Source organism: Mesoplodon bidens (genome assembly GCF_964165515.1).
Source record: "Mesoplodon bidens genome assembly, chromosome: 3".
Lineage (NCBI taxonomy): Eukaryota > Metazoa > Chordata > Mammalia > Artiodactyla > Ziphiidae > Mesoplodon > Mesoplodon bidens.
The window spans coordinates 17,423,001-18,576,433 of NC_138178.1; the positions used below are offsets into that span (position 1 = coordinate 17,423,001).

Below are 1,153,433 nucleotides of genomic sequence, written 5' to 3' on the forward strand. Positions count from 1 at the left end.
TCCCACCTTAAGAAACAGGAAACATCTCGAATAAACAACCTAACCTTGCACCTAAAGCAATTAGAGAAAGAAGAACAAAAACATCCCAAAGTTAGCAGAAGGAAAGAAATCATAAAAATCAGATCAGAAATAAATGAAAAAGTAATGAAGGAAACGATAGCAAAGATCAATAAAACTAAAAGCTGGTTCTTTGAGAAGATAAACAAAATTGATAAACCATTAGCCAGACTCATCAAGAAAAAAAGGGAGAAGACTCAAATCAGTAGAATTAGAAATGAAAAAGGAGAAGTAACAACTGACACTGCAGAAATACAAAAGATCATGAGAGATTACTACAAGCAACTCTATGCCAATAAAATGGACAACCTGGAAGAAATGGACAAATTCTTAGAAATGCACAACCTGCCAAGACTGAATCAGGAAGAAATAGAAAATATGAACAGACCAATCACAAGCACTGAAATTGAAACCATGATAAAAAATCTTCCAACAAACAAAAGCCCAGGACCAGATGGCTTCACAGGCGAATTCTATCAAGCATTTAGAGAAGAGCTAACACCTATCCTTCTGAAACTCTTCCAGAATATAGCAGAGGGAGGAACACTCCCAAACTCTATCCACGAGGCCACCATCACCTTGATACCAAAACCAGACAAGGATGTCACAAAGAAAGAAAACTACAGGCCAATATCACTGATGAACATAGATGCAAAAATCCTCAACAAAATACTAGCAAACAGAATCCAACAGCACATTAAAAGGATCATACACCATGATCAAGTGGGGTTTATTCCAGGAATGCAAGGATTCTTCAATATATGCAAATCAATCAACGTGATACACCATATTAACAAATTGAAGGAGAAAAACCATATGATCATCTCAATAGATGCAGAGAAAGCTTTCGACAAAATTCAACACCCATTTATGATAAAAACCCTGCAGAAAGTAGGCATAGAGGGAACTTTCCTCAACATAATAAAGGCCATATATGACAAACCCACAGCCAACATTGTCCTCAATGGTGAAAAACTGAAAGCATTTCCACTAAGATCAGGAACAAAACAAGGTTGCCCACTCTCACCACTCTTATTCAACATAGTTTTGGAAGTTTTAGCCACAGCAATCAGAGAAGAAAAGGAAATACAAGGAATCCAAATCAGAAAAGAAGAAGTAAAGCTGTCACTGTTTGCAGATGACATGATACTATACATAGAGAATCCTAAAGATGCTACCAGAAAACTACTAGAGCTAATCAATGAATTTGGTAAAGTTGCAGGATACAAAATTAATGCACAGAAATCTCTGGCATCCCTATATACTAATGATGAAAAATCTGAAAGTGAAATCAAGGAAACACTCCCATTTACCATTGCAACAAAAAGAATAAAATATCTAGGAATAAAGCTACCTAAGGAGACAAAAGACCTGTATGCAGAAAATTATAAGACACTGATGAAAGAAACTAAAGATGATACAAATAGATGGAGAGATGTACCATGTTCTTGGATTGGAAGAATCAACATTGTGAAAATGACTCTACTACCCAAAGCAATCTACAGATTCAATGCAATCCCTATCAAACTACCACTGGCATTTTCCACAGAACTAGAGCAAAAAATTTCACAGTTTGTATGGAAACACAAAAGACCCCGAATAGCCAAAGCAATCTTGAGAACGAAAAATGGAGCTGGAGGAATCAGGCTCCCTGACTTCAGACTATACTACAAAGCTACAGTAATCAAGACAGTATGGTACTGGCACAAAAACAGAAAGATAGATCAATGGAACAGGATAGAAAGCCCAGAGGTAAACCCACAGACATATGGTCACCTTATCTTTGATAAAGGAGGCAGGAATGTACAGTGGAGAAAGGACAGTCTCTTCAATAAGTGGTGCTGGGAAAACTGGATAGGGACATGTAAAAGTATGAGATTAGATCACTCCCTAACACCATACACAAAAATAAGCTCAAAATGGATTAAAGACCTAAATGTAAGGCCAGACACTATCAAACTCTTAGAGGAAAACATAGGCAGAACACTCTATGACATAAATCACAGCAAGATCCTTTTTGACCCACCTCCTAGAGAAATGGAAATAAAGACAAAAATAAACACATGGGACCTAATGAAACTTAAAAGCTTTTGCACAGCAAAGGAAACCATAAACAAGACCAAAAGACAACCCTCAGAATGGGAGAAAATATTTGCAAATGAAGCAACTGACAAAGGATTAATCTCCAAAATTTATAAGCAGCTCAGGCAGCTCAATAACAAAAAAACAAACAACCCAATCCAAAGTTGGGCAGAAGACCTAAATAGACATTTCTCCACAGAAGATATACAGACTGCCAACAAACACATGAAAGGATGCTCAACATCTTTACTCATAAGAGAAATGCAAATCAAAACTACAATGAGATATCATCTCACACCAGTCAGAATGGCCATCATCAAAAAATCTACAAACAATAAATGCTGGAGAGGGTGTGGAAAAAAGGGACCACTCTTGCACTGCTGGTGGGAATGTGAATTGGTACAGCCACTATGGAGAACGGTATGGAGGTTCCTTAAAAAACTACAAATAGAACTACCATATGACCCAGCAATCCCACTACTGGGCATATACCCTGAGAAAACCATAATTCAGAAAGAGTCATGTACCAAAATGTTCATAGCAGCCCTATTTACAATAGCCCGGAGATGGAAACAACCTAAGTGTCCATCATCGGATGAATGGATAAAGAAGATGTGGCACATATATACAATGGAATATTACTCAGCCATAAAAAGAAATGAAATTGAGCTATTTGTAATGAGGTGGATGGACCTAGAGTCTGTCATACAGAGGGAAGTAAATCAGAAAGAGAAAGACAAATACTGTATGCTGACACATATATATGGAATTTAAGAAAAAAAAATGTCATGAAGAACATAGGGGTAAGACAGGAATAAAGACACAGACCTACTAGAGAATGGACTTGAGGATATGGGGAGGGGGAAGGGTAAGCTGTGACAAAGTGAAAGAGCGGCATGGACATATATACACTACCAAACGTAAGGTAGATAGCTAGTGGGAAGCAGCCGCAAAGCACAGGGAGATCAGCTCAGTGCTTTGTGACCGCCTGGAGGGGTGGGATAGGGAGGGTGGGAGGGAGACGCAAAAGGGAGGGGATATGGGAACATATGTATATGTATAAGTGATTAAATTTGTTATAAAAAATAAAATAAAATAAAATGAAATGTGTCAAAAAAAATCTTGGCTATTTTCCCTGTGCTGTACAATATATCCTTGTAGCTTATTTATTTTATACAGTGTAGTTTGTATCTCTTAATCCCCTGCCCCTGTCTGAGCTTCCCACCACCCTGGTAACCACTAATTTTTTCTCTATTATCAGAGTCTGTTTCTGTATTGTTATAGTCATTCATTTTATCTTTTAGATTCCACATATAAGTGATAACATACAGTATTTGTCTTTGTTTGTCTGACTTAGTTCACTGAGCATAATACCCTCCGGATCCATCCATGTTGTTGCAAAGGGCAGAATTTCATTCCATTGCATACATATACACATTTTTATCCATTCATCTGCCAATGGACATTTAGGTTGCTCCCATATATTTGCTACTGTAAATAATGCTGCTTTGAACATTGGGGCTTGGCAGTTTCTTAAAAAGTTAAACATATACCCCCCATAAGATCCATTGTACTCCCAGGTATTTTCCCGAAGGAAAAGAAAGCTACTACCGTACAAAGACTTGTGCGGGAATGTTCACAGCAGCTTTATTTATAACAGCCAAACCTGGAAACATGCCAGTGTCCATCCACAGGTAAATAAATAGATGATGGTAAATCCAGTCAATGGAATAGCACCCAGGAAAAAAAAAGAGACTGAACCATTCGTGCATACAATGGTATGGATGAATCTCAAAATAATTGTGCTGAGTGAAAAAAGCCAGACAAAAAAGAACACGTACTACATAATTTCACTTATATCAAAGTCTAGAAAATTCAGACTAATCTGTATTGACAGAAAGTATCAGTGGTTTCCTGATAATGATAGCTCCAGCTTTCACTTTTGTGTCCTTGGCACATACCATGGCACCAGGAACATAGATGCTCAGTGAGTGTTTGTTGAATGACTAAATGAAATAATTTTAAATATTCACTTTGCATCTTCTAAAACACTAGATACAAAAGTAGGGACATAATATATGCCTAACATTCAATAAAGGATGGATGAATGGATGGAAGGATGGTTGGAGGGATGGACAGACAGATGGGATCCACTAGCCTGACCACACCTGAGTCTGTAGCATCTGAGGCTATAATTCCACATGACCTGGAGTTAGCTTCTGAAATCTCCCCCTGAACGCTTCCCAGTAGCCACAGTGCCCCCAGGCCAGCAGTCCAGACCCCATGCTCCCTCCATGCCAGGCATCATGAGATCCAGTCCACCCCAGAGCCCTGTTGTGACATCAGGAATTTTTCCAGGCCTTTCCAAATCAATATTTCACCTGGAAAATGTTCTACTTTGTCATGGTGCTGAGTGGAGAAAAATGGAATAAATTATTCCAGTCTGATGCCTTCTTTTTTGCTAATAAACCCCAATTTCCCAAATTATAATTAAAAGGAAAATATTAGAGCACAAACAGCATTATAACATTGAATTGCTGTACTTGGTGGAGTTTCCTCTCTAAATCCACATCAACAGGCAATTTAACAATAGGAGAAATCTCAATGGGAGTTCAACAGATGAAATTAACACAGCACACAGCTCTGAACTAAAATATTTCTTTGCCCATGTAATTGCTTGCAGCCACCCTTGTGTAAAAGCCCCCATCACATTACAGGATTTGTTGTATGAAAATTGAAGAATAAATGGTTGGTAGCACCTTTCAGCTCTGCGATGCTGGAAATGAGTTTTTTAATAGGAAATTAGATTAGTAATATTTTAGTCAACAAAAATGTGGAAAAATTCTGCATAAAGATGAGAAAATCATTCATGCACAGAGACTTTAGCACCAAGAGTGAACAATTGTTGAAATCTGTGAATGGTTATTCACAAAAGAATTTCTCGACATTTCTCCTCGCCAAAGTCCAGGGCAGAAAAGAAATGATTTTCTTTATCACAAGATTCCACCACAATGCGCGTTCTAGATAACCAGAGTAGAGTCCTTTCCCGCAAGCTCCCAACATTTTGTGTGTAACCTGGAAGCTTAAATCAGCTGCAGAGGTAATTACGGTGCTTCCTGCATCCTAATACGTGGGATGTGGGCTGCATTGTAAGGACATTAGCTCATGGCCCCTGGAAGGCCAGAGATGGGGATTCACGGGGTGGGGGAGAGTGTCAGGGGGAGGGAGGCGAAACCTGGGGTCTGGTTTCCTTGCTCCAGCAAGGGGACCTGACTGTGTTCTGGGAACCAGGGTGAGATGGGCCTTACCTGTTGTTCTAGGCCAGAAGGAAAAGGGAATTTGATACCTGGATCTCACTCTCAACCCAGGAAAAGTGGAAGCCAGGACAAGCACGCAGTCCCCGTGAGTGGGAGAGACCAGGGCAGAGAGAACAGTCCTTAAGGGCTGGTCACCAAGTCCCCGAAAGCCAGGCTGAGGAGGAGTAGAACTAGAGTTTTCATTTTTGGAGACAACGCCTAGAAGGATCCCCGGAGCAAGGACAAATCTAGGTTTTGAAACTAGTGTGTGAAACTCACACAGTCAGGGGAGCTCTAGGAAAAGAATAGAAAGTTATGACTCTCCCACAAGGCACAACGTCTCCTTGGAAGGGGCCTTGCAGGGGAGGGGCCTGGAACTGAAGCTTCGTGAGTGGCCCTGTGAACCCGCCTCTGCCCTCAAGACATCCCTGTGAAAGAGAGGAAACCCTTTGTGGGCCTGTGACTGACCGTGGCTGGGAGAAGATGACACGGAGAGATGGGTTATCTTTCTTCACCGAGGTTGGGTGGTGCAGACGGAGGGGTAGAGTGCTGGGGTCTGGAGCTGGTCCTGGACAAGGAACAGAAAACACCGCTGGAGGTGGCCGTCCAGCCCACTTCCACCAGAAGCAGGGAGTGGACGGTGTGGGTTCTGTCAACAGGCACAGGCCTGCAGAAAGCTGCACCACTCCTTCTAAATGGCCTTTCAGAGAGCTGCGCTGAGGCAGGAGCACGACGGAGAACCCGGTAGAATCAAGGCCAAGGGAGCCTGAGAAAGGGTGGTTCAGTCTCTAATTTTCTCTGGTTGAGAGCATTGGCTCTATGGAGAGCCCCACCACCTCAGTGTGAATCCTGGCTCTACCACTCGCTAGCTGCGTGACTTTGGACAAATAATAAACCTCTCTATGCTCAGTTTTCCACATCTATAAAATGGGTACCATAATAGATAGCATCGACCTCATAGGGCTGTTGTGCATGAATGTGTCTAAAGCACTTAGACCGGTCTAAGAATAAATACAAGTTATGATTATTATCTGCTCCTTTTAAATGATAATTATGCAGATTGATGGATCTCAGACGTGTGTACCTTACCATCAACTGGCAACAATTTTTTAAGTAAACTTTTTATTGAAATATGAGGTAAGCATAGAAAAAGCACACAAAGCAGAGCTGTACAGCTTCATACATTTTCATGAAGCAACTACCATCCAGACCAAAATAGAATATTGCTGCACGTGATGTGCTTTTATAAAGGCAGATTCTCTAGCCTCTTTCCAGAATTTCTGATAATGGAAGAAAGTGTTAGAATTTTCAGCCTCCCTCACGTAAGCACCTACTGGGACCAGGCAATCCAATCAAACGTATGGATTGGCATGCCATTCAGATAGTATTTTTTTAACTGTCTAATTCAACTGAAGTGACAAATGTTAGAGGTTTCTAATGACAGGTCAGACTTCAGCCATAGGAGAGCCCACATTCAGAAGGGGTCTTATATTATTTAAATATTACCCCATAACAGATTACTCCCACACACTATTTATTATCTCATTGTCTCTGTTGGTCATGGATCCAGGTAAGACTTAGCTGTGTTGTCTGTTTCGGGGTCTCTCACGAGGCTGCAGTCATTTTGGCTGAGGCTGCACTATCATCTGAGAGCTCAACTGGGGAAGGATCTGCTCCATCACATGGTCTCTGGCAGCATCCATTCCTCACACGCTGGACCAAGGAGGCCCTTGGTTCCTTGCCATGTCGGCCCCTCCATATGGCAATTTGTCTTATCAGAGGGAATGCACGAGGAAAGCCAAAGCAAAAGAGTGCCAGCAGGACTGAAGTTACCCTTTGTTATAACCTAGTCGTGGAAAAGCCCATCACTTTTGCTGTAATTCATTCACCAGAAACTTGTCACCGGGTACAGCTCGCAGACGGATGGAGGGGGAGGGGAAGGGGGGCATCACACAGGGGGTGAACACCAGGCAGTGGGGATCATGGGGGAGCCATCGTAGAAGCGGCTGAGTTGAACACTCCCTCCCTTCTGAGTTGCAACTTAGAAGAGACGAGTAGGTCCTGGACATGGAGGGGTGGGGAGGGGGGCTGCTCCAGCGAGGGCGTTCCCTCCCTCAGCTCTGGCCCCTCACTCAGCACCGGCTCCCTGGTGATGGGCTGAACCGGAGCCAGGCTACCAGTACTGCCTGTGTATTGGGCAAGTCACTCAACCTCTCCTAGTGACTCTTCCTCTGTGATAGGAAGGTAAGGGGAGCCTTGCAGGGACATGGGGAATAAATGAGTTGGCATCTCCGTAACGCCTGCTGTACAACGTGCACTCAGTCGTTTTCTTTTCCTCACCCTGTGTTTTGAGGCATTTGATGTCCCTCCAGTGGAAAGCATCGCCAGTCCTGTCTTACCCCCTGAAACATCTGGCTCCTCCCTAGAGCCCTCTGAGGCTCCCTTCTCTGCTCCCCGGCATCCTGGAACCCACACCACTTATTACCTCTTCCACTCGTCTGGATTTGGGAGTTCAATCAATTTAGCACTTGAACGTATACAGCCTCTTATTTTGGGCCAAGTGTTTCCTAATTCTTTCATGTCAGAAATGTCTCCTAAACAGTGGGCTGTTTGAAGGGAAAGGCTGCACCCAATATATCTTCTATTTTTAATTGAAGTATAGTTAATTTACAACATTGTGTTAGTTTCAAGTGTACAGCTTATACATATATAGATATTCTTCTTCAGATTCTTTTAGGTTATTACAAGATATTGAGTACAGTTCCCTGTGCTATACAGTAGGTCCTTGCTGGTTATCTATATTTTATATATAGTATATAGTGTGTATATTTTAATCCCAAACTCCTAATTTATCCCTCCCTCCACATTTCCCCTTTGTTAACCATAAGTTTGTTTTCTGTGTCTGTGAGTCTATATCTGTTTTGTAAATAAGTTCCTTTGTATCATTTTTTTAGCTTCTACATATAAGTGATAACACATGATATTTGTCTTTCTCTGTCTGACTTACTTCACTTAGTATGATCATCTCTAGGTTCATCCATGTTGCTGCAAATGGCATTATTCCATCCTTTTTTATGGCTGAGTAATACATACACAATGGAATATTACGCAGCCAGTGTATCTTTAAAAAATATATATCCGGCACAGTGTGCAGCCCATAGCACCTGCTCAGTGCCTGCCGAGCTGATCTGAACTAGTTCTCCCCTCTCGTTCAAAGTGAAATGGATTCCATCGTGTTGCCTCTCTGCACTGCGGTTAGGCAGGGAATTACAGGATTGACGAGCTGCAAGTTTCCCAAGAGCCTAGTAACTATTTAAGATCCAGTTTTCTGAACATCCCTGCAAACTCCCTCTGAGCCCCATGGATAGAAGGGGGCTGCCAGGAAAAACTGAAGAAGATACTCTCACAAAGGAATCTGTGAAGAAGAAAAACTACTACCATTTGGGGGGCACTTAGGTTCTAAGCATGGGACTAAGCAGTTGTGTTCTTGATAAATTGTCTTAACAACCCTAACTGGTAGGTACTGAAATGGGGTACTGTCCCCATTTCACTGATGGGAACACTGAGGCTTGCAGGGGTTAAAAGCCAAGATTATCCAGTGAGTAAGTGGCAAAGCTGGGATCCAAACCCAGGTCAGCTGACTCGAGCCCATGCCTCTTGACACTGCACTGATTTGTGTCACAAACAAGAATGGGGGGCAAGGGGGAGGGACGGTGAGCCCCAGTGGGAGGTTGAGGGCCCCCAGAGATCATGGCCTCAGGCACAGGCACTGGTAGACCCAGAGAGGGCGCCAGCAGCAGAGGCAGTGTCTCCTCAGCGCCGTAGACAAGAGCAAAGCAGAGCGAAGACCACGGGAGAAGTGAGGGTCCCAGGGACATGGGGGCCGGGTGCCTTCAACGTACAGGTGGCAGTAGAAGGGATGAAAAGGAAGGGGACAAAAGGGAGAAGAGAAGAGGGCCCAGGACATATCCCAGAGGAACATTTCAGGGATGAAGGTGGGGGTCAATACTCTATCCACTGAATTTTATTAAAACATGTCAAATTTCATTAGGAATAACTCTCAAAGTCACTCAAGAGTCTAGGAGTATTTGCCTTTAAAAAATTTTTCTACTTCAAATGTACCTACGTCTGTTTTCTTATTCCTTGGTCTGTCTCTCTCTGTCTCTCACTCATTGTTTACAGAAACACTACACGCTTGCTTTAAGAGCACAAAGGGAAATCAGAAAGACACTACAGCAAAAACTTCAAGTCCTTTAAATAAAGTTTCAGGCGAAGCATTCACTCAACAAACATTTATTGTCTTCTATGAGAAAGAAGCCAGGTTAATTTCAAGGTCAATTAATTTCACGAAGTTAACCTAACAGAGGTGTTGGATGTAGTGTCCTGGGTGTCATCTGGGGACAGCAAAGTGTGATCCAAGCCTGGAACACGTTTGGAGAGATGCAGCTGAGCTGCTTGGTCAAACCAAAAGACAGGGGAGGCTGGGTCACCAAAGAGGGCTTGCATAGAGGATGCGTAAACCAAAGCCAGAAATAAGCCTGAAACACAAGGCTGGGATTAAACAAATCCTTGAGGTTAACTGGGTGAAAAGATCAATGTGGAGATTTAAGCATCAGAATCGGGCCTCAGGGCTCGCCCAAGACCAAGGATTCAGGGTGCACCTCTAGGGTCTTGAAGGGATCCAGCTGTTTTTAAAACAATGGGCCGAAGTCTCATCTGGATTTGAATGGACTCGAGTCCTGCAGCGTGGAAGGATCACTTTGCAAGGTGTTGCAGTATCTCACCTTCAGATTCACCCAAATGGGATTTAACATGCGTGTCCCTAAAAGTCTTAGTATTCGTGGGTTTCTTCCAACTGATGGCCCCATTTTCACATGAAAAACCATAGATCTCAGCAAAGAAAGGTTTATAGAGAAAATGGGCAAAGTGAAGAGGCACGATGATTGAGTCAGACTAAAGAAGGACACAGCATCTGAAAGGGAAAAGGACGCCGTCAGATCCATTAAAGTCGGATGGACACTCTGGCAACAGACACTCCTTAACGTAGAGATCTCTTAAATGTAGGCTATTAACGATGCCGACCACCTTAAGGTGCTGACCACCTTAAGTTCTCCTTTGTAAGAAACTTTTAATCAGAGAGAGAGTAGCATTTCCTACCCTGCAAGGGTGATCAATACTCCCACGCATGCCAAGAGCCCATCTGCCAAAGCCAACATTTTCGCCAGTCTCTCCAAGTTTCAAAAGGAAAGTTGGCACTCCTGAGCAGAGCGTGAATCTTTGACAGTCTCCTAATGGCCAACGTTATTAAATAGTAATCAGATGGCTCTAGACGCCTTAGCATCTTGTCATTTCAGGATCCAAAAGACTGCCTAAGTGCCAGGCACTCGCTACTCATCCCACCTCCCTCATCCTCCCAAGGATGGGCTGGAAAACTTGTACCTAAACTTCCCAGTATGTTACGTGATTTCTCTGGGTCTCTGGCTCACCCTCAATATGAGCTCTAGTGAAAAGTAGTCATCTGGTGGACGCATTCTGGAAAAGTTGTGATTTGAGCCATGAATGGGAGGAGAGAGATCCTAGGGAGGTCCCCACCCTGTAGAGAACGCCCGATGGTCTTCTCCCTCTAGAATCCGACTGTCCATCCTGAAGATCAATCTGTAGCTAAGTGAGAGCTCTTAACTTCCGGTATTTGTAACAGCTAAGCTTTTAAACAATTCTTTTCTTGATTAAACTTTAAAATCTTTTGATAAAGACCAATCAGAAAAGATCAGGCCAAGAGTTCATCATTGTAAGAGATGTCAGCTTGTTCCAGGTACTGAATAAATGGTTAAGAAAACAGGCTGTAAGGCTTTTGTTGCTGGACCAACCTGAGGGTTTAGAAAACTTCTCGGGCTCCTCTTTATTGCATGCAGCTTTTTTTTTTTTTTTTAAGGAAAAAAAATAAAACTCTCCCAAACCTCTCACACATGCTCGATGGAAGGTAGTTTCTCTATTAATTTCTTCAGCTTAAGTCACTGGTCAATACCAACAAATTCCCACACAGCAAGCAGATTTGAAGAGGGGTCAAAATAATTTTGATCAATGACACTTACCCAGAGAACATGGGATGGTTACTTGTTAAGAAATTGAGGCAGGAGCCACTTGAAACATTCAAGGGCTTTAAGCTGGCAGTAACTTGGGGACCCATGAGGGCAGCTGTTTGAGGTACAGAGGCCATACGACTCTCTACTATTCTCAGTCCATAAATAACAAAACTCAAAGTTTTGTCAAAGGTCACCTGGTTGAAGCCCTCTTCTTTCTCTGGGGCTTCTTGTTACATATTATGGTACAATAAGACCCTTATAAAAAGAAAAGGAACTGATTAAAATGTGGCACACTTTTATCATTCCACATCAACAGTATTTCCAAGTTCATTACTCAATACTAAGTGACGTAGTAAAGTGTATCAGAGATCTTCATGTGTTAGAGCTTTCATGATCCGCATGGAGTGATTTACTGAGAAAAAATTAATCTCCTAGATATACATGCTATATTCACTTTAATAACTGATAACATACGAGTACATCGTATGCTGTAATTTATTTAACCATTCTCTTATTTTTGCATGTTTAGGTCCAAGTTTTGTAATAAACAATTTTTTAAAACTGCTTTGGGTATAAATCTGTCCACCTTTTGGGTTGTTTCATTAGTTCCATTTTAGAAAACGAAACCTCAACACCATAGGTTATGAAGTTTCCAGGTTCTTGATATTTTGCCAAATTGTTGGGTTTTCAGGATCTTTCAGGTCTCAACTCACTAGACCTTTCACTGTCCCCATCGTAATTATGTCCCCTCCTCCTGTTTTTCTCTCATAGCAACTTGGTTTTGAGAGCCCTTGTCATAGCTCAACGTACTACATCTATTAGTGTGTTTATTTAATTAGTGTTTGCTTCTGCCTTTGGACTGTAATTTTAATGAGAATATCCATGTCTCTTTAGTTGATCACTGAATGCACAGTGACGGCACACTGTCTGGTATATATCAGCCCTTGGATGGATGGATGGATGGATGCGTCTATTGTCATCAAGTGGGTTTGGGCATTTCAGCTGCTGTGATGCAAAAAGTCATAGCAGCCCACTGCTAGGCAAAGGGGACTGTAACACTTTGCAAGACTCCTGCTTTCTGGCATCTGAGAAGAGGGTAATGGTTAGAACTGAATTTCTACCTCCCACTCAGAGACCCGAGAACTTTATCTTGCTCTGCACCCGCTTTCACTTCATCAGAAGACGCCCAAGATGTCTGGGTTGTGCTCCTAATGTCATATGACATCCCTGGAGGGCTTTCTCCATCCCCACCACTTCTTCCTCCTGTCGACCCCACGGCCTTCCCAGGGTGGCTGTTTTCCCCGGACACTGTGCATATTTCGGGCTTGGCCGTGGGCGAGGTGTCCCTCTCACTCCTGTTGATGCTCCAGGGCATTCCCCCTCCCTTCTCCCCAACCCTCCCCCAATTCTTTGCAGCTGTGAATTGGCTACAATATGTGCTATTCCACTCTTGGTGGCAGGTTTCTACCAGACCTCCATCTTGTGACGATGTTAGCACCTGCACTACTGTCTTGCAACCATCTTTGTTGCTGTAATTGATTTCAACACCCACGAAGAAGATCCTTCTGCCATACTGGTCTCTCGGTCCCTGACTGTCTCACATCGGCCACCTTCTCCCACGGACACACCCTCCATACCCCTCCACAATCGCTCCTCGGATCACCCCACTCATCAGCTCTAATCCCCAACTCCAGCCATCCTTTGGCCCCACGGGCCCGGTATCACTTCTTGTCCTCGCCTGACTCCAGCCCTCACTTCCTCCTCATCCAGCTCTGATCACTGCCCTCCTCTTCCCCAGCCCATTCACCTGACAAATCGTTAAACCTGGCCTCCTGACTGCTCCGTGACACACCAGGCACACGGTGGCCTCAAGTTTGCACTTATGGATGCTTCTCCCAGGCAGGCTCTTCCTTCAGACAGCCCCAGGGCTCCCTCACCCCTTCAGACCTCTGCTCAGCTGTGATCTCCTGAAACAGAAGATCCCTGGCTTCCTTTCATTCTCTATTCCCTAACCCTGCTTCATTCTCCTCATGCTAGTTTCACCCTCTGACTGTTATCAGCAAGTCCCCATTAGAATAAGACTGTGTTACTCGCTGGAGTGTTTCCAGCATCTAACCCAGAACTCGGCACACAGTGGGAACTACAAACGAGTGCGTGAATGAATGAATGATTTTCCCTAAACTGACTCCACATTACACATTGTCCATTTCATGCCTTGTAAAGTGGCATCCTCTTTAAAAATCAATATTGGCCTCTTCATGGCCTTACAATTACCTTGAATAGATCACACAAACAGGATATCCATGGCTTTCAATTAATCCAGAGGGACCCCTAAAAGGACTTCAGATGGGCAGCGGAAGATACTACCACAGTGTATGAAGTAGCCAATCAGAGATTAGAAGTCCCCGATGAGCCATCCCCTAATGAATGGAGAGAACATTTCCTGGCTTACGGGAAGGAGAGCTGGAGCCAAGGGAAGTGCCTCGTTCAGCTGGATTAGTTATTGGAAACTCTTATCCTTGGGCCAGCCAGTTCTTCCAGATGCGAAGTCTGTGGCTGTCTGTGTCTCTTCTCCAGGGGCACGGATCAGAGGAGTGTGCCCTGCAGCATCAGTGGCTGGCTCCTGCTTCACAACCCTGCAGCCCATTTAAAGGAGCAGAGGGTGGACACAGCTGTACGGTGAAGCAGCGGGCAAACCCCAGAGGGCCCCCTGGAAGAGGTGTCCCATCCTTCGGAGCCGCCCAACCCTGCCCCCTGCCCTGAAACATACCCAGCAACCTCCTGTGTTTCTCTCCGGATGCTGTGACTGTGTTTGATTAGGATCTGGAGTGAAATAAGCCACTGGTTGCATTGGGGATGTCTCAGAGTAAAAGTTTCTTTCTATGCATAATTAATACTCTACCTCTTTGGAGATACATTGTATCTATCCAACTCTGTAAATGGATCGTTTCCCCTTGGCCATTAGTATGCCATCTCTTTACCAAAAATAAAATAAAATACAAAGAAAAAGGAGAGGTAAAGAAGAACTCCTCACTAAAACTGATTTACATTTTTATTCCAACGTGAAAAGCTTAAGAATGTTTTTAATGCCTGTCCAGCTTGAAACCCGCTGCAAATGTCTTACAACATTTTGTAACAGGCTTTTCCCATCTGTGCTGAAAACAGCTGATGATTTAATGCAAATTGTCATTGTGTTTTTGCACAATCTCCCAGCGATCTTTTCTATTTTGTATTAGCGTTTGGGAGTCTCTTTTGCATCTGCTTCAGAAACTCGCCTGCTAGGACTGGCTTTCTGTTGTGGCCTGTGTTCTAATGCATCCTGCTTTCTCCATGGTACAGACCCTTATTTTATTATTTTTTTAATTTGTCTGCCTTTAATCTCATAGGACTCTTCCTTTTCTCAACATTAAAACCTGGCTTAGAAAGACATACTTTCTGGTCTAAGAGGTTTAAATAGTGAAGTAAAGGATCCAGAGCATGGAACAGTAGTTACCATCAAGGGACCCAGTGGGGTCTGCAGATCCACACAGAGGCCTGGCTGGTTGTCTATTTCAAAAGGCATTTTTGGGCTAAAGTAAGCCATTATAGAACCATTATGTTTGTCTCACATAATGTATATAATATATGTACATATGTATTTGTAAATGCACGCAAATAGTATTATGATAAATAAAATTTATTTTCAGGGCATTGTTAATTTCCTAACTCTTTATGCATTATATTGTGTTTCTTTTCCCAATCAATGAATTACCATCAAGTAAGGAATTTTAAATTGTTAAAAACAAAAAAACCATCCTTTTGATAAAACCCTTATAACCCCACAGGTTCAGGACAATGGGTTCCACACTGTGATTGGGCTGTTCACCAACCGGCAAGTCACAAACTCTCGGAATCCCCATTTCCTCATGCGTGAAATTGGACTCTCATTTCCCTAACGTGCTTCACAGGGTTTGGGGATGCGAAAGAAGAGAACGCTGTACAAACTGTAAAGCACTACGAGCATAAGTCAACCTGGTAACGTGGGAGCCAGGGGCTGCTGTGCCCTCTGATGGCGGGTTCAGATTCTGTGTTAACGCTTTGGTTGCCTGGATCAGAGGGCGAGCTCCTTAGGCTCAGATGGGAGGCAAGCCATGCAGATGACACTAAAGAAGGCTTGGAAATGGAGTTGCAAGTCAAGGGCACGTGCAGGACAAATTCACCTGGAGGCCCCACGAGCCACGTTCAAAGCTTTGCATGATTCCAAAATACCCGGCTTTCAGGGCAAGTCCTCGTTCCACCTCTGTCTGGGTTGTCAGGCTAACGTTTGCTCCCATTTCATCCCAACAGAAACAACCGTGATAAGTTTGTTGCCACTGACAACGAGAGCCGAATAAAAGCAAATCAGATATGAGCTGAACCCTGAAACCAAATCATTCACCAAGGTCACGATTGGTTTAGAAATTTGGGCTGTTTCCTTCCTGTCCCTTGCCAGCAATTTATGGCACTTCCCCCTTGTAGTTTGCAGTCGGCTGGGCCCTGAGCCACGTGAGACTGTTTTTAATGGCAAAATCTTCAAAGTTGTACTTAAAATATTTGCATCGTAAAGTCCCTCATGGAAGCCAAACTTCAGTTTCAGAAGGAGCCTCCTAGCAAGCAGCAACTTGCCTTCAGAGAAGGGAGAAGGGCTCCTGCCCTGACACCACGTTCCAGCCGCTGATCCAAGAGCTGATGACACCCCAGGAGGAGACTCAGATCATCACGAGACTGCATCTGCAGATGCAGAGATGGGAACAAACTCCAAACGGTTTTTCTAAGCCAACGACCGTGCAAGGTGACTCAGCAGTTAGTTGAGCAATTCAAAAAAGCACTTTTTTCACACATTTAATTGATCCTGTGAGGAAATAAATGTTCAGGATGAAAAGTGAGTAATTGTTCAGCTTCACAGTGGGAAGCCTTAGTCCTTGTTTCTTGCACTTTTCTCCCGTGTCCGGAATGAAATAGACACATCTAGGGAGTGACAGGCCAGCGCACAGATAACTCGCTTTAAAAAATTTAAAATGAGGATCGTTCAACAATCAACTGATCGTTGAAATTTAAACTCAGAAAGAAAAAAAAAAAAAACTCACGAGGAAAGGCGAGTACTCTCTTTAGCAAAGACGTTTGATCTTATCTGACTCATAATGGAATCTTTTGTAAAAATCAAATTATCCACTATAGGGTTTAATCTTAAAAAACTAAATTTATGGACAAAGGGCACCCATCGATTTTTTCCTTTGATGAATATGAAAGCTGAGGGAAAAGGAAAAGGAGGCAGAGGAAGATGTATGCTGACTGGGAAGATGATGAATTTTGGAGGGAACAACCCATCTAACGGGAAAATAAGCTCCTTCTGTGTGGAAGGCAATGATAATCCCACCTTTTCTCTATGAAATCTGCAGTAAAATATCAGTTTCTTGTTCAAAAAAAAACAACAAAAAAGCTTATGCTCAGAATTACAACCTTCATCCTCCTTGCATTAAAAATAAAAAAGTCAATTTAATTCAACCAGCTTTGTGATCTAATCATTACTCAGAGCTGAAGATGGTTTTTCCATTAAAGTCTCTCCATCATTCTCACTTTCTGACCTGTGAGCATTCTTATTAGCTGCCTTATTAAGATGATATCCTGTCTCTGAAGTAAGAAAAGATTATCTCCTTGCCTGACATGTCATTGTCAGAGTAATCTTTGTTAAAAAAAAGAAGAAGAAAAGAACCGACTGTTAAATAGACATTTAAATGTACGGCACACCATGTCGTACAAGGACATCCACGATGGGACAAGCGTGATGGAACCTCAGTCACTTCCTCTGCCAGGACCAGCAAACAAAGCCAGAAACAAATTACTATCTGCTTCAGCTCAGGTTGATATCAACTGGAGGTAAGACTTGGGTTTTAAGAATGAAATAAGGGACACATGAAAATAAACAGCTAAATATAGAATTACGTACGCATTTCACACCTGCTGCATGTGCCTGTCACGTGTATACACGAACAACGTCTATTCCCTAATGAAAACAATCGGAGAAAGGGAGCAGCCCAGGAGATGAGTGCCCTTTTGGGGTAAGTGATGTGGACAGAGAAGCCTCCGGACCCCTGGTCTCTTCTTCCCTCTGGCCTCATGTTCAGACTCATGGTGGCAGATCATGACAAAGCCCACTGCCGCCTAAGTGGTGGTCAGCAATCTTTGCTTACTTTCTGCCCTTTTTCAAAAAGGGTTTGCAACAAAACCAGTGGCACCCACTCGATGAAACAAAATTCATTTGGTTTACCGTCTCAGAGTTGATAGATTTGACTTCCTTGGCAGAAAATCTGAGGAGCCCGGGTCCATCTCTCCTTCCTTTTAGTGAGATACCTGGGATCTGCTCACCTCTGAGCTGCCTTTGGTCTAACTGACTCCAGGGAAAGGAGGTGGGTGTGGTGCTTGAGTTACACAGACTATTGCTACATTATATAATGTTGTTTTATAATGTATAGTTACACATACATATTTATAAGACTATCTGTAGTCCTAATGGCCTAAGAGAGGTGATAACAGGGGGACCACGTTTTCTGAGGGACAGTTGAGTGGCTGCACCTCCATCCTTAGCTGTGTGAGGACCTTGGCGTTGCCACCTGCACCCCTTCCTGACTTGAGACTTCTCCCCTGTGGACACACTCTCCCTCTGGTCCCAGCAAGTCCTTGTGAGATGTGTTGGAGCAGAGGCCAGTTCATTTAGACAAGATTGCTTCGTGGGGCATATTCTCACTTCTGTGCTGACCCACATCTATTTCTCCACCTCTTCTCTGTGTGGCTCAAACTGTCAGTTTTAATCAACAAATCCTCTGTGATTTAGGCTCCCACAACATTCAGTACTGTCTCTCTTCTCACTGTCAGCTGAGATAAATAACCTGTGAGTTTTGGCATTTGCAGCGGGCCTCCTGGTCAGTGAGAAAATTAACAAATCTGTCCATCTTCGCTTTTCTACTTTCCCACACCTTGTAGGCATATAAGAACCAAAGACGTGTTATCTCCTTGGGTTGCTATACACCTCTCGTTACTAATCTTGAGGTGACACAGTTTGGATTTAGTGGCAGGGTAAGGGTTGCTATGACAACCAGCTGATGCTCGGCCCTCCATGGGAGGTCTTTGCAAAGCCTCCGCTTTGGGTGGGGACCACGACCATAATGGTGCACAAGACCCACCCAGGGATCTAGTGCCCTTTGGACCTTCAAAACACCATACAAATATTAATGAGTGTCCCTCTGGAAGAAGGAGCAAAGCTTCATCGTGTAATCTGGGAAGTAAGAACCAGGATAGTTTGGAAATCAGCTTGCATTTGGACTCCTCTCTGGGATCGAGGTACACGTGGTTAGGACTCAAGCAGAACATTCGTCTTGTTGAAATCGTCCATAGTGCAAAGGGCAACAACGAAATATTACATCGCTCTCTGTATAATTATTCTTTTATTTATTCTAGTGTATCGGTTCCTTCCATTCCGAATTCCCCGGCTACTCTGGGCAGCCTGGGCCTTCCCGTGGACTCATCCATTAGGTCCTTCTCTCTTTCCTGTCCCCTCTCCTCAGGTGTTCAAATAAACAATCCATCACCCACTTCCGTGTTTGCACAGACAGAGACGAGGAAACGTTCAACTTTCTCTAAATATGGAAAAAAAAATTACATCTGCTAGTAGACTTTAAAAAAACCCAGCTAAGAGAGTTTTCACAGGAATACTACAGACACACAGAGAACAGGAAGAAATATGCCTTTTATTAGAAGTCTCATATGTACAGGGAAAGCTGTTTCTCACAGCACAGGGGAGGCTGTGAGGAAGAGCAACTGTCGTCGGAGGTCACCACGCTTACACTGGTCACATCATTTCAACATCGCTATGTTCCGTGAACAAACAGAACCATTACACAGAAATGTAAAAGAGACGTAGGTACGGGGATGAACCCCTCACATATTTTCTAAAAAGAAGTGGACACAAAAATACAATGTGCCAGTAAAAATAAAAAATAGGCATATCAGTACATGTCTTTTTTTGTTTTTTCTTTTTTGTTAACACACAGTATGCTGAGCTTTCATCTCAAGCTTTTTTCACATCGGGATTTGCAGGCACTTTAGCAATCCAGCCACGGTTTACAACAGGATGTTCAGACCAACACATGAGAAGATGGGAACACGGGAGTAACCCAGGTCCTCATGGCCTGCACGTACATGAACATATTGACACCAGGGCAATCTTTTGTTATCCCTGTTTGGGGACACCAGAATGTTCTGTGGGATGTGGAACAGCTTTCTTCTTGTTTACCTTTTCTATTTCGTGGCAGAACTATCTAGAAACCTGGATGACATCACCAGGCAGAGAGACAGCAGGTGGATGAATAGACAACCATCCACTGCAACCGACTTTAAAAACCGGAGAAAGCAGGTGAGGTTCTGGAATCCCAAAAGGAGCGTCCGACTGATCCTTGTTCCATGCTGGGCCCTTCCTGCTCACTCATCAAACAAAAACTAATTTAAAAAGAATGGCTGGGATGTACTGGGCCAGACGCTCATCCTGGGAGAATTCTCTCTTTCCTTAGCTACCACCCACCGTGTCATGACACACACTGGGCCGGCGGGTGCGCGGCCCCCTGCCCCACCAGGGCTGACGCCTGTCTCCCCTGTTTCCCACGCAGAGCCATGGTGACCCAACACACATGTGAGGATCAGGACTGAGCGAGGGTATTTATACACGCGGACAGAATCATCACTTTATTGGTAACACTGAGTTATAAGGCAGTTACAAAAGGACCCCCCCCTGATAAACAGACAGTGTTGGAATATGGCTTAGCTTCTTTTAGATGAAGGAACTTTCTTGTCGCAAGGGGCTGAGAAAGAACAGGGAAACCATACTGGTTACAAAGGATTAAAAATGACTGTGCCGGGAAGTACCACGGAGTCCCAGTTTCTGGTGTATGTCACCCACTTTCATCCACCAGAGATGGAGATGTCACCTCACCCAAGAAACTTAAGGGGAAAAAAGAGGGATCAACGTCACCCTTGACTTCAGGGTAATCTGTTGCCACAAGCTGTATGGGGCGGTAACACGAAGCCACGACGTCTCCCGGGCTGGGCCAGATTCCCAGTACCTGAGAGATGCAGAGCGTAGGATGCCTCGAACAGGTGATTGTCAGATGGCGGGAAATCCTTCAATGAAACAGACACTTGGGACACAGTGGCAGAGACATTAAGGCCTTCCATCGAATTGCCCACACTGCTTAAAGGCACTAATACCAGCAACAGAAGTATTCCATACTACCACCGAGGTTTCAAAAAAACTCCCAAAATACAAGTCTTCATAGGAAAATGTCCTTTATTGCGTGACACGAAGAGTCTGCTCTCCTCCTGCTCAGGAATAGAAGGGTCTCCCTTTCTCAGGAGTCTGGAGTCTGTTCAGCCTGGCGACCTGAGAAGGGGAGGGGGGAACGTCCTGCCGGAAGGGCCCCTTGGGGGGGATGTGACTGGGGTCCTGGACTTTCTTATATGAGTCATAGTTGTTGAGCCCCTCGGGGGGAGGGGGCTGCTTCTTCATCTGCTGCTCTTTCCGCCTCTGCTCCTGGCGGAGGAGCTCCTGGGTCTCCAGCATGACCCTGGCGTTGAAGCCGTGCCCGCCCAGGTAGCCGTTCCGGGAGCCTTGGTAGCTGGAATACCTGGGGTTCTCCTTGGCACTCTGGAAGCCTTCCCCAGGGGAGTAGTTCTGCTCCCAAGAATCCTGGGAGACGGAGCTGGCATTTTTCCTACTTTGCCTAGAAAGCAAAGCCCAAAGGTGAGTGTGAGGGCTGGGAAAAGGGGAGGGAGAGAGATGGAAGGATGGAGTGAGGGGTCAGGGTTGAGCCAAAATAGCACTTCTATATCCCAACAAATATTACAACAAGTCCCATACATACGAACCTTCAAGTTGTGAACTTTCAAACATGCGAACGTGTGTTCGCATGTCCAACCACGGAAAGTTACTTCATGTGTCTGGCGTACATTGTCACGTGTGTGCATCCTGTACAAACGGTTGTGCTTTTGTGTACTTTACAGTACGGTGTAGAGTACAGTAATACAGTATCTTCATTTCAGGCCCAGGATGTCCAGAAGCAAGCATAAAAGCAGCAGTGTTGTAGCTGGCACTACTGTACTTTTCAAGTACTGTACTATAAGACTAAACATGTTTTCTTTGCTTTGGGGGTTGGTTTGTTTTTTTAATGTATTATTTGTGTGGAAAGTATTATCAAACGATTACAGTACAGTACTATATAGCTGACTGTGTGAGTTGGGTACCTAGGGTAACTTTGTTGGCCTTATGAACATGCTCTTGGAAGGGAACTCGTTCGAATGTAGGGGATTTACTGTATTTGGTTCCAGTCACGTGCCAGACACTGTGATAGGGACGGGAGGATGAAAACGTGACTGTCCCTGGCAAGTTCAACTCTGAGACAAGTCTGCACAAACAACGGCTACACAGGAGAGACGGCTAACAGATTCTGCAGCTACTCAGAAAAGGGTCCTCCTCCTGTGTCTGGGTAGTGCTATCTGTTCTGCTCAGGGTGACAATATCTCCTGCAGTTTAGACTCATTGGCAGAATGCTGTTAGGGGTATTAGTGATTTGGCAGCTTCTACACCAGCAATAATTTCTCGCTTTAGAACGTTACAATTCAATTCTAAACAAACCAAACAAATATTTTACGCAGCTACCACCATCGTGCCAGAGACGCTATAGCTAATATGAAGTACGTGTGATGGATTCCGATTTGAGTTCAGTTGTGAAAGATTTAAGTCTAGACTGCTTTATGATTAAAAATGCAACAGGCAATCCCTTAAAGCCCCGGCTTTTGAGTTGTATATGTGAGCAACTGACACCCTTCGGAATACATGCTCATCAAGATTGCAGAACCTGGACGTGTGTGGAGAAAGCACTATTTTCCCACCCACGGTATCCTTACCCAAGCCCAGGGTAACTTACTCAATTCATTTTCTGTCACCCCAGGATGGGGAAATAAATCAGAGTCCTATAGACATTTCAGCTTCTTATCCCTTCTGCAATAAAGCTGCACATCATTTTCAGGAAACATTATTCTTTTGAAACATCTTTAATTTACTATCAAGTCTCTAGATGCTTTTATGAATTTACAATAAGATTGGCTATGATAAAGTAAAACAATTTTGTGCCAGGAAGGAAGACATGCCCTAATTTTTTTGCCTTAAAAATGGAAGAGAAGGAGCGAGAATTGAGCCATAAAACAAAATATATTGCTCCATTTATCAATAAGAAAATCATTCGGTGTCAGTACGTATTGTTCAGCCTTTCCCATCGACACACACAATATGACAGAGTGTTCAGAAAGACCAGTAGAGGAAGAATAAGGTCTATGCAGCACTGGGTCTCCCACAGGAATGAAGCCATTTGCATCCCTGAACATTCAGAAGTTCCGTCAACATGGTTTGGGATAAAATCTGCCCCTTTTCCATAGGACCTAAAATGTAGTCAAGGGTATTTTCAATAAGAAAGATGAACTACTGTCCAGAATCCTCCCTGGATATGACTCTGATTAATTGAACCGCCTACAGTGTGTCCATCCTTTTAATGGGAATTGGGCCATGTGTACAATCAGCCCAGGCAAGGATCCTTACATTTGATGGAACAGTTTATTTGCCTAAAGCACTGATTACCTTCACTTAAAGAGTCATAAATTAATCTGCTCAGAGCAATGAATGATGGAAAGTGCCAGCATGAAAGCAAGGGATTTGACATTAATCCTGAAACTTTAATTAAAACAACCAACTTGCTACTGATGTTAGAGCAACAACGCGGGATTCCTTCACAGGTCAGTTATCAGTTGAAGGATAACCAGAAATAGGCTTCTTCATCCTTGGTCCACGGGGATCCACCAGCCCTGTCCATCCCCATCTCCAACTCCATGATGCCAGAGGCTTTGCTCCACGTAATCACATACCGGAAGTTGCATTTTGAATCAGTCCAGGAAAACAGAGTCTTTTTGTATTCAAACACACGGAGAATTCACTAACGGTTTGTTCAGGATGGAAATTATGACAATGTGGGAGAAAGAATTTCTTGAAGGTAAAATTTTCTTCAAATTAAGCAGTTTAGAGAGAAGGAACAAAACCTCCCCGAGGTTCGAAGTAAGACACTTGAGGAAAGTACATACACACGGACACGTACACATGGATGCATGGACACACACACACACACACACACACACACACACGCTTCCTCAGAAAGGAAGCTAGCGTAGCAACAAGCTCTTGATTAAAGAAGAGGACAAGAAATGAGCAGGTTGTAGAGAAACACAAGAAAGCAGCAGACAGAGAGTTTCCTCCACTGGAAGATGAGGCACACAGGCGCGGAGCACAGTGTGAGAGAGGCTGGGTGTCCCGCGGACACAGATCCAGCCCTGAGTCTGCGCGTGTGGCTGTGTGAGCCTGGGAGGGTTATCCTCCCTGGGCCAAAGGTGCATCATCTGTGAAACAGGCATAATCTCTAATCTCATAGGGTTCTGGGGAGAAATAAATGAAATCACAGACGTAAAATGCTCACAAAAGTGTGGCATATAGTACATGGTTCACTACTGGGTGACTTTCAAGTGACTTGGCCTCCAATCATTAGGCTCTGGGTTTGGGAGGGCATCTTTCTGACCAAGGGAAAAAAATAAACAAAAAGTTCAGCTTTCTGTCCTTTGTCTGAAGGGTTGGTAGAGATCAGGGAGCAGAGAAAGGCACCAAAGACTAACTGGAGAACCCTCACTCGGGGAAGCAAGTCACAAACATGTCCCAGAGTTAGAATCAGAAGCAAGCTTTCCACTGTCCCAGCGTTGCTCAAAGGCCACGAATAACCACAGGAGCCACAAAGCATCATTCCTTCCAATATGTCTTTACAGTCAACACGCAGGTTTGTTGGGTCCTAGAATGCGCTCACTGGAGACTCGTGAGTCGACCCAAAGCACGGACCCTGGTGTGGCAATAACTGCCTCGTAGTGATGACGCCTGAAGACCACTGTCATGCACAGGACACCCAGCAAAGCCCCAGCGCCTGAGGAAAGCCGCCAGTCACTGCGCTGAGGAGGACACACAGGGATGAAGAAAGACAGACCACAGCTGACAAGGTGAGAAGTAGTCGAGACACATAATAAACGGGCCTGTTGGGGAGACTCAGTCAGGGCGTGGAGACAAAGCCGGGAAGCAAGGTGGATGAGCAAGAAGCCACCAATGGCAGGAGGAAAGATGCAGAGGAAAGGTAAAGAAAAGCGTTCAACAAAGAATCTTGAGTATGTTTTTCTGTCAGTGACTATGACCCAACATACTTTTCTACAACTCAGATTTAGAGCTGCCTTTTGGATACTAAGGAACTAAGCTAGGCATTTTTAAAAGGATTTAAAAAAAGAAAGTAAAACAGAAAAAAGAAAACTAATTTAGGAATAAAAAAATAAAAAAGAAATCCCCCTCTGATTGAGAATTAAGTGTGTGGCCACTCGTGTCCCCTTTCCCCCGATCTCATGTTACCACCTGGCTAGTGTTTCTTACTGGCATTTCGCGGTGCAACCTGAATTCTGCCTATAGGTTTCCTTAATCACAGTGAGAGTTTACAAACCCCTCTGGTGCGTATACATCCCTCTAATTCAAACCACCTCACCTAGCGCGCCTGAAACAGAGTCTCGACCATTTGTTTTCTTTTATGCTCCACTTTGCCACTGAACCCTTTGTGTGTGCGTGAAATCGTTTTGGTATCAAATGCCACAGCAACTTGCTTAGACTGAAGTCCGCTAATTGTCCACATCCAAAGAGCTGAGGTCAAGTGTCTTTGAGGAATATCACATGTCAGAAACGGGGATGCGCCTCCAGCTCATGAGGGTCACAGCCCCCCTCCGATCTCCAGCCTCTGGCTGAGTGAGGTTCCCCGCAAGGAACCAAGAGGTGTGCAAGGCCCTGCATTCCTAATTCCCTCCCTCAGAGATGCACATTGAGGAATTACAGTTGACCCTTGAACCGCATGGGTTTCAACTGCATGGATCCACTTACACATGGATATTTTCCAAGAGTAAATACCTCAGGACGACAGGGTCTGTGGTTGGTTGAATCCATGGATACAGAGGAGTCGTGGATGGAACCATGGATACGGAGGGCTGACAATAAGTTATATGCAAATTAACCCCCCCAACTGTACTCCCTAAAAGAAGTGAATGTGATGTACAGGCCGACCAGCCCCACTCACCTAAACTCACACAGCTCTTTAATTTTAAGATTTCTACTTTTCTCCTATCCGCACAGAATAAAATGGCTAATAGTAAGGGAGTTATAAATGACCAGAGGGAAAGTTCTGGTTCTTTAGGGAAACACTAACTGACAGCCATAGTCCCAGCAGCAGCAAGCCTCTGGTCCATGGACTTACAGGTGCTTCTACCTGTGCTTCAGGGGGAGAGGAGGGAGAGAAGCACAGAGGAGGGGAGAGCTGGAGAGGGTCAGGAGTGGAGATGGAGAGGGGCGCCAGCATGAGAGGATCCGTGTGGAGAACTGAGTGACTTTGGAAGGTGAGCAGGAGGCATCCGGGGCACCTGCCTCTCTCTGGTCCTCTTCCCGAGGATGGGGCCCCGGAGTCTCTCCTCCCACCAGGCCCTCCCACCCCTATCCCTCCTCCTTCCCTTCCTTAGTCCTGGCCATTTCCCATCTCACTTTCTTCTCACACACACCTTATGAGAGCTCTCCTCCAATTCTTATAAATACTCTCAAACATAACTAAAATATAAGAAGCCAAACCTTTTAACAATAAGATAAGATCACAGCCCCTGCGCGGACAACACCATCCGCGTGGGCCGTGATGCACAATGGCCACTGCGTGGCTGGGACGGCAGGGCCACACCACACGTGTCAGGTCATCCCCATCATCATGCTCGTCTTTCTGATGGAAGGCAAGCCGACAGCCCCAAGAAGGGAACTTACACAGGAGAAGCTTTTTGTGTAACCCTTGAAGTGTTGCCCATTTGATGCTCTGGGGTGATTCAGGCGGTGGCCTTCCCCCAAGTGCTAAGGGCAGCAGAGCACAGAGACCTTTATATCCATATCGGCTCACATTCCAAGTGTGAGCACCAAAGCCCTTGGGAGCAATGAGCATTACAAAATAGTGGTTTAGGGTCAGGGGTTGGGCAGGGTGGGGTTTGAATTCTGGTGGAATTACATACTAGTGTGTGACCTTAAGGGGCGTACCTTAATTTCTCTGAGCTGTTTCCTTGTAAGACGTGCTCTCCAAGGACTTGTCTAGACCTAAACTTCAATGACTCTTGCCTAGAGTGGGCTAAATAACTGTTAGTTATGCTCCTATGTAAAAGAAAGGAGACTTCCGTAGTCACAGGAGACACAGCTTTACGGATTGAGAGAGGACAGCTGAGTGATCAAGTTCCCACACTAGGCAGTGCCCCTCCTGGTACAGAGCTGCACTCACACCCACGTGGGCGTGGCTGACCCGGGTCAGTGCAGTGAAGTCCCCCAGGGCTGTTACGGTGATTATTTAACATGAAAAGGACTCACCTTTATTAGAATCAGGATCACTTTTATATCAGTCGGTCAAATTTGCCCCACCCCAGCACTGTTTTCCCCCAAATTCAAAATGGTCTACTTGATATCAACATGGTAAGTAGACCGTTTTCCACCCAAAATGTTTTTGTCACCTGGTTTTGAAATCGTGTTCCGTACAAACGCCTGTAAGAATTGGGATGATAGGAGTGACTTCTTTGGGGAAGTCTGGAAAGCTGAATGTTTTTAAACACTTTCATTATTTACAATACTTAGATGGAAAATGGCTATTAATTTCAACGTCTTAGGGTGCCGTTACCTGAGGGCTCTCCAGGCCTTTGGCAGAGAAGCCCTGGGGCAGAGGGGCCTCCACGTGGGGAGCCCGGCGGGGAAACCCTTCTGGCTCAGCCACCAGCTAGGCAGGTGGACATCCCAGGACTCTCCGAGGTTCAACACTGAGCAGAAGCAGGGATGGCAGGACGGCAAGAGAGGCGGGTTTCGGACCAGTGATGCCCCCTAAATATGGTGCCTGGAGCGTTTAGCACCTATCCTTTTGGAGAACTCTAGATTTACAAGATATCATTTATCCTAGTTACCCCTGAGCTGAGCAAAGTCAAAGTTCTCTTTCCATTTCTCAGTTGAGGAATCTGTCTCCAGCCCCATGGGAGGTCACAGAACCAACACAGTAAGTCCCCTACCTACGAACCTTCAAGGTGCGAACTTTCAAACATGTGAACCTGCATCTGGTTCCAGCAAGGAACCAGAACCTGTGCCATCCACGTCAGGCGTGAGGGAAATGGCAGCCCGCCCTCCGTCTCCTCTTGCTGACGACCCCTCCACTCTACCATCTCCCACCTCCTCTCCCTCCTCCAGTCCGTACCTCTTCTCACCTGTTCCCTCGATGCCAGCCCCTGGATGCCAGCTATTGTACTACTGTACTTTTCAAGGTACTGTACTGTAAGATTAAAGATGTTTATTGGGCCTCCCTGGTGGTGCAGTGGTTGAAAGTCCGCCTGCCGATGCAGGGGATACGGGTTCGTGCCCCGGTCCGGGAGGATCCCATATGCCGCGGAGCGGCTGGGCCCGTGAGCCGTGGCTGCTGAGCCTGCGCATGCAGAGCCTGTGCTCCGCAAGGGGAGAGGCCACAACAGTGAGAGGCCCGCGTACCGCAAAAAAAAAAAAAAAAAAAAATGTTTATTTTTTGTCTTTGTTTTTTAGGTATTATGTGTGTGAAAAGTATTCTAAACCTATTACAGTGCAGTACTACGTAGCTGATTGTGTTAGTTGCGTACCTAGGCTACCTTTGTTGGACTTATGAACAAATTGGACTTACAAACGTGCTCTCAGAAAAGAACTCGTTCATATGTAGGGGACTTACTGTACCAGAACCCAGGTCTGACCCCTAAGCCCAGTCCTCGTGGATCAAGCCACTTCAGGTCCAGTGAGGGAGCTGTCCGGTGAAGGTGTGGCCATCTCCTGAAACACCTCCCTCCGGGTCTCCCTGCCACGTGGTAAGGTGGCCTCTAAGTAAGCGATGATTCCTACCGTCTATGTGCGGGTCTTCGTTATTGGAGAAGACAGTGCACTGGGGAGGAGGGATTTCCCAAGGGACAAGGACGGGGAGGATGGCGACGCGCGGGGGGTGCGGGTGGGGTGCTCGTACCGCGGCAGGGAGCTGTACTGGCGCTGGGCCTGCTGGAAGCTCTCGCGTTCTTCCTGCCGTTGCCGCTGCATCTGCACCTCCACCGACACCGAGTGCCGGCCGCTCTGCGTCGACGGTCTGGAGTTGGGCTGCGGGAGGGAAAATGCAACACGAATCACGAGAAAGGAATTACGAATATCACAGGACCAGTGACTATTTCCATTCTCACAGACTGACTTAGAAACAATTTGCAACTTCCGTGAATGTCTTAAAAATCAAGTGCAATTTTCTCAAGAGGCGTCTCATTGATCTCGTGAGCCCCAAATACCCCATCATCCTAAATTTTAATTACGGCTTCAGAATGGTTTAAAATTGAGACGTCCACCTTTCTAGTCTGCCTAAGTGAGGTTTGGTAAATGCTGACATTAGACACTAGTTTACATCCCTTGTATATACAGCAAATACAGAGGAGTCAGGCTGCTCAGAAATCTAGAAGTCAATGCCAAAAAATATAAAAATTTGCTACAATAATTCACAACAGTGGGAAAGTCCAAGGGTACACACTTGAAAGTTGGCCATGCTGGTGAATCTTTTCAGTAGTTATGTATTTTACTCTAGCAGTAGGATACAATGTAGCGGATCCCCCTTTTATTAAAGGATAACAGCTAAATTTTGAACCAAGATTAGTTGAAACTAGGCAGCGTTCACCACGTACAGGTCCTCCAATCCACGGATGGCAGCCACATGTGAACAAGAAACACTTATTCAAAGAATGAATCTGCAAGGTAACAGCTACTGGAATTGGTTATGAAATAATACATTTTGCCTTAGTTATGAGGATATGGCATTTTTACCTAGGTTAATTATAGGCTACAGAGAAATTTTCCATCCTCTGGCTAAATACTTTGGTCAGCAGGTCATCTGCTCATGGCTGCCGCTGACCAAAACCAGATATTGGGTGATATATGATGCTGGGCCCCTGTGGATGCTTTAGCTTCTCACCATCAGCGTTTAGCTCACCTTCAAGATCTGGACTTTTGAAAGTAGCTCCACGCAAAATAGACAACGATGCCTCTAACTTTACAAAACAGCTGACAGTGGTTGATCATAGCGTCAATGGCAGTCACTCTTAAGTAATCCTTTTTAGTGTTCGCCGACCTCTGCCCCCTTTGTGTTATGCAACATTGTGCAATAGGCTTATTCTGAATGAAGACTGTCTGTTATAAACAAGTTATTGATTTTCTTTTAGAGTTGAAAGCCAATGAGAGACTTGGGCTCAATAATCATTTTCTGAGTCTCAGCATTCATTTGGTAAGATAACACGTGGGTTTGTTCCTTAAAGAGTGGCTCCTCTGGTTGGCTTTTGTGCAAAGAGAAAGAACGCAATCTCTATTGTCCCCTTTCTGCCTAGCTAGCATATCCCATATGTTGGTAAGCAATGATGAGGCAATATGCAGGACAAAATTTCAAAGCATATGTGCATCATCAGCGAGCATATTAAAAATATCCTGATACAAAAATAATGGGTGAAGAGAGATTAGGCTTTACAATACCCCAGTCTCTACTAGTGGATGTTTATAACCACACGCCTTGGAACAAATGTGTGTGTGGAGACCCACTCCACAACACCGTTCAAATAACATCAGTGGTGCCTTCAGCAACGAAAACACATTGCCGAGTGAGCTCTGCTTATACAAACAGAGCATGAAGCAATTGTTCATCAGCAACATTAAGGAGACAGACAGTTTCTTCCATGACCCTTGATGAGGCTGGCCCCGAAGAGCACTGAGCTGACCTCTTATCGGTGGGGAGCCCGGGGAAGGGCCACTGGACGGGGAAAGTGAAGCAAGGAAATACGCCTTCAAAAAGAACCCCATTTTCCTTTCCTTTACACCCAGTCTAAGCTACACACATGTGTCAAACAGTCTTGAAAGGCCTGGCATTCTGCTGCAGGATTTAGTAACCAGCTTTTCAAGCTCATGCCGTTCTGTGACACGCTGCTTGTGGAGCTGTGAAAAAAAAATGCAAGGTCTTGTAGAAAGTTGTTTCTCCCAGAGGCCTGAAAATTTGATTCTGAAGGAGGAAAAAAAAAAAAAAGTTGAAGGGCTTTTGCCTCCGCTACTGTGCATTTTCTGATACTGTTTATCAGTGGCACATCTGGTTGGGTCTGGATGAACCCCAGTAATGCAATTATCATGGGATCTGAAGACAGAATGAGGGGATGAGTTTGGAATCAGCAAACTGACGTATTTCATTCTGTTTGCTCACTCTGATGAAATACAAACCTCAGCCTTACTATTAATATTTTACTCTCTTTCTCTTTTCAGAGCATGCAAAAGAGTAGGTTATTAGAAAGAATCACCAGGGCTTCCCTGGTGGCACAGTGGTTAAGAATCCACCTGCCAATGCAGGGTACGTGGGTTTGATCCCTGGTCAGGGAAGAGCCCACATGCCGCGGAGCAACAAAGCCCGTGCGCCACAACTACTGAGCCTGAGCTCTAGAGCCCGCGCACCTCAACGAAGAGTAGCCCCCGCTCGCTGCAACTAGAGAAAGCCAGAAAGCCCGTGTGCAGCAACGAAGACACCATGCAGCCAAAAAAAAAAAAAAAAAGAAAAGAAAGAAAGAATCACCCTTATTTTTAGGATGAAAGTTGACTGGGCCGCAGATTTCAAGGAAGATTGTGTGCATGACGGGTCCAGAGCAACAATGAGAGAAGGTCGTCCTGGCAAGTTTTCTACTCGGCCTGAATCAAAAATAACCTGATTCATGATTTCAATGAAGATCTCATAAAAACGTAAATTGTGGGAACAGTCTTACCACCGACAGCCCCAACTTTAAGATACTGTGGTTTTGTGGTTTTCATCCCTACAGCAAAAATAGAATAATGTATCTAGAGTCCAAAATCATAAAAATAAAGATAGAAATGAAGAAAGAGATCAGGTTTAACCCCAGAGAGAAGGGCATGTTTTCAGATAAAACAGCATCAGCAACTACAACAACAAAGCAACATCTATACAGGGAAACACGCAGGGAACACATAATTGTAATGATTCCAGAGATTCACCAGACAGCAAGGCAATAGCTCAGCTTTAAGAGTGAAAATTATAAATAACCCTGGCCTTGTTTGTGATGAAATTGGTGACAAGCAGCTACCTTTTAAGTAAAAAAATAGCCCAGGTTGCCAAGGCCATAATAATGACAGAGGTTATAAGACAGAAGTATATACATGATTATCTCTTAAACAATGCACTGGAGAACCACGATACGTGACTGTCTTTATGGCTTATGTTTAAAACCACAAGTGAAAATGATGCAGGCTGCTTTTGTAAATGAGCTGCAAAGTACTGGTCTTTACTGTGATTATGAAGAGATACAATTTATATTATATAAAAAATTACATAAAGCTTCGAAAGCTGAACAGTTTTGGTATCACTAATGTAGAACAAAATATTGAAAATATCTTCTGTACAGTGTTTCACTAAATTAAGTCCTTATGCATTTCTCCCCATTAAGTAAAAATCATCCTTATTTTTCCAAAATAAAAATAGACAATACAAAAAATAAAAATACAAAACCCAAACTGTTAATAGACTAAAGAAAGAACAAAAATAAATGTATACTGTACAAAGTTTCAGTACTAATTTGAACTAGGTGGTATTATAAGACTTTTAGAGCTTCGTATAAAAGTTTATGTGTGTCTCTTATGAAATAAAATTCATTAGTTTTATTAATATTTAATACTGTTTAAATAATCTAATTTTTCTTCATATAGATAAGAAAAAGAGCATGTATGCATATGTGTGTGTGCACTTGTATATATTCACACATACACATATATGTAATAGTCTTATGAATGAGAATTTAGGGTGGGTTTTCTACTTAAATTATGAATAATAAAAAATTTCAAATCTTCACATATGTCCAGGGCATGTAGAGAAAACAAAAATAAAATACAAGAAGTTTCTGTGCTTTGGATGAAAACCTATGATGAAGATGATGATAATGATAAAACAAAGAACAATGATATCCCTTGAGATTTAAAGTCCTTATTTTAGCAATTCAAATGCACTGCAATCCTAGTATGAATTCCACATTCTGATAACAAATAGTCACTTAACCATGTTAAGAGTGTAAGTTGTTTACTCTGTTTAAAAGTGGCCATTGCTAATATTGGTAATGGTTTTCTATAGAGGACTTACTGCCAACCTCTAAACCAAATAAAGTTAACTTTTGTTTCTAGATCCTGTCCTCCCTGCCCTCCCCTCTACCCATCACACACTGTACTTACACAGCTATCGATTGAACTCTGGGTTCTGAATGTTGAAAAGCTTAATTGCTACTAATGATGTGAGTAATGGTTGAAAAAGTGCCACACATACCAATTTCCCTCATCAAGATTTTATAAATATGTGTTTTAGTCTTAACATGCTATTTGTCTTCTTCTCATCTTTCCCAACCAGGGTTTGGATCTATTTTCCCACCTTAATCAGCAAGTAGGTTGAAAATAAAGGAGCAGCCCTCCAGTGTCCCTCACTGATGGGTGGCAGGCAGCCTCATGCACTTCACCACTGGAGGGTTCTGTGGGTAGAACAGCCTGCGGGTCATGGAGGCTTTGGCTGGGAGGGTGGGTCATGGGACTCCAAGAAAAGGGTCTATTCTGCAGCAGCACAGAGACACCCTTGCCATAACTAAAGGGCACCCCTTTGCTGCAAGAATGGTTTCCTCCAAGTGGATTTTCAAGAGAGGTGATTGCCACCCAATTTGAACTGGAGTAACACTACACATAGCAAGGCTATCAACTAAGAACGTATTTCTTGAGTCCAGGCGTGGAGGCCCATTAGGAGGAAATGACAGTCTGAAGTCTTAAAAAAAGGAAGACAAAAAGAGAAGCATCATCTCCTCAAATTCCCCAGGTCCAGGGAAGGCAGTCCAGGGGTGCAGGATGGCTGTGCAGTGTGACTGGCCCTCTTACTAAAGCAGGCAAGAACCTAAATGGGAAAGTGGGGTCGTTAAAAGTCCAAGGCAGGAAAATGGAGAAAGGGACAGATTTTTTTTTTTTTTTAAATTTGTTTAAGGACAGCTAGCTAGGAAGAAAGCTTGGGGGAGAACAGGATATTCATATCGTGGAGGATCAATTTTCTCTCTGAAGGACTAAACTACTTTCAGTCACTACCCACCCAGGATGGAAAGGATTTAGCAATACGTCTATTAAAAGCTCCATTATCCCATCCATCAACAGTCTCAGCCAGTATGTCTGCTTGTGGGCAACACTCAGGTATCTGTAAAGTTTTAACAGCATACTGTACTTAGGTCTGCAGCCTGCAATTTAATTCTTTTAAAAGCAACACTAAGTCCTGTCCATATCTGAGCTCTGTGATAATAACCCTAACCTCAGCTATTGTTCCATTATCTTAAGAAAGATTTACAGCAACTTGCTGCTTTATTTATGCTGCACCTGGCACTGCTTTGGGGGAGGAAGTCCCTTTTTCTTCTTCTTCTTTTACTCAGCTTGGGAGAGAATTCACTTCCGTTATGGAGCTAAGGAAATGTCCTGGGCCTCTGCTCATGGAAGGACCTTTTGTGTCACAAATCAGCTCCCTCAGGCCCAAACCATTATTTTGAACAGAAGCCCAGGAACAGGTGTGTACTGTTCTGCTAGAGTAGAGAGAACATTCTGAAAATGGATAAGTTGAAAAGGGCCCCTTGGAAGAATTTTCTGCAGCATCTCTCTCTGTATGTAAAGCCATTGGCTTGGATATTTTTCAATGATACATCTCACTGCACTTCATGTGTGGGCATTTCTGACAAGCGGGACAGTTTCAATGAATATGGTCTAAGCTGTACACACAGCTTGAAGATGGGCTTGTGGTTCCTTAACACTAAAGTGATTACAAATAATTCCAGTGGGTGAGATCATGGCCTCATCCTTTCCAAACACAGTTATCTTTCAAGGTCGGAATACATACGGGAAAAGAATCAAGATACCAAGATATTCAAAGCTCATTTTGTAAAACAGATAATAAAAACTATAGGCTACGTTACATTTTGAACAACTGAGCCGCTCTTCATAAGGCAACAATGAGAATCTGTATGAAAATTAATACACTGAGTAGAATTACAGTCACTTTACACTCATTTACACGATCTGTAGAATGGAGAGTACACAGCAAGATACCAATTGTTTGATAAATGAATGAATGAATAAATAAATAAATGGAGAAGGTCAACTTCTGACCCACAATTTAGGAAATTATTCCATTCCCAAGGTAATCAGCCTGTCATCCAAATAATTCCCCGCTCAATCATCACAGGAAATGATCATACAAGCCAAGTTGTCCATCTGAAGTTGCTACAGCATTTTGATATACAATAATTTGGCCTATGACCTTCAGTAGTCGAGTTTCCTAACGTACAAGACATTCTCAAACATTTTTTTCCCAACATGATTGCTCATATTAAGCAGATAACATAGAAACATGTACCAAAATATTCATGCCCCGCATGAAAAAAAACTTATAAAGAAACCTAATGGATACCAAATGGTTGCCACATCTCCTAGCACAAAACTGCTAGAGCTAAGAAGGAGGAAATGCTCATTTAGCCTCCAACAAACCTGGAGATCTTGTATGTAGATAACTAACCAGAAATAATTCCAATTAATTTTAGTTCCCAAAGATAGATTCCTCTGTTTCTCAAAGTTATATATTTAAAATATTTTCCAACTTCAAAGAGGTGTTCTTTCAAGCTTTTTTGTGCCCACCCACAATCAATTTGGGTGTGGTTTCTCTGTGTTCAACAGTCCCTGCATCCCCCTCTCAAGATTGTAAAAGCATGCCTTTCCTTTGTATCAGCTCCACTGTAGGATCCTAAGGGCATTCTTTCTTTGTTTTCCAGAACCAAACACAATAACAGAACATAATCAACACTCAAGAAATTTGGTGAGTTAAATGATTCATTACGGACTAAAACATGCTGGTTGGATAATCCACTTTCCCTGGTAAAGTAAAATGGCACGACACTGCCCCTCCTGGGCTGGACGGGGAGTGAAAAGCCCTTGGAGGGCCTGGGCTGCTAGAGTTACGGGTGTGAGAACCATTTCCATATGCAGCGGCTATTTATCCCTTCAGGTTGCCACTGGCCTCTTTCTTCCTTTCAGCGCCTTTGTGCAAATACACACAGTTAAGGATGTTTACCCCGCAACACAAAAGAAGCCTGCTTTAGGAAACCTAGCAGGACTAGGTTGAGTCATTCAGCCAAACAACAGAAGTAGATGAACATAATTCCATCCTGTTGCTACACGGGAATAACTCAGTTTCCTTGATCATCTAGAAAAATAAACTAAATATTATTAATAGTGATATTGTTGCAGAGGACAATGAGATTTTCATACGTATTAAATCTGTTGCACATGTTTTATAACCTCCCAAAGTCAGCTACGATTGATTTCCTGAGTTTTTCCTCCGGGATGCTGGTCTCATATTGCCTGTTCTAAGGTCCCATCTTCCTCACTTGAACCAAGGTGAGGTCCTTCAAACTGGGACGGCTTCTCCAATTTTTCCTTCTTCTTTCATTTGCAAAATGAACCTTCCACAAACTCCAACTTGATCACCAAACCCCAGATCAGAACCTTTTCTGGCTTTGTGTGGAGTGTGTACTGAGAGTGCTGGATTTTAGGACCAAACAGGACCTCAGCGACGATCTAAACTCTGGAGCAATGCCTCCCAGAGCTGACCATCCTTCGAGGGGATGTGGAGGGCTTATTAAAATACAGATTCCTGGGCCCCCACCCACAGAGGTTCAGATCCAGTAAGTCCGAGGCAGGGCCCAGGAACGTGCACGTGTGACAAGCTCCCAGGAGAAGCTGAAGGTGCTGGTCCGTGGACTACACTTGGAGAAGCTCGGACCCACGGCAGCAGCCTCTGTATTCAACCCAAGGAGCTCTGCTGACATCTGCTTTACTCTCTACCCCCAGCTTCCTCTTAAATGTTCATTCTAACAAAAGGTTTAGTAACTGACAATCAGCTACTCTAACCCCCTTGGTTTACAAGTAAGAAAACTGAGGCCTGGAGAAAAAATTTAAAATTATTTTTTCTAACCTGGCTAGTGGGCCGGCATTCTGTCCTGACACCATTTTTGTTCAGACTTTCAGTCTAGCATTGAAAGCTCCTAGAACCTTCCCACCTTCATCTCTCCTTCCCTACAATCTAACCACACTCGGGTCTATGTCAGCCTTTTCTCACACCATTCTTCGTCCGCCCCTACTCTCCCACATATCGAGTGTGATCATATCCCCAACACGTTGAACTGAACTCAATACACGTTTTGGGCCCTAATCACTCCTCCACTTCAGGAACTCCCATGCATGGACGGGACACCTTTGATCCCAACATCATCCAGATTTTCCTGGACTCCAAACATACCCTCTTGACCGCAGCCTCCTAAGCTTTATAACCCTAGACTGCTGGCACCCCCAGCTCCACTCCCAGCAGCCTCCCAGGCTATCAGAGCGGTGCTGACCACCGGTTCATCCCTGTGGGGAATACTGTTCATCCCTGAGCTGTACTGACCACCCTGCCCACACGGGGCAGTGCTTTACCAGTATCCTCACCAGGCTTGCCTTCCTTGACTTTCTGCCATGTCTGTCTTGCCAATCCTCATCACAGAATTCAACTAAAAAATTATTTTTCTAAACAACAAGGCCCTACAACTCTATTCAATATCCTGTGATAAACCATAATGGAAAAGAATATGAAAAAAATATATATATGTGTAACTGAATCGATTTGCTGTATAGCAGAAATAAACACAACATTGTAAATCAACTATTCTTCAATAAGATAAATTTTTTTAAAAAATTATTTTCTGGGACTTCCCTTGGTGGCGCAGTGGTTAAGAATCCACCTGCCAATGCAGGGGACACAGGTTCAAGCTCTGGTCCGGGAAGATCCCACATGCCCAGAGCAACTAAGCCCGTGCGCCACAACTACTGAGCCCGCATGCTACAACTACTGAAGCCCGCGCGCCTAGAGCCCGTGTTCCGCAACAAGAGAAGCCACCGCAATGAGAAGCCCGCGCACTGCAACGAAGAGGAGCCCCCGCTCGCCGCAACTAGAGAAAGCCTGCGTGCAGCAGTGAAGACCCAACACAGCCAAAAATAAATAAGTTAATTAATTAAAAAAATTATTTTTCTATTCCCTGTCCTCAAAGCATTATTGGCTATGGTCACACTATCATGTTGACTGGACTTACTAATACCCTCAGTTAGATTTTCCTGCCTCAGGCAGCTTATTTACTCATCTCTAGTTGACTCTCTCAGGTTTCCAAAGAAAGCCTTCACAATTCCCATCATATTGAACCCCCAAATCTGCTCCAATGCCTCCCATTCCCAGAAGTGACATCATCTCTAAGGCAAAACACAAGATCAGAGCCCAAGTTTGGGGCTGGATTGGGAGGATTAATTAGCCCGCCACACTGTGGAATCTGGACTTATCTTGGGGGCATTGAGAAGCCATTCAGAGCGCTGCTGTAGAAGGGTCCCTCTGGCGGCGATGGGAGGGAGGATTGGAGATGGGCTAGAGGCAGAGACCTGGCAGGGGCTCAACACATGCACACAGGAGACGGGGGAGAATCAAGAATCTCTAAATACTGTACTTTGCGTAGAGCAGATACACCATAGACGTGTTGAACTGATTTATTCAGGCTCTGACTCTCAGAAAAATGTATATAGAAAAATACTTAACTAAACTTTAAAAAATGCATAGTTGAGAGTCAGAATACTCCTGCTCTGTCATCAGGCAAATGAAACCTATTCTGCAACGGACAGATGGTGCAACAAGATATAAAATGAAATTAGCAGTGATGAAACCCAGACGGAAATGAGGAAAAGGTCAGTATGCTAAAGGTCAAAGGAATTTGGTTCCATCTTGTCTTGTTTCATAAAGGTCTGAGGTCACAGCTTAGTGGCTTTTACTGCAGGGAAGTTGCAGGACTTCCTACAACTGTGCCAAGGCACCAAACACTCACCCAGGGTTGTTCAAAGCTATAGGTACGTCGCCGATCTTCCACATCTTCATCCTGCTTTGCTTGCTGAAATTCTTGCCGGAGACGCTGTATCCGATCATGGTTGCTAGGAGTTGATCTGTTGCTAAAAGACAAAACAGGCAACAGTGAACACCCTTCAGAAATACAATCTGTGGATGGCAGTTGCTAGGAAAAAAATGGCAGCTTGCTGTGAAATGGTGCTGTTTGAGAGGAAGTGAAATTTTAAGACAATATCTAGGCATTTGAAATATGTTTTCATTTTGTTCTCATGATTAAGACTTACTGGGGTGATTTTAGATATTCAAGAGGGCAAGTGGTATTTTTAGACATTCCTTTTTTACGCAGCTCTTTAAAAGCCTCATTTCCTCTCGGTAATCTGGCAAGGTGTTGGCAGCAAAAATTTTTTGGAAAGGACATTGCATGAAAAGTCAGAAATACCGGGGTCCAGTCCTAGCTTCTCCACCTTCTTAAAGTAAGACACTTAATGTCTCTGGGCTGCGGCTTCTTTATATATATATATAGGAAGTGCACATAAGAATCCTTTTTGCTCTAAATATAATAGTTGTAACAATCAAGTGAGACAACACCATACAATATAGACTCAAACATGCAGTATTACTTTCATAATGCCATTATATGAAGTTCTTATTTATGAGTTTTCCCACATCTGTACACAAAATCCAACACTCACAGTATACATGAAAAGCATTTAAAAAATAACCTCAGGTGATAGTTTGATTGAACCAATGAGTTCCTAATAATTTTGCCTTCTTTTTTATAGTTTTGAATTCTGTTTTATCCTCACAGAAAGCTTATAAGATAGGTGCAGAAGGTAGTATTTCACAAACACACACACACACACACACACACACACACACACAAAGGTAGAAACTGCCATTCAGAGAAGATAAGTAACTTGTTTGAAGTCTCCAGTCTTTCTCTAGCCAGTGGGGAATGTGAGACTAGAATCCAGAATTTTCTGGCCACTAACCCAGCCTCATCTCACTATACCCTGTTGTTTCATTTAGTAAAACACACAGCAGACACCAAAGTCCCTCCCCTATTAAATTACATACATATTTAAAACAGTACTTTGCAAGAGTAATAGGTATAACCAAAATCAATCTTAAATCTCACAGCACTTTTGGTGGATTCCATTCCCTAAGCACAAAATTACATCCAATCCGGACAGCTATTCAAGCACATTAGGTATATAGTTTTCCAACAAAACTTCAGACTTCCTGAGGACAAGAACCAAGTCTTATATTTATCACATATACCCCTCCAAGCTGCTGGCAGAATGGGAAGCTGTCAGCCAATAGGAGGATGGGTCCCTTCATTGAAGACATGTTGCCCTGATGACTCAGAGTGGATCTGAGTTCCTTTGGCTGCACAGCCCCCTGGGTAATGTCATTCGTGAGAGGTGGCCTGGAAAGAGAAAGTCTGTCAGAGGAGAGCCTATAAAATTCTCAAACTAACATGTCTTTGTATAATTTCACATATTTTCAAGAATTCCAAGCGTTTGAAAATCTCAAATTGAAAATGATCACATCCAGGACTATAACATGGACATCTTCTAAGAATAGGGGATTGTCTTTCATCACTTCAACTCCTCGGTGGGTTCCTGTCACCCTTATGTTTCTATCAATTTCATGAGAGCTTCTGGAATATCCTGTCGATACATTCAATTTGATGATTTTCCCAGTCAATGAAAACTTGTGTTCCTCTTCTGATAGATCTTTGGAACTGATCAGCCAGAGAACATGCAAAGTTAATCTGTAAAATGTGCTAGTTGACAACATGAAGCTTCTGTCTACATGTGGGTACCACTTTAAACTTCCCCTCCACACTCCTGAGCCTAGCAGGGTGTTATTCCTACTGGTTTTTAAATCATATATACAGCATCTTATCTTGCCCCAGCGGATACGTTTTCCAGATGGAACGCCCAATCCACAGAATTCCTCACCCTCCATGTGAACCTGTGATGGTGTAGGTACGTGGATAGATTCATAAGACAAAGGCTAGGAAAGCGAACATTCATTCACCTCACTGCCCTCTTTCCAGCTGTGACTCTTTTGTCCCCTGCATACTTCACAGCTTTTAATAGGGGGATTGTAGGAGGCTTGCATGGTGAAATATTTTACAGGTCTTAGTAGAAATATTTCCCTATTATTTTCATGTAGCACAGACAGTTTTAATCACATAATTATTAGGTCCATGAAGTCCAAACCGTTGGTGAAAACGGACCTCTTCTTACTATTTGTGATTACCTGAATGCGCAGTCTCCCAAAAAAGTGATTTGGTTATACGTATACTTGTATCTATTTTTTTCACATTCTTTTCCCATTTAGGTTATTACAGAACACTGAGCAGAGTTGCCTGTGCTATACAGTAGGTCCTTGTTGGTTATCTATTTTAAATATAGCAGTGTGTACATGTCAATCCAAAATTCCCAATCTATTCCTCCCCCCCACCTTTCCCCCTTGGTAATTGTAAATTCGTTCTCTAAGTCTGTAAGTCTGTTTCTGTTTTGTAAATAAGTTTTTGCATCATGAAATAAAATTTTTTTAGATTCCGCATATAAGCGATATCATAGGATATTTGTCTTTCTCTGTCTGACTTCACTCAGTATGGTAATCTCCAGGTCCATCCATGTTACTGCAAATGGCATTATTGCATTCTTTTTGATGGCTGAGTGATATACCATTGTACATATGTACCACATCTTTATTCATTCATCTGTCAATGGATATTTAGGCTGCTTCCATGTCTTGCCTATTGTAAACAGTGCTGCAATGAATATTGGGGTGCATGTATCCTTTTGAACCATGTTTTTCTCTAGATATATGTCCAGGAGTGGGATTGCTGTATCATATGGTAATTCTATTTTTAGTTTTTTAAGGAACCTCCATACTGTTCTCCATAGTGGCTGTACCAATTTACATTCTCAGTCTCACAACAAGGGAAGTGGACCCAGGTCCTTAATTTTAAGTTCTGGTGACCTTCATGCTTTTCATAGGACAAGACAAGTTCTGGAAGTCACTTCTGACCTTACTTCCAAATCTGAGCAGCTGGCGAGACCACTGTTTCACTCTCTTTTCCCTGCTTCCTTTCTTCTTATGCTCTAGAGGAAGCAGACTGACCTGTCTAAGACTAGCAAGCACCCGAGGGTTGAAGGCTGCAGTGGTTTTCTGATGGATGGAGATTTCCAAAGACTGGAAGCCCATCAAGCATCCTTGGGGAATAACAGCTGGAAGTCTGCAGGTGAAACCCTGGCTTCTAGAGATGGAACCACTGCAACTGCTTAGTTCTGCCTCTCAGGCCAGGCTCTAAGGGCCAATAACTCACATCTGGATTTCTAAAGCTCTTGGTTACCTCTTCTGCCAAGAAGGCCAAAGGAAATTTGAAATATTCATTAGCATTCGTGACGAATGCCTGCAGACCCCAATCAACTTATATTTGGGTTCACTGCCAACTTAAAGTTGCTCATTATTATTATTATTTTTTTGGTGAGGAATATAATAAAGATATCACCTAAGTTGATCAGATGGGTGAATGAGACAATAAAACTCTTAATGAGTCAGTAAATCATAATTTACCAACAGTGTACAGAAAGGAGGGATGAGGATGGGAATGACAGAGATGCTTTTTGGGTAAAAAAAATCTACACGGTTTATGTCCAACATTAGCATTTAGCCTTTCTTACACATTGGTGTTTATACACGTGCACACACTCGTGTGTGTGTATTTTAAACTAAATGAAGAGGGTTTTGGTCCCGTAATGATCTGGGACTTTTTCTGACAGGGTCAAGAAAGCGTACATTGGATCACACACTATGGAGATCCCTAACACACATGTACAACCTAACCCTGATTTAGACGGAACCTAAATCTTTCCCATCCAATTACCGTGAGAATGTACTCTCTCCTATCAGAGGTAGATCACACAGAGTACTAAGTATTAAAACCTTCAGATTGGACTCCTGCGATGTGCTTCACAAGCAAAAGTAGCTGAGAAAACACCAATCCATGCTAACTGCAGCCACAATCCTGTTTGTAGATAAGCATCCGAGCCTGCCCTGCATCTGTGCTGCACAGGTGCACTGAATGAGGAAAGAAACTTCAGAATCGTGGGTCTCACCACTAGACACGTCTTGTGTATGAATCTCATCATCCAGAGTGCTTTTTAAAAAATGCTGGTTGAGACTCATCTTGAGATATTCTGAGTCAGCCCGGCTAGTGCAGGGCCCAGGAATCTGCATGCATTTGAAAGCACTGCAAGTGCTCTATGGACAACACTTTGAAAACAAGGCCTGCAGGCTTCATAGTTGGGACAAATTCCAATGCCTGCGGGGCAATTAACTAAAGAGTGGAGACCCACTGCGCTGGAAGCACAAAGTATGTTCTGTGACAACTGGGAGAAATATGCTTGGTCTAGAAAGGGAGGCCCTTACTTGGTTCCAGGAGATTATTGCCCTGAAAGGATATGGGTCTGATGTTGCCTTCTAACTTTTCTGAGAGAAGTCAGAATTATAGTCCCCACCGTACCTTCTAATTTTTTTTGTGTGTGTGTGGTACGCGGGCCTCTCACTGCTGTGGCCTCTCCCGTTGCGGAGCACAGGCTCCCGACGTGCAGGCCCAGTGGCCATGGCTCATGGGCCCTGCCACTCCGGGGCATGTGGGATCCTCCTGGACCGGGGCACGAACCTGCGTCCCCTGCATCGACAGGCGGACTCTCAACCACTGCGCCACCAGGGAAGCCCCCTACCTTCTAATTTTAAATGTTGGCTTATTTTAATTTTTCAATCCTAGATGAGACCAAAAAAATGTCTGTTGCCTGCTAGCTTGTAAGCTCTACTTTATATTCTACAGATGCTGCCTATTTTATATGTTGCTTTTCTAGGTTATTTACTTTCACTGCACCGAGATAAGGCTAGTGGACCCCTACTAACAGGCCCAAGAAGCAAATATTTTTTAAAAAAAGACCACTGGGCATTGTCCATGCAGCCTTGCCTCTGCTCCTGATCTAACACTGGGCACCCTGGCCTGCAGGCTTGAGTTCTGACCTATCTTTCAGACCATCATATGCTGAGAGAGAGGTGTTTGTGACGTGACTGATGAATTCTTTATGGACTAAAAATACTTTAACATTTGCATGTTTAATTATGCAAGGGAAATCCAGAAAACTGGAATAGAGGGCATAGCCTTAAGACCCAGAATCCAATGGAAGGGAGAATAACCACTCATTGCTCTGAACAAGGACATACCATCTTGGTACACACTTTCCTTCCTATAGAAGGAAGGAGAGAGGGAAAGCGAAGAGAGGAGGAAGACGGAGGGAGGGGATGGATCCATGGGCTCAGAAGGGGGAGATGATTCTAGACTCTAGTACAAGAGAAGAGACACTCCCAAGGAAGAGAGGAGATAAATTTGCTCGTATCTTTCTTTCTGTAATACCCTTTCTTTTCCTTTCCATCTTTCCAATTCTACCAGGAAGTCAAAGAAATCAAATTCCACCTCCTTGAAGCCTTTCCTAACTACTGCAGCCCATGTTCATTTTTTCCTTTCAATTCCTCAATAATCCTTGTCCTCTGACCCAAATACTGTTGTACAGTGTTTGGTACTTAGATGGGTGTGTGTTTCTCTTCCTTAAGTTTAGGCCTTCATTATAATCACGTTATATACATACATATATATATATATATATATATATATATATATATTTATATATATATATTTTTTGTACGTCACATCCCTGTGGCAGGTAAATTGTTAGCAAATATTTATGATGGACAGACTTTCAGGTGTCCCATGATCCCTGCCTCTGGGATCCCAACCTTTGTGCAACCCAAACACATGAGTGTGGGCAGGGCCTGTGACTTGCTTCTATCCAGTAAAATGAGGCAAAGGTCAAGAAATGTGTATGACTATATGTATGTGGTTAAATAAGAACACAGGGTCCATCTTACTAGTCCATCTTTCCCCTTTCTGGCTTTGAAGAAAGAAGCTGTCACAAATCCTACAGCTTCAAAGAACAGAATAATGCCAACAACTCCAGGAGCAGGGAATGGGGCTTCCCTAGCACAGCCTCCAAGTGAGAACCCAGCCTGGCTGATACCTTGATTGCATCGGGATGAGACCTCGAGCAGGGGGGTTCCGCTAAGCCCTTGCCAGACTCCAGACCCACAGAAACTGATACAATAAACATGTGTTGTTTGAAGCTAAGTCTGTGTTCACTTGCTCTGCAGCAAAAACTGATACCCACTGATGATGGCCTTGGCTGTGTGACTTGATTTGGCAGGTATGACGTTAGTGGATATGATGCAAACAGGGGTTTGCAATGTGATTGTATGGCAGGTCTCCCTCTGATGACAATGAAAGATAACACCTAAACTCCCTAAACCTTCCTCTCTTTAGCATGCACACACACACCACCACTATCACCACCACGTCACCTTAAACAATGTGAGGGCGTGTACACTATTAAATGAAATCAAGTAGCCTGGAAGGGCTCACAGAACTATGCCTTGTCCACAGTTGCAACCTAATAAATATTGCCTGTTGCAAAGCCTGTTGGTTAGAAGAGCAGAGTAACAGAGAGGAATCATACTTGATGAATGAGTTTTACCACTATCATTTATATGATAAATCACTCCAACGTTCTGGTCTCCTAGAAAAATTACACAAAGGAAATACTATTGCACAAGATGTCACTGAAAGATGGTAACTGCCAGATCTTAACACGTGAAACCAGTGGAGTGCACTTTCCACTAGACACCAGTGTACAGCCAAGAACACCCCATGGAAATCTACCCAATGGCTTAGGGTAACTCCTTTTGTCAACCTCCCCATCACTTCACCAAAACGCCCCACTCTGGTTCTGTGATCTCTGCAAATCAGCCCTCATAAGGCCAAAGCAACAATGCTTTCCCCGAGTGTGGGGAGAACAGACCCACCAACCAGGTGGTTTGGTAAAGCCAAACTCAAGGACTCATCCTAGTTTCTCTTTCTGGCAGAAATTGGTGACCTGCTAGGATCTGGGTCGACACACAACCCACAAGGAGATATTCCTGGTTAAAATGGGTTTTAGTTACTTTGCCAAGGATTCAGTTTCTAACAGATCTCCTTCAAATCCCCAATTTGCAAAAGAATAGGTACACAGTAAAGATTTTGGTTAACCATATCAGCTCATACCTTTGGCCGCTTCATGTTTGCTCTATACGTCTCAGCCCTAGCAATTTACTTTTTGGGCTAAGTACAAAATTCTATTCCAAATGCTAGTGAATTTCACACCTGTACTTGGCATCCAATTACTGGGGATGCAAAAGGACATTATTCTTTTTCCCAATTAAAAAAAAATGCAAAAGCCGATTTCCAAATCGTATCTGAGACCGTGGAAATAAAGCAGCTCCACACTCAAAGCTTTTTCCTGTTGATATATTTCTATCACCTCCCCCCAGGTATTCCACGGGCACACCAGATGGGAAAAGTGCCAGCCTCTCTGCTGAAGGAACTTTTTCTCCTCCACCTGCCGGCACTTCAAAGACCTATCCTCTCCGGATCCTGGGATGCCACAGTCAGGATGCTGAAACATCATTATGGTTTGCATCCCAGCACCACACTTAGAAAGGTGATAGTAAGTTAAAGCTTCCAAGACTCCATTCATTTATACTCAGATCCTGTTCTGCTGACCTCTGACTTCTCCAAGCCTTGACGATGTCTTTAGCTAACAACTCAAACTTCGTGCAAGGTTTCTGGGTTTTAGTCGACTTACTTAAGGGAAATGTTATCTTTTTATTGATTTTCTTGGTATTTACAGAGACAGAAAGACTTAAAGATCCAGCACAGTATGGGAACAACCTATCCTGCAAGACTACTCGTATTTTTGGAAACATTTTCATTGGAGAGAAATTAGAGTGTATTTCCCTCCCTCGCTTGATTCATTCTTCTTACATCCTAGGAACGGAAAAGCTTTTAGTGCCTTTATTAGTACCAGTGGCAAGTCCAAAATTCAACTATTTCCTGGATGTCACTTAAAACAGACAACCGAACTGGAGCAGGCAAAAAGTGACACTGGAGAAAACATATGTAGGCCAGATCTGTCACATAGCTTTGGAAACAGGCAGCCAGCAATGACCACAAGCGTCTCAGATCATTAAGCAATGTCTTACTGTGATGTTACGCGTCGATGTACGGAGTTGTAATCCTTTCAAACTAGACAGATTGTCAGCATGATAAAGTGGATATAAACAGGTTCTTGAACAGGGGTGACTAAAGTGTTGGTGGGGGGGTGATGTTACTGAACCAAGAAGGGATGCTAGCTCAGGGACCAGGAACCAACGCCATTCAGAGGCTGCAGGTAAACAACGCTCTTCTCACTAAGATATTTTTCTCCACTGATTAGCAATTCCATAAAATATTCCTGATCTTGTAATCGCCAGACAAGTAGTAATAATCTACAGATGTCAGAACTGAGTTCTTAATTGCTGTAAATTAGTGAGCAAACCCAGGTTTCTCATTAAACCCATTACACCCCGTATGGTAAAATGGAGCACGTGTCATATGTTCTCTTTCCTGGCACTCAAAATCAAGAGCATTCTTTGTGAAATCCTAGGGACAGACAGAGCAGCAGAGAGAGAGTGCTAGGGTGTGTTTGTGGCGGGTTTCTGTCCCCCAAAGTGTGCTTCCTCTAGGGGAAAAAGAAAAGCCTCTAAATGGCAATGAATTTGTTGCCTAAATTCTAACAGCGGGCTCCATTGTGCCTCATCTTTGCTTCCTTAAGGCAGAGTAAGTGGTATCACTCCTCTGAAAACTTTTGCTTCTCTTAGAGGAACCTGGAAGCACTTCCTCCCATGGCCCATGGTTTGCCTCCTGTCACCTGTGCGGGCGAAGAGGCATAAATTTCTAAATTAAAAGGGAAGGAACAGGCTAAAATGCCATGACAAAGCCAACTCTGAACTTCAGCTTAGGTACGCATTAGTGGGACCAGGCTAAGAAGACTGGCTTTCTGCTGTGGTTCTACCCCTCAGACTGGAAGATTTATGGGGAATGGGGGAAAGGGTGGGAGGGTTAAACCAAGAAATGTATCAATTACCAAACTACAGATAAAAATACCTCCTCTGCACAAGCTTCATTAAGTTTTATCAGCAAGTATCTTGGGGTTTTACACTCAAACCACAGGTCATAAATTCTCAGTAAATCCTCCATATGTTCACCAAACACCTGAATTCAATTTCTCTTCTGGTTGTGAAGGAGGAATGTGGTGCTCAAATTAATTATGCATGCAAAGTTAGTTTCTAACAAGGGCAGCTCTTTTGTGATGCTGAAAGGTATTTACAACATCTGAAATTTGGGGATAGATCCTTCTTCAATCTTAGCATTTTTATATTGGTATAAATTCTCTCTTCCAAGTTTGTACAGTGAAAAAATAAAGTTGGTGAATACCTTGTTTTAACGTTCGCATTTTTCTGTAGATAATCCCAGATATTTGTGAGATGTAACACATGGTCTTAATATTTACTATAAGGATTTTAGACAAATATTTCTATGGGTAGGTACAAATCACCTTGAATTATAGGGAAAGTCTAAAGTGAGGCTAAATGGCTATATTTATATATGTTTATGTGTACATGTGAAATTAGCTACTTAGGAAGTTTCGTGTCATTTTCAGTTTATTTTCAGTTATACTCATCATCTGTAATATGAAAAGAATTATGAGAAACTTATGCAAATCCCAGAGGCACTCACTTTCCTCAGCTGATAAAATTCATTTTCAGATTCTGACACCCATGATTTGTGGTCCATTTCACACCAATTTCAGTGTTATAAATCATAACAAATTAAAAATGTACAGCTATGTTCTCTGGGTTGAAAAGGTGGTCACCAAAGCTGTTAATACTGCACTTGCTTCTGATGTGATGAGTCATAGGGAGGGTCATCTCTCTCCATCAGAAAGACTTGGGACCGGGTTTCACTCCAAGTCCCCCTCTGTGGTCATTCGGTAACAGGGCTATCATTTCATAAGCAGCAAAATCTCAGGAATGTACCCCTCGCCTCATTTTATTACTATCATCATTCTTCCTTATTAGCCTGTCACTGGGCTCAGGCAGGAGTGAGAAAAATTTAGCTTTACTTTTTCGAGGGGAATTCCTCCAGCTACAAAGAACACACACATGCACAGACATACATAATTTCAGGACTCAACAATAAATACATGAAAAAAGATATTCCACTGTGAGCCTGAGGTGCCTCCTCCTAACTAGTAAATTTCACAGAAATAATACAAGTTGGTTTCTACCAGAAAGGGTTGATCAGTCTTCAGGCCACACTTCCAGGGAGGCATATGGCAAAACTCAGCACAAAAGTAATATTATTTAGCAAGCTTTCAAAAACTATCAACATAAAACTATCAAAGAGATCGTATTCTAATAAACCTTTCTAAACAGACAGTCTTTGAATACTATGAGGGTGAATGGTAGAATCTAAAACCCCAGGGATGGTGGAGAAATCCAGATTGAACTTCTACAAGCCCCTGTGAGAAATGGGGGCTGAGCCGTGGACAGAAGTGGAGTTCTGCAGGCATGAGTCCTCCTAGCAGGCAACTCTGTGTGGCTTTAAACAAATAAATGATGGGAGAGAAAATGCTTTCCAGGTATACCTATGAATTTAAATGCACTCTTGAAAATAAAATGTTACTGCCTATAAGAAACCACATATGTCATTTTTCTTTGCACAATGCAAGAAGCAGTTATAATTTGGGGTTAATACCCAAAGTGCACTTACTTTTCATAAATCGTGTGATTTTTCTTGAACTGTCTATTAAACGGCAAGGACATGGAAGGTTATTCTAATGGGTTAGAGAGTTGAGGAGAGGTTATGGATTATACTATTCATTCAATAAAACCACTGGGGATACAAAGGTTAGTCAGTGGTGACCTACAGTTAAAGTCTGTGCTTTAAACTAAAATATACATTTGAGTGTCTGAATAAAGAGCAAATGGATCTTAATATTATAGGTGAAAACCCTGAAGAACTAAAAGAAGAGTGAAAATCAGGAATATATTAAGGAAATATGAAATAAAAAAACAATGAAAATTAAATTACCAAAACTGATGGTTTTTGATGACAAAATAAAACGATTATCATGTTCTTTTTCACATTACAGAGGTTTTATCATACAAGTATAGAAACTAATTATAGAACCATTATTTTAATTCTTTAATCATGAAATAATTACATAGAATTTAAGGCTAACATTTTTTGTGTTTTTGCATTCTCTGTCTTTAATGACAGCATAATTGCAAAATATTATACAAAACTAAGCTATGGTTTTTTAGGATAAAAATTCCAATGCAGTGCAGTGCTTAATATTCATGTCATAATTATAAATAATGGTTACATTCTATATGGCTTTTCTGAAATGACTTAAAGTGGAAAATAATGTAACAGGAGATATAGTGCCTGTAGGTTTCATGAGTGGCTAACCCAAACATTTTTGATGCCTAGAATAAAAGCTGAAACATAAATTTATTCATTTTCTAAAAAAACAACATTGGATGGGCCCAAATAAAGAGTCTGCATTTATTATTTTTAAACATTTTAAAGATTATTAGAATATTTTTCTTGACTGGTAATTAATGTTTTTACTTCTATTTATGCTCTAAATTAATTTCATAATTATTAGTTAATAATTTTTTAGGCTTTTCTTCTATTCACAATTTGACCACGACCTAATTTACAAATTATTTACCTGGAAATAAATGAGACAGAAATGTCAATCAACTTAACTTCTCATTTAGGTTTAACTGAATTATTATGAGAAAGCACAAAAAGTGTGACCATATTGGTTTGGAATTAATGGTAGACATCATTCTTTTGTAAATTACATTTTTTCACAGTAATACTCGCCTATGTATAGTTTATATGTTACGATGCTAAAGAAAAAGCTTAAAATAAAAGAATCTCCTTTTTCATCACATCTTGTCCCTCTGACTACCCAATCCTTCCCCCCCACAAAAAAAAACCCCACTTTTTAAGGCTTTTAGCCGTTTTCTATGATATTTCTTTTTAACTCAGCCTGAGATAGTCAGAACAGATCGATCATCATTCCCAGGTTGTGATATACTCTTGATGATTTCTGCATGACTCACTTTCTTTCACTTAGTGATTTTTAATACTGGACTCAATATTATTTAAATTTATCAATATTATCAGTATGACTCATTACACAAAACAAAAGCTAGGGATTTAACAATAATCCATATCTAGCCAAATATCTCTGGTATTTAACTACATATTTCAGAATGATACATTTTTACTTCTATCTTATGATTCATTAGTTTTAAACATCTGTTTTTTTCTATTTCTTTACTTTGCATCAGTATGAAACGATGGGTGTTCACTAAACTTATTGTGATGATCATTTCATGATGTATGTGAGTCCAATCATTATGCTGTACACCTTAAACTTATATGGTGCTGTGTGTCAATTATATCTCAACAGAACTGGAAGAAAATAAAATAAAGCAAAGTAAATAAAGTAAAGTAAAATAAAATAAAATAAAATAAAAAACACTGCTGACTTCCTCTGAAGGTTGGTGAAACATTAGCTCTCTTACACACTGCAACCCCAATTCCCACTCCCAGTTCCTCCCAGTAGAGCTCTAGCACAACTTTTCAATGATTTTTTTTTTAGTGTTTACATTATTCGTATATTGTTCACTGCTAATTCAAGTGGCGCATCATGGTTACATTTCCTTTCTTCTATGACATTCATGGTTTTTCTTTTGCTTCATTTTCTTAGAGCCTGTCCCTACAGCCTTTTTAAAAAAAGACTTTATTTTTTAGAGTAGTTTTCAATTCACAGCAAAATTGAGAGGCAGGTACAGAGCTGTCCCATGTACACCCTGCCCCCACGCAGACATGGCCTTCCCCACTATCCACATCCTCCACCAAAGTGGGGTATTTGTTACAGCTCATGGATCTACACTAACACATAATTATCACCCTAAGTCCACAGTTCACAGTAGCGTTCACTCTTGGTGTTGCATATTCTATGGGTTTGGACAAATGTATAAAGACATGGATCCATCACTGCAGTATCATATAGAGTAGTTTCATTGCCCTAAAAGTCCTCTATGCTCTGCCTATTCATCCCTTCCCACCACCCCTCCCCTGGCAACCCCTGATCTCTTTATGTCTCCACAGTTTTGCCTTTTCCAGAATGTCATAAAGTTGGAATAATACAGTACGTAGCCTTTTCAGACTGTCTTCTTTTACTTAGTAGTACACCTTTAGGTTTCCTCTATGTCTTTTCATAGCTTGAAAGCTCCTTTCTTTTTAGCCCTGAATAATATTCCATTGTCTGGATATATCACAGCTTATTTATCCATTCACCTACTGAAGGACATCTTGGTGGCTTCCAAGTTTTGGCAAGTATGAATAAAGCTGCTACAAACATTTGTGGGCAGGTTTTTGTGTGGATGTAAGTTTTTGATTCTGTGGGGTAAATACCAAGGAGCACGATTGCCAGATTGTATGGTAAGAGTATGTTTAGTTTTGTAGGAAATTGCTAAACAGTCTTCCAAAGTACTGGTACCATTTTGTATCCCACCAACAATGAATGAGTTCCCGTTGCTCCACATCTTCACCAGCACATACTATGGGTTTGAACAAATATATAAAGACACGGATCCATCATTACAGTATCACAATAGAGTGGTTTCACCGCATTGTTGGTGTTTTGGATTTTAGCCATTCTAATAGGTATGTAGCGGTATCTCACAATGTGCATTTTTCCCTGATGACATATGGTATGGAACATCTTATCAGATGCTTATCAGCCATCTCTGTATCTTTTTTGGTGAGATGCCTGTGAAGGTCTTTGGCTCTTTTTAAATTAATTAATTAATTAATTTAAAAATTTATTTATTTTTGGCTGTGTTGGGTCTTTGTTGCTGCGTGCAGGCTTTCTCCAGTTGCAGTGAGTGGAGCCTACTCTTCATTGCATGGGCTTTTCATTGCAGTGGATTCTCTTGTTGCAGAGCACAGGCTCTAGGCACGTGGGCTTTAGTAGTTGTGACAAGCGGGCTCAGTAGTTGTGGCTTGCGGGCTCTAGAGCACATGCTCAGTAGTTGTGGCACACAGGCTTAGTTGCTCTGCAGCACGTGGGATCTTCCCGGACCAGGGCTCGAACCTGTGTCCCCTGCATTGGCAGGCAGATTCTTAACCACTACGCCAACAAGGAAGCCCTGGATCCTTTTAAAAATCAGATTGTTGGTTTTCTTATTGTTTTAAACGATTTTTTAAACGTTCTTTGTGTATTTTTTTTTATCAGATATGTGGGGGTTTTTGCAAATATTTTCTCCCTCTCTACAGCTTTTTTTTTTTTGTGGTACGCGGGCCTCTCACTGTTGTGGCCTCTCCCATTGCGGAGCACAGGCTCTGGACGCGCAGGCTCAGCAGCCATGGCTCACGGGCCTAGCCGCTCCGCTGCATGTGGGATCTTCCCGGACCGGGGCACGAACCGGTGTCCCCTGCATCGGCAGGCGGATTCTCAACCACTGCGCCACCAGGGAAACCCGAGACTAAATTTTTAAAGCATTGCATATGTAATCTACAAAGCTCCAAATATAAGTAAATCATATTTTAATGATTTACCCAAGTCCTCCAAACTTTCTCCCCCCAAATGCACATTCTGACATTAATACTCGAAACAGTTTTCCTTCTTTGACATGTGATGAAATTCACAGCTTGGCTTTATGTTTATTACACAAGTTTACCCCCACTGGTCAATGTGGTGGCTATGATTTATAATTATTAATTCTCTGCTTCAATATTTTCTGGCCTCCACTCTTAATTCTCCTGCCAAATAGTGACCAGCTCCCATTTGTATCTCTTAAAATCATTCCACTTGTGCTCATGATAAAGAATGTGTCCTGACTTCTCCCACAGTACAGTCCTGCCTCAGCTATAGAGCGTGCTTTGAGAATACAGTTCCAGACTCCAGAGACCCCACCACACACAAAGCTGATGTCATTTTTCAGGAGATAGCATAGTTTTGTGGCTACTACATGTGAATTAATACAAGCAAATTAAACCTAGTATAAGAGCCCGAACAATCATAGTCTTAGAAAAACCAACTGATACTCTGAAGAACTAAAAGTTTATCAAAAGCCCTTTTTGTTTGTTTCAATCCTCATGTTTGAAAATCCTTCTAGAAAGCACTAAATTCTCTTCCATCTTGGAAAGAAGGAATGATGAATATCATTTAACTTTTTAAAAAGTTTCAAGATTCTCATGACCTTTAGTTCTTTTTTTCTTTAATAAATTTATTTATCTTATTTATTTTTGGCTGTGTTGGGTCTTTGTTGCTGTGCACAGGCTTTCTCTAGTTGAGGTGAGCAGGGGCTACTCTTCGTTGCGGTGCGCAGGCTTCTCATTGCAGTGGCTTCTCTTGTGGAGCATGGGCTCTAGGCACACAGGCTCCAGTAGTTGTGACATGTGGGTTCAGTAGTTGTGGCTCTCGGGCTCTAGAGCACAGGTTCAGCAGTTGTGGCGCACGGGTTTAGTTGCTCCGCAGCATATAGGATCTTCCCAGACCAGGGCTTGAACCCATGTCCCCTGCATTAGCAGGCGGATTCTTAACTGTGCCACCAGGGAAGTCCTGACCTTTAGTTCTTATTACTGACTACTCTGAGTAGGAAACAAAAGGAAGAAATTGAGTTGAATGTTACTCTACTGACTATAGGTATTATCCCAAAGCCCTTTCACTTTTTTTTTACAATTTTTTTTTTTACAAACTCCCAAGAGTAGCACTTCTGTAGGCATCTACCTCTTTCTCCTAAAAAGTGCAATTTGCAAACACATTGGCTAATTGTGGGTTTGCTTGGTTGGCTTCTAGTTAATCAAGACTTTATTGTATCATTTTGTTTAAATATTAAAAAATTTTTAAATTATACTTTAGCTGAATAAAATGAGAAAAAATATAATTTCTTTTCTGGGCACAGTATTCATAGAAGAGCTTCTTTTCTCTAGTTTGACTTTTTCTCAGTTTCAGGGATTTTCAAATTTCCAAAAAAAAAAAAAATTGGTAATATTGAATTCCAGACACAAATCATTTAAAATGTGGATAAAACCCTTTTGACCTTTATAAGGTGATTCATACGGTGAAATTTTCACTTCTCTGTGTCTAAAATATTGTTCAAAGACTTTAATCTGATACTTTACTAATTTAACTTTCTTTTGGGACAAAATCCTTATTTAGCAAGATTACAGATTTTTTAAAGATTTGTTTTTCTGCAATAAACAAAAAATTTTTTATCTTTCAATTAATATTGAAGAGCTGGAAAACAGAGTAACTACCCAGCCAAGGTGCTACTGAACCATAAGTGGAAGGGGCAAAGGTCATGGGAATTCAGATGTACATTTCAAAACCAGCCTTGATGCCTGAAGGCTCCCCAAGGCAGGGGTAGTGTCAGCTATACCTTAGGACAGAGGAGAAAGAAATGGAGCAAAGCATCTGCTAAAACCCAGTATGATCCCTTACAAGCAGATTGTAACACCACCTTTCCCATATTTTTACGATCAACTGATGTCCAAGTACTAGTGTGCAGGGAAGCTAAGCCAAGACCAAATAGAACTAATTATGTGTGTGGTAGCAACAGAAGCCCAGAACATAGATACAGACTTTGACACAGATTTAGATGTAAACATCAGCAATTTTCTAACACAGGCATTTATACTAAAGAACCAGTTTGGGATATTTTCTTGAGTTGCAAAAGAAGGATTCAGAAAACATATACTGAACCCATGTTTGTCACAAGCCAATTATCTGACATAAAGCTACATTGAGACTCAGAAGTCACAGATCTCAACGATATCATTCTGTTTTGTCTTTTCTCATATTGTAATGTCTCTACAGACTGGCACTGATATTGTTTGATTCTGATATCATAATAGTGTCTCCATGGATTTTGGCTGACATTTTGTTTTGACATTATGCTAAAACAGACCTCCAATGACATTTCATTTTGTCACTGCAACATTGTTTCTATAGGTTTCTGCTATATTATTTTGTTTTGACATCAAAATGTCATCTCCATGGTCTTGGCATGACATTATCTAGAGAACTTTATGAAGTCGTATGGAGTCCATGGAATAGATGGGTAAAATGCCAAACATCTAATAAACTTGAGGGTGTTTTTGATAAACACAAATTTATATGATACTTACTGCAAATTTTGCAAAATTGTTTCCATCAAGTCACTAGGGTTTATTACAACATGGATTCAGTTAAGGAGTTGATTCTCTATCTTTCCAGTAACATGTCAACAATTTTGGAGAAGTAATCTCCACTACCCTTTTGTTGCCAGAATCTAGTTTTTTTTTTTCTTTTAATCAATATAGTCTGATTTTTTGTGTTGCAAACTGAACTAAAATGTAAGAAATATGTATGAAGTATACAATTATATGTATATTTCGCTGAATTTAAGAAACCATTAAATCACCATTTGTAGCAACATGGATGGACCTAGAGATTAAAGAGAAAGACAAATAACATATGATATCACTTATATGCAGGATCTAAAATATGATACCTATGAACTTATTTACAAAACAGAAACAGACGCAGAGACATAGAAAACAAACTTATGGTTACCAAAGAGGAAAGGGGGTGGGGAGGGATAAATTAAGAATTTGGAATTAGCAGATACAAACTACTATATATAAAATAGATAAATAACAAGGCCCTACTGTATAGCACAGGAAACTATATTCAATGTCCTATAATAAACCACAATGGAAAAGAATATATATATGTATAACTGAATCACTTTGCTGGACACCAGAAACTAACACAATATTGTAAATCAACTATACTTCAACTAAACAAAAAAGGGAAAAAAAAGAAACCATTAAATCATGACACATTTTATATATCTCTGAGACAGAAAGAAAATGCTGCCAATTAAAATTGGTTGTAAGAAGTATCTTAGTATTGGAGATTTTAAATTGTGAAAAATGTGAATCTTATAATTGATGAAAAGTACAGTGGTATGGCATTTGATAAAATCAATTACCAAAATGGTGATTTAAAAAAAAACTTATGATAGTTTGAACATTTTTTCTTAAAAATCATGGGATAAAAACATAAATCTTAGGCTGATTTTGAAGTTGTAGGTAGACATTTTTGGTGAAATTCCTGACAAAGGATTCTCCCCTTCCTAGTAGTTTCCCCCTTCTTTTGGATTTACAAAATTATCTATGAACATTTTACTGTTCTTAATAAGACCAAGAATATTTATCCAGAAAGCTAAATACTTCTAGGTTATATTACCTTAAATTCTCAGGAAAATGTCTCTACAATATAATGTTATATCTTCAACTTTGGTCAAAAGTCAACATGACAAATGGTCATAATGTGAACATTTCTGTGTTCTTTGCAACCCTATATTTACAAATGTAATCCAATTCGTTATACAATTTTTATTTTAGAAAGTGTATATGTGAGAAATTACTCCTAACATATAACACCAGAGAAGATATTCTACACATGATCTCATATATTTCCATTTATTGCCCAAACAGTTGATCATAATAAGAGCATTCATGGATCTTATATAACCCTTCACTTGAAAATGGTCATTTTGTTATGCAATTTCCCTTTTACAAGTATGTATGTTAAAAATGACTCCTGGAATTAATTGCTAATCAGAGCATTTCTCCAGATAAACTCATGCATTTCCTTTTGTCACAGAGTAAAGTTTTCATGTTGTCCTTTTTGCCTTGGCTACCAGGAAACTGAGATAAACTTAATGTTCAATTATAATTACTAGCTCAATTTTCTAATATATTTTTACCTTTTTTGGTCCTTTTAAGCTTCATTTTAATAACTATTTTAAAGAACTGCTTACAATAATTTTTGGAAATTCAGTGGTTAGTACTCCTACAAGAATAAATTTTATTTCATTAACCACAGTTCCTAGAGGGTCACAATGACCACTCTATTGAGTATGGAATATAAAGCCTAGAATTTCTTTCCCTTTTCTGAGTAGTTATTTCTTCTGACTCTTCTAACAGAAATATTTGGCTTGTGTGTATGTGAATAATGTGGGATGATGTCTAAGAAAGCATCTAACCCAGGCACTTGATAAACACTGAAGACAATGACTTCTAGAGAGAGGCACAGAGTACGTTATACGTCTGGGCCTGCAGCCCAGGAGAGAAGTGAAATTTCAGAGAGAGCTTCAGCTGCCACCAACACATGCACAGGTGTAATTTAAGCCATAACAGTGGATCAGATACAGAAAGAACATGTTGAAAGAGAAGAGGGATGAGTATATATGATAAATCCAACCAATATTGTTAGGAAAGGACTGTTTTTACTTTTCACAGCAATAGAGAAGCAAAAAAGAAGGCTGGAAGTGCTTATGAAGGGGGGCTCTAATGGGATATAAAAATGTGCTCTGTTTGAGCAGCAACTCAAGTAACCTGCCAGGCTCTGCTGCTCAAGGCTCATTGCAAGGAATCCCTGTGGGTCCAAACACCAACCTCTCTGCCCCCTCCAGGCTGGGACTTGGGCTTGTTATACCTGGGATGCTGGCAGGTACGCTGCTGTGCTGGTGATACAAAAGAGTGTCCTCAGGGGCTGTCGATCTAGTTCCTTTCACGAGAGCTAAGGTTTCACTAACTGAAAGGAACTTTAAAGAAAATTAAAATTTTGTTTGAATGAACTAAACGTGACAGCTCTCATGTACTGTTGTCAGGATTATCCTAAATCCAAGCCTGTAAGATTAACCTTCTCATTTCCTTGATGTTAGGTTAATATCTGTTATCAAATATGTTCCTTGTTCCACTGAGAGTTTGGCTAACTCTTCTCATGAAAAGAATGAAAGAAAGAGTATAGTATGTGCCCTCTCAGGACCAAGGCTACTGTTCACTATATTCTCAGTATTTCTGATGAGTTACTTAGTTTGTGTAACTTCTAAGTCCCAATGGATATTATTATGACAGAGATTTTGTTTTTAAGTTGATTGGACATATTCAATTAATTTAAGCACTTTCCAAAAAAAAAAAACCCAAAACTTAATAAGCTTTATTTTTTTGTCCTTGTAACTGAGAATCTCATAACTAAGATTTCAGGATCTTAGAAGTAATTAAAATAGTATGTTAGAGATTTTTACCAATCATGTAATTCTAATTACTGATGAAAAGGAGCACAAAAGGACAACGAGCTTTTGCATCTTTGAGAGAAAAGCCAGGATTTATCAGTAACTATGACTATAGCCTATGTTTGGAAGATCAAGATGTTTGGCATCACAGAGAAGAGAGATCTTTTACTTTATAACATTTTAAATAAAACTCTCATTTCAAAAACATGAGTGTATATATTTGTAGCAAACTTTCCAACTGAAACTTAAGCTTGACGTATACATTTGTTATCCCCTTTGTATGCACTTGGGGGGGTGGTGCTCTGAGACCCCACTCAAATCCAATCCATGAACAGCCTCCAATCTAAGACACATTGTTCACATCTTGCCAACGTGTAACTGATAGTATAAAAGGTTGAAAAGCCTATATTTTAAAAAAGGCAGGCATTCTCGACTTGTCCCCACAGTGTGTTCCTAGAAACCACATCATAAAGTGAATCACATTTTCCCATAGGAGCAGTGTTATAATTGGAGGTTATGTTTCTGACCAAGGAGTTGGCACCAGATAAGGCCATGATATAGTAACAATCGATCACATAAGGAAAGATATAATAATTCTAAATCTTTATAGTTAAATAGTAAAAGTAGCCTGCAAATACTGTAAAACGAGTTTAAGTACAGTCTATGTATTCCCTATACAAGAGAACACAAGATTCTACAGAATATATATATATATATATATATATATATATATATATATATATATATATATATATATATATAGCTAGCTAGCAAGCTTTATCTATCTATCTATCTATCTATCTATCTATCTATCTATCTATCTATAGTACTAAGAAATTTTTAGAAATTCAGCATGAAATGAACATCCCAACTAAATATCATAATACTTCTGCTTTTTTTTTTTAACTTAAAATGGCTTTACAAAGGACTAAGACCAGATTTTTTTGAAGACAAAGAGGGACATCTTCTAGTTAAATCCTTCAATTTTACCCTGTAGACCCAACATGCTTTTTATGTGATTTTTCACAGGATCTTTCTGTTACTTTGAAAAAATTTCCCTGTAGCTAACAGAGACTTTCAAAAAAAACCATACCATCAACTTCATAACTCTTCCAAAATGCTAGAGCCAGGACATCACAGATTGTCCAATTAAGTGTTTGGGTATGTGTTGATCTCCATCGTGGCACTTAACATTTTATTCAAATGCCATTTAAAAAACAAAGCCGGCTTTAAAAAAAGGAATATTCAATCATTTCCCAGATAATTGATAGAACTGGCATAGAACAACATCCAGGCTGTCCTTGGATTGTCTGCTTTCCTGTCTTCTAGGTCAGATGCAGGCTGGGAAGATTAAAGGCAAAGAAAAGGAAACCGTAACTGTTTCTTGCACAGTAGGGAATAAACAGCCAGCACTCAAATAACTCTTATGCTGCAGTCTCTACTCCAGGATCATAGGACCATTGCTTTTAGAACTGAAGAACACTCCTGGGGGGTGCCCCGGTGGCGGTGGGATGAATTGGGAGATTGGGATTGACATATATACAATAATATGTATAAAATAGATAACTAATAAGAACCTGCTGTATAAAAAATAAATTAAATTAAATTTAAAAAAATGACAATAGGGGCTTCCCTGGTGGCGCCGTGGTTGAGAGTCTGCCTGCCGATGCAGGGGACACAGGTTTGTGCCCCAGTCTGGGAGGACCCCACATGCCGCGGAGCGGCTGGGCCGGTGAGCCATGGCCACTGAGCCTGTGCATCCGGAGCCTGTGCTCCGCAACGGGAGAGGCCACAGCAGTGAGAGGCCCGCGTAACGCAAAAAAAAAAAAAAAAAAAAAAAAAAAAAAAAAAGACAATAGTTATAGCTAATCAGTACTGAGCCTCCCCCAAAAAGAACTGAAGAACACTCAAATCATAAGGTAACACTGAGATCACTGGGACCAACTTCTCTTTATCAATGAGAAAATTGAGGCCCAGAGAGATAAAATGATATGCCAAGGTTATTAACAAACTAGGAGATGGCAGACTCAGGATGATGCAAATATACAGATTCTCAGCCCAGGGCTATGCCGGGCTGGCCCACATTTTAACACTATGTTGCTATTGTCTTCTGATGCATAGAAATTGGAGAAAAAGCTTTCTAATCTGTGCCGTACTTGAATTAGGGGATCTCTCTCTCTCTCTCTCTCTCTCACACACACACACACACACACACACACACACGTATATATAATAAATTTTCAGTTCATAATATGACTTCAAAGTAAACATATGTATCTGCAGGGGTCTCACCCACTGAGGGTGTTTGCCGGCCCTTCATACACAGAGACCTCCACACACCACCCACCATCTGGCTGTGGCAAAAGCAGGCCCCAGAGGGATCTGGAAAGAATCTCAGATCCAGGGAAAGGGAGCTTTTTAGAGGCAGGTGTAGCCTGGGGTGTGAAAGCAGAGAGCTGGGTTCCATCATGGTTCTTCCATCTCTGATCAGCTTTGTGAATTGAGTCAGATGACAAACTCTCTGAACTCTTCTGTGAAGTGGGAATTTCTTTGCAGGCTCACTGTGGGGATTAAATAAAGAAAAACAGAAAGAACAGCCCAGCCTTTGTAAATGCTCTCTTAACAGTTTCTTCCCTCTGCAGAAACCCACCCTAAAGAGGTTGGGATTAGCAGATACACACTACTATATATAAAATAGATAACCAACAAAGACCTACTGTATAGCACAAGGAACTACACTCAATATTTTATAATAACCTATAAGGAAAAAGAATCTGAAAAAGAATATATATATATATATATGCATATATACATGTATGTATAACTGAATTACTTTGCTGTACACCTGAAGCTAACATGATATTGTAAATCAACTATACTTCAATTTTAAAAAAATCCACTGTAAAGACTTGAATCCAAAAAAAATAAAAATAAACATAATACGATTTCTTATTTATTCCACATGGGATCAGCCAAGTAAAGTCTTTAATGTATATCATTCCTAAAAGAGCACCATATTTGAGGTATAATAAACACAAAAATAAGAAGAAAACCAGCCTCTGGCCATTTTAACTCAGATCCTCTAAAAGTCAGTCAAATTTATAGAAGTCCTTTGTCCAAGCTCTGTCTTTTATTAGTGGTTGGTTGAATTCAAAGTCTCGTAGGAAAGATGAATTAAATATTAATCAAAGTCCAGCAAATTTTAAGCATCTACCCCATTATCTTAAATGCAACTCCAGACAAACCACCAAAGCAAGTCTCTCTCCTTCCCCCTAACCCTTCAACATAAATAAGCCTTTTAGTCTTTTCCCTGATGGTGTAACTCAGACCAAACCATGACACTATTTACAGTATCTGCTTTAAAAGGGCATAGCTTCCATTCCTATTTCAATTAAAGCCATTGTGCAATTATGCTTTCAAGAAACAATTAACAGAGGAAAAAACCATTTCCCTGGCTCCAGCCTTTTTAGAGTTGGGTAGTGTGGACCCTTTCTTACTACGCGTGGCATTGAAGTAATTATTTAATGTTAAGGTTCACTTCCTTGTGTGTAAATTTTGGTTTTAGCTGACACTAAAAAGAAACATCAATTTATTAGGAGATAAAACTTGTTCTGCAGTAATGGAGCAGCTGCGTACATAAATTTATCGCAGTTTAATGTTCTCACACATAAAGCAATTAGAGTTTTCTGACAAACAGACTTGCCACTGAAATGACAGTGTGTACAGTGGTGGGGACGGGAAGCAGAAAGGGAGGCTTCAACGGAAAACTCTCTGAGGAAACATAAAATAATAATAATATGTGTTGGGCAAATACAAGTGAAGCTCTCTCCTCAGCGAGTTTGGATGGAAAGAAATACTGCGAATTTTACAGCCATTGGTGAATCCCCTTAGCACCCACAGCTTTCCTGGCAATGGACTGATTTCAGGATGCCTGGAACTGAGATTGCCTGGATTCTGAGCAAAGGATGACACAGTCCCAGACCAGCATCACCTGATCTTCTCCATCAATAAGGGGCAACCGCAGACAGATGAGCAGCCACAAAGATTTCTAATCGCTGAATGACTGAGCCAGAGAGAGAGAGAGAGAGAGGGAGAGAGAGAGGGAGGGAGAGAGAGAGAGAGGGAGGGAGAGAGGTGGCAGTTACCTGTAGTTTATTTCTTTGCACCCTCCAGCCGCTTCCCCAACACCACACCTGCAGGGCCATAGCTGCCTCTTTGCTTTTGGTGGAGAATGTTTTTCCCAGTTAATATGGGAAGATCCGCTGAGACTTAAAACTGCTATAACATATTTCTGTAATTTGTAATTTGTAGCAACAATTACCATTGTAATTTACTGATCACCTATCAGATGCCAGGTCCCTTGCCAATTGCTGAGAATACCAAGGGGTGAAAAATGGTTCCTACACTCAACAGTCAAGTAACATAATAATAGATAAGGTCTTAAGTTAGAAAGTAAATGTATACTTTTTTTGTGTGTAAATAAGAGGAGGGAGTGACCAGTTCTTCAGGAAAAGCAGAGACTGGGCCAGGTGCATTTTCACAGGCTCCCTGGATGTGCGATGGACTTGGAGTGAGGAACAGGTGTCGGCCAGCAAAGAGATGGACCACGGGAAGGTGAGTCAGGGTTGAGAAGAAAGTGGTTCAGGGGTCCCTAAATGGATGCTGACAATTCTTACAGAGAAGCTACTGAGACACCAAACAAACAGGACAGGTTGAGTAGAGACAGGCAGCTCAGCTCTCTTCCAAAACTCTACTAAAATAACAGAGGAATAAAAAGTCTTAAGACCACAAGGGAAAAAAAAATAACGATAGAAGAGACTGAAATACATAAATGAACGGTAAGATTTTAGCAGCTGGAAGGCTAAGGGATGGGACTTAGCACATAGGAAAAGGTGGAAAGCAGAGCCTTCATCGGGGGAAGACACCAAGAGGCAAAACATTGGTTCTGCAGGACCCCAGAGAGACTCAGGAATGGAGGCCCAGGAACCTCTGAAGATGAGTGGTCAGCCAGAGCAGAAGATGACCCTTTGGGCATTTTTGCTTTACACAGTTTTTCCCCTTCTCCATCCTCAGAAACCACAAGCCCTTTAAGAATACATGTGTAAGGGGCTTCCCTGGTGGCTCAGCGGTTGAGAATCCGCCTGCCAACACAGGGGACACGGGTTCGAGCCCTGGTCCGGGAAGATCCCACATGCCACGGAGCAACTAAGCCTGTGCGCCACAACTACTGAGCCTGCGCTCTGGAGCCCAGGAGCCACAACTACTGAAGCCCACGTGCCTTGAGCCTGTGCTCTGCAACAAGAGAAGCCACCGCAATGAGAAGCTCTTGCACCGCAACGAAGAGTAGCCCCTGCTTGCCACAACTAGAGAAAAGCCCACACGCAGCAACGGAGACCCAACGCAGCCAAAAATAAGTAAATAAATTTATATATATAAAAAAAGATTGTGTGTGTGTGCGCGTGTGTCTGATTATACATACATATATATGTATATATTTATATTAATTGTTTCAACTCCCATGGCAGCAGCAACAAGGCCGATGAAAGGAGCTCCGTGGAGAAATGTGGCCACTGGTGGACAGACAGGTCCTCTGGGAACTGGGCATCTGCACGGGGACCATCTGCATGGACCGTCATGCTTAGAGGCAGGAGGCAGATGTGACACCGCCTGTGCACAACTTGCTGCTCTGCCCAAGCAGGGCAACACCCAGCTGCTCAGCAGAGTCCAAAGGGCCGTGGCTCACACCTCTGACACGGAAGCTACCTCCCTCTGATGACGGTCCTTGAGCAGGAAGACAGCAAGGGGTTGCAAGGCACGTGGTCCGCAGGCAGGAAGTCAGTATTACGCTGCATGGTTCAACTTCCTATTTTTAATAGAGTAGCCACAAGTCAGATTTTGCTGGACAGGCACAATTTCAAATACTCTGCCCATAAACAGACTGCTCAGGGTCAAACTACATGCCCCAATTTTTCAGCTGGACCTAGCTGGTCAGCCTGGGGTAAGGCAGGTGCTCCCTCAAGAGAACTCAGGAGGGACAGGTGAGTTGCAGTCAAGGTTCTGTGTGAGAAGGTACTGCTTCTAGCCCCACCCGAGCTCTGGGCAGGAGCACAGCTGCTAGATTCCACTTTTGGAGGGAGGAGCCTCCCGGAGCCGCGGGGACAGAGCTCAGCTGGGATCCAAGTCGCCGGGCTGCCACGGGCATGCTCTTCTCATTAGACCAAACTGCCGCCCAGGCACTCACTAAACTCATCTCTTTGGTTTACATGAATGGGAAGAACAGCTTCGGCACATTTAATCTTCTTACTATAAATACCTCAGTGAAGAAAAAAGGTGACAATGAAGGCTCATCCCACTCAATTTATTCCTGTTAGCGTTCTTACAGTAGAAAAAAGGGAGGAAAAAAAAAACCCACCAGCCCTTGAGTATGAATGCAACATGAAAAAAAAAATCTCTGCTGAATCATGAGCGTGATTATGATATGAAAAGATTCAAGCTGAATTTTAAAACCTCATTTTATAGCTACTTATAAATCCTCTGAATGGCTGTGCATGGAGCCCAGTGAACTCCACACTAGAACACGCATCATCAAGGGCAGGGATTCTCAGACTTGGTTGAGATGATGAGAGTGACGTGAGGCAGAAGATCCTACTTGAACCAGCAAGGCCCCGAGGATGAACATACCCTTCCACGCCCCCAGCCCCCCATGCCTAGCTGTCTTACTGGACTGGCTCTCTCTGGAACTAGGCAGTGAGCTTTTTGAGTGGAGGGACCTTGTCATTTTCATTGTCATTCCGTTAGCCCTGATCCCAATGCCAGGGAAACATGTGCTGCCTGAATTTGCTGAATCAATGAGAACCTCTGATCTATGCTTTCCAGTGATATGCTCCCCTTTTCTCCCATTTTCTTGATAAGTAGTTATATTCCATGTCTGTACCTCCTAACATAGAACATCATGAGGTCATACACAGTGTTTCCCCCGTGAAACCAACCAGAAAGGATTCCCGTCTACTCACATCTGCAAATTTCACAACAAAACTCCTTCCATCTTGTATTTCCAAGATTTCCAAACTCATGACTCATGTTTAAAGATTTGAGACCATCACGTGCTTCCTGCACAGGGTTCCTCACTCCAACCACACACCCCCAGAATGAAGCCCTTAGTTTTCATGGTTCTGATAACCAGAAAAGGATGACATAAAACATGACAAAGCAAGTCTAACAATATTACAGAAATGGGCACTGGAAAATGAGAAAAAGAATTCTATTTACTGTGTGAGCTACAAGTCAAACCCAGTATTATTCAGGTTTGACCACAACCCACAATAAAAAGTACTTTACATAGCTACCAGTACAATAAATGTACGTAAATCTACAACTGAAATAGAGATTATGAAACAAAACCATTTCTATTGCTAATATACTCTAATAGTTTCTGTTCTCTTCTACCACTTTCTCTTTAAAAACCGCTGATAACAACCGACTAAGATGATTTCATAACCTGACCGTGGGAAGTGACTTATGGTTTAAAAACTAAAGCTGTCCATCTCTCATTTCATCTCAAGAGAGAAGTTTTGATATGATTCAAAGGCAATAGAGAGTCTTTAAGACCCAGGAGGTAGGAAATAACTTTCATGGAAGAAGCTAAAGAACCTAGAATCTTCTGGAGAAATCTCTCTCATGCTTCTTCTCCCTTTGGTACCTTCACACCTCATGTGGTTCTTGGATAACTTCTGATTCTCTTTTCTCTTTCATTTCATGTTGCTCATGTGGTTAAGACCAGGCAGGAAGTAGGCGAGCCCAGGGGAAATAGAAGAGCAGCCTGTGCTCAGGTCTGACTCTGGGCACACCGGGCTTTAATCTCAAAGGCCAGAGGAAGCCTGAGAGCTCACCTGAGACCTGTCCTGTGTTCCACAGCACAGGGGCCAGACCTCAGCTGGAACTAGAGTGTGTATGTGCCACATGCCTCTGTGACTATCCCTCTACAACACCATGCAACACAGCTCCAGCATAACAGAAGGGCTGTTCATCCGTGCTGGACTGTATGGTCACCACTAGCTACGTGGGTCTACTGAACCCTTGATGCTGGGTAATTCAGTGGAGAAATTGTGTTTTTAACTTCATTTAATTTTAATTGTTTGGAAGTTAAAGAGCCAAATGTGGTTGGTGGCTTCCATACTGGACAGTGAGACCCTGGAACCTATTAAACATGGGTTGAGAGGTGAGGTCAGACGGCCTAGGGGTGGGTAAGAATTTGGAGATACTGATCCCAATCATTCCATCAGATATTTCCAAGATTGAGGATTGAACTGTGGCATTTGCCTTCTCAAATCCTGAAAGAGAAACAGAGTCTACGGAACCAAACGACCACAGAGTTTCAAAGTTGGGATTCTGTCATCAGTAATAAGCAGTTCCTTCCAACTACACCTGTGGTGAAGGGTGTTTGCAGGAATAGCTGCATGTTCTTCTAGGGGCAGAGGAGGCAAGCATCTAGTTCACAGTAAGGTTTCAGAAGGACCTAAGTGTAGATTCTGCTGTCACTTACTGGCTCTAAGACCCAGAGCATGTTCTGAATGCTCTTTTTAGCCCCATGGATGCTGAGGGGCTGCTGGGAGCAGGAAGAAAGTCGGTGTGAGGGAAGCACAACGCTGTGGTTTACAGCACAAAACTCCACAATGTGTGCGCACAGGCAGGTGGGTAATAATTCTTAGTCAATTTCAGGATAACTACCGATTCAATCACAGGTGGAAAGAAGGCTGACTTTATCCGACATCTGTGTAAGTCCTAGAAAAAAGGAGGGTCATCTAAAAATTGCAGGACATAGGATAATCTGAATAGAAATCCCTCAGTTTACAATCTTACACTATTAGCAAATCCCTAAACCTAGAATACAGCTGGCCAAAATCAGTTCTCTGCACCACCTTATCCATTAGTGTATCCACAGCAAAAACAGCTAACACAGCTGTATAGCTCTTCCCACACGAGGCCTGTCCTAGGCACCTAATCCTCACAGTTCTAGGAAGTGAGAAGAGTTATGTACATTTAACAGATGAGATAGTGAGAAAAGAAATGGAAAAATTAAGTAACTTGCCCAAGATCAACACCTAGCTGATAGCAGAACAGGGATTAAAACGTAGGGTGTAGAGTTTTAATCATTACACAAAACTGCCTTTACACGAAGAGTGGGTTTTTATGGAGTAGAGTCATCTTAACATTTTCACCCAGGAAGTTGTATTTAAAATAAGCGAGCATCTTAACTGCATCAAGGGCACAATGGTAGAAGTGAGAAATCGTAGATGACTATAGAAGAAGTCTTATAAAAACAGGCTGAAATATTTTAACAATCTGAAGTGATTTAATATAGGAGCAATCAGTTCTTTATATCTTAGAAATCCAATGAAAAAATTAATGCAAATAGATGACCTAGAACCATTAAGTAAGGTTCAATTATCATTTGAATAACTGCTGGGGGAAGTTAGGAAATCATCACATTTACTTAAAGAGAATTCCCATTCAATACTGCAGATAATATAGGGAACATTTTTAGTTCTGAAAAATGGTAAGCTTTGGTTATTTGAAAGATTCACTATACACATGAAACCCATGAACACATGACATAGTTATACAAAACAAACAAGACTTCAATAAACAAAACAGACTGGATTCAGCGTCCTCTAAGTGCTTATATTCAAAAAGAGTCTACAGCCTGGTGCAATCAGTAGGCACCAACACAACAAGAGAATGAGGGTGTGCATCCCCCAGACCTCCTGCCAAGATGGAAACTGCCCCTTCCGTGTGCAGCTAACTGACCAGCTGGACGGAAGGACTTACTGCAATGCTCTTGGGAAAAGGAGTGGCGTGCCTTTGGAGCCTGTTTCTGGGACGCAGGCCCAGCTGAGAGAGCACATGGAGAAGGCTTATCACCCCATGTGAGTTTCCTTTTTAGGCCAGTGCAAACTAGGGAGAATTGGGGGGTGGTACTCACCTGAAATTCAGTGCCAAGAGGCTAAGGAATGCGATTCACTCCCACATTTCTATGGTATATGGTGAGTGAAAGGCATTGTGTTACACCCATGGGGAATAAAAAGATGAATAAGACACAGTCGCTAGAGTAGAAAAGGTCCACACTTGGGTGTGTGAACCTATGCATGTCATTATATGCCTCTCAGCAGAACCGAGTGTGCTACGTGCTGAGCATAAAGTGATGCCTAGGACAGGTATGTTTCCTGTCCTTATGGAGTAACTGTGCCCATAATAAAATTTAACTAGAATTGTGTTATGTGCCAGGAAGGAGAAAAACAAGATGCGCCTGCAGTGAGGTGAGCCGGCATTCCAACTTCACCCGAATTCCAACTTCATGAAATGGGTTGAAATGATTAGTTAAAAAAAACTCCACTAAATGTTGCCCTGATAGGCTAGAAGGACCCCTCAGCAATAGAAGTGCTCTCAGATGGGCGTTTAAAGCTACCGGCCATACACTTTTGACAGGACTGTGAGAATTCAGACTCATCCCCCCAACCCTGGAGTGAGCTGCTCGGATAGAGGCCACCACCATGTGGAAATCTGAAACCCCATAATCTCAGAGCTGGAAACGCGCCCCCAAACTGGCAAGTTGAGTTCTAAGGGGATGCAGGGCACATATGAACCATCAGAGCAGAAACAACTCCATATTCTCACTTTATGACGCCCATGAAGGGTGGCTTTTCACATCACTGTAAATTAGTTTAAATGCTTCTGTGATTATCAGGTGATCAAATCTGTTACGTTTGACTTCAGAAGCAAGTGATGTGTCACCCACTAGACTACAGATGATAGGGGTTTAAGCCCAACACCCAGGCTGGGGCTCAGAGCAGCCACCCCCGGGAAGGGCTGAGCCCTTATCTTGGAAGTTAAGTCTGGGGGAGAGGCCTGAGCTCCTGGACACTCTATGGGCTGGGAAAGGAAGTGCCACAAAGTGCAGGATGGAAAATTAGATTAAAAGTAGAGTAATCCTTGCTGGTAGAATCAGAGAAGACTTCTTAGGTGAGGTAGCATGCGTGTTGGATCTTAGAAGCAGAATTTGAAAAGATTAGGAAAGGACATGAGATGAAAAGATAACATAGGATGATGTGGTTGGATAAAAAAACGAATGTCAGTCAATAATAAGCCTGAGACACATAAGGCCCAAATGGAGAGACAGGAGAGTGGGAGATGAAAGTGGGAAGACACAGGGGACAAATCACGTACAGTGGGATTGAGAGCCACTAGCAAATTTTTCTATAAAGGGCCACATAGCAAATATTTTCAGCCAAACAGTCTGTTTCAGTTATTCAGCTCTGCCTTTGTGGGAGACAAATTACCACGGACAAACAGACAATATCCCCCCAAATGGCAGGCGGGACACTTGGTCTGTGGCCATAGTTGGCAGACCCTGTGTTAGAGGATTTCAGAGAGATAAGATCTGCTCAGCACAGCTTTGGGAGGGCCACTGGGACAGCAGATCAGAATCAGGGATATTCTGCAGTAAGACCGGGAGAGGGGGGTGTGTCCACTGAGTAACGCTGACACTCTGAAGTAAGGATTCTTTTTTTTTTTCTTTTTGCAGTACGTGGGCCTCTCACTGTTGTGGCCTCTCCCGTTGCGGAGCACAGGCTCCGGACGCGCAGGCTCAGCGGCATGGCTCACGGGCCCAGCCGCTCCGTGGCATGTGGGATCTTCCCGGACCGGGGCACGAACCCGTGTCCCCTGCATCGGCAGGCGGACTCTCAACCACTGAGCCACCAGGGAAGCCCCTGAGGTAAGGATTCTTGTCATTACATATACCAAAGGGTTCCTCAAACAATAAACATCCGAGGGAAAGAGGTAACAAGGAGCAAAGGAACTAAAGTGGATGATTACTCCATGTTACTTTGCCTAGTTATTATATTTTTAATACACAAAGAATAAACATAGACCCAAAAATGGTTAAATAAAACACCACACACCTTGGTCGACTTGTGGAAGGCAATAAGTAGAAATCACTGCTACAGACCTTCTGTAAAGCAGAGAAGTAAGTAGCTTGTAGAAGGCTTTGTATTCCAAACAGAGAGCTACCAAACAACGAAGAAAAGGATGAGATGGCCATAAAAGCCATTCCTCCTGTTTTTGACTAACTTGTGAGAGATGAGTGGAAAAGTTTCTGTTTATCTCAAATGGGCAGTTTTTCCACTGAGCCGTTAACATCGCTGAACACATTCAAGCATGATAGCGGTTTACTGCTGCAGTGGGCAAGTGCGAACAGCTTCTGCGTGAACTGCTGTAATGCTTGTAATTTCCAGGAATTAACCCAACAGGGATACTTTCAGGTCATTCAATACCATAAGAATACACTTATAATAAATATATTCTGTAACATATCGGAATGTTCTAGAAAGGAATATGCCAAAGCTTTCAACGAGGAATAGCAGCTGTTGAATTATTCTCACCAAAATACAGGACAATGCAAGACAAAGAATCACAGTCTGAAGCAGAGAGAACTGGAGACCAGTCCTTTTTTTAACTTTGAGGAACATTAAGCCAATTCCAGCAACAAGTTTTGCAGATGTTTTACAGCCACTGCTGAAGAGGACTTGTAGTTTTACTGTGGGCGAACAATCTAAAGCTGGCTTACATATAAAGAAATTGTACTTTTTCAAAATTCACAAAGTACTACTTCTAGTTTCTCTCTTCCTTGGATGGAGACACACACACAGTATTTTAATTTCATAGTCCTTTGGGTTTAAAAAAAAAAAGGCACATGGGAGCATTTCTGAAACAAACTGACTGAAAACATCCATAGATGTTATCAAGTCACTAAACGGAAAGTTTTCAAGAAATCACCTGGCCTTGACCCTTGACTTCAGCCAATTGAATAGCAGTTATTTAAAACAGATGAGTCTTTTTTCTTTAAAAAAAAAAATCCCACCCTAACATTTTCATCAAGTTCTAAGACACGACCAAAAAAAAAATCTCCTTTCATTTAAACTCATTTCACCCTTATTTTGGCCTCCAGAAGAGTAGGAAAAAACTGGTCAGACTCACCCTCATAAAACTCTTTGTGTTTCTGAGAATAAGAGCTAGATCTCCATCCAGTTTTCTCTTTTATAAACTGAGTAAATCTCAGTTCTCCAGCTTTGACACGAAGCCTGTCCTCCACTCCTTCAGCCCTGCCGGTGAAACCTGCCACTTCCTCCTAGTCGCTTTCGATAAGCGGACATCAAATTTCACTCTGGCCTTCCATCACATCTCCAGCATGCCAGAACATCCTTCTATTATAATCAGTAAAATCAGAAATGTAAAAAGCCAGACTCTGTGTTTCCTGGAACCATACAGAATATCTCGCATGTTGCGAGATGCTGTCTGGAGACAAACTTAATCATGGCTCAAAGGAAAAATCGTCTTCGATTTTTCCCCCCATAATAATTCTCTTTTGTGTCTCTGTTTTATACCCTCCTCCACCCACCTGCCAGCACACTGCCCTCTCCACCCCTGCTCATCCTGGATGAGCAATTAGGACGTCCCTACCTGAGTTATTTTCCTCTTACATCATCAACGCCTCCTGCGTTGCTGGTTGCTTTAACTCAGCTTAATAGCGTTTCCTTGACCTTCCTATTCAATTGTTATAGGTGCCCAGTTCCCCCTCTACCCTTTCGTGCCCAGCATTGCCCAGGAGCCACTTACCCCCCACTCCCTCACTTCACACTGTCTTCTCAGCGCCCAGCGGGTTGGCTTCAGCTGTGCCCACTGCATCCTCACATGACATTCTAATAGTTATAGCAGCGAGTGGGCTCTTCGGGGGCTTGTTTCTTGCAAAAGTTGACGCTGCTGACTCTCTTCCTTTGGCAAAAACAAGAATTCCCCATATTTGTTGAGGAAATTATTACTCATCTCTTTTTAAAATTAATTAATTAATTATTTTGGCCGTGCCATGCAGCCTTAGTTCCCTGACCAGGGATCGAACTCGTGCCCCCTGCATTGGGAGCATAGCATCTTAACCACTGGACTGACTGCCAGGGAAGTCCCTATTACTCATCTTTTATCTTTATTTGCTGCATCCATAGGCTGGCCCATGCATTTCATGCAGCTCTGACCTCTCTCCTAAAACCCACATCCATTATTCTAATGAACTACCTGCTTGCTGAGTATCTCACCTGCATATGCTGACAACATTTCGAACCTGTTACACATAGTCGGCCCTCCGTACCCACGGGTTCCACGTCCACAGACTTAACCAACTGAGGATCAAAAAAAATTTGAAAAAAAAATTTCCACAACATTCTAAAAAACAAAACTTGAATTTGCTATGCACAGGCAACTACTTACATAGCGTTAATATGGTACTGGGTATTATAAGTCATCTAGACATGATTTAAAGTACATGGAGGATGTGCATAGGTTATATGCAAACACTATGCCATTTTATATCAGGGACTTCAGCATCTGTGGATTATGGTATCTGTAGTGGTGGGTCCTGGAACCAATCCCCCATGGGTACCGAGGGACAACCATACAAAAATGAAATCTTCCTCCCCAGAGCTTCCCTTCCTTCTATTATCCCTATATTCTGTCTTTAAAATCAGCCATTTAAAAATTTATTTCCCTAATCCCTGCCACAAATTCAATGAGCTACACTCAAAGACATGAAGTAGGAATAAGGGATTTTACTTTATTGCTGATAAAACATTAAACTGTGAAAAACAGTTGCTCTATTGGGTAAAATTAATTGGAAAACAAAGTTAAATTTAGTAATAAAGCTTGGTGTTTTCCAAAGTATGGACTATGTTCTTTCTTAAGAAGTACTGGTGGATGTTAATTCTTCTCCTGAGTCTCAAGGAAAATTCTATTTTGACCTTGATGAATGGAAACACCAGAAATTTCGCTTGCATTAAAGAGAGCTCAGAAAGTCTCAAAGACTCTGAGCCCATGTATGTGAGCTTGAGGCCTCTTCACCCCTCTAGAAGAGAGGACAGTCACAAAACACTGGATAAACACAGCCACAACACACACACACACACACACAATGTCTAACCTATAATTCTTCTTAAACACTTCTTTTAATTTTTCCCCAGATTTATTGAGAAACAATTGACATACATCACTGTATAAGTTTAAGGGACACAGCATGATGGTCTGGCTTTTATATATTGTGAGATGGTTACCACAATAGGTTCAGCAAACATCGATCTTCTCATACAGACACAATGAAAAGAAAGAAAAAGAGGAAAAAAATCAAAAAAGATTTTCCCTTGTGATGAGAACTCTTGGGGTTTACTCTGTTCACAACTTTTATACAGATCATATTGTACATTACATCCCCAGAGCTTATTTATCTTGTAACTGTAAGTTTAAAAACATAAACTAAAAGTAAACCTTGAAGATCTTTGTGACCTGTGTTTCTCTCCATTTCTAGTTAAGGAAGGGTGGCTGCTATAATTCCGTACCAACATTCTGAACGTTCCATCTGAAACACTGCAGTATGTTGGGGTCACTATTTGCAAAAAAAAAAAAAAACCTATCATGCCAATTAAAAGAGTGATTTGTGAGAACAAATAAAATAAGCCTGGCCAATTTGTCTGGGCAGCAATGATACAAACCTGGTCGCCGCTAAAGATTTACACCTGCTGCGGTGTCAGCTCAGTTTTTCTGCCGCCTTCACGTCAGCTGCTGGCGGGCTACATCTGTCTGAGGCAGCAACCGCAGGCAGGGGAGGGGCTGAGCTTGGCTACGGAAAGCTCCCACTGTTCCACAGCGGCGTATTAAATATAGTTCACTAACAATTATTCATCCAGATCTTACTTACCAAAAGTCTGACTATGATAGAGTATCCTTAGCACAAAATTACCCTGAGCACCTTCGGGTCACTGAGAAAGTCCACCATCGTTGTTGGCTTCCACCAGCACGTGCATGTTGGTGTGATGGGCTGTAGTGCCTGAATGCATGCCGTGCCACGCACAGTTAGGCTCCCAGGAAAGCCTTTTCATTATACACTCCATACTAGGAGCAGTAGTGAGCGTTTTTCAAGAAAAGGTGCTCCATAAGTGACAAGACTTCTTCATTCTTTAAAGAAATATTTTTAAAAAACAAAACAAAAAACCTCTCAAGTTGAGAAACTACTCCTATGGTTAGTAGTAGAAAATGGAAAAAAGCAATATTCAGGTATATAGAAAAAAGAACATCTTCTGAAATGAAAAAAAAATAGCAAGCACAGAGAGAGCAGAACTAAGGAAAATAGAGAAGTGTCTTCCTTAAGGGTAATTTATCTGTGATATATTCTAAACGTATTCTGTCAATTTCAAACAGAATAACTTGTTTATGCTTGAACATGTTTCTACTCTAGTAATGGAAGGTAGTTTTATAAGACACGAATTTCTAATTTGTTTTCTAATTTAATTATTTTAATAGCTACACATTTGTGTCCTTTGGTACAATAATAGACTCTTGGTACTGACATATCCACTGACCCTGTGTCCTAAAATCATGTACCACCATCAACAGAAAGGGCTGCCCTCTGGCCTTCACTGCTCCCAGGGGTGCAAGAGTATGATGTTGAAACATGGATCTTTTGGAGCAAAGGTCATGTCACTAGTAATGGCTTGGTGTTCGGTTTTTCTTTTCTTCTTTTCTCCTTAATGAAAAGGCTGAATATTTGACAGAACTGTAACATGTGAGCTATCTTCATTTTATAGCTTTGGTATTAGTTGCCAAAATATAGCTCTGAGATCTGTAGCTTAAATATTTTATGAAAAATCCCTCCTCCAATAGAAATGTTAATAATTTAAAACATGATAGACTATACATTATGTTTCAGAAATAGTTATTTAGTAATATTTTTGTATTTGGTATGAAAGCTTAGTAGTTAATTCCCTTGATGTACACTTTTACTTAAAATGGTGGGCTTTTTCTGCAAAATTACGTTAGCATAAAAGATGTGTTAGTAAACACTCATTTTAAAATGAGTTTCTAATTTTTTAATTTTTTTCTTTAATCCAGAGAACCGAGAGCATGTTTTTGGGCTATGCCAACACATCTTGCCAAAGCTTGGTTTTGATGTTAAATATTCAAGCCCACACATTGCTATGTGGTTCCATTTAGCCAAATACTTTTCTGAGAGGTGGGGGGAAATCTCCAGGACAGGCATAGGATTTGGTAAGTCATCGCAAGGGTGATGTGCTTTGCTCTGATTGTCCTGACGGGCTCTCCCTGAGGTAGTTACTAAAAAGAGCATCTATAATCAACAGCTGTGTCCTGATGTTTTGCCAATCTGTGCTCACAAAACATGATGTTTGGTAACATATTTCAAACACGGTTTGCTTTTGTCTTTTCAATACCAAAACTCCCACTTCTTTCATCCAAGAATTTCTAATAGTTTGAGAGCATTAATTATGCCATACAAAATCCTTTCACAGTAATTATTGGTGTTACTGGTATCCTAATTATCCATAATACCGACAAATCCACTTTCTATATTGGACTGCACCATGGAGATACACTTAATGGAATATGCTTTAATGCTATCTAGAAATGTCTGCTGCCTTGCTGACAAACAAAGAATTCTGAAATGCATACCACAGAATCTTATCTGTTCCACATTGCACTTTTCACATTAAATTTGCTGAACTTCTTTTTCTAAAATGCCTCTTCTCTATACAGACTTCTCCCTGTGAGTAGGAATTAAGTTTGCCAGCTACATTTTGTAATTAACTTCTGATGAACTGATGCTACGCATGTCAAAGAAAGGAACAGCTGCTGAAAATTCAATTTCAACATACTGTGTGTAGCAGGAAACACAAAGAGGAGGCATGCAATCTTTGCTTTCTAGAAGCTTACAGTTGCAGGGGAAGACCAGATGCAGGACAGAGCACAGGAGTAAGTTTGGTGTCCCAAGATGGTGACAAAAGGAGACAGGAAAACAGCCTGGGAGAAGACTCATAGGAGGGCAGGAGATGACAAAGCAAGCTGGATATTTTGGTGATAAACTTGGAGCTGAAAGTTCAAGTTTTGTTTTTACTCACAAACATAATGAGAAACTTTTGGAAACCCTAAGGAGCTGATACACGATCCAAGAGATGGCCAGAGAAGACCACTTGGAGGTGGCCAGCTGTTTCCACCTCTCTGCTGGGGACTGAATGGAGGACAATGGGCATTGAGGGATTTAGATTAGAACAAGAGAATACATTTCCGACAGTGAGACTTCTTAAGTGAATAATGGAAGAGGTTAGAGAAGGAAACTGTGAAAATGTCATCTGTGAAAGTCTTTAAAATTGGGATACATTTTCAACAACCTAAAGAATGGAGCACTGGGGCTTCCCTGGTGGCGCAGTGGTTGAGAGTCTGCCTGCCGATGCAGGGGACACGGGTTCATGCCCCAGTCCGGGAAGATCCCACATGCCGTGGAGCGGCTGGGCCCGTGAGCCATGGCCGCTGAGCCTGCGCATCCGGAGCCTGTGCTCCGCAACGGGAGAGGCCACGGCAGTGAGAGGCCCGCGTACCGAAAAAAAAAAAAAAAAGTATGGAGCAGTGAGGTATGGAGTGGACTCACCGAATGGAAACCACATAGCATTAACTTCCAAGGACAGAACCAAGGTTCCTTGGCCACCTCTGCTTGGATTCCTTCTCTAGTCTTGATGGTCCAAGTGAACCGCCACATTCCCTCACAGTGACCTACGACCCAGAGAGGGCGTCTGAGAGGTCACCAGCCCAGAAGAGCCCAGATCAGACGCAGAGAGTCAAGGTTCAGCTTCTGTATGACATGAACCGACAAAACTAGATTTGCTCGCAGAATCCTCCACAGACTTAACCCACAGGCTCAGACTTTAAGTCCGGCATCCTTAGAAGAGGTTTAGCTTGTAAGAGCTGGTTTAAGATACTATTGAAGGGACTTCCCTGGTGGCGCGGTGGTTAAAAATCCACCTGCCAATCGGGGGACACAGGTTCAGCCCTGGTCCGGGAAGATCTCACATGCCACGGAGCAACTAAGGCCATGTGCCACAACTACTGAGCCCGCCGCATACCACAACTACTGAAGCCTGCGTGCCTAGAGCCCGTGCTCCGCAACAAGAGAAGCCACCACAAGGAGAAGCCCGTGCACCGCAACGAAGAGTAGCCCCCGCTCGCAGCAACTAGAGAAAGCCGGCGCACAGCAACGAAGACCCAATACAGCCAAAATATATATATATATATATATATATATATACTATTGAGGTCACAGGTTTATCCATCCAACAACTTAGATGCTCAGATGGATGTTTATCCATCCAACAACTCAGATGTGTATAGGTGGTAGGCACAGGGCAACACAGAGTCACTACCCTGGGGAAGACAGGCACGTAAAGAGTTAATTATGCAGCAGAGTGACACATGTTAGGACAGAGGGAAGCCCAGAATGTGTGGGGAGCACAGATGGTGGACACTGACCCTAGGCAGAGGGTACACGGAAGACTCACAGGCGGACGTGGAGTGATCCCGGGAGGAAGAGTCAGGCAGCTGACAACAGAGCAGAAAAGGTTTCTTTCCAGAAAACGGGCAGGGCATGTTTGAAGGTTTTGGTGCCGCCACAAAGTACGATTGTGCGAAAGCCTACAGCATGGGGAAATCTGGCAAAATCACCATCACAATCTCAGCTAGCATTCTCTCTGCCTTCCAGAGCCAAGGTTGCTTTTTAAAATATTTAAGTAAGACCGTCAGCTTTGATTAGAGCATCTGTCATATGAATATGTATTTGCTGGCTCCTTAGAATAATGTGTTAGACACGGAATTCAAATGCCCTTTCATTTATCAATGGCTACTAAGAACTGTAATCAAGCCAAGTCCTCTTATCTAAACAAAACTCACTAAATGTAAGGGTAGATGCCTAAACAGAAAACATGATTTACTGGTCATTGTTTTCTCCCACTGTAAACACTCAACTTTTTATTCATGACATATATTCTCATATGTGGACACATGTGTTTATACACACTATCCATCAGTCAGGGGAAAAAAAGGTGTCACATTGAATATATGATTCGGCAAGCTAGAACTCAAGCTTTACCAAGAGGCAAAAAGAAGCTTTAATGCATCTTAAAATTTTTCTGGTATACATCAGCTCAAACTATAATACTCAGAGTAAAGGTAACCAAGGTTGCTTTTTGTAGGTTCATCGCCCACTGGGGCTTCCCCAGCAGCCTTTGTCCACTTTGTCAGCATGGCTAAGAGGTCGCTAATGGGAAATGTGGATAAGGTTCCTGCCGGGGGGGCAAAACACAGAAATCTCACAAAATGATATAAATTCAATTTGTAGAAGAAAGGGAGAGAAATGTCAATGTATGGTTAGTAAAAGTATGGATTTGGGCTAGGCTGCCTGACCTACACGTGTCCTGTTCCTTTTCAGCACCTAAGCCTGTACAATCCTCTGACGTCACCCCACCAAGGATGTGTAAAACAGAAGCTGTCCACACAGGGAGGGTGCACAGATCTGTCTCCAGGCTCAGAGCCTGGAACCCAAACCCCAACTTCTCTGGGGTCTTTCCAGTGACTTTTCCCCACTTCTCTATGCCCTTACGAAGGATTTACTCCAAGACTGAGATTTTTTGGACAGGCAATTGCTGTTGTAACACAACCTTCTCAAGGGTTAAGTGCAAATGAATCAGAAACATGTGGCTTAAATTTCCCACAAAAATTGAATTCATATGGACTCAGATATAAAAGGGAAAACAATGTTTTCCAAGGGATGGTTTGAGTTTTGAAACATTTCAAGTGCTGGGGAAATAGTTTAGGTACTCACTTAACTTTTAACTATAGCCAGAAATCAGTCATCCAGAACACCCTAAAACTTCATTCTTTTCAATGATGTGTCACGCTCAGGGAAAATTACATATATAGTGATTATATGTATATGGAGAAGCACCCACCTTCACAATTTTGTAAAAAGCTCCCACAGAATCAGCGAGAATGGAATGGAGTAAACTGTACGTGTGCTATTCGGGAACCTTGTGAAAATTCAGACTCTGATTCAGCAGGTCTCAGCTAGGGCCTGAAATTCTGCGTTTATAACAAGCTCCCAGGTAATGCTAATGCCACTGGTCCACGGACCCCATCAGAGCGGCAAGGATGTAACCACCCACGCTGCTCGTCACATAAGTCATTTAATACCATGTTTACAGATCTCGGGGCTGCCTGAGATTCCTACTTGTTTGGTGACAAGAAAAACACACACACACACACAACAACAAGCAAAATTACATAAATGAGAATTAAAATACCCTGCTAAAAAGGTACAGATAATTGCTCTGAAATTTACATAACAATATTCACTGATTAGAAGTACTGCATTCATTATGACACACGAACAATGAGAAAACAAATAAGAAACAGTAAATATTCCTCATTACCAGCTCTGCTAGCACTTTACAGCCTAATCCGACTGGGAATTCTTTCACAAAATCTTCCAAGTCACTTCGGACATCGGAGAGACGGCCTGTTTTGAAGTCAAGCACTTTTTGTTTACCAAATGACTAATCAGTAAGACATGGGCTGGTCTTTTGCACGCCTGAGTTTTGCACATATGGATGTCTTATTTTCACAAGTAGATTTTAACCTCTGTGAGGGTGTGGACTGTCTCCTTCCTTCCTGAATTCTCCACAACCCTCAGCATGCTTTCTGAGTTGACCATGAAACCACCTGCACGTCCTGTATAACCATATTATAGGGTCCCGGTAAATCTCAGCTGATAATTTTTCAAGGTTGTACCAACAGCCATAGCCGTTTCTATACAATGTCAGAATTCATGCTGCTCAGCATGCAATAACGCTGATTCTATTTGTCACCTCGAGGGAGGGGCTGAGGGCAGTGGCTGAAGTTGGAGCTGGGTAAGGAAACACACATGCTCTGAGAAAACATTCGCTACTTCCCCACAAGGTCTGATGAAAAATGTGTACCTTCTTTCCTCCCCTAGGGGGTGAATGGGCCCATTTTTCATACATGCAGCTTTACAGGAACCTTGATAAGATGATGAATGCTACCTTTCTCCTCTCGGGTAAACGAAAGAAGAGAAGCAGCTTTCTGAGCATCCCACCACAATGGCAACGCTAGGAAAAGGACTTGGCAAGCCCTCCAACTTCCAAACCATGCTATCTGACTGCATCTCCAAGGGCGAGGTCATCCCAGATTCTGGAAAACCCACGCACACACCCTGCCACTGAAGGAGTCACCCGGTCACTGTCCTTCGTTTTCCACACGAGAGCACCTGGGCTCCAAGAAAGAAGGTCCTCTTCTTACAGCAAGTGAAGAAAGGCAGCCCTCAGAGTGGCCCTCAGAGTCCTAGCTATGGGCTCCCATCCCTGCTCTGAGTTCTTCTGCAGCTGAGGCCCCAAGGCCACAGCCTCCCATCCCTTGGGCAGGGATAGGAAGCATTTCCTCCTTCCAACATGTTACACGGTTGGCCGCTTGGACATGGAAACAGTGTCCCTTGTGCTGGTTGGGTGGTTGACCCAAGCATGGGTCCTGAAGCATAATGATGCTCTAGAGGAAAATGTACCCCAACTTACACACAGCCAAATGGTAATAAACTTAAGTGCTACCTATTTGAGTAGGACTGTTCAAAATGGACTTTTCGAAGATACGACTGTCAAATTCACCCTTCAAGTATCAGCTGAACAGCAACTACATGCACAGCACAGTGCTAGGCTGAGTTTGGGAACAGTGCTAATTTTTCTTCTTATTTTTGAACTGTGGAAGTTTGCAATCTAGGTGGGGAGACGAGATACACACATGTAAGCAGTTGAGCAGCTTTACATAGCCAAGGATATTAATGCAAGGGATGTCATGAAATGGTACGAATTACAAGAAAGAAGGTTCTGAGTTATTCTTGAAGGTCAGGAAAAATGTAGAAAGAAAGAGGAGGGAAAAGCATTCCAGACTGAGGGTGTGCAGTCCTGGAACCCTGATGCTCACCTGTCTGGCTGGTGCAAAAGGGACAACACATCAGGTAGAAATTTAGGTTGTGGCGAAAGTAAGAAAATCATCAAATCAAAGAGTGTGGATTCCAGCCATTAAGCGGACACTTTCCAAAATATATTTCTCAGAATTCTAAGATTCTGCAGAGGTGACTCAAAATTCTCAATGACTTACATTAAGAATAAATAAATATAATACCTTTGACCTTAAAACAAAGTTTATGTTAATAAAATACGATTGCCTTGATTAGTTTTATATACTAAGTTTCTACATACAGTTTCATTGAGAAAAAAGAATAACTGATAAGGGAGAGCTGCCTTTTTTAGTTATCACAGGAAAGAACAGCATTTGTTAAATTTCAAGGATTTTACTTTATTTATAATACAAAATCACTTCAAAATGAATTTAAAATTCATTGTATTTTTAAAATAATACAAATGCTTCATTTGACACTTGGAGTTCCTAGTACCTATAATGGCAAAGTTATTACAGCATCATCATTATTAATGGTATCAATCTGGCCACATCACATTATATGATGAGAACTAATTAAGACGGAATATGTACCATAATGGGATTTAACTGCACACAGTCTAAAAGAATCGCCTGTTTCCCCTGATCACACTTCCTTATATATACAGAATCCACATTAACTTCACGGTGAGTTAAGCATCAGGCAGTGCTGGCAGATGATGGGGCTTTTGTCCTGATGACTCTACAGAAAGATATTAATTTCAGTTTTGCAGCTCATTCAGAAAATTGCCTTGATAACTTGGAAAAGCCCTGTTTATGCATTCTGCTAGTGTGTGTGTGTGTGTGTGAACCCAAAGAAACCATGCCAGCCATAAAGGAAATTAAAAATAAACTTAAATATGCTTCCATATGCCAGTGCCAGGGCCCCAGAGACTTGATCGTAAAATTGCACATTTAAATGGTCTCCATGAATTTTTGATTCAAAAAGTGTACTAAGCAATTTCATCATCACAATCACATAAAATAAATTTCCACTTGGGGAAAAATATTCCTCAGACAAGCAATGGGGTATTTTATTTAGATGTTCAAGTATCAGACAATTTCTAATAAATGAACATTCTGGATTTTAAAAAGTCTAATAAAGCTACTACTTTCCCTTGTATTAGAAGGTAATATAGAGTGAAGAATATAGGAGATATAAGAAAGGGAATTTAAAACAATCAATTTTATGGGGTGATTGAGAGTTTTAAAGCAAAATTACATTAACAATTTAAGTGTTAAATCCCCATGTGTCAGTTCATTCAAATCCCCTTATACTGCTAAACAGAAAAGAGGTGTTTAAGTTCTTATACTACATTTTTCATACTTACACCACTCTTTTCCCCTCACTGTATTAAAATAATTTTCAAATAGTGACTTTAGGTGCTGAGCATCCTTCATACAAGGGTGATTGAAAACAACCCACAAACAGATAAAGAGAAGGTTATTCAAATATTCAACAAATACATTTCTCTAAAATTTTATTTCCTATTTTGGGACTACAAGTCATCTCCTTGACATGATTTTAAAATAAGAGGTTATTATAAAACAGGAGGTTGTCACCATGCTCCTAAAATGACTGGGGCTTGTCTGCATGTGGACTGCCGGAGCTGCCACTTCCCTTTCTTGATTTATTAGATTCAAGAAAATATAAAAGAGTTGAATCAATTTAATTTTAATTCCAATTAACAAGAAGTGTCTGGCAATTAAATGACAGTCACAGACTTTTAAGCCACGAGGATGCAAAAATCGGGACAGTATCACTAATGTGTAATGTTACTATGAAAAATTTTAGTGAGCGTAAATTAAATGGGGGGAAGGGCAATAGAGCACTGGAGAGTAAACTCGTAAAAGTGCTCGTTAGCAGAAAACCCACTTGCTTCTTGAGAGACAGCCTCAATGAGCTGATGGTGGAAGTGGATAATTTGTTTATTGTTTCCACTTTGAGGAGACGTTTTCTTACCTATTTCCAACCAAAATAATGGGCCCAGTAGAGTTGTGTTTAGTCTCTAGGGCAGCTCCTGCCACCTGTACCAGTCACTGCAGACCCCACCCCCAAGTCCACCCTAGGCTTGCCAATCACTCTCCACACCATCAGATGCCTTGGAAGAGGCCTGGACTTCGGGGGTGAGGGACTTCGGTGTTGCAAAGGTTGGTTCAATCAGATCCGAAAATGACTACAATTAAAAAAAAAAAAAAAGCTTGCAAGGGGTAAGCCCCGCTATAGGGATGAAAGCCAGCCAATCATAAAACCCTAAATGACAAAGCAACTGAAGTCACTGGGCCTTCCTTGGTACAAGATTGTCAGTGGGAAGTGATTTGCAACTGTGCACAAATTGGTTTTTCTCTTTAAAAATCCTTCCTAGAAGGATTGGGATTGGAGGAATCTGTGCCATTATTTGCTTTTATTATAAATGTCTTGATCTTAAAATCTAAGGCTAGTATGGATATACATATATACACACATATACATAGACATTATGTATATTAATACGTATAAACACATATGTATATATACATTATATTATATATATGCATATGGAAGGCAAGAAAGTAGCAAAAGGACATGCAGTCTTTTAAAAATACACCAAATATTTGACACTGCCCTCTGGCACAGTAGACGTTGAAGCGGAAGCAGGAAATAACCGGGCGACGGGCACTGCTCTGACCTGCGCCTTCCCCCCACCTCCCCGCCCCCCCAGGCAGCTCCTGGAAGAAGATAAAAAATAAGACAAAGACCCCCCCCCAAATCAATTTGACGAGTCTTCATCAAGCAGATTTCAAAATGTTTAAGAAAACCTCTATCTTAGACAAAATAAATTAAGAAAAAAAAAGTCATCCTTTCTTCTCTCCGGTTTGGTCTGCTCGCTGGGCTGCCAGCTTTCAAGCCTGACCCTTCCTTGATATCCACTTATTGTCCCCTAACCTCAACCCACTGGGCAATTAGAACACAAGCACTGCTTTCCAGCCGCCGCGGTTTAGTTGAACGCCTGATCAAGGAGTTCCCGTGAAAGCAAGCCCCGCACGGGGCTGGGGAACATCACAGCCGCTTTCAAGATGCTGCAACGTCCGCCCTCACAGTTAACAGAGTGACACCAGTAAGAGGGAGTCCTCGCTTCCCTGGTCCTTGTCCCTTCATCTGCTGCGGCAGCTCTTCCCCGATGGGGGCTTGCAGCCCTCGGCCACTCTAAGGTCTTCAAGTGCTTCCAACCTCATAAAGTTATTTCCACAAACTACTATCATTGGTCCTGAGAATGTACTGTAATAATAAAACATAACCTAAAGTATCCAGAAGAATACTTCTCCAGAAGTCTCTTCTATTGTCTTTGCTGTAAAAAGTAACATATATAAAATTTTTATGCTTGATCAAAGTGATTTAATTAGAACAATACCTTTTGGGTTGCAGATCTCTGTAAATTGCGCATTTATAGAGACAAGGGGATAAAAGATGCATCGTGAATAGGCTGAGATTTCTCTAACAAAATAACATGACACCAATCAACTCTCCTCTAAGATAATTACGTACAGCAAAGTTGGTTTCTTTATTCACATCCAAGTTCAACAAATGGAAAAACCTAAGATTTCAGCGGCAAAAACAGAGATTATGAAAGTCAAGGCGTCCAGCGGACAGGTCAGCTCAGCCCACAGCCCACTTTCTACCAGACCACAGAGACGTGGATGCCAACATTTTTTTTTTCTTTTTAAGACAAGATAATGAGTTTTCATGTTTCTGTGAAAGAAGAAACCCATGAGCCAGAATGCTTCACAAACACTGACCTTTAGCGTAAGAAAGTCTCCTAAGGAAAAACAGGGATAAGAAAGTAACCCTCACGGATCCTTCTTACTGAGTGGCTTTTATGGAATTATCTGCAATCACCAGGTAGAAATGGATGGACCTGCCTCCATCTAAATTCGTCATGAAATGCTGGACCTTGAGGCGTAGAGGTTGGAGTGTATAAAGGGATGAACATTTGCCAGCTCCAAAAAAGAATGCTTTGGGATAGAAGGAAGGGAAAAAACAATTGGGGGATCACAGATATGATCCTTTTCACTTCCCATAATCTGCACGGTGGTCAGCTAACACAGTGCTTTCGTAACTTTAACAAGAACACAGTATATGATTAGAACTGTTTCACTAATGATGGAATGAGAGGTGATTTCTTTAGAATGTGATATGAAAGAAGCACCGGAATCAGGACTGGCTACCAGGTTCCTGGAGCTGTCGGTGGCTGGTGGCCTCTGCAAGGTCACCCAGCCAGCCAGGCAAGCACACTGCCCCTGCCCCAAGGCCCCCCTCCCACAGAAACTGAGGGAGAGCAAAACCAGGAAAACACCAGGGTGGAGGAGGGGGGAGATGCCAACATTTCCCCCTGCCCTTCTAACAGGAAAATAACACACAGGTGATTCGTTTACAGCACGCACACACACACACACGGAGTTTAGAGAGTGTATTTTTAAATTTACTGCAGGTCACAGAGGCCCTGAGTGGAGGTATCTATAAATAGCATGGGGATCTGGCAGGGCAGCCCTCTGGTGGAACATTTCGGCTGTGGGAAGGCTGCTGCTTCAGAATATCCGCGTGGGTGTGCTGCCATCCCTCAACTGGAGACCTGGAGTGGGGAGATGGTTTCTATCACGTGGAAACGTGAGAAACCTGGGTGTTTCAGTGGAGGAAAAGCAAAGCGTCACATAAATCAACTCAAAATGTAAACATACCACTTAAAGATTAATCAAGGTAATTACAGAAAAATAGTCCAGAAAATCTCTGTAACAATCCAAGATAAATAAATGTCCCCAGACTCAAGAGAAACTCAGAACTCATTTGTTCTTAACATGACTTGACTTTCTTCATATAACTCATGCGAATACCACGTGCTTGGCTACATCTGTCCTAAATGAAATTATCTTCCAGTTGTTATCTGATTCTAATCCAGCAAACCTACACAAAACACATATTCAGGCTTATGAATAGGGAAAACGAAATCCAGGATGAAAATCAATGAAAATAGTCACAATATCCATCAAAGAGAACCATGCCATATTTTTAAATAGAGCCTGTTTCTTAACTGCTTCCTTTAGGAACATGTTAAAAAGAAGAATGGGCATGTGTGCAGTGGGGGCAGGTATGCTTAGGCCAGTCTGTGGCTAAAATTCCTTACTAGTACAGAATGCCAATAACCTAAGCAGGTAGAGAAACCGGAGAAGCCAGTTCTCAGCATCCACAGGGAGTACAGGCTCTGGAGTGGTTTGAGCTGAAGTTTTGTTGAGGCAGTGTGGTCCGATGGGCTCTCCGAGAAGGAGAAAAGTATATCTATGTTACACGGTGATCTGGGGAAACAGAATTGCAGACAGACAAAACAGCAAGTGCAAAGGCCCTGGGGCAACAAAAAATGTGCCTGTGGAACAAGAAAAGCCTCATTAGCAAGGGGAAGAGTATTCAGCTCAGTGCTTGGTACTCACCCTGCATACTCAAGGGCTTCCTTTTCATCTTCTGAGCTCTTTAAAATTGGAAAAGGGGCTAGGCTAAGTAATCCAAGATGATTACCTAAACTCCAACATATTTTTGGTCACCAGGGAGGCAACTGACACAGGAACTTACTAGCTGTGTGACCTGGGGCCAGCTACTTCACCTCTCTGAGCCTCGATGTAAAATGAAGATAATTGCTACCACCTTGATGGGATTATTGTGCGGATACAGGCCTGGCACACAATAGGTGTGCAAAATTACTGCTGACACAACATAAATATTCCTGGCTTGACCAGTCTCTTTTAAGAACTTTCTCTAGTGGATTTTGTTTTAACAGGTCATTAACTTCTGGAGACACTTCAAGCTAAAGTGCCAAGGCCAATGACCATGGCAGAACAATTATCAACACGGATCAGTCAGCTCTGAAGCCTTAACTCAGTAGGAAGCTATGATCCAATTCACCAACATTTGGTTTGTGGATCGCTGTTCAAAAATACACATCTGTATAATGTCCATTTTTCAAGCTAAAACACGTTCACGTGCTAAAATTAGGAGAGAGACTTAGAGAAAGGTTCCGCCTCAACATCACCCCCCCACTTCTGTAAAGTGCTGAAGAAGCAAAGAGCCTCCAAGCCATAAAGGATGCTTTCAGAAGGTCAACACAACCAAGAGACCCATCATTATAATCTGTTCTTGTTTCCCAGCATGTGTCTGGTAGATACATACACGCTTTTCTACTATCTAGAAATCTGCTTTCTCTTCTCCAAAATCAGTTAACACCAGAAATCTTAACAGCCATAGGTAACAAGCCATCTTCCTGAAACCTGCTGACATCTGGTTACGAGCGGTTGCTCTGGAGCGTCATGAGTCAGGACGTCCCTACGGGAAGCATTGTGTTTGACGTCTATGCGACTAACCCTGGGACTTTCAGACATGGCTACTGACCTGACAGTTGCACTTGAAAGCCCCCAGAGCTCCAAATTTTAAAGCCCAGATGCTTCCAAAGGCGGGGGAAGGATCGAAAAGTTGCACGGCTGGAAACACGATTCATCCTCAGAAACTGCCCCAACTCATCATATCAGGGTCAACTCAACGTGTCAGATAAGAATGTGGTGAATTTACTTCGGCTAACACTGCGCTCCTTCTGAGTACACACGGCTGGTGAAAAGCCAGATGTTTTCAATCTGTAAAGCCTAACACCACTGCACAGCAAAACCAGCTGGCAACATCCTGAAAGAAACTGTGTGTCTTTCTTGGAGGAGTCTGGGCCCCGGCCTGTTTGACCTTCTACACACACCCAACAGAGGTCTCCTCTTCCTCAGTCCACGCCTGTGTCACTGTCTTGACAGCCAGCTCAGCAAAGACTGTGGGAGCAAGAGCATAACCTCATCCTTCTTCCTAGAGCTCAAAAATACTTGAAAAAATATATACATTTTTCCCCCCAATAGACCTCTCCTTATATGCTAACTTGAAAGTAACATAAAAATGATTTAACTCTCCCACAATGATTTAACCATTTCATCTGATTTGCACCATGGTACAGATATACACGTGTGTGAACACAGGATCTATTTCAGCAATTCATATATCGCTCGTTCTTATAACTTGGGAAGAGCCAGACTGAAGTTGGCTTGTGCACGAATCTATAAAGGGTTGTTGTGCAATTACTTGTATTTTTAAAAAATCAAACACAATGGGAATCTATCCTAGGAAACAACGGCTATAATCAGCTCTCAAGCACAGACGGAGAGAACCCACGTATCCACGTATGGATACCAACGGGGAAGGGGGTGGGTAGGATGAATTGGGAGATGGGGATTGACATCTCCCAATATATTGACACTATGTATAAAATAGATAACTAATGAGAACCTACTGTATAGCACAGGGAACTCTACTCAATGCTCTGCCTTGACCTCAATGGGACGGAAATCCCCCAAAAAGGGGGTATATGTATACATATAGCTGATTCACTTTGCTATACAGTATAAACTAACATAACATTGTAAAGCAACTATACTCCAGTAAAAAAAAAAAAAAAGAAAAAGCACTTCAAAAGTACCCATCTGCCCCAGGTGATGCAGGCCAGAAGCTCACGAACAAATCTTATCTATTTGGTACAAGCAAACTCCCAGTCCCCCTAATAAGCAACACTTTGTTGGCCTAGCTTCAAATTGATGCACTTCTTTTTAAAAAAAATTATATTTCTTTAAAAAGCAAGTTAAAACTTGAACTTCACAATTTCCAACACTCCTTCTAAGAGGCTAGAATAAGTGAGATTTCACTACACACGTAAATGGGATCTTTTATGCCACACCATTGCTATCTTCCATGCAAAGTGTGTCTTTCTCATAAGAAATTCAAGTCCATAATGTTTATTGGTAAATTACATCCAAATTGCAAAAACATTTCAATGATCCTAACGTCTCTGTCAGATAAGCAAGCTGGGGAGACGAAAATACTTACCTGACTTGGTAAGAATAAAGAAAATAGCATGGAGCCGGTAGACCATGAGGCAAGAATTGCTTTCCTCATATTTAAGTCCTTGGGGATAAATCCAATGTCTAATAGGAAGTGGAAATTTCAAAAACTTGTGTTTGCCAAATAAAGCAGTGATTGAGGGAATAAATCAACGAATGAATGATTCTCTGAATTGACTATTAAAACCGCTAAGGAAATACTGATCTCCAGTATGGCCCAGTTGCTGCCCGTCCTCCAACACTGGGCAGAGGTGAACTGAACCCAGATCTCTGGGGTTTTCAGACCAAGTACAAGCAGAGCTTTCATAATGAAGAGGGAACAGCGAGAGGCAAAACAGTCTCACAGCACACTGAACGACAAATGCCTGGAATCATAGGACAGAAACTAAATTCTTAGTGGATAGACCTTCATTCAACCTGGTCATAAAATCCAGGTTTATTTCCCACACAGGCTGATACACATTCTACCTTTGTGCTTCTTTCTCATAAAAATTCCACACAACCTCCTTGGCTCCCAAGGCCTGCAGTGTTCGACTAACTTGGATCTCCACTCCGGCAAGAATCTCTGGCCCCCCTTCGTGATTAGCTACCGAAGGCACCCCTGGCTCACAGGGGGTTTAGAGAATTAATTAATGTTTGCAAAGTGCTTGTAGATCCACAAGCCAAGGGGTATTATATAAATGCAAATGATTAGCATTATTCTGTTTTCCACAGGGACTACCCAGAGCACTTATTCATGCCTTATAAGAACACCAAGTCTCCCTACCTAGGTCTTCCTCTGTTAAATGGGCTGTGGATTTACATACAACCCAGATCACCAACGCCTGCACGTCAGTCTGTGCAGGCCTTCGGATTTTTAACTTTTTTCTCAAGGATCTATTCTGGGACCCTTGGTTATTTATCAGACTCAAAGCCTGCAAAAGAGATCAGAACTGATCATGAAAAGCAAATCCCACCTCCAGAAAGGAATTTCACATCTCACTTTCTCATCATTGGGAGGAGATGAGACAGAGGTCTTGGCTGTTTGGAAAGTTCGCCGTGTCCCTCGGTGGAGGCTGTGGCCGAATTCCACTTTGAGCGATTACATTCTGCTCACCTCAAGGTCTCCTGCCGTTTCAACTGCGGGTAGTATTTATTGCCACTTCCTGCCTTGAATGTTTTGCAGCCTTCCTCTGTTCTGCTTAAACAAGCGCTGCTGGTCACCTACCACAGCCCTTCCTCTGGAATTAGGGGAGCCACCACGGCCATCACTTTTAGGGCCTAGACCCCTGGTTTATTTTGTTATGTAGATTGGAGGAGCCATTCATATATCATCTTTACACATGTACTGTCCGCCTTTATCTCTGTTATTTTCACTTTGAACCTGGGAATACAGTTGGGAGGTTGTGTAAGCCTTACCCAGAGTCCTGATCCACAAATATCTTTGGCAACTTTTTTTGGTCTTTGAGAAATCCATTCCTTTGTACTGAAAAAACACTCTTTTGGATCATGTCATCACTATCACACAACATTAGGGCACACTGTCATAGAGGCCTCCAAACACACTAGAGGAAGGAGAAAAGGCTTTACGTGAGTCTTCTTGTATGTTAAAAACAGAAACAAAAACAAAGGGAGAAAAAGGAATCACTGTAAGTAATGCCTTCATTTGCTGGATATTTATTGAACTTCTCTATGGAACCAGACATGGCATTTATTTTAGGATACTTTTCAGCTCTAGGACAGTTAAGTAACTTTGGTGACAAGGTGACAGGGCAAGCAGTGACCACAGCTCCCACTCAGGGCTTCATCTCGGAACCGGAACAGTTACCGGGAACCTTGACGGGCCCCAGAGTAGGTAAGGAGGAACAGCAAGATTGAAAGAGTAAAATGACACTTTACATATCGTATTACATACACACGCATGTGTACCTACTGTATATTATATTGTAGAGTTTTATAGTTTAGAAGGTGCATTAAGATGTGACCCATTTAACTCTCACAAAAAACCCCCAAGTAAAGTATTACAACCGTTTGAGAGATAGGAAAACTGCCTCCGAGGAGTGGGTGCCGTGCCTAAGAGCACAGAGCCAGTCAAGGCGCACGTCCCGAACTTGGACCAGGGAGCTCCTCCAGGGAGCAGTGGAGAGGGGTCAGCCTCTCATGCTTTAACTCAACTAATGCGCACGGAGGAAGACAACGTAAGAGAGAAGAAATACAGGTGGAGCAGGGCGGGGAATGTTTGCGGAAAGGAGACTCAACTCTTCCAGACACCCGCCAGCTTCCCACCAGCGCCCCCGTCAGAAAGACTTTCCAACGTGGATCTGCTTATACGAGTTGGAATATGAGGTCTGACCCTCAGTTGCACCTCACTCTGGTCCCCTGGCCTCCACGGGTGACTCTGAGAGTCACTATGGAAGAAGTCATCTCAGAGACCATGGCTGGCCCCAGATTTTATGCCTATGTTGCCCTCTGATCAGCCTAGAGTGAGTTGCTATCCCCAGAGAACACTGAGTGGGACAGCTGGGGCAGGGGTGGGAAGGGGCACAGAGCAGTGTCAACCTCAAGGGTCCATGCGACCCCCCAGCCTCTCCTTCTTCTTCGCTGGGTGTTGAGGGTCCAGACATCTGCCTCCCCACTGCCCTTCTGCGGTCAGCCCCTGTCTCCTGTATCCTTAACATCTGATGTCTCCCCTCTCCACTCCAACCCTTCCCAACAGGACTGTGACTTCCTGTGGCCAGAAGCAGGCCTTCGTTTTTCTTGGTCTTCCCTGTGTACTAATTCCAAGCCAGACATTCCAGAACTGTCTACTGCATTAGCTCCTGAAAAACCCTAAGTCCTTTCAGAACCCACCTTTGCTCTCTCCCGCTGTTTAATTGATAATATGAACTCTATTCAATGCGTAAGAACATTTCCTTCTGGAGAAAGGACCCTGCACCAGCAGCTACCAATGAGTTGGATTTCAGTTTATTGGTGTGTGCAGTCTTGGTCCCAGGAGGGCATGGGGCAGGGGGAGGGAGCGGAGGCTTCAAGGACTGGTCTTGAAGGCTGCTGGACGCCTTCACAGTTGGCCATTTAGAGACACCATAATAGCAGCAAGAGGCATGGTATTGGGCAAGAAATGTAATAGAACATCTCGATGCTTCTACAAGGAAAATGCAGGGAAGTGTCGTTGAAAATTCCCATCTGTTAGAATCACGTTTGAAAGTCCTCGGCCAAGACCCACACATTCCTGTACCCTTCCCAAGCACAACCAAAACAGATGCTTGGAAGCTCTTCCAGGGACGAAGGCAGGATCAGTCCTGATGTGGATCATTTTCTTCTGCATCTTGTCTCACAGAAAAAAATATCAGACCACAACACTCATGAAGACACTGTCTGAAACGGTAAAACAATGAATCCCAGGTCGGAAAGTCTTAGCATAGGGAAGTCACAAAGCATCTTCAACAACTGATTGAAGCAGTCATGTGGCTGGGGGATGGCAATAGAAGCGCAGCCCCAAATGTTCCCCCCTGAATCTCCTTCTGTGATCCTGGTCTCCCTGTGTTTTCAGGGTAAACGGACTTACACGACATTCATACCCACAACAGTAAACTGCTTTCCAACTGGAGGGAAATCAGCAATGTGTTCCTTCTTTTTCTAGGGCAGCACTAACTACACTCTCCAAAAGTGAAGCCACCAGGCTTTGTTTCTAAGGCATTTAACTAATTCACTTTAATCAACCTAGTCAATCAAAGATGAGCTATATATTATCTTTCTCCCATGGCAATGAAAACCTTCCTGTCACCCTGGCCAGAGTGGGGCAGCAAACCAGCGGGTAGATACGGCTGGGAAAGGAGGATGGAGCAGCGGATAATTAAAGTGCTTTAGACCACTCGCCCATTGATTTTCCTCTTGTAAAGGTAGCTCAATTGAAACGATTCAGAATAAATCATGTGTTCGAATGATCCTCTCAAGTAAGAGCTGAGAGCATATTGATTAATAATTATTTGCACTAACAGACTCAACTAAGGCAATATCATCAATTACCTTAAAAATTGGCTGAGATCAATCACAATGGAATCAGCTGAGTTTGAAGGTCCATTGTCTTTTGCTTAGTATTTTTAAAGAGACCCACAGAGAGGCAGGGCTTCTGAATGGAATCCTAGGCGAGCACTGCCGGCCTGAGCGAATGATCGGCGACGACTTCTGAATATACATTGACCTGGACCTTTTAACTAAGTCATGAGTCTCCCACACTTCCCCTGAGTGGGAAGTCTCCATGGTAAACAAATGTTTTCCACATATGATACAGGATGAATGTGCATAGTCCAAGGAATGTACTGCTGATGATAAAACAAACTGGGCCAGAAAGTAATGGGCTGGGAGGCTGACCAGCCAACGGTGCCTGTACATCCAAGTTTATACACACGGACACGTGAATATATGCCTAGGATTCATCCACCAAGTAACCCGCACATAGTAGACACAAGAACACCCAGAAATAACTGCAACCTAATTTATTCATGCAGTCGAATGCGATTTGAATAAAGACCCCACTCCAAAGTGTTGAAAAATGGGGAGCTTACTTAATCTTATACATGCATTTGGCGACTCAAAAAAACACGGCTAATTTTGGCAGTGAGGTCCAGTTCCAATTTCCCAGCTCCCCAGAAGATGCTCCACCCTGCGGCCACCACAGTCACTCTAAAGTACAAATCTGACCATGTGGTTCCTCCCCTCCCGTCCTTCCCGGCACAGCACTGACTAATTCTGCAGCCCCTGCCAAGGGCCTCGGCCTCACCCTCTGGCCCCATGGTGCTCAAAGTGTGGTCTGTGCACTCATGGGTCTCCCAGGCCCTTTCAAAGGGTCCACAAGGTCAGAACTATTTTATAATACTAAGACCTCACTTGCTTTCTTCACCGGATTAACATTTGCACTGATGGTGCAAAGACAGTGCTCCAGGGAGCTGGTGAAACAGCTGGCAATCGGCACAGATCAAGGCAAAGACACCAAACTATACTGGTGGTCATTGAGTTCTTCCCCTCCAAGCACTTGAAGGAAAATGAGTGCCAGTTTCACTCAGGCATAATCCTGATGAAGCAGTAAATATTAACGTTAGTAACTGGACATTGAGTACACCTCTTTTTAATATTCTTTCCTGAGAAAGCAAGTATGCATAAAGCAGCTGTGTCACATACATACCGAAGTATGATGTCTGTCTCAAGTAAAAGCACTTATGGGATGGAGTTGAAAGCTGAACTAGCCTTGCCCCACGCCGCCCCCCACCCCCCGACAGAACACCATTTTTAATTAAAAAGAACAAGTGACAAAAACCTGTTATTCAGACTTAGGTATTTAAAAGGCATTTTCCTGAAAATAAACAAAGTATGGATTTGTCCCTTTGTGGCAAATTAACTGACAATATTTATGGCCAATGATAAAATCTGGGTTTTTCAGTAAAAATTCAAACTTTGGAAAACTCACCATGAGTTTGATAGCTTCCTAATACTTTCATCTTTTTGAAAAAAGCTGAATGAAATGTAATAAAATGTATCAGCATTTGGAAGATCTTTAGAACTTAGTGAACCCATATTTTCAAAGTGACCAATGCCTGGTGTAACTAAATCATGCAGGGGTCAAAAAAAAAAAAAGATTTTTAAGAGCAGGAGAGATCAAAAGTTTCAAGGTAACAGAGAAAATTTCATCCCTGTGGTTTCAGGTTTCACATCATAGTCGCATGAAACTACCACTTGTCAGTTTTGGTGTAGACAACTACCCACAGTCAACGCGCACTGTCTTCATATACTTTAAACAAAACCTCCCACTAAACAAGGTTAATGTAGAAGCAGTTACGAGAATCCAGCTGTCTTCTCTTAATAAGCCAGACATTCTAAAAACATAAAGAGCTTTGAAAAAATGTAAAACAATGTCCATCTTCTTAGTACATTTTGTTTTGAAGAATAGTTATCTTATATAAAAATGTAGCATCTGTAATACCATGTAATGAGATTATTATTGTTGATTTTAAAGGAATGAATACATAATTTTAAAATGTCTCAGTTTACATTTCAAATATGATAACTAACAATACCTGTTTACTCACATAAGAAACAGAAGGCTCTTTGACAGCCTCAGTAATTTTTTTTTTTTTTTTTTTTTTTCTTTTTGCGGTATGCGGGCCTCTCACTGTTGTGGCCTCTCCCGTTGCGGAGCACAGGCTCCGGATGCGCAGGCCCAGCGGCCATGGCTCACGGGCCCAGATGCTCCGCGGCATATGGGATCCTCCCAGACCGGGGCACGAACCCGTATCCCCTGCATCGGCAGGCGGACTCTCAACCACTGCGCCACCAGGGAGGCCCAACCTCAGTAATTTTTAAGAGTATAACGGGAGCCTGAGACCAGAAAATGTGAGAACCACTGTTCCAGTCTTATCCTTGGGCACCATCTCACTCGACACTATTCCTGCCCCCAGGAGCTCACAGCCTAATGGGGAGACAGACCAGGAGGTGGCAGCTTAGAGCACCGTGCAATGAGCATGTGACCAGAGGCCTGGGATGCAACAGAAGAGAGCACGAAAAAGAATGAAATAATGCCATTTGCAGCAACATGGATGGACCTAGAGATTTTCATACTAAGTGGAGTAAATCAGACAGACAGAGAAAGAAGGAAAACCCCCATATGATATCACTTATATGTAGAATCTCAAATATGACACAAATGAACTTATCTACAAGACAGAAACAGACTCACAGACATGGAGAACAGACTTGCGGTTGCCAAAGGGGAAAGGTGGTGGAGGGAGGGATAAATTAGGAGGTTGGGATTAACAGATACCCACTACTGTATGTAAAATAGATAATTAACAAGGACCTACTGTAGAGCACAGGGAACTGTATTCAATATCTTGTAATAATCTATAATCGAAAAGAACCTGAAAAAGGTTACATACATGTATGTGTATGCATATATATGTATACATACATATATGTGTATGCATATATATGTGTATACATACATATATATATATATAACTGATTTGCTTTGCTGTACACCTGTGGAAACTAACACAACATTGTAAAGCAACTGCACTCCAAAAAAAAAGTTTAGGTAAGAAATAAAGCAGCCCAAGTGATGGCATGGACAATTCAGAGGGAGAGGAGAGGAGACGGAGGCATCAATAGCCAGGAGAGACTGGGTAGGGAAGGGGCCAGATTGGAGGAAAGTTCCCGAGTTGAATAGGGGTATGTTGACTGTATTGAATGTGGGACCTGCAGGAAAGGTGGGCAGCTAGATGGACTCTGGGCTTGACTGTACCCATCATTGAACCAACCAATTGATGGAGAGGCAGTCACGGAAAGTACTAAGGAATCAGAGTGAAAGAAGGACAAGGGTTAACACACAGGAAGGCATACTCCAAGCTCCATATCACAAATATCCCCTGGTCCTCGGAGGGAACAGCAACAACCAGGACCCTTCTGAATAAACCTAAATTGACTTGTTGGATCGAAGATGCACATTACCAACCAGATGTTTTCCAACTCACAATCCCAAAGGCTCAGTGTAGTATGTGCCTCAGTCCTGTGGGTGTGGGTGGGGTGAGGACGGGTCTGGGGCAGCAGGGGGAGGGAAGGATCAAAGAAGCTGGCACTGAGTCAGAAGGATTTCTGCCCCTGCTGGAAAGAGGGACCAGAGCCAAGCCCCCAAATGAAGAATGACAGTATCAGCATCACCCGCTAATTCCCTGTGTCAGACACGGAGGATTCCAGATGAGGGAACCCAAGTCCAAGAGAGATTTTTGTACGTGACATGTGATCCAAACTGTTTCATAACAAGGAACGATTTTTATCTCTGAAGCCAGGAAATATATACTCTGGGCTAACACATGGGCTCCTTTGAATTCAGAGGACTTGGTCTGAACACACAAGCCGGTAGGAAGCTAGAACTTCACCATGGGAAGTGGAACTTTGTGGAACGCTTCAGAATCAAGCATCAATGACTTTCCTGTCTGCCCTTCGGGTGGATGTGTCTGAGGCAGAAACAGCACTAATCTGAGAAGAGAGTTCATATCTTCTCAACACAGATCTCACATTTCTCAATGATTTCCTTATTGCTTCATGCTTTGCAAAAATGTCTTCCATTTATTTCAGGGCTACCAAATGGAGATCAAATTCCTCTCCTCTTCTTCTGTCCCTGGTGAGGCTGGAAGATGCCTGTTGATGGCTTAGGCTGGCATTCTTCCTGGCTTGTGTAAAAAAACCTTAGGATCTAGGGATAGCGGGCTGGCTGTGGTCTGCGTTTCAAAGCTTTGAAAGCATCATGGGAGCTTCATGTGACTGGGTAGAAACAGTGACCTCCACACTGCCACCCTCACTCTCCAGTCTGTTAGGGGTAAAGGCATTACAACCAGAATGCACTTTGATGGCATTCTCACTCTTCGGTTAAACTCAGTTTTAAAGTTGGCTGAGCCAGTGACAGCTCCTAAAACTAATTTTTGAAGGAAATGGGAACACTGCTAAGAAGAAGCCTTCCCTTAATTATACAAAACATCTTTTGAATTAAACAAGTAATTCTTCCCACTGAAGTATCTAATTTGAATTTAAACATTTCTTTACATGCTACCTTAATTAGATGCACGTTTCTCTCAGCATCTTAATTTTATGCATTTTACACTTCTAAGCAGCTTGCTAGTGAGGATTGCTTATTTGCATTCATTTACATACAATTTGCAAGAAATGTTGAAAAACCTGGAAAGGGAGAGATTGTAAGTTCATGGGTTTTTTCCCTAAATAAAAATGTCAACTCTATTAGGAAACAAACAGTGCATTTTTTCCTTGCTTACCTACAGTACTTTCAAGACTACTTTTAATATTTGTACACACAAAGAGATCCATTTAATGAATGCTGCAATAGGAAGAGTTTCTCCTGCAAGTTAATGAGAAGGATGAAAAAGCCTCCAAACTTCTAATCGCCTTCTTAATATGAACATGAAACATCCTCGAGCGGATAATGTCTCCTCAAAAATATTATTTGCAAAGCGCATCTTCTCATAGAATAAGGACGTAGTTTGTCAATTCTCCTCTAAAGAGTCATCCAATTTTAAAACTATTTCTTTTAGCGATGGGTAGTTGATTCTGTATGACTTTCACTCCAGTTAATTGGATTTTTCTCCACATCTCTCTCTCCTCTTGAGCTTAAATTTATATTCACAATAACTCCACCATCCTTACAAGAAGCTGGAGGCACAGTTCGGGCCACTCTTTATGTGAGAAGATTCAAGGTGGTTATTTTGCAGAGATGGAAGCTGTCGCTACCTCCCTGGTTTTCAATGCCTTGTATTTCCACTAACATCACAAAATATGGGGTACTCCTCTCCCTGTGACCTTGAGCATGGGGTCTGCCAGGGCTCTGGGAAGAGATTTCCTGAGGCAGCCACTTCTGCAGGGCTGCAGAGGGAGCAAAATGGTAGCACACGCTTAAAACTATAAGTGCCTTCCACATTAAAATTTTCTCTCTCTAATTTCATTGGAACATGGCAGGGAGCCGCCCCGACCCAAGCTTCATATAACCACTGCGCTTCCAGAAGGCTCTCCCCTCTACATATTGAAAGTAATTCTAGGTTACTGCTCTGAGCTTCAGGAAAGAAAGCTGTCTGTCCGAAAGAAGACGGTACCTAAGCAGAACGAGAGTTTTGACAATCTTCTAGTTGTAAAATAACGTGAACTGGCAGATGGAGTTTATCCTTGAAAGACAATCAAAAAGCTAGGGTGGAAGTTGCCTCTGTAGAGCAGTAAGGGAGGCCAGGAGCCCACGGCTGGAGGCGGCTCCCGCCACAGCAGGCTCCAGCCGCTTCCTGTGTGGGCTCCGCTGGTCACATGACTCCCCTGTGCCTCAGTCCTCCTGATGTAAAACCAAGATCTCACAGAGAAAGCAAAAACAGATGCTGCACTTAAGATGATCTCTCTAAAGTAAACAAATTAGGGAATTTATGTCAGCTGTGGTCTCTGGAAATCAGCAAGAACTGAGTTTCCTAAAATAATTCAAGAAATCACTGTGAATATCCTGCAACATGCCAAAGCTATGTTGTTGTTTTTCTTTAAAAAAAAAAAAAAAAAAAGCTTTTCTCCCTCCCTTCTCAAGGCGCTGTTAGGCAGATGATGGGAGACGGATTGTGGATTAAAGGTCTCAGGTATCACCATAGCCCCTGAAGGGTACCAGTGGAATTGTAGCAGAGGAAAAAAGAAACACCATTTTTATGCAAGTGCTTAAGAAAACTTCGTAAACTTAAATTTTATAGCAGGTGTGATTACATACATCTGAGAAAGTAAAATTTGATGAACTTATCTATTAAGTTAAAATGTCAACTTGTGCTTATTTATAAAACAGATTTGCTATTTTTGGTCCAGCAGTCCAAATCCCCAGTCCTGATTTCATAACTTCCTGAATTGTCTGTTCAAATACCTCAAGATGCGCCAAAGCGATTTCTCCATGCTTAGTAAATGGGAGAATCCAAGTCGTTTTATTTTACAAATAAATATGCCAATGTCTCTTATGGAAAAGCATATTGATAATTAATTAAATAGAATAAGCTGAAAATGAATTGAGTAAAATTAACCCAATGTTTGTGGCTTCTTCCTTCAATTTTCATCTTATCTAATTCCAACCTCAAAATAAAATTGATTTTTTATGTGTCATTTTCAGACTTAGACAAATAATAAGATCCTCAGTGCTGACGGTGGACTTTCTTCACCACACTGAGCAAGGTGTCTGCTCTTTTCTGTGCTGTTCTAGCAGCGTCTGGCCCTTAGAACAGGCATTCCGTGAATAAAATGTATAATATGCACATTCACAGAAAGCTTGCTATGAATACACACACACACACACACCCCTCAAGGTACTAAAATGAGTATTAACTGATGATACACAGCAACACGCTTGGTGCCTGTCAGAGAAAATTTCTTTAGAAGAGACAAATCATAAGTTTACGCATCATAAACAAACACTTATGGAGTGTTTATGTACTGGGGCAGGAGACACATTCACCATCCTCAAGAAACCAGTTCCAGTTTGGGAGACAAGATCTATTTATATTACTAAGAATATAAGGCATCGTATGTTACACGCAAAAGAGAGGGACAGAAGCCGCCAGAAGAAGCAATGCTTAAACATGTATTTAGAGTCATGCAGATGGGCACAAATATCCCAAAGAGAAGCTTAGGAAGAGGTGTGTGACGTCAGCAAACAAAATAGGACAGGCTCTATGTATACACACAAACATCCTCGCATCCTCACAAACAAAAGCTGGCCGCTCGCGAGCTATGAAGACTTGGGCAAGCTCCTCCACCATCTCTCTCAATCTTAGTTTCCCGATCTAGTCAATGTTGATCACAGTAGTAACTCACAGAGCTGTTGTGAAAGCGAAATGTAGAAAGAGCCACCTGAATCCATGTAAAGCGCTTACACAGGGCTGGTACATGGACCACGCTTTCAAGAAATATTAGTTATAACAGAACTGATTTACATTAAACTTACCTCACCCCTCTTAGCCCATTATTCACTCTTAGGTCATTTGATTTGTTCTCATCATCAGTCTTGTAGCTGGCCTGGGAGCCCCTTGTCTACGCTTTCGAGAAACAAGTGATCCAGGCAGAGTTCAGTGTTGGTGCTCCGCACAGTTACACAGGATGACTCAGCTCTGTGACACACGGCCTTAGACAGAGGACAGGGATGCAATCACACCCATCTATCCCTGATCAAATCTAACTAAAGAGCACCCTAGGGTGACAGTCACTTTTTTATCACTTTTATTCTTAAGATCTTTGAATCTCCTTATATCGTGGACTGGTTCTTGTGTTTATGACCATTTTTGATACAATACAGGGATGATCCTACCACCCGTCTTAAATTGAACAATGTATGAAATAAACAGGGGAAGCTTGTTGGAGCTCATTCTGTCATATAGATTTTCATGATACTAGCTTTTTTTTTTTTTTTTTTTTTTTTTTTGCGGTACGCGGGCCTCTCACTGTTGTGGCCTCTCCCGTTGCGGAGCACAGGCTCCGGACGCGCAGGGTCAGCGACCATGGCTCACGGGCCCAGCCGCTCCGCGGCATGTGGGATCTTCCTGGACCAGGGCACGAACCCGTGTCCCCTGCATCGGCAGGTGGACTCTCAACCACTGCACGACCAGGGAAGCTCTACTTCTATTCTTGATGTAACTTGGCAGTCTGAGCTTTGGGAGTCCCCCTCAGGAAATGGCTGGTTGTGCCCGGAAGCAGGTAGACACCATACTTCATCATCTTGTCCTTTCCCACCTGTACTCACTAGATGGGGAAATAGTCAGCTCGAAACTAAGTTCAATGAATTTGAAAATTGTTTCAGTGTCTTGAAATAACGTGCTCTTTTCCACATTTAAAGAGTGTGTGCACACTTGCACACACACACACAGATGCACAGACAGCTAGCCCACAATCTTGAACAATTTCTTGTAGTGACCAAACACTACATATGTATTCTTAGGAAAACATTTGTTTTTAAGATTCAGTTGGCCTCTGAGTATTCACAGATGGTCTTCATGTTTTAATTACTCAGTCTGAGGGACTGATTGGAGCAGAACTGGAATGAAACCTTCAACCTCCTGTTTTTTGTTCCATCAGCACTGTGTTCAGACAACTCTTAGGACAACGTATTGTTTTCCTCTAAGAAAAAATGCAGACCACCTGCCTGCCTCTACCAAACTTAAAACAAAAAAACAAACAAAAGAAACACCCCACCACCCACCTCCAAGTTCCTGGCATGGATCCCTTCAACAATGTAAACATCATTCGTTTGGGTTTAATTCCTTTGGGACATAAAACTTGCTCAGCTCTGCTCTCCGACTTAGACCAGGTGCATGAGGAGTGAACTACCAAATCCAGGATTCTAGGTTAACACATCAAAGGTTTTTTAAACATAACCCAACTAGTTACTTGCTTGAATTCTCCACTATTGTTTACCATGCAAACCTTAGCTGTTACTGCAGAAGAATGCAAATCTGTGATTATTTCATGAAAGAATGAGAAATTCTCTTGGACCCTGACATTCACAACACAGCTCTTAACAATAACGATAGCAGCAAATTTTTAGAAGACGGTGCAGTCATTAAAATTGTGAAAAAAAAATTCTATAAGCCAAGCATGTGCATATTTTCTGGCCAACTTATTTAAAATTATTTTTTGATTATCAAAGAACCATAATAAATTCAGATAATACAGCTATATAAAAAGAAGGTAACAGGGCTTCCCTGGTGGCGCAGTGGTTGAGAGTCCGCCTGCTGATGCAGGGGAAACGGGTTCATGCCCCGGTCTGGGAAGATCCCACATGCTGCGGAGCAGCTGGGCCCCTGAGCCAAGGCCGCTGGGCCTGTGCGTCCGGAGCCTGTGCTCCGCAACAGGGGAGGCCACAACAGTGAGAGGCCCACATACCGCAAAAAAAAAAAAAAATTGTGGAAAAAAAATTCTATAAGCCAAGCATGTGCATATTTTCTGGCCAACTTATTTAAAATTATTTTTTGATTATCAAAGAACCATAATAAATTCAGATAATACAGCTATATAAAAAGAAGAAAACAGAAATCATTCATAATCCCGGCAATTGTGATTTTAATGTTTGGGTCTTTTTTCCTTATACAGACAGACCTCATTTTATTGCACTTTGCGTTTTTTACAGATTGAAGGTTTGTGGCAACCCTGCTTGGAGCAAGTGTGTTGGCACCATCTTTCCAACAGCGTTTGCTCACTTTGTGTCTCTGTGTCACATTTTGGTAATTTTCACACTCTTTCAAACTTTTTCATTATTATTATATTTGCTTGATGATCTGTGATCAGTGATCTTTGGTGTTACTACTATTACTGCTGAAGGCTCAGATGATGGTTAGCAATTTTTGGCAACAAAGTATTGATATTTTTGAGGTATGTACACTGGTTTTTAGACATAATGTTTCTGCACACTTAATAGACTGCAGTATAGTGTAAACATAACTTTTATGTGCGCTGGGAAACCAAACAATTCTTGTGAGTTGCTTTATTGTGATTTTGCTGTATTGAAGTGGTCCAAAACCCAGCCCACACTACCTCCAAGGAATGCCTGTCGTCAACATTCAAGGGGTGACTTAATGAAGATTTATTGTATTTCAATAAATTCCACCTGGGTACCAATTTTAACTAAAATTAATTTAAAATCTAGAAGAATGCCCATTTGAAATCACTGGTTGGCATGTGTATACACACATAAGGAAATATCTGGAAGGATGGCCCTAGAAGGATATTGATAGGATATGGGATCATCTTTATTTTTTTCTTTATGCTTTTCTGCATTTTTGAATTTTATAATGAACACTATACCTTTTATTATTAAAAAATTATTCCAGATGGTGGAAAATTTTCTGCTGAACCACTGTACAGCAAAATGGGAAGGACAGTCAACTGAACCACAGATGCACCCTGATATCCCTTTACAGCTTACAAAATTGTCCCAAGCAGTTAATTCCTTCAAAAGGTGTCATAAAATAGGCAAACACAAAGGGAAAGCCAAATTGCCAGGTTGAACCCCAGACCTTGAAAGTACTTGGGCAGGATTTGAGAGCTTTGGGCTCAGACAAACGTGAGTGATGCCCTGCTCCCCAGGTGGGGCTGTTTAAAGAGAGGACCAGCCCCAGCCTGAAGAAGCCACAGACATGGAGGCCGGCTCCACGGAGCCATGGACATGCCACACATAGCCCGGAAGGAGGGCCTTCCCAGAAGCACAGGCGTGAGGACCACGAGGGAACCGCGAATGCTCTAAGCTGACATCCATGCCCTATGGCTGGTTAGCGCAGGCGGAGCTCAGAGTTAATGAGGCCACAGCCACAGCTTCAAGCTGGTGACCACGCAGCCTGCTCTGCCCACAGCCATTGAGAACACCCCCAACTCCAGTTACCTGTCAGCAAAGGCTGCCTGTCGTGTTCAGGAAGCCCAAATAACAACATGAGAATAAAGCACCCCTCTCGTACTTCTGAGAACAGAGGATGCAAACTTTCTCTTGTGAGCCAATTCTCCTGATTACACAACAGGAGCATCAGTAGCTGGGTCAAAAGAAGGTGTGAGCTCTTAGTTACAGCCTAGTTCACCCTGGTATTCTCCTAGGTTCTTTAACAACAAAGACTACCCTTCAAATGTGAGTAGCGATGGCAGACCCCATCAAAAGTCAGAATATTAAATCCATGAAAAATGGTCTAGTGATTCCTGAACATTATGTGTACATCCTGAATTTCACTGAGGCGAGGAAATCAAGACAGCCATGAAACGGGATTGATAAGTAAAGACCTGCTCAAAAAAAGTGGAATTTTATAAATGAACTATCTTTGAGGCTATGATTGTGTGGATCTTTGTTACAAATAGTGATGACAGTAAAAGCTTATGTCTATGTTAAGCAGTTTATACATTGTCTCACTTAACCCCCAGATCAACCCAGGAGACGGGGAGAATCACGATTCTTCTTTCATGGAGTACAGCTTAGACAGGCTGAGTCACTGGTCTAATGTCACCCATTGAAGTTCGGGTCAGGAAGAGTGAGCCCCTAAGAGTGTTGACTTCCAAACCTCTTAACAACAGGAAAAGCAAACCATAGATTTCCTGCAGACAGTTAACTTATTGAGAGATGGGCGATATTTTCGCTGATTGGGAGTGGAAGTTAAAAGAACACGGCTGATATACATATACATATATCTCCCCTTTTTTGGATTTTGTTCCCATTTTGCTGTACAGTAGAAACTAACACAACATTGTAAAGTGACTATACTCCAATAAAAATTGATTAAAAAAAAAGAACATGGCTGCTGAACATGGATGGACCCAGAGATTATCACACGAAGTGAAGTAAGTCAGAAAGAGAAAGACAAATACCATATGATATTGCTTATATGTGGAATCTAAAATATAACACAAATGAACTTATTTATGAAACAGAAACAGACTCACAGACATAGAGAACAGACTTGTGGTTGCCAAGGAGGAGGGGGTGGGGGAAGGGATGGATTGGGAGCTTGGGATTAGCAAATGCCAACTATTATATACAGAATGGATAAACAACAAGTTTCTATTGTATAGCACAGGGAACTATATTCAATATCCTGTGATAAACCATAATAGAAAAGAATATGAAAAAGAATGTATATATATGTATAACTGAATCACTTTGCTGTACAGTATAAATTAACACCTCATTGTAAATCAACTGTACTTCACTAAAATAAACTTAAAAACAAAAAACAAACAATAAAACCATGGCTGCTGCCCTGTGGAACTTCTGCCCAAAACGTAGGGAGTTAAAACCTTGCTGGAGAGAAGAAACACATCAGGAAAGGAATTTGTGTCAGTACATGGGACCTATCTGCTATTTGCTCATCTCTAGTTGAGGAGCCTCAGCCTGTCTCAGAAAAAGGAAATTGTTAGCTGCCCTCTGCCCATCCATCACACAGCTTGCTACCTACTGAATTCCAATAAGGTATCGACAGCTCATCGGGGCGAGTCCAACTGCTCAGCTAGATGTGCAGTAAAGAACAGGCTAGCTAGGGGGCTGAGTATCAGTAGACCCCGAGCAGTGACAATAGGAAGGAAGGGACAAAGCATCAGTTGGTAGGCTACTGCCTCTGTCCACCCCGAGGCTCCTGCTGCGTCATGGAACCACGGCCCCAGACAGACAGCAGGACCACAACAGCAGATGGTTTTCAGCTGGCTGCGAGGTCAACGCAGGTGCCAGGACGAGTGTGGCTGTCCCTGCATCAGTCTCTGCTCTTTCCTGAACAGGGCAGACGCTGAATAAACTCTTTGGCAGCTTCTTGGCAAACTTCCCCTTCTCTCCCTCCAATAGATGTGTGAGTGTCTGTGTGTGCAGCAGACACACACACCTGCCAAGTTATCTCTAAGCCCTGTATCTGCTCATGGGAGACAGCCTGGAATAGGAAAGGTGTGAGTTTGGAGACAGAGGAAGAACTGGGTTCCAGTCTGATCTCTGTCCCCAGAAATGACTATGCTGTACATCTCTCATCTCCCACCTGTCAAAGAAGGACGCGCTCACCTACTTGCAGAGAGCTCTGAGGATGAAGTCAAGTCACGACGCACACAGTGCACTCAGTGACTGCCACCACTAATACTATTGTTAGGAGCCGCTGTTCAGGAAATGCTGATAAATCACATTCTATTTCCACTGTGACAACCTTCTGGGAAGAAAACAGGTATCCTCTCATTATTTAAAAATATTGTACAACAAAGGAAGACCCTTATCTCAGCATGAGTAAAACTTTATTTAAATAAATTATTAGAAAACCAAAGAGAAATATAATTTAAAATTAGAAAGAAACGAAAAGCCACATGTATTAAGAGGGCTGGCGTATTTTGGAGAGAGAAATTCCAGCTGCTGGTTCATCTCTTCAGAGTGCTGACAGTGACGATTTCAAAAGGGGAGACTTTGTTTTTTAAATTTTAAATCAACATAGAGTAAAATTGACTTGTGTGGTTCTCTGTGTTAAAATCCATAGAGCTGTACACCAAAATGTCAACTCTACTCTTAGAAAATTAATTTTTTACACATCAAGAGATTAAATAAAATTAAAAGAGAAAATGAACTAATTAAAAATAAAATACATTAAAAGTTAATTTAAAAATAAAATTCATTAAAATAATTTTAGAAATAAAATACCTTTTCATACATCAAAAATAAATTTAGGGGCCTCCCTGGTGGCGCAGTGGTTGAGAGTCCGCCTGCCGATGCAGGGGATACGGGTTCGTGCCCCGGTCTGGGAGGATCCCATATGCCGCGGAGCGGCTGGGCCCGTGAGCCATGGCCGCTGGGCCTGCGCATCCGGAGCCTGTGCTCCGCAACGGGAGAGGCCACAACAGTGAGAGGCCCGCATACCGCCAAAAAAAAGAAAAAATAAATAAATAAATAAATTTAAAATAAAATGAATCTGTTTTTATAGCAAAAGGAATTAATTTTAAAAATGAGTTCTAATCATCAAGAGACCCCTGTAAGTATCTCACAGTCAGGATCCAGGGTCTTTCAGCCTAAAAATTCAAAGGGGAGAAGTGTGGTCTATTTAGCAGACACTCCCTGAATGCTCACTCATGCTGGGTGTGCCAGGTATTAACTAGGGTAACTAGGGACGTGAAGCTGAAGGATGGGGACCCGCACCCCAGAGCATCGCTGCTGTTGGTGAGAAAGGCCAGAAAGCTTCCAAATTATTTAGTTTAAAGACTTTTCAAGCATATTCATTACACATCCCTTTACCACGTTACAGATGAGAAGCGAGAAAGAGTTTACAAAGATTGAGATATCCACTCTTTGGAAGAAGAAAGCATCACCTCTTGTCCAAACATCACATTGTATAATGAAGACTAAAACAGAGGTACAGAGAAGCTAAGTGACCTCACACAGTGGATCCAGAACCAGGGCCTTGGCAGGAGACCAAACTCCTTCCCAACATATCTGAAAACTCAACAAGACAAACTTTCTCTTCCTTTTATTTCAAATGATATTTTGCATATGGTGGCACTGCTTATATGCATTGATGCAATTACAGCAGAGAATCCATTACTTATCATTTATGAGTTTATCTCCAATTTAACGACAGAAGAGGAAAAAGGAAAATAGTCGAAATATGTGTTTAATATGTTACTTTCCTGGCAATATTTAAGCCATAATACATGATTCAATTTCTCTTATTGTGATAACACACATAAAAGACAAGTGGCTTAGATCCAGAAAAAAAGAAAATAGTGAGTCCTCTCAGTGACGGTAGCCATCCTGAGCTGGCTGAAACAGAATGTCTGTCATTCTGAAGGGCCAGAGCTGGAATCCACCAAGGTCTGCCTTTGAAGACAACCAAGGCAGGGATTTCTAACATTGCCTTCCCCACTGCCCAGGCCCTGCTGTCAGCTGCAAACCCACGGGACACATCTCCAGTGTCTCCTGTGTCAAGACAACAGGACAACTTAATTTTGAATGTCCTTTTGGGGCTGGTCATAATGCAGAAGGGAGCTCTGTTTCCCTCTGACTCTACCAAGAGAGAGAACAGCAAAACACTTCAATGTATGAGCCAAGCACCTGAAGAATGAAGGCAAAATGGACTCATCACCAACAGCTCCTCCAGAGAAATTCTCCTAGACTCAGATCAAATGAATGGCACCTCTGAGGCTGGTAAAACTCCCCCTGACTCCTAGCCTTCTTCATCATCTGCAAAGCTTCTGAAGCCAGCATTCCCAAATATCATCAGAGAAATCACCGCCTGGAATCCACACATCTGAGTCTGCTGATCTAGCAATGACTGGTTTTGCTACAGTAGAAAGTATACTCAAGTTATGAAATAGGAATGATGTGAATATGTTTTGTTTATATGCAAGAGAATTTGGGGAGATGTCTGATCTATTTTAAAGAATGTTCTGAATAAGTCAAAGGTGCCTCTCATGTTATGATTAAAAATCAGTGGCAGCCGGACTTCCCTGGTGGTGCAGTGGTTAAGAATCTGCCTGCCAATGCAGGGGACATGGGTTTGAGCCCTGGTCTGGGAAGATCCCACATGACTCGGAGCAACTAAGTCCGTGCGCCACAACTACTGAGCCTGCGCTCTAGAGTCTGCGAGCCACAACTACTGAGCCCTCGTGCCACAACTACTGAAGCCTGCACGCCTAGAGCCCGTGCTCCGGAACAAGAGACGCCACTGCAATGAGAAGCCCGCATACCGTAGTGAAGAGTAGCCCTGCTCGCTGCAACTAGAGAAAGCCTGCATGCAGCAACAAAGACCCAATGCAGCCAAAAATAAATAAAATAAATAAATTAAAAAAAAATCAATGGCTGCTAGATTGTAGTTATCATATTCATAATTAGAGTTCTATCCCTTGATTAGAGGTTTCCGAATAGTAAATGTATTGACTAAGCCTAGATCTCATGTAGAAAGTGGAAGGGGTATGGAAAGTAAAACTTGATATCTCAACATTTACTGATGGTATTGATTTCAATGATGGTAACAATGAAAGTTACAGGAGGATCTGGATTAATTTTCAAATTATCTTTCTTGATGTGGACTTTAGCCAGCATAAGATTTTTCAGCTCATGCCATGTATATTTCTGGCATCTATATAGTCTGAAATGTAACTTTATAAGTAGAAAAATTGTTTGGCAAACTTTGGATGTGCTTCTCTTCTAACTACAAGTCCATTAATTTTTACAATCATATTAAAGAACTCCAATAAAACTTTCAGTGACTCAAGGGAAAGGCAGTTTTAGACAGTCAACCATAATTAAGCAAAATGATTGTACCAGCATCATTACTGGCAAATGCAAGGCATAATTTGAGTCTGGGGACAACCATCTTCAAAAAAATTGGAAAAAACACACTGTAAACCTTTTGCATCATAAGCACATTTCGTCAACAGCAGCCTCAGGGCTCCAGTGAAATCAATTAGCTGTGTTATATATTTAACAATGGACAAAAAATCTTTGATTCTGTATTTCTCAACTAAGAGACATCTGATGCTGAAGTCACTGGAACTTTCAGGTGAGAATCAGCAGGGGCTGAGAACTATAGCGCTTGCTTGTTGAACTTGCCTAATCTGACTATATTTAGTCTGTCATATCTGAACTCAAGTTTAAAATATTCCTATGTTGGCCTAAATTCTCTTGAAATGCTACATAGGCCAGGAAAAACTTTTCAATGTATTAGAAGAAAAGTTAATAAAGTATTCAAATCTTTCTGTAGTGTTTTTATTTTATTATTTATTTATTTATTTATTTTTTGTGGTATGTGGGCCTCTCACTGTTGCGGCCCCTCCCGTTGCGGAGCACAGCCTCCGGACGCACAGGCCCAGCGGCCATAGCTCACGGGCCCAGCCGCTCCGCGGCACGTGGGATCCTCCCGGACTGGGGCACGAACCCGTGTCCCCTGCATCGGCAGGCGGACCCCCAACCACTGTGCCACCAGGGAAGCCCTCTGTAGTGTTTTTTTAAAAAAAATTTTTATGAAAAAACAAACTCTTCCCACTCTATTCTCTTGATCCGTTTGCAGAAGTAAATCCATGAACAGTCATCACTTAGGACTCTGGTGAACTGTCAGACGCAAAGGCTTGGATTTTGGAGAAGGATGCCGAGCTCTAAGGAAGAAAGGGGAAAGGGAGGGAAAGAGGGCACCGGGACAGAGAAGGCAAAGCCTGGGTGAAGTGCTGATGGAAGCAGAGACCAGATCTTGGAGAAATGCAAGGACTCACCTCCTGATACTGTTCCTCAGGGCTCCCCGCTTTTGAAACCTCATCTAGGGTCCAGTGAAGGCAGCAGATCCCAAGGATTCTCTGGCTTGTGTCTGTCTGCTCTGGCTACTGGACTGGGAGGAGGCACTTGCTCTGGGTGGAGTCCCCCACCCCCCGGGGCTGGGCTTCTGAGGGCTATTGTCACCAAACCCCGATGGGCTGCGGCTGAGGACTGATGCTGAGCATGGGAGGAGGGGCAGCCGCACGCACGGTGGCAAGTGGGGCGCGAGGGAGGACAGGATGATGGAGAGAACTGGCGCACAGATACATAACTTGATCGTCAATCCCATGCAGCATCTCATGGGACACTTACTTCAGGCTCATGGGAGAGAGGAGAAGGCAGGTGGTCCAGGAGCAGCTGTGAGCGGTGGCTGTGCCTGAAAAGGACCGAGACGCGCGCCTCCGTGATGGCCCAGAGACCACGAGGGCAGAACAGCGTGCCGGCGGGTCGAGAGCTCGACTGCCCCCTGGCTGTCAATCGCAGATCTTTAGTAACCGGGGTGTGAAACTAGACTAAGGCTCACAGGTGGCATTGGCTGTCGTGACAGAGTTCCAGCAAATCCAGCACTGTCTGAAAGCAGGAAACAGGTGACATTTGCCTTGAGTGAGCCCCTAAAGCCCTGGTTATGCCCCTCCTTCTGCTATTGGGAACCTGTCAAGGTCCAGGCCTGTCCCATTTGTATGTTTCTGGAGGAAGTCCTCCTGAGATTAGAGAAAACTTGTCTCCGTGTAATTCAAGAGGATCAACTTAGGAGTCTACACAGTTTCATCAACCAACAGGCATCCAGCTGTCCCTTGCCCTGCACCCAGTTTGAAACCACCATCTGCCGCGGTGTGTGAGTGCCTGCAGGTGTGCTTGCTGGTCTGTGTAGTGGGAGAGTTGGGACAGGTAAGGTCTCCCTGTTTACAGTTTAACTGGAGAAACAAGACTTAAAAAGCTTACATCAGCAATGACTTAAAAAGCTTACATCAGCAATTCGCTCCTAAAATATATTCCCCCTTTATCTTATAGAGGGACTCATACTTCATTAAGATTCAGTCTTCTGATTATTTCTCATTCAGATGGTTGTTTGTTTTGCATCTCTTGGGTAAAAAGAAAAGTAATCAGTAATAAAATAAATAAAAATAAGCACAGCAGTGAGTGTTTTCAATAAGCAACTCTTACATTAACTGCTGGGAGGTGGGACTGATCTTCTGCAAGCTAATTTAATGTAAACAAGTCAAGACTAGAGAAAGTGAAAGCCCAGCCGTGGGGTTCCTGGTAAAAGCATTTCCTGAGTGGGTGGAGAATGCCCCCGGTCCTCAGAGGGAGTGAGTGTCAGAGGTCACCACAGGCTGGGACACCACGGATTGAGTTTCACTCTCAGGACAAAGCTGGTTACATAAATAAGGCCTAGAGTCACCAAAGGGTTAAATGCATGCTCCACCTTCTCTTTCACCATGAAAAGATGATTTTCCCCCGTTCATACAAATCCCCCAAAGCACACACTATTAAAGACACACAGTAAACCTTATGGGAATTTCCAATAGATATTTATTAAAAGGGTTTCATTTCAAATTTCTCAATTCCAACTTTAAATAAAAATAACCAGTATGATCTTAGCTTTTAAGATGATATAAATCAGAAAAGTTCAAATATCTGATTTTTTTTAAAGCCCTTTTTTTCCAGAAAATAGAAATTTGATGTTAAAAGAGGCAGTGGGGGCTTCCCTGGTGGCGCAGTGGTTGAGAGTCCGCCTGCCGATGCAGGGGACACGGGATCGTGCCCCAGTCCGGGAGGATTCCACGTGCCGCGGAGCGGCTGGGCCCGTGAGCCATGGCCACTGGGCCTGCGCGTCCGGAGCCTGTGCTCCGCAACGGGAGAGGCCGTGGCAGTGAGAGGCCCGCGTACGGCAAAAAAAAAAAAGAGGCAGTGGTCTAACTTTTTATAAAAGAAAAAAAGTAATGAGCTCTCTCTGGACAAAATATGCTTGGGATTCTCATGCGAAGAACGTACTGCTCCAATTTTTCAAAGCTTGAATATTCTCTATGGTGTAAAACAATCGTAAGTACCTTTGCTAATTAATGAGCTGCTTTTAGCTATAAATCACCAGAATTGCATTTTTTAGAAACACAAAGCCATGAACATAAGATTTACCTTTTTTCTTCTGTATATGTATCATTTTTTTAAAAATTCAGTCTTTGTCAGGGACACAAGTCAAATCAGGGCTTATGAGCCATTCTCTAAAGTGCAAATAACAGCGTTCATTAAAGAAGAAGTGTTTTAGCAAAGAAAAGTAACTGACCGTACGGATGATGCGTAAGTGAAGATTGCCTGCAGGTGGCCCGAGTGTGGGATGCTGAACCAAATTATAGAGGCTTTGCATGACTCGTTATTCAGTTGTTCAAGACGAGAACAGTAATATTTTTGAGTTCTCATCTAACATTACTGACGATGACCCTTTTGTCTTAAATCTTCAAAATCCTTGCCAACACCACCAGGGGCTGCCAGGCCTTTAAATACGTCTTTAACAAGGTCGTTTACTAATGCATCACACCTCATGGCATAGGCTCACCTAAGGCTGATTTCTTGTGAGTTTCATTTTGTACCAGGTTACAGATAACAGACAAAGCAGAGAAGAGACGCAGCAAAGATGGCAGGACGTGATGGTTCCAAGGTACCCCTCTCAGGACAGCTGGGTAGTGAGCAGGAGCTGTGCACCCAGCAATCGGTCCTTTATTGACTATATGATATTTTGACACCTTCCCTCCCAGAAAAAAGAGGTAAAACAAAGCAAACTTCAATCCTGTCACTTAAAATTAACTAGAAGGAAAAAAAAATGACTTCTACTTCAGTAACCTAAGAATCCCAGATTCCTTTAAATTCCATTTCTTGGGTCAAGAGAGGAAGAATATATGAATGCACTGGCTGTGTTCATGAGAAACAAACTTCATTTCACAGGAAACATCTTCTCATCAAAAGTCTAGCATAATATTTAGTTGGAGGGTTATGTAGTTATTGGGAGCCAAAAGGATTCAGTCTTACTTAGCTTCTTTTAATATCATGCTATTAAACAGTCTAGAGGTGAAGGAGGGGTGGAATTTACATGGAGATGTTGTCAGTGCCAGGGTTAGAGTCTGGACCTGGAAGAGAAGCGTTCTGAGAAGCAAAGCCTGGCCGATTCTGTTCTTTGTGAGATAACTGATATTAGTTAGATAGCTAGTGGGAACCTGCTAAAAAGCACAGGAAGCTCAGCTCGGTGTTCTGTGATGACCTACATGGGTGGGATGGGGGTCGGGGCGAGGGAGGGAGGTCCAAGAGGGAGGGTATATATGTATACGTATAGGTGATTCACTTCATCGTACAGCAGAAATTAACACAACGTTGTAAAGCAATTATACTCCAATTTAAAAAAAATGAAAACAAAATTAAGTTAATGTTTAATATTAATGTATTGGGGAAGAACTACCATGGGAGTAAACATTTAACACCTTTTATAAATAGGGAAAACAGTTCTCAACTCAGTTTTCTTAACCAAGAGTGAAGAGACCAAATTCAGAGGGACCCGTGTTCAAATGCTGCCTCAACCACTTAGTGGCCATGGGAGCTTGGCTGAGTCACCTCTCTGTCTCTGTAAACTCTGTGTGCTGTAAAAATGGTTTAAAAAAAGTGCCCACCTCCCAGGGATGATGCAAAAACAAAATGAGAAAATGCATGCAAATTCTTGCACAAGAAAGCACTTAATATGTTAGCTATTATTAGTTATCATTAACATTCTCATTTTTACCACAAAGTTGTGGTAATGATAAAACTATATTAGGTGAGATATTCATGGACAGAAATCCAAAATAGGTATCCAGTTTGATTATCAGTCACATGTAACCTTCAGCCTCAGTTACCAAAAATCCTCCCTAGTGGAGATTAGATTCACTGAAGTTATAACATATATCTTTCTAAAATTATCCACATATTGCAAGGATAGAAGGATTTTTTAGAATTCATACCAAATTGTGAACATCTGCATGATATTGTCTTTTCTGCGACGTGCTCAATGCAGGACCAGGACTAAGGATTTCCCAACATATAACATAAGAAAATATCTCGCATGTCACTTCTGTTACCATGATAAATGTAAAGATGGGTTGTGTGTGTGAGCCCATATGTGTTGTCCACGTGTGTGTGTGTTTAGAGGTGGTGAAGAGAAGAGAAACTGGAACAATACTAAGAGTATTTGGGTTTTGCTTCTTTACTCTGTTCAGGAAGGTTGTGGTTTCACAACCTCAGTGACATGTTAACTTAAATCAGAATGGCTCTTTCATGGGTGGATTGCCCCACATGTTTTGCTTGTGAATTTTGGAGGAGGTGTTTGATGAGACCAGAGGAGACAGAAAGTACTTCTGGTAGGGTACCACCTCTGCTTGCAAGCCCAGGGCTCCTGTAGCACCTGAAACAGCTCAACTTGTTATGGCTCCTCCATACACAATGAGGAAAGATCTACCCGGCAGTACAAAATGGTTTATCATTCCCAGGACCTGCGATGGTCTGGGATGACCCCAACCCTCTGATCCCCAAGAAAACTAGAATTCAGTCCACAATGGCCATTCACAAACTGACCATTTCCTCTTGACTTAGTTTTTCAACACAGGGAGGGAGTGAGGGGTAGTGCCAGACCTGCTGTGATCCCCTCTCCCCACTATTAGGAGAAGGCGGCAGTGTACTGCTTTCTACTTGCTGTGTCAAGGTGGTCATGTGTGTGATCTCATTGAATGCCTGCTTCACGGGGTTGTCAGGAGGATTGAGAATGCATGCATGTGTACCCCTATGTTCATAGCAGCACTATTCACAAGAGCCAAGACATGGTAACAACCTAAATGCCCACTGATAGATGAATGAATACAGAAGATGCGGTACATATATACAATGGAATACTACTCGGCCATAAAAAAGAATGAAATAATGCCATTTGGAGGCAACTAGAGATTATCACACTAAGTGACGTTAAGTCAGAAAGAGAAAGACAAATACCATATGATATCACTTATGTGTAGAATCTAAAACATGACACAAATGAACCTATCTATGAAACAGAAACAGACTCATGGACATAGAGAACAGACTGTGGTTGCCAAGGGGGAGGGGGTTGAGGGAGGGGTGGATTGGGAGTTTGGGATCAGCGGATGCAAACTATTACATATAGGACGGATAAACAACAGGGTTCTGCTGTATAGCACAGGGAACTCTATTCAATATCCTATGGTAAACCATAATGGAAAAGAATAGTTTTAAAAGAATGTATATATATGTATAACTGAATCACTTTTCTGTACAGCAGAAATTAACATAACATTGGAAATCAACTATACTTTTTTTTTTTTTTTTTTTGTGGTACGCGGGCCTCTCACTGTTGTGGCCTCTCCCGTTGCGGAGCACAGGCTCCGGATGCGCAGGCTCAGAGGCCATGGCTCACAGGCCCAGCCACTCCGCGGCATGTGGGATCTTCCCGGACCGGGGCACAAACCCGTGTCTCCTGCATCGGCAGGTGGACTCTCAACCACTGCGCCACCAGGGAAGCCCTATACTTTAACAATAAAAGAAAGAGAGAGAATGCATGCACAGCCCTTCGGCCTCTGACTGGCACATTCTAAGCACAGATAAGCATTCCTTCTCTGCTCTTGACCCCTAATTCTTACCCTTCTGTGAGGTCAGTGTAATCACTCCCAACCCATAGATACAGAAATGTGTATCTCCGTACAAATCCTGGGTACTCAAGACAGGAAGTCACTGAGTAAGGGTTTATGTCCAGTTTGGGCCCATGTGACCCCAAGTCTGAGCAGGCCCTTTTCCCTCTGCCAAGTCAGCTCCTCCAAAGTATGTGTATCCTCTTTAAGATCAGAGTCCTGGTATCAGGAGATGACTGTGCACTTAGAAATGCTTAGAATCTGGGGAGGGGTGAGGACAAAGGCAAAGCAGAAAGGGGTGGAGGGAGAAAGAAGAAAAAAGAGCAGGAAGCAGAGTTCCAGTTGGAAAACTGAGTAGAGATGTTGGTCCCTTTCCCAAGAGCCCCCTTCTCTATTAGCAGCCCCTCTCCCCTTACCCGACGCTCCTTCCCCACTCCTGCTGTCAGGAGTTTGGGGAGGCTGAGCTTCCTCTTTTCCATCATCACAAAAGGCCACTTTTTGGTGTTCCATGTAAGAGGTTATTTCTTTAGAATCTGTCAGTGCCCTAGACTACCTTTCTTTTTTGCTCCCAAATATTTTTGCTCTATATTTTGCTCCCATGTATATTTCTGCCCACTCATCCCATTCTTGTGTTTCCTATTGCAGTGTGCTCAAATCACCATCATCCTAGCTGAATTTAGGACACTATCAGATGAACCATACTGGGGAATCCAACACTCAAAATTATCATTCCTCCCCCCATGCTTTTATTTCCCTAGAGTCTCACAATTCGCCAAAAAATATTTTTAAAACCTCTTTAATAAACTCACGTCGGGATGTGAAGTCCTGTTATCTAAGCTCATTCTTCTGGACCTTGTGGCTGCCTCCCTAAGTGACCCTGCAACGTCCACATTGTTCTAGCCTGATCCCTGACGGCAATCTCTTCTAGCCCAAATGAGCATCATTATTTTGTTCTCTGCTTTCTTTTTTCCAGCTTTTTGTTTCCATCATTAAAAGTGAGAATACTCTGCTAGGCTGTGAGGGCTAGAAAGATATTCAGACAAGGGCCTCACTTAGGTAGGGAAATATAAGGGAGACAAGAAATAGGTGAGGGAGATTAAGAGGTACAAACTTCCAGATGCAAAATAAATGAGTCACAGGTATGAAATGTACGGTGTGGGGAACACAGTCAATAACTATGTAATATCTTTGCATGGTGACAGATGGTAACTAGATTTACCGTGGTGAGCATTTTGAAATGTATAGAAATATCGAATCACTATGTTGTGTAACAGGAACTAACAGTGCTGTAGGTTGATTATACTTCCAAAACAAACAAACCCATAGAAAAATAGACTAGATTTGTGGTTACCAGAGGCAGGGCGTTGAGGGAGGCGGGATTGGATGAAGGGGGTCAAAAGGTACAAACTTCTAATTATAAGATAAGTAAGTATTAGGTTTGTAATGTACGATACAATAAATACAATTAACACTGTTGCATGTTATATATGAAAGTTGAGAGTAAACCCTGAGTTCTCATCACAAGGAAAAATTTTTTTCCTATTTCTTTTATTTTGTATCCATACGAGATGATGGATGCTCGCTAAACTTACTGTGATAATAATCTCATGATGTATGTAAATCACATCATTATGCTGTACACCTTAAACTCATACAGTGCTGTATGTCAATTATATCTCAATAAAACTGGAAGAAAAAAATATATATATAAGGGAAGCAAGACCAAGACATGTCTTGTATGTCCTTTAGCCCCCCAATGGGGGAGGGAATGATGGGAAGGTGGGTGGGAGGGTTCACAGGGGGTGTGGGATACAACGGTGGGAGGAGAGGATCATGGACCATGGATGGGCCTCAGTTCATTGTAAGAGGCTGAGATGTCTAGATATGATCCTTTAACTAATTGCGGGGGGGGGGTGGCTAAGAAAGGTTATTCATGAATCAGCAAACCCCCATATTACTGAGGATGGATTGGAGGGACCAGAAACTCATGACTAAACCAGTTAGGAAGCTCTTGCAGGAGTCCACGAAAGAGCTGTATCTCCATCAACACTGTTCCAACCTCAGGTGCATCAGACCCATCGGGACATTCTTCCTGAAAGCCCTTTCATCTACAATGTTCCTCTTCTATCCCACTCCTAAAATCATCTTAAATCAACCTAAAGTTTCCCTGGCTTTTCCTCATTCTTCACACGACCTCAGGCCTTTACAAAACTGCCCCAGGGTCTTCTATCAGATGAAGCCCACCTTTATTTCATCCTGACTCCCTACTCTCCACTCAGACCTAGAAAACCTATTGGCCTAACTTGATTCAAGTACATGTTTACTGAGAACGCTAAGTGCAGGCCTCCTGTTCGTCTGGTTATGTGTAGAGGACGTCAAGAGAGGCTCTCAAGGGCTCACATCCTGAGGGAGAGCTAAGATGGTTACATAAATAACAGGGATAAGGTCAAAGGACAAACCAGCAGTTCAGAGGACAGGAGGGAAAGCAGCCACTGGTACTCCACATCCTAGAACTGTTTCATTTGATGACCACAAACTGCTGACTTTTTTCTGTTATACATTTTCCAACCTATTGTGATTTTTTTTACAGGGTAACTTTTCATGATGACTTTTGTACATGGACTCTTTTGATTAAGTAGAGTGCCCTAATTTATAGCTCTTCGAGGTCTACAAATTGGGAGTGGGGTGGGTGTTTCTGATTTCAGAAGCCATAGTGAAGTCACTGGCATTATTAATCTAGCCATACATGCAATTTGTATGAAAGAATTCAGCAATTCTTCCTTCCCCATCGTCAGTGACAAGTTAAATTGACCACAGAGGAGTCTGCGGTTTCAAGCAAAGTGGGGTGGGTAGGAAGGTGTGTCTGTTCTGTGCACACAAGAGAGACCAGCCCGTGGGTCTCCCACTAGCCCTTCCTTCTGGCTGCCACCACCATCATCCAAAGGGGAAAAAGCTGTGGTTGTATACATTGGTTTTCCTTTAATGAATGCCTGCAAGTATCATATACAGATGGGCCTCTAACAACTCTTCCTCTGGAGAAGTCTAATATCAGAAAGCAACATTTCGAAGATAATTAAAAACTTGACCAAATCAGGTCTTTTCAGGAAAGGAAAGCTATGAAATGAGTTTTCAGCACTTCAGAGAGTCTATACTACTCTTTGAAAAACCTCAAATGATCAGGCTTGGTTTCCCTTAGGGATCAGCCCAGTGAGGAAGTTAACACACGAGCTCTGCTGACCGATGTCATATTAGCATTAAAGGTCCATTGACTTATTGGGTCCCCCTCACCTATTGGCATTCCAGGCACCTTGCATAAACCCTGCAATAAAACCAATTAAAGTCTCATTAAAAGATAAAACCTAAAACTATGCCAATAAATGCTAAACACACTTTAAATGCATTCATTTTGCATCATTCTTGGAGGGTATAAAATGGAAAAGAATGGTGTGAATGTTGCAAAGCCTTATTGAGGATGGTGCTGATCTCAGCAGGTCAACCTGGAAAATACAATTAAATTAGTAAAATGTACCCAGACTTGTCAAATTTCCAGGTCTGGTTTTCATCAGTGCCACATTTAAGGGATTTCCTAAGTTTTATATGAAACTCTGTTTCTACCTGTAATAAAGTAAGGGAGAGATTTCTGAGATAAATACACATATTGAAACATACATAAAATGTCATGATAAGCATACTGAAATGTCACTTTCAAAAAACTTATTCTTTTATCCAATTCTTAGCACATATGTCTTAGCAGAAAGCATGGAATTTGCCATGTGAATGTCTCTTACAGGAAAAAGGAGTTGCATTTTAAGTATGATACTTAACAACTTGTGTGAACAGCCTCAAAGAGCTGATCCATCAAGAATTTTTGAAGCGCCCCAACTTCATGGATTATAAAAATGCCCTTCTGTTACTCTCTACAGAAGTATATAACATATGCTCAATTACTCTCCTTTCCATAATGTTTGAAGACAGGAAAAGCCACATTTCCTTTAACCAGAGAGAAGAAAGAAAGAAAATGAAAACAAATCATATGCACAATTAAATGAGCGTTTAGTGAAGAAGAGAAATGTCTGCATGTGTGTACATGTGTGGGGAGGCAAGGGGAAGAGGGAGAGAGACGTATTCAAGAATAACACATGCAATACACTATCCAAAGCCACAAACTCGTCATCACTGAAGGTGATACTTGTGTTTTACACTGTGCCTTTCTGTATTCTCCATGCTTTTGGCATTAAAGATGTAGTATGTAGTATTTAGGAAAATAAGTGCTCTCTGAAAACTTGAGTAGATATTAGAAATACAAAGAAGGTTAGTTGACTCAGTCTACTCAACTGGTCCCCCAAAAAGAAGAAGAAAAAAAAATCCATGTCAAATGGCTGACACTTATTTCTGGCACTACCTGTATTCTCTCATGTGGGCACAGCCGTGGTCTAAGATGGCACCACAAAACCTTTGATGTCCCGCCACCCAATTCAATCTCTTTATGCAAATATTTAAGAAACACGCATGAAATTGAGCAAGTGGGTTACACCGCTTTAACAATAACCGTTCATAATGCTATTTGTACTACTACCTGCAGAGAATAACGCTGGATGATCTCTTTGGAAATGTTATAAATGGAACACTGTCAAATTTATAAGCAACATTTTAGACAGCAAATATGTTGCTTGGATTTTAGCGTTCTTAAACACTGCAAGCAGCTTAAGCTTATCTCCCAGTGCCACTGCCTTCCTGGAGTAATTGATGCTTGGAGTCCCCAATTTCACATAAACCCGGCCACTGTGTTATTGTATACAGCAATCTGACTGCTGGCAGGGACAGGAAACTGCACTGAACCCAGATCAATAGACATGTCAACAGTAAGCGGCTTAATCTAATTCGGCCTATCTCATCTCGGGGCACAGAGTTTGCAATTTTGCTGTTGAGTCCCTCTGGCAGGAAATGGTTTGGAAAGTTTAGTCTTAAGAAGTTTAAGTGATATGCTTATCCTTTAGGCTCTTGAATGTTTATTTAGCAGAATAGCTGTTTTAAATGTTTTTTAAATGGCAGTAATGTAAACAAGGCACTCTGACTTCCCTCCCACGTGACAACTATAATGGTGATTTCCTTGACCGTGGACATCGCGATTAACACCACAGCCAATCACACTTTAGAGGAAATTGCTCTGGTTCACATGTTCTGAGCTAACCTCACGTTTAAACTCTATCCCCACCCCCAGTCAGTGGCATTCTTCTTCATTTTAAATACATATTTGTTTCTTCTTTAACTATATTTTGGACAAATGACTTCTTCCATTATGAAACCTCCAGTAATTACCCATCAAAACATCATTCTTATTCCTGAGAAGGGTGTGGGTGATAAAATTTGGTGCGTTGGGGGAAGGGAGCATTTCTGCCATGGAGGATGAGAGTCTGAAATCCTGAATTCTAGACCTGCCTGAGACCTCACCCTCTCGGGCTGGGGTGGGCCACCCAACTACCCTACTGTCCCTGAGTGCTCATCACTCTCTCCAGGAAGGCAGACGAGATACCACATCATCACCCGGGAGATGGAGGTGAGTGCTAAGGACCTGAGGGTGCCCGCATTGCTGGTGCAAGCTGTCCTTCAACTATTAGAACAGGAAGGACACAAACCACGTTGCACATGTGTAAAACCGCTCCATTTGTACAAGTCTCCCTACTTTTGTAAGTCTTTGGAAATGACAACTCATTATCACAGTCATCCTTAAAAGGACCTTCTACAGAAGTATAACAGGAGATGTGATCCCACCTTATGGGTGGAGAGGGCGTGGAGGACGGGGAAGAAGCGGGCAAGGAGCATTGGGGATGCAAGAGGAGGAAGGGGGAGGGTAAAAAGCCGATTCATTCTGTGATCAGTGGCATCTAAGAACGACAGAGTGTAAAGATATTTTAAGATCAGGTCTGCGTTTGGAAATTAATTAAGGGCTCCTCTACGTAACTTAAACCAGCCCAACACTTTCTAAGGCAGGACAGTAAGGAAGCTGGGCCAAATATGGGCTGGAAGTGAAGCTCACACGAGAGCTGAAGCATCCAAGAAAGTTCCAGTCGAAAGAGCTGGGAGTCCAGTTGGAAGAAATTAAGTCAAGGCTGGTGCCCAAACTAAGAGCCCAGGAATAAGTCATGACTGGGGATGAGGAGAGATTCGGCCAGGGTACTGAAGGCCAAAGGGCAGAGGCCGAGCTGCGGATACAGCACTCACAGGCCCAGAGAAGGCTAAAGAGACCGCTTTAAAGGTTCACCTTAGAAATCAAACTCCACGGCAGGGTTAGGAAGGATTAATTCCCCTTCTCAGCTGGGTCTGCCCATTTAACATATTAAAATCAAAAAGAAAGAATCTAGTAAACCTTCTTCTGGATTTCTAAATAATCTCAGCCTCTCTGGTTCTTCAGGGTGAATCAGACAAGGCGATCCTAGGAGGCTAATCTCCCAACTGTGAGGGAGGAAGGGTCACACAATGTTTCCCAAGAAACTGAGAAACAAAATGCCTACAAACCAGAAACAAAAGAAGAATCCTAGTAAGAAACTGGTTCCATTTATTACCGCACATATTCTTAATTAAAGATGAGGAAGAACCCCTAAGAAATATGCCACTAGCTCTTTCATGGTAGCTGGACTATGCATCTCCCCGTAATTATGAAACAAAGTACACCTTTACGCACCTGATGATTTTCTAGGCAATGGCGTAGTACAGTGTTCAACAGGGATTGTTTTAATAGGGCTGGTAATGAGATCTGGGAGAAAAATCTCTCTGCTAATTTAGCAGTCCTCCTGAGATGTTAAAACTCTAGTTGGCAAGTGTTTCGAAGTTCCTCGCCAACCTGGCCCCAGCCCCTCCCTCGTCTTGACAGTAGATTCTAAATATCACCTGTATCCCCATATCCCCTCCCTCTTGAGCCTCCCTCCCACCCTCTGATATATGTATGCATGTGGCTGATTCACTCTGTTGTACAACAGAAACGGACACAACATTGTGAAGCAATTATACTCCAATAAAGATGCATAATAAAATCAAATAAAAAATAAGTAAATATCACCTGTAAACCTCTTAGTCAATTTGCCTTCAGCAACAGTCACTTCTGCTCCCTGCCTGCCTCTCTGCCAGTGTGAGTCTCTTTTGATTTGCCCGGCACTAACTAAAATGCTATTAAATGAATAATTTGACACTATAATAATCCATACATTTTGAAGGCAAATCTCTGCAGAGTTTAAACCCTAAGATCTTTCCCGTCAAAGGCAAAGCAACCTCAAATAGCCAGAATCGACCCCAGCAGCTGCGGCTGCTTCCCAACCCTTTTGTTTAAGGAATACATCAGTCCCTGTAAGCGGACTTAAATAAATGACTTGCAAATTAAAAGAAACATTTTTTTCTGATTCACTGCAGTAGCTTGCTTTTTGGGATACAAGGTTAAAAGTGAACAGTAAACCTTTTAAGGTTATTGAAACTAAATTATTAACGCTGTGTTTCACCTTCCTTTTGTCCTCTGTGTGGCATTCTTCCTGATTACTCACTGCCACCCCACTCGTACAAGTTGTAAATCAAATGAAAAATCTTTAAAGCACAAAAACAGCTGATTAAAATGTTCAACCACAGGGGAACTACAGAAGGGATGGGGAGTGGCACGTTGCATTTTAAAGAAAAATATGAAGCTTCTCATGTAGCTTTTGAAAAAAATATGTTGTGAAAACTGTACACTTTCATCTCCAGAAGGAAGCGAAAGGGACAGTCCCACTTTTGAAATCCACTTGCAACCTTCAAACTAATGAGTGCTTTTCTCCACTTGGATACCACCTGGTTCCTCACACCCAGAGTGCATTTTACCCGTATGTTTTAATGCTCAAACACGAACTGCTTCAAGGGGACTGGTGACTCGGCAGAGAAGGAAGTTTTCTTTCGGCCCTCACATTAGGGGGTTATCGACAAAGCTCTGAAATCAGAATATGGGGATCTGTAATGTAAGTGAGGAATACCAAGTGCCACCTCACCCGCCCTCGGCCTCTATTTCCTCAGCTGTAAAATGGGCTGATGATACTTTCTTCTTAGGTCATAGTTGTGAATAGGCACCTCCCAGCACATATTTAATAAAATATTCATTGGATAACCCATGCTTTACGCATCTTAGAAAACTGTGGTTCTGTGATTCACAAAACAGTTTGAATTAATTAAATGTATTCTGATTAATAAAGCATAGCCAGTGCCACCTCTTGGAGCTGCCACATGACATCTGGGATAAGAGGGAAAGAGCTATTGAAATGAGGAAAGGGAAAAAGGTGGGGACAGGGCCAGACTTTGGGAGACTGATTTCAAGATTCCAAGTGGTCTGATTTACGAACTTCCAAGAGCAAGGCAGTCCCCAGAATCTTCCCTTCCTGCAACCATGTGTAAAATACCAACCAAGAGCGGGACCAGCTCCACGGGTGTGTGACCGAGCAGGCACTCAGGGCCTGTGCTGCAAAAGGGCTCTGCTTTGACTGTCTTGATCATTTATCTTTGAGCTTCTGTTGTGGAAGTGACATCTGATGGGACAATGGATCATGTGTGTGAGGACAGGAGATCCCGGCAACGTTGTGTCCACTGAGGGTCCTCCTCACCCCATTTCCATGTCCTGTTGTGGATGCTCCCCGAGCTCAGGCGCTGACAGTCCTGAGAAGCCACGCTTGCCATTCAAACCAGAACCTGCTTCAAATGCAGAAAGGAGGTAACATTCTAAGAAACAGGAATGACCAAGGAGTCCTACTGTATCCTTCCTTACTCGTGTTAACTCCTGTAATTAACCACATACAATATAAAGGAGGCACAGAAGGGAAGGGAGAGATAAGGCAACCATAGTTCCTTTTCCTTGGAATCCTTCCTTACTCATCAGTAAGTCAAAGGCAGGGCGTGTGGGTACAACACACTCATCAAGAAGAGATACAAACAGCTGAGTTAGTTTTGTGCAGTGTTTCACTGCCCTGCCAACTATGCAATACACCTGCATGTATGCTTTAGGGAAAACAAATTATGTAATTTCAGTGATTCTGTGCATGAGTTAAATGTTCTTATATTACGGCATTGATCACAACAACGTGAATGTACTTAGCACTGCTGAGCTGAACACTTAAAAATGGTTACGATGGTAAATTTTATGTTTTGTGGTTTTGACCACAATAAAAACGCTGGCATCGCGCAGTATAAAGATGAACGGTAAAATTCATGCTAACAATTTAAAATGTCAGTGTTTCTTTATTTGGAAAAACATTCAATAAGCAAATTGAAAACATCATGACAAGTCAGAAGAGAGACTACAGAAGAAAGGCGCTTTGAGTTTTCGTGCCTTTTACAGCATTTTTTTCTTGCATTTCAGATAAGGGGCCCCATGTTTACATTTTGCATTGGGCCTCACCAAGCATGCAGCTGGCCCTGACCACGAGCCTGGTGTCTGAGCACTCGTCTTTGTCCTCGGCATGGCCTGGGAAAAACTGAGGCTTGCCCACGGAGGACGGGAGCTGCCCCGCCTGCAGAAAGCAGAGCTCAGGGCTCCTCCCACTGGGGGCTGAGAGCACCAGGCTCCAAATGCAGAGACGCCTTAAAGATTCAGGAACCCTCCATAGACCCTACTGCTCTGGCAATAAATGTGATAACAGAAGCAACAGTAGAGTAGCAGCTTTCTGGCTCCACCAGATAATAACACATGGAGAGAAGGAGGGATCCACCTGGTGGTGGTGAAGGGAGAGAATGCACTTCTTACTTACCTGAAGGCTACACTGGGTCCGCGAGCATCCCTGGCGTCTAGAAAGGGCCTGAGAGGCCCAGGACTGGACCAGCAGATTGGCTTTGGGAACAGAGGCCACCGGCAATGCCTTTCCCTAACTTCCACCTTTAAAGAAGCTTTTCTGCCCTCTCAGCCCTTGGGAATCTGCTGCCTCCGTCTCTTGCTCTAAGACCTCAGCTGTCCTGCTCCTTCTGGATGTCAAAGCCCAGCACAATAACTCCAAGTCCCATGTGGGAGATACAAAGCAGGTTCTGAGAGATGGGGTGGCACATGTGGTGTCACAGAGAATGCAGGAAGGGTACAGGAAATGCAGAGGAATCTGCAGCTGCACTTCCCCATCACTGCCCAGGGCTCCCGGGCCACGGGAAACCACAGGCACGTGGCAATCCGGGACATTATACAAGACAACCAGCTGGACTGCACAAATGGCACCGTCAAAAAAGACATGGGGCCTCCCTGGTGGCGCAGTGGTTGAGAGTCCGCCTGCCGATGCAGGGGATACAGGTTCGTGCCCCGGTCTGGGAGGATCCCATATGCCGCGGAGCGGCTGGGCCCGTGAGCCATGGCCGCTGGGCCTGCGCATCCGGAGCCTGTGCTCCGCAACGGGAGAGGCCACAAGAGTGAGAGGCCCGCATACCGCAAAAAGAAAAAAAAAAAAAAAAAGACATGAAAAGGGAATGTGTGGGAGAGAACGTTCTAGATGGGAAGAATCTGAGAAAGACAGTGCAAGCAAATGCAATACATAGAACTGAACAGATCCTGGATCAAAACAAACTGCACCAATTGGGGGAACCTGAACATGGATTATACATCAGATACCACTGAGTCAATATTAATATAGGAGGTGAGTTTTAAAGAATGCGTTAGGGGACAAAGACCAATTTCAGGACATGGCTCATGTCTTTAAGGGGGACGGTGAATGGAATGGGAGACGCATTGGACCGTATCTGAAATACGTGATTCCTTTAATAAGAAATCTATAGCATAAAAAAGAGAATCAGAGCAAGGGACACTATGTGAGGCACAGAATGCTATGTTGAGATCATACAGGTGTAACATAATCAAGTTCAAGTCAGCACAAAAGTAGTCCAAAATGTTAATACCGATGGCCATCTAATAAGAGCTTATTATGCACCAGGCTTAGATCCGCACACCTTCTATGTACTCCTCAGTCTTTACGATCTCTCTGTGAGATAGGTGTGAACACCATTGCTATGAAACAGGAAACCGTGGCTCAGAGAGGTCATGTCATGTACTCAAGGACACACAGCCCCAAAATTCCAATCCAGATCTTCGTGGCTCCAAATCCCAGCCTGATCAGTATCCCACACTGTGTGTTTTAAACTAGAGGAAAGGTGAGGACATAGAGGTAGATATTAGAAAGCTCGTTCTTAAACCGTGAGAATGTGTTTGATATGTTTCAAACCTCCCGAGCAGGTTAGCCTCAGAGGGAGAATCCTAGGATCATTGCTGCCCTCCCGTTCCTGTCTCAAAACAACAAACCTTAAGAAATTGACTTAAAAGCTTTTCATAAGACATAGTTAAGAAGATCAATATCCAGATACACTGCTGTCCGAATCCAGCTTACATTGACAATATGGAAAGATTATTTCTCAGCTGGATTTGGGAAAATCTCACCAGATTTTGCAGAGGCACATGGGGGAATTGGGGAACATTTCTTCTTCTTTCATCAATGTTCTAAACATATTGAAAACCCCCTGTGGTGGAAGGGCCAGGTCTCATTCAAATGTGTGTGTGTGTGTGTGTGTGTGTGTGTGTGTATCTTCCACAGGGTATAGGGAATAGAGTTTAATACATACTAAATCCTCAATAAATATCTGTAGAGAAAGTGAGCTATATTCTTTCACCTGATTACAAAGAAATATAAACAAACCTTTATTGCAGCAAACTTAAATCCTTAAGGCACTGGTTGTTGTTTCACCTTGTGGAGTAGAAAAACGGTGTGTCACGGGCCACAGCAGGAAGTGTGCAGGACAGGAAGCTGGAGAAAGGCGTGTCTCTCGATCAACAGCGACAAGGAAGGCCCTCAGCGGACAGAGCACAAAAGGACCGCGAGTAAGTAATAGAGGTGGACCTGGTCCACCAGGTCTGTTGTCGTCTGAGGGTTTCCAGGCTTTTATAGATATGCTGTTTCATTAGGTCTGTAGCCGTTATCCATCACCCTGTTCAAGCCCCATCAAATCACTGTCCCTTTTTATATGTCTATCTGAAAAAGCTGCAAAGCAGCTCTGCAGAAATCTGGGTCCTGTCAGCTAGAATGATTTATTTCTTTTCCTGAACAAGCTGGTTGCCTGGACTATTGTTGTTGTTGTTTCAAATGCTAGTGTGTTTCAAATTTTAAAAGAGATAGAGAGATGTTCAAAGTTCGCAGAGGTTGACCTTTAGTCAAATTCAACCCCAAGTATTCTAGGTCCTACTAGGTTTCCGGCACTGAGGCTCTGGAGATGAAGAGGTTCCTCTGCTAATGGGGAAGCCCGACATAAAACACTGTCATCACACAGGGTTTACTCTCAACAAGAGGCAAATGCACAAAGACACAGAGGAGAAGCAAGTTCTATCAGAGTGGAGGAGAGTGGACATCGAATACATGAGAGATGCACTGGATAACTTAATTATCCAAGCTGGGTCCTCAAGGATGAATAGGTGAATGAATGAATGGAGTTTGCCAGGCAGACTCTTGCCTATCTCGAGTTGATTGTTGGTTAGGATATCCACATGCAAATAAGATTACTTTAGTTCTTTATGTCACACCACACACAAAAGTCATCTCAAAATGGACCACAGCACGGACACATATACACTACCAAATGTAAAACTGATAGCTAGTGGGAAACAGCCCCATAGCACAGGGAGATCAGCTTGGTGCTTTGTGACCACCTAGAGGGGTGGGATAGGGAGGGTGGGAGGAGATGCAAGAGGGAGGAGATATGGGGATGTATGTATACGTATAGCTGATTCACTTTGTTATACAGCAGAAACTAACACACCATTATAAAGCAATTATACTCCAATAAAGACGTTAAAAAAAAAAAAAAAAGACCACAGACCTGAATGTAAGAGCTACATCTGTAAAATTTCTGGAAGAAGATGTAAGAGAAACTCTTCAAGGCCTTGGGTTAGAGAGAGAGGTCTTAGCTATGACCCCAAAAGTATGATCAAGAAAAGAAAAAAAAATGATAAATTGGATTAACCAAAATTAAGAACTTCTGCACTTCAAAAGACATCATTAAGAAAACCGACAAGCCACAAACTGTGAGACATATTGGTAAATCATATATCTCTTAAAGTATTTATATCCAGAATATAAAAAGGATTCTTACAACCCAATGAGACAACGAATCTTATTAAAACAGAGGCAAAAGATATGAATAGTTTACCAAAAACAAGACATACAAATGGCTAATAAGCAGATGAAAAGATGTTCCATGTCATTAGTCAGTAGGGAAATGCAACTTAAAATTATAATAAGATACTACTTCACACCCACGAGGACGGCTATAATCAAAAAACCAGACAATAACAAGTGTTGGCAAGGATGTGAATAACTGAAACTCATATTGCTGATAGGAATGTAAAATGGTACAGCCACTTTGAAAAACAGCGTGGCAGTTCTTTTAAAAAGTTAAACATAAACTTAGGATACAACCCAGCAATTCCACTCCTGGATATCTGCCTAAGAGAAATAAAACGTGTCCACACAAAAACTTGTAAGCAGAAGTTCATAATGGCATTATTCATAATAGCCTCACACCAAAGAAAATCCAAATATTCATCTACTGGGGAATGAATAAACAAAATGTAGAATATTCACAAACGGAATATTATGAGGCAATAAAAAGGAAGGAACTATTAATATTTGCTACCATATGGATGAACCTGAAAATGTTAAGCTAAGTTAAAGAAACCAAATGTCAAAAATTAAAATTTATAGTTCCATTTAGATGAAGTATGAAATGTCCAAAAAGGCAACTCTACAAAGACAGAAAGCAGGTAAGTGGTTGCCTAGGGTTGGGGATGAGAAGAGAGATTACCTGCCAACAGGCATGGGGGACCTCTTGGGATGATGGAAATGTTCTAAAACTGGATTAGAGGGATGGTTGCACAACTCTGTAAATTTATTTAAAATAAATGAATTGTACACTTAAAACAGGTGAATTTTATGGTTTGTAAATTATACCTCAATACAGTTGTTAAAAATTATTGGTTAGGGTGCAAGTAGGGAAAGATACAGATTTTGAGGCAGCGTGACAGTTGATTAGCCTGGAGCGTGATAAACATATTTAAACAAATGAATAGGAAAATAAAAGAATGATCATCATGCCCCCAAAATACGCTGATAAATACCCCATCACGTAAAACTCTTTCACCTTCTCCTCTGTTGAAAACAGGTACTTTCGTGCCTGGAGGGTAACTCTGGCATTATTCTGAGATCTCTCTCCTCTCTGCTTTTGTTTCTATAGTCACCTTACTTTGCCTGTGATTGTGCTTTCTTCCTTTATAGCCAAATTATCCAAGTCCAAGGGTTACCAGCAGTGTTTCCTTATCATTTTCCTCAGCCTCAAAACTTCCAGTACCTGGCGCCCTGTTACTTTTGGTCTAAAGCCTCAGCCCCCCGAACAGCTACTCCATGTCACAGCACCTGGGCAGTGGCTCCCAAGCCCAGCTTCTCAGCATCAGCTACAGGACTCTTCCTACATGGGGTACCTCCGCTTCTCTCCGGGGCAGTTCACGTCTGTTCCTCCAAAGGTGGTGTAGCATTTTTCTTTTTAAACTCATCCCACAACAATTAAGCTTAGATATGTCTCTTTAATGGTATTATTTTGCTCTTATTCATATGTCCTTTTGTCATTCTTCTCTAGTTGGGGGTGTGTGTGTGTCTGTAACCAGATTGAAAGCTCAAGATCTCAAACCACGTTCTCCCCAGTATTTCTGATGCTTCCAACACACCTAATCTATCTTCATTATTTCTGTTGTTGGGCAATGCATGACCAAATGACCAAAGGAATGAATGAATGAAGGCAGAGGTACCAAAGAAAACATTTCTTTCGTTTTAAACGATTCATCCAATTTGCCCATTTGAATACTTTTGGTTACATGAGAAAAGTCTTAAGTGCAAACTCTTTATCCACAAATACTTATCACGTGGTTCTCATATTAATTCCTATCTACATGTGGTCAGTTTGAAAACACCATAGCTTTAGTTCATAATTAGGCATTTGGTCAGCTATGAGGTTCAAATACCTTAATGCCAAATATGGATGACCTCTCCTCACCCAGCTCTGGGAAGCCCTGAGTGGAGGAAACCATTTGGCATCTGGGCTCTATTTAATACATGGAGCAACCACAAATCAAACACTGCAACCAATAAAGAAATACATAACAACAGAATATAAACCACCCGGGCCACAGAAACCAGGAAAGCCTCGACCTGCCGATTTCCTGGATAGAAAGAAATACACCAGGCACAGCCCAGTCCAGACCACAACACCAGCTGGTACCAGAAGCGCTGCATCCCCGTCCCATTCTTGCGTGTATCTCTATCCCAGCTTGCTCTATGAAGACAGATTTCTTTCTAAATTCACATTGGTAAAGCTAAGCATTTTGTTTATATGTGTCAAAAAGCGATAGTAAAAAGACACTTCCATATAGCCAGTATCTAGGTGTTTGTTTGCTTAGGGAAGACAGAGATTGGACGCTTACCATGCCCAGCAACTCCCTCTGCACACTGGAATGCAGCCCTGGAATGAGTTTATCTCCTCCATGTTGTGTTTCTTTTATACTTAAAAAACAAAATTTTTTATTGGAGTATAGTTGATTTACAATGTTGTGTTAGGGTTGTGGAATCGAATAAAAAATGATACAAATGAACTTATTTACAAAACAGAAACAGACTCACAGATCTTGAAATCAAATTTATGGTTACCAAAGGGGAAATGTGGGGGGGAAGTGATAAATTAGGAGACTGGGATTAACATAGACACGCTACTATATATAAAATAGATAACTAATAAAGACCTACTGTATAGCACAGAGAACTATACTTAATATTCTGTAATAACCTATATGGGAAAAGAATCAGAAAAACATGGATATATATATATATATGTATATATATATATATATATATATTTCACTTTGCTGTACACCAGAAACTGTGTTTCTTTTAATCAGCTTGGTACTGGGATGTCTTGCCTTCTTTTGCCCTTTAACTGCTCAATGCAAACCAGCCACCTGCAAAACGAGAACCCCTTTTTCTAGTCTCCCTAAAATGACAACAAATTTAGAAAGCAGAGGAGAAAATGTACAAGTAATAACTTTAAAAAACATAAATCTCCTCTAACGTTGCTTTTCTTTCTTAGTTTCTTCCACCTGCATCCAAAGGAGAGGCTAATCCCAGCCACAAAAAACTGCCGAAGTTTGTCAAATGAGATTCAGACATCCATATGTACACACGCACACAGCAACATTTCTTGAAATAAACGAAATAATAAACTCCAGTCTTACAGGAAAAAAATATGTGTGTTACAACATGAGATTTTTTTCCCCTTTCATCGGACACGTGCTTGAGTGCTACAATCTTAAAAGACAAATAAAGAACTTATTCATGAACTATTTGCTGTGAAGAATCAACCTCTGATGGCTGAACTTCATTATTTCCAGAAGTCATACTAACTGGAAATATATTAGTTACCTCTGAAGGTCATAAAATTTCGATCAATTTTAGAACATCAGGGCTGTCCATGGCATATTCCAAAACTCAACATTCAAAGTGGCAGCTGTGGCTTAAGGGTGATCATTTTTCAGGTCTGTCACTGACTTAAATGGTTTTCACAATGCAGAGACACACAAAAAACTTGTCTGAGGCGAAGGCCACCTCTGGACAGTCTCCACCACTCTCTCCAAACAGCCGTCCACCGTTCTCTAACTTGGACAGACTTTGCTTTAAATCTTCATCTGTTTTTGCGTGTTAATGCCCTGACCTTGGCATCTGTGCTTGAAGGCCAGCTAATGTGATCTGCTCCGACAATGCTGACTTTGGCAGGGAACATAAGCGTGCTCCGTGATGTCACTGAACTCATTAGGGATATATTTGACATTTGGCCCAAGAGAACATACTTATTAAACACAACCTGAGTGAACAGCAGTATGGCCTGTTGATAAGTAAAACAATGCATGTTCTGTCTTACTATAAAAATAGCACTTTGACCAAGAAATAGGATTTCTGCTCTTATCCCTCTAGTTACGGCAGCAAAGCAAACTGAAAGATACATTCTGTAAGAAGAGATAATAGTCTAAAACTCTCAGGGCTATGTTAGGCATTTTATAGACTCTAATAAAGGTCCAAATATTAATTGATCATTTAGCAAACAATCCCCTTCCCAATCCTGGTCCAAGAGCAGAGGCAGGTGTTACTAGAAAAAACATCTTATACGTACACAAGAGCAACATCTAAATTATGCTTTTAGTCCAGATGGGATATTTAGGACCTGATAAAGCTGACAAAATGTCAGTTTCCAAAGACTCCAATCAATGGCAGTTTTATCCCCCTGACCGTTCAGTAAAACTGGCTTCACCTGGGTGTGACAGGCAGGCAGCAAAGTTTGAAAAGGTTACAGTGACAGTGCTGATCTTTGGCATCCAGAGCAGACCTACAAAGTTTAGAAAACCTGCTAAAATGCTGCAATGTGGTTTCACTTTGGCACTTGGGAAAGGCAAGTCTTTCATTTGCTTTTTTTTTTTCTTTTTTAATTTTTTGGCTGTGTTCGTTGCTGCATGCGGGCTTTCTCTAGTTGCGGCGAGCGAGGGCTACTCTTTGTTGCAGTGCGCAGGCTTCTCATTGTGGTGGCTTCTCTTGTTGTGTAGCACGGGCTCTAAGCGCACTGGCTCAGTAGTTGTGGTGCACGGGCTTAGTTGCTCCACTGCATCTTCCCGGACCAGGGATCGAACCCGTGTCCCCTACATTAGCAGGCGGATTCTCAACCACTGCACCACCAGGGAAGTCCCTCATTAGCTCTTAAAAGATAGAAACTCCCAACAACATCTTTTCTGAGATTTTTCCAAACATGAGGACTTTTAGCCTGTGAATGGAGTTTTACTCATTTATTGAGCAGTATGATTGAAGAAAGCTGGTCATAAAAGTCACTAAGTAATGGATCTGTGCAATGTATACACCGGGTACTCGGGTCCCCAAGTTATATTGTAGAGAAAGCAACTTGAAGGCATAGATGGGATCTTCATCTCATGGCAGGTAGAGAATAAATGCTAGGAAACTATCAGGACTCACATACATCAGTCCCAGATCTAAATAACTTTTTTTGGGGCCCATCTTTGCATGGTGCCCTGAGCTGAGGAAACAGTGTGGCCTTTCTGTACCCTCAGGACGCTTTGTGTCAGAATGGAGGGCCCTGGCCTTCTGTGACATCTTCCATCTTTCACCCCATCAAGCATGTAGCCAAATGTCCTCAAGTGGCTACACCCACGGTCATCCTTCCATCCACATCTCATTCCACGCACTCAGCACCATTACGAACAGGTGACCACTGCCTCCCTCCGGTCTTGGTTTCTATAGAATCCCACTGTCTTGATTTCCCTCCTGCTATTCTTTCCATCCTGTGTCCTTCACTCTCTCCCATTCCTGTGCCGACCCCTCAAGACTGGAGACCCCCAGGGCTCAGAACTAGCCCTTCTCTCTCTCCATCCCCTCCCTACATGACACCATCCAGTTCCATAGTTTTTAATACTGTCTGAAAGTTGATGATTCCCACATTTGTATCTCTGGCAACACAACTCTGACCACCACACTCACAAACCCAATGGTTTACTTGACATCCCAACTTAACATGTTCTAAACTCAATGCTTACATTCCTCCCCATACCTGCCCCTCTTGGTTTCCCTAGCTCCATCAGTCAGAGGCTTGGGAGTGCGTCTTGACTTCGTTCTCAGTGAAACCACGCCATCACAGCAGGTCTTACTGGTTCCAGCTCCAAAATCGCTCTCAAATCGATTCCCTTTCCATCCCACCAGCTAGTCCAAGCCTCCAGGATGGGGCAACAGCTTCACTTCCACAACAGGGCAACAGCTTTCCTGTGCTCACTGCTGGTTATTTCTCTATGGTCTCTGCTCCAAAGCCACCTTCTACTCCACTCTGTCTTGTGAGAGCTGCTTCCTGCACTTGTTATCCCTAGAAACTTCTGTGTTCTCTTTCTCCTCTCCACCCCCTGTATAACCAGGCCCCCATACTAAATCCCACCTGTTTGAATGTCTAGTGTAGTTTCTGTTTTCCTGGCCGACATACCCACCTTACAATCTACTTTGCACAAAGCAGCCATTGGGGTATTTAAAAAGTCTAAACCAGACTGGGCTTACAATTTAGAAAACACTATAATGGCTCCCCCATGACACTGAATAAAGCTCATTTTGTAAGCCTTGCCTGGACAGGTTCGATTTCGACATACCTCTCCAATTTCATCCCAGACCCTACAGGCTTCCTTCTAATTTCTGGAACACGCTGACTGTTTCCCTGCCTCTCACCGGCTCATGTATTGCTCCCTCTGCCTGGACTGCTCTATCTTTCACGTCTGACCTCTCTGTATTCTTCGGGATTCAGCCCAAATGGCATATTCTCAAAGAAATCTCTTTCTTCCTGAAGTATTTCAGAGCCCTGATTCTGTCCTTAACATCATTTGCAATTAAATATTTATTCATTAAACCATATTTCCTTAACTCCAACCCACAGGATGTGGAAGGCAGGGGCTTTGTTGAACTCACCTCTGGGTCCCCAGCACAATGACCTCAACGTGTATTTGCTCAGTGAATGAATGCAGGAATGAATGGGTAAATGAAGGACTTCCAAACACCACAAGTAGTTTAAAAATCAGGAATATCTCTCCTTATGTCTCATAGAGAATGATTTTGCAAGGCAAATTCATAACATGCATTCACTTCAGGGAGCAAAACCACTTAAAAATCCAAGTCCATGGTGGATTCTTTAGAAACAGTGCTTTATTTACTCACTGATATGCAATTTGTAAATTTTTCTTATCTATTTACCAAAGCAATTTCTCCAAGGAACTCCATGAGTCTGAAAGTAATTAAATTACTATTAAATCTTTTAAGATTCTATAATTCAGACCACTAATTTAGTTAGGTTTTTCTACTTAATGTGAATTTATTAAGTTTTGCTGTGCTTTCTGCATTCATTTTTTAAAAGTAAGATTATTCTGTTATAGACGTATAAAAATCCTTTTAATTCCAAAGGTTAGAATGTCACAAAAAGTTATCCTGAAAATATAAGACTGTTTGGTGAGACAAGGAAGAAGCAGAGAAGAGATTTGCAAAGTCAGCCCCCTGCTGTGCAAGGATGAAGATGACTTCAAGGGCTGAGAAGGTTCTAGGCCTTCTTCCAGTCTCCCACTTGGACTTTTTTGTATAACCGCATTCAAATTAGTGGCCTTTGTCCTGTTCTTTCCTACTCACAGGAATTTTTGCAATGGACATGGCATTATTTACAAATGGTCACTCTTTGCGGACAATTCACTTTTTTCTGATTCATTTATGTGTTTATAAAATGCCACATTAACTACCACTGCCGTATAGTTACTGATCTCTAATGACTTACATAAACAAACAAACGTGTGTGTGTGTGAATGTGACCGGCATGAAATCAGATCTCATGGAGTTCTGACTAAGGATATTCTGACTAAGGATATTCTGACTAAGGATATTGAGTTTTCCCACAATTCTAATAAAGAAGAGGTCATTCATTTAACTGTGTCAGATATAAAACTAAAAATAATATTATAGCATTATAGCATTTTCCTATAATGAGTATGATAGACATTAAAAGCTTTAATTATGAAAAATGTTCTTTCACCTCTAGTAAACTAGAAGCCTTTCCGTTGCTGTTGTTTTCCCATTTATATTATGTACAAATCGTCTTGCAACTTGACTGTCTTGCAACCCTCGATCACAGGAAGGAAAGGCCCTAAACCCATTGTGATGCTGAAGTTTGGAAAATGTTAACAGATGCCCAAATCTTTGAGTCAAGGTAAAACTTTCGAAAGTTTTAGTGGAATTCAAGAAGGAATAATGTGGGCTAACAATCTTCACAATGCTCTTGGCACCAATCAAGTCTGTTCTCCAGTAAGTCTGAGTGACTTCCATTACACAGATGTGTTATTGATTGGGGCTGGTGGCGGGGGGGAGGGACTGAGAACTACGATTCTTGTTTTAATTTTTTTTAATGACTTCAAGATAGTTTATTGTAGAAGCATGGTCCTAACCTATTTTTCTTTTTGTTGTTGTTGTTGATTAGGTTTTTGGAGATTTTGTTTGTTTTTTAATTGGAGTATAGTTGATTTACAATGTTGTGTTAGCTTCAGGTGTACAGCAAAGTGAATCAGTCATACATATACATATATCCACTCTTTTCTTTTTTTTTTTTAGATTCTTTTCCCATATAGGCCATTACAGAGTATTGAGCAGAGTTCCCTCTGCTGTACTGCAGGTTCTTATTAGTTATCTATTTTATATATAGTAGTGTGTATCTGTCAATCCCAATCTCCCAATTTATCCCTGAGAATTATGACTCTTAAAGCTTTTGGAAACTTTAAGAATAATTTAACTCCTGGAAAATATTATTGCCAACATTTATAACAGCGGATATTAAAATAACGTAGATTTAGATGCTCCATAAAGGGAACTGAAGAATTCCTACTAAAAGCAGAGAAACTGTAAGTGACAGATGCCGAGGTCAAACCACGCAGCCTTTTACAGCTAATACGAGACCTATTACAGCGCTCCGTACAGAGCGCCGGGTTGTCAGAACGAGCCTGAGTCTTTAAACCCTTAACCACAGATTAGAGGCTTGCTTCCTGAGGGTTTTTGGTTTTTTTTTAAACAGATGGTCCAAAGTGAGGATGAAGAAAGCTGTTTTGATCCATTGTGTAGGTACAGAATGTTATCTTTGTTTTGTTTAAGCATTATACTGCCTAGAGTTAAATAATTGGGTGAAAATTCTCAGCTTTACTTTGAAGCCAGAGCACATGGAGGAGAAGTGTTTGATCATTTTTCTTAGTGTATTTGCATAAATGTTTACTCTCCAGCAAATATGAATATAAATCCAACTATTCTTAGTGCTTACACAGTTATTTAAGGGATAGGCATACTTCTGTATACATTGTTTATTTATCTATTTCCTTAAAAAACAACTGTGATCATCTTTTGGGGAAACAGGAGAAATGCTACCGTTTAACGAAGTTTAACTGAAGATAGGAGGATAAAGCCTTATTTAAGTTTCCATACAGCATCTCAAACAGCTTTCAAAAAGTGGAAAGTAAATCTTCCTGACACTTCTTTTGATTTTACAAGCTATGGACACATACATGTGAATTTAACTCTGAAATACTGATTTACTTATGAGCATTTACTTATGAAATTATTCTGATATACGTTCTGATCCGAAATTACATTGCTAAAATAATAGGACTCAAAGTAGTATTTAATACACACAGAATTGGGAATAAAGAACACTGTCTTTTTAAGCTTAGCATTTGAATGCACTTTTTTATATGCCTCTCCTGGCTTGGCTTCACACTGGTAAATGGTATTTCATCAGCCCAAATGATTGGGAGGGTGGTTCATGAATTTAGTTTATGAATATTGACACATTTCAACCCACAAATTGGGATGTAACACTGCATCAAAATGGAGCTAAAAGAGGGAAAAGACTAGAGCAGCCAATAGGAAAATCTAGATGAACTGAACAAAGGCACTTAATTTAATAATGAAAACCACTCCAAGCTACAATGTACTGTACTATACCTCTAGCTATTCAATTATTAAAATAAATGCATATTCAGATGTTTCCCAAAGATGCTTGCCTTCTCTTTCAGATTCAAAAGAACGCCTTTCTAATCCAATACAATTCTTTTCACTCTGCATTTCAGCAGCTGCCTTTCCTGATTTCTAATCAAAGCTGATGATAACTGGCTTTGGCAACAGCCTGTAGTATCCCAAATGAGTAATTAAAGCTATAAATGGGCTCACTTCTTCCTCAAAACCCAGGGTGCATTTCAGAGTCTAACAGACTCAGGCTCAACAAGGCTCTCCTGGTTTTGAAATGTGGTCAGGATCTCGAATGCATCGGTAAAGGAATGGCGGAGTCTTTGTGTTAGCCTTTCTCAATGGCCAGTCCCACTTCCACAATACAGATGTCAGGAGGGTGACAAACTCCCTCAGTCCCAAATATCTCCCACACATATGGGCCCAGAACAAAGAAACCGGCAGCCAACACTTGGTTTAGGCTAAGAAAGAGAAATATGGGCGAAAAAAAGACGTGTAATTTTAAGGGAAAACATAAGAAAATATTTTCAAAATCAGAAAAAGTGCTCTTAAAAAGCAAGGCCATGCCAAACACTTTCAATCTTCTCTATCTGGGAAACAGGAGTCCAGGCAAGAGATGTTCACTCCCCACCTCTTATAAGAAAGATCGAGTAACTCATGAAATGAAGAAAAAAAATAACAGATACACCGTTTCAACTTAATTAAAGCCTAAACAGGATTTTCTTTCCAACTCTTAATAACTGCATTATACGACCATGAACATAGATTTTTTAATATACAGAACTTCAGAATAGAAATTTAACTTTGACATATTTTTTTAATTGATAAAACTTTAATCTTATTGTAATTTTAGAGATAATATAATCCCAACATCTCCTCAATATCTTTTTTTTCAAAATTATATAATTTATTCACATAGTTCAAAAAGCAGAAAAATCATTCTTATTTTTTATGCAAATGCAGCATATTACAACTCTCTGTTCTCACCTTATTTTTATCACTTATTGATGTGTCTTAGAGTTCTTCCCGATTAGTACCTTTTTTTTTATACAGCAGATTCTTATTAGTCATCAATTTTATACACATCAGTGTATACATGTCAATCCCAATCCCCCAACTCATCACACCACCACCATCACCCCCTCCCCCTGTGGCTTTCCCCCCTTGGTGTCATATGTTTGTTCTCTACATCTGTGTCTCAACTTCTGCCCTGCAAACCAGTTCATCTGTACCATTTTTCTAGGTTCCACATGTATGTGTTAATATACAATATTGTTTTTCTCTTTCTGACTTACTTCAGTCTGTATGACAGTCTCTAGATCCATCCACATCTCTACAAATGACCCAGTTTCGTTCCTTTTTATGGCTAATATTCCACTGTATATATGTACCACATCTTCCTTATCCATTTGTCTGTCGATGGGCATTTACATTGCTTCCATGATCTGGCTATTGTAAATAGTGCTGCAATGAACATTGGGGTGCATGTGTCTTTTTGAATTGTGGTTTTCTCTGGGTATATGCCCAGTAGTGGGATTGCTGGATCATATGGTAATTCTATTTTTAGTTTTTTAAGGAACCTCCACCCTGTTCTCCATAGTGGCTGTATCAGTTTACATTCCCACCAATAGTGCAAGAGGGTTCCCTTTTCTCCACACCCTCTCCAGCATTTGTTGTTTGTAGATTTTCTGATGATGACCATTCTAACTGGTATGAGGTGATACCTCATTGTAGTTTTGATTTGCATTTCTCTAATAATTAGTGATGTTGAGCAGCTTTTCATGTGCCTCTTGGCCATCTGTATGTCTTCCTGGAGAAATGTCTATTTAGGCCTTCTGCCCATTTTTGGATTGGGTTATTTGTTTTTTTAAAATTGAACTGCATGAGCTGTTTATATATTTTGGAGATTAATTCTTTGTCTGATGATTCGCTGGCAAATATTTTCTCCCACTCTGAGGGTTGTCTTTTCGTCTTGTTTATGGTTTCCTTTGCTGTGCAAAAGCTTTGAAGCTTCATTAGGTCCTATTTGTTTATTTTTGTTTTTATTTCCATTACTCTAGGAGGTAAATCAAAAAAGATCTCACTGTGATTTATGTCAAAGAGTGTACTTCCTATGTTTTCCTCTGAGAGTTTTATAGTGTCTGGTCTTACATTTAGGTCTGTAATCCATTTTGAGTTTATTTTTGTGTATGGTGTTAGGGAGTGTTCTAATTTCATTCTTTTACAGGTAGCTGTCCAGTTTTCCTAGCACCACTTATTGAAGAGACTGTCTTTTCTCCATTGTATATCCTTGCCTCCTTTATCATAGACTAGTTGACCATGGGTGCGTGGGTTTATCTCTGGGCTTTCTATCTTCTTCCATTGATCTATATTTCTGTTTTAGTGCCAGTACCATATTGTCTTGATTACTGTAGCTTTGTAGTATAGTCTGAAGTCAGGGAGTCTGATTCCTCCAGCTCCGTTTCTTTCCCTCAAGGCTGCTTTGGCTATTCGGGGTCTTTTGTGTCTCCATACAAATTTTAAGATTTTTTGTTCTAATTCCGTAAAAAATGCCATTGGTAATTTCATAGGGATTGCACTGAATCTGTAGATTACCTTGGGTAGTATAGTTATTTTCACAATATTGATTCTTCCAATCCAAGAACATAGTATATCTCTCCATCTGTTGGTATCATCTTTAATTTCTTTCATCAGTGTCTTATAGTTTTCTGCATACAGGTCTTTTTTCTCCCTAGGTACGTTTATTCCTAGGTATTTTATTCTTTTTGTTGCAGTGGTAAATGAGAGTGTTTCCTTAATTTCTCTTTCAGATTTTTCATCATTAGTGTATAGGAATGCACAAGACTCCTGTGCATTAATTTTGTATCCTGCAACTTTACCAAATTCATTGATTAGCTCTAGTAGTTTTCTGGTGGCATCTTTAGGATTCTCTATGTATACTATCTTGTCATCTGCAAACAGTGACAGTTTTACTTCTTATTTTCCAATTTGTATTCCTTTTATTTCTTTTTCTTCTCTGATTGCTGTGGCTAGGACTTCTAAAACTATGTTGAATAACAGTGGTGAGAGTGGACATCCTTGTCTTTTTCCTGATCTTAGAGGAAATGCTTTCAGTTTTTCACCATTGAGAATGATGTCTGCTGTCGGTTTTTCTTGTTTCTTGAGGTAGGCTTGTATAGCTATAAACTTCCCTCTTAGAAATGCTTTTGCTGCATCCCATAGGTTTTGGATCGTCTTGTTTTCATTGTAATTTGTCTCTAGGTATTTTTTGATTTCCTCTTTGATTTCTTCAGTGATCTCTTGGTTATTTAGTAACGTAGTGTTTAGCCTCCATGTGTTTGTGTTTTTTACGTTTTTTCCCCTGTAATTTGTTTCTAATCTCATAGCATTGTGGTCAGAAAAGATGCTTGATATGATTTCAGTTTTCTTAAATTTACTGAGGCTTGATCTGTGACCCAAGATGTGATCTATTCTGAAGAATGTCCGGTGCGCACTTGAGAAGAAAGTTTAATATGCTGTTTTTGGATGGAATGTCCTGTAAACGTCAATTAAATCTATCTGGTCTATTGTGTCATTTAAAGCTTCTGTTTCCTTATTTACTTTCATTTTGGATGATTTGTCCATTGGTGTAAGTGCTAAAGAGTGTTAAAGGTGTTAAAGTCCCCCACTATTATTGTGTTACTGTCGATTTCCTCTTTTATAGCTGTTAGCAGTTGCCTTATGTATTGACGTGCTCCTATGTTGGGTGCACGTAGATTTATAATTGTTATATCTTCTTCTTGGATTGATCCCTTGGTCATTATGAAGTGTCCTTCCTTGTCTCTTGTAACATTCTTTATTTTAAAGTCTATTTTATCTGATATGAGTATTGCTACTCCAGCTTTCTTTTGATTTCCATTTGCATGGAATATCTTTTTCCATCCCCTCACTTTCAGTCTGTATGTGTCCCTAGGTCTGAAGTGGGTCTCTTGTAGACAGCATATAGATGGGTCTTGTGTTTGTATCCATTCAGCGAGCCTGTGTCTTTTGGTTGGAGCATTTAATCCATTCACATTTAAGTTAATTATTGATATATATCTTCCTATGACCTTTTTCTTAATTGTTTTGGGTTTGTTTTTCTAGGTCCTTTTCTTCTCTTATGTTGCCCACTTAAGAGAAGTTCCTTTAGCATTTGTTGTAGAGCTGGTTTGGTGGTGCTAAATTCTCTTAGCTTTTGTCTGTAAAGCTTTTGATTTCTGCATCGAATCTGAATGAGATCCTTGCTGGGTAGAGTAATCTTGGTTGTAGGTTCTTCCCTTTCATCACTTTAAGTATATCATGCCACTTCCTTCTGGCTTGTAGAGTTTCTGCTGAGAAATCAGCTGTTAACCTTATGGGAGTTCCCCTTGTATGTTATTTGTCATTTTTCCCTTGCTGCTTTCAATAATTTTTCTTTGTCTTTAATTTTTGGCAGTTTGATTACTGTGTGTCTCTGTGTGGTTTTCCTTGGGTTTATCCTGTATGGGACTCTCTGTGCTTCCTGGACTTGGCTGGCTATTTCCTTTCCCATGTTAGGGAAGTTTTTCACTATAATCTCTTCAAATATTTTCTCGGGTCCTTTCTCTCTCTCTTCTCCTTCTGGGACCCCTATAATGTGAATGTTGTTGCGTTTAATGTTGTCCCACAGGTCTCTTAGGCTGTCTTCATTTCTTTTCATTCTTTTTTCTTTATTCTGTTCCGCAGCAGTGAATTCCACCATTCTGTCTTCCAGGTCACTTTTCCGTTCTTCTGTCTCAGTTATTCTGCTATTGATTCCTTCTAGTGTATTTTTCATTTCAGTTATTGTATTGTTCATCTCTGTTTGCTCTTTAATTCTTCTAGGTCTTTATTAATCATTTCTTGCATCTTCTTGATCTTTGCCTCCATTTTTTTTCTGTGGTCCTGGATCATCTTCACTATCATTATTCTGAATTCTTTTTCTGGAAGGTTGCCTATCTCCACTTCATTTAGTTATTTTTCTGGGGTTTTATCTTGTTCCTTCATCTGGTACATAGCCCTCTGCCTTTTCATCTTGTCTATCTTTCTGTGAATGTGGTTTTTGTTCCACAGGCTGCAGGATTGTAGTTCTTCTTGCTTCTGCTGTCTTCCCTGTAACTTTGACATATTTTAAAAGGGGACTAAATCTTCATTAGAGGTAGAGATGGGTATTTCAAAACATAACCCAAAATAACAGAAACATTCCAACATTTCTAAATTTGTTTACTTACATACTTCATCTAATGAGAGAAAAGACTCAAAATAAGAACATTTAAATTAAATAGAACAACTTTTTATTGAAGGTCAAGAACGTTTAAATTAAATCAAACCACTTTTTATTGAAGGTCATGTGAACTCTGAAAGAATATTGGTGAATTCCTCAACTCTGATAGACAATTTCTTTGGTCCAATATCACTCTGAGGCTAGCAGCCCAGTGAGCCCTGAGAGAGAGAGAGGAAATAGAGTCTAGGAGGGGAGCTGTCCAGATTCAACAGAGGGGCACTCCAGGGCATCTGTCTGTAACATCCTAGGGGAACATCAACCTTTAGCCAAAGGTCGGGTGAAGAGGTGTTAGAGGCTGAGGATGAGACAGACTGAGGGAAGTGGGAGGAACTTGTACCTTCAGATGGTAACCCGTAGGGCAAACACCAAAGTGTTTTGAACTTGGGATTTGCCTTAAATAGAAATGTCCTACAATCTTTTGATAATACTATTTGAAAATGAAGGACATTTTTAGAGTTTAAAAATATTTGATTGATAAAATACAAGTACATATTTAGATTCACAAGAAACTGTAGTAGGACCGGACTTCCCTGGTGGTCCAGTGGTTAAGACTGCAGCCAAAAAATAAAAATAAAAACAAAAAATACCTTATGGACTTCCCTGGTGGTGCAGTGGTTAAGAATCCGCCTACCAATGCAGGGGACATGGGTTGGAGCCCTGGTCCAGGAAGATCCCACGTGCCACAGAAGAACTAAGCCCGTGAGCCACAACTACTGAGCCTGTGCTCTAGAGCCTGGGAGCCACAACTACTGAGCCTGCATGCCACAACTACTGAAGCCCGCGTGCCTAGAGCCCGTGCTCTGCAACAAGAGAAGCCACCACAATGAGAAGCCCGCACACTGCAACGAAGAGTAGCCCCCGCTCACTTCAACAAGAGAAAGCCCGCACGCAGCAACAAAGACCCAATGCAGCCAAAAAGAAAAAGAAAAAAGGAAAAAGAAATCGTAGTAGGATAGATCACAGTACATTTTAAGTTCTTGAAAGAGAGTAGGAAATGGATAAATAAAAACTGCAGCTAATAATCAATCAAGCACTTTCTGTGACAGGCATTATTCTCAGTCCTTCCTGTGTGTTATCTCGTTTAATTCCCTGAGACCGTTTAAGGCATTATTATTATTTCCTTTTACACATGAGAAAACTGAGGCTCAGGCAGTTCAGCAATTTGACCAAGATAAATCCATGAAATGAAATACTGTTGCCATTTAAAAACATGCTTTTGTAAGAGAATACTTCTTTGTGACATATTAAGTAAAAAGGCAGGTTTCTAAGGAGCTATGCTGTATGACTCTATTTTTAGTTGTGTATAAGTACACATATGCAGATAGCAGTCTGTGTGTGTATAGTCCAAAATGTTAAAAATTATTGGCTCGGGGTGAGATCTTTAATTTTTCTGTATTTTCTAAGTTTTATATGAAGAATTTCTACTTTCATAATAAGATAGCTTTCAGGTTTAGTGAAAGGAATCATACCATTACTGTGTGTTATTCCATGTTAACAGCTTCTAGAAGCTCTCCATGATATACTATTGAAGGAGAATTTTTAGAAGGCATGCAAGAAGGGTTTAGGGGCTTCCCTGGTGGCACAGTGGTTGAGAGTCCGCCTGCCGATGCAGGGGACACGGGTTCGTGCCCTGGTCCAGAAAGATCCCACATGACATGGAGCGGCTGGGCCCATGAGCCATGGCCGCTGATCCTGCACGTCTGGAGCCTGTGCTCCACAACGGGAGAGGCCACAACAGTGAGAGGCCCGTGTATCGCAAAAAAAAAAAAAAAAAGAAGGGTTTAAAGCAAAATGTTTGATAAATAGCCTTTGATGTATAGCCACCTGGAGGTAAGGTAGGATTTTTAGATTTGGTGACAAGGAGGTGCTTTGAAAACCAGCAACAGGAAGCATCATAAGGAGAGGGTTTGCTCTGGTCCTGATGGGGATGGTTTTCTCGGTGGCCCAGCCAGGAGTCAGTCACCCATCCCCACCCCCAGCAGGATTTTTGGGAGGTGAGAGTGCTTACCGAGCAAGGGGCAGGGAGCCCACACCCCACCTACAGACAGACATACAACATATAAACATACACACAAATAGACATGCATGCAAATATCCACAGCACACACAGTACATACATGAAACACACATGCAAACATACACACATAGAAACCCACAGAAACACATTCTAAACAAGCATAAACATACCCTGTACCTGCATACATACATGAAACACACGCACATACGCATATCCATTAGCACCTGCTGCTTGCCAGCCACCGTGTGGGCGCTTATAGACGCACGACAGGCCTGAGGAGGCCGTGGGGTGAGCTTGGGAGGCCTGGCCGGAACACATGCGTCCAGGCCGGCCTCGCTAGAAGTCGAGCAGAGCGTCCAGAGCTCCATCAACAAGGAAGAAATGAAGAAAATAACCAAACAGAAGAGTGGGAAGCAGCCCCAAGTCGGTTGAAGGATGGAGGGAGCAGGGGGGTAGGGTGAGCACCTGATACAGAGCCAGTCATGTGCCTCGGCCCATGTGCAGTGAAGGGACACCCCGATGCTGAGCGAGACCCTGTAACAGACTGAAAACGGACAGAGCTGAGGGCGCCACGATCCCCGGCCGGCAGAAGCAGCAAGGACGACGCGGGATTCAGAGGAAATAGACCTGGGCTTCCCAGGCCAGATCAGCTGACCAGGTTCTCAATAAAAAGGATGGTAAACATGCAAATCACACATGCACTGTTTACTCACAAACAGCTGTGTCTGCTTAATTTAACTTTGAAGGAAATCTGGTTATGACTCTCAAGATTGTGCATTTTGAGTTCTTTTTAAAAAATCTCTTCTCACTTGAAGTCCAGTTAGACTCTTACTTGGTAGTGCTTATAAAAAATATATTTATATCTAAAATCAATGGAACAGTATAGAAAGCCCAGAGATAAACCCACGCACATATGGTCACCTTATCTTTGATAAAGGAGGCAGGAATGTACAGTGGAGAAAGGACAGCCTCTTCAATAAGTGGTGCTGGGAAATCTGTACAGGTACATGTAAAAGTATGAGATTCGAACACTCCCTAACACCATACACAAAAATAAGCTCAAAATGGATTAAAGACCTAAATGTAAGGCCAGACACTATCAAACTCTTAGAGGAAAACATAGGCAGAACACTCTATGACATAAATCACAGCAAGATCCTTTTTGACCCACCTCCTAGAGAAATGCAAATAAAACCAAAAATAAACAAATGGGACCTGATGAAACTTAAAAGCTTTTGCACAGCAAAGGAAACCATAAACAAGACCAAAAGACAACCCTCAGAATGGGAGAAAATATTTGCAAATGAAGCAACTGACAAAGGATTAATCTCCAAAATTTATAAGCAGCTCAGGCAGCTCAATAACAAAAAAACAAACAACCCAATCCAAAATTGGGCAGAAGACCTAAATAGACATTTCTCCACAGAAGATATACAGACTGCCAACAAACACATGAAAGGATGCTCAACATCTTTACTCATTAGAGAAATGCAAATCAAAACTACAATGAGATAACATCTTACACCAGTCAGAATGGCCATCATCAAAAAATCTAGAAACAATAAATGCTGGAGAGGGTGTGGAGAAAAGGGAACACTCTTGCACTGCTGGTGGGAATGTGAATTGGTACAGCCACTATGGAGAACGGTATGGAGGTTCCGTAAAAAACTAAAAATAGAACTACCATATGACCCAGCAATCCCACTACTGGGCATATACCCTGAGAAAACCATAATTCAGAAAGAGTCATGTACCAAAATGTTCATAGCAGCCCTATTTACAATAGCCTGGAGATGGAAACAACCTAAGTGTCCATCATCGGATGAATGGATAAAGAAGACGTGGCACATATATGCAATGGAATATTACTCAGCCATAAAAAGAAACGAAATTGACCTATTTGTAATGAGGTGGATGGACCTAGAGTCTGTCATACAGAGTGAAGTTAAGTCAAAAAGAGAAAGACAAATACTGTATGCTGACACATATATATGGAATTTAAGAAAAAATGTCATGAAGAACATAGGGGTAAGACAGGAGTAAAGACAGAGACCTACTTGAGAATGGACTTGAGGATATGGGGAGGGGGAAGGGTAAGCTGTGACAAAGTGAAAGAGCGGCATGGACATATATACACTACCAAACGTAAGCTAGTGGGAAGCAGCCGCATAGCACAGGGAGATCAGCTCGATGCTTTGTGACCACCTGGAGGGGTGGGATAGGGAGGGTGGGAGGGAGACGCAAAAGGGAGGGGATATGGGAACATATGTATATGTATAACTGACTAAATTTGTTATAAAGCAAAAAAAAAACCTCTTCTCACTTGAAGTCCAGTTAGACTCTTACTTGGTAGTGCTTATAAAATCTATATTTACATCTAAAATCAGGACTACTCCAATAAGCCTCGGGCGCGGTGAGGTATATCTCCTTTTCAAAGCTCCTATCATATCCATCTCTGAACTAATTCATCTACTCAACATAATTCTACAGGTCGCAAACAACAGAGGTCAACAGGCGGGGTAATTATAACAGTATGATACAACACTCAGGTAGGGATTTGTGTTTTTCAGTATGCTTTCACATGTATACTCTATTTGATGAATATACATTTCTTCCATAACTGGCAAACCAGGAATGATTATCCCTGTTTTATAAATCTGTAAAAAGGATACAACACACAGGTAGGGATTTGTGTTTTTAAGTATGCTTTCACATATATACTCTATTTGATGAATATATATTTCTTCTGTAACTGACAAACCAGGAATGGTTATCCCTGTTTTATAAATCTGTAAAAAGGATACAACACACAGGTAGGGATTTGTGTTTTTAAATATGCTTTCACATATATACTCTATTTGATGAATATATATTTCTTCCGTAACTGGCAAACCAGGAATGGTTATCCCTGTTTTATAAATCTGTAAAAAGGATACAACACACAGGTAGGGATTTGTGTTTTTAAGTATGCTTTCACATGTATACTCTATTTGATGAATATATATTTCTTCTGTAACTGGCAAACTAGGAATGGTTATCCCTGTTTTATAAATCTGTAAAAAGGCTACTCATGATCAGGACTCATCCAAGGCTGGGCCTCTACACAGGGCAGCAGGCACACAGCCCGCACGTTTCCTGCCCCCGTGTCAGGCATTCCTGCCACGGTACCAAGACTTTCTTAACTGGAAAGATGGGGATAAGGAGCACCCAGCTTCTTCCACAGCCCCACCCCTCTGTTCCCACTTCTGTAAAACAGGAGGCTGTTAAATCAAGTTCCTTCCTGCTGTAAAATGGTAGAAATCTTTGATTCTAAATAAGGGTTTTTAACATAAAATTTAATGAAAACCAATATTTCATCGCCCACAAAAGCAACAGTATGGCTGTCAAACCATCACTACCCCTCGACGCTGGAAACCAAGAAGTGATTACCACTTTAAGAGCCTTGTTAAAAATGTTCACATTAAAAATAATTTACAGAACCAATTCTCCGTTTTGCAGCCACAGTTTAAGAAACGGAAATTTATATCTGCCTTTCTATCTTGTTAATTCCCGTGTTATGTTGGTGTTACTAATAACATAAAAGTTTTAAAATTTATGTTACACAGAGAGCCAATTATAATTATCTAGTGAGAAAACAATTTTATATGGGAATCTGAAAATAATCTATTTTACCACTGTAACAGATCACACACGTTATGAAATAAATTCTATCGCCAATTAATGTTACAGTGGTTCATCTACCGACAGTCCAAGTTTGAAAAGCTCTCATTCCAGCTGATGCCAACATTTATAATACCATACTCAGGACACACTAGAGAGATACAAAATTGTTATCATGCATATGTGACACATATTAAGTACACTGCCCACTATGTCACAGTCAGGGATTATCTCACTTTATTTACTCCACAGTTTGGCCAGCAGTTTATACAGATTAAATTCCATTTAAAATTAAGTCCAAGAAGTTGTCCAGAAATTTATCATGTGCTAAAACAGAATGCTTATTCAAGTAACTGTGCTTCTCACTGAATTTTCAAGATCTACTTATTAGAAGGCTTTTTATCATAATACAGTTTTAAAAAAATTTATGGAAGTATAGTTGATTTGCAATATTGTGTTAATTTCTGTTGTAGAGCAAAGTGACTCAGTTATATATATATATATATATATGTTCCTTTTCATATTCTTTTCCATTATGATTTATTACAGGATATTAAATATAGTTCCCTGTGCTCTACAGTAGGATCTTGTTGTTTATCCATCCTACATATGATAGTTAGCATCTCATAATATAGTTTTGACATGAGATTTGACCTCCACCACCATTAAATATATGTATTTATAATACTGCAAGCAGGCATTGTACCAAATGGTTTACCTGTATTATCTCATTTATCCCACACAACCCTACAAGAGAGTGATTATTATTATTTATTTGTATGTAGCTATTTCATTTTACAGAAGAGGGGAGAGAAGTGCTAAGTTTCCCAAAGTCCCATAGTGTTTAAGTTTGAGAGGAAAAAATTCCTTACGTCAGTATATAGTCCTTCAGTGCGGTTGACCAGTGAAATTGATGAATGTGCTAGTAAGCTTAATATTGTTTCTACCTCACCTCAATTTCAACATTGCAGTACAGTAACAGGATGCTCCTTCAGACAATGTTTAATTACCAGAGCTTTTGCTTAGAATTTGAAATTAATTGGAATAGGACTTTGTTTAGTGTAAACAGACATTTCAAAAGAAGCTGATTAAGGGATAATATGTTTCTTACTCAGGAAACAAAGGAAATCAGCAAAATGTTGTGCCTAGTTAAATACAGTGGCCAGTAGTGTCTGAATAGCTGCACAGGAAGAAAACAGACACTACAGAGATACTGAAGGGTCCCAAAATAACCTAAGCTCTTCGTTTCCTGGTCTTGAATCCAGCATTATCAGTAGAAGAACATATCATTATCACTGGCTTAAGAAATGTACAAAGAAAAAATATATATGCAACTTTGTTAACACTGAATTATAGTTATTTTGGGAAAAAAAGTCCTAGCCAAAAAATATACTGTAAGAATGGATTTGTAAAGCAATCCTATTCTGTTCCATGTCATTGACACATTACTGGAAAGTTATAGATAGCTAATTTTTATGCACTGAATTATCCTTACATGCTGAAGCTATTAGGTAAAGGAATCTTCTTAAATCAATCAAATCACTAAACAACTTGAAGCCAAAATTTTTTCATTCATTCATCCTACATACCCACTTATAAATTCCCTACAAATGTACAACTAGTCCAACTAGTTGTACTAAATTGCAGAAAGATGGCATTTGGAGAATTGGGATTTTAACAATAGAGATAAAGAGGGATGTATGCATCAGTTCCAGACTGATTTAACAACAACAAAAAAGTACCTGTAATGGGAACTGAGGTAGGGAAATGCTTGATGTACTCTGGGATGGGAAACAGCCTGGAGTGACTAGAGTTTTGACGAGGACAAATACAGAGGGTTAAGACCGGGCTGGTTCTCTGGGAGGAGAATATGCCACACTAAGAAGTTTGGACTTGACTCTGCAGTCAGGTTTTTGGGGGCAGAAGTGATGCCACCCAGACTAGACTTTAGGACTAGACTTCCGGTAATGCTGACCGGATGGAACAAAACACAGTCCTCTACACGCTAAAATTCAAAATGTCTGACAGCTGATGAAAAAATTATTAGACATAAGAAGGAGGAGGAAAATGTGACCCAGAACCAGGAGAAAAATCAGTCAATAGAAACAGATGCAGAAAGGGCTGTGAGGCAAAAGGACTTTTTAAAAGCTGATTTAAATATGGTATATATGCTAAAGGATGTAAAGGAAAACACAAACGAGGAGGAGAGAAATGAAAGATACAAATATTCTGCTGGTACCGAGGAAGCTAGGGAAGCCACAAATTCTTTAAGAATTGATTGATTAGATTAGAAGACAACCTAATCCTGTTATATTACTGCACTGCTACACACAGGAATTAGTGGTTATGATTCAGAAGAATTTGTACATTGAGCCCTTTATATAGATGAGGGAAGCACAAGGTCATTCTACTTTAAACCCTATCTAGAAAAACATGTTATTGCTAAGTATTACTAAACTCCGTTTTACATTCTTCCTGTGTTACAACACCATTCAAAAGAACGTAACCTGTACTGTGTACCCACAACCAACTGACTTAGGGTAGTTTTATAACATTTCAGGCATCCTCAACCGTACTATGTACCTTCTATTCTGGGTCATTTTACATACTGGTTGCCTATGACTCTTTGGTGCAACAAATTTCCAATGACTAATGCTTCATAATCCACACCTTATCTCTTAAGATGGGTGTTTATATCACCAAGAGCTTGGAAAATGGATCAGTTCGAAATAGAACGCTTTGCTAACAACTTTCATGGTTCACTGGCAGAGAAAAGAAGGCTTATTAGCTTGGCACTCTAGATATGGCCTTGGCCATATGGTAAAAAACATACCAGATTTTTAAAAAGTCAATCAAACCATTCTGGTCTAGCTATTAGAATAAACAGCACGGTCCATAAAACCGGTTGTGTTATTTAAATCCGTCTGTTATTCTCCCAAAAGACTAGAAGAGCATTACTATCAGAGGCTGGACCTGTAGTTCTCTTTTACCCACAATAGTTGCTAACACAGATCATGATGGGTGGTTATAAAGAATGAATTTTCTAAATATAAAAATCAGGACACAGCTGACATATGGTCCAACAATGGGACGAAAAAATTTAAATACAGTGGAGTTTAACGAGGCTTACAGAGGTTAAATAACTTGCCAAACATCCAAGCAAGTGGCAGAGCCAAGATCTAAATCTAAAACCACATCAGCAGACAATGTCACCTGCTGTGCTTCCTCAGACCTGCATTCACGTGCAGGAGGAACAAAGGCTGTAAAGCAGGACAGGCAGGTTGAGAAGATCACAGAGGTAAAGGAGAAGCCTAGAAAAGAGACATTGTCCACACTACCTCAAAACTTCCCCCCAGAATCGTGAAGAGTCACGTGCAAAGAATAGAATTATTGAAATCTACATACTCACCCAAAGCAAGTCATGTTAACTCCAACATATTAAAGTATTTATTTTATCGAAAGGGTTCTCAACAAACATTCCACGGTTAAGCAAGATGTAAAGAGTAGCTCTGGGCAAACAAGGACTTTTAATTTTTAATGGTTGCTAATATCTCCTAACACAGAAGCATTATTTTAATTCTCCACTAGTAGATATTTATATGTTTATTGGTGGCTTATTAATTTTTTCGGATATTTCTGTAATAGAAATCTGGGACCTGAGGAAAGTCAGCGCTATGTTTTCTGGGAAATATTTAAGAAGGTAAAAAAAAGGTTCCCATCCAATGAAAATATTTATAATTTTCAACACATATACATTTACCAAATTTTGAAGCACGCAAATTTTTATTTCTTAACATGAAGCAATTTTTGCTCAGCCTCAAAACTGGTACAGCTGGTGAAAGTTAATAATATGCAATGTATACAAATTGTTTAACATGGCTATAGGCGACAGACATAGAGTATTCCATAATTAATCTGGAAAAATGAAAATATCTATCTATTCATGTATTTATATATTTTTTCATTGCTAGCAATAGCTTGTCAGAATCTCAGTCTATGTTGGGGATTCTTCCATGTTTTAGATTAGTGACTTCCAAAAAACCTAGGATTTTCTATGCATTTAAGGAGAGATGCTTGGAATTTGGGGTTTTAAGAGGTCAGATCAGATCCCCACGCCCTGCACGGGCTGTCTCTGGCTGACATCCGCACATAGTCAGTGGACAATTTCAGAAGAGGAAGATTGATGTCATAGTCTAAGAAGGTGCCCAAACTACTTACTTCCCGACTTCTGCATATGGGAAATCAGTCCTTACTCTCAGAAGTTAGGAAACAGAAAATTCGCACGTTATTATCAGATATTCAAATGATGAAAGAAAAATGCCTAAACATACACACACACACACACACAGAGCTTTGCACAACCTAGAACCCTTAGCTTTAAGTACAGTTTAAAAAAAAAAGAAGGGTGGATCAATTAGCAGCCCCATGAATGTTGGAAACAGCCTAACAGTGTCTTGGAGATGAAAGAGTATCATACAGAATGAGAAAAAGAGGGAAAGTTAAATGATGTCTGCAGTCATAACGAGTCAAAGCCCAGAAGGAGGTCTGCAAATCAGCAGGTTCTAATGAAATAGTAAGGTAAGTGATTATTGATGAAAAATGAATAAGCCTTTTTGATTTCGGCAACCTTTAAATCACACCTAGCTAATTAAAACAACTCAAAAGCATTCATTGACTCCTTGATGGGCATTTAGCTATCCTTGGGTATAGTCAGACTTCATTTTGTGAGGTATGTATGTAGCTGATGCCAGGTACGTGGATGAGTGTGCCTGAAAAAGACATATCATAAAAAAAAAAAATCTAGCTCCTTTTCATATTTGATTTATCGTTTCCAAGCTGGAAATAAAAAAAATCACAAGGGACATTTCCTGTGTACCATAAATAAAACATCTATAATGCTCTACTACATACTTATTAATATTGAACCCTATTTTCATTAATTATCATATAATGAATACAAGGCATTTATAATACCAATATTATGTAATTACATGGTAGTTTTTATTTTTTATTTAAGTATATCACAGAGCTATTGAAAACGGCTCTATTATTCCAGCCCACACCTTCAGAAGGAAGAGGCACAGACAGTATCTCCAAAGGTGGGCATCGCCCACACGTCACATCACAAGTCATGGGAGGATCTGACTGAAGCTCCAAGCCTGCACCATCTTCATTCATGGCCGCAAATATCACAACCCTTGTCACCTTAGTCTCCTGTTTTGGAAATAAATGAATCTGTGCCTATTCAAGCTTCAATACTATACCAAATTTCTGCAGGTTAAGTGGCTTCCTAATTACAGAAATCAATCAAACGTCCTCAGCCAGGCACCCTTTAGCAGCAGTATAGCACAGCGGTCCGCATCCTTTTTGGCACCAGGGACCGGTTTCCTGGAAGACAGCTTTTCCCTGGACGGGGCGTGGGGGGCATGGTTCAGACAGTAATGCGAGCGATGGGGGGCGGCAGGTGAAGCTTCCCTCGCCAGCCCAGTGCTCACCTCCTGCTGTGCGGCCCGGGGTCCTAACGGGCCCCGCTGGGGACCCCTGGTATAGAATGTAAAAAAGCTGCAGGCATCAACTGTAGCGTCCAAATTAAAAGTCGAGAAACCTATAAGCTTTACACACGAAAGATGCTTTAAAAAATACAGAATCATCCAATATCATACCCGTGCAAAAACAATTTATGCAGCAAACTCTTAGCTTCTAAATGTCCCATGAACTCAAGAATACAAAGGCTGCTGCCGACGGTGGTAGGGGTGGCAGCAAAATGATAACAGCAACTAATGCTTCCTGGGCTCCTCCTATGGGCCAGGCAGTATTCAAAGTGCCTTACATGGACTCATTCATTCAATCCTCACACAAACCCGATGAGGTAAGGACCGCCATCCCCATTTTACACATGCAGGAAAGTGAGGCACAGAAGGCGGCGCTGGGAGGTGAGCTCAGGCTGGCCCCGGACCTGCGTCAACCACACCTGTATCCTACCCGCTCTTAGCAGGTCACACTGCATGGTCTCCACTCTCTCTCTTTCTCTCCAAATTACACAAGCTCTAGGAAACCTGCAAGCATCATGGATTTAGCATAAGCAAAAGAGATTTTAACAATTAAAACGGTTAACTGCATTTGGCTGATAGAAATCCCACATTTGTTTCTAAAGCAGGCCCTCTCTGAAATCCCAAACACACGCTTCCGGTTGTCCTGACATACACTACACCCCGACGACTGCCTTTTCTGTGCTGCTGCGGAGTTTGGTTTCTTCGTTCGTGCCGTGATTTAACATATTTGAATGTCTATGTGCCAGGCCTTGGAATACAGCCATGAACAAAATAGACCCAAACTCCCACGTTAAAATGGAACTCCATTCTAGTTGCTAGAGATGAATGACGAACACAATTTTTCAAGTGTGAATCTGCCATATCATCATGTCATAGGCACTAGTCAGAAAAACAAAGCAGGGAAGGTGGTAAGGGAGGTCAGGGGAGGACGGGGTGGGGGGGAGATTAGTGACTTTAAATTATTTGTGTCCCCATAGCAGCTAAAGCCCCTCCCCCACTGCTGCGGGAACAGAGCCTGGGTCCCTCAGAGGAGTGGGCTCTCGGCATAGAAGTGACCATGAGAGCATTCCAGGTGGTAGCACCTGGGACTCCCTCCCTCCTCAGGCCTGAGGCTCCAGCGATGCCCCAGAATTCGCTTGGGATGACAAGCGACTTGTTGTCACCTGGCCTACCTTCCTCTCCCTGACTAACCGTCTTCCTAGTGGCCCCCTTCCCACTGTCAGCAGTGATGGCCCAGGAGAAAACTTACGGTGCCGGCCAAGTGCCAGCATGGGGCACAGCCCAGAGAGCGCTCCAGCAGGACACCAGTCCACGGGAAAGGGTGAAGCCTGGCTCCACCGGCCTGTCCCCACTGAGATGTCCCCACAGAGATGGGGGGACGGCAGGGACCTGCTTGTACCTTCCTCAGTCCTGGGCTCTTCCACGAAGGCAGAGTGTATCACCAGTGCCTACGGGAAGCATCATCGTTACTTTCACCGTGTTTTCTCATCTCTCCAGGAACACAGCCTCTTCCACCCCTGCGTATACACATGTGGGCGGAACTGGCACAGTCATTTGACTTTTAAGCATTTTTAAGAATGGCCTAGATGTGAAAGTGGAGAAGTGATGGTCTCATGCAACTGCTGTAAAGGAAGTCCCAGTACACCGCCAGGGCATCATCACCCTTCCAAGTCCATCAACCCACTGCTTCAGTTATCAGCGGATGGGATTGTTGGAGGCTGTCCGTTCCTCAGTCGGCAAGGATAACCCTACACCTACATCCAGGTGGCCTTGATCTAGTACAGAGGCTGGAAATCTTGTAGTAAAACCAAGACCATTCAAAGATGTGCTGATTTTTCAAAGAAACCAGGGTAGTATGTTTTGGGTTCATTCATTACACAGAGGGGTGAATGGGATTCTCCCAGGGGCAAATAAAATTCCTTAGAAATCACATTAGAAGGAAAACGTTGACTAGACGATGACTCCATGAGATCTGTCCATCTTCCTGAACTGTTTTCGCAAGGTAGATTGTGGCTAGAAGATGCTCAACAGATACTGTACCCCCGGTGCTCCAGCAGAGCCTGCAGAAGGAGCAATATTGCGAATCCCATGTCATTCAGAGTCACAAATGGCCAAAACAAGAATTTCAGATTCCTCCAATGCTACATTGAAGACATTACTATCCTCACGAACCTGCTTTGGAACTAACCCATGAGGGCAACATCACTCACAGTACCTGAGCCGCCCACACAGAAACCACCTGGTTGCTGCCCAGTAGGGTCTGCACCATCTCTTCCCACGTCGGCTCCATCTTGTTATCCTGCAGCCCTCAGTGTGCCACATGCATGAGGGTTCAAGGTACCAAGAGCCCTAGGGGCTGGGCGAGCCTTCCTTGCTGATATCCCATAGCACTTTTCAAAGCATAGACCACTCAGAGAAAAGCGACCACAGTTCTGCCACTGGCACTTAGGGGCAGGAGGGAATCAAGGAATTTATACAGTAAAGTGTTGACCATATTTAATATTTGCCAGGAGCCTATAAATCCAGCACGTAAACCAACTGGGCTGCATCATCAGTCAAATCTCTATAAATACACATATAATTATATTACTCACATTATATATTATGTACATGTTATAGTGCTGACCCATTTAGGATGGAGCTCAAGCACAACACCTCTTAGAAGCCCCTCCTTCCCTGACCTGAGCCAATCTCCTTAGCATCCTACTGAATTCATATCACTCTGGGTACAATACGTTTCGTGGTCTGTCATGTGACACCGAGTAAGAGGAAGTGGGAGGTGAATTTCTTATTCAATTCTGTATCCCAGACACCTCCCACATCCCTGTACACTGCAGCCGCCAAATAATTGTTGGGGAGGGGAATGGACAGCCATGGGGGCTGGAAGAAGAACAGGTACAAGAATCTGGGGCTTGTTCAAAGAGCCCTTAAAGATTTAGCCCTTGAAGATTTCACAAAGCTTAAACAACCAGATGAAAGGAAAGAAGGAAATGGAAGAAAAAGAGAATAATTTGAAATAAGTATTTATCCTCAGCTTTAGTTTCTGTCACAAAGCAGGTGATTTTTTAAGTCACGCTAATGCAGCTTGCAAAACCAAAACCGCAACTGGAACTCTCTTGCATCGGAATTAGAATTTTACAGAATCGAAGTCATTTCTAGGTCCTCCTTCCTCCATAGGCCACATGTGACTGTGAAATTTAGAGAAAACCCTCATTCCTCAAGACACGGAGTGCCACCTGCCAGAATTTACCATCCTTGTCCGAATCCACAATGGCTGGGAGTTTTGTGGAACTCTCTGGAGTCTGTAACTTGTTCCACAGATACCCCATGTCCCCCAGTAAGCCCCAGTTCCTTCTGCATCCTGTCCATCTCTGCTTCCAGTGTTCTTTAGAATTCTAAGCGCCATCTGAATTTAAAGCAAACTCGGAGTGAACATTTTACTTTACCACTTCTCTGCCTACACGCCTGACGCTGGTCCAATTGATTATACAACCTTCAAAAGACAAAGCAACTATTGCTTTTCAAACTTCATACCTGGCATTGAATGACCCATTAAGTATCAAAGCAGAGACCAGAGAAGAGAAGCAAAAGATATCTGGTATTTGGTGGTCATGCAGATTATCTGGAGAGACTTGTCATGATAATCGGTAAGTTCTAATATGCCAAACATTTTCCTTAAAGTCACATTTTCCTTCATGAAAGACAACACTATACTTTTATTTTTTAAATATATTTTCACAGTTCCAGAATTATATGAAGTCTGCATGAAAGTATAGCAGGATTTTTCTTAGACAGGTAATTTGTAATTATTTTAGAGACCACCATTTATAACTTTTGAAAATCTATGAAGAAATTTGTCTTTCCCCTAGTTAATTTTTTAAATACACATTTATAGTAGAAATGGGATTTTAGGAGGATTTCTTTGAAGGGAATTTAGGATAATCCTTTTCTATTCCAGTGGTGTTGAGATCAAAAAATGTGTCTCATCTAAACAAAATTTAAGCAAACTGGATATATACTTAAATGAGAATAAAGACAGTTGTTTTTTTCTTTTTCTTTTTGGCTGAAACAGCACACGTTTATTTCTCACAATTCTAGAGGCCGGAAGTCCAAGATCAAGGTGCCAGCAGATCCAGTGTCTGCTGAAGGCCTTCTTCCTGGTTGACAGATGGCTGCCCTCCTGTATCCTCACATAGCTAACAGCAGAGAGAGGAAGCAAGCTCTCTTGTCTCATCTTATAAGAGCATAAATCCCATTCATGAAGGTTTAATCCTCATGACCTAATTACCTCCCAAAGGTCCCACCTACCAATACCATCACATTGTTGGTTAGGATATCAACATATGAATTTAGGGGGACACATTCCATTCATAACAGCCCCTATAGTAAAAACAATTTATAATGTTTAAAAACTAAAGGTTTGCTCACTGGAGCACTTGGTAGCCCTTTATCTGAGTTGCTGGGTGCTCTTTAAAATTCAAAGTATGGTATCTTTGAACAGAGCCTTTAATTCAGGCTTTATGCTATTTCCTCTATTCAGATTGACATTACCGATCCATTCCAAGTAAGCACGTTTTAGTTCGGATTCATGCACACCCAGGACATCCTCCAGACTCCTGAAGATGTTATGTTCTTCATTTCATTTGGAGAATCTGAGCTTTGATATGAGCCAGGATCACTGGCCTGTTATTCCTTGGTTTGCTCCAGGCTCAGTCAGGCTCCACCCACGGAAGGTTAACATCTCCAGAGTCTGGGCCAGGCAGGCCTCTCTGGGAGATAACCAAGAATTTCCCTCAAAACATGGGCAATAAAGATATGCAAATCCAGGCTAAGGCTAGTTTCTTGCCGATAACATCTGCTTAACTTTTTAAATTATACTAAACTAATTTGTAAAAAAAGCTAAGCCGAAAGAGCCACCTGCCCTACCAAAAGGAACCACCTTGGAGATGCTTACCTGGGCCCAAGGCATTTTGTTTCAAGGACAAATATTTTCAAAACTCTGTATCCCTAAGGATTCAACGATACAATCCCTGTATAGTTTATTGACTAGAAATAATAAGGAAAGGTATAAAGTGATACAGAAAATAGAGTTTTAAAAATATTTGTTTTGGGGAATTCCCTGGTGGTCGAATGGTTAGGACTCTGTGCTTCCATTGCAGGGGCATGGGTTCGATCCCTGGTCAGGGAACTAAGATCCTGCAAGCCGTGTGACACAGCCAAAAAAAAAAAAAAAAAAAAAAAGTTGTTTTACAGAAATGTATATTTATAATAATATTTATTCATTCTATTTATTGAGTCCCTTTTATGCAATTTTAAATGCATATTAAATAATTACTACAGATCCACAGGATATATGAATTATCTAATCATTTTCTGTTTTGTGACAATACAGAAGTTTTGGAATTTTCACATTTCTATCTACACATCTATTTTAGTGGAAGAATCTAAGGACTTCCTTGATTGGAAAAGACAACAAACATCATTTTTAATCAACTACTGCTTACACAAAGTTACACAAAGTCAACCAATGGTGCACTAAAGGAAGGAGAGGAATGAAATGGCAAATACAGAAAACTCAAACGGTTACCCACACTGAGGGCGGGGGTGCCCAAGGAAAAGCTCTAGAACATCTGGGAACTTAATTTAAAAATGGATTTTGGATTCAGATCTTGATAAGTCTCCCAAGAAGTTGAAAATGCATCTCACAACAGGGCTCCACATAAATCCTCATGAATTTATACTGAGTTGATTGATATTCTATCCTGGTGCAAGAGCAAGAAGGAAAAAAACACCAACCTAAGACCACTGAATACCCATAGGATTGGCACTTGAATCCACAGGTTCGGACTGTCTAAAGGACAGAAGAACCAAGCAGCTGGTCAAAATAAAAAGATGAGTTACTGGCTGAGCTGCATGGAAAGCAGGATCTTAGTGCTTCTGTTTGAAGGCTAAAATCAAATGAAATACCAAGCAGCTAAGGGGAATTTCCACCAGTGTGGCCAGCTCATCATCAAAGACCCCAAAGTTCAGTGCCTTGCAGAGGGAAAGACATTAAAACAAGACAAACACGCTCTGCTGGAGGATTATTTGCCTGATAGGTACCAAGGTCTAAAATAGTTTCCGCTTATCCTCATATTTCTGCAGAATATTTAAACTTTCTCTAAGGCTAAAATAAATCTATAAATAAACAACCCCCATTATGCATTACTTCTCCAAATAAATTGTGGTTTCAGGCAATGTTAATCAACAAAAAGAATGAAAAAATAAGTCTTTAAAATTAGCCATGACCTTATTTATGGCTTCATTATTTTCGAGATTTCAGTTGTTGGGTTGTTTATGTCACCTCAGCCTTTAATTTAATTGCTGCATCTCTAACTATATTCGAATAGCTTAATGAATGGTGATGGCTTGTTTTTACTCACCAAAATTTAACATTTGCAGAACATATAACACCAAAGGGCCACTAAATTCATCCATGCATTAGATGAAGCTGGATTTATACTTTGAGACTGATCCTCTATTAGGAAAGTATGATGTGAGCCAATATGACACAGCCTGACATAATTAGGGATGAGGCTGAAACAGGAGGTCTTAGGGCCCATAAACCTCATGCTGAGGGCTTGGACTGTATCTTGGAGATGATAAACAGCCACAGAATAATTTTAAGCAAGAGAACGAGATGTCAGATTTTAATTTGAGATAGAAAACTCCAGGTATGGGGTGAAGTAGGGATTTGAGAATAACAAGACGGGAGGCTGAGGGAAGAGTTACAAGATTACTGTCAGCTTCCATGTGTACTGGAACAGAAGGAGAGAAAGGGTTTGGAATTATTTGGGATGTAAAATTGGTAGGCCTTTGTCATTGACTGATGCCTGGGGAGGGAGGCTGGCTGAAGAAGAAAGGCTTGGTCTAGAGTAAATGTGTGGGTGGTGACAACATGCTCTGAGATTAGGCTGATGATACTAGAGGAGGTCTGAACTGAGTAACAATGAATTTGGTTTTGGATGGGTTGGGTTCAGGTGACTGGGAGGCACAGGAAGCATGTGTTGGTAGCTAGCTCCGAGAACCTGGGGCTTACAGAGAGGGCTGGGCTAGTGCAGACTGTGCATCACCAGTGCCTCACAGCAATTAAAACCAGAAGGAGAGATTAGGAACCAAGATGGCAGAGTAGAAGGACGTGCTCTCACTCCCTCTTGTGAGAACACCAGAATCACAACTAGGTGCTGGACACTCACCAAAAAAGATACCCCACATCCAAAGACAAAGGAGAAGCCACAATGAGACGGCAGGAGTGGCGCAATCACAGTAAAATCAAATCCCATAACTGCTGGGTGGGTGACTCACAGACTGGAGAACACTTATACCACCAAAGTCAACCCACTGGAGTGAAGGTTCTGAGCCCCACGTCAGGCTCCCAACCAGGGGGTCCGGCAACGGGAGGAGGAATTCCTAGAGAATCAGACTTTGAAGGCTAGTGGGATTTGACTGCAGGACTTTGGCAGGACTGGGAGAAACAGAGACTCCACTCTTGGAGGGCACACACAAAGTAGTGTGTGCATCGGGACCCAGGGGAAGGAGCAGTGACCCCAGGGGAGACTGAACCAGACCTACCTGCTAGTGTTGGAGGGTCTCCTGCAGAGGTGGGCGGTGGCCATGGCTCACCGTGGGGACAAGGACACTGGCAGCAGAAGTTCTGGGAAGTACTCCTTGGTGTGAGCCCTCCAAGAGTCCGCCATTAGCCCCACCAAAGAGCCAGGTAGGCTCCAGTGTTGTGTCGCCTCAGGCCAAACAACCAACAGGAAGGGAACCCAGTCCCACCCATCAGCAGTCAAGCGGATTAAACTTTTACTGAGCTCTGCCCACCAGCAGTCCCTCCCATCAGGAAAACTGCACAAGCCTCTTAGATAGCCTCATCCACCAGAGGACACATAGCAAAAGCAAGAAAAATGACAATCCTGCAGCCTGTGGAACAAAAACCACATTCACAGAGAGACAGACAAGATGAAAAGGCAGAGGGCTATGTACCAGATGAAGGAATAAGATAAAACCCCAGAAAAACAACTAAATGAAGTGGAGATAGGCAACCTTCCAGAAAAAGAATTCAGAATAATGATAGTGAAGATGATCCGGGACCTCGTAAGAGAATAGAGGCAAAGATCTAGAAGATGCAAGAAATGTTCAACAAAGACCTAGAAGAATTAAAGAACAAACAAACAGAGATGAACAATACAATAACTGAAATGAAAAATACACTAGAAGGAATCAACAGCAGAATAACTGAGGCAGAAGAATGGATAAGTGACCTGGAAGACAGAATGGTGGAATTCACTGCTGTGGAACAGAATAAAGAAAAAAGAATGAAAAGAAATGAAGACAGCCTAAGACACCTCTAGGACAATATTAAACGCAACAACATTTGCATTATAGGGGTCCCAGAAGGAGAAGAGAGAGAGAAAGGACCCGAGAAAATATTTGAAGAGATTATAGTCGAAAAATTCCCTAACATGGGAAAGGAAATAGCCAGCCAAGTGCAGGAAGCACAGAGACTCCCATACGGGATAAACCCAAGGAAAACCACACAGAGACACATAGTAATCAAACTGCCAAAAATTAAAGACAAAAGGAAAATTATTGAAAGCAACAAGAGAAAAATGACAAACATACAAGGGAACTCCCATAAGGTTAACAGCTGATTTCTCAGCAGAAACTCTACAAGCCAGAAGGAAGTGGCATGATATACTTAAAGTGATGAAAGGGAAGAACTTACAACCAAGATTACTCTACCCAGCAAGGATCTCATTCAGATTCAATGCAGAAATCAAAAGCTTTACAGACAAGCAAGAGCTAAGAGAATTCAGCACCACCAAACCAGCTCTACAACAAATGCTAAAGGAACTTCTCTAAGTGGGAAACACAAGAGAAGAAAAGGACCTAGAAAAACAAACCCAAAACAATTAAGAAAATGGTCATAGGAACATACATATCAATAATTACCTTAAATGTGAACAGATTAAATGTTCCAACCAAAAGATACAGGCTCGCTGAATGGATACAAAAACAAGACCCATCTATATGCTGTCTACAAGAGCCCCACTTCAGACCTAGGGACACATACAGACTGAAAGTGAGGGGATGGAAAAAGATATTCCATGCAAATGGAAATCAAAAGAAAACTGGAGTAGCAATACTCATATCAGATAAAATAGACTTTAAAATAAAGAAAGTTACAAGAGACAAGGAAGGACACTACATAATGATCAAGAGATCAATCCAAGAAAAGATATAACAATTATAAATCTATGTGCACCCAACATAGGAGCACCTCAATACATAAGGCAACTGCTAACAGCTATAAAAGAGGAAATCGACAGTAACACAATAATAGTGGGGGACGTTTAACACCTCACTTACACCAATGGACAGGTCATCCAAAATGAAAATAAATAAGGAAACAGAAACTTTAAATGACACAATAGACCAGATAGATTTAATTGATATTTATAGGACATTCCATCCAAAAACAGCAGATTACACTTTCTTCTCAAGTGTGCACCGAACATTCTTCAGGATAGATCACATCTTGGGTCACAAATCAAGCCTCAGTATATTAAGAAAATTGAAATCATATCAAGCTTCTTTTCTGACCACAATGCTATGAGATTAGAAATGAATTACGGGGGAAAAAACACAAACACATGGAGGCTAAACACCATGTTATTAAATAACCAAGAGATCACTGAAGAAATCAAAGAGGAAATCAAAAACTACCTAGAAACAAATGGCAATGAAAACAGAGCAACCGGGGCTTCCCTGGTGGCGCAGTGGTTGAGAGTCCGCCTGCCGATGCAGGGGACACGGGTTCGTGCCCCGGTCCGGGAAGATCCCACATGCTGTGGAGTGGCTGGGCCCGTGAGCCATGGCCGCTGAGTCTGCGTGCCCGGAGGCTGTGCTCAGCAACGGGAGAGGCCACAACAGAGAGAGGCCCGCATACCGCAAAAAAAAGGAATACAAATTGGAAAAGAAGAAATAAAACTGTCACTGTTTGCAGATGACATGATACTAAACATAGAGAATCCTAAAGATGCCACCAGAAAACTACTAGAGCTAATCAATGAATTTGGTAAAGTTGCAGGATACAAAATTAATGCACAGGAGTCTTGTGCATTCCTATACACTAATGATGAAAAATCTGAAAGAGAAATTAAGGAAACACTCTCATTTACCGCTGCAACAAAAAGAATAAAATATCTAGGAATAAACGTACCTAGGGAGAAAAAAGACCTGTATGCAGAAAACTATAAGACGCTGATGAAAGAAATTAAAGATGATACCAACAGATGGAGAGATATGCCTTGTTCTTGGATTGGAAGAATCAATATTGTGAAAATGACTATACTACCCAGAGCAATCAACAGATTCAATGCAATCCCTATCAAATTACCTATGGCATTTTTTTACAGAACTAGAACAAAAAAATCTTAAAATTTGTATGGAGACACAAAAGACCCCGAATAGCCAAAGCAGTCTTGAGGGAAAAAAATGGAGCTGGAGGAATCAGACTCCCTGACTTCAGACTATACCACAAAGCTACAGTAATCAAGACAATATGGTACTGGCACTAAAACAGAAACACAGATCAATGGAACAGGATAGAAAGCCCAGAGATAAACCCACGCACCTATGGTCAACTAGTCTATGACAAAGGAGGCAAGGGTATACAATGGAGAAAAGACAGTGTCTTCAATAAGTGGTGCTGGGAAAACTGGACAGCTATATGTAAAAGAATGAAATTAGAACATTCCCTAACACCATACACAAAAATAAACTGAAAGTGAATTAGAGACCTAAATGTAAGACTGGACACTATAAAACTCTTAGAGGAAAACATAGGAAGAACACTCTTTGACATAAATCACGGCAAGATCTTTTTTGATCCACCTCTTAGAGTAATGGAAATAGAAACAAAAATAAACAAATGGGACCTAATGAAACTTAAAAGCTTTTGCGCAGCAAAAGAAACCATAAGCAAGACAAAAAGACATCCCTCAGAATGGGAGAAAATATCTGCAAATGAATCAACAGACAAAGGATTAATCCCCAAAATGTATAAACAGCTCATGCAGCTCAATATTAAAAAAACAAACAACCCAATCCAAAAATGGGCAGAAGACCTAAATAGACATTTATCCAAAGAAGATATACAGATGGCCAAGAAGCACATGAAAGGCTACTCAACATCACTAATTATTAGAGAAATGCAAATCAAAACTACAACGAGGTATCACCTCACATCAATTAGAATGGGCGTCATCAGAAAATCTACAAACAACAAATGCTGGAGAGGGTGTGGAGAAAAGGGAACCCTCTTGCACTGTTGGTGGGAATGTAAATTGATACAGCCACTATGGAGAACAGTATTGAGGTTCCTTAAAAAACTAAAAATAGAATTACCATATGATCCAGCAATCCCACTACTGGGCATATACCCAGAGAAAACCATAATTCAAAAAGACACATGCACCCCAATGTTCATTGCAGCACTATTTACAATAGCCAGATCATGGAAGCAATGTAAATGCCCCTCGACAGACAAATGGATAAGGAAGATGTGGTACATATATACAATGGAATATTACTCAGGTATAAAAAGGAATGAAATTGGGTCATTTGTAGAGACGTGGATGGATCTGGAGACTGTCATACAGAGTGAAGTAAGTCAGTAAGCGAAAAACAAATATCGTATATTAACGCATATATGTGGAACCTTGAAAAATGGTACAGATGAACCGGTTTGCAGGGCAGAAATTGATACACAGATGTAGAGCACAAACGTATGGACACCAAGGGGGGAAAGCGGCAGGGGGTGGTGGTGGTGGTGGGTTGAATTGGGAGATTGGGATTGACATGTGTACAGTGATGTGTATAAAATTGATGACTAATAAGGACCTGCTATGAAAAAAATAAATTAAATAGAATTTAAAAATTGTTTTAAAAAGAAAATGGCCTTCTACTATTAATTTTATAATTTCTTCTTCATTTCAAATTTTGATTAAAATTTTTAAAAATTAATAATATGTAAATAGGATGAGTTATTCATTACAAGTACTGACATTAATATTGTTTTTCTAAGAGCTGAAATTGTCTTCTTTTATTAAAGGTGTTAATTCAAACAAAAAAAAATCCCAAAAGGAATGTGTAGAGAATAGCAGTGGTCCAGAACTATTGCCTTAGGGGATCCAAAGTTAGGGACAAATAGAAGAGACTCTCTAAAGAGACAGTGAAGGAATAGTCAGAAAGGAAGGAGGAAGCAAGAGAGAGCAGTATTGTACATAGAAACTAAGAGAAGAGAGCTTCACGGAGGCCAGAGTGACCCAGAGGGAAAGAACGGAAGTGTTCACTAAACCAGGAGTCCAGGAGGTCACTGGGAAACTAACACAGCATGGCTGCTGGAACCAATGCCCACAAACCTACTGCCTTAAGATAACTACAATTTATCATATTTGGGTGCTGGAGTTCAGAAGTCTGAAATTGGTTTCACTGGGCTTAAACCAAGGTGCTAGCAGGGCTGGTTCCCTCTGGAGGCTCTAGAGAAGAATCTGCTTTCTGGCTTTTACCAGCTTCTAGAATCCACTGCCCTCCTGGGCTCAAGGCTCCTTCCTGTCTTCACAGCAGCAGCCTGCATCTTTCTTTTTTTTTTTTTTTCTTTTTTTTTTTGCACATTTCAAAAATTTATTGTGGTAAGAACAGTTAACATGAGATCTTCCTTCTCAACAAATTTTCAATTTACATTTCAACCAGCATTCAATACAGTGTTTTGATCTATGGGCACAATGTTGTATAGCAGATCTCAAGAAGCTTTTCATCTTGCAAAACTGAAATTTCATACCCATATATTAGCAATCCCCCATTTCCCTCTCCCGAAGCCCTGGCAACTATGATTCTATTCTTTGCTTCTTTAAGTTTGACTATTTTAGATACCTCATATAAATTTGAGTTATGCAGTATTTTTTCTTCTGTGATTGACTTATTTCATTTAGCGTAACGTCCTCAAGGCTCATTTATGTTGTTGCCTATTGCAGGATTTCCCTTTTTAACAGCCTACATCTTCAAGTCTCTCTCCAACCTTGACTCTCCCACCTCCTTCACTTATGATCCACTGGGCCCATCTGGAGAATCCAGGGAAACGTCCCCATTTTAAGATCTTTAACGTAATCAGATCTGCAGCGTCCTTTTTCTTGCATGAAGTAACATGTTTACAGGTTCCCAGGACTAGGGCAGGGGCATCTTTGGGGACCATTATTATGCCTACCACATGGAGTGAACAAGATGTAGGAAAGAAGAAACAGCAGTCTCTATCCATCCTAGATTAATCTTTCAAGAAGTTTGGATTAGAAGTGAAGAGGAAAACTAGGGCAGAGAATAGCCAGAGGTTAAAACACAATTTTTTTTTTTTTAAACAGCATGATCGAGACATCATGTTTACCAGCTACGTAGACGTGACAGCAGAGACACACGGGCTAAGAAGGGACCAGGAGGAGGCCCTGAGAAGCAGGCTCCTTGCACGGGCGGGGCTGGGATCCAGAAGAGTGTTCCCAGGGCCGGCCAAGAAGAAGGAAAACCCATCCTCAGCAAGCAGGGAGAGAGAGGTGGTCCGGGCACAGACAGAGGAGGTGGGTGGAGCTGGCCAAGGTCAGAGATGTGTAGTGGGGACACTTAGCTGGGGCCAGGGTGGAGCTCGTTCATCAGCAAAACATGTGCAAAACACGTTACAATAAGATGGATTCCATTTGAAAATTACTTTCTCACATCTCAAGAAAAGCCGAGATTAAAAAAAAAATAACTAAGTAAATGTAAGTAAATAAAATTGTATTTGACTTTTTGAATAGCAAATACAACTTTGTTATATGGCCCAACCTTTTAAAAAAGAGCACTTGTTTAATAACAGCCTGTAGCTAAGAAAATTAGTTTTGTTCTGTGTTTGCCAGACTTCCTTTTGACACAACTGGCTTCCGGTTTTTAATGGGGGAAAAAACAAGTTCACAGAGGTCTTTTCTTTTAAAAGTGGCATTTTCTCTTTAGTCGTAAAATGCATGCAAAAAGCATATGATTATGGTATTTATGTTTCCATTAAGGTGTCCTCAGCAAGCTGGGGGAGTCTAGCCTACTATTTTCCTGCTATTTAGATTTACAGCAGCACAGTAACTGTTTTATTTCAATTATATTTGAGGACAATGCTCTCTTGGTGGCAAATGATTGCATGGTGACAGTCAGCAAATGTCCATTAGAGCTGTCTTTCTGTGGAGTTTTTAACTACAGATTCTGGGATCTGACCATAAAAAAATGAATTGCACCATGTCCTCAAATAAATAAAAAACATTATTGACAGACATTCCATCAATTCTTTGCTAGAATTCAAAGCACACGAAATTTTGAATTGAAATTGTATAATTTACATGAAAAGAAACTTTTTGGTAAGTGTCAAGAAACACTGGATAAAGTTTATGAATAACACACCTGCAGTCTGACCTTTTGAATAAAATGATGATTCGGTCATAGGTGAAAAAATGGGCATTTATGAATGCTCAGTTAAAGCTGTACCCAATATGGAAATTATAAATTATTTCACCTCTTCACTGTAAACAGACCTTACTAAACTAACTGATAATGGAGTTCCAGTTTGTTTTTGATTAGCCCAAGAATAGTACTGTTCAAAGGGTGGATGGACCAACTGCATTAGTCAACTGAGGCACTTGTTGAAAATGTGAGTTCTCAGACCCCAGCCAGATCTACTGCATCAGGATACCAATGGGTGGAGGTCAACACTGGCGAGAAGCACTCCACGTTCTTGACATACATGCCAAAATTTGAAAGATCACTGTTCTAGAATGCAGGCTTTCATAACTCTTAAGAGCACGATCCCTACCTGCCCAGCCCACCAGAAGACAATCTGATGTAAAGAGTAATGTCAACATTTTCGCCAAGGTTTGAGAAGTCCAAGCCTCCATATCTCCATGGAGCACTGAAGCTTGGAATCAGCAAAACTTTCATGAAGGTAAAACAGGAAGATCTTCAAAGACTTCCATGAAAGTACAAAACGAAACCTTCAAATTCACAAAAAACAGACTGAAATTGATGACTCATGTCCTGACACCACTATCCCCCTAACTCATTCTCAAATAAGGCATTTTTTCAGTACCCACCATCTACTTTTTCTTCCAAGTATTTATACTATAGAAGCAATCTGGTATGACTCACACTGAACTCAATAAGTCCTAATTTAAAGAGAAATGGTTCATGATATGATGTGATTTATGGAGAATACTTAGTGACCAACCTACTTGATGACTGAACTGTGGGCATCAGAGAACTGCATCCCCACACTTTTATATGTATGTTAAGTATAAGGAATAAAACCATCTTTATTCATTCCATTTTCATTCCTTGCTTGTTTCTGTATCTGGGTGGGGATGCTGTCCTTTCCTGAGAGTAAGTGCCCATTTCCCAACTTATAATACCAACAGCAAACACCTAAATAGTGCTTACTGTGGACCAGGCACTGTGCTAAGTGCTTGGAAGATATTAACAGACTTAGTCCACCCCAAGCCTAATGAGGTAAGTACCACTATTATCTCCATTTTACAGATGAGGAAAGTGAAGCACAGAGTTCACACTAATGGTGGATGAGCCCAGAACCAGAGTCAGGCAGTGTGTATCTTGGACATCACACTTAGCTGCCTCTGATTTTATAACAGGGGACTTCCCTGGTGGCGCAGTGGGTAAGACTCTGCACTCCCAATGCAGGGGGCCTGGGTTCGATCCCTGGTCAGGGAACTAGATCCCACATGCATGCCTCAACTAAGAGTTCGCATGCCGCAACGAAGAAGTCTGCGTGCTGCAACTAAGACCCGGCGCAACCAAATAAATAAATACATGAAATTTAAAAAAAAAAAGAGTTTCTGATTTTATAACAGGATTATTGACAGAGGTAGGAGAGAGTGGTATATCAGAGTTAAGAATGATAAATGCTGTCAGTAACACTGCACTGCAAATTTGAAAGCTGCTAAGGGAGCAAATCTTGAAAGTTCTCATCACAAGGGAAACAATTTTTTTTAACTTTTCATGGTGACATGTGGTAACTATATATTGTACTGATCATTTCACAATGTGTACAAATGTTGAATTAGTGTGTCATACACCCCAAACTAATACAATATTGTATGTCAATTATACTTCAAATACATCAATAAAAAAAGAAGGATAAATCTAGCAGACATTTGATTGATAACATTTCTTTAAGTAGAGGCTAGCAAAACGAAAGGTAGAAGAGATTACTGAATGACACTGAAGAATCTCACAATTCTTACTTAATTTCACAAAACACTGTGGCAATGATTTGACTAGGGGGTAGTTCTCCAATGTGTGGACAACCTTGATATGAAGATGATGATTCCCTTGGACTCTTGTGTGCATGATTCCCTTAACTCAGAATGGTGTTGGGCATGAAACAGAACCCTGATAGAGGGAGACTTAGGTAAGGAAGGGGCTCAGTTCCCAGGTAACAGGAGCAGAGGGCGGGCATCCCAGGACTGAAGCCACTGCTCAAGGGACCAGGCTGCTTCCCTCTTCCTCCATGTGGCCTTCATCCTCAGGCTTATTACATGAGCCCCATCTAAGGGCACCATCCAAATCCAGGCAGGGAGAAGGGAAAATGGCAAAGGGAAAAAGCTGTGTCGGCTCTATTTTCATCAGGAAAAGCCTAGCTTGGCAGAAAGTCCCATCCTCTGAGACTGTGGATCCTATAAATGAGTCCCACTTAGCTCATTCGTCAGAATAACGTCATGTGGTCACCTCTTGCTGTAAGGGAGCCTGGGAAATTGAAAATTTTAAGCCGGGCACATTGCCAGCCTGAAAAAAATGGGGATCCTATTAGGTAAGGAAGAGGGGGAGAAGAGGTTCTGGGTAGGCGGCTAGCAGTGTCTCCCACGGTGGGAAAAACGTGGGAACACAGAGGCGCTGCATCAGAAGACACAGCAATCACATAGGAAATACACTCCGCCAAAGAGATATAGGACTAGGAATCATTTACAATAGCTACATCTTTGAGGTCTCTGGTTATAAGCAGGATAAAAGTAAGTTCACCAACACTTTTGTGAGTTTGAGCTTTGTTATTCATAGAAAACAGAAGGGTAGGGGCGACTTCTCTGGCATCCACCCAATATGAAAACTCAGAATGTTACCAAGGGCATTTATAAATAGGAGTAACAATGGCCAAAGGGTACAGTCAGGTAATATTTCGTGTGTCAATCCAATTAAACAGGCATGGACAATATTGCCAGACAGAGGATGAAGCTATTGTAAAAAAGCATTTTATAAATAATATATGGAAATTGAGAAAGTGTCCCATTTTGACATCAAATTCACAGCACTTAATAAATTATCCCTGGTTATTTCCACGTGGGACTACCAGATCCACATTTCCATTAGATCAATCAAAATTATAAGCAATGAAATTCAGAATATGGCTTTCTTACTGAACAATAAAAATCCCAGAACAGACTCAGGCTACGCTTCAGACTGTCAACAGACTGGCGATGCTCCCATGAAATCCAAAAATTTGAACAGTAAAGTTCATCTGACACCAACGGCAAACTCGGGTGAAATTTAGTTAGTTGATGGGAGTTTCTTTATTGGGTAAAAACTCTCTCTGAGGAGTTTCAAGTTTTATGTTTCCATCATTTAACTTTTTAGAAAGTTAACAGAAGCATATTCTAGATCATCTTATGTGATATTTCACTGTCTGAATTTAAGTTTACAGACACAGAGGCACCAAGAAATGCTACTTTTACTGTCTCGAGTTAATAGTAAGAGAAGCAGGTTGGACTTCATGCATTAGGATGCGTGGATGTAGCACATGGGTCAAAGGTCACGGGATACAGACATGCAAAAGAACTGCAGAATCTAACTGAGAAGAGTGATGGCTGAACTGAGTGAGTCCTTGGCTTATGGAGCAAACAAACTGAAATGAACCAGGCATGGAGCATCCACCACCATATTCACGATTTGTGTGAGACTTTAGATTTTAAGAAAACATTATTGGCCACATTAAATTAATGTTGTTCATTTGAATGTAGTGGTTTTACTGTTTTGTTTGTATTTAATTTGTGAAGATGTTTGGTTTTATAGTTACATAATGGCCGTAAACAGAAGGAGTTTGGCCCTATTTTATTTTTATACATATTTCAGTAACATTATAATCAAAACAATTTAACTCTATGCGGCAGTATCAAGAGATCATCTTGTAAAGAGTCACTAGGCTACTCAAGTCTGAGAAACACTTTTTTACAGCTTTTACTCTGACAGAAAATGGCAATGGAGGTGATGCTATTATTTCCAAACCAAATGCAAATTCAATTATAGGTTGATGAAGAAATACTTTACAGGTGCCATAATTCCCAACTTTTTGGATTAGTGAAATCATTGTTCAATGGACAGCTTATTCTCTGAAAAAATAATAATTACAAAAACACAAAACATAAATTTGTGATCCATTTTTAAAAAAATAAATTATATCTCTCTTGAGTTGGACACGTCTTAGAAAGTCTGTAGTCCAATCACCCTTCTGGGACACTAATACATGGAACTGTAAAATCTCTGACACACAGTTGTCTGGGATGTGCCTGAGTGAGGCTGAGAGGGGCTTTGAACATACCGATGTGTATGATGTGATTCTGAGCTCTTCTCCCCAGGACCAAAGCCTCCTCTGGAATGTGTTGCTGAGTGGGATTTTGATGGAAATGAATTAGGAGGCTGAGTTTCAGTCTGAGGTCAGCTTGGGGCAGAACTGAGCCTGCAGGCTGGGATGCTGGGGACCCTAGTAGTCAGGACCCTGGACACAGAAGGCCTTTTGAAAATCTGCAGAGATCTTAAGGAGGTTTAGACTCTTGTAGGGCACTGGGGTTTAAACGGTGGGTTAAAGCAACCATTTCTGGACCCCAGAAGCTGGAGAGACCCCTTCTGACTCCCATCTCTGTCAGGGGGGATTTCTGAGTCATGTGAATAATCACTGTAAGTCAATATCTTTTAGATTTTCAAACTAGATGTGGAAGGTGATGAAAATGATCAATATTTTTATCAATGATAAATAACACGTTAACTAATTTTCTTTTAGTTCCTCCAGGAGTTACTAACTGGCAGTGCCAGTGTTGCTGCTGTGCCTTCTCCCAAGAAAACACTTTCCATGGGGCATCCACGGCCTTCAAGTGCGATTTGACCTTTGACAAACAGCTTTCACAAGTACAGCAAAAACCTAGTAGAAGTTTTTTAAGAAAATGTCACTCGCTGATAATAACCTTACTCTTTGAATCCTGATACATCCATATTAGATAATAAACACAGTGAACACCAAAGGGGTTTAAGTAAACCATAAGCCTCCTATGTTAACTTACAAGCCTCACTCATTACAATCAACACCAAATAGATCATCATAAAACAATTTTTTAAAACCCTAAAACCACACAAAACCAAACCAAAAAGAAAGAACAGAATAACAATCTGACTAGCTTTCCCTAAGATCTGCTTCTCCTTTTGCTACTCTTTATAACACTCCTATCTGGGTTTGCCTGAGAGTTACCTGTTGCCTTTGCAAACCTTTATTAAAAATAGCTGCAAGTAAATAGCTAAAACATAGACAGCTTGCAAAATAAAGCAGCCAAATAACACATGGGTGCTAGAGACAAAGGAATTCCAATACATCTCTAGTCTTGTAGGGGTTCATAAAGTACAGCACCAGCATAAGACCTGGGAATTTGTTAGAAATGCAAATTCTCAGGCTCCACTCCAGTCCTATGGAATCAAAATTCTGGGGAAGGGTTAATCCAACTGTGTTTTAAGAAGCCCTCCAGGTATCTGATGTGTGCTAAAGAACCACTAGTTTGAAGTGAGACCTACTATTTTTAAAGCCTAGCTTCACTATACAGCAATGATTATAAGACATCACTCCAAGATGGGATGGAATGAGTGTATTGTTTATGATGACAGCATGCATGTGTTTCAAATAAAAAGAAATGAATATTATTTTCTTCATGAACTAAACTTTATATGGTGCTTGAATACATAAATGAAGGAGCTGAAGATCTGTTTCTAAATTGTTTCAGATAAAATTTGAAATAAATATATAACCATTAACATAGGGTCAGCATTGCACTCCTCTGTGCTACACTAATATACACAATCAGACCTGTGGTCTATGGCTATTAACAAGCAGTTTGAAGACTGGCTATACTATACATCTCATTCACTAACTCTTTCATGATATGAAATCATGTCACCAAAAAAATAAAGTGGCCCAAATCAATCATAATTGGAACAAATCATGTCATTGCCCATCTATTTAACTACCACGACTAGAGGCTCTCCTAGCAATAAAAGGAAATATGCCTTAAATAGAAGAACCATAGTTTCAAGTTTGCTTCTTATTTCAGTTATAAACTACAGGTTAGTTCTCCCATCTGAAACCATTTTAAAACAAGATGACATATTTTGGGATCATGAGACAAGCTATCAAAATCTCTACTGTTCTTCCATTAGGCTTCGATTTGTGTAAACTCAATACTCTTAGACACAAGGGTTTTTAAAAGGCCATTAATAAAAGGCAGTTCTAGTCTGAGAATTGATGAACAATCTACTCCCTTGTCACAAACTATATAAAAGTTGATTTGGAAGCAATACCTTGACTGCTCCAGGAGCCTACCTGTCTGCAGGTAAAGGTTTGGAATTCCGCGGCTTCTTCACTTGGGCATACAAAGCATCCATCATATGCCCTTCTCTCGGACTCTGGGGTCTGGTGTTGAGAGCCATGGAACCTTCATAGGAAGAAATTCCCCCATACATCAACTCATCATCACAGCCAAATGTCCGATGAAAATCTTGGATTTCAGCATAGTCACGCTCCCGAGCCTGTCGCTCCCTAAATTCTCGAGTTTTCGCTTGAATCCTGTAAAATTAGAACAAGTTGGAACAAGAGAAACTATGCCTTTCCTAAGAACTGCATATAGAAACATTCCTCAAAATACGTTGTAAAATACCTATTATTTCATGTAGTTCTAAGAAGATAGATAGGATAAACGATGTTATATTCATTCTAGATTGTCAAGGTAATGTCATGGATGCTCAAAATTATCATTTCAGATAGCTTTGTTCATGTCAGTAAGATACAGTCATGATTTACATCTTAATTTAAATTATCACTTATTAACTAGCTTTTAAAATTCACTAGGAATAGTTTTAGGCATCCACTTGGGTTTCACTCATGAAATTTTTTGAGGCAAAAAGTTACTTTTTGAGAAGTTACACACACATATACTATAAATGTATACATTTATGTGTGGGTGCACCATGTACAATCTTACTCATTACAAATATACCATAAACATTCGACAAACTATGAAGCTTAACCATGAATCCACACTACAATTCTTTATTAATGGCAAAAGAAGATCTCAGTTTAATGATAGTGACTTTGATTTTATGTGATGTATTCAGAACTGGCAAATCCTGAGATAAAGGACCAGAAGGCATGTATCTAATCAAATTTTGAAATATAACTTGACTGTGTTATAACTAAGAAACAGACCTTAAATAACCCCTTTTACTGAAGATATGTTTAAATATTTCCTAAGATTTTATTAAGCTACTTGGTACAAAGTCCTCTTCAACCTATTGAAATAATATATGTCCTAAGATGGTCTTAGTTAGCTGAAGATAATTCAACTACCCTTGATAGAATCTTGATAACTTTTGATGGGAAAATAATATTTCTATTGCATACTTACAAATTTAAATGTTAATTTAAAAGTGAAGTCTTATCTATAAAAAGCAATACTTTCAGCTGTGTTTAGTATTTTATTGCAAAGTTATTCACCTTTTTCATACTTGAAGTAGACCACTGCTAGCATAAATGATACACAAATGTATTCAAAAAAATACAGAAAAGATAAAAAAATCAGATGAAAAATCAGTCCAATAATAAAAAAGAAAACTACAGGTCAACATTTCTCATGAATATAGAAACAAAATTCCCTAATAGAATATTAGCAAATAGAATTTGGAAATATATAAAAAGAATTACACACCATGACCAAGTGATGTCTATTGCAGGAATGCAAGGCTGGTTCAATATTGAAAAATCTATCAATGTAATACATCATATTAATAGGCTAAAGAAGAAAAATCACATGATTATATCAACTGATGCAGAAAATGCATCTGACAAAATTCAACACCCTCATGACAGAAATCTTCAAAAAACTAGTAATAGAGCAGAACTAACTTCCTAACCTTGATAAAAAGCATCTATAAAAAACCTACTGGTAACATAATGGAGAAAGACTGAATGCTTTCCCTTAAGATTAAGAAAAAGGTAAGGATGCCTGCTCCCACCACTGTAATTCAACAGGATGCTGGGAATTCTAGACAATGAAAGAAGCCTAGAAAAGGAAATAAATGGCATACAGATTGGAAAGGAAGAAATAAAACTGTTCTTATTTGTAGATAACATGATGGTCTTCGTAGAAAATCCCGAGGAATCTACAAAAATCTCCTAGAACTAAAAAGAAAGTTTGGTAAGGTCACAGGATACAACATTAGTATACAAAAATCCATTGTATTTCTATATGCTGGCAATGAACACAGATGCCAAAATTAAAAATACGATGTCAGTTACAATCAATAAAAAATGAAATACTTAGATTATAATGGTTGGTTTATAGATATGCATAAAATACATAGATGTAAACCTAACAAAACATGTACAGGACTTATATGCCGAAAACTATACGATGATGAAAGAAATCAAGGAAGATCTGAAATCTGGAGAAACAAATGGTATTCACGGATGAAAGACGCAACATAGTAAAGTCAGTTCTCCCCAAGCTGATATGTAGTTTTAATGTAATTCCTAGAAAAAAACCAACAAGATTCTAGTAAATATAGACAAGATTATTTTTAAATTTATATAAAAAGGCAAAGGATAGAACAGCTAAACAATTGTGAAGAGAACAATAACGTGGGAGGAATCACACTTCCTGATTGCAAGACTGGTAATACACCTGTAATAATCAAGATGGTGTGGTTTCTGTGGAGTGATAGACACTTAGATCAATAGAACAGAATAAAGAACCCAGAAATACCCAACAAGTATGGCGAACTGATTTCTCGTAATTGTACAAAAGCAATTCAATAAAATAAAACAGTCTTTTCAACAAACAGTGCTGAAGCAATTAGACATCCGTAGGCAAAAATGAAAACAAAACACAACAGGACAAAACCCACATTGAATTTAAACTTCATTCCTTATACAAAAATTAACTCAAAATGGACACAAAGTTAAATGTAAAATGTAAAACTATAAAACTTTAGAAGAAAACATAGAAGAAAATTTTTAGGACCTAGCAATGGCGAAGAATTCTTAGAAATGATACCAAAAGCATGATCCATAAAAGAAAAACCAGATAAACTGGACATCATCAAAATTAAAGCATTTCCTCTGTAAAAATATTAAGAGAATGAAAAGACAAGTACAGACTGGGAGAAAATATTTGCAAACCATATATTTGACAAAGGACTCATGTCCAGAATATATAAAGAACACTCAAAACGCAACAATGAGAAAACAATGCAATTAGAAGGGCAAAAGACATGAAGCAATATTTCTCTGAAAAGAATATAGAGATGACAAATAGGTACATGAAAAGATGTTCAACATCAGCAGCCATTAGGGAAATGCAAATTAAGATCACAAAGAGCTATCACTACACACCTATTAGATCAGCTAAAATAAAACAGTGATGCTACCAAATGCTGGGAAGAATGCAGGGAAACTGGATCTCTCACATACTGCTGTTGAAAAGGTAAAATCGTACAGCCATCATGGAAACTAGTCTGGCAGTTTCTTACAAAACTAGACATGTACTTATCATACCACTCAGCAATTGCATTCCTGGGCATTTATCCCAAAGAAATGAAAACTCAAGTCCATGCAAAAACCTGTACACAATTGTTCCTAAACACTTTATTTCTAATATTCAAAAACTGGAAATAACCAAAATATCTTATGATAGGTGAATGGTTGAAGAAACATCCATAGCATAGAATACTACTGAGTAATAGAAATAAACAGACTACCATTACACACGGCAACTTGACTCGATCTCAGGGGTATTGTGCTATGTGAAAAAAAAAGTCAATCTCAAAAGGTCACAGACTACAAGATTTCATTTATGGAAGAGAGGGGTAAGATGGCGGAAGAGTAAGACGAGGAGATCACCTTCCTCCCCACAGATACACCAGAAATACATCTACACGTGGAACAACTCCTACAGAACACCTACTAAACGCTGGCAGAAGACCTCAGACCTCCCAAAAGACAAGAAACTCCCCACGTACCTGGGTAGGGCAAAAGAAAAAAGAATAAACAGAGACAAAAGAATAGGGATGGGACCTGCACCAGTGGGAGGGAGCCGTGAAGGAGGAAAGGTTTCCACACACTAGGAAGGCCCTTCACGGGCGGAGACTGCGGGTGGTGGAGGGGGGAAGCTTCGGAGCCACGGAGGAGAGCACAACAACAGGGGTGCGGAGGGCAAAGCGGAGAGATTCCCGCACAGAGAATCGGTGCCGACTGGCACTCACCAGCCCGAGAGGCTTCTCTGCTCACCTGCTAGGGCGGGCGGGGCTGAGAGCTGAGGCTCGGGCTTCGGTCAGAGCGCAGGGAAAGGACTGGGGCTGGCGGCGTGAACACAGCCTTGAAGGGGTTAGTGAGCCACGGCTAGCTGGGAGGGAAACCGGGGAAAAGTCTGGACCTGCCGAAGAGGCAAGAGACTTTTTCTTCCCTCTTTGTTTCCTGGTGCGCGAGGAGAGGGGATTAAGAGCGCTGCTTAAAGGAGCTCCAGAGACGGGCGCGAGCCGCGGCTAACAGCGCGGACCCCAGAGACAGGCGTGGGACGCTAAGGCTGCTGCTGCCGCCACCAAGAAGCCTGTGTGAGAGCACAGGTCACTCTCCACACCTCCCTTCCGGGGAGCCTGTGCAGCCCGCCACTGCCAGGGTCCCGGGATCCAGGGACAACTTACCCGGGAGAACGCACGGCGCGCCTCAGGCTGGTGCAATGTTACGCTGCCTCTGCCGCCGCAGGCTCGGCCTGCCTCCGTACCCCTCCCTCCCCCCAGCCTGAGTGAGCCAGAGCCCTCGAATCAGCTGCTCCTTTAACCCCGTCCTGTCTGAGCGAAGAACAGACACCCTCCGGCGACCTACATGCAGAGGCGGGTCCAAATCCAAAGCTGAGCCCCAGGAGCTGTGCAAATGAAGAAGAGAAAGGGCAATCTCTCCCAGCAGCCTCAGAAGCAGCGGATTAAAGCTCCACAATCAACTTGATGTACCCTGCATCGGTGCAATACCTCAATAGACAACGAATAATCTCATATTGAGGAGGTGAACTTTGAGAGCAAGATTTATTATTTTTTCCCCTTTTCCTCTTTTTGTGAGTGTGTATGTGTATGCTTCTGTGTGAGACTTTGTCTGTATAGCTTTGCTTTCACCATTTGTCCTGGGGTTCTATCCTTTTTTGTTTTGTTTTGCTTTTTTTTACTTAAAAAATTTCTTTTCTTAATAATAATTTTTTTATTTTAATAACTTTATTTTATTTTACCTTACTTTATTTTATTTTATTCTCTTTCTTTCTTTCTACTTTTTCTCCCTTTTATTCTGAGCCGTGTGGATGAAAGGCTCTTGGTGCTGCATCCAGGAGTCAGTGCTGTGCCTTGAGGTTGGCGAGCCAACTTCAGGACACTGGTCCACAAGAGACCTCCCAGCGCCACGTAATATCAAATGGCGAAAATCTCCCAGAGATCTCCATCTCAACACCAACACCCAGCTTCACTCAACGACCAGCAAGCTACAGTGCTGGACACCCTATGCCAAACAACTAGCAAGACAGGAACACAACCCCACCCATTAGCAGAGAGGCTGCCTAAAATAATAATAAGTCCACAGACACCCCAAAACACACCACCAGACATGGACCTGCACACCAGAAAGACAAGATCCAGCCTCATCCACCAGAACACAAGCACTAGTCCCCTCCACCAGGAAGCTTACAAAACCCACTGAACCAACCTTAGCCACTGGGGACAGACACCAAAACAATGGAACTACGAACCTGCAGCCTGCGAAAAGGAGACCCCAAACACAGTAAGATAAGCAAAATGAGAAGACAGAAAAACACACAGCAGATGAAGGAGCAAGATAAAAACCCACCAGACCTAACAAATGAAGAGGAAATAGGCAGTCTACCTGAAAAAGAATTCAGAATAATGATAGTAAAGATGATCCAAAATCTTGGAAATAGAAGTAGAGAAAATGCAAGAAACATTTAACAAAGACCTTGAAGAACTAAAGATGAAACAAGCAACAATGAACAACACAGTAAATGAAATTAAAAATACTCTAGAAGGGATCAATAGCAGAATAACTGAGGCAGAAGAACGGATAAGTGACCTGGAAGATGAAATAGTGGGAGTAACTACTGCAGAGCAGAAGAAAGAAAAAAGAATGAAAAGAACTGGGGACAGTCTCAGAGACCTCCGGGACAACACTAAATGCACCAACATTCGAATTATAGGGGTTCCAGAAGAAGAGAAAAAGAAAGGGACTGAGAAAATATTTGAAGAGATTATAGTTGAAAACTTCACTAATATGGGAAAGGAAATAGTTAATCCAGTCCCGGAAGCACAGAGAGTCCCATACAGGATAAGTCCAAGGAGAAACACGCCAAGACACATATTATTCAAACTGTCAAAAATTAAATACAAAGAAAACATATTAAAAGCAGCAAGGGAAAACCAACAAATAACACACAAGGGAGTCCCCATAACATTAACAGCCGATCTTTCAGGAGAAACTCTACAAGCCAGAAGGGACTGGCAGGACATATTTAAAGTGATGAAGGAGAAAAACCTACAACCAAGATTACTCTACCCAGCAAGGATCTCATTCAGATTTGATGGAGAAATTAAAACCTTTACAGACAAGCAAAAGCTGAGAGAGTTCAGCACCACCAAACCAGCTTTACAACAAATGCTAAAGGAACTTCTCTAGGCAAGAAACACAACAGAAGGAAAAGACCTACAATAACAAATCCAAAACAATTAAGAAAATGGTAATAGGAACATACATATCAATAATTACCTTAAGTGTAAATGGACTAAATGCTCCCACCAAAAGACACAGACTGGCTGAATGGATACAAACACAAGACCCATATATATGTTGTCTACAAGAGACCCACTTCAGACCTAGAGACACATACAGACTGAAAGTAAGGGGATGGAAAAAGATATTCCATGCAAATGGACACCAAAAGAAAGCTGGAGTAGCAATTCTCATATCAGACAAAATAGACTTTCAAATAAAGACTATTAGAAGAGACAAAGAAGGACACTACATAATGATCAAGGGATCGATCCAAGAAGAAGATATAACAATTGTAAGTATTTATGCACCCAATGTAGGAGCACCTCAATACATAAGGCAAATATTAACAGCCATAAAAGGGGAAATTGACAGTAACACATTCATAGCAGGGGACTTTAACACCCCACTTTCACCAATGGACAGATCATCCAAAATGAAAATAAATAAGGAAACACAAGCTTTAAATGATACATTAAACAAGATGGACTTAATTGATATTTATAGGACATTCCATCCCAAAACAACAGAATACACATTTTTCTCAAGTGCTCATGGAACATTCTCCAGGATAGATCATATCTTGGGTCACAAATCAAGCCTTGGTAAATTTAAGAAAACTGAAATTGTATCAAGTATCTTTTTGACCACAGTGCTATGAGACTACATATCAATTACAGGAAAAGATATGTAAAAAATACAAACACATGGAGGCTAAACAATACACTACTTAATAACGAAGTGATCACTGAAGAAATCAAAGAGGAATTTAAAAAATACATAGAAACAAATGACAATGGAGACACGACGACCCAAAACCTATGGGATGCAGCAAAAGCAGTTCTAAGAGGGAAATTTATAGCAATACAATCCTACCTTAAGAAACAGGAAACATCTTGAATAAACAACCTAACCTTGCACCTAAAGCAATTAGAGAAAGAACAAAAAGCCCCCAAAGTTAGCAGAAGGCAAGAAATCATAAAGATCAGATCAGAAATAAATGAAAAAGAAATGAAGGAAACGATAGCAAAGATCAATAAAACTAAAAGCTGGTTCTTTGAGAAGAAAAACAAAATTGATAAACCATTAGCCAGACTCATCAAGAAAAAAAGGGAAAAGACTCAAATCAATAGAATTAGAAATGAAAGAGGAGAAGTAACAACTGACACTGCAGAAATACAAAAGATCATGAGAGATTACTACAAGAAACTCTATGCCAATAAAATGGACAACCTGGAAGAAATGGACAAATTCTTAGAAATGCACAACCTGCCAAGACTGAATCAGGAAGAAATAGAAAATATGAACAGACCAATCACAAGCACTGAAATGGAAACTGTGATTAAAAATCTTCTAACAAACAAAAGCCCGGGACCAGATGGCTTCACAGGCGAAATCTATCAAACATTTAGAGAAGAGCTAACACCTATCCTTCTCAAACTCTTCCAAAATATAGCAGAGGAAGGAACACTCCGAAACTCATTCTACGAGGCCACCATCACCCTGATACCAAACCAGACAAGGATGTCACAAAGAAAGAAAACTATAGGCCAATATCACTGATGAACATAGATGCAAAAATCCTCAACAAAATACTAGCAAACAGAATCCAACAGCACATTAAAAGGATCATACACCATGATCAAGTGGGGTTTATTCCAGGAATGCAAGGATTCTTCAATATATGCAAATCAATCAACGTGATACACCATATTAACAAATTGAAGGAGAAAACCCATATGATCATCTCAACAGATGCAGAGAAAGCTTTCAACAAAATTCAACACCCATTTATGATAAAAACCCAGCAGAAAGCAGGCATACAGGGAACTTTCCTCAACATAATAAAGGCCATATATGACAAACCCACAGCCAACATTGTCCTCAATGGTGAAAAACTGAAAGCATTTCCACTAAGATCAGGAACAAGACAAGGTTGCCCACTCTCACCACTATTGTTCAACATAGTTTTGGAAGTTTTAGCCACAGCAACCAGAGAAGAAAAGGAAATAAAAGGAATCCAAATCGGAAAAGAAGAAGTAAAGCTGTCACTGTTTGCAGATGACATCATATTATACATAGAAATCCTCAAGATGCTACCAGAAAACTACTAGAGCTAATCAATGAATTTGGTAAAGTAGCAGGATACAAAATTAATGCACAGAAATCTCTGGCATTCCTATACACTAATGATGAAAAATCTGAAAGTGAAATCAAGAAAACACTCCCATTTACCACTGCAACAAAAAGAAGAAAATATCTAGGAATAAACCTACCTAAGGAGACAAAAGACCTGTATGCAGAAAATTATAAGACACTGATGAAAGAAATTAAAGATGATACAAATAGATGGAGAGATATACCATGTTCTTGGATTGGAAGAATCAACATTGTGAAAATGACTCTACTACCCAAAGCAATCTACAGATTCAATGCAATCCCTATCAAACTACCAGTGGCATTTTTCACAGAACTGGAACAAAAAATTTCACAATTTGTATGGAAACACAAAAGACCCCGAATAGCCAAAGCAATCTTGAGAACGAAAAACGAAGCTGGAGGAATCAGGCTCCCTGACTTCAGACTATACTACAAAGCTACAATAATCAATACGTATGGTACTGGCACAAAAACAGAAATATAGATCAATGGAACAGGATAGAAAGCCCAGAGATAAACCCACGCACATATGGTCACCTTATCTTTGATAAAGGAGGCAGGAATGTACAGTGGAGAAAGGACAGCCTCTTCAATAAGTGGTGCTGGGAAATCTGTACAGGTACATGTAAAAGTATGAGATTCGAACACTCCCTAACACCATACACAAAAATAAGCTCAAAATGGATTAAAGACCTAAATGTAAGGCCAGAAACTATCAAAGTCTTAGAGGAAAACACAGGCAGAACATTCTATGATATAAATCACAGCAAGATCCTTTTTGACCCACCTCCTAGAGAAATGGAAATAAAAACAAAAATAAACACATGGGACCTAATGAAACTTAAAACCTTTTGCACAGCAAAGGAAACCATAAACAAGACCAAAAGACAACCCTCAGAATGGGAGAAAGTATTTGCAAATGAAGCAAGTGACAAAGGATTAATCTCCAAAATTTACACGCAGCTCATGCAGCTCAATAACAAAAAAACAAAAAACCCAATCCAAAAATGGGCAGAAGACTTAAATAGACATTTCTCCAAAGAAGATATACAGATTGCCAACAAACACATGAAACAATGCTCAACATCATTAATCATTAGAGAAATGCAAATCAAATCTACAATGAGATATCATCTCACACTGGTCAGAATGGCCATCATCAAAAAATCTAGAAACAATAAATGCTGGAGAAGGTGTGGAGAAAAGGGAACACTCTTGCACTGCTGGTGGGATTGTGAATTGGTACAGCCACTATGGAGAAGAGTATTGAGGTTCCTTAAAAAAACTACAAATAGAACTACCATATGACCCAGCAATCCCACTACTGGGCATATACCCTGAGAAAACCATAATTCAAAAAGAGTCATGTACCAAAATGTTCATTACAGCTCTATTTACAATAGCCAGGACATGGAAACAACCTAAGTGTCCATCATCGGATGAATGGATAAAGAGATGTGGCACATGTATACAATGAAATATTACTTAGCCATAAAAAGAAACAAAATTGAGTTATTTGTAGTGAGGTGGATGGACCTAGAGTCTGTCTTACAGAGTGAAATAAGTCAGAAAGAGAAAGACAAATACCATATTCTAACACATATATATGGAATCTAAGAAAAAAAATGTCATGAAGAACCTAGGGGCAAGACGGGAATAAAGATACAGACCCACTAGAGAATGGACTTGAGGACATGGGGAGGGGCAAGGGTAAGCTGTGACAAAGCGAGAGAGAGGCATGGACATATATACACTACCAAATGTAATGTAGATAGATAGTGGGAAGCAGCCGCATAGCACAGGGAGATCAGCTCGGTGCTTTGTGACTACCTGGATGGGTGGGATAGGGAGGGTGGGAGGGAGGGAGATGCAAGAGGGAGGAGATATGGGAACATATGTATATGTATAACTGATTCACTTTGTTATAAAGCAGAAACTAACACACCATTGTAAAGCAATTATACTCCAATAAAGATGTAAAAAAAAAGATTTCATTTTTGTAACATTATTGAAATGACAAAATTATAGACATGGTGAACAGATTAATGGTGCTAATCTGTAAGCAAGGGGTGAGTGGAACTATAAAAGGAGATATTTGTGATGAAATAATTCTGTTTCTTGATTGCAGTGGTGGTTACATGAATCTACACATGTGATAAGATGACACAGAACTATACACGCAGGTGGTATCAATGTCAACTTCCTGGTTTCAATATTGTATTATACTTATGTAAGTTGTAACACCCATAAGAGAAGTAGGAACTCAAATTCTAATGTCAAATTTATCTAAATTTATAGTAGATTTTTTATTATAGTCTACTTATTCATTTAGGAACAAATATGACAGTCAAGGATGGCATTATAGAAGCTGATTACCACGAAATACTAGATATCCACAATGAAAAAGTTTATAAGTTCAGAGATAATTTTATTCTTTGCACCATACTGTCTTTCTGACTCTGTATTCAGCCAGAAAAACTTTCAAGAGAGGAAAATGACTTCTTTCTTCAACTCAGTGGGGTATTATTTTGAAGCTCAATTAGGATCACTTATCTCACAACCCACTTTACTACTATATTTGGTCACCATCGGACAATCACCTAATCATAGGTAATATTCAGGGTGAGTGGGCATTCACACAAGTCTTGAAGTTTGGGAACCCAAAGCAATTTGAGGGGCTATATTAGAAATAAAGCCAAAACTTCTGAATTTGGAGAACCTCTTAAAAACAAAGGGAGTGATTTGGATTGGTTTAAAAATGATTGAACCCTGTGGTTGGTTAAAAGTGAAACTACTCTTGCTTACTGAGGTTGGAAAGTGTGGCACTGTTAAGCCATCAGAAAAAGAGAATAGGAACAGTCTCTTCTCAAGGGAAGCATGAACCCTAGATAATCTCCCCAAACTACTTACACATCAGTTTCAATGTATTATTGATGGGTCTTGGATTTGAATATTCTTTTGTTCCAAATTACACAAACTCATGTTGACTGGAGGTCAATTTCTGACAAGTCAATGGCTCAGAAGAAATGCTTAGTGGCATGAGGAACAAATCATAAATGCCAGTTCTCAATTGCTTTCTTTTACCCAAAGTTGCACATTATTACTAATTGTCACTCATCACTACATCCAATAAACATTAGTCACATCTATAGTACCTTCTAAAAACATTGATTATTTTTCCTTAAGCTCCAATAACATAAGAAATTATATTTTTATTGTTTACCTTGTCATTACCAATAAATTTATCCCCAAAGTTATAAAAGCTGTTTGTATCCCTCCTTCCCATGCTAGTGGTTCATACTTTTGACGGAAACCTTAGAATAAAACTACAGTATAACTGCGGCCACTGACGGTGGGACTGGCCACAAAGGACTGACAAATCTGGTTATTAGCCTGAACCAATGTCTATTTCAAAGTCATCCTAGAAATCAATGCTAATGAAGCTTGCTGTGCAAATGGCACTAAAAAGTAGTTTTAAAAGGAGGAATGCACTGTGGTTTTGTTGCATTTTAGTGATAGTTCAGTCAACAAAAGACACACAATGATTTTATTATATACTTTTACATTTGAATGTCTTGTTTATTATAAAGTGAGAAAAGGGACTTTGCAACACAACCAAAAGTTATATATACATGTTGTATATTTTCATGTTCACATTTACATTTCATATTTTCATTTTCATATTTTTCTTATTTCAGAAAAAAATATTTGGCTCAGAGGAGAAAATAGTTTTGTTTAAGGAGAATAGCATAGTTTAAGGAAACTTTTCAAAAAGAGGGTATCTTGCAGTGTAGCCCTTAACAGTTCCAGATGGTCAATGCTATAAAAGGACACCCCCTCCACCCTTTTACGGTGACCCTGGGGTCACAAATTATCTCTAAGATGTAAGAGTCATCCGTTTTTCTGAACAGTCAGGTTGTTGTTTAGCATTATCCATCTAATTTATCTCGGGCCAAACCTCACCAATGACAAAAGTAACTGATTAGCCCAAAACTTAGCCAAAGAAATAAATGTCTATTGCTTTAAGCAGTCCAGAAAGTCGTTCTGAGCCATAAACAAGAGAACCATTCTGAGGTTTAAATGATGGCAGACAGCTGTTCTGACATTGATGGGCAACATCTTCACGCACTATTTCCCTGTTCTTGGAATGTTAACAAAAATATTAAAACAACCATTAAAACTTTTTAAACTTTTTACTAAGACTTTTTAAAATGTCAGTAAAAAATTCATCATTTCAATTTGGTATGTTCAAACATAAATATTCACATCTTTCTTTTTTGTTAGAAAAATAACAGTCTTTTCCATTATGAAAATGAAATTGCCTTGAACCTGCACAGAAAGGAATACACAAAATAATGTAATATACTAAATAAAGTAATAAGGTTAATTTCTTTCCTGCTGTCACTAAATTCATGCTAACGGTCTCTCTTCAGCTTGACATCAATTAATGATTTTCATTCCAGACTCATTGCAGTGTTCACTACCCTTTTCTCTAATTAAAATGGATGATGCATGAGGAGGATAAAACACACAAGACTTCTGTTCTTGTAACATTTCTATTTATTATAATTGTTGTTTTTACAATAAATGGCTTCTAGCACTAATTGCAGTAGAGTAAAATGAAAATAACTTTTTTATGACTATGAAGTATAGTTTTTCTATAGCCAGAAAAGATATAAGGCTTGAGAAGCACGACTGGAGAACAACTTCTCAGGATGGAAAAATCAATGGTTACTTAAATTACTCTGCTGTATCCAAAATACTTCTACTTCCAAAGCTATGAAGCCTCAATATATGGAATGTATTGAATCATGCATTTTTAAAAAAGACTCCAAGAAGCAGAAAGTAACCTTTAATGATTTTAATTTAAAAAAACAAAACAAAACACTTTTAATATCTACAGAAGATAAAATATATTAATATTAGTTTAACATAAAAATTAAAATAAACTTCAGATTGCTACATATTAGATAAGGGTTAACTATCTTCAAAAGAATATTTAAGAGCTTGAAATCAACTCTTTTGGGAAACATTTTACCCGCAACTTATTGCACTACCATCCAGAAGCCTCAGTCTGGGAATAAATTTCCTGGATCTTTTCCCAACAATATTTCCTCTCTCTAAAAATCAGTATTACAGAAATTCGTCAAATAAAACCCAATTTCATGGAGAATGAAATTTAAGCTACAAGGCAACTGGAAAAAACAGTTCAATTTAATAGCAGTTTGTGTTCAACTGAATGTTTTATTTGCCCCTCAAAACACTTCAGCAAATGGCAGGTGTCAGAAATCTTCAATTTTCAGCTTACCTTGCTGGGCAAATCTAACAACTGCCACCTACCAAGATGTAAGCTGCCAATGAGGTCTCTATGCTGAATTCCCAAAAGAAGGCCAATATCCCACTAAATTTGAAAACATAGTTATAATTTTAAGTAGGATAATACTTGTGTAATATTGGGGCAAAAGTTGATTTGAAAAGAAAGGCTTTCCACATTCTGATTGGGGCCTTAAAAAAAATTATTGAGCAGGAACAACTGTTTTAAAGATACATTTCCATTCAAGGGAAGAAGGTAAGTTGTTGAAATCCACAGTGGTACCTTATAATAAATAGGTGGGGGGAGGCGGGGGGGTGTGTTAAATTTTATCCCTCAAAGCTAAAATGAGATAATAGCAGTTTTATAATATAAAATGGTTAAAAGTTGAAAAAGAGATAAAAGAACAGCATTCATAGAGACAGTACTAATCACTAATACAACCACAGCTTTTCCAGAATCTAAGCAGTTATAAGAATGTGCACCCACCATGAGCCCTGTACCTGAGCGTGGATGTAGAATTTTTCCATTTTGCTGAAGTCATAAGTTCTTGGGAACTAGATCTAGACCCCAAATTACCATCTCTAATAAGTATTCATTATTAACTCTAGCCCCCCAACCTCTTCCCTTCCCAAAGCTCTGTGGCCACCAACTTGCACAATTGATTATATGTCTTACGTTGATTTTTTAATATTATGAGGTTTAAATCTTTTCTCCCTCTTAACAAAGGCAAGGAATCTCTGAGAGGGGAACAATTATAATAATAAAAAAATTTATACCATCATTTTATGTACTTAATATATCATGAACAACAAAAATTTCTCTTTTACACTAATAAAACACTAGAATGATATTTCACTAACCAAAACACACACACATACACTCTCTCTCTCTCTCATAGATACTTGCTCATTCACTCACATCATGTTCGAGCTTTCACAAGCGTCAAAGCACCTACAATTATTTCCAACTCAAAGAGAAGCTACAATGCCAAATACATCTAAGACAGCTCTCATCAAAAATGAAACTGCCTTTCCTACTCCAGTTACAGACTGTCAATAAAATCTGTTCCAATTTGCCCAAGTATTGGTCTATTTTAGACTTCCACAAAGTTAATAGATTCTTTAAAAATCTGTTCACTTGCACAATAAATTCTTAAAATATGTCTGATGAACTAATCTCATTGATTAGAACGGACTTTTCTGAAGGATTTAAGAGGTCAGAGAAAATATGAAGAACTCTGCTAGATGATAGAAAAATATATTTTTTTCTAATAAAAGGTTAAATTTTAAAAGTCAAGCTGTGTTTGAATGACAATATGTGACCTGCATGCAAAAATTATCCAGGATATCTGGGTTCTGATGCCAGAATTTGGGGAATCTGAACACTAAGTTTCAAGCCAAAAGGAGTGAAAATTACTTATTCTTTCAGATGCACAGGGAATGCACCTATTATTGCTATACAGTTTAATCCTTCTGTAATTTCACTAATTTTTTATTCATGCACTTTAAAGAAACTTTACTACTACATTATGATACATATTGTTTAAATGTTAATATCTGCAAAAACTGATAAACATATATCATCTTTGAAAAGGATCTTATCAACTAAGAAAGACCACAAAAAAGTTTTTATCAAAATTTCAAGTACTTACTCAAAGCAGATATTGGGAACAGTTGGTAAAACTGAAAAGAGAAATGCCAGTGATTGGAAACTGGAGGCAAAAATGCCACAAAGCATTCCAAAATGACACACCCAGAACTGGGAGTGCACCACTACGGACAAAGATAGTTCAATGGCCAGGTGTTGAAAACACAAGGCTTTTAATTTTTAAGGGTGATTATCACTTTGAATAATGGAACATTTCAAACCATAAGTCCTTAGCAGATTTATAAATAATCTTCATATTATGGAAGAATTTCATAAGAAATTCATTAACTTTTTCATGTCTCAGCTAGAAGCATTCAGTCTCCTTGAAAATATTTCCAACTTACAAGGTAGATATAGATAATAATATCATCATGAGTATCCCCTGCTGAGTAACTACAAAATGTAAGCCAGTTAAAGTTATAAATCTCATTTAATAGAATGAATAACATATGAGGTAAATATTATTTGAGAACTGGGGAATTTGGCCAGTTATCACAGCTAAAATTTCATCTTTCAGACCTTATTTCCTTCCTTCCCATCTATCCTGTTCATACAACCTTGGCCTTGTTCCAGAAAACATTTACCATGACTTTCTAAAACTGTATGGAAATGCAAAATAAATCAAAATAAAAATAGCTGTTAACTACTGAAAATAGATGTCAGCTTTTTAGAAGTACGTATGTGTGGAAATATGCATTTTATAGGAAAAAAATTAGAATGGCATAGACCAGTACGTTAACAGTGGTGTTATTACAGACAAATTTTTGTTTTCCTATTTTATGGGTTTTTTTTTCAAATTTTCTGTAGATTTAGAATTAGAATAAATTTAGAATTAGACATTAAAAAGATATATGTTTTAAACAGATGAGAAACATGTGGGAAAGAGAGAATTGGGAAAAAAAAAAAAAAAAGATGTTTCAGGGATAAGATTCATAAGTACCCAAAACAGAAGCCATAAAGTAGAGGAAGGTCACAGCACTGGCTCAGAACTTGCTCACAGTTCTATGAAACAATCAACTCTGACAATCCCATTTACAACTGTATCAAAGAGAATAAAATCTAAATAAAAATAACTGGGAATAAATCTAACTAAGGAAGTATAAGACACTGATGCAAGAAAGTGAAGACAACAAAGACAGATGGAAAAATGTACCATGTCCATGGATTGGAAGAATCAATATTGCTAAAATGACCATACCACCCAAGGCAATCTAGATTCAATCCAATGCCTATCAACTTACCAATGGCATTTTTCACAGAACTAGAACAAATAATTCTAAAATTTGTATGGAAACACAAAAGACCTCAAACAGCCAAAAAAATCCTAAGAAAGAAGAACAAAGCTGGAAGTATCACTCTCCCTGATTTCAAATTATACTACAAAGCTATAGTAATCAAAACAGTATAGTAATGGCACAAAAGCACACACAGATCAATGGAATAGAATGGTGAGTCCAGAAATGAACCCACACTTATATGGGCAATTAATCTACTAAAAAGGAGGCAAGAATATACAACAAGGAAAAGACAGCTTCTTCAATAAATGGTGTTGGGAAAACTAGACAGCTACATGCAAAAGGATCAAACTGGACTACTCTCTCCATCCATGCACAAAAATAAACTCAAAATGGATTAAAGACTTAAACATAAGACCTGAAACCATAAAACTCCTAGAAGAAAGCATAGGCAGAGTGCTCTTTGATATTGCTCCTAGCAATATTTTTTTGGATATGTCTCCTCAGGCAAGGGAAACAAAAGCAAAGATAAACAAATAGGACTATATCAAAGTGAAAAGCTTTTACACAGCAAAGGAAACGATATCAACAAAACAAAGAGGCTGCCTACTGAATAGGAGAAGATATTTGCAAATGATATATCCAATAAGGGGTTAATATTCAAAACAAACAAAGAACTCAACATAAAAAAAAAACCCTAAGTAAAAAATGGGCAGAAAACCTAAATAGACATTTTTCCAAAGAAGACCTACAGATGGCCAACAAGTGCATGAAAAATGCTCAACATCTCTAATCATCAGGGAAATGCAAATCAAAACCACAATGAGATATCACCTCACACCTGTCAAAATGGTTATTATCAAACAAATAACAGGTGTTGGAGAAGACATGGAGAAAAGAGAACCCTTGTACACTGTTGGTGGGAATATAAGTAGGTGCAGCCGCTGTGTAAAACAAAATAGAGGTTTCTTAAAAGACAAAAAATAGAACTACCATATGATCCAGCAATTCCACTTCTGGGTATTTATCCCAAGAAAATGAAAACACTAATTCAGAAAGATATATGCACCTCTCTGTTTAGCAGTATTATTTATAATTGCCAAGATATGGAAGCAAACTAAGTGTCCATCAACAGATGAATGGATAAAGAAGATGTGGTATAACAATGGAATATTACTCAGCCATAAAAAAGAATGAAATCTTGTCATTTGCAACAACATGGATGGACCTAAAGGGTATTATACTAAGTGACAGAGAAAGACAAATACCACCGGGTTTCACTTATATGTGGAATCTAAAAAACAAAACAAATGAACAAACATAACTAAACAGAAACAGTCACAAATACAGAGAACAAACAGTGATTGTCAGAGGAGAGGGTGTTGCAGGGAGGAGAGAAATAAGGAGGTGAAATTGTCAGAGGTGAGGGAGATTAAGAGGTACAAACTTTCAGTTACAAAATAAATAAGTCACAGGTATAAAATGTACCGTGTGGGGAATATAGTCAATAATTATGTAATACGGAGCCTGCACACAGCAACGAAGACCCAACACAGCCAAAAATAAATTAAAAAAAAAACACAAAAAAAAACAGAATGAGATCAAAGGTACTACTCTAGAATTATGGTAAGAATACCACACTTGGTCTTAGAGATGCTGGGTTACAGTCCTAACCTGTGGATGATATTTAGCTTTATAACCTTGATTAAGGCTTCTGATGCTCCTGATACCCCAGATTATTAAAAGTAAAAGAGGCATAGTAGTTCTTGCTATGGCAGCTTGAAATGAAATAGCTGCTACAGAGAAGCTCACTCCAAGCCTGCAAACTCTAATAATACAAGGGTGAGATGATTCTCTCATACCCCTGCGAGTTATAATGAGAAAAATTCTAATTGCTCATAAAATGGTTTTCAAGTGTCTGCTTCAAGTAACTTCTCATTTATTTCATTGGTCTTTGGGTTCCCAACATGAAATGACTCAACAATAGATAATAATCTTTCTGGAAGAGATGGAGTAAAATTTAAGTAAAAAATGTCACACAAAATATGATAGCAAAATAGAAGGAGAAAAAGAAATAGATGTCAGATTTGATAGGAAAACAGCATAGTAAAAAAACAACAGCCTCTTCAATTCTTATTAGAAATCAAAATATTTTAAATGAGATATAAAAACTCAGAGTTTTATTTCCAGATGAGCATTTCTTTAAAATTATTATAATATACTATATACTCACAGATGAATTAGACAGAATTTTACATATTTTTTGTGATTTTAAGTGATCATTCATTGATTTATTGATCATTAGTTGATTTATTCATCTCATATGCCCTACCATCTCCTATACAAAGATCTTAAATAAAACCAACAAAATTCATTTTAATGCCTCAAATAAATAGAAGGTTTTTTCTTTTAATCATTCTTTATGCTGTATTCATCCAACCATCAGTATCTGGATTGACACAGAAAAAAACAAAAATAAAATAAATGCAATTTCTTTATATTAAAAAGAAAAAAAGAAAGTAAGAGTAGAAAGGAACAAAAGAGCCTCCCTCTAATAAGGTTCAACCAAATAACTGAAATCTACCTTTCCTGCTCCTGCTTCATCCGTACTCTCTCCTCTTCTGATGTAAGGGAGTCCTGCATTTTTATTTTACCCGTTTTCTCAATCTTGTCATCTTTTCGATGTTTGCCAAACCTGTTGATAACAAAAAATTCTAACTTGTCAATATATACAAAACGCATTGTCCTTCTTTTGGGATAAAGACCTATGCACTCAATGAAGTGTGAGCATCCTCAAAATGAGGCCCCAATGTCTCCTGCCCAGTATTAATATTTTCAATCAGATTACTTTAATCCTTTTTAATTAGAACTTTCCAGAGAAAACCCTTTTTGGAAATGGCCTCCATACCCATTTTTCTTTAGGCAACACAAAAATAACAACAAAATCCTTGCAGTTCATTCTTATTAAACACACAATCCATAAATGTATAGAACAGTGTGCTGAGTACGGCAGGTGCGGAGGATAAAACTCTGCATCAGAGTGGGGTTCTCTTAGGACTGCAGAATGATAATCCACAATCATCTTTTTAATGATCTCTCCATAAACAACTATTCTTCTTTATTTTCACAGTCAGTTTTATTGGCAACATTCCTCATAGTTTAAACACTGATAAACAAGGTCACATTTGCAAGGTTCAAAGTAAAAAGGATAATTTACACTGTGATTGTACTTTGGGCTTATTAAACTGAAAGCTTTAAGGAAGTCTCAACAAATACTCTTCCTAAATCTGATGAAAAGCTATCGCCGAATGTGGCATCTTTGACTTGGAAATCTGTATCTGATCAAAAACAAACATGAGGAACAAACACGCAATTCAAAAACAGTGCACACCCATTTCCACATATGGGCACTGAATTCGAGGCTCTCCAAAAAAACACTAATATTATTCCCTTCGGGCATCCAAAATACCTTAGAAACCTCCGACTTGGTATCCATTATTTTTCCTGCTCTGTTACTTTTTTCTACTTTTCTCCAGAACATGTTGCCTGGAAGGCATGTGTTCCATCCCCTGAAATAATATTCATCTGTAGTGATTTGGTCACCAGATGTTTCAAAAAAGAAATCTTTTATAGACAGTTACTCAACTAAGCATTCATAAATATATAAAGTATACCAAGCATTTTCTGAGCACAAAGTAGAAATCTGGCTTATGGTGACAATTAATCATATTGAAAAAGAGACGAGTAAAAGAGATGGTCCAAAGCTGATATAAAAGAGAAAAAAAGTATCTCAACTACTGGTGTGGTTGGGAGCATATGTCTTTCTTTTTTGATATAAATCTGATGTCAAATACTGGTCTATGCAGGAAGTGTACATGGGAATATCTCATGGGTTCACCAAAGTAACACTATGTTGGAAATAAGTAAGGAAAAGCATTCTCAAGATGTTAAAATAGAAAAAAGTTAAAGTCTCACCACCACTATTCCTTCAAAATTATGTGTATTATTAAATGGCATTGAAAACTGCCTGTAAAATTAACTTCCATAAAGCAAATCTACCCTTAACTTTTAATGTTATTTAGAAATTAGAAGATCGGGCTTCCCTGGTGACGCAGTGGTTGAGAGTCCGCCTGCCCATGCAGGGGATACGGGTTCGGCCCCGGTCCGGGAGGATCCCACATGCCGCGGAGCGGCTGGGCCCGTGAGCCATGGCCGCTGAGCCTGCGTGTCTGGAGCCTGTGCTCCGCAACGGGAGAGGCCACAACAGTGAGAGGCCCACGTAACGCAAAAAAAAAAAAAAAAAAAAAAAAAGAAATTAGGAGACCATTTCAGTGGCAAAAAAGAAGAAAAAAAAAAAAAAAAAAAAAGGAAAAGAAAAACTCCCTGGGAACTTAACCCCCAAACTGATGATGTCTGACAGGGGAGAAACTATGTACTATGCTTTTAAAACTAATAAGTACAAAGCATTAAAAATAAAAACTTTCTCTTTCTGTTGTTTTTGTCAATATATCGATAATGCCTAAGAGTTAAGCATAATGATTATCTTTATAGAATGAATTAATAAATGAAAGAGCAAACATAAACGACTGATATGTCCCAGGAGAAGCCAACATTTGACAAAAATTTATTGAGCATCTAAGGACAGGGCTAGACAAATTCATTTGCATGTCATCAGCATTTAGATGGTATTTAAAGCCCATATGAATCCCATCATGAAAATTCTGCAACATTGAGGCACCTGGAAATATAAAATGTATTAAATTCTAACTTCAAGAAAAGTGTCAAGTTCAAATCTTAATACATGACATTTATTATTTTTTAATTGGAGTATAATTGCTTTACAATGTTGTGTTAGTTTCTGCTATACAATGAAGTGAATCAGCTATATGTGACCTTTTACTTATAATACAGATTCCTAAAGGTAAATCATTTAACCATTTAGTTTTTCAGTTCATAAATATCCTTCGAACAATACAATGTTGCCATATTGACCTGTTTTGTTTGTGTTGCTGGTTCACATTCTAGACTACATACATTCAACCCTGTACCATATTTGAGAAACACTACCATGATACAAGATATATCATCTATCTTTACCAAAAGGTACAGTTTAATCTTCCAAGAAGAATCTGCCCTTTGAGTTAATAATGTGGGGAAAAACTGAGGTGGTTGACTTTCCCATGTTTTAAAGCAGTTTTGATATTTTCAACCCAAAACCTAACACTGAATTTAATCAGCTATTGTTAAAATCTTTTTTTAAATGGTCTTCATCCTATTTTGTGAAGAAAGTTTCAGTTTTCTATCTCAGTCTACCAACTTTCAGTTTTTTATCTCAAATACACATGATTAAAAAGAAAAAAAAAACACCTATGAATCCCAACTCATATTTAGGAAGTGAATTTTTTTCTCATTATATTTGATGCCAAAATATTAGTTTCCTCGGCTGCCTCATAATCACCAGAATATACTATTTTATTATTTGTAAATTTATTATCAAACTGTTATATTTTCCTTTTAAAAACTACAGTTTCAAGATTAATGTATGAAAAACTGAACAAACCACAGATAAAATGTTTATAGGTTAGCATTTGGACATTTCCCTTAATGCCTGCTTTAGTTAATAAATTATGTGATTTCTTTAAGGCATACTATAAAAGCACAGCACATTACTTGTTAACTGGGGTAAAAATGGATCCCTCAGCTATAAGGTTTTGACAGAATGAAATAGAGACTGTAAATGAAAAAAATATACCAACCATTCTAGAGTATAAAAAGAAAAAGGAATTAGCTATATCCTCATCACTCTAATTACCAATTTATTCTAGTGTTCATCTTAATTTATAGTTGCTTAATTCTTTCTGAAAGGGGGACAGGGGAGGTCATTGAAAAATTTCAGCTACACATGTACTCACAAAGTCAATTTCACAGCTGAAATCAGTAATCAACCTATGAAGACAATCATTTAATAGCAAGATGCTTAGAAACTTGGAGGACATCAATTACACTTATTTTATTATCTTTTAAAAGCCACAGATAAATTTCAAATGGGTCATTTCCCAAGGAACAGCATAGCTGAAAAAACATTGTGTTAATAGTATGTCCAGGAAGCAAACTCATTCCCAGCAAAGAATCAGTTTCATCAACTGCCTTCTGACTACCCCATACACATGTTCAAAGAGAAATGTCTGTCACCTCTAGAAGAACTTCTTGGTCAAATCTTAGGATGTATGAATACAGTAGAATGGCCTTTTTTTTTTTTTAATAGAGACAAAAAGAAAAATAGAGAGCTTGAGAAAAAATTGAAAGGGAAAAATTTCTCTACAGGTACTGCCCCATGGAGACAGAAGGTACAATGAAAAAAGTGCCAACATGCCACTGAAGACTCCTTTCACAGAAGGATACAGTGGATGAGCCCGTCTTATCAGAGTGAAATTGATTGCAACTTTGCTTAAACATATGGTTTTCTTCATAAAGGATACAGCGATGTTTCCATTCAGCTAATCTCCAAGTAATCTGACAAATGGGTTCTACCATGACGCGCTACAAATGAGATCATTGCCGTCTGCCAGATCAGCCATATATATTATTATTGCAAAGAGTGATGGGCAAGATGTGCACTTGTTGATGAATGCGGGAAGAAAAAAACAAACCAACCAACAGTCACAATGGATTGCAACAAAATTCTGCTGGTTTTATATAGAAAGAGCCATCATGAAAAATTAACTGATAAGAGTTTTGTGCTTTTCAACCATCATTTTGGTTTTTAGCAAATTAACCTCATTCTCTCTGTGGTATAAATAACACTGAACTAGTTTTACTATATTTTCTACTGCTACTAAAATTACAGATCTTTAGGAAAGATTAGGCTGAATGATAACACACAGCATCCTGCTATAAAAAAATGAAAATAAAATTGGTTTTGTAATGAAAGGGCTTTTCCTAATATCATATTTGAAAACACAACAGAGGAAAAAAGAAAGTCTAAAAAATCTGCTGCCATATTTAAAAATAGATGAACAGACTATCTAGAACCAATTATCTTGTAAGTTTTGAGAAATAATTTTTAAAATAAGATTTTCTTCCAAAATAACTCCCTGAAATGTCACCTAGAAGTCTGGTATTTCTCACTGCTAATTACAGAGGTCTTCATGTCTAAGGAGGGCTTTGCTGTAAGACTTGTATGACTATTCACCCTAAGAAACATATAGATTAAGTGATACTGCTTGGCTGGGGAGAGAAGTGAAAATGGCACAAATTCAAATTCAGTGTCAGCTACCAGAAGCCTTGCGTCCCCCTCCCCCCACCCAACAACTCCCACACTGGTATGGTCAACACAGCCTTCTAACTCCATCCCCCGCCCTATGTTTTCCCCTCATTTCTACATATGTGCACCATCACGTGATTTAATCATCCCTTTCTCCAGGAACTCGCTGTCTCTTTCTGGAACCTTCCAGTTTCTGGTGGACACATGTGTTGGTACAGCCATTGTGCTACCCTGTCTTTGACCACTGCCTGCTTTACTAATGTGCCAGGGCCCTAAAGATCCTTGAGAGATGCCAGCTGCCCAGTGGGCCAACTTCAAGAACCTGCAGAGCAAAACCGAAGACCGTGTCCTGTGCCATTCCTGCATCCCCATCAGCAACCTGTATGCCTCAGAACACACGTTCACTCAAACCAAAGCAAAATCACCAGCTTTTAACCTCATTTCTCTGTAGTCCTTTGAGTGATACTTTTCCTAAATGGTTTTGGATCCAAGTTTCTCTACAAACTCTTTATCAGTTAAATCTCGTACAATCTTACCCTACATTCCTGGTGCCAGCGGTGACTTCCCTTAATTCATCACCCCGGTGATGAACCTAGGAACTGATTTTTGCCTTAAAGCCCTAAAAGGTAACTGCTCTAAATTTTAGCTGAAGAAAATAAAAATCTAGCCACGTGTCTCTGCAGATTGTTCTAGTGCACTCCTGTCCAAGTGCACTGAAGCTCCACATGCACATATGTCTGAAGATGGAAGCCTAGAGATGAGTCACCTTGTCCAATGTCTTCATTTGACAGACAAGGAAATTGAGGCCCAAGAGGTCTGCACGCAGAGCTGTGCAAAGTCACCTTGCGAGTCAGGAACAGAACTCAGTTCACCTCAGTGAGTTTAAGAGACCTTGGTGGGGGCTTCCCTGGTGGCGCAGTGGTTGAGAATCCGCCTGCCAGTGCAGGGGACACGGGTTCGACCCCTGGTCCAGGAATATCCCACATGCCGCAGAGCAACGAAGCCTGTGCGCCGCAACTACTGAGCCTGTGCTCTAGAGCCCACAAGCCACAACTACTGAGCCCACGTGCCACAACTATTGAAGCCCGCGCCTAGAGCCCATGCTCCACAACAAGAGAAGCCACCACAATGAGAAGCCCGCACACCGCAACGAAGAGTAGCCGCTGTTTGTGGCAACAAAGACCCAATGCAGCCAAAAATAAATAAATAAATTTATTAAAAAGAAAAAAAAAAAGAGACCTTGGTGGGTCTGAACTTGGACACTCCTAGAGAAAATGAAATTCCCAGACCCATGAAGTTCACTCCTAAGTGAGACGTAGAACTGAGCATCTGTTGAAGGCTCTTTTGCTCACTTAACAACACTTAACTAGAATTTATTGAATTCTTATTTATGCATACTTGATCTCATTGATTCCAATAACTGGCATATTAGGTATGTGTTCTTTAGGGGAAAACTCAGGAAGCACAGGGCGATTTAGTGATTGAACAGGTCATCTGGCAAGTAAGCAGCAAAACCAGAATTCCGGCCCAAGACGGAATTACCACACCCAGCCACCTCCAAATCAGCCAGTCACTCTATGCTTTTATACTGAGAGCATCTGGTTAACACATCTTGGGTGAAATCAATGAGATAAATCTTGTATTGCTGGCAGCAAGGAGGTCCAAGGGACATTGTTCCTGCATGAACTTTTCTATGAAGGCCAGGAGTTCAGACGCAAGGTCAAGAACTGGTTCCAATCATTGGAAAGGATCACACAAACTGCCACATACTCATTTTTAGGACATTGCCAATATTTCTAAGTGCAACGACACTCCAGAAGTCAACGCTGTCTGCGTAATATATGCAAATCGTGCCAGGCAACAGCAGAAGCGTGTCAAAACCGCCCAAACCCAATCAGAGGGTAAAACAGCAAGAAGCCACTGCGTGCATTTCTCTTGTATGATGATGCGCTCGTGGTTTCTGGCCCTACCTTTTTTGTGTGTGTGCCTCAGCTTCCATTTTATAAATGAGGGGAAAAAGGTCCTTTCTAATGTGTCCTTCCCATACAGGATCTTCCATATTTTAGTGACATTTAAAGAAATTGCTACAATGATTGTGTACCGATTTGCTCCGCAGTGGCTTGTGGCAATGCTGGATCAATCAGGGAAAAGAGGGTTGATTAGGAAAAGCAGAAAGCTCCCATTTAGGCAAAAAACATCTTGGTAATCAACCATGATGAGAAGCAGCCTCGGAAAGAGTACATGACAACTTGATAGTGCTTTTGTCAAATGGGATGCAGTTTTAAGTCAGCACAGTGTAGCAGGGGTTCTCTTTAAAAGGAAATCTGCAAACTTGAGAATCATTATTTGATTGTGTACGGTTTTCATCAGTGCTAGTCTGATTAGATTTAATAAACTAAATTTGTGTTGCTTGGCATCCAGGAAAAAAATAAGTGACTTTTTTTTTTTTTTTTAAAGAAAATATAGCTTCTACTTAACCAAGCTAGAACAGCCTTCAGACATGTGATGTTCCCTTAATGGACAACATATCCTTCTCAGGACCCCCATTAAATGCCCTTAGAAGTGCATTCTTCCCCTGCGTCTTCGTAGCCTGTGTTATCGAATCAAGGATGCACAGATATGCCTAGTAACCCGACACTGCAGGAGTCCAGGACGGATCCGGACAAGGAAATAGTAAAGCAGTTAAGAAACTGAACCCAGCACATTATCGATTTTGACTTTGTAAGAATCATCATAAACTCCAAAGATCTTAAAAACCAAACCAAACACACACACACACACACACACACACACACACACCCCAAAAAGCGCAGGATCCAGATATAAAGGCTTAAGGAAAAAAAAAAAGCAAGCACAGTAATCCTTCAAAACACAAGATGAACACATAAATAACTCTGAAATAATATTTATAATCTATATTTAGAGCCAGTCAAGTCAAATGACAGAAGATGGGTGAAAGTATATCTTAATTATGATATTAAAGCTTCCCTGACATCAGCTAGTCCATGGACCACACTACATACTTTCTGTAGTAAATAAATTCCTCTTTGTAAAAAGGGGTCAATCAGTAATGACTGTTCCATACAGGATTTTTATAAAGCTTGATATACCTCATTATTTTCAAAACATACCCACACAGGTAATCAAACTACACTAACCCAAAACACCAAACACGCAAGGCAAATAATATGCTAAGTAATTTTTTTTGTTTCCCCAGCTACTACATTGACTTTATAATAAATAATATATATATTATTACATATAAGATTTAAAAAATATATATATATATATATACACACAGACACACAATTAAATATAGTAAAAACAAGACACAAGTCTGATTTTTCTAAATGCTTAATTTGGCATTGAAATCAGCCATGTCCACTTTAAATGATTTTGAGAGAGTCTGTCTCACAACTACTTCTCTGGACCCTTTCTTTACCACTATACTCCTAATTCTTGCACTGTTCATTTTAATGCATTATTGTTTCATAATACAATACTACAAATTGCAAATTACATTTGGCTCAAGGAGTGATTATGAAAAATACTATCACTGCTGCCTTTGCCAGAATAACTCTGATAATAATGAGAGATTGATTGAGCTCTAAGCAGCCTGAGTGATGAGAAGGGTCAATTGGAACATTTGTATTAAGCTTCTTTTGTTAAACCCAACACTCTGCCACGTTAGAGGCAAATAATCACACCCTATATCTGGTTACCATGGTTTTCCTTTTCCTAAAGCATCAGAACAATTTAATAAGTGGTACTGCCCCAAAGGCAGTTCTTATAAGAAATGTTAATGAGACCTAAGTCAAAAAACACATCTATGTAAAAGGGCACTTGAAAGAAGAAAAAGTAAAAGACAGAATGATACTTTACAACATACCTTTTTTTTTTTCTATTAGGACAAAGCCAGGAGTATTTAGTAACAAAGATAATTCTAATAATTTCTGTTACCATCTGCCTATCTGATGCTCAAACTGGCATCCAGGTTATAAATGCTGAGAAAGTCATGCAAACACACGCACAGCTTAAGGGTATCTTTTTTTGACTCAGAAATACTCACCCTCAGTTAAATATGTATTGTGCTTCAAAGTCTGTGTTTTGACTATTGATACGAGATACCTAAGTACAGGTACAGCTAACACACCCTCCAATATATTCTTATCCTGATGGTTACAGAGCAAATGAAAGTGGTAAAGACAGCTAGATAATGTGGTCACTGGCGTTTGGGGGAGGGGAGGAAGGAAACAACTCCGGGAAACTATGAAAGATTAAAACTTCCCCAAAGATCTCATTATCTGTAAAGTTAAGGCGTCAGTCAGCACTTTTTTCTGTCGATGATAGGAAACAATTTCTGATGATTCACATTCCTGAGAATACTCTGCAGAGTAAATTAGGAGTCAGAGCTTTTCCTTTTTTTTGTCTTTCAGTTGATTTGCATATTCAGATTTAAAATTAAGGAGCTGACCCGTTCTTTTAAGGCCCTACAGGGCTGTGCAGGCAAATTACCAAGAGCTGGAGGCCACACCTAATTCTTAGACCAGGAAAAACAGAGCAATGCCGCTCAGGGGCTGTGGCTCCTCAGGCCTCAGCGCCCACACCCACCGTCTACCTGACTCACATCACCCTCTTAAAGAACAAAGCAACTAAGGTCACAGACTTGGTTAAAATCGGTGTTCTTACAGTGCACCTGGGTCCTGGCAAGTCTAACACATACAGAAGGTGACCGTGTGACACCAAAAACTGGCAACGGCTGTTTTCTTTATTCTTCTGTGCTGGGGCTTCACTCCACCAGGACGCACAGCGCAGAGTATTGTTTATGACTCGCCCGTAGGTAAGAACCCAGCTGGTAACTGCAATCCACAATCTTGGGATAGGTTCAGGGATCGAGTGACAGGGGCTCAGGAGGAAGAGACAGGTTTAGGGTCTCCCCTCCAATCAGCACGCCCCTCCTGGGAAGGAGACATGAAATCTGACAAATGGCCAACCACCACATTTCCCCTTATTTGGCTAAAGAGTTCAACAAGCGTTCCACTAGAGAACGTGTAGATTTGTGCACTGGCCTGGAATTCCTCTCATCCCAACTCACTTCCACCTCCTAAGAACTGTGACGTCTGCACTGCCTGTTGTGTGGTCTGAGGCTCCATGACTCTCTGGCAAACACAAGGCGTAAGTGGGGCTCTGTCAGAACACGCATGTTTGTTCAACAAACCCTCCTGGAACCGGAGCCAACACTACTCACAGTCGGTTTAAATCCCCACATCTCCCCAGTTACAGCAGCTGTTACAGGATATCACTATGTTGCTTTTCCTGGGCTGAAGTTCGACCTGTCTGGTCTAAACTAGTATAATCATGGTATATTAGTAAACCTCATTTCACTGAGGGCAATACACACACACCGCCCCCCCCCCACATATATATGTATACACACATATTTCTGGATAGAAATAAACTATACATCTTTTTGTTAGCAAAGGCACTCAGAATATTTATCTAGGAACTAACACAGGAATAATTAATCTAAGGGGAGAAAAGCCCATGAGAAAAGAACTTAAACAACAGGAGCTGACAGATACGCAGCACCTTAAGATTTCGAAACGCTTTCAATACACAGTCTTGCACTTCGTTCTTCAAACGAAATGTGAAGCAAGTGGAGATCAGGAAACTGAGGCTGATGGGCTAAATGCCAGAGATGGTGGAGCTGGGCTGGGAAAAGAAGGCTTCAAACTCTAAACCCCAAGTTCTTTCCACTACAGAATACCCTTCTCCCTCTTAGACTGACCTCAACCCCTTTGAATGCCCCTTAGGTTCTTCATGTTCATTTATATGTTAAAAGTAAAGCAAAATCTTTATTGCACTGAAATCACGTTCAAAATAAACTGTAAGAAAGGTCACCACGTAAACTTCTTAAATGGCGTAACATCAACTAGACTGTAAAATACTCGAACGTGGTTGATGTAATTATAACTCTTAAGCAGGGGTCCTCCACACAGAATGATGGCTGATAGATGGACCAGAGACAACCGGACACGAAACAGCAAAGCATCCAGGGAAACTTATCTGAAGGTCAACAACTCAGTTGCATCTTGGACAGCCGTTGAGCTTGGGCAGGGTTCCTTGACCTTGGCATTGTCAAGATTTCAGGCCAGATAATCCTATGTGTGTGGGGTGAGGGGGTCCTTGTGCATCGTAGGCTGTTGAGTAGCATCTCTGGCCTCCAGCCAACACATGCCAGCACACACCCTCCCCACTTGTGACAACCATATAAGTCACCAGCCAAAGTCCCCTGTGGGGCAAATTCCTGGGGGTTGAGAACTACTGGGCTAGGGTTTAAGACAAACAACAAAGTTCAATGTGATAGCCTTATTATTTACAAAGAAGAGGATTCAAAGGATAGTAGAAGGTGATTGGTCTTAACCAATCATTATTTCAGGACTACTTCCTCCACACTAAAGAAGGAAAGCTCTTTCTACAGAGAGGGTTAAGGTTGAATGCTGATGACCATCTAAGTCCCAGAAGACAAGATCTAGCTGGAATATTGGGGGAATATATCCATACAAATCAGAGGGTTAAAAAGGCACCAAATTCGTACAATCAACATTAGAACACTGACTGAGAACTTCTACTCCAAAATCAGAAAGACATGGGTTGGACTTCCCTGGTGGCGCAGTGGTTACGAATCCGCCTGCCAGTGCAGGGGACACAGGTTCGAGTCCTGGTCCAGGAAGATCCCATATGCCTCAGAGCAACTAAGCCCGTGCGCCACAACTACTGAGCCTGCGCTCTAGAGCCCGCAAGTCACAACTACTGAAGCCCGCGCGCCACAACTACTGAAGCCCGCACATCTAGAGCCCGTGCTCTGCAACAAAGAGTAGCCCCCCACTCACCGCAACTAGAGAAAGCCTGCGCGCGGCAATGAAGACCCAGCACAGCCAAATAAATAAATTTGTAAAAAAATAATAATAATAAGACATGGGTTATCTGATGTGTGGCAATTGGCACTATTAAATAATAATAAAAATACTAACTATAAAAAGTAGTAGTAGCAAAGATTAAATACAATGTTTTTAAACAGGTAATGCACTGCTGGCAGAAATCATTACTCAGTAAATAACAGAAACAATTTTCTAACAAAAATATCTATATATTTAGCCCCTCCTCCTGTGTTTCCAGCTAGCTCCTCTAGGCTCCCTACGTGGGGGAGATCATGACCACTTCAAGTGGTAGACATAATCAGGTATTCCAGGATTTGTGGTCTACTCCCCGTCTTTTGGGTTAAGCCAAAATGATCTGGCCGGTGGTGGGGCTTGGCTGGCATGGCAGCGTGACGGTGGCCAGCACCGCAGTGCTACGGAGCAGCTGCAATTCCAGAGGCCAGAGGCCACCAGGCTTCAGAAACCGTGAGATGGAGAGGCAGCTCCCAGGGGCAGGCGCTCCAGGGCAGACTCTGCTAGTTGCCTACCCATATCCATTCTCCTCCCCCTCCATCGAAGTGGAGCCCCGATTTGGTCGGGAGAGGAAATACGCCTAGTTGAGATAAAACTGTTTTCCCCAGCTCCTCTGAAAACAGGAACAGAAGATGGTAGTTAAGAGCATAACATCGGAGCCAGATTCCTGGGTTAAAATCCCAGCTTTGCCTCTTACTAGCTATGTGACTCACTACCCCTGGACAACTCACTAAACCTCTTGGATGAAATGCGACCACCCTCATGGATTTATTTTGAGAATTAAATGGACGATACATTCCCGGTGTTGGCACATACCAGCACTTTCATTATCATCGTGAGTCTCCGTTTCTGGCTCATCGAGGTGGACGGCGGCACTTCCGGGAAGACCCTTACAAAGGGGGCTCCCGCCACTAGCAGCTGCCTCTTGCCCTTCCTGCTTCTTCCTGCTTCGGATTCTGACAAGATGCTCAGAGGTGTCACCAGGAAGTGACAGTGAGGACACAAATACACGTTAAGACACTCGTGTTCATAGCAGCATCCTTCACAACAGCCAAAAGGCAGATGCAAACTAAGTGTCTGTGGATGGATGAATGGATGAAGAACATGTGGTGGATACATACAATGGAATATGACTCAGCCTTAAAAAGGAAGGAGATATTGACACATGTTACAACATGTTTAAAACTTGAGGACATTATGCTAAGTGAAATAAGCCAGTCGAAAAAAGATAAATACTGCGTGATTCCACTTATATGAAATACCTTGAGTAGTCAAACTCAGAAAGACAGAAAGTTAGAATGGTGGCTGCTAGGGGTGAGGGTCTGGAGAACGGGAAGTTACTGTTTAAAGGGGACAGAGTTTCCATCTTACAAGATGAAAGGAGTGCTGGGGAAGGATTGTGGTGATGGTTACACAGCAATGTGAAAATGGTTTAGATAGACATGGAAGCAACCTAAATGTCCAAGGACAGAAGAATGGATAAAGATGTGGTATATAATATATATATATATATATGTGTGTGTGTGTATATATATATATATACACACACACACACAGATATATTTGTGTATGTATACACACACACACAATGGAATGTTACTCAGCCATAAAAAAGAATGAAAATACTGCCATTTGCAGCAGCATGGATGGACCTACAGATCATCATACTAAGTGAAGTAAGTCAGACAAAGACAAATATCATATGAGATCATTTTTATGTGGTATCTAAAAAAATGATACAAATGAACTCATTTACAGAACAGAAATAGACTCACAGACACAGAAAACAAAGTTGTGGTTACCAAAGGGGTTGAGGAAGGGGAAGACATATTAGGAAGTTGGGATTAACATATACCCACTCCTATATATAAAATAGGTAAACAGGGGCTTCCCTGGTGGCGTAGTGGTTGAGAGTCCGCCTGCCGATGCAGGGGACACGGGTTCGTGCCCCGGTCCGGGAAGATCCCACATGCTGCAGAGCGGCTGGGCCCGTGAGCCATGGCTGCTGAGCCTGCGCATCCGGAGCTTGTGCTCCGCAACGGGAGAGGCCACAACAGTGAGAGGCCCGCGTACCGCAAAAAAAAAAAAAAAAAAAAAAAAAAAAAAAATAGGTAAACAACAAGGACCTACTGTATAGCACAGGGAACTATGCTCAGTATATTATAATAACCTATAATGGAAAAAATCTGAAAAAGAATATATACATATATATCAGAATCATTTTGCTGTACACTTGAAACTAACACACCATTGTAAATTAACTATACCTCAATGTAAAAAGTTTTTTTTAAACGGATAAGATGGTAAATGTTATACATACTTTACCACAATTAAAAAAATAAAGAAATACATATTAAGGATGGCTGAGTAAAAAGGAGGTAGTGACATTGCTGATGCTATGGCGCCACCATACAAGACTTGGATGGTCAATCTTCAGACCTCTTTTAAATTAGAGAAAAATAAGCCGTGTCTTCCTTTAACCACAGTTATTGTGCTACAACCAAAACAATTTCTCACAGATAAAAGCACGGAGATAAGAAGGCAAGGAGTGTTTCCTTTCAGGTATTCAGATTCCCAAATAAAGGAAAGGAGACTATATTCTTTGCAACGTCTTTGGAAAGGATCCCACCTTCACATCAATACCTCAACTGGTTCAGTCCTACAGTTCCCAGCAACTAACTTTCTCCTCAAGATGTCACCCTCACAGTCAGTCCATGGTGGCCAAGGGACAGCAGGATGGGGCCAAGAGCCTTCCAAGAGGGAAAGAGCAGAACTAAATGAGAACCAAAAAACCCACCAACAGGAGCCTCCTCCATTCAGGACAATACCGCCATTCGAGCTGACAAAGACTTCTCAGTAGAAAACAAGAAGCAAACCGCACTCCCTGAGTCAGAAATGATTTCATTTCCCCTCATTGTTTTTGATGCTATGTGGGCATTTCTCCAGTGGGGGAGCAGAGACACCTTCACACACTTCTTATTATTTGGCTGTTAATGGTGTTTCTCTCTAATTAGACAGCTGCAGCTCAGCTGCATGTATTCAGGACAGTGGAAGATACCTCTAGAAGAAAATATCCTGTTCTATTGCTGACCAGAGTATCTGGAAACAGTATGAAAACCCTGCTTTAGTGAATTATATAACTCCCATCTCACAAGAAAAATAATGTTCAAAGGAGTTTTGCCAGACTAGACGGGGGTCTACTCTAAGAGAAAAAGCGTAAAACTTTGACAGTAAAGATAATAAGACCCATATGGATAAAACTATATTTAAATATGGGACCTTTCAAGAAAAGAGTTCCATAGGAAAAATGTATAATTTTTTTTTCTATTTGTTCACTGAAGTTGAGAAGACAGATCTAAAATCTTAGAAATAACCTTCTAAAGCTTTGTAATGGTTTCTAACATGACCAAACAATAGCTAACTAGTTACATTTTCTGCTTTTTAAAAATTACTTAGTTTACAATACCTTATTACTGAAAATATAAAAGAAGTCAAAATTGTGTCACAGCAGGGAATACATATAAGTCTACACTTTCCTGGGAAATATATTTCCAGAAAGAAATCTAGTTGCAATGTTTTTGAATGCAGCAATGGCTATAAAGTACAGAATACACAGAATGACTCATGATAGCAAAAATGCATATAAAAAAAATAAAAAGGTTTTTAAAAATGATGCATATAAGCAGAGCACAGGCAGGAACCCTTCAGGAAAGGGCAATAAACTAAAATCACGGGCATGCTCAATATACCAGTTCAACAGTATATAAACCCATTAAGAGCTTGAACATAGCCAAAACTTCATATCCCCTTGGATGGAACATAAAACATGAGCAGTGTTGCCTTGAAAAACAAAGATATCTGCAAATCACAGTTTATTAAAAAAAAATTTCTTTTTTTTTTTTTTTGAAGCCACGGGAATGGAAGCACTCATGAATCTTGGGAAAATAGGTCCTGGGAAAGCACAGTCTGAAAATGAGGACTCCTGAGTATGTATCATAATGGTTAAATGTCACAATATTAAAAAAAAAAATCTTTCACACAAGGTAATTTTAAAGCTGGTTCTTTGATGAAGCAAGTAATTTATCTGGCCTCAGGATTTTTCTTGTTTTGAGAGAAAAGTGGAGGAGGGCCCTATTGTCATGTAGCATCTGAGTCATCAGGGTCCACCCACTCGGGTCACGTGCACAGCAACCCCACAACTGCCAACAGGAGGGAACAGGACAGAGATGGGAGATGATAAATTCTCCCACCTCGAAGGAAAGAGCGACCCCACAGTCAACAAAACCATTTCATCATTTTATTCATCTTTCTTCCAAGTTATATTTTGGTAGTAACTTACTTAAAAAAAATTAATTCCTCGAATCCTAATTTCTACAAACCTTTGTGAAAATCTGCAGTTGGGATTAACATGCCACTTAAAACATCATTTCTATTGCTCAAAAACAGGGAAATCTGGCACAGGTTTCTGTGCTTGTGTAGAGAGTGTTGGGGGGAAAAAAAAGAGCTTTGCTTCTTGAAATAGGAGTTGATATATAATATCCTTAACTTGGAACAAGAATTAGCGTCAGGAGATTGTCAGTACTGGCATCACAAAGAGACACTAAAGTACAGCACGAAACAACGGTCACCATTCAACACGGGTCCAGGGACACCTCCTGACGTCAGCAGCTCCCATGCAGCCGAGGCCATGAGCACCTGTGACTCCTTGGTGGGAGTACATCCTTCTAACGAGTAAGAAATGCACTCGTAGTCTGTTGTATTTTTAGATTCCACATATAAGTGATATCACACAGTATTTGTCTTTCTCAGTCTGATTCATTTCACTTAGCAAAATAATGCCCTCCAAGTCCATCCCCGTTGCTGCGAATGGCATAATTTCATTCTTTAAAGAAGCAGACTCACAGACATAGAGAACAAACTATTGGTTACCAGTAGGGAGAGGAAGTGGGGAGAGGCAATTAGGGATAGAGGAGTAAGAGGTATAAACTACTGGGTGTAAGATAGGACACAAGGATATACTGTATGACATGGGGAATATAGCCTATAGTTTATATTGAATAATAACTGTAAATGGAGTAGAACCTTTAAAAACTGTGAATCACTACGTTGACATCCTGTAACATATAATACTATACGGTAACTATACTTTAATAATAAAATAAAATAATTTAAAAAAAAGAAACATACTCCTGCTCTGGCTTTGACAACCACACTTTTCTGGTTTTCCTCCTCTCTCTGCAGTGGCCTCTCCTGGATCACGAGCATCTCCTCCTGCCAACTGATCCCCACGCTGAGCCCCCGGGCGTCTGAAGGGTCCTCAGAGCTCTGGTCCCTGCCCCTGCACACAATTCCCGGGCAGCCCCTCCACTGATACTGCCCTGGGCTCAGAGTCACCTTCTCTGTCTTCAGCTCCCAAATCTCCACTTCGCCAGGCCTCCCCCTCCTCTGCCTGTCGCCTCCACTTTTACCTGCAGGTAAGTAAACACCAGGTTCCACATGTCACTCTCCTCCAAGTATACAAATACGATCCTCCTCCGGGGTTTTCCTGTCTGCACGTGACAATCCACCCAGCTGATCAGGCCAGAACATGGAATTATTTCTTACTGTTCTTTCTCTCTTGTTTTTTATATCTAACCAAACAATCAAGTCGCCTACATTCCTCCTGAGAAATGTATATTGTATCTCTGTCCCCTTGGCCACCACCATTTCTGGCCGTGACTTTTACAACAGAGACCTAACAGAGTTCCTGTGTTCTCTCTGCTTCAGCCCTTTTCATTTTTAAAATTAAAAATTATAATTTTCTAAAAATATGTAAATTTTATCAAGCCATTCTCTCGAAAGGCTTCCCAGTGTCCTCAGGATACGGTCCTAACTGAGTCATGAGTGCATCACGATGAGCCACGCTGCTTCTCAAATGCCTCCAGGCTCCTCCCCCACACACCTCTGCAAACCTAGAGGATTTCTACCACCTAAACAGCATATTTCAAATTGGGTGTTGCAACCCATTAAAGATGTAAAACTGATTTGGTGGGACCCAACATTTTTTTTGAAAATGGAATTACGGAACAATAATAATGTCTACAACAGCTACATTTACATAGCGCATTCTTTGTGTCAGGAGGGGTTCTAAAGTGCTTTGCACATATCAGCTCACTTGAGCTTCCAAGCAACCCTGTGAAGCAGCTACCATTATGATCCGCACTTTACAACTGAGAAAAGTAAAGCATAAAGGTGTTCACGAAGTTGCCCTAAACCCAAGGCTGCTGAGGGTACCGCTGGGAGTTGGCCCCGAGCCATCTGACTTCAGAGTCCAGGCCCTCAGCCTCTACACTCCGATGCCTCTCAGCGTTAGAGCCCATCACGAGGAGGAACGGCAGGGATCAGACGGCAAAATGTTTACTGGAGTCGTTGGCGCGTGTTTCTTGCTGAGGACCACAACAAAGGAGTCTGAATCCCACTGATGAAAACTCCTCTCCTCCAGAAGCGCCTTCAGATACAGAAATGACAACATCTGTAGGACCTCGGTTTTGAGGTCATCTTCTGGAAGGAGGCTGCCTGCCTCCCGGGCTGGGCCCACCGGCTCTCTGAGCCCCCCATCAACCCCTACAGGCGCCCTCCTGAGGCCCAGGGCCCCCTCGGGCTCCCGTTACACCCGTCACACCATCCCACGCACCTGGCATGGAGCCTAGCCTGCCTGGAGCAGGCCTCCAGTAAGTATTCGTGGAATGTGTGGATTAAAGCTTCTACCTCACAATTACCGGAGAATCATACACGCTCCATAAACAGACTTGAAAAGAATCCACCCCCTCGTGGTTGGAAACAATTCTTTCCAGGTGAGGAGTGAAACACTCAGAATTAATTTCCCTGCCCAGGTGACTCTTGTGTGAGATGCGTGGCTGCACAAACCTACTGCATTTGCTTCCGGGTCACCCCACAGCACAGCTGACGGGGTGACAGAGAGGGCGCTGGATATGGTGGGAGGAAGAGGCAGTTCCCGTAAGAAGTAATCAGCGGGAAAGAAGAGAAAAAAAGAGAATGTCTATCTGTGTATAACCGAGTCATTTTGCTGTACAGCAGAGACTGGCACAGCACCGTAAATCAACTGTCCTTCAATAAACAACAAAAGAGAAGTAATCGGGACCAGAGGCCCACGTCGCACCCCCCAGCAGGTAAGTGCCTCTCCTGCCCGAAGCACCATCTAGGGAACGCGCTGTCCTTCACAAGACTTCTTTGGCCCCAGATCTCCACTCTCACCCGCCAGTTTGCAAAGGAGCCGTGAAAGTTCATCTTTAATAGAATTACTTATCCAATATGATGGCCCATCAGGAGGTTTACTGCTCGTTTATACTTACCTGAATGTGGAGACACATCACACCAAGTTTATTTCAGGGGAATCGCCTTTCCCGGGTGTGCTTAGGACAACTTGGGTGCACAGTAGAGAGTTCTACACAACTGGTTATCAGTGCTTTGCCATTGCCCAGCGGCTGCAGCTAGGCTCTAGAGACACACCAAAGGAAAACCGCCCTCTTCTTAGTGTACCTGTCTGAAACTGTTCCAGAATCAACCTATACTGAGATAAAATAGATGCTCTCATTTTTCTCAATTAAAAATGTTTTTGGCATTGTATTTTAAAAGGAGATAAAATTAAAAAAGAAGGAAAAGAAACCTGAAATTCTAGGAATTCAAAAGTACACTTGAGATGCTCTCCTGACAGCTAAAATCAATTATAGAAGCAGGAATTAGATAAATTATTTCCCTGCAAGCAGCAGTGGGAATCTGGCAACGCCAGGGATGACGATCCCAGATGGACACAATGAGCGGAGGAACCGAGGCAGGAGGCACGGAGCCGGGAGAGCCTCCCAGGGGAGGCCCAGGGCTGAGCACATCCAAGGGCCAGGCAGGTGCTGATGTGGGCGGCAGGGACGGGGCGTGGGTGAGACAGAGGAGGCAGATGAAACACCGGAGGATCAGAAGAGGAAGTCGACGCTGAGAGCCTGCTCCCAGGAAAGGACGAACAGCCCCACGATTATTTTAATAGAAAAAAATAAACGAGAGCGCAGTGATGGATCCATCGCGAAGGCATGTAGAAAGGCAAGGGAAATGAGGTGTGGAAACAGGAAGGATGTCAGAGCCTTCACAGGACTAGGGGGCCATCCTGAGAGCAGAGCAGGAGGAAAGCCTTTTCAAAATCATCGTCGCTAGCGTTCCAGTTTGAGGGTCAGCTGTGGGCAAGGGGATGTGGCAGCCGGTAATTCTTAATTAACAGTAAAATTCCTGAGTCCTTAAGACTTATTTTGGAGAGAGAGAGGACCACAGACAGAAGAAGCTTCAGAAGTCAAATAGGAACAAAAGCCAGGTTCCAAAGGTACTAAGTTCCACGCTTCCCGGCTAGCAGCAGGGGTCTACCTTTTCAGAGCACGCAGCAGCAGTGGCCACTTCACACGAGGACCTTCACAGCCGTCGCAGCTCCCACATGGGGTTGGGGCAGCAGAACCCACAGGAAAAGGGTGAGGAGGCCGGGTGGTCCAGCAGAGGGGTGGAAACCTGCCCCTAAAGGGGGACAGGCCTTCGAACCCAGTGGCCCCGCCCTCACCCACTGGGTGGCCTCTGTGACTAGTTCACCTCTCCCAACCTGTGGGTTTAGTTTCTTCATCCATAAAATGGGGCTAAAAAGAGCACCTACCTGACAAGGTGATTCTGAGGATTTAAAGGAGTATTGAGAATAGTGCTCTGGGCGGCCTGCCCACGGGCCCCAGCGCTCAGTGACTGCACGCCACCCAAAGGATGCTCTTCTCTTTAAATTTGTACCAACCAGCCCATCACCCCCAAAATCAGAAAGGAGGGCCAAGAAGTGGTCTTGGATGGACAGCCCTCTAAATTAACTGGAAGAGCTGAGACGGAGAGAGCTTAGGACAGAAAGTGGGGATATTTTCCAGTTAGTTTGTGTCAGTTCAGTTCAAAGTCTTTGTTCCTTTGTGTGGACAGAGAATGTAAAGTTGTTCCTTTAGTTTCTTTGTTTAAGGACTGGAATTGTAACATAAGCCGAAAGATCGTGAGAAACAGAGATGCTGTTTTCAATACAGGTGAAAGATAAGTTATAAACGTTACAGACAGTGTGGAAGGAGAAACAAAGGAGGTGAGATGTCCCCATCTTGGTCAAGCCACACCTCACACTGGTCAGGACCATTCCAGGCCCCGTGGGGCTGGGAGGGAAAAGCTCCAGAGCGCCACCTAGGGGCGGGGCCGTCTCTAAACTAAACCTGGTGGGAGTGGCCCCCAGAAGGGGGAGGTCAGCCACCAGGTAATTCTCTCTGAGGCAGCTGTTCAGAGACTTGTGAAGAGTAAAACCAAGGTTCTGACTTCTTTTAGGGACAGGATCTTACGCCATCGCCCAGAGCCTGACATTTGAGGCTTAGGAAGACATCCACAGGGCAATGTTAACACTTACTCCATGTTTGAACCTATAACCCCTCAACCATACCACCCCCAGACTGAAGGTTGGGGCCTGCCCGACAGGAGGACTTAACTTGGAAACTGTATCATCTTTTTTGCAAGTCTGATGGAACAGAAAATCCTTAAATCATTTATGACTACTAAGAGCGGAGAAGACAGTCACTTCCACAACAAACCAAAGAACATGATGTGCTCTCGGAGCATGAAAAGACTTGCTCCCTGGGGACCATCCCCTCCGTCACAGGCCAACTCGGGAGGTGATTTCATCTCCCAAAGGCGGGAACAAGCAGCCCTGCCCTGGTTCGGTCACTGCTCATAACATGCAAAACCACTCCAGGTAGAAATTCCTCACGTGCACCGTCACCACCTACTCTAGCAATTTTATGGATTTTCTCTATCTGTTCACACAACAAACACATTATCTTAGTCTGGGTTTCATCAGAAGCCAATCCTGAGACAAGGGCTCAGGGCCCTGGTCTGACGGAAGCTGAAGAAACTCTGGTTGGGAAGTGGCGATGGGACCAAGGGAAGGAAAGGCAGCCCGGCAGGACGGTTCCCAAGCCTGTTTCCACCGCAGGCAGGGAGGGCGATGCCGAGGGCAAACTCTGGGAGCTGGAGGAGGGACGGCCTCTCCACCAGTAACGTGCACGGGGCTCCCCAGGGCTGATAAGCATAGATTCTGATGTCAGTAGATCTGGGGTGGGGCCTGCGATGCTGCATTTCTGCCAGGCTCCCAGGGCCTGCCATGCGCTCTCAGGGCTAAGGGCACAGACTTCCACCTCAGCGTTCTAACCCTAAGGCCATGAGGCCTGGAATGCGTTCACACGGGCTTCCTTGGGTCATCGCTGACGCTGCTCTGAGCAGGCCTTGTTGCAGGCACTGCCGGCAACTCTGCACTGTGGAGCTGGGGGATCCGGGCTAGCAGGCATCTGGTACATTCCCTGGGCACTGATGATGCACCAGGCAGTCTGCACAGGATGCAGCAGGGAAAAGGGGGTAACAGTCCCTGACACTGTTGACATTTTATTAAACCAGGTAAGTGGGATGGATCATATGTTAGGGGGTGGTAAGTGCAAAGGAGAAAAAGGATGCCAAGCAGTGTGGCAGGAAGTGTGCCGCGGGAGAGAGAACAGTTTGCGGTGCTGGACGAGCCCCCCGAAAGCTGACGCTTGAGTGAAGATGTTAAATGTCCAAGAGTGAACCCTTCCATGACCGTCTGAGAAAAGATTATTTTGGTAGAGGGATGGGTGAGGTCCAAGGCTGGAGAGGGCCTGGCAGTTCAGGGAAGAGAGGCCGGGGTGGTCGGGGTGAAGTCAGCAGAGGAAAGAGTAGAAGAAATGAGGTCCGAGGGACTGGGGGGAGGGGTGGATCCTGTCGCATCCAATGGGAGACTCAGGATTTCCTCTTTCACTCTGAGAGACCTGGAAGCCAGCTGGGGGTTGAGAGGAGGGACGTGCCGTGACTCTAGCTTCGGAGTTCAGAATATACAGAAGAGAAGCAAGGGAGTGTAGCTGGGAGACTACTGCCCAGATCCAGGAGGGGAGGGGGATGCTGAAAAGCATGAGGGTTACAGAGATGTGTCAAAAACAGATCAAATGGGCCTTTGCTTTTGTACATAACAGATTAAATGCGGGGTATAAGGAAAAATAGGAATCAAGGACTACTGCCAGCTTTTGGATCTAACCAACTGAAAGAACAGAGCTGCCATTACGTGAGAAAGGAAGACAGAGAGGAACAATCCGGAGAAACGCCTGAGCCGTGTGCTCCCCACGCGCTAGGTTTCAGGCACCTGGGAAGAGGTAGCCTCTGCGGATCTAGAGTTCAAAGAAGCTGCCCAAGCCGGGGATGTGAATTTGGGAGTCATGTGCCAGCAGACTGTCTTTAGAGCCCCGACGCTCTGTTTCCTAAGAATGCAAACGTTCTGTGTTGCAGAATAGAGAAAAACAGACGGAGACTGAGGCCCGAGCTTGGAGCACTCCAATATCTGGAGGACGGGGCAGGTCCAGAAGTGGCAAAGGAGACAGTGACGGGGTGGGCGGGGAGAAAGGCGACCCCGGAAGGGTGATCTCAGAGAGGAGCAGGAATCCACAGGCTGAAGGGTCCCGCGGACCCAGGAGAGGGTGCGAATACAGCAGGAAGACGCAGCAGGAGAGGCCACTGGTGGCCGGATGAAAACAGGCTTTAGGGAGCCAAGGGGGACGAAGGCGTCATTGAAGGGAGTTTAAGAGAGAACAGGCAGCAGATAGAAATTGATCCCAGGGCTTGCTAAAGGAGAAAGGAGGAAATGGGACAATGAGGGAGTACTTGGAAGGGGAGGGAGGGTAAGACAGACTTTTCTCTAAGGTGGAGGGTAGGACAGAGATGATGATCCAGGAGGGAAGGGCCAGCATCAGGGTGCAGGAGAGAGAAGAAAGAATTGCTGCAGCAACGTCCCGGCCTAGGTAAGAAAGGATCAGACAGCTTTGGGGGACTGGCCTGAGCTTAAGGCATGGGTGGCTCATCCGTCCTCAAAAGAAAAAAAAAAGTAAGCAGAAAGGTTAACAGGAGACCATAGGTTATTTCACTATGATAGGAAATCCAACCCATCTCTTGTTTCTCAATTGGCCATTATTAAACATAGGCCAGAAGACAACCATCCAACACACACTTAGGTAAGAGGTCACTCCCCCAGTGAATTCTTTAAAAGACTGTTGGAAAGGATCAAACAGTTACTTTTATATAATACTTTGTGGCTTGACAAAAATCCATTGAGGAATAACATGTACTTGATCCACGATATTTAATGTAAAAGATAGAGAGTCTCTAATGGTAACAAAAAACATTCAGAAAGAATATTTCCAATCTATGCTGTGGTAAATGTCATTAGCCAACCTTGTCTTCTAGTGCAGTTTTCAACAGTGTGTGGTATTTATTTACACCGTGTTAGTAAGGAGTGAATAGTCACTAGCCTTCAATTTTCACATCAACTGCAGAAAAAAGATGCCATTTTCTACACAGTCTGGTATTGAAATTGACTTAGCATCTCAGAACTGTCAAAAATTTCTTTTACGAAAAGGTTTGCTTTACCGAGACTATAAAGTAGGTGTCATCCTTGACCCTTGCATTCTGTATTCAGGCTGCGGGTCTCTGGAAAAGCAGCGTTAAAGAATGTCAGAAAAGGTCTTAGCAAGGCCCGGTCGTCACGCTCGGCGCCCCTCAGCTCCCTCTGCAGTCTGTTTCCACGCTGGAGATGTCAGAGGCTCTTTGCTTCAGCTAGAAGAATCCTTGCCAAGGATGCTATCAGCTGCCCTAGGACTCATCTTTGCTAAGAAGTCAGTCTGGCACTTACTTTCCTCTGTTAAAAACGGGAACCTGTTTCCTTTCAAATTAAAAGAAGCATATACTAAGTATCGGATTTACAAATTCAGAACTTATTCCAAGGAAACCTCCCAGTAGGTGTACTTGTATAAAGGACCCATTCTCTGTCCAGGTGACCAACAAGAAAACAAATAAAAATATGCAAAACCATTCTCTTCCAGCTCCTTCTTTCCCATGACAAAGTACTGCTCTTGTGTTTCATTAAGTAGGCCTTATTTTTCTCCACATTTATTTTAACTGCATCCCCTGAATCACCAGCAGGCTGCACTGGATGTCATTCAATTCTGCCAACGAGAAATCGGTCACATTAATCCACAGGGCAGTTGGGCCCGAGGCAAAAATCCACACGTCCTGCTATTTCTGACGTGAGCAAATTGACACTGTTCTGTGTGCTTCCTTCCGGCAGCACCGGAGGGTTCGCTCAGCCGGGGAGGGTGCGAGGGTCGGGCTGCCAACTGCTACCAGGTCAGAGCGGAGGTGAATCCTTCTCACAGGCTCCCATCCCAGTACTGTAATACCACTTATGACATGGTTTTCCTCTTCATCATCACATTTCTCTTTGAGCGGGATGCAATTCTACCATTCTCAGGAAATAGAGCTAACTCTACAGTTTCTCTGAAATCCCAGGGGGCCATGAAGCATGAGGGGGTTGTGGATGAAGGCTTTGCTCTAAAGGAAGGACAGTCTGAGATCCACCTGCACGAGCTTTCACACCTGTGATGACAACACCTGGCAGCTCTTTCCAGGAACGTTTTTATAAAAGAGTGTGCACTCTCACTCCCTGGGGTCCCAGCAACCTCAGGATCATTATTTGCCAACGTCTCTCTACTTTTTCACCCTGGAAGAACTTGCTGGTTCAGCCATCCCTGAGCAAAGATATCTATTTTCTCAGCCCCCCCCACCTCCATTTTTTTGTCTAAACTGTGTAACCCATCAAGGGAAGAACCTTTGCCAAAAAGTCCTCTTCACACTGGCCCATTGGTCCATCGATGGGTGACTATCCCAACCCACACACCTCATCGCCCGCAGACTGTTCCCCTACCTGCCTGTGTCCCCAGCTGCCATGTCGCACAACAAAACCAACCCGGTACATTGCGCACTCTCAAAGCACCCATCCTCACGCCCGATGGGTGTGGGCGGGTGAGTTCTGAATACACCAGCAGTGAGAACTCTGGTTTTCCACTATGAAAATGGGCCAAGAAAAGAGAGGAAAAAACACTTCTCTGCCTTGTCAAGCAGTAAACCCCCAAGCTTGACATCAAGAACAGAAAGTCCCAAAGCGATTATTGTGGGTGTTACGAAACCATCAAAACTGCTGATGTCGTAAACAAAATCTGTCAACAGCCACTAAGAATTCATTGAAAGTAAATTTATTGTTTGTTTTAAAAAAACAAAAACAAAAAACAGAACTGTGCAATATGTGCTTCTCAAGACATTTGGACTCTCGTTTGTTGCTCATCTCTTCTCGGGCTTCAGTTTGGCCAGGCTAAACGAGAAACACGGTACAGACACACGGTTAGTGAGCACAGGTAAGGGAGGCAACCGAGACGCGTGCTTGTTATTCTCTCAAAAGCCTACAAGGTGTGAGCCAAACTATGACATCGAGTTTTAAAATCTCATCGTGTTCACTGCATTCTGAAGACGATTATATTCTAAAAAGGGAAAGACAGCCGTATATCTGATTTCAACCAAACAAGCTTTCACACTAAATTATCCTTTTCCTCGTACAGAACTGAATAAAACCATGCTGTAGGGACCCAGGGAATCATTTTCAATGTAACTGGAGGATTCAGTTTGAACGGTAACAGTGCAACATGGCTTTTGCTTTAGTGGTCCAGGGGGCGACAGGCCCTCGGCCATCATGTGTCGCAGCACCACACAAAGCACCTGAGGCGTGAGTGGGGTCACGTCCAGGAACCTTCCGTTTCAGAGGGCAGGCAATTCCATGACATTCAAAAGAAAACGGTTCTAATTTTTCAGGCAAAGTCGCATCGAATTACACTTATCCAAGGGCTGAAAAAAAGGGGAATACATAATTTTAAATGCTTACTGTCTGAGAATATTGTCCTAAATAAGGGAGTTTATTATCTTATTATTTCATTTTGCAGATGGAAACACACAAAAACACGCTGCTTAGCAATGCTATTGCCTTCCTTTAAACATGGATGCATTTCAAACATTAAACAACAGATCTCTCTCCTTCTACAGCACGGACTCAGTTCCCTCTTCGGTGACAATTTCATACAATTGCAGAATTCTCAGAAATATTTTAGAGTATTAAATTTGAATAGTCATGCATCCGAGAATCAGACATACACAAAGGCTCCACGTTTCAGACCCTCACGCTGCCCTGCACTTTTCACACAGAACGATCACATCAACAAAGTCAAGTTTACCTTTTTAGTAGAGAAACTCAGCCTTCTCAGATCCAAAGCCATTTTAATTAAGGCAATGGGAGCGCCTTAGGGGCAAAAGAAGATGTAGTACATACAAGGAGAAATTCATACAAACACGGGACCCTTTACATTTGCCATTTGATTCCTTGTAGATTTAAATTTGGGATTTAAAACTTGCATTAAGGCAGCTTTTGCACTTCATATACTCCATAATTTATAAATAGAGGAGTGATTCACGTGACTCCCAACATTCTTTCCTAGAGCTGTTTATCAATAATTAAATTGTTTTTGTGACGACCATTCAATGCACGAAGTAGAAAACCATGTCGTCTGTATAGACCAACAAATAAAAATACCGACTCAAGGTGCCGTGGTTTCCTCTGGTACAGTTTTTGAGATATGGTACATCTATGTGGCCCTCATCAAAGGTAAACAAAATCACAGACAACTCACAGGGGTGGGAATAGAGTGTGTGTGTTTTGGGGTCAAGGGGAGAGAGACGGTGGGGAGCAGAACCTGCAAGCCTGTTTTTTGAAGGAAACCATATTATTATTCCCTCAAAAGACTAAAGGGGAAAAGCTCATATGCCTCAAAAGCTACACTCCCAACATCTAATTCCCCTTTCCCTTACCTTCTTCTTTCTGTTATAACTGAACCAAAAAGCAGAAACAAATCATAACAACACCCCCCAACACACACATACACACACACACACACACAGACCCCTGCTTTGTACTTCAGGCCTACGTTGGGCAGCTATACTTGAATCTTCTTACAAAGTGCTCTAAGAAATTATATGCACATACACATTTTGATTAAGGTATTTTAAAGCAACACTGCTAAGGGAATCACATCCTATTCTCCTCAAAAGAACAAAGAGGGAGGAAGAGACTAATTTTTAAATCTTACTATATTCCCCTCTGTTAATTAAAAAAAAAAAAGGAAGCATAAAAGAATCAACCTGCAAGTCTATTAGTCTCAAATAATTAGATCCAGTAGGTATGGAAGGTGGTAAAAAAGGTTTTGAAAAGTCTAACAATGCTTTAAGAGTCTTCTCAAATACTAAGGACATTTCATAATGCTGTGAAGGAGTTAGAGGCAACAGACAACCAAACAAAAAGCTTCTGTTAGTCTAATAAAGGATTCTCAACTTCTTTTCAAGGAGGAATACTCGCAAGCTTCAACCATTTCCCAAAGGGAAACCAGAGAGAAGATGGCCACATTCAAGGCAACTAGACAAGACACTGCAACCTGTTAGGATATCTTTGCATTCTCCATGTGGTGGTATGTGGCTCTCCTGGAAGAAAAAGCCCTGTTTTGTGGAATTCATACACTTCCTGGGGTATAAGTACCCCCAACACGGCTGATTTTAAGCTACCAGCGTGTGGTATCAGCACCATGCCAATACAGTGGGTGTAAATAACCTCAAAAGCAGAGATCATAGTGAAATGTAATAAAATAATTAGGAAGTGATGAGTTTTGAGTTATTAATTACCTTTGATTTTTATAGAACTTATCTAATTTTATTAATGGCTGGGTTTAACAATCAATTGGCAAAATTTCTAAAAATTGAACAATTGACCCTCACAAGCCAACATGGGCTGACTCCGGCAAATTGGTCCCAGAAAAGTGTGGACACCCACGATTTTCTCAGTAGCCATTCTTAAACACTGGGAGACTGTGAGCTCAGGTTTTAGAAAATACCTTCAGCCCCTGCACTTAAACACAGAAGTTGATTTTTAAGAATACTCAGGCCTTTGAAGTTACAAATGGGTCAACTTCTTTATCACAAAGCTGGCTTTCACTATGTATTAGAGGTATAATCTGTAGAATTTGATCTAGAGAAAACATCATACAGTGTTTTACAGAACTTTTAGTAAAAACGGGGCTGGGTTGGGTTGCATTCAGGGTCCCTTTGAAACAATATATATTTCCCCATGGTCCCCACACTCACCACTCCTCTGGCCCCAAAAAGAAAACTCTACCATAAAGCCTCTCTTACTCTGGAGTCCCAAGCTACAGAAAAAATAATGTATAATTAAAATAATGTATAATTTCTAAAATCATGATAAACAATCTAGAAGTTTGCTTACTTTTTTATTCAATAAGAACAGAGCGCTGAACCCATCAGATAAATGTTGGCCGATGAAGGAAACCTACAAGCCATTAGCCTTCAGGAAGACTTCATTGGCGGGGGGGCGGGGGGGGGCGCCGCACCTGGAAGTGAGACTGGGCTCCAAGCGGGATGTGTATATCCTAGGGGAGGTTTCCTCTTACTTCATATTCTCTGATTTAAAGAAAACAGGGGTGCAAATTCCCTCAATGTTAATGGATAGACAACAGCTTTATTTCTGTGCATTATGTAGGTGCCTGATTACGAGCTGTCAGTTTGCATATATAGAGTGAGAAGCTCTCTGCCTAACATAGAAACTGAAGTGGCAGTTAGCTCAATTCCATCCGTAAGTGTTCCTGGACATGGAATATAATGATGAAAGATGATCTGACGGCAAATGCATTCAGGAGGAGCGGTATATGAACAAGAAAAACTCTGGTGTGAAAGGATGCAAATCCCAGTGTTCTGAAGGTGGAAATGCGACCGTATTTAAATTAAAGCTGATACTGCCAGTGGGCCGGGCCCTGTGTGATCTGTGTCTGTAGCCTACTTATTCCATGCACTTGACTTAGCCAGACATCCACAGGACACATCTGGTATGTGTGTAGCCTGCAGGCTGGGCCCGAGTCCTCGCTTCATGGCCTTGACTTATCTATAACTCCCTGAGTTATTGAGGTCAACCTCGGGACCATAAATCAGGAAAATTCTATGAAAATAAAAACTCTTGTTCACATTTTGCAATTAACAAAAAGCTAAAAGGAAGGGATTCATAACGCAGGATAACTACTTTTTGAAGAGTCAAGGGGCTATGCCATCTGTTTTCAATTTTAAACCATCATCTTGATATGTTTAGGGGTTTAATTTATGGAACAATCAAGCAATCTTTATATTTAACATTAAATACCTGAATATTATAAATCACCTCCAATGAACGTTTATGGGAGAGTTTCAGAGCAACTTCTGAACGACTTGTCACTTTTATTGTGCAGCCATGATTTGTAAAAAAATGATATGCTAAGTAATCCTAGAGTATAATTTAGGGGCACAAAAACAACTGTCAGGAAACAGCCAGAGACTGCATTTAATGAAATCTTTACCGACTGAAGTAATAAGTATTACATTAATCAACACAGCTTAATTGAAGCTCTATTTGTAACATTTTTTTTATTAGACTTGTTATTAATGAACCTTTATATGCTATCACTAACTTGGGCTTGATGTTCAACTTCAACAATGAACAATTGTTCACACGCACAAAAGAACAAACACGGCTGTGAGGGCCCTTTGTCTCTGGCCCTCATTCCTCTCCACAGTTATTTACATGGTTGGCAAGATAGCATCTTTCAGGCTCTTTAAAAGGGTCTGAAATAGTTCAAGTGCAATCCTTAAGAAAGTAAAAACACAGCAGCGAAGCCTGGGAACTAGAGAAGAATCTCCACTGACCTCAAAGACAAGGTCATCAAAGCGGTGCTTGCACTGGCCTGGCACTCACACGGGGGCCGGCTGGCCCTGGCTGGCAGCACCTACCTGAACATGTCTCCCAGGCCCCTCAGCTTCCCCTTCTTGGCTTTCATCTTCTCCTTCTCCTTGTCTCTGTCCTTCTTCTTCTCTTTCCCCATTTTCTCCTTCCTCCGATCGGTCTTCTCGCCTCTCTCTTGGTTTCCATTCATCTGTCTCTCCAGAGAGTGGGAAGGCTGGTCGCTGGCTGTGGAGACAGACTCTCTCCCTGATCTTGAACTTTCTTCCGTGTCTTCTTCCACTTGGAAGGAAACAAACACACAAAAAAGATAAGGAACACAGGAAACCAAAGGGACAAAAATAAGGAGGCTGAAGTCGTGTGAGGGTTTTCTTTCCCACATTTCCAACTAGGCCTGCAAAGCTGTTTACTTCTCAGTAGAATTAGAATGAACGCGTGAATTAGACTGAATGCGTGATGTGGATTATTACTATGCACATGTGTACTCCTGCGTGAAGATGATGGGCCAACAGTAAGAGAGTAACGGTAACAGTAATAGTAACAGTAACAGTAATCTGGCTCCTGGGCCGGATGGATTCTCTCGCGTTGATATAGAGCCTGTACTGCTGGGGGGATAAGCAAGCCCTCATCGCACAGCCAAGCCCAAGGGTCCTGTGTACCACATTGGCGAAATGAAGACAAGCAGCCCCTCGCCAAGAGCTTCCTTTCCTCTTGGGTAAGGATGATGTAGCTCCACCCCAGCCCCTGATGAATTTGTTCAATTGCACCACTCCCTAGTAAGCACCCCAATGTCAGCACAGGACTCCTTTCCTCAGCCTCCCAAATACGTATGACCCTTTGTGATTTCTGCATAGAGAAGACTGGATCTTCACAGCCTGTCTAATTTTTCCTTATATTGTCATTAAAAGGCCAACATCATAAGCCAACGCTCCTATATGTTCTAATCCAAAATAATTTTGCATGTCGGTCGACACGACGGCAGGTGAACAGAGGCGGATGGAGACACGGAAGGCATAAATCCACAGCCTCACACTCCTTTGAACTTTGCAGATAAAAGCTCTGCTTAGTGATAACGATGTTCCATCCTTTGAAGCAACACTTAGTAAGCATATGGTCCAAGTGCATACCGCCAACTTTTTGCATTTGAAAGAATGACAAGTAACTAGAGTAGGTTTCTACCTACAAAAGAACTTTAGGAATTTCTATATTAAGAAGCAATAGATGCACACATCAACAGCCATTCTCATAAACCTTTTTCCAGATTAGCTGCCTAAGCTGTTCTTACAAATATATTGATAATAAGAATTATTGGGGTTCCAGATTACCCCTTGAAATCTGAGGTAATTTTCCCCCTGCATCAACAAATAAAGTATGAATCAGTGTTTTTCCGCTTCTTCTAACAGAGAAATATATAAGACAGTTAGAAATCTTTCACAAAGAACGGACCTCTAGATCAAATGAATATATCTTCAAATGAAATACAGTCTTGCCTCTCCACCAGCACTTGAGTTAGCAACACACAAAATCAAGAGTATAATAAGACCAGTTAAAACAATACTAGTATCAATTTATTTACAAAACAGAAACAGACTCACAGACTTGGAAAACAAACTTATGGTTACCAAGAGGGAAAGGCAGGGGGAGGGATAAATCAGGCATTTGGGATTAACATACACACACTACTATATATAAAACATATAATCAGGGCTTCCCTGGTGGCACAGTGGTTAAGGATTTGCCTGCCAATGCAGGGGACACAGGTTCGAGCCCTGGCCCAGGAAGATCCCACATGCGTGGAGCAACGAAGCCCATGCACCACAACTACTGAGCCTGAGCTCTAGAGCCCACAAGCCACAACTGCTGAGCCCACGTGCCACAACTACTGAAGCCCGTGTGCCTAGAGCCCGTGCTCCACAACAAGAGAAGCCAGTGCAATGAGAAGCCCGCGCACCGCAACGAAGAGTAGCCCCCGCTCACCGCGACTAGAGAAAGCCCACGCGCAGCAGCAAAGACCCAACGCAGCCAAAAATAAATAAATAAATAAATTTATAAAATAAAAATAAAACAGATAATCAACAGGGAACATGGAACTCTGCTCAATACTCTGTAATAACCTATACGGGAAAAGAATCTAAAAAAGAATGGATATATGTATATGTATAACTGAATCAACTTGCCATACACCTGAAACTAACACAACATTGTACATCAACTATACTCTAATGTAAAATAAAAATTAAATTAAAAAAACAATCTTAGTATCTTTGTGCTGCTATTAAACCCTCACAGATCATAGAAGATGCTATCAAATGATGGCACAACCATAACCAAGTAATTCAGTTTTTTACAAAGTGCCAATTATTTAACGTAATAACAGAAAAAGTGTAGAATTCTTTTGTTTTCACATTTGATTAAAAATACAAGCCAACATATTTCCCATCCCCGCAGGTCATGACCTGGGTACAGCCAAAGAGTAAAAATACCACTGTGTCTAAATCCGGAAGGTACTTTGGAGGTCATTTAGACCAACTTCTTCCATTTCTTGCTGAGGAAACAGAGAGATCTGGGGCCAGCACATCGCCAGTACAGGGCTCGCTCTACTATTTTATTCTGGTACAATTGTACCTCAGCCAGACCTTCATGCATTTCTTTGATCAACTCTGTGATTGCTCAATTCCACGCTTCATACAGCATGGATGTTGGTCATCTATCATCCAGTCACTCCACGGTCTGCCCAGGAGATCATTCCAGCAGCCAGCACTGCATCTCAGGAAACCCACTGTCAATCCTGTAGTCATTCAGCACCGTGACTTGTAGCTGCTACTGAGGAAATCACTCCAGAAGCTCGATCAAATGTGCACAGGGACTCGAGGACCGGCTCCCAGCCACAGAATGAGCAGAAAGGCTGGCCTCCCTCTGTACTGGGGTATCTAACTGGAAGCCACTCTCCTCTTACAAGAGACAAGGCAGCTTTTTAAAAAGTTGCTTCTTTCCCTCTCTGTCAGTTCATATGGAAAAGGAATTGTGCGGGTTTGTTAGAGAAAGCCAGTTACAGCTTTCAGATGGGCATTGCTAGTGAAAATCCATAGCCTTACAAATAAATGCTGAGTTAAGGCTGTCATTTTTGTGTGGTGCACAGAGAGCAGGGAAAGACTCCTGACCCGGGGGGCTTGCTGTGTAGCCTTTTCAAGGGGAGTTCCCCAAGAAAATGTAAATATAGCTTATGCAGGGTTGGAGCATCTTGTCTGAAAACACCCTTGAACTTGGCTGTGCTCTAACTGATGGTAAACCATGGCTTCCACATTATGGGAAATGGGTGTGGCCTCAACTTTGAGGTAATGGACCAAATCAGGATAAAACAGTTCTCAAAAGTTCCCGGGAACTACAAAACCTAGGTGTGTCTGTTGGTACACTCAAGTTAGATAAATGGATGCTGGTGATTATTCTACAAGTCTCGCAGACAAAACTCCTTTTACCTATCCATCCATAGCGCTTTGTACAAACTTTTATTATTGCACTTCTCATATGATACAATCACAGGTCCGTTTCCCATTCCTTAAACTTCTAAAATGAGGACTGCTGAGCAGACAGCGGCTGCCCGTAAACGGCTGTTCAACTGGAAGACTACTGGTGAGCCTGACTCGTGACTTTATCCCAACCAGACAGACTTTCATCCAACCTCTGTACATCACCATCCTCTAGCTTCAGAACAATGTCTACGCTCCTCCAATGAGCCCTGACAGCACATGCCACACCCCGGTGACAGCAACCCCAGGAAGGCCACTGTGCTTGGTTAAGCTCTTATCAGTTTCTGGTAGAGTTTTATGCTATTATTGTTTGTGCTCTATGTATTATCCGGTGGCTTGCCTGGCCCCCTACAATGTCTGAGACTATAAACAAAATAAAATGAGCTCAATACATGTAAAAGACTTCGTCTTCCACAGGGACCATTATCATAAATCATGAATGGAAAGATCAGTAGCGATTCTGCTAGTTTTCTGCCTAATAGTTTTGGGAGAAGCACATGGGACATATGTCTGCTCTTGGCTCCGTCACAGAATAAAGGCAGAGCCTTCACAACGAACTATATGCTGAAGTCACATTTGTTGCCAGTTCCTTTCATATTCACAATAATTTCCTGGTGTATGTAATACCACTTACTTTCTAAACTGGGTGAAACAGAGAAAATTAGTATTAAGTCATTTATTAACTTCAGGTTTTGTAATCTCGTTTTATAAAATCAAAACTCCTTGCTCAGTTTCCTGCCCCGAGCAAGTGGACTGTTTTACAATCACACTTGCACATTTGAGATTTCTTTATGCTTATTCTGAACATTCTGATTTAGGTAATACACTATCACAGAAACTCTTCTGGGGGTGTACTGATGTAACTAATCCCTTTGAATGCCAACTAATTAAAAATATTTAGCAATATGTGCCTTCATATGCATAAACATAAGATGTTCTTTTAGAGTATTACATTGTGTATGCTTCAAACGCTAAAATTATTTGATAGAGAAAAATAAGAATCTCACTTTACCCCATCCCTATGCAGAATTACTGTGGTTTTTAAAACTTAGTAAATTGGTTACACGTGCTTAATTTTTTAAAAAAAATGTATGTATTCAAGGTCACTGGTAGTCAGATTTTGTTTTCAGTTTTAAAACCAGTCTTTGTACATTTAATACTAGCTTTATAATAAGGTACATAAAATATTTTTATTCTCTTAAACTACAAGAGATATTCAGATAAACAATTTTTCAAGTAAGAAAAGTACTGGTAATATATCACCCGTAAATGGCTTGATCTATTGCGTTCATACAATAAATTACAATGCACGGACTAATCATAAACCTACATTTAGGTAATTGACTATTTTAAATGCTATATAAATTTTACGTTTTTTCTCTTTAATTTTGCTCTTTGCAGATTGTTTGCTTTCCTTCTGCAAATAGTCTGCACAAAGAAAGATGATTACCTCCTTCCAAACAAATGGAAATTTCTATTTTTGACTAACATTTCTGCTCTGTGCATTGCACTATCAGCTACTTTCCCATGTGATTACCTATAAAAACAGATACTTTCAAGTTTCTCTTTTTAAAGAAGGTATAATGTGAAGCTGCTTATTTTTCTTTCAGGCAGCACATTCTATAATTAAGACATACCTAATTACCATGTTTTCAACAGATGCAAATACAGCTCAATTAAAATTCTAGTCCATGCGACAAATTCAGCTACTCAGCTCTGCAAGATATCACGTTAGGACTGGGTCACCAAGAAGTTTGGAAAAGACTGAGCACATACATGGTAATGATTATGTAGAACATGACCTTAGGCGTCAATTGAACCTCAAAGTCCTGTAGCTTCTGCCATAAATAAACACTTTGATCTGGTCATCACACACATTTCATTGTCAACAGTTGACTCTAAGCCACATGGTCTTTTTCTTCCATTGAGAAGCAATACTACTGTTGGGACCGTAATGATCTCCATTGCTTGCTTATCCCAAATCCATTTCTCCATTTCTTCTTCCTAATGAACTCTGATTGTGCTCAGGAACGCAACCCAGCTTCAAGGGGTGAATTCATTACTAAATTTATACCAACCTATGGGCCCCTGCCCCTGTTGATTTATTAGTCCAATGTTATTAGTCCAAGAATGGCCCCATCACCCCGAATGGACATATTCCATGCGTGGGGAGATGGCTCACTCCCTTCAGTTGGATGTGATCAGGAAAGCACGAGGCCTCTGAGCCCTGCAGTTACCTCTGGAGAAGCTGACTTGTGGACAGTGTGGCAGAGGGTCAGAAGGATGGCGGGGCTTTGATAACACCGTTAGGCTGTGGAATCAATAACCCTGGAAGCTACTCAACTCTAGAACCAGTTATGGAGGACAATGTATTTCCTCATGGTTTGAGCTGGTCTGAGCTGGGTTTTCTACTAAATGCAGTGGAAAGCATCCTAACAGGTACGTTATATAAATCAAACTTTAGAGCAGCTGTGGAATAACCACAGTACTATGTATCACAAGTGTAAGACTGAGCAGTTAATGTCACTCTAGGCAGCTTTGACAATGTTACTAGAATTATTTTGTTCAGACTTGTTACTAGTGTTAACTGAATTGGTACAAACATCCGGAGAAATACAAAACAGAAAAATACAAAATGAAAATGACAGCATTACTTCTTATTTGCCAGTAAGCAAGTACTCTTCTCCGAGGGCATAGCTCAAAGAAGTGTTATTAAATATTTGCTGAGTGGACTGAACAAATAGCTCATCATATGAAAACCATCCTTTACTGTTCCCTGTTTAGAAAGAACTACTCTAGGAATTAGGAATATCTAACAACAGAAGCACATATTCTTGAGTAATTTCCAATTTGCTTTGGAAGACAAAGGATTAAACATAATAATTGGACACAGGATTATGCAGTCTTCAGAATCTATCTTCTTAAAATTTCAAATGAGTTAAAATGAGACATTAGTAACTGGAAAATTTCACTAGACTTAGCAAATCCACTGACCACTACCAATTTCTATTGACGAATGTTAGGTAAAATACAATGTAATAAAAATAAATGAGGACTGAACCCCCAGGCACTGCAAATCCTGCATAGGATTTGAGAACATTTTATTATAAATAAATATATATATATACAGATATATTTTTATATATGTATACACATATTATTTTTGTTTCTTATTTTAGTTGAATATTTGACTTTGGAAAAGGAAGAAAAGATGTAAGAAATGAACAGCTAGTGACACAGATGGTACTGAATAATAGGATCTGCTTTTCTGGACCCTGACTTTTAACATTAGAATGATGAGCTTTTGGCAATGGAAAAACTTAGCTTTTTCAGAACGTTTAAAAAAAACACATACACACACAAAGCTGGCAAGAAGAATTAAGAAGCTTTTATACGAAAATGTGGGGGTGGGAGTAACAACTGATATTATGAAGAACAGAGAACATGACAGTGAAAGGAGAAAAAGCCATGAAGGAAGTGGGTGACGTTTATCAGCAGGCTTAGAGAAGGGTTTTCAGCAACTGGAGGAATGTTCAGATAGATGATTCCTAAAACCCACTCTTCTAAAATTAGATTTACTTCATTAAAAAAAAAAAGCCAACCTCTTAGTTTACATTGGGGTAAGGAGTAGAGAGACAAAAACAATAAAACCACACTGCCAAAGAGTTTAAGACTTATTATCAAAAACCACTCTTTACTTCTCCTTCACAGTCTAAAGTTTTCTTTAACGCATACTGCCAAACAAACAGGTAGAATGTTCCTGAAGATCCTGGTAGAATGCCACCTCCACTATCCCCCCCTGCCCAGGAGAACGCTGCAGAACAAATACAATGAGGATCACAGCCTCCATTTTCTGAATGCTTGCAAATTTGCTTTCAGTGTATAATTGATTTTCACATACAAATGATGGTCCACAATAGACACTGTTTCCTGTGCACAGGGGACAATGTATAAAGAAGCTGAACGCTTTCCTTTCAACAGATGCAATGGACTGGCTACACAATGAAAATGGTAGCACTCGTAACCCTGCTGTTGGAACTGCCACTAAGAATTTTATTTTTATCAAGGACTGAATTGGTGTCAAATGTATATTTTAACAATATACAAAAAAATTACGGTGTCAAGGAACGAGTGTCCAGGCCACTACTCTGACTCTTTTAAGTGAAAAAACAAAAACAAAAATAAATAACAACATAAAAATGTGCAAATGTGATGAAACACTGAATGGAGAGCAGTGCTCTGTTTTGCTATTTACTGAGAAATCAAAACAACTGTCCCCTAAAAGCCAGTGTTCTTAACTGCCAGGCCCTACAATCCAAACTGGGAGATCCTCAAAATTTCTTAATGTTAAAAAAATATTTTATATTAAAAAGTCTCAGATACATCTATACACAGATTTTTCTTGAGTTACAATGGGGTTACGGCCTGTTAAACCCAACATAAACTGAAAATACCGTAAGTCAAAAATACACTGAACATGGGCTTCCCTGGTGGCGCAGTGGTTGAGCGTCCGCCTGCCGATGCAGGGGACACGGGTTCGTGCCCCAGTCCGGGAAGATCCCACATGCCGCGGAGCGGCTGGGCCCGTGAGCCATGGCCACTGAGCCTGCGTGTCCGGAGCCTGTGCTCCGCAGCGGGAGAGGCCACAACAGTGAGAGGCCCGCGTACCGCAAAAAAAAAAAATAAAAAAAATAATAATACACCTAACCTACTGAACATCATAGCTTAGCTTCGCCTACCTTAAATGTGCTCAGAACACGGACATTAGCCTAAGTTGGGCTCAGTCATCTAACACAGAGCCTAGGTTATAATAAAGTGTTGAATGTCTCATGTAATTTAGTGAATACAGTACTGAAAGTGGAAACCAGAACAGTTGTCAGCGTATCAGTTGTTTCCCCTTGTGATCACGTGGCTGACTGGGAGCTGCAGCTGCTGCCAGTACCCAGCATCTCCACAGAGGATCTGCATATCACCTGCCCGGGAAAAGATCCAAGTTCAAAGTTAGATGTACGGTTTCCACTGAATGCACGTCACTTTCGAACCATCGTAAAATCCAAAAATCCTAAGCGGAACCACCATACATCGGGGAGCGTCCATCCCCAGTTGGGGCTTTAGAAAGTCAGAGGAAAACTAGATTGCTTGGGAAAAAGTGTCTTGAAGAAGGAAGATGACAGTCCAATGTACACAAGAGGGTAGGGGACAGTCAGGGCAGTGAGAAGATAAGCCTCACAGACAGCACATAGTCTGGGTGAGAACGCACACAGGAGCTTGAAGGACTGTGAGGACAGCGTGATCCCAGAGCTTACTCAGCCAATGTAGAGACAGTCGGACCAGTTAGGAGATCCTAATAGTCACTTCAGATATTAAAAAATGAGGACTGGGGCTAGATTGGGCAGAAGGAGAGAAATGAGGAGATTTCATGGGGGAAAAAATAAGAAAACTCGGTAATGGAGTGACTACACAGTGAGATGATGATTCTAAGTTTCTGAGCCTGGAGGTACTAATAAGAAAAATCACATCATCATCATCCATCTTTACATGTGAGATGCTAAGCATGTAAACACAGTCTCTCCCTTTCCTCTGGTTTTGCCAAGCATTATTACTCACCTGGAATCTTGCATTATGATCACAGAACCAGTCTTGCCACCAATGCTGCGACTTACCATCCCATTCCCAATAAGCCATCCCGTACAACCCTAACAAGCATATTCCTTTACTTGAAATTCTTCAAATGCTCTTTAAGGTCCTTAGTATGGACAAAAATAACGTAAACGAGGCTGTCTGTTATCTGTTCTCTGACTACGTCTTAAACCTCACTCCTCACCATGCCCTCACCCGCAGTGCATACATGAACCTTAACAGGATGACGGAAGTCCAGAGGCGGTCCCGGCTCCCCATATTTCCTACGCACCCACTGAAGACCACTCAAGCAGTATTACTCATCTAAAACAATACCTCTTCTGGGAAGCCTTCTCCTTACTATCTCCCACCCCACTCAACTTCCACATGGGCTGAGTGGGTCCCCCACGGTTTGGTGCCATGGTAACCTGTGCACTACAATGGCCCTTAACTATTAACCACACTGCTTCTCAAGTGTCAGTTTATCCACTGGGTTGAACCACCCACAGCCTCTCAGGAACTTAGAGCTTAGATATCAGATTTTAGGTACTACAACTCATTCATACTCTATAGTAGTTTCAGTGTAATGGCTTATCCCACTCAGAAGTTTGTTGAATATTCTAGAAAACTCACAGGACTGCAAATCAGAAGGCATGCATTCTATGATTTTGTTCCTAAGTACAATCTTGGTCATCTATCTACATACTTTTTCCTTATCAAAAAAATGCTTAGGGACTCCCCTGGCGGCGCAGTGGTTGAGAGTCCGCCTGCCGATGCAGGGGACACGGGTTCGTGCCCTGGTCCGGGAAGATCCCACATGACGCGGAGCGGCTGGGCCCGTGAGCCATGGCCGCTGAGCCTGCGCGTCTGGAGCCTGTGCTCCGCAACGGGAGAGGCCACAATGGTGAGAGGCCCGCATACAGAAGAAAAAAAAAAAAAAAAAAAAAAGCTTAAAATGAGGATTCTATAATTCAAACACTTCAGATGTGACTTTTCATCATACTTTTAGCTTAACTTACTTTCCACCTAGAAAAAGAAATGTAAGGAATAGATAGCTTCGACTATTTCACATGCTTACACCTCTGTTGCATTCAGAAATTTCCTAAAATTAATCAAAGCTCCTTTTCTTAAACTGCAAGTGATACTTAAGTATACAAATTGGCATAAGAGGATAAGACAGGTTATTCTTATTCCCAGCCCTTCAGAACAAATATTTTTTATAGATCAACACCCAATTATCCATTAAGATAGATTAATCAAATGGGAAATCTTTTACAAAGTACTTTGACTTTGAAACCCCTATACTGAATTCTTCCACTACAGATTAACAGTAATCTAGTGGGTTTCTTAAGATAACAACCTAGCTTGCATTTTTCTTGCTCAAAATGTCATGACAAAAGGTGGTTAGAAATGGGGAGGATGCTGAGAGGAGAAAATCTGAGATATTCATACAATATGCTATTTGAAGCTAATAAAATAAAAACTCTCCTGGAAGCTTTCAGATTAGCTGACTTACTAACATAAATTCAGTTTCTTCAAATCTCATATTGCTAACCTAAGTTATGTATCGTTTAGAGCAGTGCTTTTTTTTCTGATCTGTTAAGAGTACTATAAGAAAGTAGGCAAGCTACTCAAAAGCAATCTGTCTCTACGTTTTCAAGGCATACAGTTCTCACATTAAAACTGTAAACTGGATAGATCTTAAAATTGAGAAGTACAATTAATAGGATAGTCTTTGGTTTTGTTGTGTTTCACCTCCTTGACCCGGACAAAAAGCTGTTACTGAATTGATAGTAAGGCTGACAATCTGGCAACTTGTAATAGAGAAAAAAAATGGGACTCTGTATTTTCAAAAATAAAACGAAGCAATGTTATATAGCATCCATGTTCTTGGTTTCACAGAAACAGATTCATTATGGGGGATGTAGGAGCTGCTTGCTGGGAGCCAGGCGGCGAGTGTGATTTGCATAGAAGAGGGAGCAGATTGTAGATGCCCTGACCTGTCAAACACAGGTAGGACCTCGGAGATAATGGGTCCCAGAATACAAAGCTCCATCTTGATCCAGACAGACACACACAACATGGAGAGGCCAGATGGATTAAATGAGAGACAAAAACGCTGGCTTCTGCCATCTCCACAGGAAGCACGTAAGTGTTACAGAAGATGACAGATACCAGATACCACATGGATCCCGCCCCAGTCTCTTGGCCCCCATTGTTGTGTGCATGCCACAATTTCGATGCTGCTGAGAAGAGGCAAGCCTGTTCTGAGCCATGAAAGAGAGTCACCGGGGAGGACCTCGACCCGACTGACAAGAGCAATCAACCAGGCCTCCGCCTAAGCGACTTTCCTGTTAAGTGGGAAAGGGCTGCACGGGACAGAAACAGGCAGCTGGGTGGTACAGGTAATGCCGCCCCCATGTTTCTAGGGTGCACGGATGGCATCCTCACAGGACAGCCATCTAACAAAGACTGTCTGCCCAGACAGGGTCCTCTTACAGAGCACCGCTCAACAGTGACTTGGCATCTTTAATTTAACGGCAGCCATAACTGGGTCCCCTGAGTCCCACCTCCGTACAAGAAAGGCCCTCGTACAAGGCCCTTTCTTGTACGGAGCGTCCCACAGAGCACGAGGACGGCAGGGCCTAGACACGTGGCCGGGGACAGCTCCCATATGGCAAGGATGTCAGGCGAGGCTGCACAGGTGAGGGATGCACAGGCAAGGATGCCGGGCGAGGATGCACAGGTGAGGGATGCACAGGCACGGATGCCCGAGGGAGGAGCACAAGTAGAGGACCAGGAGCATAAGCAGAAACACAAATGCAGACAGTGGAAGAGAGTGTGTGGATCACGCCATGAGAATCCACAGCCTGACTCGGAAAAGGACGGTGTTTAGGGAACTAGAGGAGGAGCTAGCCAAGCGGGCTTCCTTCTCACACCTGTACCTAGTCATACGTAAAGGTGACAGTCTCATGACCACCAGCAGTAACACCAGCCTTGAGAGATTTTTTTTTTTTTTTTTTTAAGAAAAACAAACAGTTTGCTGAGGCACTGGAGGTCTCAGACATGCAGGTCCAGCATGGGACACAAGCAGGAGGAGTGAAATGTCACTGCTGCCCCGAGTGCCACAGCCCGATGCTCGCTGTGTCTGGGTGTGTGTCTCTCACAAACAGTGGGGCTAGTTAAGCAGGAGTCCATTTACTGATGTGACAAGCAGTCACTGACTCCAATGCTTTGCCGAGCTCTGAGCCTGGTTACGCAGGAATAAGACACGGTGGCGTCTTTCTTTGTGGACTTTACAGACAATGAGAGCAGGCAGGCAGGCCTGAGGTCAGTAAGTGAAGGGGGAAACAGAGTCATGCCAAGTTAAAACTGGAAAGAACCTCAGGAATGGAACCATCTACACCGGAGCTTTTCAAACTTTTTCTGGAAAACTGCGAACTTCCTTTTTTTTAGACTGAAAATTGACAAAGAACCACAATGTATGAAAAGTGATTTTAAAAACCCAGGACTGGGAATTCCCTGGTGGTCCAGTGGTTAGGACTTGGCGCTTTCACTGCAGGGGGCTCGGGTTTGATCCCTGGGTAAGATCCCATGAGCCGTGCAGCAACCCCCCCCAAAATATAAGTAAATCAATAAATAACACATGACTGTTGAGGCAACAGCAGGGTGCGGGGGGGCTGGTGACTTTGACAGAGCCCATCCACTCAGGCGCCCATGTGCTTCCCGACTCCCTGAGACCACCGAGGCTCCCCTCTTCACTGGCCGCCGCCACACACAATCTGAGCATTAATGGCCTGGGCGTCCAAAGCTTCAGTTTTACAAGTGAGGGAATTAAAGCTCAAGGATGTTAAGCAACTTGACCCAAATCCCAAATGGGTGAGAAGAATGTGGATGGGATGTAAGTCATCTGGACCCCAGGCTCACATCACCCTACTCACACAGTTTTGACAACCCACACTGCAAACATTTGAAATGTAGAAGAGTTGCCTTTCTCTGGCCATATCCAAAGTTCACCAGACTGGTCTGGAAAAATACATCATAGAGTCAGGACTTTGGGAAAACCCAGCACTTTGTGGTCGCAGGTGCACGTTGTCACAGTGTCTCCCTCAGCTCTCGTCCAGAACTTTCTCTGCCCTGCACAAATCGTAGTTTATTTACTTGGTTTTGTCTTGATGATAGTTGAATACAAAAGTTTTCATATAAAATACTTAAATCTGTTCTTTCCGATTAAAAAAGGAAACTAAGTGTATAGAGGGACAAATTTAGATGTTCACACCAGTGGGAAGCTCTGGAGGCTACAGAATTAAGAACATGCCTGGTACCGATAGCTAGTCCGTCCCCTGTTGCACATTTGAAATAAGTGATATATGTGAGAAAATTGCATTTATGAGGGAATTTAAATAACATTTTAACCAGAACAAGAAAAAAGCTCAGAAGCATAAATTGTGCTTACAAAAACAAATATGGAGGTGCCAAAGCACTGTATCTCTTATTAAATATGCACCCAGGACAGAGGCAAGATCTCTAAGTGATATAGGGTCCCCACCCTAGAAAGGCAGCGCAAGTATACTGGTAAGGCTGGCAAGGAACCACTGATACGCCAGGAAAAACCCAAGAGGGTTGAAAGCTCATATGACTCAGGATCTTGGAGACCAGGATTGGCAGCAAAAATAGGAAATATGTTCTTCATCTGGGAACAATGAGCTGCATATATTTGAAATCACTGGCTGCATGGATTGAACAACTGTCCAGATTTAGACTAAGAAATCTGGGGGGAGAAAGCAGTGATCCTCTCCTAAGCTTTGCTTTGTGTGTTACATTATGGCAGAAATATTCATCTTCCGAAACACATTATATCTGATATGCAAAGATTATATAATTTTGCTTTAAATCTCCTCAGAACGTGATTTTCATTTAAAACTCTCCTTCCCCAGCACAGTCTTCCTTAGGTACGTGTGATCAAAGTGGTTCACCCAAAAGTTAAATTGTAATTGTTTACAATCCACCTAAATGATCTCTGCTTTAACCTTGGGCAGTGGTGTCTCCAGCTTTTCTTCTCCTTTTTTCCCCCCTCTAGCTTTTCTTACAATGGTTAGATGGGTAGAGTCACTTTGAAGTTAGAAAACTAAAATGTGATTTAGTAGATATGAATAGTATAAATTAATCAACAATTTTTTCTATTAGGACTCTAGTCCTTTCTCTTCTAAGTAAATACGCTACTGAGTTTCTTCCTTATGTTTAAATTGAATGGCTATTTTTATACCATAAATATTTAACTACAGTGACAACTCCCTGAAGCATACGTTTGTACGTATTTATACATGTTACTTTTTTCTCAATATACTATGGAAAACACATTGCTCATTCATGGTAACCTTTGACTTTCAATAATCTTGACTTAAAATATTTGGCAATTTGGAAATACACATACACAAATATGTCTTGCTAGCTCAGTTCAAGGAAAGCAAGAGTAATTTATAAAAACAAAACAAAAATATGTTATCAAAATCACAGATGATTACATGTACTCATTTGAGATATATTAAAGACATACTATACAGCAGTGGTTTTCAAATATTTTGGTCTCAGGATACCTTTATACTCCTAAAATTTATTAAGGACTCAAAATTTTATGTGGATTATGTCTATCAATATTTACTAAACTAAAACTGAGAAAGTTTAAAAATACAAATTACTTTATAAAAAATAATAGCTTTCATGTAAACAGAAATTATGGTTTTTACAAAAAAACCCACTGTATTTTCCAAAAACAATTATTGAGAACAATGGCAAATCTCTTTAATATCTAGCTGAAAAGATTCTTCTATCTTCTCTGCATTCAGTCTATTGCAATATCACATGACATGTTGCCTCTAGAAAACCCAATTGTACACCTGTGAGAGAATAAGAGTAAAAAAGGTAAATAACATCTTCTTCTTCTTTTTTTTTTTTTTTTGCGGTACGCAGGCCTCTCACTGTTGTGGCCTCTCCCGCTGCAGAGCACAGGCTCCGGACACGCAGCCTCAGCGGCGATGGCTCACGGGCCCAGCCGCTCCGCGGCATGTGGGATCTTCCCAGACCGGAGCACGAACTTGCGTCCTCTGCATTGGCAGGCGGACTCTCAACCACTGCGCCACCAGGGAAGCCCCATCTTCTTCTTCTTATGAAAATAATTTAGATCTCCTAGATCCCTTTGAAGGGATGCTGGGAACCCCTAGGGTTCCCTGGAGCACACTTTAAGAACTGCTGCTCTATAGAGATGCCTGGCATGGCTACTCTTTCAGACATTGTAAACTTACATGTCTCCATGCCTTCATCGTCGTCATCTGCCACAGGTTTATCATAGGACTTGTCAATGGCAGCTCTGAAGCTTTCATTGCATCCCCTTCCTCGGATTATCCGCGGCCGCGGGCGATGAAAAGGAATGTCCCCATTCAAAGTCACCTCAGCGACTGCTGTCTGCAGACTCTCTAAAGAGCTTGACTTCTTCAGACCCAAGGAAGGCCCCACATCTCTGCTGGGAGAACCTTGGAGGTTTTCAAAAACAAAATCTTAGTTAGAATGAGTGGAGAAAATTACATGTCTGAATATCTACAAATTGTGGAAAATATCAGGCACATAAATTATTTGCTCAACGTCAACTGGAATGTGGGTGGCAAGATATAAAAAGTAAAGTAACAGTAACTAATTTTAACTTTTCCCAAATGTATATTAAAGTAGGTCTATTTTCTCTATTCTCATTAGGAAACACTCTGAGTTATTAGTTTCCATTTTCAGCTTAAAGATGAAATCTTTGTCAAATCATTTGCTCCAAGTTATGTCAACAATATAAAAGAGGCTGAATAACCCAGGAGCTCATTTAAAAAGCAGAATGATGAGAAGGCTAAGGGAAGCAACCAAGAGTAAGCTTCAAAATGTAGCTGAAATCATTGCTTGGCAGTTTAAAGTTATTTACAGTGGAAGTGAAACTTTCACCTCAGTGAGTTTCATCAAGCCTTTTCCTCATCATGGTGCAGGCTCGGACAACTCAGCAAGTAAGAAAAGCACAAGAGACCACGTGTCACCAATACAAACAGGGCACCCTGGCACCAGGCAGAAACCTGATTCTGGAAAATGGTAGTTCTCTTGGAAAAGCAACACAAGATGTGAATAGAAACAAACTATATAAGGGGGAGAGAGAGAGAGAGACAGAGACAGAGAGACAGAGAGAGAGAGAGGAGTAAGGGAGAAAGGACTCAAGAGCTGGATGTGAGTACTTAGATCTCCAGGCCTGCAAAGAGAAACAGGTGATGAACAGAAGGAACAAGACATCACGATTACCCAGAAAATTTCAGTAGGACGGCAGGGGAGAATTCAGAGGATTAAAAATGTGACTCTGGGGACTTCCCTGGTTGTCCAGGGGTTAAGACTCTGCGCTCCCAATGCAGGGGGCCTGGGTTCAATCCCTGGGCGGGGAACTAAGATCCCACATGCTGCAACTAAAAAAAGATCCTGCACGCCACAACGAAGACCCTTGTGCCGCAACGAAGACCCGGTGCAGCCAAATAAATAAATAAATATTTAAAAAAAAAATGTGGCTCTGTGACCTGAGGATCTAGGGCAGGAAGTCCCGAGATGGTAACCGAGCTTTAGAAGGCAATCAAAACAGATTTCTTTAACCAGGTAAGACAACCTCATCCATCACTGCCTGACCTGGCACTCAGAGGTAGATGAATTTAGCGTCTAGATGGTTGAAACGCCAGCAACCACCAGCTGGGCAATCCAGGTTATAGAACTATAAGTTCTATATATAACTATAAGTTCTTCACTTATACTGTTAAAAAGACAGGTGCAGGGCTTCCCTGGTGGTGCAGTGGTTGAGAGTCTGTCTGCCGATGCAGGGGACACGGGTTCGATCCCTGGTTTGGGAAGATCCCACATGCCACAGAGTAACTAAGCCCATGTGTCACAGCTCTTGAGCCTGTGCTCCAGAGCCCGTGAGCCACAGCTGCTGAGCCCACGTGCCACAGTTACTGAAGCCCGAGTGCCTAGAGCCCGTGCTCCACAACAAGGGAAGCCACTGCAATGAGAAGCCTGCACACCGCAACGAAGAGCAGCCCCCACTCGCCGCAACTAGAGAAAGCCCACATGCAGCAACGAAGGTCCAACGCAGCCAAAAAAAAAAACACAAAAAACAAACATAATTTATGTATGAAAAGTTAGCTGAGATTTGACTTAAGATACTCAGAGCACTAAAAGCTCTAATAATTTCAGATATGGCATGAGTATTTATTCAAATAAATGTATATATATTACATGTATATAAATATTGATACATGTATAGATAAATGTATATATGTCTTTATTAAGAAACAAAACACAAGCGAATCAGGGATTAAAAAATGATAGAATTGTAACTAAATAAGCAATAGATATTTTGTAAGCATAATTGGGAGCTTACCTATCTACTCTTTTCTCTAAATTCTTAACACTGTAGTATAACATTTTGGCAAAATGTTGGTAATTATATATGGTGAGTATTGGGTATATGATAGGTTAATAAACTACTGTCTTTATATATGGTTGAAAATTTTCATAACATCTATAATTTGTGCATCTATAACAGGGATCAGCAAACTATGGGCCAAATCTGGAAAATCTGACTGGAACACAGCCATGTCCATTCATTTGCATATCCTCATGGCTTCCCTTCACACTACATCAGAATTAAGTAATTGCTCCAGAGACTGTTTGATCTACAAGATCTACCATATTTACTCCCTGGCTCTTTACAGAAAGAGCTTGCTGACTCTTGATCTATAACTGGATTTCATTCATGCAAGTGGTATGTTTGTCAAAGAAATTTTAACAGAGATTTTGTTAAGTAATAAATTAATAAGATTCCTAAATGAGGATCACTGAGATTCCTAACATCATAAACTTACTATTTAGCAGGAATAAAAACTGAAAATATCTCTCACTATATAAAGTAGGGGCAAGAGAGTAGTTCTATTTACACACAAAAAAATCAATGTCTCTAAATTTTAAATAATTTTTAAATTATTTTAAATAATTTTTAAATTATTTTAAATGTAAAATAATAATTTTTAAATTATTTTAAATTTAAAATAATAACCTGGAGATGGAAACAACCTAAGTGTCCATCATTGGATGAATGGATAAAGAAGATGTGGCACATATATACAATGGAATATTACTCAGCCATAAAAAGAAACGAAATTGAGCTATTTGTAATGAGGTGGATAGACCTAGAGTCTGTCATACAGAGTGAAGTAAGTCAGAAAGAGAAAGACAAATACCGTATGCTAACACATATATATGGAATTTAAGAAAAAAAACATGTCATGAAGAACCTAGGGGTAAAACAGGAATAAAGACACAGACTTACTTGAGAATGGACTTGAGGATATGGGGAGGGGGAAGGGTAAGCTGTGACAAAGCGAGAGAGAGGCATGGACATATATACACTACCAAATGTAATGTAGATAGCTAGTGGGAAGCAGCCGCATAGCACAGGGAGATCAGCTCGGTGTTTTGTGACCACCTGGAAGGGTGGGATAGGGAGGGTGGGAGGGAGGGAGACGCAAGAGGGAAGGGATGTGGGAACAGATGTATATGTATGACTGATTCACTTTGTTATAAAGCAGAAACTAATAAAAAATAAATAAATAAAATAAAAATAAAAATAGTATTTTGAAGCTCCTTATATAAATCGTTTAGGTCATTAGGATACTTTGCTTATTTTTTATATTCAAGGATTAAACTATTGGAAACACAATTCTCTTATTCCTGTTCCCTCTTTTCTTGCAGAAAGTAAATTTACCCCCGAAATATCATAGAAGATTCCTAAATCCAGGAATACAGGGGAAAATCATAATCATACTATTTTCCTTAGGTCTATTTTTCTACTCTTACCTACTAATACCTCTCTCACCAAAAAAAAGGAGAGGATGTCTTTTGCAAGGGCAAAGGGAAATGGAATTCAATTTTCATTATGAAAGGCTTACAGCTAGACAGATGATCTACAATAAAATGCCACTCTGACTCTACCAAAAACCTTTGGACTAAACTGTAAAATCATGATAATCTTAGCAATTCAAGTGAAGTGAAGAAAGAAAAATAACTGAAAATCTGTCCACTGTCTAATACTGGAGGATGGGAAGGATTCAGTGTAGATATTTTATTCATTGTAGATTTAAAAGCAATAGACCAGAAAGTACTTTGATGTCTATGTAATAATTTTTTGTCCCAAGTTTTTCCAATTTAATTCAGTAGGATAGATCGCACTTAGTATTTTATAAATGCTTTTTATCTAGGATCTAACTAACATTCTAAGGCACTATGAAAGAAGATGGTTCAATTAGATGATAAAAATCTGCCTTCTCTCCATGAAAGTTATTTAATGTTTTCAGTTGAAATCTGGATATTATTATTTTTTAATCATAATAAATTTTTCTTTTCCTGTTAGTGAGTTGGTTAAATTAACTATTTTCCTTACTTTGCCTAATTGGCATATTATATAAAGTCATGTTCTTTAATCTGAGCAGCTCAATTTGTTTTTTATAAACATTAACTTGAACAGGGGTTACTTCTTGAAAAGTACTGAATACCATTAACTCCAAAAATGAATTACTAATTTACATATGTAAACTATCAAATAATGTTTTTCTTTAGCCCTGCTTCAAAATTCCAATGAATGTTATGTTTGATAAAAGAAATAACTACTTAATAAGGGCTGAGGCTATTGTTAATTGCCCTGCACTACAGTTAGTCCAATGATTTATTGGATGTAGTTTTTATAATCTATCTTTACAGAATGTGAAAACTCCAACCATGTCCACAATTATCTTTACATATGTATGTGGGATACACATTTTTCAAGGAGCCTAAAACTAATTACTACTGCAGGTTAAAAAGGTGAATTGAAGCTAATTAGTGCTAAGTGGTGTAACTACATCATACTGGAGCTAGAATAATTAAAACTCTATTCCAAACTTATAATAATAAATCAAAATGCTCAATTGTACAAAGCACATGACTTTAATTACACATAAAGACTTTCCTCTGATTATTGTCATAAAATAACATATAAAATCTACTATCATGTAAAACCCAGTTCAAAATAATCCATTGATTCTACAGAATGATTTAGGCAGCATCTTAGAAGCAAGCCCTAAATAGTTAAAAACAAAAACAAAAACAAGGGCTTCCCTGGTGGCGCAGTGGTTAAAAATCCGCCTGCCAATACAGGGGACACGGGTTCAAGCCCTGGTCCAGGAAGATCCCACATGCCGCGGAGCAACTAAGCCCATGTGCCACAACTACTGAGCCTGCGCTCTGGAGCCCATGAGCCACAACGACTGAGCCTGCGAGCCACGACTACTGGAAGCCTGCACTCTAGAGCCCGCGAGCCACAACTACTGAAGCCCACGTGCCTAGAGCCTGTGCTGCTCAACGAGAGAAGCCACCACAATGAGAAGCCTGCGCACAGCAACGAAGAGTATCCCCCACTCGCCGCAACTAGAGAAAGCCCGCACGCAGCAATGAAAACCCAACGCAGCCAAAAAATAAATACATTAAAACAAAAAACAAAAACAAAAACAAAACCTTCAAGCAGGTTCACAAAGATAAGGATGCAATATATAGTCTAATTCAATGTTAGGTAACTACAAACTAATGCCTGCATCAGAAAAAGATCTAAGCTTTTCTGAGTGACTAATGAAAGCAATACTAGACGCTGTCCTTCAGTGAAAATATTTATATTTGTGCCATTATCCGTCAAATGAAAAATCACCACTTTGAGAATCATTTTTTGGATATTAACCTAAGCATCAGATAGATGACTTCGAAACAAAGAATCCACCCTAAAAGATCACATTTTCAGGATTTTGACTTTTTTAATAAATTGTGACAAAACATTCCTACACAAATATAATTAAGAAGATCTAGGTTGTTTTAGTGTCTCTGAAGCACTAAATTATATTTCCATTTAGTATGTACTACAGTGCTAAATTTCTTCTCACAGAAAATTTTCCTTTTCTTGTACCATTTGATTTCCTACTATGAAAACATCCGTGCCAGCCTGGAATATTTATGTTTACGTGCTATGTGATTGGCAGCTCTGTAATTATGATAAGCTCCTTGGACCACAGTTTCTATGGCAACAGTCTAAGTGTCCATTCTTACCTGCTTTCTGGTCATCCACTGTATTGAGTTTAGTCTCGTCAGCTACTGTTAAAAGGTAAATGTATAATGGTTAGCCCAGTTAGTCCCACAGCCCAACATGCTTCAACCATTCCCAGATCTTTTCAGTTAGGTGATAATTCTTAGGTAATATTTCATGCAAAATATATGAAATATCAAGCAAACATTCATAATCAAAAAAAAGGGGGAAAAAGCAGTGTCTCCATGCAATGCCAGTCATCTCATTTCACAGACGTGTGTGTTATTGATACGTTAGCATATCATAATTAGCTAGGCAAGGAATAGCCCGATTTTTCTTTTATGCATGGGATAAATGAATGCTTTTAGTCTCGAAGTACAAACAGCCACCAGAGAACAGCATAAATACGTTATAGTTGATTAACAAAGGTTTTTTTCTAATCATTCAATTGGTGTATGGATATAATTAATTAATTAATTTGTTTGTTTGGTTTGGTTTTTGGTGGATTTGGATTTAAAAAGAGACACTACGTGATTGGTGTTTGATTGAACAACTGGGATTATTTTCCTCCTCTCATTTGCTTCCAAATACTTCCTACAATAAATATGCTCTCAAATTATGACTCCAGTTAAAGGCCTTAATTATCAACACATAAGAGTTTCTATCAAATAAACCTCAAAGGACAGCAATGGAAGGAAAATATCATGAAGTAACCAAACTCTAGACATGGATTGAGATAATGGTTTCTCTCCAAAACTGCTTCTTCTGGTTCAAGCATCCCTACAACCAACCAAATCATATTCCAATGAAATTGGTTTTAAGCAGCCAAGGTGTTAAAACATTTCATTTTTTTCAAATAAAGATACATGAGTAGAGCATGATATGCACATGTGTTTGTTTCTTTTCTCATCAGAAAACATATATATTAACATATTGCACATGATGTAAACATGCCACTTAGAAGTATGGTTATCTCAAACTTGGAGAAAAACTAATTTTGCCAAATTGCCTCATTTCGCATTTATTTTCTCTATTGCTCACAGTAAACAGACATGTGTTTGGGACCATCAATTTTCATCCGAAAGCATCTAAACCGTATTTAGATAAAGATTCATGGAGATTGTACTCACTACCTAAATCCATGCTTTTTGATTTTCGCGTTTTAACGAAATCCAATTGACTGGCATCTGAAAATTGCTTTGTGCGTTTTTCTGACATACTCTGACGTCCAAATCCCTCTCGTTGAAAAGCAAGAACTGGATCGACGTCTGGACTCAAAGAGCTGGTGTGAAGAGAAAGAGAAACATAAAAACATTTACTGAAAATAAGAGACATGACGTTCAGGAAAGTTCATCTACATCTGTGTGTATGAATGTGTGTAAATGGATATTCCTCAGAAATATTTAAGCTAAATAGCACAAATATAGTCCATCAAAAAAACTGTGGTTGTGTAGGAGGTGATGGGAAAATATGACATTAATTTACATTTAGAGCAATTCCTTCTCCATGTGAGAAAGACTGAATCTTTGAGGAAAACTTTCATATATTAATACAAATACTGGCAGCAAATTAGTGACTATATGAATTGCAACTGAATAGAAGTTTTGAAAAGGGTATGTTCTGCAGACTTGTGGTTGACAAGGGCGAGGGGAATGGGGGAGGGATGGATTGGGAGTTTGGGATTAGCAGATGCAAACTATTATATACAAAATGGATAAACAACAAGGTCCTACTGTATTGCCCAGGGAACTCTATTCAATACCCTGTGATAAACCATAATGGAAACGAATATGAAAAAGAATGTATATATGTATAACTGAATCACTTTGCTGTACAGCAGAAATTAACACAACATTGTAAATCCACTATACTTCAGTAAAATAAATATTTTTTAAAAAAGGATATGTTCTGGTCATCTTATATATCCTTTATCTTGTGTTTCAGAAAAAAAAAACACACCTTTATGGCATGTAGTTTTATGAGAATGTAGCTTCTCTGCAATACTTAATCAACTGAGAAGAAATCAACTCAACAAATCACGATTAGAACCTATTCTGATGAAAGTGTGGTGCCGGGTACCAAAGTCAAAGTAATAAATAAGAAAAGATCTCTATTCCCTAAGAAAAATACCAAACCAGAAGCACACAGAAGACTCTGTGATGCATGGATGGGAGACTGACTGGTATTCCAGGGAGTCAGGAAAAGCATGACTAAGTCTGGATGGCATTTGATTTGTGTGACACCAACACAGTGGCTCCAGCAGAGATGATGAAGCACAGGGCAGATCAGTGGTAACAGGATACAGTATCAAGTGTTTTCACAATGGAAGTGGCAGGGGAATCGGTCCTATTTGTAAAATCCCACTAACACTTTCAGAAGCACCACCAGGTGTTGTGAGCCCAGCCCCACAATGAAGTGGTTTTTCTCTATGCTGAGCACAGTGAGTAAACAGAGAGCTCTCCTATATCAGTGTGGAGCCACCTTGCCTATGTGGCCAGGTAGGAGAACATCCCTCCACAGCTCACTGGACACACTAGAATGTGGTGGCCTCTCCACTACGTCAGCTTCCACTATACAAGCCCTCCTTATGCTTCGGCTGGAAACCAGCTTCTCTAACCCTGTATTGGTCCTATGGGAATGACCATGCATATTGATAAAAGGGGAATGATCTGGTTTGGATATACATCAGAAATTTAGCTGACATTCACTGTGCGTGAAATGACAGATGGCATTAGGGAAAGGCTAAACCAAAAACTGCGACAAGGAAGACATCCAGGCAGTGCTTCGCCATCAGGTGATGTGGCCTGAAGGCTTTGAGCCCCTGTGTCTTCATTGGCTCCATGAAGAAAAGAGTGGCCCCAACCACTGGCCGGGCCACTGAGAGAATTCAAGGACACAAGGGGAAAGCCCTCAGTAAACTGCAAACCACCATGCAAAATAAATTATTATTAGCCAACAAAGACTTGCTATCTCAAATTTTCAAAGTCATGAAAATTATGGTAATGGAAACAGGGTACTTAAAAACCAACCACCAACCAAAACCTCAAAAAGGAAATGAACGATCCTTCTCCATCTTTTCCACCAAGTACAGAGCAGGGCCCGGGGAGGAGGCAACGTAGGTGTCTGGGACTCAGAATTCAAGGGAGCTCTGATCTCAGGGTCCTGTGAGTTCAGAGGCCACACCTGAGAGTGAGAAGCTCCTTGCGTTTGCTCCCCTGGGCACCTAGCTTGCTAACCCTTGTTCTGGCCCAGGGACTGGGAGCTCAGCCCAAAGCAAAAACGATTTTTTTATGTAAAACACTACATTATATCCTAATCAATGTTATTTTGTTTGCATCCTACACTAAATCTTTTCATTTTTAATATATCATATTTCATCTGTAAAGCCCGGAATAAATTTGACGTTCCAGGAAGAAGCAGGGTCATGTTCACCTTGAAGCCTTAGGTGCCCCTTCTCATACGACTCTGCTTAGACCCTATGTATGGATGTATATACATATGTGTGCATAGCTCCAGCATATATTATGTATATAAGTATAGACTGCTTTTACATATTCCTTAAATATATATGTGTGTGTATATTATGCTTATATAGTAGTATCCACATACTACTATGCTTATAATTTCCAGGGCACATCCACCCCAGTTTGAAAACACAGTCCTAGAAGTGAAAAATTAAAACCTATATGGTGAGAACTATGACCCAATTTTGCAACAATAAACACTAAATATTATATTTGAACTGAGTAATTCTTTTTGTTTGTTTGTTTATTTTGGCTGCGCCATGCGGTATACGGGATCTTAGTTCCCCGATCAGGGATCGAACCCATGTCCCCTGCAGTGGAAGCTCGGAGTCTTAACCACGGGACCGCCGGGGAAGTCCAAGGGTAATTCTTTTAGATACTGAAAGTTGATCTCTCCGCCCATCCTGCACATGCTCATCAACCCTTTTCCGTAACGTGTGAATTACACTAAAACCTGAATTCCAAAGTAGGCATCAAATGTGTGAACAGAGTGAATCTGCAACACATTTTTAATAAAAATTATGGGTTAAAGGTTTTTCAAAGAAGTACAAATTTTTGTTCCTGAAAGCCACATATTGGCGTATTTTTTAAACTAATTTTATATCCTCTGAAATTATGTTGTCACTAAGATTAGAATTTGCTGTTTTACCTTCTTCACCTTCAAAACGTTGTTATGTTCCCTAAGTCAATTCATGGATTGAAAACAAGTATATTCTATCAGTTAAGAAATGCAAAGTTTAGCCATTTGACATATTCAGCCTTCCACAATCGTGCAGCGAACTGTACACGTACACAACTGAAAACGGCAAATGAGTTTTTGAGTGAATAAGCATCTTAAAATAACTAAATATTCTTAAACCATAACATAATTAATTCTTCCCTATCAATATACCCATTAAACGAATTTCAGACACAAGAAACAATACGCTAGCATACTTAGCAAGTTAGTCTGCAGGACTGACAGCTGATTCTTTAAAGAATGCAGCCATACCCTGACCCCCCCCAAAAGTTATTAAAATTCCAGTTATTAATCCTGCCTTATTGCCCTTTTGTTTTCATAACATTTTCATCAAGGATTAGGGAGATATTGTCAGGCTGGAAAAGCTTACATTTTCTGCTGTGATTCAGAACAGCTGCCATTCTTGTTTGGATAACCCTTCATTCATATTCTTTTCCAGCCCCTGCACATTCCCCACAGCAAAATCATACAAGTCCTCACTGTTTTACGAATCCCCTTAGGGAAATTAATGCCACACTCCAGGCTTGCTTGTTGTTTATTGACTTTCACCAACACAGCATTTCTTAAGGCCCCAAACATCTATTCCTACGGCTGCCTTCAAAATTCCTCATCACGGTGGAGACTCAAAAGGTTTTTGTCCCTTCGATGAATACTGCAAATATCTAATCCTTACTTTCTCTGTCATTGCTTTACACTTTCAGAAAGAGATATAAACTGCAGCGGTAAATGCTACAGCATCTGATTCAAGTGGGTTTTTACTTTGTATGGTAGTTCCCCCTCTACGATGAACCAAAAAACTCGTTCAAAGATAAGCTGTTATCACGCGGGCTTGAGTGTGGCTCAATGCCACAACACTGAAATATCATTTTGCTGATGGATTCTTAAAAGACCCCAGAGAAAGGCCAATAAGAAGATTCTGGTATAATGCTTCACATGGTTGCGTTCATTATCACTACAGCCTTCCAAGGTCATCCCTAGGAGGGACTTTCCCTTCGCTTATTGATGTATATAATTACTAGGCACGCAAATGAAGACACTCATCCACATTTATTTGCCACACATTGGCTCAATAATATCAAATGCTTTCTTCTATTTTGAGAGATACAGGAGAAAAAACAGCATTAGACTGCCCCTGAAGTCATAATGTTAGAAGTAAGTACAAAGACTAGTAGAGTTACAGCACTCTAAAAAGAAAATCTGAAAAAGCCTCTTCCCACTCCCAGAATGTAACAACTACTAATTTGGCCAAAGTCATCTACTTCGTCACCGAAGGGATTTGCTTAGAATTTATTTATGGAATAGAAAAACAATTCGTCGAATTAACACAGATCTAAAATAAAAGTTTCACTTGTGAAACTTAAATGAGTAGGGTTTGGGGGGGTTAGTGGTAGTTTTCTTGTTGGTTTGGCTAAACTCTTAACAATAGCCCTGGAAAGGCTAACACAGTTGGGCAGGTTTATGAGGTTGGAGGGAATCTTTTGTTTGAGGAGTGACAACTACGAGTATTAAATCATTATTATGAAATCAGAACACCGCTATAAAAGACACTGATTCACTGTACTATGTGACAGACCATTTGACCCTAAAATCAAGTGTGACTGCAATTAACGGATGTTTCCCAACAGTGCTCTTACCACTCTGCTGACTCACTGATGCCAGCCTTGGCCCACGCGCCAGTGTCCGTGGTCACAAATCCTACATCATCGTGGGAGCTGGAAGATGACTGGTCAGAGAGATGTGGGGGGAGCACTGGCAGCCTGTCATCTTCGATCATGACAGTGTCGTCTTGGGGCATATTCACCGTGGGGGACAGCTGGTATTTACCTGGCCAGTGGAAAAAAAACAAAGAGAAATTCTAGACATCCATCTAAGGGTTATGTATATGAATGTTAATACTTTGGTACATTAGAAAAAGTCTAAATTTCCAAAATCTGCTCAACCTGGTAGGACAAAATAGAATTAAGTAAACTTATTTTTCATAAATGAATGTCAAATGGAGACCTCCGGTCTATTCCTTCCTCTGACACGACAGCTATGGTGCTCTGGGTGTGGTATTCAATGTCTCTGGTATTAAGTTTCCTAAGGCCAGAGATGATCTCCAGAATGACTTCTAATGTGAAAATGCCACGTAGATTTGAAGTTGTTATAGTCCTTTGAAAAATTTTACCAGGAAATTTGGAGGGAAGCCCTGCACACTTACGTCATTCATTCACTCATTCACTAGCTGGGCACCTACCACCTGGCAGGTTTGTAAGGAAGACTTAATCTCTGCCTCTCAGTGGCTCACACCTCAGAGAAGGAGATACATAAAGTGGTAATTGATTGGTGCTCTGAGTGATACGCCAGAAGTGCCCTGGCATTCACTAGTGCTGGTAATCGCCTGGGTAGCTGAAGGAAGAGGATGCTGAGAGTCTCAAAAAAAAAGTCAACATCCGAGATGGGTTGTGAATGATTAATACGATCTCTTCTACTATAAGAAATGACGACATTGATTTTAGACATCAGCAACAACATCATTAAATGCACGATGGAGAATAGTGCACAGTGCACTCAGGTGACACTTCGAAGATGGGTGCATGCAGAACCGGGGCCTTGTGGGGAGATGGCAGGAGTGATATTAAAGAGAAAAGATTAGGATCTCACTGCCCAGAGGTTTTTCAGGCCAAGACAGGGGAGCTTGTAAATTTTGATTTATTCAATTAGGGTATAGTGTTCTCGGTAAGAGAAGTCCCAGAACTGTCCACATTGATCAGTTTCTTTCAGTAAAATCTGCTCAGGTTCCGGGATCCGCATGATAGGCATTTATCTTTCCTGGGATAAAATTATAATTCAGAGGCCTGAATCCTTAAAGATAAAGCTGGGGTCCAAATGCTACCATCTTCCTCCCCAAAACACCTATAGTTCTTCTGGCTTCCTCCTCAAATCTTGTGCCATATTTCCTCTGAGCAAGAACTCATGGGCGAAGCTTCGGTTCACATGGATATCTTGTGAAAGGCTGTCCTCAGAGAAACATGCATCACGGTGTGGTGTCGCCCTACTGGCCTGTCTCTCCCAACAGAGCAAGGAGAACGGACAGTTTCCCTGTCACCTTATGGGAGGATGGAAACACTGACATTTCAAGTCCCATGTCCACAGCTGTTAAGTCAGCTCTCCTGGTTCCTATGCAAGTAAAAAGGATTGCTGCACTTTCCCAATCCTACCACCGTTTCAAACAGGGTGGCCTTGTCCTTTACGAGTAATTGCTTTTAAAAATAGCACAATAGCAATGTGAAGACAGTTCATGAACATTTTCCCATCTGTATTAAGATCTAATTTTTAAACATTCACAAGAATGTGTAAATGATAATTTTCGTTTTAACACCATTTTGGAAACTGGGAGATGGCATATAGAGACTTGAAGGGTTTTTAAAAATATATATTATTCTAGACATTTCAACAAAGGAGCAAACATTAAGTTGATCTTTTCAGGACAACCCACAAAAGCAAACTTGCTAGAAATTTCAAATGCGATCATTACTTAGCATCAACTACTCTATTACAGAAATAGTATATGTTCACTGAAACCTCTACTCAGCAAATTATCATGAAAAATACTCTATTTTGATTTGAAATGCACCCATTTTGACAAATTGTGAAAACTAGCAACTGTTTATAAACACTCGTGATAAAAATGTAAATCAAATTTAATACTTCATTGCTTCCCTTTCCTGAATTCAAATCACTCCTCTATGCCTACTTGAGTTTTAGGATACTAGTACAGAAAGACAGAAATCTGTCCAATAAAATATCATTCATAAATAAGATGGGACATTCCAGCACTATTACCTAAAGAAACATTTCCTTCCCCAAACATACTTTTTTCCCCAAAAAGTGTATAGAATGACAAATCCAAGTTAACCCTGGTAGCTCACCACTGACAAGGCACATGTCACAGCATTAAATGCCATGTCCTCACACAGGCAAAATTTATTGGAAGAAACTATATTGGTGTAATATAGCACATTCATTTCTAAACACAAAACCAAAAACGTTTATGCAATATATTCTGAGAGACAGTCTAGCAAGCAGTATGGAACACAGAATGGTTCTTCACGTGACAGTCCTTTTTTATGTTGTTTTAAGTAGAAATATTGTTCCTTAGGTGATCTAAAAATTTATACCTAAAGAAATGGCAGGAAATGTCCCTATTAAGAAGGATTCAGCTTTTTTTCTTTCCCCTATGATTCTGGAGGCTAATATTTCAAAAGACTTGAGAATATATATTTTCCATCAATTTTCCACTTCTTAACATACTTGCGACGAACAGTGTTTTGGGATGCGGCTCCAAGAATATATTGGGGGTAATGAACTAAGCTATCAAACTACATATTCTACCGAACTCCCCTTAGAATAACTCTCAATTATGTTTGCAGGTACTTGGCATATCCTAAATGTGAACCCTTCGAAGGGTGACTTCAGAAACCTTTGATCCGGTTTTTGATGAATAAACTTTCCTTTCCTCAACTAGTTAACCAACAAACTAAGATTTAGACTGTAGCCGAGTGAAACAATGAGATGCAGAATGACTGCTTACTAAACATTTATTCATTGGTACATTTACATAGAAGGCAACACTACGTGAAATGAGAAACCTTTTGCCAGAGATTTGACTCACAATAAAAACAACCTTAATGTTCCATTTTTCTGTGTTGACTTTCTAACAAGATCAAAGTATGCTGAACAGAATTATTTTTTAAACTCACCACAATGTATCAATATAAAAACTACTGAGATTACATTAAAAAATGGAGACCACAGATTTCAGTTGTGCTTTAAACGGAAAAATTCTTCAGACAAAAAAGTTGGAAAACATTTAAGGTTCCATGCTCCCAAATGTCAGCTTGTGATATGTCCTACGAAGTGAACACGCTGGTGAAATTAGCTACACCTATTACCTCTATGGTTATTAGTAGTACTAGTTAAGACAGTCCAGCAATTTGTAAAATATTTTTAAGGCTTTTAAGAGGAAGAAATCCTACGTAGCCTTGCTACAGATTTCTTTTTGATAAATGTCCAAAATTACTCCTTGAAAATCCATGATAGTGGAAAGTCAGCCAATACAGATGACATCTGGAGAACTCTTGCCTTTGGCTGTGACTCTGGCTGACCCCACCAAAAGCTAAGGAGATCGATCAGGTTCCAGTAACGTGGGACTCGTGACTCAGAAAAATATGCATCGTAATTTTGGTTCAGAAACACAGAAGTCTGGGGCTTCAGACCTGTCAGTTAACTTCTTTGGGCCAGAATTTCCCTGAACAGACGTTTAGTAGGTTGGAGTACACGATTTGTAAGGTTGATTCAAAGATAACTTCTTTGATTTTTAAATCACAGTGGCTGCCAGAATGGAAGATTCTGTTAGACGGTCTAAAGCCAGTTGCTTGAAAATGTGGATACTTAAAAATGGATGTCAAAAAAGGATGAATGTCACTAACACTTACTGTGTGATCCCAGTATTCCCCAGAGACGGCTATTTTTAGAAAGAGGAAATAGCCAAGAACAAAATAAAACAAAAATTGTCATGGGATCTTGGGACTTAGTTCTTTTATCTGTTAAGTGGGAAAGTGTAGCTGATGACATCTGACACGCTTCCAACTCTAAAATCTCTTTTCCTTTTTTGGTCTATTTTTTGGAAGCTTCTCTCCTGGGTTAGGTTCCCAAAGAAATGAGTCAGAAAGCCTCAAAGCTCCTTTTGGGTCTAGAGTCCCACAGGAGGAATATGCTACATGAAAATTCACCCTGTCCACATAAAATTAATCACTTCTTAATGTAGTCAGCTGGAATTTCAATACAAAGTTCTATCTGAATCATAGCAGATCATGAAGCAGATACCACCACCTCCACTGGTGTCTACACAGGAGATATCCTAAAGGTATAGAAGACAACCGCTAACCAAACAAGATCTGAAAATTTTCCATGCACCCAGATACTGTGCCCAGCACTAAATACTGTTGCTATTGGTTTAGGTTAGCTGAAAGTCAATGCTTTAATTTCTTATATTTGGTACCTGGCTTTGGTATCTTGTTGCAAGGTACTATCTTTGCAAGATTTCTAACTTTAAGTGGAAAGTGATGTTACGAACACTGTTTCTTAGGGCCAATGATGCTGAAATAGGGACTGACGAAGACTGAGGAATTCTCGAATTTGTAAAACTCAAGATAAATCAAATTAAGCATATACATTTCTCAGAGTAAACATGTATGGGATCCCTAGTTTCCCATACAACATGTAAAAAACTATCTTAAGAAAATATTCAAATCATTCAACATCAATTTGGCCTACCAACGAAGAGTAAGGAGTCTGTCACTGCCCCCCACCCCAGCCCAAAAGGCCAGGCACAGTACCTCACAAAGCACAGAGCTGGAAGATTACTGCCCCAGCAGAAGCATCTGGAATTGTAAAGTCCATTACATCTCTAGCAGAGGGAAGGGAAAACAATGCCAACTCTAATGCGAACTTAAGAGGACTAACGAGGCCACAGCTAATAAAGTCAGAGCAATAGACTGAAGAAAAAGAAAGAATCCTCAACCCATATATACAGCATTTCCAAAGGTCACTAGGTGAATTGGGGGGTTTTTGTTTTTTAGTTTTAGTTTTTCGCCTTCCTCTGAAGCATCAGGGATTGGAGTCAGGACGCAGGTTACAGGAACTGGTGGACCAATGGTCTGATTCAGTATGGCAAGTCCTATGTTCCTATAATAAAGGGGAAATTACAGCGAATCACTTTGTATGCACACAGATCCAGGGAACACATACACTCTCTCACTCAAGGGGTCTTGAATTTTCATCAGTGAAAAAGTATTTAATGGGCTTTCCTGGTGGCGCAGCGGTTGAGAGTCCGCCTGCTGATGCAGGGGACATGGGTTCGTGCCCTGGTCCAGGAAGATCCCACATGCCGCGGAGCGGCTGGGCCCGTGAGCCATGGCCGCTGAGCCTGTGCGCCCGGAGCCTGTGCTCCGCAACAGGAGAGGCCACGACAGTGAGAGGCCTGTGTACCGCAAAAAAAAAAAAAAAAAAAGTATTTAACAGAGATAAAGTGTCACAGCAAAACCAGGAAAGTAGGGAAAACCCCACCGCAGTGAGGAGAGTGATCATTAATAAGCAAAGGTTAACCTGACAAACTATGTGCAATGCCTGTCACCTGACAGGTGTGCAATATCTTCAGCATCCTTCCCCGACTTGCACCGTGTCAAGCAGGCCAAAAGAAAACTGTTGGCAAAATTAAACCAGAGAGCTGGCACCTCTTCATTCTACACGTAACAAACTAAGAAATGAGGAATTTAGCAATTTTTCCAAACAAGAAAGCTAGAAGGATTAGAGGAAGGACAACAGAAAATTCTACCAGTCACCTTCACGTATTTTTCCTATCATGCCCGGTAGAAAGTGCTCTGACGGCAGACTGATTCTCACTCGTCTTTGTATCTACAGCAAAAGTATATACACAATGTCTTGCCAACAGCAGGCTTTCCATAAACATCCACTGATGAAAGAAACAAATTCCTGTTCCAGTGAAGCTTCCTAATGGAGACGTGAATTGTATTAAATCTCCATTAAGTGTGCTCAGAATGGAGTTCAGTTTAGGTTGTACTTCATATTAGAGGCTTGCAAAACACACCAGCAATAAGTGTTTTATGTCACGTGCTATTTTAATCAAAACAGCTTCTTATGTGTTAAATTTGACAACTCTCACAAGCTAATCCCAAGATGAGCAACTCAGTAAATCAAACCACTCTGGTGGCAAAGCAAGTCTTTATTAACCGGATCTGTTAGCTGCAGAGCAAATGCTCATCACCTCATTCCCCACTGGGGGCCAGGCAGACAGTATGGTGCTGAATGCAAACAAAGGATGTGAAAAACTAGTTTTGGGATTTTCAATTGGAGGCTTTGAAAAAGTCAAGATGCAATTAAACAAGGGTAACCCCTTATTAAGTACAAACCACAAAATGTGAATATTCACATACATGCATATACATATTCTTCCCCTCCTTCCAACAGTGCTATTGTAAACATGTAACTTTTGAATCCTTCTTGCCATAAGCCACTAAATTTTGATTTAAAAACAAAAACACAGCTTCACTTATCCTCTCAGACATGCTAAGAATATCCTCATCACTGGAAAACAGTTCTGTGTGATCCCCATCTTTTTTCTCTTTCCCACGTTACAGGATCCAAAACTCACTTAAACCAAATCAATGTATTGACTTCCTCTCTTCACATTAACGCTTCCTGAATGATTATAATGAACCTGCTCCTCTTCCCCTTGAAAACATGGGCCTCCTTTACATTAATATTACATTAATAACCTCTCCATGAACCAGTAAAAGCATAAAAACAAGATGTGATCAACAGGGTTTTACCTGACTCACCCATTATCCTGCTGAGCGCAGCATTTCTTGTGGGTGATTCATCAAGCCCCTCAAGCCCGCTGTAGAGGGAGTGGGAAATCCTTCGTTCTCTATCATCCAATACCGTTTCAATGGGCAGCTCAGGTCCAGAGGGGCTCCCAGGTGACTTCAGCTGCAGAGAGCGGGGTGGGGGGCGAGGTAAAGTCAGAACTGGAGGCCCACGAGCAGCATGGGGGAATTAGACCAACTTGCCCAGCGTCTGCATCGAACTGGGTACCAAATGAGCTAGAACTTTTCACCCTGTACCAAAATAGTTTGTGATGACAGCTTTGCCTAATGACCAACTTTCTGTGCCACTTTACACTGTGCCTCCCATGAAGTTGTCAGATTTCAACCACTGGAAGAAAAATATGTATATTAAAGGCTTTTTTTCCAAACTCACCTTGTTGCTTATTTTTTTTCAGCTTGACAGTAGTATCTGTTGAAGTCAATTTGAGTTATGGTTTAATTCAGAATTCTTTATGTGATGTTGCCCTGCGCTAGACATGCTTTATCATTATCAGAATGGAAGCTGGAATTTAAGTCTACTTTTTACACTTAGAGTGCACAGACACACCTGACAGCACCTTGGTGTGTGTGGGGTGAGAATGACCACCCGCTCTCTAAGACCTAAAGACCACTTGTCAGTTCGGGTGTCTTCAACAATACACTGAGCCTCAGTTTCTTCTGCTGAAATTAGAAACAATCATCCTATTCTCTCATTGTGATCTTAAGTATGAGATAGTAACTGAGAGAAAATAACCTACACAGGATATTGACAAAACAGAAGTAAAAACCGAGTATTCTAATAAGGCAGGCAAAGGTAGCTATTTTGCAAATACATAGGACCTGCTAGATAAGCAAAGAATATAGGTGGATTCCTATCACCAAGAATTAAAATAGTACGTGGCGTTCTTTAAGACAGCTGTGCCTTATAAAGTCATATACTTCATAAACATAATATGAGTGAGAACTCCATGCTAGTAAAGCCATGAAACAAGGAGGAACAAAGCACACAAATCCTCCCAGTGTGGGCTCTGAGGTTAACCCCACCAACTAAAATCTTATGATGCTTTGGAGCTGGCCGGCAGCCAGAGACAGGGAGGGCTGGGGGTTGGGGTGGAGGGGCCCGTGTGGAGGCAGGGGGCAGAGCCTACCAAAGTAGAGAGAGGACTGCACATTCCACACCCAGGAAACCACAACTGTGGCTCCTTCACCTGAACAAATTATGATTTCTGTTAGAAGCTATCATCTGTTTAATATAAATGAGATACTTAATGAAGTTCCGAATGGTAGACTTATCTCACTCAGTTTGATAAGCACCGGGGAGATTTAATGCATTGAAGGGTCAACACAATTACAATTGGAGGCACGTCAAACTGCAGGAGAATAATAAACTTGCAGTGCTAGTGAATTAGACTCAATAAGGTTTAAATTGTGAAATGAGGATTTGTTTTATTAGTTTTTTTTTTTAAATTGCAGATTACAACTGACAGCTTTACTGAAAAGTAAATTAAATATTCCAGGTCTTAGATGTAAAAAAATACAAGAACATTTTCTGAAAGAACATTATTCCTAAATTCCAAGGTACTTTGGAGAAGTAAAAACAAACACAACAAATACCCAATACCTTTAAAAACAGGCATGTGTGAATTTTTTTAATGAGCACATACATTAGAGACCTGCTATACAAGTCTCGACACACAAGACCTGCATCCTACACAGTAATTTATTTAATCATAAGACAGACAACACATCCTCGAGTTTACTTAACAAATAATACATTTAATTGAAGCATATAACTGCGGTTTTCTAGATGATAAAATCTTTATAAAGCACCTTTATGAGAAATCCCTAAATATCCCAAGAGGCTATTTTAGAATTTTATAAAGTCAAATAAAAATTCCATTTAAAAAATAGCACATGCAGGCTTTCCAGAGAAAAACAATAAGATGCCTGTTCATTAGGAACCTTGTACTTGAACACTTTCATGGGAAAGCTTCTGTACCTCCCCACCTCCCTAACCATGTCTAATTTGCATCTCAAAAGACAGATTTAAATGAAGACATCAATGGCCAAATACATAAATATTTAACAGAAGACACAATGCCTTTTAATTTCTTAAAAAAAAAAAAACTGATTGGGGTACAGAGTTTTGTTTTAAATCTTTTGATGATTTTTTTTGTTGCAAGCAATTGAGTTTAAGAAAGAGGAATGCATCGCCATCATCGGAGTGGGAGCTTAGCCACTCCAAGGAGGGCAGTCCTGGAAGACTGGCCTGGCCTTCCTGCACTATGGGCTGCTCCCAGGCCCTTCTGATCTCCATATATAAAAACCTTATCAAATTAAGCTTAATTCGAAAAAGACACCAAAATAAAAGAACTGCAATTTTCACTTTGTCGTTTTAACTGCAAAAAATGTTCTTCCATCCAAAGGAACTCAGTCCCAAGTGGGACAGTTGTGTGGGACGCCCTCAACTCCCTCCCTAGGAAAATAGGAAAGCCTTTCCATCCATTAAAGAAAACTAGGTTGCAGCAAGATAACTCATACTGGGGATCAGCATAAAGTGATACAGTCTCCTCCCAAAGTAATGTGGAAATATATGTCACAGGCCAAAGAATATCCTATAGTCTGTGACCAGGCCATTTATTTCACTTTGTGGTCACTATCCTCACAAAATAATAAGTTAAGTGAATCATAAAGATTCATGCTGATCAATATTTATCAGAACTTCATTTACAAAGACATAAAAATTGGGAATTACCCCATATCTAAAAACAATGTAATGTAGTACGCTCTTAAAAAGATATTCAAATGATCATATATTGCTTTTTTTTTTTTTTTTGCGGTACGCGGGCCTCGCACCACCGCGGCCTCTTCCGTTGCGGAGCACAGGCTCTGGACGCGCAGGCCCAGGGGCCATGGCTCACGGGCCCAGCCGCTCCGCGGCACGTGGGATCCTCCGGGACCAGGGCACGAACCCGCATCCCCTGCGTCGGCAGGCGGACTCTCAACCACTGCGCCACCAGGGAAGCCCCCATGTATTGCTTTTATAATCAGAAAGTAATAAGTGCTATTCAGTAACAAAGAACTGGATATTGTCCAATGAATATGCTTCATATTATACATTTGGCCTATTCTTCCTAGGAAAAGGTAAAATATTGGTTTCTTTTAAAAAACTAATACAATATCTGTGGGGCTTAATAAAATCTCAAGTTGTTATAAGTGTGCAATAGTGGGTCAAGTCATGTCTTTCACATAAAGAAAATGTATCCCACCATCTCAACTAGCAACGGTGAAAAGCTGGAATAGATATGGCCCTAATCCCCTCCAGCAAACCTAAAACTGGGTCCCAGTTAGTAATTGGCACGATCTTATTATCCGATATTTCAGTCTTTATAAGCTTATTCTATTCTATCCCCAATTCCTGGCACAGAGCAGGCACTGGGTGAATAATTGGATGAATAAATTCATTTCTGAGTGAATGACTCAAGAGTTTCCTTAAATCGGTTTAGAGATCTTATACGTATAGGCCATGTGGAAGCGGGCCTTTAAAGCTGAGGGCACAGCACAAGGCTGAAAGTAAAAGAAAGTTGATCGAGATTACAATCACACATTGCAGAAAGGACCAACATCCAAAGGACAAGTTAACATAGGACAATGAATAGTAAGACAGGGTCTAGCTTTCTTTGGAGAAGAGTGGCCGGAGTTACAGGGTTCAGTTCCAGGTTCTGCTTTCATGCAGAACCACAGCTAATGTCTTTCACGTTCCCGTGAGGCTGACAGCACGGACCAGAGGGTGAAGTAAGCCTGGATGTGGCAGGCCCAGAACGCGATGGCCTGCCTGACGCTGGGACTCATGGGTTTACTGTCCACCTCTTCCCAACACAGCCAGAGTTATCAACTGCCTGAACCCCACCCTCACAGGCAATCAGACCCTCTCATGTGCATAAGAGGGCTGGACACCTTGCTTCTAAATTACTCTGCCATTGGGCTTCCCTGGTGGCGCAGTGGTTGAGAGTCCGCCTGCCCACGCAGGGGATACGGGTTCGTGCCCCGGTCCCAGAAGATCCCACGTGCCGCGGAGCGGCTGGGCCCGTGAGCCATGGCCGCTGAGCCTGCGCGTCCGGAGCCTGTGCTCCGCAACGGGAGAGGCCACAGCAGTGAGAGGCCTGCGTACCGCAAAAAAAAAAAAAAAAGAAAAGAAAAGAAATTACTCTGCCACTACCTTGGCCTTGCAGCCATTAAGCACCTCATTTGACCTCTCTGTATTTATTTCTTCATATATAAAATAAAGAGAAGCATAAACAATACCTTAGGCCCCTTCCTATTCTAATGTAGCTTTCTAAGAGAATTAAACATAGAGAGAGAATTCATTTTACAGTAGTCCTTGGTCAGTTCAGTGAGTTTTGCCAAACTGATAAACCCATGTAACGTACACCCGTCTCTGTTCTCTGCCATCACCTCATTAAATTCCTTCCTAAATTGTGAAGGAATTTAATCCCAACCCGCCCAAAAGCAACCAATGATATTTTCATCCTAGAATAGTTTTTCCAGTTCTAGATTTTCATATAAATTAAATAATGTTAATAATAATATAACATTAATAATAAATAATATAAAAATTAATAATCCCAATTGGTAAATAGTTTGTCCATTGCTATAAAAATTCCTGCTGGGATGATTAATGAGAGTTTATTAAATCAATAGGCCAATTTGAGAGGACTGATATTTCAGTGATACTGAGTCTGCTAATCATATATCACGCCACTAATTTAGGTCTATTTTAATTTTTCAGTGACGTTTTATAGAATTACGAGTACAGAGATTACCTGGGTTGTTAAATTTATCCCTAAGTATTTGATGATTTTCGATATTACGGTACATGATATTGATTTTTATTTTACCGTCAAACTGTCTATTCCTAGTGCATACAAATAAAATGGATTTTGTACATTGGCCTGCTGTCCTATGACCTTGCTAAATTCACTTACTTGTTCTAAAGAAATTGCCTTGTAGATTCCTTAGGATTTTTTACGAAGAAATCATGTTATCTGGAAATAAAAAGTTTTACTTCTTCAATTCCTCAGCATGGGGGCTAAGACAAAACTTACCTGGTCTTATTCTCTACTGGTACGAAGGCAGGGCTTTAAATGAAATCATGTCTAACAAGGATATAATGACGTGACTGCAAACCAGGTTAAACCGCAGTAATTCCTACAAATACTGATGTCCTTGGAACATTTAGAATTATCATAATTCTCCTACACAGGTGATTTTCAAAACCCATTTCCCAAAGTTCTCCTTCCAAGTCCTCAACAAATTGGTCCTTTGCAATGATACCAATGTTCCTGCCTCTTGATTTATGTATTCTTTCCAATGGAAAAGATGCCAAAAAAGTTCATCCATCCTTCAGGAGCACAAAACAAAGGAAAGGCGTTTCTTTTCTCTCTCTTTTTTAAAGAAACAATTACTGCTTACAGAATGTTTGAAAATACTTAAGTAAGAGCATTACAGCTAAGGCAAGTGAAGGAAATCCAGAATCACTGCTAAAATATTAATTCTGTTACCTTGCCTTGTTAGAGCTTCAGTGCCTAACGGTAACTAAGTTCCTCCTTTTCTTCTAAAAAGGCTCGAATCTCTGAGATTATTTCCCTCATCATTCAGTCCATGTTTAGGTGTCAGCCTTGGGTTGGACCCCAGTGATGGAGAGATGAACCAGCTCCCAGCCATCTCAGAATTTGCAGTTCCCACCAAAGAAAACCAGAGAGGAACCATGATGGTGTGACAGCTGCTGCCTGAAGGTGAGCACCCAGCGCTAAGGAAAGGCTTTGGAGAGAGGCTACTAAAACCGAAAGGCTGACTTTGCTACAACAAGGAGCAGAACTGACTCACGTGGAAAATCCAGAGGTGAAAGGCAGCATCAGACATCTGAGAAATTTCAGGTCGTGTAAGGGACAGGCTGGTGGACACAGGGGCTGGTTTGTGCACGTCCTAGTGGCCACGTGATGGAGACTGGCACCCATCCTGGAAAGGAAGGAAAGCTCCCGAAGAGATTTCAGCTGGGAGTGACACGATCAGTTTGTTTTGTGGGAAGATGTGCCTTACTGCCGTGTAGACAAAACGGGATGAGAGAGAAATCCTTCAGGGAGCTGCAGCAGAGAGCCTGGTGAGAGGATGGGGTAAGGGCAGGGGGATGGAGAGGAGGGAGGGAGGAGAGACAGATTCCAGAGGAGGAGGTGACAGAGACAGGAAAGGCATATGAGAGGTCAGAGCCACCCCAGATTTCCAGCTTCTACAAGTAAAGAAACAGTGGAGCTATCTCGGGGGGAAGGAGGACAAGGTAGATGAAGAACTGAGGGAGGAATGGGTTTTGGTGGAAAAAGCAGAGGTGCCTGAGAGACATACCAGTGGACATCTCCATGGATGGCTGGACAGAGGGATCTGGAACTAGAGTAGAGTCCTGAGCTGAAAACAGGACCATGGGATTCATCATAAGGAAAGTGGTACCTGAAGACCAAGGAATGAAGGTCTCCCAGGGAGCATGTGCAGAAGAAGACACAGCCCAGCAAACGCCTTGAGGAATACTAACCAAAAAAGCAACAGGCAGAAGAAAGCAACCTTAAAGGAGACAGAGGGCCAGAGTGAAGCAGGAGAAAAATGGAGAGAGCTGGCAGGAAAGGATTCAAGAATGAGACAGTGTTCACAGACTCCTGAGAAGTCAAGTGGAAGGGATTGAGAAGCATCTTCTAGAAAATGTCTCAAATGTGCTGTATGGGGACAAAGACCAGGGAAGTGCAAGGGAAGATGATACTTCGTGCCGAGAGTTGCCAATTTTGAAGAAAACATACTAAGATAACAGACAGCACTTCCCACATATAGAAGAGGGCAAGGGAAGATGTGACAAAGCACAAAAGATGTTCTTCTGCGAATTTTCATCTTCTCTAGCTTGAAAATAAGTATGCAAACCCTTGATTTAAAGATGAGTTAGTAAAATATAGTTCTGTGATATTGTCAAAGGCCGGACCACACGGCTAACAGATGGACCCAGGACGAGAGAACTCAGCATGTTATTCTGGCTTGAGGTTCATCCGTGACAAGACACCCTATGCTTATATCAATATTTACGGTAACATAATTGACACGTACCCTCCCAGTAATTCAGGGAGATGTTTCTCCAAAGGTAATATATAAATACAACAGCAGCAAAGTCATGTCTTAAGACTTATGGGAAGCTGAAATGAGCTCTTCTGTCTTCACGGAATTCTTTAGTTAAACCCTGTCAGTACAAAAGGCTTTTCGCTGGTATTACAAAGAGAGCACAGCACTCGTGATAAGATTTTTTTTGACATAATTGCTTTATGAGCTTACTCTATCCTAAGAAATAGTAATAACCAGCAATGTATGAAAATGATACCATAAAGAATATTGAATATTAAAGTCTATTACTGCCTATTGCCTCTGTTCCCTTACTTAAATCATTTTCATTCACATAAATTCATATGCAGAAGTGAATGAGACAGAGATATTGCAGTGGGATTCCAATTCCATGTGTTTTATAGGGCAACAGGGGATCAAATCAGTGCTTTTATCAAAACAGTTTCAGGTTGGTACAGGTTTGTTTGGGGAACAAGAGGGAACCCCCTGAGCCAGATAAAAACACGTCTGGATTCAGGATGCTGCCCTGCAGTCCGTTTCTTACACTTTAAGTCCCCCTATAACATTTCAATGTTTCTCTCCAAAGGAAAACTTTGAGAAATTTTAGTTTGTTTCTAAAGAGACTAAGAATATGATCTATTGTCCAGGAGAACGCCCAGAGAGGGAACTCCATCTGTCTTTATTCACCACCAGATCCCCAGGATCTAACCTATTTTCTGAATGTAGTAGATGCTCAGTGAACATCTGTCACACGAATACAGTCTTAGGGTATATGAAATTATTCCATTTTTGAAAAAGACCCAATAAAGAACAATGTGTCTTGTGAACTTACTGTGGAGAATTTTTCACATAGCTCTTTGGAGGACTTACATTAAAAACATCAGTTGGGCTTCCCTGGTGGCGCAGTGGTTGAGAATCCACCTGCCAATACAGGGGACACGGGTTCGAGCCCTGGTCTGGGGAGATCCCACATGCCAGGGAGAAACTAAGCCCGTGCGCCACAAATACTGAGCCTGCGCATCTGGAGCCTGTGCTCCACAACGGGAGAGGCCGTGACAGTGAGAGGCTCGCGCACCGCAATGAAGAGTGGCCCCCACTCGCCGCAACTAGAGAAAGCCCTCGCACAGAGACGAAGACCCAACACAGCCATAAATAAATAAATAAATAAATAAATAAAATGTATAAAAAAACAAAAAACATCAGTTAATGATTTGGAAACCAATAAAAATTATCATTCAAGAAAGCCAATCCAGGGGCTTCCCTGGTGGCGCAGTGGTTGAGAGTCCGCCTGCCGATGCAGGGGACACGGGTTCGTGCCCCGGTCCGGGAAGATCCCACATGCCGCGGAGTGGCTGGGCCCGTGAGCCATGGCCGCTGAGGCTGTGCGTCCGGAGCCTGTGCTCCACAACGGGAGAGGCCACAATGGTGAGAGGCCCGCGTACCACCAAAAAAAAAAAAAAAAAAAAAAAAAAAAAAAAAAGTAAGCCAATCCAGTAGCCTACCCTGAGGGATTAGCATTTATATTTATAATAAGAAAGTAAATGTTTTACTTCCCACAGTTTTCCACTCTGCGGTTTTTAAGGTGACACTGTTCTCTTGTTGTTGTGGAAACTAATTTGTTAAATAGCATTAAGCCACTCTCCATTTGGAAAATAAAAACAAGTGTAAAAATAAGTCTACGGTCAGTAAACTTTCAAAAATTGGTCACCTCTCCACTGATTACCCACTGAGCTCAAGGCAAAATCCTATTGTATTAAAGGATCAGATGAGCCATCATCGACGGCTTGCTTTATATATTAAACACAGATTTTAAAATTAAGAAAAACACCTAAGCAGTTTAGATATACTTTCCAGTTTGTACCATTTGCTTATCATTTTCTCTTAGGTGATTTCAAAATGTGAGGAGTTGAGCATCAGTAAAAACAAAAACGACAAACGTTATACTTTCAGCAAGCAGGTCCCACCTGTTTCCTAGAGGTGGCACATACTTTATAAAAATTCTTTGAAAAAACTTTTTTTCGGGTTCTAATATTAATTAACAAATCTGTATATAATTACCTTTAAATTCTCAAAGGCCCCGCTATGCAAGTCTACTTGGTATGTTTTTACTATTTGGGAAGACAGATGCTCACATCCTTTGGGAGAGGAAACCTTCCCACCCATTGCCTGATTACAGACGGCAGCACATGTGCAGAACCCACTGTGGCTTTATGCAGGAGATACCACTGAAAAGGCAGCCCCTCCGGAGGAAAATACTCAGCCCTACAGTGAAGGAGAAAGGGGGCCAGGGGGTGGGAAGCGGGGCTTACACTTCTGACAATGTCACAGGAGAAACAGACTCTCCCCTGTGAGGGGCTTTACAAGAGGCACCCATTTTAGATAAGCAAGGGAACAAGCAATCACTTCAATGTTTCTCCCTCCGGTTCAACACTGCTGAACAGAAGAGGAAGTGCGGGCTCTGAGCAGGAAGGCGTGACCCTGTTTCTTGAACCCAGCTAAAGGTGCCTTCGAGATCCCAAGGTTATCTGTTGAGGTGGCAATAGAAATATTACTGCACACTTAGGGATATTCTGATCACAGAATTAAGAAAACAAATCACAATCCACTGACAGTACAATAAACTCTAGCCAGCAAAGATAATTGAGAGTCTTTCAAGGTAAAGCCCCTGGACCTGCCATTCTTGGCCCAATGTTAGGGAAGAACTCGGTCCTACGACCATTTCAGATGCCTTTCGTCTTTCTCATTCTTTACCTCGGTGCCTTTGGCTATTCTCCTCGCCACAATGAGCTGGATCATTCCTCGCTTGTTCCCTTCGGTGGACATGGACCTCCGGAGGGTTTCCATGGCATCCTGGTTTGTCTTGCCCAACAGGGATTCTCCATTCACTGCTATCAGTTGATCATTCACTCGAAGCCTCCCATCCTGGGAAGGAGGCAGGTTAAAAATAAGTGCCATTAAATAGTCTGTGATAAAAGAAGCTGCTTTCCCTTTCGTTAAATAAATAAATAAATAAAAACAAAGCAAAAAGAAAAAGAAAAGGGCTTTAATACTAATGGATTATGCCCAATTGAACACCAGCATAATAATGTGTAAGCGGCCCTTGCAGCCTGTGTCTACTTCAATCATTTATACATTTGTGAATCAAGTCATTATCATAATCTGTTTACCGAAATAGCATACTAATTCATAGGACACAAAGTGATTACTTTCCTGCTTCCAGAGACACCCAGAGAGGTTATTTACACCCAGAGAGGTTACTTACAACATGCAAAAGCTCCTGGCTATTAGACAATTGCAGAGAAGTGCCCCCTTCACAGACAGCCAGGAAATTTTCTCTAGACTGGGAAACAGGAGAAGTGACCCATGGGAGGGGATGAGAGGGGAGGGGAAGAGAGTAACCTTTCCAGTAGGTTAGCTCTGTGCCAGAACCTGAGCTAAGTCTTTGCAGAGATAACCTCCATTTCACTGTAATGACCATGGGCTGTGAATTCTGGGAGACCAAAAACGGGGAGTCGAAGATATGAATTCCTCTCAGTGAGAGATCACTGAGATTGCACTAGTTGTTTGACCATGGATGGGGTATTAGGAAGAAAACAGAAAACATTTAAGTGTTACAGGGTATCAGAATACGCTACCCCAAAACACGCCACTTTGGCATGGGGATTATTTTAGCAGAAGGCAACTGAGAAATGGCAGACACAGGAAGGGGGCTCTGACCTCCCTGCTTCTGGCTGAATGTGGGCATAAAGTTCTCCTTGTGAAGGTGCCCCCTCTCTTCTCCAAAACCTGGAAGGGGAGAATGACCCTCACCACCAGAGACAGAGGTGCACTGAGATGAGCCTACAAAATAAGCCTTTTCTACCATCGGTTTCCTTCATACATTTACCATCCCACTATTTACCACACCTGGAAGTCCGAACCCTCTTTCTTTGTCTAATCCCTACTCCACAATTTATCAGCATTTGCTAAAATGGTATATAAGCTTCCAAGTCTAACTGCTTCTTTAGGTTTTCACTTTTCCTGTGGAGCCCCCATCAATCAAATTTGTAAACATTTTCTCCTGTTAACCTGTCTTTTATCAGTTTAATTCACAGGCCACAGAAACAGAATCTAAGAGGGTAGAGGAAAGAATTCGCCCCTACTGCTTCCATGTTTCCAAAATAAGAATAGGGCTGTAATTAAACATTTTTGTGAATGAGCGTAAGCTTGATAATGTTGACGTTTGCTTACTTTAGATGCTGCTCCTCCATTAATAATGGACTTGACGAAGATTCCTAAATCTGCGTGGTTCTCCTTTGACCGGTTACCTTTGACACTGACGCCAAGACCAGCAGATCCTGAATCATTCAGCGGAACTTCAAACGTCAGAAATTCCCTGGTGCCATCAGGTGTGAGAACAGTATCCTCATCTTCTGCTTTCTAACAGGAAACAAAATCGCGCATTATATTACAACATTTCTTTCTGTTATTTTTAAGGACTGCTAATGAGCAGTTCTTTAATCATAACAGGCACAGTATCTCCACCAAAGTTCCACAACAAGATCCATGATAACAGCGCATCTGCACCCCCTCCAGATGATTCCTGGAACCAGCTGCTAATATTTTTATGTGGTACTTGTTTCAATATTGAAACAAACCTAAACCAGATTCTGAGAAATATAGGGAAAAGAATGTAGCAGAAGGACTAAAGTCATGTAGACTCAGAGTTTTGGTTTGTTTTTTTGTTTTTTGTGGGGTTTTAAAAAATCTCTTTATATATTCTAAACCACAGGAGAAAAACAGTAACAGCAGGAAATCAAAATAAATAAAAATAAGTCATTTGTCCCTTTGTTCTTCACTAGAATTTTCAATGTTATTAATAGTTTAATGTTCACTAAGGGTGCATCATTTTATTCACAAACAGTAACAAATCCTGATGATACAAAGTCAGCAGAAAAAACGGTATTCATTTTCAGAGAGTCACTAGAGAGTTTTAATAACTTCGACATCTGTGAGACAAAGTAGAGATAAACAACATTAGAGAAATCTTTTTCCACAGTACTGTATGATACATCTACAGCTGGGGATATTATTCAAGCAATATTGTTTAATTAAAGAGTTGTATATGCCGGCTTTGACTTCGAAATTGTAGCCATCGAGTGCATAAGGAGACTGTTGCAGAACCCGACACATTTGAGACACACGCACTTTTGCTCAGCTCCCCTAAAACAGCAGGAAGGAAATGAATGCTTCAAGTATAACCTGATGAAAGACAGTGAGATAACATATAAAAATGTCGGACGCCGGAAGAGGAAGCCATCTGCCTTCTGTAATCCTCTTCAGGGATCCCAGCTCTACACTGGCCATCTCCAAATAGATGAGGCCAGAATTCTTTATCAAATTCAGCATTTCATTTTATGTCACATAACAGACATGTGGTACAAGCTCTTTGAATCACAACTAAATGCCTCATCTAGTCCTACAACTTTTTCTCCTTTTCTTTTTGTAATTTTGGAACATTTCTCCAGCATCCACCTATTCATTCAAGCTGGAAGTATCAAATTACACTTGAAGAATGGTTCAACATCTAATGGTTCAACATCTAATGGTACATAATTAGGCTGGAATATAACGCATCCTTTAAAGATTGCACTTTTAAAGAATGTTCAATTACACACATGAAAGCCTATTGCAGAGCAATGGAAATGTAGGTAGACTTCAGTTTTTTTCTTTGTCTCTCAACACATTTTTTAAAATTTTCTAATAATTATCAAAATTAACATAATAATGATAAAATAATTTTTAATATTAATTTTTAATAATAATTTGGAGATTTAACATGCAATCTCTGATATCTCAATTAGATGAAATAATTTTTGGAAGTACAGAGTGTATCAGTAAGAGATTTTTTTAAAAGATTATCATAATACAAAAGATACGTTATTTTTAAATCTCCAAATCCATAATAACATGATTTTTTAAAGTTTCTAATTTACTAATATTCACTGTTCACATTCTTTGTGCCATCTCAAAAGATAGCCTCACAGTTATCAGGACAAGGTGTGTTTTAAAAAAAAATCATTAATATGTTAAAAACAGAAAAACTATATATATAATAAAGAATATTACAGAAAGAACAACTTGAAAAGATACAGAGGGATAGTATGTTAACTATACAAAGTAAATACATTTCAGTATCAAAATCAAAATAAAGCCTATACCTGCCCATTATAAAAGCCTTTTTAAAATTTTTTTATTTTTTATTTTTTTGCAGTACATGGGCCTCTCACTGTTGTGGCCTCTCCCGTTGCGGAGCACAGGCTCCGGATGCGCAGGCTCAGCGGCCATGGCTCACGGGCCCAGCCGCTCCGCGGCATGTGGGATCTTCCCGGACCGGGGCACGAACCCGTGTCCCCTGCATCGGCAGGCAGACTCTCAACCACTGCGCCACCAGGGAAGCCCCTATAAAAGCCTTTTTACACTTAAAATATTCCTAGACAATAATTACAGCTCAAATAAAATCCATGGATTTGGGAGAAATAAACATTAAATATTCATATCAAAATATTAACATCATATTTACTATGACATATTTACTATTGACATCATATTTACTATACTATTTTTTTTTCTTTTCTTTTTTTTTTTTTTTCTTCTGCAGTACGCGGGGCCTCTCACTGTTGTGGCCTCTCCCGTTGCGGAGCACAGGCTCCGGACGCGTAGGCTCACTGGCCATGGCTCACGGGCCCAGCCGCTCCACGGCACGTAGGATCTTCCCGGACCGGGGCACGAACCCACGTCCCCTGCATCGGCAGGCGGACTCTCAACCACTGCGCCACCAGGGAAGCCCTATACTATCTTTATATACTTGTTTTGCTCTTAAAATTTTATTTTCATCCATATGGTTCAAAACAATTCAAGAGTAGTAAATAAAGACCTTGTGTGAATGGATACAGCTACTTCAATATAAAATCTATTTCTGATGTTTGAAATACAAAATAGTATCAAAACATACTACAGCCCCTCCTACTTTAAATTCAGAAGTAACTGAAAGACAAAATTCACTCTGTGAATCAGAATCAGTATTTATATTCCTGGAAAAGTTGCACTTGAAAAGACACGGAAACCAAAGATAGTCCTTAACTGGGCACATTTAGATCTGATTATTCAGTACGTTTATTTGCCTCAAATCTGGAAGGTTCTTAATTGTCACTTACTGATTTATATCTTGTTTGGCTTTTTAACGTTTACTGATTTTGACATTTCCATAATGTTTTACAAAGGCTTAAAATTCTCATTTTTCTTCTACTTGAAAAATCAAGATAAGGAGCTGACTGAATATATGAAGAGAAATTTTAATCAAGTTCGAGTCACTTCCTGATGTGCCCTGCTCTGAACCTGTCTTAAAGGAGACTGTATTCTCCATGGGAAAGTTTCATTTCTTATGAAAACAGCAGACGGGAATAATATTCTTTTTCAGCTTTCTTATCAAGTCTTAAGTCATTATTATCATTAAAAACATTTAAGTGAGAGATTGTACTTTTCCTTTGATATTGCATTATCAATCTATTTGGCTCTTGACATAAGACTGAAATTAATTCCAAATTTGAGAACTTAATTATCTGGCAGCAAAATGTTTAAAAAAATTTGCTCTTAGAAACCATTTTTAAGGCTACTTTATAGAGAATTTTTCCAAAATCTTACTAGTATGGGGATCTCTTCATTCTGATATAAAGGAGAAGCTAATTTTCTATCACCTTCGATTGTTACTCCATCCAGATTCTGTACTATCTCAACTGTTTCTTGAGTCAAGTTCTTTCTAAGGAAACATAATAAATATTTTGTTTCCCTTTAACTTGCTCCTCAAGCCATTTGGACATGAATGTCACTCAAGTGCACATTATGTCCCTCACGTACAGACATGTATGTACCCCAAGTGATTTTCTATCAGTGCAACCTGTCATGTTTTCCCTTGGCCATTACTCCATTGGCATTTTTGCCTTCTTATATCCAGAAAAACAGGGCATTTTTGCTAAGCATATTAGAAGCAGAGAACCTACTGCATGGGCAGTATGAAAGCTGTTTACTTTCCAGCTATCCTCAGAACAGCAGAAAAGATACACACATATCTGCCACGAGACAGAAAAACAGCCACAAATGCTCAGCACTAAAGCCCAGTTTTCCTTCCTCTCCAAACAAGCCCCAATTGCTAAGGGGAGACAGCTGGCCCACAGGCCACTCTAAGTCTGCAGTTAATCTGCAAAATGGGTAACAAGGAAGTAAAAATTGATTATATTACGTGGCCGAAACATAATCGTTGGGCAGAGATCAGTGCTGGGATGGGGATGACAGGCTAGGAAGGAAAACCTTATGATGGATCTTAAAAAGCAATTATGCCATCATATTCTCACACTTAACACTTGTTTTCATACAAGTTAAAGAGAAAATACACTTATTCTATATCTAGAGATTAAATAATATGCAGGTAGAGCAGACAAATGATAACAACCATTTACAGTTTTAATCAAGAGGAGGATTTTTTTAAATAGAGAAGTTATTGTGTTTATTTTTTTGCATAAAGGAATAACCCTCCAGTTTCTTTAAGCTATATATTTTAATTTATCCCATATGTGAGATGAATGTTTATGCATGATATTTGTGTTGATAGTTTAATTATTCTTATTAGCAAAGTTAAAATGTCACATCTGGCTTTATTGTGCTCTTTTCTGATTTAAACAGTAGACGTAAAATAAATAACATTTAAAGAATTTTAAAATGTTTTTGCTTGATGCTACAAATTCTGAGAAAAAAAAAAGGTTTTGTACAGTTGTTAATCTGTAATGTGAAGCCAGAAAAATCCTTACTCAATCAAAGAAATGTCACACAAACCCAAATTGAGGGACATTCTCAAAGTAATTTGCTCTTCAAAAGTGAAAAGCAGGGCTTCCCTGGTGGCGCAGTGGTTGAGAGTCCGCCTGCCAATGCAGGGGACATGGGTTCGTGCCCCGGTCTGGGAAGATCCCACATGCCGCGGAGCGGCTGGGCCCGTGAGCCATGGCCGCTGAGCCTACGTGTCTGGAGCCTGTGCTCTGCAACGGGAGAGGCCACAACAGTGAGGGGCCCGCGTACCGCAAAAAAAAAAAAAGAAAGAAAGAAAAGCAAAGGTAAACTGAAGAAATGTTCCAGATTAAAAATGACTAAAGAGGCATGACAACTAGATGCCAGGTGTGATCCAAAGGATTTGTTTCTTATGTATTCGTTCATTCGTTCACATCTGCACACCATGAAGGACACTAACTGAGACAACGGGTAATACAACACTGTTAAGTCAATGTTAATTTCATGGCTTTGGTAACTAAACATGATTACATAAGAAAATGTCCTTGTTCTTATTAAAGATAAAACTACCATATGATCTAGTACACACACTAAAGATTTACAGATAAAGGGGAGTTACGTCTACAATTTATCTCAATTCTGAAAAAACTTATATAGTAGGAAGGAAAGGAGGAAAAATTACAGGGAGGGGAAACGGGGGGATGGAAGAAAATTACATATCAAATGTGGCAAAATATTAACAATTGGGGAATGTGGGAGAAGGGTATACTGGAGTTCCTTAGGCTATTCTTAAAACTTTTCTGACAGCATGATGTTTTAGAATAAAAATTGCACGTAGTAATTAATCCAGAATAGTTTTGCTATATCTAAAACAGTTCTTATTTTAAAAACAGACATTACTACCAACATAATCTTTAAAATAACTTGAGTTCAATAACAAAAAATATCATAGAATAAATTTTAAAGATATTAATTTTTACCACTATACTACAAAAGTAGGACAATAAAAAATAACTAAGATATGTTCCCCAAAGGAAAATACACCAAACATTAGGAAATCCTTAACTTATTATAGTAGAAGTAGGGAATTTCAAATGAATCCCCTAAAAACTGATAGAGATTCACTATACAAAATCATTACTATTTTTGTAAGATCATGAAAATATTATTCTATCCCAATCTTGGAATAAGATTGTTTTAAACTAAGTTTGAGTCATTTGAATTGAAAAGTATTTCATTGAATCATGACTTTAAAATAAGTTTGAATATTTAAAGCACTAGAAACAGAACACATTTAATAAAATTCTTTGTGATAATAGCTACATTTGATGCTCAAAACCAAACTATTAAGGTCAGCATATGATTAGTGTGTGACAGTATAAATCTTCAACAAAAACTCAAATTAGAGAATTTTGTACTCTTTCATCTGTGTTACCTAGGATATTGAAATTAATTTACATTATAGGCCTAAAGAAATGTCTGATGATCAGTTTATCCCAAATAACTTATACAAAGTTTTGGATGAAGATGTAACAAACCATAATTCAGTCCCCCATTTGGGGCTCCTTATTTGCTTTGTCTGATTTGACTATTTTTCCCAGCTTTGTTGAGATATATTTGACATATAACACTGTAAATTTAGGGTGCACAGAGTGTTGATTTGGTATTTATATATTGCAAAATGATTACCATCACAGCTTAGCTAATACACCTCCATCACACCACAAAATTACCATTTCTTTTCTGTGGCAAGAACATTTAAGATCTACTTTCCTAACAACTTTTGAGCATATAACACAGTATTATTAACTATAATCACCATGCTCTACATTAGATCCCCAGAACTTACTCGTCTTATAACTAGAAGTTTATACTCTTTGACCAACATCTTCTTTTTAAGTACATTTATTTATTTATATTTTATTTTTGGCTGCGTTGGGTCTGCATTGCTGCACGCAGGCTTTCTCTAGCTGTGGTGAGCAGGGGCTACTCTTCGTTGTGGTGCACAGGATTCTCATTGCAGTGGCTTCTCTTGTTGCGGAGCACGGGCTCTAGGCACGTGGGCTCAATAGTTGTGGCTCGTGGGCTCCAGAGCACAGGCTCAGTAGTTGTGGCACACAGGCTTAATTGCTCCGTGGCATGTGGGATCTTCCCGGACCAGGGCTCAAACCCACGTCCCCTGCATTGGCAGGCGGATTCTTAACCACTGCGCCACCAGGGAAATCCCAACATCTCCTTTTTTCCCTCACTCTCCTGGTCCTCACTACCACCATTCTTGTCTGTTTCTATGAGTTTGGTTTTTTTAGATTCCACATGTAAGTGATATACAATATATATATGTATACATATAACATGTATGTGTGTGTATACACACACACACACACACACATATATATGTACACATACATCTTTATCCATTCATCCACTGGTGGACATTTAGGTTGTTTCCACATCTTGGCTATTGTAAAAAGTGCTGCAATGAACATAGGAGTGCAGATATTTCTTCAAGATCCAGATTTCTTTTCCTCTGAATAAATACCCAGAAGTGGCATTGCTAGATCATATGGTAGTTTTATCTTTAACTTTCTGAGATAACTCCACACTGTTTTCCACAGTAGCTGCACCAATTTACATTCCCACGAATAGCACACAAGGGTTCCCTTTTCTCCATATCCTCACAACTTGTTATCTCCTGTCCTTCTGATGACCATTCTAACGGATGTGAGGTGATATCTCATTGTGGTTTTGATTTACATTTCTCTGCAGATTAGTGATGTTGAGCACCTTTTAATGTACTTGTTGGCCATCAGTATGTCTTCTTTGGAAAAATGTCTATTCACTTCTGCCCATTTTCTAATCAGATTGTTTATCTTTTTGCTATTGAGTTGTGAGTTCTTTGTATGTTTTGGATATTAATCCATTATCAGATATATGATTTGTAAATATGTTCTACTATTCCAGAGGTTGTCTTTTCATTTCATTGGTTTCCTTTGCTGTGCAGAAGTCTTTATATTTGATGTAGTCTAATTTGTTTATTTTTACTTTTGGTGTCAAGTCCAAAAATTCATCACCAAGACCAATGTCAATGTGCTTACCCCATATGTTTTCTTCTAGGAGTTTTATGGTTTTGGGTCTTACATTCAAATCTTTAATCCATTTTGAGTTGGTTTTTGTACACAGTGTACAATAGAAGACCAGCTTCATTCTTTTTCATGCGACAGTCCAGTTTTCCCATCACCATTTATTGAAGAGACTACCCTTTCCCCATTGCATATTCTTGGCTTCTCTGTCATAAATCAATTAACCATATATGTGTGGGTTTATTTCTGGGCTCTCTATTCTGTTCTATATGTCTGTTTTTATTCCAGTATCAAACTGTTTTGATTACTATAGCTTTGTAATATAGACAAATCAGGAATTGTGATGCCTCCACGTTTTGTTCTTTCTTAAGATTGTTTTGGCTATTAGAGATCCAGTAGATTCAATGTGGTTTCAGTGAATTTTAGGTTTTTTTTTTTTCCTATTTCTGTGAAAAATGCCGTCAGCATTTTGACAGGGATTGCACTGAATCTGTAGATGGCTTTGGGTAATATGGACATTTTAACAATATTAATTCTTCCAATCTGTGAGTATGGAATATATTTCCATTTATTTTTGTCTTTTTCAATTTCTTTCATCAATGTCTTACATCATTCAGTGTGCAGGTCTTTTATCTCCTTGGTTAAATTTATTCCTAAGTATTTTATTCTTCTTGATCCTACTGTAAATGGGACTGTTTTCTTAATTCCTTCAACTGTTTTCTTAATTTACAGTAGGGTCAACATGGTAGGCTTTATTTGATATACCACAACCATTAGTTTAATAAGTCTATGACCATGCTTATTGACAAGCTCATTAAATTTCCGAATCAAGATTATAACCTGTCTGAAGTTAGCTTATCAAGATGCTTTCTGATCTTTAGGGAGGGTCCGCAAATCTCCTCAATGTATCCTTGCAGTTTCTACAGGGAGATCTCACTAACTCTTAGAATGAATGCTGAATTCTTGACATTTAAGCATGTTTTATGTCTTATCCGTATGGTCTAGTATCATCTCTAAACACTATTATTTTCTAAAGCCCTACTTCTATCCAGTAGCTCTGAATTATGTTTTATGTACAATTATATTCTTACATGGATCTTACCAAAGAGTTCTTGGGGGCCTTCCTAAGCAGGTTTGCATAGTTCTTTGGAGCCCAAAGAAGAAACTGGCACTTTGGTAAGTCAAGGCCTGATAGCCTGTAGGTAAATTCACTACTTCATTGTGATGGTTACTTTTGTGTCCACTTGGAAAGTGTTGTTGGATGAGATTACCATTTACATTTGTGAACTCTGAATAAAACAGATTGTCCTCCACAATGTGACTGGGCCCCATCCAATCAGAAAACAGAACAGAAAGACAGGCCTTCCTGGGCAAGGGGGAATCCTCCGGCAGACTGCGTTTGGACTTCATCGGCACCATGGGCTCTGCAGGTCTTTGCCTGCTGGCCCACACTGCAGATTTGGACTTTCCAGCCTTTATAATCACACAAACCAATTCCTTAAAATAAATCTCTGTCTATATATCTACACATCCCATTGGTCCTGTTTCTCTGGAAAACTCTAACTAATACACCCATGTATTGTCTTGTCCAACCTGGACATCCACAGGAATAAACTATCAAGTGAATAAACTTTTCAAAGGCAAACGAGTTTGTTCAGGACATGGAATAAGTGAGCTTGAGCCTCTGCTAAATAATTCAGCTTTTTGTCTGATTTTGAATGGATAGATAACCTAAAACTCAGTAGGGTTTCTAGTTGCCCACTCTCACTAATTAATACAATATTTAGAAGATGTACAAGAAAACTGCATCTCAGATATTTAAAAGGTCTACCAACTATTGGTACAGCCCTACTCATCTACCTAAATGTCCTTTTTTAAAATTTCTCAGACTTAATCAGTTCTGGGAGTCATTGTGATAATCAACTAACAAACAAACTAATTGAGCTTGAGGACATTCCGTTCTCAAAGTGCTTACAATCATGGAAAGCTTAAGTAATATCAGAGAATTTTGTGACTTGAATAAATTTAATGATTTGCCATCAAAAGACAGAGAGACGCAGAGATCCTGGAATTCAATTTTTAAATTATAATTTTAACATGAAGCCTTTAACAGCCCAAAATGGTATCACCTAGCAGGAGCAGAAAGAGAGGCCCAGATGTGAGAGAGAAAAGAAAGAACAAGAAACCGAAAAGAAAACATTTAGACAAAAACAAAAACAAACAAACAAAAAAACTGTACTTTCTTTAACTTAGCTTGGAAAACCCTTATCAGAAAAAAATTCCCATTTGTAATTGCAAGTCAGACACACATACACATATATCACCTCTTTTGTTAAGGTGACTGAACTGTCATTTGCTCTGGCATGCTATCAAGAACACAAAAAGCTTGTGTGTGAGGAGTGGAGTAGAACAAACCTAGACATTCTCAACGGAATACCACATTTAAAGCCAAAGCTGCTTCTTCCCGTCAGCGATTGAAAACTTCAGAGCTAATCCTCAGTCTCCTCACAAGGACTGACTAAATGTTTTGAAAGAACACACCTATCTTTACTGCTTATATCATCATTTTCCATCTCAGATCATCTTAGGCATAAACAGATATAGTTTATGTGTGAAGTCATTTGCTTTGCCAAAAAAGTTCTATGATAAGATTCCAAACACCAAAGAGTGGTTCTTCATCCAAGGATCACGTTGCAAAATGCCCTTAGCATTTATCTTGCAACTCTTTCATGGTGTGGTTATTGCTCTGAAAGGTTTTTAATATATATAAACAAATCTATCAATCTACTCTCTTAGGACATTTGGCTTTGTCATGCTGGGACAAGCATTTACTTTCCAAAGTTAACAGAGAAATTTTTCACATATTTTCTCAATACTTTTTGGTATATTTTTAGGTTTAATTTCATAATTAACTGGGATTTATTTTGGTGTATGGTGAGAAAAAGGAATCTAACTTTTTAAAGTGAATGGCCAATTGTTCTAAACACTAAACAAACCACTCTTTACCGCTATTTTGAAATGTCTCCTTTAACAAACATGCACACACACGTAAACACTGGGACTGCTTACATCATCGATGTGTTTCAATGATCTACTTGTCTGTTCCTATAACAATATCATGCTATTTTAAGTATTTTAGCTTTAAAGTACATTTTTGCTATCATTATTGTCTTTTAAAATAAATCATTCTTGTGCCCCACTTGACTCTTCAGAATCAACTTGTCCAATTTCCCCTCACCTCTCAACATACCCGCCATCACACCACACACACACACACACACACACACACACAAATATACTATTGTGATTCCGATTAACTATCACAGACCTATTGATTTAATGGGTAAAAAATGAAGGCTGTGAATTTCCTACAACCTGTACTTATGAATGTGTAATGTTCTCAAGGTTGTTTACCGATTTTCCTCTGAGGTCTGATTATTCATCCATTTTTGTAATGATGGAATACTTGAAAATAACATTTTGTTTGTTTATTAGGTTCAAAGTTGTCTGCTTATGAATGTGTCAAGAAAAATTAAATTATGTAATGCTATTATTAGTGTTAATTATGTTATTCAATTTCTTCATATTCTTCCTTTATCTGACTAACATGCCAAATTTTGGAAAAACATGTATTAGCATCACCCACCATGGGTATGGTTTTGCTAAATTTTCATTTTACTCACAAAGGTTTGGGAATGACATGTGTTTGTGCTGTGCTGTTTAATATATAAAAGATCCTGACTGTTGGAATTTCTACTGGATGATATCATGTGTCAATATAAAACACCCTCTCTTTTTTCCCCATGCAATGCACCCACACAAAAAAGAAGGTAAGTTCAGAGACTGATATGGCAATCCTTACTTTCATTATGTTAGTACCACCTGTTAGTACTCAACTTATTCCTTTGTTTTCAGCCTGTATTAGGATTTATCTTCTAAACACCTATTTTTTGCTTTTTAATCTAAGCTGTGAAAACTTACTTCGGTTAGGAGAATTAGCCCCTTAAAATACACTATAATAACTGATAATAAATAACATTAAATATAAATTATTGTGATAATATGTTTAGTCTAATTGCTGATATTTTATTTTTCATGTTTATGATACATTTTTATTGTACTTTTAGCCCTCCCTATTTTTTCTATGCCTGAATTGTTTTCTTTTTTCATTTTTTCATTTTTGTAGCCACTTACAGCACTTCACAACTCATGAAGTCTATATATAGATAGCTAGATAGACAGATGTTAAACTACGAAGCTCACCAATTTTGCTCCCTCTTAATATGCAGGTGAATAGGAAAGTCTTTAATGTCTCTTTTTTATCCCTGTCTGATCAAAAATAATCACAAAATATTCTTCATTTGGGGTAGTAGCAATAAGTCACTTAAGGTAAGACCACTTTGGGATTTAATAAATCTTTGTATATTAGGATCTATTATGAGCCAAGAAAAGAGAGGACAAATAACTTCATAATTAATTAGTAAGAAGTTAGTTCAATTTATCTTTCCAACATCTCTGCACCCTGCAAAAGACAAAGCTCTTACCGTTTCTTTTGGAATCTGCATCTGGCCTGGCTCTGCATTCTAGAAGAATTGAAGAAAAACATAAATACAGACTGACCAAAGCCATCTTTAACACACAGGGACACAAAGCTTTACTCTCAAGGAAAAATTGTTTGTTCTTAAAATCTACAAAATATATAGAGGGTGATTATATTATGGCTGATATATTACTCTGTCTTGCAAACTTTCACTGATGTGGTTATATTATCTTATGTGTGTGTATGTGTGTGGGCGGGGTTGTTTAAAAAAATTGTTCTAGATGTAAATTTTTACTTGCTTATTCACAGTATATCATGAATTTATTATTGGGAGGAAAACAAATCTCACGAAATTGCTTTTCTATTCCTGGCACTGTTTCTAATTTTGTTTTCTCATTTTCCCAACTAAGTCTAAATTATAAGGTATATTGTCATTTGATAGCTAGACCAGATAATAACAGTCTGAACCACAAGCATTATACTTTACAATATTACACAGGTTATAAATGTGATTTTTTTCATGTATTATAGAGTTTTAATTAATAGATAGTTACAAGGTTGACTTATAAAAAAAAAAAGGGCACCTATTGATAAAAGTATTTTGTTTTAGACACAGAATTTAAACACAGACACCCCAAACAGAGGAAAAGAGCTCTGTTAATTGGATTGAAAGATCATTTTCAATGCACTCCTTTAAGTTTTCAGAATTTTCTTTCTTTTAAACCTTGAATAGCAGCTGCAACGTGAATAAACTGACGGCCTACTGGCTCGCTCCTTAATGAAACGCTCACAAGCAATAAATTAAATAACCAAGAAAAAAAAAAAAAAGGAGGCAGCAGAAGGGGAAAACAGAAGCCTGGAAGATCAAAATTGGACCAGAAGAACCTGAATAACCTTAAGCTGGTCTGTGCTGGCACTAACTCGGGAACGGCTGTAAGCGCAGTGTTTAAGCTTTGGCAACCTAATAATGCCAACTATCACCCAGGCTCAGACACACTGAGGAAGGACTAAAGCTTTATCGCATCTAAAGCTTCGTGTCTTTTAAAATTTTTTTTAACTGCTCATTTACAATTTAATAGAGACAACTCCAGATTTAGGATCAGGTGGCATTTAAAGCACAGAATTGGATAACAGTGGGGGGAAAATGGAAAACCGAATTTAAATTGAGAAATAATGCATTAAACATTTCTAAATAGAAATAAAGAAGTTTTCATCATTTCTCAAAATCTACTTAAAACACAAGTGTTCAGTTTTCAGCCCTATCACAATCTGAAATTTCCATGAAATCATAGTAAATTGTCAGTGTGTGTGTAACCAAGAGATGGGATATTCCCAAGACTAAAATTTATCTGCTTTATAATAAAAGGAAATTTTTATTAACCATGACACATCCATACTTGAAGGATTAGCGTAAGAGAATTAGGGCAATCAGACAAATTTGGGAACTGCGTCCCTAAAACCTACTGCGTCCCTAAAACCACTCTAGTATATACGGATTCATTATTGTTTAGATAAAGCTAAAAGCTATCTGAAAGACAGGTCAAATGTCCTAAAATGACCCAACTAGAATCTGTTATGAAATATTTAAAATACCACTTGTACTTGAAGTAAAACAATTTTCCTACCACATCAAAACAAAAGATAAAGGTGATTCCTCCAATTATATTATTTCTACACATAAATGAAACCTACCACTTTTTGCAGAAAAACATTAAGAACTATGTCAATTTAATATACAGATTTCATTCACACAAATACTATGTAAATACCCCTATCTAATATTTAGATGCACTGACATATGTATAAAAAGTGAAATAAATAGTTTGCAAACAAATGCCTTTCCATTTCATTTATGTCATTCTAAATAATGTCTATGTTAGGAATTAATGGCCCTGGGGCTTACTGCAACTCAGGTCTTTTTACTTTCAATGAGAGTATTTAATTACGGTCCTCTTTTTCATACAACCGTAAGCAAGCGTCTTTATTTGGCTGAGCTACACGTACCATGAAAACTTGAAATATGAAAATTTGTCATATGTAGTGGAGAAGATGGCGAGCTTTCAACAACAGCCTCTGAAGTGACAGTTATGGAATAATCGACCTCTCTGTATTCAATCAGTCCATCTAAAAGCGTTCAGTAATAAACATGTGCTGTCCTAGAAAATATCCCTGCAATCTGATTTTCAAATACTCTTGCACTCAACATTGTGGATATCTGTTTCCAAAACAGAAGAAATATGAGGAAGGAATGCTTGTATTATGCTAAGGCTGAAAGATATACAAAATATAGAAACTGCTTGGAAAATCTCTTAATAAACACTGGCCAGCAGGTCGCTAGCCCAGATCCCTGCCTCATGTGCATCAGAAACCTTTCATCTGCTCTGAATTTACACACCAGTTCCCTTGGGTGGAAGGCATCTTCTTGGCGAAAGACCAGAAGGCTCACGGTCCCTTCCATCTTGGTGCTTCTCAACAGGGAAACAACTTCCTCCTGGGATTTGCCTGCTAGATCAACTCCATTTACCTAAAACAGACAAAAAGTTTTCAGCTGCAATACTGGGCAAACAGATAACAAGAGACGAGACACACATTCTAGAACTGATCATGTCTGCCATGGAACATGGTTCATTGCGTGGTACATTCTGCCCTGATCTGATAACCACCAGGCTGCTGGGGCTAATAAAGAAATGCAGACCAGTTACCTAGAAGTGAGGCAGGAAGCAGTCAATCCTTCAGGTCTTATCAATAAACCAAAAGCACAGCCACTAGTGCATTAACAAGTAATCAGAGATACAAATATATCTACAATGCCAAGTTAACACAATCCTTCCTGGCTTTGAACTGGGCTATCTTGATGCCCTTGTGCATCACAGATTTCCTTACACCAAAATAAGAAGATGCCACCCTTGCAGAAGACAGTAAAAACACACTAAGAATATTTTGGTGAAAACATTTTAGCTTTCACTGAAATTTTACAGAAAATTAGGATGATAACTTTTTAATCCCTAAAAAGCAAACACTGAAGAAGAATCTCTACTAAATAATATTTTTGGAGGGCTTGCAGTATTTCACTTCAAGATTTTTCAATGTTTTAAGAAAAAAAAATTTACCAGAAAAAAAAAAAAAGAGATTTGAAAATACCACTTCCTGGGGAATCTCATCATTTTTTGTAGAAAGTAGAATATGATCAGCAAGCACTACATATTTAACAGAAATGAGAGAGGAAATTTCTTTTTCAAAGTATTCTATATTACTCTCTTTAGACAGAAATAGCATTTGTCTAAGGCAATTAAATATATCATTTAAATTGTAATATCAAAACTTTCCTGTAGCTTTAATGTTCTGGAACCTTTCCCCCACTGAAAACCTTCTTATATAGCTCAATGCATTACTATCAAGGGATTGTAGGAAATAGGTCAGTAATAATAGGTTCAAAGAAAGCAGAACTTTTCTAGATAATTTTAAAAAATTAGTCACTTGATACTTGATTTAAATATAGGCTTGCAGGGCCTCCCTGGTGGCGCAGTGGTTGAGAGTCCGCCTGCCAATGCAGGGGATACGGGTTCGTGCCCCGGTCTGGGAGGATCCCATATGCCGCGGAGCGGCTGGGCCCGTGAGCCATGGCCGCTGAGCCTGCGCATCCGGAGCCTGTGCTCCGCAACGGGAGGGGCCACAACAGTGAGAGGCCCGCATACCGCAAAAAAAAAAAAAAAAAAAAAAAAATATAGGCTTGCAAATATCCAGATACTCAGAAAAACTTTTTGCCCACAGAACTGCTGATATTGTAGAAATACAACCAAGGATACTAGAGAGGTAGGTTTAAAATACGCCTGAGAGCTACAGAAGATAAAGCCTAATTCTGAAGAGATACAGATCGCAGACCCTTCCATTCCTCAAAAAGAAAAGCAAAAGCCTCTGTAATGTGTCACAAGTAAAGTAATTACATGATGAAAAGGAGACACAAAAACAAAGCGATTACCTTTAGCAAGGAAGAAGGGCGGGGGCCCTGCAGGGAGAGAGGGGGAGGAAGAGGACAGACTTTTTTATGATTTAGAGGCAAACATAAGCTGATACACTTCCTAAATGAAACAAGCTACAACTACAAATGGGGACTAAGCTACCCCACTTACAGCCCGAGGACAAGAGGCCCTTTCTGGAAACAATACCCTAAACACAATGTGTACTTAAACCTTCCCTTTTACTGGGCCTCTATCACTCTCCCTTTAAAACATGGTGTCATGCAAACAAGACAAAGAGGAAAGAGGAAGACTGAAGGAATCTAGGCCCAAAATGTAGACACAGGAAAAAATCTGGAAGCTATTCCTTTGCTCCATTACTTTTCAAGAAATCTTTAGAATAAGAGCTGGAGCTGGAGAGTTCAAAACTACATATGAAACGACAAGTTAAGAAAAAAGGATAATGTCATAAAAATTTACTTTAACATTAGTACTTGTTTCTTTTTCTTAATTTAATTATAGTTGATTTACAATGTTGTGTAAATTTCTGCTGTACAGCCAAATAATTCAGTTATACATACACATACATTCTTTGTTTAAATATTCTTTTCTGTTATGGTTTACCATGGGATACTGAATATAGTTCTCTGTGCTGTACAGGAGGACCTTGTTGTTTATCCATTCAATATATTTAACACTAGTACTTAAATGCTAGTTAATAATTATGAAACACAGTGCCTGCCGCTAAAAATATAGACTATGTTTTCTAAAGAAAACACTAGAAAAACCACTAACAAAGTATCCTCTTTCTCCATCTTTCTCCCCTTTATTTCTACATCCACAACATTCACACAAACTTCATATATAAGAAATTATGTATCTTTATGTATGTCAAAGATAGCTTCAGGGCTTCCCTGGTGGCGCAGTGGTTGAGAGTCCGCCTGACGATGCGGGGGACGCGGGTTCGTGCCCCGGTCCGGGAGGATCCCACATGCCGCGGAGCGGCTGGGCCCGTGAGCCATGGCCGCTGAGCCTGCGCGTCCAGAGCCTGTGCTCTGCAACGGGAGAGGCCACAACAGTGAGAGGCCCGCATACCACAAAAAAAAAAAAAAAAAAAAAAAAAAGATAGCTTCAAAGACCAATGAACCGAATGAAACCCATGAGGTACAGAAAGGAAATTTTGAAAAACTATTTCTTTTTTTTCCTGACATTTGATTTTTATGTCTCAATTCATTCTCCACGCTGACATTTCCAAATTTCCTTGTTCTTCTCATCAAGACACACTGTTTTCATTTACTTCATTTGTCTCTGCTCTGATTCCAGAGGAGATAACATTTCTATACTGCCAGACATAAATTTAAAGTCATCCAGAAATATAACCTAACAGACACTGTACTTACATAATGACAAATGTTATGTTATCTCATAAACCAAATGTCCAAGTAACTAAAAATTTATGAGTAAACTAAATGAAAAGACATTTCTCATCAAATAACACGGAGAAATGTAAAAGTGAAGCAGAAATACTATGTTTTAGGATGCGTACTTCTGCTAAAATATATAATTTAATTTCATATTTTATGAAAATGTTAAAAAGACTCTGACTCTTGAAAATGGAACTTTTCAAGAATTATGGAACATCTGAAGCCACTCACCTCTATGAGTCTATCTCCCGCCTTCAGTCGGCCATCTTGGATGGCAGCCCCTCGTGGGAGGATGTTTTTCACATAAATTGGAGCTGAGCCACCTATTGTCACATCCCGGGAAGTGATGCTGAATCCCAAACCTTCTGTACCTGAATATATAACAGAAAAAAAAGAGAGGTAAACAAAATGAGATATCTTGAATTTCACAAGTATATCATACATGAAGGATTTGTTATTATTCTCTACCTCAACTTGATATTTTGTAACTTTCACACTGACCTACACATTTAATACTTTAAAAGTTGTACGATTTTTCAACATAGACTAAATTATGGAAGGTTTAAATGGTATATATATCAAAATTCATTAGTCTAAGAAAAAACGGGAACCTAGTCAGATGAAAATAATATACAAATATGCCTGCTGAAAGTTTTTTAATTTGTCTAAATATTTGATTATGAAAATAAACAATTTCTCTATGCAAAAAAAAAAAACACAAAAAAACCTTCTGTTAAAACCCATAGTATCTCAAGTATCAAGTATTACTGTGCAATAATGGTATCCAGATTTGAAGGGTAAGCAGTAAAGAAAAGGAAGAGAACAAGTCCAGGGAGATGGAAAAGAAATAGTGAAATGAGAAATGTTTCTAGATACAGATAAAAGAACCTCCCCAAACTGACAGGATGAACCATATTATCTTTGCCTAGTTCTCTTCTAGTTCACCTAAATCCTACCGTTTATATTTCTCAAAAAAAAAATAAGGCAAATTACCCATCTGAGATCATAGCTACCAAATCTGAGGATCACCATATGATGTTTAAAGGTACTGAAACCAATGAGGCATTTGTACTTTACTGTGCTAGTGTATAATTTCAATTCCAGGCTCTTTGGCAGCTTTCTCGACAGGGACCCTTATAAGCGCAATACAGTGAAAAGGGCTAAGTCACTGAAACCAACATGCAGGGAGCCAGAACAAGCCAAGAAAAAATGTGAAGATGATGATAAATTTCTAATGAATCAACAGAATTTTTATAACGCTTCCAATAATGATTCATTTCTACCAGAGCTTTTAAAAACTATATTAGGTTCCATTCCAATTAAAATGATCTGAGGACAAATACTTGCTCAATAAAGGAAGAATAAAGAGATATGTAAAGGTGAAAAATCTACAGAAGAATTAATTAATTTGATGCAGCACTCGCTAAAAAACTGTAAGTCAGGGTATGAATCTCTAAGTAAACAAATATGGGCAAATAAACATGAATAAAAATGTGGGTTAAAGAAGAAACAAAGTAGAAATGATGAAAACACAGTACATGTAACAAAAACCTACTGTAAATATTCTCAAATTCAAACAAAACATTCATTTACTTCAAGTCTGAAATCACTTTAATGTGCCTGGGCTGTTAATTTCTTAAGTCTTCTGTGAAGGCCTGAATGGCATATTGTCTATATGAAATTTTCCTAATTACTCTGCTGGGACATTTCCATATGTTTCTGTGCTTTCATAAAACTCTAATGACTTGCAATAACATTTATTAAGGAAGAATTCTAAATTATTCTCCTTTTGCAATATTAATTTCTATGAACTACAAGGACTGATTGTTATATGAAACAAAACACTATTAAAATATCAGCAATAACCCCTAAATCTGTACGCCAAAAGTTCAGGCAATGACCTTTCAAAGAAAGATAAATAGATATCAATTTTCATTTAGCAAAGCCAACAAAACATTTTGCACTGACTGAAATAGATCACTGACCTTCTCCTCTGACTTTATTAAAAAGCTAATTTCTACAAAAGAGCAGGGAATTTGAGAATGCCAAAATGACAATAAATATTAAGAAATCATAATTACGGAAGTAGGTACATAGGGGCTCTTCTATTTTGACATATTATATGACATAGTTCCAAAATTATGCCAAAGAATCATTATAACAAAGGCTTTCTTAGTACTTAGCTTTGACCTCAGTTTATGAAGAGCTTCTGTCATTCAAATCGTCAGTTCACTTTGAACTGAATTTAAAGTTTAACACTGACAAACCCTACATTTTTGATGTACTTCATTAAAAAATGTTAAATGTAACAATTATAACTGGTAAAAACATTGCCTGTTAACTACAATGAAAACTTGTTCAACATCATACGATCGTTAAAACATCTGTATTTAGTACTAATCACAGACAATGAGCATTCTTTGTCACTTTTATTTATAGTGAACATTATTTTTTTATATTTGTAAGTACTGGCAGAATGCACAGGCAGTTTTCACCTTTTGCCATACATTCTCATAGTTAGTAAGTTAAAATCAGGCCAGATCTATGATGCTCTGTATCAGTTATATAACTCAAGGTCTGGAAAATGTTTAAAAGAAAACTATTATTTCTATTTTTATGTTGATTGAGCATAATCTTTCTAAATTAACTTCTGTAACATATAATCATATATTTTTAAATGCTACCAAAATAAAACTATTGATTTCTGTATTCAAAAGAGTGATTCTTTTAATGGCAAATAAAATTTCACTTCATTTAAAAAGTTCATATTATATCATAAGGTGTTAACATATAATGATTGTATGGAAAACTTTAATTAAACAATGAATATGCCTATATCAGAGTAAAAAGGCAAAGATATTTATGAACTAAAATCTTTATGAGAATGGAAAATAGTCTTCCTTTTTTTTTTGAAAGATCCCAAGCAGAATTTTATGTTTTATACAACTCTCTGTGTTTTTTCTTTCTTTCTTTCTTTCTTTCTTTATTTGCGGTACGCAGGCCTCTCACCGTTATGGCCTCTCCCGTTGCGGAGCACAGGCTCCGGACACGCAGGCTCAGTGGCCATGGCTCACGGGCCTAGCTGCTCCGCAGCATGTGGGATCTTCCCGGACCAGGGCACAAACCCGTGTCCCCTGCATTGACAGGCGGGCTCTCAACCACTGAGCCACCAGGGAAGCCCTCTTTGTGTTTCTTGATATGCTTTTGCTTAAAAGCCACGTCCTTTCATTTGAGTGTAGACAAAGGAAGAAAGAGAATCTGATATTCCTCTCACTTATGCATCAACAGGGTTAAAAGGGGTTTAAGCTGATGTGATTCTGTATCTGTAAGAGGTTTCAAAAGTGGAGTGAGGTTGTCAATTCCTGATCAGATCAACCAAGTATTTGGAGCTTAAAAAGCCAGTAACCAGAAAGAAGGCATTTGTGGTTCACATAAAGTTCAACGAAAGAGTATGACTTAGAAAGGAAATAGGAATCTCCGAGTTTACAGAGTTGTAAACTCTACCCCGAATGGAAAGAAGAACAGTCTCAATGTCAGGACATGGAAAAGGTTCCAGTAAGAATCTGCTGCTGGTGGCCACATGACTTGAGGAAGTCGCTCAGCCTCTCTTGGGTTCATTTCCAACTAACTGTAGGAGTTGGTTGAGCTCATAAAAGGAGAAATATTCTTTATAATGACACCAATTTGAAGGACATGATTTAAAAATAAATAAAAATGCTCAGCTAAAAGGGATGATTAATAGCAAAAGTATATCTCAGTGCCTGGAGGGGACGGTGACTGGGAATGAGAAAAGTCAAGCCTAGGAGCCTGATCTGAGTCATCAGGGAGGCCAGCACAGAAATGAACGCCTCCTGTACACAAGGATGCACCGTCTAAGGGCGGGGGATCCTTAAACAAACACACTGATGTAAGGCATAGGTAATAAAGTATTAGCAAGGCCCATTCCGATTCCCCTTGTCACCTTGAGGAAGGGAAGAATGCGATATTCTGGAAGAGCAGGAGACAAGGGGCCAGTGGCCTTGCTTCTCAGCATTTCACCGGGAACCACTAACAGCTTCCAAGGAGTCAATCCCTTCCCGTCACCAAAGGACGGGCTGAATTGGAGGAAGGACTTCTAACGTCCTCTAGGGGGGCTGTATGTGGACATCAAGTGGGGCACTCAAAACAGTCAGAGCCTCCCTGTTGCTTAGGGTTTGATGGTAACATCCTGAAACCCACTTCCTTCGTTGTCAAAAATTTTACGGCAGTCGTAGCTGTTACTTTTTTCATAGAAACGGAACGTTTAAGGCCTATCCTCTGATCTTCTATGTGTTAATTTTTATACAGCAAAGTGAATCTGAAAAGCATTAAAAATATATACAGCTGTAAATGCTTTTTAAAAAAGATGTATCAGTTCTTAATAATGAGATAAGACTTAGGATGCTTTGGGTTAGCTGGTTGATTTTGAAAATAAGTTCCGTGAAAAACCGGAAGGCAGGTCATACCTTTCTTAAGCTGGATGTTAAGCTTCTTGCCTACTTTTTTGGTGTTGTAACCACTGCTGGGACTGAACACGTGGTGTATGGCTGGGCCCGGAGCAGTGGGCGGCTTTCCCGAGGGCTGTGCACTCTGAGGTAGGAGTCGGGGGTGAGGGTCCGCGTGCTCGGGCAGGGGGTTCGGCCGGGGCACCCTCGGCAGAGCCTGCGGCCCTGCACTGTTCACACTCCTGTGATCCACATGCTGGCTGTCGGGGCTGAAGCGGCTCAAATAGTAATTGTTCCTCTCGCTTTGGGACAGTTGTTCGTACTGCTCTTTATTTGCTGCGGGAACCACATGGAACCAAATGATGGATGTCCGCATGGCTTGGCGAAACATATGTTGTGCTCTGGGTTTGAGAAGGAATGGAAAGTTAGCAAGTGAAGACTGGCAGACTCGAAGATGTTACGAGCTTAATTAAGTATACTCATTAAGCACCAAGGACGGACAGACTTTGTTGAAACTGAAAACAAAATTCTCATAACCCATTTATCAATCGGGTTTGCAAGCTCTGAGAGCAGCAGGGCTGTGTCTCCAAATATAAATTTCTCATTCTCTAGATAAAAATGACAAAGTTATGTACAACTACAGGCAAAATACCAGTATTTTGGTATGCCCTCCACTGTAAATCATTCAATCATACTGTAGTTTTAAGCACAACAGGTATTATCATTTCAATATTAAGAGAAATTAAATATAACCTTCTCTCTACAACATTATCCAATACGACTTTTAAAAATCATAAAGTATTTCCTTACAAGGGGACCAGTCGAGTTTTTAAAGAAATATATTTATAAGTATACTTAGAAAACTTTAGAAAGTGACTATCCATTATTTATCAGAAAAATTCATCCAAGTTTGTGCACGCAAAAATCTCAGGAATGCCAATGCAGCTTCAATAACTCAAAATGTTAAGAGCTGTTGGTCACAGTGCTATTCCAAGACCAGCCCAAGAAGCTACTCCATCTTATCTGGATCCCTAGTCAGGTCTTTAACCAAGTCCTTATGATTTCTGCTCATTTTTGCCTTGTTTTATAGGAACTGGACAAGTTTTATCTTTTTAATGGAGTAAGGGCTTGAGTCAGGATAAGGAAAATCTGAGTGGACACTGCAGATCCAAGGAGCTTTGTCTTCCTATTTGTCACATTATATGTTACAAAGTTGGACGTGTGAGTTAAAAGTATAATAAAAACTAGCAACCTGATGAATTTTCCAAAAGGCGAGGAAGTGGCCAAGCCGTAAAGCCTAAATTGGGCCCATGATATTTTAAGAAGTGCTGCGTCAGTCAGAGGGCATTTAGAAACATAGTCTAATGACAGCGATTACCTGGAGTTTGATGAAATTTTTAAAAGCTAGATAATGGCAGAAAATATTCCTCTCCAGCATGAAGGCAGAGACCACAGACATATGGTCTGAGGTACCCCAATCGCCCGCACTCTGTCACGCCTGATGCAGGAAAAGAGCAGCAATGAAGCAGCACACACTTACTGTTCAAATCTTCTATTTCGAAGGTCGCCATCATTAATCCTGACAATGCAATCATTCTCATGAAAAAGGTTTTCTTGTTCAGCTTTACCACCTTTCTCCAATCGTTTTACTAATAACCCCAGGGTTCTGGAACATTAAGAATGCAAATCATTACACATGTAATATTTCCACCGTGCACAATGCCCTACTGCTTTCATGGCGGGATTATACTTACAAAGACTGCCTAATAAAGGGGTGCATTAAATTGCTATTCAGACATTTAAAAATAACACCAACACAGAAATCACAACAGTATAAATGGTGTGTAGAAAGGGATCCTTTCAATAAATATGAGCAATCATTTCTGGTGTGTCAGTGTTATGCTTCTGAAATAAATCGTACACTTCTCTCTATGCGTAAAAATGCTCCCGGCAGAGCTGGCCTGATGGCTCCTGGCCGTGGCAGTGGGCAGCATGGATGAGCATGGGCTGCGCGCAGCTCTGGCAGTTTTCGGTTTTAAGCTAGCTGGTACAGTGCTAATGGCAGCCCCACCTTTCCATGAAAGGAAAGGTGACAAGGAGAGGCTAACCTGTACATGAGACGGAAAATTGGGAAGATTCCAAAACTAGAAGAGTTTCCATTCTTGGCATCTGAATTTGGTAATGCCTCATGTTCTGAATTTCAAAACTTCTTAGGTCTCCCCAAAGTAAGTAAGTTGTTGCCATTATTCCCATCAGAAGAAAATAGAAAGCCAGCGACAGGTTCCAATAATGCCAGTCACCATTCACCCCTCCATGTGTACTTAAATTTCAAGTCAAAAGAAAAGCCCAAATGAACTTTTAGAGACCAAGATGGAGAAAAAAAAAAATTATTACAAATGTACTTGGTCTAGAGCACTAACTCCTTGATGGACAGGATGGACATTCTTTCTACCCTGGGACAAATAACAAACACTATATATGAACACAGCTTGACACGAAATAGGAATCTCCACCTAGTTCTGATGCTCTGACTTAATTGACAGTTAGCATATAATCTGTATTATGATCATGTCAAAATTTTTATGAACTTATTTTTGGCTTGTCCCAAGCTTGCATTTTCTTTCATAATCCTAATATTTAGAGACAAAAAAAAAAGTGCCCATACAGAAACTAGCATTTAAGGGACTTCCCTGGTGGTCCAGTGGTTAAGACTCTGTGCTTCCAGTGCAGAAGGTTCGGGTTCAACCCCTGGTCAGGGGACTAAGATCCCACACCGTGCACAATGCGGCCAAAAAATTTTAAAAAAAAAGAAACCAGCATTTAGAATCCTGAATAAATTAAAGTTGAAGACACCATCATTTCCAGTCGCCTATCTGTATTTTCCAATTTGCAGTACCCTGCATATGCTTTCTAGCAGAAAGATATTCCAATAGATAGCGTCCTTCTTTTAAACCTTTGCAGTAATTGTTGTTGTTGAACTCGCTCCCCTGCTACTGTTACTTGTACACACACCTTATCTCTACTGTTGCACTGCCAGCTCCTGGAAGGTGGGACTCAGCAATACATGCTCCAGCACTCAGCTCGCAGTAAGGTCTTGACAAATGACAACTGAATGAATGGGTGCTTGAGTTTAGCTGAAGCAAACAAGTCTCCTATTTCTAATAAGCTTTTTGCAAAATAGAATAAGTGAAGTAAAATCCAGATTTGGATCCTTTTTTTCATGACGGTGTCACTTATACCAAATATAGGACTGAGCTGAAATGAACTGAATTAAAGCAAAGGTCCTTTTTTTTTTGCTTGTTATTTTGCAGTTTAACCTTCTTTCTTTCATAAACATTTACTGAGTCACTGCTTAACTTCATTCTAATCTTTATTATTAAATATAATAAAGAGGCATGGTGTTTTACTATGGTTAAGCATACCTACCTATAAGAGTAAGAGGAGCTAACATTTAAATTGCCTTTTGTCATGTTACTATTTGGGGATTAGCACCTACTAGTGTAGAGTCTAAGAAGCTTGGTGACTAATGAAAAAAAATATGACGTAGGTCATTTTTAGTTACTTGCCACCATATATTGGAACCATTGATAAATAAATATAAAAATTCTCTCAGCTCAAAGATAAGAAAAAGTACACTGACACAGCCGCATGAGCAACTTAACTGTCTGAGCTCCTACTTGGCAGGAAGTGATCTCTTATGTGCCACACCAATAATTCAGTGACCGCTAAAATGTCACCAAGCCCACAATCTATCTCCCCAAGCTTCCCTACTGTTCACTTGTCTCTATGGGCGACTGAACAAAGTGTTCTATCAAAAGCATCCCATCATTAAGATATACCTATGACTCTGTTGAATGGGACAAAATAATTAGAGAAATCAAATTAAATCACAGTTGTTGGTAATAGTGGAACCAGAAGAAGACATTGGGCCACTTCGCCATCCAAGCAGCCATGTGAGAGCACAGGGGAAGGCAAGGATGACTTGGCCACCCATGGGCAGTCTTAACAGAGCCACAGCTTGGTACCACACCTGTTGCTAAAAGCTGCCTCTGCAGACCAACAGGGCTTCTTTCAAGTTCATGTATTCAGCCCCTGAGTAAAAATATGCCCTACCAAGAGTCACTCCAGTTAATTAATTAGTTTTTAATTGGTGAGATCGTGAGTGATTTCTCAATATGGTTACAACATTTCTGTGATCTAAAGTGACTGAAAATTATTATGCCTTTATGTATTCTGAAATGTTTTGTGTATCCCAAAATAGTCCACAGAATATTTTTAGAGAAATAGAGAGAGAGAGACTATGTTTAATGGAAATTACTTAGCAGGTAACTAGTACCAGTCATTTGTTCAAATTTATAAATTTATCTCCAATAGAACCTTTCAGTATCTATGACAATTTAAATAATATAACTTGGAAATCTGTAATTTAATTCTACAAGTGGCATTAATATTTTTCAGATGAATAGGTCTATAGATTTATATTCATCTAGGTAATCATTTTCCTTTTCTTAAATCTACTTTTTTTCCCCATGGGAATCATTCTACAATAATAATCCACAGTAAAAAGGCCTGACATGCTTCATTCACTGAATGACTTGTCTTTCTATACAAGCCCTCATATATGGCCAAATGCATGAGTAATCCTAACATACAGTAAAAATGTTACAAATTGTTACAAAATTGTTACAAAAATGTTACAAAACAAATACGCTATCGCATTTACATGAAATATTGCAGACGTTTATTAAATGAGGTTTTAGAATCCAATGTTGTAAAAGTAGTTGAAAAAACCTCAGAATCCTCTTTCTCAGCACTAGAGGCTCAGGAGCTGATGGGGGTGGGCTGGGGGGGACAGGTAGAGGAGGAGAAGGGGAAGAATTTCACCCTGACTGACACAGCAAGTGATCAGGGAGTCAACGGAACAGACTGAATTAAGGAGAACTTAGTAGCCTGCTGATTTCTAAGTACTTGACCACACTATTAGAATCACCCTCTCCAAAAGAATGGATTAATTTAAAAGGGAAATGGTACAATCTGCAAAATTATCTCATTTGCTTCACTAGGTGAAAGTGATTACAAAAGGAATGGGGATGAACTATCAAAAAAACTTTACAGGAAAACTGAACTGATAACATAACAGCCAGACTGCGAATGAAGAGGGTCCTCTGAAGGGAAATCAACGGGAAGTAGTAACAGAGACTTTCATCTTCCTGAAAAACGTGTGTGTGCCAGCAGTTACGTCTCCACACCCGCCACCGCCCTGGGAAAGGCGACTCGGAGAGCACAATTAGAAACACATTTTAGGGATCTATTTTGCAAATTCAACCAGCAACTAGAATTCCTTCTAAAGGAATAAAGAATTGAGTACCAGTGGTGTTGTGGTTCCCATAACACTCTTATTAGAGAAAATAATTGAAGGTTATAAAGGTCAGAGCATTTTGGCATGTCGCTCTACTGGAGTGGACAATGGATTTTCTTCTTGGCAGTTAGTACCAGAATTCCTTACTAGGGCAACCACTTTCCATCAGAAGAAGCAGCCACTTTGCAAAAAAATAGAAGAGAGGGGAGCAGGAGCAAAGGAGTTGGGGGAGGGGTGGACGCTCTGCTTGTGGAGAACAGTCCAGGGGCAGAAACACCAGCCTGGCTGTGCTGGCTGGCACAGGAGGACGAGCAGGTGTATTATTAACATCGCAGGGAGGGCGGCTCTGTGAAGCCACGGCTACAGGGCTCAGGGGTACAGGGGACAGACCTCTTCACCTCCTGCATGAATCTCATGTGAACCCGACTTGGCAAGATGCTTTCTGAACGAGTGGATTTCTTCTGGTAAATCGGAAACATCCCCAAAGCTACTCCTCTTCCCTGGTCCCTCTACCTTTGCAAAAATTTAGGGAAAAAGATACTATGCCCACTATGAACAAATCCCACTTCTGAATAACTTTCCTAAAAGAAAAAATAGGTAAATACACACGTTTCTTGGCAGTCTTTCATCATGGCTTTTGTACAATGTTTCTTAACCCCCAAAGAGGGCAAAGAAGAAGAATATAGCCCCAGAGAGCAAGCCATTGAAAGGCGGCATCTCTGTACATGATTTTGGATGCATAATTAGAAATTTAACTGCTTAGATTATATTAAGGATTGCACCACTACATTTTTACAAGGTTCATTAGCCTAATTATACACTTAATTAAAACAAACTCAGTCACACATGTTAACATTTTCAATTCTAAGTATAAATTACAGCCAATGATAAAACTGAAAATAAGTAACAAATGTTTTATTGACATCTAAATTGGCTGAGCAAGTCTGAGTTTTGCTTTGATAATGTAAACTCCCACAACTGCCACCCAGCTGTATGGAAATGATCATAATTCATCTTAATAAAATCTGACATAGAATAAACACCACAAATACAGTGAAGGCAGAGAAGGCATGAGCAGAATGGGCTCGCATCAGCAAGACCCTCTCACCTCACTGAGTACTAAACAGCGGGCTGGCAATGACCTATATTCTACCCCTCAGAACCACAGCCAGAATGCCAACTTAATATAACATCTTGATTTTTTTTTTTAATCTTTAGTGGATGAGATAAAGTAGACCCAAAAATGGTAAAGTAAAAGTAGAGAATTCCTTTAGATTAGGGCAGAAATGATAGGCATCGTACCACTACATTTAAAGAAGCAAGATTTATCTAAATGTAAAATACGACTTTCCTCTCTAAAACAAATGCATTTAGCGTGTCCCTTTATTAGAACAAAGCAAGTCTGCAACTGAGAATGCACATCCTAAGACTTACAGATGAAAGGCTACAGATTCAGTAAAGTTAAATTGTGTTTCTTGGAAAATACTTAAATTAAAATCAAGTACACAGAGTTCAAGTGCATTTTTATTCTTTTAAAAATGAACAGTCAACTTTAAATTTCTACAGTGAACTGAAATACAGTATACAAGCCTTGGATAAATCTCTTAACACCTGAGTTGTTTCCATGAAATCTAAATTGGCTGTAATTCTTTATTAAATACACCCAACTAACTAAATAAGTGTGTACTGGGATTCTCAAATTTATGATATAAGAGTAAATTCTCATCTCACATTCATGATAGAAGAGATCGTTTTCCACTGTTACAAAGACTCATCAGCACTTGCCTAGACAGCCAGAACTCCCAGCATTTGGAGGAAATTTTAACAGCACATCACAGGAACATACGTGGAAGGTGAAATATCATTCTTCTTAGCTGCCACTGCCGAGTACCTCACTAAAGGTATTTTACATGTATTTTATAAGTATATGTATTTTCATATTTTAACCAGACAAAGTCAGAGGAGTGTCCCAGCCCTCAGATGTGAAGACTGAGGCTAAGTGAAGCTAACTTGCCCAGACCACACTTCCTAAAAAGACAGAGCCAGATTCTGTCCCAGGCATCTCTGGCCTCAAAACATGGGTGATTCCTAACAACCCCTCTGCCAATAACACGAAGACTCAGCATGTGGTCCAGGCTGTCACTGACTGCCACAAAGAGGGAAGACAGCACAGCTAACTGGAAATTCTGGAAAAAGATGAACTGTCTGTTTTTGATGTTATAGAGCAAAAGATAATAAAATAAAGGTTAGATGAGCTAAGAGTTATAACTAACATTATTTATAACCCAGGTAAATATTTATCAGAGTAGCCAAGTTCACAGATTTTCACTGAATAATTAAGTAGAGGAGTATGCTTTTTCTTAAGACTTTCCAAAGATGTTTGCTAACTACTCTTGTATACAGAATAGTTAAAAACTTTATAAACACTTCAGTTTTTATTTGAGAGGAAAATTATTCAATATGTGCATCTACAATACAGAAAACAAACATTTATATTTCACTCCTTTTCTATATTAATCTGATCACAGGAATATATATTTTCCAACAGGGTCACTTTTATTTCAACTCCAAAACCTAAACATTTAAAATATTCTTTTAGGGATGTGACTTTTTTTAGCTTTACGTGGCAGAATTTATGGATAGTAATACAAGTAAGAAAATAAGTCCAGGAAAAAAGTCATGAAAAGAAACAATATGGCAATCGAAAGGTTTGGTATTGACCCTTCACCTGATACTCTATCAAACTGAAGATAAATGGCTGAAAAAAATCATTTGGGATACAAATCAAAATTAATCAGACAAATCAAATGATGGCACATCTGTAAAAAGAAAGTTAAGAGCAATTAATAAGCAAGGCATTTGGCAGCATGAAGCAGCAGCAGAAAGCTTAAAACATGCAGACCCCCCCACACATACTCCTTCTTACCAAGGACTGTTTTCCTAATTAAAGACTTTAGATTTTTCCTTAGGTCTCATGGTTGACAATCAGATATTGGGAAGAAGAAATCTGTGAGTGCCTATTACTCATTGGAGGATGTTAAATGCGGTTGATTTTTTTCTATTTCCCCTCCTCCTGGGAATTTGTTAGAATAAGTAGGGTGGAATGATGGGAAAGAATATATGGTTACAATAAAGAGGCTTTCTCATCAACCAAGTAGGTGTAAATAAAATTCTGGACTCTAGCCCCCAAAACAATATGAATAGGAAACAGAGAAGAAGGAATTTTAGATATGAAAAATAATAGAATGTAAACTCCATGATGGCAGGCATTTTTTATTTGTCTGCTTCTCTAGAGCAGGGCTGGCAAATTACAGGCCATGAGCCAAAATGTGACCTGCCACGTGTTTTTGCAAATGAAGCTTTTTTGGAATACAGCCAGGCTTGTTGGGTTATCCATGTCTATGGCTGCTTTCACGCTACAATGACAGAATTGAATACTTGCAGCAGAAACTCGGTGGCCCACAGTGCCCAAAATATTAACTATCTGACCCTTTACAGAGAGTTTGCCTAGAACCAAGAGTGGTGCCTAGGAGATACCAGATCTTTAAAAACAAACAGACAACAACAACAAAACACTTGCTTAATAAAATAAACAAACATACAATTACTATTTGCATAAGAAAAAGCACAGTGAAAGAAAATTCCAAGGGCCACGGGGCTAAGAATAAAGAATGTATATAAATGGGAAAAGGCCCATTACAGAAAAGGCACGGAGAAGCAGGCTGCACTTTATTAAGAATAATATGCTTTAGCCATTCGTGTTTCCAGAGGGGAAAAGATTAAGAATATTCACTATAAGTTAGACTGGGAGTCCAAGTAGAGGAATAATAGTTATTTTTTAAAATAATACAATGATATTTCTCGAGAACCTTCAACAATTTCTCTATTATTTACTGAATGAAGTCTCAGAGGCCATTCATAAAGTGCTTTCTAACCATCTCTCCAGTGTTATCTTCCAATACACTCAGTTTCAAATCATTGACTCATTATTTCTCAGCAAATCACACAAATTTGTATGGAGCATCTTCCCTTCACATGTTCTCTTCCTAGAAAGACTATCTTTCCAGAACATCACTAGCATAAGTCCTATATTTCCTTTAAAGAACAGATCAAGTTCTACTGCTTCATAACATCCAATAGTCAATAGCCCTATTTCCTCTAAACCCTATGGCACATGTGCACTGAGTTCTTTAGACACATAGTATAGATCTTTTTATATACATATTTCTCAATTAGACCTTAAGGCCCTTAAAACTAAATACAAAACCTTATTTCACAAGCCCAGCCCCTATTTCAGAATATACTTTTATATTCTGCTTTCTAAATACTTAACACTGTAACATAATCGTATTCCTAAGTAATTAGAAAGGCTCAGGAAAACTCATTAACATCAAGGCAGGATACATTCTTATTGTTTTGTTTCTAATACAGCAAGGCAGGGCTAATAGGGGTCATCACAGTAAGCTTCACTGAGCAATACCGTTGGGCTAGGTCCTAGAAATATAAAAAAAATAACATGAAACATGGTTTTTCTGCCAAAGGAAATGACAATTACTTGGCATAGCTTTCCTGAAAACAGTAGCACTTGTGATTTAAATAAGGAGGTTATGTTTGACATTTAAATCAGGAGGAAATGAAATTACATGTGTGAAGTGAAAATCAATTTCAAGGTAACAAAACTGTGAATAAAGAGTTCGGGGTGGGGATCAGTTAACTTTATATTTTTGAATAAAATACAAGATGATGACTAGAGAAAAACAGAGCATCAAGGGGAGACAGCGCAGGGACTTCCCTAGCCGTCCAGTGGTTAAGACTTCGCCTTCCAATGCAGTGGGTGTGGGTTCAATCCCTGGTCGGGGAGCTAAGATCCCACAAGCCTCTCAGCCAAAAACTAAAAAAGAAAAAAAGAAAAAAAAAAGCCAGAAGCAATATTGTAACATATTTAATGGAGACTTTAAAAATGGTCCATATCAAAAAAAAAATCTTAAATAAAAAGGGGGGAGGGGGGAGACAGCACAGTCTCTCCCATGCATTTATTCTGTCTCCGTTTCTACCATCCAAGACCGTGGCTGGGGGAACGGCAGACACAAGCCAACGGTCACTAATGTCCCCAATCGGGGAACAACATTCAACCTACTCTAGAAAATAGCCTTTTTAAATTGGTCCAGCAGGATTTTTATACAAAAAACTTCATTATACCTCAGGCCGTAATAATACCTAAGTAGCTTGAAAAATTTCTCTAACGTTGACTTCACACTCTTCCAATTTTCCTGAATTATATTTGATACTCGAGATGTTCAGCATTGAGTTTCTTCTCTTTACGATGTTTAATTCCCATTCTGCACTGTTCCTTGAGACTTTCTGACTTAGAAATTGAAATCAGAAAGCAATACTGACATGCATGTGTCACTTTTAGAAAATAAGTATTCAGTAAGTGTTATTCAATTAGTTACATCTCCCAAACTGAGAGGGCCCAAGTATGACTGGAATTTTGTACAAAGAAAGTTATTCTTGGAAATTTCAACTTACATCCCATGAATATGTATTCTTGTATTCCCACTGGATAATATGTGCAATTTCTTCACGAGTCCTGATTAATTTCTTCCTTTCTGCTATACTGCCTTGCTTAATTTGCCCTTGCAGCCACCACTGAGCTGATGTAGCTCCCTTTATAAGCTGTCATCACAATTAAAATCATCTTCTACAACAAGCCAACTTCAGTTACCTAATTCAGACAATCCCTCCTCCATCAGCTCACAGAACACCTATGATACAGGGATGTCGGCATTTATCGCATATTTATAATAGTGTGAGTTCTTGGCTATCACTCCACCTTGACTGCAAACCCTTGGAGAGAGACTGTGTCCTGTTCATCCTTGTTTCCCAGCGCCTAACACAGGAACCATCACACGGTAAATGCTTGGGGAGGTTTCTGACTGACTGAGAAGAAACCACGTGTCAGCATTTCTGAGAACAAGTGAGATAGGTGCCTCTGGCTCCTGAAGACTGGCGTCTATGATTCTTCAGCAGTCCTCCTGCTCTTCTTCGCCTTGTCAGCCTCACTCTGAAGAACCATGACTGTCAAGGTGATGAGGAAGCTCAAAGATGCATCACAGGTGTTGGGGGGAAAGAATTCTGTTCTGTTTCCTAATATGAAAGCTAGTAATGCCGAAAAAGGATTTATAAAGAATCTCATTTTCTTAATCTCTTTGTCCCTTGTATAGGGAAGCTGTACAGGATATTCTTCATTAAGCTGCCACATCAACAGGGACTAAAACTGACTCAGCTATAAAACACCTTCTAGTTCTGTAAAGGGATCCTTGTCTCCTTGAATGTGTTCTGTATATCGAAACGAAACGCCATGGTAACCAGCAACTGTGGTCGATTTTGTGAAATGCCTTCCACTGAATTAATCTGCAGTAGATTTCTTTTTCTATCTTATACTTCTTTTGCTTTAGGCTTTTTAACCTATTTCATCCTCATATCCTTTCACACTGAGGTAGGAAATGTGTAATAAATGACAGAAAATAACACGTTTGTAATTGAAATGCTGGTTTAAAGCTGGTACATACACAATTAAATCTCATTTGTGATGAGTGATATTCCACAAGCAGTTAAAGGCACACTGGGAGGCTATCATCCATGCATTTTACCCTCTTCTCATACTTTTCTACTCATGACATAAACGGAAAAAGGGTTTAACTTCTGAGATCACTTAAAATTATCATTTTTAAAGGAGATAAAGGCAAGGGCCATTTTGAAAGAAACAAAGCTTATTTAACTGAAAGTCCTTTGAAGACATTTCAGTGTTTCTCCAGAGCTGTAAACATAAAGAAGTTAAAGCAGTCATAGCTCTGTGAACGTAACACACCCCCTGCCCAATGCAAGGTGAATCTCACATCTTGTTAGATGTAACGCTCACATTCAAGCCTCGGACTCCAGCAGAGTTCTACGTAAGTCACAGCGTCAGCTTCCAGACCTTCCATAGAGCGCGTGCTTTATGGAAGACATGAAATCTGGACTCGATACTGTCAGGAACATATACCAGGAAGGCAGTGCAATTGTTCAAATACTTATTTTGAACAATTAAGTAGATAACTCAATCACATGCTTGTAACTGATGTTTCCTCCATCTCTCACAATATACTGGACGCTTGGAATTCCTTGACAAGGGTTGAAACTATGTTCCTGTTCTTGACCACCGGCCTAAGGTGACTTCCCAGCTCCCCCTTTTCTTCTCCCAGTGTAAAAGAAGTTAAAAAATGATAAAATGGTAACAATAAAGGAAAGAAGTTCAAACTGAGAAGCCAAATAGTTCATAAATATGTTTCATTGGGTAATAATTAGATGGGTAAATAAGAGAGGATGGAAGTAAACTTCAAAGGCTAATGCCTGCCCCCCCCTCCATGGGGAAGGATGCAGCATTTCACTTGTGGATGATGGAGGCTCATCAAACATTTGATTAGTTGCAAATTCAGTTCATAGTGTTTGAATACATATAAAAGCAAACATACACTAATTCTTTCACAAAAAGAAAGCAGCAGGATAAAAGAAACTCATGTAACATTTGACGTTTTAAAGGATATATGTTCTATGAAGTAATGAAGTCACACTAACAAATAGTACAAAATTTTGATATTTGAGTGGGCAGATTGAAGAGAAGGAGACACAAGTCACACAGTAGAAAATAAATCTATAGTTTGTCTAACTTAAAAAAGTTTCAAACATAATCATAAAAATCATATAAAATTTAAGAACTAAATAAACATAAAAGCAAATTTTAAATGAATCATTTTCTATGTTATCTAGATAATTTTTATTGGATACATTTTTTCCAGAAAATTGCTTTAAGCTCTCCCTTACCTTTGCACATTCAGCTGGAGTTCTGGCTCTAAAGGCTATCATCAATTTGCATGGATGTGATGAACGATAAAATTATTAGGATAATTTAAATGCCCGATTTCTTCATCAGCCTAAGTGCTTTCTGTGATTATAATGCAGTGGCCCCCAAATGAAAAGCCTTCTATTAAGCATATGCTAAGTCAACACCACTCTATATCTGAGCATAAATGAAGATAAAACACTCCACATTATGATTCAATTAAAAACCTGCAAGATACGTTACCTGCCGCCTCGAGCACTGAAAGGCACTACATGGATTCCCAGAGGCCCTCCATCGTTGGGGACTTGTACGAGCTTTACCATATCACTGTGAGACAATATGATGAATGAGGGAGCATGAACATGGACCATCACAAACCGAAACTGAAACCAAACCAAACACAAAACCGCAACGACACAGACACACAATAAACAACAGAGGAGGACAAAACGAAAAATCCCACCAGGCACACACGCATATACATACACGTTCTGGAACAGAAGCATGGTGATGAGGGCACATTCAACTCTACATACCTGCACACTAGTCTGATGGCATGGGGTGGGGAGGGGGGAGCAATCATCAGAGATAACTACATTAAACATGACACAGCACCTGTGCTCTTGGACCACACTCTTCTGTGTGGTCCAAGTATACATTTCGTGATCAAATCTCTAGGATTCCACTGGAAGTTTCCCATCCTAATATCTATTCAAGGACTACGAAGATTAATGGGATAAAGATGCTTCAGCTGCACAGCACTTTATAATTTACAAAGTGCTCTTACACATGTCACATCATTGATCCCCTCCCGCAAAAGTCCAATAAGGTCAAAGCTTTGCCCCGGGAGGTGGCAATCCAGATGGGATACAGCCACCCTTACTTCCCAACTCAGAGCTCCACGGAAGGTCGCCATCCTACTTGCTGTAAGCTCACTGCATATGCAGGCAATGCAACCCCACGGGATACCCGCAAAAAAATCAAATGATTGTCCCAAGGGTGTTTGTAATTGAACTCTAAAGTCTTTAAGCTATTTATATGAAGTAACATGAAGTTACTTCTACCACATAACTACAGTACTTTGATATTAATATCAAGAGCCCGAGTTTAATGCAATTGGTATAATCTGGAAAATGTAAATGTTCTACGCCATTTCAATGAGATTCCACTTTGTAGGTATTTCTGTGGGTGTGAGTACTCCACAGAAACCTAAGCAGTCCTGATCTAACAATCAATATTTGGAAATACTATTCCAAATACTATTTCAATATCTAGTTTTAAGCAATCTGGACAACCGTAAGTGATTACCAATGGACTTGACCAAGATCACAATATAGTTTTTATGCAATGGAAAATGCCAATGCTACAACTGTATTTCTATGTGTATAGATTCAATCACATACACTAATGAGGACAAAATTGAAATTTTGTCATATTGCCAACATATTTACTAAAGTAATACTATTTAAATGGATATTTAATTTTTTTCTATTTTCATAGAGTTTCCTAAAATCCTATTTGAGATACTGTTAATACCATTTGAACATGTATTTAATGACTGGTTTGTCAACTAAGATGGTTTGCCAACTAGTATGGTAATTTTAATACATTTATTTTATTTTATATTCTTTCTCAAAAGAACTATGACAGTGCAAGTGTTTCTTAAGTGTGTAAATACTTAGAAAATGCTGGTTGCTGAATATCCAAACATAATCTGATTCGAAGCCTGTTTAATCTCACTGAGAAAGTTCTTATAGCCCTTCCGTGGAAGACCAAGAAAAGACAAAATTAAGAGTTTAATTATTAATATCTGGACCCCAACTTTTACCCAAAATCAAAGAAAAAATTTAGAATGACTGCCCTCCCTGCTCTAAGGTAACTTAGAAGAAGTCTTGAAAACATCTTCCATTCAAACCTGCCATTATTTAAGATAGTTGTAAAGTTGTGACAATATATGGAAGTTTTTCTTTGACCTTTTACACTTTAAATCATTCAAGATCCCTAACCTGTAAATTTTTATCAAATATCTTGAGAGATTCTATTTCTTCAAATCGAAAAAATATACACTAAAATGAGTAATGCTTACATGATTCAACTAGCTTTTCAAGTAAATTATGTCAATTTCTTTTCTAATTTAGCAAAGTTGAAGAACAAACAAATGACCAAAATACTGACTGACATACAAAAGCAATCTGAAAACAGTTACAGTGCTGTGAACATAACAGACTTTTTTCAATCAAATACTATTTTATATTATAATTTAATAGTATTTGCCAAGGCATGAAACTCAGAGCAGGTACATGTGAATTTCCATGCTATAGTTCTTACATTAGATCATTAACTCAATTGATGAAAGATGCTCTTTGGAAAACAAACCAATGCAAGGCATGTTTTAACTAAGCACAAACGTAATGCATGCCATATGCTTTCGGAATACTTGCTGCTATCAGTGAAGCTACATGGATATTACAGAGTTAGTTGAAACTGTCAGTAACTTACTCCAGAGAAAAGTTGGGTACGTTCTCCACACCAGTGTCGGCGTGCCCCACAGGCTCAACACGGCTGCTGTCTTCCTCCGTGCCATCCTCATCCTACAGAGGGCGCAACACAAAGAGAAGCACACTCTGAGTCAGGTTTATTCTTACACAGTGAATGAAAGGAAACTGAATAAAACTGGAGTCTAAGAGGCATTATGATAATGTTAACAATATCTCTCCTTAGCAAGGATGACCTTTAATGATAAGATTAATACTATTAATTAGTATTAATAGTTTGTACTATTGTGGGTTTGTACATGTGAAGAGCTGCATTTTAAAGCAACAGTCTCCTGAGTTAGTATATCCTCGGGGGTGAACAAGATGCCACCGCAATAAGGAAAGAAAACATTAGAACTTATATTAACCCTCTTATCATTTTTATTTCACTTTTCGGTGTATGTTTTAGGAAGTAATTATATATTACTACAATGTTATAATAAACTAATAAATAAATGTACATTACACTGGGGATGCATGGTTAACATTTATACTAATCCAAACAGTTGAGATCATTATAAACCTTAACAACTAGCAAAATCTGCAGTCCTATTGTCAGTTCCCCAGTTCCTATTAACACACCTTGTCAGAATGAACATCAAGTAAGCACAATCCTAGACTTAGATACTTCATCCTGTGAAATCTCACATAAAGTTATCCTAAGCCAATCGACTGATCATTTAGAGGTAAAGGCATTAAGATCTTAGCCATGAAGAACCACTTGTGTTTACTTCTGTTACAAAGGACCCAGTGCCGGGAAAGGCACAAAGAGTAAGATAACCAACCCCAATAACCACCATTGTACTCTTCCTTTTAAAAGGCAATAGTTTGTAAAAATTATATTCCAACATGCTGTAGAAATTGGATAAACATGCTGGTGCTTCAAAAGGTGCATGTGGAATAAATGTGATGGTTCATAAAAGTAAATGAAATGTCACCCAAGAATATGCCTTACTTTCTAATCTTGGCCATTGTCTTTTCACTAAGCAGTTCACTAACAGTGACGTTGGCTTTGCAGGATCATTTGAATAAGGATAAACATGCCTGATGATATCAATGGTCCTATTAACCAAATTAGAATATTCAGAAAAGACTCCAAATCTCCAAACACAGTGGCTAAGAGGCTCATGAGGGTTTCACCTTGGATCCACAATGTGCATAATTTATGTACACATAAAATTTGTTAGGTTTACCCTTTCTACTGTATAAATTTGAAAACAGTGAGTTTATATGTGAACTTAACTAAACCACCTAATGAGAGTACACCATTAGAGAAAAACTGTATATTTTTAACCATGTATTTAACAGAATCATAGTAGAAATATATACACCATCAACAGAGACTTCAATCAACAAAATGATAAGCAAAGGTTATAGGTTCAAGACACAGCATCAAACAATATTTCAAATTACTGAAGCAATAGGAAGGCAAGGCAGGGCAGTGGGTAATGCCCAACGGACATTTCCTCTGAGAATCTACCAAAATAAGAAGCTGAATGCACCAAGTTTTTCTCTGAATTTGGATAGGCTCCATGCATTCTCAATGGCAAGGCACTGCATGAAGTCAAGCTACTTGAAGATTGATGACCCTGTGTTCTGAGAGGCTCTAATATGTAGTTCTTAGTCACCTATCTCTTTTAAGCACCAGCACATAACACATTTCAAAGGTTAACCAGCATCTTGAACCTGCCTAAGAACCACACTTAATGTAAACAAGAACTCCCCAAATTATGCTTTTCCATTGGGAGTGGGGGTAGGGAGGAGAGAAGTGGGATTGTACTTATATAAATCAGATGGAAAACATACGAACAGTCTTATGGGTTAAAGACATTTTGTTTCAGGATTCATTAATAATGTAAACACTGCTGAAACACCACCATGATGTATAACCAACAGAAACACCTATGTGGCACTGTGAAATGGCCACATAAATGAAACACCCTAAACTACAGTGATGAAACAGTAACTGATAATGGACACATTCATTGTTCCCACAGTGGCCATTATCAGGTCCCCAAGAGCATGCAGAATATTGTTTCATGTAGCTGCATATGGTGTTCAGTTATTTTGCAAAATTCACCGCCCTGAGGCTGAGCTGCAATTGCTGTGGGAACCACAGTGTCTGGATGTGTACAGATCAGCTCCTATATTGCTTTATTTTGTTGTTTTGTACTTTTTAAAGCTGCAGCTGAACACAGTCACTTTTAGTAGGAGTTATACACTGAATTCCATCATAACCATAGTAGATGAAGCTCAGTTATTATAATATGTCAAATCAAGATGGAAGGTCTAAGAGTATCAATTTAAGCTACATAGTATTAAAAAATTTTTTCAGGGGAGTCAATGTACTTTTTGTCCTTCTCTTCATTTTACAGCAGAGTGTAGTGGTTAAGAGTTCAGATTAGAAAATTAAACAAACCGAGATGTGAACACTAAGTGTGCCATCTGCCAATTTTATATCCTTAGGAAAGTTATATACCCCTTTTGTATCTCTATCCCTTCTTCTGTAAACTGGGAACAATAAAAGCATCTTCTTTGTAGGACTACTGAGAGGAATAAGTAAGATAATCCACATCACAATCATAACATAATACCTGACACATGGTAACTGACAATAAATGTTGTTATTGAAAAGAGAAATAAACAATAAATACATGACAACATATAAAACATACCTTAGTAATTGTTTTAGGGTAATGTTACACAGCTCTAAAATATTTTGAGAATATATATTTGTCCACACATACCTTGTGCCTTGCAGTAAAATTTAATATTAAACATATTACCTACTCAGTTAATTACAAACTGTATCATCTGCATTTTATAAAGTTGCATAAAACCCGGCATTCGTTGCACTTTGCTGTATACAACGTGCTTTCATCATAAAAGGCCTCCAGAATGAGAAAACATATTAAAAAATATAAACAACTAATGCTGTATACAATCTGGTAAATGGTGGGAAGAAGAAAACACTATGGGTTGTTAGTTGAGGAACTTTTCAAAGATAAAATAGATGTGAAGAACCATGAAGGGCCTATGATTTCACCCTACTTAAAAGCTCATAGTGAGCCTGCCATAGCTTCACGGATGTCACAGAGGACACGAGACTCCCGGGTCGGAGACAAAGGACAGCTCATTACAGCAACAGCATTAGCCAGAGCATCATCCTTTTATGCACTGATTCCTAAGCCAAAATTCTCAGGGGCCCACACAGAAGAAACATAAGCCCAGGGAACTCGAACCTTTTACATAGGCAGTAAGCTTGTCTGCCCACTGCTTTGGAGAGAGACACTATGCCTATCTTCCAAGGCTTCTTTCAACACATTGCTGAAAGAAGAGTCCAGAACAAAGGCCTTTATTCTCAAGATGTACAAAAATGCAAGAGAACCATGGAGAATTATCTCCCGACAACAGAGTTTAATCTGAGCATTGCCGAGTGGTAGCATTTATATGATCACTAGCATACTAAAACTGGGAATATGATTAACAAATGCTCTATAACAATGTCTTTTGAATGGTAACATTAAATTGTACTAGATAAAAGAGTCATACCTTCTATATCAAGGAAAAACTAATTTTTCAATGTGGAACAATATGCCCAACCAAACAAAAAAAGCAAGTGTGAAAATTCAAAAAACCTCTCAGCCATGCAAAGTCTTTACTTCCCATGGACCCTTCCATATAAAGCTATTTTTGGATGTGCTCCAGCAAAATCCAGAAAATTCAATAAAACAATGGACAAAACCCAAGGAAAGTCCCAAAATATGGTGACAGTCCAGAAAAGCAAAAACAAGTTCAGATTAGAGCAGCAGGATGGAGAGGTCTGGGAAGTCAATCTCCATGAGAAAAAAAAATAATAATAGTTCAATATTTTTGAACATTTGGGAAACATTTTGACAGACCTGATAGAGAATGGGGGGAGGGGAATTAAAGATATGTATAGAGAAAACAAAACAAATTTTTTAGAAGTCAAAGCAATTAGCTCCAAGCACAACAAAGGAAAATGTGTGGGAAAGGACATGTAATCAGAGTACCTACTTGGTTATGCAGTGAGCAGTTCTTACATCACCATATAATGTGACACTGGCTATTGATTTCACTTGGACTTTTCATGTAACAATACTGAGAGGATGGGAATGGGGAAAGTGAAAGTGGCATAAAAGGAAAAACCCCATCCTCCATAAATGGCAAGTCAACAGATGTCAATAACCGGTAACCAGGAAAGAGCAACATAAATATTTTATTCAGAAACATGGAAGTAAATAGCAGAACCAACGTCTGCATAAATTGGGAGTTGCTGCCTCTGGGGAGAGGGGCTGGGGGAACACAGAGGAGGAGAACACAGAGACCGCTAGTTTTTTCATTAAACGCCTTCCAGCATGATATATGTAATTTTATTCTGACTACATATTTGAAATACCCACCAAGAGAGGCTCTTTAGATCCACCTAAACATCCAGACTCTCAAGACCCCCAAATGCCACCTGGCATCAGATTTACTGCAAAGGATAAAAGGCAGGAAACCCAACTTGCCAGCAAGGCAGTGTCTCGCTTCTGTCCTTGGCAGGAGCCATCCTTGAAAATGTCCAGGGTCTCTTCCTGTGTGTCCCCCAGGTGACAGCTCAGGTGCGGGGGAAGAGACTCACATGGGCTGGATGCAAAGCGCTACCCTGGCTTGGGAGCCTCCTGTCTCAGAGAAGCCAGTATGTCTCATGACACCACCATAGGGACAGCTGTTTGCCAGCTAGTTACAGTTTTTTGAGTCTAGATGCAAATTACCAATCAAAATAATTTAATTACCATACAAAGATAGTTTACGGAAACTAACAGTTTTCCAGAAAAAGGGAGCCAAAAAAACCCACCAAAGTTTACATTCTCATGCAGAGGGGGAAAAGATTTTGTTAACCTTTTATCTACCGTAAAATATTGATCTAAGCAATTTTTTTAAAGATGGAGGAGACAAGTAGTCAAAGAAGAGAAAAAAGTGGGAGAAAAATGAATATTTGATAAGCTTGGGTGAGAAGAGTGAGTTTTAGATCAGGTTAGAAACTCATATTAGACAAATGGTGATAAAAGCTTCATGTGAACCTATTTGTTCTCTGCTTCTCATAAAAATTAATAATCTTACTCTCTTCCATAACATGAACAATATAAAGACTCACCTTCAATTGAAAAAGTCCTTGAAGGACCAATGGATGATATATTCTGAAATCACAAGCACTCACATGAACTATGTCTTTAAGAAAACCAAATTTGGCTAAACCTCTAATTATCTTTTTAACTTCAAAAATTATCTAGTTGTATTTTTTCCTAATGAGCACTATATATCTTCTCTGCAGTCACAGATTTTTTTTTAATGATATCCAAATACTAAAGTGGATGCCATTGCAAAATAGTACAGGATCTGTAATTAGAACACTTAAAATCTGAATCCTGCCTCCATCACTCATATAAAGTATTAAGAGGACAAGCTTTGTAACTGGTTTGTTTAGCAAACAAGGAAAGCAAAAGCACACTGTCTGCCTTACGGAACATAATAAAACTTCACCCGGAAAGCAATCACCTGCATGTCAACATTCAAACTCTTGGGTTCCAAGGATCTAAATAGTTTGAATAGTTACTACTTTAAATAAAAGCCTACAATTTGAAGGAATAATTTAATCATTTAAAAATGTTTTTTACAAACTTAGGTTATACTTGTGTACATAAATTTCCTGCATACTTGACTTTGATTTTTATGTTTAGGAAGCAAGAAAAGAAACAAAAGTTCTGATGATACCCTGGGAAACAAATTTACAATATTCTTCCTCAAGTGTTTTTATTATTATTTTTTAGAGTAAAATAATTTGACTGGTTCAGTTATATTGCTACACAAATGCTCAACCAAATGATCTTTGTCACCTTTTTAGAATTTTAGAATTGCAAAATTTTCTGAATTTAATGTGAGACATTAACTATTAGTGAACCATAGCATCCCAGAGAAAATATTTATTTGAATGTTGACAGCATGAATTAAACCACTTTTGGGGGGGATCACATATGGTGGAAAACAAATTCCAAGGGGAATCTGTTTCCAAGTCCTCTAAGTATCACAAATTGGATTCCAGAAGGCTCTTGTGTTAAGGTTTCCACTACTTGATTAACTGGCCAAATCGCCAGGGAAAAATAATTTCCCATCATATGTGGAAAACAACTGAAAACATTTGGGGGTGAGGGGAATTTCACAACTGAAAATGATAAATCTACAGCCAACTTCTAAAGAAATAAAATCAGGAAATGTGTAATATAATTTTACTTAAAGATCATTATATTCTACTAGAGTAAAAACATTTATATAGGGCCTCCCTGGTGGCGCAGTGGTTGAGAGTCCGCCTGCCGATGCAGGGGATACGGGTTCGTGCCCCGGTCTGGGAGGATCCCATATGCCGCGGAGCGGCTGGGCCCGTGAGCCATGGCCGCTGGGCCTGCGCATCCGGAGCCTGTGCTCCGCAACGGGAGAGGCCACAACAGTGAGAGGCCCGCATACCGCAAAAAGAAAAAAAAAAAAAAAAAAAACATTTATATAGAAACAAGAATTCAAAAACTATTAAGAACAGACGAGGTAATAAACAAGACTTTTTAGAATCAAAATATCTTCTTGTATTATATTATAGAGGGAAATTAATAGCTGTTATACCTTTAAAGGCAGTGCAGTTCATTATAATATAAACTTGCTCCACAGAACCCAGAGCTCAATGCCAAATAATTTTGGATTAAATGAAGAAGTATTCAGTACCTGTGATATTGAATGTTATATGTGAGCTGCATGCCCTCAACCGGATACCTAACATCCTCATCTCAAGCTAATACTGATCAAATGGAATGGCAAACATAGTCCTGAACACAGTCCATGAAATTTTCATTTACCACAGAAATGAAACATTTCCTGTCTTGAAACATACACAACATGACTCCACACAACCCAAGGCAAGAGAAGAGTCTTTGAGAAGAACAGATGGTGCTGATTTATGAAGCTATCTAACCACAGAGAACAGCAAATAGTATGTATCTTTGCACCTGTTACATGCACAGTGGAATCTTGAAATTTAGTTCCAAAATGTAAGCCCGCTTCTCATAGATTATTAGAGTTCTATCCCAAAGACTTGACCACTATCACCACTTCAACAATACGGAGGCCATTCGTTTTGCAGGAAGTACCTCTACACTGCTCAGTTTCCCTACCACACACCAATGCCCAAATGTACCCATTAGGTACACTGATTTTAATCATGACATGATTTTAATCAGCCTAATCAATCTGGTTCAGGTGTGGCTTCCTTATGAGACTAATACCCATTGGTTTTCTTTTGAACATTACTGAAAAAATACTCTGACGTATGGACTGTTGAAATGTACTGATTTTGTCATCTGACCAATCTTGCCTAACAATAAAGTTTTAAACCTTACTGAGGTGACACTTTAAAATGCTTTACCTTTGGGGTGAAATAAGTAATACATGGGTAAGTAAACAATACTTATTCAGACCTATTTTTTAAAAAAAACACTTATAACTATTTTCTTTCAAAAAATCGATTTCTCCTTGGCTTAAAAATGATTTCAGAATTAACCATTGATTTGCTAATGGAGAAACTAAAGTAATTATTTAAACTTTTATTTAGATCATTAAGAAAAAATCTAAACAAATATTTCTTGCTACAGATAAGTATAAATCACTTCTTAAAAAGGCAAGACACAACTTTTAAACTTCACAAGTTTTAATTAACAATAAAATAATTGCTAGTATATACCGAGGACTTCTGATGTGCCGATTACTAAAGAACCCACTTCTTTAGTCCTCAATACAACCTCAGTTTAATCCTTAACAACACAACCCTTAAACATATTCCAAAAAACAAAGCACATGGGATTTTTTAAATGAATTTTGTGCAAATCTTTTTTCCAAATATAACTGAGCCATGTAACCATGTGACAAGCTTCCAGCTCTCTGAGCACAACATAGCTTGGATAACAGAGCTGTGTTGTTGACACTCAAAGCATTTTTTTAAAAATAAATTTATCTATTTGTTTGTTTATTTATTTATTTATTTATTTATTTATTCTTTTGTTTTTGGCTGTGTTGCGTGCTTGTTGCTGCACGCGGGGGCTACTCTTCATTGCGGTGCGCAGGCTTCTCATTGCAGTGGCTTCTCTTGTTGCCGAGCACGGGCTCTAGAGCGCAGGCTCAGTAGTTGTGGTGCACGGGCTCTAAAGTGCAGGCTCAGTAGTTGTGGCACGTGGGCTTAGTTGTTCCCCGGCATGTGGTATCTTCCCGGACCAGGGCTCGAACCCGTGTCTCCTGTGTTGGCAGGTGGATTCTTAACCACTGCACCACCAGGGAAGCCTTGCAAAGCATTCTTTAATAAAGTTTACTGAATGCTCTACATGAGACTTTATATAGAAATGTACTGGATCCACCCAGTACGTGCACGGGTGTAATGAACAACCAACCTGGGTAAGAGGCCTGCCTCTGCCATGTATTACTCATCTCACCGAGCCCCACTTTCTTAATCCAAATAAAGGAAATACGACTTTCTCTATCTCATAAACTTGCTGGGATTGACTCATGGCTATCACTACATGCAAAATACCTTACATATTAAAACAAAATTTTTAGGAAAAAGAAAAAGAACCAATTTTACTAAACATCTATAACACACCACAAACTACATATACAATCTTTCACTTAATCCTCACAACAAGGTAGGAATTCTTATTATGAAGAAATTAGGCCTAGAAAAGATTTCAGATTTCTCTGCAGCAGCAGCCCTGGGATTTTGAAAACAGCATCATGGCCTGTGGTTCTTCAGTTTTACCATGTTTTTTCACTCTATTTCACTCAGGGAAGAGTAACCCAGAACTATCCAGTACTGATGTGACCCTAGCTAACTAGTTAGTCAGGGCTAGGGCCTGTGAGAAATGAAAATAAAATAAAATTTATGTTGTAAAAAATATTAAACTCTGAACATATAATAAATGTACTTTCATAGAGTGAGAATTACTATTAAAATATTTTTGTGTGTGAATTTTCATTTCAGGAGAAACATAAATAATGAACATCAGGAAATCTTACCAGCTGTTACATCTGTGTAACAGTGTAACTGTTACAGTGACTTTTACTGTGTCTCTATAACATTAAGTATTTTTACAATGAGCATAAAATCTTTTAGAAATAAAGAAAGGTTATTTTTATTTTTTAATAAAACCCTACAAAACTTTCATAAAGTACTTCTTATTACATAATATCGCTGCTTTATAATTTCTCTGGAAAGTGACTTTTCAAAGAATCAAGGATCTAGAAAGAAAACAGAACATTATAGGGAAGTAAAAAGATGGAACTGGTCATTGATATTGATGTATATCATATTGAATCAGTCCTAGAAATCAAGCAGAGAGTTTTTTTAAAAAATCAATGATTTGGTATAGTGTCTGAATGGCAGAAGAAGAGCAAAAGACTGGTAAGATGCCATATCAAAAAATTAGAAGAAATTTAAATTAAAAATTAAAGAAAGAATAAAGAGTGAAGAAGAGTCACAGCTAAGCCAGTTCACCTTTGGGCTCTGTGGCCCACAAAAACCTCACATGGCTTCCAACGGGGACCAAGATGTATATATTTTATCCTTTTTCCCTGATGATAAATACATACTTTACCATTATTAATTTTGAAGGGCTTATTAAAAAACATTTTGTAGTCCCCAAAGTTCTACACCTCATTATTTTAAATTGTTAATAAGCAAGTAAAGAGCAACACATGGGTCCTATAACAAAATCCACTCTAAACATCTATTAGAGTTTGCACTGGTTTATTATTTTCCAATGCAACCTTATAACTTCACAAATGAAATGCAGTCATTAGCTTACTTGAAACCAGTAAATGGCTTCAATAAAGTAAGTGGCTTTCAAAAAAAGAAAAAAGAAAAATCTCGTTTTCACTCAATTTTCTAGTTAAGTTCAATGAAGCAAAAGCTAGTTGGTAGGGCTTCCCTGGTGGCGCAGTGGTTGAGAGTCCACCTGCCGATGCAGGGAACATGGGTTCGTGCCCCGGTCCGGGAAGATCCCACATGCCGCGGAGCAGCTGGGCCCGTGAGCCATGGCCGCTGAGCCTGCGCGTCCGGAGCCTGTGCTCCGCAACAGGAGAGGCCACAGCAGTGAGAGGCTCGCGTACCGCAAAGGGGAAAAAAAAAAAAAAAAAAAAAAGCTAGTTGGTAGATTTTCTGGGGATCAAGAGATTGTATTCTCTCAAACAAAACAAAACCTATTATATTTTGACACAAGGTACATGGCAACAAAGATTAGTCTGAATGTTCAATTTAAAATCATGGTTCAAAGGTTTATAATAAACATAGAGGTTAACATTAATAAAGCTAATTAGCTGTGTATTGCTGCATTGCCCTCAATGCCTGGGATCTGATACAAATGCTAAACAAAAATTAAGACATTAAACAAATACACTAATTTAAACCAATAAACATGTGTTATGTTTGGTATGGCACTTTAGCCGGGTGGTTAAAAACAGAATCTCCATGCAGAATGATTTTGGCAAATTATGTAACTTCTCTGACTTAGTTAACTCATTTATAAACTGGGAAGTATAATACTATCTACTGAGTTTCTATGAGGATCAAATGAGTTAATTAACAGAAAATGCTTGGAACACTGCCTACTACATAAGTAAAATATGTAAAATATGTGGTTGATTTATGTACTCATCTCACTCATCTATTTATCAGAAGCCTATTTTTTTCCATGAATTTCAACAAAATCTTTATAAACTAGTGATAGTAATCCTTTAGATGCCATATAGCTATTACCAATTACTGTTTGTTTTCACTTTATGTAAAATGGAGGTGGTAATACAAGAGATCATTACCTTATAAAAGCATTTGCCCCTTTCACTGCTTTCTTCCTGGGTTTAATAAGGACCCAGATGTCACCTCCTGCCACCTCTCCTTTCACTCACGTCCCAGAAGATAACAACTATCTGTTCTAATGTGTAACTTTCAGAAATATTTCAACCAAAAACAGTCTTGGAGAAAAGGACTGTTTAGGAAGGGTGATTGTTCAGAGTATCCCTTTCAACACACTTACTCATTACTAAAATTTCTTGAGTCAGAGAAATGAATTAAACACTGGGAAGTCACTTCATTAGGTTTAATAACCATATCATTTGCTTTTGATTACACAATTTGATCCAATTATGTCAGTTCTTTTGGTTTCCTCAGGTTGCTCCCTTGGGATATAATTAAATCTGGAATTTGTGATTTGCAAATGGACTAAAAAAACTTGAGCTCATCTTATGTGAAAGACTGTTTTATCAGTATTTAGCAGAAAGAGATGCTTTCAGAGTAAGAGACTCATTACAATATTTAGTATAAAATGATTGCAGCAGTGATATACCGGACAAATAGAAATAGAAAACATAACAGATACTGGTTACTTTCAGTTACAAAAGTAAAAGTTCTGAAATATTCATTTAGGTCATTCATGGGGATAGAAACTGTTTGACTCTTGAAATATTTACTCCTGAATGTTCAGATAAAAGAGGACCAAGTTGTCTGCTTACTTGTTCTCCAGATAATAGACAGGTTGAATTGGACTGATAGGTGGTAGGAGTTTCCTCTCTTAAAAAGTTTTACCGGGCACGTACTACAATTCGGAAGAAAATAGACTTTGTAACTAATAATAAACTGAAATAGATTTTAAGATATTAGACAGTCCATGTATTTTTAAAAAGCTCAACAGCTATCTTTAGCATCACGACCCAGAGCGTGGGCTTATTTCGGGGGTGAACAACTTGTAGTATCTTCAGATAAAGACAGTACAAGGGAAGCACATTCAGAAGTCTTTCACACTTTTCCTGTAAAGTCAGCTCAGCCTTTGTGATTCAGATTAGCTTTTCAAGGGCCAGAGCTACCTTTCTTCCTTTATTTGAGAAATCTTGAATACCAAATACTATTTCCTATTCAAAACCCTGAATCTGTCATTAGGCAATTTCTTAAAATAAGTCTCACAGCCCTTTCACCTGGATTCTTCTCTCTACGTGAGCCTTAGCTGCTGGATTCCTGGACGTGTGTCTGCGGGTGGCTTTTCTCCCTTGGGCATTAAATGTGGAACCCATCTTCTGTCTCTATTCTCTATCATTCCTAAAATCACCTCCACATATGAGAATTCTTTGTAAAATGGAACTGCAGGGGGTTTCTGTGCCTATATATACTCTTGAGGGTAGCAGCCAGATATTAATAAAATTCCAACTTCTTAAAAGAATCATTAAACAGACACTATTACTAGTGAGTTGAGTCAAACATGTGAGGAGGTCAAAGAGACCTGCAGTTACAGACCTCACTTCTGACAGTCTCAAGAGATACCATCAAGATACAAATGTTTTTTAAAAATAGAAACATATAGGGCTTCCCTGGTGGCGCAGTGGTTGAGAGTCCGCCTGCCGATGCAGGGGACACGGGTTCGTGCCCCTATCCTGGAATATCCCACATGCCGCGGAGCGGCTGGGCCCGCGAGCCATGGCCGCGGAGCCTGTGTGTCCGGAGCCTGTGCTCCGCAACGGGAGAGGCCACAGCAGTGAGAGGCCCGCGTACAGCAATAAATAAATAAATAAATAAATAAATAAATAAATAAATAAATAAATAAATAAATAAAAATAGAAACATATATTGTCCTGCACTCAGCTAAGGAGCAGGGGTCTTCTCAAGACTTAACACTCTGTGACCCCAAAGAACACTCAGGCCCTGCCTTGCTTCTCTGATAGGACGAGCAAGTTTGAAAGGGTCCGTCTGACATCACATCCTCAGGTCAGTCCTGGGGTGTCCATCAGAGCAATGTCACTAAGAAAGCACTTGGGAGATGGACCTGAACAATCCTAAGCCCAGCTCTTCTGGGGGCTCCAGTGGGGAAGGTGGGGGTAGACGCTGACACGCAAAAACTTGTTTGGAGTAAAGAGAAGTCTCATCAGGTTAGAGACAAAACCCAATGCAATGACGGGCTGTCAAAGCAGAACTTGGACGGATAACCAATGATTTCTAGGAAGTGGCGTGAAGATGTGATACACGCAGGAGTGCGCTGATAACTGTCTAAGAGCTGGCTCTCCAAAGGAAAAAAAATTTTTTTAAGGGAAAAGAAGATCTGATTTGTAATGTTCGCCAACACCTGTGATACAAATACTCCCCCTGTGGCAGACTGAAAACTACCAAGGTGATGTCACTTAACAGAGTTGGGAAGACATATGACCATCAGGCAGAAGCCGGCTATAATTACTCAGGTGGTACTGGGGAAGATCAGAAAGAAAGGAAAGGATTCTTAGAAGATTAATTAAAAATATCAATAATATAAAGTACCAACATTCTGTCTGACACTTATTCATACTTGGCCAGATTACTGCTCAGTTTTATTTTATATCCTAGTAAGGCCATTCATGTAACAGATGTTTAACTATTCTTTGAACCAACTAACAAATGAATTACAGATCTCCTATGATGGGGTTTGTCCCAGTAAACTCATAGTAAGTCAAAAATATCATAAGCCCAAAATGCATCTAATGCTCCTAACCTACATCACAGCTTAGCCAAGCCTGCCTTAAATGTGCTCAGAACACTTACATTAGCCTACAGTTGGGAAAAATTGTCTAACACAATGCCTACTTTATAATAAAGTACTGGATATCTCATGTAATTTATTGAACACTGTACCAAAAGAGAAGAACAGAATGGTTGTCAAGTGTTCTGGTTGTTTACCCTCCAGATCACGCTGCCTGGAAACTGCTACTCGCTGCCACCACTCAGCAACACGAGAGAGGAGAGAGCGGATGCAAACATCCATGACGAGATCCAAGTTCAAAATTCGAAGTAAGGTTTCTGATGAATGTGTACTGAACCATCCTAAGTCGGGAACCACGTGTACCATCAAGCAACGACTTTCTAACAATGACCGCCACCACTCTGACAGCAAAGGACAATTTGTATCTAAAATGGAACTTGAATTTCCTAAAAGGCCAGTTATAAAGGGACTAGACACCGAAGTGCATCTGGCACCTCTATGGCGCCTACGTGAGACTAGAGAAAGGGGTCCCCTTGGAGAATCTGGTTTGGGGTGCAAAGAACAGGCTGTACTTCACCCCAGTTCTCCCCTTCTGCAAAACAACTACAAGCAGTGGCCTTGAGCATAACACTGCTTTTCAGTGTTTAATAATTATACCTGTTAAGTGCATACATTTTGAAGAAAGCACTTTATTTTATCTTATAGATATTTTAGTTAAACACTGAAAAGAACTTTATATAATTACCTCAGAGGATAAAGATGGGTAGGAAAAGGGAAAATATTTATTGACAGTGGTGATAATATTAAACATCCTCACGAATGAGCCAGGCCCTATATCCGTGCTGTTCCTGTTCTACAAATAGAGAATTGCAGCTCAGAGTGGTTAAGGAACCCATCCTTTGTCACAGCTATCAATCCACGTGTGAATCTACCAGACTCAAAGGCGAGCTCCTGGAGGGGCAGGGCAGGTGACCTGTAAAGGGAGCAAACACACATTCTCAGCACCACAAGCTGAAATGCAAAGAGAGCCTACAGGCAGGGAAGGAGGAGAGCAGCCACAACCACCCCCCTTGTCTTTCAGCAGTCAGCTACTGCTGAGCCAGGTCTGAGGCGGCCTGCAGAGCTGAGAAGGTCTCCTGAGCACACCCAGCAGTCACCGAACAGTCACCAGGCATCTTTACAAACTCACAACAGCTAACTCGGTTCCTGACTCCAGGGCCCTAAACGTAAGGCTCAGCTATCCTGGACAGCTTGGGATTACCAAGGTAACAACCTAATTGCAACATGAAAATGAAAACATGGCCCAACCCTGACAGATACCAACATCCACATCCATTGTTGAAGTCAGAATGTGGATAGGGAGACAATAAACAAACAGGGGCTGCAGATGAAACGGCACCTGAGTTTTTGGCCAAATATTTCTTAAATCAAGATCTTGAGACTGTGAAACACTTTTACTTCCTGAGCCGCAATGGTAAGAATGAATTGACTTTGCTGTTTTAAAGAAAATGCAAAGAATTTGGATTACGTGCAACTTCCGTTTCCTCAAATTTTTGGGGAAAATGTCCAACCTACAGAAAATTGAATAGATACACTCAATAGACCCTTCACCTAAATTCACTAATTGCTAACATCTGTCTTCTCTCTCACATGTTTTATTTTTGAACCACTGAGCTTAAGTTGCCATATATATTCTTTTTTTTTTTTTGCGGTACGCGGGCCTCTCACTGTTGTGGCCTCTCCTGTTGCGGAGCACCGGCTCCGGACGCACAGGCTCAGCGGCCATGGCTCACGGGCCCAGCCGCTCCGCGGCATGTGGGATCCTCCCAGACCGGGGCACGAACCTGTGTCCCCTGCATCGGCAGGTGGACTCAACCACTGCTCCACCAGGGAAGCCCCATAGATATTCTTAAAGGTGACTTGAGGATAAAAACAGAAAATGGAGTACAACTGGCTAGGTTTAACTTTTTATTTATTTATTTATTTTTATTTTTGGCTGCATTGGGTCTTCGTTGCTGTGCGCGGGCTTTCTCTGGTTGCAGCGAGCAGGGGCTACTCTTCCTTGCAGTGTGTAGGCTTCTCATTGCGGTGGCTTCTCTCGTTGCGGAGCATGGGCTCTAGGCGTGCAGGCTTCAGTGGTTGCAGCACGCGGGCTCAGTAGTTGTGGCTCGTGGGCTCTAGAGCACAGGCTCAGTAGTTGTGGCGCACGGGCTTAGTTGTTCCGTGGCATGTGGGATCTTCCCAGACCAGGGATCAAACCCGTGTCCCCTGCATTGGCAGGCGGATTCTTAACCACCACACCACCAGGGAAGCCCTAGGTTTAATTTTAATTTGGAGAAATTTTTGCAAAAAAATGATGAGTATACATCTTAATTGTTTTCAATTACCAAATGCATTTATTTCTGTTCAGCTTTGCTGATATTTTAAACTGCCCCCATCCAAAAAAAAAAAGGAAAAAAGGAGAGAGACAAATTAAGTTTAAATTATGAAAGATTAGAAATTTAGGCAAGGATTTCACAGGTGCTTTCCCATATGATACAAATTAAAATACCCTTGGTTTAACAGATTACAGTGTGATTTTACAAAAGTTTCCACAGAGGGAAATGACCCATGACCAACCTAGAAAGGATAAGATTTGGTTTCAGAGCATGTGGTAGGAAAGTAGCAAGGCAAGTCTAAAATCATATTTTAAAGAATAACTTTTGCTTATTAAAAGCATACTTATAAAGGTTTTTCTTAAGTCTATAAAAATAAATCCATTTCATAATTGTATGTTTTCAAAGATTTAGATATACTAATTCAAAAAAAATTATTCTACATGCTAGATTAATGGATGATAATTTTTGAGATTTAAGAAGTAAATTTTTAGGTGTTTATCATGAAACTCTTCAAGGCAGTTAAGTACCATGGTTGGTGATTATACATTCTTTATTTTGGACATTATCCACATTCCTGATGGAAATTAGGAGTAACTTATTCTACCAGACTTAATCTTTTGTCTCATAAATGACAGCAAATAAATTCATGGTCTGTTTAAACATCCATGATTACAGTTCTTCAGAAAATTAATTTAATCTGTTTAGAAATCTTTAATTTACTAGTGTTTACTGAGTGACTACCTTCAAATCACAGCACGAGACATGAGGACATTTATCTGGTCGTGTGCCGTTTTCAGAGGGCAAGTGATTCCAATCTTGTCCTCTGAGAATGCATTAAACTTTTAAATAAAAGGCGCTATGCATTTATAAAATTGAATATAAAAAATAATAGGGTAATTTTTAAATATTAAAATATTAATTTAAAATTTATCATCAAGTAAGTGTTAAAGAAGATGTTGGGCGTTGAGGGAAGAATGGGAGAGAAGTAATACAAAGAAATGTTATTTGGGGGCTTCCCTGGTGGCGCAGTGGTTAAGAATCCACCTGTCAATGCAGGGGACACGGGTTCGAGCCCTGGTCCGGGAAGATCCCACATGCCGCGGAGCAACTAAGCCCGTGCACCACAACTACTGAACCTGTGCTCTAGAGCCTGCAAGCCACAACTACTGAGCCTGTGTGCCACAATTACTGAGGCCTGCGCACCTAGAGCCTGTGCTCCGCAACAAGAAGCCACCGCAATGAGAAGCCCGCGCACCACAATGAAGAGTAGCTCCCGCTTGCCGCAACTAGAGAAAGCCGGTGGACAGCAACGAAGACCCAACGCAGCCATAAATGAATGAATGATTTTAAAAAAAGAAAGAAATGCTCTTTGAAGCAAGGGAAACCAACCCACCTCAGCGTTGGAGTGTATGTGTCTCTTTAGCAATTTTTTTTAATGTTATGAGGAGTGTTTCCCCATCATCACGTCAACTCATAAAAGATTAAACTGGTGCTAATGTACACAGAATACAACACGGAAGCCCCATGCTACCTCCACAAGTCCCCCCTTTAAAATGAATCACAGTTGTAATTTGGAAAATATCCCTCCAATTCCCTCTCTATAACAGTATATATGTGAGATGCCCATATATGCAGGTGTAATTTTTATATGAAATGAAACATATTATATATGCCCTGTGAAACTTGTTTTTTTAACTTAACATGTCTTGGAAATCTTTCAATATTTATACAGGTTTTTTAACCTGAATTCTTTTAATAGCTGCAGAGTATCCCTTAGTACAATATAGAATAATTGACATAGTTACTCCTCCATTAATGGACAAGAGTAGCTTGTTTCTATATTTTTTACTACCGTAACAATTAACATACTTATCCATGAGCCAACATTTCTCTGTAGGTAATATTCCCACTAGTAAAATTTTGAAATCAGAGAGAGATATTGCCAAATTCACTTTCAGAAAGGCTTCATCAAGTACCTTCCAATCTATAGCACGCAAGTGTGCCTACAGGGCCACATCTTTGCAACCAATGGACTGCTAAAATTTTTCGGCTAAATTTTTTTGCTGAACTATAGCCAAAAAATCAATATTTTAATTTGCTTTTCCATGATTCCCAGTGAGGGTGAGCATCTATTTATAAGAAGACAATTACTCTTGTTTTCTTTGAAAATGAGTCAAAAATATTTCAGTAAAAAGGGCTTCATTGAGCCAATATACCGAAGTGAAGAGGAATTTTTATTCCTACTTGTTTTATTAAATGATATACTCTGATTAACAGCATTCAAACTTTTAACAACCAGTTCATGTGTGGGAGACAGATAGCCAAAACAAGGGTGTATGATCATTAAGGGAATGGAATAAGTGACCAAATGGCTCATGACCAAGACCCCAGAACTCAGCGGGCCTCAACTATATGTCTACAGCTGCACACATGCTCCTGATATTTCTTACTTATTATACAGCACTGCGGCCATTTACATGACTAAGGAAAGGAATCGTCCCTTGGACCAGGAGATGCTCATTGCCCAGCTCAGTTTGTTACATATTTTACGTGTACAGTTATTCTTGCAGAATTGAATTGAGACACATCATAGGTGTACATTCTCAGAAAGAAGATACAGACCACAACTGGTCACTTCAACTGTGTATTTATAGCATTTATGACGCATTCGGTCCCACAGTTTGGCCCGCTGTCTTAAATGATGACATTCAAACATATATGTATGTTAACATGCATTCTGTGACTCTTCAATCTGTAATTTTAAAATGTAAAACACAATTTATCTTTTCAAAATGATTCCAAGGAAAAATTTTAAATGAACTAGTATATGCTAGTTCTTGATATTTTTGATCTCTCTGAATCATATACAGCTGAAAACTTGGTATCTATTTTTTAATTGAGATATGATTGACATATAACATTAGTTTCAGGTGTACAACATAATGATTTGATCTTTGTATATACTGCAAAGTGATCACCACAAGTCTAGTTAACGTCCATCACCACACAGTTACAAATTTTTTTTCTTGTGGTAAGAACTTTAATCTCTTAGCAACTTTCAAATATATAATACAGTATTGTTAACTGTAGTTACCATGCTGTACATTATATCCCTAGGACTTATTTATTTTATAACTGGAAGTGTGTACCTTTTGACCACTTTCACCCATTTTGCCCACCCCCATGCATCTGCACCTAGCAACTACCAATCTGTTCTCTGTATCTATGAATTTGGTTTTTTGTTTTTGTTTTTAGATTCCACATATAAGTGAGATCATGTGGTATTTCTCTTTCTCTGTTTGACTGATTTCACTCAGCATAATGCCCTCAAGGTCCATCCATGTTTCACAAATGGCAATATTTCCTTATTTCTATGGCTGAATAATATTCCATTGTGTGTGTGTTATGTGCATACCACATTTTCTTTATCCATTCAACCATCCATGGACACTTAGGTTGTTTCCATACCTTGCCTACTGTAAATAATGTTGCAATGAACATGGGGATGCATTTTTTTTTCAAGTTAGTGATTTTGTTTCCATGTTTTTTTTAATTCAGTTAATGAGCATATGAATCACCACCCCTTGGGATAGACGCAGGGTGTAGTCTAATAAAGTAAGAACCTGAGAAAAGCCATCGATGCTTTCCCTAGGAACAAGCTCATTAAAAAGGGGGGGGGGGATCTTCCTTATGAATTCAGGGAGTTCTCGTGCACTAGCCACTTATTTATTTATTCAATGATTGAATGCCTATGATGTGCCAGGCGCTGTCCAAGGCATTGGGGACACAGGAGTGAACAAAACAGGCAATATTCCCGCCCTCCTGAAACATATTTTAACAGGCAGGAATGGAAAATTTACAATAAGTGTGATAAATAAGCAAATTACACGTAGGTAAGAAAGTACTAGTAAAAATAGAGTACGGCCAGGAGAACTGGGAATGAAAAAGGCAGGGAAAGTCGGGGGTTCAGCAAGGGTAGCAACCCCTTACAGTCCTAAACAGGGGTTCGGAAAGTCTCAGTGAGAAGGTGAGATCTGAGCACAGGTTTGAAAGACGGGGGAGAGTTAAGCAAGGGTAAGTCTGGGGAAAACGCATTCCAGGCAGAGAAGCAGAGAAAAGACCCTAAGAAAGCTTGTGCAATCAAGGAACAGACCTCACAGGCTTCCCAAAACACACCCCAGGTCAACAGCTCCACCCTTGTGAATCTCAGTTTAAGGGGAAGTTATCTTTGTCTATGCAGTTATCATTAACTAGGTAATAGAATGAATGGATTTTAGAGCCAGGAAGACCTTGACTTGAATGCAAAGTGTTGTACTCCCTGTGTGACCTTTAGCAAGTTGTATGACTCTTAAGGCTCACATTTCTCATCCAGGAAATGGGGATAATAATGCTAAACATTACCTCATAGGTTCTGTATAAGGACAATGCATATTAAGAGCTTAGCACTGGGGGTTAATGCATTGTGATTATGGTCAACAATACTGTATTACAAACTCCAAAGGTGCTAAGAAACTATATCTTAATTGTTCTCACCACAAAAAAAGAAAAGATAGTTATGTGATGTGGATAGAGGTGTAAGATAATTCTACAGTGGTAACCATACTGCAAAACATAAATGTATCGAATAAACGTTTTGTACACCTTAAATTTACACAACGTTATACATCAATTTTATCTCAGTAAAAAATAAATAAAATAAACAAGCTCTTAGTTTAAAAAAAGTTTAGCATACTAAAGGTCAAGAAATAGTATATCTTGTAATTATTAACCAAAAATTAATTACCTTAACTAAATACAACACAGAGATGCACATATACAACCACACACACACACACACACACACAGACTCTTGGGGTTAAAAAAAAAAAGTCAGCCCATGTGTTTGCTATTATTAAAGTTGTTTTGATGAGAACTGGAGTATCAAGACATTAAATTATATAACAATCACCCACATTTTCCAGACCACCTTAAAATCCCAATGATTTTTTTTAAATTCACAGAATCATTATTACAATTCAAATATTAACAACCTGGCAAATTTTAAGTCACATGAGAAATTGAAAAGAAACCATGAAACCCTGGCCCAATTTTTATCTTCTTATTCGTAGGAAGTCCCTAAGCAATATTATTCTAGCAAAAAGCAGCTCACCACTGACTGAAGATTAACTCTTAAATTCCCCTTTATTCTGAAGCTCAGATATATTTCTGTACTTGCAAGTGGTATATACCATAAGGTACAATTAGTTATACATTAACATCTTACCTAATAGTAGAAAAACAATAGAAGAAAGAAGCTGAAGTTTGATGATAAACAGTTCCATCATCTCATTATGTAGAGCAACTCATATTCATTATGTAGAGCAACACATGCAGAGGGTAAAAAATAAAAATCACCAGCCATATCCTATTTTCTGCTAAACAAAAAGTTCCTCAGAATGAACAGAGATTTTAATAGTCAGAATTCCTTGGGATAAGAATCAAGCCTAATGTTATTTAATATATTCATAGTAACCTGTTGGAAGAAACAGCCAACAAGATATATTCCAGTAACACAAAACCATTCAGGTCAGTAGCAACCAGAAGGGTCTTTTAAAGACTCCAGGAGGAACTAATCAAATATGAAGCCTGATGAAATCTGGCTTATTAATGCAAGGTAATCAAGGTTCTCTTTAACTTTAAATTTTGAGCGAACAGCCCTATCCCAAGGAGCAATGACTTCTTCATATCCGCAGGCAACTAAGCAACAATTCCTCCCATAATTTAAAAAAACAAAACGTCTTCCTCTTCTTCTCTTAGTTTTTCATGTTTTATACCTTCCATTTATCCCTCAACCCCCTAGAAATCTGGTGCCTGGCCCTTCGTTCTACTGAAATTGCTGTGAGCCATTTTTAATATCTCAACCATAGGAAATCACATCTTGATTACTACCAAGACCAATTGATTCTACCTCCTAGTACCTATCAAATTTATTCTTTTCATCTCTGCTGCAACAGCATGGATTTAGGACATCATTTCTTATCCTTCTAATGGGGGTTTCTCTTCTCAAATCCATCTTCAGTGTACTTTAATGGGTAAAGAAACTTGCTGTTTGAACCAATGTGACAGATTTGACCCCTTTTCTCCATCACCAATGTTGTATTTGCATAATATCTATTTGGATACTTCCACACAATCTGGACCCAATTTAACTTCTAATATCTATCTTGTCCACACATGAACACTAAACTCCCATCACACCCGACTTCTCACCAACAAAACCTCCCCTATGCTCATCTTCCTGTAACCTGGCTTTACCGGGGTACCACTGTCCTCTTTCAAGACCCAAAGTGAATACCATCTATTTATCCAAAGCAGTCCCAGTGTTTTGGGGTAGAGTAACTGAATATCCATCCAACTGTCACATGCACTGAAGTGTCCATGCGGTGCCCTTCACCCACCTCTTACTCAGCAGAAGCACAAAAGGATCACAGTGCTCTGTTGCCCCAAGAGACTACAAGGCATCTGAGAGCAGGGACAGAATTATTTTGACTAAATACTACACATTTGTTTCAGATACAAAAAAAAACCTACACTTTTTGACAGTAGAATAGACTGTTGAATGTAATTCGCTTATTATTCTATCCAACAAGGCCTTACATTTAAAGATAAGAAGCAGGTTGAGTTCCTAATGATAGAACATGACTATTGACAATTTAAAGCAATCACTAGGACAGGGTGTGTGACAAAGAATAGCAATAACTTTTATATTAGGTTTTGACTAACATATTATGTAATTAAAGTAACGCTTATTGACTGCTGAGCTATATTATTTTACTGAAGAGTCAAATCAAAGTGACCACGGTCACACAGCTAAGGGCAACAGAAATCTAAATTTTTCTGGTCAGGAGCATAATTTGTAAACCACTGTGATAAGGTCACTGAAGCTTCTGAACTTTATTAGTAAGAAAGAGGTAATTCCTCCAACAGTCCAGATAAGGAAAGGGGGGTTCAGAGCAGTCAGACTAACAAATCCCTTAAGGCAGGAATCAAATCTGAGCCTCTGATTGGGAGCACACGACACAGCCTCCTCATACGGGGCTCCACACACACAGAGCACCAGAACATCTTTGGCTCAAAGGCAAGAAAATAACCCCTGACGTCATGGGATAAAAACGGATCGGTATTTTGTGTAAAGATCATTAACTGAGGACTTCCCTGGTGGCGCAGTGGTTAAGAATCCACCTGCCCATGCAGGGGACATGGGTTTGAGTCCTGGTCCAGGAAGATTCCACATGCCGTGGAGCAACTAAGCCTGTGTGCCACAACTACTGAGCCTGCGCTCTAGAGCCCGCGAGCCACAACTACTGAGCCCGTGTGCCGCAACTACTGAAGCCCGCGCACCTAGAGCCTGTGCTCCACAACAAGAGAAGCCACCGCAAGGAGAAGCCCGCGCACCACAACGAAGGATAGCCCCCGCTCGCCGCAACTAGAGAAAGCCCACGCACAGCAGCAAAGACCCAACGCAGCCAAAAATAAATAAATTAATTAAGAAAAAAAAAGATCATTAACTGAAATCAATGATTTAGATTTCCTCAAAATTTTACCAGACTCCTTGTTTTCCAGAGAGACTTTTGGAATATTGGTTTTCCTTAAGTGACCATTTCCATCCAGGTTCTGCCCCTCCAGGAAGCTAGAGGTTAAGCAGCTTATGCAAGATTCCCATTAAGAAGCATGAACTAGGCCTCAGTTCTGGTCTCCTCCCTGTTCCAAGCACTCCATCCTCAAGCAGGGCAGGATCTTAAAGCGAGTGTCCAAAACACATGTGACCAGAGACTGGATTAAGGAATTAACGACACAACACTGATTCAAAAGGTGGGGGGGGGGGCATTGGAGGTATAGAAGAAATGGAAGGAATATTTATTTAATAGAAGGAATATTTATTTAAAAGGAATGCATAGAAGTCCAACAGAGCATAGGATATGCATGATGTCATAGTAGGAGATGAAGTCTAAAGAAGTTAACTTGGATTTTGGATTGCAGAGTATACAGGACACCAAGCTAATGAGGTTAATTTTAAATCACTGCAGGAGGGAGTTTTTCTATGCCTTTAAACTTGGAGGTGATGCAATACAAACAGTGGTTTGAAATATTAAGCAAATAGGAATGTGCAGCATTGACTTAAAGGAGGGACAGACGGTAGAGGGAAACACATGTTACATCAGTCCAGTCGAAAGAAGTATGGCTGAAGTGAGAACAGGTGCTAGAAGGTAGAAAGAACACGTATATATTCAAGACTGAAGGTATAATATGTAGTACCTGGCAAGAGGTAAAACAAGAAGCAGTAGAAAGAGAAAGACACAAAGTAAGTTTGAAACCTGGGAGACCCATGGCAAAATGACAAGAAACAAGAAAGTCACTGACAATTATAGAATTTTCTAGCTCTAGGAAACATTTGAAAATTAACTACAGACAATTTCACAGGAGGTGAGGTCACTCTGGCATACAGAGGCTGTGATGGATTGCACAGATTGATGGAGAGTCAGGTCCAGAGCAAGGGGTTTCAACTCGCACTGCCCTTTAGACTAGGGACCACGTCCCTCTGCTTGGGAGAAAGTATAAAGAGAGCTCAAAGACATCTAGACAGAAGTAGTCGGCTAGTATCTGTGGGCAACACAAAGCTGGAAAGACGGGAAGAGAAACTGAAAGGTCATGCCAAGGAAGAGCACGTAAAAACCCATTTAGAAAAATGACCTGCATGCACGCACACGGGAAAAGCAGAAGAAAGACATTTCTGCAAATAAAACAATGACTGAGCTTAGAGACAGAACGTCAGAGAAGCCAAGAGAAAGATTCCCCAGGGATGCAGTAGATTCAAAATGCTGGTCCAGTCACTTACAGAAGGGAAAATGCACGTGCACCTTAAAGAAGGCATTTTCACCATCAATAAAAGTCCTTTGCATATTTTACGATTTCCAATATATTTAAAGAAATAAGACGTGGGATTTATCATTTTATAAAAATCCACAAAATAAATAATAAAAGTTAGTTAAATAATTATGTGTACCCTAATTCAACTTAACTCCTACTGAAGAGCAAAATTTAAAAAATTCAGATAGGCATTATATTGAGCCACAGAAAGTATATCAAATCACTGCCTAAGTCATGTGCAATATTAGACAACTAAATTAGCAAAAAGTTTAACACATAACTCAGTGGAAAAATCTTTTTAAAATAAGAAACATTATTTTTATTTGAATTGAGACCTGTTTTTCTTGGCCAATCCACAAAAATATGTTTCTCTTTCTATGAGTTCAGGACATTAATGCCAAACTCTCAGCCAAAGGTTTATGAAAGTATTACTGAATCGGGTATGTTTATGATTAAAATACAAAGTTCTCAGGAAAATTAGTCCCTCTGGGGACTTAAAATAGGAGTAAGTCCAAAAGCCTAGATTTCTGCTGATATAATCTAACTTTCCTTGCCCTGCCCTCAAAATTTTCCCAATTTAATCTAGAAGAGATTCTTGAAAAGTTAAACATTCACTGTAAGGAAAGATATACTCTCCATGGAATAATATATTTTTTATCAAAATGTTGGCTATAAAAATATGTTAACAGAAGAACCGTTTAGATACACAAATTATAAGTATGTAGCCCTTTACAATTACAAAAGCATTCAGTGAAAGTAAGGTGTGCTTAGATGCAAAGGCTGAAAAAGAGATTTAATGCCACCAGAAGTTTAGGCATGCCTCCCTCACAAACAGAAACCCTGAGCAACAAATACGGGCCGTGCTCTCATTAAAAGAGAAAGACCCGTAATTAAAATGAAACATGGTAAGTGCCATGATGGAAAGAAAGGGAATAAAAGCTCCTGGGTGCTCCTTCCCTTGGTTTGGGCAGGAGTAGGTGGATAGGATAATGGGCCACGGAAGGCAGGAAGTCAGGACATCTCCAGAGTGGAGACTTCCAAGTTCTGACCAGGGGGAGAGGACTTAGGAAGAGGCAAGGGGAGAGTGGATGAGCATGTTCAAAAGGCCAGCGATGTAAGCACAAGATGAATCTGGAGACCAAACAAGTTCAGGGGACCTGGCAGCGCTGGGGGTGCAGGGGAAAAGCGCTGGGATGTCCATAAAGGGGTGGCAGGAAGATCCACCCACAACAGAAACAGTAGCATCAAAACTAATACTATGGTGTGTTTCCTCCATGTTACTTTGTGAAGGAGTAACAAGAACACCCTCCCCACCCCACCTCAACCCCACTGTGCACGCAAAGGCTTCCTCTTCCTCCCAGGAAGACGGATTGAGTGACCTGTTCTCCCTAAGAGGAAAGGAAGCCCACTCTCAGCTCACAAGCTGCAAACTATGTCAACAGCCTTATGCTCTAGAGAGTGGGGAAAGGGAATGATTTCAAAGGCATATCTCATAGGCTGAACAGATTTCACAGAACCTCATGTTGTAACGTGACATGACAGAGTGCACGGGGTCTCCTGGGCATTGCTGGTGGGAGTGTAACTTGGTCCAGCATCTACTGAGGTCACTCTGGAAACATCCATCAAAGTTATACATGTATATACTCTCGTACAAACCCACAAATATACAATTCATTTTTAGGTTTCCATCCAAGAGATACTCAATGCCAAGTGGCTGAAGGACAAAGGTTATTCACTGGGCTGTTGTTTGCAAGAACAAAACACAGTAAACAGGGCTTCCCTGGTGGTGCTGTGGTTGAGAGTCCTCCTGCCGATGCAGGGGACACAGGTTCGTGCCCCGGTCCGGGAAGATCCCACATGCCGTGGAGCGGCTAGGCCCGTGAGCCATGGCCGCTGAGCCTGCACGTCCGGAGCCTGTGCTCCACAACGGGAGAGGCCACAGCAGTGAGAGGCCCGCGTACCGCAAAAATAAATTAAAACAAAAAAAAAAAACACAGTAAACAATCAACGTGCTCATCAGGAGACAACATTCCATCTGTACAAAGGAAAATTAGTAAACAGTTTAAAAAACAGACCCTTTTTATGTTTCCATATACAAAGATCGCCCAGCCATTCTCAGCAGAAAAATCAAACCCCAGAAGACGATAAGTAGTATTTAAGTAACAATGTGAAAACAGAATATAGTTTCATATTTGCTCATGCAACAATGGTATTCTTTGAAAGGGTCCACAGGAACTTGGTAACAGTGGTTGCAATAAGGGGAGGTGAGCTGGGGGCTGGAAGGAAGTATTGTGTAATATCCATGTACAATGTTTGATTTGGGAGCTATGAATATATTACTTTGCGAAAATCAAGTAAATAGGGCTTCCCTGGTGGCACAGTGGTTGAGAGTCCGCCTGCCGATGAAGGGGACATGGGTTCGTGCCCCAGTCTGGGAGGATCCCACATGCCGCGGAGGAGCTGGGCCCGTGGGCCGTGGCCGCTGAGCCTGCGCGTCTGGAGCCTGTGCTCCACAACGGGAGAGGCCGCAGCAGTGAGATGCCCGCGTACCGCAAAAAAAAGAAAAAAAAAATCAAGTAAATAACATATTCTAAAATTTTTTTAATTAAAAAAAAATCACAATGCAATCCCTATCAAACTACCAACGGCATTTTTCACAGAACTAGAACAAAAAATTTCACAATTTGTATGGAAACACAAAAGACCCCGAAGAGCCAAAGCAATCTTGAGAAAGAAAAACAGAGCTGGAGGAATCAGGCTCACTGATTTCAGACTATACTACAAAGCTACAGTAATCAAGACAGTATGGTACTGGCACAAAACAGAAATGTAGATCAGTGGAACAGGATAGAAAGCCCAGAGATAAACCCATGCACATTTGGTCACCTTATTTTTGATAAAGGAGGCAAGAATATACAATAGAGAAAAGACAGCCTCTTCAATAAGTGGTGCTGGGAAAACTGGACAGCTACATGTAAAAGAATGAAATTAGAACACTCCCTAACACCATACACAAAAATAAACTCAAAATGGATTAAAGACCTAAATGTAAGGCCAGACACTATCAAACTCTTAGAGGAAAACACAGGCAGAACACTCTATGACATAAATCACAGCAAGATCCTTTTTGACCCACTTCCTAGAAAAATGGAAATAAAAACAAAATTAAACAAATGGGACCTAATGAAACTTAAAATCTTTGGCACAGCAAAGGAAACTACAAACAAGACGAAAAGACAAGCCTCAGAATGGGAGAAAATATTTGCAAATGAAGCAACGGACAAAGGATTAATCTCTAAAATTTACAAGCAGCTCATGCAGCTCAATATCAAAAAAACAAACAACCCAATCCAAAAATGGGCAGAAGGCCTAAACAGACACTTCTCCAAAGAAGATATACAGAGTGCCAACAAACACATGAAAGGATGTTCAACATCATTAATCATTAGAGAAATGCAAATCAAAACTACAATGAGATATCATCTCACACCGGTCAGACTGGCCATCATCAAAAACTCTAGAAACAATAAATACTGGAGAGGGTGTGGAGAAAAGGGAACCCTCTTGCACTGTTGGTGGGAATGTAAATTGATACAGCCACTATGGAGAAAAGGATGGAGGTTCCTTAAAAAACTAAAAATAGAACCACCATACGACCCAGCAATCCCACTACTGGGCATATACCCTGAGAAAACCATAATTCAAAAAGACTCATGTACCACAATGTTTATTGCAGCTCTATTTACAATAGCCAGGACATGGAAGCAACCCAAGTGCCCATCAACAGATGAATGGATAAAGAAGATGTGGCACATATATACAATGGAATATTACTCAGCCATAAGAAGAAATGAAATTGAGTTATTTGTAGTGAGGTGGATGGATCTAGAGTCTGTCATACAGAGTGAAGTAAGTCAGAAAGAGAAAAAAAAAATACCGTATGCTAACACGGTATGGAATCTAACAACGAAAAAAAAATGGTTCTGAAGAACCTAGGGGCAGGACAGCAATCAAGACTCAGACGTAGAGAATGGACTTGAGGACATGGCGGGGGGGTAAGCTGGGACAAAGTGAGAGAGTGGCATGGACATATACACACTACCAAATGTAAAACCGATAGCTAGTGGGAAGCAGCCACATAGTATAGGGAGATCATCTCGGTGCTTTGTGACCACCTAGAGGGGTGGGATAAGGGAGGGTGGGAGGGAGACGCAAAAGGGAGGAGAAATGGGGATTTATGTATATGTGTGGCTGATTCACTTTATTATAAAGCAGAAACTATCACACCATTGTAAAGCAATTATACTCCAACGAAGATGTTTACTAATTAATTAATTAATTTAAAAAGAAATCATGCTATCAAATTAATCCCCATATAGTCCAACGAGTATACTATCTTCCAAGGTAGCAGGGAAGACCCCATAATTCTAATCACTCGTCTCATTAGATGTTCAATGAGCCCAGAGGATGATAAGGAATAAATAGGGACACCTAATAAGCGTTAATTTAAAAAAAAAAAATTCTCTACAACCTATGTGAGGTTATCTTTCTATAAGAATCAATTCCTGAGCTTCCCTGGTGGCGCAGTGATTGAGAGTCTGCCTGCCTATGCAGGGGACGCGGGTTTGTGCCCCGGTCCGAGAGGATCCCACATGCCGCGGAGCGGCTGGGCCCGTGAGCCATGGCCGCTGAGCCTGTGCTCCGCAACGGGAGAGGCCACAACAGTGAGAGACCTGCGTACCACAAAAAAAAAAAAGAATCAATTCCTTTCACTAAAAAACTTTTTGTGCAATTCCATAAGACACAAAGGATATCACTCCTCTCTTTGAAAATAATTTCTAAAACTCAATTTTATATGAAATATACATGTATAAGAAGAGAAACTTTACTCAGAGAATTGAAGAAAACCATATCAAAAAGTTATCTACTAGATCTAAAATGGTAATGGTAGATCAAAGTTTACAACATCCATATTTTATATACTGAACATGTAAATTCCAAACTCCACTGTTCCTCGAATAAGAAAATTAGTCTCTTAAAGAAAACATTTTTGCCAGGCTGGGGTCCCAGAGTAATAGTATAATTCATATTCATTCTAATGACAATAAAAACCTCAGCACTCTCTGCAAAAAAAATTTTAAACAGTAAGAAAACAGCCCTGAAACAAATAAAATATACATTCAGCAGAGAATATATTACTTTCAACTCACTTGCTTATAAAATATTAAATATAATCAAATGGTTTGTTCAAATATTGTTTTTCCAATTAAATGGAAAATTAATCTGTCACTTTAGTTATAAACAGAGTAATTTAATATTTTCTGATAATCAAATACTTAAATTATTCAAGTAATTAAAATTTTTAGAGCTAACAGAATCAATGACTATGTTGGACCTTGAGCAACATTTTAGGCGGCCTTTTTCTCCTCATGTCGCACTAATGCCTCACTTAAGTAAATTCCAGCAGCTCTTACCCTCTAAGACCATGACCTTCTAGACAAAGCCTTAAAAGCCTCAGGGGGCTTTCCCTGGGCAACTGTGACCAACTGTCATACAGCAAAAATTATAAGGATGCAGAGACACTGTTAGTAACAGACTGATGGTGCTCACCTTTTAACACCTGAATCCATGCTCAGTTATAAGATGTTCTCAGGGGAAGATCAGAAGTGACTGAATCAGTGGATGAGGAAGACCGCGCTCTCCACCAGGTCAAGGTTTTTGAAGTAGAACTTGCACCACTTGCAACACAAGCCAGGATGCAGCCAAACATTGATGACTCAGAAGTATGACCGTGTTTCTAAGGTTACATGACTTAATATTTAACAGGTTTTCTTTGCTTTACCTATAATCTGCCATTTTTAGCTCGTAACTAATAAAAATCACAATATCATATCATATGACATAAAAATGGCCAATCTAGTCCACCCAACAAAGAATCCAACTGTAATACACGGTATCAGAAAAAGTAAAAAATATTATAGACTTTTTCCTTTCAATTTATCACAACACTTATTCACTCAAAAACACATGGGGGAGCTTAACCCTGGTGGCGCAGTGGTTGAGAGTCCGTCTGCTGATGCAGGGGACGAGGGTTCGTGCCCCGGTCCGGGAAGATTCCACATGCCGCGGAGCGGCTGGGCCCGTGAGCCATGGCCGCTGAGCCTGCGCATCTGGAGCCTGTGCTCCGCAACAGGAGAGGCCACAGCAGTGAGAAGCCCACGTACAGCGAAAAAAAAAAAAAAAAAAACACATGGGAGATGACTCGGAGCTACAAACAAACAGTAACCAAGACAACGCCTGTGACATTTTAGCGCATGGAAACAGACATAAACAAAGATAAATTCAAACTCATAAATGTTATAAACAGAAGGCTGATGAAAGAAGAGACAATAATGTAAGGGCAGCAGGAATGTCCCCCTCCTGCAAGCATGAGGATTAGGGGAGGGTCCCCTGGGAGGGGGGGATGCATGGGGTTGGATACATGAAAGGTAAGAAGGAACCAAATCTGTGAACTGGGAGGGACAGTAAGCCAGGCAGAGGCAAAAGGGAGACAAGGGCGTGTGGGGCAGGGGGAGTGTTAACTGGAGCACATATCTGCTGGGTGGAAAGATCTAGTGCAGAGACACACACACACATTCAGGACTGTGTAGAGAGGAATTAAATACGAAGGCAAAGTCCTAAGACTGAGAAGGGATGGCAGACAGAACAGAGGTGAAGACGGCTGGCCTTAGGGAAGCTTCTTCCAGGTATGAGGACAGGCAGCACAAGCCCAGGAAGGTTTGTAAATGTAATGATGGGAACAGGAGGATACAAGAATGAATTCAGAGAAATAAGGGATTACCGCAGGCAGGAAGAGACACTGCATTTCTCAAAGGGTTTAACTTGATTCTGATTAATATCCACATTGCCATTTTATCTTACAGTTTGGGAATTATGGTATTTATTAAAGAGAGAGAGAGAGAGAGAGAGAGAGAGAGAGAGAACATTACTCCATCTTCTAATCTTACGAAGTTTGATTTACTAAAAATAAAATATTTCAAGTAATATGTTCTTCATGCAAAGGAGTATATATTTCTACAAATACATAAAGTGAAACCTAAAAGCCCAAACAAACCCCCCGCCTTGCAATACCATCAGGTGTATGTTGTGGAAATTACATGCTTATTTTTCAGTATTTTCTTCTTTAAAAAGAAAGCTGATCAACAACCTCCTTTCAACCGTAAGAGCAGAGAAAAGAAAGAGAGAAAGGAAGGGAGGGAGGGAGGAAGAAATGAAGGAAAAAAAAATGTCTCATAGGGCTTCCCTGGTGGCGCAGTGGTTGAGAATCTGCCTGCTAATGCAGGGGACACGGGTTCGAGCCCTGGTCTGGGAGGATCCCACATGCCGGGGAGCAACTAGGCCCGTGAGCCACAACTACTGAGCCTGAGCCTCTGGAGCCTGTGCTCCGCAACAAGAGAGGCCACGATAGTGAGAGGCCTGCGCACCGCGATGAAGCGTGGCCCCCTCTTGCCACAACTAGAGAAAGCCCTCACACAGAAACGAAGACCCAACACAGCCAAAAATAAATATAAATAAATTAATTAATTAAAAAAAAATGTCTCATAGATACACATACCCAATGAAAATACTACAGGGCACATATACCCAGGCCTTAGTGGCGGAAAAAAGAACATAAAACCATTGGGCAAAATGTTTTAGTGCTTAAAAACGGCCATTTTTTCAGGACCATTCCAGAATCCTGTTGAAGGTAGCTGGAAAAAGCCTGTATAAGACTGATTTTGAAAAAGTATACCTACCTAGATCATAACATTCCAAAATTTTAAATGGCTTAGAGGGATTCAATTGCTACAGGCAGGCTCCAGGAAACGGGTAGTGAAAACAACATACTGTAAGCCAAAGATGTTAATGCAATTTCTTAACTAGGATTTTTCAAGGATAGCAGTTCCCCTGCTCACTGAACGTAGAAATAAAGAACAAATTTTCAAAAGCAAATGACATACAGATGGGTAGGGATAAAGAGAGAGGAGAAAGCCTGTATTTTTTTCATGGTCATATTTAATCACACAGCTCATGACAAAATCTTGAAGACTGCCTGCAATGAATTTATGAAAAGGCACCTGAGGGTTGTAGCTAAAAAAGAAAATGCGCCTTTATCCACAGTGCAAGCTCGAAACATCTAGTTCTAGCAGCTGTATTCACAGGCAAGAAAATCATCAGCTACTAACAGACGCCCCGTGAAGGTTAATCCACACACCACCAAAGATTTGTCACTCGGTAGAATTTCTGAAGCACTTCCCTGCTGCTTGCAGGCTTTGAGCTCCATAGGCCAAAGAAGCAATAAAAATGGCCAGTCATAAAGGAACAGGAGAATCGACTAGTACCCCTTAAACTGCACCCCTCACTCTAAAAGCCCATGGGCAGCCCTGTGTCTCCCGAGCTCCATTCACTTCACAAAGGAACCCAGAAGCTTAGAAAGTGGCCAAGCAGAGACCCTAGTAAGACACTGAGCACTCTTAAATGGCATCCTTAGATCTAATCGTATAAAAACCACACGTGCTTGCCAAAACCAAAAGGGAATATAAAAAATGGACACAGACACAGAGATGAACACTAATGTCATTTTTATGTCAGATTATGTTCTTCAGAAAAGAACCAGAGATGATTTAAAATGATTAACTTTTATTTTAATTCTGGTAAGATGCCATGGAAGCAAGAATCCAATTCTGGAAGGATGATGAGGGCATTAGAAATCCACCAGGGATGAAAAGGAACCAGCACAGCACCCCAAATGGTACCCCCAATATGCCAGGAGAAAAACAGCCAGCGACTGTTGTGACACAGGGAGAGTTACTGAGGCTATTCTTACCCAAAATAAAGATAGGAAAGCGGCACCCAACCAGTGCCCACGATGCACCAAAAACTGGATCTGCATTTTGATATGTGCTACTCACTCAATCTTCACGCATGAAGCCAATAGCGGGTGTTATTTTCCCCATTTTGTCTATAGTGAAAATGAAGGTTGCAGATTTTATTCAACCGAGAAAAGGCCACGCCAGTGAGTTATGTGCCACTGAATTTACATAAGGGTAAAACGCTGCTTGTCGCTCTCAGGAGAAAACACCATCCAAAGTTGGCCCTGCACGTGGCTGGCAAGGCTCGCTGGGAAACTTGTGTTTCCTTCTCGGAAGAATGTCCACCAGCCCCCTGCGCTCCAGTCCTGCTCTTATATTTGATGCTATGAGTCCACTGTTCTTTGATAATACAAGTAGAAAATGTGTAGGGCTTCTGAAAAATAATATGTGTCACATACATAGATGACGCTATCAGTTTTAAACCTCAACTAATGTATTATAATGGCAGACATCCCACTATCAAAGCACAAGATAATCTGCCCTTGGCATATCCAGGAGACATGACACCTCTCTTCAAAGGTTGTTTTGGTTTCATTTTTGGTGTTATTGTGAACATGACATGTTTCTGCTATAAAGAAACTCTCTGGCATTTTATAATGAAAACTAAACTTAATTTTTAAAGCGATCGATGTTTTTAGTTTCTACATTTGCTGCTGCTAGAGGTGAACACAATTCTATTAGCTTTGGCACAAGTTCTGCGAAACTTTGCCAACTAGGAAATAATATTAATAAATCCCCTGCCTTTTAATAGAAAACTGTAGAACTTTAGAATTGGGAGGCAGGGGCCTTTGATTATTTTTAACCAGATTATCAAGTCTTTTGGTTACTCAGTGTCTATGTGCTAAAGAATAAACAAACAAACCACATCCCAGTTACTGTTTAGCAGGACCAGAGCCTAACCTCCTGTCCCATTAGTGTGGCAGAGACCACGAAGCCCGGCCAGTTCCCATGTCAGAATTTCCATAGCTCTTCCTTGTTCTAAGGGGTTGACCCTGCAGTCATTTCACTGACCGGTTTGCAGCTGTTGTAATCAGATTTCCGAAGAAGCCACATCCTCATTTTGTCATTAAGAAAGTATGATCAGTTCATATTCTGGAAAACAAGTTATTTATGTCATCTGGATGGTTCTAAGTGTCAATGAGATGAGAATATTTTTTTCCCCATTTAGAAAAGGTTTTTAAGCACTTGGGGAAGGATGAGGATCTTCCCTGTGCAGGTGGATGGAAGAAAAACCAACCACGGAGAGAGGTGTGGGCCCACAGCATGACCCCGACCCCGTCATTCATCACGCCAGGGTGACATGGGCAAAGCCTAGGAACACGAGGACCTACTGACTGACTTACTCATTTTTTAAAACTATCCCCATATAAAATCTGGATAAGCTTAAAAACATTGCTTCACTACGCTGTTTACTCACATCCAAAACAGGCTCTAATTTTTAAAATTTACTTCTGCTCTAGGTCCTCAAAACTTTGGCTTTAATCAAATTACAGTGAAATGTAAAAATGAAACACTTTCACAGTAACTTACCTTTTCCATGATTTGTGACTATACTCACTGTGTAGCACGTGAATAGCAATCATAATGTATAAATACTGTCAAAAGTTTAAAAAGTATCAGGATAAGTAGACAGTGTTGGACTCTTCTTTTTTGAGAACAGGACCAATCATAAGCATTCATTCCCTGGCATTATTTTATTACACAGGTTTTCTATTTAACCATCAGCTATTTTCTAATTATAATCTCTAGGAGGCAACAAATACAGGCTGATGTAAAAACAGACCTAACCCTGGATTAGCCACATTCATTTCAGAAGGAATAAGTGATCAAAATTCAGCAATGTTCTGTCTGCATGAAAAAGCCTGGAGCAAAGGCATCGTGGCTGGAGACAGTGACAAAAGTGCACAAAATAAGAAGGAAAAAGGCAGTTCAGTGCTTCTAAAACTCATGGCCTCACAGGTTCCAAAGGGGAGGGGACGGCCCGTTCAATGTCAAACCTAAACCTCGTGATCACCACACAGTTAAGGTCTTTTCCTGAGTCTGCCTCCCTCGGTATAATCTGCCAATTAGATGCAGTTTTTGCTGGATGGAAAGAACCTTACAGCGTGGACTTTTCTCTAAAGGTCAGGGCAGTCATCCCCTGTAACAGAGCGTAAGTGGTGGCTGGACTGTGCCTTCCACCTCCTAGTGTTTTCTGTTAATTGGCTTCAGGCCTGTTCACCCAGACAAGGTAGTGAAAATGGCAGGCTCCCAATTAGCTTAAATTTCCCTTAAGGTCCCTCTACATTCTGGTCCCAAATTCTCCCAATCATGTATTGTAAAGTTCCTGCCTCCTCTTCTGTGGAATTTATTAGTTGCAATAAACTGTGGGGATAGAAGAACAAAGGCAGCTTATGATCTATTATCTGCCAATATTAACTTAGAGTCCGTGCAGAGTCAAGGAAATGGTCATCGTTACAAGGAATTCAGATTTCTTAAAGCATTGTCATACATCAAAACTGGGGAGGCTTCCCTGGTGACGCAGTGGTTAGGAATCCGCCTGCCAATGCAGGGGACACGGGTTTGAGCCCTGGTCCAGGAAGATCCCACATGCCGCGGAGCAACTAAGCCCGTGCGCCACAACTACTGAGCCTGTGTGCCACAACTACTGAAGCCCACGTGCCTACAGCCCGTGCTCCGCAACGGGAGAAGCCACCACGATGAGAAGCCCACACACTGCATCTAGAGAAGGACCACGTGCAGCAACAAAGACCCAACGCAGCCAAAAATAAATAAATTAAATTAATTAATTACAAAAAAGAAAAAAAAACTGAGTGGGGGTTTGCTGTGTTTTTTGTTTCTTGGGTCTCAGAGTCAAAATTTCGGAAGCAGGAGAACATTTTTAAGGCAACACGACAGAAACCCATTTAGTTTTCAAATCCTTTGTGCTTCCTCTGAGAGATCCCAGGAGAAGGAAGTCACAAGATTGAGGTAAGAAAAGCATGTCTTTGAAAGACGTTCAGTCCTCTACCTTCTGAGATGACCCTGACGTAGGATGCTGCTACAGGCAAATCTGAGCAAGGTGAGTCAGTCATGATTCTGGAATCATGTTGACTTTGACTCCAAGTGCTTCCTGGGTCAGAGTTCAGAGTTCAGATACACCATCTACCACCTTTAGAGACAGAGGTATGACTTACCAACACTCTAACAGAGGGAAGGAAGATTCAATGGTCCCCTTAACAATCCCCCAAAAGAAAGCACCTCAGCTTCCAGAGGCGCCTGCTAGCTCAGCACTCACACCCTCCTTTGTCCTTTTCATCCCTACTGTTTATTCCCACTGGCAAAGCTGATGTGGTCATAATTGCCTTCAAAAAACAGAGATAATGAGAAACAAGCACTCTAGTAGGAAACAGAGCAAAAACAAAACCACTGGAGGCATATACAATCTAGAACTCTCTTGACCTCTTCAGTCCAGATGGCATAACTAAAAGAAGACATCAGTTCCACCCCAGTGATGCCAAAGCATATAGGCAAGGGCTGATTTTTTTTTTAACCATATGAAATATTCTTTTATCTACATGATGCCACTCCTTTACTATATTTTTAATGGCAAAAAAAAGAAAACACACAGAAGAGACATCAGGCCATTAAAGTCAAATGACTCATGGGAACAGTTAAATGAATAAATCCACAATTAAATGAGAATGGCTGGACTAGATTTCCAGTGTATCCAGCATAACCTATTTGTACTCTTCTGCCCAAACGATTGTGCTTACTTTTGGCCAAAGTTTTAATATGGGTTTTGTTTTGTTTTTGCTGTTCCTGTCCAGTTAAATAGACTTCAGGCTAGTTAATTATCCTGCTGATGGGAAATCATTAAGTTTAACGAATGGATCAGCATTTCTTAAACTGAAGCCAAGGAAGAAGATGACTGCAGGCTCAGGAGTCAATAAGCTAATGTCATTTACAGTGGGCTACACATACTAAGAAAGCACTTTTTTTTTTTTCTTTTTTAACTTTCTTATCATGGAACAAATACTTCAAATAACTTCAACAAAAGCCAATCAAGGCTTAGTTTTGGGGAAAAAAATGTTTGTGTCTCAATGCATCCCTTTTGCTTAAAAAGAAACCCCCAAATTACAAAGAAAATCTATACTATTTCCCTTAAAAACAGGCCTACAACCGCAATAGTAAGACAAAGTTATATTTTTAGAAGTAATTAAATGTATCATATTTTAGAAACTCCGGGCTGCCAATTTTTTCTCCTAATCTTGCAATAAAAATGGTCAGATTCAGCATCTTTAGCTTGAACAGAGCCCTGACTATGTTTAATGATGAGCAATTGTGTTTCAGGGAAGGTAAACCCCCATTTCCACCCCCAGCACCAGGAGGTCAAATGCAAATAGTCTAAACCAACACAGGTACTTTTACTGCCTTTGATTTCGAAAGGGGTAGGCAAGTCATGAGATTCTGGACAACAAAACACAAAGGGCATCTGGTGGGCGGGGGAAGGGGGAGGTGGTGGTGACAGGAAAAGCTTATCTGCTTTCAAATGGGCCACAGTGAAGAGAAGGGCCCGGCCCCCTTCCTCTGCAAGGATGTGATGATGGTCTGGACCCAGCAGGAAAGGACTAGCCAAGCCTGCGGGGCTCCGGGAGAAGCTGGGGAACCTTGACCCTCAGGAAGGTCACTGAGCCAGAAATGAACCCCTACCTTCCCTCCCCCCTGACTTCTTGTTAAAGGAGCAAGGAGTAGTGCCTTATCATGCAGTCTAGATGTTCTCTATTAGCACCCAATGTTTTTCCAACAAATATACTAAGACACACTGAATTTGTCTGGGTACCAGGCATGACTCTAAGCCCTCAGCAGGTATTATATCACCAATGAAGCCAGCTCTATGATTACCCCATCCGCTATGTCCACTATGTGAAAAAACTGAGGGGCAGACAAGGTGAGCAAGTGCCCAGACCCCACAGGTGGTGAAGAGTCGATAGCGGCCAGTCTGACCCCAGGCCCGAGGTGAACTATCTCAATCCTAAAAGGTTACTTCAAAGTGATAATTTTCTGAAAACAATACAAATTTTAAACCAATTGGTGTTACTATTTCATTATCACTGGGTTTTCACTTGTTTTTGTCACTTGCTTTTCCTAAGTAGAACTTCCACGGTTTTTAAACTATTTAAAATCATTTCCAGGGACTTCCCTGGCGGTCCACTGGTTAAGACTTCGCCTTCCAATGCAGGGGGTGCGGGTTTGATCCCTGGTCAGGAAGTTGGGGTCCTACATGCCTTGCAGCCAAAAAACCAAAACATAAAACAGAAGCAATATTGTAACAAATTCAATAATGACTTTAAAAATGGCCCACATCGGGCTTCCCTGGTGGCGCAGTGGTTCGGAGCCCGCCTGCCGGTGCAGGGGGCGCAGGTTCGTGCCCCGGTCCGGGAAGATGCCGCGTGCCGCAGAGCGGCTGGGCCCGTGGGCCATGGCCGCTGGGCCTGCGCGTCCGGGGCCTGTGCTCCGCGGCGGGAGAGGCCACAGCAGTGAGAGGCCCGCGTACCACAAAAAAAAAAAAAAAAAAAAAAATGGTCCACATCAAAAAAAAAAAAAATCTTGGGGCTTCCCTGATGGCACAGTGGTTGGGCATGCAGGGGACACGGGTTCGTGCCCCGGTCCGGGGGGATCCCACGTGCCGCAGAGCGGCTGGGCCCGTGAGCCATGGTCGCTGGGCCTGCGCGTCCGGAGCCTGTGCTCCACAACGGGAGAGGCCACAGCAGTGAGAGGCCCGTGTACCGTGAAAAAAAAAAAAAAAAATCTTAAAATTATTTCCAGCACACAAAGTTTTATGCTCCTTACTATAGGATAAAAATCATTCCATCACAGGTATCAAAGGCAAACTGTCCTTTTTTATTGTTTCATAATCAAACACCCCACATACACAGAACTATTTTAGGAGGTTTATGCTGTAAAACATAGACTGAGATGAATTCAGCAAAACACTGAGGGCTTCTTTCCACTGCTATCATTAATCTAAATTGAAAAACAGCTATTCCAGTATCTAGGCAACCGAATTATCAATAATTTTAGAAATTACTGAAACTGATACACAACAAAACATTCTGACACTGAGTACTCACCTAGTTTGTGATCCATATGAACTTTTTAAAGAATATAGATGACAAAGGAACCAAATAAGTGCATTTTTAATATCAAAACTATTAAAACTACAAAGAAAACACTGGTGTTCCCACTACAGAGAAACACTGTGACTAACAATAAACAATTAACACTTTAAAAAAACAACACTGCAAGAATTTTTTATACATCAAAACTTACCAGATAAATTCTTAGTCTTCATACCGACAGTTTTGTTGCAAACAGCCCTCTTCCCAAGACAGGAAGCCATTATGTATACTGAGTGGTAACAATTCTGATTTCATGAATTGGAGGTGACTACCCCACAGAGTGAACTAAGCTACTCTGAAAACGTAGACACCTACAACAGGTCCTTGACATTTAGGAAAAGACAAGTCCCCAGACCTGACAAGATAGTCTAAATGCTGAAACAACACTACAGCTTATATTTTTCCCATAAAGTGAAGTCAGGGATAACAGAAAATTTATTTTGCCTCTTCAGATCCTTTGACTTAATTGCCTCTCAGTCAAGAGGGAGAGCCCGGGGCTCCCTGGTGGCGCAGTGGTTGAGAGTCCGCCTGCCGATGCAGGGGATACGGGTTCGTGCCCCGGTCTGGGAGGATCCCATATGCCGCGGAGCGGCTGGGCCCGTGAGCCATGGCCGCTGGGCCTGCGCATCCGGAGCCTGTGCTCCGCAACGGGAGAGGCCACAAGAGTGAGAGGCCCGCATACCGCAAAAAAAAAAAAGAAAAAAAAAAAAGAGGAGAGCCCATGGGCGGTCTTGAAAGTCTATCTATAAACCGTATTATTCACACCAAATATCTGTGCCTCACAGCCTAACAAGCTCTACGGTGGTGATACTTGAGAATCTACAGCACCTGCTTATGAGAAATCTTTGATCAGGAACCACCACCGAAATAGTCTACATTTATGTTACACACACTCTGATACAGAGCCTGGTCCTTAACTACAGTTCAGCAGAATCACTTATCTCCAATCATCACTGTGATGGAGGGAAACGTCTGGGGGATGGGCTAGGAAGTTACACCACCGACGCATGTAGAAGGATTCGTTTGTGTTACCTGTTCTTGCTTCTCCAGCCACTTGTCCACCATTGGGTGACTGGCACTCAGAGATGAGCGAGCATTGTCTCTCTGAAATTGGTTAGACCAGTTACTAGTGTCCCGTGGGAGGCTTCTGTAGTTTTCATCTTTCTATTCAAAAAGAAACAAAAAGGTGTCTTGTAAAAAACCAGATCTTGCAAATTAATGATGTACCTGGTTTTTCAAAAGTAGCAGAAAAATGATTCTACATATTTAAAATGTTTTTCCCAAGTCTATACCAAAAAGCTGACTGAGGACATTTCCTCCAGGTTAGACCTCAGAAATGCAGTCACCTGCCTGGGATAAGGGAGTCTGAGGGCTGTGGCCACACATGCAGGCCCACAATAGACAGAAGAACACACTCTGCCCTCCTCTCGAATCAACCTCCCCAAGCCAAGTACATGCACCAGAAAATGGAAAATACTTCTATACCAGACTTTTATCATCACTCAATCACGGCATTTTCTCTTTTCTTCTTCCTTCCAATCTTAGAATAATACTGTGAGACATTTTCTATAATTCATCAAAAATGTTTAAAACAGGGAAGACGAATGAATTTGCTCTTTATTTAGATCCTCGCAGTTCTGTAACTTTGGGCAAGAGATTGAAGACTCTGGGTTCTTCTGTTGCCTCCTTCACAAGCTAGTTGTAAACATTAATTCAAATATCAAGTAGAGAAAAAAATTAGTCTATCCCAATACATGGTACATAATAAACACGTAATTGTTCACCCCGACATGCTTATGACGAGTGATGTCTTCACATAAAAACCTAGTCAACTGATAAATATTTATTTAATACACCCCAGAGCAACCAAGGTATCTCTTTCAAATAATAATTTATAACAACTTGCTTTGGCTTTAGAGCTGCAAAACTTAATTTCAATGTTCTGAAAAGAAATGAGAAGGCTAGGATAAGGTAGGAAAGTCGAACATTTTAGTTCAATAACTAAATCCAAATATCTCCTACAAGAATAAATTTAAAATGTTAACCTCACTTTAACCCACTGACATCAGAGCCCCACTTTAAGTACCCAAATATTTTCCTTAAAAACTTTGCTAAGGGTAGCGTGGTTGTAAATATCATCATATACATGATTGATCCTTCTTCTTTATTACTTAAACCACATGAGCAGTCAGCACACACATAGAAACAAAAAAGTATAATATAATAGATTTGCATTGTATAGACCTTAGCAATAGACCAGGATACTGTTTTCTGTTTCATCAGAGAATAAAACTTAAAAATGAATTGACTGTCCTGGACCTATGCCAATGCTGTGACATATGAAAAAGAAATTTTTTTAACCTATAAAGATTTACCAGTATAGTTTTGGCATGAAACTTTGTAATTTTTAAAAAATCAAACTACAGAAAATAAACTTTAAAAACTCAACAGGAGAATTAACTGCTAGCAGCAAGTACTTTTTACTAGTAAAACTCTGTACCTTTTTGGTCACTATGGCTCAAAAAAGCTGTGATAGGGGCTTCTCTGGTGGCACAGTGATTAAGAATCCATCTGCCAATGCAGGGGACACAGGTTCGAGCCCTGGTCCGGGAAGATCCCACACGTCTCAAAGCAACTAAGCCCGTGTGCCACAACTACTGAGCCTGTCCTCTAGAGCCTGCGAGCCACAACTACTGAGCCTGCGCTCTAGAGCCCACGAGCCACAACTACTGAGGCTTGTCTTTTCAGGAAAATGCCGAGGTATGGAAGTAGAACAATTAATAGTATTAGAAAAATCACCGTTTTCAACTCCTAATGAAATCATTCATCCAGGCAAAGATAATCAGTGGATGCTAAAACCATTAGGTGAAAAGTTGATAATGAACCGGATGTATGCATAGTGACAAAACACCACTTGCAAAGGGAAAAATATATCTTTAAAGTAAAGAGACCAGATGCCACAAAACTCTCTTTTCCTGATGTCTAGAATCCAAAAAGCTGCTGGTACTTCCTTTTGATTCCTTTTGAATCTCCATCATTCTTCGTCTTCCCTTAAATGGCCCCTGCAGGCTCTTACTATGGACCACTCACTACAGTCTCCCTGAACAAGCTCAAAAAGGTACAAGTGCAAAACCTCCTCCCCGACAACTTCTACACACAGGTCACCAACACTAAACTGCTTTTCTGAATTCATGATCTAAATTTCCAATAGGATGTCCCAAAGGTATGTACCTAATCTCCATGGTCTCGTTAATCCAAAGCTCATGGCCAAGATCTTACCCTTTGGCCATCATCCTAGTTCAGGACCGACGTGCCTCTCATCTGAACCATTACAGCAGCCTTCTAGTTGGAGGCTGGCTCAAACCTTCTCCTCTCCAACAAGGTTCCACAGAGGATTCTTCTAAAATGCCCGTTAGGTCACACCTGGAACAAGCATGAGGCAGACCTGGGGACCCGTGGTGTCACAGGCCTCCTCACCTCCGTCAGGATTTTCCTGAGCCCAGACTCCCAGCACCATTTCTTCTGTGAAAATACTCACCGCTCTTCAAGGCCCAGTTCCCAAGCTGCCTTCTCTAAGAAGCATTTCCTGACTCTCAACAAAACTGATAATGTCATGCTTTCTGAACTACTAAATTCCGATTTTACTCCTAATTATAGTTCTAACTTATAATTTAGTTAATTTTTAAGATGGATATTTCCATGATCACAGTGACACCTAGGCAGAAGATCACCAGTCAGTCACCTTTAAACTCTAGCACTTAGCTCAGTGGCCTGCACCTACGTGGATGGCTTTTTCTGGAATACTTACTATGTTTCCTACTTTCACAAGGTTTCAAAATCCCAGAATTTTAAAGGAACATTTCTATCCGTTGTTTTAAAAATCAAATCAATAAGGAAATGCTTTAATCAGGTATCACGACAAACTTCAGTGGAAACGCACTTTCACTGAAATACAATGACTGTACTTTTAAATTTATACTGAAAGATGTATACCACTGTTAGATGCCTATTTCAATCTAATGTCGCACCTACAGTATACAGTGTCTGCGAAAAAATCTGATTATTTCCAATTGCATCTAAAAAGTAGTGTGGCATTTCTCTATGTCAATTATGACATGTAATTCATGCAGCAGGCCACCACAAAGTAATCATATTAAGGCAGATAGGGCTAAAAAAAAAATGTCAAAAGATCTGTCCTTTTGAACTCCATCTGAAAAATTCTACAATTTTATATTCATAGAATCAACGTTGAGTATTTAATTGGTAAGAAAAATAAAACATACCCCCATAACAAAAAAAAAATTCTAATTCAATGCTGATACGGTAAAGTCAATAATAAATGCATATATTAATTGATCTATGATGTATGAAAAGTCCAGTTACAGTCACCTTAGTCATCACCAGGTTAAGTGAAGAATTTCTAAAATATATTACTAATCATTATGCAACATATCTGTTATTTTTGTTGACAGCACCATGCAGGTGCTACTAGGATTTCATCAATGTTCGTCCTCAAAATCCTGTCTGAAGTTTGGATCAAGTGCACACACAGAGTATAGTCCTATAAAGCTGTGATTAGTATCTGTGATGTGAGCACATCCATAAACCTAATAACATACAATGTATTTTCTACTTACATTGTATTTTCTACAATATATGCATGGATAGTCACTGTTTTCAACTGAAATGGATACAATGCATTCTATTTTCAATTTGAAAATACTTTTTCCAGTGTAAATGATTTTAAAATTATGGTACTTTTAACTATGTCTATGCAAGACTACATTTTTCATGGACCAAACTATAGTCAACTACGAAAAAGTCAAAATGTTTGTTAAATGTATTTGCAAAACTATTTCATAACCTGAAGAAAAAAATAAACCAACAAATTTTTTCATCATTGATATTTTCATAAGTTAGTGTTGAATTTATAAGAAATTGGAGAACGGGATTTTAAATCTATTTTATTCTATGATCAAGTTAATGTCTCCATTCTGTATATGAGCAAACTTAAGAAAGAAAGAAATCTTTTTCTTTAGACTTATAAAAATCTAGCAGTAGGACCAATATAGAAAACCCTAAAAATTACTGAATTTGCTAACAATAAAAAATCATTAAAGCCACTACTTTACATCTAAAAGATTATATAAGAAAAATACCATAATGAATTACTCTCCTTTTTTAAAAATTATAATTTTAATCCTCCACTTAAGAGACTGGCCCAAACATCCACTCAAGCTTTTGCACTGGGTAGAAAACTTTCCCTCTTGCCAGAAAAAAAAACAGATGTTCCTGGTGTGAGCAGGCATTTTCCTTATCATCTAAATGTACTGCCATATCATCAGGTGTCAAAAAGCCACCCAGGCTGAGAAATGCATATTAATTTGCTGCTCCCGAGTAGCAACAGCTTGGTTATGGAGTAAATCTCTTCCAGGGTAGGGAAAGTGACTGTCCTTTCTGCCCCCTGCCTGAGCCAATAAAAAGAAATAACACAGAACCCACCCAATGTCTTGGGATAGAGGCTTATTCCTGGCATACTAAGCTGCAGCTCCAAGGCTTTATCTTTCAGAAACAGCTATTTAGCTGATGGTCAGATTTCCTGGCAAACCTACATCCCTACTGCAGAAATACAGGAATATTTCATAAACATCATAGAAGTAATGGATATTTTTGTGTTAGCAGAGGAAACCCAACTATATTTCCACTTTATCTCAATGTAAAAATTCCAAACATCTTTTAAAAAATCACTAGGAATTGTGCCATATTTTGAAACACCAAACACCCAATGCATATAGGTTTCATTTTTGCTCCCTCTATGCATCCTATGGTTTCGAATATTCCTATGTGGTTTTAAGGTTTTAAATTTACAATATTTTTCAACTCTGCAATTGTGGTCAAAGAGAACTCAATCTTCCGCTTTATCATTTCCACAAGAAAAGACAGACAAAAAACAAAGGAAACCATTTTCAGCATGTCTAACCTGAAATTATGAGGCTGAAGTGAAATGAGTAATTATGGCTTAGGACAATTTTTTTTTTTTAATTGAAGGAAGCTTGCTAAAATCTTCAGTAGTCATATTGTCAATTCAGTGTGGCAGCCCCATTCCTGCTCCCGGGCCAGAGTTTGTCTTTTGTGCCTCCTGACAGCTATACCAGAGTACGACCTTGGAAGCAATGCCAAGGCTAAAGCTTAAAGATAACAACCATAAAATGGTCTGTAAACAAGATTGTTGTCAATGTACTTTTCTGACCTTCAAACCACCCTCTAGATATAAATAAGAATTGGGGGGAGGGGGGAGTTAAATAAATAAATTCTCACACACACACACACACACACACACACAAACACAGGTTCAATAGCCAACTTGTAAATGAAGTCAGAAAGTTTGGCAGTCCCTATCAGTTTAAACCAATTGCGTACCTATTAAGGCATTTCTCAAAGTAAGGAAACACAGGATTTTATTCCAAACACAGTAATTATCATCACTTATCTTAGGCACATGGCTATTTTCAAGTGCAATGAACTAAAAAGCATTATTCGAAATACATGGTGACCAATATCTTGCATGCAATGCCTAACGTTGTTGATCAGAGATCAAACAATCGCTTCCATATTAGCAGTAATTCCTGTCCCTAAATGAGCGTAAGTACTGGTACCTGTATGTATACATCTTACTTTCGTTTTTGATAATTGCCTTCTTCCACATTCTTAATCATTATTAATGAGAGGGGTGGAGGAGATAAAGAAAATAATGTGTGTTTAAAATTTGTTCCTACAAACATACGGACACCAAGGGGGGAAAGTGGCAGGGGGGTGGTGGTGGGATGAACTGGGAGACTGGGATTGACATGTATACCCTAACGTGTATAAAACAGATAACTAATAAGAACCTGCTGTATAAAAAATAAAATAAAATAAAATTTGTTCCTACTTCTGAGCAGAACTATGACAGGACAAAGAGGATTCAAACATTCAAAGATTTTTTGTCAAAACAAAATTCTGTCTAATAGTAGACTATATATCTATCATTTACTTATCTATAAATATCTATAAACGATATATAGTCTACTAAAATGTGGTAGAATTTGCAACAAGAGACACTGATTACACTGACATTGTAAGTTGTTTAAAATTAAAAAACAAAAGGGTCAAAGTCCAAAGATTTTGAATGCCAAAACGTTCACCACAGCACCCCTTTAGCTCAAATTTCATAAGTAATAAATATTTTATTTTTAACTATTTTAATTTTCTTTTTAAACCGAGTTTATGTTTTGAACAGAAATTAGTTTAAAAAGTTGAAAAATATTAATTTATCCAAGCAAATTTTTTTATTAATGTATGAAGTAAAATCTCCTAGCATGCACATCAAATTTTAATCGTTTTCTTTTTCCTTTGAAATGTTAAAGGTACCATACACAGTTCTCAAAACTCATTCTGGCCTTAAAAATTCTGAACTATAACTCATGTCTATTCCAGCATGTATCATAAATACATGCTCAATAGCTTCTAGATCATAAAATTACATTTAGATCAGTGGGACACTCAAAAATGTTAAATACACCAAAAAAAAAAAAATCATGTTGGAACTCTCCAATATGGAACACATTTGAGAACTAAAATTAATTTTGAAAATAAGTTTCCTGTTGCACAGCAAATGCTTCAGGTTGACATGTTCACAAAACCAGAAGCTTGACATTATAGGTTTATCTCACAACTTACAGCTGACCTTGTTAACAGTCTTGATATCAGGTAAGAAAAATAACCCCTGGAACAGATACGCATCAGGCTATAACATAAAGGATCTGGTATAAAAGGGGTTGGTCAAATCTCACATGGAGGTACACCAACTTATGAATGCCATGGTGTTTCCAGAGGTGACCATCAGAGCACAAAGGTCTCTGAAGCTACCAGACCTGCTTGTGGAGCAGACCAGGAAATCCAAGAAGAAAAAGATCAGCAAAACTGAGCCTCATTCAGGCTCCTTATTGGAACCAATTACCCCAGTTGTTCCTAACCCACCTCAACAGTTCAGAATGCCATGAAAAACTTTAGATACAGAATTTTAAAAGCTGGAAGGAAAAAGCTAGAGAACATCCAGCTGAACCTCTCACTGTCTGAAAAAAGAAACAGGGACTCAGAGAAGTTATGACAAATGCTCTATGGAGATTAGGATGACTAACCAGATCCCACAGTTATACCTCCCCACTTCAATGCCCAATTGCTGAGTGAGGACATTTCCAAGTTCTCATTCTCCATCTAAGCAGGAAGCACAGTTTACCTGGGTGTAACTGGGTATAACTTCTGATATCCAGCCACTCATAAATAATGACCCCCTCCCATGGGAAAGTATCTCCCAAGTTCTTGCTTGTCAAGTAGGGCAAAGCCATTACACAATCTTGAATCACAACTTCTATTTATGTTAGAGACGGTTGGTTCATTGATAAATACTACAGTCTTAGGAATAATCAAGCGTAAAATGTTTGTTTTAAAATTGTTTTAGGGACTTCTCTGGTGGTGCAGTGGTTAAGAACCCTCCTGCCGATGCAGGGGACACGGGTTCGTGCCCCGGTCTGGGAAGATCCCACATGCCGCGGAGCGGCTGGGCCCATGAGCCATGGCCGCTGAGCCTGCGCGTCCAGAGCCTGTGCTCCGCAACGGGAGAGGCCACAACAGTGAGAGGCCCGTGTACCATAAAAAATAAATAAATAAATAAATAAATAAATTTATAAAATTGTTTTAAATACAATGATCTCTTGTCTGATGTAACTGGGATTTACCTCCTTTATCTTACGAAAACATGCATATGGGGTGAGGAGAAGGTAGATGGGGAGGAAGTGTCATCTTTTTTCAAGTTACAAAGACGGTATCTCCATCTGTATTCTGAGGAACTAAGGAAAAGAGCTAAAAGAGAAGCAGCAAAAACAGCAGCTCCGGGGCTTCCCTGGTGGCGCAGTGGTTGAGAGTCCGCCTGCCGATGCAGGGGACACGGGTTCGTGCCCTGGTCCGGGAAGATCCCACATGCCGCGGAGCGGCTGGGCCCGTGAGCCATGGCCGCTGAGCCTGCGCGTCCGGAGCCTGTGCTCCGCAACGGAAGAGGCCACGGCAGTGAAAGGTCTGCGTACCGCAAAAAAACAAAACAAAACAAAAAAAAACAGCAGCTCCCATTTTATTTCTTTCACAGAATTTCGCAAAAACCACCATGGTCACTTAGTTGTTCTACAGCCACCTGCACCCCACGGTCAGCAAGGTCGGGAGCACCACTTCTGACCTTACTCCTTCCACCAAGGGCAAGTGTAGGAGAAAAACACAGGCTACCAAGGCTGCGAGTCAGATGCCGCTCATTTTCCACAACGACAACCAAGAATGTGAGCAGCGCTTGCTCAGCTCCGCGAAACAAACTGGAATCTAAAACAATTTTCCAACATTTTAGAAAGTGCTACACGCTTCTTATTTTGAAGGTACAAGATACCCATCTACATTTCATTTTCTTGCAAAGACACGTAACTCCAAATGTTCCTATCTCAAAACTAAAATCGTAAATAACGATCACATTTGACATCAGGAGCGAACTGCACAACAGAGGGCGGGAACAGATGCGAGGAGGTGAGGGAGAGAGAGTAAAACACGTAGTCGCCTGATTCCAAAAGATCTGCCGTCTTACATCTTATCCAAAGGTGTAAGATGAATCTTTTATGCTTACCTATCTAAATATTTTACCTTAATTTTAAAGCTATATATATATATATTCAAAGAAATTGCTAAAATTTGAAAACATTTTTACCTTAATCTTAAAGCAATATATATCCAAAGAAATCACTACAATTGGCACCATATATAATTAATGTGGCAAGGTAAATATTAGCAGCTCCTTACATTTTTCCGTTTATAATCGTAACTTCAATGGACTGGGTGGATCAGCAGAACAATTGAGTCATTCCTGTGAAAAGTTCTCGGGTACCATCTACAATTTAGTTTCTGTAAAGTTTTCCCCTTGATTGTGAAATGGCCTCCTCAGGTAAACCATTTCCACAGAAACATTTTTGAAAAATGTAGAAGATCATTTTTATCTCCTCTAAAACTTTCCGTTAAGCAATTAAAATAGGAATCTAAGAATAGTCAGCACTAATCAGCAGTAAGTAATAAAGTTTATTAATTATTAAAACTGGCATCATTTTTAAAACTTCACCAAGTCTATGTTATATCTTAACATCTTAGGCTTGAGCAAAAATATGCTAGCTTCATTAATATCACTACTAAAAATCAGACTTTGTTAATTGATCTCCATTTCTTTCCCTTTTTTGGGGGAAACTTTTGTCTTTGTTTTCTCTAATCCTTGTAATTGATATTATTGTTGTTACTATTATTGAGAAATAATATATTCAGCCCTCTTCTTGATATTTTACGTGCATTGCTCAAAACAGCTTAACAACAGCAAAGTAAATAATGATATAATTGGGTTATAACCCCAAAACCAAAAGAAGTTATCTCTGAGGCTCCACCTCCACAAGAGAAGCATTTAGAATAAAGAAATTAATGGCTCAGACTTCTAAAGAATTAAGTCCTTCTCTCCAAACCCCATCAGCAGAAAAAGCATTTTCTCTGAGAAGAATATTAATTTTCAAGGAAACTACTTTGGTCCTCAAATTATGACTGAAAATTATAATTTTAGAAAATGTGATTCTGGGAAATTTCTGAGTGATTGCTGTTGACCCCACACACACACCTTAAAAAAAAAATCGTAACAATCTGAATAAAGTGAAAAAGAAACAGCTGATGCAGGAGGTTGTCAGGATAAAAAGTGAAGACAAAGTGGGAGCTCCCAGTCCTGAAGATGCAGCGTGTCTAAAACTGACGCATTTCTCAAACTCAGGCTTGTAGCAGGAAAGGGGGCCAACCTTAAACCAATATTTAACAAAATCGGTTGAAGAACTTTTAACAGAACTCATTTTCAAAGCAAAAAACATGTTTCAGGGAACAAAGAGGTGTGTCAGGAGGCTCATGGAGCCCAGTGGCTGAACCCTCATTCCATAATTCTCATTATTGGTGCATTAACTGCCATCTGGTTCTTGGCACAAAATGTGGGTGGTACCACCTACATTGTACTTTCTTGTTTTGGAAAAAGGTTAGATTTACAGAAAAGATGGTACAGAGAGCTCCTGCATACTCTTTACCCAACTTCCTCCAATGCTGACATCTTCCATAACTTTGGTTTATCTGTCAAAATGAAGACATTAACATCGGTACGACACTGTTAACCAAACTACAGACTCATCTGCAAGTCATCAGTTTTTTCCACTAACATCCCTGTTTCGCGGCAGGACCCCGTACTGCATTTAGTTAGCGTGTCTCCGCAGACTCCTCTGATCTGAGACTGTTTCTCAGTCTTCCCTGGTATTTTGCGACCATGACATTCTTTAAGAATGGTGGTCAGGTATTGTGTAGAACGTCCCTCAATTTTGGTTTGTCTGAAGGTTCCTCGTGATTAAACTGGAGTCAAGAGTTTTGGGGAAAATTCCACTGAGGTCCCATCTCATTACACTACATCAGGGGCTCATGCCATCACCATGAATTATCACTAGTGATAACTAACCTTGACCACTGGGCTCAGGTCAGTTCACCACAGTTCCCCACTATAGAGTTAATGTTTTTCTCATTCCATCCTCTATTCTTTGGAAACAAATTACTAAGGGCAGCCAATCCTCAAGAGGAGGGGAATTAAGCTCCACCTTCTGGAGGGGGAAGTAGAACATATATTATTTGGAATTCTCCTGTGAGGAAATTTGGACCTTTTCCCCATTTTATTTTTTATTCAGTCACTTATTAGTATCACCATAGTCTTGTGGATATTTATTCTGGTCTTTCGATTAAAATCCAATTATATCATTATTTACTTTGTTGTTGTTAAGCTGTTTTGAACAACACACATAAAATATCAGGAAGAGGGCTGAGTATATAATTTCACAATAACAATGATAAAAATATCAATCACAAGGATTGGAAAAAACAAAGACAAAAGTTCCCCCAAAAAGGGGGAAAGAAATAAGAGATCAGTTAACAAAATCAGATTATTAGTAGTGATATTAATGACGCTAGCATATTTTCACTCAAGACTAAGATGCGAAGATATAATATGACTTGGTGAGGTTTTAAAAATTATTTTGGTTTTAATAACAAACGCTGGTTATTCTTATATTCCTATTTTAATTGCTTAACAGAAAGTTTTAGAGGTGATAGAAATGAGAAGGTTGTTATGAAATATTTTACAGTTTAAAATATTCAACGAAATGAACACTGGGCAATATATAAAGTCTGTAAATGTAAGTATGTTGAAAAGTGGGTAGCACACTTAAGAGCACAGAATATGAAACAGGACAATTGAGATTCATAACACAACTTTATCTTTCAGCAGTTGGTTTAATTCTTAGGTGAATTATTTAAACTCTCTCAGGCTCTACCTCCTCATCAATAAACTGGGAATGGCCACACTACTTACACTTCAGAAGGTGATTAAATGAGATACAACACATAACACAGCCAGCAAGAAGCAAGTACTCAGATCAACTTGGCTATCATTATACGAAAATACCAAAACCTCAGAAACAGTACAGTTTGGAGATGGGACAGGTGGAAACCATTTTTATCCCCACCCTGTAAAAAACACTGCCCCAAAGGCAGCCCAGCACATGACGGCACCTAGAACACATGAAAATTAAAACAGAGCTGCCCCAGCAGCTGGAAAGCAAACACCAGGTACCTCAGTCCCAGCACCTCACTAGGCTCTTCTCTTTAATAACAGGACATGACTTCATGACCCGAAGTAGGTACGTTTATAAGCTAAAGTATTAAAAATTAAAAATAGACACCAACTTAGAAAGATGAAATGACGCCAAAATATTTTTAAGTGTCTAAAGAATACGTGAATTTTTGTTCAATATAATATAATCAGTGCCAGTTCCTGGTCTCCTCTCCCAAATCAAGAAAAACAGGTGTAACATCTTCATTTCCCTCTGTATGATATGTAACTTTGAGGGTGCTCAACAAGGATTCTGACATTGCTTTGGATTTATATTCCTGGAATGGTTTGTGAACTCTAAAAATATCACACCCAGGCTTAAACATTTTCTCAATAGCACCTTAGGATTTCATAACTGGGAACACAAATTATAATATTTAAAGTATGTGAAGGGGGATTATATTCCTAAATGTGGCACAGAAATAGATGAGTCTCAGTTATTAACAGCTCAGGCTAGGGCAGCTTGGCCCTTGAGGTTAGCCTATTTTAAAAATCAGTAGAACCATCACTTACTGAACAAAAATGCAGTGCATTCAAATTAAGATCTTTTAATATGCAAAACAAAAGGGTGAAATTTATAGTTTTAGAGGCCTTTTACAGGAAGTACAAATGTTGTAGCAGGATAGCCTAAGACCTGGGTCTCAGCTGGATTTCCCTTGAAGCAAATACCCCAGAAAATTAAACACAGCTATAGGGCTCTCCCAAAGGAAACGTAGTTTTAAAAAACTTCTTAGCCCATCCTTTGAGGTTTTAGATGGTTATTGTAACTAGCTGGCAGCTATGGTTGGCCCATAAATAACCAAAAGATAGACAACTTTTTTTTTAATAGCCAGCTGGTCAAATGGACTAATTCAAAAATTTTAAAAATTTACCAATATGACTCACCTTCTACATTAGAAAGAAAAGATGAGAAGAAGCAGACCAAGAAGCCAAAGGTTTGAGAAGAGGATGAGAAAGCAAAAAATAGGTAAATTTAGAATATCACTTTATTTACTTATTTTTTAATGTCTGTACATAATTTACTTCATCAAGATTATAAGCTTTTACAAAGGTCCTGCATAAAAAGAAAAGTTCTCATTTTTTTTTAAATTCTAAAGAGAGCAAATATCCATTTCTTTTTTTTTTTAATTGAGGCATAGTTGATTTACAGTGTTGTGTTAGTTTCAGGTGTACAGCAAAGTAATTCAGTTATATATATAGAATATCATTTTACAATGAATGAACAAACGAATGAATGAATGAGCCAGTAAGCAGCTATTTTAAAGAGACACGTGGAACAGGATTCAAATGTCATTGCTATTGTACTGTCTGTGTATCAACTGCAAAAGTTTTCTCGCTCTCGGTAAAACAGGGAGCAGACATTTTCTGAAGGTTTCTTGTGCCTGACTGGTGACCCTAATGCTGGGAATTCAGTGTCCTGACCTTAACATATTCAAATGCACTTGAACTAAGATTGGAGGGGAGGTGGGATGCACCAAGTAACAGTAAACAGAAACAGTGCTTTTATCATAGCTTCTATCTAGAAAAATATTTCCTGTTCTAGTCTTGTATTGATAAGATAGGATCTAATATCTTAATGGGGTGTTGTAATACTTAAAAAATAAAAATAAAAAAAAACTAATAGCTTTTCATTTAAAAATTTGAGCTAAGTGTGAAAAGAAGTGACGTGTCACAAAACCAAATATGCTAAATGCTCCAGATTCTATTCTAAGATAGAAAAATTAGCCCAAAATGAAGACATATCAAAATAACGATTATATTCCTATTTGCCATCTCTTGACAGACAAAGATACCTTCCACTTCCTGCTGGACCCAAGTTCTTTAAAAAAGACTGTGCCCCGGAATCAACAGAGAAGCTTTAAAGAAAAACACACAAACGTCCTGAAATGGGTAAATGAATCTATTGGTATAAGTGTGTTTCATCTTTTAAAAGTCCACAGGTAATTTTGATACACAGCCAAATGGAACTACTATTCAGTAAGACAGTAAGTTCTGGAACTCAGAAACAGTACCAGTTGCTTCTTGGTGCTCAGCAACCTACCCCTCATCCCCCAGCCCACCCCATCTAGGACTTTTCACAGAGCTCTTTATACAACATAAGTACTTTTCACTTTATTATTCATGAATTTATGGGAAGCAATTATCAATAGCTTTAAAAATGTTTGCTTCCTTGGTCAAATAAGTCTACTTAAGGAATCTACTCTAAGAAAATAATCAGAGGTGTCAACATAAATTGGTATGTAAGGATATTCTCTGAAGGGTACTTCTAAAGGTTACTTATAAGTGCAAAAAAAAAAAAAAAAGGCTAAAGTATAAATATGTTAGGCAACAAGAAAAATCACCAAATAAAGTTAATAAACAACTCCAAAAAATCATTACATAATAGAACCTTGGCAAAGTATCGATATTTACAAGACAAAGGAAAATGCTCTCAGTATAACACAGATTAGGGAAAAAGTCAGGAAATTAAACTGTACTGATTGGATGACTCCCCATTGGTACCAAGGACAGCCACCATCTGTGTAGAGCTATACTATGCTCCACAGAAGTCCTCAAATTCATACACCAAATGTCAACACTCCTCATCATCAAGACCCCAAATTACTTATCTGCTTCGTTATATGTTTCATTTCTTTAGAAAATGCAAAGAGCAAGAAATACTATTATAGAGGGGAAAAAAAAACTGTTTGGGGACTCAAAATATACCACAAGAAAGATTTGTAAAAATCATTTTCTGAAGTTAGAAGGAAGATCTCACATTGCTTTGAATGTAATGGAAAGAGAGGTGACAAAGACATAATCAAGACAGCACCTCTTCCAAGAGTCTGAATGCATCAGGGGTATTGGAAAGATATCAAATGTGACAAGCAACTAAATCAAACAGAAATAATAAACCCAGAGGGTCAGAAACATCCAGAGATGTTCTTAAACATCTCTTTAAGAAATAGGAAAAAAAAATTTTTTTAACCTAAGGATGCCAAGGCAATATGTTCTCTTACCACTTTCCTCCCCTTCCCTGATCAGGTAAGAATCTCCCTTGGAAACTAGTCAAAATATGATTTTATGCTAATTCTACCTATGTTAATTGGGGGGGCAATATAACTTAGAAAAACAACACCTCTTCTTATTTACGGGAAGGAACAACAGCTTACAACCACTGCCCAACGAACAGAACAGAGACCTGATTCCTAAAACCTCATGGCAGACTGATTCTGATAAGTGCCTCATTACAGTGGAATGAATCAAACCCTGTCCACATCCTTGGTGGCCTCTTCATTCACAGGGACACGGACCTAGTAAGGATGGCTAAAGAGTTGGCAGAACGACTTGAGAATTCACACTGACTGAAATACTCTTTCCCAAGATGAAGTACTAATAGGCACACACAAAATCTCAAATGAAAATACATCTTCTAGCAAGATACTTTCCACACAAATTGTGAGCAAAATGGTCTCTAAGAGGTGAAAAGGGCAGTCAGCCACAAAGAGCTGGGTAACAGGAATAAGCCAGTAACAGGAATAAGCCAATGTTCCATAGAACTTTGAAAGAAAGCCAAGATTCTCTTCCCCTCTATCCCTCACTGCCAGATAAAACTATGACAGAATTTAAGAAATCCAGAAGCCCGTGAAACCCTTGGTCTCTTCGAGCCCTCACCTGACTTAGCAGCATCAAAATCTGTGAACTTGGGCCTCCCTGGTGGCGCAGTGGTTGAGAGTCCGCCTGCCGATGCAGGGGATACGGGTTCGTGCCCCGGTCTGGGAGGATCCCATATGCCGCGGAGCGGCTGGGCCCGTGGGCCATGGCCGCTGGGCCTGCGCGTCCGGAGCCTGTGCTCCGCAACGGGAGAGGCCACAACAGTGAGAGGCCCGCATACCGCAAAAAAAAAAAAAAAAGAAAAAAAAAAAAATCTGTGAACTTTGCCCTCTAAACTCGACAGTGGGATGAAACAGTATCACTGTTTTAACTGGGAAGACTCCACCTCTCATCTGTGGTTTTGAACCACAAGGGAGAGTTCAACGTGGCTGTGTTCTCACACAGGAGAAAGGAACTGCGTGATTCAGAAATAGAGATTTTAACTGATTGGTGACATTACACTAAAACTGTTTTGCTTATTTAACTTGGAAGAATAGAAGCTACTTACGTATGCAGATGAATTATACAAGAACACCAACCTATTTTAACCATTAGAGATCAATGAATCACAGGACTGTGAACCCTTAACTAATTGATTTCCGTGTTTTTATACAGAAAACCTAAACCTCTACATGCTGGTAAGAATTTATAACATCTTGAAATTGCCCAGCATAGGTAAACTCTCATGGACGCAACAGAAATAAATAAATTTAATACTGATAAGCAAGTATGCTTTCCTCCAAGCATCCTTTCTTAATACTGAAGACATTGGAAGTCATTTTATAACTGAAAATAAGACAGCATTTATCAGACATATACCTGTTAAAAAAAAAAAACAGCTCAGACTAAAATACAAACAGCTTAAAAATCTAGACTAGGAAACTTAGTAAATAGGTATTCGAAAACTAAAACCAAAGATAATTCAAAAGACAAATTCATTACACATTACCTTTTATGTGTGTCGTATGTGAATACGATTTCATCTAGAGATATGTGTGTGAATCAAGGCCTCTGCCATGGGAAAGTGTAGGCATCTGGCTACATTAAATACCACTCCCAATAGGGAAAAAGCTTGTTGGGTAAAGTAACCATTTTTAAAACAAAATTATATTCAAGTTTGTCTTACATAGCATAAATGTCCAACAATAAGAGAATGATAAAGTATACTCTACCCTGGAATACTCTGTGTTCATTAAAAATATTTTCTAATAAAATTCACACCAGGGGAAATCCCTATGAGATGAAAAAAATGTAGAAATAATCAGGATGCAAATATGTAGACAAAGAATGACTCCGACTTTGTGTGTGTGTGTGTGTGTGTGTGTTCACTTATATCTTAGTACTGGTTGTTGATGAGTTTGGAATTATGGATAATGTAATTTTGTTCTATTCCACTAGTTGCCCAATTTTTTACAAATGAGAGACACATGTTCTTTAAAAGAGAACGAATGAGGGACTTCCCTGGCTATCCAGTGGTTACGACTCCATGCTTCCACTGCAGGGGATGCAGGTTCAATCTCTGGTTGAGGAACTAAGATCCCACATGCCACATGGCACGGCCAAAAAATAAAACAAAATAAAAGAGAATGGCAGTGAGGTGGACATGGTTCACTGGCCATAAGCATCTCCATCCTCTCCAGGCAGCTTCCCTGGGCTGCAGAGCCTGGAAGGCTAAAGTCCGTTTCCCGGACACCCCTAGACATAAGGATCTGGAGCAAACTGCATTCTGCCCATTTGGATTCAACAGCCTGAGATTTTAATGATAATTGTGAAATAGGGGATTTTCTTGGGCTGTTATTAGTGGCAAGCCATGGAGATGACGGCGTTTTCTAGGCTGTTCCTGGGTTCAGGCCCAGCTCCACAGGTGACAGGCGGCAAGGTGAGCACAGGTGGAGACAGTGCTAACGTCTACTGGGCCAACGCAGGCAGCAGGACGCCAGGTCCTGCACCTCTGCCCCTCCCTGGGCCAGCTAGACACGCTGTACTGCATTGTCCAGAAAGCCCTGGGGGCCCAGCCTATGGCCTGCCCTTCTAGCCCTTCCAGTAATTTTCTGAAAAACAAATTCTCAACGTTAAGTCCTTTTACGCTGAAAATAGCTCCTGTGGTTCTGTATGCTGTAACTGAAGCTGACTCATACAGCCAAGATGTTGAATGAGTTAAAAAGAAAACTTCGATTACCGCAGTGACTTCTGACCCCCATCTTTCAACTAAGCGAAAACCTTTTTTTAAAGTAATAAATTTTTTTAAACGACCAAATTGACTTGTTATATATTTGTGAATATCCATGGAAATCAGGTCTATTCCGAGCACAAATTAAAGGTCACGAGGCCTATTCAGAAACCAGATTCTTTGAACAGTCTACTGCATGATAAAGCATTCTAAAATTTCAGGCTAATCTCAATGAGAAGAAACTCATCACACATCTAATAAAATATAACAGAAGAGTTAAACCCCTCATCCTAAAAATCAGACTATAGTACATTGTATTTTCTTGGTAGATTCTTCTCAGTTTAAACTTACATATTCCCTTTTTTTTTTTTTTTTTCCTTTCTGGTACGAAGAAGAGTTTGTTGAAATGTGAAACCAAGATAAAAGAAATATTTAAAACAGGTATTTTGACATAGATACAAAGGATAAATCAAGCAAATATCAAACTACATTGATTTCAACTATTAATATGTGATTAATATATTTCCACACTTCTCGATATGTATGGTGCTCAATTACTGGCTGCACTGAAAAATGTTTATTAATTCATTCAACAGATGTTTGCTGAGAATCTATTTTATAGATTCAGCAGTGAAAATGACAAGCACAGCTTAAAGCTCATTGGGTAAAAGGTTAGAGGTATAACAGAACGGGTTGGTACGGCTTCTGTAGGAATATATGACAAGGAGCATTAACACAAATTGGAAAAAAGGTAGACTAAAATAAAGCTTATTTATTCAGACTAAATAAATTAGGTCATGGACAAATTAAATTTGGTCAAAGAAGAGAATATTATTAAGACTAGACAGTACACTTCCAGTTCGTTTCAATTGAGGAGAGACAGTAAATGACCATGGATGGCGTCCACTTTCATCCTTAACGGTTCACATGCTGTGAGTTCTTTAATGTACCTCAGGGGCCAGCATGAATATGTGTTTATACATGCGCCAAAGATCCCTGTAAAGACATGCAAAAAGCTCATGATGGGGTTGCCCAGGAAGAGACATATGGGGTGACCAGCAGACTAGGAGATAGGAGAGGGCCCTTAGGTGTACATACTTCACGTTAAAAGGTTTCATTTTTCAGCATAGGAACATATTATCCATTCCAAAAATGGATACATAAATAGATACACAATATATAGCAAGGATTTAATCAGAAAATTCAAGGGCAATACAAAATAAGAAGTTATCTGAACTCTGGTGTGAAGGTCACAGAGGACGCAGCACGGACGCCATGGAAGCAAAGGCCTGGTCCACGGCGGACTCCCATCACTGACAGACACAAACTAGAAGCAGTTACCTTCCTGTCACAAGCTGCAGGGCTGCCGGCGGTGTTTTGTTTGAGGAAGCCAGCGGTTGTCGACCAGCGTGTGGGGTTTTTCCGTGAAGGTTCTTCAGAGGAGAAGTTATTATCACTGACAGACGTGGAGAGGCCAATTAAGGCTGGGTCACTGCTTCGTCGGACGTGAAGAGGCATATCTACGACACAAAACAGCGTTATTACAGATAACCTAACGTCTGAAAACTACATGTTACGATGAAGGTAGTTACATCAAAAGATTAAAGAACAGAATAACACTTTCAGGGGACAGTGGACCAGCCTCCTAAATAGAAATTCCCTTAGTCCCTTTACACACTTCACTGCGAAAGAAATATGGTACCTACAGGATATCTGGAGTGAGAAGGCCGGGCTGGCATCTGCACTTCACCCTGGTCACCTGTGTGGCTCTGGGCAAGCGGCCTCCCTGTCCTCTGCCTGTGGCCCTTCCTACACAAACAGCAATAAAACAGTACTTCTCTCTTAAGGGTACCGGGAGGACTGAATGAGCTGAAGTGCCTAAGACAGTGTCTGGCACACGGTGTGCACTCAATAGAGAGTGACAGTAATCACCACTGCTGTTCTTATCATCCTGATATTGGTTCGGCTCGGCTATTAAAGAAATCTGCTAAATAAAATATTTCCTTTGTTCAACAAAGTGTTATCAGAAAGTACAGAGCACAGACATGTTTCTTATCCTTAAGAAAACGGAAATCTTAAAAGTAGTACACCAATACGCAGGTAGTGTCTGCCATATACTCACATACACAATTACACAAAAGATGGTGTTTTAGCAACTGTATTCAAATGAAAGAGGAGTGTGTTTGCAATGACTCTAACAAAATCAGCAACAAACCCAGGCTAAAATTTGTAATGGTAACACTGAGAACATCCTAGTAGATGTGATCACTGTTACAGAAAAGGAACAGAACTACAAAACCAGAGAGAAGAATAAAGGCCCATGAGTCTGTAGCACTGAGAATCAGAACCAAAAGCCCCACACATCAACAGAGTGAAAAGCATAATAAACATAAGACAAAAATTTTAGATGAAATTACGCTTAGAGTAATCTTTTCAAAAACTAGGATACAAGTTAAATATTTATAAAAAGCCTCTCACAAAGCAGCTTTAGCGGTGAAGGAGTAAACTCCTCATTTACCACGAGAAACATTTTTGGAATACTGATGCATTTGCTCAGTGGTGTGGCTACGGAGAACCTTGAGGATATGAAACTAACAGACTATTAGACTATTTACATACACTGAAGGTTATATTTAAACCATTGTCAATCCAATATGTTAAAGCAAATTACAAACAACCAGAGAAAAGAGAAGCATATGAATCATAATAATATTGCATTTAACATTTGCTTCCAATAAAGGATTTGATAACCAAGAAAGAGCCTGAATAACACTACCAGAGGAAAAAATATACTGAACATTTAATATTGTTGGTGGTTATCTTAACTTGCTGAGAGAAACACATACATGAAAATTATGGGGAAGAATAATTTTCAATTTTCAGTGTGTAAAAAGTGTGTGTAAAAACTTGTGACAGCTCTTGCTGCTTATAATTTGCACCAAAAAAATAAAAATAAAACACAGCAAAGAACTACACAGTCACTCTCAAAACAAGTTCACAAAAATATACATCTAAGGAACTATGTGTGTTAATAGTACAATGCTCTTACCATAAAAAAGTTCCCTCCCAATTAACAAAATTGTTCCCAGATTCAAAAATCAAAAATGTAAGCAGAAAAAGCAATAAAATGGGGAAGAGGAAGAATAAAATACTTCTGGGAAATTACAATAATGCTCCTTAGATATGAGCTCTGTTGCTTTCCAATTACAGGGTCGCTGATTACTTAGTTGTTAAGGAATTCTGTATCCCTCAAGTTTGTGTGTGTGTGTGTGTGTGTGTGTGTATGTTAAGTCTAAAAGAAGCACTATTAGTTCACAAAAGGCCTTTAAAAATGGTACAGAGGTAATGACTAAAAGCAGTACCCGCAATAATAAAATAACCGCATGAAAGTCCATTTCAACCCCCAAATAAATTCAGGGACTATAAATTTCACCAAATTCACTTGGACACAATAAAACAGCTTACTCAACTTGTTTTTGAAAATTTCCCCAAGAGAAATACATTGCAGACATGATTCAGATTAGATGAATAATTAGGATCATCATCTTCTGAAGGGACATGATCCCTGTGTTAATCTGTTAGTCTGAAACAGACACAAATAATTAGCACTCTACCTCTTTGTATCTGTAACTCTCAAAATTCTAGATGCAGGGAAAGAAAGAGGATTCGAGGCCAGGAGGGTTACAGCAGGACTGCAGACCCTTGGGTTGCACCTTCTGGGGAGATGCTGGGGCACAGCCCCCAGGTAGCATCTACATCAACCACACTGTAAAGGATGTCCCAGGAGACGTGCTACTAGGCAGCCCTTCCTACGAGTTGCTCACAATTCATTCCACTTCTTGTTTTCATTTAGTGATAGCGATAAAAGAAATGAATATAAGGACAGTCTGGATCTTTCATTTGCACCATCCTGTAACTGAGTACCCCCGTGCAGTTTCAGACCCCATGGTTACAGTGGTGGCCACAGTCAAATTCAGGAAGGTGTCCTAGATCTGATTACCAGGCGAATGAGAAAAGAACAGGACTCATTTTAAAAAGTAAACAACGTGTTCTCAACAAAGGAACGCCAAGTGACATCATGATGATCTTGAAGTTAAGGTTTTCTTGCAATTGTTGAGCTGCAAGAACAGAGTATCAGAGTGCACACGGGCAGCAAAACTGGGTCCAAATATAAAGACCCTGTAACACACCACGTGTCCACGCCCATACTGCCTAGGATTTAGACACAGTGTCTCACACTGATGGTGAAAATCTACATTTTTATTGGTTTATAATTTCTTCTTGGTTTTATGGTTGTGTGAAAAATATGTCATTTTCATCCAGTTTATACACACACACACACACACACAGAGAGAGACTAAATTAACATTAAGAAACCAGTGACTTGAAAGGATCTAAATCTTTTTTTTGTTTTTAATCTTAGTCCCAATGGAGAAACATGCAACTTGCTTCACAGATGAGTAAAGCGGAGGTTCGGAGAGGTGACAGGAGGAGCGCAGGGACAGTTTCCTGTCCAGAACTTGAGGTGCCTGGGTCAGTGCTCCATCACCACCCAAATCATGAAATTAATTCTATTATTCAACCATTCATTGGAAAACAAACTCCACTTCTAGCTACTTGCAGATTTAAACATTAGTCTCAATTTCGTAAAAGGGAAGAATTTTGTTGTTTTCACAGTAAAATTACTTACACCTAGAAATCAAACACCGATTTTAACTAATAGCATCATTAGATTTGGGAGAGTTAAAGAACTATTACATCAGCTATACATACAGACTGAAACAACTGGAGCCCCAATTTCAAAAATGCTAAAATAGAAGGAAAGAAAAAACCTCTACTGGTTCAATAGAGGAAGCATGACGTATAAGATGATGTAGCATGCCCCAAGCGAGACCCGCCTACACCAGTATTTCTCAACTCTGACCTCAGGACCCTTTCACACACTCTAAAAATTACTGAGGACCCCAGAGAGCTTTTGTTTATGTGGGTTATAGCTAGGGATATTTACCATACTGGAAGTGAAAATGAAAAAAAATTTTAATATTTATTTATTCATTTTTAAGTTAACAACAATAAACCTATTTATTACATGTTAACATAAACAACGGAATTTTATGAAAACAATTTTACAAAATAAGGCATATGTAGTGGGTTCTCACTGCTGCTTCTGCATTCAACCTGCTGCAATATGCCCTAGTATACGAAGAGAAAACAAGCTCCACAAATGTTTAGCTGGGAGAGGAAATCAAATGTTAGTAATCTTTTCAGATAACTGTAAATCTTCTTCTTTGATACTGCACCGAAACTTGAGAAATTAGTTTCTCAAAGGTTAGCTACAATACGGAATGTAAACTTCCCATTCTTTGTTACATTTGTCTGTCTTACACCTGGAATGGATCTTTTACCCGTGACGAATTTTGTAACATTAGTTATTTGGAATATATTATTAATTGGGTTTCGCCAGTCTTCTGAATGTTGATGTATTTCTTTGTATCAGCAAATCACATATGTGAATATCATTCCCAATTCCATCAGAAAAATCATTAAGTACTGGGAAGTTGTCATGCTCACAGTGGGATATACGTTTTTCCAAACTCTAATGCTACCAGAAAGCTTGAATGTTATCTCTGGCAACAAATATTGTCAGTCATTTGCCATGTAGTGACAGGCTCACTTCATCCATTTTCTAGAAACCCTGCCAGACACCGAAGTCTGAATAAGCACAGTTTTTCCAGCCTTCTTTCAGACAAACATAGTGTTCCACTAAACGTGGTTACCTTAGCTTACAACTCAAACTATCACATGGAAGTTTTTCTCAGTAAGCCACTGATCTTCAACATGTGCACGTACTTTATGCCTACCGTCCATGCTGTCACACGAAACGCTGACTTGTGTACTCAAGGGTCAGGAGTTTGTGAACGTCCTCATTTTGCTGCTCCATCAAGAATCGCAGATCAAATGGCTTTTTTCCTTAAACCGCGGGTGTGTTGGCTGAAGAATACCATTGGTACTACCACCTCACCCTGTGCCAAGGAGCCTGCCTCTCACCCACCAGCGTCTGGGCACCACTGGTGCAGATGTCAACCCAGCGAACAACACAAAATGCTTCTGGGACACCGCGAAAAGAGTTTTGCCTCACAGCCTCCCTGAGATGGCCCGATTGACGTGAAGGACCCATAGACCACACACAGTAAGAACCACTGGCCTGAACGCATAATCCTGGCATGTTGGTTCACCGCACTGGACCTCGGTCTCCCCATCTATAAAGCCAGAGGCTGCACTAATGGGGACAGAAGATCCTTTTAATGCTAAAAAACGGTGTGATTCCACACTGGATACACTTCTATACTAGTATTCATCCAACAAACCTCATCCTAACAGAACTTAAAACAATGTATGAAGATGTACTAGAAAAAAATAGAAAAGCACTTCAAAATAGTATCAACAGGAATTACCAGTTGCCTCTAAATAAGTGAAAGTATTACAAGCAACAAAGGAGGACGAAGATGCGCGGCGTTGGGGGTAACAGTGCAGAAGGAGCCACAACTGGCGTGAGGTCTTTGGATGAACCGCACTTGATTTTAAGGAAAGAGATGCTTCCAAACGTCTGGTCTTATCAACAAAAAGAAGCACGAAACACAACTGCCTGATTCTTCTGACAAGCTCCCCACCTCTCACGGATAAAGCATAATATTGCAGAAAGAATGCAATTTTGTCTTGGCCTCAGAGAAATAAAATACAAATACGGCCTTTTTGCCTATAATTTGCTCCATATTTCTGGGGCTCACGGCCTATTTCAGCATTACTAATAATCTGATGTGATTTGTGTTCTTCAGAGCAATTAGAAATAATGGGAGCTTCTCATTTCAGGTAATTTGGTCATTATTATTACGATTCCTCATCCTCCATTTTAGGAAAATCAATGCCTTTCAAAACATGATAATAAAACTTTCTCTCCTCATAATCTTCTGAGTTATTTAATATATATATTTTTTCAAAGTATAGCCTCTGAAATATTAACAAGAAAATTCAAAGATGAGGATCTTCAATAATTAAGCTACTGGATGAAGCACACGGGGGGGGGGGGTGTGCGATGTCACCAGATCCCAGACAGCTGTTTGATGTGTGCCTTCCTTTGAAGAGTGGATAAAACAGCAATAACCCCTCATCACAAGATCTCAAATTCTCTGTGGCACTAATGCACTGTAAATATTGATTTGCTTCTCTAGATTAGGTGTCTTTTAAATAAGTGGGGAAATGGAACATCTAATAATGAATTAGAACAAATACTAAAAGGGCAGATACATACATTTTTAATGGTTACACATTGCACCCCTACACGTAATCAACTTTCCCAATGTTTCTCTTCTTTTATTCTTCAAGTGATTTTTAAATTATTTACCCACTCAAGGCAATGAAGAAACCTTTTCCATAAGACAGGCAGCAGTCATCAAGGTATTTATTAACCAACTCTAAAAATAATATGTATGCAGTGACACAAGTTCTATTAGAACATACGATGCAAATGGCATAATTACTCTTCATGCAAAATGAAGACCATCTCCCCCATATTTGGGGCAGTTACACATTTCCTAAAGACACATCTCACAGTGAGAAGAACCAAGTTATTAACACATGCCACGGGGAGAAAAACCTGGCATCACGATTGCAAAGTCCACCTTCCAATATAAGTTGCCCCTTTTTATAAAGGTATTTATCAGTATTTCACTTACTGAGATAAAATCGTTGGAAGAAATCTAGGGAAGGCAAGGCAGGAAATAAGCTTGAAAAAACAATGAATGACTCAGAGAGAAGGATATAAAATGACTTTATCACCCTGTTATTATATATATATTATACATATACAAGCAATAAATAAAGAATACTATAGTTGGAAGACGCCTTAGAGATAAATTGAAATATCACATTTACAGATAAGTGCACTGAGGCTTGGACAGAGACTGTAGGGCTGGGTCAAAGGTCACACTGCTCCTCTGTGACCCAGCTGTCCCTGGAGTGCCTGTCAATAGACTCCTCATCCGTGCCATTTGGAGCTGACCGCACTGCTGTCCAGGAAGAACTAAGACGTGTCAAAGCCACAATATGCTTACACTTCACTAGAGATAACGGGTGATCCCTTGGAAAGATAGGGTTTAAAACCCACTTCTATAGATAAGAGGATGCGTTCACTGGTCCCACTGAATCTTAGACACATATGAGGAGGGAAAAGAGAGAAAAGAGAGTCAAGGGGAAAATATACATGCAATGTTCTAATGTCATATGAACGTTTACAAAATAAAACCAAGAATTTTTCTGAGGCATACGAAACTGGCATCATTAGAATTCTTTCTCACTGAAACCGATAACACAACGACCCTGATCAGGAGCCCTCAAAATACTCATACGGGTACAAGTAAAAGTGGGCATATGTGAATAAGGTCAGCGGGCTGTTTCAGTGTTGCTGTGATCTAATACTACAGTGTTTCAAAATCTTACCAGTAAGGGAAATATACAAAGGATCCCTCTATATTGTTTCTTACAACTGCATGTGATTCTACAGTTATCTCAATTTAAAATAGTAAATAAAAGTCCTCCAAAGAATTAAACAGAAGGTCCCAGGCGAGATGTCTCGAGGTCAAGGGCTGCAGCCACCGGGACTGAAGGCATCTCTCTAACCCCGTCTCCTAGAACAGTCTCCGCTCGCCGCACCCGTCCTGGCGCCCTGCTGACCAACCACACCGACGGCTCCTCCAATATGCTCCACGCTCGGGTGCCTCCGTGCCTCCCCCCCACCCCACCCCAAGGGGCCTCTGGCCTCCACCCACCCCCGTTCTCACTGCCCAGGGTCCTATGCCCCGTGGCTGCTCCTCGAAGGGCGCCAACTCCTCAAATCCATCCAATCCAGCATCAGACGGCTGACTCGGAAAGGGGCAATTAAGGAAAGTTTAAAGGAAGGACAAACATACGACAGGATTAAGGAAAAGCAGCCGGGGATGAAGTACCCAAGAGGCAAGGGGAGCGGAGGGTTTCACTGCAGGGACACAGCCACCAGCACAGCCCAGCCGGGCAGGGCTCCCGTCCCTTTCCATCAGCGCCCGGCCATCGGTGCGGTGCATCCCTCACCTAACCAGGCCACACGAGAGAGCCTGGAGCCCGCGGACACTCCGAGAAGGGTCGGTCCTTCCCCCGCCGGCAGCAGCGGGCCTGCAGGAGCTCAGGATGCCAGTGGGATTCCTCTACCCCTTTCTTCCACTCCACTTTGCCCCTCCTCCTAACAGCATCAGCCCGGCGTGCACCTGGAGGACAGGTCTTCACGCTATCATTGCAACCGCCCCGCCTCCCTCCCTGCACGCATGCGCACATGCCCCCAAAGTGGGAACCTAAATTTTTCTTAGTTAAGATACCTCAGTCAGTGGGACTTCCCTGTGGTTAGGAATCTGCCTGCCAATGCAGGGGACACGGGTTCAAGCCCCGGTCCGGGAAGATCCCACATGCCCGCGGAGCAACTAAGCCGGTGCACCACAACCACTACTGAGCCTGCGCTCTAGACCCTGTGCTCCGCAACAAGAGAAGCCACTGCAGTGCGAAGCGCACGCACCGCAACGAAGAGTAGCCCCCGCGAGCCACAACTAGAGAAAGCCCGTGTGCAGCAACGAAGACCCACCCAACGCAGCCGAAATTTAATTAATTAATTAAATTTAAAAAAAGATACATCGGTCAGCAACAACAAACTGGCTAACCGTTAAAGATTTCATTCGGGGGTTGCTTTCCTGTGGTCCCTGAGGGTAGGAGAGAGTGGTTCCGGTCTGGCTGCAGAGGTGGAAAGCCTTTCATGGTTGCCTCCTGGCCTCCTGGGGGAGGGGAGGGCTGGCCTGAGGCCATTATGGGAGTGACCAGGGGCTTATCAAAATGTGCACTGGCTACTAAATCCGGACATAAAAACTCAGTGTCCCCAAATCCTGTGCTAAGACAGAACTTGGGGACAGGGTGGGTGCTGTCAGGGAGGGCCCTGAGCTCCCTCCAGGCCCATGGGGAACACCCAGGCAGCCCCAAGAGCAGAGAAAACAGTGCTTCCAAGGGCTACCTTGGCCCTTTCACTGATCTGGGGTCCCGTTTCTGTTCTGCTGTGGCAGGTGTGAAGTCAACACGCACCTGCCAACATCTACTAGACGCAGCTCTTCTAGAGAGTCTACAGAATAATGAATACAGGGCCAAGGGTCCTCTGAGAGTTGTGTATTGCAGAAAAATCACTCCAAGTGAATCCCACTCTGACCATTCAAATACTCGAGCAGACCCCCACCTGCCCGGCGAGGGCTGAGGACAGGTAAAACCAGGTGTGAGTGGAAGGGAGGAGGGGAGGGTAAGAAGAGGAAAGACACCCCAGGGTGCCGACGAAACAACCCAGGGCGGGGAGCGGCACAGCCACGTGCACAGGGGGCACGGGGGACTTTCTCTAGGACAAGACCGTGGGAAACTTTGGCTGCTAATTTCTGTATTTTCAGAAAAAGACCTTAAGAGAGCAAGGAGGGGATTGAAGTTGAGAACACAAGAGAGTGAGCAGAGAAGAAGCAGACGGGAGCAGGGGCACGCACGGGGCAGCGGGGAGCAGGTAGGAGCTACTCCTGAGCTCTTCTTACAAAATGAATGAAATACTCGGAGAAAGACCAGAAAAAGGCGGGCGGACTTCTGTGTTACTGCGAGTGGTGATGCTTTCCCTCCCAGATGTATGCTGAGCCCTGCACGTGCCCTCCGTCTATTTCCAGGGACAGTCGCCCCAGCTGGAGGGCGAGGACCGCGCGCCTCAAGGCCGGCTCTGTCTTCCTCACTGCCTGATCCCGGGACCCAGAGCGGCCCCTGGAAGAGAAAGTACCTGATTCCTGTTGTGCGCGGCAGCTGTGCCGTGAGACCACTGCTAACCTTCCCAGAATTCAGAAATACTGACGCACTGGTCCAGGAGGGGCCACAGGTGGGGTCGGAGCCTCCGCCCCCAGCAATTTCATCAACCCATCCATGAATGGCCGTGTTTTACATGTGTTTCTGTTCAGAGACACCTCATTTCATAGACATTGTTGATGCGTGAACATGAAACTCACAGCCAACAGGACAAACTCTCAGGCCTGATTGAAGATGAACTAACGTGTATTTTCTCCAGAAGACACATCGCAGACTTATTGTACTTAGGAGCACAGAACAGCACTTTATGTTCGGGGGTCATTTTGAACAGCAAAATCACCAACCAAAAGCACAAAAACGTGAAAAGCATGGCACCGAGCAGACCATGAAAGGGACCCTGTTTACAGTATGAGCACTGAAAAAGAAGCAGAAGGTCCTTGCTCACCATCAACTGGGGACACGTGTGACTGGATTCAACAGTATCTGTGGGAACCTCCACAAAGAGTGAGGTCCAACTGGACCTTCTCCCATAAATATTTATCAAATGAATAATCGACTCAGAAACCTTTAAAAGAGAACCACCCCCACTCCCTCCAGGTTCCTCCCCAGATACTGCTCTCTGGCTTCTTTCCTTGACAAGCAATCTCGGAGCAAGAAGAGCTGACTGCTTCATCCCTCCCTTTTCCTTTAACCCACTATTATGTGGCTTCCTCCCCCCCGGCCCACCAATACAGAACCAGAACACTCCCTCTCTTTATCAGCGGGTACTTCTGAGCACCAGTCTCTGGGGAGCTCAGGGTGTGGCACAGACATGGCCTCTGCCTTCGTGGAGGCTGCAGCTCGGTGGAAAAGGCAGACGGATCACCCAGCCCCGTGCAGTGTGATCATGGTGCTTCAGGAGGAATACAAAAAGAGCCACCAGAACACCTAAGGGGGGACCTTTCCAAGAGCATCCTCGAAGACTTCACGACAGAAGGGACGGCTAAATTTCCCCTGCTGTCCTTTCACACTCTTGGCATCTCCTCTCTGAGGAAGCCCCGACCACTTCTACAGGGGGCTCCTTTTATGGCCTGAGCCCACCAGCGATCTGCTGCGCTGTCATTCTGAGTTTGGGGATCCGCCTCCCCTGAGCACAAAGCTCCTAGAGAATAACACTGCACTTGTCACCGTCACACTCCCCATGGGGTCACCCTGAACAAGTGCTGAATCATCGAAGAAGTGAATGAATAAGACGTCAATGCTGAAGGTTTGGGTTTGTGTGTTTGGGGTTTTGTTTGGTTGTGGTGATGGTGGTGTTTGGCCAGTGGGATGGACAGAAAGGAAGAAAACATGCAGTCAGAGAAAAGTGCAGGGGCAGAGGCCAGACGCTTAAGTTCTACAGAATTAAAAGGATTGCAAGCAATTCCGTGTGGCGAAAGTGCAGAGTGAAAGAAGTGATGTAGAAAGTGAATGCCAGGGAGGGGAACCCTGGATGAGCCAAGCAGGGTCTCGTAAGTCAGAAATTCTCGCACTTTAATGTGTACACAACGCGCCAGGGGATCTTGTTAAGACGATTCCATAGATCTCGGGTCATGGAAGATGAAATTCAGTCTTTCTAGTGTCCACCACCACACTTCAGGATTCCATGCAGCAGGACTGCACTATGCTAAAACTTTCTTGAGCTGTGCTCAAGACTTCTGGTGCACTCTCATCACCTCGTGTGTGCCTTCCCTCCAGCCTGGCCATCTGGATGCATCCCTTACAGAACACCCATAACACCTTTGCTCAACCACACGTCAGATGTCACGACTCAGAGCGGTTGGTACAGTCGGGTCACAGGACATCAGATTAAGCCCTGGCACCTACCCCCATGATCTGAGCAGCACCTCTCCACCCCACGCTCAGATCCAGCTGGAATGCTCTGAAGTGACCAGAGGCCACATACTCCTCCAGACCTCGTCCTTTCCTCCCCATTCCACCCCATCTTCACCACTCTAAGGTCAGCCTGGAGGGTACCACCTTCTCTAAGGAGTCCCCATGGTTCCGAAAGCATAAGTGACACCACTCCTTATGTTAATTTCACTGATTAGAACCAGTACTCTCTCGTCTGTCTCCCTCATTAATCTTAGAGTTTCCACCCCAGCAAATGTTTGCTAAAATGTTGTTGTATAAATAAAAGAGATGAACGAATGTGACTATCCATCCATCTCCATCCTTTTCACATTGATTGTCTCAAGTATTATAAGGGCAATCTTTTTAGCAAAGAAAAAACAATTACAGATATTAGATGGCCAGAGGAGACCAAAAAAAGGGGGGGGGGGTTTCCTGGGAGAAGCTCAGAGAATTGTTAATTGACGTACTGGTGATAAACTCTCCCTGGCCAAGAATCTCAACAACATTCTACTAATTTTTTATTATTAACTTTGCACCACTGTTCTTCACGCAGTGTGCTCTCCGAAGAGAATATTTGAGTACAAGCAAATCTAAATTAATTCTTCACATAAAATTTTATATGTTTATCCATATCAAATCCTTTATATCACTTTCACTGTACCAATTTAGTTCAACAATCATGTAAATTAAGTTTTGAAATTATCAACTTCATCTGACAAGTCATTTGTCTTTCAAAATTGTTGACTATTGATTGCATTGGAGATATTCTCTAAATGCTCAATGCCCTTTCTCCTTTGACATTTGTCTTCTATTATTTTATTAAGGATTCAAGTACCTCAGTAACTGTCAAGTTAACTTTTGATTAACATTATTCTCCCGTTCCTTTATTACTTTAACCTTTATTTCATAATACTATACGAAAGTGTAATATTTTTCTCCTAACTAGGGACCAGCTTTTCCCTCATTTCATGGGCCAATTTTCTGTTCCATAAGGATGTACATCTGAAGGTCCTCTACTGTACTAGACTTTATAATTATTTCACTAGCACATTAAACATCATCAACTATTTCACAATGGCAGGGCCTTTCTTAGCTCTCAGGTGTTAAACTTCCAGTAGAGTCTCTACACTTCATTTTGCTCATATATAGACTCTCCATCTTGAACTTGAATCTTCGTGGTACTAAAAGCTATACAAGAATGTATCAGAAGTCATTCACTCAACTCAAACATCTATTGAGCACCTACTGTGTGCTAGGCACTCTTCTAGTTGCTGCCATTAAGTGATCCCTCAAGGACTGTACATTCTGGTGATGTAGATCACCAGAGATCCCTTGTATGTTTCCCTCACTGAGAGGATGAGAACAATGGATAAACAAATAAGTGCAGATGATGTCACGAGGTGATCAGTACTGTAAAGTAAAATGAAGCCGAGGAAGACATCGGGGCTGCAGAAAGTGGAGAAATGCTAGTTTATCCCGGGGGAGTCTGACGGCGGCACTGCGAAAGCATTTGAATAGCTCATTATCCACTTTCCTGTCCTGAGTGTTCCAGTTTCAAATTAATTCCTTGTACACCCTGGCTATTCATAAAGCCATTTGGCTCTGGCTGCTACAAGGCGGCAATAAGACTGGATGGTTCCGAAACATATGGCCGCGTGTCTGTTTGTGTTACCTTCAAAGTGCAGAGGTCTCTCATAGCTAATCTAATCCATTCCTCCTTCTCCTTGAGGAAAGAGTCATGTAAAGCAAATACGTCCTGATCATTTATAACAAGCCAATTAAGTCTGTAATCACTAACATTCGTTGATCATTTACTATGGGTCATGCATGTGCTAAGAACCTTATTGCATTAATTGATCATCTCCTCAGAACAAGGCTACAAAACAGGTTACATTATTACTCCCATCTTATAGGTAGGGAAACTGGTGTTACAGGGTTAAGATATCTTGGCTGAAGCTAACCTATCAGTAAGTGGTGGAGACAAATCCAAGCCTTGATATTCAGGCCACAGAGAGCATGCCCCTCTCCAGGAAGCATGGAATCCTGCAACACCAAGAACGGAAAGATCAGGGCTCTGAGTTATTCACAACTTCCTCACCAACCTCTACCATCGTGGTCTCACCTGAGGTAGGACAGCAGCAAATGCATGTGAGCTGCACTCACTCACGCACCCCGAACCTCAGAGCTGCAGAAACATCACTGTCACTGAGCCAGTGGCTCACCTGATGTTTGGATCTTTGCGATCCTTTCCACAGGTGAAAAGAAAGGTCTTGAAAGAACTTCAGAATGACACAGGTTCCCTTTAGCTAGGACTGGCAAACAAATGATGCTTTAACTTCATCACAATTCATTTTATTCTTAGGGGATTTGTGGGGAGGAATGAGGAGTGGCACAGTGAAGGGGGGGACCTCATGGAGAGGTGTGTGTGTGTGTGTGTGTGTGTGTGTGTAAAACTAAACACTTCATACTTCATATCTACGGAGGGAACATTTATCTGGATTAACAGGTTCAATCTGTATGTTCACAGTATGTCACTACAGTCTTGTGACATAGGCTATATATTCACCAAAAGAGTCTTTTCAGTCAAGTACATACTCAATTTAGGACAATAATGCCTGGAATACACTAAGCACTCAATAAGGGCTAACTCTCTTTCTCTCACCTGCAGCCCTCCTTTATCTGACCTTAGTAAAAGGTCGGAAATCTAGGTCAGTACTAAGGTTTTCCCGTCTCCACCTTGCACTTGTTCGTACATTCTTTGAGTTACATCCGTGGCTCCAAATCTTCACGAGTCATTAAAATGATCTGGGACTATCCTGGAAAATGCTGATTCCTGGGCCCCCCACCCAGAAATCCTGAAATTTGGGTCTAGGATGAGGCTCGGGCGTTATTTTTACAAGCTCTCCAGGCAATTGTAATTGCAGCCAAGGCGGGGAATCACTGCTCTAGGCTGGAGAGCACTGCACATCCCTCCTAAGAGATCTTGTTAAAAATACAGATTCTGATTTAGTAGGTCCAGGGTGGGGCCTGAGAGGCCGCATCTCTAACAAGTCCCCAGGTGGTGCCTTGGAGTAGCAAGGCCCCTATCTGTGCTGCCCAGTAAGTAGCCACTAGCCACCCCGGCCACTTAAATCCCGTTCCTGGGTCTCCCCTGCCTGATTTCAAGGACTCAACAGCTGCATGGGGTTAGTGGCTACCACAGTGTGCAAAATACACATCACTGAAATTTTTTTATATATAAACAATTTTGTCAGACACTGAATTTAGCTTAGCAAAAATATAATTAATCATTAATTCTACACTCTCAGTTTTATTAACTTTTAATCACTAAGAAAGGATAAGACATAAGGCAGTCCTGCTTCTTTTTAACTTTAATTCGAAAACATTATATAGAGAGAACAATTTTTCAGCTTATTTGATATAGGGCAAATAACCTACATTTTCTAAGGTCTCATTGTACTTTTTTTTATGTAATATTTTCATGTGTGCATATGCACATTTTGGGAATCATAATACATGTCCATGACTCCCCAAAGAAACAAAACAAATATTTACAGAAGAAATTTTTTATTAAAGTGCTATATTTGGAATGAACCCACTGTGACAATTCAAATCCTACTGCAAATCTGTATACAACATAGAAAATCCCAATAATAATCGGGGGGTGGGGTGGGGGATATTATTTTAAGAAAACCAAACAACTGCTCGGCTGCTTTTTAATTGAGGAGATAAAGCACTTTAATATAGATAAAACATTTCTAATATTTAAGAAGCATTTTTACAACTATAAAGCCACGAACTTCACCCATAACTCTGACAGCCTGACAAGCAAGCAAAGAGAATTCAACCCAATAGTAGTTTCCTAGGCAACAAGCACAGATATGACCAGTGGAAAAAATGAAAAGAAGGAAAAGCATTGAAGCATTTCCAGTGGGCTTGAGAAATACATTTTAATTGTCAAAATGCCACAAAGACAACAATATTGAAAATCATTTCACTGAAAATGATTCAAAGCAGAATGCCATTTTCACTTTGGCAAACGAGGTGTGGAAAAATAGAAAAATTAGTTTCCTTTCCTTTGCTCTGAATTAAGTAGGGATGGTAATCAATCTTGTTTGATTTTACAAAATTTATCTACATTAGTATAGATTGTTAATATGCCTCCTTACTTTTCCCCACAAAAGTGACTATCTGCTGATTCAACGTACAAAAGAAGAGAGTCACCAGGATGACAGGGTAGCGCAGGGTACAGGGGGCGTCTGGGCATCCTCTGTTACAAAGACATGCTCATACATGCTTCGGTCTGACTTCCAAAGTAAACCACACACACACACACACACAACTGTAAACCACACACTTCGCAACACAGATTAAAATAGCACTGGGTTGTCCATATTCTCACCAGGCTTCTGTTTCCTCATCTATAACAAGAAGGGCTTGGATTCAAACTCAAAAACCTTTCTGGCTCTAACAGCTTTTGATTTTTAGAAATACAGTATAGGAGGGCTCTTTTGTCTAAAAACATTGAAACAAAACCAATACTATATTCTTTTTTTTTTTTTTTTGCAGTACGCAGGCCTCTCACTGCTGTGGCCTCTCCCGTTGTGGAGCACAGGCTCCGGACGCGCAGGCTCAGCGGCCATGGCCCACGGGCACAGCCGCTCCCAGGCATGTGGGATCTTCCCGGACCGGGGCACAAACCCGTGTCCCCTGCATCGGCAGGCGGACTCCCAACCACTGCGCCACCAGGGAAGCCCAAAACCAATACTATATTCTAAGCCATTAAAACTTTTTCTTCATAGGATCTAAACGTTGACAGTTAACCTTTAGAAAATAATATTATAAATGTCCCACTTCACGGGTATTAAAATGTCTACATTTTACATCAGCTTTTGTAACCATGATGGCATTTGCTCTCATATCTAAGTCAGGAACATTTACTTGGATTAACAGAAATGTGCTGGATGCTCATGATTTATATTTTCACACAATGTGCCACTACAAGCTTGTGAAATAGTCTATATTTTCACCCAAAGAGTCTTTCCAGCCAAACGTTTAGTCAATTGGAACTTAGGTTGAATTGATCAAGTAATTCAGGCAAAACTACGAATGTAGTAGCTGCAGGCAAATGTCACTGAAGTGTTTTTCTGATAATTTACCTTTCAGTGATTGGTAAATTAAGGCAATAAATAGCAAAATGGGGCTTCCAAACAAAAATATGTTCACTGTTTTTTCTTTTTCTATCTTGTCTATCCAACAAAGCCAGGTTAATACATTATAATCCATTCCCCAGAGCCCTTGAACTTCATTAGATCCCGTTTAATGCCATCATGCTCCTCTGGAATTGCCTCCATTCACTTACATTGGCTTTTCTTTTGGCTTTTCATCTGACTCTCTAGATTCTTTTCCTGTTCACTCTTCAGAACACTGGGTATCAATATACCTCCATAGAAATAAGCTCCTTCATACATGATATGTGTAAGATCAACTGAAAGAAAATTTAAACAATATGGCCATTAAAAGAAAAATGAAAAGAGTAAATGCTAAAAGAACCTCATAGATAGACGGACTAAACTTATGTGCACGTCTGCGAGGAGGCTGACAAAGCCTGTATTTGGTCAGGAAGTTTGAAAAGGAAGGAAATGTTAAAAGATTGATCTTGCTTCCCTTTTTCACATGAGCTGCCAGGGAGCAAGCCCAAAGTTTTGTGGAATTAAATGTATACTATGTGATAGATGGTACAGACATACATTACATAGAGATAAAATTTTCTTTTCCTTTGTCTTAGTTTTCAACTTACATTTTCCTTTTTCACAATTCTATCTTTTTTCTAATTATTGTTTTTATTGTTATTTTAGAGATCAACATAAATCCATGTCTACTAGATAATCAGAGCACATATCTAACATTATTGGGTCTATACAGTATCAACAATATATTTATACAAAGGATGGTAAGCTTTAAAGTATCAAAATTAGCAGGATATATACAACCAATTCATTCTAACATGTCTAGAACTTAATATGCTCGAAGTATATGTTGAAGAAATTAGTTAATTGGCATTTATTTATTCCAAGCAACAGTATTCCGATCATACATCACACATTTCACAAGAGGCCTGGGACCGAACACTGGTCTTCCTTTATGAAGAAAAAAAAAAAGTAACATCAAACCTTTGAAACCTCAAATTTCAAAAAATCTCATATGCTCTAAAGCAAATTATGGGTAAAGATGATAATGACCTAAGTGTAGGATCTTTACAAGGGATTAAATAATGATTTGACAAACCACAATCTTTTTATGCTTGCATTTCTAAAAAGAGAAAAGAGAAACTCCTATTGAAAAGAAATAGTATGCAGTATCTTTACAAATTAATCATAAGATTCATTAAGAATAAACTGGCTATCAGAGAGCTGGCTCCATGTCAAAATACATTTACGGAATTAAAATATCAAAAATAAAAATCAACTTTGTTGGGGCTTCCCTGGTGGCGCAGTGGTTGAGAGTCCGTCTGCCGATGCAGGGGACGTGGGTTCGTGCCCCAGTCCAGGAAGATCCCACATGCCGCAGAGCGGCTGGGCCCGTGAGCCATGGCCGCTGAGCCTGCGCGTCTGGAGCCTGTGCTCTGCAACGGGAGAGGCCACAACAGTGAGAGGCCCGCGTACCGCAAAAAAAAAAAAAAAAGTATTGGGAAGGTACGGCAAGTTTTGAAGCGTTGGGGAAGAAGGAAGAGATGTGGGTTTCTCAACAATCACTCCTGCTATGAGCAGAACGGACTCCAGGGATGCCCAAGAGAGGACACAGAGAGACGGGCCAGAGACAGGCCCGGGAGCTTTACTTTCCTGATAACAGAGCACTAATAGCAAAAACCTTCTTCAGCATGCTGCGGTATCGATTTTTATTTATTTATCATTTAAACGCATGCTCAACTAACAGAAGCATTATTAAACACATACAAGCCTCCAAAAAAGATGTTAAAAAAATAAGAATAAAAATGCCTCCATCAGATTAAAAAAAAAAAAAAACAAGAAATGGTAAATTCTAAACTACGAGACAATACAGATGCATGCAAAGCTTCAGTATTCTGTGTCCCCACGTCCCTGATCATGACCCAGCTGCACAGACTGCCACCGACACCAGCCTTGGAAGGTGAAATGCGGCTCATGAAGTCACAAGGCTTGATGAGGCTTTAGGAGCTGGGGCCTACGCCACTGGGGACTGCCAGTTCGCACAGACCCTTAAAGACCCCGGCAGCTCCGGCCATGGCCAAATGCCCCCACGGTGTCCACTAGAGACAGTGCTCCGGCCACTCAGTTTCACCAGGGGCACATATAAATGCTAAGCTCACTAACTGAGATGCCAGTTCTTCTTCACTAATAGAAGAACAACAAAGCCCTAAACCATTGGCTGCGAGCCATTATAAAAACGCCCTGGCTTCCTTTGAGGGATTCCTACCAATACCTGCATGCATTCTGGCATCTACTGACAGCCAAGCAGAATGTCCATCAGTGCTTCTGACATCTGCCCAGGACAACCTCATCACACTCACAGTCATAGTGCCCACGGAAACACGTGTGTGTGTGTGTGCGTGTGCGTGTGTGCGTGTGTGTGTGTGTGTCTGTCTGCACCACGCGGCTTATAGGATCTCAGTTCCCTGACCAGGGACTGAACCCGAGCCCCAGCAGTGACAGTGCCGAGTCCTAACCACTGGACCGCCAGGGAACTCCCAACACTAGTCTTATAGTTGCCTAAAAACTTTATCAGAATCCAAATTAAGGAAACTTGGAATTGACAGGAAGAACCCATGCTGATTAGTGCCCCTAGAAAGATTCATCTCTCAAATAATCAAGAGTGGATTCACTACACTTTCAGGCATCACTTTGAAAATTGAAATTACATCACGATGCTCTTTTTTTATTTTAATTTATTTATTTTATTTATTTATTTTTGGCTGTGTTGGGTCTTCATTGCTGCACAGGCTTTCTCTAGTTGCGGTGAGCGGGGGCTACTCTTTGTTGTGGTGCGCGGGTTTCTCACTGTGGTGGTTTCTCTTGTTGTGGAGCACGGGCTCTAGGTGCGCGGGCTTCGGTACTTGTGGCACGTGGGTTCAGTAGTTGTGGTGCACGGGCTTAGTTACTCCGTGGCATGTGGGATCTTCCCAGACCAGGGCTCAAACCCGTGTCCCCTGCATTGGCAGGTGGATTCTTAACCACTGTGCGACCAGGGAAGCCTGACCAGGATGCTCTTAATTTTAACATACTTTTAGGCTTAGCAAAATAAAATCAATGTACCCAAATAGCAGTCTCTGAATACCTCTTCCCATTAACAGGACAAGACTGCTTTGGGAAGCGACTGATTCCAGATGTGGGCAGAAAATATATAAGACGAGCACAGAACACATTTCATGGCAGAAAGCAAGGATGCTGTTATCAAGAACACTCAGGGGCTTCCCTGGTGGCGCAGTGGTTGAGAGTCCACCTGCCGATGCAGGGGACACGGGTTCGTGCCCCGGTCCAGGAAGATCCCACATGCTGTGGAGCGGCTGGGCCCGTGAGCCATGGCCGCTGAGCCTGCGCGTCCGGAGCCTGTGCTCCGCAACGGGAGAGGCCACAGCGGTGAGAGGCCCGCGTACCGCAAAAAAAAAAAAAGAACGCTCAGGAGCCAGTTTAGAGAGGTCCCACTGCCATGAACATGGATGATCTGAGCAGCAATAGGAACAATAATGCAATAGACTGAAATAACAACTATACTAATGCTTATGAGTTCTTACTGACTTTTTTTAAGGAGGGAAAAAGGAAAAAGGAAACCAGGAGATGCTAGCCAAGAAAACAAACTCATTATTATGAAAACTGATAAGAAGACAGAATTGGGCATGTGGTCTGTTCTTCCTATACAAAGGATATCTCAGGGTAACAAACTAGTTGACCAAAAAAAATTATCTTTAGAGAAATTATGTGGCCAATAAATGAAAGAACTGTAATATCAACATGCTGCAAGCATTAAAAAAATAATAATGGATCTAGGCAATAATCACCAATGCTGCTAATATCACACAATGAGAAACAACCAGACTTTGTATCTTGAGTGAACTGTACAATACCACCTAGAGATACTGTTGTCAAAGACTCAGACCAGCATCAAATCAAGACTCTACATCTAATAACTACCAGTTTATAAGAAACACAGGGTATGTAAGAACATAATAGATGCCATAGGAATGGATTCAGCTTCAGACAGGAAAACCACCAGAAAATCAGTCCAATTTCAATGAGTAAATTGCAATGTGTATATGTGTGTGTGTCTATACATACACTCATACCCATATATAGACACATGCAGACACACACACAGAAAGAGGAACTTATAGACTAAAAGAAACATATCAATCAAGTGCAGTGTGTAGATTTTCTTTGGATGCTTATTTAAAGTAGCCAAATATGAAACCACATTTACAAAATAGAGTAATTTTAATAATAATATTACATTACATAGCATTAAGAAAGTACTGTATGGGGTTATATATTTAAAGTTTTACTTTTTAGAAATATATACAGTACTGAAATGTTTTCAGAAGAAATGATATAAGATCTGGAATTTACTTTGAAATAATCCCATTTGGGGAAGTATAGATGAAACAAGATTGGCCATAAATTGATAGTTGTTAGAACTGATAGTTGGGCATGGCATTTCTTTACACTATTCTCTCTAATCTTGTATATGCTTGAAATTTTCTACAATTAAAAAATTGAACAGAAGACAAGCGACCTTGCAAAGGAGAAAATTATAAAGACAAGTGAAAATATGCAATGTAATGATACTGAACAATAGTCTTTTTCCCCAATCAGGGTTAAATTTTTTAAAAAGGAAAGCTGTGTAAAGTTGCATATTCATCATGATGGCTTATTTAATATTTTCTGTGCTACAGTTGAATGAATCTCCTCCCAACAGACTGTGCTGACTTTATATCAATACAACATTTATTCAGAAGAGGCTCAGTTTCACCGAAAAGATTTGCTAAGTCAAGCCTCCTAAACTGCTGTTTCTCACAAATTAAAGGTCTAAGATGCAACATGAAATTTAACAACATGATTAGTGGGTCTAGATGTCACCCTGAACCCATTTACTTAGATGTGCCTTGACTTTTAAAAGGTTAAGTGACAAGTACTACTGTAGTTTGATTTCTTCCATTTTTCAGAAGGATGAAGCATATTTGATGATAATCAAGGTACAGATATAAAGCAGCTGCATTTTCCCACCAAACACCTAGTAAATCTTTTCAAGGAGCAATGGAGTGATAGACAGTAAGTAATGGTAGAGAAATGTGAAAAATATTCTTATATTATTTTGATGTCTTAACATTTACTGTGAGAAAATGCTCAAAAATATAATAGTTACCGGGCTTCACTGGTGGCGCAGTGGTTGAGAGTCTGCCTGCCGATGCAGGGGACACGGGTTCGTGCCCCAGTCCAGGAGGATCCCACATGCCGTGGAGCGGCTAGGCCCGTAAGCCATGGCCGCTGAGCCCGTGCGTCCGGAGCCTGTGCTCCGCAACAGGAGAGGCCACAACAGTGAGAGGCCCGCGTACCGCAAAAAAAAAAAAAAAAAAAAAAAAAAACTATATATATATATATATATATATATATATATATAAAATAATAATTACCAACAAGATTAGCAGATGAACTGACAGAAAAAAATTTCAAATATGAGTAGCATAAAAACATGAAGCTTTGGGCTTCCCTGGTGGCGCAGTGGTTGAGAGTCCGCCTGCCGATGCAGGGGACACGGGTTCGTGCCCCAGTCCGGGAAGATCCCACATGCCGCGGAGCGGCTGGGCCCGTGAGCCATGGCCGTTGGGCCTGCGCGTCCGGAGCCTGTGCTCCGCAACGGGAGAGGCCACAACAGTGAGAGGCCCGCATACAGCAAAAAAAAAAAAAAAAAAAAAAAAAAAAACATGAAGCTTGGAACCCACAGGAACTGAAAGCAAGTTATAAAAAGCAGTCAGATGCAGGTAGAGAGCTTCATCTGATTTATTAGCTTCATCTGATTAATAACTTCCTTAAAAATCCATCTGGGTGTGTGGCATGTGTGTGATGTGTACTTATTTCAAGGACAGAGTTGACAATACTTAGGAAATATACAAAAATAAAGGCAAGGAATCACTGCAAATCACATACACACACACGCACGCACACCTTTTCCAGACACATTTAGTACACCACTATCATGACAGTCCTGATTCTTGCATAAGAAAGTAGACTGCATGCATCAGCATTTGTGTTACCCATGATGGTGAAGCATCATTCATTGTAAATAAGTAAACAGGAATCAAGGTCTACAACAGCCAAGTTCCAGAGAATAAAACTGTGCCAGCAGTAGTTACTCAATTTATTTATAGTTCAAAAATGTTTTTTTTCCCTCTAAGTATATACTCTGTCTTTAAAGTTGGTAAGGGATAATAACCACAACTATGAAACCACTGATAGCTAAACCAAACTTCTCCTCTGACACAATTAAGTCTTATATTAAGACCTTAACAAAATGCAGCGATTCAGTATGTCTTGATAATAAAGGAAGTGAATGAAGATGGATGACGTAATCATCAAGCAGAGAGCAGTCATTTTAGATGCGGTTTCAGGAGATATTTTTTCTAATTAAGGGTCTCAATTTTCTTCACTAATAAGAGTATTGCACTGGCCCCGAATCAAGCATATCCAATTGAGGATATAGATGTAGAAGGTTGTTTGCGAGGTTGTCTTTTAAATTTACAATCTTGCAGAATGTGCGAAAATTGAAATATATATAAAATTGTCTTCAGTGGAAAATATTATAAAACATTTCTTCAGTGTAAAAGAAAAATCCTATTAAAGGAATGTTAGCACCCTGGTAAATAAAATTTAAAGATCAAGTACACATTTGAACTTGGATCTGTTGCAATTTTATGTTCACAGACATGAACAGCCTTTTATCACATTCCATTATTCAGAAACTGAACTGCCAGAGAGGTACATAAAGCAGCCACAAAATGAAGCAGCATATAAGGAAACCCAAAAAGAGGAAAGAGTGCTGTCTTAGAAAACTTCTGATTCTTTAAAGGATTGGTAAACGCCCAACAATGCACTTCTTTACAGGCAAAAGAAGGAAACAAGGTGAATACCCAAAAAAAAGGTCTTCAGATGAATGTGTTCATGAAGGCTCATTAGAACTAGTCTTCACTTGAACACCATTCAAAACAGAATTATTAGAAACTTCTAAAAGAGCTCAAGAATGCGAACGGATGGAGGCTCAAGAATGAAAATTACATCTAATACTCACAAGCTCCATCAGTTTATGTAACCATCCTAAAAGTCACTGTTCAGATACTTTATAGGAAGGCCTAGAACATGACTAAACTAAACTAAAGCTTAAAAAAACAAATACAATAAGTCATGAGGAAGGTAAGAAGGAGAGCTTGAGCAAGAAGAGAGAGTACATATGAGATAAGGACACTGCCCAATGTTTTCAGTATTCACAAATTGCACATAATTTTTCTAATCAAAATTTCTCCCTTAGGGCTTCCCTGGGGGCGCAGTGTTGAGAGTCCGCCTGCCGATGCAAGGGACACGAGTTCGTGCCCCGGTCCGGGAAGATCCCACATGCCGCGGAGCAGCTGGGCCCATGAGCCATGACCGCTGAGCCTGCGCGTCCGCAGCCTGTGCTCCGCAACGGGAGAGGCCACAGCAGTGAGAGGCCCGCGTACCGCAAAAAAAAAAAAAAAAAAAAATTCTCCCTTAGAGTATAAAAGTCAATACTCTGACAATTCTTTTTAATTATGCAAAAGAGATAAATATCAAACAAATTGTTACACAAAAGTCAAGCTAACAGAATTATATAATAATGGCTAGAGTGCTGTTTTTATAAATATTGCTCTATCTGGCTCACCTAAATTAGAAATGGTCTCAGAGAAATACTTCTAATGAGATGGTTTGTCCCAATGTTCATTACTTTCCTTTCCAATGTACTTACATCAAAATGATCATCACATAAATGTTGCTGGGTCAGACACTGAGTGTCGTATCCAGAGTCACCTGATGAGGAAAGATAATGCCCCAGACACAGAGCAACGGAAGTGGTATTTTTTTCATACGACCTCACATTATTAATATTATATATTAACTGTATATTGTGTAGGCAGAATAATGGCCCCAAAGATTGGTTCACATCCTAATCCCTAGAACCTGCCATGTTACCTGACATGCAAAAGGGCCTGTACATGTGGAATGAAGGCAAAGACTGAGGTGAGGAGATCATCCTCGATTTTCCAGGGGGGCTCAACGTAATCACATGAGTCCTTAAAAATGGGAGAGAAGGGAGAGGGAGGGAGGCGTGACTGCAGAAGAATGGTCAAAGGGATGCAAGGTTGCCGATGGTGAAGATGGAGAAAGGGCCACAAGCAAGGAATACAGGTGGCCTCCAGAAGCTGGAAAAGGCAAAGAAATGGATTCTCCCTTCTTTGGGATTCTCCCTTGGAGCCTCCAAAAGAAACACAGCCCTGCCAACCCTTGAACTTTAGCTCATTGAGATCCACGTGAGACTCTGACTTATGGTACTAAAATTAATCTGTATTGTTTTAAGGCACTAAGTTTGTGGTAACTTGTTATAGCGGGAATAGAAAACTGATACATATACACACAGAGAAAATTATAAACACCCTGCTCTTCAAAATTTATGTATTAACTCTGATCAAACTAATTGCCCAATTTTGAAGAGAAGAGGTGCCATGTCTTCGATGAGGGACAGAAATGAGGAAGGCAGACTGGGAAGCTTTCTGGATGAAGCACCAAGGGCAAGCCCAGACAGACCCCTGCCCACCTGGCTCTCCCACCCACCTCAGAGTGGACACATGATCCCCAAGCCTTGACCATGGATCACAGACCCATTCTCAGGATTCAATGCAGTTCTGCTCTACGATTTGTGACTCATCTTTTCTTCTTTCTTTTTTTTCTTTATTTGGCTGCACCGCGTGGCATGCGGGATCTTAGTTCCCAGACCAGGGATCGAACCTGTGCTCCCCGCAGTGGAGGAGCAGAGTGTTAACCACTGGACCCCCAGGGAAGCCCCTGTGACTCATCACTGACCTTGCTTCTGCCTCCCATTCCCAATCCTCTTACTCTGATTACACAAGAACGGTTATTACCCAGCATTAGTAGATACCCGCATACTACTTATGCAAACTGATCACCAGCTGGTTTTTGTTGTTCTAAGTCATAAATCTTTAGGCTGCAACATCTCTGCCAAGCAAGAGAATATTCTTTTCCAATGCATTAACACAAATTCTATATTTAAAATAAACACTTCTCAAGCTGATCTAAATAACAAATTAACCAGTGGATCAGCCATGGCACAAACTGACATTTTAATTAAATGTGATGATAGGCTGAGTAAAGTAGCAGTCTGAAATGCCCTTTGGCTCCTGCTTTTTCCATATTATGATTGGTCCTAGACGGTTCCGGTTGTAATTTTCCATCTTTAAACATGGGAATTATCTCTACAAAATGATTGATTTTCCTGAAGGTACATGCTGCTCCTATACTCCTTCCATATATAACCTCACTAAATATCAGCCATAGATATGTGTATACGTACATACAAAGACTTATTACTAGGGTACCACTATAAAGACAAGAAAACGATGCTTGTATAATACGGTCAAAACACAACTGCAGCCCAGGCAACGAGCTGCTGTAATTGCTGTATTTACTCTCAACTCTGTAAGAAAGAGCTGAAAAAAATAACACATAGTGGTTGCTTAATCCCCAGAACAGATAGAAAATGGAGGGTAATGTAGAAAAATGTAGCGATAGAAAACTTTCTACAACTTTTAGAGAGAATACAAATGGAAAGGCATTCCACCAAGAAACAGGCAGTGTGACAGTACCTGAGAATAAGGCAGGTCCATGGTCTGGACCATGTTTCAGACCAAGAGAGAGAAACAGGAGGTGAGGTAACGGAAGCACAGTCCCCTTTTTTGCAGTTATAAAAATTCTAGATTTATTTAAGTTCTGTCAAATGCCAACTGGAGGGAAATATGTAAAGGAAGCCTCAAATCTAAGCCACAGAAAGTACTGGATAGAGATCTCTTTGTGAGAAGGCACTGTCCTCTCTCACGTGAGTCCTAGAGCACACGATCTCATGCCGCTATGTGCACATGCTGCAGTGCCCAGGCTCTTTACTGAGGAGAAAAACAATTTGCTGAAATGTAGGCAATGAATTGATAAATAATAATTAATAAATTGTTAATTTATACATCAATATAAATGAAATTTGTAAATACAAAATAGTATAATGAATCAATACACTGATTCAGATGTAAGGTGGTTTTTCTTCGAAACGTGACCATCACAGGGACCGCTAGCTGTCCATTTCAGGGAAAAGGCAGAAGGGGTGAAAACCTCAGGGGCGCGTTTACCAAGCACTCTGTGTCCCTGCAGGGCTGCCTCTCGGGCCCTTCCCATTTGGGACTCACACAACGATTCTGAGAGATGAAGCCGGTCTCTAGCTGGAGATAGCAGCCAACAGAAGGAGGAACGCAAAGCCATTTCTGACATGAAAAGCAGTGAAAGAATAAATAAGCAAACACAGTTTCAAGAAGATCTATACAAGAGATCTGTATCAAGAGCAGCAAGAAGAAAAGAGAAGACGTTAGCTGCCAGGATTTCATGACGACAAAATAATCCACCTATGGGCCTCTCTGTGACATGTGCTAATAGAAAAAAGAACCTAGATACCTGGTTAGAATGTAGAATGAAAGTGAAAAAGAAAGCTTGTTTACAATCTAACTGTGTCTGCTCAAACATTTTCACACAATTATTTTCTCTATGTAATGCACTTCTTATTGCCATTTGAAAATGGGCTTTCTTGCTTCGATTTAAATTGTACTTTCTTAATATATTCATAGCTATAACACTTTTACAAACTTTCAAGTGTCAGTAACCGTTTCTGCACCTGATAGATAGAAAAAAAATCGGACACGTACGATATATCCCCATACAAAGGCAAGACTGCAAGGCAAGGCCTCAGGGTCAAGTAAAATATACTAGCCAAGGACAAAAAGAAGTGAGAAATACAGAAGTGATTGGACAGTGGAGAAATCTTAGTGGGGTGGGGAAGGGATCTGTAAAACTACTCTTCCCTAGATTTCAGCAGGTGTGACAGATACAGAGACTTTGTGCACAAGGGGTCCAGTCCCATAAGGTCTGGGGTGTGGAGATCTCACACAGGTGGTGCTGTGAACACTACAGGAAGCCTTTTCAATGACCAAGGACCACCCGCTAACTACAGGCCAAAGTCCATCTGATTACATGGGGCAGAGAGTTTCTAAAATACATTCCTCCTCCCAGTGGCCCAACAGTCACCATTATTAAGTGTAAAATACTGTATACATCTGTGTGGAGATTTTTTTTAATTAAGTACTTCACAAAGATGTAATTAAACAATGTAGGAAGCAAATGATTATTCTGCAGAAAGGTAACTCAGAAATACTGGTGTCAGACGGGAAGTGCAAAGATGTTCTGACTTCAAGTCTGGTGTCTGGAAATGTCACAACGGTACCCTGACATACAGTAAGTGTCCATACATTTTCGGCAATAACTCCACTTGTCTTGAATATGAAGAGGTGTGATATGTATGGTTATGCCATAAGCACAGACTGTGTTAGTTCACTCCACTGAGCCTCAGTTTCCTGATGGTAAATAGGGGAGATGGACCTGGAGGTTTCCTAAGGGACTGCTCCATCCTACAAAGATGTGGAAACCTGTCCCCAGCGTCCCTTATGCAATACAGTATACTCATAGCCTCTGTGGGGAGAATCCATGCACATGTCTAGATTTTCGTGTGCTCTGTGGAAGGAAAGGATTCCTGGGTAAAGGAAGCAGATATAAATGACACAGTATGATGAAAAGACTACACTGTTACCTTGTGGAGTGTTAAGTTCCAATGTAAAGACCACAGATGAAATGTTTCAGCCCAACGAAGCAACTGATCGCTTACATTTTATTACCATTTTAAAACCTAACATTTCTTGTGTTCTGGTGTGGGGAAAATATATCTTGTCGTCCCCCCCCCACCATTTTTCTTAATGGATGACCACATGAAAAGGCAAGTTTAAAAATAATTTTGCAACCAAAATCACCATATGTTGATTGCTGGTTCCTTCCCTGGAAAATTGAAGGATGAAACACACATCTTTGAGACACCAGCTATCAACAAAAAAGAAGGCCTTCTTTATGGCGTTGAAATGCCATCTCTGGAACAAGCATCTTGGTCCGCAGACAGTGTGCCTGCTGCTGAACTGCTGTTGCCTGACAGCCCGTCTTATCTGCCAAATTGCTCATTAGGCCTGGCAATTGTCACCTGCGCCTCCAGTTCATACTCCAGCAGGGAATAAACATCAGTCTGCTCACACCATACTCGGCAGCAAGCTTCCAACACCACCCTCAGTAGCCCGGCCCCCCCGCCACCTGCAACCCCACACACACACTCACCTTGTATGCACACACCATTATTTTTAAAATGCCAATTCGGCTTCCAGCTCTTAGAAGCTGGCTTAGCTTAAATAAAGCAAAAAAATACAAAAGACAGAGAACATGCAACATAAGCCCCGTATTACAATGTGAAGTGGGCTGACCAATAATTCACTTAATTATTCATGCCAGCAAAGAACACATAAACAGTCTGAATGTAGTGAAGAACGCTCATTTCATGGAGTATTTCTGAGTGCACAGGTGACAAGAGAGCGGAGCAGATCAGAGGAGTCCTCTTCCAATGGGATCTGACCCATCCAACCTTGACTGTAAGTCTGAAAGGAGAGTACTCCAATTTATGAATAAACAATAGAGGTACTGTGGCAACCAGAACAAAGAGGTAGCTGAGAGTACTCCAGGATCTCTGTCTTTGCTGCTTCCACTGATCGCTGCCAATGAGCGCTCTGACATTCAGAGGCGGATCGATACACAAAAAAGATACCAAAGAGATACTTTGTGGGCAAAATGCACCAAAGATATGAAACAGAATGTCTGCAACCCCATAAAACAACTTCTGATGGAATACTGTTTTTCATTTTGCAGAAGTAAAATATTCACCACCAACCCTGCAATTAGCTAGAAAATTACAATAATTACAGCAATTTTGTATCCCATCTCCAATCCAATTAATAGATATATGACCTTGTCAACATGTAATAATCAGATTGCATCTACAACAAAACTGGATGGGTTTTGTATGCTGAACAGAACTTGCACAGTAAGAAGGTAATTATTTGAAATACTGAGAATGCCATTTGTATGCCACGCTCCACTTCACAAGTTAAAAGGAAATACAATAGGAATATTATTTCTATTTTCAGTATATGTTTAAATAAAATCCGGAAAATAGTATTCTAATACCAGGTAATGTTAAGAGAATAGGTCTCTAAACCAAAGGTCTTGGATCTCGTAGCAAGACAAAACCAATCCATATATTCTTGAGTAAGAAAAAAAATTTAGAGCTCAAGAAAGAGGCGGCGGGGTCGGGGGCACCTAACTTTATGACACAAGCCTTGTACATCAGTTCTTGATGTCTCTGTAAGTTTTCAAAGTTAGGGAGCTAGTAAAATCTTACCAATTAGTTAAAGAGCACCATTTTCAGCAACATTTTGCCAGACGTGGATACAAATTAACTATAAAATTAACATAGCTCAGAAAGGTTAAAATGTTAAAAGACAATCTAATCGGATACTTTGTTTCTCAAAATTTCTACAGCAATTCTATTTCTAGGATTTCTTCCATCACTAGGGCATATATATGCCACTGCCAAGGAATCTCGAATCTTCAATCTGGCTCTTCCAAAGGAAATATTAAATCAGTATTCGGGGATGAAAAGAAATCCTGCCATCATTCTAAAGGCAGGCTACCCAGGCTACCCCCAGAATGTCTGATCTCTATAAAAAGCCCTTGAGAATTAAAAAAGAAAAAAATCGTAAGTGGGGGAAAAAAATGTTAGACTTGGTCTCAATGATCTGCTCCGGAAATTGTGCTCCTGGGCACAGTAGGTCTAAAACTGGATTTGTGAACAAAAAAAATACACTTAAACATCTATCACAGAACCGTGGGGTTAAGAGAGCACGGTTCGGGCTTCCCTGGTGGCACAGTGGTTGAGAGTCCGCCGGCCGATACGGGGGACACGGATTCGTGCCCTGGTCCGGGAGGATCCCACATGCCACAGAGCGGCTAGGCCCGTGAGCCATGGCCGCTGAGCCTGCATGTCCGGAGCCTGTGCTCCGCAACGGGAGAGGCCACAACAGTGAGAGGCCCACATACCACCAAAAAAAAAAAAAAAAAAAAGAGCACGGTTCCACTTTGACCCTGTATGAAAGCACTCCACCCCACCTACCTAAGAAAGGCAATGTTTCCTATCCAGGAAGACATGTCCTATTTACTTGGGTTCTGTAACTCTTCACGCCTTTAAAACACCCATAACTACTGGGTTTGCACTCAAGAGACATCATTATCACCAGCATCTGTCTATAATCTGTTACTCCTGTTACTCTAGTGCTTGTCATGTGTCAGGAGTTCAAACATCTCATTTACTCTTCACAGTCCTGGGCCAGGTACCTGGAGAAGAATAAACTGAAGCTGAGTGAGACTGCTGACCTTGTATGATGTGGCTTTGCCTTACTCTTTCTGAACCATGAATATGCTAAACCACCATCCTAGAAAGGAGTATCTGCACAGCAAGCTCATGTTAAAAGCATAAAGTAGACTATACTCCCAAACTTATCAAAAGTCTGGTTGGGAAAAAAAAAATTATAAGGTTATCCACATCTGCTTATCTTTAAATTGAAGTATACCTATCTATGCGTGAAGGATGCAGAGAACTTCCAAGAAATGCCAGAACAGTTCAAAGGGTTTGATGTCAAATCAGCATATTCATTATGCACCACTCCCTAAAATGGCATTATTGGCCTGAAAACTGCTGCATTTCTCCAGTGTGGACAGTCCTAACGCAGAGAAGGTCCAATGCCCAGGGCCCACAGCACTTCTGGAGACCCAAATGTTTTAAATTACTTTTCTTAATCAGAAGGGGAAAATGAACTTTGGGAGGAAAACAAAATGTTTTAATTTTTTTTCTCACGTCATAGGAAAACACTTGCACAGTTTTCTTAGCTTCCATCAATTTTTTATGGAATGAAGGAGATAAGTTAATTCATTCATAGGAAAATTATCACTTTATTTCTTCAAGATAAATTTTGAGGCTTATTTATCTGAAATCCTTTATTAACCATGCCCCTAACTGGAGTTGATTATTCCATCACTGAACAAATCTCTACATATTGTTGGTTTCTTTATTTCCATATCTGAAAAAGAGGAAGAACATAAACTCCTTGATGGCAAGGACTAGGCCATATTAACTCAACTCTGAACTCTGATCACCTAGCGCAAGGTCTGGCCAGCACAGACCTACTGTTGTTTTATTTCCGAATGAATGGTATTAATACTGTAGAAAATGACTCATAGGTATTGGGTAACTTTCACATAGTCACCAAACCTTGTATTTAGTAGATGTTTAACACGCATTTACCCAGTGCCTACCAAGGCCATAAAATCTAAATAACATTAGCAAATAAAATTCAGAGCTTCTTGCTCTGGATATTTGCATATTTTCCCACTGATGACTGCAAGACAACACATATGCTTCAAATATAACTTCCTTTTCTCAATTAAAACAAGGTAAAAGAGATGTTTGGGGTTGAAAACAGCATTTAAATTTTAACACACAGAGCCAGCCAAATATGGGTGGTGGTGGTTTAAAAATCTTGTTGAGTAAGTGAAGTCAAAAGATATAAATGGGGGACTTCCCTGGCGGTCCAGTGGTTAGGGCTCCACGCTTCCAATGCAGGGGGCCTGGGTTCGAGCCCTGGTCGGGGAACTAGGATCCCACGTGCCACACAGCGTGGCCAAAAAGTAAAAAATAAATTTAAAAAAAAGATATAAATGGATGGGCAGCAAGCCATTCAAATTCTTCTTAACCTAAAGACAGCACGGGCCTTTCCTCCAACACATTTTTAAGGTGCAGCTAAATTAAAGGTGCACCTTGCTTTGTAAAACACATGAATAAAAAAACCACAACAGTAACACAACCAAAAGCTCTGTATTTCATTATATACATTAAGATGTAATTACTCACATAAAGACGCTGTTTTCCAAACATCAGGCACCTATGAATCCTTGTACTCTTGTTTCATTAAAATCTTTAAATCAAAACTAGGCAATCCATTTCTTAAACACAAGCTTGTGCCAAGCAGATAATCATTAAGGCATGGACTTAATGAGCTAGTATACAATAAAAGAAAAGAAAATGACCTGCACACCCCCTACATATTACTTCATATACCATACATGGTACACACCTCACCTTTTGAAAAACACTGCCCAAAGTAAATCCTACATAACATTTTTTAAGTAGTGTATCCATGTAGTAATCAAATGTTACTTCCACAAAATCAGTTTAAAATATATTTGTTCATGTATGTGCACAAACAACCTACGTCTCCTGGATATAAGGAAAGGTCCAGCTAAAACACCTTACAGTGGCTGTTCCTGTCCGCGCTTCCTTGGAAACATTTTCCACTGTGCCCAGCTCTCACTACGATTATTCTTGTCCAGGTGATAGAAAGCAATTTTAGAAAGTGGTTAACATTGGTCTGCAACCATACACGATCCCCTGGGCATCATGTACATATCCCATCATGCAATGTGCCTTTCAATCCTCTACATCTCTATATGGCACACTTTCCCTGTGGTTTCTGATGGATCGTCAGATTTGTCAACTGTTAAACTGACGTTCTTTCCTTATTCCCCATATATATATACTCTCTCTCTCTCTCTCTCCCCCTATATATATATATATATATATATATATATATATATATATATATCCTCAAGGGACAGTGGAAGCAGAAATAGTTTATGAACATCTAGAAGCAAATTACCAAAATGCTACAGACTGCTACCAATGTGAAAAGTGGGGACAATGATGCATTTTATAAGAATAAACTATATATTCTAAAAATTATCTAACTATATTCTATATATTATTTTATAAATTATTACCTATCTCTATGTGAAGACCTACTGAAGACTACCAGTAACATCACACAAGGCTAAATTTTCCACTTGAAAAACTGAAATGTTTCTAGAGAGATGTGCCTCAAAGATAAATGATTTTTAAGTTATAAATGTCTTGAAATAGGCCTTCTTAGTCTTAACCATTGCTCAATGATAAGATTATACAATTACAAATGCTAAATAGAATGTTTAGCAGAAGTTCTTCACAGTAAGCTTGGCTGGAATGGCTACAGAATTCCTCAAGCTCGTGTCCCGGAACTCGGGCACTAGGAATCCTAGGGTTCCTACTATAAACTCACTAAGTCCAATCTTTTCATTTCTTGAGAGCATCTAATAGCAGCTCTTCTAGATCCCTGAAGATAACAACCCTTGAGGTCCCTTCAGCCCCTGCTCTCCAGATGAAGTTCAGGTAACTGTCATAACCAACTTGATGGTCAATCCAACGCACTGTGTTTGGTTTCAGTGGTAGGATGTTGGTTATTACTATCTGTTCTAGTGTTCATACAAAACATAGGGAAAGAAAAACGCAGGTAGTATAACGTTAACTATTATCCTTATTTACCTTTGGTGAGCAATTAAAAGTCAACCAGTCCAAAGTAAAGTAAGGCCAATCTATGAAACCGTAAAGAATCTTGCCTCCCTCTCTTGCAAAAGACACTCGCCCAGGTTCTAAACTTAATCAAGTTTTTGATATAAACAGACAATGAATTCCATTCACAAGAGCATGGCTGAATAACACAGTCGGCATCCCCGTAAGTGAAGACGGAATATGCACTCACTGGCACGGAGGACCGAAGGGGTGACCTCGATCTCACTCGTTGCTTGGTAAGGCTGGAAGGCTGAAACACTGTTGGTGCCGAGCTCACTGCCAAACATCTCCGGACTCTGGGTGCCTGTGGAGCTGGCACTGGTGCCATCACCTCCGTGATGCGGGTCTTGCTCATCAAACACTGCTACCAGCTAGAAATGACAGGTAAATTTGCAATTATAAACAAAGACATTTAAAATGACAACCAAAAACTTACACCAACTTTGATGTAAATCTACAGAGGAAAAATATGGATATGTACACACCCAAGAATGTTACGTTTTAGGAAAAGAAACTTCAAAGAAATAGTCTTGCCCTGAGTTTTGTTTTGTTTTGTTTTGCGGTACACGGGCCTCTCACTGTTGTGGCCTCTCCCGTTGTGGAGCACAGGCTCCAGACGCGCAGGATCAGCGGCCATGGCTCACGGGCCCAGCCGCTCTGCGGCATGTGGGATCTTCCCGGACCGGGGCACAAACCCGTCGTCCCCTCAATCGGCAGGCGGATTCTCAACCACTGCGCCACCGGGGAAGCCCTGAGTTTTGATGCTTTATTTTTATATTTCTAAGTCGTACACTTCATATGCAAAATTCTCTGGGTGAAAATAAAAATAAAATGGTTTTATATCACAGAATGCTAAAGGGGATGGAGTGGATTTAAATCTTTTTGTAAATGATATATCAAGTGGAAAAGAAAGTGCATATATACCTATATATAATGCATATACATGATATATAGTTTATACAGCAAAAGGTATAAGGGACCCTTCATATGGGAAGAAGGGTATATTAACAACCGTGCAGCATCTGCTCATTTGTGCATAAGAAACAAAGAAAGGATACAAGAAACTAATGAGATGGGTAGGCTACAGGGAGTTAGTAGGAACAGGGTTGAAAGAAAGAGAGAATGGGAACAATAGTGGAGATAATGGGGCAAAAACACTTTTCTGAATATATTTTTCTGTAACTCTGACTCTTAGAACCATCATAATGATTCAAATACCTAAAAGAGAAATAAATAATTGAAATCGACCAGGAGGCAAGGTGGGGTCTGGGGGTCGGGAATCTAAAATGGAGCACAAACAAATAAACCCGGCTATGTTGCAAATGAAAAACAGAACCACAACGAAAAGGGTGGGGGAAAAAGAAGTAAGTCACTTTATAAAACTTTTTTTTTTCACTGTTTAACGTAAGGCTAAAGGCAAAAAGAACCTTCGCAGAAATATTGTATTCTAGTTAGTAAAGTTGTTCCTTACAAGCACGTGGTTTAGAAATTCATACTCCTCCTCCTCACACACACACACACACACACACACACACACACACACACACAGCAGGAATGAATGAAAAAAAAATATTTTGGATAATGAGAGCCAAAGTTCTCACCGCCAGAAACAGAAGTTACAAGCAAGGAACTATACTGTAGTATTAGATTAGAATGAGAGGCATCAATATGAACTTGTGGTTTTTGTAAGCAGGTAGGCAGATGGGTGTGGATGGGTGTGAATACATGTGTCCTAGCTCTGTCCAGTGAGAGAGCCTAGAAGCAATGACACTGCTTCAATGACAAATTGCTGGCCCAAGAACCAATGAACACAAGTGGCCAGATCATGGTTTCCGATACTACTCTCCAATAAATGAACTAGAACTCCTTAGAAAAATAGTTAATTCCAGGGTTGGGGACAGAGAAAATACGTGATGAGCCTGGAACACCTTGTGATACTAAAGAACACATCAAAGGAAGCACATCAAAGGGAATTAGGGCCAGCCTTAAGGAGCTCCCAGGGGCCGAAACCATCTGGGACACTTGTGAACGCTCAAATAATGAGAGCATTAGATTATAACCCAAGATAAACTAAACATCCGTGAGTTCATAGTGATAGAAGTAAATAATCGAAGAAATAAATAAACAAATGGTGGAGAATGGACAGCTTTTCCTTCCTGGAGCATCCCAATGCATAAATATGGAAAAAATCACTAAAAGAGAAATTATCACTAGGCAACCTCCACAGTCAGAAGCGTCTCAGGCAAGATCTACCAATGGATGCTAACGTCAATGGATGAGAGTATGGTGAGACACGGGCACATCTCAGAGTATCTCCCCGTAAGATGCTTTTTAATTAAAAAGAGAAAGTAGTGTCTGCGGGCAGAGACCTGGCAGGCAGCACTTCACCAAGTGCTGTCACTGCGCGTCATCAACATCACGTACCCTCTGAAGAATGCACTGAGAAGTATACAACGTTACTTCCGTGGTACTCTTGCCCCAAATGCATAACTTTGGTCTAATCGTGAAGAAACATCAGACGAATCCAAACTGAGGAACATCCAAAAGAACTACTACTCTTCAAAAATACCGAGGTCGGGAAAGTAAAAGGCTGATGAAATTGTGTACATTGGAGGAGACTGAGGAGAAATATGAACTGCATGCCGTGTGAGCCCCTTGCCTGGCTCCTGGGCTAGACAAAAGGCATTAGTGGGAGAGAGGCAAAATTCAGATGAGGGCTATAGATTAGTTAGTCGTATGGACTCCATGTTATTTGTTTCCTAACTTTGAAAACTACACTATGATTACATTGGACGTGAACATGAGGGACAGAAGAAGGGTATACGGAAGCACTCTGTACTGTTTTTGTAACTTTTCTGAAACATAAAACTATTTCAAAATGGAACATTTTCATAATACAGCATAACACAGTACCATAAAAATTAAAATTCAACCTATTTCCTCTTATAACTAAACAGTGGCAGCACTTCTTTAAAATCTCAAAGAGTAATAAAGTTCTAAGGCACAGAACACCTTGGTCATTCATGCTCCAATCCCATGCCTGGCGAACTAAGCTCAGCCTTCCAAGAAAAGAGAGTCAGGACTGCACACAAAAAGAACCACATCTTCTGCCTCCGATCCAAGCCTTTTCAACGCCAATACTCCGATCAGTTAACAGACCAAAAGGTGTATTCACAGAATATGAAAAGTATTTATAATTACAGTTTGTCATTTTGAACAAATGCTATTGACATCAGTCAATTCATTAGACAAAAAAGAAAACCACCATAAGGCCGTAGAGACATGAGACAAACAGGAAGCTCAGAATCCTGCTGTGGCATCTTATATAATTACCTGATTAAACAATCTGAAGGAAGGTTAAGTGGTAAGAAGAAATTAAAGTCAGATGAATAGTTGGGCCACTCAACCTTATAATAAGCAACATCAGTAGGAAAAGAAATCCTTAGCAGTTATAAAAAATGGAAAGGTGTTTGTATATATACACTAAAGTTTCCATACACAGTATATATGTGTGTGTGTTGTAGGTATATATATGTACATATATATACATATATATAATCAGCCTGTTTATCTGATAAGCATCCCCCCATATTAGTAACACAGACATTCTACAGATCAGGGGTCAGCAAACATTTTTCTAAAAAGGTCCATATAGTAAATATTTTTGGAGCTGTGCAATTCAAACAGTCTCTGTCACAACTATTCTACTTTGCACTGTAGCGTGAAAACAGCCGTACATAATACATGAATAAATGAGGGTGACTATGTTTAAATAAAACTTTATTTACAAAGCAGGCAGTGGACCAAACTTGACACATGGGCCATAGTTTGATGATCCTGCACTAGATTGCTCATCCCTCTAGTAACATCCAATTTAAAAATTTCAATTTGGGAAATAAAACTAGAAGTCAAGGTACCTTGGTAACCCTGATAAGCTAACAATATTCATTTCAAGCTCTTCATCAGGATTTTGAATTTCTGTACTTGATTTTAATTTCATCAGACTTCTCACAAGGTGTGTGGCTTAATATGCATTTTGAAGATATTAAATTCTGACATTTTGGCGCTTAACTGGAAGCAAATGAAATTCAAGTTTTGTTATTAACTTTTCACAATGATGTGTTCTCTCAAGGATCAAGTCCTTTCTGCAAACTGAAAATGGAGATTAAAAATTACAAAGAACGAGCCTTAAATGCCACACATGATGGAAGAACTTATACACATATATTAGTTTCAATAATTATCTTCAGCATTTTTAGAAAACACAAGAATTATGAAATCTGGACTGTGCCACGAACAAATGCTGTTTGAATTTAGTGGCAGAATCACAGTTGGTGATTTGCAATATGCCAATAACATACAATTCTACAGCTTTCATTTAAACCAAAATTTAACTGCCAGGTGCAGACATAAAGTAATTTTGTGTTAAACTGGGAAGGATATATGATTTTAGAAAATCTACTCTACGAGAATACACAGTAGCACAGCAAAAGAAAACGAGACCTTCACAAAAACATCACATATTAAAAATCTCTATCATGTCCTTCAAAAAATAAAGGAAATGTCTTGCTTTTAAATTTGTGAAATGTGACTCAAATCCATATTTTAACAGATGGAATCTTCACTGCTGTCCATGAAGTAGACTGTTTTTGAAAGTTCACTTTAACTTTCAATAGTTATTACTTCATCGCTCTTCTGATCCATTCACCCATCCAGTCTCCACGAGAAAAGACAGGCAGAATTTAGGATAACACCCACGATGACCCGCCTATCAATAAAACTCCAAACTTGGCCGCACATTTCCACCTCTCTCAGAACAAGTCATTTCAGCTGCCTGAGACATCAGAACCCTCCAAAAGAAAACCCATGTCATAAACATCACACGCAAATGCATATATAAACCACTTGGAACAAGGGTGGCCTTTCATGGGTAAAAATCTGAGCTAAAAGCCCAGAACTGTGTGTAGTCAAGTGGCTAAGAGCATAGAATTCACAAAGAGAACTACACTCAAAACCAGCTCTGACCTTACTTCTTAGATGGATGTTGGCCTAATCCACTGGCCTCTCGGCCAGCTCTAAGCCTTACTTGTCCTCATCTGGAAAGAGGATGGTGATTGTGGTAGGCAGAATAATGCCCATGACTGTCCACACCCAAATCCCCAGAACCTGTGGACGTTGCCCTTCCACGGCAAAAGGGACCTGAAGATGTGATTCAGATCAAGGACCTTAAAACAGGGAGACTGTCCAGGATTATCCAGTGCGCCCCAGCTAATCACAGGAGTCTGGATAAGTGGAGAGCCTTTCCCAGCTGTGGTCAGTGGGAGATACGACAATGGTTAGAGAGAGATTACACTTCTGGCTTTGAGGACGAAGCCAGGGAGCCGTGAGCCAAGGAACGCGGGGGCCTCTGGAAGGCAAGAGAATGAATTCTCCCCTAGGGCCTCCAGGAAAGAATGCAGCTCTGCTCACGTTACCCGGGTCAGACTTCTACCCTACAAACTACAAGTTAATAAATGTGTGATTTTTTTTTTTTTTTTTTTTTTTGCAGTGCGCGGGCCTCTCACTGTTGTGGTCCCTCCGACCACGGAGCACAGGCTCCGGACGCGCAGGCTCGGCGGCCATGGCTCACGGGCCCAGCCGCTCCGCGGCATGTGGGATCCTCCCGGACCAGGGCACGAACCCATGTCCCCTGCATCGGCAGGCGGACTCTCAACCACTGCGCCACCAGGGAAGCCCAATGTGTGATGTTTTAAACCACTAGTTTGTGGTAATTTGTTATGGCAGCAATAGGAAACTAATCTAGTGCCAGGACCTCTCCTCCTGGACTTGTGACAAATCAGAGAGAAGGCGTGTCGACTTTCAGAACACAAGCGCATGCTTACTGTTAGCTATTATTAAGTGATAGTGTGGTGGTTGATAAATATATACTTCTGGAAAACTGAGGATCAGTTTCAAGAGTAACTACAGACTGAGGCAAAGTTCTTCGATACACCAATAATAAGAGGGGAAAACAACAGGAAAAGGAAAGGAGAAGGCTTGCTAGAAAAATTCAACATCACAATAAGCACAGAGTGAAGTTCTGCAGGTGCCCTCCATCCTCCCCTCAACCCCTCACACAAACACAGAGCAGCTTTTTACATCTCACTTCACTGAAAAGAAAACTGAGACTCAGAAAAATTAATATGACTAGAGCTTAGCTGTAAGTATAGAATGAATCTGAAATTGGAAGTCAAATCCATCCAGCTTCAGAGATCTTATTTTCTCCCAACCTCACTGCCCTGGAGCATCTAATAAGTCGACAGCAAAGCCTTCTGGGAAACTCCAGGCTATGAGCACCTACAAGTCTTGGAGTCGAATTCTATTCATTCTTGATTAACTAAAGCTAACACCCCACCTTACCAAGTTAACATAATTTTGATACCACTACCTAAAAGTTTCTGAACATATCTGAGGGTAACCATGCTAAAGATATCATCACTCAGTCTTGATCAGAAGAGCTTTTTAAAAGAGTCAAAGACGTTGCAGATTCTGTCTTCATACAGGAAATGGCAGGGGACGTAAGTCAAGTAGTTGCCTAAGTGAGGTCACTAAGACTCTAGGCCCAGAAGCCACACGCCCTCCAAAGCCATTTTACTGCCATAGCCATTGAGTCATCCGTCTGTCTCTGTTGATTTCTTCATGTAAGGGCTGCACATATCCAGAAAAAGTTGATTATTATTGGTCTCATGAACATCTTTTGCACGCTCAACATTAATATATCGAATTGTTTGACTCTGAAATAAAGACCTGTAACTCTTTAGAAAGGCATCATGTTTCCGGCCCTGGAGAAGGTCCAAAGTATGTGGAAAAATACTAAAACTGACACTGAACTTGAAGATGCCTTTAAGACCCTTTCTTCACCTAAGGAACATGATTGGCCTCAATGAGTAAGCCAGACTCCACTGAATCACTTCGTCTGTGGTATCAAAGCAAAATCGGCAAGAAACACAAAAGACAACATGCACTTGATTTTGCTTCTGGTGGGGAACTCTCTGTGTTTGCCACATTTTTCAATATTCTTCCTAACACCAGACTATGATGATGATGATGCTTCTGAACCCCCAAGATAACAATGGCATCACGTAAAACAACACATCTCTGAACAATGGCAGGGAGGTTTCATAGGCAGATTTGCCTGTAAAGAATAAATGCAACAGACAGAAAATGCAGTAAAAATGTGAGAGTTCTATCACAGTATAACATTCCAAAAAAACTAACAATAAAAATCAAGTAGGTGGAGATACCTGTATTTTATGATGGAAGTAAGGCTGTTCCATAACATACAGTTCTAAACTATCACTCTTCCAAAAATGACGTTTTCTTCCCATAGGTCAATCTAGGAGTTTCTATAGTTAGGATCACACATATCGATACCTTTACCTTTTTTTTTTTTTTTGCCCTTTGACTCAAGGATACACCTTTAAAAACATGGTAGGGAATTCCCTGATGGTCCAGCGGTTAGCACTCGGCGCCTTCATTGCCGGGGCCCAGGTTCGGTCCCTGGTCAGGGAACTAAGAATCTGCAAGCTGTGTGGCACAGCCAAAAGGAAAAAGGAAAGGAAAACTAAGAGACACTAGCACAGTTCTACAGACTAGTGCAGTGTGTTATCTACTCACAAGAAGGGGATCTAACGAGGTAAATAGTTAACAGTGTCATTTCAAACAACATACCATGTAGGAGCGGGTAAGACATTCCCTACCGGAACAACCAAGGAGACCAACACCATCACAAGCTTCTACCTGTGGATGATCAAAGGTTACTGTCCCAGAAAAGCTAACGGCATCCTTTAAGAAGGTAAGATTTCATGGACAGAGATGCTTAATAAAGATATTGTGCTTCATCTGGAAATCACAGTGAAATCTATGCACCTACGACACTCCCCAGCTTATATTTCAGAGCTGGGATTTAATTCTGCTATCCCTCAGGGTGACACAGTGTGTCACCCACTGAGCCTTCAGACTAATTAGATTCCCAATTTAAGAGTTATGCTCAACTAATAGCCTTGAGTGTATCAACCGCAAACCACAATGAACACATGCAAATGCTGTAGCCATCAGCTGGCTTACCCACTTGTCAGACATAATGTAAACCCCTCCCCCTCCCATCCCCGTTACCAAGGGCCACGGTTCCGTTTGTACCCATCCATGAGGTTACAACTACATTATGCTATTGCTGAAGTGTTAATAAAAAGCAAGAGTGCACAGTAAGACAGAACAAAATGAATCTGAAATTGGCTAATCACACATATATGGGTTGACACCAAATCGGAGGAGGTGGCATTTGTTGTGATTTTACCGTGAGCACATGCAGCTTCCCCTCAAAGAGATGATGGTAAAACTGGGAAAGAAGCCCTATGAACCTCAGAATCAAAGGTAATGATGTAATAATGAATTATTGTGTAGACATGGGCCAAAAAAAAACTATTAAATCAATCTGTAAGCTTTCTAATGACTGAACTCACTTTAATGACACAGACAACACTAAATCCTTAGTCATTCTCTGAGCCTTACTTGCTCTCGTGGTTCATCAAAAGCTCATTTAAATAAAGCTACAGTTTTACTGGTCGAGTAAGCAAAACAACAGCAAAAGAATATATTTGGGCCAATAGTGTTTTATAATAGTAGCAATACAGCTGTACTAATACAAACAAACTCACAATAGAAGGAGAATCTCAAGCTTGTCACTGAAAAACTTTAAATATTATATAAGCAAGATTAATTCTCTGCTTCATCAGCATTTTAAAAATTAAGTGTATATTGTCTGATACAAAAAAAAAAAAAAACCCGCACCAAAAAACCCGCAGCTTAGAAGAGAACTCTAAATGCCATGGGCATGCTGAAGGCGTAGCCACTTTTCCTCCTGGCTAAGCTAAGAAAGGTAAAGAGCTGGAGTCCCTTCCCTGCACTGTACCTGGAGCCTCAACCTCAAATCTGTCTCCACTTCCAGCTCCCGGGCTTGAGATTTGAAGGGCAGCAGGTCCTCACCTATGGGTGCCCTGCCCCCGTCTCCTTGCCACCGCCAACCTCCTAACATGCATCTCTCCAAAAGTGAGTGAGGGGTAGAAACAGGATTCAACAACAAGGTGCTTTAATCTGTACACAATTTAGCTTGACAATCAGTACGTGTTACACATTGACTCAGGAAGAGCCGCATTAATGAACTGTACATGAGAGACTCCCCCAGGAGTGACTCCTTTGATGAATTCCATAGTCTGGGGGTTGGGGATCTAAGTTTAAAAATATATGTATTATTAATCAAAAGTCCAACATCACGTACGAAACAGACAGGCACAATGAGACAAGCGAAAACCATACACACACAGAGAGCCTTTCAATCAATGCTTTACTCTAAACTGTGATTAAAAGGTCCGCGATGAAAACCCACAGCCCCAGCGATGCGACGTGAGCTTTGCGGAGTACGTATGCATGAGTGACACTTCCCCTCTGTCCCACAAAGATATGCCATTGTACGTGGACTCCACAGTCTAGGGCACCAGCCTCAACTATCCCCAACCCCTGAACCACAGACCAAAGGGATGAGAGGCTGCAATGTGATTGCTCAGCCCAGAAACGCAGCACCACAATTACCACCAGGCAAGACCACTGCTCATGCCCACCGTCCTGCACTTCTGGATTTCTGCCTCCCCTTGGTGAGTCTGCTGAAGCTGAGTTGAGACCTTGGTTGGGAAGCCCCTCTAGTCTTTTTTACCTCCTCAGCTAGCCAGGTAAATTAAGCCAGGGCCTCTTCCACTGACCTCAAAACCTCGTCTCCGTATGCCCTCACCACCCCTGCACCTAGCAAGATACAAATGTCTACATGAGAGGGCAGCAGGAGTCGATTTGAGCCTCAAGTCGCAAGGGCAGCCTCCCATCAACCTGCGCCCTAGACTCCGTGCTGTACGGAGTGCATATGTATCAGGTGATTCCAGGCTCGCAGGAGAAACCTGCCACGGCTCATCAAATAACCACCTCACAGAACAATGCGTTCACATACTCTCCCTAAGCAACCCATCCCTGATTCCACTGTTGAATCTATGACAACATGACTCATCACTAAAATTCCTTGCCAGTCAAATCCGGTGAACTATAATACTTTATTTTTTTGGCAGTCGGTAGCGGAAAACTTCCCATCCTAAAACAGAAATTTAAAGGATCACTTCCTTAGTTCTAAATTTTGCAAATTATGTTTAAAATTAGAAGCACGAGAAAAGAAAACTTGGCTCTGGTTCCATCAAGCCATCAGTACTTAGAAGGAGTTAAGCAGAAAGCATCTCGGCACAACGTTAGACCTAGAGATGGTGCAACAGAGGTAAGCGAATCATCATCTCTGGCATTTACAGGCAAGATCATACTTCCAACTGAAGGAACCCGCCTTGTTTCCAAGGCAACTTGCCATTTGTATGGGGGACTCACTTGGGGGTTAGTAATCTCTTAACTGCTGACTTCACAATTTGAACCAGACTCCCACTGATATCTTAGCGTCCATCTAAAAGCATCATCAGAAAAGAAGAGAGTTTAACAGCTTTAAAAGACAGGAATTCAGAAGATTCTATGGCATTCATTGACTTTGCGGGGCAGGAGAGGGACACGGGAGCAAAAAGTGACTAAGAAAAGCACAGCAGAACAACTGGGAGTCGCTGCTTCTCAGTCACTTGTTTCCCATTGAAGACGCATCAAACGCACCACTTCCGTTCACTCCAAGTTCTGAACGAAAGTTCAGTTTATACTGATATACAACAAAAAGTCAGTCTTCATTCTGACAACCACAAGCCAATATTAGCAAAAGATCAGAGTTCAACAAATTTGTTTTGTAAAATATAACACTAATGTTACATTACAAAATGCCTTTCAGTTTAATTTGCATGCAAAAAGACAAAGTGTGATTTTTAAATATCCACCCAGAGGCAAACATGAAAAACTTCAAACATTTTCTGACTCCTTTTGCTACACTCATTATCTCACCACCTTCTACAAAGGAGAGATAAAGTGTCCTTGACATTATCCCAAATTATCTTCAGTATGCAAGACAATGCTGATTAAATTAAGCTCATTTTAATCAGCTGGCAGGTTTATTCAAAAAGTAACTAAATAATAAAATTCTTTATAGCAACTACTCTTCATTAGTATTACCTGCTTAGCAATGTTTTTTTAAAAAGCGAACACAGAATAAATACAAATTGTGTGTCAATCCTTTCTCCTCCATATTTGACAGACAAAAGAAATACCTGAGAAGTTGAACATTTCCCCTAATCCACAAATCACTTTAATACTAAAATTTCACACAAATCTTTTGAAATCCAGTGCCATCTAATGGATTTAGCCAAGCACAAAGAGTTTTGAAACCTTACTTTTTGGCAGAACATATTCTGAAGACAGAATCTCTGCTTTCCTTCCATTTACATCTCACAGAAAACCTCCCCACAGCTGACCTGGAACTAGGGCAGTGGGCAGGGGTCGGTCAAGTCAAGGTCATCCCATCATTTGCAGTGCCCTCCACTCCTTTCATAAGGGCGAGGTTGCCAGCCTTGGATGGGCTCCCCAGGACGACTGAGGCTCAGAGAGATGACCCCTCCCAGCTGTGGGACCTGGACAGCTCCTCCACATTTTGGGTCTCAGTGCTGCATAGGGGCTGTTGCATATGTTATTTTCCTTAATTCTGAGCAAGTGCTTGGAAGGGTTCCTGCAGGTCACAAGTACTCAATAAATGTCAGCTACCATGATGATTTCAGAGAGTGTCAAGAGATTGAGGTTATCACCCGAGGAAGATGAAGGGCTCTGGGACTAAGTTCAGCCGTGTGAACTTCATCCTGAAAACCCTGGGGCTGCCCTGAATGCACAGCAGTGTAATCTGCACTTATTCTGCAGAAGGCTTGGAGGAGTTTGGAGAAAGGACTGGAAGGGTAAACACGGCAGCTCCTTAGTCCAATAGCGAAGAAGTCAGGAGGGCCTAGACTCATAGGAAAGCAGTGGAGTGAAAACACAATTAACACAAATAACTACTAAAACGCAGAGCTGAGACTTATTTAAAAGGCTTTGGTGCTTGGTGGGTGAGTGGCGCCTTGGAGGAGGGGGACAAATCTGAGATGTCTAGGCTTGGGTGGCTGGGCAGGGGGCAAGTACAAGGACGAAGAAGTTTGGGACGAAAAACGATGCATTCAGACTGAGGTACATCCAGGATCCAATTCCCAGTAGACACCTGGAGTTGGGGGTCCATGGTGGGAAGGGGAGCTCAAGACTAATGACATGGAACTGGGCGATGTCATTGGTGGATGGTGGGTGGAGCCAGGAGTTTATTTAAGGTCCCAATCGGGTGAAATCAGAACCAAACCGCCACAAAGCTGAGATTGCAGGCTTCTCCTTCTCTTCCTCCAATTTCATTTTGGAAGAAATTTGAGAATTGACGAAACAATGTAAGTAAGCTCAAGGAAACCAGGAAAGGGAAAGTATCACGGGGTTAGTGATCAGTAGTATTTAAATACTACCAGGAGGCATATTAGCGCTTTCTCAAGGAAGGTGACATCAATACATATTTTCAACAAGTGGGAGCTAAAGCTACTACAATACACGTGCTAAAATAATTTCAATAATAGGGAATGAATGGTAAAAGAATAGGAAAAAAACCTTAATTTTTAGTCCACTGATATACAAAAAATAGACACTCAGATATTTGTTCAAATAACACTAAGCAAATAAATTCGTCTTCACATTATGCTTGTCTCAACAGATGAGGATTCTGTAAACAGCTCTTGGTTTTCTTGTGAAAAGGTCTATTTCTTTCATCTTCGTGTCCCACCCTGCTCCTGCCTGAAAGGTGCCCCAATAAATACATAATGAATTAATATCAATTTGCATATCTATTTTGCAACCCCTTTGAAAAGTATAGGCAAGCTAATACCAGCAGCTCAACCACTGCAAGTCCTCAGGGCATCATGCCCTAACCTCACGCCTCTGCTTGCACACCCAGAAAACCACAGCCTGCAAAAAGAGAGAAAGAGATCAGTGCAGCCTGTATCTTAGTTCACAGAATGAGACCAATTACCCATATCAGCGTCTTCCTACTTTTTCAACACTTTAACATCCAGATCTTACTATTTATTCTCTGAAGCCAGAAGTACTTTTAAAGTAGGCTGAAGCTAGAATCTTGGGAAACAGTAGGCTGATGCAAAACAAAGAGCCACGGACGTTCCCGGAGTCCCTGACCCTCCAGCTGCGGTTTCCGCCTTTCCTATAGGAAGGATCACAACTTGGACTGCTGATAATACAAGGCTGCACCGGCGTATAAGGCCCATCAACTACTTCACTTTACTTAATTCTTTTACTCACACCGTGCACCTACTATGTGCCAAGAAATGAACGAAATGAAAGAATGAACCTTCTCCACAGAAAAAACAAAATGCACAGAGGCATTGAATTCTGCATGTGGTTGGAGCAGATTCACAGATCTCCCCTCTAAAAGAAAGAAGACAGAATTAAAGACACATTTTCTAACATTCAATTAAATATCAATACACATTTCTTAAATTCCATCACATCACTCTGATAACCACAGTTATATATTAGCAGTGTAAATCTCTTCTCAATATCCTCAAATTCTCTTTATTTCCTTGAAATATTCCTGCTACTTTCTCTGCTCCATCTTCCCATTTTACTATGTAAATGTTCAAAGTTAAAACCCAGAAATAAGGAATCACTTTACATGAATTGGAATAGAAGAGAATCATAAACAAAATTCCTGACTATTTAAAAAATGTGGGACTTCCCTGGTGGCACAGTGGTTAAGAATCCGCCTGCCAATGCAGGGGACACAGGTTTGAGCCCTGGACCAGGCAGATCCCACATGCCACAGAGCAACTAAGCCCATGAGCCACAACTCAACTACTGAAGCCCGCGTGCCACAGCTACTGAAGCCCGCACACCTAGAGCCCATGCTCCGCAACAAGAGAAGCCACTGCATTGAGAAGCCCCCGCACTGCAACAAAGAGTAGCCCCCGCTCACCACAACTAAAGAAAGCCCACGTGCAGTAACGACGATCCAACGCAGCCAAAAATAAATTAATTAATTTTAAAAAATAAAATAAAATAAAAAATGTGACTACCGTAACAGCAGCAGCAGTAGCAACCAAGTGATACTAATGTCAGGAGCTGACCCTTCTTATCCTCAAAATACAAAGAGCACTGCTATCCCACCCTCTCAACACCCAGGGAAACGAGAAACCTACAGGGTTGCCTTAACTGGCTGTGGTCCACCACCACTTGTAATTGGCAAAACCTCCCAAATGTGCTTGAAGCCAATGGTTTCGCTCTGAATCCCTGCAGGACAAACAGTATTTCCCATAGATCACCACATTTCCTTGTAAAAGGATCTCACACCTTTTTATTTTATTTTATTTTATTTTTTTGCGGTACGCGGGCCTCTCACTGTTGTGGCCTCTCCCGTTGCGGAGCACAGGCTCCAGACGCGCAGGCTCAGGTGCCATGGCTCATGGGCCCAGCCGCTCCGCGGCATGTGGGATCCTCCCAGACCGGGGCACAAACCCGCGTCCCCTGCATCGGCAGGCGGACTCTCAACCACTGCACCACCAGGGAAGCCCTCTCACACCTTTTTAGAAGACAGTATCCACCCCCAGAAAACCAACCACCACTGGGGGGGATCCTGAACCCTGGATTCCAGGGTCCTTGGTTGAACCTCTGCTGTGACACTTTGCCCCGTCTGTACATCTGTACAGTGGTCTCAGCGCATCACCCTGCTCTCCGCCGATGAAGTCAACACAGTCAATACCTTGGACACGATATAAGGAATTTAAAACAACAGTATGAATGACCCAAGGACTGCAAGAAAAGGTGAGAGAGACAACACCGTAGAAGAAAGTAACAACAGGAAACCATCTGCAAGCCAAGGAGACCCCGGGCATTCTGGATCCGGTGGCAAACCAACCCAGAACCTGACTGCTATGGGGCCCACACTCCTCACCAAGAGTTTTATCTCTGAAATCAATGAAAATGCTGGAAATGTCTTAATGATCCAGAAGCTGGAAACTGCTCAGACAATAAAATCACTCTCACACACAAGAGACCCCATAGACCGTACAGTCTGTCTACACAGATGATAGCAAATGCAGAAAAGGCCACTGCTGGGACATTTAAACACAGTTCCTAGAACCTTGCGTACTAGCCTAAAAGAAAGGAAAATACAAACTCCCAAACTGGCCAAATTAGTGCTTATTGTAAAACAAATCTAATTAGACACTTAACATCAAAATTGCCAGAAACAAACACACACTTCATGTAAACAAACCCATTAACAGGCTGTTGCTTTTTCTTTGGAAGAAGCACAGTATTTATAAACTGCTGCTACCTTAAAACTGGCCTGATTCAATCCTGTCAGACAGTGAAACACACTCAGGCAAGTGGTAAATTAGGAGGGGGGAAAAAAAGTCACTTCACAAATTGTGACATCACTAAGTGTCATAAATGAATAAAACAGACTGTTGCACAAGACTGTATAAAGACAAGATCTTTATTCAATACTTTCACCAAGAAAGAAAGGCTGAATTAAACTTCCACATGTGATGAAACTGTAAGTTCACTTATCAGTTTCCCCTCATAAAATAACAGTAATGGAAAACCCCTCAAATTAGTGATCCAGAGTTCCTGGCGTCAAATATTCCCAGGGAGCCTTCAAAACCACAAGAGAGTCAGGAAATCTGAGCGCCAGCTTGCACGGGCGCTCCGGGAAGACTGGCTGCCGTGCCCTAACCTGGCCACCTTCCTGGAAGCTACCACCAGGGGACATCCCTGGGATATACGCTCCCTGATAAACAAGACACAACACGTGTGCAAAGAAATGGGTCTGACTGATGAGAATCTAACGAAAGCTGTCTCGGTCACAGGACTTGAAAGAAAAGAAGCTTTGCAAAGACACAACACCAATACTCCAAGCACTCTGGAACGCACTTCCACCCCGGCAATTTGCTCTTCGGAGGTAGCTGTCAGCTTCATTCCACTTCCTGGAGGATGATCTCAGGGGCTGGACTCCAGATATTGCGGTCTCTGTACCATCAGTGCCAGGCGGGACACAGGTGCCAGGGTGAACAGAGCAGCAGATCGACTGGGGTGAAACCCTGCGAGAGGCGGGGCCGAGAAGCTGTGCAGAAAGAACGAAGCACAGAAAAGTGTCTTCAAGAGCGAAAGGGAGTCACCCGGCCAGAGGCTGCAGAGGAGGAAGAGGGAGGCGGGGCCACGGCCCCTCCTGCAGGGCAGCTCTGATCCCAGCAGGAGGGCTGCTGAGTTTCCACCCTCTTTCAAACTGAGAAAGCAAAGGCACAGGTTCTCATAGACCTGGAATAACGATCCTTGATTTGCAAACAAATAATACAGCTTCACAATGCCTTATCCACAATTCCAACATCAAATGGCTCCAGAAACAAACATGTTTTCGTAAGTTTCTGAGAAGCACATTTGCTGGCAAAATCGAATCTGGACCGAGGCAAGCTTATTTATAATATGCATTTACTGTCATGTTGGTGAGAAGGCACGTGTCCCCGCAGAGCCGTCAATGATTGGACTACAGAGTTCTGCCTTCAGCATCGCAGGGGATGGTACATGTTCTGATCACCTTCCCTACTGCCTTTCTAAAATGGGAAAAAATCTGGACTCTAACATCTGGCCATAGGGATTTCTGGCAAGGCATCATGGCGGTCTCAGTGGTGTGCTGGCTCTCGAGAACTCACGGTTAAAGTGTCAGGAATTCTGCAAACCCACTGTTAACAAAGTCATCATTAAAATTTACTTATGCAAACTTACAATTAAATAAGTTCAGTTAAAATCAAAGGTAAGAAATAAATAAAAACTCACCCCTTCCTAATTACACTACTGCGTTTCACTGCACTCTGTGGTCTGAGGATATGCATGTCTCTCTCATCCACAGGGTGGAAATGTTACATAATGGTGTAAATGGTGTGTTCCCAACTCCACACTCACTGACAACGTCACACTGGTTCTTGAAATGGGCCGCGGTAGAGCATTCACACCACAGAAACCAACAAGCTCTACAAATCAGTGGGTTGCTGAACATTTACAGGCACATCTGTGCTTTAGGCTCTCTTGACACTCTGAAGACAAAGATGAACCATGAGTACCTCACGATGGTAGAGCTCAGAACGGGCTCCAGTGCACAACAGACAGCGTAGAAGGGGAATTTGAGAAACAGGTCTATGGAGCAGAAACTTCCGGAACCCCAGGGCCCCTTTCCCAGGGTTCTGTTAGCAATCAGAGAATAAGCCCTGCAGGCAGCCTCCTTGCTGGCCTCCTACCCCATTCCCAGGGCATTACTTAGAGGTCAGCTCCCAACTGCCAGCAGGCATCAGGGAGGGATTAACCATTTTATTCAATGTTAAGGCCCCAGGGCCTCAACCCGTGCCTTGCACATAGTAGGCACACAGTAAATATTTACTGAAGGAATGAATGAATCCTCCAAAGCACCTTGTGGTCCAATACACACTTTATTTCAAATCCCGTAAGGTAAGGAAAAGTGCCAAACAGACCATTTGCTAAACCTCTTCTAGTAGAAGAATTCATGAGGTGAAAAAACTGAGTACTCTATTATATTTATAAAGATAGAAGTATATGAAATTTCCTTTACTTTCTGATTTAAGTAAGCAGTTTTGCTTGAGTCTGAAATCTAACTATTACTTGCAATATTGTTTCTATGAAAAAAACAACAGAGTTCCAAATAACTGATTTTAAAATGAGGTTTTAGAGCACAAATCCATTCCTAAGTTGGAGATAGAAGCCTAAATATATAGTCACCATAGCAACTTTTTCACAAGCTCTCATAGCCTTACTTTGAGATACAGGTAAAATTTTAAAGAAAAAAAAATAACCACCATTCAAAACAATTAAATAATCAAAACATTCCATAAAGACGTATTTACAATAATATAGAAAATGCAGGAGCCAATTTTTCAGGAGATAAAGTTAATGCTTCTTTCCTAATCTTAATACATTATTTATAAGGCACTCAGCAGGTTTCTTATTTGTTGCCTAAGAGAACCATCATCCTGTACATAACTGTGTGTAACTGATATTTCACACATGGTATCTGTATGAGAAACACAAATGCAAAGAGGAGGGAAGGATTTCCAATGCATATACACCTAACATTCTAAATGCTTCCTTCACAGAAATGGAAATTTAAACCTCCCCGATCTGTAGTACGAGACTCAAAAAGCCTTCTGCCCTAAGATCTAATCTACGTTCCTAAAGGAATAACAAAGTTCCCTTATTCTATAGATCCTCCACAGATGAAGTCTGGCCCCACGGGCAACCTCCAATTTGAATCTTGTGCAAACCCCCTGAAGCCCAAGACGGCACACCCTCTCCTGCTGACAGCATAACCTCTGGCTCCTGAACCGAGGAAGCCACAGGTCTGTAACAGGACGATCCATCTTGCGTGGCAGGTGTTGGATCACAGGGAGGAGCGGCTCTGGGCAGGTCAGCTGCCTCACCTGCTGCTGTTTTTCAGAACCATCTCTGCACACAGCAGCTACAGGAAGCCCAGGACAAAGCATGTTCTTTAGCCCTGGTGCACCGCACTTTAAGAAAACCCACAATATACCTTTATCCCACAAATAGTGAATACAAAGTGCCATAGGGACCCACTCCATCCAGAAAAATATCCTTACAATAACTTTTAGGGACCTCCCTGGTGGTCCAGCAGTTAAGACTCCTGCTTCCAATGCAGGGGGCGCTGGTTCAATCCCTGGTCAGAGAACTAAGATCCCACATGCTGCAGACCTTCAAGATGGCAGAGGAGTAAGACATAGAGATCACCCTCCTCCCCACAGATACATCAGAAATACATCTACATGGGGAACAACTCCTACAGAACACCTACTGAATGCTGGCAGAAGACCTCAGACCTCCCAAAAGGCAAGAAACTCCCCACGTACCTGGGTAGGGAAAAGAAAAAAGAATAAACAGAGACAAAAGAATAGGGACGGGACCTGCACCAGTGGGAGGGAGCTGTGAAGGAGGAAAGGTTTCCACACACTAGGAAGGCCCTTCACGGGCGGAGACTGCGGGTGACAGAGGGGGGAAGCTTCGGAGTAGCGGAGGAGAGCACAGCAACAGGGGTGCGGAGGGCAAAGCGGAGAGATTCCCGCACAGAGCATCGGTGCCGAACAGCACTCACCAGCCCGAGAGGTTTGTCTGCTCACCCGCCGGGGCGGGCGGGGCTGGGAGCTGAGGGTCGGGCTTCGGTCGGAGCGCAGGGAGAGGACTGGGGTTGGCGGCATGAACACAGCCTGAGGGGGCTAGTGCGCCACAGCTAGCCGGGAGGGTGTCCGGGAAAATGTCTGGAGCTGCCGAACAGGCAAGAGACCATTGTTTCGGGGTGCACAGGGAGAGGGGATTCAGAGCGCCGACTAAAGGAGCTCCAGAGACGGGCGCGAGCCGCGGCTATCAGCGCGGACTCCAGAGATGGGCATGAGACGCTAAGGCTGCTGCTGCCGCTACCAAGAAGCCCGTGTGCACGCACAGGTCACTGTCCACACCTCCCCTCCCGGGAGCCTGTGCAGCCCGCCACTGTCAGGGTCCCGTGATCCAGGGACAACTTCCCCGGGAGAACACAGGGCGCGCCCCAGGCTGGTGCAACGTCATGCCAGCCGCTGCAGCCGCAGGCTCGCCCCGCATCTGTACACCTCCCGTCCCCCGGCCTGAGTGAGCCAGAGCCCCCGAATCAGCTGCTACTGTGACCCCGTCCTGTCTGAGCGAAGAAGAGATGCCCTCAGGCGACCTAAACACAGAGACGGGGCCAAATCCAAAGCTGAACCCCAGGAGCTGTGCAAACAAAGAAGAGAAAGGGAAATCTCTCCCAGCAGCCTCAGGAGCAGCAGACTAAATCCCCACAATCAACTTGATGTACCCTGCATCTGTGGAATACCTGAATAGACAACGAATCACCCCAATATTGAGGTGGTGGACTTTGGGAGCAACGGTAGACTTGGGATTTGCTTTCTGCATCTAATTTGTTTCTGGTTTTATGTTTACCTTAGTTTAGTATTTAGAGTTTATTATCATTGGTAGAATTGTTTATTGATTTGGTTGCTCTCTTCCTTTTTTTTATATATATAGATAAATATTTTTTTCCTTTTTCTCTTTTTGTAAGTGTGTATGTGTATGCTTCTTTGTGTTATTTTGTCTGTATAGCTTTACTTTTACCATTTGTCCTAGGGTTCTGTCTCTCCTTTTTTTCTTTTTTCTAAGTATAGTTCTTAGCGCTTATTATCATTGGTGGATTTGTTTTTTGGTTTGGCTGCTTTCTTCCTTCTTTCTTTCTTTTTTTTTTTGTTTTTTATTACTTTTTATTTTTTAATTTTTAATAATTTTTTCATTTTTTATTTTAATAACTTTTTCTATCTTTCTTTCTTTCTTTCTCTCTTTTCTTCTGAGCCATGTGACTGACAGGGTCTTGGTGCTCCGGCCTGGTGTCAGGCCTGAGCCTCTGAGGTGGGAGAGCCGAGTTAGGGACATTGGTCCACCAGAGACCTCCCAGCCCCAAATAATATCAATCGGTGAGAGCTCTCCCAGAGGTCTCTGTCTCAACACTAAGACCCAGGTCTACCCACTGACCAGCAAGCTCCAGTGCTGGACACCCCATGACAAGCAACAAGCAAGACAGGAACACAACCCCATCCGTTAGAAGAGAGGTTGCCTAAACCATAATAAGGTCACAGACACCCCAAAACACACCACCGGACGTGGTCCTGCCCACCAGAAAGACAAGATCCAGCATCACCCACCAGAACACAGGCACCAGTCCACTCCACCAGGAAGCCTACACAACCCACTGAACCAACCTTACCCACTGGGGACAGACACCAAAAACAACGGGAACTACGAAACTGCAGCCTGCTAAAAGGAGACCCCAAACACAGTAAGTTAAGCAAAATGAGAAGACAGAGAAATACACTGCAGATTAAGGATCAAGGTAAAAACCCACCAGACCAAACAAATGAAGAGGAAATAGGCAGTCTACCTGAAAAATAGCTCAGGGTAATGATAGTAAAGATAATCCAAAGTCTTAGAAATAGAATGGAGAAAATACAAGAAACGTTTAACAAGGACCTAGAAGAACTAAAGAGCAAACAAACGATGAACAACACAATAAGTGAAATTAAAAATTCTCTAGAAGGAATCAATAGCAGAATAACTGAGGCAGAAGAACGGATAAGTGACCTGGAAGGTAAAATAGTGGAAGTAACTACCACAGAGCAGAATAAAGAAAAAAGAATGAAAAGAATGGAGGACAGTCTCAGAGAACTCTGGGGCAACATTAAACGCATCAACATTCGAATTATAGGGGTCCCAGAAAAAGAAGAGAAAAAGAAAGGGACTGAGAAAATATTTGAAGAGATTATAGTTGAAAACTTCCCTAACATGGGAAAGGAAAGAGTCAATCAAGTCCGGGAAGCGCAGAGAGTCCCATACAGGATAAATCCAAGGAGAAACACGGCAAGACACACATTAATCAAACTATCAAAAATTAAATACAAATAAAAAATATTAAGCAGCAAGGGAAAAATAACAAATAACATACCAGGGAATCCCCATAAGGTTAACAGCTGACCTTTCATCAGAAACTCTGCAAGCCAGAAGGGAGTGGCAGGACGTATTTAAAGTGATGAAAGGGAAAAACCTACAACCATGATTACTCTAGCCAGCAAGGATCTCATTCAGATTCGACAGAGAAATTAAAACTTTTACAGACAAGCAAAAGCTAAGAGGATTCAGCTCCACCAAACCAGCTTTACAACAAATGCTAAAGGAACCTCTCTAGGCAGGAAACACAAGAGAAGGAAAAGACTTACAATAATAAACCCAAAACAGTTAAGAAAATGGTAACGGGAACATACATATCGATAACTACCTTAAATGTAAATGGATTAAATGCTCCCACCAAAAGACATAGACTGGCTGAATGGATACAAAAACAAGACCCATATATATGCTGTCCACAAGAGACCCACTTCAGGCCTAGGGACACATATAGACTGAAAGTGAGGGGATGGAAAAAGATATTCCACACAAACGGAAATCAAAAGAAAGCTGGATAAGCAATTCTCATCTGAAACAAAATAGACTTTAAAACAAAGACTATTACAAGAGACAAAAAAGGATACTACCTAATGATCAAGGAATCAACCCAAGAAGAAGATATAACAATTGTATATATTTATGCACCCAACACAGGAGCACCTCAATACATAAGGCAAGTGCTAACAGCCATAAAAGGGGAAATTGACAGTAACACAATCATAGTAGGGGACTTTAACACCCCACTTTCACCAATGGACAGATCAACCAAAATGAAAATAAATAAGGAAACACAAGCTTTACATGATACATTAAACAAGATGGACTTAGTTGATATTTATAGGACATTCCATCCAAAAACAACAGGATACACTTTCTTCTCAAGTGCTCATGGAAAATTCTCCAGGATACATCATATCTTGGGTCACAAATCAAGCCCGGTAAATTTAAGAAACTTGAAATCATATCAAGTATCTTTTCCGACCACAACGCTATGAGACTAATAGATATCAATTACAGGAAAAAAATCTGTAAAAAACACAAACAGGGCTTCCCTGGTGGTGCAGTGGTTGAGAGTCTGCCTGCTGGTGTAGGGGACACGGGTTCGTGCCCTGGTCCGGGAGGATCCCACATGCCGCAGAGCGGCTGGGCCCGTGAGCCACGGCCACTGGGCCTGCGCGTCCGGAGCCTGTGCTCCACAGCGGGAGAGGCCACAGCAGTGAGAGGCCTGCATACCGCAAAAAAAAACCCAAAACGTAAAACAGATAGCTAGTGGGAAGCAGCCACATAGCACAAGGAGATCAGCTCAGTGTTTTGTGACCACCTGGAGGGGTGGGATAGGGAGGGTGGGAGGGAGACGCAAGAGGAAGGAGATATGGGGATATATGTTTATGTATAGCTGATTCACTTTGTTATACAGCAGAAACTGACACAACAATGTAAAGCAATTATACTCTAATAAAGATGTTAGGAAAAAAACGCCCAAAAAATGTAAGGTCCCTCATGCCTCACAGCCAAAATATAATAATAATAATAATAAATTTAAATAAATTGGTATGAAATGAATGAAATGGAACAGAAAAGAATGAAAATATCAATGTACATTTTAAGTAGGAAGGCTGTTTACAGATTTACATATTTGTTCACTGGGCCACCAAGTCAAATGCACCTCTTCCTGTAGAGTGTTTGTCCCAGGGACATTGACAGGTGTGGAGACACTTCTGGTTGTCACAACTGGGGGAGGGTGCTATTGACACTAGCTGGTACAGGTCAGGGAAAACCACTAAACCTCCTAAAACGCTCAGGACAGTCCCACGCAACCAAGAACAATCCAGCCCCAAATGTCTCCAGTGCCAACACTGGAGACAGCCACAAGTTTCAAGACCACTAACTGACCTTGTAGTTCACGCCATCTGACGGTCACTCCTACAGGGCCCACGTATGCACCGCTGTAAGCGGAATCTGCTAATACTTAAGAAGTATATGTAGGGCTTCCCTGGTGTCACAGTGATTAAGAATCTGCCTGCCAATGTAGGGGGCACGGGTTCGAGCCCTGGTCTGGGAAGATCCCACATGCCACGGAGCAACTAAACCCATGTGCCACAACTACTGAGCCTGTGCTCTAGAGCCTGCGAGCCACTACTACTGAGCTCACCAGCCACAACTACTGAAGCCTGTGCGCCTAGAGCCCATGCTCTGCAACAAGAGAAGCCACCGCAATGAGAAGCCCGCGTACCACAATGAACAGTAGCCCCTGCTCGCCGCAACTAGAGAAAGCCCGCGCACGACAACAAAGACCCAACACAGCCAAAAATAAATAAATAAATTTATTTTTTTAAAAAAAAGAAGTAAATGTAACCGTAGCCTCTCAATGGACACAGTTAAAACTTGGTTCCAATTTTTTTTCCTATAATAAAAATGACGGATGCTCGCTGCAGAGAGTTGTGAAACTGAAAGAGAATAAAGGATTTTGTGACAAATGAATAAAAAGATAGAGCAAGGCAGGACAGTCTCATAATTTGTAAACCCTTTACCAGAAAGTAATAAATTCCTATGCTCTACACGTTGTGAAGAAGCCACTGGTTTCAGGTTTTGCTTTTTTTGGTTTAAACTTCACAATTTTTCACACAAGAACTTTAACAATAAGACAGCTCTCACATCATCAGAAACCACCAGAGTAAGTTACTAGAGTTGACCAAAAAAATCCTAAAACAGAAGATGGTGAGAAAGGGAGAACCAGAAAGAGAAAAATAAAGGAGAGACAAGATTAAGCCAGGAAAACACAAGCAGAAACCTACTTCCTATTCACCGCTTGTGCTTTTCAAACCACAATGCAAGTTGGAGTGTTTTGGGTTTGAAACTGCTAAATTTTGTGCCTGCAGACAGAGGCACTGCCATGGAAAAGCACAGCCTGGTGAAGGACTGAACTCAGACAAGCTCCTCTTTGCTTTTCAAACTGCTAAGAAAGAGACCAAGCAACAGAACAACAACAAACTGTAAAGTTCTAAGTTAAGGATTTTGCTTAAAATATTTTTTAGTCACAGTCTAATATATTTTCATCATTATATTTAAAAGAAACCTAATTACGTTCACAAGGAAAGTGGATGTGCTTGCTGTCACTAATGAGATCTCAGGGCATGAGAATTATTTCAGAAGCAGCAGCTACTATCCAAGGGTGCATTTTTTTCATCATTTGCATTAAGCAGAAATTTTATCAGAAGGCCAATTAAGAGTCAATGTAATAGCTTTTCAGAAGGAGTACTAAATTAAGTGTGTCAACACCATACACTCAGTGCCTGCCCCTGTCTTGCACTCATCAAGAAAACTGCATGAGTGAAGCTTCATTCTCACAGATGATGGCCAATCAATGGCAACTCATGACAATACTCAAGACGATTCCAGTTGTTTTAAACATCTGGTAGAAATAATGCCGTGAAAAGGAGCCTAGTCCCTGCAGATTTTTCACAAGGAAGCAAAAAAAAAAAAAAAAAATTTAAGCTCACAGTCTAATATTGTTTTAAATTCTGCATCTATTTTTATATTCTGAAAAAAATCCCATGTTTTAATGAACTAGATCCATCAGAAACATATACAGAGTCTGTATCAAAGGAAAATGACTTTTCTTAAACCACTTTCATTAAAATTAAGCCAATATTATATACTCATATAATATTACATACTCATATATTATGTATAATCTTAAAGGCTATCAAAATCCTCAAAATTCTACATCATTCTAGCTCTAAAATAACTATGTAATTCCAGCTTTAAATTTCTACAATAATCCAAAACAATTCAGATTTGACCACTTACAAAAAATGGGACTAGATGATAAGTTTGAAGTGATTTAAATGTTATCCATGCAGGTGGCCAAAAAGAAAAAGTTATATCATTTATTGGTTCAAAATAATACCTGCCCTTATAATGCCCTAACCCAGAGGTACTCAAAGTGTGATCCCTGGCCAGGAGCATCATCACCACGTGGGAACTCAGTAGAAATGGCGAATACTCAGGCCCCACCCAGACTTACTGAATCAGAAACTCTGGGGCTGGGGGCTAGAAATCTGTTTTCCCAAACCCTCCAGGCAACTCTAATCCAAAGTCAAGTTGGCAAAGCGCTGCCCTAACCTGCAGGTGACAAGAACAAAGACCAGCTAGAGTGTTAAGACGTCCTGTGCTAAGCGACATCCATGACTTAGCTCATTTAACCCTTATGATGATTTCATGATGCAGGAACTCGTATTCTCATTACACTGGAGCAGCTCTGGCTCAGTCATGTTAAGCACTAAACCTAGACTCTACAAAGCTGTGTGAAGCCAAAGTTTACTGTTAACCACTATTACCCACAGCACGCAAGGAGTGTGTCCCTCCCTTTCTGCTCTCACAGTACAAGTTCATCCACTCAGTAACTCACATAAGCTTTGTGGAAATGGACAGCTTCCCTCAGGATGTAATTTCAGTCTTCTATCAAACATAGAAAGCCCCACATGTGTTGACACTACCCTCCTCAAAAAATAGGCAGGGTGTGAATTTCAAACGACCACTGGAGTCCTCTTGCATCAGTTCAAATTTTTATTAATTGCTTGACTAAAGAATAACTTAGGACTGCCCCTAGAGGCGTTGCAGATGTGGCTGCTGTGCCACATTTGTGTCATTAGGTGGCGGAGAGAAGAGAGGCTTGACTGCCCAGCGTTCTGGCCCGTGGACATCTGGTGATTGATAGTCTGACACTTGAAAAAAAAAAAAAAAAAAGAATAACTTAGGGACTTCCATGGTGGTCCAGTGGGTAAGACTCGAGCTCCCAATGCAGGGGGCCTGGGTTCAACCCCTGGTTGGGGAACTAGTTCCCGCATGCATGCTGCAACTAAGAGTTCGCATGCCACAACTAAGAAGTCTGCATGCCACAACTAAAGATCCCACATGTGGCAACTAAGACCCGGCACAGCCGAAATACATAATTTTTTTTTTTAACGAGTAACTTATGTCAGCCCATCTCACAATGTGACCTTCGCAATGTGATCTCCTGTTACTGAGTCAAGGCCAAGTTTCCACAACTGGCTCATCTCTGACCAAAATCTCAACTGCCCCAATCTAAAGGGATGAGATGAGAGACAGAAGGTAACAGGCACTCCAGGAGTAGAGCTTTCAAAGTGGCCTGAGGCCCCTTAAACTCATGGGACGGGCCCAACACCACCACTGCTGGAAAGCACTTGTCAACAGAGAGAAACATGGGGACAAGATCTCAGTGAGAATCTAGCAACGTGGAGGTTGAGAGGGAAAATGCCGATAACAGTTCTATCAAAGATTCATAACAACACGCTTAACTATACACAAGAGATGCATTAAATAAATCACTGTACATCCAAGGTATTTTAAACCAATATAGCTATTAAAAAATATATTCACAGGCATGGAAAGAACAAATGACACACCCCAAAAGATTAACATATTGTAGTAAACATCTGATATTGTAGAATTACAGGAGACACATTTTCTACTTTGTACTCCTTTGTTTTTCAATGCCTTACACTATAAGCACATTTTTTTTTTTTTTTTTTTTTTTTGCGGTACGCGGGCCTCTCACCACTATGGCTTCTCCTGTGGCGGAGCACAGGCTCCAGACGCGCAGGCTCAGCGGCCATGGCTCACGGGCCCAGCCGCTCCACGGCATGTGGGATCTTCCCGGACCGGGGCACGAACCCATGTCCCCTGCATCGGCAGGCGGACTCTCAACCACTGCGCCACCAGGGAAGCCCTATAAGTACATTTTAATGTAAAATATATATTTATAATAAAATGAAATGAGAAAAAAATACCATAAATTACTTGTTCTATACCTCTAGAACCTACTGAATTTTCAACATATATTGATAGTAAAGTAATAATGAAAAATTGTTTTAAATTTTGAAGTTAACACTTTATATTACTCACTAAAACGCTGAATATACCAGATGAATACACTTTTGTACAAAGAAGAAAAATAAATACTTTGCAGATCAGAGCAATTACCAATACTCATTTTATCAATAAGTTTCAGGATTCCACTGGGAATAAATACATAGCTTTAATTTTCACTGTATTAACCGAGTGGTGTTCCTCTTCTTTCATATTGTTTTAGACATTTAATGTATTCTTTTGGTTCAACACAATGAATGAGCACATTAGAATTTAAGACCATCATGCAGAAGGACCCCTGAGAGATAGATAAAACACTTAGTACTGCCGGAACACAAATGAAATTATCTGAAAAGGCAAGAAATTACTAGCCTGCTGTCTAGTTTTCAAACACACAAAAGGAAGAAATGTTTTTAAATGTTTTAACTTATTCCATAAGTTATTTTTCTGAAATTTAGTTATTCAATATTTGGTAATAACAACACAAATTTTGGGGCTTCCCTGGTGGCGCAGTGGTTGAGAGTCCGCCTGCCAATGCAGGGGACACGGGTTCGTGCCCCGGTCTGGGAAGATCCCACATGCCGCGGAGCGGCTGGGCCCGTGAGCCATGGCCGCTGAGCCTGCGCATCCGGAGCCTGTGCTCCGCAACGGGAGAGGCCACGGCAGTGAGAGGCCCGCGTACCGCAAAAAAAAAACAAAAACAAAAAAAAACACAAATTTTCCGAGTCTACAACGGCAAATGAAACTTTCAAATCTTTGCGCAAATTTATAGAATGGGTAACATTACTGAACTGCTCATCAAACAGTTAGGGGGACACCCTCACCGTCAGCCAGTTCCCATCCGCAGATCAATGAACATTAGGAATTTACAGTAATTTACAAGAGGAAATATGAAGAAACAAGATTACTTACTCTGTTTAGTTTCTTTATTTTCATACAGCCATTTAAAAATAGAACAGAAGGGGTTTCAAAGACAGATACACAGCATTTTTTACCAAACACTTTAAGCAGAAACAACATAAATAATCTGCTAGAATTATGCCACATCATTTTTCCCTTTGGAAGATAAATGTTACACATACCACGTGTATTAAATAATTATGACTGGAGATAATCACGGCACACATAAAACGTATGCATCACTGCCAAGAATTCACCTAGAGCTTTATCACACTGAGACACATAGCTTTTAAGCTCTGTAAGGAACTCACATGTTTAGCTCTTAATATTACCTAGAAATGCTCATCAAGATTAGGGAGGGGACGCGAAGCACTCGGGTGAGTTTGCAATCGGATGGATTTACTACAGGGAGCTGTCTTATTCCCACTGCATAACCTGACACCTGTTGCTCAAGTGGCAACTCAAATTAAAATACTGCTTAATGGTGAGAGAAAAAATACACTGTGTGGACAGGAAAAACATATTTCAGGCAATGACTATGCTTAAAATGGCTAATTAACCAGCAAACTTTGATCATCATTTCCATTAACTACTGAAAAGTTAGCCTACATTAAACAAAAACTTTCCCAAGACTCGATAAATGTGGCTGTGCTTCGGTGGGCTCTAAAAGCTAATGAGATGGTGACAAGAGTTACACAACGGGGTCAGCGTCCTGGGACGGCTCAGTCTCTAGTGATCAAGCACAAAGTCTCCCCATCTGATGTTTTAGGTTCTACCAGTTAGCCAGCCTGTTCTTTAAAAACCTATTTGAAAGCAGTAACATCGATTAACCCTGGAAACAGTTTTCTATAAGTCAAAACAATCTCTTCCTCTCTTCCTTTCATTTTTAAATCTCATTTCCTACAGAAGTTTCTCCAATGTTTTAAACAGCATGAAATTCACTACCCAAATAGCATTAAAATCTAACCTTAAGCATAGTGGTTTATGAAAAATCCTCCTCAACGCTCCAGCCTTCCAAACAGGAAGTGTCATTCTTCTCTTTGGTTTGAAGACCAAGAACTAAAGAGTCATAGAAGAGGCACCTTTGATTGGCTTTATTTTTGTAAATACTTTGAACAGGATTGCCTCCTAAGTTTTTCTTTGGTCTCTATCAAATCCCAAGTCCTATTTCCAGTTCATCACTCTCAGAAGTTAGGTCATCAGAAACAGTCAGGTCTCAATTATTGGGAACAGAATGATCCAGGCATATCCATTATTGGACCTTCCATCCGCTGAGTCCAACCAACCAAACTACCCAAGCATCGATAAAGAGGATGGGCAGGAGCTGGAAAACTGAACTGCGACCATCAGATAGCTCTCATCTCAAAAGTTCCATTTTTTAATGTTTAGCCAATATCTTGCAACAATAGAAACTTCAAGCCAATATGTTTTTTCCATACATTAATTGTGATATCTTTTAAAATCCAGTATCTTGGAAACTGCTGGCAATAGTGCCAATTCCCACATAAGAAACTCTGAACTAGAAGCCCTGTTGGGATGCGCTACGGATTTGTCTCAAGAGAACTCTGATGGTTCCCTCTGACTTGGAGCATTTGACCACAAAGCCTTATTTAAATAAGACAACAAAGGTAACTTTCAATAATTTTCTCTTCTGAAGGTCTTAAGATTTTATGATGTACCTCATAAAGTTGAAAAGAAATAAAACATAGCCCCCTGCCTTCACTTTGTAGAGGCAGAATCTCTTCTGTTTTGAATCCACAATATAAAGTAAGACCAGTACGTGTTAAGTTTTGTTACTGTTGTTGAAGTTGGTTCTCAGAATTGTGTCGGAATCCAGCCAATCCCTGCTTCCCATTGATGCAGCTCTGCTTTTTTTTCATTACACTGGCTGCCATTTTAGCAACAGAACATTTATAGTATCTCCTAAAATACACTGAATTTACGCGCTGGCTAGAGCTGGACTTAGAAGGGTTTTGTTATTTTAAAAGATATCCCACGATCCTCAAACAGGAATAAATTTCATTGAAACACTAGAATTACAAAGTTTATCTCAAAAAGTGAACTTCATTGTGTATCTATCTTTGGATGGGTCATGCTCTTCCACTCATCCCCTCCATGTGGGAAGCTGCTGTGGTTCTCTGGCCTCTCTGTGAGAAGGTCCTAGCGTCAGAGACTGGACAGTACAAACATCTGAGCCAGCACACGCTTCTGCTTCTTCTGGATGACCATGTCCGGACAGCTCGAGGAGGGGTACCATCCGCCAGACAGAGGTCCACTCCCGTCAGGGAGAATCACCCCGTTTTCAGTCAGCATTGCCAATGACCTAATAGTAAGGCGAGAACTTTGCTGGACTTTCTCACATCTAAGCCGACTTAGGTAAAAGGAAATCCCACAAGTTGTGTGAAATGAGTCATGATTCATTTGTTGATTCCTTAACAAAAAGCTGGAGCACATGGAAGTGCTATGGCTGGATGCACAGATGCACATCCAGGAAGATATGGTCCCTTCACGCCACCATGTGACATGAACATCATTGCTGAATGCTCTCCATCTTTATGTATTGAACCAGAGAGAAACTGAATCTTTCCCTTAAAAAAAAAAAAAAAAAATATATATATATATACATATATATATATATATATATATTACAGTGCAACATAAAACATTTCAAGGAAATCACGTTCGCAGAGGCTTAAGAAAAACAAGTGTCCCAACTTGGGGCTTACATATTTTACAATCATTCCATATTTAGAGATACTTAGGATTTTCTTCCAACTCAGATATGAGAAAATGTTGCTTTGCTCTTTTAACTCTAAGTTAAAAAACAGAAGTTTAGTGCGCGGGTCTCACCCTGCTCGCTCTCTCTTGTCCCCCCGCTCCCTCTTGGGCTCACGTTCTGCCCTGCCATGCCCTTCTCTCAAGAGGCACAAGTCATCTCCCCCAGCAAGTGGGCCCGGCCTGCGGGGGGAGGGCGACATGCAGCTCCACCTTGTCCGGCTCTCGGAGCACACCACCACCTGGACCAAGGGGTATGCACGTGCCGTGGGCTATGACCTGTACAGCACCTATGATTACATACTACCACCTATGGAGAAAGCCCTTGTGAAAACCGACATTCAGATAGCTCTTCCTTCTGGGTGCTATGGGAGAGAAGCTCCACATTCTGGTTTGGCTGCAAAATACTTCATAGATGTAGGGGCTGGTGTCATAGATTAAGATTACAGAGGAAATGTTGGTGTTCTACTGTTTAATTTTGGCGAAGTCTGAAGCCAAAAAGGGTGATGGAATTGCACAGCTCATTTGTGAACGGATTTTTTACCCAGAAATAGAAAAAGTTCAAGTTTTAGATGATGCTGAAAGGGGTTCAGGAGGTTTTGCTTCCACTGAAAATAATTAAAACTTTATGCCAAGAAAAGACATTTTAACTCTTGCATACGACTGATGTAAAGCTTTAAGGGAACTTCAGTAAATGGACTGAGAAAGCCTTTAAGGTGTCAAAATAACCATTATTAGAATGTAACGGGAAAACCTACTGAAATGTTACGTCAGTGCTGACTGAAGTGACCATACCCTTACATAAAGCAGCGCTTCACACACTTGATGCTCCATAAACGATGCGACATAATCCAACAAGACAGTGACACTTGGGAGGTACTGTCATCAGACTTCACCACGTGCTAGCGAGGACTTCGGAGAATGGCAGCAAATCACCACTAATCAACCCTCCTGTCCTTCTCAGCAGCCAGGTTCAGAGCTGGGAAGTAACTCACCACAAGCCACAGTGGTCGCCAGACAGGGTTCCTGGGTCAGAACCCGCACAGACGCGGTTGACAAGGGAACCCCAGGCCTCCTCTCCGGTCCCCTGAACCCAAGTCCCCAGAGCGGATCCCCAGGGGCCACACAGGAAAACGGTGTGGGGACTGGAGTTCCCGGCCAGGTTCTGCACTCAGAGGAGAAAAGGCCTTTGTTTAAATGTCTCTGAACAGTAGAATAATTGCAAAAATGGTGTATTGGATAAATAGCAAATTCTCAGGGAAACTACAGAGAGGTAAGGGAAGATGAGCAGGTGAGGGGGCAGGATGCCTGGCTCAGGGGAACACGTTCGATCTGCCGGGATGCATGTTTTTATGGAACACGCTAATGACAATGGGAGAACACTTGGGAAGAAATACAAGCATGAAACAAAAAGCAAGAGTGAGACGTGAAAGATTACGTTAATCACGTATTTGGGTTTTAGAAGAAAGGTGGGTTTTTTTAAACCCCGCACTGAACCAAATGAGTTGTAACACGTAAACAGGCACTGTTCTGTTCAAAAAAATAAGACCCTCACTGTAACATTTACAATTCTACAAAAGACTCCATCAAATTCTGCCGAAGCATACCCAGTGGCTGGCATCTGAGGCTCTGGAAAGATAAAATCTGAAACTGCATACTGCCGTTTTATGTATTTTACTGCTAGGCTAGGATGCATTTAATGCACAAATGCCAGCAGGCCAGGATACAAAAATTTACTATGGATGTGCTTTAAGTTAATGTTGATTCCAACAGTTTACCATCCATCAACTATTCTGGTGCCAATTAGCACCTTAAACACCATGCGTAAATATTTGAAAAACATGTTAGCAATTAAAGGGAGGAAATATTCCACATTAAAATCAGGAAGAGACTTTAGGTTAAATGCTAAAAGGTAACTACATTCTCAGAACATCAAGTTTCACAGCGTAACACAAAATGCTATACGCACTCTAAACCAAAAATACAACACGTAGATCCTATTTAAAATTCAGTAAATGCCAATTATTATTTACTGCTTTCAAAACTAATAGGTCTTCTAACTGAATATGAGGTTTTAAACTTTGTGCGTCATTAACTTTTACTCCATGTTAGTGATGAAGTGTTGACAAATGCTTTCAGTGAACTAAGAATGTGAAAAATTCTGAAAGGTAGCTTACGTTCTTTCTTTGTACTAACTTTTTAATGCTCGCCTTTTTTAAACAACAGGAAAAGTTAGAGTGCCTGGCACATGGCTTAAAGTCAAGCTTTCTTCTTAAGTAATCTAAAAAGAAGAACATAAATTCTTCATCATTTAAAGATTTTACTTTCTAAGCAGAGTAATCCCCATAGTTAAAAAAAGAATTTTAATATAAACTGAAAGAAACTTAATATGCCAAGTTAATCAATGACAACTCAACAGCCTTTCATAAGGAATCAGGATCCCACAGAATTGGGGCCATGTTTTAAGTATTGAGCTTTAAGACTGGAACAAAAAACTTTTAACAGTAGGAATTGATATATTTTTTATCAAGACTACACCAACTCTTTCATCTTTCACAATGAGAAAAATAGGCAAAATCATTAACTCATGGGGAAAACTCTAGAATACTAATAGTAAGATATTTCGATGGCATTGAGCAAAATATTTGAGGACCTATTAACGGGTTGAAACTGGATAAACAGATGCAGTCTTTGAAGAATAGTAATTCAAATGCTAGCTTTCAAGACATGGACTGTGGTCCCAACCCATCCAAATAGAACGATGCTGACACTGTTCTACTTGAAGAAAATGTTGGGAAGTTTCACTTATATGTTTAAAATTCAATTAGAAGACAAAATCTTGTATATTGCATGTATGGGAAAATGATCTCCTAGAAAAAAAAAAATAAGTCAAAATAACTGAGGAACAAAACAAAGTTATAGGATCAAAGAATAATGAATACTTCAAGTTTCGCTTTAACTATTAGAAAGCCTTGTACCAAATACATGCCTGAATGCTTATCTTGCATTATTATTTTACTATCCTTATTTTTTTCTAACATCGTCAAGATGTTTTGGCTTTTTTGTAATCATATGTATCTTATAAGGCCACTATGCCCAGATTCAGTGCCATCCCCCATTTTCTGAGAAACACCTCCACTCACCCGCACACCTACCTTCCCACCACCCATCCAAAGGGGTGGGCGCCTGGTAAACACAGGTGTTCTGAGTGGTTCTACTTCAACCCCACGGCCACTGCCACCATCACTGCCCCTGCGCCCTCCCCTTCCAGCCACACTGATGAGATCAGAGGTGGACTTTTGATCCAAACTGGACCAACTGCACTATCTCCCCAAGGAACTTGCAAGTGGGACTGAAAGACTGAAAGAGGCTGGGACTATCGTAAGGCACATTTAGGGATGTGAGACAGACAAATTATAACATGGAAACAGAGGGGCAAAGAAAGCTGCTCTAGGGGAGGAAGAATAAAGCAGAATTCCAGAAGCAAGCAAGAAATCACGTCTTGAGAAGCGGGACTTCTGGTGTTCCTAATGCCGTTTTAGACCCTGTTCCTGTTCTTGTGCTAGTTGAGGTTATGAAGAACCCCTCTGGTACCATCCCAACTTCATTCTTCTTACGCTAACTTGACTTGATTATTGTTATGAGGAACATCAAGAAACTCAACTGAATACAGCCTCACATCCTATGTGCAATAAAGGTTTACCATATGTAACTGTGCTACCACTCTTCAATCCCTCGGCTTAAGATCATTTAGATGAACAAAGTTAAAATGTTTGGGTTTTTTCTGTCCATACCTGTTCCAATCATGGACTTCAAGGGCAATAACTAAGCCTCCCCAACACACTCTTTCCCTTCTACTAACCCACAGCCCTTCACTTTTCTATGTCCCACCCGAAAATATCTAGACAAGGATATTTCTGGTTCATAGATTGTCTGTATTTTATACAAAAACTTTCTGAACACATACATGTACCTGACCCTATCCCACCAGCAGGCACGGGTGATAAAGGAAGGTATAATAGTGGGTTTAACTTTCTCAGCCAGTAGCACAGCAATGCTCAATGGACCCATTGGTTCACCCGGGACAAAGGAATATCAATCACCAAACAGCACCCTTTCCAAAGTAGGTCACTGTTATCACTAGAATGTGATTTTATCTCTGAGTACTTTGGGGAAGAATATAGATGAGAATTACTCAGCCTCTTGAAAAGTAGGAATTGTGCTTTATTCAACTTTATATCCCTGGCACCCAACACATCATGTAATATATAGTACATGCATAGAAAATAATTACCAATCAGAATACCTAGAAAATACAAAAGGGATGATATAATTATTATTATTATCATCATCATTATTATTTTGCCAAGACTACTTCTCAATCAAAGAAAGATGCAGCCAACTGTGGTATTACTGGCCGTATATAATAGATTTGGACAAAGTAAGACCTTTCAAACACACCTCCCTGTAGGGACACATTTCTCAGCTCCTACTTACTTACTGACACATGGGTTGCACATCTCTTTGCTCAAAAGTATGGCTCAAAAGTGAGTCATCATATCCCTCACTGCTACAGCCCAAATGATCTATCACGGCCACATCAGAGGCGCATTTATGACTTGCTTATTCCAAAACCAATTTGAGTGCGTGCTGTTACAAAGTTTTTGGTAGTTATAGTTCTTAACAGAAATTCTGCTTCATTTTATCAGCCATATGGAATTATAGGCAAGAATCACATTGTAAACTATCATCATTGCCTTGATCTTTAGAACAACCGATAAAATACTTATCGTGCCTACAAACTCATTTCCTCTAAGTGTCAAGTCCTAAGTAACTTAGAAATGAGTCCTACCTTCTTTCTGACGGTCCCTTGACTCTATAATATGAAATCTGCAAGAGTGTAAAGCTACCTACTGCAAAGACAGCTTCCCTTCCACGATGTCCCCTCACCCCAAGTATACACACTTAGCTTTTATTCCAGTTACACGGAACCACGGATCAATTAAATGCTGCTTCCAAACCCACACATTTGCTATTCCTTCTCCCTGAGATAAACAACTCGTAAAGGATTTAAAAACTTTTCTTTTTTTTCAAAGTCTTAAGTTTTCTGGAGACCCTATGCCAAAGCACTCCCTCTTGTCATTCTTCTGTCCTTGGTCCACATGTCCTCTTAGTACTGGTGCCACACTCTGCCTTTTACTTCAGCTAATTGTGCACATCTTACCAGAGCTCAATCTGATTGATCTTACGGACAAAGTAGTATTTTCAAATGATCTAAGATAAAAAGGCTTGTCGGCTAATTGGTACAAACTTGTTATGATTTTCTATAACCCATGGCTTAGGGGTCTTGCCCTCTTATCTGTAACTGCTAAGTACCCACGCATTTTTAGGCAAGTGTCATAAACTCTAGAGAATTAACCAGAGATGGTTTTTAAGCCCAATTTTATTTTAAACTGTAAGCGTCTGGAGCTTTCACAACACTTTCTAAAAGAAAAGTGAAACACTGAGTTGTAAATTCTACCTGAGTTGCAATAGTTACCAGTCAGAATAGACACATACCAATGAAAGAGGAAACAAGATTGCTACCTTTTTAACATCCAAGCAAGTCAGGATTCCTTAAAGTGAATGCCCACTGGTCAATGTCACAATTTCCCCTGTAAATCATTATTCCACAGTTTAATAAATAGACTTACTCACCAAACAGAAAGACACACAATGACTGGTGAAAAGGATGACTCCCAGGACAGCAGTATCATCTGACCTTACTTACTGGATGAGAACAGAAGTGATTATAACAACAAAAACGCACTTGAGAGGCTTCTACCGCTTGTCAAAGTGAAGAAGAACACAGTGGGTATATTTAAGATGATCCTGGGAGCTGAACTGAGATCCTTCATGCTGTATAGAAACAGGCATTTAAAATGAGTCCGTGAAGAGAGTTTTCTTATTTAACAAAATATCTTTTACAAAGTAAAGGGTTTTAAAAGTTTGAATTAGAAGCTGACATAGGTCATGTGCCTTAATTACGTGCATCATAAAATCTAGTATGTCCTACTGAGTAATTTAAAATAGTGGTAAATGTTTGGCTTCCCAGGCAAAAGAAATTGCTTAATTTCTAAGACTTAAACATGAGAAACCATAACTAACCATGATCCGTGAAGAAGAAATCAGAGTCCAAAACAGAATTTGGGGAGATTTTTTATAGACCTTTAGAAGGCTGACTTTACTGTATCCTGAATATTTTCTCCATTTGCTTCTATACTGGGGTATTGGCATATAGCAATAATATTTCTCAAACCCAGAACAACTGTTGTTCAAATCTAGGCCATGCAGAAAAAGTTAATGATACCACAGATACTTATCAAAAGCAAATACTTTTATATATTTTAATTCTAATTCTAATGCTTAAAGAGTTTAAGGGGTTGTTACATGCATAGGACTTGATAATGAAGAAAGGACACAAGCCTAGTACAATGTCACAGAAAACCAAAACGATCTACTAAATGGAAATACATTCATTTTTTTGGTTTTCCCTCTGTAATGCATTTTTTAACATTTATCTTTTTAATCCATGAATCAGTGAGGACAATATTTTGCTATTTATGGGTACAAAACAGCCCTGTCCTAGGTATACCAGGGTATACTTAAGTATGTAACATCACAAGATATAGTAAATTTACTTTACTAGACAGTATAGCATAGTAGGATTAACCAGAGATATACTTCAATTAGAAAATCCTTTAAAATAACAAAGTCAATGAATATTTGACTGTACAGTTTATTCTGTCAAATATAAATGTCAGTGTATGTGTGTAAATTATACTGTCAGTCTCAACACAGCCGAGTGTTTTTGTAAGCTGCAAAACAATTAATAAGTAACTCTCTAAGGGGTGTACCAAAAATTTTCCAGAACATGCCAGATATCTGGTCAAAGATAAGGGATTAAAAAAATGTTTGATACATAGCTCTAGTATTAAAAACAATTCCTATGTTTGAAAGTCAGTGTCAACAGATGCAAGAACTTTATTTTAAAACTTCCAGGGAGACAAAGCCTTTCAAGAATGGGGCCAGTACCCTGCAATCTGGTTTGCGGGTGGGGGAGTGGTTAGGGAACGGCAGAAAGCACGCATGCCCAAGGAGTTCTTTTTACTCCTTTTTTTTTTTTGAGACAATGGTATTAAATTTTAATCACGTTTTCATGAGTTCCAAAGGATAGCAAGGGCACAAAGTGTCAGCCCTCTTTGGATGTGTTGAGGCATTTGCAACAAACTCAAGCTTTTTCATGCAAAACAACAGAATTTGAGGTCACATTAGTCTCTATCCTTTCCCTCTGGGCATGTACTCAGGTTAGGACTCTCTCAAACCACTATTTGGGGTAAGGTTTTAAAGAAAAAAAAAAAATTCTTGTGGTAAAAATAGGTGGCACTGCTTTTCAACATTAAGAGAGCAACAGCTGAGGTTCCGATCCTGAGACGGGGGCAGGGACCAGGAAATATTCTTGATTACTCCAAATTTCTGATGCAAATTACACTCTGTCTCCAATCTTGGGGACAGTGAGGTGGGAGGAGGAATGACAACAAGATACCCCTTTACCACCACCCCAAACATTTTGTGTTGCAGGAATTAAATTACTCCAGCCTTAATCTTCATTCACCGTGGCAATTACAAAGGTGAAATGATGGGAATCTTATCTTGCTAAAAGTTTACCAACTGCTTTGCATTTTTCCTCTAATTTCGCACCAGTGTCATCAGATTTCTCAGTTTCAATTTCCACTTATCCTTATCCAAAATCATATTCATTAAAACCACGTACAGGGTGGAAGCCATGCTGAAATGTCATCCTCCCACCAGACAGCCTAGTAATCGGTGAAGCACACTTAGAACCACTGGTGGCGCTCACTGCATCTCTGCTCCGAGGACAGGCAGCCAGGACCACTTGCTTACTTTATAGGTCCATTTCGGTTTCCTATCTTCCAAGTTTCTTATCAGAAATTTTAAGGGAGGATTACCATTTAAGTTTTTTTTTTAAGTCTATCATTTCTATAACTGTTAAAACCATTTTTCAAAACCAAGCAGAACGTAAACAATTTCAACCAAATGAATCACTGTTTAACTTAAACTAATGCATCTTTCTAGTTCCGTGAACACCAGTTAATTCTACTCTGTACTAACCATGACACTGCAATCATTCATCCTCCTAAATACAAGCATATTTTGTATCACCATTCTTTTAGTTACCCAGATTATAAACTTGATACTGTAATATGTTAAGGATAGACAACAATGACTCTTTGGGGGTTTTTAACATCTTGAAAATTAGAGTTTAAAAAACGTGCTTTAGAATGAGTTGCTGGAGCCACAGGGCTCAACAGAAGCACTTACATATTACTCCATAAGATATTATGAGGCATTTCACAAATTCCACATCCAATTTCTATTTAATAAAACAGTCAATTCATTAGGAAAAATTGTGCTAATATGAGAATATCGAACACTGTGTCTTGTATACGGAATCCGTATATACATAAAAGTCATACCTGTCTTCAAAAATAAGGTAAATCAGCATTAAAATAAGGTAAGATTAAGAGCATCATGTAATATCCTGATGCCCAAAAGGAATAAGAAATTGCATTTTATAATGGAAAGAGCTTAAACTTCAGAGGCCCATGTATCTGTCAGCTGATCCTCACCTTGGAGGATCCGTCATCTTGGACTATTGACCTTCTTTATCCATGAAAGGAAGTTAATAGTTTATAAGGAGAAACTATATATATAACAATTAATTCATCCTCTGGTAGGTAGGCTGCATACACCCAAATGTTAGCCTTTATATTCATACATAAATAAATGTTATTTATCTATTTAAAATATAAAAAGAAAGGCTACAATGTTAGTTACTCAATATCCTCTCCAAACTCCTTCGTCACTAACTGAACCCCAATTTTTTCAGTATCTGTTTCTGATTGGCTATGTGACTTCTTGTCATTTCATTTCATTTTCAGGATTTGCTTGGGGAAGAACAAGGAACTCAATTCTAGCCCACAGGTCAGCAGATCAAGTCTTCCCAGGGCTTTGGGGATGGATTTTGAACTCACGTTGCTGGAATGTGTGGGATGGAGCCACTACAGTTCTTTTGTGATTCTGGGAAGAACCAGCCTAGACGTTGAGGATGGCAGAAAAGAAAGAGCTGGGCCCCTCATAACATTATTGAGTTACATAACTAACAAAACCTCACACGCTATTTTAGGATATGTGATTGTGCAAAGTACAGATTCTCTATTGTTTCACTCTCTCCTGAGTGGCTTTTCTATTATATGCATATAGGTTGAGTAGATATTTGGGATGCTCATGTCCTGTGAGAATATATAAACACATTTTATTATCTCAGTCTATAATTGCAAGCCATTAATATGATAATTTTTCATTTATTGATGGAATAAAAATAACCAACACTTCTCAAATGCTCACTGTAATTCATTTATTTCTTACAACAAGGTTATGAGGTAGGTACATCTCTTATCCTCAATTTAGAGACAGGTCAACTGAGGTCCAGAAAAGCCAAGTAAGTAACTTGTCTAAATGCACAGAACTATTAACTTGACGAGCCAGAATTAAGTTCAGGAAACTGGCTCTCCAGCCCACTCAGTATTGTTAAGCAATACTGTCTGTCAAATGAATAGCATTAAAATAAATTTAGACCATTAGTGATATTAATTGCTGGCCAGAAACCCAAGATAATTTATTGTCCAATTATACCCAATTATGAGAGCTAGTTTAATTACATCAAGACAGTTCTTCATCTGGTCACTACTGAAGACCATATGGCCAGATAGAAGACATAACATTGAAAGATTTAATCCTGTTTTTCTTAACTCAATAAACAACTTGCTCTTTAACAACTTTTGTGTTGTAATTAGTTTATTTCCGATTCTTAAAATCTGAGTTTTTAGAAAGTGATTTTGATGCCTAGTACACCTGGGAACCTCTGCCTCAGGTAATTATGGATGACCTTCACTTTCAAACACGAAAGGACAATGGTCCCTTTCTTTAAGTGTGTAAGCTCACAACACTAATTAGATCACCCGGTTTGGTGTGGGGAGATAAACTTTGAAAAATGCAGGATTCAAATTATCATGATAAGTGGCTTTTCCTAACTTGTCCCATTTTCTAAATGGCAAAAAATGAAAGTCATGATTCAACTATTTTTCCACTTTATCAAAAGGAAAATACCAACCTTGATTTTTCAATGATTAAACAAAGTCCAATGAACTGACCGTTGACAATCCAACATCGCAATCCAACATCGATCCTGGTGTCACCCCAAGGATAAAGCAGGGAGGGAGCTCTTCTTACTATGGGGGTGGGGGTGTGGATTTCAAGGCTCAGTCAACAACCCCCTGCCGCGTGGGTAAGGAACAATGCCCAGCCCTGTCAATGCCAGAGCTCAGAATGAAATTTTCTACTTTGCAGAAGGTTTTGAACTATTTTTTTTCAGAGATTGACAGATAGCGCTGTGCATTCTTGAAAATGACATGAACATAACATGAAGCACCCCTGAGGGACATTTCTATACAGGTCGTTATAAGCATCTACAAAGAGGCTTAATCTTATAACAAAACACAGATTGCGACTAATTCCACAGATTAAAATCCTTAAAAACCAGGTCAGGGTCATGATTTGGCCCTTCTGACAGGCAAGTGCAAAGATATCCTGGGGGAAACAAGGTGTAGACTCAGGGGAGTAACAAGTAAAATGTAGGGTAAATACATTATTCAGGAAATGCAGTGAGAACATCTGACCCAAAATGGTAGAGCATGTGGGGCAGGATGGATAATAATGCAAAATTTACTTGTGTTATATCAAAACAAAGAAAAAAACAGGCTTTAAACATGAGTTATGTGCTTTCTTTTTCTTACATGCGTTTTTGCTTTTGCAATGGAAAATATCATGTAGAAGTCCCACAGTAGTTCATTTACAGTGTTCTATCTAGATATTAATTAATCACATTAATCCAAGAGTTTTTGCAATTGGTACGTCCATTCCTACATCAGGTCAAACACACACGATGCTGATCTGATGGCTGTAAAGCCAATATTGCTTTAAGACAAGAACATGTCTTTAAATGTTATTATTAAAACTCTTTTTTGTACTATTTTAAGGGGTAAACTTTTTTTTTTTTTATTCTAGAAATGTTCAGATACTTTCCGGATGCTTTTTTTAAGTGTATTTTAGGATAAAATTTAACTTCTCTATTTATAGTCACTTCCTCCATAAAGACTTGGAAATAAAGAGCACTATAGACTAGTTAAGGAAGATTGCTACACAGGAAACTAACAGGAAATGCAATTTATAGCTGTTAGTACAGTGAACCACGCAAAGAAAACAAGAGGTTAATGAGGTCTTGCTGATCCAACCTTCCCTGAAAACAGGGTTGCTAGTTAATGTGCAACAGAGAAAAAAGATATTCAACAGAGTGTGAATATCAGTGTCTGTAAGTACTCCTGTTACACCATGAACTGATTTAGTATGTGTTCTGAAAACGAAGTACTAATCTACTAAAAAAATTCAAAAAACAATGTCAATACAGACAAGCACTCGTTTTAAAAATAGTGGTAAAGAATTGAGACCATTTTAAATTAAAATAGTAACTAAATATGGGTGTGTACATATGCAGGAATGTTTGCTTGGGTGTAATGAGAACTATGAAAATTTAAATCACCAAATCATTTCTGGAACAGTTTTAAACCTTAAGAAGACTGTGTCCTTTGACATTTTCTTTTTACACTGATTTGACTTAACATTAAACAACTGGTCTGGTCAGAATTTCAAACATTCAGAGGCTAAATTCATCCACGGAGTACTACTTCGAATCGTTCATTAACACAAATACACAGAGATGCAAACATCAGTTATGTACTCTGACAATTTAATCTAATTTTAAAATTTCCAGTGGCTTTTAAAGTAGTAAGAGCATTATTCGTTTAAACAATAAGATAAACACAGGAAAAGCAGAAACCAGCAGTTACAGCTGGACACTAAGCTATCAATATTTTACCAAGAAGCCTTGCACAATAGACTTGACATTTCCAGATTTATGCTCCAGCCATCTGTCCTCAGATGGTGTGATATGTGTCATTGTTGAGGGGATAGCTAGCAAGCACGATTAGTTTACTGCAGAGTATAATCGAGTTCTGCCTGTCGGAGAAGTACGGATAGGTGGGCTAAGAGGGAGGGAAACCAACTGTCTTCCATTCACTCTGCGCTTCTCTTCCTGTGGAGCCATCAAAGAGACACCGTCCCTCAGCCGTCCCTTCCAGGCTCCATCGGTCACCACCAGGACCAACCTTCCAGTCTGTTATCGATGCTTCCTACTGAATAGAGGAGTTTCAGGAACTACCTTCCAAAAAAACCTGCATTTTATCCTGGCTGGGACTATCACTGGACAGAAAAGTGAAATCAAAATTCACCCAGCTGAAGTTACTATTACAGATGTGAATGACCTCCTCCACCACGATGATCACACTTTTTTTATAGTCAACCAGTGTTGTAGGAATCTTGTCATTCATTATTGGCAAAAGAGACACCTATGAAGAAGCTTTAATTCATTATGATTTTAAATACTTTTGTTATGAATCAAAACCTTGTTCAATTTGAAAGTGTCTATACAATAAAAAAGAAAACTTGTTTCTCTGATAATTACACCGGAAAACATAAATCATATTTTTAAAATTTTAAAGAAATAAATAAAGGGGATTTTATTTTTCAAAAAGCCTTTGACGTTTTCATAAATAATAAAACTCTGAGGTCTAAGAATACGAATAATAACATGCTAATTAATAATATAATAACAGAGACATACAGCTAAGGGGTAGCAGAGCCAAGGGTAACCCACTCTGTTCTTCTCAGATGCAGCAATTTGCAAGTTAAAGAACAGAGACACTGGAGTCAGATGCTAAAATCCTGTTCCAGAACCTGCTCGCTGTTTGACTTCGGGCAATTAACCTCTCTGAACTTCAATTCCCTCAGCTGTAGGAAGGATGCACTCAAATGTCAATTGCCCAATTCCCTTCCGAACTTTTATTTCTAATGGTGTTGCATATGAAATACTTCAACTGACACAGGCAATTACATTTACAGTGTGTCCTATTACCTCCAGATAAAAACGTTAGTAAAGCCTTCCAAAAACAAAGAATCATTCCTTAGTATGATTAATAATTAACAGGTATTAATATTCAAAGCTAAACTCATCATACTACTTTTCATACTATCTAAAAATATATGAAAACTTTTTAAATGGCAGATAAACGGTATTCTGTAAATAATAATCTAAGGTATAACCAAATCATTCCCAGAGCTCTTCTGAGCAAACAAAGACAGTAACACAACATTAGCCAAGTGCAAAATAAGAAAAGCTTTACTGCCTTAAGTTTTAAACATCAGCATATGGAAACTATAGAGAAACTGGAAAATCCTTTTACAGAAGAATGGGGTTGGGGGGGGGCTGATCTTACTACCACAAGAAAACTCACACAGATGTTTAATTTAGTTTTGATTTTCAAATCATGAGGGAGAAACTGACTCAAAATAAATATGCAATGCTATATAATACTGCATTATAAGTGACAGTAATTTTTTAACAAGTCACCATCACTAAATGCTACCAAAACTTTAAGAAAAATTATATTAGAAAAAATGGTGAAATTAAGTTCATCCATGCCTGAATGAATGAGGATTAACTGACCATTGATTAAACAAGCCTTTCCTCTCTACTCAGACAACTAGAAACAATAGGTGAGATTATAAATATTTTCCATACCATTATTAAAGGTTTTACATCTTGCTAAAATAAAAATAGGAACAGGTGATTCCAGTGCCACCAATACATATTTTTACTTTCCTCAAGCAGACACAAAAAATAGGCTCAGATGAAATTTTCTAAAAATAGAAAAACAACACACATGTATCTAATCCTTTAAGAATCTTCACACTTGAATTCCAAAAGTTGCTTCCTCTCCCAGTTTTAGCCAAAACTCTCAAAAATATACTCAAAATTTTACCTGTTGTTTGAGTTATTTTATAAACAACTCTGTTGGTTTACCACAGTGCTTAGCAATGTTTTCCCTCTCAGTGGTGAAGATGGGCTACAAAAGACTATTCAGGAAAAATTAAGATGTGAGGGACTGCTTTTGTTTCCACCCAAAACTCCAATCGGTTATTAAGTTCCAAACTGTGACAGGGGCATAGTAACTTATTCTTACAGCTAGATGAATGTGAATTAAAATTAGCACCCCTCTTTAGATGGTAAAAAGTTCAATTCTGGGATTCTATGAAAGGTAGCACAGAAGTAGGTTTTAATTTTTTTTATCCTCACGCCTCAGTGAGCAAACTGAGTTGGCAAAGCTCGGCTGCCACGTGGGACCCAGGAGTCGTTGGCTTTTAGATTAATTATGATGATGATGTGAACAGCTAACATTAATACTGCACTCAGTATAGGCTAAGCATTGCTCCAAGCCTGTTACGTATACATTTCATTTGGTCTTTATAACCCTGCGAGGTAGCATTAACATTATAAATCAGCTACTATAAAACATAAACAGTCACAAGGCTTCCTCTTCAGCAAAAGGTAGCAAAACTAGCAATAATTTTAAATGACAAAAGCAAGAACCCTATATATTTGGGAAATAAAGTAAATGACACACCGAAGAATAATAAACCAAAAGAATAGATGGAATGGAAACTTTTGTTGGAGAAAGCAATGACTGATTCAACTAAGAATGCTAATGTCCTTAGCAAAATTGAACCATCAGTTCAACTTTTTGGAACACTGGGTTGTGAAATTACTCTCTTGTTTAATGTACGAATTCATATTTGGACCAATTTGATGTGCATCACTGGTATAAAGTTAGCTCCTTAGGTAAACAACAATATTTGTTGTTTTTTTTAAGTTCGCTAACAGGAAAAATAATACAGGACTCCATATTTAGTGAGAGAATGCAAACAATACTATTATGCTTTATCTAGTAAGAATATCTGGCCTTGCATTACCAAAGCAACGAGAATTTGCACAAAGAAAACACAGTTCTCAAACTGATACATATGAGTGTATGAACTATGGATTATGAAAGCAAGCAACTGTTAACTCTGAATACCATCTACAATTTTTTTGGATTATCTTGAAAATATTATTGATGCTCTAAGTAAGAAAAAGGTTTTGTTTTACTTACAAAACTAATTGATCCAGGGATTTTCCCAAGTAAGAAGGTAATTTGAAAAAAAATGCAATAATATGAGTTGAGATGAACTGAGTTGTGGCTGAGTTCATCTCAGCCTAACCAGCATCGCATTCGTGGCTTTGCTGCTCTCTGCTTCTCCTCTCTTACACAAGAACTCATAAATGATTTTTTTCTTTAAAAAAAAAAGATAAATAAAATATAACTACTAGATGTGGTAGTAAAAGTAAAATGATAGTGAAGCTGTCTAATCTAATGATGCAAAGTGATATAAAATTTATTTTGGTGGTCGCATTTTTTTAATAATTATTTATTTTATATCCTATTTCTATACTAAAGGCAGCACTTAATGTTTTCTGTCCTATTTAAGATATTTTGTGGGGGTCATTATATCACACACTGGTATTACAATTTTTGGAGATTTAAAACAGTCTCTGCAGTTAACATCAAGAATTTCAAGGATCTATTATAGTTGTGGCTTAGAAGGATTTCACAGCGTCAGCTTCTGTGTAGTTTCTGGATTGAATTTGCTTAGAGCATCCACTTTTCGTGAAACACTATCAAGAAGTATAAGTTTAACAAGGAGTTTCCAAGAGGTCTTTTGACGTTATGAAGCCATTTGTTTTCCAGTTAGGTAAGGCTTGAACATTGACATTTTGGATTAATATTTTTATAAGTAACTTCCTTTGTATTTGCAATTTTATCCTGATAAGTCAAATTAGCATATAATACATCTTATAAATGTTAACATTATAGAGTAATATAATATCCTTTAAGAATGTGAAAGCTTTCTTTTCCACTAAATCAGAATCTGCAAAGAAAGAGCAAGACAAGGAATAAGCACTGCTTTTTCAAGCTCTGCAGGTGATTTTTACGTGTCGTCTTGAATAAATGAGTCAGTTTTAAAGATGTTTGGGAGTTTCCTGGTGGCCTAATGGTTAGGATTCAGGGCTTTCACTGCCATGGCCCAGGTTCAATCTCTGCTCAGGGAACTGAGATCCCATAGGTCGCACGGCGTGGCCAAAATACATATCTATTTTATATATATATAAAAATAAAAAAATAAAAACGTTGTTTGACAAAAGGGTAAAAGATAGGGCCTCCCCAAATCTCAATGCGTTCGTTTCAATGGGAGTCCAGGGTAAAACACATTAATGACAAAAGACTATGCTTGAAACACATAGGCTGGCTTAGGTGCTACAGAGGAGAGGGCTACAGATCCAGAAAAAAGCAGTGCCCTTTGCTTGTCTCCGGCCCCTCTTCCTACCCCAAGTCTACCTATCCTGACCTCAGAGAGGTGGTTGCTTGCTTTGTCTAACTTTCTCTCATCTGCTCTGTACCTCTTTCAGCTTTTAAGAGCTCATAATAGCCAAATCAGAAAAATCTTTAAAAATGAATTCAAGTCAAATGAAATCAACCACAGAAACACATTGCATTTATGACTTTACATTTTAGGGCAAGAAATTTTTGAAGACGACTATCTGACCAGAGGGGTGGAGGAAAGAAACAAAAAAACGACAAAAGCATTTTTGGACCATATGAAATGAGAGGTAACCGGCTGGTGACTGGTTTTCCTTTCAGCCTTCATCTCACCCCAATTTCATGTTTCACTCCCTGACTGCACTCATCAGAACTCTATTGAAGGAGACGGCTGTGCGAATTTATTGAAAACCAAAGAAATCACTACAGAAACAGTCTCCAAAACCCAAGGAGAATCCTGTAAGCTGACCAGTGTCAAGATGTGAATACTAACACGTACAAATCCAAATGTAGACACCTCCATGATCATTTTAGTTACAGTGCAATGAGTCACCGTATAGTTTCTCTGCATCCAACGCACAAAAAGGAAAGGGAATCTGGTTTTCAACATCATACTCCCTCTAAAACAACTTGCAATCAATTAATGTTGTCAGCAGCAAAACTCAATTTTCTCCCCTGAGTGCAGAGGTGAACACACAGGACAGATTGGTAATTCCCGTTGAGAGTGTGGCTAAGTGTTTCTAAGCAACCTTGCTCCATCATCTTCCCTGACAAAAACAAGGGAAAGAGTCTGAGCTGAGGGCTGATGGAGCTCTGAATACTAATGCCAGGAGGGGAGCTTCCTTACTGACTTTGGGGAGAGAAACACAGGAGCAGCTGCTAGCTGTAAATAAATTCTAATTAAAATGGTGTGCAGCTCCTACAGCTGAACCCAAGCCCACTGATGAGGTTCCCTCTGCAACTGTCCAGCCATGTGAGCTGGGCTCGTTCATATACCTGTATATTTAGTTTAACAAATGATTTGTGTGTGTTTTCTGAAAATTACTTGGAGGGAAAACCTTCCAAACATGTCCATTTATTTGCTGTGGAATTTGTTTAATCCTCTTAGGAACATTTAGACTGACAACATTCTTAAATTAGCATCTTTGCCCAAGAGATCTTTCCAGTCACATGCACGGAACTATATGACAACCCAGAAGCAAAATTTAAAACGTTTCAAACCGCTGGCCATGGTGGTAACACCACACAGCACAGCAGAACGAATCCAATTTGAATGAGAATCAAGCATGCTTTTCTCCTCACACCCTTTTCCTCCTCTGCACAAATCCATCACTCTCTGTTGCTCTTGTACCATCCCCTGCCTATAAAATGGGAATGAGAAATAACTTTTTCCAATAAAAATGCCATTGAACTAGAATAAACTTTTTAAAACTGTAACACCTCCTCAGAATACCTTAACTACTATTCAGTAAAAATATCACAGAAAGTTTTTGAAAATTTGAAAAAAAATTTTTTTAAGGAAATTTTAAAGGAAAATAATTTTTAACTGAATTGTATTCTGGGCACACTGAAAAGGTTCTATTTAGAGGACTTCTACAGAGTTTTTTTTTTTAATAAATAACCTATAAAAAGACACCCAATATTCATTAGTAAATCTTTATTTCTTATTTTTAAAATTCTTAAGACATGCCATTTTTCTTAAATCAAATGAGAAGGTATTCCTGTGGCAATGAACAATAAAATTACCAAAGAAGACATTATAAAATGGCAAAAGCAACTCACATTTTGCCAAGTGCTATGCTAGAGATCCACAATTATCATCTCACTTTAAGCTGACAGCCCTGAAGTGAGTTCTATTAATCAGCCCGTTTAACATATGAAGAAACGAAGGCTCTGGGTGGTCACATGTTAAGTACTAGGTGAAGCCAGGATTCAAACCCAGGTTCTCTGTCTACACAGGCTGTGCCCTTACCAATTCACACTCATATTTCCAACTTCTCAAACGCACTCAACCCCTGAGGTAATGTACATGCCTTACGTTTCTAAGAATATTAGGATGTACCCAAGTACACGTACTAATCCGACTTTTATGTGGGCAAAATTTTTATTTTCCAATTTTTCTGAATCAGTTCAGGCTGAATTCCTATCAGTTATGAGGGGAAGTACTGAGGTAAGGGGAGGAGGGAAGATATGCCAGACATACAATGCCAAGAGATCTGCTTAATCAAGAAAGCAAAGTATTAAATAAACCACTTTAGCAACATCCTTTTCAGTAAACCCTGGTGTCTAAGTATCATCTCAAATGAGGGTGAGCCCACCTGCAACTCTGCCTTCCTGCCACTCACCCTGGATGACCTTGGTTTCCTCACCTGTGAGACAGGTGTTCTCCCAGGAAACTTTTGCAGAGACTAAGCGAAAGAGGCTAGTTCACTGCCAGACAGTAGGCACTAAATAAATAATACCTACCATTTTCACTGAAGAAAATAATTTTAAATCTCCGACTAAACATGCCTGATAGAATCTCAAAAATCACTTTAATCTGCTTGCTAAAAATTGCAAAATGAGATTTCTCTTTTAAAGGCTGTATCTATTCCCCACACTTTTTACTAACTCTGACTGTTATCCTTAAAATTTATTCCAAAAACCTAGAATCTCCACTATTTAAATTCTTTAAGCTTGAAATCCTGATCAAACTTGGGCACATGAAGATTTACACCGTAATTCACAGAGTAAACAAAGACTACAGACACGGTGTGCTCAGGACAGGCACCTAACTTCAGAACAACACTAGCTGCCAATCAAGTGAGACTCACTATTTGAATACAAATCAAGTTGAATGTCATCAAGGAGGCTGACAGACTGTTTGCCCCATGAGATGACTCCTTAACTGACTTAAGTGATCCAACACATTTATCGTTTAATTTCTAACAGAAAATGTAGAATGTGGTTAGGGCTCGAAAGTAACATTTTTGTTTCGACTTCTTTTTTCCCACAAAATATAGGTATCATTAAAAAAACAATAAGCTTACCTACTTGAACTCATAAATATTCAAATATCAAACACTTCTTGACTTAAATTCCTTTCAAAAAGCTAATAATTATTACATTCCTTAAATACAGCATCTTTAAATATAAATTAACACGTAGTTGGGATTCTTGGGAAAATATGTTCTAGAAAAATTTTTAGCTAATTTTTTTTTTTTTTTTTTTTTTTTTTGCAGTAAGCGGGCCTCTCACTGCCACGGCCTCTCCCACTGCGGAGCGCAGGCTCCGGACGCGCAGGCCCAGCGGCCATGGCTCACGGGCCCAGCCGCTCCGCAGCACGTGGGATCCCCCTGGACCGGGGCACGAACCTGTGTCCCCTGCATTGGCAGGCGGACCCCCAACCACTGTGCCACCAGGGAAGCCCCTCAGCTAATTCTTAAAGAAACCATTGCACAGAGTTTCAGAATTTCAGAAGTGGAAGAGAATAATATTGTAACTCAAGCTCTTGTTTTAAATGTGGGAATACTGAGGCCTCAAAAGACACACATCAATTTGCCTAAATGCATATGTTGTCCCTCAACAGAAACTCTAAAACTAAGATCCAGGTCTTTGAGAAACCAGGACTTGCTCTGCTGGTATAGAGCTGAACCTGATGAAAATGGATTGTGGGAAAGAACCAGAATGCTGGGGGCCTGGAAGAGGCAGCATTAGAAAGGAGGGATTTCAGCTGGTTATGGATGAGAAAGAGAATCTCACAATCACGATAGTACAGGCAATTCCTCAAGTGCCTAAAAACTACTATTTAACACGCCTGACCCTGAAAGACGCATGAGTTGATTCATAGGCTACCTAGAAGGCATTCTTTGTCACAAAGCGAGCCTTTTCCCCATTAGCTCTACAACGAAAGGAACAGAAATAGAAAGCTGATATTAACTATTTAAAAATTTACACCAAGAACCAAGGGATTCCCCAGTAGAAATATAAAGACTTGCTGGAAGTTACGTGAATTTATTGCCAATTCGGTTGTCTTAAAAGTTGTGTTATAAAATATATTGTCCTTTGCTGTTCCAAATCACATTTGAAAGAAATAATAACTTTCTTAAGAGTGTTTCTGGAATTTTCTTCTATTCTCGAAAGCCAAATCTCAGACCCTTAAAGACATGGTGGGCTGGCATTTTGCCCATTGTTCTCTAGGCACTTTTTTGTTCCTTTAAAGAATCAGGGGGTGAGGGGGTGAGGGGGTATCACACAGAAAGCTACTGCAGCATCAAGCTGCTGACATTTCCTCCTGAAGCCTTGGGAAATAATGTCCAAAGTAGAAGCAGTACAAAAATCTAGCGTGAGGGTTACTAGTGAGAAAGTGACTTGTGAGAACAAATATGCTCACCAACGTCCTTTTGGAGCCCCTAGTTTAAACCAATCAGGTGATTGTCCTAATACTCCACATGCACCTCTACACGAAAGGGAAACCAGGAGCCCTTCTTCCCTCCTTTCTGATGCATGGAATGTGGACCTGATGGTTGAAGCTCTGGCAGGCACTCTGGACCAGGAGGTTGATGGGCTGAGAATAACACTGAAGTGAGTCAGGCATCTGCTTCTCTGACCCTGGGGGTATCATACCAACCAGGCCTGGGATGCAGATGCTTGACTTCTTTATGCAAGAGGGAAATAAACTTTTAGCATGTTTAAGCCGCTGCTGTTATCTGGGGAATTTGGGTTTGTATACGGCCATGCTTAATCCTAACTAATAAAGTCAAAGACTCACGAAAAAGCATTTACCAGATATTTAGTAAATATAAAAAGAATGACACAGAGATCTCAGTTTTTGTTTTACTGCTATGAAATGTAAACCGAGTTTAAGCGAATGCCATTAAGTGAATGTCTTAAACAAGACACTGAGGAGAGAAAACAAAGTTGACTTTGCAGAACAGACACCCAAAGCATCCTCCTCTGCAGACAGCAGCAAAGCCCTACTCCACCACCGAGTTCGGAGACACGCATGCTCCCTGCTCTCCTTGTCTTTGGGTTGTGTTTTGTCTTAAACCTTTGGAAAAAGAAGTGAGGTTGCGGGTGAAACCATTTCAGGGGTAGTTCCTATCATCCAGGTTCCCTGCTTCTTCCTTTCCTCCGTCTCCTTGAATGCCCTGCCACACAGTTAATCAGGCCAGCCTTCTAAATTGAGGAAATGGAGCCCAATCAATCTGCTTCTAGGCAGAGTTAAGAAATAGACAGTAAAAAACACAATTAGGAAATCTTATCTTCCAGAGGTCATTGCACAGATGAAATATGAGAATATATGTGAATCCACTTTGTAAACACTAAAGTACAATACAAATGATATTACTATTGATTCTATGTTAAACTCATCAAGAAAGGAAAAAAGAACATTTTCCCTAGGAGAAGGAGAATGTGCTTTGCAATTTTCTATCACTTTAATACTTCAGAAGTTTCTATAACATTGATTTTTCTAAAATCAGTGCAAATGAGGGACTAATTTTAATTCCTTTATCTCCACCAGTTTAACATATATCAATAATGCTACCATTTCCAGGTATTTTATTTACCAGAGCCTTTGGTATACATGAATCATACATTATGCCAAATCCTTAGGATCCTTAACTCAGGTTAGAAAACCTATGCTTGATACATGACTTTGAAGACACGAAGATGCCTGGCAGGTCCTACTGACTTCAAGCTATTATTTTTCAAACTATTGTTTCTTCCTGGTCCAAAGCAGACATGCATTTGTTGCTGTGAGGCTTTTTAAGTCAAAAGGGCAACCCATCATGACTGCCTTAGAGACAGAAATCTTCTCCTCCTCCTTGTCCATGTACACATAATATTCCTACTTTATCCTAACATGAAGAATGACTACTGATGTTACTTCAGAAAATCTAATGCAAACATTCTCTGGTCTAGTAAGGAGGAGAAAGCTGTGTGCTTAAAGACCCACGCACTGTGTATAACACACTTGGTAAGGTGCTGCAACTTTTCGAAGCTAAAGCCTAAGCGTGTAAAATAGGAACAACGTTATGGTGAAGGGCATCCAGAGGCTAGCTCCTTGGTCCCACTTCATCTTTCTCAAGCAGCAGAGTGCAGTACCTTGAGAAAGACAGCAACATGGTACCCAACTCATGAAAAAGTTAAGTATCCCAATAATTCATCGTAAAACAAATGTCATCTAGCTCAATGAATTTTCACATGTGTCTCTACAATGTATGTCCACCTTTTTTACCGCCTCAGTTGAGAGACACTCCTTTTTTTGAAAATTTCCCTTATTGCATTAGAAGTTCTTGTTTTGCCCAGTCATAATGCCATCTAATGATGGGAGGGTAATGGAGCTGACAAATATATGTAATAGTACTCCAAGACTACCACTTGATATTTGTTCATCATATGGACTAAAAATCGTTAGGTTAATTGTACATCAATATCATATCTAATTTACATAATAATCTCAATATCACATCTAATTTACATAATAATCAACTGCTATTTTATTACTATCATCTCCTGAAACAGTCATCTGGTCACTAGGTTTTTCCTTCCCTTGACCCATGGATTTGACTATTTTTCCCCAGATACAATAGGTTTTTGAAAAGAAGTCTTTTTCACCTTTTGCTATTATACTAAACTTGCATGCTTGACACTATGCTTCATTCTCACTAATACTCATAAAAAAAAGGCACCTCCCCCTCACTCTTATTTGTAGAAGCCATTAATATACTGCTTAGCTAATTCTTCCAGATCATTAAAATATATATACATATTACCTGTGGTTCTCTTCAATTTGGTATGTTTTCAGTAATCATTATCCCTCTGGGTAGTTTATTACACATTTACCATTTCTTTATCCAATTCAGTTAATTTGGTATATAAGATTTCAAAAAGAAGCTATTTTCTCAAAATCATATTTAACATCTCTAGCCTTTTTTTAATCAAGTAATTCTACAAAACTATCAAGGAAAGCAATCAGGTTTTTGTGTGATGATTACTGCTTTAAAATCTCTGGTCCTGTTTCCATTATCTTATAGATGTTTACACATTCTTGTTAATGTTATTTCATGAGTCTATTAAGAATTGAAATTAAACTAACTGGATGCTAATTTTTCTCTTAAAAACAATCTACTAAATTTCCCCTGCTAATTCTTTATTATTTCTCGTACTAAGGCCCACCACTTTTTCTAATATTCCCTTTTTTTTCGGCAAAACTCTAAAAGCCTACAGATAGCACCAACTCTATGAGAAGAGAAGGTGATCGTGGCCCGCAGGTGTGATTTCGGGCCACTGAGCGCACATACTTCCTATCCCCCAAACTGTTCTGCCTCTATTGCAGAACAACTGTTGCACAACAGTCCTGAAGGTTATTGCCTTTTGTAAAATCCCATAACATTATAAATTAGGTAATTTTCAAAAGGTGCAAAACTGTAAAAATTATTTGTGTAAAATGAGGGAGGGGTGCGTGCATTTGCTCATTTAAGCCTAAACTCACTCTAGAAGGACACACACCCACACACACACAACACTGGGTGCCTCCAAGGAAGGAACTGAATGGCTTGAGGATGGTGGTGGCAGTCATAACTTTTGAATTTTGAGCTGTATCCAAGTATCACTTACTCAAAAAATTCGGGTTATCATTCCAGACCAAGAGAATCAGAATCCTCCGCAAGATGTTTACCAGAATTTTTTTTAAACAAACTATTTTCCCTAAAATCCCATAATTCCAATATCCGTGAAAAGAAAATAGATTAGTAATATCAAGCAACAATTACTACTTTAATGCTGATTAGTTTTCAGCCCCAACTGAAAGATGTAGAAATAAGACACCTAGAGATAAAGATATGGGAAAGAGGTATTAAAAAACAAGACTATAAAAGAAATAATGACCCTTTAGGAACCTGATCATTGTCTTTGGAATAATTACTTGATTAAAGGACTCAGTACCAAGGGTTTGGAAAAGTACCAAGAGGCAATCTAGTAGGATGAATGAGCAGGAAGAGACCTCAGACCATTCTCATTAAACCTCAGGCTTCTCCTTGGGCTAATCCTAAATGAAAAACATTTCCTTGGCTTCTAGAATTATCTACCTGCACAGTCCCCTTAATGCAAAGCGTGGGGAGCGGGGGGGGGGGCGGGGAGAGAAGCAAGCAGGGAAATGGGGAGACAATTCTGAAATGTATGACTCAGTACACAGGTGGATTTATTCCCTGCACAGAAAAACTGACAAATCCATGTTACGAGTAAGCCAAGCATTTAAAACTCAATTTTTATATTATTATTATTATAACGATCTTCACCTCAAAAAAATGGAATGCATTTTGCTCCCAGAGTTAAATCCAACCATAAAAAGCAGGCATAGTGCTATCTGAAGGACAAAGGAGAAAAACCATCATTTTGGCAAAGGAATTCATGTGCCATGGCCTAGATGACTTTGAGCCTTTCCAAAGGAAAGATGAGTTATGTATCATAGTCACTGTGGTGTTGGTGGCAATGTTCTGTTTTATACACAGAGATGTGTGGAGGTCAGGAGCAACTCTTATTTATACCTCCCACGTGCTCATGCTTCCCCATCCTGAGAGTTTTGTGCAAACACTAGGTATAAAAAAGGATTTTATACGGGCCAATGAGGGTAATCATTTCACAGATCAGTGTGAATAAGTGCTCTAAGATTATTTCCACTAGCACTCCGACAACAGCTCAGGGCTGGTTCGTGGGCATTCGACTTGTGTCACTGCACAGGGCCCCACGCACTTAGTTTAATGCTCTGCTGCTGCAGTTTCAAACTTATTAATCATTTTTGAACAAGGGACCCACACTTTCATTCTGCACTGTGACCTGCATCCTACTGTAACTTTTAAAAAGAAATCAGTAGTGAGAAAGACACAAGTATATTATTAATGTGGGTTTTAGGCAAAAATGTTATAGGGTAGAGAGTAGGGGATGGGAGAAATTAAAGAGCTGTAAAGGAGGGAAATGATAGATTGGAAAGCTAATGCTTGCATGTTAGAGGCTCACAGCATAAATAATCAAATAAGAATAAATTCTGTAATGAATAAATGCTATCTAGCATAATGAATTCTATAAAGTGTATTTTGATGCTATTGTTTATGATAAGCTTATAGCTTTAAAGATGATGAAGTAATTTCAAAATATTCTATAGAAGGGCATTTAAAATAAGTCACCTTAGGAGTAAATCTTAATAATGTATTTTAGCAGTATGAAGATATATTTGGTAAACATGCCTATGTAATATCTTTAAAATAGTATTTATGTATGCAAGTAAGGATATGCAACAATTAGCTAATTTTTGTTGCTTTTGGACATTCACAATAACTACTTAATGTATGTATGTACTTGATTTCTAAGATCTTTTTGCAGGCAAATAATAAAGTCTTACACTCTTAAAAACAAAAGAATTCTGAACTTTTCTCGAAAATAACTCATTATATAGATATAGATATAGATATACCCATATCCACATCTGCATATGTACATCCATAGTTAAAGGTTTTGTAAAAATTCAACAAATAGTTCTTAATTGAGCACTACTTTGTACCCGGTGTATAATATAATAAATGTTACAATGACAGACACAAATAAACCACACTAACATTCACCACAGAGTTAACACACATTTTTGTAACACAGGATTTGTATCATTTGTAATCACCTATTAACTACTGCACACAAACACACACACAGACACACACACCTTCCAGCATTGAAACCTATAAATCACTGAATACCTCAGAGCTATTAGAAAACATTAATTCAATTCCTCAAGCTAAATTACATTTCACCATTTCCATCAATGGACTTGAATAGAACCTTGAGATGATTAATGTTTTATCAGCGATTACCCAGACAGGGGAACAGAAAGAATGCCACCTCGAATTCAGAATGTTAGCTCAGCACCACTGAGGAAGTGATGGCCTGAGCTGTCATCTGTAGGAGTATTATTATTATTTAAATTTAGTGAAAACTTGAAAAAGTGTAACTTACTTAGGAATTCATTTCTGTCTTTTAAGACTTGATATTGTTTTCTTGCTAGAAGCCAAGAGACGGGAGATTGTGAGAAGCCTTAGAAATCCCTTGGCTAAAAAAAGATGAATAATTCTTCCATGATCTGGGCCCCAGAAAGGAGGATGGGGGCATGGGTTTACAAGCTTCTGCCACTCGGCATTTTGAAGCTGAACCATTTCTCATGGATTTACATTTATTACAACCTACAATAATGACTTATGCCTCTTCCCGAGCACTCAGACTATAGCTTCCCTTTCAGATCACAGAGAGCAAAGAAAAGGTTTATTACTTCAAAAGTCAATCCTACACCCTAAGGACAATGCCGAGCACAGGGGAACGTGTGCTGTTAGTAAAGACTCTTCAGTCAAAGCATGCTGTTTGAAGGACCTAGCATGTGTGTAATAAATCTGTAAAAACAGTGGCTTTGAAATTACCCACAATTTACACTTAATGACTATTACATTTCAACTCCTATTTCCAAGTAGTACTAGAAAGCCTCAATAAAAGAGTATACAATCATTTCTGTCATGAGGAGGTGAACTTGGGTGGACTCTGCAACCCATTTACACAAATACATCACTGAAGCCTGTGCAAAAAGCTCTTCAACTCTTCTCTCACATGGCTTGGCTAGATAGAGACCAAAACAACTCAAGAATGAGGAGTAAGTGATGCCAAAATTTAGAGAGAGAGAGGATTATCCTAGCCATGAAGTCCTTCTGAAGGCAGATGAGGACAGTGAAAGGACATGGCCCTAAAACAAGTCAGATTTGGGCTTTTATCCCAACACTGGCCTTTCAGACGCAAGGCATCTTGGCCAAGTCACTCTTGAAGCTTTACTTTCTTCAGATCAGCACCGTGGGGCTGTTCGCCTCTTGAATAAGACAGCAATGTCTAAAACATCTAGGACAGGGCAAGCAAATAATAGACACATAGTAAAGGACCACTGTCCTCATCATTATTATTCAGTTGCTTAAACTCTAAACTTGAGGTTGGAGTTCTGTGGTCCAGGAATATATGAGAACTTCTTAAGGCTTAAAAATCCAAATATTCCCTAAAAATATCAGGCTGTCAGACTTAGACCATAGTTTGTGAAATTCTGTCTTCATTCCTCTGTTCTAGCTTTAAAGAAGTCAAATCAGCCTCTGATTAAATTTTTGAGAAGTAATTCTTGTTGGACAGGAGAGAGGGAAAGAGATTTATTTTTCTCTTAGCATAGCAAAGATTAATAAACTGAAAATACTAAATACTGTACTACAAGAGAAATTTCTATTGCAAAATATTGGCATACGTGTTTACTGAATGTTCAGCCTCAAATAAATCCTTCAGAAAGTTAGGAATAAAAGATTTTTTGCTTGCAACTACAACTTCTGAAATCTACTACAAAGTACTACAAAATATGACTATACTCCATAAAGCACCCTACAAGGTATGATGTCTCCAATTTGGTTAAACTTCAAGTTGATTTCACTACAATTTCTTATTTATCCTCATGTGTATCCAGTGACATACCAAATACCAATTATGGTGATGCTTTTCAGAATTACCCATCTAAAGGACTTCAAGGAAGGAGGGTGTGTGTCACCATAACTAAGTCACTTTTTAGAGCAAAAAGTAAAGTTTATTATGCTGTGGTGTAATAAATTAAGTTTTTCCACTGAAACAGACACGAAGTAAAATTTTATTTTTCACTTAGTTACTTCAAATAGAAAGAGCTCATTATTTAGGGCAAAAAATATTCTGCCTCAGTTTTTGCAACAGAATTATCTCCATTTTCTTTTTCCTATTCTTTCTCATTAAATACATGATGAGGATAAAAACGTAATTTTATCCTTACGGCACCTACCAATTCTTTCCATGAAAACAAAAAGCGTGAGCGGACGTGGACACCACATTAACCTTTAAGAACAAATGTTGTACCAATCATTGCTTTTGTTCCTGAGCTCTAATTCCAGTTAAATCCTATACAGTCACCATGGATCAGGTGAGATTTGGCATGTCTGTGCAGATAACCTTGGGAGCATTCAAGTTTACAAGCAATACGCATCCAACCCTAATTTTTACCTCTTTTTGGAAAATGGGCTTGGTGAAACATAACTGCATTGGACGTTCCTTCTATTACACGCACACAGATTTTCAAAGCCCTGTAGAAAACGTGCAGAGGTGCCTAACCCAATTCTAGAGCAGGGAAGATGACAAAGCCAGGGGCATGTGTATCCCTTAAGCAACCTCAAAGAGCAGCAGAGGCGTCCAGCAGTTTTTTAATACATTATCTCCATCTTAAATAAATCTAGAGAGAGATTGCAAAAGAGAGAAGGGATCTGACTACTTTTAGGCACATAAATAAGAAATGGCTCCCAGATGTAGAGTTGAAATGGAGAGAGGGTAGATTTCACACCCCGCCCCCACTCCAGTGCCAAAAACATTCCAAAGATCTGCTTTATCAAAGAAACACTGAAAATCCCCGAAGTCTCTAGGTTCCTAACAGAAAGGTCACCGAAATAGTGCTGGGGGATTAAACTGGAGCAAGGATAAGTTAGTAGCCGACGATACGCATTCAACATAATACTGGAATAAGAACAGCTGGGAAGACCATGGTGTTCTCAACATCACTGCGGTGATGGCACAACAAGGGTAGCACAGGCTGCTAAGAGAAGCCAGTATCCTCAGAGGATGACTGTACCTCCTCACCTATGTTTATAATTTGTTACTGATTTTTTGGTTTTGCTTATATAATATTATTATATATCCTATAATGTAATGTGTTACATATTTGTATATTTTTCTTGCTTACCATTATCCCCAAGTTTTACTGGGACAATTTGTTTAGAAAGACACTTTTTGGAAATTCCCTGAAGGTCCAGTGGTTAGGACTAGGCCCTTTCACTGTCGGGGCCTGGGTTCAATCCCTGGTCAGGGAACTGAGATCCCTCAAGCCACACAGCGAAAATACACACACACACACACACACACACACACGTATATCTATCTATCTATCTATCTATCTATCTATCTATATATATAAAAGAAAAGAAAAACACTTTTCTGTGATTTAAAACATTCTTTCTGAGGGGGAACAGTCTAAGAAATCATCTAATTTTCAATGTGTGGGGAAGACAAAGTTGGGGTGAACTGGGGTACAGACTCAGAAAACAGTTTCTAAGGAACAGTCACTTGAAAGAAAAGAAAACAAGACTCCAATTGTTGCCAGTGGGTGACAATCACAACTGATTTAGTTACGACTCCAAAGTAGTAACTTTCTTGCAGACCCTGTATCCATCTGTATAAGAACCTATCAAAACCTAACCCATGAACTATGAAATCAGTTTTTGAAACTTCAGACATTTATCTTTTTTAAAAATGAACTCACGAGTAACAACTATTACCCATAAATGTCTGTCTACAAGAGTGAAGAAGAAATCCTTGGCTAGGAACTGCAGAATGTATTTAATTATGCACATATTTATATCACCTAATTAAGACACTGAAAAAGAGAAGAAATTCTAATGTGTTCTGTAGAGCAAGAAGGAATCTCTGAAGTTCCTGCAGAAAGAGGTGAGGCATAATAAACAACGCCCACTGAAAGAAAGAACATGAAGACACAATTCTGAAAAACAGCACAAATATTGGGAAATTGGAATTTTAAATATAAATAAACCATTGGAACATAAAATTGGCACCAGATTCAGTTTGAAATTAAACGTGAGCTTTATTACAAGGAGTTGTCCAACCTGGTATAAGATATTTTAGCATTCAAAGGTAAAAATAAATAGAACGTTCGATGTATGTAACACTGCAAGTCTTCAGAGCACTTTCTGGATAACATGAGAAAGAAAAAGCAAATTTGTTCAAGTGAGGGAGGAGAGAACGTCCATAAAGAGGCTCTTTTTCCAAAATATTTACTAAACTGAACTATTAATGATATCAGGCATGCTTCAGTGCACCCCAGGACTTCGGGAGTAAACTGGGTTTGGCCCCAGCACCGAATACATCTGGAAACTGTTAAAAACTAGGGCAGAGGTCAAGAACCATCAATAAGCTCTGGGGATACAGGAGTATCCTGTATACAGGAGTAAAGAGCTAAGAACAGCTTCTAATAAGGGGACCAGCACTAAAGCTGATGATCTAAAATCCCAACCCACGTGTGCCCTGCTGTGCCCTACATTGAAAGCCCAACTTAGAAGGAAGGCCTGCCAGGGTCCAGCATTGGCTACTGCTCCAACCAGCCTTCTACCCACCCTGCCCCCCATGGTCCAGAACTGGTACCCGTACGGAACCACGTCACAGCCTCTGCCAGTGTAAATACCACTCCCTCCACCAGGAACAGCCTTTCCCTGACCCTGCAGCTACCCTGACTCAGTCAACATTCAGGGGGTAGGTCTGGAAGCTTCCCCCACTCACCACCACCATCATCATTATCCCTCTCTCTTTCACACTCCCCCAAACAGAACAAAACCTACACTCAACTGGAGTAAATACTCCTTTCCTGGTGTCCTCAAATTGGAGAAGTCTCAAAAACAGAAAGCACAATGTTGTTACTCATTACTGTGACAAACCAATATATAGGTGGGAATACACTGTTCACTTTGTTTTCAGGAAAAATAAAGTTAAGTGTAACTAAAAACTATTCATCCATTTCTTTTTTCCTTTTTTGGTACTGTAATACTTTTTTAACTGACATAATTAAATATTGGAGATTCACTAAAGGAAAACTTTCACTGCATTTCGTTTCTGGAGGTTACTTTGTGTTTTGTGTTGTAATTACTAATGAAAATAATTTTGTTGTATAGTAAGGTGCTATAAAAATGATCCATGCTGGTGTCAAATACATTAGGTACACCACTGATCAGAAGCACCCCCAAACTGGAAACAATTTAGAATGGATTAAAAAGCTGTGGCATATGGGGACTTCCCTGGCGGTGCAGTAGTTAAGAATCCGCCTGCAACATATATACAATGGAGTATTACTCAGCCATAAAAAGAAATGAAATTGAGTTACTTGTAGTGAGGTGGATGGACCTAGAGTCTGTCATACAGAGTGAAGTGAGTCAGAAAGAGAAAAACAAATGGACTTGAGCACATGGGGAGGGGGAAGGGTAAGCTGGAATGAAGTGAGAGAGTGGCGTGGACATATATACACTACCAAAGGTAAAATAGCTAGCTAGTGGGAAGCAGCCACATAGCACAGGGAGATCAGCTCGGTGCTTTGTGACCACCTGGAGGGGTGGGATAGGGAGGGTGGGAGGGAGACACAAGAGGGAGGGGATATGGGGATATATGTATATGTATAGCTGATTCACTTTGTTATAAAGCAGAAACTAACACACCATTGTAAAGCAATTATACTCCAATAAAGATGTTTTAAAAAAAAGAATCCTCCTGCCAACGCAGGGAACACGGGTTCGAGCCCTGGTCCGGGAAGATCCCACATGCCACGGAGCAACTAAGCCCGTGCACCACAACTACTGAGTCTGCGCTCTAGAGCCTCGAGCCACAACTACTGAGCCCACGAGCCATCACTACTGAAGCCCACGCACCTAGAGCCCGTGCTCAACAACAAGAGAAGCCACCGCAATGAGAAGCCCGCACACCACAATGAAGAGTAGCCCCAGCTCACCGCAACTAGAGGAATCCAGCACACAGCAATGAAGACGCAATGCAAAAATAAATAAATAAAAATTTTAAGTTGTGTCATAATCATACAATAGATTACTACACAAAACGAACTGCTGCTACAACCCAACAACATGGATAAATCTCACAGACATCATAATGAGCAAATGAAGCCAGTAACGAGAGTGTATAATGTATTATCTCATTTCTGTGAAGTTCAAGAACAGGAAAAACTAATGTCGAGTGATCAATCAGAACAACAGGCAAGGGATGAACTGCCCATCGACAAAACGGGTTCAAGGAGCCTTCCGGGGCGCAGGGAATGTGCCACATCTCAATCTGAGTGGCAGTTACATGGGTTTATAGATACATAAAAGTTCTTCAATCCTTCCCTATATATCCACGTCAATGTTTAAAGGTCTTTTCTACGACCCACATAATGCCTACAATGAACAGAAAGAGAAACTGAGGTTCAAAAAATGTAAAATATGTATTCAAGATCCCTAGTACTTAAAACACTGTTGTAATTTAAAATAGTTGACAAACAGTTATGCTGTAGTTTTTAAATTTCAAAGTGTGGTACCCTTTAATGCGATAGTTTGGTAGAAAGAGATTAATGGAAAGAAGAAAGGACCGTCTAGTGCTAGAGCAGCAAATGGCTATAAAAATTAAGCAGAGTATACAGGACCTGAGAGAGTATATCAGAAAAAATAATGTTGTGTTTTGAAAATTACTCTTTGCTGGTAGCTTGCCAAGGTGTCCTGGCGTGAAGCAATGGCGCCTGGGTGGGCTGCAAGCTTAAATTAGAAAGGATCCCCTGCCTAGTACTTTGCAGCTCTGGTGCTAATAAAGGTGCATCCTTGTCTCCCTTAAGAGCTCCTCTTTGTCCTTGATGGCGTCTTGCCCTTGGCAGAGAAGACCTGACACATTCCAAGAACCCCAGGGATGAATAGTCTTTGCCCAATGACAACATTAACTTGCCCGGGTTTAATCTGAAAAGATTGTCCCTTCTGCCTAGTTCCCTCCAAAATAAAGCCCAAAAAGAAGGCAAGGGGTAAAGGAACACGTTGAAAAATAGACACGCAGTCCAGGATGGGGCACTTCACCCTGCCTTTGGGGAAAGGGGCTTCCAAGTCAACCAGAGTTCACAACTCAAAACAGAACCTCAATTTATCTAAGCCGTGGAGTAGCAAAGACAGGGACTCTGCAAACAACTCACTTCTTTGCCAAAGACTTCATAACCAGAAGCGGGTAACAGTATGTGAGGCCATCACAGGCACCTAGCACACCAGACAGGGTGTAGAAGGACCAGAAGGGGAGAGGAAGTTAGGAAGGAACGGAAATAGGGGAAAAAAACACACAAAAACAGAAAACATACATGTAGCGGTCATGGGGAAAAGAGAGAGGTGGGAAGATGCTAAGCTGGGGAAAGCCCCTGCTCTGGGTTCAGTGAGAGACAATTACACACAGCAAACCATCCCACAGGCCATCAGTCCCTTTATACCCAAATCCTGGAGGAGCGAGGTGACTGTCAAAGACGCCTTCAGTCCCAGACACGTTCAAGAACAAGAAATTCAAATACCATCTAGTTTCCCCCCAAAAAAAAACTGCTGCCTTAAAATCCTATCAAAAATGTTGGTTCGGGCTTCCCTGGTGGCGCAGTGGTTGAGATTCCGCCTGCCGATGCAGGGGACACGGGTTCGTGCCCCGGTCCGGGAAGATCCCACATGCCGCAGAGCGGCTGGGCCCGTGAGCCATGGCCGCTGAGCCTGCGCGTCCGGAGCCTGTGCTCCGCAACGGGAGAGGCCACAACAGTGAGAGGCCCGCGTACCACACACACACAAAAAAAGTTGGCTCCCTCATTTCACAAAACGGCCCCCAAAGCAAAGGACAAACACCCAATGAAATACACCTCTGTGAGAGTTATAAAACTGTGACCAGCCAATCCACGAATACAAGTAATTTCTTATTAGATTTGCCAGTTTTCATAGGAGAAACTACATCTGTACACATGTGCAGGTGGGTGTCTAAAGGCGTATGCTCAGGGTAGGAGGGGGAAGGTGATGTGGGACCCTGGGTGCCTCAAACCAATAGAGCAACCAACAGGAAAGAGAGGAGCAGACAGATGGGGCTGGAAGCGGGAGAAGCACTCCTGATCCGATGCCCTCCACCAAGTTCACACGCTGTGCAGCATGCGTTTCCAGGATTTCTGTTGATTGGTGGTTCTTCGCAAGTCTTAGGGGGCAAACAAGTTAATTGTATCCACGGGAGAGCCCTAACACAGCTGGGACATGGAAAGAGTGGTCCAGGTCCGTAGACAGATGCATTATTTTTGTGGTGAAAGGTGAACTTGAGAAACGTACTTCGGCGCAAATCTTAATCTTCGGGGGCCCATCTGAGTGCCTCGGAAGGCAGTACCAAGTTTTCTCCATTTTACAGATCTCAAACCTGTCAGAGCTTCACCCCATCCCACCCGCAAAGTCATTACTCCAGATACATTAAAACCATAAAAATATTCCATCATTTTACAGATAAATTCACAACACATGTGATCCATGTTTGCAAACAACCCTCCAGGTTACAAACAAATGTGCTACAAACCACAACATCTCATGGTCATATCAGAAATAACAAGGATGAGCACATTCCCAAAACTAGGCTTAAGTGAAGGGTTTTGTGCCAACAACAGGAATTCTTAATGTGTAACAGCTAGAAGAACAGTTAAATAATTAAGTAACTTCCTGGGATTATTGGGAGGGAAAAGAGAATGAATGGAAAATGAACAGATTAAAAGAAAAGGATCCTCTGTGCTTTATACAAACTCTAATAATTATACAAATTCTGAATGGCAGTTATCCGAGGTGATGTCTGTTTTTATAATCCCTTTTCTGTTCCAAATGTGTTGAGAAAAGGGAGGAAAGGTAAATTCATCTTTTGGCACCTCGCAGACATTTCTGCTCATGGGTCTGGCACCCCTCAGAGAGCATTCTATAGCCGTGAGAGGACCAGGGGTCAATCAGCAAGGAAAAACCCGATTCCAAGACCTAGACTGGAGGGAGCTAGGTACACCCTACTCTGCTCAGCCCTCTAGCATCAGAATCGAGAAAGCGTGGGACTTTCCTCGTGGTGCAGTGGTTAAGACTCCGCATTCCCAATGCCGGGGGCCTGGGTTTGATCCCTGGTCCATGAACTAAATCCCACATGCATGCCGCAACTAAGGAGCACACCTGCCGCAACTAAGACCCAATGCAACCAAATACATAATAAATAAATAAATAAATATTAAAAAAAGAAAAGAAATTACTATTCTTTAAAAAAAAATAATCGAGAAAGCTTTGTGAGAAACATTTAGGTGTTCTTCCTTCATTTGTATGAGAGGAAGAGCAGGGCAGGCCTAAGGGGTGCACCCACCCATGCATCAGCACAGAGCCCCACACTGGGTTTACGCTCTGTTGTCAGTGTCTTGAATGGTGAGTTTTTGAACCAGGCACATTCACTCTGCACAGGGCGTCCCTGCAAGTTACTCGGCCGGTCCCGACTGAGGGTCTGGTTTGCTCTCAGATGCTCACTTGTCTCTGGCTGCTACTCAGACTCTTCCATACACAAACATGTCAAACATGCTAGGCTGTGTCCCTGTTCAAAACAACAGAAGACAGCAGCACTCATCAAAACCCGGCTGGCACTGTGGGACTAGGATGCTCTTCAAACCAGGAAATCATTATGCAGACAGTCTCAGCAGACACCCAGCCTTCGAGGACAGTTAGGAGGATTAGCAAATAAACCAAAATGTTGTGTGTAGACTTGTGTCAATCAAAGGAAAAGAGGCAAGTACAGAGAATGAATAGGAGGAAAATTCTAAGGAACCAGTAGGATCAGGGTTGAACTATATTCATTCACCAAAGAATATTTTTGTAGTTCCTAAAATATGCTACGTTAGGAGGTTTTTCTGATGATGGTAGTGGGGAGGGGGCATTTCGTTTTGTTTCACGTCATGATCATCATTGATTGTAAAATGAAATTGCTGAACACTGTATGTGATTAATTCTAGGTTTTATAAAGTGTGGTACTCAACAGAATAATTAGAAAATAGCCATAGCTTTTGACTGCTGAAAATACACAAGGCTTATTTATATTTGCCAGTCCAGTTGACAAGGCTGTGTGTGTGTTGATAGCAAACTTGAAAATTTTCAACTCTTCCATGACTTTAAAAAGTAAGCAGGGGCTTCCCTGGTGGCGCAGTGGTTGAGAGTTCGCCTGCCGATGCAGGGGACACGGGTTCGTGCCCCGGTCCGGGAAGATCCCACATGCCGCGGAGTGGCTGGGCCCGTAAGCCATGGCCGCTGAGCCTGCACGTCCGGAGCCTGTGCTCCGCAATGGGAGAGGCCACAACAATGAGAGGCCCGCGTACCGCAAAAAATAAAAAAAGTGAGCAGCACCCAGGGAAATACATTCATACAAAGACAGGGACAAAAATGGGTGTTTTTCTTTTCTTGTTTAAAAATACCTAGTAGCTGAAAACATCCTAGTCCCTGAACAATTTAGAAGAGCTGATATCAGTCTATTGCCATGATGCCAGCCAAACTCAGCCTTAAAAATAGAAGAAACCGGGCTTCCCTGGTGGCGCAGTGGTTAAGAGTCCGCCTGCTGATGCAGGGGACACGGGTTCGTGCCCCGGTCTGGGAGGATCCCACATGCCGCAGAGCGGCTGGGAAGATCCCACATGCCGCAGAGCGGCTGGGAAGATCCCACATGCCGCAGAGCGGCTAGGCCCGTGAGCCATGGCGCTGGGCCTGCGCGTCCGGAGCCTGTGCTCCGCAAGGGGAGAGGCCACAACAGTGAGAGGCCCGCCTACCGCAAAAAAAAAAAAAAAAATAGAAGAAACCCATGAATCTACAATTAGGCAGAATAAGGACCAATTTATTTTTACATTCATTATTCAATGCTTACATGAAAGTAAAAATCTTTGGTGGCTGGGAAAATTAATTATAGTCTTCAGAGGTATTCTGTGTTTAATAGTTACTTGTAAAACACGAGGTAATACAAATATGAATGTTTTCCATCACAATTTTGTACATTATAAGTAGACATTTTAGGAACATAATGCTGCCTAACAACCAAGTTAGTTTACTGTTAAAACAACTGTAGTCCTCAACCTAAAAATGGAAAGGAACTAAGCTAAACAAAATGTGAAATTTAAACTTTTTCTTGAAATACAAAATAATAGGAGAGCATAACTCTTAGAGAGGCATTAGCTAACCAAGCATTATCTGGACAAAACTGGAAGGCAGAAGAGATTAAAAACCAAAATATCAAAAGGCACAGAGAGTACTCATACACTGAGGAAAGCAAGGAAAAGAAGCATATGGGAGGAATTTTAGATTTTCCTAATGCCTTTCCTTTTCTTTTTTTTAATATTTATTTACTTATTTATTTTGGCTGTGCGGGGTCTTAGTTGTGGCATGCGGGATCCTTTGTTGCAGTGTTCGGGATCGTTTTTAGTTGCAGCATGCGGACTTTTAGTTGCAGCATGCATGCGGGATCGAGTTCCCCAACCAGGGATGGAACCCGGACCCCCTGCATTGGGAGCACAAAGTCTTACCCACTGGACCACCAGGGAAGTCCCCCTAATGCCTTTTCAAATTTAATTTCAAACATGGCCAGAAAAATTAACTTGGCAAATCACAAAATTAATATCATTTTTAGAATCCCTTCCCTATGAACTTCTAAATAGGACACATCAGAATAAAATCATAGGAGGTCCAGAGAAAAATTTAGATCTTGGACCAACCACAAGAATTCCACCCCTGAGGTCCCATACACGATTGTGCATAATGACATCGGGGGAGGCAGCTGAAAACTGATAAATTTATCTTAATCCATGTAGACGAAAATGGGAAATAAATGGAATGCCCGACATTTAGAATAAAGTAATTCAAATATAGTACACGTCTATAAACACTGTGTAAGCGATACATAAACATAGATATAAGCTAGTAATATGTGTATATAATTGTATGTATACACCCGAGTGTTCTAAAGCTATGTTTAAAATGCATTAAAAATATAAAATTTAAAAACATATAAAATCCTTTTCCAAATACACCCCCAAATCCTTAAACATATAGACATTTTCCCTATCAGTGAGAGAGAAATTATCCCTTAGGAAGAAGACAACCATGATTTAAAAAAAAAAAAAAAAAAAGCCTAAGACAATGTAATGTTTAAAAAATTAGTTCCCGGGCTTCCCTGGTGGCGCAGTGGTTGGGAGTCCGCCTGCTGATGCAGGGGATGTGGGTTCGTGCCCCGGTCCAGGAGGATCCCGCGTGCCGCGGAGCGGCTGCGCCCGTGGGCCGCGGCCACTGGGCCTGCGTGTCCAGAGCCGGAGCCTGTGCTCCGCAGTGGGAGAGGCCACAACAGTGAGAGGCCCGCGTACCGCAAAAAAAAAAAAAAAAAAAATTAGTTCTCTCCTCTTTACACACTTTTCTCCAATGGTCATTGTGAATCTACAACAACAACCACAACGTGAGTGGGACAGTGCTGGGTGCTCCACGTGCTTAGTCCTAACTCAGCTTCTTAGGAGCTGCGTGCAACCCTGGTCAAGCTGTGGTAAACTTGCATGATTAATTTCCTTATCGGGAAAACTGGGGCAAAATTCTTACCCCAAAGGGCAGTAGCGAGGTTTCATGACATAATGGATGCAGAAAGCTTCTTACTTCTGGTGTACAGCACTGGACACAGTGAATGGAACCTAGCATTGCTAATCATCACAACAATGCAGCAAGGCGGGTATCCTTATTATCATCATGGGGAAAAATGAGAGCCTGGGACACTAAGTTACTCGCCTGCAAAATGACAGAATAACTGTGGGCTGGAAACCAGCTGAAGGGGAGATGATAAAGTACCTAGCCAGGCAATCAAGTCAACAATACTAATTAATCTTAAATGAAAATTAAATGTAATTAATCTCTCAAGTTAATGTACATAATTCTCCAAGCAGCTATAAAACCTAAACCCATATAGGTGACAATAATTCAACCAAAGCTACTCACCGTACAAAAACTAATAAATATTTATACTTAAAGTCCATCACACAAAATAACTTCTTTTCTGAATTTAAAGGCATGCTCAGAACAAACCCACAATGGCTCGATCGTTTCAAGTATTTTAAATCATTAACATAAACTCACATTTGCACTTTTATAAAAATATGTAAAAATATAGTCGAGTGAGCAATACACAAGAAAGCCAACTCGCATCCTGATTAAAGTATGTGCATATGTGTGCTACTGGCCACCTGCTTTCTTTTCGATTCACCACTCAGTTTTCACCTTTCTGAGATCTAATCTGTGAAACACAAAGATACATGAAACCTTACTGTCATTAGAAAGCAGTCCCAAAACATTTTTATGGCTTGAAATTTGAGCTCAACAACATCTGTGCAATTACAAAGTATATCATGTAGGAATAATAGAGCTATGTATCATAAATACATACCAGTAGCCCAATGTTAAAATCATTAAGTTTTATTTAATTACAATCCACTCTCTGAAATGCACATGGTCCAGCTCACAATTAATCATAATTATTCAGCCCTGCAGCATGGCACGACACGGCACCAAGAGGATTAGCAAATGTGCGGCCTTCTTACTCTTTCTGCCCATTATAAGAACAGAAAGAAAATTCAGACAATATGGCACCGCAGGAAAAGGGCAAACACATTCATTTCCTGTAGAATAAAAAAGCTTTAAAAAAGGGTTTTCTGCCCAATATTCTCTGGGGATCCGCTTCCAAGTTTCTGAATTTATGCAGGAAACCCTTTAGGGTCAAAGTGCCAATAACATTTTGCAAATGAAAATAAATAAATAAAAAAATTTTTAGAAAATGAATCTCATGTAGTGAAAAACAAAATAACGCATGGTTTTCTAAAACCCTTGTCAATTCTTATTCTAAATTTGCTTTTTGAAATTATGTTGCACCACGAGCTGCAAATGTGTAATTCTCTATTGATCAGCAGACCCTCCAGTGAACCAACTTATACAAATTACTAAAACTAAAGCAATCACTAGGAATATACTCCTTGGTCATACTAATGGGACAAGTTTATAAACACAGAAATGTGCTAACAAACATACTCGGATACACATACTCGTATGGATGCGTTTGTTTTCCTGGACCCAGTTTTCAAAGGCAAAGAGCTAAACTTGGAGAAAGGAAAAAAATGTTTTTCCTCCTTTAAAGTTTTATTTCTTCTTGGAAACAGTTCTCCTGACAGGTTAAGCCAGCCAACATCCGTCATCTGAGTCCACGACCTCCCCCTCCTCTGGCTCCCCTGCGTTGGGGGGCAGGACCACGGCTCTCCGAGGAAGCAGCAGAATCCTCTGGGAAATTATCTCAGAGCTGCCTCTGAAGAAGAGCTAATAAGAGCTGAAGCTCTGGAGGCTACAAATTTGAATATATCAAGAAGCTCTCTGACAGAAGAATGAGAGAAAAAGGAGTAAAAATTATAAAGTTCAAGGAAAATCAGGGTGAGGCCAAAAAGAAAAAAAGTGTGCTGTTCAAGGATAAGAAAACTAATTAAGAATGACCACATTTATCAACAAATTATCTAAAGGTATCCAGATCGCTTCTTTACATCATACTCTAAATGTCTAACATGTATTTTTAAAAGACTGTTAATACTGATTAATATTTTTACCTAACTTCCTTCAAAAGTTTTTTAAAGTATCTTTCAATGTGTCTATAGATAAACTAGTAATCTGGCCCACAGAACCATGTCAACTAATTGTTTCACAAACTGAAGCAGAGAACACACGGCGGTGGGGACAGTTTTCACAGGACTAGTTTTGGACATCTGAACTCACTGAAGGAACAGCCACCCTCACAGAGTACGGGGCTAGCCTCCAGGAACTCTTTAAAATTTTTTATTTTTAAACTCTTTAACGTCTTAGCTTAGGTAAAACTGTGGAGGTAAAAGTTAAAAGAAATGCAATTTTCCTTGAAATTTTTTTAAAGGAAAATATTTGAAAATACTAGCTACAGCTTCTCTATAAATATTGGTGCTCAACTGTATTCTCTGGTGCAAAATTATATTATTACAACAGAGGATCCTCAAAACCATGGCCTTTTTAAAGCCAAAGCCCCCCAAAAAAGAAGAAGAAATGGGGGGGCATAATTCCTCTAAAATTCAGGCTTCCTAATCTTTATTTTAAAATATTAAGGACTTAACACTCGATTATACTTGTTTATAAGTATCCAATGATGTTTCACTAACAGTGACCTAGAAACAAAGAACCAGAACGAAATCCAAAGCCTTTTAACAAGACCTCCCAACATTACAGAATGCACAAGTGCCCAAGCTCCTTAAAAATTCTCAGCTTTGTTTGAAAATTCAGTGGCCCCTTTAAAAACTGAAACACATTCCTTTCCCACCCCACTTAAAATAGCTTTTCTCAACTCTTGGTGACATCAAGTGACATCTTACACCAGTGAAGCCAGCATGTGAGAACACTTCCATAACAGTGACAAACTCAGTCACAATAAGTGTAGAAATGAGACAATGGTAAATGCCTATGAATCCACTTGAAAAGAAAACGGACCCGAGAAAGAAGAGACCCAAAGTGAACCGACTGTAAGTTTAAACCAGCAAACAGATGAGTCACTAACAAAATGTCAAGTGTCTTTTTAGCTATGATACCTCCCTGATTGGCCAGTTGGAGCTCCATGTCTATGATTACATCGTTTTTGCCTACTCCACACTCCTATCTGGCGGAGGCAATCACTTTTCTAAATGCACTTGAACCACACACACCTCTCCTTCCACACTCAATCACAGGATCAACTCAGTGCTAGGGTGATACCTTAGGTCAACCAGTGTGACCCCAGCCTCCTTCCTGGTTTGCCTGCTACTACTTTCCTAAGGAAGGTTTCCTCACTGTCCAGGGCACCTCCCTATTCCTGCACCAATTTCCCCCACTGCGCAACCCCTGATGCTCCAGGCCGCCAATGAACTTCTAGGAATTCTTTACAGCCCCACCCCCATAGCCTCCCAGTAGGTTTTGCTATTCTCTCCAACTACAAAGACAGCCCCAGCACCTATAATGCCTATTGGCACTCAAATATTTATTGAATGAATGGTTTAACTATACTGAATTTCACTGTATCTATGTATAATTTGTTATTTGCTAAGTTTTATTCTTAAAATTTTATTTTACTACCAAGATGATATTGGGAACACCCAAGTCTAGGTAGGCAACTCATTGCACACACTGCCAAATCTCTCCCTGGTGACTCACACATCGTTATGGAAACAGGAGATGCTCAAATATTTCACGGAGTCTCAGAATATAAATAGCATTTTAGAATCATCTGGTTTAACTGCCCATTAAAAATCTTTGAGTGCCCTCCGCTTTATTATACCGCTCACCCTCTGCTTGCAGTCCCTCCCTCCCCAGGCAGCTCACAGCAATCTCAGGGGGCTCTGACTCAGGAAGGTTTTCCTAACACAGGACTCCAGGCTTCCCCTCGGCACTGCGCAGGGCAAGCCTATCTCTGGGTCTGCATGACAGCAGAACCAACTCCTAGGTGTATGCCTTCGTTTATTCATTTATCAAACACTTCCTGAATACCTCCTATGAGCTCCCACCCCTACACCAGGCACCAGGGGTAAAATGAACACCACCACCACCTCCACAGCAGGACCATGGGTCCCGCTCTCATGGAGTGAAAATAACTGGAAAAAATAAGACATTGTTCAGATAACCACACACGAGATAATGTCCCCAGGTCACCAGCCACTCGTGCATGATGTGATCTTGCCTCCCTTTGGTCATTTTGGCATCTCCTTCTCAAATGCCATCAACTTATTACCAAAAGGAAAGAAAAAAGCAAGAAAACACGACCTGCATCCCTAACAACCAAGAGGTGACTCTTTCTCCAGCAACAGCCCAGAGCCGCTGAACCCACCCCCATCTGTGCTCTCAGATTCCATTCGCATTTTCCTGCTTCTTTTCCAGACGCACTTACTCCAAATTCACTGTCACCGGAAAGCAAGAGGTCTGGGGGCGCGGAGGGTCTCCCTCTCTTTCTGAACCAGGAGGAGAACGAGTGTGCAAACAAAACCCTTCACAGACCCTCATACGCAGACAAGCTAAAATCCAGACTCGCATAAACTTATCTTTTCATTTGGAATGTACATTAATTTTCTTACTAAAAAGACAGTTGAAGAAAACAACATGCTGTTTGATGAACACAACAGAAAAGTCGAAATTGGGCTGAGCGTTTCATCCACCTCAGAATCCAATCTGTTTCTCCATCTCTGTGCTGCTTCCATGTTATTAGCTTAAAACTCTCACCGATAAACAGATAAAAGCGCACCTTATAATTTCAGGGCACTCTTTAATTAAACTAAGTCCAAAGCTCGAAAGAGAAGTGGGAAATTTCTGATTCCAAATCCCTAACCACGAACCAGCTCTCATTCCTCATGAAAGCTCCAGGATATGAGAAGCACTCAAACCTTAGAAAAGGGTAAAAAAGCCACATCACTACATGGCCACGTGCATGCCCTGGCACCACACTGAGCGGGCGTGCAAGTGCCCTCAAGCCCACGGGAGGTCCCTGCTCCCCCAAGTGGGCTGACGTGACCTCTTCCTTGGTAGTGATCCAGTGAAGAGAAACCTCTGAACAGAGATGGCAGGAGAATCCCACTGTATTCTAGGTTTGCACAAAAAAATATTGAATCAGGCAGGACCCATTAAAGAATTCATAGTTCCAACACTGAACAACAGGAACATGACTTATTCGCACATTCCTAGCAGCTCAAAACACGCTTGAAAACTCTCAAGACAGAACCCAGACACCCAATTCACACCATGACCTGAAATAAACAGCACCTCTGCCTTCCCACCTCCTTATAAAAATCAGCACATACTAATTCTTTATGTAAATATATGCTTTCTAAAGAGGCATGGGCAATATGTTGCTATGCTCTATAAATTTCCATGGCAGGCTATACCAATAACAACAAATGCAATCATATTATGCACAGATTTCTTTTTTTTCAGTGTCAGACTTTTGTCTTATTAAACCTACTTTATGGTACCTAAACCGAAATAAAGATTGTGTACCTAAATATATTTTCATTTAAAATGTATGTTGATGAAATAAGTATCCAAGCCGTGGTGCTCACATTTATATAACATTTTGTGCCAGCTGAGGAAAAAGAGTTCTCAAGCAACACGTGAATCCCGATCATTTATTTAATCATTATTTAATTTTCACACCTTTCCTAAAATTCAGTAGAAGAACCAGGTTCTTCTACAGGTGGCCATTCCTGCACTTGTTTTCAGTTAGAGACTTTTACTTATTAACCCAAGTCAAACTCACATCTGACCACATTCCTTGCTAAAAACAAAAAACAGAATTCCTCTAAACAGGGCAATATTACCAATCTATTAGAAACATATAGAAAGAAAGATACATTTATAGAACTTAATTTGGAAAACACTCCAGTGACAGAAATCCAAGATCATGATTTATTCTGAAAAACTTCACTTTTTCTGATTTATACATTTTGCTTAATTTTGCAGATCAATGCTGTTTTAAATGAAAACCCAAAGCCTCCAGGTATCATGAAATAACACAGAAAGGGCTATCAAATAACAAAATTATATGTGTGAAAGGAAATTATGTTTCCTTTAAAGGAGCTTCTGAAAATAATTCTATACTATAACTTTCACCTAAAATGTCAGCCATTTCAATTGTTACAAAAGGATGACAGATAGTATTTGTCACAAGGGAAGGTTTTATCCCCCTTCTATGGGGGTGGGGCGGAGCCACTGCAGAGATAAAGATGAATTTGTATCTGTAAGCAAGATATCAATTATAATTAGTCCCATCAGGCTACGTAAAAACACTGAATAAATTATGGTTGAAAGAATATACTGGATAAACTTTAGTTGGTTGCTTTTAATGTCTTTTACGAAAACAAGAAGCTCTGGGGAAAACAAGATGATTCTGCTAGGACAAAATGCATGACAGGACAATAGTGCCTGGGTTTGGTTTGGTTTTTAGTGCCTGGGGCATAGTCCATATTAATAGTATTTCTCATAATCCTCCTGATATGATCACTGGAGAAGAGTGGGAATTGAGCTTTTTCACTTATTTCTTTTTTTCCTAACAAATGGACTGTTTTCTTTCTCCTGGCCCTTCAGCCCTGTGTCCATTTAAGAACTTGCAGGTTACGTGTGAAACATCAGTGTTCCTGGCCCCTGCAGGCAGGGTACTAAAAGTGATGAAATAGCAGAAATCTACCCTAAAGTGCTCTACAAAGGCACACAAAAGCATATGGGAACGTAAGATGGGCTTCAGCAGCCCAGAAGTGAAAATTGACACTTCACGCGGCCATGTCTGTAGCACATACGGGGGGGGGGGCGGGCACGGAACAGTCCCCAAGGCTGTTCGCACACATGAAGGTACAGCATTGCACCCCGTCTGACGGCGTCTATTTATAGCAGACCTGCCTGCTCCAGACACAATTTTTTTTGCGGGCCTCTCACTGTTGTGGCCTCTCCCGTTGCGGAGCACAGGCTCCGGACGTGCAGGCCCGGCAGCCATGGCTCACGGGCTCAGCCGCTCCACGGCATGTGGGATCTTCCCGGACCGGGGCACGAACCCGTGTCCCCTGCATCGGCAGGCGGACTCCCAACCACTGCGCCACCAGGGAAGCCCAGACACACAATTTTTTATGCACATTAAATATGCATTATTTAACGGTGCAACTAAACCAAAATGGGAATTTTCTAGGCATCTTTTAATAGGCTGTCAAACTTTCTTCCCCTAAATAATTATGTTCCGTTTTAAATAACTTCAATCTTCAACTTTAATCATGAACAAGGCATCTGAATTGAAAACTTCTGGGACAAGAGTGTTTTACCATCTGAACAAAACAAGTGGTTAAAGGGAAACCAAGAGATGACACTCCCCACCGTTAACCAAAGGAGCCGGAATAAATTTCTTTTTTTTTTTTTTTAACTTTTGAAGAAGAATATTCTTTTTTTTTTTCTTCTTGTGCCAATGTTCTTTTTTTTAATTTTTGAATTTTATTTATTTTTTTACACAGCAGGTTATTAGTCATCAATTTTATACACATCAGTGTATACATGTCAATCCCAAAGGCCAATTCATCACACCACCACCCACAACCCCTGCCACTTTCCCCCCTTGGTGTCCATACGTTTGTTCTCTACATCTGTGTCTCAATTTCTGCCCTGCAAACCGGTTCATCTGTACCATTTTTCTAGGTTCCACAGTCTGTACTTTTCCTTTTTTGTAGTATCTTTGTCTGGTTTTGGTATCAGGGTGATGGTGGCCTCATAGAATGAGTTTGGGAGTGTTCCTTCCTCTGCAATTTTTTGGAAGAGTTTGAGAAGGATGGGTGTTAGCTCTTCTCTAAATGTTTGATAGAATTCACCTGTGAAGCCATCGGGTCCTGGACTTTTGTTTGTTGGAAGATTTTTAATCACAGTTTCAATTTCATTACTTGTGACTGGTCTGTTCATATTTTCTATTTCTTCCTTGGAAGGTTGTACCCTTCTAAGAATTTGTTCATTTCTTCCAGGTTGTCCATTTTATTGGCATAGAGTTGCTTGTAGTAGTCTCTTAAGATGCTTTGTATTTCTGCAGTGTTTGTTGTAACTTCTCCTTTTTCATTTCTAATTTTATTGATTTGAGTCCTCTCCCTCTTTTTCTTGATAAGTCTGGTTAATGGTTTATCAATTTTGTTTATCTTCTCAAAGAACCAGCTTTTAGTTCTATTGATCTTTGCTATTGTTTTCTTTGTTTGTTTCATTTATTTCTGCACTGAACTTTATGATTTCTTTCCTTCTGCTAATTTTGGGTTTTGTTTGTTCTTCTTTCTCTAGTTGCTTTAGGTGTAAGGTTAGGTTGTTTATTAGAGATGTTTCTTGTTTCTTGAGGCAGGACTGTATTGCTATAAACTTCCCTCTTAGAACTGCTTTTGCTGCATCCCATAGGCTTTGGGCCATCGTGTTCTCATTGTCATTTGTTTCTAGGTATTTTTTGATTTCCTTTTTGATTTCTTCAGTGATCTCTTGGTTATTTAGTAACGTATTGTTTAGCCTCCATGTGTTTGTGTTTTTTACGTTTTTTTCCCTGTAATTCATTTCTAATCTCATAGCGTTGTGGTCAGAAAAGATGCTTGATATGATTTCAATTTCCTTAAACTTACTGAGGCTTGATTTGTGACCCAAGATGTGATCTATTCTGGAGAATGTTCCATGTGCACTTGAGAAGAAAGTGTAATCTGCTGTTTTTGGATGGAATGTCCTATAAATATCAATTAAATCTATCTGGTCTACTGTGTCATTTAAAGCTTGTGTTTCCTTATTAATTTTCTGTTTGGATGATCTGTCCATTGGTGTAAGTGAGGTGTTAAGGTCCCCCACTATTACTGTGTTACTGTCGATTTCCTCTTTTATAGCTGTTAGCAGTTGCCTTATGTATTGAGGTGCTCCTATGTTGGGTGCATATATATATCTATAATTGTTATATCTTCTTCTTGGATTGATCCCTTGATCACTACGTAGTGTCCTCCTTTGTCTCTTGTAACATTCTTCATTTTAAAGTCTATTTTATCTGATATGAGAATTGCTACTCCAGCTTTCTTTTGATTTCCATTTGCATGGAATATCTTTTTCCATCCCCTCATTTTCAGTCTGAATGTGTCCCTAGGTCTGAAGTGGGTCTCTTGTAGACAGCATATAGATGGGTCTTGTTTTTGTATCCATTCAGCAAGCCTGTGTCTTTTGGTCAGAGCATTTAATCCATTCACGTTTAAGGTAATTATCGATATATATGTTCCTATGACCATTTTCTTAATTGTTCTGGGTTTGTTTTTGTAGTGGAATAAATTTCAACGAGACACATCTTAGCGCAAGGAGCCACCTGATCCATCCTCCAAATCCCAAACCTGCGCTCCAGGTCCTCGGGACAGGCCAGTGGGTGGCCGATTGTGGCCGGAGCTCACGGGTCCCCCCGTACTGCCGGCTGGCCACTGCTGTCACCGCCGTGTGTCTCTGTCGTGCTTCACGTCATCTCCCCAGGAAAATGGACAGTCCCACGGTGAAAAACTGGTTTCCTGATTGTTTGCATCTCCGGCAGCAACGTCTGTGCCTTCCAGTTGGAGGCAGGAAGATGTGGGTAAAAGGGGGACTGGCCCTTTCTGTTGGGAACATAGGAGTTGGAGCAGAAGCTGCAGCTTTTACATAATAAGGGTGATATTTGGACCCCTGTCCCAGCACAGTGAGGAAAGAGGACCTTGTGGAAAAGAAACTCAGTGGAAAGGCCAGCACAGTCAGCAAGGCCCACCCTTCAACGAGGACACCAAGCCCGGAGGGAACCCCGGCAGAGAGGCCGGCCTGGGACCTGGGGGCCGGGATTCAGGGTTTCATGAACGCCGACACCTCGCCTGTTGCAGGCCCCTCTGGGAGGCAGGCACCCAGGGGGACCTGCTCACCCCAACCTGACGTCACACCACACAGGGCCCAGGGGACATCAGGCCTCAGGCCAGGGCCGGGGTCACCAGCCCCAAGTTCTGGGCCGGGAAGATACGTGAAAGCTACAGAGGGTGACCTCAAGTGGAGTCCCCAGTCCTTGCCTGGCTCAGCCATAGATACCTCACTGCGTGTCTCTGAGCCTGGGGGCTGATCCACGTGCTGTTCTCACAGTAACTCATAAGAGCAGGGAGGGCAGGAATTACTCTCCTCATGTACAAGATCAGGCAGCTGAGGGTCAGAAAGCAGCTTAAATAACACACTGAGCACCAACTATGCACCAGGCACACTTCTTGGTGTGAGCTGTGATCACCAGTGGCATCAAGTCAGGGAAGGGCCCCTCCAGGTGCAGCTGCACCAGGTGTCACACGCCAGTGACTCTGGTCAGATGCCCAAGCTGCAGCTGGAGAAATCCAAGTTCAGTTATTTCCCATTAATGCGACCTGAATGGGGGGTGCTTCACTTCAAATTTTGAAAACAGTGATATTGAGGAGATTCAAAGTAAGATTAAAAGTCAACTTTACCAGAACCCTATCCTAATTTGGGGATATGTTCTTAAGCCTAAATCAGGACAGAAGGCAAAGATCTTATCTGTTCAGTATCATTTTTAAAACATCTCTTCAAACTACCCCGTGGTGGAGCAGACTGTTCTTGCGTTGATTGCCCAAAACGTGAAGTAGGTGGCCGGGGTTGAAGGGGTGTAATTAACCACTCTGGTGTGTGTGTGTGTGTGCGCGCGCGCGTTTGTGTGTGTGCGCGCGCGGGGTGGGGGATGGACGATGACAACCGTGTGAACAGTGGAATTCACTCAGTGCAGCAAGAGGCTGACACTGGGCAGCCAGAAGGAGCTGGGATCGAACGAAGAGCAGACTCCAGCCTCCACTGAATGCTCGTTCTCAATCACATCCACTGAGTAGAAGGGCAGGTGCACTGGCAACCCTTTTGCAATCACTCTCTATCTGTGTGCTCTTTCTTGCTCTCTCCTCCTCTCTGAGTGGGCGGGAGTGTCTTCTCTGTCTCTCTGGCTCTCGGACTCTCATCCTCTCTCTCTGTGAGAATAAAGCTTGTCTTTTTTTAATCTCTTTCTTTCTAGAGAGGACAGGGGAAGGAAACGGAACAAAAAGAACAATATAGTTGGACATGACTGTGTGGTTAACTCATAACTCCACGTCTAGCAGAAGAGGGTCTCTGAAAGCACTCACAGACTATGCATTATATAGGTTATGACGAAAATGTAAAATCAAGAATAAAATTCTGACTGGTTTGAGGGCTGAAATTCGTATTTGGATATAAACATCTGACAGTTAGCCAAGGCAATGACAAAACACATGAGAATAACGTGGTTACGAGCCTCACATCTAAGACACTTGTGTGCACTGTAATTTCAGGGTAAACTTTCAAAAACCAGTCCCTTCTTTCTAACCACATCCAAGCATGTGAGTATGCATATCCAAAAAGAGACGTCATGGCCGATGGCAATCAACATGTGAGCCCACTGATGAAGCCTAAGCAATCATGCCCAAGACTGTCTGGGCTCAGAGAATGACATGTTGTCTTCTCTTCACCATGTTTTTATAAGACTTCACTTTTGAAGGCAAACATCCTTTTAAACTATATTGATCTTAGACACCCATGTAATATGCATTGAATTATGACCCCCCCCCAAATGATATGTTAAAGTCCTAAGCCCCAGGAACTCAGACCATGATCTTATTTGGAGATAGGATCTTTACAGAAGCAACTAAGTTAAAATGAACTCATTACAGTGGGCCCTGATGCAATATGACTGGTAACCTTATAAAACAGGGAAGTTTGAACACAGAGACAGACAGACGTCAAGGGAAGACAACGTGAAGACACAGAGGACTGGAGTGACGTGTCCACAAGCTAAGGGACACGTGCGACACTGCAAGCCTGGCAGGGGCATGGAACACGCCTTCTCAAAGCCTTCAGAGGGAGCACAGCCCCACTGATCAGACTCCTAGTCTCCGGAACTGTGAGACGACACACTTCTGTGGTTTAAGTCACCCAGTTCTTGGCCCTTTGTTACAGCATCCCCTCCAAAACTAACAGACCATCCATAAGCACTCTGACTGAAACCGTTTTTAACGTTTCACAAGGGAAAGAAGGTCAGTGATTTCAGGAGGAAATGAGGGGCGCACAGGAGTTGCTTCATCAGTTTTTTGAAACATCGGAAGCCGTCTGCGCACCTGTTCACCAGCTCTCTCGGTGGGCGTGGCCTGCCTCGCCATCTGAAGGTAGACAGGTGGGGAGCAAGAGCTCACACAGCCTCTGCCCTCACCTGCCTGACTCCCCGGGGACTTGCACAGCCAAGAGTAAGCAACTATAATTCTCAATGAATGTGGCATGCCCATCCACGCTACCTGGGAATACTTTCCAAAGTCCAGCAACTCATTTCCCCAGGTCTTCCCTTTTCTTGTTGAGAGGTACCACACAGAAGCTTACACAACATTTGTACTTAGCAGTGACCTGATGGGGATGATGCACATCCGTGTGGACTAAACCCAAGCACGTGCTCTGATGCATCTTTACTACAGGTGCACCCGTAGCCCAAGTACTGGCGACCAGTGGTTTTGTTTCCATATTAGGTAAAACCTGATTGGGACATCTTTGATATGTCAACTCATTCAGCAGGTATTAAATACCTGCTATGATTTAGGTTAGGGGTCAGCCATCTTTTCTTGTGAAGGACCTGACAGTAGGTGTTTTAGGCCCAGAGGCAAGTCCTCAACAGTGCCCAGTGCTGGGCAGTGAAAGCAGCCACAGACAGGGCACAGGAACGGCAGCCGGGCCCAACAACGCGGCGGGTTTGGCGCGAGGGCCATAGTCTGCCACCCTGACTTAGATGACAGGGTAGAGGCTCCATCTAGCCTGAGAGACAAGGACCAGCAAGGTGTCCCTGACGAGCATCTCCAACAAGAGAAGGGTGGCCACGCCTGTCTCCTAAACGTGTAATTTCGGCAAGAAAATTGGAAGTCCACAAAAAGAGAAGAAAAGAAAAGAAAAAGCATACAAAGGAGAGGAAAAAAAAGATGAACCAAGAACCAAAAAAAATGCATCACAGATGGGAGGGGGTCACAAGACACCATTCAATGTCACGGTGACACAGTCTACACACTTCAGATATGATTTTTTAAATCCCGGTGAAAAGCCAAATGATCTAAGAATAGGTCCTTAAACCCTCTCCCCGGAGGGGGAGACAGGGTGTTAGATCCCCCTTCACTGTGGGCTCCAGCAGCCGTGCAATATCACAGAGTTACAACGTGACCACGATGTCCTGGTTGGCACAGTAACGAAGGTCCCAGGAGGGACCCGCGGCCCGAGCGCCCATACCCATGGATGCCGATTTAACAAGCCCACGTGTGACTTACTGTCCCGACTCTCGTATTAAACATTTTCAAGATCTTTCAGCAGTTTGATAAACCCTGTTAAAATTAAATTCCAACTACAACACACTCATCCACACCTTAGGGAGCAAAGGTTATACTAACATGATCTCTCTTTACAGCCCATGTCCTAAAAAGAGGACATCTTCCAGCCTCCATGTACAAAAGCAGTAATCCCAAAGCACAGGGGTGTAGGGGGTCTCCTTAACTTACACACACACACACACACACACAAGCTGAGGTAAGACAGTGTGGTGCTACATTCCCCAGCTCAGAGCATCTAACTGACTGCAACCCCAGAAAGAAAATCTCCAATCTGCTAGCGGAGAGCCTCACAGAGAGGGCTCAACTAAGCACATTTCCTATCTATGTATCCTCATTCATCAAAATTAATATCGCCAGCATTTATTGTTTCTGGATTTTTTGATGATAGACATTCTGACTGGTGTGAGGTGATATCTCATTGTACTTTTGATTTGCGTTTCTTTAATAATTAGCAATACTGAACAACTTTTCATGTGCCTCTTGGCCATCTGTATGTCTTCACTGCAGAAATGTCTAAGACACTGCTATTTTTATGCCTGAGTAATATTCCATTGTATTTATGTGCCACATCTTCTTTATCCATTCATCTGTCGATGGACACTTAGGTTGCTTCCATGTCCTGGCGATTGTAAACAGAGCTGCAATGAACATTGTGGTACATGACTCTTTTTGAATTATGGTCTTCTCAGGGTATATGCCCAGTAGTGGGATTGCTGGGTCGTATCATAATGGCATAAAGACGCAGATGTAGAGAATGGACTTGAGGACATGGGGAGGGGGAGGGGTAAGCTGGGACGAAGTGAGAGAGTGGCATGGACATATATACACTACCAAACGTAAGGTAGATAGCTAGTGGGAAGCAGCCGCATAGCACAGGGAGATCAGCTCGGTGCTTTGTGACCACCTAGAGGGGTGGGATAGGGAGGGTGGGAGGGAGACGCAAGAGGGAGGAGATACGGCGATGTATGTGTAGCTGATTCACTTTGTTATAAAGCAGAAACTAACACACCATTGTTATACTCCAATAAAGACATTTTTTTTAAAAAAAGACTACTATTTTTAAAATGGATAATCAACAAGGACCTACTGTATAGCACAGGGAACTCTGCTCAATATTCTGTAGCAACCTAACTGGGGAAAGAATTTGCAAAAGAATAGATACATGCATATGTATAACTGAATCACTTTTTTGTACCCCTGAAACTAACACAACATTGTTAATCAACTATACTCCAATACAGAATAAAAAGTTTTAAAATATTAATATCACATTGCATTATCTGGGACCCAAGGAAAAGAGACCACCCAAGTAGCTCAAATGCTTGAGATAAAACACTCATCTGGTTGTCATAACCTCTGTTTAGTGACCTGATCAAAACAAGCACCAAAATATTCAAGACCTTCAGTTTTCATTAGATTTTAAGACTGTTTTTTGAGTAATCTGTCATTTTCCTGAGGTCAATAGACCAAGTGTTTATTCACTAAGCAAATACTACAGATCTTTAGATACTGAATATATGCAGTATATAGATATTTCGATAAATATCTAATGCGTGAAACAGAATACATGGGAATACACGCAGCTGTCCCAACTGTGGTCGGGTGAACGTGGCCTGGATCCCGCAGGTAATGAGCAGCCCCCACAGAAGTCACCTAAACGTACAGACCATCAAACTAGAAGAGGCAATGGTGGGACAGGAGATCTAAAATGAGACACAACAATGATAACCCAGGGCTTTGGAAATTAAAAACATTTCAGCTCCCCATAGGCCTCGAGCTGGTCCCCAATCAGCAAAACTGGAAAAACAGATTCCCTTCCGCGTACACTGCCAGGCCTTGTTTGGTTTCACAGAGGTTAAGCCGCAATCACGTGCCCCTGCACGGATCTGGCAGGCGCACACAGGCCCCACTGAGGAAGGCACCCCCCTCACCTGTCCAGGTTCCCAACCTCCAAACGCATGACCAGGAGCCCAGGCCTGGCACCTCTGTCCCCACTCAGCCTCTCTCTGAGACCCACTGGGAGGGGCAAACACACAGAGTGACTTCTGTGAACGAAGATCTTTCTTTTCCAACATTCCAAACACTCAAGTTTTCCAACATTCCAAATCCTGGCTGAGTGACCACTGAGGTTAAACATCCATGTGGTCAACTTGTCAAAAGTACCCACTTGGCCTCACTCCGTTGCCCTCCAAGCATCAGCCAGCCGTTTCCTTCTAAATTTGGTACAAAACCACAGTCATGTATGGCCCGGAAAGGTAAATGATGTCAAGGCAAGTGGACTGATCAGGGGAATGTGAGAAGCAAGGGGTAGTGTGGAGAGAACATTCTCCAGGCCAAGCAGTCAACCCTCACTCCAGCAGGGCCAGGGGTTACGGGGTGCCCAAGAGCCTTGTTTTCCTATTTGTGTGCCGGTGAGGACCTGACCCCGCTTTCCCGCCAGCTCCTGCCCCAGTAACTGGTATCCACAGCATAACAGGAATTGCCAAAGTGGAGAACAAATCCTGCTTCTCTGACATCGTGGGACACTGGGCTGGGATGAGGCTTGGAATAACTGGGCACCTACACTCAAACATCACTGTGAGAGACCTAAAAATTCACAAAGCTGTCAGTTATTTAAAAAAAAACAAAAACAAAAACAAAAAAAACCAACCCTCAGCTATCACAACCACAGTGACAGGCTCTTTGCTGGCTTCACCTATTCCACTTTGTGAGTCTCCTCCTGCCCCACTGCCCACACCCAGAATCCAACTCAAAATCCGTGCCAAGGGGTTATCACAGCCTCCATGTCAGTTAGTAGACCAAGGGGCTGCCTTTCCCCCAGGTGCTTCAGGCTTACTTAGAACGAAGGAATTAACGTTGATTTTAAGAGGCGGACACCAAACATACAGAAAGAAAAAGTAAATAAGGAGGTATGAATAGTTTGACACAGATAATTGTAGATAATGCTACTCACACTAGCTTCTACAGCATTTACACCAGGTAGATAACATTCAGAAATGATGCTTTTAGAAAGAAATTCAAAATGGGTTACCTAAAAGTGCATATTTTGAAAATGAGAATCTTATGCAGTTGAAAGCTAATTATACTGATTATACACAAATTGTCGGTCGCATTACAGCTCTAGAAAAGAAACCTAGCAAGCTATACTGTCATAGAAATATTGATAATATTTACATCGGTTCAAATACAAGGAGTCAATTACATTTCTAATTGTAATTTTTTTTCTAATGCATTGTGTGTCTGTTAATTTCCCATTAAATTCAAATGGGAAATGGAGTCCTGTGGTCGAAGACAACTCAGCCAAGAACAAAGGAGGCGGGTGCAGAAGAGGGGGACCCAGGTCACTGGCCAAAGAACTTTTATCCCCAGAAGTTCTCCTGCACTGGAGGCTCCAATTTTGACGCTGTGAATAAAAAGATTATTGCTCCGTTTTGATGCCCAATTCCCTATTCAACTGCATTTGCCTCTAGTTCCAGCTCAAGTTCTGTGACCCACGCCTCTCTTATTAAGAAGTTAATTGGTAACACACCTAGGCAATTGAAAGCCACAGAAAGTTAAGAGTGGGTGACATTAGTAAATGAAACTCTCCCTCAAGGAAGCAGGGCTGGAAGAGCACTGAAAACAGGAAGTGGTACGGGGAGAACCCTGGGAATGGATCCAGATCATCTTGCTTTGGAACCAAAAAAATAGGGGAGTTGTAAGAAATTATCCCCTAATTACTAAGGAGCTGTTAACAGATGAAGTCAAGCTATATTTGCTGATGTGGAAACACATCCAAGATATATTGGCAGAACAGTATGTATAGCAGGAAACCATTTGTGTATGGGAGTGTGTTTAAAATGCTCATATATGTGCAGAAATTTCTGGAAGAATACTGCCAAAAAAGAAAAAAAAAGATAATTGTGTTTTCCCTCCAGGGGAGGATAGGGGTGTGGTATTTGGGGCATTTTGTGTTATTTTCCACTTTATACACTTCTCTTTCTTTTCCCGTAAGTATACACTACTTTTACAATTTGAAAAAAGAAAAAAGAAATTAAAAAACAGCTCAGGCTTTTAAGGAGCAGAGAGGTTTTGAGAGCAGGGCAGATGCAACATTTTTAAGAGATGTTCTGTTGAATAATAAGGAAAGAAAGAAAACCATGGCTAACAATCCCCTCACAGACACCAGGAGTCACTGACAACAAAAACACCTCCAGTGAGACAGGGACAGCTTTGGTTTTTGCAGAAGACCCTACAAAGGGTGCTTCCAAATATGTTATGGATTGACTGAAAGCCACAAAATTCCATTTCCAGAACTGGGAGCCTTTTCAATTTGTCAGGTGATGTCTAGTTACGACGGAAGCTGCACTGCCAGCAACAAAAGGCATCAACAAGCCTTGAGGAGACGCCCTGATGTGAAGGAGGCGGGGGCCAGGCCAGGGGAAGCGCAGGAGCTCACCCGAGGCTGCCCCCCCGGGGCCCCGCTAACACACAGCTCCAAACGGCGGAGGACCCAGGCCCCCAGGAGTGAAGGCTCGTGGACTGCAAGCACAGGTTCCTCCCTCGTGGGAGCCTCTCGCGGCCACGTGGCCTGTGGTCAGGAAAGGCCCGCGGTCACAGCATTTCGTGCGGCAGAAGTCAGCCCGCTTTCGCTGAGGTTAGCTCTGGGCTACCCCTGTGGGTGGGAGGCTGGGTGCCCGCTGAGGGCTCGTCCTGGGGCCACACGGGGGACATCTGAGTCCCCACTGCTTCTTTTCCCGACACGGAAAGGGTTCCTAGCCTTCCGACCGTCCCGAGTGACCTCAGGGGTAAAGTGAGGGCAATAACTCGACAGGGTGGTTAGTTAAAAGGACTCCGGGAACTACGAAAGCACTCAGGACAGAACCTGGTGCCCAGGCTCATCAGTCAAGTCCACTAAACTGTTTGTTCCTTGAGATCAGACAGCTAGCAGGTAGGAAATACTCAATATATTTGTCTTAACTCTGATATTTTTCTATTAATTCAGTTGTAAAGGATGACGGGAAGAGAGAAACGAACATGTGAGCACCTGCTGGAACACACCAGACCTCGTGCTGGGCTTTTATAAACATGATGTGACATCGTCCCACGAGCTGGGTGGGCATCAGAGCACACACAACAGTGGACGAAGTCGGGGAAAGGTTCTGGAACCCCCAAGGTCACAGAGGTGATGGCCTAGGCAAACGGAACCCTCAAGCCACAGCACATGCCATGGTAGGGGTTCGGTCTAATGAGGATGAGGATGCTGTCTTTTTTTTCCCTTTTCTTAAATATTTATTTATTTATTTATTTATTTTTGGCTGTGTTGGGTCTTAGTTGTGGCACTCGGGATCTTTTGTCACAGAGCACAGGCTCTTCGTTGCGGTGCGCAGGCTTCTCTCTAGTTGTGGCGCACGGGTTTTCTCTTCTCTAGTTGTAGCACACGGGCTTAGTTGCTCCATGGCATGTGGGATCTTAGTTCCCTGACCAGGGATGGAACCCGAGTCCCCTGAACTGTAAAGCAGATTCTTTACCACTGGACCACCAGGGAAGTCCCAGGATGCTGTCTTCATGTATTGTTCTTAAAAAAAAAAAAAAGCCAAAAACTCTACTGGTCATACTTACTCTGCCCGAAGGATACACACAAGCTTTTGCGTGTGTTGAGGCTTGGTCAGTTTCAGCCCAAACAACAGTTGGCTGCAGCCCCCTGGACACCCAAATTCAGGCGCGGCGCTGTCCTGCCCCCACGGAGCCCGGCAGCTCCGTGCTCTCAGCCAGGCGGCCCAAGTCCCTCCAGGCCTCGGTCACCCAGGCCATCCACGTGGCCGCAGGAGCCCACCTTCTCCATCAGGCCTGCGGCCAGCACCTGGTTGGCCTCTGGGGTGGGGCCAGGCCTCTGACTCCGGTTCATGGCTGGCACCTTACCCCATCTCACACCCGCGGGTGAGAAGCTTTGAAAGCCTCAGACAAAAAACGGAGACAGTGACCGCGCAAGCACTTCTGCAGGGCTGGAGAAGGAAAAACAAAAGCCAAATTGCACCTCCGTGCAGTTCCCGTCAGCCAGATGTTGTCAACCAGTTAGCAGAATCAACTGATTTACTTCACGATGGGCTATGTCCCTGCGTTAATTTGCCTGAGAGCTCGCAGGGAGGACCAGCGCAGAAAGAGCCGGTGGGCGCAGCGGTGCACTGCCGTGATGGACACGCGGGAAGGCCTGGATGCAGGAGCAGCAGAGCACGGCTTGGAAAAAGTATGTTAACAAGAAAACCGAGCCGGGGGGAGGAACGGCACAGTTGCTCATATTATAAAAAGCTATTAGACAAATGTTGGCTCCGACCTATCACATTCAAAACTCTGTGTTAGGTGCAAAGAACTTTGAAAAGAAGGCATGAAAGCTAAGAAAGGAACTTAAAATCAAGATAATATTCTAAGATGCGAGTTACACAAACAGCATAGAAATACATCTACTACTATAATTACACCCCTGTGCAAGGATTTAATAGTTAAATGGTCCAGTTTCCAGAAATCAACAAGTAAAATTAGTCTGTTAGCAAGGACTCCATCAGGTGCTATGAGCGTAGTCCTGCAAGATGGATAAAGTAATCCATATGCCTTTATTTGCAAGTAATTTCCACATTCTTTTCACAAACAAGGATGAATCCAGAGAGCAAGCCTCCTCCCAACTAACTCTTATTTTTACGCCTCATAAGTATTCAAGGGATAAGAGGAGCTTGCTCCCCGGGTTTGCCACAAAAGCCCCACAGTGAGCCGCCCGGTAACGTCAGCGCTCGCCCCATCCACAAGTGTGAGCTTTAATTACAAGTGATCAGTGTCTCAGGCTCGCCCTGGAGACCAGTGCCCGGGACCCTGAGAACTTCCCGGATCGGGTATTTGAATTCACGACAATGCTCTGTCGCTGGGGGTTTCTGCCTTCAGTAATAATGTGCTTTGTTCTCGCAAGTGCCCCTCGCACCTGCCAACTGAAAAGAAAGCCCGGAGACTTTGCCGGACGCTGTGTGGTCGTGCTGCCCTCTAGTGGACGTCGCCGGCACAGCACCTCTAAAGTTGGAGGTCAGGCAGGCAGGGAAAGCTTGTGAAATGAGCGAGAACTGGATAAAGGAAAAAAAAAACAAAACAGAAAACACAAGTTACCCCCAGAAAATATAAAGGGGTCTCTCCTAAAAATTTCAACGGCATTTGATGGGAATCAAATAATCAAGACTGCAAGCATGAAATATACTCAAACCTCAGCAATGTACGGACATGCTGACACATTACTTAAAATTTTTCACACTAAAAAACTTAAGCCAAAATATATCTGTATCCATATGCGTATGTATAGACAAAACACACATATACACACACAGACATCTACTGCACCCACCACTCTTGTACTGAGAAAACAGTGACAAGTAAATTCCACAGAATACAAGGGCTGGGTGGGTCTAGCGGACAAAGTTCGCAGGAAGATAACACGGACACCGTGGGGAGCGGGGAAGTGGAGAATGGAGGGACCGAGGCCGTCTGAGTCTCCACTTAAAATGCAATCATTTACCAGGATCCGGAGCTGATAAAGCAATACTAATTGAAACTTAATAACGATTAAAAATCACCAGGAAATCACAAAGCCACCAATAAGGAATTGTCACGCTTTCTTTTTTTTTTTTTGCTACACATTAAAATCACACCAGAAATTAAATGTGTCCCCTAAAGTCATAACTAATAAGATTTCCTTTATAAAACTCAAGCTGGGGGGGGTAGGGGGCGGGGAGCGGGCTAAGTAGGGAATCAAGCCACGTTTAGTAACAGCCCCTACTGTATGTCAAACCTCACTGGAAACTGTTCTGTACCTCCAGCTAGCAAGAAACAGTCATATCTTCTAAGATATCTTACACATGCTATTATGACACCTATAATAATTTTCATGACAACATTCTAAAATAAAGTCTAACTATTTTCACGTCACACTCAGACCGGTTTCCTCTGGAAAGCACCGCAGACACAGGCTCACTTAGTTGCCAGCGGTAGAACTAAATCACAAACTGGCAGCGACCTCTGCTGGAAGGTCCAGGAATCACACCCTGAAAATTAGCAAAGTATTGACTTTCATTCCTGGGTATTTTGAAATAAAAATAGCACAAAACAGCTCAACTATTTAGTCTTAGAATAGCCCCTTCAACCTGGTGTTACAAAGCACTTGAAAAGCTTAGCTTTTTAAAGGGTTTGCTTTGACTTGGAAATCAGTTATGAATTGAGTTCAATCACCCACAAACATCTTTGTCCTGTTAGTATGTATATGATTTACAGTTCTCCCTCCGGGGAAAATAAAATAAAATTCCTTCACAATTCTTAGAAGAGAAAAATATAAAATATGAAATACGCCTGTGAGAGGTTATTTCAAAGAATATTTCTTACTATGCCTACGGTCCTCGTGCCATTCACGTAATATCTAAGATTTTCTCTGGCTTCAAATGATGAGACAGGAAGGCGGATACATAAAGATGATACAAAACCTCTTGAAAAAGTGTGCCTGGGAAAATACAGTGTATATTATGACCACTACTCTTTTTTAAATGCACAGGAAAATCCAGGGGGAAATATAACACGTGCTTTTAAACCAACAGGACTGGCGCAGCGCCTGGGGCAGCTCTCCCTGTCCGCGCGTGGAGGGCGCAGCGTTAGGGACCAGCTCGCCGGTGAGTGGCTGGAGCCCCCGGTTCCTCCGCTGTGAACCCGGAAACAGCAGCGACCGAGCAGGGCTGTTACGAGAGCGCATGTAAGCACCTCGCCCGGCACACATCTCACACTCGACACACAGGAGACTTGATGTGAACACACACAGAGAGGGCAGACCTCCCCTTCCCTGCCCCCTCCAAGCCTTCCAAGGTTCCCCGTTCGGAAGCACCCAGCAGAGGTCCACCCGGCTTCCGGGACCAGCACTGCTCAGACCTCGCCTGGGACAGTCTAGGGAGCGGAGGGCTCCGGCTGCGCGACGCAGAAATGGTGGCGCTTCGAGTTCTTCCTCGCGTTCCCCCGTGATGTATAACTTCCTTATCATGAGCACACTGTACTGTATAATTAAAACAACTCCCAACTTGAATCCTTCCTTGTGCCAAAACACATCCGAGGCCGGCGAGGAAACCACAGAGGCCAAAGCTGCAAAGCAATTAAATGCAGCAGCAGCCTTCCTGCCGGCGCCGCGGCCCCGGCGGCGTGGGGGGAGGGCGGGCAGCGTGTAGGCTGAGCCCATCTCTGCTCCTTCCGCGGAAAATCGCGGTCCTCCCCCCGCCAACTCGTGCAAAGGGGGAATCTGAGAGCATCCGAGCTCTGCCTTCCAATCCAATCGCTCACCAGACCAGTGTGGCCTTTACTGCCACCCTGAGCCCTGAACTTGCACGACCTGAGAGTCTCGGGGGCCCTCGGGCGATCGATCCTCGGAGCACACGCGCCCCCCCACCAGACACTGGGGCGGAAGAAACAGACAGGAAGCCTCGAGCAGGGCCGCTCAGAACCCACCCCCACCCCATCCCCGTGCCCCAAGGCCAAGGATAGTGCTGGGCAAGCGGCACGCAGCTCCTCACCTGTGAGTCGGTCCCCTCGTCTGTTAAATGGGACAACGACCCACTGGCTGGGAGGGAGGCGCCTCAGAGCAACACTGGGCAGGTTCCTGCTCACTGACCCTTAACCCCGTGCTGTGTGATATTTAGTGTACGGACGCGGTGCGCTGAGAGCGGAAGGCGGGCGGGAGGCACTGGTGATGGGCTTCAAGGGACCAGAAGATGCACTGAGGTCCCCCTACCTAGCGGCAGGCACCTCCCCAGCAAAGCGTACCTACGACCTTCGCACGGGGCTGTGAAAAGGACTTGCTGGCACGGTGGGCATGAGGTCCCATGCAAATGCAGACGTGCACCCGAGGGGCAGCACCAGCCCCCTGCGTCCCACGCACGCGGGCCCTCGCCCCTCCTGAGCGCCCTGCACCGTCCATCACTTCTGCCGGCCTCCGCCCCCTCCTCCTCTTCCCCCACCAACCAGTCCCTCCAAACGCCCTGTGAATGTACTGTTATCACCAACCCTCCTCAGGACGACCCTTCACTGTCCACTGCCTCCCTGGCTCCTCTCCCCCCCCTCGGCCGCGGCTCAGCTGCATCCCTGACCCCCCAAGCCCCTGCCACCCCAGGGCTCCCCCAGCCTGCAGACCCAGCCCCCTCGGGTCCTCATTGCTCACCTCCCCACCCACTCTCCCCCATTCCCTGCTGCAGTGGGGCTCACCCTCACCGGAGGCCCCAAGGCGCAGCCCAGGACCCCGTCACCTTCATGTGACCTAGGCTCTCCCTGGACCCTTGAGCCTGGTCCTCAGCCACCCAAGTTCATCACTCCGGGCCAGACCCCTCCTAGGAGCCCCAAACCTGATCACCTGCTCAACAGAGCAATCTGAACGCCACACAGCACATCCACTCAGTGCACCAAAATTTCCCATGATCACCACGCCGCCCCCCTCGCGCCCCGCACCTCGGCCCTCTTCTGCTGCACCAGCCAGGAACCGTGATCTGTCACCCCACCTCCTAACAAGCCTCTCAAATCTGCCCTCTCTTCCCACTTTCCATGGTCAGAGCTGCCCTCCCCTCTCTCCTAGATTCTGCAAGAGCCTCATGACTGCTTTACGGGCCGCAGAGGAGCCAGACCACCTTTATAAAGACACATCTGTTCACTCCCTAGTGAGCCCGCTCCATGCTTCCTGTGCTCTTATAACTGATCCAGAAACCCTAACACGCCTCTGAGGGCCTCTGCTGGTATGTGGTCCCATCAGAGAAAATGGACTCAAGCAGCCCACTGGACCAGCACCGCACCTGGGGTCACTCTGCCCCTCCTGTTTACGGGTGTTGTCAGCACTCAGCCCTCCTGACGCCCTGCGTGTCTATTTCCGTTACTGTCCATGCCTGCCCCCAAAATATAAAGATCACAAGCACAGAAACTTGGCTTTTTCACTGAACCTAGAATCGCGCTGGGCCCCTGCAGCCACTCAGATGTCTGCTGAGTGGACAGACGGCCCCGCCGCCCCGCCTGGGCCCCTCTCCCCCGCCTCCAACTCTACTGGCCTTCTGAGCAGGACAGACCCCCCTCCTCCGCCTCCTCCCCCCTCTGGGCTTCCTTTCCCTTACCTGTCCTCCAGCTGGTGACTCCTTTCCAAGCCTTTGGTTTAAAAGCAGGCATCTCAGGGGCTGCTTCCCTGACAATCCCCCAGAATGAAGTCAGGCGAGCATGGGGGTGACCTAAAGGTACAACCTCAGGTCCTAAATGGTGAGATTCTGCTGTGCAAGGGGCACTGAGTGGGCTGCACACAGCAGGGTCTGTGTGTCCTTTGTGCTGATGTTGGCCTGGGGTCCCCCCATAGCTCATATGAAGAAAGGGCTCAAGGCAGTTAGGCAAGAAAAAGGAATTAAAGGCATCCAAATTGAAAAGGAAAAAGTAAAATCATCTCTGTTTGCGGATGACATGACATTATACAGAGAAACCCTAAAGACCCCACCAAAAAAACCTGTGAGAACAAATAAACAAATTCAGTGAAGTTGCAGGGTACAAATCAAAATACAAAACTCCATTGTGTTTCTATACACTATTAACAAACTATCTGAAATAGAAATAAAGATACTAATCCCACTTATAATAGCATCAAAAACAATAAAATACTTAGGAATAAATTTAACCAAGGAGGTGAAAGGTAGTGATGAAAAAATTAAAGACACATACATTGGAAGAATTAATATGATCGAAATGCCCATACTACCCAAAGCCATCTATAGATTCAATCCAATCCTTACCAAAATTCCAATGGCATTTTTCACAAACACAGGAAAAAAAAAAATCCTAAAATTCATGTAGAATCACAAAAGACCCCAAATAGCCAAAGCAATCTTGAGAAAGAAGAACTAAGCTGGAAGCATCATGCTCCCTGGTTTCAAACTATATTACAAAGCTATATTTAATTAAAACACTATGGTATTGGCATAAAACAGACACATAGATCGATGGAACAGAATTGAGAGTTCAAAAATAAACCCTCACATATACAGTCAACTAGATTTGACAAGGGAGAAAAGAGTCTTCCCTGTTTTCAATGGGGAAAGTATGGTCTCTTCAATAGATGGTGCTGGGAAAAGTGGATATCCATCTGCAAAAGAATGAAATTGAACCCCTTATACCACTCACAAAAATTAACTCAAAAGGGATTAAAGACTTAAATGTAAGACCTAAAACCGATTGGAAAAAACATAGGGGAAAAGCTTTTTTGACATGGGTCTTAGCGATGATATTTTTGGAATACGACACTACAAGCAACAAAATAAAAAATATAAACAAGTGGGACTACATCAAACCAAAAAGCTTCTGCACAGCAAAAGAAATAAACAAAATGAAAAGGCAGCCTATGGAATGGGCGAAAATATTTGCAAGCCATGTATCTGGTAAGGGGATGATGTCCAAGATATACAAGGAATTCATACCACTCAACGGCAACAGCAACAAAGTCCAATTTTAAAATGGGCAAAAGACCTAAATGGACATTTTTCCAAAGAAGACATACACATGGCCAACAGGTACATGGAAAGATGCTCAACATCACTAAAAAAGAAAGTATGGTATATGTATGCAATGGAATATTATTCAGCCATGGGAAAGAAGAAAACCCTGCCATTCGTGACAGCCCAGATGAACCTTACGGGAGTTAGGCTAAGTGAAATAAGTCAGACGGAGAAAGAACAAATACTGTACGATCTCACTCACATGCGGAAACTCACTCATATGTGGAAACTATAAAAAGCTGAACTAACAGAAACATAAGGTTGACTGGTGGTTACCAGAGGCTGAAGGAGTTGGGGGGAAGAGGGGAGATGTTAGTCAAAAGGTGAAAACTTCCAGTTATAAGATGAATAAGTTCTGGGGATGTGGTGTATAGCCTGGTGACTACAGTTAACAATACTGCATTGTATACGTGAAAGTTGCAAAAATAGTAGATCTTAATGCTCTCACCACACACACACAGGAACTCTGTGACATGATGGGTTTGTTAACCAACCTTAGTGTGATAATCATTACACAATATATACTAAGTACATAGTGCACCTTAAACTTACAGTGTTATGTGTCAATTATATCTCAGTAAAGGTGGAGGAAAAGAAATAGCTCAAGGAACATCTGTGCAGTGAGTGAATAGGAGATTCTGTGTTCATTTTAGTCCTACATTGTCTAAATACACTTAAGTATCCTTTACTGACAGAAATATAAAATAATTAAGTCAAATGGGCACAAAGGCCTTTTCTAATTCCATTACTTCGTGTTTTGACACTTACAAATACAATACCACTGAATTTCTTTCTCCACACTTTAAAAGAGTATCATTTCCCACATAAATCTAAAAGAGAATTACGAAACATACAAAAGTGAAAGACTCCACAGTGGCGAGATACGTATGTAGTGTGTGCATGCCCCTCGGACTTTCATTCCATTTACTGCCTGCATAATATTTTTAGGCTGCAAAACCTTGCAAAGCTGTCCACAGTGACTGGATATTGAACTCTGAGACAAATACACAAAATTCGGTACCATCTCTCCGTGTCTTTGGGGGCTTCCAGAGTCAAATCTGCGAGCTGCACATCCCAGGGCCTAAGCTTCAGCCGGAGAGACGTCTGCCCTGCAGCCGGAAACATAAAACATGTGGGCGGGAAAGACAGAAAGTCTTTGTCCAGCTCAGCAGGAGCTTTCCAAGCTTAATATATTAAAACTGCTTCACACAAGTAGCAGCTGGGTCCCCAGGGCCCAGTTCTGTGCCCTAACAACCGTCTGACCGCTGACATGTGAGTGTGGCTGGTACAGAGTGGAGCAGGCAAGGGCGGCTGCAGAGGAGAGCCGTCTCCGACGTCCCAGGCGCCTGGGGCCCTGGGATGCTTCCTGGCAGCTCATTCCAGGCACCAGTCTATGGAATAAGGATAAAAGATACACCCCTTCTCCAGGATGCTGTTCACGGGGTACACAACAGCTATGCGTCTTCACATTAAATACCCCCCGACTGACGGGACTGGGCACCCATTTGTCCTGAGGGACTCTGCTGGTGCCACTGCATTCTCAGTGATAAGGAAACTGGCATTCAATGTCTTCAGCAGTTTATGAATTTTAAGAAATTTATTTGCTGAATAAGTGAGAGTAAAGATACATATTTTAAACGAGTAAAAGAAAGCCTATGTATTACACTGTTTCCTTGTGGTGCTGGGATACTCACCTGATTTTCCAAGGGGGGTGTCTGTCGTGATCAGACCAGCAGACGGTACATACAGTTTTAAGAAAATGACAATACAGTAAATGAGAAGCCAAGATAATGAGATTCTAGACTCAGTGTTGCCACCGAAAGCAACCAAGAATTTTTTTGCGGGCATGTGTTCTCACCAGCACACTAGGAAACCAAGTTTTTAAAAATTAGAAATAGTGGCCTGGCCTGGCAATGGGCCTGCCTCGGGCTCCTGGTCCCGGTCCCTGGAGCCTGGGGCTCCAAGGAGTCTCTGTCCAGCCCCTCAGGGTTACCATCCTCCCTCCTCTGGGGAAAGCAGATTCGGAGCTGCCACCTGGTCTCCTCGGCCTCTGCAAGGCACTCGGGGTGGGAGATGGCGAGAAACCCCCAGCCCCGTGATCCCAGAGCGCCTGATGCAAGGGCAGGCCCAGCACTGCCTCTGGAGCTCGGGCCCCAAACACAGACCCATGGCCCCTGCCACGTGGCTTTGAAGGTGACCCAAACAAGGCCTGTATCTGTGGACAGTGACAGGGGAGAAGGCTGGCAGGTGGGGCAGCTGCCTTTGCACTGAGCACAGCCAGACCCTCTCTGGCCCCTAAAAATATTGGATCAACGGACGAATAAAAACTCCCCTAAGAAATGGAGAAAAGAAAAAGAAAAAAAGTAGAAATGCAGCTAAGCAGAGATTACCAACTGATTAATAGATTTTTAGAGCAAACTATTAAAGTGTGTTACTATATTTGACATGTTCTAATTTTTCCGTTATACAGTTAGAGAATATTTGAATACTAAGAATAAAACTTTAGGCTAAAATCTGAAATGGAAAAGAAAATCTCTTTAACTGCTTAGCTCTCTGGAGAATCACTAGGACAAGACTGAGGCTTGATAAAAGCATATATTATAGTAACTAGGACATAATCCCCCAAAACACAGTAAGAGTGCAGAAATATGATTTTCACAAAAGGATCAAGTTAGAAATACTAAGTATCAATTTGTGGTTATAATATCTAAATGTTTACAGTCAAACAATCAATTACGTTTTTCCTAAATAACTGCATTAATAACTTTTCATGTTTGTTTTTGGATGAGTACTGATGAGTGACTACAAGTACCCAAACTTTTTTTTTTTTTTGGTAACCATAATTAAGTCCAGGTACATGAAAAACAGACTCTCATCTCTCATGAATAGTTTAGAAAATATTGTACTTTTTAATTGAAATTTTGCCCTAAAGGTTTCTCTCCTGTCCAAATAATTTCCCAACTGCATTTCAAATTAAACTCCTAAGTCTTCATCTCTACCCGCAGGGCGTTCTCCCACATTACAATGTATTTTAATATGTGTAAATGATAGCAATGCTACAAAGTGTTATTTCTCATTGCAAATGGTCATTAATATCACTTCATACCTCAGAGAGCACAACAGTGATTTGGCAATAAAATGAAGTGTGATCATCGTCCACTAATAACCCGAGATGGTGGCCCTGTAGGACTTCATGTGTCTCACGGAATATTCTTCGCATAAGCACACTCTGGTCATTACTTAGATGGGAACACTTCCCCGTCACATCTCCAATGCAATAATTGCATGATCTTTTATGTCATTACTGTCTGCCTCTCCAAATGCGCACACACCTCTCATGGTCCTCTCCAGCATCAGAGCCATACGCCTCCCACTTGGTACTTATTTTTTGGAAATGTGGAAGTATTTGCTCTTATTTAAGTGGAGAGCTTTACTAATTACTCTTTCACCTTGACTGCTTCTACACACTTTAAGAGAAAAGAGAGGAGGGTGAGTTGCTTTAAATACAGCCAGACAGCTGCTCACACGTGGAACTTTGTTCCGTCTGTACGTGGTAGAATCTCATTGTGAACAGCAGCCATGATGCATCCCTCACCAAACCATCCGTGACTGTGAGCACAGCTGGCACGCAGGCTCTGAGGGCAGGGCTCTGGCCCCCTTGCTGCCAGGTCCCACGTCTGGAAGGCATATTGTAAGCTTCACAAATGGAAGTGTGGCTGAATTAAATAAAGTAGGCGACTTCAGAATGTCTGCTGGGTGAAGCTTTCAGAAAGCCTGTGGCCTACCAATACAGGTCCACCAATTTTAAATTGTTCTGTATTCTAGGACATAACCAGTACCCAGGCAGTGACAATGGAACCTTTAAAGCCTTCCCTTCAAGCCCCCAGGAACAGATCTATACCTGACAGAAAAATCCAGAAAAAAATCTGAAAAGCCTTCTCTTTGTGTCGGCACCAGGCTGACACGTAGCCTTAATTTCCTTGTGATTTTGGAGCTACAATGCAAGCAAGTATAACACAGCTTCACTCTTTGCCTTCTAATCAATGTGAGCAGCTGCTAACACCTATGTGAGAGAAATCCTAGGACATGTCAGCTTCTGAAAATATTCAATCAAGAAATGATAAACATATTTGGAAACCGAGCTTTGTACTGCTTGAAACTGCAGTTGCGGGTGGGAGCATTTAAGCGTTGCTTCAGGGACCTCCATTAAAACCTCCAAGAACAGGGCCAAAGAGTAGGGGGCCTCATGACTGTTCTCTGCAGACACCAATCGTAGATAGACATTCAATATGCAAATCACACCTAAAATACTCACCAGCATATTTGTTTATAAATAGAAACACGTTCTTCATCCCAATACTGCCATGTGGCACGCACGTGGGTCTGAGGACTGCGTCTGATTTTTATAAACAGACTGAAACTTCATGCAATGCTATATCATCTTAAAACGCATATGGGAAACCAAGATTTAAAACCTGTAAAGCTCAGTTGAACTGCAGAGTGACTGTAATAAATGCAAAATGTTAAATCAGCTTCAAAGCAATTCTTAAAAGAAACGCCAAAAACTTTCATGAATGTTTTATAGTTTATTTTTCATATTGATGTATTTCATCTGAAAACAAATGCCAAGAGCTGTGTGAAATCTCCTCTTTTCATGTTGGCCACGCTGTGACGAGTCTGTGATAAGACCCCGTGACACATGGAGATCTAAGGAGCTCCACGCAAACTGGGGGCCCCTCCCTGGAGCGCGTGGCGCTTTTACAGGGGACGGGCCATCAGCTTACATGTCCCAGGGGGCTGCCCTTGGGGAGCAGCCGGCATGAACTTATCACAGTCACTGGCCAATGACTCCTCCAAAATGGAAAGCCGTGTCACTGGTTTTACACATGGCGGCGGAGCTATGTATGCTCCAAGTTAAAGGGACCAAGTCCCACAGGTCCCTGAACTTCCGGGACTCCCAGTCCCCTCCCCTGCCCCACGCCTGTGCAGCCGCAAGAAAGGCATCACCCGGCACTTGCATCCTTGTGAGTGACTGCGACGCCTGGAGACCAAATGCATCTCGGGTGAGGAACTCTAGCGGAGCGGAGCTGCAGCCTGGGCGGTGCAGGGACCCCAAAAATAAAAGGGCATGTTTCTTAAGTTGCTTAAATATCCGAGAAAGCCTAGAAAAACTTGGAGCCTTTAGGGTGAGCTCAGAAACTGTCTTCACCTTCAACTCACTCAGGAACACAGCTGCTACCGGCACTGGGGTCGGAAAGCACAGGGGCAGGGAGGGAAAACTGAGAAGGCTGAACCGAGCACCGTGGTCACAGCCTGGTGCTCATACCCTGGTGGTCTGACCGTGGTGTTCCAACCGTGACTGCTGAGGAAGGGCATCCCCAACGCCCCAGCCCGTGCTTGGGGACCCACGGGCACAGCTCACACGCTCCTGGCAGCGCTGACACAAAAAGGGGATTTTTTTGCTCCAAAAGGCAAAAATCAATAAAGCCAAAGAGTTCCCACGTGCTTTTCCGTTGGTCTGAGCAGCGAATGACACCGTTTCTCTAACAGCAGAGTCTCGCCCTCACATGCCGACACCCCTCCTACGAGGGTGCGTGACCCGCCACCTCCTCTCTCAGAATTCCCTCCCACAGGACAGCCCTGCCCCCCCTACACCCCCAGCCTCCCCGGGGAGCCACAAGGGGAGGGGCAGCCCACACACACACAGCGATGGCTCACCCTGACCGGGAAGGTCCCTGCAGAGGGGTCCCCACCAGCCTGAGTCCTCGGCCAGACCCAGTGGTGGCACCTTCCAGGCCCCCGGGACCCTGGGAGCCGGGCTGCACAGCCGACTTGCAAGTCCTCCCAGATTCTTGGGCCACACAACACTGAGACCACCTTCCAGCCAGACCTGGCAAGTGATGAAGCCACCGGCTGCACCTTCTAGAGCCAAGTCGCCTTCAATGACCAAGACGGTGAACCCTGCTGCTGGGTCACAAAGGCACACCCAGGAGACTGACTTCCCTGAGCTCGTACTACTGTGTGAGAGACTCGGGCTTTAGGAAATACACGTCAAATTACTTACTTCGGGCTCTCTTCATTCTGGATAACAAGGGGGTGTTTCTGCAGAACAAAGTGGGCCAACTGGTCCCCTATCTCCCGCTCGCATTTTAGACCCCAGCACACACTACCAACCCTCCTTGAAAATTTCACACGCAGAGCGCAGTCCCGTGGCTGGTGGCTGTCCCCCAAGGAAAAGCAAGTCCCAAGGAGCAGACATAGTACTGGACAAACAGTGCCCCACCTCCGGCATCTTCCTCCCAGTTCGCCCTGAGCCCCCAGCCAGCCGGCTGTGACTGTGCAGACACGCCCCGTCCGTGCATAACCTCAGGACACAGGGCCACTTCTCAGTCCACTGCTGGCCATGGAGAGACAGGTCAGCATATGGGGATGGTCTGTGCCAATGACAAGAACAAGGTGATGGTCCCAGAAGCTTTCACACCTTTTTTTCTAATCCTGTTTCCTTAGGGGATTTGAGACAGAGGTTTCCTTTCACTTTCTTCCAAATCCGAACACTAGATTCCAGACAGCAGGTAAGGCACCTGGTTTGAGATGTTGTGCTGAATAACCACATGGATGCTGGGGGCCAGAGGCGGGGACAGGATAGTAATGCTGAGATTCCAAAATGGCCAACATCCTCCCAGTAATAGACAAGAGCACAGATGTGGCAGGACCTAGTGGACTGACTGGGGTGAGTGCTGTTTGTGGGAGGGGTCTTGTCTCACCACCCGGCAGGGCAGCTCTGAACCTGCAGCATCACCAAAAGATCCCGCCTGGAAAGACAGACTCAGATTCTAGAGAATGAAACATGTCAATATCCAGGCTAGCTGCAACCAAATGTAATAAATATGTAAATTCCTCAGTTGTAACAAGGAGCCTATATGGAAAGTAACAAACTGTATAAGTGGGTCAGACTTTGGCTTGTTATGTAGAGATTTGCATTTCAAATAAAAAGTTGGTCGCTAAGTCAAAGGGGATGAAGGCAGCATTAAAACAGAAGTGCTCATTTAAATGACAAGCCCTAGAGCTCTGAGGCTGGTAAGGGACGAGGAATAAATAAAAAAGATGAATCACGTGTTTAAGAGGGAAAAAAATGTGTTAGCTTAGATTACTTTTAAGGAAGAGAAAGATCTGAAGGGTCTTATATAAGGAATAATAATCAGAAAAAGAATATTTGGGGTCAGTCATGAGGGCTACGTTCTTTAGGAGGGAAAAAAATATTTTCAAACTTTAAAAAGGAGACAATATTTGGGAGTAGAACCACCTGATAAGCAACGCCTCGGGGTCAGATACTTAAACTGGAAACACTGGATGTACTTCCCTGTGATCAGTTGGGCAGCCTGTCCCTCACACGTTCCCTAATACATGTCACTCTCGTTCTCCTTAGAGATCTGTTCATCATGTTTAAGGACTGAAAAAATCATATCTTTTCATCTTTTTCCCTGTTTTGACAAGCTTTGCCTCCTCTGAAAAGAAAATGCTCCCACACGAACATAACAAGAGCACGTGTAGCGTGAGCCCGTGAAGGGGCTTTGGGAAGGAAGAGAGAAGGAACTCAGACTCACAGGACACCTCTACAAAGATGCACTCGGAGATGGAACCCTGCCTGGGCCAGCCCAGAGGACCCTGACACAGCCCTCGGGGTGTCCACAGGACACCCGGCTGTGAAGGAAGAGTCTGATCTCTGCGACCTGTTACCTGCAAATGAGATTACAGGGCAGAAAGAAGAGAAATCTAAAAGAGAAATGTTCATGCCTGTGTACACACACACACATGCACACCTGACAATGGTAGAAGCCTTAAAACTGCTTCACACAGAGGAGTGAGCTAACACAATAATTCACGCCTTGTCTTTTTTAATTGCTCTAATAGTAAACTGACAACCTTTACAAAATATGAATATGATTGCAGTTCTAATAGGGATTAGGTGAAAATACACACATTTGGTGCCAGTAAAATTGTGAAAAACAGTTCAGAGAAGTATCATAAATATGACTCCACTACTGGCTTCTGAGAAAGGCTATGCAGATAGAAAACAATGAAATAATAATAGCTAACATGTATAAGGTGACACTCATCCACCACGTACTGCTTTCACCCTCACAACCACCCCCTTGCAAATGGTACCATTATTATCATCACGGCCTTTTTACAGATGCACTGATAGGTTAGGTAACTTGCCCAAAGTCACACAGTCAGATAGCTGGACTGAACCTGAATCCAAGCCATCTGAATCCAGACTCTGTGCTCTAGAATCCAAGATGCACTGCCAGCCTTTCTATGGAAAAAATATCTGTGACTCTCAATGGAAAGGCAATTGTTCCACTGATGAAAAACAAAAACATAGCGCCATGGTTGCTACATTGCTAAATCAGATCAAGTCGCATTGCTAAATCAGATCAAGTCGCACACCAAATCCAATCACAAAACCTTTCCCTCACCAGCACGTGGCACTTTTTCCTAAGCTCGGCTCTGACGTCTGGCTTTAAAGATCTTCCATTTGGGTTCTTCCCCAGCTGCTCCCTAATGAACACAGCCCGCTGCTACATGGACACACGAGAAGCATTTCCACATCTATACTTCATTAAGGCTGATGCCCAAAACATTTGTGACCCTCACCTCTTCTTTCTAAAATCACAGTCCATCCCTGGTGGCTCACCCCCTGCTAGACACCAACTGCCTCGTAATAAGAACCATAAAAATAAGCGGTTAAAAAAAATCACCGTTTATTCTTTCCTATCATGAAAATAGGAGAGCACATGACAAATGCTTTTCTGAGCCCAAAACTCTGCCCAATGTCCATTAAGCACAACTCTGAACAGTATTTGCCATTCAAACCCTCTGTTAAGAAAACAGCAATTTCCCTTATGTAATCAAGTGATTCTTCTGTGCTTTAACATGCTCACTCTGCAATCTTACCTGTGTTCCATTGTTCAAAATAAAAGTAAACTTAGTTTCCTATCAAACCATTGCAAACTCCTAAAACGTGGAGCTTGAATTTTACATAACACAAAGGCTTTATGAGAATCTCTCTCCTAGGGCCACCTGTTTAGCTGTTGCACACTACACAGTGTTTGTCTATAAATCTTCCTGGCATATTATTTCTCAGTGATTTATTTGTGTGTTTTCTCTGTAAAAGACAACAGGCATTGCCCTAGCCTGTGTTTTTCCTGATCACACAGGACCTGGGGTGGGGTGGGGGCGTGTCATGTGCATGATGTCACTACAAAACGTGTAAAGTAGGGCTGAATGCAGGGGAGAGTGAATAAGGGAATGGGAACGCTGAAGAACATGGCCATTCTCACTTCTTAAAAACAGCAACTATGTTACATCATGTGCCCTTTTACCAAGAGCCTTGGGAATGACAATACAGAGAGGACCCACAAGGGGGAGCCAGTGGGTCCATCTTTAAGGTAACTGGAGACTAGGAAATTTGGTTTAAAAACCAAAACTTTACCTTAACAGAAACTTTAAATTCCACTAAGACAAGCCACAAGAAAGGGAATGGAAAAATATTAAGAGTAACAAAAAGAGCAGTGAAAGAAAGCAGTAAAGAACAAGAGACAGAAATTCCCTGGGCTCCTCAGAACTGAATTCAAAAACCAGAAGGACTTTTTAGTGTAACCTTCAGTGTGAGCTCAAAAACAAAATTTGAGAAGGATGGCTTGAAAACAGCCCTTTCACACAGTAGTAAAAAATCAAAAATTTTTTTTTTTTTTTTTTTTTTTTTTTTTTTTTGGCAGTACGCGGGCCTCTCACTGTTGTGGCCTCTCCCGTTGTGGAGCACAGGCTCCGGACGCGCAGGCCCAGCGGCCACAGCTCCCGGGCCCAGCCGCTCCGCGGCATGTGGGATCTTCCCGGACCGGGGCACGAACCCGTGTCCCCTGCATCAGCAGGCGGACTCTCAACCACTGTGCCACCAGGGAAGCCCCCAAAAATTTTTATGACATACAAACTTGAGATTGAAGAAAAAAGTAAAAATTAAGAGCATTTTCTTTAAAATTCCTTTCCGTCAAATTTAGTTACTGGGACCGCCCTCACATTTCACAAAACAATTGTAATGTTGACAGAGTGGCTGTAAATCCATTCTCTCTAACATTAGATTCCTCTTGGCCTCTCCTATTTTGCATTTTACTTTTAACCTTCAAAATTAAAAAAAAAAAAAAATCTGGAACACATTCCATTCCAATATTTTCTTGAGGTTCCAGATAACTGACCTTAATTCCAGGAAGTGTTACCTGATAAATATATTGTCAGTAAAGATTTAAATATTGCTACTAAAGATGTAATTACAGATGATCAAGTTTTCATACTACTGAAGCACATTAATTAAAACTTGGCACAGCTGAAGAAAATCAGGAAACGAATGAAAAGGAAGATGGCGTGTATTTCACATGGAGTGTAGCATAATTATTACCTCTTTCTGATAAAGATGTTCAGAGGAAGGCTCCAGCGCTGTGCCTGTAATCACTTTAATCATCGTTCGATACAAAAGAACCGATCTGCCAAAATCCTAAGGGATTTGCTTATTGTTATGGTTTTATAAAGCTCACCAGGTATTTCCAAATGCTTCCTAATGACGATAATTAAACATCTGGTAATGGTGACCTACTTGTGGCTGCTGAACTTCCTGGGATAGTCTCTTCCATTAATTATGTACATGCTGGGAATGGGGAGACAGTTTACGTTATGAATAATAACTCAAGATGCAGGAGAAGTCAGAAGCTGACAGGGGCAGCTCCCCGCTGTCCTGACTGCTATCTGTATTAAGGCCTCGTTAGCACCCTCGGATTGGGGAGCAGATGCTACATAAAAACTGCAAAAGCACCAAGCTAAGGCATGCATGCAAGCTCAATGGAAACACGGTGTGAGGAAACAGCCTTTTATTGAACATTCCAAACTGTGCCTGAGGGAAAGAGCCAAGCTGTCACAGTTCTACATTTCACTCCGCAAGGAATTATGTTCGGATGCAACCTTGGACCCCAAGCTTTTGCAATACTGACCAGGTCTTCTAGATCCTTGGCAAAAGTGCAAGTAAGAAAAACCAGAACACACACACACACACACTGTTTCACGCTTCCTTAAATTTGGGGTGAAGAGAAAGGAATTTAGACATAGAGGTTTGTGGTCATTTGAAACTCATTTAATGAAAGAATTTTTTAAGTCCACTTGGAGTTTATTAAAATCAAATAATACTTGTTTATTCTAACTGGATCAGCATCTTTCCCAAAAGCCACAGATTTTTACTAGTTAATATACGTGGGGCTACCTCCTACTTTCTTTCAGCTTCATTTTACCTTTTTTGGAACTCAATAAAGAAATCATTCCAGTTTTGAGAAAAGATTTTTGGGTTTTATACCCTTTGGTATTTATGTGAAAATATGTACTAGGACTAATTCATAATTAGATACTAGTTTAAATTACAATATTTCTTAGGATAAGCTCACCAAAATTATTTTATTAGCTAATTTGCTTAATCCTGAATATTATTTAATATATGCCAAAAGTACAGTCAGGGCCCAGTAAGGAAAACAGAAATCACAACAGAGAGTATAAGGAATCAGGTAAACAGGTGAGCTTGGAGCTAGGGATACAGAGGAGGTGGGAGACCAGGGTTAACAGAACCAAGAGCCTGGGAAGAGGGTCCTCGGGCAGCTGGTACCCAGGCCTCTGAGCAGAGGGTGCTGCCTGCTGGGGCTGGGATGTGGGGCACTTAGCGGAGGGGCTTCCTGGGGCGGGGACACTGCCAGGCTGGGCTGGCCCCTCTGAGCTCGGAGGAAACGCTAAGCAGAGCTGGTGCTGGGGCATCTGAGCGGGGTGCTTCGCGGGTGTTGCTAGCCCCCCGGAAGGCTGATGAAGCTGGTTCTGGGAATGCTGGGAAAAGAGCTGAAAACCAGAATCAGCTGCCACTGAATGGCCCTGGCTGGGCAATGCTGACAGGAAGAGCAAGTAAACAAGCAAAACCAGGTGCCACCTCCTGGTCCTTCATTCCAGGCTCCCACCAGCACCCCCGACAGGGAGCAACGGACAAGCAGGAAGGAAATGCAGGACGTACAATGCAAAGCTTAGGTGGCCAGGTCGGGGCTGACGAATAACTGCTTAATCCTGGCACGTTATCACGGTGCCTCGGCTTCCTCATCCATGAACTGGAGAAGATGGCAGACTCCACTCATAGACGGTGATCGATCATCACGTTTGTTTAAAAGTTCTTATAATCATGCCTGGCGAGGGATAAATGCTAAATTTATACATGACATTATTTTCAAAGTATTTGTTACTTAATTTGTATAATTTTATTGGTTAACATTTACCCACAAAATCCACTTTCACAGAAAACTCTCATGCAAAACAAGAGCACACATAGCCTGGGCTTGGTCTACACCCTCAGGAAGCAAACCGTAAAAACAAGACAGATTTTCAGGAGTCCAGCGCCCAGGCAGGTTCTGCCAGCAACACGACTCCACACACCACCTGGGCCTGTGCTTCTTCCCCCCAAGCAAGGGAGCCAATAAAAAAACTATTTCTAAGCTTCCTTCCAGTGTTTAAAATTTTTATAATTATAAAAACCCTTTTTAGTTTAATTTCAAATTTGAAACTAATTTCTAAAAGTCCTTGGTTTTAATTAAGGCTTCTCATAGGAAAGAAGTTTGGTTGAACCACATACATAATATCTACATAAATGCCTGCACTGTATGTTTATTTTTCTCAAAAGATAGACCATTTAAAACTTAGAATAAAATTTTAGAACACAAAGGACATTTTAAACATGGGGGTATTCTCAGAAGAGCATCAGCTGAGGAGTAAATAACTGTGCACACAGCTGCCACGTGCATCTGGGCCGGGTGGCTCCCATCCCCACCCCGGGGAGGACCCTGAGTGCACGGCCACTGAAAGGCACAACTAAACTGGGCAAAATGAAGATGCATGTGAGGACAGAGCCTGTCATTCTCTCCCGGATCCAAATACACAGCAGTGAACACATGGACAGATGGTCCTCAGGTTCTCAGGGGTGGGTTCAGCAATCACTAGGCTTTCTGTGGCTGAACGAGCCAGACCGGAGCAGCCCCCCATGAGCCCCAGTCAGCACCCGGGATAGCGGCTCCGGCAGCAAGAACCAGGGGGCTGAACCACCCGACACAGCAGCGCTCAGCTGCTTCCAGACTGGAAAATTGTTTTAAAGCAAGACACAGAAGCACTGTGTTCTAGGTCAATACTCGAAGGCATTTTTGCGGTGATGGATGTTGTATCCCAATTCACCCCTCATATTCTGTGCTGGCACCCAAGAATGGAATCTGCTGACCTCATCAACGAGGAACTGAAATAAATGTTACTTTTAAAAACTGAACCGACAATAGGAGCTCTTTCACACATTAAATTATCTACCAAAAGCCACTTTTTACATGCGGCAGAAGGGCTAGGATTATAACTAAATGGACCAGTAGAAATAATGTGAGGATTTGATCTAACAAAGATGCTCTCATCTTTAGACATAACATAGCCCTTCAGGACATCCTAGGCACCTCAAGTCAAAAACTGTTTTTTAATTGAAGCTGTAATTACTCTCCCTGAGAAACAAGAGACAAAAAAGATGCATCTCACATACCCAACATGCTGACAAAGCTAGTTCTTCTGTAACTAATAAAGCAACTGTTTCTTAGGAAATAAATAAAACAAAGCCTACTTGCAAACATCCTAAAACAAATGAACGAGTAAAGGAACTAGGGACATTCATGCAGCAAAAATGCAAACTTTTTTCCTGAACAGGCCTGAGGAAGGTCCTGTGGTTTTTCCGAAACTGCTCATATCTAGTCAGAGGAAGGCTTGATGGTCATAGCAGAGAAACCGGGGCAAGCCCTTTTCTGTGGAGGTTAGGAAAGGAAGTAACAGCTATCGAGTGCCATCTTCACACAGAATAAAGCAGAAAGAAAAAAAAAATGGGCATGATCTATTTATTCATCTGCAGTCAAAACTGCGCCTGGGTTATGGTCCACAGGCCTTCACCCAGGTTCAGTGACACAGAGGAAAGAATCAGAGAGGAGAGTTGTTATCACCACGGCTTTGCAAAGAGCTCAGCGATGGTGGACTTCTGGACTTCACTGCAGTGAAACAACGAGAGACACAGACAAGAGCCCTTGACCTTCAGGTAAGCCCTTCGAGAGAGGGAGGGATTGGCACATCAGTGATGCATTAAGGTTCCCCATCACCGAGCAGCGCAGTCAAAGAAAGGGGCACACGTGCTGCAAAGACCGCACCCCCCTGGAGAGAGGGTCAGATCCAGCTCCTTGGACCTCAGCGCCTAAAACATGCAGGCAGAGAGCCACACCCACACATTCCTGGAGGTACACATGTCAAGAGAACGGTGTCTCCACTTCGTCTGCAATCACTTTCTCTAAAACGGGTTCAGCTGACATCTCAGGGTGGGCAAAAAGAACTGCTGGCCCTTTCTCTCGCTATGGTCAGCTTTCCTTGGTCTCAAAGCACTCCCTCTCTCTACTTCCAGACACCCAATTGTAGGCAAATACCGATGTGACAAATGGGCACACTGAACACAGGGAACAGGCTCCTGTGTGTGACCCACCCCGCCTGGGAAGCGCCAGACATGGCAAATACTTTAAAGATGTTGTGTCGTTCTATTCATCCACAAAACGCTCCACTTTCCACTCTTTTTCCCAAGAGTGCTCTTAATATATTTATGTCAATGTCTGTATCAACAGCAAATGCAATCAGAACCTTTTTCTTAGTCAAATTAGTGGCCGCTGCATCTGTCATCCCAGACAAGGTTAAGAGGTTCATCTCAAGCAAGTCTTTCTGTGCAAAATATTAAATACATTTTCTAATCATTTCTGGGTTCTCAAGCACATTCTGTCCTACTCTCTGTAACAGCTTATACAGAATCTGCGGACAGTTCAGAAATGCTTCATAAATTATGTGTTTACGTGTGTGTGTTTTAGATAGACAGATAGCCCATAAGAGGGAACACACGACTTTCTGCAAAGGCTTCCCACTGAGTAGGGACAACATAAGCAAAACCACAACTACCAGGAAAATCATACATTTTAAGAAAAAAGAAAACTTGCCTGGAGAAGTTTCCTGAATTAATATAAGCTGTGCAAGTTATTAATAATAAAAGATTTCTAGACTGTCTTTAACAAAATAGGTATAGCAATTCAAATAAGCTAGAGGATAATCATACTAAAAGATTCTCATGAACCACCTAATTTATTTCTAAATAAAAGCCAATCCTCCAAAAACCCCAGTGTGAGTATAGGAGGTATATATATTACTGAGGCATTCATGATTTTTTAAAACCCTAACATGTGTATTCAGGCAATATATATTGACTAATTATATGCCTAATCAAGTAGCAAGAAACTTCTGCTGACTCGTTACTTTTGGTTCCCAATACAATACAAAGTATGTAAGAATCTCAACTTCGTTTTTTGTCAAAGCTCAGGAGTTAATGCAGTATCACTAGCAGACTCTACATGGCACTGTAGGGATGACCCAACAAAACAACTTCAGCTACTCAGTTTTGTCCTATTCACCTCCTACCATCTGTCCACTGAGGGTTCCTCATTTCTTGTTCTGCTGCTCCTGGGCTTGACTACCTTCCCCTCACCCTTAAAGACAGAAAGAGGGGGAGTAGGGCATGCACATATAATATGGGATTGAAAGGTTCCAGAAGCTAAACATGGGCATTTTGAACCAGACCTTGTTTGGACCTAATTGGAAACCAGACTTGATATGCATATCCAACAACAAAAGCATCTGCTCCAGATCTTTCAGAAATACTCTAAACTTAATTATAACATAATTATTGACATATAGGGTTGAGATATTGGTTTGGAAATCCAAGAACAAAATCCAAATGTTAAAATGAACCAATCATCAAGGGCCAACCAGCCGGTAGAAGCGATCTTTCTGTTAACGCAAGGCCGACAAGTCAGAAATTAGAATTCAATATATAAAGAAAGAATGGGTTGTACTCCAAGTGTCATTCCGCAGTTTCTCAAAACATATTCATCGACATCCAGGGCAAGTGATGGTGGTGAGACCACCAGCACCTACAATAGCATTCACTGTGGCTATACCAACAGCAGCATGACAACTGGGGGTTATAGTGTTGTCGCCTTATTCATTACTGAGCCGAAAGAACATTATGCAAAGAGATATTTTTATCTGCCAGCTTTTGGCACTGAAAAATGACGGATGATTTTAGATGATTTTGTATCTAGCGTATTTGAGAAATATTTGCCGTAGTTAATTCTAAGCATCAAAGTGCTCACGTGTGGGTGGCGTGGGACAAAGCCAGGGTGCTCCCCTTTCTAGTTCAGTCCAGTTGGATGACTGAGCCGAATGCCCAGCCAAGGTGCACTTGGTCTTGGTAAATTAAGCTGAATGTAAACATCAGCTACTGTAGCTAGTGTTTATTCTTAAATTCCACAGGAAATGCTTATTACACTGTGATGACTTTGCTGAAAATAATTATCATAAGCTCTATTATAAGAAGCTCCATTCTAGGGCTTCCCTGGTGGCGCAGTGGTTGAGAGTCTGCCTGCTGATGCAGGGGACACGGGTTCGTGCCCTGGTCTGGGAAGATCCCACATGCCGCGGAGCGGCTGGGCCCATGAGCCATGGCTGCTGAGCTTGCGTGTCCAGAGCCTGTGCTCCGCAATGGGAGAGGCCACAGCAGTGAGAGGCCCACGTACCCCACACACACACAAAAAAAGAAGTTCCATTCTCATCTGTAGGGCCTGAAGGAGAAATTACCTGCCACTTTACTGTTCTAAGGTCATTAGAAGGAAGTGAGGAGGAAGGATTTTCCGAAAACCAAGGAAGGAAGGAGATACGTCACATCTCTCCTTGGTCCTTTAGCTTCCTGCATGGGCTGATGATGGACATGGGTTTTCGCCGGTTGCCTGCAATGGTTAAGGTGGAAGATGGGTGAACGACTAATTGCTACTTGTTCACAGCCCTCACCTACAAAGACAAATGAAAACAACAAAGGCCAGGACAGGCCCAGACAAACCGCATCTCAGGTCAATTTCTTGGCCATAATAAAAAAAAAAGGTCTCTTTCCACCAGCATAAAAACACCTTCCTATATGTAGAACCCCTCCCATTATAAAATTGTCTGTACTGGGATTTTGTCCGTGCTCTCCACCTGATTGACCTACTCAGCCCAAGTGACTGCTTCATTGTCACCACACTCCTCCTACATTCCATGAAGACTGGAATTATCAATAGAAACTGTCTATCACAGTTCACATCCATTAGAGTAACTTCAAGAGAAATCAAAATCTAAGAAGAACTGAGAGAAAGAGAGAGAGAACAGACAATTCTCTTCCTCCAAACCTGGCTTTACAGCATATAAATGCCCACAGTATCAACATCTCCAGAGCCTTCTTTGTAGTTATACTTAAATCTAATGGTAAATATTTACTTTTCATGGATAAGCAAAAGAAAAAACTTGTTCACACAACTGGACCTTCTCAAAGCAAAGATACTTTGGGTAATATCTCATTCTCATTCATTCAACAAATATTTGAGCACTTCCTATGTGCTAGGCATTGTTCTAGGTGTTGAGGATACAACAGATGAAAATATGGGAGACAGAAAAGAGAATGGAAAAAATGCTTGTAATACCAATATAACTATTAGGAGCTGAGTTCATTGAAACATCTTAAATGTGGCAGAAACTAGCATTTCTGTAAGCCAGAAGTGGGTTTGGGGCAGGTCAGTAGTAAACAATGGTGATTTTATTTATTTTTACCCTATGGAAAAGGAGATAACACAATTCCAGAAAGTACAATCATGTTTCAAAAGTTAAAAATCTCTTTCATTGCACCTAGGACAGTTCTATGCACAGAATGGGTGCTTGAGGTGTTGGGGGTAAAAAAAAAAACAAAAACAAAAAATAAACTGGCAAATTTAAGCACAAATTTTGTGCTTATCTTCAAGGTTGGCTTAAGTATAAAACTGCATTTTTTAAACACCTGAAAAATTAAAGGATTTGTTTTATATTATGAAGAACAAATACTAACATAACAGTGCATTGTAATAAAAGGAGGTGATGATTAGTTTGGAACTAATGAAAAAGAACACAATCCTTGACAAAATGCCTGTTCTCCCATGTTTGGCAGTTTGAGTGTTCCGAGGATCAGCATCAAAAGGTGATTAAAGATAGCAGTTCAAGATGGAGGAGCAGAAGGACATGCGCTCACTCCCTCCTGTGAGAGCACCAGAATCACAACTAACTGCTGAACAATCATCGACAGGAAGACACTGGAACTCACAAAAAAACACACCCCACATTGAAAGACAAACGGGAAGCCACAATGAGCTGGTACAAGCAGTGCAATCACAAAAAAATCAAATCCCATGACTGCTGGGTGGTTGACTCACAAACTGGAGTACACTTATACCATGGAAGTCCACCCACTGGAGTGAAGGTTCCGAGCCCCACATCAGGCTTCGCAACGTGTGGGTCTGGAAACAGGAGGAATTCCTAGAGATTCAGACTTTGAAGGCTAGCGGAATTTGATTGCAGGACTTCGATAGGACTGGGGGGAAACAGAGACTCCACTCTTGGAGGGCACACACAAAGTAGTGTGCGCATCAGGACCCAGAGGAAGGAGGAGTGACCCCACAGGAGAGTGAACCAGACCTACCTGCTAGTGTTAGAGGGTTTCCTGCAGAGGCGGGCGGTGGCTGTGGCTCACCATGGGGACAAGGACACTGGCAGCAGAAGTGCTGGGAAGTACTCCTTGGCATTAGCCCTCCCAGAGTCTGCCATTAGCCCCACCAAAGAGCTGGGTAGGCTCCAGTGTTGGGTCGCCTCAGGCCAAACAACCAACAGGGAGGTAACCCAGCCCCACCCATCAGAAGACAAGTGGATTAAACTTTTATTGAGCTCTGCCCACCACCAGTCCCTCCCATCAGGAAACTTACACAAGCCTCTTAGATAGCCTCATCCACCAGAGGACAGACATAAGAAGCAAGAAGAACTACAATCCTGCAGCTTGTAGAACAAAAACCACATTCACAGAAAGACAGACAAGATGAAAATGCAGAGGGCTATGTATCAGATGAAGGAACAAGACAAAACCCCAGAAAGACAACTAAATGAAGTGGAGATAGGCAACCTTCCAGAAAAAGAATTCAGAATAATGATAGCGAAGATGATCCAGGACCTTGGAAAAAGAATGTAGGCAAAGATCGAGAAGATGCAAGAAATGTTTAACAAAAACCTAGAAGAATTAAAGAACAAACACCTAGAAGAATTAAAGTACAAACAAACAGAGATGAACAATACAATAACTGAAATGAAAAATACACTAGAAGCAGTCAGTAGCAGAATGACTGAGGTAGAAGAACGGATAAGTGACCTGGAAGACAGAATGGTGGAATTCACTGCCACAGAACAAAATAAAGAAAAAAGAATGAAAAGAAATGAAGACAGCCTAAGAGACCTCTGGGACAACATTAAATGCACCAACATTCGCATTATGGAGGTCCCAGAAGGAGAAGAGAGAGAGAAAGGACCCGAGAAAATATTTGAAGAGATTATAGTCGAAAACTTCCCTAACATGGGAAAGGAAATAGCCAGCCAAGTCCAGGAAGCACAGAGACTCCCATACAGGCTAAACCCAAGGAAAACCACAGAGACACATAGTAATCAAACTGCCAAAAATTAAAGACAAAGAAAAATTATTGAAAGCAACAAGAGAAAAATGACAAACATACAAGGGAACTCCCATAAGGTTAACAGCTGATTTCTCAGCAGAAACTCTACAAGCCAGAAGGAAGTGACATGATATACTTAAAGTGATTAAAGGGAAGAACCTACAACCAAGATTATTCTACCAAGCAACGATCTCATTCAGATTTGACAGAGAAATCAAAAGCTTTACAGACAAGCAAAAGCTAAGAGAATTCAGCACCACAAAACCAGCTCTACAACAAATGCTAAAGGAACTTCTCTAAGTGGGAAACACAAGAGAAGAAAAGAACCTACAAAAACAAACCCATACAATTAAGAAAATGGTCATAGGAACATACATATCAATAATTACCTTGAACATGAATGGATTAAATGCTCCAACCAAAAGACACATGCTCACTGAATGGATACAAAAACAGGACGCATATATATGCTGTCTACAAGAGACCCACTTCAGACCTAGGGACACATACAGACTGAGAGTGAGGGGATGGAAAAAGATATTCCATGCAAATGGAAATCAAAAGAAAGCTGGAGTAGCAATACTCATATCAGATAAAATAGACTTTAAAATGAAGAATGTTAACAAGAGACAAGGAAGGACACTACATAATGATCAAGGGATCAATCCAGGAAGAAGATATAACAATTATAAATATATATGCACCCAACATAGGAACACCTCAATACACAGGGCAACTGCTAACAGCTATAAAAGAGGAAATCGACAGTAACACAATAATAGTGGGGGACTTTAACACCTCACACCAATGGACAGATCATCCAAACAGAAAATTAATAAGGAAACACAAGTTTTAAATGACACAACAAACCAGATGGATTTAATTGATATTTATAGGACATCCCATCCAAAACCAGCAGATGTAGAGAACAAACGTATTGACAGCACGGGGGGAAAGTGGTGAGGGTGGTGGGGGTGGCGGGAGGGGGGTGGTGTGATGAATTGGGAGATTGGGATTGACATATATACACTAATATGTATAAAATGGATAACTAATAAGAACCTGCTGTATAAAAAAATAAATAAAATAAAATTCAAAAATTGAAAAGAAAAAAACTGGTAAAGTGGAAAAAATCCTATTAACCGGAAAAAAAAAAAAAAAGGTGATTAAAAAAAAAAATTTTAGGGAAGTCCCTGGCAGTCCAGTGGTTGGGACTCCAAGCTTTCACTTCCAAGGGCCCGGGTTCAATCCCTGGTTGGGGAACTAAGATCCCGCAAGCTGCAAAGCCAAAAATAAATATTTTACCTAAGATATCTGGACTCCTCAGATGGTTTTCAATATAGACAGAAAAACTTATTCCAAAGTTATTTATTAAAAATTTGGCTTTCAATCCTATGATGGAAAATCCTAAAATTCTATGAAGAAGAATAAATATATAAACCATATGACAAAGCGACTTATGTATCCTCCTCAGATTGATACTGAAAAGCTATCCAAAGTCAGATAACTTTGTTAACAAGGTCATACTTTCTGTTAAAGGAGCTAAGAGAGTCTTACTTAGTAACCAGGTTAGATATTTTTATTTTGACTTTTAAATCTTGATCCGAAAGAAAGGAGCTTACCTGTGTTGTTACTGCAGATAAAAAATCCCTGGTGTGGGAATCTGAGGGGACGTTAGTAGCCAGCCATCTCCACCGGAGATCACACCTACTACACAGCTGTAGACACTCCTTCACCTGCCTCAGAACACAGGGACACCTGCGTGAAGGCCAACACCAGCCAACACAACACCAGCCAACACAACACCAACCAACACCACCAGCGTGCTGGCTCAGCTGTCACTCGCAGGACCCAGAGCCTCATGCTCTTGTTTCTTCCTATGATGAGCACGTGTCCTATGCTCACTGCCATTGAGTTCTATTCTCAAATCTTCAGCTACATAATTCTATTATCTTCCATAAGTCCCTTAACTTCTCCAGAGCTGTTTCTTCACCTGTCAGCATTCAGTGGTTTAGGTCAGACTCACTTGAGGTTGTCGGGGAGTGGGGGGGGAGCGGGGGGAAGAGGCCCCGACTGGCCCCCACAAGCATGCTTGAGAGTGTCTCTAAGCGTCTACAACATCTGGTTTGACCCATGGTTAAGAATCCCGAAGTTAGGGACTTCCCTGGTGGCACAGTGGTTGGGAGTCCGCCTGCCAATGCAGGGGACAAGGGTTCGATTCCTGGTCTGGGAGGATCCCACATGCCGCGGAGCAACTGAGCCCGCACGCCACAACTACTGAGCCTGTGCTCCAGAGCCCATGAGCCACAACTACTGAGCTCACATGCCACAACTACTGAAGCCCACACAGCTAGAGCCCGTGCTCTGCAACAAGAGAAGCCACTGCAGTGAGAAGCCCATGCACTGCGATGAAGAGTAGCCCCCGCTCACCACAACTAGAGAACGTTCGCACAGAGTAACGAAGACCCAATGCAGCCAAAAATAAATTTTAAAAAAATTTAAAAAAAAAGAATCCTGAGGTTAAGTGACATCTAAAGTCCAATCAAGCTATAAAAATTCTCCAAGTACAATCCCACAACACTTGATCCAAGAGGAATTTTGTTTGTTGCTTGTTTTATGTACACTTTCAACTTTGTTTTTAAGAGACAGCCAAATGCAAGAAAGGAGCTGAGATCATTAGAACCTGAAGTTTTATGTAACTGAGCCTCACAAAAAGCACAGAAACGCATTTCTGTCTTTTTTTAGACTGGTTTCTTTAACAATACGTGGGCAGCCATTCAAGTCTACGAAACTGAGACCACAGTGAATCCAGAGTCACTGGCCAAGGTCAGACGATGGAGGACACCTGCCAGTGGCCACTCTTTCAGAAGCTGAGACCTCAGTAGGAATTACAGTCTTCAAATCAAAAGAAATAAGCATTTGGCCTACATTACACACAGCATCAGACAGGTGCCCCTGGGTTCGTTTTATATCCCGTATTTCTGTCACAGTCACGGCTCCAATCAAAGAGTTAGATGTATGATAAAGGCAAGCCACTGCCTTTTGCATTTAAGAAATAGTTTTGACTCGGGGAACTCAAATGTATCAACAGATATTCGAGTTGTATAAAAATGCCAATTTCAGTATGGAAATATAAATATAAAGCAATGCATGCAAATCAAATTTTAAAAGAGAATGAATTTCAAACCAGCTTCCTCAGGTAATGCATTTATCTCCTCCACAAGGTTCAAACAATTCAAAAAAAAAAAAAAAACTTAAAAGTTTGCTTGGTTGTTATTTAGATCATAGTGATAAAAAACATGAAAAAAATATTTTTACTATATGCATCATAGTAATATGTATTTCAAACTCCATATGAAAATTAAATTCAAGGCAAATTTAAACACTAAGGGCCAATGTTACCATATAATGCCGCAAGAGACACTGAAACATCAGGGTTAGGAGAAACTGAAAAGGGAAAATGCTTGCCAAAATGATTATATGTTTCCAAATCAAAGAGAAGTGATTCTTTGAAAGTGAACGTCAATCGTTTCAACTGTTACAAAGAAGAGCCGCACAGGCTGTAAGTGCTGTAAACTCAGGAGCAGGGTTCCTAAGGGACAGAGAAGCAGGTCATGAATTTCGAAAACAACACATTTTGTGGTTTTAAAGATACAACTTGAAAACAGATATATCACAGAAAAAAAGCCTAGGTTTATTGACATATGACTGATTCAAAAGGTTAACTGCTCCCCCTTTCCCCAGGAACACTGCTATTTATGTACATTTCTTCATCTTTCTCACCCAGCCTTAAGATCAAGTACCAAATTGAAGACTTTTAATGTACAAATTAACATAAATTACAGTGCATTTAGTTCACAGCCCAAAAAGGTAGACAAGGAATTTACCACCAGCCGAGCACCCAGTCACTCTAACCAGGCAACTGCATGTCCCACACAGCAGGAACAACCATCCTTTCTCAACCGACAGAGATGGTTCCTCCTCAGGAACATGTATAACCAACAGTTCACAACATAAATCATATACACCCCACTGATGGGCTGCTTTGTTTCCACCCTGTTTGAAGACCCTCCGATAAAACAGCTGCTGCCTTTCGAAAGAACATTATGAATCCTCCAACTACATGGCCTAAGTTTTGTATTCATTACGAGCCACGTTTCATGCTGGTCCTTCTGACTCTTGGTCACCAAGGCCTGTTTTCGCTGGCATTATAACATGGTGAGATGCTTACTACAGTAAGGGGTGTAGACTAAGAGTCAAGTTAGGAACTTCCCTGGTGGTCCAGTGGCTGGGACTCTGAGCTCCCAATGCAGGGGGCCCAGGTTCGATCCCTGGTAAGGGAACTAGATCCCACATGCTGCAACTAAGACTCAGCACAGCCTAATTAATTAATTAATTAATTAATTAAGAAAAGAATTTTTTTTGTTGTTGCAGTACGCGGGCCTCTCACTGTTGTGGCCTCTCCCGTTGCGGAGCCCAGGCTCTGGACACGCAGTTTCAGAGGCCATGGCTCACGGGCCCAGCCGCTCCGCGGCATGTGGGATCTTCCCAGACCGGGGCACGAACCCGTGTCCCCTAGCATTGGCAGGCGGACTCTAAACCACTGCGCCACCAGGGAAGCCCAAGAATTTTTTTAAAAAAGGGTAAAGTTAAAGACCTAGGCCCTGCTTGATGCTTTCTAAAACACGGTGTTCAACAGTCATTTTTTGCTCACCTCAAGGATGATAGAGTTCGTCATGGTCACCTACACGCATTTCACTTCTCTATGACATTTAAGTATTAAAAGCTCTGAATTCATCTATTCTTAAATTCAAAATTATCTCAGCCTACTTTAACTTGGCTGCCGTTTCAGACCAAACCACCTAATCAAGAAATGTCAAAGGAGAACGAAGGAGTACAATTAATGCCTAATTCCCAGCACAAATTTCCCTAAAAATAACTAAAGAGGCCTTGCTTCAATCCAAATCAGAAATAGAAATAGCTCCATCTGGGGACAGTGTGTTTTTGGAAGAAAATTTATTTGCCCTAGAATAATTTGAGGGTAGCAAATACTAAAGGTTTGTATTTTTTAAACTAATACTTGGAGTACTATAATATGCACATTTTCACCCCAATTACATAGCTATTATTAAGCTAAATGTAATATTAAATATATACATAAGCTATTCTTGAAAATATAAACTGTATTTAGGAGCTTCTTATTAATTGAGGATTGAAAAAAAGCAAGAATGTACAACTTCTGCAACACAGGAGTAAGAGGGAATCTAACTTGATGACGTAATATGGACACAGCAAAGCAATGTCACAAAACTTACCAAGAACACACTTCTTCCCGTCTGGGTGACATCAGTGAGCAGCACTATCTTTTCTGCTATGATTAGGAAACTATTCTGGTAACAAAGAAACAAAACACTCTTCCAACTTAACCACACATATACATTCTACTTTCTAAGTCATTCTCTCTTTTAAAAAAAAAAAAAAAAAAAAAAAGGTGGTTACATTTTATGAAATAGAACTTACATATTCCTAACTTGTTACATATTCTTAAAGTACTGACACTTTTCTAAAAAGCACTTAAGAAGAACACGTTTTAGTGTTTTGTGATAAACAGTGTTGTACTTTGAATTATTTTGTACAGAACTGCAATCTCTCACTGACGAGGAGTGGCACTGTCTATCGTGGTAAGAACGACTGGTACAAAAATACAACTTTGAGCACAGAGTTCACTTCGATCAACTGTGGTCCTTCTACATGTTGCTCTTAATAGAACATGGAAAAGCATGAGACAAAAAGCCTTAGCATGTTATCTACACACACACACACACACACGATGGATACGACAAATTTCTAGTGTATTTGAATACAAAATCCACCCAATTTCCTTTGCTTTGTACCTGAGGATAATTAACAAAGGGGTTCAAAATAATTATCTTTAGGCCCTAGAAGACCAAAGCAGCTTTCTTTTGAGTTCTGTGTCGTCTACTTAAAAAGGAAGGCTCTATAACAAGATGAAATGTACGTCTATATCACTTACAGTTCTTAGGGTTTCTTTTTGTTGAATTAAAAAGCCATCTAACTTTCTGAGTTAGCTTCATTGTTCTTCAACCGTTAAGCAACCTTGTCAGAATGTGTCATTCTGCTAACTTCCATGTCTAGATTGTGATTTTCTATATAATCAAGATGTAAAAAGTCAGCATAGAGACAGAGACATACAGACAAACGGTCACAATGATAGTTTTGTAGTAAATGACTGAAATCCACACACTGGACCATGCACACATCCTGATGCATGAATTCCAGCCATTTACTCCAAAATGGTTGTGTCTTGGCTGAGGCAGATTTTTCAGCCTCACACACTTTAAATTGAATGCTTTGTCTTGTGAGCCCAGCAAACTGTCCAAGCTATGACATTTCTGCTTCTCTTAGTTTTTTTCCACTTAACACATGATCTTAACTCTCCTGACAACTCTCAGAGGTATCATCATACTCTTGTCTTAACCATTAACCCTCGGCCCGCAAAAGTATACAAACCCTGATTTTGAACCCTGTTTTCTATGGCAACCTTTCCTCAAGCAAAACAATGCACAAAGCTGAAATTATATGGTTGCTTAAATGTCACACGCTGGCCTCTATCAGAGAAACAAGGCTCTGAGGAGGGGACACGTCTTCCTTGAGGGGGAAAAAAACCATGTCTTCCTTTGTCATGAGTGTCACCCACTGCCACATACATAATGACCCAGGAACTCTGAGCACAAACCTAACCGCTCTTCACCGACACAGTCAATGTCCCCGTGCACCCTCCAAAAGACCACGTCTCATCTTTAACATGAAAAGTAATCTCATCCTACCCAACAGCTTGGAATGTAATCTCTTAAAAGCATGTCATGAGAGCAGAACTCCATCACTATTATTACCACCCCTGGAACTACAAGCAATTAGAAATCGTTTCAGGCAGGAAGTTTGAAACGCTCAGCAGAATTTAATTAGACAAACTGGACTTTGGCAGAGAACTCAAGGTGAACACCCTACTTCTATAAACAATGCTATGGGATCCTTAATGACAAGACAGGGCACTCACATTGAAATTCTCAAGCACGGAATTCCAGCATGCAGGGCCCCGCGCTCAAGTTCAAGCAGAGTTTTCAATCTGATGCTTCTTCAAGGCGGAAGAGAAAAGATTCTGCCAACTGAATCAGTGCCCTTAATTTCCTCATTCATTTCTGGTATTATTTTCTGTATACTCTATAAAGAAGGTTTAACTTCTTAGAAACAGGTTTTAATCTGTGTCCTCAACTCAAATTACACTGATCTGCACATAAACAACTGTCACACTGAAAAAAATCACGATTGTTGAGAATTCCTAACCAACAAACATCTGTTAGGGTTGTGATTTCTGCTGGAGGAAAAAGGTGAGTGATTTGGAATGTCTCAGACTTGACTTGTTTCTGATATGTCAACGTTCTCCGCGACAACAAGGAAGAGAAGGGGAAAAAGAGGAAATTAAAATGACTCAAGATTTAGCAGACATGTGAGGACCAAAATAAGTGTAGAACTGATGACACATATGAGTTTTCAGTGTCCACTTTTTTTTTTTTTTTTTTTTTGGCTGTGTTGCGTCTTCACTGCTGCACGCGGGCTTTCTCTAGTTGTGGCGAGCGGGGGCTACTGATCCTTGCAGTGTGCGAGCTTCTCATTGCAGCAACTTCTCTTGTTGTGGAGCATGGGCTCTAGGCCCACAGGCTCAGTAGTTGTGGCGCACAGGCTTAGTTGCTCTGCGGCATGTGGGACCTTCGTGGACCAGGGCTCGAACCCATGTCCCCTGCATTGGCAGACAGATTCTTAACCACTGCGCCACCAGGGAAGCCCCTCAGTGTCCACTTCTATATACCATGGAGAGATGTTCCAAAACACACACCCTTCAGAAACTAGCCAAATAAATATCACGTATTTGAGCTGAATTTGAATCATATGGAGGAAGTCGTTCTGAAGCACTTCTCTGTAATGTCAAAAGCACAGTCCTTCCCCTAGCAGTGGCTTGGATATCGTGACTACTTGTTAACGGAGCTCAAAAATAACCATTCTACCAAAAGGCCACTGGGGGGCACAGAAAAGCCATGGCACTTGTCCAAAAATAAATGATGAAAGGAAAAAAAATCACATTCTATGTGAGATGTTAGTTGACTTTTTACCAATTATTATTGTTGTTTAGTAACAGAAAAAGACCTCCAAAAGTATTAATATTAAGGAGGAATCTTTTCAATTCTAACAGACAATACTATTTAAAGCAAAATGTGCTATGTATTATTTGAACAGCCTCAAGTTACATACTCAACAAATAGATAGTAAAACAAAACAACAAGAAAGCACACAGCCAGAATCGCTTCCTATCATTTATATTTCCATGTGATAGCCTCCAACTATTTTTTTTTTTTTTTTTTTTGCGGTATGTGGGCCTCTCATTGTTGTGGTCTCTCCCGTTGCGAAGCACAGGCTCCGGACGCGCAGGCTCAGCAGCCATGGCTCACGGGCCCAGCCGCTCCGCGGCATGTGGGATCTTCCCGGACTGGGGCACGAACCCGTGTCCCCTGCATCAGCAGGCGGACTCTCAACCACTGCGCCACCAGGGAAGCCCATCCTCCAACTATTTTTTAGGAAAAAATTAGTTTAATTCCACATAGTCCTATGGAACAATATTCCTATGAAATTATATAAACACTAATTTGCTTTTATTCTAATATTTTGTTTATGTACAAAAGTCAACTAATCCTTTCAGTGAGATGTTTGGGTAGATTGAGGGTCCTCATTAAAACAATGTTTTAGGAGAAGAGTTCGTATTAGGAATCAGAATCTTCTGATAACATTACGACCTTGTGTTGTGACAGTGAGTAATTTAAACCCACGTAAAAAATAAACAACCGTACAAATAAATAATAAACATTCACAAACCCACTGATGGTGCAGAAAATGTCCATATGTTTTTGAAACGGAGCTGTCCTTGCCCAGACGCACTGCCTTTGGAGTCTCTTTTCCTCAATGCAAGGAGAGCTCTGTGAGATAAGGGGACACACACACACCCACGATATTCCCTCAGCACCTCCAGCTGTTTCTCCAGTATATTAGAGACTGAAAAGCGTTTGTTGAATGAATGTCAGAAAGATGAAATGAATGAAGGAATGAGTGAATCTGTAAGATCTGCTTAACCTTTGCTCAAACAGATGCTGTAATTTTAGTCTGATACATGAACATGAGGCATCCATAGTTGTGATAATAATCAATAATTGTGATACAATTATACAAGGCACTAACCTCCTGGCATTTTAACAAACACTCATAAAGAAGATTACATATAAGTAATCTAACAAAATTAAAGACAGTCGTTAAAATCAATATATTTTTACTAGCTAAACTAGCCTCTTTCTCCAACCCCAACCAGCGATAAAAATGTTTGTTATCTGGAACCAGTCAATCGCCCAAAGAAGCGAAAGAGATCTGCAGATTCAGGAAGTTTATTTGGTTCTCCCTCTTCTCAAACCAAGGACACTACCATCTATCCAACTCTCAGGGCTGATACAAAGTTACAGCCGTATCCTGCTACAGTGTACATAGCACATGAGGCTTCAGTTTTATTAGTTGACTTATTTTGGAATTATAAGAGGATCAAAGGGTCCAGGCTCTTCCTATTTTCCTCCTCTTTTACTATAAAATCCAGGAGGAAAGAAAAACCTCCTACTTTCTACATGATTATACATGAATAACTGTATGAATGAATGAATGAATGGGATGATCTTGTTTATCATTTATAATTACTTCTCCAATTACTCAGAAAATATTAATGAGGAAGAAACCAACAGTCATCTACCTTCCTCCTTCTCTTCCTTTTTCTGATGATAACAGTTTATTATATACACGAAAAGTTGAACTGTATACATTTCACTCTAGATAGGAGAGAAAAGAAAACCTAGGCTAAACATTTTAAAAGTTGAAAGTTATTATAAAACAGCTTTTCACAGCATTTATTCTGGAGCACTTGTTTTGAGATGTGCTGTTTTTCTGGAGAATTGTCAGTGTTGGCCAAGTAATATTTTAAAACTGTAAACGAGGCCTTCCTTCCCCCTGCCCCCCAATTTTAACGGAGATGTAACTGACATATAACATTGTGTAAGTTTAAGGTGTACAAAGTGTTGATGTGATGCACTTATTACACTGCAAAATGATTACAACCTTAGTATTAGCTAACACCTGTATCATGTCACATAATTACCATACCTTTTCTGTGGTGAGGACATTGAAAATCTACTCTCTTAGCAACTTTCAAGCATGTAATACAGTATGACTAACTCGAATCACTATGCTGTTCATTACCTCCCCAGAACTTATTCATCTTAAATGTGTACCCTTCAACCAACATCACCCCTTTCCTCCCATGTTTCGGCCCCTGGTAACCACCATCATTATAATCTCTGTTTCTACGGGTTTGGCCTTTGTAGATTTCACATATAAATGAGATCATACAATACAGATTCCTTTTTCTCTGGCTTATTTCACTTAGCATAAATTCCCTAAGGTCCATCTGTGCTGTCACAAATGACACGATTTTGGTCTTCCTTATGGCTGAATAATAGTCGTGTGTGTGTGTGTGTGTGTGTGTGTGTGTGTGTGTGTGTGTGTGTGTGTGTGTGTGTGTGTGTGTGTGTGTGTGTGTGTGTGTGTGTGTGTGTGTGTGTGTGTGTGTGTGTGTGTGTGTGTGTGTGTGTGTGTCTCTCTCTCTCTCTCTCTCTCTCTCTCTCTCTCTCTCTCTCTCTCTCTCTCTTTATCCATTCATCCGTGGATGGATGTTTGGGTTGTTTCCGTATCTTGGCAATTGTGACTAATACTTCAATGAACATGGGAGAGCAGATATTTTTTCAAGACAATTTTTTCATTTTCTTTGGCTAAATACTCAGAGGAGGAATTGCTGGATCCTCTGGTAGTTTTAGTTTTGATTTTTTTGAGAAACTTACATACTGTTTTCCACAGCGGCTGCACCAATTTACATTTCCACCAACAGTGCACAAGGCCTCCCTTTCCTCCGCATTCCCGCCAACACTTGTCATCTCCTGTCTTCTGATAACAGCCATTCTAACAGGTGTGAGGTGATACTGTGGTTTTGAGTTGTGTTTCCCTGATGATCAGTCATGTTGAGCACATTTTCAAGTACCTGTTGGTCATTTTGCATGTCTTCTTTGGAAAAACATCTATTCAGTTCCTCAGTCCATTATTTGATCTGACTGTTTTTTTGAGTTCTTCACATATTTTAGACATATATGGTTTCCAAATATTTTCTCCCATTCTGTAGGTTGCCTTTTCCTATTATTGGCAGTTTCCTTTGCTGAGCAGAAGCTGTTTAATTTGATGTATTCCCACTTGTTTATTTTTGCTTTTGTTGCCTTTTTTTTTTTTTTTTTTTTGCCTTTGCTTTTGATTCCAAGACTTTTGGTTTGGTTTGGTTTGGTTTGGTTTTTAATGATACAGTCCTTGTTGGCTCCTAAATACTAAAAATCAAAACTGGGATCTCTGCTTCTTTTCAAGAGAGAATATACATACTGATAGCTTACTAGGAATCCTCAAATTCTAAAGATGCAGAAAATAACATATTTCTTCCCTCAACTGTTACTGAGCACCTATTATGTGGTAAGCTCTCTTCAAAGTGATATAAGGAATATAAAATAAGTAAGTAAATGAAAATGAATATCTACAGAAATTCATTTTATAAAACAAATACCTACGATAGCCTGGCTTATATGTTTGTTTTTAAACCATTAGAAACTGGTATTTAAAGAATGACTAGTTCACCTAATTCAATGAATGGTGGTAGCAATGGTGACCAACAATGATGACAGTTATTACCATTTCCTGGGGTCCTATTTTTGCCAAGCACAATGCTGAAACTTTAACACATATTCTCAGGCTTAAACTTAATATGACCTTGTAAGGTAGGTATAATCATTAACCTCCCTTTAGGGATGTGAAAACTGAGGTCAGAGAGATTAAATACTTTGCTCACAAAGTAAAGAAGTCATGGGGCCATAATTCAGACACAGGCAGTGTGGCTTCCTTCCCCCGACCCCCCATAGAAGACGCGCCTTGCTGATGGAGCAATAGAAGAGCAACATGCAGCAGACCAGGGAACCAAGCCCTAGCCTACAGGTAACAGGATAACTGTCCCCCACTCCTCCTGACTCACCGGGCAGCTCCAGCCAAGCAAAGTCCTCACTGCCTCCCCCTCAGGAAGGCTGACAAGCCAAGACTCTACAGAGAGTCCCCACCTCCAGAGCTCCTACTGCTTCCAAGGGGCCGTGCAGGGCCCGGGCCCCCTTTTCTATTCCCTTGCACTAACACCCCTCACCCATCACCGCCTCTGCTACACCTGGCCCTGTGCTCCCCGACCCACCCACCCACAAACTGACGAGCTGGGGGTGAACCGGTACTGGTGAAATACTTACATGTTGGAAAATAATCCCTTTGAGTTAATTAATTAGCCATTTAATGCTCTACTTGGCACTTAATTTAAATATTTTCTTTTTTAGAACCCAACTCAAAGAAATCCATTTAGGAGGAAATTAATCAAGGCATCTAGTTAAACCAAGCCTGTTTATACAAATTATTTCAATTCCAAGTTAGCAAACTCTTTAAATCATTCCTTCCCTATGCCAATTCATACTAAAGTTAAAAAAAAAAAAAAAGATGTTTATATTCTAACCTCAATTTAGAACTGCCTAATGCTCTCTTCCTATTGGAATTAGGCAGAAGGAGAATTATGGAGAAATTAAAAAACAGAAGGTAACAAAATCCCCAGTTTTTCACCTACTCCACCCTCAGAGATAACTATTTCAGTCGGTCCCTTAAACCCTTTCCAATGTACGTAATTGTTTGCACTAAAATTAGACCATATTTTGAATGCTGTTTTAATCTGATTTTTTAACAAATTTATATTAGATTCACACATTTGTCTGCGCTTCTGTTCCAAATATCCAACTGCCTAACTGACACCTCCAAGGCACCCCAACTGACTAAAATCAGGACTAAATCCTGATCTCCCCAGTGGGTCCCAAGTCACCCCCACCAGCACGCACTCCCCGCCTTGGGGAATAACCTCACCGTCACATTTACCTATTAAGCCACCTCAGATCTACCTACTCCCCACCTCTCCACCTTCTCCTTCATATCCGTCTCCCACCTCCCCCAAAACCCACACGCTGGCCCCCCTGGGTCCACTCTGCCTCCTGCCCATTCATTTCTGACACACTCAGCTGGGGATATTTCTCACATGTAAATCTGATCACCTAATGTAATGTAAATCATTCTCACCTGGCTTTCCTTCAGATTCCAGCTGGGTCGCATTTTTTTTTTAAGGCAAGTCTTGCTTCACCCTGAGCTTTGGCACATCTTTCACAGGACCGTTCCTTTTCCTCAGAATCATTATCTATCAGAAATTCTGACTCTCACAATAGATCATAAGCCCCAGTAGAGCAGGAAACATGGCTACTTTCGTTCAACAATGTATCACAGCACTAAGCACAATGCCTGGCACACAATAGGTGCTCAGCAAACAGGTTACGTTAATTAAAAATACTGAAAGAAAAAAAAAAGACTAAAAGTCTTTTCTTTCAAAGAAAATTATTATATGTGCTATCTTTTAAATTATTATTATTATTTGGGCACCCTGGTTTGAAAAAATTCTCTACCTAACCTTTATCCAGCAGGGGGAGGGGCACTCAGCTTTGGTTCAACATTGCAGCTTTGATTTGTCTATTCCATAAATGCCTCTGTGCTAGCTTTCACCGACATGTAGAAATTGCTGCTTGCCCACAATCCTAATACAGTTTAAAAGTTTCTTTTCCTCCACATTCTTCTACGTGAGGACACTGGCCAGACTGTCCCCCAGAGAATCCTGGCTCCTTTCCAACAAGCAGCAATCAACAGTCTCCACAACAACCCTTCACGGTGCCTGGACCCCACTCTAAACACACAAACTCTTCAAAGAATTTATATTGCTATCCCATCCAACCCTTCGTACAAAAAGCAAGACACCGATAGTGGAAGATTATTTCCCAAGGTCATCCCCAAAAGAGATCACACATGACATCATTCTAGGTCAAAACAAAATGACATCCCAGTGTGACAGAGGAAATGCCTGATGCCACATCTTAAATCACCTTCAGCACCAAAGACATAAAAGAGAAGACAATGGCGTGAGTGAGAAAAAGACACTCTTCTTGCTGATCCCCACCCCCGCCAAAAGCACACACACACCCCCGCCCCGACTCTAAGTACTGGTCACTTCCCCCTGAAACCTGTTTCCACCCAAGGTCAGTGCGAGGTGCCAGACTGGAGGGAGAAGTGAGTGAATGCCCAGGATTTTTACTCTGTAGTCTATGTACTAAGTTTACTGTAGTTCACAGAGGGAATGACGGGAGGGAAAGAGAACTGAGAGAGGCTCACCGATAGTAAATTATAAATAATGAAGAGCAAACCAGGAAGAAATTCAGACAGAACGCAGCGCAGCACTCAGGAAGGCTCGCATTACGGCTGTTGTAAACGGTGCCGGGGATGGCGTGAAATCCGCTTCGGCTTTTCACAATTTGGCGGAATGTCAAGGAGAAGACTGAGAATCAGATCCTAAGAGTAAACAGAGCAGCATGACAACCCTGCCTGGAAGCAGCAATGTCCAGAAGGGACGAACAAACAGGGCACGTCTTCATGCCCGAAGTAGACCTAGGATATTCCAGAAAATCAAACCTACTCCAAGAACACAAGACGACCCACACTCACACCATTTTGAATACATTTGGGTAAACCCTGGAATTGGAAGCGTATAGGCACTAAATGAAAAAGTCCTCAGTGCTGTGCGTTGAACTCTAATAACTAAAGGATAATGAGCAAAATTACAGCTAAATAGATACTTCAGTTTTCTTCCGTGATCCTTTGAATTACTGCCTCTTAATCCTCATTTCCCTGTATTAAAAAACAGCTTTTCAGAATTTTACAAATTCAGTGACCAGGTATAAAATCTGTATCTCTGAGAGAGTTTTCCCCATTACAGAGACTGAGAGGAAGGCAGGGCCACTGAAGCCTTGTTTTCACAGTTTGTGAGCAGAAATAGCACCCTGGGGTGGGGTGGGGAATAAAGTTCAGGTGCCCAGAGGAGTGTCCTAAAACAGGACGTGTTTTTAAAGAGGAATTTTATTGTTTAGGAGAATGTTTTTCTAACCTAAAAGCAAAATAGGTGTCAAGATCCTTAGCTAGAGAAACTGCCAAGAAAAGTTGAAAACACTCCAGGGTGATTAAATCAGGATCAAATTTCAGAACCATGGAAAAGAGCCATACAACTCACTACACACAATCCCTCATTTTGAATAATGCATCCAACAACACCGGTGAATCTGGGTGCTGGGATTCTGATTAATTATATTTTCACAGTTATAACTTAAAATGGGTTCTTTAAGATGCTCCTTCAAAAATTTAAATTAATTATACACATACACATATTTAAATATTTCTGAACAAATAAAACAATGATTTAAAAACTATTTTAGTCAGCAGTACCTTGTACTCTCTACCATTTTTCTATTTGAAACCTGAATTTAATCTACATGATGTAAAATCGTCTGAAAACTTATTTTACTTACTAATATTTAAAACCTTTTTCTCAGGTTAAAAGATTTTTTGAACCTACATAGGATATATAATAAAAGATTCCAGAAAATGTAGATTTATCATCAAATTCACATAAGAATATAAGATCTAAAACACGGTTTGTTTATCCTATGATTTCAATATGTAGCTGTTTTAGATTACACAGTTTCCTTTATCTTTGGTTTTTATGTGCGATCTAATGGTTGTGCTGAAAGAAGAGTGCATTATTTTCAGTTGCTGAGTAACAAATTGCCCCCAAATTTAAACAAGAACATCAAACCCCTTAACCTGGTTGATCTTTATAGATCCAACAGCCGCACAGTCCACGTTATTTTCAAGTACACATGAAATGCCCACCAAAAAGGCCATAAAATAAGTCCCAATATGGTTTTAAAGTTCTTTTTAAAATCCTATGGCTGAACATCTACATCTCGATACTCTACCTACTCAAAATGTGAACTGTGTTTGGAGTGTGAACGCTGATGGGGGTGCAGGGAGGAGCGTTACTTGTGCTCCATGAACCTGCCCAGCACTATACCATGTGGGCTGAAGAATAAAGTAGGATGGCACCAACTTGGGGGAAAACTACATTTGTGTTCAATTAGAAAGGAAACAGGTTTCATTATCTTGTAATAACGTGTAGTGGAAAAGAATCTGAAAAAGAATATATGTGTATGTATATAACTGAATCACTTTGCTGTACACCTGAGTCTAACATACATTGTAAATCAACTACACTTCAATTGAAAGAAAGAAAGAAAGAAAGAGAGGGAGGGAGGAAGGGAGGGAGGGAGGGAGGAAGGAAGGAAGGAAGGAAGGAAGGAAGGAAACAGGTGGAGAAACAGGAATGCTCACCACTGCTGCTGGGTGCAAAAGACACACCCAGGACCACTCAGCTTCCTCCACAGAAATCCAGGAGTCCAAAACAGGACGAATGAAAGAGCACATAAATCCCTAAAAGAAAACACTGTGCGGCTATGTCGGCATAGCTATGGTTAATGGATGTGGAAATGTATTTATAATCAACTCCAAAAAAGCAGGCTACTACTCAATCCTTTTTATTTAAGAGGAAAAAAGTGTGTGTCTGTCTCTGAAGGAAAAAAGCATCAGGATGCAAAGCCCACTCAAATAGCGGCAGTAATGAGCTTTAAGCAGCAAGGGGGTCACGAGTAACTATTTCCTTCTTTGTATGTTTCTTTTTCCTCATAAGAAGCTGTATTATTTTATAGAAGAAAAACAACCAAAAAAAGAAAAAGGAAAGAAAGAGGAAGGGAGAAGAGAAAATATTAAAAGATCAATACAACACATTAGCTCATCTCTTTCCAGCATTATGGCTGGGAAAGGGCAACCTGTTTAAATTCTTCATAAATTTCTGTAGTTTAAGCTCTGGAGCTGAGCTGCACAATAAGATGACTATAATTTAAGTCTCTAGAGGATGCTCTTCATGTGGACTGCAGGAAAAGGATTTGAGAGCCACCCTATTCCTGGCTCACAGAAGAGCCTGACAAGGAGAACTGACCCCAGGAGAAAGCAGCAAACCACAGAGACAGGCAGGAAAGTTCTGCATTTTTGACACCACGTGCTCCCAGCCCACGGTAGCTGCAGGGAACAAACCCCACTACGGCAGGGGCTAGTGAATCAAGCATCCATGACGTTACACAACACCTGGTATCCTGGAATTTTTCATTTTCCTTAAGATTTCAAGAAAACACATAAGACATCAGCCGGTTCTGAGCCAGGCACTATGCTGTCAGGAACGCAGGCGTGAATAAGCACAGCAGCCGCACTCGCCCAGCCCACAGCTCCGGAGGCAAGGGGCCAGCGGTTGGAGAGCTCCCGGGAGGAAGAGGAGTGGGCACTGGGCGATTTACCTTCCTCGACCCCATGCAGTCACCTCGCTGTGCAGCCCGCCCTGAGCTATCACAGGCTGCGACGAACAGGTGAGGATGTGGCCGCCAGCCCTCCCAGCATCTCCCAGCAGGTCAAATACGAGGGGGTGTGGCCACAGCCTGCTCAAGTTGGATGCAAGCAATGAAGAATCCGCTGACTCCTGTGCCGGAGCCCAATATCCCGCCACAGATTCCTAACACGTTCCGAGTCACTCCTCTGCCTCATTCCCTCAAGGAGGACAGACAGGAGGGTGGATACAGGCCAGTGATGCCTCCATCACAGCCAACAGCGAAGATGCCGTTGCAGTGTGACAGCTCTCGGAGAGGAGGCACGGAGGAAAGGGCGGCTTCCTGAAAGCCAAGCCCAGCGGGAGGATGCTGGGATGCAGCCGGGCCATGCCAGCTGCTGGGATGGGCCGCCACTGGGATCAGAACAGAGACCTTGTATGTCGCACATGGAAACAGTGAGCATAATGACAGGCCTGAGTTGTCGGGAAAGATGTTACATTTGGTTAAAATGAGCGGGGGGATGGCACGGAAATCTCTTAAAGATATTTCCATTTAAAACGCTGCAATTTTAAAAGTTCAAAACCTAGTATTATGTCCCAGATATCAAGAAAACCATTATACCCTGGGGAGATTCATGATACTTATTATAAAACAAACATACCAGTATGAGTGGCCCAAATGTCCTTTAAAACACATGTGTCTGAAACAGGAAGGAAAGTGCTTCCCCCACCCATGCCCTCCCCCCACCCCGCCTTCACAAAATGAACTCAGAGCCGCTTTCCTGAGTTGAACTCACTCTGTCTTTATCATCCGCCACATCACAGAGGATGTCGTCGAGATCGAGAATTCCTCCATCTCCATGTTCCAGTCGATGCACTTGTATCCAGTAGTTTGGATCCTGTATGAAAGAACAGACAGCAAGTTAGCATCACCAAAAGGGAACACAACAATTTACACGGGGATAACCTCCTGCCATGAAAAGGAATCGACCTCATCAAGAATATCCCAACTGACTGAAAATTCAAGTGGCTCCCTAACTTTGATTGAGTCAATTTTCTTTTTTTTATGATGGAGTCACTCCTGCATGCACATCCCTTTGACTCAGACGCCAATACACTATTGTGATAAGAACTGCAGAAACGAGCAAAACTCACTGCACACAAAATATTAATTCCTCTGAAGTATGCTGGGTTTCCCATGGTCCAATATGAAATACTTATTAATCCTCCCAATCCAATCTACTGAGATATTCTAATAAGCAAGCAACGTATACTGTGTGTCTGAAAAACTCATGTCACAGCTTATCTGAAGAAAAGGAGGTTGCCTGCCTCGGTGGCTCAAAGTAACCCCTACAAACAGGTCTAAATATACTGACACAGAAGAATGTTAAGACCACAAGTGAACAAAGCAAGCTCAGAACAGCATGTGTGCTTGAGTCTATTTCTGTAAAGACAAAGTTACATACACTTGTACGTGTGCATACAGCAATGTCTCCAAAGATGCACACCAAAATTTGCAATGTTTATCCCTGGGGGTGGGACTGGGGGAGAAGGAAGAAAAAAGACTTCATTTTAAGTGTCACACACTTCTACCTGGGGTGTGTGTGTGTGTGCGCATGTTCATGCATGTGCACACACATATATACACACACATACATATACACACAACGTAACATAAAATCAAGCTCTAAAATTATGTGAAGAGAGAACATAGTTGTTCTTAAACTTCTATAATCATTCTCTTGTGTACTTAAATGAAAATATACTCAACTATACCTTTTGCCGTTAGCTACTAAATCATCCACAGCACAGAATTACTAATAAAAAGTTCAATTCAAGGTAACACTGCATTTTCCCAGCCTAACCAGTGATGTTTGGTACATTTTTTCTTAAAGGAAAGTCTGAGATGGAGGAGACACAAGATTAATGAGAAATGAGAGTTAAAATACAGATTCTGGACCCTACTCAGATCTACTGACTCTGACCTTCCAGGGGTGGGGTCAGGCAATCCATACCCTTGAAGCCCTCCAAGGGCATCTTTAAGAGAGCCATGGCTAAGAATCACAAAAAATGGAACACATAAAAATGCAGAATTATCAATCCCTGTCATTTCTAACCAGCACAGAAGGCAGTCCAGACCCTAACTCTCAAAGTTATTAAACATTATCGTAAAAACTACTATGCCAATAACCCAGAGTCCCTCTGTACCCTTATCTATCTAGATTTCTTTAATAGATTCAGTGCTGAAATCAACTGTTCATCCAGAGCACGGAGAGTAAGCTTGTAGAAGACACACATACCACACACACACACGCACGCACACCACACACCATGCACACACACGCACACCACACACACACACCACGCACACGCACACACCACACACACAAAAAACACACCACACACCACGCACACACATACGCACACCACGCACACACCACACACATGCACACGCACACCACACACACCACACACACGCACACACACACCACACACCACACACACACACCCTTGGCATCCCCTTCACTCACTGGTCCTTACTCTGCATAATTCCCTGGTTACAATGTCATCCAGAGAGTTCTTAAGAAACCCGCTGCTGTGAGTCCAGCCAGGCTCCAGAATTTGTCATTTCTAGAATTGTTGAGCTGTTGAAGAACAAAGTCCTGAAACAAGCTATACTCCTAACTCTTCTTTACCAAATGGTACTAACTCTCCAAGAGAAATGGGGAAGAACGAATAACCTGGGGGCGAATAAAGAGAAAGTCATCATCCCCAGCCACTTACCACTGATCCATCCTGCCCTCCGCTTCCCCCAAGCAAGCTGCAGGATGACCTAATCAACCTAAATATCAGCTTTCACTTCTGAAACAACGTTATGCACACAGAAGCAGGCTGACCTCTGAAATGTAGCTTATAAAACACATTCTTACAGCCTCTCAGTCCTCCTCACTCTTTCCACATGAGATCACAACCTGCTGCCTTCCCATAGCACTTGGAGCTACTCCTCTGAAATAAATTCCCTCCTAAAGATTTCCTAGCCTCTTAAATTGGTACCTGAAAACCTGCTACGGTCCAGCCTCTCTCCCACCACTTCCCCTCTCACAGCCCGCACTGCGCCCTGTATAACTGCACCCCTCCTCACATGCCCAGTGCCTGGGGACCCACCTTACCCCCCAGGCTGACCATTCCCATCCATCAAGACTCCTCAGCCATCCTCCTCTCCAAGAGCTTCTCCTGACTGGAACACCCCAAGAAAGGTTAGAGCTCTATCTCCAGCCTCACTGTTAATGTCTCGAAAAACCATAATGGTATGATGCAAACTAATATATAGAGGATGGATAAACAACAAGGTCCAACTGTACAGCACAGGGAACCGTATTCAATATCCTATGATAAACCGTAATTGAAAAGAATATTTTTTTAAAAAAAGAATGTAGGGCTTCCCTGCTGGCGCAGTGGTTGAGAAGTCCGCCTGCCGATGCAGGGGACACGGGTTCGTGCCCCAGTCTGGGAAGATCCCACATGCTGTGGAGCGGCTGGGGCCGTGAGCCATGGCCGCTGAGCCTGCGTGTCCGGAGCCTGTGCTCCGCAATGGGAGAGGCCACAACAGTGAGAGGCCCGCGTACCGCCAAAAAAAAAAAAAAAGAATGTATATATATGTGTGTGTGTGTGTGTGTATATATATATATATATATATGTAACTGAATCACTTTGCTGTACAGCAAAAATTAACAAGACACAACTATACTTCAATAAAAATGTTTAAAAGCCATTGAGCCTTTAAAAGCTGTTAATACTGTATTTTTCCAAATGCTAAAATAATAGTACAAAATCTTCTGTTGACCATACTTTGCCCTCGAGCTACCACACCCCGACCCTCTTGACAGCAAAATTTTTTAAAGATCTGTCGTCTCAGATTCTTCTCCCATAACCCTGTTCCAATCAGGCTTCCTCCACACCATGGTTCCAAAACTGTCCGTCAAGGTCACCAACCGCCTCCATGTTGCTGAAGGAGTTCTCCAGACCCACCTTCCTTGGTTTATCAGCAGAATGCGAGGCCGCTGGTCACTCCCTCCTCCTTGAAACACTCTGCAAACCTGGCTTCTCACCCTTCAACGATCTGATCAAGGCTTGTCTAATTCTGAGATTCAGTTGATGACTTCTGCCTCCAGAGAGGTTCTAATTCAACAGCCAGGTATGCCAAGTAGCCCTGACAACACCATATCAAGGCATTCATCAGGCTGGTGCTTATTAAATGTCACTCCACACCATGTGCTGAATGGAAACAACCATTTGGAGAGACGGCACCAAGAGGGAGTCATCAGGAATCTCAAGAGAGTACAGCACACTACAAAATCAGATCTGAGCAGCGCACGTGAAAATGACCTCCTCCCATAAGAGTGTGAAAACCAGGAAGGAGGCTTTTGCCACTGAGAAATACAACTCCTTGGAAGAGTAGTCTCTCAGGAGATTTTAACTGACAGCCTCATGCACACAATTCTCTCTCGATACCCAGAGCACTCGCTGTGCTTTCAAGGAACAGTCAAGTACCCGTGAGGGAAAACTTTTCTAAAAAATTTAGACCACATTCGTTGACTCCACTTTGTGTCAGTCTACACTAAGTTTGAAATAATAACAGAAATCATTGCTGTCCCGGCTGTAAAACTTAGAAATGTACCTGAATAGAAAGCTGTGATAAGCCACTTTTAAAAATACCAAAAACATTAATTCTACAATCTGTAGACCTGTCAGTGGGTTAAAAAACAAACATGACACAACACTCGATTTTTTTAAAATAAGTTTCACTTACGGTACGTACATATAAAATAACCAAAGATTTAAACACTAATAATAAGATTACAGTATGATGAACAAAAATCCATCACACATGAGCAAGAAATGAGAGACAAGGTTTGTCCAACAAGTGGCTGGAGAGAGGGCTACCAAGAAGCAAATGTCCCCTCCAGACAAGGCTCCCCCCAGGATGGATCCAAGCCCAGAGAAGAAATTGGGAGGCAAAACCACACAGAGAATCACTGCTTCTCCCCCAAGATGACTGGGAAAAAAGATGGAGGGAACATTTTTATGACCAGCTAGAATGAAAGCACAGAGATATGATAACATGCAAGCTGCAAAGAATGCTGATACCCACCCTATCCCAGGACACAGGAAGAGAATACAGTGCAGGAAAAGTCCTAATGAAAGACTGACTGCTATCCAAATTTCAAGAAATCTCTCACACTCCATAAAGAGCATTGTCACACTGTACAACAAGATACTGAGCTTTTGCGCGTGATGACCTGGGTAACACACAAGCACTGCATATTTTATGCCCATGCAAGTTTCAAAAAAACATCTACAAATAGAAACAGTACCCTACTCTTGCATTAACCATGGCATACAGCAATGGTCTATATCCTGTCAAATCTTCAAATGAGAATATACTTGTAAACGTAAGACTAGGAACTTCATGTTGATCCAAAAGAATTGAGTATTTCCTATGTGTGAAGCACTGACAATCATTACCTACTGTGAGAAATTAAAATTTATCAGATATAACAAAGAGTTAAAAAGAGACAGACCATGAGTCATAAGAAAACTAAACATAAAAATGCTTTGTGAGTTCAGAAGAGGAAAAGATTACGTTCACTGAAAAGATTTGGGGAAGGTTTGTGGTGAGGTTTTAGCAGAATCAGATTCCAGAAGAGGGAGGGTGGGAAGGAGGGAGGGAGGGAGGGAGGGAGGAAGGAAGGAAGGAACTTCCAAAAAGTAAAATACAAGTCACCACATCAAAGGGAAAAGGAATCAGAAATCAGAACGGGTTGGACCCTCTCAAGAGCAACACCAAAATCTAGATGATAATAGAATACTGACTTCAAAGTTCCTAAGAGAAATGGTCTACAACATGGAATTCTAGACTTCAGCCAACAGCTACCAGAAAAGGTAGATAGAAATGCAGTGTCTCTAAACAATTACCCTCTCTGTACCCTCCTCAAGTGAACACTAGAGGATGTGCACCAACAAAACCCAAGACATAACCGTGAGTGAGGAAGGCATGGCATGTGAAGCAGGGGGCAGACACAGGAGAGAACTGCCAGGGGGCGGTCCAGCCAGGAGCCATCCCCAAGACTAGGCCCAGAAAGGACCCGACGCAACTAAACACACCCAAATGCTACTTAACAGCTGGCAGAGCTGGGATGGAATTAGCTGCAAATTCACAGAAGACCAACCAAATGGAAAAAAAAGAAGTTGTTCATTTCAGGGAAAACACAAAACTTGTGAAGAAAAGAAAGAGTAATCAAGGTATCTTTCATACATGGTTCAGCTATGAGAAGCTTTTAATACGGAAAGTAGTGTGAACGTCAAGTATTTAATCAAAATTATAACTACTTTGGGGGGAAAGAGGTCTAAAAAGTGTGCGTGTGTGCGTGAGAGAAAGAGAGAGAGAGAGAGAGAGAGAGAGAGAGAGAGAGAGAGAGAGAGAGAGAGAGGCAAAGCATGCCTGGGGCAGTGAAACAGGGTTAAATCTTCCACATTGAGTCAAAAGACAGACGACCCCCCCCCACTCCCGGCCCTGAAAAAAAAAGAAGAACCGACATAAGCACTCACACAGAAATATGGAGAAGAATATGGAAAGAATCAGGTACAAGAGTTGGAAACGGCAACCTCTGTAGGAGGTGCTGCTCTTTTTCATGAGAATCCTGGTAGAACTATCTCACTCTGCACATCTATAATGTTCAGAAGCAAAAAGACGAGAAACCGTTTGAAAAATTCCTTAAAATAATGTGCATGGCACACGGCTTCAAGGTTAACAACCGTCCATCCCATGAGCCGAGGATAACTGTCTCGGGACAAATGAAGTCATTGGTAATGACATCACAATTACTGATAGAAAGCACTTCCTCGTTCAAGTTAATAGAAGAGCACAATCCAGAGGACTGATGCCTCATGCTGGATACTCTTGGTTAAGTATCCCTCCAATCTACTTAAACCAAAAACAAGACATTTAAAATACGTTCCAAAGTTTTTTGTTTTTTTTTTAAATGAATCATTGGTATTTCAAGACAGACGTGGTAGAGTCCTCCCACAGTATCTGTAGGGGGGTTGGTTCCAGGACACCAAAATCCACAGGCGGTCAAGTCCCTTGTACAAAATGGTGTAGTATTTGCATATAACCTACCACATACCCCTGTCTACTTTAAATCATCTCTAGATGATTTATAATACTGAATACAATGTAAGTGCTATGTAAATAGCTGCCTGTGCAAGTGGTAAATTCAAGTTTTGCTTTAGGAACTTTCTGGAATTTAAAAAAATAGTTTCAATTGAAATCTGTAGATAAGATTGAATCTGAGGGCTTCCCTGGTGGCGCAGTGGTTGAGAGTTCACCTGCCGATGCAGGGGACACAGGTTTGTGCCCCGGTCCGGGAAGATCCCACATGCCACGGAGCGGCTGGGCCCGTGAGCCATGGCCGCTGAGCCTGCGTGTCCAGAGCCTGTGCTCCGCAGCGGGAGAGGCCACAACAGTGAGAGGCCCGCGTACCGCAAAAAAAAAAAAAAGAAGAAGAAGAAAAGATTGAATCTGAGACGCAGAACCCACATATAACGGATAGAGAGGGCTGACTATACGTGTGATTTTGACCTTAGCTACTGTAATCATTTCCACTTCAAAAATGCCTATCATGTATAAATTCAAACCACAGGACCCATTTTCAATTTTGTTGCAGTAACATTACACAGATTTTTTGTTGCCTTCTCAATAAAGGCAGAAAAAATAGCTGCTGTTCAACAGCAGATCACCATTAAATACCAGCCAGTGCCTCGTGGTCAGTGCACTCCGCTGCCCCCCACTTTTGCACCCCAAACCACACCCAACACCCATGCCACCACCTCATCAGCACAACACAACAGAGCAAACCACAAACCTTCTGCCTCCCTTGAAGAGTGGATGGCTTCATTTAATATGTCAATCAAAAAAGGAAAAGGCAGCCTGAAACCAAAGGTGAATTCCAACTTCAAGGAAATAACATTCTGGCATTTTGCTTTATTAGAACCAGCACATAATCTCTCATAGGGTCGCATATTACCCCAGTAATGTGGGAAAGCTGCCCATTATTGACCTCTCTACCTGTGACATCACTTTCAGAACAACACAGAGATCGCTTGAGCTATGGATGCTCCCCGATTCCGGCCCCACGCCACAGAAATCATGTACAAGAGATCACAGAGCTGGCTCGGGACGGAGCCAAGGCAAGAACGAGAATGCAGTAACCACCGGTTATATTTGCGTTGCATTCATGTGCATTATCTAATGTGATGGGAGGGTTTATAATCCCTATTTTCAGATGAAAAAACTGAGACTCAGAGCGTGTAAGTTGCTGACAAGAAGTCACAACTAATAAACGCTGTCAGCCGGGACTCGGCCCTATGTCTGCGGACTCATTCCCAGCAGTTTCTCAGACCCACACGGATGGTTTGCAACAACAGTACCACAGGCGCTTGTCTTCCTACAGCCCTTCCTCCCAATCTCTTCCCAACAGCACCATTTTTAAAATTTTTGCATAATGGGGAGGTCCATAAAATATTTATTTTAATAAAAAAGTTTTGCCTGTTTAAAAAATCAAGTCTGAAAAACCACTCACCTAAGTATTATACTACAGTTTTAATCTCATCCATGATTTGAAGCAGTAGTTCTCTAAGCGGGATTCCATCCCAGATCAGCATCACCTGAAAACTAATCAGAAGTTCCAAATCTCAGGCTCTACCCTGGTCCGACTGAATCGACATTTCTCAAGGCTGAAATGCTTTGTGCTTCTTCTATGTATCATTATGTATTATGTTTTAGCTCATAAATACATGGGTTAACGCTTATCACAAACACTTTTTTTTTTTTTTTTTTTTTTTTTTTGCCGCTCCGCGCAGCATGCGGGATCTTAGTTCCCCGACCAGGGATGGAACCTGTGCACCCTGCAATGGAAGCACAGAGTCTTAACCACTGGACCGCCAGGGAAGTCCCATGAACTCTTCTTAAATCAAACAGATGCTTGTTACTACATCTTAAAAACCGTCACCATGAATACATACACATATGTTTGACGTTCCTGTGATGACCATACAGGTGGTTATACATATATTCACAGTGTCAGATACAAATTTCGCAGTCAGTATCAGATATAAATTCTTTCTCAGAGCTGTTTCACCTCTAAGCTCTTTGCAGAGAATTGCAAAATCCATATCTCTAGACCAGAGCCCTCCAGACACACCAGCCTCAGACATCGACCTCTCTCACTGTATGTGACTTTGGGAGCTGTCTGAATTCCCCAGGGAGCTTGTTTTGATTGCTTGCCAGGAAATTTTAATGCCATGAATAAAAGCATGTCTGTCTGGGAACAACTAATAACTGAACAATATTTTTATCAAGTCCTATTTTAATTCTAATTTATGAAGCGTATATTCCTTATCTTCCCCGTAAAAGCAACTTATTATCTTCATTTCTACTGGCAGCAACATCCTCCTCGGACTTAATCTAATCAAGCCATAAACCTAGCCTCTCTACAGGAAATACAGGGGATAGAGAATCAAGTCAAATGACACCACAAGGAAACAACCAGACAAGTCCAGAATATGAGACCTTTAATAACACAACTGCACTGATTTCTTTAAAAGAAAACCACGTGGTCTAATATCTGGATGCAATATATGATCCTAGAATGTATCCTGCATCTGGAGAGAAAATTTATTTTTAAAAACAAAACAAAACAAAACAGTGCTGGGACAAGTGAAGAATCTGTCATATCATGTGACAGAACTGGTAACTGGAGAATGTCCTGGATGTGAGTGGTATAGAGTAATTATATAAAGGAATATTCTTGTTTTCAGGGGATATGTGAGGTAGTTAGGGGTGAGCTGCAGGGAGGGAGAATTTGGTACTATGCATCAATACGCTTAAAATTGAACATACCCATTAACCCAGGAATTTAAAATGTCTGTCTACATGGTCAGGATGTATATACAAAATCAGATGTTTTAAGAAACAGTAATACAGAATAGGAAACCAGCCACATACCCAACGATTAGAAATTGGCTGAGTACATCCAATCAATGAAACACTATACAGCAATGTAAATGCTGTGCACAGAATATCATGGAAGGTATCATCTCATCTTTTGTCTGAAGACAGTGCAACCTGCAGACACAGACAAAAGGTACCAACGGCTACACAGTTGGCAGCCCTTGTCTGTACCTTCTGGTTTTCCACAGCAAACATCTATGTGCAATCTTATCTTATAACTGTATCACCTTAAATAACGAGTGAACACATCCCACATCCCTTCCTTTCCCCTTCCTTCTTCTCCTGTTCTCAATAATGGAATCACCTGCTAACTCATCTCACTGCTTCCAGGCTGCTCCCTTCCCAATCCTGTCCACATCCTGCAACCACCTCCATCTTCACAAAACACCTGTTTCATCGTGTCCCTGCCCCGTGATGAGTCACTTCCAGTGACTCACTACATCCTAAACGTTAAGACCCAACGTCCTTGGCCAAGTACTCAATGCTCTCTCCAGGCCTGCTTTTCCAGGCTCTCCGTGGATCCCATCCCCAGCGCTCGGAGCAGCGCCCGAGACGGCAGGTGCTCAGTAAACGCTAGTTCCTCCCACTCCGCACATCTGCACACTTTCACACCCATGGCTCCAGCGGCCCAGGCTGTCTGTGCCTCTCCTGATGGAGAACACAAGCGCCTCCTGTGTGAAATGTGCTCCAACCCCAAGGTGTTCATCTAGACCACAAATCTGTCACTTAACAGCCTATCTCCTTGTACACGAGTGGTGTTTTGTTATCTCTAGATAAGTTCCCGAAAGGCAGGGAGCATCTTCTGCTCTCTTTAGCGCAGAACAATGAACAAAACACCATATTGTTGTATAAATAATGTGTAAAATATATATGAATAAAGTAATAACCCTATTGGGCAAAGAAAAAAATTTCAACAAGACTTTCTCAGAGACTATAATCAACAAATGCAGGCTTGTGCTCCCCTAACTGCCAAGAGAAACCCCGTGGACACGGGTGCCTTGTCATGATCAACACCCCCTTCACCCTGTATCCTCAGACCCCAGAGCTCACTCAAGAACCGCAGTGTGACTATCCCGGCTGACATTCCAGACGACGTGAGCTATGGGGAAAGAAACCTTCCAGATACTCTACCCTTCCAATGTAAAGGAACCCAATTTCCAGCAGAAACACCTTCATGCTCACCCACAGAGCTGCATCCCGAGCACCACCGCAGGTCTGGAAGGCCAGGAAAAAGTGAGTTTACGCCTGGATAAACCTGCCTACAACCCATGAAAGGGTGGGCCAGAAAGCAGCTCACATGGATCAGCCAAGTTCTTCCTGCTCTTCCTGCTCATGTCCTGTCCCAAGGCAGGGTGTGGGCAGTACTGTCACCTGATGGGCCAGAGACACCGGAGAAGGGGTGGGAGGTAGCATATGAGCCTGAGTCCCTAGAAACAATGTAGATCTACAGGATTCTGCACCCAAACTCCAAGCCTCTCTCCTTCCAGGCGTGGTGACCACCGGAGCTCTGAAGGTAGGTGCCTGCTCTGGGCCTCCCCTGGACCTCCCCATCCCTGCCCTGACTCCACAAAGGGCCAGCGGTGGGGCCACTCATGCACAGTGACTGTTTTCACGACACTCATTCGTGGGAAACGCTTTCAGCTCCATGTGCAGATGTGAGGACAGGGGAGCGGGAAACCTAACCTGTCTGAGATCGTCACACATGTAATTACAGGTGAAGAGGAAAGGGAGTTTCAGCTCATGACTCCGACTTCTAAATTCCTGCTAGGCTCTTTCTGACACACTGCCTCTTGCACAAGGATCAAACAGATTCGTCAAGGGGACAAATGTGGAAGGGAAAATTTGATCAAGATAGAGTCCTTTCTTTCTTTTTTTTTTTGCTAAAAAAAAGGGCTTCCCTGGTGGTGCAGTGGTTAAGAATCTGCCTGCCAATGCAGGGGACACGGGTTTGAGCCCTGGTCTGGGAAGTTCCCACATGCCACGGAGCAACTAAGCCAGCGAGCCACAACTACTGAGCCCGCGTGCCACAACTACTGAGCCCGCGTGCCACAACTACTGAGCCTGCGTTCCACAACTACTGAAGCCCGCATGCTCTAGGGCCTATGCTCTGCAATAAGAGAAGCCACCGCAATGAGAAGCCTGCGCACTGCAACGAGGAGTAGCCCCCGCTCACCACAACTAGGGAAAGACCGCGCGCAGCAACGAAGACTGAACTCAGCCAAAATTAAATTTAAATAAATTTTTTAAAGAATGGAAAAAAAATGAAAAATATATCACCCACCAATTAACAGACTTGACTAACTTCAGTATGAGGAAGTAATGCTTTACCCCATGCTACCTATAAAGACAAACTGATTTAAGAAGCATTTCATTCCAGCCATGCACCTGGCAGTGCTGGATTCCAAGCGGCAGAAAACTACAACCCATAACCATTAAAACCGGGCCTCGGTCCCCTCAGGGCAGGGACCCACTCTGCAGCCTCAGAGGCCCACGGCACCTGTGCAGCTCAGGCAATAACTGAGATCTTTTAAAGCGAACTAAAATGCGGAATGTTTTTCTAGTGTTTATAAAGAAATAACCAACCTAAGAGATTCTTAGGGCTCTCACCCAGCCTAACAGAAGAAAAATCTCCCCTTTCCTATTTACTCTCCAACCAGCCAACAAGAGAGGCTGACTCAAACCAACAGGAATTTCTCTGACCTGGAAAGAAAGCCTCCCTGAAACATGAGAAACTCTAAATAGCTCAGAATTCTAAAACGAACCAACCATATCTGACCCCAAAGCAGCTCTCCACTGCCCCCTCTTATTACTTAATCCAAAACCCGCCTCCCAGTTTTTCTTTAAAGAAGTTATCTCAAATTGCTTAAAAAAATCCACAATTAATTCCTTACACCTGGCAGTACCCGACCAGGCTGAATCAGGATAAATACTCCTGAACTAACAGAGGAGATGGTGAGGAAACGGTGGGTTTTGATGGAGAACTTGCACCTACCTGGGGTCTCCTCGTTGGAAGCCTGGGCACGCAGCCGTCCAGCCGCACCCTGTGGCCCCTACACCTAAATCCAGCACAGCCCACCGCCGCGCGGGGTCCCAGCGCGGGGTCCGGGGCAGGGAGGGCCGCGGCACCAGCACCTCGCTCGCCTGGCCCCGAGGCGGGACGGGCGGTGCTCAGAGCGCGGCTCAGACCGCCGGCGCTCGGGAGGGAGGGAGGAGGGGCCTGACCCAGTGTCTGCGGGGACCGCCGAGGCCGGAGGTGGGCGTCCTCCTCCTGCTAGGCCACGGAGGGAGACTAGCGACAGACAAAGGGCACACAGGCCCCGCATACACCAAGATCCAGGCCGGTGGGTCCGCGGGATCTCCTTGCCGCTCAGCTTTTTGCTGGGGCTCGTTTGGACCCTCCTGGAAAGCCATTCCCACCTCTTCCCCTGTGGAAAGCTTTACCCAAATGCCACTTGCCGCTAGCCTCTACCTCTCCCCGGCATCGGCCTTCCATCCCGCTTCACCCTTTGTCCTGTCTCTCCACGGCACGCACACCTACGTCTCGAAGGCGTGCACGCTTTACGGTTATCCCCGCTAAGGAGCCCGCGGACCTGATTCACGCCCTCGCACACCTGCGGAGCATCCACGCTACAGGCAGGCCCTGGACAGACGCAGGGTTTATGGCAGCAAACGGTCCCTGCCCCCTGGAGTCGCTAGCAGACGAAACAACAGGGACTCTCGCTTAAACACGGCCCCAGAGCCCAAAACTCATCGACACGCTACTGGTGATCTCAAACCAAAGATCAGTTTGTACTCCTTTACAGACTCATTTGTTTCAAAATGCGCTGGCGCTTAGATTTTTCCTGAAAATCCCTAGTGCGACTCATAAAGTCATCTGGGTTTATCTGGTCAATTTCAAGTACATTTGAAATAGGGGAATTTTAAAGGAAGGGCTCCAAGACACTTTATGAAATAACATAAAGGAGATGATGCAGGTTAATACCGTATAATTTCTTAATCCCTTAGATACATGCTTAGTTTGCTGTCCTTGTAAAGATTTCCCGTATGAGGTATTTGAAATTTAGGTTAACGGTGCCTTCAATTTATTGCTTCTGGGAAGTATGGTGCACAGTATCTCAGAAACAAACAAACAAACGAACCAAAACACACTAAGCAGCACAATCGAAGCACTAAAACAGAAAACATAGCCAGCCCAAACCCAAGCAGTCTGTACTAACCCTATTCCGCCGCATAACTTTAAAGTTTCCGATAAAAATCCTGCATGGAAGCAAAGAAACAAATTAGCTGTATGGGAACTAAGGGAAAATCCAACTACACAACTAGTAATTCAACGGTGAAACGGACTAACTTCAAACAACAATAGAACTTGTAACTATAAACTTATCAGACAAGGTGGGGGACAGCAAAACAGAAGTGAAGCTGGTCTGTGAAGCTTGGAAGATGCACACATAGAGTGGGTGGGGCAAGGAAGCCTGGCTTTAACGACAGAGGCTCCAGTGGGTGCATAGCCCATTGGCCCATACATCAGTCAGTAGCCACGAAAAAGGGCAGTGAAAGGACCCCACGGGCTCAGTGGCCCCACGCGGCAGAATCATTTCCTCCTTGCAAACACCTGTGGCCGTGTGTGTCCCAATGAGGAGGAGGGCTATCTCTGAGGTTCGTTCACACGCTGCTCAAGCAGTCACAAAAATTCAACACACTCCAGGCAGCTCTCCTTCTCAAAGTGGAAGGAAGATAGGCATTTCCACAACCACCATAATCCAATCTTGAGAGCAACTTGTGATGCAAAATTAAAACTACCTAACCGCCCCTACAACAGTCTCTGTTGACATGTGTTTACAAACACGTGTCTTTGCAGCAGCAGAGTTCTGAGCTCTGTTGATCCCATCCACCTTTCCAAACCCAGGGAGCCGCCTCATGGCGGCAGAACCACAAGTCTGCACCACCCGACGCAGAAGAGCAGGAAGCGAGGCCACGGGCCCATCCAGGTTACTGGAAGATTCCTGCCAGCAGGAACAGTCGAGGATGCGGAAGAACATCCGTCCACGTGGAGGGTCCCAATGACTGAAAACACTGTACACTCATCACCCAGTGTAACAGCTGCAGATGACAGGGTGGCACGTTACACACCACCAGGCGATAAAGAACTGAACGCTCAGCCTGGAAGCAGTACTTGTGTTTCAGGACAAAGCGGGTACTGCCAGGTCTATGTAAGGCCCCTGTTCTCCAAGACGTTCAAATCAACTTTGGGAGGCAAGCCATAGGTATGTGGAAAGTTCACTAACAATATCCAGTTATCAAAATTAAATGCCAACCAAGTGGTACAGTAATTACAAAAACTCAGAAAACACCAAAGACAAAGAACACTTCATGAAGGAATTATGTGTCACCTCAAATGGGGGACATCTTAGGACAAAGGTGGAGGCCAAGACATACATGGCATGTTTGAACAGCGGGGAATAAAGCCCAGACTCGACACACACGCCATCAGCACTTGTCTCATACTTGATTTTTCTCCCTCCCCAGGACCGGGCTGTGCTGAGCTGAGCTGCACACCCAGGACCCCTGGGGGCCAGGCTACAGAAGAGGCTCTCTAAACCCGAGTGGGAATCGCTGACACTCAAGCCCTAATCCGGATGTCATCTAGAGCTTCATGTTTGCTCTAAACAACTATTTAAACAAGCTAAGATGTCACCCACAGAAGCAGCACATGTGAACCCGCAATCTGAGATCGGACAAGAATTTCCAAAGACCCCAAATCATTTTGTTTAATTCCAAAATTTTAAGGCTTATGCGATTATTTTGGGACTACATTCTCCCCCGCCCCCAATCCCTCCTTCCTCTTTTTGAAGTTAAATCCTATCTAGGTGAAACTCCCATCCCTCAAATGTGTTTAATAATAACAGGTCCTTACAACAACCCCTCCGAGCACAGCAGCAGTGCTTCCTGTTTATCAAAAGACAAAAGTAAATAGCAGGGCTTCCCTGGTGGTGCAGTGGTTGAGAGTCCGCCTGCCGATGCAGGGGACAGGGGTTCGTGCCCAGGTCCGGAAGGATCCCACATGCCGCGGAGCGGCTGGGCCCGTGAGCCATGGCCGCTGAGCCAGCGTGTCCGGAGCCTGTGCTCCGCAACGGGAGAGGCCACAGCAGTGAGAGGCCCGTGTACCGCAAAAAAAAAAAGAATTTGGGCTTCCCTGGTGGCGCAGTGGTTGAGAGTCTGCCTGCTGATGCAGGGGACACGGGTTCGTGCCCCGGTCCGGGAAGATCCCACATGCCGCGGAGCGGCTGGGCCCGTGAGCCATGGCCACTGAGCCTGCGCGTCCGGAGCCTGTGCCCCGCAATGGGAGAGGCCACAACAGCGAGAGGCCCGTGTACCGCAAAAAAATAAATAAATAGATAGATAGATAGATAGATAGATAGATAAATAAATAAATAAATAAAAAGCAAATAGCAGTTCAACAAGACTGGACAAGGAAAACAGAAAACCCGTCTGACGTGTGCTATGTGAGCAAGAGAAGCAGCCCCTGCACCCTTGGCGTCAGGCGTGTCCAGCCCGACCCTCTGACCTCCTCCTGCTACAAAGATACCGCCCTGCTCACAGCAGAGCCATGAATAGCACGGAAGTGACTGAATTAGCATAACACCAGCGCATCCGCAGATGTGAACACTAGGGCCCATTCTTACTGAAAATCTATGGTGTCGAACAAGAGGCAAAGCCCATCTGGCCTTGGTGAGTGTTTGTTTTGACACAAAGCCTCTGTGTGGGCCTGTCCTACAGTCACATGACATTCCTGCAAAAACTTGTCTCTGTTCTGGATGGACCCACACACCAGGGAACTGGCACCAAAATTTCCGTGTGTGGTGCAAGGTATGCTGGGAAACAATTGCTCCCACAAGTGAATATAAATAGAGCGTAGACTAATGACACTCAATTTTTTTCTTTTTTTTCTTCCTTCCTTCCTTTTCTTTAAAAAAAAAAAAGAAAAGCTGCCTTTGAAATGATGCCATTTTGTACCATGTCAAGACTTCTTCTCAACTCATCTAAAATAAAACCTATAGATACACAAATATATACCACTAAAGTCCTAAAAATGTGCCCAGTTATTTAGGAAGGCAAAATCAATCATAATTTAAATAAAATAATTTGCCTTTAAGGACTGTCACTCTCATTTAATGAGAAGTCACAATGTTATGAACTAAGATGATAGAAATTTTCAGACTAATTAGAGGGCGTTTGATAAAACTTTGGGCCCCATCACAGCAGAAAGGCAATGTAAGTATCTTGAGAAGGGTGATGCATTAATTCTAAATCTACACCAAATATTCAAGCCCCCTTGACAAAGCTTACACAAAGGAATACGATACGGAAGCAAATTTGACTCGGTTAAGTGTAAATCCTAAGCAAGGTCCACTCTTCACAAAGACCAGTGGCAACCAAATGAAATCAATGCCAGAGGCGAGAAGATTGCATTCTAAAAATAACAGAATTCTAACCTTTAAATTAAGTTTGTTTCTTTCTTTCCTGTATCTCCATGCTGTCTTTGAAAAGAGTCAAACGACTGTGGAAAGAATAGAGTGTAAAGCAAACCATGTGAAGAAGGAAAATGATGGGTTTTCCTTCATCATCAAACGAAGCAGCGCTTCATTTCCCAAGTGCTGCAGGGACGCTTGACTAGCATCTGGACTCTGCGGGGATGGCAAGCAGGAGGACACAGAAGAACTGACCCCTTCCCTCCAAACCCCAGCGAGCACACTGGGCTGGATGAGACGAGTGGGGGGGTCGCGCGTGGGGGTCCCTCTCCCTGCGAGTGTCCAATGTGCACAAGGGACGGGCAAGTGACCGGGGTGCTCAACCCCCGCAGGGTCAACAGGCGAGCAAGGCACAGAGGTTCCACAGCTCAAGTCACAGACGCTGCTGGACCGGCATCTCCAGGAGCTGTCAGAAGCCCCACTTTCACCAATCAGGACAAGACTGAAGAAGAAGGTGGGAGATCTAACAAGTAGGATGATTCAGTATCTGATGGAAGATACAACTAAAGCATTAAGTATCACTGCCAATCTGAGTTAGATGGAAAAAAAAAATGTGTACTGGGTTACACCAATACCTTCCATTAAGCATCTATTAAGTTACAAATACATAAGCTCTACATTAGAAAAACATTGGCTTGTTATTTTCTAAATAATCATAAGTAAGATGTCACCCATCGCCATCCTGTCCTTCACCCTTGCATCTTCGGGTGGACTTCACCTTCAGAGAAAACAAGTCATAGTTTACCTGCCACACATTTTTTTTTTTTACACAGATGTTTTTGTATACAATTTTCCATTTGTAACAATTTTCTAAATAGTCATTTAAACATTGTAGATGTGGTGTGATTTATTTTATTATTTTTTAACATCTTTATTGGAGTATAATTGCTTTACAATGTGGTGTGTTAGTTTCTGCTTTATAACAAAGTGAATCAGTGATACATATACATATGTTCCCATATCTCTTCCCTCTTGTGTCTCCCTCCCTCCCACCCTCCCTATCCCACCCCTCTAGGTGGTCACAAAGCACCGAGCTGATCTCCCTGTGCTAGGCGGCTGCTTCCCACTAGCTATCTATTTTACATTTCCTACCACACATTTTAAGAGTAAACGGGCTCAGTGCACAGGGTCCCTGCCAACTACGATCACAGGAAGCATCCAAGGAGGTGCCATTATGGTCAGGAACTGAGGGACAGGCCTGGCTGCTCCATCTCCGGTGGGCACAGAGGCACTCACACTCGGTGTTCAACAGGGCAGCCCCTGTGGTCACACCACTCCCTCCTCATGTCAGGACACATGCTCAAGGCCTCCAGCTCAAAAACTTTTAACTTTGTATTATTTGCCTCTGCATTTGGGATATTGCAAAGCATGTTTAAAACCCCTTCCAAAACAGAATGGCCTTTACAAAGCACAGCCAAAAGCAGGGTGTTTTTAGTTCAGTGTTCTCGTCTGCCAACTACATATATTGACTTAAGGGTAGAGGTTGCCCTTGACTCTCGTGTTTCCAATAAAACCTTAAGAGGAAAAGTCGTCAACGACAGCAGAAACACACACACACCAGCAAAGTCATCATACCTATTATGACTTTCTGGAGCTTTTTCCCCTTAAACGAACATGGTGCCTTACTGACTCCCCACATTTTATCTGTCACAGATAAGATGGTCTTCTTTCAACCTCTTTCAGCTCAGATCACTGTATATTTCAAACAATTCTTTAAAAATCAAAATGTATGGGCTTCCCTGGTGGCGCAGTGGTTGAGAATCTGCCTGCTAATGCAGGGGACACGGGTTCGAGCCCTGGTCTGGGAAGATCCCACATGCCGCGGAGCAACTAGGCCCGTGAGCCACAACTACTGAGCCTGTGCATCTGGAGCCTGTGCTCCGCAACAAGAGAGGCCGCTACAGTAAGAGGCCCGCGCACCGCGATGAAGAGTGGCCCCTGCTCGCCGCAACTAGAGAAAGCCCTAGCACAGAAACGAAGACCCAACACAGCCAAAAATAAATAAATAAATTTATATAAAAAAAAAAAAAAATCAAAATGTATTAGGGATCAATCAGATCAGAGTAATTAACCTCAGCTTTATTATGTCAAGATAATTTTTAAACTTCCTACTTTCGCTAGTTCCCTGCTTGGGGGGGGGGGGAACCCAACCATGTCATAAATTTTGCATTATCCCAGTACATTGTGGGTTTTTTTGGGGTTTTTTTAAGAAATTTATTTATTTTATTTATTTCTGGCTGCGTTGGGTCTTTGTTGCTGCGCGCGGTCTCTCTGTAGTTGCAGCGAGCGGGGGCTGCTCTTCATTGTGGTGCGCAGGCTTCTCATTGTCGAGGCTTCTCTTGTTGTGGAGCACGGGGCTCTAGGCATGCGGGTCAGTAGTTGTGGCGCACGGGCTTAGCTGCTCTGCGGCATGTGGGATCTTCCCAGACCAGGGATCGAACCCGTGTCCCCTGCATTGGCAGGCGGATTCTCAACCACTGCGCCACCAGGGAAGCCCCCTACATTGTGTTTTAAAATATGCTCAAGTATTGATCACAGTGATGCAGCAGAGGCACTTGAAGGCGCCCGCTCGCTCAGGCTTGGCAACTCCGCAGGGATACAGGGATGCAGGACCGGGACGGCGCTGCTTCCTCCTCGGGGGCTGCCTTACACTCTAGGCCACAGGGCAGAGGGATGCTGCTGCTGGGAGGTGGCTTTAAAGTGCCTTTGACTCTCAAGTTCATGTTCCTTCTGTTACTTAGAGGATGATGGCTCTGTGACTGCTGATAAAACCCACAGCCGCCAGCAGAGGGCACTCTGCGAGCAGAGGTTCCTTACCTCCACGGATGCCTTCATCCCATCAAAGCAAACACATTCTTAACTGATGCTTCATATTCAGCATGGGAACAGTTTAATCAGAAATTAGAATAAACTCATGTGTTTACGAGAAAATAAACAGGCAATTGGAGGATGCTGCAAAACGAATCCTATATAGTTTATAACATCTTTCTATCTAAAACACTTTTTAAGGGGGAAGGGAGGAAACCCCAATGCAGTGCATTTGGAAGCTGCATTGTGATCTAGGAAGCCATGCAATTAAAGTGTCCTTCCACATAATGCCCGTGTTTAAAGTCTTGTACGACCACCCACTCTCTTGTGATGGTAGAGACAGAGCTGTTCATTTCCCTGCAATTCCATACATGACTAGGTTTTTTAAAAAGCTCATACATTTCTATATTTGTTAGTAATATGTTTCTAAATTTATTGGTAAATTTCTAAATTTGCTTGTAAAAAATTAAATTATATATAATAAACTGCCCTGTTCCTAATCTCAACAAACTATTTAAAACAACTTGATTACTACCACAGTAAACACAGCACATAGAACCATAGAAAATGCTACAGTGAAAATACATACATATATATATACATGTATATATATATACACACTAGTTAAATTGGCCACACACCATGGGACATTTTTGGTTTTCTCTTCACCGCTATGCCGTGGTATTGATCCTTAAGACAAAGCACCACAGGTGGCAGTGGGGAAGAGCTCTGGGATCAGCCCACCCTGCAAGCAGGTGTTTCCAGATCTCGTGCACATCACACAGGGTTCTGGATGCCCCGGTCCAAGGCACAAAGACATGCTGTGGAGCACAAGCCCAAGCAGTCAAAATGCCGACGCTCTGAATCAGTCGCGGGCGCTAAGTGGCTTTTTTTTTTTTTTTGCGGTACGCGGGCCTCTCACTGTTGCGGCCTCTCCCATTGCGGAGCACAGGCTCCGGACGCGCAGGCTCAGCAGCCATGGCTCACGGGCCCAGCCGCTCCGCGGCATGTGGGATCTTCCCGGACCGGGGCACGAACCCGTGTCCCCTTCATCGGCAGTTGGACTCTCAACCACTGCTCCTCCAGGGAAGCCCTAAGTGGCTTCTTGATCATCAATATGAAGGGAGCTTCCGCACAGGCAACAGAGCCCGGGAGTCAGCGTCCAGACTCTGCGCCCGGCTGGAGCCAACTACTGAGCCTCTCTCCGCCTTCCTCCCCTCGGCTGAGAAATGTAACAAGAGTCCCCAACGTACAGGGTAGTTAAAACGATTACAGGAGTCGAAAACGTTAAAGCAGTTAAAAATAGCTCATGGCATTTAGTCACTGCTCGGTAAGTTTGGTTACTATCATTATAGGCAGGATTTTCAAAAAAGCCCCTTCCTCAACTGTGTAGACGGGTATTGTACATTGTAAACCCTACCCTTTTTTTTTTTTTTTTTTGCGGTACGCGGGCCTCTCACTGCTGTGGCCTCTCCCGTTGCGGAGCACAGGCTCCGGACGCGCAGGCTCAGCGGCCATGGCTCACGGGCCCAGCCGCTCCACGGCATGTGGGATCCTCCCGGACCGGGGCACGAACCCGTGTCCCCTGCATCGGCAGGCGGACTCTCAACCACTGTGCCACCAGGGAAGCCCAACCCTACCCTTTTAGGGGTGTAAATATCTAGGGTCAACGTACCACAAAAGGGAGTGAGGGTATACGTAGGAGCTCTCAGTCCCACTTCATCTGAAACACCCAGGGAGGTTTATTAACTAGCTACCCACCACCCCAACCCAGACCAACTGGTCTGGAAACCAGTACTAGGAGCTCTCCCACCTCCCATGAGGGTTACAACTGAATAACAAGGTTCTGTACAACCCAGAACCTCGCTTGATGATTGGCTTGGTGTGGCCTGATTCCACGCTCCTGGGTGAGTACACTCCTGGCTTATAAAGAAATCCCGTTTCCCCTATTCTCAGCCATGCAGCAGCTAAATGTAGTATCTAAGCGCAAATTTCTCTAGACAGAGATTTGGTCCAAGTTAGTCCCAGCTTTAAGGGTCAGCAGAGGTCATCCGTTAGCACCTCGTGGATCTCTGCCTCAATTTAACCATCAACAGCCAACCATCTGTGAGCCAGATGCGATATAACTTTCTAAAGCTCCCTAAAGCTCTCAGTTATAACTATTTTTGTACTTAGGAGTTGGTGGTTTCCTAAAACAAAAGCTGTTCTCTCTTAGATGTGCAGGAAAGGCCAGCACTGCGTCTGTACAGCATCCTCCCTGAGCCTAGACCACAGTGTCCCTGAGCCCCAGAGCCCAGTAGGTTGGCAGCTTTCCACGAGATTCTGTGGACTGGAATCAGCTCTAGTCCCTGCTTTGCCTATAACTAGCAGTGTGAGCTCAGGCAGTTAAAAGCTCTGGCCGTTTCCCCACCTGTAATCACAGAGGAGCAGCTCAAGACGTAAGGGCCCCACTACCCCAAACATACACCATCCCCTGAGCCGCAAAGAGCAGACCACCCATTCCCCCTTCACAGTGTGCCGGGCTAGCCCATCATTCGGAGCAGTCAAGTTTAAACACTTTGGCACAAGAGTCCCAAGCTCACGTGCCTATGGGAACCATGAGAGCAAATGAAGGCGGCCGGATGGGGGTTCCTGCAGCCTGGAGAGGAAAATCAGGGGTGTGGCGTGAGGGCTCGCTCCCGCCTGGGAGGCCCCGGGTCTCTGGAGGAGCTGCACGTTCTGATGAGCCATGCGGCATCTTCTCACCTGCTCAGGTGGCCGTGACAGATGCCATCGAAGCACTGCTGTCCACACTAGCTCCCCCTGCAGGCAGGGCAAGCCCCACCGGACCCCAAGCAGGCCTGTCCTTCCAGGCGGCTTAAGCCTGAAAGCGTGAAGAGCTCCCACCCTGTGCTTGGGAAAGAGGTCGAAATTCATTTCACTGGAACAAGTCCGAGCACAGCCACTAGAGAGACCACTACATTTGTTTTCTTAATCAAAAACTACCCAAGTTCATAAGCACAATGACTTATGGGCACTTTGAAGCCTTTTAGATTTTCTTTCTGTCTCTGGTCTCTTCTTTTTCTATCCCTGATGCTACATTGCTGCCAGAATAAAACTCTTCCGGCCCCGTTGTTAAACACTCTCTTTGAGAATTAAAGGCGGGTTTCCTCGTTGGGAATGGTGGAAGTATTCACCCTACCTCACCCAGCACACGCACCCCCCCCACCACCGTGTACACCTGACATCTGACCAGTCATGTTCAACCTTAACACCAGATCCCTGCACTCATTCTGGGTCAAAGACCATGTTTATTCCTTCTATTTGATTAGATTCCACAGGTTTGAGGCTTAGTAGTGTATTGTGTATGATGGATCAGAGGTAAAGGTCATACAGAGAAAAAGCCCTTCATTCTCCGTTTTCCTCAATCTAGTTAAGAATTTATCACAATTAATAAAGCACAGTTTTTTAGAAAAAGCTCTCACATTTTGTATCACAAATACTTAACAAAAGTATACAGTTCTTCAAATACATACAAATAGCCTTTGGGAAACCTGTACATTAAAACACAGCAAATAAAACTTTTAACAGACTCTGATAATAAGTGTCATTGGTGAACATCTTCACAGATTAGAAGAAGTCATGTTAGTAGCCAACGAGTCCCAATCTTAAATATTTCCACGGACTGTAATGACACGAGGCACTTGAGAAACAAAAGCAACAAAATTCTCTTCAATCCTGAAACATCCCCTAAAAGATGAGTATAAAAGAATGGAACATATGCACCTAAAAGTGCCTTCCCACTTTAAAATGATTCATTTCCACTAAAGCTACTACCCGGTTTACAGTAAATGTGTCACACTGTTGCCTATTTTTAAGTGCTCTCCCAATCAGCTGATATCACTGCAGGCTGCAGTAAAATGTTTTTATTGTCCAGCAGAACACAACCATTTCTATACTTATCTTTTCTTTCTCATTACCTAGAAGCAGAAATCAAAAGATTCTACATTTTCAGGAAGTCCATTAAATTTTTTTAAATAAATTTATTTATTTATTTTTGGCTGCACTGGGTCTTCATTGCTGTGCACGGGCTTTCTCTAGTGGCAGCAAGCGGGGGTTACACTTCGTTGCAGTGCGCAGGCTTCTCAGTGCAGTGCCTTTTCTTTGTTGTGGAGCACGGGCTCTAGGCGTGCAGGCTTCAGTAGTTGTAGCACGTGGGCTCAGTAGTTGTGGCTCACGGGCTGTAGAGCACAGGCTCAGTAGTTGTGGCACACGGGCTTAGTTGCTCCGTGGCATGTGGGATCTTCCCAGACCAGGGCTCAAACCCGTGTCCCCTGCATTGGCAGGTGGATTCTTAACCACTGCGCCACCAAGGAAGCCCCCATTAATGTTTAAAATAGTTTGTCGGGCTTCCCTGGTAGCGCAGTGGTTGAGGGTCCACCTGCCAATGCAGGGGACACGGGTTCATGCCCTGGTCCGGGAAGATCCCATATGCTGCGGAGTGGCTGGGCCCGTGAGCCATGGCCGCTGAGCCTGAGCGTCTGGAGCCTGTGCTCCGCAACGGGAGAAGCCACAGCAGTGAGAGGCCCGCGTACCACAAAAAAAAAAAAAAAAAAAAAAAAAAGTTTGTCATATGTAGTGCAATATTCTGAATCCTCACATCTGGCAAAATTATCAAATTATCCTCATATGTAAAACCCTTCAAATGCTAAAAGCAGCCTACTCTTTTAAAAGAGATAATGCTATGAATAAAAAGCTCTCGTGAGAATTTAAAATATTCTATGTGTGAAATGGAAGCTAAACATCTTCAAACGGTGTGACTTGATTTATTAAAGAAGGCCTACTACTATAAACCAATCTGACCAGTGTGCGCACACAAAAGCCCCACTTAATTAAAGATACACTAAGGAAGTTACACATAACAAATTAACTCATTATGCAACAAACAACCTTCTAGAAGAGCCAGAAAGTAATCTGACGGCAGCCCAACAGCTCACTGTGCTTCACTCTGGCTTTTGTGCACTCATCTGTGATCTATCCCCAGGGAGAGATTCAATTTAAAAGGATGGGAAAAGAACGGAGGATCCTTCTGATAAAAACCACATCCAACATCCCCCTTGCCTTGCTTATGCAAAATCAGGAGCTTTTCAATATGCGTTGGAGAATTTTAATAGGTCTTATAGTCTAAATCAGAACTAAAGAGCAATTCATAAAGAATTTTATTGTTTCTTAAAATACTGAAAAAAATAATTTCTCAGGGCTGTATCCTGACCCAAGATAAGCATTATCCCTCCTGCAGCATCTTATAACACATAACACACATGGTTCATCTTATGAAATGTGAGATACTTCTGACACTCGTTATCAGTTCTAATGTTTTAGCTCATCTTTTAGAAATTATGCCCTTCTGGACAAATAAATGTACAGATGTGGGAATGTCGGGCTGTTGAAAGTGAGATTCTGAGCCTGGAAAACACATTAAACTACATCAAGAGACAATGAAAATTTAACATTACCAAGGTTTCCAAAAAACATAGTAAATATTTCAAAACTTTCAACTCGATAATAAATCAATGTGAAATCAAACTTTCGCAGAAGTGCCTCCTTTGCCCTTTATTTACCCTAATGTGAGCTGAACAATACACTAGTATTATGAGTACTGAGGTAAAAATTTTGGTGGCAGTTGTGATTTGTCATGATTTTAAAACTATCACCATCCAGTACGAGCAAAATGCTTTTTAAAAAATTCAATGTTTAGGGATTAGTGAAATTCAGTTAGGTCAATATTCCTAGAAAATAAAATTTAATTTATGTTGCCAAGTAGTTGTATTTATCTGACAGAGTCCCTTGTTAGTCTAAGTTCTATAAGAGAAAGTGATGATGATTTTTGTCGTGACTATCCCAGGGTGTTTTATTCTACCTGCCACACTCCAGCTACAGAATTCTAAGTTAAAATAGAAGAGGCTCAAGCCATCATATTTTAGTATTTATTTTAGTAGAAAATGCATACTGAATAAATTATTTCACAACAAAACAGTCTGAGCCATCCACCTATGAAATTATCATCCTTAGAATACATACAGTCGGCCATCTGTACCCACAGGCTCTGCATCCAAGGATTCAAGCAACTATGCGGGTCAAAAATAGGAAAAAAAATTTCCAGAAAGTTCCAAAAAGCAAAACTTGAATTCGCCATGTGTCAGCATATTTGCATAGCATTTACATTGTATTGGTAATCTAATAAGTAATCTAGAGATAATTTAAAGTATACAGGGAGATGTGCTTAGGTTATATGCAAATACCATATCATTTTATATGAGACTTGAGCATCCACGGATCTTGGTGTCCGAAGGGGTCTTGGAACCAAGCCCCCATGGATACCGAGGGACAACTGTATAATATTACATAAAAGTCCTACTGCTGAAAAATGAAATTTCAGTAAGACGAATCATATTTCCATCATTTTTTGAGTTGCCCGAAGAATGTGAGCAAATTTGCAATTTGAGGAAGGAACCAATGAAGCAATCTTCCTTCTATAGACTACAATTGCCTCCCGTTTCATGATTATAGCTTTGCTGTCAGTCATACAGGGAAGGGACCCCCAGATCCCCTCCCACATAAAATACACCAAGAAAGTCATTGTGAACACAGCAGCCTGCATCACTCCCACACCTTAGCCGGGAGAGAGATGCTGTTTTGTTCTCAATCCAACTTGTCTTTCCTTTTCCGGCTAAAACAAGAAGGAAATAGGGTTTCAAATGCACATGAAACTTCACCAGGATTCAACCACAGGCTGAGTCATAAAACAAGTCTCAATAAATTTCAAAGGATTGAAATAATACAGCGTATATTCCCTAGCCACAGAATTAAATTATAAATCAATAATAAAGATATTTGGAAAATCTCCAAATGTTTGGAGATTTGAAAGTTAAGGGACATACTTCTAAATAACCCAAGGCTAAAAGAACTCACAGGGAAATCAGAAAGATTTTGAACTGAATGATAATAAAAACTCAACATATCACAACCTGTGGATTGCAGCTAAATCTTGATGGGAAATAAAGAAAAAACAGTCTAAAAACAATTATCTAAGTTTCTACCTTAAGAAGCTTGAAAAAAAGACAAGCAAATTAAACCAAAGTAAGTAGAAAGGAAATAATAAAGCTAAATGAGAAATCAATGAAATGGAAAATGGACAAATACAGAATATCAACCAAATCAAAGGCTGGGTCCTTGAAAATTAATAAAAAGTGATAAATCCCTAGCTATACTAATCAAAGAAAAATCACAAATTATAATAACAGGAATGCAAAAGGGACATAACTACAAATTATACAGATATTAAAAGGATAATAATAGAATATTATGAGCAACTTTATGCTGAAAAATTTGACAACTTAGATGAAATGACCAATTCCTTGAAAGACACAAATTACCAAAACTGATACCAAAAGACATAGAAAATTTGAATAACCCTGTTTTTAAATATAGATTCATAATTTAAAACTTCCTCACAAAGAAAACTCCAAGCTCAGATGGCTTCATTGTTGAATTCTCTTATAAACATTTAAGGAAGAATTAATGTCAATTTTATATAAACTCTTTCGAGAACTACGAGGGAACACTTCTCAACTCATGTTGAAAGGCCAGCATAAAACTGATACCAAAATCAGACAAAGACATTAAAATATATATGTTACCTCCCTCATGAACACAGGCACAAAAATCCTTAACAAAATATTAGCAAAGTAAACCCAGCAATATATAAAAGCAGTCAGGATATAAAGGCATTTTGTCCACAACCACAACACTTAAGAGCCTCTCCTTCCCCAAAATCCAAACCTTTTTTTGTTTTCTAAAGGTTAAATTAACTATGTCTGGAAATTAATGAGTTTGCAGATTGAAAACTTTTCACCTACATTATATTGTACAATACAGCTACAAATTTGAAGAATGCAGCAGTATTATTTTTTAATAATCCGAAATCAAGAGTAGAGAAATTAAATTTAGAAAACAAAGATGAAGTCAAGGGCGATATTCAAAATGCCTTCCATGAAGTCTCCAGATTGGCTGTGAGGATTCTAGAAGTCTGGGCAAGAGAGGGCCCCTCTCACTGAGTACATACATGTAAGAAGAGAACCACAACTGTGTATATCACCAGGAAGAAATTTCCCCTGTGGATTCTCAAGAAGAATGCTGTGTGAGACACAGTAAACCCATGTCCTCAAAACCATTCTTTAATAAATCCAGCATTGAGTTTCATAGGTATGCTTATTTTATCGTCTCCCAATTAAAAGGAAATGACTTAATGCCAAAAGCAATGGCGGGGGGCGAGGGCAGGAGCCCATAATGTGACCTGGTTACACAGCTCTATCACTGTAAGTTACTCAACTCTGATACCCAAACTTAGGAATTTTATAGCTACAAGTTTCCATAGGCAGGGTCTCTGTATTGTAAAGATATTTGTATCCCCATGAATGCATACATGATTAAGTCATCATTATAAACATCTGTAAAATATGCTTTGAGCTATTTCTTAAACTATTTTCTCTGTGCCTATCATTTTTTTCTGATTCAGAAAAAATGTTAAAGTACAAAATTATGACTGATCACCTTCTTTTAAGAATGCTTCCGGGACTTCCCTGGTGGCAGAGTGGTTAAGACTCCGTGCACTCCAAATGCAGGGGGCCCAGGTTTGATCCCTAGCCAGGGAACTAGATCCAACATGCATGCCACAACTAAGAGTTCGCATGCCACAACTAAGGAACCAGCGAGCCACAACTAAGGAGCCCGCCTGCCGCAACTAAGACCCGGTGCAACCAAATAAATAAACATTTTTTAAAAGAAAAAGAATGCTTCTATAGAGGAGGTCTGAGTTTGAGGCTGTATGCAAAGAAAATGTATTCTAGTATGAGATCCTCAGTTCCCCTATAAATTTCACTCAACTCTTATTTGGAGAGCTGTTCTTTTACATGTGTCTTTTACATGAGTCCTTTACACTAACTGCTGACGTTGACAGTTATAACAGTTCCTGCTATAGTGCTGACCAGAGTGAGTGCTAATCAGATGTCACATTACCTGAACTACTGTACCAAGTTTGGTTAGAAACAACACAAAATACCTATATGTCCTATAAATTAATGTTCTTCCGAAAACAGCACTTTTTAGGCCATAAAAGAATATAAAACACTTTTTGTTTGCCATTAAAACCACTGAGATTTAAACGAATGCGAAGAATTTGAAGGTCGTGAATAACAACTGAGAACGTTAAGGCTCAAAATTAAATGTTAACTGGAGAGCAAGATCTAAAAACTTCCAACTCCCAACTACTATGCCAATATTTCTTTAGCATGCCACACCTTTTGCCAAAATCTTTTTTTTTAAACTTAAACCACAGGGAAAGTAAATATTGTAATGAATTTGCAAATATTTACAAGAGGGGAACAAAGAAGTAAGCCAACTAAATTAAAGGAGACAGACATAAAGGGAAATAAGCCCAAGGCTCAGGGTTCCCAGCTTCTCAGAATTGACAGCGTAAGAATAAAAGGAAGAGAAAGAATTTTGCAAGACGAAATCTTGAAACGAATAGCTTTTTGCAAGATTTAATCACAGCTATTAATCCCTCCTTGAAAGACAGACAGCAGGGAAGCGTCCCTGTCTCTAATCTAAAAGACCTCCACAAAAGAGCTATTATGGAGGCAACACCACCACAGGGACGTGCAAGATTATGAAGACGCTAAACTACGGAAGAGTCACCGATAACGTGAACATGCAGTTCTCACTTTTCTTCCTGTGGAGGAAGGTCTGAGGTGTACTGCACAGCCCTCTTCTGCCCTGCCCCCAGCACAAAGGGCTTCCAAGTCTCTTTTGGAGTATCTCGGTTTTATCTTTAAAATGCATATAAAATGTGTATCTTACGCCACAATATCCCTATTTGTCTTATTAAAACAAACCTGCACCCCTGGACAAAGGGATGACCATCCCTGACACCCCCCGTACCCCCCAGCAGTGAGGGTCAGCACCTGAGAGAGAACCCTTGCCTTCAGCACCAGGCAGACGCACCAGGCAGACGCGGGGCCTCACGGAGGAGTCCCTGCATAAAGACCCTGGTCTCCTGCCTCTTGCCCTACTGCCCACCTATTCTTTGGATCTCCCTCTCTCCTGCCCTCTGGAGGAAATGAGGTGACACTGCAACAAAGGAGCCGGCCAGGATCAGACAAAGAAACGTGAGGTTTCTCAAGAAAAACACAGGTGCTGGGCAATAAATCTCTGTCAACTGCAAACCTAAGAGTCTCACTAGTACAATGAAACATATGTTTTCCTCTTACTTAGACTTTATACCAAAGTTCAAAGGTAACACCATTAATCATGCGTGAAAGCATGACTAACCAAGTCATCACTTAACCACTCGTTTCCTGACTGCATATGAAAGCTGAACTTTACAGCATCACTGCCAGAAACTACTAGTATTGAAAAATCCCATTACAATCACTCTTCAAAGGGTTCTTTCTCTTGAAGACAAAATTTAAAGAGAGAAAGAAACCCATTTTCTTTATTACTAGTTGTCTAAGATTTTAGTGCAAACATATTTCCATGTTGTCACTAATAAGAAAAAGTATCCAGTTTAAAAAAAAAAAAAACAACACAGCTAGTGACAAGCATGATCAGAGTTTTTATCAGGTATCTATTCTAGTAAGCAGATTCAAACTTAATATGAACCATATTTCTCAAAATCCCTAATATCAAGCTAACTACAATCCACAAAAAGAGTAAATTATGCTTCTGTAAATGTGAAATCAAAGCTCTTTTCCACTTATTTCCCACTGACAAAATGAACCCCATAAATAGCAAAACCATCCCTTATTCAGAAAAAAGTGTAAACAGTATGTAAGCAAACCATGTGATTTAAAAAGTCATAAAGAATGATCTGCAAAATAAAATATTTCCTAATCTAATAATTTATGACTTAGAAAGTTACAACTTATTTCTCAGGCTCAAAAAATAATTTCTCTTAAAAACTTTTATCACAATGCAATGCATCAGTGTTACCCAATCCAAAAAAGTAAACACAGGATATTATATCAAATAAGTACCAGACAAAAGCCCTAGGACAACATGCTTCCGTACTTAAACATCAGACAAATTCCCACCATCGAAGAATTGCTCTTTTTGTACATAAGAAATATGTGGGCACTTTCAAAACAAAACAGACACAAAATAAAACTTTTTGATACTGTGTTAAAACAACTGGCTCTCCACTTGGCAGGCAGGGTGATGCAGAGAAGAACTTAGATTGTTACCTTACAAAACACAAAATCAATTTCAGATTAATTCAAGATTAGATTCTAAAAATTTTGTTTCATTATTTTTAAAGTATTAGATTTACAAACATAGAATAGCTTTGCAATTTGGGATGAGTAGGGCTTTCTTAAGCAAGACTCTAGACATAAAACTCAAAAGGCAGAAAGTTAAAATTCCTGTATAGTATGCACCATTAAAAAAAAAAAGTTAAACGACAGAGAAAAGACAGAAAATATATTTTCAGTGTGTATCACGAAGTTACTATTATAAAGGGCTCATAAAAAACAACAACCCAAAGGAAAAATGGATAAATAGGAAATTCTGAGCAAAAGATAAAAATATATAAGACACTGAGGGGATCTCTCCCACCAAAGGGGAAAGGTAGGGGAGAGGGATAAATTAGGGGGTTGGGATTAACATATATACACTACCATAGATAGATAGTATCTATAAAATTATAAAACAGATAAGCAACATGGACCTACTGTAGAGCACAGGGAACTCTACTCAGTACTCTGTAATAACCTATATAGGACAAGAATCTGAAAAAGAATAGATATATGTATCTGTATAACTAAGTCACTTATGTTGTACACCTGAAACTAACACAACATTGTAAATCAAGTATACTCCAATATAAAATAAAAAACTTAAAAAAAAGAAAATACTCAGACCTACCAGTACTAAAGTAAAGATCATACACCAGCTTTTGACTACTAAATTAACGACAAAAATAATAATAATAATATATAGATAACATATTCACAAGAGGCCAGGAGCATAAATTATCTTGTTTAGTGCAATTTGTCAGTATCTAATAAAACATAAGATGTGCACTTCCTTTGCTCCAAGCAACTCGTTTATACTCTATAGGAAAAACTCCCACACAAAGAATACATCTGTAAAGATGCTCTACCAGTAGTTATTTATAACAGAATATTGGAAAAAATATGAATCATCATTAGAGGAATGGTTATCTAAATGAGGCTACCTCCATACTATGAGATATTATGGGTTATGTGGTGACGCTCACAAGACTTCTCACTAGATGGGACCTGCAAATCCAGACCCAGTCTGGCATTGAACCCTCATGTAACTAACCACAATCTAAATTCTCTGCCTATCTCCCACTCTTCCTCCTCCTCAAATGATCTGTGCCAACTGAAAAGTACTTGCCAGCCCCCAAACTTGGCTTATACTTCAAGAATTCCATCTCCCTGACTTCATCAGCATTGCCTATCAAAATGCAACCTAACCTTATCAAACAGGCTTCAAAGATTTTGCCTAAGAAAACAAAGTCCAGGGACTTCCCTGGCAGTCCAGTGTTTAAGATGCTGTGCTTCCAATGCAGGGAGTGCGGGTTCGAACCCCGGTCAAGGAACTAAACCCGACATGCCACACAGCCAAAAAAAAAAAAAAAAAGAAAGAAAGAAAACAAAGTTCATGTATGCAATCATTATTCAGAAAGATTCTGATGACATCCTTTATAATAGAGAAAATTGAAACAATTAATCCACCCTATTTTTTTATTCATTTCAAAGTAAGTGGCAAATGTCAGTATACTTTGCCTGTAAGCATTTGAGCAAGGCAACATATATAGTTAATCCCAATTTTTTTTGCCCATCCCCAGATTTTTTTTAACATCTTTATTGCAGTATAACTGCTTTACAATGGTGTGTTAGTTTTGCCTTTATAGCAAAGTGAATCAGCTATACATATGCATATATCCCCTTCCCTCTTGCATCTCCCTCCCACCCTCCCTATCCCACCCCTCTAGGTGGTCACAAAGCACCAAGCTGATCTCCCTGTGCTATGTGGCTGCTTCCCACTAGCTATCTGTTTTACATTTGGCAGTGTATATATGTCCATGCCACTCTCTCACTTCGTCGTGGCTTACCATTCCCCCTCCCCATGTCCTCAAGTCCATTCTCTATGTCTGTCTTTATTCCTATCCTGCCCCTAGGCTGTTCAGAACCTTTATTTCTTTTTCACGTTCCATATATGTGTTAGCATACAGTATTTGTTTTTCTCTTTCTGACTTACTTCACTCTGTATGACAGACTCTAGGTCCATCCACCTCACTACTAATTATTCAATTTCATTTCTTTTTATGGCTGAGTAGTATTCCATTGTATATATGTGCCACATCTTCTTTATCCATTCATCTGTCGATGGACACTTAGGTTGCTTCCATGTCCTGGCTATTGTAAATAGTGCTGCGGTGAACATTGGGGTACATGTCTCATTTTGAATTATCGTTTTCTCAGGGTATATGCCCAGTAGTGGGATTGCTGGGTTGATTGGTAGTTCTATCTTTAGTTTTTTAAGGAACCTCCATACTGTTCTCCATAGTGGCTGGATCAATTTACATTCCCACCAACAGTGCAAGAGGGTTCCCTTTTCTCCACACCCTCTCCGGCATTTACTGTCTGTAGATTTTTTGATGATGGCCATTCTGACTGGTGTGAGGTGATACCTCATTGTAGTTTTGATTTGCATTTCTCTAATGATTAGTGATGCTGAGCATCCTTTCATGTGTTTGTTGGCAATCTGTATATCTTCTCTGGAGAAATGTCTATTTAGGTCTTCTGCCCATTTTTGGATTGGGTTGTTTTTTTGATATTGAGCTGCATGAGTTGCTTGTATGTTTTGGAGATTAATTCTTTGTCAGTTGCTTCATTTGCAAATATTTTCTCCCATTCTGAGGGCTGTCTTTTCATCTTGTTTAAGTTTTCCTTTGCTGTGCCAAAGCTTTTAAGTTTCATTAGGTCCCATTTGTTTATTTTTGTCTTTATTTCCATTTCTCTAGGAGCTGGATCAAAAAGGATCTTGCTGTGATTTATGTCATAGAGTGTTCTGCCTATGTTTTCCTCTAAGAGTTTTAGAGTGTCTGGCCTCACATTTAGGTCTTTAATCCATTTTGAGTTTATTTTTGTGTATGGTGTTAGAGAGTGTTCTAATTTCATTCTTTTACATGTAGCTGTCCAGTTTTCCCAGCACCACTTACTGAAGAGGCTGTCTTTTCTCCACTGTATATTCTTGACTCCTTTATCAAAAATAAGGTGACCGGGCTTCCCTGGTGGCGCAGTGGTTGAGAGTCCGCCTGCTGATACAGGGGACACGGGTTCGTGCCCCAGTCTGGGAAGATCCCACATGCCGCGGAGCAGCTGGGCCCGTGAGCCATGGCCGCTGAGCCTGCACGTCTGGAGCCTGTGCTCCGCAACGGGAGAGGCCACAATAGTGAGAGGCCCGCGTACCGCAAAAAAAATAATAATAATAAGGTGACCATATGTGCATGGGTTTATCTCTGAGCTTTCTATGCTGTTCCATTGATCTATATTTCTGTTTTTGTGCCAGTACCATATTGTCTTGATTACTGTAGCTTTGTACTATAGTCTGAAGTCAGGGAGCCTGATTCTTCCAGCTCCGTTTTTCTTTCTCAGGATTGCTTTGGCTATTCGGGGTCCTTTGTGTTTCCATACAAATTGTGAAATTTTTTGATCTAGTTCTGTGAAAAATGCCATTGGTAGTTTGATAGGAATGGCATTGAATCTGTAGATTGCTTTGGGTAGTAGAGTCATTTTCACAGTGTTCATTCTTCCAATCCAAGAACGTTGTATATCTCTCCACCTGTTTGTATCATCTTTAATTTCTTTCATCAGTGTCTTACAGTTTTCCGCATACAGGTCTTTTGTCCCCTTAGGTAGGTTTATTCCTAGATATTTTATTCTTTTTGTTGCAGTGGTAAATGGGAGTGTTTCCTTTCATATTTTTCATCATTAGTATATAGGAATGCAAGAGATGTCTGTGCATTAATTTTGTACCCTGCTACTTTACCAAATTCATTGATTAGCTCTAGTAGTTTTCTGGTAGCATCTTTAGGATTCTCTATGTATAGTATCATGTCATCTGCAAACAGTGACAGTTTTACTTCTTCCTTTCCGATTTGGATTCCTTTTATTTCTTTTTCATCTCTGATTGCTGGGGCTAAAACTTCCAAAACTATGTTGAATAATAGTGGTGAGAGTGGGCAACCTTGTCTTACTCTTGATCTTAGTGGAAATGGTTTCAGTTTTTTACCATTGAGAACGATGTTGGCTGTGGGTTTGTCATATATGGCCTTTATTATGTTGAGGAAAGTTCCCTCTATGCCTACTTTCTGCAGGGTGTTTATCATAAATGGGTGTTGAATCTTGTCAAAAGCTTTCTCTGCATCTATTGAGATGATCATATGGTTTTTCTCCTTCAATTTCTTAATATGGTGTATCACATTGATTGATTTGCATATACTGAAGAATCCTTGCCTTCCTGGAATAAACCCCACTTGATCATGGTATATGATCCTTTTTTTTTTTTTTTTTTTTTTTTTTGTTACGTGGGCCTCTCACTGTTGTGGCCTCTCCCCTTGCGGAGCACAGGCTCCGGACGCACAGGCTCAGCGGCCATGGCTCACGGGCCCAGCCGCTCCGCGGCATGTGGGATCTTCCCAGACCGGGGCACAAACCCGTGTCCCCTGCATCGGCAGGTGGACTCTCAACCACTGCGCCACCAGGGAAGCCCCTATGATCCTTTTAATGTGCTCTTGGATTCTGTTTGCTAGTATTCTGTTGAGGATTTTTGCATCTATGTTCTTCAGTGATATTGGCCTGTAGTTTTCTTTCTTTGTGACATCTTTGTCTGGTTTTGGTATCAGGGTGATGGTGGCCTCAGAGAATGAGTTTGGGAGTGTTCCTCCCTCTGCAATCTTTTGGAAGAGTTTGAGAAGGATAGGTGTTAGCTCTTCTCTAAATGTTTGATAGAATTTGCCTGTGAAGCCATCGGGTCCTGGGCTTTTGTCTGTTGGAAGATTTTTAATCACAGTCTCAATTTCAGTGCTTGTGATTGGTCTGTTTATATTTTCTATTTCTTCCTGGTTCAGTCTCAGAAGGTTTTGCTTTTCTAAGAATTTGTCCATTTCTTCCAGGTTGTCCATTTGATTGGCATAGAGTTGCCTGTAGTAATCTCTCATGATCCTTTGTATTTCTGCAGTGTCAGTTGTTACTTCTCCTCTTTCATTTCTAATTCTATTGAGTCTTCTCCCTTTTTTTCTTGATGAGTCTGGCTAATGGTTTAACAATTTTGTTTATCGTCTCAAAGAATCACCTTTTAGTTTTACTGATGTTTGCTACCATTTCCTTCATTTCTTTTTCATTTATTTCTGATCTAATCCTTATGATTTCTTTCCTTCTGCTAACTTTGGGGGGGGTTGTTCTTCTTTCTCTATTTGCTTTAGGTGTAAGGTTAGGTTGTTTAATTGAGATGTTTCTTGTTTCTTGAGGTAGGACTGTATTGCTGTAAACGTCCCTCTTCGAACTGCTTTTGCTGTATCCCATAGGCTTTGGGCCATCGTGTTTTCATTGTCATTTGTTTCTAGGTATTTTTTGATTTCCTCTTTGATTTCTTCAGTGATCTCTTGGTTATTTAATAGTGTATTGTTTAGCCTCCATGTGTTTGTACTTTTTACAGTTTTTTTTCCTGTAATTGATATCTAGTCTCATAGTGTTGTGGTCGGAAAAGATACTTGATACAATTTCAATTTTCTTACATTTACCAAGGCTTGATTTTTGACCCAAGATATGATCTATCCTATCCAACATATGAGCTCAAGTGCTCATATGTTCCATGAGCACTTGAACAGAAATTGTATTCTGTTGTTTTTGGATGGAATGTCCTATAAATATCAATTAAGTCCATCTTGTTTAATGTATCATTTAAAGTTTGTGTTTCCTTATTTATTTTCTTTTTGGATGATCTGTCCATTGATGAAAGTGGGGTGTTAAAGTCCCCTACTATTATTGTGTTACTCTCGATTTCCCCTTTTATTGCTGTTAGCATTTGCCTTATGTATTGAGGTGCTCCTATGTTGGGTGCATAAATATTTACAATTGTTATATCTTCTTCTTGGATTGATCCCTTGATCATTATGTAGTGTCCTTCTTTGTCTCTTCTAATAGTCTTTATTTTAAAGTCTATTTTGTCTGATATGAGAATTGCTACTCCAGCTTTCTTTTGATTTCCATTTGCATGGAATACCTTTTCCCATCCCCTCACTTTCAGTCTGTATGTGTCCCTAGGTCTGAAGTGGGTCTCTTGTAGACAGTATATATACAGGTCTAGTTTGTGTATCCATTCAGCCAGTCTATGTCTTTTGGTTGGAGCATTTAATCCATTTACATTTAAGGTAGTTATCAATATGTGTGTTCCTATTACCATTTTCTTAATTGTTTTGGGTTTGTTATTGTTGGTCTTTTCCTTCTCTTGTGTTTCCTGCCCAGAGAAGTTCCTTTAGCATTTGTTGTAAAGCTGGTTTGGTGGTGCTGAATTCTCTTAGCCTTTGTTTGTCTGTAAAGGTTTTAATTTCTCCGTTGAATCTAAATGAGATCCTTGCTGGGTAGAGTAATTTTGGTTTTGCCCTTTCATCACTTTAAATGTGTCCTGCCACCCCCTTCTGGCTTGTTGAGTTTCTGCTGAAAGGTCAGCTGTTAACCTTGTGGGGATTCCCTTGTATGTTATTTGTTGCTTTTCCCTTGCTGCTTTTAATATATTTTCTTTGTACTTAATTTTTGATAATTTGATTAATATGTGTCTTTGGTATGTTTCTCCTTGGATTTATCCTATATGGCACTCCCTGTGCTTCCTGGATTTGACTGACTATTTCCTTTCCCATATTGGGAAGTTTTCAACTATAATCTCTTCAAATATTTTCTCAGTCCCTTTCTTTTTCTCTTGCTCTTCTGGGACCCCTATAATTTGAACGTTGTTGCGTTTAATGTTGTCCCAGAGGTCTCTGAGACTGTCCTCAATTCTTTTCATTCTTTTTTCTTTATTCTGCTCTGCAGTAGTTACCTCCACTATTTTATCTTCCAGGTCACTTATCCTTTCCTCTGCCTCAGTTATTCTGCTATTGATTCCTTCTAGAGAATTTTTAATTTCACTTACTGTGTTGTTCATCATTGTTTGTTTCCTCTTTAGTTCTTCTAGGCCCTTGTTAAATGTTTCTTGTATTTTCTCCATTCTATTTCCAAGATTTTGGATTATCTTTACTATCATTACTCTGAATTCTTTTCCAGGTAGACTGCCTATTTCCTCTTCATCTGCTTGGTCCGGTGGGTTTTTACCTTGCTCCTTCATCTGCTGTGTATTTCTCTGTCTTCTCATTTTGCTTAACTTACTGTGTTTGGGTTCTCCTTTTCACAGGCTGCAGGTTCGTAGTTTCCGCTGTCTTTGGTGTCTGCCCCCAGTGGCTAAGGTTGGTTCAGTGGGTTGTGTTGGCTTCCTGGTGGAGGGGACTGGTGCCTGTGTTCTGGTGGATGAGGCTGGATCTTGTCTTTCTGGTGGACAGGACCGTGTCTAGTGGTGTGTTTTGGGGTGTCTGTGAACGTATTATGATTTTAGGCAGCCTCTCTGCTAATGGGTGGGGTTGTGTTCCTGTCTTGTTAGTTGTTTGGCACAGGGCATCTAGCACTGTCGCTTGCTGGTGGTTGAGTGGAGCTGGGTGTTAGCGTTGAGATGGAGATCTCTGGGAGAGCTTTCGCCATCTGATATTACGTGGAGCCAGGAGGTCTCTCGTGGACCAGTGTTCTGAACTTGGCTCTCCCACCTCAGAGGCTCAGGCCTGATGCCTGGCCGGAGCACCTAGACCCTGTCTGCCACACAGCTCAGAAGAAAAGGGAGAAGAAAGGAAGGAAGGGAGGGAGGGAGGAAGGAAGAAAGGAAGGAAGGAAGGAAGGAAGGAAGAAAAAATAAAATGAAATAAAATTAAAATTAAAATAAAAAATATATTATTAAAAACAAAAAAATTAGAAAGTAATTTAAGAAAAGAAAGAAGAGAGCAACCAAACCAAAAAACAAATCCAACAATGATAATAAGCATTAAAAAGTATACTTAAAAAAAAAAAACAAAACAGACAGACAGAACCCTAGGACAAATGGTAAAAGCCAAGCTATTAGAACAGCCAAAATCCAGAACAGTGACAACACCAAATGCTGGCAAGAATGTGGAGCAACAGGAACTTTCATTCAGTGCTTGGTGTGTCCCAGGGTTTACTGTCTTTTTTAGGAAGTACACACAGATAGGTAGAGAACATGGGACCGGTCATGGTGGGCTGCACTAAAAACTTGGGCCAGGGAAGGGGTTCTCCCAGGAAGGGACACACGTTCCGCAGCACCCCCTGCTGCCCGCCAGCTGCCAGTGTGCGAGGCCTCTGGGGCGACCTCCGACTGGCATAGTCGCGCACTGCTCGGCTGGTCAGAGCCTGCACCTGGCTCGTAATCCCAATTTTTTAAACAAAGTATTTTATATACAGTGCACACTCCATTTGTGTAATAAACACTTTTCTTGGAGTGATAAAATTATAGATTTTTTCCTTCATGTGTGTTTTTCCCCAAATATTTTGCACAAGCAATTAAAATATATAATTCTGAAATGGAGAAAGTCCTAAAAAATAAATAATCCAAGAGTTGCTTTCATCTTCTTTTCCTTTCTTCTCTTAAAAAAATATATTTTGCAAAGAAAATGCAATATTAGCAACTGAATATACACATTCATTTTTCTTGACCCATCAATGAAAGGTTTCCCTTTCTTTTGCCTAAAATTGAAAACAGAACAAGATAAAATAGCCAGTGCTGATGATATGATCTAATTCTTACAGCAAATTCTTCAACATCATTAAACCCTTGAATGAAAATTCATTGTTAAGTTAGACACTTGGTATTTCACTTACTTATTCTAGCTTTCCCTTGACTACCTGTAGAATGAGAGCTGCATAATGTCGTACATCTTTCCAGGCCCTCACACCACAACTGCACACTTTATTGCAAAAAACACCTGAGACCAGTGTTTTCAAACTGTAAAATGTGTATTTTTTCACATGAAAACCCTGCATCACACACACAAACTCAAAAACTCTACTGATAGCAATACCACTCCTGGGCATATATCTGGAGAAAACTCTAATTCAAAAAAAATACATGCACCCCAATGTTCATAGTAGCACTATTTACAATAGCCAGGACATGGAATCAGCCTAAATGTCCATCAATAGAGGAACGGAAAAAGAAGATGTGGTATATATACACAATGGAATATTACTCAACCATTAAAAAGAAGGAAATAATGCCCTTTGCAGCAACATGGATGGACCTAGAGATTATCATACTTAGTGAAGTAAGTCAGACAGAGAAAGACAAACACCATATGATATCACTTATATATGGCACCTAAACTATGACACAAATGAACTTATCTACAAAACAGAAATAGACTCAGAGACATAGAAAACAAACTTACGATTACCAAAGGGGAAAGGGGGTGGGAGAGCGATAAATTAGGAGTTTGGGATTAGTAGATACAAACTACTATATATAAAATAGATAACAACAGATAAATAACTGAATCACTTTGCTGTACACCAGAAACTAACACAATATTGTAAATCAATTATAATTAAAATTAAATTTTTAATTAAAAAACTCTATTGAACAGTCTTACTCTATGTGCACTCAAATATTTTCAACTCTCTTTTTTAATGTTGTTTTTATCCACTAATGAAACACATTCCATTTACTTTGAAACACTGTTCTCTCACTGTTGTATTATGAAATTATACAGACATACAGAAAGTTAAAAGAGTTAGACTGTGAACTCCCATATATCCACTGCTTAGATTCTACAAGTAATGGTTTGCACATTTGCTTTATCACAAATCTATCCATCTATCCATCCATCTATCCACCCATTTTCCATCTCATTTTGTGATGCATTTCAAAGTAAGTTACAGACATCAGTAACTGTTCCCCAATCACTTCATGCATATCATTAATTAGAGATCAATATTTGAAACACTTTTTTATCCAGGCATGTTTTCTTCCTTCAGCAAGACGTAATAAGAATTAAAATTTTACACAGAAAGAAAAGGCCTTTGGCCCCAAAACAGAGCCCCCTTTCCTGGGAGGATGCCCTGGCCTCCCCTGCAGCCACACAGAGCTGCCAGCAAACAGTCAGTCCTCTGGACCTAAGCAAGACCTGGCAGATCAAAGAAGCTGGATGGACCACATGTTACTCGTGGCTCGCTTAAATCATTCCATGATACATGCATTTCTGATACTGTAATTATCTGTACATTTATATTCTCAATTTACTGCCTTCTAAAACGGAGAAACCATTCTCCATAGCATTTAATAAGTATAAAGCATTGTTTTAATTCAAGTATGTGAGGTAAGGCCTAAAATTGAGGCTCCATATTATGTGCTGCCTTGACATCTATAAAACCAGGAGGGTCTCCAATGGCCTAGCTCAAGTCCCCTCCCCACCCTGATCCCATGGAAAAGGCCCCCACCCACCCACCCTCATCCCTGAGGTGCCGCCTCTAGCTCTCCACCAGCACATGAAATTATTCAAACGAGCCAGTTACATCCTCCTGGGGGAACCAGGGGTCACCCCTCCCCCTCGATCCTACAAAGCCTTCCTCCTGTGGCCCCTGCTTGTTCACTCTGTTCCCAAGTGGACCCTCCCCCAGATCGGCATGAGGGGTTCTCCTCCCCTGGGCTGTGGGTATATGTAAGCTACAGTTTATGTAATGGTCTGCCGACCAGGGCATCTGTCCAGTGTCAGGTGTCATAGGTTTGGTCATCCCCGTATCCCTAGGGCAAGAATCCCTCCCTCCCCAGTGGAAGGAAGAGGAGACAATCAAACCAAAGATTTGCTTCTAATTAGTGCATGCAGGATGACCAAAGAAAGAAAAACGTATGACCATTATAACTGCAACAAAATAGCAAATTTTTAACACTTAGGAAATAGAAAATTAAGAGGGGGTAATGATAAGTGAATACTGAATTTTGGCCTTTACAAAAACAAAACAAAACAAAACACAACAAAATACTGCTGGCATCTGAAACTCAACACAGCCAAGCGCAGCTCCCTGAAAGCCCTCCAAACCTGCTCCTCCCTGGATCTCCCCAGTCAGTGGCCACACCACCAGCTGTGAGGCAGCTACCTGAGGCTGGGGCCTGTGCTTCCTCTTTACCACCAGAGCCCAACACCTAGAGTGGGGCTTAGCAAAGAGTACGTGCGTTATAAATGTTTGTCAAAGAAATGAACGAATAGAAAAATGGTTTCCTTGGAAAGATTTAAGTCCACCTTTCATGCACCCCATCCATTTATAATTCGTGTTTGGTTAAACTCAATTTAGAGTTGATCTTCTCATTAACTGCCTGTGTTACAGAAGAAATGGGATAGAAATAGAGTGCTTAAATAATTACTTCTGCACTATTGTCTATGTTCATTAAAAAGTGACAGATACAGAGAGGAAAGTTTAAGAATGATGTTGAAATGTTGGAGTCCTCAGAGTTTTTGTTTTGTTTTTTTTTTTTTGCAGTACGCGGGCCTCTCACTGTTGTGGCCTCTCCCGTTGCAGAGCACACGCTCCGGACACGCAGGCTCAGCGGCCATGGCTCACGGGCCCAGCCACTCCGCGGCATGTGGGATCTTCCGGACCGGGGCACAAACCCGTGTCCCCTGCGTCGGCAGGCGGACTCTCAACCATTGCGCCACCAGGGAAGCCCTGAAATGTTGGAAATAGGTTACTTTAGACATTCCAGAACGCTGGACGCGCCCAGCCTCATGTCTCCATCCCCTCTTACAGCTGAGACTCTCCACAATCTCAGCTGAGAACAGGAGGATCCAGATCCAGTCCCAGGAACACGAATGGACTGAGAGAGAAGCAGGCTGCGTGGTGCTTATCTGGTCCAAGAACTAGTTCTGTGCTGTGTATTTAGGTGGTTGGGCTAACAGTTGTGAGGTCAAAGGTATCTCACTCATACAATTTGCCGTTCACTTTTTAACAGAAGCCGAAGTTTATTCTGTGATTATGTGGTCAGGCAAGGAGGATTTCCTATTTCTGCAGTCACGACAGTCAAAAGCAGAAAGCCCTTCTAGGTACTTGGCTACATTTGCCTTCAAGGACAGGTGACGTCAGGCCCTTAACCTTGGCACTCAGGGACAGCAAAGATGTCTGCCACAAATATCACTGAGTGGCACTCACCCCGAGGACAGAGAGGTGAAAGTCAGGTCCCCTTCCTCAACAAGCTTATATCTGGAGAGGCAAAACTACAGCAGGGCAGCCTGATGCACACTGAAGAAAACAGGAACACAGGCACGCAGGGTGCCACGCCCAGAAGCCTGGGACAGACGCCATCTAGGCACCTGGGGCACAGGACGCACCTGGGGCACAGGACGCACCTGGGCTAAGAGCCAGGAAGGAGGAAGGCTAGTCCAGGTGTGGGTGTCTTGTTGAAGAAGCAGAGACTCTGAACTTTTCCTAAAGGCTATGGGTCTTACTATATGCAATGTCCTAAACTATTTTCTTTTTAAGTCTTTTTTTTTTAATGCCAGTTTTAACCCACTAAGAAACAACCTACCCTCCCTCCTCCCACGGTGGACTAACTCTCCTACATCATATACGCATCTATAATTTTATGGAAAATACCTTTATTAGACAGCTAGACAAGTACCGCTGGTCCTGGAAAAGCTGGTACTAGATACATCTGTCATACAAGTAGAATCCCACTTTTTTTTTAAATTAATGTGTAGTTGATTTACAATTTCATGTTAGTTTCAGGTGTACAGCACAGTGATTCAGTTATATATATACATATATATATATATACACACACATATATATATCCTCTTACAGATTCTTTTCCCTTATAGTTATTATAAAATATTGGTAGAATCTCACTTTTAATCAGCCCCATGGAACATCAAAACTACTGTGTATTCAAACCTCATTAAAATGGAGGGAAGCTTATTGCCACTTCACACAAAGTATTGCTGATTTTACTTGTAAAGAAGTGTTTAAAGAACACACTACTACAGAACATAAAACCAGAAAAGTACAAATGTGGTCTTCAGTGAAAGGCTATAAATGATACATCTAAATGAGATACCTACCAAAGAAGTAAGGAAAGACGACGGCCAGAGGAAGGTAACTCACCCTCCCCACTTAAACAAAATTACTATGCATTGAAATGTAAGTTTTTATTATCATACAGTTGATAACTAACTATAATGGAACAGAAAGAGGACATTTATGGAAAAACTGGAGAAAACCAAACAAAATCTGGAGTTCGGTTAAGTAACACAAGGCAAGCAGTGGAAGAAGCAGGGGCACAGACAACCACTAGGGTTCACCTCCCACAGGCTCACAAGAGGCAAAGGGGAGGGAGGAGGATGTCAGAGGGCTTTTGCTAAAGAGACAAAACACAAAGACGGCAGCTGGTGAGAGCCAGGCTGCCCACCTACCCCCAGAGGAGGAGGGAAGGAAATAAGAAACCAGTGCAAGAGGGATTTGGAGGCGGGGCCCCTTCCCAGATGACTACCAGCGCTGGGGGTCAGACGCATGTCCTTGGAAAAAGCTCCAAGCTGGGCGGCAGGAGATGACTCTAAGAGCTCCCCTAGATGCCGAGATAGTAGCTGATTCAAGCAGACACAGATGCTCTGAATGCAAAATGTTAAAATATATATATATATATATATATATATATATATATATATATATATATATATATATATATATATATATATATATATATCAGTGGATCTGGTCTCCCCGTAAACAAGTGTGCCATTAGGATTTGGCCTCTTTTATGACCCAAGTATCTCAAAGTCACCGGCCTTTTGAATCGGTGGCAGTGGCACTAGATAACTTCCTCTGTCAATCACCTTTGCAGTTACAACAAAACGGAGGTTTATTCTCAGTTCCTGGCAGGACTGTTAAAAGCGTGTTCAGAGCTGACTGCTGTTTTGGCTCCCGCCTCCTCCCACCCGCCATCTCCCGGGTCTCCTCCATGTTCACTGGCAATCTGTTCCGAAGCTTCGAAATGTCTCCCCCACCAGCCTCTTTTATATTTTATGAACAACAAATTCTGTCCCCTCCCCCTCTCCTCCTGGGGACTCAAAGACGAATCTTGATTCTGACCCAAGAAAAATTCATGGGCATATATCTTTTTTTTTAGATCCAGACCTCACAGCATAATAAAATCAATTAATTCAACGGTGATTTTAAACGTTTAAAATGTGAAACTTGACTTTATAAGTCTGTTTATGCAGAAACATCACTATATCAATAATCTGCTGGGCACACAACATTGGAGAGGTCTCAGATCGCTGTCTCTTAAGTTCAACTTTTAATGGAACACACCTAAATATAAATGCATAGAACTTAGTTACACAGAACTTTTTCCCCAAAAATGAGTACTGTGGCTTAATGGGCCTGCTCTCTTTGCAGATGGACAGACCAATTGGCCAACGTCTACTCAACACCATATCTCCAAACACAATAAAATGCCAGACTTAGAAACAGGTTGTTTCCTATGGAAAAGTCTACTGCTATGTTTTCACAAGTCAAATATTTATTTTTATTTTAAAAGAAAATCTTTGATGGACCAAAAAAACAGCTAATTCCGTTTGTGTCATTTTCCCTGGACACCAAAAATTCTAACAGCTTTGAATGAACATGCCTCCAAATCTCTGAAATGACAGCCCCCTGCGCAAAGAAGCGCGGCCATCTGCAAGGGGCCAGCAACCAAACGGCATATTCAACAGGCAGCACAGAAATTCTGCCCGTGCTGGTCAGTGCAATGTGGTCCTCACTACCCTGGGGTGCGAGGTTCCCGGACAATAGTGGCCCTGATCATGTATGAATCAGTACACTGTACGTTTCACTGAGAAATCGCTCACCACTTCACGATGAAGCATGAACAAGAGAGAGAAGCTAATAATGGTGATAAAACGCTTGCTTCAGTGCAAAAAATAACGACTGGTTTTTGTTTGTAAACTCACAGGACGCTTCTTAAGATTTCAAAATCATTAGAAATATAAAAGTTTACAAAATCATTAAAACAGATAACAGTAAGGCAAACTCCTACAAGCAGGGTCAGTGACAAAACCTAGTAGGCAAATAAAACATTTCCTTCTCTTCACCCAGCATAAGAATTGCCTTTTTAGTTTTCAGGATGTTTTTACTTCTGGTGTCTCAACCTCCCCATAACAACCTTGAGAGGATGAAAGGGCACGTGACATCCCCAGAACCAGGAGATTAACTGGATCCCCTGCCACCCCAGATCTTCCGACTCCCGGTTCTTGGTCTGGTTGCCCTGAACGGCGTCACCCCATCGGTGGTCTCCATCTCACATCCTGCAGCCCAAGCTCCTCACTTCTTTTCAGTTTTCCTGGCCTTAAAATGTCCTGGCAGGTTAGGAGCAAAACTGTGTCATCAGATCAGAGGTCATTAATTCGCCCTAAGAACACAGAGAAGCTCACAGATGATCTACTGAGCCTACCCCCTACCCTGCCCCTAGCCCAACACCCACTCCCTTGCTGCCTGTGCAGGGCAGGCTTCTCAAGCCAGGGAGTGAAACTAGCAAGAGGAGGGTCAGTCCTTACTTCCGTACTGCTTGCTGTTCTTTAAAAATATGTGTTATGTTTAAAAACCAATTTTTGAAAGAAGAAAGGAAACCATGCAGGCTGGCATCCCTGTGTCCAGAGTGAAAAATCTATAACCAGCAACAGGGATGGGCACGTTGCAAACCCAGAAACTGTGGCCCTCGCACTCCTTCCACAGGCTCTTTGCCGGAAGCAAAGGCTTTGGAGCCACGGGGTCTCGGGTTCCATTTCTCACTACAGCCATGCTGAAGTTCCCGCTTGTATGATGTAAAGGTAACACCTAGTTCAGGGGGTTACCAATTCACCCGGGAAGGCCTAGGAGAGGGCCCTGGACTTAGTAGACATTCAATTAAATTGTATCATCATCTTCTCATTTTTCTCCACTATATCCTTCTCCCAACCAGGAAACCTCTGGGGACGTCTGGGTTCCAGGGCACATGCACAGAAAGGACCAGAGGCCAGACAGAACCCCACCCAGGCCACGGTGCTTGTCTGCCCTTGCCTTCTAGAGTGAGCAGTTTCCTAAGGAACCAGAGCCATACGTCTGGTCAGTAACTTCAGTCCTCCTGTCAACATGGCTCAGAGTCAGTGACCCAACAGAGCTTTGTCAACTCGCAGGGAAGGTGGTGGCACAGCCTCAGACCTGCTTCTGAGATAGATCTGATGGACAGACAGCTGAATGTAGGGTAAATGGACCCTGATAAGACCCCAACTTAATCAGCACACACAGAGGGCCTCCCCTCACACCTGCCTTTCACAATGGATTGAAACCGACTCTAAATTTCAGACCCTGAAATCTCCTGCCAGTTAATGCAGCGCGCTGAGCCAAAGGGAAGCGGCCAGGTTCTCCCCTACCTAAAACCCACGTCCTCTGAACACGCAGACATCCTCACCAGCCTTGATGGGTTTTTACAGGCAGCACCGACTGTGAATGACTGTCTGAAGATGAAGTGACTTATTCCAGGTAACGTGAAGACTGATCCTGCATTTCAGCTGTCAGAAGTCAATGCCACGGTTTGAGGGAAGAGGAAAACAGAGCTGGCCTGAGGGCTGGCAAGCCACAGGACTGCCTGGGATGGCTCTGCATCCCCCTACGATGGGGGGAGGGGGGAGGGCAAGGCAGCCCCTCCCACTGCAGCCCTTCCCTGACTTATAGAGCAGCGCGGGGCACCTGGCACTCTGGGCCGCCCGCAAGACTGCTCCGAGGAGAAGCATGTCTCTGCTAGTCGAAGAGATCCCCAGACACTCTGAGCCTGTGCAAGCAGCAACAAACAGCCAGGCCTGGGCGATCCTGGCGACAGACAGAGCACAGCAATCCCAGGGACCCAGACCGTCACCACAAGCCCCACTCCTGCATCTCATTCTGCTCTAAGGACCACCCCCCCATGGTATCACTCAGAAATGATAATAAATAGTGCAACAGCTTAACTTCACAGTTAAAGACAACAAGCCAGGTGGGTCTGTTTCTCCTAACATTACTCACCTTGGAGGAAGATTTGCATTATCTGTGTAAATCTTAACATATTTACTGCAGGAAATCCCAGTTTTAAAAAAAAGTTCACCATTAAGAGGAATTCAGTAGCAAGGACATTACATTTACCATCTCAAAAGTAATAAAGTTTTTTAAGTTAATCCAATATTTGGCTGTTTATCTTCACCTTCCAGGATTGAAAGACTAAAAGGTTTCTTTTCACCCCTAAGGGGAGAGACTGGCACCTTGACCACAACCCGCCTTACAGTTCTTTTTTTTTTTTTCACTTGAAAAATTTCAAGGGTTTTATTTTTATTTTTTTAACATCTTTATTGGAGTGTAATTGCTTTACAATGGTGTGTTAGTTTCTGCTTTATAACAAAGTGAATCAGTTATACATATACATGTTCCCATATCTCTTCCCTCTTGCATCTCTCCCACCCTCCCTATCCCACCCCTCTAGGTGGTCACAAAGCACCAAGCTGATCTCCCTGTGCTATGCGGCTGCTTCCCACTAGCTACCTATTTTACGTTTGGTAGTGTATATATGTCCATGCCACTCTCTCACTTCGTCACAGCTTACCCTTCCCCCTCCCCGTATCCTCAAGTCCATTCTCTAGTAGGTCCGCATCTTTATTCCCATCTTGCCTCTAGGTTCTTCATGACCATTTTTTTTTTAGATTCCATATATATGTTAGCATACGGTATTTGTTTTCCTCTTTCTGACTTACTTCACTCTGTATCTTTACCTCAGGATTTTGCAACTGCTATTGCCCAGCCCCCAACTAAGTCGGCATAAACAGGCATCTGTTTACCAGCATATCTCTGCAATCTCTTGTTTAAACCTCCAAATTACCTGGCTTTGATAACCGCTCTTTATGACAAACAACAAAGAATTGTAGTCTTTACAAGGCAATGACTAGAGCAGGGCCAGGACTGGAGTGAGACAAGGGGGACTTGCCTGTGAGACAAAATTTAAGCAGGGGCCAGAATCTCATAAACACTTTAATGCAAGTTTTGAAAAAAATCAAAATTAATGCCTAAAATCCATGATGAATAAAATGTCAAAATTTTAAATAAAAACAGGATCATTTGAGGAGAGTTTAGAAACTTCCCTCCAAATGTTCATCAGAATTGCAGGCCACACTGTTCCCCCCAGGGATCAGAAGTGTGTCAGTGGGCTTCAGGAAATCAGCACACAGGCAGGAGTTCAGGCCTCAGGTTAGAGACCCAGCCACTTGGGGCATTTGCTGCTTCAGGTCAACCCTCTGTCGAGGGCAACCTGCCCCCCCCCACCCCCGCAGTCCTTCACTTCCAGGTGGGAGGAGAGTCAGCTGGAGGAAGCAGACGTGAGGAGGACCTGTGCAACCTCCCAGGTACCTTCTCTGTCCTGAAAATCAACAGTGGTAACCAAGACACCAAACTCACCATGGTGCAAATAAGAAAATGAGAGTTAAAGGGGTAAATTCCAGAAATGAATACACACACCCTGGGCCCACTGACTGTTAGTGGAAAGACTGGGACCAGAACCCAGGAGTCCCAGGCCCACCCAGGGCTGCAATCCAAGGAGATTCGGCAATTGACACGCCTTCTTTCTCTACATCTTTAAAATTGTTAATATGTATTGATAATTGCATGATACTTATTAACTTTTAAATTTTTCTATGCAAAAAGCTCTCCTCATTTGTCCTCTTAGGATTATTACTCTTCAAGAATCAAAATGAGAGGGCTTCCCTGGTGGCGCAGTGGTTGAGAATCTGCCCGTCAATGCAGGGGACACGGGTTCGAGCCCTGGTCTGGGAAGATCCCACATGCTGCGGAGCAACTAGGCCCGTGAGCCACAGCTACTGAGCCTGCGCGTCTGGAGCCTGTGCTCCGCAACAAGAGAGGCCGCGACAGTGAGAGGCCCGCGCACCGCGATGAAGAGTGGCCCCCGCTCGCTGCAACTAGAGAAAGCCCTCACACAGAAACGAAGACCCAACACAGCCATAAATAAATAAATAAATAAATAAATTAAAAAAAAAAAAAAAAAAGAATCAAAATGAGAGCAGTAACAAAAATAATACCCTCTAATACAATACAACTTCTAACAGAAATATTTGCCCTGTTCCCGAAGGAACAGCCTTGGAAATGCACACGTGCAGCTTTTTAAAATTTAACTTTTTTCACACATCTCTAATGTTTTAACCTACTGGTACTCATGTTGAATGACCACTCCACATGACTCTTGTAGTTCAAAAACTAGAGAACTGATGCTTTGCAACTTTTCAAAAAGCAGATTACAGTTTTGTAATATGCCAGCAAAATGCCCAAGAGTTTGCAAATGTCGGGTATTTATCACTAACAGCCACAAGTGCTCTCTCTGTCCCAGTATGACGATCAGGTGACCAATACATTTTTCTTCACTTGCCAAAGTTTCTCCCTTTTGTTTCCCATTATAAGAAATAACTATAAAATGCATTATTAAGTTCGATTTTTTAAAATCACTTTGGAATTAGCAGATATTCCCATTTTACAAAGATCTGCAAGTTGCGACCCAGAAGGCTCCTTCAGTTGCTGTTTGTAGCGCAGGCTGAGTGATCATGTGTGGCCGTAATTCCTCTGAGAAGCTCTCATACGCGTTACCTTTAGCATAACATCATCTCAGGGGAACAGGTAACAGAACCTTGAATTCTCAGACTAGGGAGAAACCCCAGGCTCCCCCTCCCCCTCAATGCCAGCAGCCCCCCTACAAAGTGTGCTTTGCAGTAAGTGGTCACATCACTTCACAGGCCAGAGACCTGACTGCCCCCATCCCAGCCAGAAGCCCCAGTCAGACATTCCTGGGTTCCAGTCGTGACTCTCAGCCACAGGCTCTGAGAGATGGTGCAAACTACTTAACCTCACCACACTTCAATTTCATCTTCTATCAAAATGGGGATAATATCGGGCTGCCCTCGTGGCGCAGTGGGTAAGAATCCACCTGCCAATGCAGGGGACACAACTTCGAGCCCTGGTCCGGGAAGATCCCACATGCCGCGGAGCAACTAAGCCCGTGCGCCACAACTACTGAGTCTGCGCTCTGGAGCCCGCGAGCCACAACTACTGAAGCCTGCACACCTAGAGCCTGTGCTCCGCAACAAGAGAAGCCACCGCAATGAGAAGCCCATGCACCGCAAGGAAGAGCAGCCCCCGCTCGCTGCAACTAGAGAAAGCCCGCACACAGTAACGAAGACCCACTGCAGACAAAAATAATAAAATAAATAAATTTTTCTTAAAAATGGGGATAATATCGCCTACATCACAGAATCAGTGTGAGGACTTAATCAAATAACGTATACAAAACCCCTAGACTGTGATATAGCCGGCAATAAACACCAGTGTCTGTCCCAGAACACTGGGATCCCACAGGCCACATGGCCAAAAGATTAAATTAAAAAAAAAAATCTGTTCTTAAATACTGTTGTCAGAATACTGAAAACATAATTTATTTTTAAACCATGGAAGTCAAATGTCCCATCCTTAAACAACGTAAAAGCAAACACTGGGCGCTATTACTTTACATCATGCTAACCTTCTCCACCACTCGACCAAAAGTGAATATTATCAGGTCACAAGTCCACTGATATTTGCTGATATTCTTGCTGAGCTTCAGGCAGCATCCTGGAGACCCGGGCCAACGCCCTCAAACTGCGCCCCAGACAGAAGGTCTCAGCTCTTCCCTGCCCTCTTCCCCGAACCCAAAGCAGTCTTTTCATCGTATGTTCACCCTACTGGGCTCCCTCCTCAAAACAGTTCATTTAATCAAAGGGCCCATGACTAACAGTGACTGAAAAGCCGCTCCTGAAAGATGCTGAGAAGGGTTCACAATAGTTACAGGAACTGCTCTTACAGGACGGCTCTGCAGCAGACCCTGGGACTGCCTGGCTACCCATCCACTCCAACACCCTGTGCCCTTGCTGGTTCCCTGAGGTGGACAGAAAAGCTCAAACCTCGTGTTCACTGCTCTCTGACCCAGGAGACCTAACACGAGCCATCCTAGCCCAGGATGGAGTGCAGGCACGGGGTCGGGGCAGCACCTGGACCATCCTCTGTCCTGTCTTCACAGCACGGAGCACCGAGAAAATGTGGGCGCAGGAGCCGACACCGGCTAGCCCACTGGGGGCTGCCACCCGATCTCGGTCACCAGGAGCCCTCCACGCTGCATCCGCTCCAGGCGCCTCTGCAAAGCCCCACGCGACAAACAGGGCCACGTGCTCCGACCCCGTAGGGGATGGTTCACCTGCATCCAACTCTTCCGCCTCCAAGCAGCAGCCTCTCCTTCTCCTCCCACCTCCGCTTCCCTCCGTTTACCCCTTCGCAGACATTTACGGAGCCGCCCCTCTGTCTCAGGCGATTCATGAAAGGATGTCACCTTCAGAGCATCCGTCAGACAGAAACGGTGCCTTCATGCACAGCTGGTTACGAAACGTTGGCCGACTCAGCACAGCACTGGGTGCAGCCCTTCCACTTGGACTAACCTTACTTTTCTTCCCTACTTTTCTTCCCTTAGATTTCCTCGTTATTTACTCCCCGAAGTCTAGTCCTAGTCTCTTACCTCCACCATGTACCTTTGCTTTCAATTTACTTTATCTCTTTCCACATTTATAAATTTAACAGTCACGTGTCTCTATGGAAGACCTTGATAGCTTTTACACCAAAAACATCGTGTCGTCTGGCAGATAGTTGGCTGGATGCTAATTAACACCACTCTCATTTAACATTACTCTGGAAGTGTTAGCCAGGCAACTAAAAAGAGAAGTCAGTATTTGCTATGAATACAGAAAAGGAGGCAAAATTATCATGATTTGCATATGATAAAATTATATACCTGAAAAATCCAAAAGAATAACCTGAATTATTATAAAAAGTAATTCATAAATGTTATGAAAATTAAACACAATAATTGCTCCCCTATATATAAACTATAGCCACTTTAAAAACATAATGAGAAAAAGTTAACAATAGCAATCAAAAGGGTTTACTACCTAGGAAACAATATAATGTATTGGACTTACACGTATTTAGAACTCTAAAAAGTGATCAAAAAAAAGACGTAAGTAAAAGGGAAATTATATATATTCTTAAAATTCTGGGGGGTTAGATTTAACTATTGATAAAGATGTCAATTCCCTCCATGAAGGAACTGATCATTACAATGCATTCTCAATTACAATATTAACAGATTTCTATTTGTTTTGTTTCTGTGGAACGGGTCAGCTTTGGCAAAATGAGACTAAAGTTATAATCTTGAAAAATAAACACGGAAAATTCAGAAAAATTACGAAAGCAAAATGTAGTGTGGAGGTGCCTTATCAGGATTAAAAACAGTTTGGGACTGAGGAGAGAAAAGGAGAAAAAAATAAACAGAATAGATACAGAATACAGAAAGAGAGTCAAACATATCTTAATTTATGGAAGATAAAAGCAAAAGCAAAAAGGATTATGAAAAGAAAAATGGCTCAGCATTTCCACTTCTAGAAAGCAACAGGCATACTTCTAGTATTACCAAACCATCACACACACACACACACACACACACACACACACACACAAGCAGACACGCGCACACACACCCCTACCTGAAAGCCTAGAAAAATGGAAGGCTCTGCAGAAGCCACAATTAACGTGTTTACATTTGGAGGCGAGGTGCTGGGGCAGGAGCCTTCATTTCTTGTTTGCACTGATTAAGTTGTCGAAATGTTTATACACTGTGTCCATTTGGATTATTCTTGGAAGTGAGATAAGAAACATTTTTCTTTTCTTATTTATACTCTTTTGTACTGTAAATTCGGTGTACTGTAATTCGGGGTGGGAGGCACACAGAGAAGTACAGGCATTGCCATCAGACAAAACCGGGTTCAAAGCCCTCACTTCCAGGCACTGTTCGCATGAGCTTGGGGAAGTTGCTTACACAACTTCATTTGCAAGATGAGGATGAATTCCTCCGTGAGCTGCTCTAAGTATTAAACGCATAAAAATACTCAGCCTAGTACCTGGCACGTAATTACCCACCGAAAGGAAACAGTTGCTGTGCTGATGAGGAATAGGGTTAAGACAGCAAGAGCACCTCAGCTCTGCGGAGTAAGTTACTGAGTGCTTGTGAGAGAGGGAGCTCGAGTTGGCTACACATCTGAGACACGCAGTTCTCCTAACTCATTCATCTAATGCTTTTCCCAGTAAACTAAAAGGCAGTCATATTTCCTTAGAGAATAACAATTTATTTTTGTGGGAGATTTTTCTGTGGGACAAGAAAAACCCAGCTTCTAAAGTGCCTGTAAACTAGAAAGTACTAGTGGAGACAAGCTTAACCAGGAGAGAACAACCCATCTGCTAATCACAGAAGTATATGATAAAGGCCATCTCCTTCCTATCCCCAGTTCAAACCTCAGTGGGACAACTTGAAAATAAGGTATTCACGTCAGCTTGTGCAGACAGCATGCCCGACCTGGCAGCTCCACTAACATAAAGCAGCACTTTGTATTATTTATGGGATAAACTTTTAAGAAGTCATTTAAATGCCCCTGAAACCATAGCAAAAGCTAAGAAAGTTCTGGAAAAATATATATATATATATGGTATTTATACTTTAAAGTATTTATACTGAAGCTAAGTCAGAGCTGATTGATATGAAGACCACTTCACAGTGTTCTATGGGGTCAAGTGTTATCACTGACCTCAAACACTTCTGTCTCCCAATTCAGTGGAATCTCCTTACAAAATGGCCAAACAAAATGCAAGAGGCAGATCTGACTTACAACAGACACCTGGCCTTAACTGGCAGTGGGATGTTGTCACCTGTCACACAACTAAACCTGAAAAGACCGGTATTCGGTAAAGGACAGTGCTCTGATGTGTGGCCGTGCGCCCCACGTGCACGGCCAGGGGCTGTCTGAGGACACGAAGCCAAAAGGTTTCGTTCCCAGGAAGCCTATCGTTACTAAACCGAATACTAACAGAGACTGGTCTCAAAGTCAGAGTGGAAATGCTTTCTTCTTCTACCACTACCGATTTCTCCAGATGTCCCATCACGAGTTGTCAGAATGGAAGAAAAGAAACAGAGCAGCAGGTAAACCCCTCCTGACACTCTTGGCAGCCTCGGCCTTGCTGGATCAGACCCCAAGGGTCAGTGCTCAGAACCCGACCCGGCTGGATGTGTGCACAAAGCCTCTACTCTCCGCCCGCACCCAGCTGAGGAGCAGGACTGGCTGACACACTATCCCTGACCCAAGGATGCTTGGACTGACAAATGGAAAAACTAACCAAGATTGCAGGGCACCCTTGGAGAAGCTGGCAGCCAAGCTCCAGGCAAACCTCGAAGAACAGGTGTATTGGTGCCAACCGTGAACCACAGGGTGCCACATCTGCCTGACACACCAACTGACTTTATCTCTAATCCCCGCCCCCTCCATGTAAGGCCAGATCACTGCAAGTGAAGCTGTGAATGCAGTCATTTAAAATGCCAAAGGCACGGGGCTTCCCTGGTGGTGCAGTGGTTGAGAATATGCCTGCCAATGCAGGGGACACAGGTTCGAGCCCTGGTCTGGGAAGATCCCACATGCCGCGGAGCAACTGGGCCCGTGAGGCACAACTACTGAGCCTGCGCGTCTGGAGCCTGTGCTCCACAACAAGAGAGGCCGCGATAGAGGCCCACGCGCCGCAATGAAGAATGGCCCCCGCTTGCCACAACTAGAGAAAGCCCTCACACAGAAACGAAGACCCAACACAGCTATAAATAAATAAATAAATAAATAAATAAATAAATAAATAAATTTATTAAAAAAATAAATAAATAAAATAAAATGCCAAAGGCACAAATATTCCTGAGACCTTACCACATGGCGTGGAAGGTAACACAGAAAGTTAACTCGCGCTCTGGTTAAATAATGCATTTGTAGGGTTTATTGCTGCCTATCAAAATACCAATCGGGATGAAAGTAAATATTTAGTTACTTACAATAGTTGTAATAGGATACCAGTCAGAGAATGCATAATTTTTAGCAGAGGATTGGAAGCAAAGTTTTCGACCAAGATGGAAAGCGTGAAAGAAAATGTTTTGATTCTCATTAATTTAGTAATAAGTTTTCTTCTCCTTCCCCTCCCTTCAACCTTAACCCACCTGAATGAAGTATACACACCAGGGATTCCACACCACAAAATGCAAGCTCCACTGAACACGGTTAAAGCATTTGTTTAAAGCATGTGGGCATTTTAGTTTCCAACCTACAAAATCCTCGACTGATCTGGGCTGAATTACTTGGTGGAAGTCTTCACCGAAAACAAGATTATTTAACCCTCCCTCCTCCAAGCCGACACAAAGCACCGAGTTGATCTCCCTGTGCTATGCAGCTGCTTCCCACTAGCTATCTATTTTACATTTGGTAGTGTATATATGTCCATGCCACTCTCTCACTTCGTCCTAGGTTACGCTTTCTACTCCCCGTATCCTCAAGTCCATTCTCTACATTTGTGTCTTTATTCCTGTCCTGCCCCTAGGACCTTCAGGGCCATTTTTTTTTTTTTTTTTAGATTCCATATATATGTGTAGCATACAGCATTTGTTTTTCTCTTTCTGACTTACTTCACTCTGTAAGACACTCTCTAGGTCCATCCACCTCACTACAAGTAACTCAATTTCATTTCTTTTTTATGGCTGAGTAACATTCCTTTGTATATATGTGCCACATATTCTTTTTTTTTTTTTTTGCGGTACGCGGGCCTCTCACTGTTGTGGCCTCTCCCATTGCGGAGCACAGGCTCCGGACGCGCAGGCTCAGCGGCCATGACTCACAGGCCCAGCCGCTCCGCGGCATGTGGGATCTTCCCGGACCGGGGCACGAACCCGTGTCCCCTGCATCGGCAGGCGGACTCTCAACCACTGTGCCACCAGGGAAGCCCAAGAACAATATTTTATACTTACCTATTTTCTGTGCATCCATATAACTATACAAGACAACTTCAAATACTTTATTAGCAATAAGGAATATTCCGTTACAATGAATCTGTCCTTTTCATAGGGTATGTACACTTGTTAAAAGTCACTGATTCCAAAATCAGGCAGACTTTCTTTTTCCACCTTCAGCTAACATCTATAAATTCTAGACTTTTCTGAGCAAATTATACAGGCTAATCTGAAACCCTGCCAACTTCCAAAAATTATTTCAGACTGCATCAGATGACAGACCTAAACTACACACATAGGAACATCTCTCATCACAAATAATTTTCATAGAAATAACCTTCCCCCTTTTAACAAATGGCCTTTATGAGTAGCTAATAGCAGGAAGAGACACTTCAACCAACAACACAGACGTCAGTAGTGGTGAGAATATGGGCTGACTGCACCGATGCAGGACCACATGCCAGAAATCCCCCAAGTTTATGAACAAATTGAGAATTTCGATCAAGGTGCTATTGTCATTTTCCAAGGGCCTTAGAACAAGTGGGGTGAGCCAAAGACAAACGTTTTCCTGGGCAAAGGAGGGACTGACAGCTCCACCAAGAACTGTTGGGTGTAGCGCTAGCCCAGGTAGTGGCAACTGGCGGGTATTCCAAAAAACGGTTGGTGGGATTTTAAAACTCTTTTTCCTTTATTCAGCTGACATTTCCTAGCCTGGCTCCTTCTGCATCAATGCTAAGACTAAGACCTGGGTTGTGTGAGGTTTTGTTAAAGTGGCCCATGTAGATGATGGACTCCCTCCGTAGGGAGTCCTCCCTTCTTGAGGCTCCACTGGCCACTCATGAGGTCTTAGTCAGGGTCCGTCTGGGCTCCAGGCCACTGTGATCCAGACCCGCATCTTAGGTACTAACGATAACCTAAGCAAGCTTCCACAGTCAGCATCTGCAGCCACTTCTTAGCAGTTTTCTAATCAAATGCCTCCGAAGAATAGTCTCTCCTCAAGGATGTGGATGATCAAAGAATGGTCGTTAAAGTGAGAACTGAGGTGAGGAATGGGAAAAAGAAAACATCCCACCCTAACCATGGACAACACGCTTTTTTCCAGTTTTCCCTTTCCATGCTGATCAACTAATCACAGAACAGAGAAAATGATGACAGATCAACAGAATCAAATAGTCACTAATCTCAAGATTCAAGACAGGCTGTGTTTACCTGCCTCAAAGGGAACAGTGAGAATTGTGCTCACTGGCCCCTCTTGCTCTAGGGCTGGGGGTGGAGAGCTTCCCCGTGATTGAGGAAATGACCAAGGTCACTGTCGAGGGCTCAAAGGGGAGCAACTGACTCACAACAAGATGTCAAGTAAAACCAGCAGAGGGACTGGAGTCCCATCTGGATTGACAGCCCTGGGCAGGTAAGCAGTACTCTTTCCCCTCCTTCTTCCCCTCCCCCTCCACCCCCTTTTTACAGACCATTTCTGTCCCTTTGAACCAATAAACTGTTTACAGTGCAAAGCTCCTAGTTTCTAGAGGACTGTCAGGTTGAAGATAGATGAGTACATTTCTAATCCATCCTCCTCTTGAAATTTTATTCTTCTACTTGCCTTTCTGCATGAATCTCAGTTTCAGGTTTTAGACTCAAGTCACAAAAAGGTACTGCCGTTCTCCCAAAAGGAGGCTTTTAAACAAGATAAATGACATGATTTCTTGAATATTTGTGAAAGAAAATTTCCCTTTGACTCCTTTGTAGTGCACAATGTTAGGGGTTTTTGTTTTGTTTTGTTTTGTTTTCCTTCTGATCCAAAGCCATTCTGGAAGTCTATGATGCCATTTTGAATCCTTTTCTTTACTTTTGAGCCTTCATTTACATTAAAAAAAACTTTATCACTTCAAAAATATGTATTTCCAGGATGTCTGCATGATAGATTCAAATATAGAGATCGTAACTGAACTTCCTAACTGAACAACAGTCTAAACTAAGAAAAAAGAAAAAAAATTAAAGTTTGCATCCTCATACCACAGTATCTGGTTAAGGAAATTCACAGAAGCTGTGAGCTCAGGGACCTCCCCCTTATCTCCTACCTTCTTATCCACTCACTGAGACTCTGGAACAATCTATTTTCTTAAACAATATATCCTAAAAACCACTGCAAATTCCCCTGGACAAACTAAGACCATGCCCAAGGTTCTGGTCCCCACTTACCCTCGTAAGGGACACGTTTTTTCTGACAACTGCTGTCAAATACCCAACATGCGATGCCTCATTTTGCCCTTACACCTGGAGGGCTTCGCTGCTGGTGCTTCACAAAGATGTTCTAAAATTCTCTTTTAAGGCAAAGCCGCCTTTTTACACATGAAGTTTTGAGGCATGAAATCTGATTTCCTAAGCTGAGTCCTTACTGTCCACTCAGTTACGAGCCCACCTGGCTCTTTACTCCTAAATCGCATCTGTTCCCGCCCCCTCTGTTGGCACTCAGTGTTTCTCGGTCATCCAGTAGCTGCCTACACCATGCTGGACACATTACCATCATCTACATGGGCCACTTTAACAGAACCTCACACAACCCAGGTCTTAGTCTTAGCATTGATGCAGGAGGAGCCAGGCTAGGAAATGTCAGCTGAATAAAGGAAAAGAGTTTTAAAATCCCACCAACCGTTTTTTGGAATACCCGCCAATTACCACGCACTGCGCTAGATGTTATTTCATGCATTCTTATGAACCTCCAGCAAATCTCTCAAGGAAATTGGCATTCTCCTCATTTTACAGATGAGGAAACCCAAGTTCAGAGAGATTAAGTACTTTTTCCAAGTACTGAAGCTGGGAAGTGACAGAATATCATTCCTAAGTCTCCCCACCACACACACTACATCTCACGCTCAACTGCGGGACAGTAGTTTTGAAACAGAGGACGTTAGAGAAGCCAAGTGAATTTCAATCAGAGTACTGTTGCACCTGCAATTTCCCTTTTCCTCTGTCATGCCACGCTCTCTGCAGAACAACACCTAAGGATGAATCACTTTGTCATTGGGGCAGCTAAGTACACGGACCTTCAACTTACAGTGTAAAATAGGCAAATGTGTTTTAACTTAAGCCCTGAGCGTGGATTAATTTCACTGTTACTCATTCACAGAAGAAAAAAATCCCTAAGAACAGCTCCCACCCAAAATGCAAGACCCGGAGAGTTCTAGCCCCGCCCCCTGAAAGGCACACCTTGGACTCTGGTGACAAGGAGGGCTAAACAACACTGGAAATCCCCCATTGTGTAATGGGTGTGACAAAAACAACTAAATTGAGTCATGACAGACTCAATTCTGTGTCTGACAGGATAGGTTATGTAAACAAAAGATACATTAAGGATGCTTTTGGATATCCACTCACTGCTGCCCAAGAAGAGCAGAAAGGGAAAAAGAAAAGCTATGGGATCAGAGGCACTGAAGATAAGTTAGAACTGAAATAAATGAAGAGAAAATACTTTATTACTGCTTCCATTAATCAAGACTCAATACTGAGACCAGAAACAGGAAACCAAAGAAATACACTACTGCACAGAAAAGAACAGCAAGGGTTTGGCAGTGGATTTTAGCCACATGGTCAAGTCTCTAAACTTAGGACCTAACTGGCCCTATCACCTCCAAGGAAAAGCTAAGTATAAATGTAACCAATAAATACTAAGTGTCTACAATTAATAGACTTAAGAGTAGATACAATGTACTCTTGAGAGCTGTTTCACAAGCGGCCCTGCTTAATGAAAACATCACATCATTGGTTAGAATCATCCAGGTTATTTCCACAAGAGACTGTCATCTATTCAGCACCTCAGCAAAAAGGGAAAATAAACTTCTACAACTTTCTGCCTCAAACATTTCACTTAACAATGATACACTTAGCAATCAAACGTTCCAAGTTAAAGCAAGTGAAAAAACGGTAAAGAAAAAGTATCAGTCTAAAAAAAGAATTGAGAGAGTTGATTTAAGTCAGGCAATATCACTACTCACCCAAAACCAAGGCAAAATTCTTTTGAGCAAACAACATGTTAAAGCACACGGATTTCAGTCCACATAATAAGGCTGAGGTCAAAAACTATTAGAGAGGATTACTGAATGAAAGGTCACCCCCAGTGGCAATTCCCAAGTCACTTAGTTCACATATGAAATAAAAGAGTCTTAAGGTGTAATGTTTTAATATAGTGAGAAGCTCTGCGTACACCACTGAGCTTGCTGCTTAGAACATTTATGAATTTTAAAAATCCTCATTTTCCTTGGAGACTTCTTTATTCATTTTCAGAAACAGAACTTTACCCATCAAAATCTTTCACGTTGCCATGAGGTATTCAGGTTTCAACCAGTTCACTGTAATTCCAGGCTCCAGCAAACTGTATATTCTATAAGTAAACGTAATGCAGGAGGCAGCCTCCAAACCCCCTCCCCACCGCCACCACCACCCCCCACCGTGATCTTCAGCTCCTAGTTGTCAGGGCCCTGTGTGATCGCTTCCAAGAGAATATAGCAGAAGTGGGGGCCTGTCACTTCCAAATTAGGTTATAAAAAGCAGGTGGCTCCTGTATTAGGTGCTCACTCACTGTGGTGAGGAAATGAAGCCTCCTGCCGACAGCCACGTGAGTGAACCTCAGCAGGTTCCCCAACCCCACTCTCGCCTTCAGAAGACTGAAGCCCCGTAAGAGATGAGCCAAACACCCAGCCTAGCCACACTGTAAGTCCTGCCCCTCAGAAACGATGAGTTAATAAGCATCCAGGGTTTTAAGCCTTTACATTTAGGGATAATTTTTATACTACAATGGATAAATTATATAAATAAGATAATTAATATACTTTTTTTCACACAGAGCCCATCATAGAAGAGATAACATTATCTGGGCATAAGGTTCAACCAATCTTTTTTTTTTAAAGCCACAAATGTATTCAAGTATCTGACCTTACTGAAAAAAGAATCCTAATTTGGATTTATTATTTTTCAAACATTAAAAAAAAGAGTTACACACATATCTTAGTATCTAGGGTAGTTTAAAACTAAACAATTAGGATTTATTATTCTTTAACTCTAGGAAAATGATCAGTGAAGCATTTTAGAAATATAGCCAAATTATAAAATTCCTAGGAGATTTCCAGAGGCAAATAATGGCACTTTTCTCCTACTAAGTTGCATAAAATGATTCAAGCATTCCTCCCATGACATTTAAATGAGCAGATTTCCCTGGAGAATCAACTCTAAGCAAAGATACATGCCTTCCTTCTGTAATATCTTTGTAGTATTTTAATTTTATTTTTTATTATGTATGATACATTTTTTATTTTTTATTTTTTCATGTATGATACATTCTTTTTTTCCATTTACTTTCTATTTAAGAACATGATGTCTTAAAGGAACAAAGTGCTACCACCAAAGGAATTATGGATGCCATGATAAAGGAACTAGGGAGGAAGAGGTCTCAAGGATGGGACTTGAAAAAGTGCTTCCACGTGTGTAGGTAGCTTTGTATACACTGCGTGAGAACCCATGAGATGTATCCACATAACATATACATGCATATGTGCACACACCCACAAAAGAGACCTCGATTTCACTTAACAGGGCTATTTTTTGTGGGGGGGCTGTGTTGGGTCTTCGTTGCTGCACGCAGGCTTTCTCTAGTTGCGGTGAGCGGGGGCTGCTCTTCTTTGCGGTGCGCGGGCTTCTCAATGTGGTGGCTTCTCTTGTTGTGGAGCACGGGCTCTATGCGCGCGGGCTTCAGTAGTTGTGGCACGCAGGCTCAGTAGTTGTGGTGCACAGGCTTAGTTGCTCCAAGGCATGTGGTATCTTCCTGGACCAGGGCTCGAACCCGTGTGCCCTGCACTAGCAGGCAGATTCTTAACCACTGCGCCACCAGGGAAGTCCCAACAGGGCTCTTTTGATGCCTTCATTTACACTCATACTTTTAATGACATTGAAACAAGTTTAACTTGAAAAAAGAAAATCATAAAAACAGAAACTTGTTTCTGCCTCTAAGCCTGAAAGTCATCCAGTTCAGCCCAATAACAGATTAGGTCCCAAAACGCAAGAACACTTAGCAACCTATCTGACTAAACATTTTACTTTTGTAAAGTTTCTTTCCATCTATATGATACAAGACGAAAGCTCTTATGTTCCACAAAGTAGCTTTGATATATTAGAGACCGGGGTAGGGAAACGTGATTTTGTTGCTGATGAAGAAACTGCAGCTATTGGCGCTGGGACTGGCAGGGCTCCGCACTCCCAGAGAACACGAGCTCTCACACCTAGCGAGCAGTTAGGTGTGAGCAGAGCCCTTGCAGAGCGCTCCATCTGTCCTGTGCAAACACAACATACACCTAGGGTGTATTATATTTTTAAGAAGAAACACTGTACGTCCGAACGTCAATATTATCAGACTGGTTCAAACCAACACTCCACACCCTGAGCATTTTCTCTCCAACATAGGCACTAGGGACAGATCCTGCCGTGAGAACTCACATTTCTTCCTCTGTCTTAGTAGTTCTCCAAGGGGAGGTACCACTCCCTGGCAGCATTTTGGAAATTCTGTTGTCACATGGCTGGGGCACGGCTGGCATTTAGTGGCAGAGGTCAGGGAAGCTAGACAGCCTGCAAGGTGGGGACAGTCTCCCAGAGGGAAGAAATCATCTTCAGCTTCTGACGGTCCCACTAGACACTCAGGTAAGTAACAAATTGTTTATAAATTTCTGATCCTTGAGCTTAAATCTGTCTTACACAGAATTTTGCCCCGTTTCAATGGCACTCAATATTGTAGGAGTGCAGTGACCATGCAAATTGAGCAAAGACGGCCTGGAAAAAGTTCAGCTTTGACACACTGGTTTTCTAATACCTCTATTTAATATCTCTATCCACAAAAGGAATAATATAACACTCTGAGGGTAAAGACTCAAACCTAAACAAGATGTCCAAACCTATACTTTTTTTAAAATTTATTTTATTGAAGTAGAGTTGATTTATAATGTTGTGTTAGTTTCTGGTGTACAGCGAAGTGATTCAGATATAGATATAGATAGATAGATACATAAAATAGTTTGCATCTGCTAATCCTCACTCCCAATCGAGCCCTCCTGCCGGTCCCTGGAAACCACAAGTTCTCTATGTCTGTGAGTCTCAAAAACCTATACTTTCAAACTAAAACCATCCCCAGACATTACACATCCCAGAGAACAGCTGGCACAATCAGCGCCTTAGAAAGAGAAACAAAGCCAAGCTGGGTAGACCACACAGAGGTCTCGGCTGGACACTCGTTATCCAGATCTGGCCCTTCTTCCAGCCTCTCTACTGTGCACATGGGCAGCGACAGCTCTGATTTCTCAGATGAGGACAGTGATGGTACATGAATGATATCAGTGACAGAGCTACCATCTCAGTGGTGATTATGAGCCAGGAAGCACTCTCAGCACTTTGCACCCATGAACTCATGTAACCCCCATTCCATCCTAAAAGCAATATACTATTATGGCCGCCCTCCGTCACTCCCGTTTTACAGATCAGGAAACTGAAGCACAGCAATGCGAGGTCATTGCCTCAGTCTACACAGGTCTTAGTGATAGAGCTAAATTTCAAAACCAGGCAGCCCACCGACAGCCTGAGTTCAACAGATAATCTGAAGAATCAAACTATATTTAGTGAAATGACATTTTTAGTGTTATAAACAGTAGTTCGTGTTAACGGTGTGTTTATCAACAAATTGCCGCTTACCCAGTCAATCAAGACATTGGACTTGCACTCGAATAAGCATGTGGATTAACCGATATTGAATTACTTATGTTTCATTCGTCATATTTTATCAGACTTCTTTGTAAGGATCTATGTAGCCCCTTAGCAGGGAAGATCACCCATAACTGAAACAAGCAGGTCAGAAGTAGGTGTTTGTCAAGGGAAACACCTCAAGGCACAAGAGCAGATTAAAGTGCTCTGATTCCACACAGGCATCTGTTCTGCCATAAGCGACCATCTGCTTCATATCCCAGACAGCAAAACGCTTCAATAGGAAGTGTCAAATCTGATTCCTAATCAGGAAACAATTATCTACATTTGCTACCAGCCCCAAAGCTGATCCGAAACTCCTGGGGCAAAAGTTAATGGAAAAACCGTAGTACAGGTACATATTCTAATGAGACTAGATATTGGCCAAGATTCCTACCAGCTGTAATATTTTAAGTAATTCATTGACCAAAAAAATATACAACTGAAGAGGTAAGATGAGAAATGTGGGAAATTTTCAGAGGGAAAAAAAAAAAAAGCAGTTTGGGAAACAAAGACCTTTGAGTGAAAGGTCCAGTGGGCCTTCAGCTGCTGGGCCAGGAACTTGGGTGAGCAGGGGGTTCCCAACCCAAAGGCACAAAGACAGACACAACCACACCCATGGTTAGAAGGCACTTTTAAGATAGAGGATGCCTTTTAGGGGTTCAGAAAAGCAAGCACTAGAGCCAGTTAGGACGTGAGGAAAGGCTTTTATCGGGGAGACCCACAAAACATTGAGTTGGACCCTAAAGACTCAACAGGTCCTCATCGGGCCCCATGTGAAAGGAGGCAGTCAGGCAAAGGAGGCCCCCAGGCTGCAGGGCACCACAGGCAGGGCGCACGTGGGATGCAGGGCAGTGTCATTCAGGAAGACGGTCCAGGAAAGCCGATGGGGCAAACCGAAGATGGGGTGACAGTCTGCACTTGTTTCCACAGGCAACAGAGAGCCTCTGGGGCTCCCTCAGCACCTCTTACAGGTCAGATCCTGGGGGGACAGCACAAACTAGAAAAACTAAGTGCTTGTTCTAACAGAGCTTGGATTCTAAGAGGACAAAACAGAATCAAAGATGTAAGATGATTTCATTTGGGAAGAAGGGCCCTGAAAAATGAAACAGGGTAAGAACACAGAAGGGCGGGTGGAGCCCAGCGACTGGTCAGTGCCACACCTTGCTCCTCTGGGCAGAGGGAAGCAAGGAACACACACAGCTCTGGGAGCCCGAGTGACAGACAGGCCCCCGAGAAGTGCCCCTGCCCACCTGAGCATCCCGAGAAAGTCAACCGATTCCGTGTCTTTTTAATTCAACCTCAATGATCCGAGCTAATGAGAGGCGACCAGTAACGGCTTCTCATCTTGAAGAGTGGCCTCCAGTTCTCTTTGGGGTTTTGGATGACAAACACGTCCACTCCTGCTACTGTTGCAATCCAAACACTGCTGGACACAAGGGCAGGGGTGGACACCCTCCCTTGGTAAAGTTCCAGGAAGCAGAGGACAACAGCAGACTTTTTCATTATAATTTCTGAATAAATTTAGCAGAATTTTTTAAATGATATAATTCAGTAGATAAAGTTGAAATGAAGCCTTACTTTCATAAATGTTGGTATGCTGGTGGGACTACAAAATTACAGCCTTTCTAAAAAGCAACATGGCAATATAGACACTTTGTTTCCTTTAACCCAATAATTCTTCTTTTGGAATCTAAAGACAATATTGGATATTTAGATAAGTATTTACATATAAACAAGCTCGGTGCAGGGTAATTTATAAAAACAGTTTAAATATCTAGGAAGAAAAGTTATGTAAATAGTATATCCATACAAAGAAATATGTAAGCCATTAAGAATGTTTAAAATAATATTAATAGAAGAAAACATTAATATGTTTTTAAAGTAGTAAATAATCATCTTAGTGTGTGACCTCCAAATTCGTAAGAATATGAGAGAAAAAAAAGATGAAAATACAAAATGTTAAGTGATGAGATTCCTATCTGTCTGTAAGAAGCATGAATTTGTTTTTTAAAAGCACACGCAAATGTTTTCTTCTTTGAAACTCTTTACCAACCTCGTCTCCTTACGCTGCCAGCCGCATTACTCCACTGGACTTCAGTGCTCGAAGGACCTTCCAAGGTCTAAGTTTACCACATACAGCCCTGAAACTGTCTCTCTGAGAGCGTCACCACAGAGGGAAAAGGGAAAGGAGCCCTGACTTGGCCCTTGTCCACCTTTATTCTCAAACAGCTTGGTCCCTGGCTCCCAGCCCTGGCTGCAGCCCTGCACACATGTCACCACCTGTGAGCACAGCTGGGGTGTGGCTCCAGCCGCCACCAAGACAGAGCTCTGAAGGGTGTGACTCCCTTAGTTCCAAACAGGTAAATACCCAGTTCTCAGCGCTGAGCTCGAGTTCACCGCCAACCTCAGTGCTCAGCCCTCACTGCTCACCAACCTGACAACATGCATGTTCACCACCTCCCCCTCCCAGCCTTCCATCAATAAATTCAGTAAACTCCCTCGACGTCTGCCTCCTGCCAAAGCTGAATGAATTCCATCATCCCAGTGGATCTTGATCTCAATTTGACGTCGCCGTCAACAAACCCTGACTCCCCATAGAAACAAGCTGGCCCACTTTGCGCTCCAAGGTAGGCGCTGCCGCCGTCCGACAGGTGTGGGGCTTGGCTGAATCTCAGCACCGACCACGTGCTCTGCCAGTGACCCTGCACACCACAGCCTCGGCCGCAGCTCTGGGACCACCACCCTGAGCCACTCTGTCACCACTTACTAACCCACCTCTACAACCAAGTTCTCACTTAAAAGACAGCTTTCAACTGGTTTAACTGAAAGCCTCTGAACACAAAATTCGACATCACCGAAGGACGCAGCCAGCCCTGCGTTCACTCTGACTCCCTCCCTCCCACCGTACTCACGTTTATGCCTCCATTTGGAAGGAGCCAGTCTTTAAACTGGTGAACGAGAGCCGGCCCACCTCTTGCCCACCCTCCGAAATGTCGTCAACTACTCTTCAGCTGGACTGTGCCTGGACCAAGGTCCTGTAAATGTATGGGCTTTGCATTTGTGTATTCCGCTACCACTGCAGCGACAGCCCCTCGAAGACCAGCACATGACTAACGTTTACCGTGAGCCCGTCAGTGCTTCACAGGGCACCGCGAATCCTATGAGTGCTTTAAAAGAATCTATCCGAGGACTTCTCACAAGCATTAAAATGAAGAGGCCATCAGTGCCCTTTCCATATCCTCTGATGTTCTCTGGGTGACCTCTAAGCCTCACTCTTCTAATCTATAAAAATGAGGCAGGGGATGTCACAACAGTATCAACCTCCCTCATATATTGAAGCTGTTTGCATATAGTGCAGCAATTACAGTAGTTCAGCTTACTCCCAAAAGCCCACCCCAGCCTCACTGTAGGTGCATATTAGCTCCTCCATTTACCTGACATCTGTCGAGCACATACACACCGGGGCGGAGAGTGAACGGGAGCTGTGCTCTCACGGAGTCCACGGTCTGATAAGAACACGAGTGGGTAAGAATGCGTATCACCACGTGTTACAGTATAATGCCACCGGAAATGCGACGGGATCGCTAAAGAACAACAGGGCTGGCTGAGCAAGGGTGAGAAAGAGGCAGAGTGCGTGCGTGTCTAAGGAGGAGGGGGGAGGGGACACTTGGGGAGGATGGGTTCGGTCAACCAAACGCATCAGCTCAACCAAACGCTGATGGAGATTAAGTGAGGAAAACAGCAACAACAGAATTAATTGCTCTCTTCTCCATTAACATGCTTGAGCTCTAAAAGGATTTTACAGATGAAGGGACCTCAATGTTTCTCAGTTCTGCCATTTGAAAAATAGAACAATACTTTTTAGCACTTTACCTACCATGAGAAAGCAACCAAAATGCTCCAAATAACTCAAAGGTCTTTAAAAAAAACAGGTTACACATCAGCACAGTCATTAACTCTGACAGACTGATGACTGAGACTTTTAAAGAGTTACATTAGACAAAACGCTTTAGCGTCAATTGTTGCTCTGTATAAAACCGTATCCAGCGTTCTTCAGTTACACTTCTATGCACTTCACACACGACACCCCACAACCACTCCACACTCCTGAGAAGGACGACTCCCTGCACCGTGCCTTCTGGTTCCCAGGGGGGCACTAGCCTCAGCAGCACGACTGCCGGCAGTTATTTGCAGAGAGCGCTGGCTCTGCCCTAGCACATCCTCTTCCTAGACTGACAACAGCCATTGGTGTCTGAGATTGGGTGCGAGGCCTAAGTGCCTCTTTACGTAACCCCCCCAGCTGCTGAGTCTCCGTGGCTCTTTTCTAAGTGGCATTAATTCAGAATGAGGAGGGGGGGCGGGAGGGGGAGGCTCCCTGCTCTGATCCACCCTTACTACCAAAGCCAGCTTTATCTGATTAAAATACAGCCCCGGGGGCTTCCCTGGTGGCGCAGTGGTTGGGAGTCCGCCTGCCGATGCAGGGGACACGGGTTCGTGCCCCGGTCTGGGAGGATCCCGCATGCCGCGGAGCGGCTGGGCCCGTGAGCCATGGCTGCTGGGCCTGCGCGTCCGGAGCCTGTGCTCTGCGGGGGGAGAGGCCACAACAGTGAGAGGCCCGCCTACCGCAAAAAAAAAAAAAAAAAAAAAAAAAAAAAAAAAAAATACAGCCCCGGGCTTCCCTGGTGGCGCAGTGGTTGAGAGTCCGCCTGCCGATGCAGGGGACACGGGTTCGTGCCCCGGTCTGGGAGGATCCCACATGCCGCGGAGCGGCTGGGCCCGTGAGCCATGGCCGCTGAGCCTGTGCGTCCGGAGCCTGTGCTCCGCAAGGGGAGAGGCCACAACAGTGAGAGGCCCGCCTACCGCAAAAAAAAAAAAAATACAGCCCCAATCACTTAATTCCCCCACTCAAGAACTTTCAATGGTTCCCAATTACTTCCTAAATGAAGTATCAGCGGATGGTCCGACATCCAAGACCCGCTATTACATGATGCCGTTTTTCCGTCTTGTCTGCCACCTTACAGCTACATTATTCAGCCAAATATTCCCTGCACCTCAGACATGAGCCATCCTGTCACCTCTGTGGCTCGCCATGCTGTCCCAGCCAACATGCCCACATACCTGCTCTTCTATTAAGATCCACTCAGTGCCATCTCCCCTCCAACATCTTTCCTGGTTATTCAACCAATGATGATCATCTCTCATGCCTTTGAGCTGCAAAAGCACTCTCTCCCTCTGATTGAAACTATCCCTTTTTGCCTGGTGCTCCTGAACTAAGCTTATACCTCGAGCCCTGAGCTAGCCTATAAACTCCCTGAAGACAGAGCTTGGACAGCTGACTCATCGCATCACCTCTGCTAAGCACCCTGCACAGAACGGCTTACCTGGACTTGATAAAGCATCCTTCACCCAACTTTTCACTACAGGGGCCCTGAGTGTCAGGAGGAACAGCTTGTAGGTAAAAGAGAGGCACAGACGTTTTTGAGCAGGTGTATCACACGCTTGGAGCTCACTCTCAGAGGGGCAGGGTGGCCTACCAGAGTGGAAAGCACTAGACTGGGAGTCCATACTCGCCTGCCACTTACCAGGTATGTAACTGCGGACAGATGACTCACCCTCTGGACCACAGGAACCTAACCCAGAATGTCTGCTTTGAGAGTAAATTAGAGGGGACGAATAAACTGCATGTCAAGTTCCAGTTTCAAGGTCCTAGTGGTGGCGCCTGCAGTGACTGAGGTTACGTGGGGACTCCAGACAGAGAGCGTACGACCTGTTCTCAGGATCCACCAGACTGGAAAGCTGGGGTAGCAAGGAGAGGCCATGGAGTTGCCATGACCTTCAAGGTCTAACATCACTGGATTTGGGGAGTTTTTGTGATATTCCTCTGGGAACTCAAAACCCTAAAAGTCTATGAGGTTGTTCTGGAATGAAGTTCAAGTGCTCCTCTGGGAGATGAAAAGGAGGAAAAGGAGGGAGGGAGGAAGACCTGGTATTAAAAATCTGTCACTGTAAAACATGGCGAGCATTCACGATTTTCCTCGAGAAACTACACGTAAGTAAATTCATAATGGTTTTTAAAAGTCTGTACTCCTTTCATTAAAATGTTCCAGGATAAACAACAAGGTCCTACTGTATCGCACACGGAACTCTATTCAATATCCTGTGATAAACCATAATGGAAAAGAACATGAAAAATAACGTATATATATGTATAACTGAGTCACTCTGCTGTACAGCAATAATTAACATAACATTGTAATTCAACTGTAGTTCAATAAAAAATAAATTTAAAAAAAAATCCTGGCCTCTGAAAGCAAATGTGGACAAAGCACAGCAGTGCCAAAGCCATTCACCAGGGCAGGTTCCCCGAAGGCAGGCACAGCACAGCTCTGCCCATCCCAGCTATTGGACTTAGTATCACTCAGCCTCCTGGGTTCATTTTCTGGGGACAACAGCAATAATCACACCCACCAGACAGGATCGCTGTGAGATTGACAGGATCCCCCGTGTGTATCACTGTGCCTGGCACATGGGCGTGCGCCATGGACATTTGCTGCTCCCATCACCACCACTATCAAGATGGTTGCCATGCAACTAGCAGGGTACATCTGTCCGCATGTTGTTAGCGCAAAACAATCTTCTAAAGCAAAAACTAATTACACAGAACTGAGAAAGAAAAATAACGTCAGCCAGTCCCACCCATGTAAGCCTTACAAATACTTGCTGCTTTTTTTTGTTGTTGGTGTCTGGCTCTAATACCAGCCAAGGAACAGTTGTCACTGCCTCTTTCAATTCTGTGGTGTATCTCATGAAGTAATAGGTGTTTAGGCAAAGACACACACATGCCCAGGCTGGTATATCTAAAAGAACCAATCTGATAGAAATGAACGCCCTGTCCTTTTAGGCAGAAACAAAGCAGTTTTTCCACGGGGTGAGCTCAGACCTTGTTTAATGGAGCCTCACAGAAATAGAGCAAATTAAAATGACACTATTTCCTAACAGTTCACAGGATAAGCCAACAAAGGTGGGTCCACGCCTATAAACAAGTTCAGGTCAGCCCTTGACAGTGGTAAGAAGTGGAACCAAATACCAAGGAAGTTTTTCATTCTGGAAGGCGTGATTGCCTTTATTACTCCCAACTAGCAAAGCACAAGGGCACGCCTCTAAGGGTTTCTGCTTTTTCCAACAACTCTGTAATGCCTTGGTCCGGTCTACTGCAGAAATATACCCATCAGATTATAATGCCTGAATAAAATAGACACTCAGGCCCATGTGAATCTAATGAATAAACCAAGTGAATAGAGAGTTGGATATAAACAGGATCTGAAGATAAAACCAGATTTTGTGTGGTGCATGTTACCAGGTTTGAAGCCCATCCTCTCAAGGCAGCTAATCTTTCAAACCCTCTGGGTTGGGGCAAAATTTCCCACATTTGCTACTGAAGCAGCAGCTAAAGCAGTTGGCAGGCCGGCTGGTCCACGAGCAGCTGCCAGTGCTAACAGAACTGGAGTGGCAGGAATGTCTTCACTACATTTAACGTACAGATACATATTGTTTTGTTGTTGCCCCTATGAGCGAGGACACGTACACCTTGAGCCAATAACTCTTTACAGCCAGGATGAACGTAACTATGATAGATGTTCGAACAAAGGAAATTACACTAAAGTTGGCAAAAATCAAGTTGCTCCCTGAGAGATTCAATTATATTAAAAATGTGAATGGGAAATCATCCAAGTGACTTTATTATCAGAACTTCAACATGTTTTATTTCCTTTTCAGAAATGGATCTGCAACTCCACATATCAAGAACATAGTTCAAGTTTTGACATGCACATCCTTAACAATTCTTCTTTTTTCTTTTAAATCAGTTTGTGCCCTCGTTTATAGTGATTGCTTAATTACCCATGATTCTGTTTTAAATTTTATTTATTTATTTATTTGTGGCTGATTCTTTTCTTAATTTATTTTATTTATTGATTGATTTTTATTTATGGCTGCATTGCGTCTTCGTTGCCACACACAGGCTTTCTCTAGTTGCAGGAAGTGGGGCTACTCTGTTGTGGTGTGCGGGCTTCTCATTACGGTGGTTTCTCTTGTTGCAGAGTACGGGCTCTACGCATGCAGGCTTCAGTAGCTGCAGCACGTGGGCACAATAGTTGTGGCTCGCGGGCTCTAGAGCACAGGCTCAGCCGTTGCGGCGCACGGGCTTAGTTGCTCCGCGGCATGTGGGATCTTCCCGGACCAGGGCTTGAACCTGTGTCCCCTGCATTGGCAGGCGGATTCTTAATCACTGCGCCACCAGGGAAGTCGAAGAATTCTCAATACAATAAAAAACAGATATCAATTTAATAAGATTCAGCCTTTTTAAGGCAGACTACCAATACATTAAAATATATATATATGTAAAATATATTATATATATATATATATATATATATAAAGTACCTTAAATGTTAGCAATTAAGCAATAAACAGATAAGTTTTTCCAAAACACACGGGCAACTCAATGAAAATGGATGCTAGAAATTGGACTAATTTAGTGTTTTTGTAACCTGTTTTTTTAATTGATTTCTCTGTATTTCCCTTTATTTAAAAATGCCTATTTATAGATATTTATCTAAAAGAGATAATAAAATCAGGAGCCAACCTCCCAAAGAAAAATTTCATTCTCTATTCACGATTACCTTCTTAAGCAGTTAAAATCACTTTTGCTTCAAATCATTTGGCACCGAAATATGACAGATACACAGTGATGTTTAAACTTTCACTAACCTAATTCCAACATTTGTCACAGGGCAGTTTAGTCCACAGTGCTGTCACGATTCAAACTAAAAGGAAGCCCGTTCATTTGAAACGATCAAAGTAAACCCTGCTAATTTTTCCTGGGTCTGCTCTGAATTGCAGATTGCAGAAAGTCATTTGGAAACTTTCTATATTTTGCAGCTATTATTAAGCAACGTAGGCTTCTTCAACAGTAGAAAGTATCACGCTTCAAATGTCGAGTTTACTTTAATACATAAAACTTTTTCTAAATATTAATATTTCTATAATGCAAGCTCTAGAAGGGAAGTAGGGGAGATCCTTTTTGATATTCAGCAATATGGAAAGCAGGGTGCAAATGAAATCTGCCTTCTCAGCAATATTTAAATAACACTAAAAACCTGAAGCAGTGGAGTTCCTTCCCACAGTCAATAATTAAATCAGGTTTCAAAGCATGCAATTTAAGTAGAAGCATCCTTCCTGCAGAGCCCGCCGCTCCCGATCATCAAAGGTCCAGCATCATCTGCAATGCCTGGGATCTTGTCTGAAGTACAGACTCTCAGCCCCCACCTCAGACCTGCTGACCCAGAGTCTGCATTTTCACAGGTTCCCCAGTGTGCACATGAAAGCTGAAGAAGCGCTGCTCTAGAGGAGTATGGCATTTAAAAACACAGAAAAAAGGGACCTCCCTGGTGGTCCAGTGGTTAAGACCCCACACTTCCATTTCAGGGGGCACGGGTTTGACCCTTGGTTGGAGAACTAAGATCCCGCATGCAGCACGGCAAGGCCCCAAAATTAATTAATTAATTAATTTTAAAACACACACACACACAGAAAACAATGTAATGAAATATCAACAAAAAAAAAAACAGTATAACTCATGAAACCAGGCCTCCCATGTGTGGCAGTGATAAAATCCCAAGTCTTACTAGAGTATCCCATTGACAAAATGTGCACACCAAAAATCAGGGGCTTGAAATTATCCTTGACTAAAAGCCAGGGCCATCCTCAGAAAATAAGATGTGTGATTACATAAAAGTGGATAATCATTACACTTCCCAGTTTAAGGGAGCCTGCAGGTTAATTCTGTAGTCTACAGATGAGAAAATTGATATGTAAGGTTACAAAGATGATTGCTGACCTAGAATTGAGTTATGATTGAATAATTCTCTATCTCTGTGTCTCAGCGCCTAACCTCAGCATGGCATCTTTGCCTCCTTCGTCTCACGTTGTATCAAAAGAAGGATCCATGTCGCTTGCATCAGCCCTTTCTATTCCCACTGGCATCTTCGTTCAGATGCTCATCACTCACTACCTAATGCAACATACGTTCCCCCAGGTCCTCTGTTTATCCCCTCTGTAACTGAGATAACCCTACAGGTCCCTGCCCACAGTCTTCCTCAGATATCATCAGGAATCTCACCTATTCAAAACCTCACAAGATCGCATTTCTTAGGGGATAAGGGAGAAATGCCCATGTCTGCCTATGCAGCCTGCCATGCAGGTAGGTCTCTCCCACCTCACCTCCCAAGATGGCCGACAGCACCCTCTGTGCACCAGCCCACCTGCTGTAAGTATAGTTCATGATACCCTGCAGATTCCTCATTGCTCAGACTTGTCTCCTGGCCTGGAATTTGTTACTCTAACAAGGTCCCATCTCCAAAGCCAAGTCCCACCTCCTCCATGGGGCCAAAGCTCTCTGTGTCCCTGAAGAATTCATGTTCACAGACATTCACTTTTCCTTCTCCTGTCCTGTTAGTGAGTTCCGTCAGGGTAATGACTGTGTTGTGAATCCTTTTAACGTTGACAAGCCCAGTAGGTAAATACACTGGAGAGTAAGTGATGACTGGTGAAAACTGCAATGGAAGGAATTTCTTCCAAGTTGGTACCCAAAGCCACCCAACTCAAGTAAAAATCTGGATGAAGGGGAAAGAGATCGGGTAAGGATCCCTCAATGAGATTTTCTTCACAACAATGTTATATTTATAAGGGTAGTGTATGTACCCCTCACTAATTTTCCAAACTTAGGCCTTATAATATGCCAATGATTACAATCCAAAAGCAGCGATTAACCTTATTTTCTAAAATATTCTCTAAAATACTCAAGTGCTAGGATACCATGTATCTCTCAGCACCTTACATGGTACCTGGTACCAAAAAAGTGCTCAACAAACACTGGTTGAATCAACAGATGGGGTTTCCTTTTTTTCATTTATCACACAAAGAGACACCATGAGTAAACAACCAAAGAAACCAAATTAAAAAGGAAGATGTAAAGAGACTCAGGAAAGAATCTGCCCTAAGCAGAGCTTAGCTCCTCCTACACTTCTCCTCCTCACCTTCCAAGAAGCGAATTTCATTTAATGAGGAGGCTCTTCAGTAGATGTAAATTTAAATGAAAAACTCACCAAGCTGTGAGTGACCATTATGCCTGCTGACCCAAGTAATCCTTGCCAAACTGCACAAACAAAAATGCAGAAAATACACTGCTAATGGCTCATAAGATGGTTCCTCACTAAAGGAAAAAAAACCAGCTATCGAAAGATTCCATATATTTTTCTCAAAGAAACATGTTCTCTATAAAGTCACTTTAAGTTCTTCTAGAACAGTAAGGAAAATATGTACAAATAAAAAACATAACTGAGAGGTCCCCAATAGAGAGTAGATATGCCTATTTATTGACTAAGACCCACTTACACTTCATGAATAGGCATTTATGCGTATTTCAACCTTCATCCAAAAACATGCGATCTTAGTTATTTAGTGAGGACTGAACATCTTTGAGAGACGTGTACTATAGAAAAAGTGTAGTAAATACTTTGCTAAAAAGCATGAGTCGCTAATACACCAATTACATATCAAAGGTAGGACAGACTTTTGCAAACAGGATTATAAAAACGATCCAAAATGAGGAGTAAGAATCAAAATATTTGATGATTCAAAGATTTACTCTAAAATACTTAAGAAAGAAAATCTATTTCTACATGGTCCTCTGGCTTGTATTCTCAATAGAGAAAGGAAGATGCAATAAATACCTTCACGAAAACAGACACACTCAGCAGATGGAACTTGAGGCTTTAAAATATGGCCTTAATGAACCCTCTTGCACTGTTGGTGGGAATGTAAGTTGATACAGCCACTATGGAGAACAGTATGGAGGTTCCTTAAAAAACTAAATATAGAACTACCATTCGACCCAGCAATCCCACTACCGGGCATATACCCTGGGAAAACCATAATTCAAAAAGAGTCATTTACCACAATGTTCACTGCAGCTCTATTTACAATAGCCAGGACATGGAAGCAACCTAAGTGTCCATCGACAGATGAATGGATAAAGAAGATGTGGCACATATATACAATGGGATATTACTCCGCCATAAAAAGAAATGAAATTGAGTTATTTGTAGTGGGGTGGATGGACCTAGAGTCTGTCATACAGAGTGAAGTAAGTCAGAAAGAGAAAAAGAAATACCGTATGCTAACACACATATATGGAATCTTAAAAAAAAAAAACCTTCTGAACAGCCTAGGGGCAGGACAGGAATAAAGACACAGACATAGAGAATGGACTTGAGGATATGGGGAGGGGGAAGGGTAAGCTGTGACAAAGCGAGAGAGAGGCATGGACATATATACACTACCAAACGTAAAATAGGTAGCTAGTGGGAAGCAGCCGCATAGCACAGGGAGATCAGCTCGGTGCCTTGTGACCGCCTGGAGGGGTGGGATAGGGAGCGTGGGAGGGAGACGCAAGAGGGAGGAGATATGCGGATGTATGTATATGTATAGCTGATTCACTTTGTTATACAGCAGAAACTAACACACCATTGTAGAGCAATTATACTCCAATAAAGATGTTAAAAGATAAAATAAAATAAAATATGGCCTTAACATGTTCATTTAACTACCAAAATTACTTCTTATTCATACCTGGGCATCTAGGAAAGCAATATCCACTTACACAGCAAATGACTTGGTAGCAGAACCGGGCGGCACCACCAAAGGAGCTGACACATCCCCTTGGATTCAAAAGAAAACCATCCCAGCATTTCATTTTCATCCTACCATAGCCTTATCGAATTCTTTCATTTTCTCTTTACTTTGATGAAGCTCTTAATTATAAACCAAAAAAATAGAAAATGCATCGATAAACTCTCTACCCTTCAACAAATAACATCTGGGTTTTACCTTAGTTATAGCGTCTTTAACGTTGTTCTAATTGTAGGGTACATTTAATTTTGTACCTTTTTTTCACTTAACCTAGCATAACCTTTTTTCACTTTGCTATAAAGTCTCTGTATACGTTTAATGGCTACATATCATTTCTTCTAATGGATAGACCATGGCTTACATAACGATTTTCCTGCTGTTGGACCTTTGAAGTCATTCTGAGGATTTCAGAATTTAAGTAATGCTGGCTGAAAATTCTCACCCATAATTTCAATTTCCTAGGGATAAACAATTTCCCAGAGAACAATATTCCAGGAACTGAATGAAAGGGTAAGAACATTTTTGTAGATATTGATAATCTTGCCAAAGTGCTTTTCAAAGGAGATGTACACTTTTTCACAAGAGCACCAGCAACGTGGTGGTCCCAAATGCACCAGGTCACTATGACTTTGCAGCATGGGGTATGTTATGCATTTTTTGTTTCACCAACTTAATAAGATAAATGATAATATTTTAATTTGTGAGTCTGTGAAGAGTAGGTATATTCAGTGTTTTTCCATGGCTTTTTACTAGTTAGTTCTCTCCTTTGTAAACTGCTCATTTGAGTCATTTGGCCAAGCATCCATTGGGCTCTCAATGTTCTTCTCATTAATTTGATGGAGTCAAAGTGCCCCGTAAGTGCCTTGCATTTTCAGTGAGAAGCCTTTCGTACTAGAAGAAGAATAATAGGGACTTAATTCTATCACTGGTCAGTTGGATGAATGTTCAGAAGTGAACAACACATCACTACTCCCAGAGACTCCCACCTCTGGGAAGGAAAGACTGCTTTGCTTTAAACCAGTGGCTCTCCAGTTTATTTAACACAGCTCACATTTCTCAACCATTACTACTTCCCAACAGAGAACAAAGTCAATGACAAAAATGGACTGTCACTGTACAAACAAATGGAGGGTGAAAATACACATCTACTGACATTGGGTCATGCTTGAACACCAAAGCATACCTAACTTAAATTCTCATTATTAAAAAATTATAATCCCCCAATGCTGCTGATAATAAAGCGTATCACTACACCCTGTAGATCTGGCCAAAGAATTCACAGCAAACCGCATGGCATCACCTTTTATGCAGGGCTTCTAAGATCAAGGCTAAGGTTAAGACAAAATTATCCCTGAAAATTACGTAAATAGACTACACAGTACAGCACGTATATGGGTTTCTGAGTATTGCATTTTCTCCCACAAAGGCCAATGCTGCCAGTTTTTCCTGTAGTGTTGGAAGAGACTGCTATTTCTTTGGTTGAACACCAGAAGTCTGGTAAACACAAGTCTGACTTGTTTAGGAAAATGTTGCATGGAAAAAAAAATATATATATATATACTGTTAATTATCTTTAAGCAAATATTTATAGTTAAATTAGCATAAGTTAAATGTACATGACACAATGCCACTGTAAATTGATAATGATGATACCAAATGAACTAATTTATAATTTAAAAGCAAAAAAAAAAGCAGCCACTGAAAACCACAACCAACTCAAAGACCACACTGATCTTATGCTGATATAACTTCCTTCTCAAGTTTTATTACTTGAATTAAAATCACCTGCATGTACATACCTGTCGCTGTTTTGCAGCCTTGCCAAGTACTAAGTGACATCCACACTTTAAAATACTGAACTCAAATCTCACACTAATTTTTCATTTACAGATAACAAACTTCAGTAACTATTAAATTTTTACTTAGTTTTTTAAAAATGAAAGTATATGAAATGGAAGAACCCAAGATCTTCATTGTCAGAAATTATGCTTTGAAAATCACTGCTTTGAAGACAAGTGCCAACCAGATAAAGAAAACGTACTTTGAGGGAAAAAGGAATTTTTTTAAACTCCAAAATCCCTTTCTTCTGGAGACTGATACAACATAGAAAGAAGTAGCACAGTACCCAGTTGTTCAAGATTATGTGACAGAGAACCTGCTCAAAATACAGCAGTACTCTAACCTTTATGTGCCATTAGACCAAGACTGACCAGCGAAAAGAACACATTTCTTTGCAGGATCAAGACTGGACAGACAATGGAATGCAAGTCTGCCAGTTAAAGGTACCCTTTGTTCAGAAAATGTATTACAAGAGGAAATGCTGGATGTACTTGCAGGAGTATGAAGAAATTTGGGTGCAAATAAGAGGGAAGCAAAATAGACAAAGCACTGCTATGAGCATTTGCCACTTACTATCCAGAGAAACCAAGTTTTATACATTTAAAACATGTATAACTTTCTTATTTTTAACCACAGATTTGCACAGAATCAAGATGTGAGGGAAACCTCCAAGTATCACTCTGGAATTTTAAGAGCATGTCATAAGAACTCTTGACCTGCCTCTGAAGAAGCAGTAAGAGAAGCTATCATCCTCAGTTTCATTCTTTGTAATTAATAACACTTTGTTCTTTAACAAAATAAATGTAGTTCATTGTAGAAATGTTGGAAAAGTATGAAGGAAATCAAATTCACCCATAATTTGGACCAAACAGGAACTCATTAGTTTGGCAGTCAAAAGCCCTGGAAGAAAGTGAGAATCCAGTTTTTGCGGTACGTGGGCCTCTCACTGTTGCGGCCTCTCCCATTGCGGAGCGCAGGCTCAGCGGCCATGGCTCATGGGCCCAGCTGCTCTGCACCATGTGGGATCTTCCCAGACCGGGGCACGAACCCGTGTCCCCTGCATCGGCAGGCAGACTCCCAGCCACTGCGCCACCAGGGAAGCCCCGAGAATCCAGTTTTGAAACTAGTAATAACAAGACAAGGGAATAAGAAGCACAGCAGCAGATACCATCTCTAGACCTAATTTTGAAAACTCCAAGAAGAAGAACACATTACTCATCTAAAAGAGATCACTGTTTTTGCAGCTCTGGGGACACTAAAGCATGACAATCTGAGAAAGGTAACACAGCATTATGCAAAGCAATTAATCTAACTGGGTAGTTCAGTTTTTAAAACAACATATCTAAAAACTGGAGGGGGGACTTCCCTGCTGGTGCAGTGGTTAAGAATCCGCCTGCCGATGCAGGGGACACGGGTTTGATCCCTGGTCTGGGAAGATCCCACACGCTGTGGAGCAACGAAGCCTGTGCACCACAACTACCGAAGCCCGCGCTCCTAGAGCCCATGCTCCGCAACAAGAGAAGCCACTGCAATGAGAAGCCCGTGCACTGCGACGAAGACCCAACGCAGCCAAAAATAAATTAATTAATTAATTTAATTTAATGCTAAAAAAAAAAAAAAAACTGGAGTGGCAGGCACATAGCCAAGGAGGAAACAGAAATGTGCTATAAACCACAAAGAACTCTGTCAGGAAGATAAACCCAAGAATTAGCTGAAGTGCAGGAAAAATTTTCTTTTAAGTAACTAAAGGAGGAAATTAAGCTATATTTGGAGCACAGAACGGACACAGGCTACAGTGCAGAGAACGTAGGCTACTACTAACCAATTGTATTTCTTCTTGGTCTTTTATAACAGAATTTCAAGCTAGAGAAGGAACAACACTGAGCAAAAAAACAGTAGCTTCTCTCTCCCTCCAAAAAAATTTAAAGTAAGAACATTTCCAAAGCATTTTCAGTAATTTCGTGTAATTTCCCCCACTTTAGAACCTTCAAATGCTCATGGAGGCAGGTCCAAATTCCTCTGCTTGACAATAAGCCCCTTCCCTCCACAGTCAGTCCCTCTCCCCCTGGTGGACTCCCCCAAATCCACTTTCAACGTCACCTTCTCTGAATGGGCTCTTACTTGCCCTCAGCCTGGGAAAAGCGAAGGTGACCCTCCCTGGGTTCCCACGACACATGGTGCTTGGGTCTCTACCCCATTTCCCACCCTGCTGCCGCTGTTTCCCACTGGACTGGGGGCTCTGAGAGGGCATCTTCACATCACTAGCACCACAAACTCAGTAAGAGATGCTCATGTCTTAATTAATCAACTAATGACTGATTCTCTGAAGAATGGTCATGGGACCAGGAAAGAGATCAGAAAATTAAGATGAGCAGCACTGTCTCCCCAAGGATGCAGAAGACCAGATAGGCTCTGAGCTAGAGCTTTATTCTCCAACATCCTTCCAAGGGAGGGAGCGCCGTGCCCTTCAAAAAGAAAAAAGAAAAAGCTGCAACTCAGTGGTTGAGTAACTTGTCTGAGGTCCCACAGCTAAGAAATGGTTCCAAACCCCATATCCACGTGCCTCCAAAGCGTCTCCCTTCTCCCTCAGATGGAGCTGGGGGAGTGGAGGGGGAGCAGCAGATTCCAGTAAACTCTGGGCATCAGCCAGGGACACCGTGACCTACCCTGGGACCGCTTGGGCCGCATTCATGAAACTAGTCTCGTTTTTTATGCTATGGTTGCCAAATGTCAACCAAGTATTTTTTAAATTTCCCAAATTGTTATTATTATATTAGATGGTGAAACTGTGAATGGATGGTAAATGTCCTTGGGCGTTGAACCTGGTCAAAACCACACGTGTGGCACTTTGGACCGTACTTGTAAGCCGGTGGGGTCTCCAGGTGTCCCCCGTAAGTGGGCAGTGAGGGAGGGAGAGAGCACCAGGTGACCTCCAGGTCTGATGCCCAGTCTGATTCTGCGCCCCTTGGCCAAAGACAAACGTAAGACAGCAGCTGGTTCAGATCCACGTGTCTGGCAAGTAGCAGTATCTCTGTGCTGCCTCAACCTTATGTTGGATTTTTAGCTTCTAGGCCTGGGTATCACAGATGGAGGGGAAAAGACTCGCCTGTCTTGGGCTTCCCTGGTGGTGCAGTGGTTGAGAGTCCGCCTGCCGATGCAGGGGACATGGGTTCGAGCCCTGGTCTGGGAGGATCCCACATGCCGCGGAGCAACTAGGCCCATGAGCCACAACTACTGAGCCTGAGCGTCTGGAGCCTGTGCTCCGCAACAAGAAAGGCCGCGGTAGTGAGAGGCCCGCGCACCGCGATGAAGAGTGGCCCCCGCTTGCCACAACTAGAGAAAGCCCTCGCAGAGAAACAAAGACCCAACACAGCAAAATTAAAAATAAAATAAATTAATAAACTCCTACCCCCAATATCTAAAAAAAAAAAAAGACTCACCTGTCTTGCTGAACAACAAGCAACGTGAATTGCCAAGGGTGAAAAAGAAGCAGATATCAGGCCAACAGAGCTTTTCCAATAAGAGTACAGGCTCCGGACGCGCAGGCTCAGCGGCCATGGCTCACGGGCCCAGCCGCTCGGCGGCATGTGGGATCCTCCCGCACCGGGGCACGAACCCGTGTCCCCTGCATCGGCAGGCGGACTCTCAACCACTGCACCACCAGGGAAGCCCCCCAATAAGAGTTTTTAACACTTAGAACTGGCTGCTGTGAATGGCACTGAGTGCATCACCACAGGCGTGATCCCCAGGCAAACATTTGGTGCAGAACAGGTCTACACTGCTCAGAGGCTTTCATATTTAAAAGTGACTTCTTAGGATCTGTGCTGCCCTACATTCTATTCTACTACCTACATGGGGAATTGTACGTATGCTGAAATGATGTAAATGTCAAATCATATTTTTAATGAAGAGCTTGCTGTTTAAAAGACCTAGTGTGATTTTCCTTAGTGCGTCCTTGGTAAAAATGCATCTGTTGTTTGGCCCCTCACATTGCCTTAACGTGAGGCAGGTCAACCAGCATTTCTGCTCACAAGGGATGTGGCCAAATAACAGCTAATTGACAAAGGTGTCGGATTCTGACTTAGAGTAACCTAGCGCCCCATAGCATCGACAGTACATGTAATCAATCCACATCGATATATATAAAGTTACAGCCACCATCCATATAAAATACAGCAACTATGCGGAGATCAACCGTTCCTGAATTTGCTACAAGAACCCACTGGATTCACTACTTCCATGAAGTGACCTGCAGACAGTGCAAGCAGTAGGAGACGCTCACTTGTTGTAACATTTCAATCATGTGTCATGTAAAACTGCAAATACTATCCAGATGAGATTCACACGTGAAAAAATCCAACACAGCTCTCTCACTTGGCACTTTCCGGAAGATGTGCCCATTTCAGAGAAACTCGTATACAGGGGCAAATTCCTCGGTGGTTTTCTTGGGTCCCTTATAGCTGAGGATCCATATGCTTAGAAATCAGCGAACGGTGACACGGATGCCACGGAGTGACACACGGAATCAACATTCCCCATCACACTCTCCATGTCTTCTCTCCATTATTTTCTTGGCACAGGAGATGCCTTACACCTACAGGTTATCCCCACGGAAACACTGTGAAGTTTATTTTGACTCTGCGTCTTTTATGTGAATGGTTTTAAAGTTGCTGATACATATTTTATAAAATATTTATTTTGCCCTTGACCTAACCTAACCTTAAAAACCAATCACCAGATACGTCCCTGGTTTTCCATTTCTCCCCCCAGACCCAGATGCTATTCAACAATGGAAGTGTGGGTACAATTTGTCAGGCACTTTGAAGGTATTCTCTGTAAGTCCAAGAACTGGTTTATGGGAGAACTCTTGGTCAACAGCCTTCTCAATACATTTTTGGAATGATGTAGACTATAGGATAACAATTTACATGATAAGGTACACAAGCATTTCCCTTGCACAAGTAATAAAATTTTATGGCATTTTTTTTCTGGGGATAAACATCTAATTATTACAAGCCTGTAATCAGAAAGAGGTCATATGAGTGCTATCCTAAAGAATTATATCTTGGAGGTCATCAAGAATCACAATAGGAGGAAATCCTGCTCTGCTGTTAAAACTCTACTGGGATTCATTAATAAAATCATTACTAAGTGGAAATGGAGTTGTCTTTGGTCTCCTGCCTATTTTATCCCCAGGGACAACAGCACGCCCCGTCTTTCCTCCGTTTTTATAGAAGCCGTATTTTTTAAAATGAGAACGGGAAGAGCTGCAATTCAAAATTGCTGTTATTTTTCTGTTCTGTGTCTCTGGGTAAAACAGGACTTCTAAACTAACAAAGAACAATCACCAGTGCAGACGAGACATACAGTACAGTGTAATAAGGAAATACTGAAAACCAACCCTCAGGATGCTACACAGTGAAAGCAGCTGAAACTCAGTATTAAGGCTAAATTGCAAGATATTATTTCACACAGCTGTGAGGGGAAACATAAAAGCAACTGGGGATTTCCTGTATTTGAAGGGAAGTACTTCCGTTTTCTCTGTACTTTTCTTGAACCTGGGGGGCAGATGAATTTCCCATCCCAAGCTTTCCCGTTCCAGCACAGCAGCCAAGCTCTGCCCCTTTGGGGACCTGGGGCACCCCTCCCCGACCAGCCCCCAGAGCGCCCACATGTGCAGAGGCTCACAGGAGCATCCATCTAGGAATCTGGGTGACGCCGAGCGTCTCCGAGAGGCTGCACAGCTGCAGATGCTGCGGGTGGGTCGGGTAGCAGAGACGCCCTCTGTGCTATTTCCCTCGCCCCTCTGACCCCGACCTCAGGCTCTGGATGAGCTGCGGTCCTTCGCTAGGGAAACTGGTATTTCCTGTCTGCTCTCCAGTCACTTCCTATTCTTTTTTATTGGTTTCTGGTGGTTTCCATATTCAGAAAAAAAAAAAAAGAGCAGAATAAAGAGGCCTACCAGATTTCGGCTTTCTTTCATTGCTAGTACGTGATGCAAAAGGAAAACAGGCGAAAACCTCTCAAATCAAGAGTCTGGTGGTGTTTTTAGGAAAAGGTTAGTGTGATCCTGTAATAGAATGTTTAAACAAAGTTGGATCCGATTCTCTAAATACAACATGCCTTTTCCTATAAGGCATTTAACTTCAGTTATTTGAATAAACAAGGGTTTCTAGGAGGAGAAGTGTGGAGAGGGGAGTCGGACACAAATTAATTTCTCAGCAAGGTCCATACTCACAAAGTGTAAAGGAAACAAAGCATCACCCCGGGCCTGGAGTTCACAGTTCTACTGGGGGGAGCCAGCTCCTGGACCAGGGGAGCATAGGAGCCACACTGCACACCTGGGACTGAACTGCATGGTCCCAGCAATCACAAGACAGCAGTGGAGATGTTTTTGAACTTTTTAGAAAAACAAAACTGTATAATTAATGGAATTCTCTCTTCACAGCACTTAAGCACTCTAAACGTTGATGCCTAAATCTGGCACCTACTGAAAAATTGTGACACGCCTGCTATACTTTTTAGACATTTTTAACTTGTAAAGAGAACAGAGGAAGGGAATACACCCTGACTCCATTATTACCATATAATTTTCCCTCATATATCATCCCAACTATTTTCTGGACCCAACTGCATCATAGCAGAAGCCTCCAACAAATTACGGAGGCCCAGTTTAAGGCCAGGGTGTAACCCAAACCCATTCTGATCAAGCAGCGTGAGAAGACCTGCCTGTGTGCTCACGGAAGATCCCAAGAAGTCCTAGCAGAGCAGAGGCTACACCCAGCCTCCTCCACTGAGCGCTGGAGAAAAGTTGTAGAAAGGCTACCATGGAATCTTGAAGGAGGACCCCAACACCCTCCGAGAGAGCCAGAGGTGCTCAACCAACCCTGGGGCACACAGGAAGGTCTTCCTTGAGGAGATCCATCTTTCATAACCTCCAGTGTTGAGATGAGCCCTACATCTGTTCTTTTTAATTACCTGCAATTCTAACAATGACATCAACACACTTAATAGCTGGCCACTTCACTTCTGGCTGCTCAGAAGACCTGCAGTACTTGGAATTATCGCCCCATCACGTCGGTGGTGTCACCTTTACCCAAGGAATTACAAAGGTTCACTTGGGTTCCCCCTACATGACAGCTTTATTCCAAGAAGGACTTAAAGTAAGCATTTAAATTTCATTTAATTTAAAACATTTTTAAAATACCACCTTTGTCAGTGTGCTAAAACTTAAGATTTGATTGATTAAGTTGAATTTATTTTAATCCAAGGGACAATAGTTACAAAGCTTTAATTTGGGACTGATGTAACTCCCATCTAGAAATTTCCGTTTTTAAATGTTCTCTCTAATGTACATTTACTTGGACTTTTAGATATTTGATTGATATCAACTTTTTATGTAGAATAATTGCCTCAGGGTGCATATTATTTAAAACTATAATAAGTCTTCCAGGACATTTAAAATAAAAGCAAGAGAGTATATAGTTTTAGTTTATCACAAACATACAACCACATTATAAAATTTTTAGAATAAAAAAAGGGGAAACCACCATATTTCATCACTCTAAAACAAACTGTTATTGGTTTAGTATGTTTCCAAATCATCTAATGCATTCCTTTAACTACTTGGAAGCATGCTATATATAAAATGTGCATCTTATAAGTGATTTCTGAAACTGCTACAGTTTTTGTAACTATCATTCTAATATTTAAAGTAAGTATTCTAAAAAGTTAATAGTAGTCCAAGCCATACAATATAAATAGCAAGATATAAAAATTAAGGGGGCAGTTCCCTGGAGATCCAGTGGTTAGGACTTGGCGCTTTCACTGCCAGGGCCCAGGTTCAACCCCTCCTCGGGTAACTAAGATCCCACGAGCGGTGCAGCACAGCCAGAAACAAACAAATACATAAATAATAAATAATACAAACTAAGGGAAGAAAACGCTAGCTCCCTGTGAGATGGCAGGAGAAAAGGACTGAAGTGTTTTAGCATGTTTCACTTTGTCCAGTGAAGATCTGGATGCTAACAAAAGAGCAGGTCTGGGCTTCCCTGGTGGCGCAGTGGTTGAGAGTCCGCCTGCCGATGCGGGGGACACGGGTTCATGCCCCGGTCCAGGAGAATCCCACATGCCATAGAGCGGCTGGGCCCGTGAGCCATGGCCGCTGACCCTGCACGTCTGGAGCCTGTGCTCCGCAGCAGGAGAGGCCACAACAGTGAGAGGCCCGCGTACCGCAAGAAAAAAAGAAAAAAAAAAGAGGTCTAAGTGGAGATGAGCATTCTCCTGGTATTTTCAGATGTACTTTTTTTTTTTAATTTATTTTTTGACTGCATCGGGTCTTAGTTGCGGCACATGGGCTCTTCATTGCAGTGCGCAGCCTTCTCTCTAGTTGTAGCGTGTGGGCTCAGTAGTTGCGGTGCGCGGGCTTAGTTGCCCCACGGCATGTAGGATCTTGGTTTTCTGACCAGGGATTGAACTGGTGATCCCTGCATTGCAAGACAGATTCTTAACCACCGGACCACCAGGGAAGTCCCTCAAATGGAAGGGAAGTCCTTTAAAATCTTTTTTAAAGATTTTCTTCCCTTTTCTTTTTCTGTCTCTCCTATGTAATCTTGTGGAACTGGGAATGCATCCTGAACTTTCCCACACAGTCAAGTGGGAACATAACTGTCCATGGGCATTGAAACCCTCTTATTAAAAGCATTACAATAGTAATAATTCCTAGTATTCATTCCTCTCAATCTTCACATCAATGTCCTCTTTGAAAAGCTGGTGTCAGAAATCCAATCACCAACTAAGCTTCCTCGTTGCCTTAGAATTGCTGGAAGTGGTTAAAGTGGACACTGGAATTTATTTAAATTCATTTATAGGAATATTAAAGCGTTTCATACTAGAAGATAATGGCTAGAGCTTCATAAAAATGCTGTTAATCTTTCAGTCCACATAGCAAAGCTACCTGGGATGTTAGGTTACATTTTTACTTAAATACACAAAAGAAGAATGATTTTATCCTTTTAAAAATGAGTGGTTTTTCAAATCTCAAATGACCTCAGTCTCCAAAAACTTGCCCAAGTATCACATAGCTATGTTTTGAGACCCCAGACAACTAAATCCATGATTTTTAACAGGTTTCTCCTTATTTCCTTAATTCTGCACTTTGAAATCCATACTCCGATAGCAGCTTGGTATAATCCAACTGACTCCTTCTGGCAACCATTTTTGGTTCTGGCCATAGCTCTGACCCATAATCACTGACTAAACGTGGCCAAGTGATGGCAGAGCATTCGATGCTGGAAGAGCCCAAGTCAACAAACAACACCCCACTGGTCTGAGCGGTGTGAGCCTCGCAAGGGAAGCGCAAGTGGGCTACGAGGGGATGGCAGACGTCCTCTGACAGTCTGAAAGGCACTACAACCGCCACTGCCACCCAGGAGGACTGGCCAGCAGTTTTATGAATGGCAGTTGGAAGTAACTACAAAGGCATCCCATTACATCTGGGGATTATAAAGGGAAGAGGCGCCTGCCAGTGCCTGATGGCGCAGAACAGCCACGCACCGATCCAACCCCATTCAAATAACACGCCCGAAAGATCCACCTAAAATCTACCCATTTCTGACACTCACTGCCATATTAAAAACTTAAAAATGGGTTTTAGGGTCCTATGTCTATTTCTTTTCCAATATGTACGCATAGATTTCTTTTCAGAAGTTCAAAGATGTCACACAGAGTTCAGTGAAAAAGTGACTACTGTGCCTCATTATTTCAGGGGGTTCAAACACCCAAAAGTGGGACACACAGCTGCAAGTCTTCTAAAAAGTTCTCAAAAGCAGTTAGTCTAAAAACTAGCACCACATCCATCTCAGAGTCAAGTAACTGAAAAACTACTGGGTCTTTCCCAACTTTTTCAATCCTAGGAAACTTAACACAAATCCTTATAAATCTGTTACACACCTCAAGAATACAAAGATAAAACCCAGTTCATATGAAGAGTACTGAAGCGGTACAGACTAATCCAAACGCAACAGTAACAAGGACACCTTCTTCACATATCATGGGGAGACGTGACACACTCAAAAGAAATGGACGAAACACTTATAATTCCAGCAGCAGAATCTGAACAGAAGACGAGTGTTGCTCAGATAACTCATCTCAGTGAGAAGGTGAGTGGGCAGGTAACAATTGTCAGGGAACTGCTAAAACCAGATGTGCTTTACAACTGATCTAAGTAAGGTCTGGGAGCAGGTAGGCAGCAGGATGAACAATGGTGCAGATACTTGGCATTTTTGTATCTCAGGCAAGATAGAAGGAATCCTTGAAGACCACAGAGGCAAAGGAAACGTGTAAGTCTTAAAGTGGAGAAAAGACAAACTTCACAGCCATAACCCAGTCAGGCTAGCAGGAAAGTTGTAGAAAATGTCATCCCACACCCAAAGCACAGGGCAGAGGGGCACCTGACGTGCACTGACTAAGCACCGCAGGGGGGCCGTGTGGAAGGGCCAGAAATTATCTACACACAAGGACACCTTTGCATTCCACTCACATAGCATCCTCAGGAGAAAAAGCTGCTTTGGTTTGTTTTATTTTTTTAATATGAAACATTGGTTGTCAAACTGTTTTACACAGAATCCCAGGTCGGAGAAGCACTTTGTGTGTCTCCCTGAAAGTGGGGGACGAGTTGCCGTGGTTACCTCTCACCTCCCAAGCCACTACCCTGCTCCAGTAACATGGAAGAATCTAAACCCTGCACATAAGATCAGTCACCTCCTCCACAACGACCAAGCACCAGATGCCGACAGTGGACAAGCTAATGGACACACCCTTTACATACGTGTCTCTCATTCAATCTTCAAAGAGAAGGTGCAGGTCTTACAGCCCAGCTAACGGACGATCAAAATGAGGCTGCGGACCTCAGTCCTGGGCCCAGGGGCCCACAGCTGTGAGTGTGAGTTTGTCACCCACTGACCCAGGAGGTCTCCCTGGCAGAGGCAGGAAGAACCTCCCAGGCTGGCCATGTGTGCACTGGCACAACTTCTGGAGAGCAAACGGGCAAAATGCATAAACTGAGAGCCTTAAAAAAGTTCATGACTTCCTACCCCCCAAAAAACTATACACCTAATTTAAATAAATAATCCAAACCATAGACCAAATTTTATGCGCTGATTGTTACAATATTTTTAAATGGTGAAAAATAGGGCAACGAATTTCCAACACTAGGCAAATAGTTAGATAAATATGTATATATCCACACAATGAAATACTATATAGCCTTTAAAATTTATTATGACAATTTTTAAAAGACAGGGGAAGGACTTCCCTGGCGGTCCAGTGGTTAAGACTCCGCGCTTCCACTGCAGGGGGCGTGGGCTCGATCCCCAGTCAGGAAACTAAGATCCTGCATGCCACACAGCGCAGCCAAAAAAAAAAAGATATGGGAAAATGCGAACATAGCAAGTAAACGAAGTAGGAACAATCATACATCATGATTTCAACTATTTTTAAAAAGCATCTGTATTTACATACACACAAACATACAGGAATTCAGACTGAAAAGAAATACTCAAATTTTAGATCATTCTGGCGAGACTGTAGGTGACTTATTATGTCCTACAAAATCACCTGTATATTCCAAATTCCCTATAATAAGTATCTATGCTCTTGTAAACAATTAATGCTGAACATTTTTCAAGAAAACATTCATCACACCAGCTCAAACCAGCACCTCTGAGGAAGAATCCTGCGTTCCCAGATGCTGAACCATGAGCTACAGAGAGATTGCATCTGCAGAGGCAGATTGTCTCAAACATTCTGCAGCTTGGGTTGGGATAAAACTTGTCATATTCCTGGTTAATTATTGATGAATCTGGAAATTGCCTCATTTATTAAAGACTTATGTGCTTCCAAAGGCACAGCAACACACTCTGAAGCCTGTAATCTGGTGTGAGCAAGCAGTTTCTAGGCTGTAATAGGATTACTTGTGGTGTTCTCCTTCAAAGGCCAAAATCCAATAAAATAAATTGTCGAGTGTTTGTTTAAATAAAACACTTGTGCATTGTCTTCCACTTCCTCTGCCAGCACGAATTTACCAATCAGTCAGATCCCCAAGGAGCCAGACACAGTAATGATGCTGATGCATAAACAAGGGGGGGAAAGATGATGAAATTACTTCACAGGCAAGAGCACAGAGCACCCGCGCAGATGAGCTGAGTGGCCGAGAGGGGCCTCAGAGGCTCCGCCCTGTGCAGAACCAGTGTTCGCGCAATGCAGCACTTGTACGTAAATGAGAAGTTTGGAAATGGAGCAGGAAAAATCAAGTTAGAGCTGAGTTAACACAAACAAACTGAAAAAAAAAATAATGAAGCTTTCTGTAAATTGGTTTCTAAATATTCCAGCAATGTACCCCAGTATAAATGGATTTTTAAAGATGTAATGAACCATACAAAAACTGACTGCATTTCTTTTATTCCCTGGGAGACACCAAAAGCCAGCCTAGGACTGTAAACTAAGTCCCAAGTCTTTCACTAGAGAACTCAGTGCAGTTACTACCCTCCATCCCAGCCTCCCGCGTGGACACATACGTGGTGCTCACAGATCCACGGACACACTTGGACACAGGCCACACACAGACGCACACACTGTGGTTGATAGTTTGAGACCATCATAAAACAGAAAATCATCCCACTGGGAGAAACAAAGCAAACTGAGGGCCTAACTCACCTCTAACACGCTCTTCCTCGGTTCAGTTACACAGGACAAAATACAAAACACGATTTTTTTCCTTGATGACCATTCCTAAATCCAGCCACACAGACACTGTCACTCTGCAGTCTCCTGCACCTCTGAGTGAGCAGCTGTCATGCAGGAGACCACCTGCCAGGCCAGAGTACCCTGAGCTCAGCCTGGGCGGCCCTGACACCCCGAACCGACACCCGCCAAGCCCCTGAGCCCCCGAGCCCCCGAGCCCACCGCGGGCCGCGCCCTGGAGCAGGGACAGGGGCCGGCACCCTCCTCGGGAAGGTGGGCTGGGAGCCCAGTGGGGCTCCAGCCTTCTCGGGAAGAGACAGGAATGAGGGACGGGTCAGCACACTTCATCCTTCGCCTCACCCCGTCAGGGGCCCTTGGCACCTCCCGGGGAGCCGGCACACTGACCTGACAGAGACTCACTCAAGGGCAGCAGATCCAAGCTGCCCTGGGCTACACGTGGATTGCGCCTTCACCTCCTGCTTTGGCAGCTTCGTCTAACTGCCCCTGACCCACCATCTAACTACCCCTGACCCATCCATCATCTAACTGCCCCTGACCCATCACCTAAATGTCCCGATCCATCAGGCCGGAAGCTCAGCCTCGTGGAAGGTGCCCGTGCACCACTCACTCTGCATGGACCTCCTGCTCTGCCCAACACTAGGCTGCGGAGGTCGGTGATGACAGAATGGAGTCCAGAAGGTCTTGCCAATTCTCCCAAGTAAGGAAAGATGAACATTTCAAATACCCAGCTCAGGCTGCCAGTTCACTTTCCTCACTCGATTCAAAACCTGTCATTAATACAGCAGCACCTGTTCTCCCACTATCAGTGCTTCACAGACTCCACTCCTCAGAGCAAAGCAAATGCAAAAAAACACATCTTAATATTCATTCAGGTTTAATTATTTTTTTTAAAAAAGTGGCTCCTTGCCGCCAGAGGAGTATTTCTTAATTAACTCCAGCTTTAGTCATAGTTGCCGTGCAGTTTCCAAGGACCCTGTTTTTCCACAAAGGACACACTTCCCCCTCCTTTATCCACTTTATGGAAAAGTCACCCAACCCCTGGAACGTGCATATCCACCCGTAATCTTTACGGTGACATCTGAGCACAGTAAATCCAGCGTGTCAAGCCACGGCTGTCAGGAGGGGAGGGCGGACAGCACCACAGATCCCTCGAGGAGATGGGTTGCTGGAACCAGCACCACACTGCAGAAGGAACATGCAAGAAACCCTTCTTGATGGTATCAGCGTATGGTCTCTTAAAAGTGCATCCTCTTCTAATTATTCACAAGTAATAAAACATGTAATAGGGACTTCCCTGGTGGCGCAGTGGTTAAGAATCCGCCTGCGAATGCAGGGGACACGGGTTCGAGCCCTGGTCCGGGAAGATCCCACATGCCGCGGAGCAACAAAGCCTGTGGACCACAACTACTGAGCCTGCGCTCTAGAGCCCGTGAGCCACAACTAGAACCCGCGTGCTGCAACCACTGAAGCCCGCCCACCTAGAGCCCGTGCTCCACAACAAGAGAAGCCACCACAATGAGAAGCCCGCGCACCGCAATGAAGAGTAGCCCCGGCTCTCTGCAACTAGAGAAAGCCCACGCGCAACAAAGAAGACCCAACGCAGCCAAAAATAAATAGATAAATTTATTTTTTTAAATGTAATAACAGTTGAAATAATTGTGGTAACTTCCTTTCAAAAAGAACATGCTTGCATTAGTTACATTTTATAGCCCTGTAACACGATGTGTCTAGTTTTGGATCTCTCTGGGTGTCGGGGGTCGGGGGAGGACACCTTTGGGGCCATGCCTAGGGCCGTGGCAGAGATAACCCCGCAGGGCCCGGGCGGTTGCATGTGGTGCCAGGCGAGGAGAAGCCCAGGGCAGAGACTTGATGCCCCCTGGGTGTGGGAGGGAGACAGTCCTGGGGCAACGGGGAGCCCCTAAATCTATCAGAGCAGAAAGGTACAGCTTACAGCTCTGGCAACGGTACAGAGGAAACAATGGGAGGACCAAGGTGAGAGGGGAAACGAAGGCAAGGGGACTCCAGGCCAGGGAACCGGGAAACAGCACAACTTTGGGGAAACATGAGAGTCCGTTCTGTCATGACGGGCAGAGTGAAGAGAGGTGGTGGGAGATCAAGGCGAAAGGTAGGCAGGGGGCCGTTTTCAGGCCGATATATGTTGTTTTTACCTGGAAGGCCCTGCTGACCCCATGGACTTCCCTGTGCTGGAGAGTGTTGTGATGAAAGCTGTCCTTGGGGAGTTTCCCTGCTGGGAACATGCAGGGTGGGTCACCGCACATGGCAGGGGGAGGTCATGAACCAGGAGATGCTCTTAACAAGTGGTGGCTGGAGAGCTTTATTCCCAAAGCCTGATACCTATCAATTATATATAAAGTGTCTCATTTTAAGCAAAACCGAATGAATGTAAGCAATACCACATTTAGATCATTACGGTGTAGCCGCATATTACCCAAAGGTTAGGCACTCAACAGCATGAATAAAATGAGCTTAACATATGGTTAAACCACCCTTGAAAACTCCATTTAATCACCCATAATCACAAGGAGATGCTCCCACGATGGGAGGACTCAGGAATGGACACCACAGGGGACAAGGGTCTCCCACTTCCAAGGCCACACTCAGTCCACAACACACACTCACGAGGGGGCAGCCACCTTCACCTCTGCTGAGCACAGAGAATTTAACTCATGATAATGAAACACCCCAGTGACGCAACACCCATAAGCTTCCACCCCCAAAAAATCCACGTTAGAAAAATAACTACCTCTTTTTTAAACATGACACTTTTTGGCAAACAGCATATAATTCAAAATATTACCAGTTGTTCAAAAGTCAGTCTCCACCATTTTCCAGAATCCTATCTAAGAAAGGTAAACTCATACTCAAGTTCTAATCAGTATGTAGAACATTGGAAGAGCTGCATTCTGAATACTATTCATTAGCAGACTGATGGAATTACTTCATTTCCTCATCGGCACATGAACTTGAGGGTATATGGCTAATTTATCTCACAGGACATTCCAGTAAAGGAATCATGAGTGGCCCAGCCACTGTGAACCTCTTAGAGAAGATGCCACATAAACGTAAGGTGTTATCATCATCATCTCTTTCTGCAGTACAGCCTGGAAAAGCTGTCAGGTCTTTGGACTCATGAAGTAGGAACTCCAACTCCTTCTCAGGTTTTCAGCTTTGAAGGTTCAGGACATACATTTTATTACTGTGCCCAGATCAAGAAAAGGAGAATTTTAAAACATGACACCAAACAATAAAAAGACTAAATGTTTGATGTTACATGCAACACACACACACACATACACACACACACACACACACCCCTACACTGACAGCAGAATAAAGATGGTCACAAGTTCACAAGTTCCTCGACACTCCTGGCTTTGAGAAGTGCAGCCAGCATCCCCTGCCCAGGAATCCTGGCTGCTTAGTGACCAGTTTGGCACAGAGAAGACAGGGATAATGATTCTGTGCTGGCTTCCAGGTCTAGGTCTTTAGAGAGTGACAGCTTCCTCTCCTGACTCCAAGAGCCCTGAGCCCTCCATGCTGGAGACGAAATGACACGATGCTCTGGTCAACAGTCCCAGCGAACCCCAAGCTTCTACCACCCCCACCAGCACCAGACATGTGAATGCAACCATCTAGGTGCCCCCAGACCAGATCACCTGCCAGCTGAATACCCCTGAGTAACCCCAAGTGAAGCAGAAGAACCACTGGGCTGAGCCCTGCCCAAACCCTGACCCACTAAATCATGAGACATAATTAGCTGTTGATTTAAGTCATGAAGTTCTGGATGGTGTGTTAAGCAGCAATACCTAGACAAACAAATTTTCAAGCAACATTTTTATTAACCAACTTATGGTTAAGTGCTATTTGAAACTGCTAAATAAGAAAAACATTCTCACATGGGCACGGCTCCCAGACACATTACGCCTTTAACTACAGTAATTTCTAACAGGTCTGTAAAATTCAGTACTGGTAAGTTCTTATAGCTGCAGCATCTTTGAAGACAATGTTTTTTTTGTTTTTGTTTCTGTTTGTTTGTTTGTTTGTTTTTGCGGCACGCGGGCCTCTCACTGGTGTGGCCTCTCCCGTTGCGGAGCACAGGCCCCGGATGTGCAGGCTCAGCGGCCATGGTCCACGGGCCCAGCCGCTCCACGGCATGTGGGATCCTCCCAGACCGGGGCACAAACCCATGTCCCCTGCATCGGCAGGTGGACTCCCAACCACTGCGCCACCAGGGAAGCCCTGAAGACAATGTTTTAAATGTTATTACCGAGAACTGCACTTTGCAGCTCTGAAAGCTACCTTGAGGAAATGATGTCCTGTCTTAATCACCTCTTGCCAGTGAGCCCTGTGCTGGGTCTTCCCTGCACCGCAACACGGGAGCTCAGCCCCACGTGCAAATGATCCAAATGAAGGTCGGTTGGCAAATTCCATGTGAAGAATGACAGCTGGGTGCTCCCCTGGTGGCACAGTGGTTAAGAATCCGCCTGCCAATGCAGGAGACATGGGTTCGAGCCCTGGTCCGGGAAGATCCCACATGCCACGGAGCAACTAAGCCTGTGCGCCACAACTACTGAGCCCGCGTGCCTAGAGCCTGTGCTCCACAACAAGAGAAGCCGCCGCGATGAGAAGCCCGTGCACCGCAATTGAAGAGTAGCCCCTGCTTGCCACAACTAGAGCAAGCCTGGGCGTGGCAACGAAGACGCAACACAGCCAAAAATAAATAAATTAATTTAATTAATTTTTTTTAAAAAAAGAATGACAGCTGGTCATCTGTCCTCTTTTCCCTACTTTGAGTAACAGAGGAAATGTATAAAAATGTAGGGTATAACGAGCCATGATGCCAGGAAAAACAAAAACAATTATGCCGTGTCAAACTTAATAAAACGGATCCCGGCAGGCACATCCTCTGACCCATGTTCAGGTTCCCGAGGCCTCGGGCCAGAGACACATGTTTGCCCTCACTCTCTGGTGTGGGGATGGGGACTGTTCGACGGGAATATTCCAACAAGCTGAGTGTGGAAGTGTGTGAGAGGGACGCCCCACTGGCCTGATGAAGCATGCCTTCTCTCCTACACAGGAGGCTCAGCCACAAACAAGCTTGAAAAGAAACTCCAGCAAAACAAGCATTCAGTCCACTGCTCACAAGCCTGCTTTACCCAAAACCAAAAATCTTAGTTGCCCTGTCTCTACACATCACAGGCACCCAGAGAACATCATGTGACTCACACCGAAACTCACATATTTTACTCAATATGACCTTTCCTTTCCCGCCGCATGTCTATCCCATGTGCTTTTTACGGCTCCTCCTGGACCCTTTAACTCATTTATGTTATTAAACTCAGACTAGACATCCTTAAGAGTTAACGGCTAAAACCTAAGGAATACTTAATACGGGTGCTGTCAACTGTGTCCACAAATAAAACTCAAAAATTAACAGACAGTCATTAAAGTGAGTGACTTCATTTTGAAAAAGAACAGATGCTTTTATACATATAATTGAATCACTTTGCTGTACACCTGGAAACTAACACAACATTGTTAATCAACTATACTTCAATATAAAGTAAAAATTTTTTTTAAAAAAAGGGGGGGCTTCCCTGGTGGCGCAGTGGTTGAGAGTCCGCCTGCCGATGCAGGGGACACGGGTTCGTGCCCCGGTCCGGGAAGATCCCACATGCCGTGGAGCGGCTGGGCCCGTGAGCCATGGCCGCTGAGCCTGCGCGTCCGGAGCCTGTGCTCCGCAACGGGAGAGGCCACAACAGTGAGAGGCCCGCCTACCACAAAAAAAATAAATAAAGAAGTGAGTGACTACAAAAGAAATGAAAATGTACAGATTGGGCCATTGTCACTTAAGTGACAAGCCTGTGAGCACCCTGGCTGATCCTCTCAACTTGTGTTCTGGAAATTTCCACGCACAGCTACAAGGCAGCAGGTCCCAGGTCACATAACACAACAACTCCAAAAGGCCTGGAGGCTGCTCTAAACCAGAGGTTCTCCACCCTGGCGGCACAGAGAACACCCAAGGAGCTTCGAAGCAATATAAGCATCCACCCCGGCCTGGAGATCTGATTCCCGTGGCTCGTGGGGAGCCTGGGCATCTGGTTCTTAAAACCCTGCAGCCAGGGTTGAGAGCAACTGCTCTGGAACCATCCGGGGATCTGGCCAAAATGCAGATTCTGAGAGAGTCTGGGATGGGATCCATGATTCTCTATTTCTAACAAGCTTCCAAGCAAAGCCAGTGCTGCTGGTCCACAGACCACACCTGAGCAGCAAGGGGCTTCGACATCTAGCCAAGCACACAGGAGCCTCCTCGACCCAACCGACTCCGTCATCCTGAAGGTGCACTTCTTCCTTATGCGCATGAGCCACTCAAGGAAACCCAGGTCAGAAAACAACCTGTCCTCTCTGATGGGCACTGTTTAGTCTTTCTTCTGGAACAGCACAGACTCTCCAGCCAGAGGGGTCACATCAGATGTACAATTTTTTGCCACTTTCTTAATCCAATTTAGCCCAAGCGTCCTCACCCGTAAACTCGGAGTTGCATCACTACCACCCCAAGGGATTAAGGAATACACTGGGAGCACGAGCCCAGCACCTAGGGCCTGATGCACAAAATGTCCCAAAGCGCTAACCGTGACTCTTGATGATAAGGGTATCACTGCTTCTATCTCCAGATACTATTGTGTCCTGGTTCCCCTCCTGCCTGTCAGAAACTCCTCAGTGAATTAGGACTGAGAAGACATGATGGGGATCACTGTTAAAGGTACTTTCTCAGCAGCTCTCCAACCTGATAGGCAGAAAAATAATGCCCTTGATACAGCACCTCTTGTGCAAGAGCTTTCGATCATCCATCCTGACCTAAAAAGCTTATTGACACCAAAAGCAAAGACCGACCTGAAAATACCCCTCCCCTGGATCTGTAGAGGAAGCAGCCTCCCTCCTCGTAGGTGGAAAAGCAGCCCAGAACCAAAAACTCCTCTGCTTTAGATTAAAATCCCACGCCAACCACCTATCAAAGCAGATCTGTCTAAAACTCTCCCAGGTAAAAGAGTAAAACTTAAATGTTCTCAGCAAGCATAAAGAAAGAAATATGCGAGGTGATGGATGTGTTAGTTAACTCGATGGCGGGGAAAGTCTGCACAATGTATACATGTATCAAATCATGGTATACGCTTTAAATATGCTACAATTTTATTTGTCAATTATACTTCAATAAAGCTGGGGTGGGGGGGAACTCTCCCAGAGTTACTTCTCTACAGTTTTGTTATAAAATGCTGGGGTATTCTGGAAAGGTTTTGAAAGCACCATTCATCACTTTCATTACAAAGCACAAAAACACAGGAAATTGTGAATGGAAAAGATATGTATAAATTCCAATCTCCCATGCTGCTGCATCTCTTTTTCATGTCCTGTATTTGAAACAAAAGCTTTGGATTTCAAATGCACTCACGTGACACGGTGTTTACAAACAAATACGGGAAGGGATCAAAGTCAAAATATGGATGTTGCACAACTAGATAAGCTTTATGGTTTTAATCACTACCTAGCAACTTCCCTAAGAACATATGCAGAGAGGGAGGAAGCATTCCTTTAACTAATAAGAGGTTTAAAGTCCTCAAAGACAGGAAGACGACTCTCAATATTGTGGTGGGGAAGAGGTATATGAGAAGAGGTGGTCCCCTTGAGCACAAAGCCAGCTGAGTTGTGATGACTTGGCAAGACTGACAGGGTAGTACGGCCACACCCAGAGCAAGCCTCCCGGATTCCACTCCTGGGTTCAGGATGATACACAGGTCAATTCTTCTTGGGTGAAGTCTTCAGGTGACTGGCATTGGGTGCCTTTAGCTGAACTAAGGTATTACAAGTCGCATCAATCTGCCAACCCTTACAACTACCTACCCAAGCAAAAGATGCTCTGTGTTCACTGACTGCTGATGCAGTTGCCCAGAATCACCATCTTAATGATCCAGAGGAGTAAAGAAGTGTTATCCATCTATCTTTGTTATCTAAAGAAGTGGGCACGTGAATTATAGAGGCCTATATAATAAAGGATTAGAGGGGTCCAAAAATGTCGACTTTCAGGTGGTGGTGTGATGAATTGGGAGATTAGGATTGACATATATACACTAATATGTATAAAATGGACAACTAATAAGAACCTGCTGTATAAAGAAATAAATAAAATTAAATTTTAAAAAAATGTCGACTTTCCCATTTTATTTTATAACTCATTATCTCTTTGAGCTCCAGGGTATTCTCAGAACTACTACTAGTAATTAAAAGCTAAAGGTCTTTAAAACATCTGTACATTTTATAAATATCAATAGTATCTACAATTTCTAGTTTTACTCTTTCCAAGTTTCAAAACATTTTTTAATGGAAAAATGTGTAACCAGTGCCTTTTAAAATACTGTAAATACAGCAAAGAAATTTTCCATCATCTCCATTCATCTAGCAGTATGGCAGCCACAATTATTTTAGAAAATAACAAGGGCTAGTAGTAGAAAAAGCAACACAGTTAAGATAGACAAACACACTTCTTGATCTGTAAAAGGATCAGCTTTAACTACTGGGTTATCAGAACATTCTTTTTCCCTATTTCCAATTGATTTATTAGTAAATACTAAAACTGGAATTTCTATAGTACTTTTATGAAGAAAGTAGTAACTCTTTAACAAATCATCTTGAAAAATGACAACTGGTATCATACATCAAATAAAAATCAAGTTGACTTTATGAATTAGCTATTAAAAGTGTGCCTAATCTATGTGTAAAACTTGAGACAAAGAAAAAGATCTAAAATTGACTAAGAGTCTATAATATGGCAGGGGGATTATCTACATTAAATCCCTTGATCTTCATTACTGCCAACAAAATAAAACATTCCCAAATTACAGATGAGAAAACTAAGGCTCACAGAGCTGGTGGGACTTGCCAAAGTTCAAAACTACTGTGGCCAAAACCAAAAACTAGAAAAGCTCTTCCACTATGGACATCTTTGGAGCATCTAAATCAATGTCACTGGGATTTTATTTCTCAAACCGCAGAAGAAAGTTTTCGAAACTTTTAAGGGAGAACTTTTTTTACCAAACATTCCATTTCCCACATCTAGAGCAATTCTAGGGAGGATGAGAAGAAACAATTTAGAAGCATTTACTCAAGTGAGCCTTAGTCACTGGCAACCGTTCTTAGCAAAAACGAAAGAACAGTACAGTTCACATTTACTCCGTTTTACTTCCTACAATGCTTTTTTACATTCTCTCTTCATACCCTCACAACAATCCCATGAAGGACGTGGTATTAGAAGCCAAGGATCCTGGGCTTACAGAAGTTGCCGTTCTTGCTCTCAGACACACAAATGATGCAATCTGCTCTTCTGAATCCTGGCCCAGAGTGTGTCACACTGATGTGCCTGCCTCCCAGGAGGGAAAAAAAACACCCACCACCAAACTTTCCACTTCCAGCTAATTGTGTTTTTGCAAACATCTGTGTTTTTAACAAGTGGGTCATAAAATACAAAAGATAAAACTGACTCCACCATAAAAAGTTCAGGGTTTTATCAGCTTTCCAGGTTTCCTTGAAAAAAATATCCCTGATGGTATGGGCCTTCATAACTGAAAATATGACTCATTTCATATTTCTCAGGCAGTACAAATGCTGAAATGCCACCATCTTCCAGATGCAGTTGTCTAAAGAGTTATCAATCCAAATGAGGCACTTTCACTTGGAGATCCTCTTGATTTGTCTGAAAGGTTTTTTCCAGATCTCTAACAAAGTGGTAAAGATTCCAAATCCTACACTCAACTTTCATGGATTTGTGATTAGTCATATCCTGTGCGGTGGTACACCAGGAACCAATATCCTGCACGTTCCACCTCCTTCTTCTGCAGGTGCTGCTGGCTGGGATGAGAGAATCTCAGGTTAGCGTATAACCCTGCTGGGCAGGAACCTGGCTAACTATTATTCACATATGACTTTGCACACTGGATTTCAGAATTACAAATGATACATCTGAAATGCCTTTGTGTGGTCACTGGGAAATGGCTTTTTAATTCTGGATTCAATATTAGATTTAGAAAAAAATTATAACACGAACATGAAAAAACTTTCCCAGTTTTTACTGTATACTTAAAAGAACTAGAACAAAAAAGCCCATTCTCATATCAACCACTTACACAGAAATGGCACTCTCTTTTTTGTGTTTTTCATCTGTTAATACCACATATTTTCAGTATTCAGCAATTTTAGGTTTTTGATATACAGTGACTTGTTTTCTGAAATAAACATTGAGAAGGAAACACTGATTTTTATTGTAGAATATCTCAAAGAGGCCTTTTCAGAAACAGAAACCCTATCATACAGGGATGTAATACAGTAACAAGAAAAACTACACACCAGAAAAAAATAAATCTGGGTTCCAAAAAATTAAGTCTTACTGTTTCTGTATATTAAAGAACATTAAAAGTGGGAATAATATTGACCTGTCATCTCTAAAACCACTTAAATTTATACCACCATAGAAATACCAAGTTCATGAATAGATATGTGCGTGTATATGTACACATATACCAACCATTTAGAACCGTGCAGAAGCATACATTTAGTTTCGCTTCACAAAATGAATAGTCTTATTGTTACCTCTGACCATGTAATTTTATTTTAAAAGATACTTATCTTAGGACAGTAAGGAATTCTGAGGGACAGTCCAGGCGAAATACATACTAACTTTCAAACAGTATGTTTGACCTGGGGGCCAAGCCCATCATTTCAAAGTAAGAGAAGCAAAACACTCTCACAGGGAGGGCGGATGGAGTAGAGATCTACCCTGTCTGCACCTCTGAAAAGCCACTGCACACCACTCATGCCTCATGGTCCCACAGGCAGACAACCAACCATGCAGACTCGGGGTGGCTGTCACCGGGAAACAGACATCAGGAGCCCATCCCAGAATTTCTGAATATGAGAAGATGAAGATGGGAAAACTGGCACTCACAGAGCTTGTGAGATTTGCCAAAGCTCAAACCTACTGTCCAGAACCAAAAACTGGAGAAGCTCTTCCACAATGGACATCTTAGGGCATCTGAATCAACTGCCAGGGCAGCTGGTGAGCTGGGGAGGAAGGAATCTCTGGCTGAGGGAGAACAAGGCAGAACAGGTGAACGGTTAGTTGGTGAAGCCTTTAAAGGGGGGACCAGGGGACTCGGAGCCTCAGCAGTCGGGGGCTTAGCAGACAGCACCAGGATAGAGTAAGCAGGCTTGAGAAAGCAGGTTCACACACTGTATGGAAAACTCCTAAAAATAGCCAGTCTTCATTTGAGGTTTTTGAGTATCTCTGACACAGAAAAACACAGAAAAGTGCCATGCTTTACGGGACTCTCAGAACTATAAAATACATAAAAATGGAGCTTTGTTCATAGTGGCTTATGTAGTCTATTTTTTTAACATCTTTACTAAGACATAATAGTATTCCATAAAATTCACCCATTTAAAGTGTACAATTCAATGATGTTTAGTATATTCACAGAGGCATACAACCATTACCACTATCTAAATTTAGAACATTTTCATCACCCCAAAGACCAACCCCATCCCCACAAAGAGTCACTCACCATTACCCTCAACCCCCAAGCCCTGGCGACCACTACTCTACTTTCTATATCTATAGATTTGCCTACTTTGGTCATTTCGTATATAGGGACTCATACAATATGTGGGTCTTTATGACTGGCTTCCTTCACATAGAATAATGTTTACAAGGTGCATCTACAGCGAGGCATGTATCCTAACTTCATTTTTACGGCTTAATAATATTCTAATGTATGGATATACCACATTCTGTTCAGTTGAAGACTTGGCTTGTTCTATTTTTTGGCTGTTATGAATAATGTTGCCATGAACATTCATGTACATGTTTTTTGTGTAGACATGTGTTTTCATTTCTCGTGTGTGTATGTCTGTATGAGCTATTTCTGAGAGAAAAAAATTAAATAATTCACATTTCAAGTCACTTGGAATGAAGCTGGAAATTTTATTTCTAAGTTCCAATATGAGTTGATGGAGGAAAAAAGAATAGACAAAAGTAATATTTAACGACAAGAACCACATACAGATGGCAGGTCAGACACAGGAAGACACAGAGCCATGAAGGAAAGGCATTTTTACATAATCCTTCCAAATGGAAAAAAAATTTCAACAGGATAAAATAATGACTGAAAGACAAAAAATAATCACCTTTCTACTATGTTCACAGAGCTCTGCATTTCTTTTCATAAAGATTTTTCTATTTTCCATGTAAAACAGAAAAGATACCAAAAATCGGTACAATGTATAAATTTCCTGAGTCCCTGCTCTACTGCCATTGACCTTGGTGGCAGCCAGGACTGCTGCGTGAGTGGCCGAGCAGGAGGAAAGCCCCCTGTGTGGGCCTAGCCACCCACCTCCACCCCGTGGAAAAGCACCTCCACTTGTGGAAAGCACCTTCCTGGACCAATTGTACATATTTCTTTCCATCTTTGAAAAAATGCAGAAGGCTCTGTTCATCTTTCAAGTGTCTGCCATCACCCACCTGCATCCAGCTCTACAGGGAGGTACAAACCTCAAAGGACGGGCGGGGATTCTGTGCAAATGGGGCTCTGAACCTCACCTCCGCACCCAGTTCACCAGCATTCACCGTGAACCAAGAAGCACCTCCCATCGCCAGACTCTCCCTGTGACTCTCAGATCCTAAACATTTCTGTTTACTCCTGGAACTTACCCATGGGTCCCAGCTGACAGTTTTAGAGGCGCCAGACGCAGCATAGGTGTGTTTCAGGGCCAGATTCCCGCACTGCCCTGGCCACCTGCCTTGACCCAGGCCCAATGCAAACCCCAGGACTGATCGCTCTGCTCAGTCTGAAAAAGGGACCAAACTCCCTGAAAACAGCCGACACAAAAGAATAACTTTCAGATACTCCAAAGTCACACTAAATCACACTAAATCTGAGTTTCAATGACAATCTCTTTGTACTACTATGCCAAACATACCAAACCTTAAAGTCCTTAAAATTACACAGTCTCCGAAGCAAACGTGCACTTTTTGTGTGAGAATACGTGCCGTGTATTTGTTCTCAACTTCGTCCATCTACTCAACTTGTAAGATGACTACGTGGCAGATACTAGCCATACAGGTAAGACCGAGGTAGGGCCATCACCTTCAAGCGCCTCACCTGGAGGAGAAGGGGCACAGTTCTGTTCCGAAACAAACACACTGAAGCACCCACAGCAAAGCACGTTCCTCCAGGTGCGGGAAGCTCCGGAGACAAGCGCCCAGCAGGGAGAACCTCGGGCCGCCTTGGGATGCAGGGCCAGCTTGAACTGAGCTGAGGCTCCGAGATGAGTAGACAGGAAGTGAGCAAATGGTCCAGGTGGGAGAAACAGAAAATGCCAGAGCAAAGGCAGGAAAGTGCAAACAAGGCCAAGTGGGTAGGGGTGGGGTAGGGGGTCTGGGGAGGGAGAGGCTGGAGGCAAGAGGGGTCCTGCAAGGGGCAAGCCCTGCTGAGGCGGCAGACCTTGGCCTCTGGGGAAAGCGGGTGTCGAGGCCCTTAAGCAGAAGAGTACACGGAGAGTCGCATGTTAGAAAGATCAGCCTTTCAGACATGTTTGTTTATTTTTTTCCTTTCTGAAAGGGAAGGCGGAAGATGTTAATGAAATAATAAGATTTCGTTTCACTATTCAAGAATATGGTCATTCGAATTCTGCAACAATCTATTTTCCTAAAAGTTTCAATAAGCTCGTGAATGTGTAACAACATGCAGTCATCCATCTGTTCACGAGAAATCTCACACCAACCACAAGATTTGTCATAAAAACCAAGATTTACACGACTTTAGTAATCAACAGTCCTCCTCCCCCCCCAAAAAAAGGAAAGCACATTTTCAAAAGTTACTGCCCATAAATTTGTTATTTTTTTTAATAACAACAAATTGCTATTAAATAACTCTCACATAACTCTTCCATGCTCAAGGGACAGAGGCAGTGGCCCCAAAACCACAGGTCCAGAACGCCACCTAGGGTAAAGCCAATATCCACAACTTTTACGTTCCCTGCCTCATACACACCACACACACACACACACACACATAAATTTACTGCTCTGATTGTGGTGCTGCTTAGGCAAATATTACCACTTCTACCTATTCTTTAATTAAATTACACACTTTCTTCTTAAGCAAAGAGGAAAAACCCAAACAGGAAGAGCAGACTGCTTGGGAAAGCCCCGCAGGTAGTAAAACCATCCATCCAGTAAAACCCATTAGGGATCCAGAGGCAGTGCTGAGGAGCTTCCCATTCATCATCCCCTCAGTACTCACCGGAACCCTGCAAGGGAGTAACCCGTTTTAGAGGGGAGGAAATGAGGCTCTGTAGGGTTGGCGTGCCCAAGGTTCAACAGGGAAAACAGCTAGGTCTCCAAACCCAATCCAAAGCTCCCCCTGCCAGAAGAGGGCTATGGGTGGCAGGGGGGTGGCAGTGAGCTAAGAGGCTCCAGCCACCCCCCACCCTCACTTCTGCCTTTACCCCGTCTTCCCTCCACTACTCAGCAATCAGCAGTGTTTCTGTGGATGAACGCAACCCTGGTGGCCCTCCTCCCAGAGGAGCGCTTGTCCTGCCCAAACACCCCAGTCCTCCCCGGACCATCAGAGTGCAGGAAGTAACAGTGTCTTGCCCCAGCGTTGCCAGTCCTCCTCAGCTTGGTCCTGCCCCACCATCCGACAGGAAGGCAGCATAGGAGCCAAACTAGCCCTGATGCTCACCTGCAACGCCTCTCTCCCACGCCTCAGAATGGCAGCAACTCTCCAGATTCACACGCCTGGACCCTACCGAAGCCCTACAGACTGGGACACCTGGGCCAGGCAGGTGCTTCTGGAGGTCACCCCACTAACCAGTTAGGAAGCACCGTCCTAAATCCAGGCCAGCCTTCCCACATACTAAGCCCAAGGCAAACCCCCCAGGCCATAATGACCACTCCCGTCTCTGAAATCCAGAAGCAACTACTGTCTGTATGTACCACCCTGTTGCTAATTAATGCTACTGCCTACTGTTGTTTATACTTTAATATATTCACCGTCTCCCAGATTACATTCTTCCGCAGTGCAAGAATTTAGCCTTACATTTCTTCATAGAGCATGACATTTTGCATACAGTAGCCCTTCAACAAATTAACAATTAAAAAAAAAAAAAAAAAAAGCATGGAGGTTTTCTTATCTTTCTCCTAACCAGAGCTGGGATGCACAGCAGGAAAAATGGGAACTCTCAGAGCCAGCCCCAATCCACTCAGAATTAAGGAGCAGGCAAAGCCCTGAGAAGCCAAGTCACCACACTACAGAGTCCCGGCAGTTGATGCTCTGCACGCTGTGTCCATTGGGGATCATGGATGAGTCAGGCCACAGGTAGGAGAAGAAGGGTCACATACACAGCAAGTCCATGTAACATGGTCCTCAGTGTCCAGCAGAGCACCCTCCTTAGAGAAGGTCTGGATGAGGATGGGTGGATGGAGAAGAACAGCCAAAGCATTTTCACCCATCAGTGATCATAAACAGAAAACTATTTTTTCACTGGAGAAAAAAAAAATGCTATGAATAAGTGTAAGCCTTCAAATATCTGCTTATTGAGGACATTTCTGATATTAAGTCATGCCACTCCACTGCCCAGAAAAACTGATTTGCTTAACCTGAAAACAGCTCAAGTATAATGCCAAAAAATTAGCCCCATCACACCACAAAATGCTCTCTGCAGAGAAAGTCTTAGTGGCTTGGCATCTTTCTTTCTCTTTCCTTTTTCTTTTCTTTTTCTTTTTTTTTCTTTTCTTTTTTTTCCAGCTTATCTGGTTTTTATACAAAGCCATAAACATGATCTTCCCCCATTTTTCCCCACCAGATGGGAGTTCATCATGGCACATGTCACCTAGCAACCAAACACCACTCTACAGCTACCCAGTTACCCAATTCTTCATACAAAATTTATCTTGTTCTATTCAACAGTAAGGGGTAAGGAAGAGATAAGAGAATAAAAGTTAAAACAAGTGTTAATAAGTGTTTGCTTCATAATCATTTTAAACAGGGTGGGAGAAATGGGAAGAGTGACTGAAGTTTAATCTTAGCCATTACCTAATCATTTAAGAGGAAAAAATACAAATGGACCTGGAATAAACTCCAGCTCGTGCCAGAGGTGAGAGTCAACAGTCTTGTGATCCAATGAGTGAACTTTGTAGACCACAAAGCCCATTTTAAAACTTACCTGCTGAACTGTGAGTTGCACGTAAAGAGAACTTAAATAATTTTGGAAACCCCTGAATCATCTCTGAGTCATTTATCTCCAACTCCAACAATACCCTCACTCTCTGAGAATCACCCTTCCTTCCTTCCTTCTCCACCAGAAAAAGTAATCAATCTCATGCCTACCCTTCACAACTCAGCTGTTGTGCTCCTCTTGGGGTGCCTTCCCAGGCACCCTGCAAAAACTTGTGCTTCCTTTCCTGCTCCCCAGTCACTGTGAAACCACCACCACTGATACCTAAAATCAAAGTCCAGATCTCTCAGCGATACCTCTCAACTCCATCTAGAAGACACCCCAGAGGCCTGTCTTCTTCCCACTGCACCACGACTCGCCAGTCCAAACGCCCTCACTTGGAGGACTGTGGAGCCCCTTTCCTAAACTCCCACAGTCCAATTTCCACAAGCAGCCAGTGGGTCCCGCAGGTGTCCAGCACCCAGAACAATGCCTTGGACATGGCAAACGCTTAAGAATTTCTGTGGAACATACAAATGACTCAAACAACTACATTTGTATCTCCCAAACAAGCTGTTCGACCAACATGCATCATGTGCATAATGAAATCTGACTAATTTTAAGCATGTAAATGTTTAAGCATGTAAATGACTAATTTTAAGCATGTAAATTTTAAATTAAGCATGTAAGCAAAGAAATGTCGATCACCCCTCCCTACTCAGGAACCTGGACACACTGCAGAGTATATATTACTGTATTTCTCGTTCCTTGCACGATTTATTTTGTTGGTTTCCTGAGTACATATGCAACCTGACTTATTAATATAGAACATTTAGATCACAAACTGTCATTCATAAACAGTGCTTTAAAATGCTAAACATGGGTTTAGAGGGGTTTTCCCCCTTGACAGTGGTTCAAGATAAACAGGTGCCCAATTTCCACTAATTTTATTTGATTTTCAATGAGTTCAACCAACTGTAAAGAACATTTTAGAGCCGTTAAGTAAAGTCAACATCTTCCATCATTGTGTCAGGTTCTTAAACGTTCCCAAGATTATCTTTAAAAGGCCAAATTTATGCTATTTTTCTCTATACTAAAAACAACAGTGTAAAAAGTATTTTTCCCCTTAATTTCTGAGACTTTGGAGAATGTCACCCCAGCACCCTGTCTACGCTCAATCAGGCTTGCCAAAGCCACCGTCCCTCTCACCTGCGACCCCCCAAACCCCCAGGACGCAAACCACTCCAAGATTGGGGACAAAAAGGAAATTCTGAAAGTGAACATGCTTTCCACCAAACGTTACTCTGCCGCAAAGGAAATATCCTCAGGTGCTGGGGAGAAACTTGGGAGGCGTGGGCTGTTGTCAAACAGACACAGACGATAAAACAATTTAACAAGATGCCTTTTCACTTCTGACACATTGTACAGGAATGCAGTGAAGTGGAGACAATGTTATCACTCCACGGGGAAAAAGGGAAAGCTACTCAACTCCAGGCCCCGGCCGCGCGCGGCCCCGGCTCCACATGGAGCTCGTGGCAGACAGGTCAACGCGACGTGCCTGCAGGGAAAACTCGATATTCGGTGGCGGATTTAGGGGCTGTGCTCCTTCAAGGAGCCGTGCTCCGGCGCCTCTCGGTCACCGAGGTGCTGGGCTCCAGCGACGATCGCGAGCCAGTGGGAGCGGGTCGGTCCCCGCGCCGCGCCCCCATCCGCCCGGGACCCCCGCCTGGCACGCACGAGGGGCTCCCACTGCCCGGCGGGGGCCCAGAGGCACAAGCGAGCCAGCCACTCTCGCAGCGCGCGGAGCGAACTCTGCTCCACCAGGAAAGTTCCCTCGCCCGGCCTCCGCCCGCGGGCCTGGGCGGGGAGCCGGGGCCGCAGCCCGCGGCCGGGAACAGGCGCTCGGCCCGGCTCCGCGCGCCCCGGCGCGGCTCGGGCTCGGCTCCCGGGAGGCTCGGGGCGCTGGCGGCCGGGACCCGAGGGAGAGGCAGGGGCCGGGGCCCCGGGGCCGGGCGCGCGGAAGTTTGCGGCCCGCAGCCCGAGCGGGGGGCGCAGGCCGGGCCGGCCGCCGCGCGCTCCCTTTCCCCGCCTCCGCCTCCTCCTCCCCTTCCAGGAAGCGCCATATTGATCCCGGCGCCTTCCCTCCTCCCGCTCCTCCTCCCCTCCTCCGCCCCCCGGGCCGCCCGCCCCCGCCTGCGCCCCCGGCCCCTCACCTTGGCGATGGCCTTCCGGTAGCGGGTCACCGCTTGCTGGATGAGGCTGAAAACTTTCATGTGGCCGTCCCCGCACGGCACGACCACCCGGGTCCTCCCGAAGCACACGGTCACTTTCATGCCGCCGCCGCCGCCGCCGCGGGCCGGCCCGCGCCCCTCGGTGACCGCGGCCGGAGAGGCCGGAGCGCCCCGGGCCGGGGCGGCTGTACGCGGGGCGCGGGGCGCGGCGCGGGCGCGGGCGCGAGGCTAGGGGCCGAGGCCGGGGACCAGCTCGGCTCGCATGCCCGGCCCGCCGCCCTCGCCTCGCCTCGCCTCGCCTGGCCCGGGGCTCGCCCGCCTGTGCCCGCGCGGCGCCGCAGCCTCCGGCCACCTGTTCGGCGTGTCGTCGCGCTCGGCAGCAGGGCAGTGTGGCGCTGGCGCGGCGCTCGCTCCGGGCCGCGGGGGAGGGGATGGCGGCTAGGGGAGGGACGGGGAGGAGGGGCGGGGAGGGGAGAGGAGGGCAGGGACGCAGAGGGGAGGGGAGGAGAGCTGAGGGGAGGGGAGGGGAGGGGAGGGGAGGAGAGCAGAGAGGAGGGGAGGGACGCAGAGGGGAGGGGAGGAGAGCTGAGGGGAGGGGAGGGGAGCGGACGGGAGGGGAGGGGACGGGAGGGGAGGGGCGCGGCGGGCCCACAACACTGTGCACACGCGGCGACCTGGCGCGGGGCGCGGGGCGGAGCGCGCGGACGTCTCCCTCCGCCCGCTCCCTGCCAGCCCTCCGACCCCCAGCCAGGGCGCCGCAGCCCCCGACCTCCCGCAGCCTCTCTGGAGCCCTCCTTCCTTTGTCGCTGTGAACCCCCCTCCTCGGGCTGGAGGGGCTCGGGCGGAACCGCGGCAGACTTCTCGCGCCCCGGAGGGCTGGGTGCTCCCGCCCGGTTCCCTCCGCTCCCGCCCCCGGAGGCCAGCCTACGCGTTACCAGCAGAAATGAGGGGGCTGCTCTGCGGGGAGGCCTTTCTCCCGAGGCCACTACTGACCTTGAAGCTCCTGTGACCCCGGGTGACCCACCCGCTTCAACGAGTGCAGCTCAAACATCAGCAACTCACATCGTTTTATTTCTTAAAATTCTGCAACCCAAGCAATCTTAACGCAAAGTTATGAACAATACACTGAGAAGGCCGGCGCTGAACGCTGCCACCTCAGCCGCGGAGAGGAAAGCAACTCCGCAAGGAGTTACCTGCATGGGGACAGGCGACAGTTTAGAGGAACGGAGACCGAGTCAAGAAAAGTAACTGACGCTCCTCTGTCTCAGTTAGGGCAGGAATCTTGGTGATCCTTACAACTATGTGTCATTGTGTTGAAAGAATGGCAAATGTCAGCGGAGGGTTGTCGCCGGCCCAACGTCGTCCCAAACGATAGCGGATTCATTTTTGCCAGCGTTTCTAGGGTGTGTGAAAGCAATCAACAGCTCCGTGGGCTCAAGGAGAACTTCAGCAGGTAGAGCCGGAAGAGCTGGTGACCGTCCACCTCCCTTTTTAAACTAAGGAAACAGGACATTCATCTTTTCCAGGATCCCTGCACTTTCCCTGCCCCAGGTATACTGCGTTTTGTCATATAAAACATTGTACTTCCGCTCATCTTCAGGACTTGACCAATACAGTCCGTTGCCCTGGCAAAACAGTGCAATAAGTAGGCACTGTGTGTCAATATCCCACCTTACCCCAGGATGCTAAGGAGTGTTGAAATCACTTGCCCAAGGCCACAGAGAAAGCTTGAGGCGGACCCAGAAAGAGACCCCAGGTTTCTTTCCACACATTTCACGGAGAAAGCTCTCATACTCCTCTTCTGTTTAGCGGCAACGTTCAACTTTTCTACCCAATAATTAAGTTTGTGACAGCGATGACAACACATCTTGCTGAGGTCTTCTTGCTTCTTGTATTAATACTTGGACCCACAATAACAAGTACTGATAATTATAGATGTTGTTTCTATATTAATGCTTTGGGGAGGGAGGAGTATTCTAGTTTAGAGTAGGGCTTTCTGAAAATAGTTCTGATTGAAAGGCAAGTTTAGGCAGAGCCAGAGGAAATCAGATGTTGCTGGGATGTAGGTTCAGATCCTGATTCTACCATTTACTAGTGCCTTAGGCATGGCATTCAATCTCCTTCTAGCCTCAGTTTCATCTGCTGAAAAGTGGGACTGATGATTATGAAGATTAAATAATGAGGATTAAAGAAATACTGTATTAAGACACTTAGTACATGCTGCCGCATGGGAGTGTGTAGTTTAGTAAAGTCCAGTTACCATAGTGTAGGTGAAGGGTAACAAAGTCAGGACCAGACAGCAAAGGAGGATGCTGAGGGGGAAGAGAGAACCGGGGGTGGGGGGGTGGGCAGAGCCCAAGACTCAGAGAAATTGCTAGACGTGATACAGCTGTTCAGTGTCTGGACCAGGGCTCATGACTCTCAGGCCTGTACTCACTTCACTTTAATTCGATTCCACACGCAGTTAGAGAAGAACTTCCATGGGGAAAGCAGAATTTTCAAAGTGAGTAAGAAAAATATAGATTTTAGAATAAGATAGCTACTCCAATAACTGTAATTCAAGACATTAAATATTAAGTGCCAGCAAAGTGTTTACAGCAGTACAGAGGAGGGAGGCCTGCCTTCACAAAAGAAGCAGCACCCGGGTACCCCTGTACCACTTTACTTACATCAATTCCTTCCACTATTCAATAGTTAATAAAGGGTTAGACAGTTTTTCAAAAATATGATCATAAGATTAATAATTATAATGTCTATTTAGGGCTTCTCTGGTGGCACAGTGGTTGAGAATCTGCCTGCTAATGCAGGGGACACGGGTTCGAGCCCTGGTTTGGGAAGATCCCACATGCCACGGAACAACTAGGCCCGTGAGCCACAACTACTGAGCCTGCACGTCTGGAGTCTGTGCTCCGCAACAAGAGAGGCCGTGACAGTGAGAGGCCCGCGCACTGCGATGAAGAGTGGCCCCCGCTTGCCACAACTAGAGAAAGCCCTTGCACAGAAATGAAGACCCAACACAGCCAAAACTTTTAAAAAAAATAAAAGAAGGCTCAACATTAAAAAAAAAAAAAGTTAATAAGGGGTTAGACAGTTTTTCAAAAATATGATCATAAGATTAATAATTATAATGTCTATTTAACTAACTAGATAAAGCCTTTAAGCTTTATTTAAATCTACCTAGTTTATCTAGATACAGTGATTCCCTTTATATTAATAACTGATGGAAAACTAATGCTGTGTTAATTTAAGACACCAGACACTTTGGTGTCTTGGGTCAAATTCATAAAATTTCCTCACAAATAATGCATCTGTTTTCACTAATATACTTACCTAACATCTAACCATAAAGGTGCGTTAGGGCCAGGCTACCTTCACATCTACAAAGTGCTCAGCTTGACCAAATTGCTTCTGCCCTGAGATTAGCATAAAATCTAACCCAGTCCCAGTGAGAAGCAAAATCATCAAAGACGAGGGTCAAATGTTACATAAATATCTTCTGGTGTGTTTATTGTCTTAAATTCTGCATATGTTGAGTAAAACAATTATGACATCTTATATTGTACTTCTCTTTTATAATTGATTGATTACATTGGCTTTGAAAACACCAGAGACTCCTGAGAATTAATTAGAATCTAGCTGGGCTTCGTGTCTATTTTGCAAATGGACCACATGGACTATAAATTTAACTATATCCAGCAGCATTCATGTGCACAGTGAAATAAATACACACCCCATGTGTGTGGGAACAGTACTGTATTACCTAGCATCTTACCCTTAAAAGTTTTAATAATTAGGAATAAAGAAAACATTCATAGGAGTTTTTAAAATTCAGTTGTACTTTAGAAATTAAAATTATCCCTGAAATGTTTCACACACATATTGAATGCCTACTCAATATTATACTTAAGACCATGTTAACAATCTTGTATGCCTAGCCTCACACAAGTTTAGTCTAATAGGAGAATTGGATCAGTATTCACCAAATAATTATTGTCCACCTATTTTATACCAAGCACTGCACTGCAGGCTGGATAGTAAGTTCCTCCTTCAAGAGGTGCCCAGTCTGGAAAAAGTTTCAGACGTGAACGGTCAGCCACTAGAGTATAATAGGCGCTACACATCAGGAATGGTGGTGGTACCCAGAGGAAGTGCTCACTCCTGGAAGAGAGGAAAGAGAAGGAGGTGGAAGCAGGCCATCTAGAGCGAAGCTGTCCAAGAGAAACATCAAGAGAACCACATTTGTAACTTTAAGTCTTCTGGTAGCCAGCGACAGATGAAGTTCATTTTAATAATACACTTTATTCAAGCCAGTATATCCTATTATCATTTCAACATATAATCAACTTTTTAAAAATACTAATGAATATTTTCCTTGCAGGACATTTCGTCCTGTCCAAAACATCCATGAGCATAATTGGTCCATGCCAAATGGTTTTGGAAAGGACCAAATATCAAGAACCTTTTGGCATGGGCCAGATGTCTCCATGGATGTTTTGGACAGGACCAAAAATGACCAAATATCAAGAACCTTTTGGCATAGACCGAATGTCTTATGGAAGTTTTGGACAGAACCAAGGGTCTACTAAACAACATTTTTTCATACATTTTTTTTGCCTACTAATTCTTCATGACCCCATGTGTAGTTTAAATGAACAGCATGTCTCACTCTGAACCTGCCCTCCATACGCATTCACTCACGCATTCACTCGTTTGGCAAACACTGAATAACCAGCACATGTCTGACCTTGTGAGAGCTCAGTGGCTACATGTGGCTCTTGGCTGCCATATTGGACGGCACAGCTCTGGAGGATTGGACTGCCAATGGCTGGAAGCCACATGCACTGTCGAGAAACTTACTCACAAGTGGACTGAGCTCTCTGAGGGCAGAGGTGGTATAACTCACAGCACTTCCCCAGAATTGTTCTCCCAAGGCTGGACGCACGCTAGTTACTCAGTAAGTGTTTGATGAATGAGTGAATAAACACAGAGGGATGGGGGAAAGACGGTTTCTTGACATAGATATGAATCTTGTAATAGTACAGCTATGCTTAGGATAAAAGGCAGATTGAGAAAAATAAGAACAGCACTTAGGCTCCACAGAGCTTCTCCGTTGTGCAACATTAAATATAAGTCTAAAAACAGTGGTTTTTCTATTGAAGCTTGAGCTCATATAAATTGTATGGGTGAGAGTAACAGCCAATGAAAGAAAGGAAAAAAAAGAGGAAAGGAAAAGAGAGAGGAGGAGCCTTAATAATCCCCCTAACCTACTGAAAACTGTCATCAGTCATGAAAAGTACTCCGAACGACCTGGTTCAAAACAGAAGAAAATTGCACAGGACAGGGTGGGCCCATCTCCTTTCCCCTCGCATCCAACGCTGTGTCTTCACTTTCAAGGCTGGTGAGATCCGTAAGGCACCTGAATCACCAGCTTGTGATTTCAGATGGGGTGGTATTGACTTTCATGTCCCAACCATGTGCCTCCAAGTCCTCACCTTCAAAATACTCCAGATCACCCTCAACCAGTCCATCAGCTACAGTCACCAAAGTATCCACCACATTCTTGCTGTTCTGTTCCAGTCCCTAGCAATGCCTGGAAGCTGTGTCAGCACTGTCCTGCTTGGAAAAGCCGGAGTCCAGGCTGAGATCACCACTTCAGCATGTCCCCATGTCACCCAACCATGGAGTGCAGTGAGAGGCCCGGGTTCCTTGCAGAAAGCCATCACCTGCACCCTTCCATCCATCCGTCCAACATCATGACCCACCCGGCAGAGCCCAGGTCCCTAGTCAAATGCCTCTCTCCCTCCTAGGCTCCAAAGCCTAAGAACGAGGGAACTTGTCGATCAAGTCCTCGAAGGCCAGCCCAGCAGGGCACAGAGCAGGGTGAAGACAGCACAGTTGGTGATGTTAAAACCCAACTATTGGAGACAAATCTGCAGGAGGGTCAAGCAAAGCAGTCCGAGCCACTTACTTCCTAGTGGCCACTTGACCCAAGGCAGATCGGAGCGGCCGGTGGTGTGGAGAGGTGTTTCCACCTGAGGTTCTTTCAGCTGAATCTTTGAGGGCAAAGTTCAGGGTCAAGTTCTCCAGTGAGGCCTAGAGTGCTGTCCTTCTGTGTTGGGGGAAACCAGAGGCGTAGGTAGTGAAATGCCTCGTCTGAATCGGGATTCGTAGCGGGGTAGACCATTCTGCCTTCTCTCCAAGGTGGGCCCGGTTCTACTAGAGGCATAATGTACTTGGGTCATTTTTTGTGACCCAAGTTTCTAAAAAAAACTTGGAGAAAATGAAGTGGGAATGGGAGCAGATCAAGGCAATGATTTTAATCATTTCTTAAGAAGAGAAATTCTCCTCACCCAGAGGACACTTAACCTTGGATGATTAAAAGGGAAAGGATGAAATGAATTCACATAAAGCTTCACACCAAGGCATAGATAAATCTAGCTCTAAAGGACTTCTGGTCAGGGGATGTGAATCAGCTTTTAAAGACTTTTTAGCAAATGTGGCTGAGCAGTTTCATTCAGTAAAGAGAAAAAATGCACTGTGGTTGATAATTGGAACAATATAGTTTTTCTTGACCTTGTCAAGATTAAATGCCTGAAATTCTCCAATCCTGAAACAATAAGGCTGCGTGACGGAGAAGCTTGAACTGCATCACTGTTTTGGAATTAAACAACCATGTGGGGCCTTCTCAGAGGGCCTCTGGGTGGCGGTTACCAGCCTGAGACCCACCCAGGGGCCCCCAACCCCATCCAGCTGAGGGAGGGACGTCCTCCTCCCTCCGAGCCAGACCTGCTCATGTCAGAAGGTGAGTGGCAGTGAGGCTGCTCTTTGATGAGATCCAGTGCCCAGGCCCTGGCGTTCTGTGCAGTAATCCAGGTGTGCTGGACCAGCGTGCACCCAGCCCTGCTGCTCCTGTCCCTGATGTTAGATGGCTGACTCATCCTCCCCTCCTCTGTCAAGTTACTCGGTTAAGCTAGGGCTTCAATTTCAAAAGCTCGCTCTGTGCTGTGGAATGTCATCTGCTCAGCCTCTCAGCAGAGGCTACACACTTGTTCCAGATGGGGAGGTTCCCCCGGGGGGAGCACGATGCAGTGGGTCCCATCCTGGACCTGGAACCCACAGAAGGAAGTAGTCTCTGTGCTGACAAAACAACGTCGTATGTGTTTTGTCAGCCGGGCCCTGTCGTTTCCCTGTTTGGAGCCCCACAGTGCCCTCCATTTCGCGCACAGGCAAAACCGAAGCCCTGACGGTGATTTCCAAGGTCTCCGTGACCCACCCAGCATCCCCGAAGCTCTTCTCCTCCTTCCCTGTCCACTCTGCCCCGTGGGCCTTGTTGACCCTTAACCTGGCTGAGACCCCCCTTCCTCGGGGCCTTCACACTTGCTGTTCCCTTGGCTAGAACGCCCTTCGCCCCAGGATCTGCTTGGTTTCCTCCCTCACATCCTAAGGGCCTCTGCCCATTGTCACTGTTGCATTTCCTGACCCCCGACATGGAATAACAATAGCTCTGCCCTGTCCCTCTCTGCCCACCCCCCCCCTTATTTTTCTCCATCTGACGCATTACCCAGTTACCTGTTTATTAATTCACTGCCTGTCTCTTCCGAAGGAATGTAATCTTCATTCAAGCAGAAACTCTTCACGTCTGCAGTAGTGCTCAGTCCACACAGATGCTCAGTATGGTTTGTTAAGTACCTCTCAGTCACTAGTGACCAGCAGGACCCTTGTCACCTGGTGGCTTTGTGGCATCGTCTTCACTTCAGAGTTCAGCCTTGTGAGGTAGATGTCATGATGGTTCCTAAGTTACTGTTATTTTGAAAAGAGCAGATGCTGACTGTGGGCTGGGTACCACAGGCGGATACACCAGCTGAGTGGGTCTGGCTCTCCCTGGCAGAGCAGGTGCGTCCTTGTGAAAGCACAGCTGTCCATTGATCCACAGGCAAAATCTGACCAACCACCTGTTTGTGTGGCCTGTGACCTAAGAATGGTTCTTTCATTTTTCAGTGTTTGAGAAAAAAAAGATTAAAACAAGAATAATATTTTCTAATGTGAAAATGCGATGAAATCAAATTTCAGTGCCCATAAATAAAGATTCATTGGAACTCAGGCACGCTCACTTGCTGCATATTATCTATGGCTTCTGTGCTCCATCAGCAGAGGTGAGCCGTTGCAACAGAGACCATATGGCCCAGAAAATCTTAAATATTTACTATCTGGCTACTTACAGGAGAAGTTTGCTGACTGTGGTTTAAAGCAATGCACGGTGATCAGAAGACAGGAGACAGTGTAGAATAGAAGGAACGCTTGGCTGGAAGCAAGAGATAGGACTTCTCCTTCCACGTTTGCCTCTCGTTCTTCTGGGACCTTGACAAGATAATCTCTCAGAGCGTCCATGTCCTAATCTATTGTGGCAGATGCTCTATGAGGCAACCCCAGTGAATTACACCCTGTATAATCCCTTCCCCATGCATGGGGGCAGAACCTGTGACTTGCTTCTGATCAACAGGCTTCGGCAAACCTGATGGGATGCCACTCCAATGATGACATTCCATCCTATAAGACTCCACCCAGCACACTCAAGGGGGACTCTCCTGCTGCCCATGCTGTGAATGGCCCACAGAGAGGGCCATCTGGCCGGGAGCTGGGGGTGCCCTCAGAGCCAAGGTCTCCATCATACAGCCACTGGGAAGTGAATTCTGCCAACAACAAATGAGCTTGGGGACTTCCCTGGTGGTCCAGTGGTAAAGGATCCGCCTTCCAATGCAGGGGATGCGGGTTCGATCCATAGTTGGGGAACAAAGATCCCACATGCCACGGGGCAACTAAGCCCGCGTGCCACAACTACAGAGCCCACACGGTCTGGAGCCACAGCTAGAGAGAGCAAACCAGCACGCCACAACTAGAGAGAAGCCAGCACGCTGCAACAAAAGATCCCACATGCCGCAACTAAGACCTAATGCAGCCAAAAAGATAAAGAAAATAAATTTTAAAATTTTTAAAAATGAGCTTGGAAGCAGTTTCTTCCCTAATTGAGCCTCCAGATGAGATCATAGCCAGGCTGACACCTTGAAAGCAGCCTGTGAGAGCTTGAGCAGAGGACCCAGCTCAGCCATGACAAGACCCCTGACCCACAGAAACTGTGAGTTAATAAATAGGTGTTGTTTTAAGCCACTAAGCTTGTAACAATTTGTCATCTAACAAGAGAAAACTAATACATCTACACAAAAAGGTCTTTGAATTTTATTTTAAATTACCTTAAAATTCTAAGTTTCTCCTTAAGACCTTAGCCTGATGCTAAGAATCACCTAGGATGCTAAGTAATGCACAGGTTCCCATGGCTTTTCCTTTGACATTCTTGCTTTGGACATGCTAGGGGCTGTTACAATCTGTGTGTGTGTGTGTGTGTGTGAGCGTGCATGCGTGTGCACACATGCATGCACAGCCTCCTTTTGCTGCCCTGGGTCTCTGCTCAGTCCAGAGATAGCATGGAGACATTCCCGCCTGCACCCTAAGGGTGACTCCCATGTAATCCAGGAAGGGGGTCCCACTGAGCAGGAGCAGGGAGGCAAGATGACACAAGGCTTTGGGCGAAGCAGTGATGAGCAGCCAGTCCCTGTGGAAGTGGGGGATTCTTGGAAGTGAGTGGCTAGAGATAAAGGGTGAAAGGTGTGTTGGGGGACCCAGTAATGGGTGGCCTTTTATGCTAAAACCTCTCTTTTATTCAGTGGTCAGTGAGGAGTTTTTGAAGGATCTGGAGTACCAGTGTGGGTTGCGGAAAGGAGTCAGATCAGCTGGGACGGCCTCCCTGCCTCAGCATCCTAGCAAAACGGCAACAAGCGGTGATTCCGGGGGGCAGTGCCCCCCCCTGCAGTTAGGACTTAGGATAACACCTCACCCTGAGTGGACAGCATCTCCCTGGGCAGCTGCCTGGGCCTGGGCTCCCTCTGCTGCCCTCCCAGGCACGACCGCTCAGTGACTCGTGGTCAGTGCCTCTGGAGTGTCTCCACCACACCCCTGCAGCTCACCCCTGCTGCCTTCCCCGAAAACTGCCCAGAGTCCGATACGTGGGGATGTGTAGGCTGAAGCAGCTAGCTTTCCCCAGGGCCTGCACCCTCTCCTCTTTCTCAGCGTGACTGGGTCACAGCCCAGGGTCCTGGTGCCTCCCTTGGCCATCTCCCTCCCTCTCCTGACACCCAGCTTCCCTCCTCCCACTTCCGACACCCAGATTTCATGTGCTCCAGAGATGTCCTTTTGTGAAAAATTTATTCATTCACTCATTCAACTTTTATTGGGAAATTAGTATTTTGCCAAGCACTGTGCTAAATGATGGTGATAAAAGGTAAGAAGTAACCTCGACCCTCAAGGATGTCCTTCTACTTGAGAGGGAGAGAGCCGGAGATTGATGATATAAACAGGCCATTATAACACGGTGTGTAGTTTGCCATGGGAACACAAAGGCTGAAGCCTCAGTGGCCAGAGGTGGTCAGACAAAGCTTCCAGAAAAGGGTAATTTTTAAAATGGATGATCGGCAGTGAGTGAGCCACACAGGAAATTAAATGTCTGAACCAAGGCGGGGGAGGTCCAATCCATGCAAATGGATTATGGAACAGATCTGAGTTCCTTTAGGAGAGAAACTAAAAGACTTGAAAATAACCAAGTATGGAATAAAATGAGATGGAGAAATCAAAGAAAACTGAAGTCTGAGACTGTGATCCTGGAAAAATGATGGAGTCATTGATAGGCATGGACTTCAGCAAGAATATCAGTTTGAAGGTGGGGGAAAGTGAGGGGGTAAACACATAGAGATTCCAGTGTTTAGACAGGAAAGTGGAATATAGTTCGGAAAAGTACGGTCAATGCAGGCTGCGTCAACATGGCTTTATTGTGTCATGGCCACCAGGGGACCACGTGCCCTCCGCAGGGAATGGGCTGGGAGGATGCTTCCTGACAACTTAATATCCTTCCACGGCAGCACTTGTTGTCATGAAATGGGAGGAATATGGGACTTACAAGCCAAAAGTCTTGAATTTGAGTCTTCTCATCACTAGCAGCGTTGTTGGCCAAGCGAAGTAACCAACCACTATGACTGTTTCTGTTTCTACATCTGCACAATGTGAATAATTCAAATACACATCTCCAGGGTTGCTGTAACAATCAAATGAGATCATTACAATGAAAATATTTTGGAAAATGGAATGCCGTCTACAAATGTTAGCTATGACGATTGGTATTTTGTTTTTCAGCTTGCTCTCTTTCTCACCGTATTTTTTTTTTTTACTCATGGAGATCATTTTTTCCTCCTAATATTTTAGATGGGCACATTCCTCATCATGGCTTTTCTGATTACAAAAGTCACCATGCTCTGCTTCCATAATTCAAACATAGTGGAAACAGATAAGAGAAAAAGAGAACAACTTCCTGTCCCCACCCCCTAGAGATAACCGGGGCTGGTGTGTCCACTTCCCGAACATCTTACCTTGTTTATGAAACCGGTCTTTCCATGAAGCACGATAAAAGGGTGTGAGAAAAACGTCCGTGTATTTTTGTTTCCCTCTAGCCCTTTAAAGTTGATTCAGTGGGGAAATCTTCCCCTGCCACTGGCTAAACACTTGACAGGCCCCTCAATTTTCTCGTTCAGTTTTTAGGAACTAGACTTTTGTGCAATCACAAAACACAGTAGCAAATCAGAAACTAGGTATCCAGTCCAAGATTTTATTCATCAATTTAGGCTTCGTTAGAAGGAGAGACTTCCTTTCCTGCAAGTGATCATCTGGTTTTCTTACTTTTCTCCTCTTCCCTGCTTGCTGGCTTGGTCAAGTGTGGTGAAGACAGGTGAGGGGAGACTCGGACCTCCTTACTCAGCTGCTGGCTGCCACTCTGGGCAGACAAATGCTTCGAGCTGACATCTCCTTTCCAGGGTGTTTTGGGGCCATCTTGGGGGTCCCCTGCTAGGCCCCCAGGCCTGGGGGATGCCTCTTCAACTGGATCCTACCCAGTTCAGTCCTCGGGTCTCAGGATCCACTCCTCACTCAGACTCTGATGGAGGCCCTGGCCCTCCCCAGCCCTCTTTCTGGACTTAGATAGACTCTAAGTGGCTGCAGATTGGCTCTCTCTCCCTCTTGGCCCAGGATCTAGAAGAAATAGTCATGCATTCCATGTCCATGCACACAGATCCATGGGAGCGTGGCTGCTTCTCAAACGCAGCCAGCCACTCTCTGCCCTGCCACAAGCCACTTTTGCTTTGTCAGGCGTGAATCAGGCACCAATCCGTGGGGTTCCCCAACTCCGAGAGACACAAACCCAGCTCTACAAGTGTCTGTAGAATCCCATCCTCTCTGGGCTCCAGATGAAGGGCCAAGCACTTCCTGGCTCCTGGCCCCCGGTAGCAGAACTCTTCAAATACATTTCCTCCCAATGTATCTCCACTTGCTTATATTCTCAAAATGGGCGACAGGATTCAAGGGTCCCAGAATCAGTTTTCAGTATTTACTTTGAAGATTCCCCCAGGGTGACCTGTGTCACACTCCACGTGGTATCTGACATCTATCCTACCGTGTCAATTCTATTGAATCTTCAATTTTAACATCCAGTTCCATGAACTAATATATATGTCAATACAAATATTTTAACAAAATGTTCTATTATGGATACAATTTTGCAAGTTTTTGTTCACTTAATATATCTCGGGCAGATTTTCGTGTCAGTACAAGTAGATTCGTCTCATTAACGTAGATTATTATAGTGTACAGACGTAAAGGGATTCCACTGTGGTTTAAGACAGTACGCTAGAAGAGGATGGTCATCTAACCTCAGTGCAGGCCTTGGCAAAGCAGTGGAGGTGGCGGCTCTGGGCCTGAGCTGGGTGGCAGTGATTCGGTGGGTGAGGTGATGGAGGGGAAGTTTGGAGAGAGCATGACGGCTTTCCCTGAAGGGCTGTAATTCGAGCAGCTGCTGCACAGAGCTACGCTTTGGTCCCTGAGGTGTGCTGAGAATTTCAGTTATGGGATGGGGGCTAAAGGTGCAATCCTCCTACCTTTTCTCAGGGCCTAAATCCATCTCCTTGTTGTTTAATAGCCCAAATGCCTCTTGGAGAAGCACTTTTACGCTCCAGGCCCTTCCAAGCTTCCTCTCTTTCCTCCCATTGCTTGGGGTCGGGAGAAAGAGTGGTTGGGTAGGAAATGTTAGTAAGTGGGGTTAATTGAACTGGGGTTGAAGCAGGAGGGAGGATGTTATTCTAGCGACATATGGAACATTAAGAGACCTGAATGGGATGAAGTGGGAGAGAAAGTTAAGACCAAATACTTCAAATCCTTCTAATTCTTTTCACTCTTTGGATGGGCAAATCAGGATGTTTTTATCTTAGCTCCAGAATTACATAGCTTAGAGAAACAACCACCAAAACAGGCCACTGATGGAGCTCCAGGCACAACCACTACGATGTCTCTTTATGCTCAACGGCCATGTCTCCATGGCCATCCAGGTCATCGAGGTCCTAAGTCGTTAACGATCTGACCGTCTGAGGTGGTAAACATCCGGTGCAGATGTGCACAGAGCAAAACTGCAATCTCATGACATAGGTGGGTTTTCATGGAAACGATGTTGGACAGCCACCCCCGTCACAGCCAGTGCTGTGGACCAGGGAAGGTCTACTCAGGTTAGACTGCTGAAGACAGAAGAAAGCCCACAAGGGTGATGAGGACAGGGCTTCAGAAAAAATTGGTTGGAACATCAAAGGATTAAGAAGGGCCCTTGGAAAACTGACAAAGCTCGGGGATATTTTGTAAAAACAGTTCTTTTCACGGTCAGACTGTAAAATCAGCCGTGAAGCAAAGGATGCTGGATTGTACGGTTGTGTCAGAAAATTCACCCCCTCCCCAAATAAATAATTCATTGGTTTATTCTAAGACTCAGTTCATATTATAATGTGACCTAATCTAAACCTTATTAATATAAATTTTTAATTAAAAAAAATTTTTTTGGCCACACCATGCGGCATGCAGGATCTTAGTTCCCCAACCAGGGATCGAACCTGCTCCCTCTGCAGTGGAAGCACGGAGTCCTAACCACTGGACTGCCAGGGAAGTCCTTAAATTTTTAAAAATTTAGAGTTTTTCACGTTATCTACTTTTATTTTTCTAGTTAAGTCCCAATCAAAAAATTTTTTTAATTTAATTAACATGAAATTTCATTCCCTATTGGAAGTGGATTCTGTTTAAGTAGCTTTTTATGCTCAGATAATGAGGGCCCTTCTATGGCATACATACACAACAGAAAGCAGATTTTCAAAGTTTAGCAATCAATCGACCATTCCCCAGGTTGATGTTAAAAATGGAAGAAAGGCTTTTTCGATCAAGGGTCCGATCCAATAAAGTTCTCATTCCCTGGAGCTCTTCATGACCTAGATAGGAGGAAACTCAGTAAGAGTCTGAGCTTTCCACAAACACTTGCCATCAACCAGACAGCAGTTCCACTACTGAACACATTTTCTGCATACCAAGCTCTTAGGAAATATATATATATAGGAAATATATATATATATATATATATATATATAAAGGAAATATAAAGCAGTGAAAAACACAATTCTTGATCTCCAGAAGATTGCAGTACAAACACACACATTTATTTATGAACTCGAAATAAGAAGCCTTTGGAAAATATAAATAACCTTAAACACAGCTTGCTAGAACTTGTCCTGAACAGGTCATATTTATTCCCAAGGGACTTTTTGTTTTCAGGCAATGGCTGGTATGCGAAAATAGCTCTTGCATTAACAGTGGTAACCATTTTGGTCCTGGGAGAGAAAACGTAACAATTTCAAATGGGAAAAAATGGAGCAGCTTCTAAATAGAACCATGAGACAGGTTCCCAGCATCTTGGCAATCATCATACATCTTGTTCCGTGGTAGCAGCACCTCAGGGCCTGTGGGGTTTGGGGAAGCACAAGGGTGGAGAGCCGTGGGGAGGGGGGCTTGCAAAACCCAGATCTGAGCATCGTTGGGCAATCAGAGCACCTGGGCATTAACAAGTCTGGATTTGGATCCTAGATCTGTGACCTATTCATCACCTGTCACCTATTCATCGCAAGCCAGTGAAACTCTCTTGAGACTCAACCTCTTCACTTGTAAACATTTCTAAAAAAATAATAACTTTTTCATCTGGGTGTTTTCAGAATGATAAAGAAAGTGGCAGAGTCTCTGACTTATAGAAGGTGCACGATAAAAACAGTTCTTACTTCACCATTGTCATTATCGTTATTAATATTTATTTTATAGTCCAGAGTTAGGGGGAATGCCTTTGATTTTTTTCAAAATAAATTTTTAGTAACACTCTGGTTGACAATAATCCAAATTCTATGTTCCTTATCCTCTCTTGTCTTGAGAACTTTAGTCCCCGAAATTTTCATCAGTAGTTCCCCCTGTATTAAATCATTCCCATTAGCACACAGACAAGTTCCAGTCTCACACCTGGAACAAAAACCAAAAACCCCAGCATCTTCCTTGGTCCCCCCCACCCATCTCCCTCCAGAAAGTGCTCCCATTTCTCTGCTGCTCTCTTTGTTTTTTTTAAACTTTACTTTTTATTTTCTACTTTATTTATTTATTTAGGTTGCGCCGGGTCTTAGCTGTGGCATGCGAACTTTCACCTGCGGCATGCGTGTGGGATCTAGATGTGTCTTACCATGAGCAAACATTTTTATTTTTAATGTATTTGAGTTTGAGTCAATATAGGAGCAGCTGATATTGACGCTTTCCTTCTATGAATATAATACTTCTTTCCACTTTTTTTGTCCTTCTTTAATGTCAGTCCACAAAGTGCTGTTTTCATAAAGAGCTTGCTCACTTTGGAAGATTTCTCCCTTGCTCCTTTATACTTTTGCTGCTACTGTAAATGGCATCTTTTTTCAAAATTATACTTTGTAACGACTTTTGCTGGTGTATAAAAATGCAATTGTCATTTGTGCATTGATTTTGTATTCAGCAGCCTAGCCAAACTCTTACTGATTTTCATAATTTTTCTATATAGTGTTTTGGGTTTTCTATGTAGACAAGCATATCATCAATAAATAATAAGAGGTTTATTTCTTCCTTTCTAATCTTCAAATGGCGGACAAAGATGAGAAATACTTTGCAGTTATAATCAGAAAGGCTTGAGATTTGTTGGGTTGAAAGGGTGAGAAAAAGGGAAGAATCAAGAATATTTCCCCACTCAGATTCTATAGATTCTATATGGTGGCAGATGGTGTCCCTATCTGAAAGGCTGCAAAAGGAAAAACACCTTAAATTAATTTAAAACGAATAATATACACAGATGGGTAAATTAAACTTGTTCTAACCTGTATAGAATGGAATCATGTCCTTAGCTTTTATCATCACCAGCTTTGCTGAATGATGTTGATAGAGTCACGGCTACATTATGTGATCGCAAAGTACAGTATCTATAAAGTGTGACTATGTAGATTCATTTTCCAAGGAGTTTTGGAAAATAAATGAGCAATATTATTGTCACCTCATTACCATGGGTCTCCTTTTAAAACAACTGCATCACTTCAGTCAGCTTTAAAATTGTGCATTATGGTGCTGTAATATAATCCCTATTGAGGTTATACATATTTGGAGGTATTTATTTTCAATGATCAAAAATCCCCCCAAGAAAAGCTGAAAGGTGGTTGGGAGCTGGGAGAGGGGATGAATCTTAGGTCAGTGAATATGTGCTGTGGGGAGGTGCTGGGACGGCCCTTCCGAGGACCCTGGGGATGTGGAGGAGAAGAGATCTCAGCAGATATTTGGAAATGTTCCTTAGAGGAGGGCATGATTTGTCGAATTAATTGGGGGAAATGCAGAAGAGGAACACGGGTTTTCCCCATAAAAATTAAAGATGTGGAGATCTGGATTAGAAAATTTGAAGTCTGCACCCACTTAAATATCCTCAGACCCAATCAAAGGAGCATAAAATAAATCAAAGATAAAAATCTAATGTTTTTAACAAGAAAAGCTGACAGAACTAAGACTTATGAAAATTGGCAAGAAAATGTTTGCTTTTGTTTTCCCAGTGTCTACATTTACAAAGGAAGAACCTTCTACAATTGCAAAAAGAAAACTGCTGAAGAGCCTCTCTTAAAGTGAGACAAATATTCAACCATGGTTCATGATCCTTGTTTGAAAAATGAAAGTAAGAGATGAACTGCTTTCTCTTGGGAGAGATCCTTCTAATTTGGTATGTAGGGTGGCAATGGGCTTTGGGATCTGACAATTTCATGGTGTATTTTTCCACACATTCGAATATGATTCAGATTTCACATTTGCGTTGTCTGAGAAGCCTAGTCAAGTCAAATGGAGAGGTTGTCCAAAAAAGAGAGAGGCTTCATCTAATTCCATAAAGACTGTTTCCACTAACTCAGCTAAATTTGAGATACACAAAAATTATAGAGCCATATTTTCCATGTTTATCATAAAACATTTTCCAATAGGAAAAATAATATTTTTAAAAAGAACTTGAGGGGGCTTCCCTGGTGGCGCAGTGGTTGAGAGTCTGCCTGCCAATGCAGGGGACACGGGCTCGAGTCCTGGTCTGGGAAGATCCCACACGCCGCGGAGCAACTAGGCCTGTGCGCCACAACTACTGAGCCTGCGCGTCTGGAGCTCGTGCTCCGCAATGAGAGGCCGCGACAGTGAGAGGCCCGCACACCGCGATGAAGAGTGGCCCCCGCTCACCACAACTAGAGAAAGCCCTTGCACAGAAACGAAGACCCAACACAGCCAAAAATTAATTAATGAATTACTTAATTAAAAAATGGCAAAAGAGAGAATTTTAAAGGCAGCAAGAGAAAAAGAGTCATATACAAGGGAATCCCCATAAAGCTATCAGTTAATATCTCTGCAGAAACTTAAAAAAAAAAATAACTTGAAACTCGCAATTGTAACGTTAGTCTTCTGCTAATGTAATTCAGTAAGGACTTAGCAAATATACGATTTCTGAATTACCTGAGAGTTGTACAAAATGATTATTAAGATCTCTCTTAAGAGTCTATGGCTCTAAATTTATGAACTTTTTGTGAGGAATGGGTGTCATAAAAATTACTACCAATGAAGGGCTGGGTTTAATGTTATATCCTCACCTCCAGGTTCCACTGGATTGTAGTCAGAAACCCAAGAAACACCTAAAGGAGATGGCCACACCCTCAGCAAAGTTTTTCTACCTCCCCTTACCATCCTTTTCCAAAATACGAAAGGAATGAATATCTGGGGGGCTGGTGATGGCTGGAGCATGATTTTCATCAACTGGCACGGGCACCAGGGTTAGGAGGTGACAGGACATCGCTGGAGAAAGTGGAGGGTGGAGCTTTATCACGTAAGAAGCTTTAATGCTGTCAATTAATCCTAAGTGCAAAATTAAACTGAAAAATTTCCATCAGCAAATTCAACAGTATACAGTGCTAAAACAGACATCTTCCTTGATTGTCCTTTGCCTGAGCAAGTAAACCTAAACCTATCCAATATATAAGGAGTATCTATCATGAAAAAATATAGCTCAGCACAGGTTGCAATTGTAGTTAAATAATATGTTTTCTTAACCATGTTTTAAATTGAGGTATAATTAATTTACAAAGTTGTGTTAGTTTTAGGTGTACAGCCAAGTGATTCAGTTATATATACATATAAATATATATATATTCTTTTTCAGATTCTTTTCCATTATATGTTATTATAAGATATTGAATATAGTTCCCTGTACTATACAGTAGGTCCTTGTTGTTTGTCTATTTTATATCTAGTAGTGTGTATACGTCCATCCCAAACTCCTAATTTATCTCTTCCCCTCCTCCCCCACCCCCACCGCCCTTTGGTAACCATAAGTTTGTTTTCTAAGTCTGAGAGTCTGTTTCTGTTTTGTAAATAAGCTCATTTATATCATTCCATGTCTTGGCTATTTAAACAGTGCTGCTATGAACACTGGGGTGCATGTATCTTTTCGAATCAGAGTTTTCCCCGGATATATGCCCAGGAGAGAGATAAATAATATGTTTTTATCTATCTCTTTGGTGGTGAGCCTGTACTTCTCTGAACATAGTATCATTTTCATCTATCTCATTGTCTTAAAGAGAGAAAATTGCCCTCAAGAATTAGTAAGGCTATATAAAATTTAGGGATTAAAAACTTAGACTTATAATTTATGACCTGGGTAACTTTGTCTCATATTACTTCTAAGAAATGATTTTTTTATACTGTTCCATAGAGAAAACTTGAGTATAAAGATCTTTCTATGAAAAAAATCATAATAGTTTATATTATCTCTTAAAAGAAAATATAAATTTAAGGTTCTCCTTGAGGTCATATTTCCATTCTCCAGTCTTAATTTCTTCTACATCTAAACTAACTCAAGGCCCTTTGGCATAAGCAATAAGACTATTCAATACTGTATGCTTTCAAAAGAGCAAAATAAAGTTTTCTTTTGTGTGTAAAGAAAGCTTTGGTATGAAGTAGTTTGGCCTGTTAGAAGAGCATTATAGGGAATTAAACGTAGGGAGACGTAGGAAAAACTAAAAGTGAGTGAATGAAGCTTGAAGACCAACAGTATGGAGAAGGGGACTCTGGGGTTGGACTGCCTGGGTCCTTTTCTGCCTCTGCCCCTTTCAGCCCCGTGACCTTGGACAAGCTAAGTCATGTCTCTGGGACTCAGTCGGCTCATGTGTAAAATAGGAAGAATAACAAATGCCTACTGCACAGAACAATGATGAAGTCTAAATGGACCAGTGAAGCCCTTAGAGTACTACCTGCCACTGTGCAACAGGAGTATGTTTGTTCATCCATCCATTCAGTCACCAAACACCTAGCGAGCGTCTACTGTGTGCCCGGCACTATTCCAGGAACTGTAGCTACATCACTGAACAGATAGGAGAGACTCCTCTGCCCTCATGGAGCTTACATTCAAGTGAGGACGGAGAGACTCTGACACATGTTGAAGGTAGAAAGCTCAGTAGGTGTTAGCTGTTGTTGTTGTTGTTATTACTGTTATTATTAAAGAAAAAGACCACAAAATCCATGAAAGTAATCACTAAAGAGATGTGGACTGATTGAGTTCATGACTATTAAAAAACCTGTGAATCTGGGACTTCCCTGGTGATCCAGTGGTTAAGAATCCGCCTTCTAATGCAGGGGACATGGGTTCGATCCCTGGTGGGGGAACTAAGATCCCACAAGCCGCGGGCAACTGAGCCTGTGCGCCGCAACTAGAGAGAAGCCTGCAGGCCACAACAAAGATCCCGTGTGCCACAACAAAGACCCAATGAAGCCAAATAATAAAATTACATTAAATTAAATTTTAAAAAAAAGAATGTGGAAACTTCTAAAAATAAATAAATAAATGAAATAAAACCTGTGAATCTAATTGAAGAAAACATTCATTCCCTGTTCCCTCGGTGAACTGAACACACGTTAGGAGCAGTCAAAGGCAGCTGGGGTACCAAACAGGCGAGCCGGGCATCCTGGGCCCAGACCCCGTGCTCTCAGCCCCTCGGGGTCTCTGTTCCCTGTCTTCCCTTCACCCTGGGGCTCCTTCCACGTGGTTGCTCCAGCTCATATCCAGGCGCTTGACTGTGTCTTTGTGTTTGGTTGTTTTCCTGCTGCTTCCTGGGTTTCTGTCAGCAATCCAGTTTTACAAATTGCTTGGCTGAGAGCTGTGTTTGTCGTCTTCCTTTGAAACTGTGATTCACAGTGTACACCCTATACACAGAATCCTCGCCGCTGAGAGACGGAAAAGCTTGTTTTCAAAACAAATTGCAGAACAGGCTGGCTACCCGGGGTTTTCACGCAGCTGCTCAAATGGTCAAATGTAATTAAGGGAGCACGTTCAAGATCTCTGTTTTTTGAACTTAGCCAAAATGTTTTTAGATGCGGATCAGATGGTGATGTCACTTCGCCCACAATCTTGTCAGCTGAGAAAACAAAGTTGAAATTGAAGAAGAAAAGGAGAACACTTTAGCCTGAGGATTTGTGTAAGATGTGTTCAGACTGGGCTTTTTAATTCAGTAAGAAAAGGCTGATGATCACAGTAAGCTTGTAGGATCCTTGGTTCCTAACCTTTTAACTCAGGACAGATGCAGGGATAGCTCTTGTCCCATTCTCTCATGTGGAGGATAGGACCGTAATGGCGCTGACCTCTGGGTATTATTCTAGGTTAAGTAAGATCGGGTATGTAATAAACACTTAGTGCCACACCTGGGGCAGGGCAAGCGTTGCACAGGTGTTGCTGTCATTGTTACTATTTATTGCATGGCCTGTGCTGTGTGCACTTGCCTGAGGGGGAAATAGGGTCACAGTAGCAAAGTACTATGTCCATGACCTTGTCCACTGGCAGAGTTTAAGAACCGACGTCTTGCAGACAGGAGCCCCAGTGGTTCACAGAAGCCCAGGAGTGTCGTAGGTCTGTTTGAGAAGTGAACCCTCTTTGCTGCTACAAAGGAGACCTCATTCTCCTCTGTCTGGCCCCTGAAACCATCCCCAGTGATTCCTCCATCTCCAAGCACACTGACAAGGGCTGTACAGCCCACAGATCCACCCTGGACCTCGGGCCTCCAGTCCCCCTGAGGCGGCCGTATGTTCTGCCCCTCACCACCTGCTCCGCAGTGTCTTATGCAGCCAACCAGGAAGCAGGCCTTTCTTTTTTACCACCTGCTCGATTCAGCACTTCTGTACCAGCCCCAAGGACAGCGTGGGCTGGACACTCACATCCCCTCCTGTCGGGCCCTTTTCTCTCCCCCACTGGCTTCCCTCCAGTGAGTCATTTGCCTGGAGGAAGGGATCTGCCCACCCTGTCCTCCAAAATCCTGGAACAATTCAGACATTCAAACTGGAGTTACACCTCCTCGTTCTGGAAAGGCAGTAAACATACATGGTGATGACGAGCAAGAGATGTGTGGACATGAGTCCTGGATGTGGCTCGGCCTCTTGTTGTATAAACGTGGGGAGTCACCCCACCCTTCTGTGTCCCTGTCCCCCTCTCACATTGGGGATCCCCCCTGCCCCAGGCTGCTGTAAGTACTGATGGCACAAACCCATGAGAAGTGTCAGCTCAGTGCTGCTGGGAAAGCTGCTTCCCGATCCACACCCAGACCCCCGAAACCAACAGGACGACTCCAGCCGGGTGTCCCTCCAGCACCATCCTCCTTCCTTGCCTCATCCAGCATTGCAAGATCCTGCCATTTCTAGTCCAGAAACAGCTCCAGGGTCTACCAACCTCTCCTGTCATCCCCACAAGCACTGTCTTCCCTCAGACCTTAAGGGTCCCCGGAAGCACCGCTCTAGCATCCTAACTAAACATCAACTCCTGTCTCGGCCTCTTTCCTTCTTGAATGTTCTCCACACTGCAAAGGTGTGCAGACAGTCTACCAGCTCACCGTCACCTGCAGGGTAAAGTAGAAAGCAACACCCTGGAAAGACGTCAAAGGTGCTTCACAAGCCCCGCGCCTGCACCCCCTCGCCTCCAGTCTCCTGCACTGCCCTGGGCCAGACCCTCGGGCTCACCCTCCCCTCCAGCTGTCTGCGTTTACACCATGACCTCCACTCGGGCAAGCTGGTTCATAAGTACCTGGGGCCTCATAGGCTTGGTGGTCCCTCTTGGAAATGAGTTAGTGGCCCACTGTGGGCCTGAACACCAGAGTTGTGGGTGACCAACGCTCTCATCTTTTACTGAGCCCTGAGCAATGTGGCTGGGGAGGAGTGGGGGAAGGGTGGACCTGCTCAGTAATCCAGGGTCTTGGCTGGCTGATGGTCCATCTAACACACTATATGCCATCTTTCTAGAATGGCCTTCTCTCCCATTTTCGCCTTGACAAACTCCAACTCATCCTCTAAGCAATGATACCGCCTGCTCGCATCGCCATGTTCTTACATCCGTACAACTTCTTCCATCACTAATTTTAAGTTCCTCAAAACTGATTATGACTTGTTCATCTTTGGCCATCCAACTCCTAGCAGATGACATAGTAAGTTCTCAGTAAACATCAGTATGTGATGAATGGATAAATGATAGAAAGCTGGAGTTTTTCTTTTCCTTTTCTTTATGGATAAGTTACAGTTCTGAGACCTCGTGTTCTGGGAAAGTAGAAAATAGTTCTTTTCCTAGGGCAAATTCCCAGGGCTTTGAAACAATTTCCCAGATAAATCTCACTAACCTGAACCATCTGAAAGCTACCTTCATTCTCTGTTTGGCGTTGTGTGTGAGGACCAGATCCTTGGGCATCTGACAAGAAGGGAGCCTTGGAAGGTTGTAGTACAATGTGAATCTAGACCTCTGGGCCAACTCAATAAAATGCAAAAGTTCCTGCTATTTTAGAGCTTTAGGGAAATAAACTTGAGGTCCCGAAAACAAATCTCTAGGGAAATGTGGAATGATTTCTACCCTCCCTCAACAGAGTGTTGTATGACCTGCAAAGCAAGAGGTTTTAAACCTCATGGCAAGTGAATGATAGTAATAATAAGAGATTAATGTTAGATGCATCTGATGCTGGCTATGAGACAAGCATTATAAGCGCTTTAAATGAATTAATTCAACCCTTGCAACCGTCATGACAGCCCCAATTACAGACGAGCAAACTGAACAAACCCCCAGTCTGATCCCCAGTTAGTGCCCCGGACATTAACTTTGTAACAAAAAAACAAAACAGGGGCTTCCCTGGTGGCACAGTGGTTGAGAGTCCGCCTGCCGAGGCAGGGGACATGGGTTCGTGCCCCGGTCCGGGAAGATCCCACGTGCCGCGGAGCGGCTGGGCCCGTGAGCCATGGCCGCTGAGCCTGCGTGTCCGGAGCCTGTGCTCCGCAACGGGAGAGGCCACAACAGTGAGAGGCCCGCGTACCACAAAAACAAAACAAAACAAAAACAAACAAAAAAAATGGGAAAGAACTGAAAAGTTCTCTATTGAGAACTACATTTACAGTCTTAATATTGTCTACCACAACCTTGATTTTTTTTAAAGGAAAATTCCGATTAGTGTGAGATCTGCAGACCCAGAGTCTAAAGCCTGACAAGGCTGCTCCCCAGAAACACACGGGGAGACAGACTGTCCTCACACCCGAGGGTGCCCTCCCTGCACCGTATCCATACAGCCCGTTTGTCCACGGGGCAGAGGGGAGAAGGAAAGCAGGGCCAGCCTTTCTGGATGTGTCTGGCTGCTCTGGGCAGACCACTTCCTGTTTCATGATGGAGGGTCTGGTCAGACAGGGCCCTGAGCTCATGACATTCACCTCGATGCATCCAAACGGTTCTCTCTTTATGTTCAGCTCCCTTGGGGAACAAAACTTCCTACCTGCCTCTTCCATTCACACTTACTGATCTTCACAAAGAGGAAGAGTGTGTGACTTAAAAAAAAAAAAAAGAGGGACCTTCCTTCCTTCTGATTCAGGTCAGTAGGCTGGGTTTGGGCTTCCCCCACCCTCCCAGCCAGAATGAAGACAGAACTTCAGCAACCTCCACAGTGGGAAAGGGGATGAAGAGGCTGATGGGAACGGAAGCTGAAGTAAGAGCAATAGCAACGGCCAGATCTACTGGTTTATCTTAAATGACATATATTTATCACAGTCTAAATAGTTTGTATAAGGTTCCAGAAAATCCAATTTTTCCATCAGACAAAAACTAAATAGGACATAACTACAGGAAAGATCTCAGAAGCAGACCCCTCATCCTATTTTCAAAATGAAAAGTACCACCCTTGACTCAGTTTGGAGGGCAGATAGGTCTATTGGAGCTGCCTCTGAAACCAGCTAGTGTGGCAGCCCTGCCGTCTGTACCTACATGTCCTGAGAGGCATCAGCCTGCTCCCTGAAATCCAAAGCCACACGGTGTCAACACACAACTCCCGTGCAAATATGTGCTGCAGAGAAAATGTCTTAAAGGCCTGTATACCCAGTTCTCTAGCGGGCGGCAGGATGAAAAGGGGAATTCAGGCGTGTAGTAAGAGATTTCTTATCCGAGCTCTATCAGTCTCTGCGCAGCCTTCATCACAGGGCACTTCATGGCTTTTTCCTCCCTCCCACTCCCTCCCCTCTTCCTCCCACCAGGCCCTTCTAATAAAAAGCACACTAAGGCTTTAGCCCTGTTGGCAAGGAGAATTAAATTGCTATTTGCCACCTGGTGTTGCCTTACTTAACATACTTCCAAATTGCTCTTAAATCTCCCTTTGGAATTCTGAGTATAAACACTAGAAAGAAGGAAAGGGAATAAGAAGAAAGAAAAACAGAAACGTGAGCGAAGTTGCATCATTTCTGTTAGCTTTCCTTTTACCAGACTCATTCGTGTTTCCTCTTTGCCTTCATCTTCTGTTCATCTCATTCAACTTCTCTTGACATTCATCTCCTACCCCCCATTTTTTTCTTTTTAATTAATTAATTAAATTTTTTTTTGGCTGCGTTGGGTCTTCATTGCTGCGCGCGGGCTTTCTCTAGCCGTGGCGCGCGGGGGCTACTCTTCCATGCAGTGCGTGGGCTTCTCATTGCGGTGGCTTCTCTTGTTGCGGAGCATGGGCTCTAGGCGGGCGGGCTTCAGTTGTGGCACGAGGGCTCAGTAGTTGTGGCTCACGGGCTCCAGAGCACAGGCTCAGTAGTTGTGGCGCACGGGCTTAGTTGCTCCACGTCATGTGGGATCTTCCCGGACCAGGGCTCGAACCCGTGTCCCCTGCATTGGCAGGCGGATTCTTAACCACTGTGCCACCAGGGAAGTTCTTTTCCCCCCTTTTTGTTCTCTAGAATTTTATTCAAAAAAGAGGCACATGTTTTCCCCATGACAAAAATCATACACATGCTCACAATGGGATGGTTTGAATGTTTTTAATTGAATATGATCCCAGGAGCTCTTAGATCCTGCCCATTGTAACTCTGTTTTTAAATTTCCCTTTTCTCCTTTTCATTCAATTTATTCAGCAAACATTTGTTGAGAATCTATTCTTGCCTGGCACTGTGCTCTCTTCTTTTTCCACTGTTTTCTGACTTATTTCCTTTTCAGTCCAATTATCACTACTAGGAGTAAGTAAAGTAATAAACTTAAAGAACTCACTGACCTGAAAAAAATTCCATTCTTTGCAACTGTAAGGCACTCTTCCTCCTAAAGCTTTTGGTAATAAAATGAGGCATTATAATTAGTACAAAGTTCTAGAAGACTCATCAGATTACAAATAATTTCTACTAAAATGAATTATTTTCAAGGGGTAGGACTCAGTCATTCTCAATAACGATTTAAAGTGATGTTTTCATTCTATTGATAAATAGGGTTTCTCTGTGCTCTCAGAGGCCCGTTGGAAGCTGCGTTTCATTCATTATAGTGGCAACTTTCTGAACCTTAAACAAGAAACAAGGAAAAAAATCAGTTGACAAACCAATAACAATCTCAGAATTAATGTCAGGTCCCTTAGGGAATTTATAATCAGAGGGAAAAGATGATAGGACCCACAGATGAAAACAAACCGTAATAAAGCACCAGCCTTCACCCATGGACTGCCCAGTAGGGGAATAAACACAGCCAGGGTTGTACATCACAGAGGGAAACCATAGCTTCCAAACAAGCTGGACAGACTTGGGGTGGGAAGGAGCCTCTCTGACATGTTTGAACTCATCCTGTTAACGAGATGTTTAAGATGTTTAGAATTCAGATTATTTTGTTCAACTTAGAGGGAGAAGGTCTACCTTAGTTGGGACTTCAGTGCAGACAGATGAAACATCAGGTCTGTACTTCTGCCTGGAGGGCAAATCCATGCCCCTCTAAGCAGAGTTGATGGGAGGGAAGAGTTCGGTTGCTGCAAAAGGAAAGAGGAAAGGCATGGGTATTGAGAACCTAATAGATGCTTGGGGGCATTTCAGGCTTCTAGCAAGGAGCTGGGAGATGTTAAAGAGGTAATTAACATCTGTATTCTAAATAGCAGCGGCGAGTACAGGTTAGAACAGATGGGTTCAGAAACCATACAAACAGCCTGGGATAGTCTGTAGGTAGAAGGAAGAGCTTAATATTTGTGAGCTGTGAGCGACAAGAAACTACAGGAAATGGTTTCTCTAAACACTTGCTTTAACTGCATAGTGTGGGCATTAAAGAGAAGGTGGCTCCCACGATGGAGAACAGTATGAAGGTTACTTAAAAAAACTAAAAATAGAGCTACCATATGACCCAGCAATCCCACTCCTGGGCATATATTCAGAGGAAACCACGGTTTGAAAGGATATATGCACCCCAATGTTCACTGCAGTGCCATTTACAATAGCCAAGGCATGGAAGCAACCTAAATGTCCATCAACAGAGGAAAGGATAAACAAGATGTGGAACATATATACAATGGAATACTACTCAGCCATAAAAAGGAATAAAATAATGCCATTTGCAGCAACATGGATGGACTCAGAGATAGAGATTATCACACTAAGTGAAGTAACTCAGAAAGAGACAGACAAATATCCTATGATATCACTTATATTTGGAATCTAAAAAAAAGGTGCGTGGGCTTCCCTGGTGGCGCAGTGGTTGAGGGTCCGCCTGCCGATGCAGGGGACACGGGTTCGTGCCCCGGTCCGGGAAGATCCCACATGCCACGGAGCAGCTGGGCCCGTGAGCCATGGCCGCTGAGCCCGTGTGTCCAGAGCCTGTGCTCCACAACGGGAGAGGCCACAACAGTGAGAGGCCCGCGTACCGCAAAAAAAAAAAAAATAATAAAAAAAAATAAAAAATAAAAAATAAAAAATAAAAAAAAGGTGCAAATGAACTTTATCTACAAAACAGAAGTAGAGTTACAGATGTAGAAAACAAACTTATGGTTACCAGGGGGTAAGGGGTGGGGCAGACGGATAAACTGGGAGATTGGGATTGACATTGACACACTATTGTATGTAAACCAGAGAGCTAATAAAGACCTACTGTACAGCACAGGGAACTCTACTCAGTACCCTGTAGTGGCCTATATGGGAAAAGAATCTGAAAAAGACTGGATATATGTATATGTATAACCGATTCAGTTTGCTGTACGCCTGAAACTAACACAACATTGTAAATCAACCATATTTCAATTAAGAAATAAAATAAAACAGAATTAATCTTACTTTGAAAAAAAGAAGCACCTTGAATTTTGAAGAGCTCAGAATAGAGAAAGAGTAGGTGCTCAGAGGAGAGCATTAATTCATGTCTGGTCTTGCTTTCCTGCTAAATGAAAGTACTCCACAGGAGGACCTTGAGTTTGCATTAAGACAAAATGACATTTAAAAATAAAACAAAACACTTCATTACCATTTGAGACAGTTGTCTAAGTGTGCTTAATCCTCATTTCAAGTTAAACGCTTCAAGCTGATTATTTTTATATGAAAGCCTATGTCTTGTCCCAAATGCTTCCCCTTACTATATTCTTTATTTACAGACAATAAAATTATACACACAACCACTGACAAGACATGGATTGACGAATTTGAAAACAGGGAGCATTTTTTGTCTAGAAAATTCCCCAGGATCATAGTAACTAAAGTGCCATGAAGACAGAGCAAATCCCAAACTAAATATTGCCACCTACAAGGATTTGATCCATTTGCTGACTTGTTAAAACACTTGATAATGTACAAGTGCTAGTTATCTCTATGTTTGGGTATTCCACAGGTTAAATTTGATTGGCAATGTGATCATGGTAGCAGAAAGGCAGATATTCACTAGGTGTTGGCTAGAAAGAAAAATTTCGGGGCTTCCCTGGTGGCACAGTGGGTAAGAATCCGCCTGCCAGACGTAGAGAATGGACTTGAAGACACGGGGAGTGGGAAGGGTAAGCTAGGACGAAGTGAGAGAGTGGCATTGACATATGTACATTACCAAACATAAAACAGATAGCTAGTGGGAAGCAGCCGCATAGCACAGGGAGATCAGCTCGATGCTTTGTGACCACCTAGAGGGGTGGGATAGGGAGGGTGGGAGGGAGGCGCAAGAGGGAGGGGATATGGGGATATATGTATACATATAGCTGATTCACTTTGTTATACACCAGAAAGCAACACAACATTTTAAAGCAATTATACTCCAATAAAGATGTTTAAAAAAAAAAAAAAAGAGAGAGAATCCGCCTGCCAATGCAGGGGACGTGGGTTTGAGCCCTGGTCTGGGAAGATCCCACATGCAATGCAGCAACTAAGCCTGTGCGCCACAACTACTGAGCCTGTGCTCTAAAGCCCACGTGCTACAACTACTGAAGTCCATGTACCTAGAGCCCATGCTCCGCAACAAGAGACACCACCGCAATGAGAAGCCCGGGCACCGCCATGAAGAGTAGCCCTGCTCGCCACAACTAGAGAAAGCCCGTATGCAGCAACAAAGACCCAATGCAGCCAAAAATAAATAAATAAATATATATAAATTTTTTTTAAATTAAAAAAATAAGAAAAATTTCAACAGTAATTAGCAAGCAGTAGTTCTTTACCAACAAATACTGAAAATTTCTATAAGTTTTTGGAAAACTGAAACTGATAATGGGGAAAAATTAATGCAGTTCAGGAAAGAGTTTTTTTAAAAAAACCAATACAGTGTTAATTATCCCTGACACTACGATTTCTCTTTGTGGTTTCCACAGAGCCTCCACATGGAGATGATGTTATCTGTGGAAGCATGGGGGTGGGGAGGTTTGGTGACTGAAAGCAAAGTAGGAAGTGGGGAGGTAGAGATGAGGCCCTCAGGAAGGACCCTGGCATTAGGAGAGGGGTTCCAGTGACCCACCAGGGCCTGAGTTCTGTCTGTCTCTGCTGGGACCACTGGTTTCCCTGGGCTTACAGTAGCCCTGTGAGAAGGAGGAACAGTATTACATCATGAAAGAAGAAACTGGGGTTCAGAGACGTGATGGCATTTGGCCAAGGTCAAAGTTACCAAGCAATGAAGTGGGTTGGGGGCCCTCAGTGTCAATCCCCACCAACACCCCACCTCACATGGTGGGTTGGGGGTGACTGTCTTTTCTGAGATGTTGTTCATCTGCCACAGGCAAAAACAATAATAAAAGAATATGAAGAGTGCAAAACAAAACCAAAAGCAAAAAGGGCTTTTAGTGGTTTTTTCTGTCCCAAACTTTTAAAAGCCATGTAGATTCTATGGCAGTTTGACCATATTCTCTGGGGTAAAGGGAAAGTAAGCTTAGTTTGATTTTGGTTAGAAAATGAGTGCTGTTTAATCTAGATTTTCAAAACATCCTGATCCTATTCAGGGGTCATGCTGAGGTGAAATGTAAGGAGTATCAAAAAGTTGACAAAAGTGTCATATAATCAACTTAATAATTCATAGAGGTCCTGTGGTGCACGCTCAGAGTAATGGATGGTTTTATAGCCAAATGTCTACAATGTGTGGATCTCTTTATTCTGTTTTCAAGTATTTGAAAAAGAAAAACATGAAACACATGCAATACGGGAAGCAGACACACAAGATGAAGTTGTGCATTCATTGTTGGGGGAAAAGCACTCCCACCTCTAAGAACTATAAGAGAAAACAGCAGAATAGTATTCATGCAGGCAAGGTGCTAGACCAATCACTAGATACTTAAAACTCCTGAGAACAAAATGCCAGTGGAGTCCTGGGGTGTAGCCCTGGGGCTCGCAGCAGCCTGGGTGGATAACGTTACACAGGCCCAGCTCGACTCTAGCACAGTATACGCAAACCACACTTAATATAGCAGAGGGTGTAATTTAGGGGACATACTCTGCAAGATAGCAATTCTAGAACTGTCCCCTGATGCCTCCAAGTCTTTACAAAATGCCACCTTCTCAGTGGGTGCGGCCCGGCCATCCCAACGTTGAAACCCCTGACAGTTCACTCTTTTATCCTCCTTCCCTGCTTTAGTTTCTTCCACAGCTCTTCGTTTTAAATCTGCTCGGTTTGCTGTGTTACCCTCGGTCCACTACGGCACATAGTGGGCACTTTGTTTGTTGAATGAATAAATGACTGAATGAATGAACAAATAATGGTGAGTAAGGGAAAAATATTCCTAAAACTTATATCGTGATCATGCTGTGGAGATTAGGGATGGGATGACGGGTAAAAATGAGCCAAAGTAATAAATATATTTATAAACAGAGCAAACTGGACAAAGAAATTACACCAACAAAGATGAAGATAATGAAAAACTAGGCAGTTTTCCAAAGCAAATAACATTCCCTTAAGGAGTTATAATATGATAATGTAGAATAATAGAAAAGTACATTTGTTCTGCTAAATGCCCATATTAAAATAGGCTAAAATAATATAAAATAAATTCGGGGGAAACTGAGTCTTTTGAGCAGAGATCAATGCAGATAACTAGCAATGTTTCTGCTTGGACAGTCCGTGGAGGGCAGGATGGACAAGTGTCTATATATAGACAGCCTGGGCAATTGGGAGATCATAATAAGAGCCTTTACATACAAATTATGGCTTAAAAGGAACTTCTTCGTATACGGTATTTCTTTTGATCCTCAAAGAAACTCTGGAGGTCTGAAAAACTGGTTTTCAGGACAAAGACTTGACTTGGATCATCAACCATCATCAACCTTCACCTCCAGCCTAGTCAGGACCCACCCTTCTTCCCTGCAGGAGGATCACCTTTTCCCAGAGCATCCAGGGCTCTGGGCTGTGGCCCTCTCCCTCACCCCTGCTAACACTATATACATCACTGTAGCTCCTGTTTATGGGGTATCTGCTCCCACTTTCAGGAAGTTTGCTAAGCTATTTACAAAGGACCCCATATAATCCTCCCAACAACTTTTCAAGGCCCACAGGTGCTAGTGTTACCAGCATTTGACAGAGGAGGACACCGAGGTTCAGAGAGGTTAAGTGACTTGTTCAGGGTCACTCAGCCAGTAAGTGGCAGAACTGAGACCCGGAATGGACTTGCTCTACCTTGGCAGCACTGGACCTTTCCTCTCGCATTAAAACTTACCCGCTTCCTTCCTTCTTCCTGCAAACATTTACTGAGCATCTTCTATTGTTCTATAGATACAGCAAAGCATAAAATACATAACACCTCTGCTCTCATGGAGCTTACATCCTAATGAGAGATGAGGAAGAGATTAAACGAACAAACAAAAAATATGTAATAGGTGATGATAAATGCTAAGAAGAAAAATAGACAACGATGACCGGGGTGCTATTTGGATAGGGTAGGCTGAGGAGGCCTCAACGAAGGCGGCGCTTAAGTAGACACCTCCTTAGAAAAGGGAACCTTCCTACACTGTTGGTAGGAATGTAAGTTGGTGCAGCCACTATGGAAAACAGTATGGAGGTTCCTCAAAAACCTAAAAAGAGAGTTGCCATATGATCCAGCAATCCCACTCCTGGGCATATATCCAGAGAAAACTATAATTCACAAAGATACATGCACCTCTATGTTCATAGCGGCACTATTCACAATAGCCAAGCCATGGAAACAACCTAAATGTCCATCGACAGATGAATGGATAAAGAAGATGTGGGATATATATACAATGGAATACTACTCAGCCATAAAAAAAGAATGAAATACTGCCATTTGCAGCAACCTGGATGGACCTAGAGATTATCATACTAAGTGAAGTAAGTCAAAAAGAGAAAGACAAATACCATATGATATCACTTATATGTGGAATCTAAAATATGACACAAATGAACCTATCTATGAAACAGATTCAGACTCACAGACATAAAGAACAGACTTGGGGCTGTCAAGAGGGAGTGGGGGAGGGATGGACTGGGAGTTTGGGATTAGCAGATGCAAATATTATATAGAGAATGGATAAACAACAAGGTCCTACTGTCTAGCACTGGGAACTATATTCAATATCCTGTGATAAACCATAATGGAAAAGTATATGAAAAAGAACGTATTATGTATATATGTACACTGAATCACTTTGCTGTACAGCAGAAATGAACACAATGTTGTAAATCAACTATACTTCAATAACATAAAAAAAAACAAAAAAAGACGCCTCCTTAAATTAGGGAGTAGGTCATGCACCTCCTGAGCGAAGGCAGTTCAGGCCGAGGTCTCTAAGTGCTTTGACTTGAAAATGAAACAAAAATACTCTCCAAAAGTTTGACCTGTTCAAGTTGGTCACTCTTCACAGTGAGGTCAGTGTGCTCGGTCTGCTAGTTTAGAAAACTGCAATTGAGCAGTTGCTTTTTCAGCCCGAGCTTTAATCTGAAGTGACTGACTCCCCCAGCTGCCTGTCCTCACTGCTTCCTCCCAATCCCATTAGCATCTGACCCGTCTGTCTTATAGAATTTGGTGCTCAGGACCTTGTATTATATTCTTTGGAATCCAGGACCCATCTCCCCTTCTTGTATCGGCACCAGAGGTTCGATGGATGTGTTTGGTGAAAGGATGCCATATTCGGGGGCACACGTATGGGTAGTGCTTTGGGATCACTTGGCCAGAGAAAGGGGTTCTTAGACGTTCCTCCCAAGGAAGAGACTAGCACAGGCACAGCGCCAGGGGATTGTTGGAGCCTGGGAAGTACCCTAAGTTTTGCCTGCTCTGGGGTAGGCCATGGGTAACCAATCCAGGCATAAATTATAGCTCATGCCTGGCAAGGAAGGAATAAATGTTAACACTGGAACAATATGTCTTACCAGAGAAGATCCAGAGCAGAATATGGCAGTAGAAACTATATGAAGATGGAATAAACTTAGCACAAAGAACTTTCCAGCCATTAAAGTCTAGCCAAATGCCTGTGCAGTGTGAACAACTAGAAGACCAAGATGGCACACTGAAGTAGGGTGGCTCAGGGTCCCAGTTTGCAGAGACCGAGGTGGTTCCCAGTACACAGGACTTTCAGTACTCAAACTGGGAAAATCCTGGCAAACCAAGTGGATTGATCACCCCAACTGGAAGTTTGGAGCAAAGATTCACACAAAGCCCAATAAATATCTGTTGTATAAATCAATCAATCAAATTCTATGATCCTAGGAACTTCGTCCACTTGTACTGGGTGAATCATATTTCTTCTTTCTGTGGGGAAAGTTTATCTTAAGAATTACTTAGTTAAAAGTAATATTGGGAGGGCTTCCCTGGTGGCACAGTGGTTGAGAGTCCGCCTGCCGATGCAGGGGACACGGGTTCGTGCCCCGGTCCAGGAAGATCCCACATGCCACAGAGTGGCTGGGCCCGTGAGCCATGGCCGCTGAGCCTGCGCGTCCGGAGCCTGTGCTCTGCAACGGGAGAGGCCACAATAGTGAGAGGCCCACCTACTGCAAAAAAAAAAAAAAAAAAAGTAATATTGGGGCTTCCCTGGTGGCACAGTGGTTAAGAATCCGCCTGCCAATGCAGGGGACACGGGTTTGAGCCCTGGTCCGGGAAGGTCCCACATGCCGCAGAGCAACTAAGCCCGCATGCCACAACTACTGAGCCTGCGTTCTAAAGCCCGTGAGCCACAACTACTGAGCCCCCGTGCCACAACTACTGAAGCCCACATGCCTAGAGCCCGTGCTCCACAACGAGAAGCCACCGCTTTGAGAAGCCCGCGCACCACAACGAAGAGTAGCCCCCGCTCGCCGCAACTAGAGAAAGCCGGCACACGGCAACAAAGACCCAATGCAGCCAAAAATAAATAAATAAAATAAATATATTTATTAAAAAAAAGTAATAGAATCCATCCAAACTAGGTCAAGTAAAATGGAGATCATGGGAAGGTTATAAAGGACTGTCACAGATCACAATTAGGAAAAGCAGACAGGTCTGGGAGGTGTGGAACAGGGAAGTGGAAACTACTTTGAAATAGGGCACAAGACTCTCCCCCTCCCCCTCCCCTCTTCTCTTCCCCCTCTCCCTCTCCCCCATCCCTCTCTTTACCTCCCCATCTCTCCCTTTCCCCTTCCCCCTTCCCCTCACTTCCCTGAGCATCTGCTCAGTCTTTAAATTCCTCCATGCTATTCACACTCTTCTTCCCTCTCAAGGCTCATTGTGGCCACACCCAAAATAAGTCTAAGCCCGTCAACTTTGCATGACGCGTCAGTTTTGTTCATCACAGCAAACTAGCTCAGGCTCTCCAGTCTAAACTCCTGAGAGGCAGCAGCTGACTGGCCCAGGTGTGTGGAGCATCCACCTGGGTTGGATCCCCTGTGGCTGGAGGGGGAGGGGAAAGATCACCTCTGTGTTGGGCTGTGGCTTCTAGGGCTGTGGAAGTTTCTCCAAATTAGGACAATGTTACCTCTGGTGGGAGGAAAAGTGAGGAGGGATACCCAAGTGGCTGCAACTGTACTTTAGTTTGGGTTTATTTCTTAAACTTTGTGGTGAGTTCCCTGGTGTTCGTTATATTCTATTTCTTGTTTATATTCACACCATGGTGAATGCCTGAAATCTCACTTGAAAGTTTCCAAATAAAAAGAAGCAGCCCAGGGCTTCCCTGGTGGCGCAGTGGTTGAGAGTCCGCCTGCCAATGCAGGGGACATGGGTTCGTGCCCCGGTCAGGGAAGATCCCACATGCCGCGGAGTGGCTAGGCCCGTGAGCCATGGCCACTGAGCCTGCGTGTCTGGAGCCTGTGCTCCGCAACAGGAGAGGCCACAACAGTGAGAGGCCTGCGTACAGCAAAAAAAAAAAAAAAAAAAAAGAAGCGGCCCTTCTTGAAATAAAAAAGAAGAAAACTTGAATAAAATTACATGTATATAGACACAAACATATCTACCCATGATCAGCTTTTCATAAGGTGATTAGATAATTCCACACTAATCTTTTGGTTCTCGAACTCTTGTCCTGGTTTCCTGACAGGCATGATTTTTTTCAGGAGTTGGTGATATATTCATTCATTCAGCAAATGCTGATTGGCTGCCCGCCATGTGCCAGGAGTGGGTTCACAGAAGCTGAGGTCCCAAGGCTTCAACAGGAGACAGACATGCAGTGAGGAAACACTCAGTAGGATGGAGGCTTTTTTTTTTTTTTTATCAAAAATGAGCTTCCGGGCTTCCCTGGTGGCGCAGTGGTTGAGAGTCCGCCTGCCGATGCAGGGGACACAGGTTCGTGCCCCGGTCCGGGAAGATCCCACATGCCGCAGAGCGGCTGGGCCCGTGAGCCATGGCTGCTGAGCCTGCGCGTCTGGAGCCTGTGCTCTGCAACGGGAGAGGCCACAGCAGTGAGAGGCCCATGTACCGCAAAAAAAAAAAAAAAATGAGCTTCCATGTAAAAGTTTCTCACAGTTTCTCTCTAGGAAAGTTCTCAATTTTTCAGGAGCAAATTGTCTTTGTGTTGGAAAGGCTTACTTGAGTGGTCCTTCTTGGTAGCAGGAGGAGAGCACAAACCTTGCTTTAGAGCTAGGGGATGGAAGGCCCATGTCTGAGTACGCCCAACAGAAGCTGCTTCTCCTAACCCTCCAGGCAAGCAGGGGAGGGGGTGACTCAGACAGGGGCCAGGCCTCCCCGGGATGAAAGGGAAGGAGACCATGACAGTGGGTGCAGGTTGTACAGCCTGGATAAGATGGCTTCAGTGATCAGCTGGCAGCGAGACTGTCAAGGGTGCGCAGGCAGCTCATCGTGGGGGAGCGGGTCTCAGGTCCCCTCCCGCCGCCACCGACCCTGAGACGCGAGGATTCATCAGTACGCGGTTCTGGGGTGTGGGCTGAGGGGAAGCAGGACCACAAGGAGGGAGGATGTGCAGCTGGATCCCATGGGGGACTCTGGAGTGTAAGCGGTCTACCCTGCAGCAGGCTGGAGTCCTCAGGGATCACCCCTGAACCCAGTTTCCAATGTACCACGGAGGGGCAGCGCCAGCTACAGAGCCTGGTGTAGAGCCAGGAACCCCATGGCCACTGGGCAGGGATGGGACACTGGAGCTGAGCCCCAGAGCCACATTGGACACCCCGCCACCACATGGTGAGCCCCAAAGTGTGAGCTCGGCCAACAAAGGTGGACTGGGGGCAGTGCACGGGTCAGTTCTCAACAAGGAGCACAACCATTTAAAATAAGGGCACAAACTCCTGAACTCATCAGAGGCTCCAGCTCACTCTTGTCGAGGTGTTTGGGGTCTGGACTGGCCCCTTCGAGGTGAGTAAACCCCTGAAGTTATTGGGCAACTTGATGGGAAAAGAACATACCCACAACCCCAGGAAGGGTGTAAGCTTCCTGGAAATCTGGCTCGTGGAAACCAGAGCCAGTTCTGACTTGAAAATGAAGCACTGTGATTTATTTTTCACCCCAAGCTGGTGAAGCAGGTCGTACCAGTTACACACAGGAAAGGAAAACAATTTCAAAATGTGGTAAGTGCCATGGCTGTAAAATACAGGTTAAAGTGAGACAATGGGGGCTTCCCTGGTGGCACAGTGGTTGAGAGTCCACCTGCCGATGCAGGGGACACGGGTTCGTGCCCCGGTCTGGGAAGATCCCACATGCTGCGGAGCGGCTGGGCCCGTGAGCCATGGCCGCTGAGCCTGCGCATCCGGAGGCTGTGCTCCGCAACGGGAGAGACCACAACAGGGACAGGCCCACGTGCCACAAAAAAAAAAAAAGTGAGACAATAAAAGGAAGATACCATTGGCTTTGGGGAAGAAGGGCTTAGAGAAGCCTCTCTAAAAATGTGGTATTTCAACACAGCCTGAAGAAACAGAGGTGTGGGGAGAGCCTTCCATGTAACGAACACAGCGTGTGCAAAGGTCCTGAGGCAGGAAGCCATGTGATGTGCCTGATGAGTACGGCCCAGGGAGAGTAAGTGAGGAGAAAACGGCTCCAATGAGGCTGAAAAGGTTGTGGCACGGTCTTATGAACCATATCAAGGGGATTTTGTTTTGTTTTGTTTTTGTTTTTCCCCTAAGGGTGATGGGGATCTACTGGAGGAATTACAGCAGAGAACTGACCTGATAAAATCTACCTTAAAAAAAATTGCTCAGGCTGCTGTGTGAAGAATGGACTAGAGCCAGACAAAATGGAAGCAGTGGTGGGTGAGGCCAACATTTTGGAATCAGATTACTTGGATTCAAAACCCAGTTCTGCCACCTACTAACTGTGTGACTGTGGGTGAGTTATTTAACCTCTCTCTGCCTAAATTTTATCCACTCCAAAAGGCAAATGAAAATGGTACACATTTCACTGAGTTATTATGAGCATTATTATGAGAAAGATATGCCATTTTATAAGCATTTTCATGTGTAGTAAACCTGGCACATAGTAAACACCCAATAAATGTTTATTTATGGCCAATTTATGGTTTATTATTGTGCTAGTGTTATGATTTTCAATAGAAGGAGAGGACTGTTAGAGTTTTAGGAGACAGATAAAAAACAATTCCATCTTTCCCTTCTGAGTCTGGAACCAACTGAGAAATAAGACACAGAAGATGACAGCTGGGCATCTGTTATATCTTAACTGACACCTACGATGTGTCAGGCACAATGAGAAAAGCAGATGAAAGCTTAATTATAACACGGGTGAGGGGGGTGACACATGGGGACAGAAATAAGTAAATGTTTAAATCAGTAAGCTGTATCATGCTTCAGAAGCTATCTCTTTTTTTTTTTTTTTTTTTTTTGCGGTACGCGGGCCTCTCACTGTTGTGGCCTCTCCCGTTGAAGAGCACAGGCTCTGGACGCGCAGGCTCAGTGGTCATGGCTCACGGGCCCAGCCGCTCCGCGGCATGTGGGATCTTCCCAGACCGGGGCACAAACCCATGTCCCCTGCATCGGCAGGCGGACTCTCAACCACTGTGCCACCAGGGAAGCCCAGAAGCTATCTCTTTAATACTGATAGTGAGAAAATGTGGTTAGATCAGCAGTCATATCAACCTTCTCCTATGTCTCCCTAACAAGGAAGACTTATTTCGTCATAGAACTAGGAAACCACAACCAACCCCTGACCCCCACTATTGCTTCAGGGGAAGAGTCTCCCCTGTAGCTTACCATACAGCAGAAAGACCAGTCCTGGTCATCTTTCTTAAGTCAACAATGTATAAGAAACGCACCCATTTAAACTGTGCACATAGCTGAATTTTGACAAATTTATACATCTGTGCATCCATCACCACCACAATCAAGATACAGAATATTTCCATTACTCCAGAAAGTTTCCTCCTGCCCCTTTGCAAAGCACCCCTCACCCCAACACATGCCCAGATGGCAACTAGAGATTGGTTTTCCCTCTTCTAGAATTTCTTGTAAATGTAATCATATATATTCCGTGTCTCACTGCTTTTGCGCAGTGTATGTGTAAGACTAATGCATGCTGTTGTATGTCAGTAGATTTTTACATTCTGTTGCTGAGTAGCATCCCGTTGTATGGGTGTACCACAATTTGTGTGTCCATTCACCAGTTGATAGATATTGGCATTGTTTCCAGTCTTTTACTATTATGAATAGAATGGCTGGGACTATTCATGTAAAAGTCTCTGTGGACATGTTTTTATTTTTCTTGGTAAATGCCTAGGACTGGAATTGCTGGATGATATGATAAGTGTATTCTTAGCTTTATAAGAAATTGCACAACTGTTTCCCAAAATGGTTATACCGTATTTTACATTCCCACCATCAGGGTATGAGTGTTCCTGTGTTTCCAGTCTCATCAGCGTTTGATTTGGTCAGTTCTTTTCGTTTCAGCCATTCTAGTGCGTGTGTAGAGGTACTTCATTGTGGTTTAATTTACATTCCTCTGATGCCTAATGATACTGAGCATGTTTTCATGTACTTATTGGCAATTCCCATGTCTTTCTTATGAAGTGTCAGTTTAAATCTTTTGCCCATTTTTAATTTAGGAGTGTTTTTTCTTCTCAGTATTGAGTTGTAAGACTCCTTTATATATGCTAGATATTTGTTCTTTCTCATATGTATGAGCTGCAAATATTTTCTTCTCTCTATGGACTGCCATTTAATTTTCGTCTTTCAAGGAACGGAAGATTTTAATGTTGATGAGGTACAATTTATGAATTCTCCTTTGTGTTTGTGCTTTTTCCCTGCCTAAGGAATCTGCCTACCCCAACTAAGTAGTGATTTTCTTCTGTTTTCTTCTAGAAGTTTGATAGTGTTAGCTTTTATAGGTAAGTCTACGATGGATTTCAACTTAATTTTTGTGTATGGCATGAGTTAAGATTGAGGTTCTTTTTTTGCCACATGGATGTCCAATTGTTCTAGCACCATTTGTTGAAAGTACTATCCATCTCCCATTGAATTAAACTGGCACCTTTGTCAAAAATCAACTAATCATATACACGTGGATCTGTATCTGGACTCTCTCTTCAGTGGCAGGGGTTTATGTGTCTCTCTTTTTTTTTTTGCTGTACGCAGGCCTCTCACTGTTGTGGCCTCCCCCATTGCGGAGCACAGGCTCCGGACGCACAGGCCCAGCGGCCATGGCTCACGGGCCCAGCCTCTCCACGGCATGTGGGATCTTCCCAGACTGGGGCACGAACCCGTATCCCCTGCATCGGCAGGCGGACTCTCAACCACTGCGCCACCAGGGAAGCCCTATGTGTCTGTCTTTATATCAACACCACATTGCCTTGATTACCTGGTAATAAACCTGAAAGGAGGTAGTGTAAGTACTCCAACCTATCCTTTTCTTCAATATTGTTTTGCTTCTTGTTGCTCCTTTACTTTTTTTTTTTTTTTTTTTTGCAGTATGCGGGCCTCTCACCATTGCGGCCTCTCCCGCTGCAGAGCACAGGCTCCGGATACTCAGGCCCAGCGGCCACGGCCCACGGGCCCAGCCGCTCCGCGGCACGCGGGATCCTCCCGGATCGGGGCACGAACCCGCGTCCCCTGAATCGGCAGGCGGACTCCCAACCACTGCGCCACCAGGGAAGCCCTCCTTTACATTTTTATAAAATTTCACAATCAGCCTCTCAATTTATATATATATATATTTTTTGAAGTAGAAAAGAACAGCTTTATTGCTTTACCAGGCTAAGGGGGACACAGTGGGCTCGTGCCTCTCAAAATTGTGTGTCCCAACCTGGAGAGGGTAGTGAGGAGTTTTATAGTAATGGTTCAAACAGGGCGTGGTCATCTCGTAGACATTCTTTTGATTGGTTGGTGGTGAGGTGATTGGGAGTCAGCATTGTCAACCTTCTGGTTGCAATCAGTCTGGGGTCTACATGCATACTGATACTTCTCCCACCTTGTGGGAGTGCCAATTTACATTTTCAAAAGCGCCTATTGGAATTTTTGCTGGGATTACATTGAACCGGTAGATCAGTTTGAGGAGAACTGACATTTGACCAATTCTGAATTTTCAGAACTCATGGTTTCTCTCTCTGTTTATTGAAGTCTTTTCTCTCAGCAAGGTTTGATTGTTTTTGGAGTACACATCTTGCACATCTTTTGTCAGGTTTATTTTCAAGTATTAAATATTCTTCCATGTTATTGTACATGGTATTTTTTCATTTCAATTTCTAATTGTCTCTTGCTAGTATAGAGGAATACAACTGAGTTCTACATCTTGATCTTACATGCTTCCACCTCCAGTGCTGCGTAGAGAGCATGCCTGTCCAGGCCCACTATGTGCACCATCAAATTAGGAATGTATCTGGTTCAAAGTTCAGAAAATCTGGCTGTAGTGACATAAACACATACTAGGTGGTTGCTGTTAAGCAGCAGTGGTTTTGGAGGAAATGTCTGGCCTTTCGCTCATGGCTGCAGGATGGCTCTCGCAGCTACAATGCTCACACCCTTGTCCAAGGCAGGAGGGAGGACAGAGAAGGAGGGACCAGACACACTGGTTCCCTTTTATCAGCAATGCACGATCTTGCCTCTAAAACAGTAGTTCTCAAGTGGAGGTGATTTTACTACCTAGGAGATATTTAACAATGTCTGGAGATATTAGTGGTTGTCACAATTAAGATGGTGCTATTGACATCTAGTGGGTAGGGACTAGGGATGATGCTAAATATTCTACAGTGCACAGGATGGCTTCCCCACAACAAAGAACTGTCTGGTTCAAAATGTCAGAAGTGCCAGGGTTGAGCAACCCTGTTTTCACCACCCTGAGACCTCCACTTTGGTGCCACTGGCCAGATCCGGGGCATATGGCCACCCCAGCTTTCAGGGAGACCAGAGTAGTAGGAAACATTGATGGTAGCAGTTAGATTAGGTCTCTGATGCCTATAACCTGGGGCTGGACTTACTGGTTTCTCAACAAAATTAGAGCTCTGTTAGCAAGGAGGAAGTGGGAGATAGATACCGAGTAAGCAAATCATGGGGTCTGCCACAGGCCGACAGCAAAGATCTACCCAGCTCCAAGGAGTCTCCCAGGGACCCGGATGAAGAGCATTTTCCATTTTTTTAAAATAAGTCCTCTGACCCTAGGCTTCAGAATCACCAGCACAGGGATGCATCCATGAAATTTCTATGTAATGTTCTAGATCTCTTGAGGGAATATGATACATATTTCTTCCAATGATTTTTTTTTTAAACCTTGAACTGCACTGCCAATAAGCTGGGCAAAAAATAAGAATTTATATTGTGCTCTGAAGATCTTATTTCAATATACCACAAGATAGGCTAGTAGGGGCAGGTGAATATGTAGCTGTGATAAAGATAACAAAATCAAGAATCAATAACTTGGCATGGCCACACAGTACCAAGTCAAGATGAGAACTACATCCCTGTGCTTCACAGCCAGCCAGCAGGCTCCACATAAATTCCATGGATCCTGTACCAATTAGATTAATTTTTTAAAAAGAGAATTTGTTAGTTGATACTTCTGGGAAGACTGGGATACAGCTAGCTGCAGAACAAGCTGAGTCCAGATGCTCAGAGGATGTTATCAGGCTCATCTCCACCTCGTGGCTCTGTTTCTGCTTGCCTGGCTGGTGGCGACTAGAAATTCCGGCCTCACCTCCTTTAAGGGTTTCGAAAGAGTGTATCCACCAAAGTCCTAGCAGGAAGCAAATCGCACACTCTAAATTAGGCTATGTGAGATAATTTAATAAAGGGGTCATTTACGGTGGTGAGTACAGGTTTTAAGGAAACCAGCACAAGCTAGTGCTGTCCTTGGTGCTACAAACCACAGGACATATTATTCCCAGGCCAGAAGAGGCAGGAGAAAGAAGCAATCTGGAGGAGCTGGAGTGGGGAGCTGTGTGGAGAGGCCCTTCTTACAGGAGCTGTGGCATTTGGGGGGGCACAGTGAAGCCACGCAGTCTGGCCTCTGCCCGGCCCTCTCACTGATCTCCGGGCAGCGCCCCAGAGGCTCAGTCCAGTGGGAGGCAGATGGATCAGGGAGCCTCCCAGGACAGCGGGCAGGTGAACGCAGGGCAAGGACGTGTCTGGAGAGGCCAACAGAAGATAGCCAGGCAGATCTATTATTAACTACACAACAGAAATGTGACTGGCCTTGCTTGAGCCCCCAGGCTTATCCCTGTGGTCAGATGGAGAAGGACACCATGATCGATCAGACCCACAAGCGAGAGAAAGGTGATTTTCCTAAGAAGTGCTTTCAGACAAATACTGCACGGTCACTCCAGACGCACACTCACAACCTCAACAAAAGCCAAAAAAGTCCATTGCTTGAATGGATAGAGAAACCTCCTAGAACTTTCTTATTTCTATACCTTTATTTCTTTATCCATTTATTTGTTTTTGTTCATTGTAAATATTGTTCCATAATAAAAGTAGAGACTCAGGGGTTAAGGGTCTACCCAGTCAAACTGTCAATCATTTGTGAAGAAGAATAATGACATTTTTAGATATGTGAAGTCTCAAAGAAATTTACCTACTTGAAGTATTTTTCCCTACCCAAGTGAACAGGGTCACACAGATCCCACAGTAACTTTCAGCTAACAGCAGGAAGTCTCTGTTTTGGGTATTTAAAGTCTAATCATATCCATTCTGATATCAAAACTGCTATCAAAATTCTGCCTTTTCTTTCTTTCCTTCTTTCTTTCTCTCTCTCTCTCTCTCTCCCATCAGACTCCACACACTAGGTGGCATTCAGGTGTCCTCTCTCCCGCTGGTCATTACCAGGCTCCCGTGGGTACCGTAGTGACCTGCGCAGAGGGAGACGGCCGCTGCACCCTTCAGTCCTCCAGCCTTCCGTAGCTATTTCTATAGCAAAATCTCAATAGAATGTCTTCTCCCCTAAAAAAGATTCTGCCTCTGGATTTGATGGACTAGAACACAACCAGACGAGCCCCCCACCCCGCTACAGGAAACGACTATAAAACCTGAACATGAAGCAAGAAGTACTGGAGAGGGACTTCCCTGGCGGTCCAGCAGTTGAGACTCCACACTTCCACCACGGGGGAAGCAGGTTCAATCCCTGGTCGGGGAACTAAGATCCCGCATGCCGTGTGGTGTGGCCAAAAAGTAAAAAGAAGAAAGAGAAGAAGGAGAGGGAGAGGGAGGGGGAGGGGGAAGGGGGAGGGGGGAGGGGAGGGGAGGGGAGGGGACGGGAGGGGAGGGGAGGGGAGGGGGAGGAGGAGAGAAAAGAAGTACTGGAGAGTGAACAGAAGCTGACCCCCGGGGTGGGGTGGTGCACATTTACTGGGGAAGGTGAGATCGGGAGCCATACAAGTAAATTCCCATCTCTGTGTCTTTTTGCCAGTGGCTAAGTGTGGTCCATGCAGCATGCACAGCAGCACTGGTGGCAAACATGGAAAACCCCGCAGGTTTTCTGCCCTGGGAAACAAGAAAAATAAAGACAGTGAACCGGAAAAGTGAAGCCAGGAAACCATGAATGCTGAAGAAGGGGAGGGGCCCCAGGAGGCAGAAACTCAAGAGGTCAGACCTTCCACCTCTACCTGCCCGTGTCTCTGACAGACCCTGAGCCACATGTATGTGAAACAGGCTTAAGACAGCTCAGCTAAGGAAATAAGATCTAGACTGAGACTAGAATTCACATCGAAAAACTGAGTTTTCACACAAAACCTTCCTGTGAACACATATGAAAAACACTCTTTGGAGAAAAATAGCAGAATCAAGAATCTCTACAACTTAACATTCATAATGTCCAGGATCAATCCAAAATTACCTGTCATATGAAGAACCAAGAAAATGGAATTCATTCTCAAGAGAAAAGAAAAGCAATGAAGCCATATCCCCACATGAACCCAAGTTGGACCCCACAGGCAGGATTTTGAAGTGGGTATTGTAACTATTGTCAGTGAAGTGAAAGAAACATGCTTTCAACAAATGAAAATCTCAGCAGAAAAACAGGGAATCTCATCAGAGATACAGACACATTAAAAAAAGAAAACTAAAAGGAAATTCTAGAACAACAAAAAAAAAACTCCCCACAATTTCTGAAATAAAAATTTCACAGGAATACACTTAGCTGAATAGACATACTAAAGACTAAACGAAATGTAAGATAAGTCAATTGACATGATCCAAAATGAAGAAAACAGAGAAGACAAAATTTTTTTTAAATTTGAACAGAAGCTCAAGGACCAGTTAAATGATATCAAGTGGTCTAATATTTGTGTCACTGGAATACTAAAGGGAGAGGAGAGAGAATGGGCAGAAAAAAAAACATTTGAAGAAATAAAGGCCAAAAATTTCCCCAAATTTGATTAAACACATAATGATGAACAAACACCAAGCAGGATAAACACAAAGAAGCTTATGAGTTACATCTAAGTCAAACTGTTAAAAACCAAAAATAAAGAACAGTGTCTTGAAAGCAGCAAGAGAAAAACAACATATCACATATAGAGGAATATCAATTCCATCACTACCGACTTCTCATCAGAAGCCCTGAAGGCCAGGAGAAAATGGAACAGGATCTTTAAAGTGCTGAAAGACAATCCTGTCAGCCCAGAATGCTAATACTCAGTGAAAACATCCTTTAAGAATGAAGGTGAAGGGCTTCCCTGGTGGCGCAGTGGTTGAGAGTCCGCCTGCCAATGCAGGGGACACGGGTTCGTGCCCCAGCCTGGGAGGATCCCGCATGCCGCGGAGCGGCTGGGCCCGTGAGCCGTGGCCGTTGAGCCTGCGCGTCCGGAGAAGAATGAAGGTGAAATAAAGACTTTTTCAGATAGAATAAAACCAAGAGAATCCATCATAGTCAGAACTACACTATAAGACACGATAAAAGAACTTTTTTAGACTGAAGAGAAATGTAATGAAACTGGTCCTCAAAACAGAATGAAGAACAATGGAAATGTTAAATATTGGTAAATGCCGGGGTACACAAAAGGTCTGATTCCAAAACCAGACAGAAATGTCATAAGAAACAAGAACTGCAGACTAATGTCCTTCATGAATATAGACATAAGTCCTCTTAACAAAATATTCACAAATTGAATCCAACAATATATAAAAAGGATAATACATTATGCCCAAGTGGGGTTTATCCTAGAAGTTCAAGTTTGGTTAATATCCAAAAATTAATCAATATAAGTCATCATTTTAATTGAATAAACGGTAAAACCACATAACCATTTCAATTGATGCAGAAAAAGTATTTGATTAAATTCAACACCAACTCATGATTTAAAAAATAATAATAAATCAAAACTCTCAGCAAACTGGTACTAGAAAGGAACTGACTTCAACCTGACTAAGGGCATCTATGGCACACCTGCAGCTAATATTATACTCAGTAGGAAAAAGCTTACTCCTTTCCACCTAAGATCAGGAACAAGGCAAGGATATTCATTCTCACCACTTCTCCATGTTATTAGTGATCCTAGCCAGTGATATAAGGCACAAAAAAAAGAAATAAAAGACATAGAGACTGAAAAGGAAAAAAACGCCAGAAATCTATTTTTAAAATTCAACCAGATTAGTAAGTGAATTTATTAAGGTTATAAGATACAGGTCAATTTTCAAAAATCAACTGTATTACTATTGATTGCCAATGAATAATTAGAAACTGAAATCTTTATAACTATAAAATAACATCGGGCTTCCCTGGTGGCGCAGTGGTTAAGAGTCCGCCTGCCGATGCAGGGGATCGGGTTCGAGCCCCGGTCCGGGAAGATCCCACATGCCGCGGAGCAGCTAGGCCCGTGAGCCATGGCTGCTGAGCCTGCGCGTCCGGAGCCTGTGCTCCGCAACGGGAGAGGCCACAACAGTGAGAGGCCCGTGTACCACAAAAAAAATAAAATAAAATAACATCAATCTATAAAACTATAAAAGAGCATCAAAAACTACTTAAGAATAAAATTAAAGAAATATATGAAAGACACACGTCTTTTGTACGTGGAAAACTGCAAAACACAGCAAAGGGAAATTACTCAAGACCTACACAAACTGAGAGATACCCCATGTTCGTATATGGAAAAACCCAACATTGAAATGCCAATCCTCCCTAAATTGACCTGTAGATTAAACGCCATCCCATTTAGAATTCTAATATACTTTTTTTAAAAAAGAAATCAACGGGCTTCCCTGGTGGCACAGTGGTTGAGAGTCTGCCTGCCGATGCAGGGGACACGGGTTCGTGCCCCGGTCCGGGAAGATCCCACATGCCGTGGAGTGGCTGTGACCGTGAGCCACTCCAGGAGTACACTCCAGGCCACAAACAGCCATGGCCTGCGCGTCCGGAGCCTGTGCTCCACAACGGGAGAGGCCACAACAGTGAGAGGCCCACGTACCGCAAAAAAAAAAAAAGAAATCAACAAGATGATTTTAAAATTTATATAGAAATATAAAGGGACAAGAATAGCCAAAACCACTTGAAAAAGAATAAAGTTAGAGAATTTATGTTGTGCAAGGCAGTAATTCCGGGATTTCTCAGTGTTTTTGCACAGTCCTGCCTCCTAAGCAACAGAAATCAACGTGCTGTAAAGATGAGGTCTGCTCTGATCGCCCAGAAACATTTGCTCTTCACATGCTGTGGGTGTTAAACCTGATCCACCTGCTGCCTTCACGATAAAGCCATCTGCTCCCACTCGAAGGGCGGTGAAACTTCTGATCCCCCACAAAGCTGGCGGCTAACACTCTGGAGCAGGGACCTTCCTTTCCTCCCCCAAATAAGGAAAAGATAAACTCTCTCTCTCTCTCTCTCTCTGCCTCTAAGGGAGGGGTAGATATTCCTGCTTCTATATTTCTGTGGTACCATCTCACCGAATGTTCAGGATCTACTTGGCTCACATCATATCACTCGTGGGGACCAACACTGTGATGCCACTCTGGTCACTATTATTCCTAAATAAGTAAATAAAGATGTGCTTTCTGACTCAAAGTCTTGGTGCTTCTGCCTCTATCTCTATCTACCAATCTGCTATCTATCTATCTATCATCTATCTATCTGTCTCTCCAGATACAACTTTGAAGGTGGTAACATCTCCGATTCACAGTTTCAGACTTAACCACACTATCTGATTTCAAGACGTAGCTTAGAGCTAAGTAGTCAAGTGTGGTATTGCAGTAAGGATCGACATGTAGATAAATGAACCCACACCTAAACTGTTTTTTTTAATTAATAAGCTTTCTTTTTTAAGAGCGGCCCTAGGTTTACAGAAGATTGATCACAAAGTACAGAGCATTTTCACAAACTCCTTCCCACCCACCCCACCCCCACTCTATTATTTACATCTTGTGTGAGTGTGGTACATTTGTTACAACTGATGAACTAGTATTGATGCATTATTATTAACTAAAGTCCATAGTTTATATTAGGGTTCACTCTTTCTGTTCTACATTCTATGGGTTTTGGCAGATGTTTGGTGTGTAAACATTTCATAATAGTACAGAATAGTTTCCCAGCTCTAAACATTCCCTGTGCTCCACCTTCTTGTTCCTCCTTCCCTCCCACCCCCCTGGCAACCATCAATCTTTTAATTGTCTACACAGTTTTGCCTTTTTCCAGAAGGTTATGTAGTTGGAGTCACACAGCCTGTAGCCTTTTCAGATGGGCTTCTTTCACTACGTAATATGCACTTAAGAATCCTCCATGTCTTTTCGTTACTTGATAGCTAGTTTCTTTTTAGCCCTGAATAATATTCCATTGTCTGGACGTAGCACAGTTTATTTGTCCATTCATTTACTAAAGCACATCTTGGTTGCTTCCGAGTTTGAGCAATTATAATTAAAGCTGCTATAAACATCCATGTTCAGGTTTTTGAGTGGGCTTAAGTTTTCGACTCCTTTGGGTAAATACCAAGGAGCGTGATTGCTAAATCATATGGCAAGAGTAGGTTTAGTTTTGTGAGAAGCTGCCAAACTGGCTTCCAAAGTGGCTGCACCATTCTGCATTCCCACCAGCAATGAATGAGAGTTGCTGTTGCTCCACATCCTCGCCAGCATTGTCAGTGTTTTGAATTTTGGCCACTGAAATAGTTGTGTAGTGGTAAGTCATTGTAGTTTTCATTTTCAATTCCCTGATGACATATGATGTACAGTATCTTTTCATATGCTTATTTGCCATCTATATATCTTCTTTGGTGAGGTGTCTGTTAAGATCTTTTGCCTTTTATTAAATTGGGTTGCATGTTTTCTTAATGTTGCGTTTTAAGAGTTTATGTATTTTGGATACTGCTCCTTTATCAGATATATGTTTTGCAAAGATTTCCTCCCAGAGCATAGCTTATCTTTTCATTCTTCTAATAGCGTCTTTCTCTAAACAGAAGTTTAAAATTTTAATGCAGTCCAACTTACCAAATTTTTTTTTTGTATATTGTGCTTTTAGTGTTGTATCTAAAAATCATGCCCAAACCCAAGGTCATCTATATTTTCTCCTATGTTGTCTTCTTCTAGGAGTTTCATAATTTTGCATTTTACATTTAGGGCTATGATCCATTTTGATTTAATTTTTGTGAGAGGTGTACGATCTCCACGTGGAAGGTTGGAGTTGAGTATTTTTCTTCCCCCAGGTTGGTTAAGCTCTGGTTAGTTGGTTTGCTTTTTATTCTGTTCATCCTTCCTCTCCCCTGGGGGCTGGAGGCTGTGTATGCAGCCCCAGGCACAGAGCGACTTGTGTTAGAAGCAGGGAGTGAAGGGGACAAGGGGATTTTCAGGGGAAAAAAATGTTCAGGTCTATAGACACAAACAAGGTAGAAAAGCAAAGAACTGGGAGATTTGCAGCCCTGTGTTCTTCCGAACAGACTATAACCTCTTCTTGGATCTCAGCTGTACCAGGATTTTAGGACAGATTTCAGGAGGTAGACTCTTGGCCACGTCAGCCAGACACAGAGAGAAAGCCAGCTTGCCCAGGGCTTTTCCTGGGATGGGGCAGCAACCTCTGCCACTGCAGGCAGAAGAAGGAAGACATGCGAATTAGAAAAACAGGAGATCAGTTTTCAAAATCTGGGCTGGCCATAAGCTGGAAGTACAGTCCCATCAGAACATCCAGGGCGTGACAGGAGGAAAATTCCATTTTGAAACAACAGGAATTGCTTGATTTCTGAGTATTTTGATGGCTCGCGCCACCTTTGTAAGGAAATCCAAAGACACTTTAGGATGGGTGGATATGTATCCTAAGCGCTGCCTTCTGCATCACATCAACAAACTTGAGATAAATGTTCACCTGAGTTTAAGCCATAAGAACAAACATGACTAAAATCGATTTCATTCCACTGGAAGATCCCAAGGGCGCAAGTACAAACATGGGGGACCACGTGGTTTAGGATAAACCTGGTTCCCATGAGACCCATCTATGAAGAATCTTGGTCGGGGGGTGGGGCATGGGATCCTGACCTGTGACAGCAGTGGAGCGGAAGTTCCAGCTCACAAGCTGGTCAGGGTGCCTAAAGCGTGGCAAAAAGCAGGAGACCGGTGTCAGACCACACAGCACGGCCAGTGGCCAGCGGGAGCCCCCAGGGCAGCTCTCTCGCCCCTAGGATGGAACCAGAGGCTCAGCACGTGCCTCAGGAGACTTGTGAAATAACAGGGATTGAGGCGCTCACTCTCTCTGAGGAAGTGGAGCAATTAAAAAAAAAAAATCCATTCATACCATCTTAACAAGGACAAAACTGTCAGCCCGTGTAATGCACTGCTGCTTGGCTACCACCACCACTCCCCATTTCTTCTTTGCCAAGAGAGCCCTACTTCTTTCTTTCTTCTTTTCTTCCTTCCTTTCTTTCTTCCTTTCTTCTTCTTTCTTTCTTTTTTTTTTTTGACCACAGGGCTTGAAGGATCTTAGTTCCCTGACCAGGGTTCGAACCTGTGCCCCCTGCTGTGGAAGCTCAGAGTCTTAACCACTGGACCACCAGGGAATTCTCAAGAGAGCCCTACTTTTGTCACAGTCTCTGGGCTTCTCCTCTGTGACTCTTGGATAAGCCAGTCCTAATGGTTCCATTCCCCTTGGCAGTGATTTATCTAGGGATGTCCCTGTGCCCATTTCTGGCCATTTGTGATATAAGGGGAGGTCTTCTGGGGATGGGGAGGGAATTCCAAGAAACATCTTCTTGTTTATAAAAAGAGTCACAAGTGAAGGAATGATCATTTTTCTTCTGTCCGTGTTGCCATATCTGGATGTGAGGCTCGGACCTACCGTGATTATCTTGTGAACACAAGGTGAGTAGCCAGAGTTCTCACTGAGGCTGGAAGGGAGGAAAGAATGGGGACCTCTGGTGACAGTGTGGAGCCAATGAATGAGCCAGCCCCAAAGCCACCCTCCTCTAGACCTCTCGTTAGGCCAAGGAACACATTCCCTAATTATTTTAGACAGTGAAGTTAGACAGTTTAGGGGTTTTCTGTTACTTGCATCCCAAATCATTCTAAACTGATACAGAGGAACGGAAGGAAGGAAGGAAGGAAGGAAGGGGGGAGGGAGGGAGGGAGGAACGGGAAAGGTGGGTTTGGAAGCAGAAATACCGCTGCCACTTGTAGGCAACAGTCTAGACAGTTGAAGGCAGATGTTTCAGTGAAGTAATACGGGAGATGGGAACATGCTGCCCACCTCACTAAACTTGTAGACCTCTCCCAGAGTTACGTCTCCTACAGGAACTAGTCTAAACTAATATAAATAAAACTAAGATTTTGCTTCTCAATGAGTCAAAAGATATTCATTGGCCAAATACTCAGCACACAGCATGTGGGGCAGTTATCAAAGGAGATCAAGATTTATTCCCTCTGAAAAAAATGTCAGAAAGCTCCAATCTATTTCCTTGCAAGAATCAAGGCATTTTGAGGTTCACAATATGCTCATGGTTCATTTACGCATTATCTTTCTATTTCTCAGAAGATTCTGAAACCCAGACAGGAAAACTTTTAAATTCTCACATGTCCAGAGAGATGGAAGGCCTTTGAAAGGCACCCGGTCCAGTTTCCCAGCTGAGGTTGGGTGATTCCAGGAGGCCATCCATCTGAAACCAGAACCTAGGTCTTCTGCGGCCAATCTGGTGCTCTTTCTTGTTCATTTTGTTCACTGCAAAGAAAAAAAGAAAAGAAAAGGAAAAACAAGTCTGTAGCAAAAAGACATCTTCAGGTCTGTGCAGTTTTAACCAAAGTCACTCATCATGTGTATTGGATGTAAATTGCATTTGATAACTCAGGTAGGTAAGAAATACAACACTTTTATGTAACGCTTTTTAATTTCTTTGATTATAGAAATATACTTTCTGATTGGAGCCCCTGTCCCTCTTGCATTCTCATGTATCCTCCATGCTCTGGGTCCCTTCAGAGCCTAGACTCTTGCAGCCCTGAATGCTAAGCATTTGAAACTCTGAAGCAGGATTCTTAAACTGTTGGGGGTCTGGTGAAGCCTATGGACCAGTTCTCAGAAAATGTTGTAATTGCAAAAACATAATGCATTGGATTACAAAATAAGCCAAATATATGGAAATATATTTATCAAAACATTTAAGGGGAGTTCCCTGCTGGCCTAGTGTTTAGGATTCTGGGCTCTCACTGCTGGGGCCCAGGTTCAATCCCTGGTTGTGGAACTGAGATCTTACAAGCTGCGTGGTGCCACCAAAAAAAAAAAAAAAAAAAGAAATGAAGTTGTTACATAATGCTTCTATTTTAACCCATTAAAAAAATAAGACCAACAGGTCTGATGAGTACCACAATTTCCAATGAGTGTAAATGATCATTAGAGGCACCTGCAACTACTGTCTTGTGATATGAAAACATCTATGATTTTTATTGGTAATGAAGTCACAAATATTGCCATTACTTAACTCTGTGGTTTGTTGCAGCATTCATAATTGAATTTCAACTAGAGGCTACTGAAAACAGAGATGTGGTATTGCTCCCACCCAACTTCACTCACATTCTAACCACAGACTCCCCGCCCCCCAACCAGTCCACGGATCTCAAGTTAAGAAAGTGTGAGTCCAAAGACTTTTCTCTGCCTTTCTGCTGTATCGTCTTTGCCCAAAGCCAGAATATGGCTGACCGAAGGGGGGAAGGCCTAAAAGATACAACAAGGTTCAGAAACAAAATGTCATCCTGCCTCAGCTGGGATGGCCTCACCACCCAGAAGTGGAGGAACCTCTGCTCTTCCCTCCTGTCACCAGTGCTGGTGAAATTTCTTCAGCAAAATGGACAGGTCTGGGACTCCTGGTTAAATGTGATGAATTAGCCATGTACATGTATCTCCTTTCCCTTCAAAATAAAAAATATATAAAACCATAAGGGTAAAGATATTGGTAGAGGAGACATTAGAAGATGAACGATTTGAACACATTTCTGAGAGCCAAGAGTGGAGGGGCGGCTAATTTGCAGAGTGAAAGAGGAGAGGCGGGATCAATAGTTCGGTTTGCAGACGGGATGCTAAAGAGAGCACCGATTTTTTTCCGCGGGACCTGGGAAGGCTCAGAACTGACGACAGGGAGGTGGGAGGTGGAGTTCACTCCCCCACGCCGAGAAATCAGGCACCTGCCCACCCCACCCAGGCACCCTCCTTACCACCCCAAATGCCAAGAGACCAGAAGGAAATAGAGAGAAAGCAGGGTGAGCCTGGGGCTTGAACATAGGATTATTAAGTGAAATTCTTCAAGTTGACTCCCTTCATTCCTAATCTGCTTCCAGAATCCCAGCAGGTTGCCCTCTGGCCCCCAAGGAAAGGGGCGGGAGGGGGGTGGGGCTGGCATTGCAGGAATCTTCTCCTAACACCCTGAACATGTTGACTTTGGGGCCAATGAAATGGCCACCTAATCATTCAACATGGAAGTTCCTGAGCAGGCAAGCTACATCAGCATAGAGAGCTTCCAAAGAGCATCCTGAACACCTCCCTCTCAAATACGGATGGATAGGCAAGGAGCAAAGAGCATCTGAGAAAAGTCTCCAATACGAGTTTTGCACGGATTCAAATTTGCCTCCCCTACATTCTTTCTCAAGAAGGAAGGATTTCCCCCTCCAAATCAAGAGCACAGATGAAGAAGAAAAGCAACCCAGGAAGTGGGATTCAAAGGAGAGCAGTAAACAGTAAAGGTAGTTTCTACGAGGACAGCTTTGTCCAGGACAGTACAGACGGCAACAGGAGAGTGAAGAGGTCCGGGAGGGGGTTTCCAGGGGGTTGGAGTGGGAAGGGCAGGAGGAATGGAATTGATTCATCAACTAGCTTATTCACTATTGGAAAAATAATACTAAAACGTTTATAATATCTTAGATGAAGCTTGTGGATCAAATTAAGTTTATAAAAAAGCAAAAAAAAAAAAAGACAAAACATTGATTATTCATTCCAGGAAAGAGGGAAATGTCGTGTAAGAAAGGAAACGTAATTATAGCACATTCTATGGCTCAGCAGCAGACAGTATTTACAAGGTCCTAATAGGGCTTCCCTGGTGGCGCAGTGGTTGAGAGTCCGCCTGCCGATGAAGGGGATACGGGTTCGTGCCCCGGTCCTGGAAGATCCCACATGACGCGAAGCGGCTGGGCCCGTGAGCCATGGCTGCTGAGCCTGCGCGTCCGGAGCCTGTGCTCTGCAACGGGAGAGGCCACAACAGTGAGAGGTCCGCGTAACGCAAAAAAAAAAAAAAAAAAAGGTCCTAATAATGCTGACACTATTAATACAGCCCTCTCTTTTTTATTTATTTATAAACTGAACTAACTAGCATGCACACAATATCACAGCATCCATGCTGAAGTCTTTTTTTTTAATATCTTTATTGGAGTATAATTGCTTTACAATGGTGTGTTAGTTTCTGCTTTATAACAAAGTGAATGTTATACATATACATATGTCACCATATCTCTTCCCTCTTGCATCTCCCTCCCTCCCACCCTCCCTATCCCACCCCTCTAGGTGGTCACAAAGCAGAGCTGATCTCCCTGTGCTATGCGGCTGCTTCCCACTAGCTATCTATTTCACGTTTAGTAGTGTATATATGTCCATGCCACTCTCTCGCTTTGTCACAGCTTACCCTTCCCCAACCCCGTGTCCTCAAGTCCATTCTCTACTAGGTCTGCATCTTTATTCCCATCTTGCCCCTAGGTTCTTTTGACCATTTTTAGATTCCATATATATATGTGTTAGCATAGGGTATTTGTTTTTCTCTTTCTGACTTACTTCACTCTGTATGACAGTCTCTAGGTCCATCCACCTCACTACAAATAACTCAGTTTCGTTCCTTTTTATGGCTGAGTAATAGTCCATTGTATATATGTGCCACATCTTCTTTATCCATTCATCTGTCGATGGACACTTAGGTTGCTTCCATAAACTGACTAATGTAAATAGAGCTGCAATGAACATTGTGGTACATGACTCTTTTTGGATTATGGTTTTCTCAGGGTATATGCCCAGTAGTGGGATTGCTGGGTCATATGGTAGTTCTATTTTTAGTTTTTTAAGGAACCTCCATACTGTTCTCCATAGTGGCTGGATCAATTTACATTCCCACCAACAGTGCAAGAGGGTTCCCTTTTCTCCACACCCTCTCCAGCATTTATTGTTTGTAGATTTTTTGATGATGGCCATTCTGACCGGTGTGAGGTGATACCTCATTGTAGTTTTGATTTGCATTTCTCTAATGATTAGTGATGTTGAGCATCCTTTCATTTGTTTGTTGGCAATCTGTATATCTTCTCTGGAGAAATGTCTATTTAGGTCTTCTGCCCATTTTTGGATTTGGTTGTTTGTTTTTTTTGATATTGAGCTACACGAGTTGCTTGTATGTTTTGGAGATTAATTCTTTGTCAGTTGCTTCATTTGCAAATATTTTCTCCCATTCTGAGGGCTGTCTTTTCATCTTGTTTAAGTTTTCCTTTGCTGTGCCAAAGCTTTGAAGTTTCATTAGGTCCCATTTGTTTTTGTTTTTATTTCCATTTCTCTAGCAGCTGGGTCAAAAAAGGATCTGGCTGTGATTTATGTCATAGTGTTCTGCCTATGTTTTCCTCTAAGAGTTTTAGAGTGTCTGGCCTTACATTTAGGTCTTTAATTCATTTTGAGTTTATTTTTGTGTATGGTGTTAAGGAGTGTTCTAATTTCATTCTTTTACATGTAGCTGTCTAGTTTTCCCAGCACCACTTATTGAAGAGGCTGTCTTTTCTCCACTGTATAGTCTTGCCTCCTTTATCAAAGATAAGGTGACCATATGTGCGTGGGTTTATCTCTGGGCTCTCTATCCTGTTCCATTGATCTATATTTCTGTTTTTGTGCCAGTACCATACTGTCTTGATTACTGTAGCTTTGTAGTATAGTCTGAAGTCAGGGAGCCTGATTCCTCCAGCTCCGTTTTTCGTTCTCAAGATTGCTTTGGCTATTCGGGGTCTTTTGTGTTTCCATACAAATTGTGAAATTTTTTGTTCTAGTTCTGTGGAAAATGCCAGTGGTAGTTTAATAGGGATTGCATTGAATCTGTAGATTGCTTTGGGTAGTAGAGTCATTTTCACAATGTTGATTCTTCCAATCCAAGAACATGATATATCTCTCCATCTATTTGCATCATCTTTAATTTCTTTCATCAGTGTCTTATAATTTTCTGAGTACAGGTCTTTTGTCTCCTTAGGTACGTTTATTTCTAGATATTTTATTCTTTTTGTTGCAGTGGTAAATGGGAGTGTTTTCTTAATTTCACTTTCAGATTTTTCATCATTAGTGTATAGGAATGCAAGAGATTTCTGTGCATTTTGTATCCTGCTACTTTACCAAATTCACTGATTAGCGCTAGTGGTTTTCTGGTAGCATCTTTAGGATTCTCTATGTATAGTATCATGTCATCTGCAAACAGTGACAGCTTTACTTCTTCTTTTCCGATTTGGATTCCTTTTATTTCTTTTTCTCCTCCAATTGCTGCAGCTAAAACTTCCAAAACTATGTTGAATAATAGTGGTGAGAGTGGGCAACCTTGTCTTGTTCCTGATCTTAGTGGAAATGGTTTCACTTTTTCACCATTGAGGATGATGTTGGCTGTGGGTTTGTCATATATGGCCTTTATTATGTTGAGGAAAGTTCTCTCTATGCCTACTTTCTGGAGAGTTTTGATCATAAATGGGTGTTGAATTTTGTCAAAAATCTTTCTCTGCATCTATTGAGATGATCATATGGTTTTTCTCCTTCAATTTCTTAATATGGTGTATCACGTTGATTGATTTGCATATATTGAAGAATCCTTACATTCCTGGGATAAATCCCACTTGATCTTAGTGTATGATCCTTTAAATGTGCTGTTGGATTCTGTTTGCTAGTATTTTGTTGAGGATTTTTGCATCTACGTTCATCAGTGATATTGGCCTGTAGTTTTCTTTCTTTGTGACATCTTTGTCTGGTTTTGGTATCAGAGTGATGGTGGCCTGTAGGATGAGTTTGGGAGTGTTCCTCCCTCTGCTATAGTTTGGAAGAGTTTGAGAAGGATAGGTGTTAGCTCTTCTCTAAATGTTTGATAGAATTCGCCTGTGAAGCCATCTGGTCCTGGCTTTTGTTTGTTGGAAGATTTTTAATCACAGTTTCAAATTCAGTGCTTGTGATTGGTCTGTTCATAATTTCTATTTCTTCTTGGTTCAGTCTCGGAAGGTTGTGCATTTCTAAGAATTTGTCCATTTCTTCCAGGTTGTCCATTTTATTGGCATATAGTTGCGTGTAGTAATCTCACGATCCTTTGTATTTCTGCAGTGTCAGTTGTTACTTCTCCTTTTTCATTTCTAATTCTGTTGATTTGAGTCTTCTCCCTTTTTGAAGTCTTTTTTAAATTAATTAATTAATTAGTTTTTATGTTTGGCCGAGTTGGGTCTTCTTTGCTGCACGCAGGCTTTCTCTAGTTGTGGAGAGCGGGGGTTACCCTTTGTTGCGGTGCGCGTGTTTCTCATTGCAGCGGCTTCCCTTTGTTGTGGAGCACGGGCTCTAGGTGCCTGGGCTTCAGTAGTTGTGGCACATGGGGTCCCTAGTTGTGGCTTGTGGGCTCTAAGGCACAGGCTCAGTAGTTGCGGCGCACAGGCTTAGTTGCTCCGTGCCATGTGGGATCTTCCTGGACCAGGGCTCAAACCAATGTCCCCTGTATTGGAGGTGGATTCTTAACCACTGTGCCACCAGGGAAGTCCCCAGCCCTCTCTTAAAAAAAAAAAAAAAATTTATTGAAATATAGTTGATTTAACAATGTTGTGTTAAGTTCTGCTGTACAGCAAAGTGATTCAGTTATACGTATATATTCTTTTTCATTTTTTTCCATTATGGTTTATCACAGGATATTGAATATAGTTCCCTGTGCTATACAGTAGGACCTTGTTGTGTATCCATTCTCTATATACTAGTTTGCATCAATACAGTCCTCTCTCAAGATACAACCACCACATGGGGGAGGGAGAAAGTGGGTGGTACATTATAGAGAAATGCTCAGCTGTTAGAATCAGAAGTCAAGAGAAAATGTCTAAACTTGATGAACTGAGAAATAGCAGAGTAAGGGCACTGTTTGAGAAATATGAAGGTAAATACTAGAAGAAAGAGCTACAGGAAACTGAAGTGTTTGCCCTGGAGAGTGGGCAACAGGGGCTCCTTACTGGACAGAGCCACCAGGAGAGAGGTAGAGGCTAAGCCAGCGTGAGGGGGCTGACCTGCTTTGTGCAAACACCAGGGCCTAAAACAGATCTGATTAACAGAAATACAGTGGCGGGGTGGGGCGCCTGGCCTTACAAAATGATGCTCTTTTCTGCTCCCAGAACATGACATAGATCACTTCATCTCCATCGAGGTTGCCATTATCATGTTCACTTTCTAAATAACGAGAAAAGTCATTACTTCCCTAAGGTCACAGCGCTAGGAATCTGGATTTGGACCCGTGTCTGTGTGAATCCAAGGGTGAGCTTTTCCATTAGTTCCAGGGTGCGAGTGTGTGTTTTCCGATTTTATGACTTGAGAAACATGCTTGTGTCAACTCGGAATAGACCCCTCTGTGAAAGTAAGAGCACATTACAGAAAACAGGATGGCAAGGCAAGAGACCAGATTCTCAGCAACCAACCTCAGGCCCACGGTGGGCAGTGCCGCCGCCCACCACTGCTTGCCCTGGGGCAGCCCAGAAACCCGGGGCTGATCAGCTCCATGCTGTGAGTCTCTGCTTAGCCCAGACTCCAACCAGACCCTCCCCCATCCCAGTGCAGGAATGGCTGCCCCACCCCACTTCAGTTAGCTGACTTCTTAACAAATGAATCAGAGTTTTAGATGAAGCCCCTATAAAACCATGGGCCACTCAGAGACTGCAAATTGCTAACAGATGTCTTTTGGGTTAGAGTACAGTCACATTCCTGCCAATGATAAAAATGAGAGGTTAGAGAACAGAGCATTTTATTATCCCATAAAGAAAACGTGTTTTTCAGGTATATGTGAAGCAAATTTTGAAATCTCCTGGAAAGAACCATATTTTTATAGCTAAAGAAGGCCTTGGCTATTAGAGGTGAAGCCCTGAGCATCTAAATTTATTCGTTTGAAAACAGAGTGTGTATATCTGCATTGCTTATATATCAGGATGGGGTGGGGGGGTTCTTTTAAACTTTATTTATACATGCTACCACGAGCCATTCCAACATAATGCTAAAATTTCATCAGAGCCTAAACCTTTTCCTTATTTGTTCCTGTTCTATAATCATATACAATAAATTATAGGATTTCAGCTAAAAGGAGATATATATATATATATATATATATATATATATATATATATATACCACATGTATGTGTATGTATAGGCTATAATTTTTCTCTTTGTGGCTAATGGGTGGGGTGTCCATTGCATATTTTTACTTATCCAGCTTAGAGTGTGGTTATCATAAGATTTCTATTTTAAGAGCACTTATCAGTCTGGTTAAACACTCCTAAAATGTCAATCGTCAAAAACCTTTAAAATTAATCAGCTGAGCTTGATTAGGGACAAGCTTAATTTAGCAATTAGTCTGACCAAATTGTCTTTTACTATATAAGAAGAGTTTAAAATAAGGAACATTTCTATGCATAATTATTTTTGCCAGGCACAGTAAATTCAAAAATCATAACCCATACACATACAGAGTCAGCTTGCACTATAAGGATGGCAGCTAAAAATGTCACTGGCTTATAATAAATTCAGATCCCCATTGTTCCAGGTTAAACCTAAACACAAAAATAAACATTGCAATGTCAAAAATACAAGTGGAGTTAACCTTTCCCTGTGCTGTTCGAATGTATACAGTTGCTAGCTCCCTTGAAGCAGGGGCTATGAAGCTCAGAGGGGGGAAATTTGACCATATTTCTGACTAGTTCATTCAGCCAGAAGCCAGCAGGCCTCCAGCACTTGTTTAGTTTGGTTGCAGAGGGCCCTGAGCCAGAGAAGAAAACAGGCTGGGCCCACCACAAAGGAACTCTCTTCCCCCACCACTTTTCAGTCCTGAGGCTTTGAGCGTTTTGATGCTCCTCTGGATTTAATCATGCATATGTGAGTCTCTCTGAGCTGGACGTCTTGGAGGAAGAGGTTTCTGAGACTAAGCCGGTTGCAGCCCAGCCCACCCCTCAGATGCACGTTGCCTATAACCCCGTCCTTAGGGGGATGCATTGCCATGACCTAAGCAAAGAGCAGGGAGCTCCAATCAACCAATTAGTCACCCACTCAATCCGTCAACCAGTTGATCAACCAATCGATCAGTCTGTGTTTACTAAGCATCTGCCAAGTGCCCAGCTCTTGCTCTCTGCACATCGTGTCTGGAGGTGAAAACAAGTGAGCAGAAAAGAGGGGCTGCAGCATCACCGGGAAACAGAAAGCATTGTTTGCTGGCTCAGCGCCAACAGCCCAATTCAAAACCAACACCAGACACTGCAGTGTGAGGCACGTGGTTCTGGGGAAGGCAGAGTGTTCAGAGGAGAACGACAGTGAGGGCGCACGGTGTGTCTGGAGCAGCCGGTCCCTGGAGTCAGCAGAGTCGGGGGCGAGAGCTCTCCGCCTGCACTGGGCAACGCGCAGAGGACCCCCGGCCCTGCCGGCCCGGCAACTGCTAGCCCCTTGCTCCAGGCTGGTCTCAGCCAGAAGGGACTTAGGGGGCTCTGCCCGTGCCACCAAGTGGTAGGAGCCACGTAATATCTAGATGTGAACCCTGGCGAAGAGGCATCACAACTGTGAGCTTCGAGGAAAGGTGACCGTTGAGACGGCTATCTCGACGGATCAACTTCCAAATTTCATTCCAGCCACCAACTGAGGCTGTTTGGCTGACAGTTAATTAACTCCTCAGAGTGGACTCACAGGGACAGTGACAGGCGTTGTCATCACGAACCACAGGCTGGAATCGGGACCTTTGTATTAGTGCAGCCTCCTCCCCGATGGCTGAGCACCTGGCCTCGTACAGGAGGGGTTGGCTCATGGGGTGCTTCAGAGGAGTGAAAGGGCTACGCATTTCCTGTGTCGATTAAAAATGATCATCTTGTTTCATCTTAATGTATTTTCAAATTAGTCTCCATCTGTCCTAATACCCTAGCATAATAGAGAAATGCACACAGAAAACATGACCCGGACTCTTAAAAAATCATTTTGTTGACAATTTTGAGTAGATAGATGATCAAGCAGTTCAAATGTAACCATTTCCTTGAGCATCTCTTAAGTAGAGTCATAGATAGAGTACTCAAATTTTCAGGAAAATCACCTTAATGATGTCTACTTGCCCCTTTATGGCAGACTGAAAACTTGTTTTACTTTTCCTGTTAGAGAATATGTAGGAAAGTCTCCTTTGTGCCCTAATAGAATGTTCTCAACCTGCCGGCTATGAATCCTTTGAGGTGCAAATGACTCTCTGTACCAGAGGAAGGCCATTCTCACTGACAATAAGTACTTTTTGAAGAAGTCAAAAGATGATGAGTTATTTCTACCCATTTTTTTCCATTCCAAAACTAGTTATTCAGGGAACAGGATATCACTGGTCCTTAGGGAACACTAAACCTGCCCGCATGGAAAATTGTCTAGTACAACGTGGATAGGAATGGAAGCAAAAGTTGAGCCCCAAGTAATTTACATCTAAAGCAATAATAAAACCAGAAAAAGCCCTCAGAATTTTGTGGGGTGTTCTTTTGTCTGCTCTAAGCAAAAAGCAAAGGTGGGTCCTGGATAGTGAGTTTATTGCTACAATGTGTGACCACCTCACAAGGGGAGAAGGATCCAGAAGTACCCTTTAAAGAAGACAGAAATCCAGAAGATAAAAAAGTGAGTTTCCTCTACTCTCACTGCAGACCAGGATTCCTGCACAGACAACAAAAGAGCTTTTACTCAGCAGACTTATTAGGTACATGCTCTCAGATTCTTACAGACAGAACTTGAAAACTTCAGCCTATAAGCCTTCTAGCCGGTTCTCCCCTTGTGTAGTCCAAGTAGAACAGAAGTAGTATTTGATGGCAAGGAGAGACCACACCCTGAAACCACCCCCTGTCTACAGAGCAAGTGGTATTTTCAAGTTTTCTTCCAATCCGAGTTTTTTTTAAAGCTTGGCCCAGTTCTGCTCAGGCCCCAAAATCATGAGTCCAAATCAATTTGTTGAGCAGACTTATACATGTTCTGAGTTTTGAGACTGTAACACAAGAAAGAAAACCAGGACAGAATGACTATTTCAGCACCTGAGTTTATTAGTTCCACTTCACATGTGTCTGAGGATGGCCTCTGAGTGACAAAGCACTGATGTTTCTGCATGTGTTGGATTTCTTGATTTCACTAACAGCATGGATTTTTTTTTAAGTGCTTCTGACTCATGTACAGGTGGTGCCTGACATGAGCCCATACACCATTTGTTCACAAATAAGTCGAAGACCTCATTCATTAAGAGCCTTGTCCTGCAAACCCCGAGCCCAGACTACCAGGAAGCTCTTCCAGCAACTCGAATGTCTAGAAACGTCCTCATCTCTCAGCTGCATGTTCCCAGACGCTGTGTTATCATGGAATTCTCCCTTACACACACGTGCATACCTTTGACAAGGTGTTGTGTTGGTCTGGTGAACTCTGAGTTGAAGTTAGGGATTTTTTTTTTCTTTCTGAGTGCTGAAGTTAGATCCTAGAAGGGCTTAAAGGGAGGGTTAGTTCAAAGTCTTCTTTCGCCCCCAAAGACAGTCTTTTCTTTTTTTTTTTTTTTTTTTTTACCTAGGATTTATTTTTTAGAGCAGTTTTAGATTCATAGCAGAACTGAGCAGAAGGTACCGAGTTCCTGTACACCCCTGTCCCCGCAGGACGTGCTCTGCCTGCCCCACTATCAACTTCCTGTACCAGATGGTACATTTCTAACAACTGACTAACTACACTGACATTATCACCCAAAGCCCGCAGTTTACATTGGGTTCACTCCTGGCATCCTACGTCTGTGTGTACAATGACAGATATCTACTGCTGCAGTTGGCTTCACTGCCCTGAAAGTCCTCTGTGCGCCACCTCTGCCCAACCCTTGGCAATCACTGATCTTCCACTGTCTTCACAGATTTTTTTCCTGAATGCCGCAGAGTTCGAAACACACAGTATGTAGTCCTTTCATTTTTTTATTTTTATCTTTTTATTTTGGCCAAACCGCACGGCTTGTGGGATCTTAGTTCTCCAACCAGGGATTGAACCTGGGCCCTGGCAGTGAAAGCACCAAGTCCTAACCATTGGACCGCCAGGGAATTCCCTATGTAATCCTTTTAGATTGGCTTCTTTCACTTGGTAATACACATTTAAGGTTCTTCCCTGTCTTTTCATGGCTTGATAGCTCATTTGTTTTTAGCGCTGAATAGTATTCCATTGTCAGGATGTGCCATGGTTTATTTATCCATTCACCTACTGAAGAACATCTTCATTGTTAGTTTTGGCAATTATGAATAAAGCTACTATTTGTGTACAGGTCTTTGTGTGAACACAAGTTTTCATTTCATTGGGATAAATATCAAGGAGTGTGACTCCTGGATCGTATAGTAAGAGTATGTTTAGTTTTGTAAGAAACTGCTAAACTGTCTTCCAAAGTAGCTGCACTATTTTGCATTCTCACTAACAATAAGTGAGAGTTCCTGTTGCTCCACATCGTCACCAGCCTCTGTTGTCAGGGTTTTGGATTTTAGCCATTCTAAAAGGTGTGTAATGGTATCTCATTGTTTCATTTTGCAATTCCCTCATGAGGTGATGTTCAGCACTTTTTCATGTGCTTACTTGCCATCTGTATATCTTCTTTGCTGAGATGTCTGTTCAGGTCCTTTGCCCACTTTTTAATAAGATAGTCTTTTGAAATCCAGTTCTTATCCGAGTCGATTATAGGACCCAGAGAGAAACCAGGTACAAGGAGATTACATGCGTGGACTCTGGAGGCAGACCGCATGGATTTGAAACCCAGATCTGTCCCTCTCTAGCTGTGTGTCTTTGGGCAAGTTACCTCACCTCTCTGAGCCTCCATTTCCTTCTCTGTAAAATGGGAACAATAATAATAGTATCTACCTTGCAGGGTTGTTATTGAGTTCCACACATTAATACATGTCAACCACTTTGATCAGTGCTGGGCATGTGGGGTGCACTCAGCATTCAGCAGGCCTTCCAAACAGACAAAAGACACACCACCTAAGATCTGCTCTGTTACCAACGTATCATCGAGGCTCACCCGTAAATGCCCATCAGTTAGTAAGAGCATTCTTCTGGGTTGTGAATTTTAACCATCACACCAAACATTTGAGGTCGGTATTGTTACCTTCATTTGATAACAGAGGGAAACAGTGACCCGTGTTGGACAGCCAGGGGGACAGCACCAGGGTTTGAACTCAGGCCTATCTGACTCCTGAGTCTGGGTTCCTAGTCACTTCTATGCTCCCTTAAGCTATTAACTAAAATAATTTATCTGCTTCTTTCAATCTGACATCTATTAGGTGAACTCTATGAGATTGCTGATATTTGACCATTGTTGCCCTAAATTTTGTATGGACCATCCTAGTAGTGAAAAAGATACTTCATTTAGAACATGACCCAAGAGGGGGTCTGGAGAGAGATGGCTGTGCCGAGCTCCCTGGGGGAAGAAAGGGCTTGTTCTGGACAGCAGTGGAGGTTCCCGTGAGCAGCGGGGCACTCACTCCCGGGGGAGAGGCACCTGAGAGCTGGACCTGGGTGGGAAAGACCGGCACTGTCCACTTGCCCACTTCACCAAGAGCAGCCCCTATGGGTCCACCCAGCTGGAAATGCCAGCACGGGCGGGCCCAGCCGTTCAGAAGCCAGGAAAAAATTTTTCTTTACTATCTAAAAAACTGTGATTACCGTGCTTTCAAAACTGTCTCTGAGAGCAAGAACCATCTTATTAGATACCCTGTAAATAGTATTTGACTCATTGTGGAAGCTTAATAGATATTTTAGAATTAGAAGAAAAGTCATAATAAGTCCCTTGTTGATGGAAACACAAGCACTCTCTGGCTTCTCCTGGCCCACTCCCCAGTCCTGAGGGAGCTCTGCAGATGCTCAGATGCGGACGGCGTGCTGGGCTTGCTGAGCCCGGGAAGGACCCACCTCCCCTGGGTCCCCGGCCCCTGCATCTGCCAGCCTGGGGTTCTCCTCCGCTTCTGTCCAGGGGGTGATGGTCCTACCACCTTATCAAAGGCAGTCACCTTAATTCCAAGTTGGGTAAGACTAACAGGAAACCCTGCAAAACTATGATATAATGTCAACACCCCCTTTTCTGTCCTGTGACCAGAAAAAGCAGGTGCTCAGGTGCTCCTTGAGCCTCCCCACTGGCCACTTGGACCAGACAAACAGTTGGAGCAGTTTCCACCCTTGGGGTTAAAAATCCACTCAGGGAGACCGACTGATGCACAGGGCAGTTAGAGATGGGCACGCTGTCCCTCCTGAGTGTGAAATTCAGAGGAAATCAGTGACACCTCGACCCGGGGGACGGCTGCAGCTAAAACTCAGTGACAGTCGGATCTGGAAGGTGGCCACGAGATGGGAAACCAAGGGAATTCCCTGGCGGTCCAGTGGTTAAGATTCCGTGCTTTCACCGCCAAAGCCGAGGGCCCGGGGTTCGATCCCTGGTCTGGAACTAAGATCCCACAAGCTGCCAGGAATGGCCAAAAAAAAAAAGAAGAAAAAGGATATGGGAGATCAAGATAAGGAGTGGAGGTGGCAGGAAGATGAGTGGGGAGAGCAGGGATGCATGGGGGGCCGGGATGTGGGCGGAGCTTGGGCGGCAACAGGGATTCCCTGGGAGCCCCGGGTCCCTAGCACCAGGGATGCCCACGGTTGGCACTAAGTGGACAGATCATCCATCTCGTTCACATACCCCCCCTCACTCGACCTCAAATAACCATCTGAGGTGCGTGCTGTCCCCGTTTGCTGGTGGGGACCCTGATTCCACCACACAGTTTGCAAGAGGCAGAACCTGGACACGACCCAGGTTCAAGCCCAAATGCTGTGTTCTTTACACGGAGGCCTACTGCTTATAGGGTTAAAGGTCGCTCCTGCCCAAGCCTTTCCCACTTGTGGTCTAGTAATAACCACAGCACCTCACATGACTCTTTACCCAGCTGTTCACTCTTACACCCGATTTACGCATTAGAGAGTTCCTCTTTTCACAGAGCCAATACTCAATCGTGGGCGAGTGACACTAAAAACTTAATGTTCTGACAGTCATTTCTGGAAAAAAAAAAAAAAAGCTGTCCCAGTACAAGGTAGCATCCACAGAAAGGCAGTTGGGCCAGGCGCTGAATGAATGTCCGCGAGGATGTGGTAACAACCAAGGCAAGGATGCTGCCTGCGTTCCCAGACTTGAGCCACACTTCAGTTAGCGGTTTTTACAGGAGCCACAGGAGTGGATTAACCTTGTGACCTAAGGACTTGCTCAGAAGTGGGTTCTTTTTCCACACTCCCTGCCTTGGTGGATGACTGGCTTCATCCCTTAATACCCAATGTGAAATGAAATGTGTAAAACAGTAACCAAATCACTGACACCAGATGTGATGCCAAATGCTTGGAATTACCCAAAACAGCTGAATCAGGGCCGCCATCCACATTTCTCCAGCTTCCGGCCTGGAAGATGGCCCTGTGGGGTCTGCTGGGGCTGCAGCCACAGCTGTCACCTGGCAGCTCGACCCGGAGCCCTGCCTTTCCGGCCTGCCAGGTTGGTGGCTGTCTGGGAGAGCGACCCCCACCCCCTAGAGGCTCCCCTGCAGCTGCTCTCCTTTTGTGTAATCAGTTGTTTGCCTCCTGATAGGACTTCACAGCTGCCCCAGGAAAGAGCCCCTTCCCCCAAGCACTTTGTTCTCATTCCATTTTCCTGAGAAGTCAGATCTGCCTGCTAATCACTGCACAGTCTTATCAAGAGACTAATGAATTTAAGAGGCAAAGAAGCCCCCTTAGATGTCGCTAAACCTCCACCGCTCAGGAGTACAGCTGTGTCTTCTGTGCATCCCCCCGCATTTTCTGCCAGCGCTGGACATCTGATGGACGTGTGGAAGCTTTGTTTCGCTCTGTGCAGCTGCTTCTCTGTACCATACATCAAAGGAGGCGCATTTCCACCCTCATCTCCTGGGCACACAGTATGCAGCGTTTGAGGGAGTTTTAAGGAATTGAGTACTTGCATTTAATGAGATTCTTCCTTCACTGGTTCCCACTGCAAGATGGTCTTGCATTAACAGAATTATAATGCCATAATGCTCCACTTTAATTACAGCCAGTGGCAGCTGGCACCCCAGTTCACGTTAATGATATGCAACTCGCGTACATCCATTCCTACTCAAAGTTGGGAGCGCTGCGTCAAGTGGCGTGTGCCCTTCTGACTTAAAAATAAGGAAGGCAGTGATGAGGTCCCCATTTTCATGATCTGTTATCTTTTGCTACTTCCCTGGTCCTAACAGCCTCACAATCTCATCAAACCCACCGAAACTCACAGAGCCTCATCTTCTGACTTCATTCCTTAAACAGGCTCCTAAGACTCCCAGCTGCAGTCCTTTGGAATAAAATCAGATCACAGCAGGGTACTTACAAGTAGAAAGAACATCAAGAAATTTCATTCATTTGTTTGTTCATTCAATAAACAAATTCGGACAATAAACAATAAAGAAGCAAATGTATCGAATGTCAGAAGGTAGTAAGAATTATGAAGACAAGATGGATAAGGGGATAGACTGTTGGACTGAGGGTACAGTTTGCTGTTTTACGTTGTTTGGTCAGAAGGCCTGACCCAGAGGATGGAGTGCCCTGGAGGAGAGGGAGACACGTGGGTGAGTCGTGCTCATATCTGTTCAGGGCAAAAGGACCATCACGAAGGGCCTAAGACAGGAACGTGCCTGGCCTGTTTGGGAAAGAGCAAAGAGGCCATGGCGGTCGGAGTCATGCAAGAAAAGGGAAGACTTAGGAGATGAGGTCAAGGAGATAGCAGGGGCCAAATGATACCAGACTGTGGCCAGCGTGAGGACACGGGCTGTGGCTTGAGCTGCATGAGAAACCGATGGGATTTCAGCAGAGGCGAGGCATGCCATGATCACGTTTCAACAGGCTCAGGCTGCTGCTGTATTACAAGCAGACTTTTGGGGGCATGGACGGAGGCAGGGAGACCCGTCAGGAGTTGTATTCATTTGCTAGGGCTGCCTTAGACTGGGCGGCTTAAACAACAGACATTTATCTTCTCACAGTTCCAGAGGCTAGAAGTCCAAGATCCAGTTGGCAAGCTTGGTTTCTCCTGAGGCCTCTCTCATTGGCATGCAGAAAGCTGCCTTCTCTGTGTCTCCCAGGGCTTTTCTTCTGTATCCTCACATGTCTGGTGTCTGTTCCTCTTCTTATAAGGATGCCAGTCATATTGGATTAGGGTCCCTTCCATTTAACCTTAATTTAAACTTCTTTTTAAAAGTCCCGCCTCCAAATACAGTCACACTGGGGGCTAGTGATTTAACTTATGTATATATTTTGGTAGGGTACAACTTAGTCCATGGGAATTCCCTGGCAGTCCAGTGGGAAGACTCCACGCTTTCACTGCTAGGGGCTTGGGTTCAATCTCTGCTTGGGGAACTTAGATGCCACAAGCTGTGCGGTGCAGCCAAAAAAAAAAAAAAAAAGCAATTTAGTCCATAGCAGTATGTGAGTGAAATAATGCCAACAAAAGATGACCATGCTTGAACCATGGTCATACTAGTGGATATGGTGAGAAGAAGCTGGATTTGGGCTCTTTTCCTGAAAGCTGAATTAGATGGAATCATGTTTGTATCAGTTTTCATGAGCATCATGATGGTAATAAATACTCAAAATTCATCACTGCCTAATTATTTTACATTTTATTATTGTCTGTGCTCTTGAAGCTATTTATATTTCTTATATCCACATGGTGGAAATCATATACAGTGGAATACATGTCCCTTCTCATCTTCAAGTTCAATGAGGACACTGGGCAGCTTGAAATCAGCCACTGTGGGAGTATTTACACCTCGGAAATTGGCAGATACTACAAATCAGGGCTTGATTTGATTGTTTTGTTTTGTTGATTGTCTAGACTTAAGGAAGTAATAGAAAAAACTGCTACATTGCCAAAAGCACAGAAAATTCAGGAAATATTTTTCAGTTTTCAAAAACCATTATCCAGTTCAGCAAATCAGTCATTCGTGTTGTTGGTGAACCAGTGAGTGAAGTTATGACACACATCTTGCTTGTTTCACTTTCATCTTAACTTGTTCACTTAAAGGAAAATATCAACCAACATGGCTGATGGAACCACACTAGTTGTAACCTTAGATTGCCTATGGACACCGAGTTTGACAAAAATCAATGAAGCCAGACTTCCCTGGTGGCGCAGTGGTTAAGAATACACCTGCCAATGCAGGGGACACGGGTTCCATCCCTGTTCCGGGAAGATCCCACATGCCACGGAGCAACTAAGCCTATGCGCCACAACTACTGAGGCTGCGCTCTAGAGCCCACGAGCCACAACTACTGAAGCCCGCATGCCCAGAGCCCATGCTCCACAACAAGAGAAATCACCGCAATGAGAAGCCCGCGCACCGCAACAAAGAGTAGGCCCCGCTCGCTGCAACTAGGGAAAGCCCAGCCTGAGCGCAGCAACGAAGACCCAACACAGCCAAAAATAAATAAATAAAATAAATACATTTTTTTAAAAAAGAAATGAAATTTTTAAAAAAATCAATGAAGCCATTCTGTGAGAATTAATTGGCTATATGGAATTTACAATAAAAATTGTAAATACCGTTGACTCTTGAACAGTAAGGGTTTAAACTGCACTGGTTCACTTAGACATGGCTTTTTTTCACTAAATTATGTGCTACAATACTACTCAGTTAGTTGTATCCACAGTTAGTTGATGCAGGACCGCAGAAACAGAGGGCCGACAGCAAAGTTATACTTGGACTTGCCACTGTGCAGGGGTTGGCGCCCTTAACCTCTCTGTTGTTCAAGGGTCAACTGTATTGTTAAAATTGTATATTTCATGGGAATTCCCTGGCTGTCCAGTGGTTAGGACTCTGCGCTCTCATGGCCAAGGGCCGGGGTTCAATCCCTGGTCGGAAAACTAAAATCCCATAAGCTGCACGGTGTGGCCCCCCAAAAAAAAGAAAAAGAAAAATTGAATATTTCATTATTATCTGTAAATTGTGTGCTATACATTCTTTATGTTGGTAAAGTTTATAATAAAATCTTTACATATACAAACTTTTTTTTTTTTAGAGAGCTTGCTGTTAAGCATTTACTAGCACAATAATCACACCTGTACTGTGGTGTGGGAATGGGATTAGGTTTAAGATGGACCCATTTTGCCTTTCCATGGGGTCACTCTCTCTGAGATTCATGGAGACTATTATCTTATGGAAAATATGCATAATTATGGCCACCAACGTCACTGCGTTCTCTGATGTTACAAGACATAGGATGTCCCAGGTACCATGTCCTACACCACTCTACCCTGTACCTTCCCCTGCACCCTTCAAGTCAGCATCCCTCCAGTCCAAAAGAAACTGATCTCCTTCAAGCTCTTAGCATCCCCCAGGCTCCTGTGACGGCCAGAGGCAGGGAAGGGCAGTGCGGGGAGCCCTGCTCGTCAAAAGCCAGGCTGGACAAATGGTTACACCCACGCAAACAACCCCACTGGCTGCTATGCTAGACGATGCTCACACCCCCCGTCCCTTCACTAAACCTTCATTCCCTCCATAGTACTCACACCTGTCTGCTTACTTTACTTGTTTATTGTTTGTCTTCTCACTGAAATGTAAGCGCCACGAGGCAGGAACATTCCTCTCTTGTTCACAGTCATGTCCATGATGCCTAGAAAGTGCTCGGCACTTAACAACTGTCAACAGGCACTGGATGATAGAGTGAAACTTCCAGCTCAGGAAATCTAGTGCCTCCTCCCCATGAGCACACACTGCTGGTGTTCAAGGCCCATGTCCATACATGCTGATGAGAGAGGACCAGCTGCTAGGAGCTACCCACGGGGGGCCTGTCCAGCCCTCGCAGGCCCAGGTGGGGACCGCTAGAAACAGCACTGAGCTGGGCGGGCCCCAGGGCATCACCCTCCATGGGAAGATGGGCACTTGCATTGCAAAACTCCTTTTAAAAGTATTTTTGAAGAAAGGGTACCGGAATTTTTCTTATCAGTCACTGTCTTTGGGCACCAAGTATCAAAGCCAAAACTCTTCCCTATTTGTCTTCCCATGTGTGGTTTCAGATCAGCAGAACAAGGTCAATATTGTCAAACTGGCCAAAAGAGCAATCACGTCTTTTTCCTTGCTGTTGACCCCACTGAGCATACACCCTGCTGGTGTACAAATGGCAAGTAACATTGACCCTATTCGTTTCTACACTTGGAGGAATCCAACAGCTACACAGGATGGTGACTCATTTTTGAAAATATGGTAGGCACCATATAATTAAACCTTATATAAAAATTCTGAAGGAAATAAAGATGTTCAATTTCTAATTTCTTTATAGGAGACTAAATGGAAAACCGGCATCTTATTATAGTAGCTGAAAACAACCCATGCGTTTTATTAGGCCAAGAGTCATAATGCCCTTGAACTTGAGCCAAGGCAATTGTACATGAGCCATCCCAGTTTATCTGCCTTCAATACCCAGAATTTATTTCCTTCAAGCTGAAGAACATTAGGATGGAGATGACACTTTTAACAGCAAACAGATGTGTGGCTGGATTCAACTGAAATAGACCCAACAGAATCTTTTAAATGGTGAATTACATCATAGGAACAACGGCCTTTCTAGGAGTCTGCCAGTCCTCTGGTGTGGGGTTTAGAGGCCTTAGGCAACTTTAAGCCAGAGCTTTATCTTTGGGGAGACCCACCACCACCCCGAGGTCTTTCTCGCTGTCTTCTCACCAGCATTTTGTCTCCTGTTGCCGCTCTTCACATGGGAACATACATGCCTAAGCTTTCCCCATTCCCCATTCCTGCTCCCTCCCCTGCGTCTCCAGAATTTGGACTAACAGAAATTGGGTTTACTGTTACCCTCTTTTGGCCACACACTGGCGTTTTTAAGGCACCTGCCCCGAAGTCACTAAGCAACCCCAGAGAAAGATCTTTAATGGTGGAATCCCCACATTTGGTGGGGCTGTGGGGCAGGGATTGGGGGCAGGTGGACTCTGGCTTGGACAGTGGGGCAGTGGGGAATAGCAGGGCAGGTGTATCTTTTTTTTTTTTTTTTCTTTTAATGGCCATGCCTTGCGGCATCTTAGTTCTTCAACCAGAGATTGAAACCCAAGTCCTCAGCAAAGGCAGCTGTGTTCTGACAAAGGCTAGGAGGAAGGAGAAACAGCATTTGCTTTCCAGTTTTCTGCTGGGATTCATTGGAAGGGTCTAACCAGCCAAAAAGGCATTTGCTATTCCAGTAGCTCCTCGGAGCACACCAGACGGAGATGAAGGTGCCCTGATAAATACTCGATGAGCTGTTACCGCGTGGGCAGTAGACAGCCAGACGGCCGGGGCTGGGAGGACTCTCATTCACCCGAACACACTCTCTGAGCAGTTTCCAGGGTCCATAGATTTGCAGCCTCCTGCTTTTAAATGCACCCATTGTAGGCAAAGTCGTGGTCGCCTGCCTGCTCTTCAGAATTCCTGATCAACAGGCTAAACAATGGGTCAGTCCTGCTGGCCCGTGGTTTCTAAGACGTGGATTGTTGGCATGTGCGTGGCAGGAAGCTGATTCAGCCTTGACCAATAGCAGGCTTTTTTCAGGAGCAAATAGATCAGGCAGCGAAAGCAGATCTGGCCACGTTCCCACCTTGGCCCAGACACTGCTCACGCGGCGGTCGTCTAAGTTCTGAGCAGCCTGCAGCAGCAAGGTGAAGTGTGCTGTCCGGTGATGTTCACAGCCAACTCTATCCCTCGACTAGTCCTTCCTTCGGTTCCTGCTGTGGTTCTAGTGCCAGGGACACAGAACTTTTGCACACATTCCAACAGGTGCAACAACAGCACAGTGACTAGTCCGTCAGAGGAACAGCCCCCTGAAGAGTGACGTGATCTACTATCCTCCTTCCCAAGTGGAGGACACTGTGCCAGGCAGAGGGAACAAGGTGGCGATGGTGATGACAACCAACACTGAAACTGCTGGAAGGCTCCCAGAGAGGTGACTGCCAGCCAGCGTCCTGGGCAAACAGGCTCCACTTCTGCCCCAATACCCCAGGGGCTTCTCCAGCCTCTGCACCTGGCCACCCTCCTGAACACACAACCCTTATTTATGTACCCATCTTGGAGGATGTACCAGGTGTCTCATTCTTCCTGTCCCTGGACAGTGTCATTTGTTCTTCAGTTCCTGCCCTGAAGCTTCAGGGACCAGCTACTGCAACCCAGCTCAGGCCAGAGCCCAGGACCCTGACCACTTGCTGGGAGAAAATAACCCTGGTTGAAGATAAATAAAATGATGGGTTTCCTGATTTGTGGTCCTGAAACCCTGGTTCTCTTCAACCACCTTCACATGGAGGGGAAAACTTCTCGGCGAGCTGGCCTCTGCAGAGAAGCGTAACCGTCCCTGAAATGGGACCTCTGCTTATGTGACTGTGGCGTCCTCCGTGTTGGTGATGGTGGCCTCCCTGCCAGCCCTGAGTCCCCACTTAGCCAGGGCCAGCTCTTCTCTCTAGGTTCCGTCCAACTGTAATCAAGGGTGTTGGCTTAAATAAGTGACGTGAGGCTCTGTAAATTCAGGCTGTACCTCAATCTGCTTGACGCTGACACTCATATCACAGACGTGCTCAGAACCACCACAGGGAGTTGGAGGCCAGGATGTCCCTAAAATGTGTGTTGTCAGGAAGCACACAAATCGGTTAGAATGATCCAAGTAATAAGGCTTTTACTGTTGTGGGCAGGTGTTTCTCATGTTTTTGGGTTTTGTCTTTTTACTGCTTCTTAGGGGACTTTCTGTTTGTTTGTTTCTTACTGAAAACTGTAAGAAATAGTTTTATTAGAAAAGGAAAACTAAAGATGACAAGAAAGGTAATAGGTAGGCAACCGTGGTTTAAACATGTGGTTGACAATAAGCCCAGGAGTCTACTTGCCATTCCACGGGTTTCTGGATTTAAAAGGGCAATTGGGGGAATTCCATGGTGGTCCAGTGGTTAGGACTCCGTGCTTTCACTACCAAGGGCACGGGTTCAATCCCTGCTTGGGGAACTAAAATCCCTCAAGCTGCGCAGCACAGCCAAAAATTAAAAAAAAGAAAAAGTGGGGTTGGTGGCTATTAGAACAAGAGACTAACCATTTGGAGGTAAGTATGAATCGGTAATTTTGGAAGAATGTGTCTCTGAAATAGCAGATAACCATCCCACACGGGTAGAGCTATTCTAACAAAACTGACTTTGACATGAACAGCCATGTCACCTATTCAGACAAATTATATTATTCCTAGAGACTTGGAGTGAAATCATTTATTCTAAACCATTAGCAATCATTTATTCACACATGCGTGTAGCAAAATTTTGAGTCCCTGTTATGTGCCAGGATATAGCAAACAAGAACATGAACAAAGCATAAGAAGTAATGAGGGAAACAGACAGTAAACCCAAAAATCACATAAGTAAATATACAATTGCTAAATGTGAGGAGAGGTACCAAGAAAAAGTAAAAGGTGTGCTGAGAGATGACATGGGGATCAGGTGGGGGGTGGCAGAGAGTTAGGGACAGCTCTCTGATGTTAAACTGAGATTTGAAGGATGAAGAATGGCTGGCCAGGCAGAGAGTGTGGGGAAGAGAGTCGTGGGCATAGGGAACAGCCCGTGCAAAGACTGTGAGGCAGGGAGGACGTGGGGAGTGAGGGACTAGAAGGGGGCACGAGCGTGGTGAGCCCAGGGACAGTGGCTCCAAGGAGGCTGCTCACGCAGGAGGGGCACACAACAGGTCCCTGAAACACTGGTGCGTGCTTAGATTGGCCCCCTGAGTGGTGGCTCTGGTTGCTCTGTAAAGACCAGCTTGGAGTGTGGTAGAGAGACCAGATGGAGCCCAGTCAGGATGCTCACGCAACCCTCCCAGAGAGAAATGGTTTCTTGGGCTGCGAGGGTAGTGGTGGGAGTGGACAGGGCAGACCAGGACAAGGTGGATTTTGGAAGTGGACTCAGTGGACATGTTAACAGACTGGATAAGGGGAGAGGAAGATATTAAGAACAACTCTTAATTGTCAACTTAATTGAATAGCTCAGAGATTATCATACTGAGTGAAGTAAGTCAGACAGAGAAAGACAAATGTCGTATGATATCGCTTATATGGGGAATCTAAAAAGAAAATGATACAAATGAACTTATTTACAAAACAGAAACAGTCTCACAGACTTAGAGAAGGAACTTATGGTTATTGTGGGGAAGGGGGGAAGGGATAGTTAGGGAGTTTGGGATTGACATGTACACGTTGCTATATTTAAGATGGATAACCAACAAGGACCCACGGTCTAGCACAGGGAACACTCCTCAATATTATTTAACAACCTAGCTGGGAAAAGAATTTGAAAAAGAATAGATACATGTGTATGTATAACTGAATCACTTTGTTGTACACCTGAAACTAACACAGCATTGTTAATCAACTATACTCCAATATAAAATAAAAAGTTTTAGAAAAACCAAACAATTCCTTCACTGACATTATGAGAAATGAAGACACCCAAGGGGGCAGATCTCAGGGTGAGGGGGAGAGGCAGGGAGCCAGATGTGGGGCGCATTACGTCTAAAGTGTCCACGAGACAGCCCCGCAGAGAGGTGGAGGGGGCAGCTGGCTGGAAGAGGCTGGGGACACACACTGGGGCCTTGGCAGTGTGCTGACAGCATCCGAAGCTGAGGAAGCAGATAAAATTCACTGGGGGATGAGGGTGAAGAGAGGAGAGAAGATAGCCTGGCGCTGAGCTTGGAGAAGAAGCTGCCAACAGACAGGCAGGAAGGAGTGGGCACAGAGGCAGAGACTCGGCCTTGGGAACTGAGTCGAGGGGAGAGGTCTGCAAGGAGGGCCACCTCCACCAGTGACGCCGGAGTCATTCAAGAGGACACCACAAAAGCATCTGCCCCATTTAGCCACGTGGAGGTCCCGGCCACCTCACTGGGGCAGAGTCTGCAGCATGACGGGTGCGGGGAGCCCATACAGCAGGGGAAATATCAATAGCAAGCAGGGAGGGCAGGCAGAAGTGGGGGGCGACTGCAGTGCTGAGGGCCTTCTCTAGGGTGCGGGGCAGCCTGAGAGGAGGGCTGGGCTCATCTGAGAAAGCCTGGTCTCATCCCAGCCCTGTCATTTCGTGATGTATGACATCCTGGTGAGTGGGATGGAATCTGATAAAGGCGCCCTGGTGCTGGGTCGCTGCTGTGACAGACATGCTGGTCACCCAGGCCCAGGCCGCCCTCACCCACTGCCCTGTCAGCTGCCAACTGTGCCAGCTCCATCTTCAATGTGTCTCTCAGATACGATTCCCTTTCCCCAGCCCCGTCTTCATCTGTGTTGGTTGATGTGAGCCCAGGATGGGCCTCCAGGCCTCTCTCATCCCCGGGCCATCCACGTTTGGCCGAAGGTCTCAACGTACACAGGTAGAAAGATACTTTCACAGAAATTTGAGTCCTAAAGACTCACAGATTTTCAACTAAAATACATGGAATTATCTGCTACGGACAGAGGAGGAAGCTGGTAACCCTTTATTTTGTTTAAAAAAAAAAACAACAACTTAGCTTATTAGGAAAAGTCTATCCTACAAGAACCCTGATCTGTTACAGGATGTCAGGTGATCACGTGGAAAATGGGATCTGACAAGAAACTGTTGGGATACCTGTTGGAAGAAAAAGAAAGAGACAGAGATTCTAAAGTCTATTCTTAAACACTGAGGAAGAAAATCTGGATTTAGTTCCATCTCACCAACTTCTTTTTCTCTAAGCAAAACAACTAGATGTTTCCCCTTGCACCATAAGTTCGTTTCTTATTCTGCCTTTTCTTTAACACCAGTATTAATAGTGGGCCCAGAGCAAGCAGAGGCGATTCCATAATGAGGCTCCATGGCCATTTGCTCTGGGTTAGAACTGACCCTCTGAGTGCACGGATGTCAAGGAAGGAGCCAGAACTGCTCCCAGCTTCCCGGGTATGCAGAGGGCAGAGCAGCTACCAAGGCCAAAGCTGACAGTTGACAACTGTCTGCACTGGCCACAAAGTAAACGTTTCGACGAATAAAGGAGCCTTCTCTTAACAAAATATATAAGAACAAACGTTTTAGTAAAATATTAGGCCAAGAAGACCAATTTCCATTTCTAAGAAACAGGCCCTCAAGCTTTCGAGATGCTCTTCCTCTGACCCAGAGGCAGGCGTGACCGTGGCGCTGGGGAAGGACGTGAGCAGATGCGGGAGGTCAGGGCACCGGGTGGGCTGCCGCGTGGGCGCCCCCAGTCAGTGGGGAGAGAAACACTGGACATGTGGGGCGTCTGGGGACAGGCAGGGCTGAATGGACTCTAATTAGATTTGTGATCCACAGAGGCACTTTCAGAGATTTCGCTGTGTGCTGTTATTCATTTTCAGGGCTTTGGAAATGCACTCTGAATTTTATAGAAAACAGACAAGACCAGGCTACGAGAGAGACCGCACAGGGAGCTCACGCCTAATGGCCTCACTCGGGCTTGGGGGGTCGTCCTGGACAACACACTAAGCCTGACTTACTGCCCATCACTCACACCCTGGAGCCATCGTTAAAATGTAGTTCAAGAGCAAATTTTCATCAAATTTAAATCATTATTTGTTTAAGTAATAAACACGTTATGAAGAGGTAGGTACTGGAGCAGGCAGCAATAATAATATCAAGAGACATGGAAAGACTTCCTAGGGAGCCTGAGTTGATGGGTGCTTCCTTAGGGCCATGAGTGATGGGGATCCTGTGAGCAATGGTGACCCAGGCACGAGGAACCCTGAGTATAACTGGTAACAGTAGTTGTAATAATATGCTATGATTTTAATAACTGCTTCTATCCTCATAAAAACTGTTTGTTAGATCATTTTAAAGGTTGTATTATACATATCTATATATCTGTGTGTATGTGTACTGTACGCAGATGACAGATAGATAGATAGATAGATAGATAGATAGATAATAGGTAGACAGAAGTGAATCTGATTTTTTAAAAAGCATTCTCTCACTTACTGGGTTGTTGGTTAATATAACAAACAGATTGAGGAAATTTTTCTTTGAGAGGACAAGGTAAATTCTATAGCCACAGGAAAGAACAAAAAGCTTTATTCTTTGTAGACAATATTTTTTGTAAGTATGCCTCTATTAACAGTAGTTGCTTCTGGGGATGAGTATGGGGAGGAAGTTTCATGTTTTTCCTTACATGCTTTTTAATATACTTATACAGTTTCACTTTTTTTGCCCCAAGCAGGTCCCAAGTATGCCATATGAAAATGGCATTGTATATTTTGAAATGAAAATGGTATTTTGTATTGTATTGTCACCCCAAACCGGGTGGATCTGGTGCCAGCCCCTTCAATCGTGGTCATATAATATAGGAGTGAAGACAGAAAAAGCGGAGAAAAGTGAGAGAAAAAAATAGGAAGGAAAAATAAGGTTGATAGTGGGTTGTCTGAGCAACTTTAGAGAACAACCTTTCAAGCATCCTAAAACAATTTGGAAATATTCAGCCACTAATTGTGCTCGGCAATTACTGAGAGTTAATTTCTGTGGAGCCACTTCTGGCCTCCTTTCATTTCGGTCGTTTTGTGCAGCTGTCTAAAACATCTGTAATTCCTATTGTTCTTTTCCTTAATGGAACTGGAAAGTATAATGGGAGTGTGTGGAATCCCGGCCTCGCTGAGCCACAGTCTACAGCTGTTCAAGAGGGTGTGGGGCAAGCCCTGCGGAGCCCCCTGCTGCTGTCAGGGTGTGAGGCTGGAGAGGACATGGCTGCATCATCTGCTGACGTCATTTGAGACTAGGAGTCAACTCAGGACGGATATTTCCATTATTTAAGTCGATTACCAGCACTCCTTTTCGTGTGCACTTAAACATAGTTTGGTTATCCCTTTGCCAAAAAAAAAAAAAAGCTTTCATTGCTAACTTCAAGATGAATAGTTGCGTATTATTTTGTATTGCATTCATGGTGTTCCTTGTAAAGTTAAATGTACAGCCGTCCTCCAGGCCAGGAAGGACCTTGTGCTGCCATCTTGCTTGCTCGCTCTCTCTCTCTCTCTCTCTCTCTCTCTCTCTCTCTGAGCGAGGGACCTCTAACCACCTCCAGCTCTAAGGACCTCCGACCACCCCACCCTCTTTCTTCTTGGACACAAGAAGCAAGAGCTTGAGTTTCCTACACTCACTTCTTGTTGCTGATGTCCTGAGACCGTCACGAAAAAGATGGTCAACACTTTACACTCAAGTCACCCCTACCTGTGCCTACAGCAGATATTCCTAATACTTCACAACTTTCTTCTCCACTGAACGTAGACATTCTTAATCTGGTGCTCCAAGAAGCCATTACCAATTAATCCCAGGCCATGTGGAAATGAAAACGTACTGTCTGACCCTTCTCTTGATTAAGATTCCCACTGCGTGGGGACCCCGACGCTCACCCTCCGCTCCGCACTTCACCCTTTGGGACTGCACCTAAGGTCTTGGCTGCGTAACTCACTCCGCTTGTCAGCTCCCACCTTCCATTTCTCAAGTGGAGTCTTCTGGGCTTGATGGAACGTACCAGCACCTCCCCTCACCGGCCCTGGGAGTGACGCTACCCTACCCGTCAGAGGAGCAATGCTAGTAGGGCTATGGGGTGTGACTGGGGATTTACTCGCTATGTTTGTGTTCCAGCCTCACTCTAATGTACTTCCTGTCTTGGGAGCCAGGACAGGAAAGGTCACTTCATGAGCTCCTGAGCAGCTAGGGTTCTACGTGAGATTCAGGTGATGTTAACTGGGTGCACTCATGCAAGACTTGAATTTAGAATGGAATTAGGTGGGGTAGAGGCAGGGCACAGGGCCTCCAGCCTGCCAGTGTGCACTGCAGCCGAACTGGGTGGATCCGGTGCCAACCGCTCCAGGGGAGGCCTCCCAGTTCTGCAGGCAGCTTTCTGATGTGGTTGGACCGATGACTCCCTCGCACCCACTGCTGGAATGTGGGAGTTGGCAGCTCAGCCCAGAGTCTGCTTCTTCTGTCCTCCCAGTGCTCCTTTCAGCCAGCCAATACCCTATACTAAATCCCTTTCTGCTTTAACCACAACTGGACAGGATGGACATGGGATGCAGCCATAGGATACTTCCCAAACATCTTCCTGTTGCTTCTTTCATCTGACCTGGCTCCACTCTCAGAAACTGCTGGGCTGCAAAGAGTGCAAATGCTGGGCTGCACCAGATAATCTAGTTACCACAGATAAGAGAGGAAATATGCTAAGTTTTCCACAGCCGTTAGCCAGAAGATATATTGAATATAGGAGAACACAGAAGGCTATTTAAGTAACGTATTTTGATTACTGCAGAGAATGAATTGTTTCTTTTTAAAGTGGGAGAATTTATATGCAACACAGGGAGAAAATGACAATGCTAAACTGTAACCTTAAGGAGCCACAAGAATGCGTATCTTCCACACTTGCTGGATGTTTATGTTGAGAAATCTTTTCCCACTGTGCTCCTACCAAAGTACAACCACTACTACTCATCAGATCCTAGACAGAAGGTGTGAACAGACTCACTATCAGTATTTTTAAAAGATCGCTCTCAGGGATTTCCAGAGACTTAAATCCTTAAGGAAACTTTAGCATCCTAAATCTCCATGGGTACAAAGTTAATGCTATGGATGAGTTTAGTGAGAAGAGAGATGTTTTTCCTTTGATAGAAATAAAAAAAAGGATACAAAGGGAAGGGAAAAAAGTAAATTTACAGTGGTAAAACCTGATACTACCTCATGCCAGATGACCAAGGGTAACATCACTGGTGATAATTCATGTCGGGAGCACATACCTTGATATGATGTGATGAGGAATGCACTTTACCTTCCACTCCAGGACCCAGGACCCCAGTCTAATTGTGAGAAATATATCAGGCAAATCCTAATAGAGGGCTATTCCACAAAACACCATACCCATACTCCTCAAAACTGTCAAGGTCAAGAAAAACAAGGAGAGTCTGAAAAAGCTAACAGCCAAGAGGAGCCTGAGGAGACATGACAAGTAATATAGTATCTGATGGGACACTGGAACAGAAAAAAGACATTAGTTTAAAAATAAGGGAATCTGAAGTGTGGACTCAAATGATAATATATCAATATGGGTTCGCCATTTGTTACAAATATATCACACTAATATAAGATGGTCATAATAGAGGAAACTAAGCAAAGGGTGTGTGGAACTCTATGTGCTATCCTTGTAATAATTCTGTAAATCTAAAAATTACTAGGGAATTCCATGGTGGTGGTTAGGACTCAGTGCTTTCACTGCCCGGGCCCTGGTTCAATCCCTGGTCGGGGAACTAAGATCCCACAAGCCACGTGGTGCAGCCAAAAGTAAATAAATAAATAAAAATGTCTAGATAAAGAGTTTATTAAGGAAAAAAAGAGATATGTAGCTATCGTCATAAAAGGAAACTTACCAAAAAGGCCAGAACAACCCAGTGCCTGGATTTAGTCGCTATAAAAAAGTTAGCTTGAAGATGCCTTGAGAGTTTTCTCTGAGTATTTCAGTGAGTTTGTAATAGAGACGGAACTTTAAAACATCAAGTGAGTTAAAAAGCAAGGGACTAATTTTTATCACTTATTAATTCTGAATTGCACTACTTACTTAGCAATGATGGTGTAATTCAGTGTACTTTTTGTCTACATTGATACCTATCCAGAATGTTATTTTATTTCAATTATTTTCACTGGGTTTTAAATGGAAATATGTATGTACACACACACATGCAAATTTTAGTGGCTGAGATAGCTGTATTTTCTCTAGTATCACTTCTATGTACTTATACACACTCAATAGAAACTGGAAGGATCTTATAAAGGTTTTCTTATTTATGGACACCTTTTAAAAACTTGGCCAAGATATTAATGCCGGCACTAAAATGAGGTCCATGCAGGTATTACGCTTCCTCATTTGGAACCCATACACACATTCTGGGATCTCCATCTTATTAGATAATCATAAAATACCAGAATTTTTATCAATTCCATCTCCCTCCGACTCACTTAGGCTCACATTGGCTGAGATTAAGACACGTATCTTTAAATGCTTATGGTATTGCCTGTCAAGAAATGTTAAAGTATGATACTATTTGTAGCCCACCTGGGAAAAGTAAAATATCTTGAAACTTAAAAATCCCAGTCAGCAAAACAGAATGGAGAGACAGCGGGAATTCTTCCTAGAAACTCTAGTTTTAAATATGCATTGGGGGAAGTTACCTGGCAGTCCAGTGGTTAGGACTCTGCACTTTCACTGCAGGGGTCACGGGTTCAATCCCTGGCTGCAAACTAAGATCCTGCAAGCTGTGCTGTGTGGCCAAAAAAATAAATTATATATATTTTTTAAAAGAATGACTTTAGTTTAAAAAATATTCATTTGGGCCACGGGCATAAAGATTTTTTTCCTAATCTGGGAATGGCTGGCTTCCTTGATAGGAGAGCAGAAAGGCTTCTGCTGGCAAAGGTGACTTGAGCCGTGTGGCTGACAGGGTCTTGGTGCTTCAGCCTGGTATCAGGCCTGAGCCTCTGAGGTGGGAAAGCCAAGTTCAGGACACTGGACCACCAGAGACCTCCTGGCCCCACATAATATCAATTGGCAAGAGCTCTCCCAGAGATCTCTGGCTCAATGATAAGACCCAGCTCCACTCAACAACCAGCAAGCTCCAGTGCTGCACACACCATGCCAAACAACTAGCAAGACAGGAACACAACACTACCCATTAGCAAAGAGGCTGCCTAAAATCATACTAAGTTCACAGACATCCCAAAACACCCCACTGGACGTGGTCCTGCCCACCAGAAAGACAAGATCCAGTCTCAACCACCAGAACACAGGCACCAGTCCCATCCACCAGGAAGCCTACACAACCCACTTAACCAACCTTAGCCACTGGGGGCAGACACCAAAAACAATGGGATCTATGAACCTGCAGCCTGTGAAAAGGAGACCCCAAACACAGTAAGTTAAGCAAAATGAGAAGACAGAGAAATACACAGCAGATGAAGGAGCAAGGTAAAAACCCACCAGACCTAACAAATGAACAGGAAATAGGCAGACTACATGAAAAACAATTCAGAGTAATGATAGTAAAGATGATCCAAAATCTTGGAAATAGAATGGAGAAAATATAAGAAATGTTTAACAAGGACCTAGAAGAACTAAAGAGCAAACAAACAATGATGAACAACACAATAAATGAAATTAAAAATTCTCTAGAATGAATCAATAGCAGAATAACTGAGGCAGAAGAACGGATAATGACCTGGAAGGTAAAATAGTGGAGGTAACTACCACAGAGCAGAATAAAGAAAAAAGAATGAAAAGAACTGGGGACAGTCAGAGACCTCTGGGAAAACATTAAACACACCAACATTCAAATTATAGGGGTCCCAGAAGAAGAATAGAAAAAGAAAGGGACTGAGAAAATATTTGAAGAGATTATAGTTGAAAACATCACCAATATAGGAAAGGAAATAGTCAATCAAGTCCAGGAAGCACTGAGAGTCCCGTACAAGATAAATCCAAGGAGAAACACATCAAGACACATATTAATCAAAATATCAAAAATTAAATACAAAGAAAAAATATTAAAGCAGCAAGGGGAAAGCAACAAATAACATACACGGGAATCCCCACAAGGTTAACAGCTGATCTTTCAGCAGAAACTCTGCAAGCCAGAAGGGAGTGGCAGGACATATTTAAAGTGATGAAAGGGAAAAACCTACAACCAAGATTACTCTACCCAGCAGGATCTCATTCAGATTCGACAGAGAAATTAAAACCTTTACAGGCAAGGAAAAGCTGAGAGAATTCAGCACCACCAAACCAGCTTTACAACAAACGCTAAAGGAACTTCTCTAGGCAGGAAACACAAGAGAAGGAAAAGACCTACAATAACAAACCCAAAACAATGAAGAAAATGGTACTACAAATATTCATATTTCATATTTCATATCGATAATTACCTTAAATGTAAATGGATTAAATGCTCCAACCAAAGACATAGACTGGCTGAATGGATACAAAAACAAGACCTGTATATATGCTGTCTACAAGAGACACACTTCAGACCTAGGGACACATACACACTGAAAGTGAGGGGACAGAAAAAGATATTCCATGCAAATGGAAACCAAAAGAAAGCTGGAGTAGCAATTCTCATATAAGACAAAACAGACTTTAAAATAAAGACTATTACAAGAGACAAAGAAGGACACTACATAATGATAAAGGGATCAATCCAAGAAGATATAACAATTATAAATATATATGCACCCAACATAGGAGCACCTCAATACATAAGGCAACTGCTAATAGCTATAAAAGAGGAAATCAACAGTAACACAATAATAGTGGGGGACTTTAACACCCCTTTTCACCAATGGACAGACCAACCAAAATGAAAATAAATAAGGAAACACAAGCTTTAAATGATACATTAAACAAGATGGACTTAATTGATATTTATAGGACATTCCATCCAAAAACAACAGAATACACTTTCTTCTCAAGTGCTCATGGAACACTCTCCAGGATAGATCATATCTTGGGTCACAAATCAAGCCTTGGTAAATGTAAGAAAATTGAAATCGTATCAAGTATCTTTTTGACCACAATGCTATGAGACTACGTATCAATTACAGGAAAAAAACTGTAAAAATTACAAACACATGGAGGCTAAACAATACACTACTAAATAACCAAGAGATCACTGAAGAAATCAAAAAGGAAATCAAAAAATACCTAGAAACAAATGACAATGAAAACACGATGGCCCAAAGCCTATGGGATGCAGCAAAAGCAGTTCTAAGAGGGAAGTTTATAGCAATACAGTCCTACCTCAAGAAACAAGAAACATCTCTAATAAAAAACCTAACCTTACACCTAAAACAATTAGAGAAAGAAGAACAAAAATAACACCAAAGTTAGCAGAAGGAAAGAAATCATAAAGATCAGAGCAGAAATAAATGAAATAGAAACAAAGAAAACAATAGCAAAGATCAATAAAACTAAAAGCTGGTTCTTTGAGAAGATAAACAAAATTGATAAACCATTAGCCAGACTCATCAAGAAAAAAAGGGAGAAGACTCAGATCAACAGAATCAGATATGAAAAAGGAGAAGTAACAACTGATACTGCAGAAATACAAAGGATCATGAGAGATTACTACAAGCAACTATATGCCAATAAAATGGACAACCTGGAAGAAAAAGACAAATTCTAAGAAAAGCACAACCTTCTGAGACTGAACCAGGAAGAAATAGAAAATATAAACAGACCCATCACAGGCACTGAAACTGAAACTGTGATTAAAAATCTTCCAACAGGGGCTTCCCTGGTGGTGCAGTGGTTAAGAGTCCGCCTGCCAATGCAGGGGACATGGGTTCAAGCCATGGTCTGGGAAGATCCCACATGCCATGGAGCAACTAAGCCAGTGTACCACGACTACTGAGCCTGCGCTCTAGAGCCTGCAAGCCACAACTACTGAAGCCCACGCACCTAGAGTCCGTGCTCCACAACAGAAGTCCCCGCAATGAGAAGCCCGCACACCGCAATGAAGAGAAGCCCCCGCTCGCCGCAAGTAGAGGAAGCCCACGTGCAGCAATGAAGACCCAACACAGCCAAAAACTAAAAACTAAATTTAAAAAAAGACTTCCAACAAACAAAAGCCCAGGACCTGATGGATTCACAGGCGAATTCTATCAAACATTTAGAGAAGAGCAAAAACCTATCCCTCTCAAACTCTTGCAAAAGATTGCAGAGGGAGGAACACTCCCAAACTCATTCTATGAGGCCAACATCACCCTGATACCAAAACCAGTCAAAGATGTTACAAAAAAAGAAAACTACAGGCCAATATCACTGATGAACATAGATGCAAAAGCCCTCAACAAAATACTAGCAAACAGAATCCAGCAGCACATTAAAAGGAACATACACCATGATCAAGTGGGGTTTATCCAAGGAGTGCAAGGATTCTTCAATATACACGAATCAATCAATGTGGTACACCATATTAACAAACTGAAGGATAAAAACCATACGATCATCTCAACAGATGCAGAAAAATCTTTCAACAAAATTCAACACCCATTTATGATAAAAACTCTCCAGAAAGTAGGCACAGAGGGAACTTACCTCAACATAATAAAGGCCATATATGACAAACTCACAGCCAACACTGTTCTCAATGGTGAAAAACTGATACCATTTCCACTAAGATCAGGAACAAGACAAGGTTGCCCAGTCTCACCACTATTATTCAATATAGTTCTGGAAGTTTTAGCCACAGCAATCAGGGATGAAAAAGAAATAAAAGAGATCCAAATCAAAAAGAAGTAAAACTGTCACTGTTTGCAGATGACATGATGCTATACATAGAGAATCCTAAAGATGCTACCAGAAAACTACTTGAGCTAATCAATGAATCTGGCAAAGTAGCAGGATGCAAAATTAATGCACAGAAATCTCTTTCATTCCTATACACTAATGATGAAAAATCTGAAACAGAAATTAAGGAAACACTCCCATTTACCACTGCAACAAAACGAATAAAATACCTAGGAACAAACCTACCTAAGGAGATAAAAGACCTGCATGCAGAAAACTGTAAGACACTGTGAAAGAAATTAAAGATGATACAAACAGATGGAGAGATATACCATGTTCTTGGACTGGAAGAATCAACACTGTGAAAATGACTATACTCCCCAAAGCAGTCCACAGATTCAATGCAATCCCTATCAAACTACCAACAGCATTTTTCACAGAACTAGAACAAAAAATTTCACAATTTGTATGGAAACACAAAAGACCGTGAATAGCCAAAGCAATCTTGAGAATGAAAAACGGAGCTGGAGGAATCAGGCTCCCTGACTTCAGACTATACTACAAAGCTACAGTAATCAAGACAGTATGGTACTGGCACAAAAACAGAAAGATAGATCAATGGAACAGGATAGAGAGCCCAGAGATAAACCCACACACATATGGTCACCTTACCTTTAATAAGGAGGCAAGAATATCCAATGGAGAAAAGACAGCCTCTTCAAAAGTGGTGCTGGGAAAACTGGACAGCTACATGTAAAAGAATGCAATTAGAACACTCCCTAACACCATATACAAAAATAAACTCAAAATGGATTAAAGACCTAAATGTAAGGCCAGACACTATCAAACTCTTAGAGGAAAACATAGGCAGAACACTCTATGACATAAATCACAGCAAGATCCTTTTTGACCCACCTCCTAGAGAAGTGGAAATAAAAACAGAAATAAACAAATGGGACCTAATGAAACTTAAAAGCTTTTGCACAGCAAAGGAAAACTTAAACAAGACGAAAAGACAACCCTCAGAATGGGAGAAAATATTTGGAAACAAAGCAGCTGACCAAGGATTAATCTCCAAAATATACAAACAGCTCATGCAGCTCAATATCAAAAAAACAAACAACCAAATCCAAAACTGGAGAGAAGGCCTAAATAGACATTTCTCCAAAGAAGATATACAGATTGCCAACAAACAAATGAAAGGATGCTCAACATCACTAATCATTAGAGAAATGCAACTCGAAACTACAATGAGGTGTCATCTCACACCGGTCAGAATGGCCATCATCAAAAAATCTACAAACAATAAATGCTGGAGAGGTTGTGGAGAAAAGGGAACTCTCTTGCACTGCTGGTGGGAATGTAAACTGATCCAGCCACTATGGAGAACAGTATGGAGGTTCCTTAAAAAACTAAAAATAGAACTACCAATCAACCCAGCAATCCCACTACTGGGCATACACCCTGAGAAAACCATAATTCAAATACAGTCATGTGGGCTTCCCTGGTGGCACAGTGGTTAAGAATCTGCCTGCCAATGCAGGAGACACGGGCTCAAGCTCTGGTTCGGGAAGATCCCACATGCCGTGGAGCAACTAAGCCCAGGCGTCATAGCTACTGAGACTGCGCTCTAGAGCCCGCAAGCCACAGCTACTGAGCCCGCGTACAACTACTGAAGCCTGTGTGCCTAGAGCCTGTGCTTCACAACAAGAGAAGCCCCTGCAATGAGAAGCCCGCGCACCACAACGAAGAGTAGCCCCCGCTCGCCACAACTAGAAAAAGCCCGCACGCAGCAATGAAGACCCAACGCAGCGAAAAATAAAAATAAATAAATTTATTTTTTAAAAATAGTGTCATGTACCACAGTGTTCACTGCAGCACTATTTACAACAGCCAGACATGGAAGCAACCTAAGTGTCCATCAACAGATGAATGGATAAATAAGATGAGGCACATATATACAATAGAATATTACTCAGCCATAAAAAGAAATGAAAATGAGTTATTTGTAGTGAGGTGGATGGACCTAGAGTCTGTTATACAGAGTGAAGTCAGAAAGAGAAAAACAAATACCATATGCTAACACATATATATGGAATCTAAAAAAAAGAAAATGGTTCTGACGAACCTAAGGGCAGGACAGGAATAAAGACGCAGACGTAGAGAACACACTTGAGGGCACGGAGAGGAGGAAGGGTAAGCTGGGACGAAGTGAGAGAGTGGCATGGACATATATACACTACCAAACGTAAGATAGATAGCTAGTGGGAAGCAGCCGCATAGCACAGGGAGATCAGCTCGGTGCCTTGTGACCACCTAGAGGGGTGGGATAAGGAGGGTTGCAGGGAGGTGCAAGAGGGAGGGGTTATGGGGATATATGCATATGTATAGCTGATTCACTTTGTTATATGGCAGCAACTAACACAACAATGTAAAGCAATTATACTCCAATAAAGATGATTAAAAAAATATGCATTTGAAGATGAGGTCCGTCTGCAGGTGTTGGCTCAACCCTGCCTGAAACAGGATGGACCAGAGCGAAGACATGAACATCTCCTGGAAACAGGAGGTGGGTGGTGGTGACCAGCCGTGCACAGCCTGCTGGGCGTGGAGGTTCACCATCCCACAAGAAGGGTAAGGCAGGTACCCCTACACTTTAGGAAACAGGCTTACAGAGAGGAAGTAAGTTAACAGGACCCAACAGCTCATAAGGAACAAAGCCAAGAACCAAACCTGGGTCCACCTGGGTCCACCTGGGTCCACAGTCTCTGACACTGAAAGCAGGTCCTGCTTCGTTGGCCCTCGCCGTGCTGTGGCCTGATTGTGGCTGCTTCAGCACCGCTGTTTGCTGAGAAGGATTTCTGCATCCGATTAAAAAGTACTTTTTCTGGGGCTTCCCTGGTGGCGCAGTGGTTGAGAGTCCGCCTGCCGATGCAGGGGACACGGGTTCGTGCCCCGGTCTGGGAAGATCCCACATGCCGCAGAGCGGCTAGGCCCGTGAGCCATGGCCGCTGAGCCTGTGCATCCGGAGCCTGCGCTCCGCAAGGGGAGAGGCCACAACAGTGAGAGGCCCGCATAATGCAAAAAAAAAAAAAAAAAAAGTACTTTTTCTGTCAAAGGCTTTGGGAAATCTTTTCACTTTTATTTCATTCTATTTTATTTTTGCAGCTTCTGCAGGGTGATGTCAACAGGACCTGACAGCCACACAGAAGCCTATATTTCCATCTTTGCCAGCTCTCCTGTCCTACACTCACGCTCAGAAGAAGATACTGGGCCTTCGGGTGACCTAATGGAGTTGAGCTGTGGAGCCCTTCTCCCTGATTTTATTGCAAGGCAGCCAGCAAGACTAGTCAGTAATTACCTCAGGTAATTGCACAACATCTGCGTGTGCCTTGCAAACCTGGTCTGGAGCCATGCAGATCCGTGCAGAATGAAGTCTTTACATGGTGGGATCTGCTGCTGCCTGCATGGTTCCTGCCACCCCAAAGAGGACGATTGGAAGATAACTGAATGGGCCAAGCCAGGGTTTTCTTTGGTAATCACACAGGGACCCAGGCCTCAGAGAGTTAGAGCCTAAAGATCTTAAAAGACCTTAACATTTGCATATCAAACACTGTTTACATGTTTGAAACATTTGGAATAAATCTACAGACAGAGCACCACATTTCATTGTGTTTCTAGAGGCAAACGTGGATATGAACCATGACGGTGTAAAACTAAAAGTCCCCTGATAAAAACCAAGAGAGGAGGAGGGGTGGTGGGAGGGGAGAGACAGCTGAAGAAAAGCCTGTGGTCCTTCACGAAGCCTTTGTGCTGCTGGAACTTTTTAACCAGATGCATGTACCATTGTGGCCATTTTAAGTACTTTATTAGAGACGAGAAATCATTTATATCCACCCAGCATCCCATGGCAAGGGACCGAAGGCAACCTGAGCCTCCGGAGTCTGGGGACCGTATGTCAAGACATCCCCTGATGTGAAGTGCTTCGTGTTTCTTGAAGATGGTTGCTATACAACACCCATGATGCTTTCTCTTATGCCTTTCATTTCACTTTGAAGTCACCGGTTCTTAACCGCCTGTTTCAGGACGTTTTAAGGAATGAGCACAAACATTCAACAAGAGAAGCGCTCTGAAGGCAATCAGCTCTCATAGTCCCAGCTGGCAGGAGCCCAACTCAGAGACCCCTTGCCTCCCTGTAACCAGCGCCCACCAGGAACTGGGAGGTAGTAGGCTTAGCACACTCAGCGCTCTGGGCTTCCTGGCCTTCGAGGAAGAAGCCGCCAGGGTTAATTCCTGCACCAAAGCAAGTAGGCGCAGGCAGGCCCAGGCTGACCCCTCGCCAAAGGTCAGGCAGCCCCTGGCTCCTCCTGCCTCTTTGTCAGAAAGAATATCTTTTTGTGACTTGATATGATTTTAAATCTGTTCTGTAGAAGGTTTTTCCTGGAAGAGCGTACTCTGAAGCAAAAATTGTCAGCGGTCTCTGCAGGAGCCATCAGAACATGGAGTTCCAGTAACAGTTCTTGGCTGCATTGTGAGTGTCAGACTCCCTCCTGGGGTTAGAGCGGGCTTGGCGGAGGATGTAAGGGCCAAGGCCAAGCTGGCTGTGACCCGCATCATGGGCAAGCGCTCTCAGCTGGCCCACGCTGACCCTGGCCAGACACTGGAACCACTGCTTTTCTGGGTAACTTTCCTTTTTTCCTAACGGTAAGTCCCAAGGAGACCACAGGGACTGTTTGAACCCCACATATTGTTTCTCCGAGGATTATTCCAACCTCAGAAGAATGAAAACTCCCCACGTTCCCAAGGAAAGCTTTTCAGGTACCAGGTGGATGGCACCTTCCTTCCTACTAGCACAGGAAGATGAGCTAAGAGGTTGCTGCAATAATCCGACAGCCTGAACCCTGTTGGTGATGAGTGGCAGATAAAGTCGATGTATTTTGAAGACAGAATTTGCTGACAGATCTCTGTGTCTCTTCCTCTTCTTACAAGGACACCAGTTCTATGGGATCAGGGCTCCACCTTTACAACCTCATTTAACCTTAATTCGCCGTAGGGCCCTCTCTCTAATACGGTCACATGGGGGCTTAGGGCTTCAACATATGAATTTGGGGGGCACAATTCAGTACCGAGCAGCAACCAAAAGCATGAAGTTGTCATTTGCTGAAATAAGAAGCCATACAAGCAGCAAGTTTTGGGGGAAAGAGCAAGAGTTGGAGGCTTGATTCTGAGATTATGCCCTTTCTATTTTTAAAATGTTAACATGTCCTTCGTCTTGTGAAATGAAGGTGATTCTAAATAGTAAAGTCTTTTTTTTTTTCTTTTAACATCCTTCCTGGACAAAATGAAGTTGGTATTCCCATGTCAAAAAAAAAAAAGAGTTGGAGGCTTGAGATGCCTGTTCACCTGGGGTGTTGGACATAAACTTGGAGTTAAGGGAGCTGGTCTGGGCCAGAGATCTGAATGTGGGAGACCTCACCCTACCGGTGGCCAGGAGACTAATGAGATCACCAGAAGTGAAGAGGACCCATGATATCCCGAGCACCGCAATGGGCAGAGTTTGGGGGTGAGGAGGAACGGCACAGGAGACTCCAAAGCAGCAGTCAGGGACAGGAGAAAACCAAGGGAGTGTGGTGTCCCCCAAGCCAACTGAAAACAATCGTGTAATGAGGAGGAATTGGTCAAATGTGACAAGAGCCGCAAATCGGCCAAGAAAGGGGAAGACTAAGAATTGCGGGTCAATGTAGCCCCACGAAGGTCACTGGGGACCCTGATACTGGTAGCCTTTGTGGAGTGAAGCCTGATGGAGCAAGTGCAAGAGAGAACAAGAGAAAGCACAGGAGGATGGTATAAGAGGCAGCCTGGAGTCCTGCTGTGGACGGAGGAGAGACGGCGGGACCTTCCCTGGAGTCAGGAGTGGACAGAGGACAGAGGGTTAGTAACTGAAGGGGCGTGTGGGTCAAAGGGGGATTCCTTTCTGGGGGACGTCATTAATGTTGCATTTGTATGTGCAGGAGAGGGAGGAAGGATGACAATAACCTACAGTTTTTCCTCTCCCACTAGGCGATTACTGATTAAACCTTCTCTTCCTGATTGAACACCAGAAGCTGTGTCAGCCTCCCCGCCCATGACTGGGCTTTTGCTCAAAAGTGAACTTTGCCTCTTAGGCTCCGTCTGGCTCACCGCGCCCCGCCACCCCGTTCCTCCGCTTCTTCTGCACGATGCTGACCTTCACGAGCGCTAAGGGCCAGACTCTACGGCTACTCACTGAGTTAATCCTCAGAACAACCCTGTGAGAATGATGAAGGATGCCCTTAAGTTACAGGTGAGGAAGCTGAGAACAGAGTTGAGGTCTTTGTCTAAGTTCTGGAAGGAGGAGTGGGGACTCAGCCCAAGAAGGCAATTTCTGAAGCTCATGGTTTTAGTCTTTACTGACTCAGGGAGAAAAAACAGCCTTATTGTTCAGACCCTCCTCTCTCCAAATGCTATTGGCTTCCAGCCCCTGCTGAACCCATATCAGAGCATCTTACCGCCTCCCAACAGTATCTGGACATGAGTGTTATGTGCCTCCATGACCACTGTCCATTCTGACATGGCCTTGTTGCTTATCCTACTTTGGGAAAGAAGGGTGAATCACACCCATCCAAGTCCTTTCCGTTGTACACTCTTCACTGGGTTGTGTGAATGAGTAAAACAGAACTGAGTTTTCCCTTGTGATCCAGTAACATTTACATCTTGCTTCTGACACAAAATATAGAGTTATTAAAATTTCACTACATGCCAGAAAATGTTTTCTTTTAAGGGTCTTTCATTCAGGGAAAATCATTGTCAAACACGACAGAGGCAACTTGAATGGAGCTTCCCCGCCAGGCACAAACCCCGCCCCGACCCCGCCTGACTGCACAGCCTCCAGGGGCCCTTTCCATCCCACCAAGTGCACTTGCTCGGAAGTGGCCACCGAAGGCTAGGGCTCAGGGGCAGCGTCATCAGTCAGCATATAGGAAAGAAGGATTCAGGAGATGACGCTGCCAGTGTCACTGTCTTTGACTTGAGTCCTTTTCTTCTGCCATTACTCCCACCTTTTATTCTTTGTGGTTTGCAATGTTGCTCTTTCTTGCTCAGGTGTCCCCATGATTTGACAGATGAGGACTCTGAGGCCCAGGCAGGCTCTGTCACTTGCTCAGTCACAGATCCAGCCGGTGGTAGACTTTGCCTAGATCCAGGCTCCTTTCTTCAGAGCTTGATCTGATGTCCCAAACCCAAATAAACTCGATGGAGCTGGCCGACGGACTCTGGGGGAGCTTAGAGGTTGTGTGTGTAGCTGGAGTCCCATCCAGCTCACTGAGGGGGACTGTTGTCATATATGTATGGTTTGATATGTTCATTTATACGTGGGAGAGTGAGAGAGAACCATCTATCGAATGTCTATCACATGATATTATCTCAAGTGCTTTGCCCGTATTTTCTCGATTTTTACCCAAGCTCATTTCCATCTTGCACAGGAGAAGCTGAAGCTCAGAGGTTAAGTAATAAGGTCAAGATCACACATTAATGAGGGGAGAAGCTGAGAATGGGAGCTGGGTTCCTCTCATCCCAAGCCTGTGTTGCTTCCATATGTGACGCTGGCCCCCGAAATCCAAATTCACAGAGGACTGGCTGTGGCGCTGCAGAGCGTCAACGCATTCACTCCTGTGTATCATGAGCATACTTGTTTCAACCAGTCAGCACTGTTTCTCCCCAGTGGGAAAACGCACTACGAAATGCAAAGGAAGGTTAGAACACTACTTACTGGATATAAAGACAGAACAAAGGAGACCCGATATCCTTAAAGTATCCCCTTTTCAGGTCCTTATGGCCGTGGCTGTCCGGCTGCAGCCGGAGGACCGAGTCAGCCTGCTGGTGCAGCCGCTTCTGACGTATCCCTGGAGTTGCCCAGCAAACCCGTATCCTGACTTCTCCTTGTGACCACATTTTCTCAGTTGTGATTCACTCTCCCTCACCCAGTTACAGGTTAAACATGGCACAACTCACGGCTTGTTTGGCATGGGGTACATTTTAGGTTGCCTGCTTCTTATGGAATCTGGGGAGCCTCCTTGCCCCTCTCCAGACAACAGCTAGGAAGCACTGTGTCTGGGAAATGGTGAGCTTTTAAAATCTCATCTACAGTAAGTGCATCAAGTAAATCTCACTGACTTTAGACCTTGCTCGGCTGGCTCCCAGAGCCAAGGGGAATTCTAATTCCCTTCGTTTTGTAGTAGCCACTGTTTACCACTAAAAACCATTGGTTGACTTTTAATGATAGCATGTGCTCATATTAAATCTAACAGTATAAAAGGGCATTTTGTGAAAAGAAACTCTCCTGCCCCCTGACCTCCTGACCTCTGATCCTCAGTTGACTCTACCCAGAGGCAATGGGTCTTTCCCACTGTTGGTACATATTTACACGTAGTTTTTTAAATTAAAAGTAACAGTGTAGGGCTTCCCTGGTGGCGCAGTGGTTGAGAGTCCGCCTGCCGATGCAGGGGACACGGGTTCGTTCCCCGGTCTGGGAAGATCCCACATGCCGCGGAGCGGCTGGGTCCGTGAGCCATGGCCGCTGAGCCTGCGTGTCCGGAGCCTGTGCTCCGCAACGGGAGAGGCCACAACAGTGAGAGGCCCGCGTACTGCAAAAAAAAAAAAAAAAAAAAAAGTAACAGTGTGTGTTTCAAAGAATGGTCACGTGTGTCTAGATTACTGCAGACGTTTCAGAAATGTGAACTGCATTTCAGATCTGAGCCCTGGCTTTGCCTCTGCCACCCAGCTCCTGACGTGCGTTAACCTGGACAGCAGGCAGAGCTCAGATCCGTTTGGCTCCCCGACGGTACATAACTCTAGCAAAGGACTTAGTAGTACAGGAAGAAGTTGAATTCATGGACAAAACTGTGATTTTGGATTAAGTTAGGCTATTAGGATCTAGAGCTGCTTTGCTCATACAAGAACTCCTGGCACACGTGGCTACTTATATTTAAATTCTTAAAAATTTAATAAAATTAAGCGTTCAGTTCCTCAGTTACATTAGCCTCATTTCAGGTGCTCACTAGCCACATGTGGCTATGGCCGCCACCTTGGATGGACCAGATCCAGAGCACTTCCCTCACTGCAGAAGGGTCTATTAGACAGACTGTTCTAGAGGGCCCTGCAGCTTTTTCTTTACCACTGTCCCTCGCGGAGATGGCTCAGGACCCATCCTGAGCTGCTAATGGCTTCTGATTCTCTACACCTGTTTCACCGCCAGCTGCCAAGCCACCCTTTCCTCTGCCTAGAACATTCCACCCACTCCGACCCCACACTCTTTGCCTAACTAACTCCAGTAAGGTCCCAACTTAGGAGTTATTTCATCCAAGAAAGCATCCTTAACACCCAAAGTCTAGATTACAGCTGCTCTTCTGGCTGCCCTGTACTTTGCCCCTCTCGCGGTACCATACCACTACGTATTATTATTATCTGCTTGTTTGTCAGTATCTCTCATTTATCCATTCACTCATTCATTAACTGAACCCTTAGTTATTAAGCTCCAGGCACTGTGTTAGGCATGGGGATTCTCTGACGACAGACATAGCCCTTGTCACAGAGCAAGTGCACTGTGTGAGGCCACAGCCTCGGTCTTGCCCACAGCTTATTCTAATCTAGGTGCCTAGCACATAGCAGGTGCTCAGTCCATTGCTGTTCATGGGATGAATGGAAAGTTCTTCAGGAATGGGCCCTTATGACTCTTCCATCTGGGTTTGGACTGGGACACAGACAATGGGCAGTAAAATGAAGCCATCAAGACCTATGGTTACCACAGTGAGTTGAATAGTGGTCCCCCAAAATTCGTGTCCACCCAGAACCTCAGAATGTGACCTTATTTGGAAACAGAGTCTTTGCAGATGCAATTAGTTAAGAAGATGGGCCCCAAATTCAATGTCCTTATAAAAAGAGGAGAAGATGCACAGAGAAGGCCATATGAAGATGGAGGCAGAGAATGGAGTGATGCAGCTGCAGGCCAAGAAACACCAAGGATTTCCTAGAGCCCCCAGTACTGGAAGAGGCAAGGAAGGATCCTCCCCCAGAGCCCTGCAGGAGCATGGTCTTGCTGACACCTTGATTTTGGACTTCTAGACTGCAGAATTGTGAGAGAACAAACTTCTGTGGTTTTAAGCCACCAAGACTGTGGTAATTTCTTTTAATGGCAGCCCCAGGAAACTAATACAGCCACCAAATGTTTTCATGATTGCACCCATACTGTGGAATGGTATGCCCTGGTTGAAAAGAATGAGATGGATCAAATATACTGCTAGGAACACCCTACGGATGCAGTGCTTTTGTTTTGAGTATGTAAGCTACAGCCCTATGTACATAAGAAAAAGAAAAAAAATATATCATGTGTATGTTTAATGTGGATTGTGTGTGCACTCACACTTAATGGACAGGAAAACCTCCAGAAAGGTGCACCAAACCTTTCAACAGTGCTTACAACAGTGTTGCATGTGGACAGTGGGAGTGGAGGGCAAGGAATATAAAGGACGACTTCACTTTTTACTCCATATACAACAGCATTATTTTGATTTTTTTAAGCAATAATCTTGTATTTTTTAAACCATAAAACCATTGAAAAGCATTTTGATTCGTGGAAGGTCACAGTTCATCTCACCTGTAAGGCAGCTCATTCCTAAGGGGCCTGTGTCTGTCTCACCTACTCTAATGGCCAGGAGCCTGGTCCGGGAAAAATGCTTGGAGCCCCTGACGGGGCACATTTCTCCGTTTGTTTGAACCAGTTAGCTTATCCCTGGGTGTAGGGTAGGAACAGGACAAACACAAGAAGGCTAGAGCACCCTTCTGCAATCACCCTTCCTGCAATCGCTCCACAAGGAAACCCTTCCAGATCAGACTGGCAGCTTTGCCTAGAGGGACCTGAGCCAACAGGGGGAGGCTGACCCCGCCCACCCAGGACCCCGCCCCTCCCAATCCAGGCTCCACCCAGGGCCCACCCTTCCCAGTTCAGGCCCCACCCCTTCCTAGGCCCCACCCAACCCGGGTGGGGACTTCAGGTCCCGCCTACCCTGCCCCACCTCGGGCTCCGCCCAAGTTGAGACCACGCCCCTCCGAGTTCAGGCCCTACCCAGGACACACTCTTTCCAGCCGAGGCTCCACCTCTCCCCAGGCCCTGCGCCTTCCAGGCTCCTCCTTATCCTGCCACGGCCCCACCCCCCAGGTCCAGGCCTGTCTGGAGATGGAAGCTCCTGGATCAGACAACCTGTGGCCTGGTGGACACTGGGAAGCAGGACAGGGACTTCCGCCCTCTGGAAAGCGAGCCGGGCAGGCCTGCGATGGGCCGAGGGCTGGACCCACGGCCTGCGCTAATGCTTTAGCGACTTCAGAACAGAGGCCATGCCCGTGCACCCTGGTGAGACGCACCTAATAAAGGCCCAGTGGTGGTCCCTGCTAGGCCTCCCAGCTGCAAGCAGGGAGAAGCAGCAGAAAGACGTTGCGTTGTAGCAGAAGTTACACTTGTGGACAAGCCTACACTTCGGAAACCGCAGTACAAACAGGGTGTCCCCTCTTTCACTCTGTGCACTTCCAGACCCTGCACTTTCCTGACTGCAGTGGGGAGAAAAGAAGGTGACGGTCTGTGCACTACGGTCACAGATGCTGCGGGACCTGTTTTCCTCACCCGGGGCCTCCGAGGCCTCGTGTCTGAGTAGTCGCAGGCTTCAGGGCCCAAGGCTGTTCCCTTCCTCATTTGTGTGGGAGTGGATCGTGTGCCTGGTAGGAAAGCTGCCAGCCCCGAATGCTCCTGAGGAAGGCTGAAGACCCTTTGGTCCAGACTAATGGTCGGCATTCATTCGCATTAACTTCCGGGTGGATAGATCAGAAAGATCCGGGAAAATCCTTCAAACAAAAACTGCCGTGCTCATCTTTGTCACCAGGTGCCCAGAGCTTTTGCTATTTGTCTGGTAGGTGACTGCTGTTCTAAGGCGTTCCTTCTCTGAACTGAGCCTCAGCTGAGAGCCAGCCAGCTCTCCTCAGGGAACACAGGCAGGTTGGCCCAGGGACCACCACGCAGCCTCCCGCCCCATCCTGACCGAGGCAGACGCTGAAGTTCCATTCTGAAGGGCATTAAAGGAAAACTGCACTGTGAACGTCAGACATGCCGTCAACAAGCCATTGCTCTAATATGCATTCTCATGCTTCCAGCTTTAACTCATTCCCTAATGCATTTCCATACCATTTCTCACCATTTAGGATTTCACTAACCAAGTGAACAATCAAGACTTGCCTCCCCAAGGTGGGAGTCATCACAAACTTCAATAACTGTCCCTCCAGCCCATTAACCTCCTGGTGGACCACGCCACCAGAAGGAAGATATTTGGGGGCAAGCTGGCCTTCCTCAGACCCTTCCAACTGCACAAGACTACATGGGTGGTCTACTCACGAGGTCAGCCCTGCCTGCAAACCTGGAAGAGCACATACATCAGAATAAATTACTCATGTTAGAAACATGTTTTAATTTACCATCACACTCAAATTGTTTTTCAGGATAATTAAAGGTGCTAAAAAGGAAAAGGAAAACAGGCACTCCATGAATCCATCTATAAGACAGCAGACTCAGCTCAAAGGAGACTGGGACCTGGTCCTTCTCCAGGTAAGACGTGACTGAGCCATAGCCCAGCGCAGGGAGGATGGCCTGCAGCCCTACAGGCCTTCACCAGAGCGACCATGCGGTGCTGCTCCGTTAGGCAGACTCAGGCATCCCACTGATGCCTCCAACAGGTATTTATCAAGTGCCTCTGGACGCTTGAAATAAACAGGTATTTATCAAGTTGGGGATGCATCAGTGAACAGAACAAAGAAAGATCCCTGCCTTCCAGAATGTACATTCCACTTTAGGGCGAAAACAGACAATAACCATAATAAATAGGCAAGTTCTACTGTTTGCTAAGGGTGACAGATAAGGGCTACGGAAAGAGGAGTGTGGCATGGGGAGATCAGCACTGTCTGGGGGAACGGGTTTGTGACAGGACGGTTTCCCATCCTAAATGGGAGTATTCACACCAGGCTTCGAGATTTAGGCCGATACTTGAAGGAGGTGAAGGAACCAGCCAAGTGACTATCCGGAAAGGGAGAGCAAAGGCCTGGAGGCAGGGTGGAGAGGGCAGTGTGGCTGGTGCTGAGTGTGGAGCTGGGGGCGAGGAGTGTGGGCCTGGCTGACCATCGTGGGGACTTTGACTCTCCCTCTGAGTGAGGTGGGCCATGGCAGGGCTGGGACAGGACAGTGACAAGATCTGACTCATGCTCTAAAAGGGACACTCTGCCTGCTGGGCAGAAAACAGACTGAAAGAGGACCAGGGCCGGGGCAGGAGGACCAGACAGGAGGATGGTGCCTGAATACGGGGCCTCACTCCAGGATGGCAGGGGAAGCTGTGAGCCCTGGGAAGATTCTGGATATATTCCACAGGTTGCGTCAAAAGCACTGTCTGGTGGATTTGGATATAGAATGTGAGAGGAATCAAAAATGATTCTGAAAGTTTGGCCTCAGCAAGTAGAAGTATGCGGTTGCCATCCATTTAGGCTAGAAATTATTCATGCAGCATTGTCTATATTCTGTAATAAACAAAGGATGCAGTTCTCCTAAAGATACTTATAACCTGAATCTGCCTGAATCATCATAAAATAGTATATAAAGTATGAACAAATATCACTGACGTGTAGCAAACTGCCAGGACTTTAGAAAAATCGAAATCGGGAGACTATGCCTGACTACTGAAAGTGTATACTAAGAATATGTGGTGCATGATTTTTTATAAAGTAAATGTCCAGAAATTTCCTTGCACCCAAACCTAGTCATGGAAGCTACTAAATGAACGGGAACTAAAACATTAAGAACATTCTCCAGGGTTTAAAGCTACATATAAACAGTGACAACTATCTGCATCTTTTGACCTGATTTTTATAATGTATCCCATTTCCCAAGTGAAAATAGACATTTGCTTTTTATGACAACTGCAGAAAATAAAGTAGATCCCAGACTGCCCCTTTTGTAATTGTCTGTGTCAGTGTGAATACAGAAGGACAGTCATTTTCTATCATGTATATTGTATCCTGGGAAATGACAATTCCTTTTTGTTGCTTAGATCTAACTACCCATGGTAAAAATACTGAAATAAGTTAAAAAGTATATAGCCAGATATGGTCAATTTAAAGAGGAAATAAAGTTTTTTCTGAAATATGTTTTTCTACCCTAAAGATGTTTTAATTCTATCTTTCAGAGGGAAATATAAAATAATACAACAGTCAGTCCCTGAATTGATAAAGTGAACCTTGATGTACTTATGCAGCGTTAGTTGTGACTCCCTAAAATACAAATAAACTGCCAAATTACAGTAGCATGTGGGTTTATGTGTTGGTTATCTACAGCTAATATGATTGCCAAAATTATTAATCTGCCACATTGTTTCACGTGTGGACTGGAAAACTGCATTCATTACAGTTGTACACAGTGCGTGTGAATGTCATTCACAACACACATATAATGTGCATTTTTATGTTTTTAACTTTAGTTCATTCTTTAAACACTCAGTGTACCTGTTGGGCTAGATTTCTGGAGACAGATACGCAAACCCCACTAATTACAGCCTAACTCTCCCTGGCTGGTCTTATCAGCCTTCGGAGCTGCTTCTCTGCCCTTGGCCATTTTCTCAATGAGTTGTCCCTCTCCAGAGAGGGGCCCTGAGCCATCCTGCCCACGAGGCATCAAAACCACAAGCAGACAGCACGTCAGCCCCTCAGGGGGTAGTGAACAGGTAGGTCGGTGCTGAACAGGGTGAGGCCAGAGGTAGGAGTCGAGGAAGAAGCTCTGCTTGCTTCAGGCCTTCTGAACCTCTTTGAATTGTGTTTCCGTGACACATAATGTTTCTCTCAGTTTTTGTCTCATATTTATTTTCTTTAAAACCAAGTTTGCTCTCTGTTCTTCTATTTCCATGGTGTTGCTTTAAAATAAACATCAACCTGTTAGGATGCAGGCAGCCCCACGTAAGCAGACCCTAGTTTCTCTGAACACAACTCAGTTCTAGGAATTCGACCGAGAGGCAGCTCCGCAGGCTGGCAGGGGAGTGAGCTCTGGAAGAAATGGACCCAGATTTCAGCCTGGGCCTTGCTGCTCATGAGCTCATTGATAACCTGGCCAGCTGCCCACGCCGCTGCCCCCAGAACTTCCAGCCTTGCTCGGCCCAGTGGGAAAGCCAGCCTGAAGCTGCCTGCCCTTCCTTCTCTTTGACCATGACCCCGGGCCCCGCAGAGCCCTGTTTGCCTGGCCCAAGCAATGCCACTGCCGCCCAGGCCTGGGCCACCAGCCTTTTTCCAAACAGCACCTCCACCAGCCGCTGACAGACTGAAACTTCACAGATGAGCTACATAGCGATAGCTTCGTGCCAGAGGAAGGGCCCGTCTCCGTTCCTACCTCTAGTGCAATGTGGAGGCTAGAACAGTCATCTTTTGTATTAATTCACACGTTTAGTCACTAACCCAGGAATCAGAAAGTGCTCTCAAAGCCGCAAAGCGTTACCCAAATACAAAGTGGTATTTTGATTGCTGTGGCCGGTCTGTTGGAATCAGACTGTTGTTGGATTTCACAACCTCTTTCCCTCTGAAAGTGTGTGCTTGTAACGAGTACAAAGTGTGAGCTTAGTTTAAAGTGCAGGGACTTAAAACCATTTTATTTTGGGAAATTCACGATCGCCCTTGGCATAAAGACACCTGGGGGTGTCCTAAAACCGGGGTTGGGAATCACTGACTTAACCACTTGGAAAGTCCCATAAACAGGGTGGACTTCAAAATCTAGTTTGGATTTTTTTCACAGCTCTCTATCTGTAAGCTGGCCACCGTTGTCACTCTTGTGTTGTTTTTTGCTTTGGGATCTGGGAAGTAGGGGTGGGTAGGAGTAAAGGGGGAGAGAACGCAGGGAGTTCAATACACATAATTCTCCCCTTTAGTCAGGGTCTCTGGGCAGCTTGACGAGGAGGACCCTGCTGACGCCTTTCCCTCTGAGCATCCAGAGGTGCCCATGGGCGCAATGAGACTATTTTTTTCAACACTCAGAACTGTAACTGCCCAACTCCCCAGGGCAAAGCCTGACACCACCACCACCCCCCACGACCCAGCCAGGGTGAGTAATCAACCCAGCAGCGTGTGCAGGAGGCAGGGAAGGAGGCACATGTCCGCTCACACTCGGGTCTCCTGTTACTGTGCGTCTTCCCAGCTCTTTCTCTCTTGAAAAAAAAAAAAAACCACCCATCTTTTTCTAGATTTCACATGTGGGACCCCCGGGCGCTCCCTGGTCAGGCCTCATCCCTGCGTGTTTCTCCTCTTCTCAGACCCGTCCCGCTCCCAGGGCAGTGCGTGAGGGTCTCCCCGGCCGCATTCCCTAGATGGTGGACGGTGGCGGGCAGTACCTGGGAACTGGCGTCTCTCTGCCACGTGTGTCAGTAATCCAGGCCTGCGACAGGCCCCAGAGGTCTGCATCCGCGCCCCTGGCCTCACGCGGGACCCGCTCTGCACGGGGTCCCCGCAAGCGGGAAAAGGCCCGCTCCCCGCCTCTCCCAGCCGCCATCTTCCTTCCTTCAGAAAGCGGTTTCGGGGACTTTGGAGCGTGGGGGGAGGGCCTAAGCAGGGCGACGTACAAGCGTGGGGCGGGGCCTCTGCTTAGGACCTGCGCAGAAGGGAGAGGCAACACGTGAAAGGAGAGCTGCTGGAGCGAGGAGTTGCAGAGTTTGGAGTTCAGCTGCTAACAGAGCGTGGAGTTCAGGTGCTAACGGATAACTTTGCTGATGTCCAGGTGTCTGTAGTTGATTGCCCTAATTTGACTAAGGAGCCATTTACCTTTCCCGTGAAAGGTATCTGTGGGAAAACTAGAATTGCAGAAGTAGGAGGTGTGCCTTACTTATTGCCTCTTATAAATAAAAAAGTTTATGATCTAAATAAAATCGCAAAAGAAATCCAGCTTCCTGGAGCTTTTGTTCTTGGAGCAGGAGCAGGCCCATTTCAGACTCTTGGATTCAATTCTGAGTTTATGCCAGTTGTTCAAACAGAAAGTGAACACCAGCCTCCTGTGAATGGAAGTTACTTTGCTCCTGTTAACTCGGCAGAGGGAGGGTGCCTACTAGAGAAATACAGTGAGAAATATCATGATTTGGGGTGTGCATTACTGGCTAATCTTTTTGCCAGTGAAGGTCAACCTGGAAAGGTCACTGAGGTGAAAGCCAAAAGAAGAACTGGAAAACTTAAGTTTGTGACTTGTATGAGACAGACTCTTGAAAAACATTATGGAGATAAGCCTGTAGGAATGGGAGGTACTTTCGTGATTCAGAAGAGAAAAGTGAAGATTCACATTATGCCAGCAGAATTTTCTTCCTGCCCATTGAACTCTGATGAAGACTTGAATAAATGGTTACGTTTTTGAGATGAAGCCTCCTTTGGTTTGCCAGTTTTTATCTCCAGAGACCCAGGGTTTGATTTGTGGTTGGAGCACACTCATTGTTTCAGTCATCATGAAGAAGGTGGGCACTACCATTATGACACCACCCCAGACAAAGTGGAATATCTTGGATACTTCTCACCTGCAGAGTTTCTCTATTGCATTGATCAACAAACAGAGACCCATTCATTTGGGCGAGATTAAATCAACTGATACTCGTTTGACTGATTAACTAATTAATTGATACTAATATAAGGCCTAATAGAAGTGATCTCACTACTTAAGGCCCATTTTTTTTGGCCTTTGAAATGAAAGGTATGTCGACACTGTGCTCTGTATTACTTCACAGATCTATCTGAAAGGGATTATTGGGAACAAAGACACATGATGGAGATGTTCTTCATTCTTTTTATTCTAAAAATCAGTCTTATGTTTATAATTAAATATAAACAGGATTAAGAATCAAGTGATTATTCCTACTAGCTAATAGTAATAATTTACATTTGTATAATAGTATTCAGTTTTTCAAATTAGTCTTACAACTGCTAAGTGGATGTTTCTGGGTATTAGAAAAATCAGTGTTGGAAATGTTGATAGTTGTTAAATCTTTCTACTGAATTTTTTAAATCCATTTTAGAAGTCAAAGTACACTTTTTTCATGGAATAAGGTGGTCAGAGGGAGCAACTTTACTCCTTTTGGTGATGTTGAACCATACTCAGAAGTTTGCAATTTGCCTTTAACAAATATTAGCAACCAGACAGTTAGCCATGATTCCTCCTTTGTTTGGACTGTCAGCTGGAAGCAGTTTCTGCCTTGTTGGTTATTTGCAAGAAGAGAATTGAAAAGAAACAGCATCAAAATACAACCTCGAGGTGAATATACTCTATAAATGAGGCTATTGCTAAATATGACTACTGTCCTTCATGAAATATAAAATTATACCTTTACCGATTGTAATGGTTGGAATTTTCTTCAGTGTTTTTCTATAATAATCATTAGCCAAAAACAACTCTTTAATCTTGTAATGCCAACACTGTTCAGATTTAGGAGCTTTTTAGTACTAAGCATATAATAAATTGTCACGAAATATTTTTTGTCTTTGGAAGTTAACTATAACATGTCCTGTGAGTATAAATTCCTAAATATTATTTTTAAATAAACACTAGTTTGTACCAAAAGAAATGAATAAAAATTTTACATTCATTAAAAAGAAAAGTGGTTTTTGTAATTTGCAACAATGTTTTCACCACAAAAGCAGTTTTCTCCAATGTTCCATCTCTTTCCAGAAGCACATTTCAATAGATACAACACAATGTACATCAGTGACAGACTTGCCAATCAGTCAACTTGTGAATAAAGTGTAACTGTGTGAGGTGATGACTGTTACCAAAACTTACCACCATGATCATTCCTCAATACATAAATATACATATAGCAAATCATTATGCTGTACACCTCAAACTAAGACAATGTTATATGTCAACTATATCTCAGTAAAACTTGGGGGGAAAACACCGTGATTAAATATGAAGCTCTTTGGAAGGTCCTCCCCTGCCCTGCAGATTTCATCAATGCGTTCCTGCAGCTCCCCTCGGTGTTCCACGATCTAAGCTCCAGCTGGCGAGGAAGCCAGACGTGGGAAGAGACGGGTTGCCGGTGACTAGTCACCTCCCGGGGCCTGTGTTCATGGCATCACAGACCTCTGGGCGAGCCGTCTCTTGGGGCTTTCTGTGGCGAGGGGCCTTCCTCCCCACCCCATTCTGCTCCTCGGCCCTGTGAGGTTCACTCACCACAGAGGTCCACGCCATCGCGTCCGGCCCAGGCTTTGGGACCAGGCTGGTTGTATTTTTAACTCCAACTGCTATAAATACGCCCCTTGGAGTGTCCACTTCCTCCCTCCTCCATGGACACCTGTCCCTGGCCAGGCTCAGTCAGCCATCTGACCTGACACAGTGCGATTTCAAATGACTGCTTTAGGATAATCAAGTTTCACATGCCGATCTTAAGGGGACTGGGGAAGGGGGGAGGTCAGGAGCTCGGAACAAAACCGGGGGAGAGGCACTGGCTTTGCAAATGCCTTTCTTTCCTGGGTAAGGACCAGGCTCATGGCCTCCCCTGTACTTGACTACAGCCAGCAAGAGGGCTACACCGCATCCCTTAAGATGAAGTGAGCTAAAAACCAACCTTCAAATAACTTTCCACCTACCACGTGAAAATGCCAACTCATCCTATTAAAAGTACTTGACAAGCCTAGAAGCTGGCTCTTCCAGCTCACAAAGCCCTTCTCTTTTTTAGTTTTTTTTATTTTCATCAAAGTAATATGTATGCTTGGCTTCAAAAAATAAAATTTGTTTGAACAGTTCCATGTCATAAAAACCCGGCTTCCCAGCAGTGTTTCAGCCTTGCTGGTTCTCAGCACCACTCCGGACCGTGGGAGGTGGGTTCTGCCCATTGGCTGACCTCCCACACCTTTGACCTGGAGCCTCGCCTCCTCATGGCGAGGAGGCTGCTGCTCTCAGCAGGGCAGTGGGCGTCCAGGCAGTGGCCGTTTCTGCAGCCCAGTGTGGAACCACTGTAGAAACCCAGCCTCTTCACATCTCCCCGTGATTCCTGGAGCTCCAGCTACTCCTTAAACTCCTGTCTTCTTAAGAAAAAAGCTAGAGTGGATTCTGTCATCTCAACTAAGAACCCTGACAATAAAGGATTATGGGTTCCTAATGAAAAACAGCAGCCCCACCCTAAGCCCCACTCCCAGTGGCAACGCTGGAACCATTTTAGTCGATGATTCTGGTACATATTAACTTTAGAGCCAGTGTTTTCACAGGATTTTTGTGAACTTAACGCAACTACCTACTTCTATTTTTTCCTCTTTCATTCTCCAAATATATTTATATGTTAATGATCCACTTTATATTAACTATGTAAATACTGACCGTTGAGTTAAGCCGTGTACTTCTCATGTGACTTTTATGTCTTAACTGTTTTCCAGTTGTTTAGTTTTCTGAGCAAAAAAAGATCTATTGTTCTCAGACCCAGGATGAGAATGTTTACGGACTTTGCCCAAGATGCCCCAGAGAACAGATGATAAAGGTGCAATGCGAACGTAGTTTGTGTTCTGAAGGGGCTTGCCATCCTTCGGGTATGAAAATTTACAAAATACACCCCCCAAAATTCGTAAGGTCAGCAGTGATACACAGGAGACAAAATCTAGAACTGAATTCTGTTCCAACAAGATGATGGCAGCCAAGCCAGCACCACAGACTCTCAACATCTATTGATTTACAACTATTCTCAAAAGATTATAGGACTTCCCGGGTGGCGCAGTGGTTAAGAATCCGCCTGCCAATGCAGGGGACACGGGTTTGAGCCCGGGTACAGGAAGATCCCACATGTCGCGGAGCAACTAAGCCCATGCGCCGCAACTACTGAGCCTGCACTCTAGAGCCTGGGAACCACAACTACTGGGCCCGTGTGCCGCAACTACTGAAGCCCGCATGCCTAGAGCCCGTGCTCCGCAACAAGAGAAGCCACCGCAATGAGAAGCCCGCACACCGCAACGAAGAGTAGCCCCAGCTCGCCGCAACCAGAGAAAGCCCGCGCGCAGCAACGAAGACCCAATGCAGCAAAAAACAAAAAAAAAGATTATAAAAGTCAATGACGTGGAATAATGTTTTGCTAAGCCTCCATTTCTTTCATTTTCTCTTAGGCTTCAAATATTTATTCGTATGGATGGATCAATCGATTTTAAAATTTTCTTGCTTGCTTCTTAAGAATTACCAAAGTAATAAATTGGCCCTGGATCAAAGTTGAATAATCCACAAACAAATAAAGGTGTGTCTTCTTAACTCCCTCCCCACCCTGCTCCCCACCCTCTATAGGAGGGTGTTTCTTCCCAGACTCCCCTGAGTGGGAGGCATGAGGCATGTGGTCACCCGGCCAGAGGCTGTGAATAATCAGCTCTGCTGTGAGGGAACCCGAGTGCAGAGTCTTGCTCTGCCCTATAGTAGCTGAGTGACCTTGGACAAGCTCCTTGGGCTCTGAGCTCTGGCCACCCCTCTCCAGCACACAGACAGCAACGTGTGGCTCATAGGCTCGTGTGGGTGCATCTCACCCAGTGTGGACCCAGAACCTTGGGACTCCCAGGGACCCCACCTTGCTGACCTCCCAGCAGCTGAAACTCAGCGCATTCTTATTATTGTTCCAACTCATCAGGGATAGAACCTTTAGCTTGTGTGTATATATAGTACTTAAATTGTTTTTAAAAGATTAGTAGCTTTGTCAAAAATAGCCCTTAAAAAAGCCAAATGCTATGTGTCAGTGGTGAAAGATGTTTTAAAAATTAAGAAAGTTGGGCTTCCCTGGTGGCACAGTGGTTGAGAGTCCGCCTGCTGATGCAGGGGACACGGGTTCGTGCCCCGGTCTGGGAAGATCCCACATGCCGCGGAGCGGCTAGGCCCGTGAGCCATGGCTGCTGAGCCTGCGCGTCCGGAGCCTGTGCTCTGCAATGGGAGAGGCCACAACAGTGAGAGGCCCGCGTACTGCACAAAAAAAAAAAAAAAAAAAAAAAAATTAAGAAAGTGATGGTCCTCAACCAAGAAATTCAAAATTGGGGGTAAACTAAGGAGTGAAATTTTAGCTATGTGTTGCCTTGGAACAAGGATGTGGACAGATGCCTCCTGCTGTGCTGTATAAACAAAAATGAATGAGGACGGCATTTGTAGAACTCTCCTCAGCAGAGGCTCTAAGGGGTGCAGAATCATGCAGGTGAAAAATATTCCTGAAAATCAGAGCTCTGATTGCCTCGGGGTCCGGGGCAAGGACTGTCCCGGAAACCACGAGAAACCAGATGGAAGTAGGCATGGCTGGGAGTCACAAAAAACACCACCTTAGCCAAAACGTGTACAGGTGATTAAAAAAACCTCCAAAATATCCCATGGAAAAACTTTCTGTTGCCCGAGGAAAGTTCCAGAGAAGGAGGGGACCTTGAGAGGCTGGACTGAGGGCGGTGCAGAGGCCGAGGAGTGAGGGTGCTGCTCTGAGCATCAGCATCACTGCCGGGGCTGCACTGGCAGGGTCTGAGGTCCACTCCGCCCGTGGAGCACCCCCAGGTGCTGAGGGGCTCGGTTCCCCTCATCCTGCCCCGGATAGAGGTGTCCCCTCTCACCTCCGACCTCGAGTGCCCCATCCCGTGTCCCCCACCTTTCTCTGTGTTTACTCTCAGAAAAGGGTATGATGAATTCATTTACACTCGTGTGTGTGACAAGACAGTCACAGGGCACGGGTTAAATCAAAATTCCAGATTAAAAAATGAATCTTTTTCTAGTATGCACTCTAGCAAAGCTGGCACACTGGTCACTGTTACCTACCCAAATCCAGATTTTTTGTGTCAACTTTTCTATTTTTATCTATTAGCAACTAGCAGTTTTTGTTAAAATACATGTCATGGGCAGCATCTGGTGACAGGACACAGGGAGAGGACCAAGTGAAGGGGGAGGGTTGGAGTGATGGGTCTGCAGGCCAAGGAACACCGAGGATAGCCAGCAACCACCAGAAGCTGGGGAGGCCTGGCAGCTGGTGTCAGAGGAAGCCCGGCCCTTCCGGCACCCGGAGTTGGACTTCCAGCCTCCAGAACCGAGAGACAGTATATGGTGTAGTACCTCATTCAGCAGCCCCAGCAGCCAGCACAGATGTGGTATTTCATGGCCTCTGGCTAACACGATGTGGAGTGTCCTGTTAGGCCTCACTAAGCCACAAGCAGCATCTTGCACACCACGTGGTGACCAGCAGGGCTTGATGGCCCCTTTCACACGGCCTCTCATTGGAAGGAAGATCAGGGCCATGCCGGAAAGCAGTCCAAGTCACAATTGTGCAGAAAGTCACAACTGGGTATAGGTCTCTGGGAGCTAGCAGGGCATCTGGCATCATGAAGTGACTCAGAAGTGAGTCTGAATCCTATTTTCTCAGGTGACACAGTTCCCTCTGAGGACTCCGGCCCAGACTGGGGATTCACCTACTGGACCAGAATGAAAGAGCAGGAAAGGCACCCCAGTCACCACCTGCCCCACAGCAGATGGTGTTGGGTGGAATTCAGCACGGATACACATCTACACCTACCTCTGGAATCCAATCACATCTTCAGATACAGGGTCTCTGGACTGATAGCATTTCTACTAGATTCCTCTCCGAGCTGATCCTCACACCAAGGCAATGGGTGGATCTGTCTAAAGAACAAATCTGGGGAGAGCCTGAGTCATGGGAACCAGGAGAGCGGATCCCATCCTGGACGTGGATCCCAGGCAGGGGGAGGAGAAGTGCTCAGGAGGACGTGGGGACCAAGCAAGCACGCTGGGCCCGGCCCATCTGGGTTCTGAGCCTGTGGCCTAGGGTGGAGGGCTGCTTTATTTATTTATTTGTTTTCACACCTTTATTGGAGTATAATTGCTTTACAATGGTGTGTTAGTTTCTGCTGTACAACAAAGTGAACCAGCTATATATGTACACATATATCCCCATATCCCCTCCCTCTTGAGCCTCCCTCCCACCTGGAGGGCTGCTTTTAAGAATAGGACCAGCCTGTGAGCAAGAGCAGTGGGCCTCTGGTCTCCCCTGTGGAGCTAAGGAGGATTCGTCTGTGTCCTTCACAGGCAAGCTTGTCAGATAAAATACAGGACACCCAGTTAAATCTGAATTTCAGATCAACAATGAGTAATTTTTAGTATAAGTATGCAAATATTACATGGGACATCCTTAGACTACAACAATGAAAAATCTTTAATGTAAGCGTGTCCCAAATATTGCACAGGACATACTAAAAAAAGATTCATTGTTTATCTGGAATTTTGACTTAACCCGTGCCCTGTATTTTTATTTGCCAAATCTGGCAGCCCTATCCCAGGCAACAAAGACAGCACCTCCTTCAGCATCACATTTCTCATCAACACTCAATAAATATCCACATACAGGAGAAAAAACTCCACAGGGCTGCAGAGAAAAGCAGGGATATCTGAACAGGCAGAAACATAGCAAATTAAGCTCCTCTTCCTCCCTCAAACAGCTTGAAGGTCGTGGTGATGACAGCCTTTTAGAAACTCTACCCAAACAGTCCTTTTTTCCAGACCAAATCCTAGTGAGTTGCAGGAGATCTCGATTTCTTTTATGATTCTACCCAAAGACACCATCTTGAATGTAGCTGGCCATGCCAGGAACGTGGTTTGGGACGGGGCCCAGCGCAGTTTTTCCCAGAGCTATTATAAGGAAGTAGTCATGAAACAAAACGCATCTGTGTGGTTGAAACTGCAGTGCTGACCCAAAATATTTCTCATGTGTGGAACTAGCTGGCAAGCTGAGAACCTGAGAAAACACAAAGAGCTGTCTGGCTGTTTGAGATGCCCAGAGCCTCCAAGGGTGGCTTTTGCTCCATGCTATTAGCTGTTTTCCAACAGGCAGGAAGCCAAGGCAGGCAACTCCCGGGGAGATATGTTGGCAGACACAGTTCGGCCTTGACAGCTTCATCTGGAGGACAAGCAGGGGTGAGAGGGAGGGAGCACTGGGGGATCGGAGGGCAGAGGCCCCAGCCTGCCTCTGGGTGGCGCCCCAGAGCCCGGCCGTGCAACCCACTCCCTGCAGCCACCCTGTGAAGTCGCATCTGTTTTCTCTCCATTTCACAGATGGGGAAAGTGAGGTTCCCTCGGTTACCTGAGGGTTAAAAGTCAAACTCAGTTCTTTGTAATCACACTATGTTGTGCACGTGGTTCAAAATCCAAAAGGTACTTAGGGGTACGGTGAAGAGTTTGTCTCCCCAGGCCCTGGCCTCCTAGCTCCCCTCCGAGGAGGTGATTGACATTGTCCATTTATTATATGTCCTTCGAGAGAGATTTTATAAATATATGGTTTTTTCTGCTTTTCTTGTTTTAGACAGTTGCCTGAAACCAAGCTCTTTCAGTCTTTCTAACTAAAAAAAAAAAAAAAAAAAAAAGGAAAAAAAGAGTATTTCCCCATTACAAAATACGATCAATTTAAGAAATTAGAGAAAATGGAAAGAATGCACTATCATCTCCTGCCCTGCTCCTCAGAGGCCACCACTGCTAACCGTGGGCCTTTCACTCCAGAATTTTCACAGAGGTGTTATTCGTAAACAGCTTTATGTGTCCTCTTCCTACGGCACTATAGTTACCTCTTTGGATAGAAAGACAAGGAGAAGAAGAGAAGAAGAAACAGGAGCAAATAATTTGTCCAGAGGGCGTGGGGCTTGTGGGCAGGAGAGGCCAATCAATCCAGGGAGGAAGTGAACACTTACTCATCCTTCTGAGAATACTTTTTTTTTTTTTGAGCTCCAAGCACCTGCTCTGTGGGAACACAGATCCGATCAAAAATCAGAGACCGGGGCTTCCCTGGTGGCGCAGTGGTTGAGCGTCCGCCTGCCGATGCGGGGGACACGGGTTCGTGCCCCAGTCCGGGAAGATCCCACATGCCGCGGAGCGGCTGGGCCCGTGAGCCATGGCCGCTGAGCCTGAGCGTCCAGAGCCTGTGCTCCGCAACGGGAGAGGCCACAACAGTGAGAGGCCCACGTACCGCAAAAAAAAAAAAAAAAAAAAAATCAGAGACCAGGGGAAAATAATAGATCAATGCTGCGCCATAAGTGTTAAAACAACAGGAAGCTGGGGAGCTGAAGCCAGAGGAGGTGGGAGACAGAGCCGGGTCCCCAGGAGACGGGCACCGGGGCTGAACTTGACCCAGAGACCCATGGGGTCAAGCCAGGTGATGAGCGGAGGGGGCATTCCTGTGGAGAAAGGGACTGCAGAATTAGAGATCAGTTAGTAAGGCAGCAGGAATGGCAAGAGGCAGGAAGGGACAGGTGGGTCCTATGAAAGGAATGTTGGTTTTATCCCAAGGATAACGTGAAGCTCTCGCAAGTCACAAAGCAGGAAATGGGCACAGCTGGATCTGCACTTCGACAATGACCAAGTTGGCTGCTGGAGAAGGACTACATTAGGAGTGGACAGAGTGGAGGGGAGTCTGGAGACTGGAAAACTAGTTAGGGCGGTGCTGCGTCAATCCAGGTGAGAGAAGATGGTGGCGTGAACAGAGGCTGTGGTGACCCTACAGATGGAGAGAGAAGGATGAATTCTTAAAGAGGTTACGGATGTAGATATGCTGACTGATTGGGGAAAAGAATGGCTTCCAGACTGAGTCTTGGGCATTTCTCGATTCAAAATTCTTCTCTGGTTTCCCCTCTTCTACAAAAGTTTAAGCTTCTAAGCTTGACCTGAAGACCGTCAATGACATCATTTCAACCTTCCTTTGATAATCTCTCTCTGTCTCTGTGTCTCTGTCTCTCTCTTTCTCCCTCAACTTGTACTTGAGCCATAGTAGAATGCTGGTGATTCCCCAAGCACACCCTCCTTTTGCCCAGTGTCCTCCTCCACCCATCTGGACTTCCTGAAGCCTTCAAGCCCAGCTCAATGCCACCTCTTCTAAGAAGCCTTCCCAGACCTGCCTTCCTCTTTTTCCCTGTACTCATTTGGAACTAACCTCCTCTCGGCTCCAGTAGTACTTTGCTTCTCCATCTGCTGAAACACCACGACCTACATTTTGATTTTTGTGGAACTGTCTTATTTTCACTACAGAGTTAAAGGTTCCTTGAAGGCAGAGACTGCAGCTCTCTTGGAAGCTCAAGGAATGTTTGTTGAGTTGAAATGAGCATTCACTGGGGAAACCAAGTTCAGAGCCAAGAAGGTTTGTGAAATAAAGGAGAATCAGGCAGGCCTGGGGTTCAGTGGGGTAAATAGGGTCAAACCTGTGAGAAGACCCTGAGGGCAGGAAGGATCGGCAAAACCATACTTACTGCTAAGGTCGTGACCTCTGGCCTGGGACAGAGGCTGATGCCCTGAGTTTAGGCTTCCTCCTTCTGTCAAGGAGCAAAGATTCACAGATGCTGGTTGGTAGACCCTGAATAGAGCAGGACCAGGGATGACGCCTTGGGAGATGTTTGGAGTCAGACCCCAACCCCATGTACTGAGATGAGAATCCAGACATTTTCACGAATGCTCTGCAGCCATTAGATACCCTCCCATCCCCTCCTGGAATAAGAAACATGCTTCCTTGTCTTACTCTCCTTGCCGTCAACTTTTACTACTTGTAGGAGCCTGCAGTGACCACAGGCCAGCCTGGCACTGCCAGAAAGCTCCCATAACTCAGCCTCAAGGCAACTCTTTCTAGTGGAGCATTTCTCTTTCAACATCGGGTTGGAGGCAGTGAGGAAGCGAGCTGCTGATATCCCCAGCCTGAGCAGAGGCCAGCGTTCTGGGCACCGCCTCCTGGGCAGGTTCCCAGAGACCACGATGTGTCCTTGTCCCCTCCAGATGGCACCTTCTGCCTGGAGAAATGAAGGACCAAACAGGAGAAGAGAGAAGGTCCGCAAGGTCTTCTCTAAAGCACAGGAGAGAAAGCAGTTTTGGGCGCCCCACTGGTAAGAGCGAACATCTTCCAGATGAGACGTCTGAAGAGGCTCCAGGTGCTCACCTGCGGGCCTGGGGAACTGCAGGGCAGTGGGAGAAGCTTGGAAGCTGCCAGGATGGCACTTGGCCACCTCCGCGGCCTCCTGGCCGGAGCCCCGGCTCTGTGTGAGGGGCACTGGGCCGTGAGAAGAAAAGAGGGGAGTGATTAGTAGAAACATCGAGAGCCAACAGCAAAGGGCAGGAAGGGAAGCTTCGATGCAGTTGAAGGCTGCTCGGCCGTGGAGGGGGATCCAGACGTGGAGAGAAGGACCAGCTCTGTGGTCGCTCATGCGCTGCTCCCTCAGGCAGGTCGGAGGCCAGGCTGAGGGGCGACAGGGACAAAGCCCTCAAGGAGTTCCCCGTCAGCTGTGTGCAAACAGAGAAACCCACAGAATGACAGAACACAGATGGTGCCCGCACCGCGGAAAAGGGGCATCGGAGGCTTTCCAGCAAAGAGTTTTCAGCTTTCAGCTTTCAGCTCGGATTGAAGAGATCAGCAGAGATGGCTTTGAAGACTGAGCAGGATTTTGATCTGTAGCGGCTGAGAGGACAGTGTGAGGACATGAGAAGGAAGGAGACGGTAAGGGGATGACAGCTGAGAGGCCGTGAGAGGAGAGGTGGGCGACAGAGACCTTGGGAAGATTCCAGCCTCTTCTGAACTCAAGAGACAGGTGTGGCCTGAGGTGGAACTAGAAAAGGTGATAGAAATGGACCTGAGGGTCAGAGGAGAGGGATTCTGGAGTGTCCAGTGCCCTGTAGGAAGGTCCTACATTATATGTCCTGTGGTGGCCACTCAGGGGTTAGGAAAGGCACTGCAGACCCCCGGACTCCCATCTTCCCCGAGGTTCCAGCACAGGTGAGGGACCCTCCCTCCAGCCCGCTTGCCCCGGAGGCCCCCCCTCCTCCAGTTCCCCTCGAACTTGGCCACGGGACAGGGCAGAGACTGCCATGCACCCCAACTCCCAGCCCCCAACCCTGCCCCTCAGCTCCCCCCGGGCCTGTTGACGCCAGCCAGCAGGGAGGGGGCGTCCTACCCAGTTCCCTAACTTACATTGAGGCTCAAGAGAGGCTCAGCCACCTGCTCAAGGCCTCAGAGCCTCAGGAAGTAGAAGCCAGGTTCAGACTCGGGATAGAGGCTGATGCTGGTCCCAGCACGTGTCCCGCGGAGGCAGCCGGGCGAGGGGAAGGCGGGGACCTGACTCACCTTTTCTAAACCTCAGCTCACTCTCTGTAAAAACCACCGCAGGGGGTTGATTTGAGAATTAAATTATTTTTAAAATAGAGGATGGGGGACTTCCCTGGCAGTCCAGTGGTTAAGATTCCACGCTTCCACTGCAGGGGGCATGGGTTCGATCCCTGGTCGGGGCACTGAGATCCCGCATGCCTGCATGGCATGGCCATAAATAAATAAATATTTTAAAAATAAAAGTTTTTTAAAAATACAGAGGGCGGTGGGAGGAATTGGGAGATTGGGATTGACATATATACCCTATTGATACTATGTATAAAATAGACAACTAATGAGAACCTACTGTACAGCACAGGGAACTCTACTTAATGCACTGTGGTGACCTAAATGGGAAGGCAATCCAAAAAAGAGGGGATATATGTATATGTATATAGCTGATTCATTTTGCAGTAGAAGCTAACACAACACTGTAAAGCAACTATACTCCAACAAAAATTAATTTTTTAAAAAAGAAGCAATCAAGTTTAAATGAGACCATTAAGTGGGTCCCAATCCCATAGGACTGTGTTCTTATAAAAAAGGGAAATTTGGACACATAGACAGACACACACAAAGGGAAGATGACGGGAAGACAGTGAATGAAGATGACCATCCACAAGCCAGGGAATGAGGTCTGGAGCAGATTCTCCCTCACAGCTTCAGGAGGAACCAACCCTACTGGCACCTTGATCTCAGACTTCCCACCTCCAGAACAGAAAGACAGTACATTTCTATTGTTTAAGCTGCCCAGTCTCTGTATTTAGTTAAGGCAGCCCCAGCAAACTAATATACTTCCTGATCTGCATAAATAAATAGATAAATAAATAAAATACAGGGGGAAATATGGGAAGCCTATCACAGACCCTGGCACACAGCTTAACTGAGCTGACGCCCCCCTGCCTTCTGCTTCGCATCCCAGCACCTCCTCTGAGAACGAAGTGGAGGAACAAGGGTGGGGAGACTATTCCCCTCGCCATCCAGTTCACAGCACTCCAGGTCACAGGTCCTAGGGCCCAGTGCCAAGATCAGAGGGCCATGGAGCTCTGGAGGAGAGCTCATTCACAGGCAAAGAGAGGGGAACCCAGAAAAGAGGAAGGGCCCTGCAAAGCACCACGTTGCCAGTCGAGGCAGCGGTGGGACCGTGCAGCCCTCAGACACGGGTCACGGAGCCTCCTCGGTGTGCCCAGGCCCTCTGAACCCCCGCCGCATGGGGTGGTCCAGGCAGATGGGTGCCTTGCCCACAGGGAGCATACATTTCAGCAGGGAGGCAACAGTGACACAGGGCTGCCGAGGTAAGGAGACTGGGAGAGGAGGGGGCTCCATCAGGAGGAAGTGTTAAAGATTCAGAAGTGTGTGTGTGTGTGTGTGTGTGTGTGTGTGTGGCGGGGGGGTTCTTCCCTGGCGGCGCAGTGGTTAAGAATCCACCTGCCAATGCAGGGGACACGGGTTCGCGCCCTGGTGCGGGAAGATCCCACATGCCGCGGAGCAACTAAGCCCTTTCACCACAACTACTGAGCCTGTGCTCTAGAGCCCACGAGCCACGACTACTGAAGCCCACGAGCCACAACTACTGAAGCCCGTGAGCCTAGAGCCCGTGCTCCACAACAAGAGACGCCACCGCAGCGAGAAGCCCGCACACGGCAAAAGTAGCCCCCGCTCACTGCAACTAGAGGAATCCCGCGCGCAGCAACAAAGACCCAACGTAGCCAAAAATAAATAAATAAATAAAAATTTTTAGCATGGGGAAAGAAACGCCCCGTTTACTGAAAGAAGGAGAAGGGATGGGGGAGGTGGAAGCAAACAGGACTGCAGGTCTGGGGGCATCTCCGGGGGCACGTTCACTCTTCTGTAGCTCGGGGTCTGCTCCTCCGCATCACTTCGCGGTTACTTGAGCCCCTCCATCCGCGTTGTCATCATGGCTTCAAGTAAAAACAACTCTCTTTGCATTTCGTACGCGAATACACCACCACCTACCCATTCTGCTGTTGATGGACACTTGGGTTCTTTCCAATCTTGGGCTATTTGAAACAATGCCGCTGTGCACATTCGGACACATCTCTGTTAATTCCTAGGAGCATATGTTGGGGGTATAAAGGTAGGAGTAGAATTGCTGGGTCACAGGGTATGTATATGTATTTTCAATTTTAGGAGACAGCCATCAGTTTCCTAAAGTGATTGCTCTAATTTACTGCCACCAGTAATGCATGAATTTTTCAGTAGCTTCACATCCTGGAAGTCAGTTTCTAAAATTTTAGCCATTCTGTAGGTGGGTAGTGGTATATTAGTGTGATTTTAATTTTAATTTCCTTGATTACTAAAGCGATTGAGCGTCCTCTCATATGTTTATTAACCCTCTGGATTTCTGTTTTTGTAAAGTTCATTCTCTTGCCAATTTTTCTGCTGGGTTATCTGTCCTTTTCTTATTGATTGGCAGCACCTCTTTAAATATTCTAGATAGAAGCTGCTTTGTCAGCTAGACAGGCTGCAAGCATTTTTTCCCAGTCTGTGCTGGCCTTTCTACTCTCCCCCTAGTGTCTTTTCATGAACAGAAGTTCCTAATTTTTTTTTTTTTTTTTTTTTTTTTTTTTTTTCCTTTTTTTTTTTGCGGTATGCGGGCCTCTCACTCTTGTGGCCTCTCCCGTTGCGGAGCACAGGCTCCGGATGCGCAGGCCCAGCGGCCATGGCTCACGGGCCCAGCCGCTCCGCGGCATATGGGATCCTCCCAGACCGGGGCACGAACCCGTATCCCCTGCATTGGCAGGCGGACTCTCAACCACTGCGCCACCAGGGAGGCCCCCTAATTTTAATGTAGGCAAATGTATTGATCTTTTTTTTTAAAAAAAAAATAGTGTTAATGCAAGGTCAGGAAAATATTCTTCTATGTTATTCATCTTCTAAAAGTTTCATTGTTTTACCTTTCACATTTAGTGCACAGCCTATCTGGGGTTGACTTTCTGTCTGGATCCAGACAGATGCAGTTCTTTTTCACATATGCAATGTCATTTTTTAAAAATAATATTTTGCTAAAATTTTAAAATTTGGCTTATCTCCATGAACATAACAGGTATTGTGATTTTACAGCTTCTGTCTAGTTAACTGCACCTTAAGAGTATCTCTGAGTCTATTCCTCCTAGCCCTGGAAGGCTATCCCTGTGCTGCCAGCCACTCACCCACCTCTTCTGGGTCAAAAAGTGTCCTCTAGGCAAAAGCAGTCCCAATACTGGACTTTGTTCCCTGGATTCCTATCTCATCCCACATCCTGTCCTTGTAACTCTTCACTATCTGTTTAGTTCTTTGATGCTTTTAGGAAGACTATGTTTTTTAAACATATTGTCTGGCTTTTTTGCTGGCTTCAGTAAGGCAATTGGGGTGTTAGGTAGTTCAACTCAGACCTAGTAGTAGAAGAGAGACATCATTCATTGTTTACTGAAAACGAAGTGTTGATTCTGTACTGTGGACCATCTGTAGGCTTAGTTCCTACTCTGGAGCATCATTTCCCCCAGGAAGCTGTCTTTGAACACACACTTTCACCTTCCACAATACCCTGTGCATATTTAATTATCAACTTAATACTGTTAGACTGTGAGTTGCTTGAGGTCAAGAACTGCTTCATATTTATTCCTTGTATCCTTAGTGTCAACTATGGTACCTTGCACATTGGAGGCATTCAAAACAGCTATGTGAGTGAAGGTAAGATTAATAACAGCTTTGTTCTTATTTCTTAAATTTTTGACATTTCCTCTGAAAAGTTAATCTTATCTTTGGGAGCAAGAGTTCAATCTGTTCTTCAAGGACTGAATCTTAAAGGAGACCTAAGAAACATGCCCAGGCTTGCTATGGATGCCTGTCTGTCTTCCTCTTTCTCACAGAACTAATCTCTGTTCCTAGGAGAACTTCCTTTCCAGGTAATCATGTTTTAGCAAGTCAGGAGGGACATGATGAGACATGAATGTAGTGTCAAAAAGAAGTCAGCCTGGAATCACAAAAGAGATTTTTAACAATCCACACACAGAGGATTAATTTATTTTAAAACACCGTCATTTTCACAAAAGTATTTTGGTAAGAACAATATGATGTAAATGTGTGTGTGTTTATTTAAAATGCACTTAAGAAATCAGTTTCTTTAATCAGAAACTTGCCCTTCAAAAGTGTTCAGCTAATATTTAACCCAAAAGCCACACAGCAGAATCAGCTACTACAAAGTTTTCATGATAGATAGATAGATAGATAGATAGATAGATAGATAGATAAGGAGAGTCTTTTTTACTGGAAAAATAAATGTCATAAGTAGGTTTTCATTTGAAAAATTAGTGACTTTCTAAACATGATGTATGTCAGAAATGGGCTCTTTCCCATTAAAGAAAACACCAAGCCCAGTTTGTCTTACAGGCAAGTCAACCTATTCGAGGAATAGATTACTCTAATTTTATAAAGACATATCTAGAATAAAGAAAAAAGTTTACTCCTCAATTCATTTCATGAGTCAAGTATAACTTTGATTTTAAAGAAACAGTAGGAATAGTGTCCTATAAAGTCAGAAAGAAAGCAACAATGTCCACTATTACCATATCCATTCAACATGTCCCAGCCAGCACAATAAGACAAGAAAAAGAAATTCAAGTCATAAGGACTGAAAGGGAGGAAATAAAATTATAATATTTTATGATGATATGATTGTCTTCATAGGAAACTAAAAGGAATTAACAAATGAATTACTAGATATAAAAAGGAAAGAGAGTTTGGCAAGATGATATATATATAAACATACAAATGACAGTTTTATTGCACTCACTAGCAACAACCAATTAGAAAATTTCATTTTAAGAAGACACCATTTAATAGTAACAAAAACCTTAATGAACCTAGAAATAAATCTAATAAAAGATATGCAAGCCCTATACACAGTAAGTTGTATACCTTTATTGAAAAACATTAAAGAAGACCCAAATAAAGGGAATGATATTATATGTTGATGGGCAGGAAAGTTTAACCTAAAAGTGTCATAATTCACATAATGATCTATAGCATTAATGCAACTCCCATCAAAGTTCACAATAGAATTTATGTGTTCATTTTTATGAAACATGACAAATGTACGAGGAAGAGCAAAGACTATCCAAGACACTTCTGAAGAAGAAGATGAGAGAGAAAAGACTACCTCTGCCAAACACAAAGACTCAGGATAAAGCTAGAGTAATTAAGGCAACTGTGTTACTGGCAGACAGGCAAAGTGACCAATGGAATGAAATAGCCTGAAACAGAACCATGCAAAAGAGGAACATTAAAATATGACCTAGGGGTCATGGCACATCCTTGGGGAAAAGAGAAACTGCTCAATGACAAAAAAGAGGTTATCTCTACGGAAAAAGAAGTGAACATGGATCCTCACTATACAAGTAAATCCTGAATAGATAAAGAACTTGAATGTCAAGAGAAAAAATTTTAACTTTTAGAAGAAAACATAGGTGACTTCTTCTAGCCTGCAAGTAAGGACTAATTTTTAAATAAGGCCTTATCTACAAAATACTTGACTACTACTCCTCAAAAGTGTCAGGGCATGAAAAGTAAAGAAAGCCGGAGAAATGGTCCTGGAGCAGATTAAGAGATGTGACAAACAGATGCACTGTGGTTTCCTGCGTGAGGTCCTGGAACAGAAAAGGCTGTGAATGGAAAAATCAGCAAAATCCAAACAGAGTCTGGTGTTTAGTTAATAGTAATGCACCAGTGTTGGTGTCTTAATTTTAACGATGTCCCATGGTAATGTAGGATAACATTAAGGAAAATGGAAACTGGTCAGGGGAGACGGGAACTCTGCACTTACCATCCTTGCAACTCTTCCGTAAATCTAAAATTATCCCAAAAGATACTATTTATTTTAAAAAGAAATAAGACCAAAGAATCTCTAATGATAAAATACCGATAAACTTGACTACCTAAAATTAATAACTTTTTTTCATCAAAAATACCTTCAGGGCTTCCCTGGTGGCGCAGTGGTTGAGAGTCCGCCTGCCGATGCAGGGGACACGGGTTCGTGCCCCAGTCTGGGAAGATCCCACATGCCACGGAGCCGCTGGGCCTGTGAGCCACGGCCGCTGAGCCTGTGCATCCGGAGCCTGTGCTCCACAACGGGAGAGGCCACAACAGTGAGAGGCCCACGTACCGCAAAACAAAACAAAACAAACAAAAAAATACCTTCAGTCACTCATTGATAATTGTTAAAAACTGGTGTATTGTTAAAACCCAGGTATCTGGGGATTCATTATATTATACTTTCGACTCTTACGTGTTTGAAATTTTCCACGATAAAAAGTAAAAAATTTTAAAAAACACAATTTAAAAAACAAACAAATAGAAGACACCCTAAAGAAAGTGAAAAGACAAATTACAAACTGGAAGAAGGTATTGCCATAAATATCACTGATGAAAGATTACTATCAAATATACATAAAGATCTCCTAGAAATCAATAAGTAAGAAAACACAGCCCAATAGAAAATAGGCAAAGGATATGAACAAGCATTTCAGAGAAAAGGAGCCAGTTCTGACTGAGGAACTGCCATTTCTACTACCTGTCCGGGAAAGCATCCTTACTTTCTGGGACAATAAGATACTCCACAATAATTTGGAGAATTGTCTGAGGATGGCCAAAGTGACTGCAGGGCCCCTCTGGCCCACAACTGGGACCCCTTGATCTCTCAGATCACATTTAAGGAAAATGTATTCAACTTGTTGTTGAAAAGCCACCCAGGCCAAGTTATTTTCTAAAATTCAGTCAGTGTCCATCCTAGATGTGTCAGCTTCTTTGTCTAATCACAAGGAAACCCCAAACCAGCCCCAGATGGGAGGATCAATCAAAGATGGCCAGCAGCATCCCTGTGTTTGGACAACAGTAGCATCCCTGTGTTTGGACAAGCCAGCCTTATTCTTCATCCTATCAAAGCATGTTAGGAGGACCTATGGGATTTGGGACAGGTGGTATGGAGGAGGGTTTAAGGGCATGGGCTTTGCTCTGGGTTGGTTACTGTTGAGACACAGGGGTAAGTTATGCCCAGACGTCTTAATCCTGTCTATGGGGAGGGCAGGCTAGAGCAGCTGTCACTTATTAGCCAGAGCGGGTGTCTGGTACTTTGCAGCTTTGGCAATGGTCGTGTTTTCTCTGTGTTGAGACGTGGTCATAAGGTGGTTTTGTTTTTGTCATGATCCAGCATGGTCACAGAGTGGCCCTGGGGTTCTGTGATATCGCTGGGCTTCAGCAGAACACTGATCCCTTCCTGTGGGTGCCGGCTGCTCAGAGCAGCACCAGGGCCCAACTGGCAGGGTCTGCCAGTGCCTGGGTGTCGGGGATGCTTCTCTCCTTCTCGGAGAAATTCTATAGAACTGCCTCCTGCTCTTCAATAAGCTCACAAAGGACAATGAATATTGAGAAATGTTTCCACATTGAAATAGACTGAAGAGAAATGATACTGCATGATCTGGGCTTTGATTCCAGATAAGAAAAATATGAAATGTAAATCGGGATTGTTACTAGCTAGTGGTGGTGTATAAATGTCTCCTGCTTCTGATTGCCCTCTGGTTATGCAAGAGAACACACACAAGTATTTAGGGGCAAAAGGGGTACAGGATCAGCAACTTATTCTCAATCAGTTCAGGAAGAAGAATGTTTACATAAATAGAGTAATAGAGTAATTTATTGCTCAAATAAACCAAATTGAGCAAATTGAGCAAAATGTAAATAATTGGTGCATCTGAGAGGGAGCATAACAGGGTTCTTTGTGCTATGCTTCCAACATTTTTGCATGTTTGAAATTACAATGAAAATTCATTCTCCCCCACCCCAAAAGGGCAAACTCTAAACAGGATGGTTTTTCTTAATTTTCTTCTTCCAAAATGGCAACAAAAACATAGCCCCACAGCTGGGGCTCCAGAGCCTGTACTTGCCTGGAATGAGGAGGACTCAGGCCCTGGTTTCTCCATGAGGCACAGGGAAGGAAGTGGAGCTGGATACCGCGGGTCTCTGCATCCTCTGCTGCTCTGACTTGGCGACTTCAGCCAGAAGTGGGTCCATCACCGCGTGGGTCTCAGGCATCACTTAGATCAAGTCTTCTTTTCCAAACGTGAAAAATGAAGCACAGCACCATTAAAGTTTGTTCTCAAACTCGGGCTTCACAGAGTTTTGAGAACAGTGGGATGATGTTTCTGAAAGTGTTTTGACAAGAATGAAGAGCCATGAAAGCGTAAGATATTATCAGTAATAGACACAGCTTTTTTCTTAGTTTTTGTTTTGATTTTTGTTCTTCACTCCAGTGAATCTGGTATAATTATGCACAAGTCATTTTCTTTCATTCTATGGCTATTTTATTTAGTTTTTTTAAAAAAATAAATGCTGATTATTATAAATGACTCTTCTGCATCTGTTGGTATGATTATAGATAAGGATTTTAGTGGTATTCTGAATTTGTGATTGAATTATATCAATAGATTTCCTGATATTGAATCAACCTTGCATTCCTAATCAGAATTTATCAATTTTTGATATGTTGCTTGAGTCAGTTTGCTAATATTTTACTTAAAATTTTTTGCATCTCTATTTATAAGGGAGATTGATTTATAACTTCATTATTGGATTCGTCTATCAGGTTTTGATGTAAATGATGCAGGACTCATGAATGAATGAACTATTTTTATGGCCTGGAATAGTTTAAATAACATTGGAATGAACTGTTCTTAAGAAGGAATTTAAGGCTATAACTTTTCTTTGGAATATAGCTTTAACTACACCCTGTATATTTTGGCACAGAGTGTTAAAGAAACGTTAATTTTGATTTTTGGTGGGTTTTGTTTGTTTTGTTTTTTTTGTTCCAAGGGTTATTTTGAAGGATATTTTTCTTTCTTTCTTTTCAAATTTACATTCAGTAAAATTGACTCTTTTTAATTACAGTTCTATACATTCTGACAAATGCCATCTCACAACCACAACAGTGGAGATACTAACAGATCCATCACACTTCCCCTGCCCCCGACGTTATTCCTCTGTGTTACCACTTTGCAGTCAAACTCTCAACCGAGTCTTAGACCCTGGCCATCACTGATCTGTTCTCCATCCCTGTTGTTTTTCCTTTTCTAGAACATCATATAAATGGAATCCTAGAATTTGAACCTTTTGAGTCTGGCTTCTCTCACTTAACATGATACATTTGAGATTCACGTACACTGCTGCATGTATCAATAGTTCATTTCTTTTTATTGCCAAGCAGTTTCCCATTGTATGCATGTACCAGTTTATCTAGGCAGCAGTTGACGGACATTTGGGTTGTTTTCAGGTCTCAGCAATTATCAATAAAGCTGCTAAAAATATCCCCATAGCGGTTTTCGTGTGAACATAGGTTTTCATTTTACTTAGGTGAATATCCAGAAGTGGGATTGCTGGGTCATATGGTAGGCTTGTGTTTAACTTTATAAAAATGGTCAAACAGTTTTCCCCAGTGTCTGTACTATTTTGCATTCCCACCAGCAATGTATGAGCATTCCAGTAGCTCCACATCCTCACCAGCACTTCGTATTATTGGATCATAATGGTGGAGACTGTTTCTTAACTTTCAAGTTTTAAATATAATTTTGGCCATCTTTGTAATGTGTACTTTTATTATCTCTTATCTATCTAATTGAATTGCTATGATCAGATAACGTAGCCAGTAAACTTTCTGCTTTTTAAAATTAAGGTTTTCTCTGTCATTGATCTTTTCCATAAATATCTATATGTGAAATATACATATATTTAACTTTTACTGAGATATATATAGTTCACATACCATAAAATTCACCATTTAAAATATATAATTAAGTGGTTTATAATATATTCACAATGTTGTGCAAATATCACCCTTACGAATGGAAGATTTTTATCATTTCAAAAAGAAACTCCATAGCCAGTAGCATTCACTCCACATCCCCCTCTTCCCAGCCCACAGCAACAATTTATCTACTTTCTGTCTCTATGGATTTGTCTATTCTGGACATTTCACATAAATGGAATCATACACTATGTAGTCTTACAGGACTGGCTTCTTTCACTTAGCATCTGCATTCAAGGTTCATCCATGTTGTATGTGGCATATATCAGAATTCCATCCCTTTTTGTGGCTGAATGACATTCCATTGTATGGATACACTACATTTTATTTTTCCACTCTTCAGATGATGGATATTTGGGTTGTTGCTCCACTTTTTGGTATTACGAACAATGTGACTATAAATACTTGTATACAACTTTTTGTATGAATATAAGTTTTCAACTCTGCTGAGTATATACCCAAGAGGGAATTGCTGCATCATATTTTATGTTTACATTTTTGAGGAACTGACACATTTTCCAGAGCAGCTGCACCATTTTATTATCTTCCCACCAGCAAAGGATTCTCATTTCTCCACATCTTTGCTCACACTAGTTCTTACAGCCATCCTAGTGGGTATGAAGTGGTAGCTTTTTGTTGGTTGATTTGCATTTCCCTAATGACTAATGATAATGGGTATGTTTTTCATGCACTTATTGACCATTTGTATTTCTTCTTTGGAGAAATGTCTGTTTCTTGGTCATTAGCTGACTCAATTATCAGACTGACTGTCATGGTATCAAAATGTTTGTATTCTAATAACCCTTATTCTACTTAATATTGACCCCAAAACGCAAGAGGAGTGAGGCTGGCCATGCGAATATGCCAAAGAGAAGCTGCAAATGCTTCAGTAAGTGAAAAGGCAAAAGTTCTTGATGTAATAAGGAAATAAAATCGTATGCTGAGGTTGCTGAGATAATGAATCTTCTATCGATGAAATTGAGAAGAAGAAAAAACAAATTCATGCTAGTTTTGCTGTTGAAACTCAAACTGCAAAAGTTACAGCCACAGTGTGTGATAAGTGCTTAGTTAACATGGAAAAGGCATTAAATTTGTACAGTAAGGCATTTTGAGAATGAGGGACCACATTTACATAACTCTTATTATAGTATATTGTTATAATTTTTCTATTTTACTACTGCTTATTGTTATTAATCTCTTACTGTGCCTAATTTATAAATTAAACTTTATCATAGGTATGTATGTATGTATAGGAGAAAACATAGCATATATAGAGTTTGGCATTGTCCATGGTTTCAGGCATCCACTGGGGGTCTTGGAATGTATCCCTGACAGATAAAGGGGGACTAGTGTATTTCTTGAATGCAAAGTTCTCTGTATATAAAACTGCGTATCTATTAAACTGTATTCGTTGATTATCTTGTTCAATTTCTCTGTTTTTACGTGACTTTTTTATCTAATAGGTTGGCCATTCTGAGATTGATACATTAAAATCTCCTATCATAATTGGCACCATGTTGATAATTTTTGAAGCTAGGTGATGAAAACACAGGAGTCATAACACTTTTATAACATAGTGTAATTCTCTCCTCTTCTATGTATGTTTGGAAATTTCCTTAAAAAGAAGTTTATTTCTTAAATCTTCAACTACAATCACACTTTTACAACATTCTCTTTGCATTCCTAATCATTTTTGCTTTATACGTTTAGCTGCTATGTTGTTTGGTGAATACAGATTTATACTGATTACATTTTTTTCATAAAGTCTGCCTTCATTATAAGGCCTCTTTCTATTTTGTTTTGTATTAGTAATCTTAAACACTACTTTGTCTAAGGTTAATATTGCCACTTCTGGGATTTTTCCTCCCTGTATTTGCCTGGATCACTTTGCCTATTCCTTCATTTTCATCCTATCTTGATTGGTTTGTGTGCTTCTTATAAACAACATATAGGTTACGATTTCTGTCTTTTAATATAATAGGCAACTCAGCCTATGCACACTTAGTGTAACAAAGATTATAGATTTTAAACCTTACGTACTACTTTGTTTACTATTTATTTTATACTGTTGTTTCTTCTCTTTTCCTTGAGTTTGCTGATGTGATCACATTCTCCTTCCCGTCTCCCTTTTCCTTCTTGTTAGTTAGGAGATTTACAGGCAAGCTGCTTTCCTACTGGAAAGATGGATGCTGAGGGGCCACTCAGGGTGCCTGGACACTGACTCTGACTCCCACTCCAGCTCCAGAGACGAGGCCTTGACGGCTCTGAATTGGGCTGAAGAACCAGCAGATCTGCATGTTTGTGTTCACTCCTGAAATGGAAGTATTAGGGTTGTTTGTATAAATTCTCCCTGAACAGAATTGCAAGTCCTAAAAATATAGGACTGTGAAGCATAACAGAACTAAGCCTCTCAGATCCAGGATTCCAGCTACACCAAAACACACAACTTCTCTGGTCCTGTGTGGTCTCTTCAAGTTTCTGTATCCTTAGCCAAGGAAATGGAGACCTTCCAGGATGTGGGGCTGGGGAGTGGAGATGAGGCAAGGAGCAGGTGTGCATTTTTGTCAGTCCTTAGCTGACTTGAGAAATGCAAAGTTCTACCATAATTTTCCATTTTTCTAGTGGATACCATCCTACACCTGGTACACAGGGACAAGTATTTCTCTACCACTGTATGTAAAAACAAAACACAGAGCAAACAATGTCTCTCCACCATGGCACTCCATTACCTCATTAAGAAGGAAGCTTGAGGGCTTCCCTGGTGGTGCAGTGGTTGAGGGTCTGCCTGCCGGTGCAGGGGACACAAGTTCGTGCCCTGGTCCGGGAAGATCCCACATGCCATGGAGCGGCTGGGCCCGTGAGCCATGGCTGCTGAGCCTGTGCGTCCGGAGCCTGTGCTCCGCAACGCGAGAGGCCACAGCAGTGGGAGGCCTGCATACCGCAAAAAAAAAAAAGAAGGAAGCTTGAGAACGTTACAACTACCCTGCAGGTTCCTGGACCCAGATGGAACACACAGGCCACTGCACGATCAGGTAGTTTAATGCTTTTAGTTCCCGGTTATTATTACAGTTTTGCTTGTAGAATCGTTTCTATTCCAAGATCCTTATCTAGCACTTATGTTACACATTCCTGACCATGCTATCATTTTACATATATCACAACACACACACTGCAAAGCTCATTGCCCATCACTCCAATCTTCAGGTTTTTTCTGCTTTATTTGTAGTTTGATTAGAGTCCTCAAGTATAATATTTTCATCAAATGGAAGTAGATTATGATTTATTCTCTGAATCTTTGCATAATATTGAATATTTGTCTTTTACCATAATAGTTGTACAGTAATCTTGACTGCTTTTCTCTCAGTAGTTTTAAATGTTATTCCACCATTTCTAGCTTTCAGTGTTCTAGAAGACAAATCCAGTGCCATGCTGATTCTTTTCCTTTTAGTCCAGAGTATGAAAGATTTTTCTCTTTTCTCTTGGAATTCAGAAATTTTACTAGGATATTCCTTAAGTGGCTGTTTTATTAATCCAGACTGGGATCTGGTAAATTTATTCACTTTGAGCACTCAAGTCTTTTTTTAGCACACAGGAATTTATTATTATTATTATTATTATTTTAATTATTGCTTCTCCTCTACCTCTTTTACCTTTCTGGGAATTTTACTATCCACATGTAAGGTCTTCTGGATCTAACTTTCAAGTATGTTATCTCTTCCTTTAATATTTCCATCTGTTTGTAATTTTGTTCTACATTTTTTGGCTGCGTTGGGTCTTCACTGCTGCGCGTGGGCTTTCCCTAGTTGCGGCGAACGGGGGCTACTCTTAGTTGCGGTGCGCGGGCTTCTCATTGAGGTGGCTTCTCTTGTTGCGGAGCACGGGCTCTAGGCACGCGGGCTTCAGTACTTTTGGCTTGCGGGCTCTAGAGCGCAGGCTCAGTAGTTGTGGCGCACAAGCTTCGTTGCTCCGAAGCATGTAGGATCTTCCCGGACGAGGGCTTGAAACCCGTGTCCCCTGCATTGGCAGGTAGATTCTTAACCACTGTGCCACCAGGGAAGCCCTGTTCTACATTTTGAGACTTTTTTTTTCACTGAATCTTCTGGGCCACTAATTCAGGTCTCAACCGTCCTCTACTTCGATTCATCAATTTAAATTTTAAATGCAAGAGTCATGTTTCTTGTTTCCACAAAGTATTTTTATGCCGTAATTCTCTTCAATTTTACTTTTTATTACTTTTGTTTCAAGTGGTTGAATGTCTCTGCTGATTCTTACTTTTCCACAGGCCAGATCCCTTCTGGCAGGCTGTTCCTTTCCTTTGCTCACTCATGGCTCTATATACTCTTGGGGTCCAGACCCACTCAGGGGACACTTTTGCAATCTCAAGAGTAGTGAAAGGTCCACCGTTGGCTGCCCTGTGTCAGGTGCTATGGCAGCCGCAGTCTGACAGGGAACAGGGCAGCTCTGCTGTCTGGGCTCCCCCGCTGCAGAATGAACCCTCCGCAGACTCAGGGCTGGGGGACCGCTGCCTGGGAGACGGGTTAAGCACACGGGTCTTCCCCAGCTCCTCTCTCTCTCCAGATGCAGAGCTCTGGTCATGGCCAAGTGCTCCTTTCTGCTGGTCCCACTCGCCTTCTGCCCAGGAAAGGAAGCTGGGGGCAAAGCAGGAGGTCTGCCAGCTTCACCCGCCTGCTGGCCTCAGCTTCTGCTGCATCTGAAAGGGAGTTGGTGGCTGAAAGGGGTTAGGAAAGAAAGCCTGCATGAGCTTGCTGTTGTCATCCAGGGGCAAGCAGCCATGACGATGCCCATGAAAGGACTTATTCTTCGGCTGCAGAGAGAAGAGAGAAACATTTAGAGTACTGGTTCTTATTGGTGCTGGTGGCAGGCACATAGTATTTATCAAACACTTAAATTAATATGTCAGGCCCAGTGAATGGCACTCAGAGAAGCTGTCTCATTTCATCCTCACAACAATGCTCCAGTTATTTTTCAGCAAGAGGTACTACGTAACCTGGTCAGGGTCATTTCAGACAGCTGGCAAAATTATTATTTTTTTAGATGTCTGCAGTTCAGCTTGGGCTGGAGACAGAGTAGCCTCCTGACAGGTGAGGGCCCAGAGCTTCAGCTTCTGCAGCCTGCAGTGCACGTGCAGGCACGCACACATGCACACACACATGCGCACACATACACATGCACGACACCCACGCACAACACACATACACACATGTACACACGTGTACAGGAACACATGCGTGTACACATGCAGACATGCATGCACTCATACACACGTACAGACACATGCACACACGTGCGCACACAGACACACACACACACCAGTTGTCACAACATGACAAAGTGCTGCCATCCATGTTACTTCCTAGGAAACCCTCTATCTGCCAGAACTCACACCACCAGAGGGGGAGAGAGATCTCCAGGAGGGCACAGCGGGAAACATTTGTCTTCCAAATCCCACTTCCTCCCCATGGCCCTGCCTTTCCCAGTCTCCTGGGCTGACCCTCCCACTTCCAGGGCCCTTCCGACTGTCTCCTTCCAACCAGAGCTCGAGACCTGTGACCCAACCCCTTTGCACAGAGAGAAAGGCCTCTTGCTGGTTTGTCTGGTGGAAAAGCAGAGGCGTTCGAAACCTGGGAGCCCACCCAGAACACCAGTTTGCACAACCAAACCCAAAGGAGCCCCAAATAGAGGAATTTTAGCCACTGAGGTCAGGGTCATGTTTGGAAGGAGGTTTGGCCTGAGACGTTCGCAGACCCCTCAGCGCACAGCACAGCGGCCTGTAGGCAGCTTGCCTCCGCAGACCACTTTCTTGTTGCCCCAGCAATTGCAGCCCAGGGTCAGGGAAGATGCCCTCAGTACTCTTCCTTCCAGAAAAAGAGCAGGTAGCCTTTCTTGTCCCTCCAGAGAGCCTGGAGGATCCCCTCACTTAGTCTATGGGAGCACCGAGAACATGAACTTGAGCTGAGAATCGAGGGGCCTCCCTGGGTGTTGCTGCTGAGCATAAAGGAATTGCATTTACACCAAAAACGTAACTAGGGCCTGGACTCAAAAGCAAACCTTTGTCTTACGTAGACTCCTGCTTCGCCCCAAGTCCTCAGAGGCAGGTGGTGAGCCTCCTCAGCTCTGAGCACTTGAACACTTAGTCTGGTCCCCGCGGGTGGTGCCTCCCAGCAAAGTGCACGCCATCATGGAGCTCGGTATGGAGACCAGCATAAGTGAGGGTGCTTAGCTTGCAGCAGGGAAGTTGTGAAGAGTTCCCGCGCAGCAGGGGATTACTTGTGTCCTCTGCTGCTCCAGAGAACCAAGCTGGAACCAAGAGGGGGGCTTGGGCATGAGGCACAAAGAAGCAAGCTCGATAGGGGAGAAACCTGTGGAGAGTCGTGCACCAGGGGACAGAAAACCGACATGGCAACGGCTTCCAGGCACCCCAAGCCCAGGGTGAGAGAACGCAGGGGACTCAGCACCCTCCGGGCAGTCCCAGGACCAGGCGTTCCTGGGCGGGAGAGGCCCCACAGCCGGGGGTGCAAGACAGCATCTTGAAGGTCCTTCCTCCAAGGACTGTAACAGCTCTGGGGGTGGGAGTGGGGCTCAGCAGGGCCACATCACCACCCGGGTTCTGGACAAGGCCCAGTCTTAGGAGCAGCTCGGGGGAAGGGAGCAGACCCACCCTTGGTTAAAGCCCAGCCCGAAGGCCTTGGCCAGTGGAATGAGATGCGAGGGTAGAAAGGAGAAGCAAAAGGAGCCGTGGTCTGAGGCTGCTTCGCGGGGCCCATGGCCAGCTGGCCCCGGGAGGGTCTGGCAGAGCGCGTGCGGCCTGGGGATGGAGTGCAGTGTGTGCAGTTGGGGAGACTTGGGAAGCCGGGAGCCAGGAAAGCAGGGGCTGATGGGAGAGGCCACCTGAGGACATGGTGATGCCCTTCAGGCTTACAGGGTGAGTAGTTTACCCACTTGGCCCTTAGGGCCTGATCCAGCTCCAACCGTGGATCCCACTGAGGCCCCTGAGACACAAGGCCTGGAAGCTGCTGTCCCTGGCCCTCACCATGCACACTGTCTGGCCTCCTTGCTGGAATCGAATGTTTCAGAAACGGGCCCCCATGGCAACCTCTTCCTCCACCCGCTCTCTCAAAGTCTCTCCAAACCGGGGCCTCTTGACCTCCTTTGCAGGCACAGCCTTGTTCCAGCCTCCAGAGCAGTCCCTGCGGTAGTAGAAGAGGGATCTGGTCCACACTGCTGGCTCGGGCCTGTCTGGTGTCCACGTCTGCTGCGGGAACGTCCTCCTGTTTCTGAGACCCTCAGGCTCCTCTTGGGTTAAGGAAGGAAGTTGTAAAGAATTACCTCTTGGCAGGGGGTGGACATGGGTTCTCCGCCTGCCCCGTGCTCCGATCCCTGTTATGGAAACCCTGTCCTCAGCTTGCAGGGTCCAGGCTCGGTGGCCGGGCCCTGATGTCCGCTGACGCCTTTCCTGATGGCAGCGTTCACTCATCCTCAGCCTGCAGCCATCTCGGGGTACAGACTGCAGCTACTGCCTGCTGCGTCTCTGCTGCATCCCGTCCTTGTCTCAGGCAACCCGCCTGCCAGACTCTGAATAGGTTCTGAAAGCAGAGCCAACATGTGGGCTGTGAAAGAAGAGGTGAGTAAAGAAACCTCCAAGGTTTTGGCCTGAGAAACTGGAAGGAAGGAGTTGCCATCAACTAAGCCAGGCAGGGTTGTAAGTAGCACACATGCGGGGCAGCTGGAGGAGGCCTGGGAATTCAGCTGTGGATGTGCTCAGTCAGAGACGCCCACTGGCCATCCAGGTATGGAGACTGAGTTGGCCATTGGAGTGTGGGAGAGAGGCCTGGACTCGATGTTATGATTTTGGATGCTGTTGGCATTTAAGCCATTGCACTGGGTGAGATCACCAGAGTTGATAGAGAAAAGAAAGTCTGAGACACTTGTACATTAAGAGACTGGGGAGAAGAGGAAGAACCAGCAAGAAGACTGCTTACTGGAAAACTGCTTGCTTTTTTCAGCAGATAACTAGTAATCTGCTGATCCAGATGCTGGGATCTGACCAGAGCGTTTCTTCTTTGTGAGTGTCCTTATCATGCGTTTCATACTTTACATGCAGACAAGATGCTACATACTCACCATTAGCACAGGTCTTCTTGAATAGTTCTGACCGGAGACTTGGGTTGCCCCGAGCCTTCCCCATGTTCTCCGGGTTCGTGTGGGGTTGGTGGTGAGCACTTGCAGGAAGATACAGCAGAAATAGAAGCAAAAGCTCTGTCCAGGGGGCAGAGCAGTCTCTGGTGGACTGAATAAGATTTAAGGACAAGCTTCTCTCTCCAAATACGCTGACCAATCGTACATGCAAGGTGGGCATTTGACTTGTTAGTCTACATATTCTTCATCTGGTAAACGGTGATTCTTTGGGAGCTATTTCTCCATGTCTTTTTAAGGAAAAATCAGAAAAATCTGTATTTAGTTGATTTTTATACCAAAGTGTAATCTCCTAATTAAAGTATAAAATACTTAAAATATAAAAACCCACAAAAATTTAAGCACACCCATTTTAAAAGCATATAAAGGGAACTGTATACGTTTTCTAGGACTGCCATAACAAAGTACCATAAACCTGGTGGCTTAAAATAGCAAAATTTATTCTCTCACAGTTCTGGAGGCTAATAGCCCAAACCCAAGGTGTCGGCAGAGTTGGCCTCTCTCTGAAGGCTCCAGAGGACCCTTCCTTGCCTCTTCCTGGTCTCTACTGGTTATTTCTGATGCCTGTGGCTACATCACTCCAATCTCTGCCTCTATCGTCACGTGGCTGTCTCTCCTGTGTGTCTGTGCCCAAATCTCCCTTTTCTTATAAGGACCCCATCACTGTACCAGGGCCCACACCAACCCAGTGTGACCTCACCTTATTACAACTACAAAGACCCTATTTCCAAATAAGGTCACATTCACAGGTTCTGGGTGGACATGCAGTTTGGGGGGAACACTATCCAACCTGGGGCAATAATTGAGAGCAAACGACAATCAATATGTAACTAAATACAGGGTATTAGACGAGTCTCATTAAAATGAACATACACACCCACTGCAAAACAGTTAACAAAGTAAGCCCTTCAGGCAGAAGAGGACTGACCCTAATCCTGTGAGTTCACATCACACCTCGCATCTCTCAAGTGTTTTTTCAGAAACCGCAGCACAGTGCTCCACTGAGCCCCCTGAGCTCCCTGAGTTGGCCCCATCCTTGCCCCTTTATGAGTCACCCCTGGGGGGACTGATGGTCTGGCAGAGGCAAAGATGCATTAGCCAGCTGCCTGGTCCTTTAGCTCGGCTTCCCGGAGAATCCCAGATTGGTCACTTTTGGGAACTCCAACTGGTGCCAGAGCTTTGGGATCGAGTCAGCTGGGATTTAAATGACTGGGTCAGGGGCTTCCCTGGTGGCGCAGTGGTTGAGAATCTGCCTGCCAATGCAGGGGACACGGGTTCGAGCCCTAGTCTGGGAAGATCCCACATGCCGCAGAGCAACTAGGCCCGTGAGCCACAACGACTGGGCCTGCGCGTCTGGAGCCTGTGCTCCGCAACAAGAGAGGCCGCGACAGTGAGAGGCCCGCGCACCGCAATGAAGAGTGGCCCCTTCTCGCCACAACTGGAGAAAGCCCTCGCAGAGAAACGAAGATCCAACACAGCCAAAAATAAAAACAAAAACAAAACCTTCAATGTTTAAAATAAATAAATAAACAAGTAAATAAATAAATAAAAATAAATGACTGGGTCAGCAGTGAGCCTGATTGACTTTTCCAGATCAAGGCTGGCCTCGTGAAGGAATGCAAACCGGCTCTCTCTGTTTGGACACGGGCCGATGCCAGTGTGGAAGAGGGCAGAGAAGGCGGGGTCAGGCTGTGGACACCTCTTCCTCCGCCTGAGTGCCTCTGGCCCTGCTTTGTGGAGCAGTGCCCGGGGTGGCCCCAACCCAGGTGGAGCAGGTGGTGTACAAGCAGTGACGGCATCCCCCTCCTTTCCCGCCCCCCTTCCCCGTCCCTTCCTACACCACGCATTTCCAGTTTACCATTTCTACAGGTGGCTGGAGAGCCACATCTTCCTTGGCTGCCACCATCGAGAGATGGTTATTTTTAAACGTACTGTCTGAACAAGGCGTCTCAGAAATTTCCTCCATGCACGGCATTGATTTGAATTTAGTCACCTCAGCAGTATATGACTAAAATGCTAAAACGGCTTTTTTTTTTTTTTTTCTATTCAGCATTCAGCTTTTCCTTTGTCAGAGTACTTCCGTTGCATCAGCGACCTCCTTGAGCCACATGTTAGGTACAGTTTATGTTAAACCAGCTTATATCTGCTAAAAGTAGATCTTTGCTTCTCTGTGTCTATCCTTTCTACCCCAGAAGACAAACTAATGAAACCCACCCACACTGAGAAGGTCAGGTTCTCAGCATAGGATCAAGTGCTGTGCTGGGGCAGTACTGCCCTGTAATGATACCTAAACAGGGCGGTTATAAAAGTCACAAAACATTTCCATCGTTTTCCTGCAACACCAAAGTTCTTCCAAGGAAAATACTGATCTGGCCACAGAGGATAAAATTAGCAACCCACTCGCTTTACCCCTCTCCCCAGGGCTGGGAACCTCAACACAGGCTGCAATGCTTCAATTACTGTAACTAGAAATAGTAAACAATGGAGAAAAAAGAAAACAATAAACGAAAACTGAAAAAACCCTGCCTTTCTTATTCAAGTTCTTTTCCACAAGTTGGTTCTCAAAGGTTTCTTCCTTTTGCTGAAAAACCGTACCGTTCAAGTTGCCGGGAGAATGCAAAACCTGGGGATATTCCTCCTTCTAGGTAACTGCCTAACACTAACAAAGATTGTGAACAGAAGAAATAATCATATGGCACTTTGACTTATGGCTCAATGTTGCTACTTCTACAAACGTGTCCTCGCCTCCAAGTAGGATGACAAAGACCACCGTCGGAAGTTCTAGGAAGACAAACCCCAGAACGTGTATAAACAACTAGATATTCTCATCCCTGTTCATTCTTGTTTTCATGATTTAAGACGTATGTACTGTATTCGTGTGGTAGTATAGGTCTGTTACTCCCTAGTTGCATTTATCCTGGACATTAATTCAAGGGCTAAAGAGTCAGGGGAGTAAGAATGGATTAAGCAGCCTCCAGGATTGGATTCTGAGGTTCAGGTTCAGAGCATCTACAAGGCGGAGCACCAGGCCCGTTCAACAACCGCCAGCTCCACTGGGTTATCTCACAGGCACGACAGGCACGTCGCGTGCGAGGTGCCTGGAACCGAGCTCACCCGCTCCTTCTCCACCCTGGCCCCGTCCAGGTCCCCCGTCTCACTGGATGGCATCACTGTGACAGCCAAGAAAGAGTCTGGGGTCATCTCACTCACCCTTCTCGCTCACCCAACTCACTGGGAAGTGGGGTCAGCTCTACCCACTGCCCCCTCTAGAGGGCGCCACTGCTCCTCTCCTAACTGCCGCTCCTGCCCAGGCCTCCTGCGTTCACACGACTGACTTCCGCCCTCCCTCCAGAGTCCATTCTGCACACGAAAGCAGCGTAGCCATTTCCCACTGAACTTTGCAAATACTCTGAAACAGTTCACGAACACCAAAAATAGAAATATACACACTACACACCATAATTAAAGGAATATTCATGCACCCACCACCTAAGAAAACATGACCATCTTTTTTCTTTTCACGCAAATGGAGTTCACCCATGTAAACACCAGCCGCTCAGGCACACAGGTATTCTGGATCCGCTCGGGATCCATGATGTTGCCCCTGCACTCTCCTGCCTTTTTCTGTCTTTCAACTTCTCTTACAAGACCTCCTCCGAGAGCCAGGAGTTCCCTTCGCGAGCACTTACACTTGGAATGGCATGTTCACGTCCGACTGTCACAAGTCTAAACGCTCCACGTGGGCACAGACCGTATCTTGGCTGCTGATGGTTGCAGCAATGGTACCCACACAAGACCTGGCCCCAGGGCATGGCTGTTAGGTGACAAAGGAAGGGGTACTGCCTGAACACTGGATGAAGGCTGGGGAGGAAAACCTTTTATTTCCCAGGGGGCACAGTCACAGCAAGTCAAAATCATTCCTGCCCATCAGTGAAGCCCACCTTTAACGAACTCCAACCAATGGGGCTTATGTCTCTCCTAGGATTGCCTGATTTAATTGCTTCAGCCTAAGGCATGCTCCATGAACATACCAATCCTCAACCAGTGAGCCTTTCTGTATTAATTTCCACTCACTTAGCTACGGCGCATTTACAACTGCCTTCAGGAGTAGTATTTTAAAAGCTCACATCTTTACTCTGACCTTGCTCAACCAAGAATCTGTCCTAGGGACCAAAAATTAAGAGCTCAATAAATTACCCACTGCTGCCATAGAGCTCAAAAACTTCTGATTGAAAACAGGCTTGCATTTAACATATGCACTTGAAATAAATGTTCTATACTTCTGCATGTGAATGTAAATTATTAAGTTCACAAGTACTCTCTGCCATGAATCAGTTTTGAGCCAAGTCACTTAACCATGTATATTTACAGCTTAAATAAGTACCTTAAGAAACTAAAATAGAAAGTGTTTATTATATCGCAAATTAACTAGACACAAACTTTTATTCTGAAAAGTCAGGAAAAACTATTCTTCATGTAAAACATGAAGTTATTTCTATCTAATTCACAGGCTACTCTATATAAATAGACTGTATTTATTAGGTCCACAGTCCTGCCTGGGTTTTGTTTTTTTGTGGTACGCGGGCCTCTCCCTGCTGTGGCCTCTCCGGTTGCGGAGCACAGGCTCCGGATGCGCAGGCTCAGCGGCCATGGCTCACGGGCCCAGCCGCTCGGTGGCATGTGGGATCTTCCCGGACTGGGGCACGAACCCATGTCCCCTGCATCGGCAGGCGGACTCTCAACCACTGCGCCACCAGGGAAGCCCCTGCCTGGGTTTTAAATTCAGGTTCTGCAGTTTCTGGCAATGACTCCTGGAAAACACTCTACATTTAGTTTCCTCACCTGTGAAAAGAGAGGAACGCTGCCTATTTAACAGGATTGTCTGAAGATCAAACAAGATGTGGAAGCACCAGCCACAGTCTGCCTTCAATAAGGGTTTAAAAACAATTAACAGGAATGTTATAGCATTATAGCATACACAGGTTATAAAGTCCTATCAAGATCGTAAGTTATAAAGTAAAACACAAACCCCAGAGTGTCTATCCTTTTGTTTATATTAAGGCAATTGTCGTAAAGTATTGGAGCAAACCCTAGAATAAACCTGCACCTCCAGCAGCAATGAAAATATCTGGTTTCGAAGGGAAAGAGCAAAGTGTTGACAAGAGCTGCACATTGTTTGGCTGTAAAATATATCCGTGGCTCACATGTTAACCACCTCAGTCTTCAGGATTTCTCTTTTAGCTTCTGAAAGTTTTGGTCACATTCCTTTCATTTTCTAAGCTACAGCGTCGAGAGCCATTCCTCTCCTCCCTCGCCTTGCCCTTCTGTCGCTCCGACCCCTCCTGCCCACAGCACCACGCTCCACGCACAGAGCTGTGTGCCAAGGTTTGGCGCCGTGACGTCCACTGCCTGACCCCACCAGACAGCCTCAGCTCTTCCCAACCTCCTGCTCCCCCGCAGAAAATGCGCTACACCCATCCTACTCACCGCCCCCTCTCGGGAGGGGGCTCGGGGAAGCGCATGACAAGCGTGTCTCCAACATGTCTCCTTTCAGGTGCAATGGGGAAAAGGGTGGGACAACAACTCCTGTCAGTCATTTCCGTCGACCTCGGCACAAGTATTTTGTCCATTTTTCAATATATTTTCTTGACAATTAGATACCAGGATAAGACTTAATTTAACATTTATAAATATTTAAGAAAAAAAGGAATCAATTTGGAAAACTTTATCGACAAGTTATCAAAACAAAGGTTTGTTTTTTTGACAGTGGACGTACAATATTATACGGTTTGCCATTATTTTCTCTCTGGGGGAAAAAAGGGAAAATGAGAAATACAGTATAGAAGTCATTAAAAGCTCAGTAGATTTTTTAAACACTTAAGAAACATGAGTTAGAAAAAGTGCAATCAAACAAACCAACTGAAAACGCCATTTTTGCAGCAATAAGAGAAATTTGTATATGGACCCTATATTAAATGATATGAAGTTATTGTTTATTTGTTAAGTGTAATAAAGTAACTGTGGTTGTGGTTTTTTTTTAAAGGCCTTTTCTGTTAGAGACATAAACTGAAGTATTGTAAGTGAAATGATTCATGTAGGATATACTTTAAAATATCTCAGCTTAAAAAAAATTGTGTGTGTTGTGGTGGGGGAAGGGTAGATAGATAATAAATATGAAAATAGACCAGAGCATTCTAATGGTGCTGTTGATATATATATAATAAAATAATGGACTTTCATGTCTATGCAAGTGGCAGCTGGTGTAACGCATCACACAGATTAAAAAACCAAAAAAAAGAAAGGTATTTAGGTTATGCACTGCGAAGAACACCTGTGACGTCGGAGAGTGACTCTAGTGTGAACGTGGTAGGGGGTGGAAGGGTAACAGGCAGGCAGGAGTATGGGAGGAATACACCAGGAACACAAGATCACCTACAACCCACAGGAAGGAATAAGGGGAAGCAGCAGAGGCGGGGCATCAGTCTACATTAGAACTGACATACGGTGGAAACAGAAGTAAGACAGCCTTTGAATGACAGCTCTTTCTGAGCCAGATGTGAGGTCACACACATTCCCCTCACTTTTGGTTCTGAGCTGCAGCAGGACACCACCAGAAACTCTTGATGGAATTAAATCCTCACTATTCAAAACGCTCAAATCCAATGTAGTTCTAATCCATAAAAATAAAACATTCTTTATGCTGAACGCATCTTTATGCATTCAAAAACAACAATCTAGACGTTTTTCATGTAGGATTTAAATAGGAGTATAAGTGAATTACACTGTTCAGATACAAATGCAACTAAAGCTGCATGAGCTGCTTTGAAAACTCACGGACATTTATATGTATTATTTTGTGATATTCCATCCACATAAAAAAGGCATTCTATTTCTTTATTTTTTTATTTGACAAGCAGCAATATCATGTCTGTCATTTTAATGTAGATACAATTATTAGGTTATCTGTCATATTACAATATTTAAGTTTTTTATCTTATGTCCTTTAAGATACATTAAAAAAAAAAAAAACATCAACTGCAAACGTGAAGGGGAGAAAAAGCATGGTACCCAGCCAAATTCCCACATTTCAGCAATACTTCATTCATTCTTTTTTAATAAAGTTTTAAGAAATGTCATAATGACATGAGCTTGAAATATCTCTAGGCATTTTCTCTGACGCTCATGACGTGGCACTGGTGATGTTGTAAACAGCAGAGAAACAGGGGCTGCCAAATGGCCAAATTATGGAGGCACAGGCCTGCTTTCTCCCACAGGACACACCGGATGGCGATGGCAATGACCTTCTCACATCCACACTGGGGGAGCGCGCGTCACGCTACGTAGCTGTACTCATCTGCTGACGCCTGGCTGCGTTCGATGTACTGTTTGTCTATCAGAACTTCAATACACTTCTTAATCATGCTGATACTAGGGTTAAACCGAGCTCTTGACTGGCTAATCACCTGTGGGAGAGACATGGATGTTTAAGTGTTCTTCTCACCAGGAGGGCACTGGAGCAAATAACTTTTTATGCAAACTAAGGAAAAAGCCCAACCTTTATGTTGTGAAGGGATAAAAACTGTGAAGAACACGGATACAGCAAAATCTAATAATAGTCATATATAACTAAATTAAACCATAAACTAATTCATCTATGTAACTACTCATATACACCCCTCAAGCTTCCACTTAACCCCTACTCAACTTTCAGCTCTTAGTTGAAGTAACACCTGCTCAGGAAAGCTTTCCGCCAGACCCCCAAGTCAAGACCTTTATACACATTCTCATGCTACTGTATACCTTTTCTTTGTTGCATGTGAGTGTAATTTTATATTTACTCCCGTATTATTTCAATAACGCGTTTCTTCCCTACTAGACTGAACTCCAAAACAGCAGGAGCCACATCCTGAGCTGCTCAGTGCTCCACACATGGTAGATGCTCGTGTATTCATGGAACGAGTGAGTGTGTGATGTGGTCCATGTCCTTCAATAACTGGACACAAGACTGAATCGGTGAGGCTTAGACCTCTAAATTCAAACATGAATTTAATACTGAAATTTTAAGTGAGTACTGTTCTCATTAAGTAATGAAGCATTTCTTCGTGTTATTTGGGAGTTGTATTATTTCTGTAACATCTTCACAAAGAAACATTCCTAATCCTAATACCCTCTGCCCCAAGAAGTCTTGAGGACGTTTCCCCCTTTTACCTCCTGAATAAGGGCATTATGCCGAAGTACTTTTCGTGCTTTCATGATTCGAACTATAGCAGCTTGGAGGTACATTTTCCGATCTTCATCTACAGCACTTCTTGTCTGCTCCATTTCCTATTTTACAAGGACAAAAAAAGCCAATGAGACATTAAGTCGCTGCACTTGTTTTTAACTCATTTTGTTTGTGAGTTTAAATAAATCTCCAATCAATACGGAGAATCAAATTATATGATTATGTGCCCAATATAACATAACCATTACCAAAAGAATATTTACAGTGAGTTATGTATAATTTCTTAACTTAACGTTGGAAGGTTATTTTTTTTTAAATGAACACTATTGTAAATTGTACTCAGTGTAAGTAGTCAATAAAGGAGAACTTAAGTGACACAGAGTAATAGTTTTCAAGACCGCTGTCTATCAATGAGTAAAAACTTATACCACAAAGCTTGTAGACTTTAGTAACTGGCTCCAAGTGCACACTGGAGCAGGCTTCAAGGGCAAGAGCTGTGAAGGGCTCCATTTGACTCTAGCAGAGAAGCCAGCAAGGATGGGCCAGAAGGGCCTCTCTGCATGGAGCTCAAGGAAAGACAGTGCAGGAGAGGCACAAGCAGGCAATGCCACATCAGTAGGGATCTCATAACAGCTTTTAAAAGAGAAAATACAATCCATATTACAAATTATTATCATTAGCCTACAGGAAAATGAGATCTTGAACATTTTAGCCTTCAAATTTAACAGCAATTGATTGATATTCGTCTCCCATGGGGGAGTAAGTCCCTGGCCTGGCATCTCTGATACCTTCACATCCTGCCCCGGGCCCAAGGCCAGGGTGGCGCATAGGAGGCAATCAGGAAACTTCAGTGATATGAATAGGCTGCCCCAGAACAACTGCTGCTGAGGTAAAACAAGCAACAGCAGATGTTCACTGTGCAAACTGGCTCACCCGGGGTTGGACCCCACTCCAGACTAACAAGCTCACAATTTGAATTTTAACACCATCCCCAGGTGGTTCCTTTGCACAGGAAAGTTGGAGAAGCATTTTCTACAACTTTTCTTTGAAAAATGTGTTGTAAAACCTTCCCTTGTTTTACAAATGAAAAATATGAGATTATATTACTATTCAAGGTAGAAATTTTTGGAAATACAAAACAAATCCATATATCTTAATACAGTTTAAGAGCAAATATGACTATGTTCATTGTGGCATTATTTACAATAGCAAAGATATGGAAGCAACCTAAGGCCCATCAATAGATGAATGGATAAAGAAGATGTGATATATATACACAATGGTATATTACTCAGCCATAAAAAAAAGAATGAAATCTTGCCATTTGTGACAACATAGATGGGCCTAGAGGGTATTATGCCGAGTGAAATAAGTCACACAAAGACATATACTGTATGATTTCACATATATGTGAAAGCTAAAAAACAAAACAACTGAATGAACACAGCAAAACAGAAACAGAATTACAGATACAGAGAATAAACAGGTGGTTGCCAGAAGGAAGGGAGATGAGGGGAAGAGAAAAATAGGTGAGGGAGATTAAGAGGTATAAACTTCCAGTGGCAAAATAAATGAGTCATGGGTATGGAATGTACAGTGTGGGGTAATTTATGTAATATCTTTGTATGGTGACACATTGTAACTAGACTGGTCATGGTGATCATTTTGAAATGTACAGAAATATTGAATCACTATGTTGTGTAACAGGAACTAACACAGTGTCAATTATACTTCAAAAACAAACAAACTCACAGAAAAAGAGATCAGATTTGTGGTTACCAGAGGCAGGGGGTGGGGGTGGGGAGAGGGGAAATTGGATGAAGGGGGTCAGAAGGTGCAAACTCTCAATTATAAGATAAATGATGATTAGAGATGGAATGTAAACATGATAAATACAATTAACGCTGCTCTGTGTTATGAACGCTGTTGAGAGGAAATCCTACAAGTTCTCCTCACAAGGAAAAGTTTTTTTCCTATTTATTTAATTTTGTATCTATATGAGATGATGGATGTTCACTAAACTTACTGTGATAATCATTTCATGATGTAGGTAAGTCAAATCATTATGCTGTACTGCTTAAACTTATACTGTGCTGTGTGACAATTATTAAAACTGGGAGAAAAAAACGAAAACAAAAGAGCAAATATGACTAAACTACGACAGCTTTTTCCTAAGATACTCATTATACTACTGTTTTTAAAATCTAAAATACTGTTTATAAGGTTAGTCGATGCAAAAAATAAACCAGAGAAGATGTATCATAATTTTGATATGAAAAGTTCTGCATTGGTCTCAGTGTTACCACTTGTAAAGTCCAATGCTTAAATATTTCCAAAAGAAATGACGTTAGAAAGCACTTACCTGTGGTGTGTCTTTCTGCATTGATGTAGTAATTTTAAATTTTGTTCTTTTACTGCTAAAGTTCATATTTAATGAAAATGAAGATTCTGCATCAATGTCTTCCTACAATTAAAAATAATTCATTTACATTTATAAAAATAAAATCACTAAATAACAATTGCTGCAAATAATATGCCATGAAATTAAACAATGACCAAGGAAAAAAGACTCAACTCTTGTAATCTTTTCCATTATAAATATTATTTAAGAGAAAAATAATTGTCTTCTGTCAAACAATGAAGGAAAAAACAATTCTTTCCTAATTTATGCTTGATAGAATTTTAATCAGCTTAGATTTAGAATAAAGCTATTTTCTGGCCCAACTGTTTAATACATTACCACCAGATAAATCTGACGAGAGTCAAGCTCATTGGCTTAAACAGAATTTAACATTTTAATTTTTATGAAATAGCGAGGCTCATAATTTTTCCATCACATTTTGAAAAACCAAACAACCCAAAAAAAATTTTTTTTGAATGCTGCAGTAACAAAATACCATTAAAATAACCTGACTAGAGAAGCCAGCTGGTTCCAATGGCACACAAGCATCACTTCCTCACCACCCCGGTGTGATTCTGACATCACCCCTCAACGCCCGTTTTATTCACTCTGCCAGAAGCGAGTGGACTTTTCTCAAGTGGAAGTTGTTAAGCCAATTTTTGGCTCTTAAGCTGTATTGGGCTTAAGAAAGCCACGCATGTCATACGGTGGAAACTGTCCGCCAGCAGGACCACGAAGCACTTGGCAGATGGCACTTTCTCAATAATAACCAAAGAAACTCTATTAAAGAATGCCAGCTTCATAATTAAAATTTAATGTGCAAACAACCTATCAATATTTATTTTGTACATTTCTGAGCAGTAAAAATAACATGCTTTAGAAAAATACTTAACTTTTTAGGCACTTAAGCTTAAAAATTTAAACTTAACATTTTAAACTTAAAAACTTTTACTTATAATTAATTGCCTTAATTAAAACCTTAATATTAAGAACTTAATATTCTGTTAAGTTTCTGAAGTCAGAAAAATTAATCGTTTCTCAAAATTAAGAAAAGCTTGATTTGAATTTCAGCATATATGCCATTTAGAGCTGTTCAATTATAGGCTACAAAAGTCATCATTAGCAAAATGAACTCATGAGAGAAGTCGTAGGCCATGAACCAAAATTAAAACGAAGCAACATTTACAAGACTTTTTTCTTATGGGCACAATAATCTGAAGCAGGAGATTTAACCCATATCTGTTGCTTTTTTAACCATTTAAATATCCAAGACATACTTTCAAAACAAAAACATGTTACTAGAAAAAAAAAGTTATAAATAAAAAAAGGAATATACTATCAGCTTGCTAATTCTCAGGACAGATATTAAAAACATATGGGGCTTCCCTGGTGGCGCAGTGGTTGAGAGTCCGCCTGCTGATGCAGGGGGACACGGGTTCGTGTCCCGGTCCGGGAGGATCCCACATGCCGCGGAGCAACTAAGCACTATTGAAGCCCGTGCACCTAGAGCCCGTGCCCCGCAACAAGAGAAGCCACCGCAATGAGAAGCCCCCGCACCTCAACGAAGAGTAGCCCCTGCTCACCGCAACTAGAGGAAGCCCACACACAGCAATGAAGACCCAATGCAGCCAAAAATAAACAAATTAATTTAAAAAATATATATAGATATAGATGGGGGTTAGTTGAGTCCTGAAATTCAGGGACATGAGCGTGACAGCAGCTGAGATGGAGTTACACATATTAAATATGTGTCTAAATAGATATCGACAGGCTGTCATTTCCTATCACAGAACCATGTAATTAAATATTAACTAAACACACGGGGGAAAAACCCCAGCAAGACTTAGGACAGACTACAGTTTTAAAACCTCAATTAACCAGAATCCTTCTGCTGTCAACCCTTTAATAATGTTTCAGTAAAACTGTCACAGTATAGGACAAATAAAATCAAATAAAATCAATCTATAAAGGGCACACGAGTACCAGCTTAGACAGCCTTCTCTGTGACACCTCAAGTTCTTGGCCGTAAGGAGCCTGAAGTAATGGAGCTGATTCGAGTGCTTCTCAAAGAACAAAGGGCATTAACAATTATAACCTTACTTTTAAAACTGCAAACATCCCATGAAAAAGCTTTAATATTTATAATGCTTAAATTCCTTGAACTATTACCCCATACCTTTTCTGAATCATGGTTAATCATTTTCACATCGAGTAATGATTTGATTGTTTTTGTCAGTTCCTTTTCGTTCATCTGAGTGCTGTCTTGAAGTTCTTTATAGCTGACGGTTTCACTGTTGTTAAAGGCAAGAAGAACCGCCATTTGGTATGTTGTGACCATAGCTACGTACGGTTTGCCCAAATAGTTCATTTTAACTTCACCTACAATTAAAACAAAATTGTGACAATAAACTCATCATGCAAATGAAGCATTCCAAAATTACCTCAGTAATACTTATTTCAGATATTTTCTACTGAAAGAGTGAACCAAGAACTCCTGGTTAAATTGTTGCAAAGCTATTCCTGCCAGCAATGTAATCATCTGTTTGCGGGGGTAGGGGGGATGCAGGGGACAGCTCTTAGTTTTGAGTATGTAGTATAAATCATGGTTAAGCTATCATAACATTACCAGTAAGCTCAAACAATGTCTTTAAATAGTAATAGGAAGGCTAAGACTTGGGCAGAGAAAAAGTAAGAGGGGGTGGAGGTAGGAGGAGAAACAGACAGACAAAGGGAGAGCATGACAGCCTGCTACCAGCAACTGCCTCCTACGTGTGTATCTGGTCTACCCCAGCGAAGGCTCAAGCATACAGGAGGACACCTGTACTAAAGTGTCTAAACCGTAATTTCTGCCAAAATATAACAATGCTATTTTGTTTCATAAATAATGTTTTTCTCCCCAGTAATTTTCTAGGAACAAACACAAATGGGAAGAGAGACGAACAGGCAGATGCATTATTTTGTTGAAATAGTTGATGGAATAACGATGTTCTGGACCCAGCACTACCCTGAGAGCTAGAAAGATACATCAGGCTTAGGCCAACTACAGTTCTACCCATCCCAGGGGGCAGCACACTGAAGAGCTTGTTAACAAACAGTGTGTCAAACAGTTATGCACTTGCAACATGTAAAAACAGTTAATGCAAGTCAAAGAACTGCTTCCTAAAGAATAAAGTTGTGGTTTAGTGATTGTTATTTCTCTTTCTCTCTCCTACACAAGGACACACACACATCCTGCATTATTTGACTGTTAATGAATTATAAACTATATCAGCATGAGATCTGGTTTTAGGGCTCTGTATTTTCACTCAAGGAAGCTGTATTTTACATGAACTTACCCCAGAGGCTGCATTCTCCCTGTTAGTGGTAATTAGTAACTCTGATCAAGATTGTGTGCTTCTTTTATTATTTAATAATATATATTTAATTCATTATGTAATTAAAGACTTTAAAGGATATAAGTCAATTCTCCAGCTTACTATGACCACACAGATGCTTATTCTAACTTGCATTATGCCTCGACTTATTTTTTTAAAAACTGGTACTCAGAAATATTTTTCAAAATTATTTGGATAGGAACACCTAGAGAAAAAATTCCTAATCTCTGAATTTTCATGAAAGGAAGTTTAATTAATTGGAATATCCAATTCATGTAGAGTTTAAGTAGACTACAGTCATTAGGACTGCCCTACTAACAATTAGTATAAAGAGCACTTTAAGAGCCTCATCTCAACATTAAAGTTTAGGAAACGCGGTGAGAGGCAAAAAAAAAAAAAAAAATCATGTAAACTGCATTACACCATTTGTGCAATGACTGCTTAATCATATCCCAGACACAAGTATAAGATAATGCCTCAAGCACCTATATGATTAAGCTAGGACCATCACCTAGCTGTCACAGATGTTGCAATGTACTACTATGGGTTTGGAAACAGAATGAGTCTTCTGCCACAAGATCCCAAAGAGCATTAGGAGACAATGCAAGTAAGGGGTCTAAGTATCATTTACTGACATCAAATCCACTCTGCAACCCTTAAAAACAGGAAAACTTGTCAGTTTTGTTTTATGACTTTTGCTTGCTATTTTTCAATAAATTATCGGTGTCGGGGTACATGGACCTCTTTCTACTTTTTTTCAGCACCGTTCTCTTACTACTCAGCTCATGGCTGGAAGTACTGGGGAAGGGGTGGAGGGACATGTGGGGCAAGGAAGGAAATCCCAAATCTGGATGATTCACTTAATTACTGCTGTGTAAACAGAAAAGGAAAATGACAGAGAGGTCATTTAACCTTCAGAATAGGTTGACAAACTTTAAGAAACTCCAAACTAGAATAAAACACTCTAATACACACATACTTGAAAAATCAGACAACCATAACTGAAGTGGTAATTAACAATTACCAGAAATAAGAAGTAGGCAGAACTCTCACAAGACTTTAATCCACGTTACTCCTCTACTACCTATCAGCAACCTAGTCTCTAAGGGAAAGTTTTTTTTTTACAGAAGAGCGTCAGCTACTAAATGCTGAGTGCATGACAGAGTATCACTGATCTGCAACCAGGAAGCAATGATCACCAGTGGGTGCTACAACCATCAGATACAGTTGTTCCTGGAAGATGGTATTCATTTGGGACCTAAGTGTCGCCCCTCAGATCACCTGCTAATTGAAAAGGGGAAACAGTCTCCTCACAATGGAAACATCACCTCAACCAAGTGACCACTTTACTGTCTCTCACAGTGGGACAGTCTGACACCACGTGCCTTCTGATGTAATGCAACACAAGTACACAGGACCACCGAAGAAGTATTCTCACCAATAATATCTTAATCTGAATATATAACTAGTTGCCAAACACCAAAATAGTAAATCCCTCATTAAAACTACTTTAGGAGACAGACTGATTATTGCTGAGGTAATGCAAAGGAGTTTAAACTCCCCAAGATAGATAAAGGGGAAGTAAAAGTAAACTTAATCCAAGTCCATTAAAACACTGGTCCAGCAATGTTTTTCTCCTTAAAATCAATTATATTTACTAAATGAGAATATAAAAAATTCACAATAGATGTAAAATTAAAGGCCAACTACTAAGCGACCACTTACTAAGAATATCAATGAACATCTCTTTATTTCACAAACTACTGAAAAAATTAAAATGCCCAATTTGTTCAATAAAGATAAACTTGTAAAGATATGTATTACTATGTACTAATTATTATGTACTAATATGTATTACTAACACAATGAGACATCATATTCCAAATACAAAGTAGTTAAATAAATGGTACTTACGAGAAACTACTTAGATGAAATTTCTCTTAGGTGAGTGAATTTCCTAAATAAAGGTATGGCAACTAATCAGATTTTCTTGTACCATTTCTAAGAGACATTAACATACATGGCCATCCTTTCCCTCTTATACAAAGAGAAAGTTGATTCAATGTACTTTTCAAAGCATAGCTTTAGCAAAAGTAGAGAAATTCTGAGTGTTTGCTTTGGCTAACATCTTCAGGCAGCTTAGAGAAATTAAATACAGGCTCCAATCACTCAAAGTATTAATCCTACTTTCCAATTAGTAGACCCCACTGTTCCAGGAGGAAGCTAAGGAAATGATTAGATTTTGATTAAACTTTTCTAAAACTGGAAAGTACTGGAAGTTAACTGGGACATTCTGGAAAAAGCGTTTACTACTGCCGTTCACTACAGTACCACAAATAAAAATCAAATGGTTAGGTCTCCTTCTGATGCTATAATAGTTAATGAAATTTCTGAGGATATCTGCCATATCTAGAGAGAAGAGGTTTTTAAGATATGTTTTATCAAGTCTGGGTTTCTAAATAAAATTCCTAATATCTATAAAAAGTGGTTTGTTACAGAAATGTAGGAAACCATTATAAAATTCAGAAACTCCTTATAAGTAGCATAATTATAAAACACTAGTAAAAACGCTGCACTTGCTTTAACCATATAAAAACGTGCTCAACTTTACTCATAATAAAAGGAATACAAATTAAAAAAAAAAAAAAGTGCTTCACTTGAACTTCATTATTAGTTGCTTTAATGGTAACCAGAAAGGTAGATGAAGAAGAAAACGTTAAAAACTAAAATCAGGAAAAAAACAACAACTATAATTAGGGCCTATGAAATCGCTTTCCAAATTTTTAACATAATCATATCAGGTAAATTTCATTAAACTAGATATAATTAAATGCATTTTACCTGTACAAAGATAATGTAACCATGTAAGTTTCCTTCCACTGAAATGCTGGCTGTAAAATAATTCAAACTGTAAAAAAGAAAAAAGGAATCAAATTATTTTCAGCTACTACAACCTAACTTACCTGGCTATCACTACACTAAAAAAGTAAAAAAATTCATGTTAGAGAAGACATTAGAGCCCATCTGGTATATTTACTCGTTTTACAGATGAGAAAACACATCTATGCAAGTTCCTGACAAAGATCATATAAATATCAGGCCAGCTCTTTTCACTTAAAACCCTGTCTGTGGTTCTTTCCACCAAACCACAGCCCTGCAAATTTAACTTTTTGTATAAATTCAGAAATTATCATTTTGAATGATATCAATTTGGACTTTATAAATAAAATCCCTGACCAAAACCACTACCACATACACTTCAACATGAAAATATAAATCAAACCTTCATTTCTAGTCTCCTATTTGCTAACGTATACCCTTGCTGAAGGGACGGGTTGAATAATATCAGTGGTCACTCCAAAAGTGACATCCACGATTTAACGTCCACATACAGTCAAACACTAATACAAGCAAAGCTTCAGAGGCCTGTCTTTGTATCTTTTGTTGACATTATTGTGAAAAATTAAATTTAACATTCTATTAACATAGCTTTAAATTTTTAAAAATTCCTCCCTCAGATTGAATGCAGGACATCAGTCCAAAAAATAGAGTTCGTATCTTCTAAAGAGCTAGTACATAATCTACAGCGAGAAAATGATACTGAAATGTAAAAAAGGTAAAAACTCAACTTCCATATAAAAACTGAAAAATAAATATATTCATCATATCACAATTCAGAATTCAGGACATACTTTTAGCATAACGAGCCATATGTAATATACCTAAAGCTTTTATCTGTACTTCAAACTTTACTTTACATTTTGAAAGTACAGAAAGTACTTTACTTTCTGTACTTTCAAAATGAAGTTTAAATAAAGCAATCAGCAACATTTGACCTGTAAGCTGCACTATGCCCACTCCTTACAACAAAAGTTCACAGCTGCCAGCCAGGAGAATTAGTGAATTCTTTTAGCAATTTATTCCAAGATGGTCCTGGGAAGCTGAAACTTGAACATTTTTTCCCTCCAATGGTGCAGCATTCTCCTCTATGAGCAAATTCACCAGCCCCCTGGCATGATAAATAGGAAATAACTGGCACCTGAAATACTTATGATTTTTCTGCCTGGTCCTAATCTAGACAAAGAAAAAAATCAAAGTATGTCATAAAAGGATCCCAGAGGTATGCTCTGACTAATAATCTCCCTGGGTGTCAATAAAATTCAATTACTACTATACAATTTGTAATTATGAAACATTTATAAGGAATTTATGGACAAAAGCAAAATAAAACATTTTTGAAACTGAGAAAACCAAACTTTAAAATGCTCTTTATAAATTATGTAAGTGCAAAACTAGCTTTAGGACGTATATTCCAAGCTCTGAAAGCACATGCTTTACCTCTTTATAGCCCTAGCAACTAGTACTATCATTAAAGTTTTATTGATGATGATATCAATATGCCAAAGAAAGCATTCCTTTATCCTTAAATTTGAAATCTGATTATAAAGATTCTCATATCCATAGCTAGTCAAGAACAAAAAGATTCAGTTCCAAAGGAGAGTAGTATCAATTCATCTGGTATTAAAATACAAAAGTTGTAACATCTTGCTTAATGATGTTATTAAATAACTGTGTTATCAAAGTTTATTAGTAATAAATATACCTTGACTAAACTGCTCATTTTAAAGTCAGGCTTAATAGTTATAATAGTCAGGCTAACAGAGAGCATCTTTCAAATACCATTTGAGGCATTAATTGAAACTCAAGGGGCCTTAAAAATGAACGTTTCATATTTGATGAGCGTATTCATTTCAAACAGAGAGCTGCACTAATATACATGACCTTATATTTCTTTAGTTATTATTCAGGTTTGTGGACCAGGTACAAAGGTAGATTTAAGATATGCTGGTCTAATATGCAAAATAAATTACTTTTTTTTTTTAAGATTTTCTGACGTGGACCATTTTTAAAGTCTTTACTGAATTTGTTACACTACCGCTTCTGTTTTATGTTCTGGTTTTTTTGCCCCGAGGCATGTGGGATCCTAGCTCCCCACCCAGGGATCGACCCGCGTCCCCACCTGCCCCGACTGGAAGGCAAAGTCTCAACCACTGGACCGCCAGGGAAGTCTCCAAAAAAAATTGCTTTCAATTAAAGCTTAATTTCCATAGTTTTAAGATACATGTAAAACGGATGTGATTTCTGATAAACAGCTATATTTAAGGGAAAGATGGGAAAATATACTGATGACCATTAAAGCAAAAGGAATTAATTTACATGTGAAAAAATGTACACTATTAAATACACAGATGGATTTTCATTCTTATGTGACTGAAAACTTGGATTTATCAGGAGAAGTGTAAGGACAAACTCCCTCTACTGGTAATTAGAGAAAGTCCAAACTGAGGGAATGATATGCTTGGAATCATAATTTATAGTCAGAAAGAAACCCACTTCCTGTTTGTAAATGAGGACACTGGAACCTGGGGAAGGTCATATGTTAATAAATAAAGTTTAAGGGGTTGATTCCAGTACTCCAATAATTACTGGAAAATAATTATTTCAAGGAGAAAGAGAAGAATAACAAACTTAAAGGAGATTTTAGTTCTGCCAGCCCCCATCCTGTCCCTTAATTTCGATTGGAAAAGCAGCAGAAGAAATAAGGTTTAAGACTGTCAAAGGTGAGGGGTCAGTTTTCTTTCTCTTGCCTGGTCACAAATACATCAAAGTGCTTTACACCTGGCTACCCCATCCCCTGCCCTGGGATCATATTCTGCCCATCCAAACAAATGCTCTTCTTCATGAAGTTTCTAAGATGGTTTGCACTATCACGCCTTTTCAAAGACGCAGAAAGTCCTAAATTAGACTCCTATTCGGAAAGTCCACCTTATGCATGGTATCTTGAAATCTACCTGGCTACTCTGCTATTACCACTACGATCACTATTAACTATTACTTCTACTTTCAGCATTTATTGAGTACTTCTTATACACCAGACTAAGCGCTTTACATATTTCATCTTCATATTAACAGTCTGAGTAGTAGTATTATCAGTTAACAAAAAATTCGGAAGTTATTTGCCCAAAGTCACAGAGCACAGTAAACGGAAGAGCAGACATTTAAAATCAGGAGTTATGATTCCGGAGCTTACACTGTGTTACTTGATTTATAATCCTTATTTTGAAAGAAGCAAAAATAACATGCATACATAATGTAATGATTCAAACTACACACTGTGAACATCTCTAGTAAATAGTGTAATGAAATACCATTTTCATTTTAAACTTCATAAACATATGCATAACTCACTGGTTCACAACCTCAAGTTACTGCCCAAGTAAAAGACTATTAAAAGATAAGCCTCCTTTGGTGAGTTAGAGAATCAAAAAGGGTCAGCTTCAAGAGAAACGAAAACATGTTCATCCACTCAAAAACTTGTACATGAATGTTCATAGCAGCATTACGTACACACCCAAAAGTCAAAACAGCCCAAACGTCCAACAGCTGATGAATGGATAAATAAAATGTGGTGTCTCCATACAATGGAATATTATTTGGCAATAAAAAGGAATGGACTACTGGCACAGACTCAAACATGGATGGACCTTGACATTCTTCTGCCAAGTGAATGAAGGCAGTCACAGAAGACCACGTGTGACATAGCTCTACATGAGATGTCCAGAACAGGCAAATCTAGAGAAAGAAAGCAGATTGCCTAGGGCTAGGGAGAGGGGAGGGAGTTGGGGAAGGTGAGGAGTGACTACTGATACGTAGGGGGTTTCTTTTAGTGTTATTGAAAAGTTCTAAAATGGTGCTGGTGGTTGCAAAGCTCTGTGAATATACTGAAAACCAATGAAAGTGTACACTTTGAGTGAACTGTAGAGTGCTGTGGCCTGAATGTTTGTGTCTCCCCAAATTCATGTTGAAATCCTGACGCCCAATGTGATGGTTTTAGAAGGTGGGGCCTTTGGGAGGTGCTTAGATCATGAGGATAGAGCCCTCATCTATGGCATTAGTGCTCTTATAAAAGAGACCCCACAGAGATCCCTAGCCCCTTCCACCATGTGAGGACACAGCAAGAAGTCTGTCGCCTTAGGCCCTCATCCCACCGTGCTGGCACCCTGGCCTCAGACTTCCAGCCTCCAGAACCATAAGAAATCAATCTCTGTCATTCATAAGCCGTCCAGGCTGTGGTATTTTGTTACGGCAGCCTGATACAATGACTACAGGACTACATGACAAAGCCGTATGGTACAAGTTACATCTCAACAGCTGTTAAAGATGTAGTTTCCACAGTCTCTTTAAAAGCTCTGGGTAAGAAGTCTATGGTTTCTATTCAGTCACACTTTAAAGCCATTTTTACTTGAATTTTCCAGCTTCAATCTATTTTTTCTAGAATATTTCACATTCTACATATATTTACCTAAATTACAGCCCAGAATAAAAATAACTATTATAAGGGACAAATGAATTATAAAGATGGCTCAATATTCAAAAGAAAAATTAGAAAATGACTGTTTTAAGTACTGGATTCTAAACTTTCTTATAATATCAAAATCTTTGTAATTTAGAACTACTTAAGACAGGTAACAGGTTTACTAAGAATAAGAGACATGCTTTGACAAAGAACTGACACCCTTAGCATTTTAGTTTTCATATTAGAAACTATAATAATTTACAGTCTTCCTACAAGGCAGAATAACAATAAGTTGTGAATATATATATATATATATATATATATATTTTTTTTTTTTTCTTTTTTTGCAGTACACGGGCCTCTCACTGTTGTGGCCTCTCCCGCTGCAGAGCACAGGCTCCGGACGTGCAGGCTCAGCGGCCATGGCTCACAGGCCCAGCCGCTCCGCGGCATGTGGGATCTTCCCAGACCGGGGCACGAACCCGTGTCCCCTGCATTGGCAGGCGGACTCTCAACCACTGAGCCACCAGGGAAGCCCTGTGAATTTTCTTTTTTTTTTTTTTTTTTTTTGCGGTATGCGGGCCTCTCACTGTTGTGGCCTCTCCTGTTGCGGAGCACAGGCTCCGGATGCGCAGGCTCAGTGGCCATGGCTCACGGGCCTAGCCGCGCCACGGCATGTGGGATCTTCCCAGACCGGGGCACGAACCCGTGTCCCCTGCATCGGCAGGCGGACTCTCAACCACTGTGCCACCAGGGAAGCCCATATTTTTATATCACGTGAGCCCTCAAGACTTCGGAGAAATATTTAAAGTGATATAACGTGAAGATAATTATTAAAATTCCTTAGGTCTTCCAATATATTTTCTGCCAACTTGCCATCTGTACACTTTTTTCCAATTCCTGGGGAATCGCAAACGTAGATGAAGGAGCCTGAGTAAGAGGCCATGCACCAGCCTAGAAGGAGAAAAGTCAAATAGTTAAACATCTCACTTGAAAGTAAATGTTTATAAAATGATTTAAGCAACTAAAGCACCTTTTTCTCCTTCCTCAAAATGTTGATAAAACCCACCAGCACTACTATCAAGGCACGGTTCATTCCAGATCAATATAACATAAAACTTTAGAAGCTATAATATTCTGATTGAAAGAAAGGTAATCAGGCATCAATCTATTAATCGTTTGTATCAGAGTATTTGAAATGATTAGTAAATGCTCACAATGAAACACATATTCATACCTGTAGAACATATATTTGAAAACTAATTCCCAAATCTATTACTGTGTCTTGATTTTTGATAAAATTGTTGAACTTATTGTTGAGATCTGCACTGACACTCATATCTGTGTACATCCGATGTAGCTTGCTGGTAAATTCATAACCACAGGCTTGCTGTAAAAGAAAGTTTTAAAAAACATATGACTTAAAAACAAAAATAAACCATACTGATTATTAAGAATGTTTTGCTACTGCTAGGTCTATGGTCAAAGGTCCTGCTTGTACACTTACACCAAAGGCCTGTATTATTCATGACCCAAAGCAGCTATTCAAAACCTTTCAAAAATTCCTTCTTTTTAAAATGCAGATTAAATAAGTGAATGAAAACAAATATTTATGAAACAACAAATTTCCCTTTAAGACAAGAACTTTTCTATAAATCCGTATATCATTTCAACACTACAAAATGCTCCATTACTGAATGTAAGATACCTTATAAGGTTTACAGATAGTATCAAATACACATGAAAGATAACTGGGAATATTTGTTAAAAAGGAGGGTACTGAGGCAGATTTTTAACACCATTAACTGAGTAATGAAGAAATCTATTTCTTCGAAATTACTCAAAACTCTGTCATCACCCGGTCAGAAAATTTGGATCTCTAATTTTGGGATATAAAAAGCTTTGTTAACATTACCTCTAAAAATTAAAGGGAAAGTTATTTTTGGTATATTTAAAAAGGACCACATATTCAATGTATACCATACAGGAAAATTATCAACTACTGAATAACTCAGGATAAAAAAAATCAGCAACTGCTTATCTCATCAGTGTGTAAGCTAAAATGACATAAAAGTGAACTGAAATTCAAATGCACTCCACAAAACTTGTACTTAAAGGAATATTTTAGGCGTGTTCATTTATACGTAATACAAGTTTTTTGTAAAGTTAACACTTTATCTTGTGGATGATTCTATATCAACATATAGGGAGACTTTGTCCTTTAATACAGCATTTGCATATCCCACCATGAGACTACAACAGTTTACATTTAACCAGTCAACTGTTGATGAATTATTTCCTGTTATTACTCATATTGCTACAATGAACATCTTTGTGTGCTAGTGGAATAACTTCTAGGACATTATCATATCAAAGGCCTACAGTACCTTTAATTTATTGATCATGGCTTCTTCAGAATCCATAGACATGGATAACCCATGAATTAAACGTTTTGCCAGCATTCTTGCGTAGAACTACATTAAAAAATATTTTAAAAGATTACTTCCTTTCTGATGATTTAAAGTTCAAAAATAAATCAAAGCTGACACATAAAACCTCTCGATTCACAACTTACCTTCTGAAAAACATCCTTATCGTCGATATATTTGAAGACAGTAATAAAGCTCGTGAGCTTGTCCTCTACTTCATTCTCTGTCATCCCCTTGGCTGATTTCTTCAGCAAGTTGTCACAGTACTTAGCGAGCTCAAATAGAAATTGACAGTAACGCTTACAGAGGGCGCTTCTCAAAGGAGGCACAGTGGCGACAACACAAAATAAGATCACGGTCTTTGCCATCCTCAAGCTTATGTTTTAATAATCATGGACATGCACTAAAGAACTTGAAATATGTCATCAGGGAAATTTTTCAAAAACTATAAACAGTAAAAAATCTAATCAACCCTGAATGATCAATACAGCAATGATATAAGTAATTAAGTTTTTTTTTTTTTTTTTTGCGGTACGCGGGCCTCTTCTCACTGTTGTGGCCTCTCCCGTTGCGGAGCACAGGCTCTGGACGCTCAGCAGCCATGGCTCATGGGCCCAGCTGCTCCGCGGCATGTGGGATCTTCCCGGACCGGGGCACGAACCCGTGTCTCCTGCATTGGCAGGTGGACTCTCAACCACTGTGCCACCAGGGAAGACCAGTAATTAAGTTTTGATGGAACACCTAGGTGAGTTTTGAGCAGTTCTGTCATTTCTGACATTACATGAGTACTTTTTAAAAATCTCACAACAACCTTGTAAGCAAGTTTCCTTTAAAGGTTATCAAACATTTTTCATCAAATTCCCTTTAGATCTCAGATAAAATAAAATCTCCATGTAAAGTAATGCAAATTATTTTAAAACAGTCATACTTTCAAACCCAAACATTGTAAAATGGAATATTTTCTCCTTCAATTATTTCTTAAGAAAAGGCTACAGAGATGACCTACTGCATTCCTTAAATAAAAGCCAAATGATATACAGTATTGATGTTTTTATTTTTAATAATTAATTTCAACTACTTTTAAAAAAATGCTACAAAAACAAATTAATTTGACATTCACCTCAGTTTGCATTTTCTAATGCTGACTTTTCATATGTTTACATTTATGCAACCATCAAACTTACCAATTCAGGTGCTTTGCAAACAGACTTGGGTTCTCTGTAATTTACAACTGATGTAAGGGCCTACAGAGAAGACAAACCAGGAATTAGCCACCATTAATAGGGTAAAAACACAGCTGGCTCTATATATGCTATAATCTGTACATCCAAAAATTACCACCCCACATAAAACATGGCATTTTGGGGGTAGTTTGTTAATACTGTTGTCATATCTAACACAGGGTAAACTCCTCTCGCTGTGTCCCTCATGGTAATTATATAATGATTATACATAATCCTGTTCCTACTGAAAGATACTCTTCATAACTCATTAATGATATTTGAACACACATAAAATAAGGCTATATTTAAAAAAATCTTACAACAACCATGTAGGCAAATTTAAATTTAAAATTTGTAAAATATAATACTTTTCTTTCAAATATTATTCATTATAGCCTAAGTATTATATTCAAAGGAAAAATGAGCACTAAAGAATATTAAAATTATACACGTATTTTTCAGAACATACTAGTGTATGAACAAGTCTCCTTTTATAGCAAAATCATGGGAAATTCAATTCCCATATAATTCAAGCATTCAATTCAATCATTCAACTACTCACTTCAAAGTTACGTAACACACTTCTATTTTGACTTTCACTATGAAATTGGTTGGTTAAGGTGAATCTCCATCTCCGGATTAGAAATCTCACAATTAGAAGCCCTAATTCTGAAACTACCTTAAAGAATAATGATTAAATGAAGAAAGTTATATATAGATAAGAATATAGGTATTAAAAAGTTACCTTATCCAATGCACTCATAAAGTGCTGATCACCATTCAAAACAGTGTTGATAAGCTGAACAAATTTACCATGTACTTCCAGAACTGACTCCACAAATAGTGTTGGCATCTAAAAATATGAAATACGAAGTACAAAACCACATTTTAAGAAGTTCAAGGGTATAATCTGGCTTAGTGAAGAGTCGTTTAAGAGTAAAGTTTTCCCTAAGCAAATAATGTTACACACGACACACACCCTCAAAAAATGTTTTTAGCTAGGACGGTCTTAAAAATCTAAAACTTTGATGTTGAAATTAGCTGTCATTCAACACTGGAAATGCAGGACTGTAGTTCCTCTGCCAGAAGAACCCATGGAAAAAACACTTCTCTCTGGTGCTGGAATTCTGTATCTTAAGTGTAACAAGATACAATCTCAGAACTACCAGGCCTATCCCTTTCATAGAGGATTATGTAAATAAAAACGGCCTTCAAAGGCACTGAAGGCTGAGAGAGAGAGGAGAAGTTAAAAAGCCATTATCTGTGAAAACTGAGACCCCTAGAGTCGGGCAGTACAGTTCCCCACATCTCAGAGAGAAGAAATACCTAGTAGTGCAAAAGTGAGTTTTCATTCTTAATGGAGATAACTATGAAGTTAGACCTAAGACTTCTAAGTCAGCTAAAACTATGTGAGTCTCCTACAAACGCATTCTCTTGTATTTGCATCTCCCAGGCCTTGACACCAAACTCTATGCCTCTATGCCCAATTTCATTCCACACCCTGAATCTATAAAACTAATATAAACTAAGAAACCTAATAAATAATACAGGCTATTAGATCTAAGCAATATAAATTAATAGTTTTACAAAAAATGGGAAAGTTTATGCATTACTGTGGCAGGACATAACATCTAAGAATTATCTGCCAAAGACAAATAAATCTACAACTAAGGAGATCAGCATTTAATAAATGCTCCTGAACAATGCGGTCTATACACAGATCACTGCATTACAGGAGGAGCAAACAGCTCTACATAGGAAAGAGAAGCGACATGTGATGTCATGTCTATCTTATTTGTCAACCATCACTAGTAAAAACAAAGAAGGTGGTCCAACAAAATTTGACAATAGGAGCACACTTTGATAGGAGACACCTTATTGTAAACAGTAATTTAAATGGCAGGGAACTCCTAAGATGGGGAGTAAGGATATGAAGGTCACTGCTGGGTATTTTGGGTAGTAAGCATATATTTAGGGAAGATAGTTTTAATCCAAATTTGCTTCCTGGGCTATCAAATCCAGGGCATCTAAAAGGAAATCAAATTGTAAGTTGTCTATATTATCACTGATTAATACCATTACCACTACAACTAACTAAACATTAATGCCAGTTACACAGAAACAAGACTATTTAGAAACAGCAAACAGGGACTTCCATGGTGGCGCAGTGGTTAAGAATCTGCCTGCTAATGCAGGGGGACATGGGTTCAAGCCCTGGTCCAGGAAGATCCCACATGCCGCGGAGCAACTAAGCCCGTGAGCCACAACTACTGAGCCTGCGCTCTGGAGCCCACGAGCCACAACTACTGAGCCCACGCGCTGCAACTACTGAAGCCCGCACGCCTAGAGCCCGTGCTCTGCAACAAGAGAAGCCACCGCAATGAGAAGCCCGCGCACCGCAACGAAGAGTAGCCCCCGCTCACCGCAACTAGAGAAAGCCAGCGTGCAGCAACGAAGACCCAACGCAGCCAAAAATTAATTATTAATTTTAAAAAAAGAAACAGCAAACATACTTTTCTGTGAGAAATTAATTAACAATTGCTAAATGAACACGACAGTGTGTAGGAAGAAGTTTATCTTATTCATTGATTTTCTAATAACTGATAATTCCAAACTGTGTCCAACAACTTCTAGGTTTGAACATTTTAATAAAGACGTTTCATTTATTGGCATGGTAGGACTTTTCTTTCATGCTTTTAAACAGTAAAATCAAAAGAAAAACTCCATGATAATCTGATTAAGAGAAAAATTTTCCAGTTCCTTATGTAACTCACATTTTCCTGAGTAAGATTACTGGTTGCTCTAAGGCCCTCATCATGGATATGATTTTGCAGCTCCTGAATCATATGAGGTAAACCAGTGGACACAGCACGGAGTAAGACATACATATTTGCCATGTCTGAGGGGAAAAAGAAATTTATTATTAAATTTCCAAATAGTTTAAAAATGTTTCCAATATAATAGGTAATATATGGTTCCAAATGCAGAATTACAGAAGAGTATGCAGAGCCGGATCCCCACACCTTTCTCCCAATCACCCCAGCCTCTTCCCCTGGGAAAACAATGTTGTGGCTGTTTAGTATCTTCTCAAAGCTGTTTCCTACGCATTCAAGCAAATACGCTCTTCTTCCCTCTGCCCCTTTTTATACAAATAGTGTAGTGTATTTCATGCACTATAAACAACATTTTAACTTAGAGATCTTTTTACATCAGTACACAAAGCAATTCCTCATATTTTACAACTGCTTAGCACTCCATTGTATGGCTACATTACAACAATTACTTAACAATTGATGGGAATTTGGTTGTTTCCAATCTCTTGATATTACAATGTTACAGTGAATAATCCTGCATATGGGCAAGAATATCTGCAGTATAAATCCCTAGAAGTGGGACTGCCATGAAAAGCTTAGTCTTGTAGAAGGACCTTCTAGACGGAGCTCCCAGTGGCCAGGAGCTCCCTTGCCAACAAATGTTTTGATCTTTGCACTGAGAGGTGGAAAATGATATCTCAGTGTAGTGGTTTTTATTTTAAACTTTTTACTGAAGTGTAACACACATACAGAAAAATGTACAAACCATAAGTGTGTATCTCAATGAATTATCACGAGTGAAGCCCCCTCCCAAAGTTATCACCACCCACAGTGAGAAAGAGACATGACCTCCACTCAGAAGTCCCCTTCATACCTCTTCCCAATCACTACCCCTCCTGCTCTTCTGCAACGGTAATCACTGTCGTGACAGATTAGTTACTTACTAAACTAAACCACACCACAGGTTCGGTTTGCCTGTTTTGAACCATTTAAACAAATGAAATCATACAATTCTTTCATGTTTGGTTTCTTTGGTTCAACATGTTCATAAGGCTCACCTGTGCTGTATGCAGCTATAATGTGTTCCTTTTCACTCTCCTATAATATTTCATTGTGTGAATATGCGTTACTTTAATTCATTCTGCTGTTACTGGACATCTGAGCTGTTTCCAGTTTGGAGCTATTACAAACAATGTTGCTGTGAGCATGCTTGTGCATGTCTTTTTGTGCATGTGTGCACGCATTTTGGGTTGGGGGGGAAACACCTACGAGAGCAACAGCTGGACCGTTACGAGATGTGTTTGCTCAGCATTAGCAGTCACTCACTGGCAGTGTTTCAAGGTGGTTGCATTGATTTATACTCTAGGTCCAACGTATAACAAGTTCCTATTACTCTATATGCTTCCACACACTTATTATTTTCAGTCTTTTTCATTTTATATCAAAATGTGATTAAGTACTGATACCTTAGTTTGGTTTTAATTTGCATTCCTCTGTTGTAGTGAGATTGAGAGCCTTTTTTATATGTTTATTGGCCATTTGGATAACCTCTATTCTGCAGTGCCTGTTCAAACTTCTTGACTATTTTATATTTTGGACATAAACCTTTTTCAGGGATTGCAAATATATAACCATATGACAGCCTTTTCTTTTTCTTTTTGAGGTATAATTGACATATATTAGTTCCAGGTTTATAACATAATATTGGTATATACTGCAGACTGATCACCACAATCAGTTAACATCTGTCACCATACATATTTACAAATTTTTTCTTGTGATGAGAACTTTTTTATTTCATTTATTTTATTAATTTTTATTGGAGTATGGTTGCTTTACAATGTTGTGTTAGATTCCACTGCACAAGAAATGAATCAGCCATACACATACAGATATCCCCTCCCTTTTGGACCTCCCTCCCATTTAGGTTACCACAGCGCATTAGGTAGAGTTCCCTGTGCTTTACAGTATGTTCTCATCAGTTGTCTATTTTATACATAGTATCAATAATGTCAATCCCAGTCTCCCAATTCCTCCCACCATACCCCTTTCTCCCTTGGTATCTATATCTCTGTGTCTCTATTTCTGCTTTGTAAATAAAATCATCTATACCATTTTTCTAGATTACACATATAAGCGTTATTATACGATATCTGCGAGAACTTTTAAAATCTACTCTCTTAGCAACTTTCAAATATGCAACATGGTATTATTACCTATAGTCATCATGCTATACATTATTACATCCCCATGACTTATTTTTTTAATAACTGGTGAAGTTATTAAACCTTTTGACTCCCTTCACCCATCCCCACTGACTCTGGCAACCACCAAGCTCTTCTCTGTATCAATGAGTTCATGTGTTTTGTTTTATAGATTCCATGTATAAGTGAGATCACACGATATTTGTCTTTCTCTGTCTGACTTATTTCACTTAGCACAATGCCCTCGAGGTCGATCCACGTTGTTGCAAAATAGCAGATTTTTTTTTTAATGGCTGACTGATATTCCTGTGTGTATGTGTGTGTGTGTGTGTGTTTATTTTCATCCATTCACCTATCAGTGGACACTTAGGTTGTTTCCTTATCTTGCTTATTGTAAATAATGCTGCAATGAACATATATGAACAGGGTTCATATATTTTTGGGGGTTAGTGTTTTTGTTTTCTTTGGATAAATGCCTGGAAGTAGAATTGCTAGATCACATGATAGTTTTATTTTTAATTTTTATCCCACCAACTGTACACGATGGTTCCCTTTTCTTCACATCCTCGCCAACATTTGTTATTTCTAGCCTTTTTGATAACAGCCATGCTAACAGGTGTGAGGTGATATCTCACTGGGGTTTGGAGTTGCATTTCCCTGATGATTAATAATGTTGAGCACCTTTTCATGTACCTGCTGGCCATCTGTAAGTCTTTAGAAAAATGTCTGTTCAGATCTTTTCTTTTTTTTTTTTTTCTTTCAGTACACAGGCCTCTCACTGTTGTGGCCTCTCCCGTTGCGGAGCACAGGCTCTGGACGCGCAGGCTCAGCGGCCATGGCTCACGGGCCCAGCGACTCCGCAGCATGTGGGATCCTCCCGGACCAGGGCATGAACCCGTGTCCCCTGCATCGGCAGGCAGACTCTCAACCACTGCGCCACCAGGGAAGCCCTGATCTTCTCATTTTTTAATCAGTCTTTCTGCTATTGGGTTGTATGAGTCTTTTATATATTTTGGATATTAACCCCTTATCAGATAAATGATTTGCAAATATTTTCTCCCATTCAGTTGGTCACCTTTTCATTTTGCTGATGGTTTCCTTTGCTGTGCAGAAGCTTTTTAATTTGATGGAGTCCCACTTGTTTATTTTTGCTTTTGTTGCCTTTGCTTTTGGTGTCAGATTCAAAAAATCATCACCAAGACGGATGTCAAGGAGCTTATCGCCTTTGTTTTTTTCTAGGAGTTTTATGGCTTCAGGTCTTAGGTTCAAGTGTTTAATTCATTCTGAGTTAATTTTTATGTATGATATAAGACAGTGGTCCAGTTTCATTCTTTTGCATGTGGCTGTCCAGTTTTTTCAAAAACATTTATTAAAGAGATTGTCCTTTCCCCATTGTGTATTCTTGGCTCCTTTGTCCTGACTGTCATTGTGAGGCTATTTTGATGATCCAATGGTCTTAATGGTTTTTTAATGATCCAAAGTTTTTAATGATAAAGTAGTCAACTTGATCAATCTTTCCTTGTGGTTAGTGCTTTCTGTGTCTTATTTAAAATACTTTTCTCTACCTCCAAGGTCATGAAGTTATTCTCCTATATTATCTTCTGGAAGTGTTAGTGCTTTACATTGAGATCAAAAGCCCAAAATGAATTGATCGATTTTGTATATGGTGTTTGAGGTACAGATCAAATTTCACTTTTTTCCCACATGGATATCCAACGGACCTGGCACTGTGCGTTCAAAACACTATCCTTCACCCACTGCTCTGCAGGGCTGCCTTAGTCTTAAATGAAGTATCTACATATGCATGGGTTATTTCTCGGCTTTTTATTTTATTCCATTGGTCTCTTTGCCTATCCTTGCACCGACGCCTCATATTCCTAATTACTGTGGTTTTTACAAGTCATGCTATCCTGCAAAGTTTTCGCATCACACTCTTCAAAATTGTCTTGAAGAGTAAGTATAACTTTCAGAGTTTCAGAGTTTAAAAAAAAATCTTGGGTTTTGAGAAGATTGCCCTGGATCTATAAATCAATGTTGCTTTCAAGAATGTTTAGTTTTCTGTGTAGGTCTGACACATATCTTGTTACATTTATTCCCTGCTATTTAAAAATCCTTATTGCTTTTTTCTAAAAAATTCCATTTTATTCACTGCTTATTGTTAACATTTCTTTGTATTTTCATTTTGTATTTCCCCTATTTTGAGTGAGACTGAGCATCTTCATATATTTAAAATCTATTTATATTTCCTTTTCATGTTCTTTGTCTTTTCTCCTCTTATTTACTAGAAACTCTTAATGTATTCAGGAAATTAGCCTCTGTGATTTTTTAAAATGTGCAAACATATTTTCCCAGTTTTTCTTTTGACTTTAGAATGCAGTTTGAAAATATACTTTTCCAAAACAATCTTTTAAAATAGATTATTAATATCTGTAAAAAGGCATATCGAATATTTTAGAGACTATTACTTAAATATGTTTGAAGTCTAAGGTAGCTGGAACATGATGTAAAAAGTGGGTTTATAATTTAATTTCTATTCACGTTGATGTTTGGTATCACTTACCATTTTTTTTCTCTTGTCGGATGATATTATGACATTCTGCATGTAAGAACTGTAAGTGGTCTGCTACCATTCGTTGCTGACATTCATGAATTACTTTAGTATATGAACTTGGATTTAAGTATTTTCGACATCGAATTTCTTCATCTTTTAATCTACCTAGAACCTTTAGAAATATATTCTTACAGTCAGAAACTACTATGAGAAAACACCTGTAATATCAATAAGTAACTTACATGGCAAAGTAACTTACAAGTAAGAATTATATAACTAATTTAAACTCTCATTCCATAAGTCATTTCAAAATTTTATTAAGCTACTAGATGTCACCGACATTTCAGCACTGTCTTATGAACAGCACGGTCTTATGAAAAGTTAAATGGTCTGCATTTTGCCCTCATTTATTGACCCCAATCATCCTACATATAGACAACCTATATGCAATAGGAAACATGGGTAAAGATCATTAAAAACCGGAATAGGTGGTCGCTTAATGGATATTTAACTATCAAACTAAAAAGTAATTTACATCAACTGGATCATGTAGATTAAGCTAATTACTTTATGTTGATTCATCTTACAAAACATAAACAGTATGTACATGATAGTAAACTATCACATTAAATATTCCATTAAATTTTTTTAAGTAAAAAAAATTTAGTCATGGTCAAATATTTCAATCAAGACCTTTATTAAAGCTTATCCTATAAAAAAACCACTGAGGTACAAACAATACACTGGTTAACATCAACAAGAACCAGATAATAAAGATAATAGCCAGAGAATCTGGCTAATTTCTACCTCAAAAGAAAAACAGACCTAGCCATGTTTAGTATACAAACATGACTTTAACCTGTTTATGGATTAACTAAATAAAAAAGGAATTAGAATGTGGGTCTGAGGGAGGCAAGGGAGGATGAGAAAAGGAAAACAATAAAATAATGAAAATGACGGGGGGGGGGGAGTGTGCATATCAATAAAAAGTAGATTAAGTTTGGAGTGCCTCAATGCAGGGCTTCAAATAAACCACCTGTAGCTGGCAGAAAAAGCCAAAACTAGAGGAAAGATACAGAAAGGGAATTAGGAAGGCCATATGAATTGTCTGTTAATTAAATGACCTATTCTTATAAATGTTATTTTCCAAATATAATCTCCAATGGCCTTCCTTTTAATAGTTTGAGATCTAGTTTACATATCATATAATTCCCCCCATTTAAAGTATACAATTCAGTGGGTTTTGGTATATTACATTATTAGTTTTTTTAAATTGTGGTAAAATATATGTAACATAAAATTTGTCATTTTAACCATTTTTAAATGTACAATTCAGTAGCATTAATTATATTCACAATGTTGTGCAACTATTTCCAAAACTTTTTCATTACACCAAACAGAAACTGTGTAACCACTAAGCTATAACTCCCTATCCTCCCCTCCCAATAACTTCTAATCTATAATACTTTCTGTCTCTATGACTTTGTCTATTCTAGATATTTTATATAAGTGGAACCATATGATGTTTGTCCTTTTGTGTCTGGCTTATTTCACTCAACATAATATTCTCAAAGTTAATCCATGCTGTAGCATCTGTCAGAACTTTATTCCTTTTTAAGGCTGAATGATACTCCATTGTATGTATACACATTTTGCCTGTCTTTTCAACTCCTGAAAGGCATTTGGGTTGTTTCCATTGTTTGCCAACAGCCTGTTTTTGAGAGCCAGATATAACGAGGAGAGTATGTATCCCTGATATTCTGTGTGCACTTCTCAGGATTGGATCTAGAACCTTTAACAAAAGTCTAAGATGTAAAAAGGGCTAAGTGCTAAGACCCACTGACTTAGTGTAGCCTGCACTTAATGGAGGGAAATGTCCTAGATAACTTCCTCAAGGTCCCAGAGCTAAAGAGTGACAAAGCATGAAAAGAATTAAACACCTTAGGCTTCTGGACCTGGGCTTTGTGGAATATTCACCATTGTATCATATCAGTAAGTACTGATATTTCCTGACCTATGGCCTATGGAAGCCTCACTACAGCTATTCCACTTGAAACATTTTACCTTTAAAAAAAAAAAAAAATTATTTATTTATTTATTTATTTGGTTGCACTGGGTAGTAGTCGCGGCAGGCAGGCTCCTTAGTTGCAGCATGTGAACTCTGAGTTGTGGCATGCATGTGGGATCTAGTTCGCCGACCAGGGATCGAACCCAGGCCCCCTACATTGGGAGTGTGGAGTCTTAACCACTGTGCCACCAGGGAAGTCCCCATTTTACCTTTCTTAAAGGTAAACAAACTAACAAAAATCATCTGATAATAAAATGCTTGAAATCCAAGAGTGCCGATGAAACAATCTAGTTAAAATTTCTAACATATCTTACCTGATGACTGAATTTATAATCTCACTATTCTTTTACTGAGAAAATATATATGGAATTATAAATATGGTTATCAATGTGTTGGTTTAATGATTAAAATTTCTCGTGGAGGTTTTTCTCAGTCTTCCACAAACTTAACAGACCAAAAAGACCAAGTATCTAGAATTATTATATTTTTACTATTTTTTTCCTTCCATTTTAGAGGAAGATAAAAACCCCAACCCCTAGCTTTTGTACTTATCCTATTCCCTTATCTACTAAGCACAAAATATAGTTTATTTTGCCAAGGATATGAATATATATTAATGTTAAAGACAAGCAAATCCAGCAATCAGGATTTTATCAGAAAGCATCAACCACAATGAAAACTGGAATAGCACCTTTGCTATGGAAAATGCCATAGCAGGAACAATGATTTATCAATAGGTGTTGTACATTAACTATAACTCAGCGTAATGATCAAAAAAACAGAACTTTTTCCACCAAAAAAATGTATTAACTAAGATAACTAATATTAAATAAAACCATGCCTGATATATAACAGATGATGTAGTTAACATAATGTTTTCTTACCTTTTCCATATACTGTGAGCAGTTTGATTCTTGTAATAAATTTGAAGCTTCTTGTTTGTAGTACTCTCCTGTTTCAGTCAGGAAGGGAGACTCAAAGATTTCCTGATAAAACTAAATAAATCAATTAAATCATATTTAAAAAATTAGAACAGGCAACTTAAGAAATTAAAGGTCTAATTATTTATGTTTTTAAAGGAGGCTTTTTACCTTTAAGGGGAATTTTTTCTTATACTGTTCAACATGAACAAAGGAGTTAATAACCCCATGGATTACTTTCTGGTTTGGGTCTTCTCCACCACGATCACTAAAACAAGGTATAACACAAAACATTCTTGAGAATACAAATATCTCTGGAAATATACCAAAGTATGCCACAATATGGCTGCTTATTCTATTGGTCTAATCACATTATGTATAAAGCATTTTAAAGGTCAATGCACACGATACTTAAAAATGATTTTTCATATTGCAGCTGAATTAATATTTATGATAGTTTATGTACACATTAGATGTCATTTCAATAAACAACAGAAAAGCTTAATTGTAAAATTAAAGATACTATGTTGACACTAAGATGATACTTCTTCAATTTTAATAGAGTAGCTATGAGCCCATCAATTCAAGACTTTAAATACCAGTGGTTAAGAATATTTGAATTTAACTCACCACAAACTCTATTACTAGAGGATGTGGTCTGAGAATGCAGTCTTTGAAGCATCACAAGTATGCCTACAGTAATCTGATGAGACTCATTCCTCAAAGGTACACTCTAACACAATATATCGCTCATTGAAATGACTAATAACTGTTGCTCTCTCTCTAAGAGGTCTGCTAGAGCCACTGAGTTGCTTTCATCTAAGCACAAAGGTATTTCTCTACTTAGAAATTTAGTGAGATATGTTTTAATCTTTCTATATTCTGTTACAGTTACAAAGGGATCTAAAATCATCTCAATTATTCCTGTGACATTTTGATAAGTTCCTACTTAGTCAAGGGTACTACTGTGATGCAAGTCTTAATCACAATAAGAAATGTAGGTAAATTTTGGCTTTTATAATTACAGAAATAGGAAAAAAATAAGAGTGGGCCTAAAGCCACAGTAAAATGGTCTGGCTCTATGCTGGAAGTTTCTGACTCCAGTTAATAATGCTCAAAGCAAACCACTATACAGTCAAAGGTTTACCTTTCCATGGTAATCTTCCACCTCACTTTAAAACAGTTTTTTTTCTTTGAATTAATAATTATTTTACAAAGAAAGCAACAGAAAAATATATTATCATCATTTCCTAGTAAAATCTTCTGGTTTTCGTACTGGGATATAAAGATTTTCTAACAGTTAAGAGAAGTATTGTGGCAATTACCTTTATATATCAGTGTCCCTCCCTGCCTCTGCCTCCCTCTAATCCTCGTTCCGTCTCCCATTAATTATCTGGATATTCTGGGAAAAGTTTGTTGTGTTTGAATTAACATGGCTACAGTCCTTCTGACAGTCACAGAAATGTAGTTACAAAGTCTACATTTTGATATAAGAACGACGCGTTCATACAAGGTGACACGTGGTGAGCTCCTTTCCTCTGCTGACCTTCCCTCTTAAGCCCAAATTAAATCTGCTGAAATAATGATATAACCTATTCCATTGATTTGGAGCGCATCACTTTTTGCCTTTTAACTTTGTCTGAGACCAAATGAAAATCAGTCAAAAGTGAGAAATATCTAGGTATTTGGAAAATCAGGTTACCTAAAATTATTTTCATGACCAAATCCTACTGTCCCTGCTCAGCACCAGGAAAATGTCCACTGCTGCTATTCTCAGCACTCCTGCTATTTGTTTCTGACCCCAAAAGGCCCAGAGAAGCTGGAATCAGATAAGGTAGTGCCCAGAAAGAACATTGACATCCCTACTGCTTAATAACTAAATTGTCCTCTCCTGTAAGAAGAACATCTGAACTCAGAAACTCTTAGGCATAATTATTCAATTCACCATACACTTTGATAACTGCACAAAAGGTACAATAGAAAATCATTGTAATTTATTTCTATTAGGCTGACAGATAATGAAAATAAACTGAAATGATGCTAAGTTAGTACTATATAAAAGCAATGACTAAGCTGGTTATCTGAATAAGCTCTGGTCTCATCTAAGAACAGTGATCCCAAGAGACGAGCCTTGAGAAAAGAATATGAAGAATTTTTAGAATATGGCTCATTATTTGATCTTGACAGAACTAAGTGGAAAATGCCTACAACAATCATAATGAAATCACTCAGCTGGGAGGACGGGAACTAATAGGAATAGTTTATTGTAGCCCCTAAGACCAGGATTTTGGAGTCAGACTACCTAGGTTCAAGTTCTGGCTGCATTAATAGGTCACCTTGTGCAGGTGCTTATTAACCTTTAGTACTCAGAGATGTCCCCTTCTGTAAAGTGGGGGTAAGAAATGTACCTACTCTCACGAGGATATGGTAAAGATTACGCATAATCCAAGAAAGTATGTAGCACAGTGCCTGGTACATGAGTAAACCATCAATAAGCTAGTATTTTAAGTACAGATAGGCGCAAAATGGAAGCATTTTCAATAAATTAGAGAGGAGAAGAAAGCTAAGAGACCAAAGAAAGCACTAACTGTGATTTTAAAACCAAGGTCTTTTAGAGAGCAGACCAGGTTTGCGGTGGTCACTAAAAGTGAGGCTGGAACTCTCAAAAGTCCTGATTCTGATATGTGACAATGGGTAAATTAATCTCTTGGTGAAGCTCCCATTCACCCCCTAGGATTAAAATGAGAATATGGTTCCAACAAATTAAATGCAGCCTCCTGCTCTCACTCCAAATCTGAGAAGTGACAGGAAGGATACTTTTTAACACTCCATTGTTGGCTGTAGCCCTTGGACCTGTAGAAACTGAAAAAAAGAGAATGAAGACTAGATAGCACAGAAAAACAAAATTACGGACCAAAATGCACAAGAGAAAGAACTGCTAAAAGGAGGGGGTGGAAGATAGTGAAGGAGGGCGGGCAAGAAGTGGTGCTACTGAGAGCGGGCTGGCACAAAACCAGCAAGGTCATCAGCAGACTAGCTACTCTGCGTGTCCCTGCAGGAGCCGTGAGTGTGGTGTCACGAGGAAGGGAAGCGCCCGCGCCCAGACCGCTCCAGACTGCCGCCAGACTGCGCCCAGACTGCTTGGCCCCAACCCCAGAGCACCTCAGGAGGCACTGGGAAATCAAGGAAACAGTTCACCTTCAGACAGGCAAGACTTGATGAGTAGTAGGGAAACGGGTTCCCATACTCTGCCTTTGGAAGAACAGGTACTTCACAGAGGGCAACATTAATTCTAAATGCACATACTCTATGGCTCCAAATATCTGCACCTGTGCATGACAGAACCAAAGAGTTGTAGTAATGGAAAAACTGGAAACAACCTAATAGACATTACTAGAAGAGTTTAAAAAATGAGGTGGGGCCATACCAAATATTATATAGAGTTTAGGAAGAATGAGGAAGATCGCTACGTACAAACATAGAAAAATTATCAAGATATAAAATTGACTTTTAAAAGAAGTACGTCATAAATGATTTTCAGAAGTTAGAAAAAAAGAAAAAATTCTATACTTAAAAAAAGAGAACAGGGCTTCCCTGGTGGCGCAGTGGTTGAGAGTCCGCCTGCCGACGCAGGGGACACAGGTTCGTGCCCCGGTACGGGAAGATCCCACATGCCGTGGAGCAGCTGGGCCCGTGAGCCATGGCTGCTGAGCCTGCGCATCCGGAGCCTGTGCTCCGCAACGGGAGAGGCCACAGCAGTGAGAGCCCTGCGTACCGCAAAAAAAAAAAAAAAAAAAAAAAAAAAAAAGAGAACAAAACAATATTCTGTATTGTATTCTGTATCATATTTATTTCTCTACATAGATATAAAAATTCATAGGAAAAGGTTTGAAAAGACAGTTAACCGAATGATAACAGGGATTACCTCTGTGGAGAGTAAGACTGAGGAAAGGATCTGGAACACTCAAAGTTTTTCAAGAATGCATTTACATATCATTTGTGTATTTGCAACTAAGTTTTTCACTGAGTAGCCGGTACCAGGTCTGGGGAAGAAAATGTACAAGATAAGGCTGGAATACACTGACATAGTAGATAGCAAGAAAGTTATCAGTGATGACTAGGGTCACTTCAAAAGGACTCTGGCACCAACTAACCAAAGAGAGGCTATTTAAACTTTAATAAAGTTAGACAATGAATAGGAACAAATCAAATATATTTAAGTCTATAAGTTTCACCACAGTATGTTGGAAAAAAAAAGCTAATTGGCCACTTTTTGAACATGACAGCAAACCAACTCATTATCCTGACAACTGGGTAAAGAAAAGAAAAGAAACAAGCAGTTATTTCACCCATCCTATATGATAACCAAATAGTAGATAAGGGTAAGAATATTTTTATAAAATTTTTCAAGTTAAAAATGAAAACCGAATGACAGAATTAAGGTGGCATCGTTATACAAACCCCAATATACTAAAAGATGTCAGCATTTAGCATCAGTGGCTGCTTACATCAAAAAAAGAGTGAAAAATCAGACATTACCAAAGAACAAAATATCTATGGTTTTGCCGGCAAGAACCAACCTGAGTCTGAGTAAAACACTGAACTGCCAATTTACAGGAAACAGAGGACAAAGAAACACGTATAAATGGGCCTCATGCATGCAATCTGCAAAATCCAGACGGTGCTAAAGTCTAAAGATCAAATGGCCAGGATTCAGGAACAAATAAGTTACAAGTTTGAAAAAAAAAAAAAAGAAAAAAGGATGGAGGAGAAACCTATTGATTAAAAGATTTAAAAGATGTATTAGATTAAAAGTCTGGGGGCAGTCTGGAGCAGTCTGGGGGCAGTCTGGTGCAGTCTGGGAGCTATCAGGGTGCAGTCTGGCACAGTCTGGGTGCAGTCTGGGCGCAGTCTAGCTCAGTCTGGGCTCAGTCTGGCGCAGTCTGGGCGCAGTCTGGGTGCAGTCTGGAGCAGGTTTTTTTAGGATAGACAAGACTAAACTACAGAGTCTAGGAATGCACACATGGGTGGAAAAACCATAAGGAAATAGAAGAAAGTGATTGCCTCAAAAGTTGGGTAGTGGTTACTATGGGAGAAAAGGAGGGGTGGGACACACACAAGGGTCTCAGGGGAGGCTGGCATGGTTCTAGTCCTTAACCTGGGTGGCAGTAACAAGCACATTCACCTTATAATAATTCATTAAGCTGTACATTTGTGTTGTATGGCCTCCTGTATCTATATTTAATTTTACACTAAAATGATACACACACACAGCAAAATCCCCAAAAGTCCAAAAGAAAACTGTTATAACAATATTAATATGTGACAGAATATGGAAAAAGAGTACAAGATAGAAAAAGTTACTACATAACAATAAAAACAATTAACCATGAACAGAATAATCCTGATATTTATTCAACTAACAACAGAGCCTCAAAATTCATAAAACAAAAACTAACAACTGCACGGATGAAAATCCATAAATCTAAATGAGCTGGGAAATTTAAAACATCTCTCAGAAACTGAGATACAAAACAGTAAAAACTACTACATTAAATTTTATTTTTATCCAAGATATTTTTCCTCAATGAAATCTATAATTTCTTAACAGTTAAGAAATAGAATAACAAATATATGAACATGTCAGAGAAAACACAAATCAGCCACAGCAGCCTATGTTATAGATTGTTCCTAATTCAAAGGGGAAGAAAAAATTTTATTTAAAGTTTTTATTTTGGGGTTTCCCTGGTGGCACAGTGGTTAAGAATCCACCTGCCAATGCAGGGGACATGGGTTCAAGCCCTGGTCTGGGAAAATCCCACAGGCCACGGAGCAACTAAGCCCATGCGCCACTACTGAGCCCAGGCACCACAACTACTGAAGCCCGCACGCCTAGAGCCTGTGCTCCGCAATAAGAGAAGCCACTGCAATGAGAAGTCTGCCCACCGCAACAAAGAGTAGACCCCATTCGCCGCAACTAGAGAGAAAGCCCGCGCACAGCAACTAAGACCCAATGTAGCCAAAAATAAATAAATAAATAATATTTTTTAAAAATTTTTTAAAATTAAAAAATTAAAGTTTCTATTTTTGTTCAAAGACTACTTGACACTAGAAAGCGGAGCTACTGGAAAAAAGGAAAGCAATTCTGAATCCATTTAGCATTAAAAAGTCTGTGTTTTCAACAGTATCTTTAAGCATCTAAGCAATTCCTTTTACCTGCATTTAAAAATGTATCTACTTTCTTCTCTCTAATTTCATATTCTTACATTGTAACATTTAGATCCACAAAGTTACAGCATTTTATTTATTAAAATTAAAAACAATGTTAGGTTGTTACTACACTGAAAGTCCCAATTGGCAATTCTACTATTTTATTATAAAAGACAAGTTATTATATGAATAGAATTACTTTTATCTTTCCTTAGTGAAGCAGACACTGTGAAAAACAGGCAGACACACAACCTATGATTACATCACTTGTTTCTCTCTTCCTTATATAGGAGGAGCACTTTTACTTTTGGATTATCAATTAAATTTTATGTGTACAGATTTCATGATACCATGAAAAAAAAAATTAAACTAACAATTGTTTCATTGACTCTCTTAAGCAAACAAAAAATTTCTGCAACCTACATTCCACTTTTAAATCTAGTACTTCACTGAAACAGTTTCTCTAAAATGCATGAAGCTGGGATTATTCCTGTAGCGTTTACATACCTCAAAAGAAGCCAACTTTATAGAATACAATTAATCAAAAAAAGAGCCTGGACCTAGTCTGTACCTTAAAAGCAGAGGATACATGGTCGTTTAGCCTTTTATGTCACTTTATGTTGCTGTCTTGTTTTCCTGCCTGTGGCCTTTTTAGACCATCTTTTCTGATCTACAGAAACCCCACTCCACCCAATTACAACTTTTTTCAAAAGTCATGAAATTGTATTACAGTTTGCTGAGCATTTCAGCATTCATGCCTAGTAAGAATTTTCACTTAGCAGAACATTTTGATTTCACAAGTCCTCCATTAACTTGACAGATAACTTTACCTCTTTCAAGGCTGAGATGGCCCTCAACTTTCTGAAATCTTCCAAGAAGATCAACACACTACCTGTGAGTTGGGGAATTTTTATGATCTGTATATTTCTCTTACAATAAGAAAAGGAAGGACAGTTCTATGTGTGATTCTATACAAAAACTCCTAGAGATGTAGGTGATGGTGCGGCATAAAATATACCTCTGCACAACCAAAGTTACATTAGGAACTACTCTTTTCCTGAAGGTGCTAACCAAATTAATTCATCTACTGATGAAGCTAAGAGCACACAGTGAAAAGATGGAGAAAGTATATTACTTGGGTAAAATAAAGAACAATTAACTGAGGTAGGGATTATCTAACCCAAGTTGTAGGAAAAGAGCTGTATCATTAGTATCAGATAAGCACCTGAGTGGTGGAAGCAAGCATTTTAGCTAAAGGACAAGTGCTTAAGAATCACAGGGCAAAACAAACGTAAAACCCTGGGAACAGTTTTAAAGCAGCAGTATCTAAAAAATGTTGACGTCCAAGGGTAAACAGTGTACCAAGTACTAAATGTATTTAAGAACTAGGAAAGACACATGTCTTTTCTTTTAGCAACTCTTGATTATTATGATAAAAACTAACCTCTCAGACTACATTAAATAATGTTAGCACTAAGGGAGACCTATCTAGGCAGGAATAAAACCACATGTATCTGTTAGGGATTTGCTGGCATGTCATTTGTCCTTGCTCTGAAATCTTTTCACTGTATAATCCTCTCCACTGCATCTCACCTTTTTCAATCTACTTTTCCCAGTGCTCTGGGCAATTTACCACTCTCTCATCATGCTTTATTGTCACCCTATCTGTCCATGATATCTCACATGACAAGGGGTAAATAGATGTTAAAGCAATGTAGCAGAAAGACCCAAATTGGAAACTTAAACACATGGAGTCTCTTTCCTACCTACATCAAGTTCAGTAAGTCATTTTTCCTTATTGAAGTTCAATTTGCTCACTTATAAATAAAACCTGCCTGGCCTCCTTGAGATCAAATAAAGAAAATACGTGTGAAAACACTAGAATACTCAAAGCATTATAAAACCAAAATATATTCATCATTAAGCTAAAGTACTGGAGCTAGGAGTGGAAGAAACATTCTGTGGATTGAAATGACAGGCATAATGGACTTAGAGTTTAAAATTCCAGATTTGAATCTCTGGAACTAAGAAGATGGGAGCTGAATAGAGCAACACAACTGTAAAATGGTAAATTGTACCAATCACCTAGGGTGAAGATTAAATGGGATTCATACGTAAAGTTTTTAGATCACTGCTTGGTACACAGTTTCCATATTTTATTATTATTATTAAGCCTTAGTACCCTTAGCTGTAAAATGTAAGATAATACCTACCTCATAGAGTAGACATAAAAAATAAATGAGATATTAGTAAAGCATGTTGAATAATACTTTAATGGAAACTGATTTTAACAACAAAACCAAAACAAGTTGCCCTAATGTCTCTAAACATATAGTCCCTATGTCTTTTCCAGAATTAGTATCCTACTGTTGTATTATTTTTCTCAGTTATATTTTCTTTAATTTTTCATAAAATTCATTTTTAACAAGCTAACAATCACACTTAAGGAAAATTTACTAGGTTGGATCAAAATTATATTAAAAGAGACATTTCATTAAAAGTGCATTTAGAAAATTATAACAATATTTTCATTATACTTTTCATGTAAAATAGCTGAATTCCAAGTCAATAAGAAAGCTAATATTTCTTAGCAAAGGAAATTATACTAGAGCCTGTAACTCTCGCTGGAGATGTTCTTTAGTCAGTCATAGTTCAGTGGAGAAAGAGGAAGGAAGAAAACTGTTCCACCCTACTGCTTCACTACTGCCTTTCCTCTCTCTCATCACCTTTGGAAACAGTAGAATCATGAAAAGCGTGAGTGACAATTTTTAAAAACCAAGTTACTAACTCCTACCATGTATTTTCTATTTGGTGTTAACATTAAATATTAAAATAGTCTCTCCTTTTGTGGCTTTTTTTCTTAACCTCTTATTTCTTACTAGGAGCCCCATAGTAAGAACAACGCTCTGCTTTTTTTCCTCACATAAAAAACTCCATATTTGGGTCTTCTTAATGAAAGCAGTTTCAGAGGGAGTGGCCATTATCACACAGCAATTCACTGGTCTACAGGATTCCTTTCACAGTAGTTCCGTCACCTAAAATTTATCTGTGTGAGCGATTTCAGTTTCTGATTCCCCAGAGCTGAGGTCTAGTAAGAACCTTCTAGGCCAGAGCTGACCAAGAATGTTCTACTCTGGACTCCACAGGATAACTTACTTGGTGCCAAACCTTATTCACACAGCAGTCAGGTAAAGAGTCAACCACTCTGGGCCATGAGGACAGTGGGAAGCCCTTTTCTCATAAATTTACCTCACAAGTTAACTGATTATTAAGGTGACCAACAACTGGAATAATCTGTTTTCCTGAGTAGGTTATTGTCATCAGGGTTTCAGCTGAGAATATGTTCAAACAACTCAGCACTGCCTACAAGATCCAAGACGTTTCAGGATTACAAAACAAGTCATTTCCTTCAGGGACTTATTTACTAAGCATATTAGGTCATAGTGAAATCTGCCCCCCAAAACCAAAAGATTATAAAACGATTTTAAAATATTGGCATTAGAATGGAAAATGAGGCTTGTTACAGTAAAATGAGGCCTATGTGCAGTTGACAGCCATGCAACTGTTCACTATTTTAGACCATTTCAAACAGCAAATTAGAACTGACTCAAGAAGATCAATGTCAGTACTCACTTTTTGATTTCTCGGAGGAGCATTCGGATGAGGATGGTCTGAAGTGGTTCAACCATCAATTTCCTCCACATATCCAATGCTAGCTGCCAGGAAAAATGAAAATCATCAAGGCTGAATTACTTAGTATTTGATTTAAACATTTGTTCAAGACTTCTTTTAAAAGTAAAAACACCCATCAAATGAAGTATTTATAACTATACTTCAAAATTCAAATAAAAATTGAATATAAGGAAAATAAATTTCTAATTTAAAATGACAATGACTATCATATCAGACTTGTACAAAGAACAGAATTAAGCTTTTATCATTAATTGAAAATCTTACAGAAATAACTGATTTTTATAAAACCTTAATTTACTGATTGTTAAATGCCCAATATTCGGGAAGGGCTATAGACACCAAAACTATAATGGAAACAAAGGAGTTATGTTAAATAAAATAATGTGATTTGGCTGTTGGCTGGTTTTTGAAATTATAACACCTCTCATACAAACATAAAAGAATAAGTCAATTTAAAGAAAAATAAAATAAACATACCTGTATTCAACACCCAATTTAAGAAATACGACTTCACCATTACTGTTGCCCCAAATGTCCTCCTCCTTTCTTTCCCCTCAGAGATTATCACTATCCTGCGTTTTGTGTTAAATCATTCCCTTCCTTACAGCTCTACCAAGTGTGTAACTATCCCCATATGATATTTTTGAAGCTGACTATTTCTTTTTTTTTGGCCGCACCACGTGGCATGTGGGATCTTAGTTCCCCGACCAAGTTATCAAACCTGTGCCCCCTGCAATGGAAGTGCGGAGTCCTAACCACTGGACCACCAGGGAAGTCCTGAAGTTGACTGTTTCTGACCTTGATAACAAAATCACATTGTATGCTCTTCCATGTATGATTTTTGCTTTGGTTTGTTTTGTTTGTTGTTATTTTTTAATTTTATTTTTTGTCATTTTTTAATCTTATTCCTTATGTATAATTTTTTAACTGTAACTTTGTTATTGAAATCCAACCAAATTGATAAAGAGTTTATAGTTCAATCACTGGCACTGCTACATAGTACCCTCTTGTATGAAGACACTATGATCAACTTTTACTTTCTACTGCTGATGACACTGTTTGTGATCCCAGCTTTTGCCACTGAGAAACTGCGGCTGTTCCTGCATTCACCTTCTGGTGGTCGTAAGCAAGCGGTTCCCTGACACACACCTACAAGTGGAGACACTGGCCCACAGGAGCAGGCATGCGTGCAGCTTTACTAAACAAAGCCAACTGGTTTTCCATTTTACACTTGAAGCCAACATCCTGACAACAACTGCTATTGCCAGGCTCCGGTCAGACTTTGCCAATGTGATGGACATAAAATGGACCTCCTTCAGGTTTTAACTGGCAATTTCCTGAATAAGGCTGGGCATCTTTTTATGATTTTTGTGCATTTCAGTTTTCCTTTTTCTCCGTAAACAGTCCATTCATCTCTTTTGTCCATTATTCCATTAATGTTTGTCTTGTTCTCAATGCGACCTCGTAGTTCTTTATATATCATGGAAATTAATCCCTTGACAGTTTAACATATCGCACTTTGTCATAGTTTGTGACTTGACTTTTGAATTTCTTTACAGCATTTTTTAAGTAAAAATATATTCTATTTTAATGTGCTCAAATTTAACAATCTTTTCCGTTATTGTTTGCATTCTTGTGTCTTTTAAGAACTCTTTCGCTCCCTAAGGTCAACCTTGAGGAGATATGTGTGCTCCTATGCTGCCTTCCAAAGTTTTCAAGTTTTGCCTTCACATGAAAGCCTTTAAACTCCAATATATTTTTCTCATACAGAGTACAAGTTATTCCAGTATCAAAAACTGATTGCTCCTAAAAAAAAAAAAATTGATTTCTCCTGTTTCCAATGTAGCTGCATCCACACAGTTATGATTCTGTTTTTAGCCTCTCTACTGTTTGCCTGGGATAACTTTTTTCTGATCTACTGGTAATTTTATAAAAATAAGTAAAAGCATCTGTTTTCCCACAAGGAACATTCTTCAGGTTTTGCCTTCTTTTTCTTTTTAATTAGCACAAAGAAGATAATACATAAGAAAATGGGATTTTATAGCTGTAGTAGGAGGGCAAACTGGTAAAGCCTTTGAAAGGCAAGGTGGCAGGGCTATCAAAGTTCAGGCTGTGCTTTGACCCAGAAAATCCACTTCCTGGTACTCACTCCATGAAAATTTCTGCTCATGTACAAGCAGATATATACACAACTATAACTCCATGATTGTAAGATTTCTGTTTACTTTACTCATTACCATATTCCCAGCATATAGTACAGCGTCTAGCACACAGAGGGATTCAAAAAATATTTAATAAGTGAACAAATGAACAATGATGTTCACACAGTATTGTTTGTGACAACAAAAAAATGAAAACTAAGGGGAATAGTTTAATAAATAATTAATAATTATTTGATATCCCTACTTTTTAAAAAGGCAATTAATACAAGTTACAGAATTTTATATATGCTCTGATGTCAAAACTATTATGTGTGTGTATATATATATATTTATATGTAAAAGCGCAGGTAAAATTCAGAAAATATATAAATCTAATTGTTTATAGTGATTTCCTCTGGGAAGAGGAGTGGGCATGATGGTGTTAGTGATAAGGAACGATTATAAAATAAAACATTCACTTATAATCCTACAAACTAAAACAACTGCTATTAAGATTCTGATATTTCCCACTGATCTGTTTCTCTACATCCTTTCCCCTCTACAGCTTTATTCCTATTAAACATATAATGTCGTGTCCAAATGTTTTCAAAATCCATTTTCCCCTTTGTTAATGTTTCTATGAACTGTTTTCTACTAATTTATCCCTTTGCCTACTTTTATAACAAAACCATATTGTATATAGTCTTCTATGTGTGATTTTTATTGGATATTGGAAATTTAGACTGTTAGCCCATTAGTCACCCTTATTAATGACTGCAAGGAATACTTTTAAACGTTTAAACCTTTTTTTCCATATTAGTTTTGCAGTACAAATTACCAGACATGGGATTACCTGGTCAACAGGTATTGAACATTTTAAAGTCTACTGAAAGACACTGATTAATTTCTTTCTAAAGGGGTTATTCTAATTTAAATTTCTACTAATGCTGCATCTTAGTTGTTTATTTCCTTCACTGACACCCATCAAAATTTAACATTAATTTCTTTACTTTGTTGGCATCTGCTTCCCCATGAGGAGAGCGGACCTTCTATCTGTTCACCATTGTATCCCCAATGTCTGGCTACTCGATAAATATGTACGACATGAATAAAAAAACACTGCACTAGGGCTTCCCTGGTGGCACAGTGGTTGAAAATCTGCCTGCTAATGCAGGGGACACGGGTTCAAGCCCTGGTCTGTGAAGATCCCACATGCCGCGGAGCAACTAGGCCCGTGAGCCAGAACTACTGAGCCTGCGCGTCTGGAGCCTGTGCTCCGCAACAAGAGAGGCCACGATAGTGAGAGGCCTGCGCACCGTGATGAAGAGTGGGCCCCACTTGCCACAACTAGAGAAAGCCCTCGCACAGAAACGAAGACCCAACACAGCCATAAATAAATAAACAAACAAACAAATAAATAAATTTTAAAAAACACTGCACTAGAGTATTTCTTGCATAGTCAGTATATGTTTTATATATTATTATAATTTTCCACATTTAAATCTGAACTGTACCTCAAAAATTTGAGTGAATTGGTTGAACTGCACACTTTATTGTTTTACTCTGAATTTCTTTAATTACTTTTTAAAGTTAAAATAAATTTGTCGCATCCACAAATTTCTATTTCCTCTCTTTTAGGTTCTCTTTTAAGTCCATGTCCTTCACACTTTTCAACCATAAGAGTCTCAACATTTTCTAAATACGTTTTATGAGATTTTTCATACAGCAGAACTATTAACCTTCTGTCATTCATCCATCATTAATTTAACTATTAAAATAATACTCATCACATCTTTTCTGTTCTTCTCATCTATCTGAAGATTCTTAGGAAATCATGACAGTATTTCATTTACTTAACATTCAGGATTTTTTTTTTCCCCCTTTGGTCACGCAGCTTTCAGGAACTTAGTTCCCCGACAAGGGATCGAACCCACGTCCCCTGCATTGGAAGCACAGAGTCTTAACCACTGGACTGCCAGGGAATTATTCCCTAGGATGTTTTAAATCTTGACAATTTTGAGATAGTCCACTCAGTGTCCTTAAGAAAAGGACAGTGAATCAAATTTCCTCAGTATATAAAAACACTCTTATGTTTGCCAGTCACTTAAAGAATGTCCTACCTCTCCTATTTCCATAAGTGGTTCATTCATATCTACACCACCATAACCATACTGAAGGTCAGCTTCTGTCAATTTATTCTTTTTAATAAACTGGGTGTTGAGATACCTGAAAAACAAATGTAATATCAATAGACACTATGTCAAATTCAGTAGGAAAACAAGTAACGTGCAACTTTAGAGCAATAATTTTAGGGTTATAATCAACTGTAAAATAGTTCAGTAATACATCCAAAAGAAACTAATTATATATAAATTAGAAATATAATTTTTAAAAAAGATAAAAATTACCAGCCCAACTCCCTTTGCTAGGTCCTAAGAGACAAAGAGTAAGACCTCTAGAGTAGCAAAAAAAAAAACCCCTATTACCACAGTCTCACTTAAAAAAACTCAGGGGTTTTGTTCTAAAACTTTCCAATACTCTTATAGCCCAACAGCTCCTATCCAAGGGTCAACCCTCTACAGTCTAATTTGCTCATTCCCAGATTCTTCCTGTTAAATAAGCCAAGTTCACTTTGCAAAGAATTAAACAGAAAATGGTTAAAAGATCAAAGTCAAGAAAGTTCTCTACATTTTATCACCATTAAATATGTAACTTTTCATTTTTAAACAAACAAACAAAAAAATCACAATCAGTAGGTGAGAAAATGCAATAGATTGTTACAGTAAGAAGTATGGGCAAAACTGACAGATTCAAGATCACTTTGTCTACTAGGGGTAAACAGCTTTATAAAGAAAGACTAATAACTGTGATGAACTCTAAGAACTACTAAGATGAATAAAGAGTTCTAAGATTAAATAAAATGTGTACAAAGGCGTGTAATATTCAAGCATCACTTTTTACCATCCCAGATTTCACCACAAGGCCTTTAATGCTCAACACCTAAAACTATTCATTTGACGGCTTCTGCCAAGGTGAAAATAGCTATTGACAATACAAGTATTTAGGCAACAACCACAAAATCTCTGTGTTAAAACACACACTTTCCCACGTTCACTGAATCAAAATGAAAGGTCTGCTGAATGTTTAGACAACTGAAACTGCAAGCAAAGAAAACAAAAATTTCAACTACATAACTCCACTGACAATCCTAGCAGACGATGAAAAATAATAAAGCGCTACGGCCACCACCACTTACACAAGTTCCCTCCCACATTCACTCACTTCAAGCTCTGGACTCCAGGGCTTACAACCTTGGTGCTCCATGTGACATTTTAGTCTCTTCTGTCCACTGGTTACAAAGTCATTTCCTTCAAAATGTCATTTAGCTTTCCCTTCCATTCTTACTGTAACCCTAATAATTTCCTGCTGTGCTTCCACCACACCTTCCAGCTGAGAAAAGGGGAACAGGACTGAGAGACGGAAGCAAGAGCTGGAGAGAAACCGCTGCTTCACCTGAAACAGACTCCCTGGGGTAGGGCATTTCACCTCTGGCCTCTGTCACTCTGGTCTTGGCTCAAACACACCTCTCTCAGGCCTGATCTGACCCCAAACCAAACTAACCTTCACTTCCCACCCCCAATGAAGTAACTATCTAATACATAACTGTTTTCTTCACAGCACTTGCTACTATGTGAAATAATCCTGTTCTTTTCTTTGTCTACTGGTTTTGTACATCCACCTCCTCTCTAGAATATGAGGTCTGGCAGACAGTGTCCAGAACAGTGGCAGGCAGATAGGCAGTCCTCGAAAAATACTTCTCCGAATTACGAAATGAATAAACGGGTAACGTTCCAGCAGCACGGATGGCAAAAGCTAACATTAGAACACAAACTTGGAAAAGCAGCCTGGGGCCAGATCACAAAAGCATGAATGTCAGGAAATAAAAGTAATCACTGACACTTATGGAGCGCCTATCGTGTGTCAGAGACAGGCGTAGGCATTGCAGCTGGCTGAATACTAGGAGGTAGATATATGTGGTACTATTAGGATCCTCATTTTACGTGTAAGAAAATTGCAGCTTAGACAGCTTAAAGAACTCGGCAAAGGTCCATCAGCTACTAAGTGGCAGAGCTGGGCCAGAAAACTCACGAGGTCTCCCACTCTCATTCAGCAAGTACTGACCAAGTGCATACTGCATGCCAGGTACCACAAGGCACTGAGGATAGAAAAACGAAAAACAAACATGTAGGCTCTGCCCAGAGAGCTTACCCATCTGGTAGGACATCAAAACATAAACAACTGTAACATTTCAACAGTGCAAAGTGCTGAGCAGGGGGAACTTAGTCATATCTGCACCATTACATGTGCCTTTCTATAAGACCCTTTGCTCCAAACCATTCCTTTTCTGGTCACTGTACCATGGCCATCCCAGTAATCCTACCTAAAACATTAGCATCACTTATCTCATCCTTCCGTTTACCTCCTTTAATCAGCTGGTCCTCCTGTCCTCCTACACTATTCCTCACCTCCTCCCATTATTTTCCTTTTCACTTTCAATGCCATTCGTTGACTCTCTGCTTGGATCATGTGCAACACTCTCATGACTGATCTCTATTTCCCATTTCTGGCATATCCAATTCACCTAAAAATTCTGCTTTCAGGATATCAACTCCCTATTCAGCAGCCCCCTTATTCCTATACAGTAAGTGTAAACTTCTCAGCGTAAGAGTTTGCTGACTCTGAAGAGTAGCTGCTAGATCTACAGAAGCCTGGATTCACTAGAGATCTGTGTGTATATTCCACAGCCAATACACTGTTTTAGTGGAGCTTTATACGTTTTATATCTGATAGGACAAGCCACTGTTCTCTTTCCTGCATGGAATAAATTTTAAACTAACTTTCATTATCTATATTCTTCTCATTACAGATTTCTACTCTTGACAGTTTAAGCTTGATAGAGAAGCTTTTAAAATAATTTATAGATATAATTTAAAATGTAAGTAGCATAATTTTTCGTTTTGATTCAAACACCATCCTTAATTTCTAAGTCACTGTAGTATTTTACAATCAGATTTATTAACCACACATTTGTTTTTAAATAAAGATATATATTCTAGGAAATCGTAAAGTAAAATAGCTTTCAATAATTTCTTTAAATAGTCGATACTCTACCACACAGTCAATACCTGACTGTTCTGCTCAGGTCTAACTCATGCAGTAGTACATGTTTTTATAATTCATTCTGGCAACAAAGTGATTGATAAGTATCCTTTGCTTTTCTGGAGTATCAACAGTAACACAACAGTATTAACTAACAAGAACTAATAGCCTAAGGTAACTGTGAAGCCTCTTAGAAATCAGGCATTTCAATCTATCTTTAAAAAAATCCATTATGGGCTTCCCTGGTGGCGCAGTGGTTGGGAGTCCGCCTGCCGGTGCAGGGGGCGAGGGTTCGTGCCCCGGTCCGGGAGGATCCCACGTGCCAAGGAGCGGCTGGGCCCATGGGCCATGGCCGCTGAGCCTGCGCGTCCGGAGCCTGTGCTCCGTGGCGGGAGGGGCCGCAGCGGTGAGAGGCCCGCGTACCACACACACACACACACAAAAAATCCATTATAAGAACTGTTCCCACACTAATACCTACTGGATTTCAAGAGTCGTTAGTTCTCAAGCTAATACTTTAAGTACCCCACTTCAAGGGCCTGCACGCAGGGCCTAAACAGATATGTAGCGACAGGAAAGGTGGGGTAGGAGCATCATTATTTTTCTTTAAAATTGGAATCCTTAAGTCACCTATGCTAATGCATATCCATCCATCTTATAAATCAATCAGAGTAAAGAAAAGGCTAGAAATTACTTCAAAACAATAATACTGAAAAATGCTTTGAAATAAAACTGATTTTTTTCCTTTACATTTCTTCACACAGATTTCCTTATAGACTAAGATTAATAACAAGAGATAGCCTGGATAACCTACTACCCAACAAGTAAAGACTATCAAGCAGTTTTTATCTAATTACTGCCAAATGTGCCCTCTATGAGAAGGATCTCACCACTCAGTCTACCAATATAATTAAATAAATCAGTCACATGAAGCCAACCCCACAGAGGTCAAACAAAACACTCTATAAGTGAATCCCATGAGCCATGGGTTCTAAGTCTCTACTACAGACAGTGCAAAGTTACTAAATGATTTCGGACGGTGATCAAATTTGCACTTGAGAAGTTTAATAAATAGAATAAATTAGAAATCAAAGGCTGGGAGACTGGTTACAGGGATGTTATCAATAATAGTCCAGGTCAGAAACAATAAAAAGCTTGAACTACAATACTATAATAGCACTGCAAAGGAAATAATAAATTTAAGAGACACTTGGAGGATTTGACCAAGAGGGGTCAGGTAGAGAGGATAACCCTAGGTGAAGGATAACAGACTTCCGGCATATACATCTGGATGTCCAGGACTACCATTAACCAAAATGCGTATTACTGGGGCAGCGTGTGTGTAAAAGATAACAAGCTCAGTTGTGAACATCTGCAGTAGTACAATGTACCCACGGAACATCCCGGAGGTACAGGCATCTAGGTAAGAATATTCCTCTGAAACTTAGACCACCTGCAATAAACATTTATTTTGGTGGTTATCAATATACAGGTTGTAGTTAAAACCAGGAGTAATAGAGATCATCCTAGAAAGAACGCAGAGTGTAGCTAAAGGATGAGAATAGAACCTACGTAAGTGACTACGACTCCCTAGAGTGAGGCTAGGTAGAATGAAGAAGTTAAATGGATTTATTCAGACTGATCTGGGTTTAAATTCTGCCCTTGTAATTTTTCCAGCTCAGGGATCTTGACCTCTCTGACCCTTAGTTTTCCTCCATTGTAAAAAACCAACTACCTCATATGGCTTTATATATACGCACACATATGTGTATATATCATATATATTGCAAAATTTAATAAAAGCTCATCAACAATACCAATTTAATAGTACTACTTTCAATAATACCAAATTGATTTTGGTAAAGAGAGGTGCAGGAGAACCAAGAGAACGGTGCCCCAGAAAACTAAGAAAGAACAGAAAAACAACTGGAATCTTTACTGAAGTATCTCAGCTAATGAGGGATCCACTGCACGGCACACAGTCGAAGCACTCTGTTTTGTCATCCATGTACCAGCGGCCCCAGCTTCTCAGCAGTGACAAAGACACGCGTGTGCTCTCACTCTGATCCTTAAAACCCCCCGCTCTCCCCCACGGTTTAGCTAAGGAATTCTTAAAGTTCTATTTATGACTAGGCCACTTTGGTGGATGGAGGGGGGAAATCAAATGTCAGGATGTTTAATGGATGGCAAAAATGTTCTGTAAAAGCCAAAGCCCCAGCAAACCTTGCCCGTGTTAGCAATCGCTGGTTTCTGGTTTTATTATATTTTGCTCTTCTAAGAGGAAATAGAGCTACTGGCCATTTAAAAGTGAGTTCCAGTTTCTAACATAGGCAGCTTACATCTAGTAAAGTCCAGTGTTGTTATAAAAACCAAAGGGAATATGAACCAGTAAAGCAAAGAAGGACAGACACACCAAGGCGACCATGCCTTGGCCCCATGTACCTGTGCAGGAAACGCTTTGAGACCTAGCTCTATTCCTCTTTTCCAGCAAGAAACTGAGGCAGGGGTTCATCTGTGGCCCAAGCCACAATGCACAGGGCAAAATTATCACTGCAACCATCACAGGCCACAAGGCCCAGGTGCTTAACAGCACTATTCCCTATTTATCCACTGTCCTTCAACAAATGGGTCTCTGCCTGTGTACCTAGGTACTGTACTTATTTCCACCGTCTACGTGAATGAGTTAGAGAGGACCAGCCCAGAGTGCCACAGGAACATGCATGAGTGGCAGTTAACACCAAAGATCTAAGCAGGAGACTGAGGCAAGGAGAGGGGAGTTCAGAGTGGGGAATGGGAACTAGTCATTCAGGGAAAGGAAGAAAAGCAATCCAGACAGACAGAATAGCACAAGGAAAGGCGGGATGATGTGAAACCACAAGGCATCACAACACTGCCGGTAATTCAGCACGTCTAGAGGAGAGGGCGGGAGAACGTCAAGAGAAAACCGCCAGGTACTTCCATGAAACATAAAATGCTGAATCCTAGAGTCAAACAAGAGCAGGCTGGAGGGGGGCACGAGCTTAGATTCACTAAAAGTTTCATCCAAGCTGAAGTTTCACTTCGGATCTGTCAAGATTTAATGTGTGTTACACAGTCCCAGACAACTGAAGAAACAGAGCTATGCCATCAAATACAGTTTTAGTTTTCACAGAATAAGTTTCCATACACTGCCTGGCTCCCAAATACCTGCGTGACCCACACTACAGACCTTTCCCCATAGCAGAGAAAAGTCCATTCATCAGGTAATGCTTTAGTTCTGCTCATTTTCACGGGTAGCAGGTAGTAAAGACAAACAAAAAACTCCTGCAATTACCAAATGCAGGCACTACTGTTTAGACTGCCGAGAGTCTAAAAGTGTACTTACCTATACAAGCAGTCCATATAGTCGGCACCCTTGCTGTATTCCTCCCAGTACCTATGATACATAACAAGCACTTGCTCTTCAGACTCCAGAACTCTCTAGAAAAAGAAGAAAAATATTTTTTCCTCAGAAAGCACTAATCATTTTCATTTGTAAGCTATGAAATTTATCAAAAACTAATGTTCTTAAATAAGTGACATAATTCAAGCACTATATATTACATTTACAAATTATATTCTTATTTTAAACTACCTTTAGTAACAATTAAAGAGCTAGGAAAAAAATGTGAATCTTAGATATGAAAGTGAAGCAGCCATACTAGAGAGTAAATGTTTCATTCTCTAAGATAAAAAAACAAAATGTAATGGTTTGATGCTGTTCTTTGGGCTAGAATATTAGATCAGATTAAAACAAAAATGTAATTCTATAGTGTTTCCTCACGTCCATCACTTTTGATCAGCCTGTAGTTATGTCATCACCTCATATTATTCACTTTTGTGAATAAGACTACTTATGAAAATTGACACATTTTCCATATTCCCCAAATAAGTTATATTATATTTATTTAATAAAAACCTACCATTTTTTGAAAAATGAAAATCAAACTGAAATCTGAGGGCTGATGTTTAAACAGTTAATTTTAATGGAAATCCAGTCTAACAATAAAAATCCACTAGACAGGACAGACATTCCCGAGGCCACCGCTGCTCTTACTTCGGTTCTTCCACCAACCGTCCATGTGACCTTAGGCAAGACATGACCTCAATACTCATCCAATTAACTCTTGATGAAAGCTATGCTTTTAAACTTGGAGTTTTACCAATTAAGTCTCAGGATGATAGGAATAGCCTATAAATAGTACTTTTTTGCCTATCATATGGTAAATAAATTAAAAATCGCAACCACTATTAATAATGCTGGGGAATAGGGCCCACTTAGGAACTACTGCTGCTGGTTGGATAGAATATAAATCTAGGAACAATTTCTTACTATGGTTGTTCCAACATCAGTGGGGACTGTTTCCAAGATCCCACCATGGATACCAAAATCCGCAGATGCTCAAGTCCCTACAGCCGGGCCTCCATATCCACTAATTCGGAACACACAGATATGGAGGGAAATGTTCATGACTTACGAACCAGTAATTCCACATCTAGGGACTTATCCTATAAAAAAACTTGGTAACACAAGAATAATTTAGCTACAAGGGTGTTCATGGAAGTATTGTTTATAATCACAACTTTATGAACTGGAAATAATCTATATGCCCAGCAATATAGGAATATTTAAACAAATCACAGTATCTCCACAATATGAAAAATGTTACAATCATTGCCAGAATTACAAAAGTCTATTTAATGACAAAGAAAGAGACCTACAATATTATTAAAAGTAAAAAGCACATTATAAAGTATACAACATGACTTCATTTTCTAATAAAAAATGGAAGTCTACACAAAACAAAAATATGCAAAAGACATATATCAAATTATATTTTTGTTAATATGTATCCAAAAAAGATATATTTAAAAATAGATATATCAAAAGTATTAACAGTGGTTAATTCTGGAGGTATGTTATGGGTGATGTTTATTTTCTTTTTCCTCATCAGTATGTTCTAAATGATCTACAACATAATGCAATACTTTAGTAATTTAAAAAGTTCTCACAGGTGAAACTTTTCAGTTCTGTTGGCTATATTAACAATTTACTTTGTCATCTACATAATAGCCAACTTCTTTTTTTGTAACTGGACTTGAGAGAAAATATGGTATACAATTATATAAGTATTCTAAACTTTCATAAAACTACTTCACAATTGTAATTTTTCAATCACACAATTATACCAATGTTAATTTCTTGGTTTTAATAATTGTACCACTGTTATGCAAGATGTTAATATTAAGAAGCTAGGTAAAAAATATTTGAGAAGTCTTTGTATTATTTTTGCAACTTTTCTATAAGCTTAAAATTATTTCAAAATAAAAAGTTTTTAAAAATCACACTTACAACCTATGCTAAAATATAAAATTGCAAAATTTATAAATGACTAACACAGTTATCTAGTATATTATAACCAAAGCTAACCAGCTCACAACAGCAGAACTTTAACTTCAAAACTAACATATGAAAAATGTTAAGACTAAGTTAAATTACTTGTTATTAAAACCACTTTCATAAACTGATAAATGTACATACTAGAACGCTAAAATGTATCTGGAATATATAATAAAAAGTAGAGCATTTCCTGCAAATCAAAACCAGAATGAGCTATAACCTCACACCTGTCAGAATGGTTATCATCAAAAGTCAAGAAATAGGACTTCCCTGGTGGTGCAGTGGTTGAGAATCCGCCTGACAATGCAGGGGACACGGGTTCGAGTCCTGGTCGGGGAAGATCCCACTTGCCGTGGAGCAACTAAACCCGTGTGTCACAACTACTGAGCCTGCGAGCCACAACTACTGAGCCCACGTGCCACAAATACTGAAGCCCACGTGCCTAGAGCCCGTGCTCCACAACAAGAGAAGCCACCACAATGAGAAGCCCACGCACCGCAACGAAGAGTAGCCCCCCGCTCGCCGCAACTAGAGAAAGCCCGTGTGCAGTGATGAAGACCCAACGCAGCCAAAAATAAATAAATAAATAAAGTCAAGAAATAGCAAGTGCTGGCAAGGATCTGTAGAAAAGGGAACCCTCATGCACTACTGATGGGACTGTAAATGGGTGCAGCCACTATGGAAAACAGGGTGTTCCTCAAAAAATTAAAAACAGAACTACCATGTGAGCCAGCAATTCCACTCCTGGGTATTTACCTGAAGAAAAAAAAAACACTAATTCAAAAAGATACATGCACCCCAATGTTCACAGCAGTTATAGCAGCATTACTTACAATAGTCAAGATACATAAGCAACCTAAGTGTCCAACAATAGACAAATGGATAAAGAAGATGTGGTATATATATATATACAATGGGATATTACTCAGCCATATAAAGAATGAAATCTCACCATTTGCAACAACATGGATGAACCCAGAGGGTATCACGCTAAGTGAAATAAGTCACACAGAGAAAGACAAATACCCCATGATCTCACTCATATGTGTAATCTGAAAAACAAACGAACTAGCAAAACAAAACAGACACCAACTCAGAGATACAGAGAACAAACAGGTGGTTGCCAGAGGGGAGAAGGCTGGAGTAGGGGGTCAAAAAGGTGAAAGGGATTAAGAGGTACAAACTTCCAGTTAGAAAATAAATAAGTCATGGGGATGTAACATAGAGTGCGAGGAATATGGTCAAGATTGTAATAACTTTGTATAAGGACAGATGGTAACTAGACTTAATTCGGTGATCATTTCATAATGTATGTAAATGTTGAATCACTATGTAGTTCACCTGAAACTAACAAAGTACTGTATGTCAACTATATTTCAATGAAAATAAAATAAACAGATAAAATCGGCTCTGAAAATCTGAGCTTACAAAATATTGTACGTCAACTATATTTCAATGAAAACAAAATAAAATAAACAGATAGATAAAACAGGCTTTGAAAAACTGAGCTTTTCTTCAAATGTTATAAGGGAAATATCACAGGATCAATTGTGCTCTACTTATGGGGTATTACCATTTGAAAAAGATCTACTCCTAGTCATGTACAGGGTTAGACATATTATTACACAGACTGTGTTACTTTATCTCCATTTTACAGATAAAGGAACATGAAGTTCAATCTACAAGGTAGGTTAGGTGAGTTGCCCAGGGTCACAGGGCTAACAAAAGGTAGTCAAGTTTCCACAGACTTAGAGAAGGAACTTATGGTTACCAGGGGGGAAGGAGGGGGGAAAGTGATAGTTAGGGAGTGTGGGATAGACATGTACACACTGATATAATTTAAATGGATAACCTTTGGCTATTTGGGTTCTTTTGTGTTTCCATACAAATCGTAAAATTCTTTGTTCTAATTCTGCAAAGAATACCACTGGTAGTTTGATAGGGATTGCACAGAATCTGTAGATTGCTTTGGGTCATTTTCACAATATTGATTCTTCCAATCCAAGAACATGGTATATTTCTCCATCTGTTTATGTCACCTTTGATTTCTTTCATCAGTGTTTTATAGTTTTCTGAGTAAAAGTGTTTCACTTCCTTAAGTAGGTTTATTCCTAGGTATTTTATTCTTTTTGTTGCAATGGTAAATGGGAGTGTTTCCATAATTTCTCTTTCTGATTTTTCATTGTTAGTATATAGGAATGCCAGAGATTTCTGTGCATTCATTTTGTATCCTGCAACCTTACCAAATTCATTAATTAGTTCTAGTAGTTTTCTGGTGGCATCTTTAGGATTCTCTAGGGATAGTATCATGTCATCTGCAAACAGTGACAGTTTTACTTCTTCTTTTCCAATTTGTATTCCTTTTATTTCTTTTTCTTCTCTGAGTGCCGTGGCTAGGACTTCCAAAACTATGTTGAATAATAGCGGTGAGAGTGGACATCCTTGTCTTGTTCCTGATCTTAGAGGAAATGCTTTCAGTTTTTCACCATTGAGCATGATGTTTACTATGGGTTTGCCATATATGGCCTTTATTATGTTGAGGTAGGTTCCCTCTATGCCCATTTTCTGGAGAGCTTTTATCATAAATGGGTGTTGAATTTTGTCAAATGCTTTTCCTGCATCTACTGAGATGATCGTATGGTTTTTATTCCTTAATTTGTTAATTTGGTGTATAGCATTGATTGATTTGTGTATATTGAAGAATCCTTGCACTCCTGGGATAAATTCCACTTGATCATGGTGTATGATCCTTTTAATATGTTGTTGGATTCTGTTTGCTAGTATTTTGTTGAGGATTTTTGCATCTATGTTCATCAGTGATATTGGTCTATAATTTTCTTTTTTTGTGTGATATCTCTTTCTGGTTTTGGTATCAGGGTGATGGTGGCTTCATATAGCCAAAGCAATCTTGAGAAAGAAAAACGGAGCTGGCGGAATCAGGCTCCCCGACTTCAAACTATACTACAAAGCTACAGTAATCAAGACAGTATGGGGTTTCCCTGGTGGCGCAGTGGTTGAGAGTCCGCCTGCTGATGCAGGGGACGCGGGTTCATGCCCCGGTCCAGGAGGATCCCACATGCCGCGGAGTGGCTGGGCCCGTGAGCCATGGCCGCTGGGCCTGCGCTTCCGGAGCCTGTGCTCCGCAACGGGAGAGGCCACAACAGTGAGAGGCCCGCGTACCGCAAAAAAAAAAAAAAAAAAAAAAAAGACAGTGTGGTACTGGCACAAAAACAGAAATATAGATCAATGGAACAGGATAGAAAGCCCAGAGATGAACACATGCCCATATGGTCACCTAATTTACGACAAAGGAGGCAAGACCACACAATGGAGAAAAGACAGCCTCTTCAATAAGTGGTGGTGGGAAAAGTGGACAGCTACATGTAAAAGAATGAAATTAGAATACTACCTAACACCATACACAAAAATAAACTCCAAATGGGTTAAAGACCTAAATGTAAGACCAGATACTATAAAACTCTTAGAGGAAAATACAGGAAAAACACTCTTTGACATAAACCACATCAAGACCTTTTTTTGACCCACCTCCTAGAGTAATGAAAAAACAAAAATAAACAAATGGGACCTAGTTAAAAGCTTTTGCACAGCAAAGGAGACCATAAACTGGACGAAAAGACAACCCTCAGAATGGGAGAAAATATTTGCAAATGAAGCAACGGACAAAGATTAGTCTCCAAACTATACAAACAGCTCATGGAGCTCAATATCAAAAGAGCAAACAACCCAATTAAGAAATAGGCAGAAGACCTACATAGACATTTTACCAAAGAAGACATACAGATGGCCAAAAGGCACATGAAAAGATGCCCAACATCACTATTAGAGAAATGCAAATCAAAACTACAATGAGGTATCACCTCACACCGGTCAGAATGGCCCTTATCAAAAAATCTAGAAACAATAAATGATGGAGAGGGTGTGGTGAAAAGGGAACCCTCCTGCACTGTTGGTGGGAATGTAAATTGATACAGCCACTATGGAGAACAGTATGGAGGTTCCTTAAAAAACTAAAAATAGAACTACCATATGACCCAGCAATCCCACTACTGGGCATATACCCTGAGAAAACCATAATTCAAAATGAGACATGTACCCCAATGTTCATCGCAGCACTATTTACAATAGCCAGGACATGGAAGAAACCTAAGTGTCCATCGACAGATGAATGGATAAAGAAGATGTGGCACATATATACAATGGAATACTACTCAGCCATAAAAAGAAATGAAATTGAGTTATTTGTAGTGAGGTGGATAGACCTAGAGTCTGTCATACAGAGTGAAGTCAGTCAGGAAGAGAAAAACAAATACTATATGTTAACGCATATATATGGAATTTTTTTTTTAAATGGTACTGATGAACCTAGTGGCAGGGCAGGAATGAAGACGCAGACATAGAGAATGGACTTGAGGACACACCATTGAGGGAGGGGGAAGCTGGGGTGAAGCAAGAGTGGCATCGACATATATATACACTACCAAATGTAAAACAGATAGCTAGTGGGAAGCAGCAGCATAGCACAGGGAGATTAGCTCGGCGCTTTGTGATGACCTAGAGGGGTGGGATAGGGAGGGTGGGAGGAAGACACAAGAGGGAGGGGATATGGGGATATAAGTATGCATGTGGCTGATCCACTTTGTTGTACAACAGTAACTAACACGGCGTTGTGAAGCAACTATACTCCAATAAGGATGTATAAAATAAATAAATAAAATAAGTGGATAACCAACAGGGACCTACTGTATAGTGCAGGGAACTCTACTCAATGTTATATGGCAGCCTGGATGGGAGGGGAGTTTGGGGGAGAATGGATACATGTATATGTATGGCTGAGTCGCTTTGCTGTGCACCTGAAACGATCACAACATTGTTAATTGGCTATACTCTAATATAAAATAAAAAGTTTAAAAAATAAATACAATAAAATAAAATACTGGGGGGAAAAAAGAAGGTAGTCAAGTTTCTAGTTCAAAGAATAAATGATCTCTTCCAGTTCCTGATAAGATCAGTAATCCAAAATAAGTCAGAAATGCTGAGTGTAGCCAAATATGACAAAATTCATTCACTGCTATACACAGATCAAGTCGGTGATGTTGCCCTCATGCACATGGCACACTGACCAACATAACTGGTCAGAGACTTTCTACCATACTTTTTAATTTACCATTCTCCTTTTTAATTCTAGGTTCTTAAGGACCTTATATAGGATATGAAGAGGCAGCTAAAATGTTGAATATAAAGACAGAGATTCACCAAGAGGTGGGAAGCAACAGTAAAAGAAAACTTGGTTCTATAAACACCATCCAGAGGATATGTAAGCACTTGATTTCAAGTTGAACACATCTTGATTTGAAACCCTACTCTTTAACTTACTAGTTGTATGATCTGGAGCAACTAAACTGACTTCCCTTGGAGAACCTAACAACACAGAGCTTGACCCAAAGCTCTTATATACATATTAGAAAAATGCTAATTAGGAAAACAAAACAAATAACCTTAACCTGATACAAGTTCTGCACTGGAAAACAGTGAACTAGTCAAGTAACTATGTAGCCATAAACACATTTACATCATGTATATATCAATCCTTACCTTGTGCAAATGCCGTACGTGATTTTCCAAAAAAATCTTAGTTTCTGTATAAAGTCTTTCTCCAAGGGGTTCAGGATAGGCCACACATAAAGCATAGATATCTCTAGTTAAATTGTTAAGGTTTTCATATTCATTGAAGATACTACTTTAAAACAAATGAGATTTAACTCAAGTCTGGCATTAAAAAATGAAAAATCCTTATTTCATTTTTGAAGTTTAGGATTATACAGATACATACACAGAATGAAAGACACTTACCCAACACGTTGGTGATAGAAGGGAGGTGGGAAATCAACCTCACATGCTCTGACTCTTTACCTTGTATCCTCACCCCAAAAAGAGCAAGCAGCCCTCTCCACGTGATGTCATTGTCTGGGAGGCCTCAGTCAGACTTTCCTATGTTCCCTCCAAATTCTTTCGTTGTTTAATTGTAATTAGTAACCAATAAAATATCTCCATGTATCCATGTATATATATTTGTTCAATTACTATTATATTAAATATTTAAAATTTTATTTATATATTTAAGAAACGAACATGGTGAAGCAAAAATATCACCCAAATAGTGTAATATCACTGTGTCAGGTTTCTTTATAGAAAAAAAAGTTACAATAAGAAACTATTAAGTTATTTTAGGGATCGGGAGGGTGGGAGGGAAACACAAGAGGGAGGAGATATGGGGATGTACGTATATGTATAGCTGATTCACTTTGTTATAAAGCAGAAACTAACACACCATTAAAGCAATTATACTCCAATAAAGATGTTAAAAAAAAAGAAACTATTAAGTTATTTTAAATCAACTTAGATATCATAATGAACCTTTATAGACTGGAAGATTAAATAAAATAGTATAGATATAAGAACTATTTTTCAGCAATAACACAAAAAATATTCACCTGTATTACAAAGAGAGACTTGAATATACACTACCTAAGAAAGAAAAAATTTTTAATTTATCTGGACACAAATTCTATAGAGAATTGACATGGTTTGGTGGAGGGGAGAGGGAACAAGGCATCAATGGAGAAGGAGCTTCCAAGTAAGGTATTACCTGAGCTCCCGGATCAGCCTGGGGTCCCTCCAGGTTTCAGCTAAAAATGCCTTTAGAAAAAAAAGTCCTAGTTCATGACATAATTTGAATCTTAACAGATCACAAGCCTATCCTAGTAAAACTAGATGTAAAAGAGTTGTCAGAATTAGGTGTTGTAGAAGCCGAGACAGCAGTTAACTTCAGCGACTGGGGAACAGAGGTTCCTGGTTGGTAGGACCACTCTGTTTACTGGGTACACAGGTGTGCTCACTTTGTGAGAATTCACCTCTACATTCACCAGTCAGCATGTATATCATACTTAAATTTAAATTAAATTCAATTTTTTTTAATTCCCTGGAAGTCCAGTGGTTAAGACTCGGAGTTTTCACTGCCATGGGCCTAGGTTCAATCCCTGGTCAGGGAACTAAGATCCCACAAGCCACACAGCACTGCCAAAAAAAAAAAAAAGAAGAAAAAACAAAATTTTTTTAAATGACTAAATTTGGCCAGGCTCTAGATCAACAATCAGAAGTGATACATTTATTATCTTTAAGTTCTGAATACCTACTTCCAGAACTTCCATCCAACATGATGATGATATTTGCTCCTCTAATCTTCCCTTAAGCCATATACACACATTTCTAGAATACACAACTTACTTGATACTGAAAAATCAGCAATTCAGTACCATAATTTCAACATGATATGCTAATTATGTGCTCAAATGTTTTACATCAACGAAGTTAATGTCTCAATATAGCCACTGCATGTATATGTAAACAAAAATGACCAGCAAAATTCACCTAACAGGGCTTCCCTTCTCTCGGCTGAGGGAAAAGGATCTGTGCAAGGTAGGAATCCAGGGAGACTTTCCCATTTCACTCCACAGACAGGACTTATATATTGTTTGACTCTCCCTCAGTGAGAATGTACTCATGTATTGCTTTTAATGGAGTCCACCTTAATAAATTTTTTAAATGAATATTTTAACTCAGCATAGTTTGGAGTCTCACTGCATAATTTCACTCAACGGCCTAAAAGGTATACCTAAATATGTTCTTTTTCTTTAACCTGTTCAAATACCCAACCACTCTGGAAATGGTTAGGCCTTGGGAAGAGCACCCAAGAGGAGCACTTTTCAACCCTCTAGCATTCAGTTATGATTTGGTTATAGACAAGATGCTTTAAAAGTCGAAAAATGAGAAATAATGTAGGTGGTCAGAATTAGATTTAAACACTCTCTTCTCCAAGTCATCTTTTCTGGGAGCTGGAATAGAAAGATACCTGTATGTATGAACTTTCCACTTACAAATTCTCAAAGTCAGAAACAAAATGTGTTCAGGAGCAAGCGCTCTGAATTCTGTTACGACCAAAAGGCAGTGCTGGTCAGCAGCAAATTACTTATTTTAGTTCATTTTCTCTATTAAAAGATGTTTCCTATGCTTGGGCTTAATTTTTAGTTTTAACACTATTAACTCTACTGCATAGTGGGTCAAAAACAATGTTTTGCAATGGGAATAAAAGTAAGGATGACCTTAAAATTGAAAATGGTAAAATAATGATCAAAAAAGAACTGACAGGGCTTCCCTGGTGGCGCAGTGGTTGAGAGTCCGCCTGCCGATGCAGGGGACACGGGTTCGTGCCCCGGTCTGGTAAGATCCCACATGCCGCAGAGCGGCTGGGCCCGTGAGCCATGGCTGCTGAGCCTGCGCATCCGGAGCCTGTGCTCTGCAAGGGGAGAGGCCACAACAGTGAGAGGCCCGCCTACCGCAAAAAAAAAAAAAAAAAAAAAAAGAACTGACAAAACAAAACTATAAAAAATGAAAAATTTTATTGACATTTCTTAAGAGAAAAAATAAAAATGTGACATGTAAAAAATGCAGTATCGGGCCTCCCTGGTGGCGCAGTGGTTGGGAGTCCGCCTGCCGATGCAGGGGATACGGGTTCGTGCCCCGGTCTGGGAGGATCCCATATGCCGCGGAGCGGCTGGGCCCGTGAGCCATGGCCGCTGGGCCTGCGCGTCCGGAGCCTGTGCTCCGCAGCGGGAGAGGCCACAAGAGTGAGAGGCCCGCATACCGCAAAAAGAAAAAAAAAAAAAAAAAAAAAAAAAAAATGCAGTATCTATAAAATCATCAATTAGCAAGCAAGGATAAAAAAATGACTCATTAAATAAAAGAACTCTGACTTAATTTAGAAGAAGGGAGTGAAACTGTTACTGATGCACCAATCAGGGATGACTACAGATACAACCTTTTCCAATCCACACAATCTAAGAAAGACTGATGGGCTGCTAAGTGTAGATGCCAAGGTTACTAAGAGGTCATCCTTCTAACACTTGTGAAGATCATCAAGGATGGAGATTTCCCACCTCAACATTTTTCAATGCAGTCAAAATTGTTCTATGTTTGAAAAAGACTCCTCATAGAATATGTATTTGAAATAAGGACAATAGTTTTAGAGCCAGGTTTTCCTATCTGGGAGAATTACATTCAGGGAAGCAATCTTAAATAACCCCTCACTGAGTCACTATGGACTTAAACATAAAACCATTTATTCACTAGAATCTATCTTGTCCTTAAGTAGGAGACCGTCTATATTACACTGCTGGGGTTCGGGAATTGTCCTAACAGCTACCAAAAGGCAGAAAACCATGAATACAAGTACACTTGTCCCTCAGTATCCACAGAGGATTGGTTCCAGTACCCCCTGTGGATACCAAAATCCGAGGATGCTCAAGCCCCTTACAGTCAGCCCTCCATATCCGTGGTTACAGGACCGACAGTATACTTATTGAAAAAAATCTGAGTATGGGCAGACCTGTGCAGTTCAAACCTGTGTTGTTCAAGGGTCAACCGTAAACCAAAAGAACCAAAGAACTCCAACCCAGGGAAGCAAACAGTAAATGTACATCTACACCTAGCCTCTATCAAATCATAAGCATTTGATATACCTCTTAAAGGGTAAGTCCCAAACGACCCTAGACTGCACCTAAGCTGTCACAGAGCTTCTGTTATAGAGCATCATTGTTACTTGTGTTAGGCAGAATTCTAAAAATGGCCTCTCAAGACTTCCCTCCCTAACCCCTGGGACTGTGAATATGAGAAAGCACACCCAGTTACTTTACATGGCAAGGAGACTTAGCAGCTGCACTTATGATTACTAATCAGTTGGCTCTAAAATAGGAAGATTATCCTGGACTTCCCTGATGGGCCTAATCTAATCGCATGAGCCCTTCAAAGGCAGATCCCTACCAGCCCCTGCCCCCTGCGCCAGCTGCAGAAGGGGAAAGGCTTGACTCGCCACTGCTGGCTGTGAAGATGGAAGGGGGTCACAAGCAACAACTGGAGAGGGACCGTAAGTCAATGAGAGCAGCTCCCAGCCAAAAGTCAATTGGAAACCGGGACCTCAGTCCTATAGCTGCAAGGAATTGAATTCTACCAAATAACAAGAATGAGCTTAAAAGTGGACCCTGAGCTCTAGATGAGAACACAGCCAGCCAACCCCGATTTCAGCCTTGTGAGATCCTGAGCAGGGAACCTAGTCACACCATGGACTCTGACCTACAGAACTGGGAGATAATAAAAGAGTGAAACACTAAATTTAAGCCACTATATTTGTAGTAATTTGTTATGCATCAAAAGAAAACACTGATGTCTTCTATTTACATTACCTATCAACCAGAATGCCTTGCATACATAACTGGACCCAGTACATTTATGAAGGATGAGGGTTAAGAGCCCTCTTATCAACACAATAAGAGAACTAGCTAAATATTAATGCTACTTCTTTCATCTGTACAGTATACTTCATGGCATTCAGTTGACAGTAGCTATTCACTCATCAAATATTTGCTAGGTGTCTATATGTACCAGATACTGGGAATACAGCAGTGAACAGAACAGACAGGTATCTGTGCCCTTACAGAGGTTATATTTAGTAAAAATGTTGTAGACAGGGGTTCACTAAGTTCCACACTTACACATGTTAAACACTTCGGCTGGCAGACCAGGCTTCTTTGATACCCATTTCAAGGGTGTAAGGAGGCTTGAGCATTTTTATCTCAGCATCTAGCCTACAATATCAGGAAGTCATCTTAACCCTCTTGGGTCACTATATTCTCAACTGTAAAGTGGGCTAATAATATATATTTTACAAGATCATCTGTAACAAATTAATCACATGCATTATATGTTGAAAGACAAAATTATGACACAAAAGAATGTACACAGTATGACTCCATTTATAAAAAGTTCAAAACACAATTAACCAATATTGTTTAAGGCTGTATATATAAGCAATTATGCTGTTCTTTAAAAAACAAGAGAATATGTAGTAGTTACCTCCAAGGGAAAGGAGCAGGCTTGTGAACTGAGAGGGGCAGCTGGTGGGGGAAGATTGGTAGATGCCAGCAGTGTTCTGGTTCTTAACCTGTGTGGTGATAATGCAGGTGTCTGCCTTATAATTTGCTCAACTCTACATGTATATCTTACTTACATATGTATTATATTTCATACACCTCAAAAAATGCTTTGGAAAAGATCAAACACTAATATATGGTGGTGAACAATTTGTAGGGAGGGCTTTTTTCCAGTTTCAAAATATTAAAGATTTATAGCCTCTAAAATTTCTACCTAAAATATCTGAGTATCAGATGTCAACCTTATATTCTAGGGCAAAATAATAGGGAAAAGGAGGGAATCTGGCTTTAGAACAATTAGGAACTTTACATAATAAATAAAATCATAATAAAATGCTACTTTTTTCACAATAAAATTTAAAATGATATTCCATTCCTTTATTTTTCATAATAAAATTTAAAATGATATTCCACTCCTCAGTTTACTGTTTCTGTAGATACTTTTTATTTCAGGGGAGGAGGAGAAAACTCATTTTCAGGTAAAGAGTAACTGAACCATCTTAGATGGATCAAACAATAAACATCTTAGAAATATCAGTAACTGAAGGGGCACTTTCAAAGGACGTCAGCTATCTCAAAACCATTTATAAACCAGCAATTAACTATACATTCTGTAGAAGAATAAGAACACATTTAATGACTCTATTTTCTTTACCTTAGGCTCATTTTCTCTTCTCTTGTAATCTTCTATGACCAACTCCTCCTCTCCTCTCTCTGCTCATTATTTTAGTTAAAACAGCATTAAAAGTACCTGAGTATGTGCCTAGCCCAACCTCATTAACACACAAACCCTTTCTCAGTTTTTACTGATTCCCACCAAAAACAATTCATGATGTTCCACACAAAAAATTTAAGAGACTAATTCAAAAATAAGCTCTTCAAAGGCAGACTCCATAACAATTATCATCTAGATACGATGGAAAGTACAGGAAATTAGATGTTAGACATCTTGTATGCAAGTCTGTGCTCTGTGAATGACTACCTGCATAACCCGGGGCAAGTCCCTTCACCTCTGAGTATCAGTTTCCTCATCTATTATATCTGCCCCACTGATCTTATAGGCTTGTTTTTATATTAAAAATATAAAAGATCTTTGAAAACTCTGAAGCCTTCTAGAAATGTTACCATCATTTTCTGTATCTGTAGTGCCTAGAACATAGGTACCCTAACAAATGTTTCTTACTGACAACTGCAATTGTAATGAATTCAAAGAACTTCACTGTTCTTGCATCAACATTCAGTTTAATATTGACAATTAGGTTAGGCATTGAGAACAAGCTGAATCAGTCTTATGAAATCCAAGCTTTTCTAGAGAATACACGCCTCGCACAGTGAGGGCAGCCATGCTTCAGCCCCAGGACACTGCTGGAGAGGGCGGCACAGCGCGGGAGGACTCAGAACCTCCATGCGCATTCTGGTAATAATACCTTCACATCTCACCTTCCCTTTGTGGGGAAAGAATCTCTGGTTCCTACAGTGTCCACCCAGTCCACAAGGCCTCCTTCAGGGCCCTGGGGCACTGCCATGGCACTTAGACCCAGAGACCAGGCCTCGACCCTATGCCCTTTCTTCGCCCTGGAATGTGGTGTGTGTGGTGGTCCCTGTGGTGGAAGACGGAGGCGGGTCAGGAGTCTGCCAGGGCACAGGCCGTCCTCAGGCCCTCCCAGCCGTGGCCCCGGGCAAACACTGGGCAGAGTTGATGAGGCTGCCACCCACCACTCTGCTCCAGCTACCTGTGGCTGAGGGTTCCTAGAGACCCCTTTAACCTCCCCAATACTAAGAAACTACAGTATTGTAATACTGTGGTTTTTTTCTTTGGTGCCAGAGTAAATATCCTGGGTGCTGGAGGTTGCACTGTGTTTTTTACATATATAATGTATATATATAATAATATTATTAATAATGTTATAATAATATACATACATTATACATATCATGTACAGTGTGTGTATGTGTGTGTGCATATATATATATATATACATATATATGTATTTTTTTAAAAAAAGATTGCTGTCATGTAGGAATGCAGGACAGCAGGTTTCAGACTGTCCTAGGGAAACCACAAATTTATATTTTCATATAAAACCCCCAATTCACAAATGTAGAAAACCCAAATAAGAAATGTTTCCATCTCATAGCCACTGAATTTGCTGTCTGCTCTCTGCTTGGAACGCTTCCCCCCAGGTTTCTGTGTGACCTGCTCCCTCCCTCTGTTCCAGCCTCTGCTCAAGTATCGCCATCCTCGCCATCCTCGCCATCCTCGAGGAGGCCTTCCTTGACCACCATCTAGGGGGCCGCGCGCACACGCACTCCAACCACGCTCATGCCCTCGCTTTGCTTTACTTCCCCCCACGGGATGTAACCTGTTATTGGAAGCGCTGGCATCAGGTTTTGTGCTTTACACATGTTTAATATCTATTTCCTTTAGCAGAATGAAGGGAAAGTAGTCTGTTTCGTTCACAAATGTACTCCCAGAGCCTAAAGTAGTGCCTGACATACACTAAGTGCTCAGTAGAGTATTTGTTGAGCAAAAGGTTATCAAAGATTGTTGACTGTCACATACAGGCAATGAACTCGGAAATGGGAACAATAATATATACGAAAATAGTCACACTGGCCTGTTCTTCCACTTAGGAAAGCTTAAACCTGGTGTCACTTTTCAACAAGCTTATGAACCTAGCATGCTGACCAGTGCAGGCGTCCATGCCCCTGGAAGGATACGAGAAGCGGTCGTTCCATGTTGCTCTCTCCACGTACTCCAACATGACCACAGCTTTGATTGTCGTGAGGAGTTTGTTCCAGGTTTCATCAAAATCCACTACTCTTGGTTTCAAAGACATTGTGCAAGTTTAGTGTTGAAATCTGTTAATTAAAAACAACGGTAACGTTAGCATGAATTCTACAAGGTCAGGTACTTGTTTCTAAAGCACCACATAACTAGACAGCATGCTGCACGGAAGGGGTGAGACCAGAACCTGGCACGTGGTGAGAACAATAAACACTGGCTGCCATCTTTTCATGACTGTCCAGACAAGGAATTCCACAGAATATGTGCATTCACTGCAAACTCTAGGAAATAAAAAGCTTTTAGCACAAATTATTTATAACCCAGGGTGGTCCAAAGATTGAGAAGCCTCATTTAATTTGCTGAGAGAAAGAAGCTGGGACCTAATGAGCCAAAAAGTTAACTTCCATCATGAGAAATGCACAAGAGATACTCAATAAAAAGGTTTTGGCCCCAAATCCTTGTGGTTTGCACTCCTTAAACTGGAGACTGAGGTCATATATGAGAAAACACAAGACAATTAAAGGGTTTATTTTCCTGGAGCATCAGTTTAACTAGACTCCAAATCCTTTTCAATATCACACCAGAAGAAGAGAATTAAACAGAGAAACCTCTTAAAGTTAAATTTAATTGCACAAGGGAGCACTTTTCCGGCACATGCCTTCACATCCTCCCCAAAGTTTTCCCTCGTTACTAGGACTGTGAAGCACCAAGCTAGTCTGTAGCCAGGGCCAAACAAGGAGGAAACATTCTTCCTCCTGTGTCCCGCTGTGGTAAAAAAAAAGGAGGTAGGGAGACAGTGGGGAGAAGGGGAAAATGCATAGAGAGAAAGGAAAAAAGAGACAAGGGGAGGAGACCAGCTGCACGGTCCCGGCCCACAAACTGGAGGTGGCCCTGGGCCCTTCTTACGTTTCTGTCCTGTGAAGAAAAGAACTCAAGAGGAGTCCAAGGAAGAGAAGAAAAAGAATCAGAGAAGCCAAACAAAAACCCAAAAGAGGGTGTGCCACACTAAATCAACCCTCTTTCTTCAACATACCAGGGACTCCACCTACAAGCCTTAAACTTCCTCTAACTACCGAGAATGGATTAGCAGTAGTTCCTCTGTGTGTGTGTGTGTGTGTGTGTGTGTGTGTGTGTGTGTGTGTGTGTGTGTGTGTGTGTGTGTGTGTGTGTGTGTGTGTGTGTGTGTGTGTGTGTGTGTGTGTGTGTGTGTGTGTGTGTGTGTGTGTGTGTGTGTGTGTGTGTGTGTGTGTGTGTGTGTGTGTGTGTGTGTGTGTGTGTGTGTGTGTACTGGGGGAAGGGGGAAACCTAAAGCTCTAGCTCTAAATCAGAAAATTAACCTTAACTCCGTCTCACCCTTATTCACACATCCTATCTAACTGTGTTACTCAATATTTCTTAAATCCATCCATTCCTGTGCAACTTTATGAATGCTCTGAGATCAGGCCCTCAGCAGTTCCAGTTTGTATTAATCTTTATCAAAGAAATACTAACAACTGTTAATATTTACACAGTACTTACTATAAGCCAAACACAAACCTAAGTGCTTTATACAAATTCACTTAATCCTCCCAACAAACTGATTAGGTAGGGCCCAATGTTCTCCCCATTTTCTAGATAAGAAAACTGATCACAGAGTGATTAAGAAACTTGCTTAAGGTCATGGAGCTATTCAGACCCATGCTGTAACCCCTGCCCTCAACTGCGATATACAACTATACTGCCTTACTAACATCCTTAGTGAATACTTAGATACATGCCAGGCGTTGTACTAGGCTGAGGATACAGTGGTCAATAAACAAAGTTCTTGACCTTCAAGAAGGTTAGACTCTTGGATCTGGCACTCAGAAACAAAAATAACCTATGTAAACCACAGAGCGGACCATGTCACTCTGGTACTGAAAGCTGTTTGTGATTGTCCACTATCGACAGCATCCGGTTTAAGCTCATTGGCAACATGGCCCACCAAGCTTCCATCGTTTGACCTTGGACTAAAGCACCTCTCCACCTTGCTCTTCTCATGGGACTCCCTTCCTTGACATCATAATCTGGTAACTTCTCTGCTTAGAGGTCACTGAACACAACAGGCTGATTCACACACCCTGCCTTTTATCCTCATTGTTTTCTGTACCTAAAATTCGTCTCTTCTCCTTGCCTCCCCCTTTCCACCCGTTCCCCTAACTCCTACTGATAGTTCAGCCTTGGCCCAGAATATCTGCTTTCAAGAAATTTTCTGGGCCCACTTAAGCTAGGTAAGGTGCCCTCTTATGCATTACTTGAGAACTCTATGTTTAACCTCTATTAGAGGATTAAACCATGCTCAACTGTGATTATCTGAGTGTTTCTTCAAGGTAGGGACTATTTTGTAACTGTCTATCAAAAAGCTGTCACTGTCTGCTTCACATTCGTTTCCTCCCCTTATAAAAATGGAATCATACTACACACCCTGCTTATAAATTATTTTAATGGTTGCACAGATTACCTTTTAGCTTTATTGAAGTTTTAGCAGAATCAGACTGGCATTGACTTCTCTGCTGAGACCAACAGATTTCTGATAGAATGGGTTTATGTGCAGTGATAATCCATTCTTAGATGGGTGGAAAATGTGGACACCAAGGTGAGAGAAGCCTTCATTTTATTTCAATTGTTTAAATGATCATTTACTCATGGAGAATTTATGTAAGGATGTGAAAGAGGGCAAAGAAAGAAACAAGACCACGACCACCACACTGTTCTTCTCCACTTCCCAAACTGTCAGACAACTCACAAGAATACATATGAGTCTCGTTTTCATTCCTGTGCCACATCATGTCCTACACCTGGTGTCCTGTCAGGACCACTTCCATCCCCAGTCAGTGAGACTATGTCCTACTGAGCACCTGCAAAGTTCAAATCTCACATTACTACAGTTTCCTCTAGCTTTCTTCTGGGTCCATTCATGCAATGTTAGGGTTTTTAACACTTTGGCACACAGGTACTGTGCCTATGGCCCCTAAAAATAAATCACAGGCTCCAAATAAAAAAAAAATTGAAAAATAAAAATTCAGGTTTACTTATGTTTCCAGATAACATTATGACAATATTTTATGACAACAACATTTACAAAATTTTCATTACATTTGAAAATGACTCCTAGATTAGATTTTCTCACTTAGAGCACCATTTCTAAGTATGCATGGCTGTCAATAATAGTAAGTTAAATAATCACAAAAGTGATTTATATAAACATAGTTACCATATGACCCAGCAATTCCACTCCTATGCAAGAGAAAACATGTCCACACAAAAACCTGGACATGGGGCTTCCCTGGTGGCGCAGTGGTTGAGAGTCCGCCTGCCGATGCAGGGGACACGGGTTCGTGCCTCGGTCCGGGAAGATCCCACATGCCATGGAGCGGCTGGTCCCGTGAGCCATGGCCGCTGAGCCTGCGCGTCCGGAGCCTGTGCTCCGCAATGGGAGAGGCCACAACAGTGAGAGGCCCGCGTACCACCAAAAAAAAAAAAAAAAAAAAAAAAAAACCTGGACGCAAATGTTCAGAGCAGCATTATTCATAAAGGCCAAAAAAGTTGAAATAACTCAAATGTCTATCGAGCAATAAATGGATAAATAAAATGCAGTACATCCATACAACAGATTATTATTCTGTAATACAAGAGAATGGAGTACTGATAGATGCTACAATACAGATGAACCTTGAAAACACACTATGTGAATAGAGTTGGTCACAAAAGACCACGTATTTTAGGATTCCACTTACGTATATGAAATAACCAGAATAGGCAAATCCACAGACACAGGAAGTATTTTAGTGGTTGCACAGGGCTAGAGGACTTGGAGAAAAATGGGAAGTGACTGCTAATTAGGTGATGAAAATGTTCTAGTATTGATTGTCATCATGTCTGTACAACCCTGTGAATGCGCTAAAAACCACTGAATTGTACAGTTCAAGAGTACACTGAAATGGTATGTGAAGCATAACTCAATAAAGCTGTTAGACATTTAAGGTGAAATAACCGTATCAAAAACTTTGGAGCAATTTAACGTGGAGGGGAGGGAGAAAAAGTATATTTACATGGTTGCAAATTCTGAAATCTCAGTCTCCCTCTCACTCCCATGCTCTAGTCACCAGCTCCCATCACCAGAGGCATATATTATATGTGTCTGGGGGTATTATATACATATATATTGTTATTCCCCCCTTTTACATAAATGAATATAGAGATGGTCTTTTTCTACTTGTTTTACATAAATGGCATTACACTGCTTACTTAACAATATATTCACTTAACAGTATATTTGGGAAAGTATTCCATTTTAATACACAAGGGTTTCTTTAATCTTAATAGCATTTCATTGTTTGGCTGTATCTGGATTCATTCTACTAAGTTTGATATGATACGTGATGAGTCCTCCAAAATTGAAGTGCGTAGTTTAATATCAGTAATTTTAAGTTAAATAGTTTTTTTTATGAATTAGTAAGCTCTTTTTACATTGACATTAACAAGGTTTTCTTCTAAAGATACTAATAACACAATTTAAGTTACAACTGCTATATTAGTTGATAAGAGAAGAAAATTACACTATTATCATTTTTTTTTTTTTTTTTTTGAGGTATGCGGGCCTCTCACTGTTGTGGCCTCTCCCGTTGCGGAGCACAGGCTCCGGACGCGCAGGCTCAGCGGCCATGGCTCACGGGCCCAGCCGCTCCGCGGCATGTGGGATCCTCCCAGACCGGGGCACGAACCCGTGTCCCCTGCATCGGCAGGCGGACTCTCAACCACTGCGCCACCAGGGAAGCCCTACACTATTATCATTATCTTTAACTACTGTTTACTAAATACCTTCTGAATTCCTCCTATGCTATACATATTATATATATAAGCATTACTAACCATCAACCTGCAAGTCAGCAAAATCCAGACTGCAGGAAACTACTGGATAATCAGATTTCTTCAATAAACTATGCACACACATAAGAGGAAAAGAGAAAAGAAAATGAAAGTGGGAGAGAGATATATGTGGAATGGAAACTGAACTAAAATAGACTAAAAAGGCACATTCATCTACCACAGTGTTACTGATCTTATTTGGATCTAGATTTAAGCTCTTTTTAAAAATTATATTTATGATAACCCTGGAAATTTATAAACTGATGGGATATTTGATGACTTTAAAAAATAATTTTTATAACAATAATTATGAGAGCTTTAAAACTGAGAGTCCTTATCTGTCAGAGACACATGCCAAAATATTTATGGATGTAATAAATGATGTCTGAGATCTGCTTCAAAATTAAACAGCTTGGGGCTTCCCTGGTGGCACAGTGGTTGGGAGTCCGCCTGCTGATGCAGGGGATTCTGGTTCGTGCCCCGGTCCGGGAGGATCCCACGTGCCGTGGAGCGGCTGGGCCCGTAAGCCATGGCCGTTGAGCCTGCGCATCCGGAGCCTGTGCTCCGCAACGGGAGAGGCCACAACAGTGAGAGGCCCGCGTACCGCAAAAAAAAAAAAAAAAAATTAAACAGCTTGTTTATGAGTTGATAATTGTTGAGAATGAGTGATAAGTACATGAGGGATTATTATAATATGCATTTTCTGTATATGTTTGCAATTTTCCAAAGTAAAAGGGTAAAAAAAAATCTTCACCATCATCATCATTAACAGTTCCATAAATATGGGGGGGAGGGGGAAGCACATAAAAGAAATCAGAAAGCTTAAAAAAAAGTAGTATTAATCCAAAAGGTCTAACATTCAATTAATATGCATTCTAGAAAATTAGAATGAGAGGTAATTATCAAAGAAAAAATATCCCAGAACTAATGAACATTAGTTTTCCAACTTAAAAGGGCATACCGAATACCCAGAATATTTGATTTTAAAAATAAATAACAAGGCACCTATTTTTGACACATTAAAACACTGGGGGTAAAGAAAAGATTCCGTAAGTTTTCAGAAAAGAAAAAATGACTATATAAATTATAAAGTCTTTAGATTTACAAGAGCAACACTGGAAGCTGGAAGGTAATATAAAGCAATGCTTTCAAAATTCTCAGGGAAAATGACTAACCACCTAGAATTCTCTATCAAGAGTGGTATCAAATAATCTACTTCCCATGAAGTCATTTTACTCAGGAATCTATTGGAAGATATCCTCTATCAGGAGGAAATGGAACAAACCAAGAAAGACTTGGGATCCCACAAACAGAGGGAGCTAACACAGGAGAGAGGAACAGGAATTTTTCAGAACAGCAGCTTTACAGATTTTGAAAACAACCTGTCTACAAAGACACAGAACAAAGGGCTCCAGGATGGTTCTCTCCAAGAGAAAAAAAGGGTGGAGATACTCCCAAACTCATTTTACAAGGCCAGCATTATCAAGACTACCAAAATCAGACAAGGACACCACAAGAGAAGAAAATTACAGGCTAATATTCCTGATGAACACAGATGCAAAAATCTTCAAAAAAATTTAGCAAGCCAAATTCAATGATACACTAAAAGGATCATATACCATGATCAACTGGGATTTATTCAAAAAGAATATGATATCCAGGAATAAATTTAACCAAGGAGGTGAAAGACCTGTACACTGAAAACCATAAGACATTAATGGAAAAAAACGAAGACAATACAAATAAAAGATAAAAGGAAAGATACCTGTGCTCATGGATTGGAAGAACTATTTTTGTTGAAATGCCCATATTGCCTAAAACAATCTACAGATTCAGTGCAATCCCTATCAAAATTCAAATGGCATTTTTCACAGAAATAGAAAAAACAATGATAAAACTTGCATGGAACAAAACAAAAAACTGAACCCATAAGTACAGAGAACAGACTGATGAATGCCAGAGGGAGGGAGTCTGGGTGTGTGTGAAAGGGGAGAAAGAGGTCAAAAGGTATAAACTTCTAGTTATAAAATAAGTCATGGGGATGTAACGTACAACATGGTGACTACTGTTAATAATACCAAATTGCATACTTGAGCTTGTTAAAAGAGTAAATCTTAAAAGTTTTCATCACAAGAAAAAAAAATTTCTAACTATGTATGGTGACAGATATTAACTACATTTACTATAGGGATCATTTGTAATATATACAAATATCGAATCATTACGTTGTCCACCTGAAACTAATATAATGCTATATATCAACTATACCTCAATAAAAAATTTTTAAAAAGAAAGAAAAGCCACAGTGTAGGAGAATATATTTGTAAAATATGTATCTGATACAGGATGGATACACACACACACACACACACACACACACACAAAGGACTAGTACTTAGAACATATAAAGAACTCTCAAAGCTCAATCAAAAGAAAACATACAACTCAATTAATAAATGGCCAAAAGACCCAAATGGACAGTTCAGAAATACTGATAACAAGTAAGCACATAAAAAGATGCTCAACATCATTAGTCATTAGAGAAAGGCATATTAAAACTTCAACAAGATACCACTATACACTTATTAGAATGGCTCAAAAATTCTGACAGTATCAAATGCAGATGAGGACATGGAGCAACTGAAACTCTCATTTGCTGCAGGTGGGAATTTAAAATGGAATAACCACTTAGGCAGTTTCTATTAAAACTAAGCATACACTTCCCATGTGACCCAGCAATCCCATTCCTGGCTATTTATAGATGAGAAATGAAGACATACATTTACAGAAAAACCTAAACACAAACTTTTAGAGCACCTTTATTCATAACTACCAAAACCCAGAAACCCAAATGTGCCATCAACTAGTGAATGGAAAACAAAATGTGGTGCTTTCACACAATGGTGTACTATTCAGCATTAAAATGGAACAAATCACTAATATGTGGACAACAATGGATGATTCTCAAAAGCATTATGCCAAGTGAAAGAAGACAGACTCATTAGGCTACGTATTGTATGGCTGCTGAAAAAGGCAAAAATATAAGGACATACATCAGATCACTAGTTGTCAGAGACTCAGGATGGACTACAAAGGAGCAAATAGGAAACTTCTGGGGTGATAAAATATTCTATATCTTGATTGTGGTTGGTGGTTACGTGACCATATAAATTTGTCAAAATTTGAATAACTGTGTATCTTTTTAGGGTGAATTTTACTATGTGTAAGTTATACCTCAATAAACCTGACCCCTCAAACTCAACATGTCCATCCATTTCCAATATTTCACATCTTAATAAATATTATCATACATCTAGCTCCTTAAGGTAGAACTTTTATGAATCATTCTTGATTCCTCTCTTACTCTCTTCTTCAAATCAGTCAGTAAGTCTGTCAACCCTGTCTTCTAACCATTTCTTGAATCCAACCACTGCTTCCCATTCCCACTGACATGACCCTGATCCAAAACACCACCTCTCACCCAACTACTGCCTCCTGAATGAGCCACCTGTATCCTCTTTGGCCCCCTTGGTACATTCCAAATACTGTGGCCAATGCAAGCTTTCCAAAAGTGCAAGTCTGATAATATCATACCCTCTACTTACAAGTCTTCAAAGACTTGTAACTTACAATCCTTATTATCTATCAATTATCTTTTTTTTTTTTTTTGCGGTACGGGGGCCTCTCACTGTTGTGGCCTCTCCCGTTGCGGAGCACAGGCTCCGGACGCGCAGGCTCAGCGGCCATGGCTCACGGGCCCAGCCGCTCCGCGGCACGTGGGATCCTCCCAGACCGGGGCACGAACCCGTGTCCCCTGCATCGGCAGGCGGACTGTCAACCACGGCGCCACCAGGGAAGCCCAGAAATTTCGTTTTTAATATATTTAATAGAATCACAAAATACCTCTGCCATGTTTCCGGTTGACTGTAACAATTCCAGTATTGTAACAATGTTAATTTTCCTCATTTTGATCACTGTGCTCTGGTTATGTAAGCTGTTAACATTACAAAAAGCTGGGGGAGGGGCTTCCCCTGCCGATGCAGGCGACACGGGTTCGTGCCCCGGTCCGGGAGGATCCCACGTGCCGCGGAGCGGCTGGGCCCGTGAGCCATGGCCGCTGAGCCTGCGCGTCCGGAGCCTGTGCTCCGCAGCAGGAGAGACCACAACAGTGAGAGGCCCGCTTACCGCAAAAAAAAAAAAGCTGGGGGAAAAGTATACTTGGGCTCTCTGTACTATCTGTGCAACTTCTCTGTAAGCCTAAAATTACTCCAACATTTTAAAAAATTGGGGGGACTTCCCTGGTGGTCCAGGGGTTAAGACTCCACACTTCCACTGCAGGGGGCACGGATTCAAAAATTCCACATGCTGCACAGTGCAGCCAAAACTAACTAACTAAATAAATAAAATTTTAAGTATCCTGTACTTTTTTTCAACTGAAGTAAAACAAAGCTGAGAAATTCAAGGAATATCTATACAGGGTAAATCCAACATTTCACTATTTGAAAAGCAACCTACATTGGAACAGGACTTAAGTCATTGAGTTAATAGATATTTATTAAGTATTTACAATATTCAGACCTCTCTCTACCAGGTACTAGAGATGCTGCCTTCAAGAAGCATACAGATGATAAGAGAAACAAAAATGATGAACTATTAGCCTGATTGATGAAAAATTCCGACACATACACAATCAGGCTATAATCCAATGATTAAATAACAACAGTAACATCATTTACAATGTTAAAGTATATAAATGAAAATCCCTTGGATAACTAAAATCTTCAAATAGGACATTAACATCTATACATTCACAGAGTTTAAGTAGGCTTAATACGTTCACCACACGTTTCATAGTAATTAGTGTCTATTGCTTCAAAAAGAAATATTAAATTTTTTCTACCAAAGATTATATTTCTCCAACCTAGAAGCTAGCTGCTTACTTATCTCAGACAAAAAAGAAAAAAAAAGAAGGTAACAATAACAAAAATAACCACAAGAATCAAACTGAACAAAACAGTTCATAAATCAAGAACAATCTCAGAAAAAAAAGAGGTAGATCAATTTATATAAGAAGTTATCTGGCTAAAGAGAGCTAACTAAAAATCAAAATGCCAACCAATATAAAAAGTATTATAAATTCAGTAGAGAACACAATAAGTCTGGATTTTTTAATTCTTCCAAATAACAAAGCTTAAAGCAACTTACAGAATATTCCATCTCCCCTCCTCCAGGTCAATCAACAGGGTTTAACTGCACCCAAAAGTTGTTGCAGATGCTAATATCATGATCTTAACACTACTCATTGTCTCAAAATTTTTAAGAATCAAAGGAACTTCACTGTTCTAGTATCTCCAACAGGCCTTTCCAAATACACAGTAGTAACATAGTTTGAATCTATATACAGATCTTCTTCAACTTAAGATCAGGTTACATCCCACTAAACCCATCGGAAGTTAAAAATATCGTTAGGTTGAAATGCATTTAATATACCTAACCTACGAACATCATAGCTTAGCCTAGCCTACCTTAAACGTGCTCAGGACACTTACATGAGTCCACGGTTGGGCAAAATGATCTAACACAAAGCCTACTTTATAATAAAGTGTTGAATATCTCATGTAATTTTTTGACTACTGTACTGAAAGTGAAAAACAGAATGGTTGTATGGGCACAGAATGATTGTAAGTATATTGGTTGTTCACCCTCATAATTGCTAGGCTGACTGGGATCTGAGGCTCACTGCCCAGCATCACGAGATTATCATACTCCATATTGCTAGCCCAAGAAAAGATCAAAATTCAAAGTATGGTTTCTACTGAATGCATATCACTTTTGTACCATCATAAAGTTGAAAACTTGTAAGTCAAACCATCGCAAATGGGGGAAGGTCTGTATTCTTTAAGATAATAACACAAGGATTATGTTAACATCTGCAATGCAATAGAAACATTACTGTTAAGATTCAAACCCAGGCAGAGAGCCAGATCACTCTGAACAGATAGTGTGATTATTAACTGGTTACTGAGAGAGAATTCAGTCATACATCTCAAGTATCAATAACTTGTTATGTCTCATGATAACATTCCAAATTTCTGCTCGTTTTACTAAGATTTAACATCAGCCAAACTTCTTCAAAATATTAACATTCAAGGGCTTGATCTTGTCATTAATTTACTTGAATTTAACTGACAGTACATATATGAAAACGCTGCTTTCAATCATAATCAAACATTATTTTAGCATATAAAGAAAACAGGCAGATAAGGTGAAACACACACACACACACACACACACACAAACGGTGCAAACTTCTGTAAAAAGCCTCACAAAAATAACAGCTCTTTAAACAACTCCACATTTGCAGGTCCCAAACTCAAAGAAGGCAGGGACCAAATCAGAAAATGTTGGGCCTCCCTGGTGGCGCAGTGGTTGAGAGTCCGCCTGCCGATGCAGGGGATACGGGTTCGTGCCCCGGTCTGGGGGGATCCCATATGCCGCGGAGCGGCTGGGCCCGTGAGCCATGGCCGCTGAGCCTGCGCGTCCGGGGCCTGTGCTCCGCAACGGGAGAGGCCACAACAGTGAGAGGCCCGCGTACCGCAAAAAAAAAAAAAAAAAAAAAAAAAAAGAAAATGTTGCAGTGCCCCCGGACTGTCTCCTCTTCTTTCTACATTCTTTCTTTAGGTGGTCTCATACTGCTTCATAACTTTTAAATACTATTTAATACTCTTAAACATACAAGGTGTCAAAGCAAGGAAAGTATACTGCCGCTTTTGCCGAGTGGGGAGAAGAATCTACACACATTTGTCTACGTGTGCACAAAATATACCTTTGGAAAGATGAGTAAGAAACCACTAACATATCTGGCCTTGATAAAAACTGCAGGGACAAGAAATAGAGGAGATTTTCATTCTATATCCCATCAAACATTTCAAATTCTGAATCAGGTGAATGTAGTTTCTATCCAAACATAATTATAATAAACCAACAGATAAAGGCGGATGACTCCCCATCTCTTTCTCTCACTAGAATTTAAATCTGACGAAGGCAGAGATTTTTTTCTATTTTTTCACTACTATACATCCCCACCGCCTAGTCCACAGCTAGTACTTGAAAAATATTTGCTGAATGAACAAAGGACTCCCTAACCTCTCCACTGAAGTCCAGACGTGTATATCCAACTGCCTGCTTCTCAACTCCACGTGAACATCTAACAGGTCCTATGTAATACGTCCCCTCCAACCCTATCCCCATATAACAACCTGCTTCCCTCACTTCTTCCCCATCTCAATACGTGGCATCACCATGCTCCAGGTGAAGCCCCAAACTCAGGAGCCACCCCTGTCCCAACCAACTGCATTCCCATCCAACCATGCCAAATCACTACTTTTAACTATAAAATATATCTCAACATCTTTTTTACTTGACTCCAGTCACTACTCAAATCTGCCACAGACTTCTCACTGGTATCCCTATTCTCCTCTTATCCAATCTCCTTCACAGTCAGATTGTAAACCAGACCATATCACTCCCAGCTTCACAAAAAGGGAATAGCTTTTCAATGTACTTTAAGAATAAAAGCCAAACAAACTCCTCTGGATAACAGACCTCACATGACCTGACCCCTGGCTACCACCTAACCTCTTCTCTCTCACGAGGGTCCCAGCCCACCTTCACTGAGTTTCTTTCAATTTGCCGAACCCAAGCTTGAAACCACCTCTAGGGACTTCCATTTACTGTTCCCTCAGACAGGAACACTCTTCCCTCAGACTTCCAAAGGCTAAATCCTTCCCACTTTTCAGATATCAGGTCAAAAGTCACCTCACACGGGTCTTTCCTGACCACAGCATCTGAAGCAGTCTGCCCCAGTCACTACCACAACTCCCTATTTTACTTCCTTTATAGCACTTATGATTCTCTGAAATTGCTTTTATTTCTTAATTACTTTCCGACTTTCCCTTACCTCCCAGAATTGAAGCTCCAGGAAAGCAGAAATTTCATGTGTCTTGTTTATGGTTGTATCCCTAATGCTTCCAGTAATGCTTGGCATACGAATCAGGTGCTTAATAAATATTGAACTGTTAGACAAGGCAAAACTGACTTTAAAGAAGGTCCACAGCATTTAATTTAGTGATAGACTGGTGATGATAAAAAACATGAATAAACTACCTTTCCACATAAAACATTGAAAAAATCACCAAAGGGTGGAGAGTGAAGTAAGAGTATTTCAGATGCATGTGAACACTCAAAGACATAGAAAAGGTATTTTTCACATACTTTGTGCATGCACACTACAGAGATGTTCCCCCAACTTATAAACAGCATCTGGGGCGGGGGGGATTAACTCAAAACACTGTGTACATCTGCTATTTCATCTCTGACTCTTTTGGAAGGGTCTTCCAAACACTATATTTGGGCAAAAGAGGCAAAATATAAACAATTTGTTCAACTGTCTGTCTTGGAAAGAACTGTGAGATTGTAAAAAGGAGGGAGCAGTCTTTTGAGTGTTTTTAAATGCCTATTACGTAGTCGGTAGTAAATGAGAACTAAGTGATTATTTCCCATACCTTACTATGAGTGTAGATTTGGGAACAGGTCTAGTTCAAAGATGCTTACACTGTAAAGTCAAACAGGCTGTAGCGAATGTTAATAGTTTTTATCTTACTATCAAAATTTTAACTTCCAAGGCACTGTCCTTCAACTGGTAATAGTAATCCCTGGGGAAAGGAGAGGATTTAACGATAACAACAGCTTGCAACTCGCAAATGTTTTATGTACATGCACGTATTTGCGGGGTGATGGGGAATGGTGCAGACTCCCTGGTGTGTAACTAAGTGCTCTTAAGAGAGTCTAAGGATCTAATTTCACCAAACCCTAAGTGGTGAGACAGGTCTAGCATGCACATAGGACACTACTCCCCAGAGCTATCAATCTTCGCTGTCTACGGAAACAAAAGTGAAAACACTCGTAGTAAGGATATAAGAGACTGATGCCGCCGCCCCCAGCAAGCACACAGAGCTCTGTGCCCGCGTGAGGACGTAAATAAGCAGAGAACACGCACTCGCACCTTCCCTCCTTAGGAGGAAAATGAGGCCGAGGGAGGGGCGGCCAAGAGCGGCTTGGGAGGCCCGGGATGCAGTCCGGGGGCGGCCGGGCTCCGGGGCTGGCGATCCTGGAGCCGGGGTCACCCACAGGACACCCGGTCCCCAGCCGCCCCTCCATCCCTCCCCTCCCCCTCCGTGCCCCCAACTCCTCTCCCCACCCCAGCCCCGCCACCCACTAACCGGGAAGGGAAGTTTCCCGGTGCTCTCAGCCGGCTCCGGGCCTTCAGCGGGTTACCTGCTGCAGAGGCGGGACGCGGGGCAGGGGCCAGGGGTGGGAGACAGCCCGAGGGCGCGCAGGACGAAGCCCGGCGAGGAGGGTGGGCGGCGGCGGCTGTCAGCTCTCTGTCCCTGCTCACCGCGCTGCCATTACTGCGCGCAGGCGCCTCCCCGCCGGCCGCCGCCACCGCCGAGAAGGGGGGGGGCCGGGCCGGGGCCGCGGCCGGGCGCTCACCTGCCGCTGCGGGAACACGGCCGAGCTCCTGGATGGGACGGCGCTGTGGGAAGCGGAGAGGGGAGAAGGGCGGGCGGGCTATGCGAGCTGTGAAACAACTGTCCTCCGATGCCCGGCTTTCCCGACACGCCCTCGGGGATCCTCTTCCGCGGCCTCCGACCCCCCTGCGCCGGCGATGGTAGAGTCCGCGTACGGCGAGTGCCGAGGGCCGCTCTTGTGCGATCGCGGAAGGCCGCGGGACCCGTTCTCCGAGCGACTGCGAGTGGCTCCAGGTGCCCACGAGCCCTCGCTGTTCGCTGAGCAGGGGACCGGGGACCCCCAAGTTAGGGACTGCTGATAACAGTGTGTCATAAAAGTGGTCTCAACACAAGGATTTATCCCTTGAGTTCTTTCAGGACTATGTGGATGTTCTGATACACCACCACCTCCTTGCCACCTACTTCTATGGGCTTTTCAAAAGATCAATATGTATTAGCAAAATTAGTTTCCTCGGACATATTCCTTTTGTAGTAGGTTTTTATCTGTAGCCATTCTGAGACACAAATGTGTATTTTCAGTAGAGGCCCGTCTCTTCACAGCCGTGACCCCAACTCTCCGCCTCTCCGCACCTGTCAGTCCAAGGGTTTCCTCGCATACAATTTCTAAGGGTGATGTTGACAAAAGGGCAGACGCGCCCATCACCTCCTAGTACACACAACACCGCACGGAACAAAAGCCTGGCTTTATTCCTTATCAGCCTTTCGTATCTACAAGATCTCAGAAGTCAGAGTCTAGTCTTCTTTGTGCGTTCTGAGCAAGCCTTTCCCTTCCAACACTCTTTTCTTCAAACTATTTGGACCAGTCCTTTAGGGCCCACTTAAAATCCCGATAAGTCCCACCGGTCTTTCTCCTCTTCTAATCTGCCTCTCGCTGCACTTGAAGTCCGCAGCCCTTCTTTTAAGAAAGTTATTATTATATGCTAAATTCAATTCCATTATATGACCTGTTTTCTCACATGTTCTTCTTCTAATTCAGCAATTCTAAGTGTGATCCCCAGACCTCTGGAAATCTCCAAGAGCTTTTTAGGGGTCCCAATGTTAAAAACAATCTTCGGGGCTTCCCTGGTGGCGCAGTGGTTGAGAGTCTGCCTGCCGATGCAGGGGACACGGCTTGGTGCCCCGGTCCGGAAGGATCCCACATGCCACGGAGCGGCTAGGCCCGTGAGCCATGGCCGCTGAGCCTGTGCGTCCGGAGCCTGTGCTCCGCAACGGGAGAGGCCACAACAGTGAGAGGCCCGCGTACCGCAAACAACAACAACAACAACAACAATCTTCGTTGTAAATGACATGTTCTTTGTCTTTTTTTCTGGGTTCACATAACACAGCTGACATCGCCTCAGCAGGAGTCAAGAGGATGGCACAGGGAATTCCCTGGCGGTCCCGTGGTTAGGACTCGACGCTTTCACTACCGTGGGCTTACGTTCGATTCCCGGTGGAGGAACTAAGATTCCCCCCAAGCCCGGTGGCTGGACGAGAAAAAAAAAAGAGGGTAGTACAAAACTATCCCGCTGGTCGTTGCATTGCTCCCATACTCTCCCAGTTTGTTTTTCTTTTTTAAATTTAGGAATATCCTGGATGAAGTAGTAAAAAATATGAGTTTTTTAAAGTTCAATTCTGAGTACACGTCCTTCTAACATTGTGAGGGAAAAAACGTGAAGCTCACACGCACTTTTGCTGTATACCAAAGTAACAATGGTCGTCTTGAAGAAAAACACTTGAGCGGCTGACTTGGGAGCTGAACTAGCTGTTTTTCATGGAGTGCCATTTTTCCTTGAAAGAGCAGTTGACAGAAAAACTAATGTTACTCTGACTTCGGCATTGACACATTTCTCCAAAATGAATAAAGTGAGCCTAACACTTCAAGCAAAACAACTGACAGTATTTGTTGCCAATGATAAAATGTAGCTTCCCAGTGAAATTTTGAAAATTTGTGTCAACACTGTCAATGGAAATAATCAATAAACAATCTATAATCAGAATAGAAAAGAGTTTTCTTCCAGCCAAACTGAGAACTATAGTCCGGGAGAAACAGCTTCCAGAAGCACCTGAATTGTGTTCCTCCAGGCTCAAAAATGGGGGAAGCTGATATGGGCAAAACCCACAAAGTTACCTAAGTTGTTTGTGAAGACTTAGGATTGGAGCTAGCAAAAAGTAAGGATGCTTGTTAGGTAAGACTTGGTTGGGGTCCAAAACGGTTGCAGAGTTCAAAGGGGAGACCTTGAGACCATAAGGTTGCAGCTGTCAGCTGCTAGAAGATATTGTTTTGAGAACTGCTGGTGGTGTCCTTGATTCAGAAAATTCAGGTTCTCAGTGCTACAATAATATGTCTGAAACCATACCCACAATGGCAACCTGGCTCCATTTTGAATGCCTGAACCACAGTTACTCCATTTTGATTTTTTTAATGCATTCTTTTCTTTAATGGTTAAAGCAGATGTACAATGTATGTTTCACTGGTCATAAGACAGGCTGTTCTTTTTTTTTTTAAGATTGAAATCTGAGTTTATTTTTTTAAAATATGCATGGCAAAAATATCATACAAGTAGAAATGACAAATTGTACATATACATTTCTTTTTTTCTTTTGAATTTTTGAATTTTATTTAATTTATTTTTTATTCATCAGGTTCTTATTAGTTATCCATTTTATACATATTAGTCTATACATGTCAATCCCATTCTCCCAAACCATCCCACCACCACCCCTTTCCCCCCTTGGTGTCATATGTTTGTTCTCTACATCTGTGTCTCTATTTCTGCCCTGCAAACCAGTTCATCTGTACCATTTTTTTGGTTCCACATATATGCGTTAATATACGATATTTGTTTTTCTTTCTGACTTACTTCACTCTGTATGACAGTCTATAGATCCATCCACGTCTCTACAAATGACCCAATTTTGTTCCTTTTTATGGCTGAGTAATATTCCATTGTATATATGTACCACATCTTCTCTATCCATTTGTCTGTTGATGGGCATTTAGGTTGCTTCTATGACCTGGCTATTGTAAATAGTGCTGCAATGAACATTGGGGTGCATGTGTCTTTTTGAATTATGGTTTTCTCTGGGTATATGCCCAGTAGTGGGATTGCTGGGTCATATGGTAATTCTATTTTTAGTTTTTTAAGGAACCTCCATCCTGTTCTCCATAGTGGCTGTATCAATTCACATTCCCACCAAGTGTACAGGAGGGTTCCCTTTTCTCCACACCCTCTCCAGCATTTGTTGTTTGTAGATTTTCTGATGATGCCCATTCTAACTGATGTGAGGTGATAACTCATTGTAGTTTTGATTTGCATTTCTCTAATAATTAGTGATGTTGAGCAACTTTTCATGTGCTTCTTGGCCATCTGTATGTCTTCTTTGGAGAAATGTCTATTTAGGTCCTCTGCCCATTTTTGGATTGTGTTGTTTGTTTTTTTAATATTGAGCTGCATGAGCTGTTTATATATTTTGGAGATTAATCCTTTGTCCGTTGACTCCTTTGCAAATATTTTCTCCCATTCTGAGGGTTGTCTTTTTGTCTTATTTATGGTTTCCTTTGCTGTGTAAAAGCTTTTAAGTTTCATTAGGTCCCATTTGTTTATTTTTGTTTTTATTTCCATTACTCTAGGAGGTAGATCAAAAAAGATCTTGCTGTGATTTATGTCAAAGAGTGTTCTTCCTGTGTTTTCCTCTAAGAGTTTTATAGTGTCCAGTCTTGCATTTAGGTCTCTAATCCATTTTGAGTTTATTTTTGTGTATGGTGTTAGGGAGCGTTCTAATTTCATCCTTTTACATGTAGCTGTCCAGTTTTTCCAGCACCACTTATTGAAGAGACTGTCTTTTCTCCATTGTATATCCTTGCCTCCTTTGTCATAGATTAGTTGCATGGGTTTATCTCTGAGCTTTCTATCCTGTTCCATTGATCTAGATTTCTGTTTTTGTGCCAGTACCATATTGTCTTGATTACTGTAGCTTCGCAGTATAGTCTGAAGTCAGGGAGTCTGATTCCTCCAGCTCCGTTTTTTTCCCTCAAGACTGCTTTGGCTATTTGGGGTGCTTTGTGTCACCATACAAATTTTAAGATTTTTTGTTCTAGTTCTGTAAAAAATGCCATTGGTAAATTGATAGGGATTGCATTGAATCTGTAGATTGCTTTGGGCAGTATAGTCATTTTCACAATATTGATTCTTCCAATCCAAGAACGTGGTATATCTTTCCATGTGTTTGTATCATCTTTAATTTCTTTCATGAGTGTCTTATACTTTTCTGCATACAGGTCTTTTGTCTCCCTAGGTAGGTTTATTCCTAGGTCTTTTATTCTTTTTCTTGCAATGGTAAATGGGATTGTTTCCTTAATTTCTGTTTCTGATCTTTCATTGTTAGTGTATAGGAATGCAAGAGATTTCTGTGCATTCATTTTGTATCCTGCAACTTTACCAAATTCAATGTTTAGCTCTAGTAGTTTTCTGGTGGCATCTTTAGGATTCTCTATATATAGTATCATGTCATCTGCAAACAGTAACAGTTTTACTTCTTCTTTTCTGATTTGGATTCCTTTTATTTCTTTTTCTTCTCTGATTGCTGTGTCTAGGACTTCCAAAACTATGTTGAATAATAATGGTGAGAGTGGACATCCTTCTCTTGTTCCTGATCTTAGAGGAAATGCTTTCAGTTTTTCACCAGTGAGAATGATGTTTGCTGTGGGTTTGTTGTATATGGCCTTTATTATGTTAAAGTAGGTTCCCTCTATGCCCACTTTCTGGAGAGTTTTTATCATAAATGGGTATTGAATTTTGTCAAAAGCTTTTTTGGCATCTATTGAGATGATCATATGGTTTTTCTTCTTCAATTAGTTAATATGGTGTATCACATTGATTGATTTGCATATATTGAAGAATCTTTGCATTCCTCGGATAAATTCCGCTTGATCATGGTGTATGAACCTTTTAATGTGCTGTTGGATTCTGTTTCCTAGTATTTTGTTGAGGCTTTTTGCATCTATATTCATCAGTGATATTGGTCTGTAATTTTGTTTTTTTGTAGTATCTTTGTCTGGTTTTGGTATCAGGGTGATGGTGGCCTCATAGAATGAGTTTGGGAGTGTTCCTTCCTCTGAAGTCTTTTGGGAGAGTTTGAGAAGGATGGGGGTTAGCTCTTCTCTAAATGTTTGATAGAATTCACCTGTTAAGCCATCTGGTCCTGGACTTTTGTTGGAAGATTTTTATCACAGTTTCAATTTCATTACTTGTGATTGGTCTGTTCATATTTTCTATTTCTTCCTGGTTCAGTCTTGGAAGTTTACACCTTTCTAAGAATTTTTTGATTTCTTCCAGGTAGTCTATTTTATTGGCATAGAGTTGCTTTTAGTAGTCTCTTAGGATGCTTTGTATTTCTGCAGTGTCTGTTGTAACTTCTCCTTTTTCATTTCTAATTTTATTGATTTGAGTCCTCTCCCTCTTTTTCTTGATGAGTCTGGCTAATGGTTTATCAATTTTGTTTCTCTTATCAAAGAACCAGCTTTTAGTTTTATTGATCTTTCCTATTGTTTTCTTTGTTTTTATTTCATTTATTTCTGCTCTGATCTTTATGATTTCTTTCCTTCTGCTAACTTTGGGTTTTGTTTGTTCTTCTTTCTCCAGTTCCTTTAGGTGTAAGGTTAGATTGTTTATTTGAGATGTTTGCTGTTTCTTGATGTAAGCTTGTATTGCTATAAACTTCCCTCTTAGAACTGCTTTTGCTGCATCCCATAAGTTTTGAATCGTCGTGCTTTCATTGTCGTTTGTCTCTAGGTATTTTTTTGATTTCTTCAGTGATCTCTTGGTTATTTAGTAACGTATTGTTTAGCCTCCATGTGTTTGTGTTTTTTACGTTTTTTTCCCTGTAATTGATTTCTAATCTCATAGCATTGTGGTCAGAAAAGATGCTTAATATGATTTCAATTTTCTTAAATTTCCTGAGGCTTGATTTGTGACCCAAGATGTGATCTATCCTGGAGAATGTTCCATGTGCACTTGAGAAGAAAGTGTAATCTTCTACTTTTGAATGGAATGTCCTATAAATATCAATTAAATCTATGTGGTCTATTGTGTCATTTAAAGCTTGTGTTTCCTTATTAATTTTCTGTTTGGATGATCTGCCCATTGGTGTAAGTGAGGTGTTAACGTCACCCACTATTATTGTGTTACTGTTGATTTCCTCTTTTAGAGCTGTTAGCAATTGCCTTATGTATTGAGGTGCTCCTATGTTCGGTGCATATATATTTATAATTGTTATATCTTCTTCTTGGATTGATTCCTTGATCATTATGTAGTGTCCTTCCTTGTCTCTTGTAACATTCTTTATTTTAAAATCTATTTTAAGGGCTTCCCTGATTGTGCAGTGGTAAAGAATACGCCTGCCAATGCAGGGGACACGGGTTTGAGCCCTGGTGTAGGAAGATCCCACATGCCGTGGAGCAACTAATCCCGTGCACCACAACTACTGAGCCTGCGCTCTAGAGCCTGTGAACCACAACTACTGAGCCCACGTGCCACAACTACTGAAGCCCGCACACCCAGAGCCCATGCTCTGCAACAAAAGAATCCACTGCAATGAGAAGCCTGTGCACTGCAATGAAGAGTAGCCCCCACTCGCTGCAACTAGAGAAAGCCCACGCCCAGCAACAAAGACCAAACACAGCCAAAAATAAATAAATAAATAATTTTTAAAAAATAAAAATAAAATAAAGTCTATTTTATCTGATATGAGTATTGCTACTCTAGTTTTCTTTTGATTTCCATTTGCATGGAATATCTTTTTCCATCCCCTCACTTTCAGTCTGTATGTGTCCCTAGGTCTGAAGTGGGTCTCTTGTAGACAGCATATATATGGGTCTTGTTTTTGTATCCATTCAGCCAGCCTGTGTCTTTTGGTTGGAACATTTAATCCGTTCATGTTTAAGGTAATTATCGATATGTATGTTCCTCTTACCATTTTCTTAATTGTTTTGGATTTGTTTTTGTAGGTCCTTTTCTTCTCTTGTTTTTCCCACTTAGAGAAGTTCCTTTAGCATTTGTTGTAGAGCTGGTTTAGTGGTGCTGAATTCTCTTAGCTTTTGCTTGTCTGTAAAGCTTTTGATTTCTCCATTGAATCTGAATGAGATCCTTGCTGGGTAGAGTAATCTTGGTTGTAGGTTTTTCCCTTTCATCACTTTAAGTATATCATGCCACTCCCTTCTGGCTTGTAGATTTTCTGCTGAGAAATCAGCTGTTAACCTTATGGGAGTTCCCTTGTATGTTATTTGTCATTTTTTCCTTGCTGCTTTCAATAATTTTTCTTTGTCTTTAATTTTTGTCAATTTGATTACTATGTGTCTCGGCATGTTTCTCCTTGCATTTATCCTGTATGGGACTCTCTGCGCTTCCTGGATTTGGGTGGCTATTTCCTTTTCCATGTTAGGGAAGTTTTTGACTATAATCTCTTCAAATATTTTCTCGGGTCCTTTCTCTCTCTCTTCTCCTTCTGAGACCCCTATAATGCGAATGTTGTTGTGTTTAATGTTGTCCCAGAGGTCTCTTAGATTGTCCTCATTTCTTTCATCCTTTTTTCTTTATTCTGTTCCACGGCAGTGAATTCCACCATTCTCTCTTCCAGGTCACTTATCTGTTCTTCTGCCTCAGTTATTCTGTTATTGATTCCTTCTAGTGTGTTTTTCATTTCAGTTATTGTGTTGTTCATCTCTGTTGGTTTGTTCTTTAATTCTTCTAGGTCTTTGTTAAACATTTCTTGCATCTTCTTGATCTTTGCTTCCATTCTTTTTCTGAGGTCCTGGATCATCTTCACTATCATTATTCTGAATACTTTTTCTGGAAGGTTGACTATCTCCACTTCATTTAGTAGTTTTTCTGGGGTTTTATCTTGTTCCTTCATCTGATACATAGCCCTCTGCCTTTTCATCTTGTCTATCTTTCTGTGAATGTGATTTTTGTTTCACAGGCTGCAGGATTGTAGTTCTTCTTGCTTCTGCTGTCTGCCCTCTGGTGGATGAGGATATCTAAGAGGCTTGTGCAAGTTTCCTGATGGGAGGGACTGGTGGTGGGTAGAGCTGGCTGTTGCTCTGGTGGGCAGAGCTCAGTAAAATTTTAATCTGCTTGACTGCTGATGGGTGGGGCTGAGTTCCCTCCCAGTTGGTTGGACCCAACACTGGAGCCTATCCAGCTCTTTCGTGGGGCTAATGGCAGACTTTGGGAGGGCTCACACCAAGGAGTACTTCCCAGAACTTCTGCTGCCAATGTCCTTGTCCCCACGGTGAGACACAGCCACCCCCGCCTCCACAGGAGACCCTCCAACACTAGCAGGTAGGTCTGGTTCAGTCTCCTATGGGGTCACTGCTCCTCCCCCCGGGTCCTGAGGCACACACTACCTTGTGTGTGCCCTCCAAGAGTGGAGTCTCCATTTCCCCCAGTCCTGTCGAAGTCCTGCAGTCAAATCCCAGTAGCCTTCAAAGTCTGATTCTCTAGGAATTCTTCCTCCCGTGGCCGGACCCCCAGGTTGGGAAGCCTGACGTGGGGCTCAGAACCTTCACTCCAGTGGGTGGATTTCTGTGGTATAAGTGTTCTCCAGTTTGTGAGTCACCCACCCAGCACTTATGGGATTTGATTTTATTGTGGTTGCACCCCTCCCACCATCTCACTGTGGCTTCTCCTTTGTCTTTGGATGTGGAGTATCTTTTTTAGTTAGTTCCGGTGTCTTCCTGTCGATGATTGTTCAGCAGTTAGTTGTGATTCCCAGTGTTCTCGCAAGAGGGAGTGAGAGCACATCCTTCTACTCCGCCATCTTGAACCAATATCCAAGACAGCCTGTTCTAGTTAGTCTAAAGTTCAAGCCAAATCATGTGTAAGCCGGAATGTTTTCACCATACCTCAATACGTGAAAATGTCTTCTATCACTGCCATGAGCTTGACATCTTAAAGACTTTTCTGATGAGACTGTAGCACTCTTAATGGTTGTGATTTTTTGATACTGTATGATGAGATATCTCAACATATGGAAGATGTACATGACACAGTGAACCAATATTTTCCAAATGACCAATGCAGGACATTTCAAAATCATGCATGGTTTAAAGATTGATTCGAAGTGAAAGACAGACCAATGGATAGATAGGGGTGTGTGTGTCTGTGTTTATACATATATAAAAAACAGAATACAAAACATTACCTGATATGGTTTCAGATTTTGATTGCAACTAACCTTTAAGAAATGTCCACCTGTCAAATTTTCTGTAGTATCAGAGAAGAATATCCACAATTACCCAAGAAGACTATTAAATTCTTCTCCTAAGACCTCCTATTTTCTTCATATACCTCAATCGTAGGGAATCTAGCTATCTTTTATTAAGCCAGATGTTAAAGCGAAACACAAAAACAGAAAGCAGTGCCATTTTTCTCACTAAAAGAATGAAAACTCAAAGAATTTCTTTTATTTTGGAAAATGTGATTATTTTTCATAAAGACATGCAGTTTATGTTAAAATGTGTTGGTTTTTTAAAATTAATAATTAAGAGTTTTTAATTTCTGTTTTGAACTCTAATATGGGAACTAGTGCTACATATCACCCACATAAACATAGCTCTTTGAGTTCCTCAATAATATTTAAGAGTGTAAAGTGGTCCAGGGACCAGAATTTTGAGAACAGTTGCCCTGAACTCATGAAGCACCTCTGCTCTCACCATTTTCCTTGCAAACTCTAGCTGGAGGTGTGGATTAACACAGAGAATGCCAAATATGAATCACTGTAACACTCCTCCATTCTAAATGCTAGAGACCTTTCTAGAATTTATATCTTACCCAACCTGGGTAATAGGGAAATTACATTTCTAAAAAAGTTATAGCATATAAAGCCCTAATATTAAATTGAGATTACTTCATCATTCCAGAAAAAAAAAAAAGTCTCCTTTCTAGTCAATCCTTCAAGGCACTGCTTTAAGCGATACTTGACCTTTACCTCCAAACCAAACCTCAAACCCTAGTTCATCTCTGAGTCCTCTCCTTCTTTTACTTTTTAGCAAAAGCTACATATATTACTTAAAAAATGTATTTTGGCTTTCTGTAATGTTTATTGAATTCCTTTATTTTTTTCCAATTTCAAAAGTAATAAATGCTTTTTTGTAAAAAAAAAAAACTAACAATATTACAGAAATAGATAACCATGTTTAAGTTGATAAATATTCCTCAAGATTTTTTTATGAATATGATTAAATATGTTTACACAAATCAGATCATATAACAATAGATATGCTACTTTGTAGCCAACTCTCTTCACTTCAAAATCTTTCTGATTTTGGTCCTTATGAGAACACTTAAATAATACTTAGACAGGTAAAGTAACTTATAAATTAACATTTAAAGAGGTAAATTAATGAAAAACATTTTAAGTAGAATACCTTAAACTGTCATTACATAACTCAGTAAACAAAGTATGTCTATTTCTATTCATTTTCCACTTGTGAGTGGACATAGTTTCCTCTTTCAAAATTTTCCAAGTTCATTTCATAATCTGCAAATAGTACCTACTATGTGAGGAGCCCAACAAGAATCATTTTCTGTCCTTCTAAGCTTCCTTTATAGACATGAAACCCAAAGATTCCTGGTTTCTCTGGGACTTATGATTTCAAATAATTTGTCTCTTTTTTCTTTTTTGCGGTACACGGGCCTCTCACTGTTGTGGTCTCTCCCGCTGCGGAGCACAGGCTCCGGACTCACAGGCTCGGCGGCCATGGCTCACGGGCTCAGCTGCTCCGCGTCATGTGGGATCCTCCCAGACCGGGGCACAAACCCGTGTCCCCTGCATCGGTAGGCGGACTCTTAACCACTGCGCCGCCAGGGAAGCCCCTTGTCTCATTTTTATAATCTACATACTAAATCTGAATCATCTTTTCTTAAACCTTTACTGGAAATTTGCATTTCATGGCTGCATCATTTATTAAAACATTTTTCCATCTTTTGTTTCTAGTAAACTAAAAAAGAAAAAGAGAATGAAGAACAGTTTTTATGTTTGGAATAGCTAATTAAGGAGCTGTTTTGTGCTTATAAAAGTGCAAGGTTCATCTTTGGAGGAGCATCTGACTTAGGCCTAGGGCAGGAAATGTACAAGATGAGCCTGACATCTTGTAGTGTAGTGTAAGAAAGTAAGGAAGTGCTCAAAAATAAAAACATCCACACTGATAGGAGTATGTCAAAGGGCACAGGAGCCGACCGAAAGAGCTCCCATCGGCCAAAGCTAGAACAATGTGAGCAAGAAAATAAAGGAGTCAAAGATTATAGCCCACAGAATACAGTAAATATCCATGGGTCCATACTAATATAAATGAATGACTGAATAAAGTATTACGTGAGAGAGAAGAAACAATCTCGTGCAGGAGAATTCCAAATAAATTATGTAGGTATTCCATCTAAAGGAAGGGGAGCATAAGTGCCCACTGCTTAAGTATAGACTGGGGGTGAAGGGAGAGGGGACGTGGGAACTCTATTACCTGCTCAATTTCTGTGTAAATCTAAAACTATTCTAAAAAATAATGTCTGTTAATTTTTAAAAATGTCATTTAACTGTACATTAAAAAAAGAAAAAGTCCAAGGTCTCTAGTCAGAAAAGCTGAGAGCCCATGAGAGTTTTCCATGTGGGAAGGTGGAACCAGATGCAAAGTTTGCATCTATGCCTCTCCTAGACAATTCTGGTTGAAAGCTATTTTAAAAGAAAAGAAAAAGTATCCTCTTTTATTTATTTATTTTATATAAATATATTTATTTATTTTTCGCTGCGTTGGGTCTTCGTTGCTGCGCACGGGCTTTCTCTAGTTGCAGTGAGCGGGGGCTACTCTTCCTTACAGTGCGCGGGCTTTGCATTGCGGTGGCTTCTCTTGTTGGGGAGCACGGGCTCTAGGGCACTCCGGCTCAGTAGTTGTGGCACACAGGCTTAGCTGCTCCGTGGCATGTGGGATCTCCCGGGACTAGGGCTCGAACCCATGTCCCCTTCTTTGGCAGGCGGATTCTGAACCACTGCGCCCTCAGGGAAGTCCTCCTCTTTTAAATTAAAAAAAAAATTACCTATGAATCCTTTATATTTCTTTGCAGTCACATTCAGACAGGTAATTTAAGAAGATCAAAGCTGTGTCGAAAGAGAGCTCATTTCAAAGAAACACCCCACAACATTGTAAATCAACTATACTTCAATAAAATTAAAAAAAAAAAAGAAATACCCATAAAGTTCACTATCTGAGACAGTGCATTTAGAAGTTGATTTCCCAGAGTTGGGAAGAGAGAGTGAATCTGAGTAAAGGATTACAATAAATAATATGTGATATATGAAAGAATGAGAGATGACATTCTTCTCCACCATTATATATATTAAAAATATGTGTGTCCATGAAAGGATGCTCAGCATCACTAATTATTAGAGAAATGCAAATCAAAACTACAAATGAGGTGTCACCTCACACCAGTCAAAATGGCCATCATCAAAAAATCTACAAACAATAAATGCTGGAGAAGGTGTGGAGAAAAGGGAACCCTCTTGCACTGTTGGTGGGAATGTAAACTGATACAGATATTATGGAGAACAGTATGGAGGTTCCTTAAAAAACTAAAAATAGAACCACCATGTGACCCAGCAATCCCACTGCTGGGCATGTATAGCCAGAGAAAACCATAATTCAAAAAGAGTCATGTACCACAATGTTCACTGCAGCTCTATTTCCAGTAGCCACGACATGGAAGCAACCTAAGTGTCCATCAACAGATGAATGGATAAAGAAGATGTGGCACATATATACAATGGAACATTACTCTGCCATTAAAAGAAACAAAATTGAGTTATTTGTAGTGAGGTGGATGGACCTAGAGTCTGTCATTCAGAATGAAGTAAGTCAGAAAGAGGAAAACAGATACCATATGCTAACACATATATATGGAATCTAAAAAAAAAAAAGGCTCTGAAAAACCTAGGGACAGGACAGGAATAAAGATACAGACGTAGAGAATGGACTTGAAGACATGGGGAGGGGGAAGGGTAAGCTGGGACAAAGTAAGAAAGTGGCATGGACTTACATATACTACCAAATGTAAAATAGATAGCTAGTGGGAAGCAGCTGCATAGCACAGGGAGATCAGCTTGGTGCTTTGTGACCACCTAGAGGGGTGGGATAGGGGAGGGTGGGAGGGAGACGCAAAAGGGAGGAGATACGGGAATGTATGTATATGTATAGCTGATTCACTTTGTTATAAAGCAGAAACTAACACACCATTTTAAAGCAATTATACTCCAATAAAGATGTTAAAAAATCTAATTAATAAATTTTTTTTTTTTTTTTTGCGGTACGCGGGCCTCTCACTGTTGTGGCCTCTCCCGTTGCGGAGCACAGGCTCCGGACGCACAGGCTCAGCGGCCATGGCTCACGGGCCCAGCTGCTCTGCGGCATGTGGGATCTTCCCGGACCGGGGCACGAACCCGCGTCCCCTGCATCGGCAGGCGGACTCTCAACCACTGCGCCACCAGGGAAGCCCAATAAAATTTTAATTAAATACAAAAAAAAATGTGTGTCACTAGAGTAGAACATGAGTCATGATCCACCCAAATAAGTGTGATAACAGAGAAGATGGGAAAACTTGTAACTTAATAAAAATAAGAAATGTGGACTATCCCATTCTAGGAGAAAGGGGTAAAGAGCGCAGAGCAAATCAAATGTGGCAAGTCTAGAAGGAAGCTAATTTAGTGAAAGGGTAACTGGTAAAGTCACAATCTCTGGGCAAAGGAAGGAGGTCAATCAATAGAGTTAAGTTGTGCCCAGTGCGTCCTAAGTGCTTAGTCTGCTCAGCACCAATGTTGGAGATAGGAACTATGCAAGATTATGCAAAGGGATTTCTAAGATAGGATATTTAGGTGTGGCAAGGTTAAGAGCCAGCAAATAGAATATGAGTCCAGTAAGAAAAAAAAACATTGACCCTTTTAACCTTATGGTTGGCTTTTCTAGATCCCTACAGGTCAGCAAATAAGACTAATAATATACTGAAAATTGCACAATGGTTTATCATTTAATAAAAATATTCACATATCACACGTACCTAAAAAAAAAAGTTAACAACCTCTTGCTTCCAAAAAGATGTATTTTGCTGGTAAAAAAAAAAGAGAAAAAGTGAAACATTCACATATTCATACAATATGTATGTAGTCTTAGAAATCAGCCCATGTGTAAGTGTGGTGGGTCTTTTTACCTATACTATTGAATATTTCTAACAAGTAGCCACTTTGTAGCCTAGATCCTCATCACATTTCCCTTATGACTGTTTAGGAAGATAGGAAAGACAAGAAGTCTGACCTCCTTGCACTGTTTCACACTTTTTGTTTTTATTTTGTTAGCATGCAGTAAAATTGATTGGGGGAGAGATGTACATTTCTATCAGTTGTAACAACGTTCAGAACAGTGTAGCCAGCCCCACCATCAGGATTCAGAAGAGCTCCATCACCCCGACAAGCTCTCTCATATTACTCCTTTATATCACTCTGCTTCTTTCCACGTCACCATGGGTTCTTGTCCAAGTTCTTTCTCATTTAAATTTTCCTCCAGTTTACCCAGTCATTTCTGACCAATCTACCCCAGAAAAGAACAGGAGAGAAGGACAATGCCTATTTGTGTGGATGGGTACCTGGTAGTGACAAGAAGGAGAAAGAGGAAATGAGAGAAGAGGACTTCTGAGTAGTGGGAAGCAGGGAATGTATTCAGAACACAGTTTTCAGTCTTCCATCTGAGCAGCTCTCATAACCTTCAAGGAAGCCTCATGTTCCTCATCCATGGAAGTCAGGAGTTGGAGAAGTTAAACTTGTGTAAGAGATACAGTACCTGGAAGTCAAGATATTCCTAAAGGAATATCATAAAATGATTACTTTTTACAATTTTAACAGTTGATATGTAGTTTTATCCTAATTCAGATGCTATCTTATGTAGATTCTATTTTTAAAAAAATTTTTGCATATTTTTCTTATATTACTTTTTTCAGCTTTATTGAGATATAACTGACACATAACCTTGTAAGAGGTTAAGGTGTACAATGTGTTAATTTGATACACTTACATATTGTGAAATGATTATCACCATAGCTTAGCTAACATGTCCATCACCTCATAATTAACATTTCCTTTTTGTAGTGGGAATATTTAAGATCTACTGTTTTAGCAGCTTTCAAGTATATAGGCAGTATTGTTAACTATAATCACCGCGCTGTACATTAAACCCCCAGAACATATTCATCTTATAACTGGAAGTTTGTACCCTTTGACCAACATTTCCCCATTTCCCCTTCCCCCTGCCCCTGGTAACCACCACTCTACTCTCTGTTTCTATGAGTTCAGACATTTTAGATTCCACATATAAGTGGAGATCACACAGTATTTCTTTCTCTGTCTCACTTATTTCACTTAGCATAATGCCCTCAAGTTTCATCCAAGTCATCACAAATGGCAGGATTTCCTTCTTTCCCAAGAAGACTCGACAACATTCTCAGTTCCTCCAGAAGCCTCCCCTTCTAGGTCTATTGAATCTCCTCACCTTTGATCTTTCATAACTTTTATAGATTGTGATGTGCAATGCAACACAAACATTCCTATTGGTCTCTACCAATTTTGTCAGCTTTCTTCTGCAACTAGATTACAAGCACCCTCAGGTGAATGATGATGGATATTTACAGACCCACCATAGTGCCAGGACAATTCTGAGTCCATTATGGAAATTTGTTAATACTTATTGATTTACTGCTACATGTAATCACTTTTTTCTTCTTACTCTGCATTATTTATATTCCTCACTTGTTCCTCATCATAAGCGAAGGTGCAGGAAGGGTAGTAAACCACTCTAAAAATATTTTCTTCAATTTCCATAAACTCTACAGTGAATTTCAGAACCAAGTAAGGAGTAGGATACTCACACGTTCCATGGCCCAGATGGCAAAAAGTATAGAAACAAGTGTCCCAAGTGTGCAAGTGTATTGTGAGTATTTACCCTCATCTCTCCCACTGAACCTCTTCATCATTGGTCATCGGTGAGTCCCAGTTTTTTCAGAAACGTGCAGAATACATACCATGAGTTGTATGCTAAGTAAGTTTAAAAGCACGTGGACAAGACATTAAGTGATATTGAATCATATAGTGGCAATGTTATTCTCTATTCAATTATCTTACTATCTTCTAATTAAGTCATGGGAAAGTACTAATTTAGCGCTAATACGTTTATTTTTGTATTGAGTTGTAATTGACATATAACATTATATTAGTTTCAGGTGTACAACATAATGATTTGATATTTGTATACACTGTGAAATGATCACCACAATAAGTGTAGTTACCATCTGACACCACAAAAGGTGCAATTTTTTTTCTCTTGGCAACATTCAAATATGCAATACAATATTATTGACTATAGTCACCATGCTGTATATTACATCCCCATGACTTATTTATTTTATAACTGGAAGTTTGTACCTCTTGACCTCCTTCTTTTTGCCCACACTCACCACCCTCCTCTATGGCAACCACCAATCTCTTCCCTGTATCTATGAGTTTTGTTTTGTTTGTTCATTTGTTTTGTTTTTAGATTCCTCATGTAAGTGAAGTCATTTGGTTTTTGTCATTCTCCATTTGATTTATTTCACCCAGCATATTGCCCTCAAGGTCCATCACTGTTGTCACAAATGGCAAACTTTCATTCTTTTTTATGGCTGAATTATATTCCATTGTGTACATACCCACATCTTCTTTATCCATTCATCCATTGATGGACACTTAGGTTGTTACCATATCTTGGCTATTGTAAATAATGCTGCAATGAACATAGGTGTGCATACATCTTTTTGAATTAGAGCTTTCATTTTCTTCAGATTCATACCCAGAAGTGGAATTACTGGATCATATGCTGGTTTTATTTTTAATTTTTTTAGGAAACCATACTATTTAGAAAACAGCCATACTGTTTTCTACAGTGGCTGCACCATTTCACATTCCCACCGTCAGTGCACGAGCATTCCCTTTTCTTCACATCTTTACCAACACTTGTTATTTCTTGTTTTTTTGTTACTAGCCATGACAGCAGGTGTGAGGTGATATCTCCTTGTGGTTTGGTTTTTTATTTCTCTGATGAGTAGTGATGTTGAGCATCCTTTCATGTGCCTGTTGGCCATCTGTATCTCTTCTTTGGAAAAATGTCTATTCAGATTCTCTGCCTATTTTAAATTGGATTTTTTTTTCTTATTGAGTTGTATGAATTCTTTATATATTTTGGATATTAACCCCTTAACAGATATGTGATTTACAAATATCTTCTCCCATTCAGTAGGTTGCCTTTTCCTTTGTTGTGCAGGAGCTTTTTAGTTTGATGAAGTCCCACTTGTTTATTTTGGCTTTTGTTGCCCTTGCTGTTGAAGTCAGATCCAAAAAAAAACATCGCCAAGATGGATGTCAAGGAACTTACAGCTTATACTTTCTTCTTTATTTCTTTATTTTTGGCTGCACTGCAGCATGTGCGATCCTAGTTCCCCGACCAGGGATTGAACCCATGCCCCCTGTATTGGAAGGGCAGAATCTTAACCACTAGACCAGCAGGGAAGCACCCTGGCTTATGCTTTCTTCTAGGAGTTCTATGGTTTTAGGTCTTACATTCAAGTCTTTAATCCATTTTGAGTTAATTTTTGTGTGTGCTGTAAGATAGTAGTCTAATTTCATCCTTTTGCATGTAGCCTTCCAGTTTTCCCAACCCCAGTTTTTTAACTTTATTGAAGAATAGTTGATTTACAATGTTGTGTTAATTTCTTCTGTACAGCAAAGTGACTCAGTTATATATATGTGTGTGTGTGTGTGTGTGTATATATATATTCTTTTCCATTATGGTTTGTCACAGAATATTGAATATAGTTCCCTGTGCTATACAGTATGACCTTGTTGTTTATCCCCAACACCATTTATAGAAAGGCTGTCCTTTCCCCATTGTATATTCTTGTTTCCTTTGTTGTTTATTTCTGGCCTCTCTATGCTGTTCCACTGATCTATGTGTCTGTTTTTATGCCAATACCATACCATTTTGATTCCTGTAGCTTTGTAACATAGTTTGAAATCACAACACATGATGCCTCCAGCTTTGTTCTTCTTTCTCAAGATTCCTTTGGCTATTTGGGATCTTTGTCAGTTCCATAGAAATTTTAGGATTATTTGTGCTGTTCCTGTGAAAAATGCCATTGGAATTTTGACAGGGATTGCATTAAATCTATGGATTGCTTTGGGTAGTATGAACATTTTAACTATTAATTCTTCCAATCCATGAGCATAGATTGAATCTTATTTTGCACCTTAGGCTGATTGGAAGTCACCCTCTGGCAGCATCCTTTAAAGTATGAAAATATATACAGCCCTGTGGGACTGCAATTGTAAACCCTGCTGGCCTCCAGACAAGGTGATACTGAGGTGTCATCTTGGCAAAGTTGCAAAATCTGGGACTCCAGACAAATGTATAAACTTCTTTCTGGGAGGTACTGGTGAGCTGTAGCAAGGCCAGGGTAGAGCACAAAGATGGCCTCTGTTCTTTGACAGCACCTCTGTAGCCTCTAGATGTGTGGTAAACCTGCTCATCAGGCTGAGGCTCCAGGACAAGTAAATAGGCCTTTTTCACAGGAAGAATGAGGGTGTGTTTCAGTCTGCTATCTGCTATCTGTGCCATGCCCTGGGGGTGGTAGCATGCCAAGAATTGTCTCTCTGATTGTTTTAGTCCCATGGGGTCCATAAATGCAAGCCCCTCCCACCAACACCAGAGGCAGTCACTCAAGGGGCATCCCCTGGGTGGACTCCGTGCACCACACCAAGCTTTAGAGGTGCCGCAGTAGAGCACCAGGGTGGGGCACATTGCTGGCACTAGCAAGGTAGAGCAAGAGTGCAAAAATGGCACCCACCAGTGCCTCTGTCCCCAGAGAGAGTCCCAACAGGCCCTTGCCCCAGTGACAGATGATTTATGATAAGCAAATGAATCTCCTTCACATATGGTCTAGGTGATTTCAAATCACTGCTTTTGCACTGGGTCCCAAGGTGAGTGAGTTTGCACTTGAACCCTTTAGGATCAGAGTCTCAACTCCCTACAGCCTTTTGGGCCTCCTGGAGGTAAGTCCCATTGGTTTTCAAAGCCAGATGTTCTGGTGGCTCATCTCTCTGATACTGGTCCCAAGGGCTGTGGTGTCTGATGTGGGGTGTGAACCCCTTGCTCCTTAGGGAGAAGCTCCAGCCTTGTGAGATCCTTCCCGATTGTGGGTCACCACACTGTGGGTGGAGTATTTGCCTCTCCTGCCCATCTCAATGTGGTCCTTTTATCCTTTGTTGTGCAGGAGCTATTCAGCTAGTTTTCAGAGCTTTTTCAGAGGGGTTCCATATGTAGCTGGGGATTTGGTGTGTCTGTGGGAGGAGGTGAGTTCAGGATCTCCCTAAGCCACCATGTTGAACTGCCTCCTCAATTCCATTTTTAAAAACAGAAAGCACAAATTGTGTAAAAATTTGTGGGAAGAAAAACAGAAAATTGAAATATTATGTCTCCTAGTGTAATGCTTTTTATTAATTAAGAAAATTATTTTTCACCTTTAGTGGTAGAATAATTAAATCCAGCATACAGGGAGTACTAGACTAGAAGAGTCCTAAGTTTACTTTTAGATTCCACATTTCACAATTCTATGTATAGGGTTTACCTACCTGTGCTAGGAAAGAATATATAAATTATAAAGGTGATGATTGATATTTGAAAAGAAAAACAACTTAAGCTATAGCACTTGATCTTAGAATAGACATTTTTCAAACATTTTGCAAAGTGTTAGAAGTATATATATACATTATGAACAATAAATTTTATGTAGGAAGAGACATAAACAGAAGTCCAAAAATCCAATATTTATTTGTTTAATGTGTTTTACAAGGTTTTTAAAAAGCAAGCATATTTATACATTTAAACAGTCTCGTTTATTAGAAAAGATTAACACTACCTGAATTTGAAACTAGTCCAGAACAGTCAAAGTTTGCTCAGAGATGCAAGTTTACCTCCCTGAGTGCAAATTTAATTTTGAAAATAAGGTCAGAAAACAGTGCAATTACAACATATTTGATAGTTTTGGAATACCTGCTTTTAATGGGCTAATACTTTCCAATATTATCTCCTGCTACCGACCCAATTTATCCTGTTACTAAACTTTTAACTACTTCTAGACACATCGGGCCCTTTAATGACTCTCTGCATTTGGGAATAAAGATATTCCCTCTCTCAGGAATATCTTTACTCTTCTCTAGGAGTGAAAGTTTTATTCATCCTACAAGACTGTATTCTCCCAACCTCCTACCACTACCATCAAGCTGAGCTAGTATTGCTATTCATACTTCTATATGAACACCTTCCCTTTCATACTGTAACATACCTATTCACATGTAGGTCATCCTTACTATATGTCAGGCACTGTGAAGGATCAGAGAATTTATATTAGGAAGCAGATAAGTTGCCACAGTTTCATGGATGCTGTCAGAAAACACAAAAACTCCTGGGTCAGAGACAAAGGACTTTGTTATGTACATCATCGCAGCAGGAAGCATGAGCTTCATGCTCACACTAGTTTCCCATGTCCCTCCCAACAAGTGCCACAGGGGTGACATGAAGCAGCCCAGGTGATCGTTGAGTGCATAGTGGGTTTGTGTTATATCTCAGGAACCCTGAGATTAGGAATCTCAAATCTTCAATAAGCACTGGCTTTATAATGGACTGTTTGCTATACAACATCCTTGATAACATCCTCTGCAGCAAAAGTAGTCAGTGCCTCTGTCTGCAAGATGAGCAGAAATGTGAGAGACCCATGGGGAAAATCTGCCAACACTAGATTGAAAAGCTATTGAACAACTACTCTATGCAAAACACTAGAGAATATATAAGAAGGCAGAAACATGTCTAATGGGACACTCAGTAAATGTTAATTGCATGAATGAATGATTTGAATAAATGGGAAATTACTGGGCCATATGGGTCTATGTATTTCCACAGCAGACATTTGTCTAATTCTATATTCTTATTTAGCAATCTAATGTTCTTAATTTCGGAAGTAAGCTTTGGAATCAATTATTAAATTAATTTTCTGATTGGAAATGGGCCTCAGGTGAATCTGGTTAGCATGAGCCAGTTAACCACAAAGGAGACTTTGTGGGCTTCCCTGATGGCGCAGTGATTGAGAGTCCCCCTGCCAATGCAGTGGACACGGGTTCGTGCCCCAGTCCGGGAAGATCCCACATGCCGTGGAGCTGCTGGGCCCGTGAGCCATGGCCACTGAGCCTGCACGTCCGGAGCCTGTGCTCCACAATGGGAAAGGCCACAACAGTGAGAGGCCCGCATACAGCAAAAAAAAAAGAAACTTTGTGCTCTGGCACCTGCCTCATTTTCCAGCCTTGGTTGCTCTCTCTGTGTGTACCATGCTCCAGCCACATTGGTGCTCTTGCACTTCCTCAGATGCCAAACTCCTTCATAATGCAGAGCCTTTCCACAAGCATCCCTTGCCCAGAACAATTCTGTACTGACTCTTCTCCAAGATAACTTCTACCATCCTTCAAGATTTAGCTTAAAAGTTTCTTGTTCAGGAGAGCCAACCTGCTCCTTAGACATGATCGGGTTCCTGTTTCACGTCCTTATAATTTTTTGTACTTTTCTTTATAACCCTTATCACAAGTATAATCAAGTAATTATTTGCATGATTGTTTATTTAATGTCTGTCTCCTCCAATTGACAATTGGTAGTGTCTTTAGCATTTTCTATGTATAGTGTCATGTCATCTGCAAGCAGTGACAGTTTTTCTTCTTCTTTTCCAATTTGGATTCCTTTTATTTCTTTTTCTTCTCTGATTGCCGTGGCTGGGACTTCCAAAACTATGTTGAATAAAAGAGGCAAGAGTGGGCATCCTTGTCTTGTTCCTGATCTTAGAGGAAATGCTTTCAGCTTTTCACTGTTGAGTATGATGTTAGCTGTGGGTTTGTCATATATGGCCTTTATTATGTTGAGGTAAGTTCCCTCTATGCCCAATTTCTGGAGAGTTTTTTTGTTTTTGTTTTTGTTTTTTTGCGGTACGCGGGCCTCTCACTGTTGTGGCCTCTCCCGTTGCAGAGCACAGGCTCCGGACGCGCAGGCTCAGCGGCCATGGCTCATGGGCCCAGCCGCTCCGCAGCATTTGGGATCTTCCCGGACCAGGGCATGAACCCGTGTCTCCTGCATTGGCAGGCGGACTCTCAACCACTGCGCCACCAGGGAAGCCCTCTGGAGAGTTTTTATCAAAAATGGATGTTGAATAGAGCAGCAGCTTTTGACATTGGTAGTAGCACAGCTAGTGTTCAGCTTATTGCTCTCATTTTAGCACACCAAAGGGAATAGTTTCTAATTAGAGGGAGTAGACATAATAGAGCACAAGAAACAGGAGATCTGTTTTGTAGGTGTAACATCACACAAGTCATTTAAATGTCTGTGCCTCAGTAATAAAATAAGAAACTTGAACTAGGTGACATTCAACATTATTTCCAGTCCAAATTGCTGAAATTCCATAAAACCTAAAGTGAATAATGCTATCTATTAAGGGAAAGAACTAGTTGTAAAATCAATATGAAAAGCTCTCTTGATATTTTTTCATTCAGTGTCTAATCTGTTGGATTTTTGCAAATGATCTAAGCCAGAAACCAATGAGACTTCCGGGTAGTCCCACAGAAAATCTACTTGACTCAAAACATTTTCATTCAGCCTGTCTGAACTAACATTGACCTCATATTCTGTCCCCCATTCATCCTTCCCCCTCTATTTACTCTAAAACTTCACGGTAAAATGTAACCTCACCAGCTCTGGGATTGGAAGGGTCATCTTTAAGAAAAAGAATATAAAATTACAAATTAAAAAAACGTTAGAGCCCCACAGAGGGCCTTGGAAAGGAAATTCAAGATTCATTAACGTTATGGTAAATCATTTCACTCTCTGACATCTGGAAGAGCTTAAATACAGTCTATTAGCTATACAAAAACAATGTTACTATGACACAAACATACATACACATTTACGAAACACACACCCCAGAAGGTGGTGCAAGACATTTCTTTACTTTTTCCATTGAGCATAGCCTCTTGGCTTTCTGGCCTCCTTCTCTTTTATTTCCTGACCTTTTTGCTTTCTCAGTCTTTTTGACTCCTCATTTTTCTTGGTTGCCTAGAACCTTGGTGTGGTGGGGAAGAAGGGATTGCTGGCCTTCTTTTCTAGTTCTTAGTTGTGCTAAAGATAGGTGAAATTTTAGGAAAACATAGTAATGTGCAAATACTAGGCACTCAATAAATCAATGTCAAATTAATTCAATTTGTAGGTCATTGCAGAATCAAGATTCTTAAAGATATACTCAGGTTCCAGAAATGAAACAAACAGCATGACATTTAACAAGGGTTAAGTGTGATGGCCTGGATTTAGGTTACAAAAAAATTAAATAATTTTATCCAATAAAGGGAGTACAATTAATGTTAGTCACAAGCTTTATGAAAAGCCATGAACCTGGATCCTGAAAGAAGCAGCCTCCTTAAATTAAAAACAACAACAACAACAAACAGTATAAGAAAAAAAATTTCACACGCAAAATGAGATGTTGGCATGAGACAATGTATTTTGTATGTCTCATAAAAGATGAGAAAGTTATGAAAGATGAGAAAAAATATATATCCTCAACAATTATTGAAACAAAGAATTAAAGGGTTAGAGGGCTGAAGGCTAAATCAAAATGTGTGGGATTGCCCTTATCATTATAAATCCTTCGGGCAATAAAGAAAAAGGATAAAATATATCTGCATTGCCTTTACATGGTTTTGAAAGCAGAGTGGTTATGACCTGAAAGGGAATTTATAGGAAATGGGTTTGAAAGCAGGCTGAAGGTCAAGATTTTAGAGACAAGGGTAGGTTACTTCAAGCACTTCCCATAATTGCCAATAGATATTTATAAAGTACATCTAGAAAGATATATTCAAAAACTACATAAGTGTAGCCTCTGGAGAGACCTGGGAGCATAGAGACAGGAGAGAGTTGTACCTTTCATGGTATGCCCTCTTGTGTCATCAAAATTATGTACCATGTTCATATATTATCTATTGAAAAATTATTAATAAAAAAGTAGGAGACCTGATTCCTACTCGCAATAAGTTTGTTGCTCCTTTTTGTGTACTTGTAATCTCTGAGATTACCTTGAATTTAGCACTTATCATAGGTCATTGTAACTATTTAGGGGGAAGTGAGGAGTTCATGAGATTTGTGTGTTTGGAAGAGAACACTTTAGCCTCCACATGGAGAACTAAAGGGAGGCCAAAATGGATGCACTCTGAACAGTTTAAAAATTATTGCATTTGCCTAAGAGAGAACTGACTAGGATAGTGGAGGGAAAGACAGGGAGAAATGGAAGATTTGGGAGATGGGTAGATGGCTTTGACGTTGGAATTGAAGGAGAAGAAAGTTATCAAGGATGAATCCTAGATTCCAGGTTTGTGAATTTATCAGTTATCTGTTGCTGTGCAACAAATTATCCCCAAACTCACTGGCTTAAAAGACTAAATATTTATTTTCTCTCAGGTTCTGTGAGTCAGGCATTTCAGAAGGGCTTGGCTGAATGGTTCTTGCTTGGAGTTTCTCATGAGATTTCAGTCAAGATACTGGCCTAGGCTCCAGTCACTGAAGGGCTGACTGGCTGGAGGATCTGCTTCTGGGCTCACCCGCGTTGCTGCTGGCAAAAGGCCTCAGTCCCTCCATGACTGCTGGGAGGAGGCCTTGTTTCCATGTGGTCCATGTGGCCTCTCCATAGGACTGCCTGAGTCTCCTTAGAACTTGTCAGTTGTCACAAAGGTGGTCAATATTTATTGAATTAATAAAAAAAAAAACACCTAAACACTTCAGCCAGGCCAAATTATACACATATTTACACATCCTTCTTTCATTCACTGATTCACTGTGCTGTTATTGCATACCTACTATGTGTCATGTAATGTTCTAGGTGCCAGGCGCAGCATTCATAGGGTCCCGGCCTCAATGAACTTACATTCTAGTGAGGAGAGGCAGATAATAACCAGGTAAACAAATGAAAAAGATCATTTAAATCTAGCAATTAATAAAGGAAATTAAACACAGTAATGGAATAAAGTGATGGGGGTAATGTGTTAGCTAAGACAATTAGCAAAGCCCTCTCTGAACAGAGAAGGTGCCAGTCACACAATGGTCTACAGAACAAGATTTCCAGGCAGAGGAAACAGCAAATGAAAAAAGCCTGAAGAAGAGATGAGTTTGGTGTGTTTGTGGACTAGAAAGACAGCCAGTATGATCAGAGCATAGCGAGCAAAGAGGAGAGTATTACAGCATGAAATTGAAAAGGAAGACAAAGACCAGGTCTTGTAGGACCTTGTACGCTATGGTAAGAAGTTTAGATTTCATTTTAACCACATTGGGAAATCTTTGGAGGCTTTTAAGCATGGGTAACAATATGATTTTGTTTGCCATATTTTGAAAATTCACTAGGTTGTAGAAGGGTGTATTGGATTTCTAGGGCTGCCTCAACAAATATACAACTGGGTTGCCTTAAACAACAGAAATTTGTTGTCTCACAGTTTTGGAGGCCAGAAATCCAAGATCAAGGAGCCGGTGGGTTGGTTTCCTCCGAGGGCCATAAAGGGAGCATCTGTTCCAGGCCCTTCTCCTTGGCTTGCAGATGGCTTCCTGTCTCTTCACGCGTTCACCCCTCTGTGCACACACTCCTGGGATCTCTCCCTCTTCTTATGAGAATACCAGTCATATAGGATTAGGTCCCCGTGCTAAGGGCCTCATTTTAATTTAATCACATCTTTAAAGACCTTATCTGCAAACATGATTACATTCAGAGGTAATGGGGGTTGGGACATCGACATATGAATTTGAGTGGGGAGACACAATTCAGTCCGTAGCAGGGGGCAAGAATGGAAACAGAGAGACCAGTTAGGATATTATCGCAATGTCTCAGCAAGAGATGCTAGTGTCTTGGATTAGGGCTTTTAGCATAGAAGATAGTGAGAAGTGGATGGATTAAGGAATTATTTTAGAGGTAGCATGAATGGGTTTGCCACTTCTAAGTGAGAGAAAGAAAAACCTCAGGGATTATAATCAGATTTTTGGCCTAAGCAATGAGTTTGCCATGTGCTGAGATAAAGAAAACTTTTCCTTAGATTTTATTGCTCTCCTGGGCAAGTCTGAGATGATTCTGTTTACTCTTTATACTAAAATGGATATTAATGTAAAGAGTATTACCTTTGGATATTGCCTTTTCAGAACATGAGAAAAAGACTTTGGCCCATGATTTCTTTTTCACAGCCTCCTAACCATAAATAAAGGAAATTTAAAAAACCTGGTCAGTAAAACCTGAAATTATTATTCTTCCAGAAGAAAACATACAAGAAAAATCTTTGTTCTTTAGGCAAAGATTTCTTAGGTATGACACCGAAGGCTTGATCCATAAAATAACAAATTAATAGACTGGATTTCATCAAAGTTAAAAACTTCTCTTCAAAATCCATTATTAGGATAATAAAGATACAAGCTGAGACAGGGAGGAAGTACTTGCAAAACACACATATAATAAGGACTTTCATCCAGAATGTGTAAATAATTCTCAAAGGTCAATAGTAAGAAAATTTGAAAACCAATTAAAAAATGAGCAAAGACACTTCACCAAAGATATAGAGAGGGAAAATGAGCACATGAAACATTACTCAACTTAACATCCTTAGTCACTGGGGAAATGCAAAAAATAATGACAGTGAGATACCTCAGTGCACCTACAGAATGGTTAATTGTAACATAATAATAAATATATATATGGTCACTGCCCCTGGTTCCTGACACAGAGCTCCTAAGTCCCTTGGAATTTCCTGAGTGATAGATGCATCTTTTTTAAAAAATTAATTTTCATCAGAGTATAGTTGCTTTACAATGCTCTGTTAGTTTCTGCTGTACAGCAAAGTGAGTCAGCTATACATACACATATATCCCCTCTTTTTTGGATTTCCTTCCCATTTAGGTCACCACAGAGCACTGAGTAGAGTTCCCTGTGCTATACAGTAGGTTCTTATTAGTTATCTATTTTATACATAGTATCAATAGTGTATATATATCAATAGCTAGGACATAGAAGCAACCTAAATGTCCATCAACAGAGGAATAGATAAAGAAGATGTGGTACATATATACTGGGCTGGCCAAAAGTTCGTTCGTGTTTTTCAGTAAGGTGGTACAGAAAAACCTGAACGAACTTTTTGGCCAACCCAATACAATGGAATATTACTCAGCCATAAAAAGTAGAAACATCTTTTGTTTTAATGAAGTAACTCTTGGTGGCCTCCTGGATAGCTTCAGGATGGGGTCTGGTCACCCGAAAGACCAAGCCATGATTTGAAGCTTGGAACTTTCAGCTTCCAGGGAGGAAAGGGAGCTGGTGTTTACCTGCATGATGCAGCCCCCTTAAAATCTCCAAACTATGGGATTCTGAGAGCTTCCAGGTTGGTGAACACATCCATGTGCTGGGGGGGCGGCACACCCCAACTCTAAGGGACAGAAGCTCCTGCACTTGGGACCCTTCCAGACCTATGTACTTCTTCATCTAGCTTCGTCTAGCTATTCATCTGTATCCTTTACAATAAGCCAATAAACGTAAGTTAAAAAAAAAAACCTGACCATCCATAGGGACTGCATGAATCTTCAAGCTGTTGTATTTGTAAGGTTTCCTTTTTACTTTCTTTCTTTCTTTTTTTTTTTAAACATCTTTATTGGAGTATAATTGCTTTACAATGTTGTGTTAGTTTCTGCTGTATAACAAAGTGAATCAGCTATATGCATATGTATATCCCAACATCCCCTTCCTCTTGCATCTCCCTCCCACCCTCCCTATCCCACCCCTCTAGGTGGTCACAAAGCACCGAGCTGATCTCCCTGTGCTATGCGGTTGCTTCCCACTAGCTATCTATTTTACATTTGCTAGTGTATATATGTCAGTGTTACTCTCTTACTTTGTCCCAGCTTACCCTTCCTCCTCCCCGTGTCCTCAAGTCCATTCTCTACGTCTGCATCTTTATTTCTGTCCTGCCCCTAGGTTCATCAGAACCCTTTTTTTTTTTTTTAGATTCTATATATGTGTGTTAGCCTACGGTATTTGTTTTTCTCTAACTTACTTTGCTCTGTATGACAGACTCTAGGTCCATCCACCTCACTAAACTCAATTTCATTTCTTTTTATGGCTAATATTCCATTGTATGTATGTGCCACATCTTCTTGTAAGGCTTCTTTTACCATTTAAATGAATGCTTCCAAATTCTGCACGCTTACAACTCAGATTCAGAAGTCCCCAAGTGAATCTATACACAGCCAGTCTTAGGAACCAGTACTGAATTATAAGTTGTTGTGCCTGGGTGTGGGAATGGCTGGGTTTCCCAATCAGTTTTCTAGTCTCTGTTACAAAAATGTTACATTTTATTTTAGGAAAATGAAGTATCCACATGATGGCACTATAACCTACAAAATAAGAGGCTGTCAATTTATGAAGAGCAAGAACTTGGTAAATTCTAGTTAAAGTACTTATTATTGATAGAGCATGCATAAAAATAAGGCATTTTAAATACAAAATAATATGGATATCATTTCCCTTGTGTTTTACAGAGACACACTGGCTAATCTCTCACTTCAAGTGCTTTTTAAACATTTTTTCCTGTTCATTGGATAATAGGATCTTAGTCCTCATCTTTTTAGAAAACAGTTATTAACCATCGCTAGCACATGGCCCTCAACTGAATAAGTAGAAGAAAAGCAAACAAACAGGTATTTAAGAGCCTAATATGCAACTGTATTGGGAGCTACTTAATGCATCACCCATAATATCATTTCTTCCTATTTTTGAGTTTGAGGAATAATTCAGAAGTTATTAGGGAAACAGTGTTGAATAAGACAGATGTCATCATGGAGTTTATATTCTGGCACGGGAGATAGGCTTTAAATACACGTTGACATAATTACTTAATTAAAATTATAAGTGCTACCAAAGAGAAGTCTAAGTAAAATGAAAGCATATAAATGGTTAAAGGGGCTGAATCCAGTGTGCCAAGTAAAGGGAAGCTTCACTGAAGAAGATACAATGAGCTAAGCCCTGAAGGTAGAATAGAAATTAACTAAGCAAAAGAAAGGGAAAAGCATTACAGTCAGAGGGAATGGCATGGGCATGTGCAAAGGGCCCGCAGTGGCTCGTCCAGGAACTGAGAGCATGACAAATCCATCCTATCTTGATTTTCACGAGTCAAGAGTTAGTTCAGGGCTTCCCTGGTGGCGCAGTGGTTGTGAGTCCACCTGCTGATGCAGGGGACACGGGTTCATGTCCCAGTCCGGGAAGATCCCACATGCCGTTGAGCGGCTGGGCCCGTGAGCCATGGCTGCTGAGCCTGCGCGTCCGGAGCCTGTGCTCCGCAACGGGAGAGGCCACAACAGTGAGAGGCCCGCGTACCGCAAAGAAAAAAAAAAAAAAAGCAGCAGCAGCAATGTGACTAAGGTGGAAGAAACTGGAATGATGCCATCACAAGGCAAGGAATGCTGGTGCCACCGAAAACTACAAGAGGCAATGGGTTCTCCTCTAGAACCTCTGTAGGGAACACAATACTGCCGAGACCTTCATTTTGGACTTCTACCCTCCAGAACTGTGAGAGAATAAATTTCTATTATTTTAAACTATCAAGTTGAGTTTTGGGTTTTTTAAAATTAATTTATTTTTTATTTTATTTATTTTCGGCTGCGTTGGGTCTTCTTTGCTGAGTGCGGGCTTTCTCTAGTTGTGGCGAGCAGGGGCTACTCTTCGTTGTGGTGTGTGGGCTTCTCATTGCCATGGCTTCTCTTGCTGCAGAGCACAGGCTCTAGGCACGCAGGCTTCAAAACTTCTGGCTCGCGGGCTCTAGAGCACAGGCTCAGTAGTTGTGACGCATGGGCTTAGTTGCTCTCTGGCATGTGGGATCTTCCCCAACCAGGGCTCGAACCCATGTCCCCTGCATTGTCAGGGGGATTCTTAACCACTGCACCACCAGGGAAGTGTCTCAAGTTGAGTTTTAAACCACTAAATGGTAATTTGGTATGGCAACTCAAGAAACTAATACACTTAATCTTAAATGGGGGTGGTGATAGATAGATGATAGACAGATATATAGATCATTGATAGATAAATAACAGGAGAAGGAGTGGAGGAAAATGGAGAGAGAGAATAAAACTGAAATGGGGCACAATGTAAACACCTGTTGAGCCTGGGTAGAGAGGATATGAAATTTCCTTGAACTATTTGTGCCACGTCTGTATGTTTGATATATCAGAATCAATTTACCAAGATCAATTGGAAAGCCTCTGATATATATTATTTTCCTTCTATAAATCATGAAATATGGGTGTATATTTTAAAATCTTACATTTGTTTTCATTTAGTTGTAATATTCTTAGTGGTATTTATGAGTGTATTATTGTGGTACTCAAAGAAGGGATCATTTCAGTACTCTTTGAAAGTGTCAAGGTCATGAAAGATAAGGAAAGACTGAGGAGCTGATACAGACTGGAGGAGATTAAAGGAAATGAAAACTAAATACCTTGTGTGATCATGGATAGGATCTGGGGACAAAAAAAGACATTAGGGAGAAAATTGGTGAATTTCAAGTAAATTCTACAGTTAATAATAGCGTACAAATGTTGATTTCCTGTTCTTGATCATGGCACTGTGGCTATTTAAGATGTTAACATTGAGAAGTGGAGTGGAGATATAAGGAAACTCTTGGTACTATTTTTGCAACCTTTCTGTAAGTCTAAAATTAATTAAAAATAAAATGTTTTTAAAAGGGGGAAAAAAGAATAGATAATTTACCAAAAAAATAAGGCTTTTTTTCAGGGAGACTAGTTGCTTGCCTGGAGAGAGTAATTCACCACCAATGTCTCTCCCTTTTTTAAAAAAATTAATTTTTTTTATTGAGTGAAAGATTCTTTAAATTCTATAGTGCTTTACAGTTTTCAAATTTTCACACACATGGTTTCATATAATCCCATAATAACCCTTTTTATTAAATCCCCTACTCCTATATTGCCTCCCCTCCCCGTTACTAACCATTAGTTTGTTCTCTATATCTGTGATTCTTATTATACGATACTTCTGCATTATTTGTAATTAACAAATAGAAGAAAGTTACAGTAGAAGTAATTTAAAATTTTATTTTGCATGCTGAAGATGGAGGATAGTTTAATTAGGGAAACATTTAGGTCATCAATTGAGGCTTTTGTGGCAATTCTCAACCGAACTTCTATGCACATTAAAGAGATCTTTAAAGGTTGAGGGCATAGACTCTTTTTTTAGCCTAATTTTACTTTAAAACTTGAAACTTTCTTTTTCCTTGGTATAGTTGTATTACTACATCTACCCTTACGCCCCAGGGGCATGATGAGACTCATGTTCTGGCTTTCTAAATGAAATAAAATCAGAGAAGGTAAGGAAGAAAGTTGTTTTTGTTTTTTTCCTCTAGCAACTAAGTGGTAGTCAAAAAGAAAAAAAGGAGAAACTACAGCGTGAGAGTGTGGGGATGGGGTGTGGGCACAGATGTGGGGATGGGGTGTGGGCACAGATGTGGCAATGGGGGGAATAACAGGAAGGCACAGGTGTGGGGTGCAAGAGGGAGGCACAGGTGTGGAGGTGTAAGAAAAAGGCACAGATGAGGGCTTGAAGCGGAAGGCACAGCATGACAGAGGGAGAATACTGCAGCCCGTGGTGGACCTAACTGTAATGTGAGCACTCAGGGTGGAATGGGAGTGTGGCAGGTATGAAATATCTCTCCAGTGAAGAAAGTCATAGAAGAAAAGGAAGGGAGGTCACACCGTTTCCCGGCCTGTCATCGGTGGTGTCAGTCAAGGATATTGAATGATTTAATGGCTTCCTGTGACTCGTCAGATAAACAAAGCCGACACTAGTGAAAGTGGTTTTAATCACCTATCTACTCTAGCAATAGGTAAAAGAGCCCAGCATAAACTGAACTCAACTTCAATTTGTAGAGAGGTGACTGGGTGTTTTAAAGGGAGAATGGAAGAATAGGGAGGGGGCTGAACAGGGCTCAGTAGAGTCAGGGAAATGATCAATTGTAAGAAGCTGGAAGGCAGGGTTAGGTCATGTGGACCTGTTTGGGTGTGTTAAGTGGTGCTTATGGAAGCTCCTAGGAATACAGGGTCTCTGTCTTGAGGTGTAGCTGGAACTAGCTGTGAATTCTTTTGGCAGCTCTGAGTTTTCTCAGGCAGGTACCCTAAGGGGGGCTGGGGTCATCCTGGGGATAAGGCCTTCAGCTGTTAGAAACTAAGTTGGTAGAGCCTAGCTGAGAAGAAGGCTCAGAGGAGCCTGGCTAGAGTTTGGTCAAGATGAGAATCTTTTTCGGACTCAAGGGTGGTGAGATCTGGCCGTGTACAACTGGCTAGTCTTATGGATCTGATTTTCACAGGTTAAGGTCAAAATGTAAGAAGTACATGTATTAGGGTGCTAAACTTTACTAGATGATTTTTGAATGTCTCTACTACCATTTCTACTATTTTATGGGTATAACTACATAAAGTAATAATGATAGCTAATATTTATTGAGCGTTTACGATGTGATATGTATTGTACTAAAGCTTTACATTATTTATTAGTTAATTTATTCTCCACAAATACCTACTGGGGTCAGTATTATGATCCCTCTTCTACAGCTAAAGAAAAGTAGGCTGGGAGAAGGGTTATGGTCACAGAGCAAAAATGTGGCACAGAGCTCTTTTCCAATATGAAATAGATTAACAATGACAATCTCTCTTCCTCATACTTGGCTTCTTCCTTGCTCTAGTTCTTAAGGACTTGAAGGGGGCTGGGTATACATATAAACAGCCTCCTACCCTTTTACTTTTTCCCTCCTGTTCTCTCCTTCTCTCCACATGTAATCCCCTTTGCAACAATCTGAGTTAGGATTCTGGAGTACCTGATTTCAAGTTATGGCACTGACGCCTCTTCCCCTGTGTTAACCTGGTCTTGTGTTCCCTCTTTTTGGTCTGATCAATTACCTGTCTTAACATTTGAGTCAATCCAACTTGATGCTTTTTCTCCAGCTCTTGACACGTGTATTCAGTTTGGCTCACCTTGACTTCTGAGTTTTGATAGCTGCCATGTCCATGCAATGGAATTTAGTCCCTGACCAAACGGTTGTTGGAATGAGCTCTCTGTTACAGGAGTCACTGTTTTATTTTAACCCTCTTGTAAAATGGGGCTCGATTCTTTTGAAGGGTCTTATATAATAGTCATTGGATTTAATTCTGGGACTAGTTTTAAATTTTTTAAATAATTAAAATGATAAAGTAGTTAAAAAGCAGTTCATATGCTCTGTGAATTATGACTGATGTCTTTACCATGCTGGTGTTCCTCTGGCATCTTGTCTACATACCCAAAAATATAAAAATAAGAGAAATGCTAATTATTATCATTATTCTACCAAAAAATATTCAGGAAAAGCAAACCAAGTCTTTACAGCAATTCTATCAAATCCTATCCTGCGATTTCCAGGGTTGAACAGAGGTCAGTTTTAGCCAAGCTTCAGGGAATTCCCTGGCCATCCAGTGGTTAGGACTCTGCGCTTCCACTGCAGGGGGCATGGGTTTGATCCCTGGTCAGGGAACTAAAATCCCGCATGCCATGCAGCGAGGCTAAAAATATTTTTAAAAAAAAATTTTTTTAGCCAAGCTTCAGAGTTTTCCAGTCCTTACTGTTCTCTCTGACAATAGCTACAATATAATTCTGTGTGGAAACAGCTGGCAGGCAACTGAATTTGTTGTCAATTAAAAAACTCTAGAAAAATATTTGAAAGTAGATTTTCATTATATATTTATTATTTTAAAAATGAGACAGGATAATCTAATGGCTATAAATAATCTTATAGTTTTAAAGAATTCAGTGGCCTGAGTTTGTATTATAATATTCATCCTTAAACAGTCGTTCTAAATATTCTGCTGAGTTCAGAGCCCATTAGCTTTGGAAGTTTAAGTTTACCAAACTCAAAAAACAAAGTACACACACCCACACGTAAAAGGATATTTTCTATGTTGGACCCTAGAACTGTTAACTTTCTAGTAGAGTGAAACATTTCTTGCCAAACAGCAAATTAGAGAATCATAAGTCAAGTACCTATTATATGGACTTGTTTTACCATGCTCAAATATTTAAATTGGCACACTGTATTTGTCAGAGTCTTAAAGCCTAAAGCTTGAATAGAAAGGGATTGTGTAAATTATTTTAAAGTAAATCTGTTTTCTAATTCTATTCTGCAGTAAATTAGTAAAACAAACACATTAGGAGTGAAATATTGGTAGTATAGGGAAAAGAGTTAAAAATACTTTGAAAACAAGAAATTACATGGCTTTGATTCTTGTGGCCTGATATGAATTCCTATTCTGTGACAGGGATAATTGTTGTGGATACAATTCCCCTTTAAATCATCTATGAAAATTAGATTTGAACAAAGCTGGCATTTAGACTAGGTCCTACTCAGTGCAAATTACGAAGACACTTGTTAACACTACAGTGGCTGATCACACAAAATGAGAATATAACCGTGCTCCTCTTCTGTATCCCTGGTAACATTTTAGATTTTACTATAATCTTGAAGTATAAATATGAGAAACTGAAAAATCAGTTACTGGCATTTCCAAGCAAATGCTTGAATTCTTTACAAGGGACCCTGAGAAGCAGGTGATTTGTCTCAGGAGCTCAAGCTTCTTTTGGAATCCTTGTGTGCTGGCAGAATAATGGCCCCTCCAAAGATGTTCACATCCTAATCCCTATAACCTGTCGAATATGTTAGGTTACATGGTAAAGGGGGAAATAAGGTTGCTAATCACTTGATTTTGAGATGGAGATTATCCTGGATTCTCAAGGTGGACCCACTGTAATCACAAGGGTTCATATAAGGGGAAGAGAGAGGTATGAGAGAGAATCAGAGAGATGGCCGCATAAGAACTCAACCAGCTGTTGCTGGCTTTGAAGAGGGAGGAAAAGGGCCGCGACCCAAGGGATGTGGGTGGCCTCTAGAAGCTGGAAAAGGCAAGGAAATGGACTCTTCCCTGGAGCCAACCCCTTGATTTTAGCCCATAGAACTTCTAGATAATAAATTTGTGTTTTAAGCCACTAAGTTTGTGTGAATTTGTCATACCAGCAATAGGTGACTACGTGTACCTTTCCTGCTATCTCCTGCCCTCTCTCTTCAGACCCCAGGCACTCTCTCCTGTCCTCAAGAAGAGCAGGTACTCTCCGCCTGCTCTCAAGGATTGTGTATGACATTTACATCTTAGTATACATTGACTTAGCACTCATACTTGCATTTTAAGACCTTTATCGAATGGATTCTACCTATAAGAATGTATACTTTGTTAAAGAAATTTAGGAATAAACAAGTACGTGGAGAACAATGTTTTGGGAAGGAGAGTGATCACAACTTCCCCTAAATCACTCGAAGCTAAAAATCTATTCATCCAGCACATGGTCACCCTTGATTAAAACGAATGTTATGATTTTTCAGGTTTAGCAATCTGGTCTTTTTTTCTTCTCTTTCCTTCTAACGACTCTTTTTTTTTCTGAGCTAACATGAGCTGTATTGATTACTTACGAATAAATATTCTGTGACAGCCCTACCTCAGCACACACACAAAAGGACTTGGTTAATTTTTAAATTTAACTTTTTCATTAGTTTCTCAGTGTTCCTCATTAAGAAATTCATTCTTACAAGGAGGTGGAGACAGGCATCAGCTATCGCCCCGGAAGGAGGAATGTCAAAACTCTGCCAATGTGGAAAGGAGGATGTAAATTTACCAGGTGTTTATCCTCTTATCTCCGCTAGTACGCATTACAGCTGCCAGTAGTTCGGATTGGCCGTAATCTAGCACTGAACAGTTTAGGGTTTTCCCCTACTGGGAGAACTCCACTGGGATTCTAGTATTTCACAAAGCTGCCCTCCTCCACCTGCACTACGTGGATTATGCTTTTATTTTCTTTACTCGGCAACTTTTCAAGTAGTGTCCTTGACGGTGGTTCTCGGTGTGACCCACTCCTGAGAACCGAAGGTCGGGCGTTGGGTCACCGTTATAACCGGCTTCCTGGTGTACAACAGGTGACCGTTCTACCGGCCGGGGCCGCCCCTCTTACTGGAAAGCCTCGGGTTTCCAGCTGGACGAAAACGAAACTCTCCCCTCTTCCAGGCGGGGGCTTTTGCTTGTTACCAAAAAGTCTTTCTCCCTCCTCTGCCACATTACCAAGTGGGGACCCCGCTGTGTCTCCATGACACTGACGCACAGACAGGGTCGCCGGAGGTTGGCAGCGGGCGCGGCCTCCGGGCCCTGCGGCCGGCGGCGTTGAGGTGGGGTCCGCAGGATGCGCTCGCTGGCCTCGGCTGGCAGCTGGGGACGCCCCTAGGTGAAGCGACTTCCACGCAGGACACCGCCGCAACCTAGGTTAGTTCACTTTCCAATCGATTGGTTTCCGGGAGCAGAGGCCACAGGACAGCTTCCGGTTTCCCCGCCCGCCCCTTAGGCCCCGCCCCCGACGCGGTCTTCCTCCCCAACCAGCCTACTTCCTCCTCCCGGCCTCGCCCCTGGCCCCTCCTCCCCCGTTCTCAGACCCAACTCCTTCTCGCCCCCGACCCTCAGGCCCCGCCCCCAGCCACGCTCCTCCTCTCCATCCTCGGGCCCCGACCTCCTCCTCCCCCACCTCAGACCCCGCCCCCAGTCCACCCTCAGCTCCGCCCCTCAACCCCCCCTCTCCCGCCCCGTTCCATTCAATTGTTGGATTGTCGGCGCCGCACTGCCCCCGGCGGCCGGTAGGGGGCGGGGTTCGAGCGTGGATTCACGCGGCGTTCCACGGGCAGGGGCAGGTGCGGCGCGTAGCTGGGCCAGTGGGCGGGCGGACTCGAGGACGCGGGCGGGCGGCTGCGACGCCGCGTTGGGTCGCGCTCGGCGGGTAGGCCGCGGTGGCCGCATCAGTGCTGACGTGGGGCGACGTGGGCCGGCGCCGGTCCCGGTGGGGCTCGTCGTCCCACCTCCTTGCGTCCGTAAGCAGTGACGAGGCCCACTACGTAAATCGCTTCGTGTTGGGTAAGTGGCGCGCCGGCCGGCAGGGCTGGCGGAGCCTGAGGCGGGGGCGCCGGAGCGGGGGCAGGGCGGAGCGGTTAGCCCCGGCCGTTCCCGCTGTTTGCCCCGCGCACCCGACGGGCGCTTTCCGAGGGGCCACCTCTCCGGCTCCGAGGGAGCGGAGGCCGCCGGACAGGCAGGCGACGTGGCTCCGTCCTCTCCCGTCGCTCGTCAGAGCCGCCGCCTCCCGGTCCTCGCGGCCCGAGACCGAGCGAGCGGGGCGCTGCCGCGGCGCTGCTGGAAGGTGCGCCGCCCTTGTGCCCCGCGTCCCCTTTGCGCCGGGACCAGCCAGCCCGGCAAGGCCCCCGGAGCCGGAGCGCGAACTGAGAGGGACGCGCGTCCTCGGACGTCTTCCCCGCGGTCCCCGCCGGGACCCGGACACGGTCCCGAGTGTGAGCCTCTTCACGCTCCCTGCGTGGCTCGGGAAGGGGCGGCCGGCTGGCCGGGGTCAGAGCGATGCTGACCCGCGGGACCAGCCTCGGTCCGCACTGGAGGCTCTGTAACCGGGCGGCTCACCGTAGCGGCTTCCGAACAACTTTTCCTTTCCTGCCTAATTCGCCGGGCTGCTGGGAGTGCAGCCGCCCTCCCTGGAAACAAACACAAACCGAGATGCGCAGGGCTAGAGGTCCAGTGTGAAGACTGTGTTAGATTACATGAATAATTCGTGTTCTCTAGTTTTTTCCCTGTGGGTACCATGTTTTTCTCCTAGTCTCGATCCTACTTTTGGATAACAAGCTGCTTTCCCTTCAAAGTCGTAGTCTTTGAAACTTTGAACTTAAAGGAACTTATTTTCTCCCAAAGAAAGTCAAATTGCAAACAATGTGTTTTGGCCAACTTATGCTAAGTATTAAGATACTGATGTTTAAAAAGCTGCTTATTGATCCAAACGCAGCTTTTCAGTGGATTTGATCCTGGATGAGTAAACACTGAAAGCATTGTCATGTTAAATGTTGGTAATGACACAAACATTTTTGGTGCATCTGTGAATAGTTCAGTGTAAGCAAATGCTTGCCCAGTGACTGGCTGTTCAACCTGGAGTCGCTTTGGTGAGTGTGAAGTTGTAATTACACGGATGTTTTGTGTACACATTTTATAAGAATGTATGAATAAATTTTTATTAAATGTGTAAACACAAAGGAGCTCTTTAGTCTTTTTGTTTTCACATTGTCCCAGCAGTTTACTGAAATTGGGTGAGTTTAACAAACTCCAGACTCCATAGACTACTCTAGTTTCCTATTGGGGCAAATCACTGCATGATTAAAATATGAAATCATGTTTAAAATTATGCACATTTCATGAAAAGTAAGGAAGAGTTTCAGGTTGTTAACATACGTAAGGAATCCTGACTGAATCTTTACCAGTATAGACGTATATTCCTGATCCTGTTTTCCCCAACCTGGTATTCTCTACAGGTTAATATTCGGCCAGAAAAGTAACTCAGGTTTATTGTTGAAGTGGGTAGTCTATTGGAAAGTGCTTAAATGTCTAGTCCCATTTAGGTAGACTTTTAAACATAAAACTGAACAATGCATACACTTAACAGTTGAACCATTGATGTTTTGACATGCAATCAGTATTGGTCATTAAGGAAATAAGCCTGAAATGTCTTTGAATTCTGTTAAGTATTTCTACTTTATTGAACAGATGTCGACATATATAAAAGTCACCTTTGATAATAGCAGTGTGTGTATTGAATACAATTTCAATATTATCAGTACAAGTATATACATTGTAAAAATATAGATTTCAAGGAAAGTGTTTCTTATCCATTATACATATGTAGAAGTAAACATTTAAAATCATTTTGTTAATTTCATTTTAAAGAGCACAGGGTATTTAAAATACTTTTTACCATGGGAATCACACAATAAAGTGTGCCCTGTTCTTAAAAGTAAATCTCTCATTCATGGGTTTTCTTTTAATGATGCTGTAGGATATCCAGTAGCCAATAAGGGAGAATGAAGAGGAAAACCTAAGGATGACATTAGCTGGGATTTATCTTAATATTACTCATGAAGACAAGCCAAGTCTTATTGGTATAATACAGTTGTAGCAATTTAAAAAAATATCTAGTTTGCAAATCTTGACTGACCTTCCCAGGAGTGTTATGGGAAATTACTGGCAAGGTATATGTGAAACAATTTTGAGGGAAGGCATGAGCTAGTAGGTTATTTAGGACTGTTTAAATAACTCTCACTGGTGAAGAAGGATGCTTGCCTCCAAGAAAACCTTACTAGCAACTTTTTGTGAGGCTCTTTTGAAGTCTCTCAGTTCTCCCCAAATGGGAAGCATCTTCATGCATACTTTCTGAACAGAAAAGTACAACCAGACCAATCAAATGTCAAAATGAAACCCTGTGAAATTTTAACAGTGGGGTTCATGTGATTCTGACATTGTTTACTTTTGAGAATTCCAGAAAACAAACTCAGTTTCTTCAAGGTTATCTTAGTGAAGTTTTTGTTTTTGTTTTTTTAACTCAGCAGATTTAAAATTAGACCATCCTAACTCAGAATGTCAAATGTCATAGAGTTTTGTTCATATTCTCAAACAGCCTCTTTTTTTGCATTGGTAGCACAAAAATTATTTTTTTGCCTAGAAATGCTTAGGAATTTATATCCTAGCATTGATTATGATGAAAGCTTCCAGCTCTGGAATTGGGGCAACTATATATCACGCATAAAGACACTTGGGATGCTTTTGCACCTCTTAAAATTGATGGAGGAGTTAAATTGAACTTATTTAGGCATGTTTCTACACTTAGGTACTAGTTTTGTTCATATACACAAGATAGGACCAACCTAGGAACTATTATAACGTTGAAATTCGTTTCTGTGAACCTTAGCTAATTCCTGTGTCTTATATACTCTTTCCCAGATTTGCTAGTTAGTAGTCGATGCAGTTGTACTTTATGTGTAAATAAATGTTTTGAAATGTACTTAAAGTGCGGTAATGGAGTGTTCTGTTGAAAGAAAAGCCCTACAATGATTAGCCAAGCAAATAACTTCCCCAATAGATTGAAAGTTATGTTTCCCTTCATGAAATGGGGTGGGGGCTCAGCCTGGCGGGGTGTGCTTGGAGAGGTGGAGGTAGGCCATGACTATTTGAATTTCATTTTTCATTTCCTCCTTAGCAGCGGATTCTGCTGTTCATTGACTGAAATCGACAAAAGCAGGCACTAGGTGGGGAATGAACCGAAAAGAGATGCTTGAATAGTTAATCCTCTGGTGATTTTAGTAAAGAGTTTAGATTTCTTTTTAAATAATAATGGGTATCGGAAGCAATTAAACTGGAGTGGCCTTGAATCTGTATTAGAATGCTGCCTGATTTTCTGTATGATTCATATTCAAAATAGTAAAGACAGTATTTACAAGTGTTTCAAATAATTATTTAGAAGAACTGTTCCTGGCCACTTCTGTGTTTACACAAAAGTGTAAAAATGGTTATTTGAAAGTTATTCTAACTTTACTTCACAAAGATTACAAAACTTTGAAAGTGGCATAATTTCCTGTTACTACTGTATTGCTTTGTTTTTCCTGTACTCATCTCCTTCCCTTAAAATGCATAATAACCATAGGCGCATCCCTGTCAACTTCACATACGTGGCTTTTTGTAATTACAGTTGACTCTTGAGCAACGTGGGAGTTAGGGGCGCCGACTGCTTCTCAGTTGAATATCCCTGTATAGCTTTTGACTCCCCCAAAACTTAACTACTAATAGCCTGCTATTGACCAGAAACCTTACCAATAATGTAAACAGTCAGTTAAAACATGTTTTGTATGTTATATGTATTATATACTGTATTCTCACAGTAAAGTAAGCGAGAGAAAAGAAAATCATAAGGAAGAGAAATACATTTACAGTACTGTACTGTATTTATCAATACCATAAGTTTATGAGATGAATCATTTGTCTGTACCTACATCAGTATTGTCATATGATACAAAACACTGCAGATGTAATATGTATTACTGACACTTGACATCAAAAATGAAAAGATAATGTGAAAAAGAAATCTGTATTTATTTATAGGTATAACAATTCATACATTAATAGTGAAGAAGCAGCAATATGATTGCCTAGTGTAATTGATATGATTGCTTTGCGGTAGCCTAGCCCAAACACTAATGAATGAATCATTGTAGAAATTTATGGCATACAGTATTACAGTCATATTCATAATACAGTATTGGAAACATTGTTACTTTTTTTTTAAAAAACCACTTACCTGTGATGATAGCTGATTTGCAGTTCCTCCAATTATGAGAGAGAGGAATACTGTACAGTAATGTAGTTCTTTGAAAGCAAACTTATAAAACAGTAAGAAAACTAACACATTATTTTATATTAAATATCACCTTATGCCTGTGTAAGGATAGACTAGTATCTACATATATTTTACACTTTCATGACATACCTTTTTCTTTTTTCAATAATTATAGGCTATGAGTTTCATCTGTGAGTTTTTCAACTTATTGCAAATCTCCAAAAAATTTTCCAATATATTTATTTTTATTTATTTATTTGTTTGTTTTTATTTATTTTTGCTGCATCGGGTCTTAGTTGCAGCACGCAGGACCTTTGTTGAGTTGTGCTGGATCTATCGTTGTGGTGTGTGGGCTTCTCTCTAGTTGCGGCATGTGGGTTTTCTCTCTCTAGTTGTGGTGTGTGGGCTTAGTTGCCCCCAACGACACGTGGGATCTTAGTTCCCTGACCAGGGATTGAACTCGTGTCTCCTGCGTTGGAAGGTGGATGCTTTACCACTGGACTACCAGGGAAGTCCCTCCAATATATTTATTGAAAAGAATTCCAATATAAGTGGACCCATACTGTTTCAAACCTGTGTTGTTCAAGGGTCAACTGTACTTCTCTCTCCTAGCTAGCCTGCCTTTTCCCAGTTTCTTAATTGACTTGGTTGAGGAGGACCAGCTTTACAATATAAGCTTCATATTCTTCTCCTACTTTCTTTTTTTTTTTTTTTGCGGTACACGGGCCTCTCACTGTTGTGGCCTCTCCCATTGCGGAGCACAGGCTCCGGACGCGCAGGCCCAGCGGCCATGGCTCACGGGTCCAGCCGCTCCGCGGCATGTGGGATCTTCCCGGACCGGGGCACGCACCCGCGTCCCCTGCATCGGCAGGCAGACTCCCAAACACTGCGCCACCAGGGAAGCCCTCTTCTCCTACTTTCTTTCAAACCTTACTTGCTGTTGCTACTTAAATCATAGTTAACCTCTGAGGATCTTCTACTTTCCCAAAGAGCTAAAACCTTTCTTCATCCAGAACTCAAGAAACAGCTTATACTTTTCTGTGTTCTTTCTCTTCCTGCTTCCATTAGAGGTGTACTTCCCTTTATTCCACGTTCTTTTCTTTGTGTTTTGACCGTGCTAATTGCAGTGGGGTCTTTATTTTGCCTTTCTTGCAAAAACTATAGCTAATAAGGGGTAGAACTCAAGTTAACACCCAGATCAACCTCCAGTGCCACGCTGTTTATATCGCACACTGCTATGCTACGACCAGTAGACTGCGTTGCCACCTCAGGAATTGGGGACAAGGGAAGTGGGGAATGAAGAGAGAGGACTCCTGGATAGGGTGGCTGAGCCGATGGGGATGTCACTCCCCAGTCGAGATAAAAGTACAGCAAGAGGTGAGATGCAGAGCAAGGGAGTTGAGGTTAGTTTTAAACATATTAGACTTGAGGATCTCTGAAGAAACTGTTAAGAGATGTCAAATAGGCAGATACATACAGGCTAGAGCTCAGGAGAGAGAGGTCCAGGCTGGAGGTGAGATTTGAGACACATCAAGGGGGGATGAGGCAGCCTAGGGGGAGAGTGTGGAGGTGTTTGTGACTGGAAGCCTGGGAATACCAGTACTTAAAGAGTGGGCCAGAGGAGACTAAGGCTAAGGACTGGATAACTTGGAAGGGAAACATGAACGCGGTGTCCTGAAGAGTTCAAGGAGGGCGAAATTTGGGGAGTGGGAAATGCTGTAGGCATGTTAAGGAGGATAGGGACTAAAGATCATTTTTGAAGATTTGGCAAGCAGGCGATCAATCAATGATGACTTCTTAGAGAGTAGTTGGAATGAAATAATTCTCAGATGAGCCTGAGTCAGGATCAGGTTTATCTGATGGTCATTATTCTGTTGTGAGGCTAGTCATTTGCTCTCTTGATGTCTTGTGACGGGGTGGCAGGAAGCTGAGACTGTCTTCGATGCTGGCAGCCTCTGGGAAGAGGAAATGGGTGGCTGTTCCCAGACTTCACCAAATACCTTTTTCTACTTCTTGAGTTCTGAATCATAATGTATTACTTACTCAGAAATTAAACCAAAGAATATGGTATTTCCAGGAGAAATTGGGAGCTACTTCTCTCTTCTTATATGGTGCCGTGCTCATCATTATCATTCAGATGATATTATCATTATTCCTTGTTTAAACATCCGTCTCCCTCATTAGAACCCAAGCTGCTGGAGATCAGGGACATCTTGTTATCTGTGTCTTGGTGCCAAGCACAAAGGATGGGGTATCTTGGGTGCCAATCACTGTTTAATAAATCAGTAGCCCCTGCCCTCATGGTTACACAGTTGTTATGGAAGATAAGATGTCCCCACGTAAAATGCCAGTGTCCTATAATACAGAATAAGGTTTAATCTGAAGGAATGTCACCAGCCTTGTTTCTTGTTCATGTTGTAGGTTGCCCGGTTCGAGTGCCTTACCTTTCCTCATTGTCCCTATGGTTGGGTGGGGGCAGGTGGTAACAGTAACCATTGTCCTGGTGCCCGTAGTAAGTTGCAGCACACCTGCCTGCTGACTCAGTTTCCAAATTGGGTGGGATGGTGTGACATCATTTTAGAGGGACCACTTAGGAGGGAACCCCGGAAATAGCATGTTTGTTGCCAAGCACCTCTGTTGCTGGCATAGACGCCTGGAAGGAACTTAGGGATGCGGGTGTTGGTCCTTTCAAACCTAAATAAAACAAATTGAGGTCTCACTGCTCTCCTTTTGTCTTTTTCTTTGCCACCTTTACTTCATTCAGCATGTCAAATGTGTATTTTAAAGAGATATTAGTAAAAAAAAAAAATGGGGTTTAATTGCTAGAGTGTCTAAAACAGTTTTTTTAATGGATTAAAGGCTATCAGAGGAGATTTTAAAGGAACGGTTACTATTTTGTTTGCAGTTAAAATTCTTTGACAAAACCCAGTTTTGAAGTTACGGTAAATGAAAAATAGTTGACAAATTTGTTTCAGTGGAATGAAATTTGAGAAAATGATAGATTCATTCAGTTTATTAAGTGATTATTATTTTAAAATAGAGCTGATACTTATGAGCAATTTGTAGTGTGTGTGAAGTGATTTAGGCAGCACTGCACTCTCTTCAGTGGAAAATGGTAAGTAGCACATGATTTAATTTTTTTTGAATTTTTTCCTAAGAAGATAAGGAAATTGAATAGAAGTAAGTTTGAAAAAAATACGGAGTTGTTTTCACCTTTCTATGCTGGGTTTTTTTTTTTTAATGGAAATTGGGGTATTCTGGTGTCGTTTTGAGAGATTTTAATTTTTTTTAAATAAAATCTTATGATCTGCCAACTCGACATTATAATTTTACTGCAGGATAAATAAAGAAGAAAACGAAGGAACAAAGCATTGACTACAAATGTCTTAATGAGAAAATGTGGCAGGAAAAAAAATATATTAAAACAAATCTAAGGTAGGTGGATATATTATTTTTCTATTCTTTTTAAAGTTCTACTTAGAGAGCTTAAAGTTAAAATGATGGATAAATTAATGGTGTATATGTACCATACATATATATGTGTATGTGTATATGTATATATACACATTATAATGAAAAATATAATAATATGTACCCAAATTGCTCAGCTACTCAATTAGGGAGTTTCTCTTCCACCATGTGCTGTGTGAGGCAATGCAGAGGATAGGTGGACATTCACGGGCAGCTCATTCTAAGCACTGGCCTTTCCAGTCAGAAAGGAGATTGTACTTAAGGATGTGGACAGAGTTTTCGTTTTTCTGCTTACATTTGTACCTGAAGTTGTAAAACAAAGGGAAGTCTCTACCAAGCGTTTTACAGAAATCCAAATATTATTTTTCAGGTTTTCTTTTAGTTACTTTCAGAGACATTCTGGTTCATCAATTGGGTCTCGCGTCAAAAAGAAAATGAATTTTCTTTGACAGTTTTGGTAAAACTATTTAAAAATAGATAATAGAAACAACTTTAATAATTTTTCCTTTTGCTGCTGGATCCTATTTTTAAAAGAGGTGAAAATTTTTACAAGAGTAAATATAGTCGCTCTGCAGTGTAATTTGTCTTTGCAAATTGGATACAACTAAGTAAGATTTTAGAAGTGATTAGTTCATTGTACACTTTAATTATAATTAGGAAACTGCCTTTGTCTTATTTTTCATTTAAATATTTTTGGTCTGTATTCCTTTTCTCTTCTTTGTTCCTATCTTTTATGAACACTTTCCTGGGTACTTATGATAGCATTTCTTTAAAATGTTTTTCCTTTTTCTTCTGGTTTTTTCTTCTATTTAAATATCTTGTGTGTTCTTGAAACATAGGTATACCGAAATAACTTTGGTCATTAATTACCTCAATATTTCTATAATTGTAAATATCATTTTTACAGATATATTCCTTTGTATTCATTTCTTGAATGTATATTATACAAATCATATACAGACAGTACTGTACTGTTTGTTGTAGTTCAGTATTTTCGGGAGTTTTTGCAGTATGACATAGATGTTCTACTAAGGGCCTAGAAAATAACAGAGTAAGCAAACAAATACAATTCTACCCCCAACCCCTAAAAGTAGTTCACCCTGGAAGTCTTTGAAACTTGTGCTACTGGATGGATCCTATTCTATTAAAACATTAGTTATATTAACATTTATTGAACTGAATCCCAATATATTCAGAAAATATTGGGATAACATTTACTTTTCTGTTGAAGAAGAAAATGGTTTGCCAATAATATAAAAAAGATTTCAGAAGAAATATTTAGCTTTCATAAGAAAAGAATGTTGCTACTTCCATGAATCATTTATAAATTTAAATATGCCCATTTTAGCAAATCCTTATCTGTTCTTTAGAATTGTGGAACTGAATGTTTGCCAGTATTTTGCTTACTGTTAGCTTATGGTGCTTAATGGAATTTTTAATTTGTTTTAGTTTTTTTTATTGTTTTATCCCATATGTTTTTATTTTTAAATATTCTGTAATTTGTATTTCCTAATTGGTCTTTTTCTGTCTAATTTGGATTTGTTTAAGATTAAAATATTACATAATTAATTTATAGATTACTCTATTAATACTAGTATAACTATGATTAAAATTTGTTACAAAAAGTGAGATTTGGGGGGAAATATTGTATGTACACCTCTTTAATTTTCACTATAAAGTATGTAAGTGAACAGTGCAAGATTAAAATGGATCTTTCTCTTACACTTTTTAAATAAATTCCATCAGGACTACTGAGGCTGAATTACAGATGTTAGTGTTGATGTACATCCTTTCCAGCTGAGGTCTGGGTCCCGTATTTCCTGCTGAGTTAGTGTTTGAAAATACCCAGTACAGTGCTTGACCCATGTTGAGCACTTAAGTGTTCATTGAATCTTCGGCCCTGAGTCCTGGCCTGGGTTGGTTTTTAGTGGGTTTAGGCGGTGGTACTGGAGAACAGTTGGATATAGATCAGCAGAATGAACTTAGTTGAAAATGACAGGGTGTGTAAATTGGTAGTGCTGACCTTACTCTTCTGTAGATGATTTTTACCTTCAAATAAATTGATTTAGTATCAAACTTTTACTGAATGACATGTACTGGGCACTGTACGAGGCACTCCAGGAGAATAAAATGGGATAAGATTAGAGTCTCTACATCCTAGTGGGAAAGACAAAGCATGTCTGAATGAAGGTTGTGACAACAGTTGCAGCATACTCAGAAGCACAGCAGTTTTTAAGATGTGTCTAAACGGGACTACTGCTCAGGGCACTGGCTGCGGAAGGACCCCTGAGGTCACAGTCACAAGACCTCTTGTTCACCCTCTATCATGCCGTCTGTTGTGTGCTCTGTAGAAAGTCACTTAATCTCTCTGAACCTTATTTTTATCATTTTAGTAACACCTAACAGTTGCATAGTCTTCCAGAATAGTTGATTAATTGGCTTATTTAATGATTATGGTAGATTCTGTACTAGGCACTGGGAATCCATTGAAATCTAAGATATGGTCTCTGTTGCACACACTGTGCTAGTACTTTATGGACAGATGTGGTATATGCTAGATAAGTGCTGAAATGGAGGGGATTGCACAAGATGCTTTGGGAACTCAGAACAGAGTATTTGTGCCCAAGGCTATTAGAATAGGCTTTGAAAGATGGTGTCCTTGAGCCAGGCTTTGCAGAACGAGTAGAAATGCGCCTGTTGGACAGAGAAGGAGTGAAGGGCATCCCAGGAACGGGGAAGAGCAGATATAAAAGCTTAGAACTGGGGGAATAAGATGTGTATTTGACCAAAAGATGGCTCATAAGGAGGCTGGAATGCAGCGTGTGGGAAGGAATGGGGTGACTGGAGATGAGGCTGTAAAGATAAAATGAGGTCACACTGTGAAAGAAATTGAATGGCAGTTTGGTTTGGTAATTGAGAATATGAACTTTGGAAAAAGACCTTAGTTCGAAACCTGGCTTTGCCACTCAGTACCTTTGTGGTAAAATCAGATTCTTAACCTCTTTATGTCTCCTTTTCCTCACCTCTAAAAGCAGAACTAGCTATATTGCCCTTATAAAGTTGTTAAGAATGAAAACTAGTAGGCATTTACCACATGGTAAGCACTCGACAAATGGTAGTTGTAGTTAAGATTATTGTGAGAAGTTTGGGTTTTATCCTGTAGTCAATAGGAAGCTCCTGAAGAGGTTTAAGCAGAAATAAGTTTCAGAAAGATAAGTGTTGGCAGGACAGTGGTGGCAGAGAAGAGGACTGAATTGTTCTTTAGAAGGTAGAATCATCCCACCTGGTGGTGACGCTGTAGGGAGTGGAAGGGAGAGGGTTTCAGGACGACACTCAGGTTTCCACTGGAGCAGATGGATTGAAGGTGGGGCCCCATTTCCTGAGGTACGAAACTCAGAGAAGGAACATGTTTGTGGAGGAAGAAAAGGAGTTAGTTTTGGACCCATTGAGTTTGAGGTACCTGCAGGACATCTATTTGGAGATGTTAAATAGGCATTTGGCTGTATGATTCTGGAATTCAAGAGAGACCGCTGGGCCAGAGATCTAGATTTGAGAGTCATAAGCTTACAGCTGGTGCTTGAATCTAGAGAAATGGATGATATTACACAGGGAGAGATTTGAGAGTGAGGCCAGAAAGCTAACCAGAGTCCTGAAGAATGCAGTGTTGAAGGTTAACACCAAGTAGGAGAAGGAATTGGCAAAGGAGCTTATGGAGAAATTGTCAGAGAATCGGATGAGAGCAGAAAATCAGTATTGTGACCTCAAGGTAGAGTCCCAAGAAGGGAGATGTCAGCAGTTTTGAGTGCTGCTGAGGGAACAGACAAGATAGGACTTAAAATGAACATTGGATTCAGTGACTGAGATAGATTACCCTTACCAGAGAAGTCTTCGTGAGGCAGAAGCCAGTTAGGGGTTGTCCGGGAGTAGGTGGGAGGTGAAGAAATGGAGATAGTGTTGGCAGTCCTTTAAAGTAGCTTAGCAGTGAGAGGAAGAAGAGAGGTTTGAGAGAGCAGCTAGAGAATGACTTCTCGTTCAGTGGTTGTGTGTGTGTGTGTGTGTGTGTGTGTGTGTGTGGTTGGGGAGACTTGAACAAGCTTAAATCTTGGCAGGAGGAAGCCATTGGGGAGGGCAGAGGGTAATTGTTAGTGTAATGCCCCCATAGCCTAATGAAGAGGGATCCCAAGGACAGACAGGAATTTAAGTCTGGGGAGTTGGAAGCAAGGGAAAATGCAGGTGTAGATATAAGTGGATTTGTTGATTTGGTGGCAGGAAGTTGAGGGGGTTCTCATCTGAAGCAGGAGGCAAGGTCTCATGTGGAATGTGATAGTAGGTGAGCTCAGGGATTTGAGAAGAGGGAGAATTGAAACAGTAGCAGAGAATGGGAGAGTAAGCTTCCAAGGAAGCAGTAAGGTTGCTGCTTATTTGAGGTTGAAAACTGGATTCAGTAGCCTTAATAATATTCTCTTTTTAAATTTTGTTCAGTATTGTTCATTGGTGCAGGCATAGAGGAGACAGAATAGGTTTTATCTGAGATTGGTATTTACTAAGCAGATAAAACAGAAGGAAAAGGGACAAGGGAATTTAGGGTATTGGGAAACAACAGTTAAAATGAGAAACTATGGATTCTAAGCTGAGTAGGATGGGATGTGAAGAAAGGAGGAGGCTGATTGAAAGGGAGAAAGTAGTGGTCTAGAGATCAGTGTGGTGGAAATACAGGCGTGATGGGAGTAATTGAGGGTGGGTGTGAGCTGGGAGGATAGGATATTGTTAGAGTGGATGTCAGAATTAATTATTTCAGAGGTGGAGCAGTTTTGGACACTGACAAGGTCCAGTGTACGTCCAGCCCCTCAGGTAGAAGGCTGTAGGGGAAGGAAGGAAGTCATTAAACCGAGGCATCAGGGTGAGGGATGGGTCCTTTGTTTTGAGGGTGGAACATAACAGAATGGTGTAGAGGGAAGCTTTTTTAAGTCAGGTGCCAAAGTCTTCAGTGTCAATCCTTGAAAGTAGAAGCTGATGATTATCATATGGATGAGTAGTGTAGGATGGTACACCCAACTACCTTGAGGCTCCGTGAACAAGAGTTTTTATGAAGGAGCAGAGGAAGCACAGCTGGGAAATAGTGGGGATCAGTGAGGATGCCAGGTCAACATTGGGATCTTGATTCAGTGTGGGAAGACAAACAGCGCCCTCTTGAGGCGGGGTGTGGGGGGCTTTGGGAGTTCCAGACAGCACATTGCAAAGGCTTCGGAGGAGAACAGGAGCGAGCAACTGTATTATGGGGGGAAAGGAAGCACTGGTTATGAGAGTGAAAATGAAATGTGGGAGGAGCTTGTATCTTTGACAGTGGCTGGGGAAACCAGAATGTGAGATGTTAATGGATATGATTCTGGCATAGGTGAAGGGGCATTGCAGTTTAGTCATGGCTTACAGGGGACCTTACTGTGATGTGTGAGTGGACGGTAGCAGTTGTGAGGAGGAGCAGTGCAGCTGCTTGGTCCAGTGCTGGGATAGGAGGTTAGTGGATGATGCCAAGTGTGGCAGGGAGGATGAACTTGGGGGGGGCCGGGGGTGGTGGTGCTGCTAACCTTCCATTTCTGCCTTTCTTCACTAGGAGGCTCAGGGCCTCATGGCATCCTGATCTGGCTGGTATTTAGCTATATGGGTTTTTTGGTAGTTGGTGTGGTACTGACTCACATACAGACACATGATTCTAACTTTGGAGCTTGAATGGATAGTGATGCCCTTGACTGAAAGAAGGAATATAAGGGAAGGGATAGGTGTCTGTGAAAACTCCAGGTTAAGTTGCTCACTAGGTGGGGGAAGCACAAATACAGATTTGGGAGTCAAATGCTTATAGGATTGAGGAAGCCATAGTATGTAGACTGAAAAAAGTAAAAGGGCAAAGGATTGAACTCTGGGGAATACCCAGGAAAAAAAGGGAACAGTGAACGTGAGTGCATGAAATAGTGTGTATAAAACACTTTCATGGGCTTCCCTGGTGGCGCAGTGGTTGAGAGTCCGCCTGCCGATGCAGGGGATGCGGGTTCGTGCCCCGGTCCGGGAAGATCCCACATGCCGCGGAGCGGCTGGGCCCGTGAGCCATGGCCGCTGAGCCTGCGCGTCCGGAGCCTGTGCTCCGCAATGGGAGAGGCCACAACAGTGAGAGGCCCGCATACGGCAAAAAAAAAAAAAAAAAAAACACTTTCATGTGTAAAACATTTTGAAATGTTTAATAACTTATGAAGTCTTTCACTGTATCTCAGAAAACAACTTCTGAATAGCTTAGGTTTACCTTTTTTTTTTTTTTTGCGGTACGCGGGCCTCTCACTGTTGTGGCCTCTCCCGTTGCGGAACACAGGCTCCGGACGCGCAGGCTCAGCGGCCATGGCTCACGGGCCCAGCCGCTCCGCGGCATGTGGGATCTTCCCGGACTGGGGCACGAACCCGCGTCCCCTGCATCGGCAGGCGGATTCTCAACCACTGTGCCACCAGGGAAGCCCAGGTTTACCTTTTTAAGCATTAGTGCTTTTTTTGGTGGGAGTCTTCCTAGATTCTATTATGTATACTCCTATTTCCTTAAATTATACAAAGTATAATTATTTTCTTTCTTAATGACTCAGGATAGTTATTGTAAATATCAGTTATTGAATTTTAACTAATAAATTCTTCAATTTCCTGAATATAAAGAACTAGGAGACTTTACTCTGTATGGGCCCAAATTGCTACACACTTGGAATTACTTTTTTTTAAAATAATTTTTAAAAATTTTATTAAAGTATAGTTGATGTACAATATTATATAAGTTACAGGTGTACAAATACAGTGGTTCACAATCTTTAAAGGTTCTCCATTTTTACTTATTATAAAATATTGGCTATATTTCTTGTGTTGTACAGTATATCATTGTAGCTTATTTTATACCTAATAGTTTGTACCTCTTAATCCCCCCCATCCTGTCCCTCCCCCTTCCCTCTTCCCACTGGTAACCACTAGTTTGTTCAATATATCTGTGAGTCTGTTTCTTTTTTGTTATATTCACTAGTTTGTTGTATTTTTTAGATTCCACATATATGTGATATCATGGAGTATTTGTCCTTCTCTGTCTGACTGATTTCACTTAACATAATACCCTCCAAGTCCATCCATGTTACTGCAAATGGCAAAATATCATTTTTTATGGCTGAGTAGCATTCCCCTGTGTATACAGACCACATCTTGTTTATCCACTCATCTGTTGATGGACACTTAGGTTGCTTCCATATCTTGGCAGTTGTAAACAGTGCTGCTGTGAACACTGGGGTGCATGTGTCTTTTCTAATTAGTGTGGGGGGTTGGATATACACCCAGTAGAGGGATTGCTGGGTCATGTGGCAGCTCTCTTTTGAGTGTTCTGAGGACCCTCCACGCCATTTTCACAGTGGCTGCACCAACTTACGTTCCCACCCACAGTCACACTTGGAATTCTTGACCTGTTTATTATATTCTGTATATTTTCTCCTCCTCTTACCAGCTATTTCCAGCTGTCACTTCTTATATCCAGTATGTTTAGAAACCAGATAAATGAGAATTGTATTTAAAATTAAATTGAATGGGTTTAGAGTACCAACTAGGTACTCCTCATTTTAGAAGTTTCAGTTTACGAACTTTGGGCCATTTGTTTTGCCTGTGAACAGGGAACTCTTGGTCATTGTCTCGTTCTTGACTGAATTCTAAGATATCAAATAGTTGAAACGTTGTATAGTGTAGATGCTGAAGGACCTAGAGTAAAGGAGCATCTGAGTGACGTGGACATTTCTTCTCTCCAGAGTATTAAAAGCAGTTCTTAGTCTGGATCCCCCCCGCCTTTCTGGCCATACTTTCACCTGTCTGCTCTGCCTTTTCCCCCCTAGATGTAGATAGGCTCCCCCGAGGGCTCCCCCACACCTCACCACATTCCCCACTGCAGTCGGCTACTCTATTTTCCAGACATGCTCCGTATTTTCCTTCCTCTCATGGTCCTCCTGTCCTTTTCTACCTGGTGAAATGCTTCTCATCCTTCCGTATACAACTCACATGGCCCCATCCTCAGGCCGACTTCAACATTCCTTCCTGTGTTTTCCAAAGCATTTCGTACATAACATCCTTCACACAGTTTAAGAAGTGTTCATTACTGGTCTAACTGATAGAATTTACCAATAAGCTAAGTTTTTCTCAAATTTTAATATATATCAGAATCTCTTGGATATAAAAAATTAGACCCCTCAGAAAGTTTGAATCAGTAGATTTGGGGTTGAGTCTGGGAATCTGCCTTTTTTTTGTCTTTACAAGTGTATTTGTTAATTCTGATACAGGTTGTGCGAGGACTATACTTTGAGAAACCAAGGCCCAAGTGGTGAATGATTTCCTTCAGGGCAAGGATTGTGACTTAACTTTTGTATTCTCAGGGCCTGTCATGTATTGTAGATGGTGCTAAAGGAATGTTTCTGAAGTGGGGAAGACCTTTCAGCATGTAGTGTTTGAGTGGAGACTCAAGTTCTTAGCAGAGCCTAAAGAGAGCTTTTTTTTTTTTTTTGCGGTACACGGGCCTCTCACTGTTGTGGCCTCTCCCGTTGCAGAGCACAGGCTCCAGACGCGCAGGCTCAGCGGCCATGGCTCACGGGCCCAGCCGCTCCGCGGCATGTGGGATCTTCCCGGACCGGGGCACGAACCCACGTCCCCTGCATCGGCAGGCGGACTCTCAACCACTGCGCCACCAGGGAATCCCCTAAAGAGAGCTTTTAATAATGGTGTAAGAAATAGCATAAGACAACATTTCTCAAGTTCTTCCCCAAACACTTCTGCTATAGGACTTGCTTTGTGGGAAGAGGGTCTAGTAGAATCAGACGCTTTTGGAAAATGCTGCCTATTGGATCTGCAGCCTCCACCCTTCTCAAGTCACACTGAAATATTTAAGCTTCTGAGAAAGTTCTGCAGCAAAGAAACCCTTTTAATCCCTGCTATTTCAAACTCTAACTAAGCGTTTCCCCCTTACCCTCTTTTCTCAGATGATACCTTTTCATATCTTGCAGAATTAAATGTTCTAGGTATTCTCTTTGGGAACTGCTCACAGTAAAAGTAGAACCGCAGGAATTGGCAGTTTTTGCAGGGGGATGGCCTCTGCTTACCTAGAATTGGAGAGTCCATGCTGGGAAATAATAAGAAAAGAGATAAAGGAATTGGGGAATGTTGAGGGAAAGACATTTCTTCATAGTAGACTCTAGATTTTTATTTTTATAATTGCTCTAAATCGTCATGTTCAGTTGTAAGTATTAAAATGTCTGAATAGGGAGAAGTAATTCTAGGTGTAGTATAGACTACAGCAGACAGCTTTGAGAACAGAAGACTTGGATTCAGGTAATGTTTGTTGAAATGCAAAAGAAGGTATTAAGTAGATGAAGGATCTGTAGGATCTTGTTACTAATTAAATCTGGGAAAAAAGATCTGGACATGTCAATTCAAAGTTCTAAGTTACTTGCATACTTTTTGGATATATATTTAGACTACTAAGGTGAAAAGAACACACTATATTATTGACAACTGAAAAGATGTACAATAGCAGGGAGTAGTTCCTATAAGTTTTTAAAATTTGATTTTGCTTATTTTGTTTGCATTTTATATTTTCTAGTAGTAGGGTAACATTATAATATGGTTTACCATCTATCTAGAAAGAGTCTATATAGAAATCATTAACTTAAATTGAAATTATAGGCAAAAAGATTATTGCATAAGTTTTTCCTGGAAAAATTAGATTCTCCTCTTTAAGTAAAGGGAGAGCTGCAGGACAAGTGGTCAACTCTGAGTGATTCAATTTGATAGGCTTTTTTATCAGAAACTACTTAGTGCTGGCAAAGCAGACACATCTTTATATTGTAACACATTTAATTTAGACAATGTGGAAGTTCTTTCATTTTACATCATAATGTAAAGCAGGTTTATTAGGCCGTGAGAGTCATAGAATATTTAAACTTCATGTCAAATATAAAACCTAACTTTATCACTAATTTATGCTAGAGGGCTTAAAATAATTATCAAGGAGGCTTTATTATAAGATTAAAAAATTTTTTAAATAAACTAATTCCATGGAACATTTTGTAGTGCTGCCTTGGTAATGTTCATACCCAGTGAGCAGAGAAGGTGCCTTTAAGTTTGGAGAGTTAGGACTCTGCCACTGAGTCTATTTCTTGAAAATATAAAGTAGTACAGTTGGATGATAGAAATGAATATCAATCAGAAAGCCAAGTGAAAACAGATATTTCAGATAGGGCCTTAATACTTCTTCCTTTTTATTGTCTTTCCAGACAAATGACCATGGAAACAATTGACTCTCAGCAGGATGGAAGTATACCACATTCTGTGGCAGAGAGCAAATCTGCTCGCATGCAGAAGCAGACTGGTCAAAATTCAATCCCCACGTTAGCTCAGGTAAACTTAATGTAGGCAACAGGCAGGCACCAATGAAAATTAGCCTGTATGGGAATGAGAATTGTGTGCAGATTCTGTTTTCTTGCACTTGGTCTTAAGTTTCCCCTATTCCCCGGTTATCAGCCATTCTTACTGATTTGACTTCGAAGAGAAGATACGTGTTTGAATTACTTTTGCATTGTAACACACTATGTAAAGGAAAAACAAAACCCCCTCCATAGTATGTAATCCTCAATTTATTATTCGAGAAGGTCAGTAATTCCACATTGAATTATTCAGTAGTTTTATATTCTTAGCTATAAAGATGGCAGAAATCTTGCCATTTGTCCAGTGTATATTTGGTTTAATCTTTACTTTCTTTTTAGTTAGGTCTTAAACTTTGAATTAGTTTCATTTAGAGACCACGGATATGAGTTAGTGTTTGTTTTTCAGCTCTTAACTTTATTTTTAGATATCTATAAAAATATGTAGTAAAAACAATCACATTTATTTAGTTCATCAAATACTTACTGAATCCTTCCTGTATCTAGGCACTATTCTAGATGTGTGGGGTATGTATTTCCTGGCCTTGACATCTCACTGTTTAGTGGGGTAGAGGTGTTTGAGGGGTAATTCTCGCTGTGTAAGAAGTATTGTGGGGTGGGAGGGAGATGCAAGAGGGAAGAGATATGGGGATATGTGTATACATAGAGTTGATTCACTTTGTTATACAGCAGAAACTTACACAACATTGTAAAGCAATTATACTCCAATAAAAATGTTAAAAAAAAAAAAAAGAAAGAAAAGAAGTACTGTGAGATGTTACATAGGAATGATTGAGGCATGCAGAGGGGGAGCAGCTGGTTGACCAGGAGTGCTTTGTAGAGGATTTTACTTTTGAGCAGGACACAAAGCGTGAGTAGAGGTTGACGGGTGGAGGAGAGGGAAGCGTATTCTAGGCCAGGGAGGAATGTACAAAGGCAGAGGATGGGGGTGGGAGCTGCAGCGTTGAGGCCAAGTGGAGCCGTGTGTCTGGCCTGGGAAGTTGAGCTGGTCACACTATCCTGTGTTCTAAATGTTCCTGAGACATTTTCCAATGTTCACCGTGTTTTAAGACACCAGCGACTGTGTGCGGGTTGGATGGGGACGTCCGCGAGCTGGGAGCGGGGCGGGGGGCGGGGGGGTGGACACCATTTGAGTGGCATCATGGTGATGTGGGGTGCGAGCAGTGGAGAGACTCGTGCAGTATCTTGAAGGGAGAATAGAAAGGACCGGATGGCTGCCTGGAGAGCCCTCTGGAGCTCCAGGCACCTCCTGGGTTGTCTCCGGCCAGACTGGCTCCTGTGAGACCTCTATTTTCCCAAGACACCCATGCACCCAGCCTGCTTTTCTTTCCTCTTTCAAGTTCCTGACACCCACTTGCTCCCTGGGGTTTTCTCCTCACAAGTGCTTTGTGGAGCTACATCTCCATGGTAACACCCTTCTTTGTTACCCCGGAAAACAGGCATTCAGACTTTCGTTATTTTTTAAGAAAGCATCCTTTTTCTTATTAAAAAAATGCATGTTCATTGTACAGAATTGACAAAATGTGTATTATTAGAAGAAAATTAAAGCTAACTATAGTCTTAACATCCAGAAATTTAATTGTTGTTAGCATTTTGGTGTTTATCCTTTAGTCTTTTTGTCTGTGAAAATAGAAGAGAATGCACATATATCTTTTGGTGAATTTGAGGTGTTCTAGAGTTTTTATAACTATGATTCTTGGTCTATAATTCTGCCCTTTTGCTGAGGTGGTAGTTGAAAGCAAATCTTCCTTCTGCCGCCACTTCTCTCCCTTTAGGTACTGGTTTCCTGTCCTCCACACATGCAGTTTCCTCTGGCCTTCTGGGCCTGCACAGTCAAAACAACAGATCTCCATTGTCTAACAGTGATAGTTGGCAGTTCTGAGGACCTTCAGCTTGGGTGACACCCAGCCCTGTGAGCCTCAGTCAGAAGTTGCTAAAGAGGTCAAGTAATATGAAGTCCATAAAATAACCTTGGATTTATGAGGTTTTGGAATTGAATAGGAGTCCAGTGAACAGAAACCGAGCTTTAGTAGGTTAGAGAATAAATAAGAGGGAGAGGAAATTGGAAGTATAAATTCTTCAAGAAGTTTTTCTGTGAAATAATAGATAAAGATAGGTCTGTGAAACAAAGGAGTGAGAACTGGGGTGTGAGAAAGCTGGGAGTGTTAAGTAAAATAGAAGTGGGGGATAGAGACCTGTGAGAAGCCTGAATCACAGAACTAGAAAAAGGCTGTGGTTTACATTTACAATGTTTATTACTTCCTTAAAAATCTCAAATATATCAAATGTTGATAGTCATTAAATCTGGATAGCAAGTTCATAGACCTGCTATGTTATTCTGTTTTCTCTATATTTAAAATAGTTGATCAAAAAATAAATTATGGTTTTTGTCTTTCACATACTAGGAATGTTAAGAGATTAAGAAGAAATCTGTATGCTGAGTCATTGATTCTTTTGGTTAACTAAGAGTTATCCTCCATGGATATGGGGCCATAAATCCTCTATGGATCATGATATTTTGCAGAATTAGGACACAGTTCTTAGCAGTCAAAATTTTCTAAACGTAATTATTAATTTAGATTCTTGTGATGCCTGAAGCTGTTTATTTATGAGTATTCATTATTATGCAATATTATATAATAGAAGGATTAGGAAATCAAACTGAAATTTTATTAAGCCTATAATGTGTGCTAAAAGTGACTGACTCTTCTGAATAATTCCCAATGTCATTGTATGTACTTGCCACTTACTTCATTTAAACTAGAGGATTGTGAATTCCCAGATGTTTTAGACTTAAGTTCAGGTTTGTATAAAGAGGAATTTATAACAGTTACTTTCCTTTTTACATGGTCTAATTATCATTAAGTAGTGTCGGAACAAAGGGTGTAACCGGAAGGTTCAGCGGGTTTGATCCTTTGCCTCTGGTCATTTGATAGTAGTAGTTTTGAGTATCCTGGCCTTTCCAGAGCTTCTGTTAATCAAGTTAACACTGAAAATTGTCCCAGTTATGAAGATCTGAAAACTTGAGCTTGCTCTTGGCCCTCACACCTCTGCTCTGCTGACTGATTGAGGGAGGCTGGAGTTCTCAGTTTTCAGTTTTTCTGTTTTATAACTTCCCAGATATCAGTGGAGCCTTTCCCTTCTAACTGTATCCAATAGTGAATAGAAGTCATGTGGTGACAGTGTCAAAGGGCTAGAGGCTGGAGTGGCAGATCATCGAGGTTGAGTACTGTGACTTGGATTTCTTCTGGCCTGACTTAGTTTTTAAGTAGATTTTTTTTTTAATTGAAGCTGGAATCTTGTCTGGTAAGTGTATGTGTTGATACATATATAAGACTAGATTCTACCCCCCTCCCCACCCTTCCCCACTGGAAAAACTCTTGGTGGTAAATGGAAGAGTCTATTTTATATAACCAAGCCAGGAGGAAACCCTTTCCCAAAGCTAAAATGGTGAAAAGCAAAATTACTGTATGTACAGGTAGTTTTTAAAATCATCCTTACAGCCTTTGGAAATAATATAATCCTTAAATGGGTAATGGGAAGTTATCATTTCTTTTGTGATGAAAGATTTCAAACATATACAAGAGTAGAATAATTCTCCCGCATATTTATGTAGAAACTTAAAAGTTATTAAGACTTGGTAGCATTTGCTTCATTTATCTTCTTTTTTTTCTTTTTGTCGAAGAATTTTAAGCAGCTCTACACATCTCAGACATCACGTCATGTCATTCCTACTTTCTTCTGGGTATGCAGCTCTTAAGAGGTTATGGACATTTTCCTATATAACCAAATGTCATGATCATACCTAATAAAATCGAGCATAATTCCTTGGTATAATATGCACTCCATGCTCACATTTCCCCATTCATCTCACAAATGTGTAATCTACTCTGAAGGCAACAGTGGTAGCACCTTGAACTTTTCTTGTTCCACGTTTCTTGGGAATTGATAATGCTGCCATGAAACTCAGGGTGAGCGTGGTAATCCAGATGGAGCCTCAGGAGAGGATGTGCTATCTGGAGCTTCATGCCTTATAGCTGCTGATGCAGCCTGTGGCCCGAGTATGACACCTCGAGTTGGAAAGATAAATAACCCTACTTTGTAAATGGCCAGTTCTCAAAGTTTCAGCAAAGATAGGAAGGAAAGGTGAAAGGAGCAGAATCACAGGGGTCATAGAGCTGGAAGGAAACTCGAGATCATCAGGGTCAGCGTAGTGCCTCGAGAGAGTTAATTCTAATATAAAATTTAACCTTTCCGAGAACCTCTGTATTTTTGGAAACAAGGAGACTCTGTGGAGCAGAGGAAGCCACTAGGGAATGTTGTTCAGAGATTATACTCTGCTAACCTCCTTTCTTATCCTCTCTGCTGTAAATGCAAACAGTACGTAAAGAAGTGTCTTAGAAAAAAGCAGGCCTGGCATGCAGTGAGGGATTGGAGTAGGAATGATTTAACAAGGGATAGGTTTCAGTGTATGACTTGTGTGTTTTCTGTTTCAAACTGGTGGAAAATTGGAATGGCATTTCTCATTGTTTTGGCCAGCTGTGCCAAAAATCCATCTTCTTGGTCCTAAGTAGGACCAGGAAGAATATGGATGGCTATCAGAAAACAAAACAAAACAAGCAACATACAAGCAACATTTGCTATTGATAATTGGTCAGCAACATCATATTTGTATACTAAAGTTGGTCTGTATCATGTTAGGTTGATTTGGTATACTTACTGTCGGCTGAGTACATCTAGTTCAAGTTCAGTGTTTTGTCTTGGCTCTTTTCTGGCTGCATTGGACCTTCATTGCTGCACGCGGGCTTTCTCTAGTTCTGGTGCGGGGGGGCTACTCTTTGTTGCGGTGCTCGGGCTTCTCACTGTGGTGGCTTCTGTTGTTAAGCATGGGCTCTAGGCACATGGGCTTCAGTAGTTGCGGCACGCGGCCTCAGTAGCTGCGGCTCATGGGCTCTAGAGCACAGGCCTAGCAGTTGTGGCACACGGGCTTAGTTGCTCCACGGTGTGTGGAATCTCCCCGGACCAGGGATTGAACCCGTGTCCCCCGCAGTGGCAGGCAGATTCTTAACCACTACGCCACCAGGGAAGTCCAAGCTCAGTGTTTAATTGAATCTTGTTTTTTAAACCTCAATATGCTGATTCCCTGACTTGAGAGGCTCTTACTGAAAGAGAAAAAGTTCCTCTTAAGATTTTGAAATAAAATTTTTCATTTTATTGTTGACTTTCTATTGCTCCTTAATTTTATGTATTCCTTCCCCTGGTTATTTTTAATTGCCCTAATTTAAATTTTTTGAACATAATATTTGTATTCACTTAGAATTAGCTCTAAAAATTAACAAAAGTTAGGAGGAAAAAAATAGAAGTGAATTTTTTTCAGTAAATGCTAAATCTTTGTTGTTGCTTAGTCAACTAATTCAAGAAAATGTACTGCTTTGAAATGTAACTCATTCTTGAAGGTAATTCAGGGTTGAAGGGATATAAGTAAAAATAATTTGTGAACTGTTAATATTAGTCACCATTTTTTTCAATTTGAATAAGAATTTGTTATATAATCTGTACTCATATTTTGATAACTTTGTGTATAATAGCTAATAGATTTCTTTAAAGATTGGCTTTTAGCTTTAGAATATACTCTGTGTTTTCATCCCAGTGTGTTAAATGATACTTTTCTTTGAATGAAAATCAGTGTTTCAAAGGTAATTTCAGTAGGTATAAAGCGGTCAAAGTCAAATTTCAGAAAAAGGTTTTGTTTTTATACACCTTATAATCAGAAAAAAATGCATACAAATCTGTTTTAGTGTTTGAGAGACTTAGAGATTTTCTGTCATTTGTGTTGATTTTCTATGACATTTGGGTACTTTTTGTTTGATGTTCAAGTCTTCCTTCTTAGTTTTAGTAACAGGTAGTTTGTCGCTAGTGGTAATGGCAAAATAACTGAGAGTAAACAGTTATTCTCTTTATCCTTTTCTCTGACTTTTCTTCTAGTTAAAGAGTAGGTTGGGGGGAGGAGATATAAGGGGGCTGTTGGTTAAGGGGTATAGTTTCAGATTTGCAGGATGAAAATGTTCTGGAGATCTGTTTCACAGCAGTGTGAATATACTTACTACTGAACGGTACACTTAAAAATGGTTAAGATGGTAAATTTTATATTATGTATTTTTTACCACAATAAAAAAAACAAAAACAAAAATAGACTAGACATTGAAATTTTTAAAATGGAGCATTAATTTTTATAATTCCTTCTTTGAATAAGATTCAGAGATTATTTACTTTGCCTTATTTCAATTTTTTGCTACTGTAACCTTTGTAAACCCCAAACTATTAAAGGAATTACATTTGGAAAACACAGAGGCTTTGGGAAATTTTCACTTCATTGATAGTGAGGACAACATCTTAATAGTGATCTTCAGAAATGTGAGTTTTCTGAGCCCTATCAGAGATATAACATGTCATTCTCCAAAAAGGCATAGAAGAGAAAAGCCTGGTTATGGGGTTGAAAATACTAAGTAGAGACAATATTAGATGACAATGGTGCAAGCAGAAGTATTTCAGGAAAGACTTTTGCCTTTCAGTAGGTATGTTTATAAAGCAGTAGACCTCTCTTTAAATACCTTTTAAAAAATAATGGGGGCCTTCCCTGGTGGCGCAGTGGTTGAGAGTCCACCTGCCGATGCAAGGGACACGGGTTCGTGCCCCTGTCCGGGAAGATCCCACGTGCCACGGAGCGGCTAGGCCCGTGAGCCATGGCCGCTGAGCCTGCACGTCTGGAGTCTGTGCTCCACAACAGGAGAGGCCACAACAGTGAGAGGCCCGTGTACCACAAAAAAAAAAAAAAAAGGTATTTATTTGATATCAGATATGTTAATATACCATGATAGGTACTGCCAGTGTAAGTTGGTCTCCCAGGTCCTCAGAACTTTCTAGTTTTACCTTTTCTAAGGGCTTGTTTACTGCTTTGTACTTGGTATAAGGAAAAAGAGCCCTAACTTATACCTGTACACACAGTTTGAATTAAGTGTAGTAGTCATTTGTTTACTTAAAAGTAATGGAGTGAAGTAGATTAAGACTAAAGACACAAAATTATTTTCTTAATTTTTATACAGTTTTAAGTAAATACTTATTAGACTGAATTCTTTGATTCTTTACCTAAAATAATTGAAATACTAATTTCATCGGTTGACCATTAAATGAGATGACCTATGTGAAGCCCAAATACCGTGCTTGACCCAAAGTCCATGTTCAATAAACGTTTGCTTTATTCATTATAGTAACCTCATATGGTTAGAATAGTAGTGGCCAGGCTTTGAGATGAAGTGGCTTATGCTAGTATAAAAATATATCATATCAGGACTTCCCTGGTGGCACAGTGGTTAAGAATCCACCTGCCAGTGCAGGGGACATGGGTTCGAGTCCTGGTCCGGGAAGATCCCACATGCTGTGGAGCAACTAAGCCCGTGCACCACAGCTACTGAGCCTGTGCTCTAGAGCCCGCAAGCCACAACTACTGAGCCTGCGTGCCAGAACTACTGAAGCCTCGCGCCTAGAGCCTGTGCCCCACAATAAGAAAAGCCACCGTGATGAGTCACCCGCGCACCGCAACAAAGAGTAGCCCCCACTCACCACAACTAGAGAAAGCCCGCGCGCAGCAACAAAGTCCCAACACAGCCAAAAATAAATAAATTTATAAGAATATATTGTATCAAGAATTCATTCTAAAGTAATATAAATCTATTTATGCTTAAATAGGCCTCCAGTGGGTATAGAGAAGAAAAGCTGATATGTAGTTGTTTTATAAGCAAAGTTCTGATATAATGTCACGAATGTATTTAAATTGGTATATTTTATTTATACCAAATTTTATTTATACTAAATTTTTGTACTTCGGATTTATTTTAGAAATTTTAAGACGTTGCAAGCATTCCTTCACAACATTTTGGCTCTGAAAATCTAAACTAAAATTTATTACTAGATTTTTGATTTCATGGTGAGACCAAGTTTCATTATACTGTTTTTTTAGGAGCTAAGTTCTTAGACTTTTCTATTTATAAACTGACCTTTGGACTAAAACTGAAAAAACTTAAGGATGCAATTTGGTCTGGCCATGTTTTGTCACTGATTCAGATTTTGACTTCTACTTTTATGCAAATCCTTGATTCTTCTTTCTCTACCTTTTGAGGAATATTTCCTAAAATATTTTAATCTTTCCGAATCAAAGGATTAATATCAATACATGTAAATTAAGCTTTACATTCTTGACTAAATTATTTAAATGAAATGTAACAATAATAAAAATAACAAGAGTGAGCGAGCGTTTATTGAAAATTCAGTATGTGCCAGACACTGTTCCATGCTTTACACATATAGCTCAGTTCTCACAGCAGCTCTGTAGAAAGGTACTGTTTTTCTTCATTCTCTTTTGCAGTTGAGGAAACTAAGGTACAGAGAGGGTGAATAACTTGTCATAGGTCACACAGTTAATAAAAGGCAGAACCTAGGCACCTGGCTTCAGATTTCATTAAACATTTCTATTACTTGTAATACGTAGGTACTCAGTGTTGAACCAGACCATTTCAGAGAGCATTACCTGGGAAAAAGCATAGTTAGCAAAGAGTAATCATAAATATATGCAACATCTAGCTACTGTATATATAATACTATATATATATGCACAGTACTATGCAGTAACTATTGTATATATACATATATACTGTATACTGTTACTCCTTCATTATTTAGTGGCAGATAAGATAGTATCATGTTTAGGTCCCAACTCAGCTTCTGACCTTGGATATATGAAGAGCATAGAAAAGTTAAATTTTATCCATTTTGATGTATTAGTAAGTGGTCCATATAAATCCTGGCACCAATAGCTAGTCTACGTCTTGAGCAGTAATTCTGGTGCCAAGAGTACGGGAACACCCAGAGCTTTAGAATTATGTCTTATAAACTGATGGGGAAGTCAGTCTCATTGCCTTTGGTAAAATCAATTTATTGAGTATCTTCCTGGCGATAAGTCAGTTAATTATCATATCCACCAAATGTGGGGCAATAGTTATTGCTATTTTTTTTTTTTTTTTTTTTGCAGTACGCGGGCCTCTCACTGCTGTGGCCTCTCCCGTTGAGGAGCACAGGCTCCGGACGCGCAGGCTCAGCGGCCACGGCTCACGGGCCCAGCCGCTCCGCGGCATGTGGGATCCTCCCGGACCGGGGCACGAACCCGTGTCCCCTGCATCGGCAAGCGGACTCTCAACCACTGCGCCACCAGGGAAGCCCTATTGCTATTTTTTATGTGTGGAAAAAAACATACATAAAATCTGCAGTCTTAAGTTCAGGTGTACAGTTCAGTAGTGTTAGGCATATTCACATTGTTGTGAAACAGATCTCTAGAACTTTTTCATCTTGCAAATCTAAAACCCTATACCCATTAAATAGCAACTCCCTTTTTACTCCTCCCCTCAGCCCCTGGTAACCACCATTCTACTTTTGGTTTCTGTGAATTTGACTACTTTTAGATACCTCATATAGGTGGAATCATCAATATTTGTCTTTTTGTGACTGGCTTATTTCACTTAGCATAATGTCCTGAAGGTTCAGCTATACAGTATGTGATAGGAATTCCTTCGTCCTTTGTATGTGTATACCACATTTTGTTTATTATTACTATTTTTTAAGGTTGCTTTTGCTTAGTCAGTACTCTTTAGGACTTATACCAAGTGATTGGTAGAAGAATTAAGGTAGAATAATTCAAGTGAATTGCAGTTTCCCACATAGACATTCCTGAGTTGATTTTGGTCAGAAATAGATTGATATGTAGTTTGGATAATAAGTGGTTTTAGGCATTCATTCTGTAGCTTCTGGCTTTTGGCACGTGCATTTCCTATTCATTACTAGAAATGATGTGTATCGTTGTTAAGAGTCCAATGTTTGCCCTTGTAAGACATCTGCTGGGTAAATGCCATTTTTGGCTCAGGATCTCACTGCAACTTACTTCACTATGTACATTTTCTACTTTGTAATGCAATTGGCTAGAAAATTTTGATCAGTTTTAGTTTGTCTTACTGAAACCAAGATATAAGATTGATTTTTAAACATCTAGAGCCAAAGGATTTTTGACTTCTATAAAGATCCATGTATGTGTTCATAGTCTTTATAAATACAAGTAAAACATCTAGTATTGGTTAGAATATAAAATGATGCTCCAAGTACTATAAATAGGAAATTATAAGGATTAGCTAGGGAAAAATTTCACTAGGACATTGTTTTTCAAAGCATAATTACCCCTAATTTTGTCATCACTGATCATCACAGTGATCACCACTGCTTACTGGAAGTATTATCAGACTATATAATTAAGAATGACTTGATTCCAACATTTGCTTTGCTTTCAAGAGGGGAGTTTTTTTAAAGAGACATAATATTTGGCCATTTATAATTACAGTACCAGAAACAGAATCCACTTCTCCCTTTTTAAATTCAGATTATAGATTTCAGATAGTATTTCTTCATGCCTCACACACAAAGGATTCAAGGATCATATTATAGTTCTAACAATTTTAACATAGTAGATATAAAAATATCAGTCTTACGTGGCCACCTCTGTATCAGTGTTTTCAGTTGATATTCACAAGGTAAAATTTAACTCCATTGATTTTGGCAATTTGTTAGCCACACTGTTTAAAAAAAAAAAAGAAGAACCTCAATATGGGAAAGAAAAACACTAAAGACACTAAAATGATACCAATTCTACATTTTTCCTTTTGTGTTTGTCTTCCTTTAGCACAAGTAAATACAACATTTTTTAAAAATGAAGTGAAATATTTTGTGTCTTTATTAAAGTGTTCACATTTAAAATATTATTTTCCTGTTTTCAGCCTTAAAATATTTGAAATATTCTTTAAACACTTCTTTTTTCCATAGAAGAAACAGACTGTTGAGAATCCTGTCTTAATACACAGAAATCAGTATAGTTTTCCAGCTTCTCACGTAGAGTGTTAATTGGGTTTTCATTGTAGTCCTTGGAATTAAGATAGGTAATATATAGATCTGACTTTTCAGGCAGCAGAGTTGATAGTGAAGTCTGCTATTCCATGAATTCACATTTTTTCATCCTTTATTAACTGTCTTATATACAGGCTCAGTGGCTCTGTGACATTTGCAGCTGCACTGTGACATCATAAACCCCGTCATAAGGGAAACTAGCTACAGATTAGAGCAAGTCCACTAGGTGCTAATCAAATGCTGTGTTACAACATTGTGAGGTTTTCCCAGTTATGTGTCGTTACTAGAGTTTTTTAAATTGCAAAGCCAAGCAAGGCTGTCAATTGCATCATCTTAATTTATTTCTTCAGATTAACTATTGTCTATAGTGGGGTTTTCGGTAGATGTGGTGGCATCAGCATAACATATGTTTCAGGCATCCTATAGAAGAGGATTATTCTTCAGGGGATCAGGAAGAAAAGGTAAACTGTGTCTACTATGAGTTCATTATACACACTTTTAGAGCCTCATAAAAAGAGGTATAAAAATTATGAAATATCAAATACATCCATTTTGTGTGCTTGTTTTTTGAGCAGTTGCCTGCTTGGTTGTTGGAATGTGATGAATATAGATCTTCCCATGGCTTCCTTTCCCACTTTTCTTTATACAGTAGGTATACCTTAAGTAGCTTCCTTCCACCCTCCCGCCACCTCATCAGTTACCCTTTTTTGTTTTGAGAATTTAGCACCACCCCAAATTGTGTTTTTGTCTCTTCATCTGTTTTCTGTCTCCTGATTGAGGAGAGCAGACTTTTCGTGTTCACTGCTATATCCCTGCTGTGTAGACTGGTCCACGAGGCAGGCTTCCAATAAACATTTGTTAAGTGAACAGGAGAATGAGTTAATTCATAAGTATGACTTGTTTCTGTGAGATTTACTTCTTAAAGAGTTTTGGAATGAGTATATGATGTTTATAAGAAAGATCTGTTTCTACGTGAAGTATGCATATTTTAGTTCAAGTGAACTAAAATTTGTGTCTCTATCAGTAGTGTCCCTTAGGAGAGACTTAATTCCCTTCTCTTTCCAGAGCTTCTTTAGAATTCTGTTTGCACATTGTGAATAAAGTAAGTATATTAGTCTTTATAGGTTGCTTTTTGTCAGTGTATCTCACATCTTTATTTCCTGAGCTCTAACCCAAGCATCAGTCCCATAATTCTCCTTGCCTACTAAACATTTCCACCTGGTTTCCTCCCATTGCTTTCACCCTAGCCTGCCTAAAACTGAATCTGCCACCTTGCACAAAACAAAAAGATGCTTCTTTATTTACCCATTTTTGGCTTTGGGGCTACCATGCACGTTCTTGAATCATTGCCTGAGTTCCTTCTGTGCCATCTGTGGACCACATCCTACTTCAAGGGCACCCTGTATTTACTTGTGGCTCATGTGATGAATAGAATAATAATAATGTTAAGATGTTAAAGGTAGGGAGCCACGTGAATTTTTTTCCTATGAATGATGATGCTTATCCTGTTAACTCTAATAGTACAATTAGTTATAAGCTTAATGCTAGTCACAGATCAGTTTTGGCAAAACCAGTAAGAATGTAGAATGCCTGACAGGTTCTCTAGATGTAAGAGTGTTGTTGTTTTTTAAGGATACATTGGAATTGTGACTCTAGGGTATGTCACTTGTGCTGCTTCTCAGCCTGTATTTCAACAGTTTAACTAAAGAGTTGTCTCATGAGCTTTTTGTACTACCCAGAGTTCAGAGGTTAAGAGTTTTCACTGTACTTACAGATTTCTATAACTCATCTCCAGAATTCTAGGAATACAGTTTTGTACTAGTGGGTACAGCTCCCTTTCTACAGCAGGTTTTCTTCTCACTAAACCGTTTTGATAGAGCGTTGTTTAATAATTTGAAGTCCTGAAAATTACACTCGAAAGACAATTAGAGCAACTTAAAGCATGATTTATACTTATCAAAACCCCATGAATCTTTCTTGAGTTGTTCTTCAGTTCTTCAAAATATCTAATTTCTTTGAAGCTGGTCATTTCCCCATGAAAGTGAATGTGGCACTATCTTCCATCTCAAGGCACAGGTCCAGTCTGTAGGAATACTAGTAATACTCTTGGGTATAATGTATATTCTGTTTTGCTCAATCTCTGCGATACAAATGCTCTATCAGGGTTACTATATATGGTGGGTTTTGGCTGTGCTGCTGTGGTGGAGCTGAAATTGCCGCCTGCTTCAGCACTCTGCGCTCTGAGCTGTGAGCAGGGCCTACCTAGGGGCTGCGTGAGGATAGAGCAGTAGTTTTCAAAATGTGGTACAGGGAAGCCTGGAGGAGACCCCAAGGACCCAGTATTTTCCAAATAACTCCCACATGGTGTTACACAATCATGCCTGGAGGTTTGGGATGACAAACCTATTTTCACAGTAATACTAAGATTTATTTTCTTTTTTTCTCTGTATTGGCATTTGCCCTGATGGTGCAAAAACAGTTGGGGGGTAAAACTGTTGGCACTTTAGCACGATCAAGTCAGTGGTAGTGGTGCCAAACTGTGTTAGTAGTCATTGTGGTCTTCACTACATTAACTTGCAGTTTTTTTTTTAAATGTCAGTTTCACTTAAGACTGTCCCTGATGAATCAGCAAATATTACCAATTGTATTAAATCTTGACCCTCGAGTACATGTTGTTTTAATATTCTGTGCTGTGGAAGTGGGACATTCACTGAAAGCATTTCTGCTGCGTACTGAAGACCAACGGTGATCTTGAGAAAAAAACACTTGAGTTATTGAATGAGAGGCAAGAAGAACTAGCTGCATTCCCCCCCCCCCAAACAGGACATCATTTTTCTTGAAATAATGACAAATAGCCAAACTATGACTGTTCAAACTTGAGTATTTGAAAAACATTTTCTCAAAAGAAAATGAGTGGATGAATCTAGAGACTGTCATACAGGGTGAAGTTAAGTCAGAAAGAGAAAAACAAATATGGTATATTAACGCATGTATGTGGAATCTAGAAAAATGGTACAGATGAACCGGTTTGCAGGGCCGAAATAGAGACACAGGTGTAGAGAACAAACGTATGGACACCGAGGGGGGGTGTGGTGGGGGGGTGAGGCGGGAGGGGGTGGTGTGATGAATTGGGTGATTGGGATTGACATGTATACACTGATGTGTATAAAATGGATAACTAATAAGAACCTGCTGTATAAAAAAATAAATAAAATGAAGTTCAAAAATTCAAAAAAAAATGAAGTAAGCTTGTCATGTCAAGGAAAACAATTAACAGTATTTATTGCCAATGATAGAATTCAGGCTTTTAAGCAGCAGTTTTGAATTTTGGAAAATCTCCATCTGCCATTTTGAGCTTGATAGCTTCCCAGTATTTATAGTTTTCTGATGAAGTTGATGTTGATTTTAATGAATGTGATTTTCTGATAGTGTATCATGAAATGTGTCAGCATTTGGGAGATCTACTTAACTCAATGAGCCAGTATTTTCCAAATAACTACCGCATAACGTTACAAAATCATGCCTGGCTAAAGAGTATAAGATAGATCAATGTATAAGTATAAGATAGATGAATGGATTTTAACGTAACTAAGTTTTCAGATTCCACATGGCCACTAACCTTTAAGAAACAACCACTTGCTGAGTTTTGGCGTAGTATCGAAGAATACCCACATTTCTCTGAAAAAGCCATTGAAATACTCCTCCTTTTCTAATCATACATGTGTAAGAGGCATATTTTATTCACATACCGATTAAAATAACATATTGCAACAGATTCAGTGCAGAAATAGGTATGAAAATCCAGCTGTTTTAAGTTAAACCAGACATTAAAAGAATTTGTAAAAATGTAAAACATTGACACTCTTGTCATTAATTATTTTGTCTTGGAAAGTAGTCTTCATAAAATGTTATTTATGTTAGCATGTAATGGCATTATTGTTATTTTGAAGTGAGTTACTAAGTATTTTAAACATTTCTCAGTTTTAATTTCTAATGTGGTAAATATCAGTACATATAACCAACAGTGGGCTGAGCTGGCTTGTGAGAGCCGATTGTGTACATCTTTTTCCAGCTTTTTGTTCAGTGTCACCCGTTGGTAGCTTGAAATCTGCCATAGTAGGAGTATTTAAATTACAGAAGTCTGCAAAAGTTACCCATAGCATTCTCCCTTCCCAGGAGCTGGTTGTGCGTTTACAGCATCCTGCTGGATATAAATCACATAAACAAAAGTTATTTGAGGTCATCAATAATTTTTAAAAGTGGAAAGGTGTCCTGAGACTAAAAAGTTTGAGAATTGGTCATTTGGCAAAGGAGTACCTTTTGGCAATTGGTTCACAAAGAGATGGATCCTTTTTTATAATTCATGCAGGGAACATTTGTAGAGTAAATGTAGTGGTTTTTAAACTGCTGGTTGTTAAATCTGCTGGCTCCATTATGGAATGCCCTTTTTCTTTCCCCTAAAATCTAAAGTAGGCAATAAAACTCCAGGATCAGGTGGGCTGAATTTGCCCCGTGGGCTACATGTTGGGCGTCTCCGGCCCGGTTTCTCACTTTTCTGTCCAGCTGTTACCCAGGCCACAGCAAGGCCCAGCTCAATCAGCAGCTTCTACACAAGGCCTGTATTTGTTGTTCAGGCCCATACTGATCTTTCTGTTCTGTGCTCCTGTGGTTTTCATTACCTGGACAATGGAGCAATTAGTTCTGTACTGTTTGTGTGCTGTTGTTTCTTAGGCGTTGGTTTTAGCAATTCTGCTTTCCACCCTAGGGCACCTAGTTCAATGCTCTCCGCATAGGTTCTCTTGCATGGATAGAAGAGTTTTTACTTTTGGATTGCTGAAGAAGTTTGCCTTCTCAGAGAATGATGTTTTAAATAAATCTAATTATTTGTTATAAACCCAGTTTTTTTTTTTTTTTTTTTTTTTTTTTTTTTTTGTGGTATGCGGGCCTCTCACTGTTGTGGCCTCTCCTGTTGCAGAGCACAGGCTCCGGACGCGCAGGCTCAGTGGCCATGGCTCACGGGCCCAGCCGCTCCGCGGCATGTGGGATCTTCCCGGACCAGGGCATGAACCCGTGTTCCCTGCATCGGCAGGCAGACTCTCAACCACTGCGCCACCAGGGAAGCCCAAACCCAGTTTTTAATAATTCTTTTTTTTTTAAATTTTTTTTTTATTATTAATTAATTAATTTATTTTTGCTGTGTTGTGTCTTCGTTTCTGTGCGAGGGCTTTCTCCAGTTGTGGCAAGCGGGGGCCACTCTTCATCACGGCGCGCGGGCCTCTCACCATGGCGGCCTCTCTTGTTGCAGAGCACAGGCTCCAGACGCGCAGGCTCAGTAGTCGTGGCTCACGGGCCTAGTTGCTCCGCGGCATGTGGGATCCTCCCAGACCAGGGCTCGAACCCGTGTCCCCTGCATTAGCAGGCAGATTCTCAACCACTGCGCCACCAGGGAAGCCCAATAATTCTTTTTAAAGTATTAGAGTAAGTAGATTGGAAATGATTGGTTTTCCTTAAAGTGAGGTCCAACGGAAGCTTTCTTCAAAATTTGTTTTAGATTCTGTGGTCTGCCACCACTCATGATAGAAACTAGTAGCTTCTTTCATGTCCAAAGTCTTCGGTGTTCTGAGTTAAGTCATAATGAATAGTGAAACTTAGTAAAGTGAGGCAAAGTTTGTAAGATTACACTGGCCTCTAGGACAGTTGTGTACTAATTAGAAACTTGGCAGGTTTTGAGTCCAGAGAAGTGAAGGTTTTATTGTGTTTTACTGGTAGGGATCTTTGTCAAAAGCACCCAAGGTAGCTGGTAAATGGCTGTTACCTCCTGTCTGTGCAAGCCAAGTGATGGTTCTGGCCCCTCTGGATGCTCAAGTTGGGGGGAAAGAAGTGTGCCAGGGCCACATAGGCTCCAAGGCATGAGCTTTCTCTGGTTCGGAGGTGCGAGGGCCATGAGAAGTCTTGGAATTTCTTTGGCCTGTGCCCTTTTTGTGACTGTTAGGGCATAAAAGTGACCGCAGTTTTCATCAGTATAGAGACAAGGCATTAGCTTGTGTCTGGAGTAATACTATAATATCATATGTCAGAAGTTTCATTTATTAAAAAATAATTTACCATCTTTAAGTTCTGTCTCCGATTTCTCTTAAGAAGTTAGGGAGGGTGGTTTATACTCTGGCCTAAATAAGGCTTCACAGTTAGTAGTTGTGAGGTCGTTAGTGAGGTAGTTTAACTGCTTTAGAACTTTGTGCTTGGAACATTCTTAGCCACTTAATATCTATCACATCAGGGAATGACTGTTTCAGGACAGTAACCATCTCCTAATGGTAAGTGCCCTGGCTTGCTTGTCATTTCTTAGAAGCAGGAAAAATAGGCCAGTCATAATAGTGAATGGTATTTCTTTAAGAAAAACGTAAAGAACCAAGAAAAGGTCCAGCCTTAATCCTCAATGATGATCATTTTTGCAGGTTTCTGTAGCTCGGTCAGGCACTGGAAGAGGCTCCCCAGCTCTAACTCTAGTACAGTTACCTTCAGGCCAAACTGTACATGTCCAGGGAGTATTTCAGACACTACAGCCATCCATTATTCAGTCACCACAAATACAAACTGTTCAGGTTAGCTTCCTTCCCGGATGATTTGTCTTGGACTTTCTTTCTTTCTTTTTCTTTTTTTCCGGTACGCAGGCCTCTCTCTGTTGTGGCCTCTCCCGCTGCGGAGCACAGGCTCCGGACGCGCAGGCTCAGCGGCCATGGCTCACGGGCCCAGCCGCTCCGTGGCATGTGGGATCTTCCCGGACCGGGGCACGAACCCGTGTCCCCTGCATCGGCAGGCGGACTCTCAACCACTGTGCCACCAGGGAAGCCCCTGTCTTGGACTTTCTTGAACTTTTTTTTTTTTTTTTTTTACTAATTCATTTATCCTCATTTTCTTTGTGTAGCTTTGATGCTCAAATCTTGTTATTAAACATTTAGACGAATTTCCTTTTTATATGTGAAGTGCCTTGTGCCCTGCTAGATACATAGATTTGACTCGAGTTGTAGTTTTATTGTCAGCTCTTAATATACAGATTGAGTCATTCTCCTTTAAGCTGTTGCTCTCTGCTCAAACTTAGATTTGTTTAGCAATGCTCTCCAAAGATGCTTAAAAGTATTTTGAGGATTCTTTGGAGATGTCTGATAAACATGGTAATGTAAATATTGTAGTACTGATGCTGTTTTCACCAGTACTCACATTAGAGTGTAGAAATTTAGGTTTATTGTTAATTCAATATGTGTGACATGATATTATTGTTACTTGGTGTTACGTTTATACATCAGATTAAACCTTGGGTTTTTTAAGATGTGGTTAGCGTTGTGGTTGTGATCCAGAGATGTGTTTTGTTATTTATTGTCATCAAAGTTGGTCATAAATTCTTAACATTTCTTGAAGCTAAAACATCTCTTTGCATCAACAGATGTAAATTATTAAGTATGAATTTTTAAAAGCATACTTTTCTACTGAATTTATGTTTTGTTCCTTTTTAAGGTCAGTTTGTTTTTGTCCTTTAAAATGTTAAAATTATTTGAACCTAATTGATGACAAAAAGATCTCTGAGGAGAATGTAGTTTCTTATACTTAATCAGTCTTATCCTTTTCCTGCATATTTGAATCCAGTTTGTTGCAGAATAAGGGTGAGAGTTGCAACATGACACTTGAAGTAATAAATCCACATGCGTTAAAAGCTTGATTATCTTTTCAGCACGGGTGTCTCTCCTGTGTCTTTCAAAAATGTAAGAGTGATTCTCAGTATTGTCTTTTTTTTTTTTTTTTCCTTTCCTGCAATGAACTTTGATTCCAGGACTTTCTGACTCTTTCTGACCCTAATTATAAAGCAAGGAAGTCTTTCCACTCTCCTTATTGTATTATGACTTTTATTGGGGTGCAGATATCAATATTTCTACTTAGTTTTAACCTTGCTGGTACTGGAAGAAAAGATCTCATAATCAGTAGGCTCTTTTGGATTTTGTTAAATGGATGATATGATTATCTTTGTAGAGATAGGTGTCTGTGGATCTTGTGTTAGAATTCCTACCTGTTGAATGATGAATTTCAGTTTTCACTTTCTAAAATAATAGCTTACCTCGCATAAGGGAGTTGTTACGATTGTACGAGAGATGTGTGGAAGCCCACTTTAAAGTGATAAATATTTGGTGATGATATATGGTTGTCTGATTTGCAGCGACAGTTTCTCTAATAAGTTCTCCTCATGGATGAGTGTGCTTATGTGTAGGGTGTTCATCACCAGAGATGCATGGTCATACGTGTAGGTGAACAAATATGTACATCCGTGTGCCTTGGGAAGTATATATTCCTGCCTGCATTGTTGGTATTTTAATAAGCTTTTTTGACTGTGCCCAAATCAAATTCCCATATAATTGTAATATTAAGTAAAGTGAGTTTCGCAAACTCAGAACTATCCTAGCCCCTATGATAGATGGCTGAATATATTGAGAGCAGTCATGTTGTAGAGAGATTCATTATTTTAGTTTCCTGACTTTCTTTACTATTTGTTATTATACTATTACTTGAAAAAATGAAATTGTATTTAAAACTCTGATCTTTCTTTTAAGGAGAAATTCCTTATTTTGACCTTCAAGACCTACTGCCATCAAGCCCACCCCACCTACTTCTTGTAACTTTAACCAGGCTTGTTACCCACGTGTTTACCTGCTTAAATATTCTTTCTTCTTTGGACCTATCTAATGTCTAATTTGAAGACCCAGCGTAAGTCAGCAGTGGTATTGTTTTCTGCCTGTGTCACTCGCTGGCTCACCCCCTACTGGATTTATGAGATATTTTCAGGGTTGGATCTTAGGTCTTGTGTATCTTACACTGAGTGCTTTCCTGAAGGCTGCCTGACACTCATTTGCATTTCTGCAGTATATGTTATCTGTGCCATCCTTTGCACACAGGCTGGTTCTACAGCTGAGTGTTGTCTGCTCTTCCTCTTCCTCTGCGCCAGGTTGTGAGCGTGGTTAGTGCGTCTCAGTGTGTTCTGTCCCCAGCGCCTGGCTTAGTGCTGCACACAGAGAGACCCTTAAGCACCGTGTTGTGAATGAACGAGATACCATGGATTTTATGATGCATTTCAGGAACTCTTGTGTTATAGGTAGCAACAATTGCAGAGACAGATGAGTCTGCAGAATCAGAAAGTGTAATTGATTTTCATAAACGCAGAGGAATCCTTTCACGAAGACCCTCTTACAGGTGAGTTAAGTTTCCTACTGTAATGATACTTTTTCCAAAAAAAGAGAATAATTATACATCAGATTCTCCCATTATAGCTGTTCTGTTTTAAATCTCATTCATGTATCTTAATTATTTATATTGTTAAATTATATTTTAGAAAAATACTGAATGCACTTTCCTCTGATGTGCCTGGTGTTCCCAAGATTGAAGAAGAACAATCCGAGGAAGAAGGAACGTCACCTAATATCGCTGCTATGGCAGTGCCAACTAGCATATATCAGACTAGCACGGGGCAATACAGTATGTATGCTGCAATTCCATATGACGTACTGCTAACTTTAAGTCTCTCTAGTTTCCTTGAAGCATCTCAGGTTTTGACACTAAACTGACCCATTTTAAAATGCATCATGATACCTAAACTGTGTATCATAGTGTGAAAAGTACATGTTAAAGAAGTGAGAGATTTGTACTGACAGTTGTCATATACTTTTTTTGGGGGGGGCGGGGGTTGGTGGTACGCGGGCCTCTCACTGTTGCGGCCTCTCCCGTTGCGGAGCACGGGCTCTGGACGCGCAGGCTCAGCGGCCATGGCTCACGGGCCTAGTCGCTCCACTGCATGTGGGATCTTCCCGGACCGGGGCACAAACCCGTGTCCCTTGCATCGGCAGGCGGACTCTGAACCACTGCGCCACCAGGGAAGCCCTGTCATATACTTCTGAAAAGTTAAAAAATTTTTTTACTGAAAATAGAAGAAAACTTTGGGGTAAAAATAAAGGGAGGGTTTTTCTTATTTATATGTGTATATTCGTATCTAGTAAAAGTTTAAAGCTTACTGTTTTTGTCTCTATGATACATGTGAACATAATAAGATATAAATGTCTGTATTTCATTATTGTTGGCTTTTGTTACCAACAATTACATTTTATACTTACTAATCTAAAAGAGGTGCATATGTTTTCTAAACTATGTTTTAAATATATTGCTCTTTTCACTACTCTCTACTGTGTTAATTTGTGCTGCAGCTTTTTCTAGAAGAGAATGGAAAAATGATTTTTTTTTAAACTAAAGCAATTGGACAGATCATTTTATTTAAAATGTTAAGTACCGAAAGCTGTAAATAAACAGATACATTCACATTTAGTCTTGTGCATTTTAATGGGCTGTTAATTCTGTGCTTTTTGCTTCAGTTAAAGCACTAGTCTTTTCCCAAATCAAGAATGTTTTATATATAAAAATACTTCAGTTTAAAATGAGAGCTAGAAAGAAAAGTGGGGAGGAAAAGAGAGAAAAAGGACAGAAAGAAAGGTTTTGTTTTGTTTTTTAAACAAGCTAGTTAGGTACAGGAATATGTGTGACGTTAATTACTGTGTTGATCCAAGTACAGTGTTAAGATTTTAGGTGTAGTTTCTGTTTTCCCTTTAAAAAGTAACAATACCTACAAAAGATCTCAAGTCTTAACTTATGACCTGGATGCTAAAGCAAGCTATAATCTATGGGGAAGCCTTGGTCATTAGTTTTTTAGAGTTTTTCTTTTAATGGTGGTAGATTTACAGTATTAAACGAATTCTGCTCTGGTGATTCCTGTTCTTTGGGTAGCTCCTACGCTGATACCTGACAGAACTGGCGTATAATTTGTCCACACCCTGTACAGGGCGCTGAATGAATATGTCCAAAGTTGACATTAGGAAAAGAAAACTCCCCATGGTCTGTCTAAGTTAGACCTTGAGGTCTTCACCTTCATTTCTCTTTTATTACTTTGCTGATTTCTGTGCCTTTTTTGTTTGACCCACTGGGAGTAGATGGTGGGAGTTTTAGGACTGGTGTGGCCGGGCAGGGCTTGGAGCTGCTGGAACCTCCTGGCTGGTCAGCTCTGGCCTTGAGCAGTGGGCTGTACACCTATTATCATTTTCTGTTTTGTGTCATGAAAAGGTTGGAAATTACTGCTGAAATAATGCTAAGACATCTTAAAGTTTGGAGGGTGACCTAAGATGCTGTCTGTCATCTGAAACATTTCTCTGGCATATCCTGATGCTGCTTAGGAATTGATCTCGTTATAAGTGACATGGGCGAGGATGCTGTGGTGAATTTGCCTAGATTATTAGCTGAGAATTTGGAGACGATGTTGAAGCTGGAGATGACTTGGGGAAGGTGGCACCTGGTCCTGCCAGTTACTACCTGGATCACAGTGAGATAGTTTCGAATCTCAGGTTTTTAGTCTTTGAAATGTGAATAATACTAGATTGCCAAACTCGGAGGTTAATGTGAGGACAAAAGAAGATAACAGATTTTACCTGTTGGGGAAGAGAGACATGCTACTTTTGACATGAAACAGAGAAATGTAAGCCAGCTGTGGCAGTGTCTCACTCCCAGTCGTTAAACTGTTCCCCCCAGCCAGCATCAAAGCCTTTATTTCTTGTGCTCTTAGCACGTGCTTGCAGCTGGGGGCTCGATGTAAGTGTCACTACCTTGGGTGTGGGGTATGTGGGTGTGCGGGAGTGGAGTCAGGAGTTCTGGTTGAGAACTAGAAAATCGAATGTTTAGAAGTTAGACATTTCTCTATTTGCCACATCAGAAGTCACGGACAATTTCTTACTTAGCTTTCTTAATTTGGACCCATACAGTATGATCCTGGCAGTTATTTTAATAAGAAGTTGTGGTTGTCCTACCTGTGCTGTCCAGAGGTTAAAAATTGCTATTTTATTGGTTCAAAAGAAGGGATATTGCCTATGTTAAAAATGATAATTAGTGACACTTGTTTATGTTGATAATTCTTTCATTTGAAAATTGCATACTAACATTTAAACTTTTCTTTAGAAGACATTTGCTTTAAATGTATATTTATACATACAAGATCCATTTTCATCAACCATTTCTTACTAGCAATAACTTAACAGAAATTAATGATTAAATATTCTTAAATATCTAGAAATAGAAACAATTACTGGTGTCCTTTGGTTTTTAGAATAGAGTTTATTTTACTAGAATTTCTGGAGATTTTCTGTGTATTTGCATGTACCTATTTTTGAGACCCTTTTATAGCCTTTTATTGTAAAAAAATTTCAAATCATTCTTCAACTTTTATCCATGGATGACTTTCTCCCAAACTTTACTTTGTTTCTTTTTTTTCAAAAATTATTGTTTTAGATCTTTTATTTTTAATTTGCTGTAGTGAGTTGGAGTTAAAAACAAAAGAACTGTAAAAGGAATGTTCAACTTTGTGAGTCAAACTTGAAGTAAAATAAAAATTCAGGTTTTCTCATATACAGGTAGTCACATTTTTAGTAGTTGAAAGTGAGATATATGATGGAAGTGGGCCTTATTATTTCAACTTATTTTTTTTTTTTTGCGGTACGCGGGCCTCTCACTGCTGTGGCCTCTCCCGTTGTGGAGCACAGGCTCCGGACGCGCAGGCCCAGCGGCCATGGCTCACGGGCCCAGCCGCTCCGCGGCATGTGGGATCTTCCCGGACCAGGGCACGAACCCGCGTCCCCTGCATCGGCAGGCGGACTCTCAACCACTGCGCCACCAGGGAAGCCCTCAACTTATTTTTTTTAATCACAAAGAAGTGAAAGTTAGAACAGGCTATTTCCCGGAGTAGGGAAAATAACTTAAAATAGGCAGGGATTCATTATTGTAACACCAAGAAAGTGACCTCCGCTTGCGAAACTTTGCTGGAAGTACAGATCTTAGTGATAGGTTTGCTGTATGCCAATTAAGTCATTCTGGTCAAAGAAAACCTGTTTTGTCTCAAGAGAATATTTCTGAATGATCGTGGTTCAGATAGTCTTAGAATTAACAAAGAATGTTAACTTGCTGCATGACATTCAAGACATGCATTAAATGGGAGTGAATTCACAAACAGTAGAAGTTGTGGTTCTTCTATACGTGCTATTGCAGGTAAAGAAATTTAAATGTTTGAAGCTTCTTAATTCATTAAATTTTCTCTAAAGACGGTTTTTTGGGTTTTTTTTTAATCCCCCGTCTACTTTACCCTACTTCTTCCCTTACCAATTAAGGACTGTCACCTAAGACTTCAAATTATTTTTTCCTAAATATCCCTGTCTCTTTGCTTGCTCCTACTTTATTTTACTAGGAATCTTGGTAGAGTGAATCTCTATTAACTCATCTTTACTGGCATCTTATACACTATAGGTAAGTGGGTCAATCCTAAATCCACCATATGAAGAAAGGTATCTGTGAACTTTGTGGATTGCTTGAAGAATTCAGAATTCTCAGGAGACTCAATAAACACCAATTCCATTTCTTTGTAAGAGGAATTTGTGCGATAGGCTTGCACATTCTAAAGTAAATGCAGTTGCATTTACTGCTCTTAGGAGTGACTTACATGTTCCCAAGTTACCTTTAAAAGCAAACTTAGGACGGTATCTACTGGATGTAAATCTGGCTCTTTAACCTTGGTGTTGCTGTTCTTGTTATAGCAGGAGGCTGTTTTAGTCTTTATTCTTCTTTAGCATTTACTCTTTAGTCTTTATTCAAGAGGTAGGCACCTCTTGGCTTTAAGGTACAGGTACTCACAGCTTCTGTTTTGTGCTCACTTTTTGAATTTCAATCTAAGAATTCACTGGAATAAGGTCTGCTATTCCTTTTTAAAGTTCATTCGATGAAGTTTTATTTATGAATCCTTTTATTGCAATATGGAATAAAGATGGTTTTAAATCGTAAGTAATTAAACATTTACATGTTTATGTGTTTGAATTATCTCATATATACAGGTTTAGGGTTAAAAAGATGTTAGCATCACATGAAAAGAGGTCAGATAAAATCCTAATTTAAATAAATTCTCCTTCCTCATTTGGTCATGAACTTTTTTTTTTAATTAAAAAATTTTTTTATTCAAAACTCTTGAATTTTCATCCTATAAGTAGTATTTTCCTTGCTTCAGTGATATTAATCGCTCTAGGAGAGAAGTGCTCAATGGCAATGAGTAGTAGAAGTAGCAGATTTTTTTAAACACAGTTTTTTATACCAGGAATTTTTAAAGAATTTATTGCCTAGACTAGTTGATATAATAGCATCCTGGTTACCATTGTATGTGGTAAGTTGGGGATGGGGAGACCATACTTGGGTTAATTCTGATTTGAGGCTAAATATCATAACTGTATAAGAATGTGTATGAAGACATTTGTGTAACCACTAAAACTAACTTAGTAGAAAAATACTTAGTTAATTAACGAATTACACTCTCTCTAGACAAATTCTTTTTTTTTTTTTTTTTTTTTTTTTTTTTTTTTTTTTTTGCTGTACACGGGCCTCTCACTGTTGTGGCCTCTCCCGTTGTGGAGCACAGGCTCCGGACGCGCAGGCTCAGTGGCCATGGCTCACGGGCCCAGCCGCTCCGCGGCATGTGGGATCTTCCCGGACTGGGGCACGAACCCGTGTCCCCTGCATCGGCAGGCGGACTCTCAACCACTGCGCCACCAGGGAAGCCCGACAAATTCTTTTTTAACATAAGGTCAGTGTGTTCAACATTCAGTCTGTGCATATAGAGCGACCTACTTAATTATGGAGTATAGCTCACCTGAGACATTACGGGACAGAAAGTTAGGTACGTCCCAGAGCAACTAGGACAACAGAGCTCAACCTCTACCCATCACTACTATGAGCAGATAACATACTATCAGGCTTGAATCAGTTAATAATGGACATTGAAGTAGAATTTAATTGACTATATAATCTATTTGTTCAGTTTTAATTCAATTTAGATTATTTAATCAAGCTGTAATGTTATTAGGATTATTTAAAAGAGGAAAATAAATGTGCATATACTCTAAAATAATAAACCACTTTTACTTCTGTTTGAATCCTAATCAGTATTCATAGACTTGTGTGGACTCTTCATTACAAACAACAAAGTGGCCATATGTGTAAGCTTTTATGCCTCAGTTGCATGCATCAGTCCAAGAAAGCATTAATAAAACCTAGGTCCCCAAGGTAAAATTAGTAGGAAATACAAAGGTGTTTTATTTTCAGTGGTTGCTAATGGCCTTGATATGGGCCAGTGATTTTACTTTAAAATGATTTGCCAGATATGATGTCTGAGATTTGTTTTAAAATACTCCAGATACAGAAAAAGGTTTGGAATGAGTGGGTAGGGAAAATAAATGACACAAAATTCTTTCACCTTTTATGTTCGCTAGAAAAGTTCCATAAGTTAAAAATAATAATAATAAGCTAAAACAAGACATGACTAAACTCATTCAGTTAATTTCATTTTAGTTTTTCCTGCTATTTAATTTATATTGATGTGTATTTATTAAAAAAGATTACGCTATCCTTGAATATTTTGTAACCTAAAAAGTTTCCTCCTCAAATCTTTTGAATGCACACACACACACACACACACACACACACACAGCCTATTTCTCATATCCTGAAGCATTGGGAAATCTTCACGCATTGGGAATATTGTCAATTGAGAGGCTACATTTTTACATGGGAGGGTCCACTGTCATTTGATAGTGCCAAAATCAAGAGTGCCTTTGGTTTAAGAAACGTTAGGCTAAACGACAAGACTCATCAGTAGAAACATTTTCCCCCTAGAGCCAGCTTCTGTGTGCGTGTTTGTCTTTTGTTTTCCACATCTAATTATATGATGACCAGAAAATAAAATGATAAGAGGAACAGATTCTTGATATATCAGCTTTGCACAGTATGAAAGCAAAGAAGTTTGGTTGGAACTATGGGGAAACAATGAAAAAAAATTGAAAAAAATGAAGTATGAAAAGAAGAAAGTAAGGATTTTTATCTACCTATTTCATGGTTCTTATCCTTTGAAGCAATTACTCAGATTTTTTACTAGTTCAAAAGCTCAGTAATTGTATTGTCAATATGGAAAATTAAGTTCTGTAATTATAATTTGAAACCATACTTCATTTAACTCTTATGGATTCACACGTGGCTTAAGTCATTTTTATATATTCTGTCTTGAAATGATAGCCATTCATTCATCATATTTATTGAGTGCCTGCTGTATGCTAGGCTTTGTGCGTCTTAGCACTGTGGTTACACTGCCTATGTCTGTTCTTTCTAAAGCACTGTTTCTTTGACAACAAACTATCAACTGAAAATATTCATTCAAATATATGATAGCATATGAAATTCATTCATGTCCAGCCATGAAGATCCAAGGAAGCAATATCTCTTCTTTTTCAGACTTCTTTCAAACCCTTTTATTATTAAGGGGTGAGTCCTGAGACCTTGAAATCTTTGGAGAGTCATGGTGAAATCTTGTTTTTAAAATGTGTACGGAATATAATGCTCTAGATGAGCGAGACAAATAAAGTGAGGTTACTTCAGAGTTTCTCAACCACAGCGCTGTTGACATTTTGGTAACTGATTCTTTAGTTTCTGTCAATCGTATAGCAGCCTGCCAACAAACTAAAACCAGACAGCGCCTCTGTGTTGAAATCTTTTTAAAATGTTAACCCATCTTTCTCTGTTGGCCCTAGAACTGAAGATTTGTTGTGGTGGTGGTGGTTAATCTTACCAATAGTTCTGATAGTTTTATTCGATCAGATTGTCACCTTTGCTTAGATGCTGTTACAAAGTTAGGGAATGACTCAGAAATATTCAGACTATATTTTAGACACTACTACAGCATTCCTGTAAGGCATTTACATTGAATTATAGGTGTTGCGTTATTCTGATTATGTGTCATTTTTATCTTCATTGTAAAGTCTAACTAGCTGGTTTATATGTGATTTTTTTAAAGAATAGCCCTTGTTCCACTTAACCTCTAGTGTTTAAATTAAATCATGGAGTTGTCATCTTTATGTTAAAATATATAGAACTCTCAGATATTTTAAATAGTACTTATTTGTCCATTACAGAGAAATTTAAAAACATAACATTTGATCAATTATTCTTTTGAAACTTTCTGTTAATAAGTTAATTTTTAAACATGGCTGGCAAGTCTCAGTATTTAAAGGAAGTCTACCTCATATTTGTTGCCATTAGCTACAGTTCAAGACACTTTGTAGAGGTAAATGTAGCACAAAGTCTTTCAATACAGTTACCTTTTAAGGTTCTTTCCAACTTAACATTTTATATTTCAGGATTCTCCTGACATAGTCAAAATTGCAAAGGTTACAGTTTTGTAGACTTGAGCTTTAAAACCTCAAGTCTAAAAATATATATAGGTTTTAATAAGTATATAAATATATAGAAATGTATATTTTAATATATGTTTTAAAGCTATATACTGTATATTTCATTAAAAGCTACTTTCTTTTGATGATAAATTAGACAAGTAGTTACCTGAACAAATTATAAATTCATTGTAATCATAATGCTCAATGGAATTTAACTGACCATTTCTTAAATGTTAGAAGTTGTTTATCTATAACTAAAAATATATGAAAGACTGGAGAAAATCAAAACCTGGACTTTCTCCCTGTCTGATCTCCACTCTTCTTCTTAAATAATTTAGTTGGATGGATGCCAGAGAGGAGGACAACTCCATGAGTTCTGTGTATTTCAAACAGTTCTGAATATAAGATATTTTCAAGTGTTTTGAGCTTTTTCAGAGTGTTGCCCCATGAAGGAGGAGCCCCTTACCAATTCAGCATAGAGAGTTAAGGGTAACTTGAGAATGAGAAGCTTTGGTAGTAAATAGATCCAGAATATATTCTTCCTATATTGGATTATTAAAAATGAATCTTGAAATTCTCTAATTTTTCTTTTCTTTTTCTGTTAAGTTGCTATATCCCAAGATGGAGCAATCCAGATTTCTAACCCAGGATCTGATGGTGTTCAGGGACTGCAGGCATTAACAATGACAAATTCAGGAGCTCCTCTGCCAGGTGCTACAATTGTACAGTACGCAGCACAGTCAGCAGATGGCACACAGCAGTTCTTTGTCCCAGGCAGCCAGGTGGTGGTTCAAGGTATATGTCATTCATCTAATACATTTAGAATACCCATGGGTTACTCTAGCACTCCATTTAGTGGTGATTTCATAGTTTTCTGAAATATACAGGAGGTAGATTTTGGGGGGAGGGAGGGAGGACTTAAAAAGGCTTGGAGAAGAAATATTTTAGTATATCAAACAATAAGTTAAATAAATTGTACAATTTTCAATTTTTAGCAGATTTTATTGGCTCTAAAGAAAAGTTAAATTCAGAGTAGCATAATAGAAAAAAGGAGTTGAAAACATGAATGAAGTTTTTAATTAAGTAAATATTCTTCATTTGGGGGTTAGAAATGTACTAAGTATGTTTTTAGTACCTAGTGTAGGAAGATTTAAGTATCCAGTCCTTGAGGCACTGAATTTGGGGTTTTCCCCAGTTGTTACACTCAAGTCTGCTTTCTAGACATCTCATTTCAAAACAAATGCTGGCTTTGTTCTTTCTTTAGACCATTCTTAGTATATTTGAATTCTGAGGTACCTGTTCTACCTTTTAATGAAAGCTGAGTAGCGAAATAAAGCAGTTGGGATGTAGCCCTAAGTTTTTAGGGTAACCTAAGATTTCAGTTAAAATTGAATTATACATTATTTTAATTTCATTCATTTGTGCTCAAATAACTATAATGTGTTCAATACAACTTTCAAAAATCCTGTGTTTTAGTTTAATTCTATTCCCCTTGGTCTATTTGCACTGATTTCAAAGGAAGTAATATCAGTTCTTTTAGTTTGAAAGTCTCGCAAGTATAGAAAAAAGCAGATTATAATTGATGAATCTCTTGATAATTAGCTTTACTCTTAGGTATTTGGGGAGCTTTACTCTTAGGTATTATATGGACTATAATAAAAGTGTATGAAGAGCCAAAGTGGTGACATTTATGGAGTAAAAAAAAAATCCATAGTACTTACCCAGTGCTTTAATGTTTTCTTTTAAATATAAATTTAAAGTACCCATTCTTTTTCCCCAGTACTCATGAACCCTATATGTCTAAATATGAAATACATTTTTTATGAAAAATCATAAAGAATGCTCATTTCTTCCAATTTTATTTTTTTATATGGAAAATCTACTAAAAACTACTGATACTTTAAGAAGGAGAGTTTTTTAAAATGTTTTGTGTTTTGCATCAATAATACATACATAAGTTTTATAGTTTGGGGGTTTTAAGAACTCTTTTTCTTCCATAAGTCACAAAGATATTTTTCTGCATTGATCCTGTTAGCTTTACGGTTTTACCTTTCACATTATGTCCTTAATCTACCTGCGGTCCACCTCTGTGTATAGTGTTGAGTGGGAACCCATTTTTATTTTTTCCCCGCATATGGAGCCAGTTTTCCCTGCTAACGGTTTGTCCTTTGCCCATTGATTTATGGGCATTCTTAACTGTGCAGTAAATAGGCCTCATGCAGCCCCGATCTGTCTCAGCATTCTCTGTTCTGCGTGCCAGCACCACACTAGTTTTGTTGTCACAGAACAAGTGCCCCTTTTTTGTCGTTTTAACTTGTTTTAGCGCCGTTTTATCTTTTGTGAACTATTGTTCTCTCATATGCATTTGGAATAAGTTTGAGTTCCCAAATAATAATAACGTAATATAATAATAAAACCAATGATGAGATTACATTGAATTTATACATTAATTTAGGGAGAACTGAAGTCTTTTTTTATTGTGGTGTAATTGACACATAACATTTTATTAGTTTCAGGTGTACAACATAATGACTTGACATTTGTATAGTCACAATAAGTGATCACCACAGTAAGTCTAGTTAACATCCTTAACCATATATAGTTACAAATTTTTTTTCTTATGATGAGGACTTTTAAGATTTACTCTTAGCACCTTTCAAATATGCAACACATTATTGTTTACTGTGGTCGCCATGCTATACATTATTACATCCCTGGGACTTATTTATTTTATGTCTGGAAGTTTGTACCTTTTGACACCCCTTTCACCCTTTTTGCTCACCCCTCATTCCCAACCTTTGGCAACCACCAATCTGTTCTCTGTGTCTATGAGTTTGGGATTGTTTGTTTGTTTGTTTGTTTATATTCCACATATAAGTGATATACAGTATTTGTCTTTCTCTGACAGATTTCATTTAACATAATGCTGCTCTCAGGGTCCATCTATGTTGTCACAAATGGCAGAATTTCCTTCTTTTTTATAGCTGATTAAAATTGCATTGTATAATGTATACACCACATCTTTATCCATTCATCTGTCGAAAGACACACTTAGATTGTTTCCACGTTTTGGCTACTGTAAATATTGCTGCAGTGAACTTGGAGGTGTAGATATCTTTTTGAATTAGTGTTTTTATTTTCTTCAGATAAATACCCAGAAGTGGGATTGCTGGATCATATGGTAGTTCTATTTTTAATTTTTTGAGGACCCTCCATACTGTTTTCCATAGTGGCTGCACCAATTTACATTCCCACCAACAGAGCACAGGATGTCTTCACTTATCCAGATCTTAACTTCTTTTAACAGTTTAAAATTTTCTCTATGGGGGTCTCTCATACTTTTTGTTCAGTTAGTTTTAAAATGTTTAACCCATTCGGGTTTTGTTTTTTGGGGTTTTTGTTTGTTTGTTTGTTTTGCTATTATGAGTGGTAGCTTTCTGTTACATTTTCTGGTTGTTCCTGGTATACAGAAATATTGACCTTTTTAAGTTTACCTTTTACCTATGAACCTTTCTGAATTCTAATTACTTCTAATAATATGCTGAATCTTGGTGAATCTCCCTGTGATACTACATGAATGTTTGTATCAAATACAAGTAAGATGTTTGTTTTTTCCTTTCCAATCTTTATTCCTCTTGTTCTTTCTCCTTGCCTTTTCTTTTCTCTTCACCTTCTCCATCTTAAAAATAATGGTGGCCAGGTGTTCTAGTTTTTTGTTAAACATAGCGGGGTCTGTGAGTGTTCTTGCCTTACTCTGTCCGCCTCCCACCCTGTCATCCCCTTGAAAGGCCACAGCAGTTTCTCTCTGCCCTCATCTTGATCCATCCCTCCACAGCATTTAGCACTACCGACCTCTGCTTCCTTCACTTCCTGGATGCTTGTACCCCTTATTCCAGTCGCCTCTGCCCAGCTTGTAGGTGCTGGTGTTGGTACTCGGTTCCACCTGGCTTGATTGCCCTCCCTGGATGACCTCATCCCTGCCCATGGCACACATCTCCGACGCCTGAAGTCCAAAACCCCACATTCATTTTTCCCACCCCAGTTCTCCTTTTGTTACCCTGTTTCAGTAACTCTCCATCCTGTTGCTTCATGCAGAAACCTGGGTGTCACCCATCACTCTCCCACCCCTTCTCCATCCATTCTTCTTCCTGTAGCACATGTCTCTCCAGTCCTCTCCACCCCTACCGTCACAGTCCTCGTTCCGGCTGCCATGCCCTCTGACCTGTGTTACCATGATCCCTAGTCCCTGCCAGGTGGCTGCCCGGAGGAAGCTGGTAGCTGTGGAACAGCATCCTGATTTTCCTAATCATGCCAGAGACAGCAGCAGCTCCCTTTTTGGCCTGGTTTTTTGGGAGTTGCTCCTGAAAGTTTAGCTAGGCTCCCTTTGTTGATGCCTCCCAATGATTCTGGGAGCTACTAATATTTCTTAAAAACAAAGTCTCTGCCTCCAGCATTTCCCTTTCCCCATTGTGCGCTCACTTCTACACTTAGGGGTGGGGCTTCTAAAATTCATATGCATGTAATTGCATCAACTTCCTGCTCAAAATCCTTCAGTGAATGCCTGTTACTTGTTAGACAAAGTCAGAATCCCTAACAAAGACCATACCTCTGTTTAATCCAGGCTTTACTTCCGTTACCAGGCTTCTCCCTCAACTTCTCCCTCTTTTGTGCAGAATTTCTTTCATTTCCTGTGATGCCATGGCCCCTCTCCACTCTAGAGGCCTCATGCAGAGCCTTGTGCCCTGACAGGAACACCTCCACAATCGTGTGCATTACCCAGGTTTCATGTGGGATAGCACTTCCTTAGGAAGCCTTCCTCTACCTTCCAAATCTGGCTGGTGTGACCCCTGCACCTTCTTAGGGCCTGTATCCCACCGTATTGTGACTCTCTGTGTCCTGCCCACATGGTGACTTCTGTTTGGACAGGGATCTTTAGTCCCTAGCACAGTCCCTAGCGTATGATAAATGTTCAATAACCATGTAGTGAATGACAGTGAAATACACTCCCTCTGTGAAAATGTTACTATTTCTGTGTGCTGATTAACTGAGTTTATCTGGTCCAGGGGATTTATTAAAACCGTACCAATAGCAGTAGTCAGCCAAGCAACCAAACCCCCTTCTTCCTTTCCTTCCTTTACCCTTTTTTTTACCACTAATAGTTATTGAGCACTTAAGAGCCAATTTAAAGAAATGTGGGGGCTTCCCTGGTGGCGCAGTGGTTGAGAGTCCGCCTGCCGATGCAGGGGACACAGGTTCGTGCCCCGGTCCGCGAGGATCCCACATGCCGCGGAGCGGCTGGACCTGTGAGCCATGGCCGCTGAGCCTGCGCGTCTGGAGCCTGTGCTCCGCAACGGGAGAGGCCACAACAGTGAGAAGCCCGCGTACCGCAAAAAAAAAAAAAAAAAAAAAAAAAAAAGAAATGTGGGTTTTTTGGGTTTTTTATTTATTTGTTTTTGGCTGCATTGGGTCTTCGTTGCTGTGCGCAGGCTTTCTTTAGTTGCGGCGAGCGGGGGCTACTCTTCGTTGCAGTGTGCGGGCTTCTCATTGCGGTGGCTTCTCTTGTTGTGGAGCACGGGCTCTAGGCGCACGAGCTTCAGTAGTTGCAGCATGCGGGCTCAGCAGTTGTGGTATGCAGGCCCTAGAGCGTGCGGGCTTCAGTAGTTGTGGCTCATAGGCTCTAGAGTGCAGGCTCAGTAGTTGTGGCGCACGGGCTTAGTTGCTCTGCGGCATGTGGGATCTTCCTGGACCAGGGCTTGAACCCATGTCCCCTGCATTGGCAGGTGGATTCTTAACCACTGTGCCACCAGGGAAGTCCGTAAAGAAATGTTGAGATTAAAATCAATTTGAACTTTCTCAAATTTGAAATAAAGTTGGCTAGTAGTCTTGGAACCAAGCCCTTAGGTGTGGCTGGGATGGAAAAGAATCCTTCATGGACTCTCCATTGGTCCCCAGACTTTTTTACTTAGCCAGGATGTCTTCAGTTCATGTGCCCTGGAGAATTATTTGAAACATGGATCCTCCCTCATGTTTTGCCTCCTAAGCCTCTGAATGTGAAGTCCCTGCCTTACTAGAGGTACTTCATTGAATAAGGCAAGAATGTGGTGGAATGCCCTTTCACTGACATAAAAATGGTTTGGATCCTAATCATACAGGGAATGGGCTTTGTAAACCCATTGATCAAGATACAAGATCAGTGACATGTCACTTCTTTTTGTACAGTAGAGATGCAGATCATTTTTCCCCTGGGCTGTGGTCTGTTTTACTGTTGAACATGTGCCGCTCTTTGGTCTAACTTAGTAATCGTTAAATTTCCAGTAGTGATCCAGCTCTTCATGTGCTGAACCTTCTTTAAGTGATCCAAATGAAACTGGATATATATATATATATATATATTTTTTTTTTTTTTTTGCGGTACGCGGGCCTCTCACTGTTGTGGCCTCTCCCACTGCAGAGCACAGGCTCCAGACGCGCAGGCTCAGCGGCCATGGCTCACGGGCCTAGCCGCTCCGCGGCATGTGGGATCTTCCCGGATCGGGGCACAAACCCGTGTCCCCTGCATTGGCAGGCAGACTCTCAACCACTGCACCACCAGGGAAGCCCTGGATATATTTTTTAAATTTTATGAATAGTAACTGTGATTTATTTATGAATATTTTAAATCACAAAATTCTTTCAAGGGATTTTAATTGAGCAAAATAGTGCATTAGATTGAGCCGCATGAAATTGTTGTTTCTGTGGCCCCAAAATGTTAAATATCAGCAAATTCATGTGGTTCCATAATTTTTATGGAGGAATGCTATATAATACTTACTGCTTTTGGCACAGTGAATTTTAAAAATTTCAGTATGTATGCCCTTCAAGTGAAATTAGCAAATTCTATGTCATCTTAGAAACAGCTGGATTTTATGTCATTGTAGCAAATAACAATGTGTCAAGTAGACTAAGGTGGCTGGGTATTTCTTGGTGAATTTAGAAGTGTCTGAAATACACTTCTGTGTGTTTCACAGCATTTTTCTGGGTTGATTGTCAGTTGTTTTTAATCTGTGTTTTTTCTCCTATGAGTTATGAAAAATATATAAGCTTTATGCCTACTTTGGTTACTTAGAAACCTTGGACAGAACAATAATTTAAAAGTAGCCCCATAAGAAATAGCCATGTAACTTTTAATGCTAATGAGATGTATTTTTTGCCAGAGCCCAACTCGATTTTTATGTAAAAATGAGAAACAAGAACATTGAGATGATTTATTACAGGAAGGGTTTTTATAGGGTTTGGTTTCAGTGAACTCGTCTGTGACAAAGCAAATTGATGGCAGTGATAGCTAGTGAGGTCATTGTGATGTCAGTACTCCTACTTACCCTGCACATGCTTGCTGGTTTGGAACACTTTATGTGGTCCTGTGATAGGGGAAGCAAGACAGTTCTGTATGCAGAAGCCCATCATGGCTGTAACTGGAGACGAAACAGGTAAGAATTTTAAAGAGGGATTGAAATTCTGCAAGATTGTTTTTGAAGTTTAGAAAAACTATTTAGGAACCCCTGAGTGTTTCAAAAAGTATTAACTTTCTAGTAGCTGAGGAGTAAGACGTTCCTTCTAATCTGTAACCGAATATACTCGGCACTCTGTGAAGGCATCTGAGTGTAACCGCTTCTTTGCTCAGTACTGTGCTGCTTCCTCCGACCAAGGCTGGATCCTCTCTCTCTCTCTCTCTCTCTCTCTCTCTCTCTCTCTCTCCCTCTCTCTCCCCCCACACACCTCGTCTCCATTTGCTCTACTAAAATAAGCTGTTGATTCATCTGCAACCTGTTGCAGATCCAGTGCAGCTGCAAGTCAAACACACATTCTGTTCGAGTTGTTAAAAAAAAAAAAAAAAAAAAGTACGCTTCCGATTTTCTTGCTGTGTTCAAATGTAGCTGCAGGACAGAATAGGAAACACAGCGCGTCAGGGGTGTTTGTGAGCCTGCCGTTCCTTCCGTCCTGTTTAAAATGGTCTGCTTCTCAGCTAACCGGGTTCAAAGGGCCGACGTCATTACATTTCCTGGAATCGGTGCGGCGGGCAGTGGAAAGTTAAACTGCAGGCAAGCAGCACGCTGACGTCAGCCCGAGTCACGCTGTGATTGACTCAGTTCTTTCCGCCCGGCCGCACGCAGGTGGGGGCTGCCACCCTCTCCGCCGGCGCCCGTAGACCCCTAGCACGTCCCGTGAGCCTCGCCTTAACGTTCCGCTCGAGGTAAGTGTGTGCCTGGCGGGGCCGGAGTGCCCGCTAGCGCCGGGTCCGGGGAGTGCGCATCTTTCCGTGCCGACCCGCACCCACCCGCCCCACCTGCAGTTCTTCCCGGGGGTGGTGCCCTCAGTTACAGGTAATGCTGGTGACTTAGTTACCGGCAGTTGAGTGCCAGCCCGGTGCTAAGCTCGCAGTTGAATTCCTGAAGAGTGGGTGACTGTAAACAGCTTCACCACACCGTAGCTCTTCACTTAGTGGGTCTCGGCTCTCTTCCGGATGGGAACATTCCATTGTCTTGAGCAAGTAAAGCCTGTGTTAAATTGTTTTTCTCAAAGAAGTTTTCGTGAGGTTTTAGAGGGGCTATAGAATGCAGAAGCCCTCAGATAACAGATTTATTGTAAGATATAGATGGACTTAAAATATCTCAGATACTGCATGTCATATGATTCTTAGAACCAAAAGGCATTTTTGTGCATACATGTATTTTCTAAAAATTATTAGTTGGTTTATATCTTTCTTTTTTCTTTTTTATTTTTTTAAACATCTTTATTGGAGTATAATTGCTGTACAATGGTATGTTAGTTTCTGCTTTATAACAAAGTGAATCAGTTATACATAGACGTATGTCCCCATATCTCTTCCCTCTTGTTGTCTCCCTCCCTCCCACCCTTATATCTTTCTTTACTAAGCCTTTAATTCCAATTTTCATGTCCAAACATGAGAGAGAATTATAACAAAAAATAAATGATTTGAGAATACCCAGAATATATTTAAATATTAAATTTTAAAGTAAAAATTTACATAAATGTTTAACCATTGCTTGAAAATAAATGAACATTTTTATGCGTTTATGTTTCCAGAGTGAACATACCACTATCCTTGAAAATATTTTTTTCACAGTTTTACCCATAATGCTTATACATGATTTACCCATTCTAGTTTAAATTTTTCAGAATGTTGAAATTTTTTAAATGTCACTTTTTTCGCAAGACCTCATTGTGCCTTTGGAAATCATTATTTTTGGAAATCTGGTCAGTTCTCACAGAATCAGTTCTATTTAAAATGCTATTTGAAAATGGAAAGCATATTTTATTTGCTTTTTCGAGGAGCCCAAAGAGCATAAGATTTAAGGGACCTTTTCAAGGTGTAGTAGAGCAGTTTTGGGGCCCACCTTTGGAGTCCCAGTTCCGCCCCCTCCCCATGTGGATTGCGAACCAAGTGGATTGAGCTAGATATTTGACTTGCAAACTTTTTGACTGTGACCCACATTTTACAGCGTGATGCCGTAGACCATGTGTGTGTGTGTGTGTGTGTGTGTGTGTATTTATATAAAACAAGTACATTTATATAAAACAAGTTTCAAAAATAGTGCTTATCCTTACTCTGTGTGACGTACTCATACTTGTCTATTCCATTCTTTTTTTTTTTTCCCATTCTTTTTTTAAAGCTATTCTTGACCCATGAAATTAATTCCTGAATTACTCATGGTCTACAACTTATAGTTTGAAAAGCTGATCTGGACAAAAATCAGGCTCCAAAATAATGACTGGCCTGGTAAAGGTTTTAGGAGCATTTGCTTATAGGATCATGGAATCGAATGTGAAAGTGAATATCTTTGGTTTATAGAATTATATTAGTGATTCTGTTGGGTATAGTTTAAAGTTTTATTAGAAATAGTTCTTGGCTTTGTTCATAAGCTGATTGTGTTTAGGAGCCTAATTCCATACCCTTTAGTCTCCAAGTCTAAAAAACTCTGATGAATTGTATTCAGCCTGGATTTCTGAATTGTTAAAAAACAAACATTGAAACTTATTCAAATTTGGAAAACAGTATCTTAGTTAATATTTGATGCATGAGAATAAGGATGCATTTTACCTTTGTGAAAAGAGGCTGCTGGAAAAGGTTTTTATTTGGAAATTCTCACGTAAAGGAATGTTTTGGATCAAGTTATAACAGCTTCTTGAAGTTGGTAGCGAAGCAAGTTATAATCATGTTGGAAATGAAAACAAGTCACTCGTCTACCTTAAGTTTCCATAAAACTCCAAACCTGTGTGGAAGGTATACTGAAATTGCCACTGTGTTATTTCCTCACTGTTTCTGAAAATTTTTTAATGAAATATAGTTTGAGATAATTGTTTCACTTTGTCCAGTTTTATATGCCTATATGAATATGTTGCCTAGTAAAATAATTATGATGATGCTTTGCATTTACGTAAACTTTAAAATTAAAAAAGTCACTTATGGGGTGAGTGCTACCAAAGAAGCTGTCAGATCATGAGAGACCCACAGGAAGCAGTAATATGGGTTAAATGATCAGGGCAAGCCTCAGTGAAGAAACCATGTTTAAATACCGGAGAGGAGAAGCACTTTCCATGCATTCTCACTGAGGCACTTAGCGCAGATATTGTTACGCTCAGTTGCATGTAACTGAACAGGGATCGGAGTGGGTAATGGCTCTCCTAGCTCACAAAGCTAGCAAGTGGTGAACCCGTTTGGGTTTTCAGAGTCCTTGTCTGGTTCTGTTCACAACATATTACATTGGTGCTCGAAATCCACCTGACATTGATAAATTAATGCTACGGTTAGATGAGTTATAGTAGCATACTACACACTGCTTACAAAACATGCAAAATGAAGTTAGCATCATGTTAAGTCGTCAAAATGGATTTTTTCTCGAATATTTATTATTACTTTCATAGGACAATAGAACATATATTTGCTATTATAGAGAACTTTAAATTTCAATATTCATAATTTCATCTTTTTACATAGACTTTTTTTTTGTCACTTTAAGAGTTTCACTTGGGCTTCCCTGGTGGCACAGTGGTTGAGAGTCCGCCTGCCGATGCAGGGGACACGGGTTCGTGCCCCGGTCCGGGAAGATCCCACATGCCGTGGAGCGGCTGGGACCGTGAGCCATGGCCGCTGAGCCTGCGCGTCCGGAGCCTGTGCTCCACAACAGGAGAGGCCACAGCAGCTAGAGGCCCGCATACCGCAAAAAAAAAAAAAAAAAAAAAAAAAGAGTTTCACTTAATAAACAACTCAGGAAGGTCCCTTATATATGTAACTTAAAATAAAAAATAATACTGGCTTAATTCCACATGGTCTGTCTGTTATAGTAGTAGTAGCAAATTTGAGAATGATCAGTACTTAGTTACATTTATAGGATTTCATTTTCCTGGAAAAAGTGGAGCAATGGAGGAGGGAAAGTTTTTGACAGTGTGAGACACCAGGCGAGGACAAGCCTGATTTGGGCATTTTGAGTACTGGTGTGGTGGCGGGGAGGAGAGGATCAAAAGGAAAAGTGAAGATGTCCTTGGTTCGCTGGAGCCAGGGAAAGAAGCCCCTGCTACCAAGTACGGCTCCTAAGTCACCTCCATTGCTTGTTACTTCAGTGTGTTTGGGATTAGTGACGTAGAGCAAAATGACACATGAAGGGAAGAACTGCACATAGAAAAACGTTTCTATTCAGCTGATGTGCTCAGAGATCTCAATAAACCAATAAGCAAGTAATATCACCATCATTTGGGGTGTTGATAAATTGTTTCACTTTGGAAGCTATCAAGATAGGCATTTGGCTGAGTTTCTTGTTTCTTTCTTGGTTAGAAAGAAACAAACACCTTTTACTTGTGAGGTTTTCAGTTTTCTTATTACCAGTCTGATGAGATTGTATCGTGTTTCTTTGTGATCCTCCATCTTCGAGGTTCTCTTTTAAATGATTATGCACATTAAAAAGAACATTTTATATTATCTTTTAATGATTTATTCTCTAAAGGGATATAATAAAATATAGTAGAAATTTTAAAAGGGGCATATTTTTTAAACAAAATAAGGAATAAGAGCCATATGTTTCAGTCATTCTGTTACCTAGGTTTGTTAGAAGGGAAACTCCAGGGGAAAATATGGTTGTTATATATCTTTTAATTATACAGTATAAGCATAATTTGGAACACTGTCCTTCAGAACTTAAGGAAGGAAAGAGGAAGGGAACTAGCATTTGATGAAAGCCTACCATGTGCCAGGCACTGTGCTAGACACTTTGACATACATTACAGGGTTTATTGTGAGTATTAAATGAGATCATGTATCCCCATTTTACAGATGAGGAAACTGAGCTTGCCCCAAGTCACATGACTGGTAAGTGGCACAGCTGGACTAGAACCCAGACTCCGAATCCCATCTGCTGTACTGTGTTTAAAGCTTGCAAAGAGAGGTATGAAGTTACTGACCAGAGTTGAGAGTCCTAGGAATTTTCTTTCCCATGAAATATTGACACTAAACCTAAACATTTTTTTTTTTCATGTCAGGAGTTAGATAGTTGGAGTCACACTGTAATTACAACTCCTCTGTTTCTAAAATGCCAGGGTAGATAAGTAATATTTAAGGGAAGACTTAAGAAATAATGCCTTTTATCAAGAAAGGCCAGTTTGAATAAATACATGGCATCTTATGGGGCTTTCCATGGCTTAGTGTTAAAGACTTAGCTATAATAACAATAGCTATAGCTATTGTTATTTAAAATAAGCTACTGCTTATTTTAAACATTCTAAATGGCAGTGGGCTTTAGCAAAACCTTGAGAAGTTCAAAATTTACTTTGTGGTGCACATGTAAACTCACAAAGCACCCATTATATGCCGAGGACTGTGCTAGAGTCTAGGGTAAAAAAGATATCCCTGACTTGCCTTTAAAGTTTGCTGCCTTAGAATAAAATTAATGTATAAATATATTTTTCTTATTCTTCTTCAGTCATGAGTTTGAAGCCCCCACTGATGGCCCATTTATTTTCAGAAATAATTTATACAGTGAAATCCTAGCGTAAAAAATAATTTGGACACTTTCAGTAGTTAAGATGGAACAGGAATTGGCCTTTATAAGAGTACAGGGATCAGAATGTGTCATCAGGGGACTTCCCCGGTGGTGCAGTGGATGGGACTCCACGCTCCCAATGCAGGGGGCCTGGGTTCGATCCCTGGTCGGGGAACTAGATCCCACATGTATGCCACAACTAAGGAGCCTGCAAGCCGCAACTAAGACCTAGCACAACCAAAAAAAAAAAAAAAAAAAAAAAGTGTCATCAAAGAATGTAGTATGGTTCTCTGAACTGTGATCCTCAATAGCTAACCTGCTTTAAATCACCACTGCATCCATAACACTGGAAACTAAAGCTAAGATAAAAACGTTTTGATAACTTGTTTCAAAAATGAAACTTTTTGACATTTGGATTTCCTCAAAACAAGAGATTCTCTTTGCCCATTATCTTATTAACATGCTTGCTAATGTGATCATATTTGAATATATGGAATTCATCCACTGATACTTATTCAGTGACCATTAGAATAGTACCGTCATATAGATTTGTTGGGATATTACAGAAATTTATACAAATTCCTACTAATTTATACTAATTCCTGTTTCTGGCTTGAACTAATGAGCTGCAAACTGATTTTTGTTGAAGGAGATAAAATGAGTATATACTATGTCTGAAAACTTGTAATAAAACCCAGTTTGTTGGCTAGCATCCAGAACTAATACATCCAAATATATCATTCCCTTCCAAGTTATCATTTTAAAGCGATATGTTTTCCTGAGCTATTGCTCAAAATGTTTTAAGAGTACTTCTTTGGAAAGTGCCATTCTTCTTCATGGTGCCAAGTTTGGTCCTTGCAGGGTAGTTTCAGCTTTTGGAAATCGGCACAAGTTTAGAACCATTTCTGGTTTTAAGACCAGTGAATGAACTTTATTTTTCACCTGCAAAGTATTCCTGCCCACCCCCACTTTTTCCTTTTTTGAAAAAATGGTTACTCAAGCACTCTGCTCTAACTTACAGTACAAAACATAGCAGATACACACAAAACTCGAACAAGCACAGCACACCCCTCTGTACCTTTCTGTTCATTGTATTGCACTCTTTGTGAGCAGTGTTTGCCAAGAGCCACCCTAGACCAAGGTCTGCATCCCTGCTGCCTGCAAATGTCAGCATGACGACACATGGACTTCTTCTTCGTTGCTGGCCATTGTTCCAATTTTAGAAAGCCTCTGTCGCCTCCAGAGGGTTCCACTGTTTAACCTTTATTATCCCATAGCCACCTTCCCTTGATGTGGATAAAGAGAAAAGGAGAGAACCATGTTGTTCTGTGCACCGTTCTAGCTCCTCTGGCAATATGATTAAAATATTTTTAAAAAAACCTTTAGTAAGTTAACAGTTTACAACTGATTTTTAAAGTTATCTTCTTAAATATTTCAAAAATTTCTATGACACCTAATGAGACATATGTGTGTACAGTATTTTAAATAGTCATGAAAACAAATTTAGGATTTTCCCCAAGTTTATTAATAGAGATTTTGCTGGTGATCATTATATCTATCACAGTTACTGTTTATCACCATTGTTTATTAAATTATATATAGAAGGAAGAACCTTATAAATGGTACTTTTGTAAACCTTATGAAGACCTTGAGTGATCTTCACCCAAAGCCATATTTTTATTCTTTCACCTAACTCTTGAGCCCTAGAGGGAAGAAACCTGGCATTTACCCAAAAGAAGCACACAGATCAGTTTTTGATTCACATTTTAAACTGCTTGGCTATTTTCAGTGATAATATTCTACTTAAATGAAAAAAGTCTTTGTTTCCCTTTGGGTAAAATTTTGTTTCTTACTCAATAGGTATAATACATTTTAATGACATACAGCAGTGATGCATTCATTTCATATTTTGATTGGCATACAGATCAGACCAATTTTTATAGGATTTGCTAACTTTTTTTAACCTTTTTCTTGCATTTAGCTTTGAGAGAGCATGTATTTTGTAATATCTCATCAAAACGTCAAATTAATTCTGGACCATACATTCTCAAAGTTGACACATTGGTGGCAGAAACATGTTTAATCACTTAAAGCCATCTGTCCTTCCTAGGAACCTGTGTTTATTGCAGTAGATAGACAAATTTTGAAATTAAATTATTACACTTTGAGGACTTACTTTTAGTATTCAATCTGAATACTAAATAAATATTTAAATCTGTCATTTAACTGTGATTATACTATAATTAGAAAATGTGTTTTAAAAAATGAATACTTAGAAATGTATTATTATCCCAAGAAACCTAAGAAAGACAAAAATTATCCTTCCCTAGAGAAACCAGTTTTAAGTAGAGCTTTCCTGTTTCTTATTTTGTCCTTGTTTTTAAGCTGAAAATACAGTAAGCTAGTATTTTCCTTCCAGTACCTCAGTCATCACCTGTTAATAAGACTTGCACTTAAAGACATTCAGGAACTGTTGCAGGCATGCTGCAGGGTTTAGGAAAATCTCTTAGCTGGGGTATTCAGAGGATGGAGATGTTCTTCTTAATTAAAATGTTTGCAGGGCCTCCCTGGTGGCGCAGTGGTTGAGAGTCCGCCTGCCGATGCAGGGGATACGGGTTCGTGCCCCGGTCTGGGAGGATCCCATATGCCGCGGAGCGGCTGGGCCCGTGAGCTATGGCCGCTGGGCCTGCGCGTCCGGAGCCTGTGCTCCGCAACGGGAGAGGCCACAAGAGTGAGAGGCCCGCATACCGCAGAAAGAAAAAAAAAAAAAAAAAAAAAAAAAAAAAAATGTTTGCAGTGGTGTGCTAGGGCCAGCTCCCACTCATTTGCTGGAGTCAATTATTAAGTTTTCAGGATTTTTATGAACTGGTTGCAAAAACAGCCATTATTAAAAACTAAAGACATAAATACATATATATTTAACAAATTACATTAAAAACAACATTAATAAATACTTAAAACTCATCATTTCTAATAATTGTATCTATGCTCTTGAGGTTATTTACATCTATTTTGTCTGTATGGTGTGCTACTTACTGTTGTATGTCTTTCCCACTCTACATTTAGTGAAGTCATATCAGTAGCTTGAAATTGGCCATGGTGAAATTTACATCATGGGAATGATAAACACTAGGGACCAGGGCTTTCCCCCCCACCGCCCCAGAGAGCCGCTGGTTAAATATTTATCAGCACACCACTGATTTTAGGCTAAATGAACTATCAGTTGAAAAGCCTCTCTACTTTAGCCTTTGATAAAAACCTTTCAATTAGATGTATAGAGCATGCTGAGTATCATTGTTCCAAATGCTGAAGGGATCTTTGATACCTAAAATTTGTATAATGCTCAGAATAATCATCTCAAACATTAGCAAGCTCACCTCTTAAAACATGTAAAAAGGGGACTTCCCTGGTGGCGCAGTGGTTGAGAGTCTGCCTGCCGATGCAGGGGACATGGGTTCGGGCCCTGGTCCAGGAGGATCCCACATGCCGCAGAGCTACTAAGCCTGTGGGCCACAACTACTAAAGCCTGCATGCCTAGAGACTATGCCCCACAATGAGAGAAGCCACCACAATGAGAAGCCTGCGCACCACATCAAAGAGTGGCCCCTGCTCACCACAACTGGAGAAAGCCCACGCACAACAAGGAAGACCCAACGCAGCCAAAAATGGATGAATAAATAAATAGATAAATAAATAAATACTTAAAAAAAAACAAACATGTAAAAAGAAGTATGTTATTTCCAGGTCAATTTTACATAAAATATCAAGTCATAAGTTGTTTATATAACGTGATATTTTGTTTCATTGCAGCCGCCACTGGTGACATGCCGACTTACCAGATCCGAGCTCCAACTACTGCTTTGCCACAGGGAGTAGTGATGGCTGCCTCGCCGGGAAGCCTGCACAGTCCCCAGCAACTAGCAGAGGAAGCAACACGCAAACGAGAGCTGAGGCTAATGAAAAATAGGTAAGATGTTTCACTAGAAACCGCAACCACTTAGGGGACATATAATTTATTTCTCTGGGGCTTTTAAAAAATTAACTTTTCCTCAGCTATTTCTCCCAAGTTACATGTTTGTGGCATTTTATGTGGGCTTGTGCTCTGCATGTGCTGATAAGTAAGTCTTCTATTCTAGTCAGAGTTCCAGGCATGAAACTGTTTCATCAGCAGGCGGTACATCCTCATGTGTTTTAGGGTAATGTCTAAAAGATACATTCATTTTTTAAATGATAATGGAAGGACTTTATTACAAATAAAGATTAATTTTGTACTTGGTATTTACTTTGTGAAGTAGGTGGTAAGTATAATTTTTAGCTTCTTTGTGAGCAAAATAAATCTGAGTGTGAGTTCAGAATTTTCTAAGTCTTTTACATGTAGTTTTCTTTTATCTATTTTGTAACTTTGTTTTTTCTCTATTATACCCAAGTACAATCTTGTTTTTTCTCTATTATACCCAAGTACAATCTGTTCTGAAAAATTCTAGCTGGGGGCAAGTACAAAGCAAGAGGAAGAATTAAAATTACCCACAGCCCCACCGCATAGAGATGCCTCCTATCATACATACGCTTCCAGTTCCCTCTCATTTTCTCATGTGTTCTTACACATTTCATTGGCTATAAATAATCAAGAGAGTCCCTAGGTGCACGGGATTCTGAGAAGGGTCTATTTTAGCTTCCAAATTTCACTTTCAGAGCAGGACAAGAGAAAAGCAGATGATAAATGGCTCTTCGGTTGCTCAGTGTCTGCTGAGCAAGTTTTCAGTGCTTGTTTCTACCATTTTTTTAACTCACACGTAGCTTTCACATGAGAGTAGGTCTGGTTATTCTCCCTTACTTTACAGATGAGGAACTGAGGTTCAGAAAGGTCAGGTAACAAGCTTATTAAGATCACACAGCCCAAACTGGACAGAACCTGGAACTGCAGTCAGGCCGTCTTTCCCCAGAGCTCACACTGCACTAACACCAGGTCACCTCAAAGAGACCCCAGTGTCAGCTGCAGATTTAGCTTTATGGAGAGTATGTAGGATTTACTTATTAATGTCAAAGACCTCTTATACATTCTCTCAGCTAAATTCTTTGGCTGGCATTCATAATAGATACTTAATTGTATTTCTGCCAATCCAGCTACAGTTGTTATTTCTTTAACAACCTTGTCAGCTTTTCCTCTTTGCCATGTACTTCCTCTCCATGCTAAGGGTATATCCAGACAAATGCAAGGCCTGAAAATGGAGCTAACTATTAATAGAAGAAACAGGTGTTTTCCTTAGCCGAGACTACTTAGGAATGTACCACCTACTGGTGTGGCCATCCAAAGCTTTGTGCCTGGAATATTTTGACTCTGGTAACATGCATGCAGGCGCATGAGACACAAAGTATCCGTACTCACAAGAAATAGCACAGCTTGGTAAATTAAACTTGAAACATTAGACATCCCACAACACCGCTATTTGACATTTAAAATTTCATTTAGTAGTAACTTGTTTTGTAAAATGACTATCTATCTTCCTTCCAGACCTAGAATTTAATATAATGATTTAATCACAAAAACCTTGGTGTTCAGAAATGTATTTTAGTTTCTTTGTGGAAGAGTTGAATTGCGTTCCCAAACTGGCAAATGTATAAGTGTGCTTGGATTTATTCTTGGTGTTGCCGTGTGCATCATTTAGATTAAATTCATCTATGTTTATCAGATTGTGTTCACTTTTACACTGTTAATTTTTCTGTTAACCAGTTGAGAAGTCTGAGAACCTTTCAAGTTCACAGGGTGATGGCTTTGTTCTTGGCTGGGGAGTAGGGCTCGATCTTTTCCTGCAGTTCGTTGGGATTTCAAGGGCTCTCTTCTGCTGACCCTTGCTTCCTACAGAGAAAACACAGATAACCAGTTGTTAGTGAGCATCAACTATCCTAAAAATAAAACAGAATTGGCCACATGTGTTGCATGTGTCACTCCTAGTCCAGAATTGCAGCAGTGCTAACTGGCATTACAGTAACTGGCGATTAGATATTCAACACAACTTTTGCTTATATATATTTGAATTACCTGTTTCAGTGTAAGCTTTTTGATATGATGGGTACCCCAAAGGCAGTTATTCTCAAAGGAACATTCCAAAATAAAGCTGTTATCAGAGGGTATATTCTCTAGATGAGTTCAATGATGTAGTAGCCATCCCCTCCCACCCTGAAAAGAAGGAGAAAGAAAGAAAAATGTTGGCCGTGTCCATTGTTTTTTGGCGGGGTTATGTGTGAAAATGACTAACTCAGCTCCTCTGTTTGTTTGTGTTTGTTGCTTTGGCTGCTGGTCTGGCCTTTCTCCAGGCGTGTCTGCAGTGCTTTAAATCCTGGTTAGCAGATGCATCTCTCACGTCCTTTCCATGATTTCAGTTGTGGTGTTCTCACATTTCTGGGTTTAAGTTATCTGAATTATTGAGGGTTGTATTCTGTACCCTCTCTTCTCTCCTTCCTTAGTTTTCAGAAGCAGAGTCCCTTCCATTTTGGTTTATGAAAATGTGCATGATTTGTTTATTGTTATTCTTATCCATGTTGTTTTCTAGCCAACAAACTGTTGGCTTGCAGTCACGATTGATCTTGTTTTACTGAGATTTAGTCTTGAAGAATTAAAATCTCCAGTGCTGACACTGGTTTCTAAGGATTAATTTTTCTAATCCTCTTTGATCAAATAAAGGTAACTCATTGTGATGGAATATGTGGCTTTTGGTGGACAAAAATAATTAAGAGAATTGAAAAGATCTGTAAATGTTTTTGTAGAAATTCCACTTGGGGATGTGGTCCTATCGTTTTGGTTACTGAAAATCTTGCTGGTCCCTGTGACCGTGGGATGTGTGCCCTAAGAAAACACCCTTTACAACAGATGCCGGGTGAACTGTTGTGCTCTGCCGTCGTTCCTGCTGTCTTAGGGGAACCTCCCAACGAGGCATGTGCTCGGTTACAACTGTTGTTCGGCTCCGTGCAGACATCCCCAAGGACTGACCGGCGGTTGAGTCTGGGGGGCAGACGCTCACGAGCTGCTCTGGATTGTGCTGAGAGGTTGTTCCTGTTGTCACTTGCCTTGTGTTGGTTCCAGGGAAGCTGCCCGGGAGTGTCGCAGGAAGAAGAAAGAATATGTCAAATGTCTTGAAAACCGTGTGGCTGTGCTTGAAAACCAGAACAAGACTCTCATTGAGGAACTCAAGGCCCTCAAAGATCTTTACTGCCGTAAAGCAGAGTGACTGTCTTTGACTTGGGCCTTGTTTGCCCAGAGCTCTAATCAAGGCAGGAGATGCAGCTGTCTTACTAATTGCCATGTGGACTTGTGGAAGGGACTCTTGTGACCCTTCAGAACCCAGTTTGGCTTAGGGTTTGGAATCGCATTGGGAATGTTGTCCCAGGATTTGGAACGCCATGATCACATTTACCAAGCTTACTTCAGCCTTCCTGTCAGTAGCATGCATGTGAAAAAAAATGTTTTGTTTTTGCCCTTTTGCTTCTACTCTCTTATAGGGAAGCTGCTAAAGAATGTCGACGTCGAAAGAGAGAATATGTTAGAAGTCTGGAGAGTCGAGTTGCAGTGCTGGAAGTTCAGAACAGGAAGCTCATAGAGGAACTGGAAACCTTGAAAGACATTTGCTCTCCTAAAACAGATTAGTAGAAATATTTAACTATGAACTGATTGCAATATGTACAGTTGCTTTTGAAGGCAATACAATATAAAGCCGGCAAGAATTATGGCTTTTTTTTTCCGTTTATCATTCATCGTATTTTCTAATCTCTAACATTCCCAAACTGCTTCACTGTACGTAGTTAACTCTTAGCTGTAACTTCAATTTTTTAAAAGAGGCAAACTGTAAAAAAAAAAAAAAAAAGTAGTATGTAACAAATTCTTAAAATGCAACATTTGTAAGGCTTGTTCCAGTGCCACATATTTGCAGTTCCCGATCTCTGTGTCATGAACAGTGTCCTATGCAATAAAAATTTTTTGCAGGTCTTTAAAAATCATTTTAGGAAAGGATGATCAAAGATAATGCATCCAGCAGTACAATAAAAGTAAACCACAAAAAATACCTCAGGAAAGAACTGAAAGAAAGAATTGAAAGAATCTAATGACATGCCTATGTGAAAATAATAGCCTATAAATGAACTTATGGCATTTGCAGATTTTTATATTGGTTGCTTTGTAAAGAAAATATTGTATTGCTGTCCTTGAATGCCATAGTTGAAGAGAGTTTTTAATAGAGCCATGTTGGTTACACTTTGTAGTGTTTGGTGCTCATTTAACTATCTGAACATATACTACAGTTTTTACTCTTGTGTAACATAAAAGATCTTGCAGAAGTTTTTAGTGTCGGTTTGCTATTCCATGATGAACATTAACGCACAGTTTACTATCTGTCCTGATTTAAAGGTTTAAGTTAGAGTCATATTTGCATACCTTCAAGGGGGTCCACTGCTGACTTCCACGGCCGGTCGTGATCTCTGCAGTGTTCTGTCTGCCATCTCGTCAGAAGCTCGGCCCCAGGGCTTTTACACAGAAGAGCAGCTCTGAGAGGTTCAGCTGGTACGATGGAGTAGGCCTTTCTGCAGATGGTCTGGAAATCTGCTGGTGGCCCTCTATTTTGAGTTTTGGCTAACAACCACAGGAGTTTTGTTTTTTGTTTTTTATAAATTTATTTATTTATTTTTGGCTGCGTTGGTCTTCGTTGCTGCGCGCGGGCTTTCTCTAGTTGCAGCGAGCGGGCTTCTCATTGTGGTGGCTTCTCTTGTTGTGGAGCGTGGGCTCTAGGCACGCGGGCTTCAGTAGTTGTGGCTCACAGGCTTAGTTGCTCCAGAGCATGTGGGATCTTCCCAGACCAGGGCTCGAACCCGTGTCCCCTGCATTGGCAGGCAGATTCTTAACCACTGCGCCACCAGGGAAGTCCCAACCATAGGAGTTTTAAAGTAAAAACTAAAACAACCCAAAATTTTATTTTCCACTTCAAAACAGCTGCTTTCAGGTCAAATATGTTTTAGTCTGCACATTCAGATGAAATTCATGACATCGGATGATTACTGGTATCCACATTTCATCCTGCTTTTATAATAAACACTTCAAGGTATAAGCTCAAAGCCCTAACCACAAGAAGCTCTGTCACCGCATTCTCCGGTGGGACATCTGTTGAAGGCCTCCTGTGGGCTAGACTCGCTGCATTTTCCGCTGTGACTCCTGACCTGTTAAGGCTGCCCCTCCCCTAGTTTCAGTAGTGGAGCTGGTCATTGTGTGGAGCTGTGTGTGTGGGCGGGGGTGGGGGGGTGCTAGAGAGCAGGAGTCTTAAGTGCTATCCCCACACCGTCATCCCCTTCCCTTATCTGTAACTCCCAGGAGGTCGGGCGTGCCGTTTGCAGCTTTCTCTAGAAATACTTATTCATCCTGCAGAGTCTGAGCTCTGAATACCTTTTATCTCAATTTTTGTCTTTTGTTCTACAGAGAAGTAAGATGAGGAAAGAAGACAAGAAAGAAAAGAGGAAAGGAAAACCCCAGGTTTCAGGTGAAGGAAAATGGTGCTTTGTACTCACGCATTCATCGTTCACACAGTTCACTCACCCTTTCATTCAGTTAATCAGTCAGTCGGTCACTGTAAATGACGTGCGCTCAGAATGTGGACACCGAGAGGGTGACCCAGGGATGTCGAGGCAGGAGACGCTGTGTGTTAGAACTGGAGGAAGCTGTAGGCGAGGTCCGATGAACTCCTCCTGCAGGAGGCAGACTTGGAAGTGAGTGGTAGTGCCGGGGGGTGGGGGCAGGGTGGTGCATCCAGATGGCGTACAGAGCAGGCACGCCCCTCCAAGGAGCTGGACTCAAGGAGACGGGGGAGGTGAAGTTAGGACTCACCAGGGGTTGGTTTGGTGTAACAGAGAGCGTGCGTGCACATGTGTACCCCACTCTGTCGTCTCAGGGGAAGGAGATTGCGTCTGACTACTTGGGGCCCTACATAGCTGATGTCCCCCCTTCTCCACAGTGGCTTAAGCAGTGAGGAAATGTTATCACCTCACAAAACCCCAGGTGCAGAGGTGGGAGATTCAGTGTCTCAACCTGGCCTCACGACCATTGGCTCCCTGTGTAGCTGGTCCCCCGATCCCGATATTGCTGCCCGGGTGCAGGCACCAGAGGGGCAGCCGGCAGCTCCTCTTCCGTTTAGCCTGTCTTAAGAGCAAAGGGAAACCTGCACAGAAGACCTTCAGCAGTAGACGCCCACCGTACTCCTTCCGTAACTGCTCGCTGGCAAGGAGAGTGGAATTAAAAGCTCTGGATTACTAGTGAGGATTCAACCCGTGGGGCGGGGAGGGTTCCAGGCTTCTGCGAAGCATATGGCCAGTCGGTGTGGAATAGAACTGGGTTCTGCAGGACCAGGGTGTGGGCAGCTGGCGGCGTCTGCCATACGGGTGATGTTTGAGGCAGCGGCTGGTGGGGAGCTGGGAAAAGCTGTGCAACTCGGGACTGGAGCCAGGCTGTCGGAGCCGCACGGGACTCCTCCAGATTCCGGCTCATCCGATTTGTCCCCGGAAGCAGACCTTTGGCTGCTAGATGAGCATGATTTGCTAGCTCTCCACCCAGCCTTAGCAGGTGCTGCCTAGCCTCCTGGTGGACAGAGCGAGCGGTATGTTGGAAGCTGTGTGAACATGGCTCATCTTGTGCAACAGTGTTGCGCAGAGCCCAGAGCTGTCACTGCATCTGTGGCTTTTTTTTTAATCCTAAGAGTTTCCGCATCTGGACTTCGGGAGATAGAAATTACTGATCCTGGGTCAGGGGATTAGACCACTTCTGCCTACAGCCCTGCAGTTATGGGGTGCACGGGGGAGGCATGTGAAGCTCACCTTTCAGCTCACCAGTTCCCCGGAGGGAAGGTGTAACCTTTTAAAAATACAAACTGTGGACTTGCCTGGTGGTCCAGTGGTTAGGGCTCCGCGCTTCCATTTTGGGGGGGGCACGGGTTCCCTCCCTGGTTAGGGAACTAAGATCCCAAATGCTGCGGAGAGCGGCCATAAATAAATAAATAAATAAATAAATAAATAAATAAATAAAAATACAAATAGTCTCTTTTTAGTTTTCAAAAATCAACATTTAAAAATACTTTAATTTTTAATATTGGTAAGATGTACTTGAGGTTCAAAATTCAAAGTAAAAAGTCTGTCTCCCATCCCTGGCTCCAAGCCACCCGGGAGGCAACCACTGTCACCAGTTTCTTTTTTGTGAAAGAGATTCATTGATGATGCCACCTGTCTCCTTAGAGTCCTGTCCCATCTTCAGGGCTTGTAGGATGAGTTTCTGGGAAGAGACACAGGGAGTCAGTCAGCATGTTCATTCCTTCAAGTCTATAAGTGACAAGGGGTCCAGAAGGAGAGGACCAGGGGCCCTGGCAACACTGGCCCTTTGCCGGCACTTCACAGACTCTTCCGTTACGTCCTGAGTCCTGTGGGTGCTCTAAGCACGCAGTTGTCCTTATCAAAAGTAATCGCTGCCGTTTACTGAGTGCTTTCCCTGTGCCAGGCACCAAACCGTGCACCATACGGGGCTTATCACACCTAATTCTCGTCAGTGTTGGTGCTTTTATCATCATCCCCATCTTGCAGATGAGGAAGCAGGCTTGGAAAGGGTAAGTAACTTGCCCAAGGTCACAAAGCTGTTAGGGCTCAGGGCCAAGAGCAAAGCCGGCAGGGAGCAAGGGAGCCGGGACCCAAAGCAGGAAGGTGGCTGGAGTGGGTGTGTGCTGGCCAGGTAGGTGGTTGGTGGAGACAGTTCTGTGGTCCAAGCGGGTGGACTTAAGAACACCCGAACCTTTCCTGTTCTAACGGACAAAAGCAGGCATCCTTTCTCTCTGCTGTTTAAAATCCATGACGCCGATCAGGAGAAAATGATCCTACAGTTTTAAGGACTAGCTGTTGGGATATCAATCAAAGCTACAGATGTACACATTGAAATAGAATCCTCAAGCTAAAAGAGGTCATAAAGGTATAACTTACTCCTTTAATTTTATAGGCAAGGAAACCAGATTTTAGGTTGATTTACTTAAATGTTTATAGTTACTGGGAATGGAGAGACTCAGAACTCTTACCTAGTGTAGTCATCTTTATATCCCCATGATGCCTCTCTTTTTCTATAAACTGGATTTTCCACCAGCTTTTGGTGAAAGCATAGCTTTCTAAAAAACATTAGCTCTTGTTGTCCCTGAAACAATGGGAGGACGCTGGACCCAATGGGAGGATGCAGGACCCTGTGGACCCATCGATCGCTGACACATGGCACAATGTCTCTAGAACAGCTGGCTCTTAATGAGGCTCGTGATGGGTCCTGATTTTAGTGTCTGGCGAGCTCTGATGGGTCCTGCTTTTAGTGTCTGGTGAGCTCTGGGAAGCACTGACGTGGCAGACTAGTGTCGGGCTTGACTTGGGAATAGATTTTTAAATTCTTACCTTTTATTTATATTCATTCATTTATTTATGGCTGTGCCGCTCGGCTTGTGGGATCTTAGTTCCCCAACCAGGGATCAAACTGGGGCCCAAGGCAGTGAAAGCGCCAAGTCCTAACCACTGGAACACTAGGGAATTCCCAAATTCTTCCCTTTCAAAACACAGTAACTATTGGTACACTTTTGAGGAAGTTAAGTAGCCCAGATAAGGAGGCTCTTAATGAAAATAGGATTTTTATTTATTTTTTAATTTTTGGGCCATGCAGTTCCCCGACCAGGTATTGAACATGGAACCCCATCAGTGGAAGCGTGGAGTCCTAACCACTTGACCGCCAGGGAGTTCCCTGAAAGTGGGCTTTTTAGATAGCGGGCAACATGAGTGTGCCCATGTGTCTATTTGTGTTTATCATTCCCTATGTTGAGATTTGGTTCAGCAGCTCTGGACGTTCCTATCTCTGGCCAGTACCACACCTGTTTCTGCAGACACTCATTTTGGAGAACACTGACCACGTGGTCTGGGTCAGGCCTTACCCCATCTCCCTCTAAGCCATGGTTGCTCTTGAGTGGCTGTTCCTAACCTGCATTTATTGAGCATGCAAGATGGTTTAATGCCACAGCCCTACATAGTGTATGTGCTATTTCTGTAATTCCTTTTCTTTGAAATATTCTTAGTCTATGAAAATTTCAAAAACTCGTGGGTGGGCTCGTTCTCTGTCTAGCTGTGACCCGCCGAGGCAGCGCGGCGGCATGGGGACGGTAGCCTTGCCCCGCTACTGCAGCACTAGGGTGTCAGTTGGTCCCAGCCAGAACACTTCAGTTCTGCCCTGCAAGGATAGATTTAATAACTGATTGGTGTGTCCCTTTAATGTAAGAAAATGGAAACTGAACAGCCAGAGGAAACCTTTCCCAACACTGAAACCAATGGCGAATTTGGTAAGCGTCCTGCTGAAGATATGGAAGAGGAACAAACTTTTGAAAGATCTAGAAACACTGATGAGATGGTTGAATTACGCATTCTGCTTCAGAGCAAGAATGCTGGGGCAGTGATTGGAAAAGGAGGCAAGAATATTAAGGCTCTCCGTACAGACTACAACGCCAGTGTTTTATTCGCAGGCAGCAGTGGCCCCGAGCGCACAGTGAGTATCAGTGCTGATACTGAAACAATTGGAGAAATTCTGAAGAAAATCATCCCTACCTTGGAAGAGGGCCTGCAGTTGCCATCACCCACTGCAACCAGCCAGCTCCCGCTAGAATCTGAAGCTGTGGAATGCTTAAATAACCAACACTCTGAAGGATGCAACTTTGACTTCGAGTTGAGACTGTTGATTCATCAGTCTGGCTGGAGGAATTACTGGGGTCAAAGGTGCTAAAATCAAAGAACTTTGAGGAACACTCAGACAACAATCAGGCTTTTCCGGGAACGTTGTCCTCAATCCACTGACAGAGTTGTTCTTATTGGAGGAAAACCTGATAAGGTTGTAGAGTGCATAAAGATCATCCTTGATCTTATATCAGAGTCTCCCATTGAAGGACGTGCTCAGCCTTATGATCCCAATTTTTACGATGAAACCTATGATTATGGTGGTTTTACAGTGATGGTCAGTGACCACCGTGGACGTCCCGTGTGATTTCCCATGCCAGGAAGAGGTGGTTTTGACAGAATGCCTCCTGGTCGGGGTGGGCGTCCCATGCCTCCATCCAGAAGAGATTGTGATGACAGGAGCCCTTGCCGAGGACCTCCTCCACCTCCTCCTGGACGAGGGGGCCGGGGTGGTGGCAGAGCTCGGAATCTTCCTCCTTCACCACCACCACCACCTAGAGGAGGGAATCTAATGGCCTATGGCAGAAGAGGGAGACCTGGAGACCGTTATGATGGCATGGTTGGTTTCAGCGCTGATGAAACCTGGGACTCTGCAGTAGATACATGGAGCCCGTCAGAGCGGCAGATGGCTTATGAACCACAGGGTGGCTCTGGATATGATTATTCCTATGCAGGGGGTCGTGGCTCATACGGTGATCTTGGTGGACCTATTATTACTACGCAAGTAACTATTCCCAAAGACCTGGCTGGATCTATTATTGGCAAAGGTGGTCAGTGGATTAAACAAATCTGTCATGAGTCAGGAGCTTCGATCAAAATTGATGAGCCTTTAGAAGGGTCTGAAGACCGGATCGTTACCATTACAGAACGAACACAGGACCAGATACAGAATGCACAGTATTTGCTGCAGAACAGTGTGAAACAGTATGCAGATGTTGAAGCATTCTAATGCAAGATAGTTTTTCTTTTTTATAGTGTGAAGCAGTATTCTGGAAAGTTTTTCTAAAACTAATGAAGAACTGAAGGAGTCCTGCATCATTTTTTTTTTACCTGCTTCTGTTTAAAAAGCCAACATTCCTCTGCTTCATAGGTGTTCTGCATTTGAGGTGTAGTGAAGTCTTTGCTGTTCACCAGATATAATGTTTTAGTTCCTTACAAACAGGGTTGGGGGTTGGGGGAGGGTGTGCAAAAACATTGAAATTTTGAAACAGCAGCAGAGTGAGTGAATTTTTTTTTTTTTTTTTTTGCGGTACACGGGCCTCTCACTGTTGTAGCCTCTCCCGCTGCGGAGCACAGGCTCCGGACGCGCAGGCTCAGCGGCCATGGCTCACGGGTCCAGCCGCTCTGCGGCATGTGGGATCTTCCCGGACCGGGGCACGAACCCATGTCCCCTGCATCGGCAGGCGGACTCTCAACCACTGCGCCACCAGGGAAGCCCAGAGTGAGTGAATTTTAATTTTTGTTCATTGTTGGTGGTTTAAAAAAAAATCCCCCCATGTAATTATTGTGAACGCTTTGCTTTGTGGTCACTGTAACATTTGGGGGGGTGGGATAGGGAAGAAAAGTAACAATAGTCCGTATGTCCCTGGCATCTGTTCAGAGCAGTGTGCAGAATGTAATGCTCTTTTGTAAGAAACGTTTTATGATTTTTAAAGTAAATTTAGTGAACCTAAAAACAAAAACTCATGGGTGATATTTTCTGCCATGGACTCTCCAAGTCCAAAGCCCGTGGAGGGTAGGGGGTAAAAGGAGTTTTCTCTGATCTAGTTTAGTAAATTATGTGCATATTAACTCTGGGAGGTCTTGGGTAAACTATTATGGGGAAGGGGCAATAATTTGACAAGATTTGGAACCCTAGGACTATAGATTTTCCCCAGGAGTATACAGGTACACAGTTACTTGCAAATAGAACGAGCTATATGATATAGGAACCTTATAAATTAGTTCTAAGTCATATATTTTTAGCAAATAAATGACTTTAAGATGACTCAATCATTTATCGGTAAATTGCCAATTTTGCTTATAATTAGTTACTTTAGGTGGTTAAAACATAATGGAAAATGAGACCAAGGTCAAAGAATTCTCACCGTCCTACCTATGGGTGTCACTCAGCCCTGGCGGTGGATGGCATTTTATCAGTAGTTCTCATCTTAACCTCTTATCGGATCAGCTGAGCATGATCATGTCACTGAAGTTATTGACAATACTGGGAAAATAAGTGTTTCATTCATTGTGGGAGAGCAGTGATGTTTCAGTAGTTAAAATACTAAATATCATATGATATCGCTTATACGTGGAATCAAAAAATGGTACAAGTGAACTTATTTACAAAACAAATAGAGTCACTGATGTAGAAAACAAACTTACGGTTACCGGGGGGAAAGGGGAGGTGGGATAAACTGGGAGATTGGGATTGACACATATACACACTACCATATATAAAATAGAGGGCTTCCCTGGCGGTGCAGTGGTTAAGAATCCGCCTGCCAATGCAGGGGACACGGGTTCGAGCTCTGGTCCGGGAAGGTCCCACATGCCGCGGAGCAACTAAGCCCGTGCACCACAACTACTGAGCCTGCACTCTAGAGCCCATGAGCCACAACTACTGTGCCCGCGTGCCACAACTACTGAAGCCCGCATGCCTAGAGCCTGTGCTCTGTAACAAGAGAAGCCACCACAATGAGAAGCCCATGCACTGCAACGAAGAGTAGCCCCCGCTCGCCGCAACTAGAGAAAGCCCACGCACAGCAAGGAAGACCTAACACAGCCAAAAATAATAAATAAATTTATTTTAAAAAATAAAAAGTAAAAATAAAATAAAATAGATAATCAACAAGGACCTACTGTATAGCACAGGGAACTATATTCAATATCTTATAATAACCTATAGTAGAAGAGAATCTGAAAAGTATATATATAAAACTGAATCACTGCTGTACAGCAGAAATGAACACAACACTGTAAATCACTATACTCCAATAAAAATTAAAAACAAACAAAAAAATACTATATCCTGTTAAATGCTGAGGTCAGCAGTTGTCTTGTTATCTTAACTTGAAAGATGAAGAAAATGTGACTGGAGATGAAGGCACTGATATTTGGGATCTCTTAGAGGTTAGATTAGTGACACGAAGTAATGCTATTGAAGTTGTCTGCCTTTGAACGGTTTCAATTCAGGGACTTTGATATATGAAATTATGAGTAATAAGAGAATGTTAGAAATCACAAATTTTAGAACATTAATCCATTTCATTGTTTGATTAAGAATGCACATTTTACTATCCTTTTCGTCACTTAACCAGCCAGTGTTAAAACACATTTGATTTTTCACAGATGTTGCAGCTTTTAGACAGTGTAATTTTTTTTTGCAGGCATGTATAGATCTGTATTATTTACAAGCTTTCTTTTATCCTTTTATTGAGATGCCTGAATTGGTATTTCCCAGCTGGACTTCGCTGGAGTTTAGACCTTCAAGGGCAGAACGCAAATCTACTTTATCAAGGGTACATAACCTGCCTAACTCATTCATCTTTGCAGTCAAGAAACATGGCTTACTTTATTAAACACTGGTGCTCTTGCTCCAGAAATACTCATAGGATTGCAGCAGTTTGGTGGGGGGACAAGGAGGGCAGTCCGCAGACCAGTGTGGGTCCCCGGAGCACCCAGCATGGTGATGAAGGGCGAGGAAGCCTGGGCCGCAGTGTGGACTCTGCGGAGCGGCCGAGGCACCTCCCACCCACCCGGGCGGGCCTCAGCCACCAGAGCACAGGAGGACTTATGTGCAGTGTTTTAGACAGAAGGCTTTTTTTAAAAAAATTATTATTTATTTATTTATTTTTGGCTGCGTTGGGTCTTTGCTGCTGTGCACAGCTTTCTCTAGTTGCGGCGAGTGGGGGTTACTCTTCATTGCGGTGCGTGGGCTCTAGGCGTGCGGGCTTCAGTAGTTCTGGTGCGCAGGCTCAGTAGTTGTGGCTTACGGGCTTAGTTGCTCTGCGGCATGTGGGATCTTCCCGGACCAGGGCTCTAACCCGTGTCTCCTGCATTGGCAGGCGGATTCTTAATCACTGCACCACCAGGGAAGCCCCAGACAGAAGGCATTTTCACCGTAACTCATCACCCGAAAACTTTCTGCACTGCGCTTTCACTGCCGAGGGTTAGGGTTCAGTCCCTGGTCGGGGAAATAGGATACCGCAAGCCACGCGGTGCGGCCAAAATAATAATAATAATAATGCTCTCTTAGTTTTTATGAAATTCTCAAATTGCAAATGATACTTTACTATTCTTTATATCACAGGAAGCAAAATAAAACCAAATTAGTTAACTGTAAATGGGCATGAACCATCTTAGTGGAGTGGTGGAAGTGTTCTAAATCTAGATAGTGGTGATAATTGCACAACTAGGTAAATTTGCTAAAAATCATTGACTTGTACACTTAAAATAGAGGAACTGTGGTATGTGAATTACATCTTGGTAAAGTTACTCACAGAGCCCAAGTTAGTTGGGCTAATCATATGACCACAGAATGTCAGCAAAGATTTTTCCATAAACCTATCTCCAAGGGGGACATCATCAACCACTGGCTGTGGCTGCTCTTCACCACAGAAATTCCTCTGTCCTGGGTCTCAGGGGCTTGAAGTTACCAAACACCAGAGTCAGGTATTAGGAATAAGGAAATATTTTCAAATATTGGCTTATGCAAATCTACAATGATCAGAGCTATCAAATCGTTTAATCCATGATATATACAATTAAGTAAAAAATCTCACACCACAATAATCTTCAATAAGCAAACTAGAAATTCAGTCCTATTGGAAATATTAAAGTCCTTTAAAACTAGTTTTGGACTAATTAATACGTTCTAGTAAATACACAAACTCAAAAATGTTTTTCTTTTTTTCTTTGTTTTGATTTATTTATTTTAATTGGGCCATGTGTCTTTTTTTTTTTTTTTTTTGCCCGTGCCGCATGGCATGCAGGATCTTAGTTCCCCGACCAGAGATTGAACCCGTGCCGTCAGAGCATTTAGTATCCCAGACCTCACTGTCTCATGACTTTGATTGCAAAGCTTTCAAGTCAGGCAGTGGTTATTTTTAACAATTCATCCTGGGGGGAATTCCCTGGCCGCCCAGTGGTTAGGACTCCATGCTCTCACTGCTGAGGGCCCGCGCTCCTTCCCTGGTCGGGGAAATAACATCCCACAGGACTTGTGGAGCGGCCGAAAATAAAAATAAATAAAAAGAAAAAAAATTCATCCTGACTAAAAGAACTACAGCAAGAAAACCAAAAGCAATGTTACAGATGATACAGCGTGTAGAATGAATAATGGCTGTCTGTTTTAATGGAGGACTCATGGCTGATCCAGCTCTTCCACTAACTCCCTGGGTCACTTAACCAGCCCAACCTCTGTTCCTCTGCTTTGACCTTGGCATTTAGTGATACTGTGAAGAAACAGCTGACCCTCAAATTTCTGAGAAGAGTAAATACAAGTAATATTTCATCAGACCCTATAGTTTCTTATCCCTGTGAGCACAGTTTCTACATTCTCGGTACTGAAGTCGTTAACCCAAGAAAGCATCGTTCAGATTGCCTGTGACCAGAGTTCACGAGCGAAATGGCCTTAGGCTGAAACTGGCCGTAACGAAGGCAGAGGCATCTACTTTGATCTGGTTCACCTAGGTTAAGATTCTGACACATGAAGACTTTATTTAGACGAACGTTACTTCACTTACAGTTATTTATAAATATGCTCAAAATGTGACTGACTGAAAATTTTCCAGCTCACAAGTCTCCGCCCTTCTTCATCTTAACATAGCTGCACTAAGAGGAAGTATTGCCAGCCTAGAAATGGCTGTGGTTTTCAGTGCCTTAGGAGGCTTACCTTCCCATAATCTGACTTACTGTTTTTACGTTCTTGAAAGAAATAAATTAGTAATGAGAGAGAGACTGTACTCCTTTTAGAAGATTTCTCCATGTTAATTAGTTATTTGAAAGGTTTTATTGATTACTTTTTAAATCTAACTGAAAAGGAGTTAGATGGAAATTTTCTAAATGTACTTTTTAAATTTACATTTTTAATGTAAAATATAATAGCCATAAGAATCAAAGTTTAGGGCTTCCCTGGTGGCACAGTGGTTGAGAGTCCACCTGCCAATGCAGGGGACGCGGGTTCGTGCCCCGGTCCAGGAAGATCCCACATGCCGCGGAGCGGCTGGGCCTGTGAGCCATGGCCGCTGAGCCTGCACGTCCGGAGCCTGTGCTCCGCAATGGGAGAGGCCACAACAGTGAGAGGCCCGCGTACCGCAAAAAAAAAAAATAAAAAATCAAAGTTTAGTGACTTCCCTGGCAGTCCAATGGTTAAGACTCCAGGCTTCTACTGCAGGGGGCACAGGTTCAACCCCTGGTCAGGGAACTAAGATCCTGCATGCCATGCGGCACGGGCAAAAAAAAAAAAAAAAAAAAGGATACGTGGCTCAATTTAAATAAATAAATAAAACAAAACAATGAAAAAAAGAAAAAGAATTTTTAAAGTTTGTATAATGTTTACTAGAACGTATAATTAGTCCAAAACTAGTTTTAAAGGACTTTAATATTTCCAATAGGACTGAATTTCTAGTTTGCTTATTGAAGATTATTGTGGTGTGAGATTTTTTACTTAATTGTATATATCATGGATTAAACGATTTGATAGCTCTGATCATTGTAGATTTGCATAAGCCAATATTTGAAAATATTTCCTTATTCCTAATACCTGACTCTGGTGTTTGGTAACTTCAAGCCCCTGAGACCCAGGACAGAGGAATTTCTGTGGTGAAGGACAGCCACAGCCAGTGGTTGATGATGTCCCCCTTGGAGATAGGTTTATGGAAAAATCTTTGCTGACATTCTGTGGTCATATGATGCACTGCAACTAATTTGGGCTCTGTGAGTAACTTTACTGAGATGTAATTCACATAACCACCGTTCCTCTGAAGTGTACAATTCATTGATTTTTAGCAAATTTACCTAGTTGTGCAATTATCACCACAACCTAGATTTAGAACATTTCCACCACTCCACTAAGATGGTTCATGCCCATTTATAGTTAACTAATTTGGTTTTATTTTGCTTCCTGTGATATAAAGAATGGTAAAGTATCATTTGTAATTTGAGAGTTTCATAAAAACTAGAATTCCTTTTTTTTTTTTTTTGACCGTACCGTGCGACTTGCAGTATCTTAGTTCCCCAACGAGGGATTGAACCCTCGCCCCTGGCAGTGAAAGTGCAGGGCAGAGTCCTAACCACTGGACCACCAGGGAGGTCCCAGAGAGAATTCTATTCTCTCTCTCTCTTTTTTTTTTAACCTGTGTTAGGTCTTCGTTGCTGCGTGCGGGATTTCTCTAGTTGCAGAGAGTGGGGCTGCTCTTTGTTGCGGTGCGTGGGCTTCTCATCCTGGTGGCTTCTCTTGTTGTGGAGCACGGGCTCTAGACACGTGGGCTTCAGTAGCTGTGGCGCATGGGCTTAGTTGCTCCATGGCATGTGGGATCTTCCCTGACGAGGGCTCGAACCCGTGTCCCCTGCATTGCAGGCAGATTCTTAACCACTGTGCCACCAGGGAAGTCCTATCCTTTTTTTTCCCCCCATTTTTATTGCAGTACAATTGCTTTAAAATGTTGTGTTAGCTGTACAACAAAGTGAATCAGCTCTATGTATACATATATCCCCATATCCCCTCCCCCTTGAGCCTCCCTCCCACCCTCCCTATCCCACCCCTCTAGGTCATCACAAAGCACCGAGCTGATCTCCCTGTGCTATGCAGCAGCTTCCCACTAGCCATCCATTTTACATTTGGTAGTGGATATATGTCAGTGCTACTCTGTCACTTTGTCCCAGCTTCCCCTTCCCCCCCCCTCCTCAACTCCGTTCTCTATGTCTGCATCTTTATTCCTGCCCTGCCACTAGGTTCATCAGTGCCGCTTTTTTAGATTCCATATATATGTGTTAGCGTACGGTATTCGTTTTTCTCTTACTTACTTCACTCTGTATGACAGACTCTAGGTCCATCCACCTCACTACAAACAACTCAATTTCATTCCTTTTTATGGCTGAGTAATATTCCATCGTATATATGTGCCACATCTTCTTTATCCATTCATCTGTTGATGGACATTTAGGTTGCTTCCATGACCTGGCTATTGTAAATAGTGCTGCAACGAACATTGGGGTACATGTGTCTTTTTGAATTATGGGTTTCTCAGGGTATATGCCCAGTAGTGGGATTGCTGGGTCACATGGTAGTTCTATTTTTAGTTTTTCGAGGAACCTCCATACTGTTCTCCATAGTGGCTGTATCAATTTACATTCCCACCAACAATGCAGGAGGATTCCCTTTTCTCCACACCCTCTCCAGCATGTATTGTTTCTATATTTTTTGGCGATAGCCATTCTGACCAGCGTGAGGTGATACCTCATTGTGGTTTTTTTGTTTGTTTGTTTTGCAGTCCGCGGGCCTCTCACTGTTGTGGCCTCTCCCATTGCGGAGCACAGGCTCCGGACGCGCAGGCTCAGCGGCCATGGCTCACGGGCCCAGCCACTCCGCAGCATGTGGGATCTTCCAGGACCGGGGCACGAACCCATGTCCCCTGCATTGGCAGGCGGACTCTCAACCACTGCGCCACCAGGGAAGCCCTCATTGTGGTTTTGATTTGCATTTCTCTAATGATTAGTGATGTTGAGCATTTTTTCATGTGTTTGTTGGCAGTCTGTATGTCTTCTTTGGAGAAATGTCTACTTAGGTCTTCTGCCCATTTTTGGATTGGGTTGTTTGTTTTTTTGATATTGAGCTGCATGAGCTGCTTGTATATTTTGGAGATTAATCCTTTGTCAGTTGCTTTGAAAAAAAAATCAGAACTATTGAATCTTTGGTTGAGTACATTTCACATAATCATATGCTTGGGAATGAAGAGCATACTCAGAAATTAAAAGACCCATTGTTATTAAGTCTATTTGGGGATCAAAGAGGTATTTTAAAAAAGCATTATGATTCTCTTCATATCATATTTGCTACTCAAGGATTTGTGCGTGCGTGAAGGCTTGTCTAAACCAAAGAGCCTGGGGACATCCCTGGTGGCACAGCGATTAATAATCAGTGCTCCCGGGCTTCCCTGGTGGCGCAGTGGTTGAGAGTCCGCCTGCCGATGCAGGGCACACGGGTTCGTGCCCCGGTTCGGGAAGATCCCACATGCTGTGGAGCGGCTGGGCCCGTGAGCCATGGCCGCTGAGCCTGCGCGTCCGGAGCCTGTGCCCCGCAAGGGGAGAGGCCACAGCAGTGAGAGGCCCACATACAGCCCCCAAAAAAAAAAAAAAAAAGCTATAAAAAAAGAATCAGTGCTCCCAATCCAGGGGCCCTGGGTTTGATCCCTGGTCAGGAAACTAGATCCCACATGCATGCCACAACTAAGAGTTCGAATGCCACAGCTAAGAAGCCTGCCTGCTGCAACTAAGACCTGGCACAACCAAATAAATAAATAAAATTTAAAATAAATAAATAAAGTAAACCAAAGGGCCTGATGCCCTTTCCAAGCTGGTGGGGATCCAGGGGAGAAACACTGCAAAGTTTATTTGTCCCTTCTATTGATCTGGTCCTGAGAAGCTTGGTTTCTATCAATATTAAACTAAAAATCCAACAAGAACCCTCACCCCCTCACCCCACAATGGACTTTAAAGTACCTTAACACATTGTTGGGTTAAAAAAAAAATAGAAGAAATGGAATAGATATTGGGACTTAAAGCAAAACCTTCATTGTTTAAATTATATGAATATTTTAATGGAGATGTTTTGTCCCTTAATTGAGTAATTCCTAACTCTGCTGCTTAATTCATGTATTTGGAAAATAGCACCAAGAAGCTGGGCCAGTGTGGGTTGGGCTACACCTACACATACTTCATTGCCCTTTGTTCTTGCTTTTAATCCATGTCTTTACTTTCCCTGGACCATCGATCAGATTTGGAGATAAAGCCCTTTTGTGAATCTACAGTGAGAATTCCTTGGGGTCTTTGTGCAGAAAGCAGTCAGAGCCTGATAATCCTGAGCCGAAAACCCTTCCTTCTCCCTCTCTGCCCTCCCATGGCTTCTGCCCACAGCCCCGCAGTTATGGGGTGCATGGGGGTGGCACATGAAGCTCGCCTTTCAGCTCACCGACTCCCCGGAAGGTGTAACCTTTGAAAAATCCGAACTGTCTCTTTCTACTTTTCAAAAGTTAACATGTTAAAAAATTTGTTTTTTAATATTGGTAAGACGTACTTGAGGTTCAAAATTCAAAGGATACAGAGGTATACAGTGAAAAGTCTGTCTCCCATCCCTGGCTCCAAGCCACCCGGGAGGCAACCACTGTCACCAGTTAAGTGACAGTTTGGAGTCGCAGGAGCGAGTCTGAGGCAGTATGTGGTCGGGCTGGGTTTCGTGATAAAGACTGGGATGGTTAATAGTACACGCCCAGCTCTTTGTCTATTCTGTTCATTCCATTCTACACTAGAAACTTTGTGTGCATCAGTACAGTAATCCTATGTGAACCTGAGACGCTGAGAGCTGGCAGGGACCCCTCTGGACACAGGGCAAATGCCTTTAAGATCTAAGTGGATTGATGAATTATTTATGCCCTATGTAGCAGTCTGAGAAGGGGCCTTCAGACTCACCTGGCAGGGCAGCAGCCGAGGTGCTCTGAGTGTTCTCCACCCAAGTGGTGTCATTGGTCAGGAAGAATCCCCATCCTGTGGTCACGACACTGATGGGCAGCTGTGCGAGCTTCAGGACGTGTCTGCGGGTGTCCTGATTAACTGTCTGGATACTGTTTATGTACCTCTGGGGTCCTCTGAAAAGGGTGTAGAATGGGTGCCCAGGTCTTCATGCATCTGGAAATCCCTCTAGGTGCCAGGATGGCCCCCTGAGCAGAGGGAGGTGTGCATCTCAGGCTGCTTGACCCTATTTGGGAAAAGGATCCTCCTAAAAGAAAAGCCTCTGTGTGTGCGTGCGTGCATTCACATGCACACACGTGTCCAAACCCTGGGAACTTAGCCCAACTAATGCTCCTTGTGTTCTGTTTCTGTATTTAAGGTGGCACCCTGTCCATTTCTTCTAGGCCCTCATGTCTTTTTTTTTTTTTTTTTAAAGAGATGGGCTTTAATTAATTTATTTTTGCTGTGTTGGATCTTCATTTCTGTGCGAGGGCTTTCTCTAGTTGTGGCAAACGGGGGCCACTCTTCATCGCGGTGCGTGGGCCTCTCACTATCGCGGCCTCTCTTGTTGCGGAGCACAGGCTCCAGACGCGCAGGCTCAGTAGTTGTGGCTCACGGGCCTAGTTGCTCCGCGGCATGTGGGATCCTCCCAGACCAGGGCTCGAACCCGTGTCCCCTGCATTAGCAGGCAGAGTCTCAACCACTGCACCACCAGGGAAGCCCCAAAGCCAACCTCAGTTACTTTTTTTTTTTTTTTTTTTTTGCGGTACGCGGGCCTCTCACTGTTGTGGCCTCTCCCGTTGCGGAGCACAGGTTCCGGATGCGCAGGCTCAGCGGCCATGGCTCACGGGCCCAGCCGCTCCGCGGCATGTGGGATCCTCCCAGACCGGGGCACGAACCTATGTCCCCTGCATCGGCAGGTGGACTCTCAACCACTGCGCCACCAGTGAAGCCCCCTCACGTCTTTTAACAGTACCCAAATGGTTAAATAACATATGGTGCACCCAGGGTATTAAATACTATTATAATATTAAAAGTATATAAGCATGATACATACCAATAAGGAATGCTTTCCAAGACATGCTTGCAGGAAAACAAAAATGACAGCACAATTCAAACATATGATCTAGTAGTTTTACAAAAATTATACCCATATGCATCTACGTGTATACATTTATAAAAAATGGTGTGGACTTCACTTCCACTAGGTGCTCTGAGACACCCCCCCCCACTGCCATCCAACTAAACCCTGGAGCTGTCTACCCCACCCTCTGCAAGGGCCACCCCCTGACAACACAAGCCAGGTCAGAGCAGGTGGCATGCTGAGGGGTAAGGCTGCCTTGAGTGGGGGTGGGTGGCCGCAGCGGTGTCGCTCTGGGGGCACCTGCCCTCGGCCCGGTGGTGGGCTGGGCGGATGCTGGCCTCGGGCTCTGGGTGGAAAAGGGCAGTAAGGTAGAGCTCCAGTGGAAAGCACAGCTCGAGGAAAGCTTTCCTAATTTAGACCTGGAGGGCTCAGGATCCACGATCCATAAAGGTCACCAATGCACGAACAGACGAGCCACTAGGAGAGCAGAACCGGCTCCTCACTCCAGGCTGCAGGGTGAGTTCCAATCAGGGAGGCGGGGGGCTTGCTTCACGGGGGTGCTGGGTGATCAGGGGCTGACGTCTGCCCCACTTGGGAGTGGGAGAAGAGGGGCGGGGAATGCTGCCTTCAACACACAAATGGACTGACCATGACAGAAAAGATGGATTTGACTAAAGAATTTCTCTTTTTAAGTGAAAAATCTAAAACATGAATGGGTTGCTCGTTTTTGCAATATATGTAATTTTGAGCAATATCCAACATATAGAAAGAATTCCTATCTAGAAAAGAAAAGTTAATGCAAAGAAAGAGAACAGGAGACATGAGTATCTTATAGAAGAGGCAACGTGTCTGGCCAGCAAACACAGGAAACGCTCTTTCACCTCATCAGTAATGAAGGAAATACAGCTGCAGACCAGGAGCTAGCATTCTGCAACCAGGAGACTGGTGAATTCAGAAGTCCAGCAGCACAGATGTTAAAGAGGATATAGGAGAGGTGCCTTCTGACCAGGACGGAGCAGCAGGAACCAGATCAATCTGCCTGCCTGACACAGCAGCTCAGCACAGGGCTCCCTGAGGGAAGGGACGTTCTCTGTGACCCTGCAGTTGCCCCAGCCCAAGGTCTGGGAGGAGTCCAAGGCCCCCAGGCAGGGAGGGGAATCCAACAGCCAGCCAACGATCTCCCTATGTTGAGGAGACAGCTGAGGGTTGGGTGATGCCAAGGTAGCAGCGTCCAGAGAAGAGGGAGCCGCAGAGGAGCCCAGACCCCAGAGGCCCACTATCAAGTCAGACCAGCCAAGGAAAGGGCCATGGAAAGGAGCTCAGTGGAGCTGGGAATGGTTGTGTCTCCAATGGCCAAAGCGGAAAACACTCCTCCTTGGTGGGGCAGCAGGTAGAGTCCTCAGAAAAGCACTGCCTCTGCAAGTGAGCCTGGAAGCCGCTCTTTCCAGGCAGGTGACTCCGCCCATGGGAGACTGAGCTCCAGGACCCAGGTAAGCCGGGGCCAGGTTCCTGATGTGCAGAAACTGTAACAAAGGTTGCTTTCAGCCACTAAGTTTGGGGTTATTTGTTGTGCAGCAATAGATAACTAATACACCCACTGGCCAGGACTGATCTAGTAACCTGTACAACAAAATATCCAATCTGCTGATGGTAGAGACAGGCACTGTGTCCCCTGATTGGTGCTATCTCCTGAGGAGACCACATGGGACCCCCTTCCATCCTTCAGGGGACAGAGGTACATCCCAATGGGCACAGACGCATAGTCCAGATATTGGTTTGACTTTTCTGTTTGGAGGCATCAGCACCCACATCCCAGGCCAGGGGATGTGTGGGGGGATGGACTTGTGCTGACCCAGGAATCTCCCCTTTGTGAAGCAGAGAGCATCATTTCAGGATCCTGTAGGGGAGTAGAAATTCTCCTTCCTACTAGCCTCCTGGGTCATCTGGCTGGGCTCCTTTGAGCTGGCTGGACAGGATACAGATTAACCACAGAAAAGCACAGAGGTTCATTAGCTTGTGCATCCGACCCACGGGGGCACTCAGAGACAAACGACTCAAAGGGAGCTTAGAACTGGGCTTACAGAGCATGTTGGCAAAGCAACACTAAAAATTTAGGGAAGTGACAAGACAAAGGAAAAGGACCTTGAGTCTCTAGGGGTGGGAAATTGTGGGAAGGCAGATATCTGGGAACCAACAGTACAGGCTAATTAGTAAAGTTTGTCATGTTGCTTCCTCTGGTGCTGTCTGATTCCAGACTAAGGGTCTAAAGTTGTCTCATTAACGTCTGTCCTTCCTGGCATAGAGTGGAGAGGGACACCTTTGTAAATTTATGTCCTGCTTTTAGGCAAATGGGGGAGCAGCTGCTTCTTCTCAACCGCCTTCAGCTCAAAATAATCATGCCAAAGTGGCCTATTGTGGGGTGGCATATTCTGTGACCCTGCAATACCTAATGCCTTAACCATTTCCCATAAGCCAGAATGATTCATCCATTCCTTTTGAAAGCTTGGAAAGCATGGTAAAAGTAATTAAAAATCTAAATTTTTAGCAGTTTCAAATTCACCTTTTGTCTCAAATGTCAAATTTTGCCTAGGGCTGAAGATTTAATCTATTTTTAGAGGAAAAAAATATTACTACTGCTTGAAAGGAGGAGATGCGACCTGTCAATATACAGGTATTAGAAGAAGAAAAACCCCCAAATCCCAGGCAGATTTCTCCATGTTTCCTTGCCACACCTTCCTCTGGGCACCGCACAGGTGAGAACACTCAGTGAGATGCCCAGGACTCAAATGCGACCACAGTTACTTCTCCTTCACAGGGGATGAGCACATATGTAACTCCAAAGTAGAACTCAAGGATGAGTTCCTGGTGTCACAGAGGCAAGTGGATTTCTCTTTATAGCTATTGTGCCCAGATTACCACCCAGTTAAGAGGAAAACTCTTAATGGATTATCTGGTTAAAGAACAATTTTGTTAAAATGGTACACTAATTTTATGCCAAGTCATAGATACAAGGTAATAACACCAATTTGTTTTTAAAAAGAACCCCCAAAGGATATAAGCCAATTACATACATAAAAGCCCTATATTGCACAGTGGAAAGACAAAACATTGGACTTGATGAATCACAGCATCTGTCATATGAATTACTCTACCAAGAAGAAAGAATTAATGGAAATGTCCTGTTACCAAGTCCAAGCTCGTCTTGCTCGCTGCATGACAGGCTGGTAAACTGAGAGATGATTTGTCGGGGCAAGGAATAGCAACTTTATTCAGAAAGCCAGCAGACTGAAAAGATGGTGGACTTGTGTCCCAAAGAACCAGCTTGCCTGAGTTAGAATTCAGGCTTTTATACTAAAAGGGGAGGGAGTAAAGTCAAACACTTCCTGGTTCCCATCAGCCTCCTGGGGGGAGGTGTTAATTTCTTCCTCCCTGCAGTCATTCACAGGTGGGCCTGGTCAGCATGCTTCCTGGGAGCTAAACAAAGGTACTTGAGCTTAATGCTCATTACCTGGGAGGCAGGATTCCCAGAGAGGGGCCATTGTGTATAATTTAAGCTTATAGGCAACATCCCCTCAGTGATTAACTTGTAATAGAACACAAAGGTTCTTCCCTATCACAGTCCTACCAGAGGAAGCTGGGAAGAGAAAAGATGAGTAACTTGGTACAAAACAGGTGGTGGGCAGGGTTTGACCTACAGACTTAGTTGGCAATTCCTACTCTAGAGCTAAGAATGGTGTTTACATGTTAAAATGATGGAGAAAAATTAAAGGAATGAAAATTATTTGGAATTCAGGGTTTCCTGGAACTCAGCAGAATCTGCTTGTCCATGTGTCTTCCGTGGCTGCTTTTGCTGAGTGCTTCTGACAGAGACCCATACCCTGCAAAGCCTGAGCCATTTGCCATCTGCTGCTTTACGGAAAACGTTGCCACTCCCTGCCCTACAGCAGTGCTTCTCAGTTCTGGAACTGTCTGGGAAGGTTTAATGTTATGAATCTAATTGGCCACCTGGTGAGCCCCGCTCCACCCCATGACCCTAAGACCCTAAGACGCAGCCAAGGTTGAGAAGTTCTGTTTTGAAACCAGACCTGAGAGCTGCATGTGGGATCTTAGTTCCCCGACGAGGGAGCAAACACATGTCCCCTGCACTGGAAGTCTTAACTGCTGGACCGCCTGGGAGGTCCCCAGACCTCAGAGCTTTTTAAAACACCAAGGCCGGGCTCCCCCTCCGTCCAGTTAACTAGAAAGGTGTGTGTGGTGAGGGGGTGAGGGGTGGGTGTCACCTGGGTGATTCTTGCCCGCTGCAGAGCTGAGAACTGGGGGCCTCTCTGAGTTAAATCCCTGCCCCCACTTAGTAGCCCTGTCCTCGACAAGTGACTGGAACCGGCAGGTGAGCCCCAGGGGCCAAGTGGGGAGGGGTCAGGGAGAGGTCGAGGGTTCCCTGGGGCCTTGCATGGAGATCATTTCACCTGGTCAAGTTAAAGATATCTCAGGATCCTTGGAGCTTAAACTCAAGTGTTATCTGATCACACCTCTGATCTGATTTCTTTTGGGAACTCTGAGGAAAATTTCAAATGAAAAAACAAGGACAAGCCACAGTAAAATGGGAAAAATGCTTTGAAGTCGGAAGTTTTGATCCTCAGAATCCTCATTTGCTAAACGAGATGTAAAACACAATACAAATATATAGATTCCCAGATTAATGTATTTGGAGCATGCTTATACTAAAAAAAATTATTTTTTAAATCTGAAATTTAAATTTTATTGAGTACCCCTGTTTTTTATTCACTAAATCTGTCAACCCTATATAGAAACCTTAGTAACTCTTCAAAAAAAATGACTAAGTATCATATTTGCTAAAAAGGTATATATTCTCTTAATTTCAATCATTTACCCCCAAACCTTCCTAAGAAAAATGACTCTGCTTTGTGGTTTAAAAGGGGTTTTAAGGATATGGGAACATATGTATATGTATAACTGATTAAATAGCACAGGGAGATCAGCTCGGTGCTTTGTGACCGCCTGGAAGGGTGGGATAGGGAGGGTGGGAGGGAGACGCAAAAGGGAGGGGATATGGGAACATATGTATATGTATAACTGATTAAATTTGTTATAAAGCAAAAAATTAAAAAAATAAAAATAAAAATAAAAAAAATAAATAAAAAAAATAAAAGGGGTTTTAAGGAATATATGAGAACCCACTAAAATTTGCAAACTGGCCACTAGAGGGAGGCAAATTGATAAATGACAGCCTGTCTCCTGCGCTGATGAGTCAATGCACAGTGTCAAAATGAGTCCTACGTGAGAATTAATCACTTTTCTAAAAGATATGTTTTTTTTAAACTTCCTTGAAATAACATAACTAACACATTCAGTGTCTTTAAAAGGTAGCAAACAACATATGGTTTTCAACAAGAGTATTCTTTGCATTAAACCTTTCCCATTTGCCATGGATGGAGATGGGGACCAGCAGGGTGCAGACTCACAGGAAATACCAGAATAACAAGCCCCTAAGATTGATGATGTAATGCACTGAACCCAAAACTGTAAATCAGAATCGAATTTGATAGATGACTTAGTGAGTCTTTGAGGAAAATACCAGAAAAATAGGGTAGGAAATCTCCAAGATCTCTCCTCTCCACACATGAGATGTCACCCTCCTGTAGTTCTCTGACTAGAGGGGGACCAACTAGGACTCACTCGTTTTGCTGCTGCTTCCTCTTCCCAGACCTGGAAGAGATGGGATTTTTCTCTTTTCCTTTCCTGTTTCAAGGACTCCCTTACACTCTGGTTTAAAGTAAAATTGTTTTACATTTTTCAAATGATCATCTGTGTTAAAAATTATGCCCTTGTAATAATCTACGAGCCAGCCCTATTTGCTCCTGGAAATACAAAGATGGAGCATTTGGGATTTAGAAAGTCCTGTCTCTTTGAAAGCCTGTTTGGCAAGTTTGTGATCTTAACAATTCTCAAAAGCAAAGACTAGACTGTAAAAACATAACATATTTTCTTTGCCTTCCTTCCATAAGAATCATAATCCTGCCTGAGACAAATGGATGCCGCCGACAGGATAGGGGGAGGTCATATACGTGGAGGTACAGGGAGAAAAGTACATCACCTATTTAAAAAATAATACCCATTATGATTCTTTAGCATGACAAGTCAAGCCAGGTTTATCAAGTACTTTTTTTTTTTTAAGATTTTTTTGGATGTGGACCATTTTTAAAGTCTTTATTGAATTTGTTACAATACTGCTTCTGTTTTATGTTTTGGTTTTCTGGCCACGAGGCATATGGAATCTTAGCTCCCCGACTGGGGATTGAACCTGCACCCCCTGCATTGGAAGGCAAAGACCCTAACCATTGGACCACCAGGGAAGTCTCTTTATTAAGTACTTTCTAACGCCTGATGTTTAGCCAGTAGTTAGATCCAAGCAAACAGAAATAGCTCCTAACCTGTGTAATAGGGAAGAAACTTTGTGTTCTATTACAAGTTAATCACTAAAGGGATGTTGCCTATAAGCTTATATTATACATAACGGCCTATCTCTGGGAATCCTGCCTCCCAGGTAATGAGCATTAAGCTCAAGTACCTTTGTTTAGCTCCCAGGAAGCATGCTGACCAGGCCCACCTGTGAATGACTGCAGGGAGGAAAAAAGTAACACCTCCCCTCTGGAGGCTGACCTAATATGTAGTAGGCACAAAATAAATATTTATTGAATTTACCAAACCAGGAAGTGTTTAACTTTACTCTTTTAGTATACCCTTTTAGTATAAAAGAAGCCTGAATTCTAACTCAGGCAAGCTGTTCTTTGGGACACAAATCCACCATCTTCCCTGTCTGCTGGCTTTCTGAATAGTTATTCCTTGCCCCGACAGCTCGTCTCAATGTATTAGCCTGTTGTGCAGCAAGCAGTACGAGCTTGGACTCAGTAACACATGTACCTTCTTAAGCAGGATGTATAAACATCTCTACTATTTGGGGGTTATCTGCTGGGGCCATTCCACCTGTCCACAAACATTAGAACAAACATGTTTTCTGTTCCTCAGTGACTGTAGTAAGTACAGTAGAAGAGTCTAAATGGCCAAAGAATTGTTCTAAAAGAATTTTTCAAATGATTACCCATTGTTAACAATTTCAGCACTGTAATAATGAAAGAACTGTTTGATCGAGGGCAGGCACGTGATTATGGCACGTGCTGGATGGCTGGTTCATGTCGTGGCAACCATGGCACCCGGTGTGAGAGGTAATGGGTGAGTTTGGTGATCTTGCTAGGAACCTGGGGTTGTAACAGTTATATTTTGGTAGTTATTAAGGTCTGAAAAAGGTTGAATAGCGTTTTGCATTTATACAGTAAACATCTGCAGAAATAATCGAAGACCAATGAAATGAGAAAAGCAAAAGCCATTTTTCTGAGTTTGCTGTAATGAGGGAGCTAGCCACTATCACTTGCGTTTTGGTGGAGGCTCAAAGGTGGGCAGAGGAGTGGGAATGCCTTATAAGGTGCAGAAAGGGAAGGCTTCAGGTGTGCCTGGCTGGTGGCAGGGGGCAGCTGAGGGTGGATAAACTAGAATCAGGCATCCTAAGTGATTGGTTAGGGGAGCAGATTTGGCTTTCTTTGGTTGGTTTTAAGTTGGAAGCAGGAACAAAACTTAGGGAGGGCTGTCCGTTGTTAATCAAGCCCTGGCCATTTGGGGCCAATTGTTACAGAAGTTATTATTTAGCTTCCTGGCTTGCTGCTAGAGACAGCAATCTTGCTTGCTGCAAGTCTGATTTACAGGAGGCTGGCTTCCTGGGCTGGTTACTGTGGAAGAGCGGTTGGTGTCCCGGGCAGGTGGCTGCAGGTTGTGGGGCAGAGCTCTATTGCTATGGATGGCCTGGCCGTCGTCTGTGTGTACACTCAGTCTCTCCCATCTCATTCCTTAATCGAGAACAGAAAGAAAAACTAAGCAGGCGCACCCAAAAGATGTTGGCGAGAGATTAAAATTAAAAGTTTTAATCCTAATGGGAAGTCCCTAGGGGTCCAGTGGTTAGGACTGCACGCTTCCACTGCAGGGGGCACGGGTTTGATCCCTGGCTGGGGAACTAAGATCCCGCATGCCTTGCGGTATGGCCAAAAAAAAAAAAAAAAAAAAAATTATGCTCTTTTAGAATGAAGATATTTAAATTTCAAATATAGTCTTCATCCAAATAGGTCAGGTTGCAGACATTCTGGGTAAATCATTTATTTTATGAAAACCAGTGTCCTACAGTTGTGCACTTTATTAGGTGGACCACAAAGGTGCATGTACACTGGAATGGAAACGCTGGAAGGCCCCCTAGCCCTGGCATCAAGAACAGGCCTGATATGTAGTAGGCACAAAAGAAATATTTATTGAATGAATTAATACATGTTTCTAACTCTTTTTTTAAAGTTTATTTTTAACTGTGCTAAAATACATATAACATAAAATTTACCATTTTAACCATTTTTCAGTGTACAGTTGAGTAGTGTTAATTACTTTCACATTGTTGTGTAATCATCTCCGGAACTCATCTTGCAGAATTGAAACTCTGTACCCAGCTCCCCATTTGCCCCTCTCCCCACCCCATGGCAACCAATACCCCCACCCAAGCCCCGTCTCTATGAGTTTGACTTCCCAGGTGCCTCATATACGTGGAATCATAAGGTATTTGTCTTTTTGTGACTGGCTTATTTTACTTGGTACAATGTCCTCAAGGTTCATTCATGTGTAGCCATGTGTCAGAATTTCCTTCCTTCCTTTTTTTTTTAAGCTTCCCCCACCTGTCCCTCCCCACCCGTAACAAAAATTAGGAAGGATATAAGCTGAGAATAGTGAACTCACATTGGTGTCTTTGTTTCTCCTACTTCACTCATTTTTGGCATTTGGAAATGGACCTCATTTCCCTCATCTGTAAAATGGGGTCATAATATATACGCGTGCACGTGACCACTGACCTAGCTGTCCTGCCTGGCACAAACGAGGGGATGGGGTGCTGTTAGCCCTCCCCTGCTTGTTCCCTTGAGCTGGTTTTTCCTCTTACTCCATCTCCCACTACTAAATACCCTTCTCTCTTCTTCTGACCCTCCCGGGAGCAGAGAGAGGGAGGGGCCAGGGTGAGGGGTGGGTCATGACACGCACAGGTCGTGACCAAGAGGGAAGAAAACTCACTCTGTCCAGGACAATGTAGGGACTCTGGGGGAAAATTCGGCCTTTTTAAAGCTGAATAATATTCCATTGTAGGTATACACCACATTTTGTTTACCCATTCATTTGCTGATGAACCCTTAGGTTGCTTCCACCTTTTGGCTATTGTGAATAATGCTGCTGTGAACAGGAGTGTACAAAAGTCTCTTTGAGACCCTGCTTTCAATTTTTGGGGGGTATATACCCAGAAGTGGGATTGCTGAATCATATGATAACTCTATTTTTATTCTGGGGGAACCACCATACTAGTTTCTATAGGAGCTGCACCATTTTACATTCCCACCAGCAGTGCCCAAACATGTTTCTGACTCCTAAGTTTGATTTCCTGGTGTGCTGGTCTGGAGCAGATTAGAAGCAATGAATTAGAAGGGACCAGCAGGTAAAACAATAGCATGAAGTGTCATCTGGCAACCTAATGTTGAGTGACAAGAATTACAAGAAGCAAAACTAGCACTGGATTATTACAATATTCAATAATGGATACTCTTAATGATGCTCTGGAATATAATGAAAAAGTTAAATTATGTTTGATTTCCACTGTATAAGGAGGCAGGCATCCTTAAACCATTGGTAATTATGTAAGAAAAACAACAATGGGGGCTTCCCTGGTGGCGCAGTGGTTGAGAGTCCGCCTGCCGATGCAGGGGACACGGGTTCGTGCCCCGGTCCGGGAGGATCCCACATGCCGCGGAGCGGCTGGGCCCGTGAGCCATGGCCGCTGAGCCTGTGCGTCCGGAGCATCCACTGATAATTATGTAAGTATTGAAGTGTTTTAGTATGATTTCCAAAACAAACAGTTCCATTAAAAATTGTGAAATTTTTCAAAGGGCTTGGTCCTTAAGGAGGTCATTTTCATTTATCCAGGAAGTTCACTTTTATGGCCTTGACCCCTTCCTATAATGCCACATTAGTGAGACATCACTGTTTCCATGTATAATAATCATACAGAGGCCTTTTCAAATTTAAATCATGATGTAATAAGGATGTATACTAAACCAAAATAATAATTTCAGCTAATGGTGTTTGTATGGTCATGAAACGTTTATTGATTAAGGAAAGAGGGAATCCACTGAGCTAGGAAAACATTCTCCAAACCACTGGAGAATGACAGGTCTAACAAATAATTACCATTTGGGGGTGTATATTGAACTGTCTTACATACAGAGCACCAGGGATCTGAAAGAAGTGAGGAGGTGACATATGGCCTGAGGAGGGTCATGACCTAGTATGACACACAAGGGGCATCATTACAGCGTGTGGGTCGCACATGGGAGGAAGGGGGGGTCAGGGAGAAGTGTGCCCTTCATCCTGGGCAAGAACCACTGGGCCATCCCGCTGATAGCTGGCGGGCTAGCCGTCTTGTCCAGAGGCGGGCTGCAGACGAATGGTGGTGACTCTGTGCAAGCCAGGCCAGGGCGCTGGGGATGGAGGTGAGCTGGGAGGCAGGAGAAATGTCTGTCGGAAAGCTTGGTCGGGGTTCACCACCAGAGACCAAAGCCGAGGTTAGGGAACCCAAAGGGATCTGAACAGAAGGTACTGAGACTGAGAATAAGTAACTGATAGTTAAAACGGCAGAGGGTCACTGAAAGGCGCGTGGGGACATCGCACACAATGAGGTTATGCTTTCCCATGTTTTTTTTTTTAGTCTCTGTTGGAGTATAGTTGCTTTATGCTTTCCCATCTTTTTTTTTTAGTCTCTATTGGAGTATAGTTGCTTTATGCTTTCCCACCTTTTTTTTTTAGTCTCTATTGGAGTATAGTTGCTTTATGCTTTCCCATGTTTTTTTTTTTAGTCTCTATTGGAGTATAGTTGCTTTATGCTTTCCCATGTTTTTTTTTTTTAGTCTCTATTGGAGTATAGTTGCTTTATGCTTTCCCATCTTTTTTTTTTAGTCTCTATTGGAGTATAGTTGCTTTATGCTTTCCCACCTTTTTTTTTTAGTCTCTATTGGAGTATAGTTGCTTTATGCTTTCCCATGTTTTTTTTTTTTAGTCTCTATTGGAGTATAGTTGCTTTATGCTTTCCCATGTTTTTTTTTTTTAGTCTCTATTGGAGTATAGTTGCTTTATGCTTTCCCACCTTTTTTTTTTAGTCTCTATTGGAGTATAGTTGCTTTATGCTTTCCCATCTTTTTTTTTTTAGTCTCTATTGGAGTATAGTTGCTTTATGCTTTCCCATCTTTTTTTTTTTTTTAGTCTCTATTGGAGTATAGTTGCTTTATGCTTTCCCATCTTTTTTTTTTAGTCTCTATTGGAGTATAGTTGCTTTATGCTTTCCCATCTTTTTTTTTTAGTCTCTATTGGAGTATAGTTGCTTTATGCTTTCCCACCTTTTTTTTTTTTTAGTCTCTATTGGAGTATAGTTGCTTTATGCTTTCCCATCTTTTTTTTTTTTAGTCTCTATTGGAGTATAGTTGCTTTATGCTTTCCCATGTTTTTTTTTTTTAGTCTCTATTGGAGTATAGTTGCTTTATGCTTTCCCACCTTTTTTTTTTAGTCTCTATTGGAGTATAGTTGCTTTATGCTTTCCCATCTTCTTTTTTTTAGTCTCTATTGGAGTATAGTTGCTTTATGCTTTCCCATCTTTTTTTTTTTTAGTCTCTATTGGAGTATAGTTGCTTTATGCTTTCCCATCTTTTTTTTTTTTAGTCTCTATTGGAGTATAGTTGCTTTATGCTTTCCCACTTTTTTTTTTTTAGTCTCTATTGGAGTATAGTTGCTTTATGCTTTCCCATGTTTTTTTTTTTTAGTCTCTATTGGAGTATAGTTGCTTTATGCTTTCCCACCTTTTTTTTTTAGTCTCTATTGGAGTATAGTTGCTTTATGCTTTCCCATCTTTTTTTTTTTTAGTCTCTATTGGAGTATAGTTGCTTTATGCTTTCCCATGTTTTTTTTTTTTAGTCTCTATTGGAGTATAGTTGCTTTATGCTTTCCCACCTTTTTTTTAGTCTCTATTGGAGTATAGTTGCTTTATGCTTTCCCATGTTTTTTTTTTTTTAGTCTCTATTGGAGTATAGTTGCTTTATGCTTTCCCATGTTTTTTTTTTTTAGTCTCTATTGGAGTATAGTTGCTTTATGCTTTCCCATCTTTTTTTTTTTTAGTCTCTATTGGAGTATAGTTGCTTTATGCTTTCCCACCTTTTTTTTTAGTCTCTATTGGAGTATAGTTGCTTTATGCTTTCCCATCTTTTTTTTTTTTAGTCTCTATTGGAGTATAGTTGCTTTATGCTTTCCCATCTTTTTTTTTTTTAGTCTCTATTGGAGTATAGTTGCTTTATGCTTTCCCATCTTTTTTTTTTTTAGTCTCTATTGGAGTATAGTTGCTTTATGCTTTCCCATGTTTTTTTTTTTTTAGTCTCTATTGGAGTATAGTTGCTTTATGCTTTCCCATCTTTTTTTTTTTTAGTCTCTGTTGGAGTATAGTTGCTTTATGCTTTCCCATGTTTTTTTTTTTTAGTCTCTATTGGAGTATAGTTGCTTTATGCTTTCCCATCTTTTTTTTTTAGTCTCTATTGGAGTATAGTTGCTTTATGCTTTCCCATCTTTTTTTTTTTTAGTCTCTATTGGAGTATAGTTGCTTTATGCTTTCCCATGTTTTTTTTTTTTAGTCTCTATTGGAGTATAGTTGCTTTATGCTTTCCCATCTTTTTTTTTTTTAGTCTCTGTTGGAGTATAGTTGCTTTATGCTTTCCCATGTTTTTTTTTTTTAGTCTCTATTGGAGTATAGTTGCTTTATGCTTTCCCATCTTTTTTTTTTTAGTCTCTATTGGAGTATAGTTGCTTTATGCTTTCCCATCTTTTTTTTTTTTTTAGTCTCTATTGGAGTATAGTTGCTTTATGCTTTCCCATCTTTTTTTTTTTTAGTCTCTATTGGAGTATAGTTGCTTTATGCTTTCCCATCTTTTTTTTTTTTAGTCTCTATTGGAGTATAGTTGCTTTATGCTTTCCCATGTTTTTTTTTTTTTTTAGTCTCTATTGGAGTATAGTTGCTTTATGCTTTCCCATCTTTTTTTTTTTTAGTCTCTGTTGGAGTATAGTTGCTTTATGCTTTCCCATGTTTTTTTTTTTTAGTCTCTATTGGAGTATAGTTGCTTTATGCTTTCCCATGTTTTTTTTTTTTTAGTCTCTATTGGAGTATAGTTGCTTTATGCTTTCCCATCTTTTTTTTTTAGTCTCTATTGGAGTATTGTTGCTTTATGCTTTCCCATCTTTTTTTTTTTTTTAGTCTCTATTGGAGTATAGTTGCTTTATGCTTTCCCATCTTTTTTTTTTAGTCTCTATTGGAGTATAGTTGCTTTATGCTTTCCCATCTTTTTTTTTTAGTCTCTATTGGAGTATAGTTGCTTTATGCTTTCCCATCTTTTTTTTTTTTTTAGTCTCTATTGGAGTATAGTTGCTTTATGCTTTCCCATCTTTTTTTTTTAGTCTCTATTGGAGTATAGTTGCTTTATGCTTTCCCATCTTTTTTTTTTAGTCTCTATTGGAGTATAGTTGCTTTATGCTTTCCCATCTTTTTTTTTTTTTTTAGTCTCTATTGGAGTATAGTTGCTTTATGCTTTCCCATCTTTTTTTTTTAGTCTCTATTGGAGTATAGTTGCTTTATGCTTTCCCATCTTGAATTGGGAAATTGCTGCTGTCACTTTGTTCGTTCCACGTCCTGGCTCCTTTGTGAAGTCGGGTGTGTTGTCATTCCAGGTTCACAGTGAGGAACCTGGATGGTGAACCCAAGCCCCCTTCAGTCACATCTGCGTCAGGAGTTGAGCTGGGACTGGAATTCCCTGCCCTGGAATTCCCTGCCCAGGTGAGCCTTGGTCCTGTCATTTTCCAGTCTAAAAATCTTCCCCTTCCTAGAAAAAGCTTTTGTTTATAATAAATGTCTTACATCTTAATGGGCGGTGGGCTGTGGGGTCTTGAGGGTAGCTTGTGTAACATATTCAGTCAAAATCACTGGTTAATACCCTGGTTTCCTCAGCAATGTTAGCTTAGGAAGTGGCCTGAACTTAAGGTGACTTGGTTTTTGAAAGTCTTTTTTAGAGACACTAGGTTATCGGCACCTGGCACTGAGCCTTTTATTTAGTACAGATTCTATACTAACCACGAAGCCTGTGCTGGACTACTGATTTTTATCTAAAATGAAGATATTTATCGGTTTTGCAGGCAATGAAGCAAGGGCTTTTGCATGTATGTTTGAACCTGTGGTGAATATTTCAGAAGATCATTAGAATGTAAGACTACTGAGATTATGTTATTTAAAGCTTTTTAAAAATTAACTAGATTGATAGAAAATGAATCTTGGCCATATTTTCTTTTTTAACTGGAAGTTGCCTTGTTTAGTAGTTGTATCTTTAAACCTGAATTACTGCTAGTTGGTTACAAATGAAATAGCTCAAGGCACTGCTGTATTCTAGAATATTCTGCAAACAAGTGCAGTTTAGGATTTATAGTAACAATGAATTCTAAGGTAGAGTGGGCTCCCTTTCTTCCTAACTCATGGTGGGGATCTCTTATAGAGAAGATTGCCTTGGAGTTTGGTGAAAGATCCTCTTGGGGTCTAAAGCAAAGGCCAGAACAAAGCCATGACTATAGGAACCATCAACGCATGTTTCTCTTTGGGAGAAAGGTTTGGGAGCCTGAATGTGAAACACTTCGGGTGGTTCAGTGCATATTAAGTTTAAGAGCCCTGCACTTGAAGAGGGAAGACTGGACTTCTGTTCAGGTCTGCTCTGCCTGATACAGCCTCTTCTGGACACTCCACTGTTTCCATGACGTGGATGTCTTAACTCAAAGCATGATGTACAAATAGGATACAAACAAAACTGTAAAACTAACAGAAATTCAAACTGGCAGTGTTGATGTGAGACAGATGGTGTTCTTTGCTGAAATTAAATTGTACAGTGTTAGGTTTATAGCAGATAAATGTAGCTTCAAGTCCAATTCTATTTTTTTAATTTTTAATTTTTGGCCATGAGCAACATGTGGGATATTAATTCCGCAATCAGGGATCGAACCTGCGCCCCCTGCAGTAAAAGCTCGGAGTCTTCACCACTGGACTGCCAGGGAAGTCCCCAATTCTGTTTTGATTAAATAATGTAACTGCAGATGGGCTTTGTTTGCTAAATTGGACTAATCAGACTTCATACGTAACCAAACTTTCCCCAGCCAGCAGTCCTTCTGTGCCACTTCTTTAAGGAGGTTTCCTAGCAAATTTCAGAACATCCACAGTCTTCTAGATTAGGAGCTTTTCTTTTTTTTGATAAAGGGCCAGATATTAAATCTTTAGGCTTTGTAGGCTAAGAGGCAAAATTGGGGATATTATGTAGGTACTCACATAATAAGAAAATGTCTTTTCACACTTAAGAAGTGTTTTGAGATTAACAGTCTTTTTTTGGAAAATATGTTACTTTTCCTCTTACACAGTTTTCAGTGGAAAGCTAAACTAGATAATGAGTTCTTGATAGTGTGTAATTGCTGTTATTTTCTTTCAGAGGCTATGAAAAGTATGTTCTCAAGGAAGGAATGAATGACATATTTGAAGTGAATAACTGGCAGATTTAGACAGCTTCTCAACCTTGGCACTACTGCCGTTGTGGGCTGTACGGTTCTTGCCGTGGAGGCTGTCTTGCACACTGTAGGATGTTTAGTTGCATCTCTGGCTTCTACCCACTAGATGCAGTACAGTCCCTCTCCAGTGGGAATAGTAAAAAGTATCTCCAGGAAATGCCCTGGGGTCCAGTGGTTAGGACTCGGCACTTTCACTGCTGAGGGCCCACGTTCAATCCCTGGTCCGGGAATTAAGATACCACAAGCCGTGCGGTGTGGCCCCCCCCCCAAAAAAAAAGTATCTCTAGACGGGGCAAACCACTGTTTAGGACAAACTGGCAAAAGTGGTCAACTGAAGAAATATGGCTTATTAGTACGTATGTGCCGCTTGCAAGCACACACACACACAGACACATGCAGGTGGGCGCACGCACACACACACACACGGCATACACATTTTTCTTCTGGAGGATCTGGGTGCTTTCAGGTTAAAAAGAAAAAAGGAAGAAGACATAAGGCATGGCAACCTGAGCTGTGGAATTCTGATTTCTGCCTTTGAAGTAGACAACTTAATGCATTATACTTTCACTCTGATGTTTTTCTTCCTAATGCAGTCAGAGCTAGGCTCTGAGAAGTACAACTCCATGTCACAAGGGCCCTTTTCCTGGTTAATTACATTCGAGAGAAAGCATTAAAGGTAATAAACACTATTTATTGCCAAAAGATCTCTATAAATATCAGAAGCTTCACAATGCAGAGAATGAGAAAAATATTTTCTCAAAAGTTTCAACATATAATCAAAGGGAATTATCCATGACAACTCTAGCTTTTTACAGTCATCGCTAGCAACCTCCCCGTCCCCAAATAATTCCTTGTCCTTCTGTTGCTGAGAATAAAGGAGAGAAAGAATACCAGGAGACTGAGGGGGTGAAAAAGGAGCCTGTTTTGGTTCTTGTCTAACCTCCTACAGGTAACATATAGTCCTGGGGTGCCTCTTAGATGCCAGGCACGTGGTGAGCACATCGAGGAGTCTGGGAAGCATGGGTGCCCTTTAGAAGCTTACAGTTCAGTAGGCAGGATCAAGCAAATGAATGCACAAAAAAACCCATAAAAAAGTAGGAAGAGAAAAGTGGTTTTAGATGAAATCTATGTGAGTTTATGATCTCCAGCATCATGAGGGCTTGAGAAAAAACAGTGCTTGTGCTGGGCCTGAAGGATTATAAACAAGTGGAGCTGGGGCAGGGGAGGAGGAAGAGGGTTTTGGGGGATGCGGTCATGAGTCAAGTGAGAGGTGGAAACGGCAGGCAAGGAGTGAGTTCTGAGAAGTTCTGGTGGGCTGGAGGGAGGGTGGGCTTGAAGGTCAGAGGGAGTGGAGTTTTTATTCTAAAACCAGTGAGAGGCTGACGACAGATTTTAAGCAGGGTGGTGGCAAGACTGCCCACTTCAGCAGCATCCACCTCGCTGCTCCTGGGGACCCCAGGCCTATTTGAATGTTGAACTATAGCTGCAGGGTGTTTTTCTGTTTTGTTTTGTTTTGGGTTTCTTGTTTTTTTTTTTGCGGTACGTGGGCCTCTCACTGTTGTGGCCTCTCCCGTTGTGGAGCACAGGCTCCGGACGCGGAGGCTCAGTGGCCATGGCCCACGGGCCCAGCCGCTCCGCAGCATGTGGGATCGTCCCGGACCGGGGCATGAACCCGCATCCCCTGCATCGGCAGGCAGACTCTCAACCACTGTGCCCACTGCAGGGTGTTTTGAGTTTCTTGGAGGCTAAAAATGTGAGGTAGAGACAATAAGTTAACACAATTCATCAACTATCCTTGTTTTACTTTAAAAATGCTGCTGGGGGGCTTCCCTGGCGGCACAGTGGTTAAGAATCCACCTGCCGATGCAGGGGACATGGGTTCCAGCCCTGGTCTGGGAAGATCCCACATACCGTGGAGCAATTAAGCCCGTGCGCCACAACTACTGAGCCTGTGCTCTAGAGTCCATGTACCACAACTACTGAAGCCTGAGAGCCACAACTACTGAAGCCCACACGCCTAGAGCCCGTGCTCCGCCACAAGAGAAGCCACTGCAATGAGAAGCCCCCACACCGCAACCAAGAGTAGCCCCTGCTCGCTGCAACTAGAGAAAACCTGCGCGTAGCAATGAAGACCCAACGCAGCCAAAAACAAATAATTAAACAAAAATGCTGCTGGGTTTTTCGTGTTGGAACAGGGTCTGAACTGAGGCCAGTTAACCGAGATAAAGGTATGTGGAAGTACCCGGCTACTGGGAGACAGTCAGTGAATCCCCTGCCAACACCCCAACGCCAGCCACGTGGGACTAAAGAGCCTTCTGGCCTGTGCTAGGAGGAGTACAAAGTGGCAGAAATGATCTTCAGACTCCCTTTCCAAGTAGTTAGTAGGGGAGTCATGAAGGGAGGTTCAGAAAGAAAAAAAGGTTTTGAACGGGAAAGAATCAATTTCCTGGACCAGGTGGCTCTTGAGCACATATACCAGGGTCTATTCATGGAGTTTCCTACTCACAGGAACCCTCGGCTCTAGTTCTGAGGATGCTGAAGGAGTGCTATATTAAAATAATGTATCAGCTATTTAATTCTTTTAATTTCTCTGGGGACTAATCTGCCTTTTAGAGAAATAAGTTCCTTTTGCTGGGAATTCCCTGGTAGTCCAGTGGTTGGGACTCAGCACTTTCACTGCCTGGGCCCGGGTTCAATCCCTGGTCGGGGAACTAAGATCCCACAAGCTGCAGGGCGCAGCTGAAAAAAAAAATTCCCTTTGCCACCAAAATCCTACCTTGGCTCTAGAGCATGCCTACTGCATCTTCCCACTCCAACCAGGATTCCACTATGGGGAGCCAAGCATATAAGACTACCCCACAGTTCTAGGTCAGAGTCCCTTATTATCTGGGGACCAAGCAGTGAAAATTGTCACCATGAATACATGGAACTCCAATCAAAGAGTAATATCAAATCCTGGCCAGATCAGGATTAGGTTTAGCTGCATATAACTTAGGACTTCAAAATAACAGTAGCTTATAGTATATCTCTTTTCTTTTTAAAAAAAATTTATTTATTTATTTTTGGCTGCCTTGGGTCTTCGTTGCTGCATGTGGGCTTTCTCTAGTTGCGGTGAGCGGGGGCTACTCTTCGTTGTGGTGCGTGGCCTTCTCATTGCGGTGGCTTCTCTTGTTGTGGAGCACAGGCTCTAGGCGTGTGGGCTTCAGTAGTTGTGGCGCATGGGCTCAGTAGTTGTGGCGCATGGGCTTAGTTGCTCCACATCATGTGGGATCTTCCTGAACCAGGGCTCCTTCCCAACAGTGACTTATATAACAGTTTATTTCTCTCATGCAAAAGAGCACAGAGACATGATCTTTGGTCAAGACATGATCTTTCAAGGCTTCCCTCTTTTAAGGTCACCTGGTACTTAAAAGTGCATGCTCTAGAATTCCAGCCCCATTCCAAAAAGAAAAAAGGAAGGAGCCTTTTCAGAGTACTTGCCTGGAAGATTTCACTCACATCTTTGGCTGGACTTGGTCGCGTGGCCAGCTGTGGGCTCTGAGGTGGGCAGATTGTGTTCCTCACAAGGTGAAGGGCCCTGCACTAAAGGGAGACGGGAGAACGGACACTGGGTAGGGATGCAGCCTCTCCCAACCTGACCTATGCCTGACTTTGTGCTGGAATCTGCCTTGACCAGAGTACATCCTAATTCTCAGACATCACACATACACTTACCATTTTTATTCTTGGTGAGTAGGAGGGATAAAGAAGATAGTTTGGCAAGACAGAGACTAGACTCCTTAAGGCTGGTTAGCCTGGGGACAGATGAATTTTCAGTGGTGAGGAAGATAGATAAATCAGTTCCCACGTGAGCCTTCGCCCAGACACCCAGGGACTATGGCCGTCCCTGCGTCATTATTTATCCCATAAACACAGGTTTCGCTCATGGATACGGTGCCGTCTTCTCCCGCTCCTTTCCTCACTGCAGCATTCTCTGCTGAGTGGGAGCGTGACCGCAAAATCTGGCAGATGTTTCTGGTCCCAAAGGCTTGGCATTAGTGTTTCAGTCTACTAGCCATCTTTAATTGCTTATGGGAGTTTTCACTGTGACAGGATCTCTGGATATAATTCTTCACTTCATAGGAATACATCTCTCATAGTGGAATTTATGTGTATCCACAGGCAATAAAAGTATTCAGATTTTACCACGAAGTGACTGCAATCACTTGACATGTTCTAAACCTGTTCTTTTGACTGTTTACCTTACTGGACTATGAGTTTCTCTACGGTGAGAGCTATATTTTACCCATTTTTGCATCCCCAAGGTCCCTGGCTTGGTATGTACAAGAAATGTTCTATTGATAAATGAATCACTTATGTTGGTCAAAGTCAAGTTGCTATCAGAGTCAATACTTCCCCGTAGCTGGTTACCACTGAGTATTCTGGGGGCCTAATTTGGGGGGGGGTCATTGGAGAATAAGAAGGTGACAGGAAGAGCAGTCATGGCACAGCAAAAGGTCTTGGTTACTCCACATCCGCCTTACAAATGTCAGAGTGACTGACACAGGAAACTGGCGACCAGGTGATAAAGAGCAGATATAGTTTGAGCAGGTATTTGGTCTGAGCTTTTAGCCATTTTCCTTCTTTTGACCAAAGGTCCATTTCCTGAGTTACCTTGGCTCAGTGTTTCCTGTCTTCTAGGAGGTGATTCAGGGAGTTGTGCAAGTGATTGGTTCATATTTCAAGGATATGAGTATGGCTGAAGAGACTGTAATTACACTCTCCCTGATTCAATCAAGCTAGCCTATTCTCACTGATTTGTTTTTATAAGTAGATATTTATAAATTGTTTAAGCTAATAGTGATATTGATAATGTTTTAAATACTGTGATTCCTTTCAAAACCTTGTTTAAAAAAAAAGCTGCCACAGCTAAAAAGTTTGAAGAGCACTGACTTAGCTACTCACCCAAGTTCCAAATGCACCTCTCTACAACAACCAAAACCTGATATAGCGATTATGGAGGAGATGAAGAAAAATAATTCCCCAATGCTTCTTTCTGCTCAAAGAGCAGGGTGTGATTGAGTCGATCCATCTGGATGCTTTCTAAGAAGGCTGAGTGTTTGAGGACAGGGTCTCAGGCCGCAGTGCTCACCTTCCCTCTCCCCTTCCAGCCCCAAACCTGGGCTAGATCCATACTGAGGAAGTGGCCCTGCATTCAGAATCCCAAGTAATACATCATGGTAGATATTGTGGCTAAAGGCACAAGTTTTTTCTGAATAATGCTTCTCTTCAACCTTGTTGCCGTTGGTCGGGAGGGCTGGACCCACAGAAATAACAAGGCTCCCCTCTCTTCAAGTCTAGAACTAGTCCTAAGCAGTCACTCCCAAACTCCTTCAAAAAGAAAGAAGACAAGCCAGACTCACTAGAGTCTCTTTTCTACTCAAAACGTCTGCAGATTCCTTCCCTCATCATTCCCATCTGCTTCCCTGCTCTCCTCCGGTTCAGTGATTCCTGGACGGGGGGCAGGAGCGGGGTGGGGTGGATGCAGCTAAGAGGGGACCTCATGGACTAGATCCCCACTTGGGCCATTTCTCAGTAGTCTGACCTTCCACAGGTTTAATTATCAGAATTCAAGTGTCTTTATTTGTAAAATGGGGAATAATAGGGTGGGCTTGCTTGTGAAAAAAAATTAGTATCTGGCAGGTGTTCAAGAAATGACACCTTTCATTACCATCTTGGCATCCCACTGCTTTGCAGCCTTTCCTAAAGTGTCACTGTGTGTCAAGCAGGAGGCATCTCTGCCTGGTGGATTTTGACGTGTGTGTGCGTGTGTTTTGGCAGGGGTGGGGTGGGGTTGACACCCTGGTAAATTACTGGCAAGGCTTTCGTACTTATCTTTCTTCTCCAGGCCTGCTGACCAGAAGTCGTATTCCTGAATAAGCCCAACAGGTACATTCCTAAGGGGAATAACGTGGGAACATCAAAGGCGGGGGAGTGCAGAAAAGTCCCTGCAGACCAGTAGCTATCCATCCTTTGGCAACAGTCTGTGGCTACCCTGCCCCCTCCACCAGATGCTCTTCTCAGTTAACACTGCCATCTAGTTCTGCCAATGACCTGTCAGCATGAGAAGCTTGCAGACAGTCATGCTGTCTCCTAAGTGCCATTCCGTGTCTCCTTGTAAGCCCTTCAAACCATATCATTAATATTATAATTGTTATGACTAAATAAACATTTAATGTGCCTGCATGGATATGCTGCACACGTATGGTAATGACTGGATGCTCCCTTTCATACGACACTCAAATCACAAAACAGCAATCAGAACAGACAATACGGTAACCCCCTCCCAATTTTCAGCCATCTTACCCATGCACTGTAGCCCTGAAAATCTGAATATTCACTGACTTACAATTATGTTGCAAGCTTTCCTGGGAAGCAAGAGGGTCAGAACTGCCTTAATAAAGAGGATCATTTCATCTTCTTGCTACCTACCCACCTCTTTGGGGCTGCAGTTCTTTAGAACTTTCCTTCCTCATCTCCTCAGTATCAGCATTTTGCTATCATTTATATTCCAAGTGTTACCAACCCTGCACCCTTGGACTCTTTAATCAATAGAAATTGACAAGAGGCCAGATGAGAATTTCAGACATGGCTTTATGGGGGCTTGTGCTGCAGCATAAGGAAGTGAAAGCAAGCACCAGGTACCCTTGCCCACTCCTTCACAAAGAGCTCCCTGGGTCCCTTGATGGGGTGACAGTGGGGGTGGATCTGCAGGCCAGACAGGGGGCGTGGCTTAGCAGTTTGTCCATCCTTCTTGGCAGTGCCGTATACAGAGATCATGTGCAGTTTCCCACTTTCTGTGCCGGCACCTCAGAATGGCAGACTTGCTCGTTACCGCCACCAGGAAGGTTGTGTAGTGGTCAACATCGCCCCTACTGTACAGGCATGAGGCTGTTTTTAATCACTTGTGGTTGATTCACGGCCTTCAGCATCCTGTTGCTTAAGGAAGCTTTACCCCTTGGCCTGTTTATGGTTGCCAGCTTCTTGCTGTTCAAGGAGGCGCTGTCCAGGTGCAAGTGTCCTGGTAGAATGACCCTAGGTCCCAGCCAATCTCATTCTCCCTTGAGGGATTCTACACCCATTATTCTTTTTTTTTTAAAAAATTACTTATTTATTTTTGGCTGCATTGGGTCTTCGTTGCTGCACGCAGGCTTTCTCTAGTTGCAGTGAGTGGGGGCTACTCTCTGTTGTGGTGTGCGGCCTTCTCATTGCAGTGGCTTGTCTTGTTGTGGAGCACAGGCTCTAGGCACATGGGCTTCAGTAGTTGTGGCACACGGGCTCAGTAGTTGTGGCTTGCGGGCTCTAGAGCACAGGCTTAGTAGTCGTGGCGCATGGGCTTAGTTGCTCCGTGCCATGTGGGATCTTCCCAGACCAGGGCTCGAACCTGTGTCCCCTGCGTTGGCAGGCGGATTCTTAACCACTGTGCCACCAGGGAAGCCCTACACCCATTATTCTTAAGGGTCAAGGGGCCAAGCGTCTCTTCTTCTGGAGCTACTTCCTGCTGAACAGAGGCCACAGACCCTAGCCTACCCTAGAGGTGTAGAAGTCCCTTGATGACTGTTCCAAGGACCTAAAGGGATATGGGTCACCTTCTAATGGAACGGGTTGAAATCCTTGGGCCACCATGAGCCTCACTTGGAACTGCTGAAGCCTGGAAGACACAAATCTAACTAAAAGATTAAACAGGCAGGGTCTGAATAATAACAAAAGAACTATTGCCACTAGAGGGCCCAGGAGACGCAGGAACCAAGTAATGCTAGGGATGTAACCTTTAATTGAGTCCCATATAGTCTGGGCAGTGGGGTAGCTGAACCCATGTAACCATTTAGCTTGTTCATAAATTTCCTGAATATTTAGTTCAACTTCCCCCAAGTTGTTGATGTATGTACTGCAAGTTTTGTTAATTACTGCATAGACACCCTGTTGTTCAGCTAGAAGATAATCCAAGGTTAACCTGTTGTCAAACACAACATCGTCTAAGGAATCTAGGGACCCCTGGAGGCCCCTTAAAGGCATCACCATTTTTCATTTTTTTTTGGGCTGCACTGAGTGAGGTTTTTGGGACCTTAGTTCCGTGACCAGGGATTGAACCCGTGCCCTCGGCAATGAAATCACTGAGTCCTAACCACTAGGGAATTCCCATCACCAGTTTTTGAGGCCAGGTTCTCTATGGCCTGTGTGAGGTTTCTTAAGGTTGTTTTGTGATAGGGAAAAACGCCCCAGGGGCGGCCACTCCTATGGCCGCCCCAATTCCTGCCAGGATTAGTCTGAGTACCCAGCTATGTCTGTTTTGAGAGGTGGCATTATTATATATGGTGGCACCTTGTCCTTTAGGCCCCAGTCGTACCAAAGTGCATTCTCCCCGGAAGTGAACATTGTCTAAGCATGGATAGGCCATTGCTCGGAGAGGCCAGGAGAAGGAGGAATTTGGGTTCCCTTTGAAGGGTAGTTTATTTTGCGGTGGACCACAGAGGAACAGATGTCCAGCGGGGGTGCAAGCTTGGCGGGGTGAAGTGGAATTAAACCATCGACGTAAAAGGGAACCCCAGCTAGGTGCATTATTGCATCTGGGGGACAGGGGCCCTCCGTCTAGTGGTCCTCCTTCTAGTTCTGAGTTTTCCTCTATTCCCTCCTCGTCACTGAAGGCAGATGGGGTCTGATAGGTGAGCCTCCAGGAAGGGGCTGCTGTTCCCTTCCAGTGCGTAAGAGGTGTTGGGTTGGCTCCCTGGGGAGAGCAGAGATGGGGCCACACACCAGTGAGTCTGGTTAGGAGTGCATGAGGAGCCTGAAGTGGAAAATGACATAGGATAAATAGAGAGCAAGCGTCCCGTATCAGTAAGGCAGGTATCTGTCTGGCAGGGGCAACAGGGTTTTCCTTGCCCTGTGCAGAGAAGGGGCCGCTTGGTCCAGAGACCGGTTTCGTTCCAAGGGTCTGTAAGCTCTACACACCCGATATCATCATGATCTTCAAGTTCCACTATTAGAAGCAGCGTGCTCCTAGTGGGTTCAGACGTCAGGATGAGATTAATGTCCTCATCTACAGGCATAAACCGGAACCGAGAAACCCCCTCTTGTGCGAGGGGATGACAGATCCAACAATTAGAGAGATTATTTCCTGAGGCCAAAATGCTGGAATAGTTGGCGACTGAGTTTTCTCTCCAGGTTCCCCTTCCCTTATTATTTTCTCCCCAGCCCCTCTTTAGGAGAAGGGCCAAGAGAAGTGCCCACGTTTTCCACTCCGTCATTAGTTCTGGTCTTCTAGACCCAGGAGGGACAAAAGAGTTGCTTTTTCAGTGGGGGTAGTTGAGCAAACCAGTAAGATGTGAGCAAAACTATAACAAAGTAAGCAAATAGAAGTCCAGCCTACCACATCCCCTTTTACTCATCTGTTAGTGGTGCTTGGTTTTTGAATAAGTATCTCAGGTCTTCTACTGGCTCACAGGCGTATTCTTCTGTTGTGGCCTGTGGGGTTTTTGGAGGCAAGAGTTTTAATCTAGATAAATGTACCCAACTAGGTATTCCTTGTAGTGTAATGGCAGTGGGGGTGGCTAAAATTACTCTACAGGGGCCCTTTCATTTGGGTAATAGTTGATCTCCAGGGGATCCCTCCTTCCAAGTTTTAAGAACTTGGTCCCTGAAGTTAATTTGTGGAGGGGCTGCCCCTTCTGTTGTATCCCTAGTGGGACCTGGCAGTGCCTTCTTGGCTTAGTCCAAGATTGCCTTTTGAACCTGTCCCAGGTTAATAACACACTGTAGCCTCTGGCTCACTTCCTCATACCAGTGGTAAGGAAGGGCCTCCCATAGGTCCCTTCAAATGGTCTAAGCTTCAGGAGACTCCTGGGGGCTATGTGAACCCTGAGGAGTGCAATAGGAAGCAGGTTGGTCCAGGGCTCATGAATCTCTTGGTAAAGTTTTGTTAAGGTTTTCTTTAAAGTATGGCTCATTTTGTCTACTTTTCCTGAAGATTGGAGGTGCCAAGAGGTGTGCAGATTGTAGCTAATTCCCAAGGCGGTCGACAGGCCTTGGGTGATCTTCGCTATGAGGGAGGGCTGATTATCGCTCTGGAGGGATTTTAGAAGCCCAAACCGAGGAATCGTCTTATTTAAGAGGGACTTACAGACTTCAGTGGTCTTTTCAGATTGAGTGGGGAAGGCTTCCATCCATCCTATAAAAGTACTGACAGACACAGGAAGATATTTATATCCTGACTGTGGGGGCATTTGGGTGAAGTTTAATTGTCAGTCTTCCCCCAGGTATGTCCCACGGGGTTGAAGTGGCTTGAGTAATGAAGGAGGGATTGGATGGGCCTGCAGATTATTATGGGCACACAAATCACAGGCAAGAGTCACTCGTTTTATTGTTCCTTTAAGCCCCTTTCCCGAAAAGGTCCTTTGTATCAAGTCCCATAGTGTATTCCTCCCACAGTGGGTGGCAACATGTAAACCCTTAATGAGCCTCCTTTCTTGGGCCCCAGGGATAAGAAACTTGTCATCCTTTATATACCAGCCTGTGCTTTCTTTCTTATAGCCCCATTTTTCAGCATTCTCCTGTTCCTGTGGGGAATACTGGGGCAGCCCAGGGAGTTCAGGGGGGGCCAATCACTAGGGCCATGATTTGGTCAGGCTCTTGAGACTGAACTGCCTGTTTTGTGGCCTGATTAGCTTTATTTCCTTGGCTTATAAAGGACCCGTCCTTCTGATGGCCCTTACAGTGAATTACTGCCACCTGGGTCGGGAGCTGCACTGCTTCTAAAAGAGCCAAGATTAAATCTTTAGGTTTTATGGAAGAATTTCTAGCAGTTAACATTCCTCTCTCTCTCCAAATGGCAGCATGAGCGTGTAGTACGTGGAATCCATATTTAGAATCAGTAAAAATATTTTTCTGGGCTGAAGTCTGGGGTGGTGGGGCCTTGGCTTCTATGAATTCATTTAAGCTAACTATAGCATCCTGCCATTCGGGTTCCCATCTCTATAAAACTACTCCCATCAGTGAACTGTTCAGCCTCAGGGTTGTCAAGGGGTTCATCTAGAAGACTGGATCTGCTGGAATAAGTTTGTTCTGTTGTCTCTGTACACTGATGCAATAAATCTCAATTTTCGACAGCTGTGAGAAGAGTTGCTGGGTTTAAGCCTTGGCACACCTTTAAAGTAATATCAGGGGTATCCATTAGGAGAGCCTGATATTTTGCTAACCTTCCCCCGGTTAACCAATGGTGTCCTTTGGCTTCTAACACAGATTGCACCTGATGAAGAGTTGATGCATCTAGGTGTTGTCCCACGGTGAGCTCAGAAGGCTCACTGACCAGTAGGGCCGTGGCTGCTACCGCCTGTAGGCAGCTGGGGCATCTCGGGGCTACTGAGTCCAGTTGTTTTGAAAAGTAAACCACTGGCCTTTGATCTGCTCCCAGCTTTTGGGTCAGGACTCCTAGTGCTTTCCCTGACCTCTCATCGATAGGGTGAAGGGTTTTTCTAAATTTGGAAGCCCTAGTGCTGGTGCCCTACTCAACTCAATCTTTAGAGTCTCAAAGTCCCACTGGTGGTCCCTACTCCATTAGAGGGGTTCCCTTTCTTCTCCCTTTAGAGCTTCCTGTAGGGGTTTGACTATAAAGCCATAATCCGGAATTTAGATACGGCAGAACCCAGCCATTCTGAGAAAGCCTCGGAGTTCTCTTTGTGGTTGGTGATGGTAACGCATTAATGGCTGTTTTCTGATTTATGGCCAGGGCTCATGCGATGGGGGTCAAAACAAACCCTAAATATTGAACCTCTTGCTGTGAAATCTGAGTCTTTGTTGGGGAGACTTTATATCCCCTTTCTGCCAGGAAATTTAGGACCTTAACAGTATTCTGATCTGAATCTTGCTTTACCTACTTATTAATAGGTCATCAACATACTGTAACAGAGTTCCATTTTTCAGGCTCAGTTCCCTCAGTTCTTTTCCTAGCGCATTTCCAAAAAGACAGCAGCTGTCCCGAAGGCCCTGTGGAAGCACTGTCTAAGTGTAGTGAATAGCTTCCCGGGTGTCAAGTTCCTTCCATTCAAAGGCAAAAAGGTACTGGGAGCCTGGATGTAGGAGGATAGAGAAAAATACATCTTTGAGGAGTATTGAGCACCCCCTGGCATCTGAGTACAGTGTACAGGTTTGGCACCATTGGGTGAATGGGATGGATGACTGCCTCATGCACTGCTTGTAAGTCTTGCACCAACCGGTATCCCCGTATCCCCGGGAGGCTTTTGGACGGGGACAATTAGAGAAGGGGACTAGCAGAGTCGAATGAGCCCAGGTTCTAGGAATTTGGTGAGCAGCGGTTGGCCCCCATCCCCACCCCTTCCCCTGCCTCAAGACCTCAGGCGTTAAAGGATAGTGCCTCTGCCAAGGGTATTTTTCCCCAGGCTTTTCCTCTATTTCTATTGGGGGAACATGCTTTGCCTTTCCTGGTACCAGTATGTCCCAAACCACACGATCTACCTGTTCCCTAATTTCTTGGGGACTATTTTTATGACCAAAACGCAGGTCATCTGGGGCTACTAACAGATGCATTCTCTGTTCCGATTTTCTGCCTTCTGGGACTGCACCCTGTTCTAAGAGTACCAGCTCCCAGTTTATTCAGCAAATCTCTTCTGAGGAGGGGGAGGCCATTCCGGCACATACAAAAAGGAAAGAGTGATGATACCAGAATCGACCTCACAGGTTCGGGGGTGGGATGTAAATCGTCTTACCTTTGGCCGTTACAATCCCCGTTACAGCACAGTCATGGTTGCAGAGGGGACCAGCAGGCCAACTCAGGACAAGGACACCCATCACTTAACCCAACAAATGGCAATAATACAGTTCAGAGCATGGAACTTTTAAAAATACGGACTAATAAACGTAATAAACATTATTGAGAGACCGGGGGGAACACAAGTTAAAAAAAGGTTAAAGTCGTCCAGAATTAGACAAAATCATGTTTACACTGCCTTTGGCAAGATGTACACACATTGCTGATGCTGGGTATTAGTTCCCTTACTTTTCTTCCCAGTTAGTACCTGCGTCCGTCACTAACACTTCGTGTCTCTGTACCTCAGTTTCCTCATACGGAAAATGGGTTGCGCCAGGTTTCTCCTGTTCAAAGCATTCTGTCCCCGCATCTCCCCTCAGCACGCCTGCCCTGGCCACCTGGAAAGGGTGGGAGGGTTGTTTCTGCCGCCTTACTTTGTCCCCCCGACAGGCGAGGGTGCAGCGATGCACTGGGGGCGGCGGGGCGAGGACCACCCTCCAGAGTCCCCACACGCAAGGCCCACGACGAGGTCGGGGGAACAGGAGAGCAGGCACTACTGAACGGATCTGACGGTAACCTGCCGGGAGCGCGGCGCCGCCCGGGCCCAAGGTGCATTCCGGGCAGGCGACAGGCGGCTCAGGACAGGAGAGCGCCTCCACCCTGCCCAGCTGCCTCTCAGCGCATAAAAGAGAAAAAAAGCCCCTCACTCCGCTCCACCCCACCGTCTCCGCTCAGCCCGGAGCCGCCCCGCGGCCCCCAACCCGCAGCCCAGGCGCCGCACGCACCTCTCTTGCCCGCACCGGCCCCTGGCGACGCCGCCGCGCTGCCCGCGCCGCCCGCGCCCGCGGGAGGGCCCCCTCCTCGGTCGGGCCCCCTCCTCGGTCGCGCATCCGCTTCCAGGGCAGAGGGCGGGGCGGTGCCGGGGGGCGGGGGCACGGAGGGCGCGGGGGGCGGGGCCGGGAGGGCCGGGCCCAGAGTCTCTGCGGCCGCCCCCGCCCAGGCTCAGCGCTGCTCCTCCCCGCTGCCAGCGTTCCCGCCGTACACGGCAGCCCGCGTTCCCGCCGCCCGCGTTCGCCCCGCGTCCCCGAGTCCCCGCATCACGAGCGGCCGCGCCCCCTGAACCGGAACCGCTTGCGGCCGCCGGCGCGGAGCCGGGCCGACCGGGAAGCGGAGGCGGCTGCGCGGCACCCGCCATGGCGGCGGCGGGGTGAGCCGGGCCGGGCGGCCGCAGTCGCGCGGGCGCGGGCGCTCCTCCGCCGCGGACAGGCCGCCGGGCCGGGCGAGGGGAGCCGGGCCGCCCATGGCGAGGCCGCGCCGCCGCCGCCGCTGCTGACCCGGGGCCGCGCCGGGGCCGGGACGCCCGCCATGGGGAACACCGCCTCGTGCTGCGTGTCGTCCAGCCCCAAGCTCCGCAGGAATGCCCACTCGCGGCTGGAGTCCTGCCGGCCCGACGCCGACTTGAGCCGCGAGGACACGGGCTGCAACCTGCAGCACATCAGCGACCGGGAGAACATCGACGGTGAGGCGGGCGGGCGGGCGGGCGGGGGTCCCTCCGATCCCTCCTACGCCCCGCGCCGCCTGAGCGCGCGCCCAGCACCCCGCCCGGCGGCCGCTGCTCTTAGCCCTTCCCCGCGAGCGGGCCGGGGTCTTCGCCTCCGAGAGCGGGCCTGGGCGGGGTCCAGGCCAGGCTCCGGCCGTCTGTCCGGCGGAGCCGCCCGTCTAGTTGCGCGCAGAAGGGTGAGGCCGTCCGTCCTCCGAAAGGCGAAGGGTATGGGGACCCTGGGCAGGCCGAGGACTGGGTGCCTGGGTCAGCTGCCCGGAAACTCGCCAGTTGACCCCACTTGCTGGCTTTCAGCCCATTTCCGTAAAAAACTAACCTCCCCAAAACACCACCAAGAAAAAGCCTTTTTTGGGGGGGGGTGAGAGATTGCAGTCAGCTTCACCTGAATGCTTTAAAATTGTTTCTTTACAGTATTATCACAGTGATTTGCAGAGAGCTTTGGAATAAGTCCCCTCGTTTTTGCTTGGGGCTGAATTACAGTCCCGTGAATTTCTGATTGATTTGAATGACTTTTGATTTGGATTAGTGTTTGTAAAGGAAGTTAAAGGACTGATCGCTGCGCCTAGTAATGGTTGTTTATTTTATTGGTCTTACAGTATCTTTATTAGTACCATCTTATCAATAAGCTACGTGGTTTAATATGTACAGATGTGTAGTTTATTCATCCAGTTTATAAATTTTCACCTTAAAAATTTGAAATTGGAAATATATTTTTATGACAACTTGACTTTTTTTTTTAACCATTGAATCTTTTCACAGTTGATGTGGTTGAACTAATCTGAAAAAATTTGTTGTGTGAATAAATTGGCACAAGTCTGTCGTAATTTATTCTTGTCGCTTTTAGGATGGCGCATTCCATCTAGTGTGCAAAGCCAAATTTAAACTCTACCAAAGGGAAGAATTCTCTCATTGTTTGGCCTCATTTAATTTCTTCTAAATAGTAAATTCTTCTTTTTAGGACAACAACTTTATTAAATGAGTACCATATGTAAAAGAGACTAAAACAATGTCTGGTGTATAGTAGGCACTTAGTAAATTAGGGTTCAGTATGACATTTCTAGTGGTGTTATTTTAGACTTCCATTATGTTGACCTACTCTTTAGTTGCCGTTGAACTATAACCGTACTTTATTTTTAAATTTATGCGTTAAAAAGCATCTAGCAGGATATTAAGGTCGGTCTGTCGTGATCATTCCTATGGTCTCAAGCACCTGAAGGAAGTGGCCAGCATGTAATAAACACTAAGTATTGTGTTTGAAAGGAAGGAATGAATGATTTTGTTGTAGGAAATCATCACTTAGTCCTATATAATGTTGGATCATTGAAGATAATTTCTCCCTTATGTTGTACCCTAATATCAGGTAGAGGCATTGTGTTTTAAATAATGGATTAAAATAATACAAACAAAAGGAAGATTCTTATTTCTTAGACCCAGGCTGCACGTTATTATTGCCTATAGTAAGGAAACAGGAAAATAAAAGTAATTGTAATCAGCTATTCGGCAGTAAGGCTTAGAAGGATTTTGCCAGAAAAAAATAGAGAAGTGTTGTGTTCTTTCATTTGGAAGAAATCTCAGTTTTGGTCATCATTCGCTTTTAAGAAAACATTTGGAAGAGCAGGAGGTTTGGAGTGGTTTGAGAGACTATAGAGCAGGTTAAGAGGATTTCTAATCTGGGCTGTAGACGATTTCTAATCTGGGCTGTAGTGGCTTCTCACCCCAGAACCCAGTTGGTATGAGGCTAGTTTAAACCCAGAAATACTAATTCACTATTTAAACGATGTTCTCTCTGTCTGCCACATTCAGTCAATAATACTTGTAGTATTTACCTATTCGGCCATTCTCAACAGTTTCAGTTAGAGCAGAAATCTAGGACTGGGCTTTGGCATTAGTATGTGTAAAGCGCTCCAGGTGATTCTAAGATGCAGCCGGGTTGAAAATCGCTGGCTGGGTGAGCCTTGGAAGTGTCAGTGTTGTTCAGGGGCATTTTCCGTGGAAATTCATTCTGTCCGAGGCTGGGAGAAGAGAATAGATTTGATAAAGTTGTAGTATATAGATGTACATATATATCTGTATTTTAACTTCTGATTGTTAGGTGATTAGTAAACATGTAAAAACTGCATCTCAGGAGTTCTTGATTTTAGTAGGTAACAAAAGCTGAAGTGCCTAAGTACCATATTTCTCATACCCTGAAAGATCTTCCAGACAGCTAGTCTTGGAAGGTTCAGAGAAGTTCATGGAACTCGGTTAGGTTAGTTTCTTTAGAGTACAAAGATACGAGGTTCATGTTTTCCTGGCCCAAACACAGCAGGTAATGTTTGTAGAATTTCAGTGACTGCGTTTGGCTTCCATGACGCCCACAGGCAACTTGCCTGCCTTTGTATTTAGTGTATCTTAGTGTTAGGTTATTCCTATTTTAGAAATTTATATTAGACTCATCAGTTACCCAGGTATTACTCCTGTTAAAATTACTGTGAGATTGAGAAAAAACAAAAACACTTAGCAACAGTGATGGTAATAAGTACACCCCTTACATATTGCTTACTCTGTGCTGGATGCTGCTTTAATGCTCGACATCAGCTCATTTGTTCAGTCGTCACAATAACCCTGGGGGTGATTTTATCCTTACTTTAAGACCAAGAAATGAGGCAGAGAGGAGAAATGACGTGCCCAAAGTTATGGAGCCAGTAAATGACTAGTGGAAACTTTCCATTGTTGTTTGACTAGCTATCAAATATTAACTAAATATTAACTAGTGTGGGGTTGCCTTCTGGGGTAGGCTGTGTGTCACTGCGTGGTATCCATGGTTTCTCTGGGAAGGACCTCCTCCATCTGTTACATGCCGGACTTAGCAGATTAGATTATTTTTGTGGGAGGAGAAGAAGAGGAATGGACTAAAGAGAATTTAAAATTCGGTGAGACCAAATAAATCAGGATAATTGTTAACATCTGTACCAGAGTGTCAGTTTAGGTGGACAAACTCAAACCTTGAAATGATTGGGAGCCACTTCATCCAGGGATCAGCTGTCATCCTTGACAATCCAATAGCTCCCTCATCTCACGTCCAGTCTGCTAGGAAGGCACGACTCTCTGTCTTCAAAATATATCCAGAGTCTGACTGCCTCTTAAAACCTCTCCTGCTGTTGCAATCTAAGCAGCCTGACTGGTCTCCCTGCTTCTCCCCTTAACCACCACAGTCTGTTCTCAACACTGCAGCTGTGCTGAGATCCTTTTCAGAACTTTAACACATCACTCCTCCGCTCAAAAACCTGCAGCGACTCCTTATGTCACGTGGAGTAGAAGCCTCACAGTGAACTTGACAGTGGAGTCCTTCCAGTGGACTCCAAGGCCCTTTGTGATCTGCCTGCCCTCCTCAAGCACTAGTAGCTCTTTCTAGCCACACTGGCCTCCTTCAGTGCTGTTCCTGGAACACACCAGACATGCTGTCGCTCCAGGACCTCTGCTCTGTCCTTCTGCCTGGAATGCTCTTCTGCATGTGTTCTCTTGGCCAGCGCCCCCTCACCTGCAGTCTTAGTTCAAACCTCACTTTTTCAGTGAGGCCTTCCCAATCACCCCACTTTAACATTCCTCTGGTCACGCCATCAACAATCCTAATATACGTTTTGGGCACTATGATTTCTTAATTGCATGTCACCTGTAGTACACTGTACACACATATGTATGTATTGTAATAATATTTCTACTCTAGCATATAAGCTCTGCTCGAACTTTTTTGTTCATTGATGTAAACTTAGTGCTTACAGTAGTGCCTGATACCTTGAAGAACCGCTTTAAATATTTGTTGAATGAATGAGTGAAACCAGCCACTGAAGGACATCAGAGTCAGAGCATCAGTGTGTGTATTTATTGAGTGAGAGGAAGCAGAAGGAAGTAGGGAATGAATGAATAAGACTTGTAATAATGAAAGCAGAGTGGATGTGAAACTTTTTGGTTGGTTTGCGTTTTAACCTGAGAGGTAAGCAGATAAGGTGATATCCTGAAAATGAAACTGCAGAAAGATTTCAAAGCATGACAAAAGAAAAAAACACACCCAAACTGAAAGGAAACCAGTGGCTGGTGGAAATCTGTTTAACAGCATGATATGTTTAGTTTTATTTCAGATGTCTCTTCAGATGAATGGCTTTAGCTGTGGTCTCACGTCCTTAAGGATCAAAATGAGACTAAAATGCTTATAAATCAAAAAACACTAGATAAACAAATGTGATTATGAACATAGCCATTCATATGACTTTCTTGGATTAAACGTGAAATGTGTTCTGGGATATATGGCACTGGTATCTGAACCTCCCGTGGCCAGGGAAGCTGGAAGCTTGAGGCGCTCCCCCAGGAACGGCAGGGTAGCTGGGGAAGCCCACTGCTGTAAGGCTGGGGCGGCAAGGGAGCTGGTAACAGACCTAAGTGCCTGTTTGGAGCAGGAGCTTGGACTCCTGCCCTTGGTTTCCGCACTGTCTGCAGCCTATGGAAATTGATCTCTTCTGCGTTCTTTTTCTCGAGTCTCGGTCCCACTTTAACCTTTCCAGCCTGATGGGCAAAACCATGCCTGTAGACTTTGCTTCCAGGCTAAAATTTATTAGCTATGCTGCCTGCGAGGTTTGTGAAGATGCTCCGACCGAGTGTGGGCTGACTGCATACAGTGGTGGCTCCATGGAGCAACGATTGTGGCCCCCTGACCTCCACTCCACTCACTTATTTTCCTTCCTGATTTAGAATCAGGGAGTCATTTGCTCCCATCCCCTCACTTTACGGATGAGGAAGCTGAATCTTGGAAGATGCAGTCTCTTGCGCAGGTCATGCAGATCCTGGAAGAAGGTAGTGAATCTCTTCACATCTTTCTCCTCATTTTACAGGAGAGGTAATCGAGCCTTAAAAGTTAAGAAATTTGCTCAAGTTTCCACAGCTAGTTAGTGGCAGAGTTGGGGTCCAATTTATCCTTACTTGCTAGAGCGTCACACCTCAACTACCCTGTGATAGCTACTTAGGGAGGGAGTTATCTGTGCCTGGCCCACGCCTGTCTTGTTTTCAGAGGTTCAGTTGTTGCCTGTGTGCTTTTGGCTAGCAATACTTTGCAAATAGGATTTTTACTTTTATGCTCCTTTTAGGGAGGAGTGAAGATTAAATAATTTTTTGGAATTGTAGATTTTCTCACCCTTTTCTACGAAGCTGATTGTTTCTGTCATCTTAAGGAGATGAATTGCTTTCACATTTCTGGCTAGATGAAACTAACAACACAAAGATAAAATCCAAGGCTTCCCTGGTGGCGCAGTGGTTAAGAATCCTCCTGCCAGTGCAGGGAACAAGGGTTCAAGCCCTGGTCCAGGAAGATCCCACATGCTGCGGAGCAACTAGACCCGTGCTCCACAACTACTGAGCCTGTGCTCTAGAGCCCGCAAGCCACAACTACTGAAGCCTCTGCGCCTAGAGCCTGTGCCCTGAAACAAGAGAAGTTACTGCAGTGAGAAGCCCACGCACTGCAACCAAGAGCAGCCCCCGCTCGTCACAACTAGAGAAAGCCCGCGCACAGCAACGAAGACCCAACGCAGCCCCAAAATAAAATAAATTTATAAAAAAAAAATACTGCCTTCACATATGACCCAAGGGACCTAAAATAAGACTAAAATGCTTAATAAACCAGAAAGTACTAGATGCACGTATGTCATTATGAACATGGCGCTCATGTTGGTTTTCTTGGATTAAATACGCAGTGTGCTGCAAGGGCTACAGCAACCTGTGTTTGGACTTTGCATAGCCGGAGAAGGCAGAAGCCGAGGGCCTCATCCGACCAACATGTCAGGCATTCAGGGTAGTACCGGAAGGATAAGTGGAATTTTAGAGCTGGGTGGGATGAGGTTATGCAGAGCTCTGTGACCTTTGAGTGGGAGCTTGATGGCAGTAGAATTTGGAATAGAAATCATCCTCTTTCTAGCATTTATTGCCCTTCTGGGTTGCATCTTTCCAAAGTCATACCATGATGCCACGCAGTGAAAGTGGGATGAGTATTTGAGACAGCTTCCCCGACTCCTGGGGATGCCCGGCCCCCCAGCCAGCCAGCTGGTTGGCTGGCTGCCCGCGGAACCGGGTTCCTGGGAGCGTCAGCCTGTGCCCTGACAGAGAGGGTAAGGCCAGGGATTTAAAAAAAAAAAAAATTCTTCAAAGAATAATGTTTTTGAGGCATGCATACAGGTGCTTTATTATATTAAAATACTGCTTTAAATAAAGAGGAATTGATGGGCTGAAAAATAAGCTTAGGAAGGCCCTGAGTGAGTTTTTTGGGGCGGTTTGTGCCCATCTTTTTCATGGAAGAATCTGACTGGCTGGGTCCACAGCTGCATAGAGGTCGGAGGAGACCTCGCCCTCTGTTCCCTTTCTCAGCTGCTTGTGCTGCTCTTAGCTGTTGCGTATGGCTCCCTTCCTTTACTTCTTCTGGGGCTTCTTTTCCTCTCTGCCAGCTTGGAAAAAGGGGTGTGCTGAAGCTAAAATCAAGTGTGGTTGGTCTGACAGCTGACAAATTGGCAGGCTCCTCAGTCGGCAAGATTTTGCCTAGAAAGTCTCATGGTGACTCTGAGAAGAGAGATCATCTCAGGGACGGTCAGTGCCAAATTGCTACATTTTGGGCTTCTCTGTTGCCTTGCTGGGGAGGTTACACTTAAATACTGGAGTGGAAAACCTTGAAATCCTTCATTCTTCGCCTTTGTTAGAATATTGACATTCTGTACAACAGTTTTGACTTTGTAAAGAAACTTTTTTTTTAAAATTTGTTTTTCATATGGCTCAAAAATTGGACTGAAAGGGAGTTCTAAAATATTTGGGCAATGGTAACGTCTCTGGGATAAGTGTCTAGTCTCTTCTGGTTCTCCTACTTTGATTAAAAAAAAATTTCAATCTGATTTCATTATTTGATAGACACATTACCTAACATATGTAATTTTAATTCCTGGGTCATTCTTTTGTGGTCTTTGTCTCCTACTCGGGCTGTATAGTGGGGGCTCATTGGGTGTGATAGATGTGAGTGCCATGCTCAGCAGAGATGTACCAGCCTCCGCAGACATGTCAGCTGGCTCCTGGTACTGAGAGAAATACAGCTGGAGTACACTAAAGATAATTGTTAGCAACTGCAATTACATCCTTGCCAGACTGCTTCGTGAGCTTTACAGAAATCTTAGTTGGATGGTGAAATGCAAGTCACTTCTATTTTGGACACCTCCGATTATAGACCTTGTGTCTCTGAGGAGGATGAATAGGAAATACTCGGCATGGGAGTTCACATGTAATGTAGCTGTGTGTTGCAACACTGTGTAGTGTTTGAAACATTTTGTAAGCAGGTTTTCTTATGGATGGATGATTCTGTTCCTGGTGGGGAAAGAGAAGCTATTAAAGATATTGTGATTATATTTGATAAACTCTTGTCTCACTCTGCAAATTTAGCATTAATCAGGGGAATTAGTGCATGGATGGATAGGTTAAGAGGTCTGTCCTTCACCTCAAGAAAAGGTTTCACTCCACATTTAGAATTCTGTCCAGGAATGAACCTTGACTTAGGATACTAGTTGATGACAGCTATTGAATTAAGTGTAATCACAATTGTCCTTTGAACTATCTCTGGTTTTTAGTTGTAGATCTAGATTTTGTATAGTTGCTTACAAGTCCAGGTTTTAGGGCTCCCTGTGTGTCCTGCCGAAATCTAGGATGAGAGTCGAAGTTGTGATGCTGTGTTTAAATTCAGCTTCAAAAATTTCAAACTCACACATTCATCAAGCAGTACTTTCATTTATAGTGAGCATTACTTTCGTCAGTGTATGTGGATAATCTTTTTTTTCCCCTCAAGCTGTGTGTAAGTGATGGGCCCTTATTTTAACGTGTAGCTCTTGTTACTCCTTTGCTCGAAAGACATTGGTAAACAGGGTCTCTTCAGAATTGGAGATTGCCTTCTGTCTTCGAGAGCTAAAGGCAGAATTGGAGATTGCCTTCTGTCTTCGAGAGCTAAAGGCAATGAAGAGGGACGTATTATTGTTCATTCACTTTAATGTTAGCATACATTTGACTCTTTTCTATAGATAAATCTAATGTCTGATTTTCTGTGTCTTGCATTTTGTCGGAAGTCTGGAGGTAGCATAGCAAAGCTGCCTTTCAGAAGTGTGACTTGAAGTATCAACCGCACAGCCCTGAACTGGAGGAGGAGAGCACGGGTCCTTGCTGTGCACGCCGTTCTCTTCCGTGGGGGCTGGTGCTTCTGTCTGAGCCAGGTGCAGGCCCCGTGCGCTGTGTAGCGTCTCCTCCGCAGCGGGAGGGACGCTGCTTAGTCGCTGGCTTTGCAGCTGTCGGTGGCCCCTGGGTTTGGGGAGTGCAGGATGTGAACAGAGCGTGTGCGGAGGGGCTGCGGCGGCCTCGAGGAGGTGGGGGTGGGGGTGGGGACGACCCTGTGCAAGACCCCCGGGCGGGCACAGCCCCACGAGTGGTCAGTGCCTTTGCTTCTGGGCCACGTTGGGTGCCTCGCGCCCTTGAGAATGACGGGCTGGACGGCGCGTGGGGCTGTCGTTTTCAGGGTCAGTGGGGATGGCCTGCTGGGGAGAGGCCCTGTGGGCTTCCGGTGTGGAACCAGGAGACACTGGATGACTGGACCTCATGATCGTCTCTCATTTAACCAAGAATGTTCTGGAAGGAGCCTTTGTTGAAGCCTAAATTGGGTTTTTCGAAAATGGAAGTTATTCTTGTGTCTGGGGTAAAAGGCACTGTGACAGGAACAGAGGGAAGGATGGAGGGAGTCGAGGACGGAGTGTGAGGACAAGACATGAGTGGGTGGAGCCGGGTGAGCATGGACCGCAGCCTGCGAGGGGACAGCGCTGTCTCCCCTTTGTCTCGGTTGTGCACGTTTGTCACTGTCACACATCTGAGGCCACGGGCAGGCATGCCAGGCTCCAGGGGCACCGTGTGAACAACCCTGCTGTTTCCCCACAGGGCTGCTTTCTGTGCTCATTTGGACTCCTTAGGACGGGCACGTGCTCTGAGGTGGGGCTCCTCGTGGTACTGTGGACAGAAACATGTGCCCTTGGCTGAGCTGATGGGACCATGGCGTTCTGGGTGCACCTGGAAGGTGTGTGATTCCTTTGCTCAAATTAAAAAGTCATGCGTTTGTCTTCCATACGCCTCCTTTTTTTTTCCCCTTTCTTTTTTCCCCTTTTAGTGCAATACTGAGAGGCGTGGTACATTTTTCTTCTTTTAGCCAGCAGTTTTATTTTTTACTTCAACTTTAAAATCAGCTAGTTTTTTGTGTGGGTTTTTCATATTTTATTAGTACTCACAGTGGGCTTTCCTTTGAGAGTCTGTTTTGAGGAGGAATATAAAGATGGTCTCTTTGAGTTGGTAAAGCTCTGATGTGTTTTCTGACGTTGCTTTGGCTTGGTTGAGTGCTTAGTGCAGTTTTGTATTTTTGTGTATTCTTTTCAAATCTCATCACTGCAGCTGGGTGACCTGGCTTCCTGAGGCAGGCGGTGGGTGAACAGAAAGGGTGTTTGATTCAGGGTCTGGTATTCAAGTTCATGCTTAATAGAAAACTTGGGGGGAAACCCCTCTGGGTGTCATATCTGTGTTGCACTGTTATGCTCTTAAGGAAAAAAGTTTGGGGATGAGCAGGTCATTTGATTTCAAGACTTGATTTGATTTGAGGTTTAGAAATTCAAGTCTTGATTTGTAGCTTGCCTAGGTGAAGAAAGCTCCAAAAAATGTGGTGATGTTGTATTCCTGACAATTAAACCTCGCCTCTATGAATATTTGAACCCAAAATGTCAGCCCCTTAGTTGTAAAATTTCCTATAAAGATAGAAATGGAAGTGGCTCCTGAAGCTGAAGATGTTCCTCCAGAGCCTGAGGGTTGAAGGTGCACAGTCAACGACTGCGGTGCCCATGTAGCACAGATCGCTGGTTAGGAAGCGTCCCCGTTGTCAAGGTGCAGCCTTTGATTAGCGAGGTGGTCAGCAGCCTTGCTGCGGAGCTCAGGGAAGCCGGCTGCCTGGGCCTTGACGGCAGGATTAAAAAGGCTCCCGGCAGAAAGGTGGGAGGACTGAGCGGCTGGGGCTGGCACTGCTTCTGGGGCTGCCTGTCCACGTGCGCGCAGAGCCCTGTAGCAGCACTGCTTGGGGTTACAAGGATGAGCCCCTCCTGGTCCGCGTAGCACATCTGGACGTGACACGGAGATGAGCCATGCAGAGGCAGCCAGACCTTGGTCATTTTCCCTCTGTTCCTTCTGTATCCTGAGACCTTCTGAAGTGACCTTCAGTATTGTTTTTAGAGTGAATCTGAAGTTTTACCAGGCCCAGTATATGCCCGTGTGCATGAAATAAGAGGTCTTTCAGGGAAGGAAGGTCTGGCCTTACCCAGGCGAAGTGTGTCAGCTCTTTCAGCTGCTTTCGTGGGCAGGCTGTCTAGAGAATCTGTTTGCACAAGAAGAAATATGGCAAAATGTCTTCTGTACCACTTAAGGTAGGGGTGCTTAGCAGTTCTTGGGGACCAGTAATGTAACTTGAGACAGAAGATTATGATTATAGCATATTTTAAGTACTTTTGTTTTAACCATATAAAACAAAACCATGGGACACGATGAACAGAAGTGCTTCTTATTAGGTGCCCTTACGAGACCTCTTTTGGTGAACAGGTAACCAGTATATAAAGGGGTATCCAATATGAATTTGAATCCTGTTCTCTTAGTAAACAGCAGTGCTCCTCTTGAATGTCTTCAGCCCAACAGTTTTTAGGGCCATTGCTCGTTATATGCTTTGGCCAGGTAGGCGTGATCACTGATACCTGCATTGGCCATGTTGTTTGGTTTGCTCCTGAGGGTGTACGTAATTTACCTGATTTTCAGGTATTATTATTATTATTATTATTATTTTTTGTGTGTGGTACGCGGGCCTCTCACTGTTGTGGCCTCTCCCGTTGTGGAGCACAGGCTCCGGACGTGCAGGCTCAGCGGCCATGGCTCACGGGCCCAGCCGCTCCGCGGCATGTGGGATCCTCCCAGACCGGGGCATGAACCCGTGTCCCCTGCATCGGCAGGCGGACTCTCAACCACTGCGCCACCAGGGAAGCCCTCAGGTATTATTATAAGACACTTGGGGTATGATGTCTTGGCCTTCATTTCACTTGTTTTGTTCCAGGAAGTCTGCCTAGAATATAGCGTTCCCAGTACTGTTTTTATTTGAAATGCCGGTTATTGCTGAGGGTGGGATCAGTTTGTAGGATGACTGTGGCTGCAAAACTAATCACAAAGCATTTTTTTTTTTTTTTTTCCTTTTTTCCCCCAGAGTTCAGAAGTGGTGACAGTTGTTTAGTTTGGAATTCTCATTATAGATAAAAGAGGCCACATAAGCAGAATGCTAGCGCTGTGAGGAGCTAGACAAGCTGAGAAGTTAGGGGGGCTTCCTTTCCTTTTAAACTAACATGTCTAGCAAGTGGTAAATTCCTTGTGAGAAGTATTTCTAGAATGTGTTGTCTTCAGCCATGGAGAAGCAGGAGTTGGAGAGAAAATGGAATTCAGCAGCAAGTGTTGGCCGAGAGACGTCTGTTTTCCATCACTTAAAGGGGGAACTCGTGGTGCCTGTGATGACTGGGCTCAGAGCCCTGGCCACCTCGGGCAGTGCGATGCTGGCATTTTGCATACGAGCGGGAATTTGATGTCCCCTGTTGGAGGTTAAGGTTCAGTTCTGCTACCGGTCAACAGATACTGGTCAATCCAAGTACTAATCAGTTCCAGGCTCCCCACTGGATGCTGGGAATGCGAAGATCAATGTAGCTCGGACTTTGCCCTTAAAGACCTAATGATCCTTTAAGGGAGACAGATATGCAGATAAGTGATTACAATACCATATACAGAGGTAGAAGGGAGGCTGAAATGATGATCTCTGTCCTAGGTGGTGAGGGGATGTGGTCAGGGAAGGCTTTGCCAAGACAGCCTGGTGTCGAGGGCAGGAGGAGTGGGAGTGGGGAAGGGGCAGGAAAGGGTGCAGGGAAACTGCTTCAGAAAGATCCTGCGTGCGTTGGGGCATAACTTGTTTTTTTTAGAGGTTTTTTTTTTAAATTAATTAATTTATTTTTGGCTGCGTTGGGTCTTTGTTGCTGGGCGTAGGCTTTCTCTAGTTATGAAGAGCAGGGACTACTCTTCGTTGCAGTGCGTGGGCTTCTCATTGCGGTGGCTTCTCTTGCTGCAGAGCACGGGCTCTAGGTGCACGGGCTTCAGTAGTTGCAGCACGCTGGCTCAGTAGTTGTGGCTCGTGGGCTCTAGGGCGCAGGCTCAGTAGTTGTGGCGTGCGGGCTCAGTTGCTCCGCAGCATGTGGGATCTTCCCGGACCAGGGATCGAACCCATGACCCCTGCATTGGCAGGCAGATTCTTAACCACTGCGCCACCAGGGAAGTCCCCATAACTTCGTTTTGAAGTCAGTAGGTAATGTTGAACTTATCAGTGGCTTAGTTCCCAAACATCTTATTTAATGAATTATGCTCCTTAGGGGGAGCATATAATTATGCTCCTTGTTCTAAGAGATTTCATAATGGATGGATGTGCATTGGAGAGCAGTTTCTTAAGTATTTTGCATATACTCTGGATTCTGGGAAATGATTACTAAAAGTTGTAACGTGGAAGACAGAATAATGTCTTGAGAACTGTAAAAGCAATGTGCTGTTTTTGTTGGGTATGAGACATGAGCCTTCGTAGAATCACTGAGCGTTCATACCATCAAGTACCACCGAGATCCTCACCCTTCAGGTCAGGCAGCCAAGCTGCTGGGAGGGCTGCTCCCCAGCGTCACACGGCTCGTTCCGGGTGGCGTGCAGGCGGGAGCAAGTCTCCTGATGGGGGTCAGGGCCTTTCACAGTGGTTCTCGCCACAAGGTTAAATATTCCCCAAAGGAGATTAACCTTTTTTTTTTTTTTTTTTTGGGCTGCGCTGGCTCTTCGTTGTGGCGTGTGGGCTAATCAGGCTGTGTAACAAACTACCCCCAAATTTAGTAGCTTAGAACAACAGTATTCATCATCTCTCAGTGTCTGTGAGTCGGGACTCGGGCACATCTTAGCTCAAGGTCTCTGGTAGAATTGCAGTCGAGCTGTCAGCTGGGGCCGTGGTCCTCTTAGGGCTCAGAAGCAGCAGAAGAGAATCTCCTTCCAAGGCCTCAGGTGCTCGCTGGCTTCTGGCTTCAGACATCAGTTCCTTGCCTTGCCAGTCTCTCCAGGGGCAGCTCCCACCATGGCAGCTGGCTTCCCCTAGAGCAAGTGATCTGGGAGGGCAAGAGAGACCCCTAGGGTAGGAGCCTACCTTCTGTACCTGAGTTAGAAATGGCATTCCATCATTGCTCAAGTCCGGCCCACACCCAAGGGGACAGTGTTACATAAGAGTGAATACCTAGAGGTGTTTGGGGGAGCTATATTGGAGGCTGCTTACTGCAGGCATTAAGCAAGATTCTTTTGCTTGTATGTAACGGTAGTCCACTAAGACTGCTTGAGCAAAATGGGTGGGGAGTGCAGGAGGGAAGAGTTATTGCAAGTACGTGAAGATATTTCATGGAAAGCAAGGGCCAGGAGCATACCTGAGTCTCATAGGGAACTGGAGTTGGGAGTTGGACAGCCTGTAGGAACAGAGGCAGCTGTCTCTTCAGTATTTTACTTTTAAATTCTCTTGTCAGGCTTAGTTGGTCTTATCTTTCTCCATGTCTCAAATTTATTTTTCTGTCAATTTTTATTCTCTCTGTAAAATTCCTTCCTTCCTTCCTTCCTCTCTCCCTCCCTCCCTCTTTTCTTCCCTCTCTCCCTCCCTCCCTCCCTCTCTCCCTCTCTCTCTCCCTCCCTCCCTCCCTCCCTCTCTCCCTCCCTCTCTTCCTCAATTCTAAGACCACAAAAGACTGACTAGAATCTCAGTGTTCCAGTTTCCCAGGAGAAAGGATTGCATGCACTCCACCCAGCTAAATGGGGTGGCTTCCCCTGTGAGAGGTGTCCAGTCAGCTGTGGTGGGTGAAGGTCAAGGTGGGGATCTGGATGTGACTACAGAAGCTTTACCTCTGTTGTTATGGATGTGGATAAAAGGGTGGGGTTGCAGGGGGTGGTGAATGGTTGGGGGAAGCACATTTCAGAGAAGGGCATTTGGAAATAATTTTATCAGATATGTATTTTTAAAATCCATGTTTCAGTTTTCCCTAGTAGGAAAAGGAATTCCCTAGTAGACCTAAAATGAATGAATTTGGGTAAAACTCAAGTTAGGGATAAGTTTTGCAAATAGTTTGGAAAAGAGGGACCTTAGCAGAAAAGCATGGTTATCTCTATTAAGAAATTTTAAAAGAAGTCTTTGAGACATCTGTTAATTTGAAAGCTGGGAAACTTACTGGTTACTAAAATTACTGTTTCTCTTTTTTGCTCTTTCTGAGCTTGCCCCTTATAAATTCCAGGTTTATCCACTTTTAAAAAATGCTCTTACGCTGTGAACATCTGTCAGCTTTCCTATCTTAAATTTTTTTTTTAGCAGTTTATGTAACTTGAATTGAAATAAGCATTTTTGTTCTGTTCTAAAACTGCCCACTTAAGTGTCTTCATAACACTGTTTTTGGCTTTAATTGATTTCAATAAATTATAAAGGTGCACAGAAGGTTTTTATTGACATTTTTGCACACTTTGACTTAGCCGTAAGAAATTTTGTGTTATAAAGATAGGAACTGAAAGCCTTTCCCAGAGGTATCTTTCTTTTTGCTTTGTAGACAAGTTGATTGGTTGGTTTTGAGTTTTGTTTTGGAGTTTGATTTGAACAGTCCAGTAGGGGCAGCAATTAAAGCAGATTAATATGCGGTGAATACTCAGCTTGTACATTTTAGGATGTTGCTCTGTTGGTTAAAAATTGAAACTGGCAGAATGGTCTCTGGGAATTCTAAGCCCTTACAGGTCCCTGAGTGGGGGGAGCCGGCAAGTGGCGTTGGCACAGGTGGGTGTGGAGACCCAGAGGGTGTTCTGAGCGTTTCAGAGTCTGCTGATTTTTGCGAGGTTTGCCGGTTGGTGCTCCTTTGGAAAAGTCAGCTCCCACTATTTACCCTAATACATTCCTCACACAGTACTCCATTATTGTAGATGTAGATTTGGTAATGACGCTATTTCCTGTTAGAATCTGGTAGGGAAAAAGACTGTCGACTGCAGTTGCAGAGTCTCTGGGATGATGCAGCAAGTTTCTCCAGCTTCTTCTTGTTAGTTGCTTCTTATGATCCATTCTCTTCAATCTGTTATTTCTTATAATCTAGTCTCTCTCCCCTTTACACACGTGGAGTTGATCTTGTCCCTCTGCTTACAGCCCCACTTGGCCCCAGTTGGGTTCGCTCAGACACAATCTTCCCGCGCCCCTGCCTGTGCACAGACCTCTTTCCTCATCTAGCGACTCCTCTGTGCTTCTCAGACTGCCAAGCCTGCCCCTGTCTCAGGGCTGTGCATCCTTTATTCCTCCTGCCTTGCGTGCTCTTCCCAGGCTGGCTCCTGGGCAGGAGTGCAAGCGGAGAGGGGAGCCTTCTGCCACGACCCAACCCCAGCCCCAGCCCCATCGCTCTCTGTCACTTTACCTTGTTTGCCTATTTGTTATGTGTCCTCCCGCCATCCTCCGCCTGCCAGAATGTAAACTCCAGGAGGGTAGGGACTCTGTCCATCTTGATCCCCATTACCTAGAAGAGCACTTGGCACATAGAAGGTGCTCAGTAAGTATTAGAACAGTAGAGATAGTGCATTCATTTCACATCTAATAAACGTTTTGTGGTTCTTGACCTTGGTATTTTTAAAGAGCACAGGCCAGTTATTTTAAAATTACCGCTTAGTTTGGGTTTGTCTGATGTTTTCTCTTGATTTGCTTCAGGTTCTGCATTTTCAGCAGGAATATCGCAGAGGTGGCGCATCACATACAGGGGCACACGTGTCCTGTTCATCCCAGGGCTGCTGATGTTGACTTTATACTCGATTAAGGGGTGGTACCATCTGGGTTTCTTCAGCAAACTGTAGCTTTAATTAATAGTAGTAATTTGTGGGGAGCTTGAGACTATGTAAATGCCCCGTTTCTGATCAGTTTTTTCTCGTGAGCTTCAGTGTCCATTGGTGACTTAGGTCCTCCCGTGTTTTGGGTGGGCATCTGATGTGCGGGCGAGCTCTTCCTTCTCATTTATAGATTTGCCAGTTTGGAGTCATGGATTCTTATTTTATTCAGTGAGTTGCAATATGTTCTTCTTATTTTTTGTTGTTGCTCAGATTGTCCCAGATTTGGTTGGTGGGAGCCTCTTCAAACTGCACACTGGTTTCTTTATCAGCTCTGTCCTTTTGCTATGTCCTCCTCATTCCTTGGACACTTCCTTAATTTCTCGCAGGATATTTGCCTTTTAGAAATCATTTTTCTCTTGGTTTGGAAAACGTTTTCCCCCTTAAGAAATATGGATGCAATATTTTCCTTTACAGAACATCACAGTAACGTCAGTAGCCAATCTCAGTGCCTGAAGATGTGGCCTTAAGCAAGTCTCTCTTTTTGTACGCTCACATGATTTTGCTTGCTGGTTCTGTGAAATCAGAGCACGGCAGGTTATCTACCGGTAGCTCAGGGACAAGATAGTCGAGTGAGATGTTGACAGTATTTATTGAGTACTGCCAACGTGTAAAGCCTTCTACCTGGAGCTGGGAAAACTGAAGACAAGCGCCCGCTCTTCTCCCTGGGGTAGAGGGTTTAGTGGAGGAAGACGAGACTGTCTGTGCGTAAGAACAAGTGAGGTCGGAAAGGCGGACTTCGGTAACTAACAGTCCTCTTCACCGGCTCCCACACAGAGGACAAGGCAAGGCCAAGGCCTGACCCATTTGACCTGTAAAGATAAGACAAATCATTTTCAGATTTAGATGGTAGATTACCCATACAGACAAAGGAGCTGGCGTCCCCAAATCCTTGTGAACCACACACCAGAAAGGGTGACACTGAAATAAAAGGGACCAGTGACTGTGTGAGTTGCAGGCATCCCGCTGCTGTGAAGCCGAATCTGTGTGGGTTTATGTTCTGGACGTCTACTCAGAGCAGGGTGGTGTGTGTGGAAGGCCCCATACTTCACCAGAACCCGGGAGGCAATCAGAGAGGGCGGGAGGCCGATGGGAGTTGGCCTCTGCCATGGTCTGAGAGTTTGTGTCTCCCCAGAATCCACATGTTGGAATCCTCATGGCCATTGTGTTGGTATTCAAGTAGGGCCTTTGGGAGTGCTTGAGTTGTGAGGGTGGAGCCTTATAAAAGAGACTTCAGAGCGCTCCCTTGCCGGTCAGAAGCCTGCACGCCAGAAGAGGGCCCTCACCCCTCCGTGCTGGCACCCTGATCTTGGACTTCCAGCCTCCAAAACTGAGAAATCAATTTCTGATGTCTATAAGCCATCCAGGTTGTGGTATTCTGTTACAGCAGCCGGAACAGACTAAGATAGCCTCCTGGTGCCCCTCAGGCCCTCCTCTCGTGTTCTGGGAGGGGCATGAGGTGCTTCTCCAGGACAGATCTGCTTCCGGGGCTGTGTAGGGGAGGGTGAGGTTTCTGGGGCACCGTGGCGGAGCCGTTCTTCTTCACTTTCCACTTGTAACATGGTTGACACCTCCACGCGGAGATGTCATATGGCCTCTGACGGTCACTGACCTGGTTGTTCCACTGCTCCCTTGTCCTGATCCACCTGGCTACACATCTGTTCTGTGATTAGCTCTTGTGTGCATCAGGCTGTTCTTGGGACCTTTTTTTCTGTCCAGTATACTCTTTATATCCAACCTAAACCCCTAGATGGCATTTGTTTGAGAATCCTAGGTCAGGCTGTCCTGAGTGCCGCGTTTAGGAGCATCTGGTTTTGGGTCGTAGGCTCAGCTGGTCAGAGTGGCCCAGGAAGATGAATATGTTGGAGCTGTGGGAGCTAGATGTGAACAGGAAAAGACTGGAGCCAGTGGGCAGTCTGAGGTGGGATGGGGGTCTTGGAAAGAAAGTTATGGACGCACCCTGCTGCCACACCCCCCAGCCCCAGAGAGCCTTTGAGTCCCTCAGAGCACCCACCCCGCCCACCGGAGAGAATGAATGGAGCAGCCTTGGAATTCAGGATCCTAGGAGACGCCAGGATGCTGTGTTGGTGAATGGAAACTGGAGAAGGAGGAGGAAGAATTGGCTTTGAGGAAGGAGAGGGTAGACTTTGGGGGCATAGACAGGTTTTACACAGTCTCTCTCAGTGTTAAGTGATAATTAGTTTTTACAAAATTCATTTTAATATATTCCTGTTAAGAATGTAATTTTCTAGGTCTAGTGATGTGAAAGGATCTGAATGTTCTCATCCTCAAAGAAATGATGAAAGGATCCAGACTTCTAGTCGTTTTACTTGATGAAAATGTGCGTTTACAGCAGCTCTCGGTGATTTGGGATTCTTTGATCTCGTTTCTCATATGACTTCTGGTCTTTTAGCCCCTCACCCATAATTCAAAATAGAGGAGGCAAGTAGGGATGAAATTCAAGTATTCAGATTTAACTAAAGGTTCTTTTGATTATTCCTTTAAGTTATTCAAGCTAGCATGACGCAAAGTTGACTGAATTTTACATCCTGTTTGTTCCACATATAATTAGATGTACCGAAAGATTGCTTTCTGACCACCAGACATAAGTTTTTAAGTTGGTTCAATATAATGTTATGCATTTAACTAATTTAAAAATATGACGTGGTAGCGTGGTCAGATGTACCATTAGGGTGATTTTTTTAATTAAAGTATAATTCTTCTCTGCTGGCGCAGTGGTTAAGAATCAGCCTGCCAATGCAGGGGACATGGGTTCGATCCCTGGTCCAGGAAGGTCCCACATGCTGCAGAGCAGCTAATCCCGTGTGTCACAACTACTGAGCCTGCACTCTAGGGCCTGCGTGCCGCAACTACTGAGCCCACACTCTAGAGCCTGCGTGCCACAACTACTGAAGCCCATGTGCCTGGAGCCCGTGCTCCGCAACAAGAGAAGCCCCCACAATGAGAAGCCTGCGCACCACAACGAAGAGTAGCCCCCGCTCACCGCAACTAGAGAAAGCCCATGCGTAGCAACAAAGACCCAACACAGCCAAAAAAAAAAAAGTATAATTGACTTACAATATTACATTAGTTTCAGGTGTACAGCATAGTGATTCAATATTTCTTTATATCATAAGACAATCACCACAATAAGTGTAGTTACCATCTGTTACCATACAGAGATATTCCAATAATATTGAGTATATTCTCTGTGCTGTGTATTACATCCTTATGACTTATTTTGTAACTGGAAGTTGTATTTCTTAATCTTCCTCACCTATTTCACTCATCCCCCCACTCCCCTCCCTCTGACAATCATCTGTTTATTCTCTGTATCTATGAGTCTGTTTCTGTTTTGTTTTATGTGTTCATTTGTTTTGTTTTTTGATTCCCCATAGAAGTGAAATCATATGGTACTTGTCTTTCTCTGTCTGACTCATTTCACTTAGCATAATCCCCTCAAGGTCCATCCATGTTGTCACAAATGGCAAGATTTCATTCTTCTTTATGGCTAATACTCTAATTGTGTAAAAATACCACATCTTCTTTATCCATTCATCTGTTGATGGACACATAGGTTGTTTCCATGTCTCGGCTATTGTAAATAATGCTGCTATGAATATGGGAGTGCAGACAGACATAGTGTTTTTGTTTTCTATGGTATATACCCAGAAGTAGAATTGCTGGACAAGTGGTAGTTCTATTTTTAATTTTTTGAGGAACCTCCATGCTGTTTTTCATGGTGGCTGCAACAGTTTACATTCCCACCAACAGTATACCAAGGGTTTCCTTTTCTCCACACATTAGGATCATGTTTGAAGGTGTGTTCATAGTAGTGTAGAATATCAAGAGACGACATATTTCTGAAGAGTTTTGAATTCTTAGTGAAAGTCAGCTTTAATAGGAGCACTACCTACATTAATATGCTTACTAGACATTTTACCTCTGAGAATTGTATGTTTTTATGCTTCATTTGTTCCAGCTACTGTGTGTGTTTTTTCAAAACTTTGGGTTCTTTATATGATTTGCCTGTTAACTCTTATAACTTTTGAACTTTTAAAAGCCGTCTTCTTTTACAAATTGAGGACTTTACCAAAGCAAAAGCTGTACAGATTTGATTTGGGGAATGGTCCTAAGTTAGAATTGGGCCCTAATTGTCAAAATGTGGACATTTTCTGAGCTCTCCTAGTGCTCATTTAAGTTCAAGACCACCTTGTATATGCTTTTGAAACGAGCCAATTAGCATATGTTTAACGATCAGTCAATTTGAACAAATGTGTTTTGTAACATGTTGATCTTTGAACATTAGTGCTCTGGGAGGTGGAAAATTCTAAGTGCACGTGAGAGATTTTTACCACTGGGTTACATACTTAACAGTCAGTTCTATCTCAGACTTGCCTAGTAGTGTTCGTTGAGCTGGTGAGGTTTATGGAATATAAGTAAGACAGGTTATCTTTTTCCCTGGAGGACATTTGAGAGCAGGAGTAACATAAATTTGATACTCAGCTAGAAAAGAAAAGAAAAAAAATATACATATTTATGTTTAAATGGTCCTCGTGATATAAAGACTTGTGTAGCAAAGAGTGGTTGCCTTATTTTTACTGCAGCCTTGTATCTTAAAATCAAACCAAAACCTAGATTTAGTTCTTTTATGCTTAACAAGTGAGGAGACATTTCTGTGCTTCCTACCACCAGTTGAAAAATGTTGAACTTCAAAAATAAAAAGTCACAGACGAATTCTCCCTCATTTGTATGCTGTTACTGTCAAGATATTGGATTACCTAATGCAAATCAAGATTTTTTGGTTAACTTCTCTGGATTTGAGGTTGTCAGTTCTCTTTTGCCCCTACGAATCTTTGTACGCTTAAAAACGGCCAGTTAAGGGGTCTTCCCTGGTGGCAACTAAGTCTGTGTGCCACAACTACTGAGCCTGCACTCTAGAGCCTGTGAGCCACAACTACCGAAGCCTGCGCGCCTAGAGCCAGAACTCCTCAACAAGAGAAGCCACCGCAATGAAAAGCCCACGCACCGCAACAAGGAGCAGCCCCAACTACTACTCTAGTTTCCTGCCGCAACTAGAGAAAGCCCGCGCGCGGCAATGAAGACCCAACGCAGCCAAAAATAAATAAATTAAAAAAAAAAAAAAAGAAATGGCCAGTTAAGTATATATAATACTAGGTTAAAAAAATAAAAAAGGGGCTTCCCTGGTGGCGCAGTGGTTGGGGGTCTGCCTGCCAATGCAGGGGACGCGGGTTCGTGCCTCGGTCTGGGAGGATCCCACATGCCGTGGAGCGTCTGGGCCCGTTAGCCATGGCCGCTGGGCCTGCGCATCTGGAGCCTGTGCTCCGCAACGGGAGAGGCCACAGCAGTGAGAGGCCCACGTACCACAAAAAAATTTAAAAAAATAAAAATAAAAAAATAAAGATTATTAATCTAAATAAAATCTTTAATTGAAAGTATTGTACCAATGTTGATTTCTTAGTTTTTAAAACTGTGTATATAAGGTGTTATAACTTTGGGGGAAGCTGGACAAAGGGTATATAGGAACTCTGAATGATTTTTATAATTCTTCTGTAATCTGAAAATAATTTCAAAATAAAATGTTAAAAAATGACTAATTTATCAGCTGAAAAATTATTAGTGTATTCCAAAACCAGATAGAAGTTGTTTGTCTGCTGCGGGTTGATTCCTTGTTTATGTTCATTAACCTGAAAAATTGAGAGTTGAACTATCTCAGGAGGATGAAAATGCTGCGCTCATGTGTTCAGTGAGTGCAGACTTGTTCCTTCTCCTCTTCTGTGTTATGTATCTATATGTGTAGATGCACAGATATCAGTTTGCATACACATATGCAGTAAGTGCATTTAAAGAAGGCACTGGTTTTACAAAAAGATTATAGAATTTCATTTTAGCTTGTTACACCTTTGTTTTCTTGGCGGGATGGGGGCAATCATTTGCCTTTTATTTTGCAAAAAGCAGCATATGATTTGGGGCATCATGTGTAAGTTGAGTGATCAAGCAGTTTAATAATGATTTGGATCTAAATTTAAAAAATGAGATTTGTTTTTGAAATGAACTGGTTCTGAATTGATTTCTAAGGAACAGCCATGAAGTTTCTTTGTTCAGTGGTCTTATCTTTGGACTAAGTTTAATTTGTAGCTTTCAGCTTCAAAGGCTGTCACTTAGATATATACTGTTATAAATTGTTGGTGACATCCCTATTAATAGATGAAAGGACCAATGGTTTTTCAGCAGTTGCTGTGTGGGCCATGCTGTTGCTTAGTGTGGACACTGACCTGGAAGCTTGGGCTGTGCTTTTTTATTAGTCAAACCCCACTTTATCCTCTTTGCCTACCCTTTTCCTTTTGTTCTAAAGCTTTCTCTGGTGATGGAAAGGTTCCATATCTGTGCTGTCCAGTATGGTGGTCACCAGACACATGTGGCTACTGAGCACCTGAAATGTGGCTGGTGTGACTGAGGAACTGAGCTTTACATTTTATCTAATTGTGGAGAGTTTTACCATGGATAGCCACTTGTGGCTAGTAGCTGCCATAGCTCGTTCCTTAATACTACCTTGAATGCCAATTTAAGTGTAAAGGGACTGGACGCAGACATTCAGTTCTCCATTGTTCAATATAAAATCTCCATTAAAGCAACACAGAAACCATGTTGACTCTGCTTTTGCTTTAGGGCTACCTTAGTGAGAGGCACCTTTTGGGTACCTTTTTTGCTTGCGGGATCTTAGTTCCCCGACCAGGGATGGAACCCTGGCCTGGCAGTAAAAGCTCTGAGTCCTAACCACTGAACTGCCAGGCATTCCCCTTGGGTACCATTTTAAAACATAATTTTTTTTCACATAAACTTTTCTATGTCAGTAAGGATACTTTTATCTCGTCATTTTTAATCACTATTGTAGTGTTCTGTTTTATGGCTCTGCCATCACTTACTTACCTCTTATTTATCCTTTTTAAAATATTACATACAATTTTTATGTTACATGCAGTTCTTAGAAGACTGATTAATGTCCATTGTTTTGTGGGGGTACATCTTTGCTTTGGTCCTCAGGAAATTCCAAGGAGTAGAATTTCGCAGTCAAAGCGTAGGTGTGTATTAGAGTTTTGTTTTGTTTGGTATTTACTGCCAAAGTGCCCCTGATGCCGCCGCTTCTCCTCGCCAACGCCCCCTCCCCCGCCCAACAAGTTTGCACCCAGTTTACTCTCTAAACTGGCATTTGTGGAAGGTTGTTCATCAGAGTGAAACACATTTTAGGGGTTGTGTGTTGACCCAAAGGCAGCTCTGAGGGGGCATCTGCACATTCCTAAATCTGCTGTTTGTCTCTTCTTTCTGCGCTGTTCAGGGCAAAGATACAGTGACCTTGACCGTGGTGTGGTGTTAGATACTTGGCCTTCTGGTTTGACCTTGCGGGTGATGCTCAGCGGCACCTCCTGGGGCAGGGTTGGGGCGCGTTCGGCGGGTCCGTGGGGAGCTCTTGCCACTGTTAGGCGGTTCTGCGCTGTCGGGCCGCTCAGTAGAGAAGCCGGTCCCTGGACGGCGAGCCTGGAGCCTTCAGCCCTGTCTCCCCAGGCCTGCCGCCCTGGGATGGCGGCCCCGGCTGAGCACAGGCCTGCCACGTTCACGGCCCGCGTGTCTCCTGCTGGACTGAGTGAGCCGTCTGTGGTCAGGTCGGTGCTGCCAGTCTGGTGCTGAAAATAGGTGTTATTTTACATGTGGGACAAAAGGGGGCCTTTTTCTTTCACACTTTTCTTAGGATGCTAACTAATCTTTTGAAAATGGTCTCAAGTTCAGAGGCTTCTTGAAAGAAAGTAGCCTGCCGTATTCTTAATTTATTTTTATTTTTAAAGACAACTTTTTAAAGAGCAGTTTTCACAGCAAAATTGAGAGGAAAGCAGACTTCTCATCTATGTCGTGACCCCCCCACCTGCAGAGCCTCCTCACCGCCAACATCGCCTACGAGGATGGAACTTGGTACAGTTGATGGCCCTACACTGACACGTCATCATCACCCAAAGTCCATGTTTACATTAGGGTTCACTCCTGGTGCTGTACGTTCTTTGGGTTTGGACAAATACATAATGACATGTATCCACCATTACTGTATCGGATGGAGTATTTTCACTGCCCTAAAAATCCTCTGTGCTCCACCTGTTCATCCCTCCCTCCTCCCAACTCCTGGCAACCACTGATCTTTTTTTTACTGTTTCCATAGTTTCTCCTTTTCCAGAATTTCATGTGGTTGTAATCAGACAGTCTGTAACCTTTTCAGACTGCCTTCTGTCACTTAGTAATATTCATTTAAGGTTCCTCTATGTCTTGTCGTGGCTTAATAACTCATTTCTTTTTAGCACTGAATAATATCCCATTGTCTGAATGTGCCACATTTGTTTATCCATTCACCTACTGAAGGACATCTTGGTTGCTTCTGAGTTTGGGCAATTCTAGATAAAGCTGCTGTAAACATCTGTGTTCAGGTTTTTGTGTGGGCTTAAGTTTTCACCTCCTTTGGGTAGGTACCAAGGAGAGTGATTACTGGATTGTATGGTATGAGTACCTTGAGTTTAGTGAGAAGTCGCCAGACTTTCTTCCAAAGTAGCTGTACCATTTTGCATTCCCACCAGAAATGAATGAGAGTCCTTGTTGCTCCCTGTCTCACCAGCGTTTGGTGGTGGTGGTGTTCAGATTTGGGCCACTCTAATAGGTATGTGGTGATATCTCGTTTTAATTTGCATTACCCTGATGACATATGCTTATTTGCCTGCATTTTAGAGAAAGTGATAATTTAACAATTCTGGTGGGAACTGAGCTCTACTAGAATAAAACCTGAGGCAGTGCAGGACTATTAGCACGGAGATGAAATCCCCAAACCTTAGAATGGATGGTGAAAAGCTTTTTCTCTGAACAGGTATTGAACATGTGCAATATGTCGGGCTGTACATGGATGGGAGTAAATCACCACTTGCTTACCAGAGAGTAGAGGAGTCATGTGGGCAATAAGATACACAATGAAAAGGGGCTTCCCCGGTGGCGCAGTGGTTGAGAGTCCGCCTGCCGATGCAGGGGACGTAGGTTCGTGCCCCGGTCCAGGAGGATCCCACCTGCCACGGAGCGGCTGGGCCCGTGAGCCATGGCCGCTGAGCCTGCGCGTCCAGAGCCTGTGCTCCGCCACGGGAGAGGCCACAACAGTGAGAGGCCTGTGTACCGCAAAAAAAAAAAAAAAAAAAGATATACAATGAAAAGTCACAGAACAAGAAGGCTTTAATTAGATCTATAAGAAGGTGAGAGAGGCCAATGTGTTAATGTTCGTGGAGCACCTGCTGCGAGTGCCTGGGCCTGGTACATCCCTTCCCTCAGCCTCAGTTTCCTCTTCTGTGAAATGGGATAATAAAAATATCTACCTCAGAGACTTGTGTGGGGGATAAAAATGGGAAAAAAGATCAAGATCATTTGCTTTGGTACAAAATAAGCACTCAACAAATACTAATTTATTAATAATATTACTAGGTAAAGGTCATTTCTTGTGAGATGACATGGGCTCAAATCTCATGGATCTTATAGAATAAAACAAACACCTTAAAACTTGGGACAATTTAGGCATCTCTGGACTCAGAGTCCAGAGTGGTGACCACGGAACCTTGGAACCAGCGAGTCAGGCATCTCTGGAATGCAGCTCTCCACGAGGCTGGCTCCCTGGGCGGCCTCTTCTGTGGGAGTCACGCTGTTTGTGGGTGGAGGTGGGCAGGGTTGTCAGGACACCCCTGTACCTGTGTTTTTTCCCTGGACACCTTCACAGGTTTGCAGTCTGAAAGTGATTTTCCTGAACCAGAAAAAGGTACGTCTGAATGACCAGAAGTAAAAGATTTCATTTAACAAAACCTCCTCTCAGAGGACCTCTCATTTTGCCCAGTCTCCTGAGTAATGGGATACAAAGAACAGTCACACACAGATTCCCCACTTCCACCCCTCTGTAAAACTTTGGAGTATAGTTGCTGGTTTAAAGAACTTGGTTACTACCTAGATGGAAGGCCATTTTTTTATCATCATGAGGAAATGGGTAAAATTATCAGAAGAGTGGTTTAGGTGCACATGCCAAGGAAACTCTTGAAAGTAAGCAAGGTTAGAGCTGGAATTGATTACAGGCGAGGCAACAAAGTCTTCTTGCCTGGAGGGCAGTACAACAGAGGTGAGAACCGCTCCTTTTGGAAGGCAGCTCTGTAGTGGGAAACACCTACCCAGAAATCGGGAGACCTGCTATAATGTTTACTCAGCCTCTATGAGCTGCATGACCTTGGGCAAGTCTTGTGAGTTTTCTAGGCTTCAAGTTTTTAATCCTCATCTTTAGGATTGATTTGCAGATTGTGTCCTAGTATTTTTCATTTGCAGAAACTGCGCTACCACAAAAATGGAAAATCACAGTCTTCTCCTAATTTGCAAAAAGAAAAAAAGTTTTTACAATGCATTGATAAGCTTTTCTTTGTTCTGAGTTTTTCTTTTTTTTTTTTTTTTTTTTTTTTTTTTTTGCGATACGCGGGCCTCTCACTGTTGTGGCCTCTCCCGTTGCGGAGCACAGGCTCCGGACGCGCAGGCTCAGCGGCCATGGCTCACGGATCCAGCCGCTCCACGGCATGTGGGATCTTCCCGGGCCGGGGCACGAACCCGCATCCCCCGCATCGGCAGGCGGACGCTCAACCACTACGCCACCAGGGAAGCCCCTGAGTTTTTCTTATATAAAATTGTCTTGAACTTTTTTGCTTCTTTTCATCTGCAAACGAGTATTCATAGATAATATATGTACTTGTTATTTTCTCAGATGTGGTTGTCATTGTATACTCTGCTAGGCTGTCAGAGGCATCTCTGTACTGGTGAAACCATTCCCAGTTTGCAGTGGAGCCATCTGCATCCCCGCCCAGAGACCAGAGGGCTGCCCTGGAGCACTGACTGCCCTGCATGGGCCCTTCCCAGTGGTATTAAAGACAGAATTTTGAAGGAAAGAGTAATAAAATCCTAGATTTTAGAACCTCAGAGGGGCCTCAGAGATCATCTTACTGTCTCCTTAACTGAGGCTCCGAGTTATCCCAGGTCACAAGGCTGCTGAAAGGCTGGTCAGTGGGGCTGGGCGAGCAGCTCTCCAGACTCCAATCTGGTGTACTTTCCACCACTGAATTCTGAGATCTCATTGCTCTATTGAGAAACCCTTCAGTGTTTTCCACTTTCCTGGTGTATAGGAAGGAGCGTCAGTATCCTGCCGGTTATCTTGAGGAACTTCCTGCTGCTCTGACTTCATGGACACCACCCAGCTTGCTTTGTGGAAGTAGTCCAGTGCCAAATGCACAAAAAGCATTCTGGACTAATTCATCATCAGGCAGCAATGGCCTTGCACTGTGATATGGACAAGGTTAGTTAAGAGTGTCTGAGGTGCTGGTGACTCTGTGGGTACTGACTTGCCCCTGCGGGTGTCAGTGGGACAGAAGAACAGAGCAGGACAGATGAGCCTTGACAGAGATCCCACCTGGGACCCTGGACCCATTAGCACCATATTGCATCCCGCCAGAGGCTTCAGCCAAACTGTTAAGGGCATGAACACTGTCTGGTTTCAGGGGAAGATTTGTTGTTCATCACATTTGGAAAGCCAAGGATGAAAGGCTCAGCAGAGTCCAGGGAGGTTGTGGTCTCTGGCAAGTCCTAAACGGAACTGTTTCTGTGATCCCTGAAAACCTGGATTCTTTTTTTTTTCGGTACGCGGGCCTCTCACTGTTGTGGCCTCTCCCGCTGTGGAGCACAGGCTCCGGACGTGCAGGCCCAGCGGCCATGGCTCACGGGCCCAGCCGCTCTGCGGCATGTGGGATCCTCCCAGACCGGGGCATGAACCCGTGTCCCCCACATCGGCAGACGGACTCTCAACCACTGCGCCACCAGGGAAGCCCTGGATTCTTGCTTTCAGAAAACAAGAAATTCCGATCAATTTTTTTATGGGAAAGAGTTATGAAAATATAAGAGAATAAATTCTTGGCTTTGTTGACTTGAAAAAGAAAAACGCACAGCGTTAGAGCTGTGAGTTTCAGTTTGATTGGGGGGGTGGGGTGGTCCCATTAAGGACTGCAGCCTGGCAGGCAGCCTCTTGGATAGCTCTGAGGGCCTGCTGCACAGAGACACGCACGTGTGTGATTTTGGTGACGGGTGTGTGTAATCAAGCACGCCTCTCGGTAGAAATTGCTGCTAGTGACAAGCAGCAGATATCTCCGTTAATGATTTTAGTGCTTTTCTAAGTATGGGAAGATGCCAGGATCTGTGTTCATAAAATTTTCTCCTAAAAATACCTGTGTGAGGGCCTGTTCTGCCTGTTTTCCCAGAACATGGAGTGCCTCATTCCCGATCTTCACCCTGAATTCCTTTCATGGTGTACTGTAGGTAGAACTGGATGGTGGACAGCATTCTTTGTTTTATAGCTTAATATACCTGTTTGAGAAAACTGCTCCATTGGGCCTTCCCCTATTGAATTGTTCTTGCCTGAGGTTTTCACAGGATTTTTATTAGTGTTCTGAACCGACTTAGGTGAGCTGACCATACAGAAAAATTTGCAGTTGAGGTGTGTTTCTGAGATGAAGCCGACTGATGTGTGATGGAGTATTTTTCTGCGTCTGCACGTTATCACATTTGTGGGAGCTTCATAAATTGGACCCCAGAGAAATCAATATTTTTACTACATTAGAGGCGACCAAATATCTTAATAAAGTGCATTTGAATTCTGACTTGTGTTACTCTAGGCTTGGCAGACCACTTCTGAGAGCATTTAAAAGGGTGACTGGTACACTCTGGATCAGAATTCCCTGGATGGCTATTTGAAAACATAGGTTTCTAAATCAGAATTTGCAAGGATGGAACTGTGGAATATGTGTTTTCAGTAAATTGCTCAGATGATTTGCCCTAAAGCCTTAGCTCCTACAAGCCTCACTACAATCCCGAGATTTCACTGTTGAGGGCATATGCTCAAAGAGGGGAGGTGAATTCTGTCTTCCACCCTACCCATATTCTTTGGGCGCTTACATGTATTTGGTGTGTGCCTGGAAGTGGGCTGGTTATGAAGCCTCAGTTGAACGTTGTTCTAACTTAGCTAGTTATAGACATTGCATGATAGTGATCAGGGACCTTCTGTTTCTATTGCTGTGTGGTTATCTGGAGACTTGGCCAGGTAGCGTTACTACTTTGGATAGAAGCTCTTAAACTCTGTTCATTGTTGATTGCCTCTCAGATAGCTTATTTCACTTTTTGTTCTGTGAGGTTTTTTTTTTTAAAAAGGCTGGACATCTTTTCCTGTCATCCCCACCTAGCCTGTGTGTCCCTTCACAGCAGGGACTGTATGTGGATGATGTCGGTAACAGCACTGCCCAGCGCTGCCGAGGAGACGCAGGAGGAAATATGGTACCTGGTTAGTGATGGCGGACTGGTGAGAGGGGACCTCCTCTTCCTTTCTGTTGCCACTGTCGCCACACTCGCTCCTGCTCTCATTTCTTAAGGCTGGACTCAGTGGTCTCCTTGGCCCCCTCTGCTTTCAAGACCCATCCTTCACCACCCTGCCAGGCTAACCTGCAAATTCCAGTTTGAAGAGTCCCTCCCTCCTCAGTGACCTTCGCTGACCCTCCCTGACCTGGGAGGCTTTCCACAATTTCACTTCTGCCTGCTTTTCTAAACATCTCATCTTGCCCTTTCAAACTAAGTCTGTCCCAGTTGGGACCTGTTTTTTCATCCTCCCCACAGTTTTAAATGTGGGGCTCGAGCTGAGGAGGGTAAGGACAGGACAGAGATGTTGTAAGTGTTCGCATGGCGTAGGCTGCAGGGACGTGGGGATGCAGCTCCCACCCGGTTTGGAAGTCGAGTGGAAAAGGGTGGTCAGAGTTAGGACGAGAACCAGGAGAGGCAGCCAGAGAGGTCCAAGGAAGAAACAACTTCAAGACGAAGAGGATGATCAACCATACTGAGTGTTCAGGCAAGTGGGTGAAGACTGAGGGAGTTCCATTGCCTTTGATGAGCAAAGGATGGCAGTTTGGTGTGTTCTGAAAAGATTTCAGTGGGAACAGAAGTTCAATTGCCCAGCTCTGAGGGGCCAGACCACCCATTTGTGAGATTTGAAAATGAAAAGGCAGGTTTTATTTATCCCCCCACCCCCCCACCCCCCGCAAATGACAGATTCTCAGGTGTTTTGAAGGCCCAGAGGATGGAGCTGGTATAGAGGGGAAGAAGAGACAGAATAATTTAAAGAGCCATCGTGGAGGAGGAGGGGGGAAGGGATGGGGTTCCCCCAGGGACTCTGTTGCCTCTGACAGTCAGGAAGGAGGAGAGGGCGGAGGCAGGCGGCAGCGCTGGGTTCTGTCGGTAGGAGAGGAGTCTCACTGGTAGCCGCGTGCGTGGGATAGCTTGCACTGCTTCTGCAGAGGTCAGTCTTGTGAAGGTCTGTCTTGTGTTATCCTCTTCTCTTCACAAAGCTTCGGTGACTCTCCGTCTCAGGCGTGAGCCCGGTGCCTTCCGTGGCGCCCAGGCCATCGCTCGTGTGCCTTCGAGGACCCCCTGTCCCGTGTGTCATTCTCCCAGCAGGCCCGGCGGTTTGCCGATGACGTGCCTTTGCTCATGCTGGCTCAGGCCGTGGCCGGAATTGCCCTTTCCTGCTCTGCCTTCCTCCTCTGTGCTCATTAGGTGTTGGTTAACTGTGGATGTCATCCCATAGAGAATGGAAACACGTTTCTTAAAATTATGGTTGTTTTTAGTCATGCTTTTATTTCCTCTGCTAGGTTATAACTGAAAGGATTTTTAAATCCAGGAATAATTTTAACTGTAATAACATGTAGTAAGAAAATGTATGTAAATATCAGAGGGTGAGCCTGAGTTGGGCTGACTTGAGTTTGAATCTGGGCTCTGCGTCTCCCTGGGTGTGGCGTGGGGTGGTTACATCCTGTCACCTTATTAACCTACAAAGTGGGGATCATGAAACCGACCTTTGAGGGAGGGGGGGCCCAGGCCTGGCACACAGTAAGTGCTATGTAGTGCACTCTACAGTTGTTAATAACAGATTCCTTGCTTCCCGACAGCACTTGGCTGAACCTCGGGAGGGATGACGAGGTAGAGGAGAGCGGTGAGTGTGCCCCCTCCTCCTCCTCAGTGCAGTGAGGGCACGGACGCGGGATTCTGCTCTGAACTTCCAATCCCACGGCTGGGCGCGTCTGGGCGCGTCGTGTAGTAAAGAGGAAGTGGATGCTCTTTATGACTGTGTTAACTTGTTTCGTAAAGTGCCCTGTGCAAGTAGTGGGTTCATTTTTTTTCCTGGTGATTGCATAGAAGGAAGCACGTATTTATTCTAACAAAGTAGTGTACACATAGTGATGACATCATTTTATACAGGTTTTTTTTTTTTTTTGGATTGGCACCTAGTTGGGAGTAGCACATAATTAGATATTTATAACATTTATGGCAAAAGATGCAGCTTATAAAATTAAAGTTTCCCCCATTAAAGTTGCTCTGCTTTGTCTTTGCCCATAGAACCCTGGGCATCTTGAAATGACTTATTTTTGGCCCTTTCCTTTTCAGAACAAATGCTGAGGCTTAGACATTTAGTAGGGCAGCTGTGTGAAGTATACATACTATATAGCTTATGAAACAAGAGAAGGAATATTACCGTGGGGTAAATTTTTTCTTGTTAATTTTTAATGTATTTGACATTGTTGCTGGATAGCTGATCCTTCCATTTTCTCAGTAGGAATACAGATGTTTCCTAACAGAGAAACAGGAAAAGAAGCTTTCTCTATGAGAACTGGACAAACCAATATAAATATTTTAAAAGAGTATTCTATTCTGTTCATCTCCATAGCCAGTCACACTGGGTTTTAGCTCTCATCCATCTTTGTGACGAATGAGTGCACATTCAGTTTTGGTGCTGAAAATATGTCTCATGACATAGAGGCTAGTGATAAATGACACTTGTAACCTAGAGATTGTGTTGAAATGTTTTGCAGGTGCAGATGGGGTGGTGTTTCATAATTGAGCCAGTGGGAACCCCCTCATTGAATGGTGATGCAACTGTGATCTTTGTGAAGTGTTTCTTCGTTTGTCAGATATGCATTCTGAAACAGTTTATGTTCATAGCATACTAGACGTCTAACTAGAGGTCTCATATATGTGTCTCTGGAAAACAGGTAAATATGCCAAAGAGAATGCTGAGAAAAAAGGGAGAAAATGAGGTCATTGTCCATAGAAGAGATTTGGATTGTTAAAACCAGGATGCAAAGGAGACAAAACCGTATTGTCAGCACTTGTTACAAAGTGGTGCTGAGCAGGTACTCTGATGCTTGTCATTTGACAGGAAAGAATAAGGGTTAAGAATGAGGGTTCAGATCTTAAGAAAGGAAGTTGAAAAGCTCCAGGGAACGAGTGTGGATAGGTCAGTGCCCCTCCCTCCCTCCGTCCCTCCCTTCCTTCCTTCCGAGTGTTCATAGAGGCTTTATTTGGAAGAGGCAAAAACTGGAAACCACCCAGACGTCTTTAAACAGGTCAGTGAGTACATCATGGAATGTTACACGGCAATCAAAAGGAACGAACTACCTGCACATGTAACACCCTGGGTGCATCTCCAGAGTACTGGGCTAAGTGAAAGAAGCCAGTCCCCAGCGATGACATTGTGTGCAATCCCAAGTGTGGGGCCCTTCTCCTTTCATTTTCTGTGGTTCCTGCCCACTTTTCCACTCTTTCATCTCTCCTTCACTTTCATCCGCAGTATCTCTCTCTCTTCTGTTGTCTCTTCTGTGCTTCTTGGTTTCCCATAAAAGACTGCCTGTGACAGGCAGCAGCAGGCAGACAGAGTGCTGCGCTTCCTGTGCTTATTAAGCTCCTCTCCGTGCATCTGTTATAGCGCAGACTTGGAGAGACGGATTCAAAAGTCATCCTTTAGAGTTTCAGAGGTACAGCAAAGGTAGCATAATTGCCCTTGTGGTCTTTCCATGCTGTAGCAAAAGGCAGGATTTCCTTCCTTTTTCTGGTAGTATTTCATTTTATATATGTCACAGCTTCTTTATCCATTCATCTGTCAGTGGACACTTGGTTTGTTTCCATGTCTTGGTTATTGTAAATAGTGCTGCTATGAACATTGGGTTACAGATATCTCTTCAGCAGTGTGTTCTCTTTTTCTCTGGATGTATATCCAGAAGTAGAACTTCTGGATCATATGGTAGTTCTATTTTTAATATTTTGAGGAACCTCCATACTGTTTTCCATAGTAGCTGTACCAATTTACAGTCCCACCAACAGTGCACAAGGGTCCCCTTTTCTCCACATTCTCACCAGCATGTGTTATCTCATCTTTTTGATGATAGCCATTCTAACAGGCACGAGGTGATATCTCATTGTGGTTTTAGTTTGCGTTTCTCTGATGTGTAATGACGTTGAACACCTTTTTGTGTACCTATTGGCCATCTGTATGTCTTCATTGGAAAAATGTCTATTTAGGTCCTTAGCCAGTTTTTAATTGGGGTATTTTCTTGTTGTTGTTACTGAATTCTTTTATATGTTTTGGATATTAACCCCTTATCAGATGTATTATTTGCAAGTATTTTCTCCTATTCTGTAGGTTGTCCTTCATGTTTGATTGTTTCTTTTGCTGTGCAGAATCTTTTAGTTTGATGTAGTTCCACTTGTTTATTTTTTATTTTGTTGCTTGTGCTTTAGGTGTTATATCCAAAAAATCATTGCCAAGACCCATGTCAGGGAGCTTTATTTCTATGTTTTCTTCTAGGAGTTTTATGGTTTCAGGTCTTACATTAAGTCTTTAATCCATTTAGAGTTTATGTTTGTGAGTGATGTAAGATAGGGATCTCGTTTCATTCTTCTACTTATGAATATCCAGTTTTTCAGCATCATTTATTGAAGAAACTGTCCTTTCTCCATTGTTTATGCTTGAATCCCTTGAGAAATATTAGTTGACTGTATATGCAGGGGTTTATTTTTGGGCTGTTGATTCTGTTCCGTTACGGTATGCGCATGGTTTTATGTCAGTACATACTGTTTTGATTACTATAGCTTTATAATATAGCTTGAAATGAGGAAGTGAGATGCCTCCCACTTTGTTCTTCTTTCTCAGGATTGCTTTGGTTATTTGGGATATTTTGTGGTTTCAAATACATTTTAGGCTTTTTTTCTATTTCTGTAAAACATGCCTTTGGAATCTTGACTAAGGATTGAATAGGGATCAAATTGAATCTATAGATGGTTTTTGGTAGTATGGACATTTTGGTAGTATGGACAATATTAATTCTTCCAATCCATGAACATGGAATACCCTTTTATTTATTTGTGTCTTCTAGATTTCTTTCATCAATGTCCTATAGTTTTCAGTGTAGAAGATTTTCACCTACTTGGTTAAATTTATTTCTAGGAACTTTATTCTTCTTAATGCTATTGAAAATGGGTTTTCTTTATTTTTCAGATAGTTCATTGTTAGTATAGAAAATGCTGCTGATTTTTGTGTGTCAACTTTGTATCCTGCAACTTTACTGAATTTGTTGATTATATCTAATGGTTTTTTGTTGGACTCTTTAGGACTTTCTATATATAAAAACCATGTAATCTGCAAATAGAACCAATTTTACTTCTTCCTTTTCAAGTTTGATGCCTTTTCTTGCCTGATTGTTCTGCCTAGGACTTCCAGGACTGTGTTGAATAGGAATGTTGAGAGTAGGCACCCTTGTCTTGTTCCTGATTGTAGAGGAAAAGCTTTCAACCTTTCACCATTGAGTATGATGTTAATGATGAGATTGTATTTTTCCTATAGCCTTTTTTTTTTAATGTAATGTGGATATTCTTTGATACTATACCAAAACTTGGTGGTAGTTTACTGAAGGTTAGTTGCAATGTGGAATCTGAAACCATTTATTCTGTTACATTAAAATGTATTGATCTAGCTTGTACTTTGAATGGACCTTTTACTTGTCCAAAGTTTTGTAACATCATGCTTTGATCATTTGGAAAATATTGGTTTACCAAGTTATGCAGATTTTTAAAATATTGTCATATTTCACCCATCCATCTATCCATCTATCTCTCTGTCTGTCTACCTAAAATTACACTTCACTCACCTCTATCAATCTATCTAAAATTACACTTGGGACTTCCCTGGTGGCGCAATGGTTAAGAATCTGCCTGCCAATGCAAGGGACACGGGTTTGAGCCCTGGTCTGGGAAGATCCCACATGCCACGGAGCAACTAAGCCTGTGTGCCACAACTACTGAGCCTGCGCTCTAGAGTCCCTGAGCCACAACTACTGAAGCCCACGCACCTAGAGCCCGTGCTCCACAAGAGAAGCCACTGCAATGAGAAGCCCGTGCACCTCAATGAAGAGTAGGCCCCGCTCGCCGCAATTAGAGAAAGCCTGCGTGCAGCAACGAAGACCCCACACAGCCAAAAATAAATACATAAATTAATTAATTAATTTAAAAAAATAAAATTACACTTGACTCACCTGTGATCTCATCAGAAAAGTCTTGATGATTAGAAATCATCAAGGTTACGGTGGCAGACATGAGTTTCTAGAGTTCTGACTTCTAAGTGAAAGCTCAAATTTTATACCATTAACAATGCAGATTTGAAGTTAACAGGCTCTCTTGAAATATTAACAGATAGGCAAGTCTGAATAACTATAGTTTGTCTTTTTTTTTTTCAGGTAAAAATGATACTCTATGAAAAAAGTGGCTAGTTTAGCTTACAACTCAATTGCCACATGTTTAAGAGCTTTTTCTCAAGGTGACCATTGAAATACGTGCCATTTCATCACATAGAATATTAAAAAGATATTTACTCAGGGGTAGAGATCTAGTAAAATTAATTATCTTTACTGTTTCATCAAGGGCATTCTTAAGTGAAACTGGCCTTTTTTTTTTTTCCCCCCTTTCTGTGAGTGCGTGAGGGGAAGAATACAAGAATTACTGGTACAGTTTGGTGTCACTACCTTGATTTGTGCCAGGGCGTCAGCAGTTTTAACCACCATTGCATTTGCACCATTACTGCAAAAGTCAACACAATGAAAAGGCAAAAAAATTCTTTGTATTACAATACAGATGGTTTCAGACCCCCTGAAAGCTTCTTGGGGGCTTCAGGGACCACATTTTGAGGCCCGCTGGACCAGCACATAGTAGATGTTAAGTACATACATCAACTGGTATTATTGTCTTGTATTACAATGCTTTATTTATAGCTCTGTCTTCTTTGGTCCAGGCTCTTATTTCTTCATCTCCAGCCTTGGGCACAGTGTCCCAGAGAGAGTAGGACATTGATACATATGGGATTAATGCATGAACTCCTGTGGGTTAGTATTGGGTGAGGTCATGTTAAATAGCTACCTGTTGTGCTGGATGCTAAAAGGAAGGAGGCTGCTTTATGGGATGTGTGGTTCATCTTTTAGTGCTTTCTTGATAACTTTGATGGTGAATGACATTTTCCCCAAGGGCATGAGATAACTGCAGAATTTGATATTTGACATTTGGCTGTTTACCTACATCTCAGGGGTTTCTTTGGTGACATTTGAGCTCATGAAGACGTTTCAGGCAGCCGCAGCATGTGTGGTTTCCAACCGTCACCTCTTTCCAGGAATTGGCCCACGTGTCCATTTGGATGTGCACAGGGAACTCAGGTACTAGTGCAGGGAGGGGGCAGCTGGGACATGGGAGGCTTAGTAGCCGCAGGAGGCTGAGTTCCATCTGGATCCATTTCTCCATTAAGACCTGGTTTCTCAGCACTTTAAGCAGTGTATTTATTTGTTGTTTTTTTTTTTTTAATGTGATGACAAAAAGTTCATGAGTATTGGAGCCATTACCTTAAAGAGTTGGAAGAGTTTTTTGGTACGCTTTATCCTAACCCCGATATTTGGATAATTAACCTGGAGGTGACCGTTACATTTAGATTTTTCAGAATCCACGTCTGCTTGGCTTCTGAGCTCTTCCTGTTACCAGTGTTGTTTTCAGTGGGAGAAGCTGCTTTCCTTTGTGAGCAGATTCTCTGTGGTGTGATCGAAATACTCCCTTCTTCCAGAGGGCTCAGAAGTTGAAAGGGAACCCCAGCTGTTGGTCTTGGGGGTTGTGATAAGATGTGTGATATTAAGTGTTTCACAGCATAAGAGATTTTGCCTGGTGTTAACCTATTTATATGGTTGACTCCCTAGAAGTCCTCTGTTACTCCTTTTTATGCTAGGGTGCGGTATACATATACTGAGGAGAGCTAGGGGGTTTTTGGTTTGTTTGTTTGTTTGTTTGTAGTGATCTAAGCCTTTAGAGCAGAGACAGAAGGGAGCCAGAAAGAGGGCAGAGAGCAGGGTGGGGTGTTAGGGAGGGGCTGCCACCTCAGGGAACTACAGCATGTGTGGGCGTCACAGCTTGCATCATGCTGTCCCGTGTCCCACCCATTCTGATCCTCACCATGATCTTACTAGTTCGGTAGGGAGGCAGGATTACTACCCAGTTTTATAGGTGTGGTAAGTGAGACTCACACCTGCCAGTCTGAAGTCCTAGGTTAGCCAGGAGTGGGCCCCGGCCCTCGGGCCTCCTGCTTCGTATGGACGCGTGTTAGTTTGTAGCCACGCTCGGCTTGCTCTGTGAGTGAGACCCTGGCGGAGCTGGTGTGCTAAGTGGTGACCTTGGAAAAGACTCCAACGAAGGAGCACTAGGAGATGTGCGGAGGTGGGGCGGCCCCGCCCAAGCTTGGTTCATAGGTCAGGGGCTGAGGAGGCCACATGCACGCGCGCGAAGAGCATCCAGCAAGCCTTGTTACGACATCGGAAGCTTTGTGGGGAGCGTGTGGGGCAGGCTGTCGGGCAGGCCGAGAGGTGTCTTAGGAGAGCAGAGGAAGGACACTGGCTTGGCTTTCATTGTGTTTCGAGGGTGAGCTTGGCTGAGGGCTTCCTTGCCTGCCTGCCCGCCTGCCCAGGCTTGGGTGGCTCAAAAGTCCTGCATGTGCTGAAGGGGGTCCCTGGCTTTCTTCCCAGCTTGCCCCCGGAATTCCGACCTTAGAGTCGTTTGTGTTATATATTGCATTCAGTTCCTTTCGGGGGGATTTCCCTCCTTCGGCAACAGTCCTCATATCATTGCTGTGTCTTTTGCTGGGCTCTGATTTTGATTTTGTGGCAAACTATGGGAGATGATACATTGAAGAATTCAGTTGTTGGTGGTGTAACGATGATGGTTAACCTGGTGCAGAGACCCATAGGATGGAAACCTGCTGCTGTGACCACGCAAAGTGCAGTAGGAATACTCCACTCCATGTCCTGGCTGCACTAAGTGGACGATGGTGCTTAGGATCCTCCCTCCCTCCTTCCCTCCCTCCCCTCCCTCCCTTCTCTCTCTCTCTCCCTCCCTCTCTCCCTCCCTCCCTCTCTCTCTCTCTCTCCCTCCCTCTCTCTCTCTCTCCCTCCCTCTCTCTCTCTCTGCCCCCTCTCTCCCCCCCTCTCCCTCCCTCCCTCCCTCCCTCCCTCCTCTCTCTCTCTCCCTCCCTCCTCCCTCCTCTCTCTCTCTCTCTCTCTCTCTCTCTCCCCCCCTCCCTCTCCCCCTCTCCCTCTCTCCTTTAAATTAGGAAATTGCTCTGGAAATCACTTAGAAGCATTTGAACAGGAAGTAGTGTTTCTGGCCCAATGCTGGTTTGTCAGTATTTTCAAAACTGGTCTGATGATAAGCCACCTGGGCTGCTTGTTAAATGATAAGATCTTTCCCTTGAAGACTTTCAGAGGTTGGGGGTGGAGGGGTTGTGCTTGGGTAGTGGGAATACTCCGTGTTAACAGTAGTCCTAGGTGATTCTTAAGATGAGGCAAGTTTGAAAACCAGTCCTTTTAGGTAGGAAAAACGTTCCTTTGTCAGTGAGTTTGGGAAACCCTGGTTGAGAGTAAAGCAGACTTCTTTCCTCTAGAACTCTGCTGAGCCTTTAATATGATAATTTGCATTACACATTGTGGGGAGTGGGAGTAAGATTATATACATTAGGCAACATTTCCCAAATTTATGTGACTATAGAATCCTCTTTTATTAGGCACACAGCAGCGTGATGTTCCACAAACAACACTAAGAAACAACGAATTATAACAACTCATGCTCCACAAATTCTAGTTAGAGGAGGCTTCCAGCTAGTGTTCTAGCAGTCTGGCTACTTCGTTTTGTAATGTCCCAGAAGATAAGTAGCTGGGGGGACCCTGCAGTGGAGTAAGTGGCGTTGATGCAGATCACGACTCACTGTAGTATAACTTGAATGCAAATTGAGTCCCTTTGGGTCTGCATGCACACCCCTGAGATGGCTCCAGACCACTCCTGTGGTGGGGTTGGCCTGGGGCACTCCCAGCTTGGGGTTATGGGAAGAACTTCCCTTAGGATGCACTTCCATGGGCTCATGACTGTCCCGTTCTCTGGTGATGCCTTGGAAGGTAATCTAATTTCTCCCATAGGTCCGCACCATGCTTGTCTCAGGAAGTTTTGCCGGTGCTTAGATGGCTGATGAGTTCCTTTGGGGCCACCATTTCACACAAGGGCATTCATCTCTAGGAACTCACATCAATGCACAGAGTCAGATCCCTGGACCTTTGCTCCCAACAAAGGGATTGAGCTCATCTGTATTTCACAGTGATTGTGGCAAGAAGATAGTAGTAGAGAACCAGGTGTTTAATATCTATAGGCCTGCTGAGAACTGATGGTGGCTAATAATCTTACTTATAGCTTTGATTATTGTGATTTGAAAATAATCTGAATTATACAAATACGTGAATTAAAAATTGGAGTATTGTAGATAAAATCTACAGCTCTAGTTTGTTGCTTGTAATTGCTATAAAATAGTATATCCTTATACCCCATTTTATTTAGCTGTTCTCCTATTTTTTTTTCTAACTACTCATTAATACAAATATTGACACCATGAACATTTTGCACATGTCTCTTTGGGCACATGTTTTCATGTTTTTACAGCATAGATACCTAGAAGTGGGAGTATTGGGTCATAAAGAAATTTCAAATATATGTAAACTTCAAATTAACACACTTTTATTACTTATCCTTTTCAACTCTAATTGGCAGGCAGTGATTAACCAAGAACAGAGAGATGGGAATGATTGGCCTCCTCCTCCCCATCTGCAGGCAATAAAGGGGTCCATTGTAGAGAATTTAAAAACTATGATAAAGCTGACCAAAAGTTAGCCTCTCTTTTTTTTTTTTTCCTTGCCTGCTGTTCTAAACAATGTCAGTGATAAGATACTCTTCCTCCTCAGGTGTTTTGTGGTCTAGCTTCCATATATTTGCTGCAAAGACTGTTGAGGCTTTTGTTTAACTTTGATAAGCCTTCTCTTTCAGTTCACAGGGAGGCTCTGTATTGGACTGGGCTCCATACCTGTGGAGAAGCTGCCCAGGCACGTTGGTTTTGAAGGAAAGTTCACGATGACTTGACTCTGGAGCTTGCCGTCTCCAGCCACTGGTGCTACTACTGTGTTAACAGGAGGCTGAGTAAACAATGATAGCACAGTGCTTGTCTTCCTGTGTGGCCGCTGGAGTTTTTGTGTTTAAAAGAACTTGCAGTGTAATACTGTTGCTTGGTACCTGCAAATTTTAGTTCATAGGTGAAATACTTTGTCAGCAGTTTCCCAGAGTGGAATATATACTCCCAGCAGCAAAGTTTGAGAATTCTAGTTGTTCTGCATCCTCACCAGCACCTGATCTTTCTTTTAAAATAAGTGAAATTTCGTTTCACTGTGATATTCCTAATGGTAGATAAAAGTTAAAAAAACTTTGCAGTACGTGTCATCAGAACCATCACATTCAACGTAGCTACTGGGGTGTGCTCCATAGATGAGAAAATTGTGGTCTCTCCATCCAACAATGAGATGTTTGGTGCTTTAGCTGAGAGTGACAGTGGCCCTTTGCTGAGCCACTGGAAAGAAGAAGGTTAGCACTGTACTGTCCATTTCAGTGAACATGAAGGCATAATTTAGCATAAATATGTGAGTTCTAAACATCACTTCATATCTATACTAATGTTTCTCATAAGTGTCTTGATCCTTTGTCTGTTTATATATTTGTTCCCAACAATCTGATTAAAATGAGAAATAGAGGAATAGGAATTGGATGTGCTTTTTAGACCTTTGGATGCGAGATTCTACTAGATTTAGATGAAAATTTGTATCGAGATCCTGTAAAAGGACAGCTGGCGACCCGGGGACACTTGGTGTTTGTTGGCTGGTTGAGTCATTTGTCACATCCTGCAAGTTCTTTTTTCTTTGTCTTTGTATGACGTCAGAGTCTGTGGGGCTGCCCTCTGCTTCTCTCCTCGGTGTTGGTGAGAAGGCAGGGCTGGGGTGGAAAGGGAGCCCTTGTAGAGGACAGTGACTCTTTTTGTCTCGTAGGTCTCTCGGGAGAGCTGTGTGTGTGCTGATGATGTCTGTCCTCCCCCCTTCAGTGTACAAGGGGTTGGAGGCACTCCCCTGAGAAAATGTGGGTTTGGAATGACCGGCAAGGCTGTTCTGAGCACCAGGGGAGGGTAGTGATGAAGAGGAGACCCTACCGCTGCGATAACCGGAGAGCCTCAGCTGGAACGAGACTGTCTGCTCAGTGTCCCACCTGTGGTGGGACGGGGAACGGCTTTAATCAGCCTGCTGACCACACGTGCAGAGTAGGACATTGGGTGGGACCTCCGAGGAGCCGTGAGTAGATCAGGAAAAAGAAGGAGCTCAAGAAAAGGGAGGAGGGTCATCTTGCTGTATAGCAGAAATTAACACGATGTTGTAAAGCACCTGTACTCCAATAAAAATTAAGTAGAAAAGAAATGGGAGGAGGAGAGGGTACACATGTTCTTAAAAGTGATTATATGCACACAGTTTGCTTGTGATTTAAAACTTACTGTGGGCAGTTTTCTAAGTTCAAAAAATAAGACAGAATTTCGGACAGTGTAATAAATTTAGTAGTTACTATATAGCACGTAGAATTAAACTTGCTGCCAGCATCCACAAGATAATATTTTAAGCCATCAACAGATCGTTGATGGATTCTGAACACAGCTGTAGAATTTCATACCGGAGCCCGGCTTTCCTGAAAATAGCCGAATTAGGTGCGGCCCTTCCCCTCTGGCCTCGGTCCCGCTGAGGCTGTGCTCGCCGGAATCATCTCGAGTGAGCAGACAAACACCAGGCTGGGATCCAGGGGCAACAGTCCCTCTGTGCTTTCCCACCTTCATTTTCATTTAATGTTTCAGAATGTGGCCTGGCAGGTAACTTTGGGGCTATTTTCTACTCCTCTGGAGAGCAATTCCAGAGGAGCTGACTTTCTCTGGCCTGTGATTCTGCAGCTTTTTGTGGTATCACATTTAAATGCTGTGTTCCATAGTAAGCTATATTTATAGTCTCTGTTTTCTGAGGCTCCAGCAGAATAGACTCTGCTAGCAGACATTTCAGAAGGCCTACGTGAGCATCGTACACGTGGCACTTAACACGTTCAAAGTGGTGGTGCTGGCAGAATAGTTGTGGCCTTGTATTTGGCGACTTTGTCTCCCAAGTGACAGCTCTCTTGGCTGGTGAGTATGTGAAGGATCTTTCGAGAACAGGCCCTGGAGACTTACTATAACGCGATGAATGTGTGCGGCTTGGCCATTTGTGCTTCTGGATCGAGCATTAAGGTTTAACAGCCTCACCCTCCTTGCTGAGCGTGGCTGATGAAGCATTGGTAAGAATGAGTGTTTTCACATATAAATAGTTGTATCTTCCCACTGAAGGGCTGTCGATTAATTTTCTGTTGCTGCCTTAACAAATCCCTACACTCTTAGTGGTTTAAAATGATACAAATGTATTTATTATCTGGTAGTTCTCTAGTTCAGAAGTGACATGGGTATCACTAGGCTAACATCGAGGGATTGGCGGGTACTTCCCGCAGCTTCAGGGGAGAATCCTATTTCCCTGCCTTTTCCAGCTGCGTTCCTTGGCTCATGGCCCCCTTCCCTGTCTTCAAAGTCGGCAGCCTAGCCTCTCTTGACTCTGCTGCTCTCATCACATTTCCTCTGCCTCTGTTTTCCACTTCTAAGTGGATTACATTGGGCTCACCCAGATAATCCAGGATAATTTCCCTCTTCTAAAGTCAGTGGATTAGCAACCTTGATTCCATCTGCAATTTAAATTCCCATTTGCTATGTCAGGTAACATATTTATAGGTTCCTGGGATTAGAATGTGGACATCTCTGGGGCCATTATTCTGCCTATCACAGGCTCTTTCTGTATTTCCATAGTACCCTGATCTGTACTTGAGTTATACAGAAGTTGTCCGTTTACATATATTTCACTCCTCTGAAGTTCACAGACTCCTCCAGGGCCACCACATTGTCTGTATCACCTTTGAATTCCCAGCATTTCCACTGCATCTGGCGCACATATAGGGTGCTCAGTAAGTGTTTGCCAAGCTAAACAGAACTGTTTCAACACCCCAATTTTAAGAACGAATTTAAGAGCTAGAGAATTGTGACTTCTACAGCGAAGCAGTGAGAGCTCAAAACCCCTTTTATCTCTTGACTTCTGTAAAGCCATTGAATGCAAGGCTCGGACAACCTGCGTGTGCAGTAGAATGCATTATTGCAGCCATCTCTCAGGAAGATTCCCATCATCTGATACTGGTCATGAGTGTGAAACCAAATGAACAGAATGAACTACCGCTTGTCTATTTGAAAACTGCTCTCTGCTAAATAGAGTATGGCTTCGTAATAAATCATGGAAAATAGAAAATCTCATACCAAACACTCATTATTGGCTTGCTCTTAAGGATAATACTTTAAAACTGTGAGAACTGTCAGATTATGTTTGTCTAAATATACCCTATAAATCAGCACAATAGCATAATTTGATCTTTCTTTGTATTATGGCTGAAGATGAATTCTTGTCAGTTAAGTGTGACCTTGTCTAAATGCCCTTTGCGCTGCCTTTCAGTGTTTAATTAGTAGGAGGCAAACCTAGGATGGAGAAGCACCCCCAAAAACTTGCCCAGCATACCTGGTGAGACAACATAGGGAGTGGGAACGCTGAGGAGACCCACATTCTTTTGCAGGATTGGCACACATTCAGGTGGTTTTAAAATAGAGTTGCACATGTGTTGCATTTGTCTTGGTATTTGAATTTTTTAAATCAAAGCTGGCCCTAACAGAACAACGGGCTTTCTGAGGTTTTTATTAAATGCTGGTTCCTTTGAGGGTGGCCTGCACGTCTGGTTTTTATGTGAGCAGGAGGTGGATGGTTGTCACCAGTGGAAAGGCCCCTTCACCTCTGCCTCGCTCCACATCCTTTGGAGCTTCCTAGCTCTCATGTTTCCGTCTCCTTTCTGTTTACCAGCACGTGCCCAGCGCAGCCCTTTTCCTCCCTCCGTGTCCCCAGCCCAGCATAAATATATCTATATACCTGCCAAATATATCTCGGCCCCTCAGGGCCTTTGTAGTTGGCACGGTGGCATAGGGCAGTGGTTTTCAAACTGTTGTTTATTTTTCGAAGTGTTGGGAACTCCTGTATTTAAAAAAAAAAAGCTATCTTAGACAGATACCGAAGATACAGAAAATGGGTTAAGATGGAACTGCTCAGGTGATGCTGAATGGGACCCAGAGCCTGCCCTGCTCAGGATGGTGACAGGGGCCAAGTGTCCAAGGATCCCTCTGGTAACACAGAACCCGCTTGAAAAATTCCTAGCAGAGTAGAAAGAGCACAGACTCCGTCACTTACTAGATGTGTGCTTCGGGCAGGTCACCCTAGTTTTCAGTTTTGTTATCTTTAAAATGGAAATTATAAGACCTACCCTGCTGCGTGGCTGCAAGGATGAGATGAGATTATGCTTGTCGGGAGCCTGGGATCTGACCGCTCCCAATAAATGGTGGCCTCAGCTGTTGCTTTTGAGAGTCCCTTCCCGGTCCGCTCCTCCCCACAACCCTTCCTTCTCCCTTCCTCTTCCTCCCGCTCCCCTCCCCTCCCCTCCCACGCCCTCCTCTTTCCCTCCTAGGCCTGTTCATAGGAACTTCAGCCTTCTCTGAATTCCTGTACCATTCATTATATGTTTCCTTAAAATGTTTTCAAAATGACTTTTCTGTGTTTATAAAAGTAATATACGTCTACTGCAGAAAATTAGAAGAAAACAACTATAAGATCTCAAAAGACGGGGGCTCTCTTTTTTTAAAAAATTAATTAATTTATTTTTTGGCTGCGTTGGGTTTTCGTTGCTGCTCACGGGCTTTCTCTAGTTGCGGCGAGCAGGGGCTGTTCTTCGTTGTGGCGTGCGGGCTTCTCATTGCGGTGGCTTCTCTTGTGGCGGATCACGGGCTCTAGGCATGCGGGCTTCACTAGTTGTGGCACACGGGCTCAGTAGTTGTGGCTCACGGGCTCTAGACCACAGGCTCAGTAGTTGTGGCACAGGGGCTTATTAGTAGCTCCATGGCATGTGGGATCTTCCCAAACCAGGGCTCGAACCCGTGTCCCCTGCATTGGCAGGCAGATTCTTAACCACTGTGCCACCAGGGAAGTCCCCAGGGGCTCTCTTTTTTATTGTTATTTTTTCTCTTCCTGATGTGTAAATATAGTAGGAAACACCCACTTAATCATACTTAATCATACTTTGTGGTAGATAAACTGCCACACAGTTCTCTCAAAGTTAGTCCTTAATTCAGATTCCTAAGACCGTAAGTTTTGTAACTGCTCTTGAACTGAGGCTCTCCTGTATTTTACAAAATGCATAGTGTATTTGGTCTAGAAAAATCTGAAAGTTTCCAGTTCAGTAAATTTGTAGATGAAACGCCTTAGTACGTATTTCTTCCTTTAAAACAGCTGAAAACATGCTTCATTTTTACTGTTTCATTTAACCAAATGGCATTTACGGGAGTGAGGTAGCCTCAAGCTGTCTGGGGGGATGTTTGGCTTGAGGCCCACGACTGGTGCGGCCTAGGCATCTCGAGGGCCTGGGAACAGACACACCCAGCGCTTGGCTTCCCTGGTCCTTTGGTTCTGTCCTCAAGTCCATCGCAGCCTGGGCTGGTAGCAGACTTGCTGTGGAAATGCATTTTGAGTTCCAAACCAGTGTTGTACAAATTGACTTTGAGAACCTTGCAGGCTGACTGGGTTTCTTTCATATTTTGTTTTTTTTTTCTCTTTTCACGTTTCATCAAGCTCTTGCTTTAGTGCTTGCTGTGTGTGTTTGATCGGAAGGCAACTAAAGGCATCCTGAAATCAAGAGTCGCGTCTTGAATATCCCTTCCTAATGTGGTCAGACTGTAACTCCCTCGCACGCTGTGGAGAATGTGGACCCCGTGTCTGGCTGCCAACCCTCAGCTGCCCGGGTTCCTTGTCTGTCCACGCGCAGGGCTCCTTCCGTGGCCGCTGCCTTCTCTGCTCCCCTCTCCTGGACGCCTCCTGCCCCATCACTGAATCTGGGCACTAGAGTATTGAAGTGGTGGGAAGATGGTGTCGTGACCTTAGGTCCCGCCTGCCTGCGGCGTGGGTCAACGCAGGACGCGTGCTTTTTAGCTTCAGGGGGGAGCATCTTTCTGCAAAGGAAAACAGGCTGTTGTGTTTGTTTTCCTCAGCTGAAACGCGGTTGTATCTCTTCTGTAATAGATCTTTTATTTTTATGTACCGACAGGGGAATGTGTTGCTGGACTCCCCTGAGCAGATCTCAGTAATATGCTCCTTTCCATGCCACAGGGAGAAAATTATCCTGTTACACTGGGAACCCTGAGAGTGCTTTCTCCTGTAGATTGGGAACATTTTGACTGGACACCGGATCAGCCTCCAAACTGGTGTTTGAGGACACGTGCCTCAAACCTTGGAGATAGGGCTTTATTGGAATGGAAGGCCAGGCATATGGTTCTCCTATTTATAGGGGCTCTCAGAAAACACGCGGAGCTGGAGTCTCACCAACGCCTCTTGGACATGCCCCCATCTCTCTTGCCTGATTCCAGCCCCGTGGATAGCTTTCCTTTCTCTTTGGATTCCCTTCCAGCAATATGTATTTGATGTGGGCAGTTTTGTAGAGGAAGCCTGGTGGCCTTTGTGAGACACTAAGAACTCGTCCTTGTAATGCGCTGAACAGGCATTTTATTCAGAACCTCCCTGGTACAGTGCTGGGGTTTTGTCTGGGAGGGGAAGCCGAACAGTTACCTTCTTCTCACCCCTCCCCCTCCTCCTTTGGGAATGAATGTTCAGAGCAGTTCAGTGGGTCCCTTTGAATTTGCCAGTTCACAGAGGGAGGAGACACTGCGTCAGTCTGGAGCCTCCTAGTTGCTGACCTGATTGGATTACTTGAAATAACCTTGTGTGCTTGGTTAAGAATATGCTTTGTTGAGAATGCGTATTTTTTGTTCTAAGAACTCAGAGTGTTTCCTAACAACATCTCTCCCAGTCCTCCAACCGAAAGAACTGTCCGTAGGTATCCCCAGAGTTATCTGCTGTTTGTTCGGTAACTGGAAGCAGGAATATTAATGGTACAATATGTGCTTAAACAGTGTTTTTCAATGGAGAGAATTCAAATCATAAAACAAGGGAGTCTTCCCTGCCCCGGGAATCTTTACAGCATTTCGGCAGGGAATGGTTAATGTTGCAGGTTGGGCTGTGGAACTGTTGCTGTGGCAACCTCAGCATGAATTTCCAGACTGTTGGGTTTTTCTTTTTAACAGTAGGCACACTGTGGTAGTGATCTGTTGTTTTAATCAGCGCTTGCTTGCTTGCTTTCTTTTGAGAGAAGGAGAAGATGGTGGAGAAGAAAAGAGACTTTTGCATGTGTACTTTCTGGAACGCAGACTGCTGTGACCTGTGCTCTGGAGGGTACGCAGGGCTGGCAGGGGAAGTGCCGGCTGGCACACCCCCTGGCGGGCGGGCGGCTCTTGTGTTTGAGTGTGTTCCCATTTGGGAGGGGGTGTTCTATCACGAGTGCCATGTGCTTCTTCGCATCCTTGGCCCCCAGCTGCCCTGTGATCGCTCCCTCGCAGGTTTGGTGAGAAGAGTGGAACGGGAGGCTGTGGGCGGGCCTCTGCAGAAGAGCATTTGCTCCCAGGAGGAGGCTGCAGTGTGTTGCCCTCCGCTCAGGAGGTGATAACGAAGCCCTGGGATCTCCCAGAGGACCATAGAACACTCTTCCCTTCCAGCTCTTTGACTCCCGAATTAAACGATTGCCTGTCAGTCTTCTCCTTGAACAGCTATAGCAAAAATTTGTTTTGCCAGGAGCAGGCTCAGTTCTAAATTTCCCAAAGTTTTTTGGGGGGTGGGGGGCAGGGAGTGGCTGTTCAAGCAAAGACATCTTACTTTCACACTCGGAAGTATTTTTTCCACTCAAAATAAGTGAAAAAAAAAAAAAAAAGGTTGAGGGAAATTTATTTTCAGAAGAGAAAAGGAACGAAAAACATCTCCAGCTCTGCTCGAGGATGTTGAAGATGGACTGAGCAAAGGCCTAGGGAAACGGACATTAGAAATTGATGAAAACAAACCAACAAACTGTATTGTTTCATCATTAATGGCTCAACTTGTGTTCTTGCCCCCCACCCCCGCCCCGCTTAATGCTTGTTCTTTTCTGGTTATGGAGAAAAACAAAAATACTCTTTGCCTCGACCCAGGCACAGAAATGAGAGCAGAAATCAAATTGACCCTACGTCATAGCTCATTACTAGGCAGAGAAGCAAACTATGTTGAGAAGACTGTGTCTCCCTCAAGGACTTGCTAGGCTGTATATTATGACCAGGAATCACCAAGCTTCTGGCCCAAGTCCAGGTCGGGAGCCGTGATGCCGTGTGGCCAGCTGCCTTCATGAGGGTGGGTCCTGCATCTACCACGGTGACCCCGCTCGACTGTGGGTGCCCAGGTCACTGCAGTGGTGGCTTCAGTGCCTTCGCTGCCTTTTCTTGAGCTCCCGTGCTGGGATAGCCTGCCATGCTGACCCAGGCGTGGGTGCCGGCTGTGGGAGCCACGGCCACAGCTGCTGTCTGGGCGTCTGAAGTAGGGCTGCCGCGCGCAGGGAGGCCAGGCCACACGCTCCAAGAAGTTTGAGTCACTGAAGTAACCGCTGGCAGCTGGAAAGTAACGGCTGTGAACAGAAAACCAGCTGGTCTCCCGCTCTCTCGAGGCTGGGCCAGAGTGGCCAGAGGGAGAGGAACAGAGCCAGGAGCAGAAAAATGTACTGTAATTCTAACGTGAAAAGAGAAATTGTCTTAATTGAAACTGATGTACAGATGATTCCTAGGAAAGAAGGACACAGTATAGGGAACGCTTTGAAGAACTCACTGTAAAATAAAAATTAATAATAAAATGTATAGATAAGAGGTATTCTGCCCCTATGTGATAAAGTTGTCTGTGATTCTTAGCTGACTTGGATGGTACAGAAACACAAAGGAAGAAAAAAAATCAACCTTGTCCTGTTCCCCTTGAAAGAGGAAATCATAGATGCATGAGAAGCACTGACTTTTCAGAACAGTGTCAAAGCCCAGAATAAGCAGAGGCTTTCACAAACGCTGGGGACAAAACAGTCAAAAAGGGTCTTACGTTTGGAGCACAGCCAAGGAAGAGGCGGGCTCCCCAAGTGGAAGATGGTATAAAACAAGCAGCTTGGGTCTCTTCGACATTCCCCGCTGCTCTACTTGCATACCAGCCTGACAGAACTGGATGGAGAGTGAGGGCAGGGATAGGGAGTTGTCATGTTCAGGACAGAGTTCTCTCCCTCTTTTTTTTTTTTTTTTTTTGGCCGTCCCGTGTGCCTTGTGGGATCTTAGTTCCCCAACCAGGGATCGAACCCATGCCCCTGAAGTGGAAGCGTGGAAGTCTTAACCACTGGACTGCTGGGGAAGTCCCTCTCCCTTGTTCTTAAGTGGAGATGTGGAGCCAGTGGAGGCTGAACTTGACCTCTCAAGTTCCCTTCTGCTGTGGGGCCTCTGTTAGAGAATCAAGTTGCAGATACTGGTCTTTCAACCCAAGGATTTCTACCCTTTTAAACCTGTCCCTTCTGTGTTAGTTTTCTATAGCTGTGTAACAAATCACCACAAATTCAGCAGTGAAAAACAACATGTTTATTAAAACACTTTAATAAATACATTTATTAGAGCAGTTTCTGTGGGTCATGAGTCTGGGCGTGGCTCAGCTGTGTCTCTGCAGGATGCAGTGGGGTGGCTGAAGGCTTGACTGAGGGCAGATCTGCTTCCACGCTGACTCACAGCCTAACTTCATCAAACCCAGCGAGAGCCAGAGAGTGAGAGCGGGCGAGAGGGGGTGGGGGAGAGGGGGGGAGAGAAAGAGGTGGGGGGAGAGGCGGGGGGGGGAGAGAGAGAGGGAGAGAAGGGGAGAGAAGGGGAGAGAGGGAGAGAGAGAGGGAGAGGGAGAGGGAATCTGTAGCAAGATAGAAGGCACGTCTTTTGCAGTCTGATCACTGAACTGGCATTACCTGTATTCTTTGGATTAGGGGCAAATCACAGATCCCACCCACAAGAGGGAAAGGGGATTATGCAGGGAGTGAGTGCCCTCTTAGAGGCGGGGATCATTGCAGGGGAGGGTCCCAGAGGCTGCCTGCAGCACAGTAGACCTCTGAGGTGCTTCTCTTGTCTTGAGACTTTGGCAACATGCCTTCAAGCAATTTGTGGTCCATGGTAAAAGGGCTGCCAGAAAATATGCCAGTGAAGATGAGATGTGATCTGAACATCGAAGTGGTAGCTCTAGAACTTCCATATTCCAGGGGCTTCGGGACAAGGGACAGTCTGATTGGCAGGAGGTGTGCAACGAGACCTGCGTTTTGGGGGGGTTGGGAGGTGGAGCTAACTGACACTGCTCTGGAGGATGCAAAGGCTTCTTTCCCGCCAAGAAGGGAGAGGAACAGGGTGCAGCTGGGCACTCTGGGCAGGGAGAGCCGCAGAAGAGAGGCGCTGGAACTTGACCAGGCGCCGTTTGTTTCCAGGAGAAAGCTAGCAGGTTTATGAGGCTGGTCTTCAGGGACGTGGAAGGTCGTGAGTGAGAATGTGGCTGGAAGGGTAGTTTGGGGCAGGTTGTGTTCCATCAGAGGAAGTGGAGCTTGGTCCTGTGGGCAGATGGGGGCTTGAAACCAGGATAATAAATCAGGACTGCCCGCTTCCAACGGACTGTGCAGGCCAGCTCCCTCCTGTCATGCCTTCAGCCGTGGAGAATCAGTCATTCAGTGGGCCAGGCGAGTGGCACTGCCAACTCTGAAGAGCTGGTGAGGAATAGTTTTTATTTCATATCTGTCAATAAAAACTAGTATTTGTAAAACAGACATCTTTTCATGATACAGTGTTGTCATGTTGGATGTGAAGAAGAAATGTTTGCTTTTCCCCCATAATTCTTTAAGGAACCGCTTTCCACATCAGTTTAGCACCTGATTTTTAAAAGAGAAACTGGCATCCCCGGCACTATCAGCATCACTGATGACACTAGTGAACACTGTATACTGATCAGCGTCGTGTGACATGGCTGGGAAGCTGTGGTAGTTGGGTGTGTGTCTGTGTTAGGCTTTGTGTGGCTCTTACCTCGGTCCCGGCCGCCCACCGTTTACTTTGATGAAGCTGGCATTTGTGTGCTTCTGCAGATGTGGTATCAGCTCGGTACATAGCACTAGCACTCTATCTAGTCTTGCCCTTTTCAGGGTTGACTCAGAACACTTATTCCCCAGTGGTGTTGAGAATTACCGCGGAGGCCCCGTGGATCTCTTCAAGTCATTCGTTGTCTGTAAGAATGGGGAATCCTTTCCATAGAGAAGAAATGGAATCTGGGAGGAGTCATAAAAGAAGTCATGGATCTGGAGAAGTACCGTGCCATGTCATTACCAAGTGATGTCCAGACTTACTTGAGAAAATGGCAGTGAAGGCACCACAGAGCAAGAGTAAGGTTCCTCATTGCCTCCCAGGCTTTTTTATCATGTGAAACTAGGCTGCAGTGATGTACTTGATTGTGATTGTTCTGCTCCAGACACCAGGTGTGTTTGACAGGGGTTGGAGTGGGGCCCGTTGGAAGGAGGCCACACCCCCTGCTTACTTGGCCTCGTTGTTCTGGAGGTCACTCCCTGTGGCCTCTGGGAACACAATAAACCCGTTCACACAGGTGGCAGGGGGACCTAACTCCAGCCTAGAGGAGCCTGGGGGAGGAAGAGTCAGCCGGAGCACAGAGGGAAGGGAGTTCAAGTTCAGGAACGTGTCCTTGTGCCTCTTACATTAGGCAGTGTCATTGGTGCGAGGTTTCACAACTCATCAACCTTCAAGTCTCAGGGTTTAATACAACTTGCTTGAACAGAGTTATATGCAGTCTAGGTGACCCTTCTTCATCCTCTCTAGGGTCACTTCAACAGGAGGAGAGAGGTGGAAGAGGTACGTTGGAAGTGAGAAGCGTCCCTTCTTACAGTCCACTGGCCTGACCCAGTCACTCGCCCCCGCGCATGGCGGGGTGGCAGGGGGAGTGGGTGGTGTAGAGAGCACGTGGAGCGCTAGTCCACTCCCCTGCCTGCATGGCTTCGACCTCATGGTAGCTTTTCTGGCAGGGAGGCGCGTTAGAATCCGTCACCTTTGTGGATCTTGACGAGGGTGTTCTCATCCTGCATGTCCTCCAGGGAGTTTTAGGAAGAGCTGGTCCCACAGGCAGCAGAGCGTAGTGGCCCGTGTGGGCTCCAGCACCAGAGTCTGAATTCTTGATCCACCACTGACTGTAACTGTGGGCAAATGATTTAACTTCTCTGTCTCAGTTTATCAGTAAAATGGGGTCACTGATAGGACAGTTGTAAGGATGAAATGGTGATTAAATGACTAAAGCTTATACTATATATAAAATAGACAAGCAACAAGTCCTACCATATAGCACAAGGAACTATACTCAGTATCTTGTAATAACCTATAATGGAGAAGAATCTGAGAAAGATGTGTGTATATATATATATACACACACACACGTATAAACTGTATATAACATATATATGTGTATATATATGTATATAACTGAATCACTTTGCTGTACACCAGAAACTAACACAGCATTGTAAATCAACTCTACTTCAATTAAAAAAAAATAGACTAAAGTTTAGAATACTGCCTGTTACCTGGTCAGTACTCATCACTGTCGTCATCATTATCAGGCTGAAACGGTGATCCACTTTTCTTCTCTGCCCACAAGGCTGTTGGCCCTCCGTGTGTGGGTATGTCAAGAACTAACAAATTATCCTTATGTCCATTTATAGTTTTCTTTTATCTGTGGGGGAAAGAAAAGTTTATGGTCAGTTTCCATTAAAATATTTTAGCATGTTTTTCTTTGTCTTTTTTTTTAAACATCTTTATTGGAGTATAATTGCTTTACAATGGTGTGTTAGTTTCTGCTTTATAACAAAGTGAATCAGTTATACATATACATATGTTCCCATATCTCTTCCCTCTTGCATCTCCCTCCCTCCCTATCCCACCCCTCTAGGTGGTCACAAAGCACCTACTAGAGAATGGACTTGAGGATATGGGGAGGGGGAAGGGTAAGCTGTGACAAAGTGAGAGAGTGGCATGGACATATATACACTACCAAACGTAAAATAGCTAGCTAGTGGGAAGCAGCCGCATAGCACAGGGAGATCAGCTCGATGCTTTCTTTGTCTTAATGAGAGTTAAACCCCAGTTCCTCAGATGCATTTGCAAACAGTGGATGCTTTGTAGAACTTCTGGTTGTCGCAGTTTTAATTCTTTGGTGTGTGCCTTCTCTCAGGCGTTTGAGGGAATAGATCTGCATCTTTGAATTATGTTAATTTATTTTAACCTGAGCGCTCCAGTAGTAATGAAGGAGGCAGCTATCAGAGCTGACTTCGCAGTGCTCCAGGGAATGGTAAGAGATCTCTCTCCAGGCTTCGAAGGTCTCAGCATGTCTCTGGGTTGACAGAGCTGCGAGAGTGAAGAGGAAGCTACCAGAGCTCATTCACCTCTCCAGCAGTCTGTTCTCTTTTCTCATCAGCTGTTTCCAAAAAGCCTTCAGCAATATGATGTGTGACATTCAGCTGATACCATTTGCAGCTAGCCTAAAAAAGCTCTAAACCCATGGCCTTTTGGAGTGTCTCCTTTGCAAAAAAAATCATCCAGTAAAGCTTGAGGCTGAGGTTCTTAAGTGTAAAATGAATTTTGTGCCACAGGCAATCATTTGGCTCCAAAGTTGGTGAAGCGCTGAGAGTTGATGTAACAGAGAGCTCAGTGCTGGCTTGCGGACACTAACACCTGGGAGCAGGGAAAGCAGGCACTTCCTCCCGTGGCCTGGGCGGAGTGTTGAACCACGGACCCAGCATGTACCTCATCCGCCTCCAGTCGGGGCAGAGGAATGGAAGGGTTAGGAAAGCCTCCTGGCTTGATCACCTCATCTTTTCAGGGACACCTACTGTGGCACGATGCTCTCGCTGCCCGGGAGGGAGAAACCAGACAGACAGGGCAGATACATGCCCACACAGGCATGGGTCAGCCAGCTCCACGGGCCGTGTGCTGCGTAGAGTCAGCTCTACGTAGCTCTTGTCTGCATTCAGGCGTGGTCTTGGTCCTGCGTAAAAAGGATGGCAAGTGGGATAAGTGGTAACTGAGAACGCACTGCTGGGACTCAGAGTGGAGAGAGTGCAGGCGTGTGGGACATTGAAGGGTGGAGACGGGCACCGTGTTGGGTCCAGTGTGGCTCTGGAGTCTGACCAGCTGGTGTCACCCCGGCCCACTGCTTCCTCACAGGAGACCAAACCCAGGCAGTTTCTTTCATGCTTCAGATTCCTCCTGGATGGAACTGGGGTACTGATAGTGCTTACGCCATAAAGTGGTTGTGAGTTCACGCATGTCGAGTCCTTTGGATGCTGTCTTGACATACTGCGAGTGTTGAGTTGTGTTATTACTATTATTCAGGAATTCTTGGAGAAAAGTTAATAAAAAGTAGGTTGAGGTTAATTGTGAGGCACCTCTAATGTGATGTGATGCTAAAGAATTTGGACTTTATCCTGTAAGTCTTAAAAAAAATTAAGCAAAGAAATGGCATGAAGAAGTGTTTTAGAGATGTTGGAACACTGGCAGAGTGGTCCAGGATGGACCCGAGGTTTCACTGGGAACCTGTTGAAATAATGAATGCAGGTGTGCCTTAGGTGTGCACCCAGGCGGTAGCCATGGGAACATAAAAGAGGAGCTGGAGCTCATTGGACCGTTCCCTTTCTTTGCAGTGTGTATTAGGTGTTAAATTAGAGGTTGAGAGAGTGATTGAATAGCTAGTTTGGAGACTGTCCGAAACTAGATCCCCATAGACACACTATTCATTGTAGTAGTTTCATCCTTAGTCATTCTCACACACACACACACACACACACACACACACACACACACACACACACACACATGAATTATATATATGATGTTTTAGGTTTTTTTGCTTTCCCATCATTGTGACTGTCTTCACTCTGCTGAAGGTAGAAAGTAGGTTGACTGATTACTAATTCCTAGATAAATTTTCTAACTAAAAGAAGAAAGAATTATGGCTGTCATTATTTGGTCCTGCAAATGATTTCTTTCTTATTCAGTTTTAGTTTTCTCTACAGGAAATGTTTGGTGACTCTTGTTCTTAATTTTCCCTTTTTCTTAACTGGGGTCCTATGCCTGTGCTTGCCTGATTTTTACTGTGCTGTCTTTTATAGCTAAAATAGTGGAAGTATTGTCATGTATATACATTCCAAAGTTTTCATTTGAACCACTTTGCTCCCTAGAGAAATCTGCATCCTGCTTTATCTTTTGTTTGTATGTGGGAGTGTATAGAGCAATGCCTGAGTGATTCATGTCCTGCTCTGTGGGAAGAAAGTTCTGGTATTGTTTGCTTTGTGTGCAGTGGAGGCCGGCTTGTGGGATCTGGCCCCAGTGGTCCTTCCTAATGGGAAGGGAGCTAGCTTGAGAATCTAGGTCCTCCTGGATATTCTGGGTCTTTCTCACTGGTGGCGTCTTGTTTCTCTCGAAGGTGTGAAGCTGTTGTGATGATATTTTTATGCCTCTGACTTGGCACAGGTAGCTTTTTGGTGACTTTACACCTACTCTTCTGGCGTATCTTCAATTTGCGGTTTAAAGAAAGATGAAAATGGCTGGAGTGCAGTTTGAATGAGGTAAAACCCACACCAGTGATGGGGATTCTGGGGAGTGGAGTGTGGGATCCAGCATCACCTGTCTGGTCCCTGATAATCGAATCATAAGGAAAATCACTACCTTACCTCAAAATCTCATTTGAAAATAAAAACAGTCTCACCTAAAAAATAGAAGCTGAATGCTAAGTAAACTTTATTAAAAAAAAAAAAAAGGAAAAGTAGCTCTCAAGCTGCAAAAACAGATGCTTTCTTTTGGCAACTTTGCTTGTCAAACCTAAGCTGGATATGAGTGGAGAACAAGTTCTTAACTATTAATTTGGAGTCTAGATGAAAATGAGTCTGAATTCTCATTTCAAAATCTTATTTGGCCGACTGAGGTGAAAAATGTGTCATTGTTTACTAATTTGGAATCATACCCTGTAGCCTTTTAAGCCAAATCTGAGCATGTCATGGTCAAATGTAAATGTGCGTATTTCCATTTATTTCTTAATCGCACAGCTGGCCGAGTTGATAGGCCTGTCGTCTAAGTTGGGCTGTATTGCCCTTGTGCTGACGCCTGCTCAGCTCTGGCGCTGGATCTTGGGTGCAGGGCCGAGTCCAGAGGACCTGGCTGAGGACACGGATGCAGCCACACAGGTGTCCAACAGGGCCCCTCCGGAGGAGCCCACTCACGTGCTTTTCTCGGGTTATCTTTCTAAGGCCAAGTGTAAGGAGAGGAGATTTCTCCTTTAGGTTGGCATTCCTGGTTTCACGGACACTGTTTCACTTTGTCTTCTCTGGAAGTGACTGTCTCCAGACTGAAGGGCGCAGACAACGTGGTGTTCCATGCTGCTCTCTCTTTAACTCAGTAGATCCCAGCTCTTGTCTCCCATTGCTCAGCTTGACGCAGGTTTACGGGACCAGTGCCTTCCAGTCCTATCCAGGTGCCCTTTCCTGTTATTCTAGACCCTTGACTTGGATGACCCAGAACTTGCGAGTGTGCCTTCATTGTCTTGTCTGCAGTCTGTGGCCAAGGACTTTTGACTCCCTTTGGTACTTACAAGAGTCAGGTTGTTCTTGTCAGGGACTCCAGTTTCATGCCCCTTGGGCTTTTTTTTTTTTGTCCTCCAGAACCGCCCTGCTAGTCTTATCCAGGTGCTGCCGAGCTCTCCTGGCTGGACCGCATGAGCCTGGAGTCTGAGTGGCCCTTTCCTCTAGGTCTGGGCAGCCCCACCCCGTTTTCCTGAGTGCAGTCACTCGCCGTCCTGCAGGATGTTTCCTCCTGCTGCTTTCTCCTCTCTTCTGCTCTCTGTCCTTGTCCACATGGTAGCCCGTTAGGTTTGAGTCCCGTCTCTCTGCACTCCCTTCAGATACCTCCCTTCATAACAGCAGCACCAGTACAGTGCTCACTATAGCCAGACATGGGTCTCAGTCTTGGGTGCTTTTCGCTGTTTTGCAGATGGAACAACAGAAGTACAAAGAGGGTAGGTCACTGCCCCAGATTGTTGGGCGGCTAAGTCGGCGAAGTGGAATTTGAACTTAGACACCTAGCTCTGGAACCAGTTCTCTTACCACTGCTTTATACCGCTTGCTGAGTCTTGGTTCCTCTGCTGTCTGGCCCAGTGGTCCCCGGATGGGTTAGCTCGTTCATATGTTTTGAGCCACCCTTTAATACAGGCAGGTGTGGTGTTTTGAACCCTTGCCTAATTGTGTGACTTTGGACAAGCTTTGTAACCTCTCTGATCTGTTTCCTCATCTAACTCAGAGGCATTTGAGAAGATTAACTGTGAGTCAGTAGCAAGGTGCTTGGCACATAATAGATGTTCAGAAAATGGCAGTTATTATGTTTCTTGTTTGTTTGTTTTTTGCAGTACGCGGGCCTCTCACTGCTGTGGCCTCTCCCGTTGCGGAGCACAGGCTCCGGATGCGCAGGCCCAGCGGCCATGGCTCACAGGCCCAGCCGCTCCGCGGCATGTGGGATCTTCCCGGACCGGGGCTCGAACCCGCGGCCCCTGCATCGGCAGGTGGACTCTCAACCACTGCGCCACCAGGGAAGCCCAGTTATTATATTTTTTATGAAAACGTTGAGAACTGTTATTAACTTGAGAAATATGCTCGTTCATGTTTGCAGTTAGTCAGTTTGGGTTTATGGTAGATGGAGCCAAGAAAAGAGACTTCTCAGTTTTCATTCAGTTTGGGACTAAGCAAGGCTTTTTTTTGTTTTTGTTTTTTCCACGGAAGAGCTAAAGGGATCGGAGAGAATTTTTCCATTCAAAACAGAATACTTTTACCATCTAGTTAAGCCTGAAGATACTAGTTTATCTTTTGCATATCTTTTCCCCCCCCCCCGTTTACTTTATCTCTTAACAAATGCTGACTCATTTAATGTCTAGCTAGAGTAAAGGCCCTTATAAAAATTTTTCTCTAAAAGCACAATAAAATAGTATCTGCTTTCATCTAATTGCAGTCTTTGACTTCAAATGTTGTTAGGTGGTGCTAAATCATTGGCAGTTACTGCTTTAATTAATGGGGATGAAAAACTGCTTGATCTGTACACCTCTGTTTTCAGCCTGCTTTGTATGCTGAACCCCCCACCTGCCTCAGTCTCAAAATAAGACTGGCTCTCCTCGGTGCTGCTTCGGTGGCGTGATGTTTGTCTTTCATTCAGTTCAACTTTCTATAGTCTTTCATTTACTTAATCGTTTTCTACCAAAAGAGGCTTTTGGGGGAGGGGGTATGTATACCGAGGGGGCTGGTTACAAGCAGCGGGTTATTTTGGTACAAACCAAGGTTTTATGAAGGAAATTTCCCCCAAGTGTGTTGGATGGTGGCAGACGTCTCAGCGTGGTTTCGACGCCCGAGTCCTTTTGGAGAACTGTGCAAGGAAACCTTTTGTCCAAGAAGAACTTTGGCCTGCCCGAATTCCTGGAGTACTGGTCATGGCCAGCTCAGGCAAATGATTAAAAACAGCAGCACTCTTTCATAGACGTACTCTTTTGAAAACTCTCACATTTGCTTTTTCTGAACTTCAGTAAGACTGTACTTATCCAAAGGTTGCTTTTCTGATTACCTAATAGAACTCACGTAGTAGGACATGATGGTTAGAGAAGAGCCCTTCATAGGGCCCCTGAGTCCCCCTTCAGCGTAGAGATGAGGAAACCGAGGCAGGCGAGGTGACCCTTGTTCCGGGAACATGCCTGGAACAAGGTGGCGGAGCAGTGTGGGCTTGGCCCTGCAGTCAGGCTTCCCGGGCTCCCTCCACATCCCGACCCTCCCAGCGTGGGTAGTAACACCGCCCCCCTCCTTCAGAGCAGCTGTGAGCGTTGGACAGGTTAATTCATGTAGAGCCCCACCATAAGCTCTCAAATGTTAGTTACTCTGTTATAATTGTGGTAAATAGCCCCTTGCATTTCCACAGTGTTTTGTGGCTTACGGAGCGTTTTCTCACTTGTTCTCTCATCCGATGCTCACAGCATCATCTGGAGGAGGTATGTCTGCTATGAGCACTGGCCCAGGGCCCCCCAGCGCTCAAGGTGTGTGACCAGAGCCTGGTCTTGCACACGCTCTGCAAACTCTCAGGAGTGTTGAGAACCAAGGTGTATGTCCCAAAATGTGCCTGAGTAGATGCATAGAGGTTACAGAATTCATGCTTTGAAACTCATGCATTGTGTGATTGTAGAAATTTCCTTTGCTGATAACCTATCTCCTTTTAGGTACAGTTCTAGAGAAATGTCTAATCCACTTTGTCCTCCAGCTACATGAGCTTGGAAAGTGTTAGTAAAAATGTCAGGTACAGCATTGGTTCTAAAAACAAACAAAGAGGGCTTCCCTGGTGGCGCAGTGGTTAAGAATCCGCCTGCCAATGCAGGGGACACGGGTTCGAGCCCTGGTCTGGGAAGATCCCACATGCTCTGGAGCAACTAATCCCATGCGCCACAACTACTGAGCCTGTGCTCTAGAGCCCGCGAGCCACAGCTACTGAAGCCTATGCACCTAGAGCCCATGCTCCGCAACAAGAGAAGCCACCGTAATAAGAAGCCCGCGCACTGCAACGAAGAGTAGCCCCTGCTCGCCACAACTAGAGAAAGCCCGCTCACAGCAACAAAGACCCAACATGGCCAAAAATAAATAAATAAATAAAATAAAATTTAAAAAATAATAAAATAATAAAAACAAGCAAAGAGAACCATGATTTCTTCCCAGCCCTGTAAACTGGCCGGGACCTCCGCCTCCGGGGTCCGGGGTTTTCTCTGGTTCTGCAGGGGTCCTGATGCTGTGTGCTGTGCTCCAGGAGTAGTGTGGGTGCCCTGCTTTCACACCACACGTGTGCAGTCACGTGTGCGGCCTGGGCGCCCGGGAGGCACACGCTGATCCTCTGCTCTGGAGATTGCAGGCCCCCGTGCGAGGGGGCTCCCTCCAGATAGGATGGGCTTTGGGATTGCAGTTCCCACTCATTTGACTTACTCTTCATTGTTTTCTCCCATTTGGGCCAGGAACCTTGGATGGGCCTAAAGATTATCGCACTGGTGTCATATTAGATTCAAAGTTGTTCTGTAAGTTGGTACAGCCTGATTGGAAGGCAACTGGGCAATATCTGTTTAAATTTACTTGTGCCCTATGACTGAGGAATTTCCATTCAAAGGCATTTATCCTGGAAATACTTGTATACATTTGCAAAGGTCTCGGGTGTTCATCATAGCCGTGTTTATAATAAAGCAACTGTTTATTGGAGATTGGTTAAATAAGTTATGGTACATTCCTAGAATGAGATATTGTATTTGGCTTAAAATGAGTTTTATAAGTACTAATACGAAAGTGTATCCAAAATGAGTAAGAAGGGCTCACTGAAGAACAGTTAAGGTAAGAATTGTCCGGGGTTTGTTTAGAACATTGTGTAGAGTGAACGTGCAGTGAGACCACAGAGGGAGAAACGAATGATTTGATGAGGAAAATTTTTGTTTTGATAGTTCAGAGCAGTGGTGAAGGGAGCGAGGGGAGTGTCACGTTATAATAGAGGACTTTGCACTTTATAAATTTTTACGTTTCTGTGTTGTGTGAATGTTTAAATAGTTACAGGGGTTGCTTTTGCAGAAAAACTAAAAACAGACTCGGCCAGTGCCATGGCCAGCCTTGACCCTGGGTCTCCTCTGGGAGGTTACTTCCTTCTTCATGCTGCCAAGAGGTGCCGGGAGGGCCCGCAGCGTCCTGCTGCTCCCTGGGAGGACTCGGCCCTGGGGTCAGCCAGCAGCGCCAAGAAGCCCCAAGAAGCCCCGTCAGTCTTCTCACATCAGAGACCTTCGCTCAGTTAAAACCCTGGCCCCTCCTCCGCCTCTCCCGCCCCATCCCACACCCGTGCACACACACCCCACTCACACAGTGGCACACGGTGAGTAACCCCGAGGCCTTTGCTCTGAAACCTTCTCTGCAGACATGCTGTGTTGCCTGCTTTCCCAGTTGGCAGCAGGGTCTTAGGGAAGTCTGATGGTGAAGCAGGAGATGGCAAAACTATAGAGCAATAAACCAAGGCCTCAAAAAACTCCACACGTCAAACTCCACTTCACCTTGGTGCAAAGAGCCCAACGTACCTCAGCAGCCGCTTCACCGTATTAACACTCAGTCGCGGGCGGTTTATCCTGATGATTGTGGACAGGCAACGGGAACAGGCAAAAGGCAAAATGCTGTTTCAGGTACTCTGCTTAGGAAGGCAGGATGGTGTGTAGTACCTTTTAAAAAACACTCTTAAAATTTCTTTAACAGTATGTTATATTACAGCATTAGTTATCTGGAAATTCTGTGATGCTGAACCAGTGGTTTCACTGACTTTAAAGCCAGTATCCATCTCCCTGGAACTCTTTGTCTCAAAAATAAAATGTTAAGTTGAGGCCAGAAATCTTTCTGGAAACGCTTCCACCCTGGTACAGTATTCTGAATTGCCATTTCTGCGTGGACAAGCACTCTGACAGAAAAGACTTCAAAATTTTGTTCTGAGGAAGAAGCCAGATTTCCACCCGTCTGTGCGTCACCAATAGGCCTTGTGGTTCCTTTATTTGAGGAGAAACCATTGTGCCTCTGGAGCTTCCTGTCTCGACCCAGACAGCTGGAACCACAGTCGCAGAAGCCGTTTCTAAGATACATTGGCACACTCTTCAAATGTATATCTGTGCCTTATGCGGAGCAGAAATCAGATCCCTTCAGTACCTTGGGCTTTGTGTTAGTAATTAAATGCGACAGACCCTATCACAGCTTTATTAAGCATCACTGGAAAAATCCACTGCTCAGGCTGCAGCACGAGGGCACGCAGCAGGCCATGAATTTTGTCGGGGGACACGGTTGGTACTTGGGTGCACCGAAGCATTCAGATCTTAGGGTGAGGGACTTGGGCCCCTGTTGGGTCGTGGTGGGGCAGCGGCAGTGCACTGCCCGGGGGAGGCTGGCCCAGGGCCCCGCAGCCTCCCTGACCAGCTCTGCGGTCCGCCGGGCCCGAGCCCATCTCACACCCGTTGAATTGGGAGCTGTTGGTGTGGACGCCGGCGTCAGTATTTTTTAAGCTTCCCAGGTGAGTCTCACGCGCAGCCACGTGAGCACGGCTGCCTCGGATGGATTAGTGGGTGGGGAGGAGCCCTCCTCCAAGGGAAGAGGCGGCCGTCACGTGTCTTCATGTCCCGCCCTCACGTCCACTCAAGACACCAGCATGCCTTTTCTGTTTGACACCTACACACGTGGGAAGATATCATAAAAAGGGAAGGAAGGGAAACGGAAAACTGGGGTTGAAATGTTAAATGAGACAAAAGCGAAGCAACGCAACTCCAGGAGGACCAGAGGACCTGCTGTGACTTGGGGTCTGAGTTTGCAGCAGCCAGTGTCACAGGGAGCTCTCCTGGGTTTCACACTAAACCAGGGCTTCCCAGGCTTGATCCCTTAAGCCGGCCTGGGGTATCAGGCACCGCGCCGGGGCTTGGCTGTTTGCACGCACACACACGCCTGTGTGAGTGTGGTTTGAACCTGCCTCACTCACCACCCCGTGGATCACTGGAACAAAGCACTCCTGCATCAGACAGGACAGATGGAATCCATCAAATATCAGCATTCACAAAACAGTGCACAGTGGAGAAGATGTGTAAGTCAAGGGTGGGCAAGAGTAATACTCTCTACATCTGTTTGTGTGAAAGTCTACAAAAGACGAATCCAGTTTGCAGTGAGTGACAAAACAGATCAGCTCTTGCCTGTGTTGGGGGGTGAAGGCGGGTGTGTGGATTAGGAAGGGGGCACATGAGCACATTTGAGGTTATGAAAATACTCTATCTTGATTATATTGGTGGTCACACAGTGTATAAATTTGTCAAAACTCATTGAAATGTACACTCAAAATGGGTATACATTTAATTATGTGCAGATTACCTTAGTACAGCTGATTTTTTCTTAAAGTGGACAGGGATAAAGGTGGACAAGGCGTAACTGCGAGCAGAGAGAGGGCCCTGGTGTTGCTGTGCACCAGGCTTTGTACGTCAAGGGTGTTTTTCCAGGGAGGGACGTGGTGGTTTTCTCCGTGCTTAAAGTACTTGCTTCCAAAGCGCATGTTGTGGTTTTCCATCCAGGCCGGCAAGGGTGCAATCAAAAAAGCCAGTTTCAAAAAACTTACAAAATAAGTTGTATTACTCTTGGTGGTTTTTTTCCCCCTTTCTTTGATGCATATGATTGTATGTGTTTACGTCTGGCCTGAGAGTTCATTCCGTGGTGGAGATGGGTCTCCGAATAAACCCACTGTGCTAGCTCCGTGTGTAGCCAGGGCCTGCCCTGGCATGGAAAGACTAATTAAGCTAAAGATAGTATTTTCTTCTCTTAAAAAAAAAAAAGGCCAAAACAACATGTTTCTTTTCAAGCTCCTGCTGAGCTCCTGCTGGTTGGCTGTAGTTGGGCGGAAGTCCAGTGAAGTTGGGGGAGGAGATGGCGGGCCTGCAGCAGGCAGACGCCCGCCCTGCCACTGCGCGTGGTAGCCTTGGGCGAGTTACACAGCCTTCTAACCTCCAGTTTCCTCATTTTAAAATGGATACGATGATAGAATGTTCTTGAAAGCCTTCTGGTAAGAAGTAACTGAAATAATGCCTGTAAAACCTTTGGTGTTTTGCCTGGCACATAATAAAATGTGTTCCATAAATGTTAATGATGTGTGTGTGTAAATATGACAATATTTATTGGTACACACGTTCTCCACGTATGTATATAAGGGAAATCAGTTGTGTCCCACGGAAGTATATATGTAAATAAATAACATAGGTTACAAGGGAGTTGAGATCAGCTTCTGGGATTTGCCAGGAGTAAGGTGTAGTGTCAGCAGGAGCCTGTCAGAGGTCTTGGTACAACAGGCCGAAATCAAGTCTCAAATTACATCCTTCATTGAGATTTAAGGAAAGGCAACAAGTCAAGTGCTGACGGTGGCCAGCTGTGAGGGAGCCTGGCATCACACACTGTGTCCTGGGCCACAGCCCCTCCTGAGCCTGGCAGCAGCCACTTAACCAGGACATCGAAACTTCCCTGGTGCCTGGTGGCGAAGGTGGGGAAAGTCACTTTCACAGTCTGTGGGAACGTAAGTTGGCTCACTCCTTCTGTACGTGAGTCAGCACATTCTGATTATATGTTATTCTTTTATTCATCTAATAGCTATTTATGATGTACTTACTATATGCCAAGCTTTGGGTTAAAATGGTGAACAAAAACAGATTCTGTCACTGCTGCCGTGTTGTTTTTAGTCAGGAGGCGTTGCGGGTGTTAGATCAGAGCCCTGTGGTGAGTGCCGGGGGCGTTCGGGAGAGCCTGCAACAGAGAACCGGCGCGGCCTGGGCCCGGGGTGTAGTTTACTGCAGACATGATGGCTGAGCTGAGATCCGAGGGATGGGTGGGCACCAGTGGTGGTGCGGGGCCTTTTGAGTGGAGGGGAAAGCATGTGGACTGCTGCCTGCGGTCCAGGAGCTACAGGAAGCCCATGTGGCGCAAACAAGAGAGGGAGGGAAGGTGACTGGAGGGTGAGCCCTGAGGGGTGGGCAGGGCCAGACGAAGCCTGGCAGATGGGATGTGGCAGTCCTCTCGGGGTGTTTACACTAAGAGCTGTGAGAAGCCAGGGAGGGTGTTTAAGAAGAGAGGAAAGGCGGGAGGAACGCTTGTCAGAGTTGGAGAGTAGATTAGAACAATCTAGAGTGGAGATGTGGAGGTGAGTTGTGCAGGTGAGAGGTGGTGACGGTAAGGTCGAGGTAGTAACATTAGCATCACGTGTTGGATGCATGAGGCAAGGGAACTGGGTTCTGGTTTGAGCAACTGCATGGTGGTTCTGTGAACTTCAGGGAACCGTGGAGAAGAGAGCGCTTGGGACACATCTAGACTGTCTCTCCTTTCTTCAGTCAAAATAATGATACGTTAACTGTTTAAATGAACACGTGGCTGTCTTGGAGGGGAATGTAATTGGCCACAGAGCAGCATGGCACCAGGAGCTTGAATGAAGCACCGTTCGCCTGGCCTTTGAGGTAGGAGATTTAGGGACTGGTCAAATGTACCGAGGAATTGCCAACTCCTCTCCTGACTGTGACTGCGTTTCCTGGGTCTGAGATTTTCTTAGGCTACAGAGAGAAAGAATCTTGGGCAGTTGTCCTTATTCACTGCACCCTAGAGGCAGCTCTGTAAGGAAGTAGCTTTATGCTTCTCCGGTATGCTGAGTTCACATATGATTTACATCTGTAGGAGATTAAAATGGTTTATAAATTATGGGGTCAGGTGAGCTAGGTTTGGGTATTGGGTCTGCCAGTTTCTAGCTTTGAGACATTGGACCAGTTGTTTAGGTCTCTCTCGGCCTCCACATTTCTACTGGTTAAATGGGCATCAAAAGACCCACCTTTATAGGATTGCTGTAACTAGCTACATTGGGACTTTGTTCACTTGTACCATACACAGCCAGCTTAACTGACTCCCTGTCTCTAGTGGTACAGCGGTGGGCCGAGGAGGGGAGGATGGTAGGGGGTGGGGACAAAGCAGGTTTTCGTGTCAGCAGAGTGCATGCATTTTGTTAAAGCAGGTATTTGGGTTATATAAATGCCTTTCAAACACTTAAGAGTGTTCGACATTTTTTTTGAGATAATTAGCATTGAAGGGTAAGAGACTTGAATAAATGATATATCCCTATATTACTTATATGGATAAAAGGATGGAATAATATTGCCTTTTTTATTTTTTTATTTTTTTGCGGTACGTGGGCCCCTCACTGTTGTGGCCTGTCCCGCTGCGGAGCACAGGCTCCAGACGTGCAGGCTCAGAGGCCATGGCTCACGGGCTCAGCCGCTCCGCGGCATGTGGCATCTTCCCGGACCGGGACACGAACCCATGTCCCCTGCATCGGCAGGCGGACTCTCAACCACTGCGCCACCAGGGAAGCCCACCATTTTTTAATTTTTAAAGAAACAAAAAGCTAAATATAATTATTCTTTGTTTCTTGTGGTGTTTCTTACCACTTGTCTATGAGAACTAACGTGTATACTTTTTACTTAGCAGAGAGTGGCTGCAGAAGTGTGCTGTCGGGGGATCGGGAATAAGGACAGGTGTGGGACTGGTCCAGAAGCTGCCTTTTTCCTACACCTTGCTTAACAATCAGTTGACCTTAGACATTCTTGTTTTCCTGGGGAATGACATCTGCATGCCCTTATCCAGACGATTCCCAAACATGTACTTCCAGATTTGGCCTTTTTCCTTAGCTCTAGACAGGGGTCAGCAGACATTTTCTGGAAAGGGCCACGTGGTCTGTGTCTTAACTGCTTAGCTCCTCCAAAGAGCTGCAGAAACAGCCGCAGACAAGATGTACATGAGCAGGCCATCCCTGCTCCAGACCCTTCCTTCCCATGCCTCGTACAGTGTTTCTCTCCCAACTCTCCTAGAATAAGCTTTGAGGTTTCTGAGTGGAGCTTATGCCAGTGTTCTAGACCTCTGTTCCTGACGTGCAGTTTTTGAACATTTGAACTTTGGAACATCTCCTCCAGGCAGTCTTCACCTGTGGGAAGAAAAAAAAAAAAAAGACCTCAAAAAAAAGGATGTCCAGCTCTTGGAAACAGAGATGCTAAGCAGCAGAAATGATGGATAGTCTGGAAGTAGGTTCCAAAGTCGAAGGGACACATAGTTGAGCACACCGGGGCCCAGTCCCTAGTCAACTGTACTTCCGATCAACATTACACAACAGGTGTTTGCTAGTTAATAACACTTTTAATCGTGCTGCTGGAGAGATCATCTAACTTATAAATTAGTTCAGCTGAAACATCTGGATTTTCATGTAGCATCGCTATGTCAAGACATCTCTTTTTACACATGATTTTGGTTTGTTTTTCTGTGAAGTTGTTTAAGGATGGGTGCTCTTATTTCTGTTGTATAGCTGTGGGCTTGAGGCATCGAAGAATGGTATGCTTTTTCTTCAGCTGAGAGTATTGTGGTTGCTAATCCAGAGTTCATGCTATATTGTTAGCAGCACCTCCCTGTCAAGGTCCCATTTGCTGGAAATACAGAGTCTCTTAAGGAGCCAGAATGAAATGAATAACATGCATTAGGTTATTTACTTGAGACTAGGCCTGTAATAGAAAATGGAAGATGATAAATGTTTAAGATGAGAAGGGAAATCCCCCCCTTTTTTAGATGAATACAAATAACGGTAATATTTAAAATCAAGTTGTCCTTGTTTACATTCCCCCCCTTTTTTAATTAAAGAAAGGGCTGTGTTAGAATTTGACTGAAATTGCTTGAAATATAAAATTTCATAAAAGTTCTTATACTAAAGGGACATAAAATCTAGCAGTAGAAATTTAATATAGGAAGTTAATTCTGATTCCCAAGTGCTACAATTATAAAATAGTCTGAGAAAAAGCACTTTTCCATAAAATCGCATGCTTTGAAACATGGGCTTTGTGCTCCTGCAGGGAGTGTCGTGGTGCCGGGTGTGGGGTTCTGCAGCACCGACAGGTGTCAGGCCCCTTCCTTCTGAACACAGCCTGTTCCACCGCGTTGCAGAATGGAGCCATTGTGGCTCAGGAACAAGTTGGCTTTTAGACTATTGTTAGCAGAGAAGCAGAAACAGTCTTTTTTGAAATGACTTTCACTTTGGAAGGGACAGTGACAGGATGAGTAAGAGCTTTCCCAGATGTTATGTGTTTGTGGCCTTAGGTAGTTACACAGAGCTTCTTTTCCTGTGTATCTGCATTGTGTATGCTTCTTGTTTTCTTTATTTTAGTGCTGTATGAATATGACTTTAGCTTAAAAATTAAGCTTTTAAATGGAAAAAGCAGTAGCTTATTAGCAGAAACTCGATAGGAGTTTATCTGTCGTATCTCATTCTATTTTTAAAAATTTATTTATTTATGTGTGTGTATGTATGTACGTATGGCTGCGTTGGGTCTTCGTTGCTGTGCGTGGGCTTTCTCTAGTTGAGGTGAGAGCGGACTATTTGTTGCGGTGTGTGGGCTTCTCATTGCGGTGGCTTCTCTTCTTGCGGAGCACGGGCTTCAGTAGTTGTGGCACGTGGGCTCAGTAGTTGTGGCGCACGGGCTTAGTTGCTCCGCGGCATGTGGGATCTTCCTGGACCACGGCTCGAACCCGTGTCCCCTGCATTGGTAGGCGGATTCTTAACCACTCCACCACCAGGGAAGTCCTGTCGTATCTCATTTTAAAGTGTAGATGCCTTTTATATAAAGTTAACTTCGGTTAATGACTCACTGTAAAATTAAAGAGAAAGAAAATGTGTTTCTCTGGGAAACAAACTTGGCTTTAGGGTTTAAGATACTGAGAATACCCAACCTTATAAGAGAATATATGAAAGGGAAAGTTTCCATTTACAGTTTTAGATAGAAAAGTTTTTAAACAGTGAAACAATTATAAAGAAAGTAGGTTTTAAAATAACAGTTTAAGAGTCTGAATAAAGCAGTATGAAAGTGTGCCCGGGCATAACCCATGGGCTGGAAAGGTCAGCTAGCCTCCACGACCAGCACTAATGACCAAGTTACCTGACCAGCAGCATCGGTATCGCCCCTTATGTGTAGGGTCATGTGCTGGGGTTGAACGTTTACAAACTTGAAGTCAGGGCCTGCTGCCCTGCGAGGGTTTACAGTGGTAAAGCCGGTGAAATGGCTCTGGTGTTCAGAGAGAGTTAAGAATTCTGGATGGCAGAGGCTAAACGTCAGATGAGCAGTTTCGGTCAAGTGCTGAGGAAACGTAGAGGAAGGAACACCACCGTGTAAGGTCTCTGAGGTCAGAGGGTGGACACAGAATAGACCTCAGGCACGACAAACCTGAGGCGAAAGTCAGTCTAGAGCAGGGCCAACTGTGCTGCTGGGTGCCTGTTTTATAAATAAAATCTTATGGGAACAAAGCCACACCTGTCCTTTACATCTTGTCTTTGGCTGCCTCTGCTCTGTGATGTCGAGGTGAGTAGTTGCTATGAAGATCGTGTGGCCCATGAAGCCTAAAATATTTACTGTCTAGATCTTGATGGAGATCGTTTGCTGACCACCTGGGGGTGGTTCTTGGAGAGTACATCAGTTTGTGGAAATGGAAGATACAGATACATAGGTAGTAGAATAAATAAGGAATGCATGGTAGGTAGCCTTAAATGTTAAGCTTAGGACTTGGAAGCAGAAGCAATGTGAGTTGTTAAAGGGACATAAGATTAATTCACAGTTGATTAGTCATCAGTTATGATCAGGTTCACAGTGTGGGGAGAGAGATGGCTTTATAATTAAAAGATGATGAAATAGTGGGACCGGAGACACATAGAAATTGCCTGGATAGGAGGAGCTGTGGTGGGAGTTAGGAAGGTCTGCCTGCAGGACTTGACATTTGAACATAGTTTTAAAAGGCTGTAAGTAGGAGTTTGCCTGAAGGACAAGGACTCTTCAGCCAAGGAAAAGCCACTCAAAGTACAAGGGTGTGAAACAAGTTGATGTTTGGTGGAACAGAAGATATTGTCATGTTTGGAACATTAGGTAGGAGCAGTGAAGTTGGGAGGGGCCAGAGTGAGGGATGCCAGCCTGGTGATGACGGACGGTGAGAAACTACTGGAGAACTGTGGGATGGGGTCATGATCTGGGCTTGTGTTATTTTCCCCGTCACTTAATATATTTTTGTTATATGTATATGTATAGCTGGTTCACTTTGTTATACAGCAGCAACTAACACAACAATGTAAAGCAATTTGACTCCAATAAAGATGTTTAAAATGTTTTTTTTTACAAATCAAGTTAGATTTGTATTTTTCAACGATAGTCCTAGTAAAGCAGTGTGGAGACTTGGGGATGGAGGAGGCTAGAGGTGCAGAGATATGTTGGGAGGGTATTGCAGTATCCACATGACAGATGATGAGGACTTAAATTAGGGTGGTGGACATAATGATGGAAATGAGAAAGGTGCTTCTAAAGACAAACAGGATAATTGACTATGTAGGTTTGGATGTGTGAGAGGTAAGGGAACAGGGAAGTTTTTAGAATTTGTGCTTGGACAACAAAGCCAACAGTGCCATTTAACTCAGTTTGGGGTTATGCAGAAAAGAGTGTGTTTTGGTGGCGGATGAGTTCATGCCCATGGAGCAGTAAGTGGAACTGCCCCTGAGTGGTTTGCGGCATAGGTCTAGAGGTCAGTGGAGAAGCGTGCCTTGAAGAGAACATTTGGCAGGTATTGGAAGTAAGTAGTTGACATTGGAGGAGGAGGTGAGTTTCCCTAAAGAGAGCCCGGAGAGCAGGAAGTAAGAGCCCAGGTGGAGCCGGGAGGGGTGTCAGGTTCCCGGAGGCCTGCTCTGCCCCTCTCCACCCTCCAGCCAGGGCCGGCGTCCAGCATCACCGCCTCCCACTGAGACTGGGGAGCCTCGGGAGCCTTCGCAAGGCACAGCACCGGGAATTGACAGGAGGTGGGGCAAAATGTCCATGATGTATGAAATACAAGGGAAGTATAAGGGTTAGAGGAAGAAAACTGCATGGAGAGACTGGGCACAGAAGCGGTAGTTGGAGCCACATCTCTACCAGAAGAGCTGCAGTCTGGTTAGAGCAAGTGTGTTGGTGGATTTGGGGATGAGGGTTGTTGATGACTTTGGTGAGAAAGGTTTCAGTTGAGAGGAGACGGAGGCCATGTTTGGAGGCGGCTTGCAGCGGGGAGTGGGAGGAGAGAGCCTGCTTTCCTAGAAGTCCGAGCAGGAAAGGAGCTTGTGGGATGGGAATCAGAGGCGAGGAAAGGCAGAGTGTGCAGGAAAGAGCTCACAGCCTAGATAACTTTTCTTTTGTGCAGGAAACCTGCGGATACATTTTCCTTAGTGTTTTATTTGTAAACAATTTCAGACTTACAGAAAAGTTGTAATAGAGCTAACTTTACCTGCAGTTAACATTTTGCCACAATTGCTTTATGATTTTTTCTTTCTTACATAAATTTTTTTTTCCTGAACCATTTGAGAATAAGTTGCAGACAGTAGATACTTTTACTTCTAAATATTTCATGTTTTATGAACCTGTTACTTGTATTTATGTTGTATATAATCTATTTAGTACCCTTTACTCTCATAAGAAAAGGCTTTTGAGAAGCCTTATTGAAAAATAACCAGGACACCCTGTCCACCTCCTAAAATATTTTGTGGTTATTTGCCTACTGAGAGGCTTAAACACAGACAATTTGGGACTTGGTCTATACTATAAACTTCTGAAAAACAAAATATTTTTTTAGATATTGGTCTATGTTGATTCGTAGCTGATCAGCAGAAAAGGTAGAGGGAAATGATGGCTATTTAGACCTTTTTCAAATAATAGTAAATGTTTGATTCCACAGCATAACACTGTGTTATTTATTAATTGTCTGACAAGTGAGCTAGATCAGTGAGGTTCAGAAGTCTTCCCTTCAAAATACTTACACGTGAAATAAATCCCTAAAATGTTGTCCGTATTTAGGCATGGAACAAATATGCCCAGTGGAAAATGTGAGGGTTTTTTCCCCCTAAATACAGAACATTTTAGTTCACTTAAATAGTACTTAAATGCCCTAAATTCGCTGCCCCCCAGAGCACATTTGTGTGCAAGAAGTCATTCCCTTGTCCTTTCCCTGCTTTTAGTAAAAGCGTGGTGGTTCATGTTTGCCATGTATAGTGTATATTTGGAACACAAAACTCACGAACAGGAATTATAAAACTGTATCAAATTGTCTTTAGCGAGCGGCTTTCCCTCTTGCCAGGGTCTTTGTTGGTGGCGAGGAGAGACAGACTGACAGTGCCAGCTGGTCCTGCCCCTGCCCTCCCCCTTGTGGGGTCCGAGGCTGGTGGCCCCCCTGCATACTACCCCAGGGCTCTTCATAGTTCCTGGGACTGCTGGTTAGAGGGGAAAAGTGGGGCGGTTTTCATTCACGTTTAAAAGCAGAGGATAGGAGCCATGGCTCTGGTCCTGAGATGGTGATGACGATGATTGATCACCAGTTATTTCTAACACTATGCATTCCTGTTTCTTAAGAAAATATGACGAGTTCCCTGGTGGTCTAGTGGTTAGGACTTGGCACTTTCATTGCCGTGGCCCAGGTTCAGTCCCTGGTTGGGGAACTGAGATATCCCACAAGCTACACAGTATGGCCAAAAAAAGAAACAACAACAAAAAATCTGAATCCCAATGAAAGAAAAGAAAAATATGACAAGACTGGAAATAATGTAAAATTTTAATTTCTAAGATTTTAAGGATTATTTAGTAGCAGTGTTGTTTCAGTAGCTTGAAAGGTTTATAAATAATAACCCAAGTGTAGTGTTTTCTGCCGTGAAATGCCAGAAATAGTTAGCGTGTCTGACACTTTGGTGAGTTTGCAGGCTTCATGTGATTTCCTTTCACTGGTTTGCTCAGTCTGTTTAGCCAAGGTTGGCTATTTGTGCTGGGTGTGCAATTTTGGGAAATGTGGTTGGAGCCACAGATAGTTTGATAAGGAAATAACAGGCAGGAGACAATTGATACGCCTTTAGCCACAACATGTAAATTTCTCCCTGGATTTCCGTGGGGAAGAGCGCGCGTGCGGGGCTTCCCTGGTGGCGCAGTGGTTGAGAGTCCGCCTGCCGATGCAGGGGACGCGGGTTCGTGCCCCGGTCCGGGAGGATCCCACATGCTGCGGAGCGGCTGGGCCCGTGAGCCATGGCTGCTGGGCCTGCGCGTCCGGAGCCTGTGCTCCGCAACGGGAGAGGCCCCAGCGGTGAGAGGCCCGCGTACCGCAAAAAAAAAAAAAAAAAGAGCGCGCGTGCGCTGCTCGGGGTGCTCAGCGTGCGCTGCTCCACTCCCCGGGGGTGTTGTACCAGCCGGCGCGCCTCTGTCCACTTGCCTCCAGCCAGTGAAGGATGACCCTTGGCACCAGCGGGGAGCCCGGAGCCTCATTTTCATTGTCATGTGGCTGCTCAGAGACAGAAGCTGGTGCGATGCAGGCTTTGGAGGGGCAGCAGGTGGCTCAGTGGTTCTGTGATTCCTTTCTTCCTTCAGCAGGTCAGTGCCAAGTACCTGCTCCGCGTTAAACATCCTCAGGCTCAGGGGTATCTGGGCGCAAAGCAGGCAGACCCTTGCCTTTATAGAGCTCCCATGACCACAGGGGAGCGAGCAGACGCAGTACCGCTAAAAACACAGCAGGAGACGTAAGAAATTATGAGTGGGGTGTGTAGGGGTGTGTGTGGATGTAGCATCCTCACTGGCTGAGTGCCTTTGGGCTCTGACTTATCCGTGTCTGTTTCCTCGTTGGTAGAGTGAGGATAACAGAGTTAAGCTGTCCTAAATAAGTTAATATGCATAAAGTTCTTAGAACAGTGCCTGACTCACAGCCACTATGCCTTAGTGTTGTGATAATGCTTATAATGTGACCTGATTAGTCATTTTATGTAAGGTAACATCTGAGCAGACCTGAAGGATGAGGGAGCACGCCGCGTGGATACCTGGGGAAGAACCTTTCAGGCGGAGCGGGTGTGTGCCTGCTGGGTTTGGGGAGCAGCAGGGCGGCCAGTGGAGTGGGAGCAGAGGGGGCGACAGGGACCCTGGCAGGTGAGGTGGGAGAGGCCGTGGGGGACAGAGCGTGGCCCCCCTGTGGCCATCGTGAGGACTTCCTCTGGGGCACCCCAGCCCCAGGGAGCGGCGATGGGGCTCCAGCCTGCTGGTGGCAGTGGGCGTGACGGTGGAGGTTCGAGCCTGGGGAGAGCTAGCAGGTCTGCCGGTGTGCTGGAGCTGCCCCTTGGTGCTTGGTGAGCGGAGAAAGCCGGGCAGGAGCCGGTTGGCCCACCCGGATTTGACTTCCGTGTTAGATGGTTAGGGGGTAGGAGGATGGGCAGCGGGGGAGTTCAGGGGAGAGGCCAGTGCCCCCCACCGACAGTGGCATGGGAGCTGTTGCATCCAGAGGGCATTTAGCTTGTGTGTGGCTGAGCTCTCTAAGCTGGGGTGTCCTGGAAGGAAGAGAGAGGGAGAATGAGGGGGCTGCCAGAGTGGGAGCAGGAGAGGGAGGAGGGGAGAGAGGAAGAGCTGTAGGCGGTGCCCAGGCCCACCCAAGGGGCTGTCAAGAATTTAAAGTGAGACCAGCCACTGGGCTCTGCATTTTCCTGCACCTGGAGCTGGGAACAGCTGCTGGGGCAGAGGTGGAGGAGGTGAAGAGCTGGATTGAACCCGCTCTGGGTTTACCAGAGAGTTCTTCAGAGGGTGGAAGGGCACGGTGGCAAGGAAGTATACCAGGGAGCCGTGATGACCATGAGTCGTCCACCCTGAGCTGGATAAAGAAGGAAGGGAGAGCGACTTCCCTGGTGGCACAGTGGTTAAGAACCCGCCTGCCAATTCAGGGGACACGGGTTCGATCCCTGGTCCCGGAAGATCCCACATGCCCGCAGAGCAACTAAGCCCGTGAGCCACAACTACTGAGCCAGCGCTCTACAGCCCACGAGCCACAACTGCTGACCCTGCGTGTCCCAACTACTGGAGCCCTCACGCCTAGAGCCCGTGCTCGGCAACAGGAGAAGCCACCGCAGTGAGAAGCCCGCGCACCGCCACGAAGAGGAGCTCCCACTCACCGCCAACTAGAGAAAGCCCGTGTGCAGCAACAAAGACCCAACGCAGCAATCAATCAATCAATCAGTCAATCAATTTATTTATTTAAAAAAAAAAAGGGAGGACAGGGAAGGGGTGAGGACAGCAGAAAGGGAGTAGAATCAGTGCATATGGTCTTTTTTTTAACATCTTTATTGGAGTATAATTGTTTTACAATGGTGTGTTAGTTTCTGCTGTATAACAAAGTGAATCAGTTATACATATACATATGTTCCCATATCCCCTCCCTCTTGCGTCTCCCTCCCTCCCACCCTCCCTATCCCACCCCTCTAGGTGGTCACAAGGCACCTAGCTGATCTCCCTGTGCTATGCGGCTGCTTCCCACTAGCTATCTATTTTACGTTTGGTAGTGTATATATGTCCATGCCACTCTCTCACTTTGTCACAGTTTACCCTTCCCCCTCCCCAAATCCTCAAGTCCATTCTCTAGTAGGTCTGTGTCTTGATTCCCGTCTTGCCCCTAGGTTCTTCATGACCTTTTCTTTTTTTTTCTTAGATTCCATATATATGTGTTAGCGTACGGTATTCGTTTTTCTCTTTCTGACTTACTTCACTCTGTATGACAGACTCTAGGTCCATCCACCTCACTACAAATAGCTCAATTTCGTTTCTTTTTATGGCTGAGTAATATTCCATTGTATATATGTGCCACATCTTCTTATTCCATTCATCTGTTGATGGACACTTAGGTTGCTTCCATGTCCTGGCTATTGTAAATAGAGCTGCAATGAACATTTTGGTACATGACTCTTTTTGAATTATGGTTTTCTCAGGGTATATGCCCAGTAGTGGGATTGCTGGGTCATATGGTAGTTCTATTTTTAGTTTTTTAAGGAACCTCCATACTGTTCTCCATAGTGGCTGTATCCATTTACATTCCCACCAACAGTGCAAGAGGGTTCCCTTTTCTCCACACCCTCTCCAGCATTTATTGTTTGTAGATTTTTTGATGGTGGCCATTCTGACCGGTGTGAGATGATATCTCATTGTAGTTTTGACTTGCATTTCTCTAATGATTAATGATGTTGAGCATTGTTTCATGTGTTTGTTGGCAATCTGTATATCTTCTTTGAAGAAATGTCTATTTAGGTCTTCTGCCCATTTTTGGATTGGGTTGTTTGTTTTTTTGCTATTGAGCTGCATGAGCTGCTTATAAATTTTGGAGATTAATCCTTTGTCATTTGCTTCATTTGCAAATATTTTCTCCCATTCTGAGGGTTGTCTTTTTTGTTTTGTTTATGGTTTCCTTCGCTGTGCAAAAGCTTTGAAATTTCATTAGGTCCTATTTGTTTATTTTTGTTTTTATTTCCATTTCTCTAGGAGGTGGGTCAGAAAGGATCTTGCTGTGATTTATGTCATAGAGTGTTCTTCCTATGTTTTCCTCTAAGAGCTTGATAGTGTCTGGCCTTACATTTAGGTCTTTAATCCATTTTGAGTTTATTTTTGTGTATGGCGTTAGGGGGTGTTCTAATTTCATACTTTTACATGTACCTGTCCAGTTTTCCCAGCACCACTTATTGAAGAGGCTGTCTTTTCTCCACTGTATAGTCTTGCCTCCTTTGTCAAAGATAAGGTGACCATATGTTTGTGGGTTTATCTCTGGGCTTTCTATCCTGTTCCATTGATCTATATTTCTGTTTTTGTGCCAGTACCATACTGTCTTGATTACTGTAGCTTTGTAGTGTAGTCTGAAGTCAGGGAGCCTGATTCCTCCAGCTCCACTTTTCATTCTCAAGATAGTGCATATGGTCTTGATGGGTCGAGAGGTGAAGGGGTTGGGGTGGCAGAGGGAGTGAGCTGGGAAGGTGGGAGGCGATGGGTGGAGGCAGCTGCTTGGCCTTGAGATCAAGGAGTGTTGTTACTAGTGACCACAGGTCTGGGGTGGGTAACCATGGAGACTGGAGCCCAGGGTCAGGTGAGGACAAGGTCACAGAGAACAGGAGGTCAAGGGAGTAGAAGGATTGCTTAGCTAGATGTTGAAATCCCTAGATATTATGGTGAAGTAGCCGGGGAGAGAGGGCAGCTGGGGGTGCCAGGCAGGGCCAGAGGGGAGAAGGAATTGGTTTCTAAGGGAGCGGCGAGGCTCCAGAGAAAACCCCCAACAGTGTAGGGACGGGGTGCTCAGAGGGGGGAGGTGTGGGAGCACACACAGGGCATTTTGCTGAGGAGGGATGTGTGTTTTGGGAGTTGGGAGCTGCCAGACAGTGGCAGTGGTGTGGGGCCTTCTGGGGCTGAGAGGGGACAGTAAGGGTGGCCTGGGAGCTGCAGGCTTCCTGAGTTGACTGAGGCAAGCAAACAGGAGTGGAGGGATTATTCTGTGGAAGATGGTGGCGCTGGGGTTGTGGGATCTTGGGGAGGGTATCTTGTCAGGGGTCTGGGGTTTCAGAGCTGCCTCTTTAAATCCCACATACTGGAGATGGAGCCATCAGGAGGTATTACTGGGAGGTTTCTTGCATTTTATAAATCGGTATTTCTTAGTAAGAGATGTCTATGTTAAATGTAGTGGAAGTTCATCCTCCTTAATTTTCTTCCTTTTCTCTCTGTCCTCTGCTTTGGAGAACGGCACTATTAAATGCACGGGGTCAAATTTCTCGTCTAAAGCAGATTCTGCTGCTGAAGGGAGCCTGGTGTGAGAGAGCGTGGGGCTTGGGGTCTGCAAGCTAGTCCCCACTTGCTGTGACCTTGGAGAGAGACTTCCTCCAGGCCTCTTCTCCTTTGTTTAAAAAGATGGTGGTGGAGGCGGGGCGTCTCAGCTATAAAATCCTTTGGTTTTAAAATTAACCCCATTCCATTTATTTATTTAAGAGGCTTCTTGTAATTATGATCTCCAAGTTCTTTGTTTTTTAAAAATTTACCTATTTACTGTACATTTATATCAAATAACATTTTTATACTTCCTGATAATTAGTATTTTTTAAGAGTGTAATATGTAGGAGGTACTACTGATAAAGGCTTAAAGAAGACCCAGAATTAGCTTGTGTGTTTATATAAATTGTGAAGTAATCTTCCCCCCCCACTTCTCCTGCTCTAAACAAGAATGAATTTGAGAGAAGGAAAGAAGAGTGATTTGCTGCTTCACAGGTGGCTTAGCTGCCTGGGCGTAGTGGTTTTGCTTGGTAGGCTCAGAGCTGGCTGTATTCTCAGCTTTTTGTGTGTGTGCTTGGGAAATTGTAACTGTTACCAAGAACCTTAGATTCAGAATGAGTTGGTAATTTTCCATTTCTTGTTTTTTTAATTAGAAATTTATTTATTTTATTTTATTTATTTATTTTTGGCTGTGTTGGGTTCTCATTGCTGCACGCAGGCTTTCTCTAGTTGTGGCGAGTGGGGGCTACTCTTCGTTGCGGTGCGTGGGCTTCTCACTGCGGTGGCTTCTCTTGTTGTGGAGCACGGGCTCTAGGTGTGCGGGCTTCGGTAGTTGTGGCTCGCGGGCTCAGTAGTTGTGGCTCGCGGGCTCTAGAGCACAGGCTCTGTAGTTGTGGTGCACGGGCTTAGTTGCTCCGTGGCATGTGGGATCTTCCCGGACCAGGGCTCGAACCCGTGTCCCCTGCATGGGCAGGTGGATTCTTAACCACTGCGCCACCAGGGAAGCCCTCTATTTCTTCTTACACTAACTAGAAAATCAGATTAATCTAAGATGTTTTTGATATCAGAGCACAGCCAGGGTAATAAGCCTGTGCTGAACAAATGGAAGAGTACTTGCCTGGCAGGTTGTGTTTGATTGACTTCCACTTTTCTTGGCCCCCTCGTAGGGTCCCTTCTGAAAGGCACTCTGTGGAGGTGGTTAAGTTTGAGAAATGACATTTTATGGTGTGAGTTGAGAGCAGACACAGGCACACCCAGGGGCTTCCTGAGGCCTGTCCCTCACAGATCTTGGGTCAGCCCAGGGCTGGACCTGCTGCCCAGGGCCATGCACTCCCCAAGCACAGGCCTGGGTCGCTACTGACTCACCCGAGGATGGCCTGGGCAGGGGAGCGGTCAGTGCACACCTTCCCCTCCCCACCCTCACCCCCAGCAGGCAGGCATCGCCCCTCTGGAACACCTGTGTCCGTCCCACGGTGACTTGGGTGCAGTGCCCTCTGCCACTCTCTTTCACTCATTTTGATAGTTTTATTTCAGCTCTGTATTACAGTGCAGTGTTTAATAAGATACTGTCTTCCCTTTTTAATTCTTTAATAGTTCGAATAGTAATGTACGTCAAGAGTAGACTGATACTTTGTCTTATTCATTAGTTTAATAATTTCTGTGTTCCTACAAGAATTAATTTATATAGGGGACAGGTGAAAGAATAGGATAGAACTTGTCTTGTTGAGTGTCAAGAGAAAAGATGGTAAATAATGATTTTGCATATTGAAGGTGCAGCTGTTGGCAGTGATGTTGAAAGTGGCCTCCGAGAACAGTTTGTACTGCGGTCCACACGTGAGGCTCAGAGTGATCAGAGCGACTTCTGTGATTATTAATTTGTACTTTGACTGAGACAGTCTGTTTGTCTCTGCATATACCTTTAGGTTAGATGCTGCTGAAATGAGAAATGACATGCAGACTTTTCCCCTCCTTCTCAGATACCAAAATAGCCCTAGAGTTTGTATCACCTCTGCAGTAGTATTGGTCTTCCTTAAACCAAGCATAACCTTGCTTATCTGGAATGAAACAATATTCCTATTCAGCAGTAAGTAAATATAATCTTTACTTGTTGAATTTTTAATGTTTGTCTTCCCATTTCATGGTAGGAAGTTCTGTCAAGTCTCTTCTCCATCCAAGTGACTGCTGAAGTTTCCACCATTTTAGAGTAAATTTCTTTGTTCTTTGAGGTTGGATTTTTTTTTTAATTGTTTTACAAAGTTGTGTTTCTACTGTACAGCCAAGTGAAGTAGTGTTCCCTGTGCTATACGGCAGTTTCTCATTAGTTATGTATTTTATACATATTAGTGTACATATGTCAGTCCCAATTTCTCACTTCATCCCACCCCACCCGCCCTTTCCCCCCTTTCCCTCCTTGGTGTCCATACGTCTTGAGGTTGGAAATTTAATGGTAGGATTTAAAACTCTGTAGCTCTGGTATGCTTAGAAAGGGAAGCTCTAACACTCTCTCCATTTTGAATGTGCAAAATAAATATGCCCACAGAGAAAAACTGGAACATATAGAAGAGTTTAAAAAAAAAAGAGAGAGAGAGAGAGAAGAAGCTCATGTGCTTGTCTTATACAAAAGAAGTACTGTGAATATTTTTGTGTAGTTTTTTCTAGTACTTTTAAAAGCTGGATTTATTTAAAATAAAACCACCACCACCAAAACAATAAAACCCAAACCTGGATAACATGTAATTGTGGTGACACTGTGTACAAAATTTTGTATCTTCCTTTTCACTTAGCGTGATAAATAGAAGTATTTCCCCAATTACAAATGTGTGAGCTTTTTATAAATATTTATTAATTATTATTTTAATAGCTACACATTTTTCCTTATAGTAAATTTGCCACCTAGCTATTCAGTCCCTTATTACTGAACATTTAGGTTATTTACAGTTTTCTTTTTCCTATTATACATAATGCAGTAATGAACATCTTTGGGCTTAAAGCCTTGTTTGCATGTGAGATCATCTCACTAGGGTAGAATCCCAAGACTGAAGGACATCTGCACAGCGGCCTGCACAGGACATCTGCACAGCGGCCTGGAGGAGGGTTGGCTGGAGATGCCAGTCTGCCCGCCTCTCTCAGCTCCTGACAACCTTTCCCTTTGCCTGCTGGCCGGATGGAGGGAGGGGTGCTGTGCACCCCGAGCCTGCCGGGATCAGAGGCGGGCCACTGGGTACTGTGAGGAGGAGGCTGGCAGTGACTTACACACAACCTTGCATCACTCTTAACTCCTCAGAAGGACGATGTTGGTGACTCTTTTACCCAAGGGTTTCAAAGGGCCTGATGTAGCTGCAGACTCTCCCCTTCCATTGGATATAGTAACCATGGCAGGATGACATTTCAGTGAACTCTCTTGGACATTCTAATTATGGAAGAAAATACCTCTTCCCCCCACCAGGTGAAGGCATCACTGAAATCCAAGCTAATCCCTGGTAGTATTACAGTTCATTGAATCATGCAGACAAGTGATGTTTCCTATTTTCAACATAGTCTCATTGGCTGACTGAAATTCAAAAACAGAAAGCAAGGATATATTTGTTGATCCATGGATTTCTTGGAATGCTGAGAAAAATATTGGCTTAAAAACCAAATTTCACGGGACTTCCTTGGTGGCCCTGTGGCTAAGACTCTGCGTTCCCAATGCAGGGGGCCTGGGTTCAGTCCCCGGTCAGGGAACTACATCCCACATGCCACAACTAAGAGTTTGCATGCCGCAATTAAAGACTAAGACCCGGCGAACCAAATAAATAAATAAATAAATATATATATATATATATATTGTTTGTTTGTTTGTTTTGTTTTGTTTTGCGGTACGCGGGCCTCTCACTATTGTGGCCTCTCCCGTTGTGGAGCACAGGCTCCGGACGCGCAGGCTCAGCGGCCATGGCTCACGGGCCCAGCCGCTCCGCGGCATGTGGGATCTTCCCGGACCGGGGCACGAACCCGTGTCCCCTGCATCGTCAGGCGGACTCTCAAACACTGCGCCACCAGGGAAGCCCCAAATAAATATTTTAAAAAAATCACATTTCACCAAACCTGGTAGACGGCGGTAGGAAAAAATGGAATATGTGTGGCATTCTCCCCCCCTCTTCTCCATCACAAGGAACCTACCAGAGGGCCTGCTCCCCCTGTGCTCCCCGTGGGGTCGCCGCTGAGCTGCCGGCACAGAGAGGAGGCCCAGCCCCCTGGCCGCTGCCTCTGCTCCTCCGCTCGGGCCTGGGGACGTTGGGCAGGCCCTGGAGCCTGGAGCTCAGCGTCAGTGCCTGGCTCCCTCCCTCTGGTCTCTCACCAGGTCTTGAGAGGAGAGGGTCCAGGATTAGTGCTGAGCCCCTGGCTTTGTGCCATTTTATTGAACACTGTTTACTAGATTAACAAGCCAGGGAACCTGAGCACATCTGCCTCATTTCTCTTTTGCAGTCATGATGACCGTTTTAATGGCAGACCAGGTCCTTGGCTGCATGTCCCCCTTGGCTAGGTGTCTCAGGTTTTGCAGAGCAGTAACGGTTGTCGTGGACCCTGGCGTGTGTATGCTTGCACTCAGCACGTGCGCAGGGTTGTAACGCTGCATTCACCATTCGCCAGATAGTTTTGGAAGGAAGACGTGTGCGTTGCCATCCTCTCCGTGTCTCTGTGCAGCCTGGACCGGAGCCAGATGTGCAGCAGGGCTGAGCCCTCAAATGGAGCAGGAGAGAGTTAGCACCGAGCTTCCCTCATGCTGGGCTCATTGCCTTAGTATTGATTCAGCTTTAGAAACAGAATGGATTGTTGAAACCTTTTGGTTTTGTGATTGTGTAAATTCAAGTTTTATTAAACCAGGCAGGAGATCTGATGGCAGGATTCTGAGGCACATTCGTTTGGATCTTCCGGTGCGGCTTTTCTGAATGCAAATCTTGTCCATCTGGCTGCCTGTTACCCATCCCTCTGAAGCTCGACAGACTTGATTAAATGCAGAACGACTCTGCCTTGGCAGTCGCATCTCAGATTTTATCATTAGTTATGCATCCCATTTCCTTGTGTCTGAGGTGACCCTCAGAGGCCACAGTATTCCCTTTCTTTCTATTTCCCCCAGCATCAGAATGTTCAAAAGGCAGGTTGTAGTTGTAGATTGAGGTAGGAGGTAAATTCTAGATTTAACCTTTTCTTCCTAAAATACAAGCTCTATATCAGGTCTGAAAGTGAGGAAAATACCGATGGGTGATGATCTCACCTGCAGACGTGACTATGAACTTGACCGCCAGGAATCATAGAAGTGCCCTAGGATGACACATTGGGACCGAGAAAACAATCTTCAGATTCTGCGGGATAGAAGTGGCTGTAACAGAGGTGGAGTTGCTCTTCCTCTGTCATCCGTTCTGTTGTGCTGTCTGACTCAAGTAGGGGCCAGGTTGTTCCTCTCCCCTCTGACAGTCCTGGGGTGCTGCACCCCGGTGCCCACATCCTGGTGTGTCACCCACCCAACAGGTTTTCTCACACGTAGGTTCCACTGTATGTCTCCTGAATTGTATCTTCTATTTTCCTGTCTTTGGTGTGATATCCTTTTAAAATCTTGTTTTAGTTTTTTATTTGGTTTAATTAGTTTCTTTAAGTGCTTTCAGATAATTCCTGATTTACATAGCTGTGATTTCTGTTTTTAGCACTTTCATCTGCTTCGGGTGTAACCCTCATTTACATGTCTGGTGGTGGCTGCCTTTGGGGGAACACTTGGGGTTACTTGATGAGAATTTGATCTGAGGATCTCTTGCCACCCTCTTGCTTGTGTTCTGTGTTTTTTGTGGCAAGTATGGGCTTTCAGTGGTTTTGTGTTTGAAAGAGGAAATAATGTGTGATTTGTTGATGGGAAATCTCAACATTAGTAACTTTGTCCCTGATGTTATTCGATCCCGCCTGCTTCTAAAATGCATAAGTAAACCTTTTTTGTGGGCTGAATGTTCTTGGTGCGTGTCTGTTTTTATCCCCAGCGCCTCCCTCTCCTCCCACCCCTCACTCTACACACAATGTAACTTGCTTCCCAGCAGCCTCAGCTCTCTCCTGGGCTCTCCATGGCACTGCCCCTAGCAGAACACTTGTCACTGCCCCAGCCTGTCCGCTTCCCCCACCCCCAGACCTAAACACTGGGGGGCCGCAGGGGCTTTCGCGTTGTATTTCTTGCACACATCGAGTTGATTCTCAATATAAAAATTTGTCAGCTGTTGAATAAAGTAGTAACGGGGACTCAGATATCTCTACTAGCTTTCAGGGTATCATTTTGGACACTTTTTAGTTGTCTGCAATAGCCAATTTTATCAGTGTTGCCCATCCTAGACCTAGTTATTTGCCTGATACTAAAATATCAACGTTCCAAGTGGTGTTTTTCCTGTTTCAGTGATAGCGCTAATTCATGCCTCAGGAGGGGCTGGTTGCTAGGAGATTCTTTTTGCATTAATCTACATATGAGTTGATGGTTGGTCCTTGCCAGTTTTTCTTTTCCTTTTTCTTTCCTTTTTAAAAAAGCTGAAAAGAGCTGCTTCACTTGATCATTCTTTTATGTATTTCCATTATTCAGCTTGTCTGTTAATGATTGTTGAGCATTTGGACTTTGTACGCAGGGTTCCTGTCCTCAGTTGGTACTGATTGGAGGGGATGAGTACCCCACTCAGCCTTTAGGTGGGGCCCCCGGATCCCACTGGCTTTACCGTGTACTGTCTCCGATCATCACAGGACCCAGAGGCCTGTCAGAGCGTTACTGTTACCACCGTCCTCATTTATTGAGACTCAGAGAAGTAACATGATTTGCTCAAGTGGCCAAGCAGAAACCAGAATTCAGTCTTCTAGTTTTCAGCTGTACATTTTTTATCTTGTTCTCTGCTGGACTTTAAATGCTGCAGTGTGTGCTTGTTTTATGGTCTGTAGCCAGCTCTGTGACCGCAGGTTCTCCAGGGCCAGTCTTGCCATTTGCTGTGTCTCTTGACCCTTGCTTGTGGTGGATCGTTTCCTCTGTGTCTTGCCGTTCGGGATGGTGAGCCCGTCTTCAGAGGGCATCGTCCGGCGGGGTTCAGGGACGCAGGCTTCTCCAGAGCGGTTCACAGTTACTTCTGCCAGGCACCCAGGGATCTCACTGGCATGTGACCAGTTTGGTGTAAATTTCTTGTCACAGGGTTCCCTGCACTACACGTGCAGAGTAGAGGGGAACTCCAGAACCATGTTAGAGATACAGACAGACCTGTGGTTACCAGTTACTGGGGTGCTGGGAGACGTTTCCCCCGCTGAGGCCCAGCTCCTTTTTCATCTGGGTTCATAGATAACTTTTTTTTTCTAATTCAGTTTTTGTTGTAATTGTAGCTCTTCGAGGGTTCCAGACATATATAAAAGCATCTTTTCTAACTTGTATCCACTCTACTGGCTTACGTCCTATCCTGCAGGACAATAAAACCAGGTGGCTTCCAAATCAAGACATTGTAAGTAAAGAGGATAGAATTAGTGACTATACCAGGGTAACAGGTGTGAACCAAGACGTGTGGTCACCTTGGTTGAAGCCCAAGACCCAGCGCACAAAGCTGGGAAGCTCTTGTTCTGCCGGAAGACGCCAGTTCTCTTTTTGGTTAGAGCCTCCGGCCATTTCCCTAGCTACACACTCTAGGCTTTTAAATGGATGTCTTATGTTTTATCTCACATTTCTAAGTACTTGTAGTGTGAGAGCTTTTAGGTCATCTAGTCTGCTGTATTGGTAGAACAATCTGTCTTTGGTCTTAAACGTTAGGGTCTTTCTCTCCTTTGGTTCATGTTAACCCAGAATATTTGAAAGAGACAGTGGAAAACTGGAGAGAGGGTGAGGGACGGAAAGAGGAAACATATGGGGAGAGAAAAAGAGTAGGAGACAGAGAGACAGGTTGGAAAGAGGGAGATGGAGAGACAGAGAGCACATGAATGGGAGTCAGATGTGTGTTCACAGAGAGGTGCACACAGAGACACATACGTCCCGACGCAGACCCAGGCTGGAGTCCCACCACACAGAGGGGTGCACCCCAGGACATGTACTCACGGATCAACGTGGAGAGTGAGAATGGAAAATAACCCAATCTGAGTGTGTTAGAATAATCGTAAAGGATAAACGTGAAGTCGGTAGTGGGGGGGGCTACAAAAGATGGCTTCGGAATTAACTGGAATTGCAGTTAACAGCGGTTTGCTGCCACGGCACCAGCTACAGAAGTTATAAATAGGGATGCTGATGCGGGCATCAGCACGGAGCAAACCAGGGGACCAAGCTCTGTATTTTGGTCTCATTGCCCCTAACGAATGGCGATAATCACTGATTTTCAGGCAGTGGGTCAATAGTAACTAAAAAATAAAAGTAAACCAATCCCGTTTAAAATTAACAGGCTTTATTTGTTGATTTTTCATCATTGCTTTGCAGACCCTAGTCACATTTAGCAATATGACTACCTAAAATTGAAATTAGAAGTTTCAGATTATGACCATGTCAAATATTTGTCTACAGATAGGAAACAGACCTGTTGGAATCATTTTAAGATTAAGTTTGGGATTGTTAGCTGACCACAGTTGGCCTTTGAATCTAAGTTGACTTTCTACCACCGAGTTTCCAAAACTACAGGGGATCACAGGATCCTTGAATCCTTTGGGCTCTACTCACTGATACTGTCGAGGCTGAAGTGAACAGCCCATCTTTTGGATGATTTGTTGGAACAGTGATCAACCTGGGGCTGGCAATGCAGAGAAAGGAGGTACGAGGTAGGAAGTCTCTGATTTTGCAGGTTGTCTTCTTTTTTTTTTTTTTTTCTGTGGTACGCGGGCCTCTCACTGCTGTGGCCTCTCCCGTTGCGGAGCACAGGCTCCGGATGCACAGGCTCAGCGGCCATGGCTCACGGGCCCAGCTGCTCCGCGGCATGTGGGATCCTCCCAGACCGGGGCACGAACCCGTGTCCCCTGCATCAGCAGGCGGACTCTCAACCACTGCACCACCAGGGAAGCCCCCCAGGTTGTCCTTTATGTTTCCTCTTCTATCCAAAGTAGACCCAGCACAGTTTAGGCCTTGCTGCACTGTTCTGTTTTCCTTTTTTCTAAATTTCCAAACCATCAGTGATGGATTATGACTCCCACTTATCTTAGGCATTATTTTATCACACGGATCTTTTATAGCATTGGTGCTGTTTTAGAAGCTGAGATGAACAATGGTGTGACATCTGTGGAAAGGACAGAAAAAACTACATTATGTGGCATGGGAGAATATAGTCATCCCTTGGTATTCACTGGGAATCGGTTCCAAAATCCATGGATGCTCAAGTCCCTTATATAAAATGGCATAGTATTTGCATATAACCTACCACATTCTCCTGTATACTCTGTCATCTCTAGATTACTTGTAATACCTAATACTATGTTAAATTTTATATAAATAATTGTAAATATGCAATATAAATGTTATACAAGAAGTTACCTATGTGTGGCAAATTCAAGTTTTGCTTTTTGGAACTTTCTGGAATTTTTTTTCCAAATATTTTTGACCAAAGGTTGGTTGAACCCATGGGTGCAGACATGGAGGGCTGACTGCATAGCTAAATTACACTACATTCCCAGCTGTTTGATTTATTTTCAGTTTTGAATAAAGGAATCCTATCATGCCTTTTACTTAGCTGAAACGTGGACTGAAAGCAGTGTGACTGAGTATTTCTGTTATCACCTGATAGTCTGGCAGTAGACTCTTAGAATGTTCTGTTAGTATTTTAATTTGACATGTGTCTTAGTAAGTATCATCAGCATAAAGAAGTAGTGGTTTCAAACTGCTTCTTAAGCATTAGGTTGAAGTCAACCCTAGGAATTCTGTCACATTTCCTAAAACTGCCTTTTCTCGCTGAAGTACCCCTGCCTCAGAGGCTGGTTTATCTTGTCATGATGGGTCATCTTGTCATTGTAAGAGGCAGGAGGACCTCTGTCACCAGCAGGGAATGCCGAAGTTGTGAACGTCAGGACTCCTTAGGGAGCAGAGATTGGATGACGGAGGTTTAACACATCTTAACTGTCTCCAGGTTTGACGTGTGTCTTCAGCAGTGAGCCAGATGCTGGGGCACACTGTTTTTCAGTACCCTAAAATTTTAATAGCATTGTTTATGGGGCTCCTATTTTGTGGCGTGAGTCCTACTTATTGCTTTTTGTTGCATAACTGCTATTCTCACAGCACTCCTCTAGGTGAGGTGTTACTCACCTGCTTTATACCTGAGGGAATGAAACCTGGAATAGGATGGCAGTTTGCCTGAGGCCATAGAGCTAGCAGAGATGAATTCACATCTAGATCTTCCACATTATAAAATGTGTTACTTTTACTCCACCATTTGAACTTCTCTTTGGGGAATGAATGATTCCTAGAACTCCAGGATTGTCAGCTTTCAGCTTTCAGCTTTCCGGATGTGGGTTTTAGAATTTATAGAGTATTCTTTTTTTGTTTTGTTTTGTTTTTTTTTTTGTTTGTTTGTTTGCGGTATGCGGGCCTCTCACTGCTGTGGTCTCTCCCATCGCGGAGCACAGGCTCCGGACGCGCAGGCTCAGCGGCCATGGCTCACGGGCCCAGCCACTCTGCGGCACATGGGATCCTCCCGGACCGGGGCACGAACCCGTGTCCCCTGCATCAGCAGGCGGACTCTCAACCACTGCGCCACCAGGGAAGCCCTATAGAGTATTCTTGATGGTCTTCCATCCTTGTAGTTTTCTTTACTGGTACTTCTCACCTTCAGCTTAGAAGGATACTCTAGTAGATCGGGGACTTGATCTGTTTTGTTCAATTCTGTATCTTCAGCATGTGGAACTCAGCAGTACCTGGTACCCAGAAGATGCTCAGTGATGGTTTGTTGAATGAGTGAAAAGTGTGGCAGGTGGGACTGGCCTTGACCGCCCCCCAGTGGTGATATTCGTGGTATCTAATAGAATGCTCATTTACCCCTCCACAGTTTAATTATGAAGCCATCTCTGTGACAGAAATAACATGTGATGCATTATGAAGTCATCTAAATACATGTTTTGTCTCACCATTAATTGACTATAGCCCTTTGAAAATGAAGAAATTATTCTTATGACCATGAGATAGTTTGTGTGGAGAACCGGAAAGGTAAAGACACAGACATGGTTACCACCCCAAAGTAGTCTTTTGGTATCAGCAGGACTGAACACAATACCTGGCGTAGAGTTCAGTTTAACCGAATTCAATTGTATAGCCTTGCCAGGAGGGGAAAAAAAAAAGCAGTGTAAAATTTTTGACTCTTAGAGTCCATTGCTTTGTTTGAGAGCTTTTGTTTTTTTTTGTTTTTTTAGATGTTGGGGGTAGGAGTTTATTAATTAATTTATTTATTTTTGCTGTGTTGGGCCTTCGTTTCTGTGCGAGGGCTTTCTCTAGTTGTGGCAAGCGGGGGCCAGTCTTCATCGCCGTGCGCGGGCCTCTCACTATCGCGGCCTCTCTTGTTGCGGAGCACAGGCTCCAGACGCGCAGGCTCGGTAGTTGTGGCTCACGGGCCTAGTTGCTCCGTGGCATGTGGGATCTTCCCAGACCAGGGCTCAAACCCGTGTCCCCTGCATTAGCAGGCAGATTCTCAACCACTGCGCCACCAGGGAAGCCCTGAGCGCTTTTGTATTAAGCACACTACTCTCTTTCTCGCAGGATTTGGTCAGAATCTTCTTTCCTCATTGTTCACTAGCTGGTCCTGTGCACTAGTGGTGACTAAATTGTAAGTCATCCTGTAGGCTGCGCTGACCTTCCTACAGAGCTGTTGGGCCCCCATGTGTATCACCACCCAGCTCATCTTGGGGTCTTTCTCGGGGATGGGGATTCACTCTTCAGTAAGGGCAGTGACCTCTGTTCATACGACATCGAAATGGCACCCAGCCAAGTAAATATTTATTTGTTTGTTTGTTTTTGGCTGCATTGGGTCTTCGTTGCTGCGTGCGGGCTTTCTCTAGTTGCGGAGAGCAGGACCTTCTCTTGCTGCAGAGCACGGGCTCTAGGCGCGTGGGCTTCAGTAGGGGCTCTAGAGCACAGTCTCAGTAGTTTGTGGCACATGGGCTTAGTTGCTCCGTGGCATGTGGGGTCTTCCCGGACCAGGACTCGAACACATGTGCCCTGCACTGGCAGGTGGATTCCCAACCACTGCGCCACCAGGGAAGTCCCAGCCAAGTAAATACTTAGATTTTATAAGTTACTCCTCTTCTGGGCAGGTTAGCACTCAGGTACTTCAGGAGCTCGATGGGGGCAGGTGGGAGCTGTGTGTGCTCTGGGAAGGCCCGTCTGGGGGAGAGCTGGGGCCCTGGGAGTCTGCAGGAGGGGCTTGGGGGGCGGAGGAGTACTTGACATGGTGGTGACTTCAAAATAGGTACTATACTGTCAGAACCGACTGTAGCAGAATGCTTTATTTTATCCTTAATCTCTAATTTTAAGTGTAATAGCCTGTGAATTTCTTTTTTTTAATTCCTGCAATACAGAAGCATCCCTGAGCCAACGGGGAGCACCGCCTTCCTCGGAATGTGCTCCAGTTTAGTTTGCTGTGCCCGATCCCTGACTCTGCAGCATGGGGAATTATTTCTTCATGGCTAAAGTAGCGGTTTGTCATGACTTCAGAGTGTAAGTTTGAGTGACACAGCAGGTTTATTTTGCTTGGCTTGTGAGAAGGCTGCCTTTGCCCATTTTTGTTCCCCCCAAAGTTGGAGTTCCCTTGCCAAAGCACACACTGTGAATAACTTTCTGTATTCCTCCTCAAGGTCTGGGGCTGCTCCCTGTCTTAGGAAACGCCTGGCAGTTCCTTGTACCTTTGTTTGGTGCCGTTTTGCATATCTAAGTCAGGCTAGGTAATCCGGCCTCTGTGGCTGGCCCTCCTTCACAGCAAGGGCGCCCTGAGCACTCGGTACCTTCAGGCCTGGCCTGCACGAACTTGGGAACTTGGCCTGTTGGCTTGCACCTGGGCGTAGGGTTTACCGTGCACGCCACAGTTATGGAATATGAATCTGCTTAGGATTGGAGAAAATGCACACCAACTTGCTGTTAAATCCTTTTTTAAGTAATGTCCTGGCAGCCCATGAGATGTTGCCCCCGAACAAGTGTAAACATTTGGACGTGCTTTCACATAAAATTTAACTGATGATCTGTTTCCCTCAGCAACATTGCATTGCCCTGTGTCCAGAAACAAGTCCTTGATTTTTCTCTTTGTGGAAACTTCCTGGTTATCTCATCTAGGATCTAGATCCTAAAACTTAAATTCCAGGGAGAACTTGGAAGCCAGCTTTAGGGGCTTCTGGATTTCCCTCCGCATCAGCCTCTACCTCCCTCCTGTTTCAGGCTCCAGTCCTTTTGGGGCACTGGGGATCTGAGCAAGGTCTGGCCTAACAGGGACGGTGGGGAAACTCTGGACTTGCCGCTGGAGACCACAGCTCCCAACCCAGGTTCTGTTATCACCCCGCTCGACACTCAGCTCTCTTGGCCTCACTCGCCTCACCTGTGACATCACGTCAAGCCCAGAGCTTGAAGGCTCCTCTGAACTCTTCCTGACTTGCTCTGTATCATTGAATGGGTAGAAATGATACCTGGCCTGTCACCCATTCAGGAAACCACCCGGGACATAAGTGAGCATTCTGGTCAGGCTCCTCACAGACTCATTTTTTTTTTTTTTAGAAATTATAAATCAGTGTTTTATTTATTTATTTATTTATTTATGGCTGTGTTGGCTCTTCGTCTCTGTGCGAGGGCTTTCTCCAGTTGCGGCAAGCGGGGGCCACTCCTCATCATGGTGTGCAGGCCTCTGACTATCGCGGCCCTTCCCGCTGCGGAGCACAGGCTCCAGAGGCGCAGGCTCAGTAATTGTGGCTCACGGGGCTAGTTGCTCCACGGCATGTGGGATCCTCCCAGACCAGGGCTCGAACCCGTGTTCCCCACATTGGCAGGCAGACTCTCAACCACTGCACCACCAGGGAGGCCCCAGACTCATTTTTACCAGACATTTCTGGCCTAACTTTATCTAGTACAAATGGAAGCAAGTTTGAAAAGTTGTTTCCTTTGTCTTTCTCCTTCCATCAAAATCCCTTAATGCCTTCATCTGTGAAACCACTATATATAACTTTAATACTTGTTACAGAAGGACCAGATAATTAAAATAGTGTTTGCGATTCAGGTGTTGCTCTCCTCAAGCCCCCAGCGGGAGGTGAGCAGCTGTAGTGCAGCGAGCCATTGGCTGATGTAGGAAGAGGCCTCATCTCAGAGGTCTGCCGAGGGGTCTCTGTGACAGGTGTTGCCTCCTGGATACATGTGGCCATCCTTGTTTTTTCTTTCCTTTTATCTTTGACTGGGTTAGCTATTAAACTAAGGATAGATACCATCTGGTTTTATTGGTGTTGATTAGATTTCTTTGCAAATTTACTGAAATAATGGAACTCAAAATAGTTTTCATTCTGATGTTGGAAGCTGATTTGAAGACCATTCTGACTTTCCGTTTTTTTTAAGAATAAATTTATTTATTTATTTATTTATTTATTTTTGGCTGTGTTGGGTCTCTGTTGCTGCGCATGGGCATTTCTCTAGTTGTGGCGAGCAGGGTCTACTCTTCCTTGTGGTGCGTGGGCTTCTCATTGCAGTGGCTTCTCGTTGCAGAGCACGGGCTCTAGGCACAAGGGCTTCAGTGGGATCTTCCCAGACCAGGGCGTGAACCTGTGTCCCCTGCATTGGCAGGCGGATTCTTAACCACTGCGCCACCAGGGAAGTCCCTCCATTATTTTTGATCTTCTCTCTTCCCTCCTCTAACTTTATTCTTTTGTTTTGCTTAACCATTCTTTCCCTGTGGAATCTTTGTTTTTTTTTTAATTGGAAGAGCTCTCCTGTGATCGGATTCTAATTGTTTATACTGGACTGACAAGCCTACAGCCCTTGGAGACTGTTCTAAGGCAGGATTACAGAGCCACATGCCAGTGGGGGAAGAAGGGGTACGAAGTAGGCAGAGGGTGAGGTGAGGACTGGGCGCTTGGGGGCGCTGGGGTCTCAGGTCCTGCCAGTTGTGACCGCTGTGGTGGGGCCCGGTGTTGCCAGTGATCTGATTTCTCAAGAGAAGCTGGAAACACAGACCTTCTTTTTTCCTTTGTGGTATGTGTTTGAAATGTAAAAATCAGTATCTATTGGCTCAAATTTTTTACAAAGGAAAGAAAATGAATGAGTCAAACAAAACTTACATCCATGGCCCAGGTTATGCCCACAGATGGCCAACTTGAGCTTTTGCTCTAAAGGATTAAGTTTTCAGAAAAGGACAGTCTTAATTAAGCAGAGTATGTAGATGCTGATTTGGCTGAGGTATTCTGTTTTAGTCACTTTAACAAGGAAATATCACTCGCTTGACGGGGGGTTTAGATGAGTCAGTTGTAGCACATAACTCTCCTTAATTACGTGTTAGGACTTTGTCCTGCTATTCTGTAGTATCCTGGGTGCAGAACAGACTTTTGAAAAGAAAGTGGAGTTTTGGGCTAATAGATCTCCAGCCAAGTGTCTAATTTTTTTGTATAACTTTCTCAAGTTTCTAAATAGCAGCGTTCTCAGTTGAACCTAGAAGAATCTGTTAGCACAGTAACTGTTGGTTTTTTCCAGAATCCTTGAATGTATTAGTAATTTAAGATTGAAAATCTTGACTCCCTTTAGTTATCAGATGGATATTCATATATTTTCTTTTTCTTTCTTTAAAGATTTGAACATGGAATTCAATCCTTCAGACCATCCTCGGGCCAGCACAATATTCCTCAGTAAATCTCAGACGGACGGTAGGTTACTGATATATTTATGCTGCCTTTTTTTTTTTTTTTTTTTTTGGCGGTACGCGGGCCTCTCACTGTTGTGGCCTCTCCCATTGCGGAGCACAGGCTCCAGGCGCAAAGGCTCAGCGGCCATGGCTCACGGGCCCAGCTGCTCTGCGGCATGTGGGATATTCCCAGACCGGGGCACGAACCCATGTCCCCTGCATCGACAGGTGGACTCTGAACCACTGCGCCACCAGGGAAGCCCTCTTTTTTTTTAAAGAAGACTTATGTTGGTAACTAGCCTGTCTTGATTTTCCACTAGGTGTGATTCTCAGGATAAAAATAGAATCCCCTTTAGTGACCCCTAAGGATATTGTTTGGTGGTGGTTCCCTTGGGGTTTCTTTATTTTATAGTTATGCTTTTAGAATTTACTATTTGAAGCAACTGTCCTCATTTTGCCAGTCAGCTGGATTAGTTCTAAGTAGTTTCTACCCCAAGAGTCAGAAATTTTCCTTTAAAAATTGATCTTTGCATAAATTCTCTAAAGATCAGAAGTATTAGTATGTAAAAGAAGGCATAATATAACCCTAAATTAAAGCACCATTGTCTCTGTTGTGTCATTTGAGAGCCGAATTGAGCCTGTACACTAGGGGTAGATGTTTTCTTTCTGTCAAACTCCTGCTAACCAGTTTTGTTCTGTGGCGTGGAATTTCTCCTGGGGGATTTTCCACTCTTTTCAGCCCTTGGCTAATCTCACCGTAAAGGAGAGAGAAAACACACAGTATGGTGAACACAGTCTCTCAGTTGAATTCCTGTAGAAAAGAGTAGCGGAAGGGGACTTCCCTGGTGGTGCAGTGGTTAAGAATCTGCTTGCCAGTGCAGGGTACACGGGTTCGATCCCTGGTCCGTGAAGATCCCACATGCCATGGAGCAACTAAGCCCGTGCACCACAACTGCTGAGCCCGTGCGCTTAGAGCCCATGCTCTGCAACAAGAGAAGCCACCGCAAGGAAAAACCTGAGCACCACAACTAGAGAAAGCCTTTGCACAGCAATGAAGACCCAATGCAGCCAAAAATAAATAAATTAAATAAATTTAAAGAAAAAGAGTAGTGGGAGGAATTTGTTAAATGATGATACAGTGATGCAGATGTTATATTACAGTGCTGGAGCCCTAGTGATTCTAGCCCTGACTCTATTGGCAAATTGCTAAGCTCTAATTTTGACAGAGTCCTAAACTGACTAAAAAATAAACATATTGGGGCTTCCCTGGTGGCGCAGTGGTTGAGAATCTGCCTGCCAATGCAGGGGACACGGGTTCAAGCCCTGGTCTGGGAAGATCCCACATGTGGCGGAGCAACTAGGCCCGTGAGCCACAACTGCTGAGCCTGCGCATCTGGAGCCTGTGCTCCGCAACAAGAGAGGCCGCGATAGTGAGAGGCCCGCGCACTGCGATGAAGAGTGGCTCCCGCTTGCCACAACTAGAGAAAGCCCTCGCACAGAAATGAAGACCCAATACAGCAAAAATAAATAAATTAATAAAAAAAAAAATAAAAATAAACATATTTAAGACAGTAAGTTCATTTATAAGAACTGATACCTCCTCAGTTATGGTTAGGTGACAACTTTGATGTAGTATAATGCTGATATAATATTGGCACTCTTTAATTAAGCAGGCCACTGACTTGATTTGAGAGAATTTGGTGCATTTATTAAAAAAACAGTGTTTCCAAGAGTGAGAATAAATCGTCGTAGGTATCAGATACTTGTGAAATAAGTTTAGAACGTATTGGGTAAAAACAAAACGACATTTTTTCTTCACCTGGTGAAGTGGGAGCCCATTGGGAGGGGTGGGTATTGCCAGGCAGGAAAGTGGCGATGGGGTGAGGGTTTGGGACAATGAAAAATGGGGATCAGAAGCAATTTTTTGCGCTGAATGTGGTGCTGTGAAAACAAGTTACCTGACTGGCATACTTTCAGATTTGGTTCTTGCTTCCTGTGAATTTAGGGTACAGACCAACATCAGTCAGAAACTTTTCTACCTAGATTTGTGTGGAATGGCATTAGAGCCTCTAAGTAGATGGATGACACATACCTTGGTTGCCACGGGGAGAGGGGTGGCAGGATTCTCCGACCTAACAGCATGTCCAGGTGTGAGTCAGGGACCCGTAGCTTCCCCTTCACCTCTCCTCCACCTCTCGTCTCCTTCCTCTCCTGTCTGGATCATTAGGGTATCAGTGACTCTGATCCTTCTGATTTTTGCTTCAGTTTCTCAAGTGCTGGCTCTTTCCTTTCAGTGTAAACCTACTTGGGTCTCACAGGTTAAAAACAAGAAAAGGAAAGATAACTGACACCGTCTCCCACCTGCCGCGTGAAAGCCCTGGTGCTGACTCCTCCTTCCCTTTCCCTTTGCTTTCCCACTGGCCTCCTCCTCCCTCCCCCCATTCTGTGGTGTGACCGCTGAGGCTGCTGAGGACACGGCCTCCGGTGGCTCCCGCTCTTGTGTGGCACTTGCTCACATAGGCCAGATTGCTGAAGACAAGTCCAGCTAATGAACACTTGCCTTATAGATGATGAAAAGAAATAGGTTTTTTAAAATAGGTAAATTTGGTAACTTTAAAGAGTTCATTCTTTGGTGAGTTGATCACAGAGAATTGGCTATTTGGAAATGGGTCCTGAGAAACCCCCTGTTTCTTTAAGGTGCTTCTCAGACATCTTAATCAGCTTCTCCCTTTATCCCTCTGATGTTAGTGTTTTCTAGGGTTATGTGCTTTTACCCTCTTATCTTTTTGGCCTGCGTACAGTTCCTTGCGGCTTCCACGTCCACTAGAATGTCCAGCCAGATTTTGCTCTGCAGCATTCAAAATCCGTCCTTCCAACTGGCTGCTGGACATCTTTACACTGAAGGCTATTGGTTCCTCTAACTCAGTGTGTCCCAAACAGACCTTAGTAACTGGGCTTCACCTCCTGCCTTTCCCTCTCCCCAGGCCGGAGAAGGCTCTTCCCTCTTCTGGTGCTTGCCTGCTGGCCGTGGTGCTGGAGCCGACCATGCTTGTTTCTTCCAGCTCCAGGATCAGTGACTGCAGGCCAGGAGTTCGAAACAGCCGTGATGGCCGTGTTCACAGCATGGAAATCGGCAAATGCCACAAGTCAGGGCATTCTCCTTCTTCTTCCTTTTATTTAAAAGGCATCTGTGAAACATTTACCAGCCACCGTCGCATCCAGGTTCATCGAACGTGTATCCGTTTTACCTCTTCAGTGTCTCCCTCATCTGACTGCTCTGTCCCATGCCTGTAGCTGCCACCTCAGTCCAGACTCATAATTTCTCACTTCGATTCCTGCCGCAGCCCCTGGCCCGGCCTTTGACCTTTTCCCTTCCCGGTCCTGTGTCTACGCTGCTGCTAGGTGAAGAGACTTTCTGTAAATCAGATCTGATTATGTCGCTTCCTTGCTAAAACTTCTCTGTGGTTCCCCAGTTGCCTTGGTGTTAAACTCCAAGCAGCTTAGCGTGATACACAGGCCGTTGGAGGTCCGTCCCCCGCCGTTGTTTCCAGCCTGTCTCCTTTTGCACCGTGTCCGCCGCGCTGGATCGCTTGCGGCACCCCAGGGCGCCACTCGCCCCCTGCTCCTTTGCGTTTACCTGGGCTTTCCCTTCTGTCTTCCACACGGCTCATCTCTTCAGTCTTCAAGGCCCATTTCTGCTACCACTTCCTCCTTGAAGGTGTTCTTGACCCCTCAGGCTAGATTAAGTGGCCCTGAGGGTAGCCTGTGAATCGTTTCTTCATATCTGAACCATATTGTGGTATTTAAAACTATTTCCTCGTGTGTATCACCAACGAGCTCCTGGAGGGAACGGAACGTGTGATACTGGATCTCAGTATCCCTTTGCCTTGCTCTGCCTGATACAGAGGATGTGTTCACCCTAGGTGGTCGAAAGGAGGAAAAGACAAAGCCAGGAGACATTCTTGATTTGATTGTGATCTGTCTTCACTTGGGTAAACTTCCATTGCCATTGCGACACTCCCTCCACTTCCAGGAGTACTAGAGCAGTTCAAACCTGTGGGTTCCACGTGCTCCAGTTGTGCCCCACGGACCCCAACCTTGGAAGAATTGTTGTGATGTGAGCTTATAAGCACACATTTTCATTTGAATCTGGTGATCTCTTCTTGAGGTCGATGTGCTCCTTTGCAGTGCAGGATAGGCTTGCGGGTGGGAGACCATGGATGGGGCCATGGCAGTTATACTGGGGCAGCTCCGCCCGGACCACGGCCTTCACAGCTCTCTGCTCTGCAGACCCTTGCCCTCCTTCCTTCCCTAGCACTCGGCCTGGCAGCCAGGCTCTGCCTGCCACGCTCCCTGCCACCAGCTGTTCCGTGATTCTGCTTTAGATGTGCCTGCATTAAGTCATTAGGAGCTTCCTGGCTGTTAAGTTCCTTTTCCCTCTGAATAGCAAAGAGGTTTAGGCTGGGCTGACCGTGATCCGGAAGGCGTGCCTGATCAGACCTCCCCAGCTGGCCGAAGTTAGGGAGGTCCTGTCCCAAGCCCAACGGACTGCTCTCTCGGTCATTTCCCCACACATGTGAGATGTCAGAGTGGACTTCCTTTGTATGAGAACCACTCAACAAAGAAGGGACCAAGGACTCCTTGTAGTGGGAGAGGAGGTGCCTGTGAGAGATTAGTCTGCTCAGCCTGGCCTTTTCGTGCTCTCATTTCTGCTTGTGGGGGAGAATTGCAGTTGATTGTATCTTTTCCTTTTCTATTCCGTTTTAATTTGCTGTTTTCAAAGACATGAGAGCCTACTCTTTTAAGTATTAGGAGAGAACAGTCAAACTATATATTTTTTGTATTAATTAGTTTGGTTTTTAGAAAAGTTCTTTCCTTTAAGAAGGAAGTTGGACAAAAATGAAAACCTATCTGTGTGTGTGTGTGTGTGTGTGTGTGTGTGTGTGTGAATGTGTGATCTGTGTGTTTTTCACGAGTTCCTTGAAATATTTAAAGGAATAAAAGCAACTTGTCCCTTGAATGACTTGAAGCCAAAGTAGAAAGACTAAAATTCAGAAATTAAAATATGAGCTCTGGTTTTCTTTGCACAGTCATTCAGGAACACCAACATTGAGAAGTGTTTTGGGGCCCGGCTTCTGTTCCTGGCAGTGTTGAACTCCTGCATGATGAGCGGACCAGCCTTTTAGTTCTCCTTTAGTCAGACATTTGCAGGCAGCCAAACCCTGTACCTGTGAGGGTCCCAGTTCTCTTTATCATGGTCCTGGGTGCCCTGTTTAGGGTGCCTGTCTCTCTAGTTCCCCGTCAGTCACTCTGTGTGTCTCCCCACAGCTTCCCAGATTCCACAGGGGATGCGTTTGCAGTGAGATATTGAAGAATCCATAGGAGCCCAAAGCTCTTATGCTGCTGATTTTCATGCTATAAACCATGGAAAATAACTTTTAAAAACTATGAACTCCCTTAAACATTTTTATGTTGACCATACCAATTTTTCACGCTATCAAAGGATGTAATTTCTGATGTAAACATTGGTATTTTAAAATAAAACGGTCCCTCTTTTAAAAAACGTTTCAGATAAAATCTTAATACCATGGTGATTTGATAATCCACCGTCAGCAGTCATTTAAAAATGTATGAACACGCTCTTCTTTAACAGTTGGAAATTTCACATCATTCCTTTCATCTTGAACTTGTATTTCCGTGCCATTTTCTTCATAGAATTTTATCCTAATGTAATATATTCGATTTCTAAAACTCAACTTGTCACACTGTCATACTTCTATGAAAATATGGATCTCACTTGAATTTAATTTTTATTTCTCATAAGTCTCTAAGTGTTATAAATAAATTCTGGATTGTGGTATCATTATTGTTAGTTCCCAGTTGATCAAAACAATACAAGCATTAGCATGTTAATGAATAACTATTAAACAGAAAAGTGAACTAATTTTTGGAAAAACATTTCTTACTGAGATGTTTCTGTGGATGACTATTACATGTGGCTGGAACAAGGTGCTAGCCATCAGATCTTCTTGTTTCTGTGGATGTGTACGTGCTGAAGGGCTTTGTTTATACACATCAATAGATGGGGACGGAAGGAGTTTTGTTAACCACTAAATTCTTTCCACTCTACTTGGTTTATATGTCAAAAAACTCCAAGGGATTTATCATCCAAAATAATTCCTAATAGCTGCAGTTCAGTCTTCAGTTTTGTTGACAGTAAGGAATTGGAGTCCACTTACTTACCAAAGAGTTTCTCACCTGGTTGTAGGAGCTCCGCACTTCCGAGTTTCTGGGAAGTACACCTGAAAGGCTTTACCAGCCATGTGAATGACGGTCACTTGTATTCACTGCTCTTGTCACTTGGAGGCGCCTGGTCTAACCCGATGCACTCAGGAGCGTGGGGAAGCACCAGCGTTCACGCGCCCTCTAGAGCAGCAGTGGGCCTCATCTTCTTGCCAGGCACGGACAGGGAACTCAAATCCAGGTTAAATGAAAGAGCCCCACCTGCCCTTTTCCTCGCAACTAGTGTTCCTAGCTTCCCTTTTGATTTAAATATATCTCTGTCCTCTCCAGTGACCTGCTCATTACCTGTGTTGACTGATTAGTGTATATTCTCAAAAGTAAGTCTTCAGGAAAGAAAATGCAAGACTCAATGTTACTACGTTGTCAAAAGGCTCCTCTGGGTTCCCTGTCCCCCTTCTACATCTTTGGGGCTGAGGGGCCCCCATTTTGAGATACACTGGGATCTGGGGCACGGAAGGCTGGGTGCAGACCACACCTCGCAGACAGCAGCGTGAGAACAGCATTTCAGAAGGGGCGGTGTTTTTGTTGTGAGTTTGATCAGCCTCCCTGAGGGGGCAGGATGCTCTGTGCGGCCTCCACAGAAGCCGGTTTTCCTCCCCAGCACCAGCACGGAGAGTAATTGGATTCCATGACCGATAGTGCTTCCGACATACACTGTCCTGTATTTTAATGCTGTTATGGGTACTGTTGTTATCGTATTTCACCCAAATAGTATGGACGTTTATGGGTCTGGTTGGGTTAGAAATAAATCGTCCTGTTATCTGTTGATCATCTTATATTAGTGGATGCATGCAAGTTTTATGAGATTTACTAGTTACTACTTTATTTAGTTCTTAGAAAGCTGTTACCCCTCAGTTAACTATGGCTGCAGTGATTTTGTCGGGTGCCATGTTGCCAGTGGGTTTAGGTTTTGCTCTGTTAGCTAGCCGAGGTCAGATCTGCATTTGTGCAGGTTGCATTTCTTATGTAGTAAGTTGAGCATCTGGGCACGTTGATTGGTGGAAGGATGGGACCTTGACGCAGAGGCCCGTCCTCAACAGCCTGCAAGGGGTTGGCACGCAGGCGAGTAACATTTCTGTTGCATCTTTTGTTTTCACAGTGAGAGAAAAACGCAAGAGTCTCTTCATTAACCATGTAAGTGGAGCTGTTTCCCTGTGTTCTTCATAATGACTGTCCAGTGCAGAGAGCTGTCATACTGTGTCTGTGATGGGGAAATGGCCCGTGAATCTTGTTCGCACATGGAAGAATGTGAAGAACGCTGCAGTGCACTCGTGCTCTGTGGGGTCTGTGACTGGACGAGCACGGCTTGGCATTTCTCCCCGGGGCCAGTGTTTGTCCAGAAGCCCCAGACAGCTGCCGATCCTGGGAAGATGTGTGTGGACGATACGGCAGCAGACCCCACACAGGTCCACGGGAGCACTTCTTTTCCATTTCTAATCCTTCCCTCCTACCCGCTCCCCAGGAGACTCGCTTGCTCTCCTGACTCAGTCCCATTTGAATAAGCGTACCGTTGTTTTCCACGAGGCTGTCTGCCTCCACACACTCTTTCCTCTCCCTCATTGTTTATAGGTCCACCAGTGGAGTCTGCATGTTCTTCCGACGCTCTAAGAAAGGATAAATTTGACAACACTTTAATTTAAAAAAAAATCCAGCTCTAGTCTTCTGGCCATTCTGAGCAGCGTCTCCCTGACCTGCTGGCTAGGCATCAAAGATGCTTGATCTTTCTTCCTGGAGCAGCGGGTGCAGCCGGCCTCCTTCCACTCCTGTCCCGTGGCGACCCCAGGCTGCACCCCCAGGACTGTGGCGCCCGGCCACCAGGAGCATTAGAGCCACAAGCTCCTTGCCCTGTAAACTCCTGCCCCTCGATGAAGTAGGCGTGTTACCAAATAAGCGTGCTATCGACTTGCCTATCGAAAACAAGATTGAAGTATTTGACTTCTCAGGGGGTTTCCTCGGGATTTCTAGACTGCCTGCATTTAAGTATTTGTAGATCTTGAAGTACTTGGCACTGAAACTTTGTGCTAAACAGACTTAAAGCCATAATATTGTCTTTTCTGCCCTTTGAAAATCTGGACAAAATGTAGTTGGAAAGAAGTTCATAGCCAGGCCCTTGCACTCAAGGGCCTCCACGCTCGGCCTGTGGGAGACTGGTGATGCCTTCGTGGGCAATGTCAGTATATATGTGCGTGAACCGTGTTCTAAGGGTCAAAGAGAAGGTCTGTAGTTTTTATCAGATTCTTAAAGCAGTGGCCTCTTCCCTGGCCCTCTCAAGTTTTGAAGCATCAGTGTAAATAAAGCATCTGTGAAATTACAAGCTATGTCTTAAGGAAAATATGCTGAACATTACCGTGCCCTTTTTTATTTTTTGAAAGCTGTATAAACCTGGACATGGAGCATTGAGAGATTTGAAGAACTCCTTCCATAAACCCTCGCTCCATTTCTTCGCCTGCTGGGTGCGCTGGAACACTTCCCCCCTCCTCGTTAGCAGGTCCACCGAGGAGCCTGCAGACAAGGGGAGGGGTGGGGCGGAGACCACCTCCACTGGTCACTGCAGCCCCTTTAAAGTGGGCTGGAGGGAGAGGCAGTCCTGAGGGTGGCTCGTGGGCAGAGCCGCGCCCTCCTTGTGCCAGTCTGCACATCTGTCTCACACGCTGTCACTGACCTCACGCTTTGCGGAGTGCACAGTCGGCTGACCTGCCCCACGCTGTGCATCCTGACTCAGTCCTCTCTCCCCTGTGAACCCTCTCACCTCCCGACACAAAAAGCGGAAGCACACAGTTGTTGGGATGTGCTCAGATGTGCTTATTCCCATAAAAGAAATCTCCGTGCTGCCTTATGTAACAGATGACCGGGTAGCAGCATGACCCTGCAGAGCACATTGCAGAGTAGCATTTCATCTCTGCCCACATTGGAATGTGCCGTTGCAGCCAGCTGAACTGGAAATTGAGCGAAATTACCTGCAGCTTCAATTAGGCTAATAAACCAGCTGTGCTTTTTAGGTTTTGGGACACTTGGGTGTCATAAGTTAGAGCAGTAGAGAAAAGATAAGTAGCAATAATAATAATCAGTACAGTCTGTTGAGTGTTTTACCACGTTTGTGCCAGGCTCTGTTCTAATTGGTTTAGTGTACTTGATAACCACGCCTGGGAGGTATTATTTATTTATTTATTTATTTTTTTGTTACGTGGGCCTCTCACTGTTGTGGCCTCTCCCCTTGCGGAGCACAGGCTCCGGACGCACAGGCTCAGCGGCCATGGCTCACGGGCCCAGCCGCTCCGCGGCATGTGGGATCCTCCCAGACTGGGGCACGAACCCGTGTCCCCTGCATCGGCAGGCGGACTCCCAACCACTGCGCCACCAGGGAAGCCCCTGGGAGGTATTATTTATCACTCCCATTTTCCAGATGAGGAAACTGAGGCACAAAGAATCAGCCAGATGAGCGGTGGGGCCAGCACCGAGGCCCAGAGGACTGGCTCCAGAGCTGCCCTCCCAGCTCTCCTCCTCTGTGCTTCTCAGATGGTCCCGCCAAGCCCCACCTGGACAGAAGTTGTTTAGCTTATTTATCTGAAGTCAGAGGGAACCTCTTTTCTGAATTTGGGCTCCAACTAAAATTTGTAATTTAATTTGTTGTTGAACTCTGGAATGACCATTATACTTTGCCCTTATTTATAAAATCTTCTTGGTTTTTATTTGCTTTATCATGAGAGACGTTGTTTCTTTAATTTCTCCTTTAAGTGTCTGAATAACCTGCTTAGTACATGTTGCTAAGATAATCTACAAAGAGGCTGCTATTTGATAAAAAGCAGTGGCCATAGGTAAGCCATTTAAGGAGAGGTGAGGGAAGATGATCACGACAGGGAAATAACTTCCACCAGGTGGAGAGAAACAAGGGTTTTCTGGCTTCAGAGACACATGTTAGCCAGCAACACATGTTAGCAAGTGAAAGGAGCTGACTTTGGGAACAGTCGCCAGGGAGAGGGCAGTAGAGAAGGAGCCCCTGGCTGGAAAAGAGGGGGCCTTTCCCTGGCTGTGAATTTGCCGAGAGACTTAAAAAGTAAAAGGAGGCTGCTTCTAAAAGAATTATTAGAGATTTTAAAGCTTGAAACCATTTGAGGATAAACCCCTTGGGGGACTTTTAACAGTAAGCTGAGCTAGGGCAAATTATAAAGATTAATATTCTAATCAGCACCTATGTTTTAGATGTAATTAGATCAACAGTTATAGGAAAATTTAATACATTACACTAGAGATGCTTAGGTATTTTAGAAAGGCTTGTGTAAAGGGCTTTATTTAAAGTTTGTAGTTTAAAATTTGCTGACGTTTTGGTTAGCTAATTAATGAATCTTTTAATTAAAATGTGAAAGTCTCTGATTATAAATTGTGGGTGGCATTGTAGGTGGCTGGGAGTCTGGAATCAACGCCCTGAAACTTAGGGGAAACTCATGCCTTTTGCTTTGGCCTAATTTTTCTGTAACATCCTCCTCCCCTTGACGACAGCATGCCTAAAGTGAATTGATCATTCTAAGTTAAAGGGAAAAAAAAAAAAAGATACTAAAACGGAATGAATCAGGAGTTGAATGGCCAGCCTCCCTTACCCTCAGCAAAACAGTCACAGTATTTGTCTTAATATTGAGACAGGTGATAGCTGTAAAAAACTTTGTGAAGGAATAAAGTAACTAGAGAGTGTTATTTATCAGTTAAGCAAGAGCCACATTGTTAGCTGGACTTGGAGCCAAAAGGATTTTGTTCAAGCCCCAGATCTACCACCTGATAAATGGGGGGCCTTGAAAAAGCCTTGACGTCTTAGTTCTCCGATCTCGTAGAATGCCTCCTGTCTACCTGTTCACGTGGTAGACTGAACGGGAAGGTGATCTGCAAACTGATTTCAGCAACAGCTGACTATGTTGATATTATTGTTATTGCTCATTGGATTTATAGGTAAATTTTGTATACTTTTCCAAGTTCAATAGCAAAACTGATGAAAGTCTTTCCAGTGTTTTAAGTATGGATATAGTTTTTTCATGAGTATTAAGCCATGGAAGTCAAGGAATGAAGTGAGTGTGATCCAGGAACTGAAATTTTAAAAAGTCTAAACCTTGCTTTTGCCTCTTTGAGAGATTTGCTCTTTTTTTAAAAAAATTTATTTATTTTTGGCTGCGTTGGGTCTTCGTTGCTGCACGCGGGCTTTCTCTAGCTGTGGCGAGCAGGAGCTACTCTTACTTGCGGTACGCGGGCTTCTCATTGCGGTGGCTTCTCTTGTTGTGGAGCATGGGCTCTAGGTGCACAGGCTTCAGTAGTTGTGGCTCGCGGGCTCAGTAGTTGTGGCTCGCAGGCTCTAGAGCGCAGGCTCAGTAGTTGTGACACACGGGCTTAGTTGCTGCGCGGCACGTGGAATCTTTCCGGACCAGGGCTCGAACCCGTGTCCCCTGCACTGGCAGACAGATTCTTAACCACTGCACCGCCAGGGAAGTCCCGGGAAACCTTATTAAATAAGAAGTAAATGTTAAAAGTATCGAACAGGGCATTTGGTCTCTGATGGGCTTTAAAGCTCCCTTCATGTTCATAAACCATGGATACTGAGGGCTTCGTTGGGGGTGGGCACGTGAGGCAGGCAGTGTTGTTATCCTTAAGGAATTATTATTTTTTGGTTGCTGAAGATGACACTTAGATTGTCAACATAGCACCAGGCAAGTGGAGACTTGTTTGGATGATTTTATTATTTTTTTTCTAACATGCTTTGAGCTAGAATTATCCAGATTGATGTCTACTAATCATATTGCCCACATAATTGCCAAAAATCTACTTACTATTCAATTAGATGTCATCCGAGTGTAATTTAAATTCTTTAAATTCTTTGTTCTTTAACAGTATATTTCAGAAGTAGTTCTTAGTTCTGAAGTTTTCCAAAGAGCTCAAAATTTATGTAGCTGTGAAAGAGCCAGGCATGAGACTGCACAGGCACCTTACCTGAAGCTTATACATTGGTAGTATTTTCAAAAGCATCGGATAACTTTCACCTATTTTTATTTTCACCTCCTGAAATTCAAGATTAGGAGATTCTAAATGAACACTGGCTGCATTTTCCATGGTCCCCAAACTGACTGTATTCCAAGAATAGAGAAAATGGGTGCAGTGGACTCTTGTCTTGATCCTGGTGCCTCAAACCAGGATGCCGCCTTCAGCAGGGGCTTTCATTGGTGTGATGAGCGCATACTTCTTGTTTCTCAGTGATTTTACGGACTCTGCAGCACACGCTTTGATGCTCGATTGCGAGAGCGTACTGTTCTGATGGAGGCTGGGGGCCAGGAGTGGTGGTGGTGACTTTTCTTTGTGGAAGAACATGGAATTTCATTGTAGGACGGAAGTGGTAGTGTTCTTGCTGGTAGTGTTAACATTTCTCGCCAAGACACTTTTCCTCTATAGGCTGGCCTCAAGGTGAAGGGGGTGATGTTCCTTGGAAGAATTCTGAGCCCTGTTTAATTGTCCTTGTCTTGTTGCCATTGTTTTTTAGCATCCTCCAGGACAAATAGCAAGGAAATACAGCTCCTGCTCGACTATTTTCCTAGATGATAGCACAGTCAGTCAACCAAACCTCAAGTACACAATTAAATGGTGGGTATACACATTTTTCCTTAACTGAATGTCTTTTCTTTTCCTTAACCTGATGGCTAACTGGTTGGTTGTGGGGTCTGGGAGTGGTAAGGTTGGGCCAGGGGGAGGCCATATTCAAGGAGTCTTTTTAAAAAGTGATTTTGGGAGTTAAAATGTGGGGTGTTCAAAATATTTGTATATATTACCATTTACATAAAAAGGCCAAAATTTTCAGTGATTTTAAATGTGGGTTAAAGCATATTTTTGATTTTTGTGCATACTTTCTACCTTCCCACTTCTTATTGAAGCCATCCTGGCGTAAGTCTGCTAGTATTTTACCTTCAAAATGTAATGGGTCCCACTTCGACGTGGGGTTGCAGTAGAAAGCAGGCCTGGCACCGTGGAAGTGTATTTGCCTGGAGCATGGAGAGCGGGGTTCTGACCTTGGCCGTCTCCCCAGCAGGGAGGGTGGGGTGAGCCCCTTCGCTCTGGGCTCTTACTGTAAAATGGGGCTTAAGGGAGGAAAGGGGGGCGCGGTCTTCGGATAAAATCTTTTCCCTTTGGGGCTTCAGTTCTCTTATTTTCAAGGGGGAGGTGGGAGGGACGGAATGCTGGTTCTTCCTGAAATGTTCCCACTAGCATTGTGGTAGGAAGCCTTGATAAAGGTGCTGGGGTCTATGGCCTTTGGCTCAGCTATGAAAAACCTGGGATATTTTGCCTCTGTACTCATTTAAGAAGAGTCCACATTTAACAGCAGTCCACGTTAGCGTGTGCGGTGAGTGTTTGTGTTTCTAAATAAGAAGGCTTCTTGTGTTCCAGTGGGCCAGGCGTCCAGGCCTCAGAGCCCTGTTCTGCGTGTGCCCACACATGGCAGTCAGGCCTGCCAAGCAGTGGGGACGGTGTCCCCTCCAGGCGGAAGGTGGGAGGTGGGCCCGCCTGGAGGGAGGCCGCCTTCTCCCCTATGGGTTGCTTGTTTCTAAGATCTAAACGGGAACGTAGCTTCTTCCCTCCTTCCGTTGGTGGTTGAGGGACCGGCGGGCATCACCCCACAGTGGGCGCTCACGGCTGGGAGCCTGCATGTGCCCTCGCTCCACCGCCCTGCCCTTGGCCGAGCTGCCCCACCCTGGGGCTGGGCTCTGTGCCAGGGTCTGGGAGGTGCTGGGCGGGAAGCAGGATCCTGGAGACCTGGCACCTGGCACCTGCTCGAGCCTAGAGCCCCGCCTCCCTGGGGCCTGGGACGCTCCCTCCAGGACTGGCAGGAGCTGTGGGTTTCCAGGGGCTCGGACTCCGTTGCTCAGTGCTTCACCTGGGGATGACTTCACACTGCCACTGGTTGTGACACAGACACTCCGGGGCCCAATAGGAGATCTGGGTGACAATTTGATATTTCAGTGTGGAGTCTGGGAGGTACAAGCTCCGTAGTCACAAGTGTGGTCTGTGAATCAGTGGTTCCAGCTCGCCACACCCGCAAGGCCCCCGAGGGCTTAGAGCCCCACTGAGGCGTGACGTCTGGCCCCGCAGATCCAGGATCTGGAATGTCAACCCCTCCGGGAGATTCTCATAGGTGGCCAAGGCCGAGAACCCCTGGTGTCAGTGGACAACTGCCTTGGAGTTCCCTTGAAAGCTTAACCTGTGGTTAATACCGGGAGGAAAAGAAGCTGGACAGCTGGGCCAGTGATGATGGCTGAGTGCCGAGAGGAGGCGTCCCGTGTAGATGCTGTGGCTTCCCCGGTCCAGAGGATGCTTCTCCACACCACCCGGATTTGAGATGCCTTCAGTCAGTCGCTTATTTGTTTTAAAATGTGCCGTTTTTAAAAACGTACATTGTGGACCTGGGAGCTGGGTAGGGTGGGCCCTAACTGTAGCAGCACCATCAGAATCCTTCCCTGTAAATTCTTGTATGTCACACGTGACCTGGTTCTGGTCATTTTGAGGTGTTAGCTGGCCTGGGTAACTTCAGCCAGGGCCTTTGACAGCACGAGGGGAACGAACGTCATGAAGGACAGGGAGATTGGAAGTCTGAAGGCCCTCCTGTTCTAAAACTCTGCCTAACCGTATCCTGCACCTGCCAAGGCCCTTGTGACCTCCTGTCCCAAGATGTTAAAATTGATACAAACTCATTAATCAGTAGTTCAGCTTCCCGTGGGCAGAGGGAGCATTCGTGGGCTGAACTCACCTCCTGATAACCATGTAGGACCCTGGAGAAAATGCTCTGGGTTCTAACAGTAGCGTTCTAAGCTAATTTTAGAAGAAGACCCTTCTGGGGAGTTCCTTGGTGGCCTAGCGGTTAGGATTCCAGGCTTTCACTGCCGTGGCCCAGGTTCAATCCCTGGTTGTGGAACAGATCCTGCAAGCCACGTGATGTGGCTTGGGTGGGGGTGGGGGGGAAGGTTACAAAAGAACCAAATGGAAATCCAGGAGTTGAAAAGTACTCCGAAATAAAATTCATATTAAAAAAAAAAGAAAAAGAAAAGAAAAGAAAACCCTTCTGTATATTGGGGGTTGCCAAAAGGAACAAACATTTACGAATTCTGGTTCAGGAATGGGTGGAGGGTTGAGAGTGGCTCTAACTGTCAAAGAGAAGCAGCCACAGTGTGACACATTTGGGCACGATTCTGTGCTCATTTTTTTCACAGGCATAATACCTTCTCTGAGAACTTGATTTTCCCATCTTTCTCCTGAAGGCCAATAGCTGTGGTATGAATTTAGAGTTTGCCACCCACCCCCGTGCCCCTGTAACCGACCCAGGCCCCGAATCCCGTATGAGCACGGGGATGGTGCTCAGAGGACGGGGGGGAGGGCGGGGAGGGCCGCTCACAGCTGCCCACACCATCCACGGCCCCGGGCCTGAGGGTCGAGAGCAGCTTCGTACACCCGCCAGAACCCGGCACCTCTGACTTAGCTCTAGGGGAGAAGTACAGCGAGGGTAGTGCCCACGGTCAGAAACATGTTTTGTGCTCCTGATCGAGAAAATAGCATTTCTTCATTCCCAGCTCCCCCTCCCTCCTGGCTCTGCAGCAAGGGCAGTTGAGCTAACCCTCTGGTCAGCCTGTCCTGGGTGACCTCACCATTTTCTGAGGACGTGGCAGCTCAGCCTGTCCTGGGTGACCTCACCATTTTCTGAGGACGTGGCAGACCAAGCAGGCCTCCGAAGCTGGGCATTTGGAGTAAAGCCTGAAGCCTGGGATTGATTCTGTTTTCGGCTGACTGTCCTTGGCCCCCGGCAGCCACTTCTTTCACAATGACCGACTGAACCGGCCTGTGGAGCTGGGCCCAACACGTGCATCCTCAGCTTGGTTTTCTCACTTTCCGGGGTATGATCTTGAGTGGACATTGGCCTACAGACTGGCACTGTGTTTTATGGAGGCCTGAGTCATGATAATGTCCAAGCTTGCTTTCAGCTCTGGAGATCTGGGAGACAGTAACCTTGGGGCCCCGAAGACCTTCAGTCCATCTACAGAAGCCGAAAGACCTCTTGAGGTGGAATTATTCATAGGGCAACAACAATAATAATAATAACTTTCGCTTTAGAACTTTATATTTGAGATCATGCTTTTATACACTTCATTTGATTGTAATAACCACTCTGTGATGTGGGTTGAATTGTTGTAATTTTTTAGATGAGGAATGGAAGGCTCTGAGAGGTGGATAAACTCTAATTGATGAAGGAGCCAGGTTTTAAACCCAGCTGGTCTGACTTCAGTGCAGTGGTGTTTTTCCTGTGACGTGCTCCCTCACAGAGGAAGCAGGGACCATATTTTTCTCAATCAAAGCAATTAAAGTAATCACTATACCAAACCCAATCATATGAAACATTCAATTTAATCATCACAGCAGGACTGTTAAATGAATAAAACAGTACTTTCTTCCTTTTTTCCAGAGGCAACATTATAGAATGAAAGGGCATAAAACCATGATACAAGTCGGAAATCCCGACATCTAGTGTCTCTACCTGAATTTTCTCATTTATAAAATAGAATCAGTAACATTTATTATTTCCCATTGCAGGGCTTTTAAGGTACGTGAAGGCACTTTGAAAACTGTACCATTATTTTTCAAACTTCTGAAGTCCCTTCACCCCACTTTGCTTCATCAGCTTAAGATGCTTTTCAAGATATTAGGAGGAAGAGAATATATTACATTTGCTCAGGGATACTTTTAACACTTAGCTGAAATCATTTGAATTAATAGATCCGGAAAGAGAGATTTAGAAGGAGATACTTTCTTTTGATAGAGTGAGATGAGCTATTGTCATGTTAAGTCGTGGGTGAACATCTGAGCTACTCAGAGTCCAGCGTGCATGCCCAGGTCCTAAGTGAGTGCCGCCTCCGACGAGTGAGCTGAGGTGTTTGGGACCCAGGCCTCTACCTCCATGTGCCCTGGATGGCAGTTTCTGTGCTCTGAGAACACAATCTGATGCAGCCAGTTAGCTATGTTCTTAGAAGCTTAAAAAATAAATGTTGGCCTCCTCAATACATTTTAAAGTAAAACAAAAATTGTGGAAGGATCTAGACAGGTTGCAAAAGAGGAAATAATAAAAAAAAAATTGGGCAGTCAACACGAATAACCCTGCCAACTTGACAGGTGATCAAAGAAACTCAAATTGAAAATGGTTACACTTTTTAACCTGTCCAGTTGGAGAACATTTTTCCAAAACATGCAAGGTGAGTGTTGGTGAAGGGGAGGTGAGACAGACACTGGTGGGGAAGTACACTGGTACAGCTTTTCTGCAAAGATACTGGGATGTATATGTGGGGAGCCTTACAGTTAACGACCTTAGAGCAAGTAATTCCAAGTACAGGATGTTTTCTTATGGAAATAATATAGTCATAGGTCACACAAATATTTATCTGTGGGTATATTCATTATGGTGTTAATCATAGTTGCAAAAATATTAAAAATAACTTAAATGTTCAATAATGGGATGGTTAATAAATTATTCAACAATGTAATAGAATATAGTCAGCCATTTAAAGTCATGTTTTTGAATAACATTTTAATGGTAAGAAAAATGTTAATGAGGATAAAAGTGGGATGCAAACCTGTTTGCTTTAGGTAGATACGAATAAATACCTCTATATCTTAAGCTGATAGTAATAATCTTTGGGCAGAGGAATTATTTTTCTGTATACTTTTTTTATTTTCCAAAAATTTCTTCAATCTGAACGTAACACATTTTATAATCAGAAAAACATTATTTGAAGAAAATTCAGGGGATAAGGAATGTCTTCATTAAATTCAGATCTTTTAAAATGTAAAATAAAATTTTAAGGTATTACAAATGAGTTACACTACCATTTCAGCAAATGAATGAGTAAATTAGGCAGATTTCCAAGAGGTTATTGATTTAAAAGAAAAAATGGCAAACCACTGTGGGTAATATTCACATTTTGCTGGTAGTTATAAAGAAACCACTAATTTTCTAAAACAGCAGGTGCTGAGTTGGAGACTTCTAGAGGTGTTTAATTTCACCACCTATTTTTTACATAGTGCCTATATTTTAAAGTGAGGAAAGCTTAAGATTTCAGATGGAAAGAGAAATTTGTTTCTGAATATCACTTGAAGTTTTGGTGTTCCTGGAAAAGATTTAATAATTGCTCAAAATAAGTACCTGATTGATTCACTTTGAAGAATGCATTTTCTTAATCAGCATTGTGAATTAAGTGGGGCTGTTCAGATGGGTCATTTTACTTTTACTTAAATTTTAAATACTTATGGTCAGACTGATGCCAGATAATATATAACATCTTGAATGTGCTTATGAAACATTGAACTCCTGCATTTTATTTTACAGTGTAGCTCTCGCAATATATTACCACATCAAAAACAGGTAGGTGGATTTTGATTAATTTTGTGCTAAAAACATCACACATCATCTACTGTGATGTTTTTCCTATTACGTTCTAGTTCCTCAGCCTTTGAGTTTTATATTCTTATTTCATTTTCATAGAACCTCTAAAGTTAGTACAATTTACCCACACTTCCTAGGTAAATGCTGAACTGCTTCTGAGTCAGAGAAAACCAAATGAAGCCAGCAAAACACAACAAAGTTTCTTGACAATGTTCAGCCTCCTCTTGACTTTATTTTCTGTATAATTTGCTTAAACATTCTTGTCTGTTATAAAATATTTTAACAATTTTCTGTGTGCAGCTTTAACATGAAAAAATGTTTAGTTTATAGTTTCAATTCAGTAGAAAAAGTTTTGTTGTAAATTTAGTCATAAACTATTTTAATGTAGTAGAAATTCTCTCTCTGATAGATGTCTGGAAATAGTTGTTAATTTTAAAAGTCAGTTAAAACAGGGACTCATAGAAGAATCATTTAAACATTTACCTTAAGCCTTTTAATTCAACATAAAACATGTAAAAGTATACTCATTTGCCAGTTTTATGCAACATTGAAGCTTCTGCTTTCAGCGTGGGGCATTGATTACTGAAGTGCTGTCCTTTTATAAGCCACACCTGTTTTGTGTGTTTTTTGTTGGTTTTTGTAATCAATAGCAAGAAAACTTGTGACATTTGCCAAACAATGAGTGTAGAATCTTTTAGGTTTTGACCACACCCGATCTACAGCAAACTTGAGTGATTTCCTTTTATTGGGTCTTTATGAAGCATCCTTCTTCGTTTTCATGAGAACAAATCCACTCTCACTGCAGTCCTGTTCCACTGACGGATGTGACATTTACGTGTGTTATATGAGTGTAGTAACAGTTCCGGGAACCAGCGAGGTCACCTTCTGGCTAGCGTGGGTCTCCGTGGTGGGGGCCACAGCTCTGCAGTCTGTTTTAGGAAGGGGACAAGGGAGAGTTGTGACAAGCAGTGACGTGGAGGGTAGATGACAGAGCTTGTGATGGACAGGTTATGGGAAAACACAGCCATTGGAAGCAAATACCTGGAAAGGTATTCTCTGTAATGACCTTTCTCTGTAGTGTAACTGTGATTCATGGTTCATTATGGTGCTTGAGAAGTTTGGATTTACGAATTTACAAAATGTAGGATACTGGAACTTCGAACCTTGACCAGACTAACTTAGTGAGAGTGTAGATTTGTCTTGCTGCTTATTTCTATGATAGTAGTTCACACTTTTTTAACACTTAGGTCTTAACTAGCAATGTAATGCCATTGGTGAAACTCAGATGTGTTCTCAAAACAGTTTCGCATTAGCGTCTCCAATTTCTCAGTTCTTAGACTCTGTGGGCCTCAAAGCTAATCTGTAGCCATAGCTATTAATAATAAGACCCAACTCCATTAAATGCTTACTCTGGCCGCCCTGGTCAGCCCTTTGCATGCCTTATCTCATTTAATTTTTTATAACAGCTCCAGGAGGTGATTCTGACATTATCTCTATTTTACAGATAAAGAAACTGAGGCATAGAGAGATTTTTAAATAATTTGCCTGAGATTACACAACTAGTAAAATGGGGAATTGGGAATTGAACCCAAGCAATATACCACTGAGACTAAATGATATGCTCTGCTGAGTTAATGGTAATACATTGGGCTGAGAGGAAGTGGAGAGAGTCCAACAGGAAAGTCAGCCTGTGAAAACAAGCATGGTTAATTTACAGATTGTAGCCTGAAAGTGTCTTGAGAGGAAGTGTCTGCAGACTCCCTCTTTGATAAGTCATACTGACCCAGCCTCAGGGGCTGGTGATGGATCCCTTATCTTTGATAGAGACGGTGCTGAGATTCATAGCTTTTAATGGAAGTGAAAGCAAAATCCACTCCTCAGAGGAGTCATTTTAGCTTAAATTCTGAATCCTTATTTATACTTCTGAACCTACATTTTGATTTTTAAAATTACTTGTGGTGAAAGTTTCGCGAGAGTGCTGAATGGTGTTTCAGGGGCTCTCACTCCTCATGAGAATTGAACAGGGCTGAAGAGCCTGAGGAGTTGGGGGCGTCCCTCACCTTCCTCCTCGAGAACCTGGCAGAGGCGGTTGGCAGGAGAGGGATCACGATTCCTCAGCGCCAGGTGCACTTTATGTTTTCAGACCCCACTCTCCAGTCCTGACTGCTTGAGCCTTGCTTTTATTCGGGTTCATCTAAATCTTTGCTGTCTGTCCTGCAGGCTACTGAAAAGCAGCACAGGTATGAATGCCCAGAGCTTTAAAAACAGTTTCTGCTGTGCAAAGACAGGGATGAAAATTGAGCTGTCCTGCCAAGCTCTTTCTTTCGCTTTTATTTTGATGCAGACAGTAAGTTCATAGAACAGAAACTGTAGTGTTTGCCACGGGGCGTGCGTGTCAGGGACAGATCTGCAGCCTTCTGATATTTGCAAGCCTAGTTGACGGTGGAAAATTGTGTGCTGTTAACCAAAGCAGTGGTTTCCAAATTTGGTTTTTAAAGAAAAAATTTTAGACAAAACTCAAATGACATAAAACAGATGGAGGAGGTAGAGCCATCACTGGTGGAGTGTGGACGACCCCCCAGAGCCCAGCGGCCCCGCTGAGCTCACAGTGAGCGCTGCCACTTCAAATGGGTCTGTGCAGTTACCGGCTTGGTAACAACCAGTTACACTTGGCTACGTGTCCCCTCTTGTTTTTCAATATACAACCATGAAACTCCTCATTAGCGAAGTGGTTAAGTTGCATGCTGTGAAACTTTCAAACTAATCTCCAGGACACACGATGAGTGAGTGTTCACTCTTACCCTCAGACTTCTTTCTTGTCGACCACAACGTAAGGATGGTTTAAACAGATCTGTGAGCCTTTGCTCAGAAACGAGGTTAAAGAAATTTAGATTTGGTTCGTTTGAAAACTCAGGAAATGAACATCTAGATTTTCACTGAAGTTAATTAAACTAAATGTGATTCATAACCTTTATTTCTTGGACTATTCAAAAATGATTAAGTATTGTCCCCAAGAAAAACAAATTATAATTCATGAATAATCAGTAGCATCTCTTAACAGTCAGCACTGCCTCTGTTTCTTGAAATGACAGCTGAATCAAAATATATTTTTGTTTCCTTTTGACTGGCACTCATTCTTGCAGAAGGTAAACTCCGTTTTCTGTTATTTCTCCCCCCCGCCCGCCCCCCCAACCAGGGACCCAGATGGAAGGATGCTCTTGGATATTTTCGATGAGAACCTTCACCCTCTTTCGGTAACCCTCCCCCGGGGTCTCAGGGTGTTGTCCAGTCATGTCTCTGTTATTCTTGTTGGGCGGCCAGTCATTGAGAATCTCTCCTTTCCCAGAAATCCGAATTGCCACCAGATTATGACAAACACAACCCAGAGCAGAAGCAGATTTACCGGTTTGTTCGGACACTGTTCAATGCTGCTCAGCTGACGGCGGAATGTGCCATTGTCACCCTGGTGAGTGCCCACAGGGTGACGCGGTCGTGGAGTGGGGTGCAGGCAGGAATGTCCATCATGGACCTGGGAAGCACAGCACCACTTCAGGGTCGTCTTTTATCTGAGAGGGTAGCGACGGGATCTCCTAAAAGAGGGCGCGCGGTCTGCTCCACAGTGCCCACCTAAAGCCCACTGTCAGATTGCACTCAGAATCAGGAAAGCTGAAATGCTGCGTGCAGGTAAGTGAAGCACGGGGCCCAACGGCCTGAGGAGGACCAGGGCCTCCTCGTTGATGTCCAGGTTTCTGGTGTTGGTTCCCTGCAGAGGTTTAATACCATGGATCAGATGTGATAAATTCATACAACGGAAGGACTGCTGTAGTCGCTGCCTTCTCTTTTGTGATTTTCATGTAAATATGTGTCTGTAAGATACTCAGAGACAGCCTGGACATAAATCTGCACTTTAAGACTCGAGATAAAAATCTGTAACCTTACTTAGACTCTGAAAACCTTAGGGACGGACTCTTTAGGTCAGATCTCGTTTGGGAAATAGATTTGACACTGTAGCCCATTGTCACTGACCTTTCATCACTGACATTGTGTGCAACTCAGATAAGAAGTCAGCTCTGCCAGTGCACGGGCTGCCCCGAGGGACCAGAAAGTCATCCCTGCAGTTCCTGAGAAGAGATTGGTGTGTGAGAGAAAGCGTACAGGACCCTTTGTGTCTCTGCCACACTAAGAGCCCTGTACTCTCGGCTGATTGGACAGTAACCTGTTTGTTTGTTCATTTCTTCTCTCGTGGAACTTGCCGCCTGATAGGTTAACAGACATTCAACAAGTCTTCCTCAGGTGATCTGGAGTGATGATAGGTCCTTAGGTCATGATTCAGAAGCATATTTATTGCTCAGCTTTGTTCCTCCAAAGGATGGCACGTCCTTAACAAAACACACCTTGGGCAGCAGGGTTGATATTTTAATGAAAGGAGATTGTGATAAAGGGGAGGGAAGGGTGAGAATATCCGATGACACCGTGGATAAGATTAGTACTAAAATCCACACCACGATGAAAGATTTATTTTGAAGCTCCTGCAGATGGAGTGTGGTGGGGTTTTTTACCTTCCATTCCTAAGGAAACTGTGACCTGACCGTGCCCCACAGTGCCCACAGTGCCTTAGAGTTTGGATTTATTAGCCTGAAGGAGAAGGTTAGTGTCCTGTGGAGGACACCATTTCTGCAGAGACACGGAGAACATGTAAAGTGTGTTTCCCTGTCTCCGAGGGTGGCTGGGAGGGGTGGCTAGTTTGTCTTGGGAGTACTACGAGAGTGGTGTGTATTTGTCAGTCATTGGAACTGCTGAAATCTCCTCTTGTCCTGTGACATCAGCTGGTGGCTTAGCAGGGGATTAGCATACATATATGGTGGTCTTGCTGGCTACAGCCTAAAGGTGAGCAGCTTCGGGGCCCACACAGCAGGCCCAGCTCTGCAGACCGATTCTCTGGGGCCTGCTTGGTTGGCCGAGTCAGCCTGGGGCCTGAGGGCAGACAGCTGCGAGCTCTGAGCAAGCCCCATGTGTGATGATCCTGCCCTCTCTCCAGTCTCTAGAGGTAGAAGCAGCCGTTCACAACAGGTCCGGTCTAGAGCTGGCAGAGCTGCGTCTCTCTCGGCCTTTCTCCTGGGCCTTCTCTTGGCGGCGTGCCCGGGGGGAGGCCCACAGTTAGCTCTGCACTGCTGCCCACGAGGAACCAGACTGCAGCCTGCCTGTGCAAGGAGCTTCCAGGACCTTCGGCCACTCGCTCCTGGCTGTATCAGGGAGCACCAGTCATGCCAGCCCAGCTGGGTGCCCCTCGAGTGGCCTGGCAGGTCCAGCCATTGCTGCACGGCCGTGAGGGCTGCCATTCAGCCTCTGGACTGCAGCCCCAAAGTGCCTCTCAGAGGCTGGTGCTCTGATGGTGAGGCGACCTGTGGAGTCTATCCGTTCCGACCCCGAAGACTCCCTTTTTAGGTCGCGTTAGTGGTTTCTAAGGAAGTCAAAAGCTGTTGTTCAGATGGTGTCCAGTGACGAATCCACATATCTCATTCTGTGCTCCTTCAAATACTAGCAAATAGGAAGTGCTGTTGAGGTCCCAGTTGGCTAAGCTCTGGGTACGACAGTCTTAAGATGAATGGACCCAGTGCTGCTCTTTAACATCCATGGAAAAATTCCAGCATCATCGGAAGTTTGGTCACATATATCCTGGATTCCATGAGTTTGCATTTTCTTCCTCCCCGTGCCTTTAACATTTTTATTTTGTACAGTCAACTGAATGCTCTTTGTAGCTCAGTAAGTGCTCACTAGCCTGTATTTTCTAGAGACTCCTGAGGATGGTCCTTCTTATGAAATTAAATCTGAAAATTTAATTGAGCAAGAGTGTCCTGTTAGCAACAGTCTAGGGAATGGTGTTGAGAAAGAATCAATTGTCTGTTATTTTACTTGGCAGAGAATTAAGACACCCAAGTGGGAGTTTACTAAAGAAATTGCAGCTGACCCTTGAATATAGCTTTACTGGCAAGTTCTGCTAAATTACATGCTGTTAAGTGGCGCTTATTATGAATGCCTTATCTCCCAACATAACAACTGCCTTCCCTCAGTAATGGAGTGTATTTTCATGTCTAATTCCTCTAGTTAGCCCTAGTGGAATATCAGACATGGTAGATGGCCGTTATTTTTTCCTAAATGTTATCTTAAATATTATCTAGTTTACCTGTTAATATCTATCAACTATGGTAAAGTAAGTAAGAAGGAAATTGAGTAGCCTTCTTTTTGTACTGAGTCAATGAGGAGCTATTTCATTGGGGAGCTTGGAGAGGTTTACGTAGCTCATCTATATAAAGGAATAGAGTCTTAGGGATCTGGATGAAGATTGTTCATAACAATTGCTTTAAAAAAATCTGGAGTTAGGTCCAGCCTCAGTTTTCTGCTTGTTTATTTTTAAGAAATACTTTATTTTATTTTATTTTATTTTTTGGCCGCACCACATAGCTTGTGGGATCTTAGTTCCCCAACCAGGGGTTGAACTCACGCCCTCGGCAGTGAAAGTGTGGAGTCCTAACCACTGGACCACCAGGGAATTCCCCATCATACATCTTTTTGATTCTCTCCTTGGTAGAATGAGAAGAATTAGTCATCAACCTTTGTAAAAACTATGGAAATAATCATTCCACGGTTCAGAAAAGTGTAAAACATACCAATAAACAGATTTTTATGAAGGGGGACTTTAAAAGGCATTCGTACCTTGTGATCCAGCTTAAGCAGTGGGCTTTGTGGGTATTTCTGATGTTTGTCTTCAAACTAAATTATGGCAGTTTATAAACCCTATACTACATGGTTTCATTTTACAACTTCAGCTGGAATTATTTCATTTAAAAATACCACTTCAGGGACTTCCCTGGTGGTCCAGTGGTTAAGACTCCATGCTCCCAATGCAGGGGGTCTGGGTTCGATCCCTGGTCAGGGAACTAGGTCCCGCATGCCGCAACTCAGCCCGCATGCCTCAACTGAAGGTCCCTCACGCAGCAACGAAGCTCTCACGTACTGCAACTAAGACCCGGCAAAGCCAAATACATGCATACATACATACATACATACATATTAAAAAAAAAGCACCTCACACTCATTAGAATGATGATAATTAAATTAAAAAAATACAGAAAACAACAAGTGTTGGCGAGGATGTGGAAACATTGTAACCCTTGTGCATTACTGGTGGGGATGTAAATGGTTCAGCTGCTGTGGAAGATAGTATGGTGGTTCTTCAAAAAATTAAACATAGATTATGATATGATCCAGCAGTTCCACTTCTGGGTGTATACCCGAAAGAATCAAAAGCAGAGACTCAAACGGATACTTGTACACCAGCGTTCACAGCAACGTTATTCACAGTAGCCGAAAGAGGAAACCACTCAAATGTCTATCAGTGGATGATAGATAAACAAAATGTGGTCCATACATACAATGGATCATTATTCACCCTTGAAAAGGGAGGACACGTTGACACATGCTACGACGTGGAACATTATGCTCAATGAAGCCAATCACAAAAGGACAAATACACTGCGATTCTACCTGTGTAAGGTACCTAAAGTAGTCACAGTCGTGGAGGCGGAAAGTACAAAGGTGGGTGCCAGGGGCCAGGGGAGGGGTAGTGGGGAGTTGTGATAGGTACAGAGTTTCAATTTGGGAAGATGAAAAAGTTCTGGAAATAGGGATAGATGGTGGCGACTTCACAACACTGTGACTGTTCTTAATGTCACAGAAGTGATTAAGTGGTAAATCTTACATGTATTTTACCATAATAAAAAAAATACGTTTATCAATACTGCCTGTAAATCTACAATTACCTCAAAATAAAGAGTTTAATTTAGAAACAACTACAGATAGAAAAAAATAGGTTTCTTCCTTTCACATCCTTTATTCTCCTTGGTGGTTTGGGGGTTTTTTTGTTTGTTTTTTAAACGGAACTGTTTTTTTTTTTTTTTTGGCTGTGTTGGGTCTTTGTTGCTGCATGCAGGCTTTCTCTAGTTGCGGCGAGCGGGGGCTACTCTTTGTTGCGGTGCGCGGGCTTCTCATCGTAGTGGCTTCTTGTTGCGGAGCACGGGCTCTAGGAGCGCGGGCTTCAGTAGTTGTGGCTCGCGGGTTCTAGAGCGCAGGCTCAGTAGTTGTGGCGCACGGGCTTAGTTGCTCCGCGGCATGTGGGATCTTCCCGGACCAGGGGTCAAATCTGTGTCCCCTGCATTGGCAGGCGGATTCTTAACCACTGCGCTACCAGGGAAGCCCGGTGGTTTGTTGAATGCATGTTGATGTCATAGTTGGTAGAGTGAGAAATTAACCCGCAGCTCCTAGAACACTTTCCTGCCCCGAAGCCTTAAGGTCCGGCCTCGTCCACACATCCAGTTACGGAGTGTGTGCCTCTCAGCCCATTTTGCCTCAGACTCGTTGAGCCCTTTGACTTTTTAAAATACGTCTGATCAGGCCGTCAGCGCCTGTTTAAAGCTGAGCTGGGGGAGTGCAGTGAACAGCTGGGAGTTGGTTTGCGTGTGTTGGTGGGTGTGGAGCAGTAACAAGGCCGGTCACCGGGCGCTGGCGTGCTCGTGTCTTCCAGGTGTACCTCGAACGGCTTCTAACGTACGCAGAGATTGACATCTGTCCGGCCAACTGGAAGCGGATTGTTCTGGGGGCCATCCTGCTGGCCTCCAAGGTTTGGGACGACCAGGCCGTGTGGAACGTGGATTACTGCCAGATCCTGAAGGACATCACGGTGGAGGACATGTGAGTGCGGGCGGGGGTGTCTGCGGAGGAACGCCGCCCCTTTGTGGACCTGCTCGGTGTGGTTAAGAGTGGATGGGATGGCACGTCTGTTGTGGGCTGGCCGAGCAACGACACGGTTGCCGAAACCCTCATTCTAGGCGAACCTTCCTTTACCTTCCTGCTCCCTGTCTGCGGTGGGGCTCATCCCAGCTCTGATTCCACTGCAGACTGATGACAGGCAGCAGATGGGCTAAAATGTTACCTGTTTCTGTTCAGTTTCAGAGAGAAGACTTACTGCTTTTGTCACGTTTTGCAAGTTCAGTTGCTTTAAATGAGCGTTCTGTCCTCGAGGTCCCCCTGTGCTGTCCTGGTCGGGCTGTGTGTTCTCTCTCAGGGCACCATCCTGAGCTCACACTTAGCTGCAGCCCGGGGGCTGGGGTCCCAGGGGCTGGGCGTACAGGAAGTGGGGTCAGAACCTCTCAGGAGCAATGAGCTGTTTTGGAAACACTCAATCAGGATGAATTTCTTACAGTTCCTTATGGTTTACAGGCATTTCTGACATGATTCTTGCTAATATTTTTCTCGTCTTCTTTGGCTTCCTTGAGGAAGCTCTGAGCTGGAGCAGGTTCCACTGTGTCCCAGTCAACATCCAAGTCCCTGGACCCAGTGCCCAGTGCGGGCTCCTCCCCACCCTGCCCCCCTTCTTCCGGTTGCTGGTTCGCTGAGCACCCCATTTTTGTGCTGCCCTGGGAGCCCGTTTGTGTTTTGGGTCTTTTGCCGGAGCCTTTTCCTGCTGCAGACCTGTATGACTCCTTCCTACATGTCATTCTTTATCATAAAAAGTAAGACAAATACGAAGTTTTTGACAGCAAGAAAAATGAGCATACTTTTTAAAAATTCTTGATTATATTTCAAGGTGAAAACAGTTACTAAGATAATTGTGATCCAGACCGTAAGTAGGTTGCTTCCACCTTTCAGCCGCTGTGAATAACACTGTCGTGAATATGAACACGGGTGTGCAGATACTTCCCTGAGGCCCTGCTCTCCGTTCTTTGGGATCTATGCCCAGAAATGGGATTGCTGCTTGGTGGCTGGTCTTAAAAGTGAGCCCATTTTTCTACAAAAGCCGACAGGCCATTAGGTTATGAAAACAACTCTCTTTACTCCATTTTAGAACCCCATTTGCAAGTTGCTAAATGGCATCAGTTCAGTTGGGTTTCTTTACAGTGTTGATCTAACATAACAAGTATTTCTTAAATATTTTTTTGTTTATTGACTTGGATTTATTTATTATAAACTTTTACATCAGAACTATTTCCTTATAATTATCCCCTTCGGGGCAGTAAATCCATCAAGCCCGTTCTCTCTGCATCACTGTTAGTTTTTTGATGATTTATCACATAAAGCTGTCAGATGTCCCTGGAGGATGTACTTCTGCCGTTTGGAAATTCAGATTTGGGGAATTACTTTTATTTTCTAAATCTTGCCTTAGTTGGAAAACACAGAAGCTCTAAAATCTTTATTTCCTCCCAAACTTAAACATTCCGTTCAAGAAAACACTCAGTATTCAGGCTGTTTTTTCCCTAAGGAACCCTGGGAAACTGCCGTCTTGTTCAGAACAAGATTCCTCTTGACTTTAATCCTAGTTATACCCTCAACAAGAGGCAGTGGTGTCTAGATACCATTTGGGGCAGGAATAGCTGACTAGTTCTCTTACATTTATACTAAAACTTGCTGGCATTGGAGAATGGGATCTGCAGTGGCAGCTCTTAGCCACCGGGTGGCAGTCTGTCCACAGGCAGCTCCCAGGTTGCCCAGGAGAGCCCTTCTGCCTTAGCGTATTTTTGACACTTAAGATTTTATCTGGGTTCCAGTATTTCACAGGATGACCTCTTATTAAATCTCACTTAAAGGAGCTATAAATGCAAGTCATTAAAAGTGTAAAGTTTAGCACAACACACACATTTAGGGCTTTACTCCTTTCTCGAAGCTGCATCGAAGCAGCCCCTCCGATTAAATGACCTGAATGCGAAGTTTTGGTTCCCCCCTCTGAGGCGCTCAGGCCTTCGATAACGACTTGCTGAGGTTTCTCGCTTCTTATCTGCCTGGGAGCTTCCGTCAGGGAACCAGCCACCCTGCTCACCTCCCAGCCTCCCTGCCGCCTCGGTGCTCCCGCCCCTGTTGTCATAGCAGCGCTAGACAGGCTCAGACGGCTGGATGGGGCGATGGGGCCCCCCTGGCCGGGAGCAGACGGGCTGCCCCGCCCCCCCACGCCGGGAGCAGCCCGCCCCCACCTGGCTCCTCCCCGCCGGAGCTGGTCGTTTCCGGGGCTCAGTTTAGCTCTCACTTCCGGGAAGCCTTCCCTGGGATCCTTTCGCCCAGGCTGAGCTTGGTCCGCTCCTTTCAGTAACAGGAATTATGGGGCACCAACCGCATGTCAGGTGCTGAGCTGGGGCCAGGCTGCACCATCAGATGTCACGGTCTCTGGCTCCGAGGAGACAAGGCGGGGAGACTGTGATAAAGGACAGAAGTGAGCCCGGGGTGCTGCCCGGAGCGGTGGCCCTGGAGCAGTGCTCCCAGACAGACCTGTCGCTGAGGACGCTTCTCCCCCGGCAGTAACTACCGAGAAGTAGGCCTGATGCCAGGGGAAGTTTTCAGATGCATTCTGGCCGCCCTGGTTCGTCTTCATGCAGCTGGTTGGCTCCCTTGTGGACCAGGGGCTGTCGCTGAGTAGTTCTGAGCGGGCGGACAGGCCCAGCAGCGGCAGCTCGCAGGAGTGTTAGAGATGCACGTTCTCGGGCCCACCCAGACCTGCCGGATCAGATGGGTGGGCCCAGCAGGGGGTCCTCACGTGCCCTGCAGGTGATGGGTGTGCGCTGGGCCTGGGGGACCGCTCCTCCTCCCGCGGTCCCGAGGAAAGCCAGTCAACGCGTCCTCACCTCTCCTCCCGGGAAGGGCAGTCCTCCAGGCTGCTGTCCGCCCTCACTGGACTCCACTTGACAGCTCTCGACTGCGTGTTCTGCCCTGTTTGAGCCAATGGCTCACACGGAAAGGTGAGGCCAGAGACTGCTGTGTGTGCGCGCGCGCGCACATGTGCACAGACGCACTCAGTGTCAGGGTCGCCCTGAAGCACTTTCTGGTGATCATCCCAGTTAATCAGGACTCATCCTTCCAGTCACTGGACCAGGTGGACTTGGCTGTGTCCAGCAGCCTGCCCAGGCGGCCACAGGTGGGGACAGTGGCTGAGCTGTGCGTTTGTGGCTTTCTCTGCAGGAATGAGCTGGAGCGACAGTTCCTCGAATTGCTCCAGTTCAACATCAACGTGCCCTCCAGTGTTTATGCCAAGTATTACTTTGATCTTCGTTCTCTGGCGGAAGCCAACAACCTGAGCTTCCCCTTGGAGCCCCTCAGCAGGGAGAGGGCCCACAAGCTGGAGGTAAGAGGCGTCGGCGCCCGGCGGGTGCACTGCTGCCGACTGAGCTATGTGCTCACGGCAGTTCCTGATGCTGCGTGTCGTGAAATAAGGACGAGGTGCCCTGGATCTAATTTGTACAACCTCGTATTTTTAATAACCTCCTTAATGGCGGTTTTTACTTAATGTGCATTGATTGTTTTTTAAGTCAAAGAAGTTTTTTAAAAACCCGTTTTAAAAAAAGTGTACCCACAAAAAGAGTGTTCCCAGCATGCACTTTTATAAGGAAAAACTTACCAGATGATCCTACCGATTGGGAAGCCGAAAAGGTTTGATTCTGCTTTTTTATTTTTCATTTTTTCAAAGTATTTTCTCCACAGCCCAGTTAGAGCCGGCGCCAGCCCCTGTGGTCTTGGCCTGGGTTCAGGGCCGTCACTGTTAGGCTGTGTGACTCTTGTGACTTACTTACACTTGTGTGTAGCTCAGCTTTGCACGTGCACCCAGCTCTTCCCATCCGACTTTGACGGCTGAAAGTGTGGGGACGAGGAGGCTCACGGGTTAGAGCCCTCCTTCAGAGGAGGTGCTGAGGCCCTGTGCACCTTCATCCCGAGCGTCCTCGGTGCCGAGGGCCGGCCAGGGCGAGGGCGCTGGCTCCCGGGCTGACCTGATTACCTCCCCTCTGCCCCCAGGCCATCTCCCGCCTCTGCGAGGACAAGTACAAGGACCTGCGAAGACCCACGAGGAAGCGGTCAGTGAGTGCTGACAATCTGACTCTGCCCAGGTGGTCCCCGGCCATCATCTCCTAACCGTGGGCGTCCCCGCTGGAGGCCGTGCCATCCCTCAGTTTCTCCTTTAGTTCGAGAAAAGACAGTCTTGGGGTGGTTTTGTTTTGTTTCTCCTTTCGTTTTTTTAAAATTCATAGCTCCGCCAGGCTGCCTTGATGAGCGCCTCCGCGCCGCGCGCACGCGCAGCAGGGCTCCGAGGACGCGAAGTCGGTACCGTGGGATCCAGTCCACGCCTTCCCAGCCCCGGAACAGCGCTTCCTTCGTGGAGGAAAGACTCTAACCCTGGAGGAGGAAGGGAAGGGAAAGGAAGTCGGCTAGAGGCGTGGAAAGCGGCTTGGCCATTTCCTAAGACCCCCACCGTCGGTCAGTAGCCGGAACCGACAGGAAAGCCCGGCGTAGGTGACGAAGTTGGCTGTGCATTCAAGTCGCGCGCCGCGTTCACCGCCCCACCTGGATCAGTATGTCCCGTAAGACTTCTTGCATTCCTTCTTGCTGCTTCTCGGGGGTTTGGGGGGGGATTTTTGTTTGTTTTATTCTGTTTTGGTCCCACAGAGCAGAGAATATAGTTTGTACCCACCATGGCACAGACATCCAAATAAATAGTACTGGCTGTTTCTCTCTGCACAACTCCTGCGAGCTGTCTTCTGAGCTTTCTTCCTCTCCAGGGGGAGCGCTTCTCACGTTTCTGTGCACCTTTATTTTAGCCGGTTTTCTCCACAGTGGCGGAATCAACTTGACTGTAGTGCTGAACCAAACGTAGCCCTTCCCCCCGACTCCTCCCCCCGGGAACATTCTAGATCACATGGGTGCTTGTGCCTTCTGGTCCTGCGGTGGTTTCTCTCTGCCCTGACGTCCTGGTGGAGGCTGGTCCCCCGCGGCCCGCGTGGGAGCCCTTCCTCCCCCTGCCCACCCCCCTCCTCTACTTCCACGTCCATTGTGCAAGCAATATTCCTCTCAATTTTTATATGTTTACTTTAAATCAAAGTTAGTCTATTTGTATAAAATTTTTTAAAAATCTAAAATTTAAAAAAACGGGGGTGGGGGTGGGTATTCCCGTGGAAGATCATTGAAGGGCAAAATGTTCCTATTTACTGAGGTATTTTTCACAGAATGATTGAATAAAAAACTCAACTTGTGTTTTCATTGTGGGTGCTTAGTGAAGTTATACAAAATTAAACTGTGAAGGTTTATGCGTCATTAATTATGACCATCTCTTTTCGTTTCTGACTATCCCTCATTTCCTTATGGGCTGGATAAAAATCTATTACATCAAGTAAAATTAAAGGGTTAATGATAGAATACCATGTCAGTCTTAAGAATCTGGGTCAGTGAAGCATACAATGCTTTGGGGTTTGCACATTTTCTTGGGTCACAAATGACAGAGGTTTCTAAGTTTTTCCTTCATCAGGTCTTTGAGGCAAATGGCAGCAGAAATCTGTGTTTCACCTTCCTCCTGTGTGAGCTTGGAAAATTTTGGAATCTTACGTTATTAGTCTGTGCCCTAAACTCATCCACCTGCTCCCCAGACATGCCTGCTCCAGATGAGACATGCTTTGTTTAGTGGGAGGGACTCGGAAACACCCAACATCCCAAGAACACCAAGCCAAGTAGCACTGCTAGTCAGGTTCTGTGAAATTTGTATCATGTATAAATGGAACTGTTTGGGCCAGAAATACTGTCAAATTCTTTCTGGCTTAAACTTTCAAAAGCAAACAAGCAGAATATGAAAAGTTAATTATCTTTCCATTATAATTGTGTTGATACACTCTGTATGGGTTCCAGAATCAGCTTCTCTCATCAAGTAAGAGTTGGATTTAGAATTTGAAATAGAGACCTAAACATATAGAAAATATCATTTTATATTCCCTAATCTATATAGCTTAAAAAGGGACATATTTTCTTAGCTGAATACGAATACCTCTCAAATTAGTTCCTCTCATGTAAAGTATCTTATTTTACCCATCCATTTCAGGAAAGAGGTTCTGCTGCCTTTAAAGCAGACATCTTATTTTTATCCCTTTTATTTGAATGAGAGAGATTTGAAAATTGAATTATGTAAATATTTCAATGCATCTGCTATTATTTTATGGAGTTTATTAAACTACTTTAAAAAATTGTATAGTCTATTTATTGTATGTATGTACATACAGTCTGATAACTTAAAGGGTTCCGTAAAACCTGACTCAGTCTTGTTTAGACTATTGAATATTGTTTTAGCCCTGTGCACTGGACTCTACCTCTGTATAGGAAAATTTTCCATATTAATGAGCATTGATCTGTATTAATTGGTTATGTTTCTTACACTAAGGATTTTTAAAACTCTGCTGTAAGTGTAGATTTCAGTTTTACTTTTGCAGTATGAATCACTTGACACGAAGGTAGATACTTTAGGTTTGTTTTGTTTTTCTACATGATGATGGAGACTTACATTTCATTCTCTGGTTTGTTCTAAGTTTGCCAAAAAAACACCCGACAACAGCCAGTACAGTACCTATTGATAAATCATCGTGATGTAATTTGTTTGCAAGGTGATTCATGCCCTACAATTAAAGCTGTATTGCTATTTAGGAACACATTGTCTTAGTGTAGTTTTTGAATGGACAGTTTTCATCATTAATGAAGGATGAAGAAAACCACACAATTTACTGACTTTAAGTTTAGATTTGACTTAACAAATGAAAGTATCCCAATGAATTTTTCCTTTTTGGCTTTTTTTTTTTTTTTTAAACTGAGAGAAGAGAAAGAAGTCAGGGATTTAAAACCAAATTGGAGGGCAAGGTGGGAGGTCCTACCAAGATCCCCGACATGCCCTGTGCCTTATGTGCTGCCTGAGGCCATCGTCTGGCTCCTCTCCTGGGCTGGCTGGCTTCCTGAGCCCCTCCTCTTGGTCTTTGGCAAAACCATCTCCATCTTGGACTTTCCCTTGGGTCTGGGGGTTTTGATCCTCAGCTGAGCTACAGAGCAGAATTTTGGGAGTGAGCGATTTTGATCCTTTCAGGCTGCTGCTGGTAACCTCTCACCTGGGGCCATATTTTACAGCTTTGAATTTTTTAAATAATAAAATATAATTCCTAGTTCATTGTAGGTACTTACTGTTAGATAAATGGATACAGAGAACCAATAGTGCCTACCTTCCTGCTGCATTTTTTGAATATGACACTGAGATAAAATTGAACAGGTTTTGTGGATGCTGAGTGAACCAGTTATTTTCAAGAGCAGTGGAGAAGTGTTATGTGTTCTGTAGGCGTTGAGTGATCCTCAGAAGGACCGGGGCCTCCTGGAGGCCTAGCAGAGCTCGCCACTTGTGTAGCAATGCCCTGTTTCATCTGTGATCCCTTCAGCCCCCTTGACTTCAGTGGAGTCAGCGTCTCAAGACTCCCGTTGGGTGGATCATGGAGACATGGATTGTCTCCTGAAAGGCCAACCAAGGAGCCCCTACCCTTGTTGAAAAAGAGAAGGAAGTAGGGAACACACCCTCGAGTGAAATGGGAAAAGGACATTGAAGGACTAATTTGGGATTCATATTTTAAGCTCTGGGGGTTGCAAGGAAGGCCCCTGCACACACGTGCATTCAGGTCATGACTGGCAGCCCCCGAACACCGAGCCTTCCCAGCACTTCTGCACCGAAAACAGATCATCCCGCAGGTGCCAGCGGACCCCGTCCAGGGAAGGGAGGCGTGTAGGGGCTCGCAGTCTCCAGGGCTGCTGGACTCGGACCAGCCCAGGGCAAGGGCTTCCTTCCACTTCTTCCTGGTAGGTTTTCTTACTAAGTTTGCATGTCTGGAGCTGCTTAAGGTCAACAGTGTCACTTTCCATTAGAAACGTTCATCTCTGACTTGAAAGGGTCACAGGAGGCCTCTGTGTGTCTGCGTCGCTGTGAGTATGGGCTGCAGGTCAATGCCCGGGAGGTCCTGGTACCCACGTTGTCCATCGTAGGTCTTGCAGGAAGCACCCTGGAGGAACCTGTGTCCTTTAGGGACTCGGTCTGGGTAGGGAGCTTTACTCCTTAAAGAACTTTGTTTAAATAGAATGCAGGATAAAAGTACGGCATTCCAAAGTAACTGCCATTTTGAACAAAAATATTAAATGTAACTAGAACTTAGGCATAACATTTATAGTAACAAACACTAGTATTGATTTGTATTGTAATGGAACCTTGGGTTTCAGTCTCAGACCAAAGTTAACTTGCTTTGCCTCCTTGGACAAGTTACTTCACCTCTCTGGATCACCCAGTGAATTTGACTGGCAGAGATACACGTGCTCACGTTTTCATCACCTGTCTTACTGTTTCTAAACACTCTGCTCAGCCATTCTTTTTTTTTTTTTTTTTTTTTTGGCGGTACGTGGGCCTCTCACTGTTGTGGCCTCTCCCGTCGTGGAGCACAGGCTCCCGACGCGCAGGCTCAGCGGCCATGGCTCACGGGCCCAGCTGCTCCGCGGCATGTGGAATCTTCCCGGACCCGGGCACGAACCAGTGTCCCCTGCATCGGCAGGCGAACTCTCAACCACTGCGCCACCAGGGAAGCCCTGCTCAGCCATTCTTGCATCACGATTGGTGGATGCTGCTCTGCGTGGATGTAGGAAGGCTGGACCCACTGAAAGACAAGCCCGAGCTTATCTGTGAGTTTCCCCAGGGAAATCGGTTGTCTCTTCCAGGGCATCCTCCCAAAGAAGGGTGGCCATCGGCAGATACCGCTGTCCTTAGGAGGAGGATGTGGGTATCCAGAATTCAGCTGCTGTCTGTCCTTCCTGGGTCCACCCTAATGCACCTGAATCTGCGGCTTGTCCTCCAGTTGGGTTTTACTGTACCTTGTGGTTCTTGTCCATGTTGATGGACAATGAACATCTTGCAACAGTGAAGTTGGGCATTGGAATCCTCCCCTGACAAATGTCTTGAGAAGACATCTTTGTGTTAGCCTCCCGATGATGCTTATCCTTCTTAGACCTGCAGACCCAAAGCTCTGGGGGCCACCCTGGAGGAGAAGGGCTTCACTCCTGCCCTGTGGCACTTCCGTGGAACTTGGCCACTTGCAGGCTTCCCAGATCTGCCTCTGCTCACCAGCTCCTGGATCTTCTGCAAAGCACTTGCATTTGGGGGGACCAAAGGAGTTGGGGTCCACTCCAAAGAGAAGAGCCGCATTTGGGGGGCAGCATAAGGTAAAGCAGTGACTGTGCAGGGTCAGGACGCACGAGTATGAGGCCTCACCAGGGCACACTGGGCACTTGGTCTGGCAAGTCTCAGAGCTTGGCTGGATACACAGGGCTTCATCTTTCTTTCAAGCAAAGAAATGTGTCACCCCCTGGGTCACCCTAAGATCCTTCCACTACTAATACTAAGTTATCCTACGAATCACTTAGTTACTCTGAGATTTCCAGGAGCAGTATCGGGACTCAGAACAAGAGATTTACTCACCCCTGCAATATTACGAAAACAAACACAAAATTTGGGAAAGCCTACTGTGAAGCGTTCCAAGGTCTCACCAGGGAGGGAAAGACGAGAATCTGGTTGCTGCATTTTCTGCTCCCAGTCAGGACCGTGAGTGTGCAGGTGGCCCACTGTCACTGAGGCACAGTGCACACAGAAGGCCTGGGGCACCATGGGGATGGGACCACCAGGGGGACGGGACCGCCTACAAACGAGTTAGACCAAGGCAGGAGGCAAGGAGACTTCATGCAGATGTTCATCTGACAAGAGTCCCAGGCGGTAACTGATCACCCTCTTGTGTTTCTGGTTCTTTTTCTTCTTCATCAGCGTCTTGTATTTTCATTTTTATTATATTTGATTGTTATCTGCATCTCTTCTATCAGCTTTTATAGTCCTATACTGACTGATGGCCTTTCAGAAGGTCAACAGTGGATTTAAAAGTAAATTGGTAAGGAAAGACAAGATAGGGGTAGGTGGAGTAAGAAGTACTAACTACTATGTATAAAATGAATAAGCTACAAGGATATATTGTATAGCACAGGGAATAGAGCCAATGTTTTATAATAACTATAAATGGAGTATAACCTTTAAAAATTGTGAACCACTGAAACTTGTATAGTATTATAAATCAACTATACCTCAATAAAATATAGTGATAATAATAAAAGCTTACAGAAAGTATTAAAAAAGTACATTGGTAAAGAAGTAGATTGGCCTCATAGATAAAGTGACTCTTTTAAAGCTTATGTTATTAAATGTAATGGGAAATTTAATTGGTGAGATTTTAATGTCTTCAAATATTTATGGCTATTCTGCTTTTTCATTTTTCAGAATTTCTCTCAGGCTTCCAAGATTTAAAAACAAAAAGGTTTTGTTAACACATAGTGAAAAATACATTTCTGTGATATCTTTGTAAGATTACTTCATGGTGCTTTAATCTGAGCCCTCTTTGGAAGAAACAAATGTGGATTTAAATTACAAAAGAGTTCCCTGGTTATTGTTTTCTGAAGGATTGAAAAAGCTAATGGTACAAGGGAGAAAATGGTACACTAAAACTCCTAAGGCATCCCCAAAGAACTCTTGTTCATTAAGCCTTAGTGAATTCTTCAACACGCAGCCCCTCTTTTCCCGACTTTCTTTATTCAGCAAAGCCAAGAATGTGACCCCCCCCCAATTTTTTTTTTTTTTTTTGCGGTACGCGGGCCTCTCACTGTTGTGGCCTCTCCCGTCGCGGAGCACAGGCTCCGGACGCGCAGGCTCAGCGGCCATGGCTCACGGGCCCAGCCGCTCC

At 42.1% G+C, this 1,153,433-nt stretch overlaps 5 protein-coding genes and 2 pseudogenes across 27 annotated transcripts; 5 read left to right on the forward strand and 2 right to left on the reverse strand.

Annotated features, from left to right (window-relative positions):
- Nucleotides 1–19,265: 19,265 nt before the first annotated feature.
- PARD3 (par-3 family cell polarity regulator) lies at nucleotides 19,266–648,308 on the reverse strand. 18 transcript variants are annotated; one of them, XM_081228701.1, is made up of 25 exons: nucleotides 648,113–648,308; nucleotides 537,728–537,829; nucleotides 403,940–404,120; nucleotides 369,595–369,773; nucleotides 350,690–350,821; nucleotides 309,682–309,773; nucleotides 307,426–307,509; nucleotides 295,482–295,607; nucleotides 293,963–294,342; nucleotides 289,710–289,849; nucleotides 286,494–286,622; nucleotides 284,103–284,141; nucleotides 271,892–272,080; nucleotides 270,413–270,583; nucleotides 260,477–260,636; nucleotides 253,718–253,907; nucleotides 249,041–249,102; nucleotides 247,844–247,888; nucleotides 241,957–242,184; nucleotides 226,559–226,790; nucleotides 196,080–196,190; nucleotides 176,651–176,893; nucleotides 38,735–38,855; nucleotides 28,732–28,859; nucleotides 19,266–21,306 (listed from the first exon to the last, which is right to left on the reverse strand). In XM_081228701.1, exons 1-25 carry the CDS (start codon nucleotides 648,230–648,232, stop codon nucleotides 20,910–20,912), a joined length of 3,981 nt encoding a protein of 1,326 aa, XP_081084827.1. In that variant the 5' UTR covers nucleotides 648,233–648,308; the 3' UTR covers nucleotides 19,266–20,909. The 18 variants fall into 18 exon arrangements, with proteins under 18 accessions (XP_081084827.1, XP_081084821.1, XP_081084811.1 ...); XM_081228695.1 differs by having other exon boundaries at nucleotides 248,954–249,102; XM_081228685.1 differs by having other exon boundaries at nucleotides 248,951–249,102.
- LOC308614622 (deoxyuridine 5'-triphosphate nucleotidohydrolase, mitochondrial-like) lies at nucleotides 433,762–436,285 on the forward strand (annotated as a pseudogene). Its single transcript has one exon. The product of its transcript is annotated as a deoxyuridine 5'-triphosphate nucleotidohydrolase, mitochondrial-like (transcript).
- Nucleotides 648,309–752,156: 103,848 nt separating the features above from the next.
- LOC308614441 (ester hydrolase C11orf54 homolog) lies at nucleotides 752,157–752,846 on the forward strand (the record flags this gene model as incomplete). The annotated part of the gene is given in 3 exon segments (XM_081228896.1): nucleotides 752,157–752,623; nucleotides 752,625–752,647; nucleotides 752,650–752,846. Coding segments are annotated over 3 exon segments (606 nt in total). The 5' UTR covers nucleotides 752,157–752,237.
- A 36,451-nt stretch (nucleotides 752,847–789,297) lies between these two features.
- Nucleotides 789,298–869,067, reverse strand: CUL2 (cullin 2). Of its 4 annotated transcripts, none has more exons than XM_081228708.1 (21): nucleotides 868,909–869,067; nucleotides 854,403–854,543; nucleotides 846,232–846,334; nucleotides 838,564–838,658; nucleotides 832,160–832,265; nucleotides 827,839–827,921; nucleotides 818,167–818,263; nucleotides 817,960–818,070; nucleotides 815,017–815,179; nucleotides 810,214–810,338; nucleotides 808,185–808,292; nucleotides 807,401–807,460; nucleotides 806,363–806,491; nucleotides 806,175–806,261; nucleotides 805,025–805,177; nucleotides 804,664–804,741; nucleotides 799,272–799,338; nucleotides 795,233–795,435; nucleotides 793,018–793,119; nucleotides 790,640–790,756; nucleotides 789,302–789,894 (listed from the first exon to the last, which is right to left on the reverse strand). In XM_081228708.1, the coding sequence occupies exons 2-21, from the start codon at nucleotides 854,519–854,521 to the stop codon at nucleotides 789,763–789,765; spliced, it is 2,238 nt and encodes a 745-aa protein (XP_081084834.1). In that variant the 5' UTR covers nucleotides 854,522–854,543; nucleotides 868,909–869,067; the 3' UTR covers nucleotides 789,302–789,762. The 4 variants fall into 4 exon arrangements, with proteins under 4 accessions (XP_081084835.1, XP_081084834.1, XP_081084833.1 ...); XM_081228707.1 differs by lacking the exon at nucleotides 868,909–869,067 and adding an exon at nucleotides 868,693–868,835; XM_081228706.1 differs by lacking the exon at nucleotides 868,909–869,067 and adding an exon at nucleotides 868,638–868,835.
- A 44,781-nt stretch (nucleotides 869,068–913,848) lies between these two features.
- CREM (cAMP responsive element modulator) lies at nucleotides 913,849–974,113 on the forward strand. Its single transcript, XM_081228740.1, is given in 10 exon segments — nucleotides 913,849–913,881; nucleotides 913,884–913,909; nucleotides 924,262–924,385; nucleotides 941,883–942,029; nucleotides 944,564–944,661; nucleotides 944,801–944,943; nucleotides 953,361–953,549; nucleotides 965,080–965,115; nucleotides 969,596–969,752; nucleotides 973,283–974,113. Coding segments are annotated over 10 exon segments (1,083 nt in total). The 5' UTR covers nucleotides 913,849–913,863; the 3' UTR covers nucleotides 973,428–974,113.
- A 122-nt stretch (nucleotides 974,114–974,235) lies between these two features.
- Nucleotides 974,236–987,218, forward strand: LOC308614366 (heterogeneous nuclear ribonucleoprotein K-like; annotated as a pseudogene). The gene has a single exon. The product of its transcript is annotated as a heterogeneous nuclear ribonucleoprotein K-like (transcript).
- A 34,029-nt stretch (nucleotides 987,219–1,021,247) lies between these two features.
- Nucleotides 1,021,248–1,147,918, forward strand: CCNY (cyclin Y). Its single transcript, XM_081228739.1, has 10 exons — nucleotides 1,021,248–1,021,423; nucleotides 1,114,996–1,115,070; nucleotides 1,122,451–1,122,485; nucleotides 1,127,863–1,127,963; nucleotides 1,133,737–1,133,772; nucleotides 1,136,990–1,137,047; nucleotides 1,137,140–1,137,259; nucleotides 1,142,375–1,142,541; nucleotides 1,145,794–1,145,956; nucleotides 1,146,622–1,147,918. Exons 1-10 carry the CDS (start codon nucleotides 1,021,270–1,021,272, stop codon nucleotides 1,146,736–1,146,738), a joined length of 1,026 nt encoding a protein of 341 aa, XP_081084865.1. The 5' UTR covers nucleotides 1,021,248–1,021,269; the 3' UTR covers nucleotides 1,146,739–1,147,918.
- Nucleotides 1,147,919–1,153,433: the final 5,515 nt, after the last annotated feature.

Bases quoted from the DNA above. Each gene is read 5' to 3' on its own strand.
- CUL2 (XM_081228708.1), bottom strand. From the start codon at position 854,521: ATGTCTTTGAAACCAAGAGTAGTGGATTTTGATGAAACCTGGAACAAA. The intron at 832,266-838,563 runs GTAAGTACACTT...TTTGTTTTTCAG, and splicing joins TATATGGACTGCTTGTATAG to GTATCTCAACACCCAGTTTA. The intron at 790,757-793,017 runs GTAAGTGCTTTC...CTTGTAAAATAG, and splicing joins TGCAGAAAGACACACCACAG to GAAATGGAGCAGACAAGAAG.
- CCNY (XM_081228739.1), top strand. From the start codon at position 1,021,270: ATGGGGAACACCGCCTCGTGCTGCGTGTCGTCCAGCCCCAAGCTCCGC. The intron at 1,122,486-1,127,862 runs GTAAGTGGAGCT...ATTGTTTTTTAG, and splicing joins AGAGTCTCTTCATTAACCAT to CATCCTCCAGGACAAATAGC. The intron at 1,133,773-1,136,989 runs GTAGGTGGATTT...CCCCCCAACCAG, and splicing joins TATTACCACATCAAAAACAG to GGACCCAGATGGAAGGATGC.
- PARD3 (XM_081228685.1), bottom strand. From the start codon at position 648,232: ATGAAAGTGACCGTGTGCTTCGGGAGGACCCGGGTGGTCGTGCCGTGC. The intron at 260,637-270,412 runs GTAAAGAATGAG...CGCTCTCTGCAG, and splicing joins GAATAGCCAAAGGCACCGAG to CTGAAGTCACCTGGGAGCCC. The intron at 21,307-28,731 runs GTACGAGCACCC...TTTGCTTTCTAG, and splicing joins CAGTACAGCTCCCTGCCGCG to GCAAAGTAGGAAAAATGCCA.